This window comes from Elephas maximus, chromosome 9 (genome assembly GCF_024166365.1).
Source record: "Elephas maximus indicus isolate mEleMax1 chromosome 9, mEleMax1 primary haplotype, whole genome shotgun sequence".
In the NCBI taxonomy this organism is placed as follows: domain Eukaryota; kingdom Metazoa; phylum Chordata; class Mammalia; order Proboscidea; family Elephantidae; genus Elephas; species Elephas maximus.
The window spans coordinates 17,952,142-19,105,574 of NC_064827.1; the positions used below are offsets into that span (position 1 = coordinate 17,952,142).

At 39.2% G+C, this 1,153,433-nt stretch overlaps 1 protein-coding gene across 5 annotated transcripts; it reads right to left on the minus strand.

Annotated features, from left to right (window-relative positions):
- Positions 1–92,815: 92,815 nt before the first annotated feature.
- On the minus strand, positions 92,816–683,898 carry PTPRD (protein tyrosine phosphatase receptor type D). 5 transcript variants are annotated; one of them, XM_049896356.1, is made up of 34 exons: positions 683,632–683,898; positions 558,934–559,099; positions 447,366–447,511; positions 440,674–440,815; positions 320,048–320,236; positions 316,353–316,463; positions 312,652–312,921; positions 309,083–309,664; positions 300,407–300,540; positions 292,102–292,246; positions 288,290–288,595; positions 287,200–287,393; positions 284,820–284,846; positions 280,651–280,768; positions 272,636–273,223; positions 272,100–272,200; positions 270,859–271,118; positions 256,858–256,948; positions 250,434–250,643; positions 246,988–247,148; positions 235,271–235,383; positions 221,310–221,351; positions 220,711–220,808; positions 185,366–185,489; positions 162,551–162,726; positions 145,991–146,110; positions 144,805–144,959; positions 106,677–106,962; positions 106,054–106,232; positions 105,316–105,442; positions 103,124–103,249; positions 98,894–99,048; positions 95,887–96,022; positions 92,816–93,333 (listed from the first exon to the last, which is right to left on the minus strand). In XM_049896356.1, the coding sequence occupies exons 1-34, from the start codon at positions 683,863–683,865 to the stop codon at positions 93,265–93,267; spliced, it is 6,081 nt and encodes a 2,026-aa protein (XP_049752313.1). In that variant the 5' UTR covers positions 683,866–683,898; the 3' UTR covers positions 92,816–93,264. The 5 variants fall into 5 exon arrangements, with proteins under 5 accessions (XP_049752313.1, XP_049752310.1, XP_049752309.1 ...); XM_049896353.1 differs by lacking the exon at positions 221,310–221,351 and having other exon boundaries at positions 272,100–272,197; XM_049896352.1 differs by lacking the exon at positions 221,310–221,351.
- Positions 683,899–1,153,433: the final 469,535 nt, after the last annotated feature.

A 1,153,433-nucleotide genomic window follows, 5' to 3' on the forward strand; every position in this document is an offset into this window, starting at 1 on the left:
TGCACAATAAATGGTAGTGACCTTTATTATTGTTGTAAGCTGCCATTGAATTGGTTCTCAACTCATAGTAACCCCATGGACAATGGAATGAAAGTCTTCCCTGTCCTGTGCCATCCCCATGATTGGTTGCAGATCAGACTGTTGTGCTCCATACGGTTTTCACTGGCTGATTTGTGAAAGTAGATTACCAGGCCTTTCTTGCTAGCCCATCATATTCTGGAAGCTCTGTTGAAACCTGTTCAGCATCATAGCAACATGTAAGCCTCCACTGACAGGTGGGTGGTGGCTACACATGAGGCATCTTGGTTGGGACTTGAACTCAGGTCTCCACATGGAAGGATAAGAATTCTACCACTGAACCACCACTGTCCCCATATTTTTATTATTAGCAGAAAAAATTACTAAACATATTATGCCTCTTAAAAAAGAAAGAAATATAAAAGGAAACTGATGGAAGAATTTACCCTCACCAGTTTCCAAAAGCAAACTCCAGGCATCTATTGTAGAAACTCACGTGTGAAGTTTCAGACGAGGGTAGTGAGGAGGGTGATGGAGAGAGGAATGGCCTTGGGAATGTGAGTGCAAAGGAGGAAGACTGAGTCAAAGACAACTCCCAAGTCCTTGAGCCTGGCTGAGGGGCAAGCAGCAGACAATTAGATTTTCAAAAAAAAAGTAGTGCAGACAACAAATGTCACAAAAGGTCAAAAAATTAGCAGAGCCATGTGGCCAGGCCAAAGCAGTTGGGCCAGGCCTTAGGAAAGGGCCATATTGGACCAATATGTCATAGAAGAAGTTGATGGTACTTAAAGAGAGACATGATATGGGATGGTGGGAAGTGAGGGCTAGCAAAAGGTAACCTTGAGATTTCAAGGCAGTGAGATAAGGGGAGATGGTATTGTTTGATTTGCGGGGGGAGAAAAATCCATGGAAGTTGGCTAAACTTTATTTTTCTAGTGGTTGAAATGGTATTTCAGATTCACTTCAAACTCTAGTGTCTCTGGCTTATTCTGTTCTAAAAGGAGTTTACACTATCATTTACTATTCAAAGCCAGAGGTTTAATATGGCACACAGTCGATTATTTGAAGTTAGGACACCTCAGCTGGTTCAAAGTGCTTCTATATGTCCCGTGCCACTTCCCTTTCATCCTCCTCTGCCTTTTTGATTTAATATCCACCTCCACTCTGTGATTCACTTGGGTTTTGCAACAAATCCCTCCTGACAAACCAACAAATCCTCCCAGACTGAGTGCAAAGGCACAGAGCTGAACTAACCTCCCCAATTTTTGTTTTGGCTTCTGCGTTGTTCTTTCAGGTGTGCAGGAAGAAGGCACCATGAGTAACGGGATTAAAAATCCTAGAGAAAGACGCCTGGAAGGGGAGCCAGCCCTGTCACGGGGACAAGAGAGCTGTTCACACCCACGTCAGAGACAACTGTGGGTCTTTGCAAGTTCCTGGCGAGACGCACACAGCAGAAAGCTCACAGCTTGATCTGCAGATGCCAATTTGAGCTTTGCGGCCTGGTATGTGTTTTGACTTAAGGACTCAGCAAATTGTATGAGAAAGTCATAAATGGGCAATGAATACGGAACACAAAACAGACTGTAATATACCGTCACCTAGCTTTCAAGAGGCACGTTCTTCGGAGGTGAAATGCGGTTGAAATTGGAAGTTAAAAATTTGCAAAAGATTGCATGCAGTGTTCTTGGAACTTTACTGTTTGGGGAAAATAATCCTGAGAGGGTAGGGGTTCTCCATTTATCTCACTCTGATTCTTTTCTTGAGGAAACTGCTATGGAAATGAAAACTTCACCTCTAGATGGGCTTGAGGGTCATGTCAAGAAGCCAGCTGTTCCTCAAGGAAGAAAGGAACTGACAGCGGGAGCATTCTGCTTTGGAAATCTCCAGCAGCGTTAATGAGGAGGTCAGCCTCACACCTGCTGCAAGGAGGCAAGCTTCCGCCCATCAGGTATATTGTCCACATGGCTGCAGAAATACCTTTGATAAAATTCAAAGAGTCCTACAAATTATCATAAAAAAGAGCACCCGTTCAAAAATTGCCATGAGCATATGATCCACCAGGAGAACTTGTTAAAAAAAACACACACAACATCTCAGCTTCTGAGATTTTGATTTGGCAGGCTTGGCATGGTCCTGAGAATCTACACTTTTAATAAATACCACGTGATTCTGAATAGAGCAATCCAAGAACTGCACTTAGACAAACACTGAATCAGGAAACGCTGTTGAAGAAGGGGAAGACCCGATCTATCTTCCTTCCCCCAGAGATACTTATTGAAGCCTTGCTTTCCTACAGCTTCCAAAATAAATTATCTCAAACTGGGTGGCTTGGAGCAACAGAAAGGTATTCTCTTACCGTTCAGGAGGCCAGAAGTTTAAGGTACTTGAAGTGGGTTTGGCTTTTTCTGGCAGTTCTGAGGGAAAAGCCATGCCATGCCTACCTCCTAGCTTCTGATGGTGGCCAGCAATCCTTGGCATTCCTTGACTTGTTGACTCATCTCTTCAGTCTGCCGCCATCTTCACATGACCTCTGTGTTTCTGTGTGTCCCGTTCTGTCCCTTAGAAGGACACCCTCATTGACTTTTGAGCCCATTCTAAACCATCTCATCTCCAACCTTACCTTAATTACATCTGCAAAGACCCTATTTCCAAAATAAGTTCACATTATGAGTTTCCAGGGGAAGAAACATGATTCTGGGGAGGAAACTGTTCAACCCAATACAAATGGTGAGCAAAAGTAGAACAGGTCCCTGCCCTCATAGAGCTTATAGTCCAGTTGGGGAGATAGATATTAATCGAGTAATCACACAAAAAAACATAAACATTCAACTATGAAAGTGCGGTAAGGCAGAGGTACACGAAGCTATGAGAGACAGCACCAAGCAAAGCCATTTTATTTACTCTTCACTCATTTTCTAAGTATTATTTTAGATCCTAAAGGTACAAAACATAAGAAGTATAAGGTATGACCTGCCCTCAGAAGTCTGGCAATCTACTTGGGGCAGGAGGGAGAGAGTTCTGATGGACGTAGGTGCTCCATTTACTTCCTGCAGTGATTCATCACCAGCCTCATGGTTTCCACAAGAGCATCACTAGGACACAGCAAGCATATTAGGCCACGGGATTGGTCAGAGCAGCCATTCTGAAAGCTTGGGTGGCTGGCTGTTACTGCCACCAAGTTCACAGCTTTCTGGATCAGTAGTTCCTAAGCATGCAGCTGTGCTCTTAGTAATATCCCACTTAAGTTAATTGGGGAGCTTATACATTTTATCCAATTTAAGACTAGCCCTCTTCGGACTTTGGGGGGATTGAAATAGTGCCTCACACATACTAGGAGCTAATAATAAATGCTTTCTGAATTATTTAAATAAGACAAGCAGACTGAAGCATGAAATTCTTTCTCTCTCTCTCTCTAATGAAAATAAGAGATGGCTTTTATTGACTTTGGAGAATAGGAAAACTCCTTCTGTAGATTTCTTGTCTTTTTTATTAAGTTCAGTTATTCAGTGGTAGGTTTCTCCCTTCCAACAAGCTTTTGTTGTTAGGTGCCATCGAGTTGTTTCCAACTCACAGGGATCCTATGTACAGTAGAACGAAACACTGCCTGGTCCTGTACCATCTTCACAACCATTGTTATGTTTGAGCCCATTGTTGCAGCCACTGAGTCAATCCATATGTTGAAGGTCTTCCACTTTTTCGCTGACGTTACCAAACATGCTGTCCTTCTCCAGGGACTGGTCCCTCCTGATAACTTGTCCAAAGCATGTGAGACGTAGTGCTTCTAAGTAGCACTCTAGTTGTACTTCTTCAAAGACGTATTTGTTCATTTTTCTGGCCGTCCATTGTATATTCAATATTCTTCACCAGCACCATAATTCAAAGGTGTGGAATGTCATGGGTTGAATTATATTCCCCAAAAAGTATGTGTATCAATTTGGCTGGGCCATGATTCCCAGTATTGTGTGACTTTCCTACATGCTGGAATTCCTGCCTCTGTGATGTTAATAAGGAAGGATGGGCGGCAGTTGTGTCAGTGAGTCAGGGCTCAATCTACAAGACTGGATTGTGTCTTGAGGCAATCTCTTGAGATACAGAATAAAGAAGCAATCAGAGAGACTGCGGGACCTCATACCGCCAAGAAAGCAGCACCAGGAGCAGAGCACGTCCTTTGGACCTGGGGTCCCTGCTCCTGAGAAGCTCCTCAACCAGGGGAAGATTGAGAACAAGGGTCTTCCTCCAGAGCGCATAGAGAGAAAGCCTTCCCCTGGAGCCGACGCCCTGAATTTGGACTTTTAGCCTTCTTTACTGTAAGGAAATAAATTTCTCTTTGTTAAAGCCATCCACTTGTGGTATTTCTGTTACAGCAGCACTAGATGACTAAGACACCATATGTTGAAGGTCTTCCTCATTTTTGTTGACCTCCACTAAACATGATGTCCTTCTCTAGGAAATGGTCCCTCCTGGTAATATGTCCAGAGTATGTGAGGTATAGTCTCGCCATCCTTGCTTCTAAGGAGCACTCTGGTTGTACTTCTTCAGAGACAGATTTGTTCATTTTTCTTGCCATCCATAGTATATTCAATGTTCTTCACCAGCACCATAATTCAAAGGTATGGTTTCTTCTTTGGTATTCCTTATTCAGTATCTAACTTTCTCATGCATATGAAGTGATTGAAAACACCATGGCTTGGGTCAGGTGCACATTAGTCCTCAAGGTGACGTCTTTGCTTTTTAATACTTTTACAGCAGATTTGCACTATGCAATACCTCATTTGATTTCTTGACTTCTGCTTCCGTGGGTGTTGATTGTGGATCCGAGTAAAATGAAATCCTTGACAACTTCAGTATCCTCTCTGCTTATCATGATGTTGCTTATTGATCAGTTGTGAGGATTTTTGTTTTCTTTATGTTGAGGTGTAATCTATATTAAAGGCTGTGGTCTTTGAGGTTCATCAGTAAGTGCTTTGAGTCTTTCTCACTTTCAGCAAGCAAGGCTGTGTCATCTGCATAATGCAGGTTATTAATGAGTCTTCCTCCAATCCTGATGCCCCATTCTTCTTCATATAGTCCAGCTTCTTCTTCATATAGTCCAGCTTCTCAAATTATTTGCTCTTCATGTGGGAGACCTAGGCTCAATTCCTGTCCAATGCACCTCGTGTGCAGTCACCAAGTGTCTGTCAGTGGACCCTTGCATGTTGCTGCTGATGCTGAACAGATTTCAGCAGAGCTTCCAGTTAGGACAGGCTAGAAAGAAAGATTTAGTGATCTACCAGTGAAAACCCTATGGATCACAGAGATTCTAGACACAACTAGTCGCGAGGGTGGCAAAGGATGGGCCACCATTTCATTCTGTTGTGCATGGGGTCACCAGTAGTCAAGGACCATCTCAAGGCCAGCTGACAGCAATTAATGCTTTATACATATACTTATATCCTTATCTTCAGTTGAAACTGAAGAAAATTAGAACAAGTCGACGAGAGCCAAAGTACAACCTTGAGTATATCACACCTGAGTTTAAAGACCATCTCAAGAATAGATTTGACACATTGAACACTGATGAGCGAAGACCAGATGAGTTGTGAAATGACATCAAGGACATCATCCATGAAGAAAGCAAAAGGTCATTAAAAAGACAAAAAAGAAAAGACCAAAATGGATGTCAGAAGAGACTCTGAAACTTGCTCTCGAACGTCGAGTAGCTAAAGCAAAAGGAAGAAATGATGAAGTAAAAGAACTGAACAGAAGATTTCAAAGGGCAGCTCAAGCAGACAAAGTAAAGTATTATAAGGATATATGCAAAGAGCTGGAGATAGAAAACCAAAAGGGAAGAGCACGCTCAGCATTTCTAAAGCGAAAGGAACTGAAGAGAAAACTCAAGCCTCCAGTTGCAATAGTGAGGGATTCTGTGGGGAAAATATTAGGCGGTGCAGGAAGCATCAAAAGAAGATGGAAAGAATGCACAGAGTCATTATACCAAAAAGAATTGGTCGATGTTCAACCATTTCAAGAGGTAACATATGATCAGGAGCCCATGGTACTGAAGGAAGAAGTCCAAGCTGCTTTGAAGGCATTGATGAAAAACAAGGCTCTAAGAATTAACAGAATATCAATTGAGATGTTTCATCAAATTGATGCAGGCTGCAAAGCACTCACTTGTCTATGTCAGGAGATTTGGAAGATAGCTACCTGGCCAACTGACTGTAGGAGATCCATATTTATGCCTATTCCCAAGAAAGGTGGTCCAATCAAATGTGGAAATTATCAAATAATATCATTAATATCACACACAAGTAAAATTTTGCTGAAGATCATTCAAAAACGGCTGCAGCAGTATATCGACAGAGAACTGCCAGAAATTCAGGGCAGTTTCAGAAAAGAATGTGGAACCAAGGATATCATTGCTGGTGTCAGACGGACCCTGGCTGAAAGCAAAGAATACCAGAAAAGTGTTTATTTTTACTATTCAAAGGCATTTGACTGTGTGGATCATAACAAATTATGGATAATGTTGTGAAGAATGGGAATTCCAGAACACTTAATTGCGCTCATGAGGAGTCTGTACATAGATCAAGAGGCAGTTGTTCAGCCAGAACAAGGGGATACTGTGCAGTTTAAAGTCAGGAAATGGTGTGCTAGGGTTATATCCTTTCTCCATACCTGTTCGATCTGTGTGCTGAGCAGATAATCTGAGAAGCTGGACTATATGAAGAAGAATGGGGCATCAGGATTGGAGGAAGGCTCATTAATAACCTGCGTTATGCAGATGACACAACCTTGCTTGCTGAAAGTGAAGAGGGCTTGAAGCACTTACTCCTGAAGATCAAAGACCACAGCCTTCAGTATGGATTACACCTCAACATAAAGAAAACAAAAATCCTCACAACTCGACTAATAAGCAACATCATGTTAAATGGAGAAAGGTTGAAGTTATCAAGGATTTCTTTTTATTTGGATCCACAATCAACAGCCATGGAAGCAGCAGTCAAGAAATCAAAAGATGCATTGCATTGGGTAAATCTGCTGCAAAGGACTTCTTTAAAGTTTTGAAAAACAAAGACATCACCTTGAAGACTAAGGCGCATCTGACCCAAGCCATGGCATTTTCAATCTCATCATATGGATGTGAAAGTTGGACAATGAATAAGGAAGACCGAAGAAGAACTGATGCCTTTGAATTGTGGTGTTGGCAAAGAATATTGACTATACCATGGACTGCCAAAAGAATGAACCAACCCATCTTCCTTAGAAGCAAGGATGGCGAGACTATGTATAACATACTTTGGACATGTTATCAGGAGGGATCAGTCTCTGGAGAAGGACATTGTGCTTGGTAGAGTACAGCATCAGCAAAAAAGAGGAAGACCCTCAATGAGATGGATTGACACAGTGGCTGCAACAATGGGCTCGAGCATAACAACGATTGTGAGCATGGCGAAGGACTAGGGCAGTGTTTCATTCTGTAGTACATAGGGTCACGATGAGTTGGAACAGACTCGATAGCAAGTAACAGCAACAACAACACATACTTATATCCACTGATTTCAATCTGCCTGTCATTTACCGATGGAGCCCTGGTGGCACAGTCATAAGAGCTTGTCCCCTAACAAAAAGGTCGGCAGTTTGAACCCACCAGCCTCTCTGCAGGAGAAAGATGTGGAAGTTGGCTTCTGTAAAGATTACAGCCTTGGAAACTCTTTGGGACAGTTCTACTCTGTCCTATAGAGTGGCTATGAGTTGGAATCTGCTTGATGGCAATGAGTTTTTTGTTTTATCATTTACTGAGCACTTAATATATCCCAGACACTTTGCTAACACCTTGTATCATATCCCACAAATACCCTGAAAATAGGTGTTATTATCCCCCTTTATGGAATTCTAAGCCAGTCCTTCAGGACCCAAACCTCTGTTACTAGGCCTCGCTACCTGAGGAGATGGTCAAATATGGACATGTTTTGCAGCAGTAACATGTTTAATTCAGGCATGGTGACTGTATGCAAATGAGTCATATACACCGACCTTGTATTGCAACACTACTGAGAGAACACTACTGACTATGGTTTCCCACTGTTTTCTCTTCCTTTCTTCTTTGTTACAATTAGAATCTTTTTCCTAGCTCTTACCTTCGGCTCCTGGTCTCCTCTCCCTTTTCTTTAGACACGTTGTTTAGCATCTTTAACTATTAAAAAACAAAAACAATCGAACAGTTGCTGTGTCGTCAATTCCGACTCGCGGCAACCCCACGTGTGTCGTCAATTCCGACTCGCGGCAACCCCACGTGTGTCGTCAATTCCGACTCGCGGCAACCCCACGTGTGTCGTCAATTCCGACTCGCGGCAACCCCACGTGTGTCGTCAATTCCGACTCGCGGCAACCCCACGTGTGTCACTGTAGAACTGTGCTCCATAAGGTTTTCAATGGATGATTTTTCAGACATAGATCTCCAGGCCTTTTTCCAAGGCACCTCTGCATGGACTCAAACTTCCAACCTTTTGGCATTAACTGTTTGCACCATCCAGGGACTCCCTCTCTTCTACTATGTAACTGTTAGCTGCTATCAAGTCAGCCTTGACTTATGGAGATACCAAGCACAGTGGAACAAAACACTCCTTGGTCCTGTGCCATCCTCATGATCAGTTATGAATCAGACCATTGTGATCCACAGGGTTTTCATTAGCTGATTTTCAGAAGTAGATCCCCAGGCCTTTCTTTCTAATCTGTCTTCGTCTGGAAGATTCACTGAAACCTGTTCAGCATCATGGCAACACTCAAGCCTCCACTGACAGGTTGTGGCAGTGCATTGGCTAGGAATTAAACCCGGGGCTCCTGCATAGGAGGTGACAATTCTACCACAGAACCACCGATACCTCTGTTCTTCAACTATATTGTTGTTGCTGTGGATGCCATTGAGTAAGTTCTGACTCATCGGGACCCCACGTGACAGAGCAGAACTGCACCACAGGGTTTTCTTGTCTCTACTCTTTATGGAAGCAGATCACCAGGCCTTTCTCTTGCAGAACCACTGGGTGGGTTCAAACCCTCAACCTTTTGATTAGCAGCAGAGCACTTAACCATTGCTCTACCAGGGCTTCTTTCTTCAACTCTACCAAAACCCAGCCCAGTGCCTTCTAGTCAATACTGACTCATAGTAACCCTGTAGGGCAGGGTAGAACTGCCCCATAGGGTTACCAAGACCGTAATCTTTACAGAAACAGATAACCCCATCTTTCTCCCACATTCTTCAACTATACCAAAACCAAACCCATTGCCACTGAGGCAATTCCAAGTCATAGCGACCCTGTAGGACAGAGTGGAACTGCCCCATAGGGTTTACAAAGAGCTGCTGGTGGATTCGAACTGCAGACCTTGTGGTTAGCAGCTGAACTTTTGGCCCACTGTACCACCAGGGCACCTCTCCAGCTACACACTCCTCTCATTTAAAGCCTGTTTCTGGCCCTGTCTGTCAGACCTGCTCAGTCCTCATCTGACCTCCAAGTGGAAACTTCTCATCTCCAGGCCCCAGATTCCTGGGTGATGAATACTGGGCAGGTCTGAGCCCAGGACACTGGAACCTGTAGGAGAACTGTTACTGAGGGAGATTTAAAAGCAGGCGAGCAGACCACATGTGTTGAGAGCATTAAATAAGGGAAAGGCAACAAGGACTCCATTTTGATCACTGCTTTTAGAAGTAACGAAGTCTTGGTTACACATTAATTACTTTTCAGTGAGTCAGACTGACCAACGTTTTGCCTGAATGTCCCACAACAGTCTGCCTATGAATTAACACTGAAATGTCTGCCTCTGAAAACTAAACCGACTGTTTCTTTCTTGGGCTGTTTAATGGTTCTCTTATTGTTATGTTAATGTAGCTTCTGTTAACACTGAGATGACTTTATAGAATGCCAAGTTGCGTGGGAGCAGCATTCTATAAGCCAATTAATAATATTTCCTGTAGTGTAGAAATCATCAATTTGGCAACTAACCGGACTTATGTGTGCCATGGACTCAGCAAAGACAAAGAGCGGGTGACAGACTTTTGAAGAAAAAATGCAGCCTTCGAGCCACAGTCATTACTTACCAATCATGTAGGGAAATTAACTCTTCTTCAAGAAAATTATGTGGTCAGCATGTCTCCTTAAGTATGCAGGAAGAGAGGATTCCTGGTCAAATGATTCCATAATTCTTTTCTGGAATACTCCTTTATGGGGGATGGATGCAGAGGCAGTTCAGACTTCTCAGGCCCTCAATTCCATCATATCGAACGTACTTAAATGCACCAGATCCTCGTTAAATCTGTACTTCCTGGGCGGGCTGGAGAGGGGAAGAATTTTGAGTAAGAAATCTAACATTTGGCTCTCAAAAATATGTGGCTACAGATCTTTCATTTAATTTGCCATTGACTATAATTTCTCAGAAATCATCATACATTCTCTGGGATGCTTGCAAATTGTCTTCAGGAACAACAAAATGTAATAATGAATGATGCTGATTTAATGCTTCATTTCATAAGCATGCAAGTGAACATCTCCGACATTCCATTTTGCAGTTTTGTTTTTGCATTTAGAGCTAATTGGGTTTTGTTTTTGTTTTAGCATTTCGCCATTTTGGTAAGACCTTGCGGAGCTACTAGCCCGTGGTGTTGAGTCTATCAGACACGATGGACAGAATGGCCCTAGATGGGTACACTGTTTCCTCTTAGCTTGATGACTCTAGCCATTATGATTTTCCACTAAATGACCTTGATCCTATTTCACATTTTCCAGACAACCTTCTGATCATAACTTGACCACTCAGTGACTTTCCTACACAAAGAAGATATGATAAGCAACCAAGTTCAATATTGCAAACAATATACGTGTGCATATAAGTAATTACCTTGTGTACAATTTATTGAATGGTTACTATGTGTCAGGCACAACTCCACACTGATACGCATTACGTTTCTTCCTCTAACTGATGTGTCATTGTGCATTATGAAAACAAATAAGGGGAAAAGAAAACAAAGGGCAGAAGAAATGGAGATTTAGAGAAACAGAAGAGAGAGTACAGTGGTTTAGCTCCCAGCATCTCCTTCAGTTCCTTGCTGTACAGCCTTGAGCAAGTTATTTAGCATCTCTGAATCTCACTTTTATCATCCCTAAAATGGGTCTAAAAATAATACCCACTTGAGAGATTTTTTCTTTTTTTTTTAACTAAGGACTCAAACTTCGAACAGAGCCTAGAAAGTAGCAAGTACTCAATACATGTTAATTATTATTGGGAAATCTGCCTGAAAATTTAGGATCTCTTTTGGACTTAGTGGGTTACCCTGAGTGACATTTCTGGGGCCAGTGAAGTTTCAAATACCTTTTTTTTAAAAAAAAGTGTGTGATATTATTCAATGCCATCCAAGAAGAAAGTTTTGAGGAGCTTAGAATTTGGGCAGAGTCTTTGAATTGTGCAGGATTCCAATAGTCCATTTTGCTTCTGTTGCTTTGAAGTTAAAGCATTTTAAAGCATTTTTTTCTTACTCTTTTGAAAATACAATGCATTAAACAAAGGAGGAAAACATCCTCCATGGCTTTGACGTTCTAGAGGTTTCAGAATCTTCAAAGTCTCTAAATTGTGGGCCAGCTGCCCTCCCATCTCCCAACACAGAACAGATTTCCAACCCAGAATTCACAACATTCCTTTCATGTCCTTCATTAAAGGATTTTTGCACGATAGCAACTCCAGCTTCATTTCTCTTCTTTCTATTTTGGCCAGTACCTTATCTGGCAATGTTATCAGTTAAATATTCATTGGTCAAATTAGAATGCAGCCAAATGCCTTTCTACTTCAAATGGCTGGGTGAATATAGTGATCATCTGTCAATGTCCCCTTCTGAATTGTTAGTGAGACAGACTTGCACACATTATTTGAGACAGAAAATGACTAGTTTCAGTTGCTATGGTTACAGCTAGGGTATGAGGTAGTCGTTTGTAAGTTTTCTTTGTTTTTAGACTCTATGCATGTATACGTGGTATGCTTCCCAATACGCACGCACACATGTTTGTGAGCAGAAGTCCTAGATACTCTGGTAAAGTACTAATTTCAAACATTCTGTCCTAATTCATCCACTTATTAGTGTTAGATTATTTATCATGATTTTCTCTTCAAGTTATGATTTCATATATATCACAAAGAGAATATCACAGATATTGTCATGGCTACTAACCTCAAATGGCCTGAGAATTATCAGATTTTGCCTATGTTGAAACTTCATTTCTCCATATCAGACTTGGTTTTCTTATTCTTAAAGAGCATCTGTTTCAACAGCAAAATAACACAGCAATAAAAATTACCCTTAGAATAGAAGACTAGTTTAGCTGTTTATCATTTTGCTAGTTTCCTCAAGCACTGCACTAGTCGGGGTTCTTAGGTGCAAGCAACAGAAACTGAGTCTGGCAGATTGAGGAGAAAAAGACTCTATTAGAAACATAATGAGCAGCTAGCCCCCTAGATTCATTGGAGGGCTAGAAAATCAAACTCAACTCTAAACTTCTAGGAACAACATCCTAAATCACTCTGTAGAATTGGTCTGATGAAAAACTCCTCCACCCCCATGGAATCCAGGCTTTCTGGAGCCATTGAGGTTGGATGAACCCCTGAAATTACTGCCTTGAGATAATCTTTAAACCTTAACTCTTAAACCAAAAATATCCCCTCAAGTCTTCACTAAACCAAACAATAGTTTAGCTTAACTAGTAAAGAATGTCCACCTTGAGCATTATGCTCTTTTAAAGAACTATCTATATAGGATCAAATTGACAATAGCAACTAGAAAGGTTAGATGGGAAGCTTAGGAGGCAGTAAGTCTATGTTAATGGGAGAGGAACAATTCAGGAAAGGAGGGTGAGATTGGCTGCACAACTTGAAGGATGCAATCAATGTCACTGAATCGTACATGCAGAAATTGTTGAATTAGTGCATGTTCTGCTGTGTATATTTTCAATAACAAAAATGAAACAAATTATTAAATAAATATTTTCTGGTCATAAAAAACAAACAAACAAAAAAATGCCTCCACCGAGATCTAGGTGGTACAGCTCGTATCTCTGACCCCTGAGCATCAGGAGCTCAGCGGTACTGCACTTCCTCCCAACCCAGTGCCAGAAATTCTGCATGATGCATCCAGCCTTGTAACCAAGCTGGCCCCAGCTGATTCCATCTTGCCAGAAAACAGATTCTGCCCATCGTGTTGATCATTTCTAATTTGTAGTCTCATATGAAATGTGTCTGATTGGAAGAGCTGGGTCACAACAATGCTGCATTCTAGCTGAGGTGTGAGGCTGGGAAATTATTTGTCTGGATTTTACCAGGGAGAAGGAATTACTAAAAAAAAAAAAAATTCAACAAAGTGTAGAGGTTCAAAAGATGGTGGAAAGCTGGAAAACATAATAAATGACTACTACCAGTCCAATCAGATGTGTACTATGTAACAGGCTTCAGTTAAATCAACCAATTAGTTAATTGAAACTAGGGAGGAACTCGCCATACTTCCATATAAACCCAATTCTTCTAATTATGTACCATGTCCCATTCTCTCTCGCCTCCTCAAGAGCATTGTTCCAAAAGTACATCAATCAGGAATTACACTTTCTATCAGGTTACTTTCATCAGCATGTTTGTATGATAACAAACATGCTGTTATATCTTTCACCTTAAAAACAAACAAATACCTTGTCTCTCTTGCTGCCACTTCTTTCTCCAGCTACAACCGTCCAGCTACCGCATCTCTGTGATACCCTTTGCAGCAAACTCTCAGGTAGAATTCCACATGTTCGCTATTGTGGATTCATCTGCTTTGACTCGCTCTAGTCATGCTTTAGCCTCCAAAACTCTACTGAAATTGCTCTTGTTAAGTTCATGGATGACTTCCCATTGCTAATTTCAATTGATGGCCAATTCCCATTCCTTATTATACTTGAACTACCAGCAGCATTCTGCCCAGTGGATCATTCTTTCCTCTTTGAACAACATATTAAGTTGGCTTCCAGGTAATCACACTTTCCTGGTTTTCTCCTACTTCACGATCACTTCTTCTCAGTCTCCTTTACCAGTTCCTTTCAAAACCCTAATGCCTAACCACTGGAGTTCCTAGGGCTTCTTCTCCATCTGTACACCTGGTTATTCAGACTGATAGGATATATTTACATAAATGCTGTCTCTATACTGACGACTCCTAAATTCATAGCTCTAGAATTGTCTCTTTCTCTCAATGCCAGATTCACATATACAATGATTATATGATATCTCTTTTAAAAGTCTAATAGGTATTCAAATGTAAATCTCCAAAAATGAGCTCTTAATTTCCACCTTCCAAGCCTCCTCTTCCTACATCTTAGAAAATGCTGTTAATTATTCACACCAAAAACTATGAATTCGCTCTTGGCAATATTCTTTTCCTTACACTCCGTATATAATTCATTATCAATGCCTGTTGGTTCTACCATGCTGTTAGGTTATGTTGAGTCTGTTCTAATTCATAGTGACCCTGTGTATAACAGAATGAGACATTGCTCAGTCCTGTGCCATCTTCACAATAGCAGGTTTGTTTGAGCCCATTGTTGAAGCCACTGTATCAATCTATCTCATTGGGAATCTCCCTCTTTTTCACTGAATAGATATCTGGAAATTCAACATTTCTCATCATCTCCTCATCATCACTGCTAACACTTAGTCCAAGACACTATCACTACTCACACTGAATAGTGCAGTAGCCTCTTAACTTACCTTTCTGCTTGGATCCTTGTGTCCCTGGAGTCAACTTTCCACACAGCATTGAAAATGATCTTTTGAAAATATAGCAATTTTATCACAACTCAAAAACCTCATCACATTTATTCTGAATTTGAATAATAACCAAAGTTCCTACCTCTGGTGATAAGTCTTGGATGACCTGGCCCCTGCCCCTCCCACACCTTATCCCCTAACAGTACCCCTCCCACACTCACTTTCCTCTGGCCACATTGCCTTCAAGAAAAATAAAGACATATAAAAATAAACCAAAATTGAGGCAGAATATGAAAAGTCTAGGAGGAATGACTTAAACCCAGAATTATGGCTTGGCAGCTAGGTGAGGGAAATCAAGGAAGCTATCAAGAAGGGTCAACTGAAAAGAGGAAGACCCTCAACGAGGTGGATTGACACAGTGGCTCCAACAATGGGCTCAAGCATAACAACGATTGTAAAGATGGCGCAGGACTAGGCACTGTTTCATTCTGTTGTACATAGGGTCTCTATGAGTCAGAACCTCCTTGATGGCACCTAACAACACCACCATCAAGAAGACTACCACTTGTCTATCTGTTTGTCTTACTGTGGTGGCATCTGTGTTGCTGTGATGCTGGAAAATATACCATCAGTATTTCAAATACCAGCAGGGTCACCCATGGTGGACAGGTTTCAGTGGGGCTTCCAGATTAAGATAGACTAGAAAAAAAGGCCTGGCAATCTCCTTCAGAAAATTAGCCAATGAAAACTCTTTGGATCATAACAGAATATTATCTGATATAGTGCTGAAAGATGAATCCTCTTGGTTGGAAGGCACTACACAATAGTCACAACAATGGGACTCAAGGATACCAATGATATCAAGATGGCACAGGACCAAGCAACATCTCATTCTGTTGTATACAGAGTTGCCATGGTTGGAACTGACTCGATGGCAACTAACAACATTTTGTTTATTTGTTTGTTTTAATTTACATTTTTATTAAAGTAATGCATATAGTCCTCGAAATGTCAAATACTATAAATCTTATATATATATATACAGCATGTGTCCCAATGTTCCTTATTGTCCACTCTGGTCTCCAAAGGAGCTACTTTTAATTCTGTTAGCAATTCCCCTAATGCCTTTCATATTGCTATTCAGCATGGTTTACTGTTCTGTTTGTTTTATTTTATTTTAGGCATTATCTATCGAGCCTAATGTGAATAAAGATTTATGTTCTCTCTCTCTCTCTCATGCATGCACATATACACACACACTTTCACTCCTCCAATCTTAAATATTCATTCATATAATAAAAATTATTGAGATATACAGTGTCCCCACCATTGTTCTAAGCACTGCAGGGATACCGTTGTGGCCAAAAGAAACCAAGTCCCTGCCCTCATGGGGTTTGTACTTTAAAGAGAGAGACAGACAGAAACAGACATAGAGATACTCTGTGAGGCAGATAACAGCTTGAGGGGAAAACAAAGCCGAGCAAAGGAATAGAAAAAGATGGAGGAGGACTGATGGTTTAGATAAGAGCATCTTTATTTAAATCAAAATTCAGCGTGTACATTATTTTGGCTATGTAGATTTATATTACACTGAACCATATGTATTATGATTACATTTTGTTTCTTGTAAAATTTTCATTTTCCCTGGAATTAATCATTGCTTTGGCAAGGGGGCTGGATGGGGTGTTCATTTGCTTCTCTATCACTAAGCATGTTGTTGATGTTGGTGGTTGCTGTCACGTCTATTCCAACTCATGACAACCGTATGTATGCACAGTAGAACTGCTCCATAGAGTTTTCAAGGCCATGACCTAGCAGAAGCAGATGGCCAGGCCCGTCTTCCAAGGCACCCCTTGGTGGGTTTGAACCACCAACCTTTCGCTTAGTAGTCAAGTGCTCGACTATTTGCGCCACCCAGGACTCCTCTAAAATAAGATGTTGGCAGTTGTTAGGTGCCTTCAAGTTGTTTTCAGTTCACAGCAACCCCATGGGACTGAGTAGAACTGCCCCATAGGGTTTTCTTGGCTGTAATCTTTACGGAAGCTGATCACCAGACCTGTCTTTCGAGGAGCCTGTGGGTGGGTTCAACTGGCAACCTCTTGGCTGTAGTCAAGCACTTAAACATTTGTGCTACCCAAGTACTCCATCTTGAAGGATGGTGATGGAAATCTCTTCCAGGATATAAAACGTCTCTTGCAATGATTGACTAAGGTGGAAACATAACAGTGCCACATCCTGCCCAGCATCTTCAGCTCCTGTTTGCGCCATAGCTGTCTTTTGGCAAATCTCTTTCCCCACCATCCTGAGAAATCCTTTTGCCTCTCTCCCAAGTTAGATCCCCTGCCTCTGGATCCCATGTCTTCCTCTTCCTTAGTTCAGAGCCTCCTTCTGATGGAACACATCTCCATAAGCAGTTTCTTGTGAAAGGGTTCATGGGAGGTAAAAAATTTTCAAATCTTTTGTTGAAAACTTCTTTATTCCACCTTCACACTTGAGTGTTAATTGAGTGTGGGTGGAGTATCTTCAACTGAAAAATATTTTCCCTTAGAATTTTGAAGACATTGCTCTGTTATCTTCTAGCTTCCAGTGTTGTGCTCGAAAAGTCAAGTGCCATTCTGAATTTTTAATCCTTTTATGCAAAATGTTTCTTTACCTACACTTTGAAGATGATTTCTTTATCTCAGGTTCTGCAGTGCTGTTACTGGTGCCTTGGCACTCAAAATCTGAAGTTCTGGTCCTTTGATTTTGTAATGCTTTCTTGTATCATTTTACGATAATTTCCCCCTTCTCCTCTGTTTCTCTTTCTAGAATGTCTATTAGTTAGTCATTGGCCCTTCTGGTTGATTCTCTAAATCCCTTCTTGTCTCCCAGCCCCCACTTCTTGTTCATTCTACTTTATGGGAAATTTGCTCAACTTTACGTTTCAGCTGTTATGTTTAATTTTTTCTTTTTCTAAACAAAAATTTTCAACTTTATGGCAAAGTTGTAACTAACCCAGTGCCATCGTAACTAGTACCTGAATATTAAAATTTCCAATATTATATTTTTAATTTTCAATATTGCTTTGTAGTTTTCTGAATATTTCTACACAGAGCATCCTGGTACTCTTTCATGGGTATGCCATTTTCTTTTCCCTCCGAGGAAGCTATTTTAATTTCAGTTTTCTTCTACTCTCTGTCTCGATTTCCTCAAGTTCATTTATGTTTTTGTGTTTCTTTTCATCTTTCTCTTTATTGTTAGGCACTTTCTTCAACTATCTGGTGATCCTTGGTTATTTATTCATATTAAACCTGATTAAACTTGATTTCCAACTCACAGCAACCCAAATTTGGCATTTTTCACTTCTCCTGGAAATCATCCAAAAGCAACACAAGGAATGGAAAATATCGAACATTTTATTTTTGGTAAAATTAAGAGAGAGACTCTTAAATATTTCCAAAGGGAACCAAAAATAGCTGAGTCTGCACTGAAGCCCCATAAGGGTAAGTAGAAAGAAACCAGAGGAGAAATTTCGGTGGCAAGAGAGCCCCACAAAACAGATCTCAGAAACTGCCCACAAAACTATTTCCTGATGGTAAGTAGAACGTGCTGAGAAGTCAAAACTATATTCCTTGATTTTTAGAGCATTTGGGCATTGGGGTGAGTAAAGCAGAATAAAAACTCCCTTCCTCAATGTGTTTTTATTTTCAGAGGCAAGGCTAACTGAAATATCAGAGAAAGAACCATCTTTGTGATCACTGAGAAGCTGGGAGCCTGTGTGCTGTATCAGTCTGCTAGCCTGGAAAGCTGCCTTGGTTCTTCTACAAATTCTGCAAGTTGCTGGTCTAGGAATGCCAACTCACACACAAACACGCACACACACACCTGTCCAATCCAGTCCAAAAATCTGACCTAACCTTCTGTCTAACTAAACACACACAAACACAAAGACACTATAAGAAAAGGAAAGCGTAATTCATGTACAGACAAGGAGAATTCCTCAGAAAGGTGTTGGATGGAGAAGCTGAGAATACTAAACATCCGGGATCAGTAGGAGCCAGCAATCCCCTGGACAACTGTTTTGTGCAACCAAACTTTCCTTCAGGTGAGCTGTCCCTATGGCTTGACTGGGAGGTGGGGGGTGGGGTAGGGAAAGTTAACAAGCTCTTTCAGCCACCAATTTAAAGCCATGGTCTCCTATCAGTTTACTAATACTAAAAACTGACATTTTGATCTCCATCCATCACTTGTAATGAATAAGGAAGACTGAAGAAGAATTGACGCATTTGAATTGTGGTGTTGGTGAAGAATATTGAATTTACCATGGACTGCCAAAAGAAGGAACAAATCTGTCTTGGAAGAAGTGCAACCAGAACGCTCCTTAGAAGCAAGGATTGTGAGACTGCGTCTTACATACTTTGGACATGTTATCAGAAGGGATCAGTCCCTGGAGAAGGACATCATGTTTGGTAAAGTACAGGGCCAGCAGAAAAGAGGAAGACTCTCAAAAGAGTGTATTGACACAGTGGCTGCAACAATGGGCTCAAGCATAAAAATGATTGTTAAAGATGGCGCAAGACTGGGCAGTGTTTCATTCTGTTGTGCGTAGGCTCGCTATGAATCAGAGCCAACTCAATAGCACCTAACAACAACAACAACCATCATTTATATCTTATTTCTTAATTGATTTGGGCTCAGGAAGTGAAGAAAGGTTACTCTTTATTGGGCACTTCAAACTCTAAAGTATGTAGTTAAATAAGAAATAAGACCTAATAAGACCTAAAACGTAATATAACAGTATTGATGGAATGCACTGGTGAGGAATAGCCTTGCTAGTTATGTATGATATGAGCAGGGGAGAAACACCCTGAGAGGCTGAACCAAGGTTAAGAAGTGACACTGCTATGTTCTGCACCCTATTTAACAGGATGAGATGCTGAGACTTAATCTGGCCCTCTATCTCCCCTTGGGTAAGCAACTAAACTTGGAATATAGCAGGAGCCCTGGTGGTGCAATGGTTACATGCTCAGCTGCTAACCGAAAGGTTGGTGGTTTGAACCAACTGAGTGGTTTCATAGGAGAAAGACATGGTGGTCTGTTCACATAAAGATTACAGCCTATGAAACCCTATGAGGCAGTTCCTCTGTAGCCACATGGAGTCACTATAACTCAAAAATCAACTCAACAACACATAACAACAACAGAGCAGGAGACTGGGCAGCTTGAGCTACCTCCTCCCTTAGACAGATCACCTGGCCCAGTGAACCATTCAGCTCTAAGACAAAGGTGGGAAGTTGAGGAGGTGCAGGCACTAGGTACCACCCCTTTTCTCCTTGTTCACTGAACTCAAATATTTAAGTATTTTTCCTTTTTAAAAGCCTTCTGCTAAGCCTGATCAATTCCATTGATCCCTGCCTGTAGGCTCAAAGGGACTGAGATGAGACATATTTACTACCGCATTTCCAAGTAGTAAGTCTACGCAACAGTAAAGTAGGATCAAAAGATAAAGATTTTTTTTTTTTTAAAGATTTTGATATTTAAAGATGATTCAACATTGTCTTAGTGGGGAAAGTAAGACATTTGTTAAGAATTTAAGTTTACTATTGTTTTATTTTGAATTACATACAGGAGGGTAAGATATTCTTTTTAGTGCTTATGGCCCACAAAGATCTTAATTCGTCTAGGCTGTGTTTCCCCATCCTTAATCCCTCTAGCTAAACCAGGGGCCAATTTAATAGCCAGGGAGTTCCAATTATGAAAATAAATAGAAAAAAAAATGGCATTATGATTTATGTATTCCAGACCCATGTAAGTGACTTAGTATAAGTCAGCATTCCTAAATCAAGAGATCCGTTTTTGAGTAGGAGTCTCAGTGCCAAACCCCAAACCACTGGTGATATTAGCAAGGTTAAAAAAAAAAAAAAAGTCACTGAACACCCTCTGATCTTGATGCATCCAACCAGGGCCTCTGTGGTGTGCAACTCTAGGGAGGACCATTTCCATGGTAAACCAAAAACCAAACCCATTGCCTTCCATTCCATTTTGACTCATGGAACCCTATGTGTTCCAGAGGAGAATTGCTATCCATAGGGTTCCCACCAAACTTTCAGTTAGTTGTTATTGTTGTTGTTAGGTACCATTGAGTCAGTTTGGACTCATAGCAACCCTATGTACAACAGAATGAAACACCACCTGGTCCTGCACCATCCTCACAATCATTGTTATACCTGAGCCCATGGTTGTAGCCACTGTGTCAATCCATCTTGTTGAGGGTCTTTTTCTCTTTCACTGACCCTCTACTTTTCCAAGCATGATGTTCTTTTCTGGGGACTGATCCCTCCTGATAACATGTCCAAAGCATGTGAGATGAAGTCTCAACATCCTTGCTTCTAAAGAGCATTCTGGTTATACTTCTTCCAAGTACAGTTAGTAGCCAAGAACAAACTGTTTGCATTGTGCAGGGATCTATCTTTGTGGTAGTCTATGTAAAAGATGTTCTGGAGACCAACTACATGACTGGTGCCCCCTTGTCAAGTATGGGGGGTTAGAAACTGGTTTATTTCTCTTGGAATTCAGATTTCTGGGGCCTGTTGAGTTGGGGTGACCCACCTAGGCCATTTGCCCTCAGATGCTCTTTTGAACCTTGAGCCTTGAAGAACCTGATTTCCTAAATTCACCTTTAAGCCAAACAATAACCTAGTAAGCAGCTTAGTGGAGATGGTTTTCCATTAGGCGTTTAAATTTCTTTGGAGAATTATCTATGCATAGTCAGTTTCTGGAGCCCTGGTGGCATAGTGGTTAAGAGCTTGGTGCTAACCAAAAAGCCCACCGTTCAAATCCACCAGCCAATCCTTGGAAACACTATATCTTACAGGGTCACTATGAGTCATAATCAACTTCGTGGCAACAAGTTTGTTTTTTGGGGGGTTTTAGTCAGTTTCCAGGAACAAAGCTCCAAGAATTGCTGGACTATCAATTGATGCTTCAACAAAAGGATGCAACGCTGGAAGCACTCACTCGTTTAATGCCAAGAAATTTGGTAGAGAGCTACGTGGCCAACTGACTGGAAGAGATTCATATCTGTGACCATTCCAAAGAAAGGTGATCCAGTGGAATGTGGAAATTGTTGAACAAAATCATTAATATCACAAGCAAATAAAATTTTACCTAAGATCATTCAAAAGTGGCTGCAGCAGTACATCAACAGGAAACATCCAGAAATTCAGGATGGACTCAGAAGAGGACGTGGAATGAGGACTATCATTGCTGATGTCAGATGGATCTTGGCTGAAAACAGAGAATACTAGAAAGATGTTTACCTGTGTTTTATTGACTATACAAAGGCGTTCAACTGTGGATCGTAACAAACATGGATAACACTGTAAAGAATGGGAATTCCACAACACTCATCTGTGCTCATGAGGAAGCTGTACCTAGATCAAGAGGCAGTCATTTAATCAGAACAAGGGGATACTGAATAGTTTAAAATCAGAAAAGATGTGTGTCAGGGTTGTATCCTTTCATCATTCACACAATTTAGGTTGAGCAAATAACTCGAGAAGCTGGCCTATGTGAGGAAGAACGAGGCATAGAGATTGGAGGAAGACTCTTTAACAACCTGCGATATGCAGATGACACAACCTTCCTTGCTGAAAGTGAAGAGGAGTCGAAGCACTTACTGATGAAGATCAAAGACTACAGTCTTCAGTACAGATTACATCTCAATATAAAGAAAACAAAAATCCTCACAACTAGACCAATAATCAACATCATGATAAATGGAGAAAATATTGAAGCTGTAAAGGATTTCATTTTACTTGTATCCATAATCAACACCCATGGAAACAGCAGTCAAGAAATCAAAAGATGTATTTCATTAGCAAATCTACTGCAAAAGACCTCTTTAAAGTGTTGAAAAGCAAAGATTTCACCTTGAAAACTAAGGTGCACCTAACCTAAGCCATGGTATTTTCAATCTCCTAATATGCATGCAAAAGCTGGACAATGAATAAGGAAGACCAAAGGAGAATTAATGCCTTTGAATTATGGTGTTGGCAAAAATGTTGAATGTACCACAGACTGCCAGAAGAACAAACAAATTTGTCCTGGAAGTAATACAGCCAGAATTCTCCTTAGAACCGAGCACGGCAAGACTTTATCTCACGTAATTTGCAAATGTTATCAGGAGGCACCAATCCCTGGAGAAGACATCATGCTTGGTAGAGGGTCAGCAAAAACGAGGAAGACCCTCAGTGAGGTGGATTGACACAGTGGCTACAACAAGGGGCTCAAACATAGCAAGGACTGTGAGCAGGGGTGGATTATCCAGTAAGCAAGTTAAGTATAGGCTTACTTGTTTACCTTGCTTACTGGGTCATCACCCTTGCCAGGGATTTTAAACTTGAGAAGAGGCTTTGATTCTGTAGAAAGGTGCTGTGGAGTTAGGAGAGAGATAGATGCCAGCCATACCTAGGAGCAGAATCTTTGATGTGGTGAAAAAATGTGAAATTGTTCACTACAGATGATCTGGTAAGCAAGGTAAGAACTGTGCTTACCTTGCCTATTGGATAATCCATCCCTGTCTGTGAGGATGGCGTAGGACTGGGTAGTGTTTTGTTTTGTTTCACATAGGGTTGCTACCAGTAGGAAGGGACTTGAAGGCACCTAACAACAACAACGGAGCCCTGGTGGTTCAGTGGTTAAGAGCTAGATTGCTAACCTAAATGTTGGCAGTTCAAATCCACCAGCTGCTACTTGGAAACCCTATGGGGTAGTTGAGTTGGAATCAACTCCAACATTCAGTTTCGAGAAGCAGGAACTTCAAGGTCTGACTACTAGCTGTGTTTTAGGGTAAATTGTTTTTATATAAACACTGTTCTGGCCCCCTGTCTGCATGAGAATGGTGATAAGATGTGGCATAAGAATTGCAGAAATTTTTCTCATCTTCGGAACATTTTTGACTCTCTTGCTGAAATGTTACCCCAAATTGCAAATCACACATTTAACAAACTTCGATCAATTTCCATTATTGGCTTAATACAATTTTTATTTTAACAGGCATTAGCAGTTGTTTGATAGGAGTAATACTTTGGGTCTTGCATGATTTTTATTTTGGAGGAAAGAATACTGGACTGGGAAATAGGTGAACTATTTTTACCAAGCTGTGCACTGCTAATTTAATAACTTCTGTGGGCTGCAGTGATCCCCTCTGTAGAAGAAGAGAATTGGAGTGGATGGCAGTGACCTCTTGGGGGTCTGCCCAATTGTACACTTCATGTTCTTCATTGTACATCTTACAAGTCATTGCTCAAGATCCCACTGTGTGTCATTTCATTAATTCATCAGCCAGTCAAAGGTAGGGAGAAGCTTCTATCTGGTTCCTGACCAGAAAATTCCATTTGCCTGTGTGAACCCAAGCAAAGAATGGCCCCAGAAGTGGTCAGACCCTGGGGCTAGAGTAGGAATGGGCAGGGCAGGGAGGTTCTAGGAGTATTGATAAAAAAAAACAAAAAAGAACCCTTGCCATTGAGTTGTTGACTCCTAATGACCCTATAGGACAGGGTAGAAGTGCCCCCACAGGGTTTCCAAGGCTGTAAATCTTCACCAAAGCAGACTGCCACATTTTTCTCCCTCGGAGCACCTGGTGAGTATGAACTGACATCTTTTTGGTTAGTAGCCGAGTGCTTAACCACTGATCCACCAGGCCTAGAGGACTAATATACCAAGCACTTTCTTGGAAAAGAAAGGGCCAACTTGCTTATCAATCAATGGGGATCAGGCAGGAGATTGCTAAAGGACAACGAGTGGTTTAAGCTGGGCTATTGTTCTTGTGTGCTGTCAAGTTGATTCTGACTCATAGCAGCCGCCTGTGACAAAGAGAACTGCCCCCATAGGGTTTTCTAGGATGTAATCTTTTTAGGAATAGATTGCCAGGTCTCTTCTCCCATAGAACAGTTTGTGGGTTCAAACCCCTGACTTTTCAGTTATCGGCCGAGCGCTTAACTATTGTTCCATCAGGGCTCCTTGTAAACTGGATAACAGAGTCAAGTTTGGAGAAGAATGGCAACCAGGAGAGACTAGAGAAAGGAGCAAGGCACAGGGGGTGCTAGTGGAGACGTGCTGCCAGCGCCTGTGGCAGTTCTTGAGCCTCCCAGCCTATATGTGCTAACAGCTGGGTGAGTTTAAAGGTGAGATGATTGACAGGCTGCATCCTCTGGCTGTTTTCTCAGCACACCCCCGGAGGAATGGGGTAGACAGAAAATAATTCAGGGCTGGGAACGAGCAGGTCACCCAGAGAACAGGCCTGAGTAGACACTCAGCCCTCCTGCCTCAGGTCTCAGCTAGGCGCTCTGCTCTTTTCACTTCCCCACTGACCCTGTGAGGAAGCCTTGTCTGTATTGCAGATAGCATGGGTAAAGGGGGACATCTATCCCTCCATCAGCCCTCTCCTCCCCGCCCACCCCAGATCCAGGCCTTGGAAACAGGGCCTGGCAGGATGCATACTTTCTCCATCCTGGTCCTCGACGCTTTAGCCTAGTGGCCCCAAACCTGGCTTCTAGCCCTTGATCTTTGTTGGGTTAAGCCTCAGTTAGATCACCCACCTGATTTTAGTCTCCTCACATGCAGTCTACCAAGGTTTCTAGATGGCAAAAACAGTTTTCACTGGACTGCTAACTTGACATTCAAACCCACCCACTGGTACTGCCGAAGATAAGTCCTGGCATTCTACTCCTATTAAGATTACAACTAAGAAAACCCTTTGAAACAGTTCTATTCTATAACACATGGGGTCGCCGAGGTAAAAACAACAACAGTAATAGTTTCTCAGATCAGATAAGATTGATGGATTTGTTTTTATATGTATTGTCTCTCCACTAACTAGATTATGAAACCCTTTACGGCAGAGAAACATACTGTCTTGTTTACCACTGTATCTCTATCACCTAGCCCAGAGTAGCACATAGCACGAAGACAACACTTGTGTGCTACATACAGAAAGAATCAGGCATCATGCTTTGCAGTTCTGCCCTTCCCTCTTGCCTAACCCAGGATCGAGAACCCCAGTATCACTCAGCTCCTCAGTTCCCTCTTGTCTGGGAGTGTGATGACAAGAGCCTTCCCCACCCTAGCTAAATAAAATTATTCTAATATCCTAAGAAAGGAGCCCTGCTGGCGCAGTGGATAAAGGCCCAGCTGCTAAATCAAAGGTCAGTGGTTTGAACCCACCAGTGGCAGCTTCTCCATGGGAGAAAGACTTGGTAGTCTGCTTCCTCAGAAACCCTATGGGACAGTTCTACCCTGTCCGATAGGGTCACTATGAGTCAGAATTCAACTTGACAGCAATGGACTAATATCCTAAGAGGCTGCCACACTGGAAGGGTATCACTCCAATTCCTTGTTTAACCTTTCAAACATGAATGTACAGGCTTTATCAGGTCAAGGACCATGGGGTTTAGGCAATAGATTCTTAAAAAGAATCCCAAAGGGTAAGTCAAGGAAGTTTTAAAAAGTATACAGATTCCTGTGCTCTTCTTCCAGGGATCAGAAGTCATGGGTTCAAGGTAGGGCAAAGCAGCCATGTTAGTTCCCCGGATTCTCATTGCAGCCACAGTTAGGAGCCTCTGCCCCCAGTGGGGACCAGCTTTGGCCACGCTACGTGGGCAGTGGATGACAGAGGAAGAGAAGCACATCTCAGGTGAGTCTCACCAGCCTCCACCCCAACATAGACCCCATAAGCACACACTAGAGGGACTTGGCCCAGCTAAGAGAAGGTCCTGATTCTTCCTGGGACTCAAGATCTGTAACCTGAGACTTGGTTGCAACTCTAATGAAAACCCAACAATCTTTAGACGCCTATCACAAACCTGAGGGACAGAAATGGAGGCTTTAAGTCACCTGTTAAAATTTACCCTCGTAAAGTTGGAACCACAACCCAGGTATGTCTGAGTCCAACACCCATGCTCAGTCTTTTATAATAGGAAAGGGGCACCCCGTCCAAGTTAAAGCAGTGGCCATCCAGTCTACTGCAAGTCATGGCGACTCATGTGTGTAAGAGTAGAGCTGTGCTCCGTTTGGTTTTCAATGGCTGACTTTTCAGAAGTAGATCATCACCAGGCCTTTCTTCCAAGGTGCCTCTGGGTGAACTTGAACCTCTATCCTTTCAGTTAGCAGGCAAACATGTTAATCATTTGCACCACCCAGGGACTCTCTATACAAGTTAAACCTTACTAGTATCTTTTTGGAGCCCTGATGGCACAGTGGTTAAGAGCTCAGCTGCTAACCAAAAGGTCATCAGTTCGAATCCACCAGTCCCTCCTTGGAAACCCTCTGGGGCAGTTCTACTCTGTCCTATAGGGTTGCTGTGAGTCGGAATTGATTCGACTACAACAGGTTTTGACTTTAGTATCTTTTTAAGGAGCTCTGGTGCCACAATTGTCAAGCACTTGGCTGCGAACCAAAAGGTAGGTGGTTCAAACTCAACAGCAGCTCCACAGGCAAAAAGACCTGGAGACTGCTCCTATAAAGATGACAGCCTAGAAAACCCTATATAGCAGTTCTACTCTGCCCTGTAGGGTCACTGTGAGTTGGACTCGACTCAGTGGCACACAACAACATCTCTTTAGAAAACCAACTGGGTATACTACAGTATATCTGTGTCCCGCCTAGGACACCATGCTTCCCTGCTGATGCCACTGCCCCCTGAGACTCCATATCAAGTCAAATCTCCCCCAAGAAACATCCCCATCCCTGGAATTTTCCTCCTGGGCCAGATCTCACCCCTCTTCCAGCATAGTCCGGGAGGACCTACCATGTGATTGCACTTGGAAGTGCTGGGCTTGAAGGGACTTGGCGGCCGTTTGATCCTTAATGCCCAGCTATAAGCAACAGAGTTTTTAGAAGCAGATGAATTTTTCCCCTTCTTGCAAATGGCTTTGATTTAATAACAAAATTTTCCAAGCCATTGGCCCATAATGAGGATTATTGCCTGTGGGTATTTAATACAGGAAGAAAGAAATGGGCCTGTTTCACCGTACAAATGGCTGCCACAAACCCTGCAGTAGGAGGCCCTGCTGACAGTGTTACAACAACAGTAGGCGGTGTAACAAGGCAGGCAGTTAAAGCCCTCTTCTGTCTGGCCAGGGCTCAACCAACCTCTGCAGGTATCTCCTCTGTGAAATTGCCTTCAAAAAGTCAAAGCCCAATTTATTCTCCTGGTCAAAATAGGGCCTGACAGAACGTGGTGAGTTTGCAAACTGAATCCTGAGGTGCCTGGGATGAGGGGAGGAATGGCAATGAAGGTAGCTGGGATGGGTGGAGTAGAGGCGGCAGTGCCAAATCTTTGGGGACAGAGGGAAACTACAAAACTAAAAGTCCAGCATTGTGCTTAGTAAAGTAGAGGGTCAGTGAAAAAGAGGAAGACCCTCAAGGACGTGGATTGACACAGTGGCTGCAACAACAGGCTTAAAGATGGCAAGGATTTTGAGGATGACCCAGGACCAGGCAACATTTCGTTTTGCTATACATGAGGTCTCAATGAGTTGTAGTTGAGTCGAAGGCACCAAACAACAACAACAACAACAAATGCCCGGTATTGAACCGGGGATTTTTGTGATGGGATCTCATGTAATCCTTACATCAGTTCTGTGTGGTAAACGCTATTATTACACCTATTTCATAAGGTAATTCCACCACCCGTCTGTCAGTTTGTCATACTCTGGTGGCTTGTGTGTTGCTGTGATGCTGGAAGCTATGACACCAGTATTTCAAATATTAGCAGTATCACCCATAGTGGGCACGTTTCAGCAGAGCTTCCAGACTAAGACAGACTAGGAAGAAAAGCTTGGCAATCTACTCTCAAAAAGTAGCCAATGAAAATCCTATGAATCATGATGGAATATTATTCAAGAAACAAACAACAACAACAACAACCAAGCTCGTTGCTCTTGAGACTAATAACGACCCTATAGGACAAAGTAGAACTGCCCCATACAGTTTCCAAGGAGTGTCTGGTGGATTTGAACTGCTGACCATTTGGTTAGCAACCATAGCACTTAACCTCTATGCCACCAGGGTTTCCAATATAATGCTGGAAAAGGAGCCCCCTAGGTTGGTAGGCAGCTGTTTCTTCTCACCTACTAACATTGCAAAGAATGGGTATTCCAGAACACTTAATTGTGCTCCTGAGGAAACTTTACATAGATCAAGAGGCAGTTGTTCAGACAGAACAAGGGGGTACTGATTGGTTTAAAGTGAGGAAAGGTATGTCAGGGTTGTATCCTTTTACCACATCTATTCAGTCTGTATGCTGAACAATAATCCAATAAACTGGACTATATGAAGAAGAACAAGGCATCAGGATTGGAGGAAGACTCATTAACAACCTGCGTTATGCAGAGGACACAACCTTGCTTGCTGAAAGTGAAGAGGACTTGAAGCACTTACTAATGAAGATCAGAGACCACAGCCTTCAGTATGGATTACACCTCAACATAAAGAAAACAAAAATCCTCACAACTGGACCAATGAGCAACATCATGATAAATGGAGAAAAGATTGAAGTTGTCAAGGATTTCATTTTACTTGGATCCACAATCAACAGCCATGGAAGCAGCAGTCAAGAACTCAAACATCGCATTGCATTGGGTAAATCTGTTGCAAAGGACCCCTTTGGAGTGTTGAAAAGCAAAGATGTCACCTCGAAGACTAAGGTGCACCTGACCCAAGCCATGGTATTTTCAGTCGCATCATATGCATGTGAAAGCTGGACAATGAATAAGGAAGACCCAAGAAGAATTGACACCTTTGAATTGTGGTGTTGGCAAAGAATATTGAATATACCATGGACTGCCAAAAGAACAAACAAATCTGTCTTGGAGAAAGTACAACCAGAATGCTCCTTAGAAGCAAGGAAAGGCGAGGCTGCATCTTACATACTTTGGACGTGTTGTCAGGAGCGATCAGTCCCTGGAGAAGGACATCATGCTTGGCAGAGTACAGGGTCAGCGGAAAAAAGGAAGACCCTCAACGAGGTGGATTGACACAGTGGCTGCCACAGTGAGCTCAAGCATAACAATGATTGTAAGGATGGCACAGGACTGGGCAGTATTTTGTTCTGTTGTGCATAGGGTCGCTATGAGTCAGAACTGACTCGATGGCACCTAACAACAACAACAACAGGTTGATAGTCACTCAAAATACACAGTGACCGCAACAACAGAATCAAACATACCAATGATTGTGAAGATGGTGCAGGAGCGGGCCATGTTTCATTCTGTTGTACATGGGGTTGTCATGGGTGGGAGCTGACTCGACAGCAGCTAACAATGGCAATATGAGGACACCTATGCCTGTGAGATGCAGAGGAATATTTCTCAGAGCACACAGTAAGGAGCTGAGCGTGAATTCCAAAGCAGGTCTGTCTGACTGAGGCCCAGGCTCTTCTCCCTGTGTATTGTGGTCTGGGTGGATCTTTGCTCCCTGTTTATGGGCAAGGCAGCCTCAGGCACTAATGAAAAACTTGCTGCTGTTCTACATTAGTACTGCCCTCCCACCTTCTGAGCCCTAAAGTTCTCTTTGTCTTCCTATCTCAAAGCCCTGGGCCAATTCCTCCCACCAAAAGCTGTTATCTGGAATGAGCCTGCTATCAGTCATTTGCTCCCTAGTGAGAGTTTATCAGTGGTTTCTTTCCCCTGGAGGTACTGGCAGGGTAAGCATTCTCTAATTCCATATGAGAAGAGGCAGCTCCTCTGTTAGAATTCTGGGTGAGGGTGGAATAGCAGAGAGGAGTTTGGGAAGAAAAAATGCAATTCTTGGGTTCTCTGAAGTGATAGCTCTAAGTTGTTTAAGCCTGTTTCAGATGACTGGCCTTGTCCATGGTGGTGGTGGAGGTGGTGACAGCGGTGGTGGTGGCAGTGCAGGTGGTGGTGGTGGTGGAGGTGGAGGTGGAGGTAGAGGTGGTGGAGGTGGAGGTGGTGGAGGTGGAGGTAGTGGAGGTGGTGATAGTGGAGGTGGTGGTAGAGGTGGAGGTGGTGGAGGTGGAGGTAGTGGAGGTGGTGATAGTGGAGGTGGTGGTAGAGGTGGAGGTGGTGGAGGTGGAGGTGGTGGAGGTGGAGGTGGTGGAGGTGGAGGTAGTGGAGGTGGTGGTAGAGGTGGAGGTGGTGGAGGTAGTGGAGGTGGTGGTAGAGGTGGAGGTGGAGGTAGTGGAGGTGGTGGTAGAGGTGGAGGTGGTGGAGGTAGAGGTGGTGGAGGTGGAGGTAGTGGAGGTGGTGGTAGAGGTAGAGGTGGTGGAGGTGGAGGTAGTGGAGGTGGTGGTAGAGGTGGAGGTGGTGGAGGTAGAGGTGGTGGAGGTGCACATAGTGGAGGTGGTGGTAGAGGTGGAAGTGGTGGAGGTGGAGGTAGTGGAGGTGGTGGTAGAGGTGGAGGTGGTGGAGGTGGAGGTGGTGGAGGTGGTGATAGTGGAGGTGGTGGTAGAGGTGGAGGTGGTGGAGGTAGAGGTGGTGGAGGTAGAGGTGGTGGAGGTGGTGGTAGAGGTGGAGGTGGTGGAGGTAGAGGTGGTGGAGGTAGAGGTGGTGGAGGTGGAGGTAGTGGAGGTGGTGGTAGAGGTGGAGGTGGTGGAGGTGGAGGTTGTGGAGGTGGAGGTGGTGGAGGTGGTGATAGTGGAGGTGGTGGTAGAGGTGGAGGTGGTGGAGGTGGAGGTGGTGGAGGTGGTGATAGTGGAGGTGGTGGTAGAGGTGGAGGTGGTGGAGGTAGAGGTGGTGGAGGTAGAGGTGGTGGAGGTGGTGGTAGAGGTGGAGGTGGTGGAGGTAGAGGTGGTGGAGGTGGAGGTGGTGGTAGAGGTGGAGGTGGTGGAGGTGGAGGTGGTGGAAGTGGAGGTAGTGGAGGTGGTGATAGTGGAGGTGGTGGTAGAGGTGGAGGTGGTGGAGGTAGGTGGTGGTGGTGGTGGTGGTGGTGCATGTGGAGGTGGAGGTGATTGGGGTGGAGGTGGTTGGGGTGGAGGTGGTGGTGGTGGTGGTGGTGGTGGAGGTGGAGGTGGAGGTGGTGGTGGTGATGGTGGTGGTGGTGGTGGAGGTGGAGATCGTGAAGGTAGACGTAGAGGTGGAGGTGGTCGAAGTGGAGGTGGAGGTGGTGGTGGTGGTGGTGGAGGCAGAGGCGGTTGGGGTAGAGGTGGTTGGGGTGGAGGTGGTGGTAGTCGAGATGGTGGTGGTGATGTAGATTGAGGTGTTGGTGGGGGTGGTGGTGGGGGTGGAGGTGGAGATGGTGAAGATAGATGTGGAGGTGGTGGAAGTGGAGGTGGAGGTGGTGGTGGTGGTGGAGGTGGTGCAGATGGTGGTGGTGGTGGAGGTGGTGGAGGCAGTGGTGGTGGTGGAGGTGGTGGAGGTGGTGGTGACAGTGGAGGTGGTGGTGGCGGTAGAGGTGGTGGAGATGGTGGTGGTGGTGGAGGTGGTGGTGGTGGACGTAGAGGTGGTAGAGGTAGAGGAGGGGACTGAGATTGAGAATGAAGAGGAGGGAGTTAAGGCATGAGAAAGAGAAAGTTGAAACCTTGAGTTTCTGGGGCACTTCCTGTTTTCCATCAGTCACCACTGCAAGGTCTCTGCTCCTGCCCTACCCTCCACCAGTGGCCTCGCTTGTCTGACCTTCCTCATTAACATTTATGGTTAAGATTGATGACTAGTCTTAAGGTCGGTGGTTTGAACCCACTCGTAGGTGCCTCGAAGAACGGGCCGAGCAATCTGCTTCCAAAAGGTCACAGCCTTGAAAATCCTATAGAGCAATTCTACTCTGATGCATGTGGAGTTGCCTTGAGTTGAAATTGACTTGATGGCAACCAACAACAACAAGCTTGTGTCAAGCAGTGCACCAAAGCACTGGATATGTCAGCTCACCTGATCCTCATCTCAAACCCTGAGGTATCCCTTACAATTATAACAATAACTATTATTATTACTATTCCCATTTTTCAGGTGAGGACATCAAGGTACACAGAGGCTGAGTAATTTGCCCCAGGTCACATAGCTGGTCAGAGGCAGAGCTGGTATCCTAAAGCAAGAATCCTGCCCCCTCAGTCAACTCTTCCAGACCTCACAGCCCTGCCTCTCATGATCAGTGGATTTTCTGAGGCCAAGGAACCCTGTTACTTCAAGGCTTTTGAATTCTCAATATGCCCCAAGTTTCTGCTCAAACTACACTATTTTCCCCCTTTCTGGAGGGCTATTGTCAAATCCAGGAGAAGGAAGGAAGGTGGTAAAGGAAAATGTCTTCATACATAGGTTCTTTGGCCCCAGATCGCTCCTGTTATTGCGTATCAGCAGTCTGTGGCATTCCAACTTACGTGGTGGTTCCTGAAGTAGTTTTGAAGTGGTATTTCAGTTTGAAAAGAGAAATTCAAAAGGCCCCAAATGTTGCCGGAAAAAAGACTACAGTAACATCTTCTGAGCTTGGTCACAAGTAACTGGCCGTGGGATCTGTGCAATCTAGAGTTGGCAACATGCTTGAATGTTCTTTCTTTTTTTGTCCCTTTTGCTGAGATTCTATTTTGGGAGTGTTTTTGAACAGTATCCTTTTCCTTTATAGTAGTAATAACCCCCCTTCCAAGTACAAAGTCTGTCAAGTCACCTCATAGTCTCCAGGGTCCTAACTGTCTGACTTGGAGTCCCTGGCAGGGGAGCTCGTCAGTGGTCTATGCTGAGGCATGGCCAGGATGCTTCTCTGGGTGGCCAGAGTGTGAGAAGCCAGAGGGAAATGACCAAATATGTCCTAGGGAGTGTTGAGGACTTGGGCCCCAGTAGCCAAATTGGTCATCAAATCCAGCAGAAAGAAGGAAGGTGGTAAAGGGAAGTGTCCAGAACCAGGAGATGAAGGAAAAGAAACAGTTAGAGGCTGGAATAGAGCAATAAGTTGGGGGTATAGGCTAAGACTAGGAACTAAGTCCTGGCAATCTGCTTTGAAAATCCCATTTAGCCAATGAAAACCCTATGGATCACAACAAACTGTGGTGTTGGCAAAGAGCATTGAATATATCATGGACTGCCCAGAGAACAAACAAGTTAGTCTGAAAACAAATACAACCAGAATGTTCCTCAGAAGTAAGCTGGCCTAATTTGGGCACATCATCAGGAAAGACCAATCATTAGAAAAGGACACCATGGTTGGTAAAGCAGGCCAATGAAAATGAGAGAAACCTTCAAAGAGATTGATTGACACAATAGCCTTAACAACTGACTCAAACATACCAAAGATCATGGAGATGGCATAGGACCAGTCACCATTTTGTTCTGTTGCACATAAGGTAACCATGAGTCAACCAACAACCACATGGGCAGGAAGAATCCAGAAGAATCATCATATGTGGACAAGTAGGAAACTCTTTTTCATCATGTTAATGGGTGTGTCACGTGGTGTGTGTGCGTGGGGGAAGTGTGCATGCACACACACGTGCCAGACACATGTGCCAGTGTAGAGGTTTAGGTGAACACTAACCATGTTAAATCTGGCTTCAAACGACAAGGGTAGCATGGCCAAGCTGTTCAGAACTATGTCAGCAAGTGGAGGGTGAAGGACGTCTGCTGCACATGGCAGAGCCAGGAGGTGAGAAGCTGGCGAGCCAGAGGTGTCCCTTCCCCAGCCATGCCGAGGGATTTCACACTCAGTACACACTTTCCCAGGGGCTTGCTCTCAGTGTCCAGGTACTATGGGCACCTTAGCTGCTAGAGTTGCTGCGATGAGATGCCCATCCTATGCAAGCTTAATCAAAAGAGGGGAGAAAGCCTCCCTAAACAGCAGCAAATTAACCAGTAAACACGGTATGCACCAGCTTGCATTGAACAAGGTACGCAAGGGCTTAATTGTATTTACTTGCTAATCTGTGGTGAGCAATTTCACATGGATTTCACCACATCTCTGATGTGGTGGGGGACCCAAGAAATTGTGCACTGCAGGTTGCTGGGAAGGTGCAATTGGGCCCGTGCGTACCTTGCTGATCGGGTAATCTGGCCCTGCCTGCCTTTTGCCTTTGGAGGAAGGTTGGCCACACTCACCTTGGAGGCCTCCGGTAGGTATCTAAGGCTTGCAGGAGAAAGAGAAGACTCAGGCTGTTGGCACCAAGAGCTGAATCGGGAGCAGGGTTGGCACACAATTCTTCAAATGTCCCAAAGGCCACAGAGGTCTGGGAAAACACAGGATACATGTCAAAATCTTCGTCTTGACCTTCAAATCCCTTCCCAAATCTTATTATCTTCTGTCTCTGAAACTCCCTTTTATCTATCCTGTTCTCCTATTATATTATGTTGTCTGTTCTGCTGGCTGATGATTGCAATTTGCCTCATTTTCTCCTGTTCTGCCGTGATTGCCTCTCCTTCATGTCCCCTTAATCTTCATGTAACCCAGATTCTGCTGAGGCCCTCTTTCCCCTAGATTGATAGACTAGCTCAGCTCAGTCCCAGGCTGCAGCAGAGCCCAAAGTGCGCCAGCTCCTGGTGCCCAGTGAGCTCCCAGGGCTAGTGCCCCTGCTGGCCCTGTAACAAGCATTCGTGGCAAACAATCAAGGGCCCTCGCTTAATTCACTGGAGCTTTACTGAAAGGTATGAGCCAAAGCTCTAAGAAAGAAACTCAGTCAAAGGAGTTTTCTCAACAAAGTTCCTTTTATTTTTAGCTCACGAGAATATCAAATAATAAGGTATTTCCTGTCCTGATTTGTCAGGCCTCTGCTCGTGAGGTTTTGGTCTTGAGTTTCAGAACTTCAAACAGCAGAGGCTTCTCTCCCGGCATTAGGAGGAGCAGGCGAAAAGAGCTCAGTCGACAGCAAAGCTGTGAACAAGATCCCTTCTCTGCCCCCAAAAAGGCAGGGAGCTGACTCCGTTTTTAAGAGCTGAGATGAATGATAGGCGTAACATCCGATTACAACTTTTCCTTTCTATTTGGATCTCTGAGATGTGGACTTCTATTTTCTAAGAGAAATCATCCAAAATAGCACACGCAAATCATTCTTCAGGGCACAGGAGCTTTATTTTAAAATATAGAGTATCTCATGCTGTTGTAAAGCACACAAATTGTTACACAGTTCCATGCATCGAGAACCAAAAAACAAACAAGCAAACCCACTGCCCTCGAGTTGATTTTGACTCATGGTGACCTCATGTGTTACGGAGTAGAACTGAGTTCCATAGGGTTTTCTTGGCTGTAATCTTTATGGAAGTAGATTGCCAGGCCTTTCTTCCACAGCACCCCTGAGTGGGTTCGAACCACCAACCTCTCAGCAGTTGACCGGAAAACATTTGCACCACCCAGGGACTTACTTCAAGAACACTAGCAATGATTTCTCAAGCTCATCTTTTTTCCTAGGTTAAGGTCAGGCTTTAATATTGCTGGGAGTCCCTGAATGGCACAATCGTTAATGCCCTAGCTCTTAACTGCAAATTTGGAGGTTCAAGTTCACTCAGAGGTGCCTCAAAAGAAGGGCCTGGCAATCTACTTCTGAAAGATCACAGTCACTGTTAATCCCTCTGGAGCACAGTTCTACTCGAACACGCATGGGGTCACCAAGAGTCAGTGTAGACTCAGAAGCAACTGAGTTTTTTGTTTGTTTGTTTGTTTTAATACTGCTGACATTTAAGGTTCTTGGCATTTGAGGCAATATTTTTCCAGGTCCCTAGCGTCTCTCTGTCTTTGGCTCTGGTGTCTGTATATGACAGCTCTAATTCCTTCGTTATCAACCTGGGATGGGAGACTCAGACCCTCTCTGAATTTCCATAAGAAATTTTCACGCCTTACAAGGAACCTGGTTTTCCGCTCACCTGTAACTCTCTCCCCTTTGTTCCTCTCCTTTCTCTCTTTTCCTCCTGTATATATGGGTTCCTACTTATGAACTTTTAATTTTTCCCCCTGGATTATGCAAATTGGAATTCCTGGTGTAGCTGCTAACCAAAAGTTCAGCAGTTAGAATCCACCAGGCGCTCCTTGGAAACTCTATGGGGCAGTCCTACTCTGTCCTATCGGGTTGCTTTGAATCGGAATGGACTTGACGGCATCGGGTTTGGTTTTGGTTTATTATGCAAATTAGGAGCCCTGATGGCACAGTGGTTGAGCACTTGGATGCTAACCAAAAGGTCGGCAGTTCGAAGTCACCAGGTGCTCTGAGGGAGAAAGATGTGGCTGTCTGCTTCCATAAAAATTTACTGCCTTGGAAACCCTACAGGGCAGTTCTACTGTGTCCTAAAGGCTCGCTATGAGGTGGAATCCATTTGATGGCAATGCGTTTGGATTGGTTTTGGTTTATGCAAATCACCTGAGCTTTTCGCTCCCTGAAACTCTAATACCCAATCGGCAAGATCTCCAGTACTACCTCCCTTAGAGGGCCGTCAGGGTTATAACTGTTGTTGTTGTTGTCCATTGCAGGAAATCTTACTCTTGGAATTTCCAACTTGCTCACTTTCTTCAGCTTTGAATGTGAGTGTCCAAATTGACCCTCAGGAGATAGACAGCCTGCTGAAGGCTCTGCCAGGGGAATTGTTGGCCACAGGGAATATTTCCCTTTCCCTGGCTTGGGCTCAGGGTCTCGGCAAAACTACGTGAACATTTGCTACCAGGATGTAGAAACTGTCACGGATGTTGTGGTGTTACTGCATTCCGTGTAGACCCAGAAGCCTCTTGGTTGTTGCTGGAGCTACAACTTTTCTTAATTGGGAAAAATAAAAGCCTCTCAGTGCTTATCTGACACAGCTGGATGCAAGAAGGTGTTAATGGACCAGCAACTGCCTCAAATACATTTTAATAAAACCACTTCCAAGAAGCTATGTGCAGCCGAGATAAGAATATGAAAGAAGCCTAGAGGCTGGAAGGAGGTGAAAGAGACAGCAGAAAAGGGCCTTTGTGTAGGTCATGTGGGGAGGAATGAAGTTAGTCCTGAAGGGCAGGTGTCTTTCAAAAATTTCCACTGCCTTCCACCCTGGGTTTCTTTTTCCTTTTCTATCCTACAGGCTTTCTGCAGAAGTGAAAATTACAATTCAATTATGCAGGGAGTGGAGAGTAGCTGCCTGCTTTGGGCCTGAATTGTTCACTCATTACACACCAATACATATTGAGCTGCACAGTGGACACAGAACTATACTGGACATCATTAATGTACAAGGAAGAATAAGCCCAGCCCTAACCTGCAAAACCACCACCACTTATCTGTCAGTTTGTTGTACTCTGCTGGCTTGTATGTTGCTGTGATGCTGGAAGCTATGTCACCAGTTCTTCAAATACCAGCAGGGTCACCCATGGTGGACAGGTTTCAGTGGAGCTTCCAGACAGGCAGACTGGGAAGAACAGCCTGGTGGTGATCTACTTCCAAAAATTAACCAATGAAAAACACGTGGATCACAACAGAATACCATTCAATATAGTACTAGAAGTTGAACCTGGTAGGTTGGAAGGCACTCAAAATGCACAGTTGCCACCATAACGCACCCTAGTATACCAACGATTGTGAAGATGGCACAGGACTGGGTGACATTTTGTTCTGTTGTGCATGGGGTAACAATGAGTTGGAGCCAACTCGATGGCAGCCCTGGGAGTTTAGAGTCTAGCAGACAGACAGATAGTCATAAGATGCATTGAAGTAGATGATAAATAGGTGCTTTAGAGGTACATCACAAAGGAGTAATTAATTCTGACCAAGGGAATTGGGAAAATGTAATAGAGATGAGATGTTTCAGCTGGACCATAAGTACATTTGCAAATGCTTAGAGGGATGGAAGGGGCTTTCGGGAGAAAAGGAACAGTGAAGCCATGAAAGGGAGCAGCACTTTTGGGGAGACTAAGGAGCTGGATATGCAGAAACCAATGGGGTGAGCAGCGGGATATTAAGAGATATGTTTGAAAAGGTATTTTGGGACTCGATGAAGGTCAAAGAGGCTCAAAGTTTTCCCTCTGAGCAGTGGGGCAGCTATCCAAGGTGTTTAGGCTGAGCATGATTAGAACTGTGGTACAGGAAATCACACAGCTGCAGTGTGGACTGGAGGGGGTTGTAGCAGGAACAGAGGTACTAGCTGGGAAGCTCTTTCATTCACTCATCAATTGAGGAATATAAAGAGAGTGTAAGAGTTCATGAAGACCTGAGCTGAAATGTGGTGGTAGGGATAGAGAGAACGGGAGCAATTGAAAACTTATTGCTGGAATAATATGAGGGGCTTAGGGATGTGGGGGGACGTAGAAGATAAAGGAGCATTCTTACAGTCTCTGAAAAAGCCCTCGGTGCAAGGAGAATGGAGACCGGCTCCCCGTCTACTGGATTAAAAAAAAAAAAAAAAAATTTTTTTTTTTTTTTTTACTGGATAGCACTACGTTAATAACTGAGAACTTTAAATACTATTTCCCTAACCTCTGAGCTTGATAAAGAATCTTGAGGTTACTTTCAATCCTCAACCAGTTGCTGATCAAGTTGATTCCAACTCATGGTGACCTCAGGTGTGTCAGAGTAAAACTGTGCTTCATAGGGTGTTCAATGGCTGATTTTTTGGAAGTAGTCACCAGGTCTTTCTTCTGAGGTGCCTCTGTGTAGACTCAAACCTCCAACCTTTCAGTTAGTAGCTAAGCGCACTAAGCATTGACACCACCTATGTATAATCCATCAATGCCTCTGGTCCCATTTGTTCCTCCAATGTTTCATAGTTTTTGCAGGGAAAAAGAAGAACCATTAGAGGAACAAGCCACCAGCTCCCCCCCTCCGCCCGCCATTAAAAACAAACAAACCAAACCCGTTGTGGTCCAGTCGATCCCTCATAGCAACAGAATAGAACTGCCCCATAGGGTTTCCAAGGAGACGCTGGTGGATTCGAACTGCCAACCTTTAGGTTAGCAGACTTAATACTTAACCACTGCGCCACCAGAGTGACCCTATAGGACGCTCCAACTCTTCACATTGTCAGTTAAATGATCACTCTACAGTGCTTTCTGTATTACAAAAATAATTTCACACAACTCACATAGAAATGGGAGGGGGTGCAGAGGGCAGAGTAGGGAAAAGAGGAGATGGGGAGGGTAGGGAGAAAGACGCATGGCTCACTTTCTTAATGGATGGTTCTGGTAGGCAGAGGAAGTATCCAATTTGGACCATCAGCCAAGCCTAAAATATCCTCCTGCCCAGCACCTGGCCTCCTTGGCTCTTCTCAACTGTTATTGGGGATTTGGGAAGCATAATTTGGCTGCTATGCTCTTTGGAGAGCTCTGCCTGGGGTCAGCTCCCAGCCGTCATCACTGGCTGAAACCAAATGTGGACGGATAAAACCCACGGTGGAAAATACCAGCAGAACTTTCATGACAGTTTTCAGCCTCCCCGCCCCCCCCCCCCCCACTTTTAAGAATAAGTAAAAGCAAGAAATAATCATGGTCTCAGCCTTGTAGCACAGAATTAGTTAAGGACAGGCCCTCATCTGAAAGAACTGGAAATTTAGGCTTAACTTAGAGGGATCTTGAGGGAGACCGAGGTATGTCAAGATGCAAATGACACATCATCTTGGATCTTTGAATCAGACACTGTAGTGGGACTGGGGTTATCTAACATAAAGGTCTACAGAGAGTGACATAGCATGCCATATCACAGGGCTTTGTTGACCTGAAAGTTCTCCTTATTGAGTAAAATTCTTCTTATTCCCTGCTTCCTATGCCCTTCTCTAAGGACTCAAATCTATAGGCAATTATCTTTCTCAAATTAGTGCACATAATGAAAAACCCTATGAATCAAAATGGTCCAATGCGTTTATACAGTCAATTGGCCTAAAATTGTCTTTGGAGTTTCTGTTCCATTTCCTAGTTTGGTAAGTAGCTTCTGGGGTCTTAAAAGCTTGAGAGTGGCCATCCAAGATAAAACAATTGGTCTCTATTCACCTGGAACAGCAGAGGAAGAAGGAGACCCAGGAATTGGTGAAGGTTTAACTGCAGGTTTAATTGTCTCCATAAATTACTACCTCCATTACCTTGAGACCAGAAGAAATGGATGGTGCCTGGCTACCATTACTGAATGTTTTGAACAAGGATCCAGTAGAGGGATGCTTCAAAAGGAGGAAAAGCATGGAACAGAACTTCAAACTCATATGGAAAGCAGACTTACTGGATCCATTAAGATGGGGGAACCCTCAAATCTAATACCCAGAAATAATCTAGACCTTGAGCCAAAACTATCCCATGAAGCCATCATTAACCCAAACAACAGTTTCCCTAATTAATAAATAATATTTGCCTCGAGCATAGTGCCCTTGTAAAGAATGATCTATCTGACTGTAAACTGACAAGAGCCAATCTAAAGCACAGATGGGAACTTTAAGGGGCAGAGAGCCTAAATTAATGGTGATGAGACAATATAAGTAAACTACTGTGGTGACACAACGTGAAGTATATAACCAATGTTATTGAACTGTTCGCATAGAATTATGAATGGATATGTGTTTAGTTGCATATTTTGCAACTAAAATATTTTTTAAAAGGTCCAGTGCATGGCCAGTCATGGAGATGGCACAGGGCTGGGCAGTATTTTGTTCTGTGTGCATGGGGTCTCCCCTAGTCAGGGGCTGACCGAATGACAGTTAAGAACAACAAAAAGACAGATCTGGAGAACTTGTTTAAAATCTTAGATATTCTATCTTTGTTTATCTGGAGTGAGATCCAAGAATCTAAGTTTTTAACAAGCACCCTGGGTAAAACTGTAACCTCTTTGCAACTCAATGGTCTCTATTGGCAGCTGATGGTGGCTCCCCTATAAGTTTCTCTTGTCTTGCCCTCTGACTTTCCCTGAGATAAGGACAAGGAGTCTGGGTAGGGCACAATCTTTCTCAAAGTTAGAAAGCATAGCCTCAAATATGGGTGAATTCTCAAGCTCCATGAATCCCCTAGTCTCTCATAGCAGGGAATGGGACTAGAAGACATGAAGGCCAACGACTACACGTTTCAAATACGGGTGATCATCATTTCTCCTGGGGTAATAGGCTCCCCTTGGAGAAAGAAATTACAAGTTACTACTAGTTCGTATGGCAGAAAATTGCAAATTCCAACCAAAATAAATATGTTCTTCTATTTCTAGGGTTTGCAATTGACTATAAGGTAGGAGGGTGCGGTATTAATAGGCAGATATCAAATAAAACAGTGATGTTAAATTACATAATTAATTTAATGTTCTGGGTCAGTTAACAAAGAAATCTGTTCACTCACTGCCACTAATTTAGAGCTCTCAATATCTCATTCACAAGTCTGTCTTTCTTTTTTTTAACTTCTGGGAAAGATTTGGTATATCAGATTCTTCCATAAACATCTATAACAGCTGTGTAAGGATCCCAGACTAGCTGACCTTTCTCCTTTTGCAGTCTGAGGGTGGAAATGAGAACATAATCACCCATGATAAGCTAAGCTGACTGAGCAAAGTTGGGCCAAGCCACCAAATGCAGCTGTTGACTTTCTACGGGATTGATCTCTCTTGCCTCCCAGGACACAGCGGGAGGTAGCCAGACAGGATATTCGGCCATGAGCAAGTACATGTGCTTGGAAGCGTGTACATGTGACAGAGCAAGTGTACACGTTCACACACACGTGTCCAAAGTGGGTGGTAAGAGAGATACAGAAATCTAGAGTTGGTAATACTTAGATCTTGTTACGGACTGAATTGTGTCCCCCCAAAATAACCCTTATACTTAATTTGGGAAAAAGGTTTTCTTCATTATGGTAATGAGACCATAGTAGGCTGTGTCTTAAGCCAATCATCTTTGAGGTATAAAATAAGCAGATTATGCACAGAGAAGCAAGTTAGACATGAGGCAAGATAGATGCCAAGTTGCTTGGATATTACCGAGGAAGAGAGGAACAGAAAAGACACAAAGACTTTCCTCCAAAGTCAGCAGAGAGAAAGCCTTCCCCTAGAGCCAGGGCCCTGATTCAGGACTTCTAGCCTCCTAAACTGTAAGAAAATACACCTCTGTTTTTAAAGCCACCCACTTGTGGTACTTCTGTTATAGAAGCATGGAGAACTAAGGTACGAAGCTAAAGTTTTCTGTTGGAAAGGCTTCTGGTTCTTTCACTATGGACAGTGGTCAAAATGCCATGCTCCTTCTAGAGTTCTAATAGCAAATTGGCTTTGTCTTTTGTGTCAACTGATGCTAAGTGATTACGATGATTAAAGTTGTGTGCCAACTTGGCTGGGCCATGATTCTCAGTGGTTTGGTAGTTATGATGTAGTTTGGCAGTTGTATGATGATGTGATCGCTTCCAAGATAAGATCTGATATAATGTGATCACCTCCATGATGGGACCTGCTGTGAGTAGCCAATCAGTTAAAAGGGAGTTTGCTTGGGGATGTAGTCTGCATCCTATATAGATGGACCTTCTGGCAAGGCTTATGGGCTTTTTGCTCACTCTGAATCCTGCAGCCAGCTCCTGTCTGTCTGACCTTCAGTTCTTGGAACCTGAGCTGGAAGCTTATCTGCCATCTTGCTTGCCAATCTTGATCTTGGGATTCTTCAGTCTTCACAGCCTGTCAGCAAGAGCCCTGCTATCTGACCTGCAGCCCAGCCCCTGAGGCTACGTGAATCAGGAGAAGCCTCAAGCCTCACCCACACACTGAAGATGTTCCAAATTCTAAAACTGCATGAGCAAGTTCCTTGATGTAAGTCTCTCTCTACTATATATAATTATACACTTTACTGATTTTGCTTCTGTAGAAAACCCAGGAAGAGCTGCCTCCTCAAAGTAGAGTCAACCTTAATGATGTGGATGGAGTAAAACTTTCGGGGCCTTCATTTGCTGATGTGACGCAACTCAAAATGAGAAGAAACAGCTGCAAACATCCATTAATAATCAGAACATGGAATGTACGAAGTACGAATCTAGGAAAATTGGGAATCATTTAAAAGAAATGGAATGCATAAATATCAATATCCTAGGCATTCATGAGCTAAAATGGACTGGTATTGGCCATTTCGAATCAGACAATCATGTAGTCTACTATGCTGGGAAGGACAACTCAAAGAGGAATGGTGTTGCATTCATCACCAAAAAGAATGTTTCAAGATCTATCCTGAAGTACAATGCTGTCAGTGATAGGAAAATATCCATATGCCTACAAGGAAAACCAGTTAATATGACTATTATTCAGATTTACACACCAACCACTAGGGCCAAAGATGAAGAAACAGAAGATTTTTATCAGCTACTGCAGTCTGAAATTGATCGAACATGCGATCAAGATGCATTGATAATTACTGGCGATTGGAATGCAAAAGTTGGAAACAAAGAAGAAGGAACAGTAGTTGGAAAATATGGCCTTGGTGATAGAAACAATGTCGGAGATCGAATGGTAGAATTTTGCAAGACCAACGACTTCTTCATTGCAAATACCTTCTTTCACCAACATAAACAGCGACTGTACACATGGACCTCGCCAGATGGAGCACACAGAAATCGAATTGACTACATCTGTGGAAAGAGACAATGGAAAACTCAATACCATCAGTCAGAACAAGGCCAGGGGCCGACTGTGGAACAGGCTGTCAATTGCTCCTATGCAAATTCAGGCTGAAACTGAAGAAAATCAGAGCAAGTCCACGAGAGCCAAAATATGATCTTGAGTATATTCTACCTGAATTTAGAGACCATCTCAAGAACAGATTTGACGCATTGAACACTAGTGACTAAAGACCAGACGAGTTGTGGAATGACATCAAGCACATCATAAATGAAGAAAACAAGAGGTCATTGAAAAGACAGGAAAGAAAGAAAAGACCAAGATGAGGAGACTCTGAAACTTGCTCTTGAGAGTCGAGCAGCTAAAGCAAAAGGAAGAATTGATGAAGTAAAAGAACTGAACAGAAGATTTCAAAAGGGCTCTCGAGAAGACAAAGTCAAGTATTATAATGATACGTGCAAAGAGCTGGAGATAGAAAACCAAAAGGGAAGAGCACTCTCAGTGTTTCTCAAGCTGAAAAAACAGCAGAAAAAATTCAAGCCTCGAGTTGCAATAATGAAGGATTCCATGGGGAAAATATTAAACGACTCAGGAAGCATCAAAAGAAGATGGAAGGAATACACAGAGTCATTATACCAAAAAGAATTAGTCGATATTCAACCATTTCAAGAGGTGGCATATGATCAGGAACTGATAGTACTGAAGGAAGAAGTCCAAGCTGCTCTGAAGGCACTGGCGAAAAACAAGGCTCCAGGAATTGATGGAATATCAATTGAGACGTTTCAACAAACAGACGCATCACTGGTGGTGCTCACTCGTCTATGCCAAGAAATGTGGAAGACAGCTTCCTGGCCAACTGACTGGAAGAGATCCATATTTATGCCTATTCCCAAGAAAGGTGATCCAACCGAATGTGGAAATTATAGAACAATATCATTAATACCATGCACAAGCAAAATTTTGCTGAAGATCATTCAAAAACAGCTGCAGCAGTATATTGACAGGGAACTGCCAGAAATTCAGGCTGGTTTCAGAAGAGGACGTGGAATCAGGACTATCACTGCTGATGTCAGGTGGCTCCTGGCTGAAAGCAGAGAATACCAGAAGGATGTTTACCTGTGTTTTATTGACTACGCAAAAGCACTCGACTGTGTGGATCATAACAAATTATGGATAACATTGTGAAGAATGGGAATTCTGGAACACTTAATTGTGCTCATGAGGAACCTTTACATAAATCAAGAGGCAGCTGTTCAGACAGAACAAGGGGATACTGATTTGTTTAAAGTCAGGAAAGGTGTGTGTCAGGGTGTACTCTTTCACCATACCTATTTAAACCGTATGCTGAGCAAATAATCTGAGAAGCTGGACTATATGAAGAAGAACAGGGCATCAGGATTGGAAGAAGACTTATTAACAGCCCGAATTATGCAGATGACACAACCTTGCTTGCTGAAAGTGAAGAGGGCTTGAAGCACTTTCTAATGAAGATCAAAGACCACAGCCTTCAGTATGGATTGCACCTCAACATAAAGAAAACAAACATCCTCACAACTGGATCAATGAGCAACATCATGATAAACGGAGAAAAGATTGAAGTTGTCAAGGATTTCATTTTACTTGGATCCACAATCAACAGCCATGGAAGCAGCAGTCAAGAAATCAAAAGACTCATTGCATTAGGTAAATATACTGCAAATGACATTTTCAAAGTGTTGAAGAGCAAAGATGTCACCCTGAAGACTAAGGTGCACCTGATCCAAGCCACAGTATATTCAATCGCATCATACGCATGTGAAAGCCGGACAATGAATAAGGAAGATCGAAGAAGAATTGATGCCTTCGAACTGTGGTATTGGCGAAGAATATTGAATATACCATGGACTGCCAAAGGAACGAACAAATCTGTCTTAGAAGAAGTACAGCCAGAATGCTCCTTAGAGGCAAGGATGGCAAGACTGGGTCTTACATACTTTGGACATGTTGTCAGGAGAGATCAGTCCCTGGAGAAGGACATCATGCTTGGCAGAGTACAGGGTCAGCGGAAAAGAAGAAGACCCTCAAGGAGGTGGATTGACACAGTGGCTACAACAACGAGCTCAAGCATAACAACGAGTGTAAGGATGGCTCAGGACAGGGCAGTGTTTGTTCTGTTGTGCACAGTGTCGCTGTGAGTCAGAACTGACTCGATGGCACCTAACAACAACAACAACAACAAGAGAACCCAGCCTAAGACAGTGGTTGTCTGAAGCCCTGTGTTGAGAAGGATTCTGAAAATGAATCAGGCCTATCCAGAAAGATTGATTGTTGGTGCATTCTCTCACCCTACAACCTTGGAAAGGTGGTGCCTATATAGCTCATATGAATGCCATGATTTAAGGGCTGGGACTAGATAAGCTGAAGAAGTCTTTGGGACATAGCGTACAGTCTGATTTCCATGTTCAAATCGCTAGACGTTACACAGCGCGTGATTCACTATTTATTGAGTGCCTACCAACTGCCAAGCCCTGTGCTATGCCCTGAGACTTCCCAAACTGAGAGCTGAGCCACAACTGAAATCAACAACCAATGCAGTCACAGTTCCTGACTGGTTCAGAATAGTGAAACCCAACTCCACAATATGCATGTGGAAGGAAAATAAGTGATGGTTTATTAAATGCCTCTTTGTTTAATGAAAGTCTGAAAGAATATTCATTAATAGTCACAAATCGATGAGTGAATGGAAGCATTTGCAATAGAATAAAAAAATGGGAATGTGATACCCTCAACCATTTTGTCAAGTTCAGACTCAGGTTCAATAAAATGGTGGACAGAGAAGACCTTTACCATCACAATTCATTATTCTGGGAGAATTAGAGGCAGAAAAATCCATTTGGGTCTTTGATCACATTTTCTATTCTGAAAGTTTCCCAATTGAAACAAGGTAGGATCAACTTGGAGAATGGTATAATGATATTGCATTTAGCGACTGGGAGGAAAAATCCAGAGTTTTTGTAAGAGTAAAGATGTTTGGAAAAGAATTCACTCCTACAATATGCTGTTTGGTCAGGACCTAATCCTTGGCTGCCCTGATAACCAGAGGGTCAAACTAAGGCACCATGGTCTTTTCAGACATTCTGATGGTACTGGCAATGTCGGTCACTGTGTTAGTTGTCTAGTGCTACTATAACAGAAATACCACAAGTGGATAGCTTTAACAAACCGAAGTTCATTCTCTCACAGTTTAGGAGGCTAGAAGTTCAAATTCAGGGTGCCAGCTCCAGGCTTTCTCTCTCTGTCAGCTGTAGGGGAAGGTCCTTGTCATCAATCTTCCGAAGCCAAGGAGCTTCTCAGCGCAGGAAACCTGGGTCCAAAGGACATGTTCTGTTCCCAGAGTGGCTTTTTTGGTGGTATGAGGTCCCCATGTCTCTCTGCTGGCTTATCTCTTTTATATCTCAAAAGAGATTGACTTATGACACAATCTAATGTTGTAGATTGAATCTTGCCCCATTAACATCATAAAGGTAAGATTTACAACACACAGAAAAATCACATCAGATGACAAAGTGGTAGACAATCACACAATACTAGGAATCACTGAATAGCCAAGCTGACACACATTTTTGGGAGACAATTCAATCTGTAAACTGAAATAGACTTTTCAACAGCCCCAGGAACTTTAAGGATTGTTGGAACCCTGGTGGCGCAAAAGTTGAGCTCTTGGCTGCTAAGCTAAAGGTTGGTGGTTCAAGCCCCGCCAGCAGCTCTGTGGGAGAAAGACCTAGAGATCTGCTCCCATAAAGATTAGAGCCTAGAAAACCCTATGGGCAGTTCTACCCTGTCACATGGGGTAACTATGAGTCACAACTTAAGGACACCTAACAACAATAAGGGGTGGAGCCCTGGTGGCATAGAAGTTAAGTGATACAGCTGCTAACCAAAAGTTGGGCAGCTCTAGTCCACCAGCCACTCCTTAGAAACCCTATGGGATGGTTCTCCTCTGTCCTCTAGGGTCATTATGGGTCAGAATCAACCCAATGGCAATGGTTTTGTTTTTGGTTTAACCGGGAGGAACTGAAATAGACAAAGAAAGGACTTCTCCCTAGGGTCATGCCCTAAATTTGGACCTTCAGCCTCCTGAACTGTGAGAAAATAAATTTCTGTTTTTAGGACCACCCATTTGTGGTATTTCTGTTATAGTAGCACTAGATAACTAAGATAGGTACTTACCCTAAAACATGAGGTTAGAGCTTCTTCCTCTCCTTGTATGAGAAATTCTCATAGCTGTGGTCTGCTGAGTCAGGTGCTTAGCTAGATCATGTCCTTATACCCTCCCAGCTATACTGCAGGGTGGATATTCTTCCCCTGTGTGAAGAAAAAGGAGCCCTGGTGGTGCCATAGTTAAGCGCTAGGCTGCTAACCAAAAGATCAGTGGTTCGAACCCAGCAACCACTCTGTTGGAGAAAGATGAGGCAGTCTGCTTCTGTAAAGATTATGGCTTTGGAAACCCTATGGGGCAGTTCTACCCTGTCCTATAGGGTTGCTGTGAGTCAGAATCGACTCGAAGGCAGTGGGTTTGTTACATGAGAGGGAAACTGAATTTCTAGCCTTAGAGGAAGGTGCTCCCGCTCACACAGCTGCTAGGTAGCAGAGCCACATGCTCTTCTTCAATGTCTCTACATTTGGAATAAAGAAAAGGAATTCTAGCACTTTCCCTTTTTCCCCTTTAACAACACCTTCTCCTTCCTGCCCTTTGAAGTTACCACAATGAGCCCATGTCTTCAACAGGTAAAAGCTTTCTTTGAAGATTAATTCATGTTTAAGTTTTACAAGAGGGAATATAACTTTTCTCTGAACTAAAAAAAAAAAAAAACCATTGCTGTCGAGCCAGTTCCAACTCATAGTGACCCTATAGGACAGAGGAGAACTGCCCCATGGGGTTTCTAAGGAGCCACTGGTAGATTCAAACTGCCAACTTTTGGTTAACAGCCATGGCTCTTAACTACCATGCCACCCGGGCTCCTTTCTCTGAACTATATCTCTGCAGTTCCATCTGCTTGCTGCCTTGTGGACTACAATGTAACCATTTCTGAAGACTTCTCCCTCCCTACTATAGGAGAAAGGAGAGACATTTCTACAGGTTCTCTGCCAAAAACTAAACCAAACCTGTTGCAGTTCTTCCTGGGTTTGAGGGATAGCCTTAGGCAAGTTTCCAAGTCTCAATTTGCTCATCAATAAAATGGGGCGGGATGGGGGTGGTGGTCATAATAACACTTCCCCTAGAGGACCATTGGGAAGATTCAATGACCAAAAGCTATAAAGCCCTTAGCCCTGTGCATGACACAAAGTGCGCAACAAATACAGTGACCAGATGTCTGTATTTGCCCAACACTGTCTTGGTTCACACCTATTGTGGCATACCTTTTCACTGTTGGAAGCATCGTGGTTTAGACAATGAACTACATGGTCATCCTATGTATCAAGTGCTAGCTATTATTTTTTTACTATAAATGATCATCCATTTTATTTTTATTTTTTTATTGTGCTTTAAATGAAAGTTTACAATTCAAGTCAGTTTCTCATAAAAAACTTGGATACACATTGTTATGTGACCCTAGTTACTCTTCCTGTAATGTGACAGCATACTCCTCCTCTCCACCATGCGTTTCCCATGACCATTCAACCAGCTCCTGTTCTCATCTTGCCACCAGACAGGAGCTGCCCACTTAGCCTTATGTGTCTCTCCTTGAGCTAATGAACATACTCCTCAGCAGTATTATTTTATGTCTATAGTCCAGTCTAATCTTTATCTGAAGAGTTGGCTTCAGGAGAAATTTTCGTTTTGGGCTAACAGAGAGTCCAGGGGCCATGTCTTCTGGGGTCCCTCTATTCTCAGTCAGACCGTTAAGTCTGGTCTTTTTACTAGAATTTGAGTTCTGCTCCACACTTTTCTCCTGCTCCATCAGGAACTGTCTGTTGTGTTCCCTGTCAGGGTGGTCATTGGTAGTAGCCAGGCACCGTCTAGTTCTTCCAGTCTCAGGCCGATGGAGTCTCTGGCTTATGTGGCCCTTTCTGTCTGTTGGGCTCATATTTTCCTTGCGTCTTTGGTATTCTTCATTCTCCTTTGCTCCAGGTAGATTGAGACCAATTGATGCATCTTAGATAGCCACTTGCTAGCTTTTAAGACCCCAGATGCCCAAGGTGGGATGCAGAACATTTTCTTAATAAACTTTGTTATGCCAATTGACTTAGATGTTCCCTGAAACCAGATCATCTGTTTTAAATGCAAGGAACTCAAAGGTTGGTGAGGGGAGGTAAGATTGAACAACTGTGTTTAGCTGGGTGTGTGCTAGGTTGGAGGTGTTTCTAAGGACACTTGTTTGGAGTTGCTGAGATGCTCAGTGTATACCCTGGGTTCCAAGGCATCCTCTCTTCCTTCATTTTCAAGCAGATCGGAAAGGTTCAAGTTAGTGGTGGCAAGGAACACAGGCTGAAGGCTGAAGAGGAAAAGGCTAATATATCCACCCGTACTCTTGCCTACTGGCTAACAAAGAACACAGGTTGATAAGGGGGAAGTCAGAGAAGTCCCTAAATTCCTTACTGACTGACTTCCTGTCTGCACTGGTCACCATTCCTTTTTTTATTAAATCTCATTTTCACAGCATGTAATAGTAAATTTTATAGCCTTGGTTCTCACTTTATGTTATCTAACCAGTTAACTTCTTGGCTCTCTGCTTTTTAATTCAGTCTAAACTTAATCACCCGTTTGAAGTCAGTTGTGATCTGTCTACCCAGGAGGCAACATGTCACTTTGCCTGAAGAGTAACCACCTTCAAGAATTAGGGTACTTTGTTCTTCAAATATCTGAAGGACCTTTTACTAAGACCCTACCAAAGGGAAGCTTCTGCTCTTGAGGACCCAGCTGCAGTGCTGAATAATTAATCACACCATGGCATCTCCATACTCACTACTAGCAGCTACTTCCAAGTTGAAGGGGTGCTGCTGTGCCTTCCCCACCCCTCCCATCCCCTTGCCACTCCTGAGCCCGCCACATACTGCTCTTCTCTTCTTGGTGATGGGACTTGAGACATATCCTTGAACTTCCTTAGGAGAAGCTCAAGTCCAGCATAGAAGACTGGGCTGAGAAGTCTGGCAACTTCCATCCTGGGACCTGGTCAAACAGCTCTATTCTGCTGGCCAGGTACAGGTAATCTAGGCCGCAGAGAGCTGCACTCTCAACAGGGGATTATAATTTTAGCCTGTAGGGTGGTTAAGAACACAGACTGTACAGTAAAGCCACCTGGTTCGAACCTGGTTCTGCTACTACCACCTACTATATGGTTTTGGACAAGTTTAACTCTCTATGCCTTGGTTTCCTCATCTGTAAACTGGTGATGATAATCATATTTACTTCGTAGGTTTTTCTAAGGATCGTACATGATAATGTATATAAAGTGCTTAGCATAGATCTAGTACATGGTGTTAAAAAGATTGTAAATTATTATCACCGTCATCATAATTTTTAACTTGGAGTTAGACTCCCTTAGAGTACATTTAATGTCTTTATTACATTATATGTGTACATACATATGTATAACCCGTTGTCGTCGAGTTGATTCTGACTCATAGTGACCCCATAGGACAGGGTAGAACTGCCCCATAGAGTTTCCAAGGACTGCCTCGTGGATTCGAACTGCCAGCCTTTTGGTTAGCAGACGTATCTCTCAACCACTATGCCACCAGGGTTTCCCTGTATATGTATATGTGTATATATAAAATTTGTATATGTATATATACACACGTATATATACATAGTAGAAATGTAGATATAACACATACATAATATGATTTTAAGCTAAATGCCAGCACTACAGTGAGCACTGTATGTATCTCTATGGGGCAGTTCTACTCTGTCCTGTAGGGTCGCTATGAGTCGTAATCGACCTGACGACAGTGGGTATATATATATGTATTTTGTGTACAGGGCCTGTTCTGCCTTAGAGTTTAAGTAAGTCATTGAATATAGCTACCTTTCTTTCCTTATCTATCAACCAACCAACCAGTCACGGTGACCCCATGTGTGTCAGAGCAGAACTGTGCTACATAGGGTTTTCAGTGCCTGATTTTTCAAAAGCAAATCACTAGGGCTTTCTTCTGAGGTGCCCTTGGGTGGACTCGAGCCACAAACCTTTTCGTTAGTACCTGAGTTCACTAACCTTTTGCACTGCCCAGGGACTCCTTTCTCACCTGTACTTATAAATGCAATCTTATAATCCTCAGACCAACTCTGTGAGATAGATATCATCTGTATTTTCCTAAAAAATAAAAAAATTAAAAGTGGAGAGAAGTTTAGGGAGGCTAAGTAACTTGCCCATGGTTACATAAAAAAAAAAAAAAAAAACCAAGCCCATTGCCATTGAGTTCGTTACATAAAAACCAAACCCATTGCTGTCAAGTCTGTTCTGACTCATAGCGACCTTGTAGGACAGAGTAGAACTGTCCCATAGCATTTCCAAGAAGCACCTGGTGGATTTGAACTGCTGATCTTTTGGATTGGTTACATAGACAATAGATATTGGGATTTGACTGAGGTGGTCTCTCTCCAGTGGTTTTGCTCTTGAAAACAAGGCTACTAGATTCCTCAGAAGTAGATTCAAAAATACCTACTAATATAGATAAAACAGTAGTAATTTCTTCTATCTTTGCAAAGGTTTTCCTCCCTTTTTCTTTTTTAAATTTAGAATACTTTCCTTGTGAGAGTCAAGGAAGACACCCATTACTGTGTCCATTTCAGACATGGGAAAAGTCAGGGAGCAAGTTTCAATGACTTCCTCAGGTCCCGGAACCCCAGCCTCCCCTACAGCCACAGGCTACAGAGACTCTTACTTGAAGCTCAATCCATGTTTGTGGAATACATGAGTGAATTAAAATACTTTTACATCTTTTCATCTTCATAGCAGACATTACCGTACCCTTTGGAGATTGAGGGAATTGAGTCTCAAAGAAGGTCAGGGTCTTGCTCAAAGTCACATAACTAATTGGTAAAAGAAACAGGGAGAGAATCCGAACCCACTTCCTTCCAAGACTGCACAGGATGCCTTCTTCTTATCTTCCTGGTCCTGCAACGTTCAAAGACAATTAAAAAACAAACAAACAAAAGAAAACCATTGCCATCAAGTCAATTCCCACTCATAGCAGCCCTATAGGAAGAATAGTACTGCCCCTTAGGGTTTCCTTTATGGAAGTAGGCTGCCATACCTTTCTCCTGTGGAGAGGCTGGTGGATTTGAACCACACCAACCTTTTGGTTAGCAGCTAAGCATTTAACCACTGTGCCACCAGACTCCTGTACAAAGGCAAGCACAGAGAAAACTAGGGAGGAAGTCATTCTTATTAGAACTACTACTCAAGACATTTCACTCTTTCTCTTGGAGTCTGTCAGTCCCCTCTCCTTTAGGTTATTTTCTTCTTTTCTGGACAGCTGTTCACACCCTACAGCAGGCAAGCTGATGCTCCCCAATAACGTCTGCAGAGGTCTGGTGCCTCTGTTATGTTTGGTTAGGCGAGGTTCGTGTTCTGTGACAATATGCCAAGAACACACATTATAAATCAAAAGGCTATGAAAAGTTCAGGAATGGAAGAAATCTCTTGAAGACCTGAGGAACTGAGAGCTCATTTTTGAATCCCTGCAGGAAACAAAACAAAAGAGCACAAACTGTGGCCTTAAAGAACACATTTCCTTCTCTCTTGGAGGAACTTCTTTATCCTTTGTTTGCCACTTAATATAGTCTCCTTTGAGCCAGCTGAGTTCCAGGAAGGTGGAGTCCAGTCCATTTTCATGTCCCTCGCTGAGGGAAAATATGAGGCTACAAAGGAGCAAGGGAACTTAGAGAGGCTGGGTTAGGAGGCTGCTAACTTAGCTGGACAGTCTCCGTACCATGAGGATTAAACATGTAAGTTTTTAGCATCAAACTACGTGGGTTCAAATCCCAACTCCCCTACTTAGTAGCACACGGGGAGCTTCATGGTAAAAGATAACGAGTTTAGTTTGAGGCACCTTGAGTATTTTATTATTATTTTAGAAGCACATCTCTGTGTTCATGACAGTTGTTCTTTGCTGTCAAGTGGATTCCAGGTCATGGTGACCCCATGTGTGCAGAGTAGAACTGCTCCATAGGATTTTCAAGGCTGTGACCTTTTGGAAGCAGATTGCCAGGCCTGTCTTCTGAGGAGCTTCTGGGCAGGTTGGAACCTCCAGCCCTTCAGCTGGTAGTTGAGCACTTAGCTGTTTGCATCACCCAGGGACCCCTGACATCTGAGAGGATAGGGTCTAGGTTTCAGAGGTCCTGTGGTGGTTGGAAAGGCAGGATGAACACCCGGCATTATAACACCTACAAGAGCCGACATTCATGGTGCACTTATCTTGTGCCTGACACTGGCTCAGTGCTCCCTCAGCATTATGTCACAGAATCATATTGTTTCTGAATACTAGGTTATTAGGAGTCCTCCAAGGACTCTAAAGTTCCTAGACTCAGTGTTCCTCTTTACTCCTTGCCTATTTTGCAACATTCTTGTCCTTCCTACCTAAGATCAACTTCCTAGGCTTGAGGTCTCGAAGCAAAAGGGGATTTTCTTTCTCAGGCAAGGTAGGTGCAGCATAGAAAGGAGGAACTCTTTCTCCTAAAGAAAACTATGAGAGACACCAAAAAGAAACTTTGCTCTGACTAATATGAACCCAGTGTGCTCAGGCTTTACCAGCTTGGAGAGAGATGTTGTCACATGAAGATTACGCCTGAATTTCTGCTCATTTGAAGCATGTATCTGAACACAGTGATGCCCTATACACTTTCTTCAGGTACTTTAGTCTCCACAAGGTACTCTGCACTGGCCACTGAAGCTGCTATGTGGTCACATGTGGATGGGTGGCAGCCACCACTGTGTTTGTCTCCGGCAGGCCCACGTGGCACCCTGGATGCAGATTCTGGCCAATTACTCCAGTCAGTTTTCACAGTGCAGGGGCAGCTTGATAGTCATCCAAGATGCCAAGAAGAACTTGTGACCTCTGGGTCAGGCCAAGTTTTAGACTTTAGTGAGATAGCTCTTCAGATTACATGTACGGCCCATTTCTTAAAAAGTGATGCTATTGGGCTGAATTAAAGTTCAGTAATACCTGGAACATGAGGTATTGGTAATTCACTGGAGAGACTGCAGTTCAATTCCTGGCCAATGCACCTCATGGGCAGACAACCACCCTTCTGTCAGTGGAGGATTGTGTGTGGTTATGATGCTGAATAGGTTTTAGCAGAGCTTCCAGACTAAGATTGCCTGGGAAGAAAAACCTAGGGATCTACTTCCGAAAACCAGCCAGTTAAAACATTATGACTTAAAACAATCTGACCTAAAATTAGTCATAGGGATGGCACAGGACTGGGCAGCATTTTGTTCCATTGTGCATGGGGTCACCATGAGCTGGGGGCAAACAAGATGTCAGCTAACAATAATATCTGGAAAACTACTGGCCTCAGGCCCCTGCTGGGCTACTGCGTAACCTCAATGTACCACACCTCTTTCTTTATAATGATTCTCTCTGGGCTTTCAGAAGATTCCAGAAAAAATTAGCTTCCGCTGCATCCCCCATCCTTGCCCAGTATTCTGTACGTGCTTTTACACATCTGAATTCTAATTATAAATCCAAGATTTGAGTCCCTTTCTCATCATTCCTGGAGGTTCTTTAGCCTCAATGCAAAAGAGGTATAGTGAAGAGGGGGGTGGGTGCGGGCAATGCACCTGCCAGCTTGGGTCCACCTGGGACCCCCTGGTTATACCACTGTTTAGATCTCCATTTTCTTTGATGTGCCATTTCTCTCTAAAACCTAGCTCAAACACCCCAGGGCATCAGGGGTGTAGAATTAGAAAAGGAAGATACAGAATCCTGACAATGCCACGAATCACCATATGAATGAAAAGAAAGAGTGTTGGCAGCCAGCATTCACTCTAGCCTATGACTCTGGGGCAGTGTTAGCCCGTCCGCCTCTCTGTTAGAGGGAGATTCTCTCTAGGCACATCACCCTGCTTCCTAGAACACAAACAAAGCTGCCACAGCCACGGTTCAAGCTGCTTTGATGGGGGTGGGTAGGGAGTGATGTTATCACTGTAATTTGGCCTGAGCCCCTACCAGCATATGTTGCTGATGGTGTTCTCTCCTGGCCAGCCTGGTCCTGGAAAGTGCCCTTTGTATAAAGCTCCTGGAAGAGTTTCCTTTTTCGGAGAGCATCTGCTTGCGGTATATTTACAACGCACATATGGCGTCCGAGAGGCGTCCAGTTGGAGGCAGCCCCAAGGGATGGTGGCCCTAAGGGCTGCTGCATTGTACAAGTGGAATTACACAGAGCACAGTTTGCACAGACCTACAGCCCCTGCCCTAATGATTTCTATCAGGTCCCTTCAAGCCACCCCTAATAAACAAACCAAGCATAAACAGATTTTGCAAACGTAGCTCACAAATGAAATCTTCAGATCTCAGGTCAAACCAGATTGCTCTCCAACCCCAGACCTACCTACTGTAATCTCCTCCTACAGGAGATTTTCAGAGTGTTTTAAATTACATTCAGAAATACCAACCCAGATCATGCATAATTACTACAAGCATCTTGCATGACTCAGTACAAAAGCTGTCTCTTCTCTTTAGCTGGAGACCTTCTCCGTCTTCCCTATGGGCTGCTCTTATATCTTCTCTAAACTAGTGCTGTTGGTTAGCAACCCAGGTCTATGCAGTCTTCCATTCCACACTAATTGTGGTCATGTGCTCAAGTTTCCAAGGAGCCCTGGTGGCACAGTGATTAAGCACTCAGCTGCTAACCAACAAGTTTGAACCCACTAGCAGCTCCATGGGAGAAAGATGTGACAAATCTGCTTCCATTAAGATTTACAGCCTTGGAAACCCTATGGGGCAGTTTTACTCTGTCCTATGTTGTTATTGTTAGGTGCTATCAAGTCAGTTCCAACTCACAGAGACAGAATGAAACACTGCCTGGTCCTACATCATCCTCACAATTGTTGCTAACTTTAAGCCCATTGTTGCAGCCATTGTGTCAATCCATGTTGTCGAGGGTCTTCTTTTTTGCTGACCCTCTACTTTACCAAGCATGATGTCCTTCTTCAGGGAGTGGTCCCTCTTGATAACATGTCCAAAGTACGTGAGACGAAGTCTTGACATTCTTGTTTCTAAGGAGCGTTCTGGCTGTACTTCTTCCAAGACAGATGTGTTTGTCTTTTGGCAGTCCATGGTATACTTAGTATTCTTCACCAACACCATAATTCAAAGGCATCAATTCTTTTGTCTTCCTTATTCATTGTCCAGCTTTTGCATGCTTATGAAGCGATTGAAAATTCCATGGCTTGGGTCAGGCACACCTTAGCCTCAAAGTGACATCTTTGTTTTTTAACACTTTACACAGGTCTTTTGCAGCAGATTTATTCAATGCAATACAACGTTTCACTTGTTGACTGCTGCTTCCATGGGCATTTATTGTGGATCCAAGTAAAATGAAACCTTTGGCAACTTCAATCTTTTCTCCGTTTATCATGATTCATCCAGTTGTGAGGATTTTTGTTTTCTTTATGTAGAGGTGCAATCCACTCTGAAGGCTGTAATCTTTTATCTTTATCAGCAAGTGCTTCAAGTCCTCTTCATTTTCAGCAAGCAAGGTCGTGTCATCTGCATATCCCAGATTGTTAATGAGTCTTCCTCCAATCCTAGTGCTGCATTCTCCTTCATATAGTTCAGCTTCCAGGATTATTTGTTCAACCTGCTCTGTCCCATAAAAAAAAAAAAAAAAATAGGGTCACTATAAGTTGAAATCAACTAGATGACAATGGGTTTGCCTAGGTTCCCAAACTAGACAAATCCCAGCCCTGATATTTACTAGCTGTATGACCTTAGGGAAGTCATCTAACCTTTCAAAGCATACGTTTTCTCATTAGCAAAAGGTCATGATAGTAGATACTTCCCTGGGTTCTTATAAAAGAATATATGTAAGGCGCTGGGCTTAAAGCATGGCACGTGGTAATCACTCAACAAATGTTCACGAGGGATGTTGATCACCATCACGAGTATTATTGTTGGAAGCCACTGTTCTTTCTCTTCTGAAATTATCTGATTTACTTCTGTTGAATGCCTCAGTACTTTTATAATACATAAAGCAATTTCTCTGATCCAGGGTATTTTTCTCACCAGTCTCTATTTTATTACTAGCCTCCATCCAGGTAAAATTGCTATTTTCCAAAGCAACTCTAAATCTACCAGCCTTGCGGACAACGGTTACTTTCCATTCTCTCCAAGAAAGCCTAGGGTCGGGCAGAGAGGATGTGGGACCAGCCTTCTTTCCTTTAGGCAATCACATAAGAACAGGTTCTTTATTTAGATAAAGAACGCGAGTCTCCAACAATCACCTTGAGTTACACTTATCACAGACTGGGAGCTATGTGTAAAAAGACACCTCTGAATAAAGCTACGTGCAACCTGGCAGTTTAAATATATCATACAGTGATTTTTCTTATCAGTTTCATGGCTGACATGCATGGATTTTCTGTGTGGCCGTATGTGTTCTTCACATTCACAAAAAGACAGTTTTTTAATATATGGATATTAAAACATTTAAAAAGTATGACTATGTGTTGTGGTGTGTGCCATTTATTTCTCACACCAGCCCCCCCTTTTTTTTTAATTTTTGGTGAAGATACACACAGAAAGACGTATATTGATTCAACAATTTCTACATGTACAACTCAGTGGCATTGGTTACATTCTTCAAATTGTGCCACCTTTCTTGATATCCTCTTTCTGAATTGTTTCACCATCATTGACATAAACTCACTGCACCCTAAGGTTCTCATCTAAGCTCTCAAGTTACCATTGTCCATTTGATCTCATATAGATAATTCTCTAAAGAGCACACCACTCAAGGCAGACATTCTTTTCTAATTAAGCTAGACTATTGTTTTTTTGGCTTAAAGATGACTTCACAGGGACAGTTTCAGGTTTGAAGACTATCTCACAACAATAGTTTGGGGGTGGTTATCCAGCCTCTATGGCTTCAGTTTCACACCAGACTTTTAAGTAATTTTTTTTTATTCCCACTTTACAAATGAGAAAACTGAGATTCAGATACACTAAATAACTTGACCAAGATCACACAGTACTTTATTCCATCTTATTTAATTTATTCTGGAATGTTTTGAGCACCATGAAAGTTATTCTAAAGCAATTAAACAGTGATTAGGTAGGGAGAAGGAGGGAACATTCTCATTTAAAAAAAAAAAAAAATTGAAAATATACCTATGCAAAATTTTAAAAAATGAACAAATCCCACCATTTAGAATCTCTTCCAGAATTTTCATTGATTAAACAATAATTGTAATTTTTATAGGGAACCCTTAATTGTTCATACTAGTATCAGGGTAAAATATCTAAAAATCATTTATCTCTGCCTCATGTGCTTTGGGGAGTAGAAAATTAACCTTTTTGATCATGTTCTGCATGGGCTAATTATTAAAATTGCTTTTCCTTTCCCAACTGATTTCAATTCAGGGCAGAATCCCAGAAGCATTTTGGTGACAGGGGATTAAACATGTGCTGCGGCTAATCTAAGAAGCAGGTTTACACATGGTCAATTAAGATGTGATTGTGTAACAAAAAACTCACACATCGTTGAAGGATGTGGAATCTCCAGCATCTCAGTTCCTTTATCCTCAGAGCAATCTTAGAAGGTAGATTCCATTCAATTCACCAGGCATTCATCAGGAGATTGACTTGCTGGGCAGTATGCTAAGATATCCAGGAAACAATCTCTGATCGCAAGGGTCAAACCATCTAGTGAAGGACATTTACCACTAACTTAATTATAATAGTATGATAATTATAGCTAACATGTATTGAGCATTAATTGCCCCATGCCCAGCTCTTTCTAAGCTCCTTAGATGTATTAACTCATTTAATCCTCATATAAAGCCTAACCCTATTGCCATCGAATCAATTCCACCTCATAGTGACCCTATAGAACTGAGCAGAACTGTCTCATAGGGCTTCCAAGCCTGTAATCTTTATGGAAACAGACAGCCACATCTTTCTCCTGAGAAACAGCTGGTGGGTTTGAACCACCAACCTTATGGTTTGCAGCTGAGTGCTTTAACCACTGGCCCACCAGAGCTCCTTATATAAAATATAGTGTAGTAATATATATATATATATATATATATATATATATATATATTGCTATTGAGTTGACCCCAGGTGTATAACGTATAACTAATCTATAGGGTTTTCAAGACTCTGGTCTTTTAGAAGCAGATCGCCACAAAAAGAACATGGGCAGAGGTGTAGCTGAGTTCTAACATTAGAAGGTGTAGTCAGAGTCCAGCACTACTGCTTGTGTGACCCCAATACCACCCAGCATGTTTTTTCCTTTTTCAAAACGGGCAACTGAGAGCTTAACATAACTAAGGCCATGATAAACCTGTAAGTTGTTCTTCCTCTGCCTGCCTCCTTCACGTACCTCTGTTAATGACTTTGTTTTGACCAAATGTTAATGACTTTGTTCTTTGTTTTAAACTGATGCAAATAACCTCTTGTTCTGTCCAGACTACCTGTGGCATACAACCCCCACAGGAAAGTTGGAGCCCAGGTATTAGATATGTATATATTTAGCCTAATAAAGAATGTCTGGCAGGGGACTACAAAGACACCTGTAACCCTTGTAAGATTCTGTATAAGCTCTAATGTAAAATTGCTCTTTGGGACTCCATAGAGACAGCCTGTGTTGCTGCTGGGTCCCCAGTGATGTATGCATCTCCTTAATAAACTTTCTCACTCTTTCTGACTTGGAGTATGTTTCATTGCCTCAACTGCTCCAGGGCACGGTCCCTAATCAGGTAACACTTGGTAGGGTGTTTTTCTATGAGCTGGGCAGTCTTGATCTCACACTGCTTCCTCTTCATCTTTTTAAACCGGTTGTAGCATCTATTCCATCACCTACCTGTCAGTTGGTTGCACTGTGGTAGTTTGCATGTGGCTGTGTTGCTGGTGAAACCAGACCAATGGGCCTGTCCTCAGTGTGCAAGAAGCCAAACTCTCAGACGCTGGTTTTAATAGGAAGAACGAGTTTATTTCACAGGCTAGCAAGTGGGAACTCAGAGGTATCAACCTCAGATTGAGTTCTCCATCTGCGCAGGCAATATACAGTTTATACATATGCATTTAAGGGTGGAGGGAAATGGTAGGCAGGATCAGAGGTTTTACCTATTCATAGTTTCTACTGATTATTTATTACGAGGAGGGGCGAAGACTCAGCACAGAAGTGGCCAATGGACCAAATGCTTTTGAAATGAGCTTGACTATTGTCAATGATGCATTTCTGGTGATTTGGGTTCCTTGGCATGAGTCTTTTGATTCCTTGACATAAGTTCTCTTGCATTATTGAGCATGCGTGGCAACCCAGGGTCATTTGTCAGTCATTGTGGTCTGCTCTGTGCATGTCAGGCTACTCTGAGCCGGTTAGATCTGGACTCTTGCAGGGCTCTCTGGAGCATCGGAAGAACAACTTAGAGGAAGTGAGTGACATGGTGGGGAGTCGACCGGGAGTGGCCTGATACCTGGTGGAGTGCTAATTAATTAGGTATCCTAACACTGGAAGCTATGCCAGCCACGTTTTGAAATACCAGCACAGCCACCCATAGTGGACTGGATTCAGCAGAGCTTCCAGACTAAGACGGACTAGGAAGAAAGGCTTGGTGACCTCCTACTTCCAAAAATCAGCCCATGAAAGCCCCATGGATCACAACAGATTATTGCTGGAAGATAAGACCCCTGGGTTGGAAAAGGTACTCTAAATACACAGTGGCCACAACAATGGACTTAAGCATACCAATTACCCTGAAGATGGTGCAGGCCTGGGCAACGTTTTCTTCTGTTGTATGAGGGCAAGTCCAAAAGTATTGCTACTAAGATTTTAGTTCATAAATGTGTGGGTTTACTTGAAACAAAATGTATTTAAGTATGTCTCTGAGTTCAGTGGATGGCTCCAGACAAGTTCTCTCAGTAATATACTTAGTCTCGGGTGTCTTAAAAAAAAAAAAAAAGACACTTTTTGTGTCATGGAAAAAAAACAATTTTGAGGTCAGGGCTAATATCACATTTTTAACAAAACTTAAGTGGACATCTTCCCAAATCACTGAAGCTTTGCAACAAGTTTACGGGAATGCTGCCCCATATAAAACAGCAGTTTTTAGATGGATCAAGCATCTTAAGGGAGGTTGGGAAAACCTCAAAAATGAGCCAAGAGAGGGAGGACTGCTCAGAAGGTCATGGTGGCTGCTTTTTGGAATTCCAGAGGGATAGCCTTGATAGATTTTCTCAGGGGACACTGGATGATCATGGGGGAGTATTACAAAGAACTTTTAAGAAAATTGAAAGCTGCATTGGTGAGAAAAAGGCCAGGAAATTTGCGCCAAGGATTTTTATTTTTCCCGTCACAACAATGCACCTGCTCATTCTTCAAGGGTAGCAAGGGCTGTCTTATGAGAATTTCGTTGGAAAACCTTACCTCATCCACCCTGCAGCCCTGATCTTGCCCCTTTAGACTTTTTTTGTTCCCAAAACTCAAAGAACATTTAAAAGGGACACGATTTGAGTCCCTGGAGGATGCCAAAACGGAAGAGCGCAGAATTCTTTGAGGAAGGGTTAGAGAGACGGAAACACCACCTTCAGAAGGGTAGGGATCTAGAGGGAGGATATTCGAGAAACAATAGCTTCACATTTTGATATTTTTCTTTAATAAAAGTTTCTATGATTTTGTGGAAACCCTGGTGGCGTAGTGGTTAAGTGCTACGGCTGCTAACCAAAGGGTCAGCAGTTCAAATCTGCCAGGTGCTCAGGCTCTCCTTGGAAACTCTATGGGGCAGTTCTACTCCGTCCTATAGGGTCGCTATGAGATGGTACTGGGTTTGGTTTTTGGGTTTTTATGATTTTGTAGTAATACTTTTTGACTTACCCTCATACATGAGGCTGCCATGATTTGGAGCTGACTTGAAAGCAACTAACAACATCATCCATTATGTCAATTATGCCATGAAGAATTGTTGAAAGGGCAGCATTATTTGGAGTAATTGCAACTGCCCCACTTCCTCTAGAAATATTAACCCCTCTAAGGGGGGGAGAATTCTGGAAATAAGTGGACCAAGCAGTCAGACAACTTCTACGTAAGTCTTGATTCTGTCACCTACCCTCCTGTTTCCCAATTTAGAGGTATGAGATCGCCAATTTAATTATGTACCTTAGCCCTCAAGAACATTTGGTGGTCAGAGTTCTATGCAGATTCAGAAGTACTCATCTTTATGTGTAAAAATCTTTTCCTTTGCCATGTCCCAAAGCAATTGAAGTTATTCTTTCATGTAATAGGAAAGAGAGAGAGATGCATTGCCTGTTGGGTGGGAGGAGAGCAACAATTTCTCCACTCCGAGGTCTTTTGAAGAAAGTTGAGAAATGATGTAAGAATCTTGAAGCATCTCAGTGACCCAAGCTCTTCCATCCTCAATTTAGAAGTTTTATGAACAAGGTGCCTTGTCCACATTTTGGACTAAGAAAATGAAGAGACATTTTCCTTCCCCAAATACGCTACTCTCCAGATTCTTGGTCCCTGGGGACAGTTTTCTGAAACTCACATTACAAATGTTCTGTGGTGACACCTTAAATAGGCAACATAAAACCTCACTTGGCATTAGCCTTGCTTCCAGCCTCCAGGCATTACTTCATTTCAGAAAAGATTTTTAGTATTTTCTTGAATTATGTAACTGCATACATCTCAGAAAGTTACAATTAATTTCCATCTAAGCTGCATCAGCACCAAGTCAGTTGATGAAGAAAGACCTTTTATTATTATTTTTTTTTAATTGAAAAGAAAAAGTCTTTTTCCTTCTGCAAACTGAGTTTATTACTAGCTCAGGGGTTCATTGGGGGTGGGAGGGTCAGGGGCAACTCACATACTCAAGGTCCTCTCCTGGATGGTCACGAAGGTTATACCCACCATAAAAATCCCAAGGCATTTGTGCAGAACATTAATGAGGCAATGGATCAGATGAAGGTGCAAATTCCAACAGATGACAAGTTACAAATTAGGTGAGCTGCTTTTGGCCTCCTGGGGAAAGAACAGGGCTCCTGGGAGAAGATGCTAGCCAATCCTGATAAGTGATTATGATAATGTGATGATGAAATTGAGCCCTTGAAAATCAGATAGGGGAGGCCCTCTGGCAATGGCTATATCTTTCCTCTTTGCCACTTCACCTTTCTGAGACTCTCACTTAAGCCCTGTATTTGGGAGGCCTTCAGTGTCCCTATCTTGTATGAAGGTTTTTGCCTTTTTATTGTCTTTAGGGTCAAGTGATACCCAGTAATTACAGCATCTACAGTCCTTCTCCCACCACCATCTGTTTTTCATAGTGTGTTGGCTCTCATGCTTCTCTGATGTTGGAAGTGATGCCACTGGTATTTCAAATGGCAGCAGGAGTACCCACAAGACTAGGAAGAAAGACCTGGAGATCTACTTCCAAAAATAAGCCAATGAAAACCTTATGGATCACAACAGAACACTGTCCAGCTTGCTTGCTTTGGACACATCACCAGCAGGGATCAATCACTGGAGGAAAATATCATTTTTGGTAAAGTAAAGGGCCAGCAATGATGTGGGAGAACCTCAGTGAAATGGATTGGAACAATAGCTGGAGCAATGGATTTAAACATAATGGTGATCGTGAAGATGATGCATGACTGGCAAAGTTTCATTCTGTTGTAGGTCACCTTGACTCAAGGTCACAGTCAACTCATCAGCAGTTATCCATATCTACCTAAGGCCCTTCGCAAACTGCTCCCAACCCTCTTTTCCCACCTTCTCTCTGACCGTCTTATCTGCTCACCCTTCTCTCCATATAAACAAGCAAGTGGACTTTGCAGTGTTCCACCTATGCCTTTATTCTTTCCAATTTCCTGCTTTCCAGAATCTTTTGTTGACATTTCTCCATCTGAGATTATTATATTCATCCTCAAGATATAGCATAACTTCGACATCATGAATTTCTTCCTTTTATCCTCCTTCCTTCTACCAAACCACTCAGGCGTTTTCCTTATATCTACTCAGAACAGAGACTTAGAATCAAATAAAGATAAAGTGATGTCCTCTCACCTAAATCAGAAGCTTCTAGAGGGTTGAGTCCAAATATTTTTCATCCATATGTTTTAAATTTCAGATTCTCTCCCCACACCCACACCTGATATAGGGTGATAGCTCAAGGATGGGAACCAGTTTCTAGGAGCTGGATGTCATATCCTAAATTGGCACTAAGAGAAAATAAGGCCAAGTCAGGATATCAAGCCAACTAATGGGATGGAAAGCAGAACCTGAGGTATGGGGCCAAATTGGGGATAAGAAACGAGGAAGCTAAGGGGCAAGGAATAGCAAAGAAAGGCATTGGCAGAAAATCTATACACCTTCCAGAAGTGAAATGCAAGCACTTGTAAAGACTTTGTATATGGCCCAAGGTTTGTCAAATTAGCCAGATTAATTTTAGAGGGTCAATTTAGTAGGTCTTGGAACATAGTAGGCATTCAATAAATGTTGTGGAATAAGCAATGCATGAATTAATAAACTAACGATGGACTCTTCTCTTCCCTTCAGGACAACTTGATAGCTAGAAATACTAGTAATTGGGGTACCTTGGGACAATTATGACTTCTGGGAAAAGTAATCACCAACCAGCCCAACTGTTCTTTATGCCTTTCACAACCATAATGTAACAGTGGAATAACAAAATTACACCGAGGGAGAAAAACAGAGTTTTACTTCTAGAAGTTTCATCATGTTAAGTGGGTAGCTTTCTTAGCAGAAGGGATGATGCAGAAGTGCAGATAATGGCTGTCAGCTAGTGCCAGATTCTTTAGCTTCCTGTTGAAACCACCGTGGAAGCCATCAAGGGCCTGAGGCACTCCTTTGCTACACACATCATCCTTCTAGTAACATCTGCTCAGTGGGCTAGGGATCAATTATCTCCACGGAGGAGATACTGCTGCCAGTCCTCAAGGCAAAAGCCCTGCATGTTAGGCCAGCCTTGGACAACATCCCAGAAGCTTGATTTTAGCCTCTGGACATCATTTAATCTCAAAGTGTTCTGCTCTTTTTCCGTGGGTACGTGCAGAATGCACACCTCAGAGGAAGTGACAGGCCAGGTTGTGGCTTTTAAAGGGGTTTGGGCACAGCCATGAACGGCAGTATTCTGTTGGCAACTTTGTCCAGCATCAACTTGGGTTTAGGGGTCAAGCTTCTCTTTCATGCAGGGCTACTGCCAATTGTGGCTCCCATGTCATCCTTTGTTCTTTTATTCAGCAAACATTGATTCAGCTCCTTCTGTGTTCAAGGTCTGGTTGGCAGTGAGGAGGCTTCAGGAAAGGATCTTATGTAAAAACTCCCCTGTATCCAGCAGGAATATAAGTTATCACATTGCAAAATAAGGTGATAAGATAAAAAGTTGCAGATTATGTCATAAGAATTTAGGGAGGGCAAAAATCTAAATAACTTCTAGCAACAGCAATTTCCCCAAATCTAGTTAAACATGGAATCCTTTTGCCCGGGAAGTTCATTCAAAAATACAATTCTAAGAGACAATCTTTGGAAAATGCTGCAATCTAGCTTTTTTATTTCTTTCTCTTAGAAGTTTTATCGTTATCATTACTTCCCAAACTATGTGTCTTGGAGCACTAGGCTTCCACAAGAGTTTAAGATGAGTTCTGGGGAAACATGGATTCCCAGGTCAAGTAAATTTGGGGTTGAGAAAAGCTCCATATTTGATTCCTCCCCTCCCCCACCCAGAGATTTAGAGTTCATATTAGGTGTCTCAGCATTTTAAGATATTAAGGGGTAACCTATTCACATATTAGAGGTTTTACACTTTCAGCAGAAAAGAATTATGATGAGGAAACATTTAAATAGGAGACGCAGGATGACTTCATGGGACATCTAAGATGAGCCATGAGGAACAGAAAGGATTGGAGGTGAGAACAAGAGCTCTTTTCTTCGGCTGCCTCCTCTCCTTGCCCTTCATGCTGTCTGACCTCATGCTTCTTTTCAGAGCTGGCATTGCCTCTGCATATTTCCTTGTCCTTTCTTTGGGTAAGAAGCCTGAGGAGAGGGAGACCTTTGCTTCCCCACCCCAGCATTCCTGCTCAGTACCATTACTGAGGTCTATCTGAAATGACTCCCAAATTCTGGACTGTAGTGCCTGGGAATCTTTAGTGCTTCCCTTGGCACTGCCAGTTATGTCCCTGAGCAGCAGCATCTCAGGGTTGCATGTTAAGGGTTCAACCTGAGCCGAGGAATGATGCATTGACTGCTGATGGAGCTCCTGACTGAAGAAATGCACTGAAGTAGACCTTTCATGGCTGTGTCAGATTAATTTGGAGGATGAGTGAGATCACTAGTAGTGTTCTTGAGGATAAGGACCACAAAGAAGATGGTAAGCAATCTGAGAGGTTGCAGGTCATCTTCCAGCAGAGAAGGCCAGAGAGAGGAGAAGTCATCCAGCTCCACTACCTGCACTCAGGTCTTGAGTTGTCTTTCTCATTGGGAAACAGAGAGAGAAAGAGAAATGGAGGGAGGGATGGAGGGAGGGAGGGAGAAAACAAGAGAGAGAGAGGGTGGTTGGGAAAGAGAATTAAAAATTCAGCTTCCTCATTTGCCTACTCATTCCAGGATGGGCAATATTTACTCCCTTAGCCTAAGATGTCTCTCTTCTTCCCATCCTTTCATTCTAATTTCACTCTTTGATCCCTACACACACACACACACACCTCACTTATAGTCTGACTTTAACCTGAGCTTGTAGGAAATTCCATCTCTCCAGAGAGTTTCTCAAATATACCATCCTTTTGTCTTCCAGTTCAGCTCTTTGCCTTTAAACAGGAGATTTGGTCCTTTCACCACAAAGCCAGCATTCAGAAAGGACCAGTACATAATAAAAACTAATAAATCACATTTAAGGCCTTTTTTTCCCACAATTCAATAATAATTCAGTTATTTCCAATTTATGATTTAATTCCATAAGTTTCCCCTTCCTCCTTTCCTTCCCAGAGTCCCTTCTAACCCCCATCCAGATTCCTAAAGGGCTTTGGCAATGACCCAGTGTTGATGCTGGAGAGTGTGTGGTCCACTTCGTAGTTGTGTCTGTCCTGTCCTTGATGATGTCCTGGTCTAGCCTGTGTTTTGGCCCTGGAGATGCTCAACACTTGCTTCAGATGGTGGTGACTGGCCAGGTTGCAGGTGCTGGTTTAATAGCCACTCAATTACCTGATGTTGTTAATCTTTAATAAACTTCAGTCATGTCCCCCTTCAGTCTCTAGCTCAGGGAGTCCACTCATGTGTTTTGATGTGAAATCCTCCCCAGCCCAAATAAGGAAGCCACCAGATAGGCCTACAGGCTGTCTTTCAATAAAATTCTGTGTTCTTGGATATAGTGGACTCCTTCTGTGTCACTCATTAAACCAAGAGAATCAAAAACCTAACCAATGCTGCCAAGTCAATGCCAACTCATAAAGGCCTTATAGGACAGAGTAGAACTGTCCCATAGAGTTTCCAAGGCTATGGTCTTTATGAAAGGTGAATGTCACATCTTTCTTTCATCATCAGGGCAGCACATGGAATAAATCTTCCCACCTCAGCTCTTAAAACAAAACAACAACAAAAAAAAACCCTCAAAACATTCTATATGGAAGCAGGGCACCAATTTCCCTATTTTAGAAACACCCAAACTTCTGAGCTATTGTCTACTCTCCTCTTCAATTCTCCCTCCTATTTGTATGGAGGAAACCCTGGTGACATAGCGGTTAAGAGCTATGGCTGCTAATCAAAATGTTGACAGTTTGAATCTACCAGGCAGTCCTTGGAAATACTATGGGGTTGCTATGAGTTGGAATTGACTCGTCGGCAATGGGTTGGTTTTTTGGTTAGTATTTGTATGGAAGGGGTGGGGATGGGAAAGACAGGTTCCTGTTTGACTTCTTCCTCTCATCTTATATTCTATATTCACCTCTGCAGCTCAGAGGGTTTGGTAGCTTTTCTGGGGCAGAAAGAAAACCATGTTCTCTCATTAGTATCCCTGAGCTCTAACTCACACCATGTTGATGCCAGTTATGGATCAAATTGTGTCCCTTCAAAATATGTGTTGGAATCCTAACCCCTATATCCACAGCTATAATCCCATTAAAGTTTTTCTTGTGACGTTAATGAGACCATTATCAGTATAGGTGTATCTTAAACCTAACTGTTTTTGAGATATAAAAAGATCGGATCAGGCACAGGAGACAAGTAAGCACAAATGGGGGATGTGGAGATCTCCCAGAACACTGAGAAAAATTCTAGAGAAGCTGAGACAAGGATCTTCCCTCAGAACGAGCAGAAAGTGCATTTCCCTGCTGTGAACACCCTGAATTCAGACTTCTAGCCTTCTAAGCTGTGAGAAATCTAATTTCTGTTTGTTAAAGCCACCCACTTGTGGTATTTCTGTTATAGCAGCACTAGCTAACTAAGTCAGTGGCTTTTGAACTTAGAAGATTAGAAGGTGAATTCTCTGTAGGGGTTGTCTGTACTGCCAAGCTGCCCCTTTGTTTATAATCCACGTGGGCAGTGACCTGCAACTGTGCTGAGTCAGGCCAAATTAGCCTGGCAGTTCATACTTTGGAATGTTGTTTTTTCACATATATGTAACTATCTAATGCGGAGATCCTAATTTCTCCAGCCTTCAGGGCCTCCCTCTTTTTCATGCCAAATAATAGGGGACCAAGTCATGTGGCTGCAGCTTTTAGCATGTGCCGTTCCCTATGGATTTATAAGCATTTCTCAGAGACTTTTTCTATTTTTCACAAATTTTTTTTTTTTTTTAATTTGTGTCTTTGTCAATGGCCACTTGCTCTGAATCTTTTCCTGAAGGTTTTTCCTGCCATCTACCTCAAGTGTTGAGACAGAGTGGAAACAATACCCTCCCTCATTCCCCAAAACATATCTAAAACCAGGCCATAATATTTTACAACACAGAAGGGAGGTACAGGCAGAAAGGACTTTTTTTTTCATACTTAATTAAATTTCTTTATTGTGTTAAATATATATATAAGACAAAATTTACCATTTTAATCATTTTAAGTGTACAATGAAGTAGAATTAATCCCATTCACAATGTTGGACAACCATAGCCACTATTTATTTATAAATTTTTCATCGCTCCAAATGAAAACTCTGTATCCATTAAGCTATAACTTCTATTCTCCACTTTCTCCATTTTTGTCTATTCTAGATATTTCATGTATGTGAGAATCAAACAATATTTGTCCTTTAATGTCTGGCTTATTTCACCTGCATAATGTTTTCAAGGTTAATCAGAAAAGACAAGCTTTGACTGAATATTATATAACTCTCCCCCACGCATCTGTCAGTTTGTTACACGGTGGTAGCTTACGTGTTGCCGTAATGCTGGAAGCTAAGCGACTGGTAATCAAATTCCAGCAGGATCACCTATAGTGGAAAGCTTTCAGCTGAACTTCCAGACTAAGACAGGCTAGAAGGACCCAGCAGTCTACTTCTGAAAAGAATTTACCAGTGAAAACCTTATGAATAGCAGTGGAATATTGTCTGATATAGTGCCAGAAGATGAGCCCCTCAGATTGGAAGGCACTCAAAAGGCAACTGCAGAAGAGCTGCCTCCTCAGAGTAGAGTCGACCTTAATGACGTGGGAGGAGTCAAGCTTGCAAGGCTTTCATTTGCGATGTGGCAAGACTCAAAATGAGATGAAACAGCTGCAAACATTCATTAATAATCGGAACCTGGAATATATACAAAGTATGAATCTAGGAAAACTGGAAATCATCAAAAATGAAGTGGAATGCATAAATATTGATATCCTTGGCATTAGTAAGCTGAAATGGACTGGTTTTGGCCATTTTGAATCAGACAATCGTACGGCCTACTACGTGGTGAACAACAACTTGAAGAGGAATGGCATTGCAGTCATCGTCAAAAAGAACATTTCAAGATCTAGTCTGAAGTACAATGCTGTGAGAGGCTAATACCCATATGCCTACAAGGAAGACCAGTTATGCAACTATTATTCAAATTTACTCACCAACCACTAAGGTCAAAAATGAAGAAAATGAAGATTTTTACCAGCTTCTGCAGAAATTGATCGAACATGCAATCAGGATGCATTGATAATTACTGGTGACTGGAATGCAGAAGTTGGAAACAGAGAAGAAGGACTGGACGTTGGAAAATATGGCCTTGATGATAGAAACAATACCGGAGATTGCATGATAGAATTTTGTAAGACCAACGACTTCTTCATTGCAAATACCTTTTTTCAACAACATAAATGGCAACTACACACGTGGATCTGGCCAGATGGAATGCACAGGAATCAAATCAATTACATATGTGGAAAGAGATGATGGAAAGCTCAATATCATCAGTCTGAACAAGGCCAGGGGCCAATTGCAGAACAGACTATCGATTGCTCATATGCAAATTCAAGTTGAAACTGAAGAAAATTAGAATAAGTCCATGAGAGCCAAAGTACAACCTTGAGCATATCCCACCTAAATTTAGAGACCATCTCAAAAATAGATCTGATGCTTTGACCATGAATGACCGAAGACCAGATGAGTTGTGGAATGACATCAAGGACACCATACATGAAGAAAGCAAGAGGTCATTAAAAAGACAGGAAGAAAGAAAAGACCAAAATGGATGTCAAAAGAGACTCTGAAACTTGCTTTTGAACATTGAGTAGATAAAGCAAAAGAAGGAAATGATGAAATAAAAGAGCTGAACAGATTTCAAAGGGTGGCTCAAGAAGACAAAGTAGAGTATTATAATGACACACAAAGACTTGGAGATTAAAAACCAAAAGGGAAGAACAAGCTCAGTATCTCTCAGGCTGAAAGGACTGAAGAAAAAACGCAAGCCTTCAGTTGCACTATTGAAGGATTCTACAGGGAAAATATTCAACAACGCAGGAAGCAACAAAAGAAGATAGAAAGATTACAGAGTCAGTGTATCAAAAGAATTGGTTGACGTTCAACCATTTCAGGAGGTAGCACATGATAAGGAATCGATGGTACTGAAGGAAGAAGTCCAAGCTGCACATAAAGCATTGGAGAAAAACAAGACTCCAGGAATTGACAGAATACCAATTGAGATGTTTGAACAAACGGGTGCAGCACTAGAGGTGCTCACTCGTCTATGCCAAGAAATTTGGAAGATAGTTACCTGGCCAGTTGACTGGAAGAGACCCATATTTATGTCTATTCCCAAGAAAGGTTATCCAACCAAATGCAGAAATTATCGAACAATATCATTACTATCATACGCAAGTAAAATTTTGCTGAAGATTACTGAAAAGTGGCTGAATCAGTATATTGACAGGAAACTTGCAGAGACTCAAGCCTGCTTCAGAAGAGGACGTGGAACAAGGGATATCATTGGTGATGTCAGATGGATCCTGGCTGAAAGCGAAGAATACCAGAAAGATGTTTACCTGTGTTTTATTGACTAAGCAAAGGCTTTTGAATGCCTGGATCATAACAAATTATGGATAACATTGCGAAGAATGGGGATCCCAGACAATTGTGGTCATGAGGAGACTGTACATAGATCAAGAGGCAGGCGTTCTAACAGAACAAGGGGATACTTCGTGGTTTAAAATCAGGAAATGTGTGTGTCATGGTTGTATCCTTTCACCATACTGCCAAAAACACAAACAAGTCTGTCTTGGAAGAAATACAACCAGAATGCTCCTTAGAAGCAGGGATGATGAGACAATGTCTCGCATACATTGGACATGTTATCAGGAGGGATCAGTCCCTGGAGAAAGTCATCATGTTTGATAAAGTAGAGGGTCAGCAAAAAAGAGGAAGACTCTCAATGAAATGGATTGACACAGTGGCTGCAACAATGGCCTTGAGCATAGCAATGATTGTGAGGATGGCACGGGACCAAGCAGTGTTTTGTTCTGTTGTACATACGGTCTCTTTGAGTCAGAATCAACGCAAAGGCACCTAACAACACAAGAACAATATATACCTGCACCTTCAGTCTACAGGCCATGCTCCCACATTCCTCTCTCCACTTTCACTGGTCATGTCCCTCCTCAGTCTGCAGCATGCACTATATTGCAGAAACTAGTCTACAAACAGAGCCAAAAAATGTATAACACTTCAAACATGATAGACCTTTATTTCTCACTCACATAAATCGGAGTGTTTATTATTGAAACATGGCTCTTCTTTAAGCAATGTCTCAGGGGCTCACACTCTTCTACTTTCCGACTCTGCCCTCTTCCTGGTATGACTTCCAAGATGGCTTCCAAGGAAAGGGAAGGAGCATAGGTGATAAGAGTTGAGAATTCTTTAAGCACTAGACCTAGAAGTAGAGCACATTACCTTCTTTCATCTTTCATTGGCTAGAACTCAGTCACATGACCACACTAATCTGCAAGGGATGCTAGCAAATGTAGCCTAAGTATATGCCCAGGAAGACGAGAAAATTGACTTGATGAACAACTAACCAGTTTTAAAAGAAAAACCAGTCAGTTTTATGTCCAGTAGGTAGTCTGTACCAGGCAAAAGAATAATGTACAGAGATAACCACTCTCTTCTCACCGTAAACTTTCACATGATTACACTCATCTTCCACTCCAGAATAGGAGTTTGGCTTTACATTTGATAATCTGAAATCATAACAGAGCACAAATTCGATCAATCAATCTCCCTCAACGGTGGATTTGACCCCCTTTCTAAAATAACAAATATTGCCAGTTTTCAGAAATATTTGTATACAGCTTCAGATAATTCCATTACAATTATTTCTACATTCATAGATAGATTTAACTTTTTGCTGTTTATAAATAGAGGGCAATGCCTTCTGTTTTCTTTGGTGGATGAAAGAAGCTTCTCATTGCCTTTATAAATAAGTATTTTAGAACTGCAAGTTTGGTTTTCTGAAACTAGGATTCAGGAACAAAGCTGAGACAAGGGCCATAATGCTCTTTGACTAGGGAGGAACTTCAATGCATTTATGTGCTCGTATAACATAAAGTTAGTGCAATCATTTATAAAAGAAAATCATCACGGAACTAATGTGTACATTACAACTTAAATGACTGAATTCAATTTACTACAACAAACATATTCTAACAGATACTATTTCCTATAACAACATACAGAGAGTAAATATAGTCTCCAATAACAAATACATAAACTTTTTTTTTTTGCAGTAATTGCAACCTCAGGGTTAAGGGTTACATTCTCTAACAAATAACAATAAAACATTGTACTTAAAGAGCAGAATATCACAGGAGAAGGTCTGGTCATTCTTGGCAAGCAAACTACCTAAAGCTTGATTTCATATTGTCAAGATGTAGAATATACATAGAAGGACATCTGTCAGGATGTTCACCCGCCCATCCTTTGCATTTTCAGAGGTACTTTAATCATCCATCTTCTTATCCTCTAAAGACTTCTCACTAACTACAATTATGACTTGTGGTCAGTGGTCTCATTACAAAATGGTTTCTGTATTTGGTGAATACAAAACTGGGGACTTAAACGCTTTTTCTATTTCCACACTTTCTAGAAAATTTCTCTAAGGTGTAGACACTCCAACTGAACAATGTTCTGACGTTTGTTGAAAAGCCCAGTTAGGGTATTTATTTCCTTAACATCCTTATGTTTACTCTATAGGTATAGCAACCCTGGAGAGAGAGAAAGAGAACTACTAAACTGGCTAGAATTCTTCATTGAAAACAGCAGTAATGACTTGGGTAACTTAAGGAGAAAAATCATTAGTGGGAAAATGTCATCTAGCTCATGTTGTTAGGTGCTGTTGAGTGCTCCAACTCAAGGTGACCCTATGTATGGCAGAATGAAACATTGCCCAGTCCTGAACCATTCTCACAATCATTGTTATGTTTGAACCCATTGTTGCAGCCTCTGTGTCAAACCATCTCATTGAGGGTCTTCGTATGTTTTTATTGACCCTCTACTTTACCAAGCATGATATCTTTCTCCAGGGACTGGTCCTTCCTAATAACCTGGGTCACAGACAAATGGTAACCTAGAGAACCGAATTTACAAATAGTCAGGAACCAAGGGAGGCAGGTTGCTAGGACTGTAGCCAAAATCACACCACAAGAAGAGTTAGACTAGAGTGCTGCTGCCATCACTGCTGGTTAGGAACCTGGATGCCACTACTGGTATTTCTGTTCCTGCCAGCACTGGACACTAGCCATCAACTCTGTTGCTATCAGAATGAATTCTGTCAGCTGTTTGATTTAGTTTAAATAATCTCCTACACTCAAGCTTCCAGGGTTCAGAGAGAATCAGTGTCTGGGGTTTTTGGCTCCTCATGGTTGAAGGCAAGACCCTGCTTATGTACAAGATTCACATATTGGTGGATTCTCCAGACTTGGGAAAAGGTTCAAATATGAGGAGTTAATCAAAAGCAAAGGCAACAAAGATCCACCATAATGGTTTCATAAAATGGTAAATTAAAAAAAGTGACCCCTAAAATCTTGATGAATTTTTCACAGGATTCCTTTATGTAATGATCACCCTTGGTACATTCAAAACATGGTTTACAAATCCACCAACTTTCCTTGAACTCCTCCCTTTGTAAAATGGAAACAGAGGCAACTACATTCTTTCTTTTTTACATCCAAATATGTATTTAGTTCATAAACTCCATAACAAATTAAGATAATCTTACAGAAACTAAAAAGACAAACATTTGGAAACGTATCTGAAAGTCCAGTTCATAGTTACAAGGACGTAAATATAAACATAAAATGCAAAGAAAACAACCGTGGAAATACTATTTTAAATATAATTTTTCCTATTTAAGATAATTTGTTCATGATTCATGAAATGCTCCATGTTTTTCTGCTATAACTTTGTACTATGTGTGTACCAAGCACAAAAATTCTTAGCTAATGGCAAAAAGTAATTTTCTGTAAATGCTTTTCATGGTCAAAGGTTTATTTGCTTTTCCCAGATTAACTGGAGGTTTGGCAGTGCCTGGATTCATCATAGGACAAATACTTAGGAAGCCTTGATCATCATTTATTAGATTTAAAGGAAAAAGAATTGACTCAGTGACTCACAAGCAGAAATGTTGGTGACTGTAAAGATACGGGAGCCATTGCTAATGTTATAAAAGGAAATGTTTCCAGTGCCCACATCTAGGAAAATCCCTACTCGCCGTAACTGGGGATTCATCCACAGGGTAGTCACATTTCCCTGAATGAACAGGAATAAGCTCTTTCATGTAGACTGTGCTTTAACTTGTATTCTGAGAGTAGAACTGCCTCAAAGGGTTTCCAAGGAGTGGCTGGCGGATTCGAACTCCTGACCTTTTGGTTAACAGCCGAACTCTTTACCACTGGGCCACCAGGGCTCCATTCTGAGGGAAGTTGATTATACTAGAGTGTGTCAAGAGATGGAAGAGGTCTTAAGTGAACATCTAGTCTACCCATTCTTACTCTGCACCTCTCTAGCATCCTTGACCAAGTGGCCAATTGACTTCTGCTGGGATATCTCCCGTAAGAATTAGTCCTTCTTTGGACAAATCTGACTTCTAAAAATATTTCCATCTATTGTTCCATCTTGAGCACCTAGTTCCACTTATTGGGGATAACTCAAACAGCCATATATTTGGAAGCCCCACTTTGATTTACCCAGTGTCTTATCTGCTCACCGACCCTCTCATTAGCCCAGATATACCAACTGGAGGCCACAGAGAAGATGTTTCTACATCTTGCCCACTGACTGAAAGCATCACAAGAAAATTTAGAAGGTCAAATGACAAATTCCTTTTTGGCAACGATGAGCTGCCCATGTGTGCTCTTTAGCTTAAACAGTTGTGATGAGGGAAAGCCCTTCCCATGCTTTTCAGAATTGATCGTGTGATTTATGCTCCAGACCCAATAGGCATGTTGAGTATATTACGTCCCGCTTTTACTGGCAAAGCAAGTCTGTTTACTTGCTCCTTCTATGATAATAAAGCCTCCTTTCTTACTCTTTGCTGACAGAAGCAAGCTGAATGTGCTTTGCGTTCTAAAGCACCCTATTTATAGCTCCACTGCCACTGATCTCTATTCATTACGATGCTGGATTTGCAAGTTATCATTCTGTGTCTACTAAAGCAGGTACAGATGTATGCAAGGGGCTTTCCTGGCTAAGGCAGGAGAGGGAAACCTTGGGGCTGTCTGGTCCCTCGGTCCAATCTGAGGATAGGTTGGGAAATATCCTGGGAGTTTAAACAAAAGTCCTTTCTCCTATTTGAAGAATAAGAGCTGACGTTGAATTGAACTGCAGAGACGAAGTGCGTTGTGGGTTCACCCAGAGGAGTTTTCACAGGTCAAAGGCTCCTTGTGTTATTACAGGTCCTACCTTAACATGAGAACCTGATAGCCATCACAGGTGCAGTTCTGAGAAAAGTGTTTTACAATCCCCTATTTGTTAGTTCCTTGAATTTCTTTGATTTCTCTAAGGACATATTATTCTGGCATCTTACAGAAAATTCATCCTGCAGGAACCTTTCGTTTTGTATGCCTTCCAGCGATCTGGTTAGAGTGAGGCAGAGCCTGAGAACAAAGTCCTAAGAAAGATTTACCTGGAGTTGGAGTCTGTTCCTGAAACCCAGGAGAGGTAAAAAGCAGACAACTTATAAAGTCTCACGTGGATGCAAAATGGAAAAAAACAGAGTCTATGTTGGCCTGTTGAAGCCGTAATGAGGGAAGAGAAATTGAGAACTTTTGTTTCTCAGTGCTGTTGTAACAGAAATACCATAAGTAGGTGGCTATAATACGCAGAAATGTATTTTCTCACAATTAGGAGGCTAGAAGTCTGAATTTGGGTGCCCGACTCTCAGGGAAGTCTTTTTCTCTCTGCTGGCTCAGGGGGAAGGTTCTTGTCTCTTTCTGTTCCTTGGTTCCTTGGCGATCTTCATGTGGTGCGACATCTGTCTTCCTCCGTCTGTGCTTCCTTCCCTCTGTGCCTGACTTGCTCTCTTCATATCTCAAAAGTGATAGGTTTAAAACACACCCTACACAGATATGGCCTCATTAATGTAACCAAGAAAACCCTATTCCCAAATGGGATTACATCCACCAGTATAGGGGTTAGGATTTAGACCACATATTTTTGGAAGACACAATTCAATCCATAACAAGAACCCTGTGGAAAAGTGGGGATGGAATGGATGGTGGCAGGCTTTCTTACCTCAAACTTTTGTCTTCATTACTTCTTCTGTTAGCATTCCTTTTTTCTACATTTTATCTTCAACACCTATTTGTCAGTTTGTCACACTGTGGTGGTTTGCATGTTGCTGTGATGTTCGAAGCTGTGCCATAGGTATTTCAAACACCAGCAGGGTTACTCATGGTGGATAGATTTCAGCTGAGCTTCTAGACTAAGATAGACTAGAAAGAAAGGCCTGGTGATCTACTTAGAAAATTAGCAATGAAACCCCATGGATCTGTCATAGATTGAATTGTGTCCTCCAAAAATGGATGTCAACTTCACTAGGCCACGATTCCCAGTATTGTGTAATTGTCCACTATTTTCTCATCTGATGTGATTTTCCTATGTGTTGTAAATCCTGCCTCTAGGACGTTAATGAGGTGGGGTTAACCACAGTTATGTTAATTAGGCAGGACTCAATCTACAAGAGTAGGTTGTGTCTCCAGTCAACCTCTTCTGAGATATAAAAGAGAGAAGGCAGTAGAGAGATATGGGGATCTCATACCATCAAGAAATTAGTGCCAGGAGAAGAGCACATCCTTCGGACCTGGGGTCCTTGTGGTTAGAAGCTCCTAGTCCAGGGGAAGATTGATGACAAGGACCTTTCTCCAGAGCCAACAGAGAGAGAAAGCCTTCCCCTGGGAACTGACACCCTGAGTTTGGGCTTCTAGCTTACTAGACTGTGAGGGAATAAATGTCTCTTTGTTAAAACCATCCACTTGTGGTATTTCTGTTATAGCAGCACTACGTAACTAAGAAAGGATCACAGCAGGCTATTGTCTAACACAGTGGTGGAAGATGAATCCCATAGGTTGGAATGCACTCAGAACAAACAGTGGTTGCACCGGTGGACTCCAGCATACTAACAATAGTGAAGATGGTGCCGTGCTGGGCAACGTTTTGTTCTGTTGTACTTGGGGTCTCCATGAATCTGAGCCAACTCCACAGCAACTAACGACAACATTTTATCTGCTAAGATGTTTTTATTTCTTCAGGGCTTACAGTAATGCTGAGATGGGGGCGTTGTGCACAAGATAAACGTTTGAATTAAGAGGTGCAAATCTCAGCATTGGATATTGTGGAATGCCAAGATAAACTTTTCTGGCCTCCCTCATCTATCTATCTACCTATCTATTTAGCTATCATATCTCTATCTAATCTATCTATCTAATCTATCCATCCATCCATCCATCCATCCATCCATCCATCCATCCATCCATCCATCCATCCATCCATCCATCCATCATCATCTATCTATCTAATCTGTCATCATCATCATCTATCCCTTATACCATATCATATTCTGTTTGTACCTTTCTTAAGATTCTTGCCACATTTGGCTCTGTATTAATTATCTTAGTTCTATTACACACAGAATTGCTTTAGGGTAAGCTCGGTATCTAGCTCATCATTACATCCTGGGTGCCAAGCAAAAATGTCTGGTAAATGGGATCCAGTCAGTGGATATCAATTGTCAAATTGACTGGAATTTTTGAGAGGTGTCTTTAGATTGCCTTTTACAGCAGACAACCTGAGTGATTTAAATGTGGCAGTGTCTGCCCCTCACAATGCCGTTAGCCAACGAACTATTAAATTCCTCTTTTCCCAGTCTACAAAGTTTAAATGGAAAAATGAGCAGGGGGTAGACAATAACTTTCATCTTCCTGGAATTGGTGAGGATTTTCTAAGATGTGGGCAGAGGCTAAGGATGGTATCAAATAATAGTATGATCAGAACTGGAAAGTCTGAATCCTGCCCTGTCAATCACCCCAACTACCCATGGGTTTCCCTATAGGGAGAATAGCAGATAGGAAATCTGGCTATCCCTTTACAAATAGCTGCACACTTCAAAGCCCTGGTCAAAGGCTGGCTGAAGGCCCAGGTAGTACCTCTGACCTTCCCACATCTCTTTTGGCCCTGGCATGTTTAGAGGGAGGAAGAGGTGGCTGAACCCCAAGAGAAGCCTTAAATTTACTTACCCAAAAGTTCTGGAGTGGAAGAAGATGTGCCAAGGGCTGGTAGAGCCTGGGCTCCTGCCTCTTAAGCATGATGGTTGTGCCCACTGGTAATCATGGTGCACTCTGGTTAGTAACTCTTTCTCCCTTAAACATGGGGGCTAGAAATGATGGAGAAGAGCCTGCAGGGGTAAAAGGCTGAACTTTCTCCTCCTTTGAAGATGATGGTTTTGTGATTGTTACAGATTACCATGTTGGTGGAGTTGAGCAGAATTTCACCCCTTCTATGTTTTATTTTCATTACTAGAAACAATGAAAGTGTTCTTAGTTATTATTTACTTTGTCTTTATTCTACGCCATCTCTTTTATTCCTCACCTTCCTTGGTGAGCAGCTTTCACTAGGGTACCAACCAAAAGCTTGGCAGCTCAAATCCACCCAGCAGTGCCATGGAAGAAAGGCCTGATGATCTGCTTCTATAAAAGATTATGGCCAAGAACACTCTATGGAGCCCAGTTCTACACGGGGTTGCCATGAGTCGGAATCGACTTGATGACCACAGGTTTGTTTTGGTTTGGTCCGTTTATAAGAGAAGTGCTATCCCTGTTTCAAAGAGGAGGTAACAAGCATTGATAGGTTACATCAATTGCCCAAGTTAAGTGGAAGAGACTGGTTGTTTTGTTCTAAATTCCACGTCCCTCAAATACCACCATATCTTGCAAAGGTTAAATGCAGCTCCATTGGGTTACTGTGCTAAATGTTCCACCTAGTTTTCTTCCACTCAGTTTTGAATTTTGCTCCTACTTGGTCAAATGAGTCCAGCATGTTTCAGATGGTTATTTATTAGTTTGTTTTTATGACAGAGATATATATTTTCAATGCTATAATTGTTGACCGCCCTTCCCATGCGGGAGACTTTAGGCAATTATATTCCTTGACTCTGCATCTCAGTACTCTCTATGGATTCCGGTTACTTTTCAGATGAACCACAAAGAGACTACCTGCCTTGTCCAGGAGAATGGCAGAGCTGAGATTAAGTCCCATACCTCTGAATTTCCATTTTGTAGTGCTTTTCATTTCAGCAAACTGGGTCCCCTCTTGCCCCTGCAATCTTCATTGCCCTCTTCAGTGAATGACCTTCAGCAAGTTATATGATCTTTCTGTGCAGAGTTCTAATTAGAGCACCAAGAAGGACATAGTGTTCACTACCCAGGGATATTGTGAGGGCAATAATGAATAGCCATGAAACTCCACAATATACAGCTCTATACAAACACCAACATAGCACAACCAAGTCTATTTCACAGTAGTTAACTTGGCATCCAATAAAGGAGAAATCAGTAGAGCAGTTTCTATATGACTTTGCAGAAATGGCTATTTTCTCTGTCTCTTAAAAAAGTGCCCCACAGCCAGAAAAAGAGAATCATGATATGCATATGAATTTATACCAAGACATTTTGTAGATTAATATTATTTTTTCTTCTTTAATATTGTTCTTTGAGACACACATGCTGTCCAACGGGAAAGGGGAAATGTTGAGTTTTATCAGCAATGAGCATACATACTCTATAAGCAAGAACTATTATACATATTATATAAATGATTTCCAATCTGCAAAATAAGTCCAGAGATAGGTAACTTCATTCTCATTTTGCAAATGAGAAAATCGAGGCTCAGAAGATAAAGTAACTTGATTAGAACCAATCCAGCTAATAAAGTGACGGAAGTAGGATTTGAATCTAAATCTGTTTGGTTCCAAGGTTTTTTTTTTTTTTCTTTTCCCGCTACCATAAGAGTCATAGTCAGTTGGCTTTGCACTTTCAGTTGATTTCCCAGAAATGATACTAACCCAGCCATGATACATTCATACACTCCTGTTTGTCTGTCTTGGAAGCCACTGATTGACAGTTTTCAATTCGGTGGACAAGTTAGCCACAAAATCCAGAGCCATGAAACACACCTAAATCTCTTCAGCCTTCCTGCAAGTCAAACTCAAGATGCTAGTAACTTTCGTGGTAAAACCCAGAGCAAGAGTCCCTATGTCCCATCTACCTCTTTTATTGCCAGTTCCCAGTTGTTGCTGTTAGGTGCCGTCGAGTCGGTCCTGACTCATAGAGACCCTGTGCACAACAGAACAAAACACTGCCCTGTCATGAGCCATCCTTACAATCATTGTTATGCTTGAGCTCATTTTTGCAGCCACTGTGTCAATCCACCTCCTTGAGGGTCTTCCTCTTTTCCGCTGACCCTGTACTCTGCCAAGCATGATGTCCTTCTCCAGGGACTGATCCCTCCTGACAACATGTCCAAAGTATGTAAGACGCAGTCTCGCCATCCTTGCCTCTAAGGAGCATTCTGGCCGCACTTCTTCCAAGAGAGATTTGTTTCTTCTTTTGGCAGTCCATGGTATATTCAATATTCTTCGCCAACACCACAATTCAAAGGTGTCAGCTCTTCTTTGGTCTTCCTTACTCATTGTCCAGGTTTCACATGCATATGACATGATTGAAAATACCATGGCTTGGGTCAGGCTCACCTTAGTCTTCAAGGTGACATCTTTGCTCTTCAACACTTTGAAGAGGTCCTTTGCAGCAGATTTGTCCAATGCAATGCATCTTTTGATTTCTTGACTGCTGCTTCCATGGCTGTTGATTGTGGATCCAAGTAAAATGAAATCCTTGACAACTTCAGTCTTTTCTCCGTTTATCATGATGTTGCTCATTGATCCAGTTGTGAGGATTTTTGTTTCCTTTCTGTTGAGGTGTAATCCATACTGAAGGCTAAAGTCTTTGATCTTTATTAGTAAGTGCTTCAAATCCTCTTCACTTTCAGCAAGGTTGTGTCATCTGCATAACGCAGGTTGTTAATGAGTCTTCCTCCAATCCTGATGCCCCGTTCTTCTTCATATAGTCCAGCTTCTCGTATTATTTGTTCAGCATACAGATTAAATAGGTATGGTGAAAGAATACAACCCGGATGCACACCTTTCTTGACTTTAAACCAATCAGTATCCCCTTGTTCTGTCAGAACAACCGCCTCAATCTATGCAAAGGTTCCTCGTGAGCACAATTAAGTGTTCTGGAATTCCCATTCTTTGCAATGTTATCCATAGTTTGTTATGATCCACACAGTCAAATGCCTTTGCGTAGTCAATAAAACACAGGTAAAGATCCTTCTGGTATTCTCTGCTTTCAGCCAGGGTCCATCTGATATCAGCAGGGATATCCCTGGCTCCAAGTCCTCTTCTGAAACCGGCCTGAATTTCTGGCAGTTCCCTGTTGATATACTGCTGCAGCCATTTTTGAATGATCTTCAACAAAATTTTACTTGTGTGTGATATTAATGATATTGTTTGATAATGTCCACCTTTGGTTGGATCACCTTTCTTGGGAGTAGGCATAAATATGGATCTCTTCCAGTCAGTTGGCCAGGAAGCTGTATTCCATATTTCTTGGCATAGACGAGTGAGCACCTCCAGCGCTGCATCTGTTTGTTGAAACATCTCAATTGATACTCCATTAATTCCTGGAGCCTTGTTTTTCGCCAGTGCCTTCAGAGCAGCTTGGACTTCTTCCTTCAGTACCATTGGTTCCTGATCATATGCCACCTCTTGAAATGGCTGAATATCGACTAATTCTCTTTGGTATAATGACCCTGTGTATTCCTTCCATCTTCTTTTGATGCTTCCTGTGTCATTTAATATTTTCCCCATGGAATCCTTCACTATTGCATCTCGAGGCTTGAATTTTTTCTTCTGTTCTTTCAGCTTGAGAAACACCAAGCGCGTTCTTCCCTTTTGGTTTTCCATCTCCAGCTCTTTGCACATGTCATTATAATACTTTGTCTGCTTGAGAGGCCCTTTGAAATCTTCTGTTTAGTTCTTTTACTTCATCAATTCTTCCTTTTGCTTTAGCTGCTCGACTCTCGAAAGCCAGTTTCAGAGTCTCCTCTGATACGCATCTTGGTCTTCTTTCTTTCCTGTCTTTTCAGTGACCTCTTGCTTTCTTCATGGATGATGGCCTTGATGTCATTCCATAACTCATCTGGTCTTTGGTCACTAGTGTTCAATGCGTCAAATCTATTCTTGAGATGGTCTCCAAATTCAGGTGGGATATACTCAAGGTCATATTTTGGCTCTCGTGGACTTGCTCTGATTTTCTTTAATTTCAGCTTGAACTTGCATAGGAGCAATTGACGGCCTGTTCCACAGTCGGTCCCTGGCCTTGTTCTGACTGATGATATTGAGGTTTTCCATCGTCTCTTTCCACAGATGTAGTCAATTTGATCTCTGTGTGTTCCATCTGGCAAGGTCCATGTGTATAAAAAAAATAGCCGCCATTTATTTTGGTGAAAGAAGGTATTTGCAATGAAGAAGTCGTTGGTCTTGCAAACTTCTATCATTGCATCTCCGGCATTGCTTCTATCACCAAGGCCATATTTTCCAACTACTGATCCTTCTTCTTTGTTTCTAACTTTTGCATTCCAGTCGCCAGTAATTATCGATGCATCTTGATTGCATATTCGATCAATTTCAGACTCCAGCAGCTGATAAAAATCTTCTATTTCTTCATCTTTGGCCCTAGTGGTTGGTGTGTAAATTTGAGTAATAGTTGTAATAACTGGTCTTCCTTGTAGGTGTGTGGATATTATCTTATCACTGACAGTGTTGTACTTCTAGATAGATCTTGAAATGTTCTTTTTGACGATGAATGAAACGCCATTCTTCTTGAAATTGTCATTCCCAGCATAGTAGAGTATACGATTGTCCAATTCAAAATGGCCAATACCAGTCCATTTCAGCTCACTAATGCCTAGGATATTGACGTTTATGCATTCCATTTCATTTTTGATGATTTCCAATTTTCCTAGATTCATACTTCGTACATTCCGTATTCCAATTATTAATGGACGATTGCAGCTGTTTCTTCTCATTTTGAGTCGTGCCACATCAGCAAATGAAGGCCCCGAAAGCTTTACTCCATCCACGTCATTAGGGTCGAGTCTACTTTGAGGAGGCAGCTCTTCCCCAGTCATCTTTTGAGTGCCTTCCAACCTGGGGGGCTCATCTTCCAGCACTATATCGGACAATGTTCTGCTGCTATTCCTAAGGTTTTCACTGGCTAATGCTTTTCAGAAGTAGACTGCCGGGTCCTTCTTCCTAGTCTGTCTTAGTCTGGAAGCTTAACTGAAGCCTGTCCTCCATGGGTGACCCCGCTGATATCTGAACACCAGTGGCGTAGCTTCCAGCATCACGGCAACACACAAGCCCCCACAGTACAACAAACTGACAGACACGTGGGGGAGTTCCCAGCAAGGGAAGGGGGGAAGAGTTGACAATAAAGAACTGGAGAGATGAAAATAATTTTGGTTGCACAACAAAAACGTCTTGCCCCAGGCAGGGAAACCAGATTAATGGAAACAGAACAACCAGAATGGAAATCAGGAGAGTGTTCACGTAGTGAGAAGAATGTAACCAATGTCACTTAACAACTTGTGTATAAATTATTGAATGGGAACCTAAACTGCTATGTAAACCTTTACCAAAAACACAATATTATTTTTAAAAATATAAAATAAAAAATAATTTATCTTACACTCAATTTTAGGAAAATTCAAAGGTTATCAGGTTATTTGTAAGTGATCTTCACCCATGTAAACATTCTATAGATTTGCGTGTCATTTTCAGGGTCAGTGGACTTAATCTTGTATGTCGACAAACACTGTTATAACCAACTGAACAATTTGTCACAGTTGAGTTTTTATATTTTTGCATCAATTATTTTCAGACTAACCCTATGATTATATCCTTGCCAGCAGCCCAAAAGTGTAATGAATCTTATCCTCTCTTATGAGCCCTGGTGGTGCAAGGGGTAGGCGCTCAGTTGCTAATGAAAACGTGGAGGGTTTGAACCCACCAGCCACTCCATGGGAGAAAATATCTGCAGATCCGCTCTGTAAAGATTACAGCCTAGGAAACCCCATGGGGCAGTTCTACTCTGTCACACAGCATCCTTGAGTTGAAACTGACTTGATAGCACAGAACCACAACATCCTCCCTTAGTAACTCATTCCATTTTAGTATCACTGAGCACTTGTCCACATTTCAACTTCCAAATCTTTAAGTTGAATCTTGAGCACATTTCCCCATTCTCAGTAGCGATGCAGAACAGATGTTTACCACCTCAAGTACAGCAGTCTTTCGTATCTTGAAGGCCAGTTTAAATTACACATTTTTATGTATGTATACAGGGGTCCTGGGGAAACCCTGGTGGTGTAGTGATTAAGTGCTACAGCTGCTAACCAAAAGGTCAGCAGTTTGAATCTGCCAGGCACTCCTTGGAAACTCTACGGGCCAGTTCTGTCTATAGGGTAGCTGTGAGTTCGAATTGACGCGATGGCACTGGGTTTAGTTTTTGGTTGTATAGGAGTCCCTGGGTGGCACAACGGTTCAGCTACTAACCAAAAGGTGGGAGGCTCTAGTCCACCCAGAGGCACCTTGGACGAAAGGTCTGGTAATCTTTTTCTGAAAAATCAGCCATTGAAAACCCTATGTAGCACAGTTCTACTCTGACACACCTGGAGTCCCCATGAGTTGGAAATGACCCAAAGGCAACCAGCATGTGTATACATTATAGTCATCAACAACACTTTATTGACATATAAAAAATAGAGAAAAGTACACAAAACATAAATGTGCAGTTCAGTGATTTATCGCAAAACAAACACCCGTGGAACCACCATCTAGGTTGAGAAGTTGAACATTGCCAGCCATACCCCAGAAGTTTGCTTGTTGCTCTCATAATCACCACCTCACTTCCTCCTGATTAGAGAGAACTGTTTTGGAACCACACAGTATGTGATTTTTTGTATATGGCTTTTTGCTTAATGTTTGCTACATTCACTGCTATATAATATTCCACTGTGTAATTATACTACAATTTATTTATCTCATCTACTGTTGATGGACACATAGAGTGTTTTGGATGATTAATGTCACATGGGACAAAGTCTTGTTTATGTCTCTTGTTCACTCATGCACATTTCTATTTGTTATATAACTACAATTAGAATTACTGGCCACCACTCATCCAGGAGGAGCCCAGGTGGCACAAGTAGTTTGCCATCAGCTGCTAACCCAAAGGTTGGCAGTTCAAACCCACCCAGCAGCTCTGTGGAAGAAAGACCTGGTGAACCGCTTCCATAAAAATTACAGCCAAGAAAACTCTATGGAACAGTTCTACTCTGCAACACATGGGGCCAACTCGACGGCAGCTAACAACAACAACCCGTCTGTCAATTTGTCCTACTTTGGCAGCTTGTGCGATGCTACAATGCTAGAAAAGAATACCACCAGTATTTCAAATACTAGCAGGTCTACAAAAGTGGATGAGTTTCATTAGAGCTTCCAGTATAAGACAGGCTAGGAAGAAAAGTCTGACGATCTACTTCTGAAAATTAGCCAGTGAAAATCCGATGGATCATAGAAGAATATTGTTCAATAAGGTGCTGAAGGGTAAGCCCCTCTAGGTTGGAAGGCACTCAAAATACACAGTAACCATGAAGATGGTACAGGATCAGGCAACTTTTTATTCTGCTGTACATGGGATCGCTGTGAGTAGAAGCCAACTCAACATCAACTAACAACTACTACTGGATGACTGCGTCTTACATACTTTGGACATGTTGTCAGGAGGGATCAGTCCCTGGAGGAGGACATCATGCTTGGCAGAGTACAGAGTCAGTGGAAAAGAGGAAGACCCTCAATGAGGTAGATTGACACAGTGGCTGCAACAATGGGCTCAAGCATAACAATGAGCGTAAAGATGGTGCAGGACTGGGCAGTGTTTCATTCTGTGGTGCATAGGGTCGCTATGAGTAGGAACCAACTCGAAGGCACCTAACAACCACCACTACTGGATGACTTGGTGTGTACATGTCCCATTTTGCTATAGTATGCTAAACTTCGTTCCAGAGTGTTTGTAGAAATTGCGTCCTAACAAGCATTCTCTACTTCTTCACCAACATTTTGTATTGTTAGACTTTTTAATATTAGCCATTCTGTTAGGGTGTATTGGTATCACACTGTGGCTTTAATATGCATTTTCCTGATTATTAATGAAATTGAACACCTTCTCATACAAGTAATTTAGCTATTCTTTTTTTGTGAAGTACATATTCAAGCCTAATACTCAATTTTTTTTTTTAATACTCAATTTTTAATTAGGTTGCTTGCTTTTTTTTTTTTAATTGATTTATAGGAGCTCTTTACATGCATTGGAGATACACGCTTTGTTCTATTAGTTATGTAGGATCCGAAGCAATAGGCTCCTTTTCAAATTTCTGATTATTTGTTTACCACTTTTGTTTAAATAATTTTGCCAGGTCTTATCAGTTTTACTTATTTTTTTAATCAGTTTTATTAACCTTTCAAAGGACCAACTTTTAACTTTCGTCTTTGTTGAACTCTATTGTGTATTTGTTTTCATTCTTTTTTCTCTTACCTTTATTATTTCCTTACTTCTACTTTCTTGGGATTGAATTAGCTGTTATGTTTCCCAATTTCTTGAGGTGAATGCAATATAATTGATATTCAGCCTTTCCTCTTTATAATATATGCATTTAAGACTATAAATTTCTATTTCTAAAGTACGGTTTTTGCTCTAGCTCACAAGTTTTGATATGCAGTATTTTGTAAAAATATTTACATACCTTGTAATTCACTTAAATAGACACAGTAGTCATATTTCACAGGAAGGTTGTACATGGTGTACAATTTGAATGAAACCAGCATCTCTTTCTTTGCTGTGTGAACTTGGGTAAACTATGTCTCTGAATCTCAGTTTGCTTATCCATGAAATGGGGGTAGCCTACTTACCTCAAGGCAGGCACTTGTCAATAGCAGACTCTCAGTAAGTAGAATTCCTAGCAGTACCAGGGAACAGGCTAGCTAGCCAGAGAAGAGGGAACATACACAGTCAGTTCAACACCAAAGGGTCTGAGTGGACAAAAGCAAAGGCCAGGGCTGCATAACACTGACATTTTTATTAGAATTCATTTGTAACAAATGGAACTTGTGTCAGCAAAGAACTGATTTTCATACAGACTTCTTTCGCCACCAATGTAACGAAGTAAGAAAATAAAAAGCACGCCTTTCATTCTGTAAAACATTTACGCGTACTACTAATTAGAGGTAATTGTAATTTTTTTTTAAACAAGCCATTTTACAAGTTTTTTTTGTTTTGAATTTTTCAGTCTATGCATCCAAAACGAGAGCAAAGAACACAACCGTTATTGTCTTTGTAAAGACACTCCAAGCTGAATGGCAAAGCCACGTAACGGATGGATAGGATGGATCTGTAGCCTTCTGACCTCTGCTGGAGTATCAGGGCACCCATAAACCCAAAGAAAAGCAAAACCCCAAAGAGTAAAAGAAAAGGGGCATAAAAATAAAAGGGGGGCGGGGAATGACTAACAAAGAGCCAAACCAAAAAAATCAACAGGAAAGAAAAAAAAATCTATACATTACTGCAGAATTTTTTCCCCTTCCTGTTTCTACATTGTGTTATTTACATACACACAAATGAATTTTAGAAGCAGTTTCTTACAGATGGGTTCAAGTAATAACATTATTGGGTGTAGAATCAATAGGGCAGTGCATAGTACAAAGGTATAGAAAGTGCAAAGTTCCCTAGAGGCCCTTCCCTCCCCTGGCTGTCCTTGCTGTTGTCTAACCATGCAAATCATTGTTAAAAAAGAGCTAAAATAAAGTTTTGTACAAATCACTTTTTATATATTTTGATTTTTTTACCTTTGTAACTAATTACAAAATTATACATAACTACACGTACATAGGTAAATAATAGCACCGTACTGGTTATGATGATGAAAATAACGGGAACCTTGAATGTTGGTGATCATGGTAGATATGAACGTTTACCTGGGAAATCAAAATTAGAATGGCTGTACAGAAAAGCATAAGAGTGTGGGATGCACATCAGTGACACCAAGGGAGTTAGTTCTAGAACAGCTCCTGAACAAGTAGGATTTCTGGAATAGTCTCCATCTCATTGGTCTATGGTATGCATCCCATTCATCCTCTTCTTGTGATTATTCTCATCATTCCCTTTGCCAAATGGGCAGCTTCTCTTTCAGGGAGAGAAATTGCTCACTGGCCAACTGTTCTGGTGTGCAACACTCCATCAGGTTCTACATGTCCAACATGGCAGGTCTAGAGTATGCCGTGTCTGTCTGACCCCCTTTGTTTGGCTAAAAGAAAACTACAGCACTGAGTAATCTGGCACTTGGATAAATCTCCAGAAGATACAAACTGAAAGGAAACAACAACAGACCCACATAGTGCACATTCTTCTCTGGTTCTGATGTAGGTTAGAGTCTCATTCTGAGGTAGCCTTCTAGATACTTTTTTTTTTTTTTTTTAAGTATTATATATATTTTCTTTTTTTACAAAAGTGCTCAAATACGATGCTTGCAAGTGTTTGGTCTCTTTGATTTCATTCTGCTAGCGATGGGAAAAATGTGGAAAACAAAAATCCTTCCATGCAGAACATCAATGTAGCTAAAATTAAACCAAAGTGGTATACCTATACCAACACCCTTGAAGAGTTCCTTGGATATTTTAAGGGTTGTTTGAAATCATATAAGAAATGGCAAACTCGTGCCATCATCCATGGCTCCCTACAGAAATTATGTTGGAAAATTTTGGGGAAATATATATGTATATTTATATGTGTATGTGTTTACTTCCCCTTTTAGAAAAATCCTCGTGGAATATCAAAAATATTCCAACGTTGCCAATGATGTTTGATATTAAAATAAGTTTGGTGCAGTGACTGTGCACTCCAGAGCCGATTTGGAAGGGATTAGAAATAAAACAAGTAGCTATTCCTGATGTTGACAGTTATGAAAGGAAGAAGGGCCCTGATTATCCAAGTGCTTTGGGCTGGTACAATCACTAACATCGCCGACTTGGTTGAAAACTAGGAATGCATATTATTCAAAGAGTTTTTGTACATGTGGTAAACAGGATAATGCTTTAATTGGAAGAGTAACAGATATGAACAACTAATGAAAATACGAACTGAAAGCTAAAAAGAAATGCTATTAAAATTAGGCATCAATTATAAGGCACTCTAAATGTAAAACTAAAACCAAAACAAAACAAAGTACAGCACTTCCCAGGAATGCTGTCTGCCACACAATGGTTCTGACTGAACAGAGAGACATGAGTTTGGCTTTGCCCCTGTTACATATCATAAATGCAGATTTCATAGCACATACTATAGACAATATATGATTGAATACACTTTTTTTTAAACAACTCGATAGCTGATATATTACAACATTCCCCCCTCCTAAAGGGATATGCACTGACCTTTCCCACATGCACACCGCTTAGATATTGAATAATTTTTTATTGCACTAGAGTGTTACAAATATTGAACTCTGTTGGAAGCCTGGCTAACAAAATATTATTTGTGAGTACGATTGGGTGGGGGTGGGGGTGGGGGGGGACTGGGGAGGAAATTAGGGGGGTGAGGTTTGACAATCACTGATGTGCACTCCTCATTTCCCTTAAAAAAATGAAAGTTCTGTGATATTAAGGAACACCAATATGCTGTAAAATTAACAACAAATTGAAAGAGATGTTTACAATAGCTTTTCTAGCTCAAAAAAAATTAAACTGTGGAAGAACTGAACGATACCTAAAAAAAAATAACAACAAATTGAAAGAGATGTTTACAATAGCTTTTCTAGCTCAAAAAAAATTAAACTGTGGAAGAACTGAATGATAGCTAGATCCATGTTTTTGAATGGATACACTGTCTATATATACATAAACACCCTCAGAAAATACGGATATCTATGCATATATGTTAGCAGCAACTTTATACTTTGCGCCTCCCTGTTGATTCCAAAACCAAAACCAAACAAAAAATAAAATTCTCTTTGATTATTTGAAGAGAATGGATATTTTCTTACCAGTCAAAACCAAACAGAAGCAGAAAAAGTAATATCTGACAAGACTGATACTGTAGATGAAGAGCGTTGCACAAAAATGTGCAATTTTTCAAATTATTTGATATTTCTACACTGAGATATTACAGATAACAGTTCTACAGCTTAAAAAAACCTACAATTTGGAAATAAAAAAATGAAGAGTTATGTAACTTTTTAAAATCCACTTTATCGAATGATACATTTTGTTAAAAAAAAGTTTACACAGTTAAAAATGAAGCACAGGTCAGCAGTATCTTTACAATACTAAAAAACTAAATCAAGGACTTTCTTTTTAAACATTCCCCCACCCGCCCCCCCATTCCCCCTAAAACGTTATTATGAGCAGTATGGTGGGAAGGGGCGATGTCAAAGCAGAGTCCACTCTATTTGAGAAGCCATACAAGCAAACATCTTGCACTGAACTGCAACATTCTGGCAATTTCTTGCACCTATCCAGCAATCCTGAACAAGATGGTGGTTCTTTGCTGTGATTTCTTCTTCCCTTTATTTTGAACCCTTGAGGTATCTGTAAATAAAATCCTTCAGATGCCTCATCAGTCAGGATTCCGTTATTTTCAGGTTAGATTATTAAACTTGAACTCTTGGTCCACCTGGAATAGTTTGTTTTTGTTTTTGTGTAATAGTCCCACTAAGTGGTTGTTAGTTAGAAGTTAAGAAGGACTTCTCAAGTGCCCCATATGGCTCAGAAGAGACTCCATGGATATTGAAGGGCCTGCAGTTAAAATCCAGAATGGGTCAGGGGCTTCTACGTTGCATAGTGATCAAAGCTGCCCAGGTACTCCAGTGCGGCTCGGTAGCAGAACTGATACTGATCCTGCAGAAGACAAAGGAAGAAAAAGGAAAAGGGTCCATGAGTATATTTTAATAGAAAATTGAACATCAATCCTGGAAAACAAAGTTCCATCTACATGGGGGCAAAATCACTGCGTTTGCCCATCCATTCAACCCAAAGACCAACTGGTTTTGGTAAGCAGAGAACAATTAGCCCATGGGGTATTTATCAACTTCGCCAATCAATTAGACTAAAATAGTCAACATTATCTTCCAGCCATGTGGGAACTGTTCGGAACAACAAAAAAAAAAATAGCATCAGAAAATTAACCACCAACAGAACACAAAGGCTCCTTACATGCCATAGTTGCCTTTTACGATTATTTGCTTATTTGTGATGACTTAACTAATTCTCTTTTTGCATATTTAGGAGAGGACAGTGCAGACACAAACCGTCCTGGAAATCTGGATTCATGTATCTTCTGGGCTACTGCCAACGGAATTTGAAGGTTTTTTTTTTTTTTTTAATATTCTCATCAGACAGTATACCTTTGGTGCCTACAATTAGAATTACCCACCATCACTTGTGACGTTCATATAGAAGTGAGAGAGGTGGCCAAAAAGTAGCTGATAAGGAACACAAGCACACACAGCCATTTACCTAGGGTGCTGGACCTGCAAGCTTTTCGTCCCCTGAAAAGGGCTATTAAAATCGGATTGCCTGCCCACATCAAAAAAATACTCCTGCCATTTGGCCTAATTCAGTGTGATTGCTAGCTGTCTGTTCTAGAAAAGCCCACATTAAAATAAAAATGGCACGAAGCAGCCTTTTTTTTTTTTTTAAGACAGGGAAGAACTCTGTCACTGGAATAAGCCAGAGCATTTGCTGGAGAGATGGAAAAATTACAATTTACAGAGCACTACAAGTAGGATTTTCCCCATAAAAGAAACTTATTTTCAGTAGCCAATGGGGCTGAAAGTAGATAGTTTCTATTTTGCTTAAATGTACATTTTTTCTACAATAAAAATGGTAATGCAAAATAAATGGAGTTTACTTTCCTACCTTGTCATAGTATGTTGCTTGGCTTTGTGTTAAGGCTTTTTTTAATGTCCAGTTTCCCTCTGCCACCCCCTACACCCATTAAGTTTTTCAGGCTGACATAATGTTTTAAGTACAGTCATGAGCCGCACAATGTCTGTTCGGGCAACATCCAACTGCATACACGTCCGTGGTCTCTCTCATAAGTTCCGAAATTCCAAGCAGAGAACGGGGCAGAGCAGACATAACCAGACTTACAGTTTCTTGCATGCAACACAAGTATCTCATGTCTTTGTTATATAAAGCGACTTTATTGCCAGGCATATATTGGTACAGTACATAAAAAAGATTAAAGAAACACTTCCAGATACACTAAAGCATCTTTAACATAATAATACACTAATAATAATAATAATGTTTTGATATGCATTGCAAAGTAGCACCCGCTTGTTATTAAGAACCACTGTACGCACCTCGGATTTTAAATATAAAAGGCTTTATGGGGGCTGGTCTGTAATTCTGGGTTGTACACAAGTCAGATGTTGTTAAACCTGGGGACTGTCTGTATATAATATGGTGTTCACAAAATGTCCAAATCACATAATGTCCTATCTCACAGAATGTATCATGGACGTTAAGTGATGCGTGCAGCACTGCAAGCCAAATGCTCACACTATTTTGAAATCAGAGTCTGGAAGATATTGTAGGCTATGAATTAAAAAAAAAAAATGAATTTAGGAACACATATATATGGTATACCTTGGTGACCTTTCAAGGAACATAAATACTACCTATTACTCATGCTGGAGCCCTGGTGGAGTAGTGGTTACGAGCTCATCTGCTAACCAAAAGGTTGGCAGTTTGACTCCACCAGCCACTCCTTGGAAACCCTCTGGGGCAGTTCTACTCTGTCCTTACGGGGTTGCTATGAGTCGGAATTGACTCGACAGCAATGGATTTCATTTTTTTAATTACTCATTCTAGCCTTTGAAATGAATGGCGGATAGGCCAGACTAGCTAAATCATGAACTCATAGTATTCTAAGAAATATCAGAATTTCACACCAATTATTGGAATAGAAAATGGAGGGCTAATTTCTCTAGGGCTTATCCAGGATCCAAATATTTAAAAAATGAGTGATGTCAAGGAAATAGAATATAGAGCAGCTGAAATCTAACACCTGGGCATACAAAAAAGAGAGAAGGAGAATTAAAATGGGCTGAGGTTGTATCATATGCTAGGTATCGTGCTTTATATATTTAGGTTGAACTATATGAAAGAGCCACTCGTATAGGTCAAAATGGTCCAATGTGAAACATTTAACATGGTTCCACCTAATGTATAATGTCATGTAATATCCACAATAACCTCAAGCCATTGATACTGCCATCCTACTTAAAGAGAAGGAAAATGAGGTTCAAAAGTATTAAATAATTTGATGTTTTTTCCATAGCATTTTGGTGTTGAGAATCCCTGCATGTTAGCAGATCTTGTCTAATAAAACCTATTGTTTGGCTCTTGAGATGTGACACACAGACTCACAGGGATTTTTCTCACCTCTGTCTGTACCATGGCTGGTCGTTGAGTTCTTAACATTTTGACGGTCTGGAAGATATCTACAACGCCTTCGTATCTCATTCTTTCCAAAACAATGCTTAATGTTATGAAGACTCCAGTTCTTCCAACACCCGCGCTGCCACAATATCAAAGACAATGAGATTGGATGAGATGCTCATAGTGTTGGCCACATTTGCATGGAGGTAGGCGCACTCCTACCAGCTTCCACGTAATATCACGTTGCTCTGCAGCAGCATTGAGGGACTGTGGCATCAATTTCACCGAATGACTACTCTTAGGATGATGTAGAGTGATAACATGTTCAGAACGAGTAATGAGGATTAAGTCTTAGAAAATAAAAATGACTTTTTACCTGAGGTTAAATATATATATATATTTTTATAAGCCATTCTGGAAAGGCCCAGAAAACATAAACATGATAAAATAAAGGGATAAATGTAAGGTTAAAAAACCCATAGGTTTATAGTATTCATGTAGATCCTGAAATTTCAGACCTTGTCTATTCAATATTTTTTAAAGAATAAAGTGAAGTAAATTGGGTATTTTCAACTTTTCCTGTGGATTACGGGCTTCTTGTAGTCACTTTAAAATCTGTACAGGATATCCCATCACCCAGACACAGAAATAAACATCCAGGCACAGAGATTACTGAAATTTAGACATTGCTTTTGATATGAGAAGAGATTCTACAACAGGGTTTTTGATTATGAGGTCCACACTCAGTCTTTGGGGACAAGGAGGTCTATGAATATCCTGTAAATTGATGTTTGGATCTTTGTAAACATATTCTTTTACCTAGAAAAGGGAATTTCTAACAGCTTCCTCTAACTTTAACAAAGAAAGGTGACTAAGAGCCACTGAGTTTATCTACTATTTTTAGATGCTCAGGAGGTAACACATCAGGATTCTTTCTACCACGTGAGGGAGAGTGTCTCTCTTTGTTTTCTTTATTGTTTTAAGATAAATCCAGAATCTTCGCAACAGCCAGAGAAGAAAATGAATTCATAGCTCTTGTGCTCTTAAGAAGTACGAAAACATCTGGAGGTTTAGGTAATGAGGAAAACAGTGGATAATCTGAAAAATCCCTACACTTTTGGATCCTAATTAAATGGCATGTGTAACGCTTGGGCACAGTCTGTAGAAAAGAGATGGATTCATTTACTTGGGGATGTAGCTGATAGGCGTATAAATAGTGTGGCATCCTTCTATGAACTGAAATTTCTACAGAGTCAAAACAGAAATGGTAAGTGAAGCTTTCAAATCCACTGGCCATCTTTAAAAAGTGGATGAGGGTGTCCAGCAGCAGTCCAGGTTCTCTGTGAAGATGAAGAAGATGACCTTGAAGGTCCCTTACAACCTTGAAAGCCTCTCTTATTCCTGAGAGACTGTAATTTATGATCTTTTGATTGAATGGTCTAGGGACTCCAAAGCCTATCTTACTTTGATTTGATTGCTCCAATGTAACAAAAATACAGTGTTTTCTGGCTTCCTACTCAGTACTTTCAAGAAAAGAACAGATACTTGCCTTTTATAACTTCTGAATTTACTGACTTTATCATGTTAGTTTAATAAGGTATATATTTAAAAAGTGGCACATTCATGATATTCCCAGATAGGAGAAAACATCTCAAAGTCTTTAAGATACATATGCAGTATATGAACAAATATCACAATACTAAGAGTGTTTAAATCATTTTGTGATGACAAAGGAAATGTGATGTCACATATGTATACTTAAACACTTATCATGAGAATGCCTAAAGTTAAGAATACATATTAAATTAGAAAAATTCTTTTCCTTATAGCAAGCATTTGCATTTAGATTAGCATTTGGGCAAATTCTGTGGAAAACTAAGGGAAATATCCAGATAATACAAGCCCAATATGGGCCCTCCACAATGTTTCAATATTTGAGTATGTATGTCCTTTTCCACACGCTCTTTGATTGTATAGAGCAAAGGATTTTGGATAACTAAATGCAAAGCAAATGTGTCTAAGCGAGGTCTATTTCTCCTATGATATACTATGCCTAAGGAATAGAGGCTGCTGGAAATGGTCTTAAAAGATCTTCTAAAAAAAATGAGGTCCAGAGAAATTTCCCTATTGTCATACAGGTACATAATGGTAAAAGTGGGCCTAGAACTCAGATATTTTAAAGTCCATGTAACTAAGAACTATAGTTTGGTTTTTTTTTTTTTGAAGCAAAATAAATTTTTTAATAATCTGTCTCAAGATTTCAGATCATAACGAGATTAGAACCTGAGACTCTGAGTTACTAGAATTCTACAGTATATTAGGTTAAATAAAGTTAGGTGAATTCTTTTTGCTGGAAGGCTTTTGCATAGCAATTTCTAAGAGCACTAAATTTATGGTGAATATCCTTTCAGAACCGTTGACTTGCTATTTCTATTAACTTCAATGATTTGAATTGTAAAATGCTTTGGGAACTATTGAAAATAATTAACTTGAAGGTGCTTCATTTTCTGATATAGCAACAATTTCCAAGCAAATTGCAGTTTTAACTGAGGTACCATTGTAATCACTTATTGACTGGCAAGAATTAGTATTGTCATTAAGGCTTGATGGCTATTTATGGTTTTCCCAAAAAGACAAAGGCAGGAGAAAGATACTTACCAGTGCAACGCTATGAAAACGAAATGAGTAAGAAATGATTAACAGAACAAATTATCACCAGGGATGTACCAAGAATTCCTGTTAAGATAAAACTGGCATGGTAAATCAAATTTGCAAAAAGCAAATTTTAAAGATAAAAATCTTTCTCTGGTTATTTTCATTTTATGGAAAGAAAGAGAAATGAGTTCCTGCTTTAGATTTTATAATACATTTGTGAGGACCCAATTTCATTTATCCTTACTCACTAAAACAAGCTTGTACAGTTGATGAATAGACAATGACACTTATTTTCTAAGCTATCATGACGTTAATCACCAATGGAAACTCTTACCATTCCTGATTCTGAGCTCACCTGCAATGGACTGAAATGGGTCCATCTTGGCCAAACTGCTCCTTTGTTTTATGGACTTGGCCGATGAAGTCAATAAATCCTTCTCCAGACTTTGGCACTCCTTGCTCTGGCCAATCAGTGAACTGGAACTGCCTTACTGTTCGGGACTGGCCGTCCTTTAAGGGGAATGTCACATACCCAGCCACAAAGGAAGACGCCAGGAGGGTTTAGCCATTGCAACACAGCAGCAACCGTGATGTTATTACAAAAAAAAAAAAAAAAAGACCAGAAAAAATTAGAGACATGTTCAATGTGAAACTTCTTGCTGTCATCACACTGCTAAGTTTATTGAGCCCTGGTGGGGCAGCGGTTAAGAGCTCAGCTGCTAACCGAAAGGTCTGCAGTTTGAATTCACCAGCTGCTCCTTGGAAACCCTATGGGGCAGCTCTACTCTGTCCTACAGGGTCGCTATGAGTCGGAATCGACTCAATAGCAATGGGTTTGTTTTGGTTTTGGTTAGGTTTAAGAGTCAGAATCGATTTGACAGTAATGGGTTTTTTTTTTGGTTAGGTTTTTTTTTTTTTTTTTATTCACCTAGGAAACCCTGGTGGCATAGTGGTTAAGTGCTACAGCTGCTAACCAAAGGGGTGGCAGTTCAAATCTACCATGCGCTTCTTGGAATCTCAATGGGGCAGTTCTACTCTGTCCTATAGGGTCGCCATGAGTTGGAATCGACTCGACGGCACTGGGTTTTTGTATATTCACCTATGAAGCCCTGGGTGGTGCAAACAGGTAATGTGTTCACTGTTAACTGAAAGGCGGGTGCTTTATGTATACCCAGAGGTGCTTGGGAAGAGAGCCCTGTCAGTCTGCTTCCGGAAAATCAGCCATTGAAAACCCTACGGTGCACGTTCTATTCTGATATACATGGAGTCTCCATGAGGTCTGAAGTGCCTGGAAAGCAACTGGTTATATCAACAGGTATTTAAATTGCAAACCCATTTTTTGTCACAACGTCCAGTTCCCTTGTAGTCAATAGCTATTGAGTCCCCATATTAGGAAATGTTCCTGAGACCCAAAATTTAGGTTTAAAACTATTGACCAAGCTCACATTCTCTCCAAAGTGTAACATATATACTCTCTTTCAAAAATTTCAGGACTGAATGACTTCTTAATATGGAAAGGAGCACCAGGCATGTCATCTGGACCAGAGAATTTGCTGTTGTCACAATAACTTCACATCTGCTGTGCTTGCTGACTTCCGGCATTGTCAAGTGACAAATGGTGACATTTAAAGGATCTGACACAAATCAGGTAGTTGCTGTTAACCTGAACGCCCTGCATGTCTCAAAGGCATGCAATTTGTAGTCAAGGCCTGGGACATAGCGTGTGCCATGTGATGTGACCATGTGGTAAAGGAGGAAGTGAGGCATCCGTCAAGGACATCAAAGAGATCATCAGCAAAAAAAAAAAAAATGCTCTGTTCTGAAAGAGGACTCTTCCTGGCTGACTCCAGGAATTAAGAATGCTCTGGGGGCTTACAATGCAGACAAACCAAAAGGCAGGAAGAAAACAAGCTAGATGCAGGAAGAGTCTTTCTTTCGTAAAATGATTAGGCTAAATTGCTCCCACTCGAGAAGGATAAACAATTTGAAAAGAAGTTACCAAGGCTGCTTCTGATTCTTCTTAGAATTTTGAAGTATTTTTGGAAGTAAAACAAAAGCAGGAGGGACCCTCTGTTTATAGATGCAAGGATAACAATTATACCCATCAGTTTTCTCCCCTGATTTATTAGAAAAAAAAAACAAACAAAAAAACCCATTGCCATCAAGTTGCTTCTGACTCATGGTGACCCCATGCGTTACAGAGTAGAACTGAACTTCATAGGGAATTTTTGGCTATAATCTTCATGGAAGCAGTTGTCAGGCCTTTCTTCCACAGTGCCAATGGGTGGATTTGAACTGCCAGCCTTTTGGTTAGTGGCCAACTGCAAACTGTTTGAACTACCCAGTGATTCACCAGAGAGAGAGATATTTCCAAATTCCAAGCCTAAGAAAACTAATCTCATTCGTTTGCAGAGGCTCTACTCCCACTAAAGCCTTCCACTTGTTCATCCTTTCCATTTTGTAATGACTCTTTCCCCTATTAAAGTTCTTTTGGTATAGGGGTGCATGTTCCCAAGATTCTGGGTGAGTGTGCACAGACTCACTCTTTCTCACTCAGCCATACTGAGGAGAGGGGGCGGCTCAGAATGAGATGGCCACCCATCCACCAGCCTGGTAGTTTCCACAGGAACAAGCCTATTCCTGACTGGCATCACTTGGAGATGTGAATAAAATAGGAAGATCACGTCGACTGAGTAAGAACATTGAGGAGTATGGAAATAACTACTTGGCCACATAACTAACCTATGGCTGTGTTACCATGGGAGTGTGATTTACTTGCCTCTGTTTCTGGAAAACGGTTGAAAAGCATAGGAGGGGAGGCAAGAGGCTAGGTAATGCGTATTTGTTCTCTTCCAAATGTCCTGGGGATTTCATTTCTGACCACAGTTGCTTTTAACAGCAAGAAAGGCTCACATGCACAAACCCTTACAATTTGGAGGACAGATCCCCTGACTCCATGTAAAGGTTACTTGTTTAACAATACTGTATCCACAAGTGCCAACTCGTTTTCTTAACTGGCAAGCTGAGATTAGAAGCACACCAGGAGCACAAACAGCAAGTAACCTGGCAGCTAAGAAAATTAATGCAATTTTTTAAGAACGTGTGAGCAAGTTCCTGTTTAAACCCTTCTTTTGCTTATCGTGATCAGATTTCACTTGGGTACATTCTTGTTGTTACTTATTGTTGAGTCAATTCTGATTCATGGTGACCCCAGGTGTGCAGAGCAGAACTGCTCCATAGGGTTTTCAAGGCTGCCATCTTTTGGAAACAGATTACCAGGCCTGTTTTCTGAGCTGCCTCTGGGTAGGTTTGGACTACCAACCTTTCGGCCAAGTAGTAGACCACTTAACTGTCCCACCCAGGGACTCCACTTGGGTATGTGGGGAGTAGTAAAGAACGTGTCTCTACCATTTGTGGTTTTTTGGTATCTAGTCTTTATCATCAGAAATGGTTGGTGAGTTGGTGTTAAATGCACGTAGGATTTTCACTCATGTACCTAGCTTTATTTTATTTTTTTAACAATGAATGGGGTGGGTCACCAAGGCGTGCTTGCTTTGGCAACTCAAAAACGAGAGTTAGTGACTTAACTGCTGCCTTGAGGACAGTCACCTTCAGAGTAGTTAAGACTTCAGACTTTCTGGGATTAACAGGTCTGTTCACCTGGGCCAGCCAGACTGCTAACCAATTTCTCTTTCACTTTAGGTCAACAGCCTAGGCCAGACTTTGGGGATTAGAAGACAATCTCCAAACATGAGCCTTGGTTGAGAAAGCTGCTTTCCAGAAAAAACAATGGATCAAATAAATAGCTCTACCCTGGAGTTTCATTCAACCCACCCACTGCGACAGTTACAAAAATAAAGCAGGGCTTTGGACTGACCCCCACACTCCCCTAAGATGTGTCTGTAATCATGGTTTGGAAGTGGCCAAAGGCAAGGGTATTAAAGTTTATGCACAGAACACCTTACATCAGTGCTGAACCTTGGACTCAGTAATCTAGATAAGACATGCAGAATGAAAATTAGCCAACAAGGGTCGTGGATGCACAGCTCGCATGGACAGACACATTAGCACACTGAGGAATAAACCATGCCAGGAATCAAATTAGAATGTGCAAAGCTTGTCAGATTCTTCTAAGGAATGCCATTTGCTCGGCAGTTTTAAAATCATACCGAATTAACCTTCAAGCCCACATGACCTGAAGGGCTTTGCAAAACAACAACATATTTACAGCCCCAAGTAATGAAGAAGTCAAAAAAGCTCCAAAGAGAATGGGCTGAGAAGGTGAGCCGCAAGCACAGCCAACCAATCAGGAAATGCTTTCCAGCACACACACTCACCCAGTGTGTCCCCAAAGTTGGACTGCCAGATGTTAAGCTTGAATAGAAGCCAAACCTGGGTTTGTGAGGACACTTGCCAGACAGAGGAAAAGTTTCTATTACCAAAAAAAAAAAAAAAAAAAGTCCTCCAGGATGGTGGGTTTCTTTTTTCTTTGGGAGTATGGTCACTCGGCAAATATTTCTCCCAGGGGTGCATTTTGGATGACTTTTCAAATAATGACTAAGACTACAAGATGGCACCAACTTACCCTGGCATCTGTGACCTTGAATTCCCTTAGGATATACTGTGGCATGTTGTACTCAGCCATGGGGTCTACAACAAAGTACTGGTATCTTGCGGACCGTTCTGCTGGCCAGTACTGGTGACATTTTTCCTAAAAGGAGAGAAGATGAATGTTAGACAGGGTCAGTAAGGTTTTATCAATCATCCATCTATCTAATCTATCTATCTATCATCTATCTGTCTGTCTGTCTATCTATCTATCTACCTACCTATCTTTCTTCTCTCATTAACAAAATTTCAAAATTCAAGGCAATTTCGATAACATGGGACTCACTTTTCTTTGAGACTGCAGGCTCCCTGAATAGGAACGTGGAAATCGTCTGGTTCAATATTTGCCTGTGGTATTGAGTGTAGTACCCGGCACACAGCCAACCAACCCTTTTCCATTGAGTCGATTCTGACTTGTGTGTTAGAGTAGAACTGTGCTCCACAGAGTTTTCAATGGCTGATTTTTTGGAAGTAGATCACCAGGCCTTCCTTTGGAGGTACCTCTGGGTGGAGTTGAACCTCCAACCTTTTGATTAGCAGCTAGGGGTTAACCATTTGCACCCCAAAAGACTCCACCTGGCACAGAGTAGGTACTTAATGCACGTCAGTTGCATTGAACACTTTTAGAGGATGAACGACTTGTACCCATGAGTTATGGAAACAATTACATCAATCTTCGTACGCACTGTCGGCCAGGCCAGTCACGTGCTGATAGCCATAGTAAACGTAGGCCATCATGGGAACGAAGAGAACCATCAAATGTGAACGCAAAAAGACATCTATGAACTGATCTGGTCTACCCTCATTCGGTGGCTGAGGAGACCAGAGCCTAGGCAGCTTCAGTGACTTGCCTACACCCCACAGAAAGTCAACAACCAAACCAGAAGAGTCAGCTACTTTCCTAGTCTGGTATTCTTCTTACTGTCCCTGTGGGCTCTAAAAGTTGGGTTTTCACTGCATCTCTAATATTTAATTTATGTAAAGGACAGTGAGACAGAATACCTCAGGCAAAGATGGCACAATGCTACCATCCACTTAAGTGGTAAGTCCTTAGCTGCCCCTATGCTATTTTATGTATATTTAAGAATAATTATTTTAAAAAAGTGAACCTGAGATTATCAGATTATATCCTTAGAAACACTATGTAGTTTTCAAACACTTCACTCAACTGGGCGAGAAAGGTGGGCAAGTAAGAATTTGCCTCAGGGATGAAAGGAAGCTCCTTTACAAAGAGAGGTGATGGCACATTTGCTCATGCAACTCCACACTGTCTACGGTGAAGGGAAATAAGAATACACCAGAGGTTGGGCTATGAGTAAAACAGGGCACCTGCCTATTTATCTGTCTCTATGATTGTGTTTCACTGGAAACAAAGCAGTAGATTTTTCTTCAATAGCTGCAAATTAAATGATATGTCAGGCATAGGAGAAGGAAATGTAACGTGTGCGTAATTGCCTCCATGAACAACTACTTCCTTTGAGACCAGTATTGAATGATGCCTGGCTACCATTACTGAATGTTTTGATCAAAGATTATATAGAAGTATCCTGATCAAAAGGGGGAAAGTATGGAAAAGAATTTCAAATTCTCACTGAATCCAGACTTTCTGGAGCCACTGAGGCTAGATAAACTCCTGAAAGTATTGCCGAGATAATCTTTAAACCTTGAACCAAAAATATCCTGAGTCTTTAAATCATAGAATAGTTTAGCTTAATTAGTAAAACATGTCTGCCTTGAGCATTGTGTTCTTTTAAAGAACTATCCATATGGGGTCAAATTGATAACAGCAGCTTGAAAGGTTAGACAGAAAGCTTAGGGGGCAATGAATTTATGTTAATGAGGAGGAATAATTCAGGAAAGGTGGGTGAGAACTATTGTACAACTTGAAGAATGTAATCAATCACTGAATTGTATGTGTAGAAACTGTTGAATTGGTGTATGTTCTGCTGTGTATATGTTCTTGAAACAACAAAAATTAATTATTAAAAAAAAAAAAGAAGTGAATTTATAAATTAGAAACCAACAAAGAGCAATAGCCCAGACTGTGCCAAGAATATTCTGCATCTTCAAGAAATGACAACAGTACTTGGGTTATTGCAATGAAATCCCCATTTCTCCATGGGGTGAGCATCTTATGAGGAAACACGCTTAAAAGTGCAATACACTCACTCTGCCCATCTCGCGAAGCTTGGTGAGCATTACAACAATGGTGGAATTGTGTTCCCAGAGCATGCGCCAGAAGTCTTCTGTGGTCTCTGCCAAGGGTCCCTGGGTAGCGATGTAGGCTTTCTGTTGTCTGAATTAGAATAAGAATAGCATATTAGAGCACCCGGAGACCATGCAAAGGCTTATGTTTGGGATGTAAACATCAATCCATTAAAAAAAAAATTAAGCTTTACTATTAACGCAATTACAGACAATTCCGCTGAAGCCTGTTTAATCAAACTATAGCATTTAAAAGATTTTGGGGACTTTGCAAAAGAAATTGCTTTGTTAATATTATGATGTACCTCCTTATCATTAGTATTTAAATTTTAGTGCAACGCTAATAGCTCAATTTCACGTGTCATACAAATCACTTAACACTTAGTTGTGTGGCTTCATTTTCCAGAAATGACCCTCAAACAATCTATTAAATTTATGAAACGTGTTACAGAACAGTGTCTTTATTAACCCCTCCCACATCCAAATGGCTTCTGAAAGAAGAGTGCCAAGACAGATCAAAAACCCTGTGAGTGCTTCTTCTTTCTCCTATCCAAAGTAATAAAGTCAAATACCAAGAGACTGAAAGCTGACCTATGCAGAGAGAAAATGGCTTTGAACTGAGATGGAACTCATTCCGGTTATGAAACTAGGTTGCATGTAAATATCAAAGCTTTGGACTGTCCAGGGAGCTAGTGTATATACCTGTATCCATCAATAAAGCTGGCATTGATGTAATCGGATCCTTCTACTCCTCGGATAGGCTGCAGGCATACCCTTGTGGATTCATATGGCATAATATTAACAAGGCGATTTTTGAATTTATTACATGGAAGATTGGCACTGATGAATCTTGAGGTGTGAGCTTTAGAGCTGGCTAGACGCTGTTGAATGGACGAAAGGAAAAATCCAACAAAGATAATTTTAGCTTCTGGTTTAAATGCAATGCACCCAAGATTTCCTTTCAGATATAAATCTTTTGTTCCCTTTGGAACGAATGACTATTCCAACTGCACGGCCTTTCACTTCCTCCTAATGTCTCCATATAACCTATCGAATTTTTAAATATTATGTCCTGCGAGTGTGATCTCTCCATTTACATTCAGATACAAAAGAGCTACAAAAAAGCTCAAGGTATTGTTAGGAAGTAAAGAAGAGAAGAGAAGAAAGAGGAAGAAAGCCCTTTATAATCGACACCTGAGGAGAAGGTCAAGTGAATCTTGGCCTTTGTTTCACAAAGCTCAAAGGTTAAGAAAATACAGGCACTACTCCAAGACTATCCCAGAATGACTTGCTCTTCCGTGAGTACACTGCATCCAATGCCATACCTTAAATTCAAGCTCCATTCCTGTGACATTCTCTCCTGTTTCTATTTGTGTCAGCTTCTGAATGTAGGCATACAAGTTTCTTGCTGGCACTTCGGTATTTCCACAAGTCACTGCTTCTAACAGCGCATCGTGGATAAAGATATACTGGTCTTCTGTTTGAACCATGTAATTCCTCTGGGCTCTCATTAAAGTTACATGGCCATAAATATCTACAGTTTTTTCATGTTTTATTCTTTCTAGCATGGCATCTATTACGATGAAACAACCGGTCCGGCCAACTCCCGCACTACAAGGAAAACAAATGAGAAAAGAAAAGCCCAAGTCAACCAAGCGGGAAACCAATCCATAATAATACTATTTTGATAAATCGTGTTAATTGCTTTTACACCAATTGTTGTCAGTTGTTGTTGCTGTTAGGTGTCATGTAGTCTGCTCCGATTCATGGTGACCTTACGTACAACAGAATGAAACTTTGTCTGGCCCTGTGCCATCCTTACAAGCACTGCTATGTTTGAGCCCACTGTGGTAGCCACTGTGCCAATCCATCTCATTGAGGGTCTCTTGTTTTCACTGACCCTTTGTTTTACAAAACCTGTTGCTGTCCAGTTGATTCTGACTCATAGTCACCCTATCAGACAGAAGAGAACTGCCCCACAGGGTTTCCAGCGAGTTCAACTGCCAACCTTTTGGTCTGCAGCCGAGCTCTTAACCACTGTACCACCAGGGCTCCTGTGCCACAAGTATGCTGAATTCTACTCACATAGCTACTGAGATGATTTTGGAGCACTCTGAAGTCAAAAGTGTTACCAAGTCAACATAATCAGAGTGTAAAGGGAACAAGAAACTCAGTAAAATTAGTTGGGTTTCAGATATAAAAGTATCAATTACTGTACCTTTCATCACACAATACAACATGGACATTAGTTTGAAAACAACTATGAAAAAATACAAAGTTATGCTGTTCCTATTTAGAAAGCATATAAAAACATAGATCAAGATCTAACTAAGCTATTTTTTTTAAACTTAGTCTATTTTGGTTCCATTTACAAAGAAAAATCTAGTAAATCACTCACCTTGAAACTTTTCATATGATAAAACTCAGCAAAAAAGTTCTAAAACCAACATAGTGGGAAGTGTATAATTTAGAATATTAAAATGTTGTGGCACACTTAAAATAGTGCAGGGTATTCTCAATGGAAAGAAATACATAGTAAAAAGCCATCACTAGGGGCTATGGGCGTGTTCCCTGTTTTCACTCCCTTTCCTTTTAGAGTTGAAGGCATTTTAAAATTCCAGGTGAAATTCAAGTATTCTGTGGGGGAAAGGAAAAGCCTCAATCTTTGTTACTGAAAAAGCTCTGAGGCGTTTTTTAAACTCCATTACCTCGGGACTTATGGGTCATTTTCCAGTTGGTGGAAACTGATTCAAAGGAGAGGCGGTGAGAGAGTCAGCAGAGCACAATGGCTGGACAATATCTGTAGTTCCAAGGGGACAATCTAATTTACTGAACTGGATTACAGAGGCAGGTGGTTGAAACACTGGAATTTCCCCGAGTCTTGAAAAGAATACTAAGAAAATAACACATCTGTGTCCTTACAATCTCAAGATAAACCTGAGAGTTTACAATGTATCAAATACTTCAGGCTGAGTCCATTTATGTGTCAAGTAAGGTTCAATCCAAAACATTTTTTTCCTCCTGATCATGGGATGTTTGCCTGGCTGGTAAACACATAATCAACAGGAATAGGTATCTATTACCACCTTAAGGACCAAGCAACAGATAGTCTCTTTCATTCAATATATTGCACAGTTTCCTGTCATTTATGTATCTATATATTTATCTGTCTGTCCATTCGCCCATCCGTTCATATGCCCGCCCCACCATACATCCATCTACACATCTACCCATCCATTGATCCACCCACCCACCCATCTATCTGTCCATCCATCCAACCTCTCTTCATCTCTTCATTTAATGAACAATGAAGTACTTTCCAAAGTGAAATGGGGGATACAACAAAAAAGATGACTTGGATCCAACCTTGTTATGAATTATGTCCCCCCCAAAATATGTGTTGAAATCCTAATCTCTATACCTGTGGATGTAATGGTGTCTGGAAATAAGGTTTTCTTTGTTATGTTAATGAGGCCCTATCAATGTAGGGTGTGTCCTAAACCTAATCACTTCTGAGTTGTGAGAAGCAACATAAACAGACAAGTGAGTACCTATGGGAAGAGACAGACTCAATCCAATGGCCGTGGAGGAGGATGAACGTACAAGGCCAGGAACTCCAAGGGCTGCCAGCTGCTAGAAGCTGAAATAGACAAGGAAGGGCCTCCCCCCTAGAGCCATATGATGAATCTGGACTTCCAGCCTTCTGAACTATAAGAAAATAAATTTCTGTTCTTTAAAGCCACCCACTTGTGGTATTTCTGCTACAGCAACACTAGGTAACCAAGACAAACCTTTAAAGAGCTCAGAGTCTATCAATGGAGATAAGATTTTTACATAAATATTTTTAACACAAGAAAGAAGAGGATGTATTGGTTTCGTGGATGATGTAGCATTTGAACAGGGACTTGAAGGACGGGGAATTTAGGAAGCTGGAACAGCAAAAGAGAAGGGAACGGCTTTCATCATCAAAGTGCTGGCTCTGAGAACTACATATGAAACTTTCCATTGACCTGGTGGGACACTTGTGCAAGGAATGTATCAGAAGTCCAAACTGAGTGAGTTTAATGAGCACCAGGGAGCCTGTCTCAAATGAAATGTCAAGTTCTCTCTGGCAAGTGGCTACAGAGTGGTAAGAGAGTTTTTTATTTAACAAAATGATATCTTTATTTAACTACTGAACAGTGTAGGGAGCCCTGGTGGCTCAGAGGTTAAGAGCTAGGCTGCTAACCAAGAGGTTGGCAATTTGAATCCACCAGCCTATGGGGCAATTCTACTTTGTCCTATAAAGTTGCTACGAGTTGGAATTCACTCAACAGCAAAGGTTTCTTTTTTTGGTTTGAACAGTGTAGATCAAATGCACCCTCCATACAAGAGCCCTGTGGTTTGTAGACATGGTTAAGTGGGAATTTAATATAACCACTACTTTAATCTTTCTTACTACTTTAAAATTGCTTACTTCCATATATCCTGTACCAGCAGGCCTCTGGGTACAGATTCTAAGACTCTATTCAAGATCTAAGCCCTTTAACTGAGATGGCATTGAGATGTCAGGTAAAAGACTTCTGGGAAAAAGTCTTAGGAATGATGGCACATGCCTCAGCGTGGAACCCATCAGAAACCTGATGTAAGTGTTAATATACGGCTCTGCTGGACTGGTGGTTCCAGTGCATGGGGTACTAGTTTATTGAGTTTGTTCTACTCAATAGACATGACAGATGGCATGTCTTCCCTGACACTCTCTTCCCCCAGGCAGGGTTCATCACCTGCTGCCCCAGATGGCTTGATGCCTCAAGAACCTGCTACTACAGTCCCAGTCTCACCACTCATCTGTCACTTTGTCCTACAGTGGGGGCTTGCATGTTGCTATGATGCTGGAATCTATGTCACTGGCATTTTAAAAACCAGCAGGGTCGTCCACGTTGGACAGGTTTCAGTGGAGTTTCCAGACTAAGACAGACTAGGAAGAAAGGCCTGGTGATCTCCTTTAGAAAATTAGCCAATGAAAATCTTACAGCTCATAATAGAATCTTTTCCAATATAGTGCTGGAAGATGAGCCCCTTAGATTGGATGGTATTCAAAATACAGAGTAGCCACAACTACAGACTCCGGCATACCAATGATTGTGAAGATGGCACGAGACTGGGCAATGTTTCCTTCTGTTATATAAAGGTCTTCGTGAGCCAGAGCCAACTTGACAGCAACGTAACAACATAGTCCCAGCTGCATAATATTATTAATTAGTCTGGTGGGGATCTCCATCATCATCTCGAGAGCAGGAACTGTATTTTTTGTCATCTTTGTGTGCTCTTTACCAAAACATGCAATAAGTGCTCAATAACATTTGTGGTAATAAGTGAGTGATTTAGTTATCGGCGTGAGAGGCCAAATTCAACGAGCAGCTCATCCGGGAAAGGGAAGCCTACTTAGGAACCAAGCCTCTTCAGTTAGTCAAAGAAATACTACATTCGACCAAGGGCTGGAAGGATGCAGGCAGTATGTGACGACTGCTCTGCGTAGTGCCTGCTAGGGAGAAGGGAGACAGGAAAAATGCTTTGATTAGTCTCGGTGTCTTGGTTTCCTGAGAGCACCATCACGTTGCAATTAAAAGAATTTAAGACTTAACCTGGGAAAGGGAAGCAGTCCCCATATTTGGCAGGTTCTAAGACTATGACTAACATCTCTCTTCCTATTTTTCCTGTTTTGTTTCTCCAAATTGTCTTCATTGTAATTGTGCGTTGCTTCTAATTGGACACATCTTGATGCAATTCTTCCCAGCGGAAACCACACTGCATGCCCTACAACTGAGCCCCATATATCTCATCAATTCTAGAAGATGGCAGGGATGGTTTCACAAAACATGCATCAGGGACCATTCAAATGTCTGGATGATGCATGTTTCTATCTTCCAGAGGAAACATACTCCAGGATCTTGCAAAACTGGTAGGAATAACCAGAGCTCCAAACAATATCAACCTCTTTATGAGGGTGACGATGCATTTCTCCCCCCAAAAAATGAAGGAGGAAAAGAATCAAATGCATGCCTGAGTCTAAATCATGAAGTGGGGGGAAAAGAGAATAAAAGGAGAGAGACTGTTACTTGAGCAAAAATTTTGTTTTTCTTCCTTGAAAAGAGAAACTAGTTTTAACTTGCCCAATCTTGCTGTTTTTATGGAAGACAGTGAAGGAGCTGGCCTTTGGAAACTATACGTTACCTCTTCTCTGGGTGAAGAACTCTTTGGGGCTTTAAATAGTAGACGTGTCTCTTAAAGATGGGTTGGCACAGTGGCTGCAACAATAGGCCCAGGCGCAACAATGGGCCCAGGCATAACAATGACTGTGAGAATGGTGCAGGACCAGCAGTATTTCTTTCATTCTGTTGTATACAGGGTTGCTATGAGTCGGTGCTGACTCCATGGCACCTAACAACAATTTAGTTTGGAGCAAAGCAATAAGGCTCAAAACATATTTTCCAGATACCGCTGACTGAGTGACCTTGGAAAGTCACTTAACCTCTTCCCTTCTTCTTAAATTGCAATAGCGATAATTAAGTCCAGCTACTTATCTTGTTGTTAGGTGCTCTTGCATTGATTTCAACTCATAGCCACCGTATGTGACAGAGCAGAACTGGCCCGCAGGGTTTCTGAGGCAGTAATCTTCACAGTAGCACATCGTCTGGTCTTCCTCCCATGGAGCCACTGGGTAGGTTTGAACCGCCAACCTTTCTGCTAGCAGCCAAGCGCTTAACTGCTCCGTCACCAGTGTTCCTATCTAATTACCTAGAAAGGCTTATTATCTAGTAAGACTTGAGGCTTAACTAAACATACTAAGTGTTTTGCAAACATACCTTTATGTTTAGCATCTCAACACCTGTAGTTGAATCTCTGCTCTGCCACTTTCCATTAGCTGTATGACCTGAGGGTAGTTCCCAAATACTATGAATCAGAAAAAGGGGGAGGAAATAGCCTCAAAGAAGTGGCAGGTCTTTGTAGGTAGAAACTGCATTTTTAAATTCCACCTCTGAAGCTGACAACAAAGAATGCCAATATAACCCTGGGAAAATTATGGTAGAATCATTGCTGGATCATTTTGAGATTCGGCTTTTAAAATCTTGCTTTAATCTACCTCTCCAAGCTACTCTCCCCTTTCTGCTATTTCTAAGAAATAATGCCCTATGTTTTAAGGAACTTTCTGCTTTCCCATAAAATGGCATGATAAACGAGATGGCAGTGAAGAGCTTTCTCACCACAGAGTTTGGCGCCCTGGGGGCCTTGGGTAAACGTCAGTTTCTTTCCCCATCTCCGATTTCATAGTATTTGGGAACTGCCCTGAAGTCATACAGCTTATGGGAAGGTGCAGAGTGGGATTCAACTACAGGTGCTAGGATATTAAAATTTATAACCACATTCCACAGCACTGTCCCTGCTTCACATTGCTTTCTGCCATTTGGATCAGCAACAATTGCTAAACACATTGTTGTTGGTAGCTGTTTTCCAGTCTGCTCTAACTCATGGTGACCTTATGTTGCCCCAGTCCCTCACCATCTTCATGAGTCTTGATATTCTCAAGTCCATTACTGAGGCCACTGTTAGTGTCTTCCAAATTAGTACTGGTCTCATCTTCCAGTACTATTACCAACAATATTCTGTTGTGATCCATAAGGCTTTCATTGGCTAATTTTCAAAAGTAGGTCTACAAGACATTTTCCCTAGTCTTGGTCTGGAGCACCACTGAAATCTGCCCACCATGGGTAACCCCACTGATACTTGAAATTCTGGGGGCATAGCTTTCAGCATCACATAAGCCACCGCAGTATGACAAACTGACAGAAGAGTGGTGGGAAACATGACAGTACATGAAATTAGCCAATAGGAATTCTGGCTTGCATGTCAAGGTTCTATTGATCCTGTGACAGGGTAGAATTTCTATCAAGTTGGAAGCCAAAATGAAAGTTGAACTCTGAATGGCATCTTCAGAAACCTACCACCACCCCTTCGGACTGTGCCTCATCAATAACCTGTTTTTTCATTCGATGCCTTTGCGATGATCCTCTCATTTCTCTGGATTGTTCTGTCTGGGTCTCCTTCTCTAATTTGCCTACCTCTACTCACCCCAAAGTGCAGACAGTGACCCCAAGTTCCATCCTTCGTTCTCTCATTCCCCCTCACCCTTCAGTAACAGTCTCCAAACACATGACTCCTGAAGTGATAGCCCTCTCTTTGAGCTCAAGTGGAGACTGGCATTTCAAACAGTCCTCAAGTTTCCTTAGAAATAAAAAGGTTCCAAGCTTCATTGGCACCTTCTCCCCAATCTCCTCTCCCTCAGCCTCCTAGATACTCAGGTCTAAAATGTGTAAGAATCATCTTGGGCTCTTTCGCATCTTATCCTGTACAAGTTATAAATTTCTATGGATTCAACCCCACAATCCTATTCAATTATCCACCTGTGGTATGGGTGCAGGAGTCAGCAAACATTAATTGTTAAATTTTTGGGAATTCTGTTTGCCAGGTTGCTAGCCATTATTTAAATCAAATTATATAAGCTTATAATTAACTAATTATAGTAAACATAAAGATAATACATATTCAAAGCTTATTACTTACTAATTATTTTACTATCATCTGTGCTCCTGAGGTGAAAACAGTATATAACGGTTTGTTACTATGCATCTCTTCCCAGCTTTGCATTCAGTGACTTCATGTTTGTAGCTTCAACCCAGCCACAGTGGGAGTATTTACACCAAGGGAACTGGTAAATGCTACAATTTTTTTTCAGATGGCTTATTGTTACATATTTAACCAGCATACACTGACTGCTTTCGTAATCCATCCTTATCGTCCAAGGACAGACAGGAAGGTGTTCTTTCATCCACATTTGCTGTATACACTTCCACAAGACTCAGTAGGCTATGATTCTACAAATATTTACTAAGTGCCTATCATGTTAAGACAGTGGAAGCAATGAGCAAAACAAAAACGATTCTTAACTCATGGAGATTACAATTTAGTTGGGGGAATTAGCTGTTAAACGAGCAATCGCATGAATAAACATATAATTACAAATCTCAACAATGGCTGTGCAGTAAATGTGTAGGATGCTGGCAGAGAGTCTGAGAGAGAGTGTTCTTTAAATTGATACCTAAAGGATGAGTAACTGTTAGCTGAGTGAAGATGGGTTAGAAAAGCTTTTGCAGACAGAGGATATCCCAAAGAAAGGCCCTGGAATGGAAAACAGCTTAGCATATTTGAATAACTGAAAGAAAACCAGGGTAGTTGGATGGCAGGGAGGCAAAGAGGGTACATTCTGCATAGTTTTTCTCTATTTCAGGGACTATTTTTAACATATTTATTAAATTTATAACCATATTAACAACAATTATTTAGAATAACTCTTGAGTTCTTTCTCTTGATACATCTCTTGGTTCTTGGTTGGCTGGCATACGCCTTTGAACAATGTTTCATATAAAATATACATGTATGGTATTATTTTCTTGTGTATCTGAGAAATTCTTTCTCTTGCCTTTACACATGAACGGAAACTTTTCTACGTGCAGAATTGCTGTTGTTAGCCCCCAGACTCATGGCAACCCATGCACAATGGAACGAAACACTGCCCAGCCTGCTCTATCCCCACGATTCGTTCTAGATCAGTCCACTGTGACCCAAAGGGTTCTCATTGGCTGATTTTTGGAAATAACTTGCCAGGTCTTTCTTTTTAGTCTATCTTAGTCTAGAAGTTCTGTTGAAACCTGTTCAGCATCATAGCAACACACAAGCCTCTACTGACAGACAGGTGGTGGCTACACATGAGGAGCACTGGCTGAGAATTGAACTGAGGCCTCCTGCATGGTAAGCGAAAATTCTACCACTGAATGACCCCCACGTGTGCAGAATTAATGGACTCCAATCTTACCTCCTCAAACTCTAAGTACATTGCTCCATGGTCCTCATATTCTGAAGAATTCTTAGTTCATTCTGATTTTTGCTCTTTTAGTAGTAATTTTTGCCCCAAGTAATCCAGAGTTTTGTCTTTAACTTGGAGGTTCAAACATTTAATCTGGATGTCACTTAGATACTGGCCTCAGCATTAAAACTGCATGGCTTTCAGGAAATACTTTTTTTTTTTTTTTTTTTTAACCAAGATTCCTGTCTTTTCCATAGCTCCAGTCAAATTAAACATGCTTAAAGCTTTCCCAAGGATCTCTGGTAGCGTAGTGGTTAAACACTGCTGCTAACCGAAAGGTTGGTGGTTCGAACCTACCAGCTGCTCTGCGGGAGAAAGATGTTGCAGTTTCCTTCTACCCCTAAGGGGTAGTTCTACCTTATCCTATAGAGTTGTTATGAGTCAGAATTGACTAGATGGCAATGGGTTTGGCTTTTTTTTTGGGGGGGGGGGAGGGTAAAGCTTTCCCACCTCTTTGCTTTTGTTTATTCCCAGGTCCTTCTACCTCCTTAACATCTCTGTTGACATCTTCCCTCCTTCAAGACTCACCTGAAGTGCTACACTCTTGATCAACACTCTCTTGATTCACTCCTCCTTGGATCCCTATGACAGTTTATACCCCTTTTTCAGGGACCACTTTATTTTTCTTTTCTGATTATTATCCCTATGCCAGTTCATAAAATCCTCGAGAGGGAGGCCAGCAGCTTCCTGGTCTCTACTGTTTTTGCCTATTTCTCATGGTAATTGCCATGCTAATGAAACTGAAGTTCGTCAGCTGGAGTTGCAAAATAAAAAATACAAGTTTAAAAAACTAAACGTTCTCTGGGATCCCTGACATATGGAAGAACATCTCCTAAGCCCTCAGCATGGGAATATACCTTTGATAAATGTTTACAAAGATGGAGGGTGTTCTCATAATTTGATAAGTTGGAAACAACCTGGACTTAGGCTTTTTCCAGTTTTTTAGAGATAACAAACTGCAGGCATTATTTTTTTCCTTAAGCAACTCAACTTTGAAAATTCAGAGCTTTTAAAAGAACGCCAACCTTCTTGTGTTCCAATTCCCAAGTTCCCCTAACAGCGCATATTTTACTTCCTTCTTCAATTTACTCCTTTTGCCGCCCGTCGTATCTGAGTGCAGTCTACCTCTCACCATGAAGGATTGTGGTTCTCAAAGCAAATACATTTTTCTTTGATTCGGAGAAACCCAGCTCCCCAAAGTAGTGATAATGACAGAACCCTATTTAGTGCTGTTTGTTTTTCATCATTTCTACAGCTTTCAACCTGAAACATGATAAGAACAGCAAAACTGATAAACCACCCTATTTTTAATCTGTTTTCTGTCTGAGTAGTTGGCAAACGCGGAGACAGATTTTTCTAAATATCTTTAAAAAAAGGAGTGCATAACCCTATGCTTCAGGCTGGAAAAAAAAAAAAAAAAAGATTTTTTTTTTTAAGGCCAGCACAATTCAGTACACTTATTCTGTTCCAGAAAATTCCAGCCAAAAGGGAAAAAGATAGCACTTTTAAATTAAGTCTAGCATTATGTTGGTCCTCATTATCCCCTGAACCTAAAAACAACTTTCTAGGTTACCTCCCATTGAGAACAATGATTCTATTAACACGAATCAGAACACAAACGAAGTCTGTCTTTGTTGTAATTTGTGCAGCAAACAAAATACTTGTCAAACTTCAACTTTTTTTTTTTATTAAAACCCAATGTCAGTGAGTGATCGACATCCCAGTGTTATGCTGGGAGACTATGGAGTCCATTAGACAAGTACGCCTACTAGGAAATTGTTATTACTTCAATATTATCATTCATCCAGTTACAACATTTGTTTTCAATTTCTAAAAACACGATTGAGTTAGTCCCACGAGTTGAAATATGCTCAATGTCCCGTGATGCGACATGGTGGTGATGTGCAAAAAGAGAAATTAAGAGGCAGAAGGGGGCTATTTTGTGCTAATGCCAGTCTGGGGATGTGTTTAAAAGTTGGCATTTCTGATTAATCTGGTGGAGTTTTAATGCTGACCCTTTATGGATACTTCAGTGACCTGGCAAAGAAAGACAATGTAATCAAGATATTTCACAGACCATTTACTTGTGTGCAAAGACAGTAAATATGGACCAAAAATCATGGTGAGTGTTTTGTATATATATCAGCCCTAATCTGATTGGATATTACAGTTCAGCTGTAACAGGAAGGGTGCTTAAGAACTGCAAGTATATAAAAATTGAAAGACACCTATGAAAATGGCTTGAGTTTTATGACTGAAGTCTATTAATCAGGTGACCATCCTGATAAAACTGTGATGTGACTCTTACCAGGCTGCTGTTTTGAAACTCTCCTTTCATTTTTTTTAAAATAGAAAAAAATTTTAACTTAATATACAGAAGTATTAGGCATCTCTGGAATTTTGGGGCTATCTCTAAAATGTTGTTGTTGTGTGCCACTGAGTCAATTCAGACTCACACCATCTGTTTAGGACAGAGTAGAACTGCCCCATAGGGTTTCCTAGCCTGTAATCTTTATGGGAGCAGATCACCAGGTCTTTTCTCCCGTGGAGCGATTGGTGGATTTGAACTGCCAACATTTCAGTTATCAGCGAGTACTTAACCATTGTGCCACCAAGGCTCCTTCTCTATAAAATACTGACCCACAAATAATTTAGTAACTCTAGCATCTCTTTTACCTAGAATTCTCATAGAAGTTATGCTTTTACTTAATATCAATATTCATCTGGCTATGTCAGATTTAATCTTATTATGAAGTAAAAAATTAAAAATAAATATATTTTTGAAGAAATTGTCATTGGAATCACAGTAGATTTTATGCAGGTTAATGGCCACAGACTATATGCTTATGTAATATAGTTGTTTCAGAGATCAATCTTGCAGTATTCATTAAAATTTCAAATGCACATACTCTTTGCCACGGTGCTTCTTGCAATCTGCTATGAGATACACTTACACATATGTGCAGAGAAGCTTAGAAAGGAATTTTCATTGTAACATTATTTGAAATAGCAAATTCACTGGAAAAGCAATTTCTATCACTAGGGAAATAGTTAATAAACTATGGTCCATCAATACTGCAAATATTGTATAGTAGTTAAAAAGAATGAGGGAAATCCATGTACTGAACAAAAGATCTCTAAAACATTGTTAAAAAAAAAAAATTGCCCTTGAGTCAACTCCAACTCATGACGACGACTCCCTGTATGACAGAGCAGAACTGTGCTCTATAGGGTTTTTAGGGCTGATTTTTTGGAAGCAGATCACTAGGTCCTTCTTCTGAGGTATCTCTGGGTGGACTCGAACCTCCAACCTTTCAGTTATCAGCCAAGCTCATTAACAGTCTGTACTACCCAGAGACTGAAGACATTGTTAAGCCTACCTAAATATGTTGAAAAGCAATATATGTATCATGGTACCACGTATATTTTATAATTTCTATGCAGTAAGATTACATATTTCTATATGTGCACATGTTCATGTGCAAAAAAAAAAAAAGACCTGGAAAGATACACACATCATCACAATAGTTCCTTCTGAGAGGAGAAGGGAACTGGTGACGGAGGTGGTAGGGAGCACTTTCATGTTAGCTGAAGTGTTTGATTTTTTTTTTTTAAATAAGGACAACACAATTATGTAATAATGGAAATTAAAAAGAAATATAAAAAATGTATCAGTTTATGTAATAAAAATCATAATTAAAAATTAATAAACAACCAAGGCTCCAAGGAGGCAGAGGAAGAAGGTGGGACCCTATTCACTCTAATTTGGGATAAATCCGTGGCTCAGACATGGATTCTCAGAAGGAGACCGGGTGACACTGGCTGCTCTTTACAGCAAAGACCTGGCCCTGCTCTCAGGTGCCAGCGTCTAAGGAGTGGGTTTCAGAAAGAAGGGGGAGACAGGAACTCTCACATAGATTAGAATGCTTGGTAAAGAGACAGAATAAGCAACGGTTAGGATAAGACAACTAGGAACCTTGATCTCTCTAGAAAGTAGCAACCGTTAGGATAAGACAACTAGGAACCTTGATCTCTCTAGAAAGTAAAAGTGCACTGTACATTTGTATGGCATCCTGTAACGATCAAAAGAAGTTTACATGTCATCCACAGGAATAAGCAAAGAATAAGGGTGGAGCTCCTGACCTGACAAAGATCTCAAGGGTAACCTCCCCAGATCATGCTCCCTCAGGGAATTTTATTTTCCCGTGATGTCTGAAGGGGAATTTCCTAAAAGGAATAAGCCTACAAAAAACTAAGACTTCATGGGCCAAATCTATTCCACCCCCGCACCCACCCCAAATATGCAGACTCAAAAATAAACCCTCTAAAGACGCCTGCATATCTTGGCTCTATCCCAACATTATCTGCCAAACCCATTCCCTATTATTCCTAAAACGTGATGCTCCAGATAAATTAGAAAGCTAATAGGTTTATACAAAGAACACCTGAATATGCCATAGAAGGTCTCATTTTACAGATGGATTGAGGAGGCCATCAGGCAAAGACAAACAGACTCAGCTGGCCCTTGTAATTGGTAGTTGACTGAATCTTAATAGAGGTCCATGGAAGCATGCAATGGGAATATTAGACACTACTGTATCATTCACACCAGGTGCTGACTAACCAGGTGATGTGGTGAAAACCAGGTGAAGCTGTGCACTACAGATTAGTAAACAAGCACAATTAAGCCCATGCCTACCTTGGTTATCGGGCAATCCATCTCTGGTTTACATGGAGAAATTCCTTTAAATGGCCATATCAGTTTAGTCCATTTTCTAACTTCTGCTTAGAATGGTACAAAATTATTTGTATTTTGAAAGAACAGACAACCGTTAACCAGGCCTGCCATGTAAAGACGCACAGGTTGTCTCTCCTTTCAAAATGTGGAACACAGGTCTGCTCTGACACACGTGGGGTTGCCATGAGTCGCCACTGACTCCATGGCAACTGGCTTCATCAGGGGTTACAAATATGTAGGCGCTGTGTTTTGGCTGACCCTTCTCTTCGACTTCCACAGGCCTTGATAAGGTAGTGAGAATCTCAGTCTCAATCAATTTACCTATCGCCTTACCCAGGGCCCACTTCACTTATTAGATCACCCTGTCAACCTCCACTAGGCCTTTGTGTTGGTGACCCCAGGAACCTGATCTGGCTTCTGAACTGCCAGGTGTCTGAATTTATAAATCTGTACAGCTTACTGCCTCTTCCAACTCTCCTGCCCGCTTAGAGTCATTTTTTGCAGGAGGAAACGGAGACCCAGGTAAGGTCAGGAATTTCACCAAGGTCACATGGCTGTTACCAGCAGAGGCGAGATGTGTGTCCACTTCTCCTGTTTCTCAGCTCCTGCCCTCAGCAATGGGAATTTTACGGAAAACAGATGACATTTTCCTCGGAGCTCCCCAGTGGACACCGGTCCATGAGTCTATCAATGTACGCTGCAGCAGTGCTGGTCAAAAGAGAATGCCGCGCCTGTATCTGTACTTTATTTATGAAACACTGGCTGCCCCACTCTATTCAACCACCTACAGAGAAATGAACTAAGCAGCATTTGAAGCACTGTCAAAATAGGTCTGGTGCACCTGGCCAAGTATTAACTACCTATATTTATGCCAGTTCCATCTCTTTCAGAATGCTTTGGCCTGTGGATGACTTTCAGTAAGTTTGGTATGCATACATGATGACTACTTAGTGAAAACTAGTATTAAATGTATTTAGAATGACGTATTGGTCATGTTCTGAGGATGGGAGTAAAGAGTACAGGGTTTTCCTCTAATTCGAGGTAATAACCAAAAACCAGAAAACTAAACCCACTGCCGTAGAATCAATTCTGACTCATAGATACCCTGTACGACAGAGTAGAACTAGAACATACGATTTCCAAGGCAGTAATCGTTTAATCTTTAGAGAAGCAGGCTGCCACATCTTTCTCCCAGAGAGGCTGGTGGGTTCAAACCATCCACCTTCTGGTTAGCTTAACCACTGTGCCCTTAGGGTTCCTAAGGTAATAAAAGACGATGGAAAACGCTCCTGAAGTAATAACAGAGAATGGAACACACCAATGGGATGGAAGTTAACATTTCGTAATTCAGTTGAATAAATAATGAGAGATTCGTCTTATACATGTCAATCACCATACAATGAACGTACTGCCACGTGTTTGTGCATTATACATCCGAGAGTAGGAGCTCTGTTGGAGTAATGGTTAAGTGCTTGGCTGCTAAATGAAAAGTCGATGTTTTGAACACAAAAGCCACTCTACGGAAGAAAGACCTGGCGATCTGCTCCCATAAAGACTGCAGTCTAGGAAACCCTATGGGGTAGTTCTACTCTGTCACATGAGGTTGTTGTGAGTTGAAATCAACTTGACGGCACCTAACAACAACACATGTCCGAGTGGCCTAGGGACACTCCAGGAGAAGATTCGTGGGCTCTGCCTAGAGATACTGAGTAGGCCTGGACTGGGGCCCAAGAATGTGCATTTCTAACAAGCTCCAAAGTTATGCTGATCCTGTGGTCCACGGACCACACTTTGGATAACCAGGATAGAGGATATGCCTAACATCTGTATAAGTAAAGGAGAGCAAAAAATGGGTCAATATGCTAAAATTTATGTGCATATCTGCCTTTTTGTGTGTGTATATATATTGTACATGTATCTATATATACATATACACATAGTCACAACAATGAGCTCAAATATATCAACCATCATGAAGATGGCGCAGGACCAGGCAATGTTTTGTTTTGTTACACATGATGTTAGGAGCCCTGGTGGAGCAGTTGTTAAGCACTTGGCTGCTAACCCAAAGGTCTGTGGTTCAGACCCACCAGCCGCTCCCTTGGGAGAAAGCTATGGCAGTCTGCTTCCTTAAAGATTACAGCCATGAAAACTCTGTGGGGCAGTTCTATTCTTGTCCTATAGGGTTGCTATGACTCAGAGTCGACTTAACTGCAACAGTTCTGGTTTGGTTTTTCGTATACATAAGGTTGCCATGAGCTGGAGCAGACTCAATGGCAACTAACAACAACATGTATATATAAATATTAAATGTAAGGTTTGCCTATTTTAAAGACCAAACACTTCACTATCTGCAAATTTATGGAATTATCTTGTAACAACACTCAGATGCCAAAAGCCCACCTTGCCAGTTTTATTTGCAAGAAACAACCCCAGATCCAAGTAAATCAGAGACCCTGTAATAAGACCCAAAAGTATTTTTCCAAAGACAGAAAGAAGAATATCCAAGCAACAGAACCCTGATGGGACAGACACAACGTGAAGATAACAGGACTACTTTTAAGCTTCATTCTATGACCAGGAGGCACAACAACATCGTTTGAGATAGAAAGTTCTCATGCTGATTACATGAAATCAAAATACACACTGTTCAGAGGCAGCCAACAATTTTTTTTTTTTTTTTAATTCGATACAGCCAAGTTTATGCAATGAGTTTCACTGCACTTTCAGTCTGGGAGTTTTTCAAAATACATTGCAGGTACAGCTTGGAAAACTCAGTGAGACCCCTGTCTAGAGCTCAGCTATTAGATTATAAAAATATTTTTCACATTTCCTATAGGTGTCTATATTCCTTTCTTTGCTAGCGATTTTAACTCAGAACTCATTATTGACAGCTGTTCATTCTGATACAACCTAATCGCTCTTGTGCCAGGCTCAGCTGCAAGGCAGCTGAGTTCCTTTCCCTTATAGAGTACATTACATAGAAACACTGGGAGGAAAAACATAACCAATTTACTAAATACGTGTGCCTAAAATGATTTATTGAGCTCTACTGATCAAACAATGCATCTATCTGCAACATAGGTCAAAGAAAATTACAGCAGGGAGAGTTTATAGTATTAAATATAATAATATGAAAATACTCAAATGCATTAAATATATAGATGATGAGCAGCAGCAATCTGAATATTTAACCTTTTTATTAAAGAAACATATAAACTGTTATATTTGAGTAATAAGCATGGCAGGTAATTGGCCAAAGACTAATTCCGGGATTAACGACTTGACATAAACTATATAATACAAAGTTTTCCTGGGTGGTGCGAACGGTTTGAGCCCAACTACTAAGCTAAAGGTTGGTGGTTCAAACCCACCCAGCAACTGTGGAAGAAAGGCCTGATGATCTGCTTTCATGAAATGACAACTAAGAAAGCTCTGTGGGATAGTTCTCCCCTGTAACACAGGGGGTTGCCATGAGTCGGATTTGACTCAGTGACAACAGGTTTTTGTTTTTTTTTTTATATGTTATTTATAGAACCTGAGGTGCCCACCATAACTGACATCAGTCAGGAGGACTAGCGTACTCTGGGATTATTTTGCTGTTCAATAGCCCTTTCTTGGATGGGAGAGCTTCTGGGGACATACCATTTGCTGCTGAGCTGACTCCGACTCATGGTGACCCATGTATGTCAGAACAAAACTGTTCTCCGTAGTTTTCAGACACTGGTTTTTTGGAAGTAGATCACCAGACCTTTAATTTGAGGTGCCTGTGGGTGAACTTGAACCTCCAACCTCTCAGTCAGTAGCCCAGCACGATAGCCCTTTGCACTACTCAGTGACTCGTTCTGGGGACTTAGCAATTCTTTTCCTCACCCACCAATCACTGGTGTGGAAGAACTGCTTTCCCTAACTTTACTAGAAGAGGCATACTAACTTGTAGAAGTCAAAGCTATTTCCCCTGCAAGATTCTCTTCAAAGGCGATGTCTCATTCTAGCAGTCCCCCAAGAGATGTGGGAACAGCTTGGCAATATTCATTCTATCAAATGCCTCAGCAGCCTCACTCATGGGTTTCGGACAATTTTGGGACCCCAAGCCGCCTTCCTTAGTGGACTGGAACCACCCAAAGAGGGGAAAACCGAGGGCTGGACTCACTGGAGACCATATAGGCAGCAAACACGGTGCATCTGAGAAGAGCAATAGCTCGTTTTATTTGTTCTCTGTCACTTCTGAAAGCCGAGGGAGTGTTGATGATCTGGGATGAGCAAACTGCTCCTTAGTCAGGAACCCATTCAAGGAAAATGAACTTTTCCTTAACACCAGGGACGCTCTATGGTGCTTTCTGTTCTGAGGGCACTAAGTGCTTCTCTCCGCAGAATTAATCTACCTCATATTGGGAGGAAAATGTTGGGAATGGGATGTTTATTACCTTGACAGTACTCAGTGATGCAGCTCACATTCCCATTAATACCAGGCACAGTGCTAATTAAAATGCAAGCCCCAATTCAACACTCACAAAGCCTGACACACTAAATGTATACTACAGGCCTCAGGCGCTTGGTAACCCACAAAATCTTCTCAATAGCCTATTCCCTGTCCCTCAAGCACCCCAGTAAAAATGGAACTCATTTGCCATTTAAGAATTTTTTTTTAACCTATAGAGTACAGATCATTTCATCATTTAGAATTCTCTCATGGTTTTGCTCCCGGTGTTGTTTTGGATTGTGATATGACTACCCTAATGTTCACTTATCCATCAAATACTTGTTGCTAGTTGTGGTTGAGTCGCTTCCAACTCAAGGCAACCCCATGTACAACAGAACAAAATGTTGTCCAGTCTTGTGCCATCTTCAGGATTGCTGGTATGCTTGAGTCCATTGTTGTGCTCACTGTGTATTTTCAGTGCTTTCTAACCTGGGGGGGGGGTTCATCTTCTAGCACTATATAGCACTATATCAGACAATATTCTGTTGTGATCCATAGGTTATCTTTTAAATAATTTACTTATTTTTGTTGTTGAGAATACACACAACAAAAACATATACCAATTCTAGTTTCTATGTGTACAATTCTGTGACATTGATGACATTCTTGGAGTTGTGCAACTACTGTCACCTTTTTCTGAGTTGTTCCTCCCCCATTAACATAAACTCACTGTCCTCTAAGGTTCCTAACTGTTCTTTGGAGTTTTGAGCCATCCGGTTTTCATCAGCTAACTTTTGGAAATAGATTGCCAAGCCTTTCTTTCTACTCTGTCTTAACCTGGAAGCTCTGCTGGAAATTGTACACCACCAGTGTTGCTGTTAGTATTAGAAATTCCGGTGGCATAGCTTCCAGCATCACAGGAACACACAAGCCACCACAATACAACAAACTAACAGGTGGGTGGTGGATGAAATAAGTGTCTACTTCACGCAAGGCATAGATCTAGGTGAGCAAGGTGCAATGCTTAATTTTAAATACATTCTCAGACCTCCTATCTCTAGTGGCTGGAAGTCAGAGTTCAGAGAAGGAATCCAGTTTTCACCCGTGGAATTAAAGGCTTGCCACAGCTAAAAGCCCCACTTTTTCTTTTTCTTGAAGGTTCACTTTTAACTGATTAAAACTGTTGAAACAAAATTGAAGTACTGACTAAATCCAGGTAACTAATGTTCTGTTTTCACATCAGCAAGACAGGGAAAGGGGTCTGGGTGAGATGTGCTTGTTTTAGGACACTCAGCTTGGCCGACGGAAAGAGCACGGCTGTAGAGATTTGAAACTGGCTCTTCCGCCTGCAAGCTGTGTGATACTGTTGTCAGGTATCATCGAGTCAGTTCTGACTCATAGCGACCCTACAGGACAGAGTAGAACTGCCCCATAGGGTTTCCTAAGAGCAGCTGGTGGATCTGAACTGCCGACCTTTTGGTTAGTAGCCGAGCTCTTAACCACTATGCCACCAGGGCTCCAAGGTGTATGATGTCAAAAAACAAAACAAAACAAAAAACCCACTGCTCTCGAGTCGATTCTGACTCATAGCAACCCAATAGGACAGAGTAGAACTGCCCCATAGAGTTTCCAAGGAGCGCCTGGTGGATTCGAACTGCTGACCTTTCGGTTAGCCGTAGCCCTTAACCACTATACCACCAGTTTCCAGCTGTGTGATAGCATGTGATTTATCTATTTTCCTGAAGCCTCAGGTTTCTCACATACAAGCCCGTTCCTTTAGGTTGCTGTAAGGATACTGTAGGCAAAATGCCTTTTAAATAACAGCTTCTCAATAAATGTCAATTTCCTCACTCTTCTTTTCCTATGAATTGAGTACTTTAAACTGAATAAAAATTCAATTGGTTTAATGGCAGAGTACACCTGCAACCTTTTTATTCTCACATGGTTTATACTGAAGACTTATACTAATGAATTTATAAACCCAATATTCCCTGGTTTCTATCCTCTCAGGGAAAAAATTGTATTATATGGGCAGTCCCTGGGTATGAATGAGATCTGTTTCTAACTGTGCCTTTAAGTCGAATGTTGTAGGGAAGTCAAAACAGGTGATAAGGTTCTCTAGCCTCACTTTAGCGCAAGAAAGGCTCCAGGCCTTTTCAGTGATTTAGGAGGGGCACATGCAGCAGGAGAAGGTGATTGTGAAGAAGAATTTGTTGCAAGTAGGGGTTGGCTCACTCCATTCAAAGTGAGGGCAAGCTGACATGACACTGAAGGGCAAGTATGAGCTGTCCATGTCTAACATTTGTAACTGGGAACTGCCTGTACCATTGAATTAGATCTTAGATTTGGAAGGAACCTTAGAGATGATCTAATCTAGTGGTTGTGGTTGTCTCAAATCGAGGTCCTAACCAGCAGCATCAGCGTCATCTGAGAACTTGTTAGAAGTGCAGATTTTCGGGCCCCACCCATGAACTACAGAATCAGAACCTAAGGGGGCAGGGTCAGGCTGCCTGAGTTTTAACAAGCCCTCAGGTGATCCTGATGGATGCTAAAGCTCCAGAGCCATCCATCCAAGTCAACCCCTTAATTGTTTACAGGTGGAGAGACAGGACCTGAGAACAGCATATCAGGATTTAAATCAGATCTCCCAGCTTCAAGCGCATTGTTTTGTGTGTGCCAAATTCTCTTTTCTTCCCCTTATCTTAAGTAGCCCTTATGGTTTGTTGAATCATTTGTTCCTTTCCATGTGCCTATGGATATCTACCACCACCTGTCTGTCAGTTCGTCTACTGTGGTGGCTTGTGTGTTGCTATGATGCTGGAAGCTATGTCATCAGTATTTCAAATACGTTCAGGGTCACCCATGGTGGAAAGGTTTCGCCAGAGCTTCTAGGCTAAGACACACCAGGAAGAGAGGCCTAGTGATTGACTTCCAAAAATCATTCCATGAAAACCCACTGAATACTGCCTGATAGAGTGCTGGAGGATGAGCCCCTAGGTTGGAAGACACTACACAGTAGTTGCAGCAATGGACTCCAGCATACCGACGATTAGGAATGGGCAACGTTTAGTTCTGTTCTACATAAGGTTGCCATGAGTCGGAGCGGACTTAAGGGCAAGTAACAACAACATGGACATCTAGGTACATTTTCTTACTGGACCTCCATGTGACCAATTTAACAGACGCAAACTTCTCCTCGCCTCTAAAAGCCCGGGTTAGTTGCTCACTGAACTAGGAGGCTACTCTCTAGGATGCCCGTGCACTACGCTATGTCACGATGTGTTTATTACAAAGTAACCAGCTATGTCAGTTAAATAATTCAATTAGGTATTAAATAGACTGATGAGATAGGGTTACAAAATGAAACAGAGGTATCATTTCTGTGAAAACTTAGTTAACTGCTTTGGAAAGACTCAATAAAGTGATTCCCCCTTCCACCCCAAATAAAGTACAGTGGGTCCCTGGATTATGAATGTCTGATGTTATGGACAACTCGTACAAGCCCTTTAATATTACGTCAATTTGCCCTCACTTTGAAACAACTGAACCAGCCTCTACTTGAAATAAATTCTTCATCACTATCACCTTCACTTGCTGCAAGTGCAGCTTTTAAATCATTGAAAAGGCTTGGAGCCTTTTCTTGCACTAACATAAGGATAAATAAGAACTGTATGCATCTTTTCTGGCTCACCTACAAATTCTTAAAGACAGAGTTAGGAACCGACCTTGTTCGTAACCCGGGGACTGCCTGTACTGTTGAATTAGATAAGGGTAAGACCACTGTAAGCAACTGGAAAAAAACCTAGTCGTAAAATCCTGGAAGAACTCTATACTTCAGTTGCTTGAAAAATCAGCTTTAGTAAGGAAGTGCAAAGCCTGGGGTGTTAGACAATAAAGAGTAGTAAGTACTAGGGGTCTATGATGAGTGGAGCCTAAAATATTAACATCTAACTTTTTCAAAAAAACTGCTGGGGAGAAAAAAAAACTCTGAAAACCAAATTTTGCTTAAGGACATAGTTTTGGGTGCAAGCTCTTCAAAGAGAGGAGGTTTTCACCTTCGGAATCACTTTAAAACTTAATTCTGTAAGACTTCGAAAGGCAGTGTGAGTATCAGATCACAGTGGTGTTAAGAGTGTCCAGGGTACTCAACCTGCAGCCAAGAGAGTAGTAACAAGTGGCCTTACATTAAATACGTCCATGGAAATTGAACGTTTACCTGAGATAAGGCTGCTCAGGCTATTAAAATGTCAAATTTGAATGGCAGCTGTGTAATGAGTTTCTTTAAAAAAAAAAAATGAATTGCTATTTAACAAACACTGTCTGAAACGTTGATAATTGAAGATGGGAGATGAACACATGGGTGTTCATTACATACTCTCCCTACTCTTGAGAATGTTTGAAAATGTCTGGACCAAAAAAAAAAAAAAAAAACAGAAAAGCCAGCCTCTTTTTTTTCCCCTTTGCCCAATATAAAGCTCTTTCAAAATGTGGAGTCCCCAAAAACCATGAACCAAACCCTTTGCCATCAAGTTGATTCTAACACCTGGCAACCCCACGTGTTACACAGGAGAACTGCTCTATGGGGTTTTCTTGGCTGTAATCATTATGGAAGGAGCCCTGGTGGCGCAATGGTTAAATGCTCTGCTGCTAACCAAAAGGTTGGCAATTTGAATCCGCCTAGAGGTTCCGAAGGAGAAAGACCTTGTTGGCGATCTGCTCCCAAGAGGTTCCGAAGGAGAAAGACCTTGTTGGCGATCTGCTCCCATAAAGATTATAGCCTAGAAAACCCTACGGGGCAGTTCTAATCGGTTATATGCAATGAGTATGAGTTGAAAACTGTCTGGACTGAATATAACAACAACAATCTTTATGGAACCAGATCACCAGATCCTTCTTCCATGGTGTCATGGGTTGGGTTTGAACTGCTGATGTTTAGTAGAAGAGTGCAAACTGTTTGCACCACCCAAGGACCTATAGGGTCCCCAGGGGAGACATGACCAAGAAGATCTGGTTTAGAACCATTAACCTAGTTTTAACAGCCAGGATTGGAGAACTCCATTTCTTGCATCATAAGCAAACTGTGATATGATGAAATTTTAACTTGAAACTGGGCACATAAGTGGTAGTTCGAGATGTGCTATTTGATAAGACTGCCCATATGTAAGTGCAGGCAGAGAATGAAGCAAAGGTATGATGACCACTGTGGTACCTTTGGAACTGTGGTACCTTTGTACATTATGTACCCTACAAAGATTCACTAAAAAAAAATAAATGGCTCCCATGTGGAATTATCATCTCAGAGTTTTAAAATGTGTTTATTCCTAAGCTTTGAAGAAATATAAATACAACCACAAAAGCATACATATGCATCTCTTGTAACTGGACTACATTCATAGAGCTTCTTACCGACTTCTGGAAAAGGTTTTGCAAAGCTTGTGCCTTTGCTATTGTACCCTGCAAACCAATAAGTTTGAGTTTAATTGAACCAAGATAACAAGAGAATGTCAGGCTGCTGTACATCAGAGAAAATAGTCTGAAACCAGGTCAATCGTTTTCAGATACACAAGAAGAGGGGTGAAATGTTAACCATAGGTTATAAAGAACTTTTGTGGTTTGTAACATGATTGCATAGGGTTTTTCAAATGCAAGGAACAAGCACGAGCCCAGGCTGAGCAAGGCTCTCTGCCCAGCTGATTGGAATTGAAATTGCGTTAAGGTTGATAAAGTGAGTTTTCTAAGATGTACAGAGTGAACAAGTAGCTGTGAATCCATGTTTGGACTAAAGGTGACAGTATTAATAGAAAATTCCTTATTATGGCTGCTATAAAACCAGAATTTCAGATAATAACATCAGTAAATAAACAACTAATCTACCAAAATTTACCCAATTTTTCTTGTAGAGAAGATTTCTTTGGCAAATGACCAGAAGCCCCACCAACATAAATTGTCCCCCCCTTCCTAGGGAAATAACTCAGCCAGGGTGAGTGATTTGCACAAGATCACACATACTTTTAACCACACCCATTGCTGTTGAGTAGATTCCAACTCACAGTGACCCTGTAGGACAGAGGAGAACTGCCTCATTGAGTTTCCAGGGCTGTAATCTTTAGAAGAGCCCTGGTGGTTAAAAGCTTGGCTGCTAACCTAAAGGTCGGCAGTTCAAATCTACCAACCACTCCTTGGAAACCCTATGGGGCAGTTCTCCTCTGTCCCATATGGTCACTACGACTTGGAATTGACTCAACGGCATTGGTTTTTCCTTAATCTTTACAGAAGCTGACTGCCACGTCTTTTTCCTGTGCAGCAGCTGGTGGGTTTCAGCTGCCTACCTTTCAGCTGGCAGTCCAGTGCTTAATCACTGTGCTACCAGGGACCCTCACATATTTTAGGGCAGTCTAATATCATATATAAAGGTGCCTGGGTGGCACAAGCTGTTTGTGATCAATTGCTAACCTAAAGGTTGGAGGTTTCAACATACCCAGCCGCTCAGTGGAAGGCCTGCAGAACTATTTCTGTAAAGATCACAGCCAAAAAGAGCCTATGGAGCAGTTTTACTCTTTAACACACAGGATCGCCATGAGTTGGCGTTGACGTGATAGCAACAGGTATCATATATTAAATATATTTATATATACACACATGCAGACACGTATATATGTACATATACATATGCATATTTGTGTGTGGGTGTATGTGTGTGTGTGGGTGTGTGTGTATATATATACATATACACCATTTCTTAGCCTAAAAGCCATGTATGTAATAAAAGTCATGGAATTCAGAGTTTTTGTATTAGCACACATTTAAAATAAAGGGCTTAAGGTCCAGGGGCTTCATCTAATGCTTCACATTTTGAAGTTCATTACTATGTATGAACTGTTTTAGAAAAAGTTTGGTTTTTTCTAGGGTGCAAAGAAAGTGTGTAAACACAGCCCGTATTTTGAGACCATCCGTGGTCCTCCCTCATCCCCATTAAAATCTAAGAACTCTGGGTTTTGATACAACTTAGAGGTTTGCAATTGCGGCCTACTGCGGCTCCATATTTCATATATTTACCTTCTATATTCATCTATAGTACTCTACGTCAGCTCAGTCTTAAAGGGTAGCATAATCAAATAACCAGCACCCTCAAAAAATCTGTATTCAGGCAACAGACAGGTCAAATCTCTGTATAAACTTTAGTTCAGTGATGAGAGGGGGCGCTACCCACTGAGAACTACTCTCTATGGCCACAAATCATTGCAGTGAGCAGAAAATCACAGAGAAAAAGTCACTTGTATTCACATGTTACATACGGACTTTGGGGTAGTTGTGGGCAAAGATATCAGGGAATAAATAACCAGGCAGCAGTTCTGAAAGAAATTAAATGGGGTGGTCCTCAAGTGTTCAACTGTTTCATACATGGACAAAAAAAGGTCTATTTTGAGGTGAATCTGGGGTTTTGCACTTCTCATCCAGTCCTGTCTGGGACACCGACATTGCAGTTCGCTAGGCTGAGGAGAGTAGAGCAGTAGGAAATTTAGAGTGCAATGGTTAATTTTATGTGTCACCTTGGCTTGGCTTGGCTATGGTTCTCAGTGGTTTGGCCAAATAACTAGTCTAGTTGTTGTCATGGAGTTGTTACAAGTGATTAAATCACTGGGCCTGAGTACAGAAGATTACCATCCATAATGCAATACAATGTCCTTCCACAATGCAATCTAATGTAACATAATCCATCAATCAGGTGAGGCCATACCAACGTAGGGTGGATCCTAAGCTAATCACTTCTGAGTTTTCAAAAGACTAGAATAGACACAGAGACACACATACACATGGGGAGGACAGACGCCATGTAAGGATGGTCTACAAACCAAGGAAGGCTGAAATCCTGATTGAGCTTCTATCCTCCTGAACTATGAGAAAATAAATGTTTCTCAAAGCCACCCACTTGCGGTATCTGTGTTACAGCAACTCTAGGTAACTGAGACGAGGAGATCAATTCAGACTTCAGGTTGATCACTGTCACATTCGGGGTGAGATGGAGGTCTGATATGGTAACTTGGGAGGTCCAGTGATTTAATAAAGAGTCTTAAGACTTTTTTTTTCAGGTATGTTTTATGCCCCTAGGGAGCCTTTTCATTTGTTTAATTGATCATCTTGTAGTTTGTCTTCAGCACGGAGACTACGTACACAGGCTTTAATTTAAAAAGGGATTCTCCTCTGATTTTGGCGTCACTTCACACATTTGTGAGACAAGAAATTCCCTCAGCAGCTGTACTTACTTTGGGAACTCAAATGTACCTTATTAATGCTACTTATCAAGGCAACGGGTTTCAAAATACTTGCAAAACATTTGCTTATTTACATCAAAGTCTTCAGAGTTTTGCACAGCTAGATTTGGGCATGTAACAAACACTGTGTGTATGTGAAAGAAATACAAATGATGCCAGCAGATGGCATGGTCAGAAGCAAAGGGTTTGTGGAGGCAGGAAACAGCACAAATCCAAACTGAGAAGTGTGAGTGGCTGTAATTGCAACGCATCTACCTCTGAAGGAAGAAGGGCAAATGCATCATGTTAAAAGCTATTGGGGCAGATCCTTATCCTTTGGAGGTGTGCTACTCAAATGGGGGTTCGGCACCTGGGTGCCTACTGGACGATACACCACACGTGGTTTTTATTTTGGCTCCAGCAGAAAAACAATATTGACAAATTTCTTTCTCCTATTGCTCCCCACTTCATTCTAAAGAAGAGACAACAATAGCATCGGCTGCACTTGGCTGGTGCCTGCGAGGAGAAAATGGTAGAAGATGAGCTTCCCAGGCATACAGACACTGAAAAGCTCTTGCTACAGCTGTGGTGCAGCCAGGCTAGTGCTCCCATGGAAGTGATAGGTACCCAAGGTGGCCACTGGGAACCACAGCCCAGCTACTAAGACAGCATACAAAAGAATTTTCAGTGGACTTAAGTGTTTTCCACCATTACAGCCCCAGGCACTACTCCAAAGCAGGGCAAGTTTCTCTCTGACATTCTATCTTCCTCTGGCGTCTCCCTCCCATCTTCTGCTGCTCTGGCTCTTCTGGGGCATCAGGGTACCCAGGCTATTCCCTGGCTACTCATCAGACCTCTTGCAATCTTTCTGAACTTGAAGATCAGTGACATTTCATTGACTTTAATAATTCAGTAATAAGTCCCTGGAGAAGGACATAATGCTTGGTAACATACAGAGTCAGCGGAAAAGAGGAAGACCCTCAGTGAGATGGATTGACACAGTGGCTGCAACAATGGGCTCAAGCACAACAACGACTGTGAGGATGGTGCAAGACCGGGCAGTATTTCGTTCTGTTGTACACAGGGTCACTATGAGTCAGAACCAACTCGATGGCACCTAACAACAACAACAAGGATAATTCAAAACGGCAAGACTTCAACTGGTTTACTTTGGACACATCATCAGGAAAGACCAATCACTAGAAAAGGACATCATTGTTGGTAAAGTAGAGGGTCAGCGAAAACAAGGAAAACCCTTAATGAGGTGGATTGACCAAATAGTGACAATGGACTCCAACATATCAGTGGTCATGGATATGAAGGACTAAACAATGTTTCCTTCTGTTAAACATAAGGTTCCCATGAGTCAGAGCTGGCTCCAAGGCGACAATACTTCAAAATTACTTACTCCGACCACTCCAGTACCAGACATCATACCTCCTCCCATTATACAAATGCTTTGTGATTAGTCCTAATTCCCCTGAGAAATGTTAAGGGGTTCTTTAATCAAATTAATATAAAGAAAATAAAAAGACCATAATGCAGTGGGAAACAGAATGGACCAGCAGCCTGAAGAATGAAGTCCAGCAAGTCTATGGGAAAGTTGTCAACCTGGTTGGAACTCATTTATTTTCTCATCTTTTAAATTTAGAATTAAAAGAGAAAGAGGGACAGAGCGGGGTTCTGGAGGCTTGAAATGCCCCTACTGAGCCTATGATTCCCTATGAATGAATAGTATATTCCTGGAGTTTTTGAGTTTAAAAAGAAGCCTACTAGCCTCAATAAATCTTGAGTTAGGAGGATGTGGAGGAAACATTTTTGAGCCAGGATGAAGGGGGTGGAGTAAAAAGTACAAGTTTCTCTCTACCACACTAAGCTGATATTTCAGGAAAAAAAAATACCAGGGAGCAGTTGTGAAAGAAATTAAATAGGCTTTTCCTCTGCTTTTTAAGCTGTCTTATAGACTGACAAAAGAACCTGTATTCTGGGCTGAACCTGGAGGCTTCCGCTCCTCTCTTCCAGCCTCGTGAAGGAAATTCGCACGGCACTTAGCCAGGCTGACGAGAGTGGACAGACAGGGTCTTCAGTTCGATAAGTGAGATTCAGCCAAGTAGCACTTCATGGTGGATTAAATGAGGTCACAAATTATTCGTGGCTCCTTTCATTAATAGAGGAGTCTACCTCCCCAGTCCTTGAATCTTGGCTTGGTGATTTGCTGTGATCAGCAGAAGCCAGGCTGTGTGACTTCCAAGCCTCAACCTCAAAAACCCATATGGCTTCCTCTATTGTTCCCTTAGAATCCTGAGATCACCATACCAGGATGAAAGGGCACAAAGAGAGAGAGGGCCAGTCTTCTGTTGGCAACAGAGTGAGCTCAGGCGAAACCAGCAGACAACCCTCCAGTCAACCCACCAAATCATGAGAAATAATAAACTGTAGTTTTATGCCACTAAGCTCTGCATATATCATGGACTTCCGTGAGAACAAACAAATCTGTCTTGGAAGACAGCCAGAATGCTCCTTAGAAGAGAGGACATGTCACCAGGAGGGATTAATCTCTGGAGAAGGACATCATGCTTGGTAAAATAAGAGGGTCAGTGAAAAATACGAAGACCCTCCACGAGATGGACTGACACAGTCGCTGCAACAATGAGCTCAAACATACCTACTATTGTGAGAATGGCGCAAGGCTGGGCAATGTTTTGTTGTTATATACAGAGTTGCTCTGAGTCGGAACCAACTCAATGGCACCTCACAAGCTTTGGGGTAGTATTTCAGACAGCAATGGCTAGATCCACCTTCCATTTCAGAAAGGTTGTCCACTCCTGAGGCATGTAAATGTACCAGAAACAGAAGTACAGTTAAAAGGAAAAAAAAAAAAAATTTTTTTTTTGCATGATTCAGTGCTCAAAACTAAACCAAACAACAAAAACTATTTCAACAGAGGCAAGATATTTTTCTCTATAGGACTGTGCTATTCAAAATATCAAACACCCAGCCTTCTGTGTTGTATCGCCATGTTGTTTCATTAACTAAGAATGTGGTTTTTTATCCAGAATACTGGAATTTAAGAATGAAACCTGGCCTAATAGCTTCCACATGGTATAATTATGTCTCCTCACCTTAAAATATATCCGTAAGTGAGGACATAATTTGGATATTCCACCCATTTTCTGATTCAGAGATGCTGATAATTCTAACAATCCAGTCTTGCATCTGTAGAAAGCTAGCTTCTCCTATTACTTCATTTACACATGAAAATGAATCCCAGCTTTAAGAAAAACGTAGATCTATGGTTCACACTTGTCAGCATCTCAAAGCTATTGCATGCTTTGGCGATCTTTGTGCGTTTTATTTATATTTGAAGAGACATTTGAACGGAACATTGGGAAGAATAAAGAATGAATTTAGGATGATGGTTAAAAATGTACTAATAATTTTCCACAGCACGCACAGCTTCTTTGTATCACAAGGTCTTTTATTTTAATGCTCATGTGCAATGCTTTCCAAAATCTTTTGACCTCGAAAAAGCTGTTTTCCTCAACTTTGGGCTGATTCTTAGGAGTCCATGGCTATGTCATAAACAGGATATAAAGAGTTTTTGGGCTATGCTTTCATATGCTAAGTCAAAACGGATTATGAAGATTGGACCTTGGGAATCTTTTTAATTCCAAATTTTCATTTGATTTTTAGTGGGCCACCCCTAGTGGGACACCGATGTCTCCGTAACGTTAGCGGTCTACATCTGGTCTGCACTTCCTATTCCTTCCAGTTTTGAAAACTAACTTGATTCTATGATGTGAAAGATTTAAATGGTCCTCAGGAGGTCTATTTTAGACTCCTCAGATTGCTTTATGTAGAAGACAAATTCAGGGGGCCCAGGTCTACCGCTCTTTCTTAATTATTCTCAAGTATGCCCTGTGAAGAAGAAGTCTTTCCTTGGTTCTAAAAGGATTAATATGATTCAAGAGTTAGTGTTATAGATCAATGTTTTATAATTGAGTCAATAAAATTACAGCTTCATTCCATTTAATTTACCCTTTACAGGAAGCAATTTTTTTTTTTTAATTGTACTTTAGATGAAGGCTTACAGAACGAAGTAGTTTTTCATCAAACAGTACACACCTTGTTCTATGACATTGATTAACAACCCCACAACATGTCAACATTCTCCCTTCTCAACACTGGGTTCCGTATTACCAGTTTTCTTGTCCCCTCAGGAAGCAAATTTTTTGAGCAACTCAGTTGTCACATCCCTTTGGTCCCAGTAGAATATAAGACATAAATTCTTCCATAAAACAATATAAAGAACAGGGTTGAGAAGGGAGAAAAGGGAACTAAAATTCTTTATTTTCTAAAAAGGAAGACTGAAATGGTATGGAAATATGTAATACATGACCTCTATGAAAATCTAAAGGAGTCCTGGTGGCACAATGGTTAAGCACTTGGCTGCAAATCAAAAGGTTGGTGGTTCTAACTCACCAGTGGCTCCGCCAGGAGAAAAGACCTGGCAATTTGATTTCGTAAAGATTACAGTCTAGGAAGTCCTACGGGGCAGTTCTACTCTGTCCTGTTGGGTCGCTATGAGTTAGAATCGACTCGATGGCAATGGGTTTGGTTTTAGTATTGTGATTATTTATGTTAGAAAGATTAAGGAGGACAGGAAACCCACATGCTAGCAATTACCTCTGCTTTAAAAAAAAAAAGAAAAACAAAAACATTGCTGTCGAGTCTATTCCAACTCATAGTGGCCCTGTAGGACAGAGTAGAACTGCTCCATAGGATTTTCAAGGCTATAAATGTTTACGGAAGCAGGCTGCCAGATCTTTCTCCTGTGAAGCAGCTGGGTTCAAAATGCCGACCCTTTGGTTACCAGCTGAGTGCTTAATAGGAAGAGTAAAATAAATGCTACAATGTGGCAATGTGATCTGGAGTTAGAAAAGAAGGAATGACCCATCTGAGTAGGTCATCAGAGAAGGCTTAAGAGTGTCATGCTCTCCAAGTGGGCAGGAGAAGAAAGTGGGAGCAGCAAATAATCCCAAAATGGGAGAACCTACTTAGTCTATGAGGCCAGACAGCCTAAGATACATAATGGCTTTGTCACCCATTAGTGGTGTGAAGTTAGGAGGGAAAGTTACCTTGCTTGGCCTCCCTTTTTCTTCTGTGAAATGGGAGATTAAGGTTTCTACCTGTTAAGACAAATGGGAGGAAAAGGCACTAATGCATATAGTGTTTGAATAGAACCTCTCCATTTGATAAGATTCATCGATGTTGACTAAGGCTCAACCCTCTTTAACTATTATTATGGCTAAAACTCAGGGAGCATGCAAGAATAAAGGGTAACTATGGTAACCACTACAGCACAGACAATCCTGCAACAAAAACAGTATTAACCAACAGTAATTTATGAATGGATATGCCAAGAGGCGTAGGAGGGTGTAAGGGAGCACACTCACTGGCAGATACAGGTTGGGTTGTGGATATTTCACATACAAGACTAGACATGCTCCTTGTATATTAATACAGATGAGAGAGCACACAAGGAACACAGTCAGGGAAACATCTTAGACATAACCAGATGCCCCACAGGATGAAGTTCCTAGGTTCGAAGGCAAAGGACCAGAGACTCAGAGGACATCAATGTCAACTGGCACAACATAGTTCATAAAGACAATGTTCTGCATCCTACTTTGGTGAGTAGTGTCTGGAGTTTTAAAAGCTTGCAAGTGGTCATCTAAGATGCAGTTTTGGGTCTCTTCCAGTCCGGAGAGAGTGGGGAAAAAAAAAAAAAGTCTCAAGGCAGCAATTAGTCCAAAGGCTAGATGACCCTGAGACCAGAAGAGCTAGACGTTGCCCAGCTACTCTACCAGCCACGCTGACTAGGATCACAACAAACGGTTCCAGACAAGAGCAGGAGAAAAACATAGAACAAAAAAATCAAGTTTACAGAAGAGACCAGACTCGTTGGTCTGATAGAGACTGGATGAACACCCAGGACTCTGGCCCTAAGACACCCTTCTGAATTGGAACTAAAGCCATTCCTGGAGACTACCTTTCAGCTAAGCAATAAACAAGCCCATAAAATAAACAATAACACCTGAGAAGAACACGCTCCTTAGAACAATCAATTAAACAAGATCAAAAGGGCAATATTTTCCCAAAAGCAATGATGATAAGGCAGGAAGGGGTAAAAAATCAGGTTGAAAGGAATCGGGGATCCCAGGGCCAAAATGGGGAGACTCTTGACACATTGTGGGGGTTGAAGCCAAGGCCATGAAACACTTATGTACAAACTACCAAATGGGACTCTAATTTACTCCATAAACTTTCACCTAATGCAGAATTGAGAAAAACAAAAACAAATAAAAAACAAACAAAAAACCAAATTGGGGAGCTATCTCTATGTTAAATCTTAGAATGGAAGGCATTAGGGAAAGGCCATAAAAGGTATAGTAGAAGAAAAATGAATTCAGATATGCAAGGCAAAAGCAATTTTAAAACAATTAAGCGCTCATAAAATAATACCCCAATATAAGTTACAATTTAGTTCCTTATAGTTAAAAAAACAAAAAATAGCACAGCATTGAAATTGTCCTAGCATTGCTGTACAAGTTCTGTAATGCCATACGGAATTCAACTAACTTCAATAAGTAATTACTAAACATCTACTATGGTGGAGGAAAAGGATCCCTGGTGGCACAAAGGTTAAGCACTCGGTGTGAACCTACCAGCTGCTCCGTGGAAGAAAAGGCCTAGCAATTTGCTCCCATTAAAGATTTTGGCCTAGGAAATCCTATGGGCAGTTCTAATCAGTCCTATGGAGTTGTTATGAGTCGAAATCCACTCAAGAGCACAAAACGACAACATGGTGTAGGAAGAGGTCCTTGGTGTCACAATTAAGTGCGTGGCTTCTAACTGAACGGTTAGTGGTCTGAGCCTACCCAGAGGCTCCTTGGAAGAGAGCCAGGAGATCTGCTTCCGGAAGGTCACATTCCTGAAAACCCTATGGAGCAGTTCTTTTCTGCAACACATAGTGCCACCATGAATCAGATGTGATTTGACAGCATTTGGCTGGCTTTGGGTTATGGTATAGGAGCTGAGATATAAACATTCATAAGCCACAGTCCATGCCCTCTAAGACCCTGAGGCATATATGCTCTGCACACATATAGCTAAATATACTAAGTGTGAACCTATTTTATGAGAACTCACAGAATAGAGTATTGAATTCATCCTGTGGGAAGAGGAACTGGGAATGCACTTAAAGGGTTCTTCAGGGTTACAACGCAAATGTCTACAAGGTGAAGCAAATGGAATAAATGGATGAATTGAATTACGTGTAAAACAGTAGGGAGTGGGGACGGTCTAGGAAACCCCACTGTGCATTCCTGCTTAAAAATATTCAAGTTAAAATTTTCAAGGAAATCACATATACATTAACAAAACCACCTGAGACCCGTTTTGCAACCTCTGTAATACAAACAGGAAGTGCCTTATGAATTGGATTTGGAAACAGTGGTGAACATCATCAGGCAGAGAAGAGGAATGGGTGAAATTCTAGGCTGTTTGCTGAGACCCAGAGGTGAAAGTACAGTGGTAAGGTGGCCTGAAAGACTGAACAATGAAGTGTGAGGAGGGAGAGGAGCCCAGGTTGTAAAGGGCCATGAACACAATGCTAAGAAGCTCAGACTTTTTCCTGAAGGTATCAAGAATCACAGCATTAATTTCTATGTATCCTTAACAGCATAGTTTTAAGTGTTTGAGTTTCTGAGATCTTTTTGACAACAGACTTATCATTATAAATGATTCCAACTTAGAGCATTACAATGTCTATCACTAAGACAAAATCTGATGAATTACCATGATGGAAAATACCTACATTTAAAAATCCATTCAACTAAATATTTGATATCTATGAACATCTGGTTATTTAACAGATTGGATAGCTCAAGTCATACTGATGATGTCCAAGTTTATATTGAATTTTTCTCTCTAGAGCTGTAAAAATAAATACGGCTATTAAAACTCACTCAATAACGAATACACTCATATTTTAAAATTATATACAAGCTCTGTGGCCAAGCGCTTTGTGTATCATTTCATTTAAATCCATAACATTCCTATTGTTATGAGTAAACAGTGTTATCCCATTTTTCAGGTGAAGAAACAGAGGCTAAAGGAGACTAAATAACTTAGGAATATAAAGGAATATATAGTCAGTAAGTAAAGGAATCAGAGCTTTACCCAGGCAGTCTGCTTCCAGAGTGGACACTCCTAATGTTCATATTAAGTCGAGTTGTTCTTTCTTTCTAAGCCCGTTGAATAAGACATTCTCTCTCTGACGAATGCAGTTGTCCCTGTGCTTCTCCTTGACCATTCAAGGGCTTGTCTATGCTTGTTGCACTAGGCTATTTCAATAACTCCTTCTTATTTACTGATTGTTAGGATTTCTCTTTTATTCCTAAGAGCTCTTTTTAGTCCTGGTACGTTTATTACTAGATAGAACCACTGGAGGAATACGTATTTTTTCTTACTCTACCCTTTCCCCCACTTTTTTTTGCCTCTACCAGATCTCTCTTAAAACAGTCTCCATTTTCAAAGCATCTGCTTGGCAGAAGGCTTGATTTACTTTGAGTTTGTCCCTTGCTGTTGTTGTCCTTGGCTGCTGCTGAGTCAGCCCCCAACTCAAGGCGACTTCATGCCTAATGGGATTGGATCATTGTGATCCATAGAGTTTTTGCTGGCTGATTTTTTTTAGAAGTAGATCATCAGGCTTTTATTCCTAGTCCATCTTAGTCTGAAAGCTTCCCGGATGCCCGTTCAGAATCATAGCAACTTACAAGCCTCCACTGACAGACAGGTGGTGGGTATGTATGAGGTGCGTTGGCCCAGAATCCAACCCGGGTCTCCTGCATAGAAGGGGAGACTTCTACCACTGGGCCACCACTGTCCCCAAGTTTGTTCCTACTTCATCATAGAGAAAAACTCCTGGTATGTCATAAGAGAAATCATAACTTGAAATATATACCTTGCAGAGTATTTTGTGTGACTCTGCAACATGATCTTGAAAAGTGTGATCAGTGTCCCTTAGTGACTTGGTTATTGGGACTTTTTGCATAGTTCCTTCCTGCTTAGAGATGGTTTCTATACCAGCATTTTTGCAATACCAGAAGAGTAACTGTTATCTGGAATGATTTTAATCTGCCGCTCTGGTGGAAAGATTATGCTTTCAAGCTTTGTGCTTGTCTCCAAGCCAAGGATTCCCGATGGTTTGCAATATGACCATGTTGACACAGCCGCTCATAAAGAGGTGAAGATTTCTTAGCAGACGCATGAAATTATCTATGGGTGATCACAGTTTATCACACACAGCTTAGTTTATGCTGCATCATTCTCACACTGTTTCAAAATTGATAACAAATCTCTTCCACCAATTTACCTATCTTCTGTTGTTTGTTTCAATACACAATCTCCCTACAGCTTCTCCAGAGCTTCAGACACAGCACTTACAAATGTCAGCATCTATTAGCTCTGCACATTCACCTTGGTTTTCTGATTTCTCCTGAGTAGTCTCAAAAACAAAAAAAAAAACAAAAAAAACACTTTTTTTTTTAGCCTCTCAGAGGCGAACCTAGGTGGCTTAACATGTGTGTGCGTTTTCTCAAAATTGGGCATTACAGCGAAGCACAGCCACTACCCATCTGTCAGTAAGGCCTGCATGTTTCTATGATGCTGGCCAGTTTTCAGCAGAGCTTCCAGACTAAGACAGATTAGGAAGAATGGCCTGGCGATATACTTCGAAAAATCAGTCAATGAAAACACTATGGGTCACAATGATTCAATGCACACACATCACAGGGATGGCGAAGGACCCGGCAGTGTTTCCTTTCCGTGTACGTGGGGTCACCATGAGTCAGAGGATGAATGGAGGGTAGCTAACAGCAACAATCTTATCTCTCCTATTCGTTTGCAAATTTCTCTGGATCCCTCAAAGAACCTAGCAGAAAGCTTCCTGCCTTGCTTATGGTCAATGGAGTGAACTACATTTTTGCCATTTGGCATATCGTGGCAGCATTTCTTCAGTGAATCCAAATTTCCGGCGCCTTATCTTATTTCCAAGCTTCTTCTGAAAACATTTCCTGTCTGATCTTTATAATCAGATTCAGCTCACATCAAGCAGGGCCTCCTTTCAACCAGTCACACTGGTTCTTTGAGGCCTGAAAAGAAATGTGTGTACAGCACAAGTCTATAGACCGAGGTCTTGTGCCTGATCTGAAACGAACAGGCAGGGCCAGGGCTCTGCTTTCACTGATGTAAAAACGTTGGCTCAAATTAATAAAAACAACTTCTACTGACTTAAAATCATGCAGAAAACTGCAACCTAGTGACTGGTCCTCAAAGGCCCCTCTGTCCTGGTTACAGGGTCACAAGGCTGATTGTTACACCTGTATTTTTGCTATTAGCACATGAACCAATAGGGCTGGGCTGCGAATGGAAAGGCTTGCATTTCAAATGCACTGAGAGGCACCTTGGAAGAAAGGCCTGGCAATTTGCTTCTGAAAGGTTGCAGCCATGAAAACCCTATGGAGCAGTTTTACTTTGCACACATGGTGTTGCAATGAGTCAGAATTGACTTGATGTCAACTGTTTTTTGTTTTTTTACATGAACCAAACCCTACAGCTTCTCTTGTTTTCTCTTCTAATGTCCCTCTAAAGTGCTGGTATAAAACTCAATCAAAATAAAGCATGGCAGAAGGCTTTGGAATTTGTGAAATACTTAATACAATATAAATAGAGGATAGCATGTTTATTGGGCTTTACGGGAAAAAAAAATTTCTGGAAAAAGGAAATAAAACATTATCTTGTCTGGAATTTTCTAGGCCATTGTTCAGTGAATTTTATTGCTTCTATTCTAATACATCCATAGTCTCCCTCTTTTTGCAAAAATGGTGATGTCTCATTCCTTCTTATCCTTTACAACTAACTATTCCTAGGGTCTCTGGTATTATGCTGGAGTATAATACAGGGTGTTGTTCAAGAGAGTTATGCTATTCAGTTATGATAGAGGCAGTTTACGATAGCGGTTTCCTGTCCTTTTTCATATACCTCCATACTCCAATTTCACTTATCTGTGCAAGAAGCCTTATTCTCTCACACTGGAATTATTCTGGTTATAAGAAACTATTGTGAATTCACAAGAAATACATAATTACTTCTCAGTAACAGACTCTCACTGGCTATCTTGAGTAGTCCTTTAGTAACGATACTTGACAGTAATGATCAGGCAGCTGAAAGAAATCAGTTTAATATTAAAAAATCTATGAGTACTTATATAGAGTATAGTAGTAATAGTAGAGAATGCTAGTTAGAATTCAGTAAAATAAAATAAATAAAACATTTCAGGGGAAATACACACCATCATCTCCAAATACATAAAATAACCTTTTACATATTAGAGATCTTTGTATGTATTTTATTAAATAATTAAAAAAAATCAATTAGTATATTTGCAGTCAGTGGCTTGATAGCACTAATGTGCAAAAGACATCCTTAAGCGGTAAGAGATTTTCTTTGAAAGTTTCATGTTTACAGTATTATTTTGTTGGGCACATATTTTCCTATAAATAGTAAAAAGATTATTTCAGGCCAGCCTACAAGGACTTGTCAGACAATTCATATACATATGTTTTTAAGAATATTCCCCCACATAGGTGGTGAAGCTTGACCTAATTAGGTTAATTATCAATTCTGTCCAGTTTTATATGTTTTATGGCCATGTACACAATTAATTATGTATTTATCTATTTATTTTTCCCCAAAGAGAAAAAAACAACGGACCATAGTTGCCTCTTGTCTCCAGGGGACTTCAGATACGCACCTACATCAATACTTTCTAGTGGCATCAGAATAGGTCTCATTTGACAAAAAAAAAAAAAAAATTATCTGTATTATTGATAAAGGCATTTACTGTCCCAGAGTAAGAAGAAGTTGCAAAGAAACATCCAATGAGGAACAACTTAGTTTTCTCCCAACAAAGCTTTTGGCTGCCAGTAAGACAGATGCTCTCAGTGCTCCTTACCTGCAGTGCACAACCATTGGACCCGCATCGGGAGGGTTACAGGTTTTGACTCTCCGTAAGAAAGCTAGGAAAGGTGTTGGGTGTTCTGGAACGCCGTGATCAGGCCAGGCGGTGAACTGGAATTGTCTCACTTCTCTCTTCTCGCTTGAACCATTCTGGGAAGTAAGAACATAGGCTGAAATTCTCGTTTCCTAGACTCAGATTCCAGTGAAGAATAATATGTGGACCAGAAGAACTAGACGGTGCCCAGCTACCACTGCTGACTGTTCTGATTAGGGCCACAATAGATGGACCTTGACAGAATGGGAGGAAAACATGGAACAGAACTCACTATGCTTAAAAAGCTCAGACTTACTGGCCAGTTGAGACTAGAGGACTCCCTGAGACTACTGCCCTGAGATACCCTTTAAACCTTAAACTGAAACTATCCCTGAAGTCACCTTTTAGCAAAATAACAAAATGGCACACAAAATAAAGGCAATTACCCCTTAGTACAGTGCTCCTTTAAAAAAACCATCTATATGAGGCCAAAAGGTTAACTATTCTAAAGCAAAGAAGTGAATAGGGAAACTAGAGTACTGGAAATGAAACAACCACATACAATTAAATAGAATGCTGACATCTAATCAGTGTCACTTAACACTTTGTATAGAAATTCTCAAATGGGAGCCTATAATTTGCTGTGTAAACCTTCACTGAGAATACAATAAAATATTTTTAAAAAACCACAAAAGAGTAACATGTGGAAGGGTAACACTGAAATATGCTATCTTAATCCCACCCCCCCTTGAGAACATACACTCTTTGAGATAAAAACCTAGAGATATTCAGAAACGACAAATATTTGTGCCAGAAGATAAAATTCTCATGGGAGAAGCATTCCATTTTTCAGGCTTAACTAACAGGAGTGCTGCTGTTATATCTTACAGGAAGAGCTAGTTCTTCTTCATCTATTCTTCATTTGCCGAAACCTTCATTTGAGAGCACGAGTTTCCTCTTTACTGATAAATTGCCAGACCAGGAGAAAAATTGCTGCGTGATAATGGAAAAATTATTTCATTCTTCACTGTTGCCAGTGGGATCGAGATTTAAACGAAAGCCGTAAGAGATCTGATTTCTCAAAAGCAGCTCTCTTTAAATAATGGAGAGGAGAGAAGGAGAGCAAACAACGACAAAAAAAGCAAACCTTGTAAAGTGCAAATGTTCGAACACAGTATGTGGCCAGCTCCACCGTATCAAGCAGTGTCACTTGGACCAGCCCGTGGGTTTCTGTGCCTCGGCTGGGCCAATACTGGTCACACTTCACCTAGAAGAAACAAGTGACAGAGTCAGGGCAGAGGCTTATCCACTTCTCCATCAGCTTTACTTTGAGTTGCTGTTGAAGGAAAACAGCCTTTCTGCGTTTCATTTTATGTTGATCTTTTTCTGGCTTGCATCTTGTTATCCCAATGTATGCAAATTACCGCTCTGATGCCAATATAAACAACATTTTTCAAACCGGTAGGACTACGACACAGGAAAGGATTCAATTTTCCTGGAGAAAAATAAGTTGCAGATTGTGGCTGAGTAAAATCAGGAGAGAGGTATTTGAAACTTCAGTGTACTTGAAAAGAAAACACAAATTTGTTCTGGGATAGACATTACGCATCGCGCTGGGAAGGTTACACTGAGGCGTTTAAGCTACACAGGCAAACTGTTAGTGTTCATCCATCAAGATTTAAAAGACGCAAGTTATTTCATCTTGAGCTATCATGATTTCCAAACACGCTTGTTTGAAGAAAAGTAGAAATAATTGGTAAATCAATCAAAGCATAATAAACACCACAAGCATGTGTCCTTCTTTTAAATACTAGATAAATAGTATTTGTATCCCAAACAAATTAAATCTGTAATGGCTAGGGGAAAAAGAGATTTCTGTTCTTTAAAAGCAGTTGCAGAACGTCAGACATTAGCAGTGCAAAGTTTAAATAATTTAAAATTCAATCCTTTGAGAGGAATACTCGACAATTTCTACACGGAGCTGAGCAAAAGCCCACAAAAGGTATTCAACCCAATTAGTTTAACGTGCAACAAAGAATAACTTCAAGTCTCCAGTAAGCCTCAAACTTACTGAGTCTGTCCATCGGGCATTAAGAAACCTAATGGGAAATGACAAACACAGCAGTATATTTTTGAATAAGGCCATAGACCAGAATACATTTACCCTTCCTATGTCATATTATAAAAGAAAAATGGGAGTAATTCTTAACTGAAACCCACTGAAACGCCTTTCTCTAGGTCAAGAAATCTCGCACTATTTTATATTAGGCAACATGCCTTTACTTGAAAAAGAAAGGCTCCCAAGTCACCATCTTTGGATTTAAAAGATTTAAAAGAAAAGCAATCAGGCATTATTATACCAGACACTAGAATTTTTTTTGGTCCAGTGGAGAGAATTACTAGATAATTATTTGTTTTTATGTGGAATATAAATATCAGTAGCAGTCTGTGAATAATACTGTCATTTTCTGTTGCACAGTTACAGCTCTGCTCTTTAGAGAGCTCCAGGCTCCCTCTAACCAGATACGGGGCCCTGTGAAAAGGGGGAGTTTAATCCTCTAAACAATTTCCTAGACAAGAAAAAGGAAAAAAACAAAAACAAACCAAAAAAAAAAAAGTATAAAAAAAGCACTTTAAACTATAGTTTGTCCAATAAACCAAAAACTGGATTCACAAGGTTTAACTCCCTTGCCTTTGTATCAGCTGTGAAAACACAACCCTCACCTATTTAATCAAAAGCAAACAAAAGTGGCTCACAGTAAAATAAAAATTCTATTACTTTGCAGGATTAAAAAAAAAATAAAGAGTAGTTTGCATGTTTCCTAGATGCAGAAAGTATTCTTCTGTGTTTTACATTTCTATCATATGCTGTAATTCAAAGAAAAACAACAAAAGGGAAAGACAATGCTTTAAGGAAATACTGGTACAGTCTGACCAGGACTGAGCACCTCTTTATGTCCTCTGACTGTCCCCTAAAACCCAGGTCATATTTGACATACTTGGTGAAGATTAACACCTGGATAGAGCCAACATTACTTAAGTGGCAATGATGGAGATGGAAGAAATTACAGAATTTGGCCAAAGGCTCTGTTTTCAACCATAAAATAGATGTCAAGTTGATGTCTCGCTGCAAAGGACCACAGTTACTTTGGAAGTCTCATATTGCAGCATCCAAGAGGGTGCCGGCAATCTGTTTAGTTAAGGAGTCAAGAGAGAAGCTCAAACTCATTATTTAATAGTTCCAGCTGGATGACCACCCTTTCAAATCAAAACCAACAGATCAAATCTGATGAGGACAAATACGACTATGATGGGCACAAATACAGCAAGCTAATACAATAAAATGATCTATAAGGTCACGTTTAATGCAATGAACCAAACCCATGGCAATTATATTTCAGAGCTAGGAACTGGCTAAATTCAGGCTTGTGGTGAGGCAAGACTAAGGAGACAACGGAAAGAACTGGAAGCCAGCCCTTATGTGACCACTGGGAAAATCACTCCATTATTTGGTGACTGTCCATCTACAAATCTGCCTCATCTGTAAAATGTATGAAAAACCAGGAGTATACTAATTTATCTCATACTTTTAGAAATAAATTTGGCAACTGTAGCTATTATTGCTTTAGTTTTAATCTGATCTCTTTAGAGAAAAAAAAATACTCAACACATTACTCTGAGGAGTAAATGTTGTGAAAATTTCTAGCTAAAGGAAAAAAAATTACATTTATACTCAATTAAAGTAACCCACTATAATCTTTCTCTTTACCAAAAAAACTGCTTTAAAAGGTTTCAACCAACTGCAAAAATCAGAAGCAATATTAAAAAGACAATATATTTAGACATTGCCGCTTTCTCTCAGGAAATATTCTCAGAGGGAGTTTATGAGAAAGAAATACCCTAACGCATGTGATCTAGACAGGCATGATTCCAGAAGCAGGAAGAGCAGCTTTCCCTGAGCTCATCTGAACAGAAGTACCTTCTCCCCCTTGCTGTGACCTGAGTGTTTCCTTTCTCAAGCTCATTCTCTGAGGAGCCTACACAGGATTCATCTGATTTCTGAGGCTAAATTTAGGGCCTTAGCTCTGTTGATGAATATTCCTTAAGTCTTTCGTTTTCAGCCACACGCTAAACAAATAATTTCCCATTTTAACATTAGAGAGAACGTCTTAAGTGTAGTGAGGGAAAAAAAAAGACAATAATAGAAATTTATTATGTTTTTTCTAATTGGCTAATGTAAATGAACTAGTTCCATTTTCCTCTCGAAATATTTTACTTTGACAACAGCCCGCTTCCCACCTTTTATATCCTGAGAGAAAACCTCAGAAGGTGTTTCTAGAGAGAGTTACTGTTTGTTAGGCTTCATGTATATATATATAAAGCTAAGTGTGAGAGCTGAGAAATACAGGCAGCTTCCCTCTGAGTAAATAAGAACTAGAAGGCAGGAAGGACTGAATACAACTACTGCTTTTTGACTTTTTGATTCTGAAGTGAATGCAGGTGGCCTTCATGACTGATGCATAGAAGTTAGGCCGAATCTTACTGGATGACCAAAGGCTAGCTGCCTTGCCTATAGAATGGGAACACTATCTCCAGTGTCACAGGGCTGTTGTAAGGACTAGACATTGATGTACCTAAAACACAAAACCCGAGGCCTGGCACAAAGAGGCAATCAACCAGTACTGCTGTTGTTAGCTGCCATTCAGTCAGCTCTGACTCATGGCGACCTTACGTACAACAGGACAAAACCTTGCCTGGTCTTGTGTCATCTTCATGATCATTGGTATGTTTGAGTCCATTGTTGTGGCCAAGGGTGGATTATTCCATGTTTTTGTGGTAAAAAACGTGAAATTTTTCACTACAGATTAAGAAGTAAGCACAAGTAAGTCCATGCTTACCTTGTTCACTGGGTCACGCATCCCTGTCAGGGATTGTAAATTTGAAAAGAGGTTTTGATTCTGTAGGAAGATGTTGTGGGCTTGGGAGAGACAAAAAATGTCAGCCATACCTAGAAGCAGACTCTTTGATGTAGTGAAAAAAGGTGAAATTGTTCACTATAGATGATCTGGTAATCAAGGTGAGCACTGTGCTTACCTTGCCTATTGGATAATTCATCCCGGTTGTGGCTATTGTGTCCATTCATCTCACTGAAGATTTCCCTCATTTCCACTGGCCAGCCAAGTATTGTTGCTGTTCCTGGGTACCGCTGAGTCAATATTCTACTTATAGTGACTCCATGTGACAGAGTAATACTGCCCCATAGGCTGTAATCTCTACGGGAGCAGATCACCAGGTCCTTCTTCTGCATTTAAAGCCACGTTAAGAAAAAACAAAAAAAAACAACCAAATCTGTTGGGGTCGACTTGGTCTCATAAGAGACCCTGTAGGACAGAGCTGGAACTGCCCCACAGGATTTCCAGGGAGCAGCTGGTGGATTTGAACTGCCGACCTTTTGGTTAGCAGCCATAGTTCTTAACCACTGTGCCACCAGGGCTCCGTGGAGCCACATTAACCCAAACTAAAAAACCAAATCCGGTGCTGTCGAGTCGATTCCGACTCACAGCGACCCTATAGGACAGAGTAGAACTGCCCCGCAGGGTTTCCAAGGAGTGCCTGGTGGATTCAAACTGCCGCCCCTTTGGTTAGCAGCCGTAGCACTTAACCGCTAGGCCACCAGGGTTTCCTGGAGCCACATTAAAGAAAAAAAAAAAATTTTTTTTTTTCTTTTTTTTAGCTATTACTAATTATTAGATTATGTTCTGGATTTCCTGTTGTTGTTACAAACTACCTAAATCATCCTAAATGTGAAAAGAAAGCAACATGTTATCAATTTTAAGAGATATTTATTTAGGACTTCTAGGTACAATGAAATAGGTCCCTGGGTGGCACTAATGGTTCGCCCTTGACTACTACCTAAAGGTTGGTGGTTCAAAACCAACTAGTGGTGCCTTGGAAGAAAGGCCTGGTGATCTGCTTCCTTAAAGATTAAAGCCAAGAAAACCCTATGGAGCAGTTGTACTCTGTAACGCGTGGGGTTGCCATGAGTGGGAGTCAACTTAACCGCAGTGGGTAGGTAGCCATTATGGGGACACTAAGATGAAATGAGACACATTCTTTGCCTAGATTCATCTGCTTTACTGATTAAATATGGAGATATGCTGAGAACTCCTGTTTCTTCCAACAGGTAGCTGTGAGATTCCAAACAACTCCCTTCATCTACCTGGTCCCCAGTCTCTTCTGAGATGAAAATGTGTCAGAGAGACCTTGAGGGTGGAAAAAGACAATGAAACCAGCTTTCCAGGCTGTGGTTTAGAAACCTTGCCCAGGATCTCTACTTAAAACCTAAATTGAATAAGACAGTTCAGCTCTTTGGCTGAGTTTTGGGGAGGTATTTCTTTTAATAGTTATGAAGTGATCGCTTTTATGTGGTAAGCTTTCATTTCTCTACAATTATGGAGAGAACAGGTTGATCAAGGCTAAATTTAAGTGCTGGAATTAATTTGTAAAGTATTTTACCTCTTTCATGGCAAACAACCAAAAGCAAGTCAATGGGATGATAAAACACGCTTCAGTGCACGCAGAAGAGAAACCGGTCATTGGAAATCTCTGCTAGGAGTCTATCCAGTAAGTGCACTGATTGCATTTTGGGGAAATGCTTCTAAGTTCCATTTTTCCCCACTTGACTTATCTTGGAAGTGCCTGGCACATCATAGGCTCTCAATAAGTGGTAGCCAACTTTATGATCAACCGTAATGTGGTCTAGGTTGGCTTATTCTTAAATGGCCTAAAATCAAAACCTCTTCATTTCAGTTTAACCAATATTTATTGAGCACGGCAGCAAGGCAAAACACCAGAATTCCAGCTGTAGCTCACTAAGTGACACAGCCAAGGGGCTCCAGCATCACTGATATAAAATGCATTTGCCACATGGTAGATATATTTAGATAAGATACAAAGATATATTTATATTGTATGTTTTACCAGTTGCCATCCAGTTGGTTCCAATTCATGGTGACACCCTCCCCCTGTGTGTCAGACTAGAACTGTGCTCTGTAGGGTTTTCAATCACTAATTTTTCAGAAGTAGATCGCCAGGCCTTTCTTCCCAGGTGCCTCTGGGTGGTCTCGAACCTCCAACCTTTTGGTTAGCAGCCTAGTGCGTTAACTAACTGTTTACACCACTCTGAAGCCTCCTATTATATATAGTAGATAATGTATGATATATTGGAATATACTTTCATGGGCACAACGATTATATGCCGAACTGTATTTCTACAAGTTACAGTACCTTTTCTGGCAATTCAAAAAGTCCAGTTTAATACTTGATTCTCCACAAAAAAGACAGAAAGCATCCCAATAATTCTATCCTTTTAGCAAAAGTGTCATTCTCTGCATTCAACTAATGTTTGGCCATATCTATTCTTTCCAAATGGGAAAACAGTCCAGTTTGTATATTTCATTTATCTTTGCTGACCACTATCTACTGGAGAAATCAAATGACAAAGGAATATCTGAAATGAGGATGATATGAAAGCATTTAAACACCAGTGCAGTGACAGCTTTTCACAGATAAAACCATAAAATTGAAAAACATTATTCTATGAAAAAAAGATTATATATACCATACCACTGCTCACAAGCTCACTGAACCATTCTACCATTTTCCAAACCATTTATTAACTAAAAATACTTATTGGTATACCTTTCTGATTCATTTGTCTGCCAGAAGTTGACATAGGCAGTCATGTCCAACTTTTCCAGTAACTTCCCCATTAAATTGATAGTCATTATGTCTCAGGTTTCTGGCACTTTGTTGTAACCAGAGAATACCTGGGTGAGCAGCTTCTTTGCCAGCACCAGGTAGCATTAGGATATTAGCTCTTCCTACATGGCTCAGACCCTTAAAGACAGCACCTCAGCCCCAATCACTCCTGAGCAGAGGTACGGTCCCCACCTAACCTTACTTCAACTGCTATTTTCTGCCTTGGTCCAGCAACACTTTAGTGTCACTGCCACTGAGTAATACCATTAGGTGACCCAAGGTTTCAATGGGAAGATAATTTCTGTATACCAGCCGGTAACGATGCATTTCCATGCTGCAACAACCAGTACAACTCTACTGGGGGCAGTGGTGGTTCAGTGGTGGAATTGTTGCCTTCCTTGCAGGAGACTCTGGTGTGATCCCTGGCCAGTGGATCTCATGTGCGGCCACCACCCCTCTGGTTAGTGGAAGATTGCATGCTGCTAGAATGCTGAACAGGTTTCACCTTCCAGACTAAGACAGACTAGGAAGAAAGGCCTGGCAATCTACTTCTGAAAATCATCCAATGAAATCCCTACGAATCATAAGGGTTTTATCTGCAATTGATGCTGGGGATGGTGCAGGACGAGGCAGCATTTTGTTCCGTCGTGCATGGGGTCACCATGAGTTGGGGGAAAGCTTGACAGCAGTTAACAACAACAACAACACAATTATGCTGGTGCATCCCAGCTGAACATCAGCCTTGCTAAGAGAGCATGGAGCAAAACCATGGAGTGGACTCCTAACACATGACAGCGTAGGGTTTAATCCACAGTTCTCAGAACCTCAGAAATGATCTCCTGCAGACTGGGAGTGCTATACCCATGCATGTGGAGAACGAGAAGGGTTTTGGACAAAGTCACCAGGAGCAGCCCTGCATCTCCCCCGAAGTCCAGCTCTTTCTTACACCCTTGTTCTCTAATTAGCTTTAACAGGAGTGCTTTGATCCAGAATTTGTAGGTGAAGTAGCTGCAAACTCAGCTGCTAACCAAAAGGTCGGCAGTTCAAATCCACCAGCCGCTCCCCGGAAACCCTACGGGGCAGTTCTACTCTGTCCTATAGGGTCACTATGAGTCAAAATCCACTTGATGGCAAAGGGTCTTTTGGTATTCTAAATAGAGGGGGTCAGGTGGGGAAAGAAGATAGAAAATATGGGAAGGAAAGAAGCTACCAAATGGCAAGAAGTTGGCGGGATTCTTTCTCTTTTATCTGACACTGTGTCTGCTGACAAGAGAAAACCAGGAGTATGGAACTTGTTAGATAAGGACCCAAACATCCTTTAGGCGGCCAACATGAGCATCATTCTTTTTGTTGCCAGTGTCCTATTTACATGAAGTACCTACCACTTCTCCCCAAACAATCCCATACATCATGCAGACTCGAAAGGCAATGTTTGTGCTGCCGTTCCTTAAAGTTGCTTAAGGAAAAAGCCGTTTCTGTTGCCCTAGACAGGCAGCGCTTGGGGCCGGAGTTTGAGAGATTAAATGTTCAAGGGCTTCAGTGCTTCCAGTTCTATGTGGAAAAGGACACAGACCTGGCATTTGGAAAGCATTTGCTCTCCATTAAACTCACCGAACCTAGACAAACCAGAGGGGCCAAGAATGACTCTGCCACTGGCCAAGGCTGGGCCTTCCAAAACCGGTAACAATGAAAACAACAACAGTACCATTAACAATCTTCAACGGGATTTTGTCAGCTTTTAACCCAAAAGGACCTCAGAATCCGAACAAATCTCCAGACTTGTCTTACAGCAGAGTAAGAATATGTTTGGCCAGAACCTCCCTTTGTTCTGCCTATTGCCCAGAACTGCCCTCTTAGCCACAGAAACAAGTGCGAGTACGGAGGGAAGTTTCCTATGGTGACATTCCAGAACTGGGCAGGACACAGGTGGAGGAGGGGGTGGTCATTAGTCAGCCGTGATCCACCGACAACGTATCAGGACCTTGTATTCTTTTCACACTCCAGTTTTATTGTGAAGACATAAAATTATATATGATACATGTAATTCATGTTCTTATGCTTTCCAATCCCTCACTCTTTGCTTTTTTTTAATTGTTGTTTTATCTCTCTCTCTCTCTCTCTAACTATCTATCTATCTATCTATCTATCTATATAGGGTTGCTATGAGCTGGCACTGACTCAACAGCAGCGGGTTTTATATATACGTATATCTAAAACACACAACATTTGCCACTTCAACATTTTTCAGGCGCCTGGTGGATTCCAACTACTGACCCTTTTGGTTAGCAGCTGTAGCTATTAACCACTACGCTACCAGGGTTTCCATGTATAACTTAGTGATATCAATCACATTAATTATGTTGTACAACCATCACCCTTAATTGATGCCAAATTTCCTATCAACATAAACAGAAACTTCCTGCTTCCTAAACAATAAGCTCCTGCATTCTAAGTCCCTAAACTGTTCCCACAGTACAATTACGACCAGCCCTAGTCCCTTTGGCCTTGATGGCATCTAACGTCCATTCATTAGCACAAACAACACAAGTTAGTGGAAATGGCATTTTCCAGCCTAAGACCCACTGCCGTTTAGATGATTCTGACTCATAGTAACCCTATAGGACAGAGCAGAATTGCCCCATAGGGTTTCCAAGGCTATCAGTATTTAGGGAAGCAGACTGCTACATCTTTCTCCCAAAGAATGGTTGGGAGGTTTGAACCACCAACCTTTTGACTGGCAGCCAAACACTTTAAGCACTGTGCCACCAGGGCTCCTTCTGGCCTAAGACATACCTAAAATTATGAAGCACCAAACATTTGACCTGCTCTAGCAATGGATAGCAATGGATACCATCAACTGGCTTACACGATTCTCTATTTTGGAACAAAAAATGGGATGCACGTTGTTTGGAAAGCAAGTCCAGAATTTCTTAAAGTGTAGCTCTGCACCTTTTACTACTACTGTGGCCCACATTGGAAGATATTTCAAATTGTGTCCTATTTTTCTGGGTGCCAAAATCTCACCCCCCCTCCCTGACATTTATACATTTATAGCAGTAAGTACGGCCACAATAAAAACAAACAGAAAACCAAATCAGTTGCCCTCAAGTTGATTCCAACGCACAGACAGCCCATGTGTGTCAGAGTAGAACTGCGCTTCACAGGGTTTTCAGTGGCTGGTTTTTTGGAAGTAGATATCCAGGCCTTTCTTTGGAGGCATCTCTGGGTGGACTTGAACCTCCAACCTTTTGGTTAGCAACCCAGTGGTTAAACATCTGCACCACCCAGGATCTCCACAGTCACAATGATAGCTCTTTAAATGAATTAACCCTCTTAAAACCTGGTGGCATAGTGGTTAATGCTATGGCTGCTACCCAAAGGGTCAGGAGTTTGAATCTGCCGGGCGCTCCTTGGAAACTCTATGGGGCAGTTCTACTCTGTCCTATAGGGTCACTATGAGTCAGAATCGACTCGATGGCACTGGGTTCCCCGCGCTCCCCCCCAATATAAAGCTGTGATTGAAGACAGGCTGGCAAGGACAAGTGAATGCCAGATATCTCCTAAACTCATTTAAGCCATTTCAGTTTCTATCACTTATCAGGGCTGCTCATACTTTGCCACGTATGAGGTTTACACATATCCCTGCCTGTCTATCCCAAGGCGGGAGATAAAGTAGAAGACAAAAAGCCAAAAGCAGAGAGATGAAAGGAAAAAACAGAGCGGATGATCACCCACTAAATAATAGTGCTTCCTGGTCCAGGAAACACCTTGGCGAATCCCACCTCGGAGACCAGTTGCAACGGCACTCCAATTCTTCAAGTGAGGCTGGCATCCCTGTGCCCCCGTCGCCCACAAATGACACTCTTGAGGTGGAAATCCCAGCTGTGGACCTTTTACTTTCCTACCAGGGCTTCATTTTTTCCAAACTTTTTCCTCCCTCCTGTGGTTGCCCAGACCAATTCATGTGCTTATTGGCATGTTATGAAACATGGAAACAATTAGAGACCACATTTTAGGGTACAAGAATGACTCGCTACAGAATCAATGAACTATGCAGAACTTGAGAAGGTTTGGCAATAAAAATGGAAACTGTGGAATAAAACCCACCAACAGTATCTCATATCCAGCACATTCAACAAGGGCCTTATATCGATCTGTGTGTTTTCAGGCAGCCATCATACTTTGCCTTTCAAATCTCCAGTTTTTAGCCTTATTTCTGTTTATTTCTTTATATACCCTCATAAAAATCATATGAAACACTCAGCTTACACTTTTCTCTTCATGGCTGATGACTGAATGTATACCCCATGCAAACTGTCTTCTTAGGGTTGGGATTCTTTTAGGGCCACTTTTGGGGAGAGGTGATGACATTTGAAAATCAAAGAATATGTTTTCAAATGACCCAATTTAAGTCTTAAGTTATAAATCACTCTTTTAAGGACTTCTTTAGACATTTAAATGCCAAGGATGGTCAGTCCTCTAAAAAGAGGCCACTGAAACTTCCTACACAAGCTTAGGAACCCAGCAGCCTTTTGCCTGAGTGTGTCACCTGAGCTCTAACTCACCAAAGGTGACAACCAGCCAAGTGCTACAGCACTGGCTATGACTCATGGTGACCTCAACTCATGGTGACCCTACATGTGTCAGAGTAGAACTGTGCTCCATAAGGTTTTCAATGGCTTATTTTTCAGCAGTAGATTGCCAGCCCTTCCTTCCGAGATGTTTCTGGGTAGGTGCAAACCTCCAACCTTTTGGTAAGCACCACCCAGGGACTCCAAAGGTTAGAAGCCCTTGTTGAGAAACCACCAGCTTAAAAGCTTGAAAACAGAGGAGATCAGTTCTGGGGGAGAACTTCCTAGTATCATAAAATAAATAAGAATGGAGAAAAGAAGGGGGTGAAAAACTGAACCAAAAAAGAAATCCAGCGCCAAGAATATATTATCTTTTAGTGACAGTCATCACTGTATGTACCCATGTGTATGTTCTCACTATCTTCACATTGCATTGCTTCAATAATCCGTTGCAGTGAAAACAGCAGCAAGAAAGTTCTATTTCGGTCTATTTGCAGACTGGTGAACAAGTTCCCTGCACCAGGGCTTCCATTCAGGAAAGCAAGTGCAAAAGACTTCCATATTCTCAGCTACATGCTCCCCCTGACCAGAATGCATTGATGTGCTACACTGGGCACCACAGGCAGAGTTAGTCAGGTAGGGGGTTGGTCAGGATTCACTGCCAACCACAGCGAAGCAAACTCATTTCATCTGGAAACAACAACCAAATCATTTGGAGGCCAGTTTTAGGGGGAACTAATGTTGTAAAAAATGTTGTAAAGGGTAAAAAGGGTAAAGTTGCCAGTCTCTCTACTACCTGACATTAGTTGAGATTCACTGAGCCACCTAGCTACATCCCTTACGTCACTTAACGCCCACAATAACCCTTCCAAATAACCCAAACAGGAGAAATGAGACCTTTTTTTAATTTTTAAATGTAATTTGCTCATTGTCACATAGCCAGTAAATGCTAGAGCTGGGATTAGAACCCAGACATTTTGACTACAAAGCACCCTGACTTGGAACTATGTTATCTCCCTTCTCTCTGAGGTGGAACCCTTGCCCCCTCCCCCAAGTCTTGTGCTCTATCATGCTATCTTTCCTTCCTTTTTCTTCTCTCTTCTCCAATCTCCAATCAACATTTACTCTCGAATACTTCTAACACTCAGAAGTGTGCACATATGTGCGTGCACGCACACACACACACACGTTTTTTCTCATGTACTCAGACTATAAATATTATTGCAAGAATCTGAGCCTTAAATTAAATAACCGAATTTCGGGCTACATCCCCTGGAGAGGTGCTTCGGTTAAACCACCTGGACCACCTCCCTTTATGAGGTAGGTTGCAGGCCGTTCCCAAGTAGGGCCAGGCTAGTTCAAATGTCTGTTTTGAAGCCGGCTGCTGGGAATTGAGAACTCACTGAGTCTGCAGGTCAGCCCACAGAACCCAAAATGTTCCTAAAGTATGAAGCTATTAGCTCAGTAACATCTAGCCATTATTTATGATGTTGTTTATACAGTGAAATTCAATCCAAGCTCCAGTTTGAGGATCCAGGAAGCTTCTTCTTTCTCCCTTCTACTTCAGGCAAAGGAGCAACTGGATAGGGAAGGTGTGAGCTGCCAGAATACGGAGGGAGGTGGACGAGCAGGTGAGACACTCCGAGCACCAGGGACTGGTTAAATCTCTCCATTGTTGCTGTTGTTGTTAGTTGCCATGGAGTCTGTCCCAACACATAGCAACCCCATGCACAATGGGATCAGGTCATTGTGATCCCCTGGCTTTTCATTAGCTGATTTTTCATCCTGGTCTGTCTTAGTCTGGAAGCTCCACTGAAGCCTGTTCAGCATCATAACAGCCAGTGATGCTGTGCTTGAGATGCACTGGCTGGGAATCAAACCGGGGTCTCCTACATGGGAGACAGAATTCCATCACCAAATCACCACTCCCTCTCCACTGTGCCAGGTCATTTATTCCCAAGTGCTCAAGACTGGAGAACAAAGGGCTTTTGGGCTTAAGGGTGAAGACTCCCCTGCTGACTGCAATTCATTTATATTGTCAGACTGATAATGACTAAGACTGGTGAGCTGCCTGTTGGCTTAAACAGGTCATCACAAGTTTGGGGACAAGCTGAACTGCCACAGAATAAAAATCACAAGACAGCAGTTTAATTGGCTTCCTTAGGCCATATAACAAAGCAGAAAGCTAACTTGCAAGAGCAAAGTAATTAATGAAGGGAGCAAGCAAAAGTTCATTTAGTAACTTCCAAATAAGTTCCTCTGTCTGGGGGGTGTGGCGGGGAGGCAGCCTGCAACAGAAAGATAAACTGTAGGTATTTAAGTCACAGTGTCTTCCGCCAAGGACTGCTCATTACCATCAGATGTTGCAGTGGCAGTGAGGCCAGTTAAAACTAACTTTATTATTAGAAGCAATTAGGAAGAAAAGGGGCAGAATTTCATTTGGTTATTCCAAAACAAGTTTCTGTGCATGGTTTAATGAAGGCCTGCAGTGTCAAGATAAAATGTGTGTTTTTCTGAAAACAGCTTTTGCAAATGACTGCTTGTTACCAGCAGGTATCTGCTGGCAGAACAGCCCAGGTAGGCTGGATTTATATGCACGCTCTAATATAACTATTCAGCTGTCTCAGCCTCACAGACGTGTTCACCGGCAGTATGGGCTGATGGTTATGTTCTGAAGCCAGACTGTCTGTCTTCAAGACCCATCTCTGACCTTGGTAGTTGAATGATCTTGGGTGACCTTCTGTAATTTTCTAGGCCTTAGTTTATTCATATGTAAAGTGAGGCTCATAGTAGTGTTTATCTCCCAGGGCTGTTATAAAATATAATCTGTGTTAAAGGAGCCCTGGTGGCATGTGTTAGACATTGCTGTAATTAACCGTTATACTCAAAGATCGGGGCCTTGGTGGAACAGTGGTTAAGCATTCGGCTGCTAACCAAAAGGTCAGCAGTTTGAATCCGCCAGCCGCTCCTTGGAAACCCTATGGGGCAGCTCTACTCTACCCTACAGGGTAGCTATATGTTCGAATGGACTCGACGACATTGGGTTTGGTTTCGGTATACTCAAAGATCAACTTGGGCTTGCTTATTTGGACACGTCATCAGAAAAGACCCATGGCTAGAAAAGAGTATCATGTTTGGTTGAGTGTCAGTGGAAACAAGGAAAACGTCAATGAGATGAACTGCCACGACGACAGACTCAAACATACCAACGATCATGAAGATGGCACAGTACCAAGCAATGTTTCATTCTGTTATACATGAGGTCTCCATGAGTCAGACCTAACTCCACGGCAAGTAACAACATACTCAAGTATCATTTGGGTCGGGGGCTGTTTTTAAAGAACACGCTTGCTATGTAGGGGTTACCCTGACTACCAACCAAAACTGGATCCTTTTACATTTTTTGAGTGAGGTTTGTATGTGAAGTGTGAAAACAGGTATTCATCTTCACAGTCGTAACAGCTTTGGTCTAAATTCGTTTCAGACAATAGTCCAAGTTCTCTACAGAATTCAGATGTCTTGAAAAGGTCTGATTACTTTTTAGGTTTGCTAACCCAGGTATGGAAACCCTAGTGGCATAGTGGTTAAGAGCTATGGCTGCTAACTAAAAGTTTGGCAGTTTGAATCCACCAGGCACTCCTTGGAAACTCTATGGGACAGTTCTACTCTGTCCTATAGGGTCACTACAAGTCGGAATTGACTCAACAGCAATGAGTTTTTTAATGGGAACCCAGGTGTGTACCATACTGTTGGATTGCTCCTCTTCACAGCTGTGGCTTTTTTACCTGGTCCAATGTCCAAGCTTTTCTTTTATGAGCAGTCTTTAACTGGCTCCTTAAAGGCACACCTGTGCTAAAAGACACCCTCATGGGTTTAGCTTAGAAGAACACTGAAATAAGCTCAACTGCTGCACAATTAAGGGAGAATTGCCCTTCGGCTTCCTTCTAAACACGCTTTTTGAGACTACTGTGACCACAACCCTGGTGGCACAGTGGTTAAGTGCTATGGCTGCTAACCAAGAGGTCAGCAGTTCGAATCTGCCGGGTGCTTCTTGGAAACCATCAAGCAGTTCAACTCTGTCCTATAGGGTCGCTATAAGTCAGAATCGATTCGATGGCAGTGGGTTTGGTTTTGGTTTTTGGTGACCACAACGAAAGGGACCTCTTGCCTGTGGCTTCAAGCTTTATCCTAAGTGTCTCACTCTTCAGTCAGAGCATGTGTTGTTTTCAGTGACTTTTCAGAAGCTCCCTGGTTAAATTCTCAAGGTTGAAGGCTGACTTTCATTAGATGGCTAGACTATCTGCACATTTGCTTGGGAAAAGGCACACTGTTTACCTATTATGTTTTAGTTTTCCAAATCAACAGCATTTAAGGAATGTACCATGCACCATAATACTGGACCTATATGATGAATAACATTATCATTTGATTTTCAATAATAAGCAATGATTCTGTTATTAAAATCTATTCATCTTGGAAAAGTCTAAACTAGCAAAATGCCCTCTACACATTTACGCGTTTTCTAAGCTGTGTATTAACCCACATCATTTTTCGGGCTGCCCTGATTGAACTTACGCTCATTTGAATAAGAGCCTCTTTCACAGAATTTTAGATTTTACATTGTGGATTGTGAGGAAGAAAAAGTTGAGAATACTGGGGGGTATATATTGGTGCCAGCATCCATCTGTCCGAATGTCATACTGTGATGGCTTGCGTACTGCTGTGATGCAGGGAAGCTATGCTACTGATGTTTCAAATACCAGCAGGGTCACCCTATGGTGGACAGATTTCAGCAGAGCTTCCAGACTAAAACAACTAGGAAGAAAGGCCTGAAGACCTACTTCTGAAAAATCAGTCCATGAAAATCCTATGGGTCACAACAGAATATTGTCAGATAAAATGCTGGAAGATGAGTTCTCTAGGTTGGAAGACATTCAAAATATACAGTGGCCACAACAATGGACTTGAGCATACCAATGATTATGAAGATGGCACAGGACCCAGAAACGTTTTGTTCTGTCATATATAAGGTTGCTGTGAGTCGGAACTGACTCGATGGCAACTAACAGCAACAACATATACTGGTGGTGTCCCTCCAAAGCCTGTTTTGAGATGCTAAAGCTACCATTCATTTTCTCTAACTCAGTAGTCTACTTCCTCAAATACTTTTTTTTTCCTTTAGAAATCATACACGTCATATCAGGAGAGAATTTCCTCTTTGAAAGATCCAGAAGAGCTGTAAGGAATGGTTTTATCAGAGTTACGGATTCATAATTAACCACTGTTAGAACGTTAAATTCTGAACAGCATAAAATACGCAACATCCACGGCCAAGAGGGGATTTCCAAGGGAAGGAGGTGGACGCTCATTCTTACCCTGGATCGTTCTTCTAGTTTCGTCATCATGACAACTGTGGCACTCCGTTGCTCCCACATCATTCTCCAAAAGTCCCCAAATGTTTCGGGGAGTGAACCCTGTGTTGCAATATAGGCATTTTGTTTCCTGTAGCCATCTATGTAGTTGGCATTCACATAGTCACTTCCCGGGATGCCTGCAAAACAAGGAGCGGTTATTTGACAAGGTTAACGTAGAAGAGAAAGCAGCATGAAGTGGGGCTGAATGGCAGTGTTATATTATTACTCTGATTTGTGGCTAGGAGAACCCACAGTATATTAAAGTTCATGTTTTAAACAAGATTAAAACCCATTGCAGTTGTTTACAACTCATGGCGACCCCACATGTTACAGAGTAGAACTTCCCCATAGGGTTTTCTTGGCTGTAATCTTTACGGAAGCAGATTGCCAGGCCTTTCAGATTGCTGGGTGGGTTGAAACTGCCAATCTTTAGTTTAGTGTTGTCGTTGTTAGGTGCCATCAAGTCGGTTCCATCTCATAGTGACCCTATGTACAACAGAGCAAAAACACTGCCAGGTCCTGTACCATCCACACAATCGTTGCTATGTTTGAGCCCATTGTTGCAGCCACTGTGTCAATCCATCATGCTAAGGGTTCTCCTCTTTTTAGCTGACCTTCTACCAAGCATGATGTCCTTTTTCAGGGACTGGTCCCTCCTTACATGCCAAAAAAGATTAAAAACATGTCTTGGCAAGCCCATCACATTAAAGAAATTAATGTTCAAGGTGCTGGGTCTTTATAAGATGACAAGGTGGACTACCAAAGAAAGAAAAACACAACTGATGATCCATACAATGGCTTTTCTCTGACACTTTGTTTTCTCCATTGTACCAGCAGAGTGTAGTTTGCAAAGAGGATAAGCAAAGTGGTTGTATTCCTCATCCATGCTCTTCTCCATCCTCAAAAACCAATAAAATCAAGTAATGCCTGAGTTTGAAAATGCAGTATAGGTTGGAGCATGTCATAACAGTGAAAATTCTTTGCAGATTCAGGTAATGGGGAACCCAAGATCAGTCAACAGGATGACACTGCTGCCTCAAAAATAGAATGTGCTCTTAGGGGTTGTTGAAAGAGCTAGAAAGTTTGGAGCCCCAAATGTGGTAGTGAGAACCACCAGTTCAATAGTACATCACATGTGCAGTGCAACTGGCAATCTACAAAGCACTTTTCTGTATAATAACAATGATAATGAATGTTAACACTTATAGAAAGCACTTACTAAGGCCAGGCACTGTTTTAAGTGCTTGATATATAAACGCATCCTCACAACAATCCTATGAAATAAGCTCTGTCATGATCTTCATTTCACAACGGGTTAAACTTAGGTGCATGGAAATTAAAAGAAAACATAACCAAGTTGGTAGAGTCAAGTTTGAGCACAGGTGGTCTGGTTGCCATGACTGCAACTTAAGCTCTGTAGAATATTGTTTCTCGTTTAAAACTGATACGGTTGTTGTACGTACCACATGAATTTCTCCTTGGATTAGGGCAACTGCCTCCAAATTGGTTGTCCCTCTTCTGTTTTAGCCCTTCTAAGTCTGTTCTCCAACCAGCATGAAAGCAATATTTAAAGATGTATTTCAGATGTTATAACTTCTCTTCTTCAACCCAAATGGCCTTCCATTTTATTTCAAGTAAAATCCAAACTCTCAACATGACGTACAAAGCTCAGCACCTCTCCAGACTCATCTCATTCTACTCACCTCTCTGACTCTAGCCACACTGGCCAGCTTCAGTTGTTAGAAAACCTAGTTCTCTTATCTTAGCACCATCCCACATTCTGGAACACGCACTGCCTCCTCCTCAACGAAAGCACCCAGGGCCCTTCACAGAAAGGCAGACCTTGAGTACCCTAGGGCCTCAGAACTCCCTTCTAAGCCCTTCATACCACTTATCACAGGTGGTAATTACTATGTATATTGGTTATCTTGCTTATTACCTTTTTCCACCACTAGACCGTGTCTCTTTTGTTCACCTTTGCAATTCTTAATAACTAAGAGGATAAGTAATTTGCCCTAGTTCCTACAATTAATACGTGGTAGAACTGTAATTAAAAATTTTTTTTTGGTGAAAGTATACACAGCCAAAGATATGCCATTTTACCAATTTCCACATGTACAATTCAGTGATACTGATTAAGTTCTTCAAGTTGTGCTACCATCCTCACTATCCTTTTCCATATTATTCCACCACCACTATCTTAAACTCACTGCCCCCTAAACTTCCCATTCAACTTTTCAAGGTGCTGTTGTCAATTTGATCTCAAATAGATAATCTTTAAAAGAGCGCAATGCTCAAAGCAGATGTACTTTACTAGTAAAGAGAAGCTATATTTTGGCTAAAAGAAGACTTCAGGGGATACTCTTAGTCTAAGGTTTAAAGTTTAAACATTATCTCAGGGCAATAGTTTCTGGGGTTCATCCAGCCTCAATGGCTTCAGAAAGTCTGGATTCCATCAAGAATCTGAAATTCTGGATATCGCTGTAATTTAACTCAGATATTCTGATTGCCAGTTTAATTTTCACCATGCTGCCTTTAAAATGGATATAGGCAAGTTTGAGTTTCTAAGGAGAGAGTGATTAAGGAAATCAAAACTATTCCATATGAGAATATGGAAACTATTCCATATGACAGTCTGAAAATGGAAAAGGCAGGGGTTGAGAATGAGAGTTGTCCATTAGAATCTGAAGAAAACAGAAACTCTGTAATTGTTGTTGTTGTCTTGTGCTTGTTGAAGAGATTCTGACTCATGGTGACCCCATACGTTACAGAGTAGAATGTTCGATAGAGTTATCTTGGTAGTAATCTTTACAGGAGCAGATCACCAAGTCTTGTCTTCCACGGGGTATTAACTATTAAACTTCTGTTTGCCAACCAAGTGCAAAAGAAAAAAAACTTCAGAATCAAGTCTTCAATTCTGAAGGATATAAGTACAGAAAGATGAATTTCATCTCTATGTAATAAGACATTTTCAAAATATCATAATCAAAAAGGGACTAGGTTTCCTCGGGAGGTAATAAGTTGCCTAACCCTGGAGGGGTCCAGTCAGCTTCTGGAAAGGTAACAGTGCTGGAAACCCTACAGGGCAGTTCTTCTCTGCCCTATAGCGTCGCTATGAGTCAGGTAGGACTTGACAGCAATAGGTAGCAGTAACTGAGAGGAACAACCACCTTACAGGGATATCAATGTGATATGGGAGGTCGCACTAGAACCTCTGCGTGGTCTCTTCTAGCCCTGGGAAAAAAATGAGTCATTGAATTATAAGGAAAAAAAAAAAAGAATATTTGCCTTATAATGAAACATATGCTGCCAAGCTAAAATTGTTATATTTCATTGATTGCCACTTGCAATTACTTTGACTGCTCTTCTGATTCCAGTTGTAAAACTGATCCTCTAAAGAAAAGTAATGAAAGTCAGATGGCAACTACTGCACTCCAGAACGAACACATGCATATGGAACACGACCGGCACCAGCTGAAAAGCCTTTTGAGCGAGAACTGAAATGCAAGATTGGTTGTGACGTGATTCATCCATAGCAGCCACTCAAGGAGCCACTGGGGTTCTGGCAGCCCCTCTGTTGATAAAGAGCCTATTCCTTCCTGACAGCAAATTACTGCAGATTCAAACGACAGTTTAAATAAAATCCTCAGGTTACAGCCACCGGGAAGCCGGCACTTCTAAGTGTCCACAGGATTGGGTTTGGAGCCAAGAACGAATCCACCTTGTAACACGGGAAAAGTCCACTTTAAAAATTTTAATTCAGCAGTTAATGACATTAAATCATGGATAAAAAGCCTTCTGGCTAAGGTCTCACTCAGCGGCCAATGTACAGAAAACTTTTGTTCAAGAAAATTTCGAAAGGAGAAATCTGAGTTAATGACTCAGAAAATGCACCAAGTGGGCACTGTGACATTTCCCCCTTATCATGGGTAACACATGTGTCTGAACCATGCATGTGAGGACATGGAGAAGATGGGCATGGGATTCTTATCTAACGGAAGGGAACTGGACCTATCCAACAGTCTTGTGTACATTTCAGTCAGTTATTGTGTAATGATTTTTTTATTGTTGTTGATGTATTGGTCAAGCCTGAATAATAAAGTCTTTTTTCATCTCCGAAAGGGGACGAGTTGCTATTGAATAATGGTTGCACTTCCCAGGGACAAAAATACAAAAATTGTTCCCGAAGATGACTAGGCACCTGAAATCAATACTGCATCACCAAATGCTTAAAAATTTGGGACCTGATTTTTTGAGGAGAGAATTGAAAACAAAAGCTCAATAATTCATAGAGCTCATCAGGTGGCACAAATAGTAAAGTGCTTGAGTACTAACTGAAAGGTTGGTGGTTTGAACCCACCCAGAGGTACCTCGGAAGACAGGCCTGGCAATCTGCTTTTGAAAGATCACAGCCTTGAAAACCCTGTAGAGCAGTTCAACTCTGCACACGTGGGGTCCCATGAGTTGGAATCGATTTGACAGCAACTAGCAACAACAGTTATCGGGCTAATGTGTGTGTCCTGAAAATAACGTTGAGGCTCCTTTTCCATTTCTACAGTTGCCTGTGAGAAAGCAGTAGCTGGAATGAAAGCCTCCATTTGGCAAACTCCTTTATGCGCTCTGGTGAAACGACATTTCAGGTAAGTTTTCTCTAACAAGTCCTTTGCAATCTGGAGATATCAGTGATAGCTATGTTGTTCCGAAACTCTAAGATCTAACGTGTCCTGGCCTTATTCACAGAACCCAACCCAACCCAACCAACGAACTCTGTAGAATGATGAATGAGACAGGATTTTTAGAAGGTGAGGTGGCTTACCCTTTTAAAAACAGGAACACCAAATCAGAAGCCAAAATTAAACAGCAATCTGTTTCAAGTAGTGGAGACCCAGGTTTTCAACGTGACCCGTATTCATAGAAAGCTTGTCCAACCAACTCTATGACATAGGCAATACACTGGCTTTCACAGTGTTCTGGTGTCATGAACTGTTTCATGAGGAGCTGTTAATTGAGAGGACTCCTCTGACAGGGCTGGATTTATAAAATTCTTTCACTTTTTAGGGTGACCTTCTCTGCGTAATGTGTATTTGCTTATTTAATTTTCAATTCCCTGCCTTATCTAGACAATGATTTGCATCTGCCAATGCAACACTAATCAGAGTGCACTACTAATCCAAGAGAATGTCTGAGGATTAACTGAATCCCTCTGGGGCTATGACGGATGGGACTCTAACTTAAAACTCAGTCCTGAGAGAACATAGGATTACTGTAAATTAGCTGATTGCTTTTATTTCTTGGAGTCAAGGAGACCTTCTTCCAAGACTATGACAATAAAGGCGCTTGTTGCTTATTTTAATTTTTGGTGGCAGGAGAAGGGTTAGTGAAACAGTAAGAGCATGATGAGGATGTCTCCTTTCAGCCCGCTGTGGGCAAAATCTTAGGACAGATTGGCCTTACTGTCTTAATGCCTTCATTCTAAAAGGGCAGCTGAGGTTCAAGACCAGCTTTTTGCTAGGAGTCCAAGGCTTTGCGACCTTTACACTAAGGGCACACATTTTCATGATTTATCCTTTATTTTTTTCCTGTGTCCTCACCAATTACTAACAGTCATGTCAACGGGTCCAACAATATTGTTTATGATTCTAATTTTACAAATGAAACAGCTGAGGCCAGATCCTCTGAATCTGTATTAAGTCAACATGCCTCATTCATGAGTTCTGGTACATTCCACTAGTTAATGGACTATTCTTTCTTGTGGACTTAAACATATTACCTACATGCCTTATAGTAGATCTTTCTCTGTATTATGGGCAAACAAAATGTAAGGGTGTAAAACTCAAGCCTTTGAGCCTCTCAGAGATTGTGCTGAGGTAGGTGAATGGTAGGACAGTGCTTCTGTGTGCTTCATGCAGAGTGAGCCACAGCAAAAGGCCATTAGAAAAGAATTAAGTGTTAGGCTCTCATTTCATTTACTGGTAATTGCTACTAATAGTTTTCAGTGGAAAAATAAGACTGGCCATGAACTTCGGACTTGCATTCTCTCTTAATTGTCTGTAAAACTTTGGAAACTGTATCATCAGTTCAAGATGCAAGGATAATACCCTTAGTCTTCATCTAAATATGGGATTAATAAGATGGGGCCTGATGACATTGTCTCTGCAATTATTCTAATATTAACAGAAGGAAAGCAAATCCTTGGAAACATGAAACCGCTTTATTTGAAAAAAATATTTGTGAGGACTAATAAGGATGAAGTGCTGAAGAAAGCATGTTGCAACATCCAAAAATATGCTATCTGAGCTCTGTTGTCATTGAGGGTCAAAATAAGTTTTCTTTCTGGTAATTAGAAGAGGACTCACTGGGTCACATGACTCTTTATTAAAAAATATCACCCAACCTGCTTTAGATTCGATCGTTCAGGTCAGCTGATAATTTCATTTGAAAAGATTTATCATGTTGGAAGGGTACTTAATAACGTGAGGAAAGCCTCATGCCCTGATGTTAAGTGAAAAATGTGAGCTCTAAATAGTCTGTGAATTATTTTATTAGTTAATCATAAGGGGAATGTGGGCACTTTTGCATCACCCCATTGAGAACTTAGAAAGACTGATCCAGGAAACTGGGTCCCCTGGTCTAGGACTACTGGTGGTTTGCTCTTTGACATCTGGCCAGTTATTCAGCTTGTCTAGACCTCTGATTCCTTATCTATTAAACAAGGTCTGTTGAACTAACTGATTCCCTCAAGTTCTTTTAAGTGCTAAAATAAGACGCCTCTCTGGTATTCTTAACCTTCTTGGATTCAGAAATCCCTGGGAAGTTATTTTAAGATAAACAGAGGCTTTGTGTCTCTGAGATTAGGTAGGGACAAGCTCTGATGCCCTTCCAGTGGATTCCTGTCCCTTCTACCTCTGAAGCTGAGGTGAGACTTTCTGGTGTTACTGACACCTCAAATCTTAATTGGAACCTGGCATGGTAAAAAAAAAAAAAAAAAAAAGGAGGAGGAGAAGGAGAAGAAGAAATGCTGGGAATTAAGTCAGTAGATCAGTAGGCCACAACCTATCTGTCAATTTGTCATACTGTGGTGGTTTGCATGTTACTGTGGTGCTGGAAGCTATGCCACCAGTATTTCAAATACCAGCAGGGTCACCTATGGTGGACAGGTTTCACTGGAGCTTCCAGACTAAGACAGACTACGAAGAATGGCCTGGTGATCTACTTTCGAAAATTAGCCAATTGAAACCTTATACATCACAACAGAACACTGTATGACTTGCTTGTTTGGGACATGACATCAGGAGGGATCAATCCCTGGAGGAGGACATCATGTTTGGTGAAGTAGAGGGCCAATGAAGGCATGGGAAACCCTTGGTGAGACGGATTTGCACAACAGTCTCAACAACTGGCACAGAAATGCTGGCAGTTGTGAAGCTGGCACAGAACAGGGCAATGTTTCATTGGTTGTCATGAATTGGAACTGACTGGACGGTAGCTATCATCATCATCGTCATCATCATTGTCATCATTGTGACCAGACCAGTAGGCAGTCTTCTCAAGAAAAGAAGTTCTCCTTGGGGTTTATGAGGTAAGGATGAGTAAGAGGGTCAGCAGAACCCCACTCATGGCTCCAGAAGACAAACTGTTGCTATACTGCTGCGTTGGGCATGGATATTCAGCTGATAGTTTACCTACTCTGGTCCAACTCTCAATGTGACATCAAAAACCGGGTATTTTTATCTCCTTTGGAGCCTTGGTAGTACAGCGGTTAAGGGCTCCATTGCTACCCGAAAGGTAGGCAGCTCCAAACCACCAGTTGCTTCTTGGAAACCCCATGGGGCAGTTCTACTCTGTCCTATAGATAGGGTCACTATGAGTTAGAATTGACTCGATGGCAACAGGCTTTTTCTTTTTCATTTTTTGGTTTATCTTCTTTATATTCTATAAAGCACTAGTAAAGTGAGGCTAGGATTAAAAATATATATATATTTTTTATAAACCTGTTGAAGTTAAGACCCAACCGAAAATAAAAATGAAAGTTACTTTTTCTCTAGTTCATAATCTCCCCTCCTCCACTCCGTAACACAACACAACACAAGCAAAAGCACCAAACTAACAACCACCCACTGCTGGCTGAGACTCAGATCCAGATTTTTACAATCCATTATGTAGAAAAAAGGTGTGCTTTTTTTGTTGACACAAGCAAAACCAGAAGATAGAAAAACAAAATCCATTAATACTTTAGGAGGCAATGTATTTAATCACAAAGGACACAGGCCTACCTTCCCCTTCACTTGCATCAGAAAAGCCCCTTTAACGGCAGCATCTGTACTCAAAGATGAAGGATTCTCTTTGCAATACTCCAGAGGACACATTGCTTACAAAGGCACAGTGTACTATTTGCTACTGTATCCTCTGGATGTTACTGCATTTTGGACAATTACGCTCCTGGTTGCTGCAGGATGCATGAAATTCCTGTTACAAGCACACATTGCTTGGTGGGCATCATAGCTCACTGGCACACCAGGGCGATGTAGGCACGGATAACATTCAGAGTATGGGAGCCCAGCCTTCAGCCTCTCACTGCTCTGTGGCCTCCTCTCCTTGGTTTTCCATCCATGCCCACTGCTGAGCAGGCTGGGCTGCCAGAATGGGCAAAGGAAAGGGTGTGGGTGATTGCACTGTCTTGAAGTGCATTCCAACATTAGCTTCAGATGTTGGGGGAAATATCAGCCCTGATGGAGGGGACTCATTCCTAGTTAGGGAGCACTCCACCCCAAAATAAAGCAGAACTTGGGACCCTGCAGTACATGTCTTTCAGCCACATCACTGAGTGGTGGTTAAATTAGTTTATATTGCTACCAACGCAGCTATTCTAGGGCGTCATTCAGCAAGGGATGGTCAGAATCAAGCGTGGAACCTGACCACTGGGGCTCTGTCTACAGGAACTCCTCGGAACCTCAGTCTCGTTGTCACTAACACAGTATCATCATCATAATGTCCTTATCCCATTCCCTGTGAGAATATTCATTATTTTCATGATTGATGTCATAAACAGGAATGAAATAAGCCCAATCATTCCTAAATACTCTTCTTATGAAATGTAATTCCAAATCTGGAAAGCCCTGTCCCAGACTGTATATATATGTTTAAAAAAAAAATTATGGAGGACAAAGATGATTATTTTAATATTGCTCGACAATCCATAACTTGTGCCTATATCCTAACAGCAGCACCACACCACAGATGATGCAGGTTTTTCTTCAGCCTCAGAGTAATGATTCATTAGAGTAATCTGCATAGCAGTACAATAAAAATGAAAATGAAAAAAAAAAATTCCAGTAACTGAACTAAAGACAATGGAAAAAAAATAAACGCACTTGCAGCTCTTTCTGATTTACTCATTGATTAGCTTCCCGGGAAGCACCTCAAAAAGAAGCACAGTAAAGAAGACAAATGACGTGAGCAGCCATCCATTAAAAGTGCTTTCTCTCTCTTCTGGGAAGGAAATACCAGCAGGTACAGGCTGAGGTAGGAGCTGGGGAAGAACAGATCTTAGCAGATCTCCATACCATGTGCTCGGTTCCAAGTAGGAGAAAGATGCCATTGTTGTTGGTTGCTATCAAGTCAATTCTGACTCTTGGAGAACCCGTGTGTGCAGAATAGAACTGCCCCATAGGATTTTCAGAAGCAGATTGCCAGGCCTGTCTTCTGAGGCACCTCTGGTTGGGCTCGAACAGCCAACCTTTCGGCTAGTAATCGAGTGTTTAACCATTTGTTTCACCCAAGGACCCCCTAAGATGCCATTAAATATCTCTAATCACTTGGTGGTTTTTACTCAGGCTGCAAGATCCCTGTGAAATCCTTCCCAGTTTCCAAAGGCCAAGTCCCATTCAGCTTTATGTTTCAGAGAAATCAAGCTGTAAACACTTGTCTGTACACTGCTCTTCACAAAGACAGATGCTTTTCGGTATTGAAGAAACAACAACTCCGAAAAAGAAGGATTAAACTTTGTCATACTTATAAACAACTTGCGAAGTCAAAGGTTGAAAATGCTGAAGCAGCTGTGCCTACATCAGTGACCGACGTTCTGAATGTCAGAAAATGAACTCAGCCAATAATTGCACAGAGTTCAGAACAATATTTTTATGGGGTATATACTCCATCACAAGAAGCCCTCATTGTGCAGTGGTTAAGTGCTTGGCTGCTAACTAAAAGGTTGGTGGTTCGAACTCACTAGCCACTCTGAGGGAGAACGATGTGGCAGTCTCTTCTGTAAAGATTACAGCCTTGAAAACCCTAGGGGGCTGTTCTACTCTGTCCTATAGGGTCATTAGGAGTCAGAATTGACAGGACTGGCAATGGGTTTATCACACTTCATTACCGTAAATAGAATCTCAAAAGCAAAATAAAACAAACATCACGTGCCACAAATTATCTGTTAATATCTAGGTTAACCAGGGAAAGGGCGAGAAAAAGGAGGCAGAGGGAGGAAGAATGGAGAGACATGGAAAGGGATCATATTCACGCAGCTGATGGGAAAAGGGCTTATGACAACCATCAAGGACATTCTTTACTGGGAAAAATAATTCCAATTCTTTGATGTTAGAGCTTCCTATGGAAAATTTATCGTCACTATAACTAAGAGCCCTGGTGGTGCAATGGTTAGGTGCTTGGCTGCTAACCAAAAGGTTGGCAGTTCAACCCACCCAGCGGCTCCATAGGAAAAAAGACCTGGTGATCACTCCCTCAGAGATTCAAAAAAAAAAAAAAAAAAAAAGGCTACCGAGTTGATTATGACTCATAGTGACCCCAGGTGACAAGAGTTAAACTGCCCCATAGGATTTCCAAGGCTAAGGAAGCAGACTACCACATCTTTCTCCAGTGGAGTGGCTGGGGGTTTTGAACTGCAGACCTTTCTTTTAGCGGCTGAGCGCTTCACCAGTGAGCCACCAGGGCTCCTCTGCCTTATTGATTATACCCTAGAAAACCCTATGGGGTAGTTCTACTCTGTCACATGGGGTTGATATGAGTCGGAACTGACTCGACAGCACCTAATAACAACAAATATTCCCCCAGAAAATGTTGGATGTGTTGTATTATTTTCCTGGGTTTTTTTTTTGTTTGTTTGTTTGATTTATTGAAATTACATCAGGTTACTAGATGTTATGTCCTATAATAAAATCAGATCCTTTGCAAGAAGAGTAAGCTGTGAAATCAGAGACCGTGTTAACATGTGCTGACAGCTGTTTTAAATGAATCAGTGCAGACTTGCCCATTGAAAACTCTGCAGAAGAGAGGCTAAAGAACCACTTAAACAGAGAGTACCAGTGTGGTGAATCGGCTTCACAGGGGGATATCTGCAGCTCCTTGCCTTTATTTATTTATTTTTTAAATTAGATTTATCTTAGGGGTCACAATTCCCTGTGAGCTGCTTTCTCATTTTAAAGGTGCTAAATTGCACATCTCAAAAATAATCAGGTTGTTGTAACATCAACTGTATTATCTACACTTGAGTTTTTTTGAATCGCTCCTATTAGGCAAATCAAAAAGCTGATGATATATTCTGAATTTCCATTTAAAAGAACACATTCTTCCCCCTGTTGAAATCTGTAATGCTATCATGGGTCTGGTCTCCATTTATCAAACACCAATATTTTCTTTTGCTTCACAAAGCTCTCCAAATATATGCAGCTATCTCATCTGGATATTATTAATTTTTCCATAGATCGTGCACAAAAGAAATTTCACCTGAGGAAAAAAGGACCTATCTAGAGTAGGTAGGTATTATTAGTGTTATTATGAATTTCAATATATACTAATAATAATCTTAATAGTTTCCAATATTTATTAGTGTTTTCTTTGTGCCAAGTATCGTTTAAGGGCTTTACATGTATTAATTCATTTACTCCTCCAAAGAGTTCTATGAGGTAGGTACTATTATTAACCCCATTTACAAATGAGAAAACTGAGGCACAGCAACTCGTCCAAGGTCATATGGGGCAGTTCAGAAGCAGGAATAACCTAGGCTGCTGTAATAGGAAAGAAGTTCGTTAGAAGCATATGAGCCCTTCTGAGGAGGTACCTGTTAAAGAGTTGGAAAAAAATAAATATCATTGTGTTTCAAAATTTTAAATTCATACCCACAAACTAGACCAAAAAATATATATATTTCACCAAGCCTCTTTTATCAGATTAATGAGCATCAGTGTTAAAGAATGCATGTAACATGATGTGGCTTATTCTTAAGTCATTTCTAACTCTCTTAGAAAACCAAACCAAACGAAACCCGTTGGCATCAAGTCGATTCTGACTCATAGAGACCCTACAGGACAGAGCAGAACTGTCCCATAAGGTTTTCAAGAAGCAGCTGGTGGATTCAAACTGCCGACATTTTGGTTAGTAGCCAAGCTCTTAACCCCTGTGCCACCAGGGCTCCAACTCTCTCACACATAAAACTAAATGAACCCGGTTTGTTGGCAGAGTTACATACTAGCCAATACAGGCAGTCCCTGGGTTACAAGTGACTGCCTTATAGAAACTAGTACTTGCCCTTTAATGTTATATAAATTTGTCTTCACTTTGAAAAGACTGAACCAGCACCTACTCCCAGCAAAATCTTCATCACAATCACCTTTACTTGCTGCATGTGTAGCTTTTAAATCATTGAAAAGGCTTCCAGCACTAAAACCACAATACCAAACCCACTACCTTCCAGAAGATTCTGACTCATAGTGACCCTATAAGACAGTATAGCAAACCCATGTCACAGAGTAGAACTGCCCCAAAGGGTTTTCCAGGCTGTAATCTTTACTGAAGCAGACTGCCACATCTTTTTCCATGGAGCCACTGCATGGGTTTGAACCGCCAACCTTTGGGTTGGCGGCCAAGTGCTTAACGATTGCACCACCAGGTCACCTTCCTAAAGTTGGAGAACAGGGTACAAAGGACTTGATGTCCATGAGCATTCTGAAATAGCATATGTATCATGTGCAGAGGTGCCTTTGTTTTCAACTGGGGTTTTGAAACGTTCATCAAATTCTCTAAAGAATCCAGCTCCTCTAAAGAGTTAATGATAACTGTATTAAGTGACACGTCCATGTCCACACAGCTACTAAAACTGGGATTAAGTTTCCACACTTCTGTCTTCTTATTCCGTGTTCTTCCCAATACACTCTAAAGAATAATATCAAACAAACAACCCCCACCCCCTGAAAACCATTAAGTAGTCCTGAAATACTTGGTTCATTCTTTTGAAAAGTTCTTTGACTGGAGTCTCAGAATGCCACTGAAGACCTCTAGCTCTAAGATTTCTAACAGAAGTGCTTCAAAATGTGTGTTTTCAAAACCTCAACAGTCCTCTCAGACAGAGAGGCATCATTTTTGAATGAGAAGTGGAGTGTATAGACATAGCCTTAAAGTGGCTGTAGGCCCAAGTGGTTTGCTGGCGAGAACAGCAGCCTTGAGTCTGCCACCTAATAGCTAGTGATCTTAAATAGCTCACTTGATTATTTTAATGTTTTGGTTTCCTCATCTGTAAAATGGAGAACAATAGCTAGTTTTCAGGGTTGTTCTGAACAGCATAAACATGTGCCCAGCAGAGAGTAGGATCCCAGGTAATCATATCTATTATAACTTCTTGTCATTGTTGAATCAAAACATGAAGTTTTAAATTTTGTCTTTTTTTTTTTAACATCTGGCCAATAGTTTTTAAAATTCATGTCAATTGGCTTTTAATGTGAAATATCAGTTATAATACAACTAATGGAAGTATGGAGTCCCTGGTGGTGCAAATGGTTAGGTGCTGGACGACTACCTGAAAGGCTGATATAGTCTGAATCCACCTAGAGGTGGTGTCTAAGCTTTTGATAAAGTAGAGGGTCAGCAAAAAAGAGGAAGACCCTAAATGAGATGGGTTGACATAGAGGCTGCAACAATGGGCTCAAGCATAACAATGACTGTGAGCATGGGGCAGGACAGGGCACTGCTTCGTTCTGTTGTACATAGGGTCACTATGAGTCGGAAGTGACTTGATGGCACCTAACAACAACAGCCAGAGGTGTCTTCGAAGAAAGACCTGCTGATCTACTTTCAAAAAATCACAGCCATTGAAAATCCTTTGAAGCACAGTTCTACTGACACATCTGGGGTCACCATGAGTTGAAATCGACTTGATGGCCAACTGTTTTTTTTTTTTTTTTTTTAATGTACTGGTAAAAGTGAAAATTACATTTTACAAAAAGCTCTTAAGTATCTAGGAATGGAATAATTAGATCTAACTTTTATGAGTTACTAGGCATTTCAATAATTAAGCAGCAACTAACTGATACTATCCTGAAGATAATCACCTGTGGAATCATTTAGCACAGATGCACTTAACCTCACTTCTGCAATGTTATGACTATCATGCATTTGAATCACTGACAATTTCCCATATTGTGTCACCACCTTAGGTAAGCAATGCTGTAAAATAGGAAATGAAATATTAACACGTAACGTTTATGTTATCCACAGGCTGATGCCAAATGATAAAATGGATTTTTAGACAAAAAGATATGACTGGGCTGGGCTTCCCATACCTGGTAAATTCCTTAGTCATCAGCAGAAAAACAGTGTTACTGATGTGGGCCAATAAAGCCCTGGTTGAGGAATCGGATGAACTGGATTTTTACGAGTCACTGTTAAGGTGCCTTTGATTCGCTTCCAACTCATAGCGACTTACATACAGCAGAATGAAGCACCGCCCAGTCCTGCATCATGCCCACAATTGTCGTTATGCTTGAGTCCACTGTTGCAGCCACTGTGTCAATCCATTTCCTTGAGGGTCTTCCTCTATTTTGCTGACCCTATACTTCCCCAGGCATAATGTCCTTCTCCAGGGACTGATCTCTCCTGACAACATATCCGAAGTATGTAAGACATAGTCTTGCCATCCTTGCTTCCAAGGAGCATTCTGGTTGTACTTGTTCCAAGACAGATTTGTTCGTTCTTTTGGCAGTCCACAGTATATTCAATATGCTTCGCCAACACAATTCAAAGGCATCAATTCTTCTTCTGTCTTTCTTATTCATTGCCCAGCTTTCACATGCATACGATGCGATTGAAAATACCATGACTTGGGTCAGGTGCACCTTAGTCTACAAGGTGATATCTTTGCTTTTCAACACTTTAAAGAGGTAGTTTGCAGCAGATTTACCCAATGCAATGCATCTTTTGATTTCTTGACTGCTGCTTCCGGGGGTGTTGACTATGGATCCAAGTAAAATGAAATCCTTGACAACTTCAGTTGTTCTCCATTTATCATGATGTTGCTTATTGGTCCAGTTTTGAGGATTTTTGTTTTCTTTATGTGCTGATGTAATCCATACTGAAGGCTGTGGTCTCTGATCTTCATTAGTAAGTGCTTCAAGTCCTCTTCACTTTCAGCAAGCAATGCTGGTCATCTGCATAATACAGGTTTTTAATGAGTCTTCCTCCAATCCTGATGCCTTAATCTTCTTCACATACTCCAGCTTCTCAGATTATTTGCTCAGCATACAGCCTGAATTGGTAGGGTGAAAGGATACAACCCTGACACACATCTTTCCTGACTTTAAACCACGCAATATCCCCTTCTTCTGTTTGAACGACTGCCTCCTGATCTTTGTACATGTTCCTCATGAGCACAATTAAATGTTCCGGAATTCCCATTCTTCTCAATGTTATCCATATTTTGTTATGATCCACACAGTGGAATGCCTTTGCCTACTCAATAAAACACAGGTAAACATCTTTCTTGTATTCTCTGCTTTCAGCCAAGATCCATGTGACATCAGCAATGATATCCCTGATTCCATATCCTCTTATAATCTGGACTGAATTTCTGGCAGTTCCCTGTCAATATACTGCCGCAGCTGCTTTTGAATGATCTTCAGCAACATTTTACTTGCATGTGATATTGATAATATTGTTCAATAATTTCCACATTTGGTTGGATCACCTTTCTTGGGAATAGGCATAAACATGGATGGATCTCTTCCAATCAGTTGGCCAGGTAGCTGTCTTCCATATTTCTTGGCATAGACAAGTGAGCACGTCCAGCGCTGTATCCGTTTGTTGAAACATCTCCATTGATATTCTGTCAATTCCTGGAGCCTTAGTTTTTTGCCAATGCTTTCAGCGCAGCTTGGACTTCTTCCTTCAGTACCATCAGTTCCTGGCCATATGCTACCTCTTGAAATGGCTGAACGTTGACCAATTCTTTTTGGCATACTGACTCTGTGTACTCCTTCCATCTTCTTTTGATGCTTCCTGCGACATTTAATATTTTCCCCATAGAATCCTTCACTATCGCAACTTGAGGCTTGAATTTCTTCTTCAATTCTTTCAGCTTGAGAAATGCCGAGTGTATTCCTCCCTTTTGGTTTTCCATCTCCAGCTCTTTGCATGTGTCATTATAATACCTACTTTGTCTTCTCCAGTTGCCCTTTGAAATCTTCTGCTCAGTTCTTTTACTTCATCATTTCTTCCTTTTGCTTTAGCTACTCAATGCTCAAGGGCAAGTTTCAGAGTCTTTTTTGACATCCATTTTGGTCTCCTCTTTCTTTTCTGTCTTTTTAATGATGTCCTTGATGTCATTCCACAACTCATCTGGTCTTTGGTCATTAGTATTCAATGAGTCAAATGTATTCTTGAGATGGTCTCTAAATTCAGATGGGATATACTCAAGGTCATACTTTGGCTCTCATGGGCTTGTTTTAATTTTCTTCAGTTTCAACGTGAACTTGCATATGAGCAATTGATGGTCTCTTCTGCAGTTGGCTGCTGGCCTTGTTCTGACTGATGATATCGAACTTTTACTTCATCTCTTTGCACAGATGTAGTTGATTTGATTCCTGTGTATTCCATCTGATGAGGTCCACGTGTATAGTCACTGCTTATGTCAGTGAAAAAGGTATTTGCAACGAAGATGTCCTTGGTCTTACAAAATTCTATCATGCGATCTCCGGCATCATTTCTATCGCCAAGGCCATATTTTCCAACTACCGATACTACTTCTTTGTCTCTAACTTTCGTATTCCAATCACATCCATCCTTACTGCATGTTCGATCAATTTCAGACTGCAGAAGCTGGTAAAAATCTTCAATTTCTTCATCTTTGGCCTTGGCAGTTGGTGCGTAAATTCAGATACTAGTCATATTAACTGGTCTTTCTTGTAGGTGTATGGATGTTATCCTATCACTGGCAGTGTTGTACTTCAGGATAGTCCTTGAAATGTACTTTTTGATGATGAATACAATGCCACTCCTCTTCAAGTTGTCATTCCTGGCATGGTAGACCATATAACTGTCTGATTCAAAATGGCCAATATCAGTCCATTTCAGCTCACTAATGCCTAGGATACAGATGTTTATGTGTCCCATTTCATTTTTGATGATTTCCAATTTTTCTAGATGCATACTTTGTATATTCCACGTTCCGATTATTAATGGATGTTTGCAGCTGTTTCCTCTCATTTTGAGTCTTACCACATCAGCAAATGAAGGTGTCCGAAACCTTGACTCCATCCACATCATTAAGGTTGACTCTACTTTGAGGAGGCAGCTCTTCCCCAGCCGTCTTTTGAGTGCCTTCCAACCTGGGGGGGCTCATCTTCTGGCAGTATATATATACAATGCTCCACTGGTATTGGTAAGGTTTTCACTGGCTAATTCTTTTCAGAAGTAGACAGCTGGGTCCTTCTTCCCAGTCTGTCTTAGTCTGGAAGCTCAGCTGAAACCTGTCTGGCATTGGTGACCCTGCTGGTATCTGAATACCGGTAGCATAGCTTCCAGCATCACAGCAACACGCAAGCCCCTACAGTACAAAAAACTGACAGATTAACTGGGAATCTGGGCCAGTTGCTTCTCTGACATCAATTTCTCATCTCTAACACAGGAACACAGGAACCAACACAGGTAGTAGTACTTATATTGTTGATTTGTCACACTATTGTGTACAATGGATAATTGATATGCAAATTACAGAGAAATGACTCTTAGAAGTCGAAAGTGAAGTCAAAAGCTTACAGGTGAAGAAACTGATATTCAGAGAAGTCAAAGTTACATATGCTAGTTAGTGACAGAGTTTACAGCCCAAATCCTGATTTCCTTGTTCTTGGTCTTACAGTTTGTCCGTTTCTCTTTTCCTCTTTGATGAAGTTATACTTCCTTAAGAACTCTGGATTTTACAAGATTAAGCATATCATTAAACACTGTGTTTATGCACATACAACTATTGCCTTCCATTTACTCATTATTTGAAGATATTTATCTTAGGTCATTAAAATAAATCCCATCACTTTTCCAGAAATTTCTATTTTCCCTAAACAACTACTTACACATGGAGGGGAACCCAATAGTAATTGAATTGGTCAAAAATTCAATTGTATCTTTCATACTGCTTACCCTATAATTTAAAAATAGAAAGCATTTTTTAAATTAAGACTCTCTTTAATTTATTCTGCATTTTCTTCAGCATACATAAAATGGCTGTGATTTAGAAAAAGTGTCACAATCTTCAAGAAGATCAGTCAGCACATTAGTGCCTGGACACAATTCCCAATCGTTCTTATTTTTTCCCCTGTTATCTCTTCACAGTAGTAGGGTAACAGTTTTGCTCTGTTAAACAAGGATAAAGACAATATGAATCTCTGTGGAAGCTTCCAGTTTGTTCTCCAGTGCTCTGTCATATCATTGCAAAGTAATATGAAGAAAGTACGTAGCAACACTGAGAAAAGAATAAAGACAAAGACACTCAAAGTAAAAATCTCAACCAAAGACATTTAAGTTAGTGCTATCGGAGGAACCAAAGCAAGCACACTATTTTATATAAATTGTGCATGACATCACTTAGCATTTTAATATGTTTGAAAAAAAATGGCCCTGTGTTATCAAAGCTCCTTTTATAGGAGAAAACTCAGTTAGTGGTTCTGTGGCTTCACTTGCCAGCATGTCTTCTTCTGTGCTTAAGATACAAGATGATCGACTTCCCCCTTAAACAACTGCTGCTTAGGGCTTACTCCAGGATAAAGTGCTATTCACGGTTGTAATCTAGACTAAAGCTCTTACATAGCCCATAAACTTCAATTAAATGCTTCTAACCTTTTGCATAACACTTAAAACTGAAAGACTTTTGGTTTCTAGGTCAGCTTTAGATTTAGAGTGTATTTGTGGCCACAGAGCTATATAAGGGTAGGTTTTAGTTTGATTCAAGTACTTTGGCTTTTGTACCATAAAAATAGCATAGGAATGAAATGTAGTTTCCAACTATCATAATAAAAGTATGAGGAGGTATAGTCTTTGTCCTTTGACACACTTTACCGTTAAAAAAAAAAAAATTTTTTTTTTAAGATGGTAGAAAATAATAGGTTAAGAAAAACAATGGCAAAGTGGTCAAGTATAGGAAGTGGTAGTACTGAATGACCTAATTCTGAGTAGAAACCATATCACACGATATAGCAAAGTCAGACTGACAAGCTCTCCAGGCAAGATCACGACAGAGATTCTTACCTTACTTTCATTTATTTTATTCTATATATTGCTTCACTAGCAGAAAAAAAGGTTTCTCTTCCCTACTTGTGACTTGGTTTAGTTTCTTATTAACTAAGATGATTTTAGAAACCAGAATCATATATATATATATATATACACAAATACATACATTTTTTACATTTTAAAATTAGAAATCAAAAGATAAAATGAAAATCCTATGTGCTTCTCATCCACATATACCAAATACATTTTGAAAACGGCTTAAAAGGAGGCAAGTACCTATTTGACACTATCCTGCCTGCATTGGTGAAACTCTGATGAGGAGTCAATTTATTTTTTTAGTATTCAAAAAGGTTAACTCTTGGACACCTAGTATCTTTAAGTATCTCAAAAAAGCAATTATAACATTTTCCAACATGAAAAGAAAAATTACGTGTGAGCATTTTGTAAAATATACCCATGTCACACAACACCATTTTGAAGCAAGGGGACTGAAAGAAGGTATAGTCTTTTTCCTTTGTAGCTTGCTCAAATGCTCAAGGATAGATTTTCTTCCCAAAAGACTAGAAGTAGAGGAATGGGCTGACTTTGGGTGCTACGATAGTTAATTTTATGTATCAACTTGGCTAGGCTAAGGTGCCCAGTTGTTTGGTCACACACTACTCTAGTTGCTGTTAAGAAGTAGTAAATGTGATTAAATCAGTCAGCTTTGAGTACAGCAGATGACCTTCCATAACGTAGGTGAGCCTCAACCAATCGGTTGAAAGCCTTAAAAGCAAAAGTGAAGTTTTCCCTAGGGTGTATCCTGCCTCCAGATTATAGACAGACATCTTGCCAGAACCTTCCACTTTTCCCATCGCTTGACCTATGGATTTTGGAACACGAGACTGCAGAATATCTAGCTTGTCTCTTGAGCTACAGATTTTGGGCTTGCCTGCACCCCCCACAGGCATTTGAATGAATTCTTTAAATTTCTCTGTTTCTTTCTCTATGCTGTTGTTTTTAGGTACCATAGAGTCAGTTTTAACTCACAGTGACAACAAAACACTGTCCAGTCCTGTACCATCCTCAAAATCGTTGCTATGTTTGAGCCCACTGTTGCAGCCACTGTGTCAATCCATCTCCTTGAGGGTCTTCCTCTTTTTGCTGACCCTCTACATGATGTCCTTCTTTAGGGACTGGTCCCTCCGGATAACATGTCCTAAGTAAGTAAGATGAAGTCTTGCCATTCTGGCGTATAAAGAGCATCCTGGCTGTATTTCTCCCAAAGACATATTTGTTCATTCTTTTGTCAGTCCATGGTATTTTTAAAAAATATATATATGTATGTATATACATATGTATGTATCTTCCTGGCTCAGTTTCTCTCAAGAAGCCTAAGACAGTAAGACAGATGTGTACTGAGAAAGCTTTTGAATAGAGTTTCACTTTCAAATGCACTTTGGATGCTGAGGTGACAGGTAGGAATCTGTCAGAGTTACAAGAAAAAGTGGTAGTCATTATAGAGTCTGGAATCAGAAAAAACAGAGAGACACTTGAACAACCAGAGATGGAAATGTCTCAACTGTAAGGTTCTAAAAGGGACTGGGTTTGGAGCTAGTATTATTTGATGTTTTCTAAAACATCTGGAAGAGGGTAAACAGTGAACCCCATGTGGTATGTGGCAGCTGACGGTTTCCAGGTTAGTTATTAGGATACAAGGAATGACTGAAGTGACATCGTAAAGCACTTTCTAAGGACAGCAACCCGCTGTGCCACAGTAGCCAATAAGACTAATGAATTGCTGACTGTTGCACTTGAGCTCCCAGTTGCTTTTAATATGCTATGTGTGGGGGACTTATTGGGAAAGGATGAATGTTAAGTACCCTCATGAGTCTTTAAGGGAAACCTGAAGGAGCCCTGGTGGTGTAGCGGTTAAAGCGTTTGGTTGCTAACTGAATAATTGGTGGTTTGAACCTACCAGCAGCTCCAAGGGAGAAAGGTGTGACAGTTGGCTTCCCTAAAGATTACAGTCTTGGGAACCCTATAGGGCAGTTCTACTCTGTCCTATAGGGTCACTATGAGTCAGAATCTACTGGACAGGAAAGAGTTTGGTTTGTTTAGGTATATTTGAAGGAGCCCTGGTGGTACAGTGGTTAAACACTCAGCTGTTAACAGAAAGGTCAAAGGTTCGAACCCAGCAGCAGCTCTGTGGGAGAAAAGACATGGCAATCTGTTCCTATAAAGATTAAAACCTACTACCACCAAGTCGATTCCAACTCATAACCACCCTATAGGACAAAGCAGAACTGCCCCATAGGGTTTCCAAGGAGCAGCTGGTGGATTTGAACTGCTGACCGTTTGATTAGCAACCTAGCTCTTAACCACTGTGCCACCAGAGCTCCCCTGTAAAGATTACAGCTTAGCAAACCCTATGGGGCAGTTCTACTCTGTCTGAGAGGGTCGCTATGAGTTAGAGTGGATTTGATGGCACTCAACAACGACAAAGGTATATTTGGAGAGTAACCCACATCTTCTAGGGGCAACCATTCCCTTCTGGAAAACATTCCTTAGTATAATTGTGACAGATGGATTACCAAGTAGTCCACCCATTAGATGCACTGGACAGTTTCAATGTGCTTAATGTTAAGTGCTACAGCTGCTAACCAGACGGTCGGCAGTTCTAATCCTCCAGGCGCTCCTTGGAAACTCTGTGGGGCAGTTCTACTCTGTCCTATAGGGTCGCTATGAATTGGAATCGACTCGATGGCACTGGGTACTGGGTTAATTTATATGAATCATCATGTCACCAACTCTTAACCTTTAGATGTCCCTAGTGGATATCCAGATTTACCTAAAACAGACAAACCTCCCCCCTCCCTTAAAGCAAAAGTAACCAGTTAATTTATGGGCAACTGCTAACAACCACACGGTCACTCACAAACATTAGTAGCCATCAGTAAAACGGACAACACCGATTTACTTCGTTTAAGTAAATACCAAATACATTACCGAGTCTTCCATCTAGGGCAGATGTGAGAAGGCAGGGAGGTATAGTCTTGTGCTGTATGGTGTCGAGGGTATCGTGTGTCTGAGCATGATGAGTGGGTGTGTTTGGGCATGGTGCGTGTGTGTGTGCACAGTATGTATGTGTGAAAGAATAAGAGCGAGCTATGCCTGAAATTTTAAGTAACTGTTTTCATAGATGGCTTATAACCTCCCTAAAACTAAATTTTCATGCACATACTTAAACCAATGAAAATAAGGGAATGAATAATGTCTGCATTTCCTTACCTTCTATTGCTGATAGGAGAACCCGGGAATGATCATATGCGATTACATTTGCATATCTATTCTTTGGTTTGTTTACTTCCAAGTTTGAATGTTCCCAAGTGAACTGCTGGCCAGGGTCAATTGACTTTAAAAGAAAAACAGCACACACACAATATCAATACTAAATTACACCAGATTATAGGTATTTATCCCAAGTAACAAACATGATTTAAAAAGAAAAGTCTGAAGCCATACTTCATCGTGATGACCCTGGCTGTGAAGCCGAACATTAATAGAACCAGCACAACGTGAAATGATGAATCATAGTAAGAAACAGCGATAGTCATCAACATTGATTCAAATGGGAAAGAAAAATCAATAGAGGTGTTCTGTTAATATTGGAAGGGTAGGTTTTTATTTTTTGCTTTTCCATTTCCCTCTCTGCTGCTGTAGTTTACAAGTTATCTCGGTTCTATATCCCTTCCAGTTCTGTGAACATTTGTTTATCTTGATCACTCTTCCCTATTCTTTGCTATCTAGACCTAACTAGTCACCCCAGTCTTTAAGGTGATTGGTCTTTCACTGGCTTCCCCGGGCACTGGTTTTACTTTTCTCTCTTCACCTACATGTTCACTTATTGATGGCAACTTAGATTTCACTTGTTTCCCTATAACATAGCACAACCGTAACACAAGGCAATTTGTACCATCCGATCCATTAAAAATAATAGTAAAGAAACAGTAAAGTCAGTTAAATCTAATAATCACCCTAGAATAGCAATAATGCATCCCCACCCCGTTGCCGTGGAGTTGGTTCTGATTTACAGCGACCCTACAGGACAAAGTAGAGCTGCCCCGTAGAGTTTCCAAGGAGCGCCTGGTGGATTCAAACTGCCAAACTTTTGGTTAGCAGTTGTAGCTCTTAACCACTACACCACCAGGGTTTCCGTAATAATGCATGCAGGGCCTAATTGTTTTTCTATTTTTCACTGTGTTTTCTGTTATTATTATGTGTTTATTATGTTGACATTGTTGCTGTTGTGGCCAACTCATAAAGACCCTATACCACAGAGCAGAACTGCCCCATAGGATTTGCTAGGCTGTAATGTTCAAGGGGGGAGCCCTGGTGGCACAGTGGTTATAAGCTTGGCTGCTAACCAAAAGGTTGTCAGTTCAAATCCAACAGCCGCTCCCTGGAAACCCTATGGGGCAGTTCTACTCTGTCCTGTAGGATTGCTATGAGTCGGAATCGACTTAATGGCAACAGGTTTTTTTTTTTTTTTTATCTTGAAGGGAGCAGATGGCCAGGTCTTTTCTCCCTTAGAGCTGCTGGTGGGTTTAAACCACTGACCTCTCGGTTAGCAACTGAGTGCTTGATCATTGTACCACCAGGGCTCCTTATTATGTTATAGGCTTTGTTTATTTTTATAACTTACTTTAAACTTATTTTTTCTGACTTCTAATGCCTTCATTTGATACTTCCGTTCAACTGAAATTATTCAACAACTAAAACAAATATTGCAGAGATATAAAATAATTTACACATTCACTTTTACAGTTAAGCAGAACCATTATTTTGAGGACTAATTCAGGCTTTGATCATAAAACTGTAGGGGACTTTTTAATTTCCTGAGATGCTATGGAAATCAAAACACTTTTTTGTCCCCCCATCATAGGATACTGACACCTTTCTAAGAGTTATAATTTCATGGTATATGGAGACATAAGTCCAGTACTTACATAAACATGATTTTAATGATCAAAGTGAAGTTTTCAGAAATAATTAATGATAAATTAGTTTTATGTACAGGTGAAACTAAAAGAGAACAAAGGGACACTATATTACACTAATTGTCTTTTTAGCAGTTATTTTTGACGCTGGGTATCATATCTATGCTTTTATGTGTATATGTAAAATTTGAAAGTAAAACATCTCCAACAGCTATTACAATACTAAAGATACATATACTTTCTCTTAGAGGGGGCAGAGCTCAGCATGGCAGTAAAACTCACTAGTGTAAAGAGTCAATCTATTAACAGTCTATAGAACAGCCTGCAAACACACTAAAATCTCAGCAGTAGACATTGCTGCCTCTGATTTAATAAGGACTATAAAACCTTTTTTGGCTCTTAACCTATATATAAAATAGTCAATCACTGAGCAGCATTCAGGAAAATAATTGTACATGCCTTAAAGTCTAAAGAACAATATTGTTAGTGTTTTTCCCTCCATGGAAGCTCATCACCGCCCCTGCGGAATGTACCCTTCTCCAAGTATTCCCTGGGCTAAAGGCAGTCATAACATTCAGATGCTCAGGATGGAAGCCTTCAAGTCAACCTTGACCTTCTCCACACAGAGCAGCTCCACCCTGACCAAGACCTGCCTTAAAATGCCTCAAATCAGTTCTAAATCTACAATGTCATTGCCACTCCCCAAATTCAGACCTTCATTATCTGCTTCCTGATTGGTCTCCCTTGTATCGTCTCTCCCCACTATAATCCATTCTTCATACCGCTGCCCAAATCTTCTTTTTAAAACACTGTACAGCTTAGGCCCCTGGTTAAGACCTTCCACTAGTTCTTTGCGAACTGCAGATTAAATTCTAAATTCCTTAGCTATAGCCCTACCTAGGCAGCTTTAGTGGGTCTTTACACCTATACTAGTCCTGGCTCCAGGCAATGGTGGTTCAGTTGTAGAACTCTCACCTGCCATGTAGGAGACCCGGGTTTGATTCCTGGCCAATGCAGTTCAGCCTAGCCACTACTTGTCTGTCAGTGGGGGGTCTGTGTGTCGCTGTAAAGCTAAACAGGTATCACTGGAGCTTCTAGACTAAGAAGAAAGGCCTGGTGATCTAATTCCAAACATCAACCTATGAAAACCCCATGGATCACGATGGTCTGATCCTGTTATATATGGGGTCACCTTAAGTCGTGGCTGCCTCCACCACAGCTAACAATAACACCTGGCTCAAAAAATGGTTCAACGGGTGCTTATTAAATGATTGAATAAATGGATGAATGAAATGTTGTTAAAAGAAGTTCATAAAGAAACATCATGACATAATTCCTCTATATCATGGGAGCTAGAAAATAAATGGAAGCTACAACGCACAGTATACCAAAACCTTATCACTTAATGCTCATTAACATATGGCTTAGTAATTAAGTGTGCAATCCTGAAATTATAATTACCACTGGTATTCTACTTTACACTTGAGCATTACTGGGTGCATAAGCTTCTTAGATGCCACTCTCTAAAATATCCCAAGGAGCTACTAAGTTCACTGATGTATACTGTTTTGATTGGAAGATATTACTCCCTCTGATGGCCTTGTTTTACTCAGAGTATGATCACCCACAGATGTATAAAATTGCCAGTATCTAATTAGAGTAATGGAATTGCATCTTTCAAACTCAAAGACATGGTTAACTCCTGTCCATTTCTGCTCTTGTCACATATTCTCAGCCTTCTGCATGATTTATCTGATACTTACATTGAAGAGGTTAAAAAATGGTAATGGAAACCTGAGTTGTGAGCCACATATGTTTATACGCTTAGGCATAAAGTATGGTCCCTGAGAAGAAGACCCGTAAGTAACCTAAGTAACGGGATAATTATAATAAAAGCTGCCAGGTTGTTATGCTTTACAGGCAGTAACCCATTGCATTTTCATAGCTGTTATGAGGTAGGTATTGTTGCTTTCTCCATTTTGCAGGGTAGGAAATTGAAGTAAAGAAAGATTAAGTTCTTAATTCAATAAATCGCACTGAGGGTCTTCTACGTGCCAGCCACTTGACTACTTGGTGGGTAAGTAATTATAAGGCTATGCTCACACAGCTAGACTCACAAAATCGTCCTCAAACCCAGGCCCGAGTGATTCTAAAGCCTAGCTGATAACTGTTGATATCAGCTGCATTGGAGTTGGCCCCAACTCATGGCGATGCCACTCACGATGATGAGATGAAACGCTGCCTGACTCTGTGCCATCCCCATGATTCATCGTGAATCAGATCTTTGTTATCGATAGGGTTTTCACTGGCTGATTTTTAGAAGTAAATCACCAGGCCTTTGTTACTAGTCTGTCTTAGTCTGGAAGCTCCACTGAAACTTGCTCAGCATCACAGCAACACACAAGCCTCTACTGACAGATGGGTGATGACTACGAATGAAGTACACTGGCTGGGAATCAAACCCACATGGAAGGCAAGGATTCTACCACTGAGCCACCAATGTCACCAGCCGATAATTACCCACTGCTAATTACTAAGCCACAAGGCTACTTAACTCTCCAGAACGTTACTGCAAAACAAAGAAGCCCAACATATGAACCAGGGGCAGACTATCCAATAGGCAACATATAAGCACGGTGCTTACCTTGCTTACCAGGTCCCCTGTAGTGAACAATTTCACATTTTTTTCACTACATTAAAGATTCTGCTTATAGTTATGGCTGGCATCTGTCTCTCTCCCAACCCCACAGCACTCTTCTACAGAATCCAAGCCTCTTCAAATTTACACTCCCTCACAGGGGCAGAGGACCCAATAAGCAAGGTAAGCACAGGCTTACTTATGCTTCCTTACTAATCCGTAGCGAAAAATTTCACATGGGTTTCACCGCATCAAAGATCACTACAGGTAATCAGAGATGTGGTGAAACCCACATGCAGTTGTTCACTGCAGATGATCTAGTAAGCAAGGAAAGCAGTAAGCTTACCTAGCCTATTGGATAATACGCCCCTGGTACGAGCCACACCTAAACATGACTTCCTTTTCTCTTGCCAGTCCGAATAATATTTCTTCCCAGCTTATCAGACTGTGGCATTCTGGGGCAATTACATAAGAAATCGAGTTTTAAAAATGAGACTGGCTTCCCACGGATGATAAAACAGATGGGCTGTAGCTTACATTTATACTCGTTTTATACAGATCAAACAGTGATTAAATAATGCTGACTTGTCTTTGTGGAACACAACACTCATTCGCCTGTATCTATGTATCTGGCTGAACCTTTAACAACACACAGCATCGCCCATTATTTTAGGAGCTTGTCAGAATGCTGAGAGCTGGAAACTCAGTAAATTAGAGTAACTACTGAAAGGAGGTGAGGTATAATAAGATCTTTTATATTTAGGGGGAAAAAAAAAACTGGCTGAGGGAAATCAAATTTCAATTATCCATGTTAATGAGGCGAAGATAGCAGGGATGACTAAGACCCTAATTCTCAAAGCCACTGATGACACACAGTTGCTTTGCCTGTATCTCTTGCTCTCTGACTTCTCTTGCTATAATGCTTTTCAGGAGGATTAAAATGGTCAACGGGGAAAAGGGGCAACACTGGTCGTCAGTGATCCAGAAGTTGATTTTCACATTAGCGTCAAATTTTAGCCAGGCTCCTGTTATGTAAACGAGGCAAAGAAGGCCTCTGTGTATTGACTTCAAGGTGTTTACGTCTTCATAGTAAGCTGAAGCAATTTAGCCACTCCCCCACCCAAAATACAAAGCTCACGGGGCCAAACTCAATTTCACACACATCCAATTGTTTTGGATAGGCAGATTTTTAGCCACTTAGAACCTGCCTGCTTTACCCCATGCAACTGCACCGAACAGTTCTGCTAGCTCTAAACCAAAAAACCAAACCCGTTGCCACCCTCTGGTTCTGTCCATCCAAACAACCTTCTGTGGGATCCTTCCACCTCCCTAGCACTCAATCCGAAACTCTGTCCCCAACCGAGATGTAATCTTGGCCAGGTCTTCTTCAGCCTCCCCTCAGAGTGGAATTTTGCCATTTGGGAATAAAGCAAGCTAGCTTTTTTCAACCAAAGGCTGATTCACAGATGTTTAAAATAAGCCATATAAAACTTACATATTACACTGTCACAGGATTCATAAACAAGAATTTTACTTCATATTTGCTTTTGTTTCTCTATGTAGTCAGCAAGGCCCTTGAAAGATACTACACACCAGCAAAAATCAGGCTCTGCGGTGAACCCTATGTACACCCAAACTTTACTAAGATCCCAGCCATTTTACACTGGTTCCCTGTCTGCATGCTTGGCAGCTGATACACTCTCATGAACACTGACAGAACCATTCCAATACTAACAGCAAGAGATCTTCAACTCAATGGCTTTATTGTATGAAGGAAAAGGTGACCAAGTTGTTCAAAGGAATAATTTAATTAAAAAAAAAAAAAAAGAGTAAGCCTCAAATAAACACCTGTCAATTTCTTATAATTTGCATGTATGTATTCTTTAACTCGACGGATGGAAGTCCTAATTTTTGTAATCAATCGACAGACGGAAGTCCTAATTTTTGTAATCAACTAGAACTTGAAATACGTGAGTGAAAAATGAAGCTACTGTAACAGACGAATTTATAATTTTGCACAAAGTTCTACACTGTATTCTTGATAAGAAGCCAAAATTAAAAGCTATATATTTATATCCAATGATAATAGCTAACACATAACATTTATTTTGCTTTACATATATTAACTCATTTTACCTTCACAAAGACCTTACCAGATGTCTGCCTTCTGACACCAACTCTAAATGTCTTCTCTACACCCACTTCAAATGCAGTTCTTCTTCTGATCTAACCACCCAGAATGAGGTCAGCTCTCACACATTAAAGGCACAACCCTCCACTGTCAAGTGTGCCTAGGAGTTCAGGCACTAGCCCCAGTTTTGAGGGTCCCCAGGGCACCTGCATTTCTGACTCGCTGGCTACAAATTCAGGGGTTCCCACTACCTCCTTGGGCTCAAAAATTCATTAGAATGATTCATAGAACTCAGGCAAGTGCTATACTTACCACTATAGTTTTATTACAGCAAAAAGCACACAAAAGAAGAGACACATAGGGCAATATCTGGGAGGGTCCCCTACAGAGAGCTTCTATGCCCCCAAGGACATGTTATCCTCCTCTGTGTATCCATGTGAACCATCAACCGGGACCTCACTTGAGCTTCAGTGTCCAGAGTTTTCACTGGAATTTCATTACAAAGGCAAGAATGACTGAATCATTGCCCGCATGTTTAAATTCAATCTCCAGTTAGTCTCCCTACCCTGGAAGTTGGACCGGTATCACATGGTGGGTCTTTCTGGTAAGGCCAGCCCCATCCAACAAGAGTTACCTCACTAACATAAACTCTCAGGTGGACTCTGGAGACTTTATGAGTAACAAAGGCACTCCCATCGACTGGGAAATTCTAAAGTTTAGAGGTAACCTTCTAGGGACCAAGGACAAAGACCAAATTCTTTGGATAAAGTAATTCTTCACCCTATAGACCCTAAGAAGTAGTTACCATCATTGTCATAGTTTTGTAGATTAGGAAACTGAGACACAGAAATGTTAAATAACTTCCTCAGAGTCAAACAGCAGTAAGCGGAGAAGACAGGTTTGGAGGCCAGGCATTTTGGCCTTCAAGTCTGAGAGCCTGGCCACCATGCTGTGCCACCCCTCCAGCCAAGTTGGAGAATACTTCTCAATTGTTTCACACTTGCCTTTCCATTGTTCTCTTGAAACACAGTGCAAGGAAAGCTCTGAATAAAAATCGAGTCGGCTGTTGATCTGTATTTATAATTCTGAACCCCAAATAAAAGAGTGTTCATAAATTTGCCCATCAGTTTATAGTCATTGAGTAAAATTACCTCTGATAAGAGAATAACCTTTTTTGATAAAGCCAAAGTCATCATCTTAAAGCAAAACCCTTTAACTATGTTCCTGAAGACTCCAGAAAGAAAACACGCAACTCACGTATACAAAACACCACTCTTGCCTACTGCCACTAAGAGAAAAACCTCAAAATATTCCCTTTAGAAACTCATCAAAGAGAAACCACAAAAAAGATAGATACATCCTGTTCTTGTGTGTTTTTAAAACATCTAACAAAAATCTAATTATATAGAAGGAATAGACCAGCTACTTGGCTAGCTAAACTATATATAAAAAAAAAACAACTATGGGTCAGGGTAAACCATCATTTCTGCAGGGAACTGAACTTTCAATGACTCCAACTTCCACAGAAATACTGTCTTTCCACATAGTTCCCCACTAGTAGGCTCATTTGGTCCTCATTTGATGTGGTTTGCCCAAATGATGCTCAAGTACTTTCTGAGGTCTAGAACATCAACTGTCATGGACCATATTTTTTCAGGGAAGCCTTTTTTCATCCTCATTCATTTGTATTCTCTCTCTCTCTCAGTTTGAAAATGGTAAATGGATATATATCCATTTGACAACGACCCATAGCTGCATATTCTGGAAGGGCTATATTTTGTGCAATTAGCAAAGCCCTGTAATTGGCATAATGAGTACTTACTTCAAAGAGAAGAGCAGGAGTGGGGTCGAATGCAATGATGAGGCAGAAACTGGAATGTGAGGACAGGGTCCAAAGAATGGTGATGAGCAAAGTCAAGAAGTCAGGGAACAGGGAGCCAGCCCTCTCTTTGCCTCTGGCTAGCTTTGGCAGTCATGTCACTTGGATCTCTATTTGCTTGTTCTATGTTTGTTCCTCTTTTCTATTAATGATGTCCCCCTGTCATATTTCTACCTTCTTTCCTCTTCTTTTCCTTTAACCAATTTAGTTATCAAAAACTTACTGAGCCTTGCCCTTTAAAAGCACCTCTAGTCTAGGCACCCATTTAGAGGTTGAGGGATTAAAACAGGGACTTTTCAAGACTCTCAGTGCTAAGTAACGAATGGATGTAACCCCAGTGATGCAATGGTTAAGCACTTGGATGATAAGCAAAATGTTGGTTGTTCAAACCCACCCCATGGCTCTGCGGAAGAAAGACTGGCCATCTGCTCCCACAAACACTACAGCTTAGAAAACCCGATGGGCCAGTTTTACTCTGTCACGTGGGGCTGCTGTGAGTCAAATATTGACTCAATGACACCTAACAGCAACAACAGGCCTGCTCCACCTTTAAGAGCAGAAAGACGTACAGAATTTGTAAATATACCACATCATAGAAGACAACAAAATGCATTCGACCAGGTTATGTTTGTACACAGTGGGTATTTTTTTCCTCTATCCAGTTTTTAGTAAGTAACAGAATTGCCCTACATTTGTAAGTTGTCTAATGGTTTGATCAGAAATTCTGATAACATATTCTATAACAAATACTGGAGAAAATTACCTAAAGCGACAATTTCGTTATGTGTATTATCAGAATCAATATGTGGTGAATTGAAAAGATAAACTACATTCTGTGCAAACCATTCAGCTGTGTGAGATGAATACCTATCTGAGGCAACCATCTGATAAACACTTTCTTATAAATTACACCTTGATACAAAGAATGAGTTTATCTCACCTAGAATGCACTTTAGGAGCCCTGATGGCACAACAGTTAAGCTGTTAAAATGAAAGGCTGATGGTTCGAACCCACTGCAGGAGAAAGACCTGGCTATCTGTTCCCATAAAGATTACAGCCTAGAAACCCTATGGGGTAGTTCTGTTCTGTTACATGTAGTCACTGTGAGTCAAAATTGACAACATCTAACAACAAGAAAACAACAGGACACAGCTTACTCACAGGAATATGCTAAATGTATTCTGAAATGGGTTCAAACTGATGAAAAACAAATCAACAATAAATACTAGATTATTTTTCAACTCAGTAAAAAACCAAAAACCAAACCCGTTGCCGTCGAGTTGATTCTGACTCATAACGATCCTACAGGACAGAGTAGAACTGCCCCAGAGGGTTTCCAAGGAGCACCTGGTAGATCTGAACTACCAACCTTTTAGTTAGCAGCTGTAGTGCTTTGCCACTAAGCCACCAGGGTTTCCTCTATTAAAATAGTTAACATGCAACTCAGTAGGATAATGCCATTTGCACAGAACTCACACTGCATCAGTACCTTCATGCGTGAGACCACAGAAAAGATTATTTTTGGGAGATATTTTCACATAAGCATTCAAAAATGAACATATAACATTAAGATCTGAAGATAACTCCAGGTTTCTTTCTACACACTCCTTTTGAACATGCCTGATATCTATCTTCTTGGACACCACTGCTCGTAGAAAAAAGGCCTTCCAAGTTTCTGCAGATCATGTTCCACAGGAATGAGGGTAGTGATACATTTTAATCCTAATTTTGTAGTTATTAGCTATTTATTTCCTACATCAAATTAAAATGAATGGAAGGAAAGGGATGGAGAGAATTACAGTTGACATTTATAAAGACCAGTGCTTCACAGATAATCATTCTTCAAAAAGAATTCACAGAGTAGGATTCCTGATGCTCTCTGGAAAAGCCAAAGAAATTTCAGGATTTCTAGAAAGTTTGGGGCAAGTAAATACTATTAGAAATTTATTACTTTCTATAAAGAGATAAACAGAATAAAGTTGATAGGATTGGTAGAAATTACAATGATTCAGAAAAAGAAGTTACTTGGTCCGTAAATCATTTAGACAGTATGATATTTAATATTTAAAACAGGTGGTGCACTTCCAGAAACATTAAAGAGTATGGCAATTGTGTATAGGTAACGGACAAACAAAATTCTCTACTGAAGGCAATCAATGTGGAATATCAAAAAGAATAATTTACAGCTGCAGACTATCTTTTCCATGCATCACAGGGCACCAGGGCTGGGCACAGAATTAACAAAAAGAATGCATTAGTTCCTCACCACTTTTTGTAAAGGTTGACACTTCTGTATAGACCCTATTGCATTACCGAAGTGAAACAGCATGTACGAGGGCCTGATGTCATTAAATGAATGCCACTTACCTTCTACTGCCTCCACCCACTGACTGGTGTGGGAGCACCCCTGATCTAAGACAATCTTAAGTATCTCAGGAATACCTGCTTTCTCCTTCATGCTAAGTGGATCTCCTTTGTCATTCAAACATAAAACTGAGGCAATTAGTATTATTTTAGGCAAAGAAATCTATCCTGCCCTCCTATTGCTACGTAACAATATATGTTGTTGTAGTTAGTTGCTAGTGGGCCGGCTCAGACTCATGGCAACCTTATGTGATCCTGTACCATCTTCACACAAAAGGCCCAATAATGGACACAAATATACCAACGATCATGAAGATGGCGCAGGACCAAGAACATGTATATGTATATAACTTGGACCCTTATCTATTTTTCTGGCAGATAACAAAAAAGAGAAGTCCAGTGCAAAAGCAGATTGAAAAGAAAAAACAACTGACGAGTAGTAAGTGGCTTGTTTTTATAATTTCATATTACAACAACATTTAACAATAGTATAACTAAAATAGAGAATATACATCATCATTTTTTGTTTTTAAAAACTCTGATTATTTGAGTGTTTTAAGTGATAACATTAATTCTACTTTACCAAAGGTAGAGATTTCTAACCTAACATTAAAATACAGTTTTTTCCTCTGCATCTCCTAGGCAGATGTATTTTAGTCTTTCAACACTGCCTTGCTTGTCTAGTAATAAAAAGTTTCTTTGTTAAATCTTTGTTTCCTTTCTTATATTTATTTTCAGATGTGAGAGTGAAAACAGATGTATTTCCAAACTGAAATTTGAATAAACTTTTATTAATATTCAGTAAATGCCTTTCAAATCTTATTTTCTACTTCAGAAAAACAAAAATTCGACATCCAAAATAAAATGGAAAAAAGTGAGATTTTCCCCAATTTGTGAAAACGAAAACAAAACAAAACAAAACAACCCCCCCTCAAAACCCTACTGCCGCCAAGTCGATTCCAACCCACGCCACCCTTATAAAATACAGGAAATGCCAAACAATCACTTAAAAATCTCTCCATCCTCATCTACATCGATTGGTATAATATGGCGTATAAAGACAACGTTCTGCCTCCTACTTCTGTGAGTAGCGTCTGGAGTCTTAGAAGCTCGTGAGTGGCCATCTGAGATACAACTATTGGCCTCGTACCACCTGGAGTAAAGGAGAATTAAGAAAACCAAAGACCTGAGGGAGCAATCAGTCCAAAGGACTGATGGACCACGTGAACCACAGCCTGCACAGCCCCGAGACCAGAAGAACTAGGTGGTGTCTGGCTACCACTACTAAATGACTGGGATCAAAACAGAGGGTCCTGGAAAGAGTAGGAAAAAAAAATTGCAGAATAAAAAATCAAATTTCACAAAAAAGACCAGACTTACTGGTCTAACAGAGACTGGAGGAACCCCTGAGATAAGCTTCTGACCTGGAACTGAAGCCACTCTTGGAGACCAACTCGCAGCCAAACAATAAACAAACTCATCAGATAAACAATAACACCCAAGAGGAATGTATTCCTTAGGACAATTAATTATAGGAGATCAAAAGGGCAGTATCTTCCCTAAATCAAAGATAAGAAGGCAGGAAGGGGTAGAAAATCAGGACGAATGGAAACAGGGAATCCAGAGCAGAAACGGGGAGGTTACAGACACATTGTGGGGAATACAATCAAGGACATGAAACAGTTTTTGTGCAAACTATCAAATTGGAAACTAATTTGCTTGTAAACTGTCACCTAATGCATAAAAAACAAACAGAGCTCCCATCCCATCCCATACCCCAAATGTATTAACCCTTGGCCATTAATATCATTACTTCTTGCAGGCGAAATAAGAATATACCCTACTGAATACAGACTTCTAATTAAAGACACAGGTTGATCATTACTGTCTCCTCCCATGGCGCTCACATAACTTAGAAAGTATTTACAACCTAAAATGGCACGTATACTTTCTTCTCTCTTACATGTGACAGGCCAGCCAGAAAGGCAAGAATATACTAACACAATCTAGAATGTTAGAATTTAATTTCTTTTGAAACGAAAAGATTAACTTCAAAGACTAATTGGTTTTGTTTTTAAAACAGCTAGTTTTATATTGTAAAATTAAAGACTATTCCAAATAAAGTACCAGATTAGAAGAAATACTATATCAGTACATGGATAATTTTATATATTAGTTAAAAAAAAAAAACTTGAATCTTTGCAATCACTTGAGACTGTTAATACAGGGGCTGTGATTTTCAGCTAGTGAACATGTACACCATCCAAAATGGGGGGAAAAGGGAGTTGCAGAACACTTTTCATGTTTGCACATCTGACATCCTCTTATGATGTTAGAGGCAGAAGGTGCAGCCTTCTGGAGAATACAAAATTCATGGCAAGTTTTTTAACTGGCTTCTACATGGCCTCCTGCAGAGATAAGGCTCAGTGCAGACTGATAACCACAAAAGAATACTGAAAGGGCCAACACAAGACGAGACTGTCTCCCTCTAAACTCATCAGCATGGTACTGGAACGTAATCCAGTTGAACTACTTCGGCTTTTGATGATGATGTTGATGGTGAGGACTGCATCATCATCATGCCTTAAGTTTCATGTAATTCTTCAGGCAAATTTAGAGGCAGAGGCTGTTGTTATCTCCATTTTATGGATAAAGAAACTGAGGTTTACAGGAGAGAAGACACTTTACAAAAGTCACCCTGGTAGTCCATAAAGCAGTGGAGCTGGGATGTGAAATCAGGGCTGCCTGGCGTTGAGGTCCGAGCTCTTAACCATTACACACTAATGCACGTGTATAAATTAAAGCTGTAAATTAACTATCACAAAGACTAGTTCCTCATTTCATAAGAAAAATACATTAAACACCAGATGTCTCTCAGTTTTTGGCTAATGATACATTCATCACACACTGTTTTTTATTTTCAAAAGTTTTTGATAATGAAAGACAAGCTGTATCTTTCTATATGGTTAAATTTTAACATCGTTCTTATCAAATCCAAAAGAGTGGAACCACAATTACAATCTTTAGGAAAAAAAGAGACACACAATCTTAGTATTTCTCTCGTTCTCGCTCCTTCTCCCCTATACACACACACACACACACAAATTCTGCAAACAGAAAGAGAAAGCTGATGTACTATATTCATTCCTTGGAACTGAACAGCCATAAAACAGTAAAGAGCAGAGGAGAGCAGTATTGGCAGAAACTACTGAGAATGGTGAGAGACCAATAACTCATGAATAACAAGTCTGCACTAACAGTTTTAATGACTGTTGTAATGGTTTAATGGATGGCACTTTAATAGGATTTCTAGAAGAATTCTTCTGAAAGCCCGTCTTCAATAAATCTGTCATTAACAAAGAACTGGATTGCTTCACCCCATAACCATAGTTTACTGAGTCTGAACACACACAAAAAAACTATGGCAGTCGTCAAACTATATTACCATTTTTATCTCAAGTATTCTCTTAACTATTGTGAGAGAGACAGTTGCCAGTTAAAAAATAGAAGACATTTATACTAAGGGGATGCAGTAGATATTAAAAAAACAAAAATGGAAAGCTCACAATTGTTGTCATGTTATGTGTGCAAAGACAAAAGTCGAAACAGGAACTGTCATGTAAAAACATAGGCGAGTGAACACTGAAACTTCAAAGACAAGCTGGAGTTCTCTTTGAAATAGTTTACTGAATTACTTTAAGAGATTCATTTTCAAATGTCTGTAATGCTGTGTTTCTATATCTGTCTCATAATTATTTTATATTGTGCCGTGTCCTGTAATGTCTTACAAGTTCTTTAAAGTCAGGGTTTGCCATGTCGTGCTCATCAGTGTGAACATCGCCTCAATATAAATGCTGAATTGACTGTAATCAGTCCTTGTGAATGATCCTAAATTCCAGTCCTCAGCTCTCCGTCTTCTCTGTTTATGTGGTTGTTGCTAGCTGCAGTCAAGTTGGCCCCAACTCATGGTGATCCCAGGCACAATGGAATAAAATGCTATGCAGTTCTGTGCCATTCCCAAGGTTGGTTATAGATTGGACCATTGTGACCCATGGGGGTTTTCACTGGCTGATTTGCTAAAGTAGATCTGTAGACCTTTCTTTTATTCCATCTTAGGCTGGAAGCTCTGCTGAAATCTGTTCAGCATCAATGGCAACATGCTGACAGACAGGTAGTGGCTACACATGAAGTACGTTGGCCAAGAGTAAAACCTGGTTCTCCTGCATAGAAGGCAACAATTCTACCACTGAACCAACATTACCTCCTTGTCTATGCCAAAGGTCCTCAATTCTGACTTCTTCTCATTGGAATTACCTCTTGCCTGGAGAGCACTTTCTTATCCTTTTTGTTTTTCTAAACCTCACCTGTTTTTCAGGAGCCCTGGTGGTACAATGGTTAAGTGTCTGGCTGTTAACCAAAAGACTGGCAGTCAGAACATACAGCAGCTCTGTGGGAGAAGAGACCTAGCGGTCTGCTCCCCCATAAAGTTCTATTCTGTCCCATACAATTGCTGTGAGCTGAAATTGACTCGAAGGCATGCATACAGCAACAGCCATCTTTCGAGGTCCAGCTGAAATCTCATTTTCCAATCCACTCTAGCCTACAGGTCTCCTCTACGCTCTTCCACATGTGCCCTTCCGCCATGAGTTACAGTGTAGACTACCCATTTGACAACTGGCCACGTAGAGCCTTTTAGCATTTCTTCTTTTAAAGCTGTTTAAATTCCAGATTTTCCCAAATCTATTCTAAGTTCTAGAAGGGAAACATTTGTCTACTATATATCTCTGTACTCTAGAAAATGAATAGCCCCAGGCAGGTTTTTTTTTTTTTTTTTTAAATATCTATTATTACCCATCCATCCATCTGTAGAAATTCTCTAAAGAAACACACAAACTTTTTTCACTGGTCATTTCTAGATGGTGGGGGCCCCAGGTGATTTTAATTTTCTTGTTTGAACCTTTCTGATCAAATTTCCCTACTATCACATATTGCCTTTGCAACCATAAGATAGCAGCAAATATAGAACTTTCTGCTTTGGCATGTTAATCCCATGCAGTATTGGAAAGGGAGCCAAAAAGGTGAACTTGGTCCTAGATGCTCCATTTATTAGTTGGCTTAGGTATCTGAATCTGGAGTAAGCAAGGGGCCCACCTGCTTTCAGGTCACTGGAGAATCAGTGCCGTACAAAAGCAAAGGTTTGGAGTTAAGGACGTTGCTTTGCCTGCACTGCTCCCTTTCTCCCCTGGGTTGTATCTCTTCATCATTCAGGGCTTGGCTCAAATGGGGCTTCCCTAGGTAACCTTCCCTTAAACCACCAGTTGCCACTGAGTTGACCCCGCCTCACGGCGACCTCATGTGTGTCAGAGTAGAACTGTGTTCCACAGAGTTTTCAGTGGCTGATGTTTTGGAAATAGATAGCCATGTCTTTCTTCTGAGATGCCTCTGGGTGCACTTGAACCTCCAAGTTTGTAGCTAGCAGCTAAAGGCATTAACCATTTGCACCACTCAGGGATTCCAGCCTTTCCTGGATCCCTATATTTGAACGTCCTTGTACAACTTCAGAACCCTTGTCACTGTTTGATTTCATATCTATTCTTTAAGTTATTAGATAAATTTGTGGCTCCTCTCTGGATGGTGTCTGTGGTGTCACTTTACAAGATCCCCGGTGGCTGGCACATAGAAGTCTCACAAATGTTTGTTAGGTGAACATGCAGGTGTTTTTTAAAGTATATTTCAATATTTTAACAATTTCAGGTTTTGACTCAATTTCCTTGAAAGTCTTTTGAAATTGGGGTTCTCATTTCTTTTGTAATTACACTTTCACTCCTTGACTTGTAGTGTTGATTCTTAAAATGTATACGAAGTTTTTGACGGATATATTCTTCAGATCACCTTCACTATCCATTCTGATGGCTGTACATTCGTTGACTCTACAGCAGTTTATAATATCAAGGCTGAAAATAACCCACTGGCCAAGCTAGAGTCCATTACCAAAAAACCAAACCAAACCCAGTGCTGTCGAGTCAATTCCGACTTAGAGTCCACTAAAGCTGCACAAATTGAATGAGGCCCAGGGAGAGTGTGTTGGGACAATAAAAATGCCTCTTTTTAGATCCAATGTGGAAAAAAATTTGAATAGACGTACCCTTCCCGAGAGATATGTACTTGCCTATTTACAGCTAATACTATGACAAAAATGATTCTCTTTTTCAAAATTAAGTCTTTTCAATCAAACTATTCTATAAATGTAAATAGAATTTTATTCTGGAAATGACATATAATTATATTTGACTTCACTTCAAACACCCATCCTTTATTAAGAAAAAATATTTGGTCATAGGTTCTGATTTTTACTACACAGAATAAGTCTTATTTACTCCAATTTGAGGGTAAGCTTTGATAATTTAACAGGATAGCAAAGAAAATTATAAAGAGGCTAAATAGTGTTAAACATTACAATATGGGCAAAGTAACAAACACAAAGTATATGTTCTAACAGGTGAATCCTCTTTTACCAATATTGAAATAAAGGAGGTTACCCTAACCTATGAGGAACCACAGTGACATGATTGTTAAGAATTTGGCTACTAAGTGAAAGGCTGGCAGTTTGAACCTACCTACTGGCTCCGTGGCAGAAAGACCAGGTGATCTGCTTCCACAAAGATTACAGCCAAGAAAACCTTATGGGGCAGTTCTACCCTGCCACATGCAGTCGCTATGAGTCAAAAATTGACTTGACTGCATCCACAACAACCACCTTAACCAATGATCTACAATAAAGGAAGAACAGGAAAAGATCTATATGGTAGGTCAAACATCCGTATTTCTTTCTGGAGGCATACATTTCATCCAGTTAGAAGCATCTGGGTTGAAATTACAACACATTTGTGCTTGATAACCGCTCCCACAGCTTAGAGAAACATTAGAAAGCCCTGCCAGAGAAACAATAAAGAACAAATGCTGTTCCTTAATCTTATTTAACATATATCCAAGCAATAGAGTCTGAAAAAGAGAAATATGAGTTTCCCCTAAAATGGGTCCAAAAACCTAAGAGTTTAAGGCATTTATTTCTCATTCGAAGAAATTCACAAATGAATCAAACATTAAAGAATAGATTTTAGATAGTTGCTAGCACTGTAATGGCCTATTGGATGCATACGTCTCTGAATTTACTGAATGTTAGCAAATCAAATCCTGCTACCCTCATATGATAAACAGAACACATCCAGACAAAAACCCAAGTCCTATTACACTGGAGTAAAAAATCATAGCTCCATGATATTGGAATCCTGACAATTTCCAATTATTGTGGCTTTGGTCCTAAGTCTGGCCCCAAACTGAAGGAACCATTAGAATTAAAGAGCAAAGGTTATACATTACTCATCATTGCACTCCCAGAGTCTTGTAAAGTACCTAGCACATAGTAAGCACTCTGAAAATGTCTGTTGCATGAAATGAACTGAATATAAAGCTGGAAAGGGCAACAGACCTTTGAAGAAAGGGGTATTAATCTTCTCGGAAACCTTTTAGAGGTAGATAATATTTTCAGAATTGCTCCTCCACTGTTCTCAGGAAAATGTGGAAGAAAAGAGCCGCTTTGTTTCTCCGAGTTCATTTGTTTATTCCTTAACGAAAATTACAATCTTTGGTCTGTGGCATCACAATGGGTGGCTGTGAGAATGATTATAGATCAAAAACAAAAGATTATATCCCTTTTCAAGAGCAAATGAGTAGCAAGAGCAGATGAAGTCTTAAGGAAACAAAGATGTTCTTTTCATGCAAATATTTTTATGATCAAACTGCAGAGAGATAAATACTGAAACTGTTAGTCATTGTGAAAATCTCTGGCAGATTTTTAGCTTTGGGGAAAGATGATTTTTCTCCCAGAGTTGGCCTTGAGACATAAATACTCCAGATCTTTTTTTTTTTTTTTTTTACAGATGCTGAGCGAGTTGGAAAAGGGAGTTTTGCAATCAGCATTCTTCTATTGCTTCATTTCAGACTGGGGATGACTTCCTTCTCTGCACAGAGAATCACCGTAAGGGAGATTGGTCACCTGCAATGTCCTTGATAATACATTGCGCAAGGGAGGTCCACCAAGGGAAGCCAAGGGCAGATGCTCCGCTTACATAGAGGACTTTTGCCAGTGAAGTTGCTGTTTTCTGTCCCTAAAGAACCTCGGCTGCAGCACAATACTATTCTAACCTAATGAAGCATCTTTGTTGGTGACTTGATAAATGATGTCCAACTTGTGACTATGCTTGGGAAGAGGGAGATGCAAAAAGCAAACCATGTTCTTACTTCATTTGTTAAACACATGCATATATTCATTCTAGAAAGGTTTACTGTGCGAGTCACAGGGACAGTATGAAAAACAAGACACATTCCCTGCCCTGAGAGAGCTTCGATTCTGGTGGAAGACATGCAAATAAAACAATGGAAACTTCGCACTTGCAGTATCATGAATTCAAGCACAGCAATGTCAAATCAACCGAGCTACGTAAACAGTGACAAGCCCTGTCTCACCTCAACATTGGTCTCATCCTCAAGCCGGAGCTCACCCCAGACTCTGACTCTGGCATTTCTGAATAACACCACGGTGCCGTTAGCTCTCTCCAAACCAAAACCAACCAAACCAGCTCCATAGCACTGATTCTGATTTATGGCGACCCCATGTGTTGCAGGGTAGAACTATGCTCATAGGATTTTCAAGGCTGTGACCTTCAGAAACAGACTGCCAGGCCTTTCTACCGAGGACCTTCTAAGTCGGTTGGAACTACAAACGAATCTTTTGGTTAAGTAGCTGCACGCTTAAGCCTTTGTGCCACTCAGAGATTCCTTGGCTTGCTCCACCCGGTGTTTAAAAGCAATGCAAACAAAAGAAACACAAATCATTACCAAAGGCAAGAAAAAAAGTCTACTAGTGTTCTTGATTTTTTACAACACGCCCACTTAAAATATAAAGCGTATGGACTGAATTGTATACCTTAAAAGGGTAAATTTTATAGTATGCAAATTATCTCAATTTAAAAATGATAAAGAAAAATATGTAAAGTATATCACACAAATTTTTTTTCTGCCTAAAACAACTTTCTTTAAAAGAATCACTTCTTTTACCACAATCCTTAATAGCTACTCAAATTTCTAGTCATGTTTATAATCTGCGATCTCATGTAGAAAGCAAAAACATCTCTTTGATGTTTCAAGTTAACTGGACTTTAAGACTTATTACTACAGTTCCCTCCCAACCCCCATTAAAAAAATTTTTTTTTCACTTAAATTGGTATCTTGTTTTTATTTACAGAATGCTGGTGGCGCAGTGATTAAATGCCTGGCTGCTAAATGAAAGGGTCCTCAGTTCGAACCCACCGGCTGCTCCACAGGAGAAAGATGTAGCAGTCTACTTCCATAAAGATTACAGCCTTGGAAACCCTATGGGTAGTTCTACTCTTTCCTATAAGGTCCATGGGAGTTGGAATAAACCTGACGGCAAGGGGTTAACCCAGAAAATGTCAGGGTAGCATATTTTTAGGTGATAACTCACTGTGTGACTTTGGCCAAGTCACTTACTCATCCTGAAAATGTCTTCTCGACAGGATGGACGAAATTCTAAGACTGAGATTCCAGAATCTTTAAATATAACTCCACAATGGTAACCTTCTGACACAGGATTCAAACTCACAGAATTTTATGAAGGATTGTTTTGTACAATAATGGGAGAATCCCCTGAGCTATGACAAAAAGGATCAATGCAGAAGGAAGAGAAAAGGAGCAAAAATGGAAATCAATGCCCATTTGCACAGCAATATCCACCTCCTCCAGTTTCAACTGAGGATGTGGAGGTCAATTAATCACTAGGGCGGGTAGGGGGGAGGGAGGGCTAAATTCTCCTACCTTCCCTAATGCAGTACCCTAACTGTTCTTAATACATGGGGAGGCAGCATTTCACTGTTCATTAACTACCCTAATTATGGTTTCTGAGTCTCTGTGTCCGCACTTCCCAGTTATAGAATACCAATAGAAAAGATTGGACCAAAGCCTGAAGGAGCGTCTGAGTGGGGCAACCCTCCGTGAATAGAAAGGGAAATGTGGCATCAGTGCCTGATCTTCGTAACATTTACTTTTAATCTTGTTTCACAAGAATCACAGAAACAGAAATTTAGAGTTAGAGGGAGAGACTCTAAAAAGGTCACTTAGTCCAATCACCCATCTGATGCTTGAACTTCTGTCTGGTCAACCAATGAATGGCAGAACTCAGTAAGTTATAAGCCGCTTGACACACTGTTCACTTTAACAGAAATAAAACCTACAGTTAAAACAAAGGAAACATTAATAACAACAAACCCTGAAGCTAATGGAAAGAAACGAAAGTAGGCAGTGAGTTCTATGCTCCTGCCATCTTGAAATACGGCAAACTTCTGGTTGTGAACTAACGGCTTTCTATCTTTTCACATCACTTAGTAGCTTCCTTTTTCTTTGCTAAGTTGTTACAAATATTTAAAAAGAAGACTATGCATATACTAGAGAATGGTTTAACAGTCTTAAGGGTAAATGTCTATATTATTTTGGTAGATTTATGAAGCTTAATTTATTGTAGTGGACAACTTTTCCTTTCATCAAAGGTCTTATATAAATGAAGCTGGAATTTGAGTGGTGATATGAGGAAAGGAGGGCATTTTGCCAGGATTTGTCTTCACTTTTTCAAATCCTCAGGATTAGACAAGTAGGTAGAATCTGGTCCACAACTTCAGATGCCAAGGCAAGAAACAAGTCAATGCCAGATACTCTCTGAGAGGTAAGATTCATCTTTAAACCTTCTCAGTCTCTTCAGACATCAATTTCTGCTTACTCTCTCTATTTTCCCAGTGAACTGGTCAAGGTCAGAAGTCAAAGGGAGTCACTATCACATAAGGGAATGTTAGAGATTCAGGTTGGTGAATTGAAGATTTCTAGCACAACTCATCTGTTACATCTTTCTATGTTGACGAAGTTAGAGTTGAATGCTAGTTATTTGTTTTCAGGTATGAACTGTAACCCTTCAATATCTTCAAACTTGGTAATTTTTAATAAAAAACAAACTAAAACATAAAGGGGTACAATGGATATAAAAGTTCTCCCGTAAAGCAAATGCATCTCAGCAAAGCCCTTCCCCCTAAAAAAGAACATCTCTGACAATGAAAAACAAAAATAATTATATAAATCAGAAAAGAAATTTGGGTCAAAATGCCTCACTTGGGGATCAGAAGATACTCATGAATACTATTTGTAACTATCTTAGTAGATAATGATACAAAATTTGTCTTATTTTAATCAAGATGAAAACTCTTGTGGAAGGAAATCTACCACAAGAGATAACTATTTATAGTGGTCAGAATATGACCCTGAAGCCAAACCACGTGGGTTCATATGCCAGCTCTGCCACTTACTAGCTGTATGACCTTAGGCAAGTTACTTAACTTTCCTCTGCTTCAGTACCCTCCTCTGTAACAGGGGGATACTAATAGTACCTACCTTGATGAACTGAATAACATATGCAATGTGCTAAGGAGAGTGCTTGGCACATGGTAAGAGCTATATAAATGTCTGCTATCGTTATCATCCTTGAGAAGCACTTTCTAGACTGTGTAACTCCACAGAGAGGATAAATACTACTATGATATTAGAATATATGCAGTTTAATCCCAAAGAGGAAGGTCTGAAAACATATTCTGCAAAACTGGCAGAAAAAAGAAGGAAGGGAAAGAAAAGTTGAGAGAGAGAGGAATGGAGGGAGGGAAGAGGGAGAAGGAAAGAAGAGGGAGAGGGAACGAGAGAGGGAGAGGAGGAGGAGGGAGGGAGAAAGGGAAGAAGGAAGGAACAAAACAAGGGAGAGAAACGAAAGAAGGAAGGAAGGGAAGTGAAGTGAAGGAAAAATGGAAGAAGGGAGAGAAGAAAGGAGAGAAGGACAGAGAAAAGGAGGAAAGAAAGAAGGAAGGAAGGAGGGAGGGAGGGAGGGAGGAGAGAGAATAAAACCTATCAAGGATCTCCATGAGCCTCTGGCAGAGTTTAGATGACTGATAAATGCCCACCATTAAGAAACTTACTCACTAAGTGAGAAATAATGCAGTTCTGGTCATGTTGCAGACATGAACTTTTTAGTTAAAGTCAACTACTCCAATTGCTACATCTGTGATGGCTAAGACTAGTGCTTCTTAAGACACAGGCAAGTCCAAAGATTCATGTAAATGTTTTAATGTTTACTTCCTTCTCCTTTATAATCTCTGTACTTCCCAAACGTGGTGTGGCCAATGATCATTTTTCAAAAAGAATGGCAAACTGTTCAGCTGCAGTAGAAAAGCCCTGGCAAATACTATCACCACTACTATTTTTTTAACTTAAAAATAAATATACAAATAAGGATAGACATCCCTTTGATACTGGGTAGCAATAGGCTCTCTACATCCTTGGTCTAATTGTAGCTGCAGCAGCAAAACTCACCCCAAAAGCTGTTCTTGGAAGCAATATAAGCAATGGGTTCATTCAGTTCCTGGGGTACTTGCACTTTTAGGAGTAGAAGCAGGAAGTGATTTCCATGACTTCAAAATACTTAGAGATCACCTAGTACAGATTTAACAAAGCCCCGGTGGCACAATGGTTATGAGCTCGGCTGCTAACCAAAAGGTTGGCAGTTCAAATCCACAAGCCACTCCTTGGAAACCCTATGGGGCAGTTCTACTTTGTCCTATTGGGTGGCTATGAGTCAGGGGCCTAGTGGAACAGAGGTTAAGAGCGTGGCTGCTAGCCAAAAGGTCAGCAGTTTCAATCTACCAGCCACTCCTTGGAAACCCTGTGGGGCAGTTTAACTCTGTATATGAGTAGGAATCGACTAGACAGCAAAGTTTTTTTCTTTTTTTTGGTATAGGGTCACTATGAGGTGGAATCAACTCAATGCAATGGCTTTTAGTACAGACTCCTCAGCATGTGTCCTGTTCTTTCAAGGGTGTAATCACCTCTCCCACCTTGCCTCTAAGCAGCATGGCTTTGGCATTACACCAATAGCCACAGAGCACCCTGGGACCACCTGAGCCAGTCATGTTTCTTCTAATCTCCATTTTTGCATGTGGGTCTACCTTAGCCAAGATCTTATATCTCCAGTAGATGCCCATGACTCTCCAACTGGGATGTGCCCCTAGGAAGCCTCTCAGTTTGCCCCTTCTTCTCTCCCAACCCATCATCACTTATAATTATTGGGTGTTTTTCTGTCTTTTCCAGGACACTAGGGATTTGTCAGAAACCCTGGTGATGTAGTGGTTAAGTGCTACGGCTGCTAACCAAGAGGTCGGCAGTTCGAATCCGCCAGGCGCTCCTTGGAAACTCTATCGGGCAGTTCTGCTCTGTCCTATAGAGTCACTATGAGTCAGAATCGACTCGATGGCAGTGGGGTAGTGGGTAGGGATTTGTCCACGCAGAGTATACTTAACTATTCTCTATCCTCCAGTGGGTATCTGCCAAATGGATGAAGACATTCGAACCGCTCCTCTTACAGATAAAGAAACCGAGATCAGGAGAGTTAAACCACTGGTCTGAGGGCATTACAATTCCTAGCGGAAACACTAGGGCAGTTTCTACTCATCAGTGAAAAGGTCTTTTTCTGGATGCTTAGTGTTAGTTTATTTTTCCAGAAATTTCTATTACATACAGGATACAAAAAAAGAACTTGGTGGACATCATAACCAACCTGTGTCCTTGTCATCCCACACCTTCTCCCAATTGGTTTCTTAGCGCTCCTTTTCGGAATAAGGAGGAGGGAAGGTTAGAAGGGATAAAATAACTTGCCTTGTAAAATAATTCAGTGTCATAGAGTAACGAACAGGCAGGTTACGAGTACTGAAGTTCACCATAATGAGGGTCGCTTCTATTTTCTGAGCACTTGCTTTATACAAAAAAGCAAAGGACCAGGTGCCTAATGTATATTCATAATCACCTTACAGGTAGATACTACTATTCTCATCTTAAATAAGAGAACCAAGGCTGTAAGAAGTGAAGTAGCTGGTTCGGGGTCAAACAACATGCTACTAATGGGCACAGTCAAAACATGAACCTTGTTTTCCTCGACTTTAAAGACCCTCTCTATCACCAGCTTTGTGTCCCTCTAAGTACACACTTAACACTTTGGCTCTAAAATCCCAACTTCATTCTAAAAACAAAATCAAACTCAAAAAGCAGCCTCTTTTTTTAGTTCTTGCTGAAGCCACTTTGAAGTTGAAAGCTTGCTTAGGAACAAGGGCTACTTCAGGATTAATTGTTTCCTGAGAGCCTTTAGCTCCACATGGGAACAGGTGGGAAGGCATTTTGGACAGTGTCCAGTGATGGTCAAGGGCCAATTAGCTACGGTGAACTTGTGTGAGAACAAGAATCGAGAGACAGAAAACTAGAGCTACATGAGATTCCCCCAAGACAAGCATGTCTCCTAGAACAACAACAAAAATAAAATAAAAGGCTCACGTATGAAAGATGCAGAGGTCAGCTTTGATAAGGGAAATATTTGTACTTAAAAAGTGGTTGAAAGAACATTAAAAAAAAAGTCCAAATAAAAATGAGCTTTAAAACTTGAGAATTTGGTCGCAGTTTGAATTGTAACAACTACAGAAGTTCAGAAAGAAGAAAAGACTATAAACACATAGACACACACCTTGATTTTGGATGCTACGTCTCTCCTAACAAGAGCTTGCTGTGTCTTTGTGTCCTCCTAGATTTGTTTACAAGACGCGGAACGACAGCCAGCTGGGAAGGGATTCTCTGTACCTTTGTACCTTACACAGCCAGGCTGGTCCTTAACGCTGGCACAAAGAAAGCATCTTCTCAGATTGCCAACTCGCAGGCCCACACTATACAAATTGCTCTAGAAGTTGAATCAGTAGGTACTTTTGAGTTAAATCTGAGAGGTCTGCGTTAAAATGCTTTCGCTTCTGTCCTGCTGAAAGATACTAACGGTCTACGTTCTGAGAGAAAAGAACCTGAAAACAGGCTTCACTGCTGATAGACTGGGTGGGGCCGTCTGCCGGCAAAAGCTTCTCTTTTTACAGAAAGATACTCTTTGTTCTGTTTGCTCCTGTTGCTGGTGCTAGCAGTTTTGATGGGAAAAAAGGGTTTCTGTGAACTGTAAATTTAGTTAGAAATTGATCCAGATACACACTTGGGTCAATCATCTGCTGCAGTCCCAGAAGCGAGCTTGCGGCCACGTGGCCAACAGCTTACAGAGAAGGTGTAATACCTGGCCACGAGAAGCTTCTACTCGAACACAGCAAACAACCAGAATATAAGAAAGGGCAACGTAGGGTTAATTGCATTGGTTTAAACTAGCTTGTTTTTCTTTTATTATTATTTTTTAATGAGTTCAGCAAAGCCCTATGGGTGTGGCCAGTGACAGGGATAAAAGGGATAGGAAGTAGAGCTTTGCTGGTTCTAAGAAATACATTTTTTTCCCTGTCACATTTTAACATCTCTGATATTGATTTGTGGATCTCTGGTGGCACAGTGGTTAACAGCCAGGCTGCTAACCAAAAGGTTGGCAGTTCCAATCACCGGCCACTCCATAGAAACCCTGTAGGGCAGTTCTACTTCTATAGGGTTGCTATGAGTCAGAATCGACTCGACAGCAACAGGTTTTATATTGACGTGTCTTTCACAATTATACTGGCAATTTCTTTTCTTTCTTAAAATATATATAATGATGTGGTTTCTTAATATTGATGGCATCTAGATTCAAACCAGTAAGTAATAGAATACTAAGACTATCAACTACCTATTTATCAGTTTGTCCTACCGTGGTGGCTTGTGCGTTGCTATGATACTGACGGCTATCCCAGCAGTATTTCAGGTATCAACAGGGTCACCCATAGTGGACATGTTTCAGTGGAGCTTCCACACTAAGACTGACTAGGAAGAAAGACCTGGAGATCTACTTCCAAAAATCAGCCAATGAAAACTCTACAGACCACAACAGAACACTGTTCAACGTAGTGCTGGATGATGCCAACATACCAATGATCATGAAGATGGCGAAGGACCGGACAATATTTTTTCTGTAACACGTAAGTTCACCATGAGTCAGTGCTGACCTGAAGGCAACCAACAATGACACCTAAGACTACTGGGCACTTGTCTAAGGAATCCCGCTAAGCGTTTTGTTTGTAATTACCTCATAGCTAAGTGCTATCTTTGCTTCCTTTGTATAGATGACAAAACTGAAATACAGTCTCTCTGCCATAATACTTCCACTCTTGGCTCAATGAGTAGACAGCCCTGAGTGGCAGGCAGAGGGGTCTGGAGTCAATCTGAGAAGCAGGAAAACTGCTAAATTCTTAGACAACACTCCTCCCAATCCTGGGACTCCCTGAGGTTCCACTTTGGAAAAGTAAATTGAGCCATTCGTTCCCACTGGAGGAAGTCAACTTGATTTTTCCAGCCCAGTACAAACATGTTACTACTATTTTGTATTTCACGAAGTCATTCATTTTTTTCATTCTATTACACAAATCACTGTAATCTGAACCAAATTATAAAAAACAAAAAAACAAAAACTTTATCTCTTGTGGTTCATGTGTCAAAACAAACAAACAAACTGAAATGGAGGGGTTTTCCTAGCCCTATTCCACTCTTGAACTTTCCATAAGATATAACAATAGATCTTTGTCATCTAGCACCTTCTTCCTTAAGGAAGATAGGGAATCACCTCCACAAAAAATACAATGCATTCAAAGCTGTCGAAAAAATTTTGAAAAATTTCATTTAGTTTTATAGCTTCTTGTTTGTGTCTGAATAACGCCCTAATGCGTGCCTGCCCTCACGCATTTACACATAATTATAAACTAATTGAAAGTAGATATGGCAGGTGGTTCAGCATTATAAAGGCTTAGAAGTTTCCAGAATGTTTACTAATGATGGCTTTATGCCTGTGAATGCACTCTGTACACGTGGCCAAATACACCAAAAGCATTTTCTTGGGGAAAATAGAAATGTTTTCTTTTGTGGTCATTGCATTGATGACAGACAGTTCTTGTCTTTTCTACGGAGAGATACGATGTTTACCACTGGGAATGGAGAAACTGTCTATGGAGAAAAGAAATGCATCCTTAGCGTGTCACAGGAAAACCACTGGGTTTTCCCAGGCATGGTCACACAATGCAAATTGGTAGCTATGACATTTTCACAGCAACCTCCTGTATAAATATTTTGAGGTAGTTCAAGCCTTAGGTTTTTGGACTCTATAATCTGAGGCATAGTAAGAAACAAACAAGATTTAGGACTTTAGAGCAGGTAAGTTAAGGGAACTGAAGAAGAGCAAGAAGACACGGATTTGTGTTACAGTTCTGCCATGTATTAGGGGTGTGTCTTTGGGCAAGTCACTCCATTCTCAATCTCAGATTTCTCACCTTGAAACTGAGAGCATTTTCATGACTTCGAGGAGGTTTATTCCAACCCTAAACATTTAAAAATAGGATCCAGGCAATGGTCTTTCATGTCTCTACATGTTTCTGTACTATGTCTTGATGCGTTTCATTATTCACCAAGGAAATCAGATATATTTTCCTTGACCGTCTGACTGGAGTGCTGTGAAGGTTTTGCTTATTAGATTAAAAAAAAAAAATTTTTTTTTTTTTTTTTTTTTTAGATTAAGGTGTTATTAAAACAGACAGGACACCTACAACCAGAGTGTTTCAAATAAGAGGCTCATGGTCGTCTGTACAAACAGGAGATGGGACAGTGCTGACAAGAACACTGGAAGGCACTCGAGCACATTTGGATGCTAAATGGTGGAAGGCTCATGAGCTTTGCGATCCAAGACAATCCGTTTCCATTTTGTCGATAGTTGTCCATGACTTGATTCTGACCCACAGCAACCCCATGTGTGCAGAGTAGAACTGCTCCATATGGTTCTCAAAGCTGTAACCTTTCTTTCTTGGCACCTCTGGGTAGGTTTGAACCTCCAACTTTAGGCTAATAGTTCAGGGCTTAACCGTTTGCACTACCTAGGGACTCCAAGAAGGCAGCAGAGACAATGAGGCTGTGCTTTTTGATGGAAGGAAAATAGTTCAAAGGTGTCCTTCAGGTAGGTCTTCTGTGAATGACAGGGTTTCTTGCCTCTCTTCAATCACAACTAAAAGACTATTCTTACACAGCTGTTTTAATATTTTTTAAAAGAGTTGGTGGTTGCAAAGTAAGTGTTTGAGAACTGTTCATGTCCTATTTAACTACCACGGAAGAACGGACCGTGTTCCAATAGGTAACTTTTAAGTTGGTTGTTATGAACTCAGAAGAAATTTTGCTATCAGGACTATGTGTAAAGGGATCAAACTAGCCCACAAAATGTAGACAATCCATAATGTACCTGACATACAGTATGTGATTTAGGACATTATTTCTATGGGAAACTGCATTTTGAGGACAAAATTGGGAGCTAGTTAAGACCTTCTCTAACTTTGTAGCTCCTCTTGATGGTGATCATGGGATGCATACTTGTTGGGAGTGCTGGTCAATGGAAATTCAGCACATACATGTAGTCAACAGTGAATTGAACCTACTGGGTATGTAAATAAGAGCGGCTCTTATTTACATACCCAACAGAGAAGGTTGCTTTCATATCATTCATGCCTCACATTTCAAATGACATTTACACCAACCTGCAGAAGTTACAGCATCTATGCTTCTACCAGTGCAATTTGTATGTGTAGGTAACTTGAACAGATGTGTTCCTAAACTGAGAGCTGCTTTATAATCCCCTATTCTTCCTGTTCCCTAGTTCCTATTTCATCCCATTATAAATATTAATGATAGATTAATTTTACAGAAAATTGCTTTGTAAATATCCTGTATATTCCCATCATATCCTGAAGGATTTTTTTTTTTTAATCATAGGATTGATTATATTTTAACTTTTCATTGACATTATTTTCTGTTCGATGAGAGGGTAAGCTACCTGAGGGCAAGCATGGTAGGAGCTTGGTGAATATTAATAAATGAGCATAATTACCCTTATATAAAAACCTTTCAGTGGTTTTCTCTATAAAAATACTCTAACCTTTTAAAAAAAAATTTTTTTTTTTTTTTAGCTACCATTTATTGAGCCCCCTACAACATATAGTATATTTATGCTGAAATATATATATACTTGTACACACATTTCCTAAGTCTCATAGAGGCACATTTTACAGATGAGAAACTCATAGAGGCACATTTTACAGATGAGAAACTCATAGAGCTATATAATTGTCCACGGCTATAGCCACACACAGTGGTCAAGGTAAACTACAAATTTATCTGGGTCCAAGGCCCATGCCCTTTCCACCATTCGAGCATCCTACACTTGGCACTGTTGAGTCTGGGACTGACAGGGCATTATAATTTTTGTACCTCCTTACCTGTCCAACTTCATCTCACCCCACTTCTTACCATTAAAAAAGATAAATATTTCCATAACTGGTCTACCTAGTGCTTTCTCCAAATAGACTTATTATGCAAACAAATCACTTGGAGATCTTGTCAAAAGGCAAGTTCTGATTTGGTGGGCCTGGGATAGGGTCTCTAATTCTGCATTTCTAACAAGCTCCTGGGTGATTCCAATGCTGTTGGTCTATAGACCTACACTTGGAGTATAAAATACCAGACCATCTGTCTCCTCTGTGCCTTTGATGCTTCCCTTGACAAAGTGCTCTTCACTTCTTTCTAGTACCACCCAAAGTGCCACCTTTTCTTAACACCTTTCCCAGTTGTCCATCTCACTCTGAACTTCACCCTGTAATATTCCATTAGCACTCAGGACTTGGTCCTTGGTCACCTTCCTCTTGCTATTGTTATTACTTTTGAATGTATGTATCTGTTTTTGCCAACTAGACTTCCTAGAAGTATAGATTTCTTATAACTCCTATATTCATCTCAGCACTCAGCATAGTCATTTTCTATAGTAGGGTGGCAGACAACTATTGGGTTGTCTTCCCAGCTAAGGAGCCCCTTGCATGGTAACATTCCTCTGCAATCCAAAGATGGCTCCAGATCTATATGGGTGGGCTGCTACATCTACGTCCTAATGAGTGCCCCTACAACAAACTGAGTCACTTGAAGTTCAAAGTTCACTCACTGGCATTTAGAACCTGACTGGAAAGAAAAATTTTGTCGCTCTCTAGGGGGCCTGTCTGTAGATGAAAATCATGATCAGAAGTCATGTTTTCTGTGTGTGAGTGGGAGAAACAGAAGAAGCTGGTCTGCATGGTTGGGGGCCGGGGGGGAGGGAGAATGAAACCAGTTCAGAGAAAAGCAGAAGAAAAGCGTGCCAGACAGAATTTCAGGAAATCTCCTCAACTTTCTCATTTCAGGTGACAGTCCTTGAGGCATGGGGGTATTGTTAGCCTGTGGTTCTGTAACAAATGAAACCCTATTTTTTGTATTCCTCAACTCTAGTGAGCACAATCTAATATAAATTATGTTTGATTATGATACCGATAATGATGACTGTTCGAATGAATATCTAATATACTGGTTTATTCGCCATCTCAGAAAATGGTGAGCTGGAGATCAGGGAAGCATGCTCTATAATGCCTTATCCTAAATCAATGATATTTCTCAAGGTGAAGACTTCAGACCACCTGCATCAAAGTCACCTGAAGTAGATTTTTAAAATGGAGATTCCTGGATACTACTGTTAACCTACCAAACCAGCATTTCTGGAGGTGGGCCTGGAAATATGCATTTAAACAGACTTCCAAATGATTCTTAAGCACTTTAAAGATTGAGATCTTTACACTATATTTGGCAAGACCTGGGGGCACCTCAGAAGAAAAGTCTGGCAATCTACTTCTGAAAAATCAGCCATTGGAAACCCTAGAGAGCACAGTTCTACTCTGACACAGATGGGGTCACCATGAATCAGAATCAACTGAACGTTAACTGATGGTTTATGCACCAAAAGCACGTCAAACATGTTATTCTGATTTAGTCTAAAGATTCCCCAGGCTGATGCACTGACTTTGACAGCCACACCAACTTTCAGGGAGAGTTTTTATTCTCTGCAGTCTGGACACCATCCTCAAATTCTGACTATTTAAATTTTAGTAGGACTTTGCTTTCTCACACCAGTTGATGGACATCTACAATTGTTGTAAAGATCTTCAGAGATGAGGGTTACACTGATTTATCAGTTTTCTTTTTTGAGTTGTCATTGAATCCAATGTCTGAGTCTAATTTCCTTTACAGTAAAGGTCTCTTGTATGATCTAATAACACTGGGCTACAATTTAGACCCATTTCCTCCTACTCTGACCTCAGGATCAGCACAAATAGTGTTCATGTCATTGACCTCTGTTTTAGTCTTAGAATCAGAGTGACAAATTAAACTTTGTGCTGAGTGAACATTAATTCTTAGAGATTATGTTGAAATAATTAGGTGTTTGAAAGTAATAGAAGTCTTCTTTTCTCCACTTTCTCTGCTAAGAATAAGAAAAATAGATTCCAGTTCATATGAAAATAACTAGTTGCCTTCAATTTGATTCTGACTGTTGGTAACCCCATGTGTATCAGAGTAGAACTATGCTTCATAGGGTTTCCTTTTTTTATTATGGTAAAAATATACACAACTAAAATATTTGCCAATTCAACAATTCTTACATGTATAAATCAGCGACATTGATTACATTCATCGTATTGTGTAACCACGATGGCTAGCTATCCTTTTCCCAATCATTCCACCCCCATTAACATTATTTCAGGGCCCTCCACACAATTTTTAATAGTTGAGCTTTTGGAGGTAGATTGCCAGGACTTTCTCTGGATATGGAAGGTAGTAACTAGAAACTGAAAATCTTCAAAGGGCTGCTTTGTGGCCTAGAATATTAAGTAGAGGCCTTAATCTTGTTATCACAGATGAATACAATACTTAAATATCTCCTTCACGGCTTTTAAGGCACAGTAGAGTCAATTCATGCCTAGGGGGCTTTAATCACAGATGATGGCCATGATAAATGATTAAGAGTCAGTGTGGGTTATCATGTCAACGGCTACTGGGGGAGTTTTTAACGCAAGCCTCACCAGCATGCCATTCATGACTACTTTCAAGAAGTGCTTCTGATCTAATGGCTAAATGAATATCATTAGAGTATTTTCATGTAGCATTTCTTGAGAAATTTCATATTTTAAGTAGGCCATTTATTATATACAACTGAGATTTCTTCATTCAGTGACTGTTTGAGTGATGCAAATATGGTTCAAAGTTATACTACTGGAGAGTGAATTAAAGGTTTACTAGCAAGGCAATGAAGAAAATATCACATAACAAATAATAATAAGAATTGTGACAATACTAGTAACAAAAAGCAGGCTGGGAAAGCGAAACCTATCTGGTCGGTGAAAACAAAACAAAAAAAAAACCCAAACCCGTTGCTGTCCAGTCCATTCCGACTCATAGCGACCCTACAGGACAGAGTAGAACTGTCCCATAGGGTTTCCAAGGAGCGGCTGGTGGATTCAAACTGCCAACCTCTTGGTTAACAGATTTGGCTCTTAATCACTGCACCACCAAGGATCCAGTTGGTAAAAAGTGACACTTAAACTAAGAGTAGTTGATGATGCCCCAGGTGGCATTCATCGTATGCCTTATTGTCTCTTCTAAAATTCAACCTGCAACCTCAAGCCTCAAACCAGAAACTACAGAAACTATTTTAAAAGATACTACATAATTTAGGAAGAGCCATTAAGATCAAAGGGGCCCTGGTGGGACAGTGGTTAAGAGTTTGGCTCCTACCCAAAAGGTCGGTAGTTCAAATCCACCAGCCACTCCTTGGAAATCCTATGGGGCAGTCATACAGGTTTGGTTTGGTTTATTAAGATCAAGAGGAAGAACAGTGAAAAAATAAGAAAAGAAGCCAATTCCCAATCCAATGTGAACTTCACAAACTTGAAAATGTTCTTGTGAATGTTTGAAAGAGAATAAAGGAAAACATAACTTAACCAATAAGAGAATACAGGAGCGAAGCCTCTTTTGTGTTCTATCACATATCTGACAAAGGCATTGGAACATGCCAATTCGATAAAAGGCTGTCTGTCTAGCTCCTAAGGGTGGGTGTGCACAGGGCCACAGATTTGATTTGTTTCATCGCCATAGTAATTTACAATAATCTAAATGTGAATATTTGAAGATTTTCAGAAGGTCATCCAGACATACAAATTGCCAAGGGCCCCACAGCTCCATATTATCTTATATGGAGCTTCCTATATGTGTCACCCCTCTGAACACTTGAACTTGGGGTTCCCCTTAGTCATTATTAAAGAACTTTACAAGGCAGATGTTACAACTGGTTGGGACTGAGGTCATCTAGTCCAACCTCCCCTTCTTAAAGCTGGTACATCAGAGAGGTCAAACAATGGGTTTTAAGAGTCCCATTAAATAAACCAACAGAAGCCCTTTACAGTAGAATTTGGGTTGAGGCGCCCTACAGCTTTTATTGTTTGATAAACCTGTAAGATTTCAGATGTACATTTTAATCTTATGCTAAATTAAACTGGATTACAAGAATAATAAAGATCTGGTCATTGAAAATTCATGAATTGGCTTCACTATGGATCCCTGTTGCTAGAGAATACCAAAAATATCCGGTCTTACAACTTTCTGCTTCATAAATGCCACAATATCAAAATACACACACACACACACACACACACACACACACACAGACTTATTAATCACCATCATTAAGAGTTTACATAGATCCTCCTTAAGGATTCTTGTATTTTAAGATACAGTTGAGTTCACCATTCCTCCAAAAACAGGGAACTTTCTTGGAATACTTTAAAAACAAAAATACCCAAACCTGTTGCCATCAGGTTGATTCTGACTCATAGTGACCCTATAGGACAGAGTATCTCTGAGATCTCTCTTTTTACAATGAAGATTCTCACCTGTGAACCAGTACATGTGGCACCAATTTGGTATACTACGAAGGTTATAAAGTCAGCATATTCTTAAACTTAAAACCACAAAAAATAAATCGACCTCATTAAATAACATTGAGAAAATGTAGAATATTCAACAACTCTTAAAACTGTAAGTACTATATTTATTGAACAGACACTTTTAAGTTGACTATTCAGCATAATTTTTTATACCCAATTCTGGGTCATGTTTAAAGAAAAAAGGACTGATTAAGTTAATCTTCAAGAATGGTCAAAAAGGAGAGGGCAACTCTTGAAATTACCATCAAGAATAGCACATCAATCACAAAAAAAGACCAGACTTACTGGTCTGACAGAGACTGGAGAAACCCCGAGAATATGGCCCCCCAATACCTTTTAACTCAGTACTGAAGTCACTCCTGAGGTTCACCCTTCAGCCAAAGGTTAGACAGGCCCACAAAACAAAAAGAGACTAACTGGACACACCAGTCCAGGGGCAAGGACTAGAAGGCAGGAGGGAACAGGAAAGCTGGTGGTGGGGAACCCGAGGTCTTGAAGGGGAGAGTGTTGACACGTCATGGGGTTGGCCACCAATTTCACAAAACAATATGCATATTAATGGTTTAATGAGAAACTAATTTGCCCTATAAATGTTCATCTAAAGTACAATTAAAAAAAAAAAAAAGAATAAGCACACTGAATTACCTCATATTCCTGGGAAAACTTCAAGTTGTCATTCGCTTTCAACCTTTCAATGTGATCTGCAAGTTCCAAGACAGGTATTGGAGGGTGGCTAGCCATACCTATGAACAGGAAAGAACGGACACATTTGAAAACACATGAAAACAATGTTAACTCTTCCAAAATATAGAGAACACAATAGTTAGAAATGGCCTGAAAACGTATGAGTAGTAAAGATGTTTAATGTGAGGAAGCAGGCAGATAGTTTGGTTACTCAAAGCAGTGCATGCTCTGGAAGGATGGGTTTGTAGCCAAATGAAAAGTCACCAAGCATAATCCCCAAACTAACACTCCTAGTGTCGGAGAAAGCATTATTGTGCTAGGAATCACTGAGGTTAGCTAGTGGAGGAGGCTGTCAAGGCTTGATGTCAACTTCTGCTTTGAGTAATGACTGTTGTGTCATTTCAAACTCCTTCCCCTGCTCTGTGTGAAATGGAAATTGTGTGGAATTAAATGGTGTAAAGTGAACTCAGAAAACAGACATTGAGAAAGGCCTAAAAGGGAAAGAGTAGTAGCTTGATAGGAAACATAAAGTGACTTATGCATGATCAAGGGAAACTAACTTGAAGAATGAAGGTTACCACGGTAACCGGAATCATCTGAACCTGCAAAGGAAATGGTGGTGTAAATAAAATAAAACAGAACAAATTTATTAAAAAAAAAAAAAAAATGGTAGCCTGATGGACTTTTTTGAAGGGCTAATAAAAACACTGCAAGGTCTTACAGGATTCACTACACATTGTGACTAGACTAAGATCTCTTTAATATTTCACGAGACCTGAAGGTGACCAACACTCACATGCAACTATGGACACAAAGAGGAACATGCATCACAGCTCATCAACAATCATCACCGACGACAAAAACCAGACACCAAACTGAGTTTCAAAAATGTTTCCACTAGTAGCAGATTGTAGAGGTTGGGGTTGTGGCCTTCTTCTGGACATTGAGAAATGGCCACACAAACAACTTGGTGGTGTTTTGCCTCACGTCCCCATTATTCAACCCCCAGCAAACCTACAATCTACTTCAGGTGTAAACATCTTTGTCCACAAATGGGAAATGAATGCAGGAGAATGCGCATGTGGTGAAAGGAGGTGGAGGGAAAGGGGTGGAAAAAGAAAGTAGTGACAGGGTGTGGGGGTTAGCGGGGTGCATCTTAGTTCAGTTCTCCAGCTGAAGACACAACAGCTTCACAGGTTCTGTCAAAAATAATCCACAGTTCAATTTTGGTGACTCCTGTGTCTTTCTAATCTTTTCTTACTTTTCATGTGATTTGCACTTTATTTCTTTTTACTATTTATTATTTTTTATTAATTTTGCAAGAGTTCCATGAGAGAGCATTGCTGACTCATGTTTTGCAGACACAAAGTCCAGCTGGCTAGAACTAGCAAGCCCCCACAGAAGCCTTTGATGTAAAGAAGAGAAAAAGGAAAGAATGAGGGAGGGGCTCAAACTGGAAGCTATGTTGACGTTCCTTTGTTCCTGTGACTCTTTGGAGGGTGTTAGGCTGTGGAGTCGCTATTAAGTCAACAGGACCACGGGCTTACTTTATGGGCATTTTAGATATTGTGCCATTATTAAAAGTCACCCAGCAATTTCCTCTATCTCAAATGCCAAATTATCCATGGTCCTGGAAAGTAAAGTAGAAAACCACTTTGCTTCTCCCAGATTATCGCTTTAGCGCAGTGCTGTGAACTGTGATGTTTTAGTCTTCATAGCTATGAAGGTCTGCTTCCAGTCAGATAAAATCTTAATGGAAGATCCAGTAAAAAATGAGTGGGCTTGGTGGTAGAAGCTCTTTGTGGCTGATATAATTATGCATTCGGAAAAAAAAAATTTGGAGCCCATTTCTGGAACTTTTCCACGTAGATGGCAGAATTGAACTAATTTACATTCTGTGGAAGGAGTGGGTGGGTGACAGCAATCTGATAAAGTGATCTTATCCAGATGAGGCACCCCCAGTAAAAAGAAACGCAAAGGCACAAGAGACTCTAGACTTATGGAGGAATGGAAAGGGACTGATGTGGACATTCATTACAGTGCTTTAACAGAGAAAATAATACAGACAAAGATGTTTAGACCTTTTCGAGCGAATCGTGGGAGAGAGTTATTATCATATATGGACTGAGTGGTGGTTTGGCTAGAGAGGGAGGACACAGAGCCAATCAGGGAGGCGTAGGGGACTGAATTACTGCTCAAAGCTGCAAAAAGTAAAGCCAGTTGGAGATGGGAAAAGTATTAGTAAAACAGCAGTAGAAGACCATAATAATCAACCAAAGATGCGATCAAAATATTCACTTTTGCATGCACTGGCACATGGTCTGGAAGTATTACTTGGAAAGCGAATTACAGAGAAATCCAAGCAAACCTGCAGTGATTCATTACATTCTAAATCAGAACATATATGTATTGCACAGAAAGATACCATGGCATCAAAGCATCGTTACTGAGGACTTGACAATATGGACCATATTGGCACAAAAGTTCTAGGACAAATAAAAATGGCAGAATGGATATTTCATACAAAGGGAGGAGAACTTGTCGAAATCCATTGTCACAGCAGGAACATATTGGATATGAGTTCTACCTCTGATTCTATCATTTACTGATATGGACAAATCACTTCTGCTATCAAAGACTAAAATTTCTTTATCTGGAAAATAATAGGGTAGAGTCAGATATATTCGGGAGTCACTTCCTTCTTTATACTTCTTTCACTTCAAGCACATATAGGATTTCTGAACATATGGAACAACAAAGAAGGGTATCATTGGACTTGATTCACATGTAAGAGTTCCAAAAGTTATTGTACCTTTTCCTTGAGGGCTGGAAGCTTTTATTTTTTGCAAAATAGAAAACTACGATACAGATGAATTATCTACTTTTAGGATTATTTAAGTCTAATATTATATTCTTTAGCTAAGCAAAAAGTACAATATATTCTCACGTTATATATTTGAAGGATAGACATTAACATAAAAATTATGCTAAAGATAACCTGAGATGAAAATCCTCTAACATGAAGGTCTTTAGTTCATATAAGTAGTTATCAAAGATCAAAATACTCTTAGGTGCTTCCCCAATATCGAAAAAAATTGATCTGATATAATGAAGTTATACTACATTCTTAATGAAAAACAGACACAAAGAAAACTATGAAGTTCACCTCAATGTAGTATCTTTTCAGTCTTTTGGCTGCTAACCTGGCTGTTAGCCACAGTGCACCAACCAAGGTTGGTTTTGACTGTTACCATCAATTTGGAGTAGACCAGTAGACATCAGTAGACATCTTCATTTTCACATAAAGGATCATCTGATGAGCTTTTAAAATTCCTTCTTTCCAGGATTCACACCAGAACAATTAATTTAGAAACTCTGGGTGTGAAAGCCTGGCATCGGTACTTTTAAAGCTCCACAGCGATGTTCTCAGTGCCTGTATGGATTGACTATTGTCCCCAAAAAGTTATGTTGAAGTCTTAAATACATACTTGTTAATTTTAATATGATCCTGTTTGCAAATAGGGCTTTTTGTTGTGCTAATGAGGCAACATAGGGAGTAGGGTGGGTGCTAACCCTAATCGCTTTTCAGTGGTGTTTTATAAAAAGGAGCAGAATAGACAGACACACACACACAGGGGGAAGGGACCATGTGAGGAACTGTCAATGAAGCAAGGAATGCCCAGGGCTACCAACAAGGGGTGACCCTCCCACAGAGCCAATGCCTTGATTTGGACTTCTAGCTCCAAAACTGTGCTTTGAAACAATACATTTCTTTTCTCTAAAGCCACTGATTTGTGGCATTTTTTTGTTATGGCTGCACTATGGAACTAAGACAGTGCCTACGGGAATTCATTGTTGGGTGCCTATAACTTCATTTATTTTTTTCCATTAAAAAATCATATCAGGATTTATAAGAACGAGATCAGCCATGTCCCTGCAGACACCTGTGAGTCCCCTCTGACTTCCCAGTAGCAAGCTTTAGTACTTTAGTCATTATTAGCAGCAGAGAACTTGAAGCACAGTTTACAACTGATGAGGACTCGCCCCGTCATCCTCATCACCTCAAAGCTACAAATGCATAACATAAATGCATTTCAAAGGCACGTACTGAATCTGGGCTGAGTTTTCGTTTTGGAGCCATGATATTCACAATGTACGGTATCAACACGAAAAATGACTGATGCGTCAGTTTGGAAGAAAAAAAAAACATGATGGTACTTTTAATAGGGTACATATTTGTGATAGCAATGTCACTATGGCTTCCTTACAAGAAGTGTAACTTTTAAATCATGGCATTTTAAGCTGAGAGGTATCCTAAACCAAACCAAACCCACTGCCGTTGGGTCAATTCTGACTTATAGCGACCCTATGATTAAGTCCATCATTTTCATTTTATACAAGAAGACTCCGAAGTCAAAAGTCAAATGACTTGTATACCTTGGCCCACTTAGTGAATAACAAAATCTTAACAAGCAGGTTTAGGGTCTTTCTACTATACTTATTTCCAGAATGGCAATTAGGAAATTCTAAAGCAGGGGGCAAAGTCTCCAATGCCTGACGAGGTCAGATGAGTAAGACTGAAGATGGCCCGATACCGTATGGTAAACGCATTCACAAAGAAATGTACTCATCCCCAATTCCTTGAAATAAACAGCCTCTGGGGCTGCCCTTTCATATCTCCACTTGTGATGAGGTTTAGGGAATAGAAATATTTCTCTACTATAAGAAAAATAACACTAAGTGCGAGACGAATAGCAACTAACACTCTGCCTGAATGTCAGGGTCACTTCTGGGTTATGGAGAACTTCTGAGGAGGACAAAGCTACTCAGCTCCAGTAGATGGTTGCCAAATAAGAATGTAGAGCCAATGGGGTTAGACTTTTTAGGCTTTCAGTAATAATAAAAAAAACAAAAACAAAAACCAAACCCAATGCTGTTGAGTCGACTCCAACTCAATGGCCCTATAGGACAGAGTAGAACTGCCCCACAGTTTCCAAGGAGTGCCCGGCGGATTCAAATTGCCTACCTTTTGGTTAGCAGCCATAGCACTTAACCACTATGCAACCAGGGTTTTCTTTCTATAGCAACTAAAAATCTAGATTTTTATATGATGTCTCCTCAGTTTTCAACATTGACTCAGATTTTGCTGAAACTCAGTGGCTATCAAGCAAAAAAACTTACAGGCCACCTTTGGCCCACCAGCTTGTGACTACTGTTTTAAAAAAACAAAATCTTCTGTCTTTCTTGTGAATTAAATCAAAGAACGTTGAGAGCGATCTACTGGGTGCCTGTATCCACAAGGCAAAGGGTAGACACTGAGCTTCACACTGGTGCCTCACATAGTTCAACCCCCTGTGTGTCCATCCACTCTACACTCATTCCAGCTCTTCTAATTGTACCAGTTAGGAAAACGATGCTCAACAGGACTAAATGACTTGGTCAAAGCCTTCGGAGTCAGCAAAATGGTGGCGACATAGGGGATCTGATCTCATACCTTGACCCTCTCCATTTAGCGTGTGCCTAATTATCCCATGCTGTCTCTCAAACCATGGAACAGCCCTGGAAGAGTGGTGACATGGATATAAAGATGGGACTTTTAAGTCTACCTGTGCTCTCCACAGTAACACAGAGACCATCAAGCATCCTCAGAAAACGTGTTAAAAATGTTATAGCTTCAGTAGAAGGTATGTCTGTGCTGGTTGTGGGGAAGAACTGAAGGACACACAAATATATGACTGTGCTTTCCAGTTACTTCTTTCCAAAACATTGTGAGTTTTCATGAAAACATGAACTAAAGATACCAATTTAAAATATTAAAGACCTCAGTGTTATTTGGCAGAAGATTAAAAAAAAAAAGACAACTAATTTACGGTGTTTTCCTTTCAAACATTCTGTCATACTAAGTCAGTAACCTTATTAACAGTATGTTTTAAATGATTTTATTATCCACAGGAAAATGTTTGTTAATCAAATACCTTTTTTTATTATTATTACATATGGTGGGTACAATATTTATTTTCTTTTACTTAAAAAATTTTTTTTATTTTACTTTTGATAAAGGTTTACAGAATAAGTGTTTCATTAAACAATTAATACGCATATTGTTTTGTGACACTGGTTGCCAATCCTATGACATGTCAACACTCTTACCTTCTTGACCTTGGGCTCCCCATTACCACTTTTCCTGTCCTCTCCTGCCTTCTTGTCCTTGTCCCTGGGCTGGTGTGCCCATTTAGTCTCTTTTTGTTTTATGGGCTTCTCCAATCTTTGGTTGAAGGGTAAACCTCAGGAGTGATTTTAATACTGAACTATGAGGGTGTCTAGGGGCCATATTCTTGGGGTTTCTCCAGTATCTGTCAGACCAGTAAGTCTGGTCTTGTTTTTTTTTTGTGTGTGTATAATTTAGAATTTTGTTCTACATTTTTCTTCAGCTCTGTCCGAGACCCTCTGCTGTGATCCCTCCTCAAATATTTGGCTTTTTAAGTACATTTTTTTAAATCTTGCATGAAATGAGCTCGAACACAACAACGATTGTAAGGATGGCCATGGCTGGGCAGTGTTTCGTTCTGTTGTGCATAGGGTCGCTATGAGTTGGAACTGACTAGACAGCACCTAACAACAACAATGAAGTGCTAACATAACAGGCCAGTTTTTTACAACACAACAGCTCTTTGCTAAATAGAGGTTTTCAGGTCATTAATAGCGGTGGAACATCTTTTAAAAGGCTTTTCTGCTACTACATCTGTGTGTGTGTAATAATTCAGTTTTATTCTCGTCATGGTTTTCCTTTCTAATAATTTGTGACACAGGCTGAAGAACAGCTCGTGGTCATGGAAAGTAAGAAATTTCTTCATCAATGACTACAGACTTGTCGAAGGTGTACTTTAAGTCATACTGAGAAACTTTATTAAATATGTTAGAATTTAACATAATTTATGCTCCATTTAGAATACCCCGAATAAAATACAAATACTTGGCTATGTTTACAATTTGTCACTCAAACCAGTGATGAATTAAAGATAAAAGAGAACACTGATTTGTAAAGAACAATTCTTTCCTTCTCAGAGCCCTGGTGGCACAGTGGTTAAGAGCTCAGTTGCTAACCATAAAGGTCAGAAGTTCAAATCTACCAGCCGCTCCTTGGAAACCCTATGGGGCGGTTCTACTCTATCTTATAGGGTTGCCATGAGTCAGAACTGATGTGAAGGCACCTAACAACAATAACAATCCCTCCTTGGTAAAACAATAATAGTAACTGACTTACTCCATGACTGGGATCATTGTTGTTGTTGTTAACTACCATGATTTGGCCCCTGACTCATGTGGACCCCATGCCACGCACAATGGGATTGAACTGCTGTAATCCATAGGGTTCTCACTGGATGATGTTTTGGAAGCAGGCTGCCAGACCTTTTCTCTTAGTTTGTCTTAGTCTGGAAGCTCCACTGAAACCTGTTCAGCATTATGGAAACACACAAACCTCTGGTGACAGACGGTTGGTAACTGCACTGGCTAGGAATCAAACCCGAGTCTCCTGCATGCAAGGCAAGAATTCTACCACTGAACCACCACTGCCTTCAGGGTCATCATTAAGTGCTGCTTTTTCAGGTAAACACTGGACTGGCATAATTCAAATTCATTCATGTAGTATTTCTCAAAATGCAGAATTTGAACAAACCATGTTCCTTTATATAGTAAATATATCATTTAGATTCAATGAATCGGGGCTTTCAAAATAAAAAATGCAAAGATCCTATCTGGTGTTTTCAACCCAGGTTATGTGCCCAAGTTTCTTACAATCCAAAATGAGTTATCAAGATAAAAAGAAAGTTTACATAAAAATGGATCTTGTAAGCATCAATCCAATTAATAGTACTGATGGATCTGAAGAGATGCCCTAAGAGCTTTCAAAGCCCATTCAGATGCTGAGAAGACATTTCAGCTGCTGAAACTGCGATTTCTGATACGTTCACTTTTTACAAGTTAGTATTTGTTTTTCACAGACCATCAATCACCTACCATCCATGTATGCTTTAGGGTAAAACATATTAAGGTCATCCACAGAATGAAAGCGAGGTCCTCATGGTGAAACATCTGATCATCAATTTTTAAAATCTCTCTTTTCCTAAAAGGTGCAAGTATAAGCATAATAGTTTTGTTTTGAAAGGTTTTTTTTTTCTTTTTTGGGTGGGGGGAGGTGATACATTTGAGCAGGGACAGAAGATACTGGGAGAAGAAGGTTTGCAAGTACAGTGAAAGGTAGTGACCATATGATACTGTTAATTACATGTTCTAGAAAATCTTTTTTAGAAGGAAAATTTATTTCTCTAAGATGCCGAACTTCTAAATTTGTTTTATTGGACAAAATTAGAAATAAAATATGAACACATTTCAGTAACTTTTTTTTTTTCCTTATACATCACCATCTTTTGACAATTTTATATTTATCTTAGTTATTCTGTCTAGTTTTGGAGACTATGGGCCGGAGGTTTATAGTATAAGGAAAGGCTTTTTATGATATTTCAACAAATCTGGAAGTGGCAATCTCTATCAAAATGGTAAATATGCCTACTGTCATGGGTTGAATTATGTCCCCCTAAAATATGTGCATCAATTTGGCTGGGCCATGATTCCTGGTATTGTGTGACTTTCCTATATGTCGTAAATCCTGCCTCTATGATGTTAATGACGGAGGATGGGTGGCAGTTGCCTTAGCGAGGCAGGACTCAGTCTATAAGATTGGATTGTGTCTTGAGGCAACCTCTTGAGATATAAAAGACAGAAGTGAGCAGAGAGACAGGGGGAGCTCATACCACCAAGACAGCAGTGCTGGGAGCAGAGCCTGTCCTTTGGACCTGGGGTCACTGCATGGAGAAGAGGCTAATCCAGGGGAAGACTGATGAGAAGGCTGACAGCGAGAAAAAAGCTTCCCCTGAAGCTGACGCCCTGAATTTGGACTTTTAGCCTACTTTACTGTGAGGGAATAAACTTCTCTTTGTTAAAGTCATCCACTTGTGGTATTTCTGTTATAGCATCACAAGATGACTAAGACACCTACCCTAGGGCCCTGCAACCATATTCCCAGGTACCTAACATTCAGAAATAGTATCACGGATGTGAGAAGTTCTAGGGTCAGTACTGTTCACTAAAGCATTATTTGCAATTGCAACACATGGCAAATAACTTAGCCTTCATCATTAAATGGGTGATTCAGTACATTCTGTGGTATCTAAGAACAGAATGCCATCAATACCATCAACTGTTAAAAGGGAGATAAAATCAAATATACTGCCTTGGGAAAAAGTTTATTCTTATACAGTTAAATGTTAAAAAAGTAAATTTTATGTATATGTATATCTATCTTTTTTCCTTCCTTCCCTCCAACCAACCCATCTATCCATCCATGTTTCTGCCGTCCACAAAGATGTATAAAGCTTAACAGAGGTTTCTTTTAAAAGAATCTTTCATAAGTCAATATTTATTTTAATCCCTTCTTCCACAGATCTTAACGACTTGTAAAACTTGCTCAGCAATTAATAACTCTAGTAAATTAAGATGGCATATTTCACATTAGTTCTGACTGATCCCATACATCAGTAATTTGATGACTTATGGTTGTAAACCTCTATTCTATTAAGAGACTAGGTGGTTCAGGTTTGCTGTCAGAACCTCACTAAGACAGATATACAGTATTCATGGAGAACACCTCCCAGCACAGATGCCTGCTTTCACCTATTAAAGTATGAGCCTTCCCCAACCTGTTCAGATGGCTGAACACATTGTCCACCAATAGTCTCATCCAAGACTTTGAACGTGGGCAAAAACAACGTTCCTTCCCAGCCCCCACCCAACCTCACAGAGATGGTCACACTGAAATCACCAGGTTTCTGTGTCTTCCCTCTGTGTCTTAGCTGAGTAAGAGTGGACAGAGATCTGAACTTTTTCTCACCCAGAAATAGGTTTGTCTGTGGTACCACAGATAAAAGTTAAGTTCTTTACAATACTGAAGCTGTGAGAATACTGTATTTATATAAAGTCTGTATTGTGTATTTCAAATACCTTTTGAATGTGAGGCAGCATTGGCGGGGTGGGGCTGACTCCTTAAGTAGGCTTCAACAAGAATAAATAACTTAAAATGTAAAATAGGTATTTCATTCACAAGATGATCTTTTTTGAGGGAGGCAGAATTTATAGAATCTGTGAACTTAGCAGTGTGCTTTCTCTACCTTGCCTCCCGAATTTCAAATAGGATTGCTTGTTTGCCATTTTACCATCCTCAATGGATCCATCAGAAGTGGAAATCAATTTGCCTTCATGAACAAGTTCTGTGCTAGGGACTGGTTACATATATCACAGGTTTCTTATTTCACAGAAAGTCCTTTTTTTAAAGTGATGACTCAGATTATTACTTACTTTTGCATACAATTAATAAATATGCTCAAAAGTTATTATGTTTGAAGATAAAGGATTATACATTCATAGGCATGGAGCATATAAAAGTAAATTTCAGATATGTGAAATGAGAGGGAATTAAAATCCAAAAATTAAGTAGAGTCATATTACCTGCTGTGCAACACCTAGTAAAGGATCAGTTTATCTCATCAGTCAAGAAAATTCTTGGTTATTTGTGAACAAGAGGAAAAGGCACAAAGAGGTTACAGTAAATCCCAGGTTATGACACCTAACTAAGGAATAACTCTTACCTGCTGCTCTTTAATATTATGTAAATCTGCCCTCACTTTGAAAAGACTGGACCCACCTCTACTCACAACAAATTTGTCATCACAACCACCTTCACTTGCTGCAGGTGCAGCTTTTATGTCAATGAAAAGGCTTCAAGTCTTTTTCTTGCACTAAACCAAAAAGAAAAAAAAAACAAACCCATTGTCGTCGAGGCAATCCTGACTCACAGAGACCCTACGGGACAGAGTAGAACTGCCTCGTAGAGTTTCCAAGGTTGTAATTCTTTATCGAAGTGGACTGCCACATCTTCCTCCCATGGAACAAACGGCTAGTGGATTCAAACTGCCAGCCTTTTGGTTAGCAGCTGAGTGCTTAACCACTGTACCACCAGGGCTCCCTTTCTCACACTAAAGTAAGGCTAAATAATAAATGTATGCACTTGTTCTGACTTATCTATAAATTCTTAAAGATACACTTAGGAACAAATCTCATTCATAACTGGGGGGTTGTCTATATTTAACAATTCCACCTTTTGCTCTCAGTTACTGACAAGGAATTAAGGCAATTCATAGCCACTGGCTGGAATCTATACTGGCTAAAGCTAATGGTGATGTTTCTATGAATTTCACATTAACAGCTGAGTCTACTTCCTTTGTAAACTGGTCAAATTTTCTGGACAGCAGGCCACAGAATAGAGCTTGGGAAGCAAATAGATTATGTCAACAAATCAAGTTTATGTGGATTGTTTACTTGAGCTAAAGGGCAGGACACACTGCTTTCTGAGTGAACAGAAGTGTTAGGGTCTTAGGACAATTTCTCCTTTTCTGTTCTCTTCTGCTAGCCCTCTCTCCTTCTTTATTCTTTTTGCCCACTTTATTCCATTATTCATTTGAGTTTATCCCATTATCCATTTGAGATAAGTCTAACTTTCATTAAATGATACCTTTTCACATGCATAGGCCTCCATTTCAATTTTGTAAAGTCACTGGTGATACAAAAGATTGTCAGTTCAGTTGTAACATTCATTCTCCCAGATGAAATTTAGCGGTTTCTCTTCATAAATGAATTTAATATGACCACATACATTGGGAAAATTACACTCAATAAAACTCTTGGATTTGGCTATATTTGTAAAATTATCTGTAAAAGTGGAAAGCACCATACTTTTACGCATATAACACATGCATTATATCTTTTTTGCACGAGCTTGCTATGCCAGAACTGTTTTACTTAATTTCGTCATTTCTGCACGTTATTTATGTGGGCGTTTTATTTGCAGAAAATATGGTACTTGAAGATGGCGGTCTCTTGGATGAAGGCATTCCTATTCCCTTGCTTGCTGTCACAAGTTCTATGCTAATAATCCTTTCTGCTTTGTTCCCAATCTAGTTTTCCTGTTTATACCTGGAAACATTCTCTGTTGGTGCTGCAGAAGATGAGGGGTAGCGCTGCCACTGGCTCTTTTCTTTAGGGCTACTTTTGCCTTTCTGGTCTACCCCATACCGTGCTTCTGTGTCTGCTGGAAGACCAAGGTGGTTCAGCATAGATGACACTTTACATAGCAGCCAGAGGAGAAATGGCAGTGCAGAGCAGCAAGGAACTGAGAGATTTAATTACTTTCTCCAATAACCCTGCTATTCCAAAAGGCAATGAGGCAAGATATGCAAGAAATCACATAGCTGAAAATAACTTGGATTTAAGATGTTCCTGGATGGCACAAATGGTTAAGTTGAAAAGTTGCCAGTCCACACCAACTCAGAGGCGCCCTAGGATACAGGCCCGGCAATCTACTTCCAAAATGTCACAGCCTTGAAAACTCTATGAACAGTTCTACTCTGTGCATATGTGGTCGCCATGAGTTAGAATCAACTCAACGACAACCAACAACAAATATACTGGGAGCCCCTGGGTGGTATAAATGGTTAACATGCTTGACTACTAACCAAAAGGTTGAAAACTCGAGTCTACCGAGGCGCACATCAGAACAAAAGCCTATAGATATACTTCCAAAAAATCAGTCATTGAAACCCCATGGTGCACAGTGCTACTCTGACACAAACGGGGTCGCCATGAGTTGGAGTCGACTCCATGAAAACTGGTGTTTTATACATTGGGCTAGCCAAACTGAAAAGTATTCCAAGGCCTGGGTCCACCGTTAAGAGGTTGCTTATAGCCTGAGGAGTCCTGGTGGTACAATGGTTAAAATGATCAACTACTAACCAAAAGGTTGCAGTTCAAAACCACCAGCAGCCCTCCACAAGAAAGATGGGGCAGTGTGATTCCAGAGAGTTTACAACCTTGGAAAGCCTATGGGATCGCTATGAGTCAGAATCTATTCAACGACAGTGGGTTTTGGCTTAGGTAACAGCCTGAAGCAGTCACTCCTATTTCTAAAAGTGCTGAACTAGGAATGTTTGCTACAGTAACTCAATCCATATCTAGCAGCCTAATGGAGCATTAAAGGGCTACTTCACATGGGGCATCCAGGGGATCATAATGATCCCAGAGGGCTGTGCAAGTTTGTTCAACCATTGTGTACACACACGTTCATATTCTGCCTTTATCAGCCTTTTTAAAAAATGCATATAGGAGATTTTGGCTACATGATCATTTTCTTTCCAATTTTATGCTGATGAAGACATAGCTTTGCTTTCAAAACTAATTTTAAGAAAGTCTGAGATCATTTGAGGAAGAATTAATAAGAACAACCAACCACATTTATCATGATTTGTACAGGTATACTTCAAAAATGATGGACATTTTCTTTAGTCAAAGAGTTACTAGTTACTAGGATACACTTACATGTAAAAAAAAATATACTAAACACAATATACATGTATTTCCCATTTAAAACAACTCAGTGCAAATGTGTAGTTTAATAAATCTGGGGTCTACCATACTGTGAATGAGAACACCCACTTTGAAAGCTAAGAAACTTGTCAATGATTTAGAGTAGAATATTACAACCAAAGTTTAATCTAAAATACTTCTTAGATCAGATTTTTACTTTGTTTATTAGCATATGGTATTAAGCCAGTGCCAATCAGTTTTATGTTTTTAGCTTTCGTTATGATTCATTTATTTACCATTTGGTTTAAATAAGATTTATTTGATAAAAAGCAAAGTAAAGCTAGGTTTGAATTAACAATATTGTACAAAACACTCCTCAGCAGGAGTATTTTTCCTGTGTTGAAGCACTTTATGGTCATTATTTTAAGAAACAAACATACTTTCTTATCCTCAATAACTCTAGGTCCCCAGTAAGAGACCCAAACTGGTCAGTGAGATCTGGTACAGGTAATACTAAAAAATTTTAAAAAGTGTTGCCTCATTTTCTTTCCTTCCTTCCTTCCTCCCTCCTTTTGGTTTCATTCTTTGAGAATACTACCAGACACTGATAAATAGGAAAATATGGGACAAATCTATGTTTTCCTAAAGGAATGCATGACCCATCCACCCACTCTTCCACCCATCTATCCATCCAACCATCCGTCAAGATGAGAAACTGAATTCCCTACAGATTGGTGTCATTTCATAATAATAAACTGTATTAAGCCCATAAAAGCAGTAAATATTCTCACAAATACTGTACTTCCTCCAAAAACTTGAAGAATTACATTGTTCTTTCTTCTCTACTCCATCTCAGATTTGCACAAAAAAACTTAATTTTCTTTCAGATCTTTGCGTGGTTAAGTCTCAACAGTATTAAAATAAAAGAGCAGAGAGAACAAAATTGCTCAAAACATAATGATATGTTTGTCTCTGAAGGTACTATCAGTTGGGTTATAAAACTTTCAGTAAAGACTATATGGTGGACAAGACGAGTCGTGTCTCTTACCTGGTGTTTGGAAATTAAGGCGCCTCAGTTCCACAGGGTCTGTTGGGTGGTGTGAAGGGACCTCCTTACTGTTTGGTATGCTGCTCTTTCTAGAGTCAGACTCTGCCCTCTTCCTACAGAGAGAAAACAGACATTTCAGAATAAAACAAAAACAAATGGAAACAGATTAAAAAAAAAGAGGATCCCTCACTCACATTCTCATTTTTAAAACATTTCGACCAGCTAGCTTTGTGACCGTGTTCAGATTGCTTTTCTTCTCTTGGCCTATAGTGCTTCCTCATGTCTAAGATTTCAGTTTAAGCAGATGACATCTAAGTCCTCCTTCATGTCTAGTATTAAGAATTCAGTGACTCTCCCTTTAGTGCTTAAGGGGAGTGCTGGTGAGATAGACTTAGACCCTCTTTAGCAATTCTCTCTTATCCATTCTTCCTAATTGTGGAAAGCAAGGTAGGGGTCTCCTAGTAGCCAATACTAAGAGTGATTTTACTTAGAGAAAAGTTCTGAAAGTATTTGGCATAAAGGTGATCAGTTAAAGCTGCTCTCCTTGTCCCTTTCTGTGTAACTGGCTACAGAATGGAGATGTGTTGGATTTTTCCATAAGGCAGATAAACACAGTAAGGGAATCTCTAGGAGGCCAAGTCATCATAACAATTGGGAGAACCGGAACCACACAAAGCCAATATCCCTTTTCTCTTCCAAATTTCAATGAAAAAAAAAAAAAAAAGTGTTGGCTGTTTATGTTGTTACACTAGGATTCATATTTTGTTAATGAAAGTCAATCACAGATCAGAGAAAGTAATCTAGTGGCTAAGTTCAATGCTACAGATAATCATTCAAGAAATATGAATTATTAACAGTACCTGGTTAAAAACACAACTCTTCACACAATCCATTTTATATTTATTATTTAGCTTTATTAAATTTATTTATTAACCTTTACTTAGCTTTATTAAATATCCTTGCTTAAACTGTCATACAATTTTAACAAACGTCTAAGCAAGAAACATCAGATTGGTTCCTAAGATTTCTTTAACTGATTTTTTTTTTCATACTCATGTAAGCATAGTAATAACTAATCATTTTCTTCTAAATTGAATTTGATTAAAATCTCACTTAAAAAATGGAAGTCTTTATCAAACCAGGGTTCTGAACTGATTCTTCCCCAGGTCAGTCATGGTCAAGGAAGTGAAACCGGAACAGACACAAATTTAAATTTTTTTAAAAAATTTGGGTGAACTGGAATGATAAACAGAATATGAAAAATTACAGTTGAAGGGAAGTCTTGCTAGAAACTTAATCTAACTCTTAGAGAGCAAGGGCAATTTACACATTGCATAGCAACCAAATCTCTTGCCTGTAGGATTTTCAACCAAACCAAACCCAACCCACTGCTGTCGAGTCGGTTCCGACCCATAGCGACCCTATAGGACAGAGTAGAAACTGCTCCACAGAGTTTCCAAGGAGCACCAGGCAGATCTGAACTGCTGACCACTTGGTTGGCCGCCGTAGCAGTTAACCACTACGCCACGAGAGTTTCCTAGGATTCGCAGCAGAGGTGGAAACAGCTGTATCCCCTCCCGCTGCTCAAAGATAGTGGCCAATTGCTCAGTTTTGAGTGTGTGTCTATCTCCACCATCCGCCAATTATCCAGTCTCATTATCAGGCTCCTGGTAGGGTTTTGAGTCTATTTTAGAGCTTTGACCCGTAATTTTTCCCATTCCAGTTCACCCAGATTTTAAAAATTCAGGTCTGTTCCAGTTTCACTTCCTTGGCCATGACTGAACTGCTTGGAAGCACTGTTTCGAACAGCGATCCAGTCCAAATACTGATTCCTGAAATCTCCATGTTAAAGTCATAATCATTGCATCTCACTCTGCTAAAGCAAAGGATTTCTTATCGGGGGAAAGGGGTGCTGAGAAGTGTTTAGGAACTCTCCCTCTTTCTCTTTTCGAGGATATGGCTGTGGTACAGCTCATTTGTGTTGCTGTGACAATGGGCTCTCTTTTAATGCCACGTTGTTCTATGGGTAGCCAGAGGGTCCCTGTTAAATAACCCTTCTTTCCATCTCTCCTCACCTGTATAAAATAAAACTAACCAGGGATGAAGGGAAGATTGATGCAAAATGGAAGTGCATTTGATCTGCTCAAGTGCAATGCCTTTGGGGAAACATCGTGGATGGAATGAATTTTCTTGGATGAGTCCTGTTAGACACCTTGCCTTCTTAGTACCTTGGATTAACCTGTCTCAGGCTTTCCTGTTTCTACTTGAAGGTGCCAGGTACAGCATTAGGACACAATGCACTGCCAAGCCATATACCAAATCAGAGGGGAGCAGTGAATTTGAGATTAGGTCACAGGTACTGGCTGCTCCAGTTGTACGGAGTGGAAAGAAGAAGGAAAGAAAAAGAAGAGATGGAGGGCTAGTGAGAAAGATATGAGAAGGAAGACAAAGAGGGGCTCAGAAGACCACGTGAAAGGGCAGACAAGGTGACCAGTTTCAGGGCAGAAAATGTCACTGTGTTCATGGTGTGGGTACTGGCCTTACAACATTGGGAGATTCATTTGACCCTCCAGGATGCAAAATCTAAATGGGTTAATGGAACACCACTGAGTAGGGCTGGAACATATGGCTGCGCGTCTCACTTCAAAAAATGCTAGTGGTCTTGCTCAGGTTTGGGTCTTTTTCACACACAGGTTGGCACAGATGTACTTCCTTACTGGAATGTCAGAGCTTAATTACTAAAATCTGGATTTTTCTCCCTTAGTGGCTCTATTTTCAGTTTCTCTGATACAAGAATGTTGAAAATCGTCTCTTGTGCTTAGATACGAGTCTCAGACAACCCAGGGAATGAGACTAAAACTGTCATTCATACTTGTAAAGAATTGGGAGGCGGTGTCCTGACATTTAATAACTAACATCTCCCTCACTCTATCTGCTCAAATGAAACGGCCCCAAAGACCACAGACCCCCAAATCCTAGTTAGCTGGAAAAAGCCAGCAGTTTATATTTCGTTTTGCTTCATTTTGTTTGATGATCACAATATGGGTAATTCTAGATGCACACATTCTTATCCCATTACGTGTGGGCTCAAGTGGTTGTTATCTGATACAGAAAGAACTTCTAAGAAAGGGTTAACAGATGAAGAGTTTGGTCATCACCAGTAACATTTAAGAGCTTTTCAAAGTGAATCTGCTGCCATAAGTATTAAATGGCATACAGTGGTCTAAATTAGGCTCAACGTGGATTGAAATAGTGACATTTCTGCTGATCAGTTTTCAGGTCTCATTATTCTCATTTTTAATTAGAAAAATGCAAAGAATAGTGATTAGGAATAGATTCTGAATTTGGCATAGCTTTTATAGTTTTTTTTTTCCTGCTTATAAAAATTATAAGCCCTAGTGACTCAACGGCAATGGGTTTAGTTTGGTTTTTAATGCAAGTTTATTTCCCACAATGAGAAGTACCGACCATGTGCAGGGGTTTGTCGGTGAAAAGGAAATGGAAGATCATGAGACATTCCAGGCCTTCCACAAACTGCTAATGGTATAAAAACACACGGTTGTTTGGGATGTGGGTAACGTATAACACAAATGCTACGCTCTGGTCTAAAAAAAAGAAGTCTTTTATTTTTTACCTATTCTGTCTCTCATCTAGGGGTAAAGCAGGAAGCAAGAACAATGGGAGATCACATTACTTGGAACAAAGATTTTCAGATTTTGGTACAAGCTTCTGTGGAAAGATATATTTATTTGAAATCACTACTATTAATATTCAAAGAGGTCAGTTCAAACATGTGAGGACTCTGACACCATGAGAAATGTAATCCCAGCTCTACCACCACTGCTGTGCACCTCCTTGCGCAAGTCAGCTACATACGTTTTTCTCAGTTTCCTTACTTTTAAATACAAGAGGAGGATTAGAAGATGATGTTTAAGTTTTGGCCCAATTCTACCATCTCAGCAGAACAAGGAGGCAGCGATGAAGTTGCAATATGTGGACAGTGAGATAATGGAAGGTAGATTTCTGAGTACAGGACATGAGTTCATAGCTTTTGTCTTCTGGCTGGAAAAACAATTTTGCATATGCTTTTCTTCTTCATTAATGGCAACAAGTGACGTCCAAAAAAAAAAAAGACATCCTCATGGTGTAGTAACTGTCACTGAGAGTGTGGCTTGCTGAGTTGTGGTAAGTAATTTCAGGGAAAAGCAGGCAGCAGTGGTTCTCAAATTTTAGTGTGTGCCAGAATCATTTTTGAGGGCTTGTTAACACACAAACTGCTGGGTCCATGCTCAGAGTTTCTGATTCAGAAGATCTTGGGGCAGGGGGTGGGAAGAAGGCTGAGAGACTTCATTTCTAACAAGTTCCCAGGTGATGCTACTGCTGCTGGTCCAAGAACCACACTTTGGGCATCACTGTATATAACACTGGGTGGAAGGCAGGTAGGATGAACTTCAAGAATCTTTTCTTAGTTTGATTAATTTTTTAAAATCTAGGAATGATAATATATCATACATATACACATGCTTATACATACATACATAGATGTACACATGTGTATATGTATGTGTGTATGTATATACATGTGTATATATATTGTGTGTATACGTTTATGTGTGTATATATATGTATATATATGCATGCTAGAAGGTTTGGGCCAATCAGCCAATGATCGCTCAAGTTTAGCTATTAATAATAACAACAATAATAATAGTAGTTAAATTATTGGTATTACTATTCAGGACTAGGAGACATGGGATAATAATTTTAAATTAGATAAGGGTTTTTATTCAGGGACTCGTGTGTTTACATTAGCAGGGTGCAAAAATATAGAGTGACCTAAGAACAAACTTTAAAACTGATCTTCAGTAAAAAAAAACAGAACAAAACAAGGCTCATGGGACACCTGACAAGTATGCTCCAAAGACACATTAACACATACAAGCGTTCATTTTACCCTGACCACAAACACAACTTAGAGACTGGTTTTTACTGCATTCTAAATTTGACTTCAAAAAAAAAAGTCTGTTTATTCTTCTTATAGAGACAAAATAACACATTTCTTTCTTCAAGAATCATTCTACTATAAAATACACACACACACACAAACACACACACACTTTACCCATCTGCCTCTCTGCCAGGCATTATCCTTTATATCCAGCCCCCACCCTCATCCCCTCAATTCCTCCAAGTCTACCAGTCTCCTTTCTTTTTCTTAGTGAACATTAAAGGGGTTCATTCTCTATTCCTCACCTGTCAGGTTTACTGCTCCATTTTAATGCAGCAAAAAGAGAAAAAGAAAGGCTAAATGTTAGTTGGCCAATGGTAACGAGAGTACCCATGACAACCAAGATTTAAGAAACAGGGCTCACGAGCAATGACACACAACTGACACGCATTAAGAAATGACAGCTTATCAAAATACGTAAAGGCTTCCAATCCTGAGCTAAATGGAGGCCACGGGGGCACACTGCTGAACAAAGCGTTTTTTATGTTACTGTCACATTCACTTTTATCCATTACCAACAAAATAATGCCACAATTAATTATATCCCAGGAGGTGTCTGATGCTAAGGGTATAATTCGATTTTTAGAAAACATGCCATGAAAAAACCACTACTGTAACTTAATGGGAGTGCAGTATTATCCCATATATTTGTTCACTTAAAATAAAAAGTCTTCTGTGAAGAGGTACATTACCCCTTTTATTGATGTAGACGCCTGCAGAGTTTGTTGAACTGCACAAAATGTTTGCACAACTGTATAATGTCCTGCTAGTTAACAAAGTGGCAGAAATGATTTCCTCAAACACCTCTTGACAAAAAAAAAAGTAATCATGAATCTTTTTTTTTCCAATAAAGGATTAAATACATTCTGAATTTTGGAAAATGTTAATACTCATGAATCCACAGCACATGACCGATCTATATAACAGGGTTAACATGGAAAACCATTTTATTATCAGCTATTGCCATGAGATAGACTTTTCTAGTAAAAGATGAGCTGTCGTCCGTGAACAGTCAAGCTCACACTCACAGACACTTTCACCTGTGGTAACATGTGGCATGTTTCAATAACCATGTTCCTTATGCAGAGAGCATAATATTTTCTTAAGAAGAATCAATCTGAACAATCTTCACTCTGAGGCAAACTGCAAAGTATTAAGAGTTCTCATTTTTGAAAAGGAAAAATACTGTCTTCCTTAATGCCAATGAAATAGATAGACAGGCTGCTGGAGTATCTGGCTGTATAAGATAATCCAGTCCATCTTATCCAGAAATTCAAAATCCACATTTAAATTGCACAAACACACACATACAAAGTGAACGATGAAAATGATATCAAACACACGGGTTCATTCTTTTTATCCTTACTTTTAAAATGATTTCTCTAGTGTGCCAGGATCAAAAATATCCTACATCTATGTTCTTCACTGGCTCTTTTATCAATGAAATTATCAGTGTGTTAATGGTAACAAAACGTATTCCTCTGGGTGGAAGAACACCACTAAGTGAATTATAAGTGTTGAATACTGAAGAGCTGCTTGATGAATGAGTTTTGAATTTGGATGAATGAGTGCATAAATAGTGGGCAATCCACTCCCTCTTCCATAGAAATGTCAGCCTCATCACACACATGGGTACGTATTCAGCACAAATATCAAAGTGTAAAGGCTTTGGTAACTGGCAAATTTAAAGAACAGGCCTAGGTTTTATTTACAGTCTTGCCTGCCAAGATGAAGGTGATAGGGAATGACTGAGAACACAGGTGGGGTAATCAAGTTTGTTTACTACTATTTGACTTGTTTTCATTCAGTTAGTACCTGTCTGTGCCAGGCACTCTAATAGGCACATGGAGCACAATGAGAAATAGGATGAAGTCCTTGATCTACAGTTTGGTACGCAAGACAATTAGCAATCACTGTTCTATAATATCGGCATGTATAATACTATAATATCGACATGTAGAAAGTGCTTCAAGAGCACAGAAAAGGAGACACTAAGGTAGCTTGGGAAGGCGATGGCAGTTCAGTGGTGAATTGGCACCTTCCACGCAAGAGGTCTGGGTTCACTTCCCAGACAGTCTACCTCACGCACAGCCACCATCCATCTCTCAGTGGAAGCTTGCATGTTATTATGGTGCTGAATGGATTTTTTTTTTTTTTTTTTTTGGTAAGCAGAGCTTCCAGACTAAGGCAGGCTAGGAAGAAAACCCTGACAATCTACTTCCAAATATCACTGAAAACCCAGTGGATCACAACAGTCTGTTTGTTGTGAATGAGGTTGCCATGAATTGGGGGCTGACTCAGTGGCAGCTAGTAACAACAACAAGGCAGCCTGGGCTGATAGAGAGAAGGGGAGAAGGAGGAGGCATCAAGAAAGGCCTTCTTACTTCTAAAGGGAGTTGGAGTTAGCCAGGCCAGGAGGAGTGGCAGAGGAGGGACAGGAAGGCACTGTGGGCTTATGGAGGGACATACTCAGAGGTCAGAAGGCAGAAATGGCATTGACCAGTGTGGCTGGGGTGGCTGCACATTACTTCACAGCATCATCAAAATATTTTGATGGTAGCTTGGAGATGTATGCAGGGTTGATGTAAAAAGAGAAGAACACAGAGGTAAGTCTGCACAGAGCCAGTGTTGGAGTTGAGAAAACCTGAAGCCTACGTTTTAGTCAGAGTTCCTGGGTGATGCAAACAGTTAAGTGCTCAGCTGCTAACCAAAAAGTTGGAGGCTTAAGTCTACCCAGAGGTTCTTTGGAAGAAAGGCCTGGTGACCTACTTCCAAAAAATCAGCCATTGAAAACTTTATGGGGTGCAGTCCTACTCTGATACACATGGAGGGCCATGAGTCAGAATTGATGGCAACTGGTATGTTTTGGTCTCACCTACCTCATGGCCTTTACCCATAAACCCTTGGGTTGGGGATGGGATTATATACTCTCTCCACAACATTCACTCAGGTTAAGCTACCACCACCCAAGGATGTTAATTTTGTCTAGGCTGTGCCTGAGACCGTTCTGACCTCCTAATCCACATGTTCTTTATTTCCATGAAAAAAAAAAAAAAGTATGTAGTAAATATTTCTCATCCATCTTGTAACAATTTTCCATAGAGTCAGGTTAACATTTTATTTTTAAATATTTACTTTCTATAGAAATAATTCCTGGACAGTTCTAGAACTAGTAACTGAAAAGCCTTACATATCTAACAGGTATACTGAGTAGATGACTATCTAACAACATGTAATTGCTTCGATTATTATTATTATTTATTTATTTTGAGTGGGAGCTAATGAATGAAGGGCAACCTGGAGTCGTGTTTAAAAAAACAAAACAAACGGAGGCAAACATACAGTATTCACTCTACTAACTGGTTTTGATATTCTAAGATTACAGAATATTATTATTTAAAATATTTAATTACCTAATCTACCTCCTAATTTTATAAATGAGGAGCCTGAGGCCCAGAGGGTTGCCATGACTTGCTACCCCATATATCCTGCTGGCCTCAGAATGGGGATTTGAACTCAGGTTTCCTGACTCCTCATTCAGCGTTTTTCTAAGTCTTGCTACCACCTTTTCTCTGTCAATTTAAGTTTTTAAATCATTGCACGTATCACATATAGAGTACAAAATTTCAAAAATCACAGAGCCAGATAATTTATAACACTAAAGACCTACCAAATATAATTTATTTTTTCTGACGATTCAGAAGGTATTTTAGAGCTCTACAAAGTCTCAGTGATATCACTGAATTACTGATTATTAATTATTAGAGGTATAAAAATGACTAGGTTAAAACAAGGTTAAATGAATAGAATGCCAGATAAAAGAGTGTACTACTTTCACAAAAATATAATTAATAGGAATAAGTTTCAAGGTCTCAGACACGTGGGTAAAATATACCTCTTTATATGAATAAAATATTTTTCTGTAGCTACAGGTCATTCTCCTAACTCAAGCATCTTGTAAGCAGGTGCATATGATAAGGAGGATTACTAAGAAAATGTGAATGAATGACATTTTAAACTCTTTCCCTTCTCAAAATATTACTTGCCTACAGAAAGTAAATAATCATACAATAATAATAATATTGATAATAATGATAAATCCAATTCTGAGCCAATGACCTGTGTAGAAACCAAGAGGCACCAAAAAAGAAGGATCAAGTACTTATGACATAATTACCTTTGTTCCGAATCCAAGCTCTAAAAGCCACTATTCACTGAATACAGAAGATTTTCTCTTGGACTGCCTCATGATAATCAAGACAGACATTGTTGAGTCTACTTGAATTTCAAGTCAGGAATGTTCTTTACTGCTGAAGCAAGCATTTCTATTTCAGAAGCGCTTCATGGGCCTTCAGATGGCTAGCTAAATATACTTAGCATGCGAGGATGTGTGCATTTTCCAACAATTGCATTAGACGATATTTACATATGCACATGCTAAAATGTGACTCTCAACGGCCTCAGAAAACCTCTAAACATGATGCCTCTTATTGAAGATTTAGGCAAAATGATAACTGAGTGGGTGTTTTTTTCTAGCACAGGCAGATAAAGGAAAACAATGATAAACCTTTTAAAACTTATTAATGCTATAATCTTATTTCTTGCTATTTACATAACTGATTCACAGATGTTAAGCTCATCTGTGTTCAGTGGCATAACTCAATGCTAGCCAGATATACCAGAATGAAACACCACTTCAACAGACAACGTGTCCATTTTGAATAATCACAGAATGTCATGCGACATGTTCTAGAAATGAACTGTCAGCAGGCACTTGTTTTCTGATCTGGCTCCTGCAGAAGGATGGGACCACCTGAATAAGTAACTACCAGAAAAGTCAGAATTCTACCTTTGCTTTTTTATAATTCCATAATATTCTGGTGATAAACACAGATAAGAACTGTAAAGGGGATTAGCCCCTGCCGGCACTCAAACGTGATTGATTATTACTCTGGAGCGTGGGTCCTTGGTGCTCCCTGCCCTTACCTGGTACAAGAGAGAGGCTATATAATACCGTGGGCTCCTCAGGATGCACTCTGATAAGGGACTGGGGTGGGAGGATTGAAATCATCACCTAAAAGGAGGTTTGGGCCTTCAACTACTTGCTTTTTCAGCTCTTTTATGGCATGGCTAATTGAGTGATGACAGTAATCAGGAAAAAAAAAAAAAAAAAAAGGGATATTTCTTTCATCCTTTCTAATTCTAAAAGAGGCATTTAATGGGTTATGGTTATGAACTTTGTCTTTTTTCTCAATCCATTCTTCACATTGAAATGAGTGGAATGCCGCCTTATAGAAGAAGGTTTTTTGATGGGGAAATATTTGAAGAATATTTTTTTTAAGCATCAAGAGGTTTCAAAAAAGGCTAGCTTGGAAACTTAAGAAGACCATATTTAACAAGGGGGCAGGAGCAGAAGTAATTAATATAAACCCAATGGAGCAAGCTATATGGGTAGAAAAAAGAAATAATGGAAATGAGATTATAAGATTAAGCACTGAAGAAGAATCAAAACAAAGACATTTCATTTGATTTTAAAGTACAAGGTTATGGAGAGAAAGAGACAGAGATAGAGACAGACAGAAAATGAGAAAGATAGGCAGAAGTTCCATAGTAAGGGGAAGAGATCATCTTTACGTTAGCGTACTGAGAGACACCACACCACAATGGAAAATGGTGATGCAGAGATTCAAATTTTATGGAAATAAAATTTGACTAGAATAAAAGAAGTTGACCTAAAGGGAGATAATTCAGGATTTACAGGATTTAGACATTTACAAGCTGTTAAAATGTTTTATAAATTTATATCTATATAATTTTATAATAATTTCTTTTAAGTCAGAAAGTATTTAGGGGACAAAAGAATGACTGATGTCTTCTATCCAACTGGCTGGGCAATGACTTAGGAAATAAAATCTTGCTTATTTATGATGGAGGCAGAGATAGATTGAAAAAGAACGGAAAATCAGAAAAGACTGGGTAGATACAAATTATTTGCATCATAGTAATAGTCCAAAACACTAAGTTAGATTGATACGTGGCACTATAAAGACGGAGACTGTATTTTTTTGCAAAGACAAATTGTACCTTGCATCCTTTCTAGGACAAAAATGAGAATTCACTATTGAAGAAGTAGAATAAGGGTTAGAAGTAAAATGAGGAAGAAGAGAGCTCATTCTCCTTCTCTCTCTCGTTTTTTTTTTTTTTCCCTTATTTAATCCTCCATTTTTAGCTACTTTTGATAATTTTTCAGAAATAGGTACAGGGAAAAAAATCTCAGCACATGTGCATGTTTGACTTATGAAATGGACACAAATGTGCAAATTTGTCAGCTTCTCAAATATCTTGCTGAAATTAAGCAATTAATCTTTAAAAACAAGCAAATGCAAGCATGTATGGGAATTACCTGCTTGTGGACTTACTAATGTCTCAATTCACATGCAAAATGCTCAGACTGCATAAAGCAGCTCAGAAGATGGCAGATGGAATCCCTACATGCTGGACAACAGAGTCTGTACATACCACACGTTATATGAGGTTTTAAATAGCACAGTCTTTACATCAAGTTTCTAACTCAGGTGGAAACTTGTTTCCAAAAGGTATCAGGGTGGCACTGAAGCATTTCTACTATAATCGACCATGTCATGAACACAGAATGACTATGAAGTCTCTGAAAATGGAAGGGTGGAACAGAAATATTGGGCAAACCTACCTTTTATAAAGAAGAATAGCTATGACAATGCAGATGATAAAGACCACTGCAAGGACAGGACCTACAACCCAGATCAAGCCTTCTTCTTCATCCGTGATTGGCTGTGGATCCAGATCCATGGACACTACGGGGTCGGAGTAGGGGCTGGTCGCATACATATTCTGAGGAAAAAGAGAGTCTACTTCAGTTATAAAATAATGGGTTTCTAAAAAATATACATAAAATAATAAATTCAACATTTTCAAATGGTCTTTTATTCCCCAAATTTTATTTTTTTTTTGATTTGTACATATGCCTTACTTTCTTTAGTGAAACTACAAATTCCTGGAAGGTAGGGGTTTATATTCTATGTGGCATTGTATGCTTAAAGCAGGGAGCACAGAATTTAGCACTTAGTGGGTTCTCAGCAAATACTGTTGAATATAATAAACTGTTCATCTTTTCCAAAGGCTGAGATGATCAAGACATGAGAGAACAGGCTCATTTTTCAGGATCAGTGAAAAAAATTCCTTAGAATTTTATTTAAATAAAACTTATTTTTTTTAAACTCTGCATTAAAATTTTTAGTTTAGGGAATATTTCCTGAATTTAAATACAAAAGCTCAACAGCCTATTTGGAGAACACAGCCTTCACTGACAGCTGGTCTACCACTATCCTTCCATTGGAAAAGCAGACGACAGGGAAAGCTGGATCCACAGAGAAAAGTTTGACCATTCTTACTTTCTTCAGTATGCCCAGGAAAGAGATTAATTGGATGCTGATATTTTCAAATACATCAAAAGAAGGTGAAAACTCATGATATTTCCAACCATCTCAGAAACAGTTTTTTTTAAAAAAAGGAAACAAATATATAGCATAAGGATTTACACAAAGGACTTGGCAAGCTGACTATATATCTGAGAATATGATTCTTTATATAAGTATAATTGTTTGTTTTGGTTCATACTTTCCCCCTTCCAGCTTGTAGGTCACACTCAAATTGCTCAGCAGACAGAAAGCACAACTTTCTGATTTAAAATTCTTTACCAAGAGGCTTTCAGATAATAATCTCAGTTAGCCAAGTTGGAAATCTAAGCACAACTTTTCCCACAGCACACAGGTATTTCCATTTCTACCCCAGATCAGGAAACAGAGATGAAAATGAAAAGAAAACAAAGCCATAAAATGATACCAGCCTCATAAAAAGCGGAATTTGTTCGGCGTATGGGGGTACAAGAAAACATTAAACCACAGGTCATTCTAAACCCGCCTTCTGATATTCTTAATACCAAGGAACGGGTTGAGAAAAGTTCTTTGGGATGTGTGTGAGGGGTTGGGGGTGATGTTTTCTATGCAAATTATTAGTCCACCCTTTGAGAGGTTGGGCATTTTATTAACAGTCAGGACTATTTGAGGCATAAAAAAGGACTGTATTATTGTTAGCATTAGACTGGTTGGATCCAAGCTTCTTCTAAAACATATATGCTGGGCTGAAAGCATATACGAAACATAAATGTTGTTAGTTTTGACAGCAATGTGGAGAAAGACGATGGAGAAAAAGGGCCATTTAGCTCACATATTTGAGAAAAAATAATCCTAATTATAAAATCAGTGAACCAGTGTGATGACACACTGAAGAATGACGCAGATTCTTCATCAGTGGTGATGCACAGATACTCTATGGGAAACGTCTGGGAGGGATTAGAAACCAGAGTCTTCCCAATGGTGTTGATAGTCAGCCTGGATCTGATATGATTTCTCTTCTTTGCTGGGTTCTCTGATCTACCTCAACGCTCTGAAAGTGCTTTTCAGAACGTTTCTAGAGCTATTTAAAGAAAATTCCTCTCAAACATCGAAAAGTCATTTAAAAAACAAAACAAAAGAAGATGATATCCAATATTCCATTCCCTTGATGTTCCGCTTTAAAACCTTCGACTAGGAAGAGAAAGCACACCCGTGCATTAAAAATTCCAGGAAGCCCGTCTCTTGGTTTTTAAATGACATTCTGTGCACGGAGGTAAACCAGGCGGAAAGACTGCTTTTGTGTTTTGATTTTCCACAGGGGGAATCCTTCAGTCATTTGAAGAGAAGCCCCACTGTACAAGCTAACACCTGATGTAGAGGAGCCTTTGATAACAGTGGGCTTCTTAGTTATGGGAAAGACTGGCTGGGCTGAGTCACCACGTCTGGCAGATTTAGGTCCCATTAGAAAGATACAGTCTGAAATGTGTACATTAATGTTAACGTAGATGGCTACTTCTAAATCCAACCCCCCACTCCCACCTACAATTTTCTCTCTTTCTTTTGAAGTTTTAAAGCAAATCAAGCATAAAATGTCTCAAGAGCAAGATGAATTACATAAAAGACAATTCATTATTTAGAGTACCTTAGGAATCCTCCATTTTATTGAATTATCTGCTAACTTTCTTAGCCCTTCACTGATAGACTCACCATTGAATTGCTGTAATTACAGAAGCTGGCTCTGCTTGCTGCTTCCTAGACTGATCTGCCCCATGAACCTGGGGAGACATCAATGATGTCTCAATGGCAGTTACAGGAGAAAAAAATACCACCACCTTCAGATTCAATATGTTCAAATACCTGGAGATATAGTCTGCTGCATTTCAGAGCCTGTTAGCTCGCACTGTTATCACCTATCAGATATTACACAATAAGAATGTTGTTGTTGTTGTTAGGTACCGTCAAGTGGGTTTTCTACTCATAGCAGCCCTATAGGACACGGTAGAACTGCCCCATAGGGTTTGCTAGGCTGTAATCTTTATGGGTAGGAGCCCTGGCGGCACATTGATTAAGTGCTCTGCTGCTAACCAAAAGGTTATCCTAACCAAAAGGTTATCCTAACCAAAAGGTTATCAGTTCAAAGCCACTAGTTGCTCCACGGGAGAACAATGTGGCAGTCTGCTTCCATAAAGATTTATAGCCTTGGAAACCCTATGGGGGTCCTATAGGGTTGCTATGTGTCAGAATCAACTTGGCAGCAGTGGGTTTGGTTTTTTTTTTTTTTTTTTATGGGAGCAGATTGCTACATCTTGTGTTTCTCCCACGGAGCCATTGGGTGAGTTTGAACTGCTAATCATTCGGTTAGTAGCTGAGTGCTTAACCACTGTGCCACCAGGGCTCCTTTAAGATTAAAATGGTCATTCAATAAAAATGAGAAAGGAGACTGTGAGCACTGATAGCTATCAGCCTGCAATAGATACGTGTGAAATATCAAAAGGTCTCCAGAAATATGACCTATCAATTTGAAGTCCACCTAAATTCCCTGTCATCATAGACACAATCTTGTTCATAATGCAATCTCAAGCAGTATTATACTCAACCTTGTTCAAAGAGTAGGCAGCCTGTTATTACACTGAAGTTAATGACAACTCATGAGAAATAATTAGGAAGGATTGGTGACAATGTAAAAGAATACCGTAAGCAGATGCCATCATAATTAACTTACAGACTCTGTGTGCTCCATCACGGCTAACACAAAGAAGACATACTCTTGACCACTTTGGAGTTGCTTGTTTGTAAATCCACCATAATGTTTGTCGTCCCCCAGGGTGAACTCAGTGGGAAGGACGTCAAAGTGGGCGGCAATATATGGCTTTAATTCAACTTCTCTCCCATAACGGATGCTTCTGCGTTTCCTAGATATCTCCTTAAGCAGCTTAAGGAAAAAAGTGGGAAACAGAAAGAGAAGTGTAAACAACGACAGCCCAAATAACTGGCAATTTAACGCGAGAAATTAATTCCAGCCTGGGAACAGCACAAACACAATTTGTCCACATTTCATGTAGCATGTCAACATCACTAAATTTCACTTCCCTCGATAATCCAAATGGTTGCCTTTCTGTGAAGGTAGGACACTGGACTGATACAGCAAGGGCTGAGCTATAAACACAGGGCTATAGATCGGTTACTGGTAGCTCACATCCTTGTCTACACTAATGAAATCCTCCCAAAGGGCAATGGTGCCTTAAAACTCACCTAAGGAAAAAACTCAGCTTGAGTCATAAAAGCCTGTCATGTAGGGGGATTTATAGAACAAATATAACCTCAGATAGAGCCATCTAAACTTTCAAATATGACCAAATTTTAGGAGAGCCCAGCAGCATTTTAGATTGTTCTTAGTAAATATTCAGAGTCCCCCAGATCAGCAGAGACAGAATCCAGTAAATACTTAATTTACATATATCAAGCAGACGTTGTGTCATCTAATAACTTCTGGCTTGATGGCTCCTTAACTAGCCATTTGGCACAGGGTTCCTGACATTGTATTGTGGACCCAACTTCTTCAGGAATCTAGTTCTCTGGAGAGGCTGAATGATCTTGCCCGGTGACAGATACAATTATTGGCATCAACTGTTTAGCACATCTGGACCATCTGGTGATTAATTATGCAGGTGGTGTAGTGGTTGAGAGCTCGGCTGCTAAGCAAAAGGTCAGCAGTTCAAATTCTCCAACTGCTCTTTGGAAACCCTATTGGGCAGTTGGAATCGACTTGATGGCAAAGGGTTTGGTTTTGGTTTAACTGGCCAGTAATAAAGCAAAGCCAGATGCTCAGCACTATCCTTCAATACTGTTGTCAAATTAGGTTTACTTATATTAATGATAAACAGTATTATAATGATAAATTATGATGATAATAATAATAAATACTTATCATTAATTAAGCACTTACCACGAGGTAGGCACTATTCTAGGCTGCCTAAACACGCATTCTTTAGGCTATTGTTATTACCCTTACTTTATAGATAAGGGAACTGAGACACAGTGGAAAGTGGCAGTATATGATTGGGCTCAAATTGTGAAATAAAATGAAATTACATGCAGAATATTTTCAACCATATTTTTGTTTACTTAATGACTGTATAATATTAAAAAAAAAAAAAAAAAACCCAAAACACAACAAAACCAAACCCATTGCCATTGAGTCAATTCCCAGTCATAGTGACCCTACAGGATAGAGTAGAACTGCCCCAAAGGGTTTCCAAGGAGCCTGGTGGATTTGAACTGCTGACCTTTTGGTTAGCAGCCAAATTCTTAACCACTATGCCACAGGGTTTAAGAAAACACAAATGAAACATTTAAACTCGGCTGCTAACCAAAGGGTTGGCAGTTGGAATCCACCAGGCGCTCCTTGGAAACTCTATGAGGCAGTTCTACCCTGTCCTGTAGGGTTGCTATGAGTCGGAATCAGCTTGACAGCACTGGGTTTGGTTGGTTAATGTAAGTTCTTTTGACTCAGTCTGTACTTAACAAAACTCTGCCTTTGAGTCAATTCTCATTCGTGGCAACCCTATGAGTTACAGAGTAGAACTGTTACATAGGGCTTTCTTGGCTGTGATCTGTACGGATGCAGGTCATCAGGCCTGTCTTCCAAGGTGCCACTGGTGGGTTTGAATCGCCAACCTTTAGGTTAGTCATTGGGGCAAACCGGTTGCGCCACTCAGGGATCTTAGCCATACATACTTTTTTCCCATCTGCTTTTATCAGCACAGGAAACCCTGGCGATGTAGTGGTTAAGTGCTACAGCTGCTAACCAAAAGGTCAGCAGTTTGAATCCGCCAGGTGCTCCCTGGAAACTCTATGGGGCAGTTCTGCTCTGTCCTATAGGGTCGCTATGAGTCAGAATCGACTCAACGGCAGCGGGCTTTTTGGTTTTTATTAGCACAGATGAATTCAGACTGGGATTTCTTTTTCTTGGATTCATTTAACATGCTAGTTAAAAAAAAAAACAAAAAACCCTGATCCAAAAATTCAAAGGAATGTTATACTTGAAAAGTCATTACAAATGTTAGTGCTGATATGCAGTAAATGATGGCAGCCCATTGCTTTCAGAAGGACCAACAGCACTGAAGATGAGCTGACAGCTTATTGGAATTGGCTAATCAAAAACATCTACCATCAGTTGTTTATGTGGCTCTTCTACTTCACTGATCAAACCCTACCTTGATTTCATTCATATTTCAGATGTTGGCTACGGTCATAATATATCCATGTCATTGTCATTCCCGTAGGTACCTTGCTAAGGTTTCTTTAAAAGACTTAGAGGAAGTATTTTAGAATAAGACATTTGAGTTGTTTGGTGCTCCTTGGATCCAAAACAGTCATTCGCTAAGGTCAAATCTGCAACATCGACCTTGACCCTTTAGATTGTTCTAATCACACTAAGACACTCCCTGTGTGATATGTAAATACCTCACAGGTGCTCAGATGACACCAAAGTTAGCCAGTATGTTGAAGTTAACAACCACGAAAGACTGCATTATTTTAAGGAAAGCCTCTGAAGTACAATGCAACGAAAAGCTCCTGATATACTGCAAGACCTGCCCTGAATTGAATATAACTAACATTTTACAAGTCATTTTGTCCCAAATTCATTCTGACTATCAACGTCTGCTCTTCCCAATCTGACCTTGACAAAAGCAGTTACAGTCTATGAATTTATCATGTGAAGAGTATTCCCAGACAAAGAATGAATGATTTCAGAAGATAATTTCGAGAGTAACTCTGTTTAGAAGGCCTTTTTCCATTTTTTATGGGCCTAGATGAGAGGCATACATGTGGAAATCCCCTTAGGCCACTATTCTATTCAATGATATGGTTCCAACAATTTGAATTATAGGCCTTTAAAAAAAAAAAAGTCACTTGGTCAAATACATTAAAGAGACGCACACTACTTTTGTCAAACCTGGCAGTGCCAAGCTATAGATAAAATTACTACAATGCTTTTATCATCCATAGTGGCAAAAAAAGGCCTGTCTGGAGGGATCAGAAACTGGATGAGTAAACATAAAGGGAGGCCATGGCCTATTTTCATTTGTTCGCCTCCACAAAAGTTAGAAGATGTATTGGAGGTAATTCCAGAAGATATATCAAGGGCTTTAGTTCTTTATCAGAAATAATTTTCATTTTCCAGTCAATGCGTATCTTATTTCTTCCACCATTAATTCTGCAATGTGGTCTCAATTATATCAGTAAGAAAAGTGGGAAACAACCCATCCTGACCACAAGTTTTTGAATAAATGTTCTTTATTAAACTATTATACAGATTAATGCACTACAACTTGTGGGATGATTAAAATGGCTCTCTGTTAGGGGATCAACAGCACCAAAAAAAACTCAAATCCATTGCTGTCGAGTTGATCCCAACTCGTAGCGACCCTATAGCACAAAGTAGAACTGCCCTGTAGGGTTTCCAAAGAGGGGCTGATGGATTCAAACTGCTGACCTTTTGGTTAACAGCCAAGCTCTTAACCACTGTACCACCAGGGCTCCATCAACAGCACCCAACCCAAACCAAACCCACTGCCGTCGAGTCGATTCTGACTCAAAGCGACCCTATAGGACAGAGTAGAACTGCCCAATAGAGTTTCCAAGGAGCACCTGGTAGATTCAAACTGCCGACCTCTTGGTTAGCAGCCGTAGCACTTAACCACTACGCCTCCAGGGTTTCCATCAACAGCACAGATCCGCAGAATTTAATTGCAAGAAAGTCCAATGTCATATATAGCTCTATACCTTAATCCATTAGAGTTGCTGTATTATGTTTTGAATTTTGAAGGTTAAAACCTGGCTGTAAAAGTAAATCAGCTTCCTGTTACTTGCCATCAAATGGCTCTATTTCTAAGGAAGGCTTATTATTATTCAAAAGCACTCCACGTAATTTTTGGCTTGGATCTCAATGCCTTAATTTTTTTTTTTTTTAAATATTTAGAAAGATACATAGATTTCACAAGTAGCTTTTGCATTCGAATCCAATTGCAACTAAAATGGGATGGTGATAGTTTGGTTCTTCAGCTGAGACTTGCTTAAGCTAACAAAGAATAAATAGTTCAGGCGTTAACTCATTAGTTACCAAAACCAAATCCGCTGCTGTCAAGTCGATTCCAACTCACGGAGACCCCCAGGTGTTACAGAGTAGAACTGTGTTTCATAGGCTTTTCTTGGTTGTAATCTTTACAGAAGCCGATTGCCAGGGCTTTCTTCCACGGCACTGCTGGGTGGGTTCAAATGGCCAACCTTTAGGTTAGTAGCGAAGTGCAAACTGTTTTGCCACCCAGGGGTCTTTTAACTGATTAATTACAAGTAAAATAATTTCTTGCTTCAAAACACTTATAAAAGGATAGCTAAGCATCTTGCATCCTCAGATGACGGATCACTATTCCTCCAATATCACAGAATGGTGATTTTGTTCTTTTATTATCAACAACAAAATTTTTTTTTTTAATGTACCTAAATTATTCGATGTGATTAGAGTGGTGTCTGGGATATTTTATAACCCCTCCTCCCCCCAACGTCACAAAGCAGGGACACAAAAGCACAGGCCTAACCTTGAACTCATTTTTCCCTTCTTAGCATGATGAAATTTAACTCAGATAAAATGAAGCGGGGGGTGATGAACCGCACTCCTCGAGACAACATCTGTCTGCCTAAGGAAGCTAACAGCTCTCATCTGTCAGGTCAGGAAGTCTCCTTCACGCAGACATGCGTGAAATAAACGCCGCCTGACGGTAATGCAGTTACGGGGTTTCCTCTCTTCCTTGCCCAGACTGCACTAATCTGAGGTGGAGAAAATATCTAGGAAGAACAAACTGGCTAGGAGGTGTCAGATAACCCAATATATTAAACCTCCTATTTCTCCAAGTGGGTGCTGGTTATTTGCCTTAAAAACTGATTCACGAGAGTATCAATGTGAAAAAGCAGACTCTCCTGTATCTCAAAATGGGAACCTCTGCCATTACCTGGCTCTGGCCTTCTGGGGGTCTGGCTTAACACACTTCTGGATCACAGTTTTCTCGTCTAGATATGTTGTTGTTGTTAGCTGCTCTCTAGCCGCCCCCGACGCATGGCGGCCCTATGGACGATGGAATGAAACGCTGCCTGTTTCTGGATCAGACCATTGTGATCCATAAGGTTTTCACTGGCTGATTTTTGGAAGTAGATCGTCGGGTCCTTCTTCCTAGACTGTTTTAGTCTGGGAGCTCTGCTGAAACATGTTCTGTACCATAGCAACACGCAAACCTCCACGGATAGACTGTGCATGAGGCGCACTGGCTGAGAATTGAACTCGGGTCTCCAACACAGAAGGCGAGAATTCTACCACCGAACCACCAATGCTTTATCATCTATTATAAGTAACTTCATATTATGTATTAACTTCCAAAAAAAAAGAACCACAAGAAACATATAAACAGCTTCCCAGGCGTCCAATGAATGTACAAATTAAAACATACCCACTGTTTTAAGATTTTGGAAATTAAAATTATACAATTTAGTGTTTGTGCTATTCTTTGTACTTTATTTCTTGTTTGGCTCAAGATTTTGTGATTTGTTTTGTTTTCCTTCACAGAAAAATGCATTTTTGAATCTGAAAACCTAAAGGAGAAAGAATAAGACAAACGTTTTCTAATCAGCAGAATTCTGGGAGAAAGTGGTGAAGCCCACACAGTAGGTCAAATGCTAAACGCTGGTGCAAATCGCAATTCAGCGTTTGTAACAGCCTTAGCAGCCCTCAATTGGTGAAGTGGACCTTGGAATTCACAGCAATGGTGATTAAGTCTTTGCTGACGAGTCACTTTATCTTTCATACCCCTGCATCATGTTTTACAAGGGGCAAGGGGCAAAATAATAAGGCCAACCCAGATTAGACAGGTTGTAAGCTTTTTTGCAGGATAATGTCTTTTAATTAAAGCAAGAGGATCTTTGTCGGGGCTCCTCGTGGTTAACACACTGAGGCAGCACTGAGCCATCCGACCAGCCAGCCATGCGGAAGCCAGCAGCTGGATTAGATGCTCAAAGGCCTCCATAGGGAGGAGGAGGATATTTAATAAATTAAAAAAACTAATGAAAGACATGACCAACAACAACACAGGTACCTCATCTAATTCCATTTCATCTGGACTCTCCCAGGGCTTGATAAATTTCCCATGAGATTTCTTCAAAGGCACAATTATTATGTAGTAACCTCTGCAAAATAAAGATAAAAGTAAGGTTAGTTTAGAGGGAAAAGAACATACAAATATACCCTTAAATCTTCCACAGACCACTGATTGAGACTAAAGGCAAATGATGGATATGGAGTGACTGGTCCATTTCTTACATCAATGACAAATAACCACCAGTTTGTTCAATTTTAAAAACAACATGGGTAAATATTTATATGTGACTTCAATGATCTTCTATGGTAATATCATCATGGTTGGCTGCTCTTTATTAGGTTTCATAAACAGAGCAGGCACAGTTTGTTAGGATCCTGGTGCTAGGCACACACAAAGCTGGTGTATTGAAAAGTATCACTGCAAGCTGCTGAGCCAAATATTTTCTATGACATTAATTTATAAGAGGAATTATTTGATTTTTTAAAAAAGGAATGTATAATTAAAATTACTCAGGGCCATACAAATATCATACTATTGTCATTATTATTATTAGTTTGTTCATAAAAACCTAAAATGCTTTTTATTTGGTTAAAAATTTAAAATATAAAAATTATTCATAATCTAACAACATTATATAAAGTAAAAAATAAATGATCCTCTCCTTTTCTAACCATCAAATTGTAAATCTTAAGGCAACCATTGCAGAAATTTGGAGATCATTACTTAAGGGCCTTCGAAGTGGACTTCAATATTATGATGTCTATAGGAATACAGACATCATTTTTTTTTATAGGAATATAGGAAAGAGACAAAAAAAATGCCAAGACCTCACACTGACAATTGACAACTGAAATTTAAGTACAAGCAGTACCCAGGTTACAAACGAGACCCATTCCTAAGTCTGTCTTTAAGCCCAGTTTGTAGGTTAAGTCGGCACAGGTACATATGGCTTTTATTTAGCGTCAGTCAAATGTTTGTCTCAGTATACAGTACATATTTTACATTTCTATGCATAAGAAACACTTAAGAAACACCTCCAAACCATGTTATGCTTCCATGAGTGTCACAAGACAGTGCGTGCATTTGTTATTATGAACCATTGTATGTATTTGACTCAAATTTTTAATACAGTAGGCTTTATGACAGCCCATTCTTATGTATGAGTTGTCTGTAAGTTGGAGGTTTGTAACTCTGTATCAAGACAGGTATTCATAAATATATATAGGTTATCTGTAAAGCTTGCTTTGTAACTTCGGTGTAGTGTACCTCATGCCCTTGTAGTTGCGGTTAGGGACTTTGTCCGTACCGATCTTTCATAGCAGCTCTACAAGGACTCATGAAGATTATGGGACCAGGCAACGTTTTGTTCTGTTATACATAAGCTTGCTATGAGTCAGAGCTGACTGGATGGTAACTCATAACAATGTATCAAGGCTCTGAATATAATGTGTAATAACTAATACTTCTGGTTGATTTACTTCTGAAATCAACCAGTGAAAACCCTAGGAATCACAATGGTCCGATTCACAACCAATCGTGGGAATGGCCGAGGACTGGGCAACGTTTTGTTCCACTGTGCATGGGATTACCCTGAGTTGGAATCTGACTCCATGGCAGCTACCGGCAACAATTTCTCCGGTATTATGTTAAATGTATTACTTCCCTCTCAACGATCCTATAAGGATACCAAAACCCAAGCAAACCGACTGTCATTGAGTCTATTCGGACTCATAGCTACCCTACAGGGCACAGCAGAACCGCCCCATAGAGTTTCCAAGGAGAGCCTCGTGGATTCGAACTGCCAATCTTTTGGTTAGCAGCCATACCTCTTAACCACTATGCCGCCACCACCACCAGGGTTTGCAATCCTAAAATGGTAACTAAAAAAAAAAAAAGACAGATCCAGAGAGATTAAATAATTGCTCAAAGTAAAACAGTAAGGGGATTCAAACCTGTACTTATCTTAATATTGCCTCTCTTTTAACTCTATATGCCATGAAGTATTTTCTAAGGACACTATATATTTTGTGGAGATTTATTGTGAAAATAAGACCGTACACGCACACACCCATTCACACATGCACCACACACCCACACACACCACACTTATTAGAGATGACTGCCTGACAGGGGTAAGGAGTGAAAGAAGGCAGTTACCAGCCCTGTATCACAGTCTATCACAGAGACCAATAGAACACATCTGAAGCTCTCTTTTTACTCATCTCACAACAACACCTGTAATAAACTCAGTGAACTTTCTGTGATAAAGAACTCTGTCTTTATAAGCTAAGTCTAGAGCCGAACTGTCCAGTACAGTTGCCTCTAACCCCTTGTGGCTATTGAGCACTTGAAATGTGGTTAGTTGAACTCAGATGTTCAGTATAAAATTCAAAGTGGGTAAAATGAATTATGTTATTGAAATTAATTTCACCTGCTCCTTTTTACTTTTTGATGGTAGCTACTAGAAAGTTTAACATGACACATGTGCCTTGCATTCTATTTGTTCAACAGAACTGCTTTAGAACGTTCTGGATAAAATGTGGCATCTGGAAATACACCTGGCTCAGAATTCTGGCTCTGCCACTAATTTGCTGTGTGATTTTGGATGGATCATTTCACATCTCTGAATCTCAGTTGCGTATTCTGAAAAATGAGAAGAAATAATATCAGACTATTATTTTAGGGGAATAAAGCAATGAACACAAAGTGCTTAGCACAGTGTGTGGCATCTAGCACTAAAAAGATGTCAGGGGCTACAGGCGAATGCTACGCATCATGAGGGAAAGATGCATCTGAACTACCTTATTTAATGTTGTTATTTTTTTTATTGTTGTTAGGTGTAGTCAAGTTGGCTGCCAACTCATGGTGACGCCACGCACAACAGAAGGAAACGCTGCTGGTCCTGCACCATCCCCGTGATAGGCTGCGTATTACACCATTGTGATCCATAGGGTTTTCACTGGCTGATTTTTGGAAGGAGATCACTAGGCCTCTCCTTCTAATCCATCTTAGTCTGGAAGCTTCGCTGAAGCCTGTTCGGCACCACAGCAACGTGCAGACAGGTGGTGGCTACACAAGAGATGCATTGGCTGGGAACCAAACCCGTGTCTCCCGCGGGGAAGTCAAGAGATCTACCACTGAACCGCCACGGCTTCACTTGATTGAACAGGTCAGGAGATTTCAGTTCCCTGAGATGAGTGCAAAAGAACTTGTCAAAGTTTTCTTTTTCCTTCCTAATCAAGAATTCAAGTCAAAGCAGGCAATTATACCAGAACCCTTTTTCCACGGTGCTCTAAGCAACGAATCAACAAACACAGAGGATTGCATTGTTGGCTGTTTGTTTTCTTTACTACAAATAACCATGATGATCAAGGAGGGCAAGGAGAAGGCAGAGCTGGAGAGTGTGAGAGAGGCCAGTATCTTTTATTTTATGATCCAGAGTAAGCTCCCCCTCTTCTTGTCCTCCCACCACCTGAAGGATTTGCCAAACAAGTCCATCATGTTAAATGAGCATGGAAAAGAATGACAGAGGCTGCAACTGAGCATACAAAATAGCACTGCAGATGCATTTGATAAACACACTTGTCAAGGAACCTCTTGCTTTTCACTCTCATTAGCACCAAGTCAGGAGAGCCTCTCTTCCCGAAGGTAGTGATACTGCACATTAACAAAGAGCTCCCATTGTCCTCACGCAGAATCTTGTAAATCAAGGTTAAGCTGATGAATTCTATTAATTTCTCTTTTGCTTTCATACTTTTATACTTAAGAAAAGAAGCCATTATTTCTTCTGCAACACTCCCCCAACTATTCATTTTGTGGCTGGGTTAAGAATTGAATGGCCTCCCCCGAAGCAATTAATTAACAACAAGGTCGTAGATCCGTAACTTTTTCTCTCCATGGATATCTGAAGCATTCACCTATGGCAGTCCGAGTGGAGCCTGCTTCAAAGTAGCTCTCTCATGTTGAACGAAAGGGAGCACTGGGAATTTTGAACTTCACAGTATAATGATAGATAGCAAGCTGCCAAGGAGTTGACTCTCATTCATGGGGACCTTTTGCACAACAGAGCAAAATGCTGCCCGGTCCTGCATGTTTGAGTCCATCCTTTCAGCTACTGTGCCAACAGAGTGCACCAAAGGTCTCTCCCTCACCCTCCCTGGCCCTCTAATTCACCAAACATGATGTCCTCCTCCAGGATAGATCCCTCCTGATGACATGTCCAAAGCAAATGAGTCAGACAATGTTGTGTGTGAGCCACAAGGTTTTCATTGGTGAATTTTTGGAGGCAGATCACCAGGCCTTTCTTCCTAGTCTGTCTTAATCTGGAAGTTCCACTGAAACTTGTCCACTATGGGTGACCCTGTTAGTATTTGAAATACCAGTGGCATAGCTTCCAGCATCACAATAACATGCAAGCCACCACAGTACCACAAACTGACGGATGGGGTAAGTCTAAATCCACACATCCCTACTGTGTTCTCAGAAACTATGGCTTTGTAAACACCCATGTCTTTGCCTTAACTGAAACCTACCTTTTCCCTGAAGACAGTATTTCTCTTGCAGGCTTCTCTCATGTAGTGGCTGCTTATTTACCTCTCATCCCAGCCATAAACCTGAGTTAGGAATTGGGGTCTCTTTATTTCCTGGTTTCCCACTGGTTCTTGCAGGCATTGATTCTCCACCCTCTTGCCCAAAAAATACCACACAACATAACACAACATACCCATTCTATTTTTAAGTCCATACAGTTTAGCTATCTTATGTTCTTCTCTCCCTGATTTTTGCCATCAACCAGCCTCCCCAGTATCTATTTTCTCTGATGGAAGAGTTTTCCCAGGAAGTTCAGGGCCTTCCTTCTCTCTCAAACTCAGCCATCATCTGAGGTGATTTCAACCTTCTTTGGCCTAGCCCAACCACCATCCAGGCTCTCAGATCCTTTCATTCTGCCCAAGGGCTCCTCTTTATACTCCTTATTTTCTCCCTAGGCGATCTCATTCCCACTCAGGACATCAGTGATCACCTCTATGCAGATGATTCACAGATTCCTATCTTCAGCTCAGAAGTCTCCTCTGAACGTCACCAAAAAAGCCAAAGCCAAACCCACTACCATCGAGTTGATTCCAACTCAGAGCAACACTATAGGGTCTGAAATCCACAGTTTTATCTAATTCAACTTTACTTCTCCATTTCTATGTCACAAAAGTACCTCAAATTTACCATGGCTAAAACAAGACTCATGATATTCCTCTCAGAATAAATGCTCTTCCAATACCGCACCACAACCCATTTCAGTATACAGAGTACAAACCTAGGTGTTATCATCGACAATCTGCTATCACACCCTGTCTCACATCCAATCTACCACCAAGTCCTCTCACTTCCAAAATCCATCTCTAGGGTATTCACGTCTCTCCATCACCACTACGGCATCATTCACTGTCTCACACTGGGTTTCTACTTCAGTCCCTCACTTCCCCTCTCTGTTGACTTAGGTCTCTCTAGTCGAGTCTCTGAAATTTTCATTTCAAAACACAAAACTGATCATGCCACTTCCCCCTTATGAAAACATTTCAGTGGATCCTCAATGCTCTGAGGCTGAAGACCAAAGACCAAAAAGCCTTACAAAACTTTTTGCTGGAATCCACCTCTCCATTCCCTCTACCTTATAGCTTCACGGGCTTCCAATATCTTGAACTTATCCTGCTCCAACCTTTCACAGAACCTTTGAATAGCCTGTTTGAACTGCCTAGAACTTTCACTTCCACCTGGTCCAGGTTAACTCCTCTCCCTCAAATATTACTTCACTTATTACTTCCTAAGTGAAACTTTCCTTGAATTCTCTCATTAGATCAAGAACCTTGACTATTCGCCCCTGCATCATTTTTTTGTCTACAGTCAGTTCCAATACTGTTTAAGACATGTTTGTATATTTAGAAAACACCTCTAAAACAGATATACCTACGTTGTTGTTAGGGGCAGTTAAGTTGATTTCGACTTGTAGTGACCCAACGCAACAGAGTAGAACTGCCCCCATCAGGTTTTCTAGGCTGCAGTCTTTACCAGAGCAAATCACAGAATTTTTGTCCCACAGAGTACTTGGGTGGGTTTGAACCACCAACCTTTGGTTAGCAGCTGTCTTAGTCATCTAGTGCTGCTATAACAGAAATACCACAAGTGGATGGCTTTAAAAATAGAAATTTATGTTCCAGCAGTCTAGTAGGCTAGAAGTTTAAATTCAGGGCGTCAGCTCCAGGGAAAGGCTCTCTCTCTCTGTCGGCTCTGGAAGAAGGTTCTTGACATCAATCTTCTGCCGGACTAGCAGCTTCTCTGCAGAGGAGCCCCAGGTCTAAAGGTTGCGCTCTTCTCCCAGCACTCCTTTCTTGGTGGTATGAGGTCTCCAACTCTCTGCTTGCTTCCTTTTCATCTCTTGTAAGATAAAAGGTGGTGCAGGCCACACCCCAGAGAAACTCCCTTTACATTGGATCAGGGAGGTGACCTGAGTAAGGAGGTGACCTGAGTAAGGGTGTTACATCTCACCCTAATCCTCTTTAACCACAGGCAGAGATTATGATTTACAAACACAGGAAAATCACAAAATGGAGGGAAACCACACAATCCTAGGATTCATGGCCTAACCAGGTTGACATGTATTTTGTTGCTGTTAGGTGCCATTGAGTCATTTCTCACTCATATTCACCCTATGTACTACAGAACGAAACACTGCTCAGTCTTGCGCCATGCTCACCATCGTTATGCTTGAGCCCACTGTTGCAGCCACAGTGTCAATCCATCTTGTTGAGGGTCTTCCTCTTTTTTGTTGACCCTCTACCAAGCATGATGTCCTTTTCCTGGGACTGATCCCTCCTGAAGACATGTCCAAAGTATGTAAGATGTACTCTTTATCATCCATGCTTTTGGTTTACACATTTTGGGGGGATACAATTCAATCCATTATGGCAGCCAAGCACTTAACTGGTGTATCACCAGGTACATATAATCTTCCCCAAATTTGTTTAACATTGTCATTTTATCACTGAGTTCTTTTTCTACTACTGAAATGTGGAAGTGGGTGAGCTAGTTGGCTCTCAGGGACTTATGCCTCTCTCAAATCAGGTAGTCCAAAACATTTGGGGGGCCTTTCTCCTCCATGACAACCAACAACCCTCAAATAAGTTCATGAAGCTTTTCCTCCTTTCTCCAAACCAGCAAGACATGCGCAGACAGAGTTTACAGAACATGTAACTCTCTACTTCAATCGTTCTCTTCTTTATCGGCATGGTGGTGACCCTTGCTCTATTTTTTGGGACATTAAGAAAGAAAAAATGATTCAGATAGGAGTGAAAGGGAGAGCTAATATGTGCCCCACAAATTCATATCAACCAAGTCATATGAACCAAAAGAACTTGCTTGAAATGAAAAAAAAAAAAAAAAATTTGGGGGGCTTGATCAGTTTTATAAATGCATAATATTAAACTCTATACTCTGCTTTGTCTGTCTTAAGTCTGGAGTTTAGGCTTAAACATTTTTTTCAACATAGACTTTAACTATTAAACCAACAGGAAAATAACTACAGAATCAATATATCTGGAAAGCCCTAACTACTTACAAAGCAAGATGTGTTTTCCCAGTGTATTAGCTCTAATTAGATAAGTTAAATCTAACCTTCAGAATTTTAATTATATTAAGTAAAGCTTTACTAATTTTATTTAATATGTTATCACCAAGGGACCCAGGTCCATATAATTATATGGGAAAGCAAGCCCTGGTCTTTCAGCAGGTCCCCCTTCAAATTCAGTTAGACTTTTTCTATTAGTAGTCTGTATTAGCTTTCTCAGGAGCCCTGGTGGCACAGTGCTTAAGTGCTCAGCTGCTGAACCCACCAGCCTCGGAAGAAAGATGTGGTCTGAAAAGACGTGGTAAAGGAGCTTTGGAAACCCTATGGGGCAGCTGTACTCTATCCTATAGGGTCAAGATGAGTTGAAATTGACTCAACAGCAATGGATTTGGTTATGGTCTTATTAGCGTTCTCAAACTGGTTATTTAAAAGAAATACTAAGATCTGTCTCAGAGTTTAATGATGAATGCCAGTCCTTGCATAATTTTTGACACACACACACACACATATAAAACAAACTAATTTACATAGAAAAACCAAAAACAGGTTGAATGATCCCTCCAGTTCCTGTGTTTAAATCAAGGCTTTAAATCTTTTTTTTTTTTTTTTTTTGAAGTTCCTGGGTGATGCAAAATTTAACCGAAACGTTGGAGGTTCAAGTCCACCCAGAAGTGCCTCAGAAGAAAGGCCTGGTGATCTATGTCTGAAAAATTAGCCACCGAAAACCCTCTGGAGCACAGTTCTACTCTGACACCCACGAGATCGCCGTGAGTCACAGTGCACTGGATGGCAACTGGTTTTGGTTTGAATCTTTTTAGCTGCACTGTCAGGTAAGTTAAATTTTTTTAAGCCTCAATTTTCTCATCTGTAAAATGGTGGAATGATAATCGGACCAGGAGGAAACTTTTCCCTTGCCTCTCCTCTAAATTCTTACAGCAACTTGCTGATCTGATTGCTCGATGACAGTGGCCATGCATTTCCACGAGCTGTGGCCACGCAGATGTGTCTGACCGTTCTTAATTCTAAGGTTTGTTCAGGCAGTTCTGTCTGGCCTAGCTGTTGCAGAGATCTTAACTGTTTAGCAACTGCCCAGGAAAAGCTGTCCTGATTTGTCCAGTACCTTTTGTGGTCACAGGGGAGCGGCTTTGGTTCACCACGTGGGCTCTGGAGCCAGACTGCCTGGGTTCAAATCCCTTCTCTCTGGTTCTGCTATTGTGTGATAGGAAGTCAGTCCACTTCCTAACCTCCTCATCTGTGAAGTGAGGATCACCCCCCTGTGAGGGTTACATTAGTTAACGGGCGTGAAGTGCTGTGAACGGCACCTGGCCCTCAGTAAGCCCCTAACGGTGTTACCTGTCATTAGTATCAGCTGTATGATCATGGCTAGGCCACTGAGTATCTCTGGGCCTCACTTTGCTCCCCTGTAAATGGAAAGGAGACGACCCACCTCACACAGGGGCAGATTAACCAGTAAGCAAGGTACACACGAGCTCACACTAAGCACGGTACTAATCCGTAGTGCACCATTTCACCTGTTTTTCACCACATAACCTGAAAAATGTGGTTAAAAAAAAAAAACTACAGGTGAAATGGTGCACCATAGATTAATAAGTAACCACAAGTAAGCTTATTTGATAATCCATCCCTGAGTTCTCAGAAGGTTATTATGAAGCTTAGATAAAACATTCTAATATCTTCAGTGAATTATAATGTATTATAAAATTTAAGGCTTTCCTACTTCAATCAACAAACATGACAAATGAATTATTCCTTATTAAACTACTAGTAGTAGTCCAAAATTTTACAAAGCAACTTGGTAGCCATGGTTCCAGGAATATCTTTTTTTTTTTTTTTTTTAAAGGAACAAAACATAAAGAACCTGAAAACCAAATTAATAAAACTATATTTGTTAATCAGTTGCCACCAAGTCAATTTTGACTCATAGCGATCTTATAGGACAGAGTAGAACTGCCCCACAGGATTTCCCAGGAAAGGCTGGTGGATTTGAACTGCTGACCCTTTGGTTTCGCGGCTGTTGTTCTTAACCAGTGTACTACTAGGGCTCCAAATAAAACCAAAGGTATTTAAAATTTCAAAAAAATACTTTTATTCTTCATTTTCATTTTTCATGAACAGAAAATGGTTGCTGTTTAGTCACCTAGCGCTGCTATAACAGAAATACCACAGTGATGGCTTTAACAAACAACTTTATTCTCTCACAGTCTAGTAGGCTAGAAACCAAATTCAGGGCACCAGCTCCAGGGGAAGGCTTTCTCTCTCTGCCAGTTCTGGAGGAAGATCCTTGTCATCAATCTTCCCCTGGTCTAGGAAATTCTCAGCGCAGGGACCCTGGGTCCAAAGGATGAGCTCTGTTCCTGGCACTACTTTCTTGGTGGTATAAGGTCCTTCTGTCTCTCTGCTAGATTCTCTCTTATATCTCAAAAGGGGTTGACTCAAGATACAACCTAATCTTGTAGATTGACCTGCCTTATTAACATAACTGCTTCAATCCTGCCTCATTAACATCATAGATGTAGCATTTACAACAACATAGGAAAATCACATAAGATGACAAAATGTTGGATACACAATACTGAGAATCACGGCCTAGCCAAGTTGACACACATTTTTGGGGAACACAGATCGAAACAGTTGCCATGAATTTAATTTACAGGTGATGCCTCCTGGTAACTTTTTCTCTCAGTACAATCTGTGTGCTACATTTTTTTATCCCCACCCAGAGTAAAATCCTGCTCTGAAAAGTCACGCAAGTCTCCCCTGCCACCACAATTTGCTTTGGAAGAACAGTGGCATTGGTAGATTTTCTGACTGACCCTCAGCCTCCAAATTGATTCAAATAGAAGGCCAAAGCACCACAGAATCACTGTGGTAGCACCCATAGGACCCATATGGATATTTCATGAGAAACTGAGTCTTTCCTTTGGGGGAGAAGCTTCCTTGCTTTTCCACACAGAAACCCCAAGAACCCAATATGATAGAAAACAGAAGCAAGGATATACCACTGCCATTACATTTACAAGAAACACTTTTGTTCTGAGAAGGTGAGAAGCTGACGGGTAGGGATCAAGACCTCTAAATTGTCTTGGATGAAATCCATAAACAAAATAGCCTTCGATCACCAAAATTGCATTTTGCTATAAAATATATTGCAGGCATTCTTCCAGACAGCTTTTCCCTAATTAATAGTTAGCAACACAGCTCTGCAGTCAGTTCTACTTTCTCTCTCCTTTCTACCATAGAATACGGAACAAAAAGCTAGGATCCTTTCTAACGTTCTAAACTGGCCAACTAGGGCAAACCCCACAGCATGCCACAGAGTTCTCATATACTTGCTCACTGCCACATGAACTGACCTAGGAGGCAGGATGGGAAACTTTAAGCTGTCCCGCCTTTAAGAAGCCCCTGTTAAAAAAAAAAACCTGTTGCCATCAAGTCGATTTCGACTCATAGCTACCCTACTGGACAGAGCGGAACTGCCTCATAGGGTTTCCAAAGTTGTAAATCTTCATGGAAGCAGACAGCCACAACCTTCTCCTGTGGCGTGGATGGTGGGTTTAGACTACCGACTTTTCGGTTAGCAGCTGAGTGCTTAACCACTGCCATCACCAGGGCTCCTTTAAGAAGCACCAAACCCCCAAATCAAACCCTTTGCAGTTGGGTCAATTCTGACTCATAGTGACCCCATAGGATAGAGTAGAACTGCCCCGTAGGGTTTCCAAAGAGCAGCTGGTAGATTTGAACACCCAGCATTAAGATTTACAGCCAAACTTAATCACTGCGCTATCAGGGCTCCATAAGAAACCCAGTAAATATAAATTATCTAAGGTTTTTTGGCTACCAGGAGACTTGCTTTTCATTTCCTATGGTTCTTATACTTTTCCCACTCAAATCCTTTCCTCATTTAGTCTTTCACACTTTTCTTCCCCCTGGAGTGGCTAGAATATATTTATGAGAATCCTTAATTCATTTCTAGAACACATTTATTTTTTCCATGGTAGTTTACTTTCTTTTTCTGCTTCATAATGGTCTCTCCTCTTCTTTGCTCCCAGTTCTGTCCCTTTTCCCTGACTCCCATTTCAATACAGTAGGTGAAAGTACATAAATCAAACAATGGGAAAAAACTGGAGCTAAAGAAAAACACTAAGAGACATAGAATACATTGGGCAATATTCTCAATTCAGGCAGAAGTTGGAAAATGAAACTAAAGTCTACCACCAACATACTAAAACACCATTTCCCAATTATGGCCAACACTTTTCATCAAGCCAATTTGGTAAACAGCCTGTAAAGATAACTTATTATTATAAATAAAGTCTGGAAAACTAACTAAATAATAAATGTGCTCTCTGCTGAATACAGTGTTTTTTTATGCACTGAACTTAGTCCATATTTTTCCGTTTAGTTTTTTTAATGCACTACATTTATAGTCCATATTTTTCCCATTCTTTTATCATTCTAAATCTTTTTCCTCCTTCAAGACTCAGATTAGCTTCCTCAGAATGCCTCCCCTGATACCCAAGTTGGGCTAAAAATTTGCATTTATGGTTCCACAGTACTTGTCAGTAGTCACCCCATTTATATTATCATATTCTACATCTGTTCTCCCACAGAAAGTTAGTGCTTAGTGGTGGTCAATATAAAAGTCCATCAATTCATACTCTTTTCCTATTATTTCATCATTTTCAGTTGGATATTTCACTAACAACTCATGTAAAATATATCTGCAATTAAACTCATCATCTTCCTCTTGATTTTCACCCTTTAGCACCATTCCTTTTGTCATACAAGCTCAACCCTCAGAGACATCTATAACATATTCCTTTGCCTTGATCCCTTCATGAACACAGGTTCCAAACTCTACAGATCTCGTATCGGGCTTCACATTCTATTTCCACCATCGCCGTCTCACTTCAGAATCTTGTTATTTGTCTAGAGTCAACTATGCAATGACTTCCCAACAGCTTTCTCTGTGGCTATCTCTACGTGCTTCGATCCATCCAGCAGGTGATGTCTGGAGCCATCTTCCTGAAGAACTGTTCTAATCAGATCACCAGCTTTCCCCCAACCTTTAAGGCCCTAAGGATCCATGAACTATGTATAAATGCCTCTGCTTGACCTTCAAACCTTTCAAAGCAAGTTTCATCTAAACTTGATGGTGTGGGATAAGACAACTGAGAAAGGGTCTAGTCTCAACCCAAGCATGTAGCACAGTGCTTACCATGCAGTAGATTCTTAATAAATCATTTCTAAAATGGTGGAGAGGAATATGTGGGTATTATACAAATGGCATCACACCACTCTCTTGCATAAAGAACTTTTATGCATTTCCATGGTCTATAAGACAGAACATGACTTGGTTCTCATACACCTCTCTCATTCTTCTCCCATCACTCTTCCTTGGGCATTCTGTATTCCAGCCTTATGGAATCACTTGATTCCTTTAATACTGGGCCTTTGCATACAGCTTCCCCTGCATATAATCTTCTCCCTCTGATTCTTTGTATACCTCCTATTGGTCCCTCATGATTAAAGTCAGAAACCTTCCTTTACCCACCCTATTCTGGCTTAGCATAACTCTACCATTAACATTTATTACGTCTGTCTGCTTCTCTCTATCCCCCATTCTATGAACACTGGGACAAGCCTTCTTCCTGTTTTATTCCCTGGGGTCCACATGGTACTGGTAACTAATAAAATTTGTTGAGTATTTTTTCTTGTACTGACTCTGCTACCAACTAGTTCTACATCTTTGGACAAACTACTTAATTGACTGGATTTAATTTTCCACTTCAGTCCCATCGGTCTCTACACTGTGTTTCATCCAAATGAGAAATCCTGCATTTTCTAAGTTTCATGTTGTTTCCAATGTCATTCTCAATTTTTAATTGTTGAAATTTCTCCTATCCTTCAATGCACATAAAAAAAAATCTGTAATATAATGCTTTTGCTTATCTCATTTCTGAAAGTTTCTGACCCAATAGTACTGAGCAAGACTTCCTCACGATTATAATAAATTTTGCCAAATATTATTTAAATAATCACCTTATTCCATATATTATAATTTAAACTCCTTTACAGTAAGAACCATGCTTTATTTGTCTTTCTATCTTCTCAATAACATCATTCCTGGCACAGAAAACATTCAGCGTGTGCTAAATAAATGACTATTTGTGTTGCAATGAACACCAAAATCCAGTGCAACAGAACCTCAACATCAGAACTATGTGTTTATGCAGAAGATTCTTTCACTCCATATATATAGGAAGGAATATATCGTTTTATTACAACTATAACGCTGAGATGTAACTTTCATTTCTTGCTTACCTGCAATTCTCTCCATCAGCCCCAACCCTTCAACTTACTTTATGTTCTCGTTTGCAGGTACTTCGGGCAGTTGCACAGTAATCATGCCATCCAAGTTGGTCTTCCCAATGAAGGCAGGCTTGGTACGTAGTACATCTGGGGCAGTCTTTGCAGTGACCCTGTGCTGAAGCCCACCAGCGCTGTTCCCACGATTTGTTAGCACGAACGAATACGATTTCTCAGGCTTCAGGTTGACAATTAACTTCTGTGTGGCTCGGCCATCCACCTCTTCTACCATTTTCCCATCATCGTAGAGAATCTAGAGAGATACAGCCAAGCAGAGAGGTCTGATTATCAAAGAGGTAAAATATATTTTCTAAACCAATGTGCACTTGCTAATAGAAAGTACCTATGAGATCCATTTGAATTTTGGGCGATTCCAGTGGCGCAGTGGTTGAGAGCTCCGCTGCTAACCAAAAAGGTCAACAGTTTGAATCTACCAGCCGCTCCTTGGAAACCTATGGGGTAGTTCTACTCTGTCCTATAGGGTCACTATGAGTCAGAATCCACTCAACAGCCAGGGGTCTGGTTTTTGGGGCTAACCCGCAAGTGTTCACGACTGCAGAGATTACATCAATTTTCCTTGTAGTTCTTACTATGTCATTACGTAATGTTTCTAAGTCTCTCTAAATGCACAAGAAAGAAATGTGCAATTGTTTTACAACACATGGCCTGTCAGCTGTATGTGATCTTAATGGAGTTTATGCAAAAAAGGTTCTAGATTTTTAAAATATTATTCACATCACTTTTTTTCAATGAAGGTTTCCATGCCTGCTCCTAAGTATGTTTTTACTTTCGACAATGTTTTTATACTCATTTCATAAATTTGTACTTCTTGCTAACATCTCTCAATGGCAAACCAGAGCTTAAAATGTACGATGAATTCAGGCCAAGACATAAATTCAAATACTTCTGGGATACTGCATTTTAAATAGGTAGGAAAGTTCATTCTTTGGTGGATAAAGAAAAGCACTTTGCTCAGGATTAAGGAGTGCAAGTTGGAAGTACTAGGTGACCTACAAATAGTATCAGCCTTGAATTTAACCCTTTCCCTCATTAGAGCGGGAAAGTCACAGTGCCAAAGCACCATAGTCAGTCTCTTACGTGAAAGTTACTAATGAAAACAGCAGGCAAATTTGGCCAAATCAAAGTGGTCTGCAAGCTGTGCAAATAACTTACGCAGCTGAATTGCCCCCTCCACTTTTACCCGCGATATCTTGCAAATTAGGAAACAACTTACTTTGAAAGGCATGGCAGAATTATAATTCTCTGGAATCTCCCAAGACAGCAACACTGAAGTCTTCATTACTGCTTTGACATGAAAATTTTTTGCAAACACTGCTGGAAAAGGAAAAACAGTGCATTGAAACTATTTCTAAAGATGTATGACCTATCCTTCTCCATCATGGACCATTGGATTTAAGCTAGAGGCTGTCTACATTGAGCAGAGAGAGAAGTGTGATTTGCCTACCTGCTTAGAGCATTCATTTTAACACTCCATTCTCATAAAGATCTCTCCTGTCTCTCCAGTTCAGCCAACTACCTTGTGCTTTCCTTACCTGAGGACATTGGGTGCTGTCAGCCAGACTCGGTTGGCATTCTATAACTGAAATCTAAGGCATCCAAAACGTATTAGGGTTTACATACTTTACCTTTGCGCTTTTGCTGAACCTATCAATATGAATGGTCCGATCAGCTATTTATAGCTTCAACATACTGATTTCCAAAGACCGACATTCCTTTAAAGGAGGAAGGCCAGAAGCAGACAAATCCTACCTTGATCCACAGGCAGTGTCCTGAACTGGACACTGGGACTATATGGCCCGGGCCCTTTGCTCGTGTGAGCACGTACTTTTACATCGTATGTGGTATCTGGTTTTAAGCCACTGAGTGTCATAGTGGTGTCAGCTGGAACAATAAGCTGCTCCATTGGAAGAAGTGGGATGTTGATATCCCTATAGAGAAGTGTATACTTGGTGATAATGCCATTTCTCTCTGCCAGGACAGGTGGCTGCCAAGATAACTGGACGGAGGTTGAAGTGGTGCCATCTGAGTGGAGGTTTTGAGGGAATCCAGCTGGGACTTCTTCTGGAACCGAAATCTCCTTCACCATCTCCTCCCCAAAGCCCACTTTGTTTCTGGCTGAGAGCCTGAAGATGTATGATGCTCCCTTGTGGATGTCTGTAGCTGTAAAATGATCTTCCTTCTCAGAGAACTCAAGAGTCGTGAGTGGCTCTATATCCTTGCGGCCAAATTTAAGCCGGTAGCCCTGAAGGGGTCCAAATGTGTCCACAGGTGGGTGCCACTGAATGAGGGCAGTATTCATCTGAGTGTGGTTGATCACGAGCCGGGGTTTCCCTGGAACTGGAGCACATATGAGGGAGTGGTCAGGCTGACTGGTACAATTGTTCATAGTTCTGCCATGGTTGAGTGGGAATGCCACTAAACTGGCATGCCCATTTCTTTATTTTAAAAACAAACAAAAAATCCCAAGGGTTGGTCCATATAACAGTACAATTAAAAAAGCCCAAACTAGTTGCCACTGAATTGATTTTGATTCACGGCAACCCCGTATGTTTGAGTGTGGAAATATGCTCCCTCTTTTATTCTTTAAGGGAGACTGAGATATTAGAATTCGATAGCTGCAGTGTTAGCTGGCTTTGAGTCAGCTCGTGACTCATAGCAACCCCATGCACAAGAGAACAAAACACTGCCTGGTCTGTCATGGATCAGACCATCATGATCTGTATGGTTTTCATCAGCTGATTTTTCGAAGTAAATCACCAGGCGTCTCTTTCTAGTCCATCTTAGTCTGGAAGCTCTGCTGAAACCTGTTCACCATCATAGCAACACACAGCCTCCAATGACGGATGGTGGCTGCCTATGAGGTGCACTGGCCAGAAATCAAACTTGGGTCTCCCACAGGAAAGGCAAGAATTCTACCACTGACCCTCCAATGCCTCATTAGTATATGACAACTGACACATAACAGAGATTCTTACTGAAACAATGATTTAAAGGTATTGTTTAACATCTTCACACTCAAACCTTACAAATAAAGCTTCAATCCACAGAGAAATGAATCTGAATAAAGGTTAGTCAATTAGACACATCTAATAAGAATGATAATTATAACAAATATTTATTTTTTAAGTATATGCAGTGTACCAGGCCCTGGGATAAGAGCATTACAAATAGTATCTCATTTGACTTATAATTCTCACTCCTCACTACACTCTCCAATTAGTTATTATCATCATCCCCATTTAAGATAATAAGTAAATGAGACCTGGAGAGGTATAGAACTGTCCAAGGTCAGCTGTCTAGTAAGTGAGAAAGCCATAAGACAAACCCACATCTGCCTGAATCCATAGTTGAAATATTTAACTATATTTTCCTGTTGCTTCAAAATTAGAAAAAAACTGCACAAAATGACATCGCTTTGACTCACTGTGCATCTACTTTGCACTTTTTGTCTGTACCATTCATAAAAATCCTCATCAAGTTCTTCAGCTGTAAGATGGGGCTTACGTAAAGACTTACTTCATGTTGCTGTTGTGAATATTAAATGATGCAATGCATGCAAAAGTCTTAGCACAATGGTTTATATTCCATTCACATTAATCATAACTGTGAATAATCAGAATATTAAGCTTTTTGTTGTCAGGGGTTATTTTTGATGAGTATAACCCAAAACGAAACCAAATCCATTGCTGTCTACTCGATTCCAATTCATAGTGACTCTATAGGACAGAGTAGAACTGCTCCACATGATTTCCAAGGAGCGCCTGGTGGATTCGCACTGCCAACCTTTTGGTTAGCAGCTGTAGCTCTTAACCACTGCACCAGGGTTTCCTTGATGAGTATAGAATTTATTTATTTAAAGTTAGATATGTTTGAGATACTTGCGAAGAGTTCTGATCTACTTGTGCAGTGCCTTACTACATCTGCCATATTTTAAAGATGGGGAGGCAACTGTTTCAGGAATCCAAAGAGCAAGGCACTAATACATAACACAGAGCCAGGGATCTCTTTGGAAAGGGGTGAGACAGGGAAAGAGAAGATAGTATCACCAGAACCCAAAACTAATCATTTTAAAAGAACGAGGAGAAATGATGGACAAAAAAAAAAATAGTATCATGGACATGATACTAAAGGAAAATAAATAGAAAAGAATGAGACAATACAGAGAATATTAACCTACAGTTGATCTGGTTGACACAGTCACTTTATATTTCAGAAAGTTGAGACCCAAGTGGTGATGTGCTTTGCCCAAGATACATCTCTATCCTTAACCAGTGGTACAAGGGCTTTGCTTGTGTCACATCTTGTTAGGTTCATGTAAATTCCCATATGCAGCTAATACAGCATAAGAAGAATGTCCCTGATATTTGTGATGGCAGTTACATACATTGTATGTAGAACGCTGGCTCAGGAACCAAACCACCATGTACACTATGTTTTCTCAGGGAAAAGTGAACTTAGAGATCTTTTCAACCAACTTAACAAACTTAACAAATACAATCCATTCATAAACTGGAGAATGCTTGGATCTTCCCATTTACTTTCATTTTAAGAATATTTAAAATTATTTTCATTTTAAAATATCTCTTTAAGGTTGACACTGGTAGACATTCTTAATTTCCTTTTACGAATGTAAAACATTTAAATGCTTTTCCTATTAAAACATCAGTGATGGTGCCCAGAATGAAACACTTAAGTCTCTGCTGAGAAAAATCCATGGTGAAATAGGGCTTTCAGCAGAGAACACATTCTTCAGTGAATAAAACCCATTTAAAACTACTGGGTAGATATATAATTATCAGGTCTCAATATTCTCCAAGGATGATATATTTTGTTAAAATATTCTAAAATTCTCATTCCAAAGGACTGCATAGCAGTATGTATACTGTGTATTCTTTTGTAAAGATGCATGTAAGGTGGGATAAATAACACAGCTTTAAAAATTTATTGTTACACATCATAAATATAAATTGTATTCTAACAATATTAGCCATTTATACGTACTTTTATGATTATCTGTTGTTCTACTTATAATACTGCTATGGTAAAAATTTGGAGAAATATAACATAAATTCTCTCTCTCTCATACACACACACAAAAGAACTATGACTTTTGAAACTGTGCATCTATTCTCCTGTGGTAGATAAAGCTTAAATTGGATCATTGCCTTTTGTTTTCTGATGCTGGCATATGCTTTCTTTTCTGGGATATAAAGCCTTGTGGGCTTGAATCATGAGATCAAAGTAATACCCTTGAAATACTAGTGCCAGTTCTGATCTACCAGTTCCTACTATTGTTCAGGATCATCCTAGTCTGCTCTCTGTTGCCAGGCCTATACCAGTCATTCCTTTCTCTGGCAGAAGTTTCTATAAGCCTGAAAACTATGAGACAACCAACCTGGAAGTACCAAGAAGCACAAGTGTAGGATTCAGGAAAGAATCATATGCTGAGGCAGGTAGAGAAAGAGCTCCCAATGTCGCTGGCAACATGAAGGGATATCTAAACTTATTATGAGTATGTGAATAACAGAGAGATGACTAGCTCTGGGTAAGGTTCTGGGGTGGTTGTATTGTTCACCCAGGGAGTAATACAGAGAATAAAAACAAGAAAAGGAACAAGGGGAGTTCTATATCGCTGCACAGATGGTTAAAAAATATTTCTCCAAAATGTCATATATTTGCAATGAAACTAGTCCTTTTCTAGATTCCACAAACTCTTTATATAAGAAATATTTGCCAAACATCCACATTGTACAAATACCTGTACACCAGCACAAAAACGTCTGGGTGGGAAAACAGATGTGGATACAGCAGGGTCCATGTCCTCTAATAAATGCAAACTCTAGTTGGGAAATGAAGACATGAGGTCTAGGGTGCTGTAGGTAGTGTGAGATTCAATGTTCTCAATGCATTAGGGTCATTGTGTGGACCATTTTTAAAAGCCATTCCAGTGGTAGAGTCAATGGTTCTACCGACTCCAGCAATGGAGCTGGAAGGTTTGCAAGATGAGGAGCCTTAAACAACTGCTGAAGGGGACTTGGAGGTCATCCAGAGTGTCTTCACGAACATAGGGAAAGAAGCAGGAAATCTCAACTACAAAGGAAATAATCTAACTGTAACTTATGTCATGACACATAAACTCTTCTCTCTTTTGCCTTTTTGACTCTTCGGATTCCCTTCTTATAGTCTTTCTTTCTATAAGACATTTGGGACTTCAGAAATAGTACAAATGTGCTGCTACCCTCGCCCTCATCTTAGCAAAAGCAATCACTGGAGATCAACCGAGGCTCTCCTTCCCAACGGCTCTAAGCTTAGCATCCAATTAGTCTAGCATCTAAGCAGCAACAATCACAATTGATTGGCCCAAACCTATTATTTCCAAACTCTCTGTGTAATAGTCATCTTTTCGATCATTCTTAAACATAGCTGCCCAGTACAGAACTGAAATGCGTGTAAAAATAGATAAACAGAAAATTTCAAACCAATGAATTTACTGGGTTGCCTTAAACCTCAAGGCCTCAGGCAGCAAAGCAATTATTATGCTATAGAGCGATGGGAATATTAACAAAGCAACTACAAAAACGTCACAATCACTGAAACATAAAAGCTAACATTTTATTTCGAAGCATCCCTCAGGTTACATGAATTCCACATGGATTGCTTAAGTTTTAACCTGAATGCTTGTTTCAAAGACATGGTCATTTACAAACTCTAGGGACAAAAAAGAAAAAAGGGACAAGGTATCATAAATAAACATATCCCACAATCAGCAATTTTACTAATAGAAGAAAGTTTTATGAGAATTCCTGAATTCTCCATGGGAATTGTAACTAAATACCCTTGTAATTGTGGTTATTAGGAGCTCACATCTGTGAGATAAACTCAGTAATTCTTCACAGTCATATAAATACATGAGGATTTTTTTGTAAGAGCATATAAAACAAAATGAATTAATGTGTTCACTGATTGCAAGGGAATAAACCATGACTAGGGAGTGCTTTTTGGCTGGTAGGTTGGCAGCAAAGGAAAACCAGAGCATTTCTCTTAAAGGCATTTTACATCTGGATTCTGGCACCTCCATCCCAGGCTCAGTGGCGAGGGAGGTCTCAAGAAAGTAAGTATGCAGGCATCTAAATTTCAAGTCTTTGCTCCCTCAATACCCAAGTTTCCATAGATTAAAACTGATCTGAAATTATGGATGGATATTCCAAAAGGATTCTACATATGAATAACATACGTAATCCTAAATAACTTTCTGTATGATGACTAAAGGAGCCCTGGTGGTGTAGTGGTTAAGCAGTTGGCTTCTAACCAAAAGGTCAGCAGTTCAAACCCACCAGCTGATCCATGGGAGAAAGATGTGGCAGTCTCCTTCTGTAAAGATTTACAGCCTTGGAAACCCTATAGGGCAGTTCTACTCTGTCCTACAGAGTTGCTATGAGTCGGAATCAACTCAGCGACAGTGGGTTTGGTTTGGTTTACGGTGGCTAAAAAGTGATGAGCTAGTCTCTATGACACTACAATAGACTAAGCCATTCCTTTAGCTAGGATTCACATTTCTTGGCTATAAATACTCCATGTTCTCCTCCACCTTACAGGGCCCCCATCTATGGACAAATGGAGTCTGACGCTTCATGTAAGACAGCTCAGGAGTAGTAAGACATAGTTATAAATGTGGATAAGAATCCTGGGTTGGCGCCAACGGCGAAGCACTTGGCTACTGACCAAAAGGTTGGAGGTTCAAACCCACCCAAAAGTGCCTTGAAAGATCACGGCCATTGAAAACCCCATGGAGCACAGTTCTACTGTGTCACAAACTCTAGGAACAAGGACAATGAGGTCGCCATTAGTCATAATTGACTCAATAGCGATCTTTTCTTAAAATAAATGTGGGTAAAGTGAATGCATTTTCTTCATTTAGGGAATTAATTTCAGGTGCTGACCCCTGGTTGTCTAGGTTCCAGTAAAGGTTCTTGCATACCCAAATGGTCAGCATGGCCCCACTACCCCAATGAACATGGATCTTCCATGCAGGGCACTGAACCAGTGTGATGCTCTGGTATTCTTAAAAAAGCAAAAGAAAGAAAGAAAAGAAAAAAAAAGCAAGCCCAGAAGATTCTGCCTTGAAGGAGTTTGCCATCTGTAATCCTCCTGCTTGAGGCAGTTCCAGGTGGCGGAATGTGTGCGAGGCAAATCTTATGACATTTAGACAAATTTGGCAGTGAGCATGGCACCCAGGAGAGCACTCAACATCACAGCTGTTCTTTGCTTTATGCCTTTACATTGAGGTGTTTTCCTAAAAAGTTGTGGGAGAAGTGATTCGGAGGGAGTAAATCAAATCACAGTTCAAATGTTTCATGAGAGATTGCTACATAAAGGGATTGGAGGAGAATCCTCTTGTAATTATCTCTTAATTTATTGGTTTTACAAGTTAGGTCTCCTCTCATGCTGGCTGTTGCTAAAGTAGCCCACCAAAGCCACGCTGAAGAACACTGAAGAAGCTTTGTTCTTCAGGAATGAACAAGTTTATATTCTTTAGCCCTCTTGCTTTTTCATTAGCCCCTGGTGACACAATGGTTAAGTACTCGACATGACTAGCCAAAAGGTTGGTGGTTCAAACCCACTCAGCGGCACCTCAGAAGACAGGCCTGGCAATCTGCTTCCAAAAGGTCATAGCCTTGAAAACCCTACAGTGCAGTTCTACTCTGTACACAGGGGGTCATCACGAGTCAGAACTGACTCGATGGCAACTGACAACGACAACTTGATTTTTCTTTGTTCCTCATTTTCTGTGCAATTGGATTCTTTGGAATTCCTACGGTAAGGAGTGAGGAGAAGAAAACGATGAAAGGATAAAACTCTAAATTACCAATCTAGTGCAAAGTGGCAGCTCCTCTAGCAGGTTTGCTGTTGAGAAAGGCTGAAGGCATTGAGTGGCTTCTCTGCACAGATGATCTCCCCTCCAGACTTTCATAGGACTTGTTCTTTCATATTATACTAGTCTTGGCTCAAGTATCCTTCCTCTAAGAGATCTTCCCCAAGTATTCTTTCTAAAACAGCTTCTAGGGGCTGCTCAACCCTTAATGCCTATACACCTTTATTTTTTAGCCTATCACTTCCTGACATTTTTCTACCTGTGTACGGGAAACCCTGGCTGGTGCGAACCGTTAACGTGCTTGGCTGCTAACTGAGAGTTTGGAGGTTCACATCCACCCATAAGTGCCTCAGAAGAAAGGGCTGCTGATCCACGTCTAAAAAATCAGTCACTGAAAATCCTATGGCACACAGTTCTACTCCGACATACACAGGGTAGCCACGCGTCAGAGCTGACGTGGTAGCAACTGGTTTTTGGTTATTCGTCCACTTGTTTATTATCTTTGTCCTGGCCAGAAAATAAATTTCATGAGGGCAGGACCTTTTTCTGTTTTGTTAATAGCTGTATCACCAGGCACCTGACACAGTTGATGTTCAAAGGATATTTGTTGAACGACTACATGAATAATTTCAGCAAAGTACATACTGGAATTATTTTTCTTTCTCCTGAGTTACATTATTACAAAAACACAAACATTGATGGTAGTCCATTTATAAAATCTAGGAACACTGCATTATAAATAAATACGGCCCACATTCAGGAGTTTTGACTCTAATTGTGACTTTGACTCTGTTAAAATAAAGACCTGGTAGAACCCACCCATATCATTTGGAAAATTAGAATTATTGTCATCAGGTACACGTTCAAAACATATATGCACAGTCACAGTTACCTGCCCCAGTGGTGGACACCAGTTTGGGCTTGCTGCGAGCCCCATCTCCTTTGGTGGTGTAGGCTGTGACGGTGAGGGAGTAGGACGTTTCAGGTTGTAGCCCAGATATGATCATGTCCTGAAATGACACAGTGAAATGACACTGACTCAAAACACGCTACGAATGCCCTGGGGGGAAGTCAGATCGTATGCACTCTGCGCATGCTTAAACATTCTCTTGTAGCCATGCCAAGCACTGGAGACTTCGTTTCCACAGCTCATGCTCTGGATGATCTATTTTCATGCTCACGTTGAAAAGAGGTCTTCAGCCATCCTGAGGGGCAGCTCTTTGGGGTAGTGGTTAAAAGTGTGAAATCTGGAGCCAGACTTCCTGAATTCTTGGATTTAAATCTGGCTCTGCTTAGTCACTAGCTTGGTGATCAACGGCAAGTGTCTTTCCCCATCCTCCCCCTCACCCGCCTCAGTTTCCCAGCTGAAAATTGCAATAATAATAGGACTTCAAAGGGCTATTGGGGGATTAAATGAGTTAAATCAGGTGAAGACTTAGAACAACGGCTGGCTCATACTGAGCACTCTATAAACCAGCCGTGACTCTAAGCCGGAAGCTCTTTATAAGCATTTATATGCATTTACTGGAGTCTGGCCTGGCGATGGGATGAACGCTAGTGCAGTCTGTTTCATCACCACGTAAGTATTCTTCCAAATATCTGTTGGACCCAGGTATCTGGAGACATTTCCTAGGATTCAAGTAACTTACTACTTGTTAACTGGATAGGTTATGAACTAAAATCATCACACATCTAGGAGAATTTTCTGGTGGTTTGTACAGCAGGCCATAAAACCAAAGGATGCAACAGGACTTGAGTTCTAGCACATCACTGATAGATGTTCAATGAATTTTGATTAATTTAAAAACTTTAAATGTACAAAATATTTTCCACAGCTCTCGCTTTTCTCTTAGTAAGGGCCCAAAATTGGGATGGTCATAAGACCAGATGATCTTTGAACTGATGCTCCAAATTGGAGGTTAAATGAGTCTTTAGCATGCTGTTAAGGTGTTCTAGGTATTTTCTTTATAGCTATGGACAGACAGACAGACACACACACACACAGACAGCAATACAAAGCTGTTTCAGATTATTGGCACAGTTATGTTTTCAAAATTGAATACGGACACATTTAAGAAAATATACCATGTCATTGTCTTCCACATCTGAAGACCATGTGAATGAGTGCTAAGTGTGAATGGATCTGACTGTGTGAGTACAGTAGGATTTTTCTGTGCAAGGCCATAATGGGCACCATGGAACTCAATTGTTGAATCTGATCCCAAATATGGAAGCTTCTTGACAATGTGCTTTTCTCTAAACAATAACAATATCATCAATTTAAAAATTCAAGAATTTCAGATATGATCTTCTAGAGCCATTGGAAATACCATTCTGCCGGATGCACAGATGAAATTTAGGAGAGAGAATTTATTTTCAGCACTTTAGAATGGTTTCACCGACATTACAGAGAATACAAAAACCAAGCGAACAACCAACAGCGGTATTGTAAATTATGGTAGACACATTGGCTACTCCAAAAATTGTGACGGGTAAATTCCAACATCATGGTTTTCAAGGTTTTTGTAACATGCCATAAGGCTAGGAGGAAAAAGAAGCAAGTCTTGGTTCTATCACTCAACAATGTGGCAAGGAACTTATCCACTTTGAGCCTTATTTATGTGTCTCATTTATGAAACTGGCATCAACCGTGTGTGTCCATCCTTTTGCACAGGTTGTTAAAGGATGGTGTAAGTAACACAACCGGAATTTGTCAAGTCATCAGCTGTGGTATAATCTTAGTTGGTCACACCTCTATTGGCCTTGATCATATCATCTCTTAGGTTACATTTGCCTGCTTTAAGCTGTGAGCACACTTTCCTGGTGGTTTCAATGTCTTCCATGTGGTGGTATGTCTGATATCATGGCTACAGTTCCTCATTCTCCTTGTCTCCCTGTGCTCCATCTCTTCTCCGCCTCTTGCCCCTGCCTGTTGAATGTTGTCACTCCCTGAGGTTTAGTCACAGCTTTTACCGATCTGCTATGCTTCTCTCTAGTCCTGGAAAAATTGCATTCATTCCCAAAGTTTAAAGAATTTTATCTTCCTATCTCCCAAATGTATCTCTAGCCCTGACTTCTCACCTTTGCTCCAATGGCATATACATTTTAAGTATCTCTGGGACTTTTTCCCTTGACTGTTCACTATGATCTCAAGTTCAACTTAAGTTTGAACATCATTCCCAGAAGCTGACTTCCTGTCTTTACCTCCATATTTTAATGAATGGTAACTTCAAAACTTACGAGCTGTCTTTAACTTCTTTCTTGTCCTCATATTCTTAGTCAATTAGTCTGTAAATTTTCGTCAACTATCCTTTTAAAATATTCGTCAGAACTGTCCCTTTCTTATTTCCACTGCCTCAACTTTGTTGAATTTTTATCACTTTATGACTAAATTAGTAAAAGAGCTCTTTTTACTTGCTTCTCCAATCCATCCACTAAGTCACTGGTCTTTAAACTGCAGGAAATGAACCATTTAGTAGGTCATGAATCAATTTAGCCAGTCATGAACAGAACTGAAAAAAAAAAGAAATGGAATGGACTTGAATCAAAACATTCAAGTTTATATAAAGTATTGCTTTATAAAACTTTGATTTCAGTTAAACATATATATGTGTATGCAGATATGAACCCACTGGGTCACGGTGTATAATGTACTTCTTACTATGGGTCAAGGTCAAAAATGTTTATAAAACACTGCTACGCTATCAAGTCCAAGAGAACTGTCACCTTGTCCATCTTATTACCAAGAATTCCTAACAGAAGCCCTGGACTATGGGAATAAATATTTATTTACCAAATGAAAGAATATCTCCTGCTAGCCTTCATTTTCCTTTAAACAGTGATATCTTCCTTTTTTCTCTCCTTAATATTTTTTTCTTATCTCTCCAGTACTGAAGAGATAAAGACTCACTTTTTAGTATGACAATGAGAAACTTAAATAAGGCTCAGAATGGATACACTTTTTGCCTCATTTAGTGATAAAACCAAGACTTGCTTTTTCTTTTTTTAACATAATGATACTATAATTCATCTTTTAGCCTTATTTACCACTAACTTACTTACATGAAACCCTCCTTTGTGTCATATGGGCAAGCTCATTGTCACCTGAATATACCACACTAATGACTGCCTCAGTGACTGCTTATGGATTCTTACTTTTGAAAAATATGCTTCGACTCTTGTCCCGCAACATACGACACACACATGCGCACACACACACACACACACACACACACAACCCCTACATACGCCTTTTCTTACCCATTCCAGCCCAACTTGTGTTAAGTTCTCAACTAAGCTTCAAGACTTCTACCATCCTGGTCTACTGTTTCCAGACTCAGAGCTCCTAAAACAATGTCACTCATTTGCTAATAATTCACTACACATAGGTTTAGGTCATCTCTTTTTTGTATTTTACAGAAACTTTCAGGTGTTTGCATCCTCCCTATCCACCTAGACTATAAGCACTTAGAAGGCAGGTGTCATATCTCATGTGCCTTATCCATAAGACACTCTCGATAAATAACATTAAGAAACATTCACTCAGATATTTTACAAATATTTCCTCCCCTCACTGTGATCCTCTCTGTTTCTAGGCATGATTCATTCAGTTTCACTCAAGTCTGCAGAGGTTTGTGAAGGAACTGCCACTTCTAAAGAGAGCTAATTAGTGCCAGAACTACATGTTATCCATGAATACGTAAACCGTGGAATAGGATTCATGAGCACCCAACATCAAACAACTTGATATCTCTAGCCTGTGATGCCTCCACTTTAAGCATACTTCCTGTGACTGTGTCTAAAGGCAAGGTTAGTAGCAGCCATTACAACAAAGAGCAAGAGCCCATGACATTACTTATGCAATCAGTAGCACCATGCCAATTTCACAAAACAAAAACCAACAAAAAAAAGGGTGCCACATAGGGAAAATAATTAAAAATATGCTGTTAATTCATGCAACTGAGCAAACTGCCATGTCATACCACAAATAAGTGAAAGAAAAGTATAAGAAAACACAAGCATACATAATCTGACTTTACAAACCAGTCAATCATTACTCACATGTTCAGTAGTATCATCAAATTCCCACTGATTGAGATTAAAAAGTTTTTTGGTGGAGGGGGAAACAAAATAAAAAGAAATGAAGAGAAATTTGTAGCTTTAAGAAGGCAATGTTGCCCTCCTTACATTAAAAGAAAAAAATAAAATAAGCAATTGAAGCAGAGGGCATTATCAAATTCCAAGGAGCATAATGTTATGCTGCTATTACCGTACTGTACCCATTGCTGTCAAGTCGATTCCGACTCATAGCGACCCTAAAGGACAGAGTAGAACTGCCCCATAGAGTTTCCAAGGAGTGCCTGGTGGATTTGAACTGCTAACCTTTTGGTTAGCAGTTGTAGCACTTAACTACTACGTCACCAGGGTTTCCACTATGCTGCTATTACCCACCCCCAACTGGGAGATTAAATACGCTCTGGTATTGTTAACACTAAAAACAACTAATAAAGACACATACATATATTTTAACGTGTGGTTCATTCAGATGAACCAATAAGGCATAGCAGAAAGCTGATGGTTCTAATCATATGCTACTTTGTAACATTTATCTTGACTTCTTTCTTAGGTTACACAATTAATTCAAGTCACCTATTTAGATGGATATCTTTCATTAATTTTGAAATCTTATAGCCCCAATGAAGTCCTGCAAGATTTAATGAAATTTCAATGAACAGTCAAAGAGAATATATTAGACGGGCAAGAAACACCCCAGGAAAATCAGCAATTAATAAAGAAAAGCCAAAGCGGAAGAGAGTGGAGGAAAAAAAGATTAAACTGACATTTAAGGTATCTGGTACCATATAACTCCATTAACTACTACATTCTACCAAAAAAACGGAAACAGAATTGCAGTTCTGTATTATGTAACATAAAATATCTAAGAACCAAATGCAGACACCAAAGCATTATGAACATATTTTCTTTTTCATAATTGGAAATTAAAAAAAAAATTGTCCACAAGGGCTTAATTTGAAAGTATGAGTACTTTCCATTTTGTTGGTAGCACCAAATAAATATTTATAAGAAGCAAGGTAATGGCTACTTTCCAGTGTTGAAGGAATACTATGAATCTCCACTTAAATTCACAGAAGTGGCCTTCAAGCCAAAAGTAGACATCTGGATTTGGGGTAGATAAATGAGATACTACTCCATAGCCTTCAGTGAGAATATTTCAGATGCCACTGAAGCGAACACAAGCACTTTGGTGAAATGATTTATGTTAAGACTTTGGGGCTAATGCTTTCTTTCCATAGAGCCATAGGAATTTTACCCTTTTATCTTCACAGAGACAAGAATGCAAATCTTGACACCCCGGTGCCGGAGTTCTCAGCTTGGTTTATAATCTTTTTTACTTTCACATAAAACAAGGGAATTTCATTTCATTTTTTCCCCCAAATTTTCATAAACCACCCTCTTTTCTTCTGCCCAGCCACCAATTTGCTGGGAAGCAAAGCACTCCAATATTCATAACCTCCCAACGCCAGGGACGCGGCATAGGTAAAGCAGTCCGTGGCTTACATATATATCTCCAGCACTTACAACTCTAAATCTTTCTCTTCCCTTCATGGAAATATGTGGAATACAAGTGGATTTATTATGAGTCTACCCTTGAATCACCTCTAATGTATGAAGAAAATAATTTTCAACGTTCTGTTTTAAACAACTGATTAAAAAACACGGTTGTGAAACCATGGTTGAAAACCACTACCCCAGGACCAGCAGAATTTCCCATATACTTTACTGCTCACTTCATACTTAACTTGGCTCAATATAGGGGATCTCATTTAACCTCTGGGAAACTCTGATATTTTTATCATCATTATTATTATCTTCATTTTCTAGTATGTGAAACAATTACATCAAATATGGAGCTTTTTAAAGAAGTATTAAATAAAAAACACTATCTGAAGACCTTTCCCCAAATAAGAAATCCTTTAATGAAAGATGTTATACATTTAAAAATTAGATCAACCTAGTTCCAACAATTTTAGCACGGCAGAAAATAGATCCTCTCAGCAAAAGTGCTGCTTAGGATTCTTCCCTTTGATTTGATTAAATCACCCATGTTTTTAAAGTCAGAAATGCAAACTTAGCTATAGCTGTAGAGAGTTGAGTATCTGTTTTTTTTTTTTTAAAAACAGTGACATGTTTTTAATCAGACTTAATTGTCATCTCACTACAATTCACTTCATCACTTGATGGCAACACTAATAAAGATGATAAAAGATAAGAGCAAATCAATGTGGTTTAGCAACCAAAAATTTGGAATTTTGCACACGGTTTCAGCCATGTCTAAAACTAAAAATTGGGCACATTTCAAGATATGGGCTAAGATAAATGTATCATCTAAAAACAGAGGTGGGTAACCTCAGTGGCTTACCTGGGCATCCGCCAGCATGACATCCTTCAGCATGGGCTGGCCCTTGGGCTCACCATTTTCCATCCTCACATAATGCACCTGGTATCCTCTTATCTGGCCATGCTGCTTATTGGGCACAGGTGAGCGCCATGAGACTTTAACAGATGTTGAGTTGACAGCCTCTACCTCGACTTTGCGAGGAGGACCACTAGGAACTGGAACAACATCATCGGATAAAAGAAAATTATAGGCACTTGTCCCACCCAGTCAGTGCATTTGCTTTACTTAGGTTAAAAAAAAAAAAAAAATGGGTAGACCCACTATGTTTCCTTTGAGGAACACATTTTCAAACCAATGAAAATGCTCACCCAATCTGCTCTACCTTTTAAGAAAAGATCAAAAAACATGACCGATGCAAAAAAGAAAAAAAAAAAAATGGAAGAAAAAAAGAGTATCAGAGAAATAGAAAAAACATGTAAAAATGTACAAAAGCCAAGGAAGATGCTTTGAGGTTCAAAGCATTAAAGCACAAAGAGGTACAAGCATTGAAATAATAACAAAAACTGGTTGTTGATTGTTGTGTGTTTTTTAAAGGTTTCTTTGTTTTTAATATAGCAGAATAAAAAGATGCTTGATTATATTGATTATCTTCTCTTTTTTTTCTCATATCAAAGGTATCCCATACAACAGATGCCAAAAATTGAATGCCGAGCATCAGCGTCTCTAAAATATGCAAGATAAAAAGGCAACAAGATAAGAAGGCAGTTTGGAAAAGTTAACTTCAAAATGCAAGAAAAAGAAGTGACTACAAAAAGCCATGAAACACACAGAAGACTTTAGGTGGAGGTACTGAGAAAGGGCTGGATTGCAAGGCCAGAGACGCAAACTGTTCTTTTAAAAAGAAGCAAAGAACTGTGTTGAGATTGAAAATTAAAAAATGCCCAGGCTGTAGCAAAGACAGGTCTTTGGCAAAAATACTGAAGAAAGAGCGATTCTGGGTAAAAAAAAAAAAAACGAGCAGAGAAAAACAGAAAAAACTGTTAGCCTATTATAAGACAGCAGACCAAAAGTGTGTCAGAGGGTGCAAACTGATGGAGCGGAGGCAACATACCATCTTCATCGGTTCGAATCAACACAGACAAGCTCTCGGGGCCAGGGCCAACATCTGTGTGGGCCGTCACAGTAATCCGGTATTCAGTCCATTTTTCCAGCTGTTCCAAAAGGTACTGGGTAGTGTCCGAAGGGATTCCCAAAATCTCATGAGGCTTGTCATCTTCCCCATCCACTGCGGTATACTTGATGGAGTATTCCGTGATAATGCCATTCTGTTTTTCCACGGGTGGAGGCTGCCAACTTACCAAAATGCTAGTGGAACTTGGGCTGGAGCAACTAACATCTTGAGGAGGAGCTGACGGCTCTTATTTTGGTAGTGAGTTAAAGGAGGATTTGAGTGAAAGGACAGGAGTGGTTGGAAAAACAAAATGATAAAACAAAACAAAAGGCAAAAATAAATAAACGAACAATAAGGGCAACAAAACAAAAAATAAGGCTTTGAAATGTAAAATAAACTTGTACAGATAAATTTGTGTACCTTGGCTTAGTCACATGAATAAACCAAAAAATGAACAAATGAACCAAAATAAATTGTTAAATAATGGGTGGGGGGAATGTGAGAAAATGAAACCTCAAGATAATGGGAGCCTCAAATAAAATTACCTACCTGCGATTTAGATTCTTCTTCTAAAACAATCTCTCAGTATCTCCCACCCTGTACTATACTGACTACCCAGCTTCATGAAAGCTGCCAAGAGTGTAAATTTTAGTACTCAAGAGTCTGATGCTGCTTCACACATGTTGGTCCGAGCCGCCACAGCTACGTTCTAGAATGAGGATGATTCATATACAGTATTCATTTGTGAAGGAGTTCTTAACTGTGGAAATTTGCAGTCACTGCAAAGTTCCGATTAAAAAAAAACAAAAAACGAAGCAATCAAAGCCCCAGCAATGGAAAAAGGATTTCACTATGACTATCTGGAAACCTGAGTCTGCCTGACCAGTTTTAATGAGAAGTGTTAACCTCACATTGATTGTAGCCTGTACAGTGAGCATGCAGAATCAATAAAGGAGACAAACGCAGAGTCCAAGGTTTACCTACCGAGGGTAATGTCAGGCTTGTTGATTCTGACTGTAACTTGTACTTACCCTACGTCAGCTTTCAGCTGTTTTATTATAAGTCTTCTTGAGACACCATTGCTAGTGAAAAATTAAAGCCCACCAGCAAATTTGGGTAAAAATCAATAATCATCTATCTCTTACAAAATGTCAATAACACAACCATTCAAAAGAACTGTTTGAAACAAACTAGAACAACAACAAAAAAAAACCTGAGAATCACCTGGAAAGACAGAACATATATGCAAATGTTCTTTCACTTTGTACACAATTATTCAGACACGATAGGGTTTATATATGAGCTAAAGGCTATACTTTCTTACTGCCCATTTAAAAATAAACTGGTCACTTTTTGAGCAATTTTTTCCATAAAATTAACCAATCATATCATTAACTGAAAAAAAATTAAAAGGCAATAAAGAGTAATGTAGCTAGTATCACAAATTGTTTTTAAAGTTAACAACATATGTTCCTTAAGGGAAACCAAGAGGTGATTTATCATTCTGTATATATATATATAGGAGCCCTAGTGGTACAGTGGTTAAGTGCTCAGCTGCTAACCAAAAGGTCAGCAGTTCAAACCCACCATCGGCTGTGTGGGAGAAAGATAGGGTAGTCTGCTTCCATAAAGATTTAAAGCCTTGGAAATCTTATAGGGCAGGTCTACTCTGTCCTATAGGGTTGCTATGAGTCACAACTGACTCAACGACAGTGGGTTTCGTTGGGGTGTTGTGTGTGTAGATATATATAAATATGTAAATATTTATAAAATACATATATAATATTTACTTATATAAGGTAAGCTACATGTCACAATGAGTGATTTAAACTTAATTTTTTTTTTTTTTTAAATTCAAATGTGTAGTTTGGGAATTCCCTTAATACAAAGGAGTGCCAGGTGAATCTGGTTGTTTGGCAGATTATCAGTCTTTCCTAATTTCCATGCCTGTGGTCATCATTAAAGTGAATTAAAATGACAAGCTCCCTAAACCAATAAGAAGGAAATCCCCGTAGGGCGGCCTTGTCAATTTAGGATAAGATTTGGAAAATCACTAGAATATCATTTTTATTGATTCTGACTAGAGGTTCTTATAACTCAAATTATAAAGCTATTTTATATGTATTATCATTATTTATAATAAATTGAGTTGTTCATGTTAACAGCAAGAACTCATTTGTAATTCTTTTTAAAAAATGATTTGGTTTTCACTTGATTGCTACTTCGGGCCTTCTATTCTGGAAGAACATATTCAACAATGTTTGAAACTTTCACTCTGATAAAATATAGAGTAGGTAAGCTTTTGATATGGTTATAAAAAGTCCATTCTATCTGTATGTATGTATTATGTAAAACAGTGAGGTTCATAAACCATGAAAAATATCGTATTGAAGCATGTCACATTTGTTTTAATTAAGTGCCTGATTTTAAGAAATTATCTTCTGCAATATATTATTTCTTTGCCTCCCTGGGATTCAAAGCAGACATATGGAAAAGGCATTAACTTACACGCTTCAGTTTTTAAAGGAAAGCAAATTTTATAGGAATAAGCTATAATTACTAGTGGGTTAAGCAAGAGAATCCTAACACTTTTCCTGGGAATAATCATTTTTTAAGAAAAAGAAATATAAATTTTATCATTAAAAAAGCCTGCAGCATTTCAAGCTTCTACAGAAAATGCTAGGAGACTTGCTTCTATGAAAGGAAATTCATCTTATAAAAAGATCTACACTTCATGTTTGTTGATAGGTCTAAATATTAGCTCAACATAGCATCCTCTTTACAAAACTGAACGTATTCATATTTTACATGTCAGCAGCATATGTCACGATGTCAAAAGACATAAAATATCATACAATGAAGCCTAAGAAAATAATTCCATGACACTCTTCAACTCAAAGCAAATTATCATCCAATAGACTAACTGTAGGAACTTATTTAATGAAGAGCAAACATTAGTATTATAAATCACCAAAGTTTCAGTCAAAAACAACCTCCCAGATAATACTTTACTCAAACCAATCTGCTCTGGGTACAATGGACCCCCATTGTGATAAACACAACTATGCTTTAGGATAACGGTTCCAGAAAGAAACTGAACCTGGCGAAACAAAATACAATTTAGGATTGCAAATCTCCAACAAATGCGTTTGTGATTATTCCATTAATCCTAAATTTGCCCAAATACAGATTTCCTGTGAATGTTCCCAATTTCCACATGGACTACTTGCAGAGTTAATAACCAGTCAGAAGAACTGGGTTGTTCTCTGAGTAGGAACAAATAGACAAAATAAAGACTGGTTTGTTACCAAAGTCACAATTGGTATCCTTAAAAAAGATAAAAGTTGTGTCTTTTACTGCTTCTTTAGTTCGTTAATCTCTCTTCTGATTATTTTGCCATTTTCTCAGCCTGAGTTTTGCTTTAAAAAAGAGTTTTGCTTTACAGCCTTATAATTCATTAAAGGGGGCCCAATCTGTCTCCTTTCATTTGCTTCTGTCAAGGAGGTCTTCTAGCTTCTCTAAAAGTCTTTCAATTTCGGAAATGGGAGAATGGGGTCTATTTGGATCAAGTCGGAAACCACCAACGATCATGGTTAGACTCTAAGCCCCAACACTGGATGCTCATTAGCAGAGAGATCACCGACTCAAGTATATTAGCACCTTTATTAGCTGGGGAGGGAGATGGGTTGTGAAAACTGGCAACAACTTCTAGTGAAAATTAGCACAAGGAATAAGCGAAGAGAGACACCTACTTGACTGCATGGTTCTAGCAGATATTTCAGCCGTAGAAGCACCCAGTCCTTGAGGAGAGCGTGCAGCCAGACGGAAGTAGTACAAGCTGTTTGGTTTCAGCCCTTGTAGCCGATAAGATGTCCCTGGTTCAATGGTAATTCGCTGCTGTGAGTAAGTAATAAGAGAACTTGGTCATCTTCATTAAGATCCACGGGAATTTTTTTTTTTTTAATCACACTGGCACATCTGATATCTGACATCAAGGTTATAATGGCAACAAACAAATCACAAACAGAATCAAAAGGGAGTATCAAGGACTCTATTAGGAGAATTATATAATAAAAATATCAGCATTTAAAAGGCAACTTGTTACAAATAGTAAGGCAACTGGAAACAGGGAAAAGAGAGATCTTTCCGAGGCTGACACAGTTATCCAAATGCATCAGGTAAGAAGGAGGCTGCCACCAAATGTGTTCTACCCTCAAGGCACCTGTAATGTTGTCAAAGCACTCAATAGAAGCTGACACCTGCCTATGTTCCCAGAGTAAGCCTGACATGTGCAATTTCAATAGCTGAACAGATGCCTAGTTCATCTTCTATGAACTTATGCAATCTAAATCTTGTGGCTGTTAGGTACCATCGAGTTGACTCTGATTCTTAGCGACCCTATATGACAGAGCAGAAAGGCACCACAGCACATCCAAGGAGCGCCTGGTGGATCTGAACTGTGGATCTTTTGGTTTGTAGCCATAGCTCTTAACCACTATGCCACCAGGGTTTCTGAACTAGCAATAGTATCTACTAAAGTAAAACCTGTGGAAGCCAGAACCTGTGTAAGGTGGAAACCTGACAGAGAAGGAACACTGAAATATTTTCCACTAAATAAAGAATGACAGAAAAGTGGTGCTTATGCCCTGTCTAAGGCGGAAATCTTGTGAGACCAAGAAAAACAAAGCAGTCCCGTTGAGACCCGGCACTCACAGGTTTCCTTGTATACAGTTAACATGAGATTGCTGTCAAAGAGACACAAAACAGCCAAATGGAGGCCAGGATAAAAGTCAGATGTTACTCACTGAAAAAAGTTAGGTAATTCATATGAAACCATGTCATTACTCTAGATCAACCGAAAATAATTTTAAAATTTCCTTTCTGAATATAGAACCCACAGCTAGAAAAAAAAAATCACAATCTTTTCTATAGTGTTTAACGTGATAAAGAGCTTTTGAAATAAAATTCCTTTAATTGAATGTTGTCACTCTTACTTTAAATGCTTGAAATTTACCTTTGCATTTTAACAAAAATATAGCTGTCTATGAGTAATTAATTTCAGATTAACATTAGCCTGTAGGAAACCTTAAAATACAAGCTCATATGTAATCTAGTAACGGCATAAATAATCTTAACACTTTTTTTGTTTTTAATCAAATACTATATGCTATTCATATTAGTCAAGTGGAATTCAAATACAAAATTAGATAAAACAATTTTTTTTTTTTTGGTTTGGACTATGTCTTAGTTATCTAGTGCTGCTGTAACAGAAATACCACAAGTGGTTGGCTTTAACAAAGAGAAGTTTATTTTCTCACAGTAAAGTTGGCTAAAAGCCCAAATTCAGGGTGTCAGCTCCAGGGGAAGGCTTTCTCTCTCTCTCAGGCTTCTCATTAATGTTCCCCTAGACTAGGAGCTTCTTGCTCAGGGCCCCTTGGTCCAAAGGACATGCTCTGCTCCCAGCACTGCTTTTTTGGTGGTATAAGGTCTCCCTGTCTCTCTGGTCACTTCTTTCTTTTGTATCTCAAGAGATGGCCTCAAGACAGAAACCAATTTTGTAGACTGAATGAATCCTTCTTCACTAACACAACTGCTGCCCATCCTCCCTCATTAACATCATAGAGGCAGGATTTACAACATACAGGAAAATCACACAATACCAGGAATCATGGTTCAGCCCAGTTGATACACACATTTTTGGGGGGACACAATTCAATCCATGACAGACTATATGAAGAAGAACACAGCATCAAGATTAGAGGAAGACTCATTAACAACACGAAATATGCAGATGCACACTCTTGCTTCCTGAAAGAGAAGGGGACTTGAAGACTTACTGATGAAGATCAAAGACTACAGCCTTCAGTATGAATTACACCTCAACATAAAGGAAAAAAAAAAATCATCACAACTGGACCAATAAGCAACATCATGAGAAATGGAGAAAATACTGAAGTCAAGGGTTTCGTTTTACTTAGATCCACAATGAAACGCCCATGAAAACATCAGTCAAGAAATCAAATGACATATTACATCGGGCAAATCTCCTGCAAAAGACCTCTTTAAAGTGTTAAAGTAAAGTAAAAGTGTTGCTTTGGGGACTAAGGTGCACCTGACTCAATCCAGGGTATTCTCAATTGCCTCAAATGCATGCAAAAGCTGGAAAATGAATAAGGAAAACCAAAGGATAGCTGATGCCACTGAACTGTGGTGTTGGTGAAGAATATTGAATATACCAATATTCAATATTGCCAGAAGAGTGAACAAGTCTACCTTGGAAGAAGTACAGCCAGAGTGCTTCTTAGAAGCAAGGATTGCGAGACTTCTTCTCAAGTACTCTGGACATCTTATGACGAGGGACCAGTCCCTGGAGAAGGACATCATGCTTGGTAGAGGCTCAGCAAAAAGAGGAAGGCACTCAAGGAGCTGGACATAGTAGCTGCAACAATGAGCTCAAACATAGCAATGACTGTGAGGATGGCACGGGATCGGGCAGTGTTTCGTTCTCTTGTACATAGGGTTGCTAAGAGTTGGAACCAATTCAAGAACACCTAACAACAAAGCCAACGTTCAAGCATCTATAGCTTGCCCTTCTGCCATGTTGTTGTTGTTGTTAGGTGCCATTCAATCAGTTCCGACTCATAGCGATCCTATGTACAAGAGAACAAAACACTGCCCAGTCCTGTGCCATCCTTAGAATTGTTGTTACGCTTAATTAAGCCCATTGCTGCAGCCACTGCATCAATGACAAGTTGTGAAATGACATCAACGACATCCTACATGAAGAAAGCAAGAGGTCATTAAAAAGACAGGAAAGAAAGAAAAGACCAAAATGGATGTCAGAAGAGACTCCAAACTTGCTCTTAAACATTCAGTAGCTAAAGAGAAAGGAAGAAATGATGAAGCAAAAGAGTTGAACAGAAGGTTTCAAAGGGCAGCTCGAGAAGACAAAGTAAAGTATTATAATGACATGTGAAAAGACCTGGAGATGGAAAACCAAAAGGGAAGAACAGGCTCTGGATTTCTCAAGGTGAAAGAAGTGAAGAAAAACTTCAAGCTTTGAGTTGGAATACTGGAAGATTCTACAGGAAAAATCTTAAATGACTCAGGACGCATCAAAAGAAGATGGCAGGAATACACAGTCATTATACCAAAAAGAAATGGTCAATGTTCAACCATTTCAGAAGGTACCATATAAGCAGGAACCAATGGTACTGAAGGAAGAAGTCCAAGCTGCACTGAAGGCATTGGCAAAAAACAAAGCTCCAGGAATTGACAGAATACCAACTGAGATGTTTAAACAAACAGATGCAACGCTGGGAGTACTCACTTATCTGTGCCAAAAAATTTGGAAGACAGCTACCTGGGCAGCCAACTGGAAGAGATCTAAATTTATGCCTATTCCCAAGAAAGGTGATCCAAGAAATGTGGAAATTATCAAGCAATATCATTAATATCACATACAAACAAAATTTTGCTGAAGATCATTCAAAAGTGGCTGGAGCAGTATATTAAGAAGGAACTGCCAGAAATTCCAGCTGGATTCAAAAGAGGAAGCAGAAACAGAGATATCAATTGCTGATGTCAGGTGATTCCTGGCTGAAAGCCGAGAATACCAGAAAGATGTTTACCTGTATTTTATTGACTATGAAAAGACATTCCACTGTGTGGATCATAACAAATTATAGGTAACACTGCAAAGAATGGGAATTCCAGAACACTCTATTGTGCTCATGAGGAACCTGTATATTGATCAAGAGGCAGTGGAATGGTGTGCATCGGGGTTGTATCCTTTCACCATACTTATTCAATCTGTATGCTGAGCACATAATCCAAGAAGCTGGACTGTATGAAAAAGAGTGGGACATCGGGATTGGAAGAAGACTCATTAACTACCTGCATTACGCAGATGACACAACCTTGCATGCTGAAAGTGAAGAGGACTGGAAGCACTTACTGATGAAGATCAAAGACCACAGCCTTCAGTATGGATTGCACCTCAACATAAAGAAAACAAAAATTCTCACAACTGGACCAATAAGCAACATAAGGTGATTGAAGTTGTCAAGGATTTCATTTTACTTGGATCCACAATCAACACCCATGGAAGCAGCAGTCAAGAAATTAAAGGATACATTGCATTAGGCAAATCTGCTATAAAAGACCTCTTTAAAGTGCTGAAAAGCAAAGAAGTCAGTCACCTTAAAGACTAAGGTGCAGCTGACCCAAGCCATGGTATTTTCAATTGCATCATATGCATGTGAAAGCTGGACAATGAATAAGGAAGACAGAAGAATTGATGCCTTTGAATTGTGGTGTTGGCAAAGAATATTGAATATACTGTGGACTGCCAAAAGGACAAACAAATCTGTCTTGGAAGAAATAAAACCAGAATGCTTCTTAGAAGCAAGGATGGCAAGACTATCTCTCATATACACTGGACGTGTTATCAGGAGGGATCAGTTCCTGGAGAAGGACATCACGCTTGGTAAGGCAGAGGGTCAGCAAAAAGGAGGAAGACCCTCAGCGAGATGGACTGACACAGTGGCTTTTCCCATAGGACTATCTTTTTGCTTTATTCTTTTTGCACACACACAAAGACATATATATATACATATATATATATGGTGGTAGTAAGGATTTAAATCAGCCACCGAAAATCCTACGGAGCATAGTTCTACTCTGACACACATGGAGTCACCATCATTTGGAACTGAATTGACAATAACTGTCAAGTTGTTAACATGAGCACTTTAAGTTATATCTGTATTTAATTATATAACTGAGTGTTCAATTTATATTAGCTTTGATAGGTAAGTATAAAAGTATTGCATTTAAAACTTGTTTTTTGCCGATTCTGCTCAATTCAGACAGATACAATAACATACAAGAACATATCAGTTCATTACAGCACTCACAATTATGTACTGCAAGTTAATTCATAATAGTTCATTTAGAATGTGAGTTTTTTAAAAGGCATTTCTTGTGAAAACTCAGAGGCTGTCTACCTATGTGACAATCTTTTCTGAGGTAAAGAATGCCAAGTTGTTTTTGTTAGTTGTTAGTTGCCCTTGTGTCCACGACAATGCATGGCACCACCATGTGTGAAGAGTAGAACTGTGCTTCATAGGGTTTTCAAGGCTGTGACCTTTTGAAAACAGACTGCCAGGGCTGTCTTTCAAGGGGACTCTGGGTCAGTTTGAACTGCCAAACTTTTGGCTAGTAGTCAAGTGCTTGACCATTTGCAGCGCCACCAAGGGACTCCAAGAGATTGCTAAGAGGTACAGTAAAATGACTTGTGTGGATTGTTTTCACGTATAGTTTCACTAACTTTTTTGTTCTAATGTTCCACTGAATTTCACAATAATTAAAGGAATATATCCTTTACTATTAAATATTTAACCTGAAAAATGTTAGATGTATGTTTATATCAATTTCTACAATCTAATCAAAACACAGTCCAGAGGCAGTGTACTCTAATGGTTAAGAACACAGATTCGGACTAGCTAGATTCAAATACCAGCTCTACCATACAGTAGTGTAAGACTATGAGACCTTGGAGAAATTACTTAACTCTTCTCTGTGCATCCATTTTGTTATATGTGAAATGGATTGAAAATCGTGGCTAATGGTGGTGTTGTGAGGATTAATGAGTTAATATATGTAAAACTGATAATTTCTGCATTCAGTTGGATCACCTTTCTTGGGAACAGGCATAAATATGGATCTTATCAAGTCCATTGGCCACGTAGCTACCTTCCAAATTTCTTGGCACTGATCAGTGAGCACTGTAAGTGCTGCATCTGTTTGCTGAAACATCTCAATTGGTGTTCTGTCAACTCCTGGAGCCTTGTCTTTTGCTAATGCCTTCAGTGCAACTTGAATTTCTTCCTTCAGCACCATTGATTCCTGAGCATATGCTACCTCCTGAAATGGCTGAATGTCAACAAATTCTTTTTGGTAAGGCGACTGTGTATTCCTTCCATTTTCTTTTGATGCATCTTACATCGCTTAATATCTTTCCCGTAGAATCCTTCAATATTGCAACTCGAGGCTTGAATTTTTTCTTCAGTTCTTTAGGGTTGAGAAACATCAAGTGTGTTCTTTCCTTTGCACATGTCATCATAATACTTTACTTCGTCTTCTTTAGCTGGCCGTTGAAATCTTCTGTTCAGCGCTTTTACTTCATCATTTCTTCCTTTTGCTTTAGCTGTTCAATGTTCAAGAGCAAGTTCAGAGTCTCTTCTGACATCCATTTTGGCTTTTCTTTCTTTCCTGTCTTTTTAACGACCTCTTGCTTTCTTCATGTAGGATGTCCTTGATGTCATTCCACAAGTTGTCTCGTCTTCAGTCGTTAAGTGTTCAGTGCCACAAATCTATTCTTGAGATGGTCTCTAAATTCAGTTGGGATATGCTCAAGGTCATACTTTGGCTCTTATGAACTTGTTCTAATTTTCTTCAGCTTCAACTTGAACTTGCATATGAGGAGTTGATCGTCTGTTCCACAGTTAGCCCCTGGCCTTGTTCTGACTGATGACATTGAGCTTTTCCATGGTCTCTTTCCAGGGAAGCAGTTGATTAGATTCCTGCATATTCCACTGGGCAAGGTCCATGTGTGTAGTCATAATCAACACCCATGGAGGCAGCAGTCAAGAAATCGAAAGACTTATTGTATTGGGCAAATCTGCTACAAAAGACTTCTCTGAAGTGTTAAAAAGCAAAGATGTCACCTTGAAGACTATGGTGTGTCTGACCCAAGCCATGGTGTTTTCAATTGCCTCCTATGCATGCGAAAGCTGGACAATGAGTAAGGAAGAACAAAGAAGAACCTGATGCCTTTGAATTGTGGTGTTGGAGAAGAATTTTGAATATACCATGGACTGCCAAAAGAATGAACAAATCTTTCTTGGAAAAAGTACAACCAGAATGCTCCTTAGAAGCAAAGATGGCAAGACTACATCTCGCATACACTGGACATGTTATCAGGAAGGATCAGCCCCTGGAGAAGGACATGATGCTTGGTAAAATAGAAGGCTAACAAAAAAAGAAGACGACCCTCAACGAGGTGGATTGACACAGTGGCTGCAATAACGGACTGAAGCATAATAACAATTGTGAGGATGGCCCAGGATCAGGCACTGTTTCATTGTGTTGTACATAGGGTAGGTATGAGTCAGAACCGACTCGATGGCACCTAACAACAACAACAACATATGTAAAACACTTAAAATAGTGCCTGGTAATACATGTGTGTTAGCTATGTTACTATATTAGTTTTTGTTTCTCTTTCCAAAAATCATCAGCAATTTCCACACCTTCTATAATCCACTGTTATTTGCACATCATACTCAAACTCAATTGTGTGTATAAAGGCCATTTTCCTCTCATTCATACCAAACAGTTCTTAGCATACAAATAAGTATTTGTCCTGGGGCCTCTTTCTCTGAAACCGGTCTAGACAAATTCATCTAGTCAAGGCCTTTTAGTAGTATACAAAGCTCATTTGCCATGTGCCTATGTGATGACTTCAGTACTTTATTAATGCAGAAGAGAAAAAAAGTCTCTAAGCCTCATGGGGTGTTCTATTCTTCTACAACCTGATGCTTCCGTGCAATTGAATACAAAGGAGTTCAAGAAAGTGCAAAAGTTGTTTTTTATTTCCCTTCCTAAAACCTTCAAATAACCATACTGGGTTTTTTTGATCACGTTCCTACTTTGATGAGCAAATCTTTTCCACCAAGGTATCCTGTAGTTAGCTGACCTTTTAACAGAACCATGTAAAAACATGGAAGCAGAGTAGTATTCCTAAGGAGCCCTGGTGACACAATAGTGAAGTGCTTGGCTGCTAACTGAAAGGTTGAAATCCATCCAGCAGATCTTCAGGAGAAAGACCTGGCAATCTGCTCCCATAAAGATTAAAGCCTGTAAAATCCTATGAGGCAGTTCTACTGTCACACGGGGTTGCTATGAGTAAAAATCGATAGCATGGCACCTAACAACAACAGGGTCGTGTCTCAGGACACCAAGTGGTTATGAAAGTGAGAAGCACAGTCTTACCTCGTCTCCATGCTCCCCATCTTTGTATACCAACTCATAGTTGGCAATGGTGTCTGAACGTGGAGGTGTCCAAGAAAGCAAAATGCTTGTTTCAGACTCAGGTTCTGCTTTGAAGTTCAGTGGCTGCCCCGGTACTGAAAACGGAGAGGTAAAGTACTGAACTCACTCACACCAGGCATAGTCACAAATTCTTCCATGAGTGTATCTGTTGAAACCCTTTGCAAAATGAGCCCATATGCATCAGTTAATGGCAGCTAGGTGCCTTCCAAACCAAAAACCAAACCCAGTGCCGTCGAGTTGATTCCAACTCATAGTGACCCTATAGGACAGAGTAGAACTGCCCCATAGAGTTTCCAAGGAGTGCCTGGCGGATTCGAACTGCTGACCGTTTGGTTAGCAGCCGTAGCACTTAACCACTATGCCTCCAGCGTTTCCCTAGGTGCCTTATGCTGTCCAAATTAACCTGTGAGTATAAAGCTCACGTTCCTCCTTCAAGGGGCAAGAACAATATTATGAATACTGTCCTTGTGCTTGAGTAGCTTGCCACCTGTTTAAGATATGGTAGAGTTAGCAGGTATAGCATTTATCAGTCTCTGAATTCAATTTTCAGGACAATAAAATTATTTTCTTCGTAATGTTGTTGTGAGGAATAAATAAGATGGCTTATGTAATACACTTGGAATGCTGCCTAAAACATACCCAAACATAAAAAAAAAATTTTTTTCCAAGTGCTAAATAAATATAAGCTATTGTTATTTTACACCCGGATGGGAACATATCCTTTAGCACTGCATGTAACTTTAAAAATTATTTCTAATTATGTTTATATATTTATGCCTTCAGTCCAGAATCATCTAGCATTTTTTCTTACCAACCGAGATCTTGAAAAAGTAGAAACAATCATTTATAAACAATTACTTTTAATTCCTAAATGACCTTAAATTACTTAATATGCCAGATTTATCAAAATATAATATTGTACTTAGTAGGATCGAGATAAATACCAAATTAAAATGTTTATAGAATGCACTTATTATCAGAAATACAGTCAACTTATAATAAAGGTCATCAACAATTCTCATTCCTATTCATCACTTACCCAAACAGTAGACAATTTGGAAAAGTTATCTATGAGATACAGTAAGTAATAGAAAGGCTAGCCATGTGAACGTGTCTTACTCAAATGCTGGACTAGAATAACTTTTACTAACCCAAAATTCTAGTCAATAACTAACCTCTTAGTTGCCCTTTATCCACTGTATACAAGGCTGATGTTGTCATGGCTGCCATTACATTGCTCTTGGCCAACGTGTACCCTGGTGGTTGGTGTTCATGACTTTCTGGCTGTTAAATATTACGATCATGACCCCTGACATTCTGGCACATCTCAATGTGCTTTATCTGAACATCCATCCATAATTCCAGAAGTTAACATGAGAATCTCACGTATATTTAATAAAAATCTAGAACAACAGTACTTCCCACCAGAGGGAAAGAACATCTAAAGTATGTTTATGGCAACTTGGACATGAACATTCATAAACACATATAAAATAATGTAAATTATGAATGATGTAGGACATCTTAATTTTATTAATCTTAATTCTTTAAGCATCATTTTCAAGGAAAGGAGGCCTTTCAGGATGCAAAAAGTATTGCTTTTTTTTCTTCTTCTTCTTTTATAGTCAGTTACCTCTCTGTAGTATGACTTTAAAAAAATGCCTTTTATTTAAAGAAAGATGAAAAGTCTTTCAGAGTTTGCAAGAATGGTGTCTAGGATCCCTAGCAATCATTTATTCCCCTGTCTGGTTTGTCAACCTGTGTGTCTCGATATGTGTCTGTGTGTTTGTATCTGTGTTTATGTGAGTCTGCTATCTGTGTGTTAGTATATATATACACTGATGTTTACACGGATGCTTAAGGCTACCAGTCATCAGTGCTTCTTATTTCTAGTTTCCTTCATCTTTTCTTTTTCCTTTTTTTTTATCACGTCTTGAGATTCTCATTCATTTGATGCCTCCAGGAACACAGTCTCTGAGCAGGTTATCTATTTTTTTTTTTTAAAGTACCTGCCCAGTAGGGGATCTAACACAATCATTCAGACTGAGACACGGGGACAAAAGAAGATAAAAGATCAAGGAGCAAGCGAAGGAGGAACTGAGAGAAACAAAAAAAAAACAAACAGGCAAATAGTAAAACAAATGGAAAATACATTACTTCTAAAAGGGAAATACCAAAAGCACAGGCAGGAAGGAGCATCAAATGGAAGTTGAGAATGATCAGACAGATGGCAAAATTATGATTGGGTTCTAATGTTCAGATGATGAAAGAGCTTCTCAGCCTAAAAATACACTTGCAATGCATACGTATACAGTGACTTCCCTTTTCTCTGGTTTTATTCCCTTCTGTTTTTGCCCCCTTTCCAGAAGTCTGGGAAAGTCTTCCCTTGTGAGAACTCCTGACTCAAACCAAACTTGAATGCAATATTGTCAAGAAGTAAAAATGTGGACACTGTTGAAGCATGGCTCTCAGGATAATAATTACTTGTTACTTATTTCCTCTCTGCCTAATGGTAGTAATAAATTATGTGACATTGATTGAAAACATCTTGGAAACCTAATTAACTTCTTCTTACTTAGATTGTTTACTTTTTGCTTTTAATTTGTCTTGAACTAATTCCCAGTGTTTCATTCTTGTGTAGTGACACCAGCTTCAACAGATGTTCTCATTCTGTTCAGGTCTATTAATAAGAGTTCCCTCCCTCTACATGCAGCCCCTGGGTGGTGCAAACAGTTAAGCACTTTACTAACCAAAACGTTGGTGGTTCAAATCCACCCAAAGGCTCCTTGAAAAAACGCCTTCCGAAAGGTCACGGCCATGAAAACCCTATGGAGCACAGTTCTACTCTGACACATGTGAGGTCACCATGAGTTGGAATCGACTAAATCAGCACCTTCTAAATTATGACGTAAAGCAGCAAATCAAAGTGCCTGAGTGTGCATCGTCGTTTTTTACCCTTAGGCAAAGGAAGTGGTAGCTAGATGACTTGATGGTAAATCTCCTTGGCTAAAATACAGGGATTTTCTTTCTCTGCTTCCACAGGCCCTTCTTCTGAAGTGGTTTGAAGGGTAACGTCATTGACTACAGGTTAAACTTGTGGAAACACAAAAGCCCAGGCGTGCTAGGTAGAGAACTTAGAGTAGTGAGGTGAACCATGTGGGCCTAGGGCCACCTGAATGGGAGGGCTGTGCTCCTTGGCAGCAGATTTTGGCCTTGTGGAAACAAAGACCCAGTCTTGCAAGAGCTTCTGGCTTTTCAACAAAAATTGATAATCTTCTAGGAAAAATAGTTCCATTTTGAATGACTGGAAACTGATTTTTTTTTTTTATTTTTTAACTCTGTGAACTAAAAGGTCTCTATAGGCTAAATTCTATACATGGACCAGTGCTTTAGATTATATTTTTATTACAGCAGGCTCTCCACTCTTGGAGCTCATTCAACACCGACGGGTGCCGCTACTCGGACTTTCTTGGAATTGAGGGTTCACCTAAAATATATCACCTCCTTGGGTTGTTCTGTCATTTTTGAAATAACCACCTATAAAGCAGATGACTAAAAAGGGGGGAAAAAAGCTGCAAAATTTATGAATTTATCTTTAAATTCCCCAAACATATTTTTCCTAATGACCATAATGTATTTATATAAGAAAAGACTTCAGGACACTCCAGACTTTCGTATTTGTTTTCTCTGTACTACGTAGAGACACAGGGATACTTCAGCTCCGCTAACTGGCTTTTTATAGCTAGAAGGTGCCCTGGTGGTGCCGTGGTTAAGTGCCTGACTGCTAACAGCAAGGCTGGTGGTTCAAATTGGGAGAAAGATGTGGCAGTCCTGTAGGGTGTCTCTGTCAGTTGGAATCAACTCAAGGGCAACAGGGTTATTGTGACTATCGAAGTTCAATTTTATATTTCCACTCTATCCATGTTTTATATATAAAATATATTTATGTACTTATTATCTCTGTATGCATATATCGTATGTGCACATAGATATTTATATATTTAATGTTTCACAGTCTTTCCACATCACACTTTCTTACTATCATTCTTTTACCTTTACTGACTTCTTCTTTGACATCTATGTCTATCTTGTAGAATTTTTCTCATCCATTAACTGAGCAGAACTTTTATGAGAAAATCTCAGATTCTGGGAAATTCATGGGAAAGGGCCAGAGAGGGAAGAATGCATCCAGAAGTTCAGTACACCACTCCACATTAAAAAGGGAGATGTGATAATACTGGTCAGAAACCAAACCTACGATCTAGATGTGGAAAGCGAACATGAAAATGGAAAACCCATTACTGCTAAAATGTCTTACTTTAATAATATACATGTTTTAAAATGTGTATATCTAGCCTATTGATAAATGATCATAATAACAATAAAAATAACAACCAGAATTAGAGTGGTAGAGTACACAAAACAAAATTTAGAACTAGGAGTCTGATATGTAAGTGGCCCAACTATATCACTGACGAAACCAAAAAACCCAACTCAGTGCCGTCGAGTGGATCCCGACTCACAGCGACCCTATAGGACAGAGTAGAACCACCCCATAGAGTTTCCAAGGAGCGCCTGGCGGATTTGAACCGCTGACGCTTTGGTTAGCAGCCGTAGCTAGCACCTAACCACTACACCACCAGGGTTTTCTATCACTGACAAAGTACTTAATACATAGGCAGCTGTATCAATCTTACTCAACTGTCATTAAATATCAAGAAAAAAGTTAAATCTTATTAAAATTGTATTTATAATCAGAGCTCCTTTAGTCAGTGGTGAAACTAGAGAAAGCCATTTAAATTGGACTTGCAATTTTGGCTATTGGAAATCAGTCTTTTTCGGACTTGTTTAAATAGGCTTGTTGACATACACTAATGAAATGATTTATAAAGTTCTTGGAACCCTAAAGCACAATGTTTCTAAATGTCACGGTTTTATATTTTAACAAATATTCACTGCCCAGAATTTGTAGTATAATAACCATCTCAAAATGTTAAACACTGATATTATTCATTACTATTTAGTAAAAGCGTATTTTTATTTCCCTTCCAAAAACCTATACCTATTGAAAGATACACACATAAATTAGCAGACTTTTCCCAAAATCTGTTAAGTGCTTAGAAGAAGCAGAGGTCAGATATGCGTTCTAAAAAAAGATTGGAAAGAATACAAATAAGAATTTTTTTTAATTTAGAAGGCCTTCACAATTACCATGAACTTCAAGCAACATCTGTTTCAATGCATATGTTTAAACATGTAATTTGCCACATTTTTTTTTAAATCAGAGTTCTATTTGCACCTCTTAGAAAATAAGAATACCCTGTACATACCAATTGCCAGTGAGTCAATTCCAACTCATAGCAACCCTACAGGACAGAGTAGAATTGCCCCATAGTGTTTCCAAGGAGCAGCTGCACGGTTCAAACTGCTTAGCTTTTGGTTAGCCACCAGGGCTCCAAAATAAAAATAGTTACCCCCATATTCTAAGTATATAACTAGAAAGAAAACTATACAATGCCCCCAATCATTCCTGGTTGTGTTTTCTAATAATTTTTTTCCCCCAGGGCAATATAAATCCTTTTCTTGTCAATGGCCATACATATTCAGCATATTTTCCAGGTAAACTAAGTTCAAGTGACTGTAAGCTAGAAGTCAAATGTATGGGAAACTTGAGAGGCTTGACTACATTTCTAGAAAATCACCATCTGAACCAACATCTTTTTGTAACCTATACCCTTTAAATGATTCCTTAAGACTGTCACCTGCATTAATATTTCCAATAAGGGAAAACTCTCTTTGTTGAATATTTCACTATCCTCAGTTTACATCAATCTGTGTGACAAGTGGAAAATCACAAGTGACAGCTTCTCCCTTAAATTCACTTTGACCCTAAATACTGTTTCTTTGGAGTCTGATTTCAAACAAAAGTGGAATGCTTGTTTCAGGGAATTAAAGATAATATAACGAAGAGAACAACTTTTAGATGCCAGAAGAAATCAAAATTTACAGCTCTCTGGATCAATGCCATTTTCCCAAAACAAAAATAAAAGATACCGCTCTCTTTCCCTCCTTTCTCTGTTTGTTTATATTTATTTATGCTGACTGTGATGATCAATATCTATCTGCATATGCACATGTAAGACAGATTTTCCAATATGAACGAACAAAAAAGGACTAAAAGAATTATTTGATAAAATACACAGAAAATTAAAATATACTTGTGAAATTCATGCATATCACTAATCAGGAAATTTTAGTAGGTTTAAAAAAGATATAAAACTACAGAGAAAATAAGCCAATCTCTAAATTTGATATAACCTTTCTAAAAGGATATTTCAAAATGTTTTTATATATTTTTGCCTAGCACCGATCCTAAGAGCTAGCTAGTCAGCAAGAAGAAAAAGGAGAGACTCAGCATTACTTACATCAGAACTAACATCGGAGTATTTGGCAGGTGTCCACCAACATTAAATGGCCTTTGTTAATTAAGCCTATAGAATGGATCAAATCACTGTGCTATCTGGAGGGTTTTCGTAGCCTACAGATCTTGGCAAACCCAAGTCATTATGTCATTACATATCTGCTCAATCAATCGGTATTAAACATACAACCATTACAGGAAGGTCTTTGGGAATATCTTAATGTTTGAAAGAGTTAGTCAAACAGATATTGGGAACAACTGTTCTAATACACTCATGACCCATTTGTCTAGATTTTCTATGTTCTGTCATTAAATTAAATCAGACCATCAGAAAGCAGAGTCTCTGGATCATATTAACTCAACTGCCCTCCTCACAATACTACCTTCACTGAGTTAAGACTGAATGTTATATTATGCCCTCTGGTGATGTAGAAAATCAAAATATGGTATCTCTCTAAAAAGCAGTTCTATATATTTCAATAAATTGTTACTGAAGGCATTGCTCTCCGTCATTGAATGTTCCGCACCCAAGAATTCTCACGGGCCTCAACGATACTCATGTTTTAGTTGAATTCAGTTCCAGGAAATACTTTGTTTTTTAGAAAACTAAATCATTCTGTCATTGGAAAACAAAAATTGTAAACAAAATTTTGTCGTTAGAAAACTCAGAGCCAAATCCAATGACCAAGTATAAAAAACTTTGATGAAAAAAGGTATTCCTTCTATTTCTTCCAGATAGACTAATTTTATTTCATATTTAAATGTTTTACTACGCTTTTGTATTAGGGTAATCTAATAGCCACTTCAAGTATTTCAAAAGCAAAGGACATCACTCTTAAATAAAAACATGAATAAACGGCACACTATGCTCTTCTCTCCTGTTCCTATGTTTTTACTGAACACCTAGGAGGCACAAAAATGCTAGAACTATCACATTAGCAAATTATTAATTTGAAAAATAATGGCGGTTAAAAGTATCCAGGGTTCCTGGATTTAAATTTTGCTTCACATTTATTAACTATATGACCCTAGGCCAGTTAATGAATCTTTTTTTTTTTTAATCCTCTTTGAGCCACAATTTCATCACTATATTTCATTCCTAGGACAAGCAAAGAATTGCTCCTGTACATTGTAGATACCATTTCCAATAATATGGTTCTTATATAGATTTTTCAAAACAAGGCAATGGTAGTTGACATCTCTGAGTCTTTGTTTCCTCATTTGCAAAATGTCAAAATACATACTTTATAAAGCTGTTATTATAATTAAAAAAGACAATATATATGCTTAAAAAAAAAAAAAAAAACGCTTACACTGATTAATTCAAGTTTAAGAGGAACCAACACAATTAGGAGTCAAATAAGCAGGTATTCCATGTTCAGGACAAACTTTTGAAGACAGCAACTATTGTGTGTTCCCAAATTAAGGCAGGCCTATTACTCTGAATCAAAGACCAAGGAGGTTTGACATCCTGTTATGAAAATAAAACCATTGGTAGGGTCATGTTTTTCTTCATAAAACAGTTTAGCATCTGCCCTAAAAAACCAATAAAATGGGTGAAGCAGATTCCAAAGTGTGATCTTAGATCTTGGCAACTGTCATTCTTCATCCACGGAGGCCACTCAAGAAAATTAAAAAGCCATTCAGAGTGTATTTATTTTTAAGCAATGTAGCTTCCTGGTGAACAGAAGCCATTTCAATAGTGGAGGCCCCTTGACAATAGGTTTTATTTTTAACTTTGTGTTGAACCATCGTATCTTACAAAAATTATTATTTTTTTTTGATATGATAGTACCAGAGTAGCTAGTTTATTTTCCAAATGGTGCATGGAGGAAGCAGCCATCCGCCTCATGCAGAAAAGTCCTCAAGTTATTCGGGTACACATTAAAAAGAAAGCATGCTGAACACACCCCTCTTTTGTACTGCTTAGAACAGTCACTTCATCTTTAAGGCACCTCTGCCTGGTCCTTTTCAGATGTCTTCTCTTACTTAACCCTTCCCTAGCATATGAGCTTTCTACCTTTACTAAGATTGTACAAAAATTATTTTTAACCGCCTCATTTTCAAGCCCTAAATCTCAACAATTAAAATTTATACTATCTTTGTTCTTCATTTCTTCTTTTTTTCCCTACCATCACTTATCACCAACCCCTCCCTCCTGCCACACACCCCCCTCCACCCTGAACCAGACTTACCTCCTGTCTGAGTGATGACCTGTATGTCACTTGAAAGAGGACCATCCCCAATTGAGGTAAAAGCCAGGACTTTGACAGAGTATGTCTTCTGGGGCACTAAGTTGCCAATAGTAGTGATTTGGCTGTCAGCTACATTGTGTTTCATCCAGTTGTTGACGTGCTGGGTGGGGTCCATGGTATAATAGACTCTATATCCTTGAATCTGGCCATTTGGCTCTTCAGGTTCCTTCCATTGCACCAAAATGGTGGTCGAACTCAACATCCGAGCCTGGACATCCCGGGGGGCACTGGATGGCGCTTGTTCTGAGGTCTGTGTGAGCACGGGCTCACTGGGGGGCCCCCGCCCAATGTTATTGACAGCAACAACCCTGAATTCATAATCTGAGTAGGGGCTTAGTCCGGCAACACTGTAGCGTGTGGTTGCCACCCCATCGATTTCTTTGTAAGGTTCCTCAGAATTTTTAGGTTTATGCTGAATGATGTAGTAAGAGACGGGCTCAGGGTTCCCAGAGTCCCACGTCAGTGTGATGCTTGTAGCTGTGCTCTCAGTCACTACAGGAGTTCCTGGAGGTTTGGGTAAGGCTTGGGGGAGAAAAAAGACAGTGACTACCCTTCATCTCTCAGATGGTACATGTATTGATGGACTCTACTATTAGAATGACAGGGCTATGAATCAACTGAAGATTGAACTAGACCAAATTACAGTGAAGGGTAGTTTTCTAAGTCATCAGGAAAATACAGGGAGACATCCACGGATGACACAAATTCCATTTCATTAGGCGGACAATATAATGTTGTATTTAAGAACATAACCTCCAGAGTCACGCTGATTCCCAGTCCACCATTTCTTAGGTATATAATCCTGGATATATTTCTTAACCTTTCTTTGCTTTAGTTTCTTCATGTAAAAAATGGAAATCATATCTGTGTTACAGGAGTTGTATTGTACAGCTGGGTAGCTATTTCACGGGTTGCTCTGAGGATTAATGACGTAATTCAGTAGGGCTCTTAGAATGTCACCTGACAGTTCTTTTTAAACATTAGTTGCAATTATTAATAACAATAATAATCATAGTAGTAGTAGTAATTCTTATTATTATTGAAAAAACTTTGCCAATTGGCTCTTTGCTTCAAGAAAAAAAATGATATAACTAAATACCAAGGATCTCTGAAAAGGACAAAATTTGGAATAGATTAAAATAGAATTAATTACTAGGAATGAATGAATGGTATCTATATTGATTTCCAAGTTGTCAGACATAGGTAACATGAGTAAAATTTTCTCATAAATAATTTTAAAAAATTTAACATAAAAAAAATAGTAATTTCAAATTAATGTTTGTTTTTCTTAATACTAAAAAATCACCAAAGGAATTAAATTAAGACATATTCAAAATCACCTTTTTAAAGTATTTATCAACATAATAAATATGCATTCTATATCAGCAATATCTGAGATAACCCAAAACCCACCCAGTGCCCTCGAGTCTCATAGCGACCCTACAGGGCAGAGTAGAACCGCCCCATAGAGTTTCCAAGGAGCACCTGCCAGATTCGAACTGCCGACCCTTTGGTTCGCAGCAGTAGCACTTAACCACTACACCACCAGGGTTTCCTCTGAGATAACAGCACATGTCAAATATTTGCAATTAAATCCATCTTTTCTCAAAATGCTATTAATTAAGAATACAAACCATTTACATAGGTGGCTTCCCATGTAAGTGCTTCCTTACCCTGGACACTGTATCTGAAAGGCAGTGGTATTAAGGTACAAAGGGGAATTCTACCAGCTGACTTTATAGAGGACACCTGGAAGGTAATACTCATCTAATCAGCCCATTTATACCCCCTTTCCTTGTCAATATAAAGGCAAAAAGTATGACTCTTCCTAGCCTGCCAACTTTTCAAGAGCAGCAAACTACACTCTTCAAGCTGCTCTTTTGGCTTTCATTTACTTTAGTTTCTTGTCTTCAAGATTCACTTTCCCATTTTATTTATTTTGGGAATAGAGTTGGGAGGGAAGCAGGAAGAGTCAGGAAAACAAAGAGAAGTTAAACAAGATATCATTTCACGCGACTCCTGCTTTTGAAACCTTTAAACTCTTTAGTAAACTTTCAAATATTGAAAGTTGGAATGGTTAGTTATGAAAAAGTGATTCAATATTGCCTATTACTCTCAGAACTACAGAATGAAAATATTTAGCCAAGGGAGTTTACCAAAAATAATAAGGAGAAGGACATTTGCTCAAATATTCTGACCTGGCAATTTTTAAGAAGTGGGTGATCCAGATTCCCCCTGGATGTCTTTCTGAAATTTTCAGGCAAATAAAAGCATCGCTAATTAAAAGTGCACTTACTGCTATTAAGCTGACATTACTGGTTTCACTAAGTCACATATATTGCACAGTATAGGTTGTGGATGTAATGTATAGGTAAGAACAAGTCTAATATTTTAAGGACATGCGATACAACATTATTGTTTTAAATAACTATAACCGTTGAGGTTGGTGTACTTTTGTTCTTATGTTAAATTATTACTGCTATGTGGCATATGTTTTATATATATACTTAACTGAGGATATGACACCAACTAAAATTATTGTGAAAAATTTATAGATTGGTGTGTCTTGCATTTTCTAAGATTATACTTCCTAGAAAGGGAAGGTAATTTGTATTCATTTTGCAGTAATTCCAGACATTTGGGAAGACCTTAAGTCACCCTTAGTTTGACCTAATTTACTAAAACTTTCTAGAATTCTACAAACCCTGGTTAAAAACAACTAGCATGAACTCACATTTTTTTTTTTCTTTGATTCAATACTATTCATGGAACATAGTGCTTTGGTTATATTTAGCACATTTATTTCAAGAAAAGAATATTTCTTGAGCACTCCATTTGTACCAAGTGAAAAGTAAAGCTAAAACAAAACAGAATGCTACTTGCAATTTCATTTTTAATGGGGGGTCCATCAAAATTTTAAAGCATCTATTATTAGACCCAGAAGAAAGACCTGGCAATTTGCTTCCAAAAAATCAGCCACTGGAAACCCTATGGAACACACTTATACTGACACACACAGGGTCACCCTGAGTTGGAAAAGGCCCGACGCCAGCTGGTAACTAGTTATTATTAGACCACGTTGATTTAAACTCTTTTTTTTTCTCTCTCCCTCTATCTCTTGCCTTCAGGGATTTTTAAGCATATAGTAACATATACGTGAATTTTTCTAGCAAGTGACTCTTACCAAGGTTCTAGACTAATAGGAGGCCTGTACACACCAGTCTTGACAAAATGGTTGACCGTGACTAGCATTCTTCATCTTTCTCATTGGTACCTGGTCCCAGGCTGCTGTTAGATATTTGGATGATTATTGCTACTTAGGCTGCCAAATTTGTTAAGAGCAAATCTGCCTACCTAGATATATGCATCTTATATGTACCACAGATATGATTAGGATGTACACATCTGAAACACTGAGAAATCAATGGAATCATTTCAGAACTCTGAGGAGAGACTTTTTGGAGGCATAACTCAGGTGGCTTGAATGTATCCAGACCCACGGAGCGTACCTTTGACAGTGATCTGTGCTATTGCTTCAATGACACCCAGTGTCGACATAGCGACACAAGTGTAATTTGCTGACTGTCTTACATCATTCAGTTCTAGGACATTTCTTCCTATTGGCATATCATCTTCAGGTGTCAGATCCTCTGCCCCCAACATCCACTTCACATAAGGCATTGGTGACCCCACGGCCACACAGGTGATATTAACGCTTCCACCTGGCATGATTTCATGATTGGTGGGTGGGATAGAGAATCTTGGTGGGACTCGGCGAACTGGAACAAAACACAAGGGAAAATAATAACATATACGCAGCAAGAAAAAGGTTGCTTGGTAAACACATGACATGCACAGTACAGACACAATTAAACAATTTAAACATATCATGGATTGTCCAGAAACAAAACATAGAGAAAAACTGTGGATAATACAGACCATACAAGTATGGTGTGTGTATATACACAGAAAGTTTTATTTTGTTTAGTCATCGATATCATACACACATTCATACAAAAGTTTATTAAGACCTACAAGAACCCCACAAAGAAAATAAAAATTAAAAAAAAACTATCTACAAACTAATAATGCACAAACATCATGCATACGATAAACACACAAACATATACATGCATGCATCTGAAAAAGATTCTGTGCATGCATGTATATGCAGAAAAGGGGACTAGAAGGTCACCAGCCAAGTCTGAGTTGAGAATCAAAACCAACTTCAGGGCTGGGCACTTCCAGTTGATGTGATTGTACATGTGGGACTGCACTGTCACATCCCAGCCCTGAAAAACATCACCTAGAGTACACTGAAGTGCAATTTTATTTGCTTTCAGGCTCAGAGTGGACACAGCCTCAAAACCTCACACTAACACTGGAACCAACACAAAAATATATACATTATATATATATATTGGTCACAGAAGAAGAAACAAGGCCAACACCAGCAGAGATACTGGATTGGGTCATGCAAGGCATGCACAGGATGGAATCTCAAGACCCAGGCTTAGGTCCATGGGAGCATGGCTGGAATCCAAGACAACAATGACAGCAGAAGAAATAACAGGGGGATAGAACTAAACACAAGGGGCAGCAGTAACACACGTTGATTGAGACAGGGATTTAGGGGATGATAGGGTGAAAATTGGGAAGATATTAGATTAAGCTCAGGTTGTTAAAGGTAAGGTTGCAAATTCAGGAAGGGAGCTGGGGATTTCACATTCAGGATTCCGTTCCGTTTGTGTCTAAGGTGAAAGAACATAAATGACAACAAAATCTAGGGAGCGGCTCTTTGTGCCCACATTCAAATGGAGGGACACTGGACCTAAAACACACAGCAGAACATGACATTCAAAGAAGACATCATATTAAAGCAACATGACACAGATAAAATTACCAAGCAATAACAGATCAGTGTTCCTGCTTCAGACAATCTGCATGTTTATGTGTGTTTAAATACACATGTCTCGGATACAGTTCATGGAGAGGGTTAGAGACAAATAGGTTTCATCTAGGGCTTTTAATTGGCAGATTATTACACCAGGAGTATTTTAGATCGAGAGGTTGATCATTGGAGTACACCTAAATACAGATGATAAAGTCGTGTATAAAATTATAAATAAACTAAAAAACAAGCAACCACATAACCCCAGGAAGATAATTAATAGAGAAATAATTCTGTCTGGAAACTTTTGGGCTGCACTTAAGGTCAAGACGAACCTCCGTTGGTTCGAGAGGGCTCACTGTGATGGCCTCATGAGTGAATGACAGACACAGGAGAAGTAAAGAGAGAGCTAGGCATGCCCCCTGCAGCCAATTCACAGAGGTCACACGAAGCAAGCAGGAGCCAGTGTAGACTTTGAGGTACCAAAGGACATGTCAAGAAAAATGGAGGAGAGTTTAGTCTTCATGCTTGGGGTTAGGGGAGCAACTTGAAAAAGTCATTCTATGGGCAGCAGGCATCTGTGTAAGACCGAGAGTAGAGAGGGGTGGGAGACGGGAGGAGTGGAGCAGGAAGGAAAGCAGGAACACTGACCGAGTTCACCAGGCCTTAGAGTTAAGTGTTACCAGTTAGCATGCACCCAGGCGCATTCTCTCCCATCATGCACCAGTTAGATACCACCAGCAAGCACCGGAAGCTATGGTCAGGGCATTCTCCGCTAAAACATACCATTAACCAAAAGAAGACCACAATGCAGCTACATTCATTTCATTTGTATTCTTTTGTTATTGGTTTAATTAATAGTTTTGTAAGGTGGGTAAAAAGTAAAAAACACACCAACCTTCTCGCAGCTCTGAGGGATGTAGGGGGTTTGATGCAGAACACAATGAAATGAGGAAAGGAGAAAAACAAGGGAAACACAGAGAGAGTAAAAAGGCCAGATCAAGGCTTTCAACTGCTACTTGAACATCTTTATTCGCTCTAGTTAATGAAGATTAACTACCTCAGCTGGAAAAGTTAGCAATTCCTCACAGACTAACGCGGTATTAGAAACAATAGCTAGCATCATTTTGAAATTTTTTCCATTGAAGAAGGTACACATGCCTCATGCAGCAAAGGAGGTCACCATTGTGAGAAAAAGGGCCAAGGGGCTTTCAGACAATTTAGGGAAGAAATGCTTTTCTTCATATCCTCCCACCCAAGACTCCAGAGAAAGATAGCAGAGGACAAGATTCCCAAGGGAAATATTATCTCTAACAAAAATTTCAAAATCAAGCTAGATATTTTCCTAAGATCCCACTCTACTCTAACAAGCTGAAGCCCTCTCAGCCTTTGATCTACCCCCACCTCCGCCCTCTGTCTTCTGTGGTTATTCACAGAAACCTAGACCAGGGATAAGAACATTTCCACTGGATCAAAAACTACAGAACCAGCTTTGAGAACCCCCGGAAAGAAGAAGTACTTCTTTCTAGTTGAAATGAAAGGCAAAGCCATTCATAAGCTCAAAATTTAAGCATTTCTATTACTTTATGAGAAGTTAGGAATGCATCCTCATAATTCATTCTTGTCCCAAGGACAGCTAATGCTACTTAAAAAAATATATATATAATCAGAATTCCATGGCAAGGGAAAGAATAAAATTATTTTCAGTTAAATCATAATAATTCAAACAAATATTTGTGTGTGTGTGTATACATACGTTATATACATCCACAGATATACATACTATGTGTTCATAAATAAAGTATAAAAAGAAGGAAGAAAACACAAAGGTGCTATTTGCATGTAGCATTCTATTTTCTTTAACACAGCAGCTTTATCTGTGCAGCTCGGCAGCAGGGGTCATGAAGACACAAACACCTCTATGCTTAGAGTTGCATAAAGAACTGATTAGTAGCACACCGAGCCATTATTTCAGGGTTTGATAAGGAAACAGCAGAGAAACAACAGAAAAAAGAAAAAAAACCCCAAACAAATGCAAAACAGAGTTCAATCAATGCAGTAAAAATAGAAACCAAGAAGTAAAATGCAAATATACTTACAAACTTGAAGCCTCAGGATAGATTATACTCAAGAGTAGTACTTTTTCTCAACAACAACATACTTAAACATGTTAAATCTCTATTTGCTGAAATGGTTCAGCTATTATAACTGCAACCAAATTAGTGGGTTAAATGCTGACAGAACAACACAGGTCCTGTGGGTATCTCAATTCCCCGGAGCATGAATGAAGAACCGATGCCAAGGTTACGTCTTTCCTACCTCTGACATATAAATTGGCAGGGGCAGAATAGCGAGTGCCCGCGCTGTTGGTGGCAACACATTCATATTTTCCTTGGTCGGATTCTTCGCTCTGTTCGATCTGAAGGGCGCCTGTATGGATATAAAATATATTGCCAAAGAGATGGTCAGAGAAGGCTTTCTCAGCTCAGAAAGCTAAACCTCTTAACAATATGAAAAACCCTGAAAGTGAAGGTCCGCTCAACGTCGTTTCAATCTCTTGCTAAGGTGCACAGACAGAAAATGATGTGATGAGAAAAACATATAGAGATTATTTTTTTTTTTTACATCATCAATGCTAGCATAACAATATCTCTTTTCCCAAACAAGCCTTCTAGTCATAATTAACACTCTTATTTCCTAGACTAATAAAATGAAGATGGGTGAGACTGCTTCAAGGAAGTATGGCTTTTAAATAAAACAAAAGATTAATTTTTTTGTTTTTGTTTTTGTTTTGTCTCATTTTGGTACCAAAAGTGGCGCAAAAGATAGGTACGCTCAAAAAAAATACCAGGCCGGGTTTTCAAGAAAGTCTTCTGTGGAAGAAAGCCAAAAATTCGCAGCGATCACAAAAAGGCTGCACAAAGCGAAAAATGAAAATTAGTCATTAGACATTATCAAAATATAACTGAAAGAAACAAAACTCCCTTAAGACATGCAGATGTTTTAAGAAAAGAAAGACAGTTTGCCACGACTTACAATCATTTTATTACATTTGCTGAAAAACAAAGAGCAGTTGAATTAGAAGATTGAAAAAAAGTTAAAAAGCATGGCCTACGCCAGCGAGGAAGAGCCGACCAACCACTGCTTGAGGACCTTGAGATGGATCCCCTAAGACACCCATTAAAATCCACCAGTGGGATTAGCAGTGTGGTGTCACAAAACCCCAAGAAAAATATAAAACAAGAATTACAAAAGAAATGAACACCGAGTCAAAGTATGAAAAACCAGCGATACCACATACCACCAAGAATACTGAGCACCTTTTGTTTCCATAGCCTGAAGGACTGAAGATCCAAAAATCCAGAGGCGAGAATTCCAAGAAAAAAAGAAGTGGGGAAAAAAGCATTGCTGTCAGGTTGTAGGCGAGTGGGAACGGGTGGAAAGGGGAGTCATTCTTTGACTTTTAAGACATTAAGAGAAAAACAAATTGAAGAACAAAAGCAAAAACCTTTTGAAAGATAAAGACAAAAAGCTGATGTTCCAGGCTGTCCTTCTGCATGTCTGCCACTGTTCTCCAGACCATCTTGGCTTTGGTCCAGAACAAGAACAGCTAAGGAAAAAAAAATGATCTTTTTTTTTCTCCAGTTGGACAAAAAAAAAGGAAAAAGAAGAAAAAAAAAAAAAAAAGAGAAAAAAGAAAAAGGAAGAAGAAGAAAAGGAAAAAAAGAGGGACAGATGGTACGCTGTGACTGGTCTGTGGTCTAAAGACCTGGATATGCTTTCTTTGAAGCATATCACAACTTAAATAATTGTTTCCAGAAAGAAAGAAATGAACAAAACAAAGAGGAAAGAAAAAAAGGAAAGGAAAAGTCCACAATATGAGAGTCACTGACCATAACCAAACAGTACAAAGGGAAAAAAATAAAGTTGATGGACGTTCTTGGAATGGTTTTGAAAACAGGACAAAGATGAGAGGAATGAAAGGACAGAAAGAATGAGTAAGATCATTCTGTGAACGTTAGTTCAGCACTCTTACCTCTTATTGGTGTACCACCTGGGTGGATAATATGAATGCAAATAAGATTAGAAAGAAGAAGCATTAGTACGAGAAGAAGGAGGCTAGGGCTGGGGAGAAGAATTAAATTAGATTTACAGAATTCAATAAGGTCTTAAAAGAAACTTGAATTACTATACTGGTAAAAACAGGAATATATTAGATAGTATTATTAGATCATAAAAGCAAGTTGCATTATATCACAGAGGGCAAAGACCTCAATAGGCAGCATTGCCTTTCTCAGGGAAGCAACTGAGTTCTTAGCTCTGGGGTTATACAGGGTTAGGATTATATCTCATAGGCCTCATATTTCTTAAAAAAAAAAAAGAACTATACAATATTTTTAAAAGCATAGTTTAGGAAAACACTGGCTAATCTACTTAAGTATATATATAGATACGCATGTATATATATATACTGTTAAAGGAAATACTGAAGACTCACTAGAAACAAACACTGCTGATTGGCTCGTTTTATGCTACTTGTTATGCTACATTTGTGTGATATAACTTGTGCACTATTTTATTTTTCTACACAGTGTTCTTAACGATAACATTTCTGTGGAGGTGTGCGTGTGCGTGCCACTATGGAGATCTGCTGTCTACGCTGACAGTTAGTAAAATGCATGCCATGCATTTTATTAATAATAATAATATTCTGAATATGGAAATTAGTGGGGGTGAAGTGCACTTCGGAACTAAGCACTTACCAATAGATTCTGGAGATTTAAATACGGAGAGAAGAAAGACAGCATAAAAATATTATTATATTCCTTATAATTTGGTACAAATTTTTCAGAATTAAAGCTTTATATACTAAATCATCTATGTTACATGTGAATTAATTAATTCTTTATTTACAATAACAGAATGCTCATCTACACAATTCTGCTGACAACAAGCAAAAGATGCAGTTAACGAGACGTTTTAACATCACAGGACAGGTCAAAAGCTGAGAATTCTGGGAAGACAGGCAGTTAAACAACTTAAGAATTCTATATCAATATTACTACCAATGTCAAAGTAAACAGCTTATTAATACTTGTCCCCATGACATTAACTAGGGACAGGCTCTAAAACTGAAGAAATTTAGAATTATCACTACTTTTAATCTAAAGAGAGCAAAGGAATAAACTTGGGGTGGGGATGGGAGAGGGAAAAAGGACAACGGGTAAAGAAAGAGAGAAAGCAGCGAGAGCTGGAGTCTACACCAAAAGCAGACTTCTGTAGATCCAGACACTGGAGGGCTCAAAAACCTTTAGTGTGGGCGCACACTACTGTGGATAATGTGTACAACAGCTCGCTCACAATCACAATAGTTATTAACCGAGATCCCCTCCTTCCATTGGCACTTTATCAAGGATTTTCTTAAAAAATACATCCAGTTACTCATGGGATGACGTTTCTGTGCTTTATGTATTAGGGAAAAGAACGCAGCTGTGCCCAAACTTACTGAACTTTGGTACTTTGATGTGATCAAATGTAGAAAAGAGAGCAGAAAACACGCTTTAATAAAATCGAATCATTTTAGTGTTTAATATGAACATTTCGGTTTTTAATGGACATAACCATTGGAACGCCTTGCAAGCTCTGAATGAAGTCCAATGTTGAAATAAATTTTTTGCAAAAGGAAACAGAGAAAGAAGAAAGAAAGAGGAGAAAATGGATCCATCAAATACTGCGGAAGAGCAGTAAATTAAAAAAAAAAAATTATCAAAAATACAGTCACAGCAGTGAGCAATGTGGATTGAACAGAAGCTGCAAAACACACAGAGAAGGAGAGAAACAGACTCTGAAACGGGCTATGACATCACAGACATGGACAACACATTAAATAACAGAGAAAGAGAAGAGGGAGAAAAATCAATACCTAAAAATTAAAATAAAATAAAAGAAAAAGAAAGAGAGAAAGATAAAAAAAAGTTCTCTAGGAGTTAGTGGGAACAGTAACAAGACCCTACCTGATCGTAACTGCTTAATACGGCCATTATTGTTGCTTGTGTCGACAGGTAAGAAATCTTTGAACCAAGTGATTTCTGGATCTGGATTCCCACTGGCTGCACAAAGCATGGTGGCAGTGCGCGTACGCTCCACCACCTTCAACTGTGGGCCCATGTCAATGGTAGGGAAGCCCCTGGGAATTTGATCTTCTGCAAGACAAAAGGTGATACAAACATGTTATCAGAGCAGATGCCCCAGAATCAAGAGATATTGACCACAAATTGTTCCTCTTATCCTATTCAGTATTTGTTGAGAATCTAATACAAACCAGGCAGCACTGCATTACTAGATTCGTTAGTTGTTAGTTACCACAGACCCCGTGAACTACAAAATAAAACATTGTCTGACACTGGGCCATCTTCATGATTATTGGTATGTTTGAGGCCATTGTTGTGGCTACTGTGTACTGCTTTCCAACCTGGGGGACTTCATCTTCTAGTACCATATTGTACAGTAGAGGTCCCCACCTTACAACGTATTCAAGTTATCACAAACTGCACGTACAACCGTCCATATTTTTTTTGGTACCTCTTATTGTTAGTAATACGTACTATATACAATGTTGCAGCGCACAATTTCCTGATGCTTTATTCTCATGCCAAGCCCCGAAGATGAAGATCGGATTTATAAACATATGGATAACAAAAGGTGATAATAATGAAAACTAAAAAAAAAAAAAAAAATGAAGTGTTCAACTTACGTTAGAACCAACTTAAGAGAAAGTCATTGGAACAGAGCCATATTGTAAGTCGGGGACTACTTGTATTCTGTTGTGACCCACAGGGTTTTCATTGGCTAATTTTTGGAAGATCACTGCCCCTTTCTTCCTAGTCTGTCTTAGTCTGAAAGCTCCAATGAAACCTGCCCACCATGGGTGACCCTGCTGGTATCTGAAATACCAGTGGCATAGCTTCCAGCATCACAGCAACACACAAGCCACCAGAGTATGACAAAATGACAGACCGGTGGTGGACTATTAGATTAGATACAGTTCAAACGTGATCTCTGACCAGAAAAGCTCACAGTGTATGTTGGAAGCCAACAGACCGCCCAAGAGCTTGGACACTATGTGACAGAGGTTACAATGAACGGATGTGGTAAGTTCTCTGGCAGCACAGAGGGAGAGGTAATTACGACATTTTTGCCTGAGAAAGTCAGCAAGTACCAAGAGGAGGCTCAGAACTGAAATGAGCCTTTAAGAACCGCACTGGGTTTTTTTCTTTAAGAACAAGCAGAGTTGGCCAAGTCAAAAAAGGAAGAAGGGCCCTTTAGAAAGAAGTTGTTACATTTCTCTTATAAATACGTTTAACTGAAAGTGTAGGTTTTTTTTTTTTTCCCAACACAAGCGTAAGATTCTACCTGAACAAATTGCTTTGTAGGAAGTTTCATTTGCCATACTTTTTGCATATAAATGTGACCACATAAATAACGCACCCATACATACGAGGCACAGAAATGATGAAATTGAGTAAAACGGTTCTGGCACAGTTTGTGCGTTATTAGCGAAAAAATACGGTAACCAGAAAACTGCCTAACAGTTTCCCTTACAAGAGGCAACAACGAAAGCAACTCTCCATTAATGACACAAAGACATACATATTCCTTAGGTGAAGAGAATGTCTCCCTCTATCCCGAAGTCCTGGTGGTGCAGTGCGTAAGAGCTTGGCTGCTCAACAAAAGGTCAGCGGTTCAAATTCACCAGCTGCTCCTTGGAAACTCTATGGGGCAGTTCTACTATATCCTATAGGATCACTGTGAGTCAAAATCAACAGCAATGGCTTTTTTTTTTTTTAATCCCAAAGTCCTGAACCATTTCTAGTAATTAAGAAGCAGAAATCTCTCAATGCTGAATCTTTAACTCATCTAAAGTTTACTTTTCCCCATCTCCACATCCAAATTGCTCCAGCTCTCGGATCTTGAGAAACTGAAGTCCACTGAAATCTAAGCGTAACCCATGCCAGTAACCTGCATTAGCAGTTTTCCAGCCACGATCAGAAAGGTATATTCTGTCCAAGCATGGGAGGGTTTTTAATTATATAGGTGATAATTCTCTAAAAAAGAATTTGGCCATTTATTTGAAGAGCATTAGGAAACATTTTGACTTCCATTTGGGTTGGGTGTTAATTTAATCAATACTTCCTCATAACCACTGATGAATTTTCATGAGTCGCTAATCCCAGAATGACTCAAAAGCACAGGTATCAATGAGCAAAGCAGTGATAATCATCAGATATGGCACCTAGCTTCTCCTTGGAAATGTCCTACAAGTTATGGTATGATCCCGTGAATTCATAGGTGATCCTGGGAAACCCGCTGAGGTCTAAGTGACTTATAATTTCTGATGAAGAAGCTCCATTTTGATGCCACCATTATGCTGTTAGAGCCCAGGTGGTGCAGTAGTTAAGAGCTTGGCTGCTAACCAAAAGGTCAACAGCTCGAATCCACCAGCCACTCCTTGGAAACCCTATAGGGCAGTTGTACTCTGACTATAGGGTTGCTATAAGTTGGAATTGGATTTATTATGCTGCCGGTAAAGTCTAGGCGCTATCCACTTTCTCCCCTTTGTAGCCTGTAAGGAACACTCAGTTGGTTAAGTCTGTCGAGCAAGGTCCTTTAAAGTCAGACTCCATTTTTTCAGCCTCATAGGAATCACCTCCCCATCAGGAAACATTTCATCTATCCACACTGAAATTCTTACCACTCTCCTGACAAATCACATTTAAGCCAAAAAAAACCAAACCCACTACCATCGAGTTGATTCTGACTCATAACAACCTCATAGGATAGGGTAGAACTGCCCCATGGGGTTTCAAGGTTGTAAATATTTAGGGAAATAGGCTACCCCATCTTTCTCCTGCAGAGCAGCTGGTGGGCTCCCAACACTGACCTTTCATTTGGCAGCTAAGCACTTAACCACTGCTCCACCAGAGGTCCTCCAGACAAATCATATCCATGGAGTATTCTGTGCCTCTAGAAAACCACCAGCCAAAACCACCTTCTTTGTTAAGCTTTTCCAAACTTCTTAAACAAGTGTGCTCTTCTCCATCTTAGTGTTACCATATTGCTGAGGACCTAATCCACTGTCTTGCGCTTATCATTTATCACTGGTTTCTACTTCTACACCATGAGCTGCCCCATGTCTCATTTCACCCAATTTCCTTGCCACTAAATTAGTCTGGATTATCAAATTTTATGAAAATCTCCAGTGATTACCAAGCTTATATATGAATATAAGCCAAACAAAAACCAGTTATCATGGAGTCGATTTCAACCCCTGGTGACTCCATGTGTTTCAGAATAGAACTGTGCTCCACAGCATCTTCATGGCTATGACTTTCAGAAGTAAATCACCAGGCCCTTCTTCTGAGGTGCCTCTGAGAGTCATTTGAACTGCCAACCTTTTACTTAGTAGCCAAGAACTTAACCATTTGTGCCATTCAGGGACACCTACATGTGAATGTTGTTAGCTGCTCTCCAGTTGGTTCCAACTCATAGCAACCCTATACACAAAAGAAGGAAACACCGCTCGGTCCTGTGGCCCTCTACTTTACCAAGCGTGAATATATGTGTGACTATATACCAATTATTACGGAAAATGTTTTCCCACTTCACGGATTAGTACAGTGGTAGTTAGACGAATAGCTAAGAAACAGAAAGAGGTTTTGAACACTGAAAGAATGCCAAAATATCACCAAAGAATAAAGCTTCCAGGAATGGGAAGGGTTACTGAACAACAGGTTATTATAAGGTAAAACTGAGGGACTAATTAATTGGGAACAGTGTAGGCTGTGGCTTTCCTACTGGGCAAGACTGAAATACTAACCATTTCAATCTGTTCCATTACGATCTAATACTAACCTTTTGTGAGAGATTAAAGGAAGTTGCAGCAAATTGGGTTTGACACCTGGATTTACTACAGGATATTTTGCTGCCATTCAGTTACTTAAGGTTCCAAAACCCACTGCCTTTGAGTTGATTCGAACTCACAGCAGCATTATAAGACAGAATAGAGCTGTTTCACAGGGTTTCCAAGGGTGCCAATCTTTACAGAAGCAGACTATCATACCTTTGTCCTGAGGAGCAGCTGGTGGGTTAGCAAGGATTAGGGACTTATAAAAAAAAAAAAAAAAAAACATAAAAATAGTTAACTTTAATGAACTACATTTTACTTAAATTGAAAGATACCTGCATGGCTGGGTTGTCTTCCCCACCTCTCCCTACTCTTTGTCACCAACATTGTACCTTGTATCATCACACATCTCTGACTCCTCAGCAAAAACCCCATGCCTGGTACCAAGTGTGCATTTTGGAAACATCACTTGAATGCAAGCTCGTGAATGCTCTTGTTTTCCTATGCTATTAATTGAAATGATTCCAGCCTGAAGTCATCCAAGAGCTACCAACTACATGAGTCAATGGTGTCTTTGGAATCTGTTGACAGGAATGGTCTCACAAGCCAGAATTAAAGGACACAGCTCTTGCTACATTCTTTACATGTGAATACATACACACCCTCAGCCAAGCAGAGGTCTACCATCAACATGTGTCAGAAACAGTGGCGAAGAACAGAATTCCAAGACGATTTTTCAAGGCTTACAATGGAGAGTTAAAAATTACAAGTGGGATGAAAAGTATTGTGCGAATTAGGCTATGCTAATTTTAATAATCTATTCCACTTGAATTTCATCAGGCTGTCCTTTATGGCTTTAAAGGCTTTGATAATGGATTGACGTCTCTGGAGTAGTTTTAATGTGTGGGGACCAAAAAAAGACGACTAGATCAATAGCTGTTGTACCACACACATTATATTACTAAACATCTCACTTGGCAGCTACTAACACAAAATGCTTCAAAGGATAAAAATAATTTACCTCAAGTGCTCTGAAGTCAACTACACTGTCTTTGTTACCCAGAAATGACTTTATGAAAAAGCTCTAAGATTTTGTTTTTGTGTTTTCCATTTAGATTTTTAAAATGACTCCCAAAGCCACCATCTTAGGTTAAAACAAACAAACAAACAAAAAACTTGGGATTCCTGAGCTGTTTCTGTGTTTCCCAGTCCTTTGTGTCTCCCAATAGTGTTCTAATGACTAGCTGCATTATTAGTATGCATAAATAATGCTCTCCCAGTCATTACTTCTCTTTTACAAGTTCATCTCTCTGAAGAGCTAAGCCAATGGTCAGTACTCATCAGAGGCAAGTGTCAAAGGCTTTTTGAGATTGTTGAACCACTTACTCAAGGATCTTGCCAAAGAAATCTAGGTTTAATAACCATTTGGAAGAAATACAGTCCTCACCTTGGGAAGAGTTGTCAAAGTTGACTTGTGCCCTACTGCAAGCAGCCTAATCCACTGCCATGACCTTTCTTTTCCTTCTTGGCTCATAAAGAACACTCTAGAGCCCCCTTTTCATAATACAAGTGCACAACAAAGATAATTCTTGCACACTAATCAGAGACTGTAAAGACCATCCCTTTCTTATTTTTAATAAGGGTAATTAAATTCCATTCATCCCCCCCCCCCTTGGAACAGACCCTCTTTGCATTTTGTTCATTTAAGTTTCATGAGCAACATCACAATATAACAGATTCAAATAGCCAAAGCTGTTACACCTTGACAGTTGTGGCTTGTTTCCAATTTGACTGTCAGGTATTTGGCAATAAACCCTAGTATTCAACATAAAACGAACTGTAGAAATAATGAAATTTCTAATTGGAATGCTTATCTCAGTGGGTGTAGTTTAGGAGATGTTAATTGTTTTGTTTTGTTTTAATTTTTTCCACCCTCTACGTTTATTAGTGATTTATATAAAACTGCCTTGGCCATTTGATAACATCACTTTTGACAGCTCATCAAATGTGTGGTACCAGGAAGTTGGGAATCATATCAATATCCTTTATATTTTAGCCACATAAACTTCCACAGGAAAAAAAAGCCACTATCAGAAATTAACAAATTTTCAATACGTTAGTAGTTTAAACTTTTACATGAAGTAAAAAGAAAAACATTTTGTCCTATTCATTAATGTGTTCATTAAGCTTTAAAGTGCCTTACTTATCACTGTTCCATATTAATATTCAATCATGCAGAATTAGCTACTAATTCATCAACAATTTAAATCAGACTTGACCTTCACAAAGCCATTTGGTTTGTCATTTTGAGAGGCTATTAAAGGGCACATTACTACATACTTGTGCTTAGTGAATCATAGAAGTCATACATACTTTGTTTGGAATGGCAGCTATAATAGACCTGGAAATATAGCACATTCTTTGAATCTGTTTGGTGTCTTAATAGAATATGTTGATATGAAACTTCCATTATGCAAAGAGAAAAATGAGGGTCAGCATTTTCAAGAGTTAACTTCCCATTGCTGTACAACTTTTGTTAACAACCCCTGATCTGCCCAGGATTTGAAAGGAATCTATGGGGAGAATATTCTGACCCTGTTTTGTAGGGAGTCATGCTTTAGGTATCTGCAACAGATCAAGTAATAGCTTTTTCATAATTTGCTCAGTTAAATCGCTTTCATTGTTCATCCATAAACAATTTTCATGATGCTCTTACTTTCGCTCCAATTCCGCAAACACTGAACCTCTCATATTTGACAGGAAGCCACACAACTCTAAATTGCCTGCTAAGGCCACAGCCCCCATCCAAGGTGGCCTCAAGAAATGCTTGCGTGATGTTGCTAGGGCTCTTGCCAAGTGTATTCAACAAACCTGACCCTACTACTGTGGTCCCAACTTATTTCAAAAAACTTTACAATGAAGGGAAACCCTGGTGGCGTAGCAGTTAAGTGCTAGGGTTGCCAACCAAAAGGTAGGCAGTTCCAATCCACCAGGCACTCCTTGGAAACTCTACGGGGTGCCTGTCCTATAGGTCACTATGAGTCAGAATCAACTCGATGGTAACAGGTTTGGTTTGGTTTTACAATGAAGGACTGTTTGCATCATGCAAACAGAGTCTCAATTTTTCAGATTCCCAGCATTTACGCTAGTAATGAAAAATGGAGTCAATTATATCAATGATATGCTTCTTTAAAATCAGTACTAAAAGATGTGGCAATTATACCTAAACATTTAGACAGAACAATATAGAAGTTATAGTGAGAATGCAAGAGCGGTAAAGCAAAATCAGAACCTGAGGGAAGAGACACACAGCTATTTTGAGGGGAGAACTCATCCCTTAAAAATCTTTTTTCTGAGTTCCAAACAGTTTGCTGCGGCTCCACTTTAAGCCCTCTCACTCAGTAAACCAAAAACAAACCAAACCCACTGCCATCGAGTCAATTCTAACTCATAGCGGCCCTGTAGGAGAGAACAGAACTGCCCCATAGAGTTTCTAAGGAGGGCCTAGCAGATTCGAACTGCCGACCTCTTGGTTAGCAGCTGTAGCACTTAACCACTATACCACCAAGGTTTCCCTCGCACTCAGAGATGTTAAAAATAAAACCCTTATTATAATCAGTATGCAAATTCAACTTCTTATAAGTTTATTGAGAGCAGGAACTATGTATACTGCCTCTATAATCTTCAGTGTTCAATTATCACTTGCTATTAGACTTGGAGTCCCTTGGTGGTGGAAATCGTTAATGCACTCAACTGCTAACCGAAAGGTTAGAGGGTCAAGTCCATACAGAGGTGCCTCAGAAGAAAAGCCTGGCAATCTGCTTCTGAAAAAGCAGTCTTTGAAAACCCTATTAAGCACTGTTCTACTGTGACACACGTGGAGTTGCCATGAGCTGGAGCTGACTTAATGGCAACTGGTTTATTAGACTTGTTCTGCAAGCCCTGGCAACCATTTCAGCACTCACTCACATGGCAGTTGTGCATACCAACTGGGCTTATTCAATGCCACATATTTAAACAATTAATTGGCCTCCCCCAATTTGACTATAAGCCTGTAAAGGGCAAAAACAATCTTATAATCTCTTTCCATTTTTTTTTTTTTTTACAGTGTCTTGATGTACTATAAGACATACATATGCAAAAGTAGTTGTTAGTTGAGTGTTCTCTATTTTTATGACTTATGGTTTTATTCAATCAGTAAATACGACATTTGTCGGCTGTGATGTACAATTGATGTTTGGCTCCTTCTTCAATTTATTGCAGCTACTGCACAAGGAGTCCACGATTCAGTTCCTGCTTTCTTAATTCTACAAGCAGCATTTCCTCGTACATTGGTTGCACGTTTTGTACAAGTCAAAACTGTAACCGTGACAAAATCTCACGTGAAAACTAAGGAAACTCATGAGAACACAGAAGAAACACGTATCAATACTCTACTGTTCTCCCATCTCTTATAATAATGGAATTCTTGGTGTTCATACTAATGAAAAAACCCAAAGGAATAGCTAGTTGTATGCTGAAGCGAACACTGGGTCTTCTTTCACTGACTGGAGCGAAGTATCCGGATATATTAAAGAGGGAGCTCTAGTGGCACTGTGGTTAAAGTGCTCAGCTGCTAAACGAAAGGTGGGCGATTCGAACTCACCAGCCGCTCCGTGGAAGAAAGATGCGCCAGCCTACTTCCATACAGATTATAGCTGTAGAAACCCTATGGTGGAGTTCTACTCCATCCTAGAGGGTTGCTATGAGTCAGAATCAACCCAGCAGCAATGGGCTTGGCTTGGGTTTAGGGATATATCAAGGCAGTGGGCATTCATGATGTAATCTTACAGGGTACAAATGACTTTTTTCTTTGAAGATGGAGGGACTGAGTGAGAAGTTTTCACTAACATAAAAAAAAAAAAACGGGCAAGGAAAAATGTTAGACTTGTAATATGTAGAATATTAAACAAAAGCCCTGGGCCCTTTAATTATATTGAAATATATCCTTACCTCTCTAGAGAAACTGTATTAACTGATGCAGCATAAAGTCAGTTTTTTCTTGTTGTTTATTGGGACGAAAATATACACAACAACACTCATCAATTCGACAATTCCTACATGTATAATTTGGTGACACTGATCACATTCTCCATGTTCTGCTGACACTCTCACTATCCTTCTCCAAATTACTCCACCAAGTGGTTTTTGTTTGCTTATTTGTTTGTTTCTTTCTTTATACCTAAGGAGTAGAAATTCTCTTGGAAAATTTAAATATATGTGGATATTAAGACAGTCAAATAAGACGGTATTTTCATATTGATGCAAATTACATTGCATATTAAAACAGAAAGAGCCTTTGAACTATTAGTTCTAAGATTTGACTGGAGAGTCAACAGATGGCATCATTCATTCTACAAATATTTCTTGAGCGCCTTCTTAGTGCCAGCACTCAGCCAAGCACTGGGTATGAATCACCTAGAGAATCTCTATGTTGTTAAGATCCGACTGTATCTATGGAATAACTTAATTCTCTGAGAGAGTAATAATTCCAGCTCATTGGTGTGAGGATTGAGTGAGATAACGCCTAGTGAAATATGAGCATATGCTACCCCAAGCTCTCATAACCCATCATTGCTGTCTAGTCTATTCCAACTCATAGAGACCCTACAGGATAGTACAGAACTGCTTCATAGTTTCCATGGCTATAATCTTTACAGAAGCAGACTGCCTCATCTTTCTCAGAGCTGCTGGTGGGTTCAAACCACCAACCTTTCAGTTAGCAGCCAAGTCCTTAACCACTGCACCACCAGGGCTCCTTAAACTCTCATGCTAGACAAAGAGGCACATGACAATACACAGGTCAGAGCACCAGGCATCAGAGGACTTAGTCCAAGACCTAATGCCACCCAAATCAACCTATGACCTCAGGCCACACAAGTCTCTCCTCTCTAAGATGGGGCTAATAGGGATTCCTCCCACTGAGCTGTCTAGGTGAAGAGACTGAAGGCAGGGAGGTACTGCTTGGATCATTTGATACTTTATAGAACAGCAGAGTTTTCAAGTTACTATCTTTCAGAATAAGCCCCTTTATCAGGTTACAAACAAAAACCATTTTCTTTGCAGAATACAATCCCTGAAGAAGAAAAAAAAATATTCTTTCCTTAAAGAAAAGAGTGTAAATAAAGTTTTTATTTTTACCATTCCAGATGGCTGCAGGGTATAATTTGTACTGTTTTGACATCATGACCGTATTATTCAAAATCAATCTTCCTGCAAGAATTGAATAAGAGACTGAAAACAGAAAAATAAAAAGGAAAAAATAAAAGCTAAATCAACATTTTCTAGCAAAGCTGAGATTCTGGGCCATTATCAAAATAATATGCATATGAATGAAATTGAAAAAAAATCATATAAATAAAGTGGTTTCTAATTATAAGGCAGAGGCTACTCTAAGTCAGAAAGAAATTATCTAAAGCAGTAGAGAAAACTGCCTGTTAATTCCAAATGGAATATTTAATAAATATAAGATCTGGTCCCCCCGAAAGTAATCATGAACAAGATACAACAAATTTTTAATCTGAGATCTTCTTTGCAAGTTATTATGTACAGATGGTGCACCTGTCTTAATATGGTTAAAAATCGATCAGAGAAGCTTTTATTTCAGGGTGGACTTAGGTCTCTCTTAAGGAAACCCTGGTGGCATAGTGGTTAAGAGCTAGCCAAAAGGTTGGCAGCTCGAATTCCCCAGGTGTTCCTTGGAAACCCTATAGGACAGTTCTACTCTGTCCTACAGGGTCACTATGAGTCGGGACCGACTCAATGGCAGTGGTTTTTTGGTTTTTAAGAGCAGTTAGTAGGCATAAAAGTCTCCAAAGATTTCTCATAGAATTGTGCCATGCAAGAATAGAAAACTGGACATTGATAAGCTGAAAGGAGCCCTATTAGCAACTACTAAATATTCAGCATACCAACCAGCTATGCACAGAGCATTTCAGAGCAAAGCTCCATATTCTGAAATTTTCTTCACATGTTGAGGAGGCTGTAAGGCAGTCTTGGCACAAAATAAAACAAACTTATTTAGAAGCAATGTATGCAGCTATCCTACAAACTGCAAAGTAATGTCTACACAGCAGAACACAAACCCACTTAAATGATCATTTATATGAATGTGGTGGTTGCAGTTCTGTACTGCAGTAAGTTAGTTAACCCCCATTGTTATTAGTATTTGGCCTTTAACAAAGTCTTCTGTTGTAGCAAATGCTATGATCCCAAGTTCAATAAATTCATTGAGAAAAATAAAAAGAAGCATCTCTTCATCAACCTAGAGACACTATTAAAAGCTGGAAATAGGAGTATATATTTAGAAGTCAGGGTTATGCTTTTACTTCCTCGTTGTTGTTTAGGTGCCGTTGAGTCAGTTCTGACTCGTAGTGACCCCGTGTACAACAGAACAAAACACTGAAAGGTCCCACACAATCCTCACAATTGTTGTTATGTTTGAGCCCATTGTGGCTGCCACTGTGTCAATCCATCTCATTGAAGGTTTTCCATTTTTTGCTGATCCCCTACTCTACCAAGCATGATGTTCTTCTCCAAGGACTGGTCACTCCTTCTTAGGGAGTCAAATTTTGTTAAAATAATAAAATCCAATAACCATCCACTTCCAAAGTTTTTCCTCAGAACTTTCCATTATTTTCACTGGCAAGCAGGTGCCATGTATACACCGAGTACCCATCCATACTTTTGCCTTAGTTTGAAAATAAAAATAAGTAACCATTTGCTATAATTTACATTTAAATCATACTATGATTTTTTTTTAGAAATAAATAAGAAAAACGCACAATGGAGCTGATGTTCAAGAACTTAATTCTTATACCTATGCTTATCCAAAGACTTCATGAAAATAGTAAAGAGATTACCTATGGACTGGGAAGAAGTTCTTAGTTATGACATTTCCAATCAGTGTCTGATCTCTAAAATCTACATGATACTGTAAAAACTCAACTAAAAAAAAGACAAATAACCCAGTTAAAAAATGGGCAAAGGATATGAACAGGCACTTCACTAAAGAAGACATTCGGGCAGCTAATAGATACATGAGGAAATGCTCATGATCATTAGCCATTAGAGAAATGCAAATCAAAACTACAATGATATTCCATCTCACCCCAACAAGGCTGGCACTAATCCAAAAAGCACAAAATAATAAATACTGGAGAGGTTGTGGAGAGACTGCAACACTTATATACTGCTGGTGGGAATGTAAAATGGTACAACCACTTTGGAAATTGATTTGACGCTTCCTTAAAAAGCTAGAAATAGAACTACCATATGATCTAGCAACCCCACTCCTTGGAATATATTCTAGAGAAATAAGAGCCTTTACACGAACAGATGTATACACATCCATGTTCATTGCAGCACTGTTTACAATAGCAAAAAGATGGAAGCAACCAAGGTGTCCATCAATGGATGAATGGATAAATAAATTATGGTACATTCACGCAATGGAGTACTATGCATCGATAAAGAACAATGATGAGTCTATGAGAAATTTCATAACATGGAGGAATCTGGAAGGCATTATGCTGCACGAAATTAGTAAAAGGACAAATATTATATGAGACCACTATTATAAGAACTCAAGAAATAGTTTAAACAGAGAAAATATTCTTTGATGGTTACGAGAGTGGGGAGGGAGGAAGGGAGAGGGATATTCACTAATTAGATAGTAGACAAGAACTACTTTAGGTGAAGGGAAAGACAACACACAATACAGGAGAGGTCAGCACAACTGGACTGAACCAAAAGCAAAGAAGTTTCCTGAATAAACTGAATGCTTCAAAGGCCAGAGTAGCAGGGGTGGGGTTTGGGGACAATGGTTTCGGGGACATCTAGGTCAACTGGCATAATAAAATCTATTAAGAACACATTCCACTTCCCATTTTGGTGTGTGGTGTCTGGGGTCTTAAACACCAGCAAGCAGCCATCTAAGATGCATCACTTGGTCTCAACCCACCTAGAGCAAAGGAGAATGAACAACACCAAAGATATAAGGTAATTATGAGCCCAAGAGACAGAAAGGGCCACATAAACCAGAGACTACATCAGCCTGAGACCAGAAGAACTAGATGGTGCCTGGGTATAACCAATGACTGCCCTGACAGGGAACACAACAGAGAATCCCTGAGGGAGCAGGAGAGCAGTGGGATCCAGAACTCAAATTCTCATAAAAAGGCCAGACTTAATGGTCTGACTGAGCCTAAAAGGACCCCGGAGGTCATGGTCCCCAGACCTTCTGTTAGCCCAAGACAGGAACCATTCCCACAGCCAACTCTTCAGACAGGGATTGGCCAGGACTATAAGATAAAAAATGATACTGGTGAGGAGTGAGCTTCCTGGCTCAAGTAGACACATGAGACTATGTGGGCAGCGCCTGTCTGGAGGGGAGATGAGAAGGCAGAGGGGGACAGAAGCTGTCTGAATGGACACGGGAATACAGGGTGGAGAGAAGGAGTGTGGTATCTCACTGGGGGAGAGCAACTAGGAGTACATAGCAAGGTGTATATAAATTTTTGTATGAGAGACTGACTTGATTTGTAAACTTTCACTTAAAGCACAATATTAAAAACAAAAAAGCAAGAATTTAATTCTTTGTTTTTTTTTCTTTTTCCAGAAAGTCAGACAAAGACAGAAATAATAAGCATGAAAAGACAACTGCGTTTGGTTCCGGCATCTACTCTTTGTTAGCTTTGTGAAAATTAGGTAACTCTAATGGGCTCAAATCAAATGAGGCCAAGAAAAACACTGACCCTGGCTGCTTCACTGTGTTGTGGTTAATATAAATAAATTTTTCAAGCTATAAAACATTATATAAATAAAAAAGAAAACTGGAATAAATTGGAGTCTTGTATTGGAATTGGAGGTATTGGTATGAACTCACAGAGAGGTAGAGATACAAATATAAGTGTAAATGAATACTTCCCCCGCAACGCACATGCACACTGACATACAAAACACATATTCCTTGGGTATGTGAACCTAGAAAGCCAGGGAGAAATGATAGCCAGTAGTAATGGCCACATCTAGCGTCCAAATTTAAGCTAAATACTACTTTCAACTAACAGGAACCAGGGAAAATACAAGATGAGCCTGACCTACCTTGTTATACAAGACAATCCTCACTGAATGACAGGTATATGTTAAAGGGACGCAGAAGTCAGGCTGAAGGGACTTTCATTGGCCAACCATGATGCAATGTGACATCAAATAAAAGCAATATTAACAAACTATAACCTGCTGAACAAAATGGAAAACCTGAGTCCATAACAATATAAATAAAGAACGAACAGAAAAGTTCCAGGAGTAATAGTATTTTTACATGTTCTCAAAGTGCCTCCCACACACAATATGTATTAAATATGAATGAAAAAAAGCATGATTTTTCAATGGAGATAGCTGGCAGAAAGGACCTTGATCAAGAGGATCCACGTTTACAAGATCAGTAATGGAACAAATCAAAAACGTGTTGAGGAAAACACCATCATTTCTGTGATATACCTACAACTGCTGAAACCCAAATGGGTACACCTGGTGAAACATGATCTGAGGTGAATGGGGTCTAAGGATTGAATGCTTCTGATGCACTGATGTCCACTTCCTGATTTTGATGGCTGTATTGTCAGTTGGCGAGAGAATGCCCTTCTTTAAAGGAAAAACACACAGTTATTTGGGGATGATGGGGGCCTCGTATCAATAACTTACTCTCAAACGGTAAAATAAGTTCTCTGTAGTATACTTTTCCATTTTCTGTAAGGCTGAGATGGTTTAAAATATTTTAAATCACATACAAAGTAAATTATTTCATGTCATGAATAAGATTTTATAAAATCTGTAGATTATATTTTACTATCTCAGTTGTGCAATATTTATTCCAATGCTTCAGGCCAGTTGATGTATTTATTCAGGTGTTCTTGTCCCAACTCTGAAAAACATTCCACAATATGTGCTACATCAGCTGTCTTGAACACCAGGGCTATTTAAATGACATTTCAACTATTATTAACCACTTTACACCAATGAAGATAACAGCAGTAAAATTTTTGGTCTATAAATATGTAAATTCGTATAAAATTAAGATTACAAATATTTAATTATCAGCATGTAACACTGAACAAAAGTGAGTGATAATTCAAGAGCAAGGCTCAAGCTCATGAAATAAATAGTAAAGAAGTAAATAATTACATATTTATGATTTTTACTCAGAAAAGTGAGAAAGATACATGGAGAGGCCCATGAATTAATTTCCTTTCCAAGGGTCTGAGAAAGTTTAAGATAGAAGATGAACTTTTCTGATTATCTCATTTCCAACTGAATCATCATCACATTGACTCAAACCCAGAACTGCTTCAGGAATCCAAGTGTTATTCCTTAAGCCAAGATTTCAAATTCTTTTAGGAAAAGTCCACCCTGTCCTCAGCTCTTCAGTGTCCCTCTGGAACTAGAACACATGGAAGAAAAATACTCAAAATCTCATAGTCTTTAATCATTTACGCAATAGTGGACAGGAGAAGCAAACACAGAAATAAAGTGACTCTGATATGTCTAAATAATTTTTCTGAAGAGAATCTTTCACCATTTTATTCAATTTGAAGACCAAAAGAAGAAATACTGTCTTTGAATTATGGTGCTGGTGAAGAATATGGAATATACTGTGGACTATCAGAAGAATAAACAAATCTGTCTTGCAACAAGTATAGCCAGAATGCTCCTTAGATGCAAGGATGGCATGACTGTGTCTCACATACTTTGGACATGTTATCAGGAGAGACCAATCGCCGGAGAAGAACATCATTCTTGGTAGAGCAGAGGGTCAGTGAAAAAGAAGACCCTCAAGGAGATGGCTTGACACACAGGTTGCAACAATGGGCTCAAACCTGGCAATGATTGTGAGGATGTCGGAGGACCAGGCAGTGTTTTGCTCTGTTGTACACAGGGTTGCTTTGAATCAGAACATACCCCGTGGCACCTAACGAAACTCCATTTGGTAATAGTTTTCATAGTATAAAAGGCCAACTACTTTTCGTTTGTTTGTTTTAATGGAGAAAAGAGATTCTGATGACAGGGGTTATTGCAGATTTCCTTTGGGGATATCTTGGAAAATAAAAAGATCATCTTAAAACACTGAACATCAGATATAGAATGTTTTACTGTAAAGAATATCTTGAAGACTATAAGAACACATGAATAAACATTTAAACTTGTCTTAAATGTTTCAAGAATGTATTATCTGTCATAGAGAAAAAACTTCCCCTAAGTATAAATACTTTTCTATTTATATGGCAAAATTAAGCCTGAATCCTACCCTAAAGAATTACCAAATGGAACTTGTTTATATTTGTTAGTGTACGTGTTTCTTCAGTCTTTGAAATTATAGGCTGTCAATTCATCAAACTGCCCAAAGAAACCTATACTTTGGATTTGTTTCTTTTTTCAAATTCTTATATACAAATACAAAACAAAAATATTATATTTAGATACAAGTATAGGATAGAAATTTTTCCAGGTAAGTTTTGAAGTATCAAAAGTATTAATTCAGACTTCTGAAAATTCCCACTTTCTGAAAAACAACCCCGTATGACAAAAACTACCAAAGAATGGACGAAATCAGGACCAAAGTTTACAAAGAATGCAATCCCACATTCCTTGCTGCAAGGAGAGATACCAAGCCACCACACATAAAATGCTAAATGCCTGACCTCTTAAATCGTAGATAAAACTCAGCAAATTAGAAAGAGGGTTTAAGGCAAAGCCTGAGGGGGTATATAAAGGATTGTGGCCTTTATCCTAAAAGCACTGAGAAGCTAATGGAAAGTTTTAAAGGTAAGTGTATGGGCACTTAAGTGTTTGCACACATGTGTATCAGCAGGGTATGTGGCATATCATTAAATTTGCATTTTGAAGAGCCCATTCCAACTGCTTTGTAGAAAATGCATCATTGGGGGAGGGCACTGGGGGTGCTGAGAGGCTATTTAGGAGGCTACTACCTCAGTGGAGAGGTAAGAATTAACTACACCAAGGAAAGGGTAGGGGAGAGGGGAAGAAGCAAAGAGAGTAGAGAGTAACTCAAAGGTAAATTTTACAGGGCACGGTGATATTTTCAAGATGAGAAATAAGGAAGAATTATCAAGGACAGTTTTGTATAGATACATGATAGTTTGCATAATATATTTTCAGTCAGGTAAGACCCACCCTCCCCCATCCCCCACCTCATCCATTTGAGGTATCTGTGAAAGAGACCTACCACCCATCTGTCAGCTTGTTGTACTATGAGGTTTGCCTGATGCTATGATGCTAGAAGCTATGTCACTAGCATTTCAAAATACCAGCAGGGTGAGCCATGGTGGGGAAAGTTTTAGTGAGGCTTCCGGATTAAGACACATGAGGAAGAAAGGCCTGGCAATCTGTTTCCAAAAGTTAGTCAGTGGAAACCCTATGAATTACAACGGAATATTTTGCAACTTTGTGCTGGAAGAAGAGCCTCCTAAGTTGGAAGGCACTCAAATACACAGTGGCCACAGGACCGGTTATCATTTCATTCTTTTGTACATGGGGTCACCATGAAATTAGAGCCAACTCAGTGGCAACTAACATCAGCAACATGAAACAGAAATATCTTCACTAGTGCAGCTGCCTCAGGGCAGAGCACGGCACCTGGCACAAAGCAAATATTTGCCAAATGAATACTGACCCACCTTTGCCGTTGTGTTGGAAGAAGGGGTTGGTATATTAAACCTCCTTGGGTGCTTCTTCAGGAGTCCTGGTGATGCAATGGTTAAGCGCTTGGCTGCTATCCAAAAGGGTAGTTATTGGAACCTATTCAGAGGCTACACAGGAGAAAAGACCTGGCGATGTGCTCCTGTAAGGATTACAGCCTAGAAAACCGTATGGGGCAATTCTACTCTGTCACACGGGGTCACTCTGAGTCATAAACCCACTTAATGGCACCTAACAACAAAAGGTGCTTTGTCTCTTGTAAAGGCACAACAAAAGACTACACTTGTCCACAGATGACCTCAGCACCCTCACTACAGACATGCCAGGTATGTTCTGGGCATTAGTCTAGAATGGGACCAAGAAATCCATGGATTTGCATCAATGCCAGCACTCTGAAAAGAACTGAGCTTGCCAGAGTAGTTTCTCTCTAGCCAGAAAAGAAACTCACTGAATATTAGAGTACAACAGTCAATGGACTCCTGAATAAAAAGGGAAACTATGTCAGCTGCACTTCCATGAATACATAACAGTGAGAATCTCCTTAAGGATAACTCATAGCTGTTACATTTTAATACAAGACATGCCAATTAATACATACGAGTTTCCAAAGATGAGATATTCAGAAACACTGCAATAAGCCTTTTTCCTACAGATCAAAAACAGCCCTGAGTTGTTCATTTTCATTTAGTTGTAACAGGCTGACATATTGTTATAAATTTCGGAAAACATGCAATCTCTAATTCTTAACAAAGTGACAGCAACTTGACAAGCGAAAATAATCTCGAGCCTTGAATTCACTGGTATAAAAAGCCAGTGCATCCCACTGTGCTCCTCCAGCAGAAGTGGATGGTTTTTACATTTACTGGGAGATTAACGCTCCTTCAATTGTTCAGTGACGTCGGCTGTGGGGTGGCTGAGTGAATAATGGGTGTGCATTCATTAAAGGAAGTAGGAACGCGTACTCCAGCCACTGATCTCTAAAATCACTGACGTGATCTAAGTGTTTATTGTTACAAAGATAAATATGCAATACAGCTTTGTAAATTATACATGACAGGTTTCATGGGCCAATTTTATTGTTTTCCAGGAATTAACTCAAAAGCACATAAAATATAATCAAGGATGTTTACCCATTGAGAAGAAGACATTTTCAATTTTTTTTTTCCTAATGGTTATCATAGCCTACCCTCAGGTGGGTGACTTAGGCCTGAAAGTTTCACAGACTTCCATTTAGTGAGAAGCTACTACACATGTCACATGAAATTAGCTGCTCCAATCCCGATAGATCCAGTCCCTCTGCAATAGCAGCTGAGTCACGTAACAAAGCGGATGTTTTCTTATCTTTCTCTCTCTCTCTTTTTTTTTTTTTTTTTTAATATTCAGGAGACTGTTAAAAATATCCTCTCCTCTTTCCCAAAGCAGAATACGTGTAGCTCTAAAAAAAAACTTTCCTGGAATGTTGGCTTTTCTGATGGGTGTTAACATGATAGAGAACATTCTAGACCACACAATCATAATCCTTAAATGTTTATCTCTTCAGTAATGAGGGAAAACAAACAAACAAACAAAGTAGTGGCAGATGTAAGACTAAGCTTGTCTGCCTTTAGATCTCTTTACCTCCCCAGTTATAATTCCTTTCTTCATAGTTTGAAATGAATCCACTTTTTGACAGGATGAATATTATCTGTCTTAATACCTATGTTCCACCCTTGCTAAGGAGCCTATAGTGTGTTCAGACATACATGATGCCCTTCTGATCATTTAACTGTATTTATTCTCTCCATAGCGATTATACAATCGATAGTATGAAAACAACCTTAAGACTTCCTGAATGATCTATTGGCTCCGTGCTCCACAGTGCCCATGTTGAGAACGCTTAACAAGAACAACCAGGAGCTTCTAATTCAGAGGTGGTTCAAGCCATTTAAACTAGAGAAACAAGAATACAACAGCACCAATGCAGGGCTTAAAAATCATATTACGTCGATGGGGGCCTGCCTTTAACAGTGAGGTTATTCTATAGCTGTGATAAGAATTATTACCACCAATAACAACAAATACCCAATAAGGAAGGAATGCCAAATAAGCTTCATTTCTGGCATTTCTGCGATATCTTGATGGCAAAGCTCCTATAAAAACTCAAACAATTAAGACTGTAACTTGGGAGTGTTTTTTGTCCACAGATACTGAAGCAAATTATTTCAAAGGTACATTTGCTAATTAACTGGTAAACCCTTTCTTAAGTGATCTTAACTTCTGTAGGTCTTGGGCCTTATGACTCACAAACATAATGTTTCCAACTATTATTTTAGCCACTTTTTTCTCCCAGGAGCCATGTAAGAAATGTTCTGGTTTACACGATTCTTCTCCATTAAATGACACTCAATATAGGAATTAAGACCCTAACGAGATGGACTGACATAGTGGCTACAAAAATGGGCTGAAACATACACACTGCTGTGAGAATGGTGCAGAACCAGGCAACATTTTGTTCTGTTACATACGGCGTCACTATGAGTTGGAGCCGCCTAACGACAACAACATGTTCCATATTCATCAATTTGTTGTTTTCAACAATAAGAAACTCTACTTCTTAAAGATAAAACATTATATGCTTTTTTTTTTCCTTTTTAAGATAAATCGCTCTTAAGTTTAAAATATTACAAAGGATGAAAGACTGACAGACTCCTTCAGCAGCCTGAACAACCAGTGTTAAGTGGCTGCAGATTCCAACCTATGTGGGAGATGGTGTGATTGATGATTTTCCATCACTTTTTTTATGAAGGGAACTTTCTGAAAAAAAGATCACAAGCTGGCCTTCCCTGGAAAATGTTAACAACATTCCTGCAGAATTTATAGGTATAACAACTCAATCTTCTGAACACAATGAAGACCTCCACAAAGAGATGTCTCTAAGTGCCATGTGACCACAGCTGCATGAGAGCCAGTAGAGGTCAGCTGAGTCAACCCAGACTAGAGTAACTGCCCAACAACCCCCAGATTCACAAGTTAAACAGCTGCTATTTAGCCACAACGTTTTGAGGTGGTCTGTTAAGCACCAAAGGTAACCAATACACATGGCTATGAATTAGACTGAAGCCTAAAGACCAGAGAAGCCTCCCCTCCACAAATAAGCAGGCAGCTTTATAAGAGGATGCTTCCTTTCCCTACACCTTCTCTGACCCCTAGACTCTAAGAGCCAAATTCATATACGAAAGGAGGAGAAGGTGTTCCAGAAGGAAACCATGTTCTCCCTCTCTGCTCTGAGGTGCTAGAGTGCAAGGAGGAACAGTAGACCAGGATGCCCTTTCTCAAGCATAATCTTTGCTAGAGGAGAAGGCCAGCATTATTTGACTTGAAATTCAAGTTTAAAGTAGACTAGTTTCAATAATTGAAAGTGAATGGAGTGTTATAACATGTGCTTAGGTGTTAAAAGTTAAAAAAAAATTCAATATACTACTTAAAAATATTGATTAAAAAAAACAAAGAATTCTTTATGCCCATGAAGTTAAGATTCCTCAATAAATTGGTTACAAATAAAATGTTACTGCCTTCTTCTTACAATACTTTTATACTTGGTTAAATTGAGGAGGAGGGTGTATCGAACGTTTGTATACTTAAATTTGTGATCAACAAAGACACTACAAAAACATTCGTTCAAATTTTGTGTGAGCCTCCAGGGATTCTTACATTGATCCACGTCTTTCTTCATTATCCACATCATACAAAGCATGGATACACTGCTCTCAGAAATCATTTTTCTATGGAGTAAATGAGCCTCAATAGAATATCTTTAGTGAATAAAGAGGAGCCCTGGTGGCACACCAGCTAAAGTGATCAACTGCTAACCAAAAGGTTGGTGGTTCGAAACCACCAGCGGCTCTATGGGAGAAAGATATGACAGTATGCTTCCAAACGGATTTACAGCCTTGGAAACCTATGGGGTTGCTATGAGTTGGAATCGACTCCATGGAAGTGGGTTAGTGAAGAAAAAGAACTGAAGAATAAGGATTTGAACTTTCCTGTAGTCTTTATTCTTTTATTTGAAAATGATGTCATTAATAGTGTTGCACGCAGGCAACATTATCTAACTTACAATTTACATCCAAAGCGCCAATTCTACTGTCCAGCAATGCATGAACACATGAAATCACCCAGATAATTTAATCAACCAAAACAGTGAGTTTGGACAACTTGAGTCCCAAAGCAGATTTTTGGGGATGGACTATTAGGTTTTGCTACTTTTCCAGATGCTTGAAAAATCTACACTTGGTGCCATGTTGGCACCATTGATGTATATTATAGCCAAATCAATTTTAGGTACTTATGTCCATAATAAACACTAATGTATATTATCTCCAAGTCAATTATAGGTATGTGATACCAAATAAGAACAACATATCCATAACACAAACTGGTATACACACACACACACACCCCCTCCATATTTTGATGAATCTAACCTGTGTAGTGTCCTTCACAGAGAGTAACAGGATTCTATAGGCATAAGATCATTTGAGGGACATTAAAAGTAATGCCAGAAACTCCCACTTCTTAAAGCTGCCATACTCTTTCTTTGCATTATTTTGGTCATTTTTATCAGTAGAAGATTTCTGAGGATCATTAGAATGGCTGCCATGTTAATCATTCTGTAACCAACAGTTGGACAAAACAGGAATGACCTGATTTACAGGTTTATTATCATCCTATAGAAGGCAATGAACTCTGACCTCGAATCAACGTAAAAATGCTGTAACACAGTTTTTCTTAAACTGCTCCTAGTTGAAGCAAAAAGGAAAACACAAATACAAGAAAGTCCTCTGGGGAAGCTGTAGGTAGTCTACGTAGACGCTCTGACCTTGAATAATTCAGAACCCAAAATGTAGAGCTGAGTCACCTGGCATGGCACAGTTTGCTTTGCTTCAACTTATCCTCTGGAGAGCTGAAGAAGCTAAGTGTGTCGAGTCCATCCTAGATTAATGAATGCATTCCATCATCTATCAATTATTTGCCGGACACCTACTCTATGCAATCAACTGTAGCCGCTACAAAGACAGAATAATGATAAATAAGGCAGAGACAGGAAAAAAATTGGAGAAGGGAACTGAGGTACACCTTTATGTATGGGCTTGACACTGTAAAACTTATGAGCTCTTTCGATACTCCCTCCCCCCCCAAATCCTTTAAGAACCCACATTCTTAAAGATACATTTTAGTTTCAGAGAAGTTAAATAACTTGACCTTGATTTAATAAATTATGACCTTGCTGTTTTCCTGCAAATAATACCCTTTTTAAGGAGATGAGATGTTCACTATAATACAAAAAAGATGGAGGCAGTGCCTCTAAGAAATTCAGGAGAAAAATCATAGATTATAACTAGGAAGGGGAGGATTAAAAAAGTCTCATTAATGAGATTTTCAAGGTACGTTTTAAAGAAGAGAAATAAACCTGATATTGTTAGAAATGTAATAAAAGTTTATTTTCATGCTTTTTATATCATAAAGTATTTTTAATATAGAGAATATTTTAACTATAGAAAAGTAGAGAAAAATAAATGAGTTGTTATTCTACCTCCTAAATACAGCTATGGATAATCTTTAGGTTGACACTTAAATGAGGAGTATACATGCAGGGTACTCAGATATGTGAAGAGTCTAAAAAACTGCAAGTAGTTTGGTCTGACTGATACTAAAGCCACCAGAAGAACAATGCTGATACCATTTATAGGCTAAGGGATTCTGATGGGTTTTGAGCACTAACAAATTGTAAGGCATATTCAGGTGGCTAGGTATCACTGAGACATAATGTTCTGTTTGGAAATGAAATTAATCCTAGGACAGAAACTAATCCATGGTTAAACAAATAAGAGTGTGCCGCATAACGTCTGTTTGGGCAACACTCAACCACACACACGTTCGTGGTTCCAAAAGGTTACAATAGAGTTCAGAAGCCTTGATTGGAGAACGAGACTACTGGACACAGTCAACGAAACAAGTTTATCTCATGTCTCTGGTATACAAAGTAATTGCGCTGCCAGAAGTATAATGGTACATACAGTACACGTAAAACCTGTAATACATATGTCCTGATAGTCATAATAAATGCCTACATTACTGGCGTACGTATATACTATATTTTCCATGGTTTTTTTTAAGCAAACTTTCCCTGTTTACAAACAAAAATTTTACCTTATAAGAACGTATGCTTCGACTTATAGGCAGCAGCATCCAATTATGTGTATTGTGCATCTCTTCAGTGCCAAAGCCTCATCTCTGTTTAATTTTCTTTAGAAAATATTACCGTGAAGTGTATCATGGCTTCCAAATGCAGCAAAACCGGAGCTAGTGACAGCAGCAGTATCCCATACAGCTTTGCTAAGTAGATAATATGGTGTTTGCACAACAGCCAAATCACATAATGTCCTATTTCACAGAATGTATCGTGGATGGTAAGTGACGCATGACTGTATTTATTTATTTTGATCTGTTGAAGTAAGTACTGTGGAAGTTTCAAGGAAATATATGAAGCACACGCAAGTCCACAAATCTCATAATAAACAAGCCTATTTATGTTTTTATGCCCTTTCTATCATTTCTACAGGCTTTGGAATGGAAAGAGTTACCTTTAGCATGTCCTCAGCCCGCCATCTGGAAACTGATGTCTCTGAGTGCCTCCCAATAAATATATGACTTATTGATTGAAAACCAAATTGTGTAGATATATTTATCATAACCTCCTCAAGAAACTAATCTTTTCACTTCACCAAAGAAGACACTCAAGCTGCCAACAGACACATGAGGAAATGCTCAGGATCTCTGGCCATTAGAGAAATGCAAATCAAAACCACAATGAGGTATCATCTCACCCTGGCATTACTGGCACGAATCAATAAAATAGGAAATAACAAATGTTGGAGAGGCTGCAGGGAGATCAGAACTAGTGTGCACTGCTGGTGGGAATACAAAATGATACAACCATTTTAGAAAATGATAGGGTGCTTCCTTAGAAAGCTAGAAATAGAAATATCACAAGATCCAGAAATCCCACTCCTAGGAGTATATCCTAGAGAAATAAGAGTCATCACATGAATAGACATAGGCACACCCATGTTCACTGCAGCACTGTTAACAACAGCAAAAAGACAAACAATGTAGATGCCCACCAACAGATGAATGGATAAACCAATTGTGGTATAGACACACAAGGGAGTATTAAGCAATGGTAAAGAACAACAATGAATCTGTGAAGCATCTCATAACATGGATGAATCTGGAGGATATTATTCCGAGTGAAAAGTCAATCACAAAAGGACAAATATTATATAAGACCACTACTGTAAATACTCATGAAAAGGTTTACATACAAAAAGAAACAATCTTTGATAGTTATGAGGGAGGGGAGGGGTGGGGATGGAAAAACACTTAATGGACAATAGATAAGTGGAAATATTGGTGAAGGGTAAGACAGTACACAATCCTGGGGAAGCCAGCACAACCTGTACAAGGCTAGGTCCTGGTAACTCCATAGACACATCCAAATTCCCTGAAGAACCAAATTGCTGGGCTAAGGGCTGTGGGGATCATGATCTCGGGGAATACCTAGCTCAGCTGACATAATACAGTTTACAAAGAATATGTTCTATATTCTACTTTAGTGAGTAGCATCTGGAGTCTTAAAAGCCTGTGAGCAGCCATCTAGGATACTCCACTGGTCTTACCCCTTCAGAAGCAAGGAAGAAGGAAGAAAACTAAAGATAAACAAGGGAAAGATTAGTCCAAAGGACTGATGGACCACATCTACCACGGCCTCCACCAGACTTAGTCCAGTACAATGAGATGGTGCCCAGCTACCACCACTGACTGCTCTGACAGGGATCATGATAGAAAGTCCTGGACAGAGCTAGAAAAAATGTAGAACAAAATTCTAACTCAAAAAGAAAGACCAGACTTGCTGGTCTGACAGAGACTGAGAAATCTGAGAGTATGGCCCCTGGACAGCCTTTCAGCTCAGTAATGAGGTCACTCCTAAGGTCCATCCTTCAGCCAAAGGTTAAACAGGCCCATGGAACAAAACAAGACTAAAGGTGTGCACCAGCCCTGGGGCAGGGACTGGAAGGCAGGAGGGAACAGGAAAGCTGGTAATAGGGAACAGTAGTGTTGAGAAGGGAGAGTGCTGACATGTCTTGGGGTTGTTAACTAAAGTCATAGGACAATGTTTGTACTGTTTGATGAGAAACTAGTTTGTTCTGTAAACCTTCATCTAAAAAAAGTACAATTAAAAAAAAAAAACTAGTCTTTAATTTGATAGATTGTGCTTATCACTTAGAAAGGTTAATTATTTCTTCCTATTATAATAGTTTAAATTATCAGAATAAGGATAGATGTTCCCTCACATTTAAGACTCAAAGAGACAGAGGGAAAAAAAAAAAAAAGGTGAAAGCCTTATTTGGTGACCACCAAAACTTTAACTTTGGCAAGCGGAGGGTTAATGTAAAAGATTATTATGTTTATCTTGAGGAAGATTTATATTGTAATACATGTGAATTTCCCCCTGGAGAATTTGACATTAAAATCCTCAATTCCAATTTCTCAGAGGAAGCAGAGTCTCTGCATGTCAGGAATATCATAGCCTTGATGTCATCTGGTTTCCCTTCATCTTCTTTTGGACACATCCCCAAAATGAGATTTTATTTCCATTCCAGACACAATTTAGAACATGGGTTTCAATGCTTAGGCAGGGAGTGTGAGGCGGTCAATGGAATCTGAAGGGGAAAAAATACCCTGTCCACTCCCTCTGTTCATTCGTTGTTTTTAGCAGCCATCAAGTTGGCCCCCAACCCTTGGCAACCCCATGCATGACGGAAAAAAACGCTGCCTGATTCTGCACCATCCCCATGATTAGCTACTGATCGGACTGTTGTGATCCATAGGGTTTTCATGGGCTGAGTTTTGGAAGCAGATGGCCAGGTCTTTCTTCCCAGTCCATCTTAGTCTGGAAGTTCCACTGAAAACCGTTTGGCATTAAACAGACGGTGGTGGCTGCACGCGAGGTGCATTGGCTAGGAATCAAATCCGGCTTTTTTGCGTGAAAGGTGAGAATTCTCCCACTGAATCACCACTGCCCTCTTTCTTAGAGGATGACTATCTCAAATGCTGGGGGATCATTTCAGCCCAGAGTGCAGATAAACTAAAAGTGGGCAACATATAAGAGCCCTGAAAAATGCTGCTCTTGACCTTGGGTCATGGCCTATTCCGTACTTTTCATTGTGTCCTTCAGGGCAGCATAGGGACACAGAAACGCGATGGGGCAGGTGCAGATCTGTGAAGACATCTTCATTTCTCTGATGCAGAATGGGGACAGATGGATGAAAAGAATGTGTCTTGGCTGATCTGGAAAGAGCATGCTACCCTTTGGGAAAACATCTGGGCTGTAACATTGTTTTGCAGAATATAAAGAAAGAATTTCTAGCTCTCTCACCCTGCTTAAGACTTCTGTCATTCTTAAACTACTCTTCGGTAGATCAAGATACAAAATCATTTGCACGTATCCACAATGTAGATTAATGGCACTTTGAGCATATACATATGTCCAGCTTCTTAGGCTGCATTAAAATTTATTACCTTCAGAAATTATTTCAAAACCAATTTGGACTGTTTGGTTACTGATCATAGGTCAAAGTTGAAATTCTACCACCAAACACCCAGAATAAACTTAACCATGAATACATGACTGCTTCTCTAACATTCTGTAGCTCGCTGTATGATATAGATATATCCCCCAAATTCGTAGCAATTCAATGGCTTAGAGATAAGTCTGACTACATAAAGGATATTTCCAGAACACCAAAATAAACTGTGTTAAAAGTAGAGATTAGCCAGCAAAGGCTAAATACTTGTATGCATGTACATGTGTGTGTTTTATATCTCTATCTTTTGGGATAAATTTGTATTTAATTATTTATATAGTATTATCACGCATTTCCTTCTTGGCCAAGGAATCTCACTTTCATACAAAGGTCTGTTCTATTTGGGGCCACCTCCATTATGTCTTTATTTGTACATACTGACTCTGGCTTAAGGATACAGAAATTCATTATTTTTGACGGGTGCAAAAGTAAGGATATACCCAGCAATCCCAATCCTAGGGATAGATCCATAAGAAGTGAAAGCAGGAATGTAAAGAGAACTAGTACCCTCATGTTCGTTGCTGCATTTTATACAATAGTCAAACTGGATAAAACCAAAATGTTCATCAATTGATGAATGAGTAAGCAAGATGTGGTACATACACACAATGGCCTATCACGCAGTCACAAAGAGAAATAAAGTCCTGATGCATGCTCCAACATGGATGAACCCTGAAAACATGCTGAGCAAAACAGGTCAGTTGCAAAAGTCATATAATCTCACTTACATGTAAGCAAAGATATAGAAACAAAGACTATCAGTGGCTACCAGGGGTGGGAGGAAAGGGGAGACGGGGCTGTTCACATAGGGGGGCACTGAGTTTATGTTAATGGTGGTGGGATAATTTGAAAGAGGATAGTGAGAATGGTTTCACAACTTGAAGAACATGATCAATGACACTGAATTATACATGTAGAACGTTTTGAAAGACAGAAAGTGAGGGTACAGCTGGGGAAACCCACAGTTAAAGATTGGTAAGGAGGTTGAAGGGGATACCACAGGTGACAGAATGAAACCTGAGTCTTCACTGACTACATAAGGCAAGCAGCAAGGGAATGGGGAAGACAGGCTGATAAAGGGTTTCAAGCAGGCCTTTATTGTCCTGATGTGTTTATTCACTTTTAAATCTTCCCCCACAAAACAAAAAACCAAACCCATTACTGTCAAGTTGATTTAGACTCATAGCAACCCTATAGGACAGAGTAGAACTGCCCCACAGATTTTCCAAGGAGTGTCTGGTGTATTCGAACTAACAACTTTTTGATTAGCAGCTGTAGCTCTTAACCACTACACCACCAGGTGAATCTTCTCAATAAAGTAAATATTAGGATATTGGTTTTTATTTTCATACCAGCAAAGACAGAACAGAGTTGATGATTAGGAAATGAGTTGTGGTACAGAAAAGGAGGCCTGGTGATAGTGAGGGAACTAGCTAGGGAGTGAGGTGGAAGGGTAGTGAATAGAGTAATGAAGCTTGGTTGTGTTCACTGAGGTACAGGGGAAACCTACTCCGAGAAAGAGATGAGCCACTTAGATAATAAAGCATGCTGTGATGACACTGGGTCTATCTTCACTTAGTCACCCCAGGAAGGGTCATTACTAAAGAGAAAGAACCTACGGCAACCAATGGTGTGCCCAAAACTAGCACAATGCCTTACCGACAACAAAACCTGTTGCCGTCAAGTTGATTCTGACTCATAGCGACCCTACAGGACAGAGCAGAACTGCCCCATAGGGTTTCCAATGATCGTCTGGTGGGTTCGAACTGCCAATCTTTTAGTTAGCAGCCGTAGCTCTTAACCACAACACCACCAGGGTTTCCTCACATACAAGGAGAACTCAATAAATGTCAGAGTTTGCTATCAGGAGCAAAATATTACCTATTACATTTTATTTTAAAAGTTTATTTCAGAATAAAAATATTATTCTCCAAATACAAAATTAAGCTTGCTCATTTGTAAACACACGTGAATGTATATTCATAAGTATTATATTCATGTATGTATGGGTTTCCTGTTTTGTTTTTTATGCATATACATATTTATTTAGTACAGAAAAATAGAACAAAAAAATCATTTTTCCCTTTACTTATATTTACTATAATGCCTTCTTTCTTTTACGCCACCATTTTAAATTTAGAGAATACTTGATAGTTTCTTGAGTATGGTTCCCGGTGGGGGGGGGGGGATCTACGTAACTAATTAATCTATTATTTCTGCTATGATAAAGAAGTGAGCTTTTGTCTCTTCTCCCCATTTAGAAATAATGGCAGCGTGCTTAGGACAATGCTAAAAATAAGACAGACACAGAGAGAAACAGACTGTCCTTTCTACTGAAGTTTGACTATTTGAACTTTAAATGTTGAATATGCAATGATTTCTCCAAGATCAGTAGTTGGGTATTTTCTTACACAAATGAGACAATTAAAAATGTCTCATTTTCTTCCCCGTACCTTCTCTCCTTTCTGTTTCTCACTCAGCTTTGCCATCTGAGAATAGGCGTGAGCTGAACCACCTGTTCTGTTTCCCTAGTAGTGCTTCATTCCCAGGAAGCAATGCCATCTTCTCTTTCCCCTTCCCTCCTTCTCAGGGTATGGCACCTGCACACACCCCATATTCTAACCTCAAGTTCTCTGTCTGACTCCTCGCAGAGAGCGTCAATAGCCTGCGTGTCTTCAGGCAAGCTCTGAAGGACAGCTGGAAATAGACTTTTAAATTGTGTCAGATTTTCATCTCTCTGAAGAGTACAGTGATGCAGTTTTCACGGACGGCCAGATGAAGCCTGAATCTAAGAAACATCTGGTTTGGGCTATCGCACAAGCCTTTAGTCTAAGCAAAAGTGTGCATCATTTTACTTTTGCTGCTACCATCATCCATTTCCTTTAGGGTACGTGAGGGCTCAAAATAACTTCCTTACCAAAATAGTGTGAACTTCACTTACAACACTTGATCTTACATGGGACCAGTCCTTTGTTTAACATGCAAAGGTGAAGTGGAACAAAATGACCAATTATCACTAAATGGTACTCAGGTTTTTAAAATGACAATTTACTTCAAAATTACTTCTAAGGATAATATAAACATCAGAATTTTCGTTTTTTTAAATCAAAGAGTTGGTTAAGTATCAAAAGGTTCAGAATATGGTATTTAAAGTTTTAGGAGTAATATTCATAAGAGATAAAACTGTTTTCAAAATCAGAATGAGAGACCCAGGATTATGTACAATCTAAGAGCTAACTTAAGTTTTTCTTTTTTTCCTTGTTTTAAGCCAAATTTCTTTTATTCTCATTGAAGTAATATAGTTAATATCTAATTTCCATAAAAAAGGAAAAATGTAAGAAATGAGGAAAACTGTCAAAAAATTCAAATTATTTATATCACTTGCAACTAGTTTTTTTTTTTTTTTTTTCAGACAATGCCTTACCCCTTTAAGTCTTGGGTAGGGGTTATGTTTAGTAAACAAAAATATATACTTTTTAGGAGATATACAGAATGGATAATTTAGGAAGACTATAACATAATGGTTGAAGTATTTAACATCATAATTTATTACTTAAAGACAACTTGTATTTATCAAAGTTTCTAGCTTATTTTATTTGAACAGACAAAACAGGAGTTACCACCTTAAAGCCCAGCCTTTGCGGATGTTCCTATGATAATGATTGTTGTTGTCATGTGTGCCTTTGAGTTGCTTCTGACTCATAGCGACCACAATTGACAGAGCAGAACTGCGCCATAGGGTTTCCTAGGTTTTAATCTTTACAGGAGCAGACTGACAAGTCTTTTCTTACATGGAGCTGCTGGGTGGATCTGAATCACCAACCTTTCAGTTCGCAGTGGAGTACTTAACCATTGTGCCCTGCAGGGCTCCTTGTGAAGACAGTAATGAGATAAATTTCCAGTTCTCACGCACAGGAAACCTAGCAGATTCACTCCTCTGTTTCTGCACACAAGGTCACACTGGCAATACGGATCCCCAAGTTATGGTAGCATCTTTGAGAAATGAATTACAAAGTGCGTATAAAAAGAAGGCTATCACATTCCAGCCTGACACCCTGCTGGCTGCTTGAGCCCATTTTAACTCTCACAGCTTTAATTTCAAGCCCAAGGGAGGGCAGCTTTCAAGAATACCATTTTGACTCTCTGAATACATTTCCAATGTTGCACAGCTTCACACGGTATTTGGGTCCACCTAGAGCAGTTAAGATTAATGTGTAGAACAGTCCTCATTGACAACCTTTCTGTATCTCCTGCAAAGCAATAGTGCATTGATTCCATTCCTACTACCTTCAACTGATACCATTACCAGGGAATTCCTAGGGAAAGACTAAGGACAGTGGGAAAGCAAGAGAGCTGGATGGCAAGGTAATGGCAAACCCCAAACAGGAACTACTTCTCTTTCCAGGGTGTGGTGGATTTTGTTTTAAGCATGGCTCAATTTGCGTAACCTTAAAAATAAATTTTTAGTTGTCTCCATTAAAACCTTATAGATAAAAATTCTGCCTTTTGTAGTATTTTAGTGGATTTATTACAAATTGAAGAGATTTTATAATCTCTCAGTTCAACAAGTTATAATCTATTCATGCAGATGCACTGAATTAAATGAGACCAAGAATTAAAAAAAAAAAAAATCCATGCAAACCACAGATCTATCAAATTACATATTGGCACATGACAGAGTTTACAGCTTTGTTGATGACAAGGCCAAATGCAAAAAGGATTGTGGGGAAAGCAAAGTTGGTAATTTAGGCAGAAACAAGTATAACTGATGATGCTCAATGTCTATTTTTTAATAGGCTCTGTCTTAATACCACAAAGGCTCTTTCATATTAAGAGTAATCAACGTATAATTAAAGACAGACAGATATATCAATTGATCAATAGACAGACTGTGCACGCAAGCCTGGAAAAGAGCTGAATAAAGTCGTAGTAGTTGGGAAATGCAGCCATACTACAGAAGAATATGCTTGAAAATACTTCTCTCAAACGGTCACAAAAACAATACCCTTTACATCTTTAAGATAAGCAGTGGTTTCTCAGTGATGCACTTACCATGTGTCACCTGCACGAAGAACAAAAAATGTTCTTCAGAACCAGGTTATGCAGGGCTTAGAAGGAAGTCTCTACTATCTTTTGAGTTTAGTGTTGACAGGATGGAGTGAGATGATAATTACATTCTTCACAGGCTTTTAGTCCAAGTGCAAATAAAAATGTAAAAGTTTTGCTTCCTTTTACACTCTATAGTCATCGTGGTACACGGATTCAAGTTTCAAGAGTTTATTATTCTTAGGATATCTTTAGAAAAGAATTCTTGGTCTTTTTTCAGCCCAGAGTTGGAAAACAGTGCTGATACTGTTGTAAATGGCAAACACAGTAGTTGAGATGTTTTTAAGTTTTTTTTTTTTAAATGATCTAAATGCTTCCAAGGCCCAAGCTAGATGCTTAGCCAAACCATAAATTCTGGAAAGGCTATCCAATTTTTTTTTTTTAATTGCATGTGTCAGACATCATATGCTATTGACACACCTATTAGAGTTTAAAACTAAGCACAGTTTCCCGAAGGACCTACCATTTAACTGCAAGACTGTGAATAACAATACCAATGGGAACTGCTATTAGATGGAAACAGAGGTAATTTATACAACCAAAAAAAAAAAAAAATTTATACAATCAAAGCAAGAGGAAATTCAAGGTGATGTTTATACTTGAACTTGTGGCAGTAGCAGAGAGCTCCTAATTTTTTTAATGCTCGTTAACTAATGATCAAATTTCCTAAAGGCACCAAACAACTACAGGAAATACCCCTACAGTGAAAAGTACCCAGGGCTCGTTATTTGAGCTATCAATTCCCATTCATTGGCTTACTTAGGTTATCCAAACTTTAAGCTAAATCCATACTTTAAAAAACTTCAGGTAATTGAATTAATTATATTGATGTTTGTGTTTTTTTGTGTATTTTTTTTTTTTAATTTTTATTAAGCTTCAAGTGAACATTTACCATTCCAATCAGTCTGTCACATGTAGGTTTACATACATCTTACTCCCTTCCTATTGAGTCAGCCCTTACAGTCTCTCGTTTCGTGCCAATTTTGCCATCTTCCCTCTCTCTCTATCTTCCCATCCCTCCTCCATTCAAGAGTTGCCAACACACTCTCCAGTGTCCACCTGATTTAATTAGCTCACTCTTCATCAGCATCTCTCTCCCCCCCACTGACCAGTCCTTTTCATGCCTGATGATTTGTCTTCGGGGATGGTTCCTGTCCTGTGCCATCAGAAGTTCTGGGGAGCATTGTCTCTGGGATTCCTCTAGTCGCAATCATACCATTAGGTATGGTCTTTTCATGAGAATTTGGGGTCTGTATCCCATGGGTCTCCTGCTCCCTCAGGAGTTGTCTGTTGTGCTCCCTGACAGGGGAGACATCGATTGTGGCCGGGCACCAACTAGTTCTTCTGGTCTCAGGATAATGTAGTTCTCTCGTTCATGTGGCCCTTTCTGTCTCTTGGGTTCTTAGTTGTCGTGTGACCTTGGTGTTCTTCCTTTGCCTTTGCTCCAGGTGGGTTGAGACCAATTGATGCATCTTAGACGGCCGCTTGTTGGCTTTTAGGACCCCAGGCGCCACAATTCAAAGTGGGATGCAGAATGTTTTCATAATAGAATTATTTTGCCCACTGACTTAGAAGTCCCCTCAAACCAAGTTCCCCAGACCCCAGCCCCTGCTCCGCTGACCTTTGAAGCTTTCATTTTATCCCGGAAACCTCTTGGCTATTAATCCAGTCCAATTAGGCTGACCTTCCTTGTATTGAGTGTTGTCTTTCCCTTCACCCAAAGCAGTTCTTATCTACAGATTGATCAATAAAAAGCCCTCTCCCTCCCTCCCTCCCTCCCCTCTTTGTAACCACAAAAGTATGTGTTCTTCTCCGTTTTTTCTATTTCTCAAGATCTTATAATAGTGGTCTTATACAATATTTGTCCTTTTGCAACTGACTGATTTCGCTCAGCATAATGCCTTCCAGGTTCCTCCATGTTACGAAATGTTTCAGAGATTCGTCACTGTTCTTTATCGATGCGTAGTATTCCATTGTGTGAATATACCACAATTTATTTACCCATTCATCCGTTGACGGACATCTTGGTTGCTTCCAGCTTTTTGCTATTGTAAACAGAGCTGCAATAAACATGGGTGTGCATATATCTGTTTGTGTGAAGGCTCTTGTATCTCTAGGATATATTCCGAGGAGTGGGATTTCTGGGTTGTATGGTAGTTCTATTTCTAACTGTTTAAGATAACGCCAGATGGATTTCCAAACTGGTTGTACCATTTTACAATCCCACCAGCAGTGTATGAGAGTTCCAATCTCTCCGCAGCCTCTCCAACATTTATTATTTTGTGTTTTTTGGATTAATGCCAGTCTTTTTTTTAGTTGGTGTGAGATGGAATCTCATCGTAGTTTTAATTTGCATTTCTCTAATGGCTAATGATCGGGAGCATTTTCTCATGTATCTGTTGGCTGCCTGAATATCTTCCTTAGTGAAATGAGTGTTCATATCCTTTGCCCACTTCTTGATTGGGTTGTTTGTCTTTTTGTGGTTGAGTTTTGACAGAATCACGTAGATTTTAGAGATCAGGCGCTGGTCTGAGATGTCATAGCTGAATATTCTTTCCCAGTCTGTAGGTGGTCTTTTTACTCTTTTGGTGAAGTCTTTAGATGAGCATAGGTGTTTGATTTTTAGGAGCTCCCAGTTATCTGGTTTCTCTTCATCATTTTTGGTAATGTTTTGTATTCTGTTTATGCCCTGTATTAGGGCTCCTAGGGTTGATCCTATTTTTTCTTCCATGATCTTTATCGTTTTAGTCTTTATGTTTAGGTCTTTGATCCACTTGGAGTTAGTTTTTGTGCATGGTGTGAGGTATGGGTCCTGTTTCATTCTTTTGCAAATGGATATCCAGGTATGCCAGCACCATTTGTTAAAAAGACTATTATTTCCCCAATTGACTGACACTGGTCCTTTGTCAAATATCAGCTGCTCATACATGGATGGATTTATATCTGGGTTCTCAATTCTGTTCCATTGGTCTATGTGCGGGTTGTTGTACCAGTACCAGGCTGTTTTGACTACTGTAGCTATATAATAGGTTCTGAAATCAGGTAGGGTGAGGCCTCCCACTTTCTTCTTCTTTTTCAGTAATGTTTTGCTTATCCGGGGGTTCTTTCCCCTCCATATGAAATTAGTGATTTGTTTCTCTATCCCCTTAAAGTATGACATTGGTATTTGGATTGGAAGTGCGTTATAGGTATAAATGGCTTTTGGTAGAATAGACATTTTTACTATGTTAAGTCTTCCTATCCATGAGCAGGGTATGTTTTTCCACTTAAGTATGTCCTTTTGAATTTCTTGTAGCAGAGTTTTATAGTTTTCTTTGTATACGTCTTTTACATCCTTGGTAAGATTTATTCCTAAGTATTTTATCTTCTTGGGGGCTACTGTGAATGGTATTGATTTGGTTATTTCCTCTTCGGTGTTCTTTTTGTTGATGTAGAGGAATCCAAGTGATTTTTGTATGTTTATTTTATAACCTGAGACTCTTCCAAACTCTTTTATTAGTTTCAGTAGTTTTTTGGAGGATTCCTTAGGGTTTTCCATGTATACGATCATGTCATCTGCAAATAGTGATAGCTTTACTTCCTCCTTACCAATCTGGATACGCTTTATTTCTTTGTCTAGCCTAATCGCCCTGGCTAGGACTTCAAGTACGATGTTGAATAAGAGCAGTGATAAAGGGCATCCTTGTCTGGTTCCCGTTCTCAAGGGAAATGCTTTCAGGTTCTCTCCATTTAGAGTGATATTGGCTGTTGGCTTTGCATAGATGTCCTTTATTATGTTGAGGAATTTTCCTTCTATTCCTATTTTGGTAAGAGTTTTTATCATAAATGGGTGTTGAATTTTGTCAAATGCCTTTTCTGCATCTATTGATAAGATCATGTGGTTTTTATCTTTTGTTTTATTTATGTGATGGATTACATTAATGGTTTTTCTGATATTAAACCAGCCTTGCATAGCTGGTATAAATCCCACTTGATCAGGGTGAATTATTTTTTTGATGTGTTGTTGGATTCTATTGGCTAGAATTTTGTTGAGGATTTTTGCATCTATGTTCATGAGGGATATAGGTCTAAAATTTTCTTTTTTTGTAATGTCTTTACCTGGGTTTGGTATCAGGGAGATGGTAGCTTCATAGAATGAGTTGGGTAGTATTCCGTCTTTTTCTATGCTTTGAAATACCTTCAGTAGTAATGGTGTTAAGTCTTCTCTGAAGGTTTGGTAGAACTCTGCAGTGAAGCCGTCTGGGCCAGGACTTTTTTTTGTTGGAAGTTTTTTGATTACCGTTTCAATCTCTTTTTTTGTTATGGGTCTATTTAGTTGTTCTACTTCTGAATGTGTTAGTTTAGGTACATAGTATTGTTCCAAGAATTTATCCATTTCTTCTAGGTTTTCAAATTTGTTAGAGTACAATTTTACATAGTAATCTGAAATGATTCTTTTAATTTCATTTGGTTCTGTTGTGATGTGGTCCTTCTCGTTTCTTCTTCAGGTTATTTGTTTCCTTTCCTGTTTTTCTTTAGTCAGTCTAGCCAATGGTTTATCAATTTTGTTAATTTTTTCAAAGAACCAGCTTTTGGCTTTGTTAATTCTTTCAATTGTTTTTCTGTTCTCTAATTCATTTACTTCAGCTCTAATTTTTATTATTTGTTTTCTTCTGGTGCCTGATGGGTTCTTTTGTTGCTCACTTTCTATTTGTTCAAGTTGTAGGGACAGTTCTCTGATTTTGGCTCTTTCTCTTTTTGTATGTGTGCATTTATCGATATAAATTGGCCTCTGAGCACTGCTTTTGCTGTGTCCCAGAGGTTTTGATAGGAAGTATTTTCATTCTCGTTGCTTTCTAAGAATTTCCTTATTCCCTCCTTGATGTCTTCTATAACCCAGTCTTTTTTCAGGAGGGTATTGTTCATTTTCCAAGTATTTGATTTCTTTTCCCTAGTTTTTCTGTTATTGATTTCTAGCTTCATTGCCTTGTGGTCTGAGAAGATGCTTTGTAATATTTCGATGTTTTGGATTCTGCAAAGATTTGTTTTATGACCTAATATGTGGTCTATTCTAGAGAATGTTCCATGTGCACTAGAAAAAAAAGTATATTTTGCAGCATTTGGGTGGAGAGTTCTGTATAAGTCAATGAGGTCAAGTTGGTTGATTGTTGTAAGTAGGTCTTCCGTGTCTCTATTGAGCTTCTTACTGGATGTCCTGTCCTTCTCCGAAAGTGGTGTGTTGAAGTCTCCTACTATAAATGTGGAGGTGTCTATCTCACTTTTCAATTCTGTTAAAATTTGATTTATGTATCTTGCAGCCCTGTCATTAGGTGCGTAAATATTTAATATGGTTATGTCTTCCTGCTCAATTGTCCCTTTTATCATTATATAGTGTCCTTCTTTATCCTTTGTGGTGGATTTAAGTCTAAAGTCTATTTTGTCAGAAATTAATATTGCTACTCCTCTTCTTTTTTGCTTATTGTTTGCTTGATATATTTTTTTCCATCCTTTGAGTTTTAGTTTGTTTGTGTCTCTAAGTCTAAGGTGTGTCTCTTGTAGGCAGCATATAGATGGATCGTGTTTCTTTATCCAGTCCGTGACTCTCTGTCTCTTTATTGGTGCATTTAGTCCATTTACATTCAGCGTAATTACAGATAAATAAGTTTTTAGTGCTGTCATTTTGATGCCTTTTCATGTGTGTTGTTGGCCATTTCATTTTTCCACATGCTTTTTTGTGCTGAGACGTTTTTCTTAGTAGCTTGTGAGATCCTCATTTTCATAATGTTTAACTTTGTGTTTGTTGAGTCGTTACGTTTTTCTTGGCTTTTTTCTTGAGTTATGGAATTGATATTCCTTTTTGTGGTTACCTTATTATTTACCCCTATTTTTCTAAGTAAAAACCTAACTTGTATCGTTCTATATTGCCTTGTATCACTCTCCATCTGGCAGTTCAATGCCTCCTATATTTAGTCCCTCTTTTTGATTATTGTGATCATTTATCTATTGATTTCCATGATTTCCTGTTATGTGTATTATTTTGTTTATTTATTTATTTTTTAGAATTAGTCTTAATTTGTTTGTTTTTGTGCTTTCCCTATTTGAGTTGCGTTGATATCAGGACGTTCTGTTTTGTGACCTTGTATTGTGCTGGTACCTGATATTATTGGTCATCAGGCCAAACAATCTCCTTTAGCATTTCTTGCAGTCTTGGTTTAGTTTTTGCAAATTCTCTAAACTTGTGTTTATCTGTAAATATCTTAATTTCGCCTTCATATTTCAGAGAGAGTTTTGCTGGATATAGGATCCTTGGTTGGCAGTTTTTCTCGTTCAGTGCTCTGTATACGTCGTCCCATTCCCTTCTTGCCTGCATGGTTTCTGCTGAGTAGTCTGAACTTATTGATTCTCCCTTGAAGGAAACCTTTCTTTTCTCCCTGGCTGCTTTTAAAATTTTCTGTTTGTCTTTGGTTTTGGCAAGTTTGATGATAATATGTCTTGGTGTTTTTCTTTTTGGATCAATCTTAAATGGGGTTCGATGAGCATCTTGGATAGATATCCTTTCGTCTTTCATGATGTCAGGGAAGTTTTGTGTCAGGAGTTCTTCTTCAACTATTTTCTCTGTGTTTTCTGTCACCCCTCCCTGTTCTGGGACTCCAATCACTCGCAAGTTATCCTTCTTGATAGAGTCCCACATGATTCTTAGGGTTTCTTCATTTTTTTAAATTCTTTTATCTGATTTTTTTTTTCAGCTATGTTGGTGTTGTTTCCCTGGTCCTCCAGAAGTCCCAGTCTACATTCTAATTGCTCGAGTCTGCTCCTCTGACTTTCTATTGCGTTGTCAAATTCTGTAATTTTATTGTTAATCTTTTGGATTTCTACATGCTGTCTCTCTATGGATTCTTGCAACTTATTAATTTTTCCACTATGTTCTTGAATAATCTTTTTGAGTCCTTCAACAGTTTTATCAGTGTGTTCCTGGCTTTTTCTGCAGTTATCCTAATTTCATTTGTGATATCTTTAAGCATTCTGTAAATTAGTTTTTTATATTCTGTATCTGACAATTCCAGGATTGTATCTTCATTTGGGAAAGATTTTGATTCTTTTGTTTGGGGGGTTGGAGAAGCTGTCATGGTCTGTTTCTTTATGTGGTTTGATATGGACTGCTGTCTCCGAGCCATCACTGGGAAACTAGATTTTCCAGGTAATCAGCTGCCTGGTACGCTGGCTCCTAGTTCTGAAAACGGTCGTTGTCTGCCCGTATTTGTTCGTTTTCCGTCTCTAAGTCTGTGCTTGTTGTTCAGAGTTCGTAGATTGTTATGTATGTGATCAATTCCCTTGTTTTTCTGAGTCTTTGTTGCAAGAGGGATCCGCGGTAGTGTCCACCTAGTCCGCCATCTTGGCCCCGCCTCCTTTTTTGTGTATTTTTAAAATGAAATGTTTTAAAAACTTTCAATCTGTGGCATGTCTTTTCATTCTTTCTACAGTACCTTTTAAGGAGAAGTTTTATAAGTTATCAATTTTCTCTTTTATGGATTGTGCTTTCGGGGTCATACTGAAGACATTTCTGTCTACCATATTTTTACGAATATAACACACACCCTCTATGTTTGTTTGTCAGCTGCTTCCTCCCCCTGCAAGGTGGTTTCATAAGCGCACTATGCTATTTTTTTTTTTTACAGCATAGTCACAAAGAATTTCTCATATACTTTCTTCCAGAAGTTTTATAGTTTGAAGATATTACTTTTAGGTCTATGTTCTATTCCGAGTTAATTCTGTTTCTGGTGCAAGGCACGGGTCAAAGTTATTCTAAAAGTTTGTGGATCCTCTATGTGGATACCCAACTTTTCTAGCACTGTTTGTTGAAAAGACAGGTGAATAGATGCACAAGCTGTGATGTATCTATGCAAAGGAAAACTATTCAGCAATAAAAAGGGGTGAACTATTGATACATGCAACAACATGGATGAATCTCAAGATAATTATGCCATGTGAAAAAAACCTGAGCCCTTTTCCCCCACAAAAAAGATAGCATGCACTGTATATTTATATAAAATTCTAGAAAATGCAAACTAATCAACAGTAACAGAAAGAAGGTCAACGTTTGTTGAGAGATTGGACTGGGGGTTGGGCTGGCACGGGGTCAAATGGAGAGATTACATTGTTCTAGATTAGGCAAGAAAATCTCTTGAAAATGATGTTTACCCAAATGAGTATGGAGGTGTGGTTGGTTCGGTTGCATGATGGCTTACTGGGTGGAAAACCTGAAGAAGTATAAAAAAACAAATTCTAAGGTATCCAGTATCCGATTTAACATGTACGTCTTTTCTCTGTAATCTAGACACTATACGCATTAAGGTTGAGAGAAACAATCAGACGAACAAACTTTAGCAACTGGGTAAATATAAATCTTTGGTAATATTCGGGCCTAAAATTATGATAGATTCTCTACTCAAGGGGAAGGAATTGTGAATAGTCATGAAGACAGAAATAAGAACTGGACACTGGGGGAAGATCAGGATGTAGCAGTGAGGTCTCCGCCCATCTAGTGCAGTCTGAGCTAACCGCAGTAGCTTTAAGCACAGAAGCCACTGGGATTAAAACATGGAGGAACTCAGGGGAGGGTAGGGACTTGAGAGTTTACATGGCCAGATAGGACAGCTCTTCGTACAATGAATATTTATCTTGAGGTTACAGGCCTTCCTGTGATTATCCGACTTATATTTTAACATGTGGCTATGTCCTAGAACTGTAATTTCCTAGACTGCTGTTTTGCTGTAAGAACTACATACATTTGGTTGCTTAAGTAATAAGCGATTAATTCACCACTCACAAAAAGGGTGAGATTGATTTTCTCATCAAATATTAAGTGCAGCAGATTGCATTAGACTTGAATTGGAAATGCAGCTCTTCTGCATGGATAGTGTTCCAGGAAGCACTCTCTTCCCCTATCTTTCCCCCCTTGCCTCTTCATATTTTAATCTACGTGGCCACAGGAGAAAAAGTACAAATAGATTTTATTTTACACTTGAGACACCATGCTTGACATAACAATAAATCTATAAACAAGAGTACATTGAACTCTCTAGTCATAGAGAAAAAAAAATAAAACAGAATACAATTAAAAAATTTAGTTTCTTCCATTAAATATAATTTGCAACTGCTAAGCCCATCCTAAAATGTTTCACCTTTGGCTCATGATTCTGCATGGTTTCCAAAATGCATATTATAAAGGACTGGAGGCACGTTACACCCAACAGTTTTATCACTAATAGTGTATGTACTAGGATACCTCGAAACCATGGTATATGACAAATACAAAGTGTCAGTTCAAGTGCTGTTTTTATATAGAGAGAAAACAAGAAGACTAACTTTATGTGACTTCAGGTACTTTAGGACTGGTTTTGAAGGATTATAGATCATAGACATGAAGGTTATATACAGTAAGGCTTCTAGGTACACTGGGTACAGAATGAAATCACCAGTGGAACGAGAACTGAAAATACTTCCTCTGAAAAGAAATACGCTGAATGTAAAATGTATATGGTAAGTTTCATTTATAGACCAACGCATTCTCTTTGGCAGGGGCAGTTTTTTTTAAACCTACTGTTACAGACACATGAAGACGGGTGTACATGGGAGAGCTGCTGGCTCTCGGGCGGTAAGGTATTTCTAGTTCAAGGATCACTCTTTAGGAATCTGTAGGAATAGCCAACACTCCCTCATTTTCTCCACTCATGTTCCTAAGAAACAAAGACTAGCCTGTTGGGGAGTCACATTCCCTGTCTCGCTGGGTGGACTATAAGAATAGCTGCTGTCAACAGCTGGTGATGAAATCCTACTAATTTGGAGAATATCCCACTGCTAAAGAGCTCAGTGGAGGACAGAGGTTGGCCCTAACGGTGAACTCATTACAGACATGCTTCCACCTTTCAGTAAACAAGATTTAAAGGAATGGAGATCTGAAAAGACCATCAGTAATTCTCAGTAACTGAAGACTTCTTGACAGCAGAGTCTGCCTAGTTCATCTTTGTGTCCTTGGTGCCTACAACAATGCCTAAACATGGCAGATACTCATCATTTACTTGCCAAATGAAACACGAATCCAATGTGAGCTTCCCAGAAATTGTAATTTTTAAGAATAAAGAGATACAGAAACATAAATCCTTCCTCTTCCTGTTGACCATTCCAAAGAAGGTGTCCCAATGGCCGAATATTAATATTGCTGCAGTTCTCAAAAAAAAAGACTCCAGCTTTAACACTTCCTCGGGTAGACAGTTCAGCTCTTCTTAGTTTTGGTTTCGGCTCGTAATAATAATTTCAGACCTTGGTTGGGGTCTCATTACGTAGAAGGTCCTTTTGAAAATATATTAAAAAATTTCTACATCTCTCCTCATATAAACTCCATGTAACCATGCCTCTCAAATGTCACCTTCTTCAGACAGATGTGTAAGTGATTTCTCCCTTTTCTGAATGATATAATATCTTATCAGTAATTTTTTTAAAGCACCTTTCACACTGATGCAATGAAAACTCATGGCCGTGGAGTGGATACCAACTTATAGCGATCCTGTAAGACTGAGGAGAACTGCCCCATAGGGTTTCCAAGGAGTGGCTGGTAGACTCGAACTGCAGACCTTTTTTGGTTAGCAGATGCAATGAAAGACTACTGGAATAAATCACAAAACAATGCGGATGGGTTTCATGATGAATTCAGTAGCTCCTGCTTTTGCCTAGGCTTCAAGGCTGCCCAACTACTCATTCGTTCTATTCCTTCTGTCTCAAATACCATCATTAGCCCACAATCCTGCCCCCTCCCCTCACTCAGGAGTTACTTTCTCCAGAACATCTTCCTTGACTCCCTCGTCTCCAGACACAGCTGAGTTAGGGGGCCTCACCCAAGTGTTTTCATAATACCACGTGCTTATCTCCTCCTTCACTAAGGACACTGCCTTTCAATTATCTGTGAAAACACTGTTCCTCGCACTGACCTGAATTCCTTGAGGAAATGAGATGGTATCTCAGTCACGCTCGTATTTCCAATACTTCGCTAGGTATTGGTACCACAGTAGTATAGTAGCTGTTATTGTTGTTCAGTGCTGGCAAGTGGGCTCTGACTCATAGTGACCCTTTGTGAAGAAAACTTTACCCAGTCCTGCACCAGCCTCACAATCATTGCTATGTTTGAGCCCACTGCTGCATCTGCTGTGTCACTCCAACTCATTGAGGTTCTTCTGCTTTTTTGCCAATCCTCTACTTTACCAAGCACAATATCCTTCTCCAAGGATTGATCACTCCTGATCAGATGTCTGAAGTAAGCAAGATGAACTCTCACCATCCTTGCTTCTAAGGAGAATTCTGGCTGTGCTTCTTTCAAGATAGGCTTGTTCCTTCTTCTGGCAGTCCATGTATATTCAGTATTCCTCACCAACACCATAATTCAAAGGCATCAATTCTTCTTTGGTCTTCCTTTTCAATTGTGCTGCTTTTGTGTGCCTATGAGGTGACTGAAAATAGTAGTTGTTCATATCTTATAAATGAATAAATGAAGGAAAGAATTTATATTTGTGTGTTATCTCTTAAATTGGACTCTAAGGTCTTTGAGTTCAACAAATTTGTAATTCAATACACTTGGCATATTGTTGTTGTTAGATACTTTCAAGTCGATTTCGACTCACAGTGACCCTATGTGACAGAAGAAAACTGCCCCATAGGGTTTCCCAGGCTGTAATTTATGGGAACAGATCACCAAGTCTGTCTCCCATGGAGCCACTGGTAGGTTCAAAACACTAACCTTTCAGTTAGCGGTACAGCATTTAACTCTTGCCTCACCAGGGCTCCAAGTAAGTATTTAAAAATGCCTGACCAAAGAATCAATAAATCTTGCAATATTTAGGCTACAAGTAATCACAGACTTTTAAAATAGAGTTTCTTCCTTTTACAAATGAGGTACAGTGACCAAGGTAAGTTACATACATTTATTCATGGAATCAGGACTCAGGCATGAGTCTCCAGATTCAAAGCACAGAGATCTGTCTAGTATATGGTAAATTTTTTGGATGAATGAATGAACTACTGAACAATTTAATGAATCAATCCTACCTGAACACTAAGATATTAGGCTGGGAGAACCATGAGTGAATATTTAGAAAGGAGACAGACCCCTTTTTTTTTCCCCATGGAAATTTAACTCAAGTTGCTGCCAACCTTTTTTATGGACTCTCCTAAAGTGTATGAAGGGCTGATAGTTACAAGCAATCCTTTAAAATAGACAGAGGAGCTTGTTATTTTCAAAATAATGAGCTGAATCATTAATAGTTTTAACATCTAAAATGTTTTTGTTTAATCAACAAAATATATACATGTGTTCTGTTACACTGCTAATTACAATTAATTTGGTTTATCAACATACTAGGGAGTTAATATTTGTGTTCAAAAATCTGAAAAGTATTAAACTAGAATCAGGAATTTTATGAACATTGTGGATGATTCCCTCTTCCTTTCTCCTTCTTTCCCTCCTTCGCTCCATCTCTCCCTTCCTCCTTCTTTCCTCTTGTGCTAACAGCGACTTCAAGGCAATGTGGCAGCACCTTGCCTAGTACCTGTCAATAGCCAAGACTTAGCCTTCATCTCTCTGGAACCTTTCATTCCTACCACTTCTAAATCACCTATGAAGCCATCGGTAATTAGGCTGCTAGTGACATCTGGGCTAAACCGATTTTGAACCCAGTGGTAAAACACAAATAAGTGAACACACCAGACTGATTCTTAGCTTGGACAGAAGGCAAGAAAGGCCAGGGCTCTATGTCTCAGGTAGATTTGATTTTCTATACTTCTATTAAAAAAAAAAAAAAACTTCTATTAAACACCCTAAATTATTTTTAACCTGATTACAATCACTGATTGATTCTAGTAACTTTTGAATGATAAACCAAATGAAAACCTCCAGTATAAGCCTAAGTTTTACCCACATATTTTCTTTTAGAGGCATATAAGGGCTCTATTTTCTTTAGAATTCTGAAGAAATATTGAATTTTAGGAAAACTCTGTAAAGTTAATCTATTAAATTTTAGGTGTTGCCTAAAGTAACTATGGTAATACTGAGTTATCTCCTCATGACCTTTTGTGTGTCATTAACAGAAATCTACTATTTCACACGTGGCACTGTCAACGCTAACATAAGATAACTTCCATTGTACAGAAATACGCTTCTCAATTTTAATTTCAGAAACACATTTTCCGGCCCCAGACAAAATCTTGAGGTTGACAGGACTTTAGCTTGTCTACCAGAAACCTCCCTTCCCACTTCCAGAAGCCCCCTGTACCCAGACCAAAGTACCTCTCTTCAACCAAGTAAGTTCATTTTAACCCACTTATGAGAAACTTCCACCACCCAACTAATAGTTTGTTGTGCTCTGGAGATTAGTGTGTTTCTATGATGCTGGAAGCTATGCCACCAGTATTTCAAATACCAGCAGTGTCACACATGATGGACAGGTTTCAGCAGAGCTTCCAGACTACAACAGACTAGAAAGAAAGGCCTGGTGATCTACTTCCATAAATCAACCAATGAAAACCCTGTGGATCACAACAAAATATGGTCTGATATAGTGCTGGAAGACGAGTCCCCTAGGTTGAAAGGCACCACACAAAAACCTCAACAATGGACTCAATCATACCAATGATCCTGAAGATGGTGCAGAACCAGGCAATGTTGCATTCTGTTATACATAAGGTCACCATGAGTTGAAGCTGACTTGATGGCAACTAAGGACAACACCAGCGTGAGAAATCCCACTTAGCTATCCTTTAACATGGGTTTGACATCTGGCATTTCTTCCAACCCCAAAGACTAGTATTCTTCAATCCTAAAACATCCAGAAGAATGGGCTACAGTAGTGGAATTACAGGCAACAAGGCCAATATTTTGCAGAAGAAAGCCTGTCCTACCCAGTGTTCCCTGAATTATATCAGGCAAAGAGTTACCCACCAACCTACATGAAATTATGGACCTGTAGAAATTAATGTCAAAGTGAAAATGTCTACTGACCATGCAGAGGGATGATCTTTATTAACTGCTCCCTAAAAAGTATTTCTTTCTCTTTTGGAAAGAACACTTCTGAGGACACTTCCTATAAAAACTGGAGAAGAATACCAAGCCCTTCACTTAGCACACACCCCCTTAATGCAACTACTGGTCAGTCTGCAGTTCCCTTCATCTTGTGGAAATTTATTCTCAAAGGATGAAAATTAAGAAGAATCCCACCATGCAGTTTAGTTTGATCATTTTTTAAATTTATCAGAACTGAGCAGTCATACAATATCCTTAATAAAAGAGACTTTAAAGCTCTCAACACTTACAAAAAAGTTCCTGAAAAGAAAGATCTTAGAAACTTTTTCTACAAAGCAAGGTTAGTATTTATTTTTATTTAAGGAAGATCCATTGCTGTTGAGGCAATTCCAACTCATAGCGACCCTACAGGACAGAGTAGAACTGCCCCTTAGAGTTTCCAAGGAGCGCCTGGTAGATTCGAACTGCCGACCTTTTGGTTAACAGCTACAGCACTTAACCACTACGCCACCAGGAATGTGTAAAAACACAAAATGCTACTGATTAGGAACACTGTAAAATGCCTACTTGAATTATAAGCTCAGAATGATTTTTGAGAAAACAGAATATTAGGATTTTTTTATGCACTAAGTTTAAGATTTGAGGAAACTTGCAGAAACAGAACAGAGATTTCTAATTTTATCATGATGTTTTACAATTAAAAAAAGAAAGAAAAAAATGATTGTATCTAATATGCTTTTCAGGGGGAAAAAAACTAAGTAATTTACACTTTTACTTTTCCTTTATCTTCCCTTCCCTGTTCAAATTGCTAATTTTCTTCCAGGTTGTAACATGAGATAAATCTGTTTCCGAAATAAAAGGATGGCTATCCCCAAGCAGATGAGTTTTGATGATACATGCTACACTCTGTTGCTCCTCTTGGAAAAATAAAATCTGGTAGATAAACAAAAAAATAATAATATGATTCCTTGCTCTCATTCCTTAAAATGCACCACCATGGTTTCTCACCTCCATATTGTTTTTCTTGTGTTAATTTGTACAGGTCAGTGAACGTGATCATATGATTACAGAAAAATAGTTTTATCTTTAAAAGTTGTTAATTTTTATTCCCCACTGATAACTGATGATGTTTCAACCGAAAAATACTGCTTTAAACAAATAGAAACCTTTTTTTTTTTTAATCAATCCAGAAACAAATAGAAAAGACTGGCTTCATGATAAAGATTCAGGAGGCAAATATTTACCTCTCACCATTAGTTATATGCTTTTGTCCATGTGCTTAAGGATATGTTGACACTTCCTCCAGCACAGAGCTTATATCACTTTGTTGTCGTTCTTGCTAGTTGCCATCCAGTCAATTCTGACTCATGGCGACCCCATGTGCGTCAGAGTAGAATTAACCTCTGCATGGTTTTCAAGGCAGATCACCAGGCCTGTCTTCCCAGTTGCCTCTGGGTGGGTTTGAACCACCAACCTTGGCTAGTAGTCAACTGCTTAACCATTTGCACCACCCAGGGACCCCTTATATTGCTTTAGAAGAAGAAAAACAGCATATTAAGAGTAAAGGCTTTCAGAACGTGGCTCCAAAGCACCCTGGTTTACCTCACATGCTGCCTGGGAGCTGTCACTGTGGGAGTACAGCACCCCAGTGGAAGGATTCACAGCCCTCACGTCCTGCTCCTTCTTCAGTCACAGCACCCTCATTTTCGCCTCTTCTACAGGTTGGGCTTCCATAGCTGACTTGTTTTGTAAATCACTAGTTTGTAGTACAGACAGCCTTTCACTTTTGAAGAATCAACTTTCATCCAGAATACATACTTCCTGTGCCAAACAAGGGCTTCCTTACATCTAATGATCAATACCAACTGGAATGCCAGCTACAGGTCAACTCTTCCATGTTTGCACAACACTCTGCACAATTACTTAAAATTGTATTACATGTTGCCCTTATTATTTTATAAAAATAAGCAAAAACAATGTAAGTGTGGATACCGATGATAAAAAAAAACCTATAGGTCAAGACAGTCCATAAAGTTAAGAGGCAGATGGACAAACCAGACATGCTTTAAGAGAGAACTGTTGGTTCTAATTGGATGTGTATTAAACATAATTAAAGAACACATAAACATGCTGGAAACGTATCTTCTAAAATGATGTCTAAAAGATAGGACAAACGTTGACATTTTATATTTTTAGGGACCCAATATAATTCTAGTCAAACTTTGTACATTTGAATATAATGCACATTCACAAAAGCGAATCATGTACAAACCCACAGGGTGTAACACCCAGAGGAGTTTAAAGACAAAAAGAAAGTTTAGTAATTTGAGATATGCCAGATAGTAACATTTTTTCCTTTTTTTTTTTTAAACTTATCTTGCTTTTTGGCTCTTTTATTTTTGTCATCCTCCTGAGAAATTATAAAGCCACTGTTTGAATAGCTGGCCTTCCCAGGCAGATTTGTAGTAAAACCTCATCCCTGAGTCTGCACAGTTATTTTTAAAACGGATCCCCCTGAAATAAGAGAAGCACCTCAATGAGCATGAAGCATCACAGGAGACCATTACATTTTCACTAGGGAAAGAAAATGAACAGAAGACCCATGGGTCTTCACCTACGGATCTTGAACCCCTTCCTCTGTGCTGGAATTTTAAACTTGCCTCAGAACAAACAGCTCGTCTCTTAGCCTCTTGGTATTGAAAGCAGGTACTTGATCTTGTAGCGCTACGGCGCTGGTGTAGTGGGTAATTCATAACGGTATCAATTACAGGTAACTCACTTCCCTGGCGGGCTTCAACACTTGCCATCTCATGTTAAAATCCAGCCTGCTGTACTTAAACTTTACTTTGTTCTTCATATATACTTTTTATTTAAGTAAAAATAAACACATATTTTGGGGCTTTATTAAAAAAAAATTAGTTTTAATCTGGAAAAAAAAGAGAATTTAATTCTGAGAGGAATTTTATTTAAAAATATATTTGGATCGATTTGTAACTTTTAACTTTCTTTAGAGGGTTACTATTCAGCAGTGGTTAAGATCTATGGCTGCTAACCAAAAGGCTGGCAGTTCGAATCTACCAGGCACTCCTTGGAAACCCTACAGGGCTGTTATACTCTGTCCTTTAGGCTCGCTATGAGTCGGAATCGACTCAACTGCAACAGGTTTGTTTTTTGTTTTGGGGGGTTTTTTGGTACACTCTAAATGTTACCATAGTCCCTTTTCATACACTATGGGTTAATAAAATTCATTACTATTATTATTATTATTACTATTTTTGCTTGATTCCCAAAACCACCCAGTGTGGTAGTCATTGTTTTATGGATAAAGGAAAAAGGGAGACACAGGGAGACAGGAAAGGGAGAAACAAAGGGAAGAAGGAAACGGAAGAGGCAGTGATTTGGTTTCACCCTGTATTTTACAGGTGAGAAAACTCCTAAGTCTAGAGAATGAGCTCTCTGTGGCTGGTGGTAGGTCTAGTACCGGAAGTATGATCCTCTGTACTGCAGTCCAGAGCTTGCTCTTCTAGCTCTCATTGCTGTTATTGTTAGGTGCCTTCGAGTCTATTCCGATTCATAGCAATGCCAAGTCACAGAGTTGAACAGCCCCATAGGGTTTCCTAGGCTGTAACCTTTACAGATGCAGAATGCCAGGTCTTTTCTCCCACAGAGCCTCTGGGTGGGTTTGAACGGCCAACCTTTGGGTTAGCAAATGAGTGCTTAACCATTGTGCCACCAGGGCCTCATTATAAACCTTAAACACAAATGTATTAAAAGAAATCTGGAGGAGTCTAAAAGGCGCCTACTGATTTTAATAATCCAATGCTGTACAAATGAAATAGTGTAGAATCTTGAAAACATAGCCATGAGCCCAGAGGATAATCATCAATAAGGAGATGCATATTCAGTATTTCCTGGACAAATGCCTCCTGGATAAAAATATAATCGCACATTTCAATTTGCATCACATATAAAAAGAAGCAAATCATTTCTAATGTGCACAATAGTGACTCATTTCTTGGGCCACCACAATGCTGATGAGAATAGGTAGGAATCACAGGTGAAAATTACTAAAATGTATTGTCAATATTGTTACTTTTAAACAGCAACAATCCATTTGGCTTAATCATAAAACACTCCATCAGGTTATATTTCAGTGTCAAGGAAATAAAACTTGACATTTTAGACACTTCCATCTCTCAGAAATATAGATTCTTTCCCTTGTCCTTCCAGAATTTTCAAAAACACACGTGATGCCATGCATGTTTGCTTTTAGGTAACAGTGTTTCCCTACTGATCTATTCTTATGCCAGATATCACGACACATGGGTGTGTAATCTAGTGAACTGGTAAAGACAAGCTCTGCCTCATGGAGTAGTAATGGAAGTGGCCTGAGGAGATGCTTTGCTTAGTGGCACTGCCTTTCACAGGAACCAGGACGATTTCCTGTAGCAGAGCGTCCATTCAAATCCTAACTCCTGGGAAAATGTGTTAAATCTGCATAACTTGATGATATAGGTGACTCTATTATATTAAATGGAAACCTTGGTGGCATAGTGGTTAAGAGCTACAGCTGCTAACCAAAAGACTGGCAGCTGGAATCCACCAGGTACTCCTTGGAAACCCTATAGGGTTTCCTACAGGGTCACTTTGAGTTGGAATTGACTCAACGGCGACGGGTTTTACTATATTAGTGGGACGTTTCACGTGTGAACTGAGATTATTAATGGTAATGTGATAATAAATACACTAATCATAATTTATTATGTTTCAATAACATGCTATTCGCCATAAAATAGACTTTGCAAGCCCCATGTAGATGTGCTCAATACCAAATTGCAAAACAAATAAGTACCACCTACCATTAAAGGATGGTTTAAATACTTCAAAAGCAACAACTTAATAAAGATTAAGGACTCTAATAAGCCGTCCTATTTCTTTTAATGAAAAAGCTTTCTAGAGTCAATCAGAGACACTGAGAAAGAGAAAAGACTGCCGTGCTCAAATGTGCTGTGGAAACTATGGTAATAAATACACTGAAGGGAGGTGGGTTTCAATAATAATAACAGATTTTGTTTTCTTACCAATGACTCTGCCTTCAAGGCACATTCTTAAGTCGCCTTGCGCAGCTGTGGCTATTTGTCAAAACTTGCTTCATCGTTTATAGTCTCAGAGTTCTTTTCCTTTTAGCTCAATGCTGTGATGGAATCAATACAAATCTGCTCTTAAAATATCTGTCTCTGACCTGTGTTTGTTTTAAGTTGTATCATTCATAATGGTGATGGATTGTAGTAATGCTATTCCTCTTTGTCTGCACAAAGCGCCACAGCATAAAAAGTGCATATATTTTATGCCCAAGGTCAGAAGAAAATTAATGGATAAAGAGCTAGATAAAATGGAGTTCAAGCTGAATGGGCTGAGTGCGCTCTACAGGGTACAGACCAGGCAGGCAGTACAAAGCCCATTATACTTAAACACTCTGGAAGCATTTCAGAAATGAAATCGTTTCCACAGGATAATGCATAAAGGCACCATGCTCCCACAGCACTGCCACGGTGCCCACAGGTATGGGCAAAGTGCGCCTGCTCAGGACTTCCCTTGGCTTATTCCACTGATCATTTTCTACCTTGAGCAGTAAGCCTATTTGGTATTTATCATTAGAGCTGAACAAGTTATCCTTCTTGTCATTAGGAAATGTCTCTTCTAAAGCTTTCCTACTAGTCCTATCTCTAAGGCTCATTCCGTAACACCAGACAGTAAATATCCAAGGGTTTGGGGCTGCTCTTAAGAAGCCTGGTCTGCTGGTTCCAACAAAAGCTAACAGTTACACTCAGTTTTCTGTACCGTTCAACCTCAGACATCTAAACAGCAGCAAATTAAGTGGAAATTCAAAAGAAAACAAGATCCTAAAGCCTGGACTACAGGGCACTGTAAATATCATCCATGAGCTTAGTTTACAATAGGTCAGCATAAATATATGGAAATAAACATTTGTAGTTTAAACCTAAAACCAAACCTGCTGCTGCTGAGTCAATTCCAACTCATAGCGCCCCAACAGGACAGAGTAGAACTGCCCTGTAGAGTTTCCAAGGAGTGCCTGGTGGGTTTGAACTGCCGACCTTTTGGTTAGCAGCCGTAGCACTTAACCACTACGCCACAAGTGTAAATCAATGGCTTTCTTCACACCTTCTGGGGAGAGGGGTGTTACATTTTTGGTGCATAAACAACAATTAAGCAAAGTCACAGTGGGATTTATGCTAAAAACTTCATTGTAGATTTAGAGAAAAAAGTAATATCTGATACACAGATAGAGCACTTTTTTTGTTTTACTTTTTTCCCTCCTTTGCTTTGTTTTCTTTTAAGGGAAACTCACAGTAACAGATGTGATTTGTCCAAATAGTAAAGTCTTCTTTGACCCCGTGCAACTGTTTAAATAAACTGCCTCTGGGAGCTGAGAAGATTGCCCGTCATGTCCCAGCACCTGTTCTGAGGAGAGTCTATCAACCCGATGCTGAAACTCATCCACAGCATGGAGACAGGAAAGCTTCCGGTGATAGTACTTGGTCATGGTCTCTTCCAGGCTGATCACAAAGGAATAAATCCAGGAAAGAACCAAAATTCGAGGAAGCAAAACTAAAGTGGACAGTGGTGATATGGAGATTAAAAGCAAAATCTGACAACTCCAAGTTACACAGTGGTGATGCAAAATGCTTTCTTACAAAGTTTATAATAGATACAGCTAGTATTTTATGAGCCCTTTTGTTAGAGCTCTTGATTGCTTCTAGATGTCAGTAAAACTGGACTGAATTCTTGACTTTGCTACAAATGAGTTGTGGTTTTGACCAAGCACTGAATCTTCTTTTAGTTTCTTCATTTGTAAAATTTAGGGTCTGGAGAGACAGTCTCAAAGGATTCTTCCGCCTAACACAGGCAAAGCCAAACTCTCCCAAAAACACTCCCAAAAATCTTCCATGATGTTCTCTCAACCTTACAAAGTCCTATATCTTGTCTTTGCATTTTAATAGCACTATGGAGGAGCCAAGACTTTTGGCCTGGAGTCCACAGGGCAGTTATGTACATGAAATGACTTCACGGAAACTTTATTCACTTAGAGGGAAAACCACTTATGAGAAAGAAATTTGTAAGTACTGTAAAAATCTTTTTTTTTTTTTTTTTAACGGTAATAGAAGGCTAAAATGAAAAGTAATGGTCTAAAGCTAAAAGGGGAAGGAATTAAGGCTAGACATCACAAAAAATTCTGCAGGGGCAATTAGGCAACAGGGTAACTGCTCAGAGAGGTACTTGAGTCATCCTCATTAGAGGCATTCAGAAACAGATTAGATAAAAACCTAGTAGGAAGTCTAGAGAGGGTCTTTCTTGAATTACATGTGTCACAGGCTGACTTGAAAACAATATTTAAAGGACAATGGAGCAACATTCCCACTGTCTTACATCAAAATCAAACCAAACCAAACCCATTGCCGTTGAGGTGATTCTAACTCATAGCGACCCTACAGGATAGAGTAGAACTGCTCCATGGGGTTTCCAAGGAGTGCCTAGTGGATTCAAACTGCTGACCTTTTGGGTAGCACCAGTACCTCTTAACCACTATGCCACCAGGGTTTCCTATCTTACATAGGTGTATTTATTTTTTTCTGATATCCAAATAGAGTGAATCCATAAACCTGGCTTTATTTAAAACTGAATCATATTATTTTCCACATTTTTATATATATTTCTTAGCTATTAAACAAACAAACAAAAAAAAGCCACATTAGTTTTCATGATGGATTTGTCATGTATGCCATAAACAACGAGAACACAGTACTATATTACAAGGTCAACATTTTTAAAAACATTTAATATTCAATGTCGTTGATGTATCATAACTTGTTATTCCAGTTGAGTACATTTAGATTGATTATAATTTACTCCCATCACAGCAATCCCTGTATTAAATAATTTTGCTCCTGAATCTTTTAGTTTCTATGAATTATCTCTCTTGTTTAAACTCTTATGACCAGAAATACCAGGTCAAAGGATATGAGTATTTTATTCCTTTTGCTTTGTATTGCTAATCTGAATGCATGAGAAGTGGGGGTTGAAATTTTAACATGTTAAAAATTAAACGTTAAAATATAATTTAAAGCTAATTTAATGTTAAAATACCTGTGGAAATAGTTTAGCAATGTTTTGTTGATTTGCATTTCCTTGACCACCAGTGAGAATACGTATTTTCCATGAGTTGGTTTATTCAAGGTTGGCTTCATGGGTATGCAGCCTGTATGGTTACAGATGGCCTTACACTTGGTTCAATACTCTGCTATCCCCATCTTGAAATTCTTAATAATTTTTGAACAAGGGGCTCAGCATTTTCATTTTGAATAAATTATACAGCTGATTATAGGTTTATTATTTGTTTTGTTGTTGTTAGGTGCCATGGGGTCAACCCTCGATTCATGGCAATCTCAGGTACAATGGGGATGGGACCATTGTGACCTATAGGGTTTTCACCGGCTGATTTTCAGAAGTAGATCACCGGGTCTTTCTTCCTGGTCTTAGTCTGGAAGCTCTGCTGAAGCTTGTTCAGTATCACAGCAACCGACAAGCCTTCACTGACAGACGGGGGTGGCTGTATATGAGGTTCACTGGCTGGGAATACAACCTGCATCTTCAGCATGGAGGGCAAGGGTTCCACCACTGAACTATGACTTCCCTTGCTAATACCCTTTGGGTTTTAATTATTAGGTTATAATATGTTCTAAACATTCTAAAGAAATATGCATAACATTTTTCACTTCCTCAGGCCACTTAAGAAAGCTACTGTTACTACTAAGGGCACACACATGTATTTCTGTTATTATATATTTAATCCACTTAAGCCGGCAATGAAACGGTGGACAAACAGTCTGGAAATAACCTAGAAACACTAGACTTTTTCAACAGAATGAAGACAGAGTTAAGTTTTTGGGGTGTTATAGACCGGGGAGACCCCAATTATCTCATATAGAGCTGGAGGTGCTCTTTGGAATTCAGTTCACTTTGGGTAAATCACAATCAGCCTGATTACTCCTGTTAATATTAAAACTGACTGAGTTCATTCCTTCTCAATTCAAAATAGATGAAGACACCTCTCTTGACTATTAACCACATCTCCAACTTCATGAAACCTACCTTAGTTTCACTTCCTCTATCTGTAGCAAGGGAATAGTGTAAGTTCTCACCTCTCACTGAAAAGAAAAAATCGCATCAATTTGTACCACACAAGTCAAAAGCATTAATAGAAGTATTTACGGAACATTGTTACTAAATCTGCATTTTTCACCTACGTAGAACACTTTGCCATTATTGTACAGTTATTATGATTAAAATATGAATAAGGGAAATATTTACATTTTTCTTTATATTTCAACTGCAGTAGAACAATTTTAGAACTCATGTGTGCATGAACTGGGTGGAAAATAATTTCTCTAGTGGCTCAATAAGGTGGACTGACACAGTGGCTACAACAATGAGCTCAAGCATAACAATGATTTTAGGATGGCACAGAACTGGGCAGTGTTTCACTCTGTTGTGCACAGGGTGGCTATTAGTTGGAACTGACTCGACGACACCTAACAACAACAACAGTGAATATTTTAATTTTCATTTTTTCATTTAGGGCTGAGTATGGTTTTATGGTAGCAAGAATCATTCATCCTTACATCCTTATCTTCCCAGATACCTGACGAAAGTGGCAGTTCCACCGGGCTTTTTCATTCCTCCTCAATGAGAAACCATTTAGCTCATAGTCTATTAACGCTTCAGATTCTATCTCAACTTTGTGCAAACCTATTACTGCCTGTTGACACTGCAGAAAACATGCTGGTATACCATTCACATTTAGTCTTTCTGACTGAAATCTGTCTCAACTGATCTCAAGACCGGAAGAAAATGGTAGTTGCTTCTTATGATGACCTAAATCATTACCACCATCATCAAACTATTAATAACTGAAAATAAGCTATAAAAATGAACACGCTATTGGCACTGCCAATCAAGACCATCACAGTCCAATGAGGATGAAATCTGGGTATTATTTACTATTACAGCTGTTACAATATTGTCCCCCATAGATTTATCAGGATATTTTAATTCGCAATGATGATATTTAGGAGGTCCTAAAAATTCCCTTAACATTATTGGCTTCATGAATAATGAATTAAATAACACCAAAAACATTAAATAATAAAATGTCCATTAAAGCAATGTAATCTCGGCAGTTTGAAAGCACCTAAGTAGCATTCACTGATTAGGTGTTTTTACCTAGCCAAATGAAAGCTAATTTCCGAGAAAAAAAAAATATTTTTCTTGAACCTTACAGATATCTTGTTACTAGTTTTAGAGCTCAAGGCACAGTTTCCTGCGGGTTCTTTTCATTTTTCTCCATTGAGTGAAATGAATATCCATCTTTAGCCAGACATTCATTCCACCCCCAGAGCTATTAAAACTCAATTAATTGCTCAACTAATTGCCAATATCATTTAAATGGCTCACTGCTGAACTCCAAACAAAGGCATAAAGTGAAGTGATAGGCTGATATCTGTAAGCCGTCACAGATTTAAAAGTAAATTTAAAAAAGAAGGATGTGTGTGTCCAAGTGAAGAAGTGCTTGCATTAATTAGAAAATCAATATTCTATAAATAAAGGCAAGTACAAACAAAGTAATCCAAGCTTGAGGGAAAATGTGGTCATCTGTTTTATTAACGGGATGAAAACATACCACACCTTGCCCCCGGGCTTATAGAAATGCTATTGTACTCAGAGATTCCTGTTTGGTAGTTCATATGCAAACAGGGAGAAGATCTCTGATACTGATTTTAACAGGATGAAGTTTTTAGAGTTGGTGCTTATATTAGCACGTCGTTGTGGGTGGTGGCGGTGGTGTGTGCCTTCGAGTTGATTCTGACTCATAGGGACTCTACAAGACAGAGTAGAATTGCCCCATAGGGTTTCCAAGGAACAGCTGGCTCCTTTTGGTTAGCAGCCTGAGCTCTTAACCACTTGGCCACCAGGTCTCCTACATTAGCATCTAGTAGGTATTTCATACATTTGAGTTAATTAACTTTACAACTCAAAATCACCTCATTTTTGCAACCATTTCCCATTTGTTTGGCAGCTTAAATTTATTTTGAAACACTATGCAGTTAATTTTTCCCTCTCTGAATTATTCTTTGAGCAAAAGGTCTCGAGGAGTCTCTGGGGGATACAAATGGTTAAGCACTTGACTACAGTACTAGCCAAAAGGTTGGCAGTTCAAACCCACCCAGAGGTACCTCAGAAGAAAGGACTGGCAATCTGCTTTGAAAGGTCATAGCCTTCAAAACCCCATGGAGTACAGCTCTACTCTGCACACAAGTGGCCGCCACAGGTTGGAATCGACTTGACAGCAACTAATAACATGTACCAAGAAACAGATTTTTCCTGAGGGTAACTCAGATTGCATGTGTGCTTGCGAGAGAAACAAAGAGAAGATGGTTATATAATCATATATTTTAAGCACAGCCTGACTAAACGTGGTTCTCAGAAACAACACACTCACGTCTGGAGTGTTCATACAGTTTCTCCTCACTCTTAACCCATTACCTCAAATTTTCACAGAAAAGGCAGTGATTCAATTCTAAGAATACAGCAATTTTTATTAACCAGCTCTGTATGGAGTTGCCAAAGTGCAAATTTATACGTACTGGTGAACTCTTTTTGTCTGTTGCTCTCTCTCCAGCCTTCAAAATAAATTACAGTCTAGTAAGCATCCTTTGCTACCTGGTCCCTATCCTCTGCCCTAATTGTCTTTACCAAATGACAATGTCAACCTGGACTGACATCTCTGTAAAAATGTGGCTGCAGAAGAGCCACCTATATTTATTTTACAAGCAGAGATGAAGTACTGAAGTCCACAAACATCCCATTAAAATGTCGGGAAAAAAAAATATGCAGGCACATCTTCTGCTCAAGAATAATCCAGGAAGGGAAAAAGTACTTGCTCAATTTTTCAAAATGAGTTTAGGCTACAAAAACAAATAAATGGTTGCAAAAATGAGGCGATTCTGAATTGTAAGTTCATTAACTAAAACACATGAAATACCTACTGCATGCTAAAAGCACTGTGATGGGGAGGAAGGATACAAAAACCAGTTGGGATGGTTCCTCACAGAGCTGAGGGTCTATTAAGGCCCTGGGCAGCTCTACTAAACAGGAAATATGCTACAGCCATATCAGTAGAAAAAAGACTTGGGCCAGTTTACATTTACAAATGAGATGACCTAACAGCTTCCAAATCCCCACATGTTGTAATGAAGGGTACTTAATATGCAGGCAGCTTGGAGGAGGATAATGTTTACACAAACTATCTATCCTTAAAACACCAAATCCTGAAATGCTGGGAGATTACTGAAGGCGTTTTTCTTTCCTCTTAAATATTAATGTGCATACTTTTCAACCAACTGTTGGCACACAATACCTGCAATTTCTGCTTCTATCATTCATAAAAAAAAGAATGTCAATAGCTATAACCATACTCAAATGTTACTAAGTTTTGTTATAGTGCCATTTCTAACTTGCTGGAATACTTCTATTTCAGGCAGACTTCCAGATTGAATCCAAGATTCTTACTGATGTTAACTCGGGGAAATGATGGTTGTTTTACGGTCATAGTTTACATCTTTGCAGATTACCTATTTATGTTCCTTCCAACATTTTTTAAAATTTCAGATTAGTTTCCTAAGTGACTCAGGTAAACAAAAATGCTGTAGGTTGAGGCCATATAATTAGACTTAATGTGTAGCTCTGGTTTTGTATAAATCAATATATACATATGTTTATACATACAAACACAATCCATACTTGCATATTTATGTCTCTTTCTTAAACATCTTTAATTACATGCTTCACAGATGATTACCCCTTCCGCAACCTCCACAAGCATAACGTATTCTGTGGAGGCCCGATCTCAGTGTTCACCTCCGCCAAGCCAACAGACCAACTGAGAAAGCATTTTCAACCACTCTTCCTTCCTCGGTGCTAAAATTCAACGACTATCGACACTACCTCTTTAGTCACCCCATCTCTCTTTCCTTGTCACCCCCACTATGACTAAAATCATCTGGACCTTCAGTATTTATTGTCTATTTTAATTTCAGTACTGATCCCTCCAATCCACTGCCCTTCCCACTGCATACAGAACCATCTTTACAAGCTGTAAATTGTTTCTTGTGGATTTCCTGATTCAAAGCTTTTACCTTCAGAGGTTATCAACCTCTCCTGCTTCCCTTTGCCACTTTTTTCAACGTCACTTGCACTCTGGAATAAGATCTACTTAGACTTCTGTGAATACACACTACCTTAGCATATGCCATGCTCTCTGCCTGGGATATCCTTTACCTTTTTCTACTTGGAGACCCCAAGGCATCATTCAAGTCTTAGCTCAAGTATTACCTACTCTTAAGAGCTCACCTTAACTTGTCAAATAGGGTTAGGATCTCCTATCTCTACTCTGGAAGCATCGTCTGGACATTTTTATCATTCTACTTAAATACAATGGCAATGGTCGTCAAAGGATGCTCCCCAGAGCAACAGCTTCAGCATCACATGGGATCTTGCTAGAAACGCAAGCAAGACCTGTTAGTGTTATTATTGTTGTTAGATGTTGTCCAGTGGATTCCAACTCAAATTCTGGGGATGCAGGCAAGCAACTTGTAGATCAGCAAGTCTTCCAGGTGGTTCCGATACACACTGATGTTTAAGAGCCCCTGTTATATTGAAATCATGTGTTTCCGTACCAGCCTCTTCATGGAGTTGAGATTTCCTTGGTGGTTTCCATCATCTTTCCCTTCCTCTGAATATGCAACATACACTTGTTAAAAACATGAAGAAATTAACTGATCATTCTGTTTGGAGTTTAGTCATTAGCTGTATTTTATACAGATTGTTAACACAGCAAGGGGCTGTACTATTCTTGTTAGTTGCCACTGAGTCGATTCTGATTCGTAGTGACCCCGTGTGTGCGGAGTAGAAATGCTCCATAGGGTTTTCAAGGCTGTGACCTTTAGGAAGCAGATCACTGGGTTTTTCTTTCCGAGGTCCCACTGGGTGGTTTAAGCCACCAACTTTTCCACTAGTAGCCGAGAGCTTAACTGTGCCACCCAGGGACTCCTGTACCTCAGATACTCACTTGAAATCTTCTTAAGATTTCATGTTAAAACAGTGGTATGTATCACGCATTGCCAGTAGTTTTCAAATGACACACATTCACCAGGGAAAATGACTAAGAGATCACATGACATTCTTCCGCAGTAGTAGTACAGAGGCATTTATGGGATGCTGCTGTGAGCAAATAGTCATTTACAAATCCCTCCCTTAGACAATCAACTCAGCGTGCTGCTGCTTAAGCAGAGGCTCCCAACTCTACACGTAATATGGGTTTATTAAACACAGTTGAATATTTGTGATTCTTATAACTTTATTGTTTATGTATCTGATATGAAAAGCCGTCCTCTCTTTAGTCCAATGGTTGCAAGCACTCCGGACAAAAACTATCTCAAAAAAATCTCTATAGGCTGTCGACATAACAAGTGTTCTACTTATTGGTGAAGACATTGTAGAGACCTTGGTAATCAGTCAGAGATGGTACAGATAGGGGCTGAGAAGTGGAAAGATAGCCATATCATGCCTGAGTAGGGTTAATCGGGGTCTGCGTGCACTGGTTAAGATATTTAGATCTGTATTTCTAGATGGCGAACTGCTTGGAGCAAGACTGGATGATACACTTTGCTATCTCAAGTGCCACTTACAATGTCTTTGTACATAGTGATTGTTCAATAAAATACTGACTTGAACAGAATCTCCTTGTAATTCTTCCCTGATAATCATGCTGCGTAAAGTGGAGACAGGAGTTAAACTTTTAAATTACACAGGGAGTCAGGCCTTTAAAAAAGTCAGTTCATCTTGAGCATCATCTTCTGCTCTGACTGTAGCACAACTGCTGCTGATTTAAATTTCTTTAACTAGGTTTATAGATATTTATGAGGTGTTTTAGGCTAAGATTTTATATATATAAAAATAAAACCAAGCCCACTGCTGTCATGTCAATTCTGACTCCTAGTGACCCTGTAGGACAGAGTACAACTTCCCTATAGGGTTTCCAAGGCTGTAATCTTTACGGCAGCAGACCGCCACATCTTTATCCCATGGAGCGGCTGGTGGGTTTGAACCACTGACCTGACCTTTCAGTTAGAAGTCCAGCTCTTAACCACTGTGCCACCAGGGCTCCTTATTTTATATATATAAGTATATATAAAATATATATATATATATTTTACTTTGGTATCCCCAGTAGGTGAAACAGATTTTAGAAGGCACAAAATAAATGCCCGTGGACAAATGGAAAGAGCTAGGGAGATAGGAAGACAGAGAGGTATGGAGGTAGGAGGGAGAGAAGAATGAATGAAGACAGGCAGGCAGTAATATTTCCAAAGAACCGGCAATTAATTATACCGAATATTTCACGTTGTGCATTTATGCTTTCTGAAGGACTGTGCCACGCTACATAAAGTGATTATTCACTTTACTAACGTCTGCTGAGGATGTTTAGATGATATGAAAATCATTCATTGTAGCGGATTATTAAACTAAAGGAAGATATTAGTACAGGGCAGGATTGTTTTACTCCATTTTTATCTTATTTGTGAATTATATAATACAAAATGAAGTCGATTTGCCACCGTTTAATAATAATAGATGTACGATAAATTCTTATTTAATGAATGAATGAATATAATCAACCAGTAACATTTTGAATAGAATATAGACTACTGCCTAAAGTGAAGTTGATATACGTATACAGTGAAACCTGTGAGAGTTGGAACTCGACAGGACTGCCTTGTTTTTCCGGGTCTCCCAAGTTTTCCACCTTTGACAGAGTGCAGTTTTACCACTTTTCCTGCATTTTCTATTAGTAGAAAATACTTGAGTTTTCCTTCTCTGACAGGTTTTTACACAGGTTCTGGCTTTCACAGGTTTTACTGTATATCTATAGCCATACGAATGACAAGGAAATGAAAACTACCTACCACACTTGTGGTTGAAAGTCAATTATTAGTGAATTATTTAAGATTAAATTTTTGCCTTGAGAAACAATCTATTTGGTGAAATAAACTTTTACTTAGTACTACAGAAATCGATGTCTCAAAGACATCTCCTTGTTGCTTGACATAATTTAATTCATAGATGGTTTTCATCTAGCTTTTGAAAACGGCCTCAATATTTTAAATTTTAAACAATGTAATTGTGGGACTGGCATTTATTTGTTTTTACTTTTATGCATTTTAAGAAGCAGCAGATACTCATGTCATTCAAACTGGGACAAACAAAAGCAAATACACACAAAGCCAAATCTCTGCTGAGCATAAAGCCTTTTTTTTAAATACAAGATGGAGAGGGGCTAGTGTGATGTAATGAAATAGTCTTGTGTCACAATACAGTTTTTTTTTTTTTTTTAATGGATTTAACAAAGAGAAATGAACCAGAATGCACGCTGTTGTAGTTGGGTGTCATTGAGTTGGGTCTGACTCAAAGTGACCCTATGTACAACAGAAGAAAAACTGCTCGGTCCTGCGCCATCCTCACGATCATTGTTATGCTTGAGCCCGATGCTGAGAATGCATGAGATGATGGCATATTTTGCACTGGCAGAACAGGGGATGTTAGAAAATGGCTCTATAAGATTTGAGTTCTCCAAGACTTGAGTCCTCATCGTTTTGCATGTGTAGTGTTCGAACAGCCTGCAGTCTGTCAGGGAATTAACTGCAAAATTTAATGAATAAAAATGTGCTTAATAAACCATGACAAAGAAACAACATGGAGGAGGATACTGCTATGACTTAAAACCAAACCGTTGCAGTCCAGTCGATTCTGACTCATAGCGACCTTACAGGGCAGAGCAGAACTGCCCCAGAAGGTTTCTAAGGCAAACCCTGGTGGCGAAGCGGTTAAGAGCTCAGATTGCTAACCAAAAGGTCAGCAGTTTGAATTCACCAGCTGCTCCTTGGAAACCCTGTGAGGCACTGTCCTATAGGGTCCCTATGAGTCGGAATCCACTCGATGGCACACAAAAACAACAACAATCTTTATGGAAGCAGACTCCCATGGAGAAGCTGATGGGTTTGAACTGTCTACCTTTTGGTCAGCTGCCGAGCACTTAACCACTGCGCCACCAGGGCTCCTTTAATAGGACATTCTATCTTGTAAAATCACTTGGTAGAAACAACACAGGAATTTTTTTTTTTTTAAATGTGGAAGCACTGTTTAAAGCTTCTAACCAATTACCCATTTTATCTTTTTAAAGGCATATTTTTTAAATACACAGGCTTCACTACTTTTTATATCTAGTGCTAACAGCATGCTTAGGACACAAGAGAGACTAAATGAAAAATAAATTAAAAAAAAGATAAAGTGATATGAACAAAATCTCAAATGTGAATATTTCCTAAGTATATTTTTCATATTAATTATATATTCTTTGCACCAAACTATACTCAACAATAAGTGGTGGGTAAGGATTGTTCATTCATCCCACATCAATTCATTTATACCAAGATTTACTGATCACCTGTTCGTGCCAAGCATCTTAAGTTCTGAGTAAGAAAAGGACAAGTTCCTGCTATTAAAAAACAAAAACAAAATACAAAACCTGTTGCCATCAAGGCAATTTCAACTCATAGTGACCCTATAGGACACAGTAAGACTGTCCAGTAGAGTTTCCAAGGCTATACATTTTTATGAAAGCTGACTGCCACATATTTCTCCCGTGGAGCAGCTGGTGGGTTTGAAGTGCCTACCTTTCGGTTAGCAGCCTAGTGCTAAGCCACTGAGTTACCAGGGCTCTTTCCTGCTATAAAAGACCTCATATGCTAGAGGAGCAAAAGACACATATATAGTTGCAAACCAAAGTACTGTAATAGAAGATACTTCCACAAGGGCATTATCAGATCAAAGCAGGGAATAGACTAGGATCAAGTAAAGGAGTCGAGAAAGGTTTCAAAGAGGGGCTTCCAAGTGTGGGATTGTGATGGACCAGAAGGATTTACCAAGTGGTGAAAAGGGAGACCAAGAAATTCAGTGGAAGGAACAGCATGTGGACATACATGCTAGAAAGAGTATAGGATGCTAGTAGGATCAGAAAAACAGCTGCAGGAATATTCCAATGGTTGGTGAGGTGGGTGGGAGACCACATGGCATGCTAAGAATCTGCTTCATTTTACAGGTAAAGGTGAGTCATTGGAGGTGCGAAAACGGGGCAGTGATCTGATCAGAGTTCCTTCTTACATGTAAGCAATGAACTGTTATCAGTGTCTGGGGAAATTACAACAGGCCTCCTGAACTATTCCACAGATCTGCAGCTAGAAAGGCACTATAAAGGGGGAATGATATTTCTGTTAAAGGAGTCCTGGTGACACAGTGGTTAAGCGCTCGGTTGCAAATCGAAAGATGGGTGGTTTGAACCAACCAGCCGGTTTACGGGAAAATGATGTGGCAGTCTGCTTCCATAAAGATTACAGCCTTAGAAACCTATGGGGGCAGTTCTACCCTGTCCTATAGGGTCCTTATGAGTGAGAATTGACCAGACAGCAATGTATTTAGTTTGGTTTATACTTCTATTAATAACAAATGTATCCTGATAATCTCAGTTATTAAAATAGCATGTATGCAATTTGCCAAATGTTTATGGTAAAAGTATTATCAGTAGCACTAGATATGAGAAAAGAGAACAGCTTGCCCTTGGAAAAATAAACAAAGGAACGAGACAATGTGCAAAAAAAAAAAAAAGGGCAAGCAGCCCTGGAGTTGACACAGCTGACAAACCAAGACAGATTCAAAATGACACACGATGAACAAAGAGAAGCAGTGGTAAGAAAACAGCTTAGAACATGACAGAACAATCACTTGAAGTAACAGACCTAAAAAGTGGAGTGGTTATACCAATTAAGTTTCCCTTGTGCAATACTGATCCAAGGTATTTTCTTTCTTTGGTTTTAAATATATGGTGCACTGTGTAGTCCCTGGTGGACTTCTTAGGGGCTCTGGTGGTGCAGTGGTTAAGCGCCTGACTACTAACCAAAGGTTGGCAGCTCAAACTCACCAGCCACTCTATGGGAGAAAGATGTGGCTCCAGTAAAGTCTGCTCCAGTAAAGATTTACAGACATGTAAACTCTATGGGGCAGTTTTATTTGTCCTATAGGGTTGCAATGAGTCAGAGTCAACAACAATGGGGTTGGTTTTGGTGGTCTGGCAGACGTCTTAGTCCTACATGTGAAAAAAGGACCCAACTGTAAAGACAACAAGACACACGATGGTCTGAACCACACAATCAGGAATGTCTTTGACAGTTTAATAAAAATAATTTGAAACCTGGGGTGCCCATTATGACATCATTTTTAGGCCTATTCTCAGTAGCAGGTTATGATTTAGAAAATTGACTAATTACAGAAAATAGGTAACTAGCCATGGGGTCACTTATACATACAATAAAATGAGTATTACATAGTCAGCTGAATAAGAGCAGATTATTTACACACACACACACACACACACACACACATAAAAGAGCTCAGCTACTAACCAAAAGGTCGGCAGTTCAAATCCACCAGCCACTCCCTGGAAGCCCTACAAGGCAGCTCTACTCTGTCGTCTGTCCTCCAGGGTTGCTATGAGTCGGAATTGACTCGACGGCAATGGGTTTAGTTTTGGGCTATAAAAACATATATTGTATATATATAAATAATATACATATTTCACTCAAATATACTGGTTACTCATACAAGCACATATATATATGTATGATTTTTCTTTTAGCAATGAAAGAACAAATGTTTTTGTGGAAATCTGAAGCCAAATATGGCAGATCATATATTCACTGACATCCCATTTCTCAATAGGTTTGGTAAACAAACAATAAAAAGCAGATCTGTGCTTGGTAACTGCTAAGACCCTAATATTCAGTTATTTGAGAATTAGAACCTGTATTTGCATAGGCTCATATTTATCATGACTCGCTTCTTAGATGTGAGGGCGCTGAGACTTTGGCTCGCTTACTTTGGACATGTTAGCAGGAAAGATCAATTACCAGAAAAGGACATCATATGTGGTAAAGCAGAGGGTCAGCGAAAACAAGGGAAACCCTCCATGAGATGGACTAACACAACAGGGGCAACAATGGACTCAAACATACAAGCAATCGTGAAGATGGTGCAGAATCTAGCAGTTCTGGTATCCTTAAGGTCGTCATGTCCTCATGAGTCAGGATCAACTCAACAGCAACTAATGACAACAACAATCGTGGCACACACTCTGTATGAACAATTAATTCAATTAACGGGTAGTACTAAGAAGAGTCCTGAGAATCGCACTAGGATTTGTACTAGCTGGCAATTGGATACAATCAGACAGGCTAAAGTGACTGGAAGTAAGATGCTGTAGACACCATACAAATATATCCAAAGAGAAAAGGCAAAGATAAATGATCTCATCATTCAAACAAATAAACTAGAAAAAGAAACCAAGAGTATATCTAAAGAAAAGACAGAGCAGTAACAGTTAAGATTAGAAAACAGTGAAATACACAAAAAACTAAATTGTTTGAAAACAGTAATTAAACTTCCAATGAGTCTGATTAAGAAAAAAGGGAATAAGCACAAATAAACTGCATGAAAAATGATAAAGGGAACAGAGCTATATATAATGTAGAGATTTTAAAATATTATAAGAGGGTATGATGAAAAACAAACATCCATAAGTTTCACATTTTAGATGAAACTGATTACTTCCTAAAAAACGAACACATTGCCATCGAGTCAATTCTGACTCACAGTGACCCTACAGAACAGAGTAGAACTGCCCCATATGGTTTCCAAGAAGAGGCTGGTGGATTTGAACTGCTGATTTTTGGTGAGCAGCAAAGCTCTTAACTACTTCACCACCAGGGCTCCTGATAACTTTCAAGAAAACAAATTATTGAAAGAGAAAAGATGTCAAAAAATTGTTGGAATAAAGAAATCAGAGAAAGATTCACAAGATCAGGAACTTGCTAGGGGACAGAGACAGCATTTCAATGCAGGGAGAGAACAATTAGCTAACAAAGAGTGCTGGGACAACAATGTGTCCATGTGAAAAAACAGAATTAGATCACTACCTCGCACCAAAGAGACATACCAATTTTGGGTGAGTTAAAGATCTAAATTGAAAAAGTCCATCTTCTTGAATATACTTATAACCTTGGGACCGAGACGATTTCTGAAAACATAACACAAAAAGCAAGATATAAAAAAGATCAATATATTCCACTACACTAAAATCAACACCCCTTGCTAATTACAAGAAAACTTCACAAGGAGGTGAAGAACGAAAGAACGTACTTGCACTGCCTGTAACCGACACAGTATCTGTAAAGAAACTCTGATGCGCTGATGGGAAAAATTAAATCATAGGCAAAAATGCTGAAAAGACAGGAAACAGCAATTTTTAGAAGACGAAAACCAAATTCGGGATAATAATAATAAAGTCCAGTCTCACTAGCAACCAGGCGGGAAAAAAAAAAAAAGCCACAACTATTAGCAATAAGATGCCATTTCACACCCATCAAATTGACACCATTTCAAACTTTGAAAAGACCAAATTTTGGCAAAGATCAGTAGAAAACATAAATCTTATTTACTGGCGCTATAAATACAAATTGGTGTAACAAGTGGAGAGAAATCTGGCAATATCTAGTAAAGCTGAAGCTTTTTTTTTTTTTTTTTTAACGCCTCAAGTCAGCAATTCAAATTCAAGGCAAATCCCTGGAGATAGTCCTCCTTTGTAAACAAAGAGACACGTAGAAGCATATCAACTGCAACATTGCTTAGAATTGTGAAAGATTAGACACCCGCTCAAATGCTCGTTTGCTTAAAGATGAATTAATAAATCGTGGTTTATTAACTCACTGGGATGTCAGAGCAATAAACTGAATGATCCAGACTATATGTTTTAACAAAAATAATTTAAAAAAACATAATACTGAGCCAAAAAATTAAAGTAAGATACCATTTGTATAAATTATGATACCAATTTAAATAAAGCTAGAAAGTATGCAAAACAATGCTATATGCTGTTGAAGATACACGCATATGCTTTAGGTATAGAAATTTTCACAGGGATACTATGTACCAAATTCAGGATGATTCTGTTTTCTGTTGAGGGAGGTGAGATAATGGAAACTAACTAGGAAGGCGACAGAGAGGACTTCAACTGCAATGAATTTTTTATTTTGTTTTCTGTGGCATAATATTAGCATTTGATAGATATTTATCCATTACAGAAGTCTCTGCATATTCTTAATTTCCTATTTAAAAAGCACAGTCATGTTTCCCAGTGCCTTCATGGCGAATGTATTTTATAGACACAAACATAATAATCTTTTGACTGTTTTGGCAGTGATGTCAGTAAGAAAAAGAACTGAGGTCTATAAACAAAGTTTATTCTCTGGTTACATCCTAGAACTCAGCCCTGCACCCTTCTGTCACGTGGGGTAATGCCACAGATCCCGGCCACATTTTAGATCACTGACACGTGTGTTGTACATTTTGATGGTGATACACCTTGATTCCTTCATTTAGTTACTAGAGAAAAATCCTAGATTTCTCTCAATTATCATGTTTTCACTTATTACGCCACTCTTTCAACCTTTGGGCATTCTAGAACTCTGCAAAAAAAAATTAAAAATTGCCTATTATTATTGCAAATAGGGAAGACGTACTTCCTGTGTGTCATTAGTACACTCGTGCTTTGCCACATATTTAACTGATTTCACATGTGTTTTTTCAACAATTTTAACTAGAGACTCTGTTTAAGGATTTACCCCCAACGTTTGTTATTATGTTGTGTGAAAACATATAGCAAAAACATTGCACTTTTCTTTTTTAAAAACAACAGGAAGTAATGCAGTGCTTTGGGTGCCTCACTGGATATAATGCTTGTCATGTGAAATTTTCAACATGGATCTTAAAAAATGAAATGGAGTGAGTGAACTTCAGAGTACAGAATTTTTAAAACGTTGAACTACAGAGTTACAAAAGGAGAAAAGTAAAGGGAATGAAAAGACAGATGCGTGAGGACAGGCTGAAAATAAGTTTCCTTTAACTTTACAAAATCAACAGGGGATTCTGTCACTCCAAGGTGAATAAGCTTCGGTCTACTAAGTCAGCTTCTAGCCTCCTGGCTCTGGCAAGGTTTAATCCTTGAACTTAATCACTGAACTAAGCAATCATCACTCTCACTGGTCTTCCTTTAAGCCACTTAGAAAAGTTCTCCCAGGGACTAGAAAGTCTGGGATATGCATGCACAGGCATAAAGAGAGGATATGATAAAATATATACACTGGGTTTTGGGTATATATACATATATTTGAGATATATATATCTCAAAGGATTTGGGGGGAGTGTCCAAGGCTGGTGGGCTTTAATTTCATTTAGAGTCATGCCAATGGCCAAGTACATGATTACTCCGTGCCACATCAACCACCCTACGCTGGCAATTAAAAAACAATATTCTGACTCATGGTGACCCCATGTGTGTCAGAGTAGGACTGTGTTCCACAGGTTTAGATCAGTTTTCATGGTGGACTCTACTTGCTTAGATGAAATGCATTTATTTAAATAGTCATGCAAAAAGACTTGTATTTCTGCCATTTTGAGTAAAAAATATATTTCCCTTCATTAAATGCTTGCAATGTGCCAGGCATTTCTGAGCCTTTTATTTGCATTACTTCATTATACCTTTCAACAGCCCTGTGGGTTGGGCCATACCCTCATTTTACAGATAAGAAAGCTGTTATGGATCTAGTCACTTCATAAATTCTCATCTTATCTTTGTACCATGGTTTCTCCATCAAACAGGGATTTAAATGTTATTGTAATGAATTAAACTCATAAACAAGTTGTAGATATAATATTAACAAGTACTAATCCTTTAAAAAAAATTATAATATGCCATGGGGTATAAAGAAAGAGATTAAAAAAATCACCATTGGCCTTTCTTGATTCAATCTCACAGTTATTGCTTCTCTTTGCTTCAGTACCAAAGCACTCTCAGTCTGTACTTCGGCATTTCACACTGCAGGCTCACATTGTTCTCGGTTGTTCCTATTTTCCTGTTTCTTCTAGGCTGGGGTCAAAAACATTTATTAAAGCAAGCGAACTTAACAGGCTGACTTGTTAAATCATTCAATTATGAGTATCCAAAAACTGAAATCCACTGACACAGGAAGGCTTTCTATATGGCTAAGTTGTCAAGTCATGGTGCGAATCATACCTCTGATCTATTTTCAGGACAATAAGCTGCCTGCTCCCCCAGGAGCACTGTCCATCTTTTGTGTTTACTGCTTCCCACATATTTGCTGAGGATACTGTTAAACCCCACCACCCATCTGTCAGTTTTTCATACTCTGTGTGTTGCTACGATGCTGGAAGCTATGCCACTGGTATTTCAAATACCAGCAGGGTCACAAAAAGTGGACAGATTTCAGAGGGCTTCCAGGCTAAGAAAGACTAGGAAGAAAGGCCTGACAATCTACTTCCAAAAATTAGCCAACAAAAACCTTTTGGATCACAACAGAATACTGTCTGATATATTGCTGGAAGATGAGCTCCCTAGGTTGGAAGGCACTCAAAATATACAATGACCTCGAGGCAAGGGACTCAAGCATACCAACGATCAGGATTATAAGGACTGGACAATGTTTTGTTCTGTTGTACGAAGGGTTGCCGTAAGTCGGAGTCAACTCAAAGGCAACTAAGAACAACAACTGCTGGCCCCAATGTGTCTTCAATATTTTATGTTAATACAAATTTCTAAAACATAAAATCACAGACCTGGAAGTCAAAGAGATCATCTTGTTCGAACTCCTCAAAACAGAGAAACTGAGACTCGGAGACACTAAGAGACCAGGGCCACACATTCTCATTTTGTTTGTTTGTTTTGGTTATTCTACATCTTACAAATAATAGAAGTTTGCACACAACACCCTTAAAAATCATTGTTTAGATCTGAACTTTGATTTCTCACATTTCTAGTAATTCTGCTCACGTCTAAGTAACGCAAAAAGTCAGCCAACTTTATAGAAACATCAGAACGTTTCTAATGCCACTGACAACTTCCCAATGCTCCGAGAACAGGATAAATTCATAGTGTCTTTTGTTACTGTTGTAGTTAAACACACTTCTGGAATATGAAAATATATAATTAAAAAATGATTTGAGTAACATTAGTAAAACACAGCCATTCTATTAATCATACTTGGTAAAATTTCCTAATCATATAAAATCTAATGGAAAAAAGTGAACGCGGGAAAAAAAGGAACATCAAATTAAATATAAAAGTTCTCTCATTTCCTAAAAGAAAAACAAAGATATAGGTAGGTTTCAAATAACCTTGGCCTGGGAGGCCCAGAAAAGCTGTATGTGTTCTTTATAGCCAAGTAACCCAGAAATTTGAAACATGTGTTACAAGGAAGAAACAAACTTCTCAATGACAAGAAACAAGAGATCCACAAATGTCAACCTCCACTGTGGCCAATAATAATTTTTCAATATATATCATCATGATTAGATGAAAACCATATAATCCTCAAAGATGTCAAGAGACACTTAAAATAACAAGGTCACTAGAATTCAGCGCTAAATAATAGCTCCTTGCCTTGAAGGCAGAGACAAGAGTATTCAACAATCAACCAGTGATTGGGCTATTCTCCCCAGAATGCATGCAAATTCCCCGTGACAATTTTAGGTAAACCTGATCTTTGACTATAAGATGTAATTGGCTTTAATTTAAGAATTTTCTTTTCCTCTGTATCTTCCACCCATGAGAGTGAAAGCCAGCAAAGCTGGGCTAATTTGCATTCTGAAATTTCATTCTGTGTTTTTATTTTCCTTTGGAGGGTTCTTGTTACAGATGAGCTTCATTAGCTCAATTAGTCATGATCCAGTGGGCCCGTACAAATGAGGCTAGCCGCAGTATCTTTAGAATGGACAGAAATAAGGAGCCAGCTGTAGTCTTTATATTTTGAAGGAAATCTTAGCAGCTGACATTTCTTTGTGTCATGGTCGCATTAAGCTCATGGCAACGGGTATAACCAAAAGGTGTTTTGGAAGGCCTGGTCATTAACACTACAAGACTTATAAAAGAAACAACAGTGGAAAAGGAAATGAATTGCTTTCTACCATGAATGACTACATAGCATGTATTTCTTTGCCTTATCATAAAAACAACAGCCTTATGGAAAACAGTATATTTATACACCAATCTACAAGAACTAGGGCTATGATAACTTCCATGTACACTACATTTGAAAGAACCAGGCATCAGGAAACACCTAAGAGGAAAGGTGTTTTCATATTCTTCCTATTCCTTGATGGTATAAATGGTCAGTGTATTTGACTTCTAACCAAAAGGTTGGAGATTTGAGCCCATGCACAGGTGCCTTGGAAAACAGGCCTGGTGACCTAGATTCAAAGAAATCAGCCCTTGAAAGCCCTGTGGAGCCCAGTTCTTCTCTGATGTACATGGAGTCACCATGAGTTGGACATAACTCAACAGCAACTGGTTCTATATAACACACAAACACACATACACCTTACCAGTAACATCAACTAAAGGAAAGAACTAGGAATCAAACTTCCAAACACCTGACATAAGATCCTACTTGGCCTGCAGCTTAGGAACTATCTTGATTTTCACTTTAGTTTCTTCATCAACCACTAAAAACAAGAAGAATGGTCATTTTTATTTAAGCCATTCTTCAGGCAAATTACCTGTTCAGAAGAATTATCCGGACACTTGTTAAACCAGTGATTCACAGGCCATGTTTCAGACTGGCTGAGTCAGAATTTCCATGGAGAAGCCTATGAATTTGTATTTTTATGTAAGTGATTCTTATTGGGTTGCTACAACTAAAATATGAAGACTATGAAAGCTCTACAGAAAATTCTAAGTGATATATAAGTGCATGAAAACAACATCATTATTCAGAAGAATTCCTAGTACACAGTAACATTTTGAGAAAAAAAAAAAATTCAGCAATTCATCTTACTTAACCCTAAAATTGTGACGAACAGTTACGCTAAACAAACCAACCAAACAAACGTGCTTCTCAAGAAGCTAAATATATACTTTTCAGCCTTCGCCATAAGTACAACTTTTGACTAAGAAAACACTGAAGGTCTGCATCCATTACCATAACATTTAAATCAGTAAAACACGCTAGATACAGTTCTCATGAATCCTGCAATAATAAAGCCTGATTGCAATTCCTTTCCAGTTTGTCTCTCGATTCCTTATGAATGTATTCTCCAACACAAGAAGAAACACGGAAGAAAATATGAATACTCTCAAACCTAATTCTAATTATCTGAATTAATGACGTTGAAAATAAGATGGTATTTGGAGTTGAGATTTACTGTCACCATAAGCTATTTGTGACTTGAAAATGAGAACATGGAGTTCAGAACACAGTCCAATTTCTGGAGATGACAGAGAGTTCCCAGCAGGGGTTGTTCCTCCCCAGAAACCTGCCTTGGATGGCATCCTGGTACTTGGATGCCTCGGCATGTCTGCCACCTCAGAATTCAACAAAGCCGTGCTTCCGTTTGCATGAGAAACTCAACACATTCCTATGATTCCTGAACTGTGCCTACACAACCTGTTACAACATTTTGTCGAGAGCAATGAACGTTATGGAAGTCTCAAAAAAAAAAAAAAAATCACACTGGTGCTAGCTGAGATTTCAAAACTCACATTTGCAAACTTGGGAAATACAATCTGAGAAATTTGGGGGAAGGAAATCATGGTGGAGACCACAGAAAATCACTTGTTTTTACCTGGTTAACTAATAAAGACTGGATGTTGGTAACAGAAGATCACTGGGATTATGTGCGTTGATTTTTGCAAACTGAATATGGCCATACTTAAGGGTCTATAGCTACTGCATACTCAGAGTGAACCAGAATCGATTTTATTAAGGCTGATAATAGAAACCAGATGGTCAAAGTGTCTGAAACAGATACTGCCTTCCCTTAGCCTAGAATGGAAAATAGCTCAAGAAAAAAGGAATATAGCTCTTAATCCTACATAAGAGACCTGCAGCGATGGTTTAAGTATGGGCTTCTAAGAATAATAATGCCTTGTTTTGGAGTGGGTTGATCATGTCTTCTAGAGCATTCTGCCAGAGAAGACTCACATGGCTGTGTGCTATATTTTAAAGCATGGGTGTGTAGCAGGCTACTTAGGGAGTGAGTAGTAAATTGTGGCCAATCAACTTCTACATGTTTCAGTCTTTTCCATTTATGGGCTATAAATTTACCAATCTTCTTACTGTTCTCCTTCTAGAGATTTCATTTCTACATCTGAGGCCTATATCTGCTTTATTCCATGCCCCTCAAACCGAACAAAGACATTGAGTTTGCTGTGACAGGTACTAGGTGAACCCAATGAAAGTTTTTCAAAAAAATGAATGACTTCAAAGGAACTCTGAAAACGTTTCTTCAATGTAAAGGCAGAGATCACAGAGGCACACAGATGGTCAAAGAGAAACATGGCTAGAGATTTCTGTTAAAATTTAATAAGCTGTACACTAAACAGGGTAATTCTGAATGAAACTTAAGTAAACCCAAAACCAGTGCTGTCGAGTCGATTCCGACTTATAGCGACCCTATAGGACAGAGTAGAACTGCCCCATAGAGTTTCCAAGGACTTAAGTAAGCAGTTTCCTATTAGTACCATGAGAAATTGCCACAAATTCAGTGGCTTAAAACAGTGTAAATGTATTTATTACCTCACAGTTCTGGACGTAAGGAATCCGAAATTGGGCTAAAATCAAGGTGTTGCCAGGGTTGTGTTCCTTTCCAGAAGTTCTAAAGGAGAATCCATTTTCTTCCTTTCTCCAGCTTCTACAAGCTACCACCATTCCTTGCCTCAGGACTCCTGTCCATTTTCAAAGCCACCAACGGCCAGTGGAGTCTTTCTCAGATCACTTCATTCTCATACTCACCCTTCTGCCTTCCTCTTCCACACCGAAGGACCCTTGTGACTACGTTAGGCTCACCTGGATAATCCAGAAAAGTCTCCCAAGTTTAGTCAACTGATGAGCAATATTAATTTCATCTGCAACCTTACTCGCTTTTGCCACGCTGTAATGTAACCTTGTCACAGGTTGTAATGTAACCTAATCACAGCTTCCAGGGGTTAGAATATTGACATCTTTGGGGGCCATTCAGGGGCAGGTTACCCAATAAGCAAGGTAAGCATGAGCTTGTGTGTACTTCCTTACTAATCTGTAGTGAAAAATTTCACATTTTTTCACCACTTCAAAGATTCTGCTGCTAGGTATGGCTGGCGTCTGTCTCTGTCTCAACCCCAGAGCACCTTCCTAGAGAATCAAAGCCTGTTTTCAAATTTACAATCCCAGACAGGGTTGAAAGACTTAGTAAGCAAGGTAAGCACCGGCTTACTTGTGCTTAGTTACTATCTGGAGTAAACAATTTCACATGGGTTTCACTTTGATGTGGTGTGGTGAAACCCATGTGAAATCGTTCACTACAAATTAGTGAGCAAGCACAAGTAAGCCCGTGCTTACCTTGCTTATTGGATAATCTACACCTAGGGCCATTAGTCTGCCTTCCACAACTAGGAATACAGAAAATCACATTTTGCTACAGTTTCTCCAGCTTGGTTTTCTCCAGTTTTGTGGATTGGCAAAAACTTTTTCAAAGACGGATGTATCTGCCACTCTTCAGTGGGGTACGTTTGGCCTCATTTTTATTTCAGTGTCTTCTATGCACTCATCCAAGGTTGATTCTTTATTGGCAGGTCTGTTTTAATTTTCAAAAGATAACTGCTTGATTGCAATCAAAATCAAACAGAATAATTTATGGAAAATGAAAGTAAGAGCAGAAAGGATGTAGTAAGGGGTGGAACCCTTCCAAAAGATTTAATTGGAGGTTCTTTTAAAAATTTCTAAAGATCAGATTCACAAGGATAAGTCCAGTTGGCCAATGCACCAGTTGGAGAATAATAAGCAAGTTGCCATTCCATGAGCCTTTTGAGTAAAACTAAACTAGTAATAACAACCTCGTGTATCCTATACCACAGAATTTCACTGTCAGCGTAAGATAAAGTTGAATGTAAGCTTCCCATTTGTACTCAGTACTCCCTATTTAAACATAATTGTACAGTCTGAAGCTAACAAGCCGGCTGGCCATTTAATAAGTTCAATTCCTTTCAAATCTGGATGTGGTTCATGCAGGATAACTTCCTGGGCAAAGGAGGGGTGGGGAACTGCCTTGCTTATTGTTGGTTTTACAGAATTAGTTTAAGCCTCATAATCTCATATATTCGTCAAAGCAACTTTGCAATTAAATACTCAGGGTCAGAAAGTATCAAAACATAGTGACTTTAACATGAAAATTCAAATCCAAAAAGGAAAAAAGAAACCTCATTTTTTTTTTTTTTAAAGAAAAGAGGCATTGAACATAAGGACCTCAAACAAGATAAATTTTTATTATTATTATTAATTAATGCCAAACTCTTCTAGCTCAATTCAATGTTCTCTTTCTAGGCTCTTCAAGTTCAACTCCTCAAACAACTACTTAAATAAAATAAATAAATAAATAAAACCCACTAACACTAAACCTGAAATGCTCACATATAATGTTCTTCTTTCTTTAGCTAATTCAACTTTAAAACCAACCTTAAGCACTCTTGCCTGTCAGCGATAATAAACATTGGTGCATATTGCCTGTAAGGAAGGAGAGTTGACTCTTTGGTAAGTACTCAGCATTCACAAGCAAGGACTTGAGTAGCTCCAGGAAAGTGCACAGCTCTTCATCTGTAGAGTAGATACACCAGGATTGCACATCCTTCATCTTGATTAGAGTCATTACCAATGGCCCTCACATCAAAGATGATGGCTCTCCTGATTTCACAGTTCTGTAGGGCATCTCAGCTACATAATGAGATGATTTCCTCAAGTCTTTCCTTTATTCATCTGACAAACATTGAACTGCCTGGATATTGAATGGTGGACACTGAGGTAAGTGGTAAGGACATAAAAATTACTGTGATTGAACATCTTGGCGTAGTGGGTCGCTAAAAGATCATAACAAACAACTAAGATATAACAGGCTAAGTGTTAGTGGAGCTAGTACATGGTACTATAAATTCAAGGTGAAAGAGGCAATTGACTCTACCTAAGGAAATCAAAGACAGGTGGTTGGCAATGTAGTTGGATCTTGAAGAATGCGCAGGAGGTTGGTAGTGAGAATAAAGAAGGATATCACAAATATAAAAGCAGCTTCCCAGAGGTATTACTAAGTGTAGTATGCTTGGGAAAACAAAAGTATGTTTGGGAAGCTGCAGATAATTTTGCATGGCTAGTGTGAAAGATAGAAATGAGAGAATAATAGAAAAATGGCCAGAAAGAAAAGCTGAGGACAAACTAGGAAGCGCCTGCTTGTAGACTTTGTTCCTTTGCAAGTTGTTAGTTGCCAATATATAAGACTCTGACTCATGGTGACCATACATATAACAGAATGAAACGGTGCTCAGTCCTGCATTATCTTCATGACTTTTGGTATGTTTGAGTCAATTATTGTGGCTATTGTGTCAACCACATCATTGAGGGTTTCCTTTGTCTCACTGGCCCTCTACCTTAAGAAAAATGATGCCCTTTTCGAGCAACTGGCTTCTTCTGATAACGTGTGGAAAGATGACAAGTTAAAATCTTGCCATCCTTGCTTCTAAGGAATATTCTGGTTGTATTTCTTCTAAGAATTTTTTTTTTTTTTATTCTTTTGGCAGTCCACAGTATATTCAATATGCTTCACTACCACCACAGTTCAAATGTATCAATTCTTCTTCTGTCTTCCTTTTTCTATTATCCATATCCACTTCCTAGTGCTGCCATAACAAAAATCCATGAAGTGAGTGGTTTTAAAGGACAGAAATGTGTTTTCTCACAGTTTTGAAGGCTAGAAGTTCAAATTCTGGGCTCTGGCTCTAGCAGAAGGTCCTTCTTTGTCCCTTTCAGCTTCTCATACTTGCTGGCAATCCTTGGCATTCCTGGGCTTGTAGACTCATCTGCCTCAATCATGACACATCTGTCTTCCCCTGTGTGCATGTCTCCATGTCTGTTTTTCTTTTTTATAAGACATCACTAAAAAGGGATTCGGTTTAGGGCTCACCCTAGTCTTAGTATGACCTCATTAACATAACAACAGAAAACCCTGTTTCCAAAAGGTCACATTCATAGGTACAGGGATTAGGACATCAACATATCTTTTTGGGGAACACAAGTCAATCCATAACACCTGCATAATCTCATTGAAAAGGACATCTTTGGGAAGCCACACTAGACAATAATTTTTCCAAGAAGTGTTGAAAAATTATAGAAGGAACAGAATTCTAAACTGAAAGCATCTGACTCAAAAAGAGCCTTGTAGGGGTGATAATTATTTTTTGTGAGGTTCAGTTTTGCTAAGAAGACTAAGATGGTAAAATTGAGCACCAGATTAAGAAAGCTGCTTAACCAGTAATGCAAAATGTATCTGTGGTTTCTCTGAAAGATGAGGCTTTAAAACCTAGGAGCCAGTGTGGAAGGCCAGGCAGGTACACACAGCTGATGAGCGTTCACACACTGATTAGTGTAAACTCCCCTCTATTGTCGTCATTTATCCTTTTAAGCAAGAAGCAAGTTTCTAGACTTTAAGTACATGTACTGTATCCCCTCACAATAGCATGAACTCCTCCCCGTAAACACCTAACTCCTCTGAGCATTGATGGAGAAACAGCTTAACAATGTCATGTAGGCAGTGCCATCTCAGTGGTATAAATGCCTTGTTACACCCTGATTCTTACTGGCATGAAATAATCTATCTTAAAAGGTTCTGTCTGGGGTCATAACCTCAGAAAGAGCAGTGTTAGATTTTCCATGAAAGAGCCATGCAACACTTGAGGAAATACGACTTCCAGAAACATCAAGCACGTACTGTTGGGAGCACATAATTGGCCACAGTGGCATTGGCAAATGTCCTCAAGAGAAATTTCATAATTGCTGAGATGGACACCACATGACTAAGAACTTCCAGCCCTCACTTCTGATGTTTCACTGAACCACTGATTCCCAAGAAGCTGAGCCTGGTGCCTCTCGCCAGCATATATATACACATACTCAAACCAGTTGCCGTCAAGTTGATTCTGACTCATGGCTACCTCACGTGTGTCAGAGCAGAACTGTGTTCCATAGTGTTTTCAATGGCTTGTTTTTCAGACGTAGGTCATCGGGCCTTTTTTCTCAGGCACCTCTGGGTGGACTCAAACAGGCAACCTTTCAGTTCTTAGCTGAGCACATTACATTAATGGTCTGTCTATATCGACTCCATATATACAGACATATATATATATATATATATATACACATATACACACTGTAGATTATATATATAGGCACATACATATATATATGTGTGTATATATGTGTCTGTGTGCATGTGTGTATAAAATCTCAGTGATGGGAACCTCTAAATCTCAAGTTACCTTTTTCAATACCAGGAAACGTACTATATTGACATAAAATTTGACACCCAGTAGCCTCCACTAGTTCCCGTGTTTTTTTTCTAATAGGTTTGACATGTGAAATTATAGAGTAAGTCTAATTTTTCTTCTACAATATCCACTCCCCAACCATCATCAATTACTTTAAAAGTTTTATCCTCCACTCCATCTGAAGTCTTCTGTTTTTTAAGACAAAAGTAAAACCAACAAAACAAAAAATCCTAATTATTCCAAATACTTTTTTAACTTAAAAAGAACTTACAATTGCTCTTCAATGGCATGCTTTACTTCAACAAACATATTGTGACTAATCATTCTCCAATTCTTCCCTAAGTCTTAAAATTACCAGCACAACTATCTACCAGAATGCAAATATATAAGAAACCCTTGCAAACAACTCCATGTTTGAACCTGTTTTTCTTGTATCAGGAAATATGAAGAATCAATTTTAAAAGTCAAAATGTGTGCAAAGATTGAGCGCATTAGGCATACCTAGGGCAGGAAGAATCATATGATGTGCTTTCTCTGGGCAAAAAAAAAAAAGCAAAAACAAGAATAGAAGACTCAGGCAGACACTGGAATGTGGAAACTATAGTCACTCAGGGAAACTCTGGTGGCGTAGTGGTTAAGAGCTACGGCTGCTAACGAAAAGGTCAGCAGTTCAAATCCACCAGGTGCTCCTCGGAAACCCCATGGGACAGTTCCTCTCTGTCCTATAGGGTCACTACGAGTCGGAATCAACTCGACGGCAGTGGGTTTGGTTTTTTTTTTTGGTTTTACAGTCAGAGCTGATTCAGAGACCGTAAGACTATGTTTAGAAAGACAGTTCGGTCTTGAGGTGCCACATAGGGGCATTCAGTGCTTAGAGGGAATGAAAGAAAGGTGCTAATGTGGTATGTAAGCATTTTCTGTAATTCACACCTGGATATAAGCCACAGGTAGAGAAAAACCAATCACCCACCTATCTTCCATAAATAAATCATCTTCATATATACAGACTATAATGACCCAATGCCTAACAAAGTTACTGACCACAGTTTAAGAGAACATTATAACACACAATTTGTACTCAGAAAGTTCTGTTTCATTGAACACTTATTATATGAAGGGCATTTTAAAGTTCATTTTATTTAATAAACACCTTGTTTTGGTTTTTTTTTTTTTAACTGTTTACTATGCTTAATATACAAAAAGGCATAAAGACGAATCAGAGGGAGCACTTGTCTTCCAAGAGCATGCGACCTAATTTGTAAATAAAAAGTGAAGTTAGCCAATACATGTGTGTTGATTTTTTTTTTTTTTTTTTTTAACTCCAGCCCTATGTATCTATTTCAGCAAGGCACAAGTTAGTGTGCGTTCAGTGGGATAGTCTTAGTTATCCATGAAAAAATAAAATTATATTTTGTATCCCTGGTGTGGCATATCACTTCTAATCACTGGCTGAAGTTCCTCTGAAGAAATAAGAGGCTGCTCAAGGATTTTTCTGAAAGTTCTAGAAACAACTAAATTATAAAAGCATCAGAGAACTGTTTAACGGAACAGAAAAATGTTTAATTATTCTGTAAAAGTGGTCCATCCTGTCTGACGAAACTGCAGAATTTGTGATAACTTAAGGTACTGTGAGTCACTATTATAAAATAAATAAACTTATAATACACATTACAGCGCATATCCTGAATTATCTTAATGACTATATTAACCCATTTTCATAAACTGTATGCACTGATTATATATTACCAATACTCCCTTCAAAATAACTGCTTTTAAGACACTCTGGGATTTACTGGGAGAGACGTGAAAAACAATAGATTTGTAACATATTACTCTATTTAACCAAATATTTATTTTAGAAGAGTCAATGGATCTAGTTATTAACTTAGAAGGAGTTTCATTAGCATAAAAGAGGCCTCCATGGGAGCAGAAACAGTGTGGAAAGTGAGAAACATTAAAATTCAGTTATTTTGAAGAATGGGATTGTTTCAGATATGTCACTTGGCGATCTTAAGGAACTGGGGCTTAATTAATCCCAAGGAAGTACTTACAATAAACATAATAGCATCAGAAAATGTATTGACATAAATGACATTTAATAGAATCTATTAATAAAAGACCGAAACGATGCTATAGTATGTTAATTCCCAGTAAAACTGCAATGCAAACAAAATAATAACTGTAATTGGTAAAGCATAGCTTGGCTACGTAAGATTGAGAAACCAAGTAAACTTCTGATAGTTTCGGTTTTGAGTATGCTTTGGGTGGAATTCGTTTGGTGCGTTTATTCAATGGTGCAAGCAATTTTTAGCTAAATATCTAACAGGATGTCATCCTAAAACCTCATGTTCCTATATTACTGTGCTGTTAGCAGAAACAGCTTGCCAAGATTTATGGCTTCTATTAATTACATGAAAAAAAAAAACAGGCAGATTTTCTCCAAGAAATCAGTTGTAATAGGGACAAGTATATTTTTAAACTGCAATCATAAATTACAAATGAGTATTATTGCCAGTTCTTTCTTTTCATTTATTCCTAAAGTGAAGGGTTAAGTGAGAATCTTTTTGTTTCCCCAGATTTAACCCTGGAAAAACAGCCTTTGAATTAACATTCTGCAACATGGCTTGCAAGGATCCTGGCGTAGCCTCAAAAAAATGGGAAGAAAGGAGACAAAACATCAAGACAGGGATAAGATTCAAATATCTAAACTTCCACCTGGCCTATTCCTCTTTCTGGAAAGTGAGTTATTTTTCTCCTCTCACCAATTAGCTTTCAGTTCAAGGAAACTTACAATGTCTCCATTGTGCACTAAAATATGTTTACTTATGTATGTATTTATTATACAGCTGTTTTCTTCCAGAAAGAATTTGGTTGCATACATTCAAACAATACAAGAAAAAACTTTTTTTTTTAATTTTTTACTTGAGGAAAGACAAAAAGAACAAAGAAAATACAAGAAAAGATGAAATACTAAAAAAAAGAATCCATTTAAGTTTACATTCAGAAGTACATTTCATATTTCTGAACACTTTTTGTTGGGCATTAAATCAATATCAATTTCATGCTCACTGATGTTCCCAAGCAGCTTGGTTTTTTTTTGTTTTGTTTTGTTTTTTACCAATATGGCCCTGGACACAGTGAACCCAGCTCTAAAAACATTGCCTATATTCCCTGAGACTTACGTGGCTTGGCATAGCTATAGAATCTGGGAGTTGGGTAACGACACTCAGATAAATCTTTTCACTCTTCATCAAGCTCTTGTGACAAGTATAATCCATTATCCCAGGCATTTTTTATTACTTAAAGGAAAAATGTACCCATTTTTCTTGGCCTAACTTTTTAAAGACACAAAGGACTCATCAACATGAGCAAAAGTCCAAACATATTAATAACTTTTTTATGCCATCTTTTGCCATCTATCATTCTGAGAAGGAAGAGGAAGGCCTTTCTATCCCTTTAATAGTTAGAGAAAAGTTAAAACATACATAGCCAAAAACCTAGACCAAACCCATTGCCCTCAAGTCAATTCCGACTCATAGCAACCCTACAGGACAGAGTAGAACTGCCCCATAGCGTTTCCAAGGAGCAGCTGGTCGATTTGAACCGCCAAACTTTTAGTTAGCAGATGAGTTCTTAACTACTGCGCCACCAGTGTTTCAAAACATACATAAATGCATAGAAAAAAGCCAGGAAAAATATTCACCAAAATGTTTACATACGGCCATAATTCTTTAAACTTCCCTGCCTTCTCCAAATTTTCTACAATGACTGTTATTATGAAAAAATAATAATAATAATAAATTACGAGTATCTGAGAAATGTCAATGTACTAAAAAAACACCAGAACAATAGAATATACGATCCGCCTACATGGAAGAACACTTTGTTTTATGTGACCACTTGGAAAGTGGATAGAAACATGGTCCTTTTATCAGATCATGAAATTCTACCCCAGCAAGTCTTCCCTAAAATCAATCAAATTTACAGCCCAGCTCATTCTTCAGAGAGCCATAAAAATACCCTCCTCAGTGAAATGGAGAGGACTTTCCACTGGAAGAGCCAATGCAAAGCAAACCAACTATCTAACCTTCTCAGAGGAATGCTGTTTTCTGAAGAACTTAAACGCTTGGGTTTTCAATCTATGAGTGGAGTTGGAATCATTAATCCCGGCTCTAGACCTTTAAAGACCTGAAGCAAAACAGAGTTGAGTGTAGGGTTTTTTCTGACGGGGGAAAGAGGTTGGGCTTTATTGAAAACGCAAAATCCCAGGGCCCAAAGGAGGTGGAGATGCAAAGACCATTTAAGCTCAAGGTGGCTATGAAACGCTTTCTGTATCTGTAAAACCTACAAACAGTAAAACTGGAACACAGAATTAATTTGTTTTGGAATATTATGTGTTTTGTTCTTCAATTCCTACTTTATAAATTCACAAAACACAAAACTCACAGAACACAAAAAATGCTGACTTGCTTACTGTTCCTGGAACCCTCTATTTATAACAAAAGCTATAACATTTAAATTTAAATTCAATCAGGGAATGTGTAATTAGTTTGAATACACTACTATACTCTAAAGCTTAAACCAAATGTGGTCATTTTGTGAACAAACTGCAATATGCATAACGTGGTTTAATATTGCTAAATTAAAAAGCTTGAAATGTGTAAAAAAGAATTAGTACTACCTTATTTGGTTTTTTTTTTTTTGTTGTTTGCCTGGATGTTCATATTTAACAATTCCTCCAAATTAACAGATTCGCCCCCAATTCCATTGTTTCTTTATTTCTGAAAATGTGCATTACTCTGTACAGATTTCAGCATGAGTGCAACTGTTTACCCACCAACGGGGAACATTAGACCATTGTCATGGATTGAATTATGTCCCCCCAAAAATGTGTGTATCAACTTGGTTAGGCCATGATTCCCAGTATTGTGTGGTTGTCCTCCATTTTGTGATTGTAATTTTATGTTAAGAGGATTAGGGTGGGATAGTAACACCACCCTCACTCAGGTCACCTCCTTGATCCATTATGTAAAGGGAGTTTCCCTGGGATGTGGCCCGGACCACCCTTTTATCTCTTAAGAGATGAAAGAGAAGCAAGCAGAGAGTTGGAGACTTCATATAACCAAGAAAGAAGCATCAACAGCAGAGCGCATCCTTTAGACCCGGAGTCCCTGTGCCTGAGAAGCTCCTCGACCAGGGGAAGATTAAGGACAAGGACCTTCCTCCAGAGCCAACAGACAGAAAGCCTTCTCCTGGACCCAACGCCCTGAATTTGGACTGTGAGAAAATAAACTTCTCTTGTTAAAGCCATCCACTTGTATTTCTGTTATAGCAGCACTAGATGACTAAGACAACCATTATGAGTTGGATTAAATTTTATCCTGTTGATGATGATGATGTTTGTCCTACCGATTAATGATGCTGTACCTGAGTGAATTTGTAAGCTACTAGCACAGAACACAAATGATCAAAAGCACAGATCATTAGGGTTCAAAATGAAACTTAGAAAATAATGAATTACTTTGGACAGTCAAGAAATATGCATCAAGTACCTATTGTATGCCAGGCACTGCGACAGGTTCTAGGAATCTAGAGAAGAAAGCCTTGAAGGGGTCTCAGCCTAGTAAGGAAATAATCACAGGCACCAACAATGATGATTCAATGCAAGATGCAGTACAAGGAAGGACAGAGAAGCCTTGAAGGTGTCAGACTTCCACCTCTGCACCCAGTGGCTGATACTCAGCAATGTGCCCAAGAACAGAAGACAGAGACCAGGGACAAATGGATCATGAAGGGAACTCCTTCTACACGTATCACAAAGGCACCCGAAAATCAAAAACAAACCTGTTGCCATCGAGTCGATTCCGACTCATAGCGACCCTACAGGACAGAGTAGAACTGCACCATAGAGTTTCCAAGGAGCACCTGGTAAATACGAACTGCTGACCTTTTGGTTAGCAGCTGTTGCACTTAACCACCACACCACCAGTGTTTCCCACAAAGGCACAGTATCCAGTAAAGTGGTAAAAGGAAAGTCAGGAAGCCAATGATCTTTTTCAAACTAAGCCAACAGTTCTAAATATATAACCATTAACAAGTTTTCACAATTAAGGTGTGTTAAATTACGATTAAGCACTCAGCTACTAACCAAACGGTCAGTGGTTCAAACCCACCAGCTGCTCCATGGGAAAAAGATGTGGCAGTCTGCTTCTGCAAAGATTACAGTCCTGGAAACCCTATAGGCCAGTTTTACTCTGTCCTATACAGTCACTGGCATAGTGGTTAAGTGCTATGGCTGCTAACCAAGAGACCGGCAGTTCAAATCCACCAGGCGCTCCTTGGAAACTCTACGGGGCAGTTCTACTCTGTCCTATAGGGTCGCTATGAGTTGGAATCGACTGGATGGCAGTGGGTTTGGTTTTTTTGGTTTTATATGGTCACTGTGAGTTGGAATCAACTTGACAGCAACAGGTTAAATTATGCCTATTTGTAGTGACATAAAAACACCCAGACATCACTGACATGCACCTTCCTTATTATTATGCAGGATTCCTGAGACTCTTAGGAGACTCTGGTGGCATAGAGGTTAAGCGCTCAGCTGCTAACCAAAAGATCAGTATATAAACTCATCAGCTGAACCATGGGAGAAAAGAGCTGGTAATGTGCTCCCGTAAAGATTACAGCCTAGGAAACCCTATAGGGCCCTTGCACTCTGTCCTCTAGGGTCACTATGAGTCAGAATTGACTCGACAGCAGACCACAGCATAGAAAACACTGGAACAGCAGATGTGTGGGGAGACAGGGAAGCTACTCTTAAATCGGAAACATTTGATGACAAGATAACAAATTAAGAATTATGAATTGAACTAAATATGACATAGGTAGCATTCAGCTGCTTTTGTTTACTAATCTTTGCTTGTTATGACTCTTGCCATAGAGGTAGCCTTACTACGAAGCTAACCAGCAATAAGGAGGGAACAAGAAACCATGCTTTTATGAGATGATAAATTCCTTAAACATGTGTGAAAAGATAAAGGAGAAACAAATATTTGAAATATTTAAATTTTCAAAAAAGACAATAGAAAGCAGCATGTTTTAAGCTGACCTAAAACCTTTCAACCTCCCCTTGTGATATTTCTACATGTTCTGTCACTACAGAGAGCCTTAAGTAGAAAAGGTTGTCTATCTGAATGAACTCCTTTGCATTAGTAATTTCCAGAGTCAGCACCATGTCCAAACTAAATAAGAAAAATATGTAATTACACAAATAAATACACATGCATAAGAACACCATAAAATGCATGTGTATATATACCTATATATTTCCGTATCATAGCTTTAACTACATCTCTGTCTCTCTTCATCTGTCCATATACTTGTTCAACACATTCTTCTTTAGTCAATCCCACCACTGAATTACTTAGTCTCCCTCAGACTACTGCTATTCTTCAGTAGAAGACGAAGAGATCTCAACCACGCTGCAACAGAACATAGATGCTGAGTCTGCTTTAATAAATTTTTAGCTTTCAAAGTGAAATTTTTAATCTTCAGTAGTGTTCTTCTACCTGCACGCTGATTTGTATTCCACGGAGAGTGTATTCTGATCCTTGCGAGAAACTAATAATGATTTAAATGAAACTGCACTGAATTTGGAGGTTTCATCATCTTTAAGTTGCTTAATACAGTCTTAGTAAAATCATTCATTACTCTTTGCAAACAGCAGCAGGGGAACGACACAGACAATTATTAGATTAAACTGGATTTAGAGGTTGCTTTTACTGTTACTGCAAGAGAAAAACAAATAAAAGAAAAAAATCTATCTTTTATTAAATGTTATTCTGTTCTGAGACCAAAGTTTAAACTCTTGGTGTGGATGGGAAGGCTGGGTCTATGGCACCATAGACAGCTCCTTCCAGTTAATTCTAAGAGCATTGACTTTGTAACACTGGAGATGCCTACCCTCAGTGTGTTTCCTAACTTAGGAACTTTTTTCTCTGATCTCAATAAAAAGAGAATAGAACTTGAACCCCCCAAACCCCATTTCCTAAATTAAATATTTCATTTACTGAGGAGGAGATGGTCTCAGTTATAGCCATCAAAATTCAGCAAGTAATTGGATGATTAATCTGCTTAGAATACACATTCAGCAATAGCTGTTATTTATAAAGGAAACTGACATAAAGTCCGAGGCTCAAGTCTCCCATTCTATCAATAAATACATTTTAATCAGAAATATTTTGGGGGCTCCGGAGTGAATAAAAGATTGCACATGGTTTCCAACTGCAAAGATGTCACAGTTTAGTCGCACTGAAATCATATTAAAATCCCTTAATGGAAAACCTCAACAGCTTAGGTGATCATCAATATGCATGGAGGGTGCCTCCATGGTTCTCTGTAGCTGCTGATAATAATGTGTGCCTTGAATTAAAAACTATCAAACACTGGACGGTGTTTCCCATCAAATGTGTATCGACAGCTTCACTAATTTTCCTGGAAACATAATACAGCTATTCTTACCGCTGTTGGTGGTGGTGTTAGATGCTCTCGAGTCAATTCTGACTCCTGGTTCTTTATGTATAATAGATCGCACTGTTGACCAGTCCCGTGCCATCCTCACAATCTTTGGTATATTTGAACCCACTGTTGTCGCGACTGTGTCCATCCAGCTCACTGAGGATCTCCCTCTTTTTTGCAGACCTTCTACTTTACCAAAAATATATCCAAAAGTAAACCTTTTTTTGATTATGCTTTTCTTCACATTCAATTTCTATCATATCCATTCATCAATAAAATTAATTGACCATCTACTATAGGCCAAGTACTGCCGTAAGGGAAAGAGCAAAAAACAAGTACGACACAGTCACTGAACTCAAGATCCTCCCTAGAGGAGGGGCAGACACATGTATGAAGGGGTAGAACATTTACGGCTGAGGGCAAAATGGAGAAAAGTGCTGAGTGCCATGGGGGCATACAAGGGGGGCAATCGGGTCTCAGAAATAGAGAATAGAAGAGCTGTATCTTTTCCAGAGGAATAGGAGGTTTCCACTCAATAAATAAAGGTTATGTAGGGAAGGAAGTCCTTATGCTTACAGAAGATGGCACGGAAGTTTTTGAGAACGGAAAGGAATTTAGTCTGACAAGAGCACAATGTATATTACGTGAAATCAGGGTAGCTCAGGATGAGGCTAGTGAGCGATCCTGGCCAGAGCAAAGAGCCTTCCGCAGCTTGCCAAAGAGTTAGGGTTTATCCTATAATTGAGGAATGATACCAAGTGGGCAATAGACGAATAGATGTCAAGTGTCTAATGGCACAGAAACCAGATAAGAGCTCTTATGATTCCGACACATAGTGACCCTGCAGGACAGGCTAGAACAGCCCCATACAGTTTTCGATAGACTGGCTGGGAGGTTCAAACTGCCAACCTTTGGGTTAGCAGCCAAACGCTCAACCACTGCACTACCAGAGCTCCTTAAAAACTCTTGCAAAGGTCTCCAAAACAATAATAGAGACCAGAGCTAAATCAATTGTAAAAAAAAAAAAAAAACCAAACCAAACCCAGTGCCATCAAGTCGATTCCGATTCACAGAGACCCTATAGGACAGAGTAGAACTGCCCCACAGAGTTTCCAAGGAGCACCTGGCTGATTCAAACTGCTAACCCTTTGGTTAGCAGCCATAGCACTTAACTGCTATGCTACCAGGGTTTGGAGAAATCAGTTGTAGACTGGATAAAAATAAGTGATCAAACGTAGGACACATGTCTGAGGTAAAACTGCCAGAGTCTACTGCCTAATTGGTTCTGTGGAATAAGGGGAGAAAGACGAACTAAGGAAGACTATGAGCTTTCTGGCATACATTACTGGGAGTGAAGTGGGGCCATTAATTGATACAGAAAACATAGTAAATCGGAGAGAAAATGGGTTCAGTTCTTAACATGTTTACTTTGACTTTACTGCAACATATTCAGGTAGCAATATCAAGTATGCACGAGTCGGGATTGACTCGACGGCACTGGGTTGGTTACTGGGTATCAAGTATGCTAGTGGAATAAGGGCCACGAGCGTAGGGGAAAAGGCTAAGGGTCAAAATCTTGGTCACTGAAGCCATGGGAGCAGGCGACATCATACATGAAATAGGGAGAAAGAGCAGGCAGGGGTCCTGAGAGGCCTTTAAGGACCAGTCAGAGGAACAGGAGGCCTGGCTAGGGAAGCAGCTTAGTTAGGAGCAGTAGCGATTTGGTTTCTGGATTAAAAAAATAATAAAACAAAACTGCCATCTATTAAGTCTATGGCTTAAAGCACTGTGAGTAACCTCCAGCCTGTCAAATTGTGTAACTGCCCACACTCCCCAAGCCAAGTGCCACAAACTCTTCTTCTATCAACCTCTTCAGCAAGAAAGCATTTTACCAAAATGATATCCTCAGCAGACGCTAAAACAACGAAGCTGGAAGAATGCGAGGGAGCAACGTTTGAAGTTTATTAAACCCGACAATTTAATATTTATGTAAGCTGCAAGTGCTAAGCATAATTGGACTTAGCTATTTTTTTTTTTTATTGGCTTAGGTTTAATGGGTTGTGAATTTAACTTCATTATCGTAATTCTGCCTGCTCTTTGAGCTCGCTCAACCAAACTAGGAAAAAACTTGAGAGCTGCTTCTACGTCACCCAAACAATTGTTGAGATGACCTGAAATCAACGGGTCAAAGAACCTGGGTTCTTTTATTGAACATTAAAGGGAAGATCTTCAGTGGAGAACAAAGAGGCTTTGGGGTAATAAACACCTGGGTTCCAATTCCAGAGCTGCCAGTTACTGTGAGATTTTGTTAAGACTTTGGGCGAGTTGCTAAATATCTGGAAGCCTCAGTTTCCCAAGTAGGAATGATGTCATCCATATGCGATTACTGTGCAATGAAACGAGATTGCACCTAAAACATCCAGCAGAATTCCTTTGCACGTGCCAAGCCATCAACACACACTGGTTCCCTTTAGCCCTTGTCATGGATTGAATTGTGTCCACCCAAAATATGTGTCAACTTGGCTAGGCCATAATTCCCACTATTGTGTGACTGTCCACCATTTTGTCATCTGCTGTGATTTTCCTATGTGTTGTAAATCCTATCTCTATGATGTTAATGAGGTGGGATTAGTGGCAGTTATGTTAATGGGGCAGGATTCAATCTACAAGATTAGGTTTTGTTTTAAACCAATCTCTTTTGAGATATAAAAGAGAGAAGCCAACAGAGACACGGGGGCTTCATATCACCATGATGGCATCACCAGAATAGAGTGCCTCCTTTGGACCTGGAGTTCCTGTGCAGAGAAGCTTCTAGATCAAGGGAAGATTGATGATAAGGACCTTCCTCCAAAGCTGACAGATAAAGCGTTCCCCTAGAGCTGGTGCCCTGAATTCAAACTTCTAGCCTACTAGACTGTGAGAGAATTAAACTTCTCCTTGTTAAAGCTATCTACCTGTGGTATTTCTCTTATAGCAGCACTAGATAGCTAAGACAGCCCTTGTACCTTGATTTTCTGCATCAACAGACCTTTACCAGTTGGAAGCCATTATGCACATCTCCATGAACTTTGGCAATATAAGCATACTCTAGTTTTTTTTTTTTTAGTAGGGGTTGATCATCCCAACTGCTATTCTAGTCACCTTTCAGATAAAATTGGTGGCACATAATAAATAAGCTAAGAAGAGGCAAAGCACATGTTACAGATTAAATTATGTCCTCCAAAAATATAAGCTGTAAATTCTAAACCAGTCAGTGGTTATAGTCCCATTGGGGAATGGGTTTTCTTTGCCATGTTAATGAAGCACTATCAGTGTAGAGTATGTCTTAACTCAATCTCCTTTTGAGAGGTAAAAGACAAGATTAAGCATGCAGAGATGGAGGAAGATAGATGCTAAAGCACATGAGGATTACAACGGAACCAAGGAATAAGGTCCTTCCTCCAGAGCTGACAGACAGAGAAAGCCTTCCCCTGGAGCTGACACCCAGAATTCGGACTTCTAGCCTCCTAAACTGTGAGGAAATAAATGTTTGTTTGCTAAAGCCATCATATGAGTACTTCTGTTACAGCAGCACTAGAGAACTATGAAAGTGTGGAATTATCCCTTCTTGCAGGGGCAGGAGAGTACAACAAGTCATACTCAAGTACTTAAACTAAAAGCTTCCTTCTCACGTACTCTCTCTAATCACCCAAACACAGAAATCACAGAATGTGAGAAACTGACCATTCCTCATAAAATGGGGCGTTTAAAGAGTAAATTCAATAAAAACATTAAATCAACACAAACCAAATTTTGAAAATCGCTAACTATGTTTTACTAATAGATAAAGACTGTTGTTACTAAGTTAACCTGCAATAAATGGTTTGTAATAAGACACAGAATTGGAAGTGACCCCTAGTATGTTTTAAATTTATCACTTGCCCTTTCTCCTCTTTTTAGCCTTACTGATTCCTTCCTTGCACAAATAATGTACTTGGGGCGGGGGAGGAGGGGGGAAGATTCAGGGTGTTTTCCACAAGCTTGACAAGCTTGGCATTAAATTACCTCTGAATTTTATCTCTAATTATTAGCTGAGTTACGGAGGCAAACTATACTACAGGTTCCTCATTAATAAAGTAGGAGAAATAATTCCCTTGCCAGCCCTCAGGAATGGTATTAAGATTGTTCTTGCTTAGTGCCATCAAGTTGATTCTGACTCATATCGGCCCTATGGAACAGGGCAGAAACTAGCCCATAGTGTTTCCCAGGCTAAAAAACTGCAGGAGCAGATCGTCAGGTCTTTTCTCACGAGGAGTGGCTGGTGGGTTCAACTGCGCCACCAAGGATCCTTGGTATTAAGATTAAATAGGGTAATAAGTAGACTAAACCCCAAAACCAAACCCACTGCCGCTGAGTCCATTCCGACTCATAGCAACCGTATAGGACAGAGTAGAACTGCCCTACAGCGTTTCCAAGGAGTCGCTGGTGGATTTGAACTACTGACCTTTTGGTGAGCAGCCACAGCTCTTAAGCACTGCACCACCAGGGCCACAAGTAGGCTAAAGTGGCTTGTAAATATAGGAACAATAGCGTCTTTAAACCTTTTGGCATAGTAGCACAGTTTTTGCAAGATGGTTGCTTATTAGTCACAAGACATTAGTCAGGTGCTTTTTCAACTATCCCAGCCTCAGTTTCTCCATCTGTTAAGAAGAGATAATGTTGTCTACTTCACCGGATTGATGTGGGAAGTAAAATAGATATTTGGTAAACATTTAACATAGTGTCTGGCACATAGTGAGCACTCAATACAGGTAGTCCCCGAGTTAAGAACATCCAACTTACAGACAATGCTGGGTTTCTGGGTTTACAGACAATGCGCACTTAAGAACTGACTGCCATAAAGCCTATTATATTAAAAATCTGAGTTAAACACATACAGTAGTTTATAACAGCAAACGCACTCAACTACTTTGCAATGCTCAGGAAAATACTGTGCAGTTTGGAAATGCTTCTTAAGTGTCTTATATGCATAAAAAATGCATAGAAAGGTAAAATATATACTGTATACTAAGACAAACATTTGACTAACTGATGCTAAATAAGAACCTACGCACCTGTTCTGACTCACCTACAAATTCTACTTAAAGGCAAACTTAAGAACGGATCTGCCTGCATATGGCGACTATCATTATCAATTTCAGTCTTCAAAGGAAAAAACCTGTTCTGTTCAGCACCGTTTTGCCATTTAGTGGTAACTCTAGGATGGCATCCTGGTTCCTGATGCCCAGTCAGTCCAGTGTCCTGTCTACACCCCATGGCTTCCTACAGATAACCAAGTGTAAGCTAAAAACAAGGGCTGATGGCTCTTTCCCCTTTCTTCCTTTGTTAGGCAAAATTACTACTTAACACCACTCACTTTTTGTTGTTGTTAGCCACCATACAGTCAACCCACTACTCATGGCGACCCCAGCCACAAGAGAAAGAAAAGCTACCTAATCCTGCACCATCACCATGACTGGTTGTAGACTGGACTGTTGTGCTCCACAGGATTTTCACAGGCTGATTTTTAGAAGCAGAGCAACAGGCATTTTTTCCTAGACCATCTTAGTCTGGAAGCTCCACTGCAACCTGCTTAGCATCACTGCAACATATAAGCCTTCAATGAAAGACAGGCGGCGGCCATGCATAGGTGCACTGGCCAGGAATCGAACCCAAGTCTCTCACATGCAAGGCAAGAATTCTACCACTTGAACCATTAATGTCTCACCTAACGCATTCTACATGCAGAGTCAAACAGCACTGTGCATTATAAAGCCGGGAAAGTCAGGAAGTGGATATGTTACGTGTTGCAGAATGACATATGAAAGTATTTATTCATGAATATACAGTTTAATAGCCCTGCATTGAGCACTACACCTTGGCACAGCACTGTGGTTTCAATCGCTACTTTAGGCCACGTGGACATATTTCATTCAGTCTAGGTTGACTGTTTTATTCTATCGAGTTACTAGAAGAGTTTTAATTTCCTGGTATTTTTACTTTCCCTGTAAGCATTCATTAAACTATACAACAGGAAGTGATCTGGCTTAGACTAGATGGGAAAAAATAAAAACAAATCCCTCAAAATAACTTTATTAGCCAACTACTACCATTCAACAAGTATATTTTTCTAAGCTTGGGTGATGACGTTACCATTCTCCACACCAACAACTATGATGTTTAATACTTTAAAGCTGAAATAGCATCAGACTTTCAATAAAAATTTACGTTGCTTTTTTTCCCAATGCTTGAACATTCAAATGTCTGATGAAACAAATAATATACCTGAAAGATTACATTCCTTAGAATAAGTAAAACAGATCTAACTCCTTAACACTGTCACAACCGAAAGACCTTTTCTTTATGATAACATAATCCCTATAGGGTGAGGAAAAAAATCTGATTTTTCATTTGAAAGCCAAAAGGGCGAAAGCTAAATTACGCTGACTCTGCCCAAGTCATTGGAATATATATATTTTTAATTCTCACAAATATGACAGGACTTGCCATTTGCACGACTGTTACATGGAAAACATTAGAAGAAGGTACAGGCAAGGAAGATGCTCAGGAATAAAGATATTCTTAAAGATCCGTATAAATTTCTGTGTCTGTGACACAATATAGGAAACCCTGGTGGCGTAGTGGTTAAGTGCTACTGCTGCTAACCAAAGGGTCGGCAGTTCAAATCTGCCAGGCGCTCCTTGGAAACTCTATGGGGCAGTTCTACCCTGTCCTATAAGGTCGCTATGAGTCGGAATCGACTCTAGGGCACTTTGTTTCTGGGTTTATGACACAATATTTCATAAGAACGAATCCCCCCATCCTTGCTATCAGGGTAAACAGCTCTCTATAAGTGGCTATTGGAGGCTAACAATTAGAGTTTAATAACAGCTCTAAATGTTTTCTTCATGCAAATGTCTCTATCTCTATTAAAATCAAAAACCATACGGTTTCTAAGGTTGTAATTCTTTACAGAAGCAGACAGATCTTTCTTCTGCAGAGCGGCTGGTAGGTTTGAACAGTCCATCTTTCGGTTAACAGCCAAGTGTGTAATCACAGTGCCACCAGGGCTCCTTCTGTCCACATTAGGATTTATTAGTCAGTCTAGTTGTGTGTGTGTGGGAGTGTGTGTGTTTCCTCTCATTGGAGGTATCTGAGAATTCACAGTAGCGTCTACACAATGTCTATAAAAATAAGTCTAATAAAAATTACTCTTAAAATATGCCAACACACACACACACACACAAAAAAAAAAAATTTCAGGATAAGTTGTATCAGACAAGGAGAGATCTAAACTGAATCTTAGTAAACTAAAAAAAAATTTTTTTTGACTTAGAATAACTTTTCTAGTATACATATATTTGTGAATATGTAATCTATACCATGAAATAGTATTTTCAAAATATTATGTTTCATTTTACTCTATTGACATTAATCCTTGAATAACAGTTTTCATATTATAAACCTCTATGTATACTAGCTCTATGGCCCCATCTGATGCTAGTTTAAATGAAACTAAATATTCTTCTAGGTGACAATCCTAGAATCCCACCATGTGCATTCCAAAGGTATTCTTTAATTTAGGGTGTTCTTGGTATTCTCTGAACTAGCATTATATGAAATAGTCATTAACCATGGAATAAATCACAGTGCAATATATAAAACAATTGCTATATATTCCTATGATATTGGATCTATATGCCTTGACAAGGGAACATACGCAAGTTACTGTTATGTAAAAATAAAAGAAAGCTGAAGAACCAAAATCCAAAACCAAACCTGTTGCCGTTGAGTCGATTCCAACTCATAGTGACCCTACAGAACAGAACAGAACAGCCCCGTAGAGTTTCCAAGAAGCACCTGGTGGATTCAAACTGCCTACCTTTTGGTTAGCAGCCATAGCGCTTAACCACTATGCCACCAGGGTTTCTAGCTGAAGAACAATTCATATAATATGATTCCATTGGTTAAATGAAAATAATCTCAAAGGTATAAACCCAATATGTATGTGCTCCACAGCTGCTAAACTACAGTACATGGAAAAGGGTCTGGAACGAGGCAACCCAACGGCTACCACAGGTTACCTCTGGAGAATGAGATGCTGAAGGAATCTCATTGTTTTACTTCCTCACGGTTTAAATTTTTTCCAAAGAGAATGCATTTTGGTATCATTTGTGTATGTTTTAAAAATAAAAAGGAATATTTGAAAATTGAAATTAAACACTGAAGAAATTTCACATTGTTTTCTACAAAAGCCTATTTCTGTGGTTCAACAATCATCTCAAGTGTGATTACTTCAAACTACAATAAATGATTCTGAACCATGATGTGTTTTATGATCAGCTATTGCACTGCTAAGAATTACTGCAGTGCCTTCAAATGCTTTACTAGATATCAGAATTTACAAAACGAAAAGGATTAATAAGATCACATCAGTAGCTAATATGTTCACATGTTTATATGCATCAGTCAATAATATAATCCAAAAATTACTTATACCTTATTGGGGCGGGAGCATTTTAGCTTTTCATTGCATCTGTGGTATAACGGATTGCTTTTGTGTGGCCTTTCTTGCCATGGTCTTGTAACTTCCACCAAGGTGACTGGGTGAGACGGTATGATAGGGTAACTGCAGCCCATCAAGGGGATTAGTCAGTTCTGCCATCCCACTGGGCTTGAAATAAGCCACCCCAAACTCAAAAAACTCATTGCTGTCAAGTCAATTCTGACTTATAGTGACCCTATAGGACAGAGCAGAACTGCCCCATAGGGTTTCCAAGGACTACCTGGTGGATTCGAACTGTCGACCTTACTGGTTGGCAGCTGTAGCACTTAACCACTACACCACCAGGGTTTTTTAAGCCACCCTAGAGGTGGGAAAGAGATGAGCCCAGGAAAGGAGAGACCAACAGGAGAGACCCAGCAGCAGGAGACAAGGAGGTGGACTTCCTGGCCAACAGAGAGAGAAAGCTTTAAGCGCCTTTGGGCAGAGCCTGAGGGCAGGGAGAGGTGTGCCTGTGAGCATGGCTGGGAAGAGGATATCCTGATGAAAGAAGCGTATCCTGAGACTGAACTGTAAATTCTACTTCCCTAATAAGCCCTCTAATTGTGAGTATGGTCTGTAAGTTCTGTGTGGCCACTGCAATGAATTATCAAACCCAGTAGAGAGTGCCACGGGAGGGATGGTTGGTGTCAGAGTTGGTAAAGATGGCAGAGAAAGGAGCCGTGTTTGACCTTCACCTCACAGGAATCAGCCTTGGGCTGTTGATCTTGGTTCTCTTCCCCCCAGGGGGGTTGGAGGAGGTCAGATGCCACCCCCATGCCATTTTTACAGCATCCAATACCTAGTTAAGTAATCAAAATGTGTGGCTTTCGAAAAAATCCAAATAATAAATGTAAAAATCATGCACACACTAAGATAAAATTACAAAGCAAATGTTGTAAAGGCAAATTGCATTCCTTCATCTCAGTTGCCTGGGTCCTTTTCTGGGAGAAGAGAAAACAGGGAGAGAGAAGAAGCAAAACCATCCCTACACCAATGCTGATGATGTGGACATTACAGCATGTTAACATGCCTTTCTCCTGGGGAACAGAGCATGTTCTCCACACCTAGAAACAGTTGAGCGACTACTCCTCTAATAACTATTTTTCCCCCCTTTGGCTAAAAATAAATCCAAGTGGGAATAAAGGACAGATTAAAATATCATAGCATCACAGACCTGCTGACGTTAGCACATCCTGTTTTCCATCTGAAGCTTGAATTCCCAGCTTCGCTCCTGCACCCTCAGAAGACGATCGCTCACCTCTACCTCCTGAGATTGCCCCAGTGATTTTCTGGAAGCTGAGATCATTCCAGAGTTCTTCCTGAGACCAATGCAAACATCTGCTACTCCGCGGTCATCATGCTGCTGTCTAAGTTAACACAAAGTGAGTTAATCCCTCTCTGCATGACGGTCCACAGAGGCAACCACCAGCTTCAAAACTGGTTTAGTTATTTTTCTTAAGCCCCTGAGGGACTACAAGAATCACATTTCTACATTCTCAGCCCAACTGTCTTTTCTGTAATAGTTTTTTTCTAAATAGTCTGTCTTCTTAGCAACCGTTCTTATTCAAGAAGAATATAGCTATCCCTGTATTATTTTTTTTTCTATATTACATTAAAAAAAAAAATCGCCATTGAGTCGATTCCAACTCACAGCAACCCTATAGGACAGAGTAGAGCTACCCCATAGAGTTTCCAAGGAGAGCCTGGTGGATTCAAACTGCCGACATTTTGGTTAGCAGACATAGCTCTTAAGCACAACGCCACCAGGGTTTCCCTATAATACGTAGTAAACTTAAAGCCCTGCATAGTTTGGCAAATCAGTTCATCAGAATGTGACTCTCTCTTATTTTGTTCTGTTGATAATATGTTATTATTATTTTATTAGTTTTTAGACCTACAGCTACCCACTTACTATAATCAGAAAGGGTACAAATAAAGAGACACATCAGGCAAGACCTCAGGAGGTCCTGGTGTGGGAGCTCCCTCCCCCATTCATGGATGTTCTTGCTAATCCAGAAGACCCCAAAAGAACTGTGATATTATTTTGGAGAGACTATCCTTCAGATAGGATGAGGCCATGATAAATCCATTATTAGTAAATGTGATCTAAGTTACATTTCCAAAGGTAGTGGTAGCTTTACACTGAGCCACCCACAAATTTTGTCCTGGGGCTTTCCGTATGGCTTCCACCATTCCTCTAGGTGACGTCTTATCAGGCTGAATATGGGCAGGAAGTCTCTCATATGAACAAAACCATACCTGGTCATAGGGTGATCAAACCCGAGTCTCAAACTGCAATAAGAGCCCCAAACAATTATGAATGAAACCAATAAAAGTCTATACACTGGAGAAGGTAATCAAATAACGTTTAGGAGCAAGTCAACTCCCTCCGTCTTTTGTGTAAAACCCTCACTTTCTCAAACCCTAAAATTTTCTCAGATCCTTGCAAAGACAACTACTTAAAAGAAGTTTACACAAAGGAAAAGAGTAGGATTAACTTGAGATCGTGGGAGTCTAGAATGCCACTACACATAGCAAGTCGCTTACATGGACAAGTACTTCCTCTGCTTGCTTGGTAGTTGAAGTATACGACCAGGCTGCACAATATTCAGCCGACTGCTCCTCGTCCTTCATAAAGACTCCACCCAGGATAAGCAACCCCTTTTCCTTTCCCACTTCCTGAGTTCAATCAGCTCAAGTCACTTTAGAGGAATGGGGTGTCCATTCTTGCGACTCCTTAGCTCCCCTTTTGTTTGGCCTGCTAATTCCTTCTCCATTTGGGGAAAGAGAAAGACTTTTTAGCTGCCTCTTCATCGCTCGATGGCTTTGATGATGTTCTGGGGGCTTTACCAAGAATGACATTTCAGACATTTTAGACCGCTCTAACTCAGCTTAGCTGCCGAAGCAGAGCACAGCTGAAGAGAGCACTCAATTAGCAACTCCAACTTCAAAGGGGATACTATTCTCGCCTCAATACACATGTGTAACTCCCATTAGCATTAATGGGAGCTGTGGGAGCCCACAGCTGAGAGAATATACCTCCAAGTCTGTTTGCTTGAAGAGCATACAATTAAAACTTATAGCCCAAATTTTTCAAGGAAGGCACAGTAAGTATACCAAGTATTCATGCAAAATCAAGTGTGGTCACACGGGAAAAAGTAAGCTCCCATCTCTATATGTGAGGAAAGAGCTATCTAAACGAGGCCAGCTTTCATTGCATTTCTCCTCTTAAAAGTAGACACCAGCCTTTCATGGTGTTTGGGGGAAGAAGTCACACCTCTGTTTTAAAAGTTTAGTTATGGATTTATTTAAGCGTTATTTTATATTGCTTTAAGGGCATCATGTTTGGTAAAGTAGAAGGTCAATGAAAATGAGGGAAAACCTCAATGAGATGGGTTGAGACAACAGCCACAACAATGGACTCAAACATACCATACCAACGATCATGAAGACGGCACAGGACAGGGCAATGTTTCATTCTGTTATACATAAGATTACCAGGAGTCAGAGCCGTCTCAACAGCAGCTAACAACAACATGTTGCTCTGAAAGACTAGTATAAGGTTAAAAAACTCTAGTGAGATCCCCTAAATGAATGTTCTATGCATAAAATCCAGGCATGGCATCTACACACACTCAGTGGCTTTTCCTGCCTTCTACTTAACAGCTTTACTCTACCTTAAAATTAGGAAAAAACAGGTTTGTCACTGAAACTATAGGTTGGAGAGGAAAATGCTTGCCCAAATAAGCTTGTCCTTATTGGGATGGAACAAATTTCTTTCCTTTATCTCGTTCTAAAGAGACTTGTCCATATATTTTTTTAACATGGAGTTAATACATGTAGTTTCAATAAAATATCAGTACGTTAGCTAGTCTGGGCTTCATTTCCAGCATTCACTATACCTCCACAGAGAAAATAATCTGAATGGACTTAACAACTTTTAAAAGTTATTCATTTCCTGTTGTTTAAACACTTGTCCCAAGCTTTAAAGAGAAGCTTATAAATGATAATCAGGGAGGTGATAAAGAAGAGTTAGTTAATCAAGCAACTTCCAGGGTATAGGAGTGAATTATTGATCTAGTATTGACACGTATTATAATCCTCTTTATCAACAAACATCACTTCCTGACTTTCTAATTATATGAGAAACTACCTCAGGTACTGGACCATATCAGGCTGAAGTGGGTCCATAAACTTGCCAAAAAGGTTGGATGAGAAAATAATGCACACACCACCACCCTCCCCCCATAAACTTATGGAAGTTGAGATGTTAAGAGACTTTTCAAAATGTATAACCTGGCAGGTGCTCTAGGTTAAAATTTAATTTTTAAAATTTCATTTAATACATGGTGTTCATAACAACATTTTTCACTTCTAATACTTAACACCTTGCCTTACAAGTTTGAGAGCAACCATCTCTTCATGGAATTTTAAAGCTGATGTGTCAAAGAATGGAGCATCTTAAAACTGAATAGTGTCCACTGACTTCAGATCCTGTGGCAGGCTGCATAAGGAACGACAACCACAGATGAGATAATAAACAAGCCGTGGACCATGGTTAACAGAATTACTAAAGTGGCAAACATGAGAAGGAATTCACCATTCTTTATCAAAGAAGTTTATGGGTTGTTTCTATCATATTCACAACCTCACTCATAAACTTGAAAGCTACTTACTAGGTACGCTATTCAAAGAGTATCTCATAAACAGAACCAACCACCCTTCAAATGACAGATACAGAATGTTGATGTTATTATACAGGGCCCATTTTTTTTTTTTTTTATTCTTAGGCTATGAACTGCTCTGAAAAAAATGCCAACAGATTTCGCTGTGCTATTAATCTTGCTGCAACAATTACGTCTTCTGTGTTGCTGAGACTACCTTCACCACCTAACATGAAACTCCTCCTGAGCTTCAGCTGGCACAGAAAACAGCCAGTTTCTTATTTAGAAAGAATTTAGTTGGTAATGGTTCAACTAGGGATTATCAATGCACAAAATGGCATTGATTCTAATACTCACATAAGCACAACCACACTCTTTCTATAACTTTTGTCCAAAATATTAGTTTTACAATTTTTTTTTTTCTCCACTTGACCCTCTCTATAAAAGATAATATATTTCCAATTAGTGCAACTCAAAATATACTGAGAGTTCATGAACCTTAGGTGGGCCATGGGATATAGAATAAGTGGATGGCTACTCATGATTATTGAAATATTTGAGGGAGTAAGGGAGAGAGAGAAGAAAGAGGGACAAGGAGAGGGGGAGGAAGATGTTTACCCTGCACTTCTTGATTACAGGCTGGTCTATAGCATGCCCATTCCATGAGCCAGGAGGCAGCCAAGATTTCTCTACTTTTCAGGAGAAGCGACCGCAATAACATTGTATAGAAATGTCTGATAGCCTCTCATCATGTAGATGTGCACAATCTTACATACAGAGCTCATTTAATTCTACCCCTGATTACGAGGCCACAGTCAACCTTGGAAATGTCACCTATACAAATCTAACTTGTAAAACTTACTGACATGCATTATTTCAATAAATATTTATTAAAAGCCTGCTTGGAAGCATCCCTTGTGCTAGATGCTAGAGATAGCAGCATCCAAAACGAAATAAAACAAACCCACTGCCGTCAAGTCAATTCCAACTTATAGCAACTCTATAGGACAGACTAGAACTGCCCCACAGGGTTTCTGAGGCTGTCACCTTTACGGAAGCAGACTGCCACATCTTTCTCCCGCAGACTGGGCCGATGGGTTTGAATTACTGACCTTTCAGTCAGCAGTGGACTGTTTAACCACTGCACCACCAGGGCTCCTGATACCACTACAGATGAGTCAAATACCACCCCACCCTCATGGGACAAGTAATATAGATTTCAGTCCTATTTAAAATAATCACCAAAAAATAATTCAATCTCAGTATTTTATTCTTAACCTCTTTATTATGATCATTCGAATGGTTAGAATTAAAACAATAGAGCTATTCAGGCATGGAAATACTGAATAAAACTCTGAGTGGAAGAAATTTCATAAAAATGGGCATTTCTACATGTGGGTTCATATAGGGGGGGTTTGAGTTCTTTTTTCCTCTTCAGACTCTTGCAAAAGTTGCCATTAAAGACACATCTGATAAGGCAATTTCAGCAAAGAGCACACTCAGTAGGAAACAACTAACTAGAGGACCAAAGACGTACTCTCTTTGAGTCTTACTTTTTTTTTTTTAATACGAACTTTGGAACTTGTAGGTCGTCCCACTTAAAGCTCTTGCTTTTAAATTGCCGTTTGTTTTTACACCCAATTAAACTGCCAGTGTAATGAAGAATTGTCCAACTGTGTAGAACTGTGAGGATCTTCTCACTGCTGCTCCTGCAGTCTTAATTTGCAGGTGCTTTTGCCTGAAATAAGAACTTAAAGTCACCACCTCAACAATAAGACCCGTAAAGCTTCCAACAACTGCTCTTCAAGACACGCAATGAAAAGAAACTTGCTTCACAAAATGGCCCTCCCGAGTAGAGCAAAGGGAGTCGTTCTCCTTTAATAATAAGATATTTGGGCTACGAAAAAGAGATTACCATGCCCCTGATTCTCTGGTAAAGGTAAAGACCACATACATGACGGGCTTGGTGCCTTTGAATTAGCTCAGCACTTTTAGTAACAGAACAAACGGAACTGACATTAGACTATTCATTTTCATGAAAATATACTGTATACAAAGCTATGAAGGCTGCTCAAAAATTCTTTGAATGATTTTCTCAATGATAGAGGACTACTTCCTTGTTAGATAATTAGGATGAAGGTGAAGGATCTCAGTAATCTTTATCAACCAGAGGTCTGAAAGAGAAAGTTACAGGGTCATAAAACACTGACATGACTGAATTCCCACACATCCAAAACGACCAGTCTTGACCTCTGAACCTCCTGTGGTTGCCTTAGACAAACATTTAGGAAGCCAACCTTTAATCAACATTTTGTGGGGGGATATTATTCCCTTCTATGCAGGAGACCCAGGTTTGATTCCCAGCCAATGCACCTCAAGCACAGCCACCATCCGTCTGTCATATTGCTACGATGCTGAACAGGTTTCTGCAGAGCTTCCAGACAGACTAAGAAGAAAGAACTGGTAATACTTCCAAAAACCATCCAACGAAAACTCCATGTATCAGAACATTCCAATCTGTAGCCGATCATGGGGATGGCATAAGACTGGGGAGCATTTTGTTCAACTGTGTATGGCGCCACCATGAGTCAGGGGCATACCTGATGGCAGCTAACAGCAATGTCTTCTTTAACACATTACCTCTTTCATAATCATCCATGTCTTTTCCATTCCAACTCAACCCACATTTTTATGTTCTTTCTGCTTTCTTTCTACCCTCACTGAGAAGAAACTCAAGGATGGTGAAAAAATGTCTCTTAAACAACCAATTCAGTGGCCCCTTTTGCTACAGTTCGGATATTCATACATCCTAACCTTTTACTAGGGATGCTGGGTCTTACCTACAAAAAAATTCAATCCCTGTATTCTTCCATGTCACATTGTACCTTTTGCAACACAGCATCAAAGGACAACATGAAGCAGTGAATAGGGAACAGGATTTGGAGTCAGAAGACCTGGGAATCAACTACATTTAACACCAATGTGAGCTTGGTAACATCACTTCAGATCTTTGGCTTCTCTGAACCTTAGCTCCTCCACAAGGCACATGGACCCTTCCTTAGCAGGTAGTCAAGTGCTTAGCAGTCCCCTCTTTCAGAGTATGAATCCCTTGGAATCGTTGGAGGGAACAACTATACATAGATACTGACACATCCCCAAATTTCCTTGCATTTTTGGTGATACTTCCGTAGGAATTTTTTCTTTTATTTTTCCAACAAAAGACTGGTTTTTTAATGTTTTCTCATTAAGAAAAGAGATCTGAAGATCTCTTAAATGTTAATTTTCACAGATGAGCCATTTAAGGGAGCAGCCCCAGCCACTCCCGTCCCATGCCTTGCCTCTTCTCTGCTTTGATGCACATGACAGCAGATCACTCACAGAGAACAAGCTCAGAAAATCATCCAGTGGATTTTGGTAAATATTGACACGGAGCTTTAGGACTAGATTATATTAGAATGAAAATGCTGGATCCACAGTGTCTTGAGGAATAGATTATTTTGCTTCAGTGATGGCGGTGATGGTGATGATTTTTCACACGGAGAGAGAGGAGAGAAGAAAAACTGGCCTTTAAGGGAAAAATTACCAATACAATTGGGTCAATGGGGGAATGCTGTGTAATCTGCAAAACTGCCCCGTTATAGGAGAAAGTGGCTGGGTTTACTACAGGTGTAACACGGTATGTTAAACAGAGGAAGAAGAAAACAGGGCTAAGATGTTCTCCATCATTTAGGGACTTGGACTTACCAACATTAGGCAAAGTCCTTCTCAAGTCTGAGCTTATCAGTGTGGGAGTGGGCAGGTCATTTACTCATGTAGGTTCAACTAACATACCGGCACTGATACGGACCACTAAATTTTTTTTCTTTTCAGTCATATGTAAAATACAATGTAAATTTTCTTTCCCTTGGTCCCAGCCCAGGGGCAGGGGCAGGGGCAGGTGTTTTAAAGTCTGAAGATTATGAAACTTTAGAGACCTAGTTTATGGAAGAATCTTTGGGTGGTACAAATAGTTAAGACACTGGCTACTAATTGAAAGGTTCAAGTCTACGCAGAGGTGCCACAGAAGGTAGGCCTAGAGGATCTACTTCCAAACAATCAGCCACCATTGCTTAGGGGGCGCTGAGTTTATGTTAATGGTGGTATACCGATTTGGACAAGGACAGCAAACATGGTTATACAACTGGAAGAATGTGATCGATGTTACTGATTTGTACATTTAGAAAATGTTGAGATGGTGTATATTTTGTTAAGGATATTTTCACCACAATTATATAATTATACACACACACATATGTGGAAGCCCCTGTGGCATGGCAGTCAAGTGCCGCAGCTGCTAACCAAGAGGTCAGCCGTTCAAATCCACCAGGTGATCCTTGGAAACTCTATGGGGCCATTCTGCTCCATCTTGTAGGGTCACTACAAGTCGGAATCGACTCGACGGCAGTAGGTTTGGCTTTTTTGGATTTATTGAAACCGTATGGAACACAGTTCTACTCTGACACACGTAAGGTCACCACGAGTCGGAAAAGACTCCACAGCAACTGGTAAGTTTATGGGAAATGAGCACAAAACTCTCACTTTTGCAAATTTTACAAAAACATATAACCAAGTGGACACACCGCTAGGCCCTCCCCGGTACCTAGAAGGGGTCGTGCAAGTGAGGGCCTGGGCAATGAATCTTCCTGAGCCACAGGGAAATCTGCCTCTGTCTCAGCCCCAAACTAGGTCTTCTCTCCACCAAGCCTAGGCAGATCTTCTAGCGTCAGAGTGCAGCACCATCGTGGCGGGGGAGGCACTGTGATCACTGGGTAACGTGAAGAAGAAAGGCCCCTGAGCCTGATAACGCTGTTAGCGTGAATCCAACCAGGCTGGCTGAAAGTATTTCCCGGCAACATTTTCATCACTATGCTGTAAAGTATGTTTATTTAAAAAAAAAAAAAAAAAATATATATATATATATTTGTTTGGTTTTAAGTTATCAGGGTCATATTTTACAACATGTTGGTAGGAAATGAAGAAAAGACTGGCCCCAAACCCAGTCCTACTGAACAAAACCCTAGTCCTAGTGGGCAGCATTTAATGTCCTCACTGGTGTTTTGTAGTGGGTTTATGGTAAATCATCGTGAAAAATAATTTAGGTCAGCATGAACACTTCCTCATAGATGGTGATTTATCTGTTTGTGAACTGAGATGAGGGAATTCCATTTTCTGTTGAGCCAGTGAGTGCTAACTTTATTAATGCATCTTTGCAACAGAGATTAATGGGGCCCACAGTAAGTCAGCGGTAGCACCTGATGTTAGTTTACGACAGGCTCTGCAAGACCTGGAAGTTCAGATCTATCATCATAGGACATGCCTAGAGCCTGAGTGTAAATAAAAGGCTCTTCAGGGCAGGGTGTTAGGCCTTACAAAGTAACACATTCGAGAACGTTCTTATTTTAGAGTGTATGCTAATGGCTTTTTCTCCAGACTAAAACACCTCAACTCCCATTTTCTAATAAATAAATATTTTACTGTGAAAATGCATTTTGCTTAATGAAGTCTGTGAAGGGAGAAGATGTTTTAAGATATTTTACTAGTACATTTTCATATTTAGCTATGCTTTTGCATTTCTACCAAGAGCAAAAAGGAGTCCTAAAAAATGGTAAATACAGTAATAACTCCTTGCTACTATTAGTTGGGAAAGAAACAAATGGGGGTATTACTTTGAAAGTAATTACTTCAGATCCTTTATTACATCATATTTTCTCCAAACCCAAACAAAGTAAATCCCAAATCTTCCTGTGAATGAAATATAATATTCTCTTGAAACGTTTTCCTCATCAGAAAAAATAAAAAACTGGGCTTAATTTATCTGTCAGTTGAGGTGTCATATGTCAAACACATCTTACATTTCAACAAACCTTACTTGCATATTGACGGAATGCTCAAGGAGACAGTAGTTTTTACCTCATGAACTAGCTTAGAAAGGTGTAAGCTGAATTCCTGCAAAGGCACTTTTCTTCTAAAAATAGACTTCATTATTGCTAATCACATTTGGTATGGATAGCTACCTTGTCATTTTAACCAAAATTATGATTTCTTGTCATAGTCAGAGATTATAGCTTCCTGGAAGGTCAGTTAAAAACCAGCTGTCAAGGAATCGATAATGACTCTTGGCGACCCCATGTGTGTCAGAGTATAACTGTGCTCCACAGGGTTTTCAGTGATTGATTTTTAACAAGCAGGTTGCCAGGGCTTTCTTCCAAGGCACCTCCGGGTGGACTCAAACTGCCAACTTTTTGGTTACCAACTGAGTGTGATACCATTCACACCAACCAGAGACTCCTTCCTTGAAGGCAGGCAAGAGTAATGTTTTTCCATCTTTTTATTCCCAGCACCCTGGCATAGTAGCGAACCATTAATATCAGGTAAAAAAAATTCATGAATTAATACAATTTGCTTCTCACACAGTACACACTTATCCCAGAGGTAGTGGCAACACATTCTGATATTTCTGATCTTTTTAAAAAATAAAAGATTAAATGAAGCAGTTCTGGAGGAAAAAAAACCCAGAAACTTCTTTGTTAAACTTGTCATTCATCCACTTAGCCAAGAGATGTTAATTGAAAACTTACAGCACGCCAAGCACTGTGCTTCCTGCCGTGTGTAGAGTCTTGGGCAAAACCAAGCTCTGTTCTCATGGAACTTCTAGTCTAATGAAAGCTCATCTCAGTTTCTCTCTGCGCACTCCCCAATCACTAACAGCAGGATGGTACTCACATTTCACATAAGAGGAGCCCATGGCGGCCAAAGGAGTCCCTGAGCGGGAAAAACAGTTAACATGCTTGGCTGCTAACCAAAAGGCTAGCGGTTTGGGTCCACCCAGAGGTGCCTCAGAGAAAAGACCTGGTGACCTACATCTGAAAAATCAACCACTGAAAATCTTCCAGAGCATGGTCGTACTCTGACACACATGGGGTCACTACAAGTCAGAATCTACTTGACAGTACCTGGTTTAATACAGCGGTCAATGGCAACTCACTCATCTGAACCACTGGATGACTTAGTGCACAAGGTACCCTTACCTGGTAGCAATTTTTTTTTCTAGCCTTAGAAAGTCAGTTTTACCTGTTCCATAAATTCTGCTTCACAAATAGGGCAGCACGCTTTAATCAAAATAACTTTAAATCAACTCTTGATAACGACAATTATAGCACTGATAGAAATAATATTGGTGAGTATAAAGAAAACCACAACAACAATTCACATTTACTGAGTGCCTGGAACTCTGGTAAGAACTTGATGGGGGAATCATCTCAAATCGAGGCAGGAAGTCTTCTTATCTCCAATGGACACAAGGAAGCTGAAGCTTAGAGAGGTTTAAGAACATGCACATAGCCACAGAACAAATGCTCTGGATTTGAACTCAGGTCTGTCTGTCTGCAGGACTTGAACTCTTAACCATATCTCCTGTCACCTTACACACCAAAGGTTATAACAGAAAATCTAAACAAAAAAACTGAAACACCTTTTTTATTAACTCTTGAAATGTTGTATGATTTCCCTGTCTCTTCTAAAATATATAACTGATGATTTGCATTTTCATAAGCATTAAAAAACAATTAGATTTTTATCTATTCTGTGACCTAGAACACCAATTACCCATTGGCACCGAGTAAATTCTGACTCATAGCAACCCTACAGGACAGAGTACAACTGCCCCATAGGGTTTCCAAGGCTGCGATCTCTCCAGAAGCAGACTGCCACATCTTTCTCCAGCAGAGCAGCTTTTGGGTTTGAACCACTAACATTAAGATATAATAGAAAAAGAAATGTATTTTAACTATGGCCTGAGTGTGACATGCACAATCCAAGCAATTGACTACCCGGCCTAATATATGCTGTTGTTAGGTGCTTTTAAGTCAGTTACAACTCATAGTGACCCAATGTACAACAGAACAAAACACTGCCTGGTCCTGCACCATCCTCACAATCCATGTTCTGCTGCTATTCATTAGGTTTTTACCACCCAATTTTTTTTTTTTAATAATTTTTATTGTGCTTCAAAATCAAGTCAGTTTCTCACATATAAACTTACATACACTTACTACATACTCCCAATTACTCTCCCCCTAGTGAGTCAGCCCGCTACCTCCTTCCAGTCTCTCTTTTTGTGACCATTTTGCCAGCTTCTAACCCCCTCTAAGCTCCCATCTCCCCACCAGACAGGAGATGCCAACATAGTCTCAAGTGTCCACCTGCTGCAAGTAGCTCACTCCTCATCAGCATCTCTCTCTAACCCATTGTCTAGTCCAATCCATGTCTGATGAGTTGGCTTCGGGAATGGTTCCTCTCCTGGGCCTATAGAAGGTTTGGGGACCATGACCGCTGGGGTCCTTCTAGTCTCAGTCAGACCATTAAGTCTGGTCTTTTTATGAGAATTTGGGGTCTGCATCCCACTGTTCTCCTGCTCCCTCAGGGGTTCTCTGTTGTGTTCCCTGTCAGGGCAGTCATCGGTTGTGGCTGGGCACCATCTAGTTCTTCTGGTCTCACTACCCAATCATTTTAGTTGATCACCAGGTGCTTTTCCCCAGTCTGTCTTAAATTTGGAAGCTCCACTGAAACCTGTTCACTATGGCTGACCCTGTTAGTATTTGACATACTGGTGGCATAGCTTCCAGCACCACAGCAACTTGCAGGCCACCAGAGTAGGGCAGCCTGACAGATGAGTGGCCTAATATATACGCATCATGAAAAGCACAATATGCATGCTAACACAACATTAAGCACAAATGTAAGGGGAAAAAATGTTAAAACTATTCGTATTGCATATGAGAGACTGAGGCACCAATAAAGGATCTTCAGTCTTTCAAAGTAACGATAATAACAGAGTATTGACAAGGGAGGTTAGCCATTTTTTCAAACTCCCATTATTTCCATGCCTACAGCTGTTTTTGAGTCCTTTAGACTAAGCGACATCTTATAAACCAGAAGGAACTTCTTCCCTATGTCTCTTGACCTCCCCATCCATCACCATAGCTCTCAATTCCTTTCATGAACATTAATTGAAGGACTATATGCTGGGCACTGTTCAAGATGCTGGAGACTCAGGAGTGGATGAAAGTGTTGAAACAACTCAGCTTTGATTGTTTGATGAAGGGAGGAGAAGAAAATTAACATTTTTTTTAAATTAACTTTTATATTTGAGGCACTGTACCACGTTTTACATACATGCCATCAGTTTCTCAAGACCACCCCTCAAAAAGCAGCAAGGATTATCTACCATTCTAAGGATGAGAAATTTGAAGTTTTAACTTAATTAAGGTGTCTAAGAGTCCCTGGGTAATGCGAGTGGTTTGCACTTGACTACTAACTGAAAGGTTGGGAGTTCAAATTCTCCCAGTGGCTCCATGGAAGAAAGACCTGGCAATGTGCTTCTGTTAAGATTACAGCCAAGAAAACCCTATGGAGCTCAGTTCTACTGTGTAACACATGGGATCGCCATGAGTCAGAATTAACTTAACTGCAACAGATGTGCTTTTGGCTTAATTTGTCTAAATCCATGCAGATAGGAAGTGGTAGATGATTGATATGAACCCACGTGTAGCTACAAAGATGATTCTCTTTCCACTGTGGTTGACTCTATTTCACTCTCTTATATAGTTCCTTTTCTATCTGCCCTGATACTACAGTTCTCAATTGTGACGTCCATCTTACAATGGCTACTAAAATAATGATCGCTTTCGTCTGTCACATGCAAAGTGAGATTAATTCTGCCTGAATGGTTTCTTACCTCATCGTATGTGTCTACATAAACTTATCTATATACGCCTATACATATATAAATTCATTCCACGAATATCTGTGGGGTGCCCAGTAAATGTCAAGAACGTTTCTAGGTCAGAGAAAATGCAATGAGATTGCATACAAATGTGAAGGACACACAGCTTGTATAATAAAAATTTCAAGAAATAAAGAGTACGATTTCACATAGTGAAAAGTACTAGGAAGCAAATTAAAAGGATCCTACAGCCGAACTGGAAACCCTGGTGGCGTAGTGGTTAAGTGCCACGGCTGCTAACCAAAGGGTCGGCAGTTCTAATCCACCAGGTGCTCCTTGGAAACTCTATCGGGCAGCTCTACTCTGTCCTATAGGGTCGTTATGAGTCGGAATAGACTCGATGGCACAGGGTTTGTTTCGGGTTTTACAGTCGAACTGCCCACCTTTCGGTTAGCAGCCTGACCTCTTAACCACTGCGCCACCAGGGCTCCACTACTCATAGTACATCATATGCAAAATCAATGCATCCAAATATAACTTCCAAAAGGAGCTTCTGGTTCATGAGCTAATATTTTCCAATATACTGAATTTTCTAGTTATCTGATAAATGATAGATCTGTGGCTTTCCACAGAATTATACAAATACACAAGCAAACAAAAAGAACTATGTATTCCAATGCTTAGAAGGTAAAGAATATCTGAGGACTTTTAATATCAATTTGCTGGGCTCACTCATGATGTGTAACATCACTCTTTTAAACAGTTCTTTTCTTATAAAACAATAATAAAAAAAAAGTAGGATATCCTCTGTGAAAGCCCAAGGTGTAATCAAATTTATAACCTAAACATACACATCATCAGGCAGGTGAGGAAACATTTAATAGGGCTACACTTGTGGTCAAGAAGGAGCCCTGGTGGCACAGTAGTTAAGCACTCAGCTGCTAACCAAAAGGTTGGTGGTTCAAACCACCAGTGATGACATGGCAGAAAGACCTAGTGATCTGTTTCCATAAAGATTACAGCCCTGGAAATGCTGCAGGGCCGTTCTGTACTGTCCTATAGGGTCACTAGGAGTTGGGATCAACTGGATGACAATGTGTTAGCCGTCAACATCTGTTAGAAAAAAAGCCACTGTGTTAAAAGATGAAAATTCTATTTAATGAAATGCAAAGCTTAAAAATCAAGGCTAAAGTTTAACAATACAAAAAAAGTGGGATATGGAAAGTGCTGAGATGCAAATTAAAAACACAGGCTCATTTGGAACGATCAAAGATAACATTGTCTTGAAAGTTTACTGCTATCTCTACTAAAAGATATTAAGTATACTAACATGTATGCCATCATAAAAAAAAATGCCATCATACTTACGTTTAATGCAGCATTAATTCACAAGTCACTGTTGTTTTTAATTTTTTTAATAAGATAAAATAAGTTACTTGCTCTTCTAAGGAGAAATGTAATTAGGATTTTGATAATTAAACCCTAGATGAGGCATTTGGTATATCCATGCCCCAAAGCCCAATAAATTATGCATGCACAACTTTTAAAACTACATCATAATTAGTAGCTTAAAATAAAACTCATTTGGAGGAAACTTAATTTCTAAAAACTCCAAATTTTATCAATGAAAGCCAACCAAATATCCAGTTTTAAAGTAGAAACACCAATTATGTATAAATGACTATGAATTGCTTGATATATTACTTTAAATAAAGTATTTTAATATACTTCATTTGCAAATTTCAAGTTAAACACAGATGGTCCATGTTAATTTTGTCACGTGATTTTTGGCTTGTGTAGGTGAATCTTCTTAGCCACGGAAATAAGCTTCTACTTCATTTTCTTCTAGTACGACTCTTTTACTTCCTCTCTACTCTGAGTGCTTCTCACACTAGCTCTGCCTGATAAAATCCTACACATTCTTCAAGGCTCAACCCAGGTCTCCTCACTTCTATAATGCTTCATTCAAGTAGACCTTTTGTACACGTTGTACATGCCCAATGCACTTAGGCGTTGCTTCTCTCGTGTCATGGTCATCTGTATACTTGGCAACTGGAAGAATATCATGCTTCAAAGGCTATGCCTTCCACATCCAAAGTCAATATCAAACTGGCTAAAACACTTTGCCACAACAACACCCAGTAGAGATCACTTTTGACTAGTTAAAGCCCAGAGAACCCTGGTTTGACTGAGCTGTATGGCCAAGATCAAATCATTTCAAACTCTCTGGACCTTGGTTGCCTCCCTCACAAATAAGGAGATTAGGCTAGGTCATCTCCAAATTCTCTTCCAGATCTATGATTTCCATGGTTCTGTGAACAAGTCAATCAACGGTAAACACTCCTAAGACTCTACATTTATCATACAATATAAAAAATATTTGAATATGAGGCCCCAAAAGAAAAGTGTTATTATTTATTTATAATTTTTATTGTGCTTTAAGTGGAAGTTTACAAATCAAGTCAGTCTCTCACACAAAAACTTATATACACCTTGCTAAAACCAAAACCAAACCCAGTGCTGTCGAGTCGATTCCGACTCATAGCGACCCTATAGGATAGAGTAGAACTGCCCCACAGAGTTTCCAAGGACGCCGGGCGGATTTGAGCTGCCAACCTTTTGGTTAGCAGCCGTAGCACTTAACCACTATGCCACCAGGGTTTCCCATACACCTTGCTACATACTCCCAATTACCCTCCCCCTAATGAGACAGCCCACTCTCTCCCTCCACTCTCTCTTTTCATGTCCATTTTGCCAGCTTCTAACCCCCTCTACCCTCTCATCTCTCCTACTGTTATTATTTAAATGGAATGATGTATAGGTGGGTTCATTCTCTCTGAACACTATAACAGTTCAAAAGAAGGTGATATGCATCACTGACATAATGACCCTCAGAAGACAAACCACAGGAAACGTGAACAGCCTCAGCTCACATGTCTACTTTCACCCACGTATTACCAGTTTTAATGTGTCTCCTTAATAGTGTCTCCCATGGAACTGTCCACATGGCTGCCTGTTTTTGGGAACACTGGTTCCTAAAGAATAGATATTTTTAAGTGCTAAAAACTGTACTACCGGAAAGTCAGAAGTTTCTGTTTACATAAACGGCTCTCCCCACCACCACCTCTTTCGAGCCTGGGAACAGACAACACAGGAAGGCTTTACCATGTTGGTCATCAATTCATTCCAAGCACTCAACTGTTTCATAAGCCATTTCAAGTCATCTTCACTCAGTCTCATAATTGCCAGCAAGTTTGTTATGTGTTGGCCACTCTTCCTTTTGTTTCAGGCTTTCATAAAAATTCTTTTGTGTGACAGTCAAGCAGCTGTGCTTTGTTCTTTAATGTTCCTCGCCCGGGTCCCCAGCCGAGACCACTTTATAACATAAACTGCAAAGTACCATTTTCACAGCGGGGACAACTGTGTTCATCTTCAAAAAGAGGCATTAATAAAATGAGACTGTAATGAACATGCTAATTCTGATCGCAGAGTACCGCGCAATGGCAGACAGACTTGACTGCCTTCTCCCTGAAAGACTAAAAGTTTTTTTTTTTTTTTTAAAACAACAGCTATAATGGCTTACATTTTTTGAAACAGACGTATTGTGCAAACAACCCTCTCTGTTTCCCAATGAATTGCCTGCTCTGTCTCATCCGACTGCTCACTGCGTGTTTTACTATCTCAGTAACAGTCACCTTCAGGGAACGTATTTTTTCCATCTTGCATGTACTGACTTCCTGAAACAGGCCTATCACGGAGTCACAGAAGGCAAGAGAGAAGTGATCTGAGTGATCACCAATCCAATGCCTTCATTGTACAAGAGGCAAAAACAAAAAAAGGAAGGAGGAGGGAAGGAAGGAGGAAGAAAGGGATGGAGGGAGGAAGGGAGGGAGGAAAGAAGGAAGGAGAGAAGATAATATGCTCAAGATGTCACAGCAAAGTGACAACTTGAAGTCAGAGTTGGAACTCATTACCTGACACCTACACTTGGGTACTTTGCACATTTTCTTATGTCTTAAAAATGATCAATCACAATACAATGTATTTATAAACAGATACTTAGAAACTGATTCATTGTAAAATATATTTATATGTAGAGAAGACATTCACATAACTATATTTAATGAGACATGTTTACTAAACTAGGTAACTATAATGTCTCAGATTTATTTGGTAAGCTAGCTTTTTTAGACAATCATTATACTTTAAATATGCTGTATGCAAAAGCTAGTTTCCTATCAGTAAATAAGAGAAATGATGTTATATATCATACCTGGTTTTGCTGTGGTAGTTAGTGGCGGTGATGGTGGTGGTTTGTGGAACAATGTTATTTGGGAATGGGCAAGTCCCTGAAAATAACCTTAAAAACGACATATTACATGCTGTTTCGGATGACATAAAATGTGTATTTTCTGATTACTACCCTTGATTTCAAGAAATATGACATTTAGAGAATTGGAAACAAAGTTGATTAAAATTTTCTAGAATTTTCTCTTAGAAAAAGGGAGTTATGTGAGCAAGAGGAGGGGATCTTGATGCCTCTTTTCTTGCCCAAAAGAGGCAGTGCTCCTCGACAATTAATAGTAAGGAAAGTCTATGGAAAGAGAGATTTCATTTTCCCTGCCCAGCGGCTGATAACATGTATATGAGAGAATATTTCCACTCCACTTATCATTACCTGGATTTATATGATGAGTTTTCCTGTTGATGTCTTTGGTCAGGAAGAAGTTGGGGCCAGTGAACCAAAGGTTCAGATGGAACCAATGTCATATGGATGAACAATTCTTCTTCTTAAAATACCTTCTCCGGTCCTATGCCCGCCCCTCGCTGAAGGCCTAGTATCTAATCCATATTCCTTAACAGCATTGCATCACTAGGTAAGACTCAGTGCTTAATAACCTCTTGGTGAGATCTTCGGTCTGCACCTAAAGTTCTACTTAGAAGGAGAAACATGCTCACCATGGGTATGCTCAGCCTCCTAAAGTATTTGCTTGTGTTTCCATACTGGGGCACCAAAAAAACTGAAAAAGTAAGCCAGAGACTACAGGTACCAGGTTCAACCCCTCTTTCCCCCACTTCTTCTTCCATCAACTGCATTCTACTTCGTACAAATGGTAATGGCCAAATATGTCATTCCAGGGCAGGCTCAGCCCAAGCTTGTCGTTATCCTTCCTTATGAAAACAGTCTTTGAAAGCCAGGGTAATTTGAAACCAGCTACTGAGGGAAAGTTTTCCCTGAAATACTCCCTCCAATGCACATGGGTGGTCAAAGTATTATTTCAGTGTCTTCTGCATTAGCCACACAAGGCAGATGTTTGAATCTCCAATTAATTGGGCTCTGCAGTAGCCTGTGTGAAAGAAACTACTGATCTCAATCCAGCCCACTTAGACAAAGCCCATCGTGACAGTTGGCACATTTTTTGGCATTGTCAGCAGAGTAGGGAAAAAGCAAATGACCCATGTGGACAGAAAAGGCATTGGCTGAGGGCCACTGGACAGAGAGCACAAAGTAGTCTTCATCTAGGGCAGAGCAGGGGCTTCTGAGCCTGCCAACAAGCTCCGTAAAAGAAAGTGAACTTAAAATGGACACAAAGGTCATCAACAGGGGAAGAAGCCCATTACATTTATCTAAGCATTCAGGATGATCATATTCTATGAAAGTCAGTTTACCACTAGAATATTTGTAAGACTGTTCTTAATAGAAATATTACTACTTAGTTGGAAATTTTAAAATGAAAAGATAACTCTAGAAATTTTAAAGATAATTCCCAACCCTGTTTATTTTATCCTACAAGGATCTATGAAAGTATTCTCTCTCTTTTTTTAATATTATATTTTAAGGCTCTGTTTAGACTACTTTTCCATGATCCAAAATACCTTTGAGGTTTTTCTCATGAAATATTTCCAAAGCTTCTAAATATACTCAGAAGAAAAAAAAATAGTCAAGAATAAAAAAAAAATTATAGGAAGGGTTTAGTCCTAGAATCATAAATGTTCACACAAATGTACTTACATGTGACAAATGTTCACATAGAAAGTCAAGGTCACTATTAAAATGTTCTGATGCATTTGTTGCATGGTGGACTTGTTGGATAAAGGGAGATGAGATGGTGGATAAGCGGCAAAACTTATATCCACGTGAATATCAAAGTAAAGTGGTATTTTCCTCTGACATGTCATCTTCATCAAATGCATGACTACGTTAAACCAGATAACTGCAATTATTTCTTCTTAAGTGATGCAAGATATTTAGAAGGCAAAAAAGTTCGGATAAATATTTTTCATTGAACCTTTGTAGTACACTTTCTACATAATAGCATTAGTTGTAAATCAGGTGAGTAAACGGAGATTAAAATGTAAAAAGAATGGCCACGGATATGCCTGATTTTGCTTTCGATACAATTGCTTCTAACAGCTCTGGTGGCATAGTGGTTTAGCACTTGGCTGCTAACCTAAAAGGTTGGCAACTGAACCCACCAGCTGATTTGCAGGAGAAAGACGTGGCAGTCTGCTTCCGTAATGATTACAGCCTTGGCATCACTATGGGGCAGTTCTACTCTGTCTAGGGGGTTACTATGAGTCAGAATCGACTCGACTGCAGTGGGTTTGTTGTTTTTTGTAACATGACTATAATGTTTGGACCTTTTATTTAAAATTATTTGAAGAAATATATTTTATTAGTTATTCTGTAGTTTATTTCTTCAAATCACATATCTACCAAGTAAATTTAGCCTATATGCATACTTTCTGTAGCATGTATGAATACAGACTCTAGGATCCTTTCCAATTCTAAAGTCTGACTTTTAATTTCCATCTGCTCACCTGTTCTTTTTCTTGCCATTTTTTTTCCTAATGCCTAATGTCTGACATTCTTTTCTAAAATCTCACTTCTAACTCCTGATTCCTCATTTTTCCCCTAATGTCTTCTTCCTGCTTGTTAGACTTTATCCCTTTCTCTACCTTTGTGAACAGCTGAAACATATTTAGAATAAAACTCACTGACATGGTTCAATTATCATTAGATCACAGGCTATGGTTTGTTCTCTCATTGCTTGGACTTACTCTCCCTTGTGAGTTGGAACTGGCTTAAATGTGTGCCTATGAGTCCATCTTGGGTACAGATGACCTGCACTGGGGCTCTAACCGCTGGACTATGGTGGCTTCTATGGGGTAAATCATTGCACGGTTTCCTGTTCCACCTTCTATGAAATTCATGGTTTCTTATCAGCTTTTCTGGTAGCTTCAGGTTCTGAGCTATTGCACGTGAACAGTTCTAGAACGTCATCTGTATGCAGACAGCTGATCGAGCTCTTCTTTCTTCCACCATCTTTTACATATGCTTCTGCCCTACTGGGCGTTAAAACTCCAGCCCTAAAGTATATACCCCATTTGCTTACTATCTTGGACGCTAAGATAACAAAGAGGCTCCTTCTGGGGATTTCCTACTCATGTTAGCACCTAGAAATTACCCCTTCTTATTTGCAAGGCTGACTGTATATGTCATTTATCTGCAGACATTTTGCCATCATTTCTATGTGTTTACAGTAGGGTAGAGGACTTTCTGCACCAGTTTAGCTTGCCATTGTGGCTAGAAAAGTTGCCCAAATCTGATTTCTCTGTATCTTAGTAACATTCTCTTTCATGAACTTAAAAGATAAACATCTTGTCCATATCTTCCCTACAACTTAGTAAGGTGGTTATTCATATTATTTAAAGTATTTTTATGATGTATATATTTAAAAAATCACATTTTCTAGGCTTATTGGATTAGCTATTTTTCTATTAGATATTCTGTAGTTTATTTTTGCCAACCTCATATCCACCAGGTAAATCTGGCAACCCTGACTAGGAACTATGCACTTGTAAGAAGTGGGTTATTGACAAGATCAGGAAAGTGGAGTTTTCTTGGTGGTACCAAGTTGTGGTGCCAAATAGATCTGGAAAGAAAAATGTTTCTGATTTTATGTAAGACAAAAATAAATTCCTCACTGGGGAAATAAAAAAGAAATGTGGAGAAAATGTTTCTAATCTGTATATGTTCAGCTGTGATTGTTAAATTTTGATCCTTCCTTTCCAATTTCCTTCATCTTAAGAAATGCTATTCTCCTTAATGCTAGCTTTAAACAAAATGAAGCTCAAAGAAACAAAGCAAAACAAACAAAAAGTATGTGGGAGACAAAATAGGTAAAGGCACAGAAGTGTTAGGCTGGAAATGGCATAGGCGAGGCTAGCCAAACCAGGCAATGGCCGTACCTCTACACACAAGACTGAATTAGAGATAGACAGCCCAGTATCAAGCACTACCCTCCAGCACTGTGGTTCTAAAGGAAGGCAGAAAGCAGACACACTAAACTGAAGATTTGACAAGGCAGCCCATGTTTTGGTCAAATTGAAGAAGCAACACAGTTGGGGTTACAGAAGGGAACTTAAGTTCTCACAGGCATCAACAGACGGTGGCTCAAGAAAAAGCAAGGAATGAAATACAAACTGTTACATAAAGAAGAAAGGTGCCTTTCTGGTTCTTGGTTCTGACCAGCCGCTTAGGGGGAACTCATTTTTACTTGGAGTTGTTCCTTTCATTTTGCAAATGTCAATGTAACATTAGTAATTTGTTAAAAACATAGCTGCTGAGCTAGGTATGAAAAATCCATGCACAAGTCATGCTAATATACAAAACAAGACTACCCTGTTTTCTCCTTTAGGATCTCTACCGAAAGTCAGAATGGTATCTGGCATATGAAATGAGCATTTCTTTGGGCTTTTCTTTCCTCTCTCTGATTAGCATTTCTTCAAGACCCATCATGAGAGGAGGTGCCCTCTGCCTATGTAAAAGTTTGACCCTTATAAAAATTTCATTTCAATTCATTTTCCATTTATGTGCCATGCCCATGCTAGCCCTCTTCATGGCCCCACAGAAGGACACCTGAAATACAGAATTTCAACGACAGCACATGCAACGACCTTGTCCTTGCGCACTTACCACGTAAAACTGTGAGTCTGGTGGATACGCTTATTTCTCCCACATTATTCGAGGCCACACATTCATAAATGGCCTCGTCCCGAGGAGTCCGTAAGGGTTGTATTCTGAGAACTGATCCCGATCCATCATCAAACTCTATTACCTATTAGAGGAAACAATAGCTGTCACAGATGTTGTTACAATTGTCTACCTCTCAGCTAAACCTCTTAACGCAGCGGTGGGCCAACCATTAGACTTGGGATAAATTCAGAATTTTGAGACTAAATTATGCTACAATGGTGAAACAGAATACGTGGCCTAATTTAATGACTCTTCTACGGAACAAAGGAAAAGATATGAAACAACATATGTAAAACTGTAGATTTCTGGTAGCCACCCAGGGTTTACTCATGAAAATATTCTAGTGTGTGTACCTAGGGCAGTTTGACTCTATTAATTCTGCAGGAGACTTTCTAATGATGGGTAAACTCTTAAGATTACTCTGTCTCTGACAGTACATGTGCACTATGGATTCATTCAATAATTGGACTATAGGGTGAAGGATTAATGCACGCCACCATAGATAGCTGTTGTGGTTTAAAGTGCCTCATCCTTAACGGTATAGACAAGCGAGCCATGAAGAGCAACTGCATAAATCTAGCACTTAGGCAGCTAACGGGGTGGCTTAACCCAACAGCTGATGGCCTACATTAATTTTGCCATAAATCATGCCAGTATTTGTTCGAGCTTAGCTTTTTCTGCATTTTGAGGACATTCTTGCTGTAAAATGGAGGCTTGCTTCACCAGGCAGAAAATTAATGCCTGAAACAATAATCCTGATTTTGCCATCGCTACAGACTCTACTCCCAAACAGTTCAGCAACGCTGGTCATCCTAGGTACTTGTAAGCTAATCCAAGTACTATTTTAAAAAATGATGATAATGACACTGAATATGTATATTAGATTATAACTAGGCTGTGTAGTTTCAGCTGCTTATGGAGATGCTCTGTGTGGTTTTTTTTTTTTTTCCTTTTTTCATCTCCCTGTGCGTAAGACTTAGATGTGCTTAACTTGTGAATAAATTGAGAATGCCTTATTAATGGTTATGGGGTGCTCAATCCCAGATTTGGTATTTGAGTGTATATGCGCTAACATTTGGAAGGAGACTGAATTATTTTTAAAAAATGTCCACTTCAAGTCCTTTGTGCAGTCCATATGTGTTTTAAATTCACGAAGATATCCAAAATGCCTCTTTCCTCAATACATCACAATTTATTTCCAACATATTAAGCACACATTTTAGAATGAACCTATGGCACATTTTAGGGGACAAAAGTTTCACAGTTTCTGGATTCTTTGTCAAATATTCCACTATTTTAAAAAAAAAAATTATAAGCATCCTGCTGTTTGATGTTGAGTAATGTTTAAACATCTTTAATACTAATTTGAATGTTGATTGCATTATTATTAAATGTCATTTTATGCTTGCAATTCTAAGCTGTTTTCTAGATTCGAGGCTGTCCTCTTACAACAAACAAAAACCATATCACACATGGCAAGTTGACACTGAAATTTCCAATTTCAAAAGCTCTATTTGATAGCTAGTAGCAATTATGCGTGAGCCCTGGTGGTGCAGTGGTTAAGAACCATGGCTGCAAACCATTATTCTGGCAGTTCGAATTCACCAGCTGCTCCTCAGAAACCCTACGAGGCAGTTCTACTCTGACCTGTAGCGTCACTGTGAGTCAGAATCAGCTTGACAGCAATGAGTTTGGTCTTTGTTTTCTTTGTGTGTGTGTGTGATTATGTGAAGTCCCTGGGTGGGACAAACGGTTAAGGTGCTTAGCTGCTAACCAGTTCCACTCAGAGGTATCTCAGAAGAACAGACTGACAATTTACTTCCAAAAAAATCAGCCACTGAAAATCCTATGCAGCACAGTTCTACTCTGACACACACGGGGTCACCAGGAAATCGGAGGTGACACCACGGCAACGTTTTTGTTTGTTGGTTTGTTTAATTGATTATGTATTTCACTGGGGTCTTTTTGGGTACCTACTAGGGGTCAGACATTGCATTTGGCTGGGGACAGAAGAAGGGGAAAAACCAGTCACACCCACTGCTCTCACGGGTTGTATAAACTAGGGGAACCAGATGTGTCCGTAACTACGTATATATGCCGTTACAGACACGGAAGACTTTCTACCCCAGACTTGATACTATTTGATGGAGGTGCTTTGCGTAAAGAAAATGAATTCCCCCGGATGTGTTTATATGATCCTCATTAAGAATTATGTACTAGTCCTAGCCAGGGCAATTAGGCTAGACAAAGAAATAAAGGGTATCCAGATTGGTAAGGAGGAAGTAAAACTATCACTATTTGCAGATGACATGATCGTATACATGGAAAACCCTAAGAAATCCTCCAGAAAACTACTGAAACTAATAGAAGAGTTTGGAAGAGTCTCAGGATATAAAATAAACATACAAAAATCACTTGGATTCCTCTACATCAACAAAAAGAACACCGAAGAGGAAATAACCAAATCAATACCATTCACAGTAGCCCCCAAGAAGATAAAATACTTAGGAATAAATCTTACCAAGGATGTAAAAGACCTATACAAAGAAAACTATAAAACTCTGCTACAAGAAATTCAAAAGGACACACTTAAGTGGAAAAACATACCCTGCTCATGGATAGGAAGACTTAACATAGTAAAAATGTCTATTCTACCAAAAGCCATTTATACCTATAACGCACTTCCGATCCAAATACCAATGTCATACTTTAAGGGAATAGAGAAACAAATCACTAATTTCATATGGAAAGGAAAGAACCCCCGGATAAGCAAAACATTACTGAAAAAGAAGAAGAAAGTGGGAGGCCTCACCCTACCTGATTTCAGAACCTATTATATAGCTACAGTAGTCAAAACAGCCCGGTACTGGTACAACAACAGGCACATAGACCAATGGAACAGAATTGAGAATCCAGATATAAATCCATCCATGTATGAGCAGCTGATATTTGACAAAGGACCAGTGTCAGTCAATTGGGGAAACAATAGTCTTTTTAACAAATGGTGCTGGCATACCTGGATATCCATTTGCAAAAGAATGAAACAGGACCCATACCTCACACCATGCACAAAAACTAACTCCAAGTGGATCAAAGACCTAAACATAAAGACTAAAACGATAAAAATCATGGAAGAAAAAATAGGATCTACCCTAGGAGCCCTAATACAGGGCATAAACAGAATACAAAACATTACCAAAAATGATGAAGAGAAACCAGATAACTGGGAGCTCCTAAAAATCAAACACCTATGCTCATCTAAAGACTTCACCAAAAGAGTAAAAAGACCACCTACAGACTGGGAAAGAATATTCAGCTATGACATCTCAGACTAGCGCCTGATCTCTAAAATCTGCTTGACTCTGTCAAAACTCAACCACAAAAAGACAAACAACCCAATCAAGAAGTGGGCAAAGGATATGAACACACATTTCACTAAGGAAGCTATTGAGGCAGCCAGCAGATACATGAGAAAATGCTCTCGATCATTAGCCGTTAGAGAAATGCAAATTAAAACTATGATGAGATTCCATCTGACACCAACTAGACTGGCATTAATTCAAAAAACACAAAATAATAAATGTTGGAGAGGCTGCGGAGAGATTGGAACTCTCATACACTGCTGGTGGGATTGTAAAATGGTACAACCACTTTGGAAATCCATCTGGCGTTACCTTAAACAGTTAGAAATAGAACTACCATACAACCCAGAAATCCCACTCCTCAGAATATACCCTAAAGATACAAGAGCCTTCACACAAACAGATATATGCACACCCATGTTTATGCAGCTCTGTTTACAATAGCAAAAAGCTGGAAGCAACCAAGATGTCCATCAACAGACGAATGGGTAAATAAATTGTGGTATATTCACACAATGGAATACTACTCATCGATAAAGAACAGTGACGAATCTCTGAAACATTTCATAACATGGAGGAATCTGGAAGGCATTATGCTGAGCGAAATGAGTCAGTTGCGAAAGGACAAATATTGTATAAGACCACTATTATAAGATCTTGAGAAATAGAAAAAACGGAGAAGAACACATACTTTTGTGGTTACAAAGGGGGGAGGGAGGGAGGGAGGGAGGGAGAGAGCTTTTTATTGATCAATCTGTAGATGTGAACTGCTTTGGGTGAAGGGAAAGACAACACTCAAAACAAGGAAGGTCAGCCTAATTGGACTGGATTAAAAGTAAAGAGGTTTCCGAGATAAAATGAAAGCTTCAAAGGTCAGCGAAGCAGGGGCTGGGGTCTGGGGAACTTGGTTTGAGGGGACTTCTAAATCAATGGGCAAAACAATTCTATTATGAAAACACTCTGCATCCCACTTTGAATTGTGGCGCCTGGGGTCCTAAATGCCAACAAGCGGCCATCTAAAATACATTAATTGGTCTCAACCCACCGGGAGCAAAGGCAAAGGAAGAACAGCAAGGTCACACGACAACTAAGAACCCAAGAGACAGAAAGGGCCACTTGAACCAGAGACCTACATTATCCTGAGACCAGAAGAACTAGTTGGTGCCCGGCCACAATCGATGTCTGCCCTGTCAGGGAACACAACAGACAACTCCTGAGGGAGCAGGAGACCAGTGGGATACAGACCCCAAATTCTCATAAAAAGACCACACCTAATGGTATGATTGCGACTGGGGGAATCCCGGAGACAGTGCTCCCCAGAACTTCTGATAGCACAGGACAGGAACCATCCCCGAAGACAAATCATCAGGCATGAAAAGGACTGGTCAGTGGAGGCGAGAGAGATACTGACGAAGAGTGAGCTAATTAAATTAGGTGGACACGGGAGAGTGTGTTGGCAACTCTTGACTGGAGGGGGGATGGGAAGATAGAGAGAGAGGGAAGATGGCAAAATTGGCACGAAACGAGAGACTGTAAGGGCTGACTCAATAGGGGGAGGGCAAGTGGGAGAAGGGAGTAAGATGTATGTAAACCTACATGTGACAGACTGATTGGAATGGTAAATGTTCACTTGATGCTTAATAAAAATTAAAAAATAAAAATAAATAAAAAAATAAAAGAATTATGTACTATTTAGTGTTATAATTTAATCTTTGTTACAAGATTTTCCTCAAGAAGCCATCATCACTACCAAGAATGATGTCAAGTTCCTCTTTGACAAAATAAATCAATTTTATTTAAACCAAAAACCTATACCAAAGATGAACACGTGCCTTATTTTTGACATGATGCAGAAAATATTTCCCAAAGATGACTTAAAATATTACTCTTCCATTAAATGTTTAGATCACTCTATTCGATTCTCAAACAAGTACCATTTTAAAATACACCATTTGTAAACTACAGCCCAGATGTTAAGTTTCACCAGTGTAATTGATTAGGTTTTTGTGCATTTGTGCCATCTATTGCTCTGTGAGAACTTGTGAACAATGAGTAAAATCAGACAGTTCTGAATGGTGTAGTCACTGTGTTTCTTTTAACTAATCTCGTTGTCGTCCAGGGAATTCCAGCTCACAGCAACCCTTTAAGACAGAGTAGAGCTGCCCCATAGGGTTCCCAAGGAGTGGCTGGTGGATTCAAACTGCTGACCTTTTGGTCTGCAGCCAAGCTCTTAACCACTGCACCTAATTGCCTTTTAATCTGCCAAATTGTGAATCAGGCCATCAGGTGAGAAGGTGAGTTTTATAATCTGGAGCAGTTTGGGGGTCTTGATACCCCTAAGAATCACGCTATCCTCTTCATGTCTTAAATTATAGGTTTGTTATTGTGGGCTTCTTCCAAGCCTTCTCTATGTATATTACTATCTCTTCCCCCTCCAAGCCCCCCCGGGAATGATCAAATTTCTAAACCATCAGGCTCTTCACATACATTGAAAAATAATCTCTGAATTACGTTTCATCATGTTCAATGCACTGAGCTTTCCTGAAGAGAATCAATTTCTTCAGTAAGTGTATCTATAATATCAAATTATTTGGGTGTGTTCTTTCAGTGTAATGCTCTACATGAAGAAACGGAAGGAAACCTCATTCAAGTTCATGCTACCTGCAAAACACAGGTGCAGGCAGTAGGGGACAACTCCATCCCCTGCTCAGCTTCCAATACCTTCCTCTTGGTAACGGGAACCTGAATTCCCTTTGGGAAAACACTGTCCCCTCATTCTATGCCATGGGGCTGACACCATTCCTAGTAAGACAAACAAATTTTGCTTGGCTTAAATTAATTAGCCGATACCATCCATCTGTCCACACAGATTGGATCCAGGATTGGCATGTAACTCAGTAAGAGCCAATGAGACAGGAAACTTCTGGAAGAGACAAGCTATCACTCATCCTGTAGGGTTTGTTGTGTAAGGATGTGAGGTTACATCTTGCAACCTTAAGGGGAAGCAGCCTGAGGTTGAAGCTGGCAGAGATAGATCCTAGGAACACCATTTGAGCCCTGAAACAAGGAGAGACAAAAGCCAGCCACTCGAACCCCCAAAAGCCCTTTCTGAAACACCCATTTTGAGTCGAGTTTTCCATCACAAACAACATAAAGAATGCCCACTGCTACGCCATAGTTATATCAGAGTAAAACCAACAAGTTAAAAACAACAACCAAAAGCTAAAAATACACTCTTCCCCCAGAGAAACAGAACAATGGACCTAATACCTCAAATCTCTGATTGCTGACTTTCTTTCCCTTTTTGTTCCAGACGATTTTCGGTCTTGGGTCTCCTGAAGCTTGGCAAATGAAAGAGGCAACTCCACCAGAGACCCCTGTCTGATCCACGGGAGTTCGTGTAAACCTTGGAGGTGCTGAAATAAAAGAAATAAACATCACAATGAAATGGAAAGCTGAAACACGGACTCTTACTCCCCCACTTCTGCTGCTTCTCCCATAGTCCTCAACCCTACTTCCACCCATATCTACATCCATACACGAATGTACTAGAATTATGAAATTTGGAGCATGCCTTTAACTTCTGAGGCCAGTTTGAAGGGCAGGGAGGTAGCTTTCTGGTCAAGTTACCTCTTAGTGCTTTTATTGCCAAAATCTGTATTAAGGCAGAGATCCAGTAACATTCAAATAGCAACATCACACATTAATTTTTATTACCAGTATTAAAAAAAAAAAAAAAATCCAATTTGTCCTCTGTAACAAAATGAGCTCATCAATCACAGTGAGCAAAATTTGAGTTCTTTGCTTTGATGCAGCTATCAGGACATTGCCAGAAAGCAGCACTGCCACCACTGAGCCATTAAAATTAGTGACATTTAAGAGAAATTCGAGGAAACTTTAAAGAGACAAGAAATACAGCCCTGAACTAGACGGTTTGGCCAGAAATAGAGATGAGGGCAGGCGGATGCTAAAATGACTCTCTAACCCAGATATTGTGGGCTGCCTTATTTGAAACTTAACTCCACAATCTGAACAAAAGAAGTTGAATCGAGAAGCCTCAAAAGTCAGAGTAAAGAATGTTTTAAAGAACAGTGTAGAGTGAAATTTTGTAAGGATAAAAAGCTGGAAATTAGAGGATTTTTCAATGTTCTCATCTCCTTTAAACGTTCCTAACATTCACCTCTTAAAAAGTTACTTATTTTCTATCTCATATTTCCAAACTTAGAAATGTATCTGAAGAGAAAGATATAAAATGTAGATAAGTATTTGTGAACAAGCATATTCACCACGTCATTTGTTCAGCAAAAATTATAGTAGCCTAAATATTGAATAGAAACTGATTGTGAAATAAAATATGGCATAATGATAGAATATTCAACAAACAGTAAATGCTATATTTATAAGCCTTTTTATCATAACATGAGAAATAGTTCCCATTTAATGGTAAGCTACAAAACCATAATACAGAATAATACGTAAGGGATGTCAGATAATAAAGAAAAAATGCCCAGAAAAAAAAATTGCTAGAAGAGTGGTTTGAGAGGAGGTATTTCAAATATTTTCCCTGCTTTTTTAGATTTTTCTTACATCCTTTAGGTTTTACAATAATGTTATCATTGGATCTTGTTTAAAACCCCAGCGTTGACATTTTACTTTTACAGTTCATTTTTTATGTTCTTATTCCTGTCCCCAAGTTTCCGCTCTCATCGTTTTTCAGTTATATGTCATACCTAACCGGTTGCCGTCAAGTTGATCTAACTCATGGTAATCCTGTATGTGTCAGAAGTAGGCTCTGCAGGGTCTTCAATGGCTGGGACCCTTTGGAAATAGACTGCCAGGCCTTTCTTCCAAGGCACCTGAGAGCTTAAACATTTGCACAACTGAGGGACTCCCTATAACTACAACTGTCATTTATGTTGAAAATAATCCTTAAAGTCTAAGAGGGAAGAAAATAACAACAGAGCGCAGCAGTGTTCGCGCATCACCACATGATGCTTCCATGGCCATCTGATGACTTCATTTTGGTCAGGGAATCAGATTCCCATCTAAGCTCCACCACTATGTATGTGGAATGCCATGGAGGGGTGGGTTGTGGCTAACTTTCCTGTTTTTTGGCTGCAAGTTTATAAGATATGGAATAAATTATCATGGAGAGATCCTCTCCAGTTTTAGAGTTTTCTGGCTTAGTATCTTATTTCCACAATAAAGGAAGGGGAGGAGAAGAGAGAGAGGGAGAAACACAACACTAGACCTGGGAGATGAGTTTCTACTTCATCAGCAAATTCAACTTGTTGGTGATAGTGGGACTGGTGGGAACACAGGGGCTAGTTTTCCCTGGGAAATATTAAGGAAGAAGAAAGCCGGTTCTAACAGCCCTGCTAGATATCACATTCTGCTACATCTCTTGGTAGCAGTACAAACTAGATGATTACCGGAAGCTGCGGGAAGTACTTAAACTGATTTGAAATTGAGTAACACTGGGAGGAATAAGAAACATTGTATACTGATGTCACTCTTCTGGAAACAAACAAAGAAGATATTACAAGTGTTTAAATGTTTCATTCCACTGTTGTAAACAAAGCAAATTGATAATAACCACTCACTTGTCAGCAACTAATATAGAAATTATAATTATGCAGTTAAAATACCTAGGGACTATTCCTAGAAAATAAAATGCACTGTATTGCCACAATATTAAGCTATGATACTGCTACTTTTGGGTACGTTCCTTCTCCTGTCTATAGATTAAAAATTGATAAGACTCGGTGAAAATCAATTTTAACAACCTCAGCTTCCTGTTTAAAATTTCCTGGTTTGAAATTTCTTGCAAGAATATGTGAAGGGAGTAAAGGGCTGTGACATAAAACAAGGGTATAATACTCAAGTTAAATAAACCTAAAATGCAGGATGCCTTTTTCCCTGGACTGGGTTTTTTTTTTTTAAGGGATAGCTTCCAGTCTCTCCTCCCAAAGAATGAAGAAAGTGTGAGATGCCGCAACTTTGCAAATGGCCAACACTACTTGGGCAAGTGCTTCCTTTGATAGGTCCCTACTGTAAGAGCCTAGGGTAAAAAGATAATTTGGAAATAACTGTGTGGGAGGGGAAATTAAAGAAGTCAAACTAATATTAAACACAGAAATCTTATTTCTAAATGGAAAGGAAAGAAGGCAAATTCCCATACACTCAGAGATGCGGTAGGGTTACCATTCCTATATTTTCCAGATGTGTTTCTTAATTATCTTCATTTTCTGTCATACATTGAAGTTCTCATGCTATTAGCCACCAAAAACATGACCTGGATGTTACTGTAGGAATTTTATTTCTCATGGGAAAGTCAGGTAATATATTTCATCCATTGACATATAGAGGATTTCTAAAAATAACCAATTGGGTCCTATTTCGGGACCTAAGACCCTGTCTTCCTGAAGCCTACTACTCACCATCCTAGTGACTCAGTACTCTTCAAAAAAGCATCCTTAAAAGGGTCCTTCATTTTATTTTTTAAAAACAAGCAATGGAATTGATCATACTACACTAAAACGCAAGGTATTTCAGGTGCTTATACCCAAAATGGTTTTGTTTGTTTTTAATATGAAGGACTTAATATTTGTTTTGCCTTCCCAGATGCAAAAATAAAAATACAAAATCATGACTTTATCACATGATCTGATGTCAACTTTTCTAAACCTGCCCACAAAATGCAAACCACAGAAACAGGGAATGTCATCATTCTAGGACACAAGGTTAAGATTCTAGATATGAAAGTAAATCCTTCCGGTAAGCATGTCGGTTACATAAATAATCTTCTTGGCTGGTTAATCTCTCAGACCTGATGCTGTCAATGCCAGTCAGCCAGGCAAGGGAAAGGTAAGCGAGAGAGAGGAGACTAAATGTAATAACTCTAACAATGCTTAAGTCAAGAAAATGCAAAGCAAAAATGTTTATTCTCCGAGGAGGGTAACAATACACATCACCACTTTCCCCTTCTCTATATTTCAACTTAAGAAAGGAACAAAATGAATCTCCTGCCTGATTTTGCCATGAATACTGCCAAAATTTAAGTCTGTTCTGAAGATGGGGAGAAAGGCAAGAGAACCCAAACAACACACAAACTTCTACGAAAGAAGCACACGATACATCAGCCTCAGTTCTGACAAATGAAAATCCCTATTTTCTGTGCCATGACTTACAACCAACAGTGTCATTCTTGGTCTACAGAAAAACAAAATATTAAGGGCATAAAGATGGGGAGAAAGGCATTAGAACTCCCCAGCTGCCGCTATTTAGAAAGGCGCAATTCCGTATCACTGTAGTTAACCGCCATTGCCACCCCCCGCCCGCACCTGTCAACCCTGTGCTTTGCAAAATCCATTTCTGCTCAAGCTAGTTTTGACAAGTGAAGAGCATGATCCTTTATTAAACTAATGCTGAGCACTGCAGAGGTCAAATTACTGCGAGACCCAGAAAGTCTATTTTCCAAATGGAAAGTCGAGAAGATAAACATGCACATGAGTCAGAACAGAGGCATGGCTGATATTCTAGAACATGTCAGTCATGCTCCCTGGCTGTTTGCAAGGACTGTGCATTCTCCGGATGCATTCACAGGGCAGACAGTAGCTCCAGGAATCGAGTTGATTATTATCTCCTACCCAGTTCAAGAGGACGCATAGGGTGCTGAACGATTGTTCTAAAAAGTTAGATTACTTCCTAAAATGTAACCAACACACAGGAGCTTTGCATGTTTAATGGTTGTAATACTTTGTTGAACTTAATGGTTGTAACATTTTGTTGCCATATCACATTTCACATTGCCAGACTCTGTGAAGACAGGGCAATAGGCTCCATCCATGCTTATGGCTATGTGGGAGAGAGGACCAACCAAGACCAGCAAACTGCCTTTCACTGTCCTTAGCAAACTGCTCTAAAAAAACAAAACCCTCCCTTCGGTAACTGCCTTAAGTAGAGCTAGACATTAATGGAGAGAACCAATGACATCTACTAGTTACATCCACGAACGAAAGGAATTTATGCTTAATAGTTAAGAAGACAACTCAGGTTTGCAGTAACATGGCTGGCTGAGAGTCACTAACACAGATTCAGAGAAAGGACTACAGGCCACAAACGTGAAGAGCAGAAATGAGAGTACCGTCTGTCTAATTTAATTCTAATGAATAAGCTGCTTTTACGGACCTCAAGGAAATACGTCTCTTGGGGAACAAACCCAACAGCATGTATCTAATCGGCTTTGTTTCTTTTAGGTGATTAACATTTCCTTAAATAGAGAGCTTTGTTTTTAAAGGGATATTTGTCATAATAATGTACTTAAAAACTTGAAAGGGAAAGGTTAATAATGCTATTAAATGATAGTAAGGGAGAGAAGCAGGGAATTTCAATACGAATGCTGGCAGTCCTATCTTTAAAAATCCACTTCTTCCCCAAACATGCAGTCTTCGCTTTGGCTTATACTTTTTTTTTTTTTTTTTCATTTTGCTTAAAAGGCATCTGTAGAATGTATGAGATGTCTGTGAAGCTCATATATGATCTTTCTTCCTCTGGAAGCACCGAGTGAGGGGTCAGAAGCTTAGGAACAGGGTGTCTTGGCTGAGATGGGAAAGGAGAACACACAGCAGTGTTAGGGGTGCTGCCAGAGGCACTGGCTGAACCTGAAGGAATTGGGAGAAAGAGCTACCACAAAGTGATACATTTCCTCCCTGACGCTGTACATCCTTTTGCCACTGCCCAAACATGGCAAGTGGCCAGAGTTTGTTGGGATGTTATTTTTTGTCATCATTCATCTGATTTTTTCTGGGGTAGGTAGGGGTGTTGTGAGAGCAGAGGTGCTACAGTGACAGAATTCTCACCTTTCATGGTGGAGTCCAGGGTTTGATTCCAACCAAGGCTCCTCAAGTAAAGCCACCACCTGTCTGTCAGTGGAAACTTGTGTGTTGTTGTGATGCTGAACAAATTTCAGCAGAGCTTCCAAGACTAAGGCTATGAAGAAAGGCCAAGCAATCTAGTTCTGAAAATCAGCCAAGGAAAACCCTATGTATCACAGCGGTCTAATTCCATTGTGCATGGAGTTGACATGAGTCAGGGACCAATTCTAAGGCAGCTGACAACAAGGATATAGTGACGACAGTGTGCCTGAGATAGCAGTACAACTTCCTGGACACATGAGAGGAGACGATAGAGGTTGTTATGGATTAAATTGTGTCCCCCAAAAATATCTATCAACTGAGCTAGGTCATTTTGTCATCTGATGTGATTTCCCTATGTGTTGTAAATCCCATCACTATGATGTAATAAAATGGATTAGTGGCAGTTATATTGATAAGATCTGTAAGATGAGATAGTGTCTTAAGACGATTTCTTTTGAGATATAAAAGAGAGAAGCAAGCAGAGAGACAGGGGACCTCACACCACCAAGAAAGAAGCGCCTGGAGCAGAGCGTGTACTTTGGACCTGCGGTTCCTGCGCCGAGATGCTCCCAGACTAAGGGAGGGCCGATGACAAGGACCTTCCTCCAGAGCCAACAGAGAGCTGATGCCCTGAATTCGGACTTGTAGCCCACTAGACAGTGGGAGAATAAATTTGTCTTTGTTAAAGCCATCTTCTCATGGTATTTCTGTTATAGCACCACTAGAGGATTAAGACAGAGGTCTTAAATTGATGCTTCCTCAACAAAGTGTCCATTTCTGTTTGTGGTTCTCTCATTCTCCCAAACACCAGCCTTGCAGCCTCTACTTCCTCTTTGTCTCCTTATTCTTCACCCTCACAACCAATCAACTATTATTGATTCTAATATTTCATGCCCTCTCTTTTTCATTATCTAATAATAATGGCAGTGACTCTCTATTTTAGCTACATGTTAGAATCATCTGGGGACCTTAAAAATATTATCGGTGCTTGGACCCTTCCCAAACCAATTAAAAGAGCAGATTGGTAGATGGCGTAGGGCACTGGCATTTAATTCCCAGAGGATCCCAACGTTCATTCAGGACTGGGAATCACTGACTAATATTGGTGCCATCCCAACCAGACGGCCTCATTTCAGGTTTTTATTTCCATAGTCAGTATTACACATTGCTGTGGATCCTTGTCATTCCCTTCTCTTCTTGCTCTCTGAGTTCTATTTTGTTTTTAAATGCATTTATGATTACAACTTATGTCTACTCAAAATATAAATAAATGAACAAGCTTTCATAGCTCACTGCTGCAAAATAAAGCTGTAAGTCTTATTTGGCCTTTAAGATCTTTCCAATTGCTACCAACCTATTTACCCAACTGTGTTCCCTGCTACTGCCCTTCAAGAACCTAAAATTACTCACCTCATTGCCTTGGCACATGCTGTTGCCTTGTACAAAATGCCTTCTCCCCACTTTTGAATTTATAGTACTCATTTTTCAACCAGAATGGAAATTCCACAAAGCCTTCTTTGATCCTCCCATCTGAATATAATCCACACTCCTTTCAACTCCCTTATCACACTTTCTTTATCTATCTTAAGAGTTACAACAGACTACGTTTTATAAGAAGGAGCCCTGGTGACACAGTGGTTAAGTGCTCGGACACTAACCGAAAGGTCAGCGGTTCAATGCACGTGTGTTTTCTCTCTCTTCACATGAAAACCTTAACAAGTGCATAAATGCTCTGGTCATCTCTGAAGACCCGTAATTCTTAATCGTGTCCAGCACATAGTAGGTATTCAATGCAGATGGATAAAGGCTTAGTAGAGGCTCACCAAGGTGCTGGACCCTCTAATCCTTGTATATATACTTTTGAGTATTTAGGATAGATAATAACATTGTAACCATGTTTGCTGTGCTTCTATTTGAATTACACTTAACCTACATTTGCTTATAGCTTGGTATACGAGCTGGAAAGTGCAAATTTCATGGAATACATATTGACATTGTAAAACACTGATATAGTACAGTGGAAAACTATGAATCTATGCCAGGCCTATGGTGGTAAAAGGTAGTATAGCTATGTCACAGATTTATGCAACCCATTACAAGACTTGAGTTCAGGTGAAGTATAATACAACGCAGTGGACCTCATTCTTTTCTGAATAACATGCCGCTTCACTGGTACCACGGAGCTCTCCTCTTCCCTGTCATTTTTTATTTTTAAGTAAAATGGCTTAATTGTTCTGATTGTACATGTTCATTTACACATAAATTAGAAAACAAATTAAAAGGAAATATTTCAAAACATTCTAAAGCTTGGATAAGTAACCATGACGAATATTTTTTAAGAACTTTCTATACTCACTCATTTAACAGAAAATATTTTTTACCCAGAAAAGGGAATTAAAATGTTATTTGATAATCAGCATTTTACTTAAAAAATATTATAAATATATTTTATGTCAATAAATATTTAAATTTAACATAATTTTTACATAATGAATAATATAAAACCAAAAACCATAACTGGTGCCTTTGAGTCAATTCCAACTCATAGCAACCCTATAGGACAGAGTAGAGCTGCCCCATAGGGTTTCCAGGGAGTGGCTGGTGGATTTTCACTGCTGATCTTTTGGCTCTTAAGCACTGCGCCACCAGGGCTGCATGAAGAATATAGACATATTTTATTTTACCATTAGATATTTAGGTTGGTTCCAGTTTTTCCATATTATAAAAAAATATTTCAGTGATCATTCTTGAAATTATATCTTTGCACACATACATAGTTCCTATGAATAATCACTGCTATACGTAAAATTCTGATTGCAAGATTCATTCCTACATGTAAAATTACTCGATCAAACGGTCTGTACATTTTTAAGGCTTTTGATACATATTATTATACTATGCTTTAAAAAATAATGCATATATTCTTATCAGTAGTATATCAGAGCATCCAATTAACTGGATCATTGCTAAAGCAAATTGAAAATTATCACTTTGTTTTTCATTCAATTTTTAACCTTTCTAGCTAAACAGTAGAGCCTTGGTGGTGCAATGGTTAAAGTGCTTGGCTGATAATCGAAAGGTCAGTGGTTCAAACCCACCCGCTGCTCCATGGGAAAAAGATGTGGCAGTCCACTTCCATGAAGCTTTACAGTCTTGGAAACCCTATGGGCAGTTCTACTCTGTCCTATAGTGTCGTTGCCGTGAGTCTGAATCAACTCTATGGCAATGGGTTTGGTTTGGGTTTTAGCTAAATAGGGCAGATGGAAGTTGAAATGGAGGTCAAAGGAAGATCAGTTTTGAGGAAGGCACTGGAGAATCCAGCCCTCAAACAAATCCTCCCCAGAACCTGCCTCTTCCATTTCTCCTTGTGTGAAAAAACAGTGAAAGGGCATACTTAGTGGTAAGTATTTAAAGGTCAATGAAGAAAGTGGAAAATGGTGGTAGAAAAAAAAAAAAACTAGAAAGTGAAACTATTGAAAATTAGCACTTACATCTTATAGAAAATGATTTTTAATGTAAAATGGTCAAGGCATTCAAGTCCATTTTGTTGTTGTTGTTGTTAGGTGCTGTTGAGTCGGTTCCAACTCATAGCGACCCTATGCAAAACAGAATAAAACACTGCCTGGTCCTGCACCATCCTTACAATCGTTGTTATGCTTGAGCTCATTGTTGCAGCCACTGCGTCAATCTACTTGTTGAGGGTCTTCATCTTTTCCAATGACCCTGTACTCTGCCATGCATGATGTCCTTCTCCAGGGGCTGATCCCTCCTGACAACATGTCCAAAGTAAGTAAGATGCAGTCTCGCCATCCTTGCTTCTAAGGAGCATTCTGGTTGTACTTCTTCCAAGACAGATTTGTTCATTCTTCTGGCAGTCCATGGTATATTCAATAGTCTTCGCCAACACCACAATTCAAAGGCATCACTTCTTTGTTCTTCCTTATTCATTGTCCAGCTTTCCCAGCTTTCACATGCATATAATGCGATTGAAAATACCATGGCTTGGGTCAGGCGCACCTTAGTCTTCAAGGTGACATCTTTGCTCTTCAACACCTTAAAGAGGTCCTTTGCAGCAAATTTACTGGATGCAATTCATCTTTTGATTTCTTGACTGCTGCTTCCATGGCTGTTGATTGTGGAGCCAAGTAAAATGAAATCCTTGACAACTTCAATCTTTTCTCCGTTTATCATGATGTTGCTCATTGGTCCAGTTGTGAGGATTTTTGTTTTCTTTACATTGAGGTGCCATCCAAACTGAAGGCTGTGGTCTTTGATCTTCATTAGTAAGTGCTTCAAATCCTCTTCACTTTCAGCAAGCAAGGTTGTGTCATCTGCATAACGCAGGTTGTTAATAAGTCTTCCTCCAATCCTGATGCCCCATTCTTCATATAGTCCAGCTTCTCGGATTATTTGCTCAGCATACATATTGAATAGGTATGGTGAAAGAATACAACCCTGTCGCACACCTTTCCTGACTTTAAACCAATCAGTATCCCCTTGTTCTGTCCGAACAACCGCCTCTTGATCTATGTAAAGGTTCCTCATGAGCACAATTAAGTGTGCTGGAATTCCCATTTTTATCTTACAAATTATTCTGACAGATTTTGGAGATGAGATTTCATGTAAGTTAGTCAATTCATATTAGTTAAATAAATTCCTAATATAATAATGAAGATATGTTGCATCTCAATGACTTCCCTGAGCCCTATGTGAAAACTTCTATTTTATGTCTATCAACAAATCAAGTCTTATATTTGTATAACAATTATCATATGTTTACAATTAATGTGGATAAAAATCAAACCAAAACCAAACCCATTTCCATCTAGTCTATTCCAACTCATAGAGACCCTGTTGCACAAAGGAGAACTGCCACATAGGGTTTCCAAGAAATGGCTGGTGGATTCAACTGCCAACTTTTTGGTTAGCAGTTGAGCCCTCAACCACTGCACCACCAGGGCTCCAATGTGGATAATGGAAGCACAAAATATAAAGAATGCAAAATAGTAAAAATGTTTCAACTTTGTTTTTATTCTTAATAGCTCCAATTGAGCTTTTTTTTTCTTAACTGAAGGGTCTCCTATGCATATTTAGCAGAAATTGAATTCAGTTAGCATTTGCTGAGAACTCTGGTTGACCTAGAAAATACACAGTTGACTTCCATTTAGATCTCTCCCCTCTTCAAGAAAGCTTATATTTTCTCTTTGCTTACTTCACAAGACCTTCCACTGAAAAAATTTTAAAGACTGGGGCCCTGTTGGCACAGTGGTTAAGCGTTAGGCTGCTAACCAAAAGGTCACCAGTTCGAATCCACCAGCTGCTCCTTGGAAACCATATGGGGCAGTTCCACTCTGTCTCATGGGGTCCCTATGAATTGGAATTGACTTGATGACAATGGGTTTTTTAAGTCATTTGTCCAGTATTATTAGAAATAGGAACACTTAACAAAAACATACAAATAAGACGGAAAATACAATATAAAGTGATCTAGCATGAATCAAGAATCTCGGAGTCCTTACCTGCCACTTTCAGGAATAACCTTGAACGAATGATATAGTTTCTCTAAGCGTCCATCTCCCATGTATAAAACCAAGTTAATTAACAGTACCTGTCTTATAATGCTGCTGTAAAGGTTAAATGAGATGAGATGTCAAACATTTAGCACAATGTCTGGCCTACAGTGTACAACCAGCAAACACTGTAATTATCATTAGCACAGCTAATCAATCTTCTCAGCTCTAGAACAGATAACCCTCCGTCTCAATTGCTATCATAGGACTTGCCTGTCACCTGCCTTCGTCACCTCTGATCTTGCCTGGGATTACTTCACACTCCAAAACTGAACACTGCTCCAGATTCTGCTTCTTCACACACAAGCATACGTACGTATTACATTAGGACCCTTCACAAGGAGACAACAGTGGTCAGAGCAAGAGAACAACAATGCTATGCTCCAAGGTTTTGTGGCCATTGGCCTATCTCAAGGTATATTCATGCCTGAGTCAAAAATATGTGTTTCATAGCAGTGAAAGCTGTATGGTTTCACCACCAAAACTGGTCCGTTTCATATACAGCTACTGGCCATTATAACCAAAATAAATGATCCCCTAATGTTCCGTGCTTCTAGGCCATAAACATCCATGAACTACTGACGTGCTTCGTAAAATAGCCAACTGTTGTGGTATAAGAAGATCATAGTTACCACTGGTTTAGTGACATTAATTTCTGGAAGGTGTGAGAGTGGTCTGGAATCCCTCTTAGACACAATCCGTGGGATCATTTTTACCAGTGCTTACGCAAAAATCACGCATTCTTAAAGAAAACATATTACCACCAGTACAGTTTTCCACTCCAAGCTTCTGTGTCTGCTTGTTACCTATTTATACATTCAAAATTCACCAAGTGTGCATCTGTTTCATTCAAAAGAGTAATAAAGGGCTTTACACTGAAACTGACAAAAACCACACATTACACACAATCTCCCAGACTCATACAGTGGAGACAGACAAAATGACACTAAATTTTTCATATTTCCTCTAAATGTTAATATACTTACAAGGATATTGAACACAAACACTGTATTTGACAAAAAGAGAGAGAGAAGCTATACGACCCTTTAGCATCTTTTTGGAGAGTTAGTTTTCAAAGCAGGTTCATTTATATCATACCCAGCTAACTGACTCTTAAATCATAATTTATCACATCAGATGTGCTGATCATCATTAAAAGTAATCATTTATTCTTCATTCTAACCTGCTGCTTATCATGTACCTGTAAATTGGATCACACAGGAAAGGTAATTGGCTTATTTGAAAAGAAGCATGAGACCAGAGATAACTGAGGTGCCAAAAAAACGGAAAAAAAAAAAAAAAAAAGACTTATTTTATGTTCCCAAACTCCAGAAGAGCAACCCTACTACTTCTCCTCTGAGACATTTTGAAAGTATCCACTGTGAATTCTGTTTTATTATTTTTTAACAGGAAGTGGAGTGATGAGCTGCAGTGGCTTCACTTTAGACACCAGTAGGAAATCAGTCACACAAAGAGAAAATCTACTGGTAGGATGGTATGCCTGCAAGGATTTGAGTCACTATGAGTTATTAGAACTTCTGTCCTCGACCAACGCGAGGTGCTACCACTACTGACAAATGGCTTTATCATTTCTGCTAAGTCAGATCCATTGTCCAGGAAGAAAGTGACCATGATTTTTCTTTTTCCTTTTTATTTACTTTTTAATTGAGCTTTAGATGAAAGTTTACAGAACAAACTAGTTTCTCATCAAACTGTTAGTACACACATTGTTCTATGGCATTGGTTAAGAACCCCACGATATGTCAACATTCTCCCTTCTCAACCCTGCGTTCCCCATTACCACCTTTCCTGTTCCCTCCTGCCTTCTAGTCCCTGCCCCAGGGCTGGTGTGCCCCTTTAGTCTTGTTTTGTTCCATGGGCCTGCTCAATCTTTGGCTGAAGGGTGAACCTCAGAACTGATCTTATTACTGAGCTGAAAGGGTGCCCAGGGGGCCATAATCTCAGGATTTCTCCAGTCTCTGTCAGACCAGCAAGTCCAGTCTTTCTTTTTGAGTTAGAATTCTTCTATATTTTTCCCCAGCTCTGTCAGGGACCCTCTACTGCGATCCCTGTCAGAGCAGTCAATGGTGGTAGCCGAGCACTATCTAGTTGTACTGGACTCAGTTTGGTAGAAGCCATGGTAGGTGTGGTCCATTAGTCCTTTGGACTAACCTTTCCCTTGTGTCTTTAGTTTTCTTCATTCTTCCTTGCTCCTGAAGGGGTAAGACCAGTGGAGTATCCTAGATGGCCGCTCACAGGCTTTTAAGACCCCAAACACTACTCATCAAAGTAGAATGTAGATGGAACATATTCTTTATAAACTATGTCATGCCAATTGAGCTAGATGTTCCCTGAGATCATGGAGTGACCACAATTTTTCATCATTTCACACTCGTTTAGTTGGCCAAGCACTTTGGGAAGTGAAAGTACCTAAAATATCATTCCCCAGTAGATATAACACAGAGGGTGTGTGTGTGTGTGTTTACACTTTCAGTGAGGTGTGAAACAGATTAAAATGATGTTGACGTGTAGTTAGAGAAAAAATTTAGAATTGTTATCGTAAAAAACTTTGTTTATAGACAAAATAGCATCTTGGCAGATACACTGTTTTGATAACTAACAAAAGTGTTTTGTATAAAACAAAATGCCATGAAAAAACCAGCCGACTGAGTTTGATTGCAAAGGCAACACTACTATTGTTCAATAGAGACTGTTAGAAGAAATATGATAGTATTTCCTAAAGAAAATTATCATTAATCATATGTTTAAAATAAAAAGTATTTTGACTTTTAAATGTTTCCAATGATGGGGCTCTTAAAATTTTGATTATTTCAACATACTGCCTTGGCACTCAAGGTGTATTTTAGGGTCTTCTTAGCTACTACCATTTGTTTGTAAGTACAGAGGTAGAAGATAATAAACAATGGAAAATGTAAACTAAAAAAAAAAAAAAAAATTGACTTGCCTATATGCCAGTATGGTTTTAGAACAAAATGGTGATTAAAATATATAGATATTTGAATAGGAAACTTAGGGGGTAATGAGTTTATGTGAATGGGTGAGGAACATTCCAGAAAAGGAGGGTAAGAATGGTTGTATAGCTCAAAGAATATAATCAATGTCACTGAACTGTACATGTCAAAATTGAATTGGTGTATGTTCTGCTGTGTATATCTTCAACAACAAAAATTTAATGTGTGTGTGCGTATATATATATATACACACACATATACCAGCATTATTCACATGGAGACCAATGCCTTGCCAAGTCACATCCTATGTTTATAAAGGCTTACATCATAGGCATTTAATACATTTTAAAGGAGTACAATTATTTTGGTTATATGGAAATTTTAGGGATGTTTCTCCCCTCCAGATATCATCCACTACACTTAGAGTTATTATTCTTTTAAATTAATTTCTCTGTAGACCCAAAGCTCTAAGCCGGAAGTATGTGGCAATGATTCACAAGCTTCCAAATATTCTTATTCAATATTAGGTAACCATTAGCACCAATATCATTTTGTAGGCTATTAAAAGTACTTGTTTCTGGTGTCCTTCCAATTGGATACATGTAGCAAACAATAGAATGGTATTTATTTCACATATTAAATCCAGCTTTGCAAAAATCCAATCAAAATTCATTTTCAGTGTCAAGAGAAAGAATCTGCATTCATGCATGTGAGGTGGATATGCCTGTCCCTAAGATGTCTCCCAGAGTTTTACTCATAGTGAATGATTTTAGCATTCTCAAGCAATGGCCCCTCACCCACCCATTGGCAAATTCTACCCAGTGAGCTATTTGGGGTTACAAAAGATGGAAAGCATGACAACTGGTTCTATGCTAGGGATGTAAAAAGTCATGTAGAAGCAAGGACTGATAATAATAGCTGATCATCCAGGGCCAGGGACCAGCCCTGTCCACCCAGAAAATTCGAGTTGACATTAATTGGAGCCTGGCATAGAAATAGAGAGTAGGGCATCCTTTTTTGCTTTAGAAGATGAAAATAAGCCCTTAAAGAACTTTAATAAAATGAGCTCTGGATGGAAGCAAATGTAATGCAATAACGCAAACCTTGCTCTATTTTTCCAAGCTGCATCTCAGTAGAACAACCCTATCAGCATTTCCATGACAGCAGGTTAAATCTAAGGAGGAGAATGTCTCATTCTCACTGTCTGTGAACCGAAATACAGACACTCCACAAATTTAGAGAAGGACTGGAGGAGGGGGAGGAAGTCCCATCCCTTTCTTCACTGAAATCCATTATGCTCTGGCTGATGCTTTTGTTCCCATTTTCTGAAAGGCATCAGAGTTATCTACACCAATGTTCCTTTCAATTCCACCTCTCCTGGTAGAAGAAGTGGGGTAACACTTGAACCTACAGACACAAGGTAACACTAGTGGAATACTCACTAGTGGAATATTCTGGAAACACTTTTCCGTTGGATTAATTTTCAAACAGCAAGTCCCTAATTTGTATCCCGAGGCTGTGCAGACCCTGGTACCAGCTCATTTCAGGGCAGATTATGCATGCCTTCCTAGAGAAACACATTATCTCAGCCCCAGGAATAAGGGAGGCTTTCCAAAGCAGCACAGACAGTGAGGACCTCTACTTGCCAACTAACTTTTTTTTCCTCCTTTCTCTAATTTACAGCTCCTGGTATTAAGAAAACAAAGGGCATCCTCACACAAAAATAACCTTTTTTGAACAACCTGCAAATGAGATTTTAATTATACTATTTACCAATGTAGACTGCATGCCAAAATAAAAAGGAACCTTCTTGGGTGGCTTCCTCTCTGTTGCAGGTAACGTCATAGCCATTCAAGGTGGTGTTATGACAAATTATTAGGACGCTGATTTTAGAATGAAAATCAACCAATAATTACTGCCCTGGCACACGGCTATTGTTCCAAGTGTAAACAGAAGCTGTGGTAACAGCTGATGGGCCCAGCCCCCTGCTAGTCTATGAACACATTTGCAGATACCCGAGGCCTCTTGCCAGGCTGAGGGAGAAGGTAGCCACCCTTTTCGCCCAAAAGGGCTGCCTTGACCACGTCACACCAGGTACAATAAAATGATACTCTTAAAAGACCACCTGCTAGGCCGGACCTAGTTTTAGATGCTAAAATTACCATGCTAGATATTAATGATTCCAACTGAATAGCCATGCCAGCTTTTCTATACCACTCTCAATATCAGTGTGTAACTGTAAGGCCTTTGAATTTTAGACCCATGCCATAAAGTGTGATTTGTGAGTGACCATGTACCACGGTAAATGGAAGGAAACACTTTGCTTGATCTTCAGTAACAGGCGCATTTGTGAATACGTGCCTGGGCTACATGTGTAAGATCCCAGGGGAACTTTGTCATTCAGAATTAAAAGAGGGGCATGCGTGGTATCCTGGGATAAGCCTTCATTCAGAACCCCATGAAAAGAAAGCCTCTGGAATCCCAAAAGTTCACTGATATATGCTACTTCTTTCCCTGAATCATTATATATCCTACACATAGTAATTTAATGAAAGGAATTCTTGCTTTAAAGCTGTCTGAGATGCCTCTGTCACATTTTACTCCCTGAACTTTTTGGTGACCTAGAGTCAAAGTCACTTTTTGAGATGGATCTTAAAACACCAGGACTGAAGATCACTTTTCAGAACTGTTGTTACAAAAGGGGATAAGACGAAAGCGAAATCTAAAGGGACGGACTACAATGAACGATGAAACATGTTATCAGTTATTCCAATTCAATAAATGAATTGAAAGCATCTTTCTTAGGCAAAATAAACTCCAGGGAAAGACACAACAGTGTTTAGACTCTGCAACACAAAGCTGCTGTAACTCTTAATCCTACACATACTTAGGAGGGTGGACTCAATGAAAAGCTTTTGGGAATACAGTCATTATTATCATTTATTTTCTCTTTTGTTGCTGCTATTGAGCATATACACGGCAGAACATACACCAGTTCAACAACTTCTCCATGTACAACTCAGTGACAATTGTTACCTTCTTCACGTTGTACAGCCATTCTCACTCTCCTTTTCTGAACTGCTCTCCTCCCACAACTCACTCCCACCTAAGCTTCCTATCTACTCTTTCAAGTGGCTGTTGTCAATACTTTAACTGTATTTATTTTGTAATTTTTTCCAGAACATACACGGTAAAACATATGCCAATTCAACACTTTCTATATGTACAATTTAGTGACACTGATTATATTCTTCAAATTGTACAACCATTCTCACCGTCCTTTTCTGAGTTGTTCTTCCCCCATTAACATAAACTCACTACCCTTTAAGGTTCCTAATCTTTTGAGTTATGTTGTCAATTTAATCCCATAGAGATAGTTTCTTAAAATAGCATAATGCTCAAGGTAGATATAGTTTTAAAGGGTCAATATAAAGCCTCTGCCCTCCTTTACTACTCAACCCAAGCTTAGTCTAGCAGGTGAAGTGCTCCAAGTAGTGTCTTCAACTCTCTCCCCCTTTCTCCTACACATCTGCTGTAAGGGTTTCTTATCAGTTCTACCGTATGTTTTCTCATATATGGAATCTTTGTGCCTTGAGAAACTTACAGACCCCAAGGGCTAGGGCCACTACAAATCCATGATCTACAGCCTTAGTAGGACCCCTCAGTCACCTATCAATCATCCTCCCACCCTTCCCACTCTCCACAAGTCTGCCCTGCACAGAACTCTCATCTCCAAGAGACTGATGCTCTTGCCTCCTACTTCAACAGACAAAATAATGCCACCCAGCGTGAACTTGACGGCAGCCACAGCCGGTGCTCCAATTTCTAACTCGGTAACCATTCTTTGCTTCAGCTTCTCCTGTTCAAGATCAATTGCTTCATTTGTGTTCTTGATTCACCTCTCACCATCTTCTGGGGCACTGTGCTGCAACAACTGCCCCACTTTCACTCTCTCTCTCCCCAAAAGCTATGTCCCCTGAGAAGAGGATCTCTTAATACAGACATTTCAAGCCAAATAATTCTTCCTTGTGGGGCTCTCCCCTGCACTGCAACCCTATCGTACAGAGAGAGTAGAACTGCCCCATAGAGTTTCCAAGGAGCGCCTGGTGGATTTGAACTGCCAACCTTTTGGTTAGCAGCCATAGCTCTTAATCACTACACCACAGGGTTGCTATAAGTCGGAATTGACTCAACGGCAATGGGTTTGGATTTGTTTTCTTCCCTGTATTGTAGAAGGTTCAGCGGCATCCCCAGCCTAGATGCCAGTAATGCCTTCCCCCAGTTATGATAACCTAAAACGTCTCAAGCCTTTGCCAAAGGAGGGCAGACTTTCTCCATCTTTGCTGGGTTAAGAAACACTGCCTTAGAACATCCCTAAAATATCTAAAATGTCTTCCCTAATCTTTGCTTCTCTACGTTTTATTGCCTATTTCACTTCTCCTCATCATCCAAGCTTCCTCAACGAATTGTCTATACTCTCCATGTCTTCCTCATCCATGACAACCTGGTATCTGCCTTCACCACCCAAGTGAACTAATTCATTGTAAGGTCCACAGGGGTATTCTGATTGATAAGGCCAATGGAGACCCTTCAGTCTTTACCTTGCATGTGACATGTGACTCCACATATCCTTCCTTCCTTCTGTTCTCCTCTCCAACTTAGCTTCTAGACTATCTCATTGCCTTAATGGTCCCTTTTCCCTTCAGACTCTTCCTTCTTAGGCTCTTTGCCAGCTTGCCTATCATGGCTCTCCAATGGTCTTGCCGCAACCAGCATTTCTTCTCATGCTTCACACTCAGTTCTGAATAAACTCATCCACTCCCATCAATTTAACCATCTATGTACTGATTCCCCATAAATGATCCTGGATTGTCAACTTACACCACTACTCCAAGCTCCAAAAATGCCTACTTCATACCTGCCAGACATCTATCTCCTCCCAGACATCCCTTGGGTACCTCATTTAAATAGGTCCCCATACCCTTCTCTTTATCCCTCTCCAGGACACTCACTTCTACACATTTTTTACCTCATTTTCCAATTTTATCTGTCATGGCAATCACACAATTAGCAATCTCAGGTGATTTGATTTTTACAACCTAAATATATTCAAAATTTATTCTCTTTCTCCTCTCCATCCCCATTACCAATAACTTACAATCCAAGCTACCATCACTCTCACTTGGATAAATATGATGACCTTCCAGGTGGTATCCTTGTCTCTGTTTTTTCCCCCTACAACTTTCCTTTCCAATCTTATCTGAGAGATCTACCAAAAACACTACCTAAAACCTAAAACTACCATTATCCTTCACTTCCCTCAAAGCCTTTTCTGAGTCATCATCCAGAATGAAGTACAAGTTCCTTGGTATGATAAGACCTCACCATCCAGGCCCCAACTTCACCTCCAGCCTCATTCCCTAACTTTTCAATCATGCTTTAACTCTTCAACAAACCAGAATCAGTTGCACCTCCTCAAAAAAGTCAGCCTCTATTCTTTGAACATATCCTTGGAATAGCCTTATTCCCTTTTGTCCATGCAATGCACTTATTAGGGGCACAGGCCCTGAAGCCAGGTAGGCAGAGTTCTAATCGCATTCCACTACTCATAAATTGTGTTATGTTGGGAACTTGTGTTACCTTTTCTAATCCTTAAGTTCTATCTGTAAAATGGGGATTGACAACAAGAGTACATAGTAAGTGTTCAACAAATGTTAGTCAGACCTAAGTTGATCAACTTGCCCCAGTTTGCTCAACTTTTCAAAGTTTTAGCATCAAAAGTACTGTATCCCAGGAAACCCCACAGTTCCTGCAAACCAGTCAATCACCCTAGCTCAGATCCCTCTAAACAGAATCAACTACTCTGTACTCTGTAGTACTCAATTCAATGTAAATATTCCCTTTACTGAACATTTCACACTGTTTAGAATATCTGGTCCTTTTCTGTCTCCCTTGCTAGTCATTGAGCCTTTTTTTGGGCAAGGACTTGGACATGTCCATCTCTATAATCTCAATGCCTAATGAAAGTCATGACATGCATTAACCAAAAACCAAACCAAACCCTTTGCCATTAAGTCAATTCCAACTCACAGTGACCCTACAGGACACAGCAGAACTGCCCCATAGAGTTTCCAAGGAGCAGCTGGTGGATTCAAACTGCTAACCTTTTGGTTAGCAGCCCTAGATCTTAACTACTGCACCACCGGGGCTCCCGACAATGCATTTTAGGCGCTCTTTAATACTATAGTTCTAACCAGAGCTTAGAAGAGAGGTCTGGAGATCTACTTCCCAAAATCAGCAAATGAAAACCCTATAGATTACAATGGTCTACCCCATTGTGCATGGGGTTGCCGTGGGTTGGGGCTGACTGGAAGGCAGCCAACAACAACTACCAAGGTTTACTCCTGAACTAAGGTTATTATTGGATTTCCAGTGATTTCACGAGATTCATGCATATGCATTTTATATATAAACATGATTAAGGCCAAAATGTGGGCAAATAAGCCTTTACAAATTAGGCTTATATTTATACCATGAGAGGTTATTCAATTGATACAATCTACAAATATATCCACTCACACATGCGTAGGCAGATACACACACACACACACACACACAGATTATATTCCTCCTTTTTTTATGTAATAAAACACTGCCAGATATTAAAATATATTTTCACTTCTTCATAAACACCAAAGGCTATAAAGAAGGAAAAGCACCTTATTGAAGCAACCAATTATCATTCTTGGAAAAAAAAAAAAATTTAATACATGAATATGGTAATTGGTTTCCATTCCTATGTACCAAAACCCATCCTCGGATTTCTGCCAGGAGATCTGCAATATTATTCAAGACCATTAACTTGCCTGGTCTGTACTAGCTTCTCAGTTGATTCTAACATGTTATCATTTCTTTTTTTTCCTGTTACAATTTTTTCCCTAGTATCTTAATCACCCCTTCTGGTGAGGTTTTTGTTTGTTTGGTTTTTTTTAATAGCAAAATTATTTCACATATATAATCCATAGGACAATATGAATTTACTCAAAATTCCTAACTGGGGAATTTAATTGGAATTACATTCGTAATACGCAATGAGGATAAAAATTAAATGTGCTCTTTTCCCTAAAGCACCCAAATGATGCTCAACTGCAATCTCTGCTTTCCTTTCTCATGCTTTTGGGAAGATTTATTTTACAGCTAAGTGTAGAACACACACATGAACGGCAAAAAAAAGCTGATACGCCTTTTTTGGCCAGAATTTAGTGGGATTCAGGGGGTTGAAATAGCAAAGTGCTCAACACCACCATTTGCTTTTAACTGCACAGTGGCTCCTCCCCCTCCAAAATGTAAAGAGCATCTTCCAGAAACAACAGGCCTTATTCTGCTAACTTTGAATACTGCACTCCCGAACTTTAAATTTTAACCAACGACAGTAGGAATATGAAGGTGGGTTCATAAAAACATAAACCACGTTAAACGTTTTATAAAGTCAATGGTAAGATAGAGATATTTCCATCACCACCCATGGCCTTGGAATGCCACGTACACGGAGTTTTTCACAATTTTCACATTTCTTATGCTCCCCGAAGCATGAAACTCTTGGCCATTCCCACTTCCTTGGAATTCTTTTCTTTTTCTTTTTTTTTAATATCTCTTTCACCCACCTCTTTTATCACATCTTTGGAAAGACTTGCTTATCTCTGCATTCGCTTAAAAGAGGCTCCTTACTTCTGGTCTAGTCAAGCTCACCCAATCCATTTCACAGACAGCGCTGTCCAATTGAAGTACAGAGGCAATCAGACTAAGACCTACTTAAAAATCTTCAATGGCTTCCTAATATTGTCTCCCTGGTACAGGGCACGAAGCCCCATTGAAAGAATTAATTAAATTCAGCAGACAAGACCTTGCCAGTTGGGTCCTGATGTACCTGACATAACCTCAACACTCACTATTCTCAAGCACATCACACTTACAGTCTTCTGAAATTTTTTTTTAATTTCATAACTTCTTTTGTTTCAAAATATTACCCAAAGCCACCTGTGACAGAATCACCTCTTGTTGCTTGTTAAAAATGCATATTCTCTGTCCCAATCCAAATGCTGGGTCACAATGTCCAGATTAAGGACAAGGAATCTGTGTTGCTAGTCTCCCCCAGGAGACCTTAAGCATACACATATTTTAAAACCATGTCTTTGTGTATTTGTTAAGGCTATTCATTCTTCTGACGCACTTTTACCATAATTTCTGATTTCTGGAAGCCTATCCTCCTTCAAGGTCATCTCAAATGCCTGCTTCTGGGTGAGGTTTTTTCTAATCCCAACCATCACTTCTTTTATTCTTTTATTGTCAACCATCACTTCTAGGGGTTTCAACTCCTGTATCACTCTTTGACCTCTCTCAAGGCCAGATGCAGGTTGATCTTGACATTAAACAAGCCTTGGCTTCACGGCCTTTCACTTGCACAGGCTCCACATGTGTTGATATGGTCATATGCTTTCTAAAATCTGTAATTGTGTAAGTTCATTCCTGATCCCTTGAAAGTCACTGATATTTCCTGTTCTGCAGAGTGGTATCAGAGGGACTACAGGTCATTTGGGGGGATCCAGCTAGGGAAGCTGGGAACTCAAGACACATTTAGTTTGGATTTAGTGGTTCCATATTAGAATCATATTAATGTGGTTCACAGTTAAATTATTTTTGGCCGTCTGGTATAGGAATGGTTTCCAGGAATACTCCTACTATTCAACTTACCAACTCATCCAGCATCTTACACGAGGATGACAATGACAAACTTGTTGATGCATGTCATAAATTCAAAGAGTATGATGATCTGTCACCAAGCAAAACTGGAATATTCTAAAACTCACAGCTTATATGTCACAGAAATTACCACTTTACGAATAATAAGTCATAAAGCTGAACTAAAAGTTTCTGAACTATCAATTTAAAAGAAAACACAGACATTCATCGACACTGTTATAGTGAACTCTAAACTATCTTTTTATTCTCCCTATGGGAAGTGGCATTAAAACACTGCCACATGTAGAGGAAATCAAGAGGTGGCATTTGATCAAGCACCAAAAGTACTGAAGGAAGAAGTCCAAGCTGCACTGAAGACACTGGCGAAAAACAAGGCTCCAGGCACTAACCAAGTAACAAATTGAGATGTTTCAATGAACAAATGCAGCACTGGAAATGTTCACTAGTCTAGGACAAGAAACTTGGAAGCCAGCTACCTGGCCAACCTACTGGAAGAGGTCCATATGAATGCCTATCACAAACAAAGGAATAAAATAGAATGCAAAAATTATCAAACAATATCATTAATATCACACACTAGTAAAATTTTGCTGAAGATCATTCAAAAGCAGTTGCAGCAATGTTGTGCCAGAATTGGCACCTTCAAATTATAGTGTTTGTGAAGATTATAGAATATTCCATGGAAATTCCAGCTGGATTCAGAAGAGGACATGGAATGAGGGATATCATTGCTTACTGAGACACATCACGGCTGAAAGCAGAGAATACCAGAAAGATGTTTACCTGTTTTTTATTGGCTATGCAAAGGCATTTTACTGTGTGGATCGTGACAAATTATGGACAACATTGTGAAGAATGGGAATTCCAGAAAAATTAACTGGGCTCATAAGGAACCTGAACATGGACCAAGAGGCTGTCATTCAAACAGAACAAGGGGATACTGCATGGTTTAAAGTCAGGAATGGTGCACATCAGGGTTGTATCCTTTCACCATACTACTTCAATCTGTATGCTGAAGAAATTATTCAAGAAGCAGACTGTATGAAGAGGAACACAGCATCAGGACTGGAGGAATACTCATTAACAACCTGCAATAGGCAGATGACAAAACCTTGCTCACCAAAAGAGAAGAGGACTTGAAGCACATACTGATGAAGATCAAAGACCACAGCCTTCAGTATGGATTACATCTCAACGTAAAGAAAACAAAAACCCTCACAACTGGACCAATAAGCAACATCATGATAAACAGAGAAAAGACTGAAGTTGTCAAGGATGTCATTTTACTTGGATCTACTATCAACACCCATGGAAGCAGCAGTCCAGAAATCAAAGGACACAGTGCACTGGGCAAATCTGCTGCAAAAGGCCTCTCTAAAGTGTTAAGAAACAAAGATGTCACTTTAAGGACAAAGGTGCACCTGACCCAAGCCACAGTGTTTTCAGTCACCTAATATGCATGTGAAAACTGAACAATAAATAAGGAAGACCAAAAAACTGACGCCTTTGAATTACAGTGTTGTTGAAGAATACTGAATATTTCCTGGACTGCCAAAAGAAGGAACAGATCTGTCTTGGAAGAAGTACAGCCAGAACGCTCCTCAGAGGAAAGGATAGTGAGACTAAGTCTTCCATACTTTGGACTCGTTATCAGGAGGGATCAGTCCCTAGAGAAGGACATCATGCTTGGTAAAATAGAGAGTCAGCAAAAAAGAAACGGACCTCAACAAGATGGAGTGACACAGTGGCTATTACAATGGGCTCAAGTATAACAAGGATTGTGAGGATGGCGCAAGACCTCGCAGTGTTTTGTTCTGTTGTACATAAGGTTGCTATGAGTCAGAGCCGACTGGATGGCACCTAACAAAAACAAGAGGCAATCTAAGACTACGCAATCAAAACAAATATAAGGAAAACAATTTAGAGGTGTGGCAGGGAGTAAATAAAATACATTTTTCTAGATTTTATGATTTTCTCATATTTGTCAGTTTACCAAAAAATCTGTCATTTTTTATTATTTATTTTCTTATTCTAAATATGTATTTGTTGTAGCAACTGTGTGTTCACAATTTTGAATTATTTTTCTGGAAGAAATGCAATCAAGTTGAACAAGTTTTGAACCTCCAACCTCTAGATCCACCCTTCATCTTAGTCCTTAACACAATCTGCATAATGCCAAGTTATCTGTGCTCTTAGCTCCACTTCAAAAGTGTGTGCTGCAGAACACAAGCCCCACTTTTTACTGTTTTATATCCCCTGCAGCAGGTGGCACGTGAGATTAAAAAAAAAAACAAAAACACTTTAGCTTCTCACTAAAGGTTTACTGAAGTGAACTGACTTATTGCCACGATTATTTCAGTGTAGATTTACTGCCATGATTATATAAATTTACAGATTTCACTTCAAGTTATTCCTTACAACAGTGTTTGATAAAAGCAAACCAAACTCACTATCCTCGAGTCAGTTCTGATTCATAGCAACCCTACAGGTCAGAGTAGAAATCCCCCACAGGGTTTCCAAGGAGCAGCTGGTGGATTCGAACTGCCAACCTTTTGGTTGGCAGCCGTAGCTCTTCACCTCTCTTAATTCTTCATTTATAATAAATTCTCTGTGTATTATTCTAAATTTAGCAGATTTATTTCCCTCTGAGACCAAAAGTCTCAGCAACAAAACATTGCTTGTCTTTTTAGTTAATTAGGTATACGGAACATATTTTGTTCTTTTTTCTCCCTCTCCTAAATATCTCAATGAAGAGAATCAAGCAGAAAATGTAAAAGTTGAACTACTTTCATTTTTTAAAAAAAATCTTAGTATTTTATTTTGGGCCCTCACATGTTGCCTAGAGGGTCAGTGAAAAAAGAGGAAGACCCTCAACGAGATGGATTGACACAGGGTGTGCAACAGTGGTCTCACGCATAACAATGATCGTGAGCATGCCACGGGACTGGGCAGTGTTTCGTTCCGTTGTACACAGGGTTGCTGAGTCAGAACCAACTTGATGGCACCTAACAACAACAACCGCATGCTGCCAAACTACCAAATACATCAACATTCATAAATAATATGTGTAGTAGTAAAAATTATTTGAATTAAATATCTATAAAGAGCTCATTTTATTCTTGTGCATATTATTATTGAAGTCTATGTGCATATAAGAGTCTAATTTCGGTTTTTGTTCATTCTTACTCTTCACTGAACTACATTACCAGTGTTTGGTAAATCTACAGGTCTGTGTGAAGACAGGCATTGGTCCCTCAATTGCTCTCACACATGTCCTATTAAATTGTCCTGACCTTTTCCATGAAGGCAATTTTCCAGAAAGAAAGCACCAAGAGCTTTGATGAATAGTTCTAAATAACCTAACTCTCAATAAAGCCATTTTTCTATTAGCACCGGTAGCCAATACAAGTTTACTTAAAAAAAATGAGTTTAGTATTTTTTCCTAAGCTAGATTCTCTCATGTGTACCTTCAGAATTCCAAAAAAAGGATGTCAATTTGGCCCTGCAATTATTTTTGCAATTTTCTTTAGCATCTGGATAAAAGCACATTTGAAGAAGAAAAGTGATACAAAGTTAAAAATTTTCCTTTTCTGTATCTAGATGGAAGCACCACTCTAGTTACTAAGCACAAGGTAGTCGCTATTGCCACCACTGGAGACACTTCCTTCAAGTATCTCCAATGTTGGCAATTCCTTAAACTATATTATTGATATCCAAAACGGCTGGCAGAAATAAATAAAAATGCCATGGATGTCCAATTAACAAAAATGCTAATCACAGACCAAATTCCAGCTTTACGGCCAACTTTTACATAGTGCCTGCTCTAATTACTCATTAACTGGTAAATTTTCTCTGCAGCCTCTGCCACCTTCATTCTCAGTAAGCTTGGACTTATTCTCATCCTTGAGCAATTTCACAAGAGGCAACTGCAAAGAAGAGAAGAGAGGCCAAAACCAAGATGGAGTAATTATCTTTTATTAGCCACTTTTTACAAAAGGTTGATTTGGGAAGATAGTCAACCAAAGGGCTTAAGTGACACTCAGGGAATATTTGGAGATATTATTTGTGGCTGTTAGGTCTTGGAGCTGAACTCTGCTTGGACTAGGGTTTAAAGCTGCTGCTTGAGAGTTCTGGGCCTGAATCCCAGGCCCTAACTGCCCTCAGCTCAGCAAGCAGAGCACCATCAGACCCCATGAACCGAGTCCATTGTGGGCACCTGCTGCATAATGAACCCCAAAGTTGATGAAGTTCATGAGAAGGGCACTGATTTGGCGAGCTGCTCTCAGAGCCAGGAGACCATGAGCCCCCAGAGGCTTTCTGTCCAAACTCCAGGCCCTGGCTTAATCTTCAGTAGATTTTAATTCACCTTTTTATTCACATTTAAATAACTACATGAGAGTGTTTTTTCCACTGTTTTGAGCCTGCTTATGTTTTAGCTGGAGCCCTGGTGGTGCAGTGGCTAAAGCACTTGGCTGCTAACTGAAAGATCAGCAGCTCAAACCCACCAGCCACTCTGTGGGAGAAAGAGACAGCAGTCTGCTTCCGTAAAGATTTACAGCCTTGGAAACCCTATGGGGTAGTTCTATTTTGTCCTATAGGGTCACTATGAGTCGGGATCAATTCGAGGGCAATGGATTTTTGATTTTATGTTTTAGCTAGTCCTAGAGTTTAAAATTATATATAATAAAAAAAAAAACCCATTGTGTCAAGTCAGTTTTGACTCATAATGACCCTAAAGGACAGAATAGAGCTGTCCCATAGGGTTTTCAAGGAGCAGCTGGTGGATTTGAACTGCACCACCAGGATCCACAAAAGATACATTTTTTTATTGTAAAATACATGTAACACAACATTTGCCAATTTAACATTTTTTATGTGTGAGGATACACTTCTTTAACTGGTCACTTTTACTTAAAGCCATGAAAGCAAGATGATTTATATTAAAAAAAGAGAGAGCAATGCCAAGGTTTGGAGTCTCTCAATTGCCTCCCAAGAAAAGAAGCCTCTTTAATAAATACCAGAGCACGTCCGCCAGTTTGATGAGGATGGAGACACATGAGACCATGATTCCCACTGGCACAGACAACTGGGGATCCATTGTACTTTTGCTAGTCTACTTACCCAACGGCCAACTTGAGGCCAAATTTATCTGGCCTCCATAATGACTTTTTCATCAAAACCAACCATATGAATATGACTTTGAAAAACATTCGCATAAATTTCCACCTCAGAAATGTTGCCATAACCAGAATTATCGATGACCTGCACTGCTGAAGAAATAAAAGACAACTTTAAAAAAGATGAAAAGAAAAAGTTTTTTTTCTTGAACTAAGGCATCATCTATTTAAACTAGGTTTTCATGAGTAAAAAAATACCATATTGCACTCTCTATATTTTTAGAACTAATTCACCCTAACAAATAAGAAAAAAAATCTAAATTATTGTAGAAATAAACTGTTACCACTATCTGAGAAAGTCCAAAGAAAGGTTCAATTTCAAGCCTCCATGCTTCTACCCATGCTGTCCCCTCTATATATTTTTCCATCCATTTTTCTTTGTTAAAATCTAAATTCTTACAAGAGGTGTAATTTGTACATTTAATAGATTTAAACAGGATACAATGAAAAAGGAAGATGGCAGGGCAATTTCAATCAGAGCAAAGGCAACCAAGAATCAAGGTGTTTGATTTTCAAGGAGAATGGCAAGTAGACCTGAATGCATGAGCCTGAGATGGAAACGCACGTATGAAGGGGTAATGGAAGATGGGCTAAGACGAATGGCTGGAAGCTGTGCTCTCACTGTCTACCTGTCCACAAAGTTTGCAAGGGATATAATTAGGTACTGTATGACCCGGTTGTTTCCAAGTAATGACTTCTCGTTCCAGAAAATGGACACTTTATTCAAAGTAACACATCAGATATTCCTGCTCAATACTTTAGAATATAAGTTACCAAGAATGTCAGCCACTGGTGGGCCATGTGGATTCAGAGCTGTTCCAAGAAAAAAAGGTCTCAAAAGAGGAAACTCAAGAAAGGCAGAGATGAAAGAAGTCTTGCCACCCTTCAGAAGCAGAATATTCTGAAGAGGGAGGGAAAGGATGGTTATGACTCTCAGGACTCATCTCCCATTTTTGGTAGTCAAGGCCCTTCAGGATTCTGGAGAGATCTGAAAATGAGTTTCTTCAAGAGAAGGCTAGGACAATTTGGCTGCAAGAAATTCAGGGAATTATGTTGGCCAGATGGTGGCAACCAACTCAGAGAAGTCATACAATGTTCCAACTGAAAACTGACTTGAGACAAGAAAAATATCACATAAATTTTTATCAGCCAAAATATAACAATATTCCATCAAGATGTCTCCAAATTCCACCCTCCTGGCCATCACCATGACAATCAGTATTTTAAAATACAAATAAATGAAAACTAGCCGCAAGGAAAGGTTTCTAATCCTCTCCATTCAGTGATATGTTTCTCAAGATTTTTATTTAATTTGTGGTACAAAATGTTCTGATGAAACAAATTACCTAAGTTTTAAGCAACAGCAGAACAGATTTCTATCTGTGGAACCTTGGACCAAGAAGAGTACACAGAAGTAACTGGGTGGAGCAAGCTGGGAATGAAAGGAAATTCATAAAGCAAATGAGGGGGAGGGGAGACTAATCACAGCCATTCCACTTTAAGGACATTTGTCTGAGAACAAAGGAGGATTTCAAATTTGAAAATGTTCTACTTGTCTAAGTTACTGTATATCATTATAATTAATATGAATCTTCTCTATGACTTTTAAATTTTTCTCCACAATGATCAAATTTCAGTATTGGGAGGAATATTCTGATGGCAGCATACAGTGTGTATATACCAGAGGAAATTAAAGCAGAGAGATACCACTTGGAGAATAATATAATTATACTCTACCTACTATAAGAAAGAAAATATTTAAAATGATGTCAGCTAAATTGGTGGAGGCACCCTATGCTCCTCAGATACTCAAACGTCTAACGTTACCAGTATCATTTCCAAGGGAGTCAAGGATTTGTTTCTTTGGAAATGATTTTCCCATAAAGCAAACATACCCAACTCAGTTTCCCCAAATCTTAGTAACATTTTATTAAAATCTTTCTAGAAGGTAACATACAAATGCTACCTTCTCAGACCACCACCGCCACAAGTTGTCATGGAGTTGATTCTGACTCATAATGATCGTACCTGTGCCAGAGTAGAACTGTAGGGTTTTCAATGGCTACAGGGATTTCAATGGCTACAGGGATTTCAATGGCTGACTTTAAAGAAGCAGCCTTTCTTTCAAAGTGCCTCTGGGTGGATTCAAACTTGCAACCTTTCAGTTACCAGTCAAGCACCTTAACCAATGGCACCACCTAGGGCTGCAGAGTCCAAAATGAACTTAACCAATTTTTATAACTTAAGGTCATCATCTTGAACTTTCACCATAGAAAACACAGGAATATAAATATATGCCTACTTTAGTTTTCTGCCACCTTATTTAATGCCAGCCAGTATTCACTTCTCGTTAGGTTCGCACAGCCCCGTTCCTCTTTCTTCTAACTTCTAATCTGTGGTTTCTAAACATGTTGGATAGACTGATAAGCCAGGCAAATGAAGAAATGTATGCTAAAGAAGCATCAATACACTTTGCCAGGTAAGTGAGGAAGTGTAGGTGGAAAAATAAATAATGAAGTGAAAATCAAGCAACTAATGGGTTTATTTTTACTGTTGCAAATATTTAAAGGTTATGGATTTGTCTGTTTTGTTTATTTTCCTGCTTTTGATTCTCTGTGGCTCAGTTCACAGCAGACTTCCTAAGGGTTAAGTCCATTGTTGGCAGATGCTTGGGTCAGATCCACTAAAAAGATAAAACCCTGCCAAATTAGCTGGACTGCATCAAAAATTGTTTCCATTACTGTCTCCTGTTACCAGTTCTGCATTCTTGGTTACCAATCCTTGGCTCCCATTTTCAGCTACGTCTCCGGCATCCTCCCCCAGCTGGCTCCCGGCTTCTCAGTGAACTTCTGGTTTTGACCCTGGCTGACCTTCATCATTCCACCTCTGAGGCCACAAGTTGAGCTGGACTTGTTTCTTCTTCAGCAATGACCTCAACACACCCTGTATTTGGTTCTGCTAAGCATGGTGCTATGCCAGGCACAGTGGTCAAAAACAAAACAGCAAAGGAATGGAATTGTATACACAAGAAGCCTTGGTTTCCAAGTGATTCTTTACCTTCCCAAACATAACACTCTCTGCATCATCTCAGAGGATCTTCCAGGATCACCACAGTTGTGCTGGACAATAGTAGCAGCAAACAGTAAGACTCTTGAAAACTAGCTTTCATGTAGCATCTCCAAGTTCAGAGAAACCCGTCATATTTGTCACTTAGCGCACACACACACACACACACCACACTCATTCTGCCTATGAAATATGTTCTATTATTCTCCTTTTATAGATGAGGACTCTGAGATTCTTTGTCTTCAACGTCACACAACCACATAGGTACGGAGCAGCACCTCAAGTTCTGATATTCTGTCTATAAATTCCCTGCACATTCTACTAAACAAGGCTCCTACAAGACAACGATGCCTTGGGGATAAAGATCTTCCTAGCCATAGAACATTTGAAGACACTAAGGAGAATCACTACAATCCTTAGAGAAAAGGCTGAAGGAGAATTCATCGTGGTGAGTTCTCATCTCAGTCTAGGAACTTGATACACTCTTCTGAATTAGACTGAAGGGAACTGAAGTATTCAAAATCAGCCCCTTGTATCTCATTATCCATTAGAGCAGAAGGTCTTGTTTATAATGTAGGCATTTCCCCATTTAGGATAAACCCTATATTAGTTCCAATCTACCGAGTTGCTGGAAAATAACTTTGTATTCTTAAAGGAAATTTTAACGTCTAAGAGCAATAAATATGTTAGAATGTAAAACAATCACAAAGAAATAAAAACTTCACTCACAAAGTTCAACAAAAGCAAGAGAAAATTTACTATCACATGTTAGAATAAAGAAAAAAAAAAAGAAGGCAGTAATTTTACCCCATTTATTCCTTGTCTCTAACTTTTAAGTATTTTGGGTATGATATAACAAAAATAAGAAAGCAGCAGAAAGCAAAAAGTGGCAGTACCATCAGTAATTATATCCTATTAATACTTTGCCATATGTTGAGAAAAGCAAGATGGAAACTTTGATTCATCCTCTAACAGTTAGTCCAATGTTTATGGTTTGTTTCTCCAGCCACTACCACTTACGGAGTGATAATGACCCATGCAGTTATAGCAAAGTTAACGATGAAAAATCCCCTTCTGTTACTTCCAAAATCTCATAGCATTTTGTATGTTAAACTGAATATTGAAACTGACAATTAATTATATACTTTGTCTACGACATGGGTCAGCCAATGAAAACTCTGTGGATCACAATGGTCTGATCCCATTGTGCATGAGGTCACCATGAGTCAGGGGCCAAAACAATGGCAGCTAAAAACAACAACAACAACAACATACAGTGTTGTTGCTGCCCTCTAGTTGGCTCCAACTCTTGGCAACCTATGTACAACAGAATGAAACATTGCCTGGTCCTGCACCATGTTCACCATCCTTGGTCTGTTTGTGCCCATTGTTGTGGCTACCGTGCCAATCTATCTCTTTAAGGGTTACCTTTGTTTTCCCTGACCTTCTACTTCACCAAACATGGTATCTTTTTCTACTGATTGGTCTTTCCTGATGACATGTCCAAAGTAAGCAAAACAAGGTCTCAGCATCCTGTCTTCTAAGGAGCATTCTGGTTGTACTTCTTCTAAGGTTGATTCGCTCATTCTTTTGGTAGTGCACAGTATATTCTTCTCCTACATCACAGTTCAAAAACCCTCCATGTGATACTTGCTCCTCAAATTTGCAGGAACAGCAGAGCAGTACGAAAGCTGTACCTGCCAATCAGTTATAAATTCCTGGTGAGCAAAGACTACTAGTTTGTATACTTTCAGAAACCTCTGGTGTTTACAGTTTATAACCCTCTTAAATGTATGTTTGCTGAATCACAGGCATGACTCATATTGTGTGTGTTCCACACTACGCTCTTCCTACATACAGCCAGGAGCTGCTTTGAAAAACTTCCCAGACATACATAGGAATAATTATATTTTTCACTCTTTTTCATCAAATTTTAAATTAAATCTCTTATGCTCCAGGGTTATATCACAAAGAGGTGCATTTCTGCTTAATGAGGGGAAAAGTAACCGAACAAGTTCTAACAGGAATGGAAAATTCAAGACGTTATTCACTAGGTAGTCTGGAAAAATTTTCTCAATCACACATGACTGAATGATGAGGTAAAATTCAAAACGCTTCACAGGCTCTCTTAGTAGAACACTAAAATCCATCAGAGAATGGACCTATGTTTTGTCAGACTACAGCAATTAGGGTAAAGCAGCAAAAAATGCTTGGATTTTGCCGCAAGTGCCAAGTTATTTTGTATCTAGTTTCTTATTTACAGTAAGACTTTTGTTTGTTTGAAATGTGTCATATTACTATCAAGAATAGAGGCAAATGTTAAGCCAGCTACCGTTTTCTTACCAAAATGAGCAGGCTTTAAATCGCTCCCAGGGTTTCAGAAACTGTTTTATGCTGCTCTGCCCCTCTATGCTGGTAACATTTCAATGGCGGCTTACGTGATATGTTCACATGAAACTGTTTAATCGGGAGGTTGCTTTTAATAAAACTACTTCATGAGAGAAAAGAAATATAAGCCAGCTTTTTTTTCCTGTTATTTATTTTATTTTTATAGTTTATCCTTTGAAGACCCACTGAAAGAAAAGATGAAGTCCCTTGGTAGTGTGAACGGTTAGCGTTCACTGAAAGGCTGGAGATTTGAATCCACCCAGAGGCACCTCAGAAGAAAGACCTGGCAACCTATTTCCGGGAATGCAGCCACTGAAAACCTGATGAAGCATAACTCAAACACACGTGGGATCGCCAAGATTGGAATCAACTTGATGGCAACTGGTTTGGGTCTTTTTTTTTTTTTTTTTTTTCAGAAGAGCAAAGTCACTTATCCTAATTAAAGATCAACAAAGACATTATTAGACCTTCAGTGTATCCATCGAAGGTTGTGATGTTACCTTCCAGGAGGGCTGTACGTGCTGTCTGTTTGTACTCTTTCCCTATTGTCTATTTCTGTATTCTCCCTCCCCTCCTTTCATTTCTCTTCATAGAACGTCTGCCTACATTACATATAGTAACAAAAGTGACAGCCCCTTTGCAAGAAGGAAACAGCTTGAATTTAAGCCATTGTTCTCCTTTAAAGACGTCAATATCAAAGGAATACTTTATTTCAACGGTGTCATAGCTGATGACAAAGTTGCTCCACAGAATTGTTATGATGTTTGTGAAAGTAATTATCTGATAAAATACACTTTGGTTATTACTGTCACAAAATATATCTATATATACGTGTGTGTGTGTGTATATATATACACACACATACATTTAATGTTCCATTAAAATAAACTGTGTTAACTAAAGAACTAAGCTTTATTACTGTGGAAACCCTGGTGGTGTAGTGGTTAAGTGCTACGGCTGCTAACCAAAAGGTCAGCAGTTCAAATCCACCAGGCGCTCCTTAGAAACTCTATGGGTCAGTTCTACTCTGTCCTTTAGGGTTGCTATGAGTTGGAATCGACTCAACCGCAATGGGTTTGGGTTTTTTTGGTAACTGTTACTGTACAATCATTTCAGAATTTGATAACTGCTTTGTTCATAAATGAAGTCTATTTCATATTGAAAACTATTAACATTTAGTTTTTCATTGCAATAGAATATGCTACTTTTATCCATATTTTTAAACTGAAAGCCTTAGTTGAAAACCCAGTGTTTTAAATTGAAGGTTTTTTTTTTTCTTTCTGCTGTAGAAAAGTGTCAACATTTGAACAAATCATTAAACATAGTAGAACAAGGACTTACAACTCAAATGCTGATTATGATTCATTTCAAATATTTTAAGTGTTAGGTCAACATTCAAGGCAGGGTGAAATTAAACGGTTTGTTCAGAAACAAAGGCAAGAGGTTTCCTTATTGCTCTTTCCATTTCCATTGTTTTCCAGGGTTAAACTGTACAAATTCATTGTGGCAGAGGAAGGAGAAGGGAAGAAAAAGAAATTTTAAAAACAGGCCATAATCTGAATGAAGCTAATGTGGCTTCCTATCACAAAGCCCTACAGTTATCACTGTCTCATAAAATTCCGGCAATAAAATTGACGTCAAATATACTCCTTTCACAGAAACTGCCTTCTTCAGAGGAAACCCTGGTGGGGTAGGCCATGGCTGATAACCAAAAGGTAGGCAGTTGGAATCCACCAGGCGCTCCTTGGAAACACCTGGGGGCAGTTCTACTGTGTCCCATAGGGTCACTATGAATCGGAATCGACTCGATGGCGACGGGTTTGGTTTGGTTTGGGGTTTGCCCTCTTCAGAATGCTTACGTTCTATGACAAACAGGAGGGAAAAACAAACAAAAAAAAATTCTGCAAATTTCTAGGTGACTCATTACAAAAAAAGAGACAGAATCATACAGCTCACTAAGTTCTATTATTTTTAAACCTCAGGAGTTTCCAATATGATGTCTCTGCAGACATCAAGGAAGTCACACAGTAGCCCTCTGAATTAATTGATTCCAACTCCTGGGAACCCACGTTTGTTAGAGCAGTACTGTGCTCCACAGGGATGTCAATGACTGATTTTTCCAAAGATTTCCAGGTCTTCCTTCTGAGGTGCCTCTAGTGAACCCAAACTGCCCACCGCCAACCGTTGGTTTAGCAGCTGAGTGTGTCAACCCTTTGCATCACCCAGGTACCCCCTCAATGAACGCTATGCTAACTGGATTCAACAGAGCAAATCCTCCTGGCCACCCACCAACTTCTACGTTCTTAAACGGCTCTGCTATGAAGAACTGTGATTTTTGCCCTCCACCCAAACCACAAACATTTTGACCTATGTACACACGTTATCTAAAACAATGTCATTTTAACATCATTATACACAAAAGTAAAGGGATTGGGAGGGTTGGTTTTAAATGAAACTCGATATTTCAAAAATGTTTTCTCAATATTATTTCTCACCCAACTCCTTATACTACACTCTTATGTACCAGGATAAATCTGACTCTGCAAGTTATTAATACAGTTTCAAGATAGATACAGATTTAAAAATGGAAGAGACCAGTAATTATAACCCAAAAACCCACTGCCGTCAAGTCGATTCCAACTCATAGCGACCTTACAGGACAGAGTAAAACTACCCCGTAGAGTTTCCAAGGAGTACCTGGTGGATCTGAACTGTCAACCTTTTGGTTAGCAGCCATAGCTGTTAACCACTACACCAACAGGGTTTCCAGTAATCGGAAAGCTACCTCTAAATTCTGGGGTTAGATTGGTCACATTTATCTAAATTTTTATAAATGACAGTATACCCAGTGACCACTGGCTACTGTATTAATTATGTAAAAAAAGGAAGACACAAATTTGGAAGAAAATTCAGGTGCCAGTTGGTCCTTTCTGCATTATTTGGCTCAGAGTAAACTCCACAAGAACAGGGTCATCCTATATACTAAAGAAACAGGCCGGAAGAAAGCCAACTGTTAGTTTATCCTCTGTAGTAAAAATCTATTCTTAACCATTACACCTATTTTCCTGGGGTGGTGCAAACAGTTAATACCTCCTGCTGCTAACTAAAAGGTTAGAGATTCAAGGTCACCCAGAAGTACCTGAGAATGCAGACCTGGTGATCTACTTCTGAAAAATTAGCCACCGAAAACCCTATGGGGCACAGTTTTACTCTGATACACATGGGGCACCATGAGTCCGAATTGACTCAATAGAGACTAGACTGGACTGGACTGCTCTAATTTAAAAGGGGCTTTGTTGAATACTTAAACCTAGATCGAATTAGGTAAGTATCCAATTTGCAGACATGGTGAAGCCAGACAGGTTTCATTCTGATTACATGCAGACAAATACATGGGAGACACATGTGTTCACCATGGTTTTCTATGTACTTCCTTTTCTAGGCAACTGCTATAGTGAGCCCAACTGTTTCTTGTGGAATTTCAGAAAAGATTACTTTACAAAGAATAAAATCATTTCTGGTTTTAAGACTTCAATAAAAAGATAATAATGGTACTGCATCAAAACATAGGCTTAGAGCTTTTGTTTTTTATAAAAAAGTCAGTTATGGGAAGAGGTAGTGAAATTATTACTAAATGAGAAAATGCAGAAAGAAATATAGTGATAACAACAATATTAACAGGAAACATTTAGCAACTTCCTGCAGTATGTCTACATTACACTAAGTGATTATATCAACTATCTTTCCATTTTGTGATGGGTTAGGGCCAAGGGGTGAGCAGTACTATACAGGATGAGAAAGAAGGGAAGCGAACAGACCTCAAATAGAAGATTTCAACTCCCTATGAAATAAATTTTTTCTTCCTCTGCCCTCCCTTTGTTACTTGTGCCAAGTAAGTTCAGATTACCAAAGAGAGGGATCCCAAGGGTAGGTGTCTTCTGAACTTTTTTTCAAATAATGAGCTCTGAATAAATTATCTAAAATCACTGAACTAGCTAGCAAAGTGAGAGTTCTGGTGGTACCGTGGTTAAGTACTTGGCTGCTATGAAAAGGGCCTGCAATTCAAACCCACCCCATGGCTCCTTGGGAGAAAGACCTGACAATCTGCTCCCATAAAGATTACAACCTAGGAAACCCTATGCGGCAGTTGTACTCTGTCCTATTAGGGTCACTATGAGTCAGAATTGCCTCAAGGGTACCCAACCACGACAGCAGCAAAGGGAGGGGTCACCCTTTGAACCAATAATTTTCTTTAACCACTCACGCATTTGGTGAGGAAAAAAGGGGTCAGGAAAGGGCAGAGAGTCAGTAGTAGGAAGGCATGAGGTCATCTGCCCAGGCACTGCAGAGCCGGGATCGGGGGTGGAATAACCAGTGTTATGTGTAAAATGTTGCAGGGGAGTTATGGACAAGGACACTTTCGAGAAAGTCACTGCTTTGAGGTACTTAGAGGATCACTGGTGAGCCTGAGAACGTAACTTCAGATGAAGTTCTCTGGAGCAAGACAGATTGAAGGGAAGTGGGCGGTGAGGAATTGAGGCAAACATTTTTTGGAAGTGTGAGGGCAAACACAGCCGGCAAAGAGGAAAGCAAATCCCCTTCTTTCTTAATACCGTGGCAACATGGACATTCGCACATACTCCAATTCTCCCCGTGCAGAAGTGGGTGGAGAGCATCTGACTGAAAAAAGCAAGGAAAAACTAAAAAATAATTGAATGTAAGTAAGGACGAAATGGAAAACAAATGCATTCTCAATGAATAACCCTGAAACCCAACTACTGAATTTTATAGAAAAGTGCTGCGGTCCTTTCAGTTTAATTTTAAAAATATGCAGAGTAACAGCCCTAGGATGACACTCACTGACTGGATGTAAAATGCTACTAAGGTGAGAAGAAAGCAGAAGGTATATAAAGGAGCAAGTCTTGAAAAGGTGTTTCTTAAAAGGTGAAGGAAACCAGCAGTAGCAAATGTGTATCACTTAAACTCTGAAAGCAGTAAATGGAGCAATAATGTGCCCAAGATATAGAAAATATTACACAGCATCAGAGTTTAGAAAATGAATCTATGAAAAATCATAAGAACAAGTTCTAAAGCCCACCTTTAAAAGCACTATTTATGTTGTTGTATGCTCTCAAGTAAATTCTGACTCATAACAACCCTATATGACAGAGTAGAAATGCCCCGTAGGGTCTCCTAGGCTGTAATAGTTACTGAAGCAGATCACCAGGTCTTTTCTCCCAAGGATCAGCTGGCGGGTTTCAATAGCCTGACCTTTCTGGTTGGCAGCCGAATGCTTAATCACTGCGCCACTAGGAACTATAAAAATGTCTATTGCATATAGAAATGCACTTATTTGCAGTAATACAAAATGGCGCATTTAATTAAAAGAGGCAGATAGTTAAAGAATGGCCTCTAAAAAATTATTTTCTTGCGAATCTATTGATTAAAGACACTGTGTCATTCAAAAGTCAGCATCTTATAACTTTTATGAAATATGTCACACATCATTTTTGTGGTTTCACATGAAAGAACTGTATTTACAAAGTACCCAACTTTGGAAATATTATCCCAATGAATCCTTTGAAAATGATCCGAGATAATTTCTGTTATTTTGGAATCACTAAACACTAGCAAACATGTGTTACTCAAACCAGTACTAAGATAATCATGTGGGGAAGACAAACAGCAAGCAATTCCATAAGCCTTACACATTCATGAGAAGAAAATTGCATACGTTCTCAACCACAGACTTCATTTCCACTTAAACCTATTATCTCTCAAACTTGGGTTAAATAATCCATTTACATTGTACTATCTTTTGGCCTAATTTTCATGCTCATGACAATGAAAAGCCCATCTAACAAAGAAACCTTTGAAGTAACTTCTTTGGCCTAAGTTACAGCAAATCTTCCAACCATCTCTTCACTGACTTTAAAACACTTTTATTAGAGCAGAGGTTTTCTAATTAAACAGAATGAGGTTCAAGCAGTTCATGCAAACAGGCTTTCATAATTTGATACCAAATGTAAAATTAAAGGAGGAAAAAAATCACCTGATTTGGGCAGTAATGTTTTCCAAAGAACCTGACCCCACAGATACTTGCAAACATATTGCATAAATTTTATTTCAGCTCTCCAACTTTATCTAGCTGTGATTCTTTCATGCTTTATTAGGGTTCAACAAGAAAATTACTCCTTTGGATAGTGATATGCTGGGTGCCTTGCAACACACATTTAACTCTGTATTCTAGCAGTTAGTCAGTCATTATTGTTCTATTTTTAAAATTAAGAAGAATATACACCAACTTAGGAATAGAATAATTATCTTCTGAAGAATAAGATTTCAATTATAAAATACTCTTAGTAAAGCCACATTTCACAACTACAGGAGGTCAGGCCCTGCCCCTGAAATGGTATCCTTTCTGGGTAAGTACATTAACAGGAAGCCAATTATGGAATTCTTAAAGATTTAAATATGATATTCATAGTTAGCAAGAAAATGTTTAACACCTTCATTTCCCAGCATTTTAACTTTGGTTGTGTGTGTGTGTTTTCACAGACCTAAATCAAGGACTTGAAGCACTTACTAATGAAGATCAAAGACCACAGCCTTCAGTATAGCTTGCACTTCAACATAAAGAAAACAAAAATCCTCACAACTGGATCAGTGAGCAACATCATGATAAACGGAGAAAAGACTGAAGTTGTCAAGAATTAATTTTACTTGAATCCACCATCAACAGCCATGGAAGTAGCTGTCAAGAAATCAAAACGATGCATTGCATTGGGTAAATCTGCAGCAAACGACCTCTTTAAAGTGTTGAAAAGCAAAGACGTCACCTTGAAGACTAGGGTGCGCCCTAGCCAAGCCATGGTATTTTCAATCGTATCATATGCATCTGAAAGCTGGACAATGAATACGGAAGAACGAAGAAGAATTGACGCCTTTGAATTGTGGTGTTGGCGAAGAATATTGAATATACCAAGGATGGCAAGACTGCGTCTTGCATACTTTGGACATGTTGTCAGGAGGGATCAGCCCCTGGAGAAAGACATCATGCTTGGCAAAGTACAGGGTCAGTGGAAAAGAGGAAGACCCTCAACGAGGTGGATTGACACAGTGGCTGCAACAATGAGCTGAAGCATAAGAATGATCGTATGAATGGTGCAGAACCAGGCAGTGTTTCATTATGCTGTGCACTGGGTCGCTATGAGTCAGAACCGACTCAACAGCACCTAACGAAAACAACAACAAATCCTCTTAAGCCTTCTAGTTCTGCTAACTAAAAATAATAGACATAGTAAATCAATGTAATTGGAAAAATCATATGGAAAAGAAAGAGCTCCCATCTATTTCCTATGTTAAATTGAATTTAACAAATAAGAAGCCCTTGTAGAGCAAATGTGAAGCACTCAGCTGCTAACCCAAAGGTTGGAGGTCAGAACTCATTCAGTACCTCTGCAGGAGAGAGACCTGGCAATGTGCCAGACTAGAAAGATTACAGCCTACTCTGTCACACTGGGTCGATACAAGTTGAAAATCAACTCCATGGCACCCAACAACAACGTCAATCATACAAAACTTAACCAAAAAAAAAAAAAATCCAAACCCAATGCCCTAAAACCAAACCCACTGCCGTCAAGTCGATTCCAACTCACAGCGACCCTACAGGACAGATTAGAACTGTCCCATACGATTTCCAAGGAACACCTGGTGAATTTGAACTACCGACCTTTTGGTTTAGCAGCTTTTGCTCTTAAACGCTATGCCACCAGGGTTTCCACATAACCTAGTTGTCCTTAAGTTGACTCTGACTCATGGAGATCTTATGTATAACAGAACAAAATGCTGCCTGGTCCTGCACTATCTTCAGGATTGTTGTTATGTTTGAGTCTATTGTTGCAGCCACTGTATCAATTCACCTCACAAAGGGTAACTGATACTTATTTCCAATTGAAATTTCCTGATATATCTTATGACGAATATTTCAAACTAATTCACATTAGCTGATATCTTTGCGTTTTGTTCTGTGTTGGCACCTAATAATTTCTCAAAGTCTTTCTCCCCACAGTAGACAGTAGGTGCCTCCATTAAAAAAAAAAAAAAAAATCCCAGATAAAGGTTAACTGAGATGTGAGTGAAAATCACACGGAATAAGGTTTGGAGCGGTTGTGACCTCTGGCTCATGTGTTCCCCATCCTACGCTTGTGTCTGCTCCATCTGCATAATTATAAGCTAAAGCCCTCTGGGTGGTGACGGAGTCTGTATTCTGCATTGCACTTCACACATTTTTCATGCTCTATAAATTATTAATAATAACAGCAGCAATAACACATATTTTCTTAATATAAAGGAAAAGGTAAGTATCACAACTGTCACTTATTCACACTCCCTTTCATCTCTGAGGCTGAATGGGGGAATGATTATTAAAATCTACATATTGCCTCTTCCTTCTAGTCTACTTTTAATTACCCTCATCTAACTCCCACGTCTTTTTCTCTTCCCATATTTTTAATTATCCCTCTGCTTCCTTTACCTAGTCCACCTATTATTTTATGCTGAATGCCAAGCTGTATCAGTAGTTATTAATCAGCTGCCAAGAAAAGCATCTCCACTTGAGTACGTGAAATTGGCGTAACTTTTGAACTCAGTAGGGTCTTTTTTAATACCAGCACTATTTACATTTGGGGCAGATCATTCTTTCTTGGTGGGGACTGTCCTGTGCATTGTAGGATGTTCAGCAGCATGCCTCCCCACCTCCCCCGCCGGCTGTGATAAATAAAGTGTCTCCAAACATTACCAAATGTCCCCTGGGGAGCAATCTCCATCCCTCCCCGGGTGGAGAACCACTGCCCAAAGGTACATTTGCTCCTTTCTGTCTATCACATTGCAGGAACTAACACAGAGTAAAAATGTGATATTTAATGGAAATTACATTAATATACACACACAATTTTAAATGTATTTTTATGAAAACTATTAGTTCTGCTACTTTACGTATGAAAGCTAACCTGGAAGACAGCTTTAAGCAAAGAACTAGCTATGATTTAAGGCCAGTATGTCTTAACATCCAATTAAAATAAATCCTTCTAACAGCACTTTTATAAAATCTCTCGGCTTGTTAAAACACATAAAATGTTTGGCTCCCTTGGGCTACATTATGATTAAGGTACCTTCAGAGATGAAAAAATGCTTCTCGCTTCACAAGGTCACAGTCCATTTCAAAATAGGCTATACTTCACCAATTCCTGAGATTTCTTTGCTTCCTTCACTAACCTAGCCAAGGTCTCTCTGCTTCTGAACTTTACTATAAATCTGGAGCCTGTCAAGTAGCATTTAATCTCTGATGTGTTTGAAAAGCCTTGTAAGTTACAACCAAAATAACCAAAAACAACCTTTTCCTTTTTTTTTGTTTTCTCTCCCATGGTAAGCACATACATACAGCATCCGTATTCTCTATTTGAGAAGCTAATGCAGGTAGCATTAAATGAATATCCTAGACACTGGTTTGTTATTGGAGGCCCTATGAGTTTATTCTTAATTGCTTGGGCTCTGAAGTTGATTATACCTGGGTTCGAATTCTGACTCCCAACTGTTCACTATCTACGTGTTCCTGAGCATGTTACTTATTCTCTCTAAGCCTCAGTTTCCTCAGGTGTAAAGAGTGATAATTTCTGTACCTACTTCATGGGTTTGTTGTGACACTGAAATAGAAAGAATTTAGCACATGCCTTGCACGTAGTAGGTAATTAAAAAATGTTAACTAGTATCAACAATCAGGAGCCCTGATGGTGCAGTGATTAAACACTAGGCTGCTAACCAAAAGGTCAGAGGTTCAAATCCACTATGGGAGAAAGATGTAGCAGTCCGTTCCTGTAAAGATTATAGTCCTGGAAACCCTAAGGGGCAGTTCTACTCTGTCCTATAGGGTTACTAAGTGTCAGAATCAACTGGAGGGCAATGGGTGGGTTAGCATCAACAATCCGTTAATGAATGAATGTGCTTCAAAATCATTATTTTCTCACTCGTCCTCCACCCAAATCTTTCCACCTTCCTGTATTTCTTCACATCAGCCCCTTACTCCAGTCACATAACCAAACACCTGGTCATTCTATTTCCCTCAGGTTCACTCACTACCTCCAATTCCTATTTATCGACATCACCACTAACATCCCAGGTACTATGCTTTTATGTCCAGCATCACCCTCAGCATCTAAGACAAATCTCATATCTATCACCTCCTGTCCATCCCTACCGCCCCTGTCCTGGATTAACCCACATTTTCTCTGCTCTGGATGATTATATAACTTTTCAGATCCATCCTTCACCCTACTCTGATCCGTCCTTTTATTCAAAAACTCATATCTGATCATTATTTCCCTCCTTGATATATCGTAATGTCCCTCCCCCCTCTTCAGGATAAACTACAAACCTATAAGCCTGAGAGGCAGGGCTCTTCACCATTGGATCCTGGCCTCCCTATGCTATTTGGTCCCTCATGGCTCCTTATACAAACTGATACACTCGCCATAGTAAATTACCTCTAGGTCCCTGAAATGACATTCTTCCTAATACCTCTGCATGTATTAGCACTGCACCTGCCGTGTCAATTTCCATACCATTCCTGTGGCTAGCTCACTTTCTGAATCCCCTTTAAGCATCACCACCTCTCCGAAGCAGTTTCAGAGCTCTCTGCAGCTGGGCTAAGACCTGTTCCTGCGCAGGTCTTCCCTCCCCACGACTCCCTGAACCTACCAGAAAATGCTTACCCTTTATATAACGGTTGGCATTCTTATCTCCCTCACTAAAATTTACCGCCAGAGATGAACACAGTTTTTGTTTATCCATTTAAAAAAATTACTAAGTGCTTAGCACACAGTAGGCACTGAAAATATGTTTGTATAAAAAAATGTTTGAATGAATGAAACAAATAATGTGAACACTGAGGAAATTAAGAAAGGTTCCTTTTGTCTTGAGTAACATAACGAAAGACATAATATGATGGCATTTTAAGATGGCTCATGTACCTAATATAGCCATAGAAGACAGTGCCTTTTACATAGAGTCTGGTGTCAGAGAGGCACAGCCAGCACCCCTAGTCAGGGAGCCTAAATGTGGAGCGGTGTCTGCCCGTGCCCCCAGGCAGTGCGACCAACAGTGAAATGACAACAGCAGGTGCATCTAATTAGGGAGTCTGGCGTTGAAGTAGAGAACTACAGCCTTCAATAATTTAAAATAATAACAATTATAATAGCAATAATAAAGAGAAAGAAGAGCGAACTCTACAGAAGGGGAACAATCTAATCTCCAAAATTAGCACAGTGTCATTGTTAAAGGCTCCGATTTCAACAAATAATCACAAGGCATAGGAAGAGGCAGGATAAGATGGTCCAGGCAAACAAAAACAACAACAACAAAAAAAACACTGCCATCAAGTTAATTCCAACTCATAGTGACCGTATAGAACAGAATAGAACTGCCCCATAGGGTTTCCAAGTGGCACCTGGTAGATTCAAACAAACTGCCTATCCTGTGGTTAGCAGCTGAATTCTTAACCACTATGCCACCAGGGTTTCCACAACCAAAATAAGGGGACAGAAACTGTCCCCTAGGAAAGCCAGGTAATGGAACGACTAGACAAAGAAAGACTTTAAAGGGTACTGCCTTTTAATACAAAATTAAAGAGTTGCAACATGGGGCTGATGTTCAAGTCTCAGCTCATGAGATTTCTAAATAAAAAGTCCCAGAAATCAAAATGTGGAAGTCACATTGTTTTCAGAAGCCAACCAGGTAGAAAGTGCGATGTCGATTATAATGTTTACTTCAAAATGTCTGACTTGCCTGTGATACACTGTAATGTCCCCTAAATTATTAACAGCCTCTGGCACTAGAAGCAGTGGGGACGGCATTCGGGAAGTGAACAGCACACTTATTTAGCTCTGAGACTGATGATTCCGAAGGAGGGGAGAGAAGGCAGTTATTTTGATCAGTTGGGGGTCTCACTGCCTTTATATCTGAGCCTCCCCTGTTCTCTGCTCTTTGTGGGTGCAGACGTGCAGGCCACTTGTGTCTCTCTCATGCTGTCTCAGTGCTGACAGCTCCTCGGTGTGACAGTTTGGAATTCCAGCAGTGAAATGTGGAAATAAAACACAGGCAGAAATCTAAGCAGGAATTTCAAATTACACTTATATTTTTAAAAAGTTTTGAAGGCACTAAACATTTAGAAACCTATTTCCTTGATAGAGCTCACAGATAGGAAGGCATAAACAAGGACGAATGCAGTCATCATTTCATACCCCATTCTCTGCACCACCCTGACTGTCCTTCTGACCTGACCCCAGAAGTCCTGGGTAATCACTCTCACTACAAGACAAGGTCAAGTATTTGACTTTTCCAAAACCAGTTTCCCAGAAGTTAACATTCACACCATCAAACCTGTCTTTCTTTTGTTACATGGTTTGCTCTTTTAACAGAAAAACAAGACGAAAACCCCCCAAAACACAAAACAAAAAATTCTTTAGCAAAATATGAGCTGGAAGAAGCCATTTCTTTTGTTTCTTCATGATTCAGTTCATTTTCTCTCTTCTTTTTTTCTTCTTTTCTTTCCTCCTGCTCCTTCGTCACCCTCCTCTTCCTTACCTCTTCCGCTCTCTCTAACGTTGCTTCACCTGATGCATTTCAGATGAAAACCTGAGTCCTCTAAATATTTTCTACATCTATCAGTAAGTACCAGAAATGGGTAATGTTAGCAAAGGATGAGCTAACTGTTGGTTAAGGAAAATTATTCTAAATTAAAATTGAGTTGATTTCTATGCCTTATGGACTTAAAAAGCAAATTGAGTGATATTATTATTGGAAATGATAAAAAATACAACTAGACTACATGTAACTAAAGGAAATGGTTCTAACTTAAATTTTGATGTTTTTTCCTGTGGACTCTATGTGTCTGACAGATCAGAATGAAGCCAAAAGTGTCTGACAAATCAGAATGAAGCCAGTGGATTAAAATCATTGTATAAGGTTAATTTGAACAATATTCTGGGGATTCTACACTGGCAATGAAGCTGAAAGTATATTTTGAGCCATGTTTACTTTCAGTGGGATAACTCTGCGGGGGAGAAGAGGAGTATAATTATCAACCCCAATCCCCCAAAGCCATTTGCATTACTAATGATTCTGAAAGACACTAAGTATATTACTGTATATGTAAACCCTCTGACCCCCACGTGTCTGTCAGTTTGTCGAACTGTGCGGGCTTGTGTGTTGCTGGACGCCTGCCACCGGTATTCAGATACCAGCAGGGTCACCCAGGGAGGACAGGTTTCAGCTGAGCTTCCAGGCTAAGATAGACTAGGAAGAAGGACTTGGAAGTCTACTTCTGAAAAACATTAGCCAGTGAAAACCTTATGAATAGCAGTGGAACACTGTCTAATATAGTGCTGGAAGATGAGCCCCCCAGGTTGGAAGGCACTCAAAAGATAACTGGGGAAGAGCTGCCTCCTCAAAGGAGAGTCGGTTTTAATGATGTGGATGGAGTAAAGCTTTCAAGACCTTCATTTGCTGAGGTGGCACGACTCAAAATGAGAAGAAACAGCTGCAAACATCCATTAATAATCGGAACCTGGAATGTACATAGTACGAACCTAGGAAAATTGGAAATTGTCAAAAATGAAATGGAACACATAAACATCGATATCCTAGGCATTACTGAGCTGAAATGGACTGGTATTGGCCATTATGAATTGGACAGTCATATAGTCTACTATACTGGGATTGACAACTTGAAGAAGAATGGTGTTGCATTCATCGTCAAAAAGAATGTTTCAAGATCTATCCTGAAGTACAATGCTGTCAGTGATAGGATAATATCCATACGCCTACAGGGAAGACCAGTTAATATGACTATTACTCAAATTTATGCACCAACCGCTAGGGCTAAAGATGAAGAAACAGAAGATTTTTATCAGCTGCTGCAGTCTGAAAGTGATCAAACATGCAATCAAGATGCATTGATAATTACTGGCGACTGGAATGCAAAAGTTGGAAACAAAGAAGAAGGATCAGTAGTTGGAAAATATGGCCTTGGTGACAGAAACAATGCCAGAGATTGAATGATAGAATTTTGCAAGGCCAACGACTTCTTTATTGTAAATACCTTCTTTCACCAACATAAACGACGACTCTACACATGGACCTTGCCAGATGGAACACACAGAAATCAAATTGACTACATCTGTGGAAAGAGACGATGGAAAACTCAATATCATCAGTCAGAACAAGGCCAGGGGCCGACCGTGGAACAGACCATCAATTCCTCATATGCAAGTTCAAGCTGGAACTGAAGAAAATCAGAGCAAGTCCACAAGAGCCAAAATATGACCTTGAGTACATCCCACCTGAATTTAGAGACCATCTGAAGAACAGATTTGACGCACTGAACACTAGTGACCGAAGACGAGTTGTGGAATGACAAGGACATCATCCACGAAGAAAGCAAGGGGTCACTGAAAAGACAGGAAAGAAAGAAAAGACCAAGATGGATGTCAGAGGAGACTCTGAAACTTGCTCTTGAGCGTCGAGCAGCTAAAGCAAAAGGAAGAATTCATGAAGTAAAAGAACTGAACAGAAAATTTCAAAGGGCCTCTCAAGAAGACAAAATAAAGTATGATAATGACATGTGCAAAGAGCTGGAAATAGAAAACAAAAAGGGAAGAACACGCTCGGCATTTCTCAAGCTGAAAGAACTGAAAAAAAATTCAAGCCTTGAGTTGCAATAGTGAAGGATTCCATGGGGAAAAAATTAAATGATGCAGGAAGCATCAAAAGAAGATGGAAGGAATACACAGAGTCATTATACCAAAAAGAATTAGTCGATGTTCAACCATTTCAAGAAGCATATGATCAGGAACTGATGGTACTGAAGGAAGAATTCCAAGCTGCTCTGAAGGCACTGGCGAAAAACAAGGCTCCAGGAATTGATGGAATATCAATTGAGATGTTTTAACAAACAGATGCAGCGCTGGAGGTGTTCACTCGTCTATGCCAAGAAATATGGAAGAAAGTTTCCTGGCCAACTGATTGGAAGAGATCCATATTTATGCCTATTCCCAAGAAAGGTGATCCAACCCAATGTGGAAATTACAGAACAATATCACTAATATCACATGCAAGCTAAATTCTGCTGAGGATCATTCAAAAACGGCTGCAGCAGTATATCGACAGAGAACTGCCAGAAATTCGGGCTGGTTTCAGAAGGGCATGTGGAGCCAGGGATATCATTGCTGATGTCAGATGGATCCTGGCTGAAAGTAGAGAATACCAGAAGGATGTTTACCTGTGTTTTACTGATTTATTGACTATGCAAAGGCATCTGACCGTGTGGATCATAACAAACTATGGGTAACACTGCAAAGAATGGGAATTCCAGAACACTTAATTGTGCTCATGAGGAACCTTTACATAGATCAAGAGGCAGTTGTTCGGACAGAACAAGGGGATACTGATTGGCTTAAAGTCAGGAAAGGTGTGCGACAGGGTTGTGTTCTTTCACCATACCTATTTAATCTGTATGCTGAACAAATAATCTGAGAAGCTGAACTATATGAAGAAGAACAGGGCATCAGGATTGGAGGAAGACTCATTAACAACCTGTGTTATGCAGATGACACAACCTTGCTTGCTGAAAGTGAAGAGGACTTGAAGCACTTACTGATGAAGATCAAAGACCACAGCTTTCAGTATGGATTACACCTCAACGTAAAGGAAACAAAAATCCTCACAACTGGACCAATGAGCAACATCATGATAAATGGAGAAAAGATTGAAGTTGTTAAGGATTTCATTTTACTTGGCTCCACAATCGACAGCTATGGAAGCAGCAGTCAAGAATCAAAAGACGCATTGCATTGGGCAAATCTGCTGCAAAGGACCTCTCCAAAGTGTTGAAGTGCAAAGATGTCACCTTGAAGACTAAGGTGCGCCTGACCCAAGCCATGGTATTTTCAATCGCATCATATGCGTATGAAACCTGGACAATGAATAAGGAAGACCAAAGAAGAGTTGGTGCCTTTGAATTGTGGTGCTGGCGAAGAATATTCAATATACCACGGACTGCCAAAAGAACGAACAAATCTGTCTTAGAAGAAGTACAACCAGAATGCTCCTTAGAAGCAAGGATGGCGAGACTGCGTCTTACATACTTTGGACATGTTGTCAGGAGGGATCAGTCCCTGGAGAAGGACGTCATGCTTGGCAGAGTATGGGGTCAGTGGAAAAGAGGAAGACCCTCAACAAGGTGGACTGACACAGTGGCTGCAACAATGAGCTCAAGCATAACAACGACTGCAAGGATGGTGCAGGACCAGGCAGTGTTTCGTTCTGTTGTGCATAGGGTTTCTATGAGCCGGAACCGACTCGACGGCACCTAACAACAACAAACCCTCTGACTCATAGTAACCCAAAAGCACAGAGTAGAACTGCTCCACAGAGTTTCCAAGGAGCGCCTGGTGGATCTGAACTGCTGCCCTCTTGGTTAGCAGTCATAGCACTTTTCCACTACCCCACCAGGGTTTCCGATATATGGCCTAGATTCACAAAAACACATAGCATATTCATACATCCTCTAATAATAATAAACCTGATTGCACACTTTGACACTTGTTCTCTAAGGTTTGAGTTAACGTGAGGTCTAATAGTTGCAAGGGTATTTTAAACAACATAGAGTAAAATGCTTTGGCAAATAATAATGATGTATGCAAATAAGCATTAACCACACTGTCTCAGTCCTATACAGAGCAACTCATGTCACAATACACATCAGAAGAGCCACCTCCGAGACTTCAGTGTTACCCTGGTTACCTTATCGGAGATATTTATGTGGATGGGGGTAGAAACTGAGATAGTAAAAGACCAGAAGACAGCTGCAGAGGAATAAAAGCCCTTAGCTTCAGCAGCCAACAAAAAGGACTCCATCTTTAGAAGCAGATAACACAGTTGTTTCCAACTGAATTCTGCAAACCCAAAGCAATGAATTTTCACCCAATTCCGAGCATCACCTCACAACCTCATAGCAGCGTGTAGTTCATTAGCACACAATTTTGTCAAATCATTCTCTTGACTTGATTTCTTATCTGGATGGAAGTGTTCTTTAAAATTATTCTCCAAATTTCTATTTACAGAACTGCTTCCAAATTCCTGTACTTTCCCTCAATTATGAGAAAAATGAGTGAGCCATGGTGGCCATCTTGCTTTCATTGCGATGATCTTTGCTATCTACGGGAATGATTTCAGTAAACCCCCTGCCACTCATTAGAGGGTATTGTGAGGGTATAATTTTAAAAATGAAGCACTGTCAGATTAGAATGCCTTCAACCCCTCCTTAAAAATAGGTAAGTATGTTCTGTTTTAAAAGATGCACCAATTATGTTGCTGGAAAAACACATGTAGTTTAGGAAATATACATTTATGACCAAAGCTGAGATTCAGAGGTATCAGAACAAATAGTGGTATGGTTTTCTCTCCCATAAGGCATTTGTCATGGCTGGAATCACTGCCAAAGGAGGTTTTGCTCTCCCATTGGTACTGTCTTCCTTCCACAACCACACCAAACACAGTGCAGAAAATGGGGTATGAAATGATAACTGCATCTGTCCTCCTACAGCCATCACACCTTCATGTCTGGACAGGCTACTACCCCTGAATAAATGTAGTACAATATGTGCATTTTAATCTTTCAATTTAATAAAAGGCTCTCAGATTTATAAAGGTACCAATTCTAATGATCAATATCTTACATCTTATGTTGCATATCTCTTATAGAAAGATAATCAGCTGGCCAGGAAGCACGTTTATCTCCTATCAAATGCTTCACGTCATCCAGTACAATAACAAAAACACCAAACATAGTACTGAACTGTTTCATGTAAATCTTATTTTTCAAATATTAAATAATATAGCTCTTTTTTTCCCCATTGCATAATTGGAAATATATCTTCTAGAATAATACCATATCCGATATGTTATAAAATCAACTTAATCAAAGGAGAAAAAAAAAGATACAAGTTAAAAAGAGAAATTGTTCTAAAAGCTATAAGCATAAAGAGCTAACATCGGAAAGCCAGTGTGGAAAAGAATCCACTGTTTTCAATTATACCACCTGTTCCTCCTCAAAAGCTAATTAAAATACACCTTAGGAAATATAATCTTCTACAGCTTTAATTACATCTCTTCCTTTCCTTTATTCCTCAAAGCAAAAAGGACTATGACTCCCACGATACACTTTTCTCACTCAGCTACTGGTGTGTCTTAGCTCCTGTTGATTCTTTCTTACTGACAGGAGCTCCTGCCCATGTTTCCATACATATGTACTGTATTTTACGCAAATAACATACACATTAAATTCTTTTGCTAGCCATCATGAGGGTCGATCTGAGTCAGAATTGACTAGACGGCAGTGGGTTTGGCTTTCGCGCTATGCCAAAAGTGTTTTATTTAATTTTATCATGTTCCTCCATTATATGCGTGGGCACGTTATTTACACAGGCATGTTATTTGTGAAAAAATATAGTAATCATGAGACCTGAAGTCTCTTAAACGCAAAATGTCAGAAAACATTAAATCCAGTAGTAATTTCATATTTGTAACCTATTTATTGCTATATAAAGAACCCTGGTGGCACAGTGATTTAAGAACTCAGCTGCTAACTGAAAGGTTGGACGTTCAAACCCCCCAGCCACTCCATGGGATAAAGATACGGCAGTCTGCTTCTGTAAAGATTTACGGCCTTGGAAACCTGATGGGGTCCTAAAGGGTCACTATGAGTCAAAATCAACTTGACTGCAATGGGTTTGGTTTAATCTGAGTATTGCTATATAGAAAATACATATAACATACATACTGCTGCTATGAGTCGGAATCGACTCGACAGCACTGGGTTATAAATACATACACTATCTATACTGATATTATATACACACAAATATGCATATAAATCTATATGTATACTATCTGATCACTAGTAGATGTTATAATTTTCAATTAATGGTAAAATCCCATACCACCCCAAATATGTTTACATATTTTTTTCTTAAAGAACTGGCTTGTTAATGCATATCAAAAAAAAAAAAAAGAAAGAAAGAAAGAAATTGAAATAACTGTAGATGGTGAACAAAATAAAAGAGAAAAAAAAAATAATAATGTGGTAGGTTACACATATTTTGGGAGAGGCCAGTTTTGACCAATAGCCTGACCAGGAAAGCTGCTAACTTAAGATGTCCCTCTCTGTTATTTCTAGCTTTTTCCTTCCACGGACAAAAGTGCTGTATCTTTAAAAGCTCCATTTCTCAATCCTAACCGCATTCTCAACACACACACACTTATAACAGAAGGTACTAGGGAAGGCTCTTCTACTACGGGACCAAGTGAGCACCAGAAGGAAAATGCTGGGATGACGGTCCAGCCTTCAAGGGTATGCATGGGCCATAGGTAAGTTAATTTTTGTAGAGATGTTGTTGTTGTTAGTTGCCAGAAAGTTGGCTCCAACTCACTGTGACCTTCTATACAACAGAACAAAATGTTGCCCAGTCTTGCACCATCTCATGGTCATTAGTATGTCCGAGTCCATTGTTGTGGCTTTTGTGTAGTACCTTCCAACCCAGACTGCTCGTCTTCTAGCACAATATTGGACAATGTTCTGTTGTGATCCATAAGGTTTGCTCTGGCTGATTTTTAGATTGCCAGTCCTTTCTTACTAGTCTACCTTAGTCTGGAAGTTCTGCTGAAACCTGACCACCACGGGTGACAGTGCTGGTATTTGAAACACTGGTTGCATAACTTTCAGCATCACAGCAACCCTCAAGCCACCATGGTACAACAAACTGACAGACGGGTGGTACATTATAGAGATAACCCACTGCAAACATTTAAAGATCTTAAAATCGCCATCCTTGCATGTAAATTCATTTTTCCCTTCTTATTGTTTTTTCCAGCAAAATCTTGGATAAGTAAAGCAACAACAGCAATATTTGTTAGTGATTACGCTTCTTCCCTTAACCCTTTTGTTGCCAAAATTTTATTTATTTATTTTTAAGTTTTTGATGGCGTGTGTTTTCAGTATTGGAATGCATGCTTACTCGTTGAGTGTGTTCAAATTTTTGGTCGGTAACATGAATTTTGAGAAAAATGATCAATTTTGAGAAAAATGATCTGGTAACACAAGCCACCAATAAGGCAAGTGGCACTCTGGCACCACCAATATGTGGTATGAGAATACACCATAAGAGCTATATAAATAATTTATTATGGGCATCTTTCCATTAGGTTACATGGGAACCTCTGGTTTTTCAAATACAACACAGAAAAACCAAAACAAACCCAGCAGGGCTCCCTAACTACCACACAGAAAAGCCATAATTACGTGTGCAAGCCTTATCTCACAGAAATAAAAGGAAAAAAAGCAGAAGTTTACAAAACTAACACATCCAGGAAGCATCATCTAATAGAATGCTCAACCACCACAACAATGAGTCTCCTACTCAGGTCTACAGAGCTTCAGGCATTTCAAAAGGGACCCACCTTGACACTAAATGCATTAGAGCCCAAATAATGCCCTACCTCTGAAGTCTTGGGGCATGAAAAGTGGCCAGCAAATATGGTTTCGGGCAACAATAACTAAAGAATGCAGAATATCTATTGTTTTTGTTATTATCATATTCCAGGAATCTAGTACAGTGTTTATGCTCTAAAAGGTGCTGGACACCAAACCAATGTAGAACAAGACAATGCACAATGACATCAAAGAGCTCTCAGAAGATTTTTCAAAAAGCATGTAATGATATTTTAAAAAAAAAAATCCTCTTAACTATAAAAATACCATACTTCAGAGCACACTTTTATGAGTATAAAGCATAACACGTATGTATCATATTCAACAGAGTAGCAAAACAGCAGTAAGGGCATGTTTGTCATTTAGATGAGCTGGCCACAACTCTGTACAGAAAGCATGTGGTTCATCAGAACACTATAAAAATGCATTATGTATTAGGCCAATAGCAAAGAGTGTTGTAACAGTAGAGAAACCTAAGTAAGAACGTAAATTTATTTATTAAGTCCCTTCAAAGAGACTCTGACTCCAACAGGGAAACACACTCTTAGCATGACAAACAAAAACAAACAACACTAGCTCCCACAGAGGAAGCCTGAACTTGGGTTTCAAATAATTAAAGCTTTTTTTTTCCCCTTAACTCACACATACGGAGACTTCTTTGTCCATAGTTAAGCCAAGGCGTTACCCTACACAAGGCAGCTGATTTATAAAGAAAGCTCTTCCCTTATTAAACATTGGACAGTGCATCGCATTTGAGGAAAATTCAGGAGGCGAACATGGGACAGGTCTGCGTACTTATGTTCACAATAAATGTCAAGAGTTAGTATCAAATCAGGAGGCATTTTATTTCTATTCTGTAAGTGTACACAGTAGACATTCTTTACTTGAGCTCTGGTCAATTCGGGCTATTACCATTGTTTTGGATCTTTTGTTGTTGTTGTCTGTCTTGTTGGTTTTGGTTTTTTGAGAGGTGAGTAGTGTTGCTGAAGACCCTGGTGGCGCAGAGGTTAAGCACTTGGCTGCTAATCGAGAGGTCAGTGGTTCAAACCCACCAGCTGCTCTGCAGTAGAAAGGTGTAGCAATCTGCTTCCGTAAAGATTTACAGCCTTGGAAACCCTATGGGGCAGTTCTACTCTATTCTACAGGGTCCCTATGAGTCGGAATTGACTTGACAGCAGTGGGTTTCGCTGTTGCTGTTTTCAGTGTTAGTTTTTAGTATTCAAGGCTATGACTTCCAGGCATAGCAGCAGTTCAAAGGCTTTTAAACTTGGATTCTAGATAAATGGGTTTTCATTGTGATTCCTACTGCAGCATTTCAAATCATTACTTTAATGGGTGTACATGATTTTTTCCATCTTAATTTTCATGACAGGAATGTAAAGAAAGGGTAGAGAGCTTAGAAGAACAGGTGAGCCCAGTTCAAGATGGGACACCACTTCGGGGCATCACACACGAAGCAGCATGTTCTGCATTGTAATGATGTCCCTCAGGTAGGACTCCCATCAATTCCATTCATGGATTCTAGGCATTCATGACCTGACCGTGAAGCATGAAAGCAAAGTTTACAGAAACACGGGGAGAATCTGAGACTCTATAATCTGACACATCTTTGATAAATGGTACTTCATAACTTAAGAAAGCATTTCTTTCACCATCAAGTCACTCCCTTTCTCAAAAACACACACACACATAGTAAAAAGAAGAAAATTCCATTGGCCTTCTATGGCCTGTAAAACAGCTGACTTTCTGCAGGTTGGCATTAATGAACCTCCAGAACTGGCTCTAAAATGTTCCTCAGAACAAATTTCCACACTTTACATGCATGCAATCAATCGATCGAACAATAAATATAAAAACGAAAATTTTTTTTGCCCCAGGCATTCTCTCCTTGAGGAAGATTGTATTTTCCAAAGATGTCCGTATCTCATCCCACAAACTCGTGTAATAATATACTGACAACACTCCCACTAACTGGTGGGGGTCTATCTTCCCTGCTTTTGAATATGGTGTGGGGTTGGGGACTATTATTCTATGGCAGAATATTCTGGAAATGATAATATGTGACTTCCAAGGCTAAGTCATAAAAAGCATACAGCTTCTACCAGCTCTCCTCCTGGCTTTCCCTCTCCCCTTTCTTTTCTCCCACCTTCCCTTTAGAGCACATGTTTTAAGAGCCCTGAGCTAAGATGTGGAAACCCTGGAGACATAGTGGTTAAGTGCCACCGCTGCTAATCAAAAGGTCAGCAGTTCAAATTCACCAGGTGCTCCTTGGAAACTCTATGGGGCAGTTCTACTCTGTCCTATAGAGTCCCTATGAGTCTGAATTGACTCAATGGCAACAGGTTTTTTGAGCTAAGACATAAGAGCTCCAACTTCTCTGAATTTGTCAAGTTGGAGAGAACACATGAAAAAGCCACATACATACAGACTGAAAGAGATATCCCTGAGCAGACCTGGCTCTGCCAGCCCCCTTATGTTCACATCTTCCCAACATCAACAAGTAGCCAGATGTGTGAATGAGTGAGTCTTCCAAATACCCACATTCAATTCTTCCTGCTGCAGCCCTAGACACTGCAGATCAAAGAAAAGTCATCTCCTCTGTGCCCTGTCTGAATTCCTGACCCACAGAATCTGTGAGCTCAATACATGTCATCTTTTCTGAAGCCACCAAGGGTTCATGCAATACGTTACCCAGCTCTGCTAATTGAAACACTCCCTCCACGCTGTATTCATTGCCAGCAAGCACAGTTCTTTGCACAAATAAAAACATGTATAACATGCCAAGAACTGTATTTTGTATATTATCACTCCTCCTCACAACCATTTAGCAAGCCATTCCTGTGGTACACATGAGGAATATGGGGCTTGGAGAAGCTAAATGACTTGCTCAGTATCACACAACTGAGAGGTAGAACCAAGACTGGAACCCAGGTCCTTCTGACCGCAAAGCCCATGATCCTCGCCTTTCTTCCCCTGCCTCCCCTTGAATGTCCAAATTGCAAGGGGAAGTAGGAGACTACGGTTTTAGCTACAAGATCGGTCTTGTAAAACTATCCTACCCATTTCTCCCTTTTCAACGAACCTCAAAGACATTGAATCATATCATTACAGATGAACACAAAATTATAGTCACTTCGAGATAGGTTGCTGCAAAATACCACAAGACTAAGGGGAGTGCAACGTGAAAATTGATTAATAGGGAACTAAGAAGAAGACGTTTATTTTGAACAGTATTAAGGGTGCCTGCTGTGTTTTGATTTTAAGGGTTACAAATTGCTCTTTGACAAAAGTGCTCCTATGAATTATAATTACATTCATTTATTTCACAATGAATGTTTTCATTCAAAGTCTTTAACTGCTCTCTGTGGGCCTATGATTAATATGCATGCGCTAAGACAATACTCACAAACTTCAAGATCTTAGAGTGGGGAAAAAAAAGGATCAGCGTTCCCCAGGCTGAGGTTGTTTTGAGCACATTTCTGCACCTATAGAGATGCTATTCTGGGGGTGGGCTGTGTTTGCAACTCGAGCTCATGTGAGGATACCCTTCTGTTCTGATATTTTCAAGGGCAAAAGCATTATATTTTTATTCCAATGGACTGTACTTACAAAAAGCCATCCTTATATTTTGGAGCTTTCAAGAGAAAGCTTTTCTTTGACGGGGAATGAAAACAAAGGAGAAAGATGAAAGGAATCGTCTTTTAAAGGAAACAAAAAGGCCTCTACAAAGACATACAAAAATGTAGAAGGGGGTGAGGGACGCGTTATTTTTGGAGCAAGGAGAAGAAGACGGAAGGAGGCCCAATGGACCAATCCTTTACTAAGGTGGTTAAAGTTTGGGGAAAAGATCATTTTCTAAGGTTCCAGGAACAAACTGAGAGCTGGGAGCTTAAAATACACACGGCCACAATGTTTCCATTGGGTTGGGGTTCCAGAAGCATTCCTGTGGGCAAATTCTCCATCTATAACAGGCTCCTTGTGATGTGTCTGTATCAAGGCAACAAACACATCAGGAACAATTTGGAAATCAGCCCATATTTTGGTTTCTATAATGTCAATCAACCAGTTGAGCTGATTTTTACCATAAATGGAGTATTTTTAAATTGACTGAATGGTGGACTTGTGTGAGTACTGTATCAGGCTAGCAACACAGGGGAAGTATGTACAACTGGAGGTGCTCAAGAATATCAAGGGATAACACGGCTACACAGGAGGAATAGGTCAATATCAATGAACCAAAATGAATCACCTCTTCATTTTCAGACTGCAATCTTTCCCAAACCAGTACCTTAACATAAGGTATTTATTGATTTAAAGAAAAATGTCAGACGAGCACCAAACTGTCCTTTATTATGCCATAATTCTTGTCTCTGCCTTTAAAAACCAAAGACCTGGCCAGATTAGAGTGTTTTCTTTTTAAATTCTAGTTTCAGTTGGTTCCAGCAACTCATTTTAAGCAACATCTGTCCAGTCTGGCTTTTGGGGAGATGCTCAAAAACAAGTATCCTCATTTGAATGATAAGGGACTCTCCCAAGGGAAACAATAACGCTTTGAACGCCAGCAAACACTATCAAAACGTCTACAATCCTTGAACTTCTTAATCAAGTTCAGCACATGGTGCACAATATGGCTCAGTTTCATCCCTAAGAAAAAAGACCCAGTCTGGTTCCCTGCCACCTTCCAAGGCATCATGTTGTTTTTATATTAAGAATTCATTGATTGAACTAGTTTTAAAGCAACACTGGCCAGGAATAAGATTATGCAGAGAAGGACTCAAAAATGGGACACCAATAACCTGGAACTGGAGTGTGTGTACAACACGTATGTACAAGCCCACATGTTGTATCTGTGTATGCAGATGGAGGGTGAGAATTATGTATGTTCAGATCCCCAACACAGAACCATTTCATGAAGAATTAATACACATTCTAAGTCTCACAGAAAGGGATCCAAAGAGGTTAATGAACACCTACTAGATCTCAGGCATGGTAACATGCATACTATATATATTATCCCATTTGATCTTTACAATAATTCCATAAAGTAGGCAATTGTTCCATTTTAGAAAAAAGTAAAAGAAGATTCAAAGAAGCTAAATATATGTTTACACAGTTATAAATGGCAAAGCTGGGATTTGAACCAATGTCATTTTGATGAGGAGGTCCAGGAACTCATATCTACCAAATTTCATAAGTCAGGAAACAAAAAGCTGAAAATGAGGAAGAAGGAGGCTTTTTAAAATTATTGATTAGAAGCATGATAGATTTATTCATTGCTCTTTTTCTTTTCTGTCCTCCTGAACATTCCAATGAGAACCAGAACAGAAATGACAGAAAAGATAATATCTGTAATCAATGAAACTACACAATAAGAAGAAAACTCAAATATATTTTGATGCATTTAAAACTAATTTGCAATGACATAGGTTATGTGTTGAAAGCTAGCTCTCCGGAGTTTAACTGGGTATTCTATTCAGGCAGTAGACCAAACAAAAGTTGTTCGACCAGACCAAACGTGTAAAACTTTTTAACTTCTCTATGAAGTGAAATATAAGGATATGGTATTTCCTCTGGGAGAGAATAGCCTATGTAATATATAAGGTTGGTTTTTCATTCTCTTTATTGAAAGAAAAGTCCATCAAACTTCTCTTGGGAAACATCTCATACCATTCCAAATAACAAAAAAGAGGCTAGACAGATATCTCAATACAGGAAGCACCAGACTCTTCTCAAAAATATTCCATATATATAGTTCGTTACATCTAATTCAGTCCTTAGATTTTATTGGTTTAAGGGAATATCTGGAATACCTGGCAGAAAACACAGGGAAAACTATCTTAGGCTAGAGTTGGTTTAGAATTGCTTGTTTTCAAGACTTCCCAGTTGCTTCCATTAAAATTTGTCATGGCCAGTCTCACAATTCTGCCAGAAATTTATGAGAGATTGAAAAAAAAAAAAAAAACAGGAAAAGAAATCTTGTAGTAGGTTGAGAAATAGAACTATGGCATTTTCAAAGAAAGCCTAGAAGAATGCCCTTTAAAAGGAGCTTGGTGAGGACAATACAAACCATATGTTCCAGGTATATGATGAGATCCACATGGTCCCTGAGGCTTCTTGCACTTGATATATGCCTCCTTGAGTGCCAACTTCAACAAGCAACAATGTTTACTATGATTGTGGTTACAACTAAGGTTGGACGGAAGTATGGGTTCCATGAACCTCAGTCCAATTTATTTTAATGTCAAGCAAGAAAGCTGATATTTTGGGGTGCAATATTGTTATCCAAACCAAATATGTGTGATGGGGTGGGGGAATAGCAGGTACTAAATTTGAAAGAAAGCAAGAGGCATTTAGGTAAAATAGGAAAGTCTCTAGGTGGCATAAAACGATTAAAGGCTCAACTACTGGCCAAAAGGTGGGCAGTTTGAACCCACTCAGAGGTGCCTTGGAAGACAGGTCTGGTGATGTATTTCCGAAAGGTCAAGGCCTTGAAAACCCTATGGAGTACTTGTACTTTGTACACATGGGGTCGTAATGAGTCGAAACTGACTCAAAGGCAAACAGCAACAACATTTTCTGGCCAGTTTTGCTCCATTTCCCATAGTATGTTTCATATTTTATACACTAGATGTATCCCCCTGAGAACTTTATACAAATCAGTTGCTCCATTTGGTAGACGGTGAGGTTGTCTGATTAGGAATTCAGAGGCCTGGGTTCAAACTTTTGCTCTTTGAAAACCTATACATGTAACCTTGATAGGGATCAGAGAAATAGGTAATCAGGCTGTATTACTTTTAGGGTGTTCTAAAATTATGGATATCTGCAAAATTATTCATTATAATAAAAATAGTTCACACTACACTGGCAATATGAAGTCTTTGGGTTTTTAAAAAAGGGGGGTTTTCATTTGCATGAGTAATCGTTCTAAACCCCTTGCTTGGCCATGTCTAGTAAATTATGTTGCGTAATACATCAAATTTTCATAAGCAAGGGATATATGTATTTTATCCTTCTCATTCCCATAATCCCTTAACCTCTCAGTACATGAGTAACAAATTGAATATACCCTAAGTTATTTACATATGGCTAAAAGGGAGGAAAAATATATGAAGGCATCTGAATAAATGATGCAAAAGATAGCTACACTGATTTCAAAAAAGAAACTACTGAGTAAAAACAGAGATACTTAGGCCTGGATATAGCTTTTACATTCTCCAGTTGTGTCTCTGAGTGGCACAAACCGCAAAGTACTCAACTAATCAAAAGGTTGGGAGATCAAACCCACAGAGAGGTGCCTCAGAAGAAAGGTCTGGCGACCTGCTTCCACAAGTTCACAGCCTTGAAACCCTGTGGAGTGCATTCCTACTGTGCACATACAGGGTTTCCATGAGTCGGAATCAACTTAAAGGCAACAGGTTTGGTTTGGGGGTTTATTCTCCAATTAAATGAATGGGAAATGTTCTTTGAAAAGGCACCAAAACTGAATTGTCTCCCAACCTAAGTGCACAGACATTCTGTATACTGTCAGATGGCGCTGAGAAGGCCCTACACTTGGAGTCTGTCTCTAGTCCTTCCACTGGGCTATAGAATTCTGTGGTCACCAAGGGAATGCAGTGACAGCAAAGGGGATAAAGGGAAAAGCCTTTGAATTCCATGGTTCAGGTTCCGGCTCTGTTTTTATTTGCTCACTCTACGGGGAGTGAGAAAATAAAAATGGATACTAACACCCATTTCATAGGGTCCCATTTCATAGGGTCATTAGAGGGTCTCAATTAGATATGTGGCTATAGCTTTTAGAAGAGCAGGCAACACACGTTAAGCCCTGGATTAATCTATGCCGTTACCACTGTTTGTGATAGTGCTGTGACTATTATTACCCGTACCTGCTGCTGTGGAGCGACCCTACAGGACACAGTAGAGCTGCCCCAGAGGGTTTCCAAGGAATAGCTGGTGGTTTTGAACTTCCAACCTTTTTGGTTAGCAGCTGTAGCTCACTGCAGCACTCAAGCACTGTGCCCTAAGAGGGCTCCGTTACTATTACTAAGACACTGTAAAGCTTATTTTTCGGATCTCTTATTCATATGACATAGGCTGTGATGTCCTTCGCAATTGATACATGCTTCCTAGCGACTATCAAGCCATCTTGTCATGATTAAATGAGATTATGAGGGGAACACAAATCAGCTGTACTCTGAGCTATATTCAATCTTAGTTTGCTTATCTATAAAATGGGTGAGTTTGTCTACATAATCTCTAAAGCTCTTTGCAGATCTACTACTTCATAATTCTCATCACATATGCCCCCAATTCGTATTGATACTACCGTCCATCGACATGCATGTGAATGCATTTGAAGAATCTTCCAAATTTGTAAGTTGGGGAGTGACAAACTGAAAATGGGCAAAAAGTAGGCCCTTCAATATGGATTAAAAACATGATAGATTCATTAATGTTTTGTATTTTCGCTCCTGAACAATGCTGCTGTTCGTTGCTGTTAAGTCAATTCCAACTCAAAGTGATCCCACATGACCGAGCAGAACCGTCCTACAGGGTTTTCTTGGCTATAATTTGTAGAGAAGCAAACCACTAGACCTTTCTCCCATGGGGCCGCTAAATGGCTTCAAACCACCAACCTTTCGATTAGCAGTCAAGTGGAAGTGTCCAAATCAGGCTGGGTGTCCCTTCAAATGCACATTGCTGGGGAAGGTTGGCACAGCACACCACTGCAGCATCAACTTGGTCACTGGTAAAGTGACATAATGACTCTTAGGCTCGCCCATATAAAATATAACTATAAATGTTTTTTAAAAAAAAGAACAACTTTGTTAAGGTACACCATTATCATTTTATCTCTAGTTGTAAATGTAACAAAAAATGGGGTGGATAGAAAAATAAAAACAAAACCACAGTATGAGTGAGTGACCACTGAGAATGGAATATTTTCCCGTCTGTGATTATGTTGTTTCTTGCTACCTGAAGATTTATCGGAGTCATCTGTGGAACCACTAAGTAGAATATCCTCTTTGGTCACCTCCCATCTAGAATATTATTGTCTAAAGACAATGAGTGAAACGGGAATGCTTATTTGGATCTAATTAAAAACCCCTCTCCTAGCAATCCCAAATGCTTCTATACCAAATAACAACATTGGGTTATTTTCTCGAATCCACGACTTAGCATAAATTATCTCTTTAAAGATATTTAGGCCTAAGTATAAATTCAGCAACTTATCAACAGGGGCTGATTTATTCAAGAGAAACGTACAAAATATTTCTCATAAAATGGAACAAAATGACCAAAAGTGATGTTAGAATTCCAAAAAGGACAGTAAAGAGTTGATGAAGAGGAGGAAAGAAAAGGAGAACATGGAGAGAAAAGAAAAGAAAAAAGTACTCATATCACACGAGTACTGAAACAATGCCCAGGACATAGGTGAATCTGGGGAATGCATGAAAAATTAACTGGTAAAATTTTGATCTGGGTAAAATTTCTTTGTAGACAAGTTTGAAGATGGAAAATCTGTTGCTTAATTTTCAATATTCAAAATACCCCTCAGTATTTTCACTGATCAAATGCCTGTTTTGTTATTGTTAAGTGCCATAGAGTCTGTTCTAACTCATATTGAACCTACAACAGAACAGAACACTGCCTGGTCTTGCACCATCCCCACAATCCTTATGCTGGAGCCCACTGGTACAGTCACTGTGTAAATCCATCTCATTGAGTGTCTTCTTTTTCGTTCCTCTTTTTCTACTTTATCCGGACCTCCTTTTTAGCCTACAACTTTAATCTTCTCCTCGGATATTTAGCAGGTTTGACAATACGTGAAGAAATGGATTTAACTGGGAAGGTGCCTCTTTTCTCTTCCGACATCAAGGGACGCATGAATGATTTCTGAAAAGGTAAACCTTGGAGAGTAAGTGAAGTGATTATCCCTCTCTTAATTAAGAGTCCAGAGTGTGAAACAACTGGGAGACTATGAGTGGGAAGAAAAGATACCAAGTGGTTAATTAAATGACTTTTGACACTTCATTCCTCATGGCTACAGACTCAAATAGTCCTCACGGCCACAGCTCTAAGATATGACCTGTCTCATTTGATTTGAGAAGGGCCCAAGGCAGAAACAACTGGACCAGTAAGCAACATCATGATAAATGGAGAAAAGATTGAAGTTGTCAAGGATTTCATTTTACTTGGATCCAGAATCAATGTCCATAGAAGCAGCAGTCAAGAAATCATACGACACATTGTACTGGGCAAATCTGCTGCAAAAGACCTCTTTAAAGTGTTAAAAAGCAAAGATATCTCTATAAGGACTAAGGTGCACCTGACACAAGCCATGGTATTTTCAATCTCCTCATATGCATGCAGAAGTTGGACAATGAATAAGGAAGACCAAAGAATTGATGACTTTCAATTATGGTGTTGGCAAAGAATAGTGAATACGGGCTGCCAGAAGAACAAACAAATCTGTCTTGGAAGGAGTATAGCCAGAATGCTCCTTAGAAACAAAGATGGCGAGGCTATGTCTCCCATACTTTGGACATGTTATTGGGAGGGATCAGTTCCTGGAGAAAGACACTGTGCTTGGTAAAGTAGAGGGTCAGTGAAAAAGAGGAAGACTCTCAACAAGATGGGTGGACACAGTGGCTGCAACAACGTGCTCAAGCATAATAACGATTGTGAGGATGGCGCAGGACCAGGCAGGGTTTCGTTCTGTTGTACACTGGGTCACTAGTTTTGGAACTCACTCGATGGCACCTAACAACAACAACAAAGTAGAAAAAGGACCAGAAATAGCATTTGGACTAAAGAGGCAGTTTATCTAAACATGGCATATTGGGCGGTGCAAACAGTTAACATGTTCAGTGGCTAACCAAAAGGCTGGGGGTTCAAGTCCACTCACAGGTACCTCAGAAGAAAGGCCTAGTGGTTTACTTCTGAAAAACCAGCCAGTGAAAACCCTACGGAACACAGTTCTACTCTGACACACACGGGGTCTCTATGAGCTGGATTCTACGGCAACTAGTAACCAAACACACTGGGATCCACTGTGAACACTCCCTCTCCCCAGCCTGCTCACCTGTCTCCAGTGTGCACAAGGGTGGGAATTCCTCAGGGCAGTACCCAGAGCACCCTGTTTAGAAGGACTCTGAAGCTGTTTCCTCTAGAAATAGCAGGAGACAGTGTCCTGATTGATTAGTAATGTCTGCCTTGAACAGAAAGAGAGAGAAAGTGGCAGCAGCACCCAAAAGAAAATGCAATGAATTATGCTTCTCCTTTGTTCATCAGAACCTCTATAATTTCTGGAATTGCACAAGCCTTTTGACACTTTCATTATACAAGAACTGTATCGCTCATACTTAAAAAAAAAAAAGAGAGAGAGAAGAATTCTATTGAATTTGAAGCTACTCTGCCTCAATACACTTTTGGTACCAACAGCTATCTGAACTACCTTCAAGGTTGTAAAACAGTAAGCAGATTCAAAGCGACCTACCAAGTTTTACCTTAGTACTTGCCAACTTACTTAAAATAACTTGGTCATGAATTCCTTTCACATTTTCATTGTGGTGTGATCAAATAATCCTGTAATCTAATACTAACTTTATACCGAAAGCAACTCTATGCAACTTAAATTCTTCCTGTTAGTCCTATCTAATGCCCAAAATACACTGGCTTATGTTTCAAAAACAAAGTCCTTGAAATAGTGCCATTCAACTCATAATCATGTGGTCTTTTGCTTCCCCCCCCCCCCCCACCTTCATACATCTTGTTTCTTTCATTCTGTTCCTATCTCCTGGGTCCAGAATTAAGGGCATCTACTTCCTGGGTTATTGTATTGCTCTCCCCTTAGAAGACTCAGATTCTATCCTAATGGCTTCCAAGTGATTCCTCTCTTTTGTCTTTTTGATCACAGCACACTCTTCATACTCACCAACCACTTTGCACTAATTTATAAATAAAATGCAAGATTTTCACTTGTGAAGATGGGTAGTACCAAATAACGGCAACACATTAAACTGAGGAGTCAGAGGTTGGATCAGAGAAGGTCAACTGCTGTAATAAACAACGCACAGTCTCAGTGGCTTAAAACGATGAAATCTATTTTCTCATTCATGTCATCGTCTAATGTGAGTTACAGGCAAGCTTTGCTCCATGAAGACACTCAGGAGACTCAGTGTCTCCCGTCTAGTGGCTCTCTCATCCTCTAACACCCTAGAATCTTCCCTTGAACCCTCTGCCTCTGGCCAGGAAAGAGAGAGAACATGCTCTTCAACACCTCAGCCTAGAAGTGGCATATCTCACTTACGTATCACTTCCGATCACTTCCTATTAATTATGACCCACCAAGCTTCAAAAAACAGCTGCCATTAAGTTGATTCCATCTCATGGCACCTCCATGTGTGTCAGGTAAGAACTGTGCTCCATAGGGTTTTCAATTCTGATTTTTCAGGAGATCACCAGGCCTTTCTTCCACAGTGCCTCTGGGTGGACTTGAATCTCAAACCTTATGGTTATCAGCTGAGCATGTCAACTGTGTCCAACACCTAGAGACTCCAGGGAAACTGAGGAATTTGGTCCAGTGCTGTGTTCATGAAGAAGAGAACGTATTAGTGAGCACTCGCTCTGGAGGTGCTGTGGTTAAGAGTACAAAAGGTCGACAGTTCGAATCCACCAGCTACTCCTTGGACACCCTATGGGCAGTTCTACTCTGTCCTATAGGGTCGCTATGAGTCGCAATTGACTCGACGGCAGTAGGTCAGCAGTGGGATCCCAAAAAATTGTTCTGAGAATCAAGTAAATAAGGGAGATGAAAGGTTTCTTGAATTGTAAAGTGCTACATAAATACATGGCACACTGGCCTCTAGACATCCACAAAAGATTCTCTTTCAGGCCAATGAGAATACCCAAATTCATGAATATGGAAATATTTTATGGGTTTGAGGCCTTCTCCTGAACCTTATTTCCATCAAAAGTCACTTCTTTCCTGTTCATAGTCTCACGCTGCAAATTAACTTGCTTTTTCAACATGGAGTTTTCTGTCTCACTGGTAGTTGTTTCCAAAGAAGAACCTATTTTTAACAAGTCCCAAGAGTTAATGTAACCAATGAAAAGGACAATAGAATAAAAGTAAATCAAGATGCAAATGTCTGGGAGTAAACCAGGTTAACAGCTCAACTAGAAGTCTCATTCACACACATCAGGTTTAATACCCCTGTGACTCAAATCCACACTCAGAATTACAAAATAACTATTACATGTCATGCAATTCCAAGGTAGCTTAAAAATGGGTAAAATTGCAAAAGGTAAGTCTATGACTGCCTGGCCTACGTGGAGTTACATTCTTTGAGTTTTTTTAGAAACTTGCTCACATCCTTTACGTATGGAAGTTGAACACAAACATCATAGGCTTTTCCATTCATTGCCTTCCATTACCTCCTCTCACCTCCCAGTTCACCACCGCATCTCCCACCCACATCATTCAGGCAGCTCTGCAAATTCTGCCTATTTACTGAAACCTTACCATATTTTTACGCAAATAATGTGCACCTTCTGTGTATGTTTGCCAACTACACCAGCCCTCACAAAGTATTTTGTAAGCACACTAGGCTTTTTTTTTTTTTTTACAACAACATGTAAAAAAAAAAAATTGGCATATCGACACTTACAAAAATACCTCGTGGGAGAGGGCTGCGCTGGCAAACAAATGTAGAAGGTACGCGTTATTTGCGTAAAAATACGGTACTCAATTGAACAGTGGAACATCCCTACCTTCTCCTTGTCTGTTGTGGACCTGACAGACAACCCTCCAACATAGGACCATTCTCCTTCCTCTCATGCCACACGTATCCTTTTTCTCCATGACCACTCCTCCCAATGAAATTTAATTGGATATAAAAAGAACATGGAAAAAACCCACCATCCTAGTAGTACATGGCAGAATACATGCACTAAGCTACTTAAATAAAACATTTATTATGTTATTTCATTCCAGTAGATACTTATTCTTCATAGGTAACTTGCCAGCACTGAGGAAGTAAAGGTGGTTCATGTTCCCCAGAGGCATTGGTGGTTCAAAGGCAGAATTTTCACCGTCCATGAGGGAGACTTGGGTTTGATTCTCAGCCATCACCCATCTGTCAGTGAAGGCTTGAGTGTTGTTACGATGCTGAACAGGTTTCAGCAAAGCTTCCAGACTAACCTAGGATGAAAGGCCTGGAGATACACTTGCAAAAATTAGCCTTTGAAAACCCTGTGGATCACAACGGTCCTGTCCACAACCAATCAGGGGAATGGCACAGGACCATCAAGAGAATGGTGCAGGACCAGGCCGCATTTCCTTTCATTGTACTTGGGGTCGCCAAGAGATGGGGGCTGCTAACAACAACAACAACAAGCTTCCTCAAGGAACTTGTATTCTGAGGAACACACATTGATCAACTCCCTGTACTTGCTATAAGTCTCAGAAAACACTGTGGTTGTGAGAAAATGTAGCATGTTAATTGAGTTAAGTGAGGTGTTTCTACAGGGCAGAGTTATGAGACTATTTTGCATGTTAATTATCTGAGAAGTCCCAAGGTAAAAGCAAAACAAAACAGAAAAAACAAGCCCTTTCACACACAATAAAATGAAGTGTGTTTCTTCAAAATATTTAAGTAGGAATAACTTTTTTCCCCATAAACCTGTTACAACATGTAGGCAGATTTTCCTAAACATGAGGTCAAGAAGTATTGATCCAGATATATGGAATATGATGAGTTATAAAGGATACAGATATTTCAATAATTTAAAGGTAAATAATATTTTCTTTTTGAAAGCATTTGGGATCACATCTCTATTGGAACAACTTTCAGTATACTATTTTAAAGAAAGCTCTGTATCATTAATACTCTAATTTTTGGACTTCTTTTAAATCTCATTTTTAAATAACTAGGCGAATCTCTGGACATTTTATATTCCTGTAAAAAAGACATTCTACAAGAGATAGTAGGAGAATTTATTTAAAACAACATATTTGTAACACAGGGGTAACCATTTCTCAAATCCAGATGAAATAAATAATTTTCTGGAAAAGATATAAGTTGCCTAAATTGACTCAAGAAAAAATGCGAAATCAGTGTAGAAAATAAAAATGGAGGCGAAATAGAAAAGTTGTGACTTTTTTTTTTTTGGCCCAAAGAAGCAAAACTCACAGAGGTATCCAATTTAGAGAAGGCTCTAATCTCAAAGCAAATTCAAACCGATAACATTCACACTAACAAAATCTTTTAGAGTAAAAGTCTGATGGAAAATCTGATTTGTAGTCAGTCCCACTGAAATATAAATCCTTTTCCAGGATTTGGTGCTTTTTCTAGAAAAGTTAAATTTAAAAGAAAAAATATTTTTAAGGAACTAAACATACCCACTAGCAAAAGACAAAAATGACAAAGAAAAATACATTTTCCTTAGATTAAAAACACTTGTTTCCTGTATGTGCAAAGGAAAGCTATTTGCTGTAGCCTAGACATTTTTACATCAATTCAGAAAATAAAACAAAGTTCACAAGTCAAAATCTTGATTTCTTTTTGAGCTGTGTATAATATATATCTATTATTTGTTGACACTGGCAGTCTGTATACTAGTCACTTTTTCTATGCTTAGCTGTCATAGCCGCCCAAGTCTTAAAATATATAACTTTTGTTGTTGATCTTTTTTCTCACCGTCAAGCCTACTGGTTTGGATTGTAAGTTACACTACATCTTCCCTAATTCCCTAATTCCCTAATTGACCCAAAGAACTTAAATCTGTAAAAGTATGTTGGGGTGCAAGTAACAGAAATCCCTATAAAAAGTATCCTAAATAATCAGGATGTTTATTCTTTCCCATAAAACCTGAGGCTCGGTGGTTTATTCAGCAACTCAATGACAGTACCAAGGGCTCAGTCACCATTCATCTACTGGTCCACTTTGCCTTTCTCACTGTGCTTGTTTGTCCTCTTAAGACTGGCCTCCACATGCCCCCCACCCCCACCCAACGCCTGCAGTACCAATACCACACTGAGAAGAAACATTCAGGAAAAGAACAGGGTACGTCCCTGTCTTGTGACCCTATCTTGGGTGTAAAGAAACCTTCTCAAGAACTTGCTAGCAGATTTTCCCTCAATTTTCATCCAGCCAGAATTGAATTGCACATCCATGTTTTAGTACATCGGTTGGCAAGAAAAGTGAGACCGCTGCCTACTTTGGACCAATAAGATTCACTAGTTAGAACCCAGCCACTTAGAATAAGGGTAAATAAAATCTGGGTTCTATTATTAGCAAGCAAAAAGGGAATGTCTATCGGTTGTTGTTCATATTGTTACTTGCTGTGGAGTCTATTCTAACTCATAGAGACCCTATGTACAACAGAAGAAAACACTGCCAGGTCCTGTGCCATCCTCACAATCGTTGTTATGCTTGAGCCCACTGTTGCAGCCACTGTGTCACTCCATCTCCTTGAGGGTCTTCTTTTTCACTAACCCTGTACTTTACCAAGCATGATGTCCTTCTCCAGGCACTTACCCCTCCTGATTACAGGTCCAAGGTATGTGAGTCACCATCCTTGCTTCTGAGGGGCATTCTGGCTGTACTTCTTCCAAGACAGGTTTGTTCATTCTTTTGGCAGTCCATGGAATATTCAATATTCTTTGCTAACACCATAATTCAAAGGCGTCAATTCTTTTTAGGTCTTCCTTATTCATCGTCCAGCTTTTGCATGCATATAAGGCGATCGTTGGTTAGGCAACAACAGTGCCAGTTAAACAGTCTGTTTAAAATCACAGGCACTTTGAAATATCAAGATATATCCCAAAGACACATTCTCAATAATACGTCAGTTGCATAAGTGGCCATAAGTAACTTTTGGTAAGACATTTTATTCTACTTTTTCAAGTATGAATCAAAACTACCATAGCTGAATCTTACAGACACAAAGAACACTAAGGTAGAAGATCCTTGATGCTAGATAAATGGATCTCTGATAAACTGAACTACTTTTTAAATTTACTAGAAATGCACACGACATAAGAAAGTCTTCCACTGAAGATTTTTGATGATGAGTATTGTTTTCTTAAACTATTAATGACTATATGTAAGTATCTACTACCTGTCAGTTTGCTGAACTGTGGTGGTTTGTGTATTGCTATGATGCTGGAAGCTATGCCATAGGTATTTCAAATATCAGCAGGGTCACCCATGGTAAACAGGTTTCGGTGGAGCTTCCAGACTAAGATGCTCTAGGAAGAAAAGTCTGGGGATCTACTTCTAAAAATCCAACAAAAACCCTATGACTCACCAAAAAATACCGTCCAACACACTGCTGAAAAATGAGCTTTCTAGGTTGTAGAAGGCACTCAAAACACACAATGGCCATGGCAATGGACTCAAGCATACCAATGATCATGAAGATGGCACAAGACCGGACAACATTTCATATTGTTATACATGGCATCACCATGAGTTAGAGGTGACTTGACAGCAACTAGGTTTGAACTGCCAACCTTTCAGATAGCAGTCAAGCAATTAACGATTTGCGCCATACACAGGCTCCTTAATCTGTATGGGTTTTCTATTTGATCCTTTAAAACTCCAATACCACATCAACCTCACATGTGTAGAGTAGAACGGCTCCCTAGGGTTTTCAAGGCTGTGAACTTTTGGAAGCAGATCACCAGGACTGTCTTCCAAGGTGCCTCTGGATGAGTTGGAACCACCAACATTTGGGCTAGTAGTTGAGCAGTTAATGGTTTGCACCACCCATTGGCTCCTTAATCTACATGCTTTCTATTTGATACCTTAAAAATTTCAGTATGACACTGCCCTAAGAAAGAAAGTAAAAACGCAACTCAGTGGTCACCCTACAAAGAAAGGCAGCAGAGACACCTTCACAAGCAGCAAACCTCAGCGGGGTAGTTGACCAAAACTCAGGCTCATGTCAGGTTTTTCAAGGCAGCATCATAAAACAATAAAGAGGACACTGGACTGGAAACCAAGACATCTGGCTTCTACGGTCCTTGCTTCACAATAGATTCGCTGTGATAAGTCTCTTCCTCTCTGTGAGTGCTTCTCCCTCACCTTAGAGGTGAGAAGATTCAATATTGTAATGTAATTCAGCTCCTTTCCATTAATTCATTGATTATTCTACCTAATAAGCAAATATTTATTGAGTACCTACTTGTATCATGCACTACATCAAACCCTACATGTGCTGGGAAAAAGAGACACAGACCCTATGATCCTGACGTAGGCATGACAAACAATAATCAAGTATCAAAACACAAAGTGGCACAAATGAAATAAATGTGGTGATGACCAAGAAGACAAACAAGCAGAGAGACCTATTTAGAAGGATCCAGGAAGGCTTCACCAAAGAGGGGGCAGGTGAGAAAGAATGAGTTAAGCAGAGACAGAATTCTAAAAATAGGGAAGACCATGCAGGAAGGTCTCAAGATAACCAAAATTAAGTAAATAAATGAGGGTTTGGTGTAAGATGAAGACAGAGAGGAACTCAAGCGGGAGATCTTACCTTGTAAGCCAAGGTAATGCGTTCTGACTTGATTTTACACAACTAGAGACCTTTTAAGGATACTATAAATCCAGATAGGGATTGCTTCTGCTGCAGAATGTTCTGAGAACTATAAAAAATTGTTCTCTTTTTAAATAATCCTCCCAAAATTCCCATCAACTATTCCTGCTATGATCAGAGGTATGCAGAGGAAAGGGCGCTCCCCTCAACTCACCAAGAACTGTTTCTTCATTTTAATCTGGTTTCTTTTTTTTTTTTAATCAAATTGGCTACTAAAGGCTCTTGAAAGCAAGAAAACAACAATAACATTTCCCAGCCTAGATAATTATATTTTTCTCTCATTCAATAAACACAGGCCCATGTTCTAATATCTGTTTGGTCTCATGACAAAATATAGAGTTCCTACTCAAGAAAATCATAACCATGGAATTAGGGTCACAATTAAAAGAGTTTGCTGAAAACGAGTGGCTAAGTCTCATTTTCTGAGGACTGACTATACTTGGCGGGGGGCAGGGAATAGTAAAAAGTGCTTCTAAGTATCCTTCATGTCCCATCATCAGCATAATGTGCAGAGGAATTCTTGGCAGCCCAATGAGATGGGTTATGCTTTAAATAGACATTAAAGCATTCTTTATTTGGTGGGGTTTCCAGATTGTAAATTTTTTTGTGGTTTTTGGATTTCTTTTTATTTTTTTATTACAGGTTACTCTGTGTGCGTGTGTGCGTGAGAGAGAGAGGGGGGCGCATACAAATTTATGGAACGTAATATCGGGGGGAGGAGAATAACTGAAACAACTTCTTAAGACTTTCTACCAGACCCCACTGGAAAATATGGATTATCGTTTAAATAATGTCCCTTAATTTTCCATCCAGTACCATAAAGCTTATAAACTATTCCAGATAAGTGACCCCGGGTGGTTGTAACCTCTGACATCACAGACAGAATTACCGACATTCTGCTGTAGTCTCTGCTGTGTATGAACCGTAATAAGCACTCAATGAGCCTTTGTGAGGAGTCCCTGGGTGGTGCAAACAGTTAACACACTCAGCAGCTAACCAAAAGTTTAGTGATTCAAGTCCACCCAGGTTAGGCTCAGATGAAAGGCCTGGCTATCTTCCAAAGTATCAGCCATGAAAACCCTGTGGAGCACAGCTCTACTCTGACATACATGGGGTCACCACGGGACAGAACTGACTTGAAATCAACTGGCTGCACTTGCTTTTAAGCCTTTATGAAATTTTACTGTCTAAAATTGTATACAAACATAAGACTTTACAGAGGTTTCCATTTAAAGAAAGGAGTTTTAAATATCACACAAAAGAAATGAGGATCAAAGCTGGTCATTTAGATTTTATAACAATTATAGTAGTAGTGGAAACCCTGGTGGCATTGTGGTTAAGAGCTACGGTTGCTAACCAAAAGGTCGGCTGTTTGAATCCACCAGGTGCTCCTTGGAAACCCTATGGGGCGGTCCTACTCTGTCCTATAGGGTCACTATGAGTCAGAATCAATTTCAATGGCAATGGGTTTGGTTGGGGTTTATTTTTTTTGGGGGGGGGGTTATACTAATATATATTAGAGCTACTACATATTAAACCAGAAGAAAGGTCTGGCGATCTATTTCCCAAAATGACAGCCATTGAAAACCATATGGAGCACAGTTCTAATATGAAACATGCAGGGTTACCATGAGTCCAAACCAATTTGGTGGCAACTGTTTATACATATACATACATACACACACACATGCACGTATGTATATTGTACATGTGTATACATACATACGTATATGTATTTTTTTTATGTGTATACATATTTACAGGAAGGATCGGTCCCTGGAGAAAGACATCATGTTTGGTAAAGCAGAGGGTCAAGGAAAAAGAGGAAGACCTTCAACAAGATGGACTGACACAGTGGCTACAACAATGGGCTCTAGCATAGCAATGATTATAAGGATGGTGCAGGACCAGGCAGTGTTTTGTTCTGTCGTACACAGGGTCACCATGAGTTGGAACTGACTCAATGGCGCACAACAACAATACATATATACATGGATATGTATGTGTGTGTGTGTATACAGATGTACATAGATATGTATAGCTATATACATACACACACACACACATATATATATATACATGCACAAACCTGAAGAATGAGGCATTAGGATTGGTTGAAGACTCATTAACAACCTGTAATATATAGATGACACAACCCTGCTTGATGAAAGCAAAGAGGACTTGACACACTGACGAAGATCAAAGACTACAACCTTACATATGATATGGATTACGGCTCAACATAAAGAAAACAAAAATTATCACAACTGGACCAATAACCAACATCATGATAAATGGAGAAAAGGCTGAAGTTGTCAAGGATTTCATTTTACTTGGATCCACAACCAATGCCCATGGAAGCAACAGTCAGGAAATCAAATGATGTATTACACTGGGCAAACCTTCTGCAAAAGACCTCTTTAAAGATTTGAAAACTAAGACGTCAGCTTGAGGACTAAGGTGCGCTTGACCCAACCCATGATACTTATACACATGTGAAAGCTGGACAATGAATAAGGAAGACCAAAGAAGAATTGATGCCTGTGAATTATGGTGTTAACACAGCATAGCGAATATGCCACGGACTGCCAGAAGAACTAACACGTCTGTCCTGAAATAAGTATAGTCAGAATGTTCCTTAGAAGCAAGGATGGCGAGACTTTGTCTACATATGTTGGACATGTTAGCAGGGATCAGTCTCTGGAGATGATACCATGCTTGGTGAAGTAGAGGGTCAGCAAAAAAGAGGAAGACACTCAAGGAGATGGACTGACACAGTGGCCGCAACAATAGGCTCAAACACAGCAATGATTGTGAGGATGGTGCAGGATCAGGCAGTATTTCATTCTGTTGTACACAGAGTGGCTATAACTCAGAATCTAAGTCCTCACTTATCAACTATCTTATTATCTGAAATTTCACATTTACGACAATAGTAAAAACTTTACTATCTACTTTGCACATTAACAAGGAGCTGAGGCAAGAGGGGGAGGAGGAGAAGGGTGACGTTTGTTGAGAGGGAGCGAGGACGAGCAGGCCGATGGTGGTTTATATCACCTGGGTCACATAGCACACAGGAAGTGGGGTGGCAGGACCGTGAGTAGGCCATGGAGTCCGGGGCTGTAGGAGTTGGGTGGGGGGCTCAGAAGTCTCTTCTTCTAAAGTGACCTATCTGCCACCCCCACAAACTCTGCTGGGCACAAGTGTCTGGGCCTCACCTGCCTGAACGAGCTGCCCACCGCCAAGGGCCATCTCCAGGACTGGCGGTACGGGACAGTGGAAAGGCGAGGTGCACGGGGCCTTGCAGAGGCCTGGAGCCAGGTGATGGTGGGCCTCTGTTGCTCTGGCGGTGGCAGACAGCCCCCGATCACCATCACCACCACTCCTAAACCCCTAAGGCTTTGCAGTGATGGTAAAGGCGTGGTGAGGAAGGGCACCTACTATACCACATGCATCCCAAGATGTGACAAAAGCACCTGACGGGCAGTGAGTGACAGGGTGGCACTGGTGCCAAACACGGGGTACAGCCCTGATTCTCGTATGATGCTGATTTTACATAACAACCTGGTTATTTGGAATGTAACCATGTCAGTATCTGTCAGTTTGTCGCACTATGGTTGCTTGGGCATTGCTGTGATGCTGAAAGATATGCCACCATTATTTCAAATACCGGCAGGGTCACCCATGGTGGACAAGTTTCAGTGGAGCTTCCAGACTAAGACAGGCTGCTAACCAAATGGTTGACAGTTCGAATCCACCAACCACTCCTGGGAAACCCTGTGGGACAGTTCTACCATGTCCTATAGGGTTGCCATGAGTCAGAATCAACTTGGTGCAATGGGATACATACATACATAAAACACACACACATATATATATACACAAAATAGATCTACACAAAATCTCACCAATTGTGCGTCAGATATGGTGTCCAATGCTTTCCTCACATTATCTCTGTTTTGACTAACTACTGTGGCTTCTAAGGAGGTGCCAATCTTTGGAAACGTTACTAAAGGCCAGAGACAAGGAAGATGAAAAACAAGAGATGGGGAAGACTTAGAAATTGTAACTGTAGCCATAGTTAAGTTCCTGAGAATGATTTCTGAAGCGACTTAAATGTACTGAGGACATCTCATGATTCGTGATGCTAGTGGAAAGGTGAACAGCTGGATCTTGATATCCTCCTGCCATTTTATTTTAAAGTTTTACTTGTGCTTGTACTTTATCAAGCTTTCCTTAGTTTTCTGGAAAACCACAAAACCATTCTTTTATCATCGAGCATAAGATGCTACCACGAGCTTAGGTTCAATTGCCCCCTGAGGGGATTCTATGCCTGTGACCTCGTGTTGAAACAGGCTGAAAACTGTCCCCAGGGAGAATGTACAGAAACATTCAGGAGGAAAAAAGAACTAGCCTTTGCACAAGAAACTAGATAGCTTGGTAACAATCTGCTTGGTTTGGGATTGTGCACAGCAATCCTGTTTGTTTTCACTGTTTTTCCTGCTCTTAATGTACCCAATGAATAGCTTCTCACTGCTTAAAAATCACAATAAGCTTCTTAGTCACAAAAGGGAGTAACCTATAAAATTTCAGAAGAAAACTGATGTATGCCCTGGAAGCTTCAATGTGCTCGACAGAAAAAGAGAAACCATAATTCACAAATACCATATATGGAGTTACAAGGGTTGCTACGAAATTTATCATCCATCGATGGGAGATTATTTCCAAATCTTGGCTCTCTTCCCTGTTTGAAGATGATATGCCCCTGCTCATGGTCACATGCCTCACGCTGCCTCCTGGCAAGCCAAGCAAACCTCCCAGTCACAGGCTTGGCCATATGAGGTGCTTTGGCCAATGAATTTAGTAGACATGACATATGTTAAGTCTAAGCAGAGGCTCTGAGAGTGACTGAGTGGTTCCGCCAACCTCTTGTTTTCACTGCTTACCATAAGAACAGCATGTGCCAAATAATGGCTGTTCCTTCAGCTTGAGTCCCCAAATGAGAAGACACAACAGCCAACTCACAGCCACAACATGTAACATGAGGATGAAACAAATGGGGTTGCAAGTCATCAATACTTGGAGGTGGTTTCTTACCACAGAAAAGCTTATTGAAGCCCCTCCCACCCCCCACCCCCCAAAAATAAAAACAAGCCATTGCTGTTGAGTCAGTTCCAACTCATGGCAACCCCACTCATGTCAGAGTAGAACTGTGCCCTATAGAGTTTTCAATGATTGTGACCTTTATGGAAGCAGATCACCAAGTCTTTCTTATTTGATGCTACTGGCTGGGTACAAACCGCCAAACTTTAGGTTATGAGTCAAGTGAAAACCATCTGCAGTATGGAAGCTAATGAATAAGACATCGTAACATTCAATTTAGAGATATTAGTTGTAAATTGAAGACTCAAGGCACTTACATTTGGGTTGGGTGTGATGACAGGGGTAAGAGGGCAGAAGAGGAAACATCCCATGACCCAGTCCTTGTGCCAGAATCCTATCAAAAAGCTCAAATCATGGGATAAACTATACATGTCCGTATTTCTCAAAACTACTGAGCCTGGTATTTAATTTCTGGGTCACAAGTCTATCTTAATAGCTGTGCTCTATACCTTCATTACATTAGCGGTTTCTTTTTTTAATTCTGGCACAGTGAAAGTTGTTTAATCATACTTTAAGAGTCCAGAAAGTTTAAATCCAGTAAAATTTGGCATTGATGTAAGAAGAGTTTATGCTTAATTGGAAAGCCTTTCTTAACTCACAGGAGAGCCTTGTGTGGGAGACCCCAAACTCAGAATACCAACAAAAGCACTGCAGTGCAGATAACTGTCATCTCAAAGCCAGCACTTGTGCCCAGTCTTAGGCGCATACGCAAGCTACCGGGCAAACCTTCAGAGAATACAGCATCCATTCGAAGCTGGGAGTCCTTTCATCTGTCAATAAAGGATGAATTTCTAATACCCTATCATAATTTTTGTTATCACAAAATACACACCCTTTTTTCAACACTCCCCCAAAAAGAAAAAAAAAAAAAAATAGAGAATTTATGATCCTGTGAGTGAATTTCTAACAAATAATGAAATTCAGATGAACTGTATAATGGTTCCTCATTTTCTTTATGAAACCTATCAGTTCGACTCTTTGCCTTGAGGACAGATGCTAAACAGTTGCACTGGCAAGTTATTAAATCCAGTTTCTGGTTTTTTGCAGGGCTTTTCAACATATCCCTGACAGAATGATGGGACAGACAAAGCAAGTGTATCAATACACTGCATACAATTAAAAGTAAAAAAGAACAGTTACTGAGAGAATCTAAATAGACAATGTTCTTCTCAATTAACCAGTATTTGTTATTATAAACATATAGGGCCATTTTTTTTATTTTTCCATATCCCTTACAGGCAGAATTGAATTCCACTACAATGAATCATTTAGAGTACATTTAATGGCATTATTTAATAAAGAAAAAGGAAAAATAAACTGATTTCATTACACAGTATCTGAAAATAATCTTATGAAAGCCTACTGAAATCCAAGTCAAGTATTTCTGACCTGTGATTCTACTTGTGAGCACCAAGTGAGTTCTACGAATACAATTTCATGTATTAATGTGAATGTTTCATGTACTAGATAACCTAACTTGAAGAAAATTCTTTTCGGAAACATTCTCCGTCACAAAGTTTCAGCACAATCTTTACTGAAAAAGAAAACCAGTGCAATGGCCACAAAACATCCATACTCTGCAGTATTACCTTACTAGTTAGGTAGCACATTTTACATTAAACTCTACAGAAAGCGCAGAAAGACTTAATTCTTATGCCAAGGGCAAAACTAACAATGGACATTTAGTAAAGCAGTTGCCATCCAGGTGACTGGGACTCACGGTGACTCTATACGTGTCAGAGTAGAACTAGGCTCCGTAGGGTTCTCGATGGCTGATGTTTTAAAAAGTAGACCACCAAGTCTTTTATCCTGGGCATCTCTGGGTGGACTGGAGGCAACCAACCTTTCAGCTAGCAGCCGAGCCCTTTAAATATCTGCACCATCAGGGACTCATGGCCATTTAGTAGGAAAATACCAACCTGTTGCCATCAAGTCAATTCCAACTCACAGTGACCCCATGCGTGCAGAGCAGAACTGCACTTGATAGGGTTTTCAATGCTATGCCCTTTCAGAAGGAGGATGCCAAGCCTTTCTTCCGAGGGGCTTCTGGGTGGGTTCGAACTGCCAACCTTTCAGGTTCCAAACCGAAAACTGCCGTTGAGTTGATTCCTATTCATAGTGACCCTACGAAACAGTAGAACTGCCCTTTCGGGCTACCAAAAACAAACAAATCCACTGCCATCGAGTTGATTCCGATTCATAGTGACCCTACAGGACAGAGTAGAACTATCCCATAGGGTTTCCAAGGAGCGCCTGGTGGATTCGAACTGTTGACCTTTTGGTTAGCAGCCGTCGCTCTTAACCACTACCAGGGTGTGTTATTTCAAACAGTGCATATTTTCCACATTCCAGTCGCTGTTACTAATCACTTAATGTGGCTTTCTGCTGGTATATAATCTTAATGGAGCCTATATAATTTTATCCTCATACTACAATATTGTTTTTATTTAAGAAACCATGCTGCCATCAAGAAAAATGCATCTAAATTATTACCTGCTCTATTGCAGTAAACCCTCAAATCCCACTTAGAAAAGTGGTCAGCCAAGAGGAATCAAAGGCAGCTTTTCCATTTCAGAACTTCCACAATTGTCAAGCAACTGCTTTACCGTCACGATGTGCTTAAATTCATCTCTTCTATTCAGCATCTCCCTCTACAAAGAGTGGATTCAATTACACGGTTCCACACCACATTTGAGGTCAGCTGTTAATAGCAAAGATGTATTCTGATGTGCTTTTATCATTTCTAAGGAGTGAGAAAATGAATACGTTGCATTACAGAGCTTCAGTCATAGTTGATGCTTTCATTCATTTGTTAAAGGAGATCCACAATGCATTTTAGAAGTACACAGAAGGGGAAACAAAATCTTTTCATGGGGAATAATTACAGAAAACCCTTGATTTTAAAATTACAAAGCAGGGAACAAACAACCAAATACCAAAAAAAAAAAAAAAAAAAAACTGAGGTTGCATTAACTTGACATAGCATTTTCAAATATCCTTTAGCTAGAGTTTGAGTTACTAGAACACTAATTATGTTTATTTGTGTCTCTGTCCCATAAATACCATTGCCTTTTCGCCCATCATCAACTCAATTTAAATTAAAAAGAGGAAACGTAAAAGTTGGACATTTTTAAAGAAGGTAAGATTTTTACCTCAGCATGATAATTTAGAAAAAGGAAGAATTCTATCTAGCACTCTGAGGAAAAACAAAATATCCAGCCCTGGAAAGGTAAAATAACACATTTAGTGTTTCCACTCAATTATTATAATAACAGAAAACAGATTTATCTATATTAATGCATACTGACTTCCTAAAAATTTCCTACTGTCTGCTAATGTTCTTCCTTAATTCTCCTTGCCTATGCACTCTAAGCCTGTGCATCCCCACCTTCAAAATTATTTTTAACCTACCTGAATGCTCTAATACGTTTACTTACCATAATACTGTCTCAATTCCTGCCATCATTTGTTATTGCTGTTAGTTGCCCTCAAGTCAACACCAACTCATGGTAACCTTATGAATAACGGACCAAAACTCTACCCCGCCCTGTGCCATCTTGGTGCTTAAACCAAAAGCCAAACCCGTTGCCATTAAGTCTATTCCAACTCACCAGGACCCTACAGGACAGACTGGAACTGTCCCATAGGGTTTCCAAGGCTATAATCTTTACAGAAGCAGGCTGCCACATTTTTCTCCCACAGAGCAGCTGGTGGGTTTGAACCCATGACCTTTCAGTTGGCAGCCTAGTGCATTAACAATTTGCACCACCCGGGACCTGGGTCTTTAAGGGAAGACATAACAAAGGAGGTACAATTTCGTTCAGTCTGAAAGCAAGACGGTAGAGGAGACTTCAGGTACGGTCAGCGACACTGAATCAACTGCATGTATTTGGTAAACTTTAAATAGTTCAGCGTATTTGGAGTGAGAGACTAGAGGGCTTCAGTGACACAAAATGCAGGAGAGGTGGTCAGAGACTAGATCAAACAGCACTCTTTGGGGGGTTATACCAACTGAGAATCTGAAAACTATTTAGATTTCCTCCCCAGAAAAATGCCAAATACGCAGGGTGTTATCACATACTGACTATTCTTTGAGGAGATTAGCAGTAAGAGAAGATAAGATGATAAAGTCTAGAGGGGGTTAATGCCTAAGGTTTTCTTTTTAGTGAAATGAGTGCTTACAATAAACCAAAAACCAAACCCATTGTCACTGAATTGATTCCGAATCATAGCGACCCTACAGGACAGAGCAGAGCTTCCCTTCAGGGTTTCCAACGAGTGGCTGGTAGATTCGAACTGCTGACCTTTTGGTTACCAGCCAAGCTCTTAACCATAATGCCACCAAGGCTCCTGAGCACTTATGATACTACATCGAAAAGATTCTGTTTTGAGTTGTTTGCATTGAGGGTGAATGAAATGAACAATTCCAGATTTAGAATTCTTCGTGTCCTATTTCTCTCAAACAACTTTTCTGCCCCACCTCTTCATTTTTGGGGCCCTGGTGGCACAGTAAAAAGTTCAGCTACTAACCAAAAGATCAGTAGTTTGAACCTACCAGCCGGTCCTTGGAAACCTTACAAAGCAGTTCTACTCTGTTCTACATGATCGCTATAAGTTGGCATCAACTCAACGGCAACAGGTTTGGTTTTTGGTGTTCATTTTCACCACTCCACCAGCCCAAGCCTCCCTGAAGTCACCAATGCTCCCTTTGTTGCCAAATTCAGTGAACACTTTTCAGATTCCTGAATAACATCTGAGAGCATGGACTACTCTTGCTTTCCTCCAAACATCTATGCATTTGATGTCTAGGACACAGCCCTCCCCAAATTGTCCCCTTAGAATTTCTTCTTAAAAGTGTTCTTTCTCCACAACAAAGAAACCCTGAGGGAGCAGGAGAGCAGTGGGATGCAGACTCCAAATTCTCTTAAAAAGACTAGACTTAATGGTCTGACTGAGACTAGAACGACCCCAGAGGTCATGGTCCCCAGACCTTCTGTTAGCCCAAGACAGGAACCATACCCGAAGTCAACTCTTCATTGGACTGGACTATGGGATAGACAATGGTACTAGTGAAGAATGAACTTCTTGGATCAAGTAGACACACGAGACTATGTTGGCATCTCCTGTCTGAGGTGAAGATGAGAAGGTAGAGGGGGTCAGAAGCTGGCCAAATGAACACGAAAAGAGAGAGTGGAGGGAAGGAGTGTGCTGTCTCATTAGGGCGAGAGCAATTAGGAGTACATAACAAGGTGTTTCTAATTTTTGTATGCGAGTCCAACCTGATTTGTAAACTTTCACTTTAAGCCCAATAAAAATTAAAAAAAAAAAGTTTTCTTTCCCCCCAACTTCTAAGCTTATAGAGGTTGAGTCCCGCAAGGATTGAGTCCTTAACCCAGGTCTTTGTTTATTCTCATTATATACTCTCTCTCAGATGACCCTGTCGATTCCCATTGCTTCATTACCACCTATATGCCAGTGGCTCCCAAGAGATACTTTCCAGCCCAGACCTCTCTTCTGAGTTCTGGGTCCACAAATCCAGTTGCTCATTTGGTATTTTCAGAAAGCTATTTAACAACGAAAAGGTCTCTGGGTGGCGCAAAGGGTTTGTATTTGGCTGCTAACTGAAAGGTCAGTGCTTTAAACCCACCCAGTGGTGCCACAAAAGGTCTAGTGATCTGCTTCCATAAAGATTACAGCCAAGAAAATCCTGTGGAGCTCGGTTCTACTCTGTAACACATGGAGTCCCCATGAGTCAGAAAAGACTCAACAGTAATCCGTTTGGTTTTGATATTTTCAGGTCAAATTCATTATGTTCTAATCTAAGCCCACAATTCCCCATCCAACCTGACTAACTACCACTAATGCCCGCTACCTTGATAAATACTGCAACCACCCAACCAAGTACTCATAACAGAAATCCTGAGAGTCATCCTTGACTCTTCCTTATTTCTCAACACTTAAACCTGATGAAATAATTTATTTAGTCCTGCTTATTTCTACCTTTCTTACATGTTTCTGGAATCCATCCACTTTTCTCCAATTCCACAGCTACCACCAGAGTATGAGCCATCATCCTCAATCATCTGCTTTCCTGGACCCTCCTTGATAAACAGAGATCCCACAGACCAACCAGAATTTATACTTGACACCAAGGTCAACAAGGCTGCCCTGCTCCTTCCAGTCCTGTCTCCTGTAGTTCTCCCTAAACACTCACTCAACTCAGGCCACACTGGTCCTCTCTCCAGTCACACTGGTCTCAGCAAATATTTCAAAAGGAAGGAGGGAAGAAAGGAATGGAGGAAGGGAGGTAGGGAGACACAAAGAGACACAAGGAGAGAAGGACAGGAAGAGGAAAGAGGGAAGCGATACAACAGGCTTACAGTAAACTCAAAAGAAAATCTGCTCCTGGAATCAGACCTAGGTTTGAGTCCTGGCCCGTCACCTACAGTCTTAGGAACTCTAAAATGGACATAATGTCTCCATCATGAGGAAGTAATAAAAGTTTAATGAGCTAATGTGTGTGAAAGACCTCTGTACATTGTAATGCATTATACAAATAGAATATGGGAGTTTAAAAATATAAAATACCCCAGGAGCCTATAATATGAATAATGCAATTTTGGATAGTAAAAACAATGTGTGTTCTGTCGTTCTCCAGCTTTTTGTTTGTTTTGCATCTATTTCTTCTATTCACATGTCATTACTATATTAGCTTCATCGTATCCACGTAAAATAGGCTGTAGCACAGGCCCCTGAACTTGTGTCACTACGCTGCTCTGGTTTTCAATGAGAAGTTTAAAGGGCTCAGCCCCTGACCTCTCTCCCATCCTAAGACTGTCAAATGTGTATCCTTCCTGTAGGTAAAAATACTCATTCTCTCAATAGATACATTCACTTTCCTAAGTTTATTCTGAAACAAAAGTTTTTTTTTTTTTTTAAAAACAAATACAAGCTGAGGAGTTCTTAAAGGAAATGATCTCCCAAAAGTTATAGGGTACCAACTAATAAAAGTTTTGAATCTTAAATTTCCTTTGATTCCTTAGAGAATATGATTTTCTATTACTGAATCAGTATTTCCTCATCTCTTCCTTACATAAAATAAGAAGCAACAGTAAAGAGGATATACAGATAAGTCTGCCATCTAGGTTAGAGAGCAATTTAACACATATTATACCAAAAACATGGAATCATAATCAAACATGTTGTTGTTACCTGCCATCAAGTCAATTCCAACTCATAGCAACCTGTGTAACAGAGTAGAACTGTTCGGTAGGGCTTCCTGGGCTGTAATCTTTATGGGAGCAGGTCACCAAGTCTTTTCTCCCCTGCGGCTGCTGGTTGGTTTGAACCACCACCCTTTTGGTTAGCCGCTGAACACTCAAACGTTGCACCACCAGGGATCCTTTAATGGAACATATTCATATAAAATATCTTTAAAAGAGGTGTATTCATGTTTAGATAGAAAAATTCATTCATAATTATATGCCACATGTTTGTCCTTACTGGATAAAATCCATAATAAAGTAGTGATGGTATAAAAACCACAACCTAACCCATAATCGTGGAGTTGATTCTGACTCATAGCAACCCTAAAGGACAGAGCAGAACTGCCCCAGAAGGGTTTCCAAGGAGCGAATGGTGGATTCCAACTGTCGGCCTTTTGGTTGGAAGCCGGGCTCTTAACCACTGCACCACCAGGGCTCCAGTGATGGTATAGAAACCACAATTCTCTTGGAATTTCTTTTGGTAATAGCACTTAGAATTTACATTTGTTAACTATATTTCTCCAAAAGCGGAACTGTCTGACAGCTGTGTCACTAACGATATTTTTCAAAAAAAAAGGCTAACTGTGATGAGGAGCACCCACACAGCATCCTATCCATATGTGTAAATTCCAGGCCAGACATTCACTCCAACCTCCTGCTCCTTGACTACTGACTGCTATCATGTCAACCAAAAAGGCACCAGACTCAAAGTCTTCCAGGGAACTGCCAGGCTCAGTTAGTCCAAGCAAAGGAGAAAAGAAGCCAATTATGAATTTCATTACTCCCACATTTCTCGTCCAGAGGAACATAACAAGAAAGAACATTGAATTAAAATAGAAAAACTCACAGTAGCCAAAGAATCTTAATAAAACCAAGCTTACTATATAAGTCCTCCTTCTGAAAAGAGGTATGATAGGATTGACAGAGGCCTTGATATTTATTTCAAGGTAAAATAGCGTCTTACTGTCTTACCTTGTCCTTTGTTTAGTCTGATTGTAGGGTTAGAACAATTACTGGATTAGTGACTCATTTTAAAAGCCAACTTTTCAGACTGGAAATTGCTTTGTGAAAACCTCATATTTTAGCACCTGAAGACAAGTTTTCGTGGTTTTGCCAATTCACCAAAAGCCCTAGAGTTTGGCATCTTCCCCCTTCCCCTACCCGTGGAAGTAGCACTGAAGTTTTAAAAGAGCTTCACATATTTAGGAAACAGAGCAATTATCCTAAGATGCTTAACTTGAGTAAGAAGAAAAAGGGCTCGCCCCAGGAGCTCTGCCTTACAAGACTAAGGACGTGGGCAAGCTCCAGGCGGAAGGAGTATTAGGACTCTTTGAGGAAAATCCAGGCTCAGCAACACACCCAAGCCAAACACAACAAACAATGAAAGTTAATTGCCAGAGTCAGGATTGTCTTCATAATGGACTGCATCTGCACGGTTTACCGTCCAACGTTAATTAACCACAGTCAGGTGGGGACTGCTTCCTGAGGCCACAGAAGCGTGGCTCATAAGCAGCGGTGCCGTCCACAGGTTAACGTCATGCTCCTGTGTCATGGTCCCCACGGAAGGGCAGTGGAGCCCACGCCTCTCAACACACACAATGCCACAAATGACGAGATGCATAAAGAACTGAAATGGCAGTTCTTACGGGATCAGGCAGAAAAGCACTGAGTTCCCTTGTTCATCAGCAAGGGATCAGCCCCAATCAATTAATGATTTAATTACCTAGACTAATTAAGATAATGAACAACAGTAAGCCTACAATCAATTAGCTTTATCCAAACTTTCTATTTTGAGGATCGGGCCTGAAGGACTACACTCTATTCCTAGTTACTACGGTAAAGAATGTAGGTATATTACAGACCCTCTTACAGGGGAGATAATCCCACCCCACCTTAAACAAAAATACAGGGTTACTTGAATGATTCTTTGGCCACAGAGGGTTGTGAAAAGGTGTTACCTGGATAGGGAGCAAATATTTAACATATAAGAATTTCTCTGGTTATGCTCTGGCAAATGGTTAAGCTCTCAGCTACTAACCTAAAGATTGGCAGTTTGAACCCAAGCAGAGGCAACCCTGAAGAAAGGCCTGGTGATCCAGTTCCGAAAAGCAGCCATGAAAACCTTACGGAGCACAGTTCTACTCTACACTCATGGGTAGGTATGCCATGAGTATCAACTCCACAGCGGCTGGTTTGGGGTTAAAGTAAGCAACACACCAAAGACAGGAAGGTGTCTCTTTGGTCACCCTACCTCTATGATATGAGTGACTTCAAAGTAAGCATGTAAGAATATAAAGCCTCTTCAGAAATCCATCAGAAAGTAGCAGTGATCCTTGATTACATTGTTTTTGGGACAAAGCATCCCTTAAATTACTGAAAATGGGCTAAGAAATGTTAAAAAAAAAATTATTGTAAGACAATAACTGATCTGAAGTTTATTTAATATTCATTTTGCAAGTCAGACAACAGCTCTGACTAGAGCATCAAAGTGCTCCAGAGATGAGAGAACTTCCAAAGATTCTTATACCCTATCTGATAGACATTGCATTGTCAACGAGGAGAAAACAGTGTTTTCATAATAACAATTTACCCTTATACAGCTTCCAGCCCAACCCTGGAGTTTCTGTTTATCAAAACTGACTGCACAGGAATAATTCTTCAAAAGAGCACAGTGCTCAAAGCAAAACAAGCTTTACTAATCAATAAGACTGTTGTTTGAGAGGAGCCCTGGTGGCACTGTGGTTAAGCGTTCAGCAGCTAACCAAAAGGTCAGCAGTTGGAATCCAACAGCTGCTCCTTGGAAACCCTATGGGGCACTTCTCCTCTGTCCAGTAGGGTGGTTATGAGTTAGAACTGACTGGATGGCAACAGATTTGGGTTTGGTTTGGTTGTCTCACTTAAAGGTGACTTTTAGGAGACCAGTGCACTCAAGGCTTAAAGTTCAAAAAAATCACCTCACAGCAATGGCCTGAGCAGGTCACCCCAACTCCATGGACTCTAGAAATCTGGATTCCAGGAGAATTAAAACTCTGTCCCTCAGAAGTTAATAGATTTATAAGAAAGAAGTGTACACAGCAAGCAAGCAGTAAGGGTACAATCTGAAAGACAAGAGCAGTGAAAGCTCTGAACAATTTCCCTCCCCACTTTCTACTTCGGAATTTAAGGTTTTTTGATTCAATTTCCTAAGGACATTGGGTGTTACTCAGGGAGTGGAAGGGCCTCATATTGTCGTGTTTTAATCATGAACCTTATTGTGGCATGGTCTATACTAAGCTTAATAAATAGTGCATCAGTTGGGTAAGTGAATTAATTTCTAACAAACTTTTCCCTAAGGAAAAAACCATGCAATGCAAACCAGTGTCCTAATCTGTCATCTCAACCCACCACAGCCCTCGGGGTGCCTGCTCTGGTGAGCCATAGAGCTGTTTCCCTGTGCAGTGCCAACAGTACTCTGTTATGCTCACAGGGGAGGTTCAAACTGACTCACGGATGAAAGACGCTCAAATTTTACACTTTACAGACTAAGTCAGCTTGGCACCAAACAAGAGAACTGATTCAAAATCTTCTGAGGCACCTCTGAAATGAAAAGAAGAATCTGAAAATAGATGAATAAAATTTACATCTGTTCAATCAGCCAATTGGTTATTGAGAGCCTACCAAATGCCAGGAAACATACAAACATACCTGGGACACAGAAGGCACCTCAGTCCTAATGGGACAGTGTGTCTATATAATCAAACACAGGGATTGCAAATAATAATAATAATAAAAATGTGTCTAGGTTGAAAAAAGAAGTTCAACGTGCTAAGGTAGCACAGGATACAGCATCTTTAAATTTAATAGAGACAGGAACAAATGATGCTAAGGCAGTGTGGTACAGGGATGAAACGTGGTACCTGAAGTCAGAGTGGCTGGGTGTGAATCACAGCTTCACCATTTATTATGAATAGCAACTAAGGATACATCACTTAACTCCTCGGAACTACAATTTACTCTATCTTACAGTAAGGGGGTAATAAGGATTTCTACATCACAAGATTGATGGAATGATTAAATTAGATTATCTTCATGAAGCACGGTGCGTGAACGTCCTACATGCTCAATAACTGTTAGCTCTTTCTATTACTAACACTAGAAAGGTCTTTTCCTGGTAATAGTGGACACTATGAGCCTTGGTAATGTGAGTTTCCTCACAGCCCTTTCCTTTGCAGGAAAGAAAGTGTCTGAAAATCCTGGCTCTCCCAAATGTCCTGGGGCAAAAGCGTAACTTAGGGTCAAGTTCACTAGCAATTAACACATAAGAGTCAAATCAACAAGATGCCCGTTTGTCATCAGGAATGTGTCTTTGAATCAGAATGAACAATTTTCTATATAAATGTAATCTGCTAAATATTATGGGCAAGAGTTTTATTAAAAAGACTTTATTTCTTGGAACTTTACTTGTGAAGGACCTGCTGGCACTTGGTGATCACTAAAGAATTTTCAGGATTTCCATCAACTGAATAAAAGCAGACTTGTGGTTAAGACAAAAATAAAAATTCATCTTGGTAACATTTTGATTATCAAAACAAATTATGTAACTTTAAAAATAACATTTCTAGTTGGTTTGAGAAATTTTAAAAAAATCTATGTGTTGTTAGGTAATTACTGTTTAATATGAAAATATCTTACTTTATTTTAATGTAAAACATCTTAAATGCCCAATTCATAATGACATTAATGTTGTTTCACTCTTTAATTCAATGTAATTGATTAAATGGTTTTCATTATAAAACACTATAAGAACTCACTGCCACTATATATAGGATAATAATATATTTCATCAGCAATAGAAAATAATTGTCTTGGTAATTGAGGAAGCTCATTTGGTTCCAGTGCTAGTTTATTCAAACATATAATTACACTATATAACTAAAAAGTACTCCTTTTAATCAAAGATATAATTATTGAAATATTCTTGAGGGATATAATTGGCATATTATAAATATATTTCTATCAAGACTACTTAAACCTCAGTAAATGTACCTTTAAAAAGGCCTGTTTAATTAGCATACAGTAACTCTCTCCTTCAAATGAAATTAAATCCTTAAAAGAAACTAATTTGAAGCATAATCTTATATTACCCAAATATAATTATTAAACCTTGCCAAGTAAAAATAATAATGGAAACTCTAGAGAGATGATTTACCAAAAACACAAAGACCACATGTCTCCAAGCAATAGTTCTTAACCCTCTTGCCAACCAGATCACCAGGTGAGCTGTTATAAAATACCATTAGCCAGGGCCACATCCATAGAGACTAATTCAATTGGTTGGGGGTGAGGCCCAGGCATCTGTCTTCTTTTCCTTTATTTTTCCCTGGTACTACTATTCCAGAAAGGAGCCCTGGTGGCACAACAGTTAAGTGCTTGACTACAAAGGGAAAGATCAATGGTTCAAACCCACCAAAAGCTACCTAGGAGTAAAGACCTAGCTCTCTGCTCCCGTGAAGACCATATTCTAAGAAACCCTACGGGGCAGTTATATTCTGTCCTATAGGGTTGCTATGAGTCAAAATCGACTCGATGGCACACAATAACAATTATTCCAGAGACCAATGAAAATTTACGTGGCCCTAGCCTGTAAATGTTTGTAGCAACTTTATTCAAAACTGCCAGATATTTGAAACAACACAGATGTCTTTCAACCAGTTAATGGATAAACAAACTGTATATAAACAATACAATATTACTCAAACAATAAAAAGGAACAAACCATTGATTTGCAACGACATGGATGAGTTTTAAATGTGTTTTGCTAAGTGAAAGAAGCTGGACCCAAAAGGCTACATTTAACAGAGAGTTACTGTGGCCTTTCATATAACATTCGTATTCAAAGGAAAAGGCAAAATACAGACCAGTGGTCACCAGGTCGTCAGGGGTTTGAGGGGTAGGAGGAGGTGCAGACCGTAAGGGGCAGTGCAAGGGAAATTCTGGGATGAAGAACTGCTATATGTAACAGTAGTGCTGGACACATAACTATGCAGCTGTCAAAGTCCACAGAGCTATACTCCACAAAGAATGAACTTTACTGTGTATAAATTTTAACAATCCAACCAGGCAGTAGGGGGAAAGATGGAATGCAGACTGTGACAAATCAATCTAACTGCCTTAAAACGGATCCCATAGCCACGTGAAACGAGATAGGGAAGAAAGGAGCTGTCCTCAGGAATTCTGGGAAGTGGTATTTTAACTGGATACTGTAAATCTACAGATAGCCTAGAGTAACACTATTCTCTTGTTCTGAATGAAAAAAAAAAAAAGTCATTGCCAAAAAGAAATGATTTATATTTGTCGTTTCCATAACAAATGTGTGGTTTTGCTCTTTATCAATTGTGTGACTGTATTTAATAATAAGATATTCTGAAAAATTGGAAAGGTTTTGTAAAAAAAAAAACTCTTATTGGTGTTATTTTATACACTGTCACCATCATCATCATTATTATAATTAGAGGGAAGCTTGACATACAGGAATACAAAGTGAGCGCAATTTTTGCTTCATGAATGCAGAACAGTGGTCACTTACAAAGCTAAGGGACAAGTGAGTTCAAGATACAGTCATTTCAGAAGTGGTCCCAAAAGGGAAAAAACTGTTTAATCAAATATCTGTTCATATAGAGAATATGGACCTTATTCTATTGTATCAAGCCTTTTCATGTTAATAAAATCTGAATAGAAGAAAACAATATTGAATCTTTGGTAAGCTAAAATCTAAATAAATACATGCATTCTTAGAGACCTACACATGTAGTATGTGCGCTATTTATTTCTAAAACAGATTCCAAGAGAATAAAAGCAATAAAACATACACACACACACACACACACAAAACTCCCCAGACATACCTGATTGTCTATGGCCAGAATTCCCAGTTCAAACCACTTTCTGATGATCAACCAGTCATTCTCCATCCCATTACAGACAGGCAGACAGACAGACGTAAATAGATAGCTGCCACTGAGTACACTCTGACCCATGGGGACCTTACGTACAACAGAACCAGGGCTTCGAACCTGTTCATTCTGGTTCGAATCCCTGCTGAAAATTTGTAGTTCTACCCCAGATATACTGAATCAGAATCTGTAGTCTAACATGATCTCAAAGTGATTCTTATGTATAATAAATTTTGAGAACCACTGCTCTATTAGTGGAGCCCTGGTTGCCCAGGGTTAAGGACTCAGCTGCTAAACAAAAGGTTAGCAGTTCTAATCCACCAGCTACTCCCTGCAAACCCTATGGGGCAGTTCTGCTCTTTCGTATAGGGTCACTATGAGTCAGAATCGACTCGATGGCAACAAGTTTGGTTTTTGGTTTAGGCTCAACTAGTGGTCTCAGAATCGATCCTTAACCAGCAGCATTAACATCACTCGGGCACTTGTTAGAACCATTGCTTGGTCCCACACCATCCTCAGGATCTGGACCAGCATGTCTGATCCGTCATTGTGGCTACTGTGTCAATCCATCTCACTGAGGCTCTCCCTAGCCCTCATTGCCTTCACTGGCCCTCTGCTTGAGTAAACATGCTGTTCAACTCCTGCAATTGAACCCTCCTAATGAAATGCCTAACAAAGCCAGCCGGACAACATTCTGTTGTGATTCATAAGGTTTTCTGGCTAATTTTCTGAAGGAGATCACTAGGCCTTTCTTCCTACTTTGTCTTAAGTCTAGAAGCTCCACTCAAACCTTCCACCTCGGGTGACCCTGCCGGTATTTGAAATACCAGTGGCATAACTCCCAGCATCACAGCAACACACAAGATACCACAGTAGGACACACTGACAGATGGGTAGTGGTTTACATATATGCATACATGTATGTTACATACGTTACAGTTATGCATACAGTTCAAAACGCAGCTATCCAGCCTTCTATCTTCCACAGTAATACTTCATGGCATCACAATATAACACAGGAATATACTATAAATATTAAAAAAAAAATTATATTTCTAATTTTTGTTACCCAAGTCACCAAGCAACAATCATGTTTCATTTGATGTGTTTAATATTGAGAGGAGCCATGGTGGCGCACTGGTTAAAACTCATGGCTACTAACCAAAAGTCAGCAGTTCAAACCCACCAGCTGCTCCTTGGGAACCATGGGGCAGTTCTACTCTGTCCTAGAGGGTCACTATGAGTCAGAATCGACTCGAAGGCAATGGGTTTGGTTAATATTGAGAAGCTCAAGATACATTCTGGAGCAAATTCCACCACCACTGATAAAGCAAGAAAGTTTCGGTCTTCAGATAATTAGAAACTCATTTTCACAGAAATATCTTATTATAAAGAAGGCATCCTATGAGTAAATTCCTCTGTTTCTATCCAGCTGCTCACTGGGACAGTGCCCTTCTGGGCCCTGGCCTTTGAAATGCTAATTTGCTGGCTGAACAAGTGTTTAACTGCTCTTTATCCTTAAACACTCCGAGGCTTCACATTGGGTAGCCAGAGCAGCCCCTGAGAGAAAAAGGAGCTCCATCTACCCAAACTGACTTGGCTCCAGGGAATGGATGAAGCCAGAAGGAAGGAGATGAAGTCTCTTTGCCCAGCCTCAGGCTATGTGGTACCACCTGAGGTTCTTAAACCTGGCATTGTTACAACATACAAATGGGGGACTACAGCATTTAAATGAATAATGCATCATCCCAAATTATTCACATTCACCAGAAGGATCTATATAATTTCAGTTAAAGTACTTTAAATTTGTCCTTCTACTTTACATTTTAGTGAAGGATACCAGGTAATGGAATCCATTCTCTAATTCACTTTCCACAAACAGAATCAGCCCATATGTTTGCTGCTGGCACATCATTAAATTTTCTGCTATTGTTAACCACAGGAAAGGTTGGGAAATTCTGGGATTGAGAAATTTTATGTACTTCAATTCTACACATTTCCACTGAAGCCTGAGACAGAGATGGGAAACTTGTGGTCCCCACCAGATACATTCCAAAGGTGTGTTTTCATTGGCCTCAGTGTTATTGTTGCTTAATGATTTTTAATTGAAGCCAATATGTGAAACCTAGGGACTTTTGACATATAAATCTGGATTTCAAGCTTCTCTAGGAAGGTGGTTCGAAACCACCAGCCATTCCATGGCAGAAGGATGGTGTAGTTTGCTTCCATAAAGATTACAGCTTTGGAAACTCTATGTGGCAGTTCTACTCTGTCATATAGGGTTACTATGAGTTGGAGTGGACTCTATGGCAACGGTCCCCAATATTAACCTGTTCCAAACCTGTTGTTGCCAAGTCAATTCTGACTCATAGCGACCCCATGTGACAGAGTAGAACTGCCCCATAGGTTTTTCTTGACAGTAATATTTTCAGAAGCAGATCATCAGGTCTTTCTCCTATGGGGCCACTGGATGCGTTCAAACCGCCAACCTCTCAGTTAGTAGCTGAGCACTTAAGTGTTATGCCACCAGGGCTCCTTTATGCTTGGTCCTTACCTTCATAAATATGTATTTAATTGGTCGGTGTGGGGCCTAAGCATTCATATTTTATCCCAAAGGGATTCTAATAGCTCATCAGGTTGGGAATTACTGATCTACCATGCAAGCTCCGAGTTCCCTCAATTCCTCTGTCTTGGTCACACCTTTTAATAAACAAAATAAATAAATAAATAAAACACAATTCACCGCCGTCGAGTGGATTTCAACTCAAAGTGACCCTATACAACAGAGGGCTGCTCCACAGGGTTTCCAAGGATGTAATCCTTCTAGAAGCAGACTGCCACATCTTTCTCCCATGGAGCAGCTGGTGGGTTCGAACCTCCCACCTTTCGGCTAGCACTGAAAATCCCAAGCATGATCTGCTGCCAATGCACCCACTGCCTAAGTCTACTACTGCACTTACTCCCCTGTGTTGAAATTATCTCCGTATTGCCACCCAAGCTATTCTAAAGAGTAGAGTGACCTAGCTCATCTTCTTTTTATCTCCATGAGCCTGGGACAAAGTGGAGCATGGCGGGCACTATGCTTGGGACACAGTGAGCACTAATTAACTGTGGATGAAGAGAAACAAAGTTCTAAGGCATGCCACAACACGGATGAACCTTGAAAACATTATGCTGAGGGAAGTCAGTCAGTTGCAAAAGGACAAATACTGTACGATCTCACTTACATGAAATAAGCACATATATACAGAAACCAACGATTCTTAGTGGTTACTAAAGCTGGAAGGGAGGGGAAGAGGGGAGTTTTTGCTAAGGGGGCACTGAGTTTATGCTAATGGTGGTGCAATAATTGGAAAAATAGCAAAAACAGTTGCACAACATGAAGGATGTAATCAATGTTACTGAATCACACATGTAGAAATTGGTGAGGGGGGGGAACCCTATGGAATAAAAAATAAACAAGTGGATGAAAACACCAGGAAAGGATGGACCAGGAAGAGTAGGTAAGGTGTGGAACGGCAACAGTGTGCAGAGAAGAAGGGAGACGGTGAGAATACTAGCAAAGCTGGAAAAACTGAAACCACTCTCTGAGCTGAACACAATGCTGGTGACAGGGAGTAACCTGTACAAGCTTCTTTTGGCTACAAAGAGGAGTCTAGCGGCCTGAGTGAACACACCAAAGAGAAACGAGCCAATTCATCCGCTGCCCAGTGGTAGCGTCAGGTTCATTTATTAAAAATGCAAGCTCTCTGGAGAAAAGCAATCCCAGAATACATGGAACTGTTTTATAATAATTACCTAATATCCCTACTGATTCCATCTCTCCCTTCGAATCAGAACAATTCAAATGAAGACAGAATTATGTGTTTAACAATTGCTATATGATCTTTTTATATCCCTTTGCTGATGTAGTTTTGATGATTTCAAAATGTTGTACTCCAGAGTGGTTTCTGCCACTAACGTCAAAGGATTCACACTCTGGGGCTCTCGCTCCTTCCCTAGAGATCTTACTCCACCACCGAATAGACTTACCCATTCCTCATTTTCCTTCATTTGCAGCCAAGATTTCTGTTTAATCTAATTGGTCCTACTTTTTCATACAACTCTAAACCACCCCACTCCCTATGAGAATATAGTTATGCCCTTCACGCACTTACAGAGACTTATGTCTGCTACTACAGCTGCTAGGAGAAACTGGCAACAGCTTGTTCCTTAAATTTTCCCACAGGAATCAGGAATTCCCAATGCAATAAATTGTCCACCCGCCCGCTACCTCCACTCCCCAAGAAGGTTTTTCAATTTGCTGACATCATGGATCATAATTGTTATTCTGAATATTGCTGTCAGATCAATGGTGCTCATTCTTTATAGAGTTTTATTTCACTTTGATTTGTAAGTGCTGAGACAGGACAGAGCACACCTATACCAGCAGTTCATTTTAATACCTATGATGTGAGCAAACTGACCAGGTTTCAGCTTCTGCTTGCCTTTATGAAACCAATATCAGGCTTCGATACCCACGATTGCAAATGTGTTTCTCTACAGAGCCCTAGACAACATTCCCTGAAAATGTTAACACTTTCCAGCACTTTTTTTTCTCTATATTTGAGATCTTCTCAGCTCCAAATGTCAGACTCCCCGTGCAATGAGAACTATCCCACAGCTAATAAATTATTCATTTTTCAGGGGTTTGCAATTTGAAGTGGCACTAACAGCTGAGTACCTGAAGCACCCCCAAAAGACACAAAGCGTGGTAACATGCAAAGTTTTTTCCCGCATAAATTCTAAAGGTTAAGCACTATTAAACATCTCTGTTTATCAAGAGATGTGCTCCCTGAACCTATTTCTTCTAATTAATCTATTTCGGATAAACATAACTAACAAAGGTAAGTGTTAAAAGAGGCTAAGCAAACTAGTCTCTTTCCCTTAACTAATCTCATCAGGTTAAGACAAGGTCCTCTGCTGATAAACATTCTCCACGTCCCCTGTCTGGTGAGAAATTGTAGGTGAGTAAGGTCAAAAGCAGGGTCAAGTCTGGTACCGCACACATCTGTAAATACAGTTTTATTGGAACACAGCCATACCCACAGACCTACCTCAACGCTGAATGGTTGTGACACAGACTGTATGGCCCATAAAGCCAGAAGTATTTGTTATTTGACCCTTTGCAGAAAATATTTGCCAACTCCTGCCCAAAAGGAATGCAACTGTGTAAACTTTCAGAAACTCAGCAGCAGGTAGGGCTTTGGCCTTGGAGGTGAGGATGGCTAGACTTTGTCTCAAACACTCCAGACATGTAATTAGGAGGGATCAGTCACTGGAGAAGTACATCATACCTGGTAAGGTAGAGGGTCAGTCTAAAAAGAGGAAGACCATCGAAGAGATAGGCTGACACAGTAGCTGCAATAATGGGCCCAAACACAGCAATGATAGTGAAGATGGTGCAGGACCGGGCAGTGTTTCATTCTGTTGTGCATAGGGTCGCTATGAGAGCACCTAACAACGACGACAAGGCTTTAACCTTTGTATATCAGTGTCTCCCTGTCTCAACAGAGGACTGAATTTAAGTGTGTTATCTTGAACACTTAGGAGTCCCAGAGGAGAAGGAAGGTTAAAATAACTACAAGTCCAAGGTTGCTCTTCAAGCTGATAGGTACTTCATTTTGATGACAATAATCACCATGAGTTTCAATTATTTATTATTTATAAACCATTCCAAACTTGCTGAAGGCAGAGATTATTTTGCATATAATTCTGCCACCCAGGCTTCAGGAGGGTAGTTCTTCTCCTAGTCTCACCTCACATCACTCATGTGGCTTGCAGTAGACAGGAGGCTGCTGGACAGGGGTTAGAAAGCCAAGACAGTGTCACTCACATATCTGGCTCCTCACCTGGGATGGCTTCAACAATTAGGGGCTGGCTGGGCATGCCCTCCCTTCTCAGGACTCCCTTCAGGATTGTCACCTGGCTTCTTTCTATGATAGCTCAAGGCAGGGCTTCAAACCGGTTCATTCCAGGTTCAACCCCTGCTGAGAATTTGCATTTCCATCCCAGATATACTGAATCGGAGTCTACATTTTAACAAGATCTTGAGGTGATTCTTATGCTCTGCTAGTGGTTTTCAGAACTGGTCCTAACCAGCAGCATTAGCACCCCCTGGGAATTTGTTAGGAATGCCAATTCTCAGCAGGGGTTCAAACCAGAATTGGTTTGGAAGCCCTGGCTCAAGGTGCCCAAGAGTGAAAATGAGAAGTACCAGGCCTCTGAAGGACTAGGCTCAGAGCTGGTGTAGCATCACTTCTGTACCATTCTATTGGTAAAAGCAAGTCACGGGACCAACCCACATTCAGGTGCAGTGGAACTGCCTAGACCTTGATGAGAGGCACTATAAAAGGGTTTGGCCAAGATCTCCACCCAACCATACTATAAAGATGAGCATGGTGACAAGTATTAGGGTTATGATGATAAAACCTTCAAGGTAGACTTTACCACTTACAACATAGGATCAAATCAGCATAATCGCAAAAAGCAAGCCAACAGAAAAATAAAAGTCATTCTATAATAAAACACCGGTTGCACAGAAAACAAATATCCTCCAAACTATCAAAGCCTTTCTTTTTTCTTTTTTAAACTGAAATTAGACAGAAGCTTTTCTGAAAGTTATTCAACACTTCTCTAATTCTTACACAATGAATAAGCTATGAATATAATGTAATCTCTCCTCCCTGACTCCAAATCCATATTATGACCATCAGTGAGGATCCTAGACAACTACAATGGAGTGTGGCCTTTGGGATCTGCCATGGAGGCAGCATTACTTGAGACTTCTGTAAATGGTTATAGGGTGCCTGGCATTTTGAGTTCTTGTACTTGCTCCTTTTAGCTGTTCTGCTTTGTCCCAGGACAGGAAGTCAAGAGAGCTGACTTCTACGCCCTTCTCCGTCACCTACTCATCTTTTCATTCTAGGCAGGTCATCTGATCTGACTCTTGGTTTCTTTTATCTTAGAAGTGTAATGATTAAGGTATCCTGCCCACCCCTAGAATATTCAGGAACAAATTAAATCAAAGGTATATAGTGCTTACATAATTACACAAGGGGAGTTATTATGACCCATGGCTATGGGCTGGATTTCCTTGCATTTTATTGTTAAAGTAAAAACAGAATTTTTTATCATATTAATATACTATAAAATATATTGTTAATATAATAATAACAATGGCTAACATTTATTTAATGCTTAAATTTTTTTTTTTTTTTATGAGCACCTTACATTAGTTAGCTCACTTAATCTTCATAGCAACCCTACAATTACTATCCAGCACTGCAGACCACAAAACCCAGACATGAAGAGATCTGCCTCCAGTAACACAGGTAGTAAAAAGAACCATGATTTGTCCTTCCCAATTTGCACAGCTGGTTGTAAGAACTTGTGAAAGACACATCATATTTATGATGAAATTTCCCCCTCCACACCCTATGGAAGTTAAAAGGGCAGTATCTACTTCTGCTAACTAACATTTGCCCCAACATTCTGTTCCAACCATTATCCCACGTCACTGGTTCTCAACCACGGGTGATTTTGCTCCCTAGGGGACATTTGTCTGGGAATATTTTGGATGTCAAAACTAGGGACTGGTGTGCTACTGGATAGAGACCAGGGACGCGGCTAAACATCCTACGATGCTCAGTACAGCCTCCTACAACAAATGGCCCAAAACGTCAACAGTGCCAAGGTGCAGAACCTCAAAGCTATATTGACACCAGAAACATACTATGGAGAGATTTCACAAGAAGGTCAACACCTGAGGAGAACTACAAATCTATGATACGGTTGCTTTCTTCGCCTGTTCTATTTTGTTTGTTGTTGCTCTGAGGTGTATTTCGTTTAAATCTGAAAATAATCTCAATTTATGAAAAGGTTGGACAGCCGATTTCAGGATAGGTCAGGTATTACTATACGCACACTGGGAGGAAAAGTAACCTTCCCTGAATACCGACCACACCTTACCCACTCATACCACTCTGCATGTGGCATCTGATTGAAAGCTCACAGGAGCCTGTGAGAGCTATGAACATCCCCAAAGGATCACAAAAATTGAAAACACTGTTCCAGGTAAATACAAGAACCAGAATTTATGCCAAATCTGGTTGCTAAAACCATGCACTAATTTAGAGAGTACACATTTGAGTTACAGTTTAATCATCTTCATTTTACTTATTACGCAACATTTCCATTGGGCTAAAAACTAAATCCAAATATATTAAATCACATAAACAATTAAGATTTTTTTTCCCCCCAGCTGGAAGAAGTTTACCAGGAAAGGTTTTATTTAAAAGTTTTCATTCATAGAGGGAATCCTATTGCTAAGATCTTGGCTACATGAAAGCATAGAGGAAAGACCTGTTAAAGTCCATTTCTTCCCTGAAATTCTATGTTGGTCATCTCTCTGCAATTACAGCCCTGTTTTGCGTATGCACCCTCCTAAGTTCTCTCCAGCAACAGCTACTGACCTAAGGGAAGTATAGACTTAATTACCTATTGCCAGTGTAAACCTATTACATGCTTAAAAAAAAAAAAAAAAAACAGCCAGAGATAACAAGCTAAAAGCAGACATTTGTGCTTCTGTTAAACAAAAGCTTTAGTGCTCAACGTATATATTGTCAGGTACAAAGGAAATCTGAGTTAGCCATTTAGTTAATGAATGTTTAACTTGATCACAGGACTGGACCAAACATTCAATGCACTATTTGTGGGGGAAAAAAAAAATCTATCTATATACATATATATAGATATATAGATATTTCCAGCAGAGGACAGTAATACCCAATTCAAGTTTCACAAATCAAATAGATAGCCCAAGAATACATCAATGACCCTACATTATTGTTAGGTGCTATCAAGTCGGTTCCAAGTCATAGCAACCCTATGGACAACAGAAGAAAACACTGTCTGGTCCTGCGCAATCCTCACAATCATTGCAATGCTTAAGCCCGTTGTTGCAGCCACTGTGTCAGTCCATCTCCTTGAGGGTCTGCCTCTTTTTCGCTGACCCTTCACTTTACAAGCATGATATTCTTCTCCAGCCACTGGGCCCTCCTGCTAACATGTCCAAAGTATGTGTGTATGGTATCAAGTATAGGTCCTGTTTCATTTTTTTACAGATGGACATCCAATTTGGCCAGCAGCATTTGTTAAAAAGGCTATCTTTTCCCCATTTCAAGGACTTTGGGCCTTTGTCTAAGATCAGCTGACCACAGGTGCATGGATTTACATCTGGGTTCTCGATTCTGTTTCATTGTTCTATGTGTCTGTTGTACCAGTACCAGGCTGTTTTAACTACTGTGGCTATACACTAAGTTTTGAGATCAGATAACACCAGGCCTCCTACTTTGTTCTTCTTCAATAACGCTTTACTTATCTGGGGCCTCTATCCTTTCCAGATTAAGTTGGTGATTAGTTTTTCCATCTTATTAAAGAAGGCGTTTTTTTTTTTTTTGGTATTTGGCTAGGAACTGCATTGTATCTGTAGATCTGCTTTTGGTAGAATTGACACTTTCACACAACGTTCGGTCTTATCAATGAGCATTGTATGTTTTTCCACTTATGTAGATCTCTTTCGGCCGTTCCTGTCCTTTTAATGACCTTTTGCTTTCTTCATATATGATGTCCTTGATGTCATTCCACAATACATCTGGTCTTTGGTCATTAGTGTTCAGTGTATCAAATCTATTCTTGTAATGGTCTCTAAATTCAGGTAGGATATACTCAAGGTCATATTTTGGCTCTTGTGGACTGTTTTTAATTTTCTTGTTTCAATTTAAACTTGTATATGAGCAACTGATGGTCTGTTCCGCAGTTGGCCCCCCGCCTTGTTCTGACTGATGATATTGAGCCTGTCACCTCTTGCCACAAATGCTTTTCAGAAGTAGATTGCCAGCGCCTTCTTCCCAGTCTGTCTTAGTCTGGGTGACCCTGCTGGCATTTGAGATACCGGTGGCAGAGCTTCCAGCATCACAGAAATGTGCAAGCCACCACAGTATGACAAACTGACAGACGAGTGGTAGAACTTAAACATACAACAGCCTTTTTAGTGATAAGTGAAAAGAAGCTATTTATTTTTCTCCCTCACTCCTTTATAAGCATTTATATTTTTCTTCTCATTTATAAGCATTTTAAACCTTCATTTAACAAGAAAAGCAAAAAAAAAAAAAAAAAAATCCAGAGAAAAACTAAGAAAAACAACTGAATATATTTGGTTTAATAAATTTGTTATACTTTCTGTAACTTTAGCTCAATGTATTTTTTTTTTTAAGGTAAAGATACACGTACTTAGTAGTTTTTAATGTCAAATTTAATATGTTGTGATTTTTGCAAAACACATAAATTGTAAAGTGAATTTAAAACTTCTGTCAGAATAAAACTAAACTGAAATATCTTCTTTAGTAAGGTATTGAACTATAAGCACAATTTTAAACTGGCTAGTAGTTCCACATTTTTAAAAGATGCTAACATAACAATAAAATGACTTTAAATAAAACCACTTGGACTTGACAATCAAAAGGTGAATTTATAAGAAAAGGTAGTAACGTATTTTGGGGAAAAAGAGATAACACAATGTTAGAAGTAAAAGATTACTTTTAAGAAACCGAATATGTATTAAGTCCCTTCTTAGCTTAATTCTCTCTTTTACTCCAAATTGTAATAATCTGTTGGTGGTCAAGTTTTATAAAATGGATTTTCACAAAAGGCCATTAAAACTTTTTAAGTGTGAACACAGTCTAGCCTTCTAACTGCACCGTCCTCTTGTACCACCAGCTGAACTAGTTGCCCTTGAGTCAATTCTGATTCACGTTGACCCCATGCATGGCAGAGTAGAACTGTGCTCCATCGAGTTCTCAATGCCTGACTTTTCACAAATAGAGAGCCAGGTTTTTCTTCTGAAGCACCTCTAGATGAATTTGAACTTTCAGCCTTTCCTTTGCCCCACTCAAGGACTTCCCCTGTATTACAGCTTCCCCATAACTGTTCCAACTGGCCTCTTAACACATCTCATAGCCACTGTGGCTGGCCTGGCTCCAAAGGATTTTTCCACCCTGTAGCCAGACTGAGCTTTTTAAAATGTAACTCTCTTCCTATCACTCTCCCAGCTTAAAAACTAGTCAATAATTTGCTTATACTGTTCTTGGAATACAATCTGAAATCTTGAACAAGATCAAGGAAGTCTTGCATCAGCTGGTATCCACCTACCTCCCTAAGCCTTTCTCCTGGCTGTCTGGAAGCAGCCACATCAATACTTTCAGTCCCCAGAATATGCTAGATTATCCATTTGTTGGGATAAATGAGTTTGCTCTTCCTTTGGCCCTGGAAGCTCTTCTCTCTCAGGGAGAGTTTAGTTAACTTCTTTTCATCCATCAGGTAGTAGCTGAAAAACCATTCCCTTACATCTGCACATGTGATAAAACTTAATAGAATGATCCAGCTTAAAAAGGAATGCATGCAAAAACTGGTAAAACACAAATAAGGCCTGCAGTTTAATTCATAGTATTGTACCAGTGTTGATTTCCTGGTTTTGATAATGTGTTGGGCTTATGCAATAGATTATCATTGAGAAAAGTTGGGTAAGGGCTACACGGGAATTCCCTGCACAATTTCTACAACTTCTTATGAGTTAAATATTATTTCAAAAAATAAAAACAAAAAAAGAAATCCACTCCCTCAGGAAAGCTTTTTACCCTGGTGGCACAGTGGTTAAGAGCTATGGCTGCTAACAAAAAGGTCAGCAGTTCAAATCCACCCGGCGCTCCTTGGAAACTCTATGGGGCATTTCCACTCCATCCTAGAGGGTCTCTATGAGTCAGAATCGACTCGACAGCAATGGGTTTGGTTTTGATATTTGAAGAGATAACACTCTTAGCTCCCTGTTTTCTTCCCTTTTAATATTTATCAGGCTAAAAATGTAAATTTTTGAGGTTAATGTTAAATATTTGTCTAGCCCACTGGACTTCAAGCCCTTTAGGGACAAGATCACATCTCTTTTTCTCATCATGTATCCCCAGTAATTAATTCAATGCGTGGCACAGAATACATGTCCAATGAGCATTTATTAAAAACTAGGTGCCATTGACTCGACTGACTCATGGAGGCCCCAAGTGTGTCAGGGTAGAACTGTGCTCCACAGGGTTTTCAATGGCTGACTTTTTTCAGAAGTAGATGATCAGGCTTTTTTTCTGAGAAGCCTCTCTCTGGGCGGACTGGAACCTCCTACCCTTCAGTTAGCAGCCAAGTGCTTTAACCTTTCACACCACCCAGGGACTTCTAAGCATTTATTAAATACATGAATGAGCCAGTCAGTCAATGTCCTTTGGAATCATAAATATATGTAGGATATATATTTACATTTTTCAAAGACACTGCTCAAACTGTGAAGTTAATGGGAAAATAAATATCAACAGAGATCAAAACAAAGATGCTTCTAATTTGGAAATGATGCAAGCTAACGAGAAAAAAACATAATAGGAACTAACGTTCGGTGACTACGTAATCCTATTATTGAAAAGGATTTACAAGCATATCTTAATTTAATCTTCGTGATAACCACATAAGGCATGTGCTACTTCAATCTTCATTTTACAGACTGGAAGAAGCACACGGAGATCTGTAACTTGCCCATGGTCGGGGTAACTGTGCAGCAGAGGTGTGATTTCGATCCAGGCACTCCAGCTCTAGACCCCATATTCTTTCTCAAGCACTACTCTCTGCGCGGAGATAGTCTGAGACTATTACTTGAGAAATTCCTGAAAAATGAGCTACAAAACTTGATAACAGATTACAAACTGATATGGAACTGCACCTTTAAAAAATATTTTTATCCCGCCATTTTGTATGTTTTCCACATAGTGAATACACACACACGTACTTCACATGTGTGCGTGCACGTACACACACAAGCACAAACACACACGCGCACGCATGCACACAGTAGTTTGGGGAATGAATAAATGATGTTAAAGCAAACTGAAGAAAAGGGAAAATACAATACGATAGGTAAGATAATGAGTGGGTTCTAAAGTGGCTTTCTACCCGATCACCACACTTTTCGATTTTTCATTTCAAGATGGATACTTTCTTGGGATTTCCTGAATTAAAAGCACAACATGGGTAGATGGAGTCAGGGGTTCCCAAACAAAGCATTCTTATTTGAAACATTTCAGGTAAACAATAACTGAGTGAGGGAGTTTAAAGAAACTAAGAACTAGGCGGAAAAGAAATGAGGAAACCATAAAACAGTGGGATCAAACATCACCAGGCTACTAACGATACTACCAACTAGTTCACAAATATTTTAGATACTGTTCCGTCCTTTGAGCTTAGGGTCTCATCACAAATAGAGATCAGAGATAACAAATATGTTATACGTTGGATTAAAAAAAAAAACTAGGAAGTCCCAGTACACTCAATAAGATGCTTTGAAGTGTACACATTTATTGATTCTGTGACATATTCTCAACCTTACTAGATAGGTACAGCTCTGCTGGGAGCAATTAATTCAGAAAGCCACAGAAACTCCACAATGGGGCTAAAAGATCAGTAAAATACCTGGAATATTTTCCCTGCTGCAGACAGCTGGATGTTGCTAATTTAGTGACTTTCAAGTGAAGGGAGGAAAGAGCAGGAAGAAACAAGGCTTTTACTGTGCCACACCTCGATAAATTCTGAGAAAAGGAAAACAAGGAAGGAATTAATAAACATGGTAAACTAGCCAGCTTTTTCTCTGCTTTTTTCTAAACGAGTACAACTTTTTCTAACTGGCCAAAGAAACCAACACACTTTCCTTACAGGTTGTATATACCAAAAGGACTCTAACAAAAGACCTGGGCTAAGCAGAAATTTATTTATTTTTCTGAGCCTTTATTTAGACAATAATTCATATTCTATACAGTTCAGTTTACCCATTTAAACTGTACCATTCAACCAAACCAAAAAAACCCACTGCCATCAAGTCAATTCCGACTCACAGCGATCCTACAGGACACAGCAGAACTGTCCCACAGGGTTTCCAAGAACGCCTGGTGGATCTGAACTGCTGACCTTTTGGTTAGCAGCTGTAGCACTTAACCTCTATGCCACCAGTTTCCTACTATTCAACGGTATTTAATATATTTACTCCAGTTAGTACCATCACCTCAGTTTAATTTTAGAACATAGTCCTCCTCTCAAGCGATTTCAAAAAGGATGGTTAAATGGCTTGCAGTGGCGGTGGTGGCGGCGGGGGGGCACACTCAAGGTAAAATAAAAATGGAAAGACATTTTAATGAGATAAAAATGCCCCCAGTATGAACTGGCTCTGTCTGCTGGAAGGTATATATTTTAATGACTTAAGAAAAGCATTCTTTCCATTTCTAACTTCAATTTCGAAGGTCTTGTAATTTGACCTAGGCTCCTTCTCAGCAGTGATTTCTACAAAATACAAGTAGAACCATTTGTCCTACCCTTCAAAACCATCTTTTTCCTCTTCCTTTATATATATATACTTTTTTTTAATCATTTCTATTATTCTGATAATACCTAGGCATATCAACAGCCTCTCATTCTCTTCCTCACCAAACTCCCTTCCATCTCCAGCTTTCTGGTCACTGGCCAGATGTATTACTGTATTTGCTTAGAGTAAATATCTAAAGCTTCCTCCTCTCAGCAGGTCTAGAACATGCATTATAAAACCAATAGTACAGAAAGATGGGACACCTTCCATTACCCGACTGACACGAGCCAAATTTATTTTAAATTGGTCATTCTAGGAGAAGTTCCCCCAGCTGGACTAACACAGATATGCTTCATATTTCCACTGTTGATATTCAGGGGAAGTCTAATTCCCACAGGCAAGGGCTTGTAATTTTCTGCTATGCGTAGGGCTTTGGTGAGAAGCGAGGTAGGGACTCAAGATGCTAAGAGAAAACGCGGCTTACCAACCACACAAATTTTGTTCCTCTGTGGGTCAAATAAAAGAATTTTAGCTCAGAAACAAAGACAATCGCTCAAAAGAAATGTTTTCTGAATGACAACAAAATAACATCTAATACTTATCATACACCCACCATGTGCTATCTGCTGATCTATATGTTCTACGTTGTCATTTAATCTTTACAAAAACCCAAGAGTAGGTACTAACACTATCATAAGCAGCAGCAGCATCTACATTTTAAAGATAGGCAAGCTGAGAGTGATGTGACTTGCTCAGGTTACAAAATGGCACCCAGAATTCAAAACCAGATTTTGGCTTCTGAGCTCATATTCTAAACCACTAACCTATGCTGTCCATCAGGAAATGAGGCAAAAATAGTTATCATATAGCATAGATTCCAGTCTATTCTTTCTTTAATGCCAAGGAAATAAAGAAGAGCCACTGGATATAGTTATAATAATAATAATATTTTTTAGATTGGACAGAAATATACCAAGTATGTAGTGACTACAGCCAAGGTTCCTTAAGAGTAAGAAAGGATAATGAGGGAGAGTTCATCAACTGAGACAGAAAAATGGCAAAAAGCAAGAGAAAGTAGATGAACTAAACCATGCGAAGAATTAAACTATCAAGAGCTGTGTTTCTAATAGATATCGGTAAGCACTCAGGAAAAATCATAGTGGCCAAAGGGTAAGCTCAGGTCTGGAATGGAACAGTAAGCTGTAAGCAATTTCATTAGAGTAAAACTGGTCTGACGGAAGAAGGTGTTAATAGCATATTCTTGGTCTGCATCTAGTTTTTCTTGTTTGTTTTTTAAAAAGACAGGTAAATAGCAAACTATAAAAAGCTACATGTAAAATAAAACTACCAGAAGCTATTATGAGAACTCATCCAAAAGGAAAAGTTTCAACCCGAGACTGCACTAATATCATAAGCTAAATTCATCTTTACTTTACATGCGTATTACTGGTGAACTGGCCTCCCTCAGACCCAGAAGCAACCTAAACCAGAAAACGGACTGGTCCTGCGTAAGAAGTTACTCCCAGCCGTCAAACAGGAGCCATACTTGGCTCTTCCTGGAGGCCACAGCTCCATATGTGTACATGCATTCAAGAAACAACAAGCAAAATCATTTTGAGCATTCAAGACAGAGGAATGAACAGAAATGAGAGCCATACACACATCTAGCCATTTAAGATAATAGCGGGGAACTGTAGGGCATTTTCAATTGGCAATGGCAAAGGCTGTAATTTCCTGCTAAAGGGATATTACCACAATTTTCAACCTGGGTTTGAGCCAAGGCCCAGAAGAGTTCCTTTCTTTTTTTTTAATTGTATTTTAGATGAAAGTTTACCGAACAAACTAGTTTCTCATTAAACCATTTAGTACACATACTGTTTTATGACATTGGTTAACAACCCCACGACATGTCAACCCTCTCACTTCTCAACCTTGAGTTCCCTATTACCAGCTTTCCTGTCCTCTCCTGCCTTCTAGTCCTTGCCCCTGGGCTGGTGTGCCCCTTTACTTTCGGTTTGTTTTATGGGCCTGTCTAATCTTTGGATGAAGGGTGAACCTCAGGATTGACTTCATTACTGAGCTAAAAGGGTGTATGGGGGCCATACTCTTGGGGTTTCTCCAGTCTCTGTCAGGCCAGTAAGTCTGGTCTTTTTTTGTGAGTTAGAATTTTGTTCTACATTTTTCTCCAGCTCTGTCCGGGATCTCTATTGTGATCCCTGTCAGAAGAGTGCTCATTCTTAATTCAACATCACACCTGACACTTTGCTATGGTATTCCACACAGCAGATTATAATCCTAGCTCTTCAGCTCTTTGGACTTAATCATTTCAAAAGGTAGCTGAACACATTAAATTAGCATGGGAAGTCAGAATAGTTCTATCCATATACCCCTCCCCCCATCCCCACGTAGTCCTCTTTGTCAGAAGGGAAAAAATAAAATAAAATAAAAAACCACATTATCTCCCCGTTCCATCACAAATACTCAAATGGCTTTGATGAACTTCTACAAAATTTTGAAATAGAACTCTTAAGCCCTGGGATGAAAACAAAACACACTTAGGTAAAGGAGAAAGGAATATGGCTAGCTGTGTTAATAAAGGCTATGGAAACATAGAAGTGGTTCAGGTAATGGAAACCTGAGAAATGCTATGGTTATGTGCTAGTGAAGAAGTTAAATTTTCCTTTAGTACTACTTATATCTCGATTTTTTTCTGTGAAGGCAATGGCACCATTTAATAGGTTGACCATCTAGAACCCATTTGTCAATTGTTCTTTAAACTTTCCTTAGTGACTAAAATTTTATATCCAGCTCTAACATGTACTTTCATGCACCACAAATATCCTCTGGTAGATTACTAATCGATGTTCTTCCTTTTAAAATGTACCTAAATATGGCTAATTTTTCCTCTTTCACCAGGAACTCTCAGGATACACCTGCTGTTCCAACAATGCCACATGAGAATCATGTAAGAAAAAATATACTAAACCAAGGCTGAGTAGACAAGGGCCAAACTAAAGAAAATTCATTTCATGAAGAAGAAGCTGTCCCTCTTGGTAGCTGCAATGAGAAGAGTAAGCGAGTCAGAGGGAATAGATTCTTTTTCAGATGGCACCTTGAGCTTGAAAGCTGGTATCACAAGAACACAGAACATGGTAAATACCTTAACTAAAAATTGCCACCAAAGGCCGTGGTGATTTTTTCTGTAGGACTGTACCACATAAGAAGTGTGACAAAAGAGAGTGAGAAGGAGGAGAGGAGGAGGAACAGAAGAAAAAAGGAGATAATGATGGTGATCTATGAAACATTCTTTCTGAAGTACTCATTCCTAAAATCCTCACATGTGTTTGCCACTTCCCACCAGAGAATTAAGTGAAAGTGTAGCTGCTCAGTAGAATAACAGTTTACCTATCTGGAAGAAAAAATTCATGGATATACGATAATTATTACCTACTAACTTTAACAAAATCTCTGGATGCCTTCTGATATTTAAGTGGGTTCCCAAGGTCTTAAAAAAATTTTGTCAAAAATGAACACTTAGCGAATAACTTATTTTACACTGTAGCCAAAACAGAAAAAATAAAGCCATCTGCCTGATTTTTTTTTTAATGAACTAAATTTAGATTTTTATTTTAAAATAGGTTTCGACATAAACTGCTTTCAAATAACAAGAGCATCTTACATTTGGGTCTTTTCCCAGTTAATTATTTGCTGGCATTACACTAGAAATTCCTTGGCTTCACCTTAAACCAACAATTCTAAGTGCTAATTTGGAGACGAGATATATTATTAACCAAAGAATGTTGTGCTTAAAACATGCATGCAGCATATATACACTATTATTAATGTATTCCTTTCACTACTCGAAAAGTTTTCTGTAGAAAATAGAGTCTCTTTAAATAAGGAGGTGGGCTGTCACTGAGGGAATTCTTGTCAAAATGCAATTAACAGGTAGGGGCCAAAATGACACAGGATCCTTATCTTCCAAACATCCTTGGCGTGAATCAAATTTAATCTCATGGAGAAAGTGGAGGGAAAAGTTAATGACTACAGATGTTACACACTTTAATAATACCAGGGGACTTCCAAAGACAACAGCCAACTCTCAAATGAACTAAACCACCACCAAGAAACCAGACATGTCAGTGAGTTCAAGCCCCAAACATGCTTTTTTCCATGCCATCACTTGCCCAAAGGTCAAGGGACAGATGGGAAAATAAACATATGTAAACATGGTAGACCTAATGATGTCCTAACTGCAAAGGAAATATTATCTTCTCATTAATTGGTAAGCTAACTGACCAAAATCTCAGTTTCATAAATCGAGTCCAATAATCCAAACTTTGGTAGCTCTCCTCCACAGAATTCTCCTCACACTTAACCCACCCTTCATCCAGCCGCAAAGCTGTCAGTTCTGCTTGATTTGTTTGAAGACTGTACTCGACGACAGCTGTCGGAAACAGTACATTAGAACAGCTGCTGTGACAGCTACAAGGGGCTTGGAAGTTTAATTGGGCTCAATGTGACATTGTGCATTTTTCTAAACATAGAAATATCCACAAAACTAAGACATTTCAAATGGGTCTGAACAAAGTGTACTTATAGGCACCACCAATGGGTTAACCTTCAGTTTGAGTTATACCATTGCTCTCATAATATCTTGGCCACCAGTTTGGGAAAGTTGCTGGGGAAAAAGAAAAAAAAAAAAAACAGTAGGAGCAGTTAGATGAACAAGAAAAGGGGCATTAAGTAGGAGAGGAAATGAGAAGGAAGTCACGTCAATAATCTCTTTCAAAGGCTGGCTTGTAGCCAAGGAGGATCCCACAGTGTCTCAGGAATTTACTTCCAAAGGAAATGTATTCAGAGGCCCTGAGCCCAGTGCCAACTGCAAACCAAACCATTCATGACGGTTACGGCCCCCCAGAGAAGGGAGAATGGCTCACTCTCAGCATCGGCGCGGAGGAGGAAAGCGAGGAGCAGCAGCAGCGGCCTGGCTACGTGTGCCATCCTGCAGTGTGGTAGCAGCATGCTTGGGCAGCTTGAAGTCACTGCCTCCAAGACCGCAGGGAGTCTGTCTGTCTGAAATTTCAGCTGGAACACTTTCAGAGCCTGCAAGGGGAGAGGCAGAGAAAGGAAGGGGAAGAAAACACAAAGATGCTTAGATTCTTCATTCTCTCCCCCAGTTCCATCACCACGACCATGAGGGACACAAGCTACTGTAAATACCCAATACACTGTAGCCAGGATGCCTTGGTTTTTAAAATGTAGGAGCCCTGTTGTCTCTGGTTCCCTTCTCAGGCCATCCTATAGCCAACCAGCTGGCATTTCACTCTCTGTTTGTGCCACCTTTTGGGCCATGTAGGCTGTGAAGCAACTGTCGTTGCTGATTAAACAATACGTGGATACATCAGTGAGAGAAGGCATATCAGCACTCTAAGAAAGATTTAAGAGAAGTTCCATGGTGCAGGATAAAAGTCTTATAAAAGTCTTTCATTGACAGAATAATGGAAGCTGCTTTCTTGGCACCAGGTGAAATGACAGGGCTAATTCAACTTCTCCAGCTAATAGGTAGAGGCTAGAATTTTTGAAATAGCACATTTGGCATCTCCCATGAAGACACATCAACATTCAAGTCTAGTTTAGCGTCAGTAAGTCAAAACGATAGTTTGCATGAGCCTCTTCACTTTAACAGGGTTTTTACACGCCTCCTCAGCAAAGGCTTGGTTTTCTCAACTTTCTACGTAAAATCAATATGCCATAAACTATTTTTAAAGAAACTACTGTGTGCAAGACATCAGAGACTGTCTCAGCACCAGGTGTCTTCAGGTACAAAGATGTTAGATTCCATCTTTGATGACTTTAAGGAGGGAAAAAAAGACGGGTACGTTGCATGACTGATATATAATAATTGATAAGTGATAAGTGCCAGTAATGAAAACCAAATGATACCACAAAATTTAGAATCAGTAATAGCATCATGGGAAAAAATGGCATCTCAAACTGGGCTTTGGAAATACAGGCAAAATACTAACAAGATGAGGGCAAGTCATTTCAGGCATTTTATGCAAAAATATGGTAGTGGGAAAGGCATTTTGGAAAATGTCAGTTGCCTGGTTTGGCTGGAGCAGGGCTTCCCAAATGTCGGCATGCATCCCAATCACCTGGAAGGCTTGTTAAAACACAACCGGTCACCACCTTCAAAGTTTGTGGTTTAGTAGGTCTAGGGTGAAATTGTCAGAAGGTGCATACAATTACCACGCTTGGCTGCTAACCAAAAGATTGTCAATTTAAGTCCACCCAGAGGTACCTCTGGAGAAAGGACTGGTGATCTACTGGTGATCCAAAAAAAATCAGCCATTGAAAACCCTACGGAGCACAGTTCTGCTCTGACACACACAGGGTCTCGATGAGTCAGAGTTCACTTGATGGTAACTCGTATGGCATGGTAGGTCTGGGATGGACCCAAGAGCTTGCAGTTCTAACAAGTTCTTGAGTGATGCTAATGTTATTGGTCCAGGGACCACACTTCGAGAACCACTGGGTTGGAGTGATTGATCCATTAGGAAACTAGAAGAAGATGAGGCAAAGAAAATGGTTCAAGCTAAAAAGAAAAAAAAAATAGATCATGGAGAGCCTCAGATGTCAGTCTAGTCAAATGGTTTTCATTCACCAAACCACAAAAGGAGCCATTTAATATTTTGGAGCAAAGAAACGACATGGCACCAGGCTTTGGGAAGAGTAACTGGCAACTGAATGTGGGATGATCTAGAGAATGCTATTATAGTCCATAGCAAAAGCTCCAGGTGAGAAGTAATACAGGCCATAAAAAAGTGATGGGGTCCCACTGGGAAGGGAAAAGAAGGGAAGCCATGATTGACTAGCTTGAAGCAATAATTTGAAGTATGACTCTTCAGGTGACAAATAACTGTTCCAATAGAAACTTCAATAAATCTAGAACAGCATCTTATACAGAGTGGACTTGATAAAATAGAGCATATCGAATGCTACTGCTCCCTTTATCGTTAAGAATGGCTATCAAAATGAGCTTGCTAAATGAAACCGTACACCTTTCATTTTTTTATATATTGTTGTACTTGAACTATACAGACTAAATTCTTGACAGGAAATACTAGAGATACCCAGAAATAACCTACTCCACTGAAATAACTTGTACTTTAAAAAGAATTGCAATGCAGATACCATAGTGCGTCTTCTCTGAAACTGAGCCTGAACATGAGAATAAAAATAAAAAAGATATTATCTTTGTCATTATGCATGAGTGGTTTGCATGCAGGAAAGATAAAGCTAAAAGGAAGGGGGAAAATCATTCTAATTACCTTTCCAAGAGAGAGCTTTTTTTTTTTTTTGGACAGATTTGTAGGTGACACAAAGAAGCCAATCGTACACTGAAACTCATCTACTTAAAACCAAAAGCTAACCAGCTGCTCCACATCAGCTATTGTTACCGATCTCATCTGGCAAACAACTAATCAAGCCGCAGTCCACCGCTATCAAATGGTAAAAATCTCAGATCTTCACAGGAGAAGTGCTAAAGGAATCAGCTCAGCCCTCCACTCCTCTTCCTTGTGAGGCTACCATTCTCCTGCCAGCGTTTCAAATGACAGCAAAGTCCAGGAGACATCAGTCTGTCGGACTCAATTTGTGTCTGTGGAAGCATATCCGAGCCAACTGCTACATAATGACTCCGCGGGATCACAAAGACGGAGACATATTAAATGCTCGCTCAGCGAAGAGGTGGTTTGGCTTTCCCTCCTACTCCACTGAAGTGGCATAAGAAAACCAAATTCTTCCAAATGAGCCTACAAATGCCCTCTCTGGTCTTCAACAGCCATGAGCTCTAGCACTCTAACGACGCACGCACATACAGACGTATGTATTTATATTTATATGGGCTACGTCTTGGCCAAGATACAGGAGGAGATCAGAGATGGGAAGATAAAAATCCATCCTACATGTCCATTCCAGCCATTTCCCACTCCATATCTTGTTTATGACATGAACCATGGGCAACTGGGAAATGCTGCCTTGCATATTAGGCAGGTGGGATTTAAATTTTAGAACAAAAATGGGCAATAGATTTTTAAGGAAATATTTAAAGTGAAAATACTATGGGGATGAATGACTATTACAGGTCATTTCCATTAGCTTATAAGAAGGGCTGCCAAGCATTCTGCAAAGAACAGGGCATGAAAAAGGGGTACATAGATATGAAAAGTACCATGTTTCAGCTCACATCACAGATTCCCCTGCATGTGTCCAATAGCCTCAGCAAAAACCAATTCTTTAATTTTTATCTATTTTTACCCTTTGTGTCTTTCATCAACAATGACACACAGATAAAACTAAGCCACCTCTACGAGTTTAAAATGTAAATAAATAAAAATAAAACCTCTGGTTTCTTATTTCTCACAGCACAAAGATCTAGTGGAACTTTTTTGATTTCCAGGTGGCCAAATGTTTAATTTTAAATTTATGTACTTGTATACTTAGGAAAGCTATCAGTTTGTAGGGTCACGTCTTGCATGGAATATAATCTAAAGCAGAACAATAAAGGGTGTCCTTGCCTAAAAGCTTTAACAAATCACTGCTTTAAGTAAATCACACAAGCTGACACATATCCAACTCTCTTTCTCTTCAACTGGAGAGTAGAACCATTTGTTGTAACAGCCATACACATACTCAAACTAATATGGATGTGGAAGGATCTTTTTTCAGCCTTCTGTATTACTGATACGTGTTTCTGTAAACTATGTTAACATAAGATGGGAAAAAAGGCAAAATGTGGCTTCTCTTGTTTTAAAAACATCCTAAGAACTCCACAGAGAAATGGCTGGCTGTAAGTTTGGTATAGGCAATGTACAAAATGAATCTGGAACGATTTTGTCATACCAGGAAGCAAGGAAGCTATCAGGGACTACTCAGTTATACCTCCCCAAAAAAAGGAAGAAAAAAAAAAAAAAAGCCAAAGAAAAGGGACTCCCATCAGCCAAATGTGGGAAAAATCTGAGCAGCAACAAAGAATAATAACTGCAACAAATTGAAACATATCATGTTAAAATATATGAACTCATAATTTTAAAAATCATCTTTAAAAAAATGTATTGGTCACCCTAGAAGGAATCTAGGAAACCATATTATTATTCTGAAAACAGGGAGAAGAACAGACAGAATTAAGCATTTAGATATATATATATATATATATATATATATATCCATAGGAACTTAAAAAAACGAAGCACTGCTGATGTCTCTGGTAAAAAAGACTAGGTATCATTAAGTTTATCTCTAAACATCTTGCTTCTTTTTTGTCTTACAACAAACCCTTATTCTCAATTCTAGACATTTTAGCAGCAAAAACGTCATAATGACATTTAACTTGAGCATAAATTCACTGAGCTATCTATTAAATAGGAGGGATGGAGTAGGGAGGGACAAGTCACAAAATTCTGTGAATTCTTTCTCCCAATCTCCCAAGCCAGCCATGTCTCTATAAATCTACTAGAACGGGCTTCCAGTTACTTAGAGAATGAGCCATTTGCATCAAAGATGTGTTGCCAGGAAGCTCCACTTTGTAAATCAGATAAAAACAAGGCTGACTCAGCTGAAGCTAGAAGGAGTGAGGGGCCTGGCACCTCTGTGAGCCTGGCAGAGGCCTCTGAAGGTGCCCTATGAATTCACTGTTCCCTCAGTATGGAGTTATAGCACATGGGAAGAGAAATACAGAGATATTTTAACATTTCAATAATCAATATGCATACCTTAAAGGACTCTTAAAGTGTTCAGTTATAACACATAGAAAGGAGTCCCTGTGTGGCTCCACTACTAACCAAAAGGTCGGTGGTTCAAACCCACCAACAGGCATCTCAAAAGACAGGCCTGGGGTTCTGCTTCCAGAAGCTCATGACCTTGAAAACCCTATGAAACAGCTCTACTCTCACACACGTGGATTCGCCATGAGTCAGAATTGACTTGATGGCAGCTGACCACCACAACAATGAACAGAAAAGCCAATAGCTATTAGTCTGAACTTTGTATAGCGTGATTCACTTTTCAAATTACTATTGACAGCATCTCTTCGCTTCAACATTTCACATTAAGAGAAAAGACAGTCCCTTAAATATTTCATCCTGGTATAGGACAGGAACCCCTCAACACTGTCCAATCAAACTTTCTGCAATGATAGAAATGTTCTTTATTTGGGCTACTCAATAATTGGTCACTGTAAATATAGCTAGTGCAACTGAGGAAATAAATTTCTACTTTATTTAACTTTAATTAACTTAAATTTAAATAGCCACATGTGGCTAGTGGCTACCATACTGAGCAGTTCTGACTATAGCTACACGTTTTAATAGCCCTGGATAGCATGCAGTTACAGGCGAGTTCGGTTTTCTGAGTTGTAGACTAAAGCATTTAGTCCTTGGCTTCCTCACAATTAAACTCTAAAAATTCACTGTGTTAGATGAGAAAACCCATTTAGCCTTTGGATCACTCGCTTCCCCATCCCTGCCCCTTATCCTGCCAAAAAAAAAATGGTTCATTTTATTAAAAAAAAAAAACTACTTCATAGATTGTAAAGTGAAGATCAATAAGTAGTTAAGTGTCTAACTGGAAAATGTCCAAAGAGAAATATTGTTATTAAAAGAAAAAGTGTGTTAAATATGGGCTTTCATATTACAGTCAGAAGAACTGCATTTCTCACTACTGAAAAACCCTCTTTGGGATATAGCAGAAATGGGAACTTCAGGCCACAAAGACGTGAAACATCCTGTAGCCATGAAAGACAAGCATGCTTCTAAACAGCCATGTTAAATAATTTGTAGAAATAATTTGTATAATTTGTTTCTATGAAGTGGCCATGTTCAATTAATCCATATTAATGAAGGATATAAAACACATTCTTAAATCATACAGTGCTAAAAGCCTCTGTGCCAACTACGGAAAACACTACTGCGAAAAAGAGGAGCAATAGAAGACGATTATTAAACAGGGAACGTAACTGCACATCAGACTCACACCTAGACAAAATACTTGCTTAGACTATTTCAGGAATTATATTCATAAGAGAAACTCGATAAAAAATTATATTCTTTCACATAATATCACATAATATCAAGAGCTCTACATTTTTCCCTATTTTGTACTAAACATGCTTTCATGACAATAAATTGGTAGGAAAAAAAAGCCAAGATAGAGCTTATGGGCTATTACTTATAATAAAAAGTAATTCAATCATCTCACCTTTGGCTTCGGTTATGACTTAATAGAAAGATACTAAATGAGTGTAAAGAAGCACACGGTAATTCTTCACAGAAATCAACTGAACTATGAGAATGTCTAAAGAGTAAAACAATACTTCTCTATATGGACACCTTAAAAACCAAAAAAAAAAAAAAAACAAACCCACTGCCGTCAAGTCGATTCTGACTCATAGCGACACTACAGGACAGAGTAGAACTCCCCGTAGAGTTTCCAAGGAGCGCCTGGTGGATTTGAACTGCCAAACTTTTGGTTAGCAGCCGTAGCTCTTAACCACTACACCACCAGGGTTTGACTCTTTATATGTTTAGTTCTAGTACATATAGAGAAAAGCCAAGCGCTATTTGTCTGAACTTCATGATTCAATTTACAAATTATCGATAGCATCGCTGTATCTATAGAAATTCAAATAACTATATTTGAGGTGCATATAAATGTATTTGGCATTCAGAAATGGATCACTTCATTCTACTTTCGGAGATAAAAATGAAGTATATCGTGATAAATGAATAGATGGTGGGGTGAGGGAACCCTCATCTCCCTGTCTGCCTATTTTTTTCCTTACAAAGAGAATGATAATTCTGAGTTGATTAAGAAGGACAGTTTGAAAAAAAATCTAATTTCTTTTAAGTGATTATTATATGTGATAAATTCTACCTAGTTTTATATTATGCTAGTAGAACCAAGCAACAAAAAACTTACAAGTCTATCCAACATGCTACTGGAGCTCTCAAGGCTCCAGGAACTGATGGAATATCAGTTAAGATGTTTCAACAAACCGATGCAGCGCTGGAGGTGCTCATTTATCTATGCCAAGAAATATAGAAGACAGCTTCCCGGCCAATTGACTGGAAAAGATCCATATTTATGCCTATTCCCAAGAAAGGTGATCCAACCCAATGTGGAAATTATAGAACAATATCATTAATATCACACACAAGAAAAAAATTTGCTGCAGATCATTCAGAAACGGCTGCAGCAGTATATCAACAGGGAACTGCCGGAAATTGAGGCTGGTTTCAGAAGAGGATGTGGAACCAGGGATATCATTGCTAATGTCAGATGGATCCTGGCTGAAAGCAGAGAATAATGAAAAAGATGTTTACCTGTGTTTTATTGACTATGCAAAGGCATTCGACTGTGTGGATTGTAACAAACTATGGATAACACTGCGAAGAATGGGAATTCCAGAATACTTAATTGTGCTCATGAGGAATCTTTACATGGATCCAAGAGGCAGTTGTTGGGACAGAACAAGGGTATACTGACTGGTTTAAAGTAGGAAAAGGTGTGTGTCAGGGTTGTATCTTTTCACTATATCTATTCAATCTGTATGGTGAGCAAATAATCCGAGAAGCTGGACTATATCAAGACGAACAGGGCATCAGGATTGGAGGAAGACTCAATAACAACCTGTGTTATGCAGATGACACAACCTTGCTTGCTGAAAATGAAAAGGACTTGAAGCACTTACTAATGAAGATGAAAGACCACAGCCTTCAGTATGGATTGCACCTTAACATAAAGAAAACAAAAATCCTCACAACTGGACCAATGAACCACCTCATGATTAAATGGAGAAAAAACTGAAGTTGTCAAGGATTTCATTTTACTTGGATCCACAATCAACAGCCATGGAAGCAGCACTCAAGAAATCAAACGACGCATTGCATTGAGTAAATCTGCAGCAAAGGACCTCTTTAAAGTGTTGAAAAGCAAAGATGTCACCTTGAAGACTAAGGTGTGCCTGACCCAAGCCATGGTATTTCCAATCGCATCACATGCATGTGAAAGGTGGACAATGAATAAGGAAGACCAAAGAAGAACTGATGCCTTTGAATTGTGGTGTTGGTGTAGAATATTGAATATACCATGGAATGCCAAAAGAACGAACAAATCTGTCTTGGAAAAAGTACACCCAGAATGCTCCTTAGAAACAAGGATGGCGAGACTGCATCTTACATACTTTGGACATGTTGTCAGGAGCGATCAGTCCCTGGAGAAGGACATCATGCTTGGCAGAGTATGGGGTCAGTGGAAAAGAAGAAGACCCTTGACGAGGTGGGTGCAACAATGAGCTCAAGCATAACAACGTCTATAAGGATGGTGCAGGACTGGGCAGTGTTTCGTTCTGCTTTGCGCATAGGGTCGCTATGAATCAGAACCAACTTGATGGCACCTAACCACAACACTGGAGCTCTGCTATGTCTTCCATTCTTCTAAGAAGACATTACAAAGTTAAGAACTGATCTTTCTCACAAAGTATAGACATAAAACCCAGCCACTTCCCACCAAAATGACAGAACACTGATTCTATTATTTTACTCCTCAGGAATTTCTAAATGAATGAGAAACCATCATTTTCAACTAAGTGTAACTGATTTTCTTTTTCCTTATCTGATAAATCAAAAGCATGCTTCTTTTTCAACACACGCAAAACATTTTCGATTGAAAACACATTTAACTTTTAAGAATATATTTTGGGTTAAAAGCTTTTACTTTTATTCTGTGTCATTGATTTATTTATGTCCATCACTACATAGCGGAAAAGAAGTTTGGCGCTACACGTCCTATTTTACTTATTTAATATAAAAACAATCTCTTTAAATTCACTTTGTGGAGAATATACCCACTCCTTTTAGCCTAGCATTCATTCATCCATTTATTTATTTATTTGTCTATTTATCCATCCTTAAGATTATTTGAAAAACAAAACAAAGAACTTTTTGGCTGTTTTTAAAATACTTCATTACTAGGGCACAACAGACTCCTATTTTGTCCAGTTACAGGTGGTAAATCTATAGCTCTGTCCTTAGCATGACTGAAAAAATCCAAAACATTTTTTTTTAACTAGTGTTCCTCAACTGAGTGATTTTACTCTCCTCCCAGGGGACACTTGCAATGTCTGCAGGCATTTTTGGTTGTCGCAACTGAAGAGAGGGATTCTAATAGCATCTAATGGGTAGAGGCCAGGGATACCACTAAACATCCTACAATACCCGGGACAGACCCCATAACAAATAATGTTCCAGCCTAAAACATCAACAGTGCCAAGGTTGGGGAGCACGGTCATAAAACGGCTAATCAATATTGAAGAGAAACTCAAAATTAAAAAAAAAAAAAAGACAGAATTTTCTAGGCCTGTTTCCAGTATGTTGCTTTCCAAACCCAACAATTTTAGGTGTTCCCAGTGCAATTTTAGTACATAAGCTCAAAGCAGACATAAGTTTCTGGGCACGGAAGTCAAAACACTACGGATGATACTCAAATTTCCCTTTTTGTCCTAAGCTAGAAACAAAGTTGGCTTGTCTCATGGGGAGTTCAGTTCACAGGCTTAGGCAACATAAATACTGTCACCAATTAAAAGAATGAATCTGTTAAATGGAGCAGACATCACGCTGTTGCCTGTCAGTGAATAGACTTGGTTCCCATCTCTTGTGATGGGAGCTTAGCTCTTCTCTGAGGGGAGCACAGTCTCAGGAAAGCAATAGTCAGTTCCAAGGAATGTTCTTTCAAATCACTGCCAACAACAGGGATAGAAAATGGAATGATGACAGACCACTGTGAATGGCTGGGGACCTTGGAATTAAAGATTATTCTCTTCATTTTCTACCTTGTCCTCACAATTAACCCTGGGTCTCCCTGAAAATCTATTAACTGCCCTCGAAGTACCTGAATTAGGTTTACATGTAGAAACCAAACACACGGTTATTAAATCAAATAGAAACAAACCTGAAGAAATGTAGAAAGGACAAATATTAATCACAGATATTCAAAATACACTCTCCTCCTCTCTAACCCTGCAAGTGATTTTATTCAGTTTCACTGTACTCTTCTTTACTGTTAGTACCTTTTCCACACCTACCCCTCTCCTCAAACGAAACCACAGGCTGCCAAAAACCAGAAGAAACTTACACATCATCTTGGGAAACCCTCTCATATAACTGGCAATGAACAAAGTGAAAGGACATAATGGAACTAATGACCTCAAGTTACACATCTGGTTAGACTCAGAGGAAGACAGAGACCCCAGGCCAACGTTCTTTCTTGTATTGCCATCTGCTTCTATCACCTCTCAGTTACTAAGATGAAGACACCTAGCGTAGGTGGGGGCGGGGGGAACAGCTGCCGTGGAGTCAACTCTGACTCATGGGAACCCCATGTGCACCAGAGTAGAACTGCGCTCTATAGGGTTTTCAGTGCCTGGTCTTTCAGAAGTAGATCACCAGGCTTCTCTTCTGAGGTGTCGCTGGCTGGGTAGATCAGAACCTCCAACTTCGCCATTAGCAGCCAAGGGTATTAACCATTTGTACCACCTAGGGACTCCAGATGATGTGAGGTCATGATTCATCCTGAAATGAACAGTATGGACCAAGGTCTCTCCTTCAATGGGCAGAGAGACAATGTAGGATTGGCACAAATCAAGGGGAAAGGAAACTTTAGACGGGGGAGGAAGGAAGGATGAGAGGATCTCACTGGGTAAGAGAGTCACCATCTTGAAAGGATAAATAATTCATGAGTGAAAGTTTATGTCATAAGTCAAAAATTCGCCAAAGGTCAATCTTTAACTCAGTAACCCACTATTATTACGTACTTGCATATTTAGCATCAAAGTTAACAGGTGTGCTTGGAAGTTAGCAATGATTAACTAGAAATAGATTTTTTAAATTCTCACATGTTAGTAATTGAATTAATAACATGCAGACATATGTTTACACCACCTTAAAACCCGTTGCTGTTGAGTCGATTCCAACTCACAGTGACCCTACAGGACAGAGCAGAACAGCTCCATATGGTTTCCAAGGAGTGGCTGATTATTGAAACTGCCTACCTTTTGGTTAGCAGCCAGACTCAACCACTATGCCACCAGGGCTCCACGCCACCTTAAGGCGTGTGTATATTTTATATATTACCATCTTTTTTTTTAGGGAGTTTTTTTTTTTCTTGTTTTATTAAAATTTTAGCAAGGATGCTTATTGATGAATTGGGAGGAAGGAGGAATGCGTTAGATGGAGAATTCTCAGAGTTAAAAATGACAGTTACCCAGGTGGAAAGATGCCAGCCAAAGCACACTTCATTATAATGTTGCTGAGGGCAACACGGCCATATTGAAAGAAGAAATGAAGACACACGCACAATGGTTATTTTTCAAAAGCTGTTGGCATTATAAACTGATTTGATAATAAAGTACAAAAATTTCCTGCAGCAATAAAAGCACTATGCATTTCCCATACCAACATGTGTCAGAATAGCAATGACAAAAAAAATTTTCCCATAGTCATTCTTTTAAAAATATGTTCGAGACCTCGGGAAAAAGGCTTCACAAAATACTGTCATTTTTATTATCCTTCTATAAAATACTCCAGCAAAATGTAGAGTACAGCTATCAAAAAAGGAGTTAAAAGTCATTAAAAGCCCACAAGCAAACTAGATGTAGTAACTTTCTCAACACCAAACTTTCTAGATACCAACTGTAATCTTAAATGAATGGCCCACCTGACTAAAAGAAAAGGAAATACCAAATAAAAACATCAACCAAATGCCTCTTCTGGATTTAGGCATCACATGGGTCTCTGAAATACAGATTTTTATACTCCAAAGTAGAAAGGAGACAGGTACTAATAAAAGTGGGAGCAATACGGAATTGGAACTGCAGGGAGGTGTGGAGGGACAGAGGAAGAAAGGCTATTATTGGAGCCTCTGGGTGCTATAAAAGGTTAAGGCACTCAGCTGCTAAGCAAAAGGTTGGAGGTTCAAGGCAACCCAAAGGCTCCTCTGAAGAAGGGTCTGGAGATCTACTTTTGAAAAACTGAAAACCTTATTTAGCACAGTTCTACTCAGACACACATCAGGTCCCTGTAAGTCAGAACAGATTCAACAACAACTAGTTACACTATTATTTGGTGAGGGATCAAGCCCAAAATTAAAATGTCATCTTTTAGGAAGTCCTTTGCCTTCCACGGTCTGCCCACTGATGGCTCCATCACGAACTGAACAGACTGACCCTTCCCTTTATTATGTTTCCTTCATCTTTTTATTTTTATTATAGGCTTCCATGGTATGTTATATTATCTTCTAAAATATTTGAAAAGCCCCACTTTCAGAAAATGTATCAGCTTCATCCCACGGTGATTGTCACAAGGGTCTAGAATATCCGTTGAATAAACTCTTCATCGTTTTCAAACTCGGTACATTAGAATAGGGTATGCATCCCATTCATAAATATAGTGTACATTTAAATATACATATGAAAATACATATTCATAACGTTTATATACATATTGTGGGTGGGGCCACTGCCACCACCACCACCCTCCAGGGCGCCCTGTGTTGAGGTAGTTCTGGTGGCTCAGTGGTTAAGAGTTCAACTGCTAACCAAAATGTCGGCAGTTCGAATCCACCAGTCACTCCCTGGAAGCCCTATGGGGCAGTTCTACTCTGTTCTACAGTGTCGCTACTAGTTTGGAATCGATTTGACAGCAACGGGTGTTTTTGGTTTATACACATACTACACTACTAATAAACTAAAAAAGCGCCAAACATAAAATTCAACTTTTTTTTTTTTAAATAAGACAAATAAACAGACGAAGTTCTATAGTGTTCCCCTGCGCCACCCAAATCTTCTCGTGTCCAATGTCCAAGATATTCCGTAGTTCAGATTTTTTTCCACTTGGATTTTACGTTACAATTGACAAAAATAAGATTTTTCACTGATTTGTACACCAATCCCCTTCGGATTCAAACCCTCACTGTAATAAGCACTTTAAATCTCTGTGACCCGTGACCACTGATGTCAACATAATGTGATGCAGAGAGGAGAAAAAGACATTGTTGTTTTTGAGATTTTCATTCAATGTCCCCATTTTATAATTGTAAACCATCTACACAAATCGAGAATAACTTTATGCATCAACTGTGTCTTTGTTTTAAAAATGAATTCTTTCATTCTTTTATTCCCTGAATATTCTTGAATACAGGCAGTCCCTGGGTTACGCAGGTTCAGTTACAGACAGCTCCTACATGCTTAAGAACGGACTGCCATAAAGGCTATTATATTAAAATGTGAGTTGAATACCAGTAGTTCATAATAACAAACGTATATGCTACTTTGTGATGCTCATGAAAACATGGTTTGGAAGTGTTTCTTAAGTGTTTTATATGCATAGAAAGGTAAGATATATGCTATATACTAAGAAAAATATTTGACTAACTGATACTAAATAAGAACCACATGTATCCATTCTGACTTAACCTACAAATTCAACTTAAAGACAGACTTAAGAACAGATTTTATTTGTAACCTGGGAACTGCCTATATCTCCTATGTGTCAGACAGTGAAAGGCACAAGCAACATATAAAAATGTACAAGACGACAAGGTCCCTGATGTATTCTGGTGTAAGGAGACAGAAAAACACGAGTAGTAAAAAAAAATTTTAGCGAGCAAAAAAAGTTAACTGGTAAAGAACATAAAACAAGGTAATGGAATAGATTGAACCATGGTATTGGTGAAGAATACTGAATATATCATGAATTGCAAGAAGAACAAACCAGTCTTAGAAGAAATACAACCAGAATGCTATTTAGAAGCAAGGATGGCAAGACTTTGGCTCACTTACTTTGGTCATGTCATCAAGATAGACCAATCCTAGGAAAGGATGTTATATTTAGTAGAGTATAAGCAAAAACAAGGGAAATCTTCCATGACGTGGATTGATACATAGTCACAACAATGGAATCAAGTACACAAATGATTGTGAAGATGGTACAGGGCCAGGCAATGGTTCATTCTGTTATACAAAGTCATCATGAGTCAGAGCCAACTCACTGTCAACTAACAACAGTGGGATAGAGGATGAATGTTCTGCAGTAGGGAAGAGGAAGGCTACAGATAGGGCAGCAGGGACTCTGAAGAGCAGGCATGTGGGCTACGACTTGAGTTAGAAGCTGCTCTGGAAAAATGGTGTTCCAGGTTACAAGACAGACTGGTCAGGGCAGAGGCTGGAAGGCAGGGATGAGACTGGTCAACTGGGTTGAGAATGGCATGAGGTACGCTGGCAAAACAGGTTGGGTCCCGACTCCACAGGGCCTGTAGGTCACAGTGAAGAGATTAGGTTTCATTTTTAACTTCAGTGAGAAGACACTAGAAGGTTTTGTGCTGAGGAATGACATGGTCTAATTTATATCTAGAAGACTTCTCCAGTGGCTCTTTGCCAAAGGTTTTAAAAACGCATCCCCCTTCCCACCCCACTGTATCTGTAGAAACCTCCAAGTCATTATTTGGGCATAACCATTGTGTTCTACGGTGAAGCCTGTGGACCCCTTAGAAAAGTCTCCCCATTTCACCCTCAGTGATCCTAAGGCAGTCTCTCCTTCCCAATTCAGTCTAAAGGTGTCAAAAACAACGTGCTGCTTTTGATGTTCTCAGCTGCCATCCTCTCTTCTCACATAGCAACACGCCCTAGAAAACCAAACAAATTTCCATCCGCTACTCTCCTGTAGAGAAATGTATCACACTTTAGAATTCTCACTTGAAAAATAAAAGTACCTGATCTTAGTTCTCATTTGCGTTCCTGAAAAGTAGGGGGAAAAAATCTGCTTTCATGTACAAAGAAACGATGGGCATACCAGATCTCTGTGGTCACACTTTTAAATCTCTGATTCCGGAAAGGCTTTCTACCCGTACTTTAAAAAAAAAAAAAAGAAAGAAAATTTTCTGAAGTTTGTAACATCAAAGTCTTTTTTGTGCCCCTTCTTTAAACCTTGTAGTGTTAGCAGTGATACTAATACCTAATAAAAAAATACCCAATAGTACACTGAAATTCAGGCTATTAGAAAACACGGCCTTTCCAATAATTTATAAAATCCTTTCTTTTCAGGATTTACAAGCTAGGTCCTGCTGTGAGTCAATTGCTAGCCAGCTTCCCAAATTAGCTTTTCAGTCTTAGTTATCTTTACATTTCATCCCTTAGTTTTCGCTCCAGGATTTTTCCCATTATGGGAGCAAGGCTGTTAATACCCTAACACGAAGTCAGTTAATGCCTTAGTTTTTCTTATGAGATATCTAAATAGACTTGAAACTACCAGTTTTTAACCTTCTGCCTCACAAATACATTACAGACTATGAGTTTGTTTTATGGAGAGTGTGAAAACTGACAAAAAATGCCACCTGACTCTGCATCTCAAGAGGCTGAGTCTATTTTCCTTCCTGGCTGGCCTTGCCACTGGCTTTGACCAACAGAATGGTACAGGAAGTAACACTTTTCAAGTTCCAGGCCTGAGTCTCAAGAAGCCCAAGAAACTTCAGAAAGAATCTTTGCTTGTTTTCTTCCTTGCTGATTTGGTAACTTCTGTTGCTGCCACCATGTGAACAACCCCAGGTATACCTGGTGGAGAATGAGAGACCATGTAAAGCCGAGGTAACCTGCCCACCTGAGCCATCAAAGGCCAGCCATTGCCCAGAGGACATGGCTGTTGCCCACAGACTCATAAGCAAGCCAAGTCAAAATCAGCTCAGCCCAGATCAGTATAACCACCCAGCTGAGCCCAGCCAAAAACCGCCAATCAACAGATTTGTGCAATAAATGTATGGATGTTATGGTAAGCTGAGGGGTCCTGGAGGTGCAGTGGTTAAAATTCTAGGCTACTAACCAAAAAGCTGGCAGTTTGAACTCGCTAGCTGCTCCAAGGAAAAAAGATGTGGCAGTCTGCTTCTGTAAAGACTGACAGACTTGGGCACCCTATGGAGCAGTCCTGCTCTGCTCTATAGGGTTGCTATGAGTCGAAATTGACTCAAAGGCAATGGTTATGTTAAGCTAAGGAGCCCTGATAGAGCAGTGGCTAAGTGCTCAGCTGCTAACAAAAAGGGTCAGAGATTTAAATCCTCCAGGGACTCTGCAGGAGAAAAGACCTGGCAATCTGTTCCTGTAAAGATTACTGCCTAGGAAACCCTCCAGGGCAGTTCTCTGTTCTATAGGGTCTCTATGAGTCAGAATTAACTCAACAGCACACCACCACCAACCACCACGTTAAGCTACTTAAGTTTTCAGTTGGTTTGTTATGTAGAAAAAGCTAATGACACTAAGCAGTTAAATATTTATCTCATTCACTATAAATCAAAGATTAAAAAAGTATGTTTGTTTCCCCAATAAGCTTAACCCAAAAACCCGGTGCTGTCGAGTCGATTCCGACTCACAGCGACCCTATAGAACAGAGTAGTACTGCCCCACAGAGTTTCCAAGGAGCGCCTGGCGGATTCGAACTGCCGACCCTTTGGTTAGCAGCTGAAGCACTTCACCACTATATTCTGATCGGAGACTCCGTTTTTTATGGCTAACAGGTGAATTAATCTGCTCCTTTCCAGAGCAATCCATCAGTACTATCACTGCTGCTAGATTTGACAGGTAGCATACAAGTTTTTCTGTAACTTAGAAAAAATTTGTTATTTGAGCCTCTTGTCCCTTCTTCCTATTATATTTTCTACTATAGCTCAGGGAGGGCAACATGGTTCTAAAGTATCTTTAACCATTGGATAAAACCACACAGCATGGCGTTTCTTCCTGGTGATGTAACTGAAATAACATGTGTCTGAAATATCAATTGATCTCACCAAGTCCAATGACAGGTAGTAGTTAGCATAATTTTATCTCCATAGATGCTGCTTTCTTTCAGCTGTTTCTGCCCAGGAATAAATCCCACAATTCAAGTTGGATTAATAATCTAAAAGCAGGGAAATATTCACTCAAGCTTTTTAAAGAAATATTTCAAAGAGTCAGTGTGTGTTCCTCAGGACGGTTCATGACAGCATGCTGTCTGTACTTAGATAAGAGCTAGTCCGCTTGACTAACTCCCCTTCCTGCCAAGAAAAAAAAAAAAGTTGCCATTGAATAGGTTCCTATTCATGGTGACCCATGTGTCACAGCAGAACTGTGCTCCACAGGGTTTTCAATGACTGATTTTTCAGAAATAGACCACCAGCCCTGTCTTAGTTATCTAGTGCTGCTATAACAGAAATATCACAAGTGGATGGCTCTAACAAACAGAAATTTAATGCCTCACAGTTTAGGAGGCTAAAAGTTCGAATTCAGAGTGCTGGCCCTCGGGGAAGGCTTTCTCTCTCTATCAGCTCTGGAGGAAGGACCTAGTCTCTTTGAACTTCTGCTCTTGGGCCATCTTCATGTGGCTAGGCATCTCTCTTCCCCCACTGCTTGCTTATTGAATCTCTTTTATATTTCAAAAGAGATGGATTCAAGAACACCCTCCACTAATCCTGTTTTATCATAACAAAGATAACCCATTCCCACATGGGATCATAACCACAGGAAGACAGGTCAGGATTTACCTCACGTATTTTGGAAAGGGAGACAATTCAATCCATGACAAGCCCTTTCTTCTGACATGTCTCTGGGCAGACTCAAAGCTCCAACCTTTTGTACCACCCAGGGACTCCTGAGCAGTTACTAGAATATGTGAAAAAGTGAGAAGACATGATGACTATTAGAATTAATGTGTGAAAGCTGCTAAACACAAGCTGAATACAAAATATCAACCAACAATTAGAAAATTTAAAAAAAAAAAAGGGATGTGCTAGTTATAGCAGCATCAAAAACTATAAAAATCTAGGGATAAATCTAACAAAAGTTGGCAAAATTGGTACACATAAAATTACCTCAAACAATAGTGAGAAAAGAATATGACCTAAATAAATGAATGATGATAGTATTCTTGGTTTGGAAGACTCATCATTGTAAAAATTTCAATTTTCCCCAAATGGAATGAGGAATTCAATATAATTGCAATGAAAATTTGAGCATGGTTTTTCTTGTAGAAATTAAAAACTGATTCTAAAATGTTTAAGAAAATGCAAAAACTCAGGAATAGCAAAGACAATCTTATAGAAGAGAAAATGAAGGATTTACAGTACTAAGATATCAAGACTTACTATAAAGCTACAGAAATTAAGACAGTGAAGTGTTGGCTCAAGGAGCAAAAGAATAGTAAACCTAGCAGGAGATCCACCTATATATACAAAACCCAACCAAACCCACTGCCTTTGAGTTGATTCCAACTCATAGGGACCCTAGAGGACAGAGTAGAACTTCCCCAGCGTTTCCAAGGCTGTAAATCTTTATGGAAATAGACTGCCACACCTTTCTCCAGAAGAGCAACTGGTGAATTCGAACTGCTGACCTTCTGGTTGGAGTTGAGCGCTTTAACTACTGTACCACCATGGTTTGTTACCTATACACGGGCCTTGGTTTTTAAACAAATGTGTCACTATAATGCAGTGAAGAAGAACCTTTTCAATAAATGATGCTGGGTCACATGGGTAGCCATGCGAATCAAAATATAACTGGACCCTACACTTTACACCATATACAAAATCAAGAACACGTGAATTAAAGCCCTGAATGTAAAAGAAAAGGCAACAGACCTTATGGAAAATAACAAAGGAAAACATGTGGCTTTGATATGCAAGAATTTCTAAAACAAGGCAAAGTAATAACAAAAAAGTAAAGCTGGAATTGATGAAAATTTAAATGTTAATCCAAAGACATTACTAAGCAACACAGACAATGGATGAAAATATGTGCAATACATATATCCACCACAGATCTGATACTATTTATCCATTTTTTATTGTATTGTCTGTCTTATACTGACTTGCAGGAGAGCAATAGAGAGAGAGCTTGTACAGGAGCTTTACAAAAGAGAACATACAAATGGCCACAAAATACAAGAAAAAGTGCTCCACAGTTCAGTGATGAGTGGGCAAATGCAAATTAATACCACAATGAGGAACACTCCTCACTCACTAGAATAATTAAAATTAGACAAGGTTGGGGAACAACTGGTACATTCATATACTGATCATAGGAGTACAAGTCGGTAAAACCATTTAGCAAAACCATTTGCCGGTATCCAATAAAGCTAAACATGCACCTACCCTAAGAGCCAGTAGTTTCATTCCTAGGTAATATATCCAATATTAACACCAATGTCTTTACACAACACAGCCACAAACTAGGAACAGCATAAATGTCCATCACAATTAGAATGAACAAACTGTACTGCATTCATGCAACGAATTGTGGTATACTCATGCAATGAATCGTGCATTCAGTAATGAAAAAAATAATCTGCTACAAAAGCTTATCAATGCATACTTTATCTTAGTTATCCCTCCCTGACCATTTTGAAGAAAATAAAACAAACTGGTTACTGAGAATAACATAAGTAAAAGTTACACACAAATTACAGCTACAAACACATAGAGAAGGCAGAAAAAATAAGATACCAGCCCAAAGCACTAAGAGTTCAAATATTTAAGGCACTTAGTTACTGAGATCAGATACAGCCTTCTGGTTCCAAGCCGGGGAGAAATGTTTTGAAACCTGAGGGAGGAAATCAACGTGGACTGGACTGGTGGACTGGTCCTTGGTTTCCGCAAGAAGCAGTGCAGTCAAAAGAAAGGGGCAGAGACGAGCAGTCAAGGGGCCAGAGTCCCAGCCTAGCTTTAGCTCTATCTTTCTGATTCACCCTGGCCAAATTGCTCCCCTTCTCTGCCTCAGTTTCCCTAGCTACTCTATTTTACAGCACTTATTTCCTTTGACATTCATATAATTTATTTATTATGTTGGTTTTTTTTTTTTTTTTAATTCTCCTTATCCCCCATAAACTAAGATCTACAAAGACAGGAAGCATTTCACAAATTTATAAATACTCAAGGCTTGTGTGAAAGTATACATATGAAATATGTATGGGATAATCCTCGTTTACAAGATACATCAAAAATGATACAGAAAACCCATCTGCACTTTCTTCCAATTCACAGGGTGATGTTGATGGTGGTGGCAGTGGAAATAGTACTGGGTTTACCAATTAGCTACACTGAGTTAGGCAAGATATGTGGCTACTTGAATGTAGGTTTCGTAAAGCCCTAGAGTTCTGGCCCAATCCCCAAACTCACTCCACATTTAGGGTCTTTCAAGGTATGTACAATAATCCTCAAAATAATAATCTAATTTCAGAAGCATGTGTTTTTTTTCTTTTCTTTACATGTTAATAGTTAAAAAAGAATTTGTGTAACGATAGACAAAGCTAAAGAGTTAAAATGTGGTTCTAGAGAATCTATAAACAAATATTTACTGAATGTCAACTCTTTGTATCCTACACCATGCTAATACTCAGACCAGTAGACAAGGGCAATACCTGCATGGAATTTGCTATACGTTTACAAATATACGAATGCGAAAACTTAGCAAAGCATGATAATGTGTGCTAGGTATCAAATAAATGGTTCAGGAAATAAATATCATGTATGATTAGAGGAGGAATATATGTTCTCCATGGTCTAGAAAGATCTGTGGAAGTGACGGCATTTGACTAAGATCTTACGGAGTATGTAGTATCTTTAGATGAATAAAAAGCATTTCCATAACAAGCACAAGTTTGTTGTTGTCATTATTGTTGTTGCTGTTGCTGTTAAGTACCATGGAATCAATTTTGACTCAGCGACTCTGTGTACAACAGAACAAAACAATGCTGAGTCCTACACCATGCTCACAATCATTGTTATACTTGAGCCCATTGTTGCAGCCACTGTTTCAATCCATCTTGATGAGGATCTTCCTCTTTTTCTCCAACCCTCTGCTTTACCAAGCATGATGTCCTTCTCCAGGGACTGATCCCTCCTGACAACATATCCAAAGTATGTGAGACATAGTCTCGCCATCCTTGCTTCTAAGGAGCATTCTAGTTGTACTTCTTCCAAGAAAGATTTCTTCGTTCTTTTGGCAGTCCATGGTATATTCAATATTCTTCACCAACACCACAATTCAAAGGTGTCAATTCTTCTTTGGTCTTTAAAACCAAAAAACCAAACCTGTTGCCTGCGAGTTGATTCCAACTCATAGTGACCCTATAGAATAGAGTAGAACAGCCCCATAGAGTTTCCAAGGAGTACCTGCTGGATTCAAACTGCCAACCTTTGGGTTAGCAGCCTAGCACTTAACCACTACACCACGAGGGTTGGTCTTAGACCTTAGCAAATAGTGATTTATCATTAGAGTAACGAGAAGAGTATGTAGCCTAGGTTCTTAACGATTTTTTTCCCCCTAATTCAAAGGCATCAATTCTTCTTCAGTCTTCCTTATTCACGGTTCAGCTTTCGCATGTGTATGATGCCACTGAAAATACCAGGGCTTGGGTTAGGCACACTTTAGTCTTCAAGGTGACATCTTTGCTTTTCAACACTTTAAAGAGGTCTTTCACGGCAGTCATGTCCAACACAATGCGTCTTTTGATTTCTTGACTGCTGCTTCCGTGGGTGTTGACTGTGGATGCAAGTAAAATGAAATCCTTGACAACTTCAATCTTTTCTCCATTTATCATGATGTGGCTTATTGGTCCAGTTGTGAGGACTTCTGTTTTCTTTATGTTGAGGTGTAATCCATACTGAAGGCTGTGGTCTTTGATCATCATCAGTAGGTGCTCCAAGTCCTCTTCGCTTTCAGCAAGCAAGGCTGTCATCTGCATAACGCAGGTTGTTAATGTCTTCCCCGAATCCTGATGCCTGTTCTTCTTCATACAGTCCAGCTCCTCGAATTATTTGCTCAGCACACAGATTGAATAGGTATGGTGAAAGGATACAAACCCTGACGCACACCTTTCCTCACTTTAAACCAATCAGTATCCCCTTGCTCTGTTCAAACAACTGCCTCTCGATCTATGTACAGATTACTCATGAGCACAATTAAGTGTTCTGGAATTCCCATTCTTTGAAACATTATCCATAATTTGCTATGATCCACACGGTCAAATGCCTTTGTGTAGTCAATAAAACACAGGTAAACATCTTTTTGGTATTTTCGCTTTCAGCCAGGATCCATTTGATATCAGCAATTATATCCCTGGTTCCATGTCCTCTTCTGAATCCAGCCTAAGTTTCTGGCAGTTCCCTGTCAATATATCGCTGCAGCTGCTTTTGAATGATCTTTACCAAAATTTTACTTGCATGTGATATTAATGATATTATTCAATAATTTCCACATTCAATTTTTGGATCACCTTTCTTGGGAACAGGCATAAATATGGATCTCTTCCAGTCAGTTGGCCAGGAAGCTGTCTTCCAAATTTCTAGCTATAGACGAGTGAGCACCTCCAGCACTGCATCCATTTGTTGAAACATCTCAGCTGATATTCTGTCAATTCCTTGTTTTTCACCAATGCCTTCAGAACAGCTTAGACTTATTCCTTCAGTACCATCTGCTCCTGATCATATGCTACCTCTTGAAATGGCTGAACGTCGACCAATTATTTTTCGTATGACTCTGTGTATTCCTTCCACCTTCTTTTGATGTTTCCTGCGTCCTTTAATCTTTTCCCCCACAGAATCCTTCACTATCGCAACTCAAGGCTTAATATTTTTCTTCAGTTCTTTCAGCTTGAGAAATGCCAAGTTTGTTCTTCCCCGTTGGTTTTCTATCTCCAGCTCTTTGCACATGTCATTATAATACTTTACTTTGTCTTCTGAAGCCACCCTTTGAAATCTTCTGTTCAGTTCTTTTACTTCACCATTTCTTACTTTTGTTTTAGCTACTTGATGTTCAAGAGCAAGTTAAGAGTTTCTTCTGACATCCATTTTGGTCTTTTCTTTCTTTCTTGTCTTTGTAATGACCTCTTGCTTTCTTCATGGATGATGTCCTTGATGTCATTCCACAACTCTCATCTTCAGTCATTAGTGTTCAACACGTCAAGTCTGTTCTTGAAATGGTCTCTAAATTCAGGTGCGATATACTCAAGGTCATACTTTGGCTCTGGTCAACTTGTTCTAATTTTCTTCAGTTTCAACTTGAACTTGCACATGAGTAATTGACGGTCTGTTCCACAGTCGGTCCCTGGCCTTGTTCTGACTGATAATATTGAGCTTTTCCTTAATCTCTTTCCACAGATGTAGTTGATTTGATTCCTATGTATTCCATCTGGTGAAGTCCACATTTATAGCTGCCGTACATGTTGGTGAAAAAAGGTATACACAATGAAGAAATCATTGGTCTTGTAAAATTCTATCATGTGATCTCCAGCATCATTTCTAATTACCAAGGCCATTTTTTCCAACTACCAATCCTTCTTCTTTGTTCCCAACTTTCACATTCCAATCACCAGTTAGTTATCAATGCATCCCAGTTGCATGTTTGATCAATTTCAGATTGCAGAAGTTGGTAAAAACCTTCAATTTCTTCATCTGTGACCTTAGTGGTTGGTGCGTAAATTTGAATAACAGTCATATTAACTGGTCTTCCTCGTAGGCGTACAGATATTATCCTATCACTGACAGCGTCGTACTTCAGGATAGATCATGAGATGTTCTTTTTGAGGATGAATGCAACACTATTCCTCTTTAAGGTGTCATTCCCGGCATAGGAGACCGTATGACTGTCCAATTCAAAATGGCCAATACTAGTCCATTTCAGCTCACTAATGCCTAAAGATATTGATGTTTATGCGTTCCATTTAATTTTTGACCATTTCCAATTTTCCTCGATTCATACTTCGTACATTCTATGTTCCGACTAATGGATGTTTGCAGCTGTTTCTTCTCATTTTGAGTCATGCCACATCAGCAAATGAAGGTCCTGAAAGCTTGACTCCATCCACGCGATTCAGGTCGACTCTACTTTGAGGAGGCAGCCCTTCCTCAGCTGTCTTCTGAGTGCCTTACAACCCGGGGGCTCATCTTTCGGCACTGTATCAGACCATGATCCACTGCTATTCATAAGGTTTTCACTGGCTAATTCTTTTCAAAAGTAGATTGCGGGTCCTTTTTCCTAGTCTGTCTTAGTCTGGAAGTTCAGCTAAAACCTGTCCTCCTTGGGTGGCCCTGCTGGTATCTGAATTCCAGTGTCATAGCTTCTAGCCTCACAGCAACACACAAGCCCCCGAAGTATGACAAACTGACAGACACATGAGGTAGCACAATATTTAGAGGTTGGCATGTTCAAAAACTAAATGATCTACAATCGATCATGTGGATGGTTAAGGACTAGGCAGTGTTTCATTCAGTTGTGCACAAGGGATAAATAAGTCAGGCACTGACTCAAATGCAACTAATAACAATGTGTTCAAAACATTTAAAGGAGCCAATAAGTTGGCCATTTTATATACACTGGAGTGTAGATAAGGACCCCTGGTGATGCAATGGTTAAGCATTCGGCTGCTAACTGAGGTCAACAGTTCAAATCCATCAGCTGCTCCACGGGAGAAAAGACCTGGTGATCAGCATCCTTAAGGATTACTGCCTAGAAAATCCTTTGGGGCAGTTCTACTCTGTCCATAGGGTGGCTATGAATTGGAATCAACTTGATAATACAATAACAACAAAAGAATGTTGATATGGTAAGGAATTAGGAATTAGTAAAGCCAGCTTATGGTAGGCCTTCAGGGCAGCCGAGTTTATCCTATAGGGCAATAAAATCTCAAACTATCAGCAGAAAGTGTACTGGTAGAGCTTAAGTTAATATCTCCCAATTGCCCTCTGGACATTGGGCTTATGAATCTTGAGTGTCTTAAGGGAAAAAGGCTACAGCTCTGTTGACAGTAGTGGGCTGTCTTTTGGATATTAGTGAACTAAGCCCAAAGTAAACTCTATGACCTCAAGTGAATTCCAACTCTTGGTGGAGTGGAACTGCCCCCAAACGGTTTTCAAGGCTATAATCTTTACAGCAGCAGACTGCCACATCTTTCTTCTACAGAGTAGCTCGTAGGTTCAGACCGTTGACCTTTCAGTTAGCAGACAAGCGCTTTAACCACTGTGCCACTAGGGCTCCTTATTAGTGAACTAAGTAATCATAAATCATAATGTTGTATTCCAAGAAAGCATATTCAAATCCCAACACTGACATGACAATATAATCCCAATTTTGTACTACAGTCATGTGCCACTTAACATACTCAATAAACTCTGTAAAATAGGATTTTACATGATTAGGACATTGTGGGAACACCATCCTTCAGCCAGTCCCCAGGACGCCAATGTTCTGCTTACGGACAACTTGTACTTAAGAATGGACTATCATAAAGCCTATTATATTAAATATTTGAGTTAAATACATACAATGGTTCATAACAACAAACGCATGCACTACTTCGTGACCCTCATGAAAACACTGCATGGTTTGGCAGTGTCTAGGTGCCTTAAATGCACAGAAATGTGAAATCTATACCACGTACTAACACAAATATTTGACTAATTGATGCTAAATAAGAACCATATGAACCTGTTCTGGAGCCCTGGTGACATAATAGTTAAGAGCTTGGCTGCTAACCAAAAGGTTGGTAGCTCCAATCAACCAGCCACTCCTTGGAAACCATATGCGGCGGTTCTATACTGTCCTATGAGGTCGCTATGAGTCAGACCCGACTTGATGACAACAGGTTTGGTTTTGGTACCTGTTCCGTCTTACCGACAAATTCGACTTAAAGACAGACTTAGGACGGGATCTCGTTCATAAGCTGGGGACTGCTGTTATACCAGAGACATGAGATACATGTCTTGTGTGCGAAAAGCTGTTGCGTTCTCTACATCCATTTATGTTCGCTGAGTCCTGTTCTCCAACTGGAATTTCTGAACTCTATTACAACCTTATGGGACCACGGACATGTATATGGTGGGACATTGACGTTGCCCATCAGACATTATGTGGCACATGACTGTATGTGGCATTAGACATTTCTGATTTCCTTGGGATCACTATCTACATAAAACACATGACATCCACATTATAATTTGAAATCCTGATTCCAGAGAAGCAGTCTGGAAGCTGGGCTGAATGGGTGTTGTATTCCCCAATTCATCATTACCTTATTTCAAGAAGGCTCTGGAGACAACTACTGACTTCTTCGTGCTTCGACTTCCATCTGTGTGAAATGAAATAATGGCTGCCTCCTCCCTACCTCATCAAAATCAGTGAGCAACAACAGCACATTAAAATCAGGGAGGCAGGAAATCAAGGAATTGGAGGAAAGAAGCGTGGGTCCATCATCATTAAAAACAACAAAATTTAGCCACCCTTTCTCAACCAGGGTTCCAGGAGATAATTAAGCCCTACTGAATATAAATGAGTGCCTCTTTTCTCAATTCTCCCAAGGATGGTACAAAGCTAGTAATATTCTAAGTGCAAAGGAGAGAAGTTAGTTTGTTATACACAATAGATGCCTTGGGGCTTTAGGGCTGAATTTTCCTGGGGAATTCTGGTTGGGAAGAGCTGGCACAATATGCCATATAAGAATTAGGCATTGGTTTATCTGATGACATTTTGTTTAAGAAAGCAAGCTGTATGTTCTGGTTCTGGATTTATAGATATAAAGTCTCACCACATTCTAAAAGAAAAATAAAATAACCTGGAATAATGCTAGAATGAGTGGCCCAACAATTTGGGGATGCCACACACAAGTAACGAAGAAAAATAAAAGAATAAACACTGTGTTACCCTTTACAGTTTACAAAATGCTCTTTGGAAAGAATTTCTGACTTACTATCTAATATTTACGGAGCTCATTTAAAATTCTACACAGTTGTGCTTCTTCGGCAAGGCAAACATTCTTTTTCCCGTTTTAGAAATCAGGAGAATGAGACGCAGGAAAAATAAACTCCCCAACACCTAAAGCTTGCGTGAGGTAGAGCCTCTATTTCAAGTCATCTTAGTTACGCCATAGGGCCCTTCTCTAGTAACTACTCTCATAAACACGTCCCTGATTGACACAAATGGCTAAGAGTTCAACTACTGGCTAAAAGGCTGGCTGTCTGAACCCACCCAGAGGCACCTCAGGAAACAGACCTGGTGATCTGCTTCTTAAAGATCCAAAAAGAAAAATCCACTGCTGTCAAGTTGATTCCAGCTCATAGGGACCCTACAGTGGCTGGTGGGTTCGAACCACCAATCTTTCAGTTAGCTGCTGAGCACTTTACCCACTAAGCCACCAGGGCTCCTCAAGACAGCCACTGAAGACCCTACAGAGAAGTTTTACTCTGCACACATGGGATCATCATTAATTGACTCAACTGGAGGACATCTAATGACAGCTCTCAGAAAACCCTTTCAAGGCAAAGTTCATTCCCATACGCAAATGAGAAAACTGAGGTTCAGAGATTACCCACCCAGGTCTGGCTTAAAAACTCAGTGTCAGCAAGCTTTAGACACAAGTCCACTGCCTGCAAATCCTATACCACCTCCCAAACATGGCTGAAGAAATGTAACGTAGACCAAGACAGTCAACACCGCCGAAAACCAAAAAATAACATTACAAATTTATGATTCAAAATTCACAAAACAAGTATAAAATTACCTTTTGTAAGTTAGTTATTTTTATGGTTCTGAAGTTATTAAAGCTTAAAACTGCACTACAACTTTTAGATGCCCTGTAAAATGTGGTTAAGAGCTCCGCTGCTAATCAAAAGGTCTCCAGTTCAAATCTACCAGCTGCTCCTTGGAAACCCTATGGGGCACTTCTACTCTGTCCTACAGGATCACTATGATTCAGAATTGACTAAATGGCAACAGTTTTTTTTTTTTTTCTTTTTTTAAATGTTGCTATCAATGTTATTATTATTAAATCAATTTTTAAAAATAATTCATTTTAAAGCCAATATTAAAAACAAAAAAGATTCAGTTATGAGATGTATTCAGTGGATGTTTAATTATATTCTGTTTCCTTTTTTTTTCCCCCCTATTCTGGCTACGCTCTAAGTGCATGTCTCCTTTTTAATTAATTTTGCCTTTGATGTGATAGCCCTTTCAATCTTCATAATCAAGTAATTTTTAAGCTCACAATTGTGTTCCTCAATTAAATTTTCCTTTTAATTTTCATTTTGATCTCGTTATTATCGTTACTTTGCAGGAGGCAGCTAATAATTTTAAAATTACACTTCTCTCCTCTGCCCTCCATTTTTCATCTCCCTCATTATTTTCAATTTTTTGTCTGGTCTTCTACATCCCAGAAGAGTTTGTTTTCCCTATAATTATTCACTTTTTTACAGTGTCCATTCTGCTCTGTACTAGATCCAATGAGTACTTTAATCTGATTGTGTTGTAATTTTTTGTTTTCTCAAGTTTCTTTTTTTCCTCATCAAATTCCCTTCCCATTCCAGCATGCTTTCTTTTCACCTCATCCTGTTGCCCCTTACCACTTCGTGTTCTTTAATAGAGGCCATGTCTTCTTATTTCCGATTGAGGAATTCAATTATTTCTTCTCTTCCTCTTTGGTGTCAGACCACTTTCTTTTCCCTTGTGCTTAAGTATTATTTCATGGACTCATGTATGTTTATGTCTTATATACCATCCTCAGACTCTGACAGCCCTATGGAGATACTGTTTGTCAACAGATCCTGCAGCAAAGTTTATGTGTGTCCCTTCTCTACCCCTGTGGATGCCAGTGTGATCTCCTCAGATCTATGTGGCAGGGGCACTGTGGCTGGAATTCAGTCAAGGTGGTTCTGCTGAACGAAGGTGAGAACTTCCTTTCATCCCAATGCTTGTCTCTTAAAATAGGAAGCAAAAGAACGTAGCAAAGACTAGACTATCCAACATGTACTATCATATGAAACTAATACCCATCTGTCAGTATGCTGTACTGTAGTAGCTCATGTGTTGCTATGAGTAGCCTATTTCAAACTGGTATTTCAAATATCAGCAGAGTTACCTACGGTGAATGGGTTTCAGCGGAGCTTTCAGACTAAGAGAAGCTAGGAAGCAAAGTCTGTGATCTACTTCCAGAAATCAGCCAATGAAAACCCTATGGATCACAGCCAAATATTGTTAAATATAGTGCTGGAAGATGAGCCCTGTAGGTTGGAAGGCACTACCGAAGAGCTGTAACAATGGACTCAAACACAAAGTACCGATGATCATAAAGATGGTGCACACCGGGCAGCATTTTATTCTGTTGTAAAGAAGGTCACCATGAGTCAGAGCCAACTTGACAGCAGCTAACAACAACAACATCATATAAAAAGTGAAAACGTTCAATATACTGACTGATCGCTTCAAAAAGTGGTGAAGTAGAGGCCATGTAAGATATAACCACTGGTCTCCACTCACCTGGAGCAAAAGAGGATGAAAGAAACCAAAGACTTAAAGGAGAAACTAGTCCACAGGACTAACAGCCCACAAAAACCACGGCCTTTTCTAACCAGAGGCCAGAAGAACTAGATGGTGCCTCACTATCACTACCAACTGTTCTGACTAGGGACACAATAGAAGGTCCCAGATAGAATGGGAGAAAAATGTAGAACAAAACTTAAATTCCTAAAAAAGTCCAAACCTACTAGACCTATAAAGACTAGAGGAACCCTCAAGTCTATCACTCTAAGATACTCTTTGAACTTGAATTGAAGCTGTATCTACAGGTCACCTTTCAGCCAAATAGTAGAATGACTTATAAAATAAACAATACCACCTATGAGTAATGTGCCCCTTAAACACTCAACTACATGAGTCCAAATGGCCAACATTTACCCAAAAGCAAAGATGAAAAGGCAAAGAGGAGAAGGGAAGCAAGATTAATGAAAACATTACTACAAACAGAATGGAAATGAGAATGCAGATGCATTATGAAAATCACAACCAATGTCATGGAACAATCTGTATAAGAATTGTTAAATGGGAACCTAATTTGCCATTTAAGCTTTCACCTAAAACATATTAAAAAAAAAAAAAGTGGTGAGGTACAGAGATGACCAACTACTTTTCTGGATGGCAAAACTCAGGACCTCTCTGGGACAAAGGACCCAGGACCCCGAGTCAGGACCCTGGGTCAGGGTGGGAGACAGCAGCTACCTGCTCTCCTTCATTAGAAAAAATACCTTCCCACCCCCTGCCCCCCCACCCCACTATCCTGTTCCCACTGGCCCTTTGTGAATGGAAACTCTCTTCAGATGTTAATTATAGCTGTCTGTCAGTTTTCATTTCCAGGATTAGTCAGGGTTTCTCTTTTGCTGGGTCCACAGAATATTTTCGTGGTAAACTGGGACAGGCCATGTGAAGTGCCATCAGTTTGACATTCTTTTAAATGCATCAGCTTAACCAGAATTAAAGTACATATTTTTATTATTTTATTTAAACCATGTCAGTTTTTCCTTCCTTAGCCTTATTACCTGTATCTAAATCAAAACAGATTTAAAACAATGAGATCAACCTTATTTATGCTTGAGATTGTGTTTGGTTCCTTACTTTTATTTTACTTCAATTTACTTCTTATTTTTGCTGCTGACCTGTTTTATTTAAGTCTCGGTTACGAGTTGACTACTGTAGTTAAGAACAGCAAATAACCCATTTCATTCCTACTCTAATATCCCCAGGTACCTGACTATTTTTTGCCTCCTCAAATTGTTCTTTTGTATATTCTTACTCCAAAATGCTGACATTGAGGACGCCTTTGTGTTTTCTCCCTCCGTCTGGCTTCCTTTCTCCCTGCGTGCGTGTATGCACAGGCACACATATGTTTCCTAGAGGTGCCTAGCCTGGCTGGTGGAGCCATCACTGTGGTTCTTAATAATAATGTATATCCTCCTTTGATGCTTGTGTGGGTTTGAAGAATACAGTGGCCTTTAAGTGATTATCTTTGAACTTCTGCCTTCCCACTGAGGGTGCGGGTGATTTTGTTTGGGACAAGTAGAAAGCAAATGGAGACACATAACGGTACGATGCTCTTGTACCAACAGAATTCTGGAATTGGGGATTCTGAAGCTGTGGTTAGTTCTACTTCTATTTCCTACCACGCAGGAGACATACTTTTTGTTTTTTCCTCTTTAATACTGAATCATTTAATCTTTAGTTTTTTTTTTTCTTTTTTTTCAACTACGAGTTTTATAATTTGGGGGAGGAAAGGCACTCAGGCTTTTCACATCTTTTGTGTCACCAGCTGACTGTGGGAAGAAGCTGCAGATTGGAAAATAACCAGAGAAAAAAACCCCAAGACTATGGCCCCCAGGCACCCTGCTAACTCAGAACTGAAGCCACTCCCGAAGTCCACGTTTCAGTCAAAGGTTAGACAGGTCTATAAAATAAACAATAACATACCTGAGGAACACGCTGCCTAGTTCAGTCAAGTACAGAAGACTAAATGGACAACACCTGCCTGAAGCAAAGACAGGAAGGGACAGGAAAACTAAACGAATGGACACGGGAACCCAAGGTAAAAAGGGAACAGGGGAGAGTGCTGACACATCGCAAGAATTGCCAGCAATGCCACAGAACAATGTGTGTATAAGTTTTTGAAGGTGAAACTAATTTGTGCTGTAAGCTTTCTCCTAAAACACAACAATGTCAAAAAAAAATCACCAGAGAAAAGACAGAAGCTGATTTTTTTTTTTTTTTTTTTTGCCTAAGGAGCAACTGGTCTAAAAACTCTGCAGCATTTCATTATATGGCTCTTTTCATACAACTGTGTTCCACACACTGTCACACTGTCCATAATGACTATGAACAGACTGGGCCAATGAAACCAACTAAGAATATGAGGAGAAATGCCCTCCATGAGAGTTTAAAACCCAAACATAGCCACAGCACAGAAAGGAGCAGGTGTAAAGGTTACCTGGAAAAGAGTTAAAATAAATCTTCTCAGAAGCTACCATCCTAAGAACACAGAGCTAATCGATTACTGCAAAGCTCCCCTAAACAGGGGATTACATAGACATGTAATAACACTGTTAACAATCATCATGGTGCTAGGAAGATAAATGAAAAGGTCCAGGGTTTATTCAAGGAAACAAATGGAAAGGAGGATCCTAAGGAGAAAAAAATTGTCCAAGTCTCTATATTTTGCCAGTCTTTTGGAAGACAAGAGATGAGACTGCAAAATTGGAGTTTTAACTACATCTGCAAAATAGGCCAGGAGTGGACGTATGGTCTATTATCCCCAGCTTCTCCAGCAAACTATAACCCCGGGTCCCTAAAGCACCCTTAACACATGAATCATAGAGGGTCAAACAAACTCTGATGTACAGTGCAGGCATATTAAAAATACCTATTACAAAAAAGAAAGAAAAGGCAAATGGGGGAATAAGTCAGAAGACTAAATCTAACTTTTTTAACATTCCAAACTATAGACTTTAGAGAATGTATAGGAACTCTTTAGAAAATCTTTCCCCACGGAATTAAATATATCCGTGTAATTCTCAATAATCTTACTCTCGACTGCAACAGAACTATACCATATCTGATCTTCCTTGAGGCATAGAACGCAAGAGAGATTCAAGTTTGAACACTGAAATGAGATGTGACGTTTTGGGATTTTTTTTTCCCCTGTTGCGAGTACAAAATAAGTCCCATTTTTGTTGGGGTGATCTCAGTAAAATTGCAGATATCACCTTTATGCAAAGTCTTAACCCCTTGGAGAAATCCTCTGTGTTAACAGGACATAGATTTATAGCCATAATAAAAATGATAATAATAATAGTAATTGCTTCTTAGCATAAATCCTTTTACTTTTCTTCTAATTTAATCCAACTGCTAGAATTTCCCTTAAAGATATAACTAACCAAATAAATATTTTCCTCCTCAACAGCATCTCTCTGGCATTGAGGAGAGAAACCAATACAGACTAAGCTATCGTATCACCAGATGAACGGGCTCCTTCAATAGAAAAACTCTTTCAAAATTAATGGCCTGCTGCAGCATGATGAGAGCTCAGGAGAAGAAATATTTATGGCTTTTCTTCTAACTTTTGACCCTTGAAATTAAAAGCACTTTCTCCACCTCCTCTGTTTCAGTTAACCCATAGGAAAAATGTCTGTCTTTATGGCAAGGGGAAGTTTGTATGATATCCACAGATACAGCTATGGATAAATGATCCAATACAAAGCTTCCCCACCGAAAAGCTTGCCTCCCAGTGGTGAGAAAAAGCACAAAATGCCATGGGGCAGAGGGGTCACTGGACTTTGCCTCGCCTACTCAGTCTCCAAGCACGAGAAGGAGGTACTTTCCAGTATGACACCAAAATGACACAGATAGCTCTACAGGCTCCCCAAGGGCCTCTGTGGTTAATAACCAACCCAAGGGTTCAGGTATGCTCAGGATCCCGGTCCAGATATAAACCCAGATTCTAGCAGTCAGCAACAAGTTGCCATCAGGTCAATTCTTACTCATGGAGACCACAGCTCAGGGAGAGTTCAACGCACGGTGATCCCATGTCCATGTGTGTCAGAGCGGAACTGTGCTCAACAGGATTTTCAGTGGCTGATTTTTTAGAAGTAGATCTCCAGGCTTTCTTCCAAGGCATCTCAGGGTAGACTCACACTTCCAAACTTTAGGTTAGCAGCTGAAGTTCATGGATCATTTGCACTACCCAGAGACTCCCATCCTAGCAGTAGCCACCAAACAATCAGACTTCCTGGATATTCTCTCAAGAAAACATGGCTTCAAGCTATGTAAGATCTAGAGGAGAAGAGAATCCTTCTTTCTGGTTTGCTTTGTTAGCTTCAAGACATTACAGCAGACTATACCACAGTCAAAATATAGGACCCCAGTCATAAATAATAATGGCAATAACATCTTTAAAATGGCCTCCAAGGGGATCCCATTGAGTGGTCAAAACAGACTCTTACTCAGTATCTGATATTCCCAGATTTATCCAAAGTACACCTATTTGTGTACCTGACTCTGGAAAATGTAAATCATGCCAAAAAGTATAGCTGGGAATTCAATGAGGTCTATAGGCACTGTTGACAAAAACACAGCAATAATTTAAAATTACAGGTGAAATGTCTTTCTAAACCTAACATCAACTGTGATTTCAAGAAGAAAAATAAAATATTACACAACAGAAAATATGCATGCTAGAACTAAACATTTCCTTTACACTAAACAATTCAAACTGACTTCACTTATGATAAATACCACATTTGTTAATAACTAAAAAAGGGACAGGATACTTGAAAGAGGTCTTCCAAAAAAAAAACTGGTCACATTATTTTGTGAAACTGAGTTATTTCGAGGGAATACTCTTTTTCCCCCCAGAGGGGAATGATCATAAATTTCCATCTCTTATATCAAATATAAATGTGCCACCTAACATCAAGCAAAAAGACCAGGAAGTATCCACGCTTTATAAAATGCCACATTTTACAAAACACAAAACACATTTGGGGGGATTGCCTTCTTAAAAGCTCACTGGGGTAAATGCTAGGCTGAACTATTTTCTCTTCATAGTTTATTTTGGGAAAGCTAATGCTTTGTAAATGTCAGTTTCAAAAGTTCATTAAAAACTATTGGGGGACTGCTTCTTAATAAAAATGCAAATATTAAACATGAAGGGAGTGTTAATTAACAATGTGAAACCATTTGCAGTATTTAAAACAAATTAAGGACACTATTACTGTAATTATTTCAGAGCTAAAGTCAAGTCTTTGTCCTCTATGTTTGTTCTGCATATGGTGTTACATTAGACATGACACATATGTGAACCATGTTTTTTTGCCTCTTCCTACTCTACATATCTTTCTGTGATGTAAGCCATATGTTTCATTACAAAGGGTGGTATGAAAAGGCTATTGTGAGAGAGGCAAACTCTTGATTCAGATTTCTGTAATATAGAAAGGACTCTTCATTAAAAAGACATTATTGTTTTGCTTCAAGGCATTCACCTTATGTTCCCACTAACACCCTGACAGTTTAGAGATGAAAAACATCTGGAATTTAGGCATTAAGATTTTAGAGATCATGGGTCTAATGCTAAAAAAATAGCCCATTATGGAATACTCATAATAATGGGCTATCTGGCAGAGGTAGAGATCACATGATGAATAAATTAATATATAATCATGGAATAATTAAGCACATCTTATGATTGGGCATGAGAATACATAGGTTAAATTTGGGGTGCCTATGTTTCTCCCCTATTTATGAACTAGGCAACTTTAAGATGTACATAAGCTACTATAACAATTTTAGAAGTTTATTTCAGTTGTGGTTATGATAAAATGACTATCTCGTCTCCTTTTAGTGCCCCAGGAGGTGCAGTAAAATGCCCCGTGAGTTAAAATGATGAATCTTGCCTGTACTAAATGCTAAATAAAGGTTAAACACATCAGTGGTTTAAAGATACAACCACAAAATCTTTGACACTCCTCCCTTCAAGAGGCTGGGTGTTACTCCCCTCCCTTGAGCGTAGGCTGGGCTTAGTGACTTACTTCTAGCAAAAAGAATATAGCAGTATTGATGGGGTAACATTTCTAAGATAAGGTTGTAAAAAGACTGTGCCTTCTGACTTGGGTATGTGCTCAAGGGCTCACTCTCACTCTTTTTTAAAGGCAGCTACCAATTTGTGAGGACACTCAGTCCATGGAGAGCCTTGCACGGTGAGGAACCAAGGTCTACCCACAACCACATGAGTGAACCCAGAAACAGATACTCCTTCAACCAAGCCTTGAGGTAACTGCAACTCTGGCCAACATCTTGACTGTAATCTCATGACAGACTCTAAATAAGAACTACCCAGGTAAGCCACTTCCACATTCCAGACTCACAGGAAGTGTTAGATAAAATATGCTTGTTGGTTTACGTTGTTAAACTTGAGATAATCTGATGCACGGCAGTAGATAACTATTTTTTTTTTTTTTTTTAATGTAATAAGAAGAAGCTGAGATGAGGCAGGGGAAAGGGAGAGAATGTGTCCTTGTCTTCAGCCCTGGGATTATGACTTCTCAGTTGTGTGATACTGAGCAGGGTCACATAGCTCCTCTGGGCCTCATTTCCTCATCTACACAACACAGGTTTTGATGAAAACGATTTCCAAGACTCCTTCTGGCCATGAACAGGCAAAACTCTAAGCTATGAAGAGACAGCTCTAAAATAAAAAATAAAGACCGCTCAAGGGCCTTGACAGCACTCTTGGTGAAGAAGAGGTTGGTGGTGACCTACCAAGAGTTTTTGTGAACTAGGTGGGAAATTTAGGCAGATACTATATAAAGTTTCTTTCAATTCTGATATGCTGTTTCTGGCCCTCGAATTAAGAAGAAAGGAAAGAGATAATGCCCCAAATCAAACTAAACCAAAACCAAAAGTAGTTAGGTAAACTGCTTAGAAAATATCCCCTCATACTTTTTGAATAGGTACCTCTACTTCAAGGACTCTTTCCACATATTTATGTACATTTCTCATGCATGTTTTGAAATGGCAAAAAATAGAAAATCGGAATGGCCATCAGTGAGAGTACCTTACATGTGTAGCCACGGAAAGGTGGCCATAACCCATCTTAAGTAAGAAGAACAAATTGCAGAAGCTACTCTAGGGATCTCAGCTGTGGTACACGTTAGAATCACCAAGGGGTTTTTAAAAATTCTGATGCTTAGGTCACACTCCAGCTAATTAAGTCAGAATCTCTGAAGGCGAGACGAAGCCATCACTAGGCATCTTCGTAAAGCTTACCAGGTGACTCCAGCCTACAGCCGAAGTTCAGAGCCATCAAAAGGGTGATCTCATTTGTCTTACTGAAACAAAGAAAGAAGTTCACTGTCATGTGTATCTTTGCCCATGTACAGAAAAAGATCTAAGAAGAGATTGCAACTAAAAATAGTGAGAATTAGAGTGAAAACGAATGTTTAGCCCTTAAATTTTTACAAGGAGCATGTATTGTTTACTATAACTTAAAAGATGGGGAAGAAAACTGAATTCACATATTTCCCAAACTGCCACAGTGACTAGAGTAACAAAGGTGATTAATACTATTTGGCCTCAATTTGCATCTTTAAAAGTCACTGAAATTCAGTTATGACAAAAATTTAGTTAAAAAACAAAACAAAAAAAAATTAAACAATTGTTTAATCAACACTACAAAAGACTATTGCTGTCACTGATTTTTCCCCTAAAAAATTATTTCCCCCAATTTTGATGATATGAAGATATAATCTAAAATCCTCTGTTGGAACAGAAAGAAATAAAAACGTGCAGAATTTAGGTTCTGAAATGGGAGTCAGAGATAAAATAATACAGCTCATCTTTTAAGATACGAGGACACTGAGGCTCATGGGATAAAACAGTTTACAAGGGACTAGTACACTGGCCTGTTATTAATAGCCCACTGCTGTTTCTACTGTACAATAATACTATATAATAACGATGTATTATCTGTGTTTCAAGAGTGTTTGTGTACAAAGCAGGGGGCTTGAAGAAGGTGTTTGTCCAAAAGAAACCAATCTAATCCTCTGTGTTAACGTAATGCCAGATGTTATCAATGATTTACAAAGTATTCAAGGATAATGTATTATGCAATAGCTGAAATATATATATATATATTAAATGTCCAACATCAAAAGAAATTCATAAAGATGACAAAATGAGTTTACGTTGACTAGAAATTATATCAAGAAACATTCACGTGTCTAATATTTGTTCGCGTCCATTCAGAATTTATTTACTCATCCACTATTTATAGACCTTTGTTTAGCTATAATGCTACAGTTTTATACACCATGGTACTGAGAACTACATGGAAATTGCATGGCGTAATTACAGCTGGAGAAGAATGTTGAACACTCGCTCTGAGTTTTAACCTGTGAGTGTTCTGGATGAATAGCTTCATCAATCAATATTTATTGAACATCCACAGGGCAAATGCTCTGGCTTAGGTAGTAGACGATAAAGGCATTTGTAGCTATGTGGATTCCCCTTCTCAGCTATGATGGAAAACTGCCAAAAATCCAATGTGATAGGTACAAAAATGTGTCCCCCACCACTCATTGGAATGCCAAATGAAATGAAACAGGTTTCCCTTGAAAAATGAGCCTTTGGTGTGAAAATAAAATGGCTCTATTGTGAGAATGGAGCCCTTGTGGCAGAGCGGTTAAGAGCTTGGCTGCTAACCAAAAGGTCAGCAGTTCGAATCACTTGGAAACCCTATAGGGCCATTCTACTCTGTCTTACAGAGTTGCAATGAATCGACTTGATGGTAACAGGTTTGGTTTTTTATTGTGAGAATACTGATGACAGAAGAAAAAAAAATTTTTCTTCACTTGGTATTACTGCTTAGAAAAGTTTTTCTTTTTCTAAAAAATAAAAGAAAAAAGTTTTCTTTGTAAATTGTACAAAGTTATACGTATACACGTGTGTGCGTATATGTGTCTATATATATACATATATATATATACTTTTTTTTATTTTGAAAAGACAAATACATAGATCCAAGGGTGCTAGTAATGACAAGCTAATAAACACCCAAAGGGTTAACAGTGGACATTCAGGTAAATCAAAAACAAGAAATGGTTGGCAAAATATTAATGTGCTAAGATAGCCATGATCAAAGCCAGTTCACTTCAAAGCAACTTCTCAATTTGGCGTGATAGTGTAACAAGGGAAGGAAGATCAACTGTCTAACACAACAAAATAATTAGAAAAAATGAGAGCATTTCTTCAGAAGGATGAAGAAATGTGTGTTATGAGCTTTCTCTATTTTCTATTCAAGGGTAATTCACTCTTCTATCATAAAATAGGATCTCTCTGAATTGTCAAATATAGAACATTGAGTAATTATCGGTACAATCAATCCCTCACTCTACCTGATTCAGAAGCTTTCTCTGAATGCAGCATCTTACACTTCATGTTAAAACTCAGGTAAAAACTAAAAAGGGATCAATTTGAGTATTTCATTAATCTTTTTTAAAACTTGAACACTTTTATGGAAATACTTATCATACCTTTTTAAGTATATACCCCACACCCAGTGCCGTTGAGTCGATTCCAATGTACAGCATTCCTTTTAAATCTATAAGAATTTGTGTTCCATCATTATCCTCATGTGGTCTTTTTCTAAAACTGTTCATACATTAGTGGGCACAAGCTTTGACATACAAACTCAACTGAAAGGCAAAACACAATAGAAACCTGAAAACTTTATGATTTAAGCAGCACTCGCTGACCCGAACAAAAATTCTCATAGTATGTTTCCTTTGATAATAGTCATTACTCTTTATTTAAAATTGCCCTCTGGTTCAACTAAATAATTTGATACATATAATCTAAGTCTCATCAATATTTTCCTAGTAATTTACAAGATGTTTTCCCATTGAAAATGAAAATCAGGACAAACACTCAATGCTGTCTTCTACAGTACTATGTCCTGCAAAGTCTAGCTGCCTGGATCTCCCCAAACTCTCCACTCCCTCTTCCTCAATGCAGGGAATCTACCAGGCTCCACCTGGGTTCCCCCTTCTTATGCCATGGCCTACAAACTCTCAAGATAGAAAGCTGGGGCAATCATGAGACCCACTGGTTGGTTTCCCATCTCTTCGGGACCACTGCCATCATTGCCTGATGTCCACTGTCTTGATAACCCACTGTTTCATATATTTTATCTGCTTTGAGCCTGTTTCAGGTGGGAGAACAAATCAGTGCCTTGTTCCACTTGCCCCAAAGCTGAAGTCGCAACTATCCTTTTACAATTCAAATCTGATCACTCAGCTCCCCTGTTTAAAACATTTCATTGACTTCCCATCAGTAAGATAAATTCTATGCTCTTTAGACTGATATAGAAATTGACTTCATAATTTAAATCGTGTCTACTTTTCTAGCTAATCTGGCACTTGCTTACAATAACTGTAATACACACACAAAAAAATACTTGCATCTTCACATATACAGCATATTTATTCAGTACATTTGCACATGCTGTTCCCTCTGCCTAGAACACTCTTCCTTGCCTTGGATGCTGAGGAGGTCCTATTCATCCTTGAATAATCAACCCAAATGTAACATCTCTGTGAAGCTTTCCATGGTACACTTTCGGCCACCATCCCCACCTCTCCCTCACTCTTACCCAAAGAGAAGTTAGTCAGCCCTCCTCAATGCTCAGAGGAACCTACCGTTCTGACTCCTGGTATGGCTTCAACTACTTTGTACTGTAACTGTTTATTTAAACATCTCTTTCCCTGGCTATGATCTTGTACAACCCCTGAGACAATTTATCACCTATAAAAATGGATGTAAAACAAGGCTTCAAAAAGTTAGGATATATTGAATAAATTTCTTTTAGTTACATTTTCAAGTATTTTGGAAACCCTGGTGGCATAGTGGTTAAGACCAAAAGCTCAGCAGTTCGAATCCAACAGGAGCTCCTTGCAAACTCAATGGGGCAGGTCTATTCTGTCCTATAGGATCGCTATGAGTCAGAATTGACTCGAGGGCAACAGGTTTTTTTTTTTTTTTTTTAGTTTATGTTCAATGTTTTTCTTCAACTATCAGATGCCATGTTCAGATAAAACGCCTTGAAATTTACAGCAATTGGGTTAAATTTATAGGAAAGACTTCAGTGTCTTTGGAATTGCAAGAAGGCTGAGTATACTGAAAGATAAGAGATCATAGTGGAGAACTGATGAGTGGAACAGAAATGATGGGGAGACCATGTTAAGAATTTTATAGAGACCATGTTAAGGATTTTATAATTTAACATAAATGCAACAAAAAGACATTAAAGAGGTTTAAACAGAGGAATAACTCGATCAGATATTCTTTAAGTATGCCCTCTGGCTTTGTGTGAAGAATGAATTAGAAAAGGGTAGGAATGGATGTAAAAATTCTCACAACAGGACCAATAAACAGCATCATGATAAATGGAGAAAAAATTAAATTTGTCGATAATTTCGTTCTACTTGGATCAACAATCAATTTCTACGAAAGCAAGAAATCAAACAAGGTATTGGCCTGGGCAATTCTGCTGAAAAGACCTCTTCAATTTTTCAAAAGCAAAGACATCACTTGGATGACTAAGGTGTGCCTAACCGAAGCCATGATCTTTTCAATCACCTCATATGCACGCAAAAGCTGGACAATGAAAAGAGAAAAGAATCAAAGCCTCTGAATTGTGGTGATGGCAAAGAATACTGAATATATTGCATACTGCCAAAATAATGAATAAATCAGTCTTAGAAGAAATGCAACCATAATGCTCCTTAGAAGTGAGGATGGTAAGACTTTGGTTCATTTTCTTTGGACACATCATCAGGAAAGGCCAATTACTAGAAACGGACATCATGTTTGGTAAAATACAGATCAGTGAAAACGAGGAAACCCTCAATGAGATGGATCAACAAAACAGCCACAACAATGGAGTCAAACATCCCAATGATCACGAAGATGGGGCAGGACCAGGCAATGTTTCGTTCTTTTATTCGTAAGGTTGCCATAAGTCATGAGTCAGAGTCAACTTGAAGGCAACTAACAACAAGAATAAGGATGAGGAATGGATGCAGAGACTGGTAAGGAAGAGACTGTAGAATTCCAGGGAAGAGCTGATGGAGACTAGGCTGCAATAGCAACAATGCAGATGGAGACAGTTTCCTCAGCATAGCAGCCTTTCAAGCTATACAACCGTGGGAAAAATGCACATTGGAAATCATTTTAAATGGAGAAAATATATTGAGAGGTGAACAATAATTCCGCTAATGGCTTCAAAAGTAATCTAAAAGAAGAATTAGTTCTCTGCATCCACCCTGTGCCACAATGGTGGGGAGTGGAGAGGAGCAATCTTTGACAGTGAGTCAGAGCAAAATAATACATCAATAAATCTCCATTAGCTGCTAAGTCCAGTGACACCTTAAATGAAGCAGATACTCTCATGTTCTATAAAAGGAACTCCTGAATCCATTGACTAAATTGGTATTTAAAATGCAGAACTGGAAAAAGTCTCTAATACTTAAACGCAAACAGCAGAAGAAGCCCAATTTTAAAAAACAACATTTAAAGGAAGAGTCTTCTTTTTTCTGATAGGTCTGTTTAAGCTTTGTTTACTTTCTCAAAGGCCTTGGGTGACATTTAATTAAAATGTTCCCTAAGGCAGTGAGGTTGGGGACACTGAGATAGTCTTCTTGCTGTGGACTGTGAAAGGAACAAGGATGGACAACTCTGAACTCCCTACATAATAGGAAGAGGAAAGCCATATTCCTGGAAAGACCGATTGGGTAAGATGCCATGCAAAATAGATGTGGATCTGTGAACACTTTGGATTAGGGGAATAAAATTCATTAAGAACCTAGGCTACACGTTCTTTTTGTTATCCTAATGATAAATCACTAATTGCTAAGATCTAAAGACCAAAGAACTGACGCCTTTGAATTGTGGTGCTGGTGAATACACCATGCACTGCCAGAAGAATAAACACATCTTTCTTGGAAGAAGTACAACCAGAATGCTCCTTAGAAGCAAGGACGGCGAGACTAAATCTCACATACTTTGGACATGTTATCAGGAGGGATCAGTCTCTGGAGAAGGACATCATGCTTGGTAAAGCAGACGGTTGGCGAAAAAGAGGAAGATCCTCGACAAAACAGACTGATACAGTGGCTGCAATGATGGGCTCAAGGGACACCGAAAGACTGGGCAGTGTTTTGTTCTGTTGTGCGTAGGGTTTCTGAATCAGAACCAACTTAAGGGCAGTTAACTACAACAAAAGCCTGTAGCAGTGACGAACCGTGTCAATGACATAAAGTATTACACGCACAAATCGCAAGGTGTGTTACTTAAACTGGGCAATTCCCAAATCCCGGCAGTAGGCAGAGTTCATGGAAACTGTATTAGGAAATGATTAATACGTTGAAAACAATCAAAAAAATGGGTATCATGTTTGTTTGGGCTGTTGGCGTGATAAAAAAAAAAAAAAAAATCCGGCAGTAGTGGCAACAGCTGCACAGCACCATGAGTATAACTAGTACCACTGAATTATACACTTACAATGGCTAAAATGGCAAATTTTATGTTATGTATATTTTACCACAATAAAATCTTAAAAAGAAGTGGAGTTTAGGTTTTTTGAGTGTTTTATTTCGTTTCCTCTTTTTGAATTTTAAAGGTTAAAATCCTAAAACTAAACCAGTTGCCATCAAGTCAATTTCAACTCTTGGCGACTGTTCACAGAGATAATCATGGGATTACCTGGGTTTAATAACTAACAAGGTTTACAGAGCATTAGATGGACAAGTGGAAAGACCAAACTCTGATTTGAGGACAGTGAAATGGTGACGTCAGACCTTGGGCAAGTCAGAATACCATAGTGAAACTCAGTTTTCTGCGGGTGAAATGGCAGATTGCAAAAATGAAATGAGATACTGCAGGGAATAAGCATTCCACCAAATAGTAGCAATGATGATGGTCGGTAGTGCTCTGTAAGATTATTCCAGAAGTGGCATATGGGATGTTCTCAGAATGGGCAAAGCAACAGGCAGAGTCCAGTCAGAGACAGATATGTTTAAACTGTTATAACACATTTTTATTTATTTATTTATTTTAGATAAGTTCTATCCTTTGAATTACCATTTCAACTTTCTTAACAAATTAGTATGTTTAAGAATAAAGCTGAAACAGAGACACTGCCCAACTGGCAAACACATTAACATATCTGATTTTCTTTATGCTTCCTTCTGGGAAGAAACATGCATTCAGGGGGAAGTGATTTCACTACAGACTAGTAGTAATTAACGAACAGTGAGACATTTTTATATAACCTCGCAAATAGTTGATAGGCCGCCTTCTCCAAGTGTGTAAAGAAAGATCATTTTGTCAATTTTGTTTTCTGTCAAAAGAAATTCCATAACCCAGGAAAGATATTAGAGCTTGTGTTTTGCATTTTTTTTTTTAAAATATACCTAAAGGTGTCCCAACGGCACCTAACAACAACAAATTCATTTAAAAAAAGCTAAACCTGTTGCCATCAAGTCAATTACAACTCCAAGCGACCCTATAGGACAGAGTAGACCTGCCCCATTTTATATAAGATATGGCCCTAGCGGACCTAATTTTAATGACTGGATTCAAGCATGGTATAAGACTCTTATTTTCTACCCAGTTGGCATCTTGCATAAAATTCCTCTCAGGCCCCACCATGAGCAATATCCTCAATGAGAAGTGCAACAGGAGAAAGAACTCAAGGGGGCCCTCCTGAGGTGTTGACCAGTCCACAGAGGGCGTTCCAGAACAGTGTTTTAGAAACAGAAGATGCTGTCTCAGGTTTAGTTATGTGCTCTCTCAGAAAAGGTAATTCAGATATTAGCGCGCAGATTTGAAATCCTCTGTATGTGGTACTGAAAGTCCCTGTGTGTATAAATGGATAACACTCTCGGCTGCTAACCAAAAGGTTTGAGCTCTCCCAGAGGTGCCTCAGAAAAAAAGCCTGGTGACCTGCTTCTGAAAAATCAGCCAATGAAAATCCTATGGAGCACAGTTCTATTATGACCCACATGAGATCACCATGATTTTTAGTGGTTAGGTTGTTTTTGTGTCTAATTACAAAAACATTACATTTGATTTCAGGCCATCCTGACAGCCATGGGTTAGACTATACAACCTGATGTGCCATTTGGAACATCTTGGGTACAGTAAGACAAAGTTAGAGAAAATTATTCCCTGCTGCAACTCTGAGATAGATTTCCCTTTTACTGTATTTTTGAGACACCAAAATTCCTTTCTTCTTTAATTTATCTTAGACCTCAAAGCCTCATTTTTACCTTTGCCAATATCTGCTATATTCCCGATAGCTCAGCTTCACTTAGCTTCTGAGAAGCGCTCCTTACCTTCGGATAATAGAGCAGCAGTATCTGGACAGATTCCCAGCCCTGGATTCACCCAACACTGCAGCTAGCTCCAGGCTGCAAGATCACTTTTATTCCTTTTAGTTTTATTTTTGCCCTATATCCTGGGCTACGACTTCCCAGTCTCACAGGGCAAACTCTGCTTTCTTAACGGTACCATCTAGTACCTAGAAGATATTATTAATAAGATTGTTTTCTTGAGTTTATACTCCAGCCCTTTCTACTAGGAACGAAAGGAAAATCATCATCATAACAATAATACTAAAGCTAGGAGGCCATAGAGTATAGCGGCATCACAGGTCCAAAATGTCCGGGTTATTACCATTTACTCACTCAGTGACTCATCCTCTCTGAGGCTTACTGTTGCCACATGAACGTGAAGACAATACAACTCACAGAGTTGATGGGTGGATTAAATGAAGTAACACATGTAAAGAGTTTACCACAGTCTTGGCACATAGCAAAAGCTCAATAAAGGGTGGTCACTACTTTACCATCACCAACAAGAAAACAAGAATAGTATAAAAAGCAAAAAACATTTTCTTTATTAAGCCCTCAGTCTAAATTCTGTAAAAGCATAGGTATGATCCACTCTGAGAAGGAAATGTCACAGGAAAGGCAATTGGGGAGGGGATCAGAGACAAGATCTGGGATAAAAACATTAGATAAGATGAGAACTAGGCCCTTTCAACAAAGAGGAAAGGCAATATTCCCATACTCCACACTGGAACATAGATGATAGATTGGATGGATGGATGGACGGATGGACGGACGGGAGATGTTAGATGATATAAACTGTGAAGGAGTACTGAAAGGATCTTGTTATCCAAAATATAAAATGAAGCAAATTTAATTCATTCTCCTTTTTCTGTATATACATTCTTTAGTTCTTTCTTTTTTAGAATCTCTTCTACCTCCAACTTAGGCAACCATGAGCCTTCTACAAACCTTCTTTTAGGAACTAACACATTCTCCTCCCAGTCATCTCTCAGCCCTATCACCCTCATGTCATCTAGTCAGATTAGCATGCTGACAGGGGAAAAAAGGAGAGGTCCAACAGAACCAAAAAGCACTCACTATGTTCTCCTCCTCTATATAGGGATAATTTAAAGGTAGCATTCACCCCCAAAGAGTGTCAAACAGATCATTACAACTGCCAGCTGCAATTAACTTTTCCAAAGGCTTCTCTCCCTCTCCTTCCCTCTCTCTCACTCTCGTACACACATACAGCACGCACACACACACATGCACACAGAGCAAAGAGCAAGTCTATCTCCCATCCTTGTCTCCTTTGTCAGTTCTCCTCCCCAGAGAAAACAATTTACTAAAGTCTTATATATTCCTCCAGGGGAGTTATTCTAGGAATACAGATTATAGATTATACATGTGTGCACGACAGCATGTGAATACATATAATTCTCTCTCCCTTCCTTCCTTCTCTCTCTCTCACACACATATACACACACACACATACAAGAAGCTACAGATGCCACTATCTCCTCCGTCATTTCAAGCTTTCCTTTTAATCAGCACAGTAAACAAGCTTCTGTGCCTCAGGCCAGCACTCTACAAACTCAGTCAAATCATGGGGTTTTGTGAACGCTGCAGTCAGCAGGGCCTGAGATGGCATATTTGCTCCACATTATGTTGATTTTTTTTTTTGGTCCTAGGGGAACTTCTTGGACAGTAGGTATCATCAACATGAGATGCTGTTTATCTTACAAAGACTAATTTCTTTGGAGTTTGATGAGCTGTGGTAAGCAGGTGAATTGAATAATTACTATTAGTAACTACAACATTATTTAAATCTTACCCCACAATGTAACATCAAAACCTAAGGGGAAAATGTGAGGTGTCAATTATTCAAAGTCACAGCCTCCCATGCTCCTGTTCTGGGAACATCTGTAAAATATTTTCCTGCCAGGGGAGAACTAAGAATAGCATCTTCCAAATAAATGGAAATAAAACTACTCTAAATTCACCAGATAGTTGATAATTATCACCATAAAATTATGAAGTATAATACTTGGTATTTAGGAAAAATTCCAGACAGTTATTACACCACACTGGATTAGGTGATCTGTTCAGAAGAATAGCATTTGATAACTCTAGGAAGTAGGACAATCTGCCCCTTTTCCCTCGAGAAGAACTGCAAACGTGAAAATACTCCTTAAGCATTGATTCTGAGCTCACCACTGTGCCAGGCACTGTGGAGGAGAGGGCAGAAAGGGAAACAGTGCTGTTAGAATCAGGGCTTTCTAATCTGGTCAGGAGCCTCAGGATGCGGTTCTAGACTACGTAAGGTCCACCCCAGACACTGAAACCAGCTGCCATCCAGTCAGTTCTGACTCATGGCAACCCCATATGTGTCAGAATGGAACTGTACTCCATAGGGTTTTCAATGGCTGATATTTTTCAGAAGCAGACTGCCAGCAGCCCTTCTTCTGAGGTAGGTCCCTCTGGGTGTGTTCCAAGCACCAACCTTTCGGTGAGCAGCAAAGCTCTTAACTGCTTTCGCCACTGCAACACTGGGGGACAAAAGGTTCTGAAGGATTTCCAAGAAAATACACCCCTGGCAAGCTTCTACCAAGCCAAGCTGTCTTCATTCTGTAAGTGAGGTACCTGAAGCAACCCAAGTCAGGTGGCCACCTCAGGCTCTCAGCTTGTCTGAATCCTTGGACTAAAATGCTACAATCTTGGGCAAGGCCTGATGACCCACCAAAAATGAATATGAATTATCTAATGTGTGAACTTGAGGGCAAAGAAATAATCTGTTCCACAAAGCCTGCAATAAACAAACAAGTAAAACCTCCTCAAAGTCCGGTTCAAAGAGGCCAGCAAAGAAAGGAGACAGTGCCGAAAATAAGCTGGGAAGTGGCTGGATATGTGTCAACTGCTGAGGTCTATTTGCTTACAGTATCTCCAGTGCCTGCTTCTGCACATCACAGACGGGTTATTGATCAGCTGTGGTCAGATATTGTAGGTATAAATTAACCTGCTCTGCTGAAAAATGCCCACAGGAGCCGTTATACTCTGAAGAAACCTTCTCCTCGGGTTTAACTGTAATTACAAGTAGAATTCAATGGGAAGGCGGGGGATGGTTAGCTCTGATTTCCCCAATCACTTTCTGCAGTTCCCGATGAAAAGATTCTGCAATTTACGACTAACAAAATGCTTTACCCTGGTAAACCTTCAAATTGAAGGAACGGCCCAGGAAGTACCATTTATTGTTAGCAGCTGGCAATCAGCTGTCAAGAGATGCACTGTTTATCTAAAGAATCTTAGGGATCAACGGGCTGCTTTTTAATTGACTATGGCGATTCTTCTAGAAGGCTTAGAGGCTGTGTCTGAAGCCAACAGTGTGCTATCTGCATTAAGCTTATCATCCCCAAGAAAAATAACCCTAGGAGATAAAAGTATTAAATGAAAGAAGAGAGACATGGCCAGGGGCTCTGCATCCTAACTGGCAAAAAGGTACGTCAAAATATTTACCAGACAGACACGGAAGGCCAATTTTTAAAGTGAGAGTACAACTAATTAGTACAGGAAAGCAGGAGAAAGTCTTACACAACGCACTAAAAGGAAGGGATAAATAGGCAACCTCTGTATTTTGTGTCCAATTTCTAAACTTTTAAAGGTCACACAGAGCACTGTGCTAATATTTTGCAATAATGGGCTCCAGGGCAGTGCTTTAATTAAATGAATTCCAGGGCACTCTGAATCTTAATCAGACTGTGCGGGGCATGTGGGAAGGTCAGGCTGTTGAGCAAATGACGCATACTCCACTCGCACACTGCACCAAGCACCCTCTTTCAAAAGAGGTCTCCTGCACGCCCTTATCTTTAATGTCCTAAGAATTTCTGACAAGGTGAAAGTTCCTTCCACCTCACTACTATGCCTAACAGGCCCGGCAAGTAGGTAGGATCGATGGTCAGTCCATGGCACTTACCAGCAACTCATTGTAAAGGATGTTGTTTGTAACCAACCTTGGCAATTTTATCTAACAATATGGCTACAAGGCACCCAGTGCATCCTTTCAAGGATAAATATGAAGTAAACCCTCACGGTACCTCAGTGTTGACACAAGGATCCGGGAAAATAGAAATACCTTGTATTTTCCCTTCATACAAAATGCAAAAGTCAAAATAGTCAGGAAACAATCTCCAAATAGGTAAGTGTAGTGTTTAAAATTTTTGTTTTGTTTTGTTTTTGTTTGTTTTCTCTAGCTCTTATGAAGTTTTCTCTATCCAACCGAATCGTATTGTCGTTGTTAGCTACCATCAAGTCAGCTCCAATTCATAGTGATCCTATGTCCAATATAACAAAACACTGCTTGGTCCTGTGCAATCGTCATGAATACTGAGTCCATTGTTGTGGCCATTGTTTGGTGCCTTCCAACCACAGGAGCTCATCTTCCAGCGTAGTATCAGACAACGCTCTATTGTGATCCATAAGCTTTTAGTGGCTAAATTTTGGATGTAGATCTCCAGGTCTTTCTTCCTAGTCTGTCTTAGGCTAGAAGTTCTGCCGAAACCTGTCCACCATGGGTTTTGGAAATACCGGTGGCATATAAGCGACCACAGTACAACAGTGGTGCTGCTGAATCTTACCCATCCCTACAGACTGAACCTCAGTCTTACCTCAAAAACCTGCCACAAGGTGTTCAAGCACATTACAGCACACTGACACGACCAGAACATTACACAGCTAACAAAAATAACATATACGAATCCTAACAATGAATGAACATGTCAAAAGCAAATAATTTTAAAACTTGGAATACAAATGAGTACCTACGAAATCACTGCAATTATGTAAAAAAGTAAAAAGTATATTTGTATACTGATACTCAGAAGTGAATTCAGAATATATAAATAGCGCATAATGCTTAAGTTATTTATTTCTCACAAAGTTATAAGACTTTCGCAGCATTAAAAATTTTCTGAATATTTAAGACTACTGGTGTTTTCTACCAGGAATCTCTGGGTGGTGTAAGCAGTCTGAGGCTTGAGTCCACCCAGAGGTGCCTTGAAAGAAAGGCCTGGCAAAATCTACTTCTGAAAAATCAGCCACTGACAAACCTTATGGGGCAAAGTTTTACTCTGACACACATGCGGTTGCCGTTAAGTCAGTTGACTTGATGGCAACTGACTTTTCTTTCTTTTTAGTGTTCTTTGCTAAGGGTCAACTGAGAAATAAGGTGTCACAAACAATTTGCACTCGACTACTAACCTTAAGGCTGATGGCTCAAACCCGCCTAGCAGTGCCACAGAAGAAAGGCCTGGCAATCTAGTTCCATAAAGATTGCAGCCTTGGGAACCCTGTAGAGCAGTTCTACTCTGTAACACATGGGATTGCCAGGAGTTGGCATCCACTCGACAGCCACAGGGATGGTTTTTCATTTCTGTTTACTGAGCTACATGCTAGGCACAGTGCTGAGACCTTTATATGCACTCTCCCATTTATTTTCCCAGGACCCCTATGAGGCTATGACTATTTTATATCCCCATTTTACAGACAAGGAAACTGAAACTGAGGCCTGTTATGTAATTTACCCCAGGTTAAACAGGGACAGAGGCCAAGAATTCAGTCATACCAAACCAGAGTCACTCCAACATTCTGCCTCAAGGTGAAGCCCACTGTCACTGGAGAGTGGCCACTGGTTTGCTTTTCTCACACTGTTAAGATGACAAATGGCTCAGTTCCATTTTAATATTACAGCAGTGGCCTGACGACTGGATTCAAGCGTCATGGGCTTCTCAGCTGTATTTTATTCCTCTAGAAACTCCCGGACAGCGCAGGGGAGCAGGGAAAGAAGACATATTACCCACCAAGAAAGAAAAATAAAAAAATTGATAATGAAGATACTTCAGGATTTATATTAACCCATCATCGTTATACATCCCCGTACACTTTAAAGTTTTTTATTTTATTCACACGTCTTGCCACTTTGGTATTTCACCAAAGGTTTGTGTGTCTGACCTCTAACGGTAATTCATCAGATATCCTAAAGCCGCTTTCTTATTGGAGCTGAAAAGCAATGAATTAGCGACAAATCCCCCACTCTTTGCCCCGTCAGCCCTTGGAGTTTTAACTCCTTTCACATTCACTGTATTTATTGAATTTCCCAGCCAAACGGTGTTCTGCTCCATAAAACTCTGACAAGTGGACTCTGCCAAGCTAATAATGGCTTCATTCTGCTGAAATAAACTTATTTCACTGCAGCAAACAAAACGACATGACCTGGAAAGGTTATTTTTAACTGGGTAATGACTCAGTTCCACCAAGCATCTCTCAAGGTTTCCCGTTTTAGAGGAGTTACATTTTTTAACTATAAAGGGGTGCTATTATGTGTGTTCTGGTCTGTCAGTCCTTCACAAGAAAGCAAAAGCAGATGACTGACATTGCTTAAGGTGTTTGATGCCATTAGTCAGTAATCTGGTCAGCCTCTGAAATCCTCCCCAAGGAGACTGGCATGGAGAAATCACCCAGAAAACTTGAAAAAAAAGACTGCAGAAAGCAGCCACAGTCCCTTGGAAGTAGAATCTGGTTCTATAGAATTTTTGCTTTTAATTAAACAGCACCGAAACCTTTCAATGCCGCAAAACTTTTCAGAGTATGCCTCAGAGAAATAGTTAAAGCTTGAATAGATTTTGCCATGATTGCTTAGCCCATTTGCCAAATAAGGGTTTGCCAAGATAAACAAACCTGCATCCACATTAGTTAACATTTCCCCCCCAATATCATAAACACGCAACACTCAAATGTCCTACTTCTAAAACGTTTAAATAACAAAGGACTGAAGTTTTTCCCCCGATGCCTATATATTTTATCATCCACTCTTCTTTAGCTTGCACTGCCAGCCCGTCAAACAAAGAAATGAACAAACAGAAACAACTGCATGATAAGGACAAATTTTTTCTTCAAGTTTCAAATGATCGGGGACTCCAGTCACACCATTACAACAGCTGGGATCTTGTAGGGACATGCTGCACCCTGCCAGCCCTGCCTTCTGAGCCTAATAAAAGAGAAACCCTTGACGGCTAACAGCTGGGCTCCTCATGAAGCGGTTCAATAGAAACTTCTAAGCCTCTCACAGCCCACCAAAGGGAGGGCTGGACATACACACATATGTGCAACAGTAAAAAAAAAAAAAAAAAAATGGGGCGGAGAAGGAGGTATTTAAAAGAAAGAGATGGAAATGGAAAGATGAGGATGATGAGTAACAGGGAAAAAAAAGTAACTGATGAAGGAAAACCCTGCCCTATGCAAATGTGGCATAGCTATCAAAGATGTAAGAGGTTTGGAGTTCACTGTACTTAATTTTGATTACTACAGGAAGAATCATAGATGGGTTCTAATCTGGCCAGGGTAGATGAGTACAAGACCCTTTTCGGTAAATGCCCATAGTCATCGTTCTGTCCAAACCACGAGAAGAAACCCGAACACCCGCTGCTGACCTATAGCCTGTACTCACGCACGCAAAGAAAGGACTGCGTGGCCTACCATTGCCTCCAGCCCACCCGTCTGCCTCCACACTCGTTTTGTCTGTCATCGACGGGGATTTGGACGTTGACTACCAGCACCTTCTGTCAAAGCCATGTCGCAGAAGTATTGTCAATTGGCTTCATGTACGAAGTGACATAAAACCACGAGGCTATGGAGGACAAACAAAGGGTAACTATGCGGGGCAGAGAAGAAAACTATCTGCAGATCCTTCAAATTCAGTTAAGTTAAGGCACAGCTTCAAGTTTGGCGTAAGCTGTGTTCACAGTTAATGGAGGGACAGTGCAAACAGAAACTAGCAAAAGCAACACAAAAAATCTCATAATGTATTACAAAGCTAAAAAAAAAAATTCCATAGCTTCTCATCAGTAAACAATGGTTATTAATTTTTTCCCTGAAAAAAAAATGTGCATTTTAGACTATACAGTAGTCATTTCTGACTGCTAAAGACAGATAACGAACATCAGACAGGCAAGAGTCTGAGAAGCTTCTTAATCTGGTGGGTGGGTGGGTGTGTGTACACGTGCACCCGTGTGCACCCGGTCATTCACTACCAGTGACAAATTAGATACTGGTCCAGAATATGAAAGAAAGACTTTAGTATTGCTAAGGCAAATGGCCATGGTATAATTCATAAATTAAGGACTCAGAGATAATTATCCTAATATTTTACGTTAAGAGTTTTATTCTTATTAAGTAGTCAATTTGGAAAATGTCAAACACATCCATATACATTCGTCTAAAACAATGTTTAATGTTTTCTCAGTGCTGTGGTCATTTTTATTTTTGCAGGTGTTGGGTACTATTGCCTTTTGAGATTTGCCCCAAGTACACAAAAAAGGAAAGGGCTTGAGCTCTGTATCTCAATCCTCAGAAGTAAGTGGATTTTCATAAACAACTAGAAAGTGATTCCCAGCCTAATATCTATCTTAACTATAACCACCTATGAAAACGTTTATTTCAACTGGAATACCAGAGTTTCTGGTCAGAGGATACAAGGCATGGTGAGAAAAACACTGCAGCTGCTTTTTAAACAGCCCAGAACTTACACGTTCCTATAGCTGTTGTGTCCTCCACCACTTCCGCCTTGGGAAGCTAGATACTCAAGCTACTTAATCAGAATTGTTCCACCAACTCAAGACTGCTGTTTGGAAACACTCAATTTCTAGCTCCACTCAGCTTCGAGCTTCTCTTCTGGAGCAACACCAATACAGATTTAAAGCTGCTTTGATTAATATCGCTTCTCCAATACTAGGCATTAATACCCCCTAAGGAGCCCTGGTGGCACAATGGTTAAGTGCTTCCAAAGGTCAATGGTTCGAATCCACCCAGCAGCTCCACAGGAGAAACTCGCAGTCTGTTCCTGTGAAGATTACAGCCTAGAAAACCCCTTGGGGAAGTTCTACTCTGTCACGTGGGGTCACTATGAGTAGGAATCAACATGATGGCACCTAACAACAACACTAAGCCCCTAATATCTTGAATTTCCTTAACTACAGATGGCAATAATGTACTCTCCCTTTCGTCTTAAACAGTTTCACCTTCACACCTTCTCCAGTTGACAGGTATGATTTGTAAAATTTGTGCATTTTTCTAGTCTAATATCTAGCACGGGTGTACAGAGTGGTGCATATTGGTGCAAAGATGTCAAATAAAACCTAGATCCATTGGAAATGTCTCAATCCTAACCAAAAAAAAAAAAAAAAAAGACGTGTAAAATACCTAAAGCTGAGGAGGGTGGGAGAGTAGAAAAGAGAAGAATGGAAGGGCACGGAAAACAGAAGGGGAAAAGGAAAGGGGAGAGGAGAAGGAAAATGACTTCCAACGAGAATCCCAATGGAAAAGAGGTTTACAGTGGCAGACGGCTTGTTATGGAATGTAGGTAGTTATTGGGAGAGTAGGAGCGACTCTCATGTAGTCTACACGTCCCTTCTCATAGTACCTCCCTAAAAGATACCTTGTTGTTGTTGGGTGCTGTTAAGTCACTAATCAACTCATAACCCAGTACCGTCATAGTGACCCTGTATGCCAAAGCATAACTGCCCCATAGGGTTTTGTAGGCTGTAATCTTTATGGGAGCAGATCACCAGGTCTTTTTCCCATGGAGCCACTGGGTGACTTCGAACCACTAACCTTTGGGTTAGCAGCCAAGCACTTACCATTTTACCACCAGACTCCTTAGATGCTGCAAAACAGTATGCTTATTTCAGAGGTAAAATCTGGTAGCCCACAAGGGTAAACTGCAAATAGGTGTTGTTTGTTTTGACAGAGTATTCTAAACCCTGTGGAAACTTGAATTCCACATTTATGACTCAATAAAACAGACAGATGGAAAGCAGAAGCGGTCCATTTAGACAACTTTGATAAAGAGAGGAGGTAAGACCAAGATCACATAGAAAAGAGCGCAAGGTAAATTTTACCTAGTTGGTACTCACGAAGAAAGAGATATGTCTTTCACTCTGCCTCAACAAGTATTTCTGCTGGTCCTTCCCTTCATGAGGAGATTTCCTAGGCAACCTAGGACAAGCAGCCCCATCCACACCCAATCATCTCCCAAGAAAATGGCTGATAATCTTGGCTGAGAATTCATCCCATGGGAAGGAAGCATTTTCTCCCCAGCTACAGCCTTTTTCTTTTCCTTTTTTTTTTTTGATCCCAACCCACAAATGTCATTCCCAATTAAAAGTTGCTCTTTGAGGACTTTGGGAAGTAAATGGATCCAGTTCAGTTACTGTCTGTCATGAAGATGTTATGCCAAATGAGGAAGTTTTTTTTTTTTTTTCCTTAATAACAGGATGTATTGAAAACATTTTGAGCTTGATCACATCTGTTATTCTGCATTCAAAATTCACCCAGGACAATTAAATTAACAAGCAAAAAGTGGTTTACGAGCAGCCATGGTTATGGTGAAAAAGATGAGTCAAATACCTTTCGGTTCACATCAGATATGATTCTTGAACTTGGCCCGAGACTATTTCACTTAGGATCAACAAAGGAAGTGCTATGATGGAGCAAATTCAGAACGAACACCTACACTGATGACATTTCTTATCATTCATACTGGCTGTAGTTTTTTTGAAATGTGAAATCAAATTTAAAATCAGGAAAGAACAGCCAGAGTTAATCCTATTGCCTTAACATATAAAACCCGCCTTTAACAACAGAATGTATTTATTGCCAATTATTTGCTCAGGAATTGACCCTACATACAGGACAACTTTGGAAGTTTAGGAGAATTTTAACGTGGGCAGGAGAGATGCTTAACTTTCTATAATATGCTTATATCACCAATTTAATGTTATCTGGGCTTTATCAATGTCCTATTATTTTTTATAAAAATAACTTTAGCCATGTATGTGTGGAGCCCTGGTGGCACAGTGGCTAAGAACTTGGCTACTAACCAAAATGTCAGCAGTTCGATGCCACCAGCCACTCCTTGGAAACCCTACTCTGTCCTGTAGGGTCTCTAAGAGTCGGAATCGACTTGAGGGCAACGGGTTACACATGAGTACTATTTTCCTACTGCTGCTATAACCAATCACCATAAGCTTATTGGCTTAAAACAAAAGAAATGTATTCCCTCACAGTTTAAGAGGCCAGAAGTCCAAAATGAGTCTTCTTTGTGTAGTTAGCTGCTGTCTAGTTGGCCCCTGACTCATGACAACCCCATGCACCATGGAACAAAATGGTATCCAGTCCTGTGCAATTCCCAATGATCAGCTGTACGTAGGACCCTTGTGATCCATAAAATTTTCAGAGTGATTTTGAGAAGTAGATCACCAGGCCTTTCTTCCTAGCCCATCTTAGTCTGAAAGCTTCTTTGAAATCCGTTCAGCATCACAGCAACACACACAATGCCAATGACCGATGGGTGGTGGCTGCACATGAGGTGCATTGGGCAAGAATTGAACCAATGTCTCCTTCACAGAAGATAAGAATTCTACCACTGCAGGGCTAAAATCAAGCTGACCACAGGGCTATGTTCCCTTTCTCTCCAGAGACCCTCTTCTAGTGTCTAGAGCTGCACTCATTGCATTCCTTGGCTCATGGTCCCTTCCTCCACTTTCAAAGCCAGTGGCGTAGTATATTCTCTCTCCGCTTCCCTCTTTTTCCGTCCCATGACCTTCTCTTCTGTCTGCGCCAAATCTACTTGGGCTTTGGTGACAAGGTGTTTGATTTAGTGTTGTTGTTAAGGTGTCACCGAGACGACTCCAACTGATAGTAACCCCACGTACAACAGAAAGAAACACTGCCTGGTCCTGTGTCATCCTCACAATTGTCGTTATGTTTGAGCCCTTTGCTGCAGCCACTGTGTGAATCCATACCTTTAAGGGGCTTCCTCATTTCAGTGACCCTCTATTTACCAAGGATGATGTCTTTCTCCTGCGACTGGCCCCTGCTGATAAATGTCCAAAGTATGTGAGACAAAATCTCGCCATTCTCGTTTTTAAGGAGCACTCTGGCTGTACTTCTTCTAGGACAGATTTGTTTGTTCTTCTGGCAGTCCATGGTATATTCAATATTCTTCAGCAACACCATAATTTAAAGGTATCAGTTCTTCTTCGATTGTCTTTATTCACCGTCCAGCTTTTGCATGCAAATGACACAACTGAAAATACCATGGCTTGGGTCGGGTGCACCTTAGTCCTTAAAGTGACATCTTACACTTTAAAGAGGTCTCTTGCAGCAGATTTGCCCAGTGCAATGTGTCATTTGATTTCTTGACTGCTGCTTCCATGGGTGTTAATTGTAGACCCAAGTAAAATGAAATCCTTGGCGACTTCAATCTTTTCTCCATTTACCATGATGTTGCTTATTGGTTCAGTTATGAGGATTTTTGTTTTATGTTGAGGTGTAATCCATACTGAAGGCTGTAGTCTTTGATCTTCATCAGTAAGTCCTTCAAGTCCTCTTCACTTTCAGCAAGCGAGGTTGTATCATCTGCATAATGCAGGTTGTTAATGAGTCTTCCTCCAATCCTGATGCCTCATTCTTCTTCATATAATCCAGCTTCTCAGATTATTTGCCCAGCATACAGACTGAATAAGTGTGATGAAAGGATACAACCCAGACGCACACCTTTCCTCGCTTTAAACCACGCAGCATCCCCTAGTTATGTCTGAACAACCACCTCTTGGTCTTTGTACATTTTCCTCAGGAGCACAATAAAATGTTCTGGAATTCCCATTCTTCACAATGTTATACGTAATTTGTTATGATCCACACAGTTGAATGCCTTTGCATAGTCAATAAAACACAGGTAAACATCTTTTTCGTTATTCTCTGCTTTCAGCCAGGATCCACCTGACATCAGCAATGATACCCCTGGATCCACGTCATCTTCTGAATCCATCTTGGGTTTCTGGCAGTTCCCTGTTTATGTACTGCTACAACCAGTTTTGAATGATCAGTGAATTTAACTTGTGTGTGATATTAATAATATCGTTCGATAGTTTCTGCATTCTGTTGGATCACCTTTCTTTGGAATAGGCACAAATAATGGATCTCTTCCAGTCAGTCGGCCAGGTAGCTGTCTTCCAAATTTCTTGGCATAGGCAAGTAAGCACTTCCAGCACTGCATCCCTTTGATGAAACATCTCAATTATTCCATCAATTCCTGGAGCCTTGTTTTTCAACAATGCCTTCAGTGCAGCTTGGACTTCTTCCTTCAGTACCATTGCTACATCTCAAAATGGTCGAACGCCAACCAATTATTTTTGGTACAATGACTCTGATATTCCTTCCAGCTTCTTTTGATGCTTCCTGCATCATTTAATATTTTCTGTTCTGATTTACCTACAAATTTCTTAAAGACACCTCAGGAACAGATCTTATTAGTAACCTGGGGACTGTCAAATCAAAATGCAAAAATGCCTTTAAGGCCAAGGAATGCCTGCAGTGGACAGTCAGATGCTTATCCTTTTCCTGACATGTACCTCACCCCCAAGCTCAAGTATGACATAGGGTGAAGGTCAAGGGCTGAGTAAATAATGGAGCAATAAATCGGTGAGGTCAGGGCAAATGTTAAGTTACCTATTTGATATATTTCTTGGGGGGGCGGGGAAGCTGGACAATATCAAAATAACTTCCTCCTCCAAACAACTATCAATGTAGCATGTATTTATGGGGGCAAACTGAAGAGGCAATTCATTCACAGTTTGGGGCACATGAAGTTCTTATGGCTCCATCTGGTAAAGGGTATCCAGTCACCTATTGTTACTATGAGAACAGGAGTTGTTACTCTGATACCAAAAGAAGATGTCTCCGCAAATTAGATGGCAAAATGAAATTGAAAGTCATCCATAGGGGAAATGAGTTCCAGAGAACGCATATTGAAAATGATAATAAATGCAGTCATTTTCTGGATTTAGTTTAAACAAGGTCAGGGGCTTCTGGAAATACTAATGGCTATTTTAGTTGTCCTTTTCTAATGGGCAGCAGAGGCTTTTATAATGGAGGTTAGCACACAGATCAGTCTTTGATGAAGGCAATGAGGGATATGGACGCTGCTGATTTAAATCTCACTCTTTGGACTACTGATTTAAATTCATTTGGTTTTAATCAAATCTTCCCAAACTGAGAAAAGGAGTTCATCGTAACTTGTCTTTGTTTAATCCTAAAAAAATACAAGATAACGTATTTTGAGGACATAAGCCCCTATTCTTTTGAAGTTACCGTAACTATATATAAAAAGGAGGAACAAAAGCAAGGCCAAGATCTCTGGTTCCCTGCTTACAGAGGAGATACCTCCTTGTCTCACTCCCCCAACACACACTTCTTTTCATTTTTTACTTCTCCCCCTTCTTCTTTCCCTCTTGCTTTTTTCCTTTCCTTTTATTGTTCCTAAAAAGGAGCACTGCTCTTTCATCACCTCTCACATGTAAATAACTATTTCATATTTACAAAATTATCACATTATCTCATAAGATCTTCATATTTTGAGTGATCATGAGAAGTGAGATCATGTTCCTACTACAGATGAGGAAAGTGAGGCTCAAGGTGACTCAGGTAAGGACACATAGTAAATTTGCAGCAAATAGATGAATACATGCCTGTGGTAGGTAGCCTCCAAACTGGCTCCCAAACATCCTTGCCTCCTGGTATTCACGTAGTTTGTATGGTCCACTCACTTACCGTACTAATGTCAGTTACTCCAGTAGCTACCACAGAAGAGATTACGTATTACTTCCATTATTCTGTTATAAAAAACACAGTGGCTTCCATGTTACTCTCTCTACCCTTCTTCATTTCTCTCTTCCTATGTCTCTTCCTCTTTCATGGAAGCCAACTGCCTTGATGAGTAGCCCTATGGAGAAGCTTAGGTGACCAGGAATTCAGAGTTCCTGAGAATATCCAACAAGAATGTAAGGACACTTGCCAACAGACATGTGAGTAAGTCATCATGGAAGTAGATCCTCCAGTCCCCGGCAAACCTTCATATGACTACAACTCCACTTAATACTTTGACTAAAACCTCATGAGAGAACCTGAGCCAGAACCACTCAGTGAAGCCACTTCCAATTCCCAACCCACGGAAGCTGTATGAGATAAGAAACGTGTACTGTTTTATGCTGCTAAATTGGGGTAATTTCTTACACAGTAGTAAGAAGTATTACAACACCTCAACCTTCTCAGTCCATGTCCAGCACTCTTCCTACTCTACCAAGCTACTTCTGCATTCAGAACACAATGGTGGTTGCAGAGTTTTGCCAAATATTTACAAGTTGTTAGGTATTATGTTCTAGAAAGACAGACTAGTTACAACTGACATTTGGCATGTTGTTTAAAAAAATGTAGGTGTTTTATTTGGATCCCAGAGAAGAAGAAAAATTATACTAAAAGTGCCTGTGCACTTTTATATGTGTATCTGTATTTGTGTTCTGGAGCTCATTAGGAAGCATGTCCCTTATCTAAACTCACTCTTTGAAACAGAAGACTAGCAGAGAGGGAAAGGTGGTGAGGTTCGGTTGGTTCCCTATTTTTGCCCAAGGATTCTAGGGAGAATTAACAACCACCAAAGAAGTTCTTCAAATCCCAGCAGCACAGCAGTGATGCTGATATGGAATAGTAGGAAACTAAGGAATCTTCTTGCTTGGCTGCGACTGTCACATTATCATGCATTGCAGTGCAGCAGGGGGAATCAAAGAGAGATGCAAAATTCACCAAGGACGGTAGCCAGCACATATGTGTACATGTATGTGTCTGTGGAAAGGCACCAGGAAAAGGAAGGCAGCTACTTAAGCAAAAACATCTGTTCCCTAAACTCATCCGAAAAATATCGCTGCAGAAATAAATGCAAACCATCTATAGTGTACAGCAGATGGAAGTGCAATATGTTTAATTTAATGGGGAAAGGGGATGCAACCGAGGAACGAGAGTGTATGGAAAAAAAATAACACTGAAGCCCATTTCACATCCTGCTGCCCACGAGGCTACACTCTGGTAAGGAGATGTGGAGAAAATCGCCTTTTATCTGTGTCCAGCCACTCTGAAAGAACCCCAAATAATTACAGCAGACTGTCTAACGGTATTTACAGGCTATAGGTTACTTGGCAGATGCTAACTATGGGGGCAGCATAACTTCTCCTCTACATGAGAAACAAATTACAGAGTTCTCTTTTGGTTTCAAGGAGATTTTTAACCTCACTGACCTGCCTCCCTGGGATTTGACAAGAAAGAGCAAATGAAGGTGTAGATTATTTTAGATAAGAGGCAGCAACAATGCAGTGGCTCAGGATGTGGGGGACGTGACAGGAGTTCTTATGATCATGCAAAAGAAAAACAATCATCAACTAGTCTTCTGAATGAATGGCCAGTGACTAACAGTATACAAAGGCACGTTAAGTCCAAATTTTTGTACTGCAGACGAATTCTTTTTGGTCCAACCTTAAAACAAAGTTGTTCATCTTCCCAACATTAAGTCTCTGGGACTCATGACATCACTTAGCCAGAAGGATGAAAACTTTTTACATTTTCAGAGGTCGTTTAAAGATTTCATTCGAGTATTTTGGGTGCAGCCAAAATGAGGAAATATTACTATTACTGAAAACTATGTTGTTTATTTTACATGATAGAATAGCCTACTTAGGGATTACAACAAATGAATTATGATGACAATTAATTTATAGACTAGAAAACAAGACCAGTACATGGGTTACTGGCCTCATAGATGAAAACTTTTAGGTTGTGAAAACTGAATGATGATGAACATATATTACCTAATGCTATCCCAACAATATCTTAATTAGAGTTCATACGAGAATAAATTGTTAGGTTCTTTTAAGAAAGTCCTAAAATCTAAAGGTTAGAAAATGGTTAAGAAATCTGTTTCTTGAGGTAGAAATGTATAATATCCCAAAGTATCTATAGCAATCTCTGCTACTGTTTACTACATTAAATGTAAGTCTAAAGGTCAGGAATCTATCTTCTTAATATACTATTATTTTGAAAAAGAAATTCAAACATACAGAAAAAGCTCACCGTGTATGTTAAAACAAATCAAATGACACTTTTATCTCATATGGTTACATGAAGGAGCAGAGGGCTTTTACCTTTGATAAGGAAACATACCTGAAGAAACCAAGTGCCATAAAATAAAATATGATAACAGCTGAGTCCCCTTCTAGGTTCCTGATAAAAACAAATCCAGTTAGGCTTTTTTTTAAAAAAAAGACCTATTCATATTGTTGGTAGCTGTAACGGACAATGTTTGAGGTCTATGGCTAGTTTATGAACACATCAGTGAGGGGGTGCACACGGAAAAAAGTGGGGGTGAACTGCCTTAATTCGTAATTATAAAGATATAAACAAAGTTTAGTAATATTGGAGTATAATACTTCAAATTGCCAGGGAAGGGGTGGGATATTTAAACATAGAAGAATAAACACTGTTCGTCTACAGGGAAACACTGACCTTCAATATTAATATCAAATGGTATTCAGCAGGCTGACATTCAGATATGAGAATGGTCCCACTAAATTACAATGATTCTTATTTATCAATACCTTAGAGCAAGTACCGCACTGCCTGGAATGCTTAGTAGTCACGGAGTACCTGAAACTATGAAGTGGAAATTAGGGATTTAACGGTTTTTCCCTCCAATACCTAAGTTTTTCATAAATCTGGAGATACCTGTGGCTTTCTAATTTGGTTCCCACCAACCAGAAAGCCATGAGTCCCTGGGGGGTGCAAACAGTTAAGTAGTGGACTACTAGTTGAAAAGTTGGCAGTTTGAACCTAACCATAGGTACCTTGGAAGACAGGCCTGCGAAATGCTTCCCAAAGGTCACAAACTTGAAAACCCTGTGGAGCACAGTCCTACTCTGCACACACAGGGAAACCATGGGTTGGAATCCACTCAACAGCAGCTAACAACATCCACCACCATTAAGCCATAATCTATCACATCAAATCATCATGTGACTGATAATTCAAGGCCTTAAAAAAGAGTACGGTTCTCATTTTATTTACTTAATAGATTTTTTGTTATGAGATAAAAAGTAGATGCTATGTTCTTATTTTTGGTAAATTCTAGTTTCACTAATCCCGAACTGAGACAACCAGAAAAACCAAATGGCCATAATTTATTTCCTGGAAAATAAAGAATAACAGATACTTCTACTGATAAACTACAGCATGGCTAGAACCTGAAGGAGCCTTCTAAATCAATAAGAAAGCCAATTCAAGTTATGTTGAGAATATTTCACTTGTTAACATATTTTTGTTTTATTCTAATTTGTGGGATTGAATAACAACTGCAAAATATTTCAATAGTCTCCTAGCTACACATCACATCAGATTAACAACAACGTGCCATTCCTTAACCATTTGGAATTTACTGAAGTTGATGACTAAAGCCTGTTACTCCTTAGTATTTGTCCATGTCCACGGGCTTATGCCACACAAGATTTGACCATGTTATAAAATAAATTCAAGCTGCAAATGAAGGTAAACCCTAATATGACTGTACTATTTTTTTATAGCCAAGAGATGGACTCTCAGTTCTGTTAACTCTGTCATATGCAGTAATAAAAAAAAAAAAAAAACTCATTCAGGCATGAATTCCAGATGTTTCCTACCAATTCATTTTCCAAATCTATCAGATCAATAAAAATAGAATGCTTAATTCTGAATTCAGTTTATTCCATGCCTATACAGGTCTCCTAAGTAGTGGGATAGTCAAAAGGCATTTTGATCACATACAAGAAAAGGATTTCTAAGCTATATGCAGTGCCATTGAGAACATCACACTCTACAAAAGGCACCAGGTAATACATCTATCTTCCTTGTCAATATACCACAATATGGACCTATCTCAAACACAATCACACGTGTGATGCTGTATCTCCTTCCCAGCTTTATGTGATTGCTCTGTCCCTCATCACAGGTGGGGCAAAAGCTGAACAATGCATCTATCCCTCTGCACTCTGCATTAAAGATCATTTATTTGTGTATTTGTCTCCTGCTCTCTATTAGATTCAAGGGCCTTGGAGTGGAGAAGATGTCTTCCCATTTTTACATTTATTCTCTTTGGTGTCTAGAGTAGTACAGTATACATTTAACAAAATCTTTCTTTTGAGAGGCTCAGAGTTCTCAAAATTGTTTATAAAGTACCCCATGTTGGACTTACATGGAATACCACCTTGCGTACCTTACAGAACGGATTTATCTTTTTGACTTCTTTAATATGGCAATTAGAATATTTTATATATTTCAGTATTCAACTATGTGAAGAGCCCTGGTGGCACAACAGTTGAGTGCTCAGCTGGTAATCAAAAGGCTGGCAGTTTGAACCCACCCAGTGGCTCCAAAGGCTACCATAAAGATTATAGCCCAGAAAACCCTATGGGGCAGTTCTACCCTGTCACACGGGGTCCTATGAGTTGGAATCCATTTTATGGCACCTAACAACAATAGTCAACTATGTGTCAAATTTTTCTTTTCCTTCTTTTATTATTTCTTTTCCCAACCAAATCTTAATACATTAAGCCTTAAAAAAACTGAATAATCTGATTACGTAGGGGAAATTCTAGGATTATTAAATCCAGCTCTCCATAAACTCTTTAAGAAATATCAAGATAAAACATTTTTTAAGTTTAAATTGTGCCAAGTGCCATCCAGCCATTCCTTGTGGCAAGAATGCCAATAATACTGCTTTCAAACGGGGATTATTTAAAGAATGCAAAACCAGACAATTCTGGGTTTGCTGGTCTAAGCATATTAAACCAGCAGAGAAGTTCTGATATTTACTAACAGGAAACAGATTATAAATGGAAGATGTTTAATTCTACCACAATCATTCTGAAGTATCTTTAATGAAGAGTAGCTTCCTGTTGGGTCCTAAAGCCCACTCAGCACATTGTTAAATAGCTGTGACATTTTTACTCATCCATTCATTTAGCAAATGTTTATTAAGCACCTATTCTATGTTAAGAAGCCCTGGTGGTGCAGTGGTTAAAGCAATCCACTGCTAACCAAAAGGTCTACTAACCAAAAGGTCGAAGGATGGAAACCACCAGCAGTTCTGTGGGGAAAAAGATGTGGCAGTCTGCTTGCATAGAAATTTACAACCTTGGAGACCCTACAGGGTCGCTGAGTCAGAAGGAATCGACTTGAAGGCACTGGGTTTGGTCTTGGTGGGATTCTACGTTAAATATTGCTCAAGGTGCTGCAATTTAGCCATTAATAAAACAAAGCTGTGCACTCTTGAAGTTTGTTATTGTTAGGTGCCAACTTGATTTCCACTTACAGTAACCCCATGTGACAAGAGTAGAACTAACTGTCCCCCTTAGGGTTTTCTAGGTTGTATTCTTTTTTTTTTTTATTCTTTACAGAAGTAGAACGCCAGGTCTTTCTCCCACAGAGCCACTGGGTGGGTTCAAACCACCAACCTTTCAGTTAGCACCAGGGAGCTTAACCACTGCATCTCCAGGGTCCTTGACATGTATAGGTAGTTAGTAGCCCAGTGGATAAATGTTCACCTTCTAACCAAAAGGTCAGCAGTTCAAATCCACCAGCCACTCCCTGGAAACCCTATGGGGCAGTTCTACTCTGTCCTATAGAGTCGCTGTGAGTAGGAATCGACTCGACGGCAATGGGTTGAGTTTGGTTTAAATACATTTAATCTGCAATTCTGGCTCAACTACTGTACACACTAATCATATGTACAGTAAAGCCTGTGAAAGCAGGAACCTGTGTAAGGTGGAAATGTGTCACTGAAGGAAGACTCAAATATTTTCCACTAAAACGTGTGATAGGAAAATGCTAAGACTGCACCTTGTCAAAGCCAGAAAACTTGGGAGGCCCAGAAAAACAATGCAGTTCCAGCTCTCATAGGTTTCACTGAAAATAGAGTTGCTTTAGTCACAGACCTCACATTGATGTAAATTCACCCCTTATGCTGAGTGAGCTATGAGTTAGAGGTCAAGGTTCTAGTCTCAATTTTTGACACTGAGAAGCCAGTTTTATGTAAAGCTGGAGGATGTAAGATCTAATAAAGTTATAATGCATTGAACATGTACCAGCTAGATACTGGGCTAATTTCATGTGTTATTTTACTTACTATGATGACAGTCACATGGTGTTATCATAAAATATTCTTACAGTCTATATGTCAGAGTACTTAAGTATCTGTAAGAAACTTGCCTTTCAAAATATTTTGACTGTTTTAATGTTCTGCATCCAACTTTGGTGAGTAGCGTCTGGGATCCTAAACACTACCAAGAGGCCATCTAAGATGCATCAGTTGGTCTCAACCCACCTGGAGCAAACGAGAATGAAGAACACCAAAGACATAAGGTAAAGATTGAGCCCACGAGACAGAAAGGGCCACATAAACCAAAGACTACATCAGCCTGAGACCAGAAGAACTAGATGGTGCCTGGTTATCACCAATGACTGGCCTGGTAGGGAAAAACAACAGAGAATCCCTGATGGAGCAGAACACTGGGATGCAGACCTCAAACACTCATAAGAAGACCAGACTTAATGATCTGACTGAGGCTAGAGGGACTCCATTGGGCCCTTTTTTAGCCTAAGACTGGAACCATTCCTGAAAACAACTCTTCAGACAGGGGTTAGACTGGACTATAAGATAGTAAATGATACTGGTGAGGAGTCAGCTTCTTGGCTCAAGGAGCCACATGAGACTATGTGGGCAACTCCTGTCTGGAGGCGAGGTGAGGACACAGCGGGGGACAGGAGCTGGTTGAATGGACATGGGGAATACAGGGTGGAGTGGAGGAGTGTGCTGATTCATTAGGGGGAGAGCAGCTAGGAGTACACAGCAGGTGTGTATAAGTTTTTGTATGGGAGACTGACCTGATTCGTAAACTCTCACTTAAAGCACAATTTTAAAAAAAGAAAGAAAATTCAAAATATTTTGATTGTTTTAAAATGGATACACGTATTTATTTGTCCACTTTATTATCACCCACAGCCTGGGAGCAGTCACTTCCTAGGTTCCTCTTTCCTAAAAAAGTTCCTCCAGAAACTCCAGGGCAGGTGATGCTGGAATGTGTTTCAGTTTTGTTGTGGTTGGTATGAGAAAGAACCCTAGAGCCATCTCAGGGCTCATTAAACAGAAGTGACTCTAGGTGACCCCAGAGGAACTTTAAAGTTCCCAGCTGAGGAGACCAAGAATGGCCCAGTTCGAGGACATAAGCACTAAACATGTCACCCCGATGAAAAAGAAAGAAAAACATTCAGTTGACGGGAAGTCAGGGAGAGGCAGGAAATGTTAGCTTTCAAACTCATATCTTTAATGTTAGTGAAATCAAAATTGGCTTATTATCTCTTCCCGGGAATGAACTTCAACAGCTGATCAAGCTCAAAGACTTAGCAGTCAACTGAAAACTCCAACTCCCTTCAAAACTTCCAGCCTCCTCTCTCAATAAAGATGATGGAGCAGAAAAAGCCAGCGTTAATTAACATTTAACCTTTTTTCTTTTATGTTTAGATGCCCTTTGTAATGAATATCCATCACTCTTCTTTACCAGCTCTCCATTGAGAAGTCTTCCTTCCTTAATTACGCTTTTAATGTTTGTCCTCCTCTACCCCACACACACATACTTTTTTTTTTTCAAGCTGGTATGTTACCCTAGTCAATTCAGAGCAGATTTTCCCAGATTTAGCTGCCCAGTAGGGTGTCTTCAAGGCTGTAAATCTTCACGGAAGCAGACTGCCACATCTTTCCCCTGTGGAGTGGCTGGTGGGTTCAAACTGCCCACCTTTCTGTTAGCAGCTGAAAACTTTATATATATACGTGTGTGTGTGTGTGTATACATATGTGTGTGTGTGTTCATGTAAAGCCATTGCCGTGGAGTTGATTCCAAGTCATAGCAACCCTACAGGACAGAGTAGAACTGCCCTATAGGGTTTCCAAGGCTGTAATCTTTATGGAAGCAGACTACCACATCTTTCTCCCTTGGGAGAGGCTGGTGGGTTTAATTAAACCTCTGACCTTTTCGTAAGCAGCCGAACACTTTAGCCACTGCATCACCAGGGCTCCATATATATAGATATACAGATAGATAGATGATATAGATATAGAGATATATAGCTATATAGAGATATGTATAGACACACACACATACGTATGTATACATACATGCACACATATATACATATCTTTTGTTTTCAAAAAAAGAATCCGTAACACTTTCTCAAGCAAATGCCAATAAGATTCAGTCAGAAAAAAATATATAGTTGTAATGTTGTTAGCTGCCATCACATCAGTCCGAACTCATGGAGAGAGACCCCATGCACAATGAAAGGAAACACTGCCCGATCCTGCACTGTCCCTATGATCGACTGCTGATCAGACCCTTGTGATCCATAGGATTTTCACTGGCTGGTTTTCATATTAGCAATTATATCTTATTGCTTCATTGCCCTTAACCTCTGAGTTCTTTATATTCATATTTACAATATAAAAATTATGTAACCATTTTTCTGACAGGCCTAGTCATAGTAACAACTTTTTGGCAGAAAAAAAGGATCAAAAAACCTACTGCCTAAAACATGATAAAAATCTATTTATTTCACACACAAAAATTTTAAAACATACACAAATACTGTTTACTATTTACATATTTATTAGGTTTATGTCCTTATGGTTGAAATTCACCGTTTATCTTAATAATACAGAAGTCCAGGCACAATAAAACCAAGTATCGTGACTGGAGAAACACAATATGAGTGTTCTTTTAATCAGAATACTCTATTACCCCTTCTACATCATTCTAATTCCATAGGCCTTCGAAGGGTGGCTATTTTGTAATGTATTAAAGCATTTACGAGTGACTGAGACACTCTCCTTGGCCACAAAAGTCTAGTAGAGAACTGAGACATGGGTAAACCCATCGAAGTAGGTTGTGTTGGCCAATGGAGAGTTTTATCATGTCCCGGATCTTCTAACCTCATGGGTCTTCAACATTTCAAAGGGTGATTGGTAACTATATCCAACTAAGAGATTTGATCTCTGGTTCTGGAATCAGAGGGGAAAAAGAAGAGGAGGATTAGAAAGGCCCATTTCACCCTGTTGGTAAAAACGTCCACCAGACTTTCTGTTCATTTGATCAGACCTATGCTCATCAGATCATAGTCAAAGGACTGGAAGCTGTGTGGCGCTGTGGCTCATTCTACCCCACAGATACTATCTGGAAAAACTACCTGAGATTACCTGCCTTCAGTAACTGCTGTTGCTATTAGTTGCCATCACGTCGATTCCAACTTATGGCGACCCCAGGTATTAAAGAGTAGAACAGAGTAGTGTTTTCTTGGCTAAATGGCACAGGACCAGACAGTGTTTCTTGCTGTTGTACACAGGGTCGTTACGAGTCTGCACTTACTCAAGCGCACCTAACAACAACAACAATCTTAACAGAAGCAGACTGCCAGGCCTTTTCTTCTGCAGTTCCACTGGATGGGTTCGAACCTCCAGCCTTTACATTAGAAATCGTAAAGCACAGAAAGTTTGACTAACTCAAGACCACACAGTAAGTTACAACTAGGATTAGGGTTCTTGTCTTTCCCACTTGCAAGTTCAAGTTAGGTGGTCTCCCATTAAAACTACATATCCTTGAAGGCATGATGGATGTCAGAGTAATCCAACTCCAATCTCACAAATGAAAATCTCATACCAGATTATCTAATGACTATGGTTAAGAAAGCCAGTGGCCTATCAACTTAGGAAAATGCTATAAACCTCACTGCAATATAAAACAATAAAAAAATGAATAAAGACAGAAAAGGAAAATCAAATGCTAATGATTTAAACTTTGCGGGGAGGGGTATCTTAGGAACTGTGCCACCCATCTGTCAGTTTGTTATTCTGTGGTAACCAGTATACTGCTGTGACATTGGAAGCAATGCCATCAGTATTTCAAATATCAGCAGGGTAACCCATGGTGGATGGCTTTCAGTGGAGCTTCCAGACTAAAACAGACTAGGAATAAAGGCCTCACAATCTAGTTTCAAAAATTAGCCAACGGAAACTGTGTGGATCACAGCGGAACACTGTCCAAATCGCATGCTTTGAATACTCTGAAGGAGGACATCATGTTAGATGAAGTAGAGGGCCAACGAGGCTAAGGGAGAACCTCAGGGTAATGGATTGGCACAATAGCCACAACAATGGACTCAAACATCCTGGGGACTGTGAAGATGACACGGGACCAGGCAATGTTTCATTCTATTGCACGTAAGATGGCCAAGAGTAGGAGCTGACTCCACAGCAGTTAGCTGGCTATCCTAGGAGCTAAATGGCCCATCCTACCAAAAAACCAAAACTAAGCCCGTTGCCACCGAGTCAATTTCAACTCATAGCAACCCTAAAGGACAGAGTACAACTTCCCCATAGGATTTCTAAGGAACGCCTAGTGAATTCGAAATGTCGACCGTTTGATTAGAGGCCATAGCTCGTAAACACTATGCCACCAGGGTTTCCAGCCCATCCTAATGTGCTCCTAAATATCACATTTTCATTTTCAAAGATTTAAAAAACAGCAATAACGCCACCAGCACACTGGTTTCAAAATTCAAACCACAAGTGTGTGATTTTCTTAAAAAATACAGAACCTATATTCATGTGTAACAAACGGGTTCAAACCAATCTCTCAGAGCACTTCTAGAAATTTAAAGAGTGCCTGCCAACTCAATCAAAACCACCTTACCCCTTTTTACATTAACTTCTAAGAGTCACATACCTGAAAAAGTACACGCTCAGGGGTTACCAATAAATATGAAGCAGGTATTGACAAAGCCATCCTGAAAAACAGCTGTGTGTGTTTAGGGCCAAAGATGAATAGAAGATTTTTATCAGCTGCTACAGTCTGAAATTGATTGAACATGCAATCAAGATGCACTGGTAATTACTGGCGATTGGAACGCAAAAATTGGAAACAAAGAAGAAGGATCAGTAGTTGGAAAATACGGCCTTGGTGACAGAAACAACATCGGAGAGCAAATGATAGAATTTTGCAAGACCAACAACTTCTTCATTGCAAATACCTTCTTTCACCAACATAAACAGCAACTATACACATGGACCTCGCCAGATGGAACACACAGAACAAACTGACTACATCTGTGGAAAGAGACGATGGAAGAGCTCAATATCATCAGTCAGAACAAGGCCAGGGGCCGACTGTGGAACAGACCATCAATTGCTCATATGCAAGTTCAAGCTGAAACTGAAGAAAATCAGAGCAAGTCCACGAGAGCCAAAATATGACCTTGAGTACATCCCACCTGAATTTAGAGACCATCTGAGGAACGGATTTGACGCACCGAACACTAGTGACCGAAGACCAGACAAGTTGTGGAACGACATCAAGGACGTCATACCTGAAGAAAGCAAGAAGCCATTGAAAAGACAAGAAAGAAAGAAAAGACCGAGATGGATGTCAGAGGAGACTCTGAAACTTGCTCTCGAACGCTGAGCAGCTAAAGCAAAAGGAAGAATTGATGAATTAAAATAAGTGAACAGAAGATTTCAAAGGGCGGCTCAAGAAGACAAAGTTAAGTATTATAATAACATGTGCAAAGAGCTGGAGATGGAAAACCAAAAGGGAAGAACACGCTCTGTGTTTCTCAAACTGAAAGAACTGAAGAAAAATTCAAGCCTACAGTTGCAAAAGTGAAGGATTCTATGGGGAAAATACTAAATGATGCAGGAAGCATCAAAAGAAGAAGGAAGGAATACACAGAGTCATTACACCAAAAAAAATTAGTCGATACTCAACCATTTCAAGAGGCGGCATATGATCAGGAACCAATGGTACTGAAGGAAGAAGTTCAAGCTGCTCTGAAAGCACTGGCAAAAATCAAGGCTCCAGGAATTGATGAAATATCAATTGAGATGTTTCAACAAACAGATGCAGCACTGGAGGTGCTCACTCGTCTATGCCAAGAAATATGGAAGATAGCTTCCTTGCCAACTGACTGGAAGAGATCCATATTTATGCCTATTCCCAAGAAAGGTGAACCAACAGAATGTGGAAATTATAGAACAATATCATTAATATCACACACAACCAAAATTTTGCTCAAGATCGTTTAGAAACGGCTGCAGCAGTATTTCAACCGGGAACTGCCAGAAATTCAGGCTGGTTTCAGAAGAGAACGTGGAACCACGGATATCACTGCTGATATCAGATGGACCCTGGCTGAAAGCAGAGAATACCAGAAGGATGTTTACCTGTGTTTCGTTGACTATGCAAAGGAATTCGACTGTGTGGATCATAACAAACTATGGATAACACTGCGAAGAATGGGAATTCCATAACATTTAATTGTGCTCATGAGGAACCTTTACATAGATCAAGAGGCAGTTGTTCAGACAGGACAAGGGGATACCGATTGGTTTAAAGTCAGGAAAGGTGTGCTTCAGGGTTGTATTCTTTCACCATACCTATTCAATCTGTATGCTGAGCAGATAATCCAAGAAGCTGGAATACATGAAGAAGAATGGGGCATCAGGATTGGAGGAAGACTCATTAACAACCTGCATTATGCAGATGATACAACCTTGCCTGCTGAAAGTGAAGAAGACTTTAAGTACTTACTAATGAAGATCAAAGACTACAGCCTTCAGTATGGATTACACCTCAACATAAAGAAAACAAAAATCCTCACAACTGGATCAATGAGCAACATCATGATAAACAGAGAAAAGACTGAAGTTGTCAAGGATTTCATTTTACTTGGTTCCACAATGAACAGCCATGGAAGCAGCAGTCAAGAAATCAAAAGACACATTGCATTGGGTAAATATGCTGCAAAGGACCTCTTTAAAGTGTTGAAGAGCAAAGATGTCACCTTGAAGACTAAGATGTGCCTGACCCAAGCCATGGTAATTTCAATTGCATCATATGCATGTGAAAGCTGGACAATGAATAAGGAAGAACAAAGAAGAACTGACGCCTTTGAATTGTGTTGTTGGAGAAGAATACTGAATATACCATGGACTGCCAAAAGAATGAACAAATCTGTCTTAGAAGAAGCACAGCCAGAATGTTCCTTAGAGGCAAGGATGGTGAGACCGTGTCTTACATACTTCGGACATGTTGTCCAGAGGGATCAGCCCCTGGAGAAGGACATCATGGTTGGCAGGGTACAGGGTCCGTGGAAAAGAGGAAGACCCTCAATGTGGTGGACTGACACAGTGGCTGGAACAATGAGCTCAGGCATAGCAATGATTATGAGGATGGCTCAGGATTGGGCAGCATTTCGTTCTGTTGTGCGTAGGGTCGCTAAGACTCGGAACTGACTCAACAGCACCTAATAGCAACAACAACAACAATACTTTAATTTCATATCTTGGCTGGCCAAAGAGTAACATGATCACTCTTCTGTAACCAACTGAGATTCTATTCAGACTTTTTTTTATGTACATCATCTGATTAAAAGGGTTTTGATAGACGAGATGTTTAGAATACTATTAAAAACATATTTTAAAAACCACTTTGCTCAAATTAAAGGTGCCGACACACTCCCTCCATTTGGCTGCTCCAGTGAGATCTACTATAATGGTACCAGAAATATATCTGCACTGATATAATTTAGTCAATGGAACTGAAAACCTAATTCTGTCATGGGAGTTACCTAGGAAAACTAACACACAGGAATGCCCATGAAATTCCTTTGTTCTGTCACAATTACAGTGACAAAAATATTTATGTTAAAGGAACAGCTGCTGACAGGGAAAGAAGTTGGAAGGAAGGTTTTTCAAGATGAAAACAGAAGCTGTGAGTTTTCTCACACTAGAGCTTGTTTGAAGGTATGAACCACTGTACCTACCCGGTTCGGTACCAATGAACACTATAATTACTCTAATCAAACAAAGGAACTACACAGTAGGAGACAATTGAACTATTATTTAGAGATTATCAGTAGACTCCTGTATGGATAATTTTATTTACAAATAGTTAATGAACTTAGAATTTTTCGTTTTTAAGGATTTTGTTTTTTAATTTGAATTTGGTCAGATCTTATATGTTAATCTTCCCCTTCTTAAATGTCGTTGTTCATTGCCATTAAGTTGGCTCCAACTCACGGCGAGTCTGTGTATAACAGAAAAGAACGTTGCTGGTCCTGTGGCATCTTCACATTCATTGTTATGTTTGAGTTCACTGTTGTGACTATTTCGTCATTCATCTCATTGAGGGTCTCCCCCCTTTGCTGGCCATCTACTTTACCAAACATGATAACCTTCTCCAGATACTGATCCCTCCTGATGATACAGTCAAAGTAAACGAGTTGAGGTCTCAGACAATATTCTATGATCCAGAGGGTTTCGACTGGCTGTCAGAAGCAGATCAATAGGCCTTTCTTCCTAGTCTGTCTTAGTCTGGAAGTTCCCCTAAAACCTGTCTGCTGTGGGTGACCCTGCTGGTATGGCATAGCTTCCAGCATCACAGCAACACGCAAGGCACCACAGTACAACAAAATGGCAGGTGATGGTCAAAACAGCCTGGTACTGGCGCAACAACAGGCACACAGACCAATGGAACAGAATTGAGAAACCAGATATAAATCTATCCACGTATTAGCAGCTGATATTTGACAAAGGCCCAGTGTCAGTTAAGTGGGGAAAAGATAGTCTTTTTAACAAATGGTGCTGGCATAACTGGATATCCATTTGCAAAAAAAATGAAACAGGACCCATATCTCACACCACGCACAAAATGTAACTCCAAATGGATCAAAGACCTAAACATAAAGACTAAAACGATAAAGATCATGGATGAAAAAATAGGGACAACGTTAGGAGCCCTAATACAAGGCATAAACAGAATACAAAACATTATTAAAAATGACAAAGAGAAACCAGATAACTGGGAGCTCCTAAAAATCAAACACCTATGCTCATATAAAGACTTCACCAAAAGAGTAAAAAGACCACCTACAGACTGGGAAAAATTTTTCAGCTACGGCATCTCCGACCAGCGCCTGAACTCTAAAATCTATATAATTCTGTTAAAACTCAACCACAAAAAGACAAACAACCCAATTAAAAACTGGGCAAAATATATGAGCACGCACTTCACTAAAGAAGATATTCAGGTGGCTAACATACATGAGAAAATGCTCTTGATCATTAGCCATTAGAGAAATGCAAATTAAAACTACGATGAGATTCCATCTCACTCCAACAAGGCTGGCATTAATCCAAAAAACACAAAATAATAAATGTTAGAGAGGCTGTGGAGAGACTGGAACTCTTATACACTGCTGGTGGGAATGTAAAATGGTACAACCACTTTGGAAATCGATCTGGCATTTCCTTAAAAAGTTAGAAATAGAACTACCATACAACCCAGAAATCCCACTCCTCGGAATATATCCTAGAGAAATAAGAGCCTTTACATGAACAGATATGTGCACACCTATGTTTACTGCAGCACTGTTTACAATAGCAAAAAGCTGGAAGCAACCAAGGTGTCCATCAAGGGATGAATGGATAAATAAATTATGGTATATTCACACAATGGAATGCTACGCATTGATAAAGAACAATGATGAATCTGTGAAACATTTCGTAACATGGAGGAACCTGGAAGGCATTATGCTGAGTGAAATTAGTCAGATGCAAAAGGACAAATATTGTATAAGACCACTATTATAAGATCTTGAGAAATAGTTTAAACTGAGAAGAACACATTCTTTTGTGGTTACAAGAGGGGGGAGGGAGGGAGGGTGGGAGAGGGATATTTACTGCTAAGATGGTGGATAAGAACTACTTTAGGTGAAGGGAAGGACAACACTCAATACAGGGAAGGTCAGCTCAACTGGACTGGACCAAAAATAAAGAAGTTTCCTGAATAAACTGAATGCTTCGAAGGTCAGCAGAGCAAGGACAGGGGTTTGGGGACTATGGCTTCTGGGGACATCTAAGTCAATTGGCAAAATAAGTTCTATTAAGAAAACATTCTGCATCCCACTTTGAAGTGTGTTGCCTGGGGTCTTAAATGCTAACAAGCAGCCATCTAAGATGCATCAATGAGTCTCAACCCACCTGGATCAAAGGAGAATGAAGAACACCAAGGTCATAAGGTAATTATGAGCCCAAGAGACAGAAAGGGCCACATGAACCAGAGACTTACATCATCCTGAGACCAGAAGAACTAGCCGGTGCCCAGCCACAGCTGATGACTGCCCTGACAGGGAGCACAACAGAGAACCCCTGAGGGAGCAGGAGAACAGTGGGATCCAGACCCCAAATTCTTATAAAAAGACCAGACTTAAGGGTCTGACTAAGACTAGAAGAATCCCAGCAATCATGGTCTCCAAACCTTCTGTTGGCCCAGGACAGGAACCATTCCCGAAGACAACTCATCAGACATGGATTGGACTGGACAACGGGTTGCAGAGAGATGCTGATGAGGAGTGAGCTACTTGTATCAGGTGGACACCTGAGACTATGTTGGCATCTCCTGTCTAGAGAGGAGATGGAAGGGTAGAGAGGGTTAGAAACTGGCAAAACGGTCATGAAAGGAGAGCCTGGAAGGAGGGAGCGGGCTGACTCATTAGGGAGAGAGTTAAGTGGAGTATGTAGTAAGGTGTATATAAGTTTATGTGTGAGAGACTGACTTGATTTGTACACTTTCACTTAAAGCACAATAAAAGTTATTAAAAAAATGACAGGTGATGGTCTTTTAAATAGGTTTTTGAAATAAAGTACAAGAACTGGTTCAAGTTCTTTAGAACTTGATCTTCCTAATCATTCCAACAAGTATCATCTGCAATTTTGTTGAATTTCCTTTCCTACCCACAGTCCTTCCATTTTTCTTTGACGTATGCCAACCCCCCTTTATAAAATACACAATGGAAGTGGGCGGGAGTGAGGTGGGGAGAAGAGCAGGCAACATGGATCTAAATGGAATCTGTGTTCTACTAAATACTCTAGTTTACTCTAGTATAGAAAGTTGTACATAAAGTACAATACTAAAACTCAAACACTTCTTGGGGACACATTTGCTCTACACGATGAAACGTGTCCGCATTTTGGTACAAAGTGGTGAAAGCACCCGAATGATTTCCCTCTGCTCTGCATCCTGGAGTCCACTTGAAACCCAGCAGAATCATCTGGTGTTGCCTGATTTTCTGTCACCAATATCCTGCCTGCATTTCTAGCTGATTTGGGAATGGGAAACCAAAAAGAGTCACGTAAAGGATACAATCATAAGGCTGGAAAAGTGGTTCCTTCAATTAAAGGGAGATAGGGTAAGAGTTAACCAAAGCCAATTCCACATTCACTCACTAAACGACTGCAATGAAACACCAAATTCACACAGAATCTGCATCCCAGCAGAATTCTGAAAGCAACCATTGCTTGTTTTGCTTCCACAGAGAAAGTCAAGAAAGAATATAAAGCACAAACCCTCAGTATGCTACGTAAACCCCAGAGACACCAATAATCTTTGTTAACCAGTTGGCCTATTGTATTTATGTAAAGCCAACTCAGTGAAAGAAGTAAACCAAGAGACTCAAGACAAAACAGCAAACATTCAAAATAATATCTTTTGGACTGTGCAAATCATTCCTGAATTTTAATAAAACATTTAAAAATACAGCATATGTTCAAGACCAATGTTTTACAGAAGACCAACTGCATCAGATTTCAGGGACCCACCCTGGACTCAATGACTCAGACTCTTGGGATTTGGAGCCTGGGAACATGCATTTTTCAACAAGCTCCCCAGATGCTTCTTGTGCAATTAAGAACCACCGACATGCATTACGAAACCCTGGTGGCATACTGGTTAAGAGCTATGGCTGCTAAGCAAAAGGTCAGCAGTTCGAATCTACCAGTCGCTCTTTGGAAACCCTATGGAGCAGTTCTACTCTGTCCTACAGGTTCGCTATGAGTTGGAATCAACTCAACAGCAATGGGTTTGGTTTTTTTGGTTTGGACAAGCATTAACAGAAAGTTTGCACTGTGATCTCAAGGAGATGCAGTAACACTGAGAAGTGAACTAAAAATGCCCATGTGGCCAGTTCAGCAAAAGTAGCCACTGGCCGTAGAACAAAAGACTGGACGGAAAGGCAGAGACCACAGTTCAATGAGGTTAAAGAAACACAGGATGATATGTAGAAGGTCACCATGCTAGCTGTGACATAGTTTGCACTTGAAATCAAGACTCTGACTCTGGCTGGTGTCTATTTCAGCCTCCTGTATGACACAGTATATAGAAAATAAAAGTTTGAAAGCACTCGTGGTTTTAAACCTCACACTTCAACTTTCCAACATATCTGTGAATTCAAATTACTGAAGCAATATAGATAGTACCATTTCACGGTTATACGGTTCATTACCAACGAAAAAGTTTCCTAGTTTGTGCTCTGGCTCTGACATGACAGTGTCAGGTAGTCAGGGTAGGTATTAGTCTACCTACCTTACAGGTGGAAAAACTGAGGCTTCCAGAGGTTTAGTGACTTCCCCAAGGTCTGATAGCCCTGATCATGGAGCTGGCAATCCAATCCTGACCGTCTTCTCCAAGTTCAGTCTTCCATCCATTTACGCCTCCCTGAAATCTGTATAAAACTCTCAGATCAACTGTAGACTATTTTCCACTTCTCAGATTTAAGGAATTAGTCCTCAAGAATCTCTTCCTGAAACAGATGTTACCCAAAGCATCCAGAGTCTCTGTGCACACACCCCAAGACCCTGTGCGGTGATTACACATTAGCGCAGTGAATTTCAATAGGAGAGCTGGGAGAAGGTTTAACATTTGCACAAATTCAGCAGATATAACGCTGCTGTTGAGAGCCAGTGTTCACTGTATTATCAGCTGCAGCCCGATAATTTGATATGACGGGTATGAGACACAAGCTACAAGTTTCTCCTTAAAACAATAATTGTGAGCCTTTACTCTTCACCAGAAATATCAAGGTCATTGTCTGGATCAAACCTAAAAGGGAGCTTCCATCAACAGATGTCATAACAGATAAGCACCAATTTGACACGCTCTTGCAGAACTATCACCTGCTATCAGAACTGCTGTGACAGCTGTGTAGCATGACAATGTGGGCCAATTCATCAGTCCTCTGGGCCTCAAGTGTTTCCCTAATGGATATGACAAACATATGCTTCACTGCCACACAATGGGTGTTTATTACCATAGGGTTATTTGTGTAACAATCCAAATAATCAGTGACGATAGGCAGATTTTTTGTAATCAATGGAAAACCAGAATTTCCTAAGTCTATTGAATGACTACATCCTTTACCACAGTATGGATGAAAAGGCAGGCTAATGAGCAAAAAAAAAAAAAAAGCATGCTGAGATAGAAAAGGAAAACGTAGGATAATCAACAACAACAAAAAAAAGCATGCTGAGATAGAAACAATACACCCATTTCCTTGATTTTGAGATGATGTTATCCCTGCCAGGTGGGGCCTGCTCCTTCTTACCTGGCAAAGTCCTACTTATCTTTGAAAAATTCTACTCCAGCTTTATCCTGGGCCACCAGCTCCCTGCTTCCAGAGCCTGGCCAGGCACTTTAATGAGGAACAGAGGCAGGCTGGGTGTGGAATTGTGAGGACTAAAGAGCTCAGGTTACCTCATCTTAAGCGGCAGCCATTCATCAGCCCGAGCTGATGTGGCCATAAGAAAATGCGCGTGCTCTCAGGATTACCTGATCTCTGGTGTTTTAAGAGAAGCGGGAAATCTGACTTTTTATTTGTCAGCCTCCAATTTTTAAATGTTGGGCAACTATTTTAATTTGGTTCCCCTGAAAGCAGAGCTTGAAACTTGCAGGTAGTTTCTTTGGGTAGTGATTCCAAGAAGCAGGAGACATAGAAGTGAGGCATGGTAGGGCCAAAACCAACCAAGGGGTTGTTTGTGAGATCCAGGGCTCTCAGGGACACGCTCAGAATGGCTCTCAGACTCTTCTGTGTAGATGACGGGAAGCTGGGCATCCATCTCCCCAATCCTTGGCCCCTTTTGGTTGAGGGTCGATCCTGGGAGCGACAACTCCCCTGGGCTTCCCAGCTCTACCTGCCTAAGCGCTGAGTGGGCTTCCCTGGCTGGGAGAAAGCCCTGGGCAAAAGGACAATGAACTGCGCCTGAGGTGGGCTATGCTCAGCATTCACAGCTATGGCTCAAAATCAGAAGTGGCTTATGGGGTGTGACATAAGGCACAGAAAAGCAACTATGACAGCAACTAATAAAACTGCAATCATTGTGCAGAGCAAAAAATTACGGAGCACAGGTCTGATTTGGCTCGTAGATTCCACGTCCATCTGCTTTTCATCTGAGGAAAGTCTTCCCCGACCAGCTTCCCGGCCACGCCCCTTCCGGTAAGGCCTCCTCACCCCCATGATTTCAGCATTTACACTATGGAAATGCTTCATTCCTGGTCGTGTTCATCAGCCCCCTAGACTATAAGCACCAAGAGGGGAGACTGGGCCTCTCCAGTATCACCTGTACTTGCTTCCAGGAGGGGGTTCCATAAAAATCTTCTGACTGGATTAGCACACAGAAAAGGCCCTTCAGTATTTATGGAACTGAATAAATGAATATAACATAACTTTTAATAAACTTTATTAGCTCCAACTATAACCCAAACCCAATCAGGAGAAACAGAACAATCGTTTATTATCTCCTGCCTCAAAGGGTTGTCTGACTCAAAGAAACTATTGCTAACAAAGTAAACTCTGATTCCTGAAAAGGCTATATTGCCTCAACAGTTAAACACGTATGTTTTCAGTACACTGACTTCTTCATTTTAACAAAAAAGTTTATAGAAAAATGATCTTTGCCTCCAAAAAAAAAGCACATTTTAATTCCACATGATCTTCTACTATAAAAACATATTTTTCTTTACATGTAACCTAAAATTCACCTTTGTTCCCATGCAAACTCTGTCTTGATATTTGTACCTGTCTTTCAGGCTCTCAAAGCATGTCCTGTTTGAAAGCCATCTGGTCAGGTTCGGACCTGAAACCTCAGAGCCCTGAGTGACAGACCTGCACAGGGAAGTTTCAGGGAGTCAACACAGGGAGAATTCTGGTCCAGTCCAGAAAGACAAAGGCTTTCCTTATACCTCCGCATAAACAGCAGAACAGGCTCAATGTTCTTATCCTATATCTGGTATAAACAAAACACGAAAACAAAGTACTCGTTAAAAAGAGTTGCCATCAAGTTGATTCCAATTCATGGTGACCCCATGTGTGTCAGAGTGTAACTGTTCTCCATAGGGTTTCAATGGCTCATTTTTCAGAAGGAAACCACCAAGCCTTTCTCCCAAGACGCCTCTGGGCAGATTGGAACTGCCAACCTTTGGCTAACAGCAGGTGTGTTAAAGGTTTACACTACCCAGGGACTCACAGTACTCATCGTTGTTAGGTGCCGTCGAGTCAGTTCTGACTCACAGAGACCCCATGTACAACAGAACAAAACACTGCCTGATCCTGGGCCATCCTCACAATCGCTGTTATGGTTGAGGCCATTGTTGCAGCCACTGTGTCAATCTAATACTCATTAGAGAAATCTTAACAGAGAATGGCAATATCCCCTACAGATTCCCATCCTTTAAAAACAGTGAAGAAACGGACCCTGCATTACCGGCCTGCAGCATTACTTTTAGCAATATTAAAAAATAAAAATCTACATGAATGGGTTCCTATGGAAATCAAACTAAGTAGGTCATTCTTGGATAAAATTACCACTTTTAGAACTAGGAATAAAACCCACTCCTGTCGAGTCAATTTCGACTCATAGCGACCCTAAAGGCCAGAGTAGAACTGCCCCATAAGGTTTCCAAGGAGCAGCTGGTAGATTCAAACTGCCAACTTTCTGGTTAGCAGCCGAGATCTAAGAATAGTTGGGTAAAATTTCCATACACTTGCTCTGAAAAATTAAGAACTCCCTGTTTCGGTAAGCTTATGTCCACCAGTTCCTATGTATTTATTTCACTCTTGCAGGAAGAATTAATTTCTGTTGTTGATATAACTTCCTAATAGACTGTGAAAGGTACATCTGCAACTACTTAAGAAAGATCAACCAAGAGAGGCAGAGGGTGGAGAAAATCTGATGAGAGTTCAATAAAGAGGCTTTATTCAAGTCTTTAGTATGTGTTGACCTTCAACCCATTGTACCAGAATACTGAGCGGATACCACTAAGAGATTACAAACATACGTTAGGAATACTGGGTGGGTTTTGAAGACTAATATATAGTTTCTTAAAGAAAAAGGTATGGCCTTGGATTTACATCAAATAGCACTGCAGAAAAAGAGAAAATCTAGTTGCCTACATCTTGAAGAGAGTACTGAGTAGTAATTTACAAAGCCTGGTGCAAACCCAGTCCTGTCAAAATAACCTAATCCCCTCTGATGGAGTGACTAGCCCAGTAGATCAAGGGGAAGAAGCAAGAGGCAATTTATATTTGGATTTTAGCAAAGCTTTTGACTCTGTTCCTCATGACATAATCATCAATACACTGGGAAAATAGGATCGGCACGACATAGCTATGAAATGGCAGGAAGGTCATGCCTGGTGAGGAGCTATTGATGGAAATGTGTCAGCCTCAAAGGCAGCGTAACAAATGGGGCTCCACTGTGGTCAATTCTGGGCAGCGCTCAGGTGGCTCAGGTGGACATTTTTCATTAATGACCTGGGGAGTGGAATAATTAGCATCACCATTAACTCTACATACGAGGCCAGACAAGGTGGAAGAGCAGGGAAAGGGAGGGGGAGAAGAGGAGGGAGTCACCAGCCATCCAGGAATAAAGAGTTAGAATTCAAAATGACCTTGAAAGTTTGAGAAAGAAGCTGCTAACAGAAAACATTTCAGGGAACAGGTTTGATGTAGGCTATTCCCTCTCCCAACATTTCCCTTCTCCCTTCTTCCCTGGCCAGTGAGGTCTCTGTCAGTGAAAGGGTCACATTAATATATAAAGATGCTGTGCTAAGCTATGGGGATATTTTCGGAGTTCCTGGCTATAAGAAATAGTTAATGTGCTCAGCTGCTAACGGAAAGTCCGGAGGTTTGAGTCCACCAGAGGCACTTCTCAAGAAAGGCCTGACCACCTACTTCCGAAAAATGAGCCACTGAAAACTCTGTGGAGCACAGCTCTGCTCTGACACGCCAGGTGTCGGAATCAATTCAATGGCAACTGGATTTCGTGAAGCAAGAGAGGTTCTGGTTCCTAACATCAGAAAAATACTCTGTTTATTGAGGCAGACAAATTTAAAAGCAATGACAATAAACTGGGCTGAGTATCATGGTAAGGAAAGGATATTTCCTTGCCTAAGAAGCCTTCCTCGACCCTGATGTACTTCATACTGCCTCTCCCAGTCTGAGTTGCTTACCTCTCTGAGGTGCTTTCATATCTCTCTCAGCCTTCCTCTGTTGCAGAACAGTGCAGTGTAATCACATTTATTTATGCGTCTCTCCTCTAAACTGCACATCTGTGAACAAAGGGTGGCTAACAGCCTGATGCTGAGGCCAAAAACCAATTGCTGTCAAGTCAATTCCAACTCATAGCGCCCCTACAGGACAGAGTAGAATTGTCCCACAGGGTTTCCAAGGCTGGAATCTTCATGGACATTGTAGTTCATGAGGCAGCAAACAGATGGAACTGTAGAGATGTAGTTCAGAGAAAGAAGCCCTCATGGCGCAGTGGTTACGCATCTGGTTGCTAACCAAAAGGTCAGCAGTTCAAATCCACTAGCTGCTCCTTGGAAATCCTATGCAGCAGTTCTACTCTGCACTGTAGGATAGCTCTCTCTGAGTTGGAATCAATTCGATGGCAATGGATTTGTTTTGGTTTGGTTTTAATCTTCATGGAAGCAGACTGCCACAACGTTCTCCCACAGAGGGGCTGGTGGGTTCCAACCTTTCCATGAGCAGTCAAGAGCTTAACCACTGCACCAACAGGGCTCCTGAATGACCCAGAAAGTGAGGTTAGCAGTGCCAAAGGCAGCGAAGAAATCAAGAAAGAATACCTGAGGAGGGAACCCTGAATGGCACAAGGAAGTGAGGATGTGTACATGCAGATATACACTGTGTGTACATAAAACCCTGTGTGTATGTAATACCCTGCATATATGTACAAACAAAAGGAGTACTAATGGAAGACAGACATCCAGGGACAGAGATAAGACATGGGTTTGGAGAACACAGACCCACCTTTACACAGATTATACAATGGTCCAAGTAAGCATAAATAATAAAAACGAAGAAGAAAAGTTCTTAACCAAAGGAATGGGGTCCATGACTGTATAATCTAACATAGCTTCAACAACTGGAAAGAGGATATACTAAGTTTCCAGAAATAACAAAGCCTGTTTAGAAGAGAAGTCCTTAAGCTTAAAGGAAGGGGAGGGCTTATAGGATTAAATATAAAATTCTGTTCCTATGGTGCAAACAGTTAACATGCTCGGCTGCTAACTGAAAGGCTGGAGATCCTAGTCCACCCAGAGGCACCTTGGAAGAAAGACCTGGTGATCTACTTCCAAAAAAATCAGTCACTGGAAAACCTACAGAGCACAGCTCTAATCTGACACACGTGGGGTCGCCATGCGTCAGAATCCACTCAACGTCAACTGTATACTTTATGTTGTTTTCTGGGGAGAAAGACCCATGTCATCAGACGGTAATTAAAATTGTACATTTTGTCTAAAACTACTTCATTAGTACATTCTGTTCTCAAATATGGACAGATCTGTCTCAGCTTTCTTGTGGCTCCAATTCTGACCGTGCACAAGAACGGTCATTTCCTATACTTTAATGTGTCATCGCTTTACAGAATTTGGCTTTTCTTTCGATTTTCACTTCATTTTTATTGAGAGAAGGGTCTGTGGGAGAGCAAAGTGGCAAGAAGGATGGAAGTAGGACCGTTCACTTGAAACCTCGACATCTGCTATGATCTGTTTCTCAGTCTTCAAATCATGCCTCTACTGCTTCTATTGTCATAAACTTAACTGGCTTACCTTTAATCACAGAGAATGACATGCTACCAAAACATACACAATTCCCAAGATAATACACAATAATACATACTTGAGGCAAGTTACACTCAAAAGTTGACCCAGTCTTTCCCAATAGTTTAACTGCCTGGGTCACACCAGATAACTCAGATAAAAGAATTGGTTTAGAAATTGAAAATGAGTACCCCGAAGTAGTGACAAATGTTGAATTCTAAAAATTATTCATCAAAGTAAAACAATATCTTGAATATAATAATGTTGTATTATTGTGAATGAATTTATTACCTAATCATGGGAATAAAATGTTACAAGCTATGTGCTGCCATCTTGAAAATATGCATCACATCAGTATGAGGCTGTGATTTTTTTCCTCTCCCTCTCCCCTGCCCAGCACAAAATTATCCCTAAGCAACTTTTTAGTCACTGGCATCAATGGTGTGGATACAATTTTTTCGTTAAAGCTGTTAAGTCTATTTGGAGTATCTGATTCCAAAGACCTAAACCAAGAGGTGAAAAAGAAAAAATTACAAAAGCAGCTGATTAGGAAAACAGTTATAATAGACCATACTGCTGTTACTATTGAATGTAGAAGTGAAATAACCATCAGCCTCTTTTAACCACTGGAAAACACCCTATGGTGGTACTTGACTGATCTGAAGTATTTTTGTACACAATTGCTGTGCTAATGGAGCAGACATTTACCCCATAACAAAGGAAATCTCAAATGTAAGCCTTAGGGTTTACAGTAATTCCAGAATACCAAACTACCACTAGAGATTTTAAATGACGCCCCTGCTGATCTATTTGCTGGTTCAACCCTTTTGTCTCCTCAAAACAGTAACATCGCTCACTGGACAAATTATTGGTAAATGGAAGAATTTCAGATAAAGAGAAGCAGGGAATTAAAAATCCATAACAGACATCAGCTTTAGGAAACACACTTAACAGAATAGAATCGTTGGCCTAGACCTGGTTATTCTTTCCACATTTGAAGACATAAATGTCTGCGTGTGGCTCCTATTATCACTATATCCTGAAGAATGGAATTGGTTCAGCTACGGAGAGAATGAGATACACCAAGCTGTCTTTTGACTGCTAAGGATAATCTATAAACACAAGACACAACGCTGACCCTGGAAGTGATCTCTCCTCACCTCCTCACAAGGGGATGATAGGCAAGCAATATCATTACAAAGTACAAAACAGCATCTAGGAAAGGTTCCTGAAGGAAATCGTTCCTCCATCCAACCACGTTGCCATGGTTACCAAGCCAATCAAGCTTCTTCACATGGGCTTTGATGTCAAGTTCTGTTAGCAAACTCATATAGAAAATATAACTCAACTAAATTAACACCACATTTGTTACCCTATTAGAGATAGGCAAAAGGCACAAATCCTTTTAAAAACTAGAGGAATACGGACTCCTTCAGTATCAGCATTTTAAATTAGTCAAGTTCAGTCTTTTTACATAAATAAATGCCTCTGGAGATGGGGGAAAAAGGAAAGGAATTTACCTGGCCATACACGCCCTTTCTAAAATGGATTCTTTTATACCTTGCTGAATTTATCGTCATTTCTTAGCAAACCTTTAGCAGTTCAGATACAACTGTATTATAAGTAGAACATTCATGAAAAAAAAAGCCTAGCTTGATTTACCACCTTGCACTTTTAAAGGCAAACAGAATGGATAAGAGAAACAAAATGGATTCTTTTTTTTTCCTAAAAAGTATTTTCCTTCAGCATGGCTTGATGCAGTTGTAATACATATTACGATGAAATGCTGGGATAACTCCATTTACATGGGATATTCCTCACGTTAGCTAACTTCAATTACTAAAAGCAAACAAAAACCATGAGCAACCAATAATGAACATCACACTTCTGATGGCTTGCCCTGCTATGATCCAGAATCTGACACTTCCAGAGCCAATGGATTTTATAACAGTATTGTTGAGTAAATTACTGATATGTCTACAATTAATCTTGAAATACTAAAAGATTTATGATCTCATCCTATATTTAATGTTTATTAAACAAACAGCCTGTATTTTTTTTTCACAGTATTGATGGAATTGATAAAAAATACCAAACAAGCAAACTGATTACAGAAATGCATAATTAGTGGGTCTAGCCTTTAACTAAAATTCATATTAAATTTTAAATGGGTGCTGTCTTCTTTCTGGGCTCAGTGATAGAATTCCCAGAATCCCGATTACAAGACTTTGCTCCGAAACACTTGACAACTACAATCAGGTAGAAAATAAATGCCAAAATGAAATTTTGGATGAAATAAAATTAAAATTAGTTGCTCAGAGTTTTTTAAAGGGTAAAGCATCATCAATGTCATTACGCATAAATTCTTGTAGACATCAGACTTCTGATGGCTTGCCCTGCTATGATCCAGAATTCACAGTTGAGCAGGGATACTTTCAGGTCATTTACCACCTTAAATTGTACCCTTGAATTACACTTAAGAAAATGTGAAAGGAAATACTGTATATCAAGATTATATATCTTAATTTCCAGGTGTTTGATGTAAATAAGCTAAAGGTCAATCTAAAACTTCGGAAAATATCACTTACATAATGAAAGCACTTAGCATTTGCATGGCCACTTGAAATTTTACGTGAGTTCTCTGCCTCATCTTATTTGATTCTTTCTACAATTCTTCCAGACAAGCAGGAAGTTTTTAGCAGAATAAAGTGAAGCTTAATCAGGTTTAATAACTCATTTATCTATAATACTGTCTTTTGTAATAGCAATAGTAAAATCAACCATTTAATAAGCACCTATTATTAGATGCCAGGTATTGATCTACAAGTTTTGTTCTTCATTGTTAACATATATTGCCATATATTGCATACTTTATATATCAACTTATATATATTCAATTCTTATAGTAATTCTGAGAAGTGGGTATTCTCATTTTACAGGTGAGAAAACTAAGGCTCAGAGAGGTTAAGTCGTTTGCTAAAAGCCACATAACCAATAAGCAGGATTGTTTCCCACAAGATCACTACTTCTGATACACATTGTACTTAGTAGTTGCTAATAAAATTTTATGACATTTATAAAATTTCAGACAAATTGTTAATTTGGCTTTGGAAACCGTGGTTTTCTCTTCCAGGGATATATTTGGCTACTTATAGCAATATAACCATATTTTTTTCAGTCTAAAGAAAGAGCAATTTGCTCTTACGGCAGGTTCAAACAATTACACTTTAAGGGCTCCTCTCATCATTTTTTTTTCCTCTTATCATTTAGAAGAACAGCGCATCCTGTAACTAATGAGGAAAAGGGCAAAAAAAAAAAAAAAAAAAGCCCATTAAATTCAGAGTTTGATTGCTGAGACAAAATATTGCCGTATCAGGATAAGGCACAAAATGCCAGGGGGTATCTGTTTAATAAAAGCTGAACTTCCAATGTGAAGAGACACTAGAACCTACTATCCTTGTTAGGAGAAACGAGATCAGTAGTTTTGATGATGAAAAGAACACCAAACATTGTCTTTCAGAGTCCTGGTCATTCCATTGCTAAGTGGAAACATGTACTATTTATCAAAGTCATCCATTTGACTTTGTCTAAATAAATAAATTACTAATATAAAAACAATCTTTAGGGAACATAGGACACATATCAGCCATCTTCATTATGTTTTAATCCCTTTCAATATAATTATCTGGGTGATTCTTAGTTGACACCATATTCCTTTGTGGCACAGCACTGTGAAGTTCTTGATAGCTGGGATGGCCAGATACTTCTTTCCTCTGACAGAGGGTCAGAGAGTAGAACACGAGGAGAAAGATTACAGCAGGCTCGTCTGTGTCTACTCTCGTCCCCTGGTCCACAAAGTGCCACGCTCCGGAAACCAGCTCACTGTAAACTATGCCTCCCATGACAACTGAGCTGAGAGTTCCTGCTTCAAGATTCTCAAAGGAGCCATTTCAAAGGACCAAACACTCTTTTTGAGACAACATTTTAGATATTCTGAAATTTCATTCTCTCTCTCTGTAAAAGCTGAGAAAAAGAAATGAATATACTTAATTCTAATAATATTTCCTGTTGTTGCTAGTTGCCATCAAGTCAGCTCCTATGCACAACAGAATAAAGCAGACAATATTAATTTAAGAGTGTTTATTATGTGCCTGGAACTATTATACTGTACTGTACCCTTTGAAACTTTCTCTTTTAGCTGGGAATCTCAATTTGGTATCTGTTATCTATCATTTTATGGTCATAGACAAAGCTACTATTTTAATATCCTCATCTACATACCTGTAACTAGTCCTATGGACAAGTGAAAGATATCAGAATAAAGTCTGAAACTAATTTCAAGTGATGGGTTCATACTAAGTTTTGTTTTTTTCTTTTGGTACTGGCACTATTGTTTTAAGAACTTAAACACCAATTACTGAATATGCTATTATAAAGAATTTTTCTCTTCACAACAACTTCTGTTTTGATAAACCCATTGCTGTCGAGTCGATTCTGACTCATAGCGACCCTGCAGGACAGAGGAGAACTGCCCTATAAGAGTCTCCAAGGAGCGCCTGGTGGATTTGACCTGCTGACCTTTCAGTTAGCAGCTGCAGCTCTTAACCACTACACCACCAGGGTTTCTTCTATTTCGATAGTATATATTAATTACTATTTTCCCATTATTAAAACTGTGTTTCCTTACAGATACGTGAGATATCCAATAACCAGTAAAATGGGCTATTTTTAAAAAGAGGATTGGAGAATGAAATGTTCTCATCGTTAGAATAAAATGTGTTTCTTTTTAATACTGTTCTTCCACAGGAAAATCTCCGAAGAAAGCTAACTCTGAAACAAGACAGTTTGAAAAACTCTGGAATCACAGGCAGTTGCAGGATTCGTTGCCACCAGTTGAACCAACCTAGAAGTCATTGTAAAAGTAGAAAACATGCTTGTTAGTTGTTTTTGTTTTGCTTAGTAAGCTTCTTCCCATTTCCATTATTCCGTAAATCCACCAGAGGCTACATCCCGCTTGTGTTTCTTCTTTTGTAGCAAGTTTCATTCAAAGAGTGTGGTTAAGGCACAGATAGTTTCCCCCAATAATTCAGGATGTCTGCCTCTGAAACATTCATGCACGCTCTGGTGATGACTGCCTTCTAGAAGGCTCCGGGACCCTAACTGCTATAAAAGCAATGGTAGATGGAGATAAAAGGCTATAGGAACTGGGAATAAAGTGTTAAAGTGCAAGCTGATATAAACACATGTTCCGACAAGGAAAGTGGACTTTAAATTGTGCACAGCCAGGCGCTCACTACAATTGGGAAATTCTCCCAGAGAGAGTAGAATTGCTCTATTTATACCTCGGTTGGAAGGTTAAGGACATGGTTGTTGAGAGCTAATGTTAAAATACTACCGGAGGAGAATGGGGAGGCACAGTGATTTACTGAAATAAATGAAATATAATGAAAGGCATATATGTGCTTACAAATACAGTATTGATAATAATAACTAATATTATTGAACACATTTGTACTCTGCATCAATTCTCACAACCCTTTGGGAGGAGTGTTGCTTTTTATCCCAAAATCACATATGAGGGAGCTAAAAGAGGTCAAGCAATTTGCCCAAGGTTCCACAGCAGAGAAAAGATACAGAACTCAAACCTAGTTCTGTAAAGCTCCACGTTCTCCTCCAGACACCACCGCTACATGTTCTGCAGCAATACGCTTTACGACAGCTCAACAGGTTAGAAAACAGAAAAGATGGGCAGAGTTCTGCTCCTCCAACCTTAACCCAATGTTCAGGCAGCCCACAGAGTGATCCTTCTAAAGTACCCTTCTGGTAAGGTCAGTCCCGTGCACAAAATCCTTCAACCCTCTGCCACCTACCTACAGCTGAAGAACGACCAAGTGCTCTAAACCCATTGCCGTCAAGTCAGTTCCAACTGACAATGACGCTACAGCAACCCTATAGGACAGAGCAGAACCACCCTATAGGGTTTCCAAGGCTGTAATCTCTACAGAAGCAGACCGGAACATGTTTCTCCTGCAGAGCAGCTGGCAGGTTCAAACCGCTGACCTTTTGGTTAGCAGTTGAGTGCTTAACCACCGCACCGTCAAGGCTCTTTACAAATGCTCTAGTAAGATATTTATACTAAGTACTCTATTTTCATCCTGTTCAGTATAACATCCCATCTCCCCCAACCCATTCTTGAAGCTCTCCTCTCCCTTGGAATTCTACTGATATCATACTATCCTAGTCTTCTTCCTACCGCTTGGGTTGCTCTTTGTCAGGCTCCTCAGTAGTTTCACCTCTGGCATATAGAAGACATTCAGCCAATATCAAAATTCAAAGTCCTTCATGATGCAGTCCCTAATGTCTCTCAAAACTCTCCAACCACAAACCTTGTTTTCAATCACACCTTGGAAAGGCTTAAGAATTACCCAAATGAGCATGCTTTCTTGGCATATGCTGCTCCTTCTGCTTGGAAAACCCTTTATCCCCTTGTTTAAACCGGCCACTTCCTGCTCATTCTTTGGCTCCAATTCTGGGATATTCTACTCTCTGAGTCAACACCTTCTCATACACACACACACGCAGGACAGACTTGATTACCTACTCTTCTGTAGCATCACTGAACTTCTATTAAAATGTTATCACTCTTAATTGCTATCATCTGTTCTCCTATCTCGGTACCTCTGCATGGTACAGATGGTTAACACGCTCAGCTGCTATCTGAAAGGATGGGGGTTCAAGTCCACAGAGGCACCTGTGAAGAAAGCCCTGGCAATCTAGTTCTGAAAAATCAACCCCTGAAAAACCTACGGAACACAGCTCTCCTCTGATACACAAGGAGTTGCTATCAGCTGGAGGTTGGTTTTCCTATTCCTGTAACAGACAGTTCATTGAGAGTAAAGCATTTCCAATCCATATTTCAATGCCCAAATCCTAAAAAAATTTATGGTGAATTAATGACTCAATCCAACAATCTATTGAATATTCAAGGAATTTCCGTTTTCTGCCATAGAAAATAACCAAATTCCTTATTTTCCCCCAGACCTAGCAATTTAAATCAGCTCATCATTTACATTTCAAAATAGTACATGCCTTAAACTTATAGGATGTTTATCATGTCCCCTCACCCAAAGACTTATTCTTATTCACTAGAGGTTATTAAAATTTTTGTATTAAACCGAACATGGATCTAATCCAATTAGGCCAGAGTTAAATGAACTTGAATAGAATCCATTTAAAATAACAGGCCTGTAATTATTTGGAAAAGCATTTTTCTTGAAAAAATACACATTCTCACAATTATTAGTACAATAACCCAAAGCAAATTTAATTAGCACTTATCACCATCATCAAAACAATAATAATATATTCAAAAATGTACTCAGCACTGATGTTCTATTTTACCAGTAAGTCCATTATTAAAACAGGAAGTAAATCCAATGAAGGTCTATTGGCTGCACAATCTGAAGATAAGAAGCTTGATGCAGTGATTATGAAACACACAGGCCTGATGGAAAGAGAATCATTTTCCGTCTTCATATAGCTCATGCCTTGAGACTGGTGATATTCCAGGATTCGTATCTAAACATGAGTACATGCAGCTCCCTTGAAAAACCAAACACAAACCAGTTGCCTTGAGTCAATTCCAACTGATGGTGACCCCATGTATTTCAGGGTAGAACTGTGCTCCATAGGGTTTTCAATGGCTGTGATTTTTGGGAAGAAGATTGCTAAGCCTTTCTTCCAAGGTACCTCTAGGTGGATTCAAACCACCAACATTTCAGTTAGTAGCCAAGGTCTTGGCCACTTGTGCCACCCAGGGATTCCCAGTGATACCCTAAAAACAAAACAGAACCCATTGCCATTGAGTCTATTCCAACCCATGGCAACCCCATGTATTACAGAATAGAACTGCCCCACAGAGTTTTTTTGGCTGTAATCTTTATGGAAGCAGGTCGCCAGACCTTTCTTCTGAGGTGCCACTGAGTGGGTTCAAACTGCCAACCTTTAGGCTGGTAGTCAAGCACAAACCATTTCCACCACCCAGGAACCTTAGCAGTACCCTAGGACACACAAAATACCCAAAGTTGCTGTGCAGTACACACAGTTGTTATAAAATTGATATCAGGTTCTATGGAGGCTTTACAACAACCTATCAAAAAGTGGGAAGTAACTAAGATAGTTATTTTTTTTTAAATATAAAATTTCTCAATTTAAACTGCGGATAAATTGTTGCCGCCACATTTTAAGTACCCGGTGATTCTTTTTTACACTGATAATCATTTTAGTGAGGGTTCTTTCTAAGTCAGGAAATTCATATTCATTTGCTCACATGTGAGTTGGCAATGGCTTAGGTGGGTGGGAGCAAGTATACTTCTCTATAATAACTTCCTGGGCAGTAAAAGACACCCCACCTAGTCAGTATCAATCTATGAGTAGCACTTAAGCTATCCTCTATTCACCTCCTGCAAACAAGAGTAAGCTTGTCCAAAATAAGTTTTCTTGTTATTTTAAATTTGGATTTGGGAAGAAATATAGGCTGTAGGGTCGCTACGAGTTGGAATCGACTCGACGACACTGGGTATAGCTATATAGACATCTGATCTGTTCTGTGCAGAGTTCATATCTGTAAGCAAGTTTACAATCACATTTTAGCAATATGTATGTTATGCACGGCACTGCCTGCTACACGGTTGAAAGGAAAAAAGTTCCGTGATAAGGTTGACAGTGTTCACAATTGTATTAACCAGTCCTCCACATCCAACCACAATGCGCAGCATGCCCCAACAAAGCATGAAGCAAGGGACAACTTGAAAACCAAACAAAATGCAGAGGCTCAACCCCCACCCTGTTCCCAAGGAAAGCAGCAGTAGAGAGGGGGCCTGAGTGCTCAAGTCGTAATTTCAGACAGAAATGTGCACACAGCTGAACTAAGTTTGCTGGCTACCTTCCTGTTAGGCTTCATCCTCTCTCTTCTAGCTCACAGGGGGGATTGTATCAATCTCAGGTCTCCAGAGAACGCTGCTGTTGTTAGTTTCCATCAAGACAATTTTGACTCATAGCCACCCCACCTGACAGAGTAGAAGTGTCCCTTAGAGTTTCCTAGGCTGTAATCTTGAAGGGACCAGATTACCAGGTCTTTTGAGGCACTGGGCAGGTTCAAACTGCTAACCTTTTTTGTTAGTAGCCAGGTACTTAACTGTTGAGCCACCAGGGCTCCTTCTCTACAGAACACCACATTATTTTTCATAAGGAAAGAAGGCAAGGAGGTAGAGAAGGAAAGAAGAAAAAGAAACCCACAGAACCTGCCTATTAAGTCACAAGCCACGCAGGCTCAGAGGTCTTAGGCCATTAACCACTGGAGAAGAAAATGGTTATGTTTTTGTTCTTTCTGATGAGCAGTAGGGCAAAAGTTTCTGTTAGACCATCCCCTTGAAAACTGTTACGAATTCATCGCTGTACTTGTTTCAGGTGTTCTCACTTCTAATCCTTATCTTGTTGGGTCTACCTATTGAATCCTAGGAGAATTTCAGTAAATACTTAACTCTGAGTTGGTTAAAAATGAAATGAATCTTGCTTCTCATGTATCAAAGTACACTTGGCTTGGCTCCATGACACTATTATGAATCATGTTAGAATTGTGTTATATAAAGATGCTCATATGCACTACAGATTAATTAAGGTCCCCACACAGTTAAGAAGAACACCTCAGTCCAATTCGGTAAAGTTCGTCATTTCAGACAGGAAGCGAAACAAGATAAGCAACATTAAAGCAAGCTAAACAATCTTGCAAACGTACACTAAACACTTTAAAGGTAAAGTCAAAGCCCTTCTGAATCATGCTTATCATCCTGGGACACTAACAAAAAAGAATCCATATAAGGTGTGGTCTCTTTCAGCCACCGCTAGATGAATTTTATCACTCTGAAATGCTTTGCTATTCATCTCAAAACTGTATTACTTTTATGAGTCAACTGTATTGTAAACACTGTAAAACCGCTGAAAAAGTTTCACAGCGAAGACCATTTACATACACTAATTTGGCAAAATTGCTTTCCAAATCACAATGTTTTACAAAGGCCATATTCTATTTTTCATTTAGTGCTTTTTTGACAGTTGGAAATGGGCACAAGTTGTAATTTACTTGTATCCATTCCCTATTTTAGTAGTGTCCAGTAAAATCATTCAAGTAGCTTGACAGATAAAAGGCAATAATGAAAAGTGTTTGCAATCTTTTGAGAGCTATAATGTGCAAGGAATGCAAAGAGGAGCTGGGAATTTTTATATATATACATACACACACACACATATATATAAACATACATATATATGTATGTGTATACACATATATAGATATTTATACACACACGTATAAACATACATATATATGTATGTATATACATATATATACACACGTATATATCATATGAAGCCCTGGTAGCACAGTGCTTAAGAGTTCAGCTGTTAACCAAAAGTTCAGCAGTTTAAATTGATCAGTTACTCCTTGGAAACCCTACGGGGCAGTTCCATTCTGTCCTATAGGGGCTCGCTATGAGTCGGAATCAACTGGGCGGCAACGGGTTGGGTTTGGCTATACATAAATACATACATATACTTATTTATTTATTTACATTTATAAAAATATGTATGAACATACATATATGTAATGTCTGCTAAGACTGTACCTAAATATATTTGAAGATCCGGCAATGGAAACCTGATGTACGATTGTGTACATGAATCCAGCAATCCTCAAAGCTCCTGGTCCACATTTAGTTTACCTCAACAGGATTGTTTTGAGGAAAATCCTCCAAGACATGGTGTAATCTGGTGACGAATAACAATGTATTTTTGTAGGCATGAAAGCAGAATAGCAACAAAAAGACGTCACAGACGAGGCCAACAGCAGCAAAAGCCACCATGTCTTTCATGCAAACGACACCCCACAATGGGAAAATTATGGGAAAACAGGCGATGAACTACAAGAAAGAGAGATAGTCAATTATGACAATTATCAGAACAGCCAGACAGTATTTCAGAAATGCCTGACTGAACAGGGCCACATACTGTAAGGAGTGAAACAGGAAACTAACCAGTGTCCACCCACTATGTGTGTTTTGTTAACAAAAAAAATTTTGATTAAGTTTATGGTCACACTGAAGGAATACAAGACTTCACAAAGAGGATTACTTTAAATATGAAATCTTTCGGCTGTAAAACTAATCATTTCTGAAGGAGGCTGGATATTCAATATTTCTCTAAATTGCTCTTTCTCTCTGTCTTTCTCTCACACTTTGGACTGCAAGGCATTTGTTTTTCTATAAACTGGGAAATTACGTGTATTCTCAAGAACAGAAAATAACAGAATCAATGATTCTAGAACAAGAAATACTACCTTCAACTTCATGATAATACTTTCATAAATTTAATATCCACTGTTCATTATCAGGAAACCCTGGTGGTATAGTGGTTAAGAGATGCAGCTGTTAACCAAAACATCAGCAGTTCAAATCCACCAGGCTCTCCTTCAAAGCCCTATGAGGCAGTTCTACTCTGTCCTACAGGGTCACTATGAATCACAATCGATTCGACAGCAACAGGTTTGGTTTATTATCAGGAAAGCTGAAAAACAAAAAAGGGATTTTCTTTCCTATTATTTTTCACATTAAAAAAAAGTAATATAATTGACATAATATCTTCTCTTGGTCTCCAGAAATCTTAACAGCGGCCATACATTCAGTTCACTCAGACACCACAACAAAATGGCTTACTGAAAGGGAAAAAAAAGAAGTAGGATTTGCAGGTTGAGATAGAAAATGGAAGGGCTTGTCTTCTTTGATTTTTTGGGCTCAGAAGACCTTGCTAAAGAATTAACCTTACTGGATGGTGCTGCGCCACCGTTAGTTCCCGAGAGGTTATTAGCATTGATTTGAGAACCTGACCTTTGAAACTTCTGCAGGATTTCTGACCATAGCTGCTTCTGATGACCTGTAATCCCAATGTATGATCAGTGACAGGCCGAAAGATGGAGAAAGAAGCGAGTCCAGTTAAGTGGAGATATGTATTGTTAGTGATAGCCTTTGATTATTTCATTTCTTTACTTTTTTGTAGGTATTACATAATAACTCTCATTAGCCTTTATATTTCATAATAAAGTTTCACAATGTAATGTAATTCCTACTTTTTATACTGAGAAACATGAAACTCTACTCAATAGATAATGCCATCTAATACCCATTGCCATCAAGTCGATTCAAACTCATAGCGACCCTAAAGGACAGAGTAGAGCTGCCCCATAGAGTTTCCAAGGAGTGCCTGGTGGATTCGAACTGCCAACCTTTTGGTTAGCAGCCATAGCACTTAACCACTATGTCACCAGGGTTTCCGCCATCTTAATAGCGTGCCCTATTCGTAATATTATATATTCTAAAAACAGAGTTAAATAGAAAGTAACCCAGCATACATATTTAAATGATCTAACAAGCTTGTTACAATTCAGACCTTGGAAAACAACTGTAAGACTGCTTGCTTGTTTTCTATCTTCCTAAGAATAATGTAAGCTATCTTCTGCATTCATACTTAAAAATTAGTGAATTTACACAAAAATACACTAAACATTTATGGAATGCAGGAAAAATTCATCTAACTATGCTGGCCATCAGCTGTTCAAATCTATCAGGCACTCCCTGGAAACCCTATGGGGCAGTTCTAGTCTGTCCTACAGGGTCACTACGCTATGAGTCAGAATCGACTCGATGGCAAAAGGTTTGGCTTTCTTTGTTATTTTTTAGATTTTTAAAATTTGTCACATCACAGTTACACAACCTATTCTGAAAATGTCTGGTCTTTTGTTCCTCTCATTTTCAAGATTCCAAATAAATTTAAAACGAGTCTGCTTTCTTGGCATTCACCTACCTTCATTTAAATTTACATTAATTATTTTATTACAGTGCAATTACTCACGAAATTTGAATTCATAGCTAATAGTTCTCCAGAGAAAACATGCCTGCCTTTTTTCCCCTCTGGGATGAGATCAGAGATCACAGAAAATGTGGCCCTGCCCTTGAGGTGTGCAGGCATGGAGAATGGGATCCACCTGAAATAGTGGAGGTGGTGGTGTTTGCTGCCATCCAGTTGACCCCCAACTCACAGCAACCCAGTGCACAGTTGAACAAAATGTTGCCCAGTCTTGCACCATCCACATGATCAGCTTCAGATCAGACCATTGTGATCCACAGGGTTTTCGCTGGCTAATTTTTGGAAGTAGATCACCAGGCCTTTTTTTCCTCGACTCTTAATCTGGAAGCTTCACTGAAACCTCTTCAGCGTCATAGCAACACACAAGCTTCCACTGACAGATGGGTGGTGGCTGCACAAGAGGTGCATTCGCCAGGAATCAAACCCCAGTCTCCTGTATGGAAAGCGAGAATTCCACCACTGAAGCCCCACCACCCCCACGTCTAGAATGGTAGTCTATGCAACTAGAGCCAAGAAGAGGATTTGCTTTTCAGGAGGTCAAGAATGCAATCCAGCACACTCCTGCCTTAGGGTACTGCACCAGCTATTCTGACTGATGAACTCTTCTTCCCCAGAGTCACCTCTCAGAGCTCACCTGGACCATATTACCTAAAGCAGCATCAATCCTACACCACGTGCCGGCACCATATATCCCTTGCCCTGCCATGTTTTTTTTTGTTTTCTTCATCGTACTTATCACTATCTGCTATACTTTACACTTTGCTCTATATCTGCTTATTGACTATCTCTCTGCTAGAATGCAAGCTCCCTAAGGGAATAGTTTCATCACTACTGTCGGCTGCTTTATCTCCCATGTCTAGATCTCTGTCTGGGACACAGTATGAACTCAGTAAACATTTGTGTAATTAACATACAAGTAAATTTCAAAGCTACATTGTCCAGATGACATTCCTTTCAGACAGTTTTGGGTTTTATGTGTGCTTGGGATTTTAATGTCCCTCTATTATATAAATTAAGAGACAGTCCATTTGATAAATAATATGAAAGAATCAAAGTTAGTGACCTTGAAACTTGTGAACTAATTCAGGCGTAAATACTGCTCAAAGTGTAGAATCTGAGTGTTTTGATAGTTTAATAGAACACTGACAAAGCAAACCACAAGATACGCTCTATTTCACAAAGGAAGGGAGTTCTTGGCGTATCTTTAAAAGACCAGACTTACTGGTTAATCACTGAAAACCAATATACTTCTCAGATTGAAACTTTTTTGGTTAAGAATAAAAAAGTTTTTTAATGTCAAGACATCCACAAAACAACTGTTATCTATCAAGTATATAATCAAAATCCATCCTTGCAAAGAGTGTAGGAATTAATCCAAAGACTCTCATCTTTCATATAGAATTCTTAAAGTAATTCTTTAAATTTTAGGTCCTTTGTCCAGAACTTTAATAAAAATATATTTTAAAAATAGGAGAAAGAAAAATATATATATGGGAAATTGAGGCTTTTGGAGAATCAATGTCATTTTTCTTTCAACTAGGAAACGAATGAGACAAGATTCTAGAATCATAAAAATCAAATTTTAATTTAAATTAAAATAGGCATTCTATAGTTAGATTATCTAATTTCTTGCTTTAAAATGAAATAAAACTGTGCCAACTAACACAAAGGTAGTTTGTTTGCTTCTTTTATTTGAAGTTGTAAAGAGAGAGGAGAGATTTCCTACTATAATTAAGGATTTAGTTATAATTAAAATACACACCTATATGTATATATATATTGCCTGTTTCTATGAACATGCGTAAGTTTCGTGATATTATGTGGAAATCTGAATTACAGCTTCTTGGAATCTAACTCAAAATTTTAGGGTCAACTAAAGTTGGTTTCAAAAAGAAAAAAATAGGAGAAATTACTGAAGGAAAATCTGCAAAGAAAAAAAATAAGACGAAGGGTCCAACCAAACAAGCTACTATAACACAGAAAAAAACTACAGTAATGGGTACATTATTACAACAGGCTCAATCAGGTCGCTACAGAAAAATAAAATAGAATAAATAGATCAGAAACAGATCTTAAACATAATTTCAAATAACATTTTTTCTGTTTTGTTTTTTGGTTTTTAAGGAGCATTGTAAATAATTAGGGAAGAAAGGACTGCCCACTGCAATAGGTGTTAGGGATAAGTAATTAGAAATTCTGAAATAAACCTGTGTAGAATATTGCCTTATACCGCAACCACATATCACTTACAGCTGATTTGAAGGTGAGGTTTTCAAACTATGTTCCTCTCCTTTGGAACAGTTAGGGTCTCAGTGCTGCTTAGAAGTGTCTCATTTCTAAAATCAAGTAATGGCACTCTTTTCAAATTCAACTCGAAATTAATTTAATGCAGATATTTCATGAAACTTAATACTGTTTCAAATAAACTGCTTAAAACCCAAAGCAAACAAGCAAGCAAGCGAACAAAAACAGCAACTTATGAATAGTAACAGGAAAACATCTTATTGATTAAAGAGCAGGTTATTTATTTTGACAGCTTTAAAAAATAAGTAAAAACTCCTGGTTTTGATTTTATAAAATGCCTTAGTGATACCTTTTTTTGACAAAACTGTATTCGATGTATATGATGGAATTAAATATAATGATATTTCTTGGTTATTTAATACTTCCAGGTATTTCAGCACCTAAATAAGCTTGGGAACCACTAGACTGAAGAACAGATGAAATAATAGTAAATAAAAAAAAAAAAAATGCCATCGAGTCGTAAGAGGAACAAAATGTCAGAAAACCAGATGAAAATTTCAGGAGAGAAAAAGCCTTTTTAATTCTAAATATAATGGGAATAATAATATAGAAAAGGATCATCAACAGTTTATAATGTAGAATTATAAATAAAATTTCTGTATTTAAAAAAAAAAATCACTTAAGTAATAAAACCAGTAAACAGACTTGCGGCACATTTGCTACAAATATGAAATGAGATAATATTCCTAATACATAAAGAACATGAACTAATGAATAAAGCCCCTAGGTAAAGGGAATGTAGAGACAATTCACACAACAGGAAAATAACTTGCAAACAAACACTAGGGAGAAATTATCACTTTAGGCATTAAAGAAATTCATATTAAAACAATAACGAGGTAATCTTTTGGCTTATTAAATCAAACGCAACTAAATAATTTTCAAACTGACCCAGGGAGAAGAAGTAAGCACACTCAGTCTTTACTGGCGGCGTTATCAGTACTGTCTATAGACTTTCTGGAGGGCAATTTGGCAACTTGTTTCACATAAAAGTGAAGAAGAAATTGAAGTTGTTAAAATTGTTAATGAGTTCACTGTACTTGGATCAACAATCAACATCCAGCACTCAAGGTTTCAAACAACATATCGTACTGGGAAAACCTGCAGCAAAAAACCTCTTTAAAGTTTTAAAAAGCAAAGATGTCACCTTTATGGCTAAGGTGTGCCTGACCCAAGCCAGATGTTTTCCATCACCTCATGTGCATGCAAATGCTAAACACTGAAAAAGGAAGACAGAAGAGAAATTGATGCATTCCAACTGTGGTGTTTTCAAGAATACTGAATATACCATGAACTTCCAGAAGAACAACCAAATCAGTCGTAGAAGAAATCCAACCAGAATGCTCCTTAGAAGTAAAAATGGTGAGACTTCAGCTCTCTTACGTTGGACAAGTCATCAGGAAATTACCATCCACTAGAAATGGACATCATGTTTGGTAAAGTTAAGGATCAATGAAAGTGAGGGAAACCCTGAGTGAGATGGTATGATGCTATAGGTACAACAGTGTACTCAAAGATACCAATAATCATGAAGATGGCACAGGACCAGGCAAGGTTTCCTTCTGTTATAATAAGGTCGCCATGAGTCAGAGCCAACTCCAGGGCAAGTAAGGATAACAATATCCCGATGTAAATTTAAAACACCAATACATAAACCACATCTTCCCAATAAATAATTATACCATCCTGAAATTTTTCTCAGATAATTAAACATTTGAAAATGATTAATTGCCCTTTAAATGGACTTAGCAACCCTTTGGACTAAATTCATTAATTATCTACAGAACTGCCTGGGATCTAATACTGCATCTTCTACAGTGTATGTAACACTCTGTACACGGGGCTTCTATGCACAAGAATCGGTGTTATGCATGAATCCCTGTGTCTCCTTAACCGCCAGTCCCCAGCACCCTTCCTACAACAACAATTTCAAGTTCCACATTATGACCTAGAGCTCTGCAAACCAAGTCTACAAGGTGGTGGGGTTGAGGAGATGGACTATTAAAACTTCTGGGTTGAAATGGTTGAAAATCCTGTGGCTATTTGATATAGCTACTGCCCTGTTACAATATTCCTGTGACCATCAACACTCAGATCCATAATTATAAAAAGGAATCCAATTTTCATTCTGAGTACTGATAGAGATGATACATACAGTCATAATAAAAAGCCAAGATGTGAAAAACTGAAAGCTTGCAAAAGGCAAGTGTTCCCAGACTCACTGGATTAATTGGCTCAAAGCAGAATGTCCACTTTGTTAGAGGGTGCTGAAAACGTCAGTTAGCACTCCTATCCTTGCCATGAGTTCTCTTTGGTAAGTAAATAAATATAACATAAATAGAAATTTTTTTTTTTTTTTTTTTTTAATTAGGAAATGTCCTCGACAGAAGCTGGCTGAATGGACACAGAAATACAGGGCGGAGAGAAGGAGTATGCTATCTCATTAGGGAGAGAGCAACCAGGAGTATATAAAGCTCAAAACCCAGTGCCATCGAGTCAATTCCAACTCATAGCGTCCTATATAGTAAGGTGTATATAAGGTTTTGTATGAGAGGCTGACCTGACCTGCAAACTTACACTTAAAGCACTATATATATATATATATATATATATATATAAATGCTAGCTCCTATTATTGTACCTTATTTTTAGCTTTTCATTAATAAAAACTGCAGTGCCACAGACAGACCTCTATGCACACAGCCCTGATGGTTTGTATTCTGCAGGGAGTTTCCATTCCCACCCTGGATATACTGAATCAGAACCCAGAATTTAATAAGATTCTCAGGCAATTCTTCGGTATAATAAATTTTGAGAACCACTGCTCTACTAGTGGTTCTCAGAATTGGTCCCTAACCAGTATCATTAGCATGGCCCAGGGAACCTGTTAGAAATGCAAATTCTCAGCAGGGGTTCTAACCAGAATGAACCAGTTCAAAGCCCTGTTTAATAGGGTTTTCTGTTTTTTTTTTTACTGGCTTTGGCTTTGGAAGTGGAAAAGAGGCCAAATGGCATGGACCTGGGTTGTCCAGTCATGTAACCACCTGCCACATGTGGTCATTTAAGATTAAATGAATTAAAACTAGATTAAAAAAAAAAAAAATGTCCTGGAAACACACACAGACACATACCCGGTTCTGACCAAACACTACTTCATTACATACCAAGGTGCACTTGGCGTTGTGTAGGTACACTGCTCTGCCCTCAGCAGAGACCCTGCTGTCTTTGTTTGTAAGTACAAGTATTGCTTCATACAGACTGACCGTATTCCTAAGTAAAAAAGTAGCTGCCTTTAAAAAGCTCTATCCATCAGATATCTGGCTCTGTTTATTTGATTATAAAGTTGGTGATAAAGACCTAAGAACAGAGTCTCAGAGCTGACTAAGCAGCAAAAAAAAAAAAAAAAAAAAAGCCCAAGGATTGCTGAGTACTTTCTACAGCATATTTAAAATAACTTCTTGATACAACAATAGTAAGAATGCAAGAAGAAAAAAAAAAACCTGCAAAATGCAAACGCTGCACCTAAAAATACCAAACCCAGCGGTGCTCCCAGTAGAAGGGGACAGAGACTTGGGATGTGAAAAGAAAGGCATTTGAGAACAGTTATCACAGGTTCTGTGACCCAAAGAGGGGCCAGAAAGGGGAAAGGGAGGCTATGTTTCCAAGAGTGGTAATAAAGTCCTTTAGCTTTCAATTCTCATCTTTTCCCTAGCTGTTCTATTATTATTTTTTTTTTTCTATTATAGCTCGGTAGAAATATTAAAAGGAGCCCTGGTGGTACAGTGGTTAAGTACTCAACTGCTAACTGAAAGGTCAGTGGTTTCAAAGAAGTCACCAGCTGCTGCTCCGTGGGAGAAAATATCTGGTGATCTGCACCCTTAAAGGTTATAGCCTAGGCAACCCTACCAAACCAAAAAAACCAAACCCAGTGCCGTCGAGTCGATTCCAACTCATAGCAACCCTGTAGGACAGAGTAGAACTGCCCCATAGAGTTTCAAAGGAGTGCCTGGCGGGTTCAAACTCCCGACCATTTGGTTAGCAGCCATAGCACTTAACCACTACGCCACCAGGGTTTCCGGCAACCCTAGGGAGCAGTTCTACTCTGTCCTATAGGGCTGCAATGAGTTGGAATCCATTTAATGGCACACAACAGCAACAAAAGTAAACTAAGCTTTTAATCCGTTCCTGGGCAGCGGGCAGGGGGGGAGTACGGGGGTAGTTAAAGTATTGGCTCAGTACTGTCTCTACTAGACTGCCTCTTGTCCCCACCACGTCCTCAAAGGTGGGGTATTGGGGTCACTTATCTGCCTCCAGAAGCCTTTCAATGATGTGTAAAAGGTTGTTTTGATATGCGCCATCAGCATTAATTACACATGCCATTGGACTGGTGTGATCCCTAACAAAATTAGAGGTCACTAGAATAAAGCAAAAGGGTAGCAGGGAAGATGCCAAGGGGGGTAAGGGGTGTTTCTGCCTCCCCATAATATCCTCAGGCATCCTTCCTGCCCGCTGAGCCACCCTAATAAAAACACCCTCGCTCTGCTCTGCAAATGAAGCTTTAAGACATCAGGTTCACCCAGTGCGCCTAGGAAAGCTCGATCTGTACCCGTTGTCCCATTAAGAATATCCCCTCACTCTGACAGCATCCTGCTGGGATCTTAAATTACTGTATTTTATGCAAATAACGCACATCTTCAATGTTTGTTTGCCAACACTCCCTCCCCCCACCGTGAGGTGTTTTCCTAAGTGCTGCTATGTCAATTTTTTTTAACATGTTGCTGTAAAAAAACATTTAGCGTAGCGTATTTATGAAAATACCTCATGGGGGAGGAAGCAGTTGGCAAACAAATGTGGAAGGCATGCATTGTTTGTGTAAAAATACAGTATATGATCACCCTATTGAGGCCTTGTTTTTAATAATCTTACCAATTTTAATCTTGAACTTGCTCTTGAATGCAGAGTAGCTAAAGCCAAAGAAAGATATGATGAAATAAAACGGTTGAACAGAAGATTTCAAACGGCATCTCCAGGAGACAAAGTAAAGTATTATAATGACATGTGCAAAGACCTGGAGTTGGAAAACCAAAAGGAAGGAACAGGCTCAGCATTTCTTGAGGTGAATGGACTAACGAAAAAACTCAAGGCTTGAGTTGCAATATTGAAGGATTTTATGGGAAATAAAAATTGAATGAGGTGGGAAGCATGAAAAGAAGACAGACAGAAGACACAGTCACCGTACCAAAAGGAATGTGTCAACATTCAACCATTTCAGGAGGTAGCATATGACCAAGAACCAATGGTAGTAAAGGAAAAAGTCCAAGCTGCACTGAAGGCATTGGTGAAAAAACAGGGCTCCAGAAACTGACAGAATACCAGTTGAAACATTTCAACAAATAAATGCAACGCTGGAAGTACTCACTCGTCTATACCAAGAAAATTGGAAGATAGCTACCTGGCCAGCTGACAGGAAGAGATTCACATTTGTTTCCATTCCAAAGAAAGGTGATCCAACGAAATGTGGAAATTACAAACAATATATTAACATGCAAGTAAAATTATGCTGAAGATCACTCAAAAGTGGCTGCAGCAGTACAACGACAAGGAACTGCCAGAAATCCAAGCGGAATTCAGAAGTGGATGTGAAATGAGGGACATCACTGATGATGCCGCATAGATCTTGGCTAGAAGCTGAGAATATCAGAAGATGTTTACCTATGTTTTATTGACTATGCAAAGGCATTCAACTGTGTGGATCATAACAAATTAGGGATAACATTGAGAAAAATAGGAATTCCAGAACACTTAATTGTGTTCAAACAGAACAAGGGGATACCGTGTAGTTTAAAATCAGGAAAGGTATGTGTCAGGGTTGTATCCTTTCACTATACTTATTCTATCTATATGCTGAGCAAATAATCTGAGAAGCTGGACTATATGAAGAACAGGGCATTAGGACTGGAGGAAGACTCATTAAAAAAACTGCAATATGCAGATGACACAACCTTGCTTGCTGAAAGTGAAAAAGACTTAAAGCACTTACTGAGGAAGATCAAAGACCACAGCCTTCGGTATGGTTTACACCTCAACATACAGAAAACAAAAATCCTAACTGGGCCAAAAGGCAACATGATGGATTGACACAGTGGCTGCAACAGGCTCAAACATAGCAACAATTGTGAGGATAGCGCAGGACCAGGCAGGGTTTCATTCTATTGTGCATGGGGTCACTATGAGCTCCACAGGAGAAAAGACCTGGCGATCTGCTTCCTTAAAGAATACAGCCTAGGAAACCCTACAGAGCAGTTCTACTCTGTCCGATACAGTTGCTATGAGTCGGAATCAATTCAATGGCACACTACAACAATAACATTAAACCTAACAGAAACACCACCACCAGACCAGACTTAATGGTCTGACTGAGACTAGAAGGACCCCGGAGGTCATGGTCTGCAGACCTTCTGTTAGCCCAAGACTGGAACCATTCCCAAAGCCAACTCTTCAGACAGGAATTGCACTGGACTATTTTTTTTTTATAGGATAGAAAATCATACTGGTGAGGAGTGAACGTTTCGGATCAAGTAGACACATGAGACTATGTGGGCAGGCCCTGTCTGGAGGAAAGATGAGAAGGCAGGGGCGGTCAGAAGCTGGCTAAATGGACACGAAAATAGAGAGTGGAGAGGAGTGTGCTGTCTCATTAGGGGGAGAGCAACTAGGAGTACATAGCAAGGTGTATATAAATTTTTGTATGAGAGACTGACTTGATTTGTAAACTTTCACATAAAACACAATAAAAATTAAAAAAATAAAAAACCACCACCACCATACAGACACATGTGAAAATGGCTGAAGACAGACAACCATCCCACGGAAGGCAACAGAGAAACTCACTGGGAGATCTGTGGGGTATGGGGTGGAAGTGACTGTGCTCGATTTATTTCTTTGACTTCCACAGACGCTTTTTTCTCCACATTGTACTGGTACAAAATCAAGGAGAATGCATGTTTGTAGTAGACAAAAAGCACAGACTCTACCATCAATTCACTCTCCTTGAGACTGCATTTCTGAGACACAGTACCTTTCACTTAGATCTGGCAGGTACATTCTTTCCTACTAAGATCAATCAGAATTCTCAACGTGTAAATCGTCAGTCTTCATTGTATTACAGGTGTAACCTTGAAAATGATGTTTCAGACCTATTAGGTAGGCCAGTGGTGCCCAATACAACTTCTTGCAATGACAAATGTTATGTCTGAGCTGTCCTACATCACAGCTACCAGCCTCATGTGGTATAAGCACCTGAAATGTGGCCAGCACAACTGAATTTTTAATTATATTTAACTAATTACCAAAGAGAGCTGGCTTCTTAAGTTAAAAATTAGGATAAAGAAGGTTCTGGGTCCTGTTCTTTCCCAGGTGACTTTATGAGCAGAGGCAACAGATTTCTTCACCAAGGCAATACTGCCTGCTACAAAATCTTTTTCCCAGAACTTGCAAAGCATTCACCAGGACATCATGTCTAGCAGAATAAGAGGGGTAGGTTTGAGCACAGAAAAGATGGCTTTGGGTCCCGAAGACGCAGGTGGAGGGGATAGCTGGGACAGCGAAGTCTCTCCAATTCTTGGGAGTCTCAGTTTCCTCGGCAAAACAAAATGAGGTTTACTCTCACCATCTTTGCAGCACTTCTGGAGAATTCCCCATCTGCTATCTGAGAAACAGTCACCACGACAAAGAGGCGCACAAGACCCATGTTACGGTCAGAAACACATTCAGCTCTCACACAGAGATATGGAAAGAGCCCTGGGGGCACAACAGTAAAGCACTCAGCTGCCAAATGAAGGTTGGTGGTTCAAAGTCACCCAGCAGCTCCGTAAGAGAAAGAACCAACCATCTGCTCCTGTAAAGATCACACCTAGAAAACTCTATGGGGCCGTTCTACTCTGTCACATGGGGTTTCCATGAAACGATTCAATTTGATGGCACCTAACAACAATAACAATGGAGATACAGAAACCCATTGTAATTTGTCACTCTGGTAGCTAAATATTCCCCCAAAAAGTGTTTTACGCTTAAAATGTCTACGAGGTAATTCATTCCCCATTTACCCAGACTGTAACTAATACCATGCTCATATGCTTGTGCTTCAAGGCTTTAATCTATTTACTTACTTATTTTTCTCGATGCTGGTTGCAAAAAGCATTTCTAATATAAAGTCTTACTACATCAGTGTGTGTCTTTTCTTCTGTACAATAAAAAAGACTGTTTTGAAAGATTTTAGATATGCAGAAATGATAAGAGGCCTTTTAAATATATTTGCCAAAAGTTGATAATCACATTCATATTACATTTACTTGGCTTTTTTTGAAGTATGAACACCAGTAACTAAGTAAGCAGTTTAGTATACCCCTTAAAAAGCTCTATCATTTTAAAAAAAACCTTGAAATAAAATATCATTCAAAATGTAGCTCAGACAATGCATTTAAAAAAAAGTAATTCTCACGGAAACTAACCATCTGTACAATAATCCACTGTTCTACCAAGGTGATTTATTAAGGATAATGAACCATACGATTTAATAGCTTCCACAAATCCTTTTTCAAGTAGGATGGGTATAAATAATACAAAAAGATGGTCCAATAATAGCCAAATCCTAACCTAAAAACTATTCTATATGCTAGGTCACAGGAAATGACACGGGCTCAATTAACTGTGGATGTCCTTACTGTCCCATTCTCTCTTCTGATTATTATTATTTAGCAGAACCTGGCAGCTCTACCATCATGGTAGAAGCTCAGCAGCTTTTCCCCACAGGACAGCACAAAGCTCTCCAACTGGAAATGCACGTTATCCCGGCACAAACTTTGCAAAATCTCACAAATCCAGGTCTCTGACTATTTGGCAGTGCTCTGTACTCACCCAGCAGTGTTTTGTTCATCCCGTATTCCCACCGTGCCTTGCAGTTAGCAGAGCTGAATGGATGGCACTTTGAAGAATGAACGCATCAACGGAACAGCGAGTGAATGAATAAAATAAGGTCTCTACAATCCTTGTCCTTAAAAAGAATCACAATTCTGTATCCTCATGAGACCTGGTTCTAGCATTTACCATCAGTCATCCATTTGAGTTTGCCTGGTCAGTTGTCAAGAGGTTTTTTCCTGACGGGGCAAAGAGAAGCAGGCCAGCTTCCTATAAAGCATGAAAGATATACACCACACTGTATACACCATTTGAATGAAAGTATCCAAACATTAGCTCCTATTTGCAAGCTGACACACTCCTCTCCTGGCTCTCCCTGGTAATATTCCAGTCTTTACAGAGCCTAGGAAAATCAGTGAGGCACATTTCTGTCAACAGGAAACACAAGCCGGCTTACACGCCAGCTGTTTGGCATGAACAGGCTCCCTGGCTGTGCCTTACAGGCATGGCCCAGCCATTCATTGATAAGCTGGCACGGCCAGTCCTGTCTCCGTGCCACCCAGCAAGTCCCTCTAAAATAAGATTAGGTGCCACACATCCTAGTGCTCCTAGAGTAATACTAGGCTGCAGAAAACGTCCATGGATCAACATAAATAAGGGGCTTATGTGTGGGACATATGTCACCACCCAAAAAATGTATGCTTCACCAGGCGCATTCACCACCAGCACACTTCCACTCTGCAGCTCCTACCACTGTTGCTCGTGTGAGCCTGGCTTGCCAGGACGGAGATCAATTTTATTAGATACGATTAGTCTCTGTTAGGGTGGTCATCTGAATAACAACAGATTGACAAGTATAAAACTAGGGCACCTGTTGTACATTTGGGAGCCTGGATGAGGCCCCTTATAATGGAAACAAATAAGAGCTATAACCATGCCAGGCGATGGCTTTTGGTTCAATAATGACCATGTGTCAGAATTAAGTGTGTCTGGGAATTCCTACCACAGCCAGATGTAAAGGCAGATTTGTCCTGTCTAGTGGCATATAAGCAGATACACAGTCTACTCAGATTTGGCTATGTCCTGGTTGGTACGGAACTAGGTAACTGGAAATTAGTTCAAAAAAAATAAGTAAAATTAGTTACTAAAAAGCAACTAGCAATGTTATCATAAATTGAAGAGCATGAACGTTAAGCATATTGGTTCTAAGATTTGGGCCACGAACTAATAATTCACCTGATTTCCCTGGGCACACTGATTCGTTGAGGGCATATTCAATGATAATGTGCCAATATTACCAATGGTCCAGGTAATGAGTGAGAGAATGTATATGAGAATGACAAGATGACAAGAGACAAGCCAGGAGAAGGGGGCGGGAAGAGCATCAAGACCCTTGTGCCTTATGTTAAGTGTTATTCCAAGCTTTAAAACAGAGAAGAACGAGGAGACATTGGAAGGTTTTTAAAAGGGGGATGATTTGAGTTGAATTTCTTAAAGATCACTCCGGCAGCAGACAAGGATTGCAGCTACTGAAAAAAAAAAAAAAAAGTCAAGTCAATTCCAACTATTAGTCATCCTATATTATAGGGCAGAACTGCCCCACGGAGTTTCCAAGGAATGGCTGGTGGATTCAAGCCACTGACCTTTCGGTTAGCAGCTGTGCCACCAGGGCTCCAGAAGGTCAAAACTAAACTCAGGGAGGCTACAATCCAGGCAAGGGATGATGGAGGCCTTGCCAACAGATGCTAGCTAGCATGTAAAAAGGTAGTGAATACTTGGGTTGAAAGGAATTTAATGTTTATTTTGGTATACTTGAAATAGCAATCCCTTATTTAAGGAAAAACAGATTTTAAATGGTAACTTTTTTAAAATCTCAATTTCAATTAATTTCCTAAAATTCCTTTTGGTTTATCTTGTTAAAAACCAATCTAACTCAGGTTGAGTCTGGACAATAACAAAACTCATATTCAAATAAATGTATGCAATCATTTCTTAACGCAGTTATTAAATATGTATAATAGCATTTATTGACCTACTCTTTCTCGATACATAACAACTATCAAAAAGCAGTTATTAAGAGGCTAACCTTTTTTTCTTCAGTTCTTTCAGCTTGAGAAATGGCAAGCGCATTCTTCCCTTTTGGTTTTATATCTCCAGCTCTTGCCCATGTCAGTATAATACTTTAGTTTGTCTTCTCAAGCAGTTCTTTGAAATCTTCTGTTCAGCTCTGTTACTTCATAATTTCTTCCTTTTGCTTTAGCTGCTCGACGTTTAAGAGCAAGTTTCAGTCTCCTCTGACATCCATCTTGGTCTTTTCTTTCTTTCCTGTCTTCAATGGCCTCTTGCTTTCTTCGTGGTTGATGTCGTTGATGTCATTCCACAACTCATCTGGTCTTCAGTCACTAGTGTTCAATGCCTCAAATCTATTCTTCGGATGGTCTCTAAATTCAGGTGGGATGTACTCAAGGTCATATTTTGGCTCTCGTGGACTTGCTCTGATTTTCTTCAGTTTCAGCTGGAACTTGCATACGAGCAATTGATGGTCTGTTCCACAGACTGTTCCACAGTCCTCTTGAAGTGGTCATTCCTAGCACAGTACACTATAGGATGGCCCTATAGTGTACTGCCTAATGTATAGTGTACTCACTAATGCCTAGGATATCAATATTTATGTGTTCCATATCATTTTCAACAATTTCCAATTTTCCTAGATTTATACGTCGTACATCCCAGGTTCCGATTATTAATGGATGTTTGCAGCTGTTTCTTCTCATTTTCAGTCATGCCACATCAGCAAATGAAGGTCCCGAAAGCTTTACTCCATCCATGTCATTAAGGTCAACTCTACTTTGGGGAGGCAGCTCCTCCCCAGTCATCTTTTGAGTGCCTTCCAATGTGAGGGCTCATCTTCCAGCACTATATCAGGCAATGTTCCCCTGCTATTCATAACGTTTTCACTGGCTAATGCTTTTTAGAAGTAGACTGCCGGGTCCTTCTTCCTAGTCTGTCTTAATCTGGAAGCTAAACTGAAACCTGGAGATAGAAAACCAAAAGGGAAGAAAACTCGGAGTTTCTCAAGCTGAAAGAACTGAAGAAAAAAATTCAAGCCTCAAGTTGCAATAGTGAAGAATTCTATGGGGAAAACATTAAATGACACAGGAAGCATCAAAAGAAGATGGAAGGAAAACACAGAGTCATTATACCAATAAGAATTAGTCGATGTTCAACCATTTCAAGAGGTGGCATATGATCACGAACTGATGGTACTGAAGGAAGAAGTCCAAGCTGCTCTGAAGGCACTGGTGAAAAACAAGGCTCCAGGAATTGATGGAATATCAATTGAGATGTTTCAACAAACAGATGCAGCGCTGGAGGTACTCACTCGTCTATGCCAAGAAATATGGAAGACAGCTTCCTGGCCAACTGACTGGAAGAGATCCATATTTATGCCTATTCCCAAGAAAGGTGATCTAACCCAATGTGGAAATTATAGAACAATATCATTAACATCACACACAAATAAAATTTTGCTGAAGATCATTCAAAAGCAGCTGTGGCAGTATATATTGACAGGGAAATGCCAGGAGATCAGGATGGGTTCAGAAGAGGATGTGGAACCAGGGACATAATTGCTGATGTCAGAAGGATCCTGGCTGAAAGCAGAGAACACCAGAAGGATGTTTACCTGTGTTTTACTGACCATGCAAAGGCATTCAACTATGTGGATCGTAACAAATTATGGATAACATTGCAAAGAATGGGAATTAATTGTGCTCATGAGGAACCTTTACATAGATCCAAAGGCAGTTGTTCGGACAGGACAAGGGGATACAAATTGATTTAAAGTCAGGAAAGGTATACATCAGGGTTGTATCCTTTCACCCCATCTCTTCAATCTGAATGCTGAGCAAATAATCTGTGAAACTGGACTATACAAAGAAAAGCAGGGCATCAGGATTGGAGGAAGACTCATTAACCTGCATTATACAGATGATACAACCTTGCTTGCTGAAAGTGAAGAGGACTTGAAGCACTTTCTAATGAAGATCAAAGACCACAGCCTTCATTATGGATTGCACCTCAACATAAAGAACACAAAAATCGTCACAACTGGATCAATGAGCAACATCATGATAAACAGAGAAAAGACTGAAGTTGTCAAGGATTTCATTTTACTTGGATCCACAATCCGTAATCACGGAAGCAGCTGTCAGGAAATCAAAGGATCCATTTCATTGGGTAAATCTGTTGCAAAGGATCTCTTTAAAGTGTTGAAGAGAAAAGATGTCACCTTAAAGACTAAGTTGCGCCTGACCCAACCCTTGGTATTTTCAATCGCATCATATGCAGGTGAAAGCTGGACAATGAATAAGGAAGACCGAAGAAGAGTTGATGCCTCTGAACTGTGGTGTTGGTGAAGAATACTGAATATACCATGGACTGCCAAAAGAAAGAACAAATCTGTTTCGGAAGAAGTACAACCAGAATGCTCCTAAGAAGCACGGATGGAGAGACTGCGTCTTACATACTTTGGACATGTTGTCAATGAGGATCAGCCCCTGGTGAAGGACATCATGCTTGGCAAGGTACAGGGTCGGCAGAAAAGTGGAAGACCCTCAACAAGGTGGAATGACACAGTGGCTGCAACAACGAGCTCGAGCATAACAACTGCAAGGATGGCGCAGGACTGGGCAGTGTTTCGTCCTGTTGTGCACAGGGTCCCTATGAGTCGCAACCGACTCGAAGGCACCTAAGACCACCACCACCAAGAGACTCACAATGGAAGAACCCTTACCACCTAAATAAAAATCCAAACCCATTGTCATTGAGTGGATTGCGATTCATAATAACCCTATAGGGCAGAGTAGAACTGCTCCAGAGGGTAAAAAGGAACAACTGGTGGATTCAAACTGCTGACCTCTCGGTTAGTAGCCGTAGCTCATAACTACTGCACCACCAGGGCTCTACTGCCTAATAAGGTAGTATGATTTGTTCCAGGTACCCAGGAGGTTATGTTTACAGATTATGGATTAATTTGTAGGAAAAAATATAGCTAAACAGAGCACTGTACACATATAAGAAGCATTTGAGAAACTTGAGCCAAAAAAGAATTTTTCTGATACCAGAAGCGCCACAGGTGACGTAACTTTGTTTTATGTACCATGTCTGATTTAAAACTTCAGGGTGCTCTGTTGTCAAGGAAAAAATGATTTTCCAAATCATCAAACAAATGTAACATCCTGTGTTTTATTATTAACTAACCGGAAATAGTGTTCTGAGGCCATTAAAAAAAGGGTAAACTTTTTTTAAAAATAGGTTAAATAGGAAAAAAAAAAATTAAATCATCCGTCACTGATAATGAAATTAAACAGATGAACAATGAAAACACAGCATTTTAGAAGATGTATTATAATTGATCAAAGTTCCCCCATAAAATTGTACAGGGCAGGCTGCCAATAAAGAGAAAACGTGTTGGTCAGTCACTTGGCATAATTCCATTTGTATGATGGGCGATTGCTCTTCACGTATCCTGTAGGATCTATACTCCACTTCATCAAAATGCTTCTGATTCCTTAACTGTTGGGCAGCTATGAAATGCTAGCCATTATGATTTTGAAAACCACTCTTAGTGGAGATATTTCATTTAACCACTTCTGCTCCTGGTTGACCCCAGAACTCAAGACAATTGTGTCACTGGCCTGAAAGCATGTAATTTCAGAGCTGAAAGGCAACTGCAAAAAAAAAAAAAAAAACAAGTCATCTAGTCCAATATGCTTAAGTAGAAACATTTTTTTTTCCCCAATGCCGTCTGTCCCAAGTGGAGAATGGAGTTATGGAAACTCTTCGGAAATGGTAGAGGGACAACCAACATAATGCCTAAGATTCTTACTGAATTTGAGCCTAGCTAGAAAGCACCATGTCACTGGGTATATATGCCTGGTCTATATGAGGTAAATAATAACACATTCTTATCATTCACAGCACTATGGCAGGAAGGTTAAGAGTCAAGTGGGTAAGTGTTGCTTGACTAAAAATAAGAGTCTTAAGTCACACAGTTTTTAGGTGCTAGCTTTGCAACCTTAGAAAGAGCCCTGGTGGCACAGTGGTTAAGCTCTTGGCTGCTAACTAAAAGGTCAGCGGTTAGAGCCCACCAGTCACTCCATGAAGGAAAGATATGGTGGTTTGCTTCCATAAAGATTACAGCCTTGGAAAGCCTATGGGAGCAGTCCTACTCTATCTACTCATAGGGTCTCTCAGTCAGTATTAGCTCGATGGCAATGGGTATGTACATACGTATGCAACCTTGGGCAACCTACTTAATGTCCTCAAGCATTAAGTAAGTTCTTCTTTCATAACGAGTGACAATAAAAGCATTTGGCTTACATAGAGTGTTATTTTGGAAAATACACATGACATTGAAGGTAAAGTGCTGAGCAGAATGCCTGGTCTATAAGTGCTCAGTAAATTTTAGCAACCATTACCTTCACAGCTATCACCTCATTATCCACTACTACTGTACCTATAATATCAAGAACATTAAACGAATTCTGATTATCACCTATCTCAGGGTCCTCACCATTGTCAGAGTTTTCTAATGAATAAAAAAGTATTCTTCACGTTCACGATTTCAATTCAATTCAATTCAATCCTCCTTAGTTCAAGTCAGTTCAAAGAAGAGGACATAGCACTTGAGCTGTGCGTTAGCAAATGAGAGAAAAATTACAAGGATTTCAATGGATGCGAGTTAGGGCAACTGATACAGAGAGAAAGAAGATTCCAGAAAAAGTACTGGTAAAAGCAAAGAGATGCCCAAAACCAAAGTCTCCTCACCAATGGCAGGGAATCTGATACTGTAGGAGGAGAGAGAAAAGACTGGACATGCAAGTTAGGTTAGACTGTAAAGGGCCGTGGTAGCACAGTGATTAAGAACTCGCCTGCTAACCAGAAGGTCGGCAGTTTGAATCCACTAGCCACTCGATGGAAACCCTATGGAGCAGTTCTACTCTGTCTATAGGGCTCTATGAGTTGGAATCAACCCAATGGCAATGTTGTTGTTGTTTTTATACATTAAAAAAACAAAACAAAACCCACTGCCGTCAAGTCGATTCCGACTCAAATAGCAACCCTATAGGACAGAGTGGAACTGCCCCATAGAGTTTCCAAGGAGCGCCTGGCAGACTGGAACTAGCCAACCTTTAGGTTAGCAGCCACAGCACTTAACCACTATGCCACCAGGGTTTGTTTTTATATATAAAAAAAAAAGTTTTTATATAGGGGCCTATAAAAGTAGGTTAGACTCAGTTAGTTTAGACTACGAAGCGCTAGGATTTTGCATTTGATTCTTTAAACTTGAGAAGGCTTGCAAAACAGATTTTTTTTTTTTTTTTGTATTTAGGAAGAACTGAAAGGGAGACATAAAAAAAATGCAAACACCGCAAGGGGAAGCTAGTATGGCTTGTGAAGCATCTAAATACCTGGTAAAGGCAGGAATGGAAAGGAGGTGATAAAGTTAAAAAGAGATTACAGGAATAGAAACTACAATATGGGATGGAGACAAGAATGAAAGAAAAGAAACAGAGATGACAACAAGGATTTTAGTCAAAGGGATGAATGAGTAGTTTAGGTACAAAAAAAAAGTGGATTTGAATATGGATGGAAGATAATATTTTGGGTTTAGGCAATGCAGAGTTTGTGATAGAGAGCAGCCTGTCATTTCTCAACCACTTAACAGGCAGATCAAAGTTTCCATCTGCAATTCGTGACAGAAGTTAAGAAATCTGTTTCCAGGGTTATCTATGCAGAAACAGTGACTGAAGTCAGAGATGTGAATATCCCAAGAGACAGTACAGACAGCAGTCTGAAGAAGGCCACAGATAAAACTACAATAAAACATCTTGGGATGAAGATGGAGACATAGGTGAAGAGGCAACCCAATGCAGCTGAAGAAAGTGAGGTTCAAAGAAGGAACCCAGAGGAAAATCTTCTCCATGGGATATTCCACTGGAAGATGTTTCCAGTATTATTTCCCTCCAGGGAAATACATGATTCTCTCTTCCCTCTCCTCGGAGGGAAAAAAATGAAAACAATCAGGTGGCCAGTAAGTAGATTTAGAATATTTAAGATATTTGTAATAGATTACGCTTGTTTTCAATTAGTCAAATAATCCTGACAGATTCATTTAAAATTCGATATAAAACTATGTCTAAAAATGATACTAAGCTGTTGCGACCAGTAACGCCTTAACTGGTAGCCATACTGTGCTTTTCTCTTATAATGAGTGTTATCATTACAAAGAGATGGAATATGCTTTCACGGGGCAGCCAGGAGCTACTTGTGCAAGAAGAAACCATTACTGCACCCTCAATATGTCCCTTTTGTTGGGACAGAGCATTAGGAAGGGGGTGGAGAAAAAAAATATTTTAAACATTGAAAACAAATGTCTTTTTGACCTCGTATACACCATGGGATCAGCATTTGATGTGTCTAGTCTAAATTTCTTCCTGCAAAATTGTACTGGCGGGTCTCAGGGAGAGACAGGAGGCAGCAAATTCCTATCCTCCACTGATACATTTGACCCCAAAGCAAACCCCACAACTGGCTACAGGCACCCCCCATCCATCATTGCTCTTGAAACCTGATATTTCAGGGCAGGACAGCTGCACTGTGCAGAGCTAAGCAGCTTTCTAAGATGCAGGACCAGAAAAGAAAAAGGCCACTGTTTTTGGTTCAGTATTTTAATTAACTGCTTTTCTTAACATTTTTCCCCCCAAACTGTAGCTCCACATCAAATAGAGTCAGGAATCTCTTAATGAATGTTGGGCTTTCAAGGGAAATGTTTGCATTGTACATTCTAGGTGAGTCTTTTCTACCTTTTGCTCTAAAAGCTTTCTGAGATAAACATTGTGCTACTGCCGACTGATGTGTGTAACTTCAGGAAACGTGCTGCTCAAGAAGAGATCATTCTAGGATTGATAGTATTTTAGCATGTACACAACAGTATAAATAGGGTAAACGTACGCAAAACACCCATATCTAAAAGATCTTAATATTTTAGTCAGTAGCAAAAACATCTGGCAAAAAGTAGAAAATAGAATTCTCTCAAAGAAACTACTGCTATTAAATACAATGTGTTCAACATCTGATCCCTGCATTCAGGAACTGTTACAGATCAAATCGTGTCCCCCCAAAAATATGTTTTTTTTTTTTTTTTTCCCTATGCCTGGGGTGGAAGTGGCAATGTCATCTCTGGGGATGGAGAAAAACTACAGAACTAAACGTCCAACATCATGCTTGGTAAAGTAGAGGGTTGGAGTCCTGGTGGCGCTGCAGTTCAGTGTTTGGCTGCTAACCAAAACACTGGCAGTTCAAATCCACCAGCCACTCCTTGGAACCCTAAGGTACAGTTCTACTCTATCCTATAGGCTTGCTATGAGTTGGAATTGAATGGAGGGCAATGTTTCAATTCCATTTGGGAATGGGTTGTCTTTGCTATGTTAATGAGACAAGATTGGTGTAGGGTGTGTCTTAAATCAACCTCTTGAGATATAAAAGAGACAAAACTAAGCAATTAAGACACGAACTGTTTAACAATACAAAATAAGATAAATTCTTATTATCTTTTTAATTGGATCTTCATCACAACTACAATTATTGTCTCCATTTTACAGAGGGTGAAACTGACCCCAAAATGTTATGTAACTTCCCCCAAGATCATATAGATAATTGACAGGAGCCAGGCACAAATTCCCTTCTTCTTGCATCAAATCTATGTTCTTTCCACTATGGCAAAAGGAAGTTTGTCCTGATTTTACAAATGTTTAGCATTCTTTGCATATATATTACATGCCTGCATCATTAAATAATAATTGATTTTCAGTTATTTATCAAGTCAGTACTAATACCTATCTTTTACTTAAAAAAAGAAGTTCGTGGACTGAAGCTTGAAAAAGTCTCTTACTACCTGCGACCCAACAGTCTCATTACTTGTGATCCAATGATTACAGGTGATCATTTTATGTGATGGAAGGTACAATTTCTCCAAATCCCAGGGCAATACTGATAAATGCTATTTTCTAAATGCAATTCGCAAATCTCAATTCGGTTTAGCAACTGCTACATTCAAGAATATAGCTCAAGGGCTGTTAGAAAAAAGACAATTAAGAATTTATAAATTCAATCAACCTCATGAAACTGACAGAGTTGCGGTGTTTCAAGGCAGTAAACAGCCATGAGGTAAAGGTTACCAGGCTCCCTGACGTTGTTATCTGAATGTCAAAGAAGAGCCGGAGTCAAGCAGGGCTTCTGGTCAGTGAATTCAAAGTACCAGGAAAAAGCCAGGGCTCAGAGAGCTGCTTTGGCTCTTGCATTTTTTGGTAAATGCTGAAGTAGCCAAAGAAAGTCTAGCCACTTAGAAGCAGCCATCTGCAGAAGAAAGCTAGGCTTGCTTGCTGTACTGGGAAGGGAGGGACATCTAAGTGGTCCCAATACTACTTGTCTGCTGATACACCCCATCTGTTGTCTTAACAGACAGAATGAGTTGTCATTAGTTTTCCAAACTGTCATCATTTTCATTTAATTTACTGATCTATGACATATAGGGATTTGGTTTGGGGGACAACAGAGGTTAAAAAGCCAAGAAAAAGCTGCATTTTGCTCTTAGGTTTTTTTTTCTTTTTTGCAATTTTCAAAAAGCTACAGACCAATTGACTAGCACTGATATGATCCGATTAAATGCATTAGAATCAACCAGAAAATAATGAAGAGGAGACAATGAATGAATGATTTAGAGAGAGAGGAGGCAGGACATCAAAGGCACTGTTTTAGTGGGGGGGGGGATCCTCTAGAAAGAGCTTTGAGGGGTACAGCAATACATATGAACGTAATACTTAAATTACTTTAGTATCTCAGTCTTAAAAATATCTGATAAATGAAGTATTAAGAGACGAAAATACATAGTGACTGTCGGCCCCAGGGAAGCAAGCGGATCATTTATTAAATGGGAATGAGGGACCCAGGCCTTCAGTATAATTTTGTGAACTGTGTCTTGCAAGAATTCTATTTCATTACTGCTTCAGTGTAGCATCGCTCTGTCTTGCCGTTATTATTTAGGTTACATGAGGTCACAGGCTGCCGTAATATTTAAGTATTTGCTCTCTGACCTCCCTGAGACTTAATGACGCAAAGAAAACGCTAAACTTTTACATCCAAGGCTGTCATTTAATATAATGAATGCTCAGAAAGCACAAGTAATATATTCTTTTAACTATCTTTCTTCAGGGCTTAATTGTGAAGTGCTGAAACACATGCTTTTATTTCAAAAATAAGTCTCCTCATACTCAGTTTTCTTTCCTACACTCTATGAGGGGCCCCAGTGGTGCAGTGGTTAAGAGCTCAGGCTGCTATGTAAAAATCAACGTTGCTTTTAGAAACTTAAACTGGGAGAATTTGGACCTTTTAATTGTCAAAACGAATGCAAGTCAAGCACGACATTTTAATAAGTGTTACCAACGGCTAATTAGAAGCAAATGAGATTATCCATATAGAAAATCTATCCTGAAACAAACCTATCCTTTGGTAGAAACGTCACTGTGCTATGAAGTTACAGAGGCTTAAACAAGTGATGGTTGTTGGAATGAAATTTACTGACAAATCCCTTCTAAGCAATGGTCTTCCACATTATCAGATTTCTTCAGTGGACATCCTATATGGGAAGCTTTCCATATGTGAGTCTTATGGCTCACAGAAAGAACAGTTCTTCTCTCGGCTCCTTGGCAAATCACTGATAACATTAGGAGGAATGTTTTGAAACACTGATTTTGCTTGAGGCTGCAAATTGCCTTTGTGCCATTACAAGCAAGTAACTTTCTGAAAATATTTTTTCAAGGAAACCAAACAGTACAGGGACCAAACAAAGAAAAGGCAAATAACTCCACAAGGCATTAAAATATTCAGAGTAAGCCTGGCTTAAAATACAACCCATTTATTCACACTAACCTTTTCAACCAAAAATGCCTGTCCCTTTAAGAAAATAGGAAAAAAAAGTAAACATTCTTAGTACACACTGGAAAAGTGGATAATTATATTTTTATATTGAGCACTTCATATATCTGCATTTACAGCACAAATTCTAAAAGTATCTTTTGTGGCTACTAAGTTGAGTACACTACATATCAGGTAAATTTCATTTTCAGGATTTCCAGAAATTATGGGGATTAAAAAGATACCATGACCAAAGGTTGGACATATACATTTAAAGATATGATTCTACAAGTTTGATGCTTTCAGTATCACAAGTTAGAGCACGCACGCATTTCTGCTCTCTGAGTACCCACAAATATATTCTGAAACTAAAAAAGGGTGGTTTTCAAAGAAAAAATCACTTAGAGGAGTCCATGTTTCCTGAAAGACTACTTTGTGTATGTGTCTGTGTTAATGAATCCTGACTTATCCATAAAATCCTTTTATAAATAAAATTGTTTGATGGCTTGATAAATCAAGTTTGCTCTGAAGGAAATCCAATATGCAAATACCTAGAGCGTGCTCTTTTACAAATAGCCACCCTTGTCAGTTTGAAAAACTGAAAATCAACACATGAACAGTGTAAGTATACTTGACCTTACTGCCTAATGTCTATCAAGATTGCCACGGCGTATCGATTTCGAATCTGTGAAACCAACACTTAAGAATGTATAGGGCATCTTCAGTCCAAGTCCCTCAAGGGCTGACTAAACCGTAGTCTTAGCCTTAGATTCTCCTTCCATACAAACCTGCACGGCACTTACAACACGAATGTCATCACAGCGTCCATCTACGACGGCCCTTTCCCTACGGTAATCCTGCTTCATTTATCTTTTAACCCCACATTATGCAAATCACATCCTTATCAGTCCAATAGAAAAGTTACTATAGTTCCTGTTTGTTTATCCTTGACATACCCTGAGAACAGAAATCACACAGGAATTTGCACGAATACCTCTTCTCTTTCCTCTGTCTCACACTCCATATGAAAAATCTTCCTTACACCACCGTAGTATCAGAGAAGCCCTCAATAACCTTTGTGAAAAACCCTTCAATCAATGCCTATGACTAACATCAAAGCCAGAGTGAATAGGTTAAAACAGGAAAAAGAAAAAAACTTGGGGGGATTGCCTAGTCGAATTTTTTTTTAATATCTCTCTAGGAAGGGTTTTCATATGGAATAGAAGGGTTTCTCCTGAATATAAGAACAGTTATACAGGCCCCTAGTGGCTTAGCAAATAGCAGCAGTTGAGGGGGATTCCAATTCTTAGTTCCGGACTTTGGCATGTTTTGGCTTTAAACGAATATCAGTCTTAAAAGGCAAATCAAAGAATCATATTTCATACCTTAAGCAATTTTACTTTTATGGTTATCTATTGAAACATGCATACATTAAAAGAAATCACTGCATTTCATTCTTTTAGTAACTATACAACTGCACTGGCCCGGGAAAAAACGTGTGTTATATAACCTCCACAATAAAATGTTTAATTCATATACCTCTTTACATGCCATTACAAAAGTAACAGATTACTCATATACATTAAAATATATTTGATAGAGACACCATTCCTCTTTTAATCCCATTCCTATTATACCATTATTACTGAGATCTTTAAAAACAGACGATTTCTATGTCAAGGGCTCACCTTTAAAAAGAGATACAGATACAAACTGCCACTTTTACAGCAGTAGAAATCTAAATCTGCTTTCCAACAATAGTCAGTAATAAAACTAACACTGGAGTACATCTATTTTAAAAGATCTACAATTAATAACACCCTCTTAATCCCCCACCCCTTGCTGTCTTTGCTTCACAAAAGAAAATTCCAGGCAGGCACATTTACAGCTTTTAGCAATTTTTAACTGGACACAATCTGACAGCTGAATTCATGAAACTGACCAGCTTGTCAATTTCACACTTTGAAAGTACAATAATAGCTGATAGCATGAGGGTGAAGTTAAGAAATCTGTCACAGAATTGTTAGCTCCATTGAAAAGCAAAGTACAGTAGATAATTATGGGAGGTGGGAGGTAGCAAAATTTTTCTTTTTATTTGTCCATTTAAGATGTCTGTCTCAAGAATTCGGACATTGAGCATCCAAACATTTACTTTCTCATCCCTAAGTCAATAAAATAATATGTATCTGTGGCATATAACAGAGTGTGTCTTTCAGAGTAAGTATACTATTAAGCATTGTGATGGACACCATCATATTACGTACACAACAGAATCTTTTAAGTTGGTATCATATCTAAAGATTTGTTTAAACATTTCCAGTTTTGATACAACACCCTGGTTTTATCCAAGTGGAGTGGTGGGTGTGTGCACTTTATTCAGAGAAAGAAGAGCCAAAATGGTAGAAGTGTCTAAGAAGTGATTAACTCCCCACAGCGTGCTACAGGATGTTTAAAAAGAACACACCAAAGGTACAGGTCTACATTTGTAGCCCCGTGAGTCCAACAGCAAATCTATTTCAAGTAACAAGCAGTTACTAGTCTCTGAGAGGCTCAAAATGTGGGCGCTACTCTCAGCTGAATCTATGGCACTGTGTTTGGGGCTAAAAGAAAAAAAAAAACTTGAAGACGAAATACAAGGGAAGAGACCCCTCGGGAATCTTTGTAGGTGCTTAAGATGTGAGTTGGATTGAGGGATCACTCTAAGGATCTCAGAAAACAGAGGAGAAATCTGTGTGTACTGAGAGGCAACTGGGAACAATACAAGAGGATCCTGATCGTCCCAGGCTTTGGAGACTAGGGCTACTATTCAGGATCCAGGAACACCCAATTAATGAATGCCAAGCTCACAGTGCTGGAGCTTTTTTTGTGTCTGTTTGGTTTTTTTAAGCATAAGGAAACTGACTTCATTTGTCAGTGCTTCTAAATGAAAATCAACCTCGCAGAGAGAGACAATGCAAGTTTTCCACACGCCTATACGAGAGCTACAGTCATCCTATAGGAAAGCAAAGAATCTTTGTTCAGGGCTTTCTTTTCAAATTGTTTCCTACAACTTGGACTTTTCATTCCAAAGTCTGCGTTCCCTTCCCCATGGAGTGTGTGTGTGTGTGTGTGTGTGTGTGCGTGTGTTAGCACACAATTCCCGTAGCAGAACTACGAGCTTTGATTCAGCCATGGAAAGGTCTCCAAAACAATCCCCCTCCTCTATGGCAGCCCCGTAGACTTTGATTCCTGCTATTTCTCCTTCTCCCACTAGTTCAGAGGAAAGACGGAAAAGAAATCGCCCCCTCACCATAACCAACCCTCCTTAAAGCAGTAATCACTGACTTCTATAAAAATATGCGGTGGCAGAATCGCTGGGTAGGGTCAGACGCCCTTCCACTCCACCACGTCCCCCAATACTACGCCCACCCCAGGAGGGGAGAGCGAGGTCGCACAAACACACAGACCCAACACTCCTTTTCTCGGGAATCCCGTCTCTCCCAGCTCTGAGGTTTCCAGCGCGAAACCAGCCGTACAGGGGAGGCTCTCCGCCCGAGACGGTCCGGGCGCAGAGCAAACTGTGTGCGCTCCGGCGCCGGGGCGCGGGGCTCCGGACCGCAGGAGCCCGGAGCCGGGCGCAGGGCGAGCTTGGGAGGCGAGAGGGGAGGGCGCAAGGGGGCGGACCGGGGTAGCTCGAGGACTTACCTGATCATGTTGGCTCCGGGCAGACGCCGCCACCGCCTCCCGCGCCGGCACCAGCACTTTGCTCCAGCGCCTTCGCGCCCCGCACGGCCGCGCAGCCTGCGCCTCAGGGCGGCCGAGTGAATCCCGCCAAGCAGCGGCCGCCGCCGCCCGGCCCTGGCGCGGCCAGCCGAGTCCAGAGCGAGGAAGTGGAGGAGAGTCAGCGAAGGAGCCCGAGGAGCCGAGAACCAGCAGCATCCGCGGGAGCGCGTCCCCCCGCCCTCCCTGCACCCTGCCCCCTGCGCCTCCGCCGCCTCCTCCGCCCGGGCCGTCCTCCCGGCCGCCGAGTCCGCGGCCCCGCGCTGGTGCCTGCTCCGCCCGTTCCGCCTGCGCGCCCCGCGCCGCTGCTCCGGCCGCCGCCGCGCGTCTGCGCCCCCTCCTCCTGCTCGCCTTCCTCCGCCCGCGCCTGCAGCGCCGCGCTCGCGGCCGGGGTCCGGGGCCGCGGCGCCTCTCCTCCCTCCGCCTCTCTTCTTGCCTCCCGCCGCCGCGGCTGCTTTTAAAGCGGAGTCTTTGGCCACAAATAGCAACTCGGCTGCCCCCCTCGGCGCCTCCCTCCCCTTCTTCTCTTCTAACCCCCCAAAAGTGAAGCGCACGCGAGAGGTAACCGCAAACTGACGCCCGCGGGGGGAGAGGGAGGCGGGGAGAGGGGCGAGGCGACGGCTGGGGACGGCCCGCGAGCAATCCGGGGCCAGGAGGTGGCCGGCCGCCCAGCCCCGAGTCCTGGCGCGAACCTGCGGTTTAAGGTGGGAGGCGGGGGGGCGGGGGGGCGGGGGGGGTGGAGAAATTAAATTCAAAAGCTCAGGAAAGTGATTGGAAAGGCTCCCCTCTTTGTTTCCTTGTCGGAGTGGTTTTGAAAATCCTCGGAACGTGCTGGGGATCCCAGGGCACGGTGGTGGCCCCGGCGCTGGGGGAGTGTGTGTGCCTGTGGCCTGCGCGTGAGTGTGAGTGTGGTTGCGCGCGGGCGCGGGGAGAGATGGCAGGCTGTGCCCCTGGCGAATCCCTGAGTCTGGACCACTGACCCACCGAGAGGGCAGGAGTCTGGGCGAAGAAGGGACAAGCGAGCAGGGTAGCTGGTGAAGGAGGCACCACATACATACACACACACACATTTGCAGGGGAGGGGGCGAGGTGACGTCACTCCCCAGCATCCATCCACCAGGCCAGAAAAGACCCTCTTCAACAGATGCGCTCATCTCCTAAAAGATCCCCCCCCCCCCCCCCCCCCCCCCGCTTCCTGCTCTCTGCTGGCGTGCACGGGAGGAGAAATGCTGGTCGCGCCCTAGTCAAATCAGTGATGATAACCTAAGGAGCGCGCGTTGGTGAGACTCGGTTTGTGCCTGCCCCAGTTCACCTTGGCAGCCTCCTTTGGGGGTGCTTGTAGGATCCACTTGGGAAGCAGAGAGAAAGAAAGGGAATCACTGAATCCACATCTCAATGTGGTAACTTGCTTTGCTTTCCTGCTACTTGCTTGTAGGATGTGGGAAAGCAGTGTACCCCAGCTGCTCTGAAGGACACCTTTCCCTACACAGGCACCCAGTAGCCTCCACAAGCTTCATCCACAGAACTGAGGCTAAGGGGCAGTGTGTGAATTGTTAACTCTGAGGTGAATTTTTATTCATGTTGGTAAAGACCTTCTTCACTTATAGGAACTCCAGCAACGTGGAAAAAGTCAACAGCTGGAACCCACCGTTGGCAATTCGCCCATCAGAATTTTATTAGAAACTTTATCAGAAAGGCTAAAGAAAGGCAGGGTCTCCAGCCACCTTCCTTGCTCATTCTGTCTTCAGGCCAGTGTGTGAAAACACATACACCCACACACACACACAGAGTACTCATTCCACAGACTCCAGGCCATCTTTGAAAGAGCAAAGGTAAGCAGACACCCTCTGTTTTGACCGAATGATCCAGCATCCTGACTGCTGTCTCTAGCCACTCATTTGTTTCCACCATCTGCATGCTGTGCTCCTGAAAGGCACTGAAGGATTGGTGGATAATCCTCTGGCCTCTGGGTGCTCCAAAAAGTTGTTGTATATTTTTTGAAAGGAGACTTTCTAAATGAAGTTGAGTATCCAACAGTTGGGGCCAGTGGGGATGGGGAACATCCTGGCAGGACTCTACTTGTTCTTTTTGTTATGGTTAGCTTTATAGCAAATTTCAGGAAGAAGCTTTATAGCAAATTTAAGGAAGAAACATCCCTTTGTGAGCCCCAGAGTCAGGCTAACCCTCCAGTCTTCCTGATGATACGAGGAGCTGAAATGCTGAGCAGGTACCATGGACACCTGCTCACTGTACCAGAAAGCTGAGCCTTCAGACAGGTGATTCTCACCCACGTTGTAAAGTGACTTGGCTCTGTTATTGCCACCTCCTCCGCCATAAACTGGTGAGTCCACTTTTCTCATTTGGAGTTGGATGTTAGGAGAACAACCAGGATGTTTTAAAAACCCTAATGTGCTTTTGCTGTTGTCTTTAGTGGAGAGACACATGTCCCACTGCCTGCAGATCTGACCTCAGTTAGGAATAAACTGTAGGATAAACTCGGCCAGGAGGTCTGACTGCCATTTGGAGCATGGTGGAAATGTCATCATTCTCTGTAAATTAGAATAGCTAGAGAACTCACCGATGAATGTTACCAAGGCGAACAACAAGCAGGTGGAAAGGGGACCTCACCACCACCAAAGATCAGAGGACAGTGCAAGTAAATGATACAAGCCCAAAGACTCAGCTCTGCCAACAGCATGATGTCTCAGATATTCCTCTCCCACTGTAAGCAAGCATCTTAGAGAAGGAAGTAGGGGTGGAGGGAGGCAACTGGAGAGTCTGAGCTATTATTATCCAAGAGACAGTGCCGTATGCAAGGTGACGTTGCCGAGGAAGACCAGACAGAGCCAGTAGGGGAGCAAAACTTTCTCCGAACATCTGAGTAGCAATGGGAGTAAAACTACAATCTAATATACACACATCAGTATATTCAGAGCAGATTTGTACAAAACAGCACCTGTGGCATCTAATATAACCTTGGGGAACATTTACCATTTAGAGATTGGAAGTCAAAGAACATTAGAGGCAGGCCAATCATCTCTTGAAATCACCTTGTTTTACAGGTAAGGAAACTGAGGCCCTGAAAGGTTATTAAAGTCACCCAACTGTTTGGTGGCAGAACCTGGACAAGAACATAAATGATATGACACAGTGCTCCCCCCACCCCCACTATTATAACCTCCAAATTCTGTATCAAAGAAGCCATTTTTCCAATTGATCAATGAGCAATGAATAGAAAATATCTTAAAACTGCAATTACTTATATGAGACAGTAGGACTAGACATTTTCTTAGTTCCCTCTAACATCACCTAGGATGAATACCACACAGGAGCTTTGCTAGAGCACAACCCCCTCTAGTGCATAACTCTGCATCCGTTGAGTATGAGTCTGTTTTGGACCCGATCCAAGGGAGTTAGTTCCTAGAAGTACTCTAAAGATTTTATTCTCATCTATCGTGAAGCATAGTAAAAGGAGACTAAAAATAATGGTAACATAGTAGTAGTACTAATGATTTATTATACAGTACTTGCATTATGTGCAAGCATCATGGTAAGCATATCACGTATCCTATCCCACTCTTTTTTTTTTTTAAGGCACATCATGACCTTTCAGGGGGCATGAATCCAGTAGGTCAGAAACAGTTTTTTTCAATGAAATAGATCCAAAAGGAAGAAAGTAGAGTATATTACATGTATTAAGACTAAATCTCATTTTGTAAAACATACTGTTTTGGTCATGTGGGTAGTTATTAAAGAAAAAACGTGAAAGCTCCTGCCTCATTTCCAATTTAACAACTACCTTGCTAGTTAAATGTTGTTGTTAGTTGCCCTCCAGTCAGTTCCAACTCACAGTGACCCTGCGTGTTTCAGAGTAGAACTGCACTCCGTAGGGTTTTTAAGGCTATGACCTTTCAGAAGCAGATCAACAGGCCTGCCTTCTGAGGCACCTCTGGGTGGGTTTGAGCTGCCAACCTTTCAGCTAGTAGACCAGCTGTTACCCATTTGCACCACCCAAGGACTCTGTTGAGCATTATCAGCATCATAAGTGAGGAAACAAGATCAGAAAGGATAAGTAATTGGGCCAAGTTGACATAGCCAGGGAGTGTTCCAGCTGGAATTTTAAACTTAGATCTGCTTGACTTCAAATTCTGTGATTTTTCTTCTAACTATAAATTATTAACTGAGGAATTACGTAATTATTGCTAATTGCATTTTCTTTGTGAGGATTGTAATGTTTGATATTAAATCCAGTTAGAATATAGAAACAGAGCATAGGTTCAAATGACTTGTTCCAAAGATAGTGAGCAGCTTCATAATGCACTGAAGCTAGTACCTGGGATCTCCTGCTACAAGTTCAAGGTTGTGTCTAGTATAATTCATTAATTTGCTGCAGAATGCTTAAATGAAATAATAACAATGCTTTTAATCCTCAAATAGGTTAAATATTCACTTAAACAGTGTTAAAACTTGTATTTGATACAGTTTTTAAGCCTCCATTCATGAAGCGTTTCTCAGTACCCAAAACACAGAACTGACACAGGAGAAAGTTAAAAGAAATAGAAGTCATAGTCCCTAACCTTAAACATCCCATAGTTCATTTGGAGACACAAAATATACACATATGAAGTAATCAGACAACACCATAGCTGGGTGCTGTTGACCTGATTTTGACTCATAGCGACCCCACGTGACAGAGTAGAACTGCCCCTCAGGGTTTCCGTAATCTTCACACAAGCAGATCAACAAGTCTTTCTCTTGCAGAGCCACTGGGTGGGTTTGAACTTTCCAAGTGCTTAACGATTGCACCACCAGGGCTCCTTGACAACGCTGTAATTCCACCTAAATTGTGAAGGAGAAAGGAAGGCAATCACCTCTTCTTTTCATACCCACACACAAACTCCTTGCTACATCCTTTAATCCATCCAGTCCTGTGGATTCTGCCAGTAACACTGCAAGTTTAAGTGGTGTTATTCCCATTTTTCAGATTTGAAAGTTCAAACTAAGAGAGATTAAGAATTTGACAGAATCAGAGGTGGGGATTGTAATGAGTCTCCAATCCTGGTCTGTCAGATTCCACTTCCTCAAGGCTTTTTACAAACAGTTGATCTTCAGGCAGACAAGGAGGTGGTTAGATATTGTGAGACATTCTATACAAACGTTCAGTTCATGCTTTTCTCCATACTAAAGAAATGCACTTTCTTTGTCTTCTGAGCAGCAGCTGTTGTTGCTGTCAGGCAGCACTGTCTTCTTAAAAGAAATCCACATCTTTCTCTAAAGAAAGGCCTAGAAGGGCCAGGTTCTCCCCCCACTGACTGCTCCGTTCAGTTGCTGCAGTTCACCCTGACCTGCAGTGTATAGAGGATGTTATGGTACAATGCTATTTTCCATTGGCTCTGCTACTGGAGATTACAGCATGCGACTGTGACAAATGGATATTCCCATTAAATTCTTTAGTAGAGTAGGGCATTCCATTAACCACTGGCACTATCCCAACCCAAGTGAAACATTGGGTCATTTTTTTCTCTGGTGAGCAAGTAGTGAAGGGAGAAAACAAAGGATATACTCTAATTACCTTTCCTCTTTTTTTTGGTTGCATGCATTATGATGGCCGTATATTACAATTATTTATAATTAATATATGACAATCTGTCAGCTAAAATTTAACAGGTGATTTGTCAAGAAGTCTCATTAATGCATACATTAAAGCAGTGGATTTCAGTGTTTCCTAAGAATGAAATTATGTCTCAGTTTTGTTTTTTAAGTTTATTCAGTTTAAACATTCAGAGGCCAACTATCTTTCTCTGTTAGCATCTTTTAAAAAACAGGTATTGTTGAAGTAAATGAGTACACTGTTAGGAATGTAAGGAATAAGTACATTTTTATTGCATTAACCTTTAAAGGCTAATGTTGTAACTGGGGAAACCAATTGCTTAGTGTTTATTTTTATGTTTTAAACATTTATGATTTCTTAAGATTTATTTCCAAGGATATCTTTGATAGTAAAGGCAAAGTTGAATGGACAGGAAATTAGTTGTAGCTACTTATGATGTTTCATTTAGTGTTTGTATTTTACGCTAGAGAACTTTGAAATGAAGGAATGCTTTAAAATGCAGAAAAAAAGATTAAGACGTTGCCAGAAAGTTAGTAATTAATCACGGAATAAAGAGGAAGTCTATGGAGATCGAGAAGTTATGAACCAGGCTCCATTTTGCTCAGTGTCGTAAGAATGGGGCATACAATGGAAATAAATCACAAATATTTCTTGGGAAGGGTAACAAGATTATTTGAAAGAAGGAAAAACTTGGTTTCAGCATCTAGAACGTCAAAAGTCATGGGACATAACCTAAAGTGAAGTTAAATTTGGAGCTAGAATTTTATTATTAGTTACATGACCAGCCAAAGTTTATGCTGCTTAAGAGGACAAAAGAGTAAAGCAGCATTTGTTTAAAATTTCGTTTGCACCAACCTGACTCTTATCTTTTGAGACTAGGACATGCTGCTGAATGTTAATGACTCGCAATCAACTACTGTGGAGGATGCTGAATCTCCTTAATGAAAGAATGTGCTTCGAGATTCAATGGTTAGGAGGAGAGAGAGAAAAGACGAGAAGAAAACCCGAAGCACAGCAGTTTTCCAAAGCTAATAAGACTTCCGTGTCCACCAACCAAGTTCAGGTTTCACTTTTTTTTTTGCAAGAAAGCACTGATACAGAGCCATGAAATTATTTTTAAAGGGTCTTTCAAATAGAGTTTCAGGAAATGATTTTCGGAAACTCACTCAGAAGTGAAATACCACAAGTTGATGTCCGTGTAGCAGGGAGTGTATCTCTGCACAGGCTGGCTGGGGATTGTGAATGACCAGTGACAAACCGGTTATTGTGTACTGACCCGGGATCTCACGGTTACCGGATCTCACTTTGCTTCCTTATGCGGCAGTGTCCCCGTGTGTAGCCAGTGTCCAGGCATTCAGGATCAGTTTTGAAAATAATGAATACAACAAAGACTGCTAGTGTTCAGCCATTTTTCCCACCCTTTATTTTTGGCCATGTTGTCTTATACTTTGTCTTTGCCCATATTGTCTTATGCTTATACTCAGACGGTTCAAATCCACTCAGCATCTCCACAGGAGACAGACCTGGTGATCTGCTTCCATAAAGATCACAGCCGAGGAAACACTATAGGGCAGTTCTGCTGTGTCGAGTAAGGTCGCTATGCTTTGGAATCAAATCGACAGCACCCATCAACAGCAGTTGTTGGCTAATTACTTTGTGTGTGTATATTTATGAGTCAGAATCGACTCGACGGCACTGGGTTTGGTTTTTTGTTTTGTATATATTTTGTGTCCCTAAATTGTTTTTATTAAACAAATTGTCCGATTGTTAAGGTTGGGGCTGTGACTTATTTTTCTTTTAACTTTCTCATGTCAGCTCTGTGTTCGGGGCACAAACAAGCTAGTGAGAAATGCTTTATGAATAGAATTTTGAAAACTGTATCAAATACAGATTTTAATACTTGTGGAGGTAAACATTTAACAATACCTATTTTTTTTTTTACCTGGTGTACATATTTAGTATTGTGTTCGCTTTCAGCTGCTTGAGAGCAGGATTCATGTCTGATTGGAGTCAAGAGCTTACATCACAGTACCTCAAAACCAAAAAACAAAAACGAACTAAACCTGTTGCCGTTGAGTTGATTCCAACTCATAGTGACTTTATAGGACAGAGTAGAACTGCCCCATCGGGTTGCCAAGGCTGTAAATCTTTACAGAAGCAGAGGGCCACATCTTTCTCCTGCATAGCTTCTGGTGGGTTCAAACTGCTGAGTGCTTAAACACTATGCCACCAGGGCTCCTGAGGTAGTACCTTTAACACTGTAAAAACCAATTGCCTTTGAGTTGTCAATGACTACAACATGTCAAAATAATTGATTAGTTCTGTGAGAAAAAAAAAATCCTTCATACCTGTGACTGGTACTGAAGTTGTCATTTTTAACTAGGTACACTCTATTAGGTAGACAGAGCTTTCACTTGTCTGCCAACGTCTTTTTCCTGTATGATTATATATTACCCCACATCATCCTGATCTTCAAAACTCATGGGACACGTATCCAAAATTACTAGTTATACTAACTAGGTCCAGCAGAGATTGAAAGAAGCAAACCAAAACTATCCTTTCCCATGTGTCTGAGTCCTTTAAATAGTCTTTCCATGTCAGTTCCTGTTTTATATATGTAGAAGCACCATTCTTGTTAGTTACACACCTGTGTTTAGTTTTTCAAGATCACGTTTTTGTTTTCTTACCAACAAAAGCCCATTTTTCCAATGCGAATGTCTCCACTCTTCCATAGACTAGTAAAATAAGTCTTTTATATGTCCTTCTGCCCCCAGTCTCTTCCTAACTGGCCCTATTCCATTCCCAACTGTGCTGCCCAATTAACTTTAATAAAGCACAAGCTGATTATGTAACCTCCACGCTCGAAAACTCTTGGTCGTTATGATTACCAACCAAACCAAGTACACATGTTCTACCAGCATTCAAGGCTCACCATGGAATGCTGCCTAACACATTTTTCTGTCCTAAATTTCTACCTCTCTATTACCAATACCCTGCAGTCCAGTATTGCCTAAACAAAACTGCACGTTTTTCTCCCTCTGCCAGAAAGGACTTCTCTGATCACCTAAGTATTGAGCTCCCACCCATCCCTTAAGGATTATCTCATCAACTAGTTTTATTCTGATTCCTCCACCTAGATATGAATACTCCTTCCTTCGGAACATCTAATTCTTTGGATCTCTCGTATGCTAAATAAATATTCTACTGAACCTGGATCAAAAAATCATGGAAAGCAGTCACTGCCAAGATACGTTCCAAGGTTTGTTTTACCGGTATCTATCCATTCACTGGAATGGTAACACACTGTGAATAAAGTATGCACCGGATGGAGTCAGTGGGAAATGGTGCAAACTTATGTCTAATCACACCTTGAAAAGGCTTCCTTGTTTAATCACATCATGAAAATTCCTGTGCCAGTTGACTGTTTGGGATAAGAATAAAGAAATTCCAAAGATTCTGGATTCAGACCAACAGACAATGGAAACGTTTAATGATTTCTTTTATTAACTCAGCTTTGATCCATGCAGGGAGATGAACCAATCTGGGACTGTACTCATCTCTGACCTCAGGAAACACAAAAGCAAGTCAGGTCAGGTAGATGTTCTTCTCCACCTTCACTTGGTGAACAGTGGTCAAACATCTAAAAGAGAGCAACTGTCTAGTGAGTCCCAGGCTCAATGAAATAGCCTACCTTGTGCCAAGTAGAGGTAAGAGGACACAGGGGTCTGTATTTATTTTTCTGTTTCATTTCTGTACCCCCCAAAATAGCTCTCTCTTATAAGAATATGGATGTCAAAACTGCTCAATTGTATCAGTTCTATGCTGGCTTGGGAAGAGATGAGAAATTAGAGCAAATGCTGAAAGCTATAACATTTGGCCTGTGATTCAACCTAACTTGTGCCATCTGTAACACACCTGCCTCTTACTGAAGTTATTTTTATACTTGTCTTTCTTTTTCCCTCCCCTTGCCTCTGCCACAGGCCAGCCTCTCTCCCCACAGATGTCTCCTGATCTCAAGACTGTAACATCCTTAAGACTGAGTCTTAATCTGTGTGCCCCTTGCTACACCTGCAGAATGTCATGTCCAAAGACATCATTAAAAGCAACAACAGTGGGTCCTAACTCATGGCGACCCCGTGTGTTGCAGAGCAGAACTGCACTCCCTCCACAGGGTTTTTAAGGCTGTGACCTTTCTAAAGCAATTTCAATAATTTTGAAATTATTTCAGTAATTTAGAAATTTGGGGGAACTGTAGGGCTTCCAAACCCAAACTAAACGAAACCCGTTGCCATGGAGTGAATTCCAAATCATAGCAACCCTGTAGGACAGAATAGAACTGCCTCATATGGTTTCCGAGGAGTACCTGATGGAATTGAACTGCCGACCTTTTGGTTAGCAGCCATAGCTCTTAACCACTACACCACCCCCAATTTTCTGAGTTTAATATATTCTGTTATACTTTCTCCAGGGAATATACTTGTATTTATCAGATCAGAAGCCCAAATGTTTTGACTGCCAAACCCTTCATATAACATGTAACGTTAGAACCACCTGGAAAGCTTTTGAAGTACTATTCCCAAGGCCTAGCCACCCATCCCACTGAAAAGGATGCTTGAAGGGTGGGGCCTCAGCAACTATAATTTTAAAAGCATCTCCAGTGATTCCAGTGGATAGCCAGGTGATGCACCCTTGTTTTACAGTGCTCTAGGAAGCACAATTTGACAACCACTACACTAAATGATCTCTAAGGATTTTTTTCCAGCTCTAGGGTACTTTGTGAAAGTGCTTTTATTTTACAAGTGAAAAAGAAATGACCTATGGACCAAATTCCGTTTTTAAGTAGTGTCTACAAATAAAGCTCTGCCGGAATCTCATGTACTATCGTGCTATTTTTAACACGTCTTGTTGGGTTTTCGCGCATGCCCATTCATCCCTCTGCTCATTCATGCAGCCTCCACTGTGTGCGAGGTATGTGAACTATGCACTCACAAGCCGTTCTCACAGTGCGTCCTGTGAGCAAGGCACACACATTGAGGAAAACCGTCTTATCCAAACACAATGCAAACATCCTCTAATGGTTTTCATGCTCTGCAGCGCAATTAAATTAGGAAGAAATGCGATCAGAGTAGCCTACATTGTAGCCACCTCAACCCCAAATGAACCTATCATTAAAAAATAAAAAGAAGAAAAAATAACAGAAAAAGAGAAGGGAGGGAAGGAGGGAGGAAGAAAAAGATTGAGAACACCTCCTTGGAAACAAATTGGAGCTAGTCTTGACAATACCTGTTCTTTATTTTCAGAGTTAAATCCGGAGCAACAAAACTATTCCTTCTAAGGGAGCAAACTATTGCTCACAATTTTCTTTGCTGAAGGAATTAATTTCTTGGTGAACTCTAAGAGAAGAAAATGATCAATATGCAACTACAGCCAGTTTCTTTTATTCCTCTAAGGGTGCCTAGCACAGTGTCTGACAGACAAGAGGAACCCTACCCTAGGTACACAGTATTAGTTAACTGTTAACATTGATGTGGCACTTTGCTGTTCACAGCGGACTCTAGGAGACCAGCCTCCTTGAAGGCTCCTGATAACTGTGGGTGGTAAAACACCCATTTTACAGATGACCCAGGTCCATTCACCAACCGAGGCACTCTGAATCAAAACTTCTGGGCTACTTCCTGGGAGCCAGAATGTTTGGCAAGCTCTCCAGGTAATTTTGAAAACCACTGTGATAACTCAATTCAAATGCATTGATTTGTGTTCTTGTTCCCAGGAAAATAACCCAGTACAGCTGAGCAGATTCTGGCATTTCCTAAGAGGCTAGCTGTCTTTTTCTAGGATTCGCCTTTTTCTTTCTTCTGTATTTTTTTAAAAGAAAATTCACAGGTGGCACTAGTTTACTTAAATCTACGAGCTTTTTAATTCTGCTCTGCACAGCTGGCTTATTCTAACAGTGTTACCAGCTCAGAAGGAAGATCCTAGCTGCAGGCACGCTGGCATCCTACTCACCACCCTTCTGGCCATAACTAAGATCCTAACAACCTGCTGAGACCACAGGCCTCCTTCAGCTTGGCAGCTGTAATTACAGGAAGTTTACTGGACGTTACAGTACAAACCCAGCAGCTTGCTGTGGCATTTCAGTGGACTTGGACATTCTATTCAGAAACCTACTAGCTCTGTTATACTCAGGGAGAGAATCAACTGGGAGCTATTTGTGTCGTTGTGTGTTTTTCTCCATCAGTTCTCCTAAAAATCCTTACGAGTAAAAGATGGACCCTTGCCTAGCTTGTCTTCCCCTCCCTCCCCCAACACTTTTAAATCATATTAGAAAAGCATGCATAATAGCTAATTTGGCAATCCTGGGTAGTGCAAACAGGTAAGTGATCAACCACCAGCCAAAAGATTGGCAGATGGAACCCACCCAGAGGCACCTCAGAAGATATGCTTGGCAATCGGCTCCCAAAATGTCCCATCCTTGAAAGTCCTCTGGATCAGTTCTATCCTAAGCACATGGGGTCACCATGAGTTGGAATCAATTTGACAGCAACTAATTTTTTTTTTTTTTTAATCAACAATGGCTATCTTGGAAATACCATCTATGACTTGAGAAGAAAAAAAAAAAGTTAAATAAACTAGTAAAAAAAAATTTTTTTTTTTTTACAAGTTAAATAGACCCCCTGAAAAAACCTTGAGAATAAAACTACACATTTCAAGGGAGGAACCGAAGATATTTTTACCTTATACTTATTCCTAATTCATGCAGAGACTGGGAAGAAGAGGATTCTGATTTTGTGTCTGAAATGAAATATACTTGCCTGGAATCAAAGAGGCAAGGGGGAAGGGGGAAAAAAAAAACCCAAGAATTAAAGGAAGAGAAAGTGTGTGTCAACCACCCCAATCTTCTCCATTGTCAGCCTTCCCAAATTCTTTTGGTTCACCACCCCAACCTTCATAATGCCCTCGTGTTTAACAACCCTCCCAGCTACTCTGGTTACAGTTTCTGGGAAATTGGTCTGTCTATAAAGGTTCCAAAAAGTTTGGTAATTTTTTTTTTTAAGGCAAGAAGTTTTATAAGACACACACATGAACACACACATGCTCTCAGGAGTTCAACACTCCCTGACGTACTAGCCCCCTTGATCTTGAAGGCAACATGAGGTAGAGGGGTTGGTGGAATTACTCAGATCACCTGCCATAAACATCACTCAGCCTACCTCTAACTTTATCCTCTGTCTAGATATGGCCTCAAAGTAAAAAGATACTGGGAAAAGGACACAAGGCTGTTTGTCATGTCTTTAAGCGTCCACCCGGAAGAACAGGAGAACTTTATGCCTTCCATTTCCTGCCAGCTAAAAAGAAAAGGACAGCCATCCTGCTTGAGACCACCAGGTCCCTCCTCCCTCCCTTCTATTTTGTGTTATACCCTTTAGACTTTCAAGTACACGTGTTGCTAGGTTCATAATTAAAGTGTTGGCAGTGCCTGTTCCCTTGCTTTCAATTCCATTTATACAAATGTTCCCATCACTCTTTTTAAAAGCCCTGGGCACTTGTTCAAAACATACAACCCAAACAAATAAACTGCATAATCTAAGCCAAATCCACCAACAACAGAAACACCCTTCCTATTTAGGATGGCCACCCTGAAAAGTTACTTAATTGCAGTATATTCTCTGATCCAAAGTTTACAGAGCTGAAAATAGAAGTTCTGATGTTAGCACCTTATCACCCAGGAAATGTGGGCCATACACATAAGCCATGGAACCAGTCACTTAAAATTTAATGCAGTAAATTTCACCTTGAGTGACATCCTTGGAAAATGGAATATTTAGGAAGGAGCAACGTTCCTATAGGGAATTTTAGGGTAGACTTAGCAGAATTTATCATTTGCAAGGGCTGGTGAAAGAGTTTCTATTTAGCACTAAAATCTTGATCTTATCCAATGATTGCTTTCATGAGTCTTAGAAAATATTATGATCACAAAATTTCTATTATTTACCCTTAAAGCTGATATAATCACAGCAGTGGACATTGCTATGTATAAAGCCATAATAAGAGTGAAAACTTTACCAATGGGAAGAACTCTAACATGTAGAAAAGAGACAGAATTTATGACAAATTGCTTTTAACTTTGTACAGTGAAAAAAAAGAAAAGCTTGACAAAATTCAAAATTTTGTGTGAAGTTTCTCCAAAACAGAACACACTGGAATGGCCTAATCTGCTGTTGGGAGAAGTAAGGACACAATGAACTTTGCCTATAGACAGTCTGTGATTAAGGCTGGCACTGTCCTCGTAAGGAACCACTGAGGAGAAATGGATCCACTTAAAGATGGCAGCCTGGAGAAGTCAACAGCAATTCCATCCATCAATACCAAGGGCCGAAAGCTCTGTCTTTGTTTCTCTGACAGAAAAAACTGCTAAAAAGACCATTAGCAGCTCCAACAAAAACGGAAGAGTTTGTAAGAAGTGTTACCAACTCTGCTTATGTCTCAGCCTAGCCACAATAACATCCTCTCCTATGTATGTCTTCACGACGGCAAAGGGTGAGGAATTCAACAGGGAGAATTTGAAGAGGAGGAAGGTTCCAACGTGGAGCCTGTGGAGTGAGTAGATTATTATCCTTTGGGCTAGTTGAAGGAAAGCCTGGTGGCGTAGTGGTTAAGTGCTACAGCTGCTGATCTAAAGGGTCGGCAGTTGGAATCTGCCAGGCGCTCCTTGGAAACTCTGTGGGGTAGTTCTACTCTGTCCTATAGGGTCGCTATGAGTCGGAATCGACTCGATAGCACTGGGTTTGGTTTTTTTGGTTTGGGCTAGTTGAAAGATCTGCAAGTCTGTCTCCTTTACTCTGGAACAACTGCGGGTGATAGGATCTCCCATCCCTATCAAAAAGGCTCTGTCCTCAGGAAAACAAAGACTTCTCTGCTCTGTGTTGCTCTCTCACGTGATCGAATTTTCTTGTTAACAATGTCCTATTATTACTGATCACCTTTGTAAAGCTTGGGATGGGGAGGCTGTATTGAAAACATAATAAAGAAAAGCAGCATGTTTAGAAGAGCTAGTATTTTGAACATATGATCATTTGCTCTGTCTTCTCCCTGAATAGGGAAATTGTGAGCCAGGTATCTGCACAAAATATGACAGAACTAGGATAAAATGGCACGTTAACAAAGATGTGACCTACATTTATGCAAATCTTGGTGATACAAAGTTCTGTTGTACTCTTCACCACTTACTTTAAAAAATCTCTCCATAATTTATTCTCTTTTACCTTGAATTTTAAAATAAAAACATCCAGGGACAATCTGCATTTTTCAGAAAGAACACATTTTTCAGTATAGGAGGCAGCATTTGCCAGTACAAGAAGACAAAACCAGCCAAGTTGCTTTGGAGGAGTTAGGTGAATTCATTTCAATAAGGACCCAAACAATCCTTGGCAACCAATTAGAAAAACAAGCCATCGTTGCATTAAGGAAGCCCTCAAACATGAATGCTGTCGGTGGAAAATAGAATTACTCACCCACTGAAAATGTTTACTTGAAGTGAGAATTATTTTATGGAAACCACTGCGAGTTTTGGAATACTTACAATCTGTTCAGATTGGTCACTGCGTACAATGTTACTGTAGCAATATGCCCCAGACGTCTAATCTGTCTGCCTAAGGGAGCAGGTGGTGAGATTTTTCCACTGAGCTGTGGGCTGGCTCCTAGAGGGCAGAGACCATTTCATAGTCATCTTGTTTTTCACTCAGTACCCTGCTCATCAAAGGCAGTTGATAAACATTGAATGAAGGAATCTTTGTATACAGGGCCACACTCTCTGACCCCAGGGCATAAAATATCACTACCCCATCCTTTCTATCCTTTTACCCTGCCTTATTCTTCTGAGCAGTTCCAGCCTGTTGTCATGTTATATACAGTTGCTTTTATTATTTGCTTGTTATCCCTTTCTGCTCTCCAAAATGCAAGCTCCCTGAGGGTAGGGATTTAACAGGTGAGATTCCTTATATATCCCTAGTTCCTAGGATGATCGCTAGCACATAACAGGCCTGTGATAAATGGGCATTGACTCCTGAATGAGTGAATGAATGAATGGAGTTCTCTGTCTCTAATTTTCTTTTTTCCTCTTCATCCTCATCTGTATCACCTCAATGGGGCCTGGAAATTGTACTGTGAACTTCAATCAATAGTAACAGGAGAGTTTGTTTTGTCTTGGTTTGTTTTTATATCATGTAGATGAGTCTTTCTAAAGAATGGAAGGATCAGGGAATATATATATATATATAAATATATATATATATATATATATATATATATATATATATATATATATATATATATATATATAGTGGTTAAATGCTCAGTTGCTAACCAGAATGTTGGTGATTTGAACCTATCAGCTGCTCCATGGGAGAAAGATGTGGCAATCGTCTTCCAGCCTTGGAAACTCTATGAGGCAACTCTACTCTGTCCTGTGGGGTTGCTGTGAGTCAGAATCCACTGGATGGCAAATGTGTTTGGTGGTTTCTTTTTAATGTATCTATGTATCTGTTGACGCCTTTGAATTGTGGTGCTGGCGAAGAATATTGAATATACCATGGACTGCCAAAAGAACGAACAAATCTCTCTTGGAAGAAGTGCGGCCAGAATGCTCCTTAGAGGCAAGGATGGCGAGACTGCGTCTTACATACTTCGGACATGTTGTCAGGAGGGATCAGTCCCTGGAGAAGGACATCATGCTTGGCAGAGTACAGGGTCAGCGGAAAAGAGGAAGACCCTCAACGAGGTGGAATGACACAGTGGCTGCAACAATGAGCTCAAGCATAACAATGATTGTAAGGATGGCGCATGACCAGGCAGTGTTTCGTTCTGTTGTGCATAGGGTCGCTATGAGTCGGAACTGACTCGACAGCACCTAACAACAACAACAACATGTATCTGTCTATCTCTCTATCTCACTGGTTCTGTTTCTCTGTAGAACTGTTGTCTAGATCATATGCACGTCCCTGTTTGGCAAAGCATAACACTGGGTTTTTTATCATCCTGGTTGAGGCCTGCATGTTCTTCCAGGCCTTGAGAGGCAAAACTACATGTTAACCTGATTTTGAGTTGTTTTAATACATAACTTTTAACCTTAGGGTAAAACTTTAAGAACATAATGCTTGCTTCCCCTGGTTATTTCTCCATTGTTCCCACATGTGAATGACTAACCCTTTACAACCCACTGATCATGTTCCCATTTTACCACCCCATTTAATGATTGATAAAACCAGAGACAGGTGGTTCATGACTTGCCCATGACTTACATGTGGTTGGTAAGCCTGCCAAATATAAATAAACCTTTGACCGTAAACCCCAGATATTATTTCTTTCATTTCAAACCAAGACAGAGGAGAAAGGGCTTTGGTCCCAGTAGATGCTCATATATGTGATAACAGTTGAGAAGACTTGTTTTCACAATTACCCAACTTGGTATCACCACATGAACCTGGGATCAATAGAAAAGTGGCCTAGCAGAAAAGCCCAACTCTAGAAAACAGGTAATTAGGAAAGAGCTAAAGAGCCCTGGTGGTGCAATGGTTAGTGCTTGGCTACTAATCAAAAGGTAGGCAGTTTGAACCTACCCAGCGGCACCAGTGGAGAAAAGGCCTGGTGATCTGCTCCCATAAAGAGTTCAGCCTCAGAAATCCTATGGGGCAGTTCTACTCTGTCCTTCGGGGCTGCTATGTGTTGGAATTGGCTCGACAGCACACAACAAAACAACAGGAAGGGTCTCTCATTGCCCTTCCCACTACTGTCCCTTCTCTCCTTTGTAAGGCTCCCCTGAGCATCACACACTCTCCATCCTGACCCCAGTCCCCTCCGAAGTCCTGACCAATTCTTGGTTGCCTTGCTCTCTTAGTGAATTTCATCTCTTTTGTATTTCCCATACTGGAAGCTGCCCTGGAGATGAAGGGACATAATCCCTAACTCTGTTAATAGCTTCGTGTCATGGGGTGAGTTATGAAAACCCCCGGAGTCCTAGTTCCTTTATCTGTAAAACAGAAAAAAACAGAGATAATGATATTTACTTTACAGGGTAATTGTGAAGAATGCATAAAGTCATGTACTTGAAACTGCCACACATAGAAGCCTGACTCCTAGGAAATATTGATTAATATGTAGGAGACAGTGTCCAGATATTAGTTCTGACCTAGGCCAGTGAGTCTATTAAAACTTTCAAAACAGGAAAACGGAGGACATTTTTCCGGTGGATGTTAAGGAGATTCCTTCAGGTAGAGGAAGGCTGCATGAGAAGGAAGTGGAATATTCGGGGCTGAAATGTACAACTGTGCAGTCCCCAACCTAAACAGCCCCACATGGAAGCCCTGAAGATAGTCATGATTTGTGAAACTGAAGTAAAAATAATCCCCACATCAGGGGTTGGCATGACGTAATGAAACAGTAGACTGCCAACCGCTCGCTATATGTAATAAAGTGAAGTATGATAATTAACATAACGTCTCATCTATCTGGCTCTTTCCAGTGGTGATGGGAAAGCTCTCTAGATGTTTTAATGTAACCACAATACAGTTAACTGAAGACTAGAGGAATAACTTTAGGAAATCTTCCTTTGGCTTCTTTATGCCTCAGCTTGTATTGTTCAAAGAGGTTATGATCGTTGGCCAACCTGGTTCAAGCATAAGGTGTGCATCTCAGCATGTATTTACAAAAGGATGTAGCAGGCACAGGGAGTTGACAAGTGTGAAATCAGCGATCTTAGTGGCATACCAAACCCAACCCAACCCAGTGCCGTCAAGTCGATTCCGACTCATGGCGACCCTATAGGACAGAGTAAAACTGCCCCATAGAGTTTCCAAGGAGAGCCTGGTGGATTCGAACTGCCGACCCTTTGGTTAGCAGCCGTAGCACTTAACCACTACACCACCAGGGTTTCCCCTAGTGGTATAGATGCTTATTTATATTTATTATGTTTAACAATAAGCATTATCTAATTTCTTTAGATAAGACTCAATATCTATAATGTCTTATGATTTTAGAGTGATTAGGAGAGCTGGCTCTGGACCCAGTTAAAATCCAGGCTCAGGCACTGACGAGCTGAGTGACTTTGTGCAATTGCTTTAACCTCTCTGATCCCTACTTTCCATGTAGAGCAAGGAAAATATATACACACTTCTTACAGTTGCCGGGAAGTGGGAAGAAGGAAAAAAAACACGTGGTGTTTGTGGTGCCGAACCACTGAATTAACCAGCCCTGGAACTGCCCTATTCTTGGGTTTCTTATGAGACAGTAAGTGTCATTTTTGCTTAAATAACATTTTTGTTGGATTTTCTCCCACCTGAAGCTCAAGGCATCGCAACTGGTGTATTGCTTCTTTTCAATGTTTCAGAAAGCGAGCTAACAAGAGAGCAGAGCACAGAGCTGGCTCAGTCTCGTACGTCTATCACACTTTTGCTCTTATGTTCCCTCCCAGGTTAACCTAAGGCCACGGGAGCTTGTGTGTGTGTGTGTCTGTCTGTCTGTCTGTAAGCATGATTATTTAGAAAACTCGTAAGACTTGCCTGAAAAAAAATTTCACTGAGACTGGTTTTATTCATACTACGAGGTGTGTATTGGGGAATAGTCATCAAATCAAATGAGCCGATGAAAAGCCTGTAATCTACTAAACATCAGTTTTCTTTTCCTTTTAAACTCTGGAGATAGACCGGTGACTTGGTTTTCCGTGGGAAAAAAATGTTATGAGTCCTGAAAACTCCTTGCACCTATAAATCTCCTTTGTAATGCTCATGCACTGTAATATTATGGGATAATCACTTTACTGCAATATCCTCAGAAGATTTGGAGCTTTGTCATTTCCTGGTTAAAGGTTTCATTATTTGTTCCTGGCAGAGACCTAAGAGACCTAGTCAGGAAGAATTCATTGGTTTGTAATTCCGAGTTAATACACTCTGACCATTTAAATGTGGGAGATTTATTCGCAAAAATATCTCCTCACCCCTGGCATTCCTTAAGGACGGCAGGAAAACTTTTTACCAAATGACCTGGTTGGTACCTTTTGCAAATGAGGACTAGTTTTCAATATTTGAATGAAAAACAAAAGTATGTTTGCAAACATCTTTAAAAGTTACAAAGTTCAAGACCATGGCCTGATATGTGGCCAAAGTAGATTGTATTTTAAATGTGTCCTTCTTGTCTCTTTCCATTACCACCTTGCTTCACATTCTTAAATAATTTGTATTAGCCAAATTAGAAGAAGAAACATAATCTGGGCTTTGTTCCAAGAAATCAAACATGAATAACCCAGGGAAACATCTATGTCAAATTAATGGTTCATTAGAATACCACTTAATCTACCTGAGTAGGTAAACATCTCATTTTTAGCTGTTTCTAGAATTTTCTGAGACGCTGTCACTCAGGTGACTTTTCTAGTGGTATCTTATTTCTCCTGCTGTAAAGAATTTCAGAGCAACAGTAAATTAGCTTCTTAAATTAAGTGGATTTATGTATTTTAATGAGCATATTATCTTTTGTTATTCTGGTCTTTTGAAGGCACCTTTTTTCTGACAATAGGTCAATTTATAAAAATCCACATTTGCATCCAGTTACAAAATGACAGAGGTTTATCAGGAAAAAAGTGCAAAAGAACTTTCAGATCTCAGCTAAACTTGACATGTTTTTCAGCAACATTTGCTAAGAATGATAACCCTCAGTGACATTTTACATTCACAAAGGAGACAGGCCAACAGACAAACTTTCCAGGGGTCATCATTTCGTCCTTTGCCCCTTTCCCATTTAAACACTGCAAACAAGTGTTTCCAACTCTTCTCAGAGAATCCACTTGTCACTGTTTTAAACATGAAGCCTGTGAAGGATGCTGGATGGAAATAAGGTGATCTGTTGATATAACTCTGGGTGGGGCAAATGGTTAACATGCCCAGCTGACTGAAAGGTTGGAGGTTTGAATCCATCCAGAGGTACCTCAGAAGAAAGGCTTGGCAGTGATGTCCTCCCAAAAAATCAGCCATTGAACACCCCATGGAGCATGACTTTACACTGACACGCATGGGGTAGCTAGCAATCAGAGTCCACTCAAAGGCCGCTGGTTTTACTGGTACTGACGTAACTGTAGGAGATCGTTGCTCATCATCCACAGGAAAGGCAAAGAAGAGAGGATGTGATCTCCCTGCTCTGTGGACACACAGAATCTTAAGGAAAGTCATGGCAACACCCACCAGGATATAATTTTTGTATGATTGACTTTGAAGATTGACCAGGTGAAGACCCCTGAATCATGGGCACTTTATATGTGCTTCATAGCCATTGGAAATGGTATAATGTATATACCACTGGCCTGCACTGCCAGATTGTCCTTATTTTTCAGGAAGCCATCTGATGAACTTTATGAAAACACTGCTTCTTAGTTTCTCAATTGCTGGATCACTTGTAAGAGACTGGAAAGCAAGGGAATTTGTCCCCACATGTCCTTTACTGCAGTTCTTCATTCCAGGCACAGACAATACTTGGAGGAAAAAAAGACGGACTACAGAACCTACTGTGTTCTTAGCTGGCTCCATAACCATCCAAAGACATTAAAAGATACAGAGCCAGCACGTGGGTCCACAGTTTTGACAACCTTCAAACAAGCATTAAAAGTTCATCAGACTATGCTCTTCAAGGTTACTCAGAGAAACAGATGGAGAGAGGCTGGATCCAGTCTGGGACTCAAGGCTCTGGTCACCCATACCCTGAGACTTCTCCAAACAACCTTCGTGTGCTTCCAGATACAGAAAAATGTGCCATGGGAGAGGAATATCCCATCCAAGTCACAAAGGATGAACAACTTATTGACAGAGAGTGAGCTCTTTCGGCCTTACCGCTTAAGCCAGAATTTTCAAAGCAAATATTTTCAACCCTCCACTTGTAACACTGTTTACAGAGAAAACACACCCTGTGTTTGCTGTGGGGTCTGGAATGTAGTCTTCCAAATAAAGGCAAGGGGGGCATTCGTGGGTGGAAAGCAGGGAAACTATAGGGGAACTAAGACAGTCATTTTTCTCAGCCACATCTCTGAGAAACCCTACAGTCTGTTCTACTGGTGACCTACCTGGTGCCTGTGATAGAAGCTGGGATGGTGGCCACATCGGTAATCAATGAATAAACAGCATACTAATGGCAGCCGTTTGAGAGATAAAGAGGGATTTGCGACCTCTCTTGCGTTGGTTTTTCTGAGCAAGGCTTCTCTTCCAGCCTGTGCTTGTCTCGGCTCAGTGTTATCTGCCCAAATCGCCAGCCAGCTGCCTCTGCCTTTTCTCTTTCATGAAGACAACGGAGCAGCACAGAGCGCAATTACCTCCTACTCACTGGTTTTAATGCCATTATTTTTATTGAGCAGAATTCTAACCACTCAGGGCTAACTATTACTGTTTTATCTCAGGGTGCGTTATTAGGAGTAATGTTATTACTGCCTATACAGAAACAAGCCAATAGTCCAGGTAGCCCGTACTTTCCTCTCACCAGCTCATGCTTGCTTTCACTCATCCTACAGCACTAACAAACCCGTTGCTGTCGAGTCAATTCCAACTCATAGCAACCCTATAGGACTGAGTAGAACTGCCCCATATGGTTTCCAAGGAGTGGCTAAACTACTGACCTTTTGGTTAGCAGCTGAGCTCCTCACCGCTGCGCCACCAGGGCTCTGGAACATTACTTACAAGTGGTTATTAGTGTGTATAGTGACATGTTTATCCAAATATATAATAAAGAGAATTAAAATTTATTTTGATGTATTTTGTGTCATTAAGGAGCCCTGGTGCCGTAGTGGTTAAGTGCTACGGCTGCTAACCAAAGGGTCAGCAGTTTGGTGGTGCAGTGGTTAAGCGCTTAGACTGCTAATCAAAACGTTGCTGGTTGGAACCCACCGTTTCATGGGAGAAAGATGTGGCACTCTACTTCCATAAAGATTCATAGCCTTGGAAGCCCTATGGGGCAGTTCTACTCTGTCCTATAGGACTGCACTGAGTCGGAATCCCCTCTGTGGTGGTAGGTTTTAGTTCGGTTTATTTTGTTTCACTAGCTTGTGATGTTGGTTCAAAGGCTCTTTCTGATATTCCAAGGATTGATGAATATCAGACAAGATGCTGTACACCCCCATTTTAAATAATTGTACTTGTTCATTCCTTCACTTACTGACTCCCTCTTTCAAAAATATTTATTAAGCACATACTGTATACCAAGTACAATAAAGAAAGAAATCAAATGTATTTCCTGCTCTCATGGAGCTAATAGTCTAGTGAAGGAGATTATTCCTGAAAAGTTATGTGTTAATCAAATATTTATAAATTTATATTAAAATTCAGCAGGAGAGCTTATCTTAAAAGGAGCTCTCCATGCATACTTTTGTAAGGTAAAACACTGACTCTTGAATATCTATTTGGCATTTGATTAGGCCAGGTCTATCAGGTTTTATTAAAGCTAGGCACATTTTTCCTCTCAAGCACAAGAATGCCTACCTTCTCTGAAGTCTTAGCAAATGATTATTATGTAGGTACACATGCATTTCAGTTTAAAGCAGTGAGAGCACCCCACCATACATCGCGGTGCACTGATATATCTACAGAGGTGTGCCTGGGATTGCTTTGAGTCACAATTGACTTGGCAGCACCCAACAACAGCAACAAATTTTGGAAAATCAGAACATACAGACAACTAACCAAATCCAGTATATGTGCTGTACTAAAAGCAGGGGAATACAGTTGAAGGAGTTAGGGGTGGGGCTACTGTGGAAGAAGTCAGAAAGTCTTCCAGGAGCAGGATTTTGAGGCGAATAGAATTAACCAGAGAAAGGAAGAAATGGCTGGGAAAAGGCATCAACTCAGAGTTAAAGACGTATCCTGCCATGGATTTCTCTGTGGTTATTTGGGCAGTCCTCCCATGGAAATAAAACCTTGGTTACTTTTCTAGACATTCGCCTGGCCTCTAACTCAGAAGAACACAGCATTCTCACCACAAGCCAAGTTAAATCCTGCTAGGTGGGACTGGTCTGACTGTCCTTAAAAAAGGCTGGTAGCAAAATAAAGAGGGAAGAGAAAATCCCCAGGATCCTGAGGCTCATGACTCAAAAGTCTACTGACCTGAGAATACAAATAATAGCGGTCTGAAAAGAATGTGTTAGGGCAAGAACCAACAAACCAAAACCAAACCCATTACCACTGAGTTGATCCTGCCTCATAGTGACCCTATAGGACAGGGTCAAACTGCCCACGGGGTTTCCAAGGAGCAGCTGGTGGATTCAAACTGCCAACATTTTGGTTAGTAGCCATATCTCTTCACCACTGCCCTACCAGAACCAACAGGTCTTCTATTTTTCTGCTTCCCTTGATAGTATCAGGAAGAATGAGCCCTTAACTATTGTTGGTTAATCAACTAAAAGGAGATGTGGCCCTTTCATTATATTTCTCTGTGATTAAATTTATTTTCCATTACCTCATCCTTAGCTTGTAGTTCTGGAAGGGATCTTAAGAATGGGTTAATCCAACACTCTTATTTTACAGGCGAGAAAATTCCAGCTGAGAGTGGTGAGGGAATTTGTCCAAGAACACATTTAGGAGCAAACTTGAAATCAGAAATTGGGTCTTCTGACCTCCCCAAGATTAGAAAGTGCTTTGGAGTTATTCTGCCTGGGTTTGGAATCTGTGCTCTTAACTACTTGTGTGTATGTTCCCTCTGTATAAAAGAAATCGTAACACTTTGCAGGATGTTGTTGAGAAATAAATGAGAAAATCTACAAAAAGGATGGGACAGAATTCCTGACTCTTCGTAGGTGCTCACCTTTGCTGAACCTTTCCCAATAAAAACCATGCTACTCCTTAAAAAGCTAAAAACAGAAATACTATATGATCTAGCAATCCCACTCCTAGGAATATATCCTAGAGAAATAAAAGCCATCACACGAATAGACATATGCACACCCATGCTCATTGCAGCATTACTTACAATAGCAAGAAGAAGGAAACAACCTAAGTGCCCATCAACAGACAAATGGCTAAACAAATTATGGCATATAAACACAATGGAATACTACACAATGATAAAGAACACTGATGAATCTGCAAAACATCTTACAACACGGATGTACCTGGAGGGCATTATGCTGAGTGGAGTAAGTCAACCATGAAAGGACAAATATTGTATGAGACCACTACTATAAAACACCAAAAAAAAAAAAAAAAAGGCTTACACACAGAAAAAACTTTGATGGTTATGAGGGAGGGGAGGGCTGGGGAGGGGAAATTACTAACTAGATAGTAGACAAGTGTTAACTTTGGTGAAGAGAAAGACAACACACAATATAGGGGAAGTCAGCACAACTTGACCAAGGCAAAATCAGAGGTTTCCTAGACATACCCAAACACCTTGGGGGGCTGAGGCCTGGGAACCATAACATCAGGGACATCTAGGTCAATTGGCGTAACATAGTTCATAAAGAAAATATTCTACATCCTACTTTGGTAAGCAACGTCTAGGGTGCTAAGGCTTGTGAGTGGCCATCTAAGATACATCTATTGGCCTCAGTGTATTTGGAGCAAAGGACAATGAAGAAATCAAAAGACGCAAGGAATATATTAGTCCAAAGGACTAATGGGCCACATGACCATAGCCTCCACCAGCCTGAGCCCAGAAAACAAGATTGTGCTCAGCTACCACCACCAACTGCTCTGACAAGGATTACAACAGAGGGCCCCAGGCAGAGTGGGAGAAAAATGTAGAACAAAATTCAAATTCACAAAAAAAAACCAGACATACTGGTCTGACGGCGACTGGGGAAACACCCAAGGCTATGGCCCCCGAATACCCTGCTAACTCAGAACTAAAACCACTCCTGAAGTCTACCTTTCAGCCAAATATTAGACAGGCCTATAAAACAAATAACACATGTGAGGAACATGCTTCTTATTTCACTCAAGTATATAAGACCAAATGGGCAACATCGGCCCAAAAGCAAAGAAGAGAAGGCAGGAAAGGACAGAACACTGGATGAATAGACACTGAGAACCCAGGGTGGAAAGGGAAAGGGGGAGAGTGCTGACACATTGCAGGGATCGCAACTAATGTCACAAAACAATTCGTGTTTAAATTTTTGAATGAAAAACTAATTTGTACTATAACCTTTCACCTAAAACACAATAAAATAATAATTTAAAAAAGCTACATGCATTGTGGAGAGACTGCAAATAAGATATTTTAGAGTATGACTTCTAAAGTCCGTCTAAAATAATGGACACTATCAATGCAAGATGAATCTGAGAACTGATTGATATACACACATTCATACACACTAGCATACATGAGTATATGTATACAAACCACTAGGTGTTGTTGAGTTGACACCAAGTAATGACAACCCCATGTGCGTCAGAGTAGAACTGTGCTCCTTAAGGTTTTCAATAATTGATTTTTTAGGAAGTAGATTGCCAGGCCTTTCTTTTGAGGCAACTCTGGGTGGTCTCAAACCTTCAACCTTTTGGCAAGCAGCCCACTGCATTAACCATTTATATCACGCAAGGACGCCTGAGTCTATGTGTATACAAAACCCATTGCCATCAAGTCGATTCCGACTCACAGCAACCCTACAAAACAGAGTAGAACTGCCACACAGAGTTTTCAAGGAGCGCCTGGCGGATTCAAACTGCCAACCCTTTGGTTAGCAGCCGTAGCGCTTCGCCACTACGCCTCAAGGTTTCCTCTATGTATATATGTATGTGATTTTTCCCATAGTGAAGACTGACCAGGTGTTTGAAATTTCCTGGTAAATTCCTTAACAATACCAATTACATTAATGATGAATACTATTAACCGAGTACCCACTATATGTCAGCTAGGTGTCCTTGGGTGGCACGAATGGTTGAGTAATGGGCTACTGACCAAAAGGTTAGAGGTTCCAGTCTACCCAGAGGTGCCTCGGCAGGAAAGCCTGGAAATCTACTTCCAAGAGATCACAGCCATTAAAAACCATATGGAGTGTAGTTCTACTCTGAAACACATGGGGTTGCCATGAATTGGAAATAACTTGACAGCAGCTGTTTTATGTGTTAGGTATTGTGCCACCGGAATTACTTATTTTAATTCTAATTCTCATAATAGTCTGGCAGAGCACTTCGCAGGTGATGAAACCAAGGGGCATTGTGGTTAGGTAACACTACTAATGGACCAGGAACTACATAAGGATTTAGATGGAAGCTATAGAAAATTTTGATCTCTCAGATTTTTTTTTCTTGCGGATTGAACAGAGAGAGGTGCTTTCTTAAAATCCTTTCCAGCACTAATACCTAAAAAACTTAAAATAGCAGCTGTTCTCCTTGGACGTTCAACGGGTAGTGTTGTTAGGCCTCGTCGGTCGGGACGATAAACCTGCGTGATTTAAAAATTGAACAAAGGGCATCAATGACTAGTTCCTCCAAGCATGCACCTGGTGAGAGCTATGAGTAACCATCCCTAAGGTCAGGCTTAATTGGATTTAGAACTAGATGAGCTCTGACGTGTTGATTATTCACTTCTTGAAACTGGAAGGAAGAGAATGCTAAGATGTGAGGTTAGGAGTATAAGCTTTCCTTTTTCTCCCCTGTGGTTCTAAAATATCCCCACTGAGGGATTTCTTTTATTAAAAAGAAACAAACAAACTCGTTGTCCCTATAGGACAGAGTAGAACTGCCCCGTAGGGTTTCCAGGAAGTGCCTGGTGGATTCGAACCGCTGACCTTTTAGTTAGCAGATATCGTTCTTATCCACTACACCACCAGGGTTTCCTTCTTTTATTTAGGTCTAGTATTTTTTTTAGTATTTTCATTTTTAATATAGCTTGAGGTACCTAAATGATTTGGTTCTAACCCAGTCCCAGCTCAAATCTTGCCTAGCAGGGTGAAGTTCTATTGCTTCTAGAATCAGACCAGAAAATAATATTAAGAGCCCACCAAAGGCAACACAGCAGACCTGGTGGTGCAGTGGTTAAAGACTGGGCCGCTAACCAAAAGGTCGGTAGTTTGAACTCACCAGCCGCTCTGTGGGAGAAGGATGTGGTGGTCAGCTTCCGTAAAGATTTACAGGCTTAGAAACCCTATGCGGCAGTTCTACTCTGTCCTATAGGGTCGATATGAGTTGAGATCGACTCAATGGCAAAGGGTTTGATAAAGGCAACACGAAGTATTTGGAGATACTTATTCAAGAATTCTCACAATTATTTTCTTCCACAGAATTCTAAGAAAGGAAAGTAAGCAATCTTAGAAGGATGAAAGGTTGAGGATGAATGGGAGTGAGTGAATTTTCATGGATTATATTCTCTGCCTAGCTTTATATATCTTACCTCATTTGATCCACACAATTATTACCTTCATTTTATCACAAGACAATTCCTACCCCTCTTTTAGAAAAGGAGCAATTTAAGCTCAGAAAAGTTAAAACGTTCATTTAAGGCCAGGCAGCAGTAAGTAACAGAGTTGAGATTAGAAACAAAGCTCTGCATGATTCTAGCTGCCCAATGCTGTGTTGGGCCTATGTTCATAGCTTAGAAATTGGAGGCATCAGGAAAAAACTTCCTTCTGGAGAAGATGAATCCTGTTACAAAAGAGAGAAGGGAAAAGGTGTAGCTTGGTTGATTGCTGATATTTACGTCTGGGTTCTGGGAATTACAGGCATTGGGAGGGCTGAAAGCAGGGGCATGCCTTGTTTGAAGTGGAAAGCACAGGGACAGGAATAAATCCAGGAGGTAGAATAAGATGGAGTGAAGAGTGGAATCTGAACGATTCAAGGGAATGTTTTTTGAGTTTGAAGCTAAACTAAGTGGTGAGGCTGGAGATAAACAGGGCAGGAGGGCAAACTGAGGCTTGAGAGTCAACGAGCTCTCAACATGGGGGCTATAAAGTGGGAGAAAGCTGACTACACTGAGTACTTATGAAAGATCAAACAGTATATTGCAAGTTTTTGTTCTGGAAGGGCAGAACACCTGATTTATTCCTGAAAGATAGTAATCAATGTTTCTACAGTAAATAAATAATTTTTTTTTTTTACAGTAAGTAAAGCAAATTTCATGACAGAAAGGGTGAGTTTGTAGAGAAGAGAAGGGCTGCAATTGTAAGTTCAAGCTATTGGTTTGCCGTAGTTCACCCGTATTTCTCTATTTTTCATTCATGTATCGTTCTTTCATTTAACAAATACCTGTTGAGGGCCCACTGTGTGCCAGACTCAGTGTGGGCCCTTGAGGGTCCACAGTGTGCACCTAAGCTGTAACAGCACATCATGTCTGCAGGATCAGACACAGAGTCATCACCTGGATCCCAGTGAGGATGATGTAAAGTTCATGACCATTGAGTCAGTGTTGGAGAATTCAGTGCAGACATTTAAGTACTTTGGACAATGCCATGGGATCAATTAGAGTGACTATCACACTTGACTATCAAGTGAGGTGTTGATTGTATTGAATAAAATGGAAACAGACTAACCTAGGCTCTGAGAGGAAACAGATAGGAAATGTGGATGAGATCTATAATGATGATAATAGTTCCCATTTGGGAGCCCTGTTCTTCTTCACTGTTCAGGATGCTTTACTTATTCACCAGCCTGCATTACAACTCGGCAAGGAAGTTATTATTACCTTTATCTTAACAATGAAAACCAGGATAACTCACCAACAAGTTTGCCTGGGATGGAGGAGCTTTCCAGGGCACAAGAATTTCAGTGCTAGAATGGGGAGTTGTTAGGTATTGTAGAGTTGGCTCTGAGTTATTGTGTCCCTATGTGTAACAGAAGGAGGCATTGCCAGGTCCTGCACCATCCTCATAATGGTAGGTAGGTTTGAGCCCATCTTTGCAGCCACTGTGTCAATCCATCTCATTGAGGGTATTCCTCTTTTTAGCTGACCTTCTACTTTACCAAGCATGATGCCCTTCTCCAGGGATTGGTCCTTCCTGATAACATGTCCAAAGTTTCACCATCCTCATTTCTAAGAAGCATTCTGCCTGTACTGGGAGAATCCCAGGCCAATCAGGATGGTTAGTCAACCTAGAGGAAACTAAGGCTCATAGAGGTTAAACAGTATATTCACTATGTTGTATTCACAATATCATAATTAAAGGACAGAACTTAAACTGATGCTTAAGATTCTTTTACGCCAATACTTGTTTATTTATACTTTCCTATGCTGAGTCTTGAGAAACCCAAACTTACCAATAGCAGATCATTCACTTTTGATAAACACAAAACCTGGGGAGGATTTTATTTCTTGAACCAAATAACATCTGTGCTCTTTCTCCTGTTAAGTTTTTCCTTGCTGCTGTTTTGATGGCCAGCATGACTGTATGACCTAGCAGATAGCTGACTAACAACAACCTCCTTTAATACAGGAGGAACGTATTCATATGGTAAATCTCCCTGTTTTTCAGTAATTTTGTTGTAATCCCAAAGGTGAGTGGTAGGAAAGAACTCACAAAGAGGTTGCGTCTACAGGAGACTAAACATCTGGAAGAAAATGAAATGAAAAACAAAAGTCCAGCTGTTTTGTCCATAATCCAAACACACTGATGTTTGGGGATGTCTGCAGAGTTGATGGAAGTTTTTGATTTTCATGCAGATGTTTAGTGTCATATAGACACAGCCATAACTACACTTGGAAAGATATGCACAGCAATATTGTACTATGTAATTGCCATGGGGAACCCTTTCATAATGTTAATGTCTGTGGACAGAAAGAAGACTCACCTTATTGGCCTACGCTGTTATATCAATTATATTTTATAGCACACGGTTATTCTGTTCCAGGACCTATATTTTGACCCAGATACCCATGTCATGATGGAGACGTTATGGATTTTGAAATTAGATACTTTATAGCCCTTTTCTTTTTCAAGTCTAGTTGGTTGAATGCAGTCAGGAAAGGTGGAAGGAGGACGTTTCTTCGATTCCTCAGGGTTTTTTTTTTTTTTTTTTAAAATAACTCAGCAAACTTATTTAAAATGCAGAATCCCAATAATTCAAGTTTTAAAATGATGTCACATTCTAACTAAATATAGTCCCAGGGCTCCATTTACTGTGCAATCAGCACACCCCCCCGTTGACTGTCGTGGGAAGCAGCTGTGTTATCTGCATTTTGCCAAGTAAACAAACTCGGCACCGTGTAATAGTGTTTGTTGTTTGCTAATGTGCTAGTAGTTAGAAACTGCCGAAAAACTCTAATTATACATTTTCATATAATGCGGAGGCGGTGTGGGGTGTGCTTCATTACTTGAAGATATACACACACAAACTAAATTTGTATATTTTGTCTAGTTCGTCATAGTCAACGAATGTCTTGTAAGCAACCAAAATAGAGCATCAATCCTTGACTGATTACTTACTGTCCACTGGACACTGGGTGTAAAGTATATGAGATTATTTAATCCTCAGAAGAATTCCCTAAGGTGGCTTTGTTATCCCCATTTTACGTATGAGTCAACTGAGGCAAGAAATGTAAAGTAAGTGACTTGCCCCTTTCCCACAAAAGCAAACCAAACCTGTTGCCATGGAGTCGATTCTGACTCAGGGTGACCCCATGTTTTACAGAGTGGAACTGTGCTCCATAGGATTTTCTTGGCTCTGATCTTTACGAAAGCATATTGCCAGGTTTTTCTCCCGTGGTACCACTGGGTGAGTCTGAACTGCCAACCTTTAGGTTAGTAGTAGAGTATAAACCATTCATGAAATCCAGCCCATGACAAAACTGGCTTTTGTACCCAGGTTTATCTGAGTCCAGAGCCCTGGTGGTGCAGTGGTTAAGTGTTCAGCTGCTAACCAAAAGGTCGGCAGTTTGAATCCACTAGCCACTCCTGGGAAACCCTATGGGGCAGTTCTACTCTGTCCTAACGGGTTGCTATGAGTCAGAATTGACTCGACAACAACGGGTTTGGTTTTGGTTTTATCTGACTCCATAATTCGTGCTGATAACCGTTATACTCCACTGTGTCTCAGTTAAGTGAGTATCTGATGGCAGAGACATAGCACTGCTGAGGCCCCTGAGACTGGTTTAAGCCCACTGCCAAATGCAGACGCTCATGGATCATTTTATTCCTCTTTCCTTCAAAACCCTTTTGGCAGCCACGTGCTGATTCCTGCACGCAGGTGGTAGAAGTACATGTTTCTTACGCAAACTCTGCACACATCTAAAATGATTCAGTCACTGGGCTAACAAAGGTTGTTTTAAGCCAAATGACACCTGTAAAGGAAAGTTATGTCCCTGCTCTTTCCTTTTAAATCTGAACTTCTTACTTATTGGCCTAGTCTGTTGCAAACATCCATGTGTCATAAAAAAAATACGTTGCCTTATAAATCACATCCTTCCTGTAGGAGATTGGAACGTTTTTTTTATTGCCTATCTGAAGCACTTGAAGCTTTGTTTCTTCAGAACCTATTCCAGTTTCAAAGAGATGCGAGTTTCGCTTAAAATGAGCCAGCTATGAAATCTACACTTGCAGGACACAAAGCCACATCTTTAAGGTTTGTTGATGATTGAGACTTGATTAGCTTCTGCACTTTCCCTCTAAAAATTCACAGTGCACGTAATAAGGCATCCACCTTTTATGATTATCCCATCACTCATTTGGACAATGTATGCAAACAAGTCGGAAAGGAAGAGCGTCGGACCCTTGGTCTCGAGTCTTTTCTTTTCCAAACCCACTGGAAGAGCATCTCAATACTCAGAAAGCCACAGGTTCTGGTGTATTTGAACATGTAGCAGGTTAAGGAATTCATTGCCTAGGCCTGAAAAGTTGGGAGTTTTAAACAACATGGTGGCATTTTTTTAACGAGAAAATTTGGAAGGCAGAATAATGATGATACTATTGAAATGAGTCACCAAGTGGCATGAGTTAGGTAGTTCTTAGATGCTCTACATGGAGTATTCACCCAACACCACATGAAAGACTATGTTGGCCATTTATCGTTTACAAAGTGCTTTTAATTTATTACATGATTTGATGACATCATTTGGATACTTGAAATTATGCCCGGGATACAGTCCTGTATCAGTTTTCTGAACACTAAAAGTAAGGTAGATAAGCTTTTCTGGCACTGCATGGACTAAGAAGGTAACACTAAAATCATACTGTTGTAGTCCCCAAGAGACTTCAGACAAAGGAACAGCAAGATGAACAACAGTATCTCATCCAGCTGTGAAAACAAAATTTACAATAGGGGCTTTTGTTAGAGGGGTTTTTCCCTAACTGCACCAGGCAACAGTCTAACAATCAATTATTCTAAGATGAAGTGTTTCACCTTGAGGTTTTTCTTTATGATTATTTGTAACTGTGGTGCCTCACCTTAGATATAAAATATCACCTCAGATATAGGAGACAATGGTGTGTATGAAGGGCTCTCTGCTGGGAAGTTCCACTAGTGAGACGGATAATCAGGGAGCGCCATGTTGGATGGAAACCCTGGTGGTGTAGTGGTTAAGTTCTACGGCTGCTAACCAAAAGGCTGGCAGTTCAAATCTACCAGGCGCTCCTTGGAAACTCTGTGAGGCAGTTCTACTCTGTCCTGTGGGGTCGCTATGAGTCAGAACTGACTTGATGGAACTGAGTTTGGTTTGGTTTGGGTTTTTACCATGTTGGATGCCAAGCAGCGTAGCTTGCTGGAGAGAGCACAAGCTTTGAAGTCAAATCCTTGGGTTCAAATCGAGGCCACCTCACTGACCCTAAGGCCTTGGGCAAATTATGTAACCTCCCTGAGCCTTAGTTTTCTTATCCCTACAGTGGAGGTGATAATATCCCTTCCTCATAGGGTTATGTGAAAATCAATTGTAATATTAAATGTAAAATACTTAGTTGATGGCCAAGGTACTAAATAATAAGCATAATCATTACACATCTACTATTAGACCTGTGTCCATCCTATTGCAGTCTTTACGCAGACACCCCAAGAGTGTGGACTAGGAAATGGAGAGCAAGAGAAACCTTTCGTCTAGAACGGCTTCTCAGATTCTGCCTTGGGCATTTTGATGATGACAGTGATACTATTCAGTAGCACCAGAAATAGAGAAATGGAGGAGGGAGAGAGAGTGAGAATGAGAGCGAGAGATATTGATTGATAGTGTAATGCATTTGTCTTGTTCACCCCTGAATCTTCAGCTCCTACTAAGGTCCCTGGCAGATAGCAGGCAATATAATATACCAGTAAATGAATAAACAAAGGAAAGAGCAAATCATGCATTGAGATAGGTCAGCTAGCCAAACAGGGTGATATTCCATGCCCCTAGTTGAATTGGATGCATGACCAAAATACATATACCTTACAGAATATTCATATCAGAAATATGCAAATATCTAACTTGGCATTTATGCCCTTTATCAGTGGCTAGACGAAAAGACTTGCATAGCATTTCAAATGAAATGGATGGCAAATAGAACACACAAAAGGGCAGTTATTACCTTGGACAGATCAAGAAATGATTCTGTTGCCAGGTTTAATATGCTAAGGACAAGAAAGCCCTATTTTATTTTTTTCCATTTCACATTCCTGTTTGGATGTGCAAAAGCCTAAGAAGTCATTGGCCTCTGGCAGAGATCTTGTCAACTTTCATAGTTGATGGTGCTTCTCCTCACCTGTAGCTTGGGACACACAAATGGCACAGAGCCATGCACTCACTATCATTCATCTCTTAGGTAAGTGCCAAATCAGTGTGGCTGTGTGGTTACACAAAAAGTGGCTTGAACATTTGCATCGAAAGATCTTTATTTTAATGTCCATTGTTAGATAGCTATTTTCAGATGCCCCTAAACATCCCTAGTCCTAGAGCAATCTCACTTACGATTTTGTGCTCAATTTTTCTTTCCTCCCCTTAAAGAGAGTCTTGTCTTCCATACCATTGTAGGCAAGTAGGTAATCTATCTGCTATTTATACAGCACAGCCTTTTCCCAGGAACACTGGGCTCCAGGAGGCAAGGTGCTATTATAATTGCCTATTTTTGTTTGTGATTTCATTGTGAAAGCAGGCTAAACTGTGGGAACCAGAAGAGCATGTTTGACAGCTGCCTGTCTCAATGAGGAAGTGGACAAAAGAGGCAGAGAATTCAACAGCCTTTTAGGATTAATGATGGGGTGAAGTTTATCATTTGAAAGTGTAAATAAATCATAGGTTTTTTGAAGTGAAACGTATTACTTTAAGAATAAGGATCAAGGTCTTTGGGAAATCAATTGCCACATTTTTACCCAAATAACATGCACCTTCTACAGTTGTTTGCCAACTGTGCCCTTTCCCCAATCCCAGTATTTTCACAAGCGCCATTATGCCAATTTTTTTTTAACACAATGCTGTTAAAAAAAAAAAACAAAAAACAAAATTAGTATAGTATGCTTACGAAAATACCTCGGGGGAGGGGCACAGTTGGCAAACTAACAGAAAAAAAGGCACATGTTATTTGTGTAAAAACACAGTGGCCCTTGTATTTGAACAGATAGGTGCTATATGCCTCTCTCAGTACCTCTAGGCTTTGAATCAGTCTAACATTTCTTTTCTTTCTTTTCTTCTTTTTTTTGGGGGGGGTGGTAAGCATTCTTTAACAAACATGTAAAAGAGCTATCTTAAAAAAAAAAAACTAACACATAAAACCTGGTGGCATAGTCGTTAAGAGCTACAGCTGCTATCCAAAAGTCGGCAGTTTGAGTCCACCGGGCAGTCCTTGGAAGCCCTATGAGGCAGTTCTATCCTGTCCTATAGGGTTGTTATGAGTCAGAATTGACTCAACGACAATGGGCTTTTTTTTTTTTTTTTTAATACATAAAAGGGCCATTTGTTACATGTTCAAGTTGGCAGCATACAATTTAACACAAAATTAGCAACTGATGATTTTGGAAAACAATAATTCTCTGTAGGAAAGCCACACAATTGCCTGGTCCATTCTCTGTCGGAAAATCAGATAGAGTGGCGATGGAGCAGGGTGTCCTCACACATATCCCAGACCAGATCAGGCTAAGCAATGCGTTAATGGTACCTTTGGCCAAGAGTGAGGCCTTGGAAACATTTATTAGTATTTACAGTTGTTAAAAGACAATGGAGTTCCAGGAACCACTGGAAACAAAATGAAGTCACTCTGTGATGCCGTAAAACTGCTCTAGGATGCAGCAGGCTTAGAGTTGGGCAGACTTAGGGGATCTCAAAGTCGATGTCTCTTGTAAAAGATTTTAATTTTATACCTGCTCTTCTGAGAGGGCTAAGCAATGATTATTTTCACCTTCTTAACACTCCCCTGCCAACAGTGAGCTCCTGTTTTCCTTCATTCATTCATCCATCTATCCATTCATTCATTCCCTTCCTCTTTTTCTTTTCAGTTTATGGAGTTTGGGGAATGAAAGAGAGGGGGTGGATTTCTGCTTCTCTGGACTTTCCCAGGCTCCTTTCCTGGCCTCAGCCCAAAAGCTTGGGGGGTCAGTATCACTGGCCCCCCCACCCAGGCTCCTGTTTCTCAGCTCTGCCAGGCATTTTGTTCCAGGCACTGTAGAACCAACCGCTTGGGTTCTGACACAGGACTTCTCCACAGGAAGAGAGCCCTTTTAAGAGTGGGAAGGGCAGGCAGTGTAGAGGAAAGAGGCACTTTCTTCCTCATCACAGACTCTGAACCAGTGTGCTAGAACTGGAAGAGACCTGAGGAAACCCTGGCTCAATTTGGTTCATTCCACAAGCACTTTCCAAGGCTCTGTGTTACGCACTGGGATGCAAATTCTCCAAAATTCAGAATCTCTCTTATCATGAATTGATACAGTTGAAATTATCAAGGTTGAAATTGTATCTCTATCTATCTGTCTGCCTGTCTCTCTCTCTCTGTCTTTCTATCTATCTCCCTATCTGTGTATATAATTTTTAATATATATAAATAATATGTACTCAATAAATCTTACATATAAAGTATAAATACCCAGTGCCCTTGAGTCAATTCCGACTCATGAGATATACATATATACATATAAAAAGATTGGAGGTTTGAGTCCACCCAGTGGTACCTTGGAAGAAAGGCCTGATGGTCTACTTCTATAAAATTAACCACTGAAAACCCTATGGAGCATAGTTCTACTCTGACACACATGGGGTCACCGTAAGTCGGAATCAACTCAAAGGCAGCTGCGTTTGTTTAACAAGTGAGGTTGGGGGGCAGGGGGACTTACCAGGTAGTGGACATGCAAAAGACCCAGAGAAATGAAGACACAGAATATTCAATGGATGGTGGAGGGGTAAGGAAATAGGGCATGAGGTCCATAGAAGAGAAATAAAGGTGAGGCCAATAAAATGTGATTTTAGTCGCAGAAACTAGGAGGTCTTTGACAATCTTACCCATTTCACTGGAAGAGTAGAGGCAGGCTACACTGGGACATGACGGCATGGGAACAAAGACCAAGTTTTTCAAGAAGATTGATGATGAATAAGAGAGATCAGTTGAGACATGTGATTGGGATGCTAAATAAAGGAAAATATGTAGGATAGAGACTTGAAGGCTTTTTTTGTTTGTTTGTTTGTTTGTCTTTGGTTTTTGGCAAAGGGGCATGAGCCAGGGAGAGGGAAGTTGATAGCACAAAAGAGGAGAAAATAACGGATGCAGCAAGGACCAGAAGAAAATGGGGGGATGATGTAGTGACTAGGTGGACAGATTGGTGTTGGATGAATTAGCATTGCATTGGGCTACAGTCCTCTTTCGTTAATTAACAGGAGAGAAGATAAAGATTTGTGTTGTTACTGCCAAAGTCTGCACGGATAATGGAGAAGGGCACTGAGCCTGAAAAAGCTAAAAGATTGTAGAAAAACAGAAAGCTTAAATGACCAAGAAATAACCAAGAGGCTCAACACCGTAATGTAATCAGAAATGTCATCCCAACCCTAGCAAACTGGCAAAAATCAACCAACCACCAGCAAATAAATAGAAATCAGATAATTCCGAGTGTTGGTGCACGTGGGGAGCAGCGGGAGCTCTTAGAGCTTTCTAAAACACCTGCTTTGAGAGCAATTTGGAACTATGCAGTGAAGGTAAAGATGTGCACACCTGCGGCCAGCAATTGCAGGTACTGTATGAATCAGAGAACTTCTCAGTCACACACACAGGAGAATACAATCCAAATGGCCATCAATAGGATATGGATTTTTAAATGTGGCAATCTAGTCCAGGAAGGGAAATGGACTAGCTATCCATGTATCAAGGTACCCTAATGGCACAATGGCTAAGCACTGAGCTGCTAACTGAAAGGTCAGGGGTTCAAACACACCAGGGGCTCCATGGGAAAAGGACCTGGTGATCTTCTTCCACAAAGATTACAGCCTAGAAAACCCTATGGGGCAGTTCTACTCTGTCACATGGGGTCACCAGGAGTCAGAATTGACTGGACCACAAACAACAACAACATGCACATATCAAAAGGAAAACATTTCTATAACAATGCTGAGGAAGGGAAACAAGGTGCAATGTGGTATAGTAAGACATCACTTACGTAAAATTTCAAAACACATAAAAAAATTGTATAGATTATTAATGGATGCATCTGCCAATGTGATAGCAAGCAGCAAGGAGTATAAAGGATCTGCAACTAACATGCAAGAATCTGGGTGAATCTCACAAACCTGAGGTGGAGCCAAGGTGACAATATGCCAAAGCAGACCTACTTTACAATTTATATGAAGACAAAAACAATAGAAGCAAAACGAAGGTATCCAGTTAAAACTCGGAGTGGAATCCTTGGCGTGGGGGAGTAGAGATTATACAGGAGCTTAGAGGGGGTTTTGTGGTATAATGTTCTGTTTCTTGTGCTAGATTTTGGTGTCACGGGTGCTTTCGTTTATGAAAAGTCATTGAGCTAAGCACTTACTAAAAGCTTACTTTCTGCCTGTATGTTATACCGCAATGAAGAGTATAAAAATTCTATTTGAGAAAGAAAAAAATTCTCAGTAAATATGGCAAATTAACATTTATTTAATCTGGGTCGATGGATATATACATATTTTTATAGATTTTCCTGTGCCTTATTGTTTATTTTTCATATTTCTTTCAGAAAAATACGGAACATGAACACAAGTCTCCTTGTTTCTCACTCCAGCTCAGCGCAGTTCTTTCGCATGCATGATGTCACAAGCTTTGCGTTTCTACTTCTTATTTTGGAAACTCATTTGGTTTCTGCTTTGTCTTGTTTGGTACCCTCACTCTATGTCAGTAACTCCATTTATCAACAATTTAGGGTTTCACAACCCTCCTATTAGCTGTTGATATTTTAAAGCATCATGTTTGAAGTTGAGGAAAGACTGGCAGCTTCCTTCTCTGCATTTCAGGCTTTTCCAGAAAGAAGAGAGGAGACTACACCACGCCCCCAGGATGAATTCAAAGTCCTTCAAATAAGATCTGGCATTTCCCCCTCTCTTTGGTCCTCAAAAGCAGAAATGAACTTCAGCTCTATTAATGGGTAATATGTGCTCTCTGTCTCTGCCCTTTTGAAAAGCAGATGGAGCTTTATTTGTGAAATTCAGTGGCAGCGAATTTGTTTTTAAATACAGCAAGTATTTGGAGTGCAGGCATGGTAGTTCAGTGGTAGAAATTTCACCTTCCACGCTGGAGATCACGTGTATCTGCCACCTGTCCTTCAGCGAACATTTGCATGTTGCTCTAATGCTGAACAAGTTTCAATGGGGTTTTCAGACTGAAACGAACTGGGAAGAAATGGCCTGGTGATCCTCTTTTGAGGATCAGCCAGTAAAGTCCCTATGGACCTGAAGGGTCCAATCCACAACTGATCATGGGGATGGTGCTAGATCGGGCAGCACTTGGTTCTGTTGCACATGGGGCCACCATGAGTTGGGAGCCAGTTCAAAGGCAGCTAACAACAACAGCAAATATTTAGAAACTGTCTCTTTGACAATGCAACCTTCAAACAGTGTGGAAGATGTTTCAGGAAAACCCAACAGTCCTCAACTTGATCTGAGTAAATAAAACAGAGAAAAAATAAAATGCCCTTTGTAGCACACTGCGCTGTTCTTGTGTCTCTGAGCTCAATTTAATGTTCAGTTGAGCCCTGGGTTTTTAATCCATGTCACTTCAGCACATCACACTTGATGGCAGAATTTAAAGACGGCAAAGAATGCCCCGAAATGTGGAAGATTTGTCGGGACTTCAACTTTCTCTGTAAAGAAGTGTGGGGAACAAGCCTTCTCAATTTAACTCATACATTTTGAAACTAAAGCAATGGGAAAACTATACATTTCCCAATAAAGTTGGACATTTCTCATCAGAGAGAGGTTGAGAAGCCCAGAAGTTGTTCTAAGACTTAGCAGGATCCTAAGGGCATGTTAATATTTGCTGCCCCCTATAGCTTGCTCTTGTGAAAATCCTAAAAAAGCAAGAAGCTATTTAAATCTCCAGTGACTCCGCATCCGTATCCAGAGCACTTGTGGAATTTCATTCCCTATCTCTTTTCGTTCCAACTCCACACATCAGAGTGTTGGCATGAGGCGAGGCTGAGGAGTACTTCTATGAGCAGAAGTGATTTCATTTAAGTGAATAAACTGGAGGAAATGGTTGCCTTTTAAACAGGAAGCCTGTATTATATTGAGAAAGTTGCTCAAATAAACACGATTTTCTTTAAAAAGGCAAAGGAAGCATCTGTTTATTAAACAACTTTCTCAGTTTCCTATTTTCTTCAAAATTGGTGTGGAACATGATTTTCATTGTTTCCAAGCACAACAAACCAAAAACAAAAAAACAAAAAAGCCCAAACCCATTGCCATCGAGTAGATGCTGACTCATAGTGACCCTATAGAACAGAGAAGAACTGCTCCACGGGGTTTCCAGGGCGGGAATCTTTCCGGTAGCAGACTGCCACATCTTTTTCCCGTGGAGCACCTGGTGGATTCCAACTGCCGGCTTCTCGGTTAGCAGCTGAGCGCTTAACCACACAGCACCACCAGCTTCTAATAATATTAAACTTAAAAATAATCTAGTACAAAGGTATGGATTTATGGTTTGTTCATTTGCTGAAACTAATATAGATGACAGAAACCTTACCCAAGCTTAAAATAGCACACGGAGCACTAGAAATATTAACACTGGCTCAGTGATGAATGAAATTTCATTATAAAGAATCACAATCAAATAACTAACTTTAGTAAAAATTTGGGAACTTGCTATCACCATGAACAAATGCTGGAGCAAAAAGTAATAAAACTGTTTACTTTAGCAATAGGTTAATGAAGAGGAGTAGGTGATTCTAAGATAATATCATTCCACAGTCCGTGTGACTTGAATTTTAGGCTTAATTTCATGATTCAATTGACCCACGTATATATAACTCCCAGAAATATTATGGAACAGTGCAATTAATTTGTACAGTGCTAAAGCTTCCCTCAGGCATATAAAATATCTCCTTTAGTTTCTTTAAATCTATATTATACATTCATGGTTTTATTTGGTCAAAAGCAGATCAGAGTTGATAATTTCTATCGAACTGACAAAGGAAAGGGGTATCTATGGTTGTTTTTATATCAAGAAGCAGAATTATAGGCTAGCACCAGTTCCATGTAGTTAGTTCCTGAATTTAGCAACGCCACTTTCTAAAAAAGGTAAAAATGAAACAAAAAACAAATATCTATAAAATCCTATTAGATGAACAAGGATAAATCATATTTGCCAATGATCATTTTTACTATAATATTCTTATAGTTTAAACCATAATACTTCCTTTTATTGAGGTAGAAGCAGAAGCTTCCACCAATCAAGAAATATTTATTCAAAGCCCATGAACTCCCTATTGTGAGCAATATAAAGGAAGCATTGTTGTTATCTGCCACTGAGTTGGCCTCTAACTCATGGAAATTCCATGCACAATAAGAACAAAACACTGCCCAGTCCGGGGCCATCCCCATGATCGGTTAAGGATTGGACCTTTGTGATCCACAAAGTCTCCAGAGCTTTCTTTCCAGTCTGTCTTAGCCTGGAAGCTCTGCTAAAACCTGTTCAGCATCATACTAACACGTAAGCCTCCACTGAGAGACAAGTGGTGGGTGGCTGCGTTTGAGGTTCATTGCCTGGGAATTGAACCTTGGTCTTCTGTATGGAAGACAAGAATTCAACTACTGAACCAACACTGTCTCCCTACCCCCAAAGAAGCATAAGACTTAGATACTCTTCTCAAGGTGCATGCAGACTAACAGGTAAGTAAGTGAAAGAAAAGACAATGTAAGTGAAAGAAAAGATAATAAGCCTTAGAGAAGTTTACAAAAGAGAGACCATTTTTTCCTCAGAATATTCAGGAAGGTGTAGCCTAAGTTGGACTGGGATTTAGACAGGGGGAAAACAGGGTGGTTGATAGGAAAACAAGGATCAGAAACAACTTTTGAAGTTTGAGACACGAAGAAAAACTCCATGGAGAGCTGCCATATAGGGATGGTGCCTTCTCTAAAAGGAGACAGAAAACATGCACAAGATATTGGACCTGGCCATACAGACATGTGCTATCTCTGAAGAGCTCATCAGAGAAGCAACACAGAAAGGCATTTCTTAGTGAGACATACCTCAAGGTGGACCTGGAACTCAATATCTAAGTGAAAACAGTTTCATGGCACCTGGATGGGAAGAAAAGCAGAGGACCTAACCAAAAACAAAGAGCCACCTCTCTTGTAGAAAGGTTGGCAACCCCAGACGACAGGCATGCTCGCTGTTGGAAAAAACACTGAATCAGATGACGACCTGCTTGATTCTAGCCCTGCCACTTTTTTACTGTGTGACATTCAGACATGGCCCCAAACTTCTCAGATCCTCAAATTCTTCATTTACAACGTGGGTATTAGTAACATCCTTTCTGCTCATACCACAAAGCCCGGTGAAAAGCAAATGTGTGCATGTGCCTGCAAAAGTGCTTTGCAAACTGTAAAATGCTACATAAATCAACAGGTGGTTGTGTTCAAGCTTACAATCAACATCCATGACATTTTTTTCTATGATTCATTGGCTGAATCATGGCCACCACTAACTCTCTTCCACTCTTCCTCATTAATCCACATTCATCCATTACTTCTTACTTCCCTGCACTGTTGTCAGGTGCCATCGAGTGGATTTCAATTCACAGCAACCTCTCGTGACAGAGTAGAAGTGCCCCATTGGGTTTTCTTGGCTGTAATCTTTACAGGAGCAGATCACCAGGTCTTTCTCCTATGGACCCACTGGGTGGGTTTGAACTGCAAAGCACTTAACCATTGTGGCACCAGAGCTCCAGGGCTCCTTAGACTCACTCTTTTCTGGAAGCTGTCCCTCCTTACCTATTGCTAGCCTTACTTCTCATGACTTCAACTCTTAAAGCATAATTTAGACCACACTATCCATGCTGATTTATGTTCTCTTTTATAGAAAAATGTGCTGTCTCTCCAGCTGCATTATAAACTCCTGAAGGGATGGGACCTTGTTTTGTACTTTTACCATCTGAGAGCCCCAGGACTCTCTGGTACTTGGGACAAACAGTTGGAGATAGAGCAGAAGAGAAGGGCACTAAGGAATGGGGGAGGGTGGCTAAGGAAAACCTGTGTCCAGACTGACCATATCCCAGACAGCCTGGCTGTTCTCTTCCTCTTTTCTGGACAATTATTCATAAAGTGGAGATGGCAATCCAGATCTTCATTACATGTGGACTGAGTTGAGTAACTACAAAATAAAAATGAGTGAGCTAATAAAATTGTCACACTGTATTGTGCACATCCACCTGTGTCAGTTCATCATGGACTGTGGTGGCCTGCATGTTGCTATGATACTGGAACCTACATCACCAGTATTTAAATACCAGCAGAATCACCAATGGTAGACAGGCTTCAGTGCAGCTTCCAGACTAAGAGAGACTAGGAAGAAAGGCCTAGTGATCTACTTCTGAAAATGAGCTAAAGAAAACCCTATGGATCACAACAGAATATTGTCTAATATAGTGCTAAAAGATGAACCCCCTAGGTTGTAAGTCACTAAGCAACAGCTACAATGATAGATGCAAGCACACAATGATAATGAAGATGGTGCCAGATTGAGAAATACAAGGTCGACATGAGTCAGAGCCCACTTGACAGCAATTGACAATACCAACACGTTGTATACATATAAAGTGACATTCAAAAATTAAATTAAAAAGAAACAAACAGAGGCTGGATGAGATTTATATTTTCTTCACCAAATACTTTAAAATAATAAGATTTAGACAAGGTCCCTAGTGGTACAGTGGTTAAAGTGCTCAGTCGGTGGTTTGAACCTGCCAGTCACTCCTCAGGAGAATGATGTGGTAGTCTGCTTTCGTAAAGAATTAACAGCCTTGGAAACCCTGTGGGACAGTTCTACTCTTTCCTGCAGGGTCCCTGTGAGTGGAAATCCACTCAATGGCAACAGATTTTTTTTTTTTTTTTTTTTTTAAGATTTAGATAAGGATAAAATCTTGATGCACATTTCTTTTTAGTACACAGAAACCAGCTTAATTGTTTTATACTGATGACATACGTTGTTCAATCATTGCTAGTATTGGCATTATGATACAGAATACAGAAAGCCATGCATATCAGACAGACAAATAATCTGTGAAAGGTCATATGAAATAGGGAAAATAAAGTGTTGGGTTTTACTCTTTAACAAGATGGGTTTGTATTATACGTAAGAAGACTACATTTCATGTTCCAATCAACTAATGGAATGAAAGGCAAAATATAACTAGGAGGGCAAATCGGCAATAATGTAATACAAACAGAGTGTTTTAATAAAAATGACATGGTGGAAATTCATTGTTTTAGATTATCTGCATCAGTGAGCCACCCATCAAATGTCTCCCTTCATAAACTCCTGTGTCAAATCATTTTCTCTCTTGAAACTAGCTGCGGCCTTCTACTATAGAGCTAATAGAGCACTAGGTAAGATGGAAAGATTATTTATCTGCTAAGTGGGGTTTATAAAGCCATCTGACACATGCTTTGAAGAAGTCTAACCCAGGAGCACCATAATTATCATCCTGAACTCGAATCCCTCAAATGCTGCCATGGAGACACACGGCGACTCCATGCTCAATGGAACAAAATGCTGCCTGATTGAATTGAGATCAGGTCATTGTGATCCATAGGGTTTTTTTCACTGGCTGATTTTCTGAAGCAGATTTCTAGACCAAGCCTTTCTTCCTAGTCTGTCTTACTCTGGAAGTTCCACTGAAACCTGTTTAGCCTCATAGCAACACACAAAACTCCACTGATGGTGGTGGACGTTCATGAGGTGCCTTGGCTGCAAACCAAACCTAGGTCTCCAGTATGGATGGCAAGAATTCTACCACTGAACAACTACTGCCCTCTACTTTACCTTTCAACACTTTAAAACATGGTAACATGCCCTCTGGAATGAAAACTGGTTCAACATAATGAACTCTGTGTTTCTATAGTCTAAAAACTGACTGTGCTCTCAAACTTCAATTCAAGCAGTTGCACAATTCAAGGAATGGAATTGGGTTTCTACGTTTTTAATGATGTTGTGCAAATAAAGATCAGCACGCCGTCCCTTTGCCTCCTCCACCTCTGAACACGAATGGACAGCAACTTCAGGTAATACCTGAAGAATGATACTAAGGTCTCAAAGCAGAAATCTGTGGGAAAAGTGCTTACAAAACAAATTTTTTTTGCATTTTTGCTCCCCTCAGCCTGCAAGTGACGGCTGTTTTATGGCAAGAGGCAGTTGTGGGAAGGTTGTTGGGGTGGTTTTGAAGGAAACAGCCTGTGTTTAGGCTGGAGTAGTTGCTTGGAACCCACAAAAGTGAGCGTTTCTCCTTTCACTGGCAATTGTGATGTGTCACCACGGGGATTGCTAAATCTCACCCAGATGCTAGTGTGTGCATGTTTTAGGTGTCCTTGTGGGTGAGTGCTTGGCAGTCGGCATGGTGCCTAAGACAGTAAAACAGGAGAAGTTCATCCTGCTAAAATATAGACATTTAAAGAGCAACACATTGTTCTTAAAGCCTTTAGGATGAGAACAAAGGGTCTGGAAACATGAATCTTCGTGAAAAACAAATCCAAGTTATTCCAAATATGCTTGAAGACATCTTTCCTCTGGAGTGTATTTTTATTTCTTCCTGAGAATGCTTCACTGGGGTCTTTGGTGAACACGGATGTATACCAAAACATCACTAAGCTGGTAATAGACTCTTCTATTCACCAACTGTTGGCTGGCTCAGATGTAATGAACGGACTTATGTGATATTACTACGGAAGTGGTTTGTTAAGAATGGCGTTTTGTAATTAGATTCAAGGGTGTTATTCTTGAGAAGAAGCATTGTCAGAAGGTAATAAATACCCTTTCTAATGCATCAGAAATATGTTTATAAAGATGACAACAGACTACCCTACCATTAAAATGTTTGTGCCTAAGAATAGAGAGGTCGACTTTTTAAGAACATGGCAGCAAAGGGCCATTTTGGACTTTGCTTAGAATTTTCAAGATTCCTAATTGCACCTCTGAAAATAGTGTAGTAATAATAACAAAAAGCATAGTCTTAAACCCAACAAAGAAGAAACCCAAATGCCATGTTGTAAATTAGGGAGTGGTCCCAATGTTTTATTTTGAGAGTTGTACTACCATCGATTTTAGGATAATCAGCTATCAGGTCAGGTTACTGGTTGGCCAGACTTTGACCCTGAATGGTGGCGCTCCACCCATTTCCTTTTGGCATATTTAGGAAGGCTGGGGATGGGGATGAGGCTGTGGTAATGATACCAAAAAACCCACTGCCATCAAGTAGATTCTGACTCATAGCGACCCTGGTGGAGTAGTGGTTAAGTGCTATGGCTGCTAACCAAGAGGTCGGCAGTTCAAATCCGCGAGGTGCTCCTTGGAAACTCTATGGGGCAGTTCTACTCTGTCCGATAGGGTCACTATGAGTGGTAAAAAAAAAAAAAAAAAATGACAGCATGGTATAAAAAAAAAAAAAAATGATAGCATGGTATAAATGCTACAGAGCCTTTCTGTAAGATTCTGCAGAATCCCAAGGAAAGACAGTCCTGTTTGGAGGTAATAAGCCAAGTTAATACAGAAAGCAAATTAAATATGGGAGAAATAGTCCCAAACAATTCGTCAGTGGTTGATAGGGTTGCAGTGGTGAAAGTAATGCTGTGTTCAGCCTAAGACATCAGCAATGCTGTTTAGTAGCCATATGGATTTAACTTTTATTTTTGGCTATGCAAACTAACACTGGCAGCTTTATATAGTCTCTTCCAACTCTAACTTGTATTTTCCTAAAATAAAAAATGCCCTGCTGACATAAGTAAAAGTAAATGACAATTAATAGGGTTGATATCAGCAGGTGTTTTTCAGGTTGGAAGAAGAAGTATAGGAAAAAGACAAAATCAGGAGGCATTCTAGGGGGTGAGGGTTAAGAGTTTAGGGCAGAAAATGAGAAGGGGCAAAACAAAAAACATGAGGAACAGGAGAAGGAGAAGCCCAAGAGAAGAGCGTTGTGAGTTTGGTGCTTCATTGGAACACAGTAGCTCCGCATATATCCTGCAGTGGGGAAACAGTGTAGAGTTATACGCCATGTCAACATTTGTATTTTCTGAACACCATTTGGCTACTTCCTATGGGTCAGAACTGGAGCTCAGATAGCCACCTAACCTGACTGCGGGAAATTTTAGAAGAGAGAGAGAAACAAACAGCTGAATTGATGGCAAAATTCCCTTTCCGTGGTGATGACCACGGAAAGGACGCTACTCATAAATAAGCACTAATAATGATGGGTTTATGGTAGTACAAACAATTAAAGCACTTGGCTGCTTACAGAAAGATTGGACATTTGAATCCACCCAGAGACACCTCAGAAGAGAGGCTTGTTGACCTACTTTCGAAAAATCGGCCATTGAAAACCCTGTGAGCACAGTTCTTCTCTGACATATATGGAGTTGCTGTGAGTCAGAATGGAGTGGACTCAGCAGCAACTGGTCTGGTCAATTTTGCACATTTCTGTTAAATTCATTTACTTAAAACAGTGGGTAGCAATTCTTACCGTCAATTTACAGACGAAAAACAAATACAAAATGCTATACAAACTTTAAGGAGCTTCTCCAAGATTCTGTAGGAAAAAAGAGAAAGAGCTGAATCTAGGAATTAGGTCTCCTGATTTCTGGAGTTTAGCTCTTTCCCTTACTTCTCTAATCACTCCTAATTAACAACCCATACATTTTTTTTTTTTTTTTTTACTTGTTGTCAGGTGCCGACCAGGCAGTTCCAATTCATAGCGACCTTACGTACAACAGAACGAAACACTGCCTGGTCCTGCGCCATCCTTTCAATTCTTGTTATATTTGAGTCCATTGTTGCAGCCACTGTATCAATCCATCTGGTTGAGGGCCTTCCTCTTTCCCACTGACCCTGTACTTTACCAAGCATGATGTCCTTCTCCAGGGACTGATCCCTCCTGACAACATGTCCAAAGTGTGTGAGACGCAGTCTCGCCATCCTTGCTTCTAAGGAGCACTGTGGTTGTATTTCTTCCATGACAGGTTTGTTTGTTCTTTTGGCAGTCTGTGGTATATTCAAAATTCTTCACCAACACCACAATTCAAAGGCATCAATTCTTCTTCGGTCTTCCTTATTCACTGTCCAGCTTTCACAAATATATGATACAACTAAAAATACCATGGCTTCTGTCAGGCGCACCTTAGTCTTCAAGGTAATATCTTTGCTTTTCAACACTTTAAAGAGGTCTTTTGCAGCAGATTTGCCCAATGCAATGCATCTTTTGATTTCTTCAGTGCTGCTTCCATGGCTGTTGATTGTGGGTCCAAGTAAAATAAGGTCCTTGACAACTTCAATTTTTTCTCTGTTTATCATGATGTGGCTTATTGGTCCAGTTGTGAGGATTTTTGTTTTCTTTATGTTGAGGTGTAATCCATACTGAAGGCTGTGGTCTTTGATCTTCATCAGTAAGTGCTTCAAGTCCTCTTCACATTCAGCAAACAAGGTTGTGTCATCTGCATAATCCAGGCTGTTAATGAGTCTTCCTCCAATCCTGGTGCCCTGTTCTTCTTCATATAGTCCAGCTTCTGTGATTATTTGCTCAGTATACAGATTGAATAGGTATGGTAAAAAATCCAACTCTGATGCACACCTTTCCTGACTTTAAACCACTTAGTATCCCCTTGTTCTGTCCGAATGACTGCCTCTTGATCTATGTACAGGCTCCTCATGCACACAATTAAGTGTTCTGGAATTCTCATTCTTTGCAATGTTATCCATAATTTGTTATGATCCACACAGTTAAATGCCTTTGCATAGTCAATAAAACGCAGGTAAACATCCTTCTGGTATTCTCTGCTTTCAGCCAGGATCCATCTGACATCAGCAGCGATATCCCTGGTTCCACGTCCTCCTCTGAATCAGCCTGAATTTCTGGCGGTTCCCTGTTGGTATACAGCTGAAGCCACTTTTGAATGATCTTCAGCAAAATTTTACTTGTGTGTGATATTAATGATATTGTTTGATAAATTCTGCATTCCGTTGGATCACCTTTCTTGGAAATAGGCATAAATATGGATCTCTTCCAGTCAGATACCAGCAGAGTCAGTATTCACAAGCCATACTAATATATCTTAAATCAGAAAATAAATTACTTGGAACTGCTTTGTAATTATATCATATTATTCATCATTTCAGTTCTGCAGATTTTCTTTCTGGATCTCACTGGTCTCTTTGGTCTGACTTTGTACTTCTCCACCCAAAATAGCTATGCTGTGCATTTTCATACAAGTAACAGATTAGGAATTCTTCCTTGAAATTAGAGTTAGGGGAATGGGCACAAGCACCAGCTCTATGATTTTGTATCAATAATTCTGGATAAATCATCAAATTCTCTGGATCTCAATTTTCTCCCTTTAAAAATGAGGGCTTCAGATCTGGTGTTTCTGTTAGCTTTTCTCCTTTTTCTCTAACCCCCCTCACACACATTATTTTCAGTCAATTATTCTTTAATTTGTTATAGTTAAAGAATATATTACATATATGACATATTTATTGATATATTTTTGTTATGTTTTAATTTCATTTATTCTTCTACTTGAGTTTCTTAGGTATGTGTTTGTGGGTGACACTGTGGTTTGCTAGAAATACCTACTACCCAAAGTGTGGTTACTGGACCAGCAACGTCAGCATCACCTGGGAGCTTGTTAGAAATGCAGAATGCATGACTCACCCCAGATCTATTGAATCAGAACCTACGTGTTTAGTAAGATCCCTAGTGATCTGTACATTCTTTAATATTTGAGCAACATTGCCATAGATCGTAAGCTTCTAGGAAGAAAGAGAAATACGGTTTAGTAGATCTGCCTCTACATATAACTCATAGTATATAGTGGTTTAAGGAACCCTTGTGGCACAGTGGTTAAATACTTGGCTGTCAACCAAAGGGCCTGTGGGTTAAACTCACCAGTGGCTCTTCAGGAGAAATATGTGGCAGTCTGCGTCCACAAAGATTACAGCCTTGGAAACCCTATGGGGCAGTTCTACTCTGTCCTATAGAGTTGCTGAGTTGGAATTGATCCCAGGGCACATAACAATATGGTGGTATAGAAACCCATTTTGAAGACAAGCATAACTTCTATTTTATTAAAGTTTTTCAGAAGAGAATAGCAGTAATGAAGGGGTTAGTTTTTTGTTTGTTTTTAGTGGGGTTTTTTAGAAAGTAAGGAAAATTTGTGTGAATTTAGACTGAGGGTTAAAATCATCACAGAATTCATTGCTTGTCCTAATTGTCTTGATCAATGAGAAATTATTATTATTATTTTAATGAGAAACCATCTTTGAGGAATCCAGATCCCTTCAGTTAAACTTGCTAAGATCACACAGCTAGTAGGTGACTCAGGAGTCAATTTGATTCCAAAACCTAGTCACCTTCTGTTACACCTGGCAACTGACTTGTAAGAGAAAGATAGTATCAGGAACCTGTCCAGGGACAAGACTGCTAAGAAAGGTGTAAAGTCAACTTTCAACCATCCATTAACAGATAATCCTGTCTTTAAAATATTACCAGGTATGTGAATTTTTTTTTTTTTTGTGAATGTTTATTTTTCCAAGTTGTATACTCCCTGGAGGGAGTATATATTTGGGGCATATTGGTCACTTTTCAAAGGCTATGGATCAGGAGGTTCGAAAAAATTCCCAGAAGCAAAGAGGATAAATGCTGGAATATAACTAACTATTCTGACATTAAGTCTTCCCAGATATTGCAGAAGGTTTTGGAAACCTCTTAAAAATATAAGCAAAAAAAAAAAAATTCAATGTTAGTTATTAATAAATCCCTAGTAAATAATTAACTTCTTTGGGCCTTAGTTTCCTTATCAGTAAAACTAGCTGAAACTTTATGATTAAACACCTTAAAATTCTGTGAAATTGGATTACTATTTTAAAGGATACCCTGTCAAGAAACATTGTATAAATGAATCTAGCAAAGCTCATGGTAACAATGTTTGACCTAAACCTTATTTTTATTTTCTAATTTTTTAAATACTTATATCCCTCCTGTTTACAAAAGATGATTTAAGGCAGTTTATAGTAATTTTTTTTTTAAAGAAAAAGCCTGAACTATGCTTCAATTAGTTCTTTGATCCTCCAACTTTTTTTTGAAAAATTTTTTGAAGATTTTTATTTTGAAAATTTTTAAATCTAACAAAAATTGCAATAACACTATAACAAAAAACCATACTCCCTTTAAAAATTGTTAGTATTTTGTTATATCTGCTTTGTTGCTCTTTCTTTCTCTCTTTTTGTCCTGATCCATTGGGAGTTAGATATGGTCATCAATACACTTCACCCTTAAACGATTCAGCATGGCACAGTGGTTAAACATAATGGTCTGTAAACAAAAGGTCAGCAGTTTGAATCCACCAGTTGCTCCTTGCAAACCATATGGGACAGTTCTACTCTGTCCTATAAGGTCACTGGGAGTCGGAATCGACTTGACAGCAATGGGGTTGGTTTTGGGTTTTATCTCCTAAGACTTAGGACATTCTTTCATATAACCACAACAGAATTATGAAACTCAGAAATTTAACATCGATATGATGTTATTATCTAATATATAATCCCCATTCAAATTTCCCCAAGTGTTTCAATAAAGGATTTTTTGAATCCAAAGTTTAGAAATAAAATAGCTGTTTATTTCTAAACTTTGGATTCAATCAAAGGTTACACATTGTATTTAGTTGTCATGTTAAACATTACTTGCAATAAATCCCAGTAATCATGTATTATTATGGTCTTTTGCCATTTTCCAAAAAGAATAAATACATTTGTAGAGAAATTCCCATATTTGATTGTATGCCCACAAAGCATATTTTCATAAAATTAGGGTAAATTCAACTCAACTGCATTATATATATATTGGTATATAAACACGCACACATTTTTCCACTGAAATGAGCACCTTTGGACAATTTTGGTGTGTATATATTAGACTTGGCTCAGGACAGAAACTTGAACTTGGCAAGATGGTAAGAAAATAAGGCCAGAGTCAGAAGAGAAGTCTTCAAGGTTTAAATGACATGAAAGATTAGAATTATGAGTTTGGAATAATGAAATAGAACATTGTCTGCTTTTAAGGTCATCCTTACCAGTCATCTGCTCTGATTGGGTGGCCCAAAGTCAAGATGAAGTCAAAACACTTAATGTAACATGTAATCCAATGTTTATGATTAAAGCAAGTCAAGCAATTCCAAAGTAAATTCTGTGGTGATTTTAATTTGGCCACGGTTTGCATTTCTATTCCTGTTTTCATAGATGTGTATGAACTTGGCCATTCTCTTGGGCTTCCTCCCATGGCTTTCTCTGCTTGCCCTCGGAAGTATAATTCTTTATACATTATGACCCTCCAGATGCACTGTGTTTCCTTTGAATATGTAAAAAAAAAAAAAAAAAAAATGGATACAGTGAGCATACTTCAGTGAATAAAAGATAAGCCCACCTTCTCCTTCCTTGGGCAGGCCTGGGATAAACTGTCTTGACACAAAATATTTCCCATACCTTGCAGGTGGGCTGTCCAGTGGATTTATTCACAGTGATGCTGAGGAAACAAATCAAGTCTGTGTTGCTAATTTACACCACACTTTATCAAATGCAAAAATAAATATTACTCTAGCCTAACTTCATTTGGAACACCAAAGTTTAAATTGTCCAAGTTTAGTCCTAAGTAAGCATAGTTTAGGTGCGCATTTAGCATTCACATGTGTAGATATATCTGTGTGTCCTATGTGCAGAGAGACATACGGCAAACATATCTTGAATGCAACAAATGAAACGAGAACATGATGGAGTCTATATTTTTAAGGACCTATGCTGGATAGTGACTCTGAGTTTGGCAATTTCCCTGACCAGATGATACTATGAAACTTTCTTAAAAAAAAAAAAAAAAACTTTATAAACATGATTTGATTTTTAAATAACACATGTAGCATAATCTCCAGGTATGTGGTTACAAATAATTGGCCAAGTGATAAAAATGTAAATACCATGTAGTCTATAAATATTTGCAAGATACAACGTGAGTGTTCCTTGCCTTTGAAGTCATTGCTAAACTTGGAATCCACCCTTGTTAGACATATTGCTGAAGGCATCCCTCTGGTAGATATTCACAAATGCACCAAAGGTAAAATAGAAATGAATAAATAAATAAAGTGTTTTTGTACATCAATCTGTTCTTATTAAGCCTCAAAAATCAAGCAAAGTATATTATTTACACATGAGAAGTTCTATTCTGAATCTGCATACATCTGGCATAGCTCATATTTTTCCCTAATTTAAATGAATAAATGTTATAATGAATGCCTTCCATTTAATTGCTCTAGATCGGTAAGATTTTGTCGCAAATTTAGGAATGTGTTTAGCAAGAATGAGATTCTCATTCAGGCATCTTTCCTAGTGGTGTCACTGTGGTGGGGGGGGTCTGATTAATTTAAAGATGTAATTTAACTTTTGCTAGGTGTTTATGTCACTACTGTTGCCATTATGTTCAGTGATATATGGGAATTACGATTTACAAGTAACATTAGTACAAAAAACATTACTAAGGATTCTGTATGGGTGATATGGCAGGAGGTCCATGGGGTTGGAGGGTGACACCATGAGTCATGGCACTGGGTGACACCAACCCTAGTGACACCACTGTCCTGTCCCTGCCCTGTTGCTCATCCTTGCCCCTTCCTTTTCCTCTTTTTCAAATGAAGAATGACTGGAAATAGTAAAGGACTTGATGTTACAAAAATTCTGAAGCTAAACATGTGTTTCTTGGTGGGCAATGATGAGAGGAGTTCAAAAGTCAGGGATCATAGTGATTAAGACCATCTTTGGAGCAGAGATACTTGAATTGAAACATGGCCCTTTTCCTTACTTATTACCTGCTCACTTATTCATTCTTCAACAGACATTTATTAACTACCTACTACACTTCAGTATTGTACTAAGGTTTTGCCAATGCAATGGTGAGCAAAGAGGAGTTATAGGATGCCTTTCTCAGGGAGGGGTCCATCTAGTCAGTGATTCGGAACATGTGTGTATGTGTGTGTGTGTGTGTGTGTGTGTGTGTGTGAATCAGACTAATGAATATGAACTACAAATGAAGATAAACGCTTTGAAGGAAAGAAAGAAAAAGATTTACTGAGTTCCACACCTAGTGTTCTGACACCTAGAATGGGTCACTTTTCAACATCTCTCTCTTCTATATGATAAAATTATTTCCAGTAACATTCATGTAATAATCATTAATAGTTGCTATTTATTCATTATTTACTTCAAAAATAAATAATGAAGAAGAGTAAAATTTAATTTTGAAGACATTCCTCAAATTCAGAAAAATATTTTATGATATAAACTAAAATTTGCACTTACTCAGCAAAAATATTACACTTTGCATTGGTGCTCTATTAAATTTTAAACGCAAATTAAAATTCCAGCTGGTCACACAGGATGACAGAATTGAAGGAATTCAAATTGTTTCTTTTATTAACCATCGTTGTGCTCTCATTGTTTATTTAGAATTTACCATGGGAACTCAGAAATATGTAGAACCATAGGGGCTGAGACAAACCTATGCCTAAAGTGAGCTCCAACAATTGTGAAACTTTATGGACTTATTCTTTTAATAAATTGGTGTAGCTGAGTCCATGTCAAGGACTGACAATATAACTGGGAGTTATTCAAATTAACACATATGTTATTATGCTTATTAGAATATAATTTTTAAAAGCACTATTTTGAAGGGTACAGAAGTAGTATTAAAACTCACTGTAATCATAAAAATTATTTGGACCTGAGAACAACAAAAGATTTTCTTTTCAGGAAAGACATTGATTAGAATTGCTGGTGTAGGATATCAATAAAAAGCAGATTAACATTTAGTGAATTTTATTATGTTTTAAAATTCTCCACAGAAAATGCACCCCTGTATTGCTTGCAGCCTGGCCAACTAACTCCCACTATCCTCTACTTGTGTACCATAGATACAATGATGGTATGTAACAAAGGGAACTGAATCACAAAGCTTGTGTCAGAGCTCCATTTGAGAACACATGTTCAAGGAGCTGCAAGACATTCAGTGGCCAGTGCTAAGAAAATAAGAGGGAGAGCAATATGAAAGCAGGTTAGAGAAATAGGTGCCTGTAACTATGCAGAGCCTCATCCATCATAGTCAGAACTTTGATTTTTATCCTAAAAGCAATGGGAAGACTCTGAAGGGTTTGCTTGTGAGAAGAGTGTAGCTAGTAAGGAGGAATCGTAATCAAATTGGTACTTTGTAGTGTTCCTTCTGACCACAGAGAACAGATTGAATGGAAACCAGGGTCAAAGATGCTACAACACTCGTATAAGTAAAGGTGAGGACTCTGATGGTGACAATGGAGTTGAAGAGAGGTATCATGGTAAAGTATTTAGGAAGCAAGATGAATAGGGATTGGTGATGCACTGGACATGCGGGTCAGGGAGAGGTAGGTATTTAAAAAGACTCCTATATTTCTGGCCTGGACAATTTGATGGCTGCTTGTTGCATTCCATGAACTAGGGAACACTAGAAGAGGGCTAGATTTCAGGATAGAAGGTCAGGAACTTTATCTTGGACCCTGAGTTTGAGGTGCCTTAGAGACCTTGGGTGGCACAAGTGGTTGACATGCTCATCTGCTAAGTGAAAGTTTGGAGGTTTGAAGCCACCAAAAGGCCACTGAGAAGACAGATCTTCCTTCCATAAAATCAGCCATGGAAAACACTGTGGAGCACAGTTATGCTCTGACACACATGGGGTTGCCAGGAGTTGGAGTCGACTCGACATCAACTGGTTTGGTTTAGTTTAGAGACGTCAAAATGAATCTATCAATGAATATATAGTCTGGGACTCAGAAGACAAGTTTTGTTTAGAGAATAATGTGTGAGTCAACAGCACAATATGGGATAGGTGGAAGAGAAATTGAGCAATGAAAAGCCGAAGACAGCGTGTGGAGAGATGTGTTTTAGAAACATTTGACTATGAAGGGAACAGAGAAATAGGGCTGTAGATCACAAGAATCTCAGTGGTATAGTTATAAAATTATCCTTCCTTACTAAACTCAGTGAAATCAACCACGTAATATAATTAGAAAGTAGTAAGTTGGCTCACATAGTTTTCAATGAATATGTGTTGAGTGAATATATCCTTAAGTGCCCAACATCATTCCCTCTGGAACATCATTCACAACTCATGGTTTTACTTTTTTTTAACTGGAAACAATGGGCTCTAAAATACAACCTATTAAATATAATGAATTATAATAAATATTTACATATATCAATGCATGTACTGCATGCTTAAACCTTTCTCATAAATCCTCGTGTGGTATCACATATCCAAGGCAAACTGAACACTTAAACCACAAGGTACAGGCAAATTCTTCATCTAATAATAGCGTTCTCTTCATGAGGCCTCACGGGATAAATACCTCTCTTTTCTCTGCATGAGGAATAGACTTGTTTTTATTGTATAGGCACTGGGAATCACATAACTGGTTGTATTTTCTTCTTTGTATTGAAGCAAGGAAGTTCAGGGCTAAGCTCGTGGATTACTTGCAACAACCAGGAATTGGAATCTCAGAGCATGATTTCATCTACACATCTACACATATTTTTTTGTCTTACCTTTATTTTCTCATCACCCCAATTTCCTTAACCCATTGCTGTTAAGTTAATTCTGACTCACAGAGACCCTAAAAGACAGAGCAGAGCTGTCCCACAGGGTTTCCTAGGCCGTAATCTTTACAGGAGCAGACTACCACATCTTTCTCCCATGGAGGAGCTGATGGATTTGAACCACCGACCTTTCAATTAACAGCCAAGCACTTAACCACCGTACTGCAAGTGCTCCTTCCTCAGTTTGAAAAAAATATTCTTGTATTCTATGCATTTCTACAATATCTCCTTTTTTTTTTTTTTTAGTACAACAGGGTACAAGTAATAAACAAATAATCCAAACAGTCTAGGCAAGTCAGAAGGATACACCTGTAAGTGTGTTGCATTGCTATATTCTAGAACATAGAGTTGGCTTCATTTCACTCCTGCAAATGAAACGTTTGGCAAAATGGCAGGCTTTAGACCTCAGAGTTTATGGCTAAAGATCACACGACTGAATGGCAGAAATGGATATACAGGTTTATTTTAAAGGTTGATTGTGTGCGTGTGCATGTGTGTGTGTGCATGTGTGAGCCTGCCCATTCTTCCACCCCACCACATATGTTTAATTTTTAAATAAGGTTCTCTTTTTGAGGATAGGAGGTGTAGCCTATTTTAAATGAGCAGGCAGCATTATCAGTATTTGGGGGCCTCTCAGAATTAACAGTGCTCCAACAAGCTTTCAATTAGAGGGACATCTTTTGAGAGTACAGGGGAATCTTTACCCAAAGTCAGTTGCTAATCACATTCACCTGCCCGGGCAGCCAAACAGCCCCATACACTGGGAAAGGTTACTTATTTCCTCTGTGCTCAATCACACTGCATTAAGTGGTCACCTGGGTAATGTGTTCCTGCACACCTGCTGACCTACCCAGCCGAACAAAATGAACTGAAATCAAACTCCTAAAGCAGACAGAAAGCAGATCCTCTCAGGGCCCAGAAAGTGAGACAGAGCAAGCAAAGAAGAAGAAAAGACTGGGACTGGAAGTACAGAAGGAATTGTCAGGAAATCAGCATTACCTTTGGGACTTGTTATTAACATGGTCTACTGTTCTCTAAACAGTGGAATTAAGGGATTTTTACCCCTGAAAAAAAAAGATTCAGCCTTTTCACTTTCAGAACAATAGCATTCAAACTGAATCAAATCAAGCAATAACCTGATCTGTGGAGGGTGAGATTGAGCAGCATTGAGTATGTTTTTATTACTAGTGATTACAGTCAGTCGGTGTTGGAAAATATACTGAACTCTTTACTGCTCTGAATGTATAAAAGGTGATTTTCTTAAAACACACAGTTTTGCTTAATTAGACACCAACCACTGGGAAGGAATGTTATATATTTCTTATATTTTAAAGGTGTCAAGCAAAGGCTGGTTTACAATATTGTGGGACAAACGTTCTCTGACTTGATGGGTTATGTTGGGTCAGCCACTTCCACTGTTACTTTCTTCTCCAGTACAAGTCAGATTTAGTGGTGTGATGGTTAAGCCCTCAGCTACTAACCGAAAGTTTGGTGGTTCCAACACACACAGTGGCTCTGTGGGAGAAAAACCTGGAAATCTGCTCCAGTAAAGATTACAGCATAGAAAACCCTGTGGAGTAGCTCTACTCTGTCACTTGGGGTTGCTATGGGTGAAAATCGACTCGACAGCATACAACAAGAAGAAGTCAGATTTATTGTTATTTTCTTTTGGTATCGGGGCTTGTCTATTGAAAAACCTGAGAACACCTAGTAAGTTTGACCCAAAAAAGGCAAAACATCCTAAGGAACATAACCTTTATTTCTGGTGGTATCTAAATACACAGATATATGTGTGCAGATACATTCTATCACTTGAAAATTATGTTTTCTATAATACTTGGAAGTCAAGAAAAGACGGGAGCTATTAAGTAGATAAAGAAGACACTTCAAACTGAATTATGAAATTTCTAAACCCTGTCGATAAAACTCGCTGTAATGATTATTCACCTCTTGAGATGGATTGACACAGTAGCCTCAACGATGGGCTCAAACATATCATGAAGGTGGTACAGGTCTGGGCAATATTTCGTTCTGTTATATATAAGGTTGCCATGAGTTGGAGTTGATTCAACAGCAGCTAACAACAACAACTATAGTTTACTCTGCCTGCATAGATATGTTGTTGTTTTCTTGAATGACATCAAGTCGATTCTGACTCATAGCGACCTCAGGTTTTAGAGTAGAACTGCCTATATAGACATAAACTTGTTATTTTCAAGTTCTTATTCTGGACTTGGCTCGATGAAAATGTCTGATCAATAAGGGTACTGTGCGCCCTGAGAAAGTTCAGTGCCATAGAAAAACATACATGTCATATAGAAATAGGGTTTCCACATACAGATGTTCTTCTTAGGTATAGTTACATTTGTAGTGTGTTACAATCTTAAGTATATATATAGAAATAATGTTGACAAGTCAATATTTTCCCTTATATACTAAGAAAGCAATATATTTGAAATGAGGAAAAACATTGAAAATATCTGGCTTGGCCATATTTTATAGTTGAATCAAAATGATTACTAACCAAAACCAATTCTCCCCCTAAGCACATATATGCAATTGGTACATTTAAATAAGAAAGAATACAAAAACCTGCTTTAACAGAGCCTGTAATTCCCAACAAGCTTCCCTGTTTTCTGATGGAGATAATCAGTAAGTAGCGTCTATTAATCACTGTCAATTTTGACTGAACGTGGTTCTCATTGGCTGCTCAGGAATGGCAAGCTGCTAAAGGAAACTAGAGAACTTGTGCAAACAAAATATTTTTCCCTCCATTGAAATAACTGCTAGTTAAAGGTACAAAGAATCTTTAAATGAAAAGAGAGGGCAGATAAATCTTAAAAAAGTAAGTGTGTAGATTTACTGAGTAAGATATTATTTAGTTTGTGAGCACTAGTAACACTAATTTATTGTTGTTTTTTAGGACACGCAAAGAAAAAACTGGAGTAAAAGAATTAACATATGTAATAAAACATTATCTTCCAATAGAATAAATAGCCTTCTCTGGTCCACAGCAGCATGGACTATGTTTACATATATACATGCTTCTGCTCATATATTCGTATAAATATTGGTCTTAGCAGAAGGAGTTTGTAAATGTCAGTATCTATGTTGAACCCTAGGGCAGAAATGTCAGCCAATGGTAGCATCATTTTGACTGTGCTTTAATGTTTCTGCTATAGCTTGTTGACAGTGTTACTGTATTTCCACATCTATCTACCTAAGTGTTAAGTTTTAAGCTCCACTTACCAAACAAGTGGTTAAATTTCTGGCTGATTTGAACCTAGACATAAACATTAGATGCAGAAAGCTTTGCTCTTGATATTCAAGTGAAGCCAGTATCTCTGTTTGTCCATCATTGCAGTCTTTAGCCATATCTCTCTCCTAAAACAGGATGGATGGTGTCTCCTTTGAAGAGAGAAGTTGGCTGAATGTAATTTTGGACTTCTCAATAACCACAACAGTAGATAGACTCAAACATACCAATGATCCTGAAGCTGGAGCAGAAACTGGCAACGTTTCCTTCTCTTATACATAAGGCCTCATGAGCTGGAGCCAAGCTGATGGTATCTAACAACAAACAACATCATCGTTGCCCTCATTTAATGGATACAGGTGGGGCAATCTTATTGTATCTCCCAGGATTTGGGGATTTGAGCACAGCAATTCTACTCTGTCTCTGTGCTTGAACTGAGAAGATATTTGGGTCCTACCATGTTTATGGGAAAAGGGAAGACTTCTGGATGTGTAAAAAGATTGGGATGAGAAATAATGTGGTTTCAGAATAAGAAAGAGATAGAGGGAGAAAGAATCTGATTCAAACAGCTTCCCAGATCCTCACATGCACCTTGTACGGTCTGGCTGTATGTTCTGTACTCTGTGTCATGAGATACTCTTGGGTGTATTCAATATATTTCTTTTTTTGTTTGTTGTTGTTCTGACTCATAGCGATTCTATGTACAACAGAACGAAACATTGCCCAGTCCTGCACCATCCCCCCAATTGTTGTTATACTTAAGTCCATTGTTGTAGCCACTGCGTCAATGCATCTCGTTGAGCTCTTCCTCTTTTTCCCTGACCCCGTACTTTACCAAGCATGATGTCCTTCTCTAGGGATTGATCACTCCTGGCAACTTGTCCAAAGTATGTGGGATGTAATCTCACCATCTTTGCTTCTAAGGAGCATTCTGGTTGTGCTTCTTCCAAGGCAGATACGTTCATTCTTTTGGCAGTCCATAGTATATTCAGTATTCTTCTCCAAAACCACAATTCGAAGGCATCAGTTCTTCTTTGGTCTTCCTTATTCATTGTCCAGCTTTCGCACGCATGTGAGGTGACTGAAAACACCATGGCTTGGGTCAGGGGCACCTTGGTCTTCAAGGCGGCATCTTTGTTTTTTAACACTTTAAAGAGGTCTTTTGTCCAGTGCAGTGTGGTTGTTCGATTTTTGCTTGTCTACCCTCAAGCTATTCAAGTATCTGTGCTACCTGCATCCAAAGATCCATCCTAGGATACTGAGATTTCTGAAATTAAAACCAAGTTATTTGATTGCTCTTTACTTCTTAGTGATGGATTGGTTGATACTGAAAATAGTCATAGCTCTGTGGATAAAAAAATATCTTGTTAATCTTTGTTTAGTTTATGTTCATTATACATGTGAAGTTGTAGCTTGCAGGTTATAGTTTGGAAAACTGACAGCAAAGCTACCTCCTTTTGTTGTGATAAAACAAGTTTTAACCCTATCCACTGAAATGTGTGTGTGTGTCTGTTTACATGTATAGTGGGGTGGTAGCATGTTCATTGAGCAAAAAGACACAATTAGAAGGAAGAGTGAGGTGAGTCTTTCAGAAAATACTCAAACTGGAAGTTATTCTCTTATACCTTAAACCATGAAAATCTAAAAAAATTGTAGTCTCTGAGGCCATTCATTGGCACATAGGAAGAATGTTGTACAATTGGAAGTAGGAAAGGAACTATTAAGGATAATAGAAATACAGGTACTTGATTCTGTTTTAGGCAGTGATTCTCTCTGTGTTAAAGCCTGAACTTTGAAATTTTCAAATACATACATACCGTCTAGTCAACTCTGACTCGTGGTGACCCTATAGGACAGAATAGAACTGCCCCACGTGGTTTCCAAGGAGCAGCTGTTGGATTCGAACTGCCAACATCTTGATTAGCAGCTGTAGCTCTTAACCACTGCACCACCAGGGTTTACACACACACACACACACACACACACACAAAGAAAACTATCTAATGATTGCTACGTAGTATATCTGCCCACCAGTTTCATTTGGGTGGGTGGGTGGGGGGACTATTTTAAAACGCTGATTCTCAGTACTTCTTATGAACCTATTGACTCTGAGCATGTGGGTATGGAGCTCATGAATCTGGTATTATAAAAAAGTTATCTTTGAAATCCTGATGCAGTATGTCCAGCCTGTTCTTGGGAACCACTGTTTTATGCAGTTAATACATCAGCTTTGGAAAAATCAAACAACTAGGACAATATGAATTGGAATAGGCAAGACTGAGTTGTGGATCTAAAACTGAGCAAAGGAGAGATGAGGTGTAATTAGACCAATAAAAGGGAAGCTGGCCAACTACAAGGCAGATACAAGCCCAGTCTGTCTTAACTATGAGGAGGAATTACAGAAAGGATTAGTAGTTAATATAGTAAAACATGCAAAAGCTGGAACACATGTAAAGCAGAAACTTGTCAGAGAAGGACAAATCAAATATTTTCCATTAATAGAGATAGAAAAGTGGTAAGACGGCACCCTGTCACTAAATCGTGTATATGAAGAATGCTGAGATGGCAAATGTTTTGTGTTTTGCTACATATATATGTATATACATATATAACTTGAGCCCTAGTGGTTCAGTGGTTAAGAACTCAGCTGCTAATCAAAAGGTGGACAGTTTGAATCTACCAGCTGCTCCTTGGAAACCTTCTGGGGCAGTTCTACTCTGTCCTATAGAGTCACTATGAGACAGAATTAACTTGACAGTAACGGATTATACATACACACACACACGCATATATATATATATATATATATATATATATATATATATATATATGCCACAATCAAAAAAGAATAAAAAAAATAAATGGCTTAACAGTCTTCAATCGTTTTGATACAGTAACCAAACACAGGCGAGTTCTCCAAATACTGTCAATTTCTTTCCAATTGGTTCCTAATCACATGGTACCAACCGAGAAGTGATGGCCGGTACGCGTGGTTTTCTCTGTAATGCCATTACGGAGTCTTTTAAGATAAAGCTGGGATCCATACATGATTTTAAGTCTTGGGTTTTTGAGCAAAGCATTGTAAAATTTGGAAGATGCAGTCTATATTTGAATCATCTCATTGTTTTAATTAAAAAATCCCTTACACTGTATAAAACCATTTCCACAGCTGAAAAGACTGAACTGTCTACAAGCTATTATCATTTATAAAAAGAAGAAAGTCATTTTCTAAATTTGGAACAGTAGAAATATTTTCATTTTATTATTATGTCTACTATTTGTCTTAATAAGGCACAGTCCCAGGGGCCTAAGTTACTATTAAATACAGCAATTTCACAACGCTCTTATAATTCAGTGCCTTCTGAGAAAGCGAGTTCCTTAAGTCAGTCTACAGTACTGAAAAAAACACTAACATTGGCAAACTACCAAGTTAAAAAAAAAAAAAATCCTTCACTAATGCAAAAATGTTCTTGATTTCTTTCTTAACAAGCACTGTTTGAATCATGTATTCATTGAACTCCTAGTAGTTGCTCAGCTCTCTGCTTGGTGCAAGGGAAGGTGGGGGGAAGGGCAGAACTAGTCACCAAAGAGAAAGAATGAGGAATCATCCAATGAATACTTACAATGTGTCAAGTTCACTGCTAGATGCTTTCAGCACATTGCATCATTTTCTGGAATTTAGAGTTTATTTGGGGGAGGCAAATACACTCCTTGCAACAATCAGGTAATCAAAAGTACGTGAATTAAAAAAAAAAAAAAAACTTGAATTTTACAGAGCTTGTCAGCCCCTTTCTTTTGTCTCAGCTTCTCATCCCGTCGCTCTCTAGGCAGGTGGGTCTTTTGAAGGTTCTCCGTATTAGCAAACTCACCATCTCCTCATTCCTACTTGCAGAACCCATCTTTCCTGGAGATAGAAATTTTAAATGATCTTTGCACAGCTCCCTCTCACCATCCCCACTGGCACCAATTTCTGGTCATTCAGTGTGGTTGGCGTGAGCCTGCCACCCAGATGAGAACTAGGTTAGACCATACATTTCTTGAAACATTTCTCTGATTCCCTTACTTTGTAATGTGAGCCTGCTTAGCACTCATAAGATTTCAAAAAGCTGGGTAATCTGGATGTGCCTATAAACCTGTCCTTTGTGACATGGTCACCATTTGCTCATATTGTTAATGGTAGTGGTAGCCATTGCTAAGTTACATGCGTTATATTATACCTTAAGTACTTTAAGATGTCACTAAGCATTCAGGCAATAAAACTAAAGGACCTCTTCCTGCTCAGTTTCCTTAGCACCATTTAAGCTTTGGTGCCCACCCAGGTTTCTGGCCTTTGGCCGATTCTCTCCTTACACTACATTTCCTCTAAGTAATCTCATCTACTCCTCTGGCTCTCGTTACTCCCTATTACGCAGATGCAGCCAAAGTCTACAGTTCCAGTCTGAGGCTTATTCTTGAGGTTCAGACCCATGTATGCAACTACTTATTGGTCATCTCTCCACGTACAAGAGCAACTTCATGAGAAGGGTTGGTATAGGATGGGAGGAGGGGGTGGGGAGGGTGCATTCTCCTCTCTGTAGTACCCCAGATGAAAAAACTGCATCTATCAGAAAGATGAAAGTCAAAAGTGAATAAATCCACTTAGATAATTTTTGAAGCATGAGACACAGCTGTATTTGTTCTAACAGTATACTTGTCCTGACAGACAAAAAACCCAAAACCTACCACTACCATGTTTGTGTAAATCGTGCTGTCCAAAATATTTGTCATTTTATGAGCATTGTAACTTCTGTTTGGGTGTTCTCAAACACCACAAACTCAACATGATCTATACAGTGTCTAAGCCAATAGCTTGTAAGCCATCCCCGGCTATCCATTTCCTTTACCCCACACATCCAGGCTCCCTATGGCTCCTAAAAAAACCTCTAATGATTTTCCATATCTCTCTTCTCCACTTCACCCTCACTATTAAATAACTCCAGTGCCCTCAAGCCAATTCCTCGAGGGCACTGGGTTTTTTACTGGGCCATAGTTTAAGTCCTCCTCAATTTGTCACTTGGATTACTGCAACAGCTTTCTAACTGGTCTCTTGCTACAAGTATGTCATTTTCCATGTTGTAATTAGAGGAATAGTTCCCTTGTTTATAATATTTCAATGACTCTCTTCAAGTCAAAACCCAAACTACGTAGAATGACATAAAGTGAAGTTTAGGATCTGACCCTAGTATAGACTGATAGGTCTACCTCTTGCGTCACCTCACAACTTCTGTGTCTTACTTTTCTTATCCTCAGAGCCTAACTCAGCGCCTTGCTCATGGAAAGATCAAATGTTCTGAAAGCTTGTGACTCTATGTTCTCCATGGACAATTCCGTTATTCTCTCTACTGGAAATACTCCATGTACAAATTCTACTCTGACAGGATATGAGTTCCTTCCTTGCTTATATGAAATATTTTTATGTACATAACTTGGCTGCGTTTCACACAGTTAGGCAATCACAGCGTGACCCTTTGTTGATCCTCCTTTCTGTCAATGTCTCTCAGCTTCCAAAATCATTGGAATTCAAATTTTAAATTCTATTCAAATTTTCTCTGATTTAAAAAAATTTTAAGTGTCAACATAGCCTGAGGAACCTTGGGCTCTGGGAAGAATATTGAGTTTGTTTATATTTCTTTCTTTTAGATCATGGAATTTTAGAGCTCAAAGGAGCTCACAAAATCATGTCATCCAATCTTTTTTTTTGCAAGAGGAGGAGACAAAGTACAGAGTGGTTGAATGATTTGTTCAAGGTCACAGAGCAAGTTAGTAGCCCCATTTGAACTAGCTCTTATGAACACATAAACAAGGCAAAGTTCCAATTTAACAACATGAATCAGATTCCTACCCTACACTTCCTCCTCTCTAAAACATACTTTAATATTGACTGGCCTTTTTCATAAATGGACTCCATAGGAACATAGAGAGGATTATGTATCCCTTTGTACCAAGTTTATACTTTCGTTATGAATGATTTCAAAAAGATTAACTCTAGCTTAGATGAGTTTTTTTTTTTTTTTTTAAATCACTGATGCCAATAATATGCCTCTCAAGTTCACAGCAGAAGAATGAGTTAAATTGGTCCTCTAATGCGTGGGACTGGTTGCCAGTGAGTTAATGGGCACCTGATACAGTTATTCTAACTTGACATATTTTTAAAAAGTGAATACAAAGTATTTTGATGCTCCTAACTGCTAGAATATCTGGAAGAGAGCCATCACGTGATGTGCTACTTTTTGTGCTTTATACATTGACATCAGAAAATTCCAGGGGCTTGTAGGGAGAGATAAGAACTTTATACTTGGTAGCTTTTTGACCATCTGTAAGGGGAAAAAATGTAACGCAAAGTTACATCTTAATCTTCCCTACCATTAACAGTCAAAAGCTTAAAGACTTAAAAATAGTACATTACAAAAGCTTGGATTCCATGAGGCAAATTCTCTATATCAGCATTTTAGGTGCTTTGATTCAGGTATTTTTGTTCAAGTGTGTCAGAATTAATCCTTTATTATGTAAATAAAGGGTTATGAAAGGAGGGGAAAAACTGGGCCCTAGAGCTTCAGGCACAAGGGTCATTGGTGGTTCAATGGCAGAATTCTCACTTCCCATTCAGAAGTCCAATGTACGTCGTGCACAGCCACTATCCATCCATCAGTGGAAGTGTGCATGTTGCTATGATGCTAAACAGGTTTCAGGGGAGCTTCCAGGCCAAGATGGGTTCAGAAGAAAGATCTGGAGATCTACTTCCAAAAATCAGTCAGTGAAAGTCCTATGGATCACAACCAACCTGCCACCTATCAAGGGGATGCTGCAGGAATGGGCAGCATTTCCTTCTGTTCTGCACGGGTCCACCATGAGTCAGTGCAGACTTCATGGTAGCTGACAGCAACAGCAACAGAGCTTCAGGTGAAAGCTTTAAGTCAATAATTGTTCTATTCCTCAGGACTCCTGCCCTAGTCACCATCTAAGCTCCTCTCACCTCCAGATACACAAACGGCTAGTGCTGAACTTACTGATGAGGAAGGAAGAAAGAACTGGCTACAAATAAAATATTAACTGAAAAGATAATATAGAAGGAACGATGCAAAGGCAGATATAAATAATGCCTAGACCATTTATTTAAAAAAAAAAAAAAATTTGCCATTGAGTCAATTCCGACTCAAAATGATCCTATAGGACATAGTAGAACTGCCCCCTAGAGTTTCTAAGGAGCACCTGCTGGATTTGAACTGCCAAGGTTTTGGTTAGCAGCCAAGCTCTTAACTACTACATCATCAGGGTTTTCATTTACATAAAAGTAATGTGAAATTAAGAGAAGGCTCAGCCCATTAAATTCAGTTCCAACTTGAACTACACAAATCAAGTCCTATAGACATAAGGTTTTGGGGATTTAAAGTATCAGGAAATAACAGATCTAAAGAAAAGAAAACATCACCCAAAGAAAAACTCTATTATTATTCTTCATGGTGTTGTGATCATACTGAACAGACCTTGCTGAAACTTAAAGAATGAATGGTTTGTTCATTTAACCAGCTCTATCTTTACTGAAAGGCCTGGAGGAGAAGGCATCTTAAAAGCCTTCTGTTTGCTGCACTTGGGAAAATCTAGCCCTGGGAAATTACATGAGGCTTAATGCTGTATGAAATGAGAAACTAGAGAAAGGTATTTTTCCAAATCTGTTCCAAAGAACAGGATAATCAGTCTTACTCTGAGTAATTTAGTCCTCTTCTCATAACTGCTCTTTGTCTCTCTCTTCTTTTTCTCCCACAAGTGGGTATACGTTTGCCTTTTGGGGCTACATGACCAATTTGGATAATGATACACAATCACATGTCTCCAAACATTGCTGGAAGCCTCAATACATGCTGCGGATCTTAAACCTTTTTTTTTCTTGACGTTTGGATATGGTTCTGGTGGGGGGCCCAGCCTCTTGGTGCTTGGTTTGACAAATCCTTCATCAGCCCCTAGTGAGATGTCTGTTGTTCCCTGAGCTTCTGACACTTTATCTTGGGTGATGGAAGGTGTCTTCAAATCAGCTGAGGGAAGGTCAAGAGAAAGAGAATTTTTCTTTAATTTTTGAGCTATCTAGATCCTTACTGTGGAAGATAAGCAATTTAGGGTTTGGTATATGTGCCAGTTATAATTGGCTTCGTTTCCAGTAATTCATCTATTAGACAGTCTTGCTTTGGTGGACTAGAAAGGCCACTTTGTGACTGTTCACATGCAATAGAAATAATCACTAAGACACAGGAATGAAAACGTTAAGATTAGTTTGTCCGTGGTAAAAATAGCCCTAATTATATGATCACACTAGCTTAATTTCATGGGTCTGTTCTACCACTAACTGATCCAATTTCTTTATTAGTCCCCAACTAAATCAGTTTATTGCTAGATATTCAAAGAATAATGCCTTTCATATTAAACAGGAGACTATTCAAAATGGTTTCTTGTACAGAATATCCTTTAGGGTCCACATGAAAATAATAGAATGGAAAAGAAAAATAACGATATTGAACATTTGAGTTTTACTTACTGATCCAGTCTTAGTAATCCATCTAGTAAGAGGAGCATTTTATTTGTTTGTTTTTGACACCAGGTAAGAAATAAAATACTTGGGCAGATGTCACAAACATTATTGCTTTCTGATGCTATGTATTCCACCTAACGTTAGAGAATATTTGGTGTTTTTTTTCCATTTCATAATTTATGGTTCTCCCTGAGAAAATGTAGATTAGCTACATTGTGTCGTGTAGCAACTTCTTAAAAAAAGGTCCCTGAAGAATCTAAGGTAGCTACTATAACATGGGAGCCCTGGTGGCATAGTGGTTAAGAGCTCTTCCGCTAACCAAAATGTTGTCAGTTCTAATCCACCAGGTGTTCCTTGGAAACCCTATGGGGCAGTTCTACTCTGTCCTATGGGGCCAGTATGAATTGGAATTGACTCAAAAGCCATGGGTTTAGTTTGGTTTGGACTGTAACATGAGGAGTCCCTGGGTAGCACAAACGGTTAAGCGCTCGACTACTAGCTGAAAGGTTGGATGTTTGAACCCACCCAGAGCCGCCTCAGAATACAGGCACGGCAATTTGCCTTGAAAACCATATGGGGCAGTTCTACTCTGCACACATGGGGCCTCCATGAGTTAAAATTAACTTGATAGCAACAAACAACAAAGATTGTAACTGACTGTAATTACCTTACATTTATCATGGGGTCATGAAAGAGTAGGATAAAGCAGAAGTCCAAAAACATTTATGCAAATTATATTCAGTTACATATAGAGGAATGTTTGATTTCAAGTAAGTCCATATCAGATTCTTGTTCCTATGAAGCCACATTTTTACAATTATAGTTTATGAGTATGATGAAAATAAGGAGAGATCAGTTTTTTGAGTGAACTATAGTCTGTGCTTATTACGTGTTTACTTCACACAGAAAGAAAAGGCTCTGTGATTGTCATAGACCATTACAAGTGTTGTTCATTATGTCTCTCTGTCCCATGCACCCCACAGGCCAGACATTTTTAGCATCTTAGCCCCTGAAAGAGTCCCTTCTTCCTGACATCTCTACAGCTTTGCATGTGGTCTCTGAAACGTCCTTCTCTAAACTTAACTCCTTCCCATTGCCCATTCAAGATTCATAGTAGCAATATATAGATGTTTGATAAATAAATGAATTAATGCAATTGCACTTGGGAGTTTTCCTCCTCCTTTCTTCAGAAGATTACAAATAAATCTCATTTTTTTTTGGAGGGGAGGGGTTTCTCTCTACCTATTGTGTAAGAACACTCTGGCGTGAGAATTGAAAGGCCAAGAATCTTAAGGCTGCACTGTGTTAACCTGTTTCCCTGATTTAAATGTGTAAATACAGAACTACATATGTATTCTCGACTGAAAATGAGGTCAACGTACAATCTATTTTCATTCGTTCATTTCCCGACTTCTTGTTATGTGCCAGTTTCACAATGGGGTTAGAGAATAAAAAAGACCCAGCCTAATTAGAATGATTGTTGTTAGCTACTCTCAAGTCGGCCCCCGACTCATGGTGGCCCCATGCACAAGGAAACTAAACACTACCCTGTCCGGCACCATCCCCACGATGGGTCGTGGATCGGAAATTTTGTGATCCATAGGGCTTTCACTGGCTGATTTCCTGAAGTAAATTGCCAGACCTTTTTTCCTAGTCATACTCTGGAAACTCCACTGCAATCTGTTCTACATCCCAGCAACACGCAAGCCTCCATTGACAGGTGGGTGCTGGCTGCACATGAGGTGCAGTGGCTAAGAATCAAACCCAGGTCTTCCTTGGAGAATTTTACCATGGAACCACCAATAACAGTCCTCAACAAGTTTACGGGTTAGAGGCAAAGGCAAATAAATTATTTTAATAACAAGAAATACTATAAAATGGATTACCATAGTCAGAAGAAGATTAAATGCTGTGAAGTATATGAATGGGAGAAATTTGAAAGATGTAGAATCTATAGGAACTGGCATTCAACTGGAATTGGAGGATGGAAAAGAAAAAGAGAGGTGAGGGGAGTTTAAAAAAAAAATATCTAGTTGAACTAGTTTCAAGATCATGCCCTCTACTAAGATGTGTATTAGAGGAGATGTAACATATAATCACATAAAAAAACAAAACAACAACAAAATAAAAAACTCTGTTGCTGTCTAGTCGATTCCAACTCATAGCAACCTAATAGGACAGAGTGGAACTGCCCGATAGAGTTTCCAAGGAGTGCCTGGTGGATTTGAAATTCCAACCTTTTGGTTAGCAGCTGTAGCACTTAATCACTATATCACCAGGGTTTCCAATCACATAATACATATAGCAATTACATAATACATTACATAATACATATCACATAATACGTATAGCCCAAATCTACCCCATTAATCCCAACATAAAAATCCTCCCTGTAGCCTCAGAAGTACCCTTGAACTTGTCAGGATATGTGTCCTGATGTATGGTTTGGGAATACACTTAACATACTATGCATTATAGTGTGTATAATATTTAGGTACACACAGCCTTATAATTGTGGGTTGCTGAAATGTCAGTGTTCAATCTCATCGCATTTAAGAGAAGGACCAAGATAAAAGGCTGCTTAACATGACTTTTCTTAGGCGACAGATTCTTTCAGTGCAAAGCGTCTGCCGTAAGTCCAAAAAAAAAAAAACAGCGTCATTACTCTGGAGATTCTAACCTTTCCACTGCCTTTGTGGACAAATTTTTTACAAAGCAAATTTGAGCTCAGCTTGCCTAAGCTTTCAGTAAAGACATTAGCTTAGTTAGCTTATTAATTAAGACAAGTTCAAATCCCCTCTTCCTTTCATTACCATATAATAATTACAATGCTCAACATTTGTCCAGCTCAGTTTCATTATACAGAAGACTGCCTGAAGTTGCTGGCACTCATAGTTCTGCCTAAAATTACTGAAGTATGTTAAGGATTCCTGGCCATTTATTTATTTTTGGACTATGTAATTGAATTTGAATGTACATTATGTGATTAAGAATTTAGAATAGTGCAAGGTCTTTCAGAATCTCTTAATGGGCCTGATAATGTTGCTACTAGTCATGCTGATGATTTCAGTCTATTTTTATTGCCAATGGAGCCCTTTCTTATTCCTTTGGAATGAAGAGACTTTCCTTGACTGTCATTGATATTTATTTCAACAGCTTGTTTAAGTTCTGTACTCTGATTTACTCACAAGGAAGATCACCTAGAATATTTGTAAAGGCCCTGTAGTCACTCCAAAGCAGGGCTTCAGACTGGTTCTGCCAGGTTCAGTCAAGGATGATGAAGTGAAACCTGGATGGACCCAAATTTTTAAAGTATGGGTGATGTGGAATGGTAAGTGAAAAAGGAAAAATTACGGGTCTAAGCCCTGCTAGAAACTTAATCTGCTTCTTAGAAAAGAAGGGCAGTGTGTGTGTTGCATAGCAACCAAATCTCTTGACTGGTAGAGGTGGAAACAGTGGCGCCCCTCTCAAAGATGGCAGCTGACCTCAGTGCTTTAAATGTGTGTCACTCTCCACAGTTCTGACAATAATCCAGTCTCCCACATCAGGCTCCTGAAAGGGCTCACTACACAACTTCAGAGTCTCCCATTCCAGGGCTTCGACCTGTAATTTTTCCTGTTCTGCTTATTGTTGGGGAATAAGTACATCAGGTAGATAGGCAGTTAAGCAGACAAACAGATGCGTACTTGTGACTTTATTTTGAAAGAGAAGAAAGTCTTTAACATTTGATGTGGCTCTATCATATGTGACCAAGAAACATTTTTTTCCTTCATCAAGAGCTATGAAAGTAAAATTTATAGAATTGATGGAACTAATATTTGTATTAGCTCTTCAGCTATGTATCTATGTATATGTGTGTTATATTTTAAAACACACACACACAGACTGCTTATTTACAAATGTGCTCTATGCTGCAAATCTTTTGAAATCTAATTTAAAAGGCAATCTGAAAAAGAATATCTCCAACTATTTTTGTTCTGTTGCAAAAGATTGCAGGAGACAGCTAAGAATATTTTCATCTCTCATCCTAAAATGCCCAACCATTTAAACAAGTTGAATAGAAATGGAAGCAAATCAGCATGTTAAATACTGAATATAATACAGACACTGAAAGTCATTTAGTGACATACCCAGACCAGTAATAGTTTTCCTAAATTCTTACTTTTTGTTGTTTTCTTAAGAAAAACTGTAAAGTTTACCTAAGGAAAAAAATGTAAACTGATGTCTAGGTTCTCTTTTAAACTCAGCCATTTTTTTTTAAGGAGAATATGAGCAGGAAATATAACAGCAAGATATAAAATTATTATAAATAATTCCTCCAAGGCAGTTAACAAAAATTCTCTTTCCTTCCCTGATTCTTATCTCATGCCCATATCAGAGCAGTCACCAAGTCTTATTTTCCCTCTTACTTATTCTTTCCTGCCTTTTTTTTTTTTTTTTACTATATTTCAAATTCTTTCCTTCCTCTCTATTTCCGCTGCTGTCATCACTTTGTTACTTCGCACCTGGCCTTCCACAGCAATCCATCCTGCTCACTATAATCTTCCTAAAGCCTGGTTTTCATTATGATGCTCTCTTGCAAAAAGACGTAAATGAAATCTTCATTGATAGTTGACTCAGATCCACGCCCCTGACCTTGGCATTCAAGACCTCTATCAGTTGACTCCCTTCTGTCTAGCTTTATCATCAATTACTTGACAATGTGATCCTACAATTCCGTCTTCACTAATGCCCACAATTACTACACTCTTCTTTGCCTCTGAACCTTGGGACATAATGTTCCAGCCACCTGGAATACACTCTCCCTTCCTCTTGTTTTGTATGTTAGTTGCCATTGAGTTGACTGCGACTCATAACAACCACATGTACAACAGAACAAAACATGGCTGGATCCTGCACCATCTTTTGTTGGTATGCTTGAGTCCATTGTTGCAGCAAATGTATATTTTGAGTGTCTTCCAACCTAGGGAGCTTATGTTCTAGCTCTATATTGAGCAACGTTCTCTTGTGATCCATAAGATTTTCACTGGCTAAGTTTCAGGAGCAGATTATCAGGCCTTTCTTCCTAGTCTATCTTAGTCTGGATGCTCTGCTGAAACCTGTCCACCATGGGTCCTCCTGCTGGTATTTGACACTAGTGGCATAACTTCCAGCATCATAGCAACACACAAGCCACCACAATGTGACAAACGGGTGGTGACCTTTTTCTTTAGCTAAATGAAATTCTACACTTCCATCAAGACCTAGTTAAAAAGCCAGCCCCTCTACAAAACTTTCCACAAATAAGACAGAGAACAATTACATTTTTACATTAAGATCACATTAAGAATTTAAATTCCTATAATAAATTGTTCCTCTAAATTAGGAACACTTCACACTTGTCCCACTGGATAGGTACTTCTAAGTCATGTTACCGTTTAGAAAGAACACGAGATTTAACCCACTGACACAAATCTATGAACAACCTTGCCAACAAAAATGTAATAAATATATACATGCATTTTAGATAATATAAAATTATAGCTGTGATCATTAGGGTTATATATCAACTTGACTAGGTCATGATTCTTGGTGGTTTGGCAGTTATGATGTAGTTTGGCAGTCGTATAATGATGTAATCACTTCCATGGTGAGATCTGATACAATGTGATCACCCCCATGATGAAATCTGCTATGAGGAGCCAATCAGTTGAAAGAGAGTCTCCTTGCATGTGTGGCCTGCATCCAATATAGGTAAACTTTCTGGCAAGGCTCATTGGGCTTTTGCTCGCTGTGGATCCTGCAGCTGGCTCCTGTTTGCTTGACCTTCAGTTGTTGGGACTTGAGCTAGCAGCTTACCTGCCTGCAAATCTTGGGATTCACTGGTCTTCACATCTGTGAGCCAGAGGCCTGCTATCTGACCTGCTGATCTTGAGTTCACCAGCCCTTGCAGCTAAATGAGTCAGGAGAAGCCTCCAGCCTGACACATGGACTGGGGACTTTCCAGCCTCTACAACCATGTGAGCCATTTTCTTTACATAAATCTCTCCCTATGTATATTTATATGCTTTACTGATTTTGATTCTCTAGGGAACCCAGCCTAAGACAATAACCAAGGGCATTTCTGTTCAAGAAAAAGATAGCCAGATGTTAAATCAACACTGTTGTTGTTGTTGTTAGGTGCCGTTGAGTTGGTTCCAACTCATAGCGACCCTATGCACAACAGAACGAAACACTGCCACGTCCTGCGGCATCCTTACAGTCGTTGTTATGCTTGAGCTCAATGTTGCAGCCACGGTGTCAATCCACCCTGTTGAAGGTCTTCCTCTTTTCCGCTGACCCTGTACTCTGCCAAGCATGATGCCTTTCTCCAGGGACTCATCCCTCCTGACAAAGTGTCCAAAGTATGTAAGACACAGTTTCGCCATCCTTGCCTCTAAGGAGCATTCTGGCCGCACTTCTTCCAAGACAGATTTGTTAGTTCTTTTGGCAGTCCATGGTATATTCAAAATTCTTCGCCAACACCACAATTCAAAAGCATCAACTCTTCTTCAGTCATCCCTATTCATTGTCCAGCTTTCACATGCATATGATGTGATTGAAAATACCATGGCTTGGGTCAGGCGCACCTTAGTCTTCAGGGTGACATCTTTGCTCTTCAACACTTTGAAGAGGTCCTTTGCAGCAGATTTGCCCAATGCAATGTGTATTTTGATTTCTTGACTGCTGCTTCCATGGCTGTTGATTGTGGAGCCAAGTAAAATGAAATCCTTGACAACTTCAATCTTTTCTCGTTTATCATGATGTTGCTCATTGGTCCAGGTGTGAGGATTTTTGTTTTATGTTGAGGTGTAATCCATACTGAAGGCTGTGGTCTTTGATCTTCATTACTAAGTGCTTCAGGTCCTCTTCACTTTCAGCAAGCAAGGTTGTGTCATCTGCATAATGCAGGTTAATGAGTCTTCCTCCAATCCTGATGCCCTGTTCTTCATATAGTCCAGCTTCTAGGATTATTTGTTCAGCATACAGATTAAATAGGTATGGTGAAGAAATACAACCCTGACACCCACCTTTCCTGACTTTAAACCAATCAGTATCCCCTTGTTCTGTCCAAACAACTGCCTCTTGATCCATGTAAAGATTCCTCATGAGCACAATTAAGTGTTCTGGAATTCCCATTCTTCGCAGTGTTATCCATAGTTTGTTATGATCCACACAGTCGAACGCCTTTGCATAGTCGATAAAACACAGGTAAACATCCTTCTGGTATTCTCTGCTTTCAGCCAGGATCCATCTGACATCAGTAATGATATCCCTGGTTCCATGTCCTCTTCTGAAACTGGCCCGAAATTCTGGCAGTTCCCTGTTGATATACTGCTGCAGCCGTTTTTAAATGATCTTCAGCAAAATTTTGCTTGTGTGTGATATTAATGATATTGTTCTATAATTTCCACATTCAGCTGGATCACCTTTCTTGGGAATAGGCATAAATATGGATGTCTTCCAGTCAGTTGGCCAGGTAGCTGTCTTCCATATTTCTTGGCATAGATGAATGAGCACCTCCAGCGCTGCATCTGTTTGTTGAAACATCTCAATTGATATTTCATCAATTCCTGGAGCCTTGTTTTTCGCCAATGCCTTCAGAGAAGCTTGGACTTCTTCTTTCAGTACCATCGGTTCCTGATCATATGCCACCTCTTGAAATGGTTGAACATAGACTAATTCTTTTTGGTATAATGACTCTGTGTATTCCTTCCATCTTCTTTTGATGCTTCCTGCATTGTTTAATATTTTCCCCATGGAATCCTTCACTATTGCAACTTAAATTTTTTCTTCAGGCTTGAATTTTTTCTTCAGTTCTTTCAGCTTCAGAAATGCCGAGTGTTTTCTTCCCTTTTGGTTTTCCATCTCCAGCTCTTTGCACATGTCGTTATAATACTTTACTTTGTCTTCTCGAGAGCCTTTTTGAAATCTTCTGTTCAGTTCTTTTACTTCATCAATTCTTCCTTTTGCTTTAGCTGCTCGACGCTCAAGAGCAAGTTTCAGAGTCTCCTCTGACATCCACCTTGGTCTTTTCCTTCTTTGCTTTCTTTTCAGTGACCTCTTGCTTTCTTCATGGATGATGTCCTTGATGTCATTCCACAACTTGTCTGGTCTTTGGTCACTAGTGTTCTTCAGATGGTCTCTAAATTCAGGTGGGATATACTCAAGGTCATATTTTGGCTCTTGTGGACTTGCTCTGATTTTCTTCAGTTTCAGCTGAAACTGAAGAAATCAACACTCTCAGATAGCTATTCCTGGATTTTCATTAATATTTGTTTTGTCTTTTGTTTCTTAATTTAGAGTCACCTGGTGATCACTATGAGTAAATTGTTGGTAGTCACTAGGTCTTAAGGTAAATTAATTGGAGAAAAAGCATAAAATGGAGAAATTTCCTCCCAACGAGGCAGTGGTAGTATGGGTTTGGAGGATTTTGTTGGGATATTGATTCCTCTTTAAAGCTTTGAGAAAGTTAATTGAAGTCTATGAGGCTCAGTTTATTTATGGGGTAATAATACCAACATTGGGAAAGAATTAATTTTTTTTTTTAATACCAACATTGGGAAAGAATTAAATTTAGCACTTTGACTCCAAAATGCAAAGTTTGCTATTCACCACCTTTGTCTTCTTCCCTTTACCCAAGAAAGTAGAGTGCTGCTGATAGGTGACGTTACCATTCCTGGCTTAGGGGCAAAAGAGCTGTGAATGTGGTCTCGTTGTTTATTTTTTCCTACTTTGTGGTCAAAATCTTAACAAAGCCACAGCCCGTTCTCCCTTAGGAACCTGGAGAAGTGAAGTACAGTCCAGGGCCTACATAGGCCTGTCTCTTGCTTGAACTTATTTTATTACTCTGACCCTTTGTCTCTTTTTCTCTACGTCTCTATCATTCTCTCTACCTTTACCCTATCTCTTTGTCTTTCTCTTAGGTTTGTCTTTCCCTTGCTAAGTCTCTGTCTCTTCATGTCTCTCTGTGTTTGTACCTCTCTCTATCTCTCTGCCTTTTTTCTGTCTCTGAGGCTCTGTCTCTTTCTCCCCCTTCTCTCTCATTATGTCTCTGTCTCTCTGTTTTTATGCATCTCTGTTTTACTCCTTTAAATGTTCCCTCAGACTATTTTTGGCATTCCCTTCTGCTGCTCCTTGGTGAACATGTGGCCTTTTAACAACAACAACAAAAAAAATTACGGTAAGAACTGAATCTCTAGTTTAGCCTTTGAAAAAGTAACCAAGACAGATCCATCCCGACTTGATTCAAAGTTGTTCCCACTGTCATGCCGTAGGTAAAGACATTTCTCATGTGTTCCAGATGAATTCATTTGAGTTCTCTGTTTTGTTTCGTTTTGCTTTTGTTGGGTGTGTAGGAGGTACAATATTTCAGCTAATAATTGGATTTTAGTTTGCTCTAGGTTCACATTCTCTATGCCTTCCAGGGACCTCTGGAGGAGAGGGTACTGTGACAGGGCCCAATAGATATATCCTTGGCAAAATAACAACAGCAAGAATAGCTTGTATTTATGAAACAGTCATAACATACCTGACACTATTGTAAGTGCTTTGCTTATATCAGCTCATCTAACCCTCACAAATACTCTTTGAGTTGATACTACTATCACCGTGAGACAGAGGTTCAGTGTCTTGATCAAAACCATGTGCTAGGAAATTATATCCAGACAGTATACCCAGAGCCTGGACTTTAAGTTCTGGCCCCCACACATATTCAACAGTATTATTATTATTGGTACCCATCAAATTTTTTTAGACCAAAATGATACAGTATGCCTATACTTGATTTTAACAGTGGACTATTTTTTATTGACTGTATAGGACACCTCTGTATTGGCACACAAAAGAAGTTATAAAATATGATGTAATCTCATTAACAAGACCTATAATTTTTGTATCCCACAATTCCTGCTTGCTTTGATGCTCCCTGCTTGTGGAAAGAATGGCTCAGGAACAAGAAAGAATGAGTAAAGCGACAATCCTGGGATAATTTGATGACAGATAGTGGAAGTAATTGAGGTCAAAGACAATATTGCAGGACAAAGCTTCCTGTTTTGTTTCTAATCTGTACAATATTTATAAGAGTAGTGTATTAAGACCTGTTCCCAGTATGAGAAAAGCTAATAGAAAAATACTTTAAAAGAGAGGAAAGTCATTTTTGATATTAAAGCTGTGTTATTATTATTAAAACTACATTTTACCTTGAAATCACTTTCTTTTAGTTACCCGAGGACAATATCAACTCTACTCCTTGGTACATAGTTTAATCTGCATAAAAAATCTTAGTAGGGAAAACAGTAAAAATGCAACTGGATTAATCAAAATAATCACTTCCATTTACATAAGGCCTTTGAAAAGGTCCCTAGAAGCTCACTAATTTTTGAAATCATGCACCAGATTTTAAATGCAAAGCATCCAGCAAATGTGATGTTGAGGTTACATATCTAAACACGTGGAGGTCAGTAAATGCAAAGATGAAGGTTCTTGTTGTAACATTAGCTTGCCCACGTAAGTGTGCTTTATTATAGTTTCACTACTTTATTTAAGGGTTCAACTGCTACTGAAAATATTACATCTATCTAAATATTTAACATGATAAAATGTAAACATTGTAGGATTGTTGTTTTCCATGGGTTGATATCTTGAACTACAGCATAAAATTCGTGCAATTTGAATTTTTATTTTTGCCTGAAATCATAAACTAAAGGAAAAGGCAGGACCAGGAGGCAAATAGAAATTTTATCTTCTCACGTCATTTACTTCAATATGCCTATTTCTGGAGTCCAAGAATGGATGAAGGTAGGGAAGGGAGAGTAGTATGGGAACTCACGTTTTGAGAAGCACTGGTGGCACAGTGGTTAAGCTCTTGGCTGCTAACCTAAAGGTTGGCAGTTCAAACCCCCCAGCCACTTCATGGGAGAAAGATATGGAGGTCTACCTCTGTAAAGGTTATACTCTTGGAAACACTATGGGACAGTTCTACTCTGTCCTATAGGGTCACTATGAGTCAGAGTCAACTCTACAGCAATAGGTTTACCATGTTTGAGACATTGTGTTAGCTGCTTTGACAATGTTAATTTGACAACACAAAAATTCTAAGAAGTCACCTATTTTCAAAATGAGAAAGTGGAGACTCAGAAAGATTAAGTGACTTGTCCAAGGTGAAACCACCAATGGGATTCAAATCTAAATGTACAAGTTTCAACTGTTGTCCCTTCTTTTTTCACTCATGAGATGGGTGGAGGAGGCTTGTACAAACTAACAAGCATCTTTTCCTCTTGCCCTCTACTTTCTCAAATCAGGGTCTTAGTTTAGAGGTCATACATGGTTAGTAGGCAGGTTGGAGGAAAAAAATGCTAGGGCAAAATTTTAAGCACCAAGTTAAAAGCTTTCCAACACATTCTTCATAACTGACATCCAACATTTTAATTTAGGAGCATATGGAGAAGGGTATGTGAGTCCAGTTGAGGAGAAAGCTGTGGGGCAAGACCATCTGCTTATATGCACCAATTCAGTCACCTTCTGGCAGGAGCGAGGGAAAGAACACCGTGCAGTTTATCAAACAAATTCTCATTGTACTGGGGGAAGAAGGTTTTCTCATATAATAGAAACTATCTTTGTAAATGTAATGGAAACATATTTTTACATGTCATGGTATCATTTACCATGATATTACACATACCATGGTATTTTAAACTTTATGTATAATGGAGAAAGTGCTCAGTTTTTCCAACAGGTACAACTCTTCTGAACCCCACACACTCATTTGAAGTCATTAAGACTTAGTCATGCTCTTTTATAGCTAGAAAGAATCCAAGAGCTATTCCTTTCCTTTTAGAGATGTGAAAACTAAGGCCAGAGAGGTTAGTTGAGCTGTTTAGGCTGGTAAGCATCAAAACCAAGACCAGAACCAAGTTCAACTCACCTCTATTTATTTGGACTTTATTGCCAGTTTCTGGACACTGAAAATATACTTTGGAAGGCACCATTGGGGTTCCAACTTGTTTTGCAATAGAGAGTTGTTTCAAAAAACTTTTGCTAGTTGAGTCTTATCTGGGATAGACTGGAAAAGCTCATTATTTAAAGAAAAAATGTCTGACTACTTTCAGAAAGTGAAGAATTTTCTGTAGTGTGAATAATTGCTCTCATTTTAACTCTGAGAGTTATATACATATATATACATGTGTGTATGTGTGTGTATGTATATATATGTATACCTACATATGTATGTATGTGTTAATCCATTTGTTTAGGATAAGTGTGTGTGTGTGTCTGTGTGAAAGAGAGGGAGAGAGAGAGAAAGAGGAAAGTGAGAGGAAAGAGAGGGAGATATGGAGAAAGGAGAAAGTGTTGGTAGATAAAAACTTGAAACATTTTCTCCACTGTCTTCCTGGTTTTCTGTATTTCCCTAGTTTTCCCCTTAACATACTAGCCACTCATTCTTAATTACCTTTGCTGGATCCTCCTCCTTTTCCAGTTCTCTAAATACAGTAGAAGGAGCCCTGTATTTAGTGGCATAGTGGTTAAGTGCTCAACTGCTAATGGAAAGGTCGGTGGTTCGAACTCACCAGACATTCCATGGGAAAAAAGACCTGGCAGTTTGCTCCCATAAAGATTACAGCCTAGGAAGTCCTATGGGGCAGTTCTATTCTGTCCAATAGGGTCATTATGAGTTGGAAATGACTCAGCAGGACACAACAACAACAATGGAAACACGTAAGGGGAGCCACTAAGCTAGTTTCCTTGGTGCATGTATGTGAATGTCTGAGTGAGATGTGGGGGTTTCAGAGGAACACTCCCAGAGGAATATCAGTTTAAGTTGAGAAATGAAAGTTACCCAGCTGAAGAGTAGGAGTGGTGGACTACGGCTATGAGGAGCTTTTCCAATCGGGGGCAACAGGGTGAATTTACAAAGTAACATACTATTACTTAGTGTGCAAAGAAGTCCTTTGTCCCAGTTTCAATTCTGTTCTTTGCTGTTTTGTTGGGCATTTCATTAACTACTCTGAGTCATAGTTTCTTCTTCAGCTATAACAGGTGGATAATAATGGACTCAAAGGGCCATGTTAAGATTTAAGGACATAAATTTCAACAGTATGAATAAAGAACACAAAGAATTTATGTAAAATTTATATTAAAGAATCATACCAAGTTGGAGATTACTACAGACGCAAAATACAGACAACCATGTTCCTCCTGAGATTCATCCTTAGTCTTTTAAAAACTTAGGTTCACTCAGGGCTCTTATACGTTACAAAGGATATTGAAAAATTAGGCAGCATTTAAGGAAAAAGCAATAAATTGATGGAGAGGACTCCTGATAAAAGGTTAAAGGAATTTGCGTTATTGTGTCTGGAAAAAGAGATGGCTGAAGGACATAATAACTCTCTTTAAAAAATATGAAGGGCTATTATTAGGAAAATGTAGGCCAGCTGTTCTTTAGCTCCACTGAGGTCAGAATAAGAAAAAAAGTTGGCTGAATTTCTTTAAACATTTGAGAGAAAAATCTTGAATAAAGTTTTCTTTTATGGATTTCAGGAGAGAGAAGATAGGCTTTCTTCTCCACAGAAGGTCTTGAGATACCATCACCTTGAACGAATAGATGCAGTTCTACTTAGGGGTACCTCTTCAAACTGTTGAACTCAATTATTCTAGAATCACAGCCACTGGATAATTGGTAAAGGGCAAGGGGAGCTCTCATTTGAAAGACAATCACCAACATAAACATTCAGCTCTCAAGAAAATGGATGTGCCCTTTCCCTATATCTCCCTACAGCCATGCTCTTGACTGTGAACTTCCCTTGAGCCTTTCCCAGAATGATGCTTCCTCTGAAAGGCTATTTTTGCTTCTTATTGTCTCCCATAGATGCTTATTTGCAAAACACAAGGCAAAAAGGACAAGAAGTCTTCTAAATCCTTCATCACATTTTGAAACTTCAGAATTTAAAACTTAAACTATATGCTTTTTAATTAAAAAAGAAAATCTTCACACACAGCTAACTCTGGTAACATATATAGTGCTAACTTGTTAAATTATCTCAAATGTAACTGTCCTTCGCTGAAGAAAGGGGGAAAAAAAAACCCTCATGCTTTAGACCTACATAGAGCATTTATTTGCATATCTGTGCACATACACACACCTTATTTTATATTAAATCTGTCTCTATACTATTTATACTCATACCCATGTGCTGTGTCCAAATATATCTGGCCATTTTTGAATTCCACCAAGTATGCTTTAGAAAGTATTCTTAAGAAGTTATACTTGGTAAGACTTTGCAACAAAGCTGAATTATGGTGGAAATCCTATACAAATACTCAATCTCTCCAACAGGCATAAATTACAACGTCAGAAACAGAAGGTGCTGACCTCCCAGTGGGAACAAAGGGTAGGGAATGAGCAACGGGGATAAAGCTCTTGATGAGAAATGTTTTTCTTGAAGAACCAAGTGTTCATGTAGGGAAGCAGCCATGAATAAAGTCTATCACCTCCTGATGTTTACCCATAGAAAGCACAAGATGATTTCTCTTCAAGGGGAGAAAAAAAAGAAAACTAAAAATCCTTCATTTTGGATTGATACTCCAAGTTACCAATGTTTAATGCATCTGATTACTACAATTTCATTGTGCTTTTGTTCTCTAAACAAATGAATTTTTTTTTTCCCCACAAAGAAGCAACAAATGAACAATCCTCCAAGTGAGAAAGCGTTTTGTAATTTCTGAATATAGAAGTGACTAGTGGGTGACATGCAAATTTCTTTGGAAAATAACAGCACACTGCCTGAGTTGGATTGTATTGTTAAAAGTCAGGATCAAGGATTGGGACTTTGTAACTTGTTTCACAATAGGGAGCAGCTATCAAGCTCCTGAATTCCACCAACCATGACAGAAGCAGAACATTTCTTTCATCCTGTCCCTGCCTTCCTCCCTCTACAAATTCCTGACAAAACAAGGAGAGAGGATTTTCACAGAAACTGAACCCACCATCATCTATTCCAGTGGCTCTTAACCCTTGACACAGTTTGCATTTAAAAATCGCTATGTCCAAGACTTACTCAAGACCAATTATTTTGATGGAACCCAAATACTAGTATTTGAAAAAATTCCTCAGACAATTCTAATACGGTGCCAGGTTTGGAGACTACAAATTAGCTCATTGGCACCACTTAAGTGTGCTGACTTTAATAATGGGAGCAAGAGCAACTCAATCATAGAGGCTAACAGTTTAAGCCCTGGTCACCCATTTCTTCTTGGGTCTCTCAACTATTTCTCTTCTTCACTGATCTCCTTGCTACCTCCCTAGCCAACCCTTTTCCTAACACCAATGTGCTATAACAATCTTCTCTAATCTTGATTCTGTCTTGGTTAGTTCGTTCCACACACAAGGATCATCCTGAGATATAATTCTCATCATTTTATTTCTTAAATATAGACCAAGAATTTTTGGTGGTTTCCTCCCTCGTCCAGGAACACATTCAAATTTTGTTAACAGGGCATTCCAGGCCCTCTGTAATCTAGCTAAGATTGCCTTCCCAAAGTCCCTTTCCACGGCATAGACCTCAACTCCTTGTAGTCTTGCCTGTAGTCAGTATTCCCAGAATACCTTACTCAATCCCACTTGCTTGGATTTCTCTTCTGTTCCTTTCTTGAAATGCCCACTCCTCTCTGCTCAGCCAAACTCAACCCTGTCCACTCTAAGTTTCAGCTCAAATATTCCTCCCTGAATCATTTCTCAATCACGCAAGCAACCCGTCATTAATTCACTGTCTTTAGCACTTATTTTTGACACCACTCAATTTGCACTATCATTTTCCCTTGTATATTTATTTAATTTTGCTCCTATGGCTATCGTAACCTCTTCAGGGACAAGCCATAGATCTCATCTACAGCTCTCAGCACTGGACACAGAGCCTCACACATAGTAGGTTCTCAGTGCTCATTTCTTAAAGTAATGCATAGTGATTAAAGGGCACAGAGCTTACATGATCTCATATCTTAGTGGCTTAATGCTGAGTATGCAACTGCTGGGAAGTGCTTGTCTGAATTCCAGTGCCAAAATTATATTTATGAGGACATATGGAGGACAAAACAGAAAGGAATGCTACAGTCCAAAAAGGAAAAAAAAAAATCACTATCAGAAAAAGATCATTTTTAACCTAAAAGTACATTTAATTCTCTAGAAGATCAAAAAAAGAAGTGATGACAAGTAAAACTTCATTTTGTAAGAACCATCACTTTTAAGCTCCTTAAAATGTAATACCAATTAAATGGTCCTTGAATGATACATAAATCGTGGTTTTAATTTAATCACTCTTAGTGACCAGTCACGATCCCTCCATCCTGTGAGTGTTACATGCATTCTTTTGAATATGAGGGGATGTCGTGATTTGCTATAACAACCGAAGGCAGTTACTTATTTGGGGACCCATGGTGTTTCTTACTCTTTCTGTCCCTGCTTACCTCTTCTATCTCTGGTTAAGCACTGAAGACATGGCGTCACAACTGGTCCCTGTGTCACAAGTGGTCCCTTGTCAGTATAATTTCTACCTTCTTCCCAGAATTAATCTTGGTTTTGATACAATAATTTGATTAAGCTTTGATTTTTAAGGCTTTTTTTTTTTTTTTTAAGCAAAGAACGTGTGTAGCACCCGTGTAATTTTGAGTGCAGGATAGTAATGGATCTTCTTTACTTCATCTCTGGCCATTTTGAGTCAGCAATGTGATTTGGAAATTGGTTCCAGCTCCACAGTCAGGTTCAGAAAACCAATCATGATAATCTCTTTCTCCTTGTCAATGATTGACCCAGGAACCAGGTCCTAAGTCAATCAGCTTATGGCGTTCCCCAGTGATAGAAATTATTTCAGTAACGGGTACATGGCTGATTTTAAACAAATAAGATACAAAGGGAAGTGAGCTGACTTATTCCTGGAAAAAAAAGTTTTCTTAATTTTAAGAGAGATTCATACATGAGAACAACTTTCTCACTCTCTCCTGCTGGACATGGCTGGGGTGAAGATAGTACCTTGGCTACTGTCTGAGAAGTAAGGTGGAAAAAATTCCTATCAGCCATTGGATGAGGTTACGAAAAACCCATTTCTCCTTCTGGTCTTCCTACTATGTGAACAATGAATTTTGTTTTAAGTTATTTGAGTTGGATTTCCTGTTGCTTAAATGAAGTCCCAGGTATATAAAATGATTGTGACCACCAAGACAGATCTGAAAGGAAGCATATACCTGATTATAAATGTGAAACTCGCTCACTTAGTCTTAAAATTATTTTATTTTGATAGTGATTATTTACATAACACTGACTTTAGCTCAAGAATACTTTTATTCATTAATTTATCAAATATATATTAATATCACACACAAGCAAAATTTTGCCGAAGATAATTCAAAGTGGCTATAGCAGTATATTGACAGGGAATTGCCAGAAGTTCAGGTCAGATTCAGAAAAGGACATGGAGTGAGGGATATCATTGCTGATGTCAGATGGATCTTGGATGAAAGCAGAGAATACCAGAAAGATGTTTACCTGTGTTTTATTCAATATGAAAAAGCATTTGGCTGTGTGGATCATAACAAATTATGGGTGACATTGTGAAGAATGGAAATTCCCAAACTCTTAATTGTGTGCATGAGAAACCTGTACATAGATCAAGAGGCAGTTGTTCAAACAGAACAAGGGGATACTGTGTTGTTTAAAGTCAGGAAAGGTATATGTCAAGGTTGTATCTTTTCACCATACCTGTTCAATCTGTATGCTAAGTAAATAATCCAAGAAGCTGGACTATATAAAGAAGAACATGGCATTAGAATTGGATGAAGACTCAGTAACAATGTGCGATATGCAGATGACACAACCTTGCTTGCTGAAAGTGAAGAAGACTTGAAGTATTTACTGATGAAGATCAAAGACTACAACCTTCAGTATGGATTACATCTCAATATAAAGAAAACAAAAATCCTTACAATAAGGATGAATAAGCAACATCATGATAAATGGAGAAAATATGGAAGTTGTCAAGGATTTCATTCTACCTGGATCCACAATCAATGCCCACGGAAGCATTGGTAAAGAAATCAAATGATATAGTCCAAAACCAAACCAAACCCACTGCCATCGAGTTGATTCCGACTCATAGGGACCCGATAGGATGGAGTAGAACTGCACCATAGAGTTTCCAAGGAGCGCCTGGTGGATTTGAACTGCCAACCTCTTGGTTAGTAGCTGTAGCACTTAACCACTACGCCACCAGGGTTTCCAAATGATATATTACATTGGGCAAATTTGCTGCAAAAGAACTCTTTAAAGTCTTAAAAAGCAAAGATGCCACCTTGAGGACTAAGGTGCATCTGACCCAAGCCATGGTATTTTCAATCACCTCATATGCACGCAAAAGCTGGACAATGAATAAGGAATAAAAAAAAAATACCAGAGAAGAATTGATGCTTTTGAATGATGGTGTTGGTGAAGAATATTGAATATACGATGGACTGCTAGAAGAACAAATTTGTCTTAGAAGAAGAGCAGCCAGAATGATTCTTAAAAGTGATGATGGTGAGACTTGGTCTCATGTACTTTGAACATGTTATCAGGAGGGACCAGTCCTTGGAGAAGGACATCATGCTAGGTAAAGTGGAGGGTCAGGAAAAGAGAGGAAGACCCTCAATGAGAGATGGATTGGCACAGTGGCTGCAACAACGGGCTCAAGCATAATAATGATTGTGAGGATGGTGTGGAATTGAGCAATGTTTCATTCTGTTGTATACAGGTTTGCTATGAGTTGCAACTGACTCAACGGCACTTAACAACAACATATTGAGCACCCACCACGTGAAAGACACAGTAAAAGATACCAGAAGTTTAACATTGAACAAATACTTACAGGTGCTGTGAGTGGTAGGAAGGAGAGCAGGATCTTATGCAAACATATAATAGGGGAGCAAACCTAGGGTGAGGACTCAGAGAAGGGATCCCTGGGAATTGGAATTGCACTTTTTTTCTCAAGTTTTGATATACAGCTAAAAGGGAGTCAAGAAGAATTGGGGCAGAGAAAACAACACATATGACATCCTGGACACAAGAGGGAGTTTTTTCTTTTCTTTTTTTTTTGAGAACCTGAAGAGTTCAAATGTAGAGAAAGAGAAGATAATAGCACCAAGAAATTGAGGGCCTTGAGTGTCACAGTAGGCATTTTGGATTTCATCCAAAGTACCAAAGCATCACAAGTACAAATATCAGAAGTAAATGTCAGAAGATTACAACTATTCTTTTCATTTCCATTTTGTAGTTGTTGTTTAAAAGAAAGTGTGTATTCATATTCATGAAGTATGGAATTAATTTTAATAAAAGGAATCTTATGAATATATCCATGGGAAGGGAACTACATTTCCTTTCAAATCCTCCACTAAGCCTGGTAGATAAAATTTCATGATCTTGAAAAGTTTTGAGTGCTTTAGAATATTCAGAACAAATATTTTACCCCAGATGAGGTGGCTAAAGTATTCTCAGATGTATAAAGTTAACCATCCTAGGGTCTGGAGGTGAAACTTCATTCCAGTAATATCCACTGAGCACCTCATCTATCAGGGAATGGATGAACATCATCACATTTTTTCTCAGACTTGGTATGCATATGTTCACTTAGCTACTCTGTATAATAGCTGATGTAAGGTTAAAGATGTCTCTTCTGGAATTAGATATCATTACCACCACCAGTTATTCCTGAGTTGTTTTCGACTCAGGGTGACCTCACGTGTGTTGAGTAGGACTGTTCTCCATAGGGTTTTCGGTGGTTGATTTTTCAGAAGCTGGTTGCTAAGCCTTTATTCTGAGGATCCTCCAGGTGGACTTGAACCTCCAATCTTGGTTAGCAGCTGAGTGCCTTAACCATTTGCAACACCCAGGGACTCTAGAATTAAATATACAACCCATTGCCATCAAGTCAATTCTGACTCATTATAACCCTACTGGACAGAGAACTGCCTCATAGGGTTTCCAAGCGTATGATCTTCATGGAAGCAGACTGCTACATCTTTCTCCCACAGAGCAGCTGGTGAGTTCGAAACGCTGACCTTCTGATTTGCAGGCAAGTGCTTAACCACTGTGCCACAAGGGATTCTTGGAATTAGATATAATTTAGTTCAAATCTCCTTTGAAACTTACTAGCTGTGTCACCTAGGGCAAGTTGAATAATTTCTCTAAGCTTCATTTTCTTTCTTTATAAAGCAGAGATATTAGCTCTATATTATGTTTTTTTTTTTTTTCTGAGAATCAAATGAGATAATACTAATTGAACACTATACTGAGACACAGCAAGCACTTAAGAAATATAAGTCATTATTAGGAGTTGTCACTATAAATCCATGTAGAAGTACTGATCTCTGTGGAGGAGCATTATAATGGAGAGATCCGTGGACGACCCTACTTTGGAACCTCAGATGTCTTCAGAAAGAGAAGTAGGGCCTGTAACGGGCACATACGAGGACACTGGGCTCTGCGCAGGCAGCAGGATCAGTAAAAGCAATCCAGAAAAATTCTATGATGGGGACCTAGCAATATCAAATTCAGGGATCAAAACACAGTTGGAAGGTAGAGGAAGCTGCCAGGTATTGAGAACAAGAGCAGCAGACTGAGTATTAAAGTATCAGAGAAGGCCTTCCAACTTTTTAAAGATTTGTCTGCACTGAGGCAGTGACTCTGAGTCTGTGGGAGATTAACGGCTGGACTTGGACTCTGGCTGAAGTCAGATGACCTCCATCCCAATTTAATCCTGACACACAGAAGCTGTCAATTCTGAGCAAATTACCTATCATTGTTGTGCTTCAGTTTCCTTACCGGTAAAGCTGGGATAACTATACCTGGGTTGCCTAACAGGCAGCATTGCTAGGGAGATTAAATAAAATAATGGCTAGAAAAGTACTTGGAGTCCCTGGAGAAAGACATCATCTGGGTAAAGAAGAAGGTCAGTGAAAAAGGGGAAGACCCTCAACGAGATGGATTGACACAGTGGCTGCAACAATCGGGTCAGGCATAACAGCCATTGTGAGGATGGTGTAGGACCTCACAGTGTTTTGTTCTGCTGTATACAAGGTCGCTATGAGTCAGAACCAACTCAACGGCACCAAACAACAACAATAACACCATGTTCCAGGAATTGCAGTATAAAGATAAAAAGAAATATTCTATTGCTTCAAGAGCCTCCCTGTTCAGTAGGTAGGCAAATGGCAACTCTCAGTTACAATATAATGAGATAACAGCTTTTACAAAGACATGTATGTGATTCAGTAAAACCCAATGTGGATGGAACACCTAAGTCTCCCTAGCGGAAGTTAAGAAGATTTCACAGAGATAAAACGTGAATTGATATTTGATAGATGAGAGGGTGCTTTCTAGGTGGACAAGGGAGAGAAGGTCGTCCCAGTGAGAAAGGGCAGAATGACTGCAAAGCACAATGGTATCTTCTTGAATTGAATTAGAAACAAAAGTTGCAAGTAAATCAAGCCAAAGGCCACTTGAGGCTCCACATTCTTTTCCAGTGTCATCATGGTCATTTTAGTGGTAGAACCCACTGTCAAATGACTGACCTTGATCCTGAAGTTTTTTTTTTTTTTTTTTGCCCATTTGGCCTGGTTCTGTAACTCTTTCAACTGCATCAAAGTTAATCTTGCACCTGCAAATATCACTGACTGTAGCAGCCAACAGTAAACACCCCCTCTCCTCTGATGGCCACCAAGTGCATGGCCTACATTCATCAAGGTGGGCCTCCTGCGTGAAGGTTGGGGATGTTAGCTGAGCGTCCACTGTGGCTGATTGCACATTTCTGCCCAGAGTCAAACAAAAGGTTTCAGTTTCTGCTGCTGGTTAGGATACTTAACCCTCCTAGACAGAAATATTCAGAGGAAGAAGCCCAACTGTTACTATCATTGTGTTGATATAAGACATCTGCATAGGACTTCACGGCATCTGGCACTGTTTGAAACCTATAGAATCCAGGACTGCAATTTCAGTTCTTCTAAGTACGTCATGTGACAGTTTAGGAACCATTCCCCTACTGTGACAGCATGAAAACTCTGCTTCCAAACAAGGTGAAATAAGGAAAAAAGATATATATTCTGTAGAAATAACTATACATGAACATATGTGAAACGTATCCTATATGGGAACTTCTGGTCAACTCATTGTCATTTTATGAAATTTTAGGTCAAGCCTTCTCTAGATGGGTTCTTATAAAGTACTTTCACATTGGAGAATGTAAAAAGAGTTGTTTCCTGTCTCTCATTCATTTAACAAATTATATAGGGCAACTGTTTCATGATAAGCATTCTGCTGGAAAATGGGAATATAGAGATGAAAGACTCCTTCTAGGGAGGCAAGATTTAAGTGGAAAATAATTACTTGGTGAGAGCAAGTCATATATCTGCACAGGCATTGTTTCCTGTGGAGAAGTAACTCTCCTGCACTCCGTGTGGTCTTAGTGAGGTGGTCGGTCTTGGCTCTTGTCTCAGTCATCTAGTGCTGTTATAATAGAAATACCACAAGTGGATGGCTTTAACAAAGTGAAGTTTATTTTCTCACGGTAAGCGTCGTGGATTGAATTACGTTTCCCCAAAATGTGTCTGTCAACTTGGTTAGGCCATGGTTCCCAGTATTGTGCGGTTGTCCTCCATTTTGTGATTGTAATTTTATGTTAAGAGGATTAGGGTGGGATTGTAATACCACCCTTAACTCAGGTCAGCTCCCCGGTCCAAAGTAAAGGGCGTTTCCCTGGGGTATGGCCTGTACCACCTTTTATCTCTTAAGAGATAAAGGGAAAGAGAAGCAAGCAGAGAGTTGGGGACCTCATATCACCAAGAAAGGACCACCAGGAGCAGAGCACCTGGACCTGGGGTCCCTGCACCGGAGAAGTTCCTCTAGAGCTGACAGAGCGAGAAAGCCTTCCCCTGGAACGTACACCCTGAATTTGGACTTGTAATCTACTAGACTGTGAAAAAATAAATTTCTCTTTGTTAAGCCATCCACTTGTGGTTTTTCTGTTACGGCAGCACTAGAAGACTAAGACAGTAAGGTGGGCTAAAAGTCCAAATTCAGGGTGTCAGCTCCAGGGGAAGGTTTTCTCTCAATGTCGGCCTTCTTATCAATCTTCCCCCAGACTAGGAGTTTGTCTGCGAAGGGACCCTGGGTCCAAAGACATGCTCTCCTCCTGGCACTGCTCTCTTGGTAGTATGAAGTCCCCCTGTCTCTCTGCTTGCTTCTATCTTGTATATCTCAAGAGAGTGCCACAAGGCACAATACAATCCTATTGGCTGAGTCCTGCCTCACTAACACAGCTGCCACCTATCTTCCCTCATTGACACCATAGAGACAGGATTTACAACATGTAGGAAAGTCACACAATAGCCGGAATCATGGCCCAACCCAATTGATACACACATTTTGGGGGGACATAATTCTATCCATGACAGTTCCCTGCCCTTCAAAATCCCTCACAATCAGGGAAGGCACAGCATGGCTAATTATGCCCCCATGGGCCTTTTCTACCAAAATATGCAGGAGACTTGGTCTCTTTCTACATGGATTGCCAAGGTGGGAAGATGGTAATCTGGACATCACCATGGCAGTTATTTTCACCACCAAAACTGCCAGAGTCAAGAGATGGGAAAAGGGAGAGGGAGAGAGGGGGGTGAGGAAGAAGAATGCAAGAAGGAAGAGAGAGAGAGAAGAGAAACAGAACACAACAGAGAACCCTTATGACATCATTCATTTCTAATTTAATTCATATCTGCATGTGGGGTGTTGCAAGTGTCCTAGCCTAAAATGTTAAATTAGCTGAGTTAAGGAGGGGTGTAGTTAACAAGAATTTATCTCTCCTTTGCTAGGAACTTGGACATATAATAAAAAAGAAAAACAAACTAGTTAATCTGTATTTGTTACACTTTAGGATTCAGGCTACCAAAGTATGTTGTTGTTCTTATGTACAGTCTAGTGGATTCTGAGTCAAAGTGATTCCTTCCATGCGGTACAGAGAAGAACTGTTTCATAGTTTTCTTAGCTGTAATCTTAATGGAAGCAGATCTCCAGGCTTTTTCCTCCACGGTACTGCAGAAAAACTATGTAAGAATTTTTCAAGAATAGTTTCATATCATCTACACAAATATATAGTCAAATATATATATACATAGACACACACACATATATATATATGGAGGCTGCTAACCAAAATGTCAGCAGTTTGAATCCAGGCACTCCTTGGAAACCCTATGGGGCAGTTCTACTCTCTCCTGTAGGGTTGTTCTGAGTCAGGATCGACTTGACGGCAATGGGTTTTACACACACACACACACATTCTGTGAACCAGAAATTCAACTCTTAACTTATTTACATGCACATCAGGATATATGCACCAAAAAATTTCCTAGCAACATGTCTGCAATAAGCCCAAACTAAATACAACTATCCACTGAGAATAAAGTGTATAAATAAATATACAATGGAATGCTATATGTCAACAAAAATAAATGAACTATAACCACACATACCAACATTGTATAATCTTACTATCACATTATTAAGAGACAGAAACTACACATAAAAATGCACAAAATACGATCCCATTCCTTATCAGTTTTATAAAGCAAACTGAAATATGTTATCTGGGAATGGTTGATAAAACAATAAAGAAAAGCAAGGAAATGATTATCAGAAAAGCTAGGATAGTAGTTACTTCTAGGAGGGGTTGAGAGGTTTCAGATTGGAAAGGTACACGTGGGAGGCTCTGAGATGCTAGTAATGTAAGTTTTGAACTGGATGATTATTTGGGCATTCGGTTCAGCCCTGGTGGGGTAGTAGTTAAGAGCTTGGCTGCTAACCAAAAGGTTGGCATTTCAATTTCACCAGCTGCTCCTTGGGAACCCTATGGGGCAGTTCTACTCTACCCTATAGGGTCACCATGAGTCAGAATTGACTCTACGGCAATGGGTTTGGTTTTGGGGGTCTCATCACTCTGCTTAAAAGTATGATGTGAATATCTATCTGGATAGTAACAGAAAACTCAAAACAACCAAATCCAGAATATTGTTTTTATTTTTTGTTGGAAAAAGATCAACTTGCAAAAACCAATAGCATTTTTCCACATCAACATCAGTCAAACTGAAAATGTGATTTACAACAGCGGCTACTAAAACTATAAAGTAAGGACGAATTTTAACAAAGGATGCCCAAGATTGCTATGGAGAAAAATTCTTATCTCTAGTACAGAGTCAGTGGAAAAGAGGAAGACCCTCAACATGACAGACTGACACAGTGGCTGCAATAATGGGCTCAAGCATAACAACGATTGTGAGCATGGCTTAGGACTGGGCAGTGTGTTCTGTGGTACATAGGGTCGCTGTGAGTCAGAACCGACTCGACGGCACCTAACAACACCTTAACAACAACAATAAAGAGCATAAAAGATCTGATAAAAAGAAATGTTTTGTGTTTTTATTAAAGATGACTTAATAATAAAAAATTCAATTACCTGGAAATTGATAGCCAAATTTAATGCAACCCAAAGCAAAATTTCATCTGGATGATTTTTAGAATACAGTGCAATAACTCTAAGTTTATTTGGAAGCATAAGGACAAATAGCTGATTCTTCTCTGAAAAAGAAGAGCAAAGAGGAGGGATTTGCTCTCTCAGATAGTAAGATAACAAGACATAGTAATAAAACTAATATGGTTATGGTTCAAAACCAGACAAAAGAAACAATGAAACAGCACAGTGAGCTTAGTAATAGACTTTTGAACATCTGGGAACTCAATACCTGACAGCCTGGTGTCAATAATCAATCGGAAATTAACGAGTTGTTTAGTAGATGGTACTGAGAAAACTGGTTCACAATATGCAGGAAAATAAAACTGGATCCCTACTGAAACATGTATGCAAACATATTTATCATAATAGCAATACTTGTTAAGTGTCCTCCAGTGGGTTCTGACTCCTTGCAACCCTATGTACAATAGAACAAAAGACTTCCCAGTCCTGTGTCACAACAGTTGCTATGCTTGAGCGCGTTATTGCAGCCACTGTGTCAATCTATCTCATTGAGCTTCTTCCTCTTTTTCACTGACCCCCCTACTTTACCAAGCGTGATGTCCTTCTCCAGGGACTGGTCCCTCCTGATAGAAAAAAAAATAACATGTCCAAAATACATACGATGAGGTCTCACCATTCTCAATTCTAAGGAGCACTCTGGCTGTACTTCTTCCAAGACAGATTTGTTTGTTCTTCTGGCAGTCCATGGCATATTCAATATTCTTTGCCAACACCATAATTCAAAAGCATCAGTTCTTCTTTGTTCTTCCTTATTCATTGTCCAGCTTTAGCATGTATATGAGGCAATCGGAAATACCACGGCTTGGGTCAGGTGCACCTTATTCCTCAAAGTGACATTTTGGCATTTTAATAATTTACAGAGATCTTTTGTAGCACATTTGCCACCACTCATCTGTCAGTTCATTGTACTGTGGTTGCTTGCATGTTGCTGTGATGCTGGAAGCTACACCACTGGTATTTCAAAAGGCAACACTTATATGTTGTTGTTAGGTGTCATTGAGTCCATTCCAACTCACAGCAACCCTATGTGCCACAGAATGAAACACTGCCCCATCCTGCGCCATCCTTACAATCTTTGTTATGCTTGAGCCCATTGCTGTAGTCATTGTGTCAGTCCATCTTGTTGAGGGTCTTCCTCTTTTCCACTGATGCTATACTTTACCAAGCATGATGTCCTTCTCCAGGGACTGATCCATTCTTATCATCCTTGCTACTAAGGAGCATTCTGGTTGTACTTCCTCCAAGACAAATTTGTTCATTCTTTTGGCAGTCCATGGTATATTCAAATTTCTTTGCCAACACCACAATTCAGTGACGTCAATTCTTCTTAATTCTTCCTTATTCATTGTCCCGCTTTCACATGCATATGATGTGGTTGAAAATACCATGGCTTGGATCAGGCGCACCTTAGTCTTCAAGGTGACATCTTTGCTCTTCAACACTTTAAAGAGGTCCTTTGCAGCAGATTTACCCAATGCAATGCGTCCTTTGATTTCTTGACTGCTGCTTCCATGGCTGTTGATTGTGGATCCAAGTAAAATGAAATCCTTGACAACTCCAAAATCTTTTCTCCATTTATCATGATGTGGCTCATTGGTCCAGTTGTGAGGATTTTAGTTTTCTTTATGTTGAGGTGTAATCCATACTGAAGGCTGTGGTCTCTGGTCTTCATCAGTAAGTGCTTCAAGTCCTCTTCACTTTCAGCAAGCAAGGTTGTGTCATCTGCATAATGCAGGTTGTTGTCAATGAATCTTACTCCAATCCTGATGCCCCGTTCTTCTTCATATAGTCCAGCTTCTCAGATTATTTGCTCAGCATGCAGATTGAAGAGGTATGAAAAGGATACAACCCTGACACACATCTTTCCTGACTTTAAACCACTCAGTATCCCCTTGTTCTGTCCAAGCAACTGCCTCCTGATCTATGCACAGGCTCCTTATGAGCATAATTAAGTGTTCTGGAATTCCCACTGTTCACAATGTTACCCATAATTTGTTATGATCCACACAATCGAATGCCTTTGCATAGTCAATAAAACACAGGTAAATATCCTTTTGGTGTTCTCTGCTTTCAGCCAGGATTCATCTGACATCAGCAATGATATTCCTGGTTTCATGTCCTCTTCTGAATCTGGCTTGAATTTCTGGCAGTTCCTTGTCGATATACTGCTGCAGCCACTTTTGAATGATCTTCAGCAAAATTTTGCATGCATGTGATATTAATGATATTGTTTGATAATTTACAGAATCTGTTGGATCACCTTTCTTGAGAATAGGCATAAATATGGATCTCTTCCAGTTGTTGGCCAGGTAGCTGACTTCCAAATTTCTTAGCATAGATGAGTGAGCACTTCCAGCGGTGCATCCATTTGTTGAAACATCGCAATTGATATTCCATCAATTCCCGGAGTCTTGTTCTTCGCCAATCCCTTTGGTGCAGCTTGGATTTCCTCCCTTGGCACCATCGGTTCCTGATCACATGCTACCTCCTGAAATGGCTGAACATCAACTAATTCTTTTTGTTGTAATGACTCTGTGTATTCCTTCCATCTTCTTTGGATGCTTCCTGTGTTGTTTAATATTTTCGCCATAGAATCCTTCACTAATGCAACTTGAGGCTTGAAATAATTTGAATAAATTATTGAAAAACAAACAAACGGTAGCTGAGCAAAAATAGAAACAGAATGAGATCCTGTATATTTTACAAGAAGGTATATAAATGAAACACATTAGAATAATTGTCTATTTGTCAGGGGAGAGAAATTAGAATGAATGAACCAATGAAATAAATCAAATAATGAACTGATCCATATCGATCATGAAGTCATACCTTTGCCCTCGATGAAAAGTGATTAAAAAAAGGAAAAGTGACATACAAGTTGCTGTTGAGTTGATCCTGACTCATGGTGACCCCATGTGTTGCAGTTTAAGACTGTGCTCCAAGGATGTGACTGTTCACAAGCACATACCCAGGCTTTTTTTCTGAATTGCCTTTGGGTGGGACCAACTTTCAATGTTATAGTTAGCAGCCAAACACTTAACCGTTTGCACCATTTAAAGATGACCAAGGCTGACATAGGCCTTGACTTTATGGAATTTACATCCCCCCAAAAAAGGCAGCAGAAATAAATTACTAATTATAACATACTTTAAAAATTACAATTGTCCTACAAGCTATAAATGATAATCAAAAGGTGCTATGAGTGTACATAGTAAAGTGTACAAGAAAATTATATCTCAGTTAAATAGAAGTCACTAGATGAATGTTCGTGAGATGTAGAAAATCAGACTAGGACTTTTGTATATCAGCTTGTGCTCCAGCTTTAAAACTGAGAAACGTGTGTGGTGTTTCCATGTGCTCATGTTTACCTAGAAATTTAAGATTCTTATTTGTTATTTCTGTCTCAGATTGTAATATGTATTATGAAGTAATTTTAGAGTGAGTATTTTTTTATTCCTGTCACCCGTTGGGCTAGGGGCATGGACTTATTGGAATGATTTCCATATTAAATAAAAGAGTGTAATCCTTGTCTGTATATCCAGAAGAACACTGTGGCAGCCCTACACGCTGGAGCTGAAAACAGCATATCTTCCCAACAGTGGTTTTAGATAATCTTTCTGTTTGAAGATGAATAACCAGAAAGAAATTTTCTTGAAATTTAAGAAAAAAATTCTGCAAAACCAAAGAAACGGTCAATATCCAAAAGATTTTAACAAGTCAGTTATCTACATATTATTTATTTTGGGAAACAGAAGAAAATTACATGGTGCTTAAGAATACAAGAATTCATGACTTCTATGAACAGCACAAAAAGTAACAGGGAAATGATAGGCTATCAAAAGAGACATATAGGGAAATAGAGATGTAAAAAAAAAAAAAAAAGAAAAGAAAACACATTTATACTAACTAAATGAAAAATCTTTGCCGGTGATAAAATTGACATTATCAAAACTCACATCAGTGTTCTAAAGAAAAAAAACCTTAGAAATTCTTCCAAAGTGAAGACGATAAGCAGAAAACCTAGGTACAACCTAAAAATTTAAGTGTGTTTGAGAAAGAAACTGAAAGAAACAAAAAGAAGCAATAATGAAAGTAGCTCATCTAAAAACATATTCCTGAGTTGAAGAAAACCTTGAGTGTGCATTATCACACACAAAAAGGAAGAACATACAATCAACTGAAGATATAGTGTTATAAAATGTTTAAGTTACCAAAATTTTTAAAAAGCTAAAAAGGATCTTGACAGGAATTCGGGTTATAAGAAAGAAACAAAAATCAAATCACTACCATTCTCCTCTTTTAAAACCGTAAAATGATAGAAGACTAAGCTTCAAGTTTATAGAATTTTAAACATCAAATCAACTGACTTTTTCAAAAAATGTTCTGTGATGGTTAAAGTTGTGTGTCAGTGTGGCTGAGCCATGATTCTCAGTGGTTTGGCATTTATGATGTAGCCTGACAATTATATGATGATGTAATTTGGCAGCTGTGTAATGATGTAGTCATCCTCCATTTTGTGATCTGATGTAGTCATACCCCATTTTTGTGATCTGATGTGAGCAGCAAATCAGTTAAAAAAGGGAATTTCCTTGGGAATATGGCCTGCATCTGATATATATATATACAGATGCTCTGGCAAAGCTCACTTACTGTGGATCCTGCATTTGGCTCATCATCATCTGACCTCCGATTTTTGGGACTTTAGCTAGAGGCCTGCCATGTTGCCTTCTGATCTTGGGATTTATCGCCCTCCACAGCCTGTGAGCAGTGGCCTGCCATCTTACCTGCCAGTCTTGGATTTGTCAGCCCCTACAGCTATGTGAGTCAGGAGAAGCCTCCAGCCTGACTCCTGATCCATGGACTTGGGACTTGCCAACTTCTACAACTGTGTGAACCATTTCCTTGAGATAAATCTCTCTCTCTTGCTCTCACTGTCTATATGCACACACACGTACATATATACATGCTTCACTGGTTTTTCTTCTCTAGAGAATCCAGCTTAAGACACATAACCCAAGTATTTTGTATTGAGACAAGTTATAGTTACATATAAAAAAAGAAAAATTTTGTTAGATATAAATCAGCTCAGAAAATATGTCTTTGCTGAATATTATTAGCCAAAGATGTACTCCAGCTGGCCAATATATAATCAAGACAAATAGTCCACAACTGAGAAACAAACAGCAAAATAATTTTTTTTACACAAAACAAAAAACCTCCCTCTGCCTGCCAAAATGTACCAGAGTACATTGATTAAGCTCGCTGGCTTTGAAGCCACATGGCATGAGTTTATACCTGGCTCCTGTAATTAATTTGTGTCTCATTTTTCTTTATCTGTGAGAATGAAAGGACAATAATACCTACTTCACTGTTACTGTGAAGATTAAATGAGTTGGTGTATGTAAGGGTTTAGGCCAGGGTCGGGCACATAGTAAAAGTTCCTTGAATATTAGCCGTAGTAATGAAAAGTTTTGAGCACATATCTTTAGATTCCAGCAAACTACAGCAGTTTTTTTTTTTCCTTTGACCAGTCTGCATGGGGCAACCATTCTAGCTAATTACCCTAATGAAGTGACAGATGTTGAAGTCAAACAATAATATTAATAATAGCTAAATAAATCTTTATTGAGCATTTACTGTGTGGCAAGCATTTTAGGTATATTGTCTCACTGTAACCTCAGATTAAAGACGTCTTGCTGGAGCAGTGATTAAGTGCTTGGCTGCTAACTAAAAGGTCGGTGGTTTGAACCCACCAGTTGTGTAGAGAGAGAAAGATGTGGCAGTCTGCTTCCATAAAGATTACAGCCTTGGAAACTCTATGAGGCTGTTTTACTCTGTCCTGTAGGGTCGTTATGAGTTGGAATCAACTCAATGACAACAGGTTTTCTAAATCCTCAAACTAATACGGACTAGGAAGAAAGTCTTGGTGACCTACTTCTGAAAATTAGTTTGAAAACCTTATAGATCATAAAAGAATATTGTCCGATATAGTACTGGAAGATGAGCCCCCTAATACAACTGCGACTGACTGCAGCTATGGTCTCAAGCATACCAGTGATCACGAAGATGGCTCAGGACCGGGCAATGTTTTACTTTGTTGTATATGGGGTTGCCACGTACCAGAGCTGACTCAGTGGCAACTACCAATAACATCCTCTTAATAAATCTAACAATACCCTAATAATAAATGCAACAAATCTATAATTATCTCCATTTTATAGATAAGAAAAGTGAGGCTTGAGAAGTAAGGTACTTTCAAAGTCAAATAGGTTGCAAGTGGTAGAGCTGGGATTTGAACATTCTACCCTGCCAGCTTAATACAACTTTTTTAAGGTTAATTCTTTATTGTACACTAGAATTTAATGAAACAAAACCATTTAATTGCATAGCACTTTTTATTCAAATATTCTAATAAAATTGTAGCCATATTAAATAGTGTACAACTCTGTGACAAGCTTGTTTAGGGGGGAAAAAAAAGTTTAAACAGGCTAGCACACCCATGAACCCATTGCCATCGAGTCGATTCTGATTCATAGTGACCCTAAAGGGCAGAGTAGAACTGCCCCATAGGGTTTCCAAGGAGTGCCTGGTGCATTCGAACCTTTTGTTTAGCAGCCATAGCATTTAACCACTAAGCCACCAGGCTAACATGAAATAATTCATCAGGCAGTTCTTACAGCCATTTCTCACCTGATGAGCAACCAACCCCCAAATACTTCTATGAGCATTTATTATACTTTATTACGTGCACTGTTGACATGCCTGTCTCTTATATTATATCAATACAGTTCCTCGAGTTCAATAAACGTTTGTGGAAAAGATGTTAGAATTTTAGCTGAGGACACTGATAGCATTAATTAAATCCACCGGTCAATAAGTCTATTAAAAAAAAAATTGTGGTCAAGTGGACTCCAAGTAATGGTGACCCCATGTGAGTCATAGTAGAACTGTCCACCATAGGGTTTTTAATGTTTGAATTTTTGCAAGTAGGTTGCCAGGACTTTCTTCCAAGGCATCCCTGTGTGGACTCAAACCTACAACCTTTAGGTTAGCAGCCAACTGCATTAACCACTTGCACTGTGTTAACATTTCCTTCGTTATATTTTTGCCATTCCTTTTTATACTATTCAAATATACAATGAATAGTATAAAAAGGAATGGCAAAAATATAACGAAGGAAATGTTATAATATTTCAAATATGGCCAAAATACAACGAAGGAAATTTTAAGAAAAAAATTTTAAAGAGTAATGGAGACATTTAAATGGAGTTATATATACATACTAATTTTCTTCTTCTTTTTTTTATATACCCACATTGGAAAACTTGGTGGCTTAATGGTTAAGAGCTATGGCTGCTAACCAAAAGGTTGGCAGTTTGAATCCACCAGGCGCTCCTTGGAAACCCTATGGGGCAGTTCTACTCTGTCCTATAGGGATGCTATGAGTCCGAATCAACCCGATGGCAACGGGCATTTTTGTGTGTGTGTGTGTGTCCACGCTAAGAATTAGTATAGAAGGAAAAAAATAAAGAAGAAAGGAGGGAAGGAAGGAAGGGAAGGAGGGAGGGAGGAAGGAAGGAGGAGAAGAAGGAAAGAAGGGCTGGAAATTATTATTTATTGCAGGCTATCAGTGACTTGGATATTAGTATGCATTATCACATTTAATTCTTACAACAAATCTTCACGATGCAACTGATTTCCCTTTTATGAGTAAGAAAATTGAGACCAAGACATATTAAATACTTCCTGGTAATGCTTACATTCAAGTTCAGCCTTTTATTTTAGCCTGTAAATATCCCCAAAACATTTAATAAAATGAATTTCTGCTGTTTGCCTACTCTCTTGAGAAATAAATATATACTGTGTCTATAACTTTGATAATATGTAACTAGGAACCGTAGCCCTATTCTAGTTACCTTGCTTTTGGATTGATCATTGTTGTAGGAATCTTTAATGGACTAACTGATGAAATAAAAGTTTCTTTCTGCTTTAATGTGCAGGCACATTACTATTCATGGACTCCTCCTAAGGGGAAGCATCCTTCTCATAGCTAGTATCATTGCTGGGAAGTATGCACGCTGCATTGTGATTCAAATTAAGGGAACTTCCTTTTTCATTATAGTCCTATTACTGCATGGATTTGTGGGCATATTTCTTAACAATCTGCCTCTTTCCCAAGATCAGAGGGGCTATTTTCAGTATGGCATCTGTTGCCATCGTCAGGGAACAGCCGTCTTCCCTTCTTTGGGTTACCTGGATTGGCCATGTATATTGCTTACGCTTATTAGTGCGTTTTAACTCTTTGCCTACTTTAGGCCATATATAACCAACTTGAGAATCACGTTAATAAAATAATTAAGATGCAGACAGAAATAGTGTCTTATATGATGACATACCATATGCAGCAAGAAAGATTTTTAGTGGCTATTTATTAAAGATATACATATATACTTTTAAAAATTATATCAAATTGTAAATTTTGTATACAGTTTTTTTTTTTGCACAGTGTGATGTAGTCACATTTGTCCTTCATAAATATGATTTTCAATGGTTGCTTAATATACGGATTTGCCATAATGCATGAAAGCAATTTTCTCTAGTTGTACATTCAATTTGCTACCAAGTTGTCAATCCTGTAAAAACAGACAAGATTATAACTTTGGCTTTCATTTTGTACTATTTCCTCAGAATAAAAATAAGTAGCTTTCTGAAGAGTCATCATAAACACAAGATTTAAATGAATACCAGTATTTCTCATATGAGTTCAACTCTCCCTCTTTGTTCTACATCTTTCTCCCACAGAGCAGCTGGTGGGTTCGAACCACCAACCTTTTGGTTAGCCTCTGAGCATTTAAGCACTGTGCAACCAGGGCTCCTTTTCTCTTCATACAGGTTCACTTCTTTTTGTCCTACTTGGGGAAAGCCCAATGCATTGCGTTTAAGTTCTTTGAGAGCCATCTTTTTCTGGTGATTAGTACGGTACTTTGTGTATAGTAAATATTGATAAATGTATGCAGCATAAGTCAATTGGCACATGATTAATCTAGGATCTAATTCATGCTTTTAAATACAATGAAGTAATCATCAGGCACTAGGTTCCACAGGCTGTTAGGCAGTGCCCAGTTAATGCGCAAAAGGACTGTTTGGGTGATAATTTCGAGGGTATTTTACTAAGCCTTTTCATAAATAAAATGTACAAGTATGCATATTAAGTTCACGTGTCTACTCCCAAACAAGTATTTGTTCACATGGTTCTCAGACTTAAAACAATTGCAAAAAAAAAAAAAAAAAAAGGTCAATAAAAAGAGATTTCATTTTGAACATGTGTTCTGCCTTCTCTTGTAATACAAGTAGTGTCGACTTACAATGGTGTTCTGTTCTGATGTCATAAGTTAGTTCTGACATAAATTGAATACATTTTTTTTTCAGTTTTCACTACTATTGCCTTTTATTATGAGTATCTTTATAAATCCAATCTTTATGTGTTTTTGGGGATTGGAAACATTACATATAAAGCCACAGATTTTTTTTTTTTATATTAAAATATACATGAAACCCTGGTGGCGTAGTGGTTAAGTGTTACCGCTGCTAACCAAAGGGTAGGCAGTTTGAATCCGCCAGGCGCTCCTTGGAAACTCTATGGGGCAGTTCTACCCTGTCCTCTAGGGTCGCCGTGAGTCCGAATCGACTCGAAGGCACTGGGTTTTTTGGGGGGATACATGCATAAAAAAATACATATAAAAATATACGGATCATAGAAATGCACTTCAATGATGAATAAGAGTTGCACGACGTTGGCATTTTGTCAGATGTGGTAATGACTCCTCTCGTGGAAGATTCTGGGTCATCTGGATTATCCCTGGGAAAGGGGGATGGCGTTTCTAGTCATAAAATTAGAGAGTGTTGTCTGTATGGCCCTTTTCTTGCTTTCTTCACATATTTCATGGTAACATCTCACTGCTTCCCAAATCTGCCTATCAATTTTATCAAAGCAATCAGCAATTGGGTCTATGTTTTCAACCAACTGGAGCCCCTGATTTAGTTTAGAAAAAAACTTCAACAAAGCTTGCACTACAATATTGTATGTAGTAAAAAAATTACTAATTATAAAATATACCAAAAAAAAAAAGGATGGTCATAAGCGTGGTTTGTCATAACTCAAATACGTCGTCATAAGTCAGGGGCTGCCTGTACCGGGAAAGTCTGATCATGGATACTATTGTCGTTCTGTGCTGTAGAGTCCATTCCAACTCACAGTGACCCCTAAGTACAAGAGAACGAAACACGGCCTGGTCTTGAGCCATCCTCACAATCATTGTTATGCTTGAGCCCATTTTTTATTACATCCTATTCAGTTTTCTGAATAGTCAAATATGAATTTTAAATGCTTTTTTTCAGAGGAATGGGTTTGGAGATTATTCCTATTCTTTGGCCTCGAGTGGAAGAGGATAATGATTTGTGGATTGATTGGAGTAAGGCAGTTTTTTATATAGGTGAAAGCAAAGATGATGTTTTGTCTCTGGGGACGATGCTCCCATTTTTAGTCTGTACCTTGCTTCTCTTCCAAGCTTCAGTCCTACCCTTCCAATTGCCTGCTGGGCATCTCTGTACAGATGGCCACTGGCTCTGCAATGAAGGGCATTCAAATATAAGCTCATTTTCCTTACTTTCCAATCATGCTTCTCCCCACGCATCTGATACTACTCGTCTTCCTCATCAACCATAAATGATCAGTTACCAAGTCTTGTTGATTGTACGGTGGCAATATGTCTGATATCTCTCACCTCCTTTCTATTCTCTCAGCAACTAGGATTGTGCTTTGAAAACACTCAGGCTCCTATGAAACTTCTACCTCAGGCTAATCTTACTTGCCACTGGTTTACCTGACTGATCTAACTTCCTCAAATTTTTACCTTGGGCCAACATTTATTCCATACACTCTTGCCAGATGCATAGTTGTAAAGTGCAGTTTGCATCATGTCCCTTCCTAAAAATACTTTAAAATCTCCTGCTATCTCCTAAAGATCTGCTTCCTTATCCTGAAATATGCTATGCTCTACGATCTGCTTCTAGGAGTCCTGGTGGCCCAATGGTTAAGCACTCAGCTGCTAACCTAAAGGTTGATAGTTTTAACCTACCAGCAGGAGAAAAGACCTGGCAAGCTGCTCCCATAAAGATTAAAAAAATTAGAGCCTAGTAAACCTATGGGGCAGTTGTAGTCTGTCCTATAGGGTCATCATGAGTCAGAATCGACTTGAGGGAACACACCAACAACACGATCTGTTCCTACCTTTTATTTCCAATTTTTCCCACTCCTGTTTTCTCTATACATTAGTTAACCTCTGTTTCTTTAAAAGAGCCCTGGTGACACAGTAGTTAAGAACTTGGCTGCTAATCAAAAGGTCAGCAGTTCGAATCCATCAGCCGCTCCACCAGAAACTCTATGGGGCAGTTCTACTCTGTCCTCTAGGGTCGCTATGAGTTGGAATTGACTCAATGGCAATAGGTGTGGTTTTGGTTTCATTAAAACTAAACTATAGGCTGTTTCTTATAAAGGCCCTAAGCTATCATCTCCCTCTAACAAACTCTCCAACATTCTATCTTTGCATATCATCCATTTGAATCCTGAAGGTCCTGTTTAAAGGTCTTCCCAAGGAAACTTTACTTTGTTTTCAAAATTCATAAAACTTTTTATCTATACTACTCTGTAACCAGGTAAAAGACTTGTTATTTTATGTGCTAGCCTTCAATTGTCTCTCAGGAAGGGAGGTGAATTTGTATAGGAAAATGCCTGGTGAGGTACTTAGAGATGGAAAGTGAGGTCCCAAGGCCACATTTGGAAAGAGACAATAGTGATATAAACCTTCCTGTCAAGGAAATGAACAGACACTTGAGGCAGAAGAAGACCACGGGGAGGGAGAAAAAAAGATGGAGGATGTCACAGAGCAAGATCTGAGAAAGAAAGGTGGCCAATAAGGTATTCTTAGTCACAAATGTCCAATATGCAGTTTTACATTGTTTACATTGTTGTCTTTTACACACATGCACACCTTAGGGTATTTTGTTTTGTTAAGTTTTAATGTAAATCAGGGAAAGGGCTGGCGTGGCACAGAGAGAGAGAACAGTTCAAAGATGAGACTAGTGTGAGATGGATGGAATCCAGAGGAAGCAGGAACTGGGGGCCAGAAGTGAATTTAAGTCCATGAATCCTTAGAGATTAACTGAAATTTGTGGTGCAGGGAGTCATTGAAATTTCTATATGATGTGGAATAAAAGCTTGAGCTGAATTTGTCTAAATCTCAAAGGACAGGGTGCCCTTAGCTGATGCATGGACAGCATCCTTCACAGACAATTTGCTTTCTGCTTGTTTTGTGGTTATTACCATGTAAGTTTCTTATCAATTCTTCTGGACTGCAAACTGCAAACCCTCTGCACTCAGAATTCACATTTGTACCCTTCATGAAGCTTAGTTTGATAGCTTTCACATAGGTGTGATCATTAGGGTTGTATGGCAACTTAGGTGGGCTATGATTCTCAGTGGTTTGGCAGTTAGGATGTAGTTTGGCAGTCATGTGATGATGTGATCACTTCCATGATGAGATTTGATATAATATGATCACCTCCATGATGGAATCTGCTGTGAGTAGCCAGTCAGTTGAAAGGTAATTTCCTTCAGCATGTGGTCTGCATTGAATATAAGTGGACATTCTGGCAAGGCTCATGGGCTTTTGCTCACTCTGGATCCAGCAGCTGGCTCCTGTTCATTTGACCTTCCAGTTCTTAGGACTTGAACTAGCAGCTTACCTGTCATCTTACCTGTGAATCTTGAGATTCGTTGATCTTTGCAGCCTGTGAGCAAGAGCTCTGCTGTCTGTCCTGCTAATCTTGGGTTCACCAGACACTGAAGCTATTTGAATCAGGAGAAGCCACTATCTTGACCCACAGACTTGGGACATTCCAGTCTCTACAATTACAATGAGCCATTTCCTTGATATAAATCTTTCTCTCTCTATATATATTTGTAAGCTTTACTGGTTTTGCTTCTCTAGAGAACCCAGCCTAAGACATTTGGTACCAAGAGTTGGGTGCTGCTCTAACAGATACCTAAAATGTGGAAGCTGTTTTGAAAATGAATTGCGCCTAATAATAAAAGCCTAGATTGCTTTGAAGAGACTGTTGGTGGAACTATGGACATCTAAGACAATTCCGGTGAGGACTCAGAAGGAAATGCGGAGAGCTGTTACACTGGAGATGGCACCGGTGGTGAGAAGCAACAACAGGGAAATAGCAGCAGCAGAGAAATGGCAGCAGCATAACCAGGAGACCAGTGGAAGACAGCACCAGAGTGAGGAAACTGAATGCCTTTGCACAGGAGGCTTCTTGGTGAAGTGGGGTGCCTCTGAGCACTTATTGGTGGAGCTAGGCTTGTAACCCACATAGCAAGAGAGCTGAGTGCCTTCTGGCTGAAGTTTCCTGGTGGAGTGGGGTACCTCCAGTCACTTGTTGGTAGAGATACAGAGCTTAGGAACACTTGCCCCAGCAGGGCAGACATGGGCGGTGAGGCCTGAGGGGCCGAGAGGCCAAGAAACCAGGAAGCAGAAGCTGAAGAGGCAAGGAACACAGGAAGCCAAGGTGCCTCAGTCTCAAAGGGTAGGGCCATGACCACTGGGGTCTCAAAGAGTGGAGTCATGTCCTTTGGAATTTCTAAGGGTGGGCCACAGCCTCCTAGGTTTCAAAGAGCCAGATCTTTACCAACTTGATTCTGGAGTGTGGGGCTGCCGTTCACGAATACCAGTGAGATGGGGCTGGATCAGCTGCCCAAATCTGAGGGCATGGGACTGACATGCCCAAAGGGCAAAAGAACGGGGCCTGCCAGGGCTGAGGAATTTTTTGGATTTTGGACTTGAGTTGATTTAAGAATTTGCTATGATATGATGGGGTGAATGTGCTTTACATGTGGCGAGGACATGAACTTTTGGAGGCCAAAGGGTAGAATGTAAAGGATTGAAATGTGTCCCCTCAAAATGTATATCAACTTGGCTAGGCCATGATACCAAGTATTGAGTGATTGTCTACCATTTTGTCATCTGGTGTGATTTTCCTATGTGTTGTAAACTTTATCTCTATGATGTTAATGAAGCAGGATTAGAGGCAGTTATGTTAATGAGGCAGGGTTCAATCTAAGAGATTAGGTTGTGTCTTAAATCAATCTCTTTTGAGATATAAAAGAGAGAAGTGAGCAGAGAGATAGGGGAACCTCATACAACCAAGAAAGAAGCACCAAGAGCATAGCGTATTCTTTGGACCCAGGGTCCCTGTGCTGAGAAGCTCCTGGACCAGGGAAGATTGATGACAAGGATCTTCCCCCAGAGAGGACAGAGAGAAAGCCTTTTCCTGGAGCTGGTGCCCTTAATTTGGACTTCCATCCTCCTAGACTGTGAGAGAATAAATTTCTGTTTGTTAAAACTCTCCACGTGGGGTGTTTCTGTTATAGCAGCTCTAGATAACTAAGACAGTAGGCTCTCAAAATATATTCACTGAATGAATTACTAGGAAACTATAGAGGGAGATTTAGTTACAGGAGCCAGGGCCGTTAGATTGCCTTTATGCACAATTGAGAAAGTTTCCCTTTAGGCAGACTCAGTCCCATCAGCACTAACAGGTGAAATGACCAGGTGCACATAGCTCTGAATCAGAGTTTGGTGTGTGGAGCATGGGCTGAAGTTTAGTGCCCCCTTCCCCACCTGGCTGGTGTTCTGTGCAGGTACAACCTACACAGCCTGAGGTGGCAGCCCCTAGCTGAGTGAGAGGTGCAAGGAGCAACAAAGGAAGAGTGGTTGCCCCATGGAATCTCAAGTGGCTCAGAAAATGAAAAGGGCTGAATTTCAGAGTGGCCAAGCTAAGGTATCTTACCTGCTTGACATGACTGCTGAAGAGTCCAGAGAATGCCCATCATTTTGCAAGGCAATACACATGTAGGTATTTGGAATTGGCTTTGAATGACATTAATCTGAATTCACTGAGGCTGTCATTTTTGTTTGTTTTCTTCTTTTTCTTATGGTCATAGTTGTGGTTACTTTAGATTACAGATTTTTGTGAAGTATAAAATTTGAACTTTGACAGCAAACCCAGACTTGTGATTCATTTTTCCTTTGTTTCTTTTTAAAGGTTAAAAGCAGTAAAGTTGCCTGTGAATAGGCACACACCTAAAGCCCTTTAAATTCAAAATATCACTTAAAAAAAAAAGTTTTAGATGACTTTTGAAAGCCTTTACTGCTAACGAAATTATTCTGAAATATTCAGAAGTTCTCTGAAGTATTATTAAAGGAGTTGAGAATAAATCTAACAGATAATAATATCGTGATATAAAAGTCTGTTGGAAAGTAATATTAGGTTTCCAGAAATTTTATCAACATTCTCAAGGATATTAAAACTATCTCAGGCAATTCCCCATGGACAAATTAAGAGTTATGTTTTCCTAAACAAAAGGAATGTTTCCATTAGAGTAAATGGCTCTGGCATTCCATTAAAAAGAGACTGAAATAACATCATCTTAAGTACATGTAGTCCCAAATTCATATTTCGAGTAATAGACAAAAGACTAGAACTTGCTGAAGGTGAATTCTGTGCTTATAGCTATTTCTCAGAGCAGATCTCTGGGGACTAATGGTGTAGATTTATGAATCATACAGGGCAAAGGGTGGGCCCAAACAGGAAATGAAAGAGAGACCATGAACCGATAACATATGCATTTTTGCAGGGCAAAATTCCATTCTGTAGATTTGTATGGAGATAATGGGTATAAAGCTGACATTGACATCAACCTCAGTATTCTGAGTATGGGCCTCCTAGGAGTCAGAGCTGAAAGCTCCCCATAATCTTTGAGCAATAGGCTGAATTACTTGTCTCCAGCAACTTGCTAATGGAATTTCCCATATTTTATTTTCAAAGACCCAGTGCTGTGAGGATACTGATCCAATGATTGGGTTGCTTGTCACCTAAATCAGTTAATAAAATGTAAAAGCATATAAAACATATTTTGCCCCTTAATGAGCACATCAAGTGCTGGGTACTTGATAAATAGCTGAGAATTGGAGACAATACAAAAAGAAACTAAGGCTCCTGACCACACTGCTTGTCATTAATGGGATCATCACTTTTTTTTTTTTTAAAGAAATCTTTAATTGGGGGCACAGTGGTCTACACATTAAATGAGGGAGCCTTAAGTGTGCTGTTGGGAACTGAACATTATTCCAAATATACGGAGTCTTATGATTCAGTCCTTTAGTTTGAACTTTTTTGAGCACATACTGTTTGTAGCAATGTCAAGAGTTTACATTCTTCCAGGGAGTTCCAATGGAGCCATTGAGTTTGGGTTTCAAACGTTTTCAAAAGAATTATAGGAACATTTATAAGATGTCTGCTTGGCTAGGTACCTCTGTGCAGTGCTCAAGTGGTACAGCTAGCTGTGCGTGGATGCCCGTTGCTTGTTTTCTTCATTAATGAAGAATTAACTCATTTGGAAAAAAAAAAAAAATGGATGTCCAAAAAAGGAGATAGGGCTGGACACACGTAATTAAGTTTCTCCACTAATTTATTCTCCCTACTCACAGGATTTTTTTTCTTTTGAAGACCAAATGTGATAATGTATGTGAATATATCTAATATAATTATAAAATACTCTAAGAAGGTAATGCAATTATTTTATTTTCTAATTTTCTACAAATTTGGAAAATAGAATCCTCTTGTTAAAAGAAATAGGCTAACTTGAAAAGTAATGTTAAAACCATTTGTCTTTTCAGTGTTTGGATTTTTTTTCTCTTTGCAATGGTTTTCCATTGATTTACGGGGATTAGTTAATCTCATCTCATCATGGGAGCACAAGATAGATCACTTTTAAAAGGTATCAATATAAATGAAGTTTAAAGTCTGACGAAGAGCTTTGCAATTAACAAGGATAAAGAAAAAAAACAGTCAACAAATGAATGACATTAAAAATAGACATACTTCATAATTAAATCAATATACTGAGTATAAGAAATTCACATTGTAAAAAGGAAGAGAAATTAAAAGGAGGAAATATTAGGAGTCACTGATCAAATTGTATATGTGATCTGCTTGACTTAGTATGGAATGCCATTTAAATTTAGGGCATATATTCCAATGGTTCGTTATAGAAATTATGACTTCCTTCTGTTGCATGCTCTAGGTTTCCCCCAGATGCCATGTGTTAGCTTTATATAGGGCGCAAAGTGTAGAGATTTGCTTCCTTCTACAGGCCTCATAAGTGAAGTCCTTATCTCAGTTCTGTCAAAAATGACCTTTTACCATAAGCAAATGCTTCCCTTGCAATTGAATTCTGAAATCAGCATTTTAATAATTATAAATGGGTTCTCCCACTTTTGTGGGACGGTTTTCAAATGTGACAGTTAAGTATGATCCTTACTATTACCATTTTTTTTTTTTTAGGAAAATGTAAATACCACCTAAAAGGAAAGGACAGATTAAACATAATTCCAGTATCATCATCTTTATCATCAATTCATTGCATTTTTATAGCTCCTGGTATCAAATGTTCCTAAAATTACTTCCGTCCACCTTTCTAGTTCATTCCTATCTGCAAGTTCACCATTTTCTTCTAGCTTATCATTCCTGTTCAACAATTACCATGTCTTCAGACCATAAATATATCAAATGTTACTTAGTTTCCTCACAGTTTTCACAATGTGCAGGACTACTTATATTCAGAAGCTCCTTCTTGTCACTATTCACATGCAAATGACAAGCCAGTGAACATTACGTTTTTGGCTCACCGTGTGACTTCGAGAGGAGAATGTGATATTCCTGGAGAGTGGTACACTGTAGAGATGACATTTCATACTATTAAGTGAATCATCAATTAACCTCACTTGCAATGAGTCGAATCATACCATGTTCTATTACTCTGTAATGTACTGTGGAGAAAATCTATTGGATGTGATAAAATTGTCAATTTTTTCATAAGTCATTTTTCCTTTTCTCTAGTCTGTTTTTACCATGAGGTGTTTGATATTTAGGTTGATTGGCATCATAGTTTTAATATTGTGACTAGTAATAATTTTAAAAATGGCCAAAATTAACCTGATTGGCAGTGGATGAAATCCATGTTCTTTGCATCATGACATTTCAGCGAGATATTCTTGCCTGAAAGAGACTGGTGAAAAATAAAATGCTTCCTGAGGAATGCTATGTGATGATAACTTCAAAGGATTTGGAAGAAAACCTTCTGATACTGATAGAAAAGTCTCCCAAGTCATCATTTTCTACCCTTACCTTTTAGAGAAGAGTTATGATGTTTTCCTGCTGTAATATCAAGGGTCCTAATTCAAGTTAATGTTTAGTACATCTGTCTCTTTAAGATATTGTTTACATGCCTCTTTTTGTGCTTAGCCAATGTGTATATATTTTACATACTTTCATTATCTCATTTTTACCACAAATCTATAAACTATGAATTGGAATGGACTTGATGGTAACGGGTTTGGTTTTTGTTTCTATAAACTACGTATTATTATTGCCTTTTACATATGAAAAAAGATACCCAAATAAATTAACTCACATCACTAGTAAGTGGTAGATCTGAGCGTCAGATTTAGATCTGTTTGAATCTAAAGACTGATATTTTAAAATTCAAATGAACCTCTTGAAACTGTAAAATGTTTAAAATAATGGTAAACATATGTATACTGAAACATATATATGAATACTATAACATATTTAGTATAATTGTGTCATATTTAATATAGAATTTCAGTTAAAAAGTGTTATGTGTATGTATGTGTTTGAAGAGTCCATTTTGTAAGTATTGTTTGCAACAAAAATATAGTAGTTTCTAGTCGAAGTGAAATTATTATTTAAAAATATCATATCAGAATTTTGTAGATTGTATACTACAATTAGCAGTATTTAATAGTTTGGGGTCATACAATGTATCCTAAGAGGGAAGGTGAAGAGAAGAAACAGATCATTTCCTTAAAAACAAATTAATACAATAAATACTCTAATAAATACAATGAATATTCTAATAACAAGAACCTCCAATATTGATGGTATGCTTCCTCTCCCAATGTATCAACCTAAAAAAATCATTTAGGTTATTTGAAGTTTAACATAGAATGATAAAACACCTTACTGATGGAAATTGAAACCTAAATTATGAACTGTTCTGAAACATACAATAAATTCGTTGTGATGAGAAGTCTTCTAGAAGCACAAGCCAGCAGGCAGTGGTAAAATCCATCTTCCTTCTGACTTCCCAGGCACATTAGGCTAATTCCTGAAATAAATCCAGTCAATTGGTAAGTTAACCTCTCACTCTTGTCACAGAAGTCATCAGCAGCCTTGAGTTTAACTGTTTTCTTTCTCCTTCGTCTTAGTTCTTTCTTTTTAGTAGCCCAATATTTATGGTGTCACTTGTGGAATTTATCTATGATAAGAATGTGCCTTTGAAAATCATTCATTTCACAGGAGCCTGGATGTAGGGATCATATATTACATAAAATCTCTTTAATTCTTTTAACATGGATTTTTTTTTTTTCCTGTGGGGTACATTAAGTCACTCATCTGATTGACTAATATCATTTGCTCAGGACTTACTTCATTTGGACTTTGGAAATGATTGGATCCAGTTGGATAAAGATTTCCTTTGGCCCATTTCATTCTAACCTTTCCTACAAACTTATTTTTTTTAGAACCACGTTCAATAAGCCAAAATAAAAAATACCTCAACAGAGTATGCATTTCCAGTCCCCCAAGTAAACAAAAATGCAAAATAACATAGACCTATTTACATTAAAAAGTCCAGATCTGGAATATATTTTATTTAGATTTTTGAAAACAGGAGAACAACTATTTTACCTTCTGTGAATATACTAAGCATATGTATACATATGTAAATTGTTGCTGATAAATATTATTTTGTGGCAGACTAGATGATTGGATGTTTTATTCAATGTAAAAAATTACCTCTTATACCTGCAGTGAGAGTTGCAACTTATTATGAAATAGATTCTGATACTTAATCAACCTTTAATAAATTATTTAGTAACTACGAACAGTGTAGAGTGGTCAGTACAGGCTGTAATCACTATTAACAAATGACAGGTAACATTCATGTAGAACTTAAATCTGGCCCTGCTCTGTTCTAAGCAGCTGGCATTGTTTAAATCATTTAATATTTCAACAATCCAATCTTGAGCAAATTATTCAAGATCACACAAGTGTTAGGGGGTGAAGCAAGGCTACAGCATCTGCTTGTCTGTTTCCAGAGCCCACACTTTTAACTTTTGTTTTAAAAAGAAATCATTTAAAAAAGCTATTAGAGGTAAGTATGGTTTGACTATATTTCCTATTTTTGAGCAATAGAACTGTGCATCTTAAAAAAAAAAAAAAAAAACCCAAACAAACAAACTCATTGCTGTCAAGATGATTCTGACTCATGGGGACCCCAGGTGTTACAGAGCAGAACTGCTCCATAAGGGTTTTTTTTTTTTTTTGGCTGTAATCTTAATGGAAGCATATTGCCAGTCCTTTCTTTCATGGTGCTGCGAGGTGGGTTCTAACTGCTATCCTTTAGGTTAGTAGTTGGAGACAAACTGTTCGTGTCACCCAGGGACCTGTGCACCTGTAAGCTTAGGTTAATGAAGTCGTGGTGTACCTATTTTAAATAAAATGATGGCTAGAACATTATGTTCCTGTGTATCTAGTTAGAGCAAACCCTCATGAAAATATCAACTGAAAAAAAATCAGTTTTCCTTTCTTCCATTAGCAAAAGATGCATTTTTGCTCTGTTGTTTTTATTATCTCTTTTACTCTATTATTCCCATAAAATTTTACAGTGCTTGATTTAAAATATAAAACTAACTTTTGTGTATATTGATAAGGACTTCTTTGTTTTTTTTTTACACTTCAGTTATACAAGGATTACTCTGCAGTAACGTAAACCTTTATAGTGAGCTTTGCCGTTAAACTTGATTTTAAGGCATGGGTTGCGTGCAGAGCTCTTTTTCGTATATTTTAAATTTTGCTACAATTGTCTGCCTCTTAAAAGAATCACCAGATCAGCCTTTAAAAGTGTGCTGATACTCATCAAGAGAGAAAAGTTAAGAGGAAGATAATGAAATTTAGATTGCTATTTTGATAAATACTCAAGAAAAAATATCTATAGGTGGATCAGGATTGAAGGTTTAGTTTGGGAATCCTCAAGCTGGAGGTAATAGTTACAGCTATAGATCTGAATAACCCTTCTAAAGAGTATTTGGAAATATAATGGAGAAATAGAAAGAGAGGCGGAAGGAGGGTGGGGGGGAGGCAAAGATAGGTAGACAGGTAGATAGACAGAGAGTTAGACGATGGATGGGTGGATGGATGGATGCATGCATGAATGGATGAATGGTGCATGGTTGGCTGGTTGGCTGGCTGGATGGCTGGACAATTGGATAGATAGATAGATAGATGATAGATAGATAGATGATAGGTAGATAGGTAGATAGGTAGGTAGATAGATAGATAGACAGATGATAGATAGATAGATAGATATTAGAAATACAGATGCTTCCCAAGGATAGTAGAGTGTATGGCAGCCAAAACAGGAAGAGATTTCGAGAAGGTTAAGTGAAGGCAGATGTAAAAACACCACACTCCGTCCCTGACCAAAAAAAAAAAAAAAAAAGTGATTATTGTTGGCTGAGCAAAGGAATAGAAACTACACTGCAGGCAATTTAATACTTAAATAATGTGATTAACCTATCATTGGCCCTGTCTGGTTATATTTAAGGTGATAAAATAAAAGAAATAAGGAGGCCGATTAGTATGTTTCTTTAACTTGTGTTGATTGTTGCAGTGACATCTATTGGATCTATTTTTCTTTAGAAAAACTGTAGGAAATCTTGCTTTTTATAATCAAAGCCATGGGTGGTATTTCTGATTAGTGTTCACTGTGTAGGGTCAGATAAAAAAGAGTGCCTGATTTAATGACTGTATTTGTTGGTGTGACCCGGAAATTTGTTATTGGAGATAAAAAGACAGGTTTTAGCAACTCCTCTCATGATAGATTTTATTTCCAAAAAGAAATCTCTTCCATAAATTTACATAGAAATGTTTGAGTATAATCCCTCCATTTTCATTAACATTATAAAAAGCTTTTTTTTTTTAGGCATTCCCTCAACATATTATTTTATGGGAAGAATTAAACTTTATTCTCTGTGTCTCTTTCAGTTCACGGGGTTTGTTGTCATTTCTTTGTTTTTGTGGACCTAACTGGAAATTCAGTTGCTCCAAAGAAGTGAAGTCAGCCCTTGATGGTATAGATTCAGAAGAAAATTAGCATAAATTAGTGGAAATTGCTGCTTTTATACTTAGAAAAACAGCATTCAATTTTTCTCTAGTACAAGAATAATCATATGTGTATAAAAAATAATATTATGAGGAATTTCATAGTTAATATTAGTGGCTGTTACAAATCATGGCAAGACTGTATTTTAACCACTCAAGATTCATTTTCTTCATCCGTAAAATTATATGACTAAATCAGGTGATGGCCCTAATACTCCATGATTCTAACAGATAACCAAAGATATGACAGAAAATGACTAAAGGGAGTTTACTCGATTAAAAAAAAAAAATTAGAAGTAGATCTCATCTTGGCTATATATTTTATTAACAAGCAAAATGGTCTGCCACTCGTCTATCTGTTTGTCCTACTGTGGTGGTTTGTGTTGCTGCAATACTGGAAGCTATGCCACAGGTATCTCAAATACCAGCAGAGTTGCCCATAGTAGAAAATTTTCCGCAAAGCTTCCAGACTAACACAGACTAGGAAGAAGGATATGGTGATCTACTTCTAAAATACTTGGCCTGTAAAAACCTTATGAATAGCAGCAGAACATTGTCTGATACAGTACCAGAAAATGAGCCCCTCAGGTTGGAAGTCACTCAAAATATGATTGAGGAAGAGCTGCCTCCTCAAAGTAGAGTTGACCTTAATGACACGGACGGAGTAAAGCTCTTGGGACCTTCATTTGCTGATGTGGTATGACTCAAAATGAGATAAAACAGCTGGAAATATTTGTTGATAATCAGAACATGGATGGTTGAAATATGAATCTAGGAAAATCAGAAGTTGTCAAAAATGAAATGGAACACAGAAAGTTTGATATCCTAGGCATTAGTCAGCTGAAATGGACTAGTATTGACCATTTTGAATAGGACAGTAATATGGTCTACTATGTCTGGAATGACAAATTGAAGAGAAATGGCCTCACATTCATTATCAAAAAGAACATTTCAAGATTTATTTTCAAGTATAATGCTGTTAGTGATAGGATAATATCCATACACCTATAAGGAAAGCCATATAATATGACTATTATTCAAATTTATACACCAACCACTAATGCCAAAAATGAAGAAATTGAAGGTTTTTAATCAACTTCTGCAGTCTGAAATTGATTAAACATGCAATCGAGATGCATTGATAATTACTGGTAATTGAAATGCACAGCTGGAAAAAATAGAAGGATCAGTAGTTGGAAAATATGGCCTTGGTGATAGAAATGATGCTGGAGATTGCAAGACAGAATTTTGTAAGACCAATGACTTATCTCACTGGAAATACTTTTTATTAACAATATAAACAGTGACTATACATGTGAACCTTGCCAGATAGAATACACAGAAAACAAATTGACTACATCCATGGAAAGAGACTATGGAGAAGCTCAATATCATCAGCCAGAACAAGGCAAGGGGCCGACTGTGGAACAGACGATTACTCATATGCAAGTTGAAGTTGAAGCTGAAGAAAAATTGAACAATCCACAAGAGCCATAGTATCACCTTGAGTATATCTGAACTGAATTTAGAGGCTATCTAAAGAATAGATTTGAAGCATTGAACATTAATGACCAAAGACCAGATTAGTCATGGATGACATCAAGGACATCATACACGAAGAAAGCAAGAGGTCATTAAAAAGACAGGAAACAAAGAAAAGACCAAAATGGATGTCCAAAGTGACGTTGAACTTGCTTTTGAGCATAGACTAGCTAAAGCAAATGGAAGAAATGATGAAGTAAAAGAGCTGAACAGGAGATTTCAAAGGGTGGCTCAAGAAGACAAAAATATTATAATGAAATGTGTGCAAAGACCTGGAGTTAGAAAACCAAAAGGGAAGAACATGCTCGGCATTTCTCAAGTTGAAAGAAGTGAAGAAAAAATTCACGCCTCAGAGTTGCAACATTGAAGGATTCTGGGGGCAAAATATTGAATGACACAGTAAGGATCAAAGATGATGGAAAGAATATACATAGTCACTGTACCAAAAATAATTGGTCAAAGTTCAGCCATTTCAGGAGGTAGCATATGACCAAGAACCCATGGTACTGAAGGAAGAAGTCCAAACTGCACAGAAGGCATTGGTGAAAAACAAGGGTCCAGAAGTTGACAGAACACCAACTGAGATGTTTCAGCAAATGAATGCAGAACTGGAAGCACTCACTCATCTATGCCAAGAAATTTGGGAGAGAGTTACCTGGCCAAACAACTGGAGGGATCCATGTATGTGCCCATTTTAAAGAAAGGTTATCCAACAGAATGTAGAAATTATTGAGGAATATTGTTAATATCACACACAAGTAAAATATTGCTGGAGATAATTCAAAAGTAGCTACAACAGTACGTTGGCAGGGAGCTGCCAGAAATTCAAGATAGATTTGGAAAAGGACACGGAATGAGTGATGTCATTGCTGAAGTCAGATGGACCTTGGCTAAAAGCAGAGAATACCAGAGAGATGTTTATCTGTGTTTCATTGACTATGCAAAGGCATTCAACCGTGTGGGCCATGAGAAATTATGGATAACATTGCAAAAATAGGAATTCCAGAACACTTACTTGTGCTCATATGCATAGACCCAAACATGGCAGTTCAAAGAGAACACAGGTATACCGTGTCTTTTAAAATCAGGAAAAGTGTGCATCAGGGTTATATACTTTCACCATACTTATTCAATCTGTATGCTGAGCAAATAATCTGAGAAAGTGGACTATATAAAGAAGAACATGGCATCAGGATTGGAGGAAGACTCATTAACAACCAGCAATATGCAGTTGACACAACCTTACTTGCTGGAAGTGAAGAGGACTTGAAGCACTTACTAATGAAGATCAAAGACCACAGCCTTCAGTATGGATTACACCTCAACATAAAGAAAACAAAAATCCTCACACTGGGCCAATAAATAACATCATGATAAATGGAGAAAAGATTAAAGTTGTCACGGATTTCATTTTACTTGGATCCATAATCAACACCCATGGAAGCAGCAGTCAAGAAATCAAAAGACGTATTGCACTGGGCAAATCTGCTGCAAAAGACCTCTTTAAATTGTTGAAAAGTAAAGATGTCACTTTGAGGACTAAGGTGTGACTGACACAAGCCATAGTATTTTCAATCACCTCTTATGCATCTGAAAGCTAGGCAATGAATAAGGAAGACTGAAGAAGAATTGATGTCTTTGAACCATGGTGTTGGAGAAGAATATTGAATATACCATAGACTGCCAGAAGAACGGGGAGCCCTGTCTATGGCTAGCTACAGCTGCTAACCAAAATGTCAGCACTTTGAATCCACCAGCCGCTCTGTGGAAACCCTATGGGGCAGCTCTTCTCTGTCCTATAGGGTCGCTATGAGTGAGAATTGACTCGACAGCAATGGGTTTGGTTTTGGTGTTTGGCCAGAAGAACAAACAAATCTGTGTTGGAAGAAGTACAGCCAAAAGGCTCCTTAGAAGGGAGGATTGTAAGACTTTGTCTTACATACCTTGGACATGTTGTCAGGAGTTACCAGTCCCTGGAGAAGGACATCATGCTTGGTAAAATAGGGAGTAAGGGAAAAAGATGAAGACCTTCGAAGAGATTGATTGACACAGTGGCTTCAACAAACAGCTCAAACACAGCAATGATCGTAAGGATGGCGCAGGACCAGGCAGTGTTTATTCTGTTGTACATACTATCTCTAAGAGTCAGAACTGACTCGAAGGCATCTAGCAACAACTGCAAGATCAAAAGTACATGAAGCACTCCTGACAGTTAAGAGGCATAATGCCAGAACCATAGAACCCAAGCAAGGATAAATATTAAGGAACTTCTAAAAAAGACAATTTAATCTTAAAGTGAAATCAAATGGTCCAAACTGACTTCTATGTTTTTAATTTCGATACTTAGATTTTTTTTGTATTAGGGCTGAAAAGGAAATGAATTTATTTGAAAACCCATAAGGCCTTATTAATTTAGACTGAATTCACTCAGAACTTGTGATAATTTGGACAAGTGTGGACTCAACTCTTTCCTAAATATTTCCTAAGCAAACTTCACAGTGCAAAAACATCATTCAAGAGAAAAATCATCAAGCACCTCTATGTGCACTCAGAGTACATTTCATAGCAAATTCTTGGGCAAATTCAGTTGGCCTGGAGACTTAAATATCCTTAGAGAAAAGAGAGAGAGTGAAACTATACAGAAGCAACTAGACAGCTTAGATAGCTGTGCTGAATGAGCCTGTCAGTTCCATGGGATACAGTGATACACTGTCCACCTGATAGAAAAGCTCGTAGTTTTATAAAAAAAAAAAATCGTAGGTTTACAGATATGTTCAATAGGCAAGTCGAGTGAGGCACAGCTAATAATGTGAGCCTACATGCTTTTGCTCACACCTAGAAAGTAACTTTCGGGGAGCAGGGATGTTGCATTTATCAACAGCTCACGATAATGACTGGCACATAGTAGGTACTCATTAAGTATCGGAATGAGTGAGTATCCTTCACTGTTTAACTTTCCCTCATTTAACTTATTAACATTCATTAAGCACTTGCTTAGCCCCAGGCACCTTCTAGAGATTGTTTTTTGCACAAAAGACTAATGTACTTGCATACTTCTAATTCATATGTGTGGGAATAAGAGGAAAAAACAAAACAAAACAAAACTCAAGTGAATGGAGGTTTAGACTTTCACAAAATGGATCAGGAAAACAATTTTCTCTACATTTTTTTTTTTTTAACTGAAAGGCTTTGTGTACACATGTGCATTATATTTTTATTGCTGTTGTGTGCTGTTGAGTTGGTTCCGACTCATAGCAAACCTGTAGGACAGGGTAGAACTGCCCCATAGGGTTTCCTAGGCTGAAATCATTACAGGAGCAGATTGTCAGGTCTCTTCTCCCTCGGAGTGGCTGGCTGGTGGTTTTGAACTGCTGGCCTTTCAGTTAGTAGCTGAGTGCTTCATCCACTGAACCACATCAATTTAAATTAGAATGTAATTTTGCTCTATCAGATCGACAGTAACTTAATAGTTTAGCCAATTATATATTTGTCCATCCACAATAAAGGTTTTGGAAATCTGCCTACCTGTTTTAATTTAGAGAAATACTTAGTTACATATATACCTGAATGCTTAACTTGTTACAATACTTCCGAAGAAACATTACTTAGCTAGGATTTCAAATTCTCCCCTTCTGTAAGACCAGGGTTTGATTCCAGGCCTATGCACCTCAAGTACAGCCACCACCCATCTGTCGTGATTTGTATATTGCTATGACGAAGATTTCAGCAAAGCTTCCAGCCTAAGACAGGCTAGGAAGAAAGCTCTGCCTAGCTACTTTGGAAAATTAGCCAATGAGACCCTATGGATCACAACTGTCCAGCTCGTACTCGATCATGGGGATGGTATAGCACCCAGCAGCATTTCTTTCCGTTGTACACAGGGTCCCATGAGTAGGAGGAGCCTACTCAACAGCAGATAACCATAACAACAACAAAGAGGTTAGTCAGCATTTGAGATACCCTAATTGGGAATATTCCCAGTGGGATGGCTGCGCTTTCTCCGGAGAGGCTGTCACTAGAAGACCTTCAGCTGTCCCTATCTCAGCACCAAAGTTTTGGTTACTTAGCACAATGGATGTTCCCCATAATTTTTCTGTGGAGACATAAGCATTACTAAAGATGTCTGGATTTGCTAGAAATATTATATGGCCACTCGGAACCTTGCACAAAGATAGGTAATAGTCTAGTGAGCCCCAAAACCTCCAAATTTAAGAACATTGCCCTGGGTTTAGGATTCTGAAACAGTCCTTTCTTTAAATGTTTTTTGGAGGATTTTGTTGCCAGACAATGACCAGAAGGTTAGCTGAATTATATCACTTCTTCCAGTGAAAGCTTATTTCAAGGTAGGGCACAAAAGAGCAAGAATGTGGGACTTCATCAAGCTTACAGGTTAGAGGGCTGTTTTCTTACCTGGATGTGTTTGTCCGTGGGGCTGGCTATTTTCATTGTAACGTATTCTAGTATTGTGGTTGTAAGGGAGGGACCTAAAATCTTCATCTTCCCCCAAAAGGTGGAAGTTACTAAATGGTTGCAAAGCTTACTCCAAGTGTGCAGATAGTCTTAATCTTGTCTGAAGAAGACAAAGAAGAATTACTTTTTGCGCCTTTCATGCAAGCACAGAAAAGGGCTTATTCAAAGCACTGGCGGTTAAAAATGCATTCTCCCAACAATATTCAAAAAGCCTGGCCAAAATGGGGTTGAAAGTATTTGAGAAGAAGAATACGCAAGAGTACTGGTGGCTTATTTATACCTTTGACCAATGATACCTTTATGGATAACTGGGGTCTCTGTGTATAATTTCAGGATCTATAGGGATGGAATTGTACAAGAGATGTGTAAGCAAGTTGAAAGTGTGGATGTATTCATTGCTTTAAATGCCACCATTGGCTCTGTGTATTAGCTGTGTTCTGAACCATTCTAGATGCAGTTCCTGGCAGCACAACAGTACTGCTACCATCCGAGACCTCATCACAGTCTTCAATTAGGGAAAACCTAAATGGCAACAGCCACACTGTCTGACTTCATTAACTTAAAATGTCTGTCCTGTAAACACTATTTAAGTTTATAACAGAATAGACTCCCTGAATGAAGATGGGCAGGTACGAGTGGAGAGAGGAGATAAGAGAATGCAAACACAAAAACAGAGAGAGAGAGAGACATATTGCGGTTCATCTCAAGGTGTTTCGGTTCCACTTTATGAAGCTGCGCCTTATTTATTTATTTATTTCTGGTTCTGTTTTTTAATTTAATCTGCTTCTGCTATGGCCCTGTACCACTAGCAAGAACATTTCTTTATTAAGACTCTGTGTGTCTAAGCATTTTTAATGACCTGCATTGCCACAGCACCATCTGGACACTTGACATTTTAAAAACAAACATTTCAGCATAATTGATGGATTCTATCTTAGATGGCTATTATGCAGGTCTGACTGCTGAATATTGAACTACAGACAGACCTCAATCCACCAAACGAAACCTTTGCTGAGCAGAAATATCGCATCAACCATATTAGTGAGCATGTATTGAAAAGCTTCACCTGAAGTTGCTGTTGCGTGCCCTCGGTTGATTCCAACTCATTGCAACCATATTAGAGAGAATAGAACTGCCTCATAGGGTTTCCTAGGATGTAGTCTTTATGGGAGCAGATCCCTAGGTCTTTTCTCCTGCAGAGTCGCTGGTGGGTTTGAACTGCCAACCTTTCTGCTAATGGCCGAGCCCTTAACCATTGTGCCACCTGGAGACCATCTATAACATTAAGTGATGGTCCCAGAAAAATCAAACCATGACTAATATAGCCAGGTGGGTTTTGGACAGAGGCATAGTCACAATGGAGAGGTCATGGGGAAATTTCAGTACCACAGGTTGGCTGAGAAAGGACCAATTTAATGAAGAACCAAAAACAAACTCAATGCCGTCAAGTTGATTCCGACTCATAGTGACCCTATCGGACAGAGTAGAACTGCCCCATAGGGTTTCTGAAGAGCACCTGGTGGATTCAAACTGCTGACCTTTTGGTTAGCAGCCATAGCTCTTAACCGCTGTGCCCTCAGGGTTTTTTCCAACAAAGAGCCACAAGTATATTGCCTTCTACTACCAGAGGAGGAGCCCTGGTGGCACATTCCTTAAGACCTTGGCTACTAACCAAAAGGTTGGTGGTTCCAACATGCCCACATGCTCCTTGGGAGAAAGATGTGGCAGCATCTTCTGTAAAGATTACAGCCTTGGAAACCCTATAGGGAAGTTCTTCTCTGTCCTATAGGGTTACTATAAACCTGAATTGGGTCTATGGCAATGGTTACTACCAGAGGACAGGTCCTTTGCTAACACGCCCTTAAACTGTCATAGGTTATGGAGAAAGGTGGGAGAACTAATATTAAATAGTATCTGCTCTTATTAGCATTTTCCATTCACACATGCATTTACTTGTTCCATATTTATTCATTCCACAACTAAAATGTACTACATACAACCACACCTAGCACTTTTCAAGTATAATGGGAAACTTGCTTCAGGCAAGCACCTCCTGCCTTATTTACTCCAGACGCTTTGAGGTAAATGAAACCCCAAAGTTCTTCAGGTTCAATGTTTAAGCTCTGGATCAGGGTTTAAAAATTAGAGATTTAGGAGAATTTAGGGCAAGTTAGGACTCAGAGTGTCTATCAGTATATATCAGTGTAATTCCAACAATTTTAAGAGTTTTATGAGATTTTGGACTACTACTACATTGCTGTTATAGGAAAAAACACATTCAGGGTTCTAAATAATAGGCTTACAAATCAACTCTGGAGTTGATCAAACTACTCCCTCCAGGATGCTAACCCTCTGGTGTCTAAAGCCTGCTTTGCTATGCTGGTGTTGGAAGAATCACAGCTAGAATGCTCCTTAGAAGGTAGTATGGTGAGACTTTGTCTTACATACTTTGGACATTTATCAGGAAGGACCAGTCCCTGGAAAGGACATCATGCTTGGTAAGGCAGAGTGTCAGTGAAAAATAGAAAAACTCTTGATGAGATGGATTGACACAGTGGCTGCAACAATGGGCTGAAGCATAACAACAGTCCTGAGGAAGGCACAGGACCAGGCAGTGTTTCATTCTATTGTACATAGGGTTGCTATGAGTCGGAACCGACTCGAGGACACCTAACAACAACAACATGCTAGTTTCCAGTTCATGCCACCCTGAGGAAAATAGGCACATTTTGTTTACTAGTCTTCCTTTTCCTTCTAGAATTGTTCACCTCCAATGAGCCCCAGTGTAGTTCTTGCACACTAGACTTCTTAAATCCATTAATTGATGAATTTCACCAGGACCCTGTGTATGGCGGTAGGGAAGACAGCCCAAGCCCCTATAGCATAACATTCAAATTACTCTAATTATCATTACTAAACATTTTTTTTTCTTGCTTTTCAAGGATTATTAACAAAGCCTTGTTCATAAAATCTCACAGCTTGTATCAAAAAAAGCCAGTTATTGTCAAGGAGATTTCGACTCATGGCCACCCCGTGTGCGTCAGAGTAGAACTTTGCTCTGTAGAGTTTTCAGTGGCTGGATTTTTTGAAGCAGATCACCAGGCCTCTCTTTCTAAGTGTTTCTGGGCGGACTCAAGTCTCTATGCTTTTGGTTAGCATAAGAATGTATTAACCACTTGTATCATCCAGGAATTCCTTATGTTATATAGCAAAAAGGATATTTACCCCTTCCAGATCAATAGGGAAATGGTAAAATAAAGGGAGAAACAAAATAGTCAATATAAAGAAGTATTTACCACAAGATTTGTCAGGACTATAACATTTGTGTCTTTTAGTATTAATAAGCCATTAAATACATTCAAAATTGCCCGGTACAAATCAACATATCTAAAAGGATAAAATGAAAACCAAGTAATGATCAAGTCATTAGTCAGCCTTACTAAAGACCCACCTGCAGAAGCCTACATCAATAACAGTAAGAAATAAAATTAATTATTCCATTATATAAATTTATTTTTACCAACTTTGGAAATTATGCCTGGTCCTTTTATGATTAATTATACACCTACAGAAGCAGAGGATTTATAGTGGAGAGTTATAACCTTTATAAATGGAATTTTCCACATCAACGATAAAGCTCCTTAAGGATGTCTAATTTGTATTACAATTGATATAAGGAAGTCTAGTTATATATAACTAGACTTCCTTTTTTCCAATTTCAACAACTTACTTTTTGTCCTCATTCTGGTTATTGAGATTCTGCCTACTTTTTTTTGTGCCCAAGCACATGTCTTGGTAATCAGCTTAATATCCTACCCCCTGAAGGACCCAAGGAAGCTGCCCTGCCTTGACAAGCTTTTTATAAGAGCTTAGAGCCCAGCCTCTGCACCCTATAAGAAAGAGTCCCCTCCATGTGCCTATAAAACTTCCTCCCTCTTTAGATTTTGAAGGCTTCTTTTAGTGTTATGTTGGGCCCAACTTTTTCTAGCTTGCAAAAGCCAGTTGTTAAATGTTCAGGAATTTTGTGAGCCAGGAGGTAGCTGGAAATCAGCCACAGTGGGAGTATTTCAACCACAGAAATGAGCAATGCTTTTTACCCCTGGAGAGCTGGTTCATCACGCACTACTGGATCAGTCTTTCAGGATACATTAGATAACTATTCTTGGGCCCCTGGACCATGAACTATTATTGAAATGTTTGTTTTATATTCTATCCTACTGGACTTTGTCCCAGTATTTGAGCTGGCACTACCTTTCAGTGACTTCTTCACTCCTGTAAGTCAGTATGGTTCTGGACACTGGTTCCTCCAGAGTTTCCTACATTCAGCTATGAACAACTTTGCACGAATAACTTAGATTAAAATTATGCCTCTCTGACACTCCAGGTCGTCTGTCTCTTGCACCTGGGTCTGTGCTGCTATAATCCTCAACCTCCCTCTGACAGCCCTATCTATTAAAATATCTATTTTTGGAGTCCCTGGGTGGTGAAAATGGTTAATGTGTTCGGCTGCTAACTGGAAGGTTGAAGGTGTGAGTGGACCCAGTAGTGCCTTGCAAGAGAGTCCTGGTGATCTACTTCTGAAAAATCAGCCGTTGAAAACCCTATGAAGCACAGTTCTACTCTGACACATGGGGTCATCATGAGTTGGAATTGACTCAATGGCAACTGTTTTTCTTTTTTTGTATTTTTATTTTAGTCTTGTTAATTTGGTAAACTGATTGCTTACAGCAATACACTAAATATTTCTGTTGTTGTTGTTAGTGCCCTCGAGCTGGTACCGATTCATAGTGACTCTATGTACAATAGAACAAAACATTGCCCCGACCTGTGCCATCCTCATGATCAATGTTATGCTTAAGCCCATTGTTGCAGCCACTGTGTCAATTTATCTCATTGAGGGTCTCCCTCTTTTTCCCTGACCCTCCACTTTACCAAGTATGATGTACTACTCCAGGGACGGCTCTCTCCTGAAAACATGTCCAAAGTATATGAATTGAAGTCTGGTCATCATCGCTTCCAAAGAGCAATCTAGCTGTAAATATTTTTAGTCTTCTGTAACTATGGTTTTTGGAAGCATGCGCTTGAAGAGAAGTTAGTTAAGACTTGACTGGTCTTACAGTGTCAATTGCCAGCTGAATTTAAGTACTCATTTTGGTGCTGTTGCTTAATGCCAGTTAAATAGTGATCTACTCAACTCTGTTGTTAGGTACCATTGAGTTGGTTCCGATTCATAGTGACCCTGTGTACAATAGAACAAAACACTGCCTGGTCCTGTGCCTTCCTCACAATCACTGTTATGTTTGAGCCCACTGTTGCAGCCACTATGTCAATTCATCTGTTGACAGTCTTCCTCTTCTTCCTGGGCCTCTGCCTTACCAAGCATGGTGTCTTTCTCCAGGGACTCTAGCATGGGGTATGAAATTGTGGGGGACAAGCCAAGCGGGGCTGTGATAGTACCTTTAGCAAGAAAGTTGCTGGATTAGTTGCTGCTTCAAAGGGCCTCTCTTTATCTAGATGCCCGTTCTGTGTTTCTGAACTGGCCTGTGATAGCCGATAAGAGATTTCTCCTTGTTGAAGACGTATCTCCATTACTAAATCAAAAAAGTCATGATCTTTGAGTGTCTGATCATGTTACAGCATGTAGAGAAATGACAGTGGCAGCAATGAAACCTTCAGGTGCTTTGTTGCCATTCCACAAGCCAACCAACCATTTCCTTGCTGTATGGCAATTGCCTCTCTGTTGTTGGGTGCCATTGAGTAGATTCTGACTCATAGTAACCCCTCGTGACAGAGTAGAACTGCCCACAGAATTTTTACTAACACAGATCACCAGATCTTTTTCCCACAGAGACACTGAATGGGTTTGAACTGCCAACCTTTCAATTAGCAGCCCAGTGCTTAACCATTGCACCACCAGTGCTCCTATTGTATCCCTAAACAGACCCAGTCTCCAGTACTATGTCCCTTCACTCCATAAATCATTTGCTGCACTGCAGAAACCAATACTTAGTAGACATGGCTTTATATTTCTCTTTTAGAGACATCTTTGTATGTTCTTATGGATTATGACACCTTAAACATCACCATTTTGTTGCTTAAAATAATTTAAGGTAAACAGTTTTATCAATCCCAACTCTCCAAGTTATTAAATATTTCAATATTCAATATCATCCTTATCAGTATAGCCTATAATTTAGGAAGCATTCACATTACCTTAATACATTTTATAGTTTAAGAATACGGTTCACAAAACTAGAAAAATATCTTCAAGCTATACATAAAATATTTTAAATAAATTATCATACAAAATACAAGTCTTATACCTTTATCCTTGCCTATCTTTCAACCATCTCAGCACGAGTCTCGTTGGAGTTATATGATCATGGCAACTTTAAATCACCTATCTGCTCTAAGCACTCTGGAATTTGAAACTTTTGGCATACAACACTCTGCGGCTGTTCTCTTACTTGGCTCTTGTTGGCTAAGATGATCAAGATCCGGAATGACTGCATCCTATATAATTCTTCCCAAATGTTTCCCTTCCTGACATTCTTTACCTATATGGATCATTTCCATTTTCAGAAGGTGAAAAAGTCCCACAGAGAAAAGAAACTTATGTTCAGATGATATAACTACAACATAGATTAGGCGACAGAGGGCAAAATTGCATGGGCACAAAAGGTAGGGTTGAGAGCCAACCCTCCCCTGGAACCATAAAGCTCATCTCTTTTGGTGCAGCAAGAACAAAGAATGAAGGAGTGAAAGAAATTACTCTTTCTGAGTAAGTACACTGCACTGAGCCTTAGCTCAGATGCAAAACACTTGTGTAAAAAAAGGTGGGGAGGGGCTTCTTTTCAATGTAAGTTTTGTTCAATTGAAGAGGCAAGGGGAAGCCAGAAGTGAACTAAGTTTCGGTGTCATTTGCATTATCTGCCAGGTGTTAAGCTCATTACAGACCATAGCATCATTTGCTGGCATCATCCAATCCTTCATTAGCCATGCTTCTTTTATGCCCTACATGGCATGTATTATGAGTGGGCTTTCAAGAGGAAAGAATCCTAATAGGTTTGTTATGGCTAGGATTTGTTCTCATCAGCTGAAATGGAAGCAAGTACAACTAGCTAGAGGACCTTAACGACAAGGCAGCCAGCACTTTCTTCTAACTGCTCTGTTCATGGCTAGACATTTCGAATGATACAGGAGAGACTGAAACCGTGGTTTTTGCCTTAAGAGAGGCAGTATGCTATAAGTGGAAATGCATGAACTTTGGAACTAGAAATCCTTGTCTTGCCAGTTGCAAGTGGAGCTACCTATGTCTCTGACTCTATCAAATAGGAATAAAATGGTAATGACCTCACCTGGCTGTTGTGAGCGCTACAAACAGAATATGTGAGTGAAAGCAACATCGCGAACGACACATAGTAGGCACTTAAGGAGTGATAGCTTTATTACCACTGATGCATTTATAATTCTCCTAAGCAAGAGAGGAATAGTATGCACAAAATAACTAAAGAATAAAACAAGGAGGTACAAAATTAATCTGTGTCTTGAGTGAGCCACCCAACATTCATAAAAAAAAAAAAAAAAAAGATCGTTTAAAAAGGTGACTGCAATTATACTCCCCCAATCCTTTTGGTAAAAAGCCATTCTATAAAAAGATAATCATAAGAAGACTAAAAGGACCAGTAGACAATTTCTGCTGCTCTCAGCTATAGAGGATGATGGGATTGCTCCCAAGGGTGTCTTCTAATAAAGTTCACTTTATTAATCTCTAATATATTTTAGCAAGCTTGGCTGGCTATAACCATGACTCTCTTCAATGACAGATCCCTTTTCTTCTCAGAGGAGCAAATCAAGATTTCTTATCATAATTGGGCATGCCTGGAAGATGAATTCATTGTTCCGTGGCTGGGCTACCATTCTAGACCAGTTAACTAGTTTCACTAAGCTGCAGTTCTTGCTAAAGAAAAATAAAGCCAGGCATACAATGACTATCTGGGAAATACAGTGCTCTGGAATTTCCTTTACCAAAAAGCTTCTGGGGCTTCTGTCTGAATAACCTGAACTTTTCTTTCCTCTTAAATAGCTTTTAATCTCCATAGAACGAAATGCATCAGTGGACCATAAGGTGGCTGCTGCCTGGTTTAGAATGAAGTATAGGCCAACTGATTCAATGAGAACTTCTTTCACTTTCGTGTCAGAAGCACACGAATTTAACTGTCAAAAGAAAAACTGGAGGTGTATCCAAGTGACAATATAATTTTCAACATTAAAGTTAGAATTTGTCATTCTCGGCCCTCCTACAATAGAAAGGTTATAAGAGCAAATATTGTCAGTGTCAGAGGACAGATTATCCAATAAGTAAGGTAAACATGGTATTTACCTTGCTTACCAGATCATCTGCAGTGAACAATTTCACATTTTCTAAGATTCTGCTCCTAGGTATGACTGGTATCTGTCTCTCTCCCAACCCCACAGCACCTTCCTACAGAATCAAAGCCTGTTTTCAAATTTACAATCTCTGAAATGGGTGGATGACCCAGAAAGCAAGGTAAGCATGTGCTTACTTGTTCTTACCTTGCTTATTGGATAATTTGCCCCTGGTCATTGTCATTAGGTATTGTTGCATCTGACTCATAGTGATCCCAGGTGACTGAGTAGAACTGCCCTGTAGGGTTTCTAGGCTGTAATCATTACTGGAGAAAATCTCCAGGTCCTTTTCCTGTGGATAGTAATGACGCATAGTTTTCTTCTTCTCAACAATTAACAAAACACATAATATTTAAAAGGAAGTCTACTTATGTTGGGGAATAGACAGGGCAAGAGTCAGTCATGCCTTTGGTATTTATGAATTTCAACTTTTGTGGTCAAAGTTATCCTGAAGAGTTGCTGACTCCCAGGGTTCTATCTCCGTAAGTGGCTTGTTAAAATAGAGATTGAACTTTAAATTTGCAGTTCCCATTGAGCTGTGATTACCATTACATAATCTACCTGTTATGTTTACCCTGATATTGGGAAAACATATCATGAAAGAACCTGACTGCTGGTCTGATCATTAATTTTAGGAAGTGTTATCAATATTTTAAATGATTTCCTCTAATATTTAAAGACAAATCTCTCACACTGAGATGTAGTAAGGAAACCATTCATATTTTAACATTATAGTGAGGAATCAGTGGAAAAATTAACTGGAATTCAAATAACTCCACAGACCAGACTTTTTTTTTCCTCTAATAAGTCTTTTCTTCTTTACAATAGAAAAAAAAAAAATTAATGAGGGAATACTTGTTTATAAGACAAAAGGAGGGAAATAAATTCTAAAAAAAATAGATGGGCGACAATTACATTTAGTATAGCTATGTATGCTACACAAATAATCCGAGAAGCTGGACTGTTTGAAGAAGAACGGGGCATAAGGATTGGTGGAAGACTCATTAAAAAAACCTGTGCTATGCAGATGACACAATCTTGCTTGCTGAAGTAAAGAGGACTTGAAGCACTTATTGATGAAGATCAAAGACTATAGCCTTCAGTATGGATTGCACCTCAACATAAAGAAAATAAAAATCCTCACAACTGGACCAATAAGCAACATCACCTTAAATGGAGAAAAGATAGAAGTTTGTCAAGGATTTCATTTTACTTGGATCCACAATCAACACCCATGGAAGCAACAGTCAAGAAGTCAAAAGATGCATTGCATTTGGCAAATCTGCTGCAAAAGACCTCTTTAAAGTGTTGAAAAGCAAAGATTTCACCTTGAAGACTAAGGTGCACCTGACCCAAGCCATGGTATTTTCAGTCGCATCATAGGCACGTGAAAGCTGGACGATGGAATAAGGAAGACTGAAGAATTGATGCCTCTGAATTGTGGTATTGGCAAAGAATATCGAATATAGCATGGACTGCCAAAAGAACAAACAAATCTGTCTTGGAAGAAGTACAACCAGAATGCTCCTTAGAAGCAAGGATGGAGAGACTACGTCTTACATACTTCGTACCTGTTATCACGAGAGATCAGTCCCTGGAGAGCGGCATCATACTTGGTAAAGTACGGGGTCAACCAAAAAGAGGAAGACCCTCAATGATATGGATTGACACAGTGGCAGCAACAATGGACTCAAGCATAACAACGATTGTGGGCATGGCGCAGGACTGGGCAGTGTTTTGTTCTGCGGTACACAGGGTCGCTATGAGTTGGAGCTGACTCTATGGCAATGGGTCTGGATTTTTTTTGGATTCACTACATACTCCATTGGTGATAAAAAGATGAATTAGATGAATTCCTACCGTTAAATTATTCTCCATTTTTTGAAAGTTTATACATATAAGCACATAATTAGAGTGCAACAATGGGCTCAAGCATAACAAAGATTGTGAGCATGGCCCAGGACCAGGCAGTGTTTCATTCTGTGGTACACAGGGTCGCTATGAGTCAGAACTGACTTGAGGCACTTGACAACAACAACAGCAAGGGATACTAGACGTTTATTCAGAGGGTCAGAGGATTAATTGCATATGCCACAAGCTCTAGTACCATAACAGAAGTCAGCCTTTGGGGGAGCACTGTGAGAAATTTCGTAGTGCTAAAGCAGAAAATGCATGGAAATATGGCTGGGGTAGAAGGATGAGTCTAGGTGTGTAGGAAGGAATCAGATCATGACGAGTCTTAAGTGCTTCATTAAAACGGTTGGGTTTAAGCAGGAATGAGATACAACAATTTGCATTTTAAAATCTTTTTTTTTTTTGGCAGTATGAAAATCATGTATAGGATTTAAGTCACTTGGTCCATAGAGATAAATTTATCTAATCAAACCAAGGGGCCCAGTCACACAAACACAGATGAGCCTTCTAATGGAAAAGCTAGAGAAACAGTCCTTGTTGGTAATGCATTATACTCTTACCGATCTCTGGCTAAAATTTCTACCCAAATTCCTGGAGGAGGAAGCTAACTAAAATCCTTTTGGAGAATGGAAAACAAGTATCATTTAAAAATCAGGGATTTTGTTTTTTTTAATCTCTTTGAGGAAAACGTGCATGAAAAATTGATAAGTTAAAAGACAAAGTTACAGGAGGGCACCCTTTAATTTTGTTAGCCATTTTAAGATTTCTACTTGTCCTGTGTTATAGCGGAGATAGTCTCAGTCCATGATGGGCTGTTAGTTACTCATGTCTTTTCCCTTCCAGTACTTAATAAGAATGCATTCTAGCGTCTCCAATCTGGAAATTCTACGGGAAATGGGAAGGTATGAATTTTGTACCTGTTTAGCCTGTGGTTTTCAATGAGGGGAAGGAAGCGTAAAGAAATCCAGTGATGAAATTTTGGGCTAAAATATTCCAACCACTACTTAACATGATTTATGGCATTTTGTAAAGATTCTTACTTACTTTATTAATAACATAATGGGAATTGCCAGGAACATGATTTTAAATAATACTGTATATTACTGTATTTTTTTTTTTCTGTGAACCTATGTAAGTTTTTTCCCCCTCTCTTCTTCTACCACAATATTACTTGAAGAAGTATATGTCAGGTAAAGTATGAAAACAGTTTTGCTTAAGATAAAATTTTACAAAATTGTATTTCTATGGAAAAGTCTTACATTATATAACTGTAATTCAAAAAGAAACCAAAGCAGTCCTTGGCACACTGCCTTCAGATGACGATTGTCCATTTGAAAGATTAAAAAAGAGAAAAACCCCACAAAATCAAGCTCGTGTGTGTATAAATATGGTAAACCCCTCACTAAGAGCACAAATAATTCTCTCATTCACCTAAGGTTCCCTTAGGCAATTTTTTTCATTATTATCAATATTTTGCTGGATATTTACGAAATCCTTTTTATACACACAGTATAAAGACTACGACAAAAGTTTATCGGGAATATCTTCTCCTTAAGAACTGACAAAATTGAGATTTAAGAAAAATTTTCTAAACTTCAATCATACAAAGCTGAACTTAAACCCAGTACAACTGGAATATTGGGTTGCATAGCTTTCACAGTTTTATCATTAATGCCTGAAGGTTCCAACAATTCTTGTGGTTACTTTTAATTTAAAACTGGGAGAAAGATAGAATGAAGATAAGAAGTCAGTTGGCATGGAGAAAAAAAAAAAAGGAATGATTTGTATGAGTGCTTAGAATAACAAAGAAGTTGACTGGTGATTTGGGTTAGAGTTAATATAATTGCAGTAGCAGATACTGATCTTTTCATTGATAAAACTGGACTATTTCATCCTGTACTTTATGGCAATTTTGAAATATGCTAGCTCAAATCTAGGCATAAAGTTTTTTTCGGTGCTGCCAACTCGATGGCAGTGGGGTAACCTTACGAAGAGTAAAGGAGTGGATTGCAAAAATACTAGGTGATAAGCTATAATTTGGAGCAATATCACTCTCAGCTGCTAATCAGAAGTCCACCGAGAGGAGCTCCAGAAGAAAGCCTGGCACTGGAAGAAGTCCTGCCAGTCTACTCTTGAAAAATCTGTCACTGAAAATGCTGTGAAGCACAGTTCTACTCTGACACAGAATTACCCAGAACTAGCCGTAGTTAAGCTATTGGCTGCTAACCAGCCGCTCCTTGGAAACCCTACGGGGGCAGTTTTACTCTGTCCTGTAGGGTTGCTATGAGTTGGAACTGACTGGGTCACAGCAGGTTTGGTTTGGTTCAGATCTTTAATTTACTGGTGCACATTGACATACAATACCGATATTCCTTGCTTGTCCCTCCTGATCCATCCTTCTACTCTCTGCCTGGTGGGCTTGACATTTATGGATAGCATCAACCAGGCTCTCTTGCTTTCTGCATCTGCTTGATTCAGTCAATGGGAGGCACCAGCTGCTCATTGGAAGGTAAAAGAAAAGAGGAGTCATGGTATTTATTTCTCTGGTTCTCTACCTGCTTGTCACATCTTGTCTCATTTCTTTTGTTTATTTGCCATCAGGATCTCATTGGGTGACCCCCTTCAACAACACAGGTCTTTCTAGTTGTGATGACCATTTGTCCCCTATGTCCTTTCAAGCCTAGGCGTGAAAGTAGCTTTCAGTTGTAGTCCACCTGGGGTGCTTGACTTTTCTTTCACTTTTTCCATCTCACTGCAAATAGTCACTTCATTAAACCCTTTCAACTTCTTTTGGGGGTCCCATCAGTTTCCTAACAGGGTCTTCGCTGATAATCACAAGACCACTGTTATATGTGAGAAAGGCTAGCTGTGGGTGGACACATTTCAAGTGTTTTATCTATTGCCTGGCATAGACAAAGGGTGTCCCTAACAAGAGCTAACTAACATGGAGAGATACATTGTTTCTTAAAAAAATGTTTCAATGGCTTATGTTAATAATTTTCATATGGAAAAAACATCCTTTGTACTCATGTTCATATGCAGTGTGTTTGTAATTTAGATTGACCTAGTTATAAAATGCTAGGGAGTGTGTATCCTGATTACCTTAGAGATCATTTCTTTTAAGTAGAATGTGGCAATTATGATCTATGGGGCACTCAGAGATATCTATTTTTGAATCCCACATAGATGCAAAAGTGTGAAGTTTTTCAGGCATCATCAGATGTGACTACTCCTATGTTCCATGGTCCCTCATAATCCAATACACCATTCTTCACGGAATAATTTATAATTCCACTATTATTCTCATATCCTGGAAGACTAGTAAGCCTGGAGCTTTTGATTTAAACATCATAGAATTAAGTGGTTACTTGAGAAAACAAACCTATGGATAAGTAGATGGTAAAACACATATTAACTGCAGCATATAATTACGTAGTATATAATCACCTCTGTGGTTGTTACAGGCCAAGTAATAGTAGACAAGTGAGGCGTACGTTAAGATCAAACCATGTTATTCAAAGTCCTGAGACTCAGAACACTCTCAGCAAGGAACAAGGTTCACATATTATTTATTGCCTGAGTAGCTAAGAATATATTCGTATTCCCTAAAGAGTCAACCTCTTACAGTGGGAAATGCTGTGGACTTGGTGTTTTAGTAAATCTAAAGTAGTGACAACTCTACTACAATCTAAAGTAGTGACAACTCTATACCCAACAGGTATTCTAACCATTATTCTAATATTTTCTTTAGGAAGACCAAGCTAGCATGCTCTTTCTCTAATCCCAATGTATGATTTTCAATTCTAGTTCAATGTTGGGATTTCAGGGCACTGGTTCTAATAATAGGAGTCCTGGTGGTACAGTGGCTAAAGTGCTCACCTGCTAAATGATAGGTTGGTGGTTCAAACCCACCAGTTGCTCCATGGGAGAAAGATGTAACAATTGGCTTCCGTAAAGATTTATAGCCTTGGAAATCCTATGGACAGTTCTACTCTGTACTACAGGGTTGCCATGAGTCTGAATTGACTTGACGGCAGTGGGTTTGGGTTTGGTTTGATCCCCATGATGATAACTGTTATGGTGGACAGACTTTAAGGTGGCCTCCACCCTTATATAATCTCATCTCTTTAAGTGTGGGTAGGATCTGTGATATGCTTATTGCCAAATAGAATCTGGCCAAGATGATAGGATATCACTCTCGTTATTTTGCTACTTTATATAAGACACTATCTTGCTAGCAGACTTGTGCTGGAGGAATTCTCGCCCCCTTCCTGGCTTTGAAGAAGCAAGGTGCCATGTTGTGAGAGGCCTATGGTGAGAGCCATATGGCAGGGAACTGAGGGCATCCTCCAGGAGCTGAGAGCAGTTTCCAGCCAACAGCCAACAAGTAGGTGTGGGCCCTCAGTCTTACAGCCACAAGGAAAAAAATTCTGCCAACAATCTGAGTGAGCCTGAAAACAGACCCATCATCAGCGAGCCTCCAGATGAAAGCTAAGCCCTGCCTGACACCTTGATTGCATACTAGCGGAGGACCCAGGTAAACCATGCCTGGATCTACCACAGAAACTGTGGGATAACAAAGGTGCATTGTTTAAACTGCTAATTTGTAGCAATTTGTTGTGCAGCATAGAAAACTGATATGCCTGCACAACAGTTACTTCATAGTAAGTATTGGGTGAATGAGTACCAGGGGCCAAGCATTATTCACAGTATTTGAGAAGACTACAAAAAGAACTTATGGTATTGGTAAGTGGTTTCTATAGGAGTGGCTAAATAAATAAATAAATCAAACTTGTGAGATGCTTTCTCTTTACACAGAGACCTGGAGAAACTTTTTACAGTGCCAAATGATTGTTCCATTAAAAATGAATGTGGAAACAAAGCAATCAGATTTTAAAGAAGATTTACAGAACAGTGTTATCATGTATATTAACTTCTATCAATTAAAGCTGGATGCCATATGTCTGTTTTTGCCATTCTCCCATCAGAGGTAAGGAACACCGTTTTCTGCCACGTGAGGGTGCCTGTTCTTGCTATTGCACCCGGTAACAGCAGGTAAAAGAAGAAAGCTTCTCAGAACCTCAGAGAACTGAACAATGATAAAGGAAGATCTGTGACTTGTCGTTGCATTCACTGTCAACTAGCATAGAATCCCCAGAAGTCTATATCAAATCTCTTTCAGTCAGTCACTGCCCTAAGTGAAGTCTACAACAAAATCGTAGGTGTTCAAATTTTTAAAATGAAACAGATAAATCCAACAAGCAGTGCTAAGAGGGGTGGGAAAAAAGGAAGTTAAAGAGAGGGATGCAGGTAGCATAGGTATTAATTTTTTAAAAAGCTGGGCAATGATATCTGAAAACTAGTGCCAGTTATACTTTTTTTCCCCCAATTTCTGAGGCTTTAGGGACTTCGTATCAAGGTAATAAAAGGTGGCAGAAGTTGATGTATTAAACTAACTTTAGAAGCAATAATTAATATATGGGGCCACTGACGCTAGAATTAATCTTGGAAACCACTCTCAAGGTGCTGGGGAAAATAAACTGCGGTGGGTGTACTCCAGGGTGGTGCACCAGCATTCTTGTGTCCTATTGTTGATCAATGATGATAGCAAAGAAGTGATTCCTCACAAGGCAGAACTAATAATAGCCATCAAATATGGAAGGATCCTTACTTATTTCTAAGTTTGGTAAGAAGTCCATGTTTAATGAATAATGGTTCTTTGCCAGCCCCAAAGTGCAAAAGCAACAAGACTCCTCCTACTTTTTTTCCTGCTGTGTAGACATTGGGGGCCACTTAATTCACTACCGTGGAATTCTGGGCAGTTTTTTTTTTTTTCCAAATGTAAATGTGTAGCGCTAACAGAGTATAAAAAGCCAGGCACTAATATTATTGCATAGTTTCCATGTGTCTGTGCATTGCAGATGGAGCCAACTCTGCCCTGAGCCAGGCTCCCAAAGTGACATAATTTAGGGGATAACTGAGTGTAAAGTATGGGCAGGTATCTACTGTACTTTTTTCATAGTGGCAGTGAAGGTGCCATTCTCAACATTGGTTCTCTAACTAGGGTCCATTAATTAAACCTTTTATTCCCTTCACAAAATGGCATTCTAGTGGCGTGAAAGTGTCAATAGCCAAGCCAGGATTCCTAGGCAAGATGACCCCTCGTTAAGTGCATCTTCTATGTGATGGCACCGTGAGGACTCTGTCATTCTGGGGCCCTTGGCTGCTGCGCTCTTACCCCCTTGATGCTCTCTGATCTTCATAAGCAGTAGCTTCTGAAGATACACCTAGTTGCGTTTCGTGAGCAAAGCTGATATTTGTAAATACAACTCCCCCACGATCTCAAGACTCAGCTCTCACAATCTCAACGGAAACGAGCTTATGTTGTGCAATTTTGATTCCTTCTATTGTACGAGACTCCAAATATTTCTCACTAATAACATCCCCGATCCTAATCGCGTCCTGAAAAGCACCATCGAAAAGTCCACTTCCCCCTCTGTACTTTTCTACCCATTAAACCCAGTTTTACAAAAGTATGAAGGATACACGTGTGATTACCTAGAATGAATAAGATCACAATCAATCCAAAAAAACCAAACATTGTGCTTCTCCAGAAATTCCTTACCGGGAATAATCCAAAGAGGAAACAAGTGTGTTTATCTATGGTAATAACACTACAGCTGCCTAGCCATCCAGTTCACTTGTCATCTTTATCAGGTAGTATATTTACACTGGAGACAATCTGAGGAAGGAGAAATCTTTATCGTGGTATCAGCACAATGAAGGCGTATTTCTAAACACATTCAGCCTCTTGTTTCCAAGGCAAGATGATGACTACTTAAAGCTCAGTGTTCAGATAGGCATAAATTATTTAAGGTTAGAGATGTCATAACACATTTAAGGCTCAATCATCTCAACCTGTCTCCAAAACCACTTTTTCAACATTGTTTATTCTAAAATAATAATAATAATGATATAGAATATTTCATCAAAAGGGGGAAAAGATCTCGGTATATTCTATATATGGTCCTATGTATGTTCATGTGTGTTTGTATCTATGTAGAAGTGTGTGTGTGTGTGTGTGTGTGTATGTGTGTGTGTGTGTGTATGAAGGAACAGGAATAAAATTCTTTGATTTTGTTCAACAGTTTAACTACTTAGGACCAATTCGTCAAAAAAAAAAAAAGAACAAAAGGTTTTAATGCAGTTGAACAGAAACAAAATTACTTTTTAAAGTTAAACAACTCATCATTCAAGGGCTTCATTTTTATTTTTTCTAACAGCTTTTTTTATTTTTATCTGTAAGAAGTTCAAGAAGCTGGCATCTCAAAGGAACTGTTCAAGGGGCATTTGGATATAATAATGACCCTCTTCCCTGGCTTCAGCAAGTACACTGAGACCAACTCAGAAGAACCACAAATTTCACACCATCAGCAGAAAAACAGAGACACATGAAAAGAGGATCTTTGGGTTTTGTCAAGGAGGACAGGAATGCCGATAAGTTGAAAGAAATATGGGGCCTGGGGCTGCTCTCTGCTGAAGTATCACAGGAATGCAGACAAATTAGATCTTAAAGGCACATGCAGAAAGACTTGAAGAATCTGCTGTCAACTTGCCAAAGAGGAAAGTTCTAGGATTTCTTTCTTTTTCTTTTTTTTATTGCTTACTAATGCCCTCCCACAGGGCTTGTCCGAAGCACAGCTTGGAATTAGTAACACTGGCTCTGTGGCCCAGCCCTTCGCCTTTCAGCAGTCCTGGCTCTCCTTGGGAACTAGCAATCACTGTTGCTGTCCTTCTCTTCAATTAAACCTTTTTGTTCCGTATCAGTGAGAATTAAATCACTGTGATCATCTCCCCCCCACCCCCATATTTGCCTTGAAAATGTATTTCACTAGGGAAGTTAGCAGAGTGGTTTGAACTGTATATGAACTGTGGAAAGGATCCTGGTTTCCAGTTCTAGCTCCTTCTGTTTTCTAGCTGCATGAGCTCAGCCATGTCACTAAGCTTTTCTGAGAACCATCTGAAAAATGGGGGCAATCAGATATTCCTTATAGGACTAATTTGAGGATTACGTGAGAAAATGTATGTAAAACCACCTAGCCTAGTGCTACTAGATCACAGAAGGGGACCTAGTTTTATTCTGTTAGAGGGATGTGAGGTACCAGACAGTGGGTGGAGACTCTTTTGAGGCTGGAGTACTTTGCCTGCATTCTAGATACGAAGCCATGAAGATGACAGCTAAAGATTTTAAATCAGAGGTTGGTCTACTTGTAAAATAAATTTTTGTAATGATTAAATTGACTCACAAGTACAAACACCGGCTGCAACCACTGCAAAGTCATTTGTGTGGCTTTTGGGATTCAAGAGGGGATTATGTAGGGAGTGAGAACCCAAGACTCAACCAGTAATGTTTATCAAGTTTGAAGTTCTTTCAGATTCATAGCCAGTTCAAATGTCATAGGCATTATGTGAGTAGGTAGTATGATCCTCGTTTTAAACATAAGAACATTAAGAAGCAGGGAGATTATGAGGCTTTTAATGGTGGAGCTGGGGTTTCTTTCACCCAAGAACTTTTGACTCAGAGTAAATGGCTCTCTCCACTCCACCACTGTTAAACTCTGCTCTATAGTTATGAAAAATAATGGATGGTGGACAAGTAATGATAGCTTTATACACAACAGATCCTAAATAACCCAAGAAGTTTCCCCCGAGATACTTCAACTGTTAGCAAGAAAGAGTCCCTTTATCAGGATGATAAATGATCAACACATAAACAGCCACCAAAAAACAAGGACCAAGGGTAACAGCCACAAACCTAGAACCACACATTGCCAAAAGCTTTAAAAAAAGAATTATTTCTTAGTTGTATCTTTATGCCCACAAAAAGAGAGGCGATCTTGCTGAATCTTTGTGGTTTATGCTTTGGGATAGAAGAAACACTGTTGAACTCTACAAGATTCCTTGGTAAATTTGTGCATTACCATTGAGTTCGGCACTACCGGTAACCTTTCCATTGCCAGTACATAGCAGTTGCAAAATAACTACAGGGTGATCTATGATTTTGTATCCCTCAATGCAGGGGCAATTCTAACTGCTCCAAGTACAAATTTGAATTGTTTAACCTATGCTTTCTGGAGATTAGAAATACATTTTAATGACTTATTTCACTTGCCTAAATGCATGGTTTTCCCTTTTTTTTAGAAGTCAAGTGATTTCATGAGTATAGCAAGTTTAGAATACTCCTAAGAAAACTCAAAATAAATCAAGAAACATTTTCTTCATTTGCACATGGCTTAAATTGAGCATAAAGCAAGAGTCTCAGGAACATCAAATAATTGCATGAGGACTAGACTTTTTCTTCTTCAATGAAACAGATAAAAATATTCAGTGCCTCTATTTTTAAATCTATTAAAGTTCTAGTTTCATCTAACTAAATTGTCAAATAAGCGAAACAGCAAAACATAAAAATGGAACTTTCTCCCTCTACCATCTTTCCCTGTTCCTTTCTCTTTACTTCTTCATTCTTTTCTCTCAAGGACAACCTATTGCGTAGATGCTACGTCTCTGTCTTGAGTCTCCAATCTCTACTCTTTGCTCTTAATTTATTGTATCTTTCTTTTCTTCCAAATGTCAACAATGGCATATATGTAATCTGTTTGTTTACTCTCGTTATTCTTATGGGTATCTGCCATCTTTATTCTTTCATATTATTTTTAATTCCCCCCTCTTTATATTTGTCTTATTTAACTGCTTTCCTTTCGACCATTATGCCCCTCTGTTTTCTTTCCTGCTCCATTAGCTGAAGGCTTGGCCTTCATCATTCCAACATATCCCATTCCAGTATTGGGAATGGATCTCAGGGAATAGCTCATATTGTACAGGCTCTCTGGAGCTAATACAGTCATGGTTCCACTGGAGGTAGGATTTGGGGAATTGATTCAACAGCTCACTGACCTAGTCCACAGACAGGGTAAGAGGTTAGAGTAAGAGAATGATAGCAATAGATTTATAACTATTAAGCTTGTAAAATTCACTCTCTGGATTAATCTTCACTTGTGACCACGAATACATACCCGTTTCCTAAAAAAATAAAAAAAAAACAAAAACCCAGTGCCCGTTTCCTATGTCTTGAAATTTCACTGCATCTGCAATGTCTTTATGTCTGCCTACTACATACAGGAAATTCATGTTTTTTAAGCATTCAAATAATCTGAAACTGTTGAAAGTTCACTTTCATTCCCTGTACACCATAATAAAACCGCTAACACTTTTTTAGGAAGCAATGACCTGCAGTAGTAAAAAGCACTGGTAAGTAAGGAAACAAAATTTGAAAACCAGGCCAAACAAAAAAACCCAGCATGTTTTAAATCTTACTTGTTCTTTAGATCCCAGGAGAATTCACCAGACGCCTCCCTAAACAAAGAAGAAGCGTGACAACAATTAAAATGCTGTGAAAAAGATGCTTTTAAAATACTGCTTGGTTAGGCGATACTTGTTTATAGTGCTAAATGTCAAATTCCAATAAGAAGTGAAGTTAGTTGTGTTTTGGCATATTCCTTTATATTCAGCTTGGTAAAGGGCAATTTCACATGTTCTTTTTAAAGCAATAAAAAGCAAAATACGCTATGATTATCCTGGGAAGAGAATTGATATTTACAGTATAATAATACAACACACTTCTCATCAAAATATATATAATATGAACAAAATAACATAGATATCATCAAATATTATTAAATTAGAAAACAACAAATTTCTTTTGGAAAAGCCTGAAAAATTCTGACATAAGGCTATATTCCTTGCATCGTACATTTTGTTAGGACTTAGTTCTTTGGTAAGTACACGTAAATCCTATGAGTAAAAGTTACTTTTACTAACATCAGGGAGGCCTTAGAAAAACAGAATCTCCTCAAACCACGTCAATAGGCTTAAAAAAAATAAAGGACAGCTTTAAAATTAAGTTGAGGAAAAAACTTATTAAGCTTTTAATAAAAAACATGGAAATACACTATTAATGGATTTTTATCAGGGCTGGGAATGACTTAAGTCCATGAAATTGTTGTGGTGTCTCAGGAGCTTTAGAAGCTATTCTAAAAATTGACAAATTAACTCTGGCATTTTCCCGATGATTTTACTAAACTCGGTCATTCTGTTTTCTTAAAATTTTTTTTTTCTTTCTTTCTGTAGGAGTGTTAATGGAGCAACCATTTCGGACTCTATGTGAGCATCTTAGGCAAGTGGAGGTATTCCTACATTTCTGTAAAATTCTAGAAAATGACGAGAGATCTTGAGTGATGTAACCATTTCAGTGCTTGCTTAGGGCCATGGAGGGGAAAGAGAGGCAAGAAGTCTTTAAAAGGGGCATGAAGAAACTTCAAGGGTCATAGGTAGGCTCGTTGTCTTGATTGTGGGAATGACTTTACAGTTGTATAATACGCCAAAACTCATCAAATTATACTCTTTAACGTGTCCTTTATTATATTTAAAGTAGAACATAAAATATATGGATAAACCATGGAAAAAAAAATTAATGGGGGTTGGTATTGTTGCAATTTTTGTTTTAAAAGATTATGGGGCCACTATTTTATATGATGACCAGGCTGGGGAGAAGGTGGTTGAAAGTGGAGGTCAAATGCTGTAAGTGGCTTGGACTACTGTAATGAAGGTGGAGGTAGAAGGTGCTAGATGGATTCAAGATATAGTTAGGAGGTAGCAAGAAAAGGCTGTTGAGGCACTGAATATGAAGGTGAGGAAGAGTAAGGAATTGAGTATGATGTTCTAGGTTTCTGGCTGGAGCAACTGGTGTCTGGTGCTGCCATTTCTTGATGGTGAAAATTTCAAGTATAACAAGATCTAAATATAAGAATTAATATGAGATATTAATTAATATAAGAATTCCATTTTGGACATGTTCCATTTGAAATTCCTGTGAGATCATTTGTCTCAGGTGAGATATCCTATAAATTGGGATGATTTAGGATTATTTCCTTAGGATAAACAGTTGGACTTGTTCAAACCAGCATATAAAATTATAAAAAATATAATACCTATTGCCAAAGTACACTCCAAAAATGTCATAAAATTTAATACTCCTACCTGTGAGCCAATCAAATCAAATTTTAAGTCAGACAAAGATTCCTAGAACTCAGAGGGAAAGTTCCAGCTACACTAATAATTTTGGAATTGCCAGCATGTAGAAGAGAGTGAGTAGCTGCCACGGAATGGAGGCAAAGGCCACTGGGTGGGAATAGCTAAAGGAACCCAGAGTCAGAATTCTAGGTGAGTTATTTGCCTGGGTGCTATGCATGGTGTTATTCAAAGCAATGCATAGTTTGAAAATAATTCATTCATTTTCATTTGAGTATTGCTGAAGTGTTGGAAATTTATGTAGCCTAGTTTGATTTTTGTTCATCTGTCTTTGAAATGGGGCTGATACAAAAAACTTCATAGAGTTTTGGTGGAATTAAAGAGGATACTGTACACAAAATGCCTTGTACAGTGCAAAGTACTATCGACTACAGAAATAATGCCATCACAAGAATCAGATAGGCTCACTGAAGCTGCCATTCAAATATTCAGTAGGATTAATGTGTACTTTGTATTGACCTTCTTTTAGAATTTCCAAATCATTAATAAGTCTAGAATACATAACTCATCAATTCATCAGGAGACAGTGAAGAAAGGCGAAAAAAAAAAAAGGAAGAGAGACAGGGATTTTTTTTTTTAACTCTGTGCACTTCACTGAATGTGATTTTTTGGCACACAAAAATGAGAAGTCTGTGATGTACTCATGGTACATTGTTTGTATTGAGACACAATTCATAAATAGGGCTCATCTCTCCCATTTTGTCTTTTACGCTTACTTGTTATTCTAATCCTTTAATTCACTTATATTTCTTCTTTAATCTACTCTTGGTGATATTCCCATTCTTTTCATTATCTTGATTTTGATCAAGATTAATTCATTAATCATCATTTTATAATAATTTTGGTTTTTCTTTTTCTTTTTACAAAAATGCATATTTTCCTTTTTACAAAAAAAAAAAAAAAGATTCAATGTTCCCTGTTGAAAATTTACCAAATACATTGGTGAAAAAAGAAGAAAACAGAAGTCATTCATAACCTCATTACCCAGAGATGACTGCTGTTGTTTTTTGGAATAGAGCCACCCAGTCTTTTTATTTGTCAACAGATATTTTTATAAGTTCATTAATGGCATAGGGTTGCTCCTATTTTTAAGTTACTTTTCCATGAATATTTTAAAAATGATGTGATGTTTTTTCTTTCAAAATCATTGTTAACACAGATATTTTAAAATTTAATTTTATGGATGAAACAATTCATTAGACCCATCAAACAGGCTGTTGTCAGTTCTCCTCTCCTGTATAAGCAGCCCAGTGATAAAAATTCTTACGGCTATGTATTTGCAGGAATCATGATTGTTTCCTTAGGATTAATTATGGGACTTTGTCAATCCTGCATATAAAATTACAAAAATTATGATGCCTATTGCCAAAAGGTATTCCAAAAAGCTGATAACATTTAACACTTCTACCAGCAAGTTTTTTTTTTTTTTTTTTTACCAGCACGATAAGGAGGCCTGGTGGCACCATGGTTAAAGACTGCTCGGCTGCTAACCAAAAGGTCCACCGTTCAAACTCACCAGCCACTCCGCAGGAGAAAGATGTGGCAGTCTGCTTCCATAAACATTTACAACCTTGGAAACATTATGGGGCAATTCTACTCTGGCCTCTAGGGTTGCGATAAGGCAGAATTGACTTGATGGCAGTAGGTTTGGTTTTGGCTTGGACCACGAAGATATTAGAGTGCCTGCTTTCCCACTCTGCTGCTGAATATTGTCATTTTTCAATTTTTAAATCCTTGCCCATTTGATAAATAAAATCAGACTTTTATTGTTCTAATATGCATTCCTTTGGTTAATAATCGGGTTGAAACGTTTTCATTTTTATTTGTATTTGTGAGTTTTTTGAAGTACTCATTCACTTTCTTGCATATTTATTAGACCATGTATCTTGTATAATTCCTTATAAATTTTTTAATATATAAAGAATATTAATCATAAATATAAAGAATTGTTTAAGAAGACCAATGATAACTTTAACATTTTCAGGATTATCATATGTCCAGATTAATGTAAAACCAGAGATGAAGTCAAACAGCTTTCTTAGTTCACCTAGATGCAAAAATGATTATAAGTAGGTGAATTACTTTAAGTTCAGTTTTATGATTCATACTTTTCACTACCCTATTTCTATACAATTTTGAATCAATATGGCATTTAGTTCCTTGCTGCTTAGCTGTTCACACAAAAAAATTTAGATGGTTTACATCAATATTTTTATTCACTATTTGGTCAATTATGTTTTACTTTCTCTTTCCCTTGAACCTTTGTGAACGTGTTGTCCCTTTATCACCCCAAAGGAATAAGCTGGTGTAACTAAACTCTTCTTGACATGTTGCCTAAGGAAGGAGGTCTTACTGGTGTAGTGAAAGTTAAGATGAGAGCCAACCTGCTGTACCATCTTTGTGGAAGGCTTCCCTGTGTCCAGCCAGGGCATCTAATGCTTTTCCTGATGTTTACATCATTACATAGATGAGCATGTAACTCCTTTGAGGTCAACAGGTAGTCATGAATGTAAAATCTCCAGGTGGTCAAAGAGCACATATGTACTCTTATATATACTTTTCTAGACACTTTGGCTTAGGTATTCTTATCCCATGAAAATTAGGAAAATTAGGAGCTCCCATTACTTCAAAGACTCTAAACCATTGATCAGTAGTGGTGAACAAATAAGTGTGCCATGCCAGCAATAAGAAATAAAGTATCTTATATCTCTATAGTGCTTTATAGTCTGTAATGAGCTCATGTGGACACTGTCTTTTGAAACCCTCAAAATAATTTCGAGGTAGACAAGACAGATATTACAGTAGAAAGAGGATGAGCCTCATGACATATTTACCAGCCACATGATCTCGGGCAAGTCAAATAATGTCTTAAAATCTTGGTCTTCTTTCCAGCAAAATTGATATAAAAAGAAAATAATTCTTATCTTTCAGTGCTTTTGTGAGTTTAGAGAAATATAATGGATGTTTAGCACTTAATACTCAATTTAGTTTTTCAACATATACTTTTAATTGTCTAATATGAGTCCTTTCTAGACACTAAGAATTAAAGCTTGAAACAAAATAGTCACATTTCCTGCTCTGATAGAGATTATATGCTAATGGAGAACACAGGTAACAAACTACAATTGAGATAGATAGATATACTGACAGAGGATAGATGGATAGATAATTTCAAAGAGAACTAACTACTATGAAGAAAATGGAGCAGACATTCTGGTGGCTAACAAACATATGAAGAAATGCTAATGAGAGATGTAAATCAAAGCTAAAATGAAATATCATCTCGCACCTACAAAAAAAAAAAACAAAACACCAAATGCTGGTATGGTTTTGGGGAGATTGGAACTCTTACACACTGCTGGTGGGATTGTAAAATGGTACAATCACTATGTAAAATGGTATAGTGCTTCCTCAAAAAGCTAGAAATAGAAATACCTCATGATTCAGCAATCCAACTCCTAAGCATATATCCTAGAGATATGAGCAGTGACACAAATAGACATATACATACTCTTGTTCATTGCAGCATTATTCTCGATAGCAAAAAGAGGAAACAAACTAATGTCCATTATTGGATGAATGGATAAACAAATCGTGGTACATACATACAAGGGAATGCTACACATCTATAAAGAAACGTCTTATAACATGGATGAATCTGGAGGACGTTATGCTGAGTGAAATAAGTCAATCATAAAAGGCCAAACATTGCATGGTTTCACTTTGATAAAAAGTCAAGAATAGGTATACATGCAGAAAGCAATGTTCTTTGATGGTTACTAGTGAAAGGAGGAGGAAGAAGGGGGAATCGCTAGCTAGATAGTGGACAACTGTTATTTCTGGTGATGGGAAGGCAAAACATAATATGGTGAAGTCAGCCCAATTTAACCAAGGTAAATGAAGACACTGAAATGTACACAAGAATAAAGGACAATTATAGTAAATGTTATATACAATTTTGCAACAACAGTAATAACCACCAAAAAATATGTGTGTGGTTACAGAGGGAGATAGGTATGTTATATGTGTATAGGAATGTATATGTGAGTAAATGCAGGTGCATATATAGGTATACTTGAAGGCATAAATATATACATATTTGTGTGTGATACATTCATATTCATATATATAATAAAGCACAAAGGGGGCACAATTACAGAGATCTCCTAGACATATCTGAACACCTTGCAGGATTAATTTTACTGGGCTAAAGGGCTTGGGACCATTGGCACTAGTTTTTTGTTTTTTTTTTAAAGGGCTTGGGACCATAGTCCTGTGGTACAGCTTAGTCGATTACCATAACATAGTTCAGAAAGAACATTCTACCTTGGTGAGTATTGTCTAGAATCTTAAAAGCTTATGATCAATCATCTAAGATATAACTATTGATCTCTTCCAAAACAGAATGAAGGAAACCAAAGACTCAAAGAAGAAACTAGACCATAGGATTGATAGTCTTCAGGAACCACAGCCTCTTCTAGCCTGAGACCAGAAGACTAGACGGTGGTGGCTACCACAGCTAACCATTATGACCAGGGACACAATAGAAGGTCCCAGAGAGAATGGAAGAAAAACGTAGAACAAAAGTGAAATTCCTAAAAAAAGGCCAGACTTTCTGGGCTGATAGAGATTAGAGGAACCCCTGAGCCTATTGCCCTAAGATACTCCTTTAACTTGGAACTGAAGCCACTCCCAGAGGTCTCCTTCCAGCCAAATAATAGACTGGTTTATAAAATATACAATATCACACATGAGGAATGTACTTCCTTACACAATCAACTCTGTGAGACCGAAAAACCCAAAAGCAAAGATGAGAAAGCAAGGAGGAGCAGGGGAGCTAGATAAATGCAAACAGAACAAACAGAATGGAAATAATGAGAATGCTGAAACATTGCAAAAATTGTAGTCAATGGTCATGGAACAATTCGTACAAATATTGTTAAATGGGAACCTAATTTGCTTTGTAAACTTTCACCTAAAGCACAATAAAGTATTTTAAAAAAAAAGAAAGAAGGAAAATAACACGGTAATGTGCTAGTGAGCCGGCAGCCATGAGTAACTCCGGATAGGGTAGTCAGGATGGTCTTGTTGAACTTTGATAATTTCAGCTGAGACCTAAATAACAGAAAGGAGCAGCTATGCCAAGAGGAAGGGAGAGAAACCTCTAGACACAGCATATTAAGTGCAAAGGTTTTGACACAGGAGTATGCTTTAGTGTTTGAAGAACACAAACAAGCCCAATGTAGTTGGAACATACTAAGCCAAGAAAAGTCAGGTATGAGAGGAGGTATAGGACAGGTGGCGGATGGATTATGTAAAGTTTTGAGGCCTTAGTGAGGAGTTGCCATGCAAGACAAGAGGGAGCTGCCATGATGATGGTGATGATGATGATGATGATAGCAATAAAAATCAAGCTGGTTACCTAAATATTACATAGTAAGCCAGTCATGGAATCTGTTTGCCTGTTTAGACGCATTTCAGTTTTATTTCCTCTACTTTATGTTGATGCTCACAATGGTTATTACTGTTATTATTTTTCGTCTTTAAAGCCAAAAGTTAAATGCTTGATTTTTTATTTCTGTGTCTTAAGGCATTTGCCAGTTTTCTGCATTGATTTTACTGCTAAAGGAGCATTTACACAACTCAACAGTTTTATTTAGGTATTAGATTTCTGAAATTCAAATTGCTTTATTTTAACAGCAACTATAACTAGCAGAAGATTTCAAAGGGTGGCTGGAGAAGACAAAGTAAAGTATTATAATGACATGTGCAAAGACCTGGAGATAGAAATCCAAAAAAGAAGAACATGCTCAGCATTTCTTAAACTGAGAGAACTGAAGAAAAAATTCAAGCCTCGAGATGCAATATTGAAGGATTCTATGGGGAAAATATTAAATGATGCAGGAAGCATCAAAAGAAAATAGAAGGAATACATAGAGTCACTCTACCAAAAAGAATTGGTTGATGTCCAACCCTTTCAGGAGGTAGCACATGATCAGGAACCAGTGGTACTGAAGGAAGAAGCTACACTGAGGGCATTGATGAAAAGCAAGGCTCCAGGAATTGACCAAATACCCACTGAGATGTTTGAAACAAACGGATGCAACGGAAGAAATGCTCACTCATCTAGGCCAAGAAATTTGGAAGATAGCTACCCGGTGAAATGACTGGAAGAGATCCATATTTATGCCTATCCCTAAGAAAGGTGATCCAAGTGAATGCAGAAATTATCAAACAATATCATTAATATCACACCCAAGTAAAAATTTTCTGATCATTCAAAAGTGGCTGCAGCAGCATATCCACAGGGAACTGCCAGAAATTCAAGCCAGATTCAGAAGAAAACTTGGAACCAGTGATATCATTGCTGATGTCAGATAGAGCCTGGCTGAAAGCAGAGGATACCAGAAAGATCCTGTGTTTTATTGGCTGTGTTAAGCCATTTGACTGTGTGGATCATAATAAATTATGGATAACATTGCGAAAAACGGGAATTCCAGAATGTTTAACTGTGCTCATGAGGAACCTTTACATAGATCAAGAGGCAGTTATTCAGACAGAACAAGGGGATACTGCACGGTTTAAAGTCAGGAAAGGTGTGTGTCAGGGTTGTATTCTTTCACCGTACCTGTTCAATCTGTATGCTGAGCAAAGAATCTGAGACGCTGAGCTATATGAAGAAGAACGGGGCATCTGCGTTATGCAGATGACACAACCTTGCTTGCTGAAAGTGAAGAGGACTTGAAGCACTTACTGATGAAGATCAAAGACCACAGCCTTCAGTATGGATTACACCTCAACAAAAAGAGAACAAAAATCCTTACAACTGGACCAATAAGCAACATCACGATAAATGGAGAAAAGATTGAAGTTGTCAAGGATTTCATTTTACTGGAATCCACAATCAACAGCCATGGAAGCAGCAGTCAAGAAATCAAAAGATACATTGCATTGGGCAAATCTGCTGCAAAACACCACTTCCAAGTGTTGAAAAGCAAAGTGTCACCCTGAAGACTAAGGTGTGCCTGACCCAAGCCATGGTATTTTCAATCACCTTGTATGCATAAGAAAGCTGGACAATAAATAAGGAAGACTGAAGAATTGACTCCTTTGAATTACGTTGTTGGCAAAGAATATTGAGTATAGCATGGACTGCCAAAAGAATGAAAAATCTGTTTTGGAAGAAGTATAACTATAATGCTCCTTAGAAGCAAGGATGGCAAGACTACATCTAACGTACTTTGTTCTGTTGTACATAGAGTCTCTTTGAGTTGGAACTGACTCGATGGCACCAAACGACAACATAATTAACAGACGTTTTTATAGCTCTCTCATCTCCCACCTACCCCGACTCTCAAATCCCTTCTCTTTAAGCTTGTTTGTCTTACATATTTCAGCCCTACCAAGCAAAAAAGAACATATTTTAATTGATATTCTGGGGAAAAGGGAAATCTTCCCTTCCAGAGTGCTGTCTCCCAAGCCCCTTATTTTTCTTCTTTGAGCTTCACCTGCTGTGCCTCCATTTTTTTTCCCCCAATTATGGCTTTCACTCTTGGCCAGACATTCTACCGTCTATTCTTGACTCTGTCACCTGCTACGCTGAATGATCTTCCCATCACTATTTCAGCTTTTACCTAAGTTTTCCTGCATAGCATCTGGCATACATCTTGTATCTTACTCCAGATGGATTTGACGAACTTATCAACCAGGATAGAATTTGTTTCCCCCCATGACACCCTGTGGTGGAGTTCTACTCTATTCTATAGGGTTGCTATGAGTCAGAATCGACTGGGCTGCAATGGGTTTTTTTTATGACATGCTTTGCCTGCGTTTGATTAGCAATACCCTAAATTATAAGAAGAATAGACACCTAGCTACTATGTGGCAAACAAATCCTTAAAAATGTCCCTGTACACTATACAAACATCATAATTTTTTTTGCAGGCATCCAGAAGTTTTCTGAAAATATTGATCAAGTTGAAGATTGTATTTTTTTTTCCTGAATTGGTCTTGTAAATATTATAAGCTTTGGATTTACATCAGACTAATAATAGCAAGCAGATTATAATATAAAGTGTTTGAAGTGGGGTTTGCAACCAAATTAGTTTCTCTTAATGCCAGTCATTGTACCATTTAATTATATCTTGAAATCCCTGAGCTTCACAAATTCTTAGTAAAATCAAAACACATCTGAAAAGCCCTGAGGTTATGTGAATTGTAGTAAGAAATGCATAGGCCTGAAGTAAGGATAGAGGGTTTGGTGATGGTGGAGTTTCGGTGTCTTTAAGTACAGATTTCATGTGTTTTACAACTTTATATAAAGTCTGCCCTATCAAACTTACCCTAGATTTTTATAATATGATATGGAGCTATACTCTCAACCACAGCTTTTAAACATGTCCACAAGGTAATTGTATAAAACTTCCCTATCACAAATTGATGTTGGAGATCCCTTATCAAATCACTTTTCCCGACACATTCTTGTTTATTAAATCTCCGAAATATATTTCTAAGAATTCCTCTAAACTGATAAGATGATCAGACAATGTTTGCTGGAGCTCACTAAATTATTTCTTCCATAATACTATTATGTTCCCTATTTTTCAGTTATCAATATTCTCATCACTTCATATACAAATACTTCACAGAACTAAAATTATACTAGTTTCATTTGACTTTCAATTTAATGTGTGTTACTCTTCTTGTTCTAATATTTCATTTATTCTTCTAACTCAAGAATGTATGTTACATTTTGGGAAATAAATATTAAAACCTTTAAAGTTCAACTTATAATGCAATGAGTGATACATAGTATTACAGTCAGTTGGTAAATTATACCAGACTGTTGCTTAATAAAGTTTATCCATATACTTATATTTTGGTAACTCAGTACTATCATCACTCTCTTAACAAATATTTGGCGTGTCTTCTCATTGAAAGGCACTCTGTTAAGTGATATGAAGGGCAGAGAGCAATATCAGCCCTCAAGATATTGACAGTCTGGCAAGGTTGCCGATCTCATGCAGTAATTACAAAACGTATCATGTGGGTAATGCCAGCTGACTAGTGTAGCTGATACACCTCATGAGAGGAGATCATAGCCTTGTGGTGGGTAGAGGCTGCCCAGGAGAGCTAGAGCTTAAGCTGGGAGAGCCTTGCATCTGATCAAGATTTAATGAAACTGAAAGAGGGAAGGATATAACAGTAAGGGCATGAACAAAGAATGGAGGTGCAAGACACAAGGCATAGTCTAGAGCTGTCTAATACAGAAGGCACTAGCCCCATGTAGCTATTGAACAATTCAACTACATCTAGTCTGAACTGAGATTTAGTATGAAATTTAAATAATGCGAATATCTCATTAATAATTTTTATACTTATTACATGCTAAAATGAAAATATTTGGTTAGATGTTATTAAAATGGATATTATTAAAATTGATTTTAGTGGTTTATTTTTCCATCTGTAGTGAAGCTACTAGAGAATTTGAATTACATACGTGACTTGCATCTGTGATTTCCGTTCTATTTCCGCTGACTTGTTTTAATAGATAGTCTGGTCTGTTCAGAGTGACTGTTTTCTTTGGGTTACATTGTTGGACAAGTTTTAGGAAATAAAGTTTGAATTGTTAGAATCTGTGCATCTAGGTTATAAATGATTATAAATTATAAATGTAGCTATGTCTATTTTTCAGGATACATATATACTATGGTCTAGCGGTCTCACATCTAGATAAAAAAAAAAAAAACCCACTGCCTCCGAGTCGATGCCAACTAATAGCGACCCTATAGGACAGAGTAGAACTGCCCAATAGAGTTTCAAAGGAGCGCCTGGAGGATTCGAACTGCTGACCTCTTGGTTAGCAGCTGTAACACTTAACCACTACACCACCAGGGTTTCCGCACATCTAGATATCTATCCTTAAAAGGGGCAGGTAAATAGATGAACATTGCACCATGTGCGCAAAAGTGAAAATCCAATTAGCTTAAATGCCCGTCAACAGGAAATGGTTAAACCACTTTTATCTATATTATGGAAACATAGGGAACAAACTGTGTAAAAGAAGAGATAGCTCTATATATACAGACATTGAAAAATCCCCAAGGAATGTTTTAAAGGAAAAATTCTATTTAAAATGAATCTATACAGTATCTAATAGTTATGTGTCCATTTATACTCAATTAAAATGCAACTTCTGAGGGTGTATAACTATCTGTTGATTTATGTACCATATATTGCCTATCACTGTATCTATTTTTCTGTCTAACATATAGCTATGTAAGTCATAGCATAACATCTCAGAGATACCTACAAAAAACATAATAGTGGGGAAGGGTGTAGGGGAATTAGGGGTGCTGATCAGTTTTGCTTTACCAAATTGTTTTATTTTTTTTTTAATCATAATACATAATACATTCAAATAACAGTTGTGTCAATAAGCATTTTAAGTAAGATACTTTTGGAAAGGGTCTTGAGTCCAGTACTTGGTAGGACTTTCATGCCCGGTATAGGAACATATTATAAAACAGGAAGTAGGAAGTTAATGAGGAACTATAAAGAGGCTGGGGACATTACATATGCGTTTTTAAGAGAAGTAATCAGGCTAAAACTGATGAATGGTTAGAAGAGACTAGAGACTAGAAACATGGAGAATAATTATGACTCATTTGAAGGTGCACGCTTAAGCTGACGGGCTGAATCAAGTAGGTGGCAACGAGGGAAGTTGACACGGATGAAGAAAGGATTTTCAGGATTTGGTGATGGAGTAGACATAGAGATTGGAAGAAGGAAGAGTCAAATGTCTGATATCATAAACTGAGGAGACTGGGAGAATGACGATGCAACCGATGAACGTGAGTCATTCCATGGGGGGCTTCATTAGTTGGGAGAGGTTTTTAAGCCCTGGAATGTTTTGTAGAGATGGCGTTCTGATGATGATTACTCTCTCAATAGGGTGAAGAATGTGAGGAGCAGGTAGATGTCTGAGTCTGAGATGGTGACAGGACATGCGTGAGTAAATAAACCTAAGCCTTTGGCAAAGTGGACTTGGAATTTGGGGATGGGGGATGGCCATACTAATGGTGGAATTGAACATTGAAGTCAAGGTGGACAGTAAGATTTCTGGTAATTTTTTTTTTTTTTTTTATAGTCTAAGAGTAGAGGCAGGAACAGAACCATGGGGAATGCTCATATTTGCTGGTGGGGGAAGATATCCTAAAGATGAATTGAACAGTCATGGATATAGGAAAAGAACTGAGACAGTGGAGGATCATGGAGACCAAGGAAGAAGAAATACCAGGAAGGAGGGACTAGCCAGCAGAAGAAAATGTTTTAAGAAATGTGTAAAAGAATGCAGATGGTGTTTTACTATTTTAGCATCAAAATATTGCCTGGCAGGAATACAATCTTCAACCATAAAATCTAAGAAAGACCAGATGTTCCATGGTCTGTCCTTTTGTCTTTGGATCACATGGGCCACACTTGGGCTTTACTGTAAATATGTAACCCTTTCCTCATTCTTTGGTAAGCATTTCTATCCCATAAACTTCCTGCTGAATAGTGTCAGATTTATTGTTTCCTGGAGCATTTAATATCTATATCTTCAATCTGCATTTATCACAGACTGCCTAATATTATTATCTTTTTTACATACTACGTCTTCTGACTCCAAAGCCATGTTTGTTTCTTGTACTTCTCCTGTCTCCCTAGGATTGCATTTAATTCTTAAAATATTCCATGTGTAGAGGAAATAGACCTAATAAAGAAAAATCCAGGGCCTAGGCAGGCAGGAAATATTAATCTGGACTGCTGAGAGTCACTTTACTCCTAAGGACCCAAGTCCTTCTCTTGGTTTTTCACTTTTTTACCAGTTTTTATCCTTTGTTTCTCTTTAGGTCCTTGTCATGGATTGAATTGCGTCCTCCCAAAATATTGTCAACTTGGTTAGGCCATGATTCTCAGTATTGTGTGGTTGTCCTCCATTTTGTGACTGTAATTTTATGTTAAAGAGGATTAGGGTGGGATTGTAACACCCTTACTAAGGTTGCATCTCTGATTCAATGTACAGGGAGTTTCCCTTGGGTGTGGCCTGCACCACCTTTTAACTTACAAGAAATAAAAGAAAAGGGAAGCAAGCAGAGAGGAGGGACCTCATACCACCAAGAAAGCAGTGCCAGGAGCAAAGCACGTCCTTTGGACCCAGGGTGGATTCCTGCACAGAGAATTTCCTAGTCCAGGGAAAGATTGATGACAAGGACCTTTCTCCAGAGACGGCAGAGAAAGCCTTCCCCTGGAGGTGACACTCTGAATTTGGCTTCTAGCCTACCAGACTGTGAGTGAATAAACTTTTGTTTGTTGAAGCCTTCCACTTGTGGTATTTCTGTTACAGCAGCAGTAGATAACTAAGATAGTCCTTTACTGTGGTTTAAGAGTAGAGCCGTATTCTGTCATTTATTTATTCAGCAAGCTACTATTTAGAAGTTTACAAAAATAAATCTATTATGTATCCTGAAAATCTCATATTGCAATTTGTTGTTGTTGTTAGCTGCCTTTGAGTCAATTCCCACTCACAGTGACTCCATGTGACAGAGTAAAACTGCTCTGTAGGTTTTCTAGGTAATCTTGATGGGAACAGATTGCCAGGTCTTTCCCCAGGGAGCCACTGGGTGGGTCTAAACCACCCAAATTTAGGTTAGCAATCAAGTGCTTAACCATCGCATCACCAGGGCTCCTTTATTACAATTTATATATATATTTTTTTATTTATGTATTTATATATGTTTAATGTCTATCTTCCATATCTGAGAGTAAGACACTTGAGGGAAGGTATTGGTTATTATTCATCTCATCAGAGACTGCATTCTTTGTCTAGAAATTTCCCGACACCTGTTAGGCCTTCAACTCACACTTGTTCAGGGAATACATAAATCAATGAAAGTGTGAATTCCTTCCTGAAGGAGCTTGAAGGCATAATGGTTGTTGTTGTTAGCTGCCATTGAGCTGGCCCTGACTCATGGAAACCTTATGTATAACAGATGAGATGTTATTCAGTCCTGTACCATCTTCAGGATCATCAGTACGTCTGAGTCCGCTGGCAGACTTACAGAGAAGGCAAAATATATATACAAATAATCCGAGTACAAACAAGAAAGCAATGTCTGACAAAAGAAGTACTGAGATAAAGGATATTAGCAGTTAAGTAAGAGAAGGAAAACTGTCTTATAGGAGGAACAGGAGAAGGCTTCCTGGAGAAGCTGGCATTCAAGCAAGGCCTAAAGAAGGATAGACTTACAGAGACAATGGGGGACTTTACTACAGGGAAGTGTGCCTCTTGGTCCCACCTAAAGATTTTTATTCCTTTAGGAAAATCACTTCTTCTCCAAGTCTCATTAGTTTTTACTTGAAATCCTGTAATCATTTTCCCTTAAAAAAAAAAGCTTTTTTCCTCATCAAAAATGGCTTACAATATGTAGCAGCAGCCAAGTTTTATTTTAAGGACAATGGCATTTTTACCTCCTGCTTTGTGTGAGGGTCTGTGGGTTGCAGGAGAAGAGAAAAGAGAGTTACCAGCTGCCACTGGGGAAAAAAAAAAAAGTTGCCATCAAGGGGATTCCAACTCAGAGTGACCCTCTAGGACAGGGTAGAACTGCCGCATATGGTTTCCAAGGCTGCAGATCTTTACAGAAGCGGGCTGCCTCATCTTTCTCCCATGGAGAGGCTGGTGGATTCAAATCACCAACCTTTTGGTTAGCTTTCAAGCTCTTTAGCCACTGCACTACCAGTGCTGCTTCCCAGCTTCCATAGCCCAACAAAATCCCTGAAAATGATGAATGCATCCATTTCCACCCAACCTCACATTCTGAAAGTGATCTTTTTGAAACGAGGATTGCAAATAGCTGCTGCTTCTCAGAGCTGCAATTCCCTTTCATGATGTGACTTTGCTGTCTCGGTGCTGATGCAGCTCTCTGCCTTTGAACCGTTTAAGATATTTCATTCCTAACAATAAAAAGAGTATTATATAAAAGCAGAGAGGCCTTGGTTTAAATAAGCTGAAATGGATGGAATGAGCAGTCACGAAGCAGAAATGATGACGACGGAGGGGAATGGAGAAATAGCGAATGCTCCCTCCACTTCCTAGGACAGCAAGCAATGTTCTGTGCCTCTCTGGATGATGCCCTGAAATGGACAGGCAAAATAGCAGTGGGAAACGGGTGCTAGGAAAAATAGACATAATATAGAGGACGTGACGTTTTCTTCATAGGCAATGTGCTAGGCTGGGAAGAGCTTGGTCCCAGCTCTCCCTTTTACCAGTTTGTGTGTGCGTGTTTTCTACTTTGCTGAAGTGCCTGGGTGGTGCCACGGTTAAGGAGCTTAGTTGCTAACTGGGGGTTCAAGTCCACCCAGAGGCACTTAAAAAGAAAGTCCTGGGTATCTACTTCCAAAAAATCAGTCATGGAAAACCCTGTGGAGGAGAGTTCTGCCCTGACACACATGGGGTTGCCATGAGACAGAGTCTACTCAAAGGCAACTGTCTTTTAAGTTGCTTAATAGGGTCGCTATGAGTCGGAATCGACTCGACGGCACTGGGTTTGGTTTTTGGTTTGGTAACCTTCCCAAGTTCAGGTTCCTGCCAATGGAGCTTATATTAATTACCTCTCAGGGGCTGCTGTGAGAATTTTGAGATAATATCTGTAAACTTGGCAAGTTCTTAACAAATGTTGGTGTCTTCTAGTTTGCATTCCTTTCCCTTCTCTAGAGTGACTAGGGAAACCTCTCCATGAGAGACTTCTCAGGCCACCAGCCTTGCTTCCCATTGTCGGAATGTAGGCTGCAGTTGTCTCTCATTGTGAAGAAGGTGCTATTCACCCACCATCTGTAGCCTTCATGCATGTACTTATCCTTTCAAAATGGAGATGCTTTTGTATGTGGGATGGACGGCTGTCCTCTTCCCCTCTGTTCCACCCTTGATTGTCATTTCTCATTTGACTCATTGGGTATAGCCTGTAGACACGATGCACAATTTGGCAGTAGTCAAGTGAGTGTTTTCAGGCAAAGATATTCCTTTTCCAAGGATGTGACAAGATTAGAAACACAAACCTTTCTCGTTGGAGAGGGCTTTGGAAAGCATGGAATCAAAACTCATACAGATGAGAAAACATAAGCCTAAGAAGGCTGACTTGCCTACAACATACACAAAGTTAATGGATGAGTTAAAAATAGAATTGAGATTTCTGCTGCCCAGCCCAGGGATCTTTCCAATTATTCTTACACCTCTCCGAAAGGCATCTTTCCAGCTTTTTCAGCAGGGCATACCACCACAGTGAACCCAAATGTCACATGCAAGCCACGCCACATGAGAATCTGCAGGGGAATTTTCATATAATGGTTCTGATTGTGCATCTCTTTCAGAAAATATTAGATATAACCACTCAGAGGATTATTTTTCCATTCTTTGGCAACAATTTTGACTGCACCTTTGTTGAAACACACACACACACACACACATACACACTTTCTCTCTGTTCTCTGTTCTCTCTTGGGTTTAGTTACTTGCCCAGGTGGTCCCATTTAATGACTGCACTATGTCAGGAATGAAGCACCGTAAGTTATCTCTGTCGGGACTGCAGTATGCAAATTGACTGGAGTCAATCGTACCTGATTTTCTAAATTGCCTCTGCTATAACAATTCTCCCACCCGGTAATAAGCCATTGAAATCAAACAATGGGATTGATTACACATTCCTCACTCTGGGGAAACTCCATTAGTTTTACCTGAATAAAAACTGCAGAACAGAGCCCAATTTGGGGTAAGTAGTACACAAAATTCTTCAAAATTCTTCAGGAAGCACAGGAAAAATAAGTTTGAAAAAAGCTTAAACATTACTCTTTAGCCACAGGGAATATCAAGCAAACAGAATTTTATTTACAAGTCACATGAAGGAAAGCGTAATGACACGCTTGAATCTTATACAGTGCAGCCCAGGCTGGGAGAACTAACACTTTTTCTAGTTCAGCTATTGGGGCAGAGTGGTTGACTCTGGGTGAATTCCAGAACCTCTGCAACTCTGGTAGAAATCCGTATGTATATAAAACGGTTGCTGTTGAGTCAATTCTGATGCATAGCAACCTCTTAAGACAGAGTAGAACTGCCCCATAGGGTTTCCAAGGAGAGCCTGGTGGATTCGAACTACCGACATTTTGGTTAGCAGCCATAGCACTTAACCACTATGCCACCAGGGTTTCCTATATATATATATATATATATATATATATATATATATATATATATATATATATATATATATATATATATATAAAGCAGCCTGAGCTGTTAACCATTTCCCCACCAGGGCTCCCAAGCTTGCTTACTGAGATAAAAAATAAAATATCTATACAATAGTATCAGCCTTTAATAAACCTATTAATATCAAGAAACAATTCATTCTGTGCCTTATATTTGGGATTGAATCAAGGCCAAGGCCAAACGAGAGTGTCTAACAATATGTATCTAAGGATAAAAAACAAAACAAAAAAACCAGAATGTTGGATTTGGAAAGGATCTTAGAGACTATTTAGTCCAGCTTCTTTATTTTATGGATGAGGAAAGTGAAACTCAGAGAGGTTACCTGGTTTGTCAAATTCCCTCAGCTTGTATTTTAAATGACAATCCCGTAAAGGCTATGAGGAGGGACTGAAATAGAGTGAAAAAAGAATATATAGACAATAGTGTGTGTTAGTGAGCTTGGCCTTAATGATTCAACCATTAAGATTTTCTTCTTCAGGGAGAACTTTACAGCAGAATGGCTAAACTTTATAAATACAATAGAGAGCAATGCTAGTTCTCTCAGGGATAGAACATTGTTGTTAGGTGCCGTCGAGTCGGTTCCGACTCATAGTGACCCTATGGGGTGCATTTATAAGGTATAATTTCAGAGCTCTGAAGAGGATTTCCTGCTCTAAAAATTACCTTTCCAACTGCAAACTTTTGTTGTTGCGTGCCTTCCAGTCGATTCTGACTTATTAAAAAAAAAGAAAAACCCGTTGCCATTGAGTTGGCTCCAACTCATAGCAACCCTATAGGACAGAGTAGAACTGCCCCATAGAATTTCCAAGGAGCACCTGGTGGATTTGAACTGCCAACCTTTATAGTTTGCAATCGTAGCACTTAACCACTATGCCACCAGGGTTTATAGTGACCCTATAAGACAGGGTAGAATTGACTCACAGGGTGTCCAAGGTGTAATCCTTAGGGTAGCAGATTGCCAGATCTTTTCTCCCACAGAGTGGCTGGCGGATTTGAACCACTGACCTTTCTGTTAGTAGCTGAGTGCATAATCATTGCACCTCCAGGGCTCCTTAACTGACTTCTAAGATTTCTTTAGCAGGATATGCTGATTTTATTGCATACTTAAAATACCCTTGGATCGTTCCCCTTGTTTACCTGGTGGTATGCAGAGGTGCACTAGGGAAAATGGCCATAGGGAAATTCAAAGATCATCAGATAATTAGCACTTAAATAATTAGCACTTAAATAAGCCAGGAAGAGGAAGCATATGATCAGGAACCAATGGTGCTGAAGGAAGAAGTCCAAGCTGCCCTGAGGGCATTGGCGAAAAACAAGGCTCCAGGAATTGACAGAATATCAGTTGAGGTGTTTCAACAAACAGATACAGTGCTTGAAGCGCTCACTTGTGTATGCCAGGAGATTTAGAAGACAACTACCTGGCCAACTGACTGGAAGAGATCCATTTTTATGTCTATTCCCAAGAAAGGTGGTCCCACTGAATGTGGAAATTATCGAATAATATCATCGATACCAAACAAAAGTAACATTTTGCTGAAGATCATTCAAAAGTAGCTGCAGCAGTATGTCCACAGGAAACTACCAGAAATTCAGCATGGATTCAGAAGAGGATGTGGAATCAGGGATATCATTGCTGATATCAGATCCAGGCTGAAAGCAGAGGATACAAGAAAGACGTCTACCTGTATTATATTGACTATGCAAAGGCATTCGACTGTGCGGATCATAGCAAATTATGGATAAAATTGCAAAGAATGGGAATTCCAGAACACTTAATTGTGCTCGTGAGGAACCTATACATAGACCAAGAGGCAGTTGTTCAGACAGAACAAGGGGATACTGAGTTGTTTAAAGTCAGGAAAGGTGTGTGCCAGTATTGTATCCTTTCACCATAGCTATTCAATCTGTATACTGAGAAAATAATCCGAGAAGCTGGACTGTATGAAGGAAGAAGGGGCATCAGGATTGGAGGAAGGCTTATTAACAACTTACGTTATGCAGATGACACAACCTTGCTTGCTGAAAGTGAAGAGGGCTTGAACCACTTACTGATGAAGATCAAAGACCACAGCCTTCAATATGGATTGCACCCTCAACATAAAGAAAACAAAAATCCTCACAACTGGACCAATAAGCAACATCACGATAAACGGAGAAAAGACTGAAGTTGTCAAGGATTTCACTTTACTTGGATTCACAATCAAAAGCCATGGAAGCAGCAGTCAAGAAATCAAGAGACACATTGCGTTGGTCAAATCTGCTGGAAAAGACCTCTTTAAAGTGTTGAAAAGTAAAGACATCACACTGAAGACTAAGGTGCCCCTGACCCAATTCTTGGTATTTTCAATTGCATCTTATGCATGTGAAAGCTGGACAATGAATAAGGGAGACCGAAGAATTGACACCTTTGAATTGTGGTGCTGGAGAAGAATATTGAATATACCATGGACTGCCAAAAGAATGAACAAATCTGTCTTGGAAGAAGTACAGCCAGAACGCTCCTTAGAGGCAAGGATGGCGAGACTCCATCTTACATACTTTGGACATGTTGTCGGGAGGGATCAGTCCCTGGAGAAGGACATCATGCTTGGTGGAGTACAGGATCAGCAGAAAAGAGGAAGACCCTCAACGAGGTGGATTGACACAGTGGCTGCAACAATGAGCTCAAGCATAACAACGATTGTAAGGATGGCTCAGGACCGGGCACTGTTTCGTTCTGTTGTCCATAGGGTCGCTATGAGTCGGAACTGACTCAACGGCACCTAACAACACAACAACAACCAGAATGCTCCTTATAGGCAAGGATGTTGAGACTGTGTCTTACATACTTTGGACATGTTGTCAGGAGAGATCAGTCCCTGGAGGAGGGCATCGTGCTTGGTAAAGTACAGGGCCATCGGAAAAGGGGAAGACCCTCAACGAGATGGATTGACATAGTGGCTGCAAGAATGGGCTCAAGTCTAAGGATTGTGAGCATGGTGCAGGACCAGGCAGTGTTTCGTTCTGTGGTACGTAGGGTCTTTATGAGTTGGAACCAACTCAAAGGCACCTAACAACAACAACAGAGGGAGGTGGGCTAGGAAAAATGGCCACAGGGAAATTCAAGGCTCATCAGAGAATCAGCATTTAAATAAGGCAAGAAGAGAGAAAGAAGCCTGTTTTTTACTTAGGAGGTCTGATTTTTGCGTGGTGCAAATGGTTAATGCACTTGGCTGCTAAGTGAAAGGTTGGAGGTTCTGGTTTACCAGAGGTGCCTCAGAAGAAAAGCCTGGTGATCTTCTTCCAAAAAATCAGCCATTGGAGAGGTGGCGCCAATCTGGCAGAATAGTCAGACGTTTCCTGTCATCCCTCTTACAACCAAGATCCCCCTGAAAAAGCGAGTCGATTATATATGAGAATCTAGGAACCCTAGTCATCAAAGACAAAGCTGAAGAATCAGACTAAGTGGCAGAGGGAAGGAGAGACAATTCAAAAGCAGTGGAGAAGTACAGATCGTGAGATCCCCAGTGCCCTGCTAGCTGAGTCTGCACAGCGAACATGGGCTGAAGCATGCAGCAACATTCAAAGATGAGCCTTACCACATGGGGTGTAGCCAAGCAGCAGTGAATCTGCACATACCTCCAGAGCCAAGTAGGAGCCACACCAGGCCTGCGAAAGTTAAGTGCAAGCTTCTAACCTACCATGTGGGGCAAAAAAACCTCTCCCTCCACCAGAGTTTCACAGTGGAGAAGTGCTTCCTTCCCCTCACGCACCTCCCCATGCCGCTTCACTTCGACACCAGTCCCACAGTATTAAAAACACCATACCCCCTAAGCCAGGAACTCAGGGCTCTCTGCTCCCACACCAGTCTCGCAGCCACTTCACCCAGCCACTGGCATAAGTGGTTCATGGACTTGCAGTGCCCTTCATCCCTGCCCAGACCTATATGGTCTGATTCAACATGGCATGGCCTCATTAGCATAAAACAGCAGGACATACACCTACCTGAAGCCCATTTTCAATTGCAGCAGCCAAGGGGGAGCTGCAGATTTGTGACATTTGACACTGCCCTGACTCCTAAGCAGGGGCTTCACCCACCCACATCAGGCCCTGACAGCTGGCAGCACTACCCACTCTATCTAGACACCCATGACAGGGGTCTGAGAATAAGTGGTGCCTCTCAGCTCCTCCAGAAAACAGCACCGAGTGCCCAAGGACTGGCTGCGAACCCCCCACACTACAGGCTCTAGGGGACAGGGACATGCCCTCCACCGAGGCACCTGGGGGCAGCTGTCAACCCCCTGTCTTGCTCTACACATAGCCCTCTACTGCAGATACCTGTGCTTGCTTCAAACACCCCTACGCAGCCCTGCCCAGCTAGGACTGAAGGTAAGAGTCTGCACCACACACTCGGTCACCAATGACCTGGACACCTGTGCCTCACTCCCACAAGAAAAGTGAACAGACTTGAGGGCTGACACACCTAGTAGTTGCTCTGACCACCTGAAGACAGGACTTGAGAGCTTCAAAGACACCAACAACCAAAGTGCTCACACACCCAGCCTAGCTGGGCATATCAAAACAAAACAAGAAGTTAGGACACAATAAACAAATATAGAACAAAAAATCAGTCCTATGGAGCACAGCTCTACTCCGACATACATGGGGTTGTCATGAGTCAGAATTGACTCGAAGGCAACTGGTTAACTGGGAGCACACAGACAGCCAACACTGGTGACTGCTGACAATCCGAGTAGGCACTTTGGATGTCAGTAAGATTGGTTTTGTACCTGATTTAAGTCGTATAACCTTGGGGAAGTTAATTAACTTCATACTGGGATAGAGAGAACTTGGGGAATAATAATAAGCCGATGTGTTGAGAGCTCTATCTTTTTCAATAAATTAAGATAGACCTTCTAGGTGGACTACCATTTAGATATCTGAACTTAAAGTGATTGGGCTAACTGGTTGACTGTGCCTTCCCCCAACATATTTTTAGCTGGATCTGTATAGTGATCAGCCCATTCTCCTAGGGTGATGCAGGAAGTTGACAGTGCATCTCTTCTTTCTGACAGTATTTTTGCAATTCTCATTTTATAGACCAAACCAAGAAATCCTGTTGCTGTCCAGTCAATTCCAACTCATGGCAACCCTATCGACCAAGGAGCTAAAATTTAGAGAGAGGAAGACACTTATTGAGCATCCTTTCTGTCCTGGGCTCACGGATGTTGCAATATATATAATACTACTTCATCACTACAAGCCCTCTCAAGGGATACAAATCTCATGTTTATTTTTTCACAAAAATGGAGGGTCAGAGAGATTAAGGCCACAGTATTTCATTAGCCAAGCCAGGATTTGAAACCAGAGCTCTGACTCAAATACCAATACCTTTCTCTATATGGTGTTCTCACATGGCATATACTCCCTGGGAGAATCTCTGGTGCCAGGCTTAAGAAAGCAACACCATATGTGTTGATATCTTCCCCCCACGAAGGTATACTGCTATTCTTTAATAAAGATGGATTAAGTTATAAAATCCTAGAGATGTTAAAGGTGTAAAATTTTAAAATAAACCCTGAACATTTATACTCCAGTATAGAATCTTAGCCAGATACTTTACATATTTAACCATGCACTTGCATAAAGAAATGGATGACACCACGCCCTGGTTTTCATAAATAACACTTCTTTAAAAAAAAAAAAAAAACTGTTTCTGTACTTGACATGATTTAAATGTTGTACTCTGAATCCATTGCAGCAAGAACATATTTTAGAATTTTTAAAAGCTGAGCAGAATAGATTATCTATGACATGCACATAATGACGTTCATCTCATCTGTTTAAAACACTGAAAGAATTAAACGTCGCCTTCAAGCCAAACTGAAATTTCCATATAAAATAGACTGTAAACCTGCAATTAATGTTGCTTGCTGAGATACATTCAGAGTTCAGAACCTCTGAAGAGCTTTCCCTTATTTATTTATTTCAGTGCTAAAGGAGGAACTCCCCAGCCCTTTGAAATAGAGTTCATTGTTGCACCCTGTCACTCAATGGTTTGAGCAGCCCTGAGTTTGTTATGTAAATGTTCTACCTGAGTGTACTTCTTGTCTTCTTATCTTGATCGAAAACTCTTTGAGGGCAAAACACAACTCCATGGTGCTTAGTTTGCTGCTGTGCAAGAAAATCGGTGTTTCATAAAAATATTTCTGATACATCGTACTGTTATAAGATAGGGCTTTTACCCAATACAACTTTAAATGGAAATATGTAGTCATGTGCTGCATACCATCTGTTTGGGCAACATCTGACCTCATATACATCTGTGGTCCCATGAGTTCAGAAATCCCAACTGGAGAATGAGACTTAGAGGACGTAACTGGACATTGAGAAGGCAACAGTTTCCACACACATGTATCTCATGTCTCTTGTAAACAAGGTGATTGCACTGCCAGATGCCTGTTTGTTATTACGATCTGTTGTATGTACCTTGAATTCTTAACATAATAGGCTTTGTGGGGGTTGGATTGAAACTACAGGGTATACGTAAGTCAGATGTTAGTAACCTGGGAACCGCCTATAATATGGTGTTCGTTCAAATCACGTAACATCCTATTTCACAGAACATATCATAGACGGTAAGCGATGCATGAATGTATGAGGAAATATTTAGGAAAAAAAAAAGTATGTCAGTTGTTGTACTGTAGTGGCTTGCATGTTGCTATAATACTGGAAGCTATGACGCTGGTATTTCAAATACCAGCAGGACTATCCATGGTGGACAGGTTTCAGCTGAGTCCAGACTGAGACAGACTAGGAAGAAAAGCCTGGAGATCTACTTTTAAGACTAAAAAAAAAAAAACCTCTGGATCACACACAAAAAAATTGTCTAATATAGTGCTGGACAATATACCACTAGAAATAGCCACAACAATGGACTCAAACACGAAGATGGCACAGGACCAGGAAATGATCGGTTTTGTTATACATTGGGTTGGCATGAGTAGGAGCTTAATCATGACAACTAAAAACAACAACCATCCATAAAAAATTCCTTTTCTTAGGTCTTCCCTTTATTTATTTAAATAAGGAAACAGAACGAAACCCCTAGGGGGTCTGAGCTCAAAAGAGTAAACATATTCACAACTAGAAGCTATCTGGAAAAACTAGTCACAGAAAGTTAGCTCTGAAAGGCACCTCTGAGGTAATTTAATTCAACCCATTATACAAATTCATTACATAAACCCTAAAAAATGTTAACCAATGTACCCAAGGCCACAGCACTATCAGTACCAGAGCTGGGAGGAACAACCAGGATTCCTAAATCCAAGTCACTCTTCTACTCAAATGTACTTGTTCTCTAGGAAAAAACAAAAATGTATGATTCTTTTAGAACTATTTGAACAACAAATCCCTAAAATGCAAAAAAGAAGGAAAAAAAAATCTAGATCTCTTTAGTCTTGGCAAAAAAGGAACGATGTTTTTAAAAAAATTTTAGAAAACTCTTGATGTGACGGGAGACCCTGGTGGCATAGTGGTTAAGAGTTCGGCTGCTAACCAAAAGGTCGGCAGTTCAAATCCACCAGGTGCTCCTTAGAAACCCTATGGGGCAGTTCTACTCTGTCCTATAGAGTTGATATGAGTCGATGGCAATGGGTTGATGTGATGGAAATTCAATTTTCCCTGGCTTGAGCATAAAAGGGGAAGTTTATTGATTCATATAACTAAACTACAGGACCCCACATGTGGCACTGACTGTAAGTGCCTAGTTCTAGACTCAAACTCCATTCGGGTCTCTTTTTCCACGTCACTCATCTTTCCTAAAGTAGAGAGTCAGCAAAAAAGAGGAAGACCCTCAATGAGATGGATTGACACAGTGGCTGCAACAATGGGATCAAACATAACAACAATTGTGAGGATGGTGCAGGACTGGGCGGTGTCTCTTTTTGTTGTACATGTGGTTGCCATGAGTCGGAAGGGCACCTAACAACATCTTTGCTCTGTGCTATATGTTATTTTAGTCTCTTGGTCTGGGTGTCTTCATGCGGCTGGAATCAGAGCTTCTAGTTGCTCTAGGTTTTACCCTTACCACCTTATAACCAAAGAAGAAAGAGAACCCCATTCTACCAGTTTTATTGGGGAAAATACGAGGATGTGTGTGTGGATGGGTTTCGCTGAGATCAAATGAACATATCTGGATGACCACTGTGGCTGGAGGTTAGTACTAGGTGAACTTTAACCAGAGTCATATACCAGGAGGCAGTAGGCTCGGATGACTCAGCAGCTCTCCTTACACTCACATTTGGAATATGAGAAAGGCAGGTCCCCCAAAGGAATCAGGGAGATGTCACCAGAGAGAGGTGGAAAGATGTGCTGGACAGCCAGAAATGAGAAGTCAGAGTCACCAAAGACTTGATTTGCCCTTAGAGAGTACACTAGGCACTTAGCAATACTTTTTTGCTGGCTCACACCTGGACCTCCTTCCTTCTACTAGGGAATCATGCATCTTATGCGTATTGGTGGGAGGCATTATGTATGGTCTAATAGAGAAGTTGAAAATACCAGACAGTTGGTTTCCCAGCCCCCTTGAAGCTAGGGCACAGGAACATGACCTAGACTCAGCCAATCAGATGCACGCACCCTGGACTTTGACTCAGGAGTTAGTGACAGCAACACTCAATATAGTGTCCTAACAGGACTGAAATTGTCCTTTTATTTTGAAGGCGATCCTGCCTATTACCTAAATTCTTTTGTTCTTGCACATTGCTAAGTTTGGTTTTCTTATCCTCTTGATGATTTTGTGAGCTCCCAGAAACTTTACTTCTTAAAGTTCCATATAATCAATCTAGAGTCTGTTTCTGTGGCTTGCAACTAGAATGCAGAGATCTCACCTATTTCCCTAAGATTAATCAATCTTGCGTTCTCTGCTTAATCCAATCTAGAGTCAGTTTCTGTGGCTTGCGATGAAGATACAGAAATCTTACTGATTCAATATGCCAGCTCCAGAAAGCTCTAACAGGTTCCTATGCTGTTGGGAAACTTGATAGTACCTCTCCCTCTTGAGAGGTTTAAGAACTTAAATTATATTAAAGGTTGTTGTTGTTGTTAGGTGCTGTCTAGTCAGTTCTGACTCATAGCGACCCTATGTACAACAGAACGAAACACCGCCCAGTCCTGTACCATCCTTACAATTGTTGTTATGCTTGAGCTCATTGTTGCAGCCACTGTGTCAATCCACCTCCTCGAGGGTCTTCCTCTTTTCTGCTGACCCTGTACTCCACCAAGCATGATGTCCTTCTCCAGGGACTGATCCCTCCTGACAACATGTCCAAAGTATGTAAGATGCAGTCTCGACCTCCTTGCTTCTAAGGAGCATTCTGGCTGTACTTCTTCTATATTAAAGGTAGGTTACTTTTAATAGTTGGTAGTACTTATATCAATCCATACTAAAGAATTCCAAAAGCATATTTGTTAGTGTATGCCACCTACCAGTCATCGCTGTTAACCAATATTGAGTTTGATATTTCTCAAGGATTTCATGATCAGGAAGACCTCAAGGTCACCATGACCTTCTCTGTTTTTCTCCTTCAGTTGTGCTAAGGTGATAAAGCCAATAAATAGTTTACTTTCAACTAAACTCTCACCCAGAACATGTCATCCCACATTTGAAATAAAAATGGTCCGATTTCCAATGCCTCAGAGGCTAAAGGGCAAATGAGCAAATAGAAAAAAACTAAATTGTATTATAGACTTTTAATGCCAGAGTCAGTATTTAATTTAAATAAGAGCTAATATTTCCTTTAGTAAGTCTGAGAGATGATTGGCATACCTGTGTATTTTAAATTTCCACAAACAACAATGAAGATTAAAAAAAAAGTTGTTTTAAATATGAAAACATAAGCTTCAAATCTATTTACAGTTTTAGGTGAAAAATAAATGTTTAAACTGCAGTTATTAAGGAATGGCAGGAAACTGTTGCTAGGACTAAATACCATCTGAAGATATCCAACATGTCACAAAAGCTTCTTTAATTTATCTTCTTTCTGAGCTTTGTTTGTTTGGGAAAAGAAGACATATACACATAAATACACATAGTTGCTAAGAATAGACGCCACTGGCCCTTGTGAATGGCATATGTTAATCTGCCACAATTATCTGAACATGCTGCTTGACCCAGTGCTGTTAAGGACACTTTTGCAGCAAACTGGATGATACTCACTGCCTTCTAGCTGTGCATGGATCGTAAGTGCATTGGTTGTTGGCTCGTTTTGTGGATGTTAACTAGGTTGGGCATTTCTGTCCCTTCCAAGGCAGGGCCAAGTGTAAAGAGAGTGGCCGTCTAACTTAATAACACTGACACTGTTAAATAAATGCCACAAGGTAGAGAAACTAGATCTTGACTTAGAATTTATCAGGACCTACCATTACAAAGGAAACCCTGGTGGAGTAGTGGTTAAGTGCCACAGCTGTTAACCAAGAGGTCGGCAGGGTTTCTTCAAGTTGGAATTGACTCGACGGCAGTGGGTTTGGTTTTGGTTTTTGGATCATTACAAACTGATCGTGCCAGGAACTTCGAGTCACTTTCTACCGAGGGAGAAGATACAGTAATTACCTTTTAAAATATTTTCTCCACATTTCTTTTTCTTTTCATTAGTTTTGGTTGGACTTAATCACCTTTTAGGAGAAGTGAACTTAATTACCTTTTAGGAGAAGTAACAGCTATCTGTGAGTCTGGAGAATAGCAATGAAAATTACTATGAATATGTTGACATATCCATTGCTGTCAAGTCTATTCGACTCATAGCAACCCTATAGGACAAAGTAGAATGGCCCCATAGAGTTTCCAGGGAGTACCTGGTGGATTCAAACTGCTGACCTTTTGGTTAGCAGCTGTAGTTCTTAACTATTATGCCACCAGAATTTCCTATGTTGACAAAATAGCTTATTAAATTTTTTTTTTTTTTAATTAATAAGCACCACTTAAATAGTGCCAGGATCCCTCGTGATTCAGAGGCCAAGCGCTTAGCTGCTAACTGAAAGTTTGGCGGTGGGGACCCACCAGCTGCTCCACAGGGAAAGATGCAGCAGTGTGCTTCCATAAAGACTACAGCCTTAGAAATGTTATGGGGCAGTTCTACTCTGTCCTATAGAGTTGCTTTCAGAATAGACTGGATGGAAACTGGGGTTTAAGATAGTGCCATTCAAACTATTTGCCAAGAAACACCTAGAACCATCATTTTGATTATAAAACAGAATCATGACTATCAACAGAAACAAGAAATGAATGAAGTAGAGATAATGACAGAAACTCAGCCAAGTCATATAACAAAAAGATGTTAAAGAAATACAATTGTTGTTTCCAACCAATTCACTGTTGTCCATATTGTTGTTGTTAGCTGCTCCTTAGAAGCAAGGATGGCAAGACTACGTATGCCTCACATACCTTGGACATGTTATCAAGAGGGATCAATCCCTGGAGAAGGAAATCATGCTTGGTAAAGTAGAGGGTTGTTGAAAAAGAGGAAGACCCTCGACGAGATGGATTGGCACGATGGCTGCAACAATGGGCTCAAGCATAACAAAGATTATCAAGACAGCACAAGATTGGGCAGTGTTTTTCTTCTGTTGTATGTAGGGTCACTATGAATTGGAACCAACTCAACACACCTAACAACAACAACAACATCATTAATATCACACCCAAGTAAAATTTTGGTGAAGGTAATTCAAAAGTGGTTGTAGCAGTATATTGACAGGGAACTGCCAGAAATTCAAACCAGATTCAAAACAGGACATGGAATGAGGGATATCACTGCTGATGTCAGATGGATCTTGGATAAAAGCAGAGAATACCAGAAAGATGCTTACCTGTGTTTTATTGACTATGCAAAGGCATTCGATTGTGTTGATCATAACATATTATGAATAAAATTGTGAAGTATGGGAACTCTAGAATGCTAAATTGTGATCCTGAGGAATTTGTACATAGATCAAGAGGCAGTCATTTGAACAGATCAAGGAAATTCTGAATATAACCAAAATCAGGAAAGTTGTGTCAGGATTGTATCATTTCACAATACTTATTCAACCTGTATGCTGATCAAATAACCCAAGAGGCTGGACTGTATGAAGAAGAATGCAGCATCAGAATTATAGGAAGACTCATTAACAACCTGCGTTATGCAGATGACACAACCTTATTTGCTGAAAGTGAAGAGGACTTGGAACACTTACTGATGAAGATCAAAGACTACATACAGTCTCCAGAATGGATTACGCCTCAACATAAAGAAAACAAAAATCCTTACAACTTGACCAACAAGCAAGATCAGGATAAACAGAGAAAAGATTGAAGTTGTGGTACATGTTAGGAGCATGAAATACCCTCTATAACCTAGAGGATTTTAGAGCGCTTAGATGAATCGCAAGTGACATATGGGTGCTCATTAAAGGAAGGAGAGGTTATGAGTGTCCAGGGAGCTTGCTGGAAATCACAGCTTTTTAAAAACGGCTTCGGGGCTCAGGCCTGCTGATTGAAAGATGCTCTTCATCTTCCTTCAAGATGATCCATTTGTCTTTAGCGCTTCCCAGTAATCACTGCAGGTTTTTAGGTTGTGAGTGTATGTAGGGCAAAGACTGTGATTTGATTGGTGTTGACAGGCAAACATTAAAAGCCATTGGAGAGAAAGACCTCAGGGCTACCTGCTCCTGCTCTTTCACCCAAACTCAAGGTAACAGTTGAAGTCATAGGAGCAAAGACAGTCCGTGGTTACTCCTGCGTTATGGAAACTCTGTCTGTAAGCCGACTTTTGAATGACACATTATTTCCTCTGTGTACCCCAATCTATTTTCTGCCTGACTAAGCTTATAAAACTCTGCATAAATTCTCCCTCTCAGCCTGTTCCATAATCCTGTGAACACATTGTCTGCCTGTTCATTCCTTCAGCCAGCAAGCACCAGCTGTTGGGTCCTGGAAACGTTTTATGTTGAGGGGGAGGGGGAAGAGATGCTCAGAAAGCTGTAAAAACTGCGAACTACTTGCGATATGCAGACGTTTTAGGATGGTGAATATTTGACCTGCATAAAAGAAATGATTAGGCTTCTGTCAATCATTACACCACCAAACACTCGGCTGAGATCCGTGTATCCAGGAGCTCCTCAGCTGCCTCGGTTTGGCACAGCCTGGAAGCGAATCCAGTTTTGTTTGTTGTGTGCTAAAGAAAGGATAAACTCAGAGCTTAAAAATATGAACAAAGATGTAATTATCTCCACATAGCTCTTAGGCTTTGTTTTTATGTAAAAATGCCACAAACTTTCATATCTGTATCTTCCAGCTTCAAAGGGAAAGTGGGAGTTACTTGATAATGTCTCTCTAATTACTTGAATGCACACTTCACGCCTCAAATGCACAGGAAAGCTAGTTGTTATAATTAGAAGTTATAGAAAGACACACAGTTTATATAGGTGATAGCTAATTACTAAACTAAAATGCCAGTCCCTTTCCATCCTACAAGAAGAAACCTGAGACAACGTAGAACTTAAACAGTAGGTCAGTGTGGGAGGTGCAGTGGTTACAACAGGAAGGGCATTCATTCGCTTTTGTGAAACTTCTGGAACAATATTGGCTGTTATTGAGAACCAAGTAAATGCTATTTCCATTTGGAGACTTAATTCAGCCCCTCCAAATAGTTTGAATAGAACTTGTACACATGCCCTGTCTTCCTTTTCCTTTATTGACAATATTTTGGGGGAATGGAAAATAATAAAATAGATGGCATTATTCTCTAACAGGGGTTAGCAAACTTTTTCTGTTAAGGGTCAGATAGCAAATACGTTAGGCTTTGCAGGTCAGGAGGTCTCTTTTGTAACTACCCAAGCAACTTTGTCACCATAGTGGGAAAGCAGCCATAGGCCATATGTAAACAAATAAATGTGCTCAAGTTCCAATAAAACCATTAACAAAATTAGGTGGCTGCTAACCAAAGAGTCAGCAGTTCGAATCCGCCAGGCACTCCTCGGAAACTCTGTGGGGCAGTTCTACTCTGTCCTATAGGGTTGCTATGAGTTGGAATCGACTCGACGGCACTGGGTTTTTTTTTTATGGGCCATAGCTTATCGTCCCCTGCTCTCTACCAAGTGTCTAATGGTCTGGAAAGCAACACTAGTCCTTACTTCTATCCTCAAAATAGTGGAGTCTTTTTAGCTTTCTTTTCAAAAACAAAGGTCTAGAAGCCCTTCTCAAGGGATCTTCTGCTAGAGATTTAAGCCTATTGCCCTGAGCACCCAATGTAAGGAATGGATAATTTCTATTCTGTGCTCTAGAATGGTACTAGATTTGCACTATCCCTAGAAGAACCCAGAAAAGAGTTGCTCAAATAATCTTTTCTCAGGCTTATTTTTCTCAGGGAACGCCGGTTAGTAAATGTGGGAGTAGGGATTTATCAAAACTATCTGAAGCATAAAAAATATAGCTTTGGTTTGTAGTGGCTCTTGGGGTCCCAGTACCGAGATAACCTTGCCAACCAGTCTCTTCTATTTGAAGGTACAGTGAGATGAATATAAACATGTGTGTTTCACTTCTGGCTCACAGATTTGCCATCTCACTAGATTTAATAGAGATATTAAAAGTAAAAAACCTAACTTCAAAGTGGAGATTTTAGGCTAAGGTGCTAAGAGTATACGAGCATATTTTCAAAAAGTGGTAGCTTTTTAATATAAAGCTCCAGTGTTGATTATTTGAAGAACGTGCCTTTGAAGGACAGTATGAAAGTGAGTTTAGGGCAGAGCACAGAAGCAATGAAGGGGCTGTGGATTTTTAGAGGTATGTCTTGGAATTTACCTGTGGGCCCTATTATTCCCTAGTAAAAGGGGAAGAGAGTCTAAAATGGAATCACTGCAGTCCTATTCCAAGAGTGCCCCATGGTCCTTCAAGTCCTTCTCTGGGTTAATCTAGAGCAATAATGCTATTTTTAGAGGTTATGGGTACCATTCATTAAGATTGCCTCCACTCAAATAAAACTGAAACACCCAAGGCTCTGGGGTTGGAAACAACTTAGTCCACAACATGGACTAACAGTTGGAATGAACTTTGTGAAGCCACATTGAAATTAATGGGCCTTGTGTTACCTCCCATTTTGACCTAGGAGGCCGTAAGATGTGACATGAAGCTATGCAATGTGAAGACAATTACACCAAGCTGGGAGGCAGAAAACATGGCTTCCGGCCTTAGCTCTACCACTTAGCCTCTGTATGCACTCGTGCGCTTCATTTTGCCTCACTAATTCTGTTTCCTCATCTCCAAAAGCTATAAAAATATTGTCCTGCCACAGGAGAGAGGCAAAAACGACCTGCCACATTCAAGACTTCCTCCCTTATAACATTATCTCCTTGAGGTAAAGCATTGTTCTACTTAATTTATGGAAACTGTAGGCTCATACACTGAAAGGAATGCTTGTACAGTAGCTTCACTTTGGAGATGAAGGGAGTGAAACCCAGAAATATTAAGTCACGCAATCAATAGAGAATGTTGCAGCCTGGACTTGAACCATAGATTTGTCCTGTTTGCCGCGTGTTACGGATTGAATTGTGTCCCCCCAAAAAATAAGTGCTGTAAGTCCTATCTCTGTACATGTGGATAAGGAGACCTGGTGGCACGGTGGTTAATATGCTCCTCTGCTAACTGGAAAGTTGGTGGTTCAAACCCACTAGCCATTCTGTAGGAGAAAGAAGTGGCAGTTTCCTTAAAGATTATGGCCTTGGAAACCCTATGGGGCATCTCTATTCTGTCTTATAGGGTTACTAGGAACTAGAATCCACTTAATGGCAGTTGTTGGTATACGTGTGGACATAATCCCATCTGGGAATAGGGTTCTCTTTGTCGTTAATGAGGCCATATCAGTGGAGGGTGTGTGAAGCCAATCACTTTTGAGATACAAAAGGAGCAGCTTAGGTACTGAAGCAAACAAGGACAAAAGGGGAAGACAGGTGCCACATAAAGATTACCAAGGAACCCAGGACCAGAAACTGAGAGACGCAAAGACCTTCCCCCACAGCCAACAGAGAAAGAGAGAGAATCTTCCCCTAGATTCGGTGTCCTGAATTCAGACTTCTAGCCTCCTAAACTGTGGGAAAATAAATTTCTATTCTTCAAAGCCACCCTTTTGTGGTATTTTTGTTATAGCAGCACTAAGAAACTAAGACATCATGTTACCACATATTCTCCCAGAACTCAAAGACAATATATTCATTGTCCCTGCATACCAAGGGTAAAAAGCTTACTGTTTTATAATGCTCAAACAAAAATTAGATCAATCATACAGAATTAATTTATGAACAGTACTTTTCATTTTTTACACCAAAGATCTAGCCTTCTGATTCCTAACTAGGGAATTTGGCTGCTAGTCTATAGCTCCCAACTATCAAGGGCATTGTACACATTCAATATTGAACAAATATAATAAAGAAAAAATATTATGAATGTATACATCTTAATAGTTTTGTTTATTTTTAAGCATGGAGGGGGTAGATTTAAAGTAGGGGCAATTTTATTAAATGGGAAGCTTTCAAATTGGCCAATATGCACTGCCTGAAAAGTCTCATTATGCAGTACAGCATGTTTATTCAAGTGAAAGTATACAGAACATTGCATATTTCTGAATACATTGATCTAAATGCAAATGCAGTTAAATGTAAAATCCAACCTTGGTGTCATTTGGTGTTACATTCTGCCATCAAAATTTAGAGGTATTCTTTTTTCATTTTCTTAACATAGAACTCCAAAAATCAATGGCAATTGTAGGAGAAACTTGAAAAATAGAGGAGGAACATTTGAAATTCACATATCTAGACCATTCAGAAAGCTTTTTTTGCAGGTATAGAAAATTAATGTTTAGTTTGTAACAGTGCAGTGACTTACTTATTATGCCCCTTCTAGCCATGGTGTTTGTGACTCCCGTTCAATGATTAGGTGGGACAGTGCAAATAAGGTGCTTGTGGCCCACAAAGAGGATTGGACAGCTTGCTGCTAATGCAAATAAGGTATATGGAACCTGTGATGGTTAAGGTTAAGGCTGGGTCATGATTTTCGGTGGTTTGGCAATTATGTAATGATGTACTTTGGCAGTTATGTAATGATGTAGTCATCTCTATTTTGTGGTCTGATGCAATTGTTCTCCACTTCTGATCTAAAGTAATTATCCTTCATTTCGTGATGTGTTGTTAATCCTACCCTCTATGTCTGAGGTTATGGTCCCATTCGGGAGTGAGTTGTCAGTTATGTTAATGAGGCAGGATTAGGGTGGGATGTATCTTGAGTTATAGCCTTACTAGAGAATGTGACTCAAGTCACCACCCTTACCAACCTTATTCAAATCACAGCTTTGCACCACCTTGCTCAAGTAAGGGGAGTTTCCTTGCAGGTATGGTCTGCATCCAATACATACGAATGTTCTGGCAAAATTCCCTCTCTTTATCAGGATCTTGTATCAGGTTTGTTAACATCCGAACTCCAGATCTTGGAACTTGAGACAGCAGCCTATCATCTGACATGATTTACCAGTTTCTTTTAAAGCCCTGTGAGCCAACAGCCTGTGATCTGACCTGTTTGCCAGCCCTTGCAATCATGTGAGTCAGAAGAAGCCTCCTGCCTCATGCCTGACACATGGATTTGGGACTTTCCAGCCTCCACAACCACAAGAGCCATTTTCTTAATGGTTTGTGAGTTCTGTGAGACATTGCAGCTAATTACAGAACCCAAAGATGGGAGAGAGAGTACTAAGGGGAGGACATGCTGTTGATGTTAAAGGTGATGGAGTGGTACAGTTTGGAAAATTGGACATTTGGGACATCTTTAACCTCTGCCTCATAGGAACCAGCTTTGTGCTTGCCTTTCTAAAATAAATTACTCACTGAGTTGTGATATGATGAAAAAAAAAGCTTCTAGAGGCCATGATGACAGAAAATTTGAAGATAAGAGAAGAGTGCGAGTGGCTTCAGGTCTTTATTTCACCCAGTTATATGACTGACCAAGTTACTTTCTACCAAATTTATTTCAATCAAACTGGTTTGGGGCAAACTGTATGCCACTCAAAAGACAACAGATCTTCTCTGTCTTCTAATCCTACCTAATCGGGATTATATATTCCCAGCCTCATTGCTCCATGCCACAATGCATTATCACAATGAATCTAAGACAAACTCATAGAATTTGAAATCTGGGCATGGGAATTTAATGCTACTATCTCACTTTATAAGGAGTCCTGGTGGTGCAGTGGTTAAACGCTCAGCTGCAAACCTAAAGGTTGGCAATCTGAACCAACCAGCTGCTCCATGGGAGAAAGATGTGACAGTCTGCTTCTGTAAAGATTTACAGCCTTGAAAAATCCTATGGGACTGTTCTACTCTATCCTATGGGGGTAACTAAGAGTCGAAATTGACTCAACTGCAATGCGTGGATCTCATTTCACAAGGTGGCACAAGTGATTTTACGATCAGTTGCTAACCCAAAGGTTGGCAGTTTGAACCCACTCTGTGCCTCTGTAGAAGAAAAGGCCTGGGAAACTACTCTGTAAAGATTACAGCCAAGAAAACCCTATGGAGCAGCTATACTCTGTAACACATGGGGTTGCCATGAGTTGTGGGCTGACTTGACTGCAGCTAAGAACAACAACAGCAGCAGCAACAACATCTCGTTTTACAAATAAGGACATTGAAATCCGGTAAAGCAAAATGACTTGTCTATGACCCTACTGGTAGAATGAGTCCAAGCAGAAGCCATGTCTTTGGTGTTTCAACCCACTGTTCACTGCGGTATACTATACACATACAAGCAATGCCCAGGTTATGAATGAGATCCATTCCAAAGTCTGTCTTTGAGTCAGATTTGTAGGTAAGTTGGAACAAGTACAAATGGTTCTTATTTAGCATCAGTTAGTCGAATGTCTGTCTTAGTATATAGTACATATTTTTACCTCTCAGTGCGTATACAACACCTGAGAAAACTTCCAAACCACACAATATTTTCATGAATGTCACAAAGTAGTGTCTGTGTTTGTTATTACGAACCATTGAATTTAATGCAAATTTTTAATATAATAGGCTTTATGGCAGTCTTTTTTTTTTTTTAAGTAAGAATTGTCTGAAAGCTGGAAGTTCGTAACCCGGGGACTGCCTGTAGTAGAAAGCTGCAAAGGAGTCATTGGCTCCCAATAGATAAATTTGCACTTCCTTTGTAAGCTGCATTAGCAATTTGATGCCACTGGAGGTGTATGTTTCTTTCTCAGCAATACAAAATAAAATTCCATTAGGCAGAATGGAGTAATATTGAAAAGGAATATTGTCATCCTAGCTAGGTGGCAGGGCATGCCTTCTGTCCATATACTATGCACTACAGAGAATAATTTTACTTATTGGAAAGTTCTGGCTAACTTACTTATAATGAGCTGTGGTAGGGGAAAAAAAATCTCCAAGTTTAGTAAAGCAAAGATAAAGTTGTATTTGGCATATATTCAAAAAGACAAAAGTTGAAGAAAAGGGGACAAACGTGCTGCCAGAGCTATGTCTGCCCCAGTCTGAGGAAATATTACAGAGTAAGCAAGAATTTTTTTTTTTTTTAAGCAAGAATGGGAAAATGGACAAGCATGTTTCATAGTCATGTCTGCCCGAGTCCAAAGAGTATTACAGAGTAGACAAAAGCCAGAAAATGGGCAAGCTTGTTGCCACAGCCATGTCTGCCCTAGTTCAAGGGACATTACAGAATAAACAAGAATGGGAAAATGGACAAGCATGCTGCCAGACATGCCTGTCTGAGTCCAGAGAATATTACAGAATAAACAAGAATGGGAAAACAGACAAGGATGCTGCCACAGACATGTCTGTCCAAGACCAGAGAATATTACAGAGTAGACAAAAGTGGGAAAACGGACAAGCATACTGCCACAGCCATGTCTGCCCAACTCCAAGGAAGATTACAGAGTCATCAGCATATATTAACATTACAAATGGGCAAAACCATTGAAAGCTTCTCTTTTTCAAAGATTGACTATAAACTGTCATCCTACATTTTGAATTGTCTTTCTTAAAGATTATTGGTGCAGGTTTTAGTAACGACAGTCAGGAGGGTCTTCATTGGTCCAACAAATTCCTATTCACTAAATGTTAATAGAAAAAGATAAGAGTGGAAAGTCTTTTGTGTCCTGGCCTATGTGAAAAAAAAGTTTCCCTAAAAGATATTTTCCAAGATTATTCTATCTATTGTTTTTATACCTCGGAGCCCAGTTGCTGTGCCCTTGTGAGTCCAGCTGGGTCACATTTTCTATGCTCAAGGACAGGAAATAATTGGAATAATAATTCCAATATTATTTCCTAAATCATTTCCTCCTTTTGATTGGAGATTGGAGATAACACATCGATGATCAATACCTGCATTTAGTCAAGCTCTTAGATGGTGAGCATGGCAGGTTCTTTAAACTCATGGTGCTGGTTTTCCACTGGATACCATCTGGTTCTTCACCAGGATCTTAAGTAAGAGTGATGTTCCCATCAATTGTATCGTTGAAGTGAACAGACTCAATGTACATCAATATTTTAGCCTGAGGCCCTCTTTTGCCTTTTAGGTATGTAAGACAATACAGGATAAATTTTATTGTGCCTAATACTATCAGGTTGTAGACTAAGAATATTACTTGAAGCAGTATAAATAAATCTGGTGTTTGTATGGGTGTTACAGTATATAACCAAGTAACTTGTTATCTAATGTTATGTATATCCTGTTCTATTTCTCCCATGTTATTTATCTAAATGTAACAAGAGGTATTTGTTACAGCACATATTATACTTTCTTTGACTAATACATAAAAATCTGAGACTGTTTTGTTATCTCATGTCACCTTGGCTTAATGAGGCCAGAGATCACTGTTGTGTTTCTATCTCTCTAGCAACGTTGTCTGTTATTTGCCCCATAGTGATTGATAAATTTCTTTAAAGATTTCTCTAATTCAAATATACTGTAAGTAGGAATTAAATGTACCAACTATACCCTGAGTGTTGGACCAATGGGCTTTCTTCTGACTTTTGTTTTACAAAGGATAGCAAATTAACATTACCTTTCTAATATTTACTATGAATATCTAAAAGATAATCCTAAAGTTCCCAAAGTGCATTGTCCACGCATTCACCAAGAGATTGTCCATGTAATTTCACTATTAGTTAGAAAGGAATCATTAAATTTGTATAGTTGGATCCACCACACAAAAAAAATATATCCATAAAGGGCACTCAAAGTTTGCCTAGACAAAACAGAAGGTATAGAAAAATTTACCTGAGACAAACAAGTTTCTATTAAAGAATAAATGATTAGCAAGATAATATAGGATAATTGGAGGTCTCCAATTAATCTGTCTAAAACATACTAAGTGCTTTCTCTAAGAGCAAGGTGATTCTCTTTGGTTTACCTATTAACAGTCATGGGTCACTTACTCAGAAGCAGAAGTGGAATCTAAGACAAATGGAGTCTGAGCCATGAGGTCAATCTCCTCTAAGAACCTGACTTTTTTTAAGACACATAATTTTCTGTATAGCAAGAGGCTAAGAGTTTGATTACAAGCATTAGACAGGTATTTCATACAACATTGTCTTGAAGACTGATTAAACTGATTACTGATTTACCCTAAACATAACTCTATTTACTGATCTTTGGAGTCAGTTTCTCAAAACAGAGCAAAATGGTCTTGCTAGTTTATCTGGACAATTATTTGACTCAAAGTGGCTTCAGGAATCAGTTTTTTTTCCCTCAAGGCTCAAGGTTCAAATGGACACCCAAAGGCAATGGCCTATGTAGGTTGCCCCAGCCTCTATGAAAGCTAGAAATCTGGATTTCAGAAGAATTACATACAACTCTCCCATGGTTCCCTCCTTTAGATCAGGATCTTGTAATAGAATCTTTGATTAAAAATGTTCAATTAATGGTAATTGAGGCATCATTTGGTTTTTAAAATCCCAGGCATCATATACGTGAACTAGGAAGTAGAATAATAGAACACTAATAATAATATTAGGCCAGCTGTCTGAAATAGCCAGTGAAACCATGACTCTGAGGTCTTTGAACCAAGGAAACAAATCTCGTGAGGTGTTTGTTTATGCATAAGCAGTATCAGTAACTGTTTTTCATGTGTCTCAGTAACAACTACATTCTCTCAAACCTAAGATTGTGTATTAAAATAAACACAGCAACATTTATCTATTAAGGCACAAGCTATTCCTTGAGAGAATAGAAAATCTAATGCTATTTTAAGTTGTAAAACCATAGCTCAAATTTCAGACACTTTTCTGATTATGACACTTACAACTTTGCTAAGTTTACCAATAGGAACTTCTAATTCAAGAGTTAAAACAACTAAACCCATTAGTTAGATAATTTAGGATAAAAGAGGAAAATGGTTTCTTATATATAGAAAAATATATATAGAAAGTAGGACCTTAAAACATTTCTTATTTCCAGAAAGAAAGACCTTAAAATATCAGAAATATTTTTACATAAAACCCATAGTATCCTTTTGTTGACTCAGCCTTATATAGTTAACTTTTGTTGCAAGTGATTCTGGATCGACTGTGGTCTGTGAAACCATCAGCTTCTGCATAAGAGTTCTGGAAAGCTTGATTGAGTCTAGTCACAGTCTTTTTTGCAAGTTCAATATAGTCTATCTTTTTTGTTGAGATAGTCTGGTCAAATGTTTTCAGAAAACCCGCAAAGTAAAAATTCATCCATAGATGACAAAACTTAATATGGCCATGATTAATTTATAAACATATCTCTTAATAGTGAAAGACCTGATAGAAATTAATTACCGGCATAATGTAAATAAAGGCCAAGTATAATCAGTTAAAAAAAACCTCAGATAGAAATATTTCTAAATCTACCCACTGACCATATTTTTAAAGAAGTTCAGATGTAACGGTTAATAATCTTGAGACCTACTATCACATAGTCAGGATATACTAAGACTATACCAAGATTATCAAGTCTCTGATGCCTGAATAGTAATAAAAAAAGAGCTTCATAGGTAAATGATTTGAATTCTTCAGTCAACCTATTGGCTTTGATGATGCTAGATACAAAAAATAGAGTTTGAACCAAGTTAGCAATTAAGAAATAATAAAATTATGATATAATATTATGCATTTGTTGTCTAATATTAGGCAAAAACACAAGAGGAAATATTGACATATAAATTTTAACCCAAAGAGAAAGAATCAGCACTTCTCTTTGTTTTAACAATATGTTTTATGTAATTTATATCATGTTATATAAACTTTTTTAGCACTTTTCCCTTATAAAAATTTTGTGGATTTCCATGAAGTCTCAAACTTGTCAAGAGTTTATCTTAAGTTATCGTGAAATAATAAGTTATTTAACCAAGGATCTCAAAATAAAAAACTTAGCTTTTTTTTTTCTCCCCTAAAGCCTTGTGGATTAGTTTCTGGCTCAGGAACTTTATTCTAATGAGAGATGGACCCTTTGTTTTGGAGGTAGATTACACTAATAAATTAACTCTTTAACTCAGAAATTAAAGAAAATTTTGTTATTTTAACACCGAGAAACCTAATTCTTTGTTTTGTATGTTATAAAAGCTCTTAAAAATCTCATAAATTAAACCATTAAACTTCCATCAGACAGATAAAACTTCTGACCATATCAAATAAATTTCTTTTTAATAAACTTCTTAAAAGTTGTCTTTCTTGTATATCTCTTATATCTCTTATAGTACATCTCTTTAAATGGCAAAAATGAACTCACTCTTTAGCTGACTCAAATATACACACATATATCCTTTCTCTTGTGGTATAAAAAGCAAAAAGTATATAAGCTGAAATTACGATGAATATCTATTAACTCAATTCAACATCAATAAGTTACCTAAAAGGTCTTAGAAATTATTTTAAGCCTGTATACCATAAAATATAACTAATTGAAATAAAGTTTCTTTAAATATTCCAAGTTTTCATTTCACTTTTACTATTTTTCTTATTTTTTAAAAATATTTTTCATATTTTCCCAATCTAATTTTAGTCCTTAAAGATTTCAACAACTGGCTTTGGAAATCACGAAGTCTCTGTCTAATTGACCAATTCGTTGATATGGATATAACCTTTAAGTCTCTGGCTAGGGTTGGAAACATTTTTCTAGGCCATTTTAGGTGTGTCATTATGATTTTCATTTGACCTTGGCAGCTGAGAGCTGGGGGCTGAGGAGGCCTGATTTTGCCCCTTAAACCCCGGTGGCATAGTGGGTAAGTGCTATGGCTGCTATCCAAGAGGTCAGCAGTTCAAATCTACCCGGCACTCCTTGGAAACTCTATGGGGCAGTTCTACTCTGTTCTATAGGGTCACTATGAGTTGGAATTGACTTGAGGGCAGTGAGTTTGGTTTTGGTTTGGTACCTACCTTTCAAATCAAGGTAGAAGGTAAGATTAGGTCATTCTGATTTATTTACATATGTTTAAATTGACAGAGGCATTTTGAAAAGCAAAAGATTAACTACTTCCTTTCTCTTTTGCTGTTCTGAAACTGCTACTTTTTAAGACAAAAATACCCTTTTTCTTTAAATAAAACACATTTCATATAACATCTAGCTTAAGTTGCTTAGAAAGATTTTGCTTCTAAGACTGACATACATAACATAAAGATCTTGGTGTACTTTTTAGATAGACCAATTTATATCAAAGTTTCTCTAAGTAGCTACTAAAAGCCTAGATGGACACAAGACACAGTTTTTCTGAACAAGGAAGGAACTGAGGCTCTAAGACAGCCTTAAGAAAAAGCCAACAATTCTAAGCCATAGCCTCTAACCTGATGTAAGGCAGAAACTTAAGACACAACGCTCTAGACCAGAAGCAAGCTCTCGGAACAAAAGGAGACAGAAAAACCACACGAACTGACTAAACAATTCCACACAACACAAGGATATGGGATCCTAGTTTCTAAAAGTATATGTAGCATTTTTTGGTAAGATCGACTCAGTTCAACGGAAAAAACAGTTTCTAGATGAAACTTATTAACTTGCCAGAGCTTCAGATGGTGGAATCTTAGACCTTTTGACAAAGCCTGAGCATCAGGCATAAGTTCTCTAAAGAGGAAAGAAAGGACAACACAAATGAAAGCTCGTTTTCTCAAAATGGTCCCTGAAATTTCAACTTAGTTCTAGTATATTCAGTTTATAGCATTTTTCAGTATGAACCCCAAACCAGTGTCTCAGGAGTGGGGGAGAAATCCAAGCTCATTTATCAAAGATATTAAGCTCTAAGGTTTAAGTTTTTGGTTTCCTTCTTTTTGAACTTAATTAATTTTGCTGGCTAGAGACCTATTTTCTTATTTTAAGCCTTAAATATACTAGTTCTTCCAATTGGAAAGTACTTTAAGGCTACTGATGATTTTAATTTTAACATTGTGATTTTTCATTGAGAGACTATATCATAAAAATGGTACAGAACTACCACTTCTCCCTTCAAATTTCATAACACAGGTCAGAAGCTGCCACCTGCCCCTGCAAGTTTGGCAAAACAGAGCACTATTTTCCAGATTTTCTCTGAGTCACAAAAGGTCCGAACTTCGTGGCTTATGGTGATCCAGAGCTCTTTGAAAATAGAATTACCTCTTTAATGTTTCAAATGCCTGCAGTTTACCTAAAGAGTTACCATATATCACTCTTGACCAAGATATCAAGCAAAAATCTAAGAAAGATTCTCCTTAATAAACTAATCAGTTTTTCAAACAAACGTGCCAAACAAAGCTTAAGAAAACATGAGAAATAGAACAAAAAAGAAAAAGCAAAGGCTCATCTTCCGAGAGCACTCACCCAGTTGGTGTCAAAGGGACATGGAGTGGGAACACATGGGTCCAGAAGATAGGACCTCTTTTGCTAGCTTCTGCTCCACAGTCCAGGTCTCCTCGAGTTTGACTGGATGCGTAGCTTCATAAATCCTTGATGACTATGCCATTAGCTGTTGTAGTGGAAAAAAACATCTCCAAGTTTAGTACAGCAAAAATAAAGTTTTATTCGGCATATATTCAAAAAGACAAAAGTTGAGAAGCAGACAAACATGTTGCCAGAGCTATGTCTGCCCCAGTCCAAGGAAATATTACAGAGTAAGCAAGAATGGGAAAATGAACAAGCATGTTTCATAGCCAGGTCTGCCTGAATCCAAAGAGTATTACAGAGTAGACAAAAGTGGGAAGATGGACAAGCATGTTTCACAGTCACGTCTGCCCGAGTCCAAAGAGTATTACAGAGTAGACAAAAGCAGGAAAATGGACAAGCTTGTTGCCACAGCCATGTCTGCCCTAGTCCAAGGAACATTACAGAATAAACAGGAATGGGAAAATGGACAAGTATGCTGCCAGACATCTGTCTGAGTCCAGAGAATATTACATAATAAACAAGAGTGGGAAAACAGACAAGCATGCTGCCACAGACATGTCTGTCCAAGACCAGAGAATATTACAGAATAAACAAGAATGGGAAAATTGACAAGCATGCTGCCAGACATGTCTGTCTGAGCCCAGAGAATATTACAGAGTAGACAAAGGTGGGAAAACAGACAAGCATGTTGCCACACCCATGTCTGCCAGAGTCCAAGGAAGGTTACAGAGTCATCAGCATATATTAACATTACAAATGGGCAAAACCATTGAAAGCTTCTCTTTTTCAAAGATTGGCTATAAACTGTCATCCTACATTTTGAATTGTCTTTCTTAAAGATCATTGGTGCAGGTTTCAGTAAGGACAGTCAGGAGGGTCTTCATTGGTCCAACAAATTTCTATTCACTAAATGTTAATAGAAAAAAGATAAGAGTGGAAAGTCTTTTGTGTCCTGGCCTATGTGAAAGTTTCCCTAAAAGATATTTTCCAAGATTATTTTATCTATTGTCTTTATACCGTCAGGGCCCAGTTGCTGTGTCCTTGTGAGTCCAGCTGGGTCACATTCTCTATGCTTAAGTACAGGGAATAATAACTCCAATATTATTTCCTAAATCAGAGCAAAGTGACCTTTGAATTATTTTTATGGAGTAAGTGGCATTTTCCAGTTGGAAAAGACAGAATCAAAAAAGTGTTTCCTGACAGTCGATCTAAAGTTCATTTTAATCTTATAGGACTTTAAGCTTTATATCTTAGGTATATATGTGAAATTGAAATATATTCATTTTTTGTTTCCTGTAGAATGTTGTTGTTAGTTGCCATCGAGTCAAATAGTATCATGCATTAGATTGAACTGTCATGGATTGAATTATGTCCCCCCCAGAAATGTGTGTATCAATTTTGCTTGGCCATGATTTCCGGTGTTGTGTGATTTTCCTATATGTTGTAAATCCTGCCTCTATGATGTTAATGAGGGATGATGGGTGGCAGTTGTGTTAGTGAGGCAGGACTCAACCTACAAGATTGGACTGAGGCAATTTCTTGAGATATAAAAGAGAGAAGCAAGCAGAGAGACAGGAAACCTCATACCACCAAGAAAGCAGTGCCAGGAGCAGAGTGCGTCCTTTGGCCCCGGAGTCCCTGCATGGAGAAACTCTTAGTCCTGGGGAGGATTGATGAGAAGGCCCACAGAGAGGGAAAGCCTTCCCCTGGGGCTGACAGCCTGAATTTGGACTTTTAGCCTACTTTACTGTGAAGAAAATAAATTTCTCTTGTTAAAGCTATTCACTTTTGGTATTTCTGTTACAGCAGCACTAGATGACTAAGACAAATGAACCATATGCAAAATGTGTGAATATAAGCAACCTCATAATGTTTATCAAAGTAGTATAACGGTGTTTAACATAATAGTATAGCATGTCATTGTTGGTAGCTGCCATTGAATCAGCTCATGACTCATGGTCACCCCATTCATAATGGAAGCAGACCATTGTGATCCATAGGATTTTCGTTGGTTAATTTTTGGAATTAGATCACCATGCCTTTCTTCCTAGTTCATCTTAATCTGGAATCTTTGCCGAAACGTGTTTAGTAACATGCAAGCCTCCACTGACAAACAGGTGGTGGCTATGCTTGAGGTGCATTGGCCAGCAATCAAACCTGGGTCTCCCGCATGGAAGATGAGAATAAAATATAGGGTCTTCTCACAGAAGACTCAGGTTCAAATTATGGTTCTACCATTTAGAATTATTATATGATAATAATAAGGCTATTAATAAATAATCCTTACAAAAGGCTGACCTTGTGCTTACCATATAGTAAGTGCTGAAGAAATGTTAGCTGTTTTTATGGTTGTTGATGATGATGGTGATGTTGTTTGCTCTATACGTCTGACCTATCTTGGTTGAGTCAATGGGTTTGGAGAGTTAATGTGTTTAGAATGTCTCTAATACCATGATTATACGAAAAGGAAGATGCATATACAAAGTTAACTTGAATTGTGTTGTTAGTGAAAATTGGAGGCCAATAAAAATGTTAATAGCAGTTTAGGTTCATTGGGAGATTAGCATGAGAAAGTAATTCTAATGTATTCATAGTGTAATTACTTGTTATTGACTGAAGCCAAGATTCACCTGGAGAGCTAGATAATTTTTATAAGGACATGAGATCAGAAAAGAGCCTCTGTTAATTTCCTTATTAAAAGGTCAAGATTTTTACAAAATTAAGGATTAATCTGGTAATGTTATAAGTAAAAAATCTGGCTTTTTACTCCTTTTAGATCAAAGTCAAACAATAACTGTAACAATGAAATTTACTATCTCGTTTATTGAGCCCAGCACATGTGCTAAATGTACCAGGTATTGTGTGAGGCATTTGCACACGCCATTTAATTTAGTAATCCTGACAACAGTCTTCTGAGGGCATTCTGTTATTATCTCAATGTTATATATGACCTATTCTTCAGTAAACACATTTGTTAGAAGTAAAACATGAAGATGCTGAGATGTTTCCATGAGGTTGCAGCCATGATTTTTACAGAAGTTTCTGTGTGTACCAACTCCACCATTTACCAATTTTTTGATCTTAGTATTTGTTTTTGGGTTTAGTAGATCACTTATACTTTCTCAGGTTCATCACAGTATTTTCTTTTCCTCCAGGGGGAAATCTGTTTTAAAGGAGGTTGTGATGATTATATGTTCATGAAAGGTCTTAATAAAACGAAAAGGACTACAGAAATACAGTTAACATTATGGATAATAATCTGATTACAGGAAGGGAAGGATAACATTTTTCTGTGTATATTTTTCTTCAGTATACCAATGAATAATTTAAAAAGAATTCAACAGATTACTCTGCCATTGACATAAACACAGTCTATTCTTTCTAGGGGATTATCATTGTTGGCAATAATTTTCTTCTCAGAATCAGAGTACATTTGAGTTGAAAGGGATTTTGGAGATTGTCCAATTCAGTGCCCTCAATCCACCCCCCTTTTTGTCATAATGTAAAATTTAGTGTGAACATAAAATAAAACTTTCTAGATGGCTTAAAAGGATTTTGCTTGGAAAGCTATATGTTAAAATGGATTTAGATTCTACTAGGACACAAATGAAGTCTGAAATTTTAGATTCAAGAATAAGAATCAGACTTCCTAAGGGATATTTTGGTAAATGAAGAATGAAAAGAATAAAAATATAAAGGTTTTGGGTACATCTGGTGCATTACCATAATAATACCCGGTAATGTGTGTCCACATAAAAAGAGATGCATGGCCCCTATCAAATAATATCACAAAGGTGTGAGGGTGAATGAAGCTGCTGAGAATGTAGAGAACCTCAAGGAAATTCCTAATTCTCAGTTATCCACAAGTTGATTGTTTATAGCAAATGCTTAATTTCAACCTTTTCCCACTGCCACTAAGCAGACTTCTGAGTTGCCATTCCCCGTAATTAGAGTGTGTGCAAGGAATGGAAAATAATTATAATATTAGCCTAAGCAAAACATAATTAGGGGTGTAAATATTTTATCAAAATAAGAATAGGCTACATTCTTAAGGCAAAAATAAACAGCTTCTACTATTCACACCTTCCTTTATTGTAGGATTCTCTAATATTTACAAAGGCTGTCTTCTAAAATAGAACTACAAGAAAAAAAAATTAATAGGACTCCTTAAAGATATACAATCTGCCACATTTGGAAATAGAAAATGTTGCAAATTATACATATTAAACATCCGGAACAGATTATGAAAGGGCAACTGGGTCTTGTACAATTCCATCCATCAACTGTGAGAAGGAAATTAGAATAAAGCAGGGTCCTATGTGATGTCATAGACTGTGCAGTGTAAAAGGAGCACAATATTCTGCTTTGGTTCTGATTGGTGAGAATTTGGATTGGACTGACCAATCTCCTGAGGAGCAGGCTTAAAGGATCATTTCTATACAACAATGGATGTTGGAGAAATATTATAAGAGGTGTTCTTTTAAGCAAGGGAAAATTAAAGTTGGAGGAATTGTGAAGAAACAAGTCGTGAGGGAGTGCATGCCAGTGAAGCTAGCTCTTAAAAAAAAGTCTCAGCTTCCTCTGAGGATGGAGCAAAGGGAAGGATGAGGGAGGATACAGAATATATTTATAGTGGAGATGAGGTGAGTGCTCCAAACATTGTCAGTTGGAGCAAGTTAAGCCAGAGAACTTTGATCTTCTCAGTAAAGTAGGGCGCATCTCCTGCTTAGGAAAAAGAAGAGGGTGGAAGAAACACTTGGTGGTCTGAGGAGTACTGAAACAGTTTGGAACAGTGGCTGTGAGTGATAAGATACAGAAGAAACATAAGGAGAGAATAGAGTGCTGAGCAGCACTGAAGACCCTGTTGAGATTAAAAATCACAGTAGACTAGTCAGTGTGTTTTCTACTAGGCCTAGTAAGAGAGGACTGAAAGCATGAGGTAGCCCAACTGCAGGCTCCTAACATAGGCAGCACTGAAATTATTCATTATCAGGTTCAAACCAGGAAAATTAAAAAAAAAAAAAAAAAGAAAAATCCAGAAAGAACCTGCGAGTTCATGAGGTCAATAAGAGATTTTGGAAGGAATGGGAACAGCCAGGGTGGAGGCCAGTTTAGGATAAGGCTATAGACAGAAAAGGGGGTTCTAGCCACAGTAAGACCTTGACCCTGGTGGCATAGTGGTTAAGAGCTAAGGCTGCTAACCAAAAGGTTGGTAGCTCGAATCTACCAGGCACTCCTTGGAAACTCTATGGGGCAGTTCTACTCTGTCCAATAGGGTTGCTTTGAGTCGGAATAGACTCATTGGCAGTGTGTTTGGTTGTTTGGAAACCCTGGTGGCATAGTGGTTAAGTGCTATGCCTGCTAACAAAAAGGCTGGCACTTTGAATCTACCAGGTGCTCCTTGGAAACTCTATGGGTGAGTTCTACTCTGTCCTCTAGGGTCGCTTTGAGTCGGAATAGACTCGACGGCAATGGGTCTGGTTTTTTTGGTTTTTAGCCACAGTAAATTAAATTAGAAATCAATAGCAAAAAGAAAGAAACAAAAAACAACCTGTGTGTAAACAGGAATTCCTAATGAACACATTTGGAAACAGAAGGAGAATCAAAATACAACATATCAAAACTTGTTAGATGCAGCCAAATCTATTCTTAGGAGAATATTTATACCCTTAAATGCATTTTTTAGAAAAGAAAAATGTTTGAAAATTAATGATTTCAAAGACACAGAAAAAATCAGAAAATTAAGCAAAATAATATAATTATGATTTGCAAAGATTAATGATAAGAATGAATAAATGAATTTAGCAAGGTTATGAGATAAAAGGTAGATATACAAAAATCAATTGTATTTCTAAAGAAAAACCTAAATAAAATACAAAAGAAACCATTCATGAGCACAAATTTTTTTTTAAATGCATAGAAACCAATCTAATAAAAAATGTATAGGATCTCTACACATAAAGTATAACATATTTGTTAGAGAAATGGAATATTTAAATAAAGGGAGAGGTACACCTTGCTCGTGAGTTAGAAGCTTCAGTATTGTAAAGATGCTAATTCTCCTCACATTGTTTTAAAAATTTAATGTAATTCTAATAAAATCTAATTTTTATTTGTTTGTCTATATTTATTGTTGGAACTTGAGAGACTGACTTTAACATTTACATAAGAACACAGTGGGCCAAGGAGGGCTGAAATATTCTTGAAGAGAAATAATAGGGAGGACGACTTTCTCTATTGCATATCAGGGTTTATTATAAAGCCACATTAAATAAGATTGTTTGATATTACTTCATGAGTAGAAAAATAGACCAAGGGATGATAGTAGAGGCCGGTACTAGGCCCATGCATACATAGAGACTTGATTTATGCCAAAGGTAGAGAACATTAGAGGAAAGAATGTCTTCTCAATAAATAAATTCTGTCTTCTATCTCATAGCATAAACCAATGATTTCCAGGAGGACTTTAGATCAGAATGTTGAAGACAAACACACACACACATAAACACATATGCACATACAATTTCTAGAATATAACATAGTAGAATTTATAATCTTGGGGTAGAAGAACAATTTCTTAAACAGACACACACATGCATTAGCTATAGAAAATTTCAGCAAGTTAGATTTGTTAGTAGTCAGAAATTTTTGTGAATCAAAAGAAGCTAAGAAAATTAAAGGGTAAGTCACAAGCCATGAGAAGATATTTTTATCACAGACAACCAACAATGAGCATGTATAGGCCTCCTACGAATCAATAAGAAAAAAAAAAAAAGACAATCCAATAGAAAAAAAGGGGAAGTTATTTGAACAGTCATCTAACAAAAGAGGATGTCCAAATGGCCAATAAACATATGAAAAGGCACTAAATCTCACAAATAATCAGAGAAATCACAACGAGATACCATGGCTCACTTGCTGTAACAGCTTAAATGAAAATCAATTTATGGAAAATCAATGTCCATAAACAATAGAATGGAAAAAAATGTAGTATATTCATACAATAGAAATCTTGTTGTTAGGTGCCATCACATCAGTTCCGGCTCATAGCGACCCTATGCGCAACAGAACGAAACACTGCCCAGTCATGCGCCATCCTCACAATCATTCTGCCTGAGCCCACTGTTGCAGCCACTGTGTCAATCCACTTTGTTGAGGGTTTTCCTCCCTTCCGCTGACCCTGTATTTTACCAAGCATGATATCCTTCTCCAGGGACCGATTCCTCCTGACAATATGTCCAAGGTATGTAAGACGCAGTCTTGCCATCCTTGCTTCTAAGGAGCATTCTGGCCGTACTTCCTCTGAGACAGATCTGTTTGTTCTTTTGGCAGTCCATGGTATATTCAATATTCTTCACCAACACCCAATTATACAACAATAAAAATGAACAAACTACAACCATTTGCAACAACATGGACTCTCACAAACGTAAGGCTGAAAAAGAAACTAGACACAATGGGATACATGTGAATGACTTCTTTTAGAGAAAATTCAAAAGCAAGCATAACTGAACTTTTGCGTTAGAAGTTAGAATACCTGTACCCGTCACCTTTGTGTCCATTCTGACTCAAAGTGACCCTACAGGATGGAGTAGAACTGCCCCATAAAGTTTCCAAGGAGCACCTGGTAGATTCAAACTGCCAACCTTTTGGTTAGCAGCCGAATTCTTCATCACTACACGACCAGGGTTTCTAGAAGTTAAAACAGTGGTGACTTTTAGGGAAGAAGGGAAAGTTTACTGTTTGAGAGGGGAAAAGAGGAAGGCTTCCAGGGTCCTGGCTACATTCTATTTCAAAGTTGTGGTTGCATGGGTTATTCAGTTTGTAAAAATTCCTTAGCTGTAAATTTATGCTTGTGCACCTTTTCATATGTGTGTTATACTTCAATAAAAGAGGTAAAAAACAAAAAAACACAAAAAACATATAAATGGATTGTTGACAATGCAGTTCTTGTAATCATAGGCACTGTGATTCATGGCCATTTCTACGAATGCAATGAATTTCTCACGCAATTTCCCATTCCTAATGCAATGAATAACCTCTTTCGGACCATGTAGCCTTAGATTTCAGAATCTTGTTTAAAAATAACAGCAATGACAAACAAGACAATGTGGGTTCAAAACAGAAACTAACTACTGTATATATTATAATTTTTCATCCTAGAGCAATAACTCTAGGTACTCTCCTGCCTTTTCTTTTTTGCCCATCGAGAGCCTGGCCCTGCTTATATTTCTAAGACCTCCCAAAGATGCTCATCGGTGGCTCAGATGACTGGTCAGTTTGACTGCCCCTAAAATGCATGTAGAAAAGGTCGTAGCAGGACGGGATAAAGCCAGTCTCCATTAAAAATATTAATAAAAGCAGAGTACCAGCTTATTAAATGAAAATCCTCTGATCTGTTCACTGTTGCAAGCAGCTGTTCTTCTGTATCCTACCAAGGGCCTGGGGACCTGGTGACACTAGCAGGTCTGTCTCTGTATACATTTCTCTCAGCTGGTCAAATAAACAGCTCCTTTCTCCTCCTGGAGAGAGGCAGGGTTGCTCCCAGTTGTCAAACTCAAATAATCCCCTTCAAACAGAATCCCTGGCAAGTTCAAATAAAACATGCCAAAACTGCACAGTTCTGGGGGGATAATGGACACCAAGATTCGGCTGCAGCAGCAGAAATGGAAAGATGCCTCTGAACATGAAACCTTAGCAAACCAAGCATTTATACAAATATTTCTCTTCCATCCCATGCCTATTTCCATAAAATCAACCCCAATCCCTCATGTTCCAATACTGTCTTTTCTACTGCCTTTCCTATTCCAATGCTGAAGTTCAAGTTTACTTAATAACATAAAATTTTACTTATACTCTTTCTCCATCATAAAAACGGTCTCAAACACACTGAAACCAAATAGTAAGAGATAGCAGGCAGCATTACATGTCAAAACACACTTTGACCTGCGTTCTAACCACCAGGGGACATATTAAAAAATATTTAACCTCTGATAAGGCACAAGTACTAACCAATAAGGCATGGACGCTGATTAAATAGTAAATAACTAATGAATCATGAACATTGAGTATAACTAATAATTTCTTAAGGATACTGATTTTTTTTTTTAACATCATTTCAAGATTTGGGAATATATTTCTCATTCACTTGTCAGTTATCACAATCTTTCCTTTGATTCCTATGGTCTACACTTCAACAAGAAAATTGGCATTATATAACTATATTTATATCCATGATGCTGCTTGAGAAAATGAGATCTAACATGTTAGCTGATTTAGCCGGCTGGAATAAATTTCTGTTCCAGTGGGTGAACAATGCCAATAGTAAAAACAGCACAAACAATTTAAAATGTCACGCTACTGTGTAAGTATCATATGGCTGCTTGTATCTATCATTTGATTTCTGCCTCTATCCTCAATGAATTTCCTGGGTTGATTTTAATAGACGCCATGTGGCTAATTTCCCAATGCCAAGCAGCCCTTATATTTCAGAAATAAAAAACCTCTGCTTATCTCACAGGGGTCTTTTAAGTATAAATGTGGTAACTTGACAAAAGTATTTGATTTTACTGGAGTTAAGGTACCACATAAAAGAAATGTGTATGTGATATTCCAATGACTCTGGGTTTCACACGATGACCCTGAGCCTTACACTGATCTGGGCAGGTTGTTTCCAGCTTTCCTTTCAATCGAATGACAGCCTTCACACCTAGTTCCTGTTAGATGGAGTGTACTGGGATGAAAGTTCAACTGGGAGTCAAGAGATACAAACAAATGTCTTGGCTCTACTTCTAACTATTGTTCTTGTTAGTTGCTGTGAAGTTGGTCCCAACTCATGTGACCTTATATACAACAGAAAGAAACGTTGCCTCGTCCTGTGCCATCTTCATGGTTATTGGTATGTGTCTTAGTTATGTAGTGCTGCTATAACAGAATTACCACAAGTGGGTGGCCTTAATGAACAGGAATTTATTTTCTCACAGTTTGTTGTTAGGTGCCACTGAGTTGGCTTCAACTCATAGCAACCCTATGTACAACAGAAGGAAACACTGCCAGGTCCTGTGCCATCCTTATAACCCTTTTGTACTTGAGCCCGTTGTTGCAGCCACTGTTTCAATCCATCTCATTAAGGGTGTTACTCTTTTTTGCTGACCCTCTATTCACCGAGCATGATGTCCTTCTCCAGGGACTGATGCCTCCCGATAACATGACCAAGGTATGTGAGACAAAGTCTCACCATCCTTGTTTCTAAGGAGCATTCTGGCTGTACTTCCTCCAAGACAGACTTGTTCATTCTTTTGGCAGTCCATGGAATATCCAATATTCTTCACTAATGCCACAATTCAAAGGTATCATCTAGCTTTTACATGCATAAGAGGCAATTGAAAACACCATGGCTTGTGTTGGGCACACCTTAATCTTCAAAGTGACATCTTTGCTTTTCAACACTTTAAAGAGGTCTTTTGCAGAAGATTTGCCCAATGCAACGTGTTGTTTGATTTCTTGACTGCTGCTTCCATGGGTATTGATTGTGGATCCAAGTAAAATGAAATCCTTGACAACTTTCAATCTTTTCTCTGTTTATTATGATGTTGTTTATTGGCCCATTTGTGAGGATTTTTGTTTTCTTTATGTTGAGGTGTAATCCATACTGAAGGCTGTGGTCTTTGATCTTCATCAGTAAGTGCTTCCAGTCCTCTTCACTTTCAGCAAGCAAGATTGTGGCATCTGCATAACTCAGTTTGTTAATGAGTCTTCCTCCAATCCTGATGCTGCGTTCTTCATACCGTCGAGCATCTCGGATTATTTGCTCAGCATACAGATCGAATAGGTACAACCCTGATGCACACTTTCCCTAACTTTAAACCACACAGTATCCACTTGTTCTGTTTGAACAACTGCCTCTTGATCTATGTACAGGTACCTCCTGAGCACAATTAAGTATTCCGGAATTTCCATTCTTTAAAATGGTATCCCGCAGGTATCTGTTAGTTTGTTGCACTGTGGGGGCTTGCATGTTGCTGTGATGCTGGAAGCTGTGCCACCAGTATCGAAATACCAGCAGGGTTATCCATGTTGGACAGCTTTCAGCTGAACTTCCAGACTAAGACAGACTAAGAAGAAGGACCTGATGGTCTACTTCTGAAAAGAATTAGCCAGTGAAAAACTTCTCACAATTTAGAAGGCTAAAAGCCCAAATTCAGGGCACCAGGTCTAGGGGAAGTCTTTCTCTCTTTATGGGCTCTGTGGGAAGGTCCTTGTCTCTTTTCAGCTTTGGCTCCTAGGTTCTTGGTTGATCTTCATTTGGCATTGCATCTACATCTACCTATCTGTACTTCCTTGCTTCCGTGCCTAATCTGCTCTTTGTACATCTCAGTGTTTGGCTTAAACCATACCCTACAGGGATATGGCCTTATTAATATAATGAAACCCAATTCCCAAATAGGATTACATCTTCAGGCTAGGATTTGCAGCACACATTTTTTGGGGGTACACAGTTCAATCCATAATAGTATGTTTGAGTCCTTTGGTCAGAAGATTCAGAAATACCAATTCTCATCAAATTATTTGAATTTAGCCTTCACAGGTGACTCAGAGTATGAGAAAAGCCTTAACCTATCCAAGATGGTTCTCAATTACTTCAGCTCATCTTTATATTACGTCCTTCTTTTCACTTATAATAATCTGTAATTATCTTTTAAGATATTTTTCATATTTTATCATCTGTCTTCTCAAATAAAACATGAGCTATCTTGTTTACTGGTAATAACTCTATAGTGCCTAGAGCAATGTCGAGCACATAGTAGGACTCAAAAAGATGAGTTGAGTGAAAAGCTGAATGTATATAAAAACCATTTAACCAAATGTAGCATAAAGCTAGATGTCTCTTTAAGAGAAAGATGTTTAACAAACACTGGTATGTGGAAGACCTTGTTTTCTTCAGATATGCCAAAAGGAAAGATGATGGGCTGGAACCAGACCAATAAAAAGAATCTGGAAGTTTTCCCAGCCTAAATCATGTTTGCCAGGTCACTGGAGATGTACATGGCTTAAGTATGATGAGGCTTTGCAATTATACAAGGAGAAGAGTTTTCTGCTTTATATGACATGACATTGATTTAATAAAAGCTTTGCCTAATCCTAGAGTAATTACTTTTATTGACTGTGGCATAGTTGTAAAATATATACAAGTGAGATGCAAATTTTATAAAAACAAAAAAATTCAGCTGAGTGCCTGATTCCATTTTATTTTGTGCTAATGATATAGACATAATAATCAAATACATGTCTTTTAGACAAATAATTTATGTAACTGGACTTAAAAATCAAGGCACGAGAAAGGGATTTTGCAAATTTTCTCAGCATCCATAGCTTCTACAACATGTGGGTGCTATTTGTTCTTGCTATTTGTTGAGTGTGTTTATTTTTAAAGATCCCAAGTTTAGCAGAGTGAAAACTATAGATATTATCTGCATTGCTCTAGACCACTCTGGCATAGATTGTGTGCTGGGTAATTTTTATCTAGGTTATCAGTATTTCTTTTAAGGAAACGATAGTTATATTTTTTGTAGTCAGAGAATTCGCTGTTCCATGATTCCTTTTCTTGGGTCATCTTGAGAAGTGATTGTCACACAATGATCCAATCAGCTGTTTGATTGATCTGATTCAGTTCATCCATGGCACCTGAACCAAACATTTCAAGGTCAGGCTATTTCTGTCTGACATTGATGGACATGGCGTGCAACATCAAGGGATAAAAAAAGCCCATTATATTAAAAACGATTCCACATCAAACCCACTTCCATTGCTTTGCATAAAGATAACTGAAACTGAACTGAGTACTGTTAACACAGTGATTTCAGATGACTATAGTGCTTGGTACAGAGTTGCATAGTGTGGACACTCAGTCAAGTTGACGAAAATCTTGATGGTAATAATACTTCATTAAGAGCTAGCATTTTTTGTTCAGAAAAGTGACCTGAATGTAGGTTTTGGAAGAAATTGTCTAATACTGAAATGAGCAGATAGCTTATGGATCCAGACAGCAAGCATAGAGATACAATAGAACTTCATCTAGTGTTTTAAAACAAATGCACAGAACTATAGAGTAGTTATTGAATTTCCTGTCTTCTAGGCAGTCTCAGACTCATTTTTCTTTTTTGTGTCAGGACTTTGGGTTGAAGCTTTCATCACACAAATATTCACTGAGCAGTCATTGCAGCATATCTTTTTATTCCTTTGCTTTCCATCTACTCGTGTCTATATAACTCGTTTTACTTAACTGGAGTCTTTTGTATGCAGCACAGAACTTGGTGTTACTTTTTTGTGTGTGAAGTGATAACTTCTTTCTTTTAATTGGAGTATTCAGTCTATTTATGTTTTCCTGATTTATTTATATTTAAGCCTACTAAGTTATATTGTTTGGTATTTATTTGACATATGCTACATTCTGTTCTCTGTTGCTGCCTTTTTACTATTTAAGTTCTCTTGATCATTTTATTGCCTGTTACCTTGTGAGTTAAACACCTTTTTGTTTTCTACTGTTTTTCTATTTGTTGCTTTATCTATCAAACCATACAGACTCATTAAAGTCTAATATAAATTAATACTTGTAACATTTACCAGACAAAGCAAGGATTGCAGAGCCATTTCACATAAAAAAAAAAAAAAAGTTTTTTTTTTTTTACACTTACTGCCTTTTGTGTTTACTTTGTCATGATATTTAATCCTATAATATTATAAATTTCACAAGACATAATGATCCAATACTCATTTGGAATTCCAGTTCATACCTCCTTCCTGGTATCAGTGCTTTTACTGTTGTCACTTCTTTCTATTTGAAGATTTCATTGTATTGCATTTTTGAGTGTATGTTTACTAGTGAAACATTCTCTCAGATAGTTTGCAAATATCGTAATGTCACTTTTATTGTTGAAGGACATTTTCACTGGGTATAAAATTGTGGATTGCAGTATTTTCTCTTAGAATCTTAAATTTTTTTTTCTTTCTTTCTTCTTTTTTTGGCCTTCCTTGTTTTTGTTGAGAAGTTAACTGTGAGTCTTGTTGCTATTTTGAAAGTGAGAATTCTGCCCTCCCCCACCCCCAGCTTCTTTTAGGGGTCCTGGTGGTACAGTGGAAACCCTGGTGGCGTAGTGGTTAAGTGCTACAGCTGCTAACCAAAGGGTTGGCAGTTCGAATCTACCAGGCGCTCCTTGGAAACTGCATGGGGCAGTTCTACTCTGTCCTATAGGGTCACTATGAGTCGGAATTGACTCGACGGCACTGGATTTGGTGGGTGGGTGGTACAGTGAGTAAGTGTTCGGCTGCTAACCAAAAGGCCAGCAGTTCAAATCCACCAGCCATTCCTTGGGAACCCTATGGGGCAGTCCTACTCAGTGCTACAGAGTCACTATGAGTCAGAATCAACTCGATGGCAATGGGTTTGGTTTTGACCGGCTGCTTTTAGGACTCTTCTCTGGTTTTAGTTTTCTTTGTATTAATATTGCTTGGTCTTCTTAGAGCTTTTTGAATCTGTGGTTTGATAAAATTTGACAATTTTGGAAAAATTTTGGTCTCCATCTCTTATTGTTTCTTTCCTACTCTTTCTTTCCTTTACTTTTGAATCTCCAATAACATATATCCAAGATGTTTTCACTTTTTCCTACATGTCCCTAATATTTAAAACAAACTAAAAAAATCCACCTTAAAACAACTTATTTGCAATTTTTTCTCTTTGTACTAGATTAGACATTTTTTATTGAACTATATTCCAGTTTATTAATTCTCTCTTCTGCTGTTTCTAATCATTGACTATCTACTAAGTTCTTAATTTTCATTACTGTATATATATATTTTTATTTCTAGAATTATTTGATTATTTATGTATTCTAACTTCAATTCTGTGGCTAATTTTTCCATTTTGTCATCTACTTACTTAAACATATTGATCACATTTTTAAAATTTGTGATTACTAACTATAATATCTGGATTATTTTGGTTCTGTTTCTACTGTTTGTTTTCTTTGTGTATGTGCGTGTGCGTGCATGTGTGTAAGTTTGGTCATTTGATCCCGGTGTTTGGCATGCCTAATAATTATTTACTGAATACCAACTATGTGTATAAAACTATTATGGATACAATTTCAGGCTATGCTAACATTATCTTCCCCAGAAAGAATTTATTTTTGTATGTCGCCCTGGAATCCTGGCCATTGGAATTTTGGCTGCCTTGGTTGCTCTCTGAGCTTTCAAACAGGTTTTTTTTCCCCGTATTTTTTTTCAGTGGTAAGGTTGGTCTGCAATAATCTACCTTCTTTTGCCTTGAGACTCTCACATTAATAAAAGAAAGTAGAAACTGAAATTCTGTCTACCCATACTAAATTCACTTAAATATACCCATAGTTTACAATCAGATTCTCATATGTTTTCTTTTATAGTTTCAGACTGATGGGTAAATAACTTTATTATCTCCAACTTTATAGCAGGATTTAATGTATATGAAGGGAAATACAAAGTGCTTACTTAAGAAAAATAAATGAAGAATATGCCTTTATTCCATAATAAACAGAACTGTAGTTCATGTGAAGACTTCATGGAAGGTATAAAGATATTCTTGTATTGAAAATGTTTCCTAAGGGGAAACTCAAAACTCCCACACTAAGTAATTTCGTTGAAAGATTAAAACATTTAAATACTATTTGCTAAATTAAAAATGCCTTCGATTTTATTAATTTCTTTCAAAATGGAATCAGCATTGTTTTTATCTATAAATAAATGCTTATCAAAAGAAAAGAAAATACAGGTAAGCATAAAGAAGAAAATAAAATTAGTCACAACAGTATTCCTATAAAATCAACTTTAATATATCCACCACGTACAGGTTCTTTATGACTAAAATGGGATATTTTAGGATAAGAGAGAAGTGATTAAATTAAGGTAATGGGATTGAAGTTAAAGGAATATAAGTTTAAAATGTTATTGATATAACATAATGGGCACAGAATCAAGGCAAGAAAAGTTATCATGATGCTACCTTAATTATGAAATTACAATTCTGAATTGCAGGCTCCAGCCTATTTTTGAGGACTTCAGGCCAGCAAAGTCAAGACATCAACTCTTTTATTGATTGCCAGTCATTTAGTTTCTTCGAGTGATCAGTATTCCTGTAAAGAATACAGCCTAGAAAACCCTATGAGGGCAGTTCTGCCCATCACATAGGGTTACTACGAGTTGAGAGTCAACTGGACTGCGCCTAACAACAACATCAGAGATCATTGTAGTACCTGGCTTAGTTTCTCCTAAACTTGAACATTTTAAATTGTGTTTACAAAGGTAGTGGTAGAATGTAAAGATGAAAGAAACATGGGCACCTCTTAATTTAATATATAAAACACTGGTACTACTCGCAACCTATCTTGGCAGCATTGGAAGAGGAACAGTATAAAAATGAGTTTGCTCCAGCAATGCCAGATTCAATCATCCAGCTATTGTGTAACGTCAGCTTGAAGATTATTTATTGCTTATTATTTCATCATTGGAGGAAAAGAAAAAAGAAAAAGCTTTTCTCCCAATTGTCTGCCAGAAAATACAGTTTAACGTAAATCAACACTTTATTATAAAATATTTCCCTAGTTGTTTCTTCCATGGCCGAAAACCTTGAAGAATTAGCCATACATTTCAAGTACCAGCAGAGCTTTGGAGACCAGCTGAGCTATGTAACTCTTCAGCATTTTATTTATTCACAAGAAAATCTTCACTTAAATTAGGTAGATTCTACCTTGGCTTCACTTGATTATCTAGATTTACTCAGCGGTTGGAGAAGTAATTCAAGCAATTCAAAGATGCCAACTTGTCAAGAAGTAAATCAAGGAGATTTTCATAAAGCGGGTTTTACAGAAGAGGTCTTGTATTTTGACAAATAACATGCTGTTTCATATCATTTCTTCATGTTGTGTGCTGTAGAGTTGATTCTGACTCATAGTGACCCTAACTATAGGACAGAGTAGAACTGCCCCATAGGGTTTTCAAGGCTGTAAATCTTTATGGGTGCAGACTGCCACATCTTTCTTGGGTACAGAGGCTGGCTGGGTTTGAATCACTGACCTTTCGGTTAATAGCCAAGTGCATAAACACTGCTCTACCAGGGTTCCTTCATTTCTTCGTAGAACGAAAAACCAAACCTGTTGCCATCGAGTCGATTTTGACTCATAGCGACCCTCTTAGGACAGAGCAGAACTGCCACATAGGGTTTCCAAGGAGCAGCTGGGGGGTTCCAACTGCTGACCTTTTGGTTAGCAGCCATAGCTCTTAACAACTGTGCCACCAGGGTGTGAAAATATAGTTGTGATAAATCATTACATTTTCCTATTCTCATTCTTTTTTGAGAACAGGTAGCTAGCTATGTTGATCCAAATGATTCAAAGATTTCAAGTTGATCTATACGACTTTATCCAAGTTCTGAAGGGACTAGTATGCAAGAAGTTGAAAGTTGAGGGCAAAATCATTTTTATTATGCATAATTTTAAAAGGAGACAAAACCAAATAGCTTCATATGGCTTTTTAAAAAATAAGTTGTAGTCTTCAAAAAAAAAAAAAAAAAAGAAGTAGGTAACTTTTATTTCATCTTTGGGAATTTCACCTGGAAGAACACCTTCCCTTAATATCTGATCGAAGCCTAATTTGGAAATCTTACTATTATTGCCTTTTGGTATTCAATGGAAACTTCAGGAGTTGTTTAGTCTAAGATATTTGTAACCTTACTTTCTGTATCACATCCTTTCTTCAACATTGCTCTGAAGTTATCTGAAAGCTCCAGCCAGAGTTAAAAACTGGTTGTTTCCTCAGGCAGTGCTCATAACCACTGCACCACCCGGGCTCCTGATTCCCAGCCATTTGATTTGACAAACCAGGATAGTTTTAAAAATACATTTATTGTGAAAGACATAGAATTACCAACCTTTAAAAGGCATTTTAAAAGTACCAACTAGTTTCTAATTATTTTATTTCAAAAAAATTATAAAATAAAAAAATTTTTCTATCGATTTAATCTCAGAATAAAGGAAAGTCTTTCCCAAGAAAGAGTTAGAAACTTATATACACATGCCTTAATTTTTCCATTTTGTCTTCAACCAGCACAAAAACAAAATCCTGGTCACGGATGGGTACCGTAATGATGATTATCATTTCAAACTCATAAGGAAAAGTTTTAAAAACTATTAGGGAGAAGCATCTGGAATCCTCTGCTACTGTTTTCAGGCTGCCTATTATCTTTCTAAATTATTTTTCTTAAGGAGTGAACTGGAAATATATGAGTTTTTTTACACCCCATTGATCATACTATTATAAAAATATATCTACAGGGCATCTCTTATTTGCCAGGCACTATCCTAGACACTCATGGTGACCTTAGGTGTTTCCGAGTAGAACTGTACTCCATAGGGTTTTCAATGTCTGTGATCTTTCAGAAATAGATTGCTAGGTCTTTCTTCTGAAGCACCTCTGGGTGGAATTGAACTGCCAACATTTCTGTTAGTAGACAGGTACCTAAGCATTTCTGTCACCCAGTCTCCATGAGTTGGAATCAATACACCACCAACTGGTCAACCTAGAAACTGAATATGTATTATTGTACTTTATGCTTTTATTTTTATCTTCAATATAGCCCTATGATGCTGTATTACCATAATTATCTCCATTTTACAGATGGGAACACTTAAGAGAACAAGGGCTTAAGTAGCTTTCCGAAAGTGGTCTCAGGCTCTTCAGCCCACACTTTTAACCTCTGTATTAGAGTGTAACAGGGAGTCATATTTTTTTTTAATTAAACTTTAGATGAAAGTTTACAGAACAAACTAGTTTCTCTTCAAACAGTTAGTCCACACATTGTTGTATGACATTGGTTAACAACCCCATGACATGTCAACAATCTCCCTTTTCAACCCTGGGTTCCCTATTTATTACCAGCTTCTTGTTCCCTCCTACCTTTCAGTCCCCTCCCCAGGGCTGGTGCACCCCTTTGGTCTTGTTTTGTTTCATGGGCCTGTTCAATCTTGGGCTGAAGGGTGAACCTCAGGAATGGCCTCGTTACTGAGGTGAAGGGGTATCTGGGGGCCATACTCTCAGGGTTTCTCCAGTCTCCGTCAGGCCAGCAAGCCTGGCCTTTCTTTTTGGGTTAGAATTTTGTTCTACATTTTTCTCTAGCTCTGTCCAGGTCCCTCTATTATGATCCTTGTCAGGGAAGTCAGTGGTGGTAGCCGGGCACCATCTAGTTGTACTGGATTCAGTCTGGTGGAGGCCATGGTAGATGTGGTCCATTTCTCCTTTGGACTAATCTTTCCCTTGTCGCTTTAGTTTTCTTCATTCTTCCTTGCTCCCAAAGGGGTGAGACCAGTGGACTATCCTAGGTGGCCACCCACAGGCTTTTAAGATCCCAGATCCTACTCACCAAAGTAGAATTAGAACATTTTCTTTATAAACTCCATTATGCCAACTGAGCTAGATGTTCCCTGACACCATGGTTCTCACAGCCCTCAGCCCAGCAATTCGGTCCCTCAGGGAGTTTGGATGTGTCAATGGAGCTTCCATGACCTTGCCTTGTATAAGTTGTGCTGGCTTCCCCAATATTGTGTACTATCTTACCCTTCACCAGAGTTACCGCTTATCTATTTTCTATTAAGCCTTTTTCCATCTCCACCCTTCCCCTCCCTCATAACCTTCAAGGATTGTTTCTTTTTGCATGTAAACCTTTTCATGAGTTTTTAAAGTAGTGGTCTCATGCAATATTTGTCCTTTTGTGATTGACTTATTTTACTCAGCATAATGTCCTCCAGATGCATCCATGTTATGTGATGCTTCACAGATTCATCGTTGTTCTTTACCATTTTGTAATACTCCATTGTGTGTATGTACCACAGTTTGTTTATCCATTCATCTGTTGATAGGCATCTAGGTTGTTTCCATCTTTTTCCTATTGTGAACAATGTTGCAATGAACATGCGTGTACATATATCTGTTCATGTGACGACTCTTATTTCTCTAGGATATATTCCTAGGAGTGGGATTGCTGGATTAAATTATATTTCTATTTTTAGCTTTCTAAGAAGTGCCATATCATTTTCCAAAATGTTTATATCATTTTACATTCCCACTAGCAGTGCATAAGAGTCCCAACATTTGTTATTTTCTGTTTTATTGACTCGTGCCAGTAATGCCAGGGTGAGATGGTATCTCATTGTGGTTTTGATTTGCATTTCTCTTATGGCTAGAGACAGTGAGCATTTCCTCCTATGTCTGTTGGTTGCCCGGATGTCTTCTTTGGTGAAATGTCTGTTCATTTCCTTTGCCAATTTTTTAATTGGATTATTTGTCTTTTTGTTGTAGAGGTGTTGGATTTTCTTATAGATTTTAGATATTAGACCTTTGTCTGATTTTTAATAGCCAAAAAATGTTTCCCAGTCTGTAGGTTCTCTTTTTACTTTTTTGGTGAAGTCTTTTGATGAGCATAAGCATTTAATTTTTAGAAGATCCCAGTTATCTAGCTTATCCTCTGGAGCTTGTGTGTTGTTGGTTGTGGTATGTATCCTGCTAATGCCATGCATTAGGGCCTCTAGCATTGACCCTATTTTTTATTCTATGAACTTCATAGTTTTTGGCTTTATATTTAGGTCTTTGATCCATTTTAAGTTAGTTTTTGTATATAGTGTGAGGTATGGGTACTGTTTCATTTTTTTGGAGACGGACATCCAGTTTTGCCAGAACCGTTTGTTAAAAAGACTGTCTTTTCCCCATTTGATGGACTTTGGGCCTGTGGTGAAGATCAGGTGACCATAGGTGGCTGGATTTACATCTGGGTTCTCAATCTGTTCCATTGGTCAATGTGTCTGTCGTTGTACCAGTACCAGGCTGTTTTGACTACCGTAGTTGTATAGTAGGTCCTGAGGTCAGTAGTGCGAATCTTCCTACTTTATTCTTCTTCTTCAGTAGTGCTTTACTTATCCAGGGCCTCTTCCCTTTCCATATAAGGTTAATGATAAGTTTTCCTATCTCTTTAAAGAATGTTGTTGGTATTTGGATCAGTCTTGCATTGTATTTGTAAATCACTTTGGGTAGAATGGTCATTTTTACAATGTTGAGTCTACCTATCCATAAGCATGGTATGTTTTTCCCTTTATGTAGATCTCTTTTGGTTTCTTGCAGTAGTGTTTTGTAGTTTTCTTTGTATAGGTCTTTTACATCCCTGGTTAGATTTATTCCCAAGTATTTTATTTTTTAGGGTCTATTAAAAATGGTATTGTTTTCCTGATTTCCTTTTCATCATTCTCTCTATTGGTGTATAGGAATCCAGCTGATTTTTGTATGTTTATCTTGTATGCTGCAACTCTGCTGAATCTTTCTATTAGTTCCAGTAGTTTTCTCATGGAGTCTTTTGGATTTTCTTAGTATCATATCATCTGCAAATAGGGACAGTTTAACTTCTTCATTGCCAATTTGGATGCCTTTTATTTCTGTTTCTTACTTTATTGCTCTAGCTAAGCCTTCCAACACAATGTTAAATAGGAGTGGTGATAAAGGGCATCCTTGTCTTGTTCCTGTTTTCAGGGGGAATGTTTTCATCCTCTCTCCACTGAGAACAATGTTGGCTGTTGTTTTTGCATTAAAAAAAAAAAATCCACTGCCATCGAGTTGATTCCGACTCATAGCGACCCTGTAGGACAGAGTAGGACTGCCCCATAGAGTTTTCAAGGAACACCTGGTAGATTCAAACTGTTGACCCTTTGGTTAGCAGCCGTAGCACTTAACCACTACACCACCAGAGTTTTTGCATAGATGCCCTTTATTATGTTGAGAAATTTCCCTTGTATACCTATTTTATGGGGAGTCACATTTTTGCTTGTGTACATTTCTTCATCTCCATATTGATTAAAAAAAAAAAGAGATTGAACCTATTAATGGATGGACATTTGTTGGAAAACAGGATATAAGAAATGTATGAAGGCATGTGAAAAACTACCAGCCATCCTAAATAGATAGTACTGATAGTATATTTGGGAGACTTTTGATTTTAGGATCTTAAATATGGAAGCTTGAATAAGACTTAAAAAGAACAACTTTCAACAATATAATGGTGAAAGTAACAGAAGAAATTATAACATAGAAATACAAAAGAAGGGTGAAAAATGGGAGATAATGTTGAAGAGAACACGAATTAGTAATATAATGATTGACAAGTACATCGATTTAATCTTGAACTCAGATTTGATTTAGATTCAACTAATTTTGTGCCCAGGACTGTGCAGGGCATTTTCAATTGTGTTCTAGTATATAAAAGAGTCATAACCTCATGGAATCTAGAGTCAGAACTTTTGGATTTGAATTATATTTCTGAGTGTGCATGTAATAAAGTAATGTGGACTCTTTCCTTTAAATCAAATGTATACCCTAAACTAAGTACCTGTTCTAATTCCTAAAATGTGCTTCAAAAAAGATCTCATTTGGATGGGATGTTCCATATATAGTATGCAATATACTGAATATAAAACTAGGCACTCTGTGTAATCTTAGTCTCATCAGATTCCTTACCTGTAAAATGAGGGCTAATTATAGCATTACCTTTCATAAAAATAATAAACATTAATTCAGATAATCCATACCAAGTGTGTAGCAGAGCATCTGACTCATTAAGAACTCATTAAATGTGAGCTGTTTTTATTAGCCTTAAAATAATCCTGCAAATAAACATTGTTTACAAATGAGTAAACTGAGGCTGAGAGAAGTTAAGCCACTTTGTGAAATGATAACTACTTTTCAGAATATAGTTTTCTTTCCTGGGTTTTATTGTTCTTTCAAGGGGATAATTGTGATGATGGCTGAGATACTGAAGTTTACATGAAGAATCACTGAAAAGAAACAAAGAGTAGCACCAAAAACCAACCATAGTGACCCTACAGGACAGAGTGGAACTGCCCCATAGGGTTTTCAAGGAGTGCCTCGTGGATTCAAACTGCTGACCTTTTGGTTAGCAGCCAAGTTCTTTAACCACTGTGTCCCCAGTACAGGGTATAAGAAAAGCACCCAAAAACAACAACAAAAAAACGGTAGAGGTGGTTAATTATGTTGAAAACACTTTAGGATTGATTCACATACAACAAAATTGCTGCAGTGATTAAATGATATAGGTTTCTGATATCTAGATATTAGGATTGATATAAGGGTTTTTATAGAATTCTGATAAACGATTATAAACTGAGGATTAACCAGCTTTTTTTTACTTGCCCATATACTTTATCTATATTTAGTAGAATTTGGGTTAACTTTAATATAGATCAATACCAGTTATGTATTTTTAATCTGCCTAATATTGTATCTAGTATTTATATATAAATGAAATACCATATCCAAAATGATCGATGCATTTTTAATTGAATTTGAATAATTAGAACCATAATTTAGCTTAGGAGATCCATTTGGTAAAGAAAAGTACTATATCATCCCCTTATACTCTCAGGGATATCAATAATGTAGAACAGAGATTGTCTTGTTAAGGAAAAATATTCCAGGCACGTATTTCTTCCATGGTTTCTAGAAACAGAATGGGACTGAGTCCAAATGACTGAAAATGTTACTATCTTGCATAAACTTGATGGACCTAATTTTCTAATATAGTATGCCTTTTCCATTGCTGACTTTGGTGATTTCCTGATTGAAGAAACTGAATATAACGTGGTTGGCTGCTTTTGATTTACACACACACACACACACACACACACACACACACACACACACACACGAGTCTACTATTCCTTTTTACATGTTTATGAGGAATTAAGGAGTCAGTTTTCTGAGACTGATCTGGGACAGTTTCACACAAAGATATGTATACATATGTGAGCATGTACTAGATTTTAACATGATGTGGGGGATTAGCCACACATGATTGGTCACAGGTAAAGACACAGATATGGCTATACACAGAAAATAAAGGCGAAGAAAATGGGAACATTTCTTGGAAATGTGAAAAGGAATGGCCCTTCCTTACCCTAAGTTAGTTTTATGTTCACAAAGCCCCTCCCTGTCCTTTTTCTACACCCCCTCAAGCTCACGTGAGCACTGAAGAAGGGTCTATTTATATGTAAGCCACGAAGGTTGTATCCACCTGGCTTTAGCCTAGGAAGAAGAGTTAACAGGAACAAGGGAAATGCTTTATCTTCTACCTTTGTAAATATATGCTGGCTTTCTGATCTGATATTTTCAAGGGCCTTGGAATTTTTTATGGCCTATGAGAATTTAAAAGACCTTCCTATAAAATGTGAGCCCTTGAAATAAAATTTATGGGCTCTAGAATACAAAAAGGAAACCACAGAATCAAAATGAATAAATGTGTAATTAAATGTGTTCAAGACAACATTATGTCGACTTCATTAATTATTAAATTCAGTATTCATAAAAGTTTCACTACATTTGAAAACAGTTCGGTAGCTAAATCTTCTTGCTTTGCAAGAATTTACAAGTCTGTAGAATGCTGAAAAATCTGTCAATGGTAAATTATATGAATTACACAAAGATAAATAATTTCAAAAACAAAACTATAACTTGCCTTTCCAAAAATTTTACAGTAAATAATTAGTGTGGAATGTGGATGTCCTTTCATGTTTGCTGTGATGCACGCTGTGGCTTCCAAAACAGCCGACCAAGTTCTTAAAGGGTTCCATGTTGAATATCATGGTCTGCTGTGTGATGATAGATAAGAAAGAAATATTTGGCTCTTGTGTCACTTCTTTAAATCCTGTCAGACTAAGGGAGGTCTTAGATTTAGTAATCTGGGAGCAGTATCTGGGAAGGACATGGTGTGGAGAAGCTTTATTGGGGGTGTTCTCAGGTGGTGTAAATGGTTAAAGCGCTTAGCTGCTAACCGAAAGTTTAGAGGTTTAAGTCCACACAGAGATGCCTTGGAAGAAAGGCCTGGTGATCTACGTCCAAAAAATCAGCCATTGAAAACCCTATAGAGCACAGTTCTACTCTAACACAAACGGGGCGACCACGAGTCCGAATCAAACTCCACGGCAACTGTTTCTCCCCTCAACCCCCACCCGCCCACGAGATAAAGCAGTGAAGAAGTGTAAAAGGCAGATGGAGCAGCAGGAGAAGGTGCTTGTAATGAGGTCACCACAGAAGACTCAGCCAGCTGTGCAATGAACTCTTGCCCTGGGATGGCCTGCCTGAATTGCTCCAAATTGAGGCAACTGATAGGGCTTTTGAATCTCTGTATCAGCCAGTTATTGGTCATATATCTCCCCGGGGAGGGGTGTAACCTTTGGCAGGCAGCTCTTTACTGCTGAGGCAAATCCCAGAGAGGGCAGCTGAAGGGATGGACAGAGTAGGCCCTTAAGGGAGTACCAGATAACCTCACTCTAAAATTCAGGCCGTATGTTGCAGTTATAGACAAAGGTAAATTGGGGAGAGTTAAAATTTCATCGAGGTTATGAATTTATAAGATTAATACAATGTTTTTTTTTTTTTTAATAATGTATTCCACCACCCATTTGTCAGTTTATCCTACAGTGGTGGCTTGCATGCGGCTATGATGCTGGAAGCTATGCCACCGGTATTTCAAATACCAGCAGAGTCACTCATGGTGGACAGGCTGCAGCAGAACTTCCAGTTTAAGACAGACTAGGAAGAAAATCCTGGTGATCTACTTCCAAAAATTAGCCAATGAAGACTCTATATGGGTCACAAAAGAATATTGTCTGATATCATGCTGGAAGACGAGCTCCCTAGGGTTGGAAGCAAAAACCAAACCCATTGTTGTTGATTTTGACTTATAGTAACCCTACAGGACAGAATATAACTGCCCCACAGGGTTTTCAAGGAACAGCTGGTAGATTCGAACTGCCAACCTTTTGGTTAGTAGCTGAGCTCTTAACCACTGTGCCACAAGGGCTAGGGCTCCAAGGCACTCAAAACTACCAATGATCATGAAGGTGGCACAGGACCAGGCAACAATTTCGATCTGTTATACACAGGGTCCTGTGAGTTGGAGCCACTTGCTAGCAGCTAACAACAACAAATGATATATAACTAGAATAAAAAAAAAAAAAAGGATGCTCTTAATTTCAGCTGAAGTTTTATATTTAAGTGTATCCAGTACCCAGCTAGAATAAGCTATCAGTACAATATTAAACGGTCAAGAATTTTTGATCATTCTAAATTTAGGACTAGTGGCATTTCATATAAAATAGATATATAAAGTTCTGGATTTAGTCTAATTTTATCTAATTTCGTCAAACCATAATCCATAAAAAAAAAAATCCATAGCTATTATAAAAAAAATTTTTTTTATGGTCTGTTGAGAATCTTTTGGGCATCTATTACTGTGCTAGACTGTGAGTATATTTTATCACTTGTTTCTCAGTAGTGAAATTGAAATTCCTGCTTTACAGAATAGGAAACTGATGTCTAAAGAGTGATGTAACTTGTCCAAATTCACGTGACAGATGAATGACAGATTTTATTCCAAATCTCTTTGACTTCAAAGATTCCGCCCCTAGCTACCATGTTTCCACAGTAGTCAGGAATTAGGTTTTATAAACAAAATCTTGTGTAATATTTTCAAAAAATAACATGAAATTGTTGTGCCCAATGACGATAATAAGAGCTATATGTGACTATTAATTTCGTTATAGAAGTTGCTAGCAACTATGTGTCGTGGTTTTTGAAGTGTTTTACTTGGTTAACTCTTCAAAGCTCCATAAGGGATACACTAACATTTTCTTATCCTCTGTTTAAAGATTGGTAAAATAAGGTACAGACGGGCTTAGGTAACTTCCCAGTCCGACTCTGGAGCCCCTTAGTCACAAAGCTTTATGCTTCTTCAGGTGAAGTGTTGATATATTACGTTTTCAGTGCTCGTGTACTACTTTTTATTTATTTATTTATTTTTTAAGAAAGTGTCACCATTGAAACAAATTCCTGGGCACCAAAGTCAATGTGTACGGCATCTAGAAAATTTCAAGTACTATAAATGAACAGGATCTGAGACTGTCGTTATTTTTAAGCAGAGGTAATGTGTTGGCCTTTGTCCCTCATGTAAGGAGTAAAAGTATACTCCAAATGACACACACGATAGCAAAATGTGGCACGATGTTTGAAGAAGGCCACTTGAGAAAGGAAGAGCAGATAGGTTCAATGCTTAAGGATTGCTGTTTTGATTCTTCATCAAGAGTCAGCCAAAGAGATCTCTACCTCCATAAAAACATCGACCTTGTGCTTTCTCAAATGCTTAAGTACTTCTAAGCCAGTATCTTATAGATTGTTTTAAGGCTGTAGGATGGAAAACCCAGTAGGATGGAGGACACTTTTAATCAACCATTTTCGGGACATACAAGAGAAGATTATTTTTTTTCCCCACAAAAGAATTTTTTAAAAAGATTTTCTCTTTTCTGTTGTAGAGTGAAGCACAACAAGGATATTGATGCAAGTGCATGAGTCACTAATTTTACAGTTATTTAATTAGAAAACCAAAAAATTTGTGGCTGCTTACAAGCCTGAGAAATAGATATTTAGTGATTTTTTAAATCAACACTTAGTCTAAAGGGACTTTCTGCCATGTAATGGTATGGTGCTAATGATCAAAGGTTGGAAAGAAGGATGGAAACATACATACCACCTTTAAATTATTTTACAACCGTAAGAAGAAGAATCGACAGCTTTGAATTAGGGTGTTGAAGAAGAATATTGAATATGCCATGCATTGCCAGAAGAACGAACAAATCTGTCTTGGAAGAAGTATAGCCAGAGTGCTCCTTAGAAGCAAGGATGGTGACACTTCGCCTTACGTAATCTGCACATGTTATTAGGAAGGACCAGCCGTTGGAGAAGGACATCACGCCTGGTAAAGTAGGGGGTGAGCAAAAAAGAGGAAGACCCTCAAGGAGATGGATTGACACAGTGGCCCCAACAATGGGCTCAAGTGTACAATGATTGTGAGGATGGCGCAGGACTAGGTAGTGTTTTGTTATGTTGTACATAGGGTTGCTATGTAGAAAAAAAAAAAGAATGAGTCGGAAACAACTCAATGGCACCTAACAACAACAAAAATGGCCATTTCTTTTAATCATGATCCTGAGGTTGAAAATAGCAGCTTGTTTTTTTTCATGAAGAATAACATCCACTTCTATTTCAGAAATCTCAGGGCTTTTCCCCCCTTATAAATAGATGAATAAGTGGCCACATTAGCACTTTCATTTCCATGTGAGCCAAGGATATTTTTAAAATATCACAACTCAGGGATAGCACTTCCATTTTGACATTTGGCCTTCAGATTTCTCTCTTAATTATCTGTTTGCTGCCTTATTGCCATATACAGGAATTTGGGGTCAAATGTATCCCTTTACCACATTGCCATAAGATAAAACATCCAGAAGTTTTAAATACTTCATATACTGTGGGCTACCAGACATTTCCAAGTCCACACTACTTTAAACTTTCCTGAATATAGAGAGGTCTTTCTGCTCAGTCCAAAATTGCCCCCAGCAAAGATCACCAGTTCTGTGATTCCAACCACAAGCTGCTCACTGTTGAGCAGATGCTTGTGGGTTTGTTTTTCTAGACCAGTGGAAACATTTTGGGCTAGTCTAACAAAAGCAAATAAAAATGCAGCCAACACATGATAGTTTGGTGTTGTATGAGAAATGGAGTGCATTTTCAAGGTGATACTGTTGAAGATTGACTGACAGAACGAGGACTTAAAGTTTTCTTTTTAAATTAGAATCACTTCCAGAATGGCATCAAGTGAACTGGATTGTGGCCACCATGTACACCCTCTACTTAAGAGGTCTTTAAATCTGTGGGCATCGTAATATGAAAAGATTCTGAATACATGGGCATGGAGCATTGGAAGGAATCCTTGCTGGTGTCATACCAACCGTTAGGAATAATACATAACGACAGCACCGTTTGATGGTGTTTTTAACGTGAAGATGTTTGGTTCAATCTGGAATTCATGCTGTCCATTACCCATTCAACTAACATTTATTGACAACCTATAGCCTGCTCTTTAATGAAGGTGTTGCAGCTTCAGACAGAGCAATAACAATTGGCAGACTTCAACTTTTTTCAAACTCAGAAGACATTTCTATCTTCCTAAATGAGGTCTTAGGAGCCCTGGTGGCACAGGAGTTAAGGTGTTCAGCTGCTAACCAAACGGTTGGAGGTTCGAACTCACCAGCCGCTCTGAGGGAGAAAGATGTGGTAGTCTGCTTTCGTAAAGATTTATAGCATTGGAAGCCCTATGGGGCAGTTCTACTCTCCGCAGAGGTCCCTATGAGTAAGAATCGACTCTAATGGTAGTGGGCTTAAATGAGGTCCTGTTAATGATGGCTCTTGAACTTTTGAACAAAGACCACGTCCTTACTCAAAATATCACTGATTTCTACTTGTGTCCTTCCCACTTGAAATGCTACACTTAATGAGTTCTAGATGATACCTTATTCCATTGACCATGCTGAGAAGATACACGTATATTTTCTTTAATATCTACATATTTTTATTTCTGGTAACTCTCCAATCACAATATGATTCTGGTTCTTATTAAAGTTTTATTCCTTAAAAAGTATATTGTTAGTCTTGCAAATTGTTTCTAAGATTTCCTAGGTCTGCAGGAATTCCAGGTGGATTCAATATGGGCATTTGTCCTACCATGATTACATAATGGTTTCATCGCCAGTATCAACTTTTATAACTGCTTTTCATATCAGTAGGCCTGTCTAGCATTTAGGACAGTGCCTAATACACTCCATAAATATTTGTGGAATGAATGAATAAATGAATAGTTGTGGAAAATGATTCTGATATATATCTACCTGTAACAAGGACTAAATTTGCACAAATTCTCTTTGCAAGGAAACTAAAGAACAATCTAACAGAACAAGCCAATGGAGTAAAATCTATGATGCAATGGTGAACTTAGCTTCCTTTCAGGTTTGAGGCAAATGGGCTAGTGCTTACGATCAGGAATAGTCTAGGTATTTTTTACCATTGTGCTAAAAAAATCAATTGTATTTTGTGTGGAGTGTGAGAATAAGACCTACTGACAACACTAGATTAAAATATTCTTTTTTTTTCCTTTTTCTTATCTCTCCAGTGCCACCTTCTATCTGCCCTGCTTACTGAGTATCTTTGCAATCTTCTTTTCTATCAGTTCACCTTTGGGATTCTCCTCTAGTTAGAAACTAATATCTTTTTAGAACAGTCACTCTTAAATTAAACTTTTATTTGCCATGGGGAAGGTTAATAGTGTTTTGGATGAAAACAAAACACCAGGCTCACTATTGTTATAAACATGCTAATGTTACTCCACTATCCTCTTCTCCTGGTATCAGAAACAATGTACCTTTTTCAAATGCTAAGAGTATTCTCTTTTGTAGGGCAAAGGTCTTCTCCACAGATAATACTCCTGGGAACTAAAGCAGACACAGATATTAAAATGGTGATTCTTTATTCATGAGGGGATGTGAGTACAGATTTCTGCAGGATTGCATTTACAAATTTATGCCTTTTCTTTTCCTCTATTTCAACTGCCTCATATTATTGTTATCAAAAATACAACATATAGTAACCATCTGAATGATAAGTAATCTAATATTCACAGACTTAAGTATTCAACAGCTACTACATTGCTCTTACCCTGCATAGAAAAGTGAAATGCATTCATCATGGACTTATGTAGAATTTGATTTAGAATTTAAGTGTAATAGCTATTCTATTCATTTATAAGATATGAAAAAATATGATTTGGTATTATTAGAGATATTATATTTAGAACAAATCCACAGTAGAGTGAAAAAGACAATGGATATGAAAGCATTTGAGAAATACAAACTTAATAAACATCTATTGAGTGTGTATTATGTACAAGGTGCTTTAAATATAAAGATTATTAATACTTTAAAGCCCAAATGCATCACCTTTGAGTTGATTTTGACTCATAGCTACCCTATAGGATGGAGTAGAACTGTCCCACAGGGTTTCCAAGGAGCAGTTGGTGGATTCAAACTGCCGACATTTTGTTTAGAAGATGAGCTCTTAACTGCTGTGCCACCAGGGCTCTGATTAATACTTTCACAGTTTGCTAAAGATTAACAGTTTAGCAGTATAAAACCAAACCCAAACTCATTGCCATCAAGTCAGTTTTGACTCATAATAACTCTATAGGACAGAGTAGAACTGCCCCATAGCATTTCCAAGGCTGTAATCTTTATGGAAACAGGCTGCCACATTTTTTACCCATGGAGCGACTGGTGGGTTCGAACTGATGACCTTTTGGTTAGCAGCTGAGTGCTTAACCACTGTGCCACCAGAGCTCCTTGTATCAATTTTCAAAGACAAATAAAAAATTGTTATAATCACAAACCATATCAACAGTTTCATTAAATGTGAATGCTATAAACATACCAATTAAAAGACAAATTTTTAGACTGCATAAAACAATAAACGATACTTAACTACATGCTGTTGACAATAAGTCCACTTTATAAAGACATAGCTAGGTTAAAAGCATAAGCACAGAAAAATATAAACCATGCAAACACTGGTCAAATAAAATTGAAAGGGATATATTAATACCAGACAAAGTAGGTTTCAGAAAATGAATAAAGAGGGATATTGCATGTTGAGAAATAGTAAGTCCCACCTAGATGACATAGCAACCTTAAATGTGTATACACCTAAAAACAGAGCTTTAACATACGTGAAACAACAATAACTGAAAGGAAAATTAGACAATTCCATAATTATAGGTATATCCCATACATTTTGATATGTTGTGTACATAAATGGAAATTTATAGTGGTAAATGCTTATGTGAAGGAAGAAGAAAGGCCTCAAGTCAATGATCTAAGTTCTACCTTAATAAATTAGGAAGAAAACAGCAAGCAGAAGGAAGAAAATAATAAAGACAAGAAGAGAAATAAATGAAATTGAAAACAGAAAAACAGTAGAGAAATGAATGAAACCGAAAGGTAGTTTTATAAAAAGTTTGACAAAATCGATAACCCTCCAACTGGACTGACCAAGGGGGAAAAGCGAGAAAGGGAAGGAAGGAGGGAATGGGGAAGGACGGAAGGAGTGAAGAAAGGAAGAATGATATCAAGAATAAAAAAGGTGATGTGACCTCAGATCTTAGAGACCACATTATGTATAAAAATTACGAAAGGTCACCCAGAAAACTCTTAAGAGTGCTTATCATCGGAAAGGGATCCTCTGTGGTCAAGGGCTTTTATTTATTGGAATATATATTTGTATAAATCTTGTGAAATTATAAAAACATTAACAAATATTCCCCCAGAGTAATCTCCAAAGTCACACCCCAAATGGTGACTCCTCTGCAAATTACATTTTTGTCTCTTCCCTCAAATGCCAGGGTGCTCTCTCTTTCCTCCTGTTCCTGACTTCTTATTGGATATTTGTCCAATGAATAAATTTATTTTCATTACTGTTATTATTTTATTATTATTATCATTGTTGTTGTTAGGTGCCATCAAGTTGGTTCCAACTCATAGTGACCCTGTGTGGACTAGAATGAAACAGTGTCCGTTCCTACACCACCTTCATGATCATTGCTGTGCTTGCGCCCATTGTTGCAGCTGCTGTGTCAATCCATCTTGTTGAGGATCTTCCTCTTTTTCACTGACCCTCCAATTTGCCAAGCATGATGTTCTTCTCCAGAGATTGGTCCCTCCTGACAACATGTCCAAAATCTGTGAGATGAAGTCTTGTCATCCTCACTTCTAAGGAGCATTTTGGCTGTACTTTTTCCAAGACAGATTTATTCATTCTTTTGGCAGTCCATGGCATATTTAATATTCTCAACTCAAAGGCTTCAATTCCTTGGTCCTCCTTATTCATTGTCCAGCTTTCATATGCCTATAAGGTGATTGAAAACACCCACCACAGCTTGGTCAAGGGTACCAAAGTGGCATTTTTGCTTTTTAACACTTTAAAGAGGTCTTTTGTAGAAGATTTGCCCAATTCAATGTGTTGTTTGATTTCCTGACTGCTGCTTCCATGGGCGTTGATTGTGGGTCCAAGTAAAATGAAATCCTTGATGGCTTCAATTCTTTCTCCATTTATCGTGATGTTGCTCATTGGTCCAGTTGTGAAGATTTTTGTTTTCTTTATGTTGAGGTGTAATCTATAGTGAACGCTGTAATCTTTGATTTTCACTAAGTGCTTCAAGTCCTCTTCACTTTCAGCAAGCAAGGTTGTGTCATCTGTGTATCACAGGTTGTTAATGAGTCTTCCTCCAATCCTGCTTCGTTTCATACAATCCAGCTTCTTGAATTATTTGCTCAGCATACAGATTGAATAAATATGGTGAAAGGATACAACCCTGACACAGACCTTTCCTGACTTTGAAACCATGCAGTATTCCCTTATTCTATTGGAACAACTGTCTCTTGATCTATGTACAGGTTCCTTATGAGAGCAATTAAGTGTTCTGGAAGTCCCATTCTTCTCAATGTATCCATAATTTGTTATGATTCCCACAGTCAAATGTCTTTGCATAGTCAATGAAACACAGGTAAACATCTTTCTGGTATTCTGTGCTTTCAGCCAGGATCCATCTGACATCAGTAATGATATCCCTCATTCCATGTTCTCTTCTGAATCCGGCTTGAATTCCTGGCAGTTCCCTGTTGATGTACTGCTGCAACCACTTTTGAATTATCTACCGCAAAATTTTATTTGTGTATGGTATTAATGATATTGTTTGATAATTTCCACAATCTGTTGGATCACATTTGTTGGGAATAGGCATAAATATGGATCCCTTCTAGTTAGTTGGCCAGGTAGTTTTCTTCCAAATTTATTGGCATAGATGAGCGAGCACTTCTAGCATTGTATCTGTTTGCTGAAACATCTTGATTGGTATTCTGTTAATTCCTGGAGCCTTGTTTTTCTCCAATGTCTTCAATGCAGCTTGGACTTCTTCATTCAGTACCATTGGTTCTTGATTATGTGAGAGATGTCAACAAATTCTTTTTGTTGCAGTGACTCTGTGTATTCCTTCCATCTTGTTTTGATGCTTCCTGCATCTTTCATTATTTTGCCCATAGAATCCTTCAGCATTGCAACTTGAGGCTTGAAATTTTTCTTCAGTTCTTTCACCTCGAGAAATGCTAAACATGTTCTGTTTTGGTTTTCTATGTCCAACTCTTCGCACATGACATTATAATACTTTACTTTGTCTTCTGGAGTTGCCCTTTGAAATTTTCTGTTCAGCTCTTTACTTCATCATTTCTTCCATTTGCTTCAGCTACTCCATGTTCAAGAGCAACTATCAGAATCTCTTCTGACATCCACTTTGGTCTTTTCTTTCTTTCCTGCATTTTTAAATGACCTCTTGCTTTCTTTGTGTATGACATCCTTGATGTCATTCCACAGCTCATCTGGTCTTCTGTCATTAGTGTTCAACACATCTAATCTATTCTTGATATGGTTTCTAAATTCAGGTGGAATATACTCAAAGTCACCCTTTGGCTTTTGTGGACATGTGCTAATTTTCTCTAGCTTTAACATGAACTTGCATATGAGCAACTGATGGCCTGTTCCACAGTTGGCCCCTGGCCTGACTGATGATATTGAGCTTTTTCATTGTCTCTTTCCACAGATGTACTCAATTTGATTCCTGTGTATTCCATATGGCGAGGTTCACCTATATAGTCACTGTTTATGTTGGTGATAAATGGAATTTGCACTGAAGAAGTCATTGTTCTTGCAAAATTTTGTCATGCAATCTCTGGCATCATTTCTATCACCAAGTCCATATTTTCCAACTACCAATCCTTCTTCTTTGTTTCCAACTTTCTCATTCAAATCACCAGTAACTATTAATGCATCCGGACTGCATGTTCAATCAGTTTCCAACTGTAGAAGCTGGTAAAAATCTTCAATTTCTTCATCTTTGGCCTTAGTTGTTGGTGCCTAAATTTGAATAATAGTTGTATTAACTGGTCTCCATGTAGCTGTATGGATATTATCCTATCCCTGACAGCACTGAACTTTAGGATAGATCTTGAAATGTTCTTTCTGATGATGAACGCAATGCCATTCCTTTTCAATTTTTCATTCCTGGCATAGTAGACCATATTATTGTCTAATTCAAAATTGCCAATACCAGTCCAGCTTACTAAAGCTTAGGATATCTCTGTTTATGCATTCCATTTCATTTTTGATGATTTCCAATTTTCCTAGATTCATAGTGCATACATTCCATGTTCCAATTATTAATGGATGTTTGAGTTGTGCCCCATCAGCAAATGAAGGTCCTGGATGTTTGACTCCATCCATGTCATTAAGGTTGATTCTACTTTGAGGAGGCAGCTCTTCCTCCGTTGTCTTTTGAGTGTCTTCAAACCTGAGTTGCTCATCTTGCGGCACTGTATCACACAATATTCCGCTGCTGTTCATAAGGTTTCCACTGGCTAATTTTTTTCAGGGGTAGACCACCTGATCCTTCTTCCTAGTCTGTCTTAGTCTGGAAGCTCAGCTGAATCCTATCTGCCATGGGTGACCCTGCTTGTATTTGAATGCTAATGGCATAGCTTCCAGCATCATAGCAACAGGCAAGCCCCCGTAGTATGATAAACTGACAGATGTGGGGGGGGGGATTATTACTGTTAATATTATTCTAATTTCTGAGCATCTTCAATATGATCAGCAAAGTTCATAATGGTAATAATAACAATATAACAACTATGTTTCCTATTTTCTTGATGCTTTGTGTAAGCTATTGGCAAAGATGTGGCTTTTACATACTCCTGGAGAGACTGTAAATGGATACAACTCATTTGGAAAACAATTTGCGCATACTTTGCAAAGTTAATCATTTCACTACCTTACAAGTTTATTACTCTTAAAGAGACTCTTGCACATGTTCACCAGGAAAAATATACAAACATTTGTTCATTTCTCCTGGTCAACATGTGCAAGAATGGTATTACCATGTATGCACATGTTCATAGTTGTATTGTCAATATTAGCAAAAAAATCTGGACATGAACCAGATGTCCATAGATGAAAGAATGCGTATATGCATTCTTGCGTGTATTGTCACTTTTTGACATTGTGGTATAGACACACTACAGAAAACTGATATCATAGCAGAAAACAGCACAGTGTGATTTCATGCAATAACATGCATAATTCTCAGAAACATAATAAACCCCTTTGCCATCGAGCTGATTTTGACTCATAACGACCCTATAGGATAGAGTAGAACTGCCTCATAGGGCTTCTAAGGAGTGGCTGGTGGATTCAAACTGCCAACTTTTTGGTTAGCAGCTGAGATTTTAACCACTGCACCACCAAGGAGTGAATGGAAAAAGCAAATGAAAGACTACACACAGTATGATGACCAGTTGATTAATATAAACAAAACGAAATTTTGTACATGTGTAAAATCATTTGATAAAATGTTTTAAAAGACAATAAAATGATAAACACAAGTCATGCACATGTTTGATTGGTTGGGGGCAGGGGTGATGGGAGAAGTAGGGAGCAACCAGGTGGATACAACAATATTGGTAACATCCTAGTTCTCCACTTGGGTATTGGGATTATGATTATTTTATAATTTTCTTCATAATTTATGAATATATACACAAAAATTTATAAATTCTTACAAGTGGGTCAAATACTATACATTTAAAATTACAATATATGAAAACAATCTGGGCATTACCAATCAACTTTGTTTTCAATAAATGTTTGTATCTGTCAGGGTTTAGAGGTTATTTTGCAAGGAAACGCTTCTGCCTGCATAGGTTGTATGTCTTTGGAGGTAACTACCATCCTCTTTTCTGTATCAAACCCCATGCAACAATGTGCAAAACGGGAAGACAACATCCTCTTGAGTTACGATTGCGCAGGTAGTAGATATTTGCTCATAGAATGCATTACTACAATTGTGAATTATATTTTAAGAATAAAAAAAAAAATTCTTAAACAGGAAACAGCATAGATGTTATTGGAAGCTCCATGCTGTCTAATGTAAGTGAGGATTACTTTTTTATGGCCCATGGTTTCTATGAATAGAATTAACCAGACACCAATTATCACCTCATTGAAAGGATAAGTCACGGTGACATCTACAGCTGAGATCAAGCTCATTGCTTTTGCTATGTGAATTAATTAGAGTTGGAGAGAGCTATACTGAAGGGTTGTGAAGGACTGAAAAATTTGAAAAGTCTATATTCTAAGCAATTCAGGGGAAAATGTGTTCCAATTAGTAGATAATGTTAATATGCAACAAACTCATTTATATACAACTTGTTAAAGAAATACTTTTAAATGAAAACACAGGAAGAGTCATGGTAACTATCCTCATTTTCTGATGATTGTAATTGAAGAGACATAAAAATTCATCAGGTATTTTATTTATTTATTTTTAACTGGCAAGTTGACTCTACAGACAGAGTTGTCTTTACTTGAAAGTGTGTGTCTCTGAGTGGTGAATAAAGAGAGAAGGTTGGCTTCTTACCATAGCTCAAAAACATATCAAATAAGTATGCCCACCAGCCTATTTCGACACAGCAGTAGGTATTACCATCTGCTCCCAAATATGCCTGCAACCCTGTAGCTCTTCCATTTTGGCATCAAGATTTATGGGGAAGTGCATGACGTACCAAGATACACTGATTTCTGAAAAGCGCCTTGAAAATGTATCTCAAGTGACACAGAGTTGTATAAATAGCTGGTTTTGCTTCAACCACTACTGTTTCTTTTGGGAAACACCACCCCCACAAGTCTTCTCCTATGTTGGGGCAGGATGACATGACCCAGAAAATGTAACATCTTGTTGGAATGAGCAGGTAGACAGAAGATTGTCCAGGAAGATGATCACTACTAACAAATAAATAAAACAAACATAACAAATAAAAATTCGATGACAAAAAAAGATGACTCATTAACAACCTGCAGATAACACAACCTTGCTTGCTGAAAGTGAAGAGAACTTGAAGCATTTACCGATGAAGATAAAGACTACAGCCATCAGTATGGATTATACCTCAACATGAAGAAAACAAAAACCGTCACAGCTGTACCTATAGGCAACATCATGGTAAATGGAGAAAAGATTGAAGCTGTCAAGGGTTTCATTTTATTTGGCTCCATAATCAACGCTTATGGAAGAAGCAATCAGGAAATCAATCAACACATTGCATTGGGCATATCTGCTGCAAAAGAACTTTTTAAAGTGTTGAAAAGCAAAGATGTCACTTTGAGGACTAAGGTGCCTTTGACCCAAACCATGGGGTTTTCAACTGCCTCATATGCATGCAAAAACTGGACAGTGAATAAGTGAGACCAAAGAAGAATTGACACCTTTGAATTATGGTGTTGGTGAAGAATATTGAATATACCATGGACTGCCAAAAGAATGAACAAATCTGTCTTGGAAGAAGCATGGCCAGAATGTTCCTTAGAAGCAAGGATGGCGAGATTCAACTCACGTACTTTGGAGATGTTATCAGGAGGGACCATTCCCTGGAGAAGGACATCATGCTTGGTAAAGTAGAGGGTCATTGAAAAAGAGTAAGACCCTAAAGGAGATGGATTGACAAGGCGGCTGCAATAATGGGCATAGCAACCATCTTGAGGATGGTGCAGGACCGGGCAGTGTTTCATAGTATTGTACATAGGGTTACTATGAGTCCGAAACTACTCTACAGTGCCTCACAACAACATTAGCCCCTTCATGTTACTGTTTGCTTTTGAGCTGAATCTGATTCATAGTGACCCAACAGAAGAGAGTAGAACTTCCCAGAAATTTTCCTAGTTTGGAATTTTTAAGAGAGATGATCTCCAGGCCTTTTCTCCCAGAGAGCTGCCAGGTGAGTTTGAACTGCTGACCTTTCAGTTAGCAACAATTAACCTTTGCATCACCAGAGCTCCTCTGCATATTGATACTTACAGTAAAAAGTTTTGAGAAATTATAATAGCCACAATTCTGCAGACAATGTGCTTGTTAATGTTGTTTTTGCTGTGTGCAGTTGAGTCAATTCAGGCTCATGGAAACCCCACGTGACAGGGTAGAACTGCCCCATAGGGTTTTCCTGGCTGTCATCTTTTCAGAAGCAGTTCACCAGGTCTTTCTCCCCTGGTGCTGCTGGGTGGGTTCAAACTGTAACTATTTCAGTTAACAGCCGAGTGCATAACCATCTGTGCCACCAAGGATCCTTGTGCCTATCCTATTCCCTGCGATATTTCTGGGCGGGTTCATTCATGCCCTCCTTCAAAGTTACGTATTGACGGTGTTAGATATAAGTATCTGTAGTGAACTCATGACATGTGTAGTTAGTTCCTAAACGTAAGGAGCTGCTGATCTCATCTTATATCGCTTTTACTTCCAAAATCTCATTTGCACTGTGTGTGTATAATCATTCACACTAATTTGATTGTTTCAGAATTTATAATGCATGAATTTTATTTTACATAAATATAGACTCCTAGGTGTGAAACCATGTTTATTTTGTTAATCGCAATTATGCCTGGCTATTTAGAAAGAATAAAGAATTTAGAAGTATTTTAAAATTTACACAGTATACAAGATGTTAATATGAAAGTTGAACCAATTGGCCAACATAAGAGAAGGAGAGAGCAGAGAGCAAGAGAACAAGTGGTTCAGCAAATGAACAACTATTATTATAGATATAGTAAAGGGCCTTTCAGAAATACCCGGACTTAAAGAGATACTTGAGAATTCAATCACTGGGTGAAATTTAGGATATTAGGCAATGCCTGTTTCTCATTTTCAAGAAGAGACACATAGAACAATAATTAAAGACAGATGATGTTCTTGAGGGAGCTGAAGGATTTTGCTGGCAGCTCTATAAAAACACACCTGCACAGATATGATTAGCATCATCACCTCCCATGAAATCAAGAATGGGGCTGGAAGGGGATGGTGGAGATATGCTTCATGCATTAATAAAGCAGCAGAGCAGGATGTGATGATAAAACCAAAAGTGCCTTTCTGAGATTATCGTGATTGACATTTGCAAAATAGGGAACCTAATAAGAGAATTATTATCTTTTGTAGAACCTGACTTAAAAAAAAAAAAATTCTGAAGCACTAATACCATGCCATTATCCACAACTTGAGGAACTAAAGACTCCAGATGGGACCATCATCTTTCACTTACACGTGCTACCCCACAGAGCTGCTCCTAAGTCACACCCACTTTATGAACCCACATGTCTAGTAAGTGGGAATATTCTTACATTAAAACTGCAGTGTGAAAGAACATTATTCTTTTATTGTACATATAGAAAATCTTGTTTCAGCTATTCCAGAATGCTAGAATTGCTTAAAATTTTTAAATATTTGTTTCTAAACTCACTATCTGGAGTGATCAATGTGAGTTAAATACAGACACTTCTTGACACGTAAACAATATTTAAGGCTATACATATATATTGTATCAGAAAAAGATCCTTCCTTTGGGGCTGATCAGATTTGTGCCTATCAAAAATGATGAGGAACGAGCCACTTGTCAAGACAAAAATGTACTGATTAATGTTTAATAGGCAAGCATGTAGGACCTATTTTTAAATTTAAATAGTTGCCTGGGCTTTAATATAATTATTGAGTACTTGTTGCATATGTTCTACAAGTACCTAGGTTGTAGTGACTACTTAATTTTTAATACTTTTTAATTTTTAAAAAAGTTTTTAGGGGAGTCTTACAATGGAATATTTTTACTCATCCTGCTAGGAGAGAGCAAGAAACAGGAAATCATGATGCACCTCCTTTTTCTTTGAAATTTACCAGTGTACGACCCCCAACTTGTAGTGCCCAGGTAGGCACAATGATCTAAGGAGGAGAAAATGGCCAATGTGAGCCACTGAACCAGAATCAAGCTGCTGAAACTGTGGCTTCTTCCAAGTCATTCAAAGATAACTGCCAGCAATGGGTATAGAGAGGGGTGGCCTTCAGCCATTTGGCATTCAGCAGCATGGAGGCCAGATCTGCTCTGAGAGCCTAATCACCATCAATCAGAAAGATAACAACTTGAAACAGAGCTGAAAGAGTCCCTTTCCCACCATGGTTGTTCATTATATAGATAACTGAGCCCATGTGGAAAAGCATTTGCCAGCAATTACATTTTCTTAAATATACAGGCTACAGTACTTTCCTGTGTGATTATATGTGGAGATTATTTATGATATGTGATTCTGATCTTATTAAAAATTTAGTATTTTTAGAAAATTAAGTTGTGGGAGATTTTTTTCAATTTTGGGACACAGCATTTGGGGTGGGTGGGGGGAGGAGGAAAGATACAAATGAGTCAAAGAACAGCAAAAACAAAATCTATGAGGTGCTAGCTTGAATTCCAAGGAATTAATGCTATGATGTGAGTAAAATGATTATTTTTCTCCTAAATAAAAAACCAAAAGCAGGTAATGATTTGTGTCACTGTTCAACTCCTGACTTACATATGGAAACTTCTACTAATCGAATAAATTTCCTTTTTAATAGTGATTTTCCTGTTCAGAATCTCCTTGCTCTTTTGTGCTAGTCTTGTCAGTGGATAGTATTCTCAAATGCAACTTTTTATTTGGTGAGGTTAGACGATTTAAGAAAAAAATAATCTGATCTATATTATTTTCCAGTGCTTTACTTCAAGTCTTAATTTCCCAATTTGAGAAAAAAAAAAAAAAAGGGTTGAGAATTTACAAGGGGTTAAGTAGAGTTTCTAGCCACCTGATTTCACTGGAGGAGAGGTTTTTTTTTTTCTCCTTGTACCCAGTTCATGGACAGAAATAATGATCCTTCATTAACGATCTCAAGCCTTTTTTTTTTTTTTTTAAAGATCTGTCAGATTTCTGTAAAAGTTAGAATGGAAAAATCTTAGTAAAAATCTTGGATTGAAGAAGATATGGAATAAACAAATATGTGATGAATTTATACAAGTTAAATGGAAATATATTATTTTATAGAAAATAATTGCCCATTATAGTTATTGGTTCAAATGTCATGAAAATAAACAGGATAGGTTGGAGTGGGGCTTTGATTAGAGTCATTCTCTTCCTCTTTAATATATCCTTGCTGCTTCCATAAAAAATGAAAGAAATGACAATGAAAGAAATAGCAATGAACCTGCTCCCATTTTTGCAGGCACTGAAACTTCCCATTAGAAGATGAAGCAATTTTCCTAAGCACAAAGCCAACTCTGTTTGTAAACTCATGTTGATAGTACAGAACTCTGACCTGAGACAGAGCAGGGAACTTTTTTGTAGAAGTGTAGATGGCAAATATTTTAGGCTTTTGGGTCATGCCGTCTCTGTCTCAAAGGAACTCTGGTAGTGCAAAAAGTTAAGTTCTTTGCTGCTGATCAAAAGTTTGGCAGTTCAAGCCCACACAGCAGCTCCACAGGAGAAAGATCTGTGATGTTCTGTAAAGACTACAGCCATGAAAACACTATGGGGCAGTTCTAGTCTGTCACAAAGGGTCACTGTGAGTTGAAAACGACAGCACCCAGCAATTACAGACTCTGTCACAACCACTCAACTGTGCCTTTGTATGGAAACACCCATGCTGATGTTAGGTGCTTTTGAGTTGGCTCGGACTCATAGTGACCCCATACACAACGTAACAAAACACTGCCTGGTCCTGGGCCACCCTCACAATCATTGTTATGCTTGAATCCATTGTTGCCACCACTCTGTCAATCCATCTCACTGAGGGTCTCACTCTTTTTTGCGGGCCCTCTAATTTACCAAGCATGATGTCCTTCTCCAGGGACTGATCTCTCCTGACAACACGTTCAAATATGTGAGACAAAGTCTCACCATTCTTGCTTCTAAAGAGCATACTGGTTGAATTTCTTCCAAGACAGATTTGTTCATTCTTTTGTCAGTCTGTGGTGTATTCAATATTGTTCTCCAACACAATTCAAAGGTGTCAATTCATTAATCTTCCTTACTCATTGTCCAGCTTTCACATGCAGATGAAGCCATTGAAAATACATTGCTTGGGTCAGGCGCACCTTAGTCTTCAAGGCATCTTTGCTTCTCAACACTTTAAAGAGGTCTTCTGCAGCACATTTGTCCAATGCAATGCATTTTTTGATTTCTTGACTGCTGCTTCCATGAGTGTTGAATGTGGATCCAGGTAAAATGAAATCCTTGACAACTTCAATCTTTTCTCCATTTATCATGATGTGGCTCATTGGTACAGTTGTGAGGATTTTTGTGTTCTTTATGTTGAGGTGCAATCCATACTGAAGGGTGTGGTCTTTGATCTTCATCAGTAAGTGCTTCAAGTCCTCTTCACTTTCAGTAAGCACGGTTGTATCATCTGCATAATGCAGGTTGTTAATTCATCCTCCTCCAATTCTGATGCCCCGTTCTTCTTCATATAGTCCAGCTTCTCGGATTATTTCCTCAGCATACAGATTGAATAGGTGTGGTGAAAGGATATAACCCTGGTGCACACTTTTCCAGACTTCAAACCTGGCAGGCAGTATCCCCTTTATTCTGTTTGAATGACTGCCTCTTGATCTATGTAAAGTTTCCTCATGAGCACAATTAAGTGTTCTGGAATTCCCATTCTTTGCAATGTTATTTGTAATTTGTTATGATCCACAGTGTCAAATGCCTTTATACCCATATGTAGTCAATAAAACACAGGTGAACATCTTTCTGATAATCTCAGTTTTCAGCCAAGGTCCATCTGACATCATCTATGACATCCCTGGTTCCATGTCCTCTTCTGAATCTGGCTTGAATTTCTGGCAGTTCTCTGCTGATATGCTGCTGCAGCCATTCTGAATGATCTTCGCCGAATGACCATGGCTGTGTCCCAATACAACTGAATTTATGGTCACTAAAATCTGAAATTCACATAATTTTCCCGTGCTGTGATATAATATTATTTTGATATTTTTTGGCTAACATTTTAAATTTAATAACTGTTCTTAGCTCACAAAAATAACTGTTCTTAGCTCACAAGCTGTACAAAAATAGGTAGTAAGGTATATTTGACCACAGTTTGCTGATCTCTGAGACAGACATAAAGTCTTGGTTTACATAGTCACTCCATTCCTACTCAGGTTGGTGTTTTGTAAAGGCTGTTCAACGGTCATGAGGTTTCTAAGTCAGTTATTTCTAAAGATACTCAAGTCCACTGTCATTTTCACTGAATCCCTCTGCCATCGGCCAAAACAAGTGTTGCAACAACCATGTTGGACAATATATTCCTTTGAATGTATCGGAGATATTTTTCTCAATTTTGAAACACAGCGCTCTGAGAAAAAGCTAAGATAAAAATGAATGAAGTGCCGGGGCCAAGATGGCGGACTAGGTGGACGCTACCGCGGATCCCTCTTGCAACAAAGACTTGGAAAAACAAGGGAATCAATCACATACATAACAATCTACGAACTCTGAACAACAAGCACAGACTTGGAGACGGAAAACGAACAAATACGGGCAGACAGCGACTGTTTTCAGAACCAGGAGCCAGTGCACCAGGCAGGTGACCTTTGGAGCCAGATCTGGGGCAGAGCCCAGGGGGGCAGATGGCACAGGAAGGGGGCCCACCCCTTCCCCCCCGAACCCATCCCGGGAGGAAGTTTAGCAGGTTGGCGCGGGCGGCGTAGAGGCGCAGCCGGAGAGAGAAGCACCCGGGAGGCAGTGACTGATCTGGGAGGGGGGAGAACAGCGTCCCAGCTGGGGTGCCGTCCCGCCGGGAGTTAGGTGAGAAGCCGACGGGGCGCGAGCGAGGGGGGGTCAGCTATATTTCCCTAAAGTGACCCAGGGTGGGGCCCACACGTTCGTGCGGGAGGACGCACACCCAGTCCGCGCGTGTGGCACGGCACACCAGAGGGAGAAATCCCCGGAAGTGTCTGGTCTCAAAGCAGGGAAAGCAGCATCCCAGACGGGGAGCCATTCCGCTGGGATCTGGGCGCGCGCACACGCAGGCGGGGCATGAGCGCGAGGTCCATTTTTATTACCCTGAATTGACCCAGGGGGCGGGACCACCTGGTCGTGCGAGTGACGCCCTCCCAGTTTGCGCCAGAGGTGTGGCACACCGGAAGGAGAAGTCCCCAGGAGGAAGTGATTGGTCCCGAAGCGCGGAAAGTAGCGTCCCAGATGGGGTGCCGTCCTCCTGGGACTTGGGCGCGCGCACGAGCGGGGCGTGAGCGCGGGGTCCATTTTTATTACCCTGACTTGACCCAGGGGGCGGGCCCACCTGGCTGTGCAGGTGACGCCAACCCAGTTTGCGCGAGAGGTGTGGCGCTCCGGAAGGAGAAGTCCCCGGGAGGAAGTGACTGGTTCCGGAACGGGGAAAGCAGTGTCTCAACCCGGAAGTCATCCCGCTGGGATTTGGGCACGCGCACGGGTGGGGCGTGACCGCGGGACCCAATTATAATCGCCTGAATAGACCCTGGGGGCGGGCCCACCCGTTCGTGTGGGAAACGCCCACCCAGTGCCCACGAGCGGTGCCACACACCGGAGGAAGTCCCCAGGAGGAAGTGACTGGTTTCTGAGCAAGGAAAGCAGTGTCCTAGCCAGGGACCCGTCCAGCCTGGATTTTGGCGAACAGGGGTGGAGCGTGAACGTGGTGTTCAGCTCTATATTCTGTGGTGCTACACTCCTAGCTCTCAGATCCCTCCCCCACCCTCCCCAGGCGACCCCATTAACATCCGAATACCCGGAGCCAGAGAGAGAATTCAGATAGGGATCTGACTGCATTTTTTTTTAGCCGACTACTTGGAAAATCTAGTTTCCCAGTGATGGCTCGGAGACAGCAGTCCATATCAAACCACATAAAGAAACAGACCATAACAGCTTCTCCAACCCCCCAAACAAAAGAATCAAAATCTTTCCCAAATGAAGATACAATCCTGGAATTATCAGATACAGAATATAAAAAACTAATTTACAGAATGCTTAAAGATACCACAAATGAAATTAGGATAAATGCAGAAAAAGCCAAGGAACACACTGATAAAACTGTTGAAGAACTCAAAAAGATTATTCAAGAACATAGTGGAAAAATTAACAAGTTGTAAGAATCCATAGAGAGCATGTAGAAATCCAAAAGATTAACAATAAAATTACAGAATTTGACAACGCAATAGAAAGTCAGAGGAGCAGACTCGAGCAATTAGAATGTAGACTGGGACTTCTGGAGGACCAGGGAATCAACACCAACATAGCTGAAAAAAAATCAGATAAAAGAATTAAAAAAAATGAAGAAACCCTAAGAATCATGTGGGACTCTATCAAGAAGGATAACTTGCGAGTGATTGGAGTCCCAGAACAGGGAGGGGGGACAGAAAACACAGAGAAAATAGTTGAAGAACTCCTGACACAAAACTTCCCTGACATCATGAAAGACGAAAGGATATCTATCCAAGATGCTCATGGAACCCCATTTAAGATTGATCCAAAAAGAAAAACACCACGACATATCATCATCAAACTTGCCAAAACCAAAGACAAACAGAAAATTTTAAAAGCAGCCAGGGAGAAAAGAAAGGTTTCCTTCAAGTGAGAATCAATAAGAATAAGTTCAGACTACTCAGCAGAAACCATGCAGGCAAGAAGGGAATGGGACGACATATACAGAGCACTGAATGAGAAAAACTGCCAACCAAGGATCATATATCCAGCAAAACTCTCTCTGAAATATGAAGGAGAAATTAAGATATTTACAGATAAACACAAGTTTAGAGAATTTGCAAAAACTAAACCAAGACTGCAAGAAATGCTAAAGGAGATTGTTTGGCCGGATGACCAATAATATCAGGTACCAGCACAATACAAGGTCACAGAACAGAACGTCCTGATATCAACGCAACTCAAACAGGGAAAGCACAAAAACAAACAAATTAAGACTAATTCTAAAAAATAAATTAATAAACAAAATAATACACACAACAGGAAATCATGGAAATCAATAGATAAACAATCAAAATAATCAAAAAGAGGGACTAAATATAGGAGGCATTGAACTGCCAGATGGAGAGTGATACAAGGCGAAATAGAAGGATACAAGTTAAGGTTTTACTTAGAAAAATAGGGGTAAATAAAAAGGTAACCACAAAAAGGAATATCAATCCCATAACTCAAGAAAAAAGCCAAGAAAAACGTAACGACTCAATAAACACAAAGTTAAACATTATGAAAATGAGGATCTCACAAGCTACTAAGAAAAACGTCTCAGCACAAAAAAGCATGTGGAAAAATGAAATGGACAACAACACACATGAAAAGGCATCAAAATGACAGCACTAAAAACTTACTTATCTATAATTACGCTGAATGTAAATGGACTAAATGCACCAATAAAGAGACAGAGAGTCACGGACTGGATAAAGAAACACGATCCATCTATATGCTGCCTACAAGAGACACACCTTAGACTTAGAGACACAAACAAACTAAAACTCAAAGGATGGAAAAAAATATATCAAGCAAACAATAAGCAAAAAAGAAGAGGAGTAGCAATATTAATTTCTGACAAAATAGACTTTAGACTTAAATCTGCCACAAAGGATAAAGAAGGACACTATATAATGATAAAAGGGACAATTGATCAGGAAGACATAACCATATTAAATATTTACGCACCTAATGACAGGGCTGCAAGATACATAAATCAAATTTTAACAGAATTGAAAAGTGAGATAGACACCTCCACATATATAGTAGGAGACTTCAACACACCACTTTCGGAGAAGGACAGGACATCCAGTAAGAAGCTCAATAGAGACACGGAAGACCTACTTACTACGATCAACCAACTTGACCTCATTGACTTATACAGAACTCTCCATCCAACTGCTGCAAAATATACTTTTTTTTCTAGCGCACATGGAACATTCTCTAGAATAGACCACATATTAGGGCATAAAACAAATCTTTCCAGAATCCAAAACATCGAAATATTACAAAGCATCTTCTCAGACCACAAGGCAATGAAGCTAGAAATCAATAACAGAAAAACTAGGGAAAAGAAATCAAATACTTGGAAAATGAACAATACCCTCCTGAAAAAAGACTGGGTTATAGAAGACATCAAGGAGGGAATAAGGAAATTCATAGAAAGCAACGAGAATGAAAATACTTCCTATCAAAACCTCTGGGACACAGCAAAGGCAGTGCTCAGAGGCCAATTTATATCGATAAATGCACACATACAAAAAGAAGAAAGAGCCAAAATCAGAGAACTGTCCCGACAACTTGAACAAATAGAAAGTGAGCAACAAAAGAATCCATCAGGCACCCGAAGAAAACAAATAATAAAAATTAGAGCTGAACTAAATGAATTAGAGAACAGAAAAACAATTGAAAGAATTAACAAAGCCAAAAGCTGGTTCTTTGAAAAAATTAACAAAATTGATAAACCATTGGCTAGACTGACTAAAGAAATACAGGAAAGGAAACAAATAACCCGAATAAGAAACGAGAAGGACCACATCACAACAGAACCAAATGAAATCAAAAGAATCATATCAGATTACTACATAAAATTGTACTCTAACAAATTTGAAAACCTAGAAGAAATGGATAAATTCTTGGAACAATACTACTTACCTAAACTAACACATTCAGAAGTAGAACAACTAAATAGACCCATAACAAAAAAAGAGATTGAAACGGTAATCAAAAAACTCCCAACAAAAAAAAGTCCTGGCCCAGATGGCTTCACTGCAGAGTTCTACCAAACCTTCAGAGAAGACTTAACACCATTACTATTGAAGGTATTTCAAAGTATAGAAAAAGACGGAATACTACCCAACTCATTCTATGAAGCTACCATCTCCCTGATACCAAAACCAGGTAAAGACATTACAAAAAAAGAAAATTTTAGACCTATATCCCTCATGAACATAGATGCAAAAATCCTCAACAAAATTCTAGCCAATAGAATCCAACAACACATCAAAAAAATAATACACCCTGATCAAGTGGGATTTATACCAGGTATGCAAGGCTGGTTTAATATCAGAAAAACCATTAATGTAATCCATCACATAAATAAAACAAAAGATAAAAACCACATGATCTTATCAATAGATGCAGAAAAGGCATTTGACAAAGTTCAACACCCATTTATGACAAAAACTCTAACCAAAATAGGAATTGAAGGAAAATTCCTCAACATAATAAAGGGCATCTATGCAAAGCCAACAGCCAATATCACTCTAAATGGAGAGAACCTGAAAGCATTTCCCTTGAGAACGGGAACCAGACAAGGATGTCCTTTATCACTGCTCTTATTCAACATCGTACTTGAAGTCCTAGCCAGGGCAATTAGGCTAGACAAAGAAATAAAGGGTATCCAGATTGGTAAGGAGGAAGTAAAGCTATCACTATTTGCAGATGACATGATCGTATACATGGAAAACCCTAAGAAATCCTCCAGAAAACTACTGAAACTAATAGAAGAGTTTGGAAGAGTCTCAGGATATAAAATAAACATACAAAAATCACTTGGATTCCTCTACATCAACAAAAAGAACACCGAAGAGGAAATAACCAAATCAATACCATTCACAGTAGCCCCCAAGAAGATAAAATACTTAGGAATAAATCTTACCAAAGATGTAAAAGACCTATACAAAGAAAACTATAAAACTCTGCTACAAGAAATTCAAAAGGACACACTTAAGTGGAAAAACATACCCTGCTCATGGATAGGAAGACTTAACATAGTAAAAATGTCTATTCTACCAAAAGCCATCTATACATATAACGCACTTCCAATCCAAATAGCAATGTCATACTTTAAGGGAATAGAGAAACAAATCACTAATTTCATATGGAAAGGAAAGAACCCCCGGATAAGCAAAACATTACTGAAAAAGAAGAAGAAAGTGGGAGGCCTCACCCTACCTGATTTCAGAACCTATTATACAGCTACAGTAGTCAAAACAGCCTGGTACTGGTACAACAACAGGCACATAGACCAATGGAACAGAATTGAGAATCCAGATATAAATCCATCCATGTATGAGCAGCTGATATTTGACAAAGGACCAGTGTCAGTCAATTGGGGAAATAATAGTCTTTTTAACAAATGGTGCTGGCATACCTGGATATCCATTTGCAAAAGAATGAAACAGGACCCATACCTCACACCATGCACAAAAACTAACTCCAAGTGGATCAAAGACCTAAACATAAAGACTAAAACGATAAAAATCATGGAAGAAAAAATAGGATCTACCCTAGGAGCCCTAATACAGGGCATAAACAGAATACAAAACATTACCAAAAATGATGAAGAGAAACCAGATAACTGGGAGCTCCTAAAAATCAAACATCTATGCTCATCTAAAGACTTCACCAAAAGAGTAAAAAGACCACCTACAGACTGGGAAAGAATATTCACCTATGACATCTCAGACCAGCGCCTGATCTCTAAAATCTACATGACTCTGTCAAAACTCAACCACAAAAAGACAAACAACCCAATCAAGAAGTGGGCAAAGGATATGAACACACATTTCACTAAGGAAGATATTCAGGCAGCCAACAGATACATGAGAAAATGCTCTCGATCATTAGCCATTAGAGAAATGCAAATTAAAACTACGATGAGATTCCATCTGACACCAACTAGACTGGCATTAATTCAAAAAACACAAAATAATAAATGTTGGAGAGGCTGCGGAGAGATTGGAACTCTCATACACTGCTGGTGGGATTGTAAAATGGTACAACCACTTTGGAAATCCATCTGGCGTTATCTTAAACAGTTAGAAATAGAACTACCATACAACCCAGAAATCCCACTCCTCGGAATATACCCTAAAGATACAAGAGCCTTCACACAAACAGATATATGCACACCCATGTTTATTGCAGCTCTGTTTACAATAGCAAAAAGCTGGAAGCAACCAAGATGTCCATCAACGGACGAATGGGTAAATAAATTGTGGTATATTCACACAATGGAATACTATGCATTGATAAAGAACAGTGACGAATCTCTGAAACATTTCATAACATGGAGGAATCTGGAAAGCATTATGCTGAGCAAAATGAGTCAGTTGCAAAAGGACAAATATTGTATAAGACCACTATTATAAGATCTTGAGAAATAGAAAAAACGGAGAAGAACACATACTTATGTGGTTACAAAGGGGAGTGGGAGGGAAGGAGGGAGAGGGCTTTTTATTGATCAATCTGTAGATGGGAACTGCTTTGGGTGAAGGGAAAGACAACACTCAAAACAAGGAAGGTCAGCCTAATTGGACTGGATTAAAAGTAAAGAGGTTTCCGAGATAAAATGAAAGCTTCAAAGGTCAGCGAAGCAGGGGCTGGGGTCTGGGGAACTTGGTTTGAGGGGACTTCTAAGTCAATGGGCAAAACAATTCTATTATGAAAACACTCTGCATCCCACTTTGAATTGTGGCGCCTGGGGTCCTAAATGCCAACAAGCGGCCATCTAAAATACATTAATTGGTCTCAACCCACCGGGAGCAAAGGCAAAGGAAGAACACCAAGGTCACACGACAACTAAGAACCCAAGAGACAGAAAGGGCCACTTGAACCAGAGACCTACATTATCCTGAGACCAGAAGAACTAGTTGGTGCCCGGCCACAATCGATGTCTGCCCTGTCAGGGAACACAACAGACAACTCCTGAGGGAGCAGGAGACCCATGGGATACAGACCCCAAATTCTCATTAAAAGACCACACCTAATGGTATGATTGCGACTAGAGGAATCCCAGAGACAATGCTCCCCAGAACTTCTGATGGCACAGGACAGGAACCATCCCCAAAGACAAATCATCAGGCATGAAAAGGACTGGTCAGTGGGGGGGAGAGAGATACTGATGAAGAGTGAGCTAATTAAATCAGGTGGACACGGGAGAGTGTGTAGGCAACTCTTGACTGGAGGGGGGATGGGAAGATAGAGAGAGAGGGAAGATGGTAAAATTGGCACAAAACAAGAGACTGTAAGGGCTGACTCAATAGGGGGAGAGCAAGTGGGAGAAGGGAGTAAGATGTATGTAAACCTACATGTGACAGACTGATTGGAATGGTAAATGTTCACTTGAAGCTTAATAAAAATTAAAAAAAAAAATAAATGAAGTAACATGCTAGGGCCTCATGAAATAGGAGCTTGGAGAAAAGGTTTCATGGCAGAATTACATTGAATTATTTGGTGTTCATTGTCTCTGTATTTACTTTTGCCTCACTACTATTAAATTGGAAATGCTGGGGCGTAGTGGTTAAGAGTCTGGCAGTTCGAATCCACCAGGCTCTCCTTGGAAATCCTGTGGGGCAGTTCTACTCTGTCCTGTAGGGTTGCTATGAGTCAGAATCTACTCAACGGCAGTGGGCTTGGTTTAGTTTAACACTAAACCACACTTGCATTCATTTATTCACTTAATCATTCATTTGTTTGCTCTATCATTCCACAATAAATGCCAGGCACTTTCCTAAGCACTGGGGAAACAGAGGTAAGTTAGACAAAATTCATAAATTCTGAGAACCGATGTAGCTGTGACTGAGACTGACAAACTGATGGTTGCATTCCAACATGGTAAGTGTGATATAAGAGAAGAGAACCATGGGACACCATGAGAGAGAAAGAATCCCTTGGGCAAGACGGAAAGTACAATGAAGACTTCAGAAAAACCAGTCTGCTTAAGACATTTAAAGAAGACAACACTTATTACTAGCACCCTTAGGTAATTACTATTATTTTTTTTTTAGGTAATACATGTAATATTTATTTATATATCAGTGTAGCAATACCTGCACATCCAACAGACATAGAATTTTATGGATTCAGGTGGTAACCCGTTTGGTTTACCAGATTTAACTGAGTTGTGATGTTGGTGAAGAATATTGAATATACCATGGACTGCCGGAAGAATAAACAAGTCTGTTTTGGAAAAAGTACAGCCAGAATCATCCTTAGAAGTGAGGATGGTGAGACTTTGTCTCACGTACTTTGGACACATTACCAGTCCCTAGAGAAGGACATTATGCTTAGTAAAGCAGAGGATCAGTGAAAAAGAGAAAGACCGTCAAGGAGATGGACTAACACTGGCTGCAGCAATGAGCTCGAGCACAGCAAGGATTGTTGGAATGGTGCAGGACTGGACAGTGTTTCATTGTGTTTTATGTAGAGTTGCTATGAGTCAGAACAGACTAGATTTTACCTAAAAACCACCACAACAAGCCTTCTTTGCCTCTTCCATAGCTTTTTACTGATTCTACATTGCCTGTTCGCCCTTTGCTATGCAGATTCTCTAAGTCAACTGGCAGAGCGCTTATCGTTTCTTTAGTGATTCCTTAATGACTACAGTTGATAAAAGTGGAGAAAATGCAATTGGAAATAATGCTCAAATGACATTCTCTTTCTTTAATTTTCTGCTGATCTGAAGTAAAAATACAATTACCCCGGCTCTCAGACTCAGTATATTGTGTTCTTCATTCTAGGTTACTCCACAAATTGCAATTATTGTCATTTGTGGCTCTCAGAAGATTATAGGTGACTGAGTATTTCATCAACTAAGATCAGAGTTTCCCATGGCACAAAACAAAACACTTGTATAATGATCTAGGAGAGTGGATTAAACAGACTGAATGAGGGAGCAAGCACACACTGAAAATATTCAGGGGATTATCAGTTTAGCTTTTCAAATCCATTCAACAAAAGTGAAATTGATGTGGCTCTGCTTAAGTATCGGTGCCATTTCTGGGTTTAATCTTTTACATTTCTGACTTCCTCATATTTAAGGCTGGGTGGCACAAACAGTAAGGAGCCTGGGTGGCACAGCGGTTAAGCGTTTGGCTGTTAACCAAAAGGTCGGCTGTTTGAACCTACCAGCCGTTCCATGGGAGAAAGATGTGGTAGTCTGCTTCCATAAAGATTACAGCCTTGGAAACTATATGGGGCAGTTCTACTCTGTTCTATAGGTTTGCTATGAGTAGGAATCAACTCAGTGGCAACGAGTTTGGTATAAAAACCTAAGTGCACGACTACTAACCAAAAAGGATGGATGTTCGAACCCATCCAGAGGCACCTCGGAAGACAACCGTGATGATCTGCTTCTGAAAGGTCATATTCTGAAAACTTTCTAGAGCTCAGTTCTACTCTGCGCACATGGGGTTGCCATGAGTCAGAATCGACTCAATGGCAACTAACAACACCACCAGCAACAACTACTTTTAATGCTAAGCAGCAAGACCCAAGCTCTTTCTTCTCCCCACAGGGATGGACATGTCTTCTCCCACCCCATACAGGGTCTTTTTGGTACAAGCAGTGAGGAGATGGGGATTACCATGCAGGTTTTAAGGCAGAAGGTCTGTCTTAGAATTTGTGTGCTTTTCTCTAGGACATCGTTTAGAAAAGTGGGGTGTATGGATGGGATACCAGGAAGAATTTTGAGGGATTGGATATTAAACAACTATAACAAACAGTTTTCTGTGAAGCCTTACTCATCATCATGATGTCATTTAGCAGGTCACTGTTACATACCAGGACTTCAGGTACATTCTTTCATTTAATCTACACGTAATCCTATACAGTCATTTTTATCCCCATGCTTCTTACATCATGAAGTGTACAGAATTCAGATGCTAAAGTTACAATGATAATAACAATAATAATAGGCGTGTGCTGCTGTTTGCTATGTTCGGCATTCTTCTAAATCCTTTATATTTGTTAACTCATTTAATCTTCTTACCAGTCAGAAGAGTTATTCCCCCCATATTAAAACTATGTATTATACTTAAATAATACGCCTTTCGTTCTGTTGTACTTAGGGTCGCTATGAATTGAAACTGACTCAACAGCACCTAACACAACAACAATATGCGTAATATAACAAATAATAAGTGGCAGAACAAGGGTTTGAATCCAAGCAGTCTGACTCAAGAGGTTACATACACAACCATGACACTACACAAAGAGACTCTTGTAAAACATAGCCAATGGATGGTATTTATCTTCACTTTTCACCTGTCTTCAATAGACAAAAATGTCTTATCTGCAGGGCTGTATTTAATTTCAATAAAAACCCGTTACCCATTGCATCGAGTTCGTTCCAACTCATAGGACCCTACAGGACAGAGTAGAACTTCCCAATAGGATTTCCAAGGGGTAGCTGGTGGACGGGAATTGCTAACCTTCTGGTTAGCAGCCATAGCACTTAATCACTGGGGTATCATTTATCAATAGAATTTAAGTCATGACGAACAAGGCTGTGGTTGGTGGTTTAAGTGTTAATATATATGAAAAACAAAGATATTTTTCTGCCATTGTTCCCTAAACAATACAGTGTAACAACTATTACATAGCATTTACCTTGTATTAGGTATTATTGAAGATTTTTACCAGCTTCTCAAGTCTGAAATTGATTGAACATGCAATCATTATGCATTGATAATTACTGGTGTTTGGAATGTGAAAGTTCGAAACAAAGAAGAAGGATTGGTAGTTGAAAATATGGTCTTGGTGATAGAAATGATGCTGGAGATCCAATGATAGAATTTTGTAAGACTATTTCTCCATTGCAAATACCTTTTTCACCAAAATAAATGAAGACTATTAGATCTCGCCAGATGGAAGACACAGGAATCAAATCGACTACAAAGATGATGGAAAACCTCAATATCATCAGTCAGAACAAGGCCAGGGTTCGACTGTGGAAGAGACCATCAGCTGCTCATATGCAAGTTCAAGATGAAACTGAAGAAAATTACAAGTCCACGAAAGCCAAAATATGGTCATGAGTATATCCCACCTGGATTTAGAGACCATCTCAAGAACAGATTTGACACTTTGCACACTAATCACTGAAGACCAGATGAGCTGTGGAGTGATATCAAGGACATCATACATGAAGAAAGCAAAGAGTTATTAAAAAGACAGAAAGAACGAAAAGACCAAAATGGATGCCAGAAGAGACTCTGAAACTTGCTCTTGAATGTCCAGTAGCTAAAAGAAAAGGAAGAAATGATGAAGTAAAGAGCTGAACAGAAGATTTCAAAGGGCAGCTCGAGAATACAAAGTAAAGTATTATGAGAAGAGCAGGAGATAGAAAACCAAAAGGGAAGAACATGCTCAGAATTTCTCAAGCTGAAAAAACTGAATAAAAAATTTCAAGCCTTGAGTTGCAATAGTGGAGGAGTCTATGGGGTAAATATTAAACAATGCAGGAAGCATCAAAAGAATATGGATGGAATACACAGAGTCACTATACCAAAAAGAATCGGTTGACATTCAACCATTTCAGGAGGTAGCATACGATCAGGAACCAATGGTACTGAAGGAAGAAGTCCAAGCTGCACTGAAGACATTGGAGAAAAACAAAGTTCAAGGAATTGACAGAATATCAGTTAAGATGTTTCAACAAACAGAGGCAGCACTGGAAATGCTCACTCATCTATGCCAAGAAATTTGGAAGACAGCTAGCTACCTGCCAAACCAGCTGGAAGAGATCCATATTTATGCCTATTCCCAAGAAAGGTTATCCAAATGAATGTGGAAATTATTGAACAATATCATTAATATCACACACAAGTAAAATTTCCTGAAGATCATTCAAAAGTGGCTGTAGCAGTATATCAACAGGGAACTGCCAGAAATTCAAGCAGGATTATTCAGAAGAGGATGTGGAACCAGGGATACCATTGTTGATGTCAGGTGGATCCTGGCTGAAAGCAGAGAACACCAGAAAGATGTTTACCTGTGTTTTCTTGATTATGCAAAGGCATTCAACTGTATGGATTGTAACAAATTATGGATAACATTGTGAAGATTGGGAATTCCCAGAACACTTAATTGTGCTCATGAGGAATCTGTACATAGATCAAGAGGCAGTTGTTTGAACAGAACAAGGGTATCCTGTGGGGTTTAAAGTGAGGAAAGATGTGCATCAAGGGTGTATGTTTTCACCATACCTTTTCAATCTGTGGAAACCTTGGTGCCATAGTGGTTGAGAGCTACTTCTGCCAACCAAAAGGTCGGCATTTCGAATTTACCAGGTGCTCCTTGGAAACCCTATGGGGCAGCTCTACTCTGTCCTATTGGGTCTCTATGAGTTGGAATCCACTCAAAGGCAATGGGTGTGGTTTTGGATTCAATCTGTATGCTGAGCTGAGAAGCTGGGCTACATGAAGAAGAACAGGGTATCAGGATTGGAGGTAGACTCATTAACAACTTGCGTTATGCAGATAACACAACTTTACTTGCTGAAAGTGAAGAGGACTTGAAGTACTTACTGATGAAGATCAAAGACCACAGCCTTCAATGTGGATTACACCTCAACATAAAGAAAACAAAAATCCTCACAACTGGACCAATGAGTAACATCATGATAAATGGAGAAAAGATTGAAGTTTTCAACGATTTCATTTTACTTGGATCCACAATCAACACCCATGGAAGCAGTAGTCAAGAATTCAAAACATGAATTGTGTTGGGCAAATCTGCTGCAAGAGAACTCTTTAAAGTGTTGAAAAGCAAAGATTTCACCTTGAAGACTAAGGTGTGCCTGGCCCAAGCTATGGTGTTTTCAGTTGTCTCATATGCATGTGAAAGCTGGATGACGAATAAAGAAGACCAAAGAATTGATGCCTTGAGTTGTGGTATTGGCAAAGAATATTGACTATATCGTGCACTGCCAAAAGAAGGAACAAATCTGTCTTGGAAGAAATACAACCAGCATGCTCCTTAGAAGCAAGGATGGCAAGACTACATCTCAGGTACTTTCCAAATGTTATCAGGAAAGATCAGCCTGTGGGGAAGAACATCATGCTTGGTAGGGTGGAGGGTCAGTGAAAACCAGGAAGACCCTCAATGAGATTGATTGGCACAGTGGCTGCAACAATGGGCTCAAGCATAACAAAGGTTGTGAGGATGGTGCAGGACCAGGCACTATTTCCTTCTGTTGTACATAGTGTCATTATGACTTGGAGCTGACTTGATGGCACCTAGCAACAACAAAAACAATGGGTATTATAAGTAATCCAGAAATGATTTAAAGTGTGCAGGAGAATGTGTGTAGGTTGTATGCAAATATTATGCCATTTTATATAAGGGACTTGAGTATCTATGGATTTTGGTATCTGCGGGGGTCCTGGGGCCAATCCCCTTGTATACTGAGGATCGACTGTACACTGTATATATATTTCAAGGCATGGTGATTGTTCTCAAGCCTTATTATTTTTTTTTCTGAAATTTATCCTTTCTCATAGATTGAAATTGTTATGTAGTATGTTAATATTCTTAAAAATATTTGACCACGTGTTATTGTTTTTAGGTGCTTTCGAGTTGGTTCCGACTCATAGCGACCCTATGCACAACAGAAGAAAACACTGCCCAGTCCTGAGCCATTCTTACAATTGTTGCTATGCTTGAGCTCATTGTTGCAGCTACTGTGTCAATCCACCTCGTTGAGGGTCTTCCTGTTTTCCGCTGACCCTGCACTCTGCCAAGCATGATGCTCTTCTCCAGGGGCTGATCCCTCCTGACAACATGTCCAAAGCATGTAAGACATGGTCTTGCCATCCTTGCCTCTAAGGAGCGTTCTGGCTGTACTTCTTCTAAGATAGATTTGTTCATTCTTTTGGCAGTCCATGGTATATTCAATATTCTTCGCTAACATCACAATTCAAAGGCGTCAATTCTTCTTTGTTCTTCGTTTTTCATTGTCCAGCTTTCACATGCATATGATGCGATTGAAAATACCATGGCTTGGGTCAGGCGCACCTTAGTCTTCAAGGTGGCATCTTTGCTTTTCAACACCTTAAAGAGGTCCTTTGCAGCAGATTTACCCAATGCAACGCATCTTTTGATTTCTTGACTGCTGCTTCCATGGTTGTTGATTGTGGATCCAAGTAAAATGAAATCCTTGACAACTTCAAACTTTTCTCTGTTTATCATGATGTTGCTCATTGGTCCAGTTGTGAGGATTTTTGTTTTCTTTATGTTGAGGTGCCATCCATACTGAAGCCTGTGGTCTTTGATCTTCATTAGTAAGTGCTTCAAATCCTCTTCACTTTGAGCAAGCAAGGTTGTGTCATCTGCATAACGCAGGTTGTTAATGAGTCTTCCTCCAATCCTGATGCCCCGTTCTTCTTCATATAGTCCAGCTTTTCATATTATTTGCTCAGCATACACATTGAGTAGGTACGGTGAAAGAATACAACCCTGAAGCACACCTTTCCTGACTTTAAACCAATCAGTATCCCCTTGTTCTGTCCGAACAACTGCCTCTTGATCTATGTAAAGGTTCCTCAGAAGCACAATTAAGTGTTCTGGAATTCCCATGTGACCATAGACAGTGTGATATGTGTGTGTGTGTGTGTGTGTGTGTGGTAGTTTAATTTATATCCTATGGGAGTCCGTTAACCTAATAAGAGTACATACTCCATGGAGAGCTAGCATTTTAAATCTTGTAATCAGAAGCTCATATTCCAAAGGTAAGCACTTCAGCAGTCTTGGTCTTGAATATTTTTATAGCTGATTAACATTTGAAGTTTTGCTGATGAGCATAATGGATAAAAGAAATTATTTTTATTACCCAAAAGAGTGATAGAAATATCGGGCAGGTTTTTCTGCCCCTGTAGGAATTGGGTATAAGAATCCAAAAGAATCCAAAAAGCAGGTTAGCTCTACCCTTTGGAAGGATGCCTGAGACTTGATTCTGAAATGGCCCAGTGTATAGCCATTGATTCTGAGCATGACGACACCACACTGAATCTTGCAACTAGAATATTTTTTGCATTTACCTCAAGCAAATTGTTCAGGCAAGGTGGGGTCAAAACACTAAGAAAGAGCTTAAAAAAATAAGGTACATGCCTGCTTGCCAATAAATGTTAGTGTCTGTCTTATTTACCTAGTGCTGCTATAACAGAAATACCACAAGTGAATGGCTTCAACAGACAGAAGTTTATTCTCTCACAGTCTAATAGGCTAGAAGTCCAACATCAGCTCCAGGGGAAGGCTTTCTCTCTCTGTTGGCTCTGAATGGAGGTCCTTGTCATCAATCTTCCCCGGTCAAAGAACTTCTCAGTGCAGGGATGCCAGGTCCAAATGACATACTATTCTCCTGGCTCTTGTTTCTTGGTGGTATGAGGTCCCCATGTCTCTCTGCTTGCTTCTCTCTTTTATCTCAAAAGAGATTGTCCCAAGGCAGGATCCAATCTTATAGATTGAGTCATGCATTACTAACATTACTGTCACTAATCCCATCTCATCAGCATCATAGAGATAGGATTTACAACACATAGAAAAGTCACATCAGATGACAAAGTGGTGGACAATCACACAGTACTGGGAATCATGACCTAGCCAAATTGATACACGTATTTTTGGGGAACATAATTCAATTTATGACAGCGTGTATAACTAAATTCCATCTCAGCCTTATTTTTAGCAAAATCTGATTGTAGGAAGAGACTTAAACTGCCAATACTATTCAAAATTTTATTCACCATAAATGGAGCCCTGGTGGAGCAGTGGTTAAGAGCTTGGCTACTACCCAAAACGGTTGGCAGTTTGAATCCACCACCTGCTCCTTGGAAACCCTATGGGGCAGTTCTACTCTGTCCTTTAGGAGCCTACTAATTGTGACTGATCAAATGGGTTTGATCAGTTTGCAACAGTAGTCTATGTGTGTGTGTACATGCATGCATATACACAGATGTACACACACAGGAAATTGGTGAAAGAAAAGCAGAGAGTAGGAGACAGAGTGTGGCTGCCAATTTTTTATATATAGGCTTACTTGTCCTTGTCCCTTAGGTTGAAAAGTTTTTCATCCACAAATTCTCCTGAATTTCTTACTGGTGAGCAGGCCATTTGTCTTTTGCTTTGGAGATGGTAACACATTCTTTATGATACACACTTAACTACGGTTGTTCATATCTCTGTCACCTCCAGGATTGATGGCCAAGATGCACTTTAGTTCAGTCTACCCTCTTCATTTTACATGCCTTTATTTGTTCCTTGAAAGCTTGAGCTGTGTATATTTCATGGAAAATTTTAGTTTAAATGCTCTCCCTTTTACTTTTTATATGTGACAAATGTTCGAGATACTCTTCTCTCTCAAAATTTTCATCATTATTGCTTTTCCTTTCTTCTAATGTGGCCATGCTTCTTCCTCACGTCTTGAAAATAAGAAAGGCATTTAGTAAGCAGTGTAATAAATACTTCTCTAAACCCTTAGGGCTTATATCATCCAACACTCTTTCTATGCACCTAGAATCATGATTTTCTTGAGTTATACGTTTTCATTTAAAGTTTATATTCTTTGCATTTGTCTGTCTGAAATAAGCATTCTTTTCTCAGACTGCTATTTCTTGAATTGTTTTTCCTCCCTACTTTTTGTTTTTATTTTCTTCTCTGGCCTTACCCATAATCCCTTTCACTAGGAATAATGATAGTTTGCAGAACTAACAAACCTTTCTGACCCAGTGCCACGTGAACGTTTTTAGTGTTAATAAGAACATTTTCATTAGTCTAGATTGGGTATGCTATGCTATGCTACAGTAACAAAGAATCCACAGAATATCAATGGCACAGTGGTTAAGAGGTATGGCTGCTAACCAAAAGTTCAGCTGTTCTAATCCACTAGCCACTCCTTGGAAACCCTATGGGGCAGTTCTACTGTGTCTTATAGGGTTGCTATGAGTTGGAATTGACTTGACAGCAATGGGTTTGATTTGGTTTGGTTTTTTATAAAAAAAAAAATTACTTCTCACTCATACAAAGTTCAGCCAAGGTTGAGGACAGCTCTACTCCATGTAGGAACTTGGTGATCCAGGCTGTGTTTATCTTGTGCCATTTGTAACGCTATACCTCTATGGTCACTAATGGAAGAAGACAGCTGGAGCATCATCTGTTATTGTTGTTAGTCCCCATTGAGTTGATTCCGACTCATGGAAACCTTATGTATGCAGAGCAGAATTGCTCCATAGGGTTTTCAAGGCTGTGATCTTTTGGGAGCAGATCACCAGGCCTGTCTTCCAAGGTGCCTCTGGGTGTGTTCAAACCTCCAGCCTTTTAGCTAGTAGTCAAGCGCTTCACTGTTTGCTCCACCCAAGGGCTCCTGGAGCACCATCTACTGCATTTTAAGTGTTTTGCCTAAAAGCGACACACATTAATTCCTCTCGCAGCACATTCCCAGACCTGGCAACCAATGGCTGCCTAACTCCAAGGAGACCGAATACCAGCAGAGCAGTAATTGTCTCCGCCGCAGTGTTTTCAGTCAGGAAAAACTGTAACTGCTGAGACCCTCTGTGTGAATGTTAGTCAGTCTGGGAGTGGGGAGCTCTGAGATCCTAATAAATACTTCAGATAAACAAGCGCCTTATTGTTCAGAGTTATCCTTGTAACTAACTGGCATCTTCACTTACAGATAGGACCAGCATCTCATCAAATTGAACCTACTTCCCCCTCCAACTCGAAGCTCTTCCTTCACTCTCTGCAAAGTGCTAAGGAAAGGGCTCTGCTTTTGTGAGCTCATCAGCCTGTTCCTGTCCTGAGACAAGCATTAAAACGATGTGAGGATGGACTGGGGTAGTTTCTGTGAGGTCTTTCCCTAGCAATGAATGATGAGGGCAGACTTCCAATCAGACCTCCATACCTACAAGATTGTACCCTGCTATAGATGGGGATCTTAAATTATTTTCTCTACTTTGCAACCTTGCTAAGATTGTCATACCTTATCTATAGCAGTGTGCAGATTAGCAACAAAGCCCTAAAAATGCAGCATCTGTGCTTTTTTCTGTGAGGGCTGCAGGAAGAAGAAAGGGAATCTGGTGTGCTAGAGAATGGTCAGGAGGACAGGCGTTGGTGTCAGTTCAGGTCTGCAGTTAAAATTTCTCACTCTTGTCTCTTAACCAGTTGATCTTGAGTGAGTTAATTAGCTTCCCTGAATATTTCTGAGCTACAATGGCCTATGTCCATGATGATTGTGAGAATTAAATAAGAGAATGCACAAAAACACTTAGCAGTAAGCATTCAAGGAATGTTGTTGTTGCGTGCCCTCATGTCCATTTTGACTCATAGTGACCCGGTATGACAGAGTAGAACTGCCCTATTCGGCTTCCTAGGCTGTAGGTCTTTATAGGAGCAGATCTCCAGGTCTTTTCTCCCATGGAGCAGCTGGTGGGTTCGAACTGCCAACCTTTCTACTAGCAACTGAGTACTTAACTATTGTGCCGCCAGGGCGCATAATTCAATGAATACCAAATCCCATTGCCATTGAGTAGATTCTGACTCATAGCGACCCTACAGGACAGAGAAGAACTGTCCCGAAACGGTTTCCAAGGAGCAGCTGGTGGATTCAAACTGTTGACCTTTTGGTTAACAGCCATAACGCTTAACTACTGTGCCATCAGGGCTCCATTCAATGAAGAGTGCCTATCAATATGATTGCTGTTAATACTAATAACCATAATAGTTATAATGCAGAGTGTAAGAGGGAAGAGCTACAAGGACAGAAAGGAAAACAGAGGGAACAGCTTAGGTCTGAGACATCTTCCTGATACTGGCAGTAGAACGGTTTGCAAGAAATGTCTCCCACAAATCCTAACCACAGAGCTTGAGGTTTCATAAATTTGAGTCCTTTTTTAAATATTTCTCTTGCTTGACATCTTTTCAATATTTTTCTTCATCTTACTGCTAAAGAGTGGGGTGGGGAGACAAAAAGCTAAGCCAGTTTCCATCAAGTCAATTCTAACTCTGGAGACCCCGTGTGTGTCACAAAACTGCTCTCCTTAGGGTTTTCAAGGCTGTGGCTTTTTGGGAGCAGATAGCCAGGCCTTCCTTCCAAAGCATTTCTGGGTGGGTTCAAACCACCAAACTTTTGGTTAGTTAAAAAAAAAACCCATTGCCATCGAGTCAATTCTGACTCATAGTGACCCTATAGGATAAAGTAGAACTGCCCCATGAGTTTCAAGGAGCACCTGGTGGATTCGAACTGCCAACCTTTTGGTTAGCAGCCATAGCACTTAACCACTACGCACCCAGGGTTTCCTTTGGTTAGTAGTTGAGCGTTTAACCATTTGTGCCATCTGGGGGTCCTTAAAGAATGGGAATGGGGTTTCTTAATACCGATTTCTACTTTCTTTTTGCTTCCGCCTCTGGAGGGTGGCCTTCCTGATGGCAGTGGGAAAGTCTGGGGATGGGCCAGGGAGGCATTGGGCCAGGTGTAAAGAAGGCTCAGATGTTGAGACTTGATTTGGAGATTGAAGATGAGGGAGTATCTGCATGGGGTCACAGGAACTGAGGAAAATGAATCTGAGCTTGATCTGGTAGGGCTGAAAAAAATGACTGGGTACCACACCAGGTCCAAGGAGAAGCTATAGACGTCAAGGCTTTCATGAGGATAGGAATGACACTCCCCTTATTAGAGAAGGCTGTCTGGCAGGGGAAGAATGCGAGGAATTTTGCTGTAGTCTTAAAGGGCTCTAGATCATCTGTTTGAGGGATAACAGTTTGTGAACATCTGTGGTATTCTCAAATTCTGTCCTAGGCCCTCTCTCCATCAGTAATTTCATTCACTTCCAATACTGAAAATGACCTATACAAAACCTTTGCATAGCTCTCAAATAGTAGTTTTCAAGGGATGGTCCCCAGATCAGCAACTTTAGCACAAACTGGGAACATGATTAAAAACCACTGCCGTCGAGTCAATTCCAACTCATAGCGACCACTACACCACGAAGATTTCCGGGAACATGACAGAAATGTAAATTCTTGAGCCCTGCCCCAGAATCTGGGGTGAGATCCAGGAATCTGTATTTTTCACAAGCATTCCAGGTGATACTGATGCACACAAACTTTTGAGAGCCACTGTTCTAGAATACATTACCAATTGTCATCAAGGTGATTCAGACTCAGGGCGCCCTCATGTGTATTAGAGTAGATCTGTGCTCAATAGGGTTTTTAATGCCTGATTTTTTTTTTGTTTTGGAAAGACATTACCAAACTGTTCTTCCAAAGTGCCCCTGGGTAGACTCCAACCTCAAACCTTAGCAGCTAAGCATGTTAACTGTTTGCACCACCCAGGGACTCCCAGAATATATAACAGGTTTTTCATATTCCATATGCTCCAAATACAACTCTCCTACCCGACTCCTGCTAACCATGCCCAGTTGCACTGTTTTTACATGAATGTATCTTCTTTAAGGCTAGTTGTTTAAGCCTGAAACTTGAACTTGTCCTCTACTCCTCATTCACCCTTCATGTCAACTCCATCCTCTTCTCTATCTCCCTAGAGACCACCAGCATCATCTCAGCCTATAGAATTAAAAGGCTTCCAGCTGAACCACTATTTTGTGCCAGGCATTGTGTTACATCAGGGTCAGTAAACTATGGACTGCAGGACAAATCCGGCCTCCCACCTGCTATTGTAAATAAAGTGTCACTAGAACACAACCACACTACTATCTTCCACACTGCTGCAAGCACACAGCAACAGAGTTGAATACTTGTGACAAAGACTGTATGGCCCACAAGGCCTAAATGATTTACTGTTTAGCCCTTTACCGAAATGTTTGCTGACTCCTGTGCTATGCACTGGTGTACAATGGAGAGAAAGACAGACAACATCTCTATCATTATGGAACTTAGAGTTGAGCAGGGGACAACAGGAGATAAAGCAAGCTACCTAGTTATTTTTGTCAAGAGCATCTGGAGGAATTAAGAAAGGCTTTCCAAGGAAAATGAGCTAAAGCTGAGTTTTAAATAAGTAGAGATTTGCTGAAGAGATAAAGGAGAAAAGCATTCCAATCAAAGAGAACAGCAAAAAAAAAGAAAAAAAAATTTGGGGTGGGGTGGGTATAACTTCTCTCAGTGCTCGGTATAGTCCTGAGTACATGCTGATTATTCAGTGTAATTGATTGTCCAATAGTCATTTCATAAAAGCCCTGGGCTCTAAGTTTTTAGACTATTGCCTTCCTAGGTGGTTTCCCAGGGCACGGTGATTCCTAATCCTAGAAGTGGTTAGCCATAAAGCAGCCTACCATGGGAGTGCCTCTTTTGAGCACCCAAGACGCTTCACATTAAGGCTCTACAAACAAATTTCTTCCTGAAAGTCCAATACACATTTTGGGAATCACCAGAAGTAGTGACTACTGGGTTGCATTTTACATCTGCTAACAAGTGACCTGGATAGAGAGCATTGGTGTAACAATTTTGCCCTAGGGTTTGTGGCCTGTTCCTCAAATGTGTGCGCACCACTGGTTTTTAAAGGGGAATTAGATGCAAGATCTAAAATGATTTTTAGTTGCATCCTTCCTTTTATCTATTGAAAATTCTATTTCTCACATGCACAGAAAATAAACTCAAGGAAAACATGTTTAAAAAGCCCCCAAACTCAAGAAAAAATATCTTTTTTTCCTTTTTTTAGTTGCATGACATTAAACGAAAAAATCTTTTCTTCCCATTAACAAGAACGGGCACTTCTGAGTCACTTCTCTTCCTTCTTCTAGGGGAAAAGAAGGTACAAAAATGGAGGTCCTGGCCACTGCTGCTGAGGCGAGGCTCCGGCATTTTGTGGTAGGAGCAATCTCTTCTCATTTTGTCTGTAACCTTATCTGCTTTTACTGCTGCCCCATCACCTCAGGGAAAACACATCTTCCGTTCTCTTTTCTGCCTACGAAGCCATGTAGAATAATTCCACCTGTTTTGTCACTGGCACTCATTCTTCTTGGTGTGAAAAATGGAAACACTGGGACATTAAAGCCCTGCCTACATTATCGGCATCTCTCTGGGTGCCCTCTTCCAGCTAATAACTCGCTGCCGTCCACGTGGTCCATTTTCTCTTCAGCCCAGGATGTCTTTGGATGGCTGTTTTAGTGGTAAAAGTAGTTAGGAGATCTGAGAGATTTCTTAATTCCCCTCCTCTCCAGCCTCTGACATTCTTCATGAATCAGATTCTTGACTGCTGGCTGTTTTTTCTCCTGCGCAGCCCACTTCCGATATCACCAACATTACTTTCCATCTTGTTGGCTGATCTAGCTAATTAAAAACACTAGCCTTGAGAAAATTCTCTTTCTTGAAAGTCAGTGCTTGGAGGAGATTAGGACTATTTATATTGTAAGGCACTCCCTTCAAAGCCTCCGGTGGCTTTACCCTTGAGACTGATGCAGACCTCGACTAATTCTCTTGATCCAGCTAATCCACTCGCTTCCAATATTCATCGAACGGCAAAATGAAAAGCTCCTAAGAAACAGAACAAGTGTGCAGGCTTAAAATCACATGGAATTCTCGCCTTAATCAAATTGTGAAAGAAATTATGAGGGAATCGAGCTTCTGAATCCCATTTCCAATGAGATAACTTGAAAGCAGATAAAAGCTGCGAAACCATAGCAAATATGTTTTGTACCTCTTGAATTGCTTTAGCAGGTGTTTGGATCACAAACCTTTGCCTTTGATGAGGAAAAATATATACTTTTTTCCCCCTTTCTAATAAGATCACGATAGGACAAACTGCCTCTGTCTAAACTCTTGCTTCTCTATTTGTGGAATTCTTCCTTGTCTCCATTGCTCTATCTGGTGCCTAAATTAAACTCATTAAATGATGAATGTGCGTCTACCACACACATGATACTAACAAATAGACAATATCTATATAAACAGGATCACCACCTGTTTGTCAGCTTGTCAAAATGTGTTAGCTTGTGCGTTGCTTTGATGTTGAAGCTATGCCACTGGTATTTCACATCCTAGCAGGATTAGCCATGGTGGACAAGCTGTAGCAGAGTTTACAGACTAAGATAGACTAGGAAGAAAGCCCTGATGATCTACTTCTGAAAATTAGCCAAGGAAAACCTAGTGGTTCACAACAGAACCCTGTCTGACTCACTTGCTTTGGACATGTCATAAGGGGGGATCGACTGCTGGAGTACGACATCATGTTTGGTGAAGCAGAGGGACAGCAAGGGCAAGGGAGCCCTTCAGAGAGATGGACTTGCACAAGAGCCACAACAATGGACTTGAATGTACCGGTCATCGTGAGGATGTTGCAGGACTGGGCGATCTATCTATCATCGATATACCTATCTATCTATCTAAAGGAGGAGAGTCTTGTCCTGAGGGAGTTGTATAACATTATATCAACAATTGTAAGGATGGCGCAGGACCAGGCAGTGTTTCGTTCTGTTGTACATAGGGTCACTATCAGTTGGAAGTGACTCCATGGCACCTAACAAAAACACAGTTAGGATGGAGGCATTTGTTCTGAGTTAGGACCAGAAAACAAGAGGAAGCTAAGAGGATCGAAGTCAGTCTTTTCCTTTGTTCAACTATTCCTATTGGCTGTCACACCATTGCTGTCAAGTCAGTTCCAACTCATAGTGAACCTAAAGGACAGAATAGAATTGCCCTATAGTGTTTCCAAGAAGAGGCTGGTGGACTCAAACTGCCAATCTTTTTACTTAGCAGACGTAGCATGCCATAGCTCTTAATCACTGTGCCACCAGGGGAGAGAGCAAACCCAGTGAAGGAAGGAATGCTTTTGAAGTGGTAACATCCAGAACTATAATCCTGGACTTCTGGAATTAGTATTGTTAGGCTTCCAAGTCTAACAATAAGATACCTGAATTGGAAGTGCCATAAATAATACTTTTCCATCTGGTACTCTGTATTAGGGTGACACATAGAATAACACTACAGGATTCTTACTATTGCCACCAGGGTACAAGCAAGGTTTATCACAGTATTTCACAAGCATACTCACAAAACAGTGTTTGTGAAATTCATAGAATTCTGTCCAAGAAAGTAAAATAAAATAAAGCCTCAGTTTTCTCTGTAGGTGGCAACATACTATGGTTATATATCAATTGACTTAGCTTACTGCCCTCTCTCCCCAAAGCATCTGATTTTTGGAGCAAGAGAGTAAGAGAAGAGGACTAACCGTGGTGGAAGCAAGCAGGTTTCTTTTCCAGGTTTACCCTGTATTTTATGAGTGGGCTGTTTCAAGCTGGTAGAATAAAAAGGTGTGGATCATTGTGAGAAAGTAAACAGGAAAGGTGCAATGCATACTCTTTTTGACCTGAACTGTCAAACACAAAGACTGTCATTTGAAGCTTAGTGTTAACAAAATGAGCTGACCACAGGCCAATCATTTTGTCTGCCAGGTATGATGCAGATGACTCTGGTTTTCCACAGAGTGGTTCTGGGTGCACACAGGGATGGCTATTGATGCCAACAGTTGAAGTGAGTGCATTTGTGCATGCTTGTGTGCCTTGTGATTTGATAACCCCACAATGAAACAATGAGAGTGCTGAGTTACAGAAAGATAAGGATTGTCTTTGTAACTTGGCTTGGGAAAGGTCTGTTACACAGGGAGAATCCTATTCAGGGCTTGTCTGAGATGGAAAACCCAGAGTGGGAACATTTTGTCCTGTAGGTGAGAGCAATGGGAAGATGCTTGAATAAAGTTGGGTGACCTGATTTAATTTTGCCTAGATAGTTCTGAACCACACATCTTAATCTGAGTTCTCTGGAAGAGGGAAAACCAGTGAAACATATGTATAAATATATACAGAAAGGTTTACTTCAAGGAAATGGCTGACGCAGTTGTGGGGGCTGGCAAGTCCCAAATCCGTGGGTCAGTCGGCAGTCTGAAGATCTCTGCTGGCTCATGGGGTTTCAGGGGCTGGCGAACCCAAAATCTACAGGTCAGGGGACAGGCTGGAGATTTCTGCAGACTTATATCCCAGGGACCAGAGGTCAGGTGACGAGAAGAGTGCAGGGTCAAGAGAGAGTGAGCTTTGCCAGAACATCCATGTATATACTGGAGGCAGACCACACCTCCAAGGAAACTCCCCTTTCAACTGATTGGCTGATCACATCAAATTACATCATGGAAAGTGATTACATTATATTACATTCTGGAAGAGTACCCAGTCCTGTGTTTGCCAAGCCACTGAGAGTCATAGGCTAGCCAAGTTGACATATAATATTAACCATCAAACCACACTAACAGCATGAATATTGATAACCCCAGAAACCTCAATTCACAATCTAAGTGTATGTTAGAACAATCTCCCTTTATCCATTCCTGGGAACTATGTGGTCATGAGGTTAAAAGATGTTCAGACTGTCTCACTTCCTCCCTCAAAGAATCTAAGACACTCCCTGACGAAGAATTATGTCTATTCCAAAACATAAGGGGAAATTAATGTCAAGCTTTTAGCCTATCTTTCTATAGCCAGGTGGTTAGCACTAGGGGGAGATAGTTCTGACATGGGTCCCAATTCATATGCATGTAGGGGTCTTGGGCACCATCTGAAGGCTGTGCTCTAAATAACCACATGAAGAGTTGTGTGTTCTAAGTGAAGAATCCTGTGCTGAGATTATGGGGCATTTAGGGAAACATTTTCTTCCTGATTTTGAATTTAGACTGTACTGAGTTCAAGAACCAATGTTGTTCTTAAGAGAAGGTATATTTACAAAAAGTTCTATCTACTTCTTATGGCAGGCTTTAGGGAGGACCAGATTGAAGCTGTGCAAACTATCTTGGGTTGCTATAATGGATAAAGTGTGGAAAACAGTACTTTACTTACTCATTGTCTAAAATTTACATAGCCTAAAACACACTGCTGTTTTAGGCTAAGTAAATTTCAAAAGAGAAAAAAAAAATTAGACTTCATTAAATGTATTGCTGATAGTTATTCTATTCTGCAGATTCCCTGAAGGGAGGAGGTATGCTGGTAGTGGAGTGAAGTGGATTTTCATTGTCAAGGTTTGAAGTAGGAAATCCTCAGAGTAGAAACTGGGGCATGTTCCTGTATGTGGAGTGTTTCATTTGAGATGCTTTTCCCTTAGATTGTGGAAACAGTCCTATATTAAAAATTACTACTTCTGTTATTCAAACACATTTTAGCAAAGTCTGATGCACCTAAAAACTTTTTATTTATTTATGTATTTTGGGGGCATAATGCTTTTCAAGCCACCCTTCTGATTTTGTCTCAAATGTTACTTTCATAGCTCCTTCCTACACCTGGGGACAAGGGTCCCCAATGATGTCTTCTCCTAACACTTTGAGCTTTTCGTTCATAGCACTTGCTGCAATTTATAATTATGTGTTTGTGAATATTTAATTAAGCCAGGAGCATAATTTGCTTACTCTCGGATCCCCAGTTCTTAGTGCAATGCTTGACACAGAGTAGACCCCCAAAACCAAACTCATTGCCATCAAGTCGATTCCAACTCATAGTGCCCTTGTAGGACGGAGTAGAACTGCCCTATAGAGTTCTCAAGGAACACCTGATGGATTCAAACTGGAGACCTTTTGGTTAGCAGCCGTAGCTCTTAACCACTATTCCACCAGGGTTTCCACACGGAGTAGGATATTATTAAAAATTTGTCAAATAAATGGTAACTGCACCCAAGAGAAGGTCAGAGTGATGGAGAGGAGCTGGAGATGGGAGGAACAAAGCTTACTGAAAGGCGTGGTACAGACATGGGCCATTTTCCTTTCCAAATATATTAAAGGAGGACAACGTCTAGCCACTAAAAAAAAAAAAAAAATTGAAGTAATTAAGTAATTTTTGTTCTTCATGAATTATTAGTACAAGTAAAAAGTGAAATCTGATCTCAAATTAGTGTCTTTTTTCCAACTGAGAGCTCAGGAAATTAATTTTATTTTTTTTACAGTGTGCTCAACTTATATTCAAGTAATTAATTCTTGAGTATAAAAGGACTGTGAGATTTGTAAAACATAGCTCCATTGTGCTTCAATACTTTCATTAATATCTTGTTTTACTTGTTCATTTACTCTTTTAGACCACTTATAACATGTGTTGTACTTCGTGTAATAAAGTGATTCAAATGAGATGATGTATATAAAATAGCTACACCCCGAGAACCGCTCTGCGTGCAAGCTATCTGAATTGTATTATTATTATTATTTTTATTATTGAGAATTTCACTAAGTGCTGTGCCCATTCCCATCACGGAGTTGATGAGCAAACTGAGGAACGAGATCTTATTCAAATAACACTATCCCTGTACATGCCAAGAGTTATGCTGCAACACAGTTATTGAATAAAAGTTTACTGAAGAAATAAACTAATAAATGAAAGAATGGATCCCTAGTCTTTCCTAGAATGAAATGAATTTAGGAGCTTGATTTTAATGTTAACGTGTCCAAAAAAAAAAAAAATCTTTTCCAGCCTGGAACTAGCTGTAATTTTTCTGATTGCTTAACAAACTATATTGAATACCTTGAATAAAATGGTAGAAGTAGTGAAACGAAAAGAATGAAAAAAGAAAGAATGAATCCAGGTTTTGCAGCATCTGAAGTATACACAACTTGGGGGGGGTCCCTTTTCCAGAAAAATAATTTTTAAAAATTACGACAATAAATTAGGCACGATATATAGATGGGGCCTGCGCGAGAGAGTAGCCTGCAGCACAAATTTCATTAGCTTCAGGGCAAATCTACCTCTGGCAGCTAGGGCGGAGAGTCTTTCACACTTGGTTCTTTTGGACATTGCTGAACCCAAACGACAATTGTTATAATCCTTGACAATGGCTCTGCAGGATTTGAAAGCTGAACAACATAGTGCAAGTATATAAATGTGCTTGCATCTGTCTCAAACTGCAGAAGTAATAATATGAAAATAAAAATTCTTCTTCATTTATTAGTATGACCAAATGCTCTACCTGAGAATCCGTGGTGAGCTTGGTCCTCAATCTATAAGGATCCACAGACGGACTGAACAGGTACCATCCATTTAGCCTCACTTAACTGACCATTTCCTGCAGAAGTTAAAGCAGGAATAGAAAAATCCTGCCCAATTTCACACTGCATGCACAGTGATTTATTGCCTGACACCTTTTTAGTTACAGTCTGGCTTCCTATCTGTCTTCTAGGAAGGTCTGTTTTTATTCTCTGTCTCAAGAAACTAAACAGCTACCTCTACCACCCTGAACAATGCAAAGAGACTAGAGTCTCTCAGTTTTGCTCATAGTTTTTTAATTTAATTATGTAAATAGCTCCTAATGGCACAAAATGCACCTTCCCCTGCTTAAATGACAGGAGCTTGCTGATGACCTGGACATGGGAGCTGGTGGTTCCCTAACTTGGGATAATTGAACAAATTAGGTGATCAGAATGCAATGAGCTCCATATACTGTGCTCTTTTTTTCTCCCCAGAATTTCAATTCCTTGTGACCAATGAAGAATGAAGTGCTCATTTGACCTTAAAGTAAACTGTGAGATGCCTTTTTAAAAATAAAATATAAACCCAACATTGCCATCACTTCTAACAAAAGTTAAGCACCTGAGATCACATGGTATTTGAGTCTACAATTACAAAGAAAAAATTAGTGGGCCTGTAACTGTGATACTGGATAAGGACATTATCCATCTGAAAAGACGTTAAGGTTTAAAGCTTTTTATGTCCCATGGAAAGAACAAGACATGCAATTAATGCAGATATCTCTATTTATTTTTTTTAAGCAACATGGTGATACTTGGTAAGGTAGAGGGGTCAGTGAAAAAGAAGACCGTCAATGAGATAAATTGACACAGTGGCTGCAACAACAGGCTCAAAAATACCTGCTATTGTGAGGATGGCACAGGGCCAGGCAATGTTTCATTCTGTTTTACAAAAGGTCACTGTGTGTTGGGGCTGACTCTATGGCACCTAACCAACTAACTAAAAATTATCCTGCTGAACCTGTGTGTGTTCCTTAGTATGGCATCCCAGGTTCTCTGCACAAGTGAAATCAATTGAACATTTTCGAGTGTTTCTTATTCCGACTGCTTATCTCTTCACGGGTTCACTGGGCTTATCACTGGACTACAAGTTCCTGAGTAAATCTATTGGTTGTCTTCACTTAACCAGCTGACCTGGCCTCCACCTGTTGCTTCTTGATAATAACAGATCAGTCTTTCCACCAATGTCTGAGCAATCTGATTTAATAAAATTGTGAACAGATAAAACTGTGGGTTATAATCTATTTATTATAAGAACTCTATTTTCAAGACAAGTTGAAGAGATTAATATTGCAATCAAGACGTGCTTCACTAGTGAGACGACAGCACCTGATACACTGTCTATCTCAAACTATGTGGTTGCTGTTGTTAGTTGCTGTTGAGACAATTCTGATGCATGGCAACCCAACACGTGTAAGAGTAGAAATGTGCTACATAGTTTGTAAGGCTGTGACTTTTCTGAAGCAGGTCATCAGTCCTTTCTTCTGAAGTGCCTCTGGATGGGTTCAAACCTCCCTTTCAGCTAGTAGTTGAGTGCTAACCGTTTGTGCCACCCATGGAGTCTTTCGACAACATTTTATATTTGTGTTTGGGACATAATGACTGAAGTCAGATTGTTTTCTCAACTGTGTTCCATAAAACATGTTTTATTGAAGAATGCTAACAGATGGGCACCAAGTAAAGAACCCATGGTCTAAATAGCTTGTGACACGCCTTATACCCCTCACCTGGAGATTCACCATGCAGATTGGCATGCTGATGGCTTTGAGAAGTCATACGGTGGAGGAGTACTAGAGTGAAGAAACCTGTTCCTCAAATTTATTGGAATCAAGATGTCATTTTGCAGCTACTTAATAACATCTTGCAGAACAGTGTCCAGGGGAACATCAGCTCGGGAAATGACGGGTCGGTAATTACATGGAGACCCTGATGTGCCAACAGATACTTGTGGTGCTTTAGAAAACTCTAAAAAATTCCTCCAAAGAACTCAGCAATGTGCAGGCAATCTGCCTCATTAGCATCAATTTTCACTCACTTATGCACACATGTATGAGATCTGGGAAAATCTGTCAAATATGAAACTGCATGGCTCCATTGCTTTAAAACCTACCTGTTTAGATTTAGACATAAACTCACAGAATCTCTGAATATAATGGTATCCTGGAAGTTACCTGTAAACCCTGGTGGCATAGTGGTTAAGTGCTATAGCTGCTAACCAAAAGGTTGGCAGTTTGAATCTGCCAGGTGCTTCTTGGAAACTCTACTGGGCCAGTTCTACTCTGTCCCATAGGTTGCTATGAGTTGGAATCGACTCGAAGGCAGGGGGTTTGGTTTGGGTTTGGGAAGTTATCTAGACCAGTGGTTCTCACATACGAAACAAGATCACAAGAGAGGATTGTAAAAAAAAAAAAATAATAATCCAGATTGCCGGGCACCACCCTCTCAGAGTCTGATGGAGTAGCTTTGGAGAGGGATCCCTAAAATGTCCCAGGGAAATTCTCTTACATACTAAAATTTGGGAACTATCGCTCTAGGCAAAACTTACCTTCCATCCTGTCTGTAACATTTCAATAAATGATGACAAGCCTAAACACCTCCAAGACAATTTACTTGTAAGAAAGTCTCCTTTGTTTTGATCGAAAATATAATTAATAACTTCATTTGCGGTTAGGTTTAGGGACAATTATGTAGACATGGCTTCAAGCCAATCTGTGTTTTGTACCTTCAACTCAGGTACACAAACACAATTCTGATGTCAGAAACCTCAGTGTTGGTACCAGGGCATCTTCCTGAAATTCCAGCAGTTTCCTGTTTGGCAGGCTGTGTATTCTCTTTAAGGCTGCTCACGTATGACATAAAGAGTATCATCAATGAAACTTCTCAGTAGAATAAGTTATATATTAACTCACAACTTGAAGGGGACTCTCTTCAGACTTTATGTAGTCCAGATTAGAAAGCTGATATGGAACCCTGCTGCCTCAGCCACACACAATCAGACGTGTCCTGAGATACTAATTTTGTTCCAATGGCTTCAAGAAAGCCACGTTATTATTTAAGTAACTAGCTGATAGATAAAAAATGACCATATAATTTCTTGTCAAAATCAAGGGTTAAAAGCACATGTAATTCCTAGAGTGAAACCTGGGCTCTTTCACAACAAAAGAATACAGCTTTGCTTTATTTTATGTCACATTATGATAGTGTATTTCCAGAATGAAAGGTTCTAACATTTGCTCCAAGGAAGACCCTAAAAGTATCACATGCAAATTTAGAATAAAAATTACTTTGATAAAGTTCAGTTGGAATATTCACAAATAAATCATGGTCAACCAAATGGAGGGGAGGCAGTGCTGTGTGAATTGCAGATGGAAAATCCAACAAATAGAAGGGACAGCAGATATATTTACATAAGCTAAAACACACCTCAGAAAAAGCCAGTGAACCAATGGATAGCTATTGGTTCCTATTAGAATGTCATCCTAATGGTGGGGGGCAAACTTTAAAAAGCTACCTAGGAAATTATTATGACCAGCAATTGAAGTATAAAGCAAACATGGAGAAAGTAGTATTTTATTTGCACATCTCTGTACAGGAAGCAAGGGCATTTTCCATACCAAATTTATGGCATGGGCCTTTGATGAACTGGTAGACATTTTCTTAGAAGAAGTAATAAACAGTAAGAAATACTGTAAATTGGTCTGGAAAAAAGATGGAGACTTTTTATTAAATGTTATTTACACACACACACACAAATAATACATACACACACACACACATATATATACATATATGTGTATGCAAAAGGTGGAGCAAGGGTTAAGCGCTTGGTTGCTAAGTGAAAGGTTGGTGATTTGAAACCATCTAACGGCTCCCCTGGAGAAAGACCTGGCATCCTGCTCCTGTAAAGACTGCTGCCTAGAAAACCCTATGGAGCAGTTCTACTCTGTCACATGCGGTCACTAGAAGTCTAAAATGGACTTGATGGCACCTAGCAGCAACAACAACAATGGGTGTGTGTATATATATGTGTGTGTGGTTTTTTTTTTTTTTTATACTTATACATACGACTCGACGGCACTGGGTTTTTGTTTTTTTTTTTTGCTATATATATATATATATATAAACACACACACACATTTCCCTGTGTGTCAAAATAAGAATCTCTGGCTTATTCTCTCTAAATACCAATCTTGCAACAGATTCAGAAAATACCTCCATATGATCAATATATTTATTGGTGCATTTCTAATGTGGTCAGTCAAATGCATTAGACCAGAGCAGAAATGACAAAATGGCCATAATTGCTTTCAAGACAATTATAAGACTGAAATAATCAAGCAATTATAGAATCTCTGCTCCAAAATTGTCTTTTTTCTTTTTTTAATAAAAAAGAACTAGCAAAACCAAGCTATTCACCTCACACCAAATCTGATTTATTTGATTCCTGGTGAGTTCAGACCTGGTGGCTGCTATTTCAAGCCTCATTTCTTTTGACCTCAAATAATAAACTTGAAGTCGGCCAGTTTCCGTTTAGCCTTGTTGCGTTGTCTGCCAGTTTATAAGGCTTTATGTTTGCATCAGAAGTGTTATAGGAGGGAAATCACAAAAAAAAGTCACATATCTGGGTAATTTACTCTGTTTTATACAGATTTCAAAATTGTTGTACAAGTTGCCAACCCTAAGACATACTTGATAGCGGAAAATTACCCAAACACTGAAATTCCCTGTCACCATTTTTTTAAGGCTTTGTAACAAGAAACTGGTGTACCAGAAAACCAGCCCTCTCTCCCCTCTCCTTTTTTCTTCCTCTCTCCTCCCTCCCTCCCTCCCTCCTGTATATCCATCCAACCTCTTTTCTAGTTTCTTGTGTGTGCCATGCTCTCTTACGCTTCTTATAGTTTAACCAGAAAAGAGACCTCAAAAATATCATTACGGTATAATTCACCTGAGCTTGGTCTTCTCCACAATGTGGTATCTCTCATTAGTAGAACTGGCTCCTGACTTAGATAAAGTGGGCTGCTACCTAAGCAGCATGATCAGAAGGTATCACAAAATCTTGCTCTACTTTACATTCCCCAATCAGGTTGCCTGTTGTGGGAGCACCTTGCTGTCATAGGAGGGATGGTACTTTTATCATTGTTGTTGTTAGGTACCACAGAGTTGGCTCCAACTCACGGCGACACCATGTACAACACAACAAAATGCTGCCCACTCCTGTACCATCTTCAAGATTGTTCGTATACCCAAGCCCATTGTTGCTGCCACTGTGTATTTTGAGTGTCTTTCAATTTAGGAGGCTTACGTTCCATCACTGTATCAGACAATGTTCTGTTGTGATCTATATGGCTTTCACTGGCTAATTTTAAAAGTAGCTCTCCAGCCCATTCTTGCTAGTCTGTCTTAATCTGGAAGCTCGGTTTAAACCTGTCCACCATAACTGACTCTGTTGGTATTTGAAATGCCAATAGCCTAGCTTCCAGCATCATAGCAACATGAAAGCCACACCACACTATGACAAACTGACAGATAGGCAGTGGCTGTTAGCATTAGAGCTATTCTCTTTGGCCATAAACATTCAACACAGAAATTAACCTATTGTAGGGGACTTTCTCTTGCCTGTTCTCCCACGCCATTACCATTCTGTTTAGACTGATTTTCTTCTGATAGCACCTGTGCTTGCCTCTAACTTAGCATTTCCCTCACAGTACTGTGATTTTTCTGATAAAAGAAAATCTTCCACTTTAGACTGGGAGAGTCTTCAGGGCAGGTACTTTGCTTTTCATTTCAGTTTCTCAACACTTAGCAAAATACTTGGCATACAATGTGTGCTCAAGAGTTGCTGGTTGAGTGAATGCATTAGAATACATACTCCCTGTTGAGAAGCACTTTCTAAAGGATTCAACAAATATTTACTGAGCACATACTCTGTTCCAACCATAGTACTTGGCACAAGGTTATAATAAAAATCAAGATCCATGCCCTTATAGAATATACCCTAAGAGAGAAGACAGTGAATAAACAATAAATAAATTGTGATAAGAGCAATTAAAAAGAAAGAATAATCCAATGAAGACTGATGGGAGAGGGCTATTTTATACAGTGAAGGCGTCTCTGAGGAGGTGTCACTTGAGCTGAGACTTGAAGTGTATGATGGAGTCAACAAAGTGGGCAGTGATGGGGAAATAGTCCAGGTGGCGGGGAGAGTTAGTATAAAGATGATCAAGATGTTGGAGTGTTGGCATGCCTAGAGCACAGAGGATGCTGGAACAATAGTAGGCAGTTCTAGATAGTACAGGGATATTAAACCAAAGTTAGGATTTGGGATTTTATTCTACAAGCATTGGGAAGCCATTGTTAGGTTTTAAGCAGGAGAGTGATAGAAGCTATTATCTAGTTTAATTATTATCTATTTTATTATTATTATCTATTTTAATTAGAAAACTTTGCAATGTGGAAAATAGATTAAAGGTAACAAGAAGTCAGGGAAAACAGGCAAGGGTGAAATTCAAAACATTTTAACAGCTTTTATAGCCTTTCATACCTATTAATCAGAAAAGTCACTCATCGAATCAGAATGGACACTGACCTATAGGCCATAATATCTGAATACGAGATATGAGTAGTTAGTTAACTTTGTAGCATGCTGTGACAGATAATGGTGGCATGGACTAGGTGGGTGGAATAAGGGTGGAGAGAAGTGAATTGATTTGACATATATTTGGAAGGTATAGCCCGAAAGACTTGCAGATAGTTTGAACGGAAGGCATCCTGAGGAAACTGAGGAATCTTTGGTAAATCAGATCAAAAGGTTTTAGCTTGAACAATCAATGCTATAGATATCTATTCCATTTAAATAAAACAGGAGAAGAATAGTTTTGAGAAGATAACAGTCAAAAGTTCTGCTTCCGAATTTGATAAGTTTAGGTATCTTTATGCTATTCAAATAAAGATGTTATCCCTTTGGTGACCTGATTATTTCCTGCTCAATTTTTTTGTTGATACCGTGTGTTTTCATTAATAGAAGCATGCTGAACTGTTGAGTGTGCTGGAATTTTTGGTAGGTAGTATGGATTTTTTTTCTTGCCCCCTCCCACAAGCCTACCCTAAGTGTTTAGTGGTACATATAAAGTACCATTAACTATACCCCAGAGCCCCCACCAGAGCCCATTTGTACATATGTATAAAAAATAAAAATTTTCAAAAATTTCTAGTTTTTCCTACAAAAATTTCAGGCACTTTACACCATACGCTATGAAAACAGTAATCTGTGGCACACACCCATTTCTTTGGTTTCGAATAGTCATAAAGACACGCTGCCTTGAGGCACCATGAACTGTCAACAGTACAGCAACTTCACAGTAGACCCTAGAGACTGAAAAAGTTCATGATTACTATATGTACCGCTGGGCATGAGAGGGTTAAATTAAGTAACCAGGCTCTCATGTTTTTGCTGAGGGTAGCTCAAGCTGGAGACGTTTAGGTCAGGCTCCAGTCCAGGCTGGAGATGTACATTTAGGAGTTATCAGCCCCTAGGCAAGTGTTGGGATGGGATCATCTCACAAGAGGTATAGATATACATGAAAAAAAGTTCAGAGAAAATGAACCAAGAACAACTAGAAGGAATGGCTTGAGGGCAGGAATTTAGTGAAAGAAAGCACTCTGGCTAAACTTCATATATCTCCTAATTTTGCCAGTATTTGGTCCTGCAAGAATATCTGATCAGTAAAGAAGATTAATTACAGCATATGAGAGAAAAAGATGAGTGCCCTAAACTATCCGTTCTACATTTTTTTTTTTTGCTTCTGTCCACTTTAGTACCTTCCAAATTTTATTTTGGAAGCCAGTTTTATTCCAGATCTAAAATAAATCCATTAATTCAGTATCATGCATTTTTTAAAGATATGCTCATTATGTGGTTTGTCATTTGTTAGGTGCCATTGAGTTGACTCTCACTCGTAGTGACCCTGTATATAACAGAATGAAACGTTGCCCAGCCCTACACCATCCTCACAATTGTTGATTCCACTTTTGCAGCCACTGTGTCAGTCCATCTCATTGAGGGTCTTCCTCTTTTTTGCTGACCCTCTAATTTACCAAGCATAATGCCCTTCTCCAGGGATTGGTCCCTCCTAACAACATGTACAATGCAAGGAAGACAAAGTCTCATCATCCTTGCTTCTAGGGAGCATTCTGGTTGTACTTCATCCAAGACAGATCTGCTCTGCTTGCCCTTCAGGCAGTCCATGGTATATTCAGTGTTCTTCACCAAAACCATAAATCAAATGTGTCAATTCTTCTTCAGTCTTCTTTAATATTCTCCACCTTCTCATGCATATGAAGCAATTGAAAAAAAACATGGCTTGGGTTAGGTGCATCTTAGTCCTCAAAGTGACATATTTGCTTTTTAAAATTTTAAAGAGGTCTTTTGCAACATATTTACCCAATGCGATATGTCATTTGATTTCTTCACTGCTGCTTCCATAGGCGTAGATTGTGGATCCAATTAAAATGAAATCCTTGATAAACTCAATATTTTCTCTGTTTTTTATAAAGTTGATTATTGGTCCAGTTGTATGGATTATTCTTTTATGTTGAGGTGTAATCCATGCTGAAAGCTGTACTCTTCAATCTCCACTAGTAAGCGCTTCCAGTCGTCTTCACTCCAAGCAAGCAAGGTTGTTCATATCACAGGCTGTTAATAAGTTTTCCTCCAAGCCCAATAGTATGTTTTACTTCACATAGTGCTGCTTCTTGAATTATTTGCTTAGCATACAGACTGAGTAAGGATGGTGACTGGATACAACCCATCTGCAGCCCTTTTCCAACTTTAAACCATGCAATGTTTTCTTGTTATTGCAACAAGTACCTCTTTGTCTATGTACAGGTTCTGCAAGAGCACAATTAAGTGTTTTAAAAGTCCGTTCTTCACAATGTTATCCTTAATTTGTTATGATCCACACAGGTGAAAGCCTTTGTATAATCAATAAAACACAGGTAAACATCTTTCTGGTATTCTCTGCTCTCAGCCAAGACCCATCTGACATTGGGAATGATATCGCTCATTCCACGTCTCCTTCTGAATCTGGCTGGAATTTCTGGCAGTTTCCTGTTGATGTATAACTGCAGCCATTTTTTAATTATCTTCAGCAAAATTTTGCTTGCATGTGATATTAATGATATTGTTCTTTAATTACCATATTCTCTTGGGTCACCTTTCTTTGGAATGGGCACAAATATTGATCTCTTCTGGCTGTTTGACCAGGTAACTCTCTTCCAAATTTCTTGGCATAGATGAGTGAGTGCTTCCAGCACTGCATTTGTTTGTTGAAGAATCTCATTTGGTAATCTCAATTGGCTTCCTCAATGTAGAGTCCACTTTAATGAAGTGGAGGGAGAAAAGCTTTCTGGACCTTCACTTGCTCATGTGGCATGATTCAAAATATGAAGTAACAGCTGCAAACATCCATTAGTAATTTGAAAGTGGAATGTATGAAGTATGAATCAAGGGAAATCGGAAGTTGTCAAAAATAAAATGGAACGCTTGAAGATCAATATCCTAGGTGTTAATGAGCTGAATGGCCTGGTATTGGTAATTTCGAATCAGACAATCATATGGTCTATTATGCCAGGAATGACAAACTGAAAGGAATAGTGGTGTATTCTTTGCCAAAAAGAACATTTCAAGATCTATCCTGAAGCACAATGCTGTCAGTTATAGGGTAGTATCCATATACCTACAAGGAAGACCAGTTAACACAATTATTACTCAAAATTATGTAACAACCACAAATGCCAAAGATGAAGAAATAGAAGATTTTTATAAGTGCTGCACTCTGAACTTAATCAAACGTGCAATCAAGGTGCCTTGATAATTATTGGTGATTGGAATGCAAAAGTTGGAAACAAAGCAGGAGTATCAGCTGCTGGAAAATATGGCCTTGGTGATAGAAACCACACTGGATTGCTAGATACAATTCTGCAAGAACAATGACTTATTCATCAGAAATACCTTTTTTCAACAACACAAACAATGACAGTACACATAGATAGACCTTGCCAGATGAATTACCCTGGAATCAAATCGACTATATCTAAGCAAAGAGATGATGAAGAAGCTTAATATCATCAGCCACGACAAGGGCAGGGACTAACTGTGAAACAGACCATCAATTGCTCATATCCAAGTTCAAGCTGAAGCTGAACAAAATTAAAACAAGTCCACGAGAGCCACAGTACAGCCTTGAATACATCCTGCCTGGATTTAGAGACCATCTCAAAAATAGATTTGATGCACGGAACAATAACGACCGGAAGACCAAAAGAGTTGTGGGATAACATCAAAGACATCATATATGAAGAAAGCAAAAGGTCATTAAAAAGACAGAGGAAAAAAAAGATCAAAATGGATGTCAGAAGAGGCTCTGAAACTTGCTCTCAAGCACAGAATAGCTAAAGCAAAATGAAGAAATGATGAGGTAAAAGAGCTGAATAGAAGATTTCAAAGGGTAGCTTGAGAAGGAAAGGTAAAGTATTATGATGAAATGTACCAAGACCTGGAGTTAATAAAAACCAAAAAGGAAGAACACAATTGGCATTTCTCAAGCAGAAAGAACTGAAGAAAAAAAATCCAAGCCTCAAATTACAATATTGAAGGATTGCATGGACAGAAAATTGAATGATGTAGGAAGCATCAAAAGAAGATAGAAGGAATACAGTGACTCTGTAGTCCCTGTACCAATAAGAATTGGTGGATGTTCAACCATTTCAGAAGGCAGCATGTGATCAAGAACCAATAGTACTGAAGGAATAAGTTCAGGCTGCATTGAAGGCATTGGAAGAAAACAGGACTACAGGAATTGATGGCACGGTCATGATAAATATTTTGTTTCCTTAACCCCAGATAATTTTACTAAATGGACAAAATACATGCTGGATCAACAGTTTAAAGTAAATACTTGGCCATGATGCTTTTGCCTTTCTAATTTTTCTTAAAACTCACAAATGAAGACTACTGTTAATAGATCTTCCTGGATATGGCATACATATACACGTATATATATATATATATATATATATTTCCCAAAATATTTCAGCTCATCAGTCTCTCTTAATGTTGCAAACCCATATGGCCATGCACAGAGATATAAATACACACATCACAACTTATAAATGAACATGCACATGCTGGTTAGTTATTAGAAAATAGATGAATTGAGGGTCCTAATTCAGAATTACATGGCAAATACTTGCGTTAATGCACATTTATTAAAACATGCATTAAATTACATATGTTGTACAACAGCATCATAGCCTGTGATCTCACTTATTTTGGTCCTGAATGGTGCAAAAAATTTGTAAATTTTAACATTCTCGGGAATCTAGGTAGCATCAGTAGACCTTTCATATCTGAGTAGAATAGTTTATACACGGAGCTGCTTTTTTAAACACACGACCCTATAGGACAGAGTAGAACTGCCCCATAGAGTTTCCAAGGAGCACCTGGTGGATTCGAACTGCCAACCTTTTGGTTAGCAGCCGTAGCACTCAACCACTGTGCCACCAGGGTTTCCATTAACATTACAATAAATGATATTTTGACCATTGGTGTACATAATGCAAGTGATGAGATTCATGCCTATCAGATGATTTGTAGAAATCAGTCCAATTAGACAAAAAGGAGTTTGGGCTTCATGTGAAAGAAAACACTGATGAAATTGTAGCAGCAAGGCTCTTGTAGGTTAACACCACACGTATTAGAGCAGAGAAGTTAGCAAGGCTCAGGCCTTAAGGATAGGAGTATTTTTTTTTACAAATTACGACTCGTTTTTTTTTTTTTTTAATGTTAAATGTAACTTCATTTCCCTAATTTCAAATAGCATTAAAGAAGTCACAATAAATTAATATTTAACAATAATAAGTAAAATAAGAATCTACTCGAGAACTTTGAACAACAGCAGTATTTAATGCTTCAACTCATGTCCGCATTAATCACAGTTAGTGAGACTATTGCTCTTACAAATAATCCTAACACTAGACTTTATTAACCGTGATATAAAGATTTGATTCTTCCAACTGAATTTATTGATTACCCTTCCTGTGCTCTTATTTATGTGTAGCCCTGGTGGTGCGGTGGTTAAGACTGGCAAAAAGTTGGCAGTTCAAATCCACCAGCCACTCTTCGGAAACCTTGTGGGGCAGTTCTACTCTGTCCTATAGGGTAACTCTTAATTATATATTTAATTCCTTAGTTATTATCCCCTACCTCAAAAATAGAATCATAGAAAGTCCCAATGCTTTTAGGTACTGAGGACTGGAACACCTTTCAATTGCTGACAGGATATTTAACTTTTACGGAACACTTTTGGTTAATAGCTTACCCCCAGAATGTAGCTCTGCCACCCAACAAAGCTACATATATATATACCAAAAACCCAGTGCCGTCAAGCTGATTCTGACTCATAGTCAGAACTGCCCCGTAGAGTTTCCAAGGAGCACCTGACAGATTTGAACTGCCAACCCTTTGGTTAGCAGCCGTAGCACTTAACCACTATGCCACCAGGGTTTATATATATATATATATATAAAACAAATACAATATTATTATGCAAATAATGTGGGCTTTATAAGTTTTTTTTTTTTTTGCCAACCTCCCCCCAAAGTTATGTCAGTATGCTATGACTGCTATGATATTTTTTTTGTTTTTTACATGCTGTTGTAAAAAAAATTAACATAGCACACTTACTAAAATACCTTGGGGAGGGGGGCATGGTTGGCAAAAAGCTCTAACGTATATTATTTGCTTAAAAATACGCTAATCTATCTCAGAGTTAATTGTTTGAGTTAGTCATTAGCCAGAGTTTTTTCTATTATTTAACTGAGATCTACAGTTTGACTATATCCCACATACATATCCAGACTACAGTCCAATCAGCAAATATTTATTACGGGTTCATTTATACTCAAGGCACTGCAGTATATATAGCGTTTTGGAATATAGGCTCCATTCACTAGTTGTTTAACTCAGGGTAAGTTACATAACTTCTCTCTGCTTCAGTTTATTCATTTGTACAATAGCATTTGAGGATTCCTAAGAGCTAAGGTTAAGAGCTAAGGTACATCAAAAAACAAACAAAAAAAAAAAAACACAAAAAAAACCAGTGCTGTCGAATCGATTCCGACTCATAGCAACCCTATAGGGCAGACTAGAACTACCCCGTAGAGTTTCCAAAGAGCACCTGGCAGATTTGAACTGCCGACCCTTTAGGTTAGCATCCGTAGCACTGAACCACTGCACCCCCAGGGTTCCCTAAGGTACATAAAACACTTAAAATAGTCCCTGAGGCATAGTAGGCTGTTGTTAGGTGCCCTCAAGACAGTTCCAACTCATAGCGACCCTATGTACAATGGAATGGAACACTGTCTGGCCCTGTTGCATCCTCACAATCATTGCTATGTTTGAGCCTATTGTTACAGCCACTGTATCAGTCCATCTCCTTGAGGATATTCCTCTTTTTTGCTGACCCTCTACTAAGCATGATGCCGTTCTCCAGGGACTGGTCCCTCCTGACAACATGTCCAAAGTATGTGAGACCAAGTCTTACCATTCTCTCTTCTAAGTAGCGTTCTGGCCGTACTTCTTCCAAGACAGACTTGTTCCTTGTTTTAGCAGTCCACGGTATATTCAATAGTCTTTGCGAACACCACAATTCAAAGGCATCAATTTCTCTTTGGTCTTCCTTATTCATTGCTGAGTTTTCACATGCCTATTTTTTTTTTATGAGGTGACTGAAAACATCATGGCTTGGGTCAGGTGCACCTTAGTCCTCAAAGTAACATTTTTGCTTTCCAGCACTTTAAAGAGGTCTTTTGCAGCAGATTTGCCCAATGCAATGCTTCATTTGATTTCTTGACTGCTGCTTCCATGGGCGTTGATTGTGCATCCAAGTAAAATGAAATCTTTGACAACTTCAGTCTCTCCATTTATCATGAGGTTGCTTACTGGTCCACTTGTGAGGACTTTTGTTCTCTTTATGTTGAGGTATAATCCATTCTGAAGGCTGTGGTCTTTGATCTTCATCAGTAAGTGCTCCAAGTCCTCTTCCCATTCAGCAAGCAAGGATGTGTCATCTGCATAATGCAGGTTGTTACTGAGTTTTCCTCCAATCTGGATGCCTCACTCTTCTTTATATAGTCCAGCTTCTCGGATTATTTGGTCAGCCTACAGGTTGAATAAGTCTGGTGAAAGGATACAACCATGATGCATACCTTTCCTGATTTTAAGCTACTCAGTATCCCCTTCTGTTGGAATGAATGCCTCTTGATCTGTGTACAGGTTCCACATGAGTACAATTAAGTGTTCTGGAATTCCCATTCTTCACAATGTTATTCATAATTTGTTATGATCCACACAGTTGAATGAATGCCTTTGCATAGTCAATAAAACACAAGTAAACATTTTTCTGGTGTTCTCTGCTTTCAGCCAGTAGGCTGATAATTAATGTTATATATTGCTATAATTTTCATGATTATTATTAAGATGTACTGTTATATTTTATGTTAAGTGCCAGGGATACATTGCTGAAAAAGACAGTGCCTGCATTGAAGATATTTTCAGACTAGCTGGAGAAATGTATAAATGAAACAGGTAACTTCAGAATGATGCAATGCATTCTTTGGTACAAGTAAATCCAGATCTTGAAATATTTACTGTAAATATATGGAAACTGGTTTAACGATGCATGCTGAAGGGAAATGATGAACTGGCATAAAGTGGGCAGTGCCTTTTTAGTTGTTTAGAATGAAACATAAAAATTTTCGGTGAAAATTAAAGAAATTCTCCAGATAGTTTCCATTGGCATTCCCAGAAATCATCTGAGCAGAACCATTTCAATTCTTAAAGAGGCCCATTTTTCTGTTTCAGTGTGTTGCAAATTTGATGGTTTACAACTCTAGCAAAACAGAGGTCACGCATTCCTTGTGTGGACAAGGTGTTCTGGTATATTGCTGAAAAATCACTGCTTAAAAGGTCCTAATAGATTCTCATGCATGTATTTAATATTCTTATATCCCAACTTACTCCAAAGTGAGGAAAAGCATCTTTTTTTTAATGGCTGAATCTATCTATCTATCTATCTATCTATCTATCTATCTATCTATCTATCTATCTATCTATCTATCTATCTATCTATCTATCTATCTATCTATCTATCTATCTATCTATCTATCTATCTATCTATCTATCTATCTATCTATCTATCTATCTATCTATCTATCTATCTATCTATCTATCTATCTATCTATCTATCTATCTATCTATCTATCTATCTATCTATCTATCTATCTATCTATCTATCTATCTATCTATCTATCTATCTATCTATCTATCTATCTATCTATCTATCTATCTATCTATCTATCTATCTATCTATGTATATGTACATTGGATTACTTAGTTCCACATGCCTTTCCTAAGACCAACCACAACGTATTTTCATTACCTAGGTGTCCTGTATTGAAAACATGTGAAAGTAAATGTTTCGTTGAGTGTATTTATTGGGATGCTGGGATATTTTGGGGTAGTTATTTTAGCTGGCTGGCCTCAGCAGGTGCCAGTTTTATGATGATAGAGTTGCACTCCATTTTATGCATCAGAAGTAGGGTCCCAAATTGCATATAAATCAAATCTCCATTTAAAAGCAAACTATTTTTAATGGACCCTATGATGAATATTTTGGTAAAGTGAATAATTCTATCTCCATTTAGCTTTGCAAATCTGAATTTTGTTAACTGGATTTTTTTTTTTAATACAAGATAGATTTTTTATTTAAAAATAAAATCTAGTAGTCTTCTGGGGTGGAAGAGAAGCCTGAAAAAGAGTAGAAAAGGGGATGGGAACTAGAAACATTGCAGTAAGGGATAAAACATGTTGAAGGAGTAAAAACTAAGACCTAGGAGAAGCCCTATGCATATCAGTCTTTTTAATGTTTTCTTCATTTTTCTTTGCATTTGCTTCCGATATTAAAACTGGATTTTGTATTTTTCTTATTTAACATTTTAAATAAATTTAAACCTTCTTTCAAGTAGCATTTTTTTTCATTCAGATATTAGTGTTTGTGGAAGACCAAAATTATTTTTTGGAAGAAAACATGTCTAGTAGCTATATATATATATATATACATATTTTTTCTCCATGGCTCACACAAAAGAGTACAAAAAAATAAGAAAACAGATATGTCAGAAACATTGTACATAAACAGATAAGTTCAAACAATGAAATTCCCTGGAATAGGCTGTAGGGGTGGGCCATTACCATTGAGAAATCTCCATACCATGCTATATACATTAATATGTTCTGTCTGTCTGTCTGTCACATGCTCTATTGGGGAAATTGTCATTTTTTGGAGAAGTACATTTGCTAATAGTCGCCTAGACTTTGCTTAATACAGCAAAAGTAAATAATTTTTTTAAAATATGGACAACTGTGTGGTGTTACTCAGAATTAACTGAAGTATTCATATATGCCAAATGAGTTTCTTTGTTAAAAATATTTCTAATGTGAATATCATATATGGATTGCCAATTCAAATATTTACTGGGAGAGACAGATAATTTACTCTGAGGGTGGAGTAGGGTGGGGATGTACCCGTGTAGTGGTTCATGTAGTAAAATGTATTTCTTATTATGACTTATCAAACATAAAAAAAAAAAAAAAACACTTGAGTTTTGCTTTAATTAATTTGGAAGGCAGCTGTACTATTTCTCTCATTTGGGCTGGACTTGTTTAGTCTACTAAGCTTAAGTCAGGGCCAATAGTTTTGGAGATTGTGACGTCTCCTAAATCCTTCATGATTTAGGCAAAGTCCATTTGCACCATCTGCCAGTGTGCAAATAACTACATAATGTATCAGTAACAATAACAATTTGTATAGCATTTCATGGATGGAAAGCCTTTGTTCAGAAAGTATTAAACTGGAAGAGACATGGGTCAAACTCCAGCTTGCAGAAAATGCAGCTGGATAGAGGTATCTGTATTTCCCAGAAATTATACCTTCTTCTTTTGGAGATATAAAATTCTCATTCTATTAATAAAAATAAACAATATCTAAGACTAACTCAGTACTTCCTCCAGTTTAATTAAGAGATGTTTGATTTTAACACTTCACTAAATTTACTTTGTCCCTAACCAAATATGCAATCCTAATTAAATGAACTGTAGGCAATGTTGCAGATTCCAAATCCTCTCCTTGCCACTCTTCAGGGCAAGAATGTGCTACAGCACATTAATGTTTGTTTGCAAATATATACAACCAAATAATCACCTTTTTAAGCAAAGAATGATATATATTTTTAAAATACCATATGAAAGAATGAAAATTCATTGATGGTAAGAATATACCACATATACTATACAAATGGCTAGAGTCAGCTTTCATATCAATTTCTGTTTCCTATTTTGGAAGCAGAAGTCCCTGGGTAGTGCAAAGTTTAACAAAGCCAACTGTTAACTGAAAGGTTGGAGGTTCAATTGAGTCCACCCAGAGGTACCTCAGAAGAAAGACCTGGACCTACTTTATAAAAATCAGTCATTAAAATCCTTATGGAACACAGTTCTACTCTGACACACATTGGACTGCCATGAGTTGGAATCGACTCAATGGCAACTGATTGCTTGGTTGGTTATATAGGAAGTAAAAGACAGTAATTTTTTAAGTTACTGTCATAGTGATTTCAGCAGAAGATAATTTACAAATTAATTATATTTCATATTGTGAAATCAAGGTTATTTTAAAGGATACTAATGGTTCCTGTATTTGGCTGATCAGAATATATGGGAGATTATATTTTAAAGTACATATTCCATAGCCCATTCTATACCCAGCAGAGGAAAACTGAACAGAGGTAGGGGTGGGGGCTGACTGGCAGAGAGGGAAATGGGAATCTACAAATATAAAATGTCATCCTCAGGTTATTCTGATGATGATCCAGTCTTGGTAAGTTTCCTCAAGTTTATTTCACTAACAATCTGCTCCCTAAGGACTATTTGGCATAATGTGAAACTTTCTAAATATTAATCAGCATTACTTTTAAATGAGTAATATTGATTTGATATCCATTTAATATGGAACAATCTAGTCATTCTAAGGAACTGAGAATGAAAGTGTATATACTGAAAGAAGAAGCAGAGGGAACTTCTCACAAGCTTTCATGAACAACAACAACAAAAATACTGTGTGTACCTGTTGGTGTTGTGTGCTGTTGAGTCAATTCTGACCCACAGAGGCTCTTTAGGACAGGGTAGAACTTCCCCACAGGGCTCCCAAGGCTATATATGTATGTGTGTGTGTATATATATACATAATGTATATGTATGTGTGTACACACACACACGTTTATTTATTTCTGTCTCTGTTTATCTGGAAACCTGAGACGATTAATCAGATTGTAAACCTTTTTGATGGCAAGGAGTGTAATGTCTGGAATATTAATTTTACCTAGGTTTAAAAGAAGTGTAGTGTTTTGCCCAGATCCACAAATATAGTAAGTTGTGGAGCTGAGAAGGGGACTCATGTCCCCCACTGTTTTCATACTTTTGACACAGAAGATTTTACACTTCTTTGTCACTTCCCTCTAGCACCTAGTACAGTACTTTGCACATAGTAGAGAAATACATTAAACATTCCTTGATTTCTTGCTTCCTATGTATTCCTTTGGTTCAGAGAGATGTTTGATTGCCTTAGTTCCAGATTGAATTGTTTGCACAAAACAGCCAAAATCAATGAGTGTACACAGAGTCTAAAGTTATCTAAGAGAGGACTTGATCATCTTCCCTGCTATGGCTGCCACCCTGAGATCTTCACATTCGTGTTGACTCATTCTCATTGCAAAAGACAGTGCGGGAGAAAAAGAAAAGACTTTTGCTGCTTTATTTCTTTGCAATATGCCTAGGAGGATGCTAAGCATAATAAAGGAAATTAAAGAGGGAAATAATTGGGTGTGAACCTAATTGCCTACAAAATGCTGACATTAATTCACCACTGGACTCACATCTTGCAGAATTATTTGGTTCAAAATATTGTGAGCATATTTCATATATTAGGAGTTTGGCTAAAAATGATGAGTTAAGTTGTAAGAAATCATTTTATTACATGCTTTTCAATAGCTGAAAGATAAAATATTAGCTATACCTGGTCATCACTAGAAGTATTCGTATTGAAAAAAACATAATTTCCTATCATTTCTCTTGTCCCCCAAGAGTTGAGTGGGCATTTTAGAATATGTTTTCATTAGTTTATGTCAAACTTTTGAATATAGAGGACGAAATGATAAAAAAATAATTTTTAAATGTGAAATTTTCTCACACAGTCATGCATCCGTTGCAAAACGTCCAAATGGGCAACGTCCAACCGCATAGATGTGCATGGTCCCATAACTTAAAATAGAATTCAGAAATCCCAATCGGTGAATGGAATGCAGTGTATGTAACTGAGTTTTGCCCTATAGCTTTGAAGTGAGTAACAAAGTAGTGCCTGTTTGTTATTACAAACCATTGTATGTACCTCGATTTTTAAATATAATAGGCTTTTAGGGGGTTGATTCGTAACTACAGGTTGTATGTAAGTTGGACCTTCATAACCGGGAGACTGCCTATATACAAATAATACGGTGTTCATACAATGTTCAAATCACAAAAGGTCTTATTTCACAGGACGTATTGTGGACAATAAGCAAGGCATGACTATATATGGCCTGCACACATGTGTGCGTGCACGCGCGCGCGCACACACACACAGTAATTTGAAAGAGCAAGTTATTTTTTTTTTTAATGAAGCATTTCTTCTAACGTCCTAAGGGTTGTGATATACAACGCGGATTTTCAGCTTCTACAGCCTCATCAAACGTTGAATAGAGAGTAATTTGCTGTGGCAAGGAGTGTTATGTTCATATTAAGGACAAACAAGTGGGAAAGCACAAGGAGTTCAAGTATTTTAGTTCCCACTTGATTTTTTGCACCTCTAATTAACATTGTGTTTTGAACTAACATTTATTTTAGTCATGGTAGTTTTTAGATTAAAGTAGCCTAACCCATTTCATTTGTTAAGACATGAGTAGCAACCTAGAAAACATTTTCTTCTTGACTATTTATTTACACAAAATTAATTTTAAAAAAGTTATAAATTCTTAGTAGAATGAAATACAAATACTTTAAAATTCCCTGAACTCTGCTAGTAAACCAATTACATTACCTTTTAGCGTAAATGTTGATAATAGTGATGAACACTCATTTAATGGATTACCCCAAATATGACCACCAGTTGGATTTTGGGAAAGAAACATTTAGAAGGAGTAAGACTAGAAAGCTGAAAGAAAAGATGAGAAATCAAAAGTGACTTAGCTTTACAAGCGGCCATCTAAGATACATCAATTGGTCTCAACCCACCTGCAGCAAAGGCAAAGGAAGAACACCAAGGTCACACGACAACTAAGAACCCAAGAGACAGAAAGGGCCACATGAACCAGAGACCTACATTATCCTGAGACCAGAAGAACTAGTTGGTGCCCGGCCACAATTGATGTCTGCCCTGTCAGGGAACACAACAGACAACTCCTGAGGGAGCAGGAGACCAATGGGATACAGACCCCAAATTCTCATAAAAAGACCATACCTAATGGTATGACTGCGACTAGAGGAATCCAGAGACAATGCTCCCCAGAACTTCTGATGGCACAGGACAGGAACCATCCCCGAAGTCAACTCATCAGGCATGAAAAGGACTGGTCAGTGGGGGGGAGAGAGATGCTGATGAAGAGTGAGCTAATTAAATCAGGTGGACACTGGAGAGTGTGTTGGCAACTCTTGACTGGAGGGGGGATGGGAAGATAGAGAGAGAGGGAAGATGGCAAAATTGGCACGAAACGAGAGACTGAAAGGGCTGACTCAATAGGGGGAGAGCAAGTGGGAGAAGGGAGTAAGATGTATGTAAACCTACATGTGACAGACTGATTGGAATGGTAAATGTTCACTTGAAGCTTAATAAAAATTAATTAAAAAAAAGTGACTTAGCTTTATAGAGAATACTTCTCTTCTGGTATAGCAAATATTCTAAGAGTCTAAAATTTAGCAATTTTAGTAAACCATTTACAACGTGTCCATTTAGCTGTCTAAGATTTTCAAACAATAGTCATCAGGTTAAATGTATGCACTTGCCCCTACAGATAGTCCTTGGAAAAATTACCAGAAACCTACCATTATTGACCTAGTCTACATGATGTATTTCATATAAATGTAAAAAGAAAATGGAACTGTAGCAGAATTTTTGGATGTAAAATAAACAATGTGTCAGCATTGGAGTTGTATATTTCCAATTTGTGGAATGCCCATCCGGGATTGCTTCTCAGGCTTGTCACTTGATAAGAGGTTAATTTTTTCCTGGCTTTCTCATAGATAAACTAGACCTCCACTGGCAGTGCAGTGAGAAAAAGGTAATATTTTCTTCTTCTTGTTTATTGTTTGGTCTTTAAGTCTAAAGCATTCGCTTTTTCAACAAACAATCTCAAAAGCCCAATTGCATGATTTCACTTGCTCAAAATGTAATTTATTGCTAATGGAATCACAAGAAAATGTTTCCAGTGTTTATGGAAGACAGAGTCAAGTAAGGAAGGTAAATTGCTATTGAAGAGGAATTATTGAGTCTCCTGTTACAATAGGTACATTACAGTTTTGATACATGGAATTTTATTTCTATTGTAGCAATCATTTTTATTTAAGCATCTAGTTTTCTGCATCACCTTCCTTTCCCTACGTTTTCTAAACCAGGTGTAACAATTGCACCTCAATTTCCCATTCGTCTGCTCCCATTTGAAAATATTAATTGACGGGGTGCTATTAAGCCTGAGGTTAAGAAGTTGTTATTGTTGCCAGCTGCCATTGAATCAGCCCCGACTCATGGCGACCACTCGCATTACAGGGTAGAACAGTTCCATTGAGTTTTTTTTTTTTTTTTTTTATAATAACTTTTATTAAGCTTCAAGTGAACGTTTACAAATCCAATCAGTCTGTCACATATAAGTTTACATACATCTCACTCCCTACTCCCACTTACTCTCCCCGTCTTGAGTCAGCCCTTTCAGTCTCTCCTTTCTTGACAATTTTGCCGGCTTCCCTCTCTCTCTATCCTCCCATCCCCCCTCCAGGCAAGAGTTGCCAACACAATCTCAAGTGTCCACCTGATATAATTAGCTCACTCTTCATCAGCATCTCTCTCCCACCCGCTGACCAGTCCCTTTCATTTCTGATGAGTTGTCTTCGGGGATGGTTCCTGTCCTGTGTCAGCTGAAGGTCTGGGGAGCATGGCCGCCGGGATTCCTCCAGTCTCAGTCAGACCATTAAGTTTGGTCTTGTTATGAGAATTTGGGGTCTGCATCCCACTGATCTCCTGCTCCCTCAGGGGTCCTCTGCTGAGCTCCCTGTCAGGGCAGTCATCGATTGTGGCCGGGCACCAACTAGTTCTTCTGGTCTCAGGATGATGTAGGTCTCTGGTTCATGTGGCCCTTTCTGTCTCTTGGGCTCTTAGTTGTCATGTGGGCTTGGTGTTCTTCATTTTCCTTTGCTCCAGGTGGGTTGAGACCAATTGCTGCATCTTAGATGGCTGCTTGTTAGCATTTAAGACCCCAGACGCCACATTTCGAAGTGGGATGCAGAATGATTTCATAATAGAATTATTTTGCCAATTGACTTAGAAGTCCCCGCAAACCATGTTCCCCAGACCCCCGCGCTTGCTCCGCTGACCTTTGAAGCATTCATTTTATCCCGGAAACTTCTTTGCTTTTGGTCCAGTCCAATTGAGCTGACCTTCCATGTATTGAGTGTTGTCTTTCCCTTCACCTAAAGCAGTTCTTATCTACTGATTAATCAATAAAAAACCCTCTCCCACCCTCCCTCCCTCCCCCCCTCGTAACCACAAAAGTATGTGTTCTTCTCAGGTTTACTATTTCTCAAGATCTTATAATAGTGGTCTTATACAATATTTGTCCTTTTGCCTCTGACTAATTTTGCTCAGCATAATGCCTTCCAGGTTCCTCCATGTTATGAAATGTTTCAGAGATTCGTCACTGTTCTTTATCGATGCGTAGTATTCCATTGTGTGAATATACCACAATTTATTTACCCATTCATCCGTTGATGGACACCTTGGTTGCTTCCAACTTTTTGCTATTGTAAACAGAGCTGCAATAAACATGGGTGTGCATATATCTGTTTGTATGAAGGCTCTTGTATCTCTAGGGTATATTCCTAGGAGTGGGATTTCTGGGTTGTATGGTAGTTCTATTTCTAACTGTTTAAGATAACGCCAGATAGATTTCCAAAGTGGTTGTACCATTTTACATTCCCACCAGCAGTGTATGAGAGTTCCAATCTCTCCGCAGCCTCTCCAACATTTATTATTTTGTGTTTTTTGGATTAATGCCAGCCTTGCTGGTGTGAGATGGAATCTCATCGTAGTTTTAATTTGCATTTCTCTAATGGCTAATGATCGAGAGCATTTTCTCATGTATCTGTTGGCTGCCTGAATATCTTCTTTAGTGAAATGTGTGTTCATATCCTTTGCCCACTTCTTGATTGGGTTGTTTGTCTTTTTGTGGTTGAGTTTTGACAGAATCATGTAGATTTTAGAGATCAGGCGCTGGTCGGAGATGTCATAGCTGAAAATTCTTTCCCAATCTGTAGGTGGTCTTTTTACTCTTTTGGTGAAGTCTTTAGATGAGCATAGGTGTTTGATTTTTAGGAGCTCCCAGTTATCGGGTTTCTCTTCATCATTTTTGGTAATGTTTTGTATTCTGTTTATACCTTGTATTAGGGCTCCTAGGGTTGTCCCAATTTTTTCTTCCATGATCTTTATCGTTTTAGTCTTTATGTTTAGGTCTTTGATCCACTTGGAGTTAGTTTTTGTGCATGGTGTGAGGTATGGGTCCTGTTTCATTTTTTTGCAAATGGATATCCAGTTATGCCAGCACCATTTGTTAAAAAGGCTATCTTTTCCCCAGTTAATTGACACTGGTCCTTTGTCAAATATCAGCTGCTCATACGTGGATGGATCTATGTCTGGGTTCTCAATTCTGTTCCATTGGTCTATGTGTCTGTTGTTGTACCAATACCAGGCTGTTTTGACTACTGTGGCTGTATAATAGTTTCTGAAGTCAGGTAAGGTGAGGCCTCCCACTTTCTTCTTCTTTTTCAGTAGTGCTTTGCTTATCCGGGGCTTCTTTCCGTTCCATATGAAATTGGTGATTTGTTTCTCTATCCCCTTAAAATATGACATTGGAATTTGGATCGGAAGTGCGTTAAATGTATAGATGGCTTTTGGTAGAATAGACATTTTTACTATGTTAAGTCTTCCTATCCATGAGCAAGGTATGTTTTTCCACTTAAGTATGTCCTTTTGAATTTCTTGTAGTAGAGCTTTGTAGTTTTCTTTGTATAGGTCTTTTACATCCTTGGTAAGATTTATTCCTAAGTATCTTATCTTCTTGGGGGCTATTGTGAATGGTATTGATTTGGTTATTTCCTCTTCGGTGTTCTTTTTGTTGATGTAGAGGAATCCAAGTGATTTTTGTATGTTTATTTTATAACCTGAGACTCTGCCAAACTCTTCTATTAGTTTCAGTAGTTTTCTGGAGGATTCCTTAGGGTTTTCTGTGTATATAATCATGTCATCTGCAAATAGTGATAACTTTACTTCTTCCTTGCCAATCCGGATACCTTTTATTTCTTTGTCTAGCCTGATTGCCCTGGCTAAGACTTCCAACACGATGTTGAATAAGAGCGGTGATAAAGGGCATCCTTGTCTGGTTCCCGTTCTCAAGGGAAATGCTTTCAGGTTCTCTCCATTTAGAGTGACATTGGCTGTTGGCTTTGCATAGATGCCCTTTATTATGTTGAGGAATTTTCCTTCAATTCCTATTTTGGTAAGAGTTTTTATCATAAATGGGTGTTGGACTTTGTCAAATGCCTTTTCTGCATCAATTGATAAGATCATGTGGTTTTTGTCTTTTGTTTTATTTATGTGATGGATTACATTAATGGTTTTTCTGATATTAAACCAGCCTTGCATACCTGGTATAAATCCCACTTGATCAGGGTGAATTATTTTTTTGATGTGTTGTTGGATTCTATTGGCTAGAATTTTGTTGAGGATTTTTGCATCAATGTTCATGAGGGATATAGGTCTATAATTTTCTTTTTTTGTAATGTCTTTACCTGGTTTTGGTATCAGGGAGATGGTGGCTTCATAGAATGAGTTGGGTAGTATTCCGTCATTTTCTATGCTTTGGAATACCTTTAGTAGTAGTGGTGTTAACTCTTCTCTGAAAATTTGGTAGAACTCTGCAGTGAAGCCGTCCGGGCCAGGACTTTTTTTTGTTGGGAGTTTTTTGATTACCGTTTCAATCTCTTTTTTTGTTATGGGTCTATTTAGTTGTTCTACTTCTGAATGTGTTAGTTTAGGTAGGTAGTGTTTTTCCAGGAATTCATCCATTTCTTCTAGGTTTTCAAATTTGTTAGAGTACAATTTTTCATAATAATCTGAAATGATTCTTTTAATTTCATTTGGTTCTGTTGTGATGTGGTCCTTCTCATTTCTTATTCGGGTTATTTGTTTCCTTTCCTGTATTTCTTTAGTCAGTCTAGCCAATGGTTTATCAATTTTGTTAATTTTTTCAAAGAACCAGCTTTTGGCTTTGTTAATTCTTTCAATTGTTTTTCTGTTCTCTAATTCATTTAGTTCAGCTCTAATTTTTATTATTTGTTTTCTTCTGGTGCCTGATGGATTCTTTTGTTGCTCACTTTCTATTTGTTCAAGTTGTAGGGACAGTTCTCTGATTTTGGCTCTTTCTTCTTTTTGTATGTGTGCATTTATTGATATAAATTGGCCTCTGAGCACTGCTTTTGCTGTGTCCCAGAGGTTTTGATAGGAAGTATTTTCATTCTCGTTGCTTTCTATGAATTTCCTTATTCCCTCCTTGATGTCTTCTATAACCCAGTCTTTTTTCAGGAGGGTATTGTTCATTTTCCAAGTATTTGATTTCTTTTCCCTCGTTTTTCTGTTATTGATCTCTAGTTTTATTGCCTTGTGATCTGAGAAGATGCTTTGTAATATTTCGATGTTTTGGACTCTGCAAAGGTTTGTTTTATGTCCTAATATGTGGTCTATTCTAGAGAATGTTCCATGTGCGCTGGAAAAAAAAGTATATTTTGCAGCAGTTGGGTGGAGAGTTCTGTATAAGTCAATGAGGTCAAGTTGGTTGATTGTTGTAATTAGATCTTCCGTGTCTCTGTTGAGCTTCTTGCTGGATGTCCTGTCCTTCTCCGAAAGTGGTGTGTTGAAGTCTCCTACTATAATTGTGGAGGTATCTATCTCGCTTTTCAGTTCTGTTAAAATTTGATTTATGTATCTTGCAGCCCTGTCATTGGGTGCATAAATATTTAATATGGTTATGTCTTCCTGATCAATTGTCCCTTTTATCATTATATAGTGTCCTTCTTTATCCTTTGTGGTGGATTTAAGTCTAAAGTCTATTTTGTCAGAAATTAATATTGCTACTCCTCTTCTTTTTTGCTTATTGTTTGCTTGATATACTTTTTTCCATCCTTTGAGTTTTAGTTTATTTGAGTCTCTAAGTCTAAGGTGTGTCTCTTGTAGGCAGCATATAGATGGATCGTGTTTCTTTATCCAGTCTGTGACTCTCTGTCTCTTTATTGGTGCATTTAGTCCATTTACATTCAGGGTAATTATAGATAAATAAGTTTTTAGTGCTGTCATTTTGATGCCTTTTTATGTGTGTTGTTGACAATTTCATTTTTCCACATACTTTTTTGTGCTGAGGCGTTTTTCTTAGTAAATTGTGAGATCCTCATTTTCATAGTGTTTGACTTTATGTTAGTTGAGTCGTTACGTTTTTCTTGGTTTTTGTCTTGAGTTATAGAGTTGTTATACCTTTTTGTGGTTACCTCATTATATACCCCTATTTTTCTAAGTAAAAACCTAACTTGTATTGTTCTATATCGCCTTGTATCACTCTCCATATGGCAGTTCAATGCCTCCTGTATTTAGTCCCTCTTTTTGATTATTGTGATCTTTTACCTATTGACTTCCATGATTCCCTGTTATGTGTATTTTTTTTTTTTTAATTAATCTTAATTTGTTTGTTTTTGTGATTTCCCTATTTGAGTTGATATCAGGACGTTCTGTTTTGTGACCTTGTGTTGTGCTGATATCTGATATTATTGGTTCTCTGACCAAACAATATCCTTTAGTATTTCTTGTAGCTTTGGTTTGGTTTTTGCAAATTCTCTAAACTTGTGTTTGTCTGTAAATATCTTAATTTCGCCTTCATATTTCAGAGAGAGTTTTGCTGGATATATGATCCTTGGCTGGCAGTTTTTCTCCTTCAGTGTTCTGTATATGTCGTCCCATTCCCTTCTTGCCTGCATGGTTTCTGCTGAGTAGTCAGAACATATTCTTATTGATTCTCCCTTGAAGGAAACCTTTCTTTTCTCCCTGGCTGCTTTTAAAATTTTCTGTTTATCTTTGGTTTTGGTGAGTTTGATGATAATATGTCTTGGTGTTTTTCTTTTTGGATCAATCTTAAATGGGGTTCGATGAGCATCTTGGATAGATATCCTTTCGTCTTTCATGATGTCAGGGAAGTTTTCTGTCAGAAGTTCTTCAACTATTTTCTCTGTGTTTTCTGTCCCTCCTCCCTGTTCTGGGACTCCAATCACCCGCAGGTTATCCTTCTTGATAGAGTCCCACATAATTCTTAGGGTTTCTTCATTTTTTTTAATTCTTTTATCTGATTTTTTTTCAGCTATGTTGGTGTTAATTCCCTGGTCCTCCAGATGTCCCAGTCTGCATTCTAATTGCTCGAGTCTGCTCCTCTGACTTCCTATTACGTTGTCTAATTCTGTTATTTTATTGTTAATCTTTTGGATTTCTACATGTTGTCTCTCTATGGATTCTTGCAACTTATTAATTTTTCCAGTATGTTCTTGAATAATCTTTTTGAGTTCTTCAACAGTTTTATCAGTGTGTTCCTTGGCTTTTTCTGCAGATATCCTAATTTCATTTGTGATATCATTAAGCATTCTGTAAATTAGTTTTTTATATTCTGTATCTGATAATTCCAAAATTGTATCTTCATTTGGGAAAGATTTTGATTCTTTTGTTTGGGGAGTTGGAGAAGCTGTCCTGGTCTGCTTCTTTAAGTGGTTTGATATGGATTGTTGTCTCCGAGCCATCACTGGGAAACTAGTTTTTCCAGAAAATCCGCTAAAAAAAAAACTGCAGTCAGATCCCTATCAGAGTTCTCCCTTTGGCTCAGGCTATTCAGATGTTAATGAAGCCGCCTGGGAAGGGTGGGGGAGGGAACAGAGAGACAGGAGAGTAGCACCTCAGAATATAGCCAGAGTTGCTTGTCTTGCTTGGAATGACTGTTATATCTGAGATTCCCGCGGGCGCGTCGCCTATGTGTGCTGGCTGTGTGGAGATTGCCCCCGGGGGGTCTGGCCCGCTGGAGTCACGGTCAGATCCTCCGCTTCCAGCCCCACGCCCAGCGTCAAGGCTCCCCTACTGGGACGGTGCACTCTCAACTCCAAAATCAGTCGCTGCCTCCCGGGGACTTCTCGTCTCTCCAGCCGCGTGGCCGTGCCGCCCCCGTGAACTAGGTGGGCCCCCTCCCGGGGTTAGTTCAGATGGGTGGAGTAGCTCCCTGTGCTTGTGCCGCGACCGAGTGTCCTGGCTGGAACGCTGTTCTCCCCACTCCAATACCAGTCGCTGCCTCCCGGGGACTTCTCCTACCGGCTGCGTCCCACGCCGCCCGCGTGACCCGGCTGGTCCCCTTCCCGGGGTTAGTTCAGGGGGTGGAGCAACTCTCCGTGTTTATGGCGTACCTGCGTGCAGTCCTAATCCCTGCGGGACGGTTCCCCGGCTCGGATGCTGCTCTTTCTGCTCCAAGATCAGTCACTGCCTCCCGGGGACTTCTCCTGCCGGCTGCGTCCCACGCCGCCCGTGGAACCAGCTGGTCCCCCTCCCGGGGTTAGTTCAAGGGGGTGGAGCAGGTCTCTGTGCTTGTGCCGTACCTGACTGGTACGCTGGCTCCAGGCTCTGGAAACAATCGCTGCTTCCCCGTATTAGTTCGTTCTCCGTCTCTAAATCTGTGTTTGTTGTTCAGGGTTCGTAGATTGTTATGTATGTGATCGATTCACTTGTTTTTCCGTGTCTTTGTTGTAAGAGGGATCCGAGGTAGCGTCTGCCTAGTCCGCCATCTTGGCTCCGCCCTCTCCATTGAGTTTTTTTGGCTGTAATCTTTACAGATACTGTTTGCCAGGGCTTTATCTTCCGCAGAGCTGCTGGGTGGGTTTGAACTATCAAGCTTTGGATTAGTAGCCAATTGCAAATTACTTGAACCACCCAGGCCCTTTAAGAAGTCATGGAGCTAACAATAAATCTCTTGGTAAACTTTTGCAAGGATTATAATAATCTTGGCCTCAGTTTTCCCATCTGAGCAAATGTATATATAATTCCCTCTTAGCCCTATTGTCTGTGAAGCTATGAAATTATTTTTTTAAAAAAACTCTATAGAATAACCGTGGAGGAAGCATATAAACCTGTAAATAACTTTTTTTTCGTAAAATGTGTTGGTAAGGACTGGTAATGTTTTCCAACCAGTTTAGTCAATTGGCTGTAACAGAAATATTATACAAAGATGTTATCAAGTCAGGATTAATCTTTTTTCGCTTACTTCGAAAATTGTGCTTCTGTCAAAAGTATTTCTTAGTCAGTTGTGTATTAGACCTGGATTCTTGGGTGTATCTGTCTATTCATGAGACAGGGAAAATCATAAAGGGCAGGGAATTAGGGAACTGTCGTATCTTTTCTATCTGGCCTCAACTCAAGCCTAAATAATATCATCTTGGAGATCTGTTGGTGCATTGGTTAAGAGCTTTGCTGCTAACCATAAAGGCTGACAGTTCAAATCCACCAGCTGCTTCCTGGAAACCTTATGGGGCATTTTTCCTCTGTCCTATGAAATTTTTTTTTTTCTTGTAGGGTAGCTATGAGTCAGAATTGACTTGACAGCAATTTTTTTTTTCTCCATTCCTTGAGTATTGGTTTGGTTTTTGTATGTAATTTCTTGACTCCATGAATTCATGAATTCATGAAGTAGATCTTATTATCTCATTTTGCAGTTGAGAAAATTGAGGCTCAGAGAATTTAAATACCTGCCAGAAACTACACAGTGGAACTTGGCTACTACTTAGATCTGTCAGATGCTAAAGCTCAAGGCCATTATACTATGACGTTTTCTACAAAAATCCTTGAACTTGGTAATCCGACTGAAGCTATGACAGGTAAGTGGCTGCCATCTGTGATTTCCAAATGTATTTACTCCTCAGGCTCAGAAGTTAACAAGACTTTTCAAGAGCTGTTCCTATCTCACCTGGATATTGCATTTTAATGTTTTCTCATAATATTCATTGCATGTTTTAAACTTAGCTAAAATTATTTGCCACCACTCATCTGTCAATTTGTTGTACTGTCTTGGCTTGCATGTTGCTGTGTTGCTGGAAGCTATGCTACCTGTATTTCAAATACCAGCAGGGTTGCCATGGTGGACAGGTTTCAGTGGAGCTTCCAGACTTAGACTGGGAAGAAGGATGTAGCGATTTAACCTGAAAAAAAATTGGCTAGTGAACACCTTATGGATAGCAGAGGAACACTGCCTGATATAGTGTCAGAAGATAAGCCCCTAAAGTTGGAAGGCATTCAGAATAGGACTGGGGAAGAGCTGGTTCCTCAAAGTAGAGTCAACCTGAAATGAAGTGGATGGAGCTAAGCTTTCAGAGCCTTTCTATGCTGATGTGGCACAACCCAAAATGAGAAAAAACAACTGTAAACAGGCATTAATAACTGGAACATGGAATGTATGAAGTATGAATCAAGGATTATTGGAAGCTGTCCAAAATGAAATGGAATGCTTGAAAATCAATATCCTAAGCATTAGTGAGCTGAAATGGACTGGTATTGGACATTTTGAATTGGACAATCATATGTAACGACAAATTGAAGAGGAACGGTGTCACATCCATCGACAAAAAGAACATTTCAAAATCTATCCTGATATACAATGCTTTCAGTGATAGGATAATATCCATACACTTAGAAGGACATCATGCTTGGTAAAGTAGAGGGTCAGAGAAAAAGAGGAAGACCCTCAATGAGATGGACTGACACCGTAGCTGCAACAGGGGGCTCAAGCACAACAATAATTGTGAGGATAGCACAAGACAGGGCAGTGTTTCCTTCTGTGATACATAGGGTCAATAGACTTGATGGCACCTAACAACAATAGCAAGGAAGATGAATTGATATAACTATTATTCAAATTTACCTACCAAACACTAATGCCAAAGATGAAGAAATTGAAGATTTTTTACCAACTTCTGCAGTCTGAAAGTGATCAAACAAGCAATCAAGGTGCATTGATAATTACTGGTGACTGGAATGCAAAAGTTGGAAACAAAGAAGAAGGATCAGTAGCTGGAAAATATGGCCTGAGTAATAGGAATGACATGGGCGATCACATGTTAGAGTTTTGCAAGACCAGCCACTTGTTCATTGGAAATACCTTTTTTCAATAACAAAAAGATGACTATACAGGTGGACCTTGCCAGATGGAGTACACAAGAATCAAATCAACTACATCAGTGGAAAGACACCATGGAAAAGCTCAATATCATCAGTCAGAACAAGAACAGGGGCTGGCTACAGAGCAGACAATCAATTGCTCATTTGCAAGTTCAAGTTGAAGCAGAAGAAAATTAAAATAAGTGCATGGGAGCTGAAACATGACCTTGAGTGTATCCCACCTGAATTTAGAGAGCACCTAAAGAATAGATTTGACTCATTGAATACTAATGACCAAAGACCAGATGAGCTGTGGGATGACATCAAGAATATCAAGCATGAAGAAAACATTCCACGTTCTAATTATTAAAAGACAGAAAAGTGGGGAGAGGGGAGACCAAATGGATGGAAGAAGAGACTCTGAAACTTGCTTTTGAATGTAGAATAGCTAAAGTGAATGGAAGAAATAATGAAATGAAAGAGTTGAACAAAAGATTTCAACCGGTGGCTCAAGAAGACAAAGTAAAGTATTATAGTACGATGTTCAAAGCTCTGTAGTTAGAAAACAAAAGGGAAGAATGAGGTCAACATTTCTCAAGCTAAAAGAGCTGAAGAAAAAATCCAAGACTCAAGTTGCAATAATGAAGGATTCTATGGGCAAAATATTGAATGACACAGGAAGGATCAAAATAAGATGGAAGGAATAAACAAAGTCACTGAACCAAAGAGAACTGGTTGGCATTCAACAATCTCAGGAGATAGCATATGATCAAGAACCAACAGTACTGAAAGAAGAATTCTAAGCTGCACTGACGGCATTGGTGAAAAACAAGGCTTGAGGAATTGACAGAATACCAACTGAGATGTTTCAACAAACGGATGCAATGCTGGAAGCGCTCACTCGTCTATGCCAAGAAATTTGGAAGACAGCTACCTGGCCAACCAACTAGAAGAGATCCACGTTTGTGCTCATTTGAAAGAAAGGTGATCCAACAGTACGCGGAAATTATCAAAGAATATCATCAGTATCACATCCAAGTAAAATTATGCTGAAGATAATTAAAAAATCATTGTAGCGGTATATTGACAAGGAACTGCCAGAAATTCAAGCTGGTTTCAGGAGAGGATGCAGAACGAAGGATGTCATTGCTGATGTGAAGTGGACCTCGGCTGATAGCAGAGAATACCAGAAAGATGTTTACCTGTGTTTTATTGACTATGAAAAGGCATTCAACTGTGTAGATAATAACAAATTATGGACAATGTTGTGAAGAATGGGAATTAGAACACTTAATTGTGCTCATGTTAAACTTGTACATAGACATACTAAACCTGTATGTAGACGAATAGAACAAGGGGATACTGTTGGTTTAAATCAGAAAAATTTTACATCAGGGTTGTACCCTTTCACCATATTTATTCAATCTGTATGCTGACCAAATAATCCGAGAAGCTAGACTATATGAAGAAGAACCCAGCATCAGGACTGGAGGAAAATTAACAAGCTATGATATGCAGATGACACAACCTTGCTTGCTCAAAGTGAAGAGGACTTGAAGCCCTTCATAATAAAGATCAACAACCACAGCTTTTGGTATGGATTACACCTCAAAATAAAGAAAACAAAAATCCTCACAACTGGCCCAATAAACAATGTCATGATAAACAGAAAATATTGGAAGAAGTACAACCAGAATACTCTTTAGAAGCAAAGATGACTACATCTCACGTACTTTGGACATGATATCAAGAAGCATCAGTTCCTGGAGAAGGACATCATGCTTGGTAAAGTAGAGGGCCAGTGAAAAAGAGGAAGGCCTTCAATGAGATGGATTGACACAGCGGCTGCAACAATGTGCTCAAGCATAACAACAATTGCGAGGGTGGTGCAGGACCAGGCAGTGTTTCGTTCTGTTGGACACAGGGTCACTATGGGTCTGAACCTACTCAATGGCACCTAACAACAACAACAACAATGCGGGTTGAATTGTGTCACCCAAAAATACGTTGTAAATTCTAACTCCTACATACTCGACGGCAGTGGGTTTTGGGTTATATGGGTGGATGGAGCCTTGGTGGCACAGTGGTTAAGAGCTCAGCTGCTGACCAAAAGGTAGGTAGTTCAAATCCACCAGCCATTCCTTGGAAACCCTATAGGGCATTTCTACTCTGTCCTACAGAGTCCCTCTGAGTGGGAATTGACTCCACAGCAATAGGTTTTTTGTTTGTTTGAATGGGTAGATGTGATCCCATTTGGGAATAGAGTTTTCCTTGTTATGTTAATGAGGCTGTATTAGTGTAGGGTGTACCTTAAACCAATCACTTTTGAGATATGAAAGAGCAGATTAGGCACAGAAGAAAGCAGACACATAGGGAAGCCTGACATTATCTGAAGACACAGGAAGCCCAAGGTTGACGGGGTAGAGAAGCCGAGATAAGGATTTTCCCCTAGATAGGACAGACAGAGGGTTCCCTAGAGGTGGTGCCCTGAATTCAGATATTTGACCACCTAAATTGTGAGAAATTTCTGTTCATTAATAACACCCATTTATGATATTTCTGTTATAGCAGCACTAGATAACTAAGACACTACCCCTACAACTCTTTCTGTCCTTGATTCTAATACCAGCTCCCTTCTTTGACCCCTTCACTTGGCAACTCTTCATTACCCCTTTGTCCCTCGCTTCTTGTCTTTGTAAATAGCCTCTTTATTAAATTCTCCTCAAATTCCTAATTTGAGAATCCCATTTGTTTCCCTCGGAGACTCTGCCAGGTCAACCTTCTTATCTGATGTTTACACCAACTCTATAAAACATTCACCACATTTTGTAATTGAAGAATTTGATACATAGAAAAGGAAAATGATTTGCCCAAGGTCACAAAGCTAGTCATTAATTTGGAATTCATCAATTTTGACTTTTATTTTATAGTTTTTCCTCACCCCTGCACTGACTCCATTTACAACGATTATTTAATCATATTAACCACGTTGTACTGAATAAACGTTGAACTCGTCATCACCTTCTATTATATTTTCCTAGTAAAGATCACATGTTGAAAGGGAGCTCTTTTAAATGAAAATCACTGATGCATATCATTGATGGTAATGTGGATGTTAATCACAGTAATTTTTGAAAGAGTGAATGTTTTATAATGGCATAATTAACAATCACAAGAGATTATCACAACATGGGCCTTCAAATATATTTAATATTAAAAGTTTCATATATCAGGCATTCACAAACATTGTGTACGATGGGAAAACAATTTGCCCAAAAGTAGTGAATTTTGAATGAACAATTGACTCATCCTCAGAGGAGGGAAAGCCTGATAACTGCCAGGCCTTGTGTGGCAAATCATTAGGGTTTAAAGAGTGACATATTCAATTGTGTGCGTATGTGTATATACACACACTCACACACGTATATATTATTATAAATGCATATATATAAAAATTACATATGTGTATATAAAATTATATATGTATACATATTTTTTTATACATATATTCATATACTGTTGTGTGCCGTTGAGTTCATTTGTCTTATAGCGACCCTATAGGACAGTGTAGAACTGCCCCATAGGTTTTATATATATATATATTCGACTTGATGGCACTGGGTATACACACACACACACACACACACACACACAAAAGGGCCTCTGGTGGCTGGTGACACAGTGGTTAAGTGCTTGGCTGCTAATAGAAAGGTCTGCAATTTGAACCCACCAGCTCTGCTGTGCAGGAGAAAGATATGGCAGTCAACTTCCAAGATTACGGCCTTGGAAGCCCAATGGGGCAGTTCTACTTTGTCCTATAGGGTCGCTATGAGTTGGCATTGACTTGATGGCAAAGGGTTTGGTTTTTGGTATACAGAGATATAGTTTAAATTCGGACTAGTGATCTGAAATGAAGCAAAAATAATTCCTTATTCTATGCAATATCATAATCTAAGTTTTGTGAAATTTTTTCATGAGATCATCTGGAGGTGTTAAGAATTTTTTTTTTTCTTCTAAGAGCAGATGTTGTGTTTATGGAGCTAGATGACACACTTCTTCTTAGGTCAATTCTTGCATTTTGACAGTGATACCTTGACTACCTGGCCAAATGTCTGATAAATGAATATAGGAAATATTTCCCTTCCTTCATTATAGATCCATATGAAGAGTCCGAATTAAAAAAAAAAAAAAAAGACTGTTAAATACAGTGAAGCATTAGAGAAAGGAACATCCCACCATGACAGATTTGTGTTTGCCATTCCTGCTCTGTGACAAAAACTGAAGCAGCTGTGCAATCTTCTGTGATTTACACTCTGCCCCGTCCTACCTTGTAATGGTGGCAGGGGTGCTGCGCTTCCTTAGGACGATTTACTGTAATTTGTCACTTTTTGAAACTGTTCCAAAACAGTCTGCTGACATGTACTAAAGAGCTTTCAGTGAAATCTGAAATGGTTCATTTGTTATGTCAACTGGAATCATTAAGTGATATCTGAAAATCACTTCAAGATTTATCGAAGTGATTTAAAATTCCCCTTAATGGCAATTTGGTATACCGCAAAAGCAACATTGTCATTAAAAGCATAAGAAAATCTTTTCATCACATCTTAAGAGTATTCATATCATTTTATGGTTATAACTACATCACGTCACCACTGGTGAAAACTATCACTATAAACATATTCCAAAAGTTTCACAAGCAACTTTTTAACAAATATTGGTAAACTGACGGGAATTATTGTGATTTGCATCATTTAATATCATTGAAAATCAAAGGCCTGGTAGCTTAAATTCCAGAAAGCACTACTAATATAATTAGTTTAAAGGTGCTATTCATATTCTGTTTTCCTTTAAGAATTTATGTATGTACTGCTATACAGGAAACCCTGGTGGCGTAGTGGTTAAGTGCTACGGCTCCTAACCAAAAGGCTGGCAGTACAAATCTGCCAGGTGCTCCTTGGAAACTCTATGGGGCAGTTCTACTCTGTCCTACAGGGTCGCGATAAGTCGGAATTGACTCGACGGCAGTGGGTTTTGTTGTTGCTATACAACATATCTATATAGGCCACAATGAATCAAGTTATCACGCAACTTAACTAAACCAGACAATGTATATGTGCTATTAAATATGGCTAAAGATTCTTAAAGCTTTCTTTGGGATCATTGTCTCTGCAAAGATGACTATAAGATAGTAGGTGACAAGCTGTGTACAGAGAATTTCCTATGATTATTGTTTATGATAATTCTCCTTGGGAAAAAGAAAGGTATATTTTATATCTTTAGATTGAGATACTGATTGTATTTTTAGAATATATAATAATCAAGGGTCCCTTTTTTTAGTCAACAAGACATGGTCATCAAAATGATTTAATTTCTAAGTTAAATATAAGTATGAAAGAAAGTATAGTAACTATGAATTAAACATCATCCCCACCTCAAGTTTGAAAAACCTGCTGAGGCAATAATAACAGGAAGCTGACTTCTTAGAGTGGATCTTAGGAGGAAATCAAGTAAAGGGAGAGAGGTCCTCACATCTAAACTAGGCTAATGGGTAGTTAGCTTGCTCTGGCCTGATATGGAAGAAGGAGGCAGGACAATGTAGTAGAACTGAGTCCTGGTCAAGGATTGGGACTCAGCCACATCTTTCTTACTCAAGTTCACAGGATGCTCTGGTACCTGATTACAATTTTCTTTAGAGAATAGGCACCTGGCAATTGAGCCCAGCAACAATCAAAACATGTCCAAAGAAAGATAATTAGCATAGCCACGTATCACCAACCAATTCAACCCAAGGACAATCTCCCTCACTGAGAATATCCTGCTTGGGACCAGTGTGCAGAACAGGGTGACAAGTGCTTGAGGCCACTTTTATTTAACTTATTGGTTGTTGAATAACTGAATAAGTTTGTTGAATAACTGAGTAAACTCTTCTTAAACATACCCACTCTAGTAAGTGTTCAATTATGTGACCCTATGCGTGTGGTTTAAAGAGGGGTTTTGATAAGCAATTTCCACCCACCATAATTCCTTGCACTGAACAGGAGTGATCCAGAACCCTAGGCCTGCAGAATTCTATGACTTCGATTGTTTATTCTGTAGTAGCTATATTAGGCCACTGCTGTGCAGGGCCAAAACCAAATTTGTTAATTTTCCTTTCATTTAATTCTACTGTCGAGCTCAGTTATATATTAGGTTGAGCTCAGTTATATATTAGGTTGTGGTCAATCAGAATTTCTCAAACTGTGATGTATGGACCAGGCATGCCAGAATTACCTAGGGTATTGTTTTAAATGCAAATTTTGGTGCCCTAGACCTCTTGAATTAGAATCTCTGGGGTGAGGCTCAGGAGTTTGCATTTTTAATAAGAACCCCAGGTGATTCTTACGCGCACACACACACTGAAATTTGAGCACTAGCATAATTAGAGGTCTTCCTTTCATTAGGCCTACAGTCTCCACAAATAGATTCCCACCACTAATTTATTTCAGAGCTCAAAGGGACCTTGGCGATCACCTCATTCAGCATCCACATATTAAATGAAGATGTGTTTGAAATTCCTAAATTATTTGATCATGTCAATGAGAAGCTAGCCATGGAGAGACTATTTCTGAGATAAATAAAAATAATAATAACAACTGCCATTTATTGGGGATCAGCAATATGCTTGGCAGGTAAGAGGCATTTTACTAATAAAAATGAACCTTCGACATAGAAGGGTGATTTAGGAAACATACTTTGTAAACCGGCTGTCTTAGTCATCTAGGGCTGCTGTAACAGAAGTAAGTGGGTGGGTTCATCAAATCAAAGTTTATTCTCTCACATTCTAGGAGTCCGGAAGTCCAAATGTAGGGCGCCAGCTCCAGGGGAAAGCTTTCTGTCTCTGATGGCTCTGGCGGAAAGTCTTTGTCATTAATCTTCCTCTGGTCTAGGAGCTTCTCCAAAACGATGCACTCTGCTCCCAGCACTACCTTCTTGGTGGTATGAGGTCCCCCCTGTTTCTCTGTTTATTTCCGTCTTTTATATCTCAAAAGAGATTGGCTTAAGACACAACCTAATCTTGTAGATTGAGTCCTGATCATTAAATAACTGCCTCATTCACGTCATAGAGGTAGGATTTACAACGCATAGGAAAATCACATCAGATGACAAAATGGTGGGCAATCACATAACGCTGGGAGTTACTATGGCCTAGACAAGTTGGGGGGACACAATTCAATCCATAACACCAGCATACCATTTCTACTGTGATAGTCACTAACTCCAGGCTGTCTTTAGAGCTATAGAAACTAAACACACATGTGAAATGGCCACTAATATTTTGATTTGTACTTTTCTAAATGTTTTCCAGTTGATTCTTAGAAATGGACAGAGTTCGAACTTCTTGATCCCAGTATGTGCATATGTACATTCGATTATCATTAAAATGGAAAAGTTTGTACATGATAAGGCTGGAGCTACTTAACAGGAATGATGCTTATCTTCTGTCATTGGATCCTATAGATTTCAAAACTGGTTTCTCCACTTGAAAGTATTCTCAGACTCTGGAAATTCCACTTTACAGAGATCTGGAAATGTAAATAATGATAAATGCTCCAATCCCCCAATTCAGAAGTATTCCTGGGACTCAATCACCATGATTTTGGGACTTTCAATTTGTTCCCTTCACAGTGGAAATGAACCTCCTGGGGAAATATTAATATTGTTATCAACTTCTTAAAGCATGAGGGCCTCATTTGGCATTTGCCAGGACTTTTGCTCATGCTCTCCTTCCTCTAGGGGTGGTGTCAGTAAACTATGGCCTGCAGGCTAAATGCAGACTCTACAAGATTTTGTATGGCTTGCAAGCTAAGCATGGAAATATGTCTTTTAAATGGTGGGGAAAATAATCAAAAGAAGAGTAATATTTCATGTCACATAAAAATTAAATGAAATTCAAATTTTAGTGCCAATCAATAAAGTTTTATTGGAACACAGCTAGAGTCATTTGTTTTTCTAACATAGAGATGAGCACTTGTCACAGAGATCATGTGGCCCACAAAGTTTAAAATATTTACTACCTGGCCTTTTACAGAACAGGCTTGCCAGTCCTTTTTCTTTTACAGCAGTGGCTTTCAAAATATGGTCTCTGGGCCAGCTGCAGCAGCCTCACCGGGGAATTTGTTGTTAGAAATACAAATTCTCAGCCCCACCTATGACCTACTGAATCAGACCAGGGCTTTGAATCTGGAATCTTGTTAAAATGGAGATTCCGACTCAGTATATCTGGGCTCGAAGGGGGTCAAACCAGAATGAGCCAGTTTGAAGTCCTGAATCAGACTGAGCAAGCCTTCCAGGTGCTAAGACAAGCCCTTGAGGTGACTCAAATGCATACCACTATTTGAGAATCACTATGAGCTGGAAGGCTTCTTTCAAGGGTGCAATAAGCAAAAATAGTTTGAAAATGTAAGTTAATATGCATACGTAGGGTTATGATTCATTTAGCTGTTATATTGCACTTGCAGGGAAAACATACAAAAACGCATAAGAAAACGTCATGCACTAGTGAATACCCTGTTGCCAGAGTGATGAGTTTTTATAGGGAAAAGAATTTCATGCCTTCCTTTAGGGGTGACTTTAATTTTAACAGGCTTTATAAAATTACCTCAGAGTGGCTTTGATAAATCAGGAAAATGAGATGGTGCCTATTTGGAAGCTGAATCTCAGTGGTACTTAAAAGGGCTTACCACTTGGTTTATAAAGAACAAAATACAAGATGCTTCAATTATATCTATATGAAGTGAAAGAACCCAACCTGTAATTACATATAGAAATAAAATTGACTCCAACAGAAGGGAGGGGAAAAAAATAAAGCTTCTTTCTCTAGAAGAACCTGATCCTGAAGTCCTGTCATTTCTTGCATTCGTATCACGAACACCAAGTGCTCACCCCCAGATGGCTGACATTTTTGCAGTGACTATTGAAGAAGAGACTGCTTGGTCTCAATCTGAACTGAAACTGTGGGGACAGATGAGGATGGAAGGAGGCATAAAGACTAATCATTTTAAACTAAAATACAATAAAATAATCCAGCCTAACCGAGGCTATTGCTTTGAAAAACACGCTAAAGAAAACCCATTTTATGGCTCCTAACATTCCACTCGAATGCAATGAATGGCTCAATGTACCATCCCATCCTCATTCAGTGATATTTATTTCAGGATATTAATGAATATTTAATTTCAGCTCTATTTACTAGTACAATAAAACCTGAGGTAATAAAAATAAGAAAATGATATGGTGACTAAAGCTAGAACAAAATGTTGCAGTTAAAAAAGGATGTAGTAATTGAGAAGTATGGTGTTAGTGGGGTAGTGAACATTGCCTATGGAGTCAGTAAGCAGATTAGACAACTGATTTGCTTTTCCAAAGAGCATTGTAGACTTATATAAGAGGCTTCCTTTTCAACTATGAGACATGGAAGGATGGTCTCCATTGGAGTAGTTAAGAGCTCAGCTTCTGCAGTCTGGTTAGGTTGGAGTCTAAGTATCACCTGTTACTATCCGGGTAACCTTGGGCAAATTAGAAAACCAGCCCCATTGCAGTTTCCTGTCTATCAAATGAAGAGGAGGACAACACTGTCTGTCTCACAGAGTTCTGCCACTTAATCTGTCAGTTTGTCATACTGCAGTGGCTTGCATGTTCCTATGATGCTGGAAGCTATGCTTTAGTATTTCAAATGCCAGCAGGGGCGTCCATAGTTGACAAGTTTCAGCAGAGTTTCCAGAGCAGGACAGACTATGAAGAAAGATCTGGCAATCTACTCCTGAAAATTAGCCAATGGAAACCTTGTGGATCTTAACAGAATAGTGTTCAATATAGTACTGAAAGATGAGTCCCTTAGGTTGGAAGGCACTGCACAATGGCCACAACAATGGACTCAGACATAAAAATGATCATGAAGATGGCGCAGGCACTACTTCCTTCTGGTGTGCATGGGGTTACCATGAGTCAGAGCTGATTTGATGGTAACTGAAACAACAGCTTTATAGAGTAACTATGAGGATGACATGATATAATCCACATGCATGGCACATAGTGAGCAATCCAGAGTGTTGGCCAATATTGTTTTTGTCATTGGCTCAATGTTCATTACATGTTTTCAAGGCAGTAGTGGTGATAAGGTAGCAGGGGTATGCATTGGAAGAATCTTCACTTTGGCAACAAACTCAGAGCTCGCTCATACACAGGATCAAGTTGTTCACTAGAATTGCCTTTCTTAACAGTTTAGAAACAAGTTAGTCTTCGTCGTGCTTACCTTGGACATATCATTAGGAAAGACCAATGACTAGAAAAGGCCATCATGTTTGGTAAAGTGGAGGGTCCATGAAAATGTAGAAAACCCTTCATGAGATGGATGACACAGTGGCTGTCAAAAGTGGACTCAAACATACCAACTCTCATGAAGATGATACAGGACTGAGCAAAATTTCATTCTGTTGTACATAACGTCATCATGAGTTGGAACCAACTGGATAGCAACTACCAACAAGAACAGTATAAGTTTGGAAATAATTTAGTGGTTCCCTTCTGTAGAAATTGTTTTGGCAACTTATGTTCAGTGACTCCATGTAGAAAGTTCATAGTCATATCTGGTAATCAGCTTTAGCAACTGAGTTTATCAAATACCAAAGGCATCCAGATCAAAGAATCCAGGCTCTACCCCAAACCAAGTGGGTGATAACAGCTTTTCACTTCTCACTGAGAAGAATGCTCTCTTTTAGATTCCTTGGTGAGATTTACAAATGAAACATAGTCGATAAAAGCACTCTTGTCTTTATTCCTTGACCTGTAAATTCCAGATCTATTTTCATCTTGGGAGAGAGACATCTCGATCCTGGCAGTCACCATGCTGTGCTGTTCTTTCCTAAGGGGAGTCAGTGAGCCAGCTCTAATGCTGCCACCTCAGTATCATGAGTGGTAGGGCATTTCCATTTAAATGTCTGTTTACATATAAGTTATCATAAAGAAGTAACACTGGCAAAACTTTATATACAGGCAATCCACTGTATATGAACAGTCAACTTACAAACATGCGTGATAACACCTAGCTTTGGAATATGTGCCGTTACCCATCACCAGAGCGAATTGCCACTTGATCCCCAATTCCTGATACTATAGAAGTGACATACTAAAAAAGTAACATTTTTTCCCCCAAAAATAATTTTTTTTTTCTATTATGCACAACCATAAGAAGTTATTGGTGACCACAGATATGTCCTGTCATGTGCTTCTTTCTATCAGAGGGTAAAATTTGTGTTCTGGAAGATATATGTGAAAAACCAGTGTTATCATTCCACATCTTCCTAGAGCTTCAACATACATGCAGTAAATATTTACTAAAAGTATCCACTTTTTGGAGTTCTTGGGTGGTGCAAATGGTTAACGGCCTTGGCTTCGAGTCCAACTGGAGGTGCCTTGAAAGAAAGGTGTGATGATTTACTTTCAAAATACCGGCCATTGGAAATCCTGTAGAGCACAGTTCTACTCTCACACACGTGGAGCTGCCAAGTGTAGAGTTGACTCAATGGGAACCGGTTGATTATATAGCAACCAGTGCCAGGGTAGGTTTTTAGAATATAGTTGTAAATAAGATAATACAGTCTTTCATTCAGGGCGCTTCATCATCTAAGTAAAGAATATTTTTATATTAAAACAAACAATGTTAGATATTTTATGACATCCAATCAGAAGTTTGAATGTGTATTTCACATAAAAACAAAGAAGTTCAATTAAAAATCTCCCTGAAGAAATTTTCCATGCTCCTCTGCCTCAGGGATCCTTCAGTGGAAAAACTTGAAAATCAGAATTGCAAGTATCTGCTGATACACTTTGAAAACAAGATCACGCGTGATCATGTTTTAAATGTTAAGACCAGACTAATTCTTCCCCTCTAAGGACCCATTTTGAGCCCTGATAGTGCACTGGTTAAAAGCTACAGTTAAGAGGAAAACGTCCGTGCTAACCAAAAAGGTAGGCAGTTTGAATCTACCAGCCACACATTGGAAACCTTATTCTGTCACTATGAGTTGGAATCGACTTGATGGCAACAAGTTTGGTTTTGGTTTTTAGGGACCCATTATCCTTGGATGTTTTCTCCCCAAATCAAAAACAATTACCATCTTATAGGTGTAGGGATTGCTGTAGGAAACACTCTCATCACCCTTTTCTCACTCTCTCTTTCCTGCACAGTTGGCTGGAATCTCAGTGAATTCTAGTCCTTAAGATTCATGGTTGTTTTGGGGAGTCTGGGGCTTTAGTTTGGGTATCTCTTGATGCTGTTGACTCTCTGCTTTCCTCTTCTCATTCGTGGACTTAGTAGCTCAAAAGCAGGTAATGTCTCGCACCCACTAACTTGGTGGAACAAATGGTTAAGGCTCTCAACTGCTAAGTGAAAGGTTGGAGGTTCAAGTCCACTGAGAGGTGCCTCAGAAGAAAGGTCTGGTGATTGACTTTCAAAAAATCAACCTTTGAAATCTCTGTGGAGCACAGTTCTGCTTTGACACACATGGGGTCACCATGGTCAGAGTCAACTGAATGGCAACCGGTAACCTTCCAGCCTTCCCTGACCCTTGGGCCTTGGGCTGGGTCTCTCAATTATATAATCAGGCTTAGAACTGTTGAGACTTGTTTTCCTGGGTGGGAATGGCCTCCAGGGGACAGGCAAATGGGAAGGTGCAGAATGCATCACAAAGGAGGAGGACTTAAACTCGATTCTGAAGAAATTGGGCTGGAGGTAAAATAGTTTGGTTTGTTTAAATGATATAGCCTTCAAATACTTAAAGGTCATAACTTCAACCCACAACATTCCTGAAAATATTCTGTGTTTGTTTTTACTTTGAGGAAACCATGTTGAAAGATGAATTTTAGAGGCTATTAGAAAATACATTTTAATGTAATATGCTTTGGTCTTTGATGAGGCTGGGCTAGTTTTTCATTTCATCAGCAAGATGGCACTTTGATAAATCACAGATTGCTCAGTGCCTAAAGAGGCATAATGTGAAGGCTTTCCTCACACTGTGACATAAACAGGCAAATGAAGCGGTACTCCAGAACCCATCAGGACCGGTTTGGTGATGGCGCCCACTGTGCCGCTGAGAACCAAGAGGGGCTGTCACTTCTAACAACATGTTCATTGTTCTCTGATCAACCTGTGACAGTAACTTTTTCATCAATCACTTAAGGACTGAATTTGATTTGGATCTTGCTGCTTTTATATAGTTGGATGAATGAGCGGTAACAGATATCCAGCAGCCCTCTCTAAAAGGAAATGGACTGTGGATTTTTTTTTTTTTTAATGCATTGATGATTTAGTCAGAATTCTTTGTGATAGGATTGGGTGTGAATGAAGACCTAGCCACTCATATACCCTTGCACATTTTCATGCACCAGCTAATACTAACTAGCTCCATGTCTAATCCTTTAACCAAGATTTCTGGCATATCAGAGCCATGGTATCTTTGCAGCCATCTGATTTGAATTGCATGTAAAGACACCATCTCTGATTTCAAATTTCTCTTCTTGATCTCCTGCTTATCTTTATTTAACATGTGTTTAATATTCTGTCCTACATCCTAGGGAAAATTTTCTCCCATGTCATCACTGAAAATAAATTCAAAAGTAAATGTTGAGTGCTTTCATTCTTTGGTATGGTTTTAAACCTCAATGAGGAAATGATGATGTTCACATATTGGTTCAGGAAGATGCTATAGGATCCTGAGAGGAGTGATTGTATGGGATAAATGGGAAAGACACATATGCAAACATAGAACTTAGCAAAGAACAACAACAGTAAAAGAATGGATTTTTGTCAACCATCCTTACTACTAGCTGGTGGGTGGTGGCTATACATGGTGCCAAATAAATGGCTTGCATCGTGCAAATATTGCCATGGCACTATGGAGACCAGTCCAAAAGAAGCTGATCTCATTTGTCTGGCCCTGATTTCTTTTGGGCCTTGGGCAAATGGGCCAACACTTATTTTCAAGACTGACCTCATCTTTTCTGGCTGTTGAGTAAACTTTGCACTTCAGTTGATGAGGGCATAGGAGAAATGAACCAGATAAATTGCTTGATTAGAATCTTCATGAACCAGAACTGATGAGAGGGGTGCAAACTTGTTTGTGAATTAAGAATCAAATACATCTTTCTGGGGCTGGATGCTGACACATATATTTACATCCTCCCCACTCTGTGCCGCTCACTAATTGCAAACCTGGGTTAGCCGGCATTACAGATTTCTTACACCACTATATGGTGCTTGAGTATTGACTATTCTTTGCTTGAAATTCTCATGATAGTCCATAAATGGCATTCTTATAGAGGAGCATTGACACTTCTGTGCTTTCAAGAAATGTGAAGGAGATAACCAAACCTATAATTCAGCCAGTTTTGATGTCGGCTTGATTATTATTTCTTTAACAGCCTTAGCTTCTATGACCACAATAAATAAATATACAAAAGAGAAATAAATAAACAAATCAAAATGCTCCTAAACTGCCACAGAGGAAGCAAAAAAAAAAAAAAAAAAAAGAGACAGACTTTATAGTTTTTTTCATGAAGGCGAAGTTATATTAAACCATAACAGAATAAGTTTACATTGTAACAGGTGTGTGTGTGTGTATGTGAAAATGAGAGAAAGTGTATGTATGTTTTGAGGATGACAAAGTGAGGAATAACATTTTTTTTTCCTTCTCAAGTGTCATCTAGGTAGAAATTAAGAATTTATATAAAAATTACCAAACTTTGAAAAAATGTGTTTGTTTCTTCATTCTCCATAAGCTTCAGAAATGAATATCAATTAATTTTGGCAGATTAATGTGATCTATTTAATTTATTAATGGCAAACAGTAATATTAGATACATATTTAAAGTTTGCACTTTGTTACTTTTAATAAAAGTATCTAGGTCTCCACAAAACAGCTCCTCCTGATATGAAATACATTAGGTAAAAAAGTATCAGATTCTTAGTACACTCTATAGCCAGTTTTCTCGTAGAAAATTTAGCATTCATTTACCACAGTGTTTCAAATATGAATAGAGAAAGGATTATACACTAGCTATCCTTGCATCCTTATCACCAAGTAGATATTTAATGGGAGCTTGAGTGAATGAGTGGATGGATGGATGGACGCACGGACGGATGGATGGATGAAGGAACCAACCATTCAACCAAAATTGCCTCAGAGGCTATAATTTCTATGATGATGAGAGTGAAACATTTCTTGGATGTTTAGAATATTAAAGCTTCAATAAATAACTTTATGTTACCTATGAGTAAACTAAGATACAGAGGCTACATAAAGAGTGTTTAGCAATGAAGGTTCTTAGAGTAAGCAGACCTGAATCCCAGCTTTGTCATTTAACTGACATTGGGCAACTTGCTTAACCAAACTGTGCCTTAGTTTTCTAGTCCATAAAATGAAGACAATGCTAGTACATACTTTTATAGGGTTGTGGTGAGGAATCAATGAGATATGTAAAAGTCTAAACAAGGTCAGGCATATGGAAAGCATTTAAATGTCAGATACAGTGATCATCATTACTTATGTTAATTTATAGGCATTAACTCCATGATAGTTTATTAAATATACAAAACAAAATGTACAGTATGATTGACATTTACATAAAATTACAGATAAGTGCATATAGCATGTATATATGCAAAGAGATAGTTATCAGGCTGTTCACGGAAATGTTAATTGGCATTACATATGATTAATCCTATACTGGTTAAATATTTTTGCTTTATTCCATGTATTTTTGTGAGTTGCTAGAGTACTTTATGCAAGTTTATATTATTTTTATAATAAGAAAAAAATATTCTTTTTCAATTTGGAAACATAATTTGAATGCCAATGATATCATTTGGAATTGTTTTCTTCACAGATCTCTTCCTCCCCTTCTCTGATATTATGCTTTCTGTGTTCTCCCTTGAAATAACAAAATAAGTTGGGCTACACTGGTTCTTGTTGTTTAACCAATCTTTTACAGCTCTACTATTCCAGTAGAGAATAGTTGAGCAATAGGGCAGAATATAGGGCTTGTTGTTCTGTACCACTGAGTTGATTCTGACCCATAGTGACTGTATAGGACAGGGTAGAGCTGCCCCATAAAGTTTCCAAGGCTGTAATCTTTACGCAAACAGATTGCCAGGTCTTTTCTTCCATGGGGAGCCTGGTGGGTTCTAACCTCCAACCTTTCAGTCAGCATCCCAGCACTACCAGGATTCCTGGTTTTTCCCATTGAAATACCTGGAGCTGGTGGCATTTTCCCCAGGCATGTCTTCCTTGGTGATACCCAGAGCTCCACTCCTTGAAAACCAAGTAAGTCCCTTGAGGTTGTACTCATATTTCCCAGGGGTTCCATAAGCAGGTCTAATTAGTGAGCAGAGGAGATATAAATCTATCTCTTCAGACCATACCCACTCATGGAATTTTAGGAGGCCAGGAACTATCTTTTTAAAATGCAATTCTTATCTGATTTAAATTGTTGACTATTGAAGCAGATATTGTAGTTGTTCAGCAAATATTCACTGGTCACACCCTTTTGCCTCTGGCCTGGAGGAGTATTCTTTCTGCCTATTGATGTTGAATTTAGCCACTGGAATTGCTTTGGCTGATGGGATAGTCACATATGAGTAGTATTCTGTGCATGTGTGATTTGACTGGGCTGCTTGTATTCTTATCATCGAGAGGAGCATGATCCTAGCAGGCACTGCTCCTACCGACCATAAGAAGGATATTTGCAGCAGACGTGAACCTGACCTCCAACTTGGAACAAAGCTGCCACAGCGGATCACAGACTTGTGAGTGACAATTAAATATTTTGTTATAATAAATTGAGATTTTGGGGTTGTTTGTTACTGAGCACTATTGTAGCATAACCTAATACATTTTAGTAAAGCCTGCCTCAGCTCTGTGCATCAGTTTTTTCTTAAAACAAAAATAAATAGACCAGAAAAATAAAAAGATAGAATGAGAGAAAAATAATAAACCACTTTTTGTTAAATGGCCATTTTTGTTTTTATAGCACTTTGTGTATTTGATACTAATAGAAATTCATTTAATTCTCTGCATTTTATATGCATGCGATTTTTTTTTTTAACCTGTGGAAAACAAACTTAGCTCATTTTCTGTCTTATATGTGTTTGTGTGTGATTGCAATATGAGATTCAGTCTGCTGTGTTGGGTATAGTCTACAGGGTGTATAAACGCAACACGGTGACATTTAAAATCAACAGAATTGGGAAATAGGAACAGTATCAGTTTATTATATAATCTGAAATGATTATTGCGTTAGTATATATGTTTACTTTAAAATGCAACGAAGGATCCTTTTCTTCTTTGATTTTAGGAGTGGGTGATGCAGTGTCCTCTGTACTTTTTTAAATGTAGAAATCTAGTAACTAGGAAGTTGTTTTTTTAATTAAAATTGCATGTTCTTTCACAGATTGTCCTCTTTGTACAGAAATTGGATCTCAGTATGATGAATAAGTACATCATGCAGCCATGTCATCCAAATGAGAACAGCTACCCTGGAATCCAAGAGTTTCAGGAATGCTGGAGGGAGGGGTAGGTGAGGGCAGAAGAAGGTCTAAAACCACAAAAACAAAAAAGCAAACTAGTTGCCATCCAACTGATTCCAACTCATAGCAACCGTAAAGGACACAGCAGAACTGCCCTGTAGGATCCCCAAGGAGGGGCCGGTGGATTTGAACTGCAGACCTTTTGGTTAGCAGCCTGAACTCTTAACCACTACACCACCAGGGCTCTGAGAAAAGAAATCTTTGTGCCAGATCTGTATATGTTTTGAAGATACCATATGGTTTGGACAAACAACTATGGTTACATTCTCAAGCTTTTAGGTTTATTTCCAAATAAAATACCTTTAGTCAATTGTAGAATGCCAGAAAAGTGATTTTCTTACTGTTCTTGTCAACATTACCATTTTCTACCTTCTCAGATATTTATATTTATCTTAATTTTTGTAGTGAAGACCCTAAAATGGTTTAAAAATGAGTAGATTTATACCTGCCACAAAGAAAACATCTTACATAAATATGTAGTAATTAAGATGCACTCAGGCTGTAGAAATAAATTTAGTTTCAAAACTGGTTATACCAATACATAATTGATAAGACTAATTAGACTAAGTTGTCTGGTGTGTTCTACCACTAACCTAAAGGTTAGTGGTTCGAATTCACCCAGCAATGCCACAGAAGAAAAACCTGGCAATCTGTTTCCATAAAGATGACAGCCAAGAAAACCCCATGGAGCAGTTCTACTCAGCAATACATGTGTCACCACGAGGCAGAATAGACTTTATGGAATTTTTTTTTTTTTAATTGTCCATAGGAATAACCAAGAGGTTAGCAGTAAGTGCATTGTTCAGGAAATTTGGGGGCAGCCATTTTAATAATTCTCAGTGGCTTGATATATCTTCTTGCTCACATAAAAATCAAAAGTTGGTATTTGAGTTTTGTTCATCTTTCACAAAGAAGTAGGCTTCTTCCATGCTGGGGCTCCAACTCCTCAAGAATATTAGAGTCCTCTTCATTCAGCTGATGGATCAGGAAAGAGACAGCAGGAAAAGCAAATCTGATTCTTAATCACTGTGTCTGGGACATGACACTCATTACCTCTGTTGATATTCCATTGGTGAGAATAAGTAATATGGTCCCATCTAGATGCAAGTGAGCTGGGCAATATATAATCCCTGTCATGGCAGTTGCTTCCCATGAACAACTCCACATCCTTAGTCTCTTCCACAAGGTGGTTAACCCAAACCTCTCAATATATTTTCCAACTTTTGTTGTTGTTAGGTGCCCTCGAGTTGGTTCCAACTCGTAGCAACCCTATGCACAACAGAACAAAACACTTTCCGGTCCTGAGCAATCCTCACAATCCATGTTATGCTTAAGCCTATTGTTCCAGCCACTGTGTCAATCCATCTTGTTGAAGGTCTTCCTCTTTTTTCCTGATCTTCTACTTTACCAAGTGTGATGTCCTTCTCCATGGACTGATCCCTCCTGATAACATGTCCAAAGTCTTAGACAAGACGAAGAAGCAAAGTTATTCACCTGTTAACCTCCTCTCTGGGAGAGCGTAGAGGATTAGTGGTCAGATGATATAACTGGAAAGCTTACTCTTTCTTTTCATATGTAGGGCACTTTCCTCCTGTTTATACTTAATTTGTTTAAGTGATCACAAGATGACTGTAGTTCTCATTTGGGCTCCAAGCCAGGCAGCATTGCAATAGAGATTTAATTTTTAAATTTAATTTTAATTAAAATGAGAGGCTAGAGATGTAACAAAATTCAAGAAATGGAAATTAAAAAATAAAATCAAATCCTGGGGGAGCATGCACTTAAAGAATCATGCAGGCTTCTGAATGAGTTCCAGTGTTCCACATTATTCTCCTTGTGTCTCTTGGTGATAAAGACACTGCTGTGTGTTGACATCTGCAGCAAAATTCTAGATACATTCTGAATAAATACATATACACTTGTGTTTCCTATTACACTTTTAATTCTTAATGGTAAAACATGTGACACATTATATAGTGGTAGTTGTATCATCATTGCATGAACCACACACATACACACACACACATCTCATAATTAGGTAAAATTTTCCATTTTCCCATATCTTCACGAACTGGAACTCAGCTCACTAATTTATAATAGAGCCTTAAAAGGCATTTCATATTGAGATTATTTGACTTGAACCCTAAAAGAGCCACAGGATAACATGAGAAAAGACTGAGCATTACCAAAGGGGGAATATGAAGGCTGGACTTTCGGAAGAAGAAAATGTTCAAATAGTTTCTTACCGATATCTGAATATTCCAAGCCCTATTGCTCTATGATCATTTAGGCTAGAAATTCTCTACGGTGATATTTTTTTCCCCTTATGCATGTACCAAGACTGCTAAATTCTGCTGAACACCGCCAGAGCATGTTACACAAAGGAGCTTATTAGTGCCAATATACATTCATGACTGCTAGTCTTACCTAAGCTTACAACACTGCCTGTGAATCCTATTAGCTTTCCATTCAAAAAAAAAAAAAAAAAAAAAAATTGCCATGGAGTTGATTCCAACTCATAGTGACCTATAGGACAGAGCAGAACTGCCCCATAGGATTTCTAAGGATGTAGATCTTTACAGAGGCAGACTACTACGTTTTTCTCCCACAGAGAAACTGGTGGGTTCAAACCACTGACATTTCAGTTTGCAGCCAAGCGCTTTAAAGACTGTGTCACCAGGGCTCCTAGCTTTCCATTATTCAACTTAATTCTTATTGCTCATAGACTCTATTTAAAACCTTTCCAACTCTCCTCAAATCATCAGCTCATCCACCTCCCCTTCAAATCCAGATTACTTGAAAATCTCCTGGACTTCCTTGTCTAACCTGCAAACTCACCAGAATCTATCTTATCCTTCTTCCTTGTTGGGACAAACAAGAGTTGACTCTCCTCCAACATGGCTGCTCTACCATATACCTGCTTCCTGCATCTCTTTCCCTTTTGGATTCCTTAGAAACATAGTAAATTTTCTACCACCCTTTTGCTTGTATCTTGAATTTCTTGGTAAGTCACAGTATTTCACCATGTATCATTTTTCAGCATTTACAAAAAAAGGGAAAATAAAAAGAAATTTTCTTCAATCTAAACTCCCTCTGCAGCTACTTACAGTCTCTCTTGTCTCCCTTCCACAGTCAAAATTCTTGAAAGTCTTATCTATATTTATGTCCCTATTTCCTGAATTCACTCCAATGTGATTCCTTCCTGCAATATACCACTAACCCTGCTCTCACTCAGGTTATCGAGGCTTATGTATTGCAAAAGAGAGACCCTCTTCAGTTATCTTGTTTTATTCCTTCGAACCATGTATACTATTTGAATGCTCTTCTTCATGAACTTCTATTTCCTTGGCTCCCATTGTACAACTATCTTCCTGGTTTGTTTTATTCTCTTTTGCCTCATCTTATTTTTCTTTGACTGTTCCTTATGTTCTATTTTCAGAATATTTATGACCTTTGAGGCTCAGTTCTAGTCTTTTTCTCTCCTGCACTCTTAAGAAGAATTAAGCTAGTCCAAGAATTTCTTGGTAAATTCATTCCAAGGATCCAAAGACTTTCAAATCTATTCCGCCACTCAGAACATTTTCCTAGGCTCCAGGTCTATGTATCTAATTGCTAACTAAACATTTCCAGTTGGATATATCATAGACACTTTTAAGCCTAATATGTGGAAAATTGAATTCATGATCTCCTTATCCATCTTCCACATTAAATTCTCCTCTTGTGTTTTCTATGTTTCCTCTTGTGTTTGGTCCTGCCATTCACCCAGGACACCTCTTACATCTAGGATATCACCAAATCATTTAAATCATTAAATGCTTTTAAATTGCTTTCTGGATACTTCTTTCTTTTCCTGTAGCCATCACCCAAGTCCAAGGAACTACCATCTCCTTTATAAATGGTTTCTACCAATGCTTTTTTGGCCTTTCTTTCTCCAATACATATTCAATCCTTTTAACTCAATAAGACAGTCATTAATATTGTTCTTACTCTACACATGAAGAAAAGTTAAAGCTCAGGGGGATGAAGGAATCTGCTAAAGGTTGTGGTTGATAAAGAGTGAACTTGACACTCAAAGCCATGAATTCTAAATCCAGAACTCATGTCTCCTCATACCATATCCTTCATCACACATTCTTTGCTTAAATGTCCATCTTCCATAAAAAAAAAAAAAAAATTTTTTTTTTTTTTTACTGGATTGTAATTTCTTTCTTATTTACTTTACTATTCCCATAATAATGCTCACCTAAGTCTTAATATATATATATTTTTTAATGTTTCAAGGTGGCACTTTGTCTCACATGCTTTGTAGGGAAAGTTGTTTTCTATTTAATAATACTGACAATCAAAAGAAGCAATGCAAAACAAACTTAAAAAGAGAAAAAAGATCCTTAAATATAAAGTGTCATTTGATATGATATCCAATTAAAAAATAAAAAGAATAGCCCACAGTTTTGGTCTACAAAGGACTAAAAACTAGATTTTATACTGAATTTTAGACTCAATTTATAGATGTTCATGGTGCTTTCACCAGCTGCTGCGTGAGACGCTCTATTTTAATTATTATAGAGATGTTGTAACTGGCATTGCCCGCTGTCAAGCCTTCCTTGGAGAGCTCCTCTTGCATTTTAGTGTCAAGAAGAACTATCCTTCTTTTGAGTGGATGTTTCAGTCATGTAATTGACCCTTTCCACCTTGGCCTTCGTCTCCAGAACTGGGCGGGACAAACTACAGCCCACAGGCCAAATCAGGCCCACTGCCTGTTTTGCAAATAAAGTTTTATTGGAACGCTGCCATATTCATTCATTTATGTTCTGTTTCTGGGTGTTTTCATGCTACAGTGGCAGAAATGACTGGTTGCCTCAGAGTCTGTATGGCCCATGAGGTCTAAAATATTTACAAAGTGCCTCTTTACAGCAAAAGGTTGCTGACCCTTGCTCGAGAAAGGTTAGATTGACATTTAACTTCATAGAGAATCTTCTGCAAAACACTCTTGCATACTATTTTACCCCAACTCCACTTTACTTTTAAACTTTTATCTATTTTTTCTATCTCTCATACTTCATCTTAGCTAATTGTCTTTATTATTCTTTTACAAATATATTTTTAGTAGTTTTAGATTTTATTTTACTACATTGCATTAAGCTTTAAAAGCTACCTGAAGTTCATTGTGGAATAAAATGGGATAAAAATAAAATAAAATACTCATTATACTGTATACATTTTTGTAAGCTGGCTCAAAATGTTTTGACTTAAAATGTGCTTAAATATAAAAAATAAATGAATAAATATACAACCAAATTTTAAAAATAACACTGGTAATTTTTTCACTGAATTAATTTATTGTTTTGTTTTCATAAGAATGCACCTTTAGAAGCCTTATTTTATCTTCTACTTTTTTTTTTAACTGAAAAAAGCCAAAAAATAAAAAGTGCAAGAATTGCATTTTCAGTGTTATGTTTTATTTTCTGAGAGGAAAATGGCATTGTATTTACTAAACAGTGAAGTTGAATAAGACCCCACATCACTTATCTATTAACAGTATTATGTACTATCTTTTTAAATTTAAATTAATTCATTAATTTTATTTGTATGTGTAGGCAATTACTGCTGTCCTGTGTCTCTCTATAATAAAAAAAAAAGATGATGTTATAGTAAATTGGACATGAACTTTTTTCATGAAATGTCATTTTTTAGATTATATGCTTCCATTATGGAAATAAATATTGGGTACTATTAAGCATATTAAAAGGAGCCCTGGGGGCAAAATGGTTAAGCACTTGGCTGCTAACAGAGAGGTCAGCAGTTCAAATCTACCAGCTGTTCCACAAGAGAAAGATGTGGCAGTCTGCTTCCATAAAGATAACAGTCTAAGAAAACTTATGGGGCAGTTCTATTCTGTCTTATAGGGTGACTATGAGTCCAAATTGACTCAATGACAATAGGTTCAATTTTTTATTATGTATATAATATAAACATATATATTATATAATATAAATAAAATATAAATTATAAATTATAAATACTATAAAATATAATATAAATAAAAATTTTATAAAAATAAAAAATTTATATTATATAATATATATGTTTATATTATATATATATATAATATAAACATATATAACAAAAACCAACCCATTGCCATCGAGTCAATTCTGACTCGTAATGACCCTATAGGACAGAGTAGAACTGCCTCATAGAGTTTCCAAGGAGCACCTGATGGATTCGAACTGCTGACCTTTTGGTTAGCAGCCGTAGCACTTAACCACTATGCCGCCAGGATTTCCACATATATATGTTTTAATATGCTTATGATATAAATTCATATCAGTAGAAACCAATATGAATAAAATTACATTGGGCTTCCAACTGAAAGCTCCCATCTTTTCCAATGTACTGTTTTCTAAGTAAACCTTCTAGGGGCTCTTTTTTTTTGCTTTAATTGCTCTCATCCAAAACTTTTACGATATTTCAGAAGTTTTATTTCACTTTATAGGAACTCAAAAAACACCAAAGATAATAAACATAAAGATCATACTCCAAGGAGTTCTACTTCTACCCAACTCTAGATAATATTAAAAATCCTAAATTCAGTGTCTCTGACTTAATACTAGGAGGACTTTTATGTCTTTAATACCCCTTTGGTTATAAATAGATGGAAAGTATTTGGAAAGAAAATATAAACCTCAGGACTATATTCTAAGTATCTTTCTTTACTTTGCCATACTAAAATTCAGAGATTAAAGTCCAATAATTCCATACAGAGTTTTAAAAAAAAATGCAGGTAAGTCCTTCTTACAGAGTCTCTTTAGGTAAATTTTGTTATATTGCTGGTCAAATTGTACTTTTCAGATATATGGTGAAATAAAATGTGCACCCATATTACCCCCCTCCCCATTTTTTGCTAGATTTAAATGAGATTCTTCTATACTTTGCTTTCAAATTGACAAAAATATTTTAACATGTTTTACTCCCCTAGACTGGCTTTTGAGATTTCAAATTAGATAACCCAACCCATTAACCAATTGCTGTCTAGTGGATTCCAACTCACAGTGACCCTATAGGATAGAGTAGAACTGCCCCATAGGGTTTCCAAGGAGCCGCTGATGAATTCTAACTGCTCACCTTTTGTTTAGCAGCCAAGCTCGTAACCACTGTGCCACCAGGGCTCCTTATCTCTACTCTGAGGGCTAAGAGCATAGGTGACACAACAACAACAAACACAAAGGGACTAGCTTCCCCCCTCCCTCAATGCTATATCACTATAAATAGTCATAACTAGTCAGAAAAGATAGGAGAACCTCTGACTTGCCAATAAGAGCTGAAACATTTAATGACTCTATTAGAAGAGCCTGGGAGAAGTTGATATTTGCTATCATTTTGCAAATATCACATGTCCTGTATATATATATTTTTAATTTCGTTTATATTTTTATTGTGGGATCAAAACAGAATTAAGCCTGTAAAAGATTTCTTTTGGAAATTATTTTTAAAATGTTTCCAATTTAACCAGTTGTTTATTTATCCAAATAATAAATATACCAATCTTTGGTTATATATGATTGGAGAAAGGAATGCAAGAATAACATCAGAAAAGCAATTTTAGTTCAAGATGTTGAGGTTTCTCAGAAGGTTCTAACTTTGAACTGAATTATTTTCCTGAAACCAAAACCTAAAATGTTCCTTAAAGTCCTTATTCAAATTCACTATGTTGGGTACAATTCTTTGTACTTTCAATTCTTACTTATATTAGATTTCACAGTAGCATCTCTGAATAGGAAAAAATAGCAGAATGGAGTGGGAGGTTTGAATTCAGGGCAAAAAGTCTTTAAAAGAATCTCTGGTTTGCCTGCTCTTGCTACCTCATTAAGCCTAAATGGTGTCTGTCAGTTGAGTCTAATAGCTGTGAGTGTTACTGCCATGGTCACTTCCAAATTATAGTATTGATTAATTGATTGTCTTCTTCCAGTTGTGAATTATATTAGTGCTGGCTCAGGCGGCTTGGCTTGGGGCCAAAGCCTAATTTTCAATGGAAGGCAACAAGCAGTTTCTCAATTTCACTGCTGTGGTTAAGTGGATGCTCAGAAGACACAAAGCTTTGGAAAGACCATTTGACAAAAGGAATGTACTAAATATAATGAATATGCACTTATCGATGGTCTCCCTTCAATCTAGAGGAACAAGTAGGAGGAGAGAAAGTCAAGGATTCATCATTTCTTAACCTCAGACTTCCAAAACAGTCTTAAAACAATTGTCTGGGGGATGGCAGTAGCAGAAAAGAAAGATTGCACAGAATGGTAATGAGCCAGCATCTGGATCTGTAGCATGAAGTCCCTTCAGGAAAGTAGTGTGGAGACCGGGAGCTTTCAAACCAAGTGGAATATGCAATGGGTTTGGGTTCCCCTACATCATAGGAACAGCTGGCCGCCAAAAAAACCAAACCAAACCCAGTGCCATCCAGTCGATTCTGACTCTTAACGACCCTATAGGACAGAGTAGAACTGCCCCATAGAGTTTCCAAGGAGCACCTGGTGGTTTTAAACTGCCGACCCTCTGGTTAGCAGCCATAGCACTTAACCACTACGCCACCAGGGTTTCCAAACTAAGACACCTGCCACTCTGTGGCACCACCAGGGTGGAAGTGCTGTCTTAGAATAATATAAACATTACCAAGTTGAAAGACTAAACAAGACGGGTTTGTTTCTTGTTAACTCTCTGCTTTAATGAGGAATATAGAATGGATGGGTGTGTTTGTCATTGATTCTTGTGGAATGGGAAAAGCTAAATGGGGCATTGAGAGGTTAATAACTTTCACAGATCCATAACTTCGAGTTTGCTGCCAAATCAATTCCTTTTCCCTATAAAATGTGAAGGGAGAATTGGCGTTAGCTGGAGTAACTTGGACCATAAAATTATATTCAAATTAAAATATATTTATAATCATTATTGGTCTTTCTTTTCAATATGATCAAAATTATACTGATTTTACAGGGAATTAGAAAGAATAAACTTTCTGCTTCAAGTAAGGGGGGGGGGATCATAAAAAAGATGAGGAAAGCGATTCAAGGAAGTCCTAAGTGTGAGAGTTTTGAAATCAAATGTTTAGACTAGTGTGACAAATGGGACAAAAATTGTACTCTGTATGAGAAAACCATTGTGACTCTGTGGAAAGCAGGTCAAATATTAGTGGTAGGAATTAGAAGTTTGTGGAAGCATTTGACGTAAGGCAGGGAAGAGAGATGGAAAGTAGGTGTTTCAATGAGGAGAATGTCACTTTTAAAAAGATGGGTGGCATTGAACATGAAGTGGATTGGTTAGGACTTGAACTCAGGCCTCCTGCATGGATGGCAGAATTAAAGGAGTTTAATTCTAACAGGTCAAAATACATTCTTCACAACCATTAGGATGGCTATTATGGAAAAAAAAAAAAGTAACAAGCGTTTGTGAGGTTTAGGAGAAATTGAAACCCTCATCCGTCAGTGGCGGGGATATAAAGTGGTGCAGCCGCTGTGGAAAGAGTCTGGAAGTTCCTCAAAAAGATAAACAGAATTACCATATAACCCGGCAATTCCACTCTTGGGTGTACACCCAGGGGTGGATTAACCAGTAAGCACAGTATGCTCCAGTTTGCATTGAGCAAGGTAGGCATGGGCTTAGTTGTGTTTACTTGCTAATCTGTAGCACGCAATTTCACATAGGTTTCACTACATCTTTGACATGGTCAAGGACAGGTAAAAAAGTGTGCACTCCAGGTGGGTGGACTCGTGTACCTTGCTCATTGGGTAATCTGGTCCTATTTAATATACCAAAATACTAAAATATTTGAAAGCAGGGACTCAAACAGATATTCATATACCAGTGTTCCTTGTAGCACTATTCACAATAACCAAAGGGAGGAAAGAACTTAAATACTCATAAACAGATGAACGGAAAATAAAATGTGGCACATATATATGATGGAATATTTTTCAGCTACGAAAAAGGAATGAAGTTCTAATATATGCTATGACATGGATAAGCCTTGAAAATATTATGCTAAGTGAAGTAAGGCCAGCTCAAAAGGACAAATGCTGTATAATCACACTTAAAAGAATTATCTAGAATAACCAAATACACAAGGACAGAAAGTAGATTAGTGGTTACCACAGGCTGCGGGGAGGAGGAATGAAGAGTTCATGCTTAAGGGGTTCAAAGTTTCTGTTGGGGGCGATGACAAAGCTTTGGAAACAAATAGTGGTGATAGCTGTACAACATGGTGAATGTAATTAATACCATTGAATTGTATACTTAAAAATGGCTGATTTTATTATCTATATGTACATATATATACATAATATATATACAGTATTTTTTAGTACGTATACTTTATACCCTAAAGTCCACCCCAATTTTTTTTAATTTCTATTTCTAGAAGTGAGTTGATAAAAGAGGTATTGACTAAAACTAGAATGGAAGAGTTACACTTTACATTCATTAATATATAGCATTTGGGAGAGGGGAGATTATAAATTGATACATATAACTATCTTATTATTTATGTCATATACCATGTTTTCTTTTTGTATCATTTTTTTTATCATTATGACCTCAAATTAGATTTAAACTCTTTTTGCCTCATCCTGAATTTTTTTTTAATCAACTCTCACTATCCTAATTTGTAGACTTTTTGATAACAGTGATGATTGACAATAGGCAGTAGTTATTTTTAATCCTGTCAATTTCAACTTAAAAATGATAAACATAAACAAGCCATTTTAAAAAGTCAGTATAAGAGTCCCTGATCTACAGTACCAAAACTAAGCCAAACCCATGGCAGTCGAGTGACTCCAACTCATAATGACCGTATAGGACAGAGTGGAACTGCCTCACAGGGTTTCCAAGGAGCAGCTGGTGGATTCAAACTGCTGACCTTTTGATTATCAGCTGAACACTTAAGTACTGCACCACCAAGGCTCCTTTAATAGTCCATGTGAAAAATATCTTTGGGCTTTAGTTGCTTTATAAGGGCAACTGGAACCATACAAAAGGCATAAACCTATTGCCTTCGAGTCGATTCTAACCCACAGTGACAAATGGCATTGTAATTTAAATAGTCAAAACTACAATGGCCTAATTAAGAGGCTGTAGCTTTTCAGTGTATTTGTGGCGATACCCAGACACCATTTGCCACATGTTTAATTCTAGGCATCACCCTGAGACAAGAAATATTTTCTTTACATGTTAGGAAAGGGGGACCAGATGATGAAATATCTCTGCCACCCATGTCATAAGAGGAATGGTTGAAGGGCTTATGGCTATTTTGCATAGAAAATAGAAGATTAGGGAAGAAAAAGGAGCCTAGGTGGTACAGTAGTTAGAGCATTCAGCTGCTAACCAAAAAGTCAGCACTTCAAATCCACCAGCTGTTCTGTGGGAGAAAAATGTGGCAGGGAAGAAATACAAACAGGTAGATTTTGTGTCAATATATGGATGACCTTTCTTGCAATTAGAGCTACCCTACAATGGAAGTAGAAACCCTGGTGGCATAGTGGTTAAGAGTGATGGCTGCTAACCAACAGGCTGGCAGTTCAAATTCACCAGGCACTCCTTGGAAACGCTATGAGACAGTTCTACTCTGTCCTATAGGGTGGCTATGAGTCAGGATCGACTTGATGGCAAGGGGTTTGTTTGTTTGGGTTTTTGATAATGGAAGTAAGGTTCATAAATATATATATATATGTATATATGTATATTTTCAAATAACACTTTATTGTGTTTTAGGTGAAGGTTTACACAGCAATTTAGGTTCTCTTTCAACAATTTCTACACAAGTTATTCAGTGACCGTGTATAGTCTTAATGGGAGACAGGCTGTGTGTCAGTGATCATGTGGCAGAATTTCCTATAGAGTAGAAAATTGAACTATGCTGTCATCCCAAGTTCTTACGCCTTGATTTCTCTTTAGTTTTTCATCAAGGGGTAATGCATTTTGATAGGCAGGGTAAAAAGTACTGGAGTCACAGATACACCCTATGACCTTTTTAATCTTAGGCAGGTCATTAATTGAGTCTGAATTTGTCAGGTACAAATCAAGAAGTTGTATATACAGTCTCTAAGGTCTATTTTACCTCTAATGTCCTCGTACTATATAAATATACACATGCTGAATCAAACGCTGAATTTCCTCATGGTGAAGAATCATTACAATTACAGAGTTGCAGAGCTAGAATGCTTTTAGTCAGTCCCACACAATTCTTAGATTACACATATTACTGTTTCTATACCAACTTGCTAGTAAATCATTTAAATAAGTATTTCTTTGAAACGCCATGTGTTTAATGTGATAATTTTGGTTACTACTTCTGAGTGAACAAATGTAACTCTCACATGCAGAAATGCTCAGAAAACATCCTGCTGAGCTTTCTTCTTCCGGCCATATAGTCTGCATACACAATTAACCTCCCCTTCATTAGATAAATGTATCCTTTACCTGGGATTGTCAAATTAATACTGTAATCAAAGATTTCTAATAGAGACCTGGATATGCCCTTGCTATGTGCAACATTAATTACTTCTTTACTAAAAATAACTGAAATCAGGCTCACTTAATAGGATGCCTTAGTTAGCAGACCCGGTTTATTTCCCCAAAATTTTGCTAGATAGAATTTTATAAACAACTTCAAAGTCACCTAAAGAAACTCTGGTTTTCCTGACTTTCTTAATGGACAAAAATCTAAGACATAACTAAAATTTCTTAAGGTTACCCTTAGTTATGTGAAAACATTTATAGGCGTCAACAGTGGTCTTTATATTAGTACAGGATACTGCATGGCATAAAACAAAATATTATCGTAAACAGCAAATTTTGAATTGCACTTGTCAAAATAAGCAATGCACTTAGCAAAAAAAACCACAATATTACTATTTTAACCTATATATTTGTGCAGTTCCAAATCCAGACATCTTAGCAGTTTCTGGCTAGCATTATTCTCATCCAACTACGAAGGGTGACGCTGACAATTACATGAAGAAGAAGGTTCATTTAACCAAATTGACTAACCTTGGTCAATGACCCCATGGCAATCAGTTCTGAAACCTTAATTATCGAATAGTATATTCAGCATAAGGAGACCTGGCGGCACAGTAATTAAGTCCTTGGCTGCTAACCAAAAGGTCAGCAGTTTGAGAAAAGACCTGGCTATCTGCTCCCGTAAAGATTAAAGCCTAGAAAACCCTATGAGGCAGTGTTACCCTGTCCTATAGGCCCACAGTGAGTCAAAATCAACTTGATGGCAAACAACAACAGCAATATTCAGCTTTAAAAATATCTTCTATATCCCATAGTGTTCTAAGGATCATCTCAAAAGATGGTGGTGATTGTTACCATCTCTGGAGATCCACCTGGGTTAGAACTCTGATATTATTACTAATACTTGTGTGACTTGGGGCAAGATATTTATATTTTTCTAGTTTTCAGGTCCTTCACCCTAAAATGGAAATAATAAACCACAGACCACAGAGATTTGCTATGAAGAGTGGATGAGATATGTGTGAAAAGTGCTTTGCATATGACAGGCACAGTGAATCAAAATAAAGGTTAAATAAATATTTAAGGGATAAAGGATACATTAAACATGAAAACTGTGTTTTCTTTGGGAAAGGTAAAGAGTTCAATAGTTTGTAATATATTAGATGGTGTTATATGCCTTCATTCAAGATTGATGACATAACATTCATAGGCTACAAAGGGAAAGATATTTCTAAGGTGATTCCCTAAAACAACACAGGTGGTAAGCTGGTGATCTTAGATAAAAGGAGAAGATTAAATAGCATAGTGAAGTTTAGGAGGGGAAAAAAAAAATGTAGTTCTGACAAAGAACACAAAGATGAAGAAGAATGTACAAACTATTAAAAAAACTATTAGATATGTCTAAATGAATCATTTGTAAGCACTTAGAAACAAACAAAAAAAGCTGACTAAAAACTAAATAAATATTTACTACACTTATGTTAAACTAACCTTAGTAGGTTAGTTTTGATAGTGTAACTAGATTGGTAGATGTAGCACGATGTTTCAATTTATGAGATGTTGGCAAAACACCCCCCTCCCAGTATATGGGGGGGGGGGTGTCTCATGATCAGATATGTTTGGCATTTACGCATACGGCATTTCATTCTTGGAGATTCGGAATGAATTTTTGTTGATAATTCCTGCAGTAAAAAGCTGGTTAACTACGTTCATTCCAGTGTTTTCTCAATAATTCCAGAATCTATCTTTTCCTGCAGAGCACTTCTAAATCACTCAGAGAAGACAATTCCAAAAATACTGATCAAATATAATGCCCTAAATAACATGTACCAGGGAATCACATAAATGTTTGACAAATGTCTTATTTTATATATACATATATATGTATATTTATACATATATATATTTTCTTTCATAAAATATGGAGAGGATAAGATTAGAAAGAGCTAGGCAGATCTGTGAAGTGATAAAACAATGACAGGAAAGATACTAAAATATCTCCATATTAATAGGAAAAGAGCTCTTGGACATGGCAAAAAGTTGTGTCTTTGTTAGAGTGGAAAAGCTGTAGGATCAGAAAGTCAGAAAAAATTGAGTTGAGATTTTTCCTCCCTGTCTTATTAGCTCATAAGGAGGCCCTTGCCTCTTTGAGCATCAATTTCTTCATCTGTAATAGGACGATGTAAAAATAACATAAATTCCTTACTCCTGTGCTTGACTCAATAAACAGTACCAATAATAATCATTATTTTTACTTTTATTTATTTATGATTAGGTGAAGATAGCTATGGCATTGTGTGTTTCTGTTTTTACTCATATGGGAATATAACCTTGGAAATACAGGAGGACCACAAAGTGTTTGATCTCTATTTTGTAGAAGAAGTAGTTAGTTTTGCCCTTTCTTGCCCTGAGAGACTACGTTCTGATTCAGGTATCCTTCCTATCCCCAGAAGGTGAGCGGTTAAAACCTATTGCTTCCTTCTACTTTCAAACCTAGATTTGAGCATATGGTCCTGATGCTCAAAGTTTCAACTAGATGAACAATGATATCATCTAGAGACTAACTCATATACCATCTACTATGTGTCAGATACTGTTAGAAAGCTTTTTTCATATAATAATAAATTTATGCTTCACAACAGCCATAAGAGGTGGGTATTGCTATTAACCCCATTTTTACAGATTACAAATCCCAGGCACACAAATTTAAATAATTGGCGTAAGGCCAGAGAGCTAGCAAGTAGTCAACTGGTAAGCAGGAAGTACCCAGGCAAGTCTAGCTCTAGAGTCTAAGCCAAATTGCCCTTTGTAATAAAATTGATTTGTCCCAAAGAAGCAATGTTATAAGTGGAAGTATATTTGAAATAGTTATATTAGAACTAGATCAGATAGAAATGGAACTAAAACTAAAACAGAAATTTATTTTTATTACTTATTAACTATTATTAGTTTTATGGAATGAGTATTTTAGACCCTCAAAAAACTGTTTTTTAAATGAACCCTGAGACATAATCTGCTCAGAACTTGGGAACTGCTCCTATGTAAATGGCGGAACCACAAAGCAGAACAATTTGTATCATAAGAGAGTCATGAACAAAGACACATAGGAGTTTAGAAAAAAAAAAGACATCAGTTATGATTGGGGGTATCAAAGAAATCTGTTTTTGGGGAAAGTGAGCTGAATCTTAACATATGGACCTTTGTGTACATTCTCTATGTGTTGATTTTCGCTTTTTTTCTTAGAGCCATAAGAAGCATCAACTCAAAAACAAGGTTGACAGGGAATGTGACAGGTGGTATTCTTTCCTTTAAGCTGATAATGCAACATTTTAGCAGATCAAGAGTATCTGAGCATACAAAGGAATTTTTAAAGTTATTTACAAAGTTTGTCTTTAGAAACATCAATTAAAACCATCGTGTGAGTTCATTTTAAAAGCCATCACAAATTTTATTACTGGATAATAGTATTTAAATCGTGGGCCAATAGACCAACTATCTTAGAGAAAAACCATGGGAGTTGTTTATTTCAAAGAATTCCCATTTTAAGATTAGAAGCACACTATTAAGTTTCAATGGGTGAGGGAAAATGTACTTGCCAGAAGATTTTAACAAAAAGTATCATTATGATAGATGAAATGTTTACGTTAGGAAAAGGCTATTTAAGGTAACAAAGCTGAGTTAATGGCAACATTCTGCTGCAAAGCAGTGAGAAATGAATGCATTGCAAGATAACCTGTTATTGTTTAACAGAGATTAGACATTTAAAAATGTACCAATCTATTTGCTAATCTGTTTTCTCACTTTATTTCCTCATTACCAATAAATAGCTGTGTAGTTTCCAGAAGAACCAAAATAAAGTATGTAGGCGAGACCACTGCCGAGGGCTAATAATTTCATAGCAGCAGCAGCTAAATTCAATCAACATTTAAATCCATAGGCATCTGCTGCTGCCTTTCAAAACATTAACCCATTGTTAGGCTTCACGCATAACGTCATCCACGACTCAGAACTGAAAAATAAATCCCTCATTGATAGATCACTTCCTACTCATTCCGTTGTTTTGAGCACATTGTAAGTTTATTTATTAAAAATAAAAATCTCTGTCATCCATAAAACCCATAAACCCATTGCTGTCGAGTTGATTCTGACTTATAGCAACCCTACAGGACAGAGTAGAACTTCCCTATAGGGTTTTCAAGGCTTTCACGTTTACGGAAGCAGACTGCCGTATCTTTCTCCCCTGTCATCCACAGTGAAGAACAACTCAATCCTAGTATGTTTCATAAGAGAAACGTTAGAGTAACAGAATACAATGTTTGGATGTTCCACCCATCCATCCTGTTATTTTTTCCATGCTAACTATGTATCAGGTACTATCTTATGTTCAGGTATTATATTATATTATGTTGCACACTTACCCTGTATCAGCCACTGTAGGTATTTTCAGACACAGTCCCTGGCCTCAAGAAGTTCAAATCCTATTAGAAAAAATAGAAACCAAAAATTACTTATAAACATATTTTGAACCCTAAGATATCATCGTGGATCACTGAGTGGCGCTAATGGTTAAGCACTTAACTACTAGCTGAAAGGTTGGTACCCTCAGAAGACCGGTCCAGAGATGGGCTTCCAAAAGGTCACAGCCTTGAAAATCCTGTGTAGCAGTTCTGCTCTGTATACATGGGGTCACCATGAGCTGGAATTGACTCAAAGGGAATTAACAACAACAACAACAAAAAGTCTTCAAGATATCATGTTTCTGTCACACTTTTTTTATGGGAGGGATTGAGACAGGAGAAAAAGCAAGATGGTTCACGAGAAACTGTTATTAATTGTATGTGATCCAATCTCTAATTGAAATAGTGACGTGCCCGCCATACACCAACATGGAAATCTCTTGATTTGCATACAAAAAAGCAGTGAATATTGATTATTCCTTAAAGCCTTGAATCAAGTCTATCGAGTCTCACATAAAATGGCTAAATTATCCTCTTACAATACCTATTTCATCAAGTCCACTGAAGGGCTTGGTTTGTTGCTTCCTGAAAATAGTTAATGCATTGAAAAATTCCCTCCTTTGGTTTTTATAGAACTGGATTCTCTTAAATTGTTAAGGGTATCACTTAAAACCTGGCAGCCAAGTTAAAGCAAACCTTTGTTCTGTCCTACTTATCCTGGGGATAACTGGCATGGAAGAATCCTGAATTTTAAAAGACTTACATGTATGTAAAGGAATCTTGTTAATTTTTCAAAATACATACCTTGGAAACATATAAAAAGTCATGTTGTCTTAATTTCTCAATATCATCATTTTACAAGTTTTACAGTCTATCCTAATTACTCATTTGTTTTTGGAATTGCTTCCTTCTTTCCAGAACACTTTCTTCTCTTTTTGCATATCCAACTGTTATTCCTTCTTCAGTTCCAAACAAAGTTGTCATCTAATGCAGGAAACCTTCCTGGATATTCTGCCTACTCCAAGTTTCAGCTACATGAATCTGCTAGATGGTCCAACAGCTCTGTGTACTTCATCATCATTCATTATCACATTACCTTGTGTAGCAGAAACTGGCTAGTTGTTCACAAACAACTAAGTTTCCCTTTTTCTCCTGGTACATGGCCAGACTATTTTGCAGTTAGACATGACTATATGATTGAAATCTTATGAGCGGGATACAGCTAGAAATTAATAATGTTCCTTTCAGGACTGGCCTTAAAACCACCTCAAACATGAATTCTTCATTGTATTTTCACTATCCACAGATTGAATCCCTGAGGACCCAGAGGAAGGAAGAAACATAAGATGGTTCCTGAGCCACAGTTTTGAGAACCATCTCCCACTCCTACTAAGAAACTAGAGCGTTGAATAGGTAATTGTTCGTTGGCACACTCAGGTTAAGAACTTCTTTGTTCAGCACGATTCACAATACCAAAAAGATGGAAAGAACAGATGAATGGATAAACAAACTATGATACATACACACAATGGAACTATGCAACGATAAAGAACAGTGATGAATCTGCAAATCATCTCACAACATGGATGAATCTGGAGGGCATTATGCTGAGTGAAATAAGTCAATCACAAAAGAACAAATACTGTATGAGACCACTGTTATAAAAACTTATGAAAAGGTTTACACACAGAAATAAACAATCTTTGATAGTTACTGTGGAGGGGAGGAAAGGAGGAAAAAACACTAAATAGACAATAGATAAGTGGTAACTTTGGTGAAGGGTAAGACAGTACATGACACTGGGGAAGTCAGTGCAACTTGACAACGGCAAGGTCATGGAAGCTTCATAGACACATCCAAACTCCCTGAGGGATCAAATTACTGGGCTGAGGGCTATGGGGACCATGGTCTCTGGGGACATCTACCTCAGCTGGCATAACATAGTTTATAAAGAAAATGTTCTTCATCCTGTTTTGGTGAGTAGAGTCTGGGGTCTTAAAAGCTTGTGAGCAGCCATCTAAGATACTCTACTGGTCCCACCCCATCTGGAGCAAGGAAGAATGAAGAAAACCAGAGATACAAGGGAAAGATTAGTCGAAAGGACTAATGAACGACAACTACCATAACCTCCACCAGACTAAGTTCAGCACAATTAGATGGTGCCTGGTTATCACCACTAACTGCTCTGGCAGGGATCACAAAGGAGGATCCCAGACAGAGATGGAGATAAATGTAGAACAAAATTGTGACTCAGAAGAAAGACCAGACCCACTGATCTGACAGAAACTGGATAAACCTTGAGTATGTCCCCCAGACACCCTTTTAACTCAGTATTGAAGTCACTTCAGCCAAAGATTAGACAGGTCCATAAAACAAAATGAGGCTAAATGGGCACGCCAGCCCAGGGGCAAGGATGAGAAGGCAGGAGACAGAAAAGCTGGCAACAGGGAACCCAAGATCAAGAAAGGGAGAATGTTGACATGCCATGAGTTTGGCAACTATGTTAGTTGTCTAGTGCTGCTGTAAGAGGAATACCACAAGTAGATGGCTTTAACAAACAGAAGTTTGTTTTCTCACAGTCTAGTAGGCTAGAAGTCCAAATTCAGGGCGTCAGCTCCAGGGACTGCTTTCTCTGTCAGCTCAGGTCCTTGTCATCAATCCTCCCCTGGACTAGGAGCTTCTCCATGCAGGAATCCTGGGTCCAAAGGACGTGCTCTGCTCCCAGCACTGCTTTCTTGGTAGTATGAGATCTCCTCTGTCTTTCTGCTTGCTTTTCTCTTTTATATCTCAAAAGAGATTGACTTAAGACACTATCTAATCCTGTAGCTCTCAATCAATGTAACTGCCACTATCCATCTCATTAACATCATACTGGTAGGATTTACAACACATGGGAAAATCTCATCGGATGGCAAAATGGTGAACAATCATACAATATTGGGAATCATGGCCTAGTCAAATTGATACACATTTTTTGGTGACACAATTCAAGCCATAACAGCAACCAAAGTCACAAAACAATATGTGTATTAATTGTTTAATGAGCAACTAATTTGCTCTGTAAACCTTCATCTAAAGTACAATTAAAAAAAGCAAAAAAAAAAAAAAAAGGCAAAATTAAAAAAGAAATAAAAGGCTGGGGGAAAAAAAAAACTTCTTTGTTCACTAAGACAAACTAGGAAGAAAGGCCTGGAGATCTACTTCTGAAAATTAGCCAGTGAAAACCTTACAGATCTCAACAGAATATTGTATGATAGAGTTCTGGAAGATGAGTCCCCTAGGTTGGAAGGCACTACACAATAACCACAACAATGGACTCAAACATATCAATGATCATGAAGATGGTATAGGGCTGGACAACATTTTGATCTGTTATGCAAATATTTGCTATGAGTTGGAGCCAAGCGAACAACAACTAACAAAAACAACAACATACGCACTGGAGTTTTAAATAAATGAAAATTAAAATTTAGGTCTTTAAGCCATTAAAATGTTTAGTGTTCATTACAGAGCTGAGCCCATACAGACTTTGATATCTTTGTTTTATCTCTCCCATTAGATTGTAAACTACGGGACCCCCACAGGGATTTGGTAAGTCTCATTCACACTTTCATCTGAGCCCCTAACACAGTATATGTACATAATGACCATCTCTCACTCTTTTTCTTTTTGTAACTTGAATTTTATATGATGAAATGCACCAAGAAAATTTCATAGGAAATATTATTCTTAATATAGTTATTCCTTTGGGAGAATACGTAAAGCTTCATTTAGCAGAGGCTTGTTTTTTTTTCAAAATACTTTTGGATAAATACCTTTAGGGTACAATCTGATTTTGCTTAGGAGCTCAAAGCAAGTGGAAAAACATCTATACATTTTGCAAAGCTGTTTTTTCGCAGGTTTCTCTGTGCAGTTTTTGATAAGATGTTGAGAGCACTGCAAAACTTTCATCAGGATTAACAGACTCAAAAGCTCCTCACTGCAGTAGCTGTGATTTGGGATGTCCTTTCTACCTCCAGGGTGGATTTAACGCCAATGGAGAGAAAATGAAAGGTAATTTTCTTTCCTTTTCAAAACAATAACCAATCACAGAACCCAAGACCTTCTGCTCTTCAAATATTACAATGAAATAGCTTTTGAAGTTTAGACAAAAATAGAGACACCTGACAAGCAATATCAAGTCCCAGTCAGCATGCCTCCACATATCTGTGGCCAACTTGTCTCTTTCTCTCACTTGCTCCTAGAGTCAAAAACACTATACCCACTGATTCCTTTTAGGCAACCACCTGTTTAAGGCCATTTCAAAAAGTTCTCTTCATAAATCTTACTCATCTGTTGCTTTACTATCATCCATTTGCTGGATAAATTTAGTCTTCTTCGGAAGAACTTAGCTTTCAGAGACACACTTCCTTTACTTTGAGCCCTAGTTAAGTAAGGGAAATATGGAGATGGTGGTCAGATCTCCTTGCTTCCTTTATGAGAAATGAAGAGGAAACTTTTTTTTGCAAGACATGAAACTGTCTTTTGACTAGATGTAGAAAATCCTCACTCCCTGTCCCACAACACATTTGGATTGTTGCTGAATGAATGATACCTTTAGGCTAGAGTTCATGGTAGCTTTAAAAAATCTGTAGTTCACTCACATCGGTATTAATATATAATTTACCTTGGCAAAGCCCTTCTCTCTTTAGTGTCAGTGTCTTTGTTATCCAGTGCTGCTATAACAGAGATACCACAAGTGGATGGCTTTAACAAACGGAAATTTATTTTCTCAGAGTCTAGTAGGTTACAAGTCCGAATTCAGGGTGTTGGCTCCAGGGGAAGGTTTTTTCTCTCTGTCAGCTCTGGAGGAAGGCCCTTGTCCTCTATCTTCCTTTCGTCGAGGAGCTTCTCAGGCACAGGGAACCCATGTCCAAAGGACTGCTCTGCTCCTGGTGATGTTTTCTTGGTGGTATGAGCTCCCCAACTTTCTACTTGCTTCCCTTTCCTTTTATCTCTTGAGAAATAAAAGGTGGTACAGGCTTACCACCCCCCCTCCCCAGGAAACTCACTTTAGCTTAGATCAGAGAGGTGACCTGAGTAAGGGTGGTGTTACAATCCCACCCTAATCCTCTCAATATAAAATTACAATCACAAAATGGAGGACAACCATACAATACTGGGAATCATGGCCTAAACAAATTGATACATGTATTTTTTTTGGAGGGGGGGACATAATTCAATCCATGACAGTCAGAAAATTCATATTGGATTTGTCAAGCCATTTCTTAATGTTTTCACACATTGAGAAATTTTTGTAGGATAGCGAGAATGGCTGTACAACTTGAAGAATGTAATCAATGTCACCAAACTATATGTAGATATTGTTGAAATGGTATATGTTTTGCTGTGTATAACCAAACCAAACCCATTGCCGTTGAGTTGGTTCCGACCCATAGCAACTCTACAGGACAGAGTAGAACTTCCCCATAGGGTTTCCAAGGAGCAGTTGGTGGATTCGAACTGCCAACCTTTGGGTTAGCAGCCAAGCTCTTAACCAAATAAATAAATAAGCCTAGAAAGAAAGAAACTCTTGTCTTCCAGACTATTGCCAAGATACCTTTCCTTTCTCAATACAAATATCAATCTAATGACTTGTTGATCTGGTAGAGGAGGTAATAAGATTTAACACCAGTCAGGAAAAAAAACATCATTTCTCAGCCAGGTTTAATGTTTAGGTCAATTGATCGTCCCTCTGTGGCTAAAATCACAAATTAATCAAGAAGCCCCAATTTTGTTTTTTTCTGAAGATCAAAAAAAATTTGTATCATACATTCTCAGAAGCAGGAAAAAGTGGATTTTTGGAAATTGATGATATAGCGAAGTAGCCACACTCTAGTTCTTGGAACACGTGCAATGTGGGCAGAGAGTGAAACAAACAAGAAGGGAACTGCTTTAATAACAGAGGTTTTTTCATTTCCCTCCTTTTGGCTAACGTTAACTTACTGTCGTGATGGAGGAAACCGTAAGAGTTGAAGTCGATAACTTTCCAAGGAGAAACTCTCCACAATGAAGTATAATCTAGCCTGATGCAGTTTATAGTGTTTACAGACATGCATGAGAAAAAGTTCTAAGACGTTTTGAAGGTATCAATTTACTTTGGACATAAACCTAGTGGTTTTTTTTTCTTTTTTTCTCCCCCACACAAATAACAAATATCTCAGAAAGAGTCTCTCATTTAGTGTGTTTTGGTTCAGAAGAATACTGTTTAGTTTAGTGTTTAAAGGATTTAGCTAGAGTCAACTCACGTATATTTTATTTTCTGAATATAAAAAAATATTTTGGATTTGTTCACTGTATTTTTAATTTTTGCTGTACGGCATTTCTTCGGTTATCACATCTAAATTCCAAGTTTCATTAATGATTCATAAATCTATTACCTGCCGTGGGCAGATTTTTATAAAACACATTTCACCTGAAAAAAGGTATTTCAGGAGGAAAACTGGAATTTAATTTGTATACTATAATGTGATGCTTTTCTCTCGTCCACACAAATAGCAAAAAGTTAACTGCCTATGAAGTTTCTTTCTGCGCTAACACTATTCTAACCCCCCCAAAACAAAAAAAAAACAACCCAACAACCTAATTATCAAAATAACATGTCAACGTGTCATTTTAAAACAGATGCTATATTAGCATAAGCAACTGTGACCTTTTAAAGTAGCTTAAAATTATATATAAAAGACATTTCATTAGAAGTCTTTCGTTCTCTTTTATTCAGAATTGTTTGCTAATGTTTTTTCTTTAGTTGTTTTTCTCCTTTTTTTATAGATCCAAGGATAAAGCTAGCCCCTGGCATTACCTGAAACACTGGATAAGCAAACATTCAGGAAAAAAATAATTTTGAAGTACCTAGAGGTATATCTCTTGCAAAATTGTCAAGTTCCTATTTGACGTGCATATTTTATAATATAAAGCCGGGATCGATGAATAAGAGTGTATTTTTAAACTTTGCTTTGTCTAACATATTAGACCTCCTAGGTGACCTAAAGCTTTGTTTTTTTTTTTCTGTTTTTTCTTGTTGTTTTCCCAATGCCATCCCTTAAATGTTTCTTTTGAAATGGACTGAGGGGTTAGGAGCTTTGTTAACTGAACAGTAACAACCATCAGCACACAAATCCCATCTTAACCTACATTGCAACAAACGTATACAATGTTAATACATGGCAATCTGGAGATTTCAAATTTAGCAAAAATATTCTAAAATAATGAAGATTACTGGAAGTTTTTATGACACACGTGATGGGTTATAAAAGTGGGAAATTGTGCATCTCACCATTAAAGATTTAGAGCATTGCGCATGTGTGTGCGTGTGTGTGTGTGTGTGTGTTTTCACATGGCCCCTTTAAGAGAAAAAGCAGGCATTTTTGTAAGCCAGAATCTTTTTATCCTAGGAAAGTTAAGAGATAATTTTTAAACTTTTTAAGAAATCAAAGTACAATGTACTTAAAGAAAATTACATAAACAATGAATCATACAAAAGCAAACACCAGGGTAACTACTAACTACCCAGGTCAAAATATAAAACAATTCTAGCGCCACAAAAGCCTCATCCTCGTTCAGAATCACTATGCCTCCCTCCACACCAAAGGGAAACAGACCTATCCTGATTTCTAACCCTATAGTTTAAAGCTGTCTGCTCTTGAACATTATATAAATATAATCATATGTTACATGTTCTGTTGCATCTAACTTCTGTCCTTAACATGAGGCTTGTCAGTTTCATTCATGCTGTGGTTCATCAAATATCATCTGAATTTATAAAAAAAAAAAAATAAAAAAAATTTTTTTTTTTATGTACATATTCTATTGCCGATGGACACTGGGTCATTTCCAGTTTAGAGCAATTATAATTAATACTGCAATAAACATCCCTGTAGATATTTCTTCATATGCATGTTGTATATAATGAGGGATGGAATTGCTGGATCATATGGTACGCATTTGTTAAACTTCATTAGGTAATGCCAAACTGTTTTCCAAAGTGGTTGTAGCAATTACACTCTCCTGCAATATCTGAGTGTTATTGTTGTATCACATCTTTGCCAATACTCTGTAGAGGTATTTGCTCTGAAAGTGTAGGTTAGGCCAGGGAAAGAGGAGAGAGGTATGGGAGAATTGGACTTGAAAAGGGAAGGTTCCTGAGCCAGGGTCAAGTTGACTCATAGGAGAATGATGATGGTCGCGCAGTGAGCAATGAAGTCTCGAGCCTTACTGCCAAGACTTGTTCCCAGATCCATGAAAGATTGGTGAGTCGAATGTAGAGCACGGTATTTTGTGGAATGATGAGGGTGCAAATCAACTCAGCAATAGAATTTCAGTGCAAAATAAATTGTGTGCATGTGTGTGTGGTTTGGCAGCGTTTCACAAGCAAGTAAGCAAAACCAAGGCATACAGTAAGGAGAGTCTTTTTACATATGAGAGTCATTACGGCTGTCTAGGTGGGTATTAATACGGAAGAAAAAGGCCACAGGAATAGCTGTTTTCCATGAGGAACTACTTCCCGTAGTCTGTTCTAAACTATATCTTAGTCTTCTTTTTGCAATCACTTTTGAACATACTGTGTCCCAGAAGTGATAGGAACACAATATCATTATTTTCAGGTAGGGGAATTTCTCATAGGTGTTAACTGAACTGTTTGGGAAAGTGATTTCTTTATAACTATTTTATAATTATCATATAAAAAGTGTTTTTAAAAAATATCCACTAGAGTTCAGAATAATCATAGGATTTTATAGTTGAAAGAGGTCTTGGACAACATCTAATTCAACATTCTGATTTCAAAAGTGAGGATTGCAAAACACACAGTTGCTTAGTCACTTGATAAGGTTAAGGCAATAGTTAACTGCAGATGCAGAAGTATCTGGGCCTTTTAACCCTGAAGATAATCATCATAAGTTTATTTTATTAAAAAAAATTGAAAAATTTCTTCCTTCACTTTCTTGGCCTGATCTATTCCTACTGATCTAACAGAACTCATTAGAGTTCACATATTCCAAGAAGTGCTCCCTGATCCCTTCCCTCCCCAAATCTGCATTATCATATTTTTACCTAAATAACCTGCACCTTCTACTTTTCTTTGCTGACTGAGCTATCCCCTACCCACAAAGCATTTTTGTAAGTGCACTATGCTAGTTTTTTTACAACATAGAAAAAAAATTAGGCATAGCAGCGCTTACGAAAATACCTTGCAGGGGAGGGCACAGTTGGCAAACCAACGTAGAAGGTGGACATTATTTGCATAAAATACAGTAGATGCTTTTGGTGTGTCTTAAATAACATTTTATAATGATTCCTGTTTTTTTTAATTGTCTAGATGCTTATCTGTCTCCCTACTAGAGTGAGAAAACAGAAGGTAGGAACTACTTTTTTCATTAGCATTTGGCATAAGCTTATTTGTGGAATTAAAAAAGAATCAAAATCGGGGCCATAATCATGTTGGTAGGCATTCAGTTAGGTGGGGTGAAATATATGCCTTTGCTCATTGTTAGTCCTTTGGGTTGTTCACTGACATTTTTGTTTCTCTTCTTCCAGCCACATGGTAGGAGTTCACTGCTCTGTCCCCTAGATATGAGTATAGCCATGTAACTTGAGCAGAAGTAATATGTATGAGTTCCATATACAAGCCTTTAACACTCAGTGAGAAATTTGCCCTCCCCTTCCCCTGCCCCAGTGATGGAGACTCCCCGATTGAGAACAACATCAGAAGAATTCTCAGCCAACTCATGCTGAACACACCACATGAAAGAAATAAACCTGTGTTGTTTTAAATCACTGAGTCACTAGGAGCCCTGGTGGTGTAAATGGTTAAGCATTTGTCCATTAACAGAAATGGTGGTTTGAACCCATCCAGAGGCTCTGTGGAAGAAAGATGTAGCAATCTGCTCTGTAAAGATTATAGCCAAGAAAATCCTATGGGGCAGTTCTATTCTGTTACATAGATTCTCCAAGAGTCAAAAATGACTAGATGGCACCTAACAACAACAACTGCTGTGTAACCTAGCCTGTCTTGATTGATTACAATGTGATGAGACTTTGGGGACTCTGAGAGAAGATGAGGGTATTTTGCATGTGGGAAGGACATGAATCATCGGGGTCGGAGGATGAATTGTGGTAGACAGCCTCTAAAATGGGTTCCAATGCTCCCTGCCTCCTGGCATTCATACACTTGTGTATCCTATTCCACTTGAATGTGGGCTAGATTTAATGGTTTGTTTCTAACAAATAGAAGATATTAAATGTGATGGGATGTCCCTTATGAGATTAGATTATAAAAAGACTATGACTTCAATCTTGAAGCCCTTGTTCTGGGGAGAGCCAACTGTAATGTTATGAGTAGTCTTATGGAGAGGACCACGTGGTAAGGAATTGACATCTTGGCTTATGGCAAAGAGGACCTGACATGCCTGCTTGGAAGTGCATTTTTTAAAGCCTGCCAAAAACCATATTAGTGAACTTGGAAGTAGAACCTGTGCCATTACAGTATTGAAATGACCACATCCCTGGCTAACATCTTCACTGCAGTCTTGGGAGAGAACCACAGCTAGAGGTACCCAGCTAACCTGCCTGATCCCTGACCCACAAAAACTGTGAGATAATAAAGGTTGTCTCAGGCTGCTAAGTTTTGGGATAATAAAGCTAACTAAAAATACTTCATGAGTATTTCCCTAGCAAAATATACTGAACCGATAGGACAAACACATTTAATATTAGGTCAGAGATGCCTGATGACTACCGTATATAAAGTTCAAAGCAACGTTTTAATCGTGTATTTATTGTAGCATTATAATAAGGCTACACCTTATTAGTGAATGTATGGATCACAAAGCCAGGTAAAAATCAAATTCACAGTTTAGTGAGTTGGATCAGTTAATTATATCAAAGACATATAGTTATGAGCAAGGTTTTCTAAATGTATGTAAGATATAATTAAACACATAATAGTTAAAGTATTTAGGATACTAGGAAGTTAGGTGTTTTGAATATCTTTGATTTTTGCAGATAATAGAAAATTTGATTCACACATCATCTTAGTCATCTAGTGCTGCTATAACAGAAAGACCACAAGTGGATGGCTTCAACAGAGAGAAATTTATTTTCTTACGGTCCAGTAGGCTAGAAGTCCAGACTCGGGGTGTCAGCTCCAGGGGAAGGCTTTCTCTGTAGGCTTGGAGGAAGGTCCCTGTTATCTTCCCCTGGACGAGGAGCTTTTCCATGCAGGAGCCCTGGGTCCAAAGGACATAACTCTGCTCCTAGTGTTCCTTTCTTGGTGTTTTGAGGTCCCTCTGTCTTTCTGTTTGCTTCTCTCTTTTGCATCTCAAAAGAGGTTGTCTTAAGACACTAATCTTGTAGATATCATCAATATAACTGCAGCTAATTCATCTCATTAATATCATAGTGATAGGATTTACAACACACAGGGAAATCACATCAGATGACAAAATGGCAGACAATCACACAATATTGGGAATCAGGACCTAGCCAAGTTGACAGATATTTTTGGTGGACACAGTTCAATCCGTGACACACATTAATTAGAAATGTGTTTTTTTTTTTTTTTTATTAGCCCATATTCATGTTGCCCTAATGTAAGAGGACTTCTACTTAAATAGCTAACCCAATTCTTGTACTGCTCAGAACAATTTATCAAGATATGATCACAGCAGTCCAGGGACAGTGTGAGACTAGAGCTTCCAGGCTATTTTGAATCATCTGAATTTAAAAATGAGGGCACAGCACCTACACTTTTCCCATAGCTGTTCGATATCATGAATCCAGGATAGGGAGTTAACATTAAATTCTATATAGCAAAGACAAAGAAAAGAAGCTGTAAGAAAAAAGTTACAAAGTTTTTGGGGAGAAAACAGGAGTTCAGTTCTCATATGCAAAAATATGCTTAAAGACTGGAAAATCTTCCCCTAGTAACCTAAGGACAATATTCAAGCTCGAGTCCCAAAGGAGGCACACAGCTTCCGTACTAAGCTAATAAGAGACGCAGCAGACAGGTATCCAAGTTATTAAAAGGTTTTTCATAGGTGAGCACAATTGTTTTCACATGTTTGAAATCTACTGTTTCAATCCCACCAGGAATTACCTGATGAATACTGCATTTTCTATGGAGACAACAATTCATAATTTCCCTTTCTTCTTGTTTGTTAATACAAAAGACTCAGTCTCAGGGGGCTTTGATTAAGAAGATGAGACAAAGAATAAAACAGAGAGTCTGTTTAAATGTCTGCCTGAAACCAAAGCTGCCTCACTTAATATGAAAGCCTCTTCAAAACTAATAATGAAATAATCATCCTTTTTCAGGGACTGATAAGAAAATGAAGGCTAGACGGAGATCTGGGGAAACTAATATGCTACTGGAGGAGGGAAGAAGGGGAGGAAGAGTCGACTACAGAAAACCAACTGTTAATAAATATCAGAGACTGCAGGAAAGCCACGAGATAAGCTGCCACATATGTTCCTCCAGCAAGAAAATGGCAATAATTTCTCCGAGAAGAGATGCTGATAAGGCCCCCTCCCCTCCACCAGGCAATCATTTTGCATTTTATATTATTTGAAAAGAGCTTGATTATTTTCCTTTGAATGAAACTAGATTGATTCACATTCACCTGTCAACAGAACATTCTATTCCTCTGTTTTGCCTGTCTATTTAAAGGCATATGACCTGGGTATGAAATTCCATAGACAAACCTTTAGTTTGATGTAAATAAAGAACAATGAGTGACCAGCTCATGTTTTTTTTTTTGTTGTTTGTTTGTTTCTTTGGTGCCAAATTATATGAAATTAAAATCCACAGCCTGAGAAATATGATGCATTTGTAGTAATGGATTGGGATCATGAATATTGCTTTATTCAAGGTCAGATACAATCTTTAATCAGAGAGTAAAACTGCCCAGGAAAATGGTAATTATTCTATTTTAAGCAGAGACTATAAAAGGGGGAAAAACATATCTCTTTTGGTTTTGTAAACTTGTATAAATGTTTAAATATTGCTCCGTTAGTACAAATAGACAAGATGAATATGTAAACACACCAGCAAGAAGAGATTGTTTAGTCAATTGACTTAAATGGGTTTGATTTCACTTAGTGAAGTAGGGTGTTGGAATCCAGAGCTGTTGTAGTACAGTAATTCTCAAACATTTGTATAGTATTTCCCAATATAATGTACACATTTGTATACTACTGAAAGGTAATAAGGAATAGAACACTTCACTGGGCATCCAAAACATTGGGTTCTAATATGGGTTATATGGTTAATAAAATATATCTTTAACAAACCAATTACATTTTCTTAGTTTTAGTTTTGTTATTCTACTAAATAAAAGAATTGAATAAATTTATCAAGGACCAACCCAGCTCTACGACTTCTAAACGTATTAATTATATTGTTGTCAGTTGCATCAAGTTGGCTCTAACTTATGTCAACATTATGTACAACATGACAAAACATTGCCTGGTTCTGTGCCATCTTCCAGCACTATATTGGACAATATTCTATTGTTATCCAGATTTCCATTGGTTAATTTTCACAAGTAGACCACCAGGTCCTTCTTTCTAGTCAGTTTTAGTTTGGAAGCTGTGCTGAAACCTGCCCACTGAGGGTGACCCTGATGGTATCTGAAATACTTGAGGCATAGTGAACAGCATGGCAGCAACACACTGGCCACTGCAGTACGACAAACTGACGAATGGTGGATAATAATTATACTAGATAATAAGATAACTAACTTATAATATTGTATATATACAGCTCTTTCAAACAAGTAAAATATTAGGCTCACATGCTAACAGCACTGAAAGCTATAGTTTTTATCGTAAAATAGAAATGGCTATATTAGCATAATTGTGGGCTAAATAAAGGTAACTAACACTGAAGCTTGATTTCTTAATGTTGTTGAAATAATTCAGAGGGAAAATTTTGTCGAAACTGAAGGTTTTCAAAAGGAATCAGAACATTCTGTATGTGGAATGTAGAAACGGAACTTCGAAAGATAGAAAATGCTTTGAGTGATACGTCTCAGGGTTGTTTATTATTAATAGAATACCACATTTAGTCTAACCATATTCCTAGTGGGCTAATGGGAAGGCATATTTCTAGGGGATTACTCAAGAACTATTCTGGCCTCTATTTGATAATGTTTCTCAGTGGCCTTATATCAATAAGAGCTTTATTAGCCTGGGAACTGTTCATCTTTGAAATATATATATATATATATATCATGGTAACCCCATATGTGCAGAGTAAAATTGCCCCATAGGGTTTTCGAGGCTATGACCTTTTGGAAACATATCGCTAGGCCTGTCTTTCGAGGAGCCTCTGGGTGGGTTTGAACCACCATCCTTTTGGCTAGCAGTGGAATGCTTAAATGTTTATGCCACCCATGAGTTGGAATTGATGCGATGGCAACTAGCAAAAACCATACACACATACATACAGACACTTTTCTTTCCTCATCACACAACTTGAAACCTTTTATGAGAATGGAGCATTCACCACCATAAAACAGCCGTAGTATCATTGCTTTTAGCCAGAAATTAGCAACTTTCCTCAGTCATTAACAAAATTTAAATGCAAAAAAAAAAAAATGCACAAAATGACAATTTAAAAAATACACATGTACTGTAAATTATTCACACTGCTAAGGGACTGAAACCGCTTCAAGCTGTCAAGGTCTGGAGAGAACAGTTACCTAGAAGGTAGTGTTGGAAACAGAGTTGTGGGTAGGTCAGAGTTTCATCACGATTAATTAATTACAAATGTTTCATAAATGCCGCTACTTACAAAATACAAGAAAAACATTCTCCACATTCTGAACTTTCCTTCTTTCACTTAAATTATTTTGGAAAACTATAAGAAGAAAGGCTGTGCAGTTTAAGGCTGAACTTAAAGGTGTCTTAGTTATCTAGAGCTGCTATAACAGAAATACCACAAGTGGATGGCTTTAACAAATGGAAATTTAGGAGGCTAGAAGTCCGAAATCAGGGTGCTAGCTTTCTTTCTGTGGAAGGCTTTCTTTCTGTGTCAATTCTGGGGGAAGGTCCTTGGCATCAATCTTGCCCTGGGTCTAGGAGCTTCTCAGAGCAGGAACCTGGGGTCAAAAGGATGCACTCCACTCCTGGCTCATCATTCTTGGTGATAGGAGTCTCCTCTTTCTCTGCTTGCTTCTCTCTCCTTTTACCTCTTATAGGATAAAAGGTGAGGCAGGCCACACCCGAGGCACACCTCCCTTACATTGGATCAGGGCTGTAACCTGCATAAGAGTGTTGCATCACATCCTAATCCTCTTACAACTAATTGGCCAATCACATCAGATCACATCATGGAAGATGATTACATTATTACATAACTGCAAAAGCACTGAGAATCGTGGTTCAGCCAAGTTGACATATATTTTGGGGGGACACAATTTAATCAGTGACAGGTGGGAAGGTCAAAATTCTAGCCCATGTTTGGCTGCTTGCTTGTTATATAATTTTTGGTAGTGACTTAATATACGCTGACCTCCAGGGTTCTCATGTGAAAAATAATGTAACTATGGCACTGGGTTTTTTTGGTATCTATCCTAAGATACCTATCTAAACATCCAAAAAGGTTGTTGTAAAAATTGCATGCAATCAAAAAGCTGAATTATTGTTACTACTAATAATTAAGGTTTCTTCCTACTTTCTGGGGCACACAGTGAAATTATATCAAGTAGCCATGACCCTGATCAAATAAAAACTTTTAAATCCATCCATCAATTGGTCCATCATTCTTCTTACTGATCATTCAGCATTTATTAAGCACCACCTTAGGCATGGGCCTTACAGTTTAATGGAAAGGCTCATAGCATAGGCACCAATGTTGTATTTGTCTCCATTTTCTTTGTTAATAAATTAGTGATTTATCACATTGCTCCCAAATCAGACAGGTTTAGGATTCTAATCCCAACTCTATTTTTTACAGGCTATGCTATTTTAGCAAGTAACTTAATTTCTCTGAGCCTTATTATCCTCCTTGGCAACATGTGCCCTAAAAGTGTACTTAGTTGTTGTGAATAAATAATGCATATAAAGCAGTTAGCATAGTTCCTGGCATGTGATATGTGTTCAGTAAATAAATATTAACTATTTTTTCTTTGTCTCTTCCTAAGAAATGGAAAAGCAACACCTGATATTCAGGAGCTGGCCTGTTACTACCATTCAGGCTGCAGTGTTGCTACCAGCTGGCCTGACCCTCACAGCTAGGTCTCAGTATTTTTCTGTTGAACATAAATTCACAGAACAGCAACATCAGACAAGGCCACTCTGTGACTGTGATAGATCCAGACAAAAACAAGACCATTCCATAATCATGTCTGGAAAAAGAATAATGCCAAAACCAAAAATAAATAACCAACCATTCTCTATCCTGGTTACTATGAGCAACTGTTTCTCCTTTAGAAATCAAAGCCTTAGTCTCACTCTAGTCTTTCCTTCTTCAAGATAAGATTTATTAACATACCCAGTTATAGAATTATCCCCATTTCTGGCAGCATCCAATCCTGAACAAAGCGCTGGTTCCTTATACTTTATCCAAAATCACTTAACACAAGCCCAAATCCTATAATAAACCTCACATTCTTTTACTGAAATGACCCATAGTTTCCCAGGGTGTTTGTTCGCCCATGGCAATGAGGAATAAACCCAATGTACTTGACTGCAGGTGTGTTCCTGGTGGTTTTCGTCCAGACAACACTGATATTCCTAAACATATGTCATCTCTTTTGTCTCCACATATTATTTTTCTGCGCTGTTGAACTAATCTTTCTCTCTCCTCTGGCTTCCTTTTCCTGTCAACACTCCTGTTACGTTACAGGTACTCAATACATGTTTTTTGAATGAATGAACGTTCCCCTTTCTGTATTCCCACTTTTTATCTTCCTCTTTTTCCTAGCTCCAGCCTATGCTAAGCTTCAGGAAAGATCCTGCACATCCTTTTATCAGACAGAGAGCAAGGAATTGCATAACAGCAAGATTTCTGATAATGGAGTCTCTCAAAACTTGGACAGGACCAATCCAGGAAAAAAATAGTTTCAACTGGGTGTTATGCAGTGCGCAAACACAGAAAGACTACTAGGACTTTTTGACTTTGTACAAGGGAGGAAAAACCTGCAGTTTAGGCTTGCTTGTATTTTTAGCTATAAATCCTATTTTTCTTATATCTCATTGAGCTTAGTTATTATTTTAATTTTACTTAGCATGAGGGCTTTGTATTTCTTCAATTGTTATAATTTCCACTGAGAAAATTTTAGGTAATAAACACACACATGCAAATACCTAGGTTGAAAATATACATCATAAAATAGAAGCAATCTTAAAACATAAATTTTATTAATTCTTCTATTCTAAGGGTCTATTTAAATTTTCACTGGGAATTAGTCCTCATGTGGGGAGTTTTATAGTCTAAGTTTAAGGAACTTTTAGGATAAACAAACATGCTGGTGGTCACAAGTTTTGTAGACTCATATACCATTTCAATTTTCTCTTGCTCTGAATAAAGGCAGTCTTGAGAATTTTTGTTAATTTCTGCCACATGAATAATTTTAGTGATTCAATTTGGAATGCGTAAGATTTTGTTTTTCAAAAGGACAGAGTTACTGAGGGAAATGGGCCCAAATAGAGCTAGTTTTAACCTGGTCTTATATTCCCACATGCTCTAAAATAAAAGTGAGCTGGACGGATATGATTCCATTGGCTGGAAACTGTCCATAATCAATGACTAATCTGAATGGGAAATACGTGATTTCTCCCCTCTGGATAGATGACTGGATATAGTCTTTCTTTAAAAGAGCAGAGGTAGGTAGACTTTCTTAATCGATTCCTATCTGCATTCCATTATAGAAGGTCTGCCTTGAGTCTTAGGTCAGGCCTCTGGCTTCCAACTTCATCAGAGCTTGGGCATTTTTTAGAGAATTTCTCAGCCCTGGAAGGAGGATATAAATTATGATTAATTATTTATGTTGCTCCACAGGTATGTGGGCAGCCAGTCAAGTGCTATTTAGAAGGCATAGACTGGAGATAGCTCAGACCTGAAGAGCCTCCCTAACAATGAGTGTGCAAGAAGACACAATATTATTTCTCTTGGTAAGAATTTCTTTATCAATGCCCAAGGAAGCAGCAGTCAAAAAAATCAAACAATGTATTGCATTGGACAAATCTGCTGCAAAAGACCTTTTTAAAGTGTTAAAAAGCAAAGATTTCACCTTGAGGACTAAGGTGCACCTGACCCAATCCATGGTGTTTTCAGTCACCTCATATGCATGTGAAAGGGGGACAATGAACAAGGAAGATGGGAGAAGAATTGATGTCTTTGAATTATGATGTTGGCAAAGACTTGAATATACCATGGATGACCAGAAGAACAAACAAATCTGTGTTGGAAGAAGTACAGCCAGAATGCTTCTTAAAAGCAAGGATGGTGAAACTTTGTCTCAGGGGCTTTGGGCATATTATCAGGAGGGACCAGTTCCTGGAGAAGGACATCATGCTTAGTAAATCAGAGGCCAGCGAAAAAGAGGAAGACTCAGTGAAAAGGATTGACACAGTAACCGCAACAATGGGATAAAAAACATCAATTGTTGTGAGGATGGTGCAGAACTAGGTGGTGTTTTCTTATATTGTACATGGGGTTACATTGAGTTGGAACTGACTCAACAGCACCTAACAACAACAATAACAACAGGTAAGAATACAAAAGAGCAAGGGGTGATTGGTTGTTGTACTGGAGTACTTTGCAATGTATATATAAAACTAAGTTGATTCCTTAAGAAGGGCTCCCTGTGCTGAATGTATTGGTGCTGGGAGAAGGATTGATTTTAGAAAACATGGAAGACCTTTAAGCATATGTCCTTATTCAGGGTCCTAGTGTTAAATTGTATTGTTGAAAATACCCATTCATTATCTTAAGTAAAACCACCAATGCAATTGCCATCCTATATACCTGGGGCATGCATCTGGGTTCCAAGCCAGAAAACTCACAAATGTGTAAAACACATCCAGCCCTGTGGAATTCACCTGCAGTGTTTCACTTTTATAAAACATTAACGTGAGGAAGGAGGACAGAAGACTAGAACCAGAGTGCAAATGGTGAGAACCAAAAAGAGTACTGTAAACAAGACCCAGGTCAATTTAAACTCAGATCACTTTGTTTGAAAAGGTGACTATAAATGGTTTGAATAGCATTTCTGAATATATTTCAGAAATATAGCAAGACTAAAGAGTAACAGAACATTTAAACTATAGAGGTCAACTTCTTAAACAAACCAAAAAAAAAAAAAAAAAAAAACCCATTGCCATCCAGTTGATTCCAACGCATAGCGACCCTATAGGACAGAGTAGAACTGCCCTTTTCCAAGAAGCTCATGATAGATTCGAACTGCTGACCTTTTGGTTAGCAACTGTAACTCTTAACCACTATGCCACCAGATTTTCCTCTCTAAAAGAAAGGTAAAGTGAATTATAATGTAACTAAATATAACTTAGGTCTCCCAATTTTGTTTAATTAAAAATGATGCTAAGGTAATTTATATATATATGCATGTATAACCCTGGGTTTTTTTTTTTTTTTTTAATAACCCTGGTGGTATAGTGGTTAAGAGTTCGGCTGCTAACCAGAAGGTCGGCAGTTTGAATCTACCAGGTGCTCCTTGGAAACCCTATGGGGCAGTGCTACTCTGTCCTATAGGGTCGCTATGTGTCAGAATCTATTCGAGGGCAATAGATTTGGTTTTTGGTTTTGTATGCATGTATAAATACATACACACACACATATATGTTTCAAGTCTTACTGATAAAACTTAATGGCCCTGCTATGATCACTGGGCTTACATACACACACACATATATGTTTCAAGTCTTACTGATAAAACTTAATGGCCCTGCTATGATCACTGGGCTTAGCACTAGAGAATCTGTTCTGATTCCAGCTCTTTCACTTACTAACCATTTGGTCAGTGAATTGTAGTTTCCTGCTGTACATTCGTGATACCTTTTTACCTACCCAGGTTATTGGTCCAGGAGTGGGCACAAGATCCAAGTGTTCTAATCAGGCATAAAGGACAGACTAATAGTCCATGTTTGAGGGACATGTTTACTTCCCACTGTGCGTGAGCAAGGAAACAAGTTGTGCTTTTTTCTGTAGCCATTTGCAACCATGAGGGAGCCAGCATGTCAAAGAGCAAAGTGAGGAGGCAGATTGAGTGAAAGGATCGTAGAGAATCTAAGAAGGAACCATGATACCCTGCAATGGGTGTCTTTCTGGCCTCTGGACTTCTTGCTAGCAGAGACAAAAAGTTTCCTTAGCATCTAGTCCAGTTTGAATATGATTTGTTTAATTTTTAGAATCTTGTTCCAAATCCACAATGAACACTTCAGGGAAAGTCTTTACTCCTCTGTATCTAGATCAAACAAAAATTAAATCTGTAAGACTGAAAACAGCTTATACTTGTTGAATCCATATGCAGGTAAGGCAATGTGTTGATATTTTGCATATAACGAGCACCTGGATGGTGCAAACAGTTTACAGTTTGGCTGCTAACCAAAAGGTTGGAGGTTTGAGTCCACCCAGAGGCACCTCAGAAGAAAGACTTGGTGATCTACTTCTGAAAAATCAGCCTTTGAAAAACTTACAGAGCACAGTTCTACTCTGACATTCATGGGGTTGCCATGAATCAGAATTGACTAGATGGCAACTGGTTAACTGGTTTAATCCTATTGAATACTTAGAACATCCTTACTTTACAGATGAGGAAACCAAGGCTCAGAGAGCAAAGCATTTTATGTATGGTACCACAACTCCAATCGGGACTGTCTGGTTGCAGATTTCATGATTTTTTTTTTTTTTTTTTTTAATATTACTCTGCAAAGCAATTGTAAATTTTTATGGAAGATTTCCCTGGTTGGCAGAGGCCTGCTATAAATGGATTCTTTCAAAGATATCAAGAAATACTGTGGATAATCACCAATGTTTTTGCAATGAATTAAATGCTGGCTGGATGTTGGGGACATTTCCTTTATCCTCCTAGCCCTAAACTGCAAAAACCTTCAGAACAAAGAAATTATTAAAGCCTACACAAAACCATCATTGATTACATTTCCCTGTGTGGTTTTCCTCTCTATTGTAGAAATCCTTTCCAAATTCAAAAGAAGCTATTCTTAAAAAGCTAATCTCTTATTATATGAAGAACAGTGTATGCTACAAATATCTCAGACTGTGTACTAAACAAGGTTTCTCTGAAGGGTTAGAATAGCAAGACTATTATCAAGTCAGAAGGGAAAAGAATAGAAACCTCTGAATAAATATAAGGAAATTCTTATCATGAAAAGTGGCTTATTGGACGACAAACAGTGACATCTTCAGAAAAGCATTCTTCCCTTTTGTGTAAGCAACACATAAAATTGTCAGATTCTACCACACACATGTCAGGAGCAAGGAGAAAACTAAAATAGATGGTGAGAACAAGCAGCATTAGAGAGCAACGGCTGAGTCAGATGGAAGGAAACAGAAAGGTAATGGAAACAAGGTCTCGTGTTTCCATTTCGGTGTTAGGTCATACACATTCTTCTCTAATTGAAGAAATGTATGGAATATGTTTGCTGGAACAACTTATATTTGTAAAATTGAGTCCAGTAAATACTCAAATCCACAATTCTGTGGATTCCAAGTTTATTTTGATCAGTCTTCTTAAGAACAACATAAATATTAACTGGTATGTCTTTATGTGATGAAATAATAGGATAGAAAACCCAGTGGTGAATGGAGTAGAATTTTGGAGACTTTATGTTCTAAGAACAAAAAGCAGTTATTTGCTCTTATAGAATAATGATCAGACCCAAATCATTGAACTTCATATATACACAATACTGTATAACCCCGTTGCCGTCGAGTTGATTCTGACTCATAGTGACCCTATAGGACAGAGTACCATTGCCCCACAGAGTTACCAAGGAGCACCTGATGGTTTTGAACTGTTGAGCTTTTGGTTAGCAGATGTAGCACTTAACCACTATGCCATCAGGGTTTCCACAATAATGTATATGTATATGTATATGTATATGTATATGTATATGTATATGTATATGTATATGTATATGTATATGTATATGTATATGTATATGTATATGTATATGTATATGTATATGTATATGTATATGTATATGTATATGTATATGTATATGTATATGTATATGTATATGTATATGTATATGTATATGTATATGTATATGTATATGTATATGTATATGTATATGTATATGTATATGTATATGTATATGTATATGTATATGTATATGTATATGTATATGTATATGTATATGTATATGTATATGTACATGTACATGTACATGTATATGTAGGGGAGAAAGATGTGGCAGTTTGCTTTCATAAAGACAACAGCCTTAGAAACCCTATGGGGCAGTTCTACTCTGTCCTATAAGGTTGCTATGAATTGGAATTGCCTCGACAGCAGTGGGTTTGCTTTTTGGTTATACGTATATATACATCTATATACATAATCTCTCTAAGAAAAAAGAACACTTTCCTGCCTCATGAATGTCTTATACATATGATGCCAGCAATGCATTTAGAAGTTGAAAATAATGCTTTTTGATTGTAAAATGCTACACAGAGAATGCTGATTAAGTATAAAATTGATTATCTGGGATGGGGGCTAATTTTGAACTGATAATCATAGCACGGTCATTCAATCATTTTAAAGAGAGTCACCAGTGTCTACTCAGCACTGACTATGCAGCAGTGGGAGCTTTGGAGCAGAGCAGAAAACATGAGGTATGGGCATTGCTCTCAAAGAGTTGTTAGACTATGAAATGCTAACACTTATTAAAAAAAAAAAAAAAGAAGAAACAGAACGTGATGAGTGCGGTAAGAGAGATGTATGCAAACTTTTGGTGGAGTCCAAGGGAGAGGCGCTTATGTTCAATTGGAAGATGAGGAAGAACCTTATGGGAGAGATGCCATTTGGATGTGCCTTGAACGGTGTGTTGGATAGGACACACAGAGGTGAAGAACATCTTTGAGAAGAGACCAGAGTTAGGAAATTCTAGATAGTTTAACAGCAACAGTGATTGTTGTCGTTCTCAGCTGTCATCAATTTGATTCTGACTCATGGAGACCCCATTTGTTGTTAAAGAGTAAAACTGCTCCATAGGGTTTTCTTGGCTGTAATCTTAACAGAAGCAGATTGCCTGTCCTTTTCTCCTGCAGTACCACTGGATGGGCTCAAACCATCAACCTTTAGATTAATAGTTGAGTGCAAACGTGTTTGGCAAAATCTGGCATAAATTTTCACTCTATAATGACACAAATCTTGTCAGTTCTGTTGCTCTCTTATCCTTCTACAGATTAGCCAATAGTCCCTACAAGCTGATTAGAAACCAACTGTATACTTCCCTTAATTATCTGGGTGGTTTCATGTACTCCTGTGATACCACTACATATTAAAAGTTTTTCCATGTTCTTCTAGACATCTTCCATATTTGAGTAGAAGACAATTAAAGCTATCCCCAAGAGCTATTTTTCAGTCTTCTACTACTGTCATGGCAAACTGAAAAATCCTTTGCATCAAAATACCCCAAAGCAAACCGTTACTAGTTGTTAAGACCAGGCTCTGAGGGGCCAGATTCTATCAGATGCAAGTTCAATCAATAGTCTCCTAACTCTTTCACCAGAGTCTTCTCTAATTGAGAGGGCATTGCAGTGGTTCATCATCTTTTTTGCAGGATAGCTGTTGCCTTGAGACTTCTGTCTTGCAGTTTTGGATTAGCAGGGTGACTGTTATTTGTCTTAAGGAAATGTACCCCTAGCAAGTGATCTTCTGAATGACGCACTTATCATGACCTGAGAAGCATGTCCTCAATTAACACATAGTGGCCTTATGGCCCCTCTGCACTTAGTCTTTGGAATTTGGCTTTCTTAACTTCCATTTAATTAAGAATCCTTTGCTGACTCTCCTTTAGCCCACCCTTTAAATTTTGATGTTTTTGCTGGGCTCTGTCCTCAGACATGTTCACTTCCAACTCCTGGAGGGTGTTACACACTTCAATGATATTAACATTTCCCCCAAATCACCAGTCTTCATCCCCTCTCAAGCTCCAAACATTGATTGCCAGCTGCCTACTTGACATATCAATCTAGAAACAATAATCATAATAAAAGCTATGACTTATCGAGCATATATCATGTGGCAGGTACTGCTGAGGCACTTTATATACTTTATGGTGTTCAATCTTCAAAACACAGCTGAAAAATAAGATACATTTTTTTTTCTCTTTTACAGAAGAGGAATCTGAAGTTTAGAAAGGCCAAAATCAAGTTCATAAATGTATCAACGATGTCAATTTGTTATTAAGAAGACCAAATCAGCTGGTTTAATTTATTTACGTTTGGCCAAAGACTAGGCCACATAGCTGGTACATGATAAAACTTGAACTTGATTCTATTCTACAACATCACCCCTTGGAAGCCCACACTCTTTCCATTATGCCTTACTATCAGTCCCACAGGAATCGCAACATCTCTGGTTTTTACATCCTTATCTATCAAACCTCCCAAAGAGAAAACTTGGAATTAGTCATCATTTCTTGTTCTCCCTCTCTAAGCTGTTAATTCAGTCTCTTAAATATCACTTTAATCCTCCTCTCTATCCCATTGCTACAGTTGAGGCTCTTATTACATATTTCTTGAGCTGCTGTAAAAAACCTCCCAACTCTTTTCCCATCCCTTTAATCCATTCTCTCTACTTCTGCTGCAGTCGTATTCCCCAAAAGATCCAGATGGGATTACAGGTAATTTTAATTTTCTTCTTTACATGTTTCTGCAGTTTCTGATATAGCAGGCAGGTATTATTTTTCTGAGCAGCGACAAACAATATATGCTTTAAAATAAAGAAAAAGTCACAGAACATTGAATTTTTTATGTAGAAATAGGTTGTAGCAAAGAAGTGCCCAAGAAAAATTAGTCTGATCGTAGAGTATAGGAAGGATTAGAAGAAGGAGAAAATGAGGATATAAAACATGAACTTCTCTGTTCAACGTACTATTCATACTTACAGTGTGGGTAAAGACAGGCGTAATATATCTCTGATTTGGGAAACTGATTAATTGGGAACATTAAGAATTTTGCTCTGAGTGATCCAATGCCTTTTGGGTCAACTTCACCTAATATTGGCTGCATTACTGCTAAAATTAATGCTGTGCACCAGGGAACAGATGTGAGTTCATCACGTGAGTTCAAGAATAGGGACTTCGAGTTTCTAATTCAGGCTGATACCCTCTTTAGCTCTGGGGAATTGAGTTGGTAAATCAGCTTTGCAGTAAACGTGGTTAGTGAATATGCACAGGCTGTGACGTGTTTCATTAGTCAATACATCTGATGTTTCCAGTGCCCACATTTATCACTGCAAACGAGTCTCTTTATATACAGCTATTGGATTTTTTTTTCTCCCTCTTTGGAGTTCTCTTCATTATCACCAAAATCAAGTTCATAAATGTATCAGTGATGTTAATTTGTTATTGAAGAAGACTGAATCAGCTAGTTTAATTTATTTATGTTTGGACAAAGGCTAGTTCACACATTAAAAAGTTTCATAACCTCTCAGCCTTACATAGGCAACATGCACAACCTCTTGCCCTCAGTTTAGTGTAGGTAAGCCCAGCAGAGCTCTGGTTCAATTTTGATAAAATCCATGCATGAAATGTGTAGATGGTACAAGTTTTTGTTAGATACTTAAAACCAAATATTAAACTAGTCTGAAGGTTTTTTTTTTTTTAAGTTTTGATGGTCTTATTAAATGCAATTTGAGAGAACATATTCAAGAAAGTTTTCGCTCTAGTTGACTCTGACTCATGATGATTCCATGTGTGTCAGAGTAGAACTGTGCTCCACAGGGTTTTCAATGGTTGGCTTTTCAGAACTAGATCACCAGGCCTTTCTTCCAAGGTGTCTTTGGGTGGACTTGATAACCTTCAGGTTAGCAGCTGACTGCATTAACCATTTGCACTAACTTTGGTACAGCTCAGTGAAAAAAAGTTTGAGCATGTATCTTCTGGAAACTATGCTAACATACATAAAAAAAAATTTACAATAAAACTTCAAAAGTAATATTTACATTTTCCAATGATTATGATTATTGTAAAACAACATAGGGAGCTAAGGATTTCACAGTTCATAAGATAACACAGTGTTCTTGGAGGAGCATCTTAGGACGCACACCCTAAAGTATCTGTGGCATTTTAGGAAAGGTGAAGTATGTGGCTATTGAAGAATGCACATTGCTTCAGAGGAGCTTTGCAGATCTCTAGGGGTGGTAATTTAGTCTAATGGGAACTTAATAACTCATATTAAACACATTACTAATCTGATGTTTGCTTACAGTAAATTAGTACCAGTGAAATTATAAATCACTTATTAAAAGAAAAAAGAGTATCTTCTTGAATTAAATATGAACCATCTCTTAACTAAGAAACAGCAGGTAGGAAAAAATCTTGTTGTTTCTAAATGAATTCCAATTCATTTTTGTATTCACGGTGGCACATCAAGCAAACATGTCTAATTCAAGCAACAAGTGCCTTCCTTATAATCCCATAATACTGTAAAGGTGAATAGGCACCTTGTGGGTATCTACTGAGCTACATACACAGTGACCTTAATTTCATATTCTTGATAGGCAGGGATCCTGTGTGTCTAATTCTAAATATTGGACAGTGCACTGCCCAGGATTTGTGCTCAATTACTTCTAAATAATAATATACATAAAAAACCCATAAGTTATTCCAAAATTCAGATTCTGCAAAAAACATTGTTTCAGCAAAACCTGGAAAACAAAGCATCATTAAAAGTTTTTATTTTCCCAATACCAAGTCTGCACTGTTAAGCTTTTTCTCTTCACCTGCTTTGCTTGGTTTCTCGCCTACAAAATAAGTGATTAGCCTGGAGATCCATAAATTTCCCTTCAGTTCTAACTTTACATACCTTTAGCTGAACTCATTAAGTGAGAGGGGTGAATATTTTAAATAACAATAAAGGAGAGGTTGGAGGGGTGATGGGGAGACTGGGAGAGCCTGGTAGTTTTGGGACAGCATGGATGATTTCTCCAACTTGATGTAGAGAAACAGACAAAAGTTAACACAAACTACAGTATTGACCTAATGTTTGTGTGTAATTATGAGCATTTGAAAGTACTGAGTTGAAATTGACTCGATGGCAAAGGGTTTTTTTTTTGATCTCTAGTAAATTAAATGTATTATGTTTCAATGACACAAATCATATAACCACCACTCGTCTGTCAGTTTGTTGTCTGTGGAGGTTGTGTGTTACTGTGATGCTGGAAGCTATGCCATTGGTATTTCAAATACCAGTAGGGTCGCCCATGGTGGAGAGTTTTCAGTGGCGCTCCCAGACTAAAACAGACTTGGAAGAAGGACCTGGCAATCTACTTCTCAAAAAATTGGTCAGCGAAAACATTATGAATAGTTTTACCTGTGTTTTATTGACTATGCAAAGGCACGTGACTGTGTGGATCATAACAAATTATGGATAAATTGCAAATAATGGGAATTCCAGAATACTTCATTGTGTTCATGAGGAACCCGTACATAGATCAAGAAGCAGTTGTTCAAACAGAACAAGCTGATACTATGTGGTTTAAAAATCAGTAAAGGTGTGTGTCAGGCTTGTTTCCTTTCACCATATTTATTTGGTCTGTATGTTGAGTAAAGAATCCGAGAAGCTTTATTTGGTCTGTATGTTGAGTAAAGAATCTGAGAAGCTGGACTACCTGAAGAAGAACATGGCATCAGGATTGGAGGAAGGCTCATTCACAACCTGTGATATGCAGATGACATAACCCTGCTTGCTGAAAGTGAAGAGAACTTAAAGTACTTACTGAAGAACATCAAAGATTATAGCCTTCAGTAAGAATTGGACCTCAACATAAAGAAAACAAAAATCCTCACAACTGGACCAATAACCAACATCACGATAAATGGAGAAAGGATTGAAGTGTCAGGGATTTCATTTTACCTGGATCCATAATCAACACCCATGGAAGCAGCAGTCAAGAAATCAAAAGTAGCATTGCATTGGGCAAATCTGCTGCAAAATACCACTTTAAAGTGTTAAGAAGCTGAGGACTAAGGTATGCTTAATCCAAGCCGTTGTGTTTTCAATCACCTCATATGCATTTGAAAATTGGACAATGAAGACTGAAGAAGAATCGATGCCTTTGAATTATGGTGTTGGCAAAGAATATTGAATATACCAGGAACTGTCAGAAGAAAGAACAAATCTGTTTTGGAAGAAGTACAGCTGGAATGCTCCTTAGAAGTGAGGATGATGAAACTGTCTCATGTGCTTTGGACATGTTATCAGGAGGAATCAGTCCCTGGTATAGGACATAATGCTTGGTAAAACAGAGGGTCAGTGAAAAAGAGAAGTCTCTCCACAAGATGCGTTAACATGGCGGCTGCAACAATGGGTTCAAACATAGCAATGATTGTGAGGATGGTGCAGGACCAGGCAGTGCTTTGTTCTGTTGTACACAGGGTCGCTATGAGTTGGAACCAACTCGAAAGCACCTAACAACAACAACAAATCATTTAATTTTAAACTACACTTAAAAAAAATGTATATATACCCTCGTTTCCTTTCTTTTTTTGTAAGAGACCACTGCTGATCGGGTCCAAATGATTTGGGGGATTCAGTTGTATTTATTATAAACAATGTCATAAGGTACAGGTTTTAGTCCCTCTGTATTCAAATACACCGAGGCATCATGACAAAAGGTAAATTAATATCAAACAGAATATCTAATGCTCTTAAACATTAAGTTCACTTTTGAGTTAGACAAATAGATGACAATGAAGTGCAGGCTAGAGGACTCCAAAGGACAGCTCATCATTCTTTCCTTGACACTATGCCTTTTGATATATGTAGATATAAATGATGCAGATATAGACACATAAATGAGCAAGATAAATGCAACAGATTCCAATCTCCAGCAAAGCTTGATCACTTGTTTAACTGTGTATGAATATATGTAGTATTGTCGTTTGCACTTTTATTTGCTAAAGTCATAGTCGCTTTTCCTGGAACATCTTCATCTTTATTTCTTACCTAGCGTTATAACGGTGGTGTGGTGGTTAAGAGCTACGGCTGCTAGCATTATAATAGCAGTCCTTGTGGTGAATTAGATAAGTGCTCAGGCTGCTAACCAAAAGGTTAGCAGAGTGAATGCATCAGTCTTTCCTTGGAAACACTCTGAGGCAGTTCTTCTCTGTCCTATAGGGTCACTATAAGTTGCAATTGACTTGACCGTGATGGGTTTAGTTTGGTTTGGAGCATTATAATAAGGATGAAAGCTAATGCCTGCAGAACAATAGATAAGTGCAAACATGTTTCATACCCTCCACACCCTGTCCTCAGATAAAATGGCAACCATAAAAGAACTTCCATGCCCGAACCAGGGCTTCAAGCTGGTTTGTTCCGGTTCGAACCCCTGCCGAGAAGTTACTTTTCCATCCCAGATATACTGAATCAGAATCTACATGTTAACAAGATCCCCAGGTAATTCTTAACATATAATAAATTTTGAGAACCACTGCTGTACTAATGATTCTCAGAATTCATCTCTAAGCAGCAGCATTATCATAGCCTGGGAACTTGTTAGAACTGGAAACTCTCAGCAGGGGCTTGAACTGAAAGGAACCAATTTGAAGCCCTGGCCCACACCAACAGAGTGTTGCCGCACCCCTACTTGCTAAGGAGAAATGCAAGGTAGCCAGGATATCAGTTATGGGCATGAGGCCTGCCCCAGCTGTCAGAGACACAGCTGTTTGGTTTCCTTCTGAGTGATCAATGCTAGGGGTGCCCTCCAGCTACTACGTTCCCTGATAAGGTCCAGTGGAGAGCTGCAAAAGAGCTGAACACTTGGCTTCTAATAGCAAATGCAAAAACAAATTTCACAACAAATTGCATTTTCAGCGTTGCCTGATGCCATACGATTAAACGGGCTGAATTTGTTCTAGTCCACTAACTCAGAAGACATCATGATGGAACAGTTTCTCTTGGTGACTGTTAAATGTTAAAGCAGTTAAGGGAGAAGGATTTTTTTTTTTTTTAACCTCTACTACAAAGTGGGGGAGAGGCAGAGGGAAAGCTGATCAAGCTTATTAGAACTGCTCAATTAGGGAAAAGCAAATAAGGCCATTTCACATTTTCACCAGGCTGAAAACTGTCCATGTGACCTCTCCATGACTTTTTAGACACATTTTTTATTCTAAACATGAAGAACAGAGGGTAGGAAACGCAATATTTTTATCTAGCACTTCTAATTCTTTTTGAAACCCAGTCCAAGGATACAGTATAAACAAACAATATTGATAGCTACATTTACATAGCACCTACTGAGTGGTTGCTACTATGTGCTTAGGTTAACTCTCAGGTAGCCTGTGTGATACATTCTAATACTATTATGTTTTACAGAGGAAAGAACTAAGGCACAGAGAGGTTAAATAACTTTCCAAAGATGGCACAGCTAGTCAATGGCAGAGCCGGTGTTTGAACCAGCCTGTCTGGGTTCAGAGCCTGTGTCCTTAATCTCTATATTCTACTGCCTCTTGAAAATACACTACTTTGACATTTGTTCAAATACAGTGCTACTGTTGAGCCTGGCTTCCTTGGGAACAATAGCATTTCAGTGAGGAATCGGTTCAATTACTCAGTTGTTTATTAACCATAAATGCAAACCACAACCTGGTAAATTAGTCCTTTTACTTTTGGGAAGGGAATTCTTTTCAAAATCATCCATGAGTAGATAAAGTTTAATGTCTACTTCATGTGTCTCTTCATTGACTCATCGGTTGTGGAAGGTATGCCTGATAGTAGTCCAACCCAGGATATGTAATGGAAGAATTACATACGGATTATTTATTCAGCAGGAAAGTTATGGAGCTGCAAGGGAACTGAATTTGCCACTCTACCACTTACTGAAAATCTCATCCCTGTGCGGTAGAGAGAAAAAAAAAATACCCTGCTTACTGCACAGAGTTTCCATAAGAATCAAACATGATAACACATGGGAAAATGCATTATGAAGTGTAAAGTACTGCAATGGGCTGGAATTTAAATTCCATGGGTTAGCGGGGCTGAGGGAGATGGGAGGGCACTGGACCCCTGTGTGGTCAGGGATTCCCCTCATTGCTGTAGGAAATGGGTACCAGACTGTTGAGCAGAGGTACAGGGAAGCCACTGTGTTGGGATGAAGGGGGCAGCTCCTCAGAAGCTTGCATAACCCAGGAACTTAATAAAAATAAATTAACTTCCTGGGTTAAACCTTTCCTTTACAATTTAGAGAATGAAGAACATCAAAGACGCAAGGAAAATATTAGGCCGAGACAAAAGGGCCACATAAACCAGAGACTCCACCAGTCTGAGACCAGAAGAACCAGATGGTACCCAGCTACCATCAATGACTGCCCTGATAGGGAACACAACAGACAGTCCCAGGTGGAGTGGGAGAAAAGGGTGGAGCAGAACTCAAATTCACGTAAAAAGACCAGACTTAACGGTCTGACAAAGACTGGAGGAACCCACAAAACTATGCCCCCAAGATGCTCTGTTAACCCAGAACTAAAACCATTCCTGAAGCCCACTCTTTAGGCAAAGATCTGACAGGACTATAAAACAAAATACAATACACGTGAGGAGTGTGCTTCTTAGTTCAAGCAGATACATGAGATCAAATGGGTGGCTCCAGCCTGGAGGCAGGATGAGAAGGCAGGAAGGGACAGGAACTGGTTGAATGGACATAGGAAACCTGGGGTGGAAAGGGGGAGTGTGTGCTGTCACATTGTGGGGATTGCAACTAATATCACAAAACAATATGTGAATAATTTTTCTATGAGAAATTAAGTTGAGCTGTAAACTTTCACCTAAAGCACAATTTAAAAAAAGGAAAAAAAAAAATCTTTCCTCTACAGTTTAAACATATAGTGCTCATGGTATCATTTATGCATTCACTTATTCCTTCCTTCATTCAAGAAACATTCATGACAAATCTCTGTGTATCAAGAATTGTGATCGGTGCAGGGGTTTGGGGACCATGGTTTCAGGGGACTTCTAAGTCAATTGGCATAATACTATCTATTAAGAAAACATTCTGCATTCCTCTTTGGAGAGTGGTGTCTGGGGTCTTAAACGCTAGCAAGCGACCATCTAAGATGCATCAATTGGTCTCAACCCACCTGGATCAAAGGAGAATGAAGGACACCAAGGACACAAGGTAATTACGAGCCCAAGAGACAGAAAGGGTCACATGAACCAGAGACTACATCAGCCTGAGACTGGAAGAACTAGATTGTGCCTGGCTGCAGCCAATGACTGCCCTGACAGGGAACACAACAGAGAACCCCTGAGGCAGCAGGACAGCAGTGGGATGCAGACCCCAAATTCTCATAGAAAGACCAGACTTAATGGTCTGACTGAGACTAGAAGGACCCCGGTGGTCACAGCCCCCAGACCTTCTGTTAGCCCAGGACAGGAACCATCCCCAAGCCAACTCTTCAGACAAGGATTGGACTGAGCAATGGGATAGAAAAAGATCCTAGTGAAGAATGAACTTCTTGGATCAAGTAGACACTTGAGACTATGTTGGCATCTCCTACCTGGAAGGGAGATGAGAGGGCAAAGGGTGTTAGAAGCTGGAGGAATGGACATGAAAAGAGAGAATGGAGGGAAGGAGTAGGCTGTTTCATTAGGGAGAGAGCAATTAGAGTATATAGCAAGGTGTTTATAAATTTTTGTATGAGAGACTGGCTTGATTTGCAAACTTTCACTTAAAGCACAATAAAAACTAAAAAAAATATAGAATTGTGCTATGGGTCAGATACAACAACAGTGAAATAGCATCACATCTGCCCTGCTGGGGTCAACAGTCTAGTGGAGGAGGCAGGTTAGTAAATGAACTTTGCTAGGTTAGGGGCAGGTGTGTCCACAAACCTTTTTGTGATACTTTTTTCTTTGCCTTGAATGTATGCATTTAAAATAGTAGGAGTACAGGGCGGAGTGGTTAATAAAATGCAATCTTATGTCAATGTGCCTGATTTAGAATCCTGATTCCACTCCTTGCTTGCTTATGTGACATTGGGGGTAATTATTAACTTTCTAATCTCCATTTATTCACCTTTTACATGGGGATTAAAAGAAGGCCCACCTCATAGACTTGTTACGAAAACTACATATGCTTATTCATGTAAATGGCTTAGTATAATGCACGGAAAATAGAAGCATTCAACAAATGTTTGCTGTTATGCTAATGAGAACAATGTTACTGACAGTTACCTGTGGCCAATTGCTAGCCATTTGCATCTCTCGATTTCAATTTTCTCCTCTGTAATTTGGGACTAATAATAATGCCCTCTTGTAGGGTTACCAGGAAGAAGTAGAGCCAAGTACGTAATCCTGAGGGTTGTTGTTGTTAGGTGCTATCATGGATTGAATCATGTCCTCCCAAAATATCTGTCAGCTTTGCTAGATCATGATTCCCAGTAGTGTGTGATTGTCCACCATTGTGTCATCTGATGTGGTTTTCCTATATGTTGTAAATCCTGCCTCTATGATGTTAATGAGGCAGATTAGAGGTAGTTATGCTTTATGAGGCAGGATTCAATCTACAAGATTAGGTTGTATCCTGAATCAATCTCTTTTGAGACACAAAAGACAGAAGTGAGCAGAGAGATAGGGGGACCTCATACCACCAAGAAAGTAGTGCCAAAAGAAGAGTGCATCCTTTGGACCTTGGGTTCCTGTGCTGAGAAGTTCCTACTCCAGGGGAACGTTGATGGTAAGGACCTTCCTCCAGAGATGACAGCGAATAAAAGCCTTCCCCTGGAGCTGATGCCCTGAATTTGGACTTCTAGCCTACTAGACTGTGAGACAATAAACTTCTGCTTGTTGAAGCCATCCACTTGTGTTATTTCTCTTATAGCAGCACTAGATAACTAAGACAGGTGCCTGGAGCAGGCTCTGACTCATATCGACCTTACGTATAACAGAATGAAACACTACCCAATCCTGTGCCATCCTCACAATCATTGGTATGTTTGAGCCTTTGTTGCAGCTACTGTGTCAATCCATGTCATTGAAGGTCTCCTTATTTTTCTTTACTTTAGCAAGCATGATATCTTTCTCCAGTGATTGGTCCTTTCTAATGACATCTTCAAAGTAAGTGAGATGAAGTTAATATTTGCAAAGATTTTCAGAAGAGTAACTTACACATAGTGCTTTATACAAGCTACAAATAAAAGAAAATAAGATTCAGTATTTCACAAACATATTAATTGATCAAAACTCCTTTCTAAACCATGTCATTCTGGTCAAGTGTTCTTTGGAATAAACCCTGGGCAGTAATTCAAATGCATTATGCCCTCCTCTCCTTTAACAAAGCTGCTGTCTTTGCTCAGCCATCATCCTCTCATCTTGGAATGTGTTGGCTACCTCTGATCTTTCTTTGTCCATTCAGGGCTGCATCCACACAGTTATCTTTCTAAAAGACAAACGTTGAATGTATTACTCCCCTCCTTAGACTTTTTCTATTGTTTCCAAGATGCTTATGGGATAAAATCCAAACTCCTTATTCTAATATACAAAGCTCTTTAATATCTAGTCCCAGTCACTCTTGACCTAATCTTCACTGGAGTCATGTTTACCCCTCTCCAAAACCACATCTTCGCTAAAGCCCCACCCCAGGATTCCAGCCAAATTCCTCTTTCTTTGTTCAGCCAGTGTCGTATTCCTCATGTGTTTTCTAATGAAATACTCCAAAATCACCTTGCTTTCTGAAGCCCTGATCCTTCCTTTCACAGAGAATTACACATGTTTATTTTCACCTCTTGTGTCCAATTGCTGTTTCTTCCTATTGCTGAGGAAGCATGCATTCCATTGTATGACAGTTATTCCTTACATGTCTGCTCTGTTCATATCTAAGCCCTGTGGGTCACGGAATGGAACATACACATATCTGTTTATGGAATGCCTGGCTTAGGGCCTGGAGCACAGCAAAAGTTTAATAAATGTTTCCTGTACTGTGAAATAAAGCATCTTTTGGAAAATTGATTGTTTTATTTTCTAGCTCTATTGGACATCCTACGGAGCTCTAGTGGGGTGGTGGTTAAGTGCTCAGCTACTAACCAAAAGGTCGGTGGTTTGAACCCACAAGCTACTCCGTGGGAGAAAGATGTGGCAGTCTGCTTCCTTAAACATGATATCCTTGGAAACCTATGGGGCAGTTCTACTCTGTCCTATAGGGTCGCTATGAATCAGAATAGACTAGACGGCAATGGGATTAGCCATTCTCAATATTCTCCTCAAAATGTCAAATTTCTACCTCTTTTTGGTTTCCATTTGTTCACTCGTTTTTTTCTGATCACTCCTCTGTAACACACAGATCCACGTGTAGATGGGCCTTGAACGTGGCCTGATGCTCTGTTTAACTTCTTTCTCTAAGCCATACTTCATTTAAAGGAAAAAAACAACAAAAAAGATCTTAATGCTAAGAGTAGTGGCCATCCACTTAAAATCTCATCATTGCATTTAATCCTGCATCTTGCTTCCTCAATAATAAAGTATATTACAGTCTCATTCTGATAAGAAAGATCAAATGAAGTGGCTTTCCCACATGAACACTTCTGATAGCATTTTTTTTTTTTTTTCCTCTTACGGTTGGCTGCTAGTTACACAGATGGAAGCTAAGTCCTCTGGTAACACGCATAATGGGGATGGTTAGGGTGGCAAGCACTGTAAATAAATTCAGGATTTCTGTCTTCAGTGGTTTTATCAGCATTACTTTTCTGGTCTGGGAATACAGGCAAAGAAAGGCTTTCCATACGGTCCTGAATGCCGGCCAATGAGAGCTGAAGTGGTGAGAAAAGTCACCAGCCTTCATCATGCCCCAGATTCTCCGGAGGCATCACTGCACCCTCCCCAGAGCATCATCCTGGCTTTCCCTGAATCCAAGAATCCAAAAAGGCCTTTTAATGATGTTTTCTTTGCTCAGCCCAGCTGTTTAGTAACTGAATATTAAACATAAATGTTGTGAAATAAAAATACTACCAGGAAAGGAAGGGATACTGAATATTAAACATAAATGTTGTGAAATAAAAATACTACCAGGAAAGGAAGGGATAATTTGATATACAATTTTTCCTCTAAACATTTGTACAGGATTTCACCTTTCCTATCTCATGTGCCAATTAAAATATATCAGATTATTACATATGTATACACTTGTGTGAGTACCCCCTTTAGATATTAATTGACAGGTATTTATAATTTTAAGAAAAAGGAAAACAGAATTGTTCAAATAAAAGTTACTGGGCTTATACAAGGCATTTAAAAACTTTTGAGGATTTTAAAACACTGTCCAAAAAGACTTTTAGGAAAAAAAAAAAGCAGCCTCTAGATTACCAGATTGACAGTCTACAACCAATTTTGTTTTCAGAGATTCCTCTGCTTTAAAAAGACATAGAAAGGATTATGTTTTAGGAACTGCTTTGTTCAAAAATATCAAATTTCACAGATGATTTATTCCCTAATGATAATGCATCTTCTGATGTTTACTAAATTAAAGAACTTGATAACCAAGAAACAAATAATAAAAAACGTGTCCTGAAACATTTGGACAAAAACGAATAATCCTCTAAAAGTTTAAAGCAGCTGTTTAGTTTGTACTTCGTAGAAGTTACCCAGAGAAATGTAAAAATCCTTCCAGTGATTTAACTATAGTGTAATCCTGTTTCCACTGAACCAGAAAAAACATATGCCCTGTTAAGTACAGGAAAACGGAATGTATTAGGCCTTGTGAACACTGAACGTGATTCTCTGATCGGAGGGTTGGACACTGAGGTCTGATAAACCTTTGGAGGAATTTTCTGTGGAGCGAAGGTGGAGGGTAGCTCAGAATTCTAACGTCCACCTCAAGTGATACAGCAGTTCTGCACATGACAGAGAGCCAACACTGGCAGCTGTGCGTTCTAGAGAATTCCCTAGGCAAGAACTGGGCATCTACCCCATTTTTAGCAGAAGATTGGAACTATGGCAGAGGAATGATTTTTGTTTTTCATTAGCTGAATAAGATATGTGTTCTGTGTTTCTTTTCATTCATTTGATGTGGATGTTTCAAAGTGATATACAAACTCTTCTTTAAATAAAGGGTCTCTTATTGGAAATAACCTTGAAAAGCTTAAAATTTGAAGGCACCATGTGGGAGAAGTTAAACTAAGGAGAAATGAGAGGAAATCATGCTATGTACCTTTTCTTAAAGTCATGCTATGTGCCTTTTTCTTTTTTCTCCTTCTTGTTAGGGGCTGTTGAGTCAGTATTGACTCATAGTGACCCCATGTGACAGAGTAGAACTGCCCCATAGGGTTTTCTAGACTGTAATCTTAACAGAAGCACATTTCCAGGTTTTTCTTCCACAGAGTGGCTGGTGGGTTTGAACCATTAACCTCTTGGTTACCAGGAGAGAGCTTAACATTTGTGCCACCAGAATTTCTTCTTTTCCTTTAGGAAACTCAAAATCAATATTTGGATAAAGACAGGTCATGGAAGGCTACCTAGGCTTATGCCTGAGACTTTTTTTTTTTTTTGAGCAATTACAAGAAATATTCATATGCAAATAATTCCTGTGCTTGTTGAGAACACTATCCATGACACTTCATATTCCAATGTAAGACAAATTTCTTTGAGTTTAGTGCAGGAAAAGCAATCAATAAATCTTGCAAAGTGGAGGCCAATACAGGAACAAAATTAGCCCTCGTGGTAAACATATTTTGTTTCAATAACCCCATTTAATTTGCCTGTTTTATGCATTGTGCATTGCACATATGTTCATTATAAAGCTGTTTCTGATACTTTCTGGAAATTGATGGGACTTTAAAAAAAAATGACAAAATGGCTTGATAGAATACAATGACAAATATTTCCATAATGTAGAAGTGCTCTGAATTAGGCATTAGTGTCCATTCATTTACATGTTTGGTAAATTCAGATATTGATGCAGTGTCCCTAGAGCAGAACCAGCCACATGTCACATATACATACTGCAAAACACTCAGATTTTGACTGTATCCAACATGGGTAACTTATGCAAATTTCTGTTTCACAAAACAGGTTTGTACCTTCATAATCCCTGAGAGATTCTTTACAGGCATGTTATTGAACAGATCCCTCCAGCTTTCTCTGAGGAGGAACCACAATTTATTTCCCTGACGCTGGCTGATTGATGACCAGGTCTATGAGCAGGAAAGTAGGGGGAGGGTAACTGGCCACAGCCAGTACAGCTGCCTCCATATTTCACAAAGTGAAAGAGCCATGGTTAACAGTCCCTAGTCATAGCCCTCTCCCTTGTTGAACTACAGGAATGCGAGGTGGTGACAGAAGCTGTTGCCCTCAAATCAACCAAGTGGATCTATCTCTTCAGCTAATCAACATGGAATCCTTATTCTTAGGCTTTAAGAGGCTGCCCCAAGTATTTTCTTTGTTAGCAGGAGTAATGTAGTCGCTAACAAGAATTTAATGTATTCCTTGGTAAGGTGAGAAAAGCAGCATGTTTTTTGCCCAGTCCAGTCAATGCTGATACACTTTACAGTCAGGATGGTGCTTACAGCCAACAGTTTAGAACCTGCGTCTGCCCTGATCACACCGGCTTCCTAATACTGTTCACTTTACTTCTTGAGATGAAATGTGGAAGGGAGGAAAATGAATAAAACAAAACAAAAACAACCACAACCAAAATCTCTAAGAAGTCAGCTGTCATGTGCATGAGTAGTAGAAGCAAATCAAAGGAATAAACAAAACAAAACAAAACCTGTTGTTGTCCAGTTGATTACAACTCATGGCACCCCACGTGTGCTAAAGTAGAAATGTGCTCCATTTGGCTTTCAGTGGAATTTTTTGAAAGTAGTCAGACCTTTCACCCAAGGCACCTCTGGGTGAACTTAAACTTCCAACTTTTCAGTTAGCAGTCAAACAAGTTAATTGCTTGTACCAATCAGAGACTACTATGAGAGTGTAGGGCAGTGCTACAGAAAGGCTGTCCTTGAGCCAGAAATATTAGCATCATCTGGGAGATTGTTGTTTTTATGTTGTTAGGTCCCCTTGAGTCAGTTCCGACTCACAGCAATCCTATATACAACAGAACAAAACACTGCCTGGTCCCGTGCCATCCTCACAATCCTTGCTATGATTTGAGCCCACTGTTATAAGCACTGCGTCATTCCATCTTGTTGAGGGTCTTACTCTTTTTCACTGACCCTCTACTTAACCAAGCGTGATATCCTTCTCCAGGGACTTGTCCCTACTGATAACAAATCCAAAATACATGAGATGAACCCTTACCATCCTCGCTTCTAAGGAGCATTCTGGCTGAACTTCTTCCAACACAGATCTGTTTGTTCTTCTGGAAGTCCATGGTACTTACTGTTCAATATTCTTCCCAAATACCATCATTCAAATATGTCAGTTCTCTCTTCCTTCTTTATTTTCCATCTTTTACATGCATATGAGGCAATTGAAGATACTATGGCTTGGGTCAGGCACACCTTAGTTCTCAGGGTGACGTCTTTGCTAATTTACATTTTAAAGAGGTCTTTTTTGCAGCAGATTTGCCCAGTGCAATAATACCTCCTTTGATTTCTCGACTGCTGCTTCCAGAGACGATTGTAGATTCAAGTGAAATCCTTTACACCTTCAATCTTTTCTTTGTTTATCACGATGCTGTTTATTGGTCCAGTTGTGAGGATTTTTGTTTTCTTTATGTTGAGGCATAATCCATACTGAAGGCTGTAGTCATTGATCTTCATCATTAAGTGCTTAAGTCCTCTTCACCTTCAGTGAGCAAGGCTGTATCCAATCCTGATCCTGCATTCTTGTTCGCATGATCCAGCTTCTAAGATTATTTGGCCAGTATGTACTTTGAATACCAAACAAAACAAAACACCATTGCCCTCAACTTGATTCCGAATCAAGGACCCTATACTACAGAGTAGAACTGCCCCGTAGGGGTTTCCAAGGAGCGGCTGGTGGATTCCAGCTACTGACGTTTTGATTAGCAGCCAAGCTCTGAACCACTACACCACAGACTGAATAAGTAATGGTGAAAGGATACAACCCTAACACACGCTTTTCCTGATTTTAAACTACACGGTATCCCCTTGTTCTGTTTGAACAACTGCCTCTTGGTCTATGTAGACGTTCTGCAAGAGCACAATTAAGTGTTGTGGAATTCCCATTCTTCGAAATGTTATCCATAATTTGTTATGGTCCACATAGCTGAATGTCTTTGAAGAGTCAATAAAACAAAGGCAAACATCTTTCTGGTATTTCTCTGGTTTCTAGCCAAAATCTGTCTGACATCAGCAATGGTATCCCTCATTCCACATCCTCTTCTGAAGCCAGCTTGAATTTCTGGTAGTTCCCTATCGATGTACTGCTGCAACTGTTTTTTAAATAGCTTCAGCAAAATTTTACTTGCTTATGATATTAATGATATTGTTCACTAATTTCAGCATACGATTGGATCACTTTTCTTTGGAATGTATATGGATCTCTTCCAGTTAGTTGGCCTGGTAGCTGCCGTCCAAATTTCTTGGTATAAATGATGAGCATCTTCAGTGCTACATCTCTTTGTTGAATCATCTCAGTTGGTATTCTGTAAATTCCTGGAGTCTTATTTTTCACCAATGCTTTCAGTGCAGCTTGAACTCCTTCCTTCAATACCATCAGTTCTTGATCCTCTTGAAATGGTTGAATATCTACCCAATCTTTTTGGTACAGTGACTCTTTGTATTCCTTCCATCTTCTTTTGATGCTTCCGGCATCTTTCAATATTTCGCCCACAGAATCCTTCGATATCAAAATTCAAGGCATGATTTTTTTTTTTTTTAATTCTTTCACCTTGAGAAATGCCAAGTATGTTTTTCCCTCTTGGTTTTCTAACTCCAGGTCTTTGCACATCTCACTATAATACTTTGTCTTCTTGAGGTTCCCTAAGAAATCTTCTGTTCAGCTCTTTTATTTCATCATTTTTTCTATTGGCTTTAGCTACCCTATGCTCAAGAACAAATTTCAGAGTCTCTTCTGATGTCCATTTGGTCTTTTCTTTCTCTCTGCTGTTTTTTTTTTTTAATTTTTATTCTGCTTTAAGTGAAAGTTTACAAATCAAGTCAGTCTCTCACACAAAAACTTATATACACCTTGCTACACACTCCCAATTGCTCTCCCTCTAAGAAGACAGCCCTCTCTCTCCCTCCACTCTCTCTTTTCGTGTCCATTTCGCCAGCTTCTAACCCCCTCTAACCTCTCATCTCCCCTCCAGGGAGGAGATGCCAACATAGTCTCAAGTGTCCACCTCATGCAAGAAGCTCACTCCTCACCAGCATCCCTCTTCATCTTATTGTCCAGTCCAATCCCTGGATATGAAGAGTTGGCTTTGGGAATGGTTCCTGTCCTGGGCCAACAGAATGTCTGGGGGCCATGACCACCGGGGTCCTTCTAGTCTCAGTCAGACCATTAAGTCTGGCCTTTTTACAAGAGCTTGGGGTCTGCATCCCACTGCTCTCCTGCTCCCTCGGGGGTTCTCTGTTATGCTCCCTGTCAGGGCAGTCATCAGTTGTGGCTGGGCACCATCTAGCTCCTCTGATCTCAGGCTGATGTAGTCTCTGGTTTATCTGGCCCTTTCTGTCTCTTGGGATCATAATTACCTTGTGTCCTTGGTATTCCTCATTCTCCTTTCATCCAGCTGGGTTGAGACCAATTGATGCATCTTAGATGGCCACTTGGTAGCGTTTAAGGCCCCAGATGCCTCTCTCCAAAGTGGGAAGCAGAGTGTTTTCTTAATAGATTTTATTATGCCAATTGACTTAGATGTCCCTTGAAACATGGTCCCCAAAACCCCACCCCGGCTACACTGGCCTTTGAAGCATTCAGTTTATTCTGGAAACTTCTTTGCTTCTGGTTTAGTCCAGTTGTGCTGACCTTGACTGTATTGTGTGTTATCTTTCCCATCACCTAAAGTAGTTCTTATCTAATATCTAATTAGTGAACACCCCTCTCCCACCCTCCCTCTCTCCCCCTTCTCATAACCATCAAAGAATATTTTCTTCTCTGTTTGAACTATTTCTTGAGTTCTTATAATAGGGGTCTTATACAATATTTGTCCTTTTGCAACTAACTAGTTTCACTCAGCGTAGTGCCTTCTAGATTCCTGCATGTTATGAAATGTTTCACAGATTCATCACTGCTCTTCATCGATGCGTAGTATTCCATTGCGTGAATATACCATAATTTATTTAACCATTCATCCATTGATGGGAACCTTGGTTGCTTCCATCTTTTTGCTATTGTAAACAGTGCTGCAATAAACATGGGTGTGCATATATCTGTTTGTGTAAAGGCTCTTATTTCTCTAGGATATATTCCAAGGAGTGAGATTGCTGAATTATATGGTAGTTCTATTTCTAGCTTTTTAAGGAAGCACCAAATCAATTTCCAAAGCGATTGTACCATTTTACATTGCCACCAGCAGTGTATCAGTGTTCCAATCTCTCCACAGCCTTGCCAACATATATTGTTTTGTGTTTTTTGGATTAACGCCAACCGTGTTGGAGTGAGACGAAATCTCATTGTACTTTTGATTTGCATTTCTCTAATGGCTAATAATCGTGAGCATTTCCTCATGCATCTGTTAGCTACCTGAATGTCTTCTTCAGTGAAGTGTCTGCTCATATCTTTTGCCCATTTTTTAATTGGGTTATTTGTCTTTTTGCAGTTGAGTTTTTGCAGTATCATGTAGATTTTAGAGATCAGGTGCTGATCGGAAATGTCAAAGCTAAAAACTTTTTCCCAGTCTGTAGGTAGTCTTTTTACTCTTTTGGTGAAGTCTTTGGATGAGCATAGGTGCTTGATTTTTAGGAGCTGCCAGTTATCTAGTTTTTCTTCTACATTCTTTATAATATTTTGTATACTGTTTATGCCATGTATTAGGGCTCCTAACATTGTCCCTATTTTTTCTTTCATGATCGTTATTGTTTTAGATTTTATATTTAGGTCTTTGATCCATTTTGTGCTCATTTTTGTGCATGGAGTGAGGTACCGGTCTTGTTTCCTTTTTTTGCAGATGGATATCCAGTTGTGCCAGCACCATTTGTTAAAAAGACTGTCTTTTCCCCATTTCACTGTTTTGGAGCCTTTGTCAAATATCAGCTGCTCCTATGTGGATGGATTTATGTCTGGATTCTCAATTCTGTTCCATTGGTCTATGCATCTGTTGTTGTACCAGTACCAGGCTGTTTTGATTGCTGTGGCAGTATAATAGGTTCTAAAATCAGGTAGAGTAAGACCTCCCACTTTGTTCTTCTTTTTCAGTAATGCTTTACTTTTCCGGGGCCTCTTTACCTTCCATATGAATTTGGCGATTAGTTTCTCCATCTCATTAAAGAATGTCGTTGGAATTTGGATTGGAATTGCATTAAATGTATAGATCACTTTTGGTAGAATAGCAATTTTTATAATGTTAAGTCTTCGTATCTATGAGCAAGGTATGTTTTTTCCACTTGTGTAGGTCTCTTTTGGTTGCTTGCAGCAGTGTACTGTAGTTTTCTTCGTATAAGTCTCTTACATCTCTGGTAAGATTTATTCCTAAGTATTTCATCTTCTTGGGGGCTACTGTAAATGGTATTGATTTGGTGATTTCCTCTTCAATGTTCTTTTTGTTGTTGTAGAGGAATCCAGCTGATTTTTGTATGTTTATCTTGTATTCTGATAATCTGCTGAACTCTTCTATTAGTTTCAGTACTTTTCTTGAGGATTCTTTAGGGTTTTCTGTGTATAAGATCATGTCACCTGCAAATAGAGATACTTTTACTTCTTCCTTGCCAGTCTGGATGCGCTTTATTTCTTTAGCCTAATTGCTCTGGCTAGGACCTCCAGCACAATGTTGAATAAGAGCGGTGATAAAGGGCATCCTTGTTCAGTTCCCTATCTCAAGGGGAATGCTATCAGGCTCTCTCCCTTTAGGGTGATGTTGGCTGTTGGCTTTGTATAAATTCCCTTTATTATATTGAGGAATTTTCCTTCTATTCCTATTTTGCTGAGAGTTTTTATCATAAATGGGTGTTGGACTTTGTCAAATGCCTTTTCTGCATCGATTGATAAAATCATGTGATTCTTGTCTTTTTTTTTTTTATTTATGTGATGGATTACATTAATTGTTTTTCTAATGTTGAACCATCCCTGCATACCTGGTATGAATCCCACTTGGTCATAGTGATTTATTTTTTTGATACGTTGTTGAATTCTATTGGCTAGAATTTTGTGGAGGATTTTTGCCTCTACGTTCATGAGGGATAGAGGTCTATAATTTTCTTTTTTTTTTTTTGTGGTGTCTTTACCTGGTTTTGGTATCAGGGATATGGTGGCTTCATAGAATGAGTTTGGTAGTATTCTGTCCTTTTCTATGCTTTGAAATACCTTCAGTAGTAGTGGTGTTAACTCTTCTCTGAAAGTTTGGTAGAACTCTGCAGTGAAGCCATCCGGGCCAGGGCTTTTTTTTTTTGTTGGGAGTTTTTTGATTACCGTTTCAATCTCTTCTTTTGTTATGGGTCTATTTAGTTGTTCTACCTCTGATTGTGGTAGTTTAGGTAGGTAGTGTGTTACTAGGAATTCGCCCATTTCTTTTAGGTTTTCAAATTTGTTAGAGTACAATTTTTCATAGTAATCTGATATGATTCTTTTAATTGCAGTTGGGTCTGTTGTATATTGCCTATCACATTTCTTATTCAGGTTATTTGCTTCCCCTCCTGTTTTTCTTTTGTCAGTTTGGCCAATGGTTTATCAATTTTGTTGAGTTTTTAAAAAGCCAGCTTTTGGTCTTGTTAATTCTTTCAATTGTTTTTCTGTTTTCTATTTCATTTACTTCTGTTCTAATTTTTATTATTTGTTTTCTCCTGGTGCCCGAGGGTTTCTTTTGTTGGTCTCTTTCTATTTGTTCAAGTTGTAGGGATAATTCTTTGATTTTGGCCCTTTCATATAAATTGACCTCGAAGCACTGCTTTTGCTGTGTCCCAAAGGTTCTGATAGGAAGTGTTTTCATTCCATGAATTTCTTTATTCTGTCCTTAATGTCTTGTATAATCCAGTCTTTTTTGAGCAGGGTATTGTTCAGTTTCCAAGTGTTTGATTTCTTTTCCCTGCTTTTCCTGTTATTAATTTCTACTTTTATGGCCTTATGGTCAGAGAAGATGCTTTGTAATATTTCAATGTTTTGGATTCTGCTAAGGCTTGCTTTATGACCTAATATGTGGTCTATTCTAGAGAATGTCCCATGTGCATTAGAAAAGAAAGCATACTTGGTGGCTGTTGGGTGGAGTGTTTTGTATATGTCTACGAGGTCAAGCTGGTTGATTGTGGCATTTAGATCTTCCGTGTCTTTATTGAGCTTCTTTCTGGATGTCCTGTCCTTCACTGAAAGTGGTGTGTTGAAGTCTCCTGCTATGATTGTGGAGCTGTCTATCTCACTTTTCAATGCTGGTAGAGTTTGTTTTATGTATCTTGCGGCCCTGTCATTGGGTGCATAAGTATTTAATATGGTTATATGTTCTTGGTATATTGTCCCTTTAAGCATTATATACTGTCCTTCCTTGTCCTTTATGATGGAGTTAACTTTAAAGTCTATTTTGTCAAAAATTAATATTGCCACTCCTGCCTTTTTTTTACTGGTGTTTGCTTGATATATTTTTTCCATCCTGTGAGTTTTAGTTTGTTTTTATCTCTAAGTCTAAGGTGTGTCTCTTGTAGGCAGCATACAGACAGATCGTGTTTTTTAATCCATTCTGCCACTCTCTGTCTCTTTATTGGTGCATTTAGTCCTTTTATACTCAGCGTAATTATGGATAGGTATGAATTTAGTGCTATCATTTTGATGTTTTTTTTTTGTGTGTGTGTTGTTGACAGTTTCTTTTTCCCACTTAATTTTATGTGCTGAGTAGGTTATCTTCATATATTGTCCTTTCCTCATATTTGTTGTTGTTGATTTTGTTTCTGCTGAGTCTCTATTTTTTTCTTGTATTTTATTTTGATGAGTAGGATAGTTTGTTTCCTTTGTGGTTACCTTCATATTTACCCCCTATTTTTCTAAATTTAAACCTAACTTTTATTTCTTTGTATTGCCGTATCTTCCTCTCCATATGGAAGATCTATGATTACATTTCTTAGTCTCTCTTTATTGTTTTAATGTTGTCTTCTTTTATGTAATAACATCACTGTTTCCCTGTTTTGAGCTTTTTTTTTTTTTTTTTTGATTTCTGTGTCTGGGTTGACTTCTGGTTGCTCTGCCCAGTGTTCTAGTCTTGGACGGATACCTGATATTACTGATTTTCTAACCAAATAACTCCCTTTAGTATTTCTTGCAGTTTTGGTTTGGTTTTTATGAATTCCCTAAACTTCTGTTTATCTGAAATGTCCTAATTTCACCTTCATATTTAAGAGACAGTTTTGCTGGGTATATGATTCTTGGCAGGCAATTTTTTTTCCTTCAATTTTTTAAATAAGTCATCCCGTTGCCTTCTTGCCTGCATGGTTTCTGCTGAGTAGTCCGAGCTTATTCTTATTGGCTCTCCTTTGTAAGTGACTTTTCCTTTATCCCTAGCTGCTCTTAAAATTCTCTCTTTATCTTTGGTTTTAGCAAGTTTGATTATGATATGTCTTGGTGACTTTCTTTTAACATCTACCGTATGTGGAGTTCAATGACCATCTTGGATAGGTATCTTCTCATCTTTCAGAATATCAGGGAAGTTTTCTGCCAACAAATCAACAACTGTCTCTGTATTTTCTGTTATCCCTCCCTGTTGTGGTACTCCAGTTACTCGTAGGTTATTTCTCTTGATAGAGTCCCACATGATTCTTAAGCTTTCTTCATTTTTTAAAATTATTTTATCTGGTTTTTCTTCAAATATGTTAATGCCAAGTGATTTATCTTCAAGTTTGGAAATTCTGCCTTCCACTTGCTCCATTCTGCTCCTCTGACTTTCTATTGAGTTGTCTACTTCTGTAATTTTATTGTTAATCTTCTGAATTTCTGATTGCTGTCTGTCTATGGATTTTTCCATCTTATTAAGTTTTTCATTATGTTCCTGAATAATCTTCCTAATTTCTTCAATTGCTTTATCTGTGTGTTCCTTGGCTTGTTCTGTGTATTGCCTCATTTCCTTCCTGATGTCTTGAAGGGTTCTGTATATTAAGCTTTTGTATTCTGGCTCTGGTAATTCCAGGAATGCTCTTTCATCTAGAAGATCCCTGGATTCTTTCTTTTGAGAGCTTGTTGAGGTGATCATTATCTGTTTCTTTATGTGACATGATATTCAGTGTTGTCTCCGAGCCATCTATAAGTTATTGGATTAGTTTAGGCTTGCTTACTGTGTTGTAGCTTCTTGCTTTGTTTTGTTTTGATATGCCCAAATGGGTTGCTTGAGTGAGCTAGCTTGATTATTTTTGCCTTTGGAGCTCTGGTGTTCTGTCCCTAGCTGGCTAGAGCTGTTATCAGGTATATCAGTCTAGGAGTCCATTCACTTTTCTTGCATGAATTCAGCTTAGTAGTCCAGGTAGCTGATCTTCAAGTGTGTGGTACAGGTTCTGTCCTACAGTCTTAGAGGGGCAGGGGTGATTGGTATACGTACTGGTATCTGATTGCAGCAGGGGTCATGCTCTGAACAAGGCAGGGGGCTGAGAACTAACCCCTGAGTGTCTCTGAGGAAAGCACGTCCCTGTTCCCTAGAGCGTGCAGGTAGGTGTGTTCTGCAGACGGACCATGGGCACCCAAAGTTTTTGGTTGTAAGGACTGAGAGGTAACAGTTATCCTTGAAGCCCTATCGTGGGTGGCTGGGTGACCTGAGTGGAGCTACCAGTCCTTAGGACCCTGATGTGGGTAGGTGAGGACCCTGTTTAATAGGCAAAGCAATGTCAAACATCAAACACCCACCTCTCCACCACACAGCTGAAATGACTGGAGTCTGCCAACAAGGGTCTATTCTCCTGAAATAGGCCCACACAGGTCCATGCAGAAGAGAAAGGACCATTTATGCCTGGACAGGAGCTGCTTCTGTCCTGAGCTGCCCCGCTTAGTGGAGCTGGCAAATTATCTTTTCCAATTGCAAATTTTTTCCCTTCTCCAAGTCTGGGAGGATGGCTCTAGGCACTCAATGGTGCCTATCTGAGGCCAAGGGAACTCAGCTGCTGAAACTGGCTTGGGAGTGGGGGGGCGCAGTAAAATATACACAAGTACTTAGCTTTTGCCAAGAGCGCCGTTCTTCTTTGGTTCCAGAGGTGTGAGTAGTCTGTGTGGATGGCAGCTTCTCCCTGAGGAAACTGCAGCCGAATGTTAATACCAGCCTACCACCACCACCGCTCCTGGAATGGTGCCTGAGGGCTCCCTGCGATTCAGGTCCGGTAACTCCTCTCCGCTTCTGAACGAATGGTGTCTTCCTCCCCCTGTCCCTCAGTTCACTTTCTAAGCTTGCCTTTGAAGCTCAGGGCTCCCAGCTTGTCATAAATATACTTGTTTCACTTGCTTTGTCAAGCCTTCGTTGTAAAGAGGGATCACCGAAGTGGCTGTCTATTCCACCGTCTTGTTTCCTCCTCCTCTTTCCACTCTTTTTAATGACATTTTTCTTTCTTCATGGATGATGTCTTTGGTGCCATCAAACACCTCCTGTGGTTTTTGGTCATTAGTGATCAATGAGTCAAATCTATTCTTGAGATGGTCTCTAAATTCAGGTGGAACATACTCAAGGTCATAGTTTAATTCTCGTGGACTTGTTTTAATTTCCTTCAGCTTCAACTTGAATTTGGACAGGAGCAATTGATGGTCTATTCCGTAGTAGGCCCCTGGCCTTGTTTTGACTGATAACGTTGAGCTTCTCCATCATCTCTTTGCACAGATGTAGTTGATTTGATTCTAGTGTGTTCCATCCAATGAGGTTTATGTGTATAGTTGCTATTTATGTTGTTGATAAAAGGTATTTCCAGTGAATAAGTCATTGGTCTTGTAAAATTCTATCATGCAGTTGCAGCATTGTTTCTATCACCTACGCCATGTTTTCCTACTACTGATCCTTCTTCTTTGTATCAAACTTTTGCATTCCAATCACCAGTCGTTATCAATGCATTTTACTGCATATTTGATCAATTTCAGATTAAGGAAGTTGGTAAAAATATTCAATTTCTTCATCTTTGGCAATGGTTGTTGGTGTGTAAATTTGAAAAACAGTCATATTAACTGGTCTTCTTTGTAGGTGTATGGATATTATGTTATCACTGACTGTGTTGCACTTCAGAATGGACCCTGAAATGTTCTTTTTGCTGATGAATGCGACTTAGTTCCTCTTCAATTTGTCATTCGTGGCATAGGAGTCCGTATGATTTTCTGATTCAGAATGGCCAATAGCAGTCCATTTCAGCTCACCTATGCCTGTTAGAAATGTGTAACCCATGCCCCACCCCAGACAAACTGAATCAGAATCTGTAATTTAACAAGATCCCCAAATGATTTGTATAGACATTAAAGTTTGAGAAATACTATTACAGAATATGCAAGAAAAGAAAGGGTTAATTTTATCTATTGTGTTGGAGCCCTCTCCCATAACTGGAACAGGCAAAATTATTTATCGTAACAATGTTTATATGCTTCAGAAAAACTTGGTCAGAAAATTCATGAGTACAATTTTTGCTGTTACAGACAAAGGTAATTTATTGATTTAATTTCACTCCTTAATATTCTGTGAATATAGGCTATGATAGACCATTAGGTTATTTGCCCAGAAAGTTGAGAGAGAGAGAGAGAGAGAGAAACCTTCTAATCCTGACATAAACTAAAACTTTGGTTAATTGTACCATTAGCTTAAAACATGGTATTCATCTCTTACAAGTGCTGCGTGGTTAAAAATGGCATTATTTTTTAAATAAATAACACTTAAAGCTAGGCATATATTTTCTACAACACAGGGAGTATGACATTACTTATAATGGAATTTTCAATTATGTAGCATTTCAAAGCAACTTTTAAAAAATTTATTCCATAATGTCAAAAACATAGAATTATGCCCACAAAGCTTAATATTTTTGCACAGTCCTAGAAAGGTGTTTAGTAAATCAAAAAGCCTCCTTATAACTGACATTTATAGGTCCCTACCATCTATTTCCTTAATATTCTGGCTAAACACTATAATGGAAGAACCATGCAAAAGAATATAATTTTCTTTGTTAATGAGAAATAAAAGATAACACCCTAAGATCAGTTTTCAAAATATTAACACTAAAAAAAAAAAAACACTAAAAGGTCACTAAAAATATCAACAGGTGTTCTTTAGAATATAGTTTGAGGTGAACTGCAAATACAAATGACATATTTCCCATTGTAGTGATGTATGAAAAATTGAAGGGACATATTTTAATGCTAGCATATATTCCAGGTTAATTTTACAGTGCAAAATTCAGATTTATGCCTGAACTCTTGATGAATGCTTTACTAAAAAGCAATGTGGATTTATAATGGTATAACTTGCGTAACTATTAGTTCAACTTCAATAAGTCTACAGTCCATCTTGCTAAGCCATGGCTTTTTCTTAACTAAACTATATTTTTTGGTTTGTTTATTTGTTTTAAATCTGAGCTTAAGTGAAAGGCTACAACAATTTCTATTTTGAAGAAACATAACCCTGTGACGTGATCATAAAGAAATAATACCATCTCAGAGATCTCTTTGAGTATTTGTAATGTAACTCCAAGTAAGCGGATTTTTTTAAAGAGTCCACTTAGTAACTGAGCAATGGAGCTGCTGGGGTGGGGCGGGGGGAAGTGGCATCAACATGTCGTCATATACTTCAGGGGATTGTACAGCAGAAGGCACAATGTCTAATCCCTTCGAAGTGTGATTATTTCATGAAAACCACACCCCACTGAGCTGCCTTATTGCTGTTATAAAAAATCTTTATTATAAGAAGCTATTTTGTGCTGTGAGAAGATGAATTCCACACTTCAGAATGTTAAATAGCATTTCAGCTGAGCTCTGTAGTTCACACAGATTAATCTACCCCTTTGGAATATTCATGATTCAGTCAGAATGCTCTCTAAGTCCTGGCAATTTTACCATTGTAAAATAAACTAGGTACATTCTGATGAAACAGTCTATGCCTAGCAAATGCCTTCATTCATTTTTTAAAGTATTTTATGGATTCTATCACTGTCAAAGAGCACCTCTCTGTAAAAGAAAATCCAATCCCACTAAAGCAAAATTGGTATTATTGAAAAACTCGGTGCTTGAGAAAAACAGGAAAAAAACAAAATGTTATGAGGCAAAGTCCATTGACAATGCAAATCAAATGCACACGGTTTAATTATAATTGTATATTAACTGAAGAACTGAGGATTAGAAATGATGTGTCTCTGGTGAAGAGTTCGCCTGAGTACATCACATATTCATTAGCTTTCCCATTTTTATTCACTAAATGTCCGGTCCTCTCTCCTCCACACCTGGCATCACGTCTCCATGACTGAAATGAATATTTTGAATTCAGAAGACCATGTTTACATATATTTAAAAACAAGAAAACTAAGGATAAAATACAACAAATGTAATTCTACTAATCTGCATACTTTCTTCTGATTAGTGGACTGGGTTGGTTTGGTATAACGCCACAACATTCTAGGAAGACTATTCAAAGACTGGATTTGGAGAAGGTGTTGAAGAGACCTTCAGAACTCTCACTCTTATAAATAAGGAATTGGGGAGGCAGCTGGAATCAGCGACTTGAGCCCGGATCCTACGCTGTACTGGTGACAGAACCAGAGTGGGAAGAGCAAGTTCCTGACTCCTATTTCAACGCAGTTTATAGATACCAGCAACTGATCAGTTTCAAACAAAAAGTTATTGAAATTATGGGACATTCTGAGCCTGGGGAAGGGGAAAGGAAAAAAGCATTATCGGGTGAAATTTTCAATTTTAAACAGATGATTCATGCTGTGCAGGCTGTATTTCCAAAAGATTTATTCTCATTTGCCATCTTCTTTCAGGAGTGCCTCTAATTTGGCTCAATTATTGATATTTAAGTATGGTTTGTATTTGTAATTTTGAAACAGAACTTGGAAATGAAGGCAATACAACCTCTGCTCTGATTCAGATATTCCCATAGTCTGCTTCACAACGAAAACTGAAGAATTTAAGCTATTAAGGTAAATGCATTAATCATGAATTTATTTATAGTTCATTATAAGTTTAAAACAACTTATTTAAACTGACTTACCTAAATTATTACACGCATTAATTGTTAGGAAAACACATATGACACTTGCACTTTCTAAGTATGTGCTAATTTTCTTACATTTTCTAGAGGAAACCAGTCATTTTTTTCTTTTTTTTACTGTGATAGTTGTTGGGAACGCAAAAGATTTTTCTTAAGCTAAGAACTGATCACGCTTCCTAACAAAAAGAAACATGAATTCAAATTAATGCACTGCTAATTGCTTGTTGGATCTACCACACGTCTCAGATTGTGGCTTGTATGTTGCTGTGATGGTGGAAGCTATCCCACTGGCATTTCAAATCGTAGAAGGGTCACCAATGGTGGACAGATTTCAGCGGAACTGTCAGACTAAGACAGACAGATAGAAGGACCTGTTGATCTACTTCTGAAAAAATAATAATCCGAGAAACTGTACTATATGAAGAAGAACAAGAAGTCAGGATTGGACGAAGACTCATTAACAACCTGTGATATGCAGATGACACAACCTTGCTTGCTGAAAATGAAGAGGACTTGAAGCACTTACTGATGAAGATCAAAGACTACAGACTTCAGTATGGATTACACCTCAACATAAAGAAAACAAAAATCCTCACAATGGACCAATAAGCAACATCATGGTTAAACAGAGAAAAATCGAAGTTGTCAAGAATTTCATTTTACTTGGATCCACAATCAATGGCCATGGAAGCAGCAGTCAAAAGATTAAATGACATACTGCATTGGGCAAATCTGCTGCAAAAGACCTCTTTAAAGTGTTAAAAAGGAAAGCTGTCACCCTGAGGACTAAGGTGTACCTGACCTAAGCCATGGTATTTTTTAGTCACCTCATATCATCCGAAAGCTGGACAATGGATAAGGAAGACTGAAGAAGAATTGATGCCTTTGAATTACGGTAGTGGTGAAGAATATTGAATAGACCATAGTTTGCCAGAAAAACAAACAAGTCTGTTTTGGGAGAAATATAGCCAGAGGGTTCCTTGGAATTGAAGATGGTGAGATTTTGTCTCACATACTTTGGACATGTTATCAGGTGGGACCAATCCCTGGAGAAGGGCATCATGCTTGGTAAAGTAAAAAGCGTGAATGAAAAAGAGGGAGACTCTCAGTGAGATGGATTGATACACTGGCTGCAACAATGTGCTCAAACAGCAATGATTGTGAAGATGGAGCAAGACCCGGCAGTGTTTGCTTTCTGTTTTGCATGGGTTCAGCATGAGTTGGAACCAACTTTTAGGTACCTAACAACAACATGCATTGGATATGAACTAAAATTTCTCAAATACATCATCTATAAATTTGATTCAGTACCTGTTATTTTAATATTGATTTGACCTGTAAATTAGCTAATTTATACAAATATACTGACGTCTATGTTAATTCAAGACAAATCCATGGGGAATGCTTTTTTACATTTTGTCTTTTTTCTAGGGAGGTACATGATTATTATAATGAATGTTTTTGATATGAAATAAATATTTCCACTCAGTTATCAGGCAAAAAAAAGAGGGACAAGCTGGACTGAAATGGAACTTTCTGGAGATCTCTCAAATGGTTTCTAGTTTCCTTAGTTATTACGTCTGTGATCAGCTCATCTGATTCATTTACACACTAGCTTTAGAGAGTGGTTAATATGTCATAGAAGATAACCACAAAGAAATCACCTGGACAGGTTAAATAAAATACAAAATGGATGAGCCTTTGTACTCTTATCAAAGACCAGTCACTTTAAGAAATATGGAGCACTTCTTAAAGGAACACTAAAAAAGAGGATGAATATGATTAGTGAAACCTTACACCCAGAAGACAAGCAGATCATGCTGGCTGTTTTATGGCAAATACATGGCTGTGAGGGCTGGGTTCTCTGTATCACCCATCCATGCAGGACCCACCTTCCCATACATCATCTAAGGCCATCAGTGTCCTGCAGCCAATGCAGAACACAAATCAAAGCCCGTATTGAGACATCACTACCTCATAAACTTACTTTGAGAAGTAATCTTCCTGTTTAGGTGATAGAGAAATTATAAATTTAGACATAAGAGTGGGATTTGAAGAGTTTTCACAAAAGGGAGACAGAAAAAGGCACAGACTGGAAGAAAAGCAACAGAGAAGTCTCCCCGTTAAAACATAAAAGGCAGAGCAAAAAGGGGGAAAGAGAGGACAGAATTGGAAGGCTCTAACTGAGGCAATTATTCTCAATTACAGCAAAAATAGACAGCTTTGGGACTTAGAAAAGTCAAAATATAGGAGCATATTGGCGTACTTCACTCAGGCTTAAAACCCAGTGCCGTCGAGTCGATTCCAATTCATAGTGACCCTATAGGACAGAGTAGAACTGCCCCATAGAGTTTCCAAGGAGCACCTGGTGGATTTGAACTGCCAACCCTTTGGTTAGCAGCCATAGCACTTAACCACTACACCACCAGGGTTTCCCACACAGGCTTACCATCTTCAAATGGGTTTTAACTCTTCTCCCTCACAGTTCTAGACAGCAGTATGCACTCCAGCCATTTCCTTCTACCTCAGGGTCTTCCTGCTGAAGAAAATGTATGATTCCTTCTTTGGGAATTCTAGGATTCTAGGCTGCTTAGCCACCACCCATCTGTTAATTTTTAGTACTATGGTGGCTTGCATCTTGCTATGATGCTGTAAGCTGAACCTGTTAAAAACTGATTGCTGTTGAGTCAATTCTGACTCATAGCAGCCCTATGGGACAGACTAGAACTGCCCTGTAGGGTTTCCAAGGAGAATTGGTGGGTTTGAACTGCCAACCTTTTGGTTAGCAGTCAAACCCTTAGCCACTGCACCACCTAGGCCACTGGTATTTCAAATACCAGCAGAGTCACTCATATTGGACAAGTTTTATCAGGGCTTCTAGACAAAGACAGATGAGGAAGAAAGTGTTGGTGATCTGCTTCTGAAAATTAGCCAATAATAACCTTATGGATCACAGTAAAATATTTTCTGATATAGCACCATGAGACAAAACCCCCCAAAATGTGGGAAGGCACTTAAAATACGTAGTAGCTTCAACAACGGACTTGAGCATATATACTAATGATGGTGAAGATGATGCAGGACTGGGCAACATTTCGTTCTGATCTGGAGTTGGAGTCATGAGTTTGAGCCAACTAGGCAGCAAGTGAAGACAACAACCCTACCTAGGAAAACAGTAAGCCAAATGATTCAAATTCATAGATAATTTAAAAATGAATTGACATTACTTCTCCTGGATATCATTTGCATTTTAATGGCTGTATTATATGAGATAATTAAATGGGAGAAGAATGCTACTCATTTCAGATATCCTGGCAACTCTATTTTTGGTTTAGAAGGTGCTTTCAGAGAAATCTAGCAGGGGATGGTCTGTTTCACCTGTGTGAAGGGTTAATATGGTAGGAAATGCTTGCTGACTTCAGATCAAAAGTATGGCTTGGATGAAAACTCTAATATCAGAGCATTAAGGCAATTTATTACTTTTACTTAAGACCTGTCTATTTAGTAAATATATCTCTTTTGGAAATCCTAGCTATCTTAGAAGACTCACTTTTGCTTTATTATTAGCCTCACAAATATGTACCACTATATTATTGATAATACTGAATCAGTCAGGATGATAAAACTCAGCAGAGGGACCTGAGAGGTGAGAGGTGGGGTCCTGAGAAGGAGGGTGGTAAGTAGAGGAAAGAAGGAGTTGGGGCCTACTTGACAGCAGCTAGCAACAACACCAACAAAAATGGAGAGAGTCTGCCAAATTGGAAAGTGCATTTTATGGTTTCTAGGGTCCATCTGCCACTTATTGCACAGTAGTAAGATCTTGGATGGAACACCTGAAATGAGCCTCAATTTACTTGTCTATAAATGGGGATAATAATAAGTGCCTTGACAATATCATGGATTGTCACACAGAACAGCTAAACTGTAAGCTCCACAGTGGACATGAGAGTCATATCTATCCAGTTCATAACTGTATCCGTCTCCTAACATGGCCATCATATTGTAAGCACTGGATAAATTATTATGGAATAATGGATACAATTGTGTAACTATTTGGACCAGATAATAAATACATATAAATTTGTTTTTAACATGCTAAAGAAGGACTTTATTTCACAATCAACAAAATGGATACTCAGACAATTCTTATACTTCATTTTTGTGTAGCATTATTTAATTTTTTTCAAAGTAGTGCCATCATAATTTCTCTTATCCATAAAATATCTCTGTGAAATGGATTAAAAAACTAATATTATCCCCATTTCATAGGTAAGGAACCCAAGGCTAATAAATGAGGTGAAGTAATTTGCTTAAAGACATTCTCTTTTCCCACCACACCTGCAGTACGACCATGGTCATATGACATGCTTCTTACATACTTAACAAGGTCTCATGTAATTTGTTTCTATTTCAACTTTCTTAGGTCCTGAAGCCCTTCCAATATCTTGGTTTTATGTAGTGGAGTCATTATTAGCATTTTCATGGTATGGGAGAAGCCCATGCTTTCTTTCTTTTTGGCTGTTTTTTTTCTGCCCCTGTGCGAAATTAAAATTTTAGCCAATTATATCTTGGGTTTGAAATCCCACTGGATCCCTGGTCCTAGCCTCCCCACTACTGATATATATATTTTATATATATAATTTTTTTTGTGGTAATTGTGGTGGTTTAAAAATGTATGCCCACAAAATCTTTGATACTTTACCCTTTAAAAGATAGATTCTTGAGTGTAGGCTGAACTTAGAGATGAGCTTCTAAAGAAGAGAACAAAATGGAAATGATCATGTGTGACTTTGGAAAGTAGGTCATAAAAAGGTACCATTGCTTCCATCTTGGTCTTCTCTATGTCTTTAATCACCTGCTCCAGAGGAAGGCCCATTTGGCCTCCAGCCAAAAGCCAGGAGGAACTGAAGCTCCCTGCCAATAGCCACGTGAATGAGTCATCTTGGAAGCAGATACTTCAGCCCCACTCAAGCCTTCAGATGACTGCAGCCCAAGCCAACAGTTGATTGCAACCTAATGAGAGACTCTGAGCCAGATCCACCCAGCTAAACTGCTCTCAAATTCTTGGCTCTCAGAAATTATGAGATCATAATTTTGCTACTCCACAATAGACAACTAAAACCATATATTTTCAAGCATGTCTATGTTTTTTACTGGGAGAATGGAGGCTGTCTATATCATGTCAGTTGGTCATGCTGGTTGATATTGCTGGGAACAACAGATTATATAGTAAAATACACAAATCATAAATGTATAGCTGAATAGATTTTAACACATGCCTATATTTCTAATGTGTCCTTTGTTCTATTAAACCAAAAAGACATTGATTTGTCATGCATGATATCCATAAGTATTGAAGTCAAGTAAATAGAACATGATCACGCTTGTTTTAAAGACTCACTGGAGAAGTTCCCAGATGAGATAAAGAGCAAGAAAAAATGTAAACTTATACCTCTTTGTAAATCTTCTAAAATTACACATATATGTGTACGTGCACACGTGCATACATTTGTGTTTGTGTCTGTAATTAATCAGTGACTGTTACATCACATTTTTCCTCAAATGGTTAAAAGTACTTGGATTTTGGAGTAAACAGGTTTAATTCCCAATATGATGCCCTGCCAGCTATACGACCTTGAAAAAATTACTTGATTACTATTTCTGTTTCTGCATTTGTAAAACGAACTTGATTTTACTATATCATAGTGTTACTATGAAGATTAAATGTCATCTCACTTGTCAAATTCCTAGCAAAATGGCTGATCCCTAGAAAACACTCGAAGTATTAATTTCCTTTTCTTTTTCTTTGACCCACATTTCTTTTTTTCTTATTTATAGTTACCTAACCCTACGATATTTTTAACCCTACAATGGGAAACCCTGGTGGTGTACTGGTTAAGAGATACAGCAGCTAACCAAAAGGTCGGCAGTTGGAATCCACCAGGCACTCCTTAGAAACCCTATGAGGCAGTTCTACTGTGTCCTACAGGGTCACTATGATTCAGAATCGACTCAACTGCAGGGTTTTTTTTTTTTAGTTTTAACCTTACAACGTGGCCCTGGTGATGCAGTGGTTAAGAGTTCAGCTGCTAACCAAAAGTCAGCAGTTCGAATCACTAGCCACATCTTGGAAACCCTGTGGGGCAGTTCTACCATGTCCAGTAGTATGGCTATGAGTTGGAATCGACTCAACAGCAATGGGTTTTGGTTTCGGCCTGCAGTGGAATCTGTGGATGATGCAAGTGGTTAGCGTGCTCGGCTGCTAACTTAAAGGTTGGAGGTTTGAGTCCACCCAGAGACAGCTGGAAAAAAAGTCTAGTGATCTACTTCTGAAAAATCAGCCATTGAAAACCCTTTGAAGCAAAATTCTACTCTGACACGCATGGGGTTGCCTCAGTGGCAATTAGTAGTGGTAACTGTATGTTATAAATAGAAAAAACAGAGTTCTAAGTGGTAATAGGCTCCACAAACAGTAGTTGAAAGACAAGTGAAGGGTAAATATTTGTATGTGTGCACAGTATTACAAATATTTTTTCAGGTGAAAACACTAGGGTTTTAATCTTTAAATGAGAGACTAGTTTTTTTACCATATATAATTTCTTCTCTGATGAAAATGATTTTTAATGTAGGAAATCAAGTGCAGAAATGAAATGTTATTTTTTTTATTTCCCTATAACATTCTTTTGTGTTATTGTCAGTGTTTTAAATAAAAAATGAGGTCTCAATATTCACACAATATAAATAATTATAAAATTTTACTCTCTTACCTCATCATGTCCCCTCCTCATTTCTCCAGCCTCGGTGGCATGTGTAGTTTCTCTTCATGTCAAATGAGCCAGTCGAGACCTTATTCATTGAAGAAATTTGTCATTTTTTGTCAGCCAAGCTACCTTGGTCTCTTCTAATGTAGTGTCATTTGCTTTGGGGGAATTCCCTACAACATTCATATTCCATGCAATTGCTCCAGTAGAAGGATGCCACATTTCATTGCTATACTCTTGGAATAAATACAGATATTTTTAATTGATAATATTCAGTTCTCAAGTACTATCATTTTATTTTTGAAAGTTAAATTTACTTACATTAGGTAAAGCAAAGAAAGAGTCCTATAACTAAAAAGGACATGGATTGTAAGGAAGAATTTCTAGTTGTCTCAAACAAAAAGAAAAAACCAAGTAGCCATTGAGTTGACTCTGACTCATGAGCTCCATAGGATTTTCAATGGCTGCTTTTTCAGAAGTAGCTATACAGGTGTTTCTTCCAAGGTGTTTCTGGGTAGACTTGAAACCCCAACCTTCCAGTTAGCAGCTGAACATGTTAACCGTTGGCACCACCTAGAGATTTCTCTAGCTGTATTAAGCCAATGAAAAAATATTGGCAGATTAGGAGGGGTTTAGAGAGTGAATGAGGATAGGAGGACTATGTAAGATGGGAAGTAGGAAGAGCAGCAATGGCTCACAGAAGACTGTCTGGCCAGCCTCTTCCCATTGCGGTGAATAATCTATTCTTTTCTTCTGTCATTGCACCGCTCACTGAAGATTCAAAGCCCGATAAACAGTACTGACTGGCCAAGCTTAGCTCATGTGTGCTCTCTTGGCTATACCAGAATGATGAGACAAAGTATAGGGTCCCTTTGGCTACTACAATGGTTGGCAAGTACTTGGATTTCCTCTTACACCAAAATCATACATGGTAGAGAGAAGGAATTCCCCCAAAGCAAATGAAACTACATTAGGAAGAGACCAAAGTAGCTTGGCTGACAAAAAATGACAAATTTCTTCAATGAATAATGTCTTGACTGGCTTATTTGACATGAAGAGAAACTACACATGTCACTAAGGCTGGAGAAATGAGGAGGGGACACGATGAGGTAAGAGAGTAAAATTTTATAATTATTTATATTGTGTGAATATTGAGACCTCATTTTTTATTTAAAACACTAATAATAACACTAAAGACACAAACTGTAGATAGTTTTGAATTGAGATACTGAATGAGAATGTAGAATGACCAGAAAAAACCTGGAATCTCTGTTGAGATTTATGTTAGCTTATTAAAAATATTTAAGTGATATTTATTTACATAATATTAATTATGTCACTAAAAGCAATATATTGATCTATTTGAAAGTTAGATCATAACTAAGCAATGCTAAAACAAAGTGACTGAAAATAAAAAGGGGACAAATCTTATCTTCTCCATTAATATTACGACCTGAGAAATTTTGCCTGAGATTACCATCTTTATGTTGGATAATCTAATTAAAAACAACCCACTCCCAAACAATTATTCCTGGGAGCTAAAGCAAACAGATTTTTATCACTTTATAGTGTTCAGCCCAAAATGTGAATACTTCAAATAGGCAATCTCACACTTGCTTAATCTATTAGCAGGGCTGAGGCTTGAAACTCCTTATCTCATTGATTCATAGCAGTGTGGAAGAGTTATCTAACAAGTTTTGAACATAGTTAAAATACTTGGTTTTCTCGTTGGTGTTTTTTTGGTGACAGGCTTCTATCTCCACTGTTGACTAACACAGGAGAGAAAATGAGCGACAGGAGATGGTTTCAGTACAGATGTTAATTTGTCATACTTAAACACATCAACAGACTTGTATTTCCATCTCTCATTCCCTTATGAAGCATTTTAACAAATGGGATTAAATTTATATATTTTATATCCTGAACTTTGTGACTGGAAGAGCAAAACAAGAACTATAACTCTCTCTCATGAATAACCAGGTTGAGTGCATCATTGTTGACTCTGAAATGGGTTTCTGACATAACCAGGAATTTTACAAGTAGAACTCTTAGAAGTGAGACAATAAAGAGGACAACAAAAAGCTTCAGAAAACTTGGCTGAATTGTGTATCGTTAAAATAGTTAAGTTTTCCCAGCTAAATACTACTCAGCATTTTTCAAATTATCTGATTTGTGAAACAATTCTCCATGCAATATATACAATTAGATATGTACCCAAGTTATTTATTTATTTATTTATTGTTTTGTTTTGGTTTACTTTGTTTTTGTTGGTATAGCTATTAAAGGAGCCCTGGTAGCACAGTGGTTAAAGCCATCAACTGCTAGCTGAAACGAAAAGTTGGTGGTTCTAAACCACCAGCTTCTCTGCAGGAGAAAGATGTGGCAGTGTGTTTCGGTAGAGATTTACAGCCTTGGAAGCACTATGGAGTTGCTATGAGTCCGAATCAGCTTGATGGCACTGGGTTTGGTTTTTTTTGATCCTTATTAAGTTTAAAGTGGAGACCTGGTGGCACAGCGATTAAGCGTTTGGCTGCTAACCAAAAGGTCAGCAATTTGAATCCACCAGCTGCTCCTTGGAAACCCTATGGGGCAGTTCTGCTCTGCCCTATAGGGTTGCTATGAGTTGGAATCGACTTGATGGTGATGGGTATTAAGTTTAGCAGGAGCCCTGGTGGTACAGTGGTGAAGTGCTGGGGCGCTAACCGAAAGGCCTGCAGTTTGAGCCCACCGAGTGGCTCAGAGGCAGAAAGACCTGGGATCTGCTCCTGTAAAGATTACAGCCTAGGAAACCTTTTGAGACAGTTTCACTCTGTCCTATAGGGTTGCTGTGAGGCAGAGTCCACTTAACAGCACCTAACACATATAACATACGAAATTGAAAAGAATTTCTAAGAAATATCTCTTTTGATAATTAGGTATTGCTCCTCTCTCCTTCTCTTTTTATCAGTGTCTGTGTCAAAAACAAAACTGGCAATATGTAGACTAACATAGACTATCCAGAGATGCATCTCCCCTTTTATTTCACACTTTACAATTCTCTTTCACACTTAAAAAAAAAAAAAAAAGATTGTCCCCGTGATGTCACTCTCTGCCTGTGCGTTATTGCACAGTAGAGCAATGAAAGTTGTAGTGTAGAAAAAACAGGTGAGTTTGCAAAACTAGATTCTCTACTATATATGGCGCATTACGCCTCCTTGCTCCTTAAACTACTGAAAAGAGGTTTTAGAAGAGTTGTAGAAAATCAACGATTAGGAATCAACCTGCGTGACATCAACAATTGTCCAGCATTTTAATGATAAATACTATCAAGTATTAGAGCACTGTACTCAGGTATCAGACAGCTATCAATCCTCTTTTGCTATGTAGCATTATTATAAATATTGCCACTCAAGCTATAAATATTCAGTTAGCTAATACATAAATCTAATTCAATTTTATTAAAGTATAGCCAGTTTACTAGAATGAAGTCTAGAGCTATAGTTTTCAGAAGATCACTAAGTGGTAAAATATGAAACATTATACTCATTAGGAGTGTTTTTTGGAACAGAATCATAATGCAAATTCTTACTGAGCAAATATATAGATACACGACTGATGAATTGATGAGTCCTGGTGGTACAATGGGCCCTGGTGGCACAGTGGTTAAAAGCTCGGCTGCTAACCAGAAGGTCAACAATTTGAATCAACAAGCTGCTCCCTGGAAACCCTACGGACCAGTTCTACTCTGTCCTATAGGGGTTGCTATGAGTTGGAATAGACTTATCGGCAACAGGTTTGGTTTTTGGGTGTTACAGTGGTTAAGTTGCTTGGTTGACGACTGTATGTTGGCAGTTAGAACCCACCCAGCAGCTCAGAAGAGAAAGAACTAGGAATCTGCTTCCATAAATATTACTGCCAAGAAAACCCTAAAAGGCAGTTTTACTCTGTCATATAGAGTCACTATATCAGACAATGTTCTACTGCCATTCATAAGGTTTTCACTGGCTAAATCTTTTCAAAAGTAAAGTTGGGGTTGACGCGTCAGCATGCAACAACAAGCAATGATTTGCATTTTTCACGTGTGTGATTTCATGTCTTCACAACACCTTTCCTGTAGTTTTTTATATTTATTATCAATATAATTACATCAGCCAAAATATATTCTTTATTTTCTCTTTCCCTGAATTTCCTTTACATCCACCTCTCTGCTTAAAATGTCCCTCTAATTCTACACGAATAAATCCCCTCCATTCTAAGGCCCATCTCAAAGACTGCCTCTCCTAGGAAGTCTTTTCTCATCTCCAGCTAAAGGGAATCTCCACTGGCTCTTGAATCCCACTCCATCTTTTTTTTTTTTTTTTTTAAATTTTTATTAAGCTTCAAGTGAACATTTACCATTCCAATCAGTCTGTCACATGTAGGTTTACATACATCTTACTCCCTTCTCCCACTTGCTCTCCCCCTATTGAGTCAGCCCTTATAGTCTCTCGTTTCGTGCCAATTTTACCTTCTTCCCTCTCTCTCTATCTTCCCATCCCCCCTCCAGTCAAGAGTTGCCAACACACTCTCCCGTGTCCACCTGATTTAATTAGCTCACTCTTCATCAGTATCTCTCTCCCCCCCACTGACCAGTCCTTTTCATGCCTGATGATTTGTCTTCGGGGATGGTTCCTGTCCTGTGCCATCAGAAGTTCTGGGGAGCATTGTCTCTGGGATTCCTCTAGTCGCAATCATACCATTAGGTGTGGTCTTTTAATGAGAATTTGGGGTCTGCATCCCATTGGTCTCCTGCTCCCTCAGGAGTTGTCTGTTGTGTTCCCTGACAGGGCAGACATCGATTGTGGCTGGGCACCAACTAGTTCTTCTGGTCTCAGGATATTGTAGGTCTCTGGTTCAAGTGGCCCTTTCTGTCTCTTGGGTTCTTAGTTGTCGTGTGACCTCGGTGTTCTTCCTTTGCCTTTGCTCCCGGTGGGTTGAGACCAATTAATGTATTTTAGATGGCTGCTTGTTGGCATTTAGGACCCCAGGTGCCGCAATTCAAAGTGGGATGCAGAGTGTTTTCATAATAGAATTGTTTTGCCCATTGATTTAGAAGACCTCTCAAACCAAGTTCCCCAGACCCCAGCCCCTGCTTCGCTATCCTTTGAAGCTTTCATTTTATCTCGGAAACCTCTTTACTTTTAATCCTGTCCAATTAGGCTGACCTTCCATGTTTTGAGTGTTGTCTTTCCCTTCACCCAAAGCAGTTCCCATCTACAGATTGATCAATAAAAAGCCCTCTCCCTCCCTCCCTCCCTCCCCCCTTTGTAACCACAAAAGTATGTGTTCTTTTCCGTTTTTTCTATTTCTCAAGATCTTATAATAGTGGTCTTATACAATATTTGTCCTTTTGCAACTGACTCATTTTGCTCAGCATAATGCCTTCCAGATTCCTCCATGTTATGATGTGTTTCAGAGATTCGTCACTGTTCTTTATCGATGCGTAGTATTCCATTGTGTGAATATACCACAATTTATTTACCCATTCGTCCGTTGACGGACATCTTGGTTGCTTCCAGCTTTTTGCTATTGTAAACAGAGCTGCAATAAACATGGGTGTGCATATATCTGTTTGTGTGAAGGGTCTTGTATTTTTAGGGTATATTCCGAGGAGTGGGATTTCTGGGTTGTATGGTAGTTCTATTTCTAACTGTTTAAGATAACGCCAGATGGATTTCCAAAGTGGTTGTACCATTTTACAACCCCACCAGCAGTGTATGAGAGTTCCAGTCTCTCCGCAGCCTCTCCAACATTTATTATTTTGTGTTTTTTGAATTAATGCCAGTCTAGTTGGTGTCAGATGGAATCTCATCGTAGTTTTAATTTGCATTTCTCTAATGACTAATGATCGAGAGCATTTTCTCATGTATCTGTTGGCTGCCTGAATATCTTCCTTAGTGAAATGTGTGTTCATATCCTTTGCCCACTTCTTGATTGGGTTGTTTGTCTTTTTGTGGTTGAGTTTTGACAGAATCATGTAGATTTTAGAGATCAGGCTCTGGTCTGAGATGTCATAGCTGAATATTCTTTCCCAGTCTGTAGGTGGTCTTTTTACTCTTTTGGTGAAGTCTTTAGATGTGCATAGGTGTTTGATTTTTAGGAGCTCCCAGTTATCTGGTTTCTCTTCATCATTTTTGGCAATGTTTTGTATTCTGTTTATGCCCTGTATTAGGGCTCCTAGGGTAGATCCTATTTTTTCTTCCATGATTTTTATCGTTTTAGCCTTTATGTTTAGGTCTTTGATCCACTTGGAGTTAGTTTTTGTGCATGGTGTGAGGTATGGGTCCTGTTTCATTCTTTTGCAAATGGATATCCAGTTATGCCAGCACCATTTGTTAAAAAGACTATTATTTCCCCAATTGACTGACACTGGTCCTTTGTCAAATATCAGCTGCTCATAAATGGATGGATTTATATCTGGATTCTCAATTCTGTTCCATTGGTCTATGTGCCTATTGTTGTACCAGTACCAGGCTGTTTTGACTACTGTAGCTATATAATAGGTTCTGAAATCAGGTAGAGTGAGGCCTCCCACTTTCTTCTTCTTTTTCAGTAATGTTTTGCTTATCCGGGGGTTCTTTCCTTTCCATATGAAATTAGTGATTTGTTTCTCTATTCCCTTAAAGTATGACATTGGTATTTGGATTGGAAGTGCGTTGTATGTATAAATGGCTTTTGGTAGAATAGACATTTTTACTATGTTAAGTCTTCCTATCCATGAGCAGGGTATGTTTTTCCATTTAAGTGTGTCCTTTTGAATTTCTTGCAGCAGAGTTTTATAGTTTTCTTTGTATAGGTCTTTTACATCCTTGGTAAGATTTATTCCTAAGTATTTTATCTTCTTGGGGGCTACTGTGAATGGTATTGATTTGGTTATTTCCTCTTCAGTGTTCTTTTTGTTGATGTAGAGGAATCCAAGTGATTTTTGTATGTTTATTTTATATCCTGAGACTCTTCCAAACTCTTCTATTAGTTTCAGTAGTTTTCTGGAGGATTTCTTAGGGTTTTCCATGTATACGATCATGTCATCTGCAAATAGTGATAGCTTTACTTCCTCCTTACCAATCTGGATACCCTTTATTTCTTTGTCTAGCCTAATTGCTCTGGCTAGGACTTCAAGTACGATGTTGAATAAGAGTGGTGATAAAGGGCATCCTTGTCTGGTTCCTGTTCTCAAGGGAAATGCTTTCAGGTTCTCTCCATTTAGAGTGATATTGGCCGTCGGCTTTGCATATATGCCCTTTATTATGTTGAGGAATTTTCCTTCAATTCCTATTTTGGTGAGAGTTTTTATCATAAATGGGTGTTGGACTTTGTCAAATGCCTTTTCTGCATCAATTGATAAGATCATGTGGTTTTTGTCTTTTGTTTTATTTATGTGATGGATTACATTAATGGTTTTTCTGATATTAAACCAGCCTTGCATACCTGGTATAAATCCCACTTGATCAGGGTGAATTATTTTTTTGATGTGTTGTTGGATTCTATTGGCTAGAATTTTATTAAGGATTTTTGCATCTATGTTCATGAGGGATATAGGTCTAAAATTTTCTTTTTTTGTAATGTCTTTACCTGGTTTTGGTATCAGGGAGATGGTAGCTTCATAGAATGAGTTGGGTAGTATTCCGTCTTTTTCTATACTTTGAAATACCTTCAATAGTAATGGTGTTAAGTCTTCCCTGAAGGTTTGGTAGAACTCTGCAGTGAAGCCATCTGGGCCAGGACTTTTTTTTGTTGGGAGTTTTTTGATTACTGTTTCAATCTCTTTTTTTGTTATGGGTCTATTTAGTTGTTCTACTTCTGAATGTGTTAGTTTAGGTAAGTAGTATTGTTCCAAGAATTTATCCATTTCTTCTAGGTTTTCAAATTTGTTAGAGTACAATTTTATGTAGTAATCTGATATGATTCTTTTGATTTCATTTGGTTCTGTTGTGATGTGGTCCTTCTCGTTTCTTATTCGGGTTATTTGTTTCCTTTCCTGTTTTTCTTTAGTCAGTCTAGCCAATGGTTTATCAATTTTGTTAATTTTTTCAAAGAACCAGCTTTTGGCTTTGTTAATTCTTTCAATTGTTTTTCTGTTCTCTAATTCATTTAGTTCAGCTCTAATTTTTATTATTTGTTTTCTTCGGGTGCCTGATGGATTCTTTTGTTGCTCACTTTCTATTTGCTCAAGTTGTAGGGACAGTTCTCTGATTTTGTCTCTTTCTTCTTTTTGTATGTGTGCATTTATCGATATAAATTGGCCTCTGAGCACTGCTTTTGCTGTGTCCCAGAGGTTTTGATAGGAAGTATTTTCATTCTCGTTGCTTTCTAAGAATTTCCTTATTCCCTCCTTGATGTCTTCTATAACCCAGTCTTTTTTCAGGAGGGTATTGTTCATTTTCCAAGTATTTGATTTCTTTTCCCTAGTTTTTCTGTTATTGATTTCTAGCTTCATTGCCTTGTGGTCTGAGAAGATGCTTTGTAATATTTCGATGTTTTGGATTCTGGAAAGATTTGTTTTATGCCCTAATATGTGGTCTATTCTAGAGAATGTTCCATGTGTGCTAGAAAAAAAAGTATATTTTGCAGCAGTTGAGTGGAGAGTTCTGTATAAGTCAATGAGGTCAAGTTGGTTGATTGTTGTAAGTAGGTCTTCCGTGTCTCTATTGAGCTTCTTACTGGATGTCCTGTCCTTCTCTGAAAGTGGTGTGTTGAAGTCTCCTACTATATATGTGGAGGTGTCTATCTCACTTTTCAATTCTGTTAAAATTTGATTTATGTATCTTGCAGCCCTGTCATTAGTGCGTAAATATTTAATATGGTTATGTCTTCCTGATCAATTGTCCCTTTTATCATTATATAGTGTCCTTCTTTATCCTTTGTGGTGGATTTAAGTCTAAAGTCTATTTTGTCAGAAATTAATATTGCTACTCCTCTTCTTTTTTGCTTATTGTTTGCTTGATATATTTTTTTCCATCCTTTGAGTTTTAGTTTGTTTGTGTCTCTAAGTCTAAGGTGTGTCTCTTGTAGGCAGCATATAGATGGATCGTGTTTTTTTATCCAGTCCGTGACTCTCTGTCTCTTTATTGGTGCATTTAGTCCATTTACATTCAGCGTAATTATAGATAAGTAAGTTTTTAGTGCTGTCATTTTGATGCCTTTTCATGTGTGTTGTTGTCCATTTCATTTTTCCACATGCTTTTTTGTGCTGAGACGTTTTTCTTAGTAGCTTGTGAGATCCTCATTTTCATAATGTTTAACTTTGTGTTTATTGAGTCGTTACGTTTTTCTTGGCTTTTTTCTTGAGTTATGGAATTGATATTCCTTTTTGTGGTTACCTTTTTATTTACCCCTATTTTTCTAAGTAAAAACCTAACTTGTATCCTTCTATTTCGCCTTGTATCACTCTCCATCTGGCAGTTCAATGTCTCCTATATTTAGTCCCTCTTTTTGATTATTTTGATCGTTTATCTATTGATTTCCATGATTTCCTGTTATGTGTATTATTTTGTTTATTTATTTATTTTTTAGAATTAGTCTTAATTTGTTTGTTTTTGTGCTTTCCCTGTTTGAGTTGCGTTGATATCAGGACGTTCTGTTTTCTGACCTTGTATTGTGCTGGTAGCTGATATTATTGGTCATCCGGCCAAACAATCTCCTTTAGCATTTCTTGCAGTCTTGGTTTAGTTTTTGCAAATTCTCTAAACTTGTGTTTATCTGTAAATATCTTAATTTCTCCTTCATATTTCAGAGAGAGTTTTGCTGGATATATGATCCTTGGTTGGCAGTTTTTCTCGTTTAGTGCTCTGTATATGTCGTCCCATTCCCTTCTTGCCTGCATGGTTTCTGCTGAGTAGTCTGAACTTATTCTTATTGATTCTCCCTTGAAGGAAACCTTTCTTTTCTCCCTGGCTGCTTTTAAAATTTTCTGTTTGTCTTTGGTTTTGGCAAGTTTGATGATGATATGTCTTGGTGTTTTTCTTTTTGGATCAATCTTAAATGGGGTTCCATGAGCATCTTGGATAGATATCCTTTCTTCTTTCATGATGTCAGGGAAGTTTTGTGTCAGGAGTTCTTCAACTATTTTCTCTGTGTTTTCTGTCCCCCCTCCCTGTTCTGGGACTCCAATTACTCGCAAGTTATCCTTCTTGATAGAGTCCCACATGATTCTTAGGGTTTCTTCATTTTTTTTAATTCTTTTATCTGATTTTTTTTCAGCTATGTTGGTGTTGTTTCCCTGGTCCTCCAGAAGTCCCAGTCTACATTCTAATTGCTCGAGTCTGCTCCTCTGACTTTCTATTGCGTTGTCAAATTCTGTAATTTTATTGTTAATCTTTTGGATTTCTACATGCTGTCTCTCTATGGATTCTTGCAACTTGTTAATTTTTCCACTATGTTCTTGAATAATCTTTTTGAGTTCTTCAACAGTTTTATCAGTGTGTTCCTTGGCTTTTTCTGCATTTATCCTAATTTCATTTGTGATATCTTTAAGCATTCTGTAAATTAGTTTTTTATATTCTGTATCTGATAATTCCAGGATTGTATCTTCATTTGGGAAAGATTTTGATTCTTTTGTTTGGGGGGTTGGAGAAGCTGTCATGGTCTGTTTCTTTATGTGGTTTGATATGGACTGCTGTCTCCGAGCCATCACTGGGAAACTAGATTTTCCAAGTAGTCAGCTGGTGCGCTGGCTCCTAGTTCTGAAAACAGTCGCTGTCTGCCCGTATTTGTTCGTTTTCCGTCTCTAAGTCTGTGCTTGTTGTTCAGAGTTCGTAGATTGTTATGTATGTGATCGATTCCCTTGTTTTTCCGAGTCTTTGTTGCAAGAGGGATCCGCGGTAGCGTCCACCTAGTCCGCCATCTTGGCCCCCGCCCCCCCACTCCATCTTTGATTAAAAATACAGACACCAGGTATCCATTTCAGATCTACTGAATCATGGTCAACAAGGGCAACTAAATTTTTACAAGTTCCCAAGGTGATTCTGATGTACATCTAACCTAGAGAGCCACGGCCATACATTTTATTTGCATCTCTACAATCTCACTTATGACTCTCAGCTTTGTTTTAAGTTACTTATAGTATCTATCTTTGATCTCCTATTAAGGGGAAGCTCCTTGAGGGCAGCATTTCTGTTGTTATTCTCTTTATATCCCTTGCGGTACATAGTTAGTGTTGAATAAATATGTATTGAAGGCACGCTTGAGCTCCTGGGTGCTTTTTAACAATGCCAAAGTTACAGTTCCTAACATTTGTACTTATACTATTAACAGACATTTTACAAAATGACTAGAATTTTTCCATTATTGGGACAATAAGTAGTAGTGGTAGGGGAAGAAGATGTGAGTTAACACCTACCTGATGGACAATGTTATTAATATAATTTTGTTCTACAGCAGGGATAGCAAGCAGAGTTCATCTTATACGTTGTCTCTGATTATTGGTGGCTACCTGCCATGCCCTGGCATATCTGTCAGTTTGTTGTACTGTGGGGGTTTGAGTATTGCTGTGATCCTGGAAGCTATGCCCAGTATTCAGATACCAACAGGGTCACCAATGGCGAACAGGTTCAGCTGAGCTTCCAGACTAAGACAGACTAAGATGGACCTGGCAGTCTACTTCTGAAAAGATTTAGCCAGCGAAAATCTTGTGAATAGCAGTGGAACACTGTCTGATATAGTGCTGGAAGATGAGCCCCTCAGGTTGGAAGGCACTCAGAAGATGACTGGGGAAGAGCTGCCTCCTCAATGTAGAGTCAATCTTTACAAAGTGTATAGAGTCAAGCTTTCAGGAACTTCATTTGCTGATATAACTAAACAGAACAACATATTTGCTGATACAGCACGACTCAAAATGAGAAGAAACAGCTACAAACATTCATTAATAATCTGAACGTGGAAAGTAGAGGGTCAGTGAAAAAGAGGAAGACCATCAATGAGATGGATTGACATGGTGGCTGCAACAACGGGCTTAACCATAACAATTGTGACGATGGTGCAGGACTAGGCTGTGTTTTGTTCTGTTGCACGTAGGGTCACTATGAGTCAGAATGGACTCGATGGCATCTAACAACAATCTGCCATTCTGTGTTAATAATGCTTCTGAGACTGTATATAGACTGAGTATAAAATAGCCATATGCATTATGACAGACACACACTATGGCTAAGGGAATGAGAAGTCATGGCATGCATGCTAGGGCTATGCCATCCCTATCCTTCATGCGGTATGCCTTAAAATTATTTTATAACAGTGGCATAAATAAAAAGGCACAATTCCATCAAAGATCACAAATTCAAATGCCTGCAGGCACCATGCAGGTAACACAAGTAAGTAAAAATAGGTCAGGAGAGGACTGGGCTAACTAACTGGCGATATTTCCACTCTAAAGAGCCATCAAGCACTCAGCACTGGCTGGCCAGTTGTAGAGCAAATCTGCAGGTTCAAAGTTTTCAGATCTTTCTGGTTTCAACAGGAGCCAGAAAGTAAGTTTCCTCTGGGTAAATCTCCTGACCCCAAATGTTGACAACCAGTTCAACTTTCAAAAAATATTGTCCCAGCAAAATTATCTATCTCTCTATCTCTTTATCATCACTCTGTCTATGTCCATATCTGTATCTCCACCACTCATCTTTTCAGTCTGTCATACTGTGGTGGCTTGCCTATTGCTGTGCACCTGACCCAAACCATGGAATTTTCAATTGCCTCATATGCATGAGAAAGCTGGACAATGGATAATGAAGGCTGAAGAGGAATTAATGCCTTTGAATTCTGGTGTTGGTGAAGAATATTGATCATGCCATGGACTGCCAGAAAAATGAATAAATCTGTCTTGGAAGAGGTACAGCCAGAATTCTCCTTAGAAGCAAGGATGGCAAGAATTCTCACACACGTACTTTGGACACGTTATCCGGGGGGGGACCAGTCCCTGGAGAAGGACATCATGCTTGATGAAATAGAAGGTCAGCACGAAAAAGGAAGACTTCCAATGAGATGGATTGACACAGTGGCTACAACAATGGACTCAAACATAGAAAACATTGTGAGGATGGCACAGGACTGGGCAGTGTTTCCTTGTTGTTTGTGGGTTGCTATGAATCAGAACTGACTCAGCAATACCTAAGGACAACGATCTTTCTGTATATGTATATACGTACATATATATATATTTTTATATACATATTATACCTCCTGAGGAGCCCTGGTGGTTCAGTAGTTAAAAGCATTCGGCAGCTAACTGAAGGGTTGGCAGTTCGAACCCACCAGTTGCTCTGCAGGAGAAAGATGTGGCAGTCTGCTTCTATAAAGATGGGTGCCCTGGTGACACAGTGGTTAAGAACTTGGCTGCTAACCAAAAGGTTGGCAGTTTGAACCCACAAGGAGCTCTTTGGAAATCCTATGGGGCGGTTCTACTCTGTTCTATAGGGTTGCTATGGGTCAGAATCGGCTCAATGGCAACGGGTTTGTTTTCAGTTTTATTATACCTCCTAAACTTATTTGGATTCTCTTTCTCTCCCTTCTGTCTTCTCTTCTACCCTCCCTCCCTCCCTCTTTCCTCCTACCCATCTTGTATCAATTGCTGAAGTTGTGATTTTGTGTTCCTCATAATGAGTCTCCGTGGTGAACTCCTGTCACTGTCTTTGTCACAGAAAAGGCAGCTTAAAACACCACTTTTTTGGCTATTTTGTTTGAAGGTGAAGAATCTTTGTATCTTACATAAACCATCTTATGGTGAAGGAGTATACTGGAGGATCAAAGGAAAGGATCAAATATCCTTTATATGTCAATGGTCTTGGACTGAGCTACAGTTCTTTTGCATTCAAAATATATTTTCCTCAAACAAAAGTGGATAAACAAATAGGAAGAAATTGAGAGGAAAAGCATATTTGAAAAAGTCCCTCCAATGTTTTTGGACTGACTTTAAATTAAGTACTATTTGAATAACTACAGTTCAGCTAAGGGATATTATTTTTATCATGGCCAATATTGTGTTTTGCAATACACATTCCCCCAGAAGCACTCCCAAGCATGCTGTTAAATGACTTGATTTAGCAGTTGTATAAACAAATTCCTTAATACATCACCACATTGCTGAGTTAACGTCCTTAGAGTTACAGAAAGCTCCAGGGGCTTAGTCACAAGCATGTGTGGCTTCATATTTTTCTCTTTCCTGGAAGTTGCTTCCACCCATCATGTACTAGTACTAATGGAGCTTGCTGACCCCAGAGCAAGAGCACCTCACCTGTGAAGGAGCACAGGTGTTGCTTGAATGGTTTACATATAAATACTAATACCTGTCCAACCTTACTTAGCCCAGTAAATCTCTCAGAGGATATAACTCAGGCAGCTTGACCACAAGCTGTTATAATTAGGTCAGATGAGGAATGCAAACACTCTGCCATTAGCCATGTTTCTCAACTCTTCTGATTTTAACAAATACCCCCAACTGACCAAAGGTTAAAATTTATGACCTGGTGTCTCTTAAAACAGCAGGTGGAGACATAATTTTCATTTTCTTTGAATTTATAGAAAGTCTTTCTAATATGCACTAAGCTGGTAACATGATTTGCATCCCAATGGCAGAAAATTAAGGATGCCTCTTTTTTTTTTTTTTCTTGGATTGACTCAAGGAGTCTCTGGATTTTTGGGGACTCTGCGTTTGGGAAAATGGAAACATTAAATAAATAAATAAAACAGCAAAAAAGAAAATAACAGTAACAACAACAAAAACTCATTGGCAGTAAAACAAGTCCAAAAGTGTCCATTTTCCTTGTGCGTTCCTATGACAGCAGCCTTGTCAAAAGCCTTTTTGTTTATCTATCTTAATCACTGATCTTGGATCACATGTGGATGCAGAGTTGAAGAGAAGCACTTTCAGCCTTCCAGTTTAAGAACTAGTTTGAGTAAGAGATGAATTATATCTGAAATTGATCTCCTTCTCCACTCCCTCACCATGTCCATAGACACCTGGTACCGTTTCAGTCTTTATACAATTTGAGATAGAAAAGGAGATGGAAATCCAGAATCAGAAACCAGGGCCATATTTGGGTTGGAAGCTAAGATACGGGGAGCCATATCAGGGAAATATCAAAATCCAGCCTGGGGTTATCAAACATGGATTCCAGGGCTGTGGCTCCATTTCGGATCCATGTCAGGCAGCCCCACTGAGCATCACTGAGAGAGGGGCTGGCACCTGAACTCAGCAGCATTAAAAAGAACCTCCAGTAGCTCCCTGTTCCCCACAGGACAAAGGTCAACTCTTTCATCAATATAAAAGCCTCTTATGACTTGGCCTCTGCCTACTTTTCTAGCAATATCTCCCCTACTATCCCTGCACATATTCGGACACCTTGAAGGCATCAACAACTACTTGCTAGTAAGTTTCTCAGCTCTGTGCCTTTGCACATGCTGTTCCCTCTACCTGGTAATTCCTTCTGATCTTTTTTCATTTTGTGAATTGCTACTCATTGATTTTTAAGTGCTAACTCCAGAGTCAATTCACTGTCTGTGAATTAACCTGAAATTGAATGCATTTTCCTTTGGGCAAAAATTGAATAAAGCTATATTCTGTCTTTATAGCTTTGTCACGCTGTATTGTTATCGTTTTTCTTGTCTCTCCCAACACCAGGCTGAGAGCATATCTTCTTCATCTATATGGTCAGCAAATAGCACACTGTGGTACTTTACACATCAAATACTCAAAATGTAACTGTCAAATAAAATGTTTAAATAAATAAATGGTTTGGGATATAGTATTGCTCTAGAAATATTGCTTATAATGTCTTTGGACTATCAATAAAGTCTAGACCTTTCTGCAGTTTCAACAAATGTCTTGGGCCACCTTGAAGTCATTCTTGTCTTTCTTTCTTCAATGAAATTCAATGTTATGCTTAGAAGGCCTTCACCAAAAACAACAACAACAAAAACTGATCTGCCTATTGCCTTTGCAGGCTGTACAATGCTTTTCACTCTTTATTTTAGCTAAGCTTTATTTCCTGGCACCCTCTTTTGCCCTGCGAGACTTTTCTTGCCTCGTAGTTTATGTAGTGGTGACTTTCTCCTTTGGGGACCTTGTCTTTAGAAAGGGAATAATGTAAACAAATCTGAAAAACTCAAAAATAAATAAGTATAAGGACATTGAGCAAAAATACACTGACATAATTTGTTCATTAAGAAAAAAAACACATGCATTTTTGGCACAGAAAAGAATTATTGTGAAGTTTCTAAAAAAGGAGCTATTGTGAGGTTTCCAGGATAAGACAGGAATGTCCAGCAGCAGCATCCCAGACCTCACACTTTCTGTATCAACCTTTGAAGTACTTACTAATTTAATTACATTCACCTGTGCATTCTCCCAGAGTACATGCCCTTGGAAAGCCAGGTCATGACATCTGATCTTTTCTCTAAGAAACTGAAGTATCTATGAATTCCATGGGGTTTCACTCTACACTTATAAATTGACAAAAGCTGAAATCTTTACTTGACTGTTTCTTTAAGTTCTAAGTTGCTGGCACTGAGTCTAGGAATCACTGAAAAAAAAAATGCTACTCAATTAATAATAGTGACAGACAAAAGTTAGCACATTCATTACTTAACCCTTTAACAGGCAATGGCACATGTATGATCTAGCTACATATTCTGCCTCTGGAGGTTTATGGGCAGGCATTTGAGCCACTTCGGTGTGTTCTGGCTTCATGGTGGATACTGGTGCAACTGCCCAAAAAACAAGGAAGTTGGTCTGCACCACATCTGAGTGTTGATAGCCATTCATATGAGGGGAACCTTCCCAGGTGCTTCCCAGCGGAGTGATTGTGTGAAACTTCTGTGTCTTTTGGCTTGTGTACAGTGAGATAAGGCTTGCCAGTAGGTTTACTATTTCCTTTGTGTTACTGGGAAGGTACGGTTTGTGATACACTTCCTGGGTCATGGGACTGATATGTACCATGTGTGTGATGTGCGTCATTGGATATGGGACCAATATGGCCTGCTTGCAAGCTAGCACAACATTTTTCAAATAATGAAAAACTACCAACAAACAATGATTCAGCATCCATTCCATTACTGAAAAAACATGGCAACACCAAAAAATTCCCCCAAAAGAAAAATAATTCACCCATGAAAGGGTTAACCATATTTAATGGATCATATTTTTGTGTTTGACTCTGTTTTTTTTTTTTTTTTTTTTTAATATGTACGTGTATGCCTCTATTTATTACTTTCCTTAAGGAGTTCTGGTGGTGTAAGAGTTAAGTGCTTGACTGCTAACTGAAAGGCTGACAGTTCAAATCCACCCAGCTGCTCTGCAGGAGAAAGACCTGGAGATCTGCTTCTGTAAGATTACAGCCAAGAAATCCTATGGGGCGGTTCTACTTTGTCACATGGGGCCACTCCGAGTTGGAATCGACTCAACTGTGCCTATCAACAACATCGCTTTCCTTATCTAAACACCTCAGAATGCTTCAGTTTTGAGTGATTATCATGTTTGACACCTCAGTTGGTTTTAGAGACTGCTGTAGGCCTAACACATGCCCAAACATGGGCTGCCATAAGGAGTGGTTTGAATGATTTTGAATGTGGGACTGTGGTGTTAAGAGTCCTCTGTTGATGAAATGGTCATAGGTTCGTTGAGCTTTTCAGGGATTGGGGGAGGTCCTGCCTTTCTTAGGAATTCAGTAAGAACAAAAGAATTTCTTCTTTTAGATGCAGTATGTCTGCCTATTTTCCATGTTTTTCCTTTTTCCTATTTGGGCTCTGTAGTTGTAAATTATATGGGTATGCTCTTGGGTTATATTTGCGATTGATATTAGAAATAAATTCATTTTAGTGAGGAACTTTTTATTGCAGTGTTTTGTGGGCTTTTGGTCTGCCACCTAAGGAAGGGTTGTAGTTTTATTTACAACTAATTGTATTATTTGGAGGTAGCCATGTTTTTCAACATGCAAGAATAAGCCTAATGGAAGATTCTCTTTCATTTCTGCCATAAATTATATGTCAGTTTATATATCTTTCAATAGCAAAAGGAAAGAATCCCAAAGATGGAGAGGATTCAGAATTGGTTTCTAACATCCATGATTAACATCCGGAGGACTTAGAAGTGATTTAGGACAAATACCAGCACATGTTTCTTGTTGGATAAATCTCAATGGAAGAAACACACAGACATTTGAAAATAATTCACTGCTTTTTTTTTTTAAAATCTTGTACAACCCTCCACACTCTTATTCCTTTCACTCTTTGTTCGTGTACATAGTCCCAGATTTGAATTCCTCCAGTTGTAGAATCCCAAGGCACCAAATCTTCCTGAGAATATAATTTTTCTGATTTTCTAGGGATGTTGTTAGAATATTTCTGATTTACTGCGGTTTTATATCTACTCTGAAATACCCATCACTCAAAAACAGGTTGTAAAATTATGACAAAAATCTCTTTTTGCTGCTTCTATGATATAGATGAGCTTTTGTGGCTCCATAAAGAAGCAAACACAATCCAGTTAACTAATGCAACTGCACTAAGTAAATAAACAAAACTCAAGTCAAATATAGACTCGGCTTTGCTGTGTGCAAACAGGCCCAGAAGAAAAACAATGAACATCTGTAGTTCAATACACTAGAGCATTAATTTGCTTTTAGGTGTTCAAGTAGAATAAAAATATGTTTGCTTTGATTACAATGATGATTTTATTTACATTTAGATCTCATTATTGCTGATTTATTTCCACTTCACCCAATGACTGACTTTGTCTGTATCAATCATTCCTTCAAAAGTCATTTGCTTTTTAAGCTGGCCAGAAATGTTCCAGTGTTTTCTCCTACTTACAGCTCAATTAAGGCAAGGTATTAAAAATACTTGTGTATCCGCAGGACGAAGGCCTATTTTCAATAAAGTGACAATGCTCCAACCCTAAAACTATTCCACTGACACTGAAAACTGTCAGTGTTACTCTAGCAAAGGGAATGTTTGTAACTTTGGGAAATGGTCTCTCTTGTCTTGTAAGCAATTGCATAAATGTAATGCTTGAATCACAGGGCCTCGTAACACTCACAGGTTTACAAAGAGAAGCTAAGAAAAATGAGCCCAATGGACTTTATTGGCACAAATATAGCAAAACATTGTAAACCATCACCAAGTTAAAGTTTTACAATCAAGTAAAGAAGATGATTGTAAAATGTAATCCAATTGTTCACTATTGGCAGCAAAATTCCAAGAGAGCAGACACTTTGTCAATTTGGTTCACTATTGTATCCTCAGTACCTATAACAATTCCTGGAACATACCACATGCCCTCAAAATATGTGTTGAATGAATATTTAAAAGTATTTCTAAACGGTTTTGGCAGAAGGTGGATTGTTTCTTAATAGCACAGCTTCCTATTCACCATTATGAATTAGAAAAGAGAAAGCCCTGCTTGTCTGGCCCAAACCTCCTTTGCAGATTTTTAGCCACATGTTTGGCTCCATGATTCAGAGAGAATACCCAAACCACCTGATTCAAAGCCTCTTTGTACCTTGTTGTTGTTAGGTGCCACTGAGTCTGTTGTGACTCATAGAGACCCTATGTTATGACAGAACAAAACACCGCCTGGTCCTGCACCATCCTCACAATCGTTGCTATGCTTAAGCCCATTATTGAGCCACTGTGTCAATCCATCTCATTGAGGGTCTTCTTCTTTTTCATTCACCCTCTACTTTACCAAGCATTATGTCCTTCTCCAGGGACTGGTCCCTCCTGATAACATGTCCAAAGTACATGAGGCGAAGTCTCACAATCCTCACTTCTAAGGAACATTCTGTCTTTACTTCTTCCAAGACAGATTTGTGCATTTTTCTAGCAGTCCATGGTATACTCAATATTCTTTGCCAATACCATAATTTAAAGGTATCAATTCTTCTACCTTCCTTATTCATTATCAGCTTTCATATGCATATGAGGTGACTGAAAATACCACAGCTTGGGTCAGGTGCATCTTAGTCCTTAAAGTAGTAGCATCTTTGCTTTTCAAAACTTTAAAGAGGTCTTTTGCAACAGATTTACCTAATGCAATGCATTGTTTGATTGCCTGACTTCTGCTTACATAGACATTGATTGTGGATCCAAGAGAAGTGAAATCCTTGACAACTTCAATCTTTTCTCTCTTTATTATGATGTTGCTTCCTCATCCACTGTGAGGATTTTTGTTTTCTTTACGTTGAGGTGTAATCCATACTTTGTACCTTAGAAGATGTCATTTACTCTTTAGTTGTTTAGCTTGCAGAGCCTCTAGGAGATTCTTATTGGGATTAAATTTACCTCAGGTAAAAACATAGCTGCATTGAACTTTAGAGAAGGAATAAATATCAAACTTCATCCAATCAACATTTATTGGCAACACAGAGAAAGGGGTCCAGAGACAAAAGCCAATGCGGATAGAGTATCCCTGAGAATGAGTGATGGAGACAAGACTGGATGCAATTCCCCTGCTCCTGGTCCTGAAATCACAAGGAAGAGTGAAAATGACATCACTGGCCTTTGAAATCATACAGGAAAGATCTCTGGGCTTTCAGTGTCTGTGGTTGAACAACTGCTACTGAAGAGCCCTTTGAAAATATATCCAGTCATGTTATCCTTCTTTCATACCTCCCTAACCTCTATCCCTTCCTTTCCTTTCTCTCTGCATTCTGGTCCTTAAAAATTCCATCTTCTTTCTCCAAATGATTCCAGCGTTCTTGCCTAAGAGCTCCATGTTCTTCTCATCCAATTCCAAACACTCACCTTACAAAAAATCACTCATTTTACCTAAGAAGACACTTGAGAATAAAAATGACTTGCTGTCTTAGTTATCTAGGGCTGCTATAACAGAAATACCACAAGTAGGTAGCTTTAACAAACAGAATTTTATCTTCTAACAGTTTAAGAGGCTACAAGTCAAAATTCAGGGTGCTAGCTTTAGGGGAAGGGTGTGTCTGTTGGCCCTGGAAGAAGGCCCTTGTCTCTTCAGCTTCTGCTTATTGGTTCTTTGGAGAGCATTCTAGGACACATGTCCTTAGTTTGTACAACAAAATTTTCCAAACATTTAAGTTTGGTTGGCATTTTGCACAGTTCATTTTTAAGTTCATCTCTTTCCTCTTGTATTTTACTGGAAGCAGCAAGGAGAAAACATGCATCCCCTTTAAGATCTTGCTTAGAAATCTCCTCAGTCAGAAACTTAAGTTTATCACTTACAAGTTCTACCTTCCACCAAATATTTGAACATAATTCAGACAAGTTCTTTGCCACTGCATAAAAAGCACTTCCCTTCCTCCATAGTCCAATCACACGTTCATAATTTTTTTTTAAGGCCTCACCAGGTGTACGTTTAACTCCACATTTCTAGCAGCTTTCTGTTGCTGGCGCCATATATATTCTCTAAGCTGAGAGAGACTTCTCTATAGCTCTCCTCACTTCTTTCTGAGACTTCATCAGAATTGCCTATGACGTCCATAATTCTACCCACAATCACTTCAAGGCAATCTACATTTTTACTATTAGGCACCTTAAAACTCTTCCACCCTCTACCCATTACCCAATCCCAAAAACTCTTCCACATTTTAGGTATCTGTTAGAGCAGCTTTTTTTTTTTTTAGAGCAGCACCCCAGTCTTGCAGTGCCAAATTCTATCTTAGTTATCTAGTGCTGCTGTAACAGAAATACCACAAGTGGATGGCTTTAACAAACAAATTTATTTTCTCACAGTCTAGTAGGCTATAAGTCCAAATTCAGGGTGCCAGCTCTAGGAAAAGGCTTTTTCTCTCTGTCGGCTCTAGAGGAAGGTCCTTGTCTCTTCCCAGGTTCTGCCCCTGGACAATCTGCACAATCTGCAGGTGCTTGGAATTTCTCTTCCCCCTTCTGTCCTTACTAGCTTGCATTTAATCTCTATTATATCTCGAAAGAGATTGACTAAAGAACATCCTACATTAATTCTCTCTTATTAACATAGCAAAGACAACCTTCTCCCAAATGTGATTATAGCTATAGGCTTAGAGGTTAGAATCTATAACATGTTTTGGGGGGGACACAATTCAATCTATAACACTTGTCAAATGCTCTTTAACCAATGATTGGCAGATCTGGGACTACAATCCAGGTTTTTGGCCTCCTAGTCTAGGTTATTTCTATTATAAGGATCTGTAGAAGAAATAATATCCCGATCAATTACAAGAATCTCAAAGATGGGTAAAACGACATTGTAAAATATTATTCCCCTATGTAAAAACTGACAATTTTCCTGTCCTCTTTATCCCTACCCAAGACCTTACCCTCCTCTCTGTTCATAGGATAAAACCTTAAACCCTCTGCATGACATTTGTTGACTTCTATACTTGGTCTGCCTTTTAGATTTCTTTTTCAGGATCTCTACCTTGGAACCAGGTTGGTTTATATAACCATTCTCAAAACAATGTTCCTTGTTTTTGCTTACATTTCACTTCTCTGCCTAAGGTAACTCAACATATCCTTTTAAACAGTGTGTGTGTGTTTGCGTGTGTGTCTCTCTATGTACGTACGTGTGTAATATTTGGATATATAAAATATCCAACAAGAAAATTATTAATATCTCAATTGTGGACAAAATACTGTCATATTGAAAGGTCACCTGGAGATGATCTAGTAAAATCTCCTCTTTTGAGGAGGAGAAAACAAAATCCCAGAGGAGGTAAATGCCAAGTTTTCCAGGTGTTTGGGGGAAGGAGAAAGTGAAGGGAAGGAAATTCAGCTTTTTTGTTTGTTTGTTTTTAATTTTGTTTTAGCATGGCCAGGGATTTATAGGTAGTATGTAGTTGTATTTCCATTCACCATATGAAGACACTGAAGATACGGTAGTTACATAAACTGTATGAGACATAGTTAGGGGATGGAAGAGTAGGTTTCCATCTCTCAAATCTAAGCTCCTAATCATAAAATCCAGTTGGTGTTTAATTTGATAAGTGAAAGAAAGTTAAAAAAATTCAGGATGTAATTTATAGAAGATATTGAACAAGCTCTGTATCAGGACAAAGGGCATGCCAACTCTTTCCACACTGGCAGAGAACATTAAGGACAGGTGATCTTTAGAAGAGTTTTTGTGAACTGACTCTGTTTGAAATAGAAGGCCTTCTGTATTGTTACCAGCACATACAAAGCTAGTACGGGAGCATTACCTCTTACCCTAAAAATGTTTCTCTTCAAAACTGGGAAAACAAACTCAGTTTAAAATAATTTGGCCTTTGCCAGCAGTGGGAATAGATAAATTTAAAGAGTAAGGAAATGTATGGGAAAGCTATACAGTGTAGTATTTAGAAAATATTAACTGCACCAGACTCCTAGATAAATAAAACATCTATAAACATTACAATGTCTGACAGCTGCAAGAATAAGACGTGAAAATGATAGTAGCCAATACTACACAAGGCTGAAGCATGTAATTTACATCTCAGTGAAATTAAACATACTGTAATAGCTTAGCTTCCAGGCAACAATACTATTAAATTTGCAGTAGTAGATTATGACATCATCTGAAACCCCAGGATTCACATTTGGAGCTGGCTATTATGCTTTGTAATCTGAATTGCAGTTCTGGTTAGTTTTTCATTTAATTCATTACAGCCTTCTATTTCACACACACACACACACACACAACATTAGTTGAGGATGCTGCTTTTTGCAAAAGCTGTTAAGCCTCAGGCTATAGTGATGTCACATTTTAGAATCAGTAATGATAGCTTATATTTGAGAAGCATTAAGAGGTCAGAGTCATATTGAAAAGTACAATAATTTAAGCATTTCTACGGTCAGTAAGTGTAATTTTGGAAGGTTTTCTAACTCACCTTTCATTTCTAAAATGTTTCTTGGCTGAGGTTGTGAAGCGGTAGGATAATACTAAACCTGCTGCTTTTAGCATAGGGCTTATATTATAGAGCAACAATCTCAACCAAGTATATTGCCACCACTAGAAGTTAAGACCCTTGGGAAGTTAGATGTCTATGAACTTCTAAAAATGTTTTCAGTATTTTGTGTGTATATGAATTTCTCTGGAGAGGGAGTTTATAATGCAAATCTAATTTTTAAAAGGGCCCATTTTCTAAAAAGTTTATGGACCTTGTTCATTGTAACAGTGATTCTTAAGGATTGGGACAGGCTTACTAGAATCTCTTATGATGAGTTTGAAAAGGGACCATGTAGTTAAAAAAATCCCTTCTCCCTCTACCAGATGATTCTGATGTTTTTGTCTAAGGGATCTGTGCCTTTCCTGCTTAATCCTAAACACTAAATAAAAATTCCTCATTTATTGCAAGAGGATACCTGAGAATCAGGGAGATGAACATGATTTGCCAAAAATGAGTCAACCAATGATTGGGACTAGAACCCAAGTTTCTTGTCTTATGTTGTTAGGTGCAATTGAATTGGTTCCAACTCATAGTGACCCTATGTAAAACAGGACGAAACACTGCCTGGTCCTGCATCATCCTCATAATTGTTGTTATACTTGAGCCCACTGTTGGAGCCACTGTGTCAATCCATCTAATTGAAGCTCTTTATCTTTTTCTTGTTTCATGCTCCAGGTTAGTTCATTATGAGAAGCTAGGTGAGGAATAGCAAGAACCGTAGAGGCTATTCAATTAGACATTGCAGGCAAAGGCATCTGCTATATGAAAATATAGGGCAGAGGGCTATATCGCTCTGACTAGAAGATGACTTAGCCTTGGGCTTTGCATGACAGTTTTTTGGATATTCTTTGTTCCCAAGATGTTACCTTTTTAAAAATTCTTACTCTAAATATACATGTATAAATGTGAATCTTAAGAAAATTGGAAGTTCAAGTGCAGGCACTTGGACCACATGTTGAGAATCTGTCTCGCTTTAAATAAGTAACTCCTTACATGATCAAATTAGAGAGAGTCCACATGACCCATCTCATTGAAAAAGATGAGTAGTGCTCTAAGGGTCATAGAAAAGCATGTCCTTCATCAGTCTTCTAGAAAGCACAGAGGTTCCACCATTAGAGCTCCCCTCTTTCAACCAAGGTATAAATTCCAGAAGATTGTCATTAATAAATTCCTCTTTTATTAGTAAATTCAGATCAACAGCAGAGGAGAAGAAAGTTTGGAGAACTGTATACTAACACTTATGGGTTTGCGGGGATAGAAGTCTGGGTATAAAGTTCTAAAAGAAAACAGTCTATCTGAGGTTACTGAGTACTGAGGGAAGATGGATTTATTAAAAGTAATGTGAAGAGCATTTTAGGAAAAAACATCACCAACCTTACACTGCTGGTTCAAGGATGGCTTAGCAACATCTGAAGGGTGAGTAGGCCTCAAGTCCCAAATGATCCCCTAATATTTGCCCTGGAGGTTCAGGATTTAACAGTGACAGAATGGAGGGAATATCAGAGGAAAGATGTTCAGTCCACGGGCAAAAATATTTTCTGAGCTCGAGATGACATCGTAAAATATATTTTATATAAATGCTATAAATAGATAATCATCTACCTCCTGACTTTGAAAAGTAAAAAAGGGTAAGAGAAACCAGCAAGTTAACTCAGAGCATTGAGCCACATAAAAGCAGACTCTATCAGCTAAAGTCCTAGATTTGAAATATGAAAACATTGAGAACATCAGAATGAGATGCAGCCCTGGCTCTAGAGACTGCCACAAAGGAAGTAAAGTGAAAGTCATGATTCAACCGGAAAAAAAAACCCACATTTACTAAAATTACCTATTTCTTCCCTTCAGAATACAGCTTCTTTTGTCTCTTGTATTAGTGAAAATTCCATTTAGGATCGTTTTAGCCGAAAATGCCAATATATGCAATATCCGTTGGCATCCAGTCGATTCTGACTCATAGCAACCCTATAGGAGGGAGTATAGCACTTGTCATTTTAAAGTTTAATGTTTCATTTTAACTTTCCTCTCTTTGCTTTCTATGACCTCCCCCCCTTTTTTTTTTCCTTTCTATTTCCTGGTTTCTTACTTGCATTTTAAAGTGTGGGGTGAGGTAGGGTATAAGGATATTATTGTTGTTGGAACTGGGAAGGACTTAGTTTTATGGCACTGGGAAGTGTTGACTCTAAATATTGCAGTTTCAAAAGATGAGAGGCAAAGGAAAATTCACTGGAAGCTTCAGAATAGGCTATCATGGGTGACACTGAATAGAACACTACATCGTTTCATATACTCACTGGCCATCACATTTTCTTTGTTCTCCTTACCTTATCTAGGAAAACAGTGGAGTAAAACTGCTCATGATGGTCATAAGTCTGCCCCCAACAGGTCCAGAGCAATGATGATACTGTCCCATACTACAATCAATAGAAGCTCAGAAACAGCTCACAGATGAATCACTTAGCTAATTCTCTGGTATTTGCTGGCAATTCTCTTTTCCATTGCAAAATTTATTCTTTAATAGCCATCGGTACTGAAACTTATGCTTGCAAAAGTGAGTGAGTTGATTAATAGGTATTTTATACATCTGGTATTTCCTCATAAAAGACTGGAAAACTTATTTCAATTATCATACCACCAACAAGGATGCAATCTGTTCACCAGGCCTGTTTACGAGTGGCTGCTTTGGGTAATGGCTGTTTTTTAGCACGAGAAATGAAATATAATATTATTAAACAGAGTTCTGCAGAATGAGGTGTCAACTTATCCATCTTCCTGATGTTTATAGGCTTCATTTTTTAGAATGTTTATTTTATTTTATGGGCCCGCATGTTAAAATATCTCCTGTTTGAAAGGATCTAATTTCTTTTATTCTGGTTTTAATGTCCTTGAGTATTAACATTTTCAAGCTTGAAAGCAATCAGCTAAGGAAACCTGTGGTAGGTACTTTATTAATTCCATTTAGATAAATGTGCCATAATGAGAGAGATAATAAAAGTGAACAGTTTATCCTTGCATGAGGAAAGGAACTAGTCTTTGCCAGAAGGAGACATGATTTTCATTTGTAAAGACCACCTATGATAATATATGGCAGGGGAGGGAGTGGTGGTTATAGAAAACAAACCTCAAAAAATAATGAGTTCTTGTTGTTTTTTGCGTGAGTGTGTGTGCTGCAGAGGGGACGGAGGCCAGGAATACAGATATTGTAATGAGGTTAATGTAACTCAATTTTAAAGAGCTTTAGTAAAATAATTTGAAAAATCCAAGTAGATCGATTGTCAGCTAAGTCTGGCTTCTTCATCACTCACACACTTTCATTACGTTTTTGAGGAGTGGAAACAAACCAAGCTTTAGAACCAAGCTTCTAAAAGGTAAATATGGCTGCTCATGTAATTACAATCATTTTTTATTATCTTCAGAGGAAGAGATGTTTCTAACTGTGTTCCTATATTATAGACAAAGAAATGCAAATTTCACACAAAAGGAAAAGAACAACTTCAGACAGTACGGATTACGGGGCTCCAAAGGGTTCTCCAGAAAATATGAAATCCTAGTGCATGAGGAAAAGGAATATCAAAGCTGGCAAGAGCTATGCCATGGTATCCCATAGCGGGATTCCCTGATGGTGAGTCAATGGATGCTCAAGCAATGACTGGCCCCGGGAAATAATTTTAGGATTAAGACAAGCTTACTTCTTAAGATATCCTCGAGATCAGTTCTGCACAGTAGAAATAGAACAAGAGCCACAGATATAATTTAAAGTTTTCTAGTAGCTACATTAAAAAGGGTGAAAGGAACAAGGGCAATTAATTTTAATAATATACCTTATTTAAGCCATCACACTAAAACAGTATCACTTCAACATATAATCAATATAAAAATTATTAATGTAATATTTTACATTCTTTTGTTTCAGACCAGGTCTTTTAAGACTGGCATTTGGTTTACACTTAACAGCAATTCTCAATTTGGACCTGTTATATTTTAAGTGCTTGATAGCTACATGTAGATACTGGCTTCTGTATTGGACCGTGCAACCCTAGATTGACCAAAATATGCCTTCTGTAGAGAAATGAGCTGCAAAATGGGCCTCAATATACATCAGTGGAAAATTGTCTTAGTGTAGAAATCAGTGGCTCTTTGGTGTCATCACTCACTTGATCAATGATTTAGAATATACGCAGAAAAATCAGAAGTACTTCTTTAATGAAATCCCAGAAAAAATCTAGAAATTCGTTTGCTTATTTTTAGTGGCATGTTTCTTATTGTAGTCTTATTTCATAGAGGAATACACATAAAATCCATTTTCTGCATTGACCTAGATTGATACCCTTTTGAATTTTTTTTATCCACTGATTAATTTCTATCTTTTGCATTAAGTTGACTCTATTAAAAAAAAATTATTCAGCTTAGAGTTTTTAACAATATTGGTGTCAGAGATTTAAAACCATTTATTCTCGCCCCAGAAAAATATAAATACACATGATACATACAACATTTTATATGTAATTTCACTTTTATATAACTTTAGGGGGTTCACAGAAACACTGATGCTCACGCTATAAACACTGATTTATAGGTGAATAAATTATGAATATGGGTGAATTGTTGAGTGCTGAAACTGCTTAGATATAGTCAAAAGTTCTGAGAGCCCTGTTATATTTCAATGGACCCATAAAATCAGATTGTCTTAAATGACCCCAAGAAATTATTCTAATTAATGATTATTAGGATTTCATTCTTACTTATAGTGTACTTTGATTTCTGTTTTATAGATGCATATTATTTCCTATTTTTTTTATGGCTCTATCTACATGAATATTTCCCTTAAGACAGTTGAGGGAAGGGACAATTTGTTCTTCTTCTCCTGCCACCTGAAACACACAGCAGAGCACCTCTCTAACCTAGATCAACTGAATGAAGGAATACAAATAAACACTTGTAGCATATTTTTCTGCCTTCATTCAATAGTGTAACAGAACCATTTTGAACAGATAATTGCATACTCATATCCCAAATAACTTTCAGATGGTCTTTGTGTAGTTTTTTTATACATCATAATCATAGCTTCATGAAAGCGTTATATTCTTCGTACCTAGCATAGTATCTGCTTCACAGTTGGTATCCATTTTTTTCCCTGAATTAATATGCATTGCCCTTCAAATAATATCCATCTCTATTTAAAGGTCTTATATTGAACTTCTCATCTGCCAGTTACCATCCTGTAACTTTGTGGTTTATTTGCCCCAAGGATTCATTCTAGTATACCTTGTTTCTCAAGAATTTACTCACAAATATAAACTTATAACATGCCATTTTTCAACCTTTATGTTGGTACTGGAGATACAATAGTGAATCTATCAGTTAAGGTTTTTGACCTAAGGATATTCACATTCTAGAAACATATAAAAAAAAGTAATTAAATAAACAAGATAACTACAAAATACGATGAGATAGTGTGTACCCAGGAAGAGGAGAGTGAAAATGCTTTAGATAAGGATGTTAGAGAAGGCCTCTCTGAAAAGGTGATGCTTAAGCTGAAGACATGAGGATAAGTGCAAGCAGATCTTGGAAGAAGGACATGAGTGTTGCAGGTAGGGAAGAGCTGGACCATGGAAAGGCAAGACAGAAAAATAATTGATGCCTTCAAACTGTGATGTTGGAGAAGAATATTGAATATATCATGGACTGCAGAAAGAACTAACAAATCAGGTTTAGAAGAATTACAAACAGAATGCTTCTTAGAAGAAAGGATGATGAGACTTTGGCTCACTTAATTTCGTCACATCATCAGGAAAGACCAATGGTTAGAAAAGGACATGATGTTTGGTATAGTAGAGGGTTAGTGAAAACAAGGAAAACCCTCGATGAGATGGACTGAAATGATAATGGACTCCCCTGCACAGTGGAGTCGAACATACCAATTATCACAAGCATGGCACAGGACATATCAACATTTCATTCTCTTATACATAAGGCCACCATGAGTCAAGGCCAACTCAGTGGCAACTGTGATGGACTGAATTGTACCCTCCCAAAATATGTGTTGTAAACCCTAAACCTCTACACCTATGGATGTAATTTCATCTGGGAATAAGGGTGTTTTTGCTATGCTAATGAGGCCATATCAGCATTGGGTGTGTTGTAAGCCTATCACCTTTGAGGTGTAAAAAGGGTTAACTAGCACAGAGAAGCAAATACAAAGGGAGGGGAACATACACCTCACGTGAACATCACCAAGGAACCAGGGAACAGAAGCTGAAAACAGACAAGGACCTTACCCCAGAGCCCACAGAGAAAGTCTTCCCTAGAGCTGGCATCCTTTATTAGGACTTCTAGCTTACCAAACTGTGAGAAAATAATATCTGTTTGTTAAAGCCTTCTCCTTGTGGTATTTCTGTTATAACAATATTAATGAACTAAGACAGTAACTAACAACAATAAAAGTGGAGAAGAGCTTGGGACATTCAAGGAAACAAAAGAAGACCTATGTAGCTGGAATGTCGTGAAGTACATTTGCTGAAGTTGGGGAGTTAGGAAGGGCCAGGACAGGGAAAGGCCTGAAGGAAGAATTTGATTCTAAGAGTGAAGAGATACTATAGTAAGGACTTAGGCAAGGGAATGGAATAATATAAATTTATGTTCTATAAATATCTCCTTGATCACTGGCTGTACAAAGTAATGCAGAGAGATAAGTGGATACAAAGAGACTGGTTAAAAGACCATTGGTAAGAGATGATATCTTAGTCTAAGTTGGTGGCAGAAAAGATGGAGAGATGTTAGCTTTGAGATATAGTCTGGACGTAAAACAACAGAACTCATTAGTGGAATAGATACAGGGAGTACAGGAAACGGAAGGAACAAAGAATATTCTTGGATTATTGGTTTGAGCACTTGCTTGGACAGTAGAGCCATTTACTGATATAAGGAAAACTGGTGAGTAAAAGTTTTGACATTTGGGCGAGTGTGGTGCAATGAATTACTTAACATGGCCCTTCTGGCCATGGACTTCGTGACTCGTACACAATAATTGAGTGGGACTATACAAATAAGGTACATGGAACCTGTGATTGTTAGGGTTATGTGTCAACTTCTCTAGGCCATGATTTCTAGTATTGTGTGGTTGTCCTTCATTTTATGTGTTGTGGATCCTGACCCCTACACGTTGGTGAGGCAGTATTGGTGTAAGGTGTGTCTTGAACACCTTGCAGGAGGGCATGACCCTTTTCCTGGGGTGTGACCTGCATCTAAGATACATGTGTGTGTCCTGGTGAGGCTCTTTGCACATCTGGATCCTGTGACCAATTTGTGATCAACTGACCTCCTCAGAGGCCTGCTGTCTGATCTGCCGATTCTGGGATTCTCTGGCCCCCATAGCCCCTTGGGCTGGCAGCCTATCCTGTGACCTGATTCTCCAGCTTCTGCAGCATTATGAGTCAGCAGCCTATGGTCTGAACTGCCAGTTTGGGTTCATCAGCCCCTGCCGCTGTGTAGGTTGAGAGAAGCCTATACCTGACCCATGAATTCGGGACTTGCCAGCCTCTACAATCACATGAGGCATTTCCTTTATACTGTTCGTGAGTTCTGTGACACCTTGCAGGAAATTAGGGAACCCAAAGGCAGGAGGGGGAGTACTGAGGGGAGAGGGGATAGTTGATGTAAGAGATGATGGCATGGTACAGCAGCTTGGAAAAGTTAGACATTTGGGACATCTTTAACCTCCGCCTCATAGGAACCAGCTTTGTGCTGATTCTTATAAAAGAAATTATTCATTTAGGGAGTAAAGAGTCCATTTTGACGATGTTATGTTTTTAAGGTGCTTTTGAGACTTCCAAAGAGCCCTGGTGGTGCCATGGTTAAGAGCTCCACTGCTAAACCAAAAGGTCTGTGGTTAGAAATCTCTCACTGGCTCCACAGGAGAAACAACTTGGTAATCAACTCTCACAAACATTACAGCCTAGGAAACCATATGGGTCAGTTATACTCCTATAGAGTTGCTCTGAGTAGGAATCAACTCCAAGCACAAAACACCAACAGCAACGAGACCTCCAGGTGGAAATATAAAGCAGGACGAGGACTACTAAGAAATCCTGCAGATATCATAATGCACCTGTAAGTTGCTGTGCATTATAAACATATTGAAATAAGAGCAAGAAAGTCAACCTTCAAAGATTATTCATGCATCTCAATTTGTAGCAATTCCTTAACTGAGTACAGGTAGTCCCTGACTGAAGATGTGTTTGAGTTACAAGGAGCCACAATTACAACCTCTCTTATGTACTTATGCTGATGTTATCATTCTCATTCTCAGGTGTTCACTCACAGATCTCGATATGTAATTTTTCCAACCTCCAAAGACAAATGAAGATCAGATTTTTAAAGATACTGATAATAAGTCAATAATAAAAAAAAAAAAAAAAATGTGTATCCAACTTACATCAGAACCAGCTTATGATAGAGTCGTTGGAATGAAACCCCATCATAAGTCAAGGACTGGCTGTATTTCACGCAAGCAGCCTGCAAAACCTTTTTTTTATTACAATGGATATACCATATACACATTGCCATTGAGTTGATTCTGACTCATAATAACCCTACAGGACAGAGTAGAATTGCCCCATAGAGTTTCCAAGAAGCGCCTGGTGGATTTGAACTGCTGGCCTTTTGGTTAGCAGCTGTAGCACTTAACCACTATGCCATCAGAGTTTCCTTACACAGGACAGAAGGAGAATTTCATTCCTCCAATATATTTTCCTCAATTTATAAAACGAAAAACCCCATCTGTGAACATTCTCATTTTCTGAACATGGTGTAATTTGGAAAAGCATGTCCATTTTCTCCAAGTTTCTAATTAACTTTTTCTTCTTCAGATCGGAAGTCAAGCTACATAGCTATATCTGAAAAGAAATACTTTCTCTTTGCTGCATTACATCTGGAGCCCTGGTGGCACAGCGGGTAAGAGCTCAGCTGCTAACCAAAAGTCATCAGTTCAAATTCACCAGTTGCTCCTTGGAAACCCTATGGAGCAGTTCTACTCTGTCCTATACGGTTGTTATAGGCTGGAATCGACTTGATAGTGGCGTTCTTTTTCTTTTTTTAGGTGTTACATCTGAATAGAAGATAAATATGGTTCATATTCTGAGTTGCACAGCAACATGTAGAAATAAAAATTAAAAACATGCCATGAATTGAATTCATTAAATCTACTGGGTGTAGCAATTTAATGAAACAAAAAAAAATACTAATTAAATTATTAAAATCTGGATAGCAAATAGTAATTAAAAAGACTGTTGCTATGCAACTCAGAGAATTTCTATAAACAGTTTACAAAAATGTATTGGTTAAATATGCTGGTATTTTGCCTTGACCTTTTGTAATCAAACACCTTCTCAATCTGTGAAATGTGTTTCTGAGACTAACATTAAACAGGATTCATGAACTAAAAAGAAAAAAAAAAAAGGAAATTTATGATTTGATTGGGAAGAGAGAGTTCAAAATTCCAAAAATAAAAATTATGGAATATACATGAAAGAATTGAGCAGTTCCTTAAAGGCTTCTTCATGATTAAATACAGTGATACAAATTAGCTATTTTAATTTATTATTATTATTATTTGTCAGTGTTGTTGCACTTTATGAGGAGTCCCTGGGTGATGCAAATGCTTGACTACTAGCCAAAAGACTGGAGGTTTGAACTGAACCAGAGGCACCTTGGAAGACAGTCTGGCTATCTGCTTCTGAATGTTCAGGGCCTTGAAAACCCTATAGAGAGGCAGGGCCAAGATGGCTGAGTAGTCAGATGCTTCCTGTGGTCCCTCTTACAACAAAGACCTGAAAAAACAAGTGAATCAATTATATATGACAACCTAGGAGCCCTGAACATCAAAGGCAAAGTTGAGGAATCAGACTGATGGCAGGGAGACAGAGAGATGGTTCCGAAGCAGCAAGGAGATGCCAGGCCTGACCTGTAAGAACCGGTACCCCACAAGCCAGATCCACTGGCGTGAGTGCAGTGAGGCAAGCAGTGGCATTTGGGATGCGTTTTCCACATTGGAAGAGGCCAAGCGACAGACGGTCCACTCATGCCTCCAGAATCAGTGAAAAGCAGCACGCAACTGGCAAAAGATAAGTACTTGCATCTAATCTACTGCATGGGGCAAAAAACACCCCTTTGCGGGGGGCGTGGTGTGAAACTTGTTCCCATTTAACTGATTCCTCCCTGCTTTGCACTAGGCCTGAGTTGGCTTCAGTGATAGCCACTTTCCCTGGGCTGGAAGTAGGATCCATCACATGCTTTGAGCAATTCTCCTGGCCTTGGAGAGGGAACAAATTTATAAACATGGGAAAAATAATCTGCTGGCTCCCCTAAGCTGGGAAGTCAGGGCAGGAACAGCTCCTTTGCCTAGGCACAGGCATAAGGAGTCCATAGAGTTTGAATGCCTTTCATGCCTGCATAGACCTGTGTGGGTCCATTTCAACAGTGTAAGCCCTCATTAGCACAGTAAAACAGGATATATACCTGAAGTCTAACTTCAACTGTTTCAGCTATATGGTGGAGGGGTAGGTTCATGACATTTGACACTACTCTGCCTATTAAGCAGGGTCCTCATCTATCCAGATCAGAGTCCTGAGGACTGGCGGCTCCATGCATCCCACCTAGCCACCTGTGAGAGGCTTCCAAGGATAAGTGGTGCCTCCCAGTCCTTATAGGTAACAGCACTGGGTGAACATAGTCTGGCTGCAAAACCCATCCACCTACAAGCTCTAGGAAAGAGGGACATGCTTTCCTTACACACTCTCTGGGGTGGTTGTCACTGCCTTGCTCAGTGCGTGACCCCCTAATACAGCCAGATACCTGTGCCTACACCAATCACCCCTGCTCATCTAAGACTGTAGGTGAGAGCCTGCACCACACACTTGGTGACCAACTACCTGGACACCTGAGCCGAATCCATACAAAAAAAGTAAAAGGACTCCTGGGCTTATATACCTAATAGCAGCTCTAACCACCTAGTGGCAGGACATTAGAGCTTCAAAGGAACCAATAATCAAACTAGCTCATTTGAGCAGCCTATTTGGGTATATCAAAATAAAACAAAACAAGAAGCTAGGACACCATAAGCAAACATAAAATAAATAAATGCAATAACTTATTGATGGTTTGGAGACAAGAAAGAAGTTTAGAGACAAGAGTCAATACCCAATCACATAAAGAGGTAGACCATGATGGCTTCAGCAAGCTCCCAAAACAAACAAATAAAAAAAAAGGAATCTTCCAGATGAAGAGAATTTCCTGGAATGACCAGAGGTAGAATACAAAAGATTAATATACAGAACTCTAAAGACATCAGGGAGGAGATCGGGCAAAATGCAGAACAAGCCATGCAGCACAGAGAGAAAGCATTAGAGGAACTTAACAGGATTAGAGAAGAGCACAATGACAAATTTAATATGCTTTAAGAATCCATAGAAAGTCAGCGAACAAAAATCCGGAAGAGTAACAATAAAATTTCAGAATTAGACAACTCAACAGAAAGGCATAGGAGCAGAATTGAGGCAATGAAAGTCAGAATTAGTGAGATTGAAGATAAAGCACTTCGCACCAACATATTTGAGGAGAAATCAGATAAAAGAATTTTTTTTTAAAATGAAGAAACCCTAAGAATTACGTGGGACTTCATTAAGAGGGATAACCTATGAGTGATTGGAGTACTAGAATGGGGGGAGAGGGGACTAACAGAAAATACAGAGAGAATTGTTGAAGATTTGTTGGCAGAAAACTTCCCTGATATCGTGAAAGATGAGAAAATGTCTATCCAAGATGCTCATCAAACCCCACACAAGGTAGATCCCAAAAGAAAGTCACAAAGACATATTATAATCAAACTTGCCAAAACCAAAGATAGAGAATTTTAAGAGCAGCTAGGGATAAACAAAAAGTCACCTACAAAGGAGAGTCAGTAAGACTAAGCTCAGACTACTCAGCAGAAACCATGCAGGCAAGTAGGCAACAGAATGACGCACAGAACGCCTTTCAGGGAAAAAAAATGCCAACCAAGAATCATATTATTCAGCAAAACCCTCTCTCAAATATGAAGGCAAAATTAGGACATTTCCAGATAAACAGAAGCTTAGGGAACTTGCAAAAATCAATACAAAATTACAAGAAATACTAAAGGGATTTGATTTTCTAACTAAATTTCCTCCAGTTAGAAAATCAATAACATCAGATAACAACCCAAGACTAGAATATAGGACAAAGCAACCAGATATCAACCCAGAGGGGAAATCACAAAAATAAATCAAAGCTAAAACACTCGAAACAGGGAAACAGAGATGTCATTACATAAAAGATGACAATAATAAATCAAAAAAAGAGGGACTAAAAAATGTAGTCATAGATCTTTCACATGGAGAGGAAGCCAAGGTGATATAAAGAAATAAAAGATTGGTTTAAACTTAGAAAAATAGGGTTAAGTATTAAGGTAACCACAAAGGAAACTAACAATCCTACACGTCAAAATAAAAAACAAGAAAAACATGAAGACTCAGCAAATAAAAAAGCAACAACAATGAAAAAGAGAAAAAGAAAATACATAAAGAAAAACAACTTAGCAGAGAAAATTAAGTGGAACAAAGAAATTGTCAACAACACACACACACACACACAAAAGACATCAAAATGACAGCAATAAACTCATAACTATTAATAATTACACTAAATGTAAATGGACTAAATGCACCAATAAAGAGACAGACAATGGCAGAATGGATTAAAAAAAAAATGATTCGTCTATACGCTGCAGACACATTAGACTTAAAGACACAAACAAACTAAAACTCAAAGAATGGGAAAAATATACATCACGCAAACAACAACCAAAAAAAAGCAGGAGTGGCAATATTAATTTCTGACAAAAGAGACTTTAAAGTAAAATCCACCACAAAGGATAAGGAAGGAGACATTATATAATGATTAAAGGGTCAATATACCAGAAGGATAAAACCACAATAAATATTAAACATCCAATGACAGTTCTCCAAAATACATAACACAACCTCTAACAACATTGAAAAGAGAGATAGACAGCTCTGCAATAATAGTAGAAGACTTCAAAACTCCACTTTTGGTGAAGGACAGAATATCCAGAAAGAAGACCAATAAAGACATGGAAGATCTAAATGCCACAATCAACCAACTCGACCTCATAGACATATACAGAACACTCCAACCAACAGCAGCCAAGTATACTTTCTTTTCCAATGCACATGGAATATTCTCCAGAATAGGGCACATATTAGGTCATAAAGCAAGCCTTAACAGAATCCAAAACATTGAAATATTACAAAACATCTTTTCTGACCACAAAGCCATAAAAGTAAAAATAACAGAAAAGGCAAGGAAAAAAATCAAACACGTAAAAACTGAACAACACCTTGCTCAGAAACTACTGGGTTATAGAAGAAATTAAGGATGGAATAAAGAAATTCATAGAATTAAATGAGAATTAAAACACTTCCTGGCAGAACCTTTGGGACACAGAAAAAGCAGCACTCACAGGTCAATTTATAGCAATAAATGCACACATCCAAAAAGAAGAAAAGGCCAAAATCAAAGAATTATCCCTACAACTCGACAAATAGAAACAGAACAGCAAAAGAAGCCGCTGGGCACCAGAAGAAAGCAAATAACAAAAATTAGAGCAGAATTAAAAGAAATAGGGAATAGAAAAACAACTGAAAGAGTTAACAAGACCAAAAGTTGGTTCTTTGAAAAGATCAATCAAATCGATAAACCACTCATGAAACTGACAAAAGAAAACAGGAAAGGAAGCAAATAACCCAAATAAGAAATCAGATGGACAATATCACAACAGACCCAACTGAAATTAAAAGAATCATGACAGAATATTATGAAAAATTGTACTCTAACCAATTTGAAAACCTAAAGGAAATGGACAAATTTCTCGAAATGCACTACCTACCTAAACTAACACAGAGGTAGAACAACTAAATAAATCTATAACAAAAGAAGAGATTGAAAAGGTAATTAAAACCTCCCCCCCCAAAAAAAGCCTTGACAAGTTAACACCACTACCACTAAATGTATTTCAGAGCATAGAAAAGGATGGAATACTACCAAACTCATTCAACGAAGCCTGCATATCTCTGATATCAAAACCAGGTAAAGACACCACAGAAAAAGAAAATTACAGACCAATACTCCTCAAGAACTTAGATGCAAAAATCCTCAACAAAATTCTAGCAAATATAATTCAGTAATATATCAAAAAAATAATTCACCATGACCAAGTAGGATTCATACCAGGTATGCAGGGATGGTTTAACATTAGAAAAATAATCAACGTAATCCATCACATAAATTTTTAAAAAAGATAAGAACCACATGATCTTATCAAATGATGCAGAAAAGGCATTTGACAAAGTCCAACACCCATTCATGATAAAAACTCTCAGCAAAATAGGAATAGAAGGAAGATTCCTCAACATAATACAAGGCATTTATACAAAGCCAGCAACCAAATCATCCTAAGTGGAGAGAGTCTGAAAACATTCCCCCCGAGAATGGGAACCAGACAAGGGTGCCCTTTATCACCCATTCAACCTCGTACTAGAGGTCCTAAAAAAAAAACCCAGTGCCGTTGAGTCGATTCTGACTCATAGCGACCCTATAGGACAGAGTAGAACTGCTAGAGGTCCTAGCTAGTACAATTAGGCTAGAAAAAGAAATAAAGGGCATCCAAATTGGTAAGCAAGAAGTCAAAATATCTCTATTTGCAGATGATATGGTCTTCTACACAGAAAACCCTAAAGAATCCACAAGAAAACTACTGGAACTAATAGAAGAGTTCAGCAGAGTATCAGTATACAAGATAAACACACAATTATCAGTTGGATTCCTCTACATCTACAAAGAGAACGTCGAAGAGGAAATCACCAAATCGATACCATTCACAATAGCCCCCAAGAAGATAAAATACTTACGTCTGTGTCCTCAATTCTGTTCCATTGGTCTATGTATCTGTTGTACCAGTACCAGGCTGTTTTGACTACCATGGTGGGATAACATGTTCTAAAATCAGGTAGTGTGCAAAAAAAAAAAAAAAATGAAACAAGACCCATACTTCACACCATGCACAAAAACTAACTCAAAATGGATCAAAGACCTAAATATAAAATCTAAAACAATAAAGATTTTGGAAGAAAAAATAGAGACAATGCTAGGAGCCCTAATACATGGCATAAACAATATATAAAATATTATTAACAATGCAGAAGAGAAACTAGATAACTGGGAGCTCCTAAAAATCAAACACTTATGCTTACCCAAAGACTTCACCAAAAGAGTAAAAAGACTACTTACAGACTGGGAAAAAGATTTTGGGTACGATAAATCCGATCAGCATCTAATCTCTAAAATGTATAGGATACTGCAAAACCTCAACAACAAATAGACAAATAACTCAATTAAAAAATGGGCAAGGATGTAAACAGTCACTTCACCAAAGAAGAGATTCAGAAGACTAACACATACATGAGGAAATGCTCAGGATCATTAGCCATTAGAGAAGTGCAAATCAAAACTACAAGGAGATACCATCTCACCCCAACAAGGCTGGTATTAACCCAAAAGACACAAAATAATACATTTTGGAGAAGTTGTAGAGAGACTGGAACACTTATACCCTGCTAGTGGGAATGTAAAATGGTATAACCACTTTGGAAATCGATTTGGCACTTCCTTAAAAAGGTAGAAATACAAGTTTCATACAATCCAGCAATCCCACTGCTTGGAATATATCCCAGAGAAATAAGAGCCCTCTCAGGAATAGATACCTACACATCTGCATTCATTGCAGCCCTGTTTACAATAGCAAAAAGATGGAAACAACCAAGGTGCCCATTAACAGATGAATGAATAAACAAATTATGATATATTCATACAATAGAATACTATGCAATGATAAAGAACAAGGATGAATCTGTGAAACATCTTTTACCAGGGGTAAATCTGAAAGGCATTATGCTGAATAAAATTAGTCATTTGTAAAAGGACAAATATTGTATGAGGCCACTATTATAAGAACTCAAGAATTGGTTTAAACACAGAAGAAAACATTCTTTGATGGTTACAAGGGTGGGGAGGAGCGAGAGGGGTATTCACTAAATAGGTGGTAGACAAGAATTATTTTAGGTGAAGGGAAGGTCAACACACAATAAAGGGGAAGGCAGCACAACTGGACCAAACCAAAAGCTAAGAAGTTTCTTGAATACAACTAAACATTTTGAAGGACAGAGTAGCAGCGGCAGGGTTCTGGGGATCATGGTTTCAGAGGACATCTAGGTCAGCTGGCATAACAGAGTGTATTAGGAAAATGTTCTGCATCCCGCCTTGGTGAGTGGCAGCTGGAGTCTTAAAAGCTAGCAAGCAGCCATCTAAGATGCATCAATTGGTCTTCACCAACACCACAATGATTCATAGGAACATACTAAAGATTTTGGGAGCTTATTTAATTTGCTTATTTCAGCCTTTTTCAAACTGATTGGGCTATGGGAGCCCCTTTGTTTCCCTATTTATACCTGTTACCATTTCATGCTCTGCAAAGCTGGATTTCAGAGGTTTTACCTGTGACCCTTCTAAGTCAACAGATTTTACCAAAATGTATCTCTTTAAAAGAGGGAAGAAAGGTCAGTTGAAGGACACTCTCAAGATAAAAACCTCTATTGTAAAATTTGGGGTGTATGTGTATGTGTGTGTGTCTTAAGGATGGCTCAGAGTCACCTGCATTTAGGGACAGAGTAGCTATAATACTGAAAATATCTCTGGGCCCTTCCTAAAGAGGGTCAAACAATTTTTCTGACCTCACGTGCCTCGGCCTGGGAACCCATGTCTGTCTATCCTGTACCAGGTTCCGTTAGCCTATGCAGGCTGTGAAGAGCCTAGCTTACTCCCTGTAGGTGGGCTGGTTTAGCTCATCAGCCCCAACAGTGGGATGGATTTAGTCCCCAAGACAAGAGCTGTTGCCCCTCGGAATACTGTCCTCCTACCTCTGGGCATGTTGCCATTTGAAGGTCAATCCTAATATGTAATCAAATGACCCATCTGTGTCTTCTCCAGAGTGTGAATTAGTGTAGGCACTCGTTACTTCCCTCCCTCCCTTCAGAACAAATTGCTTCTGACAACAGTGACAGAAACAGCTGTGTGTAGGTCTGTGTGTGTGTCTGTGTGTGTTTCTATAAAAGAAGGATTCTCCTGCTAAACCAGAATGTCCCCAGGCCGTGAAGGAGATTGAGCTGTGTAAACCAACCGTGCCTTATGCTCAATGGGGAAAAAAAGGAATGAGGAAGAGAACACCTCAACTGAATTTATTATAACAAAGTTCTTGGGATAATAAAAGGCATCAGCTCAGCCCTGGAGGGAAAGTAGGTTATAGCTCAGCTCAATGTCCTTGTCTAATGTTGCTTGACCCTAGATAACATTTCAAACCTAAGTAAAGTCCTGTCAGTGGCACATACTGCCTGTTTGGCAATTTCATCAGGAACACTGATTTAAATATATTTCTGAACTTAGATGATTACTCATATCATTCAGGTTCAGCTCACATGTCCCTAATGAGCTGATCTTGTCTTTAAGGCATGTTCTCTTCTGTGGTTTCAGGGGACTCTGATATGTTCATTTTAAATCCCTAGTTCTATATTTTAGCAACTGGGTGGGGAAGAAGCTATAAAACCAATAATTTATTGCTGTTGTAAAGAAAGAGAGACTTCTTGCAAGTGTCTAAATGTGTCATGTTTTGAATCTCTCGGCACATGTGGTTCCTTTTGCTGGAACGCACTCCTTGCCTTCACATATGCCAGAAGGAGTGTTTTCTGGGTCTACCACATTGTGGAGCTTCCCGCAGCATTCACGGCGCTACCCCTGCTTTGGTCCTCCACTCTACCCAGCAGTGCAGGCTTCTTTTCCTTCACTTGTCAAATTGTATGCCAAATGCTTGCCCGTATTTTTACCTTTTCTCTTAAACAATTATTTATACTTTACACATTTTACACTTATTTTTAGTACCTATGACAATGCATAAGGAGCCCTGGTGGTGCAATGGTTAAGCACTTTACTTCTAATTGAAAGACTGATGGTTCTAACCAAACAGCTGATCCATGAGAGAAAGACAAAACCGTCTGGGCCAGTTCTCTTCCATTCTACAGGGTTGCTATGAGTCGGAATAGACTTGACAGTACACAACAACAACATGGCAATGCCTGGATTAAAATAAATATTCACAAATATTTGTCAAATTTAATTGAAAAAAGAAATCCAAATAATTGATTCTGTATGTTTATGGATGTTTTCTTTCTCTACCAGTTAATTCAGCATGGCTGGGTCTTAAAATGCCAATGTGAAAGAATTTAACTTTTTTAGAAAGCTTTATATGTTATATTTAGGATGTTTCTTTTCACTATCTGGTATTGATGGAGCTGCCAAAGTAAAAGGAAAGATGATACAGTTTTTAAAAATGCATAATCACTTTTTTTTTTTACCAGTTGAAACAAATAGGATACTGCACATATTCCTGAATCATAATTGAATATATTCGCATATGGGAAGCTACTTCAGCTACGTTATACTATCTGCACATGGACAAATTTAGACGTGTCAGTTTGCAGACTTAGAGTTTAGATTCAGGTTATTATCTGTAGCTGTTGTGAATAGCAGTTCGGTGAGACAGAACATTATAAATAACAATAAAAATTAAGTTTCTAAATAAAAAGAAAATAGTTTAACTCACCAGAAATATGACACTCTTAATTTTTTATATGTGGCTATGCAGACGGATCTCTCCAATGAATATTAAATACGTGTATTGCTTTATTTATTGTACACACCTTTCTGCAACCCTCCCCAGATAACACTATACCTACAATAAAGCATGAAAAATGATGGACGGTGACCAAAGTATCCCATCTGGAAAAGACCCCAGTCCAGATGGATTTGCTAATGAATTTTATAAGATGTTTAACCAACCTTTGAAAAATATCCCAGGAATGTTTGATTACTTTAAATTACCAACATTTCTGGAACTGCTACTGTGGGTTTTCAAAGTTATCTTTATAAATTTTAAGAAATTCTAAAATCCAGAAATCTGTGCTTCTTAAGAAATTACATCTTTCAGAAAAATTCTCATAACACATTTCTTCCAAGCTTGAGCCCCAGTGATAAAGTGTTTTCTTTTTGAAAGTGTATTTTTAGGTCAACCAGGTAGGGAAACACCTTAGCTGAAACTCATAAAATTAATTTATGTTAACTTTCACTAATGGGTTAATTAATAAATAAGAATTCTGAACATTTAATTTGTTACAGCAAATGCCAATAAAAGGGGTTCTATGCTTTCTAGAGTTTGCCAAAGAATCAGGTGTCCTATACAGATAATAAACTAGTAACTGCAAGGGTGGCCAAATAATACATTGTGTCCTAATTTTGGAAACCTTGGGACATAGTGCTTAAGAGCTATGGCTGCTAACCGAAAGGTCAGCAGTTTGAATCCACCAGCCGTTCCTTGGAAACCCTATGGGGCATTTCTACTTTGTCCTATAGGATCACCATGAGTAGGAATCCACTCAATGGTAACAGGTTTGGTTTCTCGTTTTTGTCCTAATTTTGCCCGACCAGTTTGCTCTCGTGCCTGGAATCTTACAATTAGATATTTATTCCTTTAAATAAAGCTTTGGTGCCTTTAGAATTTTACTGTTATTTTTATGACTGTTAAATTGGATGATATACTAATTTTAGGGATGCAGCTGACTGTTGTCTTCATTGGGTTGGAAATTTCACTGTAATGCCTCTTCAAATGTTGAGATTTTGTGAAAGATAAAAGATCCAGAGATTGGCAACATAGGAAGAATAATTTGCAAGCCCCTCTTACAAGTTTACTTTATTAAAACTTAGTATCCAAAAGGTTGTTGTACTAACTCAAAAATAGATACGTCTTAATACAGGATAATGGATTTGGAAAAAGTCAGGAGAACGGATGTAGAATTATGAGCCCACAAGGGGGTGGAGAGGTGGGACTTTGGCCAATAGAGGGCAGCAGAGAGAAGTAATTGCTTTGGAGAGGACTTTTTTTTTCAGAATCAAACTCTAGGGGGCCTGAAAGGTCCAGATGTTTTAGTGCCAATCAGACCTGGGGATCTCTCTGAGTTTCCATTTCCTCATTTGTAAAATAAAAATGATAGCATTTTCCTTGAAGTGTTGTGAGGATTAAATAACTGCCTGGGATGTAAAACGTACGTACATCTAATATTTTATTTTTTTCCATCTCTCGTTCTTAAACATGCACGTACACACAGACCCATAATTTTGATTATGCAGAGAATGGTTTCCTCAACATAATCTGCCATGCTAGACACACTTTGTTACATCTCTTTGCTTTGTTCCTTGTGTTCCACAAAATAAACTCGTTTGCACTTGAACACGTAAATATACACGTACCCATTTATAAAGTCAAGGGGATATATCGCACCGAATGGTTACCCCAGAAGTTAATGTTTAAAATAAAAGTTTACCTCTTGACCATATTTTTTGGGTACGATCATAAGGATATCAGAAGTGTCCATTTTTTAATAAGAGATCGATATTAAGATCATTTTGTGTGCCTGTGTATGTGTGTGGGTGTGTTGCCAAACCAGTTGCCATCCAGTTGATTCTGTCTCGTCAAGTCTCGAGTCCATAGAGTTTTTAAGGGCTGATTTCTTCTGAGGCACTTCTGTGTGGACTCGAACCGCCAACCTTTAGGTCAGCAACTGAATGCACTATCCATTTGCACCAACTAAGAACTCCATATTCATGGCTAGCAGCAATTTGTTCTGAAGGATGTATTCTATTCTATTGGCAGGATGCTAGAACATCAGACTAGCTGCCCCTTCTCCTTTTCCTTCTATTCATGATTTAGGAAACTCACAAGACAATTTAAAACACACAACATACTCATAAACTTCATTTAAACATTTCTTTTTTGTTACTTTCATTTTATAAAAATCATCCTGTCTGCTGGAGACAGCAAAACAAAGAATGAAATTTCACTAAAGGGTAACCAGAAAGAAGATTTTTTTTTTCTTATAAGAGAATGTTAAAAAATCCAATTATTATCATATGTTGTATATATATAAATGATATATAATATATAAATGATAATGATTATATATATATTCCTAAATCAAGTATAAATATATATATATAAATCCATATATATAAACCCCAAGCCTGTTGCCATTGAGTCAGTTCTGACTCAGAGTGACCCCGTGACAGTGTAGGACTGCCCCGTAGGGTTTCCGAGGCTGAAATCTTTTTGGAAGCAGACGGTCACATCTTTTTCCCAAGGAAAGCTGGCGGGTTTGAATCACTGATCTTTTGGTTATCAGTCTATTGCTTTAACCACTGCACCACCAGGGCTCCTTCATTTTATATAATAGCGAAAATTCTCCTCATCTTTCTATTGCCCTCTGACCACTTCTATCTAATCCTGATGTAACCACATTTCATAGCTTGCTGCACTATTCTTCAGGTTTTTTTTTTTTTTTTTTCCTGCATAGGTTAAAATATGTTAACACATTCCTTTTATTTTCAAGAAGTGGTCATACTATATATATTCTGTGTAAGAGTTACAATTCAGTCAGGACACTTTTATATAATATACACAATACATGGATTTGTCTTATTCTTTTTTAACAATTACAGTGAACCCTGTGAGAGCTGGAACTTGTCAGGACTGCCTTGTTCTTCCAAGCCTTACAGGTTTTCTGCCTTTGACAGGGTGCAGTCTTACCACTTTTCTGTCACTCTCTGTTAGTGGAAAGTATTTGAGTTTTCCTTCTCTGACAGGTTTCTGTCTTACAGTTTCCAGCTTTCACAGGCTTTACTGTACATGTCTTCCATATGTGTCCACACATATGAATTAATTGGCTGATATATTGATGGACTGTTGGGTTGTCTCCAAATTGGAACCATCACAAATGATGCTTTAATATGGTAGGAGGTCTTTAGGAAGGGCTATACTATAAGGAGCTGTGTGGACAGGTCCAGTGTGCTTTTGCCTGGAGTCTGAGGAAACTTGCAAATAGGAAATACTCTCCTGAGACTTATGAGTGTCAATTATTTCAGCAGGTATGAGGCAGGGTGTTAAGTACTGAATCTACAATGTGGGGGCATGTGCTGTGAGAGGGTGATTTGTAGCATGAGTGGTCCTGGTACCTAACAAGCTACTTTCTGACAATGACTGAATTATCTATACGAGTGGAAAATGAGGACTAGGGCAAGGTACACCTAAATGGTAAAAAAGATCATTTATATTTTTTAAACTCAGAAATTATTCTCTTGGACACTACAACTTTAATATTTGAAATCATTCAAATGTGTTATGCTTTGAATTGTGTCCCCCCAAAATGTATGTCAACTTGGCTGGGCCATGATTCCCAGTAGTATGTGGTTATTTACCGTTTTGTGATCTGATGTGATTTTCCTATGTGTTGTAAATCCTAACCTATATATTAATGAGGCAGGATTAGAGGCAGTTCTGTTAATGAGGCAGGACTCAAGCTACAGGATTAGGTTGTATCTTGAGTCTCTCTTTTGAGATATAAAAGAGAGAATCAAGCAGACAGGAGAAGAACCTCATACCACCAAGAAAGAAGAGCCAGGAGAAGAGCATGTTCTTTGGACCTGGGGTCCTTGTGCTGAGAAACTCCTAGATCCAAGGGAATACTGATGATAAGGACCTTCTCCCAGAGCTGACAGAGAGAGAAAGGCTTCCCCTGGAGATGGCACAATGAATTTGGACTTCTAGCATCCTAGACTGTGAGAGAATAAATTTCCGTCTTTCAAAACCATCCACTTGTGGTATTTCTGTTATAGCAAAACTAGAGAACTAAGACAAATGGCTTATGTTTTCTACTTTTATGTGACTATTTTAATTTGTGTACATTAAGTCTTTGATTTGATTCTGACTATATAAATGACCCCACAGTTTGTTCGTCTGTAGGGATACTATTGATTTTATGAAAATACAAATTTCTCTTCAAAGTCAGATAATTCTAGCATTTTGATTAAACTGACTTACCACTTAACAGTTCAAAGAAAGAATAAAAATTATCAATTAATTGTTTGGTTACACTTAGAAATAGCTGAAGGGTAAATGTAGAGGCTTAATTTTTCAGTCTTGATCCAATCAATAATTACACATAAAGCTCAAATAACCTGTCCAATATGAAGTGACTTACAAATTCAGGCAAGATGGCTCCAAAAATTCTTTTAGGAACACATTACAATTATTTGTTGTTTTAGCAGAGGCCAATTATGTATACCTCTCAGTCCTTTGATCTACACTTTTCCATTCCAAATCTGGGAATGAGGAAACGCCCTTTCACGGGGGATAATATCTGCCCTCATCTGACTCTTATCCTGAGTTCAGAATTAATGCGGTGAAGGCAACTCAATCTTCCCCTAGACTTGGTACGAGAACCAAGAAAACTCGTGTCATGGAAGAATACATAGGAAAGCTGTTCCTTCTTTGCTTCATTTCCTCTTTATAATTGGACCTCTGGGCAGTGAAGTAAGACAGGGCAACTTGATCTATTCTTTCAATGTGAAGATGAGGTACAAAACTTCACTTTTTGCTAAGGTTATGCTAATTTTACTTCCAAGACCCTGATAATTCCATTGTACAATTCATCTTCTATAGTGAGCAATGTGGTAGATAACCCACGTTTAGAATTAATTACCATAAATCAGAAATATATTCATTGTATTGCTGTGAGATATTTCATTTCCTAGGAGGAAATGTCCCATCTACAAATGAACCCTTAACAGGTTCAATTATATCTTCTCATTTCTTTTCTCTCTCAGGCTTGGAATAACGTCTGTAATTTAGTTATATATATATATAAATATATATATTTTTTACACAGACAGTATCCAACTGCTAGGAAGTGAGCTCAATTATCACTAGTGATAGAACAAACAGAAAAATGACACCGTTCCTCAAAACTATCTGCCTGGTTATAAGTCTGTAGCTGCCTTTTCATCATGACCATTTGGTTCAATTAAGTGAACTTCATTCGAAATGTGTTATTGAACAAAGAAAAAAGACTGAGACTGAACAAAATTAAAAAAATGGTTTCTCTTTTCCATAAAATAAGTCTTGCCCTTGCCTACGTACGTCTTTCTAATTGTACCACATTAATCATAGTGAATATACTAGACGTATATTGACCCTGTGTGATAAATAGCCCATACTGAAAAATTCTGAGTACCTCATATTTCCTTGTTCAATATACTTACATAGAAGGAAACTTATAAGCAAGCAATAATTATAATTTCCTTTACTATATTCAATCTTGCTTAGGTTTTGTGACTTCTCATAAACTAGCCCTGTATCTGGCAGAATAACTCAACCATGGTTAAATGTTACTGGTATGCCCTACCAGATATCTTGGTGTTTTAAAATCAACATAATAGCCCGAATAGTAGTTAACCTAATCTTTGTTGGTGCTCTTAGTTATCTAGGTTATGTCTAGGATTAGTCAGAAGAACTAAATATTGAATATAATTAAAATTAGGATAATATGTCTTCTTGGGGTTCCATCCCAACTTGTATCCTTCTGCTCCTTACATCCAGGGCTGCAATGATCCAGAAGTAGGTTCAGCTTTGCCCAAGCACCACAGTTGAGGTAAGGAAGCTTATTGTTAAAGTTCCCGTGATTTGGATTTCCAGGCACCTTTAAAACTTTTTGAACCTAATGTGATCTTAACTTTTTGATCCAACATGAGTCATAAATAGGTGCCTGCCACAGTTACAAGTTTCATTTCTACCCTTCTCCCTCTTACGCCCTGGTTGTTTTGTTGTCTGAATGTCTCCTGAACTCATCAGCCTAAGAGAGCCAATGAGACAGTACTAATATTAACAATTCAAATTTGCTGGACCCTCTCTCCTACAGGTGAAGAAAATTCTCAGTTCCGTACATTCAACATCTTCTTCAGCCATTTCTACATCAGTTCATAGGTTTTTAAGATAAAAATCTTGATGTGACACTTTTAATTATTCCTCATAAAGATATTTTCTAGAATTTTAATTTAAAGGCAATTTTGAGAATTCAGACAGCTCTGTGAAGAGAGGAGCCCCAGTGCAAAGGAAAGTTCGTGGATTCGAGAGTTAGAACCTTGGCTCCATCATTAACTAGTAATGTGGCCTTTTAACTTCTCTGATCCTTTGATTTCATTTTCAAATAAGTGTGGACAACAATGCCTTTATCACAAGGCTTTTGGAAAATGGTGCAGAATAGAACTTCAATAAGTATCAGTTCTTTACCCATTCTTTGTTACAACTAGTATTCAATAACAACAAGCTACCATAGAAACTTGCTGTCAGGTCTGATTCCTACCATTCTGGGGCAGAGGAGAAAATAAATTTTCATTGAAAGCCATACAAACAACATTCCACATCCATTTCTCATCACTTAAAATGTAATATGAAACTTCACATGTTTGTCTTGATTAGTTTTGAATTCATTTAGTTAATAACATTTTTACATTATTCTTTTACAATGGAAGCTTTTCAACTTTTTCATTTCTTTTCTGTCTTCCTTTATACATTCTGAAAATAATATGTGTCTTAACAGTTTTTCTCCTGTCTTAAAGAAGAAAAGTCCCACTTTTCTTGTAAGTTAAATTCCATCCACCTGCCTCAGAAATTGCTCCATCAAATTTCCCTCTGTTTCTTATAATAATTTCTTCTTCTGACTTCTCTTCAATCTGTAAATAATAATTAAGAGTTATCTATTCTAAAAGTAATTTTTCTCAAACTACCATGCAATCTTTCTTGTTTCCTTCATCATCAAGTTGGAAGAGTAGCCACTTGATGGCTCCAGTTCCTTGCTATCTCAAGGTATTTCTTAATGACAATAAATTCTGACTTCTCCTCTCACCAGTGAGCTGCATCTGACCTTGGTAAGTCACTAATAATCATCTAAGTGCTTAATCCAGTGGTCACTTTTGTTCAGACCACACCCTATTTCTCTTTCAAGGACTTGACTATCCTTCAGTTCTTTCTGTCCTCATCTTTCAGGACAGCACTCTTTCTTGATTCTCCTCCTCTCTGTCTTGATAACAGACTTCTCCTCTTATGAAGGTTCATCCAATGTTAATGTTTCTTATGGCACCAACTTTGGACCTCTTTTCTCTCTACATGTTCTTCCTGGGCGATCTCATCTACTTTCATATCCTCAACTACTAATTAAATGTGTCTGAAAATAACATGTATCTGCAAATCAACCTCTTTACTCAGGCCATAAGTAGATTTTCTAGTCTCTGGTTTACCCAAGCTACTTCATACTTAAACTGCTCAAAATTGGACTCATTGTTTAACTACCTTTCCATTTCCGTCTCTTTTTTTTTACTCAAACCTGCCCTTCTTACAGAATTCTCTATCCTAAACAATGTTGTCAGTATAAACACATTCTTCCCTGGAAAATTCTTCTGAGATAGCCTGGACCTTCTCTGCCCTCTTCCCACCCACTCCACATTTAATTAGTCATGACAGCCTATCAATTCTACTTCAGATATATCTCTTGAATTCTCTCTTTCCTTATAATTTCCATTGCTACTGACTTACATCTTTATCACAACTATTAAATCAGGTACCAAAAGCATTTTCTCTTTTTCTAGTTCTCTGTCACACTGTTATCAGCCTTATTATAATAAATAAGCAGATCACATTAGGTTCTTCCCCTACCCAAATACTTTTGATCCCTATTTTGTGGCGAACACATACTTTGGTTTGTTAGAGATAGTCCTGGGGTGTGCCTGTTGTCTCAGGTATTGTACTCCCTTTCATTAGCAGATGCTTCTTGGTTTAAAAACCTGTGACTGTGGAGTAGATTCTGACTCATAGTGACCCTATAGGACAGCGTAGAACTACCCCACAGGGTTTCCAAGGCCCTAAATCTTTATGGAAACAGACTGCCACATTTTTCTCCCATGGATCTTCAAACCTCCAAACTTTCCCTTAGCAGACAAGTGTTTAATCACCGTGCCACCAGGGTGTCTTAGTCTGGGGTGTACATTATATTGTACCCAATAGGACACAGGTCATAGGACTTCAAATCCTCCATATGGCCCTCCATAATTTTGCCGCTACCAGCCTTTCAACCTGTTCTCTGTCTTTTCCCACTGTACATCTCAAACTTCAGTTCCATTGGAAACATCACAGAACTTACAATGCCCACCCAGAGTTCTGCATCTTTACACACATTATTTCCTCTGATTGGCATGCATTTTCCTAATTTTACTTTTACTTAAGAAATTATGAATCGATTTCTCAATACCATTCAAATGAAACGTGCTCTGTAGAGTCTTTCCTGATTCCCCCAGACCAATCTAATTGTTTTCTTTTTTGTGAACCATTGGCTCTCTGTTCATTCTTTTAATTTAAACCTAATTATATGTTACCGTAATTATCATTCTGCACATCTATATTCCCTACTGAACCCTGAAATTCTTAAGGAGTGTATCTCATTCTTCTTTGTTATCTCTGTAGCTAGCACAGTGCTTGGCAAATAAATGCCTAAGAAATTCTGAATGAATGAGTGAATGAATGGGCTCAACACAGTCTTCGAGCTACTAAAAGTATTTTTAAACTGTGTTCATATAGCAATCTTGGCAGAAATGTTTATGTGCTGGTTCCATTTAAAAATTTCTTTTTACTATTGTGCCAAGTCATCTCCTTGAGGGTTTCCCTCATTTTCATCGATCCTCTATTTTATCAAACAATGATGCTTTTTTCTAGCAATTGGTCTTTCCTGACAAAGTGTCCAAACTAAGTGAGCTCATGTCTCGCCATCCTCACTTCTAAGAAGTATTCTGGTTGAATTTTTTCTAAGACTGATTTGTTCTTTCTTCTGGCAGTCCATGGTATATTCAATATTCTTCATCAACATTACAGCTTGAATACATCTATTCTTCTGACTTCCTTTTTCATTGTCCAGTTTTCACAAGCATATGAAGTAACTGAAGGATTGTGGCTTTGGTCAGGTGTACCTTAGTCATCAAAGTGACATCTTTGTTTTCTAAAACTTTAAAGAGGTCTTTTGCTGCAGATTTGCCCAATGTAACACATCCTTTGATTTCTTGACTGCTGCTTCCATGGACAATGATTGTTGGTCCAAGAAGAATAAAATTGTTGACGACTTCAATTGCTTCTCTGTTTATCATGACATTGTTTAGATACATAGAAGGACATATATTGAGTAGTTATCATTTGTGGCAGAATTATGTTTAAAACTCATGGTCTTACAATTTTTCTCTGTAATTTTGTGAGTCTAAATGTTTATGAACAGGTATTGTGGCAAATAATAAATTCTATTAATTAAGTAGGTAATAAAAGGGTCCAATATGAAACACATTTATGTCTAAAAAGAGTTATGATTTACAGTAATTTTGAGACTCATTAAAATAAGATGTAGTGTTAAGAATATTCCTGAAAAATGTATTTGTATAAATCTGGTATTTGAAGCAAGATGTGGCTGAAATAATAGTTTCATATTCTATAATTTCATAAACTGTAAACTATAGTCTAGAAAACAACTTTGGCACATCTCTCTAGTAATATAGTTTTGGGTCATCTGTGACAATTTGTTCTCAGTATACTTTTGAAAGCTCAACTTTTTTTTTTTTTGCTTTTTTCTTTCCCATCTGCTTTCTAAATGCTGAAGCAAAATGTTGAAAAGCAAACTGAGGGTGCCTGGTAGGAATCTAGAATGGTTAAATGTACCACAAGATTTTCTATTAAATTTTTTTCTATCCATATTGCAGTTATGTCTGGGCTTGATATAGTCAAATATAAGAAATGAAGAGCTGAGTTAGACCAATTTACTTCTTCCTACCCCAGTATTCTCTTATAAAATGAATACCTTATTAAGTAATATTCTTTTCTTCTTTATTATATTGAAAGGTTGTGCACCTATTCCAAAATTTGAGTTCAGTGTGATTACTAAATATACTGCGAACTGGTCTATACTTTCCACCTGGACCATCTTTTCCACTGTTTTGTTCTGTAAAGGGTAAACTGGAATTGAAAATGTTTGCTAAAATTACCATTTCCAAATGTCAGGAAATGTCATAGATTAAAAGATTTTTATAATATTCCTCCTAGTTTTTATCTTTTTCAGTTTCCAGCTGGAAAAATCCCACCTCAAAGGGATTATGTGTGTGTGTATATATTTAATATAAAACTCATATTGCATTATACTATTAAAAAAAAAAAGCAAACCCATTGCCATGATTCTGACTCATAGTGACTCTATAGGACAGAGTAGAAGTGCCCCATGAGGTTTTCAAGGACTGGCTGGTGGATTCAAACTGCCAACCTTTTGGTTAACAGTTGAGCTCTTAACCACTGTGCCACCAGGGATCCTGTATTATAGTATATTTAAAATCATTCTATTCTTCTTTCTGGACCTTCACCAGTCATAGAATCTCTATCTTTATACTTTGTTAAACATCTTTATATAAGCTTTATCAATATAACTACCATAATAAATACTTTAAAACTATGTACAAACCTGATTATTTCTACAGGCATTAATAAGCATTTGGTCTTTACCATAGCATATCTGCATATGTCAGATTAATCTTTAGAAGATATTTATAATACATTACAAAATAATCAAATAGTATGATTTTTACACTTCTATTGCTAATTTTAATTGAATTAAGGGATCTTTAGAGTACAGCTGGTAACCGAAAGATTGGCAGTTCAAATACACCAGCTGCTCCTTGTAAACCCTATGGGGCAATTCTTCTCCATCCTATGAGTCACCATGAGTTGAAATCAACTCAATGGCAACAAGCTTGATTTCTTATTTTAGTTTAATACACTAAGTATTGTCTGACAGTAAAACATAATGTGCTTGAATTTCATAGGTAAGTTAAATGGATGCTTTATATTGCTTGGTACTCATTGTAATGGAGCACACTTACATTATAAAATTATAAAATATGAAGTAGACATAGAAATCATGTGATTCATTCATCTTATTTCACAGTATAGAAAGTTGAAGACCAAGAAGGTCTTAGTAACTGAAGATCACACAACTAGTAACCAAGATGAATCAACACAATATGTTAACACTCTTTTTAGCAGCAGAATATATACTTCTTAAAATTTGGTTGGTACAGATTTCTTAAGAAATTTAACAGAAAACTTGAAAAGATGATGTACGCAGGACCTCTTCAATAATGTTTCTGAAGCATATGAATTTACTTTAAAAAAAAAAATAATCATTTCTCATGACAGTCTCACCATAAAACCAAATCAAGAGTAGTGGTGATTTTTCATTACGTGGTAACAGCCTTTAGAGAGAAATCTTACACTTTCTTTGAAATATGAAACCACTTACATTATGCCTCTTTTAAATGAGAAATTAAAATGATTGCTTTCCTTACCATTAAATGCAGACATAAAGAAATGTAAGGATTTCATGTCCTTAGAGAAGATGACACCAATAGAGGTGCAAATAACTCGGTTCCTTGCATAATTACTGGAGAACATCCCAACCTTTAGCTCTGGAAAGTCATTAGAGATTTTGATTCGATTTTAACACACCGATAACATAAGTCTGCTTTCCCAAACAGTATTCCTTCATACGGCTGATTGTGTAATATGTTATTAATTTGTTAATATTATGTTTAAGGAGCCCTGGTGGTACAGTGTTTAAGTGCTCAGTTGCAAAATGAAAGGTAGGTGGTCCAAACCCAGCAGCCCCTCCATGGGATAAAGATGTGCAGCCTGTTTCCATAAAGATTTACACCCTTGCAAACCCTCTGTCTAATAAGGTCCCTATGAGTCGGAATCGGCTCAACTATATATATATATATTTATATATATATTTATACATTTATATATAGTTATGCATCAGAAATTTCTTGATTTTAAAATTCATTCACTAAACCTAATCTATGGTCTATGTTTACTTTCTGTATTTAAAGTGTCTCTTTTCCTGTAGAGTCTCTCCATCTACTGGGTAAAGTAAAAAGAAAGTGAAATGTATACCTAGTATCCCAACTCCATAGAAATTTCCTGGAAGTTTGCATTACCTATCAGATGAGGGGCCTATTCCCAGGTTGGAATAGATTGAAGTGATATAATGACAAGGCAAGATTTAAAAGAAAAGAAAAAAAAAAAAACTTCTATGTTGATACTCAGTAATTATCACATAATACATGATATTTCTGCATCTTTTCTTTCTTGCTCAAAATTATCTTATCCAGTTGAAGTTCCTCCAAGTTAACTGAGGGATGCTATGTTCTTTATCTCTAATATGCAATAGTATGTTTCAAGTTCAAGAAATTAAAACTACTGGTGCAGGGTAGATTTCACTGGTTGCAGAATGCTTTCTAATTTACCATTAGGTGACTGAGCATAATACCCATATAACATGTTTTCTTTCAGTTTATTGAAGATGTATTGTTAAAAATCGACTTTTTATTTTAGAGTAGTTTTGTTGTTATTGTTTTGTGCCATCTAGTCAATTTTGACTCATAATGAGAAAATCCTGGCAATCTACTTTCGAAAAACTAGCCATTGAAAACTCTATGGAGCACATTTTTTTATTTATCCAATCATTTATTTATATCCATTATGAATATGTGGATATTTATTTTATACTTTGAATTATAATCTAATATCACTTTATACTGTTGAACTAATTGTTCTATCTTTGGCCATTGGAAGCTCTTTCAGTTGGCTCCCATGTTTAACTTGGAGGAACTTCAACTGAGTGAGATGATGTTGAGCAAGAAGGAAAGATGTAGAAAATAGGCAGAAATATTATGTATTATGTGGTAATTACTACGTATCAACATAGGTTTTTTTTTTTTTTTTTAAATTTCTCTTTGTCATTATATTCCTTCGATCTATTCCAGCCTGGGAATAGGCCCCCCTTTGATATATTTCCATCAGGGTGTTATTTGTTTTTTTTTAAGTACTTCCTTGCTTTCTGGCATGACCAGGTGCTCCAAGTTCATCTCATACATTTACTTTCTGAGTCCTAGAATCAGCCATTTCTCCAAAGAGCTCACAATCTTTTCACTGGAGAATGGTATTAGAAAACAGTTGTGGGCCCCAGGTGTGCTTGTTCTTACCGGGGGTTGTTGCTTCTAGACCATCACAGTATACAGAGTAAGAAATAAATGTGCATATACTAACTCATGTGTGTATGTGTGCGCAATAACTATGAATATTTGTATATGTAACCATCTGTATTTATATTAAGTTTAACATGGGTTCATACTTCAGGAGGTAATTTTTGTGTAGCTCCCTATATTCTATTGGGTAAATGTAAGCTTAAAAATTATAGTAAAATAAGGTAAACATGATTTTGAATAGCCATATTTTTCTTTCAGATTAACTAAACATAATTTTTAAATGAAATATTAGTCAATACAGAAGTGGAAGCCTAATTAGTAAGTGCTTGTATTGGTGAACTTTAAGAAGGCAAATCATGCCTCATCCAAATTAAATTTGGCTTCTTTTTATCCTAATCAAAAACAATGTTCAGGTATTTTAACTTTTTAAATATCAGTTTTGTGTTTCACAATGAAACACTGGGTGGGAATAAAAAGAAATATGTCATTCAAAGCAGATTTCAGAGGGAAGCTACTAAATTTCATTTAAACAAATAAGACAGATATGCCTTTATTCTAATTAACATCATTTGTTGTGGTGCCCCCACTCATCTGTCATTTTGTTGTATTCTGGGGGCTTGAGTGTTGCTATGATGCTGGAAGCTATGCCACTGGCATTCAAATAGCAGCAGGGTCACCCACGGTGGACAGGTTTCAGCTGAGCTTCCAGACTAAGACAGACTAGGAGGAAGGACCTGGCAAGTCTACTTCTGAAAAGCATTAGCCAGTGCAAACCTTATGAATAGCAGTGGAACACTGTCTGATATAATGCCAGAAGATGAGTCCCTCAGGTTGGAAGACCTCAAAAAATGGCTGAGGAAGAGCTGCCTCCCCAAAGTAGACTCATGGATGGAGTCAAGCTTTTGGGACCTTCATATGCTAATACGGCATGACTCAAAATGAGAAGAAACAGCTGTAAACATCCATTAATAATCAGAATGTAAATTGTACAAAGTATGAATCCAGGAAAATTAGAAGTTGTCAAAGATGAAATGGAATGCATAAACATCAATACTCTAGGCTTTAGTGAGCTGAAATAGACTGGTGTTAGCCATTTTGAGGTGAACAATCATGTGGTCTACTATACCAGGAGGAATAGCATTGCATTCATCGTCAAAAAGAACATTTCAAGATCTATCCTGAAGTACAACAGTTAGTGATAGGATAATATTCATATGCCTACAAGGAAGACCAGTTAATACGACTATTATCAAATTTACACACCAACCCCTAAGGCCAAAGAGGAAGAAATTGAAGATTTTTACCAATGTCTGCAGTTTAAGTTTAACTGAACATGCAATCAGGATGCATTGATAATTGCTGGTGATTGGAACGTGAAAGTTCCTTGGTGATAGATATGAAGCCAGAGATCATCTGATAGAATTTTACAAGACCAACAACTCGAAATTGGAGGAAGACTCATTAATAACCTGCATTATGTAGATGACACAACCTTGCTTGCTGAAAGTGAAGAGGACTTGAAGCACTTATTAATAAAGATCAAAGACCACAGCTTACAGTATGGATTACACCCCAACATAAAGAAAACAAAAATCCTCACAACTGGACCAATGAGCAACGTCATGATAAATGGAGAAAAGATTGAAGTTGTCAAGGATTTCATTTGACTTGGATCCACAATCAACACCCATGGAAGCAGCAATGAAGAAATCAAAAGACACATTGCATTGGGCACATTTGCTGCAAAAAACCTCTTTGAAGTGTTTAAAAGCAAAGATGTCACCTTGAAGACTAAGGTGCATCTGACCCAAGCCATGGTGTTTTCAATTACCTCATATGCATGCAAAAGCTAAAAAAGCTAGATGATGAATCAGGAAGACCAAAGAAGAATTGGTGCCTTTGAATTGTGGTGTTGGTAAAGAATATCAAATATACCATGGACTGCCAGAAGAACCATCAAGTCTGTCTTGGAAGAAGTACAACAAGAATGCTCCTTCAAAGCAAGAATGGTAAGACTGTGTCTCACATATTTTGGACAAGCGGTCCCTGGAGAAAGACGTCATGCTTGGTAAAGTAGAGAGCTGGCAAAAAAGAGGAAGACCCTCAATGATATGGATTGACACAGTGGCTGCAACAATGGGCTCAAGCATAACAATAATTTGAGGAAGGCCCAGGACCGGGCAGTATTTCGTTCTGTGGTACACAGTATCTCTATGAGTCAGAACTGACTCGATAGTACCTAACAACAACAACACTGTAGTGCAGTGGTTAAGAGTTTGACTGCTAACCAAAAGGTTGACAGTTCAAATCCACCAGCCTCTCCTTGGAAACCCTATGGGGCAGTTCTACCCTGTCCTCTAGGGTTGCTATGAGTCAGAATTGACTGGATGACAAGAGGTCAGTGGTTCAAACCCACCAGCCACTGAAGAAGAAACAGGTGGCTGTCTGCTTCTGTAAAGATTTACAGCCTTGGAAACCATATGGGATAGTTCTATTCTGTCCTATGTGTTGGCTATGAGTTGAAATGGCAATGGACTTCGTCTTTTGTTCTATTGAAAATACACAAATCATTCTCTTGTATTTATAAATCTGGAGGTGAAATTAGATCAGAAAAATAGTGTACGTTTTAAAAACATGTGAAGTAAAAATGAGTGAATCTTTCAAGCTCACTGTGACTTTTTTGTATGATCTTTTTTCTTGAAAATAACAATGTAGCTGTCAGTTGTCTCACACACGAATTTACTCTATCAGTTTTACGTACAGAAACATACCATGTTGAACAGCTATTAACTCTGGTAATATAAACTTTATTACAAGAGTCGCCGTGAGTCGGAATCTACTGCACAGCAATGGGTTTGTTTTTTTTTCTTTGTTTGCTTTTAAGACTCAGACAATGAAGGTAGATTTCAAGAGGCTAATGAGAATTCCTTATCTTTCTCCTGATGGGGGAAAAATAATTTTTTCTCAGGAGTAGGTATATTTTATTATATATCCAGATAGTATTATGTGTCATAAAATGGTGCCTAGATGACCACTGGGTTTACCTCAGAAGGATTATTGTTCGGAACGTTTCCTTACAACCTGAGTTTGGACCCCTCACACATGATAGAACCTTGAACACAGCTCCACAGAGTGCTTCAGCATCCACATTCCATTCTAGGTCCTGCCTATGGCACCATTTTCTTGTTGTGAAGCCTCTGTTATTAGCATATTGACATTTATGGCTTTACTACTCATGAAATTTAATTAAGATTCTGGAAATTAAATTTAAAAAAGATTCTTAATATTATATGGTGCCTCATTTTTTTTTTTTTTAGTAATGAGGATTCAGATGATCTCATCGGACACATTCTCAGCTTTGAGTTCAATGCTTAGATTATTAGACTACCAATCATGGCCAGTTAATGGAGTTTAGAGTTATGAAACAGAATAAATTCTATGATTAACACAAGGGCTATAAAAATCTCTAGACTGCTGGTTCTGCACCATGAACCTGTACTCATATTAGACTTCAGGTTTATATTCTGAGTTTACCCTTTTGACTTTATGTTTCCTTGGGACAAATGTTGTCGCGTGACCTCTAATTATTGCACTGCCTGTGGAACCTAGGAAACAGACATCATTAGCAGTCTTGCCTAGAAAATTAAGAAATAAGTTCAGAAGGATAATTGCGACATCATTATTTCTCTTTACCTTCTGACAAATTAGATTTTTTTTTATAATTGAGTCGACCATATGTTCAAATCTACGCAATTAACAATGCATTATTTTAATTTAGAAATTTATACACACACACAAACTCTGGTTGTTTCTGCCTGCTCCTCCTCTACTGTTGGCAGGCAGTGGGGATGGTCAGGGCGGAGTTCTGTTTCTTCCTTCCAGTCAGCTTCAGACCAGTGTTAAGCATTTAGTCTGCATTCCTCTCCTGGGGTTTACGCCTATGTCACTGAATAGAGAGAAAAGTGGAATGGAGAGTTCTCGGGCTTTTCAAGGGTGGCTCTGATTGCTTCTGACATTTTAAATAAAGAAGAAGTTTTTGTGTTATCCTTCTGCCCTGTAACAGACTCCACAGATGAATCATGACAATGCGGATAAGAATTTAAACAAATTTTACATTGCCTTTGGTTGTCCCAGTGGAAGTCCTAAGGCAAATGCTAGAGCAAGTGATGTGGGAGGTTCTAGAAAATATTAGTGTAGCATGAGTCAGCTCCATCTAAAGCAATTAGTGTTAAAATCTTAAATTGGTGGCAGGCTTTAAGACTTCAATAGCTGTTCAAATCTCTGCACCTTTAAGAATACTGATTCCAGAATACCTTTCTTTCTGAAATAGTTCTGCATGAGTTAAAAGTCACTACATGTTATTAGCACCTTCTGGCTGTAACGACATGAGTAAATTTCAGCTGTCCTAGGCTTCCCAAATTTCTCTAGAAGTTGCCTCTTTGCTTTCAGAGTTTCCTGCTCTATTTTCCAACATTTAGAAACTCACTGTAATTAATTGTAAGCTTAGAGTCAGATTAGCATTTATGGTTGGGAAACATAATAAAAATACTTTTCCCTCTTTATGGGAGAAAACACAGACATAGGCATATATAGTTCTGTGTGTTATGAGCACGGTGAAGTAGAATGAGATAAATGGAAAATCAGAAGTGTGGCAAGTTCTTGCCTTCTCCCACCATTTCAGGACGAGCTCTGTTCAGTTCATGACACAGGTTAAAAAGACAAAACAATAGATGCACAAAAACCCAAACACAGATAGTCAAAGCTAATCAATATTTGTACTTAGTATATGCTATTGAGTGTTTAACAAAAAAGGCTTATAGGTTGGAAGGGGTTATTTTGTCTAGTTTTCCCAGAATGATATAAAATATAATTGATCCTAAAAAAAGAAATTCTGCACTGCTTTTTTAGGTGCCGCCGAGTTGGTTCCGACTCGTAGTGGCCTTATGTACAACAGAACAAAATGCTCCTGGGTCCTGTGCCAACAGTCATTGCTATGTTTGAGCCCGTCGTTGTAGCCGCTGTGTCAATCCATCTTGTTGAGGGACTTCCTCTTTTTCACCGACCCTCTACTTTACCAAGCATGATGTCCTTTTCCAGGGACTGGTCCTTCCTGATAACATGTCCAAAGTACGTGAGATGAAGTCTTGCCATCCTTGCTTCTAAGGAACATTTTGGCTGTACTTCTTCTGAGACAGATTTCTTCCAGCAGTCCATGGTATATTCAATATTCTTTGCTAACAGCATAATTCAAAGGCATCTATTTTTCTTTGGCCTTCCTTATTTATTGGCCAGCTTTCACGTGGATATGAGGTGACTGAAAAATCATGGCTTGGGTCTAGCACACCTTAGTCCTGAAAGTGACAACTTTGCTAATTAACACTTTAAACAGGTCTTTTGCAGCAGATTTGCCTGAAGCAATATATCATTTGATTTCTTGACTGCTGCTTCAGTAGATGTTGATTGTATATCCTTCTATGTAAGAGCTGGAAATTCATTATTGCTGACTTTAAAATTACTAGATGACCATATTTTCATAAAAGATAATAAACGTCTTGTTGATGGTTGAATGGGAAAAGACACTGATCAAAATATTTATTATTATTATCATTAGTGGCATAGCTACTATGTCTGCATCTACAGTGCTAAATTTAAACATCAAAAACATAGCAATAGAATAAATTTAAAATAAACTTTCATTGTTTTTGCTATAGTACATGCTCAAAACATGTACTTATTCATACTTAATGAAATAAAAAAATTATCTTTGAAATTTTTTTTCTTAAGAAAAGGACTGAATAGACCAGAGTAGAGAGAATAAAACTGAGTGGTTGAAAGCAATTGTCCAGACTTCTACTGCAGCCATAACAAAGTACCATACACTTAGTGGTTTAAAGCAACATGAATTTATTATCTTACGGTTTTGAAGTTCAGAACTCCAAAATGGGTTTTCTGGGGCTAAAATCAGCGTGTCAGCAGAGCTTCATTCCTTTTGGAGGTTCTAAGGAAAAATCTATTCCCTGCCCTTTCCCATGTCTGGGAGCTACTAGCATTCTTTGGCTCATAACTGCGTCACTCTGGTGTCTGCTAATTTGTCATGCCTTCTCCCACTCTGATTCTCTTGCCCCCTCTTTTCCTTTGAAGGACTCTTGTGGTTACACTCAACTCAGTTTGATGATCCATGATAATCTCCTCATCTCAAATTCTTAATTTTATCATATCTGCAAACCCCCTTTTTGCCATGTACAGTATGAGTAGTCCTTGATTTATGACAGGGTTCCGTTCCAATGACTCAGTGGTAAGTCGGTTCTGACGTAAGCGGAATACCTCATTTTTTTTTTTTAATTTTCATTATTGTTGCCTTTTACTATCAGTATCTTTATAAATCTGATCTTTATTTGTCTTTGGGGGTTTGAAACATTACATATAAAATTAACAATGTGGTAACATCAACAAATAAAGCATGTTGCAACATGCAACATTGTAGGTAGTATATATTACTAATGATAAGAAGTACAAAAAAAAAAAGGATGGTTATAAGTGCAGTTCATCATAACTCCAATATGTCCTAAGTTGGGGACTACCTGTAGCACATTTAAAAGTTCTAGAGATTTGGGCATAGACATTTTTGGGGGGCCATCATTCTAACACAGGTGCATATAAGAACTCTCCGATATCTCTGCTCTCTTCAATTCTCCTCTCCCATTCTCTTACACTAGGTTGCCTTCTAGCACCAACAGAAGGAAGATAGTAGGACAGGATATAAAGCCATAAAAGAGTAAAATTTCTCGTTCATAGATACTAGTCCCAAATGGATGCACATGCAGTCAAACATGGAAACTTCAAATGTTTCTAATTTTTATTGGTTCCAATCTCACAGGGTTTTGTTGGCCAATATGGTAGCATCTAGTTACATTTGGCTATTTAGATTTTGATTTAAATTAATTAAAATAAATGCAATTAAAAATTCATCCTTAGTTACCATAACCTGCTAACTCATTGCAGACTAGTCGATTTCAACTGATAGTGACCCTCGAGTTACCTAGCCACATTTTAATTAATTAGTGGCTATGGCATTTTATAGAGCAAATGTAAAACATTACCATCATTGCAGAATGTTCTATTGAACACCTCAGCTGAAAAATGGTGGGGATATAAGAGAGCATCAATTCTTAAGCATGGCAATACACCACTGAGACCTGGGCAAAAAATGAACAAAAGGAAGGGGAATGGGGAAAGGGTCAGCTTCACACAGTCACACAGGGCTACACGCTCAGAAACGCCATGTGACATTGTAGTTACCCTGACCTTCAGTTCCAATAACATTAACCTAAAATGAATTTGAATGCATTCAATATCCAATCTTTTATCAGGTTCATTTTGATCATCTATTTAATAAGTACTGCATGTCACCTGGAGCCCTCGTGGCGCAATGCTTAAGAGGTTAGCTGCTAACCAAAGGTTTGGCAATTCGAATCTACCAGCTGCTCCTTAGAAACCCTCTGGGTCAATTACACTCTGCCCTATAGGGTCACTAAGAGTTGGAATTGACTGGATAGCAATGAGCTTTTGTTTGCTTTATATATATACCTAGGAAGCCTGGCATTAAGGCTTTCCTTAAGCATCAATTCTTCTGACCTCATCCTAGGACAAGAGCCTTGCCTTAACTCAATCATTTGTGTTAGCTTTCTTTAGGACTAGAATTTGCTTACTTAATTCTAGCACCTCTCATTCAACTTCCATTGTTTCCCAGACCCATCTAATGTACAAGCTTGCCTGGGATCCATCAATCCATTCTGTGCGGAATTTATATGATCTCCTATGTAATGACGACCAGATAATAATAATGATGTCCAGCAGTTGCCCCAATACTTTCCTAGCAGCATTTCATACCTGCTGAATAGATTTATTCCTACTACCTACTGCTGAGTTCCTCTCCTATTAGCACCTGTCTACCCTAAAGGTCTGCCAAGTTTTGAGCACAAACACTAGGTGCTGGCCTCTCCTGGTCATATCCATTCCATCACTGGTCAACACATAGTAACAAACAATCCAGATTACGTGGTGAAATTTGAAAGGCAGGCATAGACTCTTAGACATTACCATAGGGAGATGTAGTAAATTCTTGAGCAGAGGCAATGTGTTAAAATTCTTAGTTTTTTTTTTTTTTTTTAAATAAGTAGAAATGGAAGAAATATTAGAAAATTTCAGGTAGAAAGATGAGACTAACAGATTAATATGAAGCTTATATGATTATGGTTAGTTTAGGGTGTTGGCAGTGAGAATATATGTAGTGCTTACTCTGCATCAATAACAGCTTTAAGAACATAAAAAAAAAAGAACATAGCATACATTAAATCATATAATCCTGACACAGCCCTGTAATGTAAGTATTCTTATTATCACTATTTTACAACATTTAAGGGCTCTTTTAAGGTTGATAGGGATAAATTATAGCGAAATGCTTGCCACATGGTGAATATGATTAAACAAATTAGTGACTTAGAAAGTGAGAGGCAACGGATAAGTAAAAGACAAGTCTAAGTTTTTAATCTTTGGGAACTGGGAGAGAAGCCACCCTACTGATAGAACGAAGTCAGAAGAGGAAGAAAGTTTCAACTTGGGCAACTGATAAATTTGGTATTCAAAATGGTATTATTTTAAAGAGGTCAGAAAAAGAGTTGGAAGAAAAAAAATATGAGCAGGTTTTATCTTTTAATTCTGTTGGGTCTCCACGACACCTCACAAAATACGAAACAACCTTCATAGATGAGGAGACTGAGATATATGTTAATTGCTAGGATTGTTTCTTTCTGATCGTCAGAAATGTACCTTCTCTTTATAACCATTTTTTAAAAAACCATACTTAATTTCTTCTGTACATTATAACTTTTATTGTGGATAGAATAACCATGGAAAGAGCCAAAAGTTGTCATAGGGCAAGATACTGGCTTAAAAAGACAGGAAAGTTAAAGGAACATTTAATTATAAGATGTGTAATAGCCATTTTCACTGGCTTTTTTGGAAGGTTGCAAAGGGAACTTGAAGTACTTTGCAATGCCGCAAAGATTATGATAACCAAATCAGCAGAGGAGCAACAGAGCAGCTGAAGCAGGCAGGAAAAGATAAGGATTATTGAAAGGAAGACAAGAATATGAGGAGAAAATTCCCTTAGCAATGGGTTGGCTATTTAATTCGTTGCTTTCTCCAAATTGTCCTGAATTATTTACATATTGAATAATTAGATGCCAAACCATTAACTGTTCAATAAAAGTCCATTATAAATTTGTATATAATAAAAACCTATAAAATATGATTAAACAGGAAGGCTGTTATTAATACTGCCAGAGATACCAGCTTAAAAAACATTTCCATTCCAATGAGCATAAAATCGAAAGGAGTCTATTTTTCTTAATATAAAAGACTTAAATGTGTTTGCTAATTAATATACTTTGATTAAGCTGCACAGTCTCTATGCCAATTTCATTATTTCCCTAATCATTTCAGGTTCTACTATAATTATAATATAGATCATGACTATTGGCAGATAAAGATTATGGATGATGAGAAAAACTAATTGTGTCTACAGCAAATATGGGGAGGTGTGCTGTAAATCCAATTAGAATAGCAAACTGATTTATCAACTATATGGTGTGTTAATTTTGGTAATGTACCCTTAAGATTTTACATTTCAATATACTTAATGAGTGAAAAAAAAAGTATGCAGAAAGATAGATTCACAGCAGCGGTTCTCAATCAAGGATGATTTTGGTCCTTCGGAGACACTTGGCAATGCCTGGAAAAACATTTGAATGATTGTTAAGACTTGGTGGTGGGGGACTTGCTATTGGCATCCAGTGGGTAAAGGCCAGCGATGATGCCAAACATTTACAACAAAGAATTATCCAGTCTAAATTGTCTACAGTGCTGCTGTTGAGAAACTGATTTAGGGCATGTAATTCTTATGGTTGTTTATCTTTAAATTTTCCTTGTTTGGGGGATGGCTCATATGTTCCCATGGACTTCAGATGATCTATAACAACTCTTAAAAGAATCCCTCTGGTCACATGGGCAAGACATCCCTACATGTCTTAATGATTATAAAATGATGAGGTCAGTGGTTTGTTGTCTAAAATATTTTTCCTTACAGAAGAATCTCTATCAAACAAAGTTGGAACTAAAAGAAGAGCAGGTCTTGTTTTTTCTACTTTTTAAATCTAATTGCAATGTCCTTAGCACAAGGATTTGCCTACAACAATGTGGGGGAAAACTTGGAGGTAAACTTTTAAAGATGCCAAACTCCAACCTATTCTTGGGAGAAATAGATCCTCTTCTCCTTCAGTTCAGGGCCTTGGTTTTCTACTTTTATGCACCAATTTATGCCAATAATGATAATAATGCAAAGGCATTTGACTGTGTGGATCATAACAAATTATAGGTAACATAGCAAAGAATGGGAATTCCAGAACACTTAATTGAGCTCATGAGCAACCTGTACATAGATCAAGAGACAGTCATTCAAACAGCACAAGGGGATACTACGTGATTTAAAGTCAGGAAGGGTACGCGTCAGGGCTGTATTCTTTCACCATATCTATTCAATCTGTATGCTGAGCAAATAATTCAAGAAGCTAGACTATAAGAAGAAGGACGAAGCATCAGGATTGGAGGAAAACTCATTAAAAACCTGTGTTATGCAGATGACACAACCTTGCTTGCTGAAAGAGAAGACTTGAAGCATTTACTGATGATGATCAAAGACCACAGCCTTCTGTATGGATTATACCTCAACATAAAAAAAATAAAGAAAGAAAACAAAAATCCTCACAACTGGACCAATAAGCAACACCATGATAAAAAGAGAAAAGATTAAAGTTGTCAAGGATTTCATTTTACTTGGATCCACAGTCAACATCCACGGAAGCAGCAGTCAAGAAATCAAAAGACACATGCACTGGGCAAATCTGCTGCAAAAGACCTCTTTAAAGTGTTGAAAAACAAAGATGTCACCTTGAAGACTAAGGTATGCCTGACTCAAGCCATCGTGTTTTCAATCACCTCATATGCATGTGAAACCTGAACAATGAATAAGGAAGACAAAAGAATTATGTCTTTTAACTGCAGTGTTGGTGAAAAATATGGAATATGCCATGGATTGCCAAGAGAACAAACAAATCTCTCTTGGAAGAAGTACAATCAGAATGCTCCTTAGAAGCAAAAATGGCAAGACCACATCTTACATACCTTGGGTATGTTACCAGTAGGGACCAGTCCCTGGAGAAGTATATCATGCTTGGTAAAGTAGAGGGTCAGTGAAAAAGAGAAAGACCCTCAATGAGGTGGATTGACACAGTGGCTGTAACAATGGGCTCAAGCATAACAATGATATGAGGATGGTGCAGGACTGGGCAGCGTTTTGTTCTGCTGTACATAGGGTCGCTATGAGTCGGAACTGACTCGACAGCACCTAATGACAACAACGACGATAATAAGAAAAATTGTAGAAAGTTGGTTTGTGTTGCCACTCTCAAGTCCTCCAAAACGCATAATTGGTTTCAAATGAGACAAGAAAATTAAATAACCATTCACAGGGGAAAGATCACATAGGCCTGAGCAAAGTAGTAAACGTGACTATTAAAGTAGCCTATATTTTTTATATGTATTTTATATCAACATTTTATACATTTCTCACTTTTAAAACAATTAATTTTGTTCAAAAATCACACAGCAATGACTCCTTAGTAACTCTCCCAATACATTTATTTGCTATTTTAAAAAGTCATCTTATTAAATGAAGAAGCCTGCTGTGATGTGATATGTGGATTTTACTTAAATGTTTTGAGTAAGCTTACCATTTGCAATTAGATCTAAGAAAAATGGAAACAGGCCAACATATGCATAAAAAACAACTGAAAACCTATGGATTGGAATTGAAATTTTAGTGCAGACAGAAGAGTATGAAGTTGCAAGTATATATTCATGTTTTCTTCCACACACGGTGCCTTGAGGGAATCCCAAAGGAAATTTAAAGAAGAGGGCCATAGACAATAGATTTAATACATTAACTAGTTTCCATCAAGTCGATTCCTACTCACAGTGACCCCACACATGTCAGAGTAGAACTGTACTCCATAGTGTTTTCAACAACTGATTTTTTGGAAGTAGATCAACAGACCTTTCTTTTGAGGTATGTCACGGTGGACTCAAATATCCAACCTTTTGGTTAGCAACCAAGCATGTTAACCACTTGCACCATCCAGAGGCTCCTTTAATAAATTTGTAGATCATAATTAATAAACTATATAGTAGAGAAGAGAATAATTACTATGGAGAAAGAAAAAAGAACAGGGAAAAGTGAATAGAGTCTGTTGGAGGAGAAAAGCAATTTGCAATTTTAAGTGATGGGGTAAACTTTCTAAGAATATGACATTTGAGGAAAGACTAGAAGGAAGTGAGAGAATTGCCACTTGGATGTTTCCTTAGAGTTCTGGTACTCTTTGAGAATTTGCTACTTTTATTCTTTGTTTTTCCTGCTTTAGATTTTCCTTAAATATCTTTTGATCCTTGGATTCATATGGATTTAAGAGTGAGGAACTGAAAGCATCTTTGAAACTGCATACATGGGCAGGGCTTGTTGATTGTTGTTCCCCTTAGGGTGATAAATCAGTAAGTTATCATTTCTGTTGTAGAACCCCAAATTTTAGTATCTCTTTTTGTTTTCTTCTAGGAAAAATATATATTCTCTTGCCTTGAAGAATAAACATGACTACTAGCATTGTGCTGGTTGGAGAACAGAGTTAAGGGTTATATTGTTTATTTGTAGACTTATATTAAATCGCCATCTACCAATGTTCTTGGTGTCCTTGCATGCAGGGACTTTCTCAGTGATCTTTCCATGGGGGCATGGGAGCATGGGGAGAAAACCTACTGTCACAAGGAGACCTGGGGAGGTGTAGTCACTTGGCTGTGTGAGATAGGAGAATGTATCCTAAAAGTTTAACTGTATCTTAAACGGGTTTTTCTAAGATTTCTCTTATTTTCAGGCCCATTCTTCCCACTTTTCAGCATCCTGAATTCCTTCAATGCATGAGCATTTTGGGGAATCTTCTGGAATATCAACTTTCTTTCATAGTTAGCTCCTTTCCTCTGCAATTTCCAGCTTAATTTGTTTCATTAATTCAGTTAACATTTCTCAGACTGATTTTCATCTTTGAAAATTGTATTCATATGTCTCGTTCAGATGCGCTTTCATTTTCTATTCTCTCATTGTAGGTGCTTATATCTTTTCATTCCTTGATAGTAATGTTGGGAAGTTTCTCAGAGGCAGCAGAAATAGACATGTGCTCCATTGGTCATGTTTAATGAGAAGTCAGTACAGTTCAGTGAAATAAAAATTTATTGGGACTCTACTTAGTCCAAGGCACTGTGCAGGGTGGTACTGAGAATTAAAAAAAAAAAAAATTAGGACAAGATATCTATTCTGCAGAGACTTAGTGTTTAGTGTTCAAGAAAAAAAACACTCTCAGGCAACCCTGACTCAAACAAGACTGGTAAGTGCTACGTGCTGGGTTGAATGGTGTCTCCTCAAAATTTATGTCTACTTACAACCGCAGAATGTGATCTTATTTGGAAATAGAGTCTTTGAATATCTAATCAAGTTAAGATGCGGTCACACTGGATTATGGTGAGCCCTAAACCCAATGGCTAGTATCTTTATAGGCGAAAGGAGAAGGAGACTTGGATACCAAGACACAGAGGAGATACAGGAAAGAAGACCATGTGATATGGGAGGCAAAGTAATGCAGCTACAAGCTAAGGGATGTCTCAAATCATCAGAAGCTGGAAGATGCAAGGAAGAATTATTCTCCTAGAGCCTTCAGAGGGAGGATGGCCCTGCTAACACCTTGATTTCAGATTTCCAGTCTCCAGAACTGTGAGAGAATAAATTTCTGTTGTTTTAAGCTACGCAGTTTGTGGTGTTCTGTTATGGCAGCCCTAGAGAACTACTGCATGTCATAACACTATTACAAAGTATAATAGGAGAACATAAGTAGAACACAGCTCAGGACATATAAACATAGGAAACGTCAAAATCACTGAACTCATCTACGGCGAAGTGGAAATTCTATAGTTAAAAATTGCTTGACATCATTAAAGCATGTTGCAGATGTTCTTGATCACATCTACACTTAGACCACACCTTTTCTCAAAAATTGTCATGAATATCTACTGAATATTTTGGGGGAAATAAAAAGCATACATTCGTATCATCATGTGATCATTATTTCTGGGAAAAAAAAATTGTATGCTATGACAAGGCAGTCTTGACTCATGAATTTCCTCCAGTTTCCGTAGACATCCCCTCATTATGTTTAGGCTGACTTTCAAACTTCATTAGCATTGAGAGTGTCTTTTAAAGAAGTACTCAATTTTACTAGTATAATCCAAATCGTTACCAAGGTCATCTCAGCAAAAGCCAGAAGTAATGGTTTTTGGCATGTATATTGAATGTCTTGGAAGTGGAGATAAATGTTTAAGAAATTGAAGTTTAAGAAAAGATAAATCTTGTTTGCAGAATTCTAAAGATATTTTCAAGAAAGAAACAGTGTGGTGATGCAAGATGCACGTCGTTAACATTCTTCCAACAATTACACATGAATTAACCAGCCCATCAACACAGGATTGATACTCTTGAGGCATTTCAAGTAAGTTTTGTCATCTAATTTTTAAGTTTACCAGAAGCTTTAGAGAAGCTAAACTAGTGAAACCAGCTATGGTTGCAAACACATGGCAGTTTGCTGAAAAATTGTTTGGATAGAGAGGAAAATGACTTCATTCATCACTTGCAAGATCAAATGTTTCCACTGGAGTAACTCACAATATATAATAAAACAGGTCAATTCAGTTTTTCTCTTGCAGGCCAGACACATACCAGCAGTGCTTTCTCTCAAGCCTAGAAAGCAAAAAGTCCTTTCTTAATTTTTTTCTAAAACCCTACAGCCTCATCCAAAACTAACTTTTACCTTACCTCTACTCCTGCGCCTGCTAATTCATCCTCTTCATTAGTAAGTTGAACCATGCAGTTGCCAAGAGAGAAAATTGAGTATTCCTTAGCTAATATTCATCCTCAACATCCACTCTGTATTCCTAAGTCACTAATCCCATGTCTTTGTTTTCTAGCCACTGCTACTCTAGGTAGGAGCCCATCACTTCTTGACTAAATCACCCCAGTGGCCTCCCTTATGGTTCCTCCTAGACAATTCTCTACATTGCTGCCAGACAGTACGTTCTGAATTACAAACCTGGCCAAGATAAACCTTGCTTACAATCCTTCAGTGGTGGTGGTGGTGGTGGGGCAGTCAAGATGGCAGAGTTATCAGATGGTTCCTGTGGTCCCTCTTACAACAAAGACCAGAAAATACAAGTGAATCGATTATATATGACAACCTAGGAGCCCTAAACATCAGAGATAAAGCTGAAGAATTAGACTGAGTGGCAGGGGTAGGGAGAGACAGTTCAGAAGCAGGGAGGAGTTGCCAGACCTGACCTGGAAGGCATCGGCACCATGCAGGCTGGATCGGCTTGCATGCGCTGTGAAGAAAGAAGTGGCTCCTGAGATGCGTTTTCTACATCGGTTTGACTGAGTGGTGGAGAGTCTACTCAAGGGTCCAGAACCAGTGAGAAATGGTGCTCAATCAGTGAAAGATAAATATAAGCATCTAACCTACAGTGCAGATTAAAAAAAAAACAAAACCTATCGGGAAATATCTCTCTCCCATTTACTGCCCTCTCCCCGTTCTACTCTGGGTCCTGGTCCAGCTTCAGCGATTGCTCTGCTCCCTTGACAGAAATTAGGACCCATCTCGCACCCTTAGCCATCCTCTTGGCTTTGGAGAGGGCACAAATTAACAAACAGGAAAAAATAGTCTGCCATCTCCCCTAAGCTGAGAACTCAGGCCAGGCACAGCCTCTTCGCCTAGGCACAGCCATAAGTGGTCCATGGACTCTGAATGCCTTTTACCCCTGCGCAAACCTGTGTTGGCCCATTTCAACAGCATAGGCCCTCACTAGCACAGTACAACAGGGTATATACATGAAGCCTACTTTCATCTGCATCATCTATAAGGTGGAATGGAAGATTTGTGACATTTGACACCATCCTGCCTATTAAGCAGGGTCCTCAATGACCCACATCAGGGTCCTGAGGACTGGTGGCTCCACCCACTCCAACCAGCCACCCGCAACAGGGATTCAAGTATAAGTGGTGACTCCCAGTCCTTACAGCCAACAGCACTGGGTTCCCATACTTTGGCTACACAACCCACCTACCTTCGTGCTGTAGAGAACAGGGAGATGCCTTCAACTCAGACATTCAGGGGCAGTAGTCAGCCCCCTGCCTTGATCAGCACATGAACCGCTACCGCAACCAGATACCCGTGCCTACTCAAATCATCCCTTCCTGTCTAGGACTGTAGGTGAGAGCCTGCACCACAAACTCAGTGACCAGTGACCTGGAAAACTGAGATGAATCCACACAAGAAAAGTAAACAGAGTCCTGGGCTCGCATATCTAGTATCAGATCTAGCCACTTGGACACAGGACATGAGAGCTTCAAAGACACCAGTAATCAAACTTGCTCACACAACTAGGCTATTTGGGCATATCAAAACAAAACAAGAAGCTAGGACACAGCAAGCAAACATTAAATAAATAAATATAATAACATTGATGGCTTGGAGACAACAGTCAATATCAAATGTAATAAAGAGGCAGAACATAATGGCTTCAACAAGCCACCAAAACAAAGAATCAAGAAACATTCCAATGGAAAAGAACTTCTTGGAATTACTGGAGGTAGAATTCAAAAGATTAATATACAAAACTCTTCAAGAGATCAGGAAAGAGATCGAGCAAAATGCAGAACAAGCCAAGGAACAGAGAGACAAAGCAATAGAGGAACTTAAGAAGATTATACAAGAGCATATGACAAATTTAACAGGCTGTAAGAACCCATAGAGAGATAGCAAACAGAAATTCAAAAAGATAGCAATAAAATTTCAGAATTAGACAACTCAGTAGAAAGTTGTAGGAGTAGAATTGAGGTAAGGGAAGTCAGAATTAGTGAGTTTGAAGATAAAGCACTTGACACCAACTTATTTTAGGAAAAACCAGATAAAAGAATTAAAAAAAATGAAGAAACCCTAAGAATTATGTGGGACTCAATCAAGAGGAATAATCTATGAGTGACTGGAGTACCAGAATGAGGTAGGGGGGGGAAGAGAATAACAGAAAATACGGAGAGATTTGTTGAAGATTGGTTGGCAGAAAACTTCCCTGATATCATGAAAGATAAGAAGATTCCTATCCAAGAAGCTCATCAAACTCCACACAAGGTAGGTCCCAAAAGAAAGTCACCAAGACATAATCGATATTGACAAAGCCAAAGATAGAATTTTAAGAGCAGCTAGGGATAAATAAAAAGTCATCTACAAAGGAGAGTTGATATGACTAAGTTATGACTACTCAACAGAAACCATGCAGGCAAGAAGGCAATGGGATGGCATATATAAAGCCTTGAAGAAAAAAAAATTGCCAGCCAAGAATTATATATCTAGCAAAACTGTCTCTCAAATATGATGGCAGAATTAGGGCATTTCCAGATAAACAGAAGTTTAGGGAATTTGTAAAAACCAAACCAAAATTACAAGAAATAATAAAGGGAGTCCTCCAATTAGAAAATCAATAACATTAGATAACAACCCAAGACTAGAACACAAGACAGAGCATCCAGGTATCAACCAAGACAGGGGAGTCACAAAAATAAATCAAAGCTAAAACACTTAAAATAGGGGAACAGAGACATCAATATGTATAATAAGACAACATTAAAACCAAAAAGAGGGACTAAATAGTGTAGTCATAGATCTTTCATATGGAGAGGAAGTCAAGGCAATATAAAGAAATAAAAAATTGGTTTAAAGTTAGAAAAATAGATGTAAATATTAAGGTAACGGCAAAAGAAACTAATAATCCTACACATCATTAAATAAACAAGAAAACCATAAAGACACAGCAAATACAAAATCAACAACAATGAAAAAGATGAAAAGAAAATACATAAAGAAAAATGACTCAGCACAGAAAATTAAGTGGAACAAAGAAACTGTCAACAACACATAAACACACAAATACATCAAAATGACAGCACTAAACTCATAACTTATCAATAATTATGTTGAATGTAAATGGACTAATATAAAGAGATAAAGAGTGGCGAAATGGATTTAAAAACAAAGATCTCTTTATATGCTGCCTACAAGAGACAAATCTTAGATTTAAAGACCGAAACAAACTAAAATTCAAAGGATGAAAAAAATATATATCAAGCAAACAACAATCAAAAAAGAGCAGGAGTGGCAATATTAATCTCTGAAAAAATAGACTTTAAAGCAAAATTCACCACAAAGGATAAAGAAGGCCACCACACAATGATTCAAGGATCAGTGGCCCAGGAAGACTTAAACGTAATAAATATTTATGCATCCAACAACAGGGCTTCAAGATACATAAAACAAACTCTAACAGCATTGGAAAGAGCGATGGACAGCTCCACAATAGTAGGAGACTTCAACACATCATTTTTGGTGAAGGGCAGACGTCAAGAAAGAAGCTCAGTAAAGACATGGAAGATGTAACTGACACAAATAGCCAACTTGATTTCATAGACATATACAGAACACTCCAGCCAACAGCAGCCAAGTATACTTTCTTTTCTAATGTACATGGAACACTCCCCAGAATAGACCACATATTAGGCCACAAAGCAAGCCTTAACAGAATCCAAAACATTGAAATATTACAAAGCATCTTTTCTGACAGTAAAGCCATAACAGTAGAAATCAATAATGGGAAAAAACAAAGAAAAAAAAAATCAAATACATGGACTGAAAAACACCTTGCTCAAAAACTACTGAGTTATAGAAGAAATTAAGGACAGAATCAAGAAATTCACAGAATGAAATAAGACATCCTACCAGAACTTTTGGGACACAGGAAAAGCAGTGCTCAGAGGTCAATTTATAGCAATAAATGCACACATCCAAAAAGAAGAAGGGGCCAAATCAAAACATTAACCCTACAACTGGAACAAGTAGAAAGAGGGCAGCTAAAGAAGCCCTCAGGCACCAGAAGAAAGGAAATAATAAAAATTAGAGCAAAATTAAATGAAATAGAGAATAGAAAAACAATTGAAAGAGTTAACAAGGCCAAAAGCTTGGTCTTTGAAAAGATCAACAAAATCAATAAACCACTGGCCAACACGTCAAAAGAAAAACAGGAGAGGAAGCAAATAACTCAAATAAGAAATGAGATGAGCTATATAACAACAGACCCAATTGAAATTAAAAGAATCATAAGACAGTACTATGAACAATTGTATTCAAACAAATTTGAAATGGAAAAATTTCTAGAAACACACTACCCACCTACCTAACACAGATAGAGGTAGAACAACTAAATAAACCTATAACAAAAGAAGAAATTAAAAAGGTAATTAAAAGACCATGGGGGAGGTGGGGAAGCCTTTGCTCTGAGGGCTTCACTGGAGAATTCTATCAAACTTTCAGAGAGGAGTTAACATGACTATTACTAAAGGTATTTCAGAGCCTAGAAAAAGATGGAATACTCCCAAAGTCATTCTACGAAGCCAGCAGAACTCTGATACCGAAGCCAGGTAAAGACACCAAAAAAAAAAAAAAAAAAAAGAAAACTACAGACCAATATCCTTCACGAACATAGATGCAAAAATCCTCAACAAAATTCTAGCCAATAGAATTCAACAACATATCAAAAAAATAATTCACCATGACCAAGTGGGATTCATAACAGGTATGCAGATATGGTTCAACATGAGAAAAACAATCAATGTAATCCATCACATAAATAAAAGACAAAAACACATGGTCTCATCAATTGATGCAGAAAAGGCATTTGACAAAAATCCAACACACGTTCATGATGAAAACTCTCAGCAAAATAGGAACAGAAGAAAAATTCCTCAAGATAATAAAGGGCATTTATACAAAGCCAACAGCCAACATCATCCTAAATGGAGAGAGACTGAAAGCATTTCCCTTGAGAATGGGAACCAGACAAGGATGCCCTTTATCACCACTCTTATTCAGCATTGTGCCGGAGGTCCTAGCCAGAGCAATTAGGCTAGATAAAAAAATAAAGGGCATCTGGATTGGTAAGAAAGAAGTAAAAGCATCTCTATTTGCAGATGACATGATCTTATACACAGAAAACCCTAAATAGTCCTCAAGAAAACTACTGAAACTAATAGAAGAGTTCAGCAAAGTATCAGTATACAAGATACGCAAAAACCAGTTGGATTCCTCTACACCAACAAAGAGAACATAGAGGAGGAAATTACCAAATCAACACCATTTATAATAGCCCCCCAAAAGATAAAATACTTAGGAATAAATCTAACCAGAGACATAAAAGACCTAGACAAAGAAAACTATAAGACGCAGCTGCAAGAAACTAAAAGAGACCTAAATAAGTGGAAAAACATACCTTGGTCACGGATAGGAACATTTGACATTGTGAAAATGTCAATTCTACCCAAAGCAGTCTACAGATACATTGAAATCCTGATCGAAATTCCAATGACATTTTTTAATGAGACAAAGAAACAAATCACCAACTTCATATGGAAAGGGAAGAGGCTCCAGAGAAGTAAAGTGTTACTGAAGAAGAAGAAAAATTTGGGAGGCCTCACACTACCTAATTTTAGAACCTATTATACTGCCACGGTAGTCAAAAAAGCCTGGTACCAGTACAACAACAGATACATAGACCAATGGAACAGAACAGAGAATCTAGATGTAAATTCGTCCACCTATGAGCAGGTGATACTTCACAAAGGCCTAAAGTCTGTTAATGGGGGAACAGACAGTCTCTTTAACAACTGGTGCTAGCATAACAGGCTATCCATCTGCAAAAAATGAAACAAGACCCATAACTCACACCATGCATAAAAACTAAGTGAAAATAGATCAAATACCTACATATAAACTCTAAAATGATAAAGATCACGGAAGAGAAAATAGGGACAATGCTAGGAGCTCTAATACGCAGCATAAACAGAATACAGAACGTAACTAACAATGTACAACCACCAGAAGAGAAATTAGATAACTGGGAGCTCCTAAAAATCAACCACTTATGCTCATCCTAAGACTTCACCAAAAGAGTAAAAGCCATCCTACAGACTGAGAAAAAAAATTGGCTACAACATATTTGGTTAGTGTCTAATCTATAGAATCTACAAGATACTGTAAAACTTCAACAACAAAAAGACAACTCGAAGAATAGGCAAAGGATATGAACAGGCACTTCAGCAAAGAAGACATCCCAGTGGCTAACAGACACAAGGGGAAATGCTCATGATCATTAGCCATTTAGAGAAATACAAATCAAAACTACAGTGAGATACTGTTTCTCTCCAACAAGACTAGCATTAATGCAAAAAACACAAAATAATGAATGTTGGAGAGGTTGTGGAGAGACTGGAACACTCATACACTGCTGGTGGGAATGTAAAATGGTACAAACACCTTGGAAATAGATTTGACACTTCCTTAGAAAGCTAGAACTAGAACTACCATAAGATCCAGCAATCCCACTTCTTGGAATGTATCCTAGAGAAATAAGAGCCATCACAAGGATACATATACCCATGTTCATGGCAGCACTGTTCAAAATAGCAAAATGATGGAAAACAACCTAGTTGCCGATCAATGGACAAATGAATAAACAAATTATGGTATATTCACAGAATAGAATACTACACAACGATGAAGAAAAAGGATGAATCTGCAAAGCATCTTATAACATGGTGAATCTGGAAGGAATTAGGCTGAGTGAAATTAGTCAGTTGCAAAAGGACAAATGTTGTATGAGACTAAACCAAAAAAAAACAAACCCACTGCCCTCGAGTTGATTCCGACTTATAGCGACCCTATAGGACGGAGTAGAACTGCCCCATAGAGTTTCTAAGGAGTGCCTGGTGGATTCGAACTGCCGACGTTTTGTTTAGCAGCTGTGGCTTTAACCACAATGCCACCAGGGTTTCCATAAGAACTCAAGAAAAAGGCTTAAACACAGAAGAAAACATTCTTTGATGGCTATGAGGATGGGGAAGGATTGTTGTTGTTAGGTGCTGTCCAGTCAGTTTCTACTCATATGGACCCTATACGCAACAGAAAAAAAAAAAAACACTGCGAGGTCCTGAGCCATTCTCACAATTGTTGCTATGCTTGAGCCCATTGTTGCAGCCACTGGGTGAATCCATCTCGCCGAGGGTCTTCCTCTTTTTTGCTGACCCTCTGATTTAACAACTAAGATGTCCTTTTCCAGGGACTGATACCTCCTGACAACATGTCCAAAGTATGTGAGACACAGTCTCGCCATTCTTGCATTCTGGTTATACTTCTTTGAAGACAGATTTTTTCATTCTTTTGGCAGTCCGTGGTATATTCAATATTCTTCGCCAACACCACAATTCAAAGGCGTCAATTCTTCTCCAGCCTTACTTATTCATTGTCCAGCTTTCACATGCATACGAGGTGATTGAAAACACCATGGCTTGGGTCAGGTGCACTTTAGTCCTCAAGGTGATATCTTTACTTTTCAATACTTTAAAGAGGTCTTTTGCAGCAGATTTTCCCAATGCAACGCGTCTTTCGATTTCTTGACTGCTGCTCCCATGGGTGTTGATTGTGGATTCAAGTAAAAATGAAATCCTTGACAACCTCAATATTTTCTTCCTTTATCATGATGTTGCTTATTGGTCCAGTTGTAAGGATTTTTGTTTTCTTTATGTTGAGGTGTAATCCATACTGAAGGCTGTGGTCTTTGATCTTCATTGGTAAGTGCTCCAGGTCCCCTTCACTTTCAGCAAGCAAGATTGTGTCAACTGTACAATGCAGGTTGCTAATGAGTCTTCCTCCAATCCTGATGCCCCATTCTTCTTCATATAGTCCAATATCTCAGATTACTGGCTCAGCATATAGACTGAATAGCTATGGTGAAAGGATACAACCCTGACGCACACCTTTCCTGACTTTAAACCATGCAGCGTTCCCTTGTTCTGTTCCAACAACTTCCTTTGGTCCATGTACAGATTCCTCATAAGCATAACTAAGTTTCTGGAATTCCCACTCCCTGCAATGTTATCCATAATTTGTTATGACCCACACAGTCAAATGCCTTAGCATAGTCAGTAAAACATAGGTAAACATCTTGCTGGTGTTCCCTGCTTTCAGCCAGGATCCATCTGATATCACGTTGTCTTCTAAATCCAGTTCCATGTTCTCTTCTAAATTTGGATTGAATTTCTGGTGGTTCCACATCAATATACTGCTGTAGCCACGTTTGAATGATCTTCAGCAAAATTTTGCTTGTGTGTGATATTAGTGACATTGTTTGATAATTTCCACATTCCGTTGGATTACCTTTCTTGGAAATAGGTGTAAATATGGATCTCTTCCAGTGGGTTGGCCAGGTAGCTGCCTTCCAAATTTCTTGGCTTACACGAGTGAGCACTTCCAGCTTTGCATCCCTTTGTTGGAACATCTCAATTGGTATTCCGTCAATTTTCATAGCCTTGTTTTTCACCCATGCCTTCAATGTAGCTTGGACTTCTTCCTTCAGTACGGTTGGTTACTTATTATATGATACCTCCTGAAATGGTTGAACGTCGACCAGTTCTTTTTGGTATAATGACTCTGTGTATTCCTTCCATCTTCTTTTGATGCTTCCTGTGTTGTTTAATATTTTCCTGGTAGAACCCTTCAGTATTGCAATTAGAGGCTTGAATTTTTCCTTCAGTTCTTTCAGCTTAAGAAATGCTGAGCGTGTTCTTTTCTTTTGGTTTTCTATCTCTAGCTCTTTGCACATGTCATTATAATACTTTACTTTGTCTTTTTGAGCTGACTTTTAAATCTTCTGTTCTGTTCTTTTACATCACCATTTTTTCTTTTGCTTAGATTCTTGACGTTCAAGAACAAGTTTCATAGTCTCTTCTGACATCCATTTTGTTATTTTCTTTCTCTCCTGTCTTTTTAATGACCTCTTGCTTTCTTCATGGATGATGCCCTTGATGTCATTCCACAACTCTCATCTTCGGTCATTAGTGTTCAATGCATCAAATCTATTCTTAATATGGTCTCTAAATTCAGGTGGGATATACTCAAGGTTGAACTTTGGCTCTGGTGGACTTGCTCTAATTTTTTTCAGTTGCAGCCTGAACTTGCATATGAGTAATTGATGTTCTGCGGGGCAGTCTGCCCCTGGCCTTGTTCTGACTGATGATATTGAGCTTTTCCATCATCTGTTTCCAGAGATGTAGTCGATTTGATTCCTGTGTATTCCATCTGGTGATGTATAGTCACCATTTATACTGGCGAAAAAAGGTAGTTGCAATAAAGAAATCATTGGTCTTGCAAAATTCTATCATGCAATCTCCAGCATGGTTTCTATCACCAAAGCCCTATTTTCCAACTACCGATCCTTCTTCCTTGCTTCCAACTTTGCATTCCAATCACCAGTAATTATCAGTGCATTCTGATTGCATGTTCCACCAATTTCAGACTGCAGAAGCTGATAAAAATCTTCAATTTCTTTATCTTTGGCCTTTGTGGTTGGTGCATAAATTTGAATAACAGTCATATTAACTGGCCTTCCTTATAGGCATATGGATATTACCCTACCGCTGACAGCATTGTACTTCAGGGTATGTCTTGAAATGTTCTTTTTGAAGTGGGTTGGGAGGGAGAGGGAAATTCACTAATTAGACAGTAGAGAAGAATTATCTTAGGTAAAGGGAAGGACAACACACAATACATGAGAAGTCAGCACCACTAGACTAAATCAAACACTTTGAGGGATGGTGTAGCTGGGGTGGGGGTCTGGGGACCATGGTTTCTGGGGACATCTAGGTCAATTGGCATAACAAAGTTTATTAAGAAAATATTCTGCATCCAACTTTGGGGAGTGGCATCTGGGCACTTAAAAGCTGGTAAGTGGCCATCTAAGATGCATCAACTGGTTCCGACCCACCTGGAGCAAAGGAGAATGAAGAATACCAAAGACACAAGGAAAATATTAGCCCAAGAGACGAAAGGGGCCACATAAACCAGAGATTCCATCACCCTGAGACCAGAAGAAATAGATGGTGCCCAGCTACCACCAGTAACCACCCTGACAGGGAGCACAACAGAGTCCCTAAAATGGAGCAGGAGAATAGTGGGGTACAAGACTGAAATTCTAGTAAAAAGATCAGACTTAATGGTCTGACTGAGACTGGAGGAACCCAGAATACATGGCCCTGGGACTCTTTGTTAACCCAGAACTAAAACAGTTCCAGAAGCCAACTGTTTAGACAAGGATTGGACTGGACGAAGGCAACCCCCCAAAAAACCCAGTGCTGTTGAGTCGCTAAAATGACCTTAATTCAAGTAGATTAAAAAAAAAAAAGAAAAAACTCCACTGCCATCGAGTCGATTTTGACTCACAGCAACCCCATAGGACAGACAACTGCCCCACAGAGTTTTCAAGGAGTACCTGGTTGATTTGAACTGCTAGACCTTTTGGTTAGCAGCTGTAGCACTTAAGCACTACACCACCAGGGTTTCCTAATTCAAGTAGATAAAAAAAAAGTAGATACACGGGACTAAATGGGCAGCTCCTGTCTGGAGGTGAGATGAGAAGGCAGAAGGGGATAGGAGCTCGTTGAATAGACACGTGAAATCTGGGGTGGAAAGGAGGAATGTGTGGCCACATTACAGGGTCACATAACAATGTGTGTATAAATTTTTGTATCAGAAACTAACTTAAGCTGTAAACTTTCACCTAAAAGCACAATTTAAAAAAAAGAAGAAGGAGGAGGAAGAGGAGAAGGAGAAGAAAAAAAAAAATCCTTCAGTGGCTCCCTGTAACTTTCAGAATACAATTCACACTCCTTAACTTGGCAAAAAAAAGCCCTTTATGATCCATTGCTTGTTAATCATCCAGTATCATTTCCCGTCATGCTCCTTTTTTGCTCTAGCAACACTAAGCCAGAAGAATACCACCTGGGGCCATGCTTCCTTTGCTACTATGCTTTTGCCCATGCTCTCTCCCTCTCCACCATTTACAATAGGCTAATCTTAAGTTTCATCACTCACCCGTCAGTTAGTCTGTCAGACTGTGCTGGCTTTCATGTTGCCGTGGTGTTGGAAGCTATGCCACTGGTATTTCAAATACCAGCAGGGTCACCTACAGTGGACAGGTTTCAGAAGAGCTCATGGACAAAGACAAACTAGAAAGAAAAGTCTGATGACCTACTTCCAAAAATTGGGCCATGAAACTCCTATTGATCACAACAGAATTCTGTTTGACATAGTGTTGGACGATGAGCCTCCTAGGTTGAGAGGCACTCAAAATACACACTGGCTGCAACAGTGGACTCAAACACACGAAAAGACTGGGGAATATTTCATTCTGTCGTACACAGGGTTGCCATGAGTTGGAACCGACTTGATGGCAATTAACAACCTTAGGTTATCCTATAAAACTCTAGTCAAATGTCATCTCCTGGGTTGGTTTGTTAGCTGTCTAGTTGAGTCCAGCCAGTTAGCCAGTTTAATATTTGAGCTTTCTGTCTGGAAACAAATTGATAAAATAGAAACTTATGATTGTGTTATACTTAATTTTACTGTTATCATATATGATCTAATTTATGTTAAGCTATTCTTAATGCAATATCTATTTTATAGTAGCTGAGCACAGTGTTTAAGAGCATGGTCTTGGGAAGAAGACTTCCTGGGATCAAATCCCAGCACTACCATTTTTTAGCTGTATGATATCGGGCAAAATGCTTCTCTAAACTGCAAGTTGAGATAAGTAATACCAGCAACCAGTGGCACAGACTTCATATTCGTTTTCTAATCATTCATGATTTCTTAGCACAAACCCTCAAACTATAATTATTTTAAAGGAAATAAGTTTATAGATACATACAGCATAGATCACATATGATTAAAATTGAGAAGATACTGCTGTAACACATTAAATATGTGCTTCAAAAATTATTGTATGCCCAAAATATTAATAGGATTCTGCATTGTCTAATGTCATTTTTATTTTTGAAGCACCATTTCTTGGGAAGAAAATCACTGGAAAGTGAAGTAAGTAGACTTTGTACTGAGATTCTCTTTTTATGATCCCTCACCTGCTCCCACCAGGAATAAAGCCAGTCTACTAGAGACTGGTATTTGCTGTCTAGGGTTGCTATTTACTTCTTGGTTTTACCAGTGGAAAAATCCAGAGAATGGATTGAGAGTAACTTTATCTTCTATTTACCTGCACCTGATTAAAATACACATATACTTAGAAGTTTATTTTTATCGATTAAAGAATTATTAAACTGGATATTTTAATGCAATTTATTCTACAGAAGGCATAATATTTTTTCCGTTGAATTTTTTATCATGGGAATTTATTTAAACCACAGAATTCTCAAAGACTATGAAGCACACTGGATTAATTAGCATTTAAGCACAAAAATATCTTTACATGTTATTTAAAGTAGAGTCTTCTAACTATTTTGGTGAGATTTCTGCACTAGCACATTTTCCAGAAATATCATTTAGTAGTGCTTCATAAAATGTGATATAAGTTAAACCAAATCATAAAATAAGGCACTTTATTCTTCTTCTTAGCTTCTCTGAAAGGCCCAACTCAAAAGAAAGACACTAATTTATTTGAAAGTCTGCTCTCTCTCTCTCTTTTTTTTTTAAACATAAAAGGTATTGTCTTCTCAAGAAGTTCATGTTTTGTTATTTTTATTGTGGTAAAAAATATGACAAAATATGCTGTCTCAACCAGTCTTAAGTGTACAATTCAATGACATTAATCACATTTACCATGTTGTACAACCATCACCACTACTCACTTGGAAAAATGTTTTTATCACTCCATGTGGAAACTCGGTAACCCTTAGGCAACAACTCTTCATTCCCCACTTTCCCCAGGCTATAGTAGCCACTGACACATTTTCGTCTCTATGCATTTCCTCTTCTAGGTATTTCA

Coding starts and splice junctions, on each gene's coding strand:
- PTPRD (XM_049896356.1), bottom strand. CDS start 683,865: ATGCTGCTGGTTCTCGGCTCCTCGGGCTCCTTCGCTGACTCTCCTCCA. Junction 316,464..320,047: donor TATTAAGCAGTTACGATCAG/GTAGGGTCTTGT, acceptor ATATCCATACAG/GCGCCCTTCAGATCGAACAG. Junction 162,727..185,365: donor TCTCCTATCAGCAATAGAAG/GTAAGGAAATGC, acceptor CTTGTTTTGCAG/GCATCCCGGGAAGTGACTAT.